The following is a 1,153,433-nucleotide window of genomic DNA, read 5'->3' as shown; positions in this document are numbered from 1 at the left end:
ACGGGACACACGGGAAACGTGGCGGAACTAACATCAGACTTTAAACCTGGGCAGAGTTCAAGTGTGTCTGAACACACAGTGCACAGAACACTCCTATGAGCCTCAGCAGCCCACGACCCATGCATGTGCCAACGTTTTCACCACGACATCGGCAACTACTAATGAAATGGTCACGTGACCATCAGCACTGGTCGTTGGGCAGTGGCAGGCCATAGCGTGGTCTGATGAATGTCGATACTTTCTTCATCGTGCCGATAGGAGGGTCAAAATCCGTCGTCTTCCAGGGGAACAGATCCTTGACATCTGAACTGTGGCCGGAGACAAAGTGGCGGCGGCTCCATTATGGTCTGGGGAACATTCAAGTGGGTATCCAAGCGGCTAGTGGAGTTCGTGCAAAGCACCATGACGACCAAGTAGTACCGTACACTGTTTGCAGACCACGTGCAACCATTACGATCACGCCTCTAGATAGCAGTAGCATTTTTCATCAAGGTAATGCACCATGTCACAAGCCCAGAAATTTGATAGAGTGGTTGGAGAAACAGTGGTAAGTTCCAATTGATGTGCTTCCCCGCCCCCAACTACATAGATTTGATCCCGATAGAACAAATCTTCGATGCGTCATCTGCCTCCCCCGGCCCCCTCTACCAGCAATTTACGGGAATTAGGTGGCTTGTGCAAATGTGGTGTCAACTCCCTCCAATGACTTGCTAAGGCTCCATTGCTTCCATAACACGACACGCCGCCTATGTTATCCGTGCCAAATGTTGGCTTACCGGCTATTAGGTAGGTGGTTGTAGTGCTCTGACTGATAAGCGTGCAATACTTATGAGAACCAGGAGGGAACAATGTGAATGGAAGAATGAAGTGCTCAGATTGAAAAGGGTATAAGTCAGTAATCCAGTCTTTCACCCCCACTGTTCAATGTATAAATCGAAAAAGCAATGACCGGGAAGAAAAAAGCTTTTGGTATGGGATTATAATTCAGGGTGAAACGATATCAATGATACTTCGCTGACAACATTGCTATCCTCTATGGAAGTGAAACAGAATTATGCAATTTGTTGAATGGAATGGGCAGTCTAATGAATACAGAATAGGGATGGAGAGCACACCAAAGAAAGACAATAGCAATGAGGAGAAGCAGAAATGAGATGAGCGATAAAGTTAAATTCAAGTTTGAGACCATGAAGCTAAGAAGAAATTGCCTTAGAAACTAGATAACACATGACAGACAAAGCCGGGACGACATAAAAGTAGATCAGTCCTGGCAAAGGGGGCATTTCTGTCAAAAAAATTCTGATACTATTAAACATCGGCCTTAATATAAGAAAGTAATTCCTCAGAATATACATTTGGTCCTCAGCATTGAATGGAAATGAATTATGGATTGTAAAAGCATTTTAGATGTGGTTCTACAGAAAATTTTGTCGAAAATTAGATGGACTGATAGGTAGAACATGAGTTGGTCCTTTGCATAATCGACGAGGAAAGGAACATGTGGAGACAACTGACAAGAAGGAGCGACAACATGATAGGATACGTCTCAAAAGATCAAGTAATAACTTGTGTGATACTAGAGGGAGCTGTAGAGAGAAAACTATAGAATACAGGGTTTAGAAAGCATTTAAGACATTTAAGAAATGACTGTAGAAGTTGGGTGCAAGCGCTGTTCCGAGAAGAAGAAGTTGGCACAAGAGAGTAATTCGTACTGGGCTGCATCAAACCAGTCTTAAGACTGATGACTCAAAACAATAATAATAAATTAATAAATGAAAAGTCAAGAGGTACATAACAGCAGTACCTCATTGAGCGATCAGTGCCCAGACAAATATTTACGCTCTTTCCCTGACTATATAAATTCGAGTCTCATTTTATGTTAAGAGTAAAAAAATAAGTCATTTACTGAAATGGAGCAGTTGCACACTGAAGAAATTGTGATTGACCTCACTTATTGTGACGCCTTCAATGCAACTGCATAGCGAAAATGATTTAAAGTTCGCATAGCTTTCCTTAGGTGACTGTCTATAGCTGTTTGTTCCATCAGCTGTACAGTTTTTTGTTTTTTCTCCACAGGTTTCGACTGCTACAATCATCTTAAAGGAGTAACCGATAGAGGTACTCAGGGTACCCTCCGCCACACACCGTCAGGTGGCTTGAGGAGTATGGATGTAGATGTAGATGTAGATGCACAACAATGTAATGACCATATATTTCCGTTATATATGAGCTTATATGTGACGGAAATGTATGTTTTATCCATTGATGTATAATGTTTTTCTCCTTGTAACAATCGAAACCGGTTGAGGATAAACGTAAAATTGCGCAACTAATGCCCAAAATATACCTTTTTCCCAAAGATATGATGTTTGTTGCTCCAAATGCATGTCAAAGCAACGTTGTGTGTGCGTTAACTAAGCCTGAGAAACAGATCAACAGACCTGTTTGTTAAGTAAGAAACGAAGCTGCATTGTTTCATTAAATTACTTGATAGACGTAATGAAAAAGTAAACACACACTAGAACTTACAGTTCCGGAAACTAAAATTCAGGAATTCATCCATTTATTCGCGATCTGACTAACATAAAATAACGAAAGAGAGGGATTAAACGAGTCGCAGAATTTAGAGCAGTACAAGCTGGGAATCTTCAAGTGACCGAGATAACAGCTGAAGTCCTGGTAACGTGCCATCTAATGGTTGAATAAATAGTAATTGCCAGTGCTGTACGTTAATTAGATTAAGTGTGATTTAATTGATTTAACTGACAAATGACTAGTAAATTCGAGTTCCCGTACTCCACATACGAAACAAGTTACACCTTAAGAAATACAACAGAGATAAATCATCCTTGCGTTTAAAACAATATGAAGTTAATTCCAGTCAAGTTAAATACTAATAATCAACGAATAACACCCTCTTCCATGAAAGCAGTCCCTTTGTTTCAAGTAAACACTATGAAGTCCATCATACGTGACAGAACTATAGTCAAAACACTGATCGACATTCGTGGACTTGCTGAAAAGCCTAACACACCTAATAAAATATATACACAGGACAGCAGATGGAATGTCAATTAGAAGATGGGGAGGGAGATTTAGCGACAAGTAAACAGAAGAGTGACAGCTAGTTCCGTTACTTATCGCTCGTCGCTTAGGTTCTAAGATTTGAGAATATTTGGCACTTAACTGCGCGTTATTAAGATACATCCAGCTCTTTTGTCGCTCTAGCTTCCTATTACCCCAGACACCTGTGGGCAACACAAAACCGCAGAAACCACCTGTCGGTTCCACGGGTAGTAGGATAGTTGAACTCCTGCCGATAAGCTGCCACAAGCCAGCCGGTGTCAGCCGGTTAGACGGAAGTGTGTCACCTGGGAGCTGCGATCCGATTACACACCCTCACAGTATTACTGTCATCGCAGAGATACCATAAATCACAAGCTGGGAACAGTTAGGATTACGGTCGATGATTTATGATAGAATTACAGTCTCTGCTAGTCGATTCCTCGCTGTCAAGGATTAATGTAGTAAAAGGATCATTACTCAGTTCCGAGAACACTACTAAATTCAAATAAATGACACATAAGTGCATCTTTTATATTGTTATTGTGAAACCTTTAGCTGTACTTTACGAGGGTTGAACTTTAATAGTGTCAACTATTTATTTACAGGTCGTACAAAATAGATACGTGTTTAGAAGTTTTACTGGCCTTCAAAGTCGTCACTAGCATTGTGTAAACCATGTTGCCAGAGATGTGGAAGTCCTAGGACACTCTTAGCAGTGCCAGTTGTGCAGTTGTGTTGACAGTTCGAGCGGCGTGGTCTACTGCCCGACGCATTTCTAGCAGTTCTGAAGCGAATGCCGTGAAGTGTTTCCTTCAGTTTAGAAACCGAGTTGAACTCACGAGGGCTTAATTCAGGGGAGTGCAGTAGGTGGTATAGCACTTATCAACCCCATCAGTCAAACACATCAGTAACAGCTTGCACTGTACGTGCTTGAGCGTTGTCCTGCAAAATGATGGTCAGGTCCTGCAGAAGGTATCATCAACTTCTGTCCCTATGCCGTTCATTTTTGGAACACAACCTACGACCGGCTTAGAGACAGAAGTGATGACACTTTCTGTAAGACCTGACCATCATTTTGCAGAACAGTTCTCAAGCACGTACAGTGCAAGCTGTTACTGATTTTATTGACTGATGGCGCTGCTAAGTGCTATACCACCTACTGCACTATCCTTACTTAAGCCCTCGTGAGTGCAATGCGATTTCTAAACTGAAGGAAACACTTCACGGCATTCGCTTCAGAACTGCTAGAAATTCGTCGGGCAATAGACCGCGCCGCTCCAACTGTCACTGCTAAGAGTATCCTACGACCTCCACATCGCTAGCAGCAGGTTATAAACAATGCTGGCGTCTACTTTGAAGGTCAGTAAAACTTTGAAACACGTATCTATTTTTTACGAATTGTAAATAAATAGTTGCCACTATTAAAGTTCCAACCCTCGTATTTTGCATAATTCGCTACTGGTTTCTGTCAATAATCATTATCAAGCTTAAAACGAATAAATAAAATCATTAGAGATAATGATGCATCGTAAGCTGATGTTTACTTGCTAGTATATGCTATTTTGGTTTTTATCCATTAACATAGCAACATCCTTGCCCAGTAATATGTCCTAGCGCACTTATTTTTCGGCAATTACGATGTTTTGTAATATAAAAAAAATTCTCTATTGTAATATACAAATTTTCGCCACTGTGGATTTACCTGGTTTACTGATGTTAGTAATTGCTTCACTATGGCTTAAGGTGATTTATTTTCGGATGTTACGATGTATTTTAGATTACAAAGGTCATCAGAGTGGCATTTGTTGATGTATTGCGTTTGTACATACGGAATTTCACGAGCTAACTCACTAATGTACAGTGTTTACATGGAACCAAAGATTATATTGTACCTCCTAGTAAATTAATACTGCTATTGCTAGCATGTACTATAGTTTTTATCTCTGACATGCAGTTATCCATGACTTTTTGGCCTAATTACATCTGTCAGTGTGTTACTAACTGTCGATGTGGACTTGCTTCTTGACGAAAACTATTGTACATTGTGAGAATTTTTTACGTTCTTCAAATAACAAACGGCTGAGGGCCTCAATTAGAAGTCAGAAGAACAATTCCAAATAGCACTTTCAAAATAAATACCTTGCTTTTAAAACAAGTTTGCTTAAAAAAAGCTTACTGTAACATGGTTGAAGGCCTTATCACGAAAGAAGTGAAATTATTGCTCGGTTGACGGCCATACACAACTTCAACTAACAAACGGCTGAAGGCCTGAATTAGAAGTCAGAAGAACAATTCCAAATACCACACATTTCTACAAATAGTTTGCTTTTAAAACAAGTTTGCTTTAAAAAATCTTATTGTAACAGGGATGAAGGCCTTATTATTAAAGAAGTGAAATTATTACTCAGACGAAGGCCACAAACAATTTCAAATAACAAATGGCTGAAGGCCTGAATTAGAAGTCTGGAAAACAATTCCAAATAGCACTTTTAAAATAAATACCTTGCTTTTATAACAAGTTTGCTTAAAAAAGGTTACTGTAATATGGCTGAAGGCCTTATCACGAAAGAATGATTATTGCTCGGCTGAAGGCCACACCAACAATAATAGAAAATTACAAAAATCGTTAAAACAAACATCACAATGTAAGGAATCAGGGCAAGTGGTTCTTCTCAGCAAGTGTTCCAAATGTCGGCCTGGGAAGGCAACTCAAACATAAGGTAAGGTTGGTTCAAATGGTTCAAATGGCTCTGAGCACTGAGGGACTTAACATCTGCGGTCATCAGTCCCCTAGAACTTAGAACTACTTAAACCTAACTAACCTAAGGACATCACACACATCCATGCCCGAGGCAGGATTCGAACCTGCGACCGTAGCGGTCACGCGGTACCAGACTGACGCACCTACAGCTGCACGGCCACACCGGCCGGCCACAAGGTAAGGTGAGACAGGCAGCCAAGAGTTGTACTCACGTAACAAAATGGCAACTCAAACTATGGGCAGCCTAAGCGCCGACCGACCAACTAACCAATCCGCCTAGCGTCCGATCGCCGGTACAGCGATGGAATATTTTAAGGCAAGGGTGCAGAGACAGACAGCACTACGTCTTCAGAAAACACGCAAGGCCGAAGGAAACACTAAAAGCAAGACAGAATTCCAAAAAAATATGCACAGTACAATACAAGAGGCTGTCGAACTACACGCCTTGTCGGACGGTATCAACACGGTAAGGAAAGGTTCAATTGGTTCAAATGGCTCTGAGCACTATGGGACATAACATCTGAGGTCATCAGTCCCCTAGAACTTAGAACTACTTAAACCTAACTAACCTAAGGACATCACACACATCCATGCCCGAGGCTGGATTCGAACCTGCGACCGTAGCAGTCACGCGGTTCCGGACTGCGCGCCTAGAACCGCTGGACCACCGCGGCCGGCGGTAAGGAAAGGTACACTGCCGAAAAAGTACACTATCCTCTATGGCAGGTAACTGGAGCTCTAGCGGCCACAAGACAGAAAATACCGCTGGTTGCTAAATTCAATGATGAATAACAAATAGAGAAAGACGGCTGCAATATTTCACTGCCGCCGGCCGCGGTGGTCTCGCGATTAAGGCGCTCAGTCCGGAACCGCGTGACTGCCTCGGTCGCAGGTTCCAATCCTGCCTCTGGCATGAATGTGTGTTATGTCCTTAGGTTAGTTAGGTTTAAATAGTTCTACGTTCTAGAGGACTGATGACCACAGATGTTAAACCCCATAGTGCTCAGAGCCATTTGAACCATTTTTGAACCATTTCACTGCCTCAAAACACTTCACTCGTTGTCGCCAGGCTCAGAGGCCCAGGGAGCAACAATCCGCCGACCAAAGGCGAGATCTCAGAATAGTCGAGGCTGCATTAGCAGTTAACTCTTCACTCAACGTAAACGTCTACGGTTCGCTGTGCAACCAAGTCGTCGCTCTCGCAGCTACCCCTCCTCGATCCGGCAGTGGCGACCCCGGAAATACTAGCGGTCGCTCCAAAGATAGTACCACAGTATTTGTATCGATAAGCGCTGCTGCTGCCACTCAACGGCAGGCAAGCCAGCAACTTAGTGACGCCAGTAAATCGAATAAGAAACGAGATGCCGTAACCGCAGTGACAAGATGCCAAGCAATAAACGGAATTAACACGCGCCGCGCACAGCTCAAACATGCTGTTCAAATTTGACGTGATTGTGAGCAGTAGTTCTCTTTCTATAGCCTTTTGAAACTGGATCTTTAATTACGGGTAGCCTGTACGCTTTTATACAGAAAAGAAAAGGATGGACTTGACAAGCACCTGTAGCTGTCCTATAGGATCGAATGTCATTCAGGTGAGTCATGGTCACAACAATAATACTGACACGCCTTAAGGGAGGAATAATGAACAGACTGTCAATAAAACAAGAACCGAGGGAGTGTGTCACACAGCAATAAAACGTACTCATTTCGCAGAAAATACATGACAAACCTGTGCAATTTTTTCAATAACGACTGTTGACACAATGCCACTGCTGTTCAACAGAGCACTCAAAGGAGAAACACAGTGTGCTGGGCTGCGTGTGTGTGTGTACGTCTGCAATAGTTTTAGAGTGGCTTGTTGGCGGTCCTCAAAGCCTGCTGCTGTTCCCCTCTCCCATCTGCCGCTGCGATGCTAATTGGACGGATGTAGCTTGCCAGAGGGACGTAATTATTTCGTCTCGTGGGACGGGATCCCAGCAGAAATTCATAATGGTGACCTTTGCGCGCTCCCTACCGCGCCGATCTTCCTGTTCGATGAAAGCGTAAACAGGGCAGACAGTAACAACAGGCGAACTGTCGAGGCTTTGATTCATTTTAACTCGTTGTCTGCTGTCGTGGAGGTAACGAGTACGTCAGGAAATGGCGGTGTTCTTCGAGGTCTCGAGAGAAAAGAACACAGCTACTTTCATCTCCCTGCTAGGCAAATACGCTACGTCCAGGAGAGGATGTTTGTGTGGTAGAGCCTTGTCACAACATCCATTTTAACACACACAAGGGCTATCACAAACTTCTAGGATGCCATCTCTGCAGAACCGCGCAGTCCCATCTCCACTTGGGAACACACGAAGTACCGAGCGTCCACATCTAGACTACCGTCACACTCAGACGTTACCACATCTGACGGGATCATTTATTTATTTCATTTTTATTTATTTGCGCATTTATTTCAACTGTCGAGGTCTGACATCTTTAATGAGTTCATATTACAGCAAGCACATTACATAAGGAACAAATCATAACGATGATAGATATTGCAATGAATGTATGTACATTCGGGAGGACGAAGGTTCAATCCCGTCTCCGGCCATCCTGATTTAGGTTTTCCGCGATTTCCCTAAATCGCTTCAGGCAAATGCCGGGATGGTTCCTTTGAAAGGGCACGGCCGATTTCCTTTCCCCATCCTTCCCTCACCCGAGCTTGCGCTCCGTCTCTAATGACCTCGTTGTCGACGGGACGTTAAACACTAATCTCCTCCTCCTCCTCCTCCTGAATGTATGTAATTCCAGAAATGTCGATCTTATACTGTCGTGTTAAGGAATTTCCTCATTACGTCCTTATTAGATGTACTGACATCCAACTCAACATGTATGGCAGCGGTATAGAGGGAATAAAATGTAGAGAAGTTTACTGGTCAGAGAAAAAGCGAGAAATGCCATGGTACAATTATCAGATACGAACGAAGGAACAGAAACAGACAATAATGAAAAGACCATGGATAGTGTTGACGGTGTGACAGAGAAAGAAACAGAAGGGAAACAGCTGGGATATGACTAGAACGAAGCTACGTCGATTATAAAACTCTCTTGAACGAGAGTGGTTTTTGAAGAAGACGCAGGTCACTGTTAGTTTGTTTCAAGTCGCATAGCTAAACAGCAGAAAAAATAGCGTTATGAGCAGGTAGAGCTAGCATGCTGGATGAATCCGATTTACATCTGCATCTGCATCTGCATCTACATCTACTTGATTACACTGCTGTTCACAATAAAGTGCCTGATATGAGGCTCAAGTTTTCTTTGAAACGTTCAGCAAATATATCTTCTGAGTCTCGGGAGTCTCGGGGGGGGGGGGGGGGGGGGGAGGGGGGGAGAGGGTGGGAGGAGGGGTCGTGTAAAACGATCCAATTAATAGTTTAATCAGATTGTCAGCTATAACCTCTCCCATATTATCTCTCAAGAACTATCTACTTCAATTTCACTACAAGGCAAACTACTTCTGACCGCCAACTGTATTTAATCCATACTTTCTCAACACTGTTAAATCGTTTGAAAAAATTTCTGCTGAACTTATTTCCAGCTTTAGCCAGCTTCTGTACCTATAACTATATGAGTTTCTGTGCTTTCTATGAGGGCTTGCAGCTTAGGTTCTTTCCCAATACAGCTACGACAGTTTACAACTACAATACCGATAGTTTCTATAAGCCACCTTACTGTGTTTTACCTGTCCGCTTTCAGAGGGATGCCCTTTCTGTGGTTCACTGAGACACTCTAACATAAAAGAAAACATCCCAGTCGCTTCCACACAGCCCCTGCTACCCGTGTAGCCGCCTCCTGTGTTTAGTGGACTCCTAACCTATTAAGCAGAACTCGGAAACCCACCACCCGATGGCGCAAGTCAAAGACTCTGCGACCTATACGGTCACAGAACCGCCTGAACCTCTGATTCAGACCCGCCACTCTGCTCTGCACAAAGGACCACAGTCGGTTCTATCGACGATGGTGCAGATGGTGAGCTCAGCCTTAATCCCAGAGGCAAGACTGCCAGTCTTTACCATTTCAGGTAGCTGCCCGAAAACAAAGAGAAGCTCCTCCGATCCAAACGACCAACCGTGACTTCAAGTCATACGCAGTGGCTCTCCGCACCACGATGTCACTGATGTGGCTCTCCAAGATGTTGTAAGAATGGGGCCTCTCCCCAACCCGACACGTTCACTGACGACGGTCGTCTGGGATAGTACTTCACCGCAATTCATCACTGAACGCAATACGATGTCATTCATCATCAATCGGTGCCTCTTCGTCATGGCGTCTCTCCAAACGCAGGCGTTTGTGTTTTAGTATTAACGGCAAGCTATCCATGTGATGGTAACTCCCTAGTCCGTCAAGTGCTAGTCTCTGACCAATGGTGTCGGATGACACAGAACGTTGCAGGGAGTTGATTATTTGTTCTCAGATGGCAGGCACAGATGTAAAGTAAAACGTTGATTCAAAACACCTTCAGCCGTCTAAATTTCCAGTCGTGATTTTATCTGAGCAACCGGTTCCAGCGCTACATTACGCCATCATCAACCCCCCCCCCCCCCCCCAACCCCGATTGACGTGTTGCAAGACTCCCACCTTTGGTCCAGTCAAAATAGGTGCCAGCATCCAGTGACTGGCATCCGTAGATTTTTGACCCAGAGATCTCTTCAGTCATCACTTGACTGCAAGTGACCCAGCGATCTCTTCGATCATCACTTGCCAGCAAGTCATGATCGAAGGTAAAAGTTGGTCAAAAATCTACAGATACCAGTCACTGAATACTGGCCCCTATTCTGATCGGACCAAAGGTGGGATTGTTTCTACATGTTGGTCAGGCGGCCTGAAGATGATGTAATGTAACGCTGGAACCGGTTGCTCAAACAAAATCACAACTGGATGATCAGTGGACCTAAATTCCAGTTCCCATACAGTCGAACTTCGGGACACTGTCGCATACGAATCCGGAAATCTGGATACTGCACAATTCGGCCAGCCCTTTCAAACAGTCAGGTGCTGATAACTCTGCCTCCTACAAGTACGCGTCATCTACATGTCCAGCACGGTGATCACACAACATCTGAAGCTGTTCACACCCCGTATATACCCTACGAAGCCTGGTAACAACACTAAAAACGAAAAACACTAATTCATTCTAGTAGCCGTTCTACCTGTCGCTGAATATAGCACCTCTATTCCCTTAGAGACCCAACGATGGAGTTACATTGCAGTCCGATAATATCTTCTGAGGCCTGTACTTCTTTTGTCAGACAATTTATTTGGAATTTAGAGTAAGTCTACGCAACAACATCAACTTGATAGCCAGCAGGTACCTCCGGTAAAATGGAATGAAGCTCTCTACACATACAAGGTGTTAAAAAGGAAAGTATTTTTTTATTCCACAGTCCAGTAAATATGAACTATAAATTTCATACTGTAAAAGCTATGAGCACTTGTTCATTGTCATTTGCAACGTCGTAGCTAATTCGAACGACCTACAGAATTCAGTATACAAATGAGGACACATTCCTTTGTTGTTGACCACAGATACAGCATACAATATACACTCCTAGAAATTGAAATAAGAACACCGTGAATTCATTGTCGAAGGAAGGGGAAACTTTATTGACACATTCCTGGGGTCAGATACATCACATGATCACACTGACAGAACCACAGGCAGATAGACACAGGCAACAGAGAATGCACAATGTCGGCACTAGTACAGTGTATATCCACCTTTCGCAGCAATGCAGGCTGCTATTCTCCCATGGAGACGATCATGGATGTAGTCCTGTGGAACGGCTTGCCATGCCATTTCCACCTGGCGCCTCAGTTGGACCAGCGTTCGTGCTGGACGTGCACACCACGTGAGACGACGCTTCATCCAGTCCCAAACATGCACAATGGGGGACAGATCCGGAGATCTTGCTGGCCAGGGTAGTTGACTTACACCTTCTAGAGCATGTTGGGTGGCACGGGATACATGCGGACGTGCATTGTCCTGTTGGAACAGCAAGTTCCCTTGCCGGTCTAGGAATGGTAGAACGATGGGTTCGATGACGGTTTGGATGTACCGTGCACTATTCAGTGTCCCCTCGACGATCACCAGAGGTGTACGGCCAGTGTAGGAGATCGCTCCCCACACCATGATGCCGGGTGTTGGCCCTGTGTGCCTCGGTCGTATGCAGTCCTGATTGTGGCGCTCACCTGCACGGCGCCAAACACGCATACGACCATCATTGGCACCAAGGCAGAAGCGACTCTCATCGCTGAAGACGACACGTCTCCATTCGTCCCTCCATTCACGCCTGTCGCGACACCAATGGAGGCGGGCTGCACGATGTTGGGGCGTTAGCGGAAGACGGCTAACGGTGTGCGGGACCGTAGCCCAGCTTCATGGAGACGGTTGCGAATGGTCCTCCCCGATACCCCAGGAACAACAGTGTCCCTAATATGCTGGGAAGTGGCGGTGTGGTCCCCTACGGCACTGCGTAGGATCCTACGGTCTTGGCATGCATCCGTGCGTCGCTGCGGTCCGGTCCCAGGTCGACGGGCACGTGCACCTTCCGCCGACTACTGGCGACAACATCGATGTACTGTGGAGACCTCACGCCCCACGTGTTGAGCAATTCGGCGGTATGTCCACCCGGCCTCCCGCATGCCCACTATACGCCCTCGCTCAAAGTCCATCAACTGCACATACGGTTCACGTCCACGCTGTCGCGGCATGCTACCAGTGTTAAAGACTGCGATGGAGCTCCGTATGCCACGGCAAACTGGCTGACACTGACGGCGGCGGTGCACAAATGCTGCGCAGCTAGCGCCATTCGACGGCCTACACCGCGGTTCCTGGTGTGTCCGCTGTGCCGTGCGTGTGATCATTGCTTGTACAGCCCTCTCGCACTGTCCGGAGCAAGTATGGTGGGTCTGACACACCGGTGTCAATATGTTCCGTTTTCCATTTCCAGGAGTGTACAACTGTTACTTTAGTTTCTGTCGACCGTATTAACAGTTCAGGGTGTGTGCAGTGCGTACATTAGTTCTAATGCAACCAGTTTGTTTTGATAAAGGTATTCAGCTCCTATCAAACGACTACCCTGTACTGATAAAGAAAATACCATTCCAACAGTGGCTGGGGATGTCGTTCATGCATGATGCAATGTGAGCTCATTTCTTTCTAATGTCCAAGAACACCTTGCACAGACATTTAATCAGCAATGGGGAGGTCCATTATGTTGGGCAGCCTGTCTCCCGACATTAATACCTTTGTTGTTTTTTTTACTTTGTGGAAACTTAAAATTTTTGCTTTATGTTAAGTCCAGTTAATGATGTACGAACCCTACAGGAGTGCTTCATCGATGCCTGGAACTGCATCTGTGACCAACCTGGACCTTTTCAGAGAGTGCCTGGTTCCCTAACACGTCGGACAGTAGCATGCTTTACTGTGAATTGACATAATACTGAGCAACACCACCTTTAGCGATGGCTTGCAAGGGTAGATCGTGTACAACAACAAACAGATTACACTAGAAGAATCATGTCAGAGGGTAACGTTGGTTGTACTTTGTCGTGTTCATGAATGGGTCACGCTAGACAGTATAAGCTTTCATTACCTGCCTCCTCTTATACAGTGGTAGTACTAGCAATCATGTTGTTGTTGTTGTCTTCAGTCCTGAGACTGGTTTGATGCAGCTCTCCATGCTACTCTATCCTGAGCAAGCTTCTTCATCTCCCAGTACCTACTGCAACCTACATCCTTCTGTATCTGCTTAGTGTATTCATCTCTTGGTCTCCCTCTACGATTTTTACCCTCCACGCTGCCCTCCAATGCTAAATTTGTGATCCCTTGATGCCTCAAAACATGTCCTACCAACCGATCCCTTCTTCCAGTCAAGTTGTGCCACAAACTTCTCTTCTCCCCAATCCTATTCAATACCTCCTCATTAGTTACATGATCTATCCACCTTATCTTCAGCATTCTTCTGTAGCACTACATTTCGAAAGCTTCTATTCTCTTCTTGACCAAACTAGTTATCGTCCATGTTTCACTTCCATACATGGCTACACTCCAAACAAATACTTTCAGAAACGACTTCCTGATACATAAATCTATATTCGATGTTAACAAGTTTCTCTTCTTCAGAAACGCTTTTCTTGCCATTGCCAGTCTACATTTTATATCCTCTCTACTTCGACCATCATCAGTTATTTTACTTCCTAAATAGCAAAACTCCTTTACTACTTTAATTGTGTCATTTCCTAATCTAATTCCTCAGCGTCACCCGATTTAATTTGACTACATTCCATTATCCTCGTCTTGCTTTTGTTGATGTTCATCTTATATCGTCCTTTCAAGATACTGTCCATTCCGTTCAACTGCTCTTCCAAGTCCTTTGCCGTCTCTGACAGAATTACAATGTCATCGGCGAATCTCAAAGTTTTTACTTCTTCTCCATGAATTTTAATACCTACTCCAAATTTTTCTTTTGTTTCTTTTACTGCTTGCTCAATATACAGATTGAATAACATCGGGGAGAGGCTGAAACCCTGTCTCACTCCTTTCCCCACCACTGCTTCCCTTTCATGCCCCTCGACTCTAATAACTGCCATCTGGTTCCTGTACAAATTGTAAATAACCTATCGCTCCCTGTATTTCACCCCTGCCACCTTCAGAATTTGAAAGAGAGTATTCCAGTCAACATTGTCAAAAGCTTTCTCTAAGTCTACAAATGCTAGAAACGTAGGTTTGCCTTTTCTTAATCTTTCTCCTAAGATAAATCGTAAGGTCAGTATTGTCTCACGTGTTCCAACATTTCGATGGAATCCAAACTGATCCTCCCCGAGGTCCGCATCTACAAGTTTTTCCATTCGTCTGTAAAGAATTTGCGTTAGTATTTTGCAGCTGTGACTTATTAAACTGATAGTTCGGTAATTTTCACATCTGTCAACAACTGCTTTCTTTGGGATTGGAATTATTATATTCTTCTTGAAGTCTGAGGGTGTTTCGCCTGTCTCGTACATCTTGCTCACCAGCTGGTGGAGTTTTGTCATGACTGGCTCTCCCAAGGCCGTCCGTAGTTCTAATGGAATGTTGTCTACTCCGAGGGCCTTGTTTCGACTCAGGTCTTTCAGTGCTCTGTCAAACTCTTCACGCAATATCACATCTCCCATTTCGTCTTCATCTACATCCTCTTCCATTTCCATAATATTGTCCTCAAGTACATCGCCCTTGCATAAACTTTCCATATACTCCTTCAACCTTTCTGCCTTCCCTTCTTTGCTTAGAACTGGGTTGCCATCTGAGCTCTTGATATTCATACATGTGGTTCTCTTCTCTCCAAAGGTCTCTTCCTGTCGATCTCATTTTTGAGACGTTTGTATTCCTTTTTGCCTGCTTCATTTACTGCATTTTTATATTTTCTCCTTTCATCCTTTCAGCAATCATGAAGATCAAAAATTTTTAATCCAGAAGGACGTAAATATTTTGATTATTTCTGATTCAAAATGCATTCTCAGTGACGTAGAGAAGAGGTATTCCCAAAAACACATCAGGAAAATTATCGACGTAGCCCACGAAGTAACGTAGAAATAACTATATTTATTTCCTTTAGATAAAATCTCTCGCAGGCTCTTTGTATAACGAAAGAGTCAACCAGTTTATCAAGGAAGCTGCCTAATTCGGAGCTTATCTTGATATCGAATTAATTTTCACCAATTTCTTATATCAAATGGAAGCAGAATTCAGATCCCGGTGGTAAGAGTAATAGGAAACATCTAACTTAAATAAAGAAAAGTGATGTCGTTGAGTTCAACACCACCTCTCTTGCCGTGCTTTCATAGCTCAAGTCAGAGCATTACATAACTATCTAAGCAGCACTCGAATCACAATAAACCATTGCAGCTTTTCTACTCATTTGTATCACCTAAAAGTAACAAATTCAGACACTTGTGAGTGAAATAATTAAGACGTGGGAGATATTAATCATTACATCCTCGGTTGTTCTAAGTTTCAGAAACGTAGAGAATAATACCTCCCAGAACGGAAATGCTTAGGGTACCATATCCTACATGCATTACTTGTCTTTCACTAAAAATTCATAAGGCAGTTTTTAGATGTTTGACAAGATTTATTCTAGTTCGTGATTTTGAAATCCTACCAAATACCTACTGAGAGAGCACAATCGCCATTTATATTGCTTAATTAAAATGATTGCTTGCATCTCAAAGACTGGTGACTGTACAAACCTGACTGTAAAAAATTTGCAGATAAAAATCACATCTCTGTTTGGAAGTTAAGAAGCTTCTTCATTTTTTTGCTAATAAGAAAAAAATTAATTAGTTATTTTAAAATAATGTTTAAAGAATCAGTTTTTTGTTATTGTTGATGACTAAATAGAATAATTGTTGAAGACCTTATGGTATAATTCTCGAAGGTTACATAGCGTAGTTGTTATTGCAAAATGGTATAAGCACACTGAATGCCACATAAATAAAAAATTAATGAACAGAGAAATAATGGTTGTGTGATACTATCCGTGGTATAGAAGGTCTGAATATAGGAACAGAATTAAGGAATTATCAGTGATAGTTCATTAATGTGCAAAGCAAAATCCATAATGGATCTTCCTAACAAAGGCTGTATGATAAAGTTTCCACAGTACTGAGAATTGAACGCACAGAAAAAGTGACAAGCAAACATTTCAGAACGTCGATGATTAATTGCTCAAGGAAGTATATCCACACCCACATATGGAAAAATTTTAAAAAGGCAAAAGAGCCTTTTTGTCTTGTTCTTTGTTTTTTTTCTAGGAACCAAATAACGACAAAAACAACTGTTTGCCACCTTCAATACGACATGACGTTTTTTCTGTTAAAAAAAAGATTTTAATGACTTCATCTATTTATGTTCTTATTTATACACAGCCTTTTTTTCTCCATTTACGGTAGAGCACACAGAGTTTTTCGCTTTCTAGTATATAACTCATAGGAATAACCTCCAAGTCTTCATGAAACCATCGATATGTCACGATAAGAAAAGCAAACAATAATATAATCATCAAGAAGACACAAAAGCATGAAACCCACTATTTTAACATGAGTGAGCTCAGAGATATTAGCAGAGAGATTAGTAGTCGACGCACCTCTCCCCCTACCAATGTAAATATCCTACATTTCTTCCAGAAAATAGTTGATGTAAATGTTCCCTTGATAAATACAAACATGGTGCACATGAAGTGGAAATTAAGAATCCTGTTTGATGTGGATCACATAGTAATTATTACATAAAGTACTAGGTCCTTTTATATACTTAGACAGCGAATAATTCTGTCTTATTATTCATATAAGTGCAAAAAAACGTTTGTAGCCTTCCCACCTCATTCAGTTTACACTGCAATCGACCATGACTGTGTGTACATAATTTATTGGAAAGGCTCTAATGCCGAAGAAAAGTGAGTGAAATGATGTGAAATTGTACAATAAATCATTAAAGTTAGAAGTAAATACACTGCGCTAATAACGAGTGAGTGTAAATATGTTTACTTACAGAGATTAGCTTTGAATGATTAGTCGATTTGTCATTAATGAAAAAATTGGAATTTAACGAAATTTTAATTATGTAATGAATAACGCAGTCTCCAGTCCTAAAATGGTGCTTTTTTGCTGAAACCACTCTTTATAATGGAATTTATGTTTATGTGATAATCAGTTACTAGTGTGTGGACGACTTCGGTCCTTACTTACCTGCAAATTAATTCGTATGTCCAAGCAGTAACACAAATGTTAGTAAAACCCTAGAATTCTTTTAAGAATTTATAGACAAAAGTGTATGAATTACGGTGTTAAGCTGCATCCTAGCAATCTTTAGTATTACTAATTTTGGTTAGTAGATCTTTCCCAATAATTACAGTTACCTCTGAATAATATTACAGTTAAATTCGAATTACATCAAAACGAGCAAAATATCATGGTAACGTCGGAATACCACAACCAAGACATCAATACACAAATTTATCATAAAAGTACATAAAAGTAATGGCTATAGCTGAACAAATGGTAAATTAATTTTGATTTGCCAGATTCAATTATTCTTACACTTATCACAAAGATCACATTCAAAAGTTATTCATGATTGGTGTAGTTAAAAATTTATGTAATTACTTTGACTAATTAACAAGATATGAACTTTCCACCCAAAAGAAAAAATTAGCTATACTTTCTGTCAAGGTTACTACCTCTTAGATTAATAGATTTTTCATTCATAATGTGATACTGGGAATGAAGAACAATAGTGCATAGATCCTATTGTAGGCAACAATGACTTGTGTTAATGGTAACCACAAATTTTTGATTAAAGTTAACACTAATGTTATATTGTTCCAGTAACTCAAAAAACTGGCAAGCCTCTACAGAACTGAAAGTTTGGAATGCCTTGATCTTCCATTCTAAGACGCTGCATGCGCAAAGTAGTAGGTCTGTGCCACAACAGCAATAATTATGTCTCGTTTACAAATATAAATTTTCCATATGCGTGCTATAGGTCAATAGTACTTTTCGTTTTAAGCCCCTTGATGCCTCATTCATTATAAATCATCGAAATACTGTGGCGCTTGGAACTTGCAGTACTTCTTGCAATCACAACAAAGCTTCTGCAGACACTGTCACCACATAGTCGCCGTGTCAGAGCGTCCTTTCTTAGTCTCAGATAATGCAAGTCTCTCTCTAATCGCTAATGTTTCACTACTCTTTGCGAATACTATAGAGAGTTTCCTTCACCTTTCTTTTTTAATCAGTAATGTTCTGACTGGTTTGATGCGAACTGCACGAATTCCTCTCCTCTGTCAACTTCTTCATCTCAGAGCAGCACTTGCAAACTATATCCTTAATTATTTGCTGGATGTACTCCAGTCTCTCTCTTCCTCTACAGTTTTTGTCCTCTACAGCTCCCTCCAGTACCATGGAAGTCATTCCCTCATGTCTTAAAAGATGTCCTATTATGATGTGTCTTCTCCTTGTCAGTTTTTCAACATGTCCCTTACGTCTCCGATTCTGCGCAGAACCTCCTCATTCCTTCCTTATCAATGCACCTAATTTTCAACATTCGTCTGTAGCAACACATCTCAAATGCTTCAATGCTCTTTTGTTCCGGCTTTCCCACAGTCCTTGTTTCACTACCATGCAATGCTGTGCTCCAAAAGTACATTCTCAGAAATTTCTTCCTCGAATTAACGCCTATGTTAGATACTAGTAGAATTCTCTTGGCCAGAAACGCCATGTTTGCCACTGCTAGTCTTCTTGATGTCATCCTTGCTCCATCCATCATTCCTTAACTTCATCTACTTCGTGACTATCAATTCTCATGTTATGTTTCTCGCTGTTTACATTTCTGCTACTTTTCATTACTTTCGTCTTTCTTCGATTTACTCTCAATCCATATTCTGTACTCATTAGACTGTTTATTCCATTCAGCACATCACGTAACTCTTCTTCAGTTTCACGCAGGATAGAAATGTCATCAGCGAATTGTATCACTGATATCCTTTCACATTGAATTTTAATTCCACTCTTGAACCTCTCTTTTATTTTCATAAGCGCTTCTTTGATGTATAGATTTAACTCTGGGGGGGGGGGGGGTGAGGGAGGGGAGTAAGACTACATCCATGTCTTACACCGTTTTTAATTCAAGCACTTCGTTCTTGGTCGTCCACTCTTAATACTCCCTCTTGGCTTTTGTACATGTTGTATATTACCCAGTCTCTCCCTGTAGCTTACCCATATTTTTCTCAGTATTTCGACCATCTTTCACCATTTTACAGTGTCGAACGCTTTTTCCACATCCACAAATCCTATGAAAAGTCTTGATTTTTCTTTGGCCTTCCTTCCAACATCAAGCGCCTTTATCTTTCCTGAAACCAAACCGATCGTCATCTCACACATCCTCGATTTTCTTTTCCATTCTTCTGTATATTATTCTCGTCAGCAGCGTGGATACATGGGCTGTTAAGCTGATTCCGCGATAATTCTCGCACTTGTCACCTCTTGCAGTCTTCGGAATTGCGTGGATGATATTTTTCCAGAAGTCAAATGGTTCGTCGTCAGACTCATTTACACAACAACGTGATTAGTCGTTTTCCTGTCAATTCCCACAATGATTTTAGAAATTCTGATCGAATGTTATCCATCCCTTTTCCCTTATTTGATCTTATGTCCTCCAAAGCTCTCTTAAATTCTGATTTTAATAATGGAGCCCTTATCTCTTCTTAACCATCTCCTGTTTCTTCTTCTTTCACTTCAGACAATTCTTTCTCCTCATAGAGGCCTCCAATGTATTCTTTGCACCTATAAACTCTCTCCTCTGCATTTAACAGTGGAATTCCCGTAGCACTCTTAATGTTACACCATTGCTTTGAATTTCACCTAAGGTCGTTCTGCCTTCACTATACGCTGAGTCAGTCCTTTCGACAATCGTTTCGTTTTCAATTTCTTCAGGTCTTCCACGCAGTCATTTCGTCTTAGCTTTCGTGTACTCCTTAATTATTTCATTCTTCAGCAAATTGTATTTCTGTATTCGTGAGTTCCTATGAACAATTTTGTACTTCTTTTTTTCATCGATCAATTGAAGTATTTCTCCTTTTACACATGGTTTATTTGTAACATTTTTTTCTTTCCAGCTTCTGTGATTGCCTTTAGTAAAGACCACCATTCCTGTGATAGCCTTTATTAGAGACCTCCGCTTCTCTTCAACTGTACTGCCTACTGAGCTATTTCTTATTGCTGTATCCACAGCCTTAGTGCACTTAAAGCTTGTCTCGTCATTCCTTAGTACGAGTACTTGCGTATCCCACTGCTTTGGATATTGTTTCTTCCTGACTAATCTCTTAAACTTCATCGCACTCTTCATCACAACTAAATTGTGATCTGAGTTTATATCTGCTGCAGGGTAAGCCTTACAATCCAGTATCTGGTCTCTACTTCACAATGATGTAATCTAACTGAAATATTCCTGTACCACTCGGCCTTTTCCAATTATAACTCCTCCTTTTGTGATTCTTGAACAGAATTTTCACTATTACTACCTGACATTTTGTTACAAAACTCAATTAATCTTTCTTCTCTCTCATTCCTTGTCCAAAGCCCATATTCTCCTGTAACCTTTCCTCTTACTCTTTCTTCTAGAATTACATCCCACTTCCCAATGACTGTTAGATTTTCATCTCCTTTTACGTACTGTATTACCTTTTCAATGTGCTCATATACTTTCTCTATCTCTTCAGCTCACGACATCGGCATGTATACTTGAACTCTCGTTGTCGGTGTTGGTTTGCTGTCGATTGTGACAAGAACAACCCTATCACTGAACTGTCCACAGTAACTCACTCTCTGCCTTCCCTTCCTAATGATAACGAATCCTACACGAATACTACTTGCTGTTGGTGTTGATACTACCCTACACTCATCCAACCAGAAATCCTTGTCTTCATTCCATTTCATTTCACTGACTCCTACTATATCTAAATTGAGCCTTTGCATTTCCCTTTTTTTTAGTTTTTCTAGCTTCCCTACCACGTTCAAGCTTCCAACATTCCACGCCCCAACTCCTAAAGCATTAGCCTTTCGTTGATTACTTAGTCTTTTTCTCATGGTCATCTCCAATTGGCAGTCCGCTCCCGAAGATCCGAATGTGGGACTATTCCGAAATCTTCTGCCAATGTAGAGATCTTCATGACACTTTTTCAGTTGCAGGCCACATGTCCTGTGGATACACGTTATGTGTCTTTAACACAGTGGTTTATATTGCCTTCTGGGTCCTCATGTCGTTGATCTTTGCTGATTCTTCCGCCTTTAGGGGCAGTTTCCCACCACAAGAACAAGAGTGCCCTGTACCTCTGTCTAATCCTCCGCCCTCTTTGACAAGGCCGTTGACAGAATGAAGGAAACTTCTTATGGCGGAAGTCTTCGGCTGCCAATGCTGATTATTATTCAAAATTCATGTGGTGGCGGGTTTCGAACACAGGACCCATGACGTTTTGTTTACTAATTAAAGACGCTACCCCTACATCCCTTTTATCTACTCTGACAGTATCATTGGGTCTACACAAAACTACATCGCTGCCAGTGTGTCCACTGTACAAAAGTTACGAAAATTATTTTCAACAATTTGTAACAAATCATTTCTCATATTAATATTGATGAAGATTATACAACATTGAATTTGAACATGTAAATAAAGCAACAAGGAAAAATAGCATTTATAAAAAGGAATAGAATTCAGTTATTCAAAAGTAATCTTGTATAACATTGTACGTACTGTGTTGTAGTGTCACAGGTTCACTCGAGAGTAGTATCCTCTAAAGAACAAAGAGTATATATTGACGCCCTTCGTAGTAAGCTGTCGTTTGAGGCAATGGAGACCACGACTGTAAATAATTTTTAAAATGTAATAAAATTCTACGCAGAAAATGCTGCCATTTCTAAAACACTATAGCACTATGGACGCAAGGAAACAAAAAATTAACTTTGAGCTATAAAGGTTGTGTATCTTGGTAAAACTATATTCTTCAGGTGTGATATCTCTTCAAGCTCACTGATTCAGTTATGTCAAAAATAGCAATTCGACTGCTGTATTTGCCATATGTTATGGTCGAAATTAGTACAAACATTTAACCACGATGTTACCTCATAGTCTGACGTTCATCCAGCTTGCCACCACCCCTAGATCGCAATCTGCCTTGTAAATGAACCCTCGACTGCCTTCTTTCGCTGTCAAGATGTCAACTGTCTTTCTATTCTCAAACTGTTAATCAAATTAACGTTTTATTACTTTGCTATTATCCTTTTAATACATACTGCTGTACGCATTCCAATCTTTGACAATATTACATTTCGCGATTGAATGTATAACGGTTTATGTAAACGCAGGTTGCGGTACTTTCCTAATGGACTCCAAAATCTTGCTCTTAACACGAATGTTCTGAAGGCGACGGGCAGCCTCGGCGGCACTAACATTAAACTGGAAGTGCTGACCAAATCACGAGAGTCAAGTTGCAACTGGAGTGGTTCTATCTTAACCGCCGGCAACTCCACTCTTTCTGCCATATTCCGATGACGAAAGGAGAACTACAACGTCACTAATCTGTGTGTATTTCCAGGTGAAGCTGTGCAAGTATATCCCAGGATCTCTACTTGTACATTCCTGTTTCCCCCACTTTCGTAAATACACTACAGTACGTCTACAGTTGTTCATAAGTTTTTTTAGGTCTGCCTTCCGTACACCTGCAGTAGTTTCTGTTAGTCTCAGTTACTAAGTTCTTTGTGTTCTAAATCTATCAGACTCAAAGCCAATGTTTGATCTCAGCCAAGTCCTCACAACTTTTAGTAACTGAAAATTCGTCACATTATGTCTCGTTTTGCCATCTCTTTTCTTCTCTTTCCCATCTCTGTTCTTCTCTTGTTCACTTTATTTATTCTTTTGAATCTCACTGCTACTGCTGGTAGTAAATTTTCTTCATGCAGGTAATATATTGTTATTAAATAATACATTCAACTGTTTTATTGATGGTATTTAATGCTTCTGTTAGATTTCTAAATGATGCAATTTCATCTTGTGACTTTCCTGCATTATTCAGACAGTCAAAATATTGAAGCAGATAATGTGATCTAATATGTAAACAAACATACAGAGACCGAAATTTCATATTTGGTCAACGAAAACTAAGTTCAGACCTGAATGGTTTGGTCAATAATAGCACACTAATGAAAATAATCATACTTTCCTAACGTTCCATCTATGAAGATGAATTTTTTTATAAGTACATATAGGGTGAGTCAGGAGGAAAGGTACATGGTTTGAGGGGTGATAGTATTAGTAATTCTGAAAAAAATACTTCATATGAGTCAGGAGGAAGGGTATATGGTTTGAGGGCTGATAGTATTAGTATTTCTGAATAAAAAACCTTCATATTAACATATGCCCTATTCCGAATAGTTCCCAAGGTAGAACGCATTTAATATCACTTTTGTATGTTTTTCTTGAATAACTCTAAAACCGCACCCTCCAGTTTTTTTTTCTCTCTAGAACTAATGGTTTGTGCGAATAGAGCCTTACAATGTTGAAAAACTCGCTATACTCACATGAGCTGCAGCTTAAATAAATTTTTAGGGCAATTTGAGGTAGTTTTCCGACTTGATAGACCACAAGTGTCCCGTATCAAAATGTTCGTCTCAACTTGGTACATCAGCATTCTACCTCAACGTACAAAAGTGATATTAAATGTGTTCCATCTCGAAAATTATTCGGAATAGGATATATAAAGCAGAGTGTATGGGTGTATGTCCAGGATCTCCTCCCAAACCGATAGACATGTTACTATCAGCCTGCCAAATCAACCTACTTCCATGCCATCTTACATGTCAGGGGCAAGAAACAGTTATTCTACCTCAACGTACAAAAGTGATATTATATGTGTTCCATCTCGAAAATTATTCGGAATAGGATATATAAAGCAGAGTGTATGGGTGTATGTCCAGGATCTCCTCCCAAACCGATAGACATGTTACTATCAGCCTGCCAAATCAACCTACTTCCATGCCATCTTACATGTCAGGGGCAAGAAACAGTTATCCAGGCCTAGGCCAAGACACGTAAGTTGACCTGCAAGACATGCTCGTTGTATTGGAGCAGTCATGTGGTAGGAGTAGTTATTGAACTCTATTTCAGAGGCTACACATGCCGATGAGCATGGCTGGGAACAGGATGAGATGGACAGAGGAGGAAACGGGCAGATTGAGAGGAGGGAGGAAACAGACCGAGAGAGGGGAGGAGGGGGGAGGTTTATGAGGCAGGTACAAGGTGTAGAAGTGCAATGGGCAGGTGAAGTGGAGATAGAAAGAGAGACGAGGAGTATACGGACAGAGGGATGGGGAAGAAGATGCAGCCAGGGAGAGGGGACGGTGTCCACTTGGACAGAAAGAAGGGGGAGGAGGAGATGAAGAGACAGAGGGAGTAGGGAGGAGAAGACATTTAGAGGTGGGTGGATGAGGTGGACAGACAAAGGGAAGGAGAAGAAGACACAGTGAGGGGGACGAAGAGGTGTGTTTTGTGTATACAGGGTGGTCCATTCATAGTGACTGGGCCAAATATCTCACGACATAAGCATCAAACGAAAAAACTACAAAGAACGAAAATCGTCTGGCTTCAAGGGGGGGACCAGATGGCGCTATGGTTGGCCCGCTAGATGGCGCTGCCATAGGTCAAACGGATATCAACTGCGTTTTTTTAAATAGGAACCCCCATTTCTATTACACATTTGTGTATTACGTAAAGAAATATGAATGTTTTAGTTGGACTACTTTTTTTCGCTTTGTGATAGATGTCGCTGTATTAGTCACAAACGTGTAAGTGAGTGGTATCACGTAACATTCCACTAGTGCAGATGGTATTTGCTTCGTGATACCTTACCCGTGTTAAAATGGACCGTGAACCAATTGCGGAAAAGGTCGATATCGTGTTGATGTATGGCTATTGTGATTAAAATGCTCAATGGGCGTGTGCTATGTATGCTGCTCGGTATCCTGGACGACATCATCCAAGTGTTATTTAAGGAAACAGGAAGTGTTCAGCCACATGTGAAACGTCAACCACGACCTGCAACAAATGATGATGCCCAAGTAGGTGTTTCAGCTGCTGTCGCGGCTAATTCGCACATCAGTAATAGACAAACTGCGCGAGAATCGGGAATCTCAAAAATATCGGAGTTGAGAATACTACATCAACATCGATTGCACGCTTACCATATTTCTACTCACCAGGAATTGCATGGCGACGACCTTGAACGTCGTGTACAGTTCCGCCACTGGGCACAAGAGAAATTACGGGACGATGAATGATTTTTTGCACGCGTTCTATTTAGCGAGGAAGCGTCATTCACCAACAGCGGTAACGTAAACCGGCGTAATATGCAGTGTTGGCAACGGAAAATCCACGATAGCCGCGACAAGTGGAACATCAGCGACCTTGGCCGGTTAATGTATGGTGCGGCATTATGGGAGGAACGATGGTTGGTCCCCATTTTATCGATGGCCATCTAAATGGTGCAATGTATGCTGATTTCCTACTTAATGTTCTACCAATGTTACTACAAAATGTTTCACTGCATGACAGAATGGCGATGTACTTCCAATATGATGGATGTCCGGCACATAGCTCGCGTGCGATTTAATCGGTATTGAATAGCATATTTCTTGACAGGTGGATTGGTCGTCGAACGTTCATCGGATCTGACGTCCCCGGATTTCTTTTTGTGGGGAAGGTAGAAGGATATTTGCTGTCGTGATCTACCGGCAACGCCTGACAACATGCGTCAGCGCATTTTCAATGCATTTGTGAACACTACGGAAGGCCAACTACTCCCTGTTGAGAGGAATGGCGTTACACTTATTGCCAAATGCATTGAGGTTGACGGACATCATTTAGAGCATTTATTGCATTAATGTGGTAACAGCATTCGTTCTCAGAAATGATAATTTCACAAAGGTACATGTATTACTTTGGAACAACCGGTATAAAATGTTCAAACGTACCTACGTTCTGTATTTTAATTTAAAAAACCTACCTGTTACTAACTGTTCGTTAAAAATTGTGAGCCATATGTTTGAGACTATTAAAGCGCCGTCTATCACAAAGCGAAAAAAGTGGTCCAACTAAAACATTCATGTTTCTTTACGTACTACTGGAATATGTAATAAAAAATGGGGGTTCCTATTTTAAAAAACGCAATTGATATCCGTTTGACCAACGGCAGCGCCATCTAGCGGGCCAAGCATAGCGCCATCTGGTTTCCCACTTCAAGCTAGACTAGTTTCGTTCTTTGTAGTTTTTTCGTTTGACGCTTATTTCGTGATATATTTGGCCCGGTCACGATCAATGTGTCGAACGAAAACGCAGGTGAAGCCGCGGAGAAAAGGCTAATTGATCGTTAAAAACGATCTCTACATGTCAAAAAATCATTATTTGGTGAAACTACAACAACTGACAGTTAAAACTGGTGCATGCAATGGCATCCAATATCACCACTGCACTCTGACGTATTCAGTATGTTTCTGAAGTCACTGTTAGGTGAAATAGTAGCATCCAATAGTAAAAAACATCGAATCATTTGGCATGTTTGAGACACTCTCCTTCATGTTACTTGGACTCATCATCACCGTTCATCGGAGACGAGTGTGATGTGCAAATTCATACAGTATATGTCCAGTTGAAAAACTAAGAAACTGTGACGGCATAAGTCGTCAACAAGCGCCCAGAAAGTTGAAATTTCCATGGTCGCTCGCCGTGTCTGAAGAGCGACTGTACTTGACGCCTGGGCCGCCTTAACATTTGGCGGCGCTGTGGCACGACGTGGATCAGCATCGTTTGAGCCACTTTCTCGGTATGTGGCCAACGACTTGAAAAATATGCTTCGAAGACGCATGTGCGGTGGTGCGTTGAGGACTGCCTGGTGGAGCATCATTGAGGTGCGTGCCATCGGCAGTGGTGGGGGACACCTGAATTAGCTTTGTTTTAAGAAGAAGCAATAAGATTGCTCGTGAGGTCGGCTACGACTAGTTGATGATGACTTGTGACCTGTGAGGAGACTGGCAGCGACTGTCGAGTTAAAACTGATGTGTGGCACTCGTTTGTCGAAGTGGGCCAGTTGTGCTCCGAGTAGTTCTATCTGAAGATAAGTATTTTGTTAATGTGTGACAGCCGCTGGCTCTGTCTCGTTCCTTGGCAGTAACAGTAACTGGATCTGGCTGGGTGTTTGTACTGTAGTTTTAAATTTGGACTGGTTCGTAGTAACTGAAGTTATGCTACTGTTACACCCCGATAAGTATCTCTGGTGGAAACAAAAAATTCGTCCAAGCTCCACCTCGGCAGCTCACGGAAGCCTAACCGCCTGCGTCAATGATCAGCACAGTGCCATCTAGTGGAAAATGCTAAGCGAGTCGTGGAAAACACGGAAGCTATTGCAGCGAGGGGAAAGGACCGAGTGCCAAGGTCTGCAAGCGAAGCATAATGACATCATGGAAGCCGAGAGATATCGTCATACTAGTGACAAAGCTAGGTACAACGCAAATCTAAGTATTCAGGTGTCAAGCCAGCAGAAGAGAGCCTCTGAAAGGTGAAGCTGCGAAAGCTGACAGTGAGGCAAAACCAGGAGGTAAAATAGTCCCCCATTCGGAGCTCCGGACGGGGACTTCTCAAGAGGACGTCGTTATCAGGAGAAGGAAAACTGGCGTTCTACGGATCGGAGCGTGGAATGTCAGATCCCTTAATCAGGCAGGTAGGTTAGAAAATTTAAAAAGGTAAATGGATAGGTTAAAGTTAGGTATAGTGGGAATTAGTGAAGTTCGGTGGCAGGAGGACAAGACTTTTGGTCAGGTGAATATCGGCCTATAAATACAAAATCAAATAGGGATAATGCAGGAGTAGGTCTAATAATGAATAAAAAAATAGGAGTTCGGATAAGCTACTACAAACAGCATAGTGAACGCATTATTGTAGCCATCCCCACAGCGGCAGAGTCCACAGGAAGCGCCAATGTAAATATCCCATCCTTCCTAACAAAAGTCGGTTGGTTGGTTGGTTGGTTGGTTAATTTGGGGGAGTGGACCAACCTGCAAAGGTTGGATTGCTGCCATCACTCAGCAGGATGCTTGATCTGCGTGGCTTGTATGACCTGGACGCTGTCTATCATTAGCCTTCCAGTGAATGAGCACCACTGCTGCTCATCCCATTCCTGTGGCACAAACCGATGCCGCGGCTCCTAAACTGGGGCTGAGAGCAGACCCCTGCGTTCCAGCGAGTACTTTAAGTGGACCTGGCTCGAGACTTCTGAGTGCAAATCTTCGACGCCCACGAGAGCACTTTGGAGCTCGTTACACAGGGCTTGGGGCCGCCAGATTCCGTGGGTCGACGGCAGCCTGTGACAAAACTGCTGCCATCTGACGCTTCGCTGTGCTGGCTGCTCTGCGAGACGAGTGCAAGCCAACGTTCCGCCACTGATGAGGAGCTATCCTGCCGGCACGGTTGGGGCACAGTGCTTTGCAAGAGATTCCTGCATTTCTACCTAATAAATCTATTATTGTCAATGATGTTCCCTTGGCACTCTCGAGCATAACCTAGCACCTCACCGCCACATCCCGCCCAGCTCTCTCCCGAAGACTGTAATACTCTGGGACATCACCCCTATATTACCAATGCCGGTTCCCTCTTTGTGCCTTGAATTAAATGTCTGCAAATGAAGCTGGAGTTCGATCACCAGCTGAGTTTCGAAAAACGGGATTTTTATCTCAACAACTTTGAGTAGATGTCTTCGATGCCAGTCTGAGTTTATTGAACCTGAGGGATGTCTGGAAGTGTGTTTTGAACTAAATCTCCTAATGTTCTGTTATTAAAAAATTGATTTTACATGGTAATTTTCGGTAAGCACCTTGAATGCCAGTTTGATGTAAATTGAAGCCGGAACTTGACCCGCCGTCGTTATCAATTAGACCTATTAATTATTCTTGTTTTTAAATAAATTGAATGTTAACGTAAGAGTTCTGGGTAGGCATCTTCAGTGCCGGTTTGAAGTTACTGCAAGTGGAGCTTCACCAGAATTTTGCTTTGAATTAAATCTGCTAATGTTATTGTTTTTAAACGACTCACTTCATGTCAGCAAGCTGTTGTTTTAGACTGACTTGTCTTTGTGTCTTGAAACTGTCTTAATAATAGTGTTGCCAATGTGACGTTCTACGGATCAGAGGGTGGAATGTCAGATCCCTTAATCAGACAGGTAGGTTAGAAAATTCAAAGAGAGAAATGGATAGGTTAAAGTTAGAACTAGTGGAAATTAGTGAAGTTAGGTGGCAGGAGGAACAAGACTTCTGGCCAGGTGAATAGAGGGCTATAAATACAAAATCAAATAGGGGTAATACAGGAGTAGGTTTACTAATGAATAGGAAAATAGGAAAGCGGGTAAACTACTACAAACACCGTAGTGAACGTATTATTATGGCCAAGATAGATACGAAGCCCATGCCTACAACATTAGTACAAGTTCATATGCCAACTAGCTAGGCAGATGGCGAAGAGATTGATGAAATGTATGATGAGATAAAAGAAATTATTCAGATAGTGAATGGAGACGAAAATTTAATAGTCATGGGTGACTGGAACTCGACAGTAGGAAAAGGAAGAGAAGGAAACGTAGTAGGTGTATATGGCATGGGAGTAACGAATTAAAGAGGAAGCCGCCTGGTAGAATTTTGCACAGAGCATAACGTAATCATAGCTGACACTTGGTTCAAGAATCATGAAAGGAGGTTGTATGCATGGAAGAAGCCTGCAGATACTGGAAGGGCTCAGATAGATTATATAATGGTAACAAGATATTCAGGAACCAGGTTTTAAATTGTAAGACGTTTCCAGGGACAGATGTGGACACTGACCACAATCTATTGGTTATGAACTGTAGCTTAAAAAGGTGGGAATTTGAGAAGATGGGACCTGGATAAACTGAAAGAACCAGAGGTTGTAGAGAGCCTCTGGGAGAACATTAGGGAACTATTGACAAGAATGGGGGAAAGAAATACAGTAGAAGAAGAATGGGTAGCTTTGAGAGATGAAATAGTGAGGTAGCAGAGGGTCAAGTAGGTACAAAGACGAGGCCTAATAGAAATCCTTGCGTAAAAGAAGATATATTGAATTTAATTGATGAAAGGAGAAAATACAAAAATGCAGTAAATGAAGCAAGAAAAAAGGAACACAAACGTCTCAAAAATGAGACCGACAGGGAGTGCAAAATGGCTAAGCACGAACGGCTAGAGGAAAAATGTAAGTATGTAGAGGCGCATATCACTAGGGGTAAAATATATACTGCCTACAGGAAAAATACCTTTGGAGAAAAGAGAATCACGTGTATGAATATCAAAAGCTCAGATGGAAACCCAGTTCTAAGCAAAGAAAGGAAAGCAGAAAGGCAGAAGGAGTATATAGAGGGTTTATGCAAGGGCGATGTACTTGAGGACAATATTATGGAAATGGAAGAGGAGAGATATGATACTGCATGAAGAGTTTGACAGAGCACTGAAAGACCTGAGTCGAAACAAGGACCCGCTAGCAGAGAACATTCCAATAGAACTACTGACAGCCTTGGGAGAGCCAGTCCTGACAAAACTCTACCATCTGGTGAACAAGATGTATGAGACAGGCGAAATACCCTCAGACTTCAAAAAGAATATAATAATTCCAATCCCAAAGAAATCAGGTGTTGACAGATGTGAAAATTACCGAACTATCAGTTTAATAAGTCACAGCTGCAAAATACTAACACGAATTCCTGACAGACGAATGGAATAACTGGTAGAAGCCGACCTCGGGGAAGATCAGTTTGGATTCCGTAGAAATGTTGGAACACGTGAGGCAATACTGACCCTACGACTTATCTTAGAAAATAGATTAAGGAAAGGGAAACCTATGTTTCTAGCATTTGTAGACTTAGAGATAGCTTTTGACAATGGTGACTGAAATACTCTCTTTCAAATTCTGAAGGTGGCAGGGATAAAATACAGGGAGCGAAAGATTTTTTACAATTTGTACAGAAACCAGATAGCAGTTATAAGGTTCGATGGGCATGAAAGAGAAGCAGTGGCTGGGAAGGGAGTAAGACAGGGTTGTAGCCTATCCCCGATGTTATTCAATCTGTAAATTGAGTAAGAAGTAATCGAAACAAAAGAATAATTCGGAGTAGGAATTAAAATCCATGGAGAAGAAATAAAAACTTAGAGGTTCACCGATGACATCGTAATTCTGTCAGAGACAGCAAAGCACCTGGAAGAGCAGCTGAACGGAATGGACATTGTCTTGAAAGGAGGACATAAGATGAAAATCAACAAAAGCAAAACGTAAATCGGGTGATGCTGCGGGAATTAGATTTGGAAATGAGACGCTTGAAGTAGTAAAGGAGTTTTGCTATTTGGGGAGCAAAATAACTGATGATGGTCGAAGTAGAGCAATGTCAAGGAAAGTGTTTCTGAAGAAGAGAAGTTTGTTAACGTCGAGTATAGATTTAAGTGTAAGTAAGTCGTTTCTGAAAGTATTTGTATGGAGTTTAGTCATGTATGGAAGTGAAACATGGACGAAAAATAGTTTGGATAAGAAGAGAACAGAAGCTTTCGAAATGTAGTGCTACAGAAGAATGGTGAAGATTAGATGGGTAGATCACATAACTAATGAGGAGGTACTTACTTGACTAGAAGAAGGGATCGGCTGACAGGACATGTTCTGAGGCATCAAGGGATCACCAATTTAGTATTGGAGGCCAGCATGGAGGGTAAAAATCGTAGAGGGAGACCAAGAAATGAATACACTAAGCAGATTCAGAAGGATGTAGGCTGCAGAACGTACTGGGAGATGAAGCAGCTTGCACAGGATAGAGCAGCATGGAGAGCTGTATCCAACCAGCCTCTGGACTGAAGACCACAACAATGTGTGAAATAGAGGGCATATACACTGAAGAGCCAAAGAAACCGGTCCACCTGCCTAATATCGTGTAGAACCCCCTCGAGCACGTAGAAGTGACGCAACACGACATGGCATGGACTCGACTAATGTCTGAAGTGCTGCTGGAGGGAATTGACGCCATGAATCGTACAGGGCTCTCCATAATCTGCAGGAGTACGAGGGAGTGGTGATCTCTTATGAGCAACACGTTGCAAGGCGTCCCAGATATTTTTAATAATTTTCACGTCTGTGTAGTTTGCTGGCCAGATGAAATGTTTAAACTCAGAAGAGTGTTCCTGAAGCCACTCTGTAGCAATTCTGGGCGTGTGGGGTGTCGCATTATCCTGCTGGAATTGCCCAAGAAAAGCCCACAGCTCAGAAGTTCATGTGGCGTGTAAAGTGGATCAGTGATGTCACATTGGCACCAAATTTCACTGCCCAGTGACACCTTGGACCTCTCACATAATCGAAGAGATGGTCACACCCTCTCCTACCCACATTACGACCATTTTTTGACCCCTCTGCGATGGAGGTAAGAATCGCAACGCCAAGCGTTGAAATCACGTGGTTTTCTTACGAGTGGCAGAGGAAAACGTTCCACACACACCGTCGCTCAGAATGAGCACGAAAGAGCCGCAGGAGGTGGCGTAAAGGGCGTCCACGAAACAGTCATTTCCTTGCGGTGTTGATTCCTACACAGTTCGCGATGCGGTGATTAACAGGTAGAAATTCTTCACCATTTTAGACATTACTGACACCTTCTGAACTTTCAACCCTTATTTAAGGACACCATGGGGCTACAGCCCCATCCAATGTGATTGAACCCGTTTGGAATGCAGCGTGGGGACAATTTTTGCTCTCTTGTAAAGTTTGAAACCAGTAGCGACGGTTCAAAACCATTCGACGAAATTTGAACGTGAGCCAAAGAAGCTAAGGGTTTATGCTTTTTCGGCGCTCCTATTTGGTTCCTCCTGTGGCGCGGTCCAGGGCGATTCGACACTGACATATAATAAAACGGCAAGGTCTTCCTCTAAGGCGGCCCAGATCGGCCAGCTAGGCACAGGTTCAACAAAACTGGGTGCATAATATCGTCAAAACGCAGCTATGCCGCAAGGGTGTCTCAGATGAGTCCTTCCAGGAAAAGAAATGGCACCCCAGACCATCACTCTGGTTGTCCGGCAGTACGGCTAGCTACAGTCAGGTTGGTATGCCACCAATGTCCAAGGCATATACAGGCACGCCTTCACTGGTCATCGTGGGTCAGTTCGAAGCGGGACTCATCAATGAAGACAATTCTACTCCAGTCAATGAGGTACGAAGCCGAAGACGTGAAGAGGTGTTTGGAGCCACCCTGGACAGCAGGGAGATAATACCAACCTGTCACCCGCCATACTGTCCAACAACCAGGAGCAATGGTCTGAGCATCCACTTCCCGTTTAGTTCTCATACGCGGCAACCTTACAGCATAGCGGTACGTTGACAATATTCTACGCCGCATTTTATTGACCTTCACGGCAAGCCATCCTGGGCTTATCTTTCAGTAAGGTGATTCCGGCCCACACACAACGAGAGTATCTTCTGCTTGTGTTTGCCAGACTCAGCAAGATCACTGGATCTCTCCCCAGTTGTGCACGTTTGGAGCATTTTGGGTAGGGCCCTCCATTCAGCTCGAGATTACGACGCTCTGACGTGCCAGTTGGTCAGAATTTGGTACGATATCCCTCACAAGGACATCCAACAACTCTATCAATCAATGCCAAGCCCAACAACTGCATGTATCAGGGTCAGATGTAGACTTCCTCAATTTGTGAAACTCTTTCCCTCCAAGAAATAATCCAATTATAGTGAAATTATACTCATCTGCTTGTCAATACATGTAAATCACGTCTACCGACGTGCGACACATTCGGATAATTATTTCATGGTGCATCTTTTTTTTTCTTAGAGTGTATTTACAGCAGTATTCAGTGATGCTCTAACAGCCTTATCCTCAATTATTGTCTGTTCTACGCTAAATGAGTTGAAAAGTTCGGTTCCGACGATGAGCGGGAGATCTATTATTTTACCTTGACGAGTCGGTTCTCTGATTGCTTGCTCAAGGCAATTTTGGGATAAGTTAAGTAGATCTTTGTATATTCCTTTTACTTTCAGTATGGGAGCTATCTGCAGCGTACGGTAAATGAAAAAAACTTCACATCACAAGATAGTTAAAAAAGCGTTTTATTGGATGACCGGTTTCGCCACAACTATGCTATCATCATCAGATATGTTGCTTTAGAATATTGAAAAGTACTGTCCATCAGTGTTTTTAAAGCATAACATCCGCCGATGACTGCATATTTCTGTCGAAACCGGTCGTCCAATAAAATTGTCTTTTAGAGATCTTGGCTTTGTCAAGTTTACTTGAGGTACCACGCATTTAGATCAATTTCACTTGGTTCTCTGTCCTTACTATCTGCGTTAATCAATTGAATCTCTCAACCTATAGCTGGAATGTTGAAATCTTCAACTAATATTAAGAACATGACCAAGAAATTTACGCGAAACCTTCTTCAAGTTTCCCCTCAGATATGACGTAACTGGTGATCCAGAGGTAGCACTGAGGACCAATACGCACAGTGGTCGCGATGGCGCAGGACGCCGGGGCGGCCTCGTAGGGAGGGGCCAGTCGGCTCCCTTTGAGCCCGCTGCCGCACTGCCGCCACCGCGCGGCACTGACAGGTGATGCGTCGCTGCTGGGAGCCCATCACCGGACGCGTTCGGCCGTCAAAGGGACGCGCGGCCGTCTCGATTGCCGGATCGGCACGTCCCGCGTTCCGTCCGATCACTGCGCTGCACTGGCGTTTCGACGGCGTTCCCCCCTCTTCATCATCGACCACCAGTACCGCCGCGACACCCGTTAGATGGAGTCTGCCGGGTTCTCATTTCCACAGCCCTTACCACTGCTCTCTGAAACCCGCCTATTGATCTCAATCTGGTACTCTGCAATGCAGCTGTTGATGGACTCGATCCTAGATGTTGATGTGTAGATACCGATCTCCACGAAACGGCGCTCCAGTGTTGGAAATGATTTATATGTACTGGTGGTGAATGTATCGTACCGCACTGACCCGAAAATAAGCCGCAGTTTTCCTTCAAAATACGGAAAAAAAAAACAGGATGCAGCTTCTGTGCGCGATAATATAAATACTGGTATATTTTCACACCATCTTCTTCTTCGTTAGTGTTCAGCCGTGAGGTATAATTCGAAACGGCACGCCACTGCCGTCTTCGAATTGTAAAAGTGATATTCCAACAGCTGTTATTTTTATCGATTTTTATTTAGGCTATCAGTTTCGACTCCTTAATAGAGTCATCTTCAGGTCCTGTAGCACTAACGACAAAAAGCATCCATTCGTAAAAGTATATAATAGGCAACCAATATTTGGGCCTGATTTCCGAAGACGACTTGACGAGTAGCATCTGCTCTTCATACATGTAACTGTACAGGGACAGAGCAATGTGTGAAGAGCAGACACTACTCGTAAAGTCTTCTACGGAAACCAGGCGCAAATATTTGTTCCCTATTCTGGTCAGCCAGAACATTATTATCACCGACCTATGATCGATACAAACCCGTCCAGGCGATAGTATCGCCAGCTGGGAGGGAATAACTGAAAGCGAGAGACACGCACGTTGCATGTAGCATCAGTGAGCTTGCTGTCCGTCTTTACAGGGTGGTCCATTGATAGTGACCGGGCCAAATATCTCAAGAAATAAGCATCAAACGAAAAAACTAAAAAGAACGAAACTCATCTAGCTTGAAGGGGGAAACCAGATGGCGCTATGGTTGGCCCGTTAGATGGCGCTGCCATTGGCCAAACGGATATCAACTACGTTTTTTTTTTTTTTTTAAATAGGAACCCCCATTTTTATGACGTATTCATGTAGTACGTAAAGAAATATGAATATGTGGTATTTACAGGTAATCACGCTGTAATAGTATGCGTTCTCGGAAATGATAAGTTCACAAAGGTACATGTATCACATTGGAACAACCGAAATAAAATGTGCCTACGTTCTGTATTTTAATTTAAAAAACCTACCTGTTACATATCTATCACATAGCTAAAAAAGTGGTCCAACTAAAACATTCATATTTTTTTACGTACTACATGAATATGTAATAAAAATGGTATTCCTATTTTTAAAAAACCGCGGTTGATATCCGTTTGACCTATGGCAGCGCCATCTAGCGGGCCAACCATAGCGCCATCTGGTTGCCCCCTTCAAGCTAGACAAGTTTCGTTCTTTGTCGTTTCTTCGTTTGACGCTTATTTCGTGAGGTATTTGGCCCAGTCACGATCAATGGACCACCCTGTAGAATGGGGACGGCGCACGATCTATCTGAGTTTGACCAAGGGCACATTGTGATGCCCCAGATATTCGGCACGAGCATTTCAGAAACTGCACTACTTGTAGCGTGTTCGAGGAGTGCTGTAGTGAGTGTCTTCAACCCATGACGAAACCAAGGTGAAACAATGTCCAAACGTCGTGGGGTCGGGCAGTTATCCCTCATTACCAGTATCGGACGTCGTAGGCTGGGCACACAATAACACAGGACAGGCAGCGAACTGTGGCGGAACAAACGCAAGACTTTAATGCTGGGCAGAGTACAATAGTGCCTGAACAGACAGTGCACCAAATACCTATAACGATGGGCCTTCACAGCTGCCACCCATGCTTGTGCCAATACTAACATCACAACGTCGGCGGTGTGACCATCGGCTCTGGACGTTGGTGCAGTGGTAGAGCGTTGCATGGTATGGTGCATCTCGATACCATGCCAATGGGAGGGCGCGAATCCGTCGTCTTCCAGGGTAAAAGGATCTTGACACCTGTACTGCGGTAAGGAAACAAGTTGGTAGCGTCTCCGTTATGCTCTGGGGAACATTCACGTGGGTTCCTGAAAGGCACCATGACGGGCAAGGAGTATCGTACACCCCCTTCATGACGATCATATTTCCCGACGGATGTGGCATTTTTCAACAAGATAATACACCATGTCACAAGGCCAGGAGTGTGACGGTGTGGTTCGAAGTTGATGTGCTGGCCCCCAGCTCACCAGATGTGAACCCGATGGAACATATCTGGGATGTGAGTATATGTTGGCGTCAGAGCTCACCACCCTCATCCCCGTAATTTACGGGAATTAGACGAAGTTTGTGCAAATATGGTCCCAACCTCTCTCCAGTGATCTTAACCAACATGGTGGAGGGGGTGTCAGCCATATTACTTGTGATAATTACCGATGAAGAAACAGTCGCGGTCGTAAAATATTTCTTTTACATGACAGGTTGCGGCCCATACACTAGGCCACCTTCCTATTGATTGCTCAGTTTACTGGAGCTGGCGACGTGCTGAGCACCAATTATCGTGTTGGCAACACGCAGCTTCTCAGCATGTCGGCAGCTCCAGGAAACTGAGCAATCAATATGGAGACGGCCTACTGTACGTGCCGAAACCGCTTATGTTAAATAAATTATATTTTGCAGTTGTGACTGTTTCTTCAGAAGCAGTTCCCTCCAGCGACCTACCAAGGCCTCATTGCTTCCATGCTATCCGTGCCAAAGGCGAACATACCAGCTATTAGGTAGGCAGTCATAATGTTTTGGCTAATCAGTGTACTTGTACGACTTGGTGTTTGTTGTCGTCCTCGCTACAGGGCCTGATTATGACTATTGAGGAGTCTAAAGTGGTAGCTTAAATAAAAATTTATGAAGACAACGCCCGTCGCAATATTATTTTTACAACTCATCGACCAGCCATAGTCCCACACTCCATATTCGAAAGATGGATTCCTGTCTTCCGCCTGCCTTCCTCTTCGTTTCCGCATACGTAGGACACCCATCGCCATTCATAATCTGCTCTGCTTGTTTGCTTCCTTCTGTTCCAGTGATGTCACTGTGTCTTAAAGCGTCTCCCATGAGTTCTTCTCTTCTTATTTGGCTGTGCATCCAACGAGAGTTGGTTTTCTGTATCCTTCTCAGCAAATCTTCATTGGTAACTCTATCCCTATCTACCCTCAAACATCCCTCTGTAGTATCAAATCTCCAGGGCTGATAGCCGTATTCTCTCTTATTTTCCTGTTGTCCATGTTTCACTCCCGTATGCCATCACACCCCAAATTCTTTTATGATCCGTTTCCTTACTCCCTGACTAGTGATCTTACTGTTAAGCACTTCCTCAAATTAAATGCATTTCTTGTCTTCTATATTCTACTCACCATTTCTTTCCGGTTTCTACTATTCTTTGTGATCCTGCTTCCCAAATAAGTAAATTCTTCTATCACTTCTAATTCTTAGAGGTACATATTATTTTTCTTCAGTACCGCACACCATCGCTTTAGTCATTCTCTTGTTCATCTTCATATCATGGAGGTTCCAAAAAATCCTTTCTATCGTGCTGACGACGTTCTCTAGAGATTCTTTCATCTCTGTGACCACGCCAACATTTTGAAGCATGTGTATCTTCTGTCCATTAATTTTGATCCCGAGCTCTGTTTTTTCACCAGCTTGGCCTATAGCTTTCTGAAAGTAACCAATGAATATTAGAGAAGTAAAGCACATCCTCGTCCCACGTATTTCCTGATTTTTTTTCTTTTTGTTCGTAATGAAGATTCTCAATCAAGACCACTTTTTCTTATGTTTTCAAGTCATAAGAACTTGACATTAAGTGGCGCTCCTTGTTTCGAAAAAAGAGCAACAACAACATTAGTGTTGGGAAACTCCAAATTCTTTTATGATCCGTTTCCTTACTCCCTGACTGGTGATCTTACCGGTAAGTTCTTTCTCAGATTAAATGCATTTCTTGTCTTCTACTCAACATGTCTTTCCGGTTTCTACTATTCTGTATGATCCTGCTTCCCAAATAAGTAAATTCTTCTATCACTTATAATTCCTCTCTTCGAATTCTTATTCTTAGAGGTTTATATTATTTTTCTTCACTACCGCACACCATCACTTTAGTCGTTCTGTTGTTCATCTCATATCACGGAGGTTCCAAAAAATCCTTTCTATTGGGCTGAGGACGTTCTCTAGAGCTTCTTCCATCTCTGTAACCACTGCAACATTTTGAAGCATGTATATATTCTGTCCATTAATTTTGATACCCAGTTCTTTTGTTTCACGATCTTGGTCTATAGCTTTCTGAAAGGAAGCGCTGAATATAAGAGAAGTGAAAGCATATCCTCGTCTCATGTCTTTCCCAATTTTTTCTTTTGGTTCCTAATGAAAATTCTTAATCACGGCCACTTTTTTCTTATGTTTTCAAGTCACCAGAACTTCAAATTGAGTGGCGCTCCTTGTTTCGAAACAGAGCAACAACAGCATTAGTGTTGGGAAACTCATCATTGTACGAGGACCGTTCAATAAGTAATGCAACACATTTTTTCATGACCAGTTTCGATCGAAAAGATACGTAATTTGTTGTGGGAGATGTCGGAATATTCCCGCTTCAGCCACTACAGTTTCATGAAGTTTCGACAGATGCCGGCGCTAGACGTAGGCTTCGAAAGGCTTGTGTAATGTAGGTGCATACGTTCCAAGCAGATAAGATATCTATAAGGTGCGAAAAGTGGCAACTGACCCTGAATAAAGAAAAGTGTGAAGTTGTTCACATGAGTACTAAAGGAAACCAGCTAAATTTCGATTACGCGATAAGTCACACAAATATGAGGGCTGTAAATTCAACTAAATAGTTAGGGATTACAATTACTAGTAACATAAATTGGAACGATCACATAGATAATATTGTGTGTAGAGTAAACCGAAGACTGCGATTCATTGGCAGAATACAGGTGCAACAGATCTACCAAAGAGAATGCTTACACAACGCTTGTCCGCCATATTCTGGAGTACTGCTGTAAGGTGTGGGATCCGCATCAGGTGGGAATGACGGATGACATCGAAAAAGTACAGAGAAGGGCATTTCGTTTTGTATTATCGCTAAATAGGGGAGATAGTGTCACAGACGTGATACTTGAATTGGAGTGGCAATCATTAAAACAAAGGCGTTTTTCGTTGCGACGGGATCTTCTCATGAAATTTCAATCACCAGCTTTCTCCACCGATTCCGAAAACATTCTGTTGGCACCCACCTACATAGGGAGAAATGATCATTACGATAAAATAAAAGAAATCAGGGTTCGCACAGAAAAAGTTAAGTGCTCGTTTTTCCAGCGTGCCGTTCGAAAGTGGAACAGTAGAGAGACAGCACGAAGGTGCTTCATTGAACCCTCTGCCAGGCACTTTATTGTGAATAGCGGTGTAATCATGTAGATGTAGATGTAGCTGCCACTGAGTTTCTTTTGGCGGAAGACCAGAGCTTCGCAATTATTCATGTGAGCTTGAAGAGTGCCTACAGAGACCTAGAGGTGAACAAAAGCACGGTGAGTCGTTGGGCGAGGCCTCTGCTATAAGCAAACAAAGTCTCGCAAACCTGTGTGGTATCTCGATGGCCGGTCGCACACAGCTGTGACTCCCGCAGTATTGGAATGTGCCGAAACTCCCATCGGCGGATCACAATCAAAGTCCTCGCTGCACAACTGGTTGTGTCTGTCGATAGTGCTGACACACTCGCCCACCAGTTGGAGTACTCTAAGGAGTGTGACAGCTGGGTTCCTAGCCGATTTGCAGAGGATCATAAAGAGCAACGAAGGACCATCTGCGCGGAATTGCTTGTGCGTTATGAAGCTGATCGTGACAGTATTTTTGTCTAACATCGCCACAGGCGATGAAACATGGGACCATCTCTTCGAATCGGAAACAAAATGCCAATCTACATCTACATCTACATCCATACTCCGCAAGCCACCTGACGGTGTGTGGCGGAGGGTACCCTGAGTACCTCTATCGGTTCTCCCTTCTATTCCAGTGCACGTGGAAAGAAGGATTGTCGGTATGCTTCTGTGTGGGCTCTAATCTCTCTGATTTTATCCTCATGGTCTCTTCGCGAGATATACGTAGGAGGGAGCACTATACTGCTGGACTCTTCGGTGAAGGTATGTTCTCGAAACTTTAACAAAAGCCCGTACCGAGCTACTGAGCGTCTCTCCTGCAGAGTCTTCCACTGGAGTTTATCTATCATCTCCGTAACGCTTTCGCGATTACTAAATGATCCTGTAACGAAGCACGCTGCTCTCCGTTGGATCTTCTCTATCTCTTCTATCAACCCTACCTGGTGCGGATCCCACACTGCTGAGCAGTATTCAAGCATTGGGCGAACAAGCGTACTGTAACCTACTTCCTTTGTTTTCGGATTGCATTTTCTTAGTATTCTTACAATGAATCTCAGTCTGGCATCTGTTTTGCCGACGATCAACTTTATATGATCATTCCATTTTAAATCACTCCTAATGCGTACTCCCAAATAATTTATGGAATTAACTGCTTCCAGTTGCTGACCTGCTATTTTGTAGATAAATGATAAGTGGCTCCACACATCCTGTGCCCCGAAGAAAAAGTTCAAAGCCGCACACTCAGCCGGTAAAGTAACGTCAACGGTTTTCTGTAACTGTGAAGGGGTTATTGTTTATGTCCTCCCTCATGGTGCAATGATCAACTCGTAAGTGTATTGTGCTGACCTCACGAAATTTAAGAAACGATTGCGTAGTGTTCGTGACCACAAAAATGCAAGCCAACTTCTCCCTCTCCCTGACAAGGCAATGCCTCAAACAGATCTCCATAACCGACACAAGCACACAAAACTGTATTGGACTGTTATTCCTCATCCACCGCGCAGCCCGGATTTCACGCATTCCTACTTCTATGTGTTTGGATCAATGAGGGGTTCACTCCGCGGGAGGCAGTGCGTGGTTTATTTGAGGGGGGGGGGGGGGGGGGAGGGAGGTTATTGACGCAGATGGACGTCGGTTCCGACGTCGACCAGTAGAGTGGTACCATGCCTCGAAGTAAGGTGGCGTAAGGTCGTTGCATTGATCGCAGATGACGTCGAAATGTCGAGTTTTGTAGTCAAAAGACTGAGCAATAATATGTGTACTTTAATGCTGAATAAAACCAAACTGCTTTCAGATAAAAAATGTTGCATTACTTGTTGAACGCCCCTCGTATATAGTACTGCAACAGTTTGGATTGCTCCGTTGCGTTTAGGTAATGGCTGTTATCGTGCTGACAGTTCCATTATTTTACACGACGGGACAGGTAGTGTTCTCCTCCAATTAAACTCTGTAAAAGTTTGTTTTGACCAGTGAGTGATAGCATCGCAAGCAAATCCAAACCGAAAATTTCAAACCCGCAAATATTCATTATGCAAAGAGTTTTCTAATCGATAATCTAATACTAAATATTGGATGTATCCAACGTGCGATGTTCGAGTGAATTTAAGAATAAACTGCAAAATGCCATTTTATCAACTAAATCCCACAGGCCAAAACCTATGGAAGTATCGCCCATTTACATTTTATGTTCATTCCTTTGTACATGGCTTCCTGGGTCTGCGGTTCTCAACATTCCGTATGAGGAAGACGCGAGTGTCTTCGAAATCCATTCAGATTGGCATGGAGGACGTCATTCTGTCCCACATACTTCATTTTATTTGAGCCCCGAATATGTTTTAGCAATCCAATGTAGATTTTCGTCGATGAGGTTTGTGGATCACTATTGCCACATGTGTGATGTGTGCTTCCTTCCAGCTACTGGCGAAAGTTTCTTGTTAGAGAGTCCTACGATGTATTATTGGTAAGAGAGAGGCTAACTCCGACGCAAATTCTGTGTCGAATCTGATAGGTATTCCATGGTTCATTTTTCGTTCATTTTTAGAGATTTCAGCTGTTTGCACTCATATTACTAACGATATCATTCATCTGTGCAGTGATACGACAGTACAACTAAATTTTTGTAAACGAACGTTTGAAAATGGAGTTCAGCATTTTCTTTTTGTATTGCTACCATCAGTTCCAGATCCTGTATCGTCCTAGAATGTCTGGACGTTAAATTAGTGACAGTCTTCATTTTTGAAAAGAATTTCTTTCGGTTTCGTGATAGGTCTCCCGAAAAATTCTGCCGCGGTTATTATTTAAGTGTTCACGCATTGCTCTTTTGACAACCAAATTTGTACCATCTCTCAGTCTACAGCTCCGTGCTTTGTTTGACACCAATTATGGTGCAGTAGCTGTTCTTCTAGAATCGAAGAATCAGTTGTATAACTTTACTGTGTAATTTAACTGAAACGAAAACAACAACCAAAACAAGAGCAGTTTACCAAGGAAAATTGCCAAACGTATGTTTTGAGAAATTATTTTATTTGATAACTCCTCAAAACTTACCTTTGGCAATTTTCCTTGGTAAATATTTGACCTACGGCTGTTCTCTATCTACAATGGATCAACAGAGATTAAGAGCAGCTTGTTCGAAAGTACGGTTCTTTGTACACAGGGTGAATCAAAGTCTGCTACGCAACGTTCGCTGCCACTCTGAAAGTTGCCACCTGTTATGAGAAATTTGGAAATATGTGATTAGTGATTTTGAGTTGTTAGATTTCCTTTATATCACGCTCGAAGTTGGTGTCTGTTCACGGGACCAATCTTACGACTCGCGGTACAATAGGGCTATGTTGCAGGCCAAGAGTAGTTCGTGCCGTTTAGAGACTGCCGAACAAGTATGCTTTACAAGCGTGACCAATGGTAAGTGCAGGAAGATCGTCACGGGAAATTCTGCACGATCTGTCATAGCGTCGGTTCAAGAAGGAACTCGCTCCCTGCCTTCAGTGTCCAACCTGCACACGAGCTACCTTCCGTCACGTTTCTAACACTCCGGACTTCTGTCCGCCGTAACTTAGTCGTTATGGCTTTTCCAGTCAGCTGATGAAATGTTCACCTTCCCTAGGCGCGCCCCGTATATCTCCAGTACTGAAATACATCAGTCTTATTTCCTGTTTAATTCTACTGTTATCATATGAGACTTCCCTGGTGAAGCACATCTCTCACTCCGACGACGGGAGTCCTGTGGTCATTTTGTGAATAGGGCAGGTTCTCGCACCGTCACACCGCAAGCTTCAGCTGGTTGTAACTATGAGCGATCGAATTCACATAAAAAGATACCCCAGTCCATAGAGGGCAAGAGGGCCACTAGTCCCCTGCTGGAAACTGGGTACAGTCTTTTTATTTATCACGGAATTCTCTCTAATTTTTGGCAAGCTTTGTGTGTGACTCCACTAAACTTCAAGCTTAAAATTGCCGATCGTGACGATATATACTACAGCTTTAGCAGTCACTATATGTCTTGTGGTTTCTTAATTGTATCTCTGTTAATGGAAAATCATGCCGATTTCTTGGTACGACTGCAGTTTGCAGAGCCTCCGTGAAATGATGTCTTCAGTATATTCTGTCGCTTTTTCGTTCAGTCATTTTCGAGTCGAACAAGGAGCCGGTCCAGCGACTTGGCGGGCGGATTCCATCACTGATTCCCTACACATAAACATGACGGCATTGCCTTTGCCACCTTGAAGCACAACGGGATCACAACAGTAGTCTACCATTTGTCTTTGGAAATAGAATTTCCACGATGGCTTGCTGCTACTGCAAGTAGTTTTGGAAAATAGTGCTTTTGTAGTACACTCTAAAAAACACAGCTGTAATACAGGGTGTTACAAAAAGGTACGGCCAAACTTTCAGGAAACATTCCTCACACACAAATAAAGGAAAGATGTTATGTGGATACGTGTCCGGAAACGCTTAATTTCCATGTTATAGCTCATCTTAGTTTCGTTAGTATGTGCTGTACTTACTCGATTCACCGCCAGTTGGCCCAATTGAAGGAAGGTAATGTTGACTTCGGTGCTTGTGTTGGCATGCGAGTCATTGCTCTACAGTACTACCGTCAAGCACATCAGTACGTAGCATCAACAGGTTAGTGTTCATCACGAACGTGGTTTTGCAGGCATTGCAATGTTTACAATGTGCAATGTTTGGACGAGGCAATTCTTCGTGCAGTTGACGATAATCCTAATGTCAGCGTCAGAGAAGTTGTTGCTGTACAAGGTAACGTTGACCACGTCACTGTATGGAGAGTGCTACGGGAGAACCAGTTATTTCCGTACCACGTACAGCGTGTGCAGGCACTATCAGCAACTGTTTGGCCTCCACGGGTACACTTCTGCGAATGGTTCATCCAACAATATGTCAATCCTCATTTCAGTGCAAATGTTCTCTTTACGGATGAGGCTTCATTCCAACGTGATCAAATTGTAAATTTTCACAATCAACATGTGTGGGCTGACGAGAATCCGCACGCAATTGTGCAATCACGTCATCAACACAGATATTCTGTGAACGTTTGATCAGGCATTGTTGGTGATGTCTTGGTTAGGCCCCATGTTCTTCCACCTACGCCCAATGGAGCACGTTATCACGATTTCATACGCGATACGCTACCTGTGCTGCTAGAACATGTGCCTTTACAAGTACGACACAACATGTGGTTCATGAACGATGGAGCTCCTGCACATTTCAGTCGAAGTGTTCGTACGCTTCTCAACAACAGATTCGGTCACTATGGATTGGTAAAGGTGGACCAATTCCATGGCCTCGACGATCTCCTGACCTCAACCCTCTTGACTTTCACTTCTGGGGGCATTTGAAAACTCTTGTCTACGCAACTCCGGTACCAAATGTAGACTCCTCGTGCTCGTATTGTGGACGGCTGTGATACAATACCCCATTCTCCAGGACTGCATCAGCGCATCAGGGATTCCATGTGACGGAGGGTGGATGCATGTATCCTCGCTAACGGAGCACCTTTTGAACATTTCCTGTAACAAAGTGTTTGAAGTCATGCTGGTACGTTCTGTTGCTGTGTGTTTCCATTCCATGATTATTTGGATTTGAAGAGAAGTAATAAAATGAGCTGTAACATGGAAAGTAAGCGTTTCCGGACACATGTCCACATAACATATTTTCTTTCTTTGTGTCTGTGGAACGTTTCCTGAAAGTTTGGCCGTACCTATTTGTAATACCCTGTATAAATGGTGTAACGGCTTGTTTATATCATTTAGTCTCTTCTGCGTAACAGTACTCATTACATGCCGGAAGTGGTGCCTTATGCAACTGATAATAATTTTAGCATGATTTGATTTTATTGCACACCAGTACAGCCATAACAAATTATAAGTAGGTCCATGGACCTCCCATCATTGTAGGACTAATAACAGTAAGATTCCATAATAGCGGATTCCAGTAGAAGATTAGGTTTTCGTTTGTACGGACACGCCTAGTTACCAGTTAACAGGTGTAGGAAAGTAGTTTGTCTGCTGATTTGAGCGAGTGAGCGCAGGACTACCTTCATGACGTACGCGCCGCGGCCTGTCGGTCTCGTGGGCCTCGGATGTACAGTAATTCAGTGGGCGTCTTAATATACTGACAACTGTACTTGCTCCAAATGGCAAGGCGCTTGAGGTCTAAGGTCTAGGAGTGTTAGCAGACTCGGCAATGTATACAAGTCGAGCTGACCTCTTCGCGATCAGAGACACACGGCGCTCTACCTGACTGCACTGCATATTTAATTTTGCCTCCATTACACAGTTGGCTACGTATGACTACACGGCTCAAAGGAATAACTTTTTCGAAATCGTGTAATTGTGTCCCATTGCGATGTATCAGTTTGAAATTTGGCTCGAAGTTTATGCAGTCTTCCTCTGTAATTGTGCAAAAGAGAGGCACTCTGAGACTTCACTCTCGGGATCGGCGAAGCTTCAAAGATATCCAGGTGTCGTCAGATGCGAAAAAAATGGCCACAACTCATAAGTTCATGTAAGGTATAAGGCGCCTTAACGAAGTCACATCGTCACCTAATTTCACCACAGTTCTTCCCGACGCCATCGTGGACACTTCATGCTGTGGGAAGGTCATCACACTCCCTCCCACTCATATTTCACCCCTTCTTCGACGTCTCTGCGATAGATATAAGAAACTTGACACCTAGCGTTGAAATCATGCAGATTTCTTCAAAAATGGTTCAAATGGCTCTGAGCACTATGGGACTTAACGTCTGACGTCATCAGTCCCCTAGAACTGAGAACTCCTTAAACTTAACTGACCTAAGGACATCACACACATCCATGCCCGAGGCAGGATTCGAACCTGCGACCGTAGCAGTTGCGCGGTTCCGGACTGAAGCTCCTAGAACCGCTCGGCCACCGCGGCCGGCTGCAGATATCTTATTCGAGGCAGATAAAACTATTTAGACACATCTCTGGTCAGAATCGACGCGAAAAAGCCTCAGACAATGATATGAATGGAGTCAATGCAAGCCACATCTTCCCTCTGGGCATTGAGTCTCACACATTTCGCGATCGAAAACGACGGTTCACAGTGCGATGACCAACAGTACGATGCTTCTTGACAATGTTCGTCACTCCCTGGAGTGTAATGCAATCACATTTTTTGATCTGGTGGTACCACTAGGGACCATTCAAAACCATTCGACGAAATTTGGTGCGATCCGAAGTAGCAAAGGGTGTTTATGCTTTTTCTAGGCTCTCTGTTCAGCACCCTCCTATGGTGAGATCACGGAACGATGCAACATTAACATTTGCATCAATAAAGCGACGAAGGTCCTCGGTCCCATCCACGCACCTTTGTCGAGCGAGTTAAAAGTGTACCCATCAGAGACTTCGACTTTCATTCAATGCGCGTTGTCTCTCGGCTACTCCAACGCCCGAAGGCAGGCAACCCTACCCGAAGAGTGTCAAAGGGGTTGCCTGTCATTAGGTTATGGTTGAATTGCCTGGGGGACGGGGGGAAGCAGTGTCGAACGTTGTCGAAAACGTCGTCATGTTGCTCAGTGCATTGCGAACTGCCGTTTCCGACCGAGAAATCTGTGGAAACCAGCCCTCAAAGGGAAGGATACGTTTCATTGAAGCCCCCTTTGTGCTGCCTGAGAGCTTTTCGTGTCGACTATGAGCGACGGTTTGGTGTTGCTGTTCTGATCCACATTACAGAGGCATCAAAAGATGGAGTGAAAATTGGGTAAGAGGAGGTGTGACGACTTTAGCATCGTGTCATACGTTCACGATGGAGTTGGGCAGAGTTATAGTGAAATTTCGTGCTAAGGTGACACCACTCACAAGCCTTATACTTCACATGAACTTGGAAGCTATGGGCTTCGCAGTTAGAAGCGTCACCAGGTCTGACGTTACGTCACATGCCGCCACGCTTTTGCACCACTACATTGGAAGGAGCCAGATTTCAAACTTGCGCGTCCAGTGGAGGACAATTGCGACGGTTTGGAAGAATGGATACTTTTAACGCAATGTGTTTTCTGTGCTGAGGGGCCGAATTAAGTTACATGCGTGGAATTAAATGTGTTGAGAGCTGTTGCAGTAAGAATTATACATCGTCAAGTAGTCTGAAGCGTTGGGGAAAGAAGCACAGGGAACGGAGGAAAGTATGAAAACAGCGCGAGAACTGCTAGCTTGAACGTAAGTGCTGCTGCTAGCTAAGCCTGCTGGTTGTGCTGTTGTATTTGGACACGAACGGCGCCAGCGCAGTGTCCTCAGTACGTTTCATGTGCCAGGCGTGGTCGGAACACTAAAATGTAAATGTCATGTGAGTAAGGCCTCTAGTTGGGTAGGCCATTCGCCGGGTGCAAGTCTCTCGATTTGTCGCCACTTCGGCGACTTTCGCGTCGATGGGGATGAAATGATGCTGATTAGGACAACACAACACCCAGTCCCTGAGCGGAGAAAATCTCCGACCCTTGCCGGGAATCGAACCCGGGTCCTTAGGAATTGACGTTCTGTCGTGCTGACCATTCAGCTACCTGGGGGCGGACTGGTCAAAACAGTATTCTGTGTAGTTGAGTGCATCGTATCGGAGCTAAATGGATTCGAAAGTGGGCAAATTATTGGCGCTCACATAGTGGTTGCTTCAGTAACCAAGGTGGTTCATGTATCGAACCGTTATGCCGCATACACAGCATGAAACACCATCTGCTAAGTCACAACTCGGACGGAGGTGTGTGCTGAGTGATCGTGACAGACGGTGATTCAAGGTGACAAAAAGGGCGATTGCTGCAAAAGTCACTGCAGAACTGAACGTCACGCTAGTGAACCCTGTCGGCACGAAAGCCACAGGAAGGGAACTCCATAAGCACTGCGACTTGGAACGTGAAAAGCACTCATCAGTGAAGCAAATGTCCGTAACTGGAAAACATGGTGCCGACGCCATAAAAGCTGGACTATGGAGCAATAGAAGAGAGTCATTTGGTCATATGAGTCTTGTTTCAAACCGTTCACAACTTCTGAATGAGTTTACGTCCCAAGAAAGAATCATGGCGCGGCTTCGGTGGTGATTTGGGCAGCCATATCGTGGTATTCGATGGGCCCCATGGTCAGTCTGTAACCGGGACCGATTGCAGCAGTTCGACATTGGGCTGGCAGCAAATGAGCGTCCGGACGCCAGTGAATCTGTTGAAGAAACGCTTTAAAATTCTGTACCCGATAGTAGTTACCTTGTGTAACTACACTATGTGACCAAAAGTATGGACACCCAAACGCATACGTTTTCCATATTAGATGCATTGTGCTGCCACCTACTGCCAGGTACTCCATATCAGCGGCCTCAGTAGTCATTACACATAGTGAGAGAGCAGAATGCGGCGCTCCACGGAACTCACGGACTTCGAACATGGTCAAGTGATTGGGTCACACTTTTGTCATACGCATGTACACGAGATTTCCACACTCCTAAACATCTCTAGGTCCACTGTTCCCGGTGTGATAGTGAAGAGGAAACGTGAAGGGGCACGTAGAGCACAAAAGCGTACAGGCTGACCTCGTCTGACAGAGACCGCCGACAGCTGAAAAGGGTCGTAATGTGTAATAGACAGACATCTATCCAGACCATCACACAGGAATTCCGAACTGCATCAGTATCCATTTCAAATACTATGACAGTTAGGGGGGAAGTGACAAAACTTAGATTTCATGATCGAGCGGCTGCTCATTAGCGACACATGACGCCAGTAAATGCCAAACGACGCCTCGCTTGGTTTAAGGAACCTAAACATTGGACGACTGAACAGTAGAAAAACGTTGTGTGGACTGACGAATCACGGTACACAATGTGGCGATCCGATGGCAGGGTGTGGGTATGACGAATGCCCAGTGAACGTAATCTGCCAACGTGTGTAGTGCCAACAGTAAAATTGAGAGGCGGTGGTGTTATGGTGTGGTCGTTTTTTTGGTGAAGGGGCTTGCACCATTTGTTATTTTGCGTGGCACTATCACAACACAGGCCTACATTGATGTTTTAAGTGCCTTCTTGCTTCCCGTGTTCAAGAGCAATTGCATCTTTCAACACGATCGAGTACCTATTGATAATGCACGGCCTGTGCAGAGTGGTTACACGACAATAACACCTCTGTAATGGACTGGCCTGCACAGAGTCCTGACCTGAATCCCATAGAACACCTTTGGGATGTTTTGAGCGCCGACTTGGTGCCAGGCCTCAACGACCGACATCGATACCTCTCCTCAATGCAGCACTCCGTGACGAATGGGCTGCCATTTCCCAAGAAACCTTCCAGCACCTGACTGAACGTATGCCCGCGAGAGTGGAAGCTGTGATCAAGGTTAAGGGTGGGCCAACATCATATTGAATTCCAGCATTACCGATGGAGGGCGCCACGAACCTGTATGTCACTTTCAGCCAGGTGTCCGGATACTTTTAATCACATAGTATAAAATGACTCTGAGCACTATGGGACTTAACATCTATGGTCATCAGTCCCCTAGAACTTAGAACTACTTAACTAAGCTAAGGTCATCACACAACACCCAGTCAGCACGAGGCAGAGAAAATCCCTGACCCCACCGGGAATCGAACCCGGGAACCCGGGCGCGGGAAGCGAGAACGCTACCGCACGACCACGAGCTGCGGACTCACATAGTGTAGCTGAGTGACCCCATGATTGTGTTTTGCGCATAGCCAGATAATTTTTTTGAACTAAATATTAAAATCAGTTGTATATTTGAAGATAGTTATGCAATATGAGTCGCATTACATGTATGTGAAAAAGTTTTAGAATATAGTCTAAGTTTTTACCTATCACTAGGGCTCATTGACCCTTCTCTACTAGTAACTATACATTTTATTTTAATGAAGTTTTATGATTTCTCCTAATTTCTTAACTTAGTCATAATTTTGGAGATAAAATATAAAAATTTACGTACGGGTTTGCCTTAAAGTGTTGGTGCACGTTTCCTCCGGCCTGCGAGGCCTGTACAGTTAGAAGCAATTTATCAACAACCAGATTTCTGTCTGCACAGCGTCTGTTACGTCATTTGCCATTGTTGATTCGCGCTGTTATTCTTTCGGTGTTCAACAGGTCTCCTTGTGACAATCAACGGTCCTCCTTGTGACATATGTTTATGTTCGTGCACTATTTCATAACAGTTGTCTCTTCTACGAACTGAAAGTGTTACGGAGAAGAGGGCTATCAGATGAGGAGATAAGGGAATTGTTGGAGCAGTCTTTTGCTTCTGAAAACTCACCTAATGAATTTTAATTTCCAGTGATGATGATAATGAGGCAGATGTCGCTGAAAACAAAGAAGTACGTGAAGATAACGATCATAAAGACTCCTTTACGAAGGCGGAGGAGAACAATTTACTGCAAATCCTGTTGAGTGTGACTCTTTATTTTCTCGTAAGGGCAGTGAAATATGGACTACAGCTCCTCAAGCTTGAATTTCTGGTAGTCAGAGCAAAAAGGATGTACTGAAAGAAGACCAGGGCCATACACGTCATTCGATTAGGACCTGTGATAATGAAGAATCTTGTTCCATGTTTCTCTCTCTTGTACAATGTGTGTGTGTGTGTGTGTGTGTGTGTGTGTGTGTGTGTGTGTGTGTGTGTGTGAGTGTGGTGAGTGTGTGTGTGTGTGTGTGTGTGTGTGTGTGTGTGTGTGTGTGTGTGTGTGTGTGTGTGTATGGACCAACAAGGAAGGTCGAACCGGTTAAGTGGACTGGGTGGATGTAGATATGCATTACACGAGAAAGTTTCTTGTCGTTCTGCTGCTGACTGGACTTTACATGTCAAGAAATCAAGGTATGTCAGCTTCGGTGTGTTGAGAATGGCCGACAACTGTTCAGTGAAATTATGCCTCGCAGCCGCTTCCATGCTATTCTGAGAGTGTTACGCTTTGACAATGCAGCAGTCTGACGTGAACATAGGTCAAGTGACAAATTGGAATCAATCAGAGAAGTTTCTGAGGTGTGGGAAATTACCCTTAGGGACGCCTACATTCCAGGATCGTGCATGACCGTGGATGAACAGTTGGTCACATTTCTAGGTCACTATTCATTTCGACAATACATCTCATCAGAACCTGGCAGATACGGAATAATGTTCTGGGGAATTTCTGACAGTGTAACAAGTTACTGCTGGGAGATGAAAGTGTATTTGGCGAAGTAGGAACAAACCACCGCTGTGTGACTTGTAGAATGTTGTGAAAACCCTGGTGATTGAACTTGGAAAATCTGGACGTATTATTTTTTATTTTACATCTCTCGATTTAGCTCAATATTTGTTGTTAAAAGATCTGACACTAGTCGATATCAGAGAAAACAAATGTAAACGGCCTGGCGATTTTTTACGCCTAAAGAGCTTGAAGTATACTCTTCATTATTTGGTTTTCAACCAGATAAGTTGATAGTCTCTTATGTGTCTAAGAAAAACAAAGTTTTTACGCTCCTTAACTCTCTTCAAGACCAACCAACGGTGTCATTATCATAAGTAAAGAAGCCTCAAGTTATAATGACATACAATGCGGCAAAGGGCTGCGATGGCACTGTGGACCAGAAGGCTTGATGCTACGTGTGGAGAGAAGAACAAGGCGCTGGCCATTGATGGTTTTCTTCAACACAGTCGAAGTAATTGTAATGGATGCAGACGTAATTTGGATGAGGCTGACCACCAACAAAAAAATGAGACTTTCACAATCAATTTGGGATAGTAGTTAGCAGGGGTAAAGAAGTGAATGAATTCATTAGTAACAAAGATCTAGGAAAGGCAGTGAAACCTACAGCTAAGAAAGGAAAAGATGTGGATATTCTGTAGAGAAGAAAGAAAACCTCAAATTACATCTTATAAATGCAACAAACCAGTATCCTTTGAACATTATGCTACTGTCTGAAGACCCTGCGCAAATTTCCTATGAGAAGCCACCAGCAAATGAATGAAAAATGTATTTTTAAACATGTAAACTTCCAATAAATAAAATTATTTTATAAGTATTTAAACCTGAAAACTTGTTCACATGATAAGTAGCCAAAATAGTGTCAATTTATGTCAATGTTAACAACACCGGCCTGAGAGGCCTGAGTGGTAGGCAATGCTATACAGATTTTCTGGTAATCAGAGAGTTAAATAAAGTTACTCAGCATTCCGTGGTTCTCACTGACAGAATGGAATTATTTGAGTGATAATTATCAAGTGTAAGCATTGATCTGATGTTTACTGGACAGTGCAACTTTTGTTTAATGTGAAGAATATAACGAAGCCTGAACAGGTGCATTTATTCTGTGGATTTGGAACTTTAGATTTTACGTAATGAAGAACTTCACTGAGTACGCAATCACAAACATGTTTAGGGATAGTTTCAATTAAACAAGCGTTGTCCATATTTGGGGATTTGAACATGAGACCCCAGCTCATGGACTTTTCACCTAAGTCAGAACTAAAAATTCTTTGAGCGGTCAGGGACGGGAGTGTGAGAACAGATAGGCAGTTAATTAATCCCAGACCCGAAATAACAGAAACGACACACAATTGTATAATTTTGCTTCTGGATGTAAGGGAGAATTCAGAAAAGGAACACTGACAATGAGAGATAATCGAGACCATATTATGATAAGCAAAGTTTTAAAGGGAAACATTGTGAAAAACGAAAACAGAAAAATGATTTTTATTATTTTGAAGTGCAGCTGCAATGTTGTTATACATAGATCTTGGAACCATTACTTTCTCGCACTGATATGTTTTACATCTTGCTCATGACCATTTTTCGTTGTTTTACATTAACATGGACTAGTTATTTAAAAACAAATACCACCAGCAACACCACCACAGCGTTTTAAAAGGCTAGCATGTGTTAGTGGAGCAATGTTTCGCGGCACATGCGGCAGTCGTGTGCAGGACTAAACACTCATAAAGTTGGGTGTGATTTATGACGCAGGTCTTTAAATAGTTATTGGAAGTTAATATATGTGTCGGTGTAGAGTAAAGACTGCTTTACGCAGCGTCTACCTCCCTGGAAACTGCCATCTAACGCATAAATATGTGGAAAGCTTACCGCCAGACGATGCGAACCTTACAAAACGCTGCTGGCGACAGAACGTCGATACCCGCTGGAACGTATAACTGGAGACGGTGACAGAACTTCGAAACCAGACAGTCGGCAGCTGCCACCAGCATTTCTTTGGATGAGATGAGGACGACGCACCTGAAACATAGAAGTAATGGCTCTATAGCAAAACACTGCCCCACCTCGACAAAAGACATGTTACGACTTCATTGTGCTGTTGTCTTTTTAGAACACTCTGTAACAATTTCTTCTAAAATTTGTTCTTATTTGAACTGTAATTCAACTTTAAGTTACAATCTAACACAACTGACACATAATAACCATGATTCAGAAAATGTCGTTCTTATGAAACAAAACTTGTTATTTATTCACTTGAAGTAATTAGTGGTGGCGACACGTTTTCTCGAGTTGGTTTCATATTTCTTGGTTTCGAGAACGCTTTTGTATCCTCTCCTCACAAGCGGCTTCTAATAAAGTTTCGTGGCTATGGAGTATCGTCGTAGCTGTTCGAGCGTAGTTGTGATTTCCTCTCAGCAAAGTAACAGCTCGTAATAATTGACTTATAGTCATCGACTGGAAAAAATTGATAGCTAGCGTTACCAAGGAAGTGTTAGGCCTTCTGCTGTTAGTTAGGTAGGTAGTTACGCGTTCCATGGTTCATTTTGCACGATAGATCGTAATGACGTACATTGAGTCATTTTACGTTCACATCGAGAGAGTTTTTTTCCGAAAGAAAAAAAGATATACAGATATTTCCTACCCACCACCTTCTACAAATTACAGTAATAGAAATTCTCCAGCGGAATAGAAGGAGTTGTCAAGGAGAAGCTTTCTCAGTTTGTTATCAAATTTTTCTTTGGTATCTGTCAGACATGTTATACCAAATAATTTTTGTTGCAGTAATGAATGTCATATTCCATTCTCGTATTGCTGTTATGTACCTCATTGTTCCTTTTTAACTGTAGTGGATTATTTAAAACAAACTTCATGAGGGGGTAAATATAGTGTGAAGCAGTTCTCAGAATGACCAACTCTTTAAACAGATGTCTAAAAGATAATCGTGGATGAATTATTCTTACAGCACGTTTTTGGGCAATGAAGACTTTCTTTCTTAAAGATGAGTTCCCCAGAACAGTATTCCATATAGCAGCACTATTAAATGAAAATATGCAGAATTTGTCTCTCCTCAAGATTTTCAATGATTCTAAGCGCAAATGTGGCTGAACCAAGTTGTTGTAGGCGTTCCAAAATGTGTCTTTTTTAATTTAAATTTTCGACTGTATGGACCTCTAAAGATTTTGAACTTTACACTCTATTTATTATTTCGTTATTATTTCCTCACCACTTATCACTGGTGTAGTACCTCTAGGTCTGCAGAACTGATTGTGTTGTGTCTTCTTAAAATTGAGAGACCATTTACAGAATACCAGCCAATGACACTTTTAAGAGCATTTTACCATTTCTTCTGTTTCTGTACATATGATTGGATACACTAGCATACTAGTGTCATCTGAAAAAAACAGTTACTTCTTTTTATTGTACACTAGGATCATTTGCGTATATGAGGTACGGCGGTGAACCTAAGACTGAACTTTGGAAAACCCCATAAGTGATTTCTTCCACTTCAGAATTATGTCGCTGGACATACTGCTTCAATTACTAAGTACAACTTTGTGCATTCGTTTGGTTAGGTAAGACATTACCCGTTGGTTGGCTATACCATGAATCCCATAAAACGTCAGTCTATAACTAATAACCATTTAGGAGACAACCTGAGCAAACCTCGTAGACTGTTTCCAGGTAATGTTGAGGTTTATCGTCCAGTTAACTCATTAGAAGATGAAAACGAACTGCGAAATGATTTGGACAACATATCTGTATGGTGTGAAAAGTGGCAATAAAACGTGAGAGGCCCTTTACATGAGTATTAGAAAAATCTGTTAAATTTCGGTTACACGATAACTGACACGAATTTGAAGATTATTTATTCAACTTAACGCCCCGAGAATACAATTACGAACAACTTATATCGGAATCATTCCATGCAAAATGTTGTGAGGAAGGCGAAACAAATGGCAGAACACTTACAACAAGTAACAAATCTAAAACTGCATACATTACGCTTGTTCGTCCTCCTCTGGAGTATTTCCGAGCGGTGTGGAATCCTTACCACATTAGACTGCGAAGGACATCGCAAAAGTGCAAAGAAGGGCAAGTCGTTTTGTACTATCACGAAATAGGAGCGAAGTGTCTCGGATATGATAAGCGAATGTAGGCGGAATCATTAAAACAAAGTCGTTTCTCACTGCGGCGAGACTGTTTCACTAATTTAGAATCAACAAGTTCCTCCTAACATGAAAATATTTTGTTGATTCCTACCTACTTAGGGAGAGATATGGTCATCATAATAAAATGAGAGGAACTGGAGCTTGCACGATGAGGTTTCGTTGTTCATTTTTCCCATGTGAAATTGCCTGACTGTGGTTCCATGAACACTCCGCTAAACATTTAAGTGTTGCAGAACAGTAATGTAGATATAGATGAGTTGTTATTCTCATCAGTAAAGAGTAACAATGATGAAATAAAGAACGAAAACAATGGTAAATGCCTTGACTGTGAACAAGCAGGAATAAAACACAGAAAGTCACCAAGAGATTAAGGTTTTCTGTTTAGTATAGCAACTTTAGCGAGATTTGGACCGCAGAAGAAAATTCGAAATACATGTGAAAAAACGAAGAAACGTTCTACGACAGAAGATCAAGACGCAAGTATTCGAGATACTAATAAAAGTTGAAAGCAATATAGGAAAATTACTACATAAATTTGCGAGCGCTTGTAGAGACTTCGAAGTGTGTTTCATGCTGCGTAGCCAGGTGACGGACTGTTTCACATATACGACGATTGTAAAGTGCGCTTGTTTGTGATACACGAAGCGGCCATTGTGCGTGTGTCAAGCTACAAGTCCAAGGTCTGGGGCTATCAATCCTTTTGCATGACTTATAGCCTCTTTCACTTCTGGAAACGCTATATTGATGTGAGAAAGGGAAAACCGCATCATCATTCAGAGTATGCGTTAAATTGTAGGCTCATTCTAATTGGGAAGACAGTCCAGAGGTGGCAGAAACGCATGGGCGTTACCTCCATATACCTAGTGAAGCCCTGCAGTCTACAGACTATCGGGTTGGGGACAGCTATACTTTTTGACTAACGAGTGACGGAGCAACGAAGATTTAATTCTTGAGTTTCTCCCGGCGTATTTGATAATCAAAATATCCACGGGTGTACTGCCGGTCTACAGTGTCCAACGGGCGCAATATTTCGGCGATCATACATGTCGCCATCATCAGGTGAACTGACGGACTGAGCTCCTGTGAACGTGCCGGCACGGAGATCCGTACGCTATGGCTGCTCAGAGGGAACTGGGTTCGGTCCCGATGGCGGCCGATTTAAATACCCTCCGCCCGCGGCGCGCTCCTTCCGCGCCACGGTCGCGCGGTGGAACAGATTGCGACGGCGTCTGAGATGACGTCGGTGTGATGGCTCTGTCCGCCGTGGTCGTCACAACTATACGTTTGCTCGACTTACTCGTGATTAACCCAATCGCTTGTTCCCAGGCCTTGCTAAGAATATAGCCACAGTCACGGTTTATGAGGTCGTCATGGGTGCGAATTTCTATGGCCTCTCTAACAACGCTGTCCCGGTTTCTCAACGTCTGTACCAGAATCCTCGTGCGTTCATACTCCGTAGCGTGATTTTCCGACAAATAATATTCAGCGACCGCCGACTTGCTCGGATACATCAGTCTAGTGTGCCTCTGGTGTTCACGGCATCGATCCTCCACGGTACGCATCGTCTGACCAATACACGACTTGCCACATTGACACGGAATCTGGTACACGCCGGCCTTCCTCAAACAGAGGTCATATTTGGCGCTCCCCACCAGTGCACGAGTTTCATTCGGAGGGCAAAACACAGTTCCGACCCGGTGTTTGTCCAAAATGCGGGCGATTTTCCCCGAGAGGGCGCCTGTGTATGGAATAAACGCAGTGCCTACCTCCTCCCTCGTGACTTCATCCATCTCAACAGCTTGTGCTGTAGTGGTTGGGCGGAGAGCACATTGAATCTGCCACTCTGAGTACCCATTTTTTCGAAATACAGTTCTCAGATGTTCCAATTCCTAGGGTAGACTCTCTGCGTCAGAGATAGTGCGCGCCCTATGTACTAGAGTTTTAAGTACCCCATTCCTCTGTAAAGGATGGTGGCAGCTGTCTGCGTGCAAATACAGATCAGTGTGCGTTGTCTTCCGATACACCCCATGACCTAGGGTACGGTCAGTCCTTTTCTTGACCAAGACGTCAAGGAAAGATAATTTACCCTCCGTTTCAGTCTCCATAGTGAATTTGATGTTGGGGTGTATGGAGTTTAGATGTGTAAGGAAGTCAAGGAGTTCATCCATACCATGTGCACAGATGACGAACGTGTCGTCCACGTAACGGAAAAAGCAAGTAGGTTTCCATTCGGATGACGACAGGGCTTCCTCCTTGAAGTTCTCCATGTACAAATTCGCTACCACCGGTGAGAGTGGGCTACCCATGGCGACTCCGTCCGTTTGTTCGTAGTATTTAATGGAGAACGTAGGCTTTCACCCATACTGTTGAGTCTACACATCAAAGAAGCAATGATGCAAATAAAACGAATCAAGAGTGGAATTAAAAGGAGAAACGATATCAATGATAAGGTTCGCAGATGGTATTACTATCCTGAGAGAAAGTGAACAAGGATTACAGTATCATCAGATCGGAATAAACAGTCGAATTAGTAAAGAATGTGGAGTGAGAGTAAATCGATGAAAGACGGAAGTAATGAGAAGTAGCAGAAATGAGAACAGTGAGAAACTTAACATTAGGAATGATGATCAGGAAGTAGATGAAATTAAGGAATGCTGTTTCCTAGGCAGCAAAGTATCCCCTGGCGGACGGAGCAAGGAGGTGACCGAAAGCAGACTAGCGTTCCTGGCCAACAGGTCTACATCAAACATAGGCCTTAACATGAGGAAGAAATTTCTGAGAATGTACGTTTGGAGAACACATTGTACGGTAGTAAAACATGGACTGTGGGGAAACTGGAAAAGAAGGGACTCGAAACATTTGACATGTGGTTCTACAGAATAGTGTTGAAAATTTGGTGCACTGATAACGCAAGGAATGAGGAGGTTCTGCGCGGAATCTGAGAGGAAAGAAGTGTATAGAAAACATTGACAAAGAAGGAGGACAGGATGATAGGACATCTTTTAAGACATCAGGGAATAGCTTCCACGGTATTAAAGGGAGCTGTAGAGGGTAAAAAGCTGTAGAGAGAGACTGGAATACATCCAGCAAATAACTGAAAACGTAGGTTGCAAGTGCAACTCTGACAGAAGAGGTTGGCACAGGAGAGGAATTCTTGACGAGCCGAATCTAACAGGTCAGAAAACTGACGACTTAAAAAATAAAAAATAAAGAAGCTAAAATTTTATTTCCACTGTGTTAAACACTAGGCTAACGGACTATATTGTGAACGCGTCTAAAAACATCGAGTTTCATTTACACCAAGAATAATAATTGAAGGCCATCGAATCGGTACAAGAGGGAACATTGGCGTTTTTTGTGCGTTTCCTGTAATGGTTGTTGAATCATTCGAAAAGATGTAATACATGCATGTTAGTAGCAGCTATCTTAGGCTTCATAAAAATGGATAAAGGAGACTATCACGCAGGGATTTTATACAGGAAGACAGAAGCCAAACTGAGGTAAATAAACGGGAAATCTGCTCCTGCGTTTGCGACACAGCAAGCTGGAATTACTCCACCTGTTATGTCTTCAACTCCTGTTAATCACTGATTTTTTCTTCCTTTGCTTATTTCTGAAACCGGTAAATTTTCTGTATAGCGTACTTGTGAGAGATGTTCGAATATTTTAAAAACTTCAATTAAATTGTTTCCCAAGTAGATTCATTAGCTTAATAGTGTTGGCGTGCTGATTCTAAGGCTGCAATTAGTTTTATGGGAAACTGGTTAATTAAAAGTTATATCTTACTGAAAATGCCACCTCATTACGTAATCAAAAGGACATCATGAGCTAATTAGTATTTCTAGTGGCGCAACTAGTTAGACACAGCGTCAGATCAATTTTCGAGTAAGCGTTTCGAATTCTGTGAAACTAGTTTTCGGGATAACTGATATTCAGTTTCAGAACTGGAAACATCTTCCATTGCAGACTTCGACTCTGTTTGTTAATTTCAGACCTTCACGAATTTACTTCTTAACTTCAATTTTCCACACTAGGTATACTTAAATAATTAAGTCATCAATTACGATTTTTGAATAAGTTAACGAAATTTTTATTATGGCGTTTGTACCCGTATGTCGGATATTCCCATACCTGCATAAACTGATCCATAAACTTTTCTAAATTCGAAGAGTACCACGTATGTTTGGAGGAAGGCAACGGCAAACCACCTCCATTAGGACCTTGCCTAGTACGGCGATGAGGGTCTCCCGCATCGTTCCCCTATGCTCTGTCAAGAAGCATCGGACTTCATTTCTATTTCCACAACATTTGTGACAGATCAGAATTTTGTATCAATACTTATAGTCCATCCTAAATAGCAAAATCTAAACTAGCCATTTTTTTACATGGTTGTGTACTTCTGAAATAATGATTTGTTCATACATAGCGTTAAAATAATTGGATGTCATTCAAAATCATCAGTCTGCGCTCAGTCTCTGCCGTGCTAAGAGACACATAACACCCACAAGGTGTTCGGTATGCTCCCCGTGTTCGCTCACACAATGGGTATGAACAATTTGTTCGCGGAAATACATTTATCGGCATTCGCGAAAAAGCAGTAATTTAGAAGTCTGAAAGCCTACAAGTGATTCCTCGAATCAACTTAGATAATGTTTGAAATGAAAAGTGACGATTGGTAGGGCATTCGGACCAATAGTGTCATATGAATTATTGCTGAACGTCATGAATTTAATTAAGGACCAGCCTAGGTGAACTGTTGCAGTGAACTCTTTCCTGAGGGACTACCTCAAAACAGTACTGAATGTGGTGTGTGATGTTCTTTTGTGAATATGAACTGCATTTAGCGCCACACTTAACTGTGTAGCTAATTGTTAACGTTTGTTTAATGACCCCCCCCCCCCATGAACCATGGACCTTGCCGTTGGTGGGGAGGCTTGCGTGCCTCAGCGATACAGATAGCCGTACCGTAGGTACAACCACAACGAAGGGGTATCTATTGAGGGGCCGGACAAACGTGTGGTTCCTGAAGAGGGGCAGCAGCCTTTTCAGTAGTTGCAATGGCAACAGTCTGGATGATTGACTGATCTGGCCTTGCAACACTAACCAAAACGGCCTTGCTGTGCTGGTACTGCGAACGGCTGAAACCAAGGGAAAACTACGGCCATAATTTTTCCCGAGGGCATGCAGCTTTACTGTATGGTTAAATGATGATGGCGTCCTTTTGGGTAAAATATTCCGGAGGTAAAATAGTCCCCCATTCGGATCTCCGGGTGGGGACTACTCGAGAGGATGTCGTTATCAGGAGAAAGAAAACTGGCGTTCTACGGATCGGAGCGTGGAATGTCAGATCCCTTAATCGAGCAGGCAGGTTAGAAAATTTAAAAAGGGAAATGGATAGGTCAAAGTTAGATAGAGTGGGTGACAGGAGGAACAAGACTTCTGGTCAGGCGACTACAGGGTTATAAATACAAAATCAAATAGGGGTAATGCAGGAGTAGGTTTAATAATGAATAGGAAAATAGGAATGCTGGTAAGCTACTAGAAACAGCACAGTGAACGCATTATTGTGGCCAAGACAGATACGAAGCCCACACCTACTACAGTAGTACAAGTTTATATGCCAACTAGCTCTGCAGATGACGAAGAAAATGAAGAAATGTATGATGAAATAAAAGAAATTATTCAGATAGTGAACGGTGACGAAAATTTAAGGGTCATGGGTGACTGGAATTCGGTAGTAGGAATAGGGAGAGGAGGAAACGTAGTAGGTGAATATGGATTGGGGCTAAGAAATGAAAGAGGAAGTCGCCAGGTAGAATTTTGCACAGAACATAACTTAATCGTAGCTAACACTTGGCTCAAGAATCATAAAAGAAGGCTGTATACATGGAAGAAAACCTGGAGATACTAAAAGATATCAGATAGACTATATAATGGTAACACAGAGATTTATGAACCAGGTTTAAAATTCTAAGACATTTCCAGGAGTAGACGTGGGCTCTGACCACAATCTATTGGTTATGACCTGTAGATTAAAACTGAAGAAACTGCAAAAAGGTGGGAATTTAAGGAGATGGGACCTGGATAAAATGAAAGAACAAGAGGTTGTACAGAGTTTCAGGCAGAGCATAAGGGAACAATTGACAGAAATGCGGGAAAGAAATACAGTAGTAGAAGAATGGGTAGCTTTGAGGGATGAAGTAGTGAAGGCAGCAGAGGATCAAGTAGGTAAAAAGACGAGAGCTAGTAGAAATCCTTGGGTAACAGAAGAAATACTGAATTTAATTGATGAAAGGGGAAAATATAAAAATGCAGTAAATGAAGCAGGCAAAAACGAATACAAACGTCTCAAAAATGAAATCGACAGGCAGTGCAAAATGGCTAAGCAGGGATGGCTAGAGGACAAATGTAAGGATGTAGAGGCTTATCTTACTAGGAGTAAGATAGATACTGCCTACAGGAAAATTAAAGAGACCTTGAGATAACAGAACCACTTGCATGAACATCAAGAGCTCAGATGGAAACCCAGTTCTAAGCAAAGAAGGGAAAGCAGAAAGGTGCAAGGAGTATATAGAAGGTCCATATAAGGGCGATGTACTTGAGGACAATATTATAGAAATGGAAGAAGATGTAGATGAAGATGAAATGGGAGATACGATACTGCGTGAAGAGTTTGACAGAGGACTGAAAGACCTGAGTCGAAACAAGGCCCTCGGAGTAGACAACATTCCATTGGAACTATTGAAGGCCTTGGGAGAGCCAGTCCTGACAAAAATCTACCATCTGGTGAGCAAGATGTATGAAACAGGCTAAATACCCTCAGACTTCAAGAAGAATAAAATAATTACAATCCCAGAGAAAGCAGGTGTTGACAGATGTGAAAATTACCGAAATATCAGTTTAATAAGTCACAGCTGCAAAATAGTAACGCGAATTCTTTACAGAAGAATGGAAAAGCTAGTAGAAGCCGACCTCGGGGAAGATCAGTTTGGATTCCGTAGAAATGTTGGAACACGTGAGGCAATACTGACCTTACGACTTATCTTAGAATAAAGATTAAGAAAAGGCAAACCTACGTTTCTAGCATTTGTAGACTTAGAGAAAGCTTTTGACAATGTTGACTGGAATACTCTCTTTCAAATTCTGAAGGTGGCAGGGGTAAAATACAGGGAGCGAAAGGCTATTTACAATTTGTACAGAAACCAGATAGGTGTTACAAGAGTCGAGGGGCATGAAAGGGAAGCAGTAGTTGGGAAGGGAGTGAGACAGCGTTGTAGCCTCTCCTCGATGCTATCCAATCTGTATATTGAGCAAGCAGTGAAAGAAACAACAGAAAAATTCGAAGTTGTTAATAAAATCCATGGAGAAGAAATTAAAACTTTGAGGTTCGCCAATGACATTGGAATTCTGTCAGAGACGGCAAAGGACTTGGAAGAGCAGTTGAACGGAATGGATAGTGTCTTGAAAGGAGGATATAAGATGAACGTCAACAAAAGCAAAACGAGGATAATGGAATGTAGTGGAATTAAGTCGGGTGATGCTGAAGGAACTAGATTATAAAATGAGACACTTAAAGTAGTAAAGAAGTTCTGCTATCTGGAGAGCAAAATAAGTGATGATGGTCGAAGTAGAGAGGATATAAAATGTAGACTGGCAATGGCAAGGAAAGCTTTTCTGAAGAAGAGAAATTTGTTAACTTCGAGTATAGATTTAAGTGTCAGGAAGTCATTTCTGAAAGTATTTGTATGGAGTGTAGCCGTGTATGGATGTGAAACATGAACGATAGATAGTTTGGACAGTAAGAGAATAGAAGCTTTTGAAATGTGGTGCCACAGAAGAATGCTGAAGATTAGATGGGTAAATCACATAACTAATGAGGAAGTATTTAATAAGATTGGGGAGACGAGACGTTTGTGGCACAACTTGACTAGAAGAAGGGATCGGTTAGTAGGACATGTTCTGAGGCATCAAGGGATCACCAATTTAGTATTGGAGGGCAGAGTGGAAGGTAAAAATCGTAGAGGGAGACCAGGAGATGAATACACTAAGCAGATTCAGAAGGATGGGAGATGGGAGATGAATAAGTTTGCACATGATAGTGTAGCATGGAGAGCTGCATCACACCAGTCTCAGGACTGAAGACCACAACAACAACAACATTGTTTAATGAGTTCTTAGAGCTACCACTTCAGTTGCGCTCTACCAAAACAACGACTAGATAGTTTTGGTACAGTGTTGGCAGAATTGGTAGGGAACAAAATGTAACTGAACGTGCGACAGTGAAACTGGTAGCTGTCGACTTCTCTTTGTTTTTTGTTTTGTTTGTTGTTTTGCACTTGGTTATAACCGCACATCGTCCAGTGTTGGTTCATTATGTATTTTACATCCTTAAATAACATAAATTGCATTTTATAAGCAATAAAAATTAGCTGAGCCTGTAACTTCAGCTCTTTTATATAAGCAAAACAATTACTTTTGGTGCAACTACAATTGGCGAGCACAAACACACAAATCATATTTTACTCAATAGATTGTTCTTCATCATGATCACAGCCAAGAGTTTCCTGTTATTAGTGACAAGTGCGACAGTTGTTTATTAATAACAGAATCAGGTTTTATATAAGTTCAACCAAGTATTGAAGCGATCTTTGACGCGTTTTTGTTTTGAAGGTTTTTTTTCTAATTTTTCCTTTCTTAAGGAAATTGAGTTTGTAGTGTTATATGATAAATCTGTATTTTTTAATTTTATTTTTACCACATCACCTCACTATTTTTTTTAAGTCACTAGTTCGTGCGTCCCGCCACGAATTCCTTCCCTGTGCCAACCTCTTCATCTCAGAGTATCCCTCGCAACCTACGTCCTCAGTTTTTCGCTGGATGTATTCCAATCTCTGCCTTCCTCTACAGTTTTTATCCTCTACAGCTCCCTATAGTGCCATGAATCTCATTCCCTGCTGTCTTAACAGTTGTCCTATCATCCTGTCACTTCTCCATGCGAGTGTTTTCCACATATTCCTTCCCTCTCCAGTACTGCGCAGGAACTCTTCAATCCTTACCTTACCAGCCCATCTAATTTGAAACATTCGTCTGTAGCAATACATCTCAAATGCTTCGATTCTCTTCTGTTCCGGTATTCTCCACAATCCATGTTTAACTACCATACAATACTGTACTCCAAACGTACATTCTCAGAAATTTCTCCATCAAATTAAAGCCTACTTTTGATACTAGTAGACTTCCCTTGGCCAGGAATTCTCTTATCGTCAGTGCTAGTCTGCTTTTGATCTCCTTCTTGCTCCGTCTGTCATTGGTTATTTTGCTCCTAGGTAGTAAAATTCCTTAACTTCATCTGCTTCGTGACCAACAATCCTGATGTTAAGTTTCTCGCTGTTCTCATTTTTGCTACTTTTTCTCGCTGTTCTCATTTTTGCTACTTCTCATTATTTTCGTCTTTCCTCGATTTACTCTCAGTCCATATTCGGTACTCATCAGACTGTTCATTCCATGCAGCACGTCTTGTAATTCTTCTTCACTTTCAGTCAGGATAGGAATGTCATCAGTGAATCGTATGATAGATATTCTATCACCTTGAATTTCAGTTCCACTCCTAAACCTTTCTTTTATTTCCATTATTGCTTCTGAGATTTACATATTGAGCAGCAGGGGCGAAAGACTACATCCTTGACTTTTTATCCTCAGCACATCGTTTTCGATCGTCCACTCTTGTTATTCCTTCTTGGCTCGTGTGCATACTGTATATTGCCTGTCTCTACCTGTAACTTACTTACCCCTATGGGGTAAGGATGAGCTGTTTCACGTTACAAACCAACGATTTCCGAGTGAAACCTGTGTTAAATACAGACAGCTCCAATTTTACTATAAATGCCGTTTGTTTTCCAGCAACAGACAGAAGGATAACTGTATGGGGAAAAAATGTTTCCTAGGCTTCGCGTGCTTTTTTATATCTTCACTCAGTCAAGACGGTTCACCGCTTTCGGTCTCTAGGGCATTCTAGTAAGACACTGATCGCATACGCAAGCTGAGCGACCGAAATGAGCTAACGCCCGGTATGTATGCAACACACCTAACGTACGGGTAACGATCTTAACAAACCAAGACTTGTTCAAATGGCTCTGAGCACTATAGGACTTAACATCGTCAGTCCCCTAGAACGTAGAACTATTTAAACGCAACTAACCTAAGGACATCACATACACCCATGTCCGAGGCAGGATTCGAACCTGTGACCGTATCGGTCGCGCGGTTCCAGACTGAAGCGCCTAAAACCGCTCGGCCACCCCGGCCGGCTAACCAAGACTACTAGGAAAAACTACTGTAATCTATGCTTACTTACGATATTTGCGGTAGTCTATGGTTGTTTTACAACTCAAGCTACCACTGATTATTGGCCGGTGCTTCATTAATTTGTGCTTCAATAACTTCACAGCTTACCTGAGTAATTCCGCCACAGGACTTTGTTCTTTGTGAGCGCCGCCTAGATTTTACGCGATAATAATCTTACGAAGTTGAAAAACTGACCATCGTCCCAGTAGTATTATCTTGAGGATAATAAACGTACAAAAAGTGCAAAAACTGTGGCGGTGTGTGCATTTTGGGGCGATCACGATCCCCTTCTCATAAAGCTTTTCAGCTTAATGACTACAACAGGTAGGTGCTACTGATAAAGCGGCGACAAAGGATGAGCTACGGACATCAGGCTGGTAAGCCTAGACACTCGAGGCTGTTTACCCCTGGTTTAGCTTCTTATTCACAGTTACGAGTCAGGTATTTATCCCAATCTTACATTACGTCTACCAAATTTGATTCACACGGCTCTAAGTGTTCTAGACTTGCGATTTATATGCCAACCTCTACGGTTTATGTATCATCAGCCATGTCACCAGTCAGCCTAACGTCCACGAGATCTAAGTATTGGCAATAATACACAGAATCCGTCAGAGAACTGTTTACACTCTTTTCACGCACTATCGAGATATCGATATTGTCGTTCGATTTGAGTTACGAGTGTGTTGTAGTATGGTCTTTGGCTCAACAGATGTTAGTACTTTCATCCCAGTATTGAGAAAACAAGATGTCTGAAGTACGTTTAACATTGGAGCAACGATCATTTATATATACTGTAAACACCAACGGTCCTATCACACTTCCCTGTTAGTACTCCGGATGTTACCTTTACAGCTGTCTATTTTGTTCCGTTAAGAGCGACGTATTGAGTTCTGTCTGCAAGAAAGTCTTGAATCCAATCGCAAGTATGCCCCGACATCCGTAAGCTCGTATTTTTTTCATTAAACAGCATAGTGGGACGGTGTCAAATGCCTTACTGAAATCAAGGCATCAACCTGAGCGCCGTTGTCCACTGCGCTGTGGATCTCATGGAGGAGCAGAGCAAACTGAGTTTAGCGAGATCTCTGTTTGCGGAATCCATGTTGATTTTTTATAGAGGAGCTGTTCATTTTCCAAGAACGTCATAATTCTTGATCATAAAACATGTTCCATAACTCTAAAACAGATTGACGTCAACGATATAGATTTATAATTGCATGGATCTGTCTTACGGCCTTTCTTAAAAACGGGAATTACCTGCTGTTTTTTTTCCATGCGGCCATGACCCTCTGGTCCCAAACCAGGCGTCGTAGTATCGGGAGCCACCGCCAGAGGGCTAGGGGGTGGGGGTGGAGGGGATGCAGCAGGGAGAATGTTAGACTGTATACCGGTGCTATTGTTTGGAGAAACTTTACTGTGACGTTGTAACCTTCCCGTATAGATAAAAAAATATATAAAGTAATGACGTGTAACCTTCATGAACAGAAAATAAAAATATAAAAATAATGCAATTTGGATAATTAAATTCTGACTTATGAAAACTGATAAATCTTAACTCATGAAAAACTGATTAATTCTGACGCAAGCAGTGCTACGCCCTACCCTGTGAAATCAGTCCAAATCCGTCCGTGAGAAATGAACTGAAAAATTCTAGCCTCGTGATGGTGCCGCCGGATAACGCTTTCTATATATCTGCTCGTAAATGACACAGCTCAGTGCAATGCTGGGCTATCTACTAATACTGGATAACATTTGTCTGAGATCTGAATTACTAGAAAAACTGACTTTACTGACGCAGCTAGACAGCTGGTCGTCCGATTACTAAAAGAGCACATGACTATGATCTGACAAAAATTCTGGAATATTTTAATTTAGTTAAATGACTGGATCGGGACAGGCAATGAAACAAGGGTAAATTATAATTTTGTAGTTGACTGGTAAAAACAATTATATTCCGAAAATTTTTACGTTATTGATTAAGATCTACAATCCCTTACACAGGATAATTGAATATATTTCAAATCTGGGTAAACTGGTGATGACGAAACACAAAAGAAAAGATTGAAACAAATTTATATTATCATCTCAGACAAGTTACTTAACTATCCGCATGCCAATAAAAATAATACAATTTACCTTGCAATAGATGGTTGACTTAATTACAATGTTTTTATTTTGTTCTTCATTATCATTTGTTCATCATTATCTGATGGTATCATTTAGCTCTGCGGCTGATCACAATTATTATTCAGTTCCATATAATAAATGACTTTAACAACTACTAACTATATACTGCGCCGTACTACCGACAGGCTACAACTACAATGTAGCAGCGAGCGACTGCAAATTAGGGAAAGAGACTACTCTGACCTGCAGCTCTATTGCAGCTCTCTTTTGACAGGGGCAAAGATATTTTATGTCTCAGGCAGTGTCTGTGAATTGTCGTTCTAGCAAGTGAGCGATATAACGAGATTTGCTCCAGCTGGGTGGGGAACCCCTTGCAACGGGTATGTTTCATCTGGTCTGAATTTGTAGTGATGAACTGCCTGTGGCCTCACTAGTTAAGAAAATGACCTTGTCCTTGTTGCAATTTTTGTTCCAGCAGTGTATGTGCATGTAGAACCGTCGAACATTTTCAGATCACAAAAATTCAGTACACACTGGACACACACGCAGAAGGCAGCGTGTAAGGTCGGAGGGGGTAAGGCGGAGTGGCGGGCGTCGATCTGAGGAGCTGCCGCCCGCTGATAGGGCACGCCCTCGACACCTCCCTCCCTCCCCCGGGCGCTTGCTTCCGCTTGCCACAGCAGGGGCAGGGGAACCCCCCCTGACGAGCACTCGCGACGACGTCTCCCTGACAAGATTTGCGCCGGCGGCGTCGACTGTATCGGTCGATCTGCGACACGGCGTGCCCTTGCGCATAAGTTAACGGAGCCGAGGTTCTGCGCAAAACCTCGCCAGACTGCGCAACTGAACTCTGCCTCCATTTAACTAGGTAGCATGTAGCATTACTGACATTTAATTTTTCCCTCGTGAACGGAATATACCCTACTGCATGGAAAAGAAGCATAGTCTTACTCATCCCTAATATCGAAAACCCGCAACTGCCTAGTGATTACCCACCAATTAGCACACTGCCTGCTGTTTCCAAAGCACTTAAATATAGTGTTCATAATCAAGTCACTGTATGACAAATTTCAATCCCTTTTCCGTAAACACCACAGCACTGCTCTAATTAAAGTAACTAATGACCTGAAATATGTCATCAACATCCAAAGGCGACAATATTGACGCTACTAGACTTCACCAACTATGACATATTGCTCACATAACTGTGTCAGCTTAGTTTTCAGATAGTGTAATGAGGTAGTTTGAAAGCTACTTTTAAAAACAGACAGCAATGTATTGTCCGTATTGATGGAAAATCTTCCTGGAAACACGTCTCCTCAGGAGCGCCACAAGAATCAGTCTTAGGCCCACTTTCTCTTCCTTACATGTCAATGACATTTCGTCGCTTCTGTGCTCCTGCAATCTTACAGATGGGAATGATGATCTGTCTTCAGTGGTAACGTGGGTGGCAAACCTGGGGCTTAAACTAAATGAAAAAAAGACAAGTAATCTCAATAGCTCATCAGAAATTAATAAGTCAGATTTCCACGAACGGCTGCCTCCTATTATGCTCGAAGGTATTCCAGTACCATATCAGAAAACAGTTAAGAACTTGGGTGTAACTTGGATCAGAATGACAACTGGGCCGTTGCTGTGTGCCAGAATACGTCCGCTTGTCTCTATGCTCTCAAACAGTTTCGAAACGTATTTCCACAGGGGATGAAACGCCAGCTCGTGCAAGCACTCGTTCTACCGAACATCCACTATTATGCTGTAATTCAAGATGGCATGAGTAGTGATAACAAGAGACGGTTAGAACTAACCGTGAATGCCTGTGTGAATCACACCTACAACATTCGCCGGTACGATCACGTTAGTGCTTCTCCCAGCTAGGAGCTAGCGTGGCTGTGTCCTGACAAATTGTGTGCCTATTACACTCTATATTTACTTCACTGGCTCCTCATTGCGCAAGCACCCCAGTACCTCCCTACAGGTGTGCCGCAGGGAGTGTCATAGGACCGTTGCTATTCACAATATACATAAATGACCTGGTGGATGACATCGGAAGTTCATTGAGGCTTTTTGCAGATGATGCTGTGGTGTATCGAGAGGTTGTAACAATGGAAAATTGTACTGAAATGCAGGAGGATCTGCACAAATTGACGCATGGTGCAGGGAATGGCAATTGAATCTCCATGTCGACAAGTGTAATGTGCTGCGAATACATAGAAAGATAGATCCCTTATTATTTAGCTACAAAATAGCAGGTCAGCAACTGGAGGCAGTTAATTCCATAAATTATCTTGGGTACGCATTAGGGGTGATTTAAAATGGAATGATCATATAAAGTTGATCGTCGGTCAGGCAGATGCCAGACTGAGATTCATTGGAAGAATCCTAAGGTAATGTAATCCGAAAACAAAGGAAGTAGGTTACAGTACGCTTGTTCGCCCACTGCTTGAATACTGCTCAGCAGTGTGGCATCCGTACCATATACGGTTGATAGAAGAGATAGAGAAGATCCAACGGAGAGCAGCGTGCTTCGTTACAGGATCATTTATAATCGCGAAAGCGTTAAGAAGATAATAGATAAACTCCAGTGGAGGACTCTGCAGGAGAGACGCTCAGTAGCTCGGTACGGGCTTTTGTTGAAGTTTCGAGAACATACCTTCACCGAAGAGTCAAGCAGTATATTGCTCCCTCATACGTATATCTACGTATATAAAATCAGACAGATTAGAGCCCACACAGAAGCATACCGACATTCCTTCCTTCCACGAACAATACGAGACTGGAATGGAAGGGAGAACCGATAGAGGTACTCAGGGTACCCTCCGCCACACACCGTCAGGTGGCTTGCGGAGTATGGACGTAGATGTAGATGTAGATGTAGAGGTTAAGGATACAAGGTACTTATAAACGGTGGAAAAAGCGAAAAAGTTTTATGACTTTATTAAATTCTATAGTCTTTTCTGATTACATTGATATATACATTGTAGGGCTTCAAATGAAAAATTGTCTATATATACCAAACTTTATAGTTAGAGTCATGTATGCCGCCACACCCCCCTCATTTCTGTTACAGAAACCAGTAGTATTTCGGAAAGAACTGTGAAATTCCTGTTTCCAGCTATTATACGTATGATACATTGTATATGTTGGTGTCAGTGTACGTTTCTAGTGTCTGTAAATGATTATCTTTGCTAGTATTTTCTTTCGTTTCGCTGAAGCAGCCTGTTCATGTGTTACTGAATGTTTGTTGCCCAAGTGCTACATATATTTCTACATATACATCTACATCCATACTCCGCAAGCCACCTGACGGTGTGTGGCGGAGGGTACCCTGAGTACCTCTATCGGTTCTCCCTTCTATTCCAGTCTCGTATTGTTCGTGGAAAGAAGGATTGTCGGTATGCTTCTGTGTGGGCTCTAATCTCTCTGATTTTATCCTCATGGTCTCTTCGCGAGATATACGTAGGCGGGAGCAATATACTGCTTGACTCTTCGGTAAAGGAATGTTCTCGAAACTTTAACTAAAGCCCGTACCGGGCTACTGAGCGTCTCTCCTGCAGAGTCTTCCACTGGAGTTTATCTATCATCTCCGTAACGCTTTCGCGATTACTAAATGATCCTGTAACGAAGCGCGCTGCTCTCCGTTGGATCTTCTCTATCTCTTCTATCAACCCTATCTGGTGCGGATCCCACACTGCTGAGCAGTATTCAAGCAGTGGGCGAACAAGCGTACTGTAACCTACTTCCTTTGTTGTCGGATTGCATTTTCTTAGGATTCTTCCAATGAATCTCAGTCTGGCATCTGCTTTACCGACGATCAACTTTATATGATCATTCCATTTTAAATCACTCCTACTGCGTACTCCCAGATAATTTATGGAATTAACTGCTTCCAGTTGCTGACCTGCTATTTTGTAGCTAAATGATAAGGGACCTATCTTTCTATGTATTCGCATCACATTACACTTGTCTACATTGAGATTCAATTGCCATTCCGTGCACCATGCGTCAATTTGTGCAGATCCTCCTGCATTTCAGTACAATTTTCCATTGTTGCAACCTCTCGATACACCACAGCATCATCTGCAAAAAGCCTCAGTGAACTTCCGATGTCATCCACCAGGTCATTTATGTATACTGTGAATAGCAACTGTCCTATGACACTCTCCTGCGCCACACCTGAAATCACTCTTACTTCGTAAGATCCTCTCCATTGAGAATGACATGCAGCGATCTGTTATCTAGGAACTCCTCAACCAATCACACAATTGATCTGATAGTCCGTATGCTCTTACTTTAGTCATTAAACGACTGTGGGGAACTGTGTCAAACGCCTTGCGGAAGTCAAGAAACACGGCATCTACCTGTGAACCCGTGTCTAAAGCCCTCTGAGTCTCGTGGACGAATAGCGCGAGCTGAGTTTCACACGACCGTCTTTTTCGAAACCTATGCTGATTCCTACAGAGTAGATTTCTAGTCTCCAGAAAAGACATTATACTCGAACATAATAAGTGTTCCAAAATTCTACAACTGATCGACGTTAGAGATATAGGTCTATAGTTCTGCACATCTGTTCGACGTCCCTTCTTGAAAACGGGAATGACCTGTGCCCTTTTCCAATCCTTTGGAACGCTTCGCTCTTCTAGAGACCTACGGCACACCGCTGAAAGAAGGGGGGCAAGTTCCTTCGCGTACTCTGTGTAAAATCGAACTGGTATCCCATCAGGACCAGAAGCCTTTCCTCTTTTGAGCGATTTTAATTGTTTCTCTATCCAACTGTCGTCTATTTCGATATCTACCATTTTGTCAACTGGCCGACAATCTAGAGAAGGAAGCACAGTGCAGTCTTCCTCTGTGAAACAGCTTTGGAAGAAGACATTTAGTATTTCGGCCTTTAGTCTGTCATCCTCTGTTTCAGTACCATTTTGGTCACAGAGTGTCTGGACATTTTGTTTTGATCAACCTACCGCTTTGACCTAGGACCAAAATTTCTTAGGATTTTCTGCCAAGTCAGTACATAGAACTTTACTTTCGAATTCATTGAAAGCCTCTCGCATAGCCCTCCTCACACTACATTTCGCTTCGCGTAATTTTTGTTTGTCTGCAAGGCTTTGTCTATGTTTATGTTTGCTGTGAAGTTACGATCTTGCTTGGCACATACTCATCTAACGCATATTGTACGACGGTTTAGAACTTTGTCCACTGATCCTCAACACTATCTGTACTCGAGACAAAACTTTTGTGTTGAGCTATCAGGTACTCAGAAATCTGCTTTTTGTCACTTTTGCTAAACAGAAAAATCTTCCTACCTACTTCTACTTCTACATGAGTACTCTGCAATTCACATTTAAGTGCTTGGCAGAGGGTTCATCGAACCACAATCATACTATCTCTGTACTATTCCACTCCCGAACAGCGAGCGGGAAAAACGAACACCTAAGCCTTTCTGTTCGAGCTCTGATTTCTCTTACTTTATTTTGATGATCATTCCTACCTATGTAGGTTGGGCTCAACAAAATGTTTTTGCATTCGGAAGAGAAAGTTGGTGACTGAAATTTCGTAAAAAGGTCTCGCCGCGACGAAAAACGTCTATGCTGTAATGACTTCCATCCCAACTCGTGTATCATATCTGCCACACTCTCTCCCCTATAACGTGATAATACAAAACGAGCTGCCCTGTTTTGCACCCTTTCGATGTCCTCCGTCAATCCCACCTGGTAAGGATCCCACACCGCGCAACAATATTCTAACAGAAGACGAACGAGTGTAGTGTAAGCTGTCTCTTTATTGGACTTGTTGCATCTTCTAAGTGTCCTGCCAATGAAACGCAACCTTTGGCTCGCCTTCCCGACAATATTATCTATGTGGTCCTTCCAACTGAAGTTGTTCGTAATTTTAACACCCAGGTACTTAGTTGAATTGACAGCCTTGAGAAATGTACTATTTATCGAGTAATCGAATTCCAACGGATTTCTTTTGGAACTCATGTGGATCATCTCACACTTTTCGTTATTTAGCGTCAACTGCCACCTGACACACCATACAGCAATCTTTTCTAAATCGCTTTGCAACTGATACTGGTCTTCGGATGACCTTACTAGACGGTAAATTACAGCATCATCTGCGAATAGTCTAAGAGAACTGCTCAGATTGTCACCCAGGTCATTTATATAGATCAGGAACAGTAGAGGTCCCAGGACCTTTTTTAATATTTCTATTTACGGCTGCAATCATCGATGCAGTAACCGCTTTATGATCGCTGATTCCCTGTTCTGCATTAACTGATTCAAATAATTCGGGTCTGTTTGTCACCAGAAGGTCTAATATGTTATCGCCACGAGTCGGTTCTCTGTTTAACTGCTCAAGGTAGTTTTCAGATAAAGCACTTAAAAATATTTCACTGGATTCTTTGTCCCTGCCACCCGTTATGAATGTTTGAGTCTCCCAGTCTATATCCGGCAAATTAAAATCTCCACCCAGAACTATAACATGGTGGGAAAATCTACTCGAAATATTTTCCAAATTATTCTTCAGATGCTGAGCCACAACAGCTGCTGAGCCCGGGGGCCTATAGAGACATCCAATTACCATGTCTGAGCCTGCTTTAACAGCGACCTTCACCCAAATCATTTCACAATTCGAATCTCCGTCAATTTCCTTCGATACTATTGCACTTCTTATCGCTATAAACACGCCTCCCCCTTCACTGTTGTGGCAGTACATATCCTTTAGTTTGCAATAAACACAATCTATGCCACACACCAAGAAATTAAATAAAAGGAAATTCCGTAGTAACCAGTTCACAAACAAAGCAAGCCACACTGTTGAAAGTAACCTATGTATCAATTCTTCAGGAAAGAAACTCCTACATGGCGCGCCTCCTGGTGATTCATTTTTTTTTTTTTTTGTTAACAGTGACGCTGTTTGTATTAGATTTGTTGTTGTTGATGTGGGCATCTTACCTTCTTTGATAAATGAAGTGGCGAAATGTAAACAATGTGATGGTGTAGGCTGTCTGAAAATAACAGAGCAACAAAGTAGCAAGAAGGGTTTACCGTCAAAATTAGTTGTTCTATATAGATCCTGCAATAAATCTACCTCGAAAATGACTTCGAACATTGTGCATAATTCATATGACGTAGATTTGAAGTTAGTGTATGCAATGCGTACAGCAGGAAAAGGAAAAAACGTTGCTCAAACTTTTTGAGGTTTGATGGACCTTCCTCCTCCTTCCAGTAGGTTCAACAAGTACATAAAAACACTTTTAGGTGCCATGACGGCTGTGTCTGTGGCATCTATGAAACATGCAGTAGAAGAAACTGTAAATATTAGTGGAACCAGGGACACTGCTGTTGCACCTGATGGGACATGCCAATGTCTAGGACATCTTTCCTTGAATGGTTTTGTAAGTGCTACTCCTGAGGAGAATGGAAAAGTTGTTGATGTTGAGTACTTATCTAAGTACTGCCACACCTGCCATGGTAATACTGAAGGACATATTGAACATCAGCGTTCTAAGAATTACGATGGTTACAGTGGAGGTAAGCAGTGTGATGGAGCTCTAAAAATATTTCAGAGGTCGATGTATATTTATAATGTTAGAAATACGAAGTACCTAGGTGATGGAGACTCTAAACGTTTCAATAAAATTAATGAGTTCAATGTTTATGGTGATACCTTGGTAACAAAACTGGAGTGTTGTGGACATGTGCAAAAGAGAATGGTTGCTAGATTGAGGAAGCTACGAAGAGAAATGAAAGTTGCTATCTGATGGAAAATCTCTGTCTGGCCGAGGCACATTGACGGAAACTGAAATACATCTCTTCAGAGTTGTTATGGACTGGCCATTAGAAGAACTGCACATCTAAATGATGTTACAGCAATGAGAAAAGCTGTATGGGCCACCTACTTTCATAAGTTGTCCACAGATGACCACCCTGTTCACAGACGTGGATCGGATTCTTGGTGTGGTTACCAAAAAGCAAAAGAAAGTGGTCAAATAAACCATCATAAACATTGTCTACCAAAGTCTGTTATGAATGAAATAATACTAATTTTTAGAGTCCTAAGTGACCCTGTTTTGCTTAGTAAATGTCTTCATTGGGCCACCCAGAATACAAATGAAAGTTTCAACCATTGCATATGGGGAAGACTAACCAGGTATGTTTTTGTATGACTAAATCCAATAAAAGTTAGTGTACAAGATGCAGTTACCAAAGAAAGAATGAAGAGCCAAAAGGAAAGCCAAAAGGGAGCTTGAAGATGAAGAAATGCTGCAGGATGAAGACTATGCTTCAGGAATGTTCTGAGGCATAGTTTAATTGGACTAATATCTTCAGTTGTAAATTCGCACAAGTTGTATTTTTCAGAATTCAGGTATAAATATTTCTTAAAATTTATAAATCATTGGTTTAATTTTTTCTGTAACTTTCAATAGTCCATACTTACGCTGTAGACCTAAACTTTATTACAGAATCAACTAAAGTATAGAAAAAATAACATTTTACTAGAAAAAATATACAAAAATTTAATTGTAAGATGTGATGTTTTTTATCCTAGTGGTATAATAATAGGTGGAATTAAATAGGTCTAGTCCCTTAGCCATGTCATACATATCTTGTAAAAATTTAGTCTCCTTGAAATGTATAACATTGGATTAAATGGTACCTCAGTTTGAGGAAGTATTTTGGAAAAAAAATTGTATCAATTTCTTTGTAATTTTTTATAACCCTAAGCACGTTCAAAAATATTCAGAATACTTCTAATTTGTTTAGAAAGTGTGCTGCATTACCTCATACCAGCAAAAAGTTTGTAAAACATATATATTATAAACAGTGCCTGAAAGACGTAGGTGTTAATTCTTACATAATATTGAGGTGGAAAAGTACCCCGTATCCTTAAACACCTTTCATGCCGTCATAATCGTAACACGAGGTCACTTTTATTTGATATCCTAACGGTGTCCACCTGCAAAACAAAAAACATCTGCAACTTCTTCTCTGTTGCTGCTATCCGCCCCTGGAACAAACTGCCCCTTACTTTGGGCAAAATTCAATCCCCTGCTGTAATTAAGAAGAAGTTGAAGCAATTCCTTCCGTCATCCTCAAAACGTTTTCCACAAAATTGATGTACTAGGCCAATCTTCCCCTCTGTCAAATAGCGAAGCCAGTGTCTGCTACCCTACTCCTTTCTCTTCTTCCTCTTCTTCTATCACCATTAGCCACGCATATTTCCTTAACTGTGTTTCATCACGTCCCCATTCTTCCCCTCCTTTCACCACCAGTTTCCCTCATACCCACTGCTGCTAGAACTCCTATCTAAAATTTATCTTTATCATAATGTCTAATTATTGTAGTACTTATCATCTACGAATATAAACTGTTTCTGTATGTATTATTTCCAAGGTTACCTTTGTAATTGTTTATTTCATTTTTTTTCTACTTGTAGTTTAAAAGGCCTACTGAAACATATGAAAACAAACTATGTAGAATGCCTGATTAGGTGTAAGCGAGAGGCTCATGGCCCTAATCTTGACAGGTTAAAGAAACCAGTAAATAAACAAATAAATAAAGTAAACGGACTAGTTTCGTAGAGGACTATAAGACTGTATTAACATGAGAAAGTTATTTTTTCAGCAGCACTCATTTTTCCTTGAATGATTTTTATGCAAGACTTCATGTCGTTAAATTGTTATTCCGTCTTCCTTAACTATAGTGCCAGTAATTTCGTCACATAACACGAAAAACATTTTATGGAGCACATCTGCTACCAGCAGCCATGAAGCTGTCACAAAGAAATTACTGCTTGTTCTGTCCTGTGGCAACTGTAGATTTAGGTAATACATTTTCAGGAGGTGGTGCCCCACAGCTCTTATATATTTAAAATATGCCATATTACGTTCTTGAGCTTCTGCAAAAATACTTTACTTACGCAACCAGTTTCAGTCATCTGGCATCATCAGATTCTTATGTACCAAATACAATAACACACAAGTAAAAACATAGGCTTAAACTGTCACTAACTGGTAACTACCCTAACTGTGTAAATTGAAGATGTAATGGGGAGAAAGAAAAGGTAAAGGGAGGGACTATTGGTGTCAGCTGAATCGGCACTTTTTGCGGAATCAGCCAAGATACTTACCCGAACCGGTTCTCTCGTTGTGCTATATTATGCCGTACTGGCACTCGAAACCAGGATCTCTTGCTTATTAGGCAGGGGTCTCTGTTTTCACGGGTACGTCTGAAAGAACAAACACCAAGCATCCATATAATCGATTCGTCTCGATGGGCAACGAATCCATCCACCTTCAGTGTGCATGTACAGTTATATTTGACCTCCTGCTGGGAAATCAAAGTAACGAGAATGGAGGACATGCAGATAGGTGGCGCTACGTGGATCGGTGGAGAGGAGTTCACAGATCGTGCAGTAGTGATAAACACCGTATGCAGATGACACAGTGATGAATGCAACTACCTAGTAAGCAGAAGATCCTGGGTCCCAATACTGATCCGGGCAAGTTTTTCACTCATCGCCGCTGATTCCACATAAAGTCTCGTTGCAACTGACATCAACTGTTCCTAAGTTTTACTTTTTTCTCTCCCCCCCCTCCTCCTTGAATTTCTATAACATATGTATCACAGCTACAAATTCCACATGCCGCCCCCCCCCCAAAAAAAATTCTATAAGTCCCTCTGCCTTTTCTTCTGTATACACCTCCCATCCCCCACACGGATCCTCTATGACCTGATTCCATTCCCCCACCTGCTTCTATTCCTCGAACATATCCACATACTCTACATCTCCTGCCGCCTTGATCATCCTCATCCCCTAGTTGTTCTACTGTCTTCAACCCCCACCCTCTGCCACGCCTTCACTGATATGTCCCCCTACCCTCCATATCTACACCCTTCATCTGCTTTCCCAAAGTGGCTTCTGTCAACTCCCCCTCCTGGATGATGCCCTCTCTCCCTCCATTTATCCCTCCTATCAACTCTGATCCTCATCTCCCCCTCCTTTCCTCTGTCCTTTCCCTGGGCTCCCTCTTCCCTCCTTCCATCCTGATTTTCCCCCACCTACCCTCTCTCTGCCTCCCTTACCTGCTCCCCCAGTCCTTTTGCATTCCCCTCCTCTGACTTTCCCCACTCCTTCTCGTGTCTGCCCAGTCCACGCCCCTCTTATGAATCTTCGTCCTCTGTTGGTTCCTTCCCCCTGCCCCCACTTCGTTTTCCCTCTCCTTCCCCCCTTTACTTTCCCATCATCTCTCCAGGTTACCCCCATCTGCCCTAGTCTGTGGTGTGTCATATTTGTGCCAACTTTTTAGTGCAGTTTTCAAGTGAATGTTCAGTGTTGTGCGTCTTTCCAAAGTGTCGCGAACAGAAATCATCCTGTATCGGTCAAAAACAGTCTTGGTTGCAATTTTAGTTTTTTATTTTTCAACTACACGTTTCACCTTATTTAGGCGTCTTCAGGTTTGATCAGGTTTGATATTTCTTAGAACGATCCTTTGGACAGTGTAGCCAAAGGACATCGTCAATATATCAGGCCAACATCGCCTTCGTTAAACTCAGTAAAAACTTTTCCCGATGGAAACGAGTGACTGATTTTTATGAGCTGCATAATGCGTTCCCGTTCATAGGAGCGAGTAACAGAATAAGATGCATTATGCTTACTACCTGAGCCCAGAATAAGATGCATTATGCTTACTACCTGAGCCCCATCTTATTCTGTTACTCGTTCCTGTGAACGGGAACGCGTTATACAGCTCTGGTAGTCACTCGCGACCATCTAGAACAGTTTTTACTGAGTTTAACGAAGGCGATGTTGGCCTGATTTATTGACGATGCCCTTTGTCTACACTGTCTAAAGGATCGTTCTAAGAAATATCAAATTAAGATCAAACCTGAAGATGCCTAAATAAGACGAAACGCGGAGTTAAAAAATAAAAAGTTTAAATTACGACCTAGACTGTTTTTCACCAATACTGTGAAACCTTCCCGTCTAATATTGGATGAACGTTTGCTTGCTGACTGAACGCTGCGTCTCTTAAAATCTTTTAACTGCTGCTCTGTCAAGACTACCTGCTGATTATTACGACGAAACATAAAATGTGTTGTCGCCGTGACCCTCAGTCGTTACCTGAAATTATTAAGACTGATTCTTACCTTTAATTATTTATACTGGATCGCCATCTGACTGCTACAGCAAACTGTGGAATGAATATACTTACTTCTCTTTAACATAATTATAAGCTGCTGGTGGAGTTTCATAATACTTTGTGACTGGAATTCTTTAAGTTGAAGTTAATTTAGATTTGATAAAAGCTGAAGCTCAGTTTAGACTTTTCTTTTAAGATAACAATAAATTCCGTAAAGCATTTACGTGAATGATTTTGGGATAGAAAATTCTTAATGCATTTAATCTGGTAGAAGTTAACTATATTCTGAGAACGATCTTGACAAACAATTACAAGGGGTATAGTTCTTTACAAAAATTCTTAAAAAGTAGCGTTGCGCTACATACCTAATTTTCCATCAAAATTACATAACTATATTCTGAGAACGATCTTGACAAACAATTACAAGGGGCATAGTTCTTTACAAAAATTCTTAAAAACTAGCATTGCGCTACATATTAGAGTGAATTTTTTCTTTCATTTTTTAGGTTAATGGCATTATCTTCAGTTTTATGGGTTTGAAACTTTAACCATGCTTGGTGTCTATCTTCATGGAATTTGTCCACCATGCATGTTTCCTTCGGGGTTCAAGGGAGCTAGATTCTCTGCTTCTTTTTTAAGATTAGGTACTAGTTGTTGTAGATCATCTGTTAATTTGATGGTTTGTGTTATTTGTTGGTATTTATTATTTTTAATTAGCTGATGTTTGTCGAACCTCCTTTTTACTTCATTAGTTTTTCCGGTCCTCTTCTTTAATGGAGTGAATTTGATTTTAATTTTAACTATATAAAAATCTGAACCTGTGTGTACTCCTCTCAGTACTTTCACATTGTGGATCTCCTTATAAAAATTTTCAGTTTAATAAGTCACACCTGCAAAATGCTAACGTGAATTCTTTACAGACGAATGGAAAAACTAGTAGAAGCCGACCTCAGGGAAGATCAGTTTGGATTCCTTACAAATCTTGGAACAAGTGAGACAATACTGACCCTACGACTTATCTTAGAAGAAAGATTAAGGAAAGGCAAACCTATGTTTCTATCATTTGTAGACTTAGAGAAAGCGTTTGACGATGTTGACTGGAATACTCTCTTTCAAATTCTAAAGGTGGCAGGGGTAAAATATAGAGAGCAAAAGGCTATTTACAATTTGTACAGAAACCAGATGGCAGTTATAAGAGTCAAGGGGCATGAAAGGGGAGCAGTGGTTGGGAAGGGAGTTAAACATGGTTGTAGCCTGTCCCCGATGTTATTAAATCTGTATATAAAACAAAGGAAAAGTTCGGAGTAGGTATTAAAATCCATGGAGAAGAAATTAAAACTTTGAGGTTCGCCGATGACATTGTAATTCTGTCAGACACAGCAAAGGACTTGGAAGAGCAGTTGAACAGAATGGACAGTGTCTTGAAAGGAGGGTATAAGATGAACATCAACAAAAGCAAAACAAGGATAATGGAATATAGTCGAATTAAGTCGGGTGATGCTGAGGGAATTAGATTAGGAAATAAGACACTTACAGTGGTAAAGGAGTTTTGCTATTTGGGGAGCAAAATAACTGATGATGGTGAAGTAGGGAGGATAAAAAACGTAGACTGTCAATTGCGAGGAATGCGTTTTTGGAGAAGAGAAATTTGTTAACATCGAGTATATATTTCAGTGTCAGGAAGTCGTTTCTGAATGTATTTGTGTGGAGTGTAGCCATGTATGGAAGTGAACCATGGACGATAAGTCGTTTGGAGAAGAAGAGAATACAAACTATTGAAATGTGGTGCTACAGAAGAATGCTGAAGATTAGATTGGTCGATAACTAATGAGGAGGTGTTGAATAGAATTGGGGAGGAGTTTGCGGCACAATTTGAGGATAAGAAGGAACCGGTTGGTAGGACATGTTCTGAGGCATCAAGGGATCACAAATTTAGTATTGGAGGGCAGCGTGAAGGGTAAAAATCGTAGAGGGAGACCAAGAGATGAATACACTAAGCAGTTTCAGAAGGATGTAGGTTGCAGTAACTACTGGGAGATGAAGCAGCTTGCACACGATAGAGTAGCACTGAGAGCTGCATCAAACCAGTCTCAGGACTGAAGACCACAACAACAACAACACCATACTTTGCGTACTTTCCTTCTCCAATGTCATACGGAATAATATTTTGGGGTGACTCAACACTTAGGCAAAACGTATTCACTGATAAAAAGAAAGTCCTTAGAATAATGTGTGGGGCTCATAGTCGCACATCTTTTAGGCATCTCTTTAAAAGGTTAGGAATTCCTTCAACAGCCTCACAGTACATTTACTCAGTAATGAAATTTGTTCTCAACAACATGAACCAGTTTGAAAACAACAGTTACAGTCATGATTGTAATACCAGAAGAAAGAAAGACTTAAACTATCTTCTACTTAATCTATTTTTGGAACGGAAAGAGATAAAATATGCTGCTGTAAAACTTTTCGATAAATTACCAGATGAAAAAAATATCTGACAGACAGCAGTAACAGTTTTAAAAATAAACTGAAATAATATCTCCTTTACAGCTCCTTCTATACCGTAAATAAATTCTTGAATAGGAAAAAGATGCATAGGTATAATACATGCTTTTTGTGCCATTTAAGGGAATGTGGTAGGTAATAATAATTTTAAGGTTAAAAAAACCTTCATTCATGTGTGCATTTCTCATCCACCTGAGACGTCGCACATCTTAACGTGAGATTGATCAATGAAACAGGTAACTAACTAACAACAGCGATATTGCGTAGTATGGATTCGTCAAGTCCTTGGTAGGATTCTGGAAATACGTGACACCAGATGCCCATACAAAGGTCATTCTGTTGCCTTGAATTACGTTCCGATGGTTTCTGGATGCAAAACTGGCGCCAGATAGCGAGACGTGTTCCATCGCCTGGCCAAAGTGAGTTCACAGTCATCAAACCACTGTAGTGCGAAGTGGCCTCATGAAACAGTTCGTCATCCTGCTGGAACATGCCATTGCTATCGGGGAAGGCGTGTGGCATGAAAGTATGCAGTTTGTCTGCAATAATCTCCAGGTAGTCTTTACCTGCCTCGATGCTTCCTTGGCAGCCCTAGTGAGTCAATATCTCCCACAGCACAGTACCTTCCCAGTCGCCCTGCGTTCATGGCATGTTTGGAGCTGGCGTTCGGCCTGAATGACGATTACAGCCTTGTGTAACAAGCAGTGTGTTTCATCCGACCAGAAGACACGTTTATAATGATCCACAGCCCATTCTCGATGATCCCGTGCCCACCGCAATCGAAATTGACAATGTTGATGGGTCAAGATGGGAACATGTTATGTTCATCTGCTGCAGACCCACATGTTCAACGTCGCACGCTTAACGGTGTGCTCCGAAACGCTTGTGCCTGGACCAGAACAGTACCCTGTCCGTCAGGTCTGCTGCTGACCGCCGATCATCCTGCTTAACTGAGCAGGCAAGGCTCCCATCTCCACGTTCTGTGATAACACGTGGATGTCGACAGCCCTTCTCATACTCGTGGTTTCAAAATCCTGCAACCGCTTTTCGAAGATGCTGGTGACAGTAGCACGTGAACAACTCATCAACTTCTCCGTTTCCGAGATCCTCGTTCCCAGGCCGGGGGCCATAACAATCGGTGCTTTTTTTGTCCACATTTTCCCATTTGTGGCCCCTATGACCACTGGAATGGATCCCCATTTGCATCTGCTACGATAATATACTTTGCTTACAGCTCACATCGTCTCACCGGACCACCGCATCCTGTCTCGTGCTGGGCAGTGGGCATAATGTTTTGCCCCACCGGTGTAGATATATAGCGTCAGTCAAGGATGTAGGTACACTACAAATCTCGAGCAAGTCATCTTCGCCTATGTGAAAAGACAAACATATCCACAACAAGCCTTTTGTCTAGGGTGTACGAGGGGCGTTCAATATGTAACGAATTTTTTTTTCTGCAAACAGGTTGGTTTTGTTCAGGATTCCAGCACACGATGCCATTCCTCACTTAGTACAAAACCGTATTTTTCAACATAACCTCCATTCACTGCGACAGCCTGACGCCACCTTACGTAGAGCACCTGTGTGCACGAACTACTCAGCTGGTCGACGTCGAGGCCAACGACTTGCTGCATTGGGAACAGCCCCACCATCCACGTACCACTAACTGCCAAACGTATCCTTGATTGAGCCAAACAGATAGAAGTCGGAAGGTGCGAGATCAGGGTGGGTGAGGAAGAACAGTCCAGAGCTTTTCTGTGAGCTCGCGTCGCGCTCACAGTCTTTTGTGAAACCTTGTGTTGTCACGGAGAAGGTACGTCGGTTACCTCGAATGAGAGTGTCCGCCCTTTCCAACACTGCCAGGAATCGCAGCTGCGTGCGGCCGACCTTGTTGCGATGACGACACACGCCTCGCCCAGTGACTCACCGTGCTTGTGTTCTCTGTCAGTTCTCCGTAGACATTCTACAAGTTCCTATGACTATACACTCCTGGAAATTGAAATAAGAACACCGTGAATTCATTGTCCCAGGAAGGCGAAACTTTATTGACACATTCCTGGGGTCAGATACATCACATGATCACACTGACAGAACCACAGGCACATAGACACAGGCAACAGAGCATGCACAATGTCGGCACTAGTACAATGTATATCCACCTTTCGCAGCATGCAGGCTGCTATTCTCCCATGGAGACGATCGTAGAGATGCTGGATGTAGTCCTGTGGAACGGCTTGCCATGCCATTTCCACCTGGCGCCTCAGTTGGACCAGCGTTCGTGCTGGACGTGCAGACCGCGTGAGACGACGCTTCATCCAGTCCCAAACATGCTCAATGGGGGACAGATCCGGAGATCTTGCTGGCCAGGGTAGTTGACTTACACATTCTAGAGCACGTTGGGTGGCACGGGATACATGCGGATGTGCATTGTCCTATTGGAACAGCAAGTTCCCTTGCCGGTCTAGGAATGGTAGAACGATGGGTTCGATGACGGTTTGGATCTACCGTGCACTATTCAGTGTCCCCTCGACGATCACCAGAGGTGTACGGCCAGTGTAGGAGATCGCTCCCCACACCAAGATGCCGGGTGTTGGCCCTGTGTGCCTCGGTCGTATGCAGTCCTGATAGTGGCGCTCACCTGCACGGCGCCAAACACGCATACGACCATCATTGGCACCAAGGCAGAAGCGACTCTCATCGCTGAAGACGACACGTCTCCATTCGTCCCTCCATTCACGCCTGTCGCGACACCACTGGAGGCTGGCTGCACGATGTTGGGGCGTGAGCGGAAGACGGCCTAACGGTGTGCGGGACCGTAGCCCAGCTTCATGGAGACGGTTGCGAATGGTCCTCGCCGATACCCCAGGAGCAACAGTGTCCCTAATTTGCTGGGAAGTGGCGGTGCGGTCCCCTGCGGCACTGCGTAGGATCCTACGGTCTTGGCGTGCATCCGTGCGTCGCTGCGGTCCGGTCCCAGGTCGACGGGCACGTGCACCTTCCGCCGACCACTGGCGACAACATCGATGTACTGTGGAGACCTCACGCCCCACGTGTTGAGCAATTCGGTGGTACGTCCACCCGGCCTCCCGCATGTCCACTATACGCCCTCGCTCAAAGTCCGTCAACTGCACATACGGTTCACGTCCACGCTGTCGCGGCATGCTACCAGTGTTAAAAGACTGCGATGGAGCTCCGTATGCCACGGCAAACTGGCTGACACTGACGGCGGCTTACATAAAGCACTGCCACCTACCGTAATTTCAAGAAACTAAAGGGGCTGAAGCGGGAATATTCCACTATGTCGCACAAAAAATCCGAATTTTTTCAACCCGACCTGACCGAGGAAAAAGTATGTTGCATTACTTTTCGAGCGCTCCTCGTATTAGCCCACAAATAAATTAACAGTAGCAGGAAACATATAGCGCAGACATCCTCGGTTGTGATTAAGTTTTTCGGGAGTATTTCGGAATTGTTTCCCCTACAGGTAATGCCAGTCCTTGCTAAAGTAGTAATTCCCTTACAAAGAGTTCCAATTGGGAATGCCGCGCGAGTTAGCCGCGGGGTCTCGAACGCCTTGCACGGTTCGCGTAGCTCCCCCCTTCGGAGGTTCGAGTCCTCCCTCGGGCATGTATGTGTGTCTTGTCTTTAGCGTAAGTTAGATTAAGTTGTGTAAGCCTAGGGACCGATGACCTCAGCAGTCCGGCCCCATAGGAACTTACCACTACCACCACCACCACCAATTGGGAACTGGGGCACAACCTCTATCTCACTTCGAATTTTTCGGAACGAACAAAGTTCTTTAAACTACCAAATCTCAAACACAAAGGTAATTCCAAAAATACATCTACATCTACATCCATTCTCCGCAAGCCACCTGACGGTGTGTGACAGAGGGTGCCAAATAGTATCTCTATCCGTTCTCCCTTCTGTTCCAGTCTCGCATTGTTAGAAGAAAGAAAGATTGTCGGTATGCCTCTGTGTGGGCTGTAATCTGTCTGATTTTATCCTCATGGTCTCTTGCGAGATATACGTAGGAGGGTGCAATATACTGCTTGACTCTTCGGTGAAGGTATGTTCTTCAACAGAAACCTGTTCCGAGGTACTGAGCGTCTCTCTTGTAGAGTCTTCCACTGGAGTTTATCTATCATCTCCGTAACGCGTTCGCGGTTACAAAATGGTCCTGTATCGGAGCGCGCTGCACTCCGTTGGATCTTCTCTATCTCTTCTATCAACCCTGTCGGGTACTGATCCCATTCTGGTGAGCAGTGTTCAAGCAATGGGTGAACAAGTATACTGTAATCTATTTCCTTTGTTTTCGGACTGCATTTCCTTAGGATTCTTCCAATGAACCTCAGTCTCGCATCTGCCTCACCTACGATTAATGTTATATAGTCACTCCATTTTAGAACACTCCTAATGCCTACTCCCAGGTAACTTATGGAATTAACTGCTTCCAGTTGCTGACCTGCTATATTGTAGCTAAATGATAAAGGATCTTTCTTTCCCTGTATTCGCAGCACAGTACACTTGTCTACAATGAGATTCAATTGCCATTCCCTGCACCATGCGTCAATTCGTTGCAGATCCTCCTGCATTTCAGTACAATTTTCCATTGTTATAACCTTTCGATACACTACAGCATCATACACAAAAAGCCTTAGTGAACTTCCGATGTTATCCACAAGGTCATTTATATTTATTGTGAATAGCAACGACACTCCCCTGCGGCACATCTAAAATCACTCTTACTTCGAAAGACTTCCCTCCATTGAGAATGACATGCTGCGTTCTGTTATCTAGGAACTCTTCAATCCAATCACACAGTTGGTCTGATATTCCATATGTTTTTACTTTGTTCATTAAACGACTGTGGGGAACTGTATCAAACGCCTTGCACCTACCTGGGAACACGTGTCTATGGCCCTCTGAGTCTCGTGGACGAATAGCGCGAGCTGTGTTTCGCACAATCGTCTTTTTCGAAACCCATGCTGATTCCTACAGAGTAGATTTCTAGACTCCAGAACATAACACGTGTTCCAAAATTCTACAACTGATCGGCGTTATAGATATAGGTCTATAGTTCTGCACATCTGTTCGACGTCCCTTCTTGAAAACGGGGATGACCTGTGCCCTTTTCCAATCTTTTGGAACGTTACGTTTTTCTAGAGACCTACGGTACACCACTGCAGGAAGGGGGGCAAGTTCCTTCGCGTACTCTGTGTAAAATCGAACTGGTATCCCATCAGGTCCAGCGGCCTTTCCTCCTTTGAGCGATTTCAATTGTTTTTCTATGCCTCTGTCATCTATTTCGATATCTACCATTTTTTCATCTGTGGGACAATCTAGAGACTGTGTGATACTCTGTGAAACCATGGTTCATTTTTTTGAATTTCAGAATATGTCTTTACAGACCTTTGAAGCAATCTTTGTTCTTCTGAGTACCAGAGGCTCAGCATTTCTTGAACTCCCGCTAGGAAGCTATCTCTTTTTGAACTGTCTGATTACTCCGGTCTTTGCATTATAAACTTTCTCAGTGATTTTCAAATGTTTTCCTCAGAATGGTTTCCTGAGTTTTGGACGCAATTCAGTTTGTTCGTCTCATGTCAGGACTGTATGGTGGATGGGGGAAGATTTCCCGTCCATAAATCTCCAAACCCCTGCCTACTGGTTCGGCAATAGCCGGCCGTGCTTTATCATTCAGTGTAAGCTCTCCACCTGCGAATGTGTCGAATCTTCTTTGCCGAATTTTTCGCCACAAAACATTTCCCAGTAAGTCTGTGCTGTATCTCTCTGTTAGAATTTTTCCATGGGGCACTCTGTCTCTTGGTATCATGACATTCTTGTCTTCTTCTTCTTTCAAAAGGCTAAGCCTTGTCCCTGCACCCACAGCTTCGTCTCTCTATCAGTTCTCCTAATTCCGCATATGAAGAAAATCCCGTCTTACTGAACATATTTTCTAAATCGGGCGTTCTCTGTCGTCCTCGTTTTCTTCCCAACTGTCTTGCCTTTGAAAATGATTTGCAGAAAAATATCATGTATAATTAAGGATCCAATGTGTTTTACTTTGCATTGGCCTTTAACTTCCTTTTTGAAGAATCTCATTCGTTTTTTTCCCCATTACAGCTAGTCTAGTTATTTCATCCAGAATTACATTTCCGCAGCTTAGAGGCGAGCTTTCTCCTGCTTTGCCAACGTCCAAGTTTCATATCTATAAGTCAGAATAAGTCTTTACACATTTTTTCTTAGTTTGGAAGCTGATGTGTTTGTACAGTTCAAAGTTCTTCTTATTTTTGAAGTCACTCATAGCCATTTCTAGTCTTATCCTGATTTCCTTGAAACATCTATTGTTTACCTCCACAGTGCTACCAGGGTACTGAAATTCAGTTACTTCCTCGAGTTAATCACTTCCTATTTTGATGTCGGACTTAGTCCACTTTCTTTCTTGTCTATGATCATTATTTTGTCTCTTGATAGTTTTAGTTTTGTTATCTCTTCATGTAAGGCCTTAAGAATTCCATATAGTTATTTCTCTGAGTCTGCCACTATTACAATGTCATCGGCAAATCTGATGCAGTGAATATGGATACCATTAATTTTGAGTTTAGTCATCTTTTCTTTCGTTATTGTTGTTGGTTCATCCATGAACACATTCCGTGAGGTGAAAGAGGCCACCCCTTCTTAGTCCCGTTGAGATATTTTCTTCTTCCTTGCTGCCATTATTAAACAGTTCAGTACTATTCCTTTTGTATTTACTCAAAATTAATAGCTTTCCTTCAAGTAATGTCACACATCGTGCACTGATTTAAACAATAACTTCCAATCAACCACATCAAAACCTTTTTGTAGGTCAATAAATGCTATATACATATGTTTTTACAGTTAATATTTGCTTCCAGAATTTGACTTCTCTTGTTTCTTTCTCTGATCTGTAGCCAAAATTGATCATTGGCTGATTTCAAAGCTATTTTTTAATGCTATCTTTAACTGTTGACAGTAATGTTTTGGTTGCATGTGACAAATGGGCTGGTGTTATATAATTTTTACAGTTGTCTGCATTTGCCCTCTTGGGTAAAACAGTAGTTCCACTTTTATGAATTTAGGTGGTATGATACCGTCTTCATAAGATATAGATACCATAGTAAACAATTTCCTTTCGATACTGACGCTGCTTTTTGGTAGGAGCTCTGTGAAGATATCTATATCAGTTGCTTTACTTGATTGTAATCTATTCAGTTCAAGGAAAAACTTTTCTTTGGTTAACGGTGCTCCCTTTTGTTAATAATTAGTTCATCATCTTCAATACTTGGAAGAGCAGTTGAATGGAATGGATAGTGTCTTGAAAGGAGGATATAAGATGAACATCTACAAAAGCAAAACGAGGATAATGGAATGTAGTCGAATTAAGTCGGGTGATGCTGAGGGAATTAGATTAGCAAATGAGACACTTAAAGTAGTAAAGGAATTTTGCTATTTGGGAAGCAAGATAACAGATGATGGTCGAAGTAGAGACGATATAAAATGTAGACTGGCAATGGCAAGGAAAGCGTTTCTGAAGAAGAGAAATTTGTTAACATCGAGTGTAGATTTAAGTGTCAGGAAGTCATTTCTGAAAGTATTTGTATGGAAGTATGGAAGTGAAACATGGAAGAAAAATATTTTGGAAAAGAAGAGAATAGAAGCTTTTGAAATGTGCTGCTACAGAAGAATGCTGAAGATTAGATGGGTCGATCACATAACTAATGAGGAGATATTGAATAGAATTGGGGAGGAGTTTGCGGCACAACTTGAGGAGAAGAGGGGACCGGTTGGTAGGTCATGTTCTGAGGCATTAAGAGATCACCAATTTAGTATTGGAGGGCAGCGTGGAGGGTAAAAATAGTAGAGGGAGACCAAGAGATGAATACACCAAGCAAATTCAGAAGGATGTAGGTTGCAGTAGGTACTGGGAGATGAAGAAGTTTGCACAGGATAGAGTAGCATGGAGAGCTGCATCAAACCAGTCTCAGGACTGAAGACCACAACAACAACAACTTCAATACACTCATTTAAACTTCCAATTTCAGCACACCAATAGGGGTTTTCAATAGCCTTTCCACCCTTCACATCTTTTATATCAAATAGCGGTTTTCCATTTTTATCTCTCACTGTGTTACTCGCGGTTCTCTGTCTGTGCTGCAACAGTTTCATCTTGGAGTAAGCCTCATCCTGATTCACACATTTAAAAGCATTTTCCATTGCATTGTTAATTTTCTCCAGCCACATTGTTGTTATCTTGTTTTTGATTACTTCACATGCTCATTAATCTTGGCTTTCATCTTATAGTATATTCCTTTTCTCAGTGAGTTCTAATAATATTTCTGTGCTCGTCCAAGGCTTCCTATATTCTAAGTTCTTTATTCCTAATAGGTCTGTGGGCGCATATATTACATTTGTCTTGATAGCATCCTAACTCCTTTCTACCCTGTCTGATTCCATTGTTACAAGCTATATTCCTGCACAACGACTGCAATTTTCACTTCATATGTTGTCTAGTTCTTTGTATATTTCAGCTGACGCTTCTTAAGTCGGATACTGCGCTTCCCTGCGACAAGCGTATGTTCACTGTCTATATTAACAGCAGTGTAATAGTGACTAGATTTTACATGATTACTGTATCTCTCCTTTACTATTATTTTTGATGTTGTGGTCTTCAATCTGAAGACTGATTTGATGCAGCTCTCGATGCTATTCTGTCATGTGCAAACCTGTCATGTCGAGGACCGCATGCTGCTTTGCGCAACACGTGACGCACCCTTGTTAATTTCGTTCTCCTCTGTGTACTGTGTGCGTAAAACAAAAACACCTGTAACCCTTGAACGAGATGCCGACGATCCTCACGACCACGATATGTCATTCGGCCATAAATACAACACATGACACACCAATGAACTGATGTGTATCTGCCAGCGTTTGAAAGATACGAGAAGGAACAAATCCCATCGTAATGTATGTGAAATTGTATCAGAACTTGTGAATCACACGTTGCCGGCGGTAACGGAGTGTACAGTCCCATATTAGGGAATGTGTCCTGTAAGCGGAAAGAGTGGTCAACAACGGAAGTAAAACCGCGGCGTGCATGACGTGTTTACAACACATCTGCTCTGTTCACTCCGGCCGCGCGGGATTAGTCGAGCGGTTTAAGGCGCTGCAGTCACGGACTGTGTGGCTGGTCTGGCGGAAGTTCGAGTCCTCCGTCGGGCATTGGTGTGTATGTTTGTCCTTAGGATAATTTAGGTTAAATAGTGTGTAAGCTTAGGGACTGATGACCTTAGCAGTTCAGTCCCATAAAATTTCACACACACACTTGAACATTTTTTTTTGTCCACTCCGCCCAATACTCGCTGCGTCGACAGCTTCTAACGGCCGCGTCGCAGTGTTACTACAGTACAATGGCAAGTTTCACAAACGAGGAGTCCGCAGGGTCAGGGATTTTCTCTGCTTGGGTGTTGTGTGATGTCGTTAGGTTAGTTAGGTTTAAGTAGTTCTAGGTTCTAGGGGACTGATGACCATACATGTTAAGTCCCATAGTGCTCACAGCCATTTGAACCACAGACGAGGAAGACGCCGACATCCACCTCACCTTACTGGCTTGCTGGAATGTCGCATTCTACTATTATGCGAGTACTCCATAGAGTCCGAAGACCAGTATCAGTTGCAAAGCGATTTAGAAAAGATTGCTGTATGGTGTGTCAGGTGGAAGTTGACGCTAAATAACGAAAAGTGTGAGATGATCCACATGAGTTCCAAAAGAAATCCGTTGGAATTCGAATACTCGATAAATAGTACAATTCTCAAGGCTGTCAATTCAACTAAGTACCTGGGTGTTAAAATTACGAACAACTTCAGTTGGAAGGACCACATAGATAATATTGTCGGGAAGGCGAGCCAAAGGTTGCGTTTCATTGGCAGGACACTTAGAAGATGCAACAAGTCCACTAAAGAGACAGCTAACACTACACTCGTTCGTCCTCTGTTAGAATATTGCTGCGCGGTGTGGGATCCGTACCAGGTGGGATTGACGGAGGACATCGAAAGGGTGCAAAAAAGGGCAGCTCGTTTTGTATTATCACGTTATAGGCGAGAGAGTGTGGCAGATATGATACACGAGTTGGGATGGAAGTCATTACAGCACAGACGTTTTTCGTCGCGGCGAGACCTTCTTACGAAATTTCAGTCACCAACTTTCTCTTCCGAATGCGAAAATATTTTGTTGAGCCCAACCTACATAGGTAGGAATGATCATCAAAATATAATAAGAGAAATCAGAGCTACAACAGAAAGGTTTAGGTGTTCGTTTTTCCCGCTCGCTGTTCGGGAGTGGAATAGTAGAGAGATAGTATGATTGTGGTTCGATGAACCCTCTGCCAAGCACTTAAATGTGGATTGCAGAGTAGTCATGTAGATGTAGAAACCATTACCATCCCTTTCGCATGCTGCAGGTACAGGCATTGTTGCCGCAAGACTACCAGAGGAGGCTGGACATCTGCAGCTTTATCCTACGGCGTCAAACATACGACCAGCATGTTTTACGAACAATACTGTTCACCGACGAAGCCTATTTCACGGAGAAGGGTGTAGTGAATTCGCATAATTGGTACGAGTGGGCGGAAGAAAACCCCCACAGCACAGTGGTACGAGGGTACCAACAACGATGCGGTGTCAATATCTGGTGTGGTATTATTGATCACCATCTCATAAGGCCACATGTGCTACCACAAAGGCTTACTACATTACCGGAATTGTTGGAAGACTTTAGCTTGGCTTCTCGTATGAACCTGTGCTATATGCATGATGGTGGCCCCGTTCACTTCAGCGGCACAGTGCGACGCCACCTGGACAATGCCTTCCCTCCGAAATGGATCGGTCGTGGAGGCCCTGTAGCATGGCCAGCAAGATCGCAAGACCCGAATCCACTGGATTTCTTTTTGTGGGGCCGTCTAAAATGATTTATGAAGGAGAGATTGTTGATGTAAACACCCTTCGACGCAGAATACAACATGTCTGTGATATTACGCAAAGAGACATGTTGGATCGTGTTCAGCAATCCTTCCTGCGAAGAGTTTAACTTTGCCACACACATCGTGGCTGTTACTTTGAATAGAACTTATAAACCGCGACTGCAGCTTCTGGTCATGTGTTTCTATGTTACTTCCGATTTTTACAGCTGTACTGTATTTGTTTGTATTAACTGCCACATACCTGTGTAGCTGTATTTTGTATTCTGCATCTATGTACTCGTTTCTTAAAACTAATTCTGGGACATGAAAACCAAATTATAAAACATGCATGTAGAGTAGTGCAGTCCTCCCTCACGTTCCTTTCCCTATGCCAACTAGCCACGGTACATAATACCGGCCAGCGTAACCGGTACGAGATAAATGTGTCATTGGTCGCAGTGTCACACAGACCGTCCCTTGACGCCGCATGCCTCGCCTTCTCGTGAGCGGCTAGACTACCTGCAACACTCGCATGTTGTGCCATGTTGCCGGTCTGTCCCCTTGCCCAATATTGGCGCACAGTAACACCCAAAAGTCCACTTCGTATTTCTAGATTTTTACCATTCAATTCCATTGTCACTTATCGACATAGGAACATGTGAAAAACGAATTTATGTTTCTAGCTCAGTATGTGACAATTTGCATGACATATTTTTCCTCATTTATAACTCGCCCTGTAGTGGGGGTCTGTGAAGCACAGTGTTTCAGAAGAAAAGGATATCTGGTCAGACGAACATAGGGTTGCATAAACAACAGCATGAAGTAGGATTCGTTATAAATAGCACAGTAGGGCAGAAAGTGAATTACTACGAAAAGTTCAGTGATAAGGCACTTCTCATCGGAACTGATACAAAACCAAAACCGACAATAGCAGTTCAGGATACATGGAGACCTCGCAAGCAAATGATGAACACGTAGACAAAGAACATGAGGATATTCAGCGAGTAATTCATTACGTAAAGGGAGACGAAAATCTAATAATCCTGGGGTGATTAGAATGCTGTTGTAGGGGAAGGAATACATGAAAGAATTAAGAGAGGAGTATGGACGTGGTGCGAGGAATGACAGAGGAGAAAGACTGAGTTCTGTAATAAATTTAAGCTAGTGACACAAAATACTGTTAAACAATCACCAGAGGACGAGGAATACTTGGAAAAGAACCAGAGACATGGGAAGATTCCAGCTGGTCACGGTCAGACAGAGATTCCGAAATCAGATAGTGAGTGGTAAGAAGCACTCAGGAGCAGGTACATACTAGGATCACAATGTAGTAATGAAGAAGTTCAGTAATAGGGCATTTATCATCATAACTGATACAAAACCAATACCGACAACAGCAGTTTAGGAACACATGGAGACCTCGCAAGCAAATGATGAAGTTTAAGGGAATCATCCGGAAGAATCATTGGGGAATGATTACACAGGTCTAAAGTTTGGTAAAGATGTGGATACTGCTGTAATGAATATCACAGTGCGCAGTTCAGTTGAATAGGAGTGGTCACCTCTAAAAAGAGCGTTCGTGGATGTTAGACTGGCAGACATAAGTACAGTGAAGGTAACTGCGAAGAAACCTAGGGTAACAGAAGAAATACATCAATTAATCAGCGAAAGGAGGAAGCAGAAAAAGACGGGAATACAACAAAATAAGTCATTTAAGAATGAAATAAATAGGAAGTGCAGGAAAGCCAAGGCGAAATGACTATGGAAAAAACTATCAAGTAATATAAAAAGAAATGATCGTCAAAAGGACTGACTCAGCATACAGAAAAGTGGAAACAAACTTCGGTGAAATTAAGAAAATGGTTCAAATGGCTCTGAGCACTATGGGACTTAACATCTGAGATCATCAATTCCCTAGACGTAGAACTACTTAAACCTAACTAACCTAAAGACATCACACACATCCGTGCCCGAGGCAGGATTCGAACCTGCGACCGTAGCAGTCGCACGGTTCCGGACTGCGCGCCTAGAACCGCGAGACCACCGCGGCCGGCGGTGAAATTAAGAACGAGGGTGGTTACATTAGGAGTGCAATGAGAATTCCACTGTTGAACGCAGAACAATTTTTTTAAGCTCAACTGCGCGGTCACGGTCACCATCTAAACGCAGAAGGGGGAGCGAATAGATAAAAAGTACACTGCAAGTGAAGTATCTGCGGAAAACACAAGTCCGAAAACAAGTTGTTGGACTCACCAAAACGAACGAATAATATATGATCCAAAAGAACAACAGACTCGATCCCAAGTGCGGATTGTCACAAACAGAAAATAACAGATAATAATAGAAACGACCCGACACTTCACTGGGAGAGACCACAATAAAAACAATTCCACAATGTCAAGATGTTTCTGACTATACCAAGTCCATCTCCAAGATGTCATCCAGCTAGAAGAGGCGTCTGGCCGTGGCTGCCGGGATGGCAGCTCTTTATACTTCCAAACGGTGCGCCGAACTGCCCTAAACCTTGCTTGCAGCTCTCTGGTATGGACAACCTCCCCTGAGGTGGTCTACAATATCGGAGTCTGTTGTCAGTTGACATTTACTCCACAAGTATAAAGGTAAAATTGACTGGGATTAAAAAGGGTTTGCTAAAACTTGTCTGAGCTCGACAGGATAAAATACAATGGGTGCTATGAAACTAGCGGCGAGAGGAAGAGGAACGTTTGTTCTTCTTCTGCTTAACTCTCGGAATAGCAGCGATTATACGCTGCCAGTCATAGTCGATAAAAATAGGGAAGCGGTTTATAAGGTCCAAGTCCCTCTTAGGAATGACGGCGGTCAGATTTGCAACTGCCCAGTGGAAATTATAAGGCTTATGCGGTAGAGGTGGTTTAGGAACATTGGAGGCGGTAAAAGGGTACGGGGCATTGAGATGCGCGAACGTCTTGTCACGCAATGATTTTGCGACCATCTTCAGAAGTTCTGGCGCAGTGATCTCTGTCTCTGCTGGCAGCGTGTGGACTCCCTCTTCTGTGTCCTGTTCTTGGATGGGCGCAGCAGTTGTGACTTCATCTCCCAGCAGCGGCAGTCCCGCCTTGTCTTCGGAAAGGCGGGCGGGCGTTTCGATGTCTTTGGTCACGTCATCTCGTATTGCTGGTGGAGCTGGCTCGGAATCTTGTTTCCGCTGGCCCTCCTCCTTCGAGGAGGAGGCAGACATCTCATTTACCACACCCATGGGCGCCCCCACAACACACTGCGTTACCGCAGGAGCCGGGAGAGCGTCCGTCTGCGTGGCGATGGTGGCAGTCTTAACTTCTCGCCCCTTGCGAGATTTGCAGGCCAGCAACTCGTGGAGCTGCGCGAGCTGGAGGCGTACCTCGTCCACCTCGGCAAGAATTGCAGCCCTCTCCCCTGGCATGGCAGATTTGAGAGCAGCAACTGCGTTGGCGACAGCATCGTCGATCTTGTGAATGCTGTAGGGGTTGCAGCAACACTGCCCTCCACTCGCGCCAGCACCGGCAGAAGTGCCAGTGGCGTGATGCGCGGGCAGAGCTTCTTGATTCCTTGTCACCTCTTCTTGCGCAGTAATTCGCCGTCGGTGTGTATGCCGCTCCTTCCCGCGGCGACAGCTCTTGAGGCAACTGCAGCCACGGTGGTTGGAGGTGTGAGAACCGCCGCAATTACAACATGTAGCAGCGGCTTCCCTGGACTTCGTACAGTCGCGTGTGAGGTGCGGCTTTGCACACTTCAAACACGCGAGTACTCCTGTGCAATCCGCGGCGAAGTGCCCCAACTTCTGACAGCGGAAGCATTGTACAGGTTTCTTCCTCTTCTGCTTGCTGTCCAGTCCAAGCGCTTGGCCCAGAAGGCTAACGATTGCGGCAACTTGTTCTCCTCGTCTTCCCTTCTGGCGTCCAGGCATGTTGGCGCGGCGAGCGAGAATGCCGGAATGTGCCCTATACCGGCAGTGCGCCACCCTGTAAGGCCCGTGTGGTGGATGTATCAGCCGGAACTATTTGCGATCACGTGTCTGGTGTATCAAAGTAGTTCCTGGGCTAGCTGCGACCTCTGGTGAAGCTGCGCTGCAGGCTCCCCGAATGGGTAGCGGTCCCTGGCGGCCGTTGACGGAGACCTGGTGTTGTGTTGTGTTGTGTTGTGGCCGTCGGTAAATATTTGCGATGTCAACACAGACGACGTAGGTTTTCCTGGTGAATATACGCCCTGTGCTGCATTCATCCCATGTTGGTTGGACGTGAAGTGGGATGACAATGTAGTAAGCGCTACGATGTATAAAGTGGGCGGCCACAGCAGCAGCCTCCATGAGAAGGAGTAACTGTCTGACGAAACGACAGAAGAAGAATTTGGAATTGATATGGAAGACATAAGACATCCAATATTAGAGTCAGAATTTAAAAGAACTCTGGAAGACCTGAGATCAAACGAGGCAGAAGGAAATTTCACCGGAATTTCTGATAATCATTGGGCGAAGCAGCAACCAAGCGAGTATTCATACGAAGTGCAGAATGTATGAAACTGGCGAAGTACCATCATGCTTAAGGAAAAATACTATCCACACAGTTCCGACGACTGTAATAGCTGATAAGTTCGACAATTTTAGCACAATTAGATTAACAGCTAATGCAGCCCAGTTGCTGACGAGAATAATAAATAGAATAATGAAAAAGAAAACTGAGGATGTGTTAGATGAAGATCAATTTCGCTTCAGGAAGCTTAAAGACACCCGAGAGGCGATTCTGACATTGCGTTTGATAGTGAAAGCAAGAGTGAAGAAAAATCAAGACAGGCTCATAGGATTTGTAGACCTGGAAAAAGCGTTCGACAATGTAAAATGAGACAAGATGTTCGAAATTATGAGAGAAATAGGAGTAAGTTACAGGGAAAAACGGGACTGGTATTTACAATATGTGCAAGAACCAAGTGGGAACAAAAAGATTAAAGAAAAAGAACGAAGTGATCGGATTCAAAAGAGTGTAAGACAAGGATGCTGTCTTTCGTCGCTACTGTTTAGTCTACACATCCAAGAAGCAATGACGGGAAGAAAATAAAGGTTCAAAAGTGGGATTAAGATTCTGAGTAAAAGGACATCAATGATAAGATTTTCTGATGACACTGCTATCCTCAGTGAAGGTGAAGAAGAGTTGCAGGATATTCTGGATGGAATGAGACAGAATATGCACTGAGAGTAAATCGAAGAAAGACGAGGGTGAGAAGTAGCAGAACTGAGAACAACGAGAAACTTAACATCATGATTTGTGGTCACGAAGTAGATGAAGTTAAGGAATTCTGCTAACTTGGTAGCAAAGTAACCAATGACGGCCAGAGAAAGAAGGACTTCAAAAGCAGACAAGCATTGGCAAAAAGAACATGCCTGGCCAAGACAAGTCTACTAATATCAAACACATGCTTTAATTTGAGAAAGAAATTTCTGAGAAAATAGGTTTGCAGCCCAGCATTGTATGGTTGTGAAACATGGACTGATAAGGTAAGGAATGAAGAAGTTCTCCACAGAACCGGTAAAGAAAGGAACACGTAGAAAACACTGAGAAAAAGATGGAAAAGGATGACAGGACATGTGTTAAGACATCATGGAATAATTTCCATGGTATTGGAGGAGGCTGTACAGGGTACTTACTGTAGAGGAAGACAGATATTGGAACACATCCAGCAAATAACTGAGAACGTAGGCTACAAATGGTACTCTGAGATGAGGAGGTTGATATAGGAGAGAAATTCGAGGCAGGCCACATCAGACCAATCAGAAGACTGATGCCCACCTCCTCTCCCCCCCCCCCCCCCCTCCCCTTCAAAAAAGAAACTATCGTGTCATAAGTCATAATAGTCACCTTATCTTTGGACTGTTGGCGACAGCATTTTCTTGCGGAAACTGATGTACAGTATCAAACAGCCAAGATCACTACTGTACAGCATTTAATGTGATGACAGGTTCCAACAAACTACGTTGCCACAATTATATCTTCAGCACTACATTTCACTGGATCTCCAGTAATCTAGATCGCCCCCCTAGCTTGACAATGTCAAACCTATACGGTATTTTCTAGGTCGACAGGAGTCAGGATGTTTCCACAGGGAGAGCTGAGATTTCATTCTGGCTCAGAATATGGGATCTTCGTCTACGGTAACCATCCTTTTTTTATAGCCGATCTTCCTCTGCCTCATAGCGTTGGAGCAATTGTTGTGCTATTTGCTTTTTTCTCTTTATTCAGATGACGACGAACTCATTTTGCCCGGGCTTTTCTGATCCGTAGTTTCCCAGTTACGATTCTGAACCACGAAGAGACATACAGGATTGCTTCCTTTGCAATTTCTTCTTATGTTTTGTGTTGATCGTACAAAAAAGGCTGTCGGCAATAACAGCAGAAGTGTAGTCTGTTGCAGTATCTGGCCTTCCACTCCTTGATTTGTCTTCAGCCCTTGTCCAGCCTTCGCGGTAAGAGAGACCTCACAATGATAGTGTGCTTCGATTCAGTACACTAGCCCCACAAACTAGAGGCTTGTGAACTCCTGTAGGTGTTTATCCCCGAAAACTTTCAATTTTGATGTAAGACCGTTCGCGCTACAGGATGTTTCACCTTAGTCCTTCTCTCCCTCCATTTCAAATCAGAACATCTCACTCAACTCAAAAATTATCGCAACATTGAAAATGCATTGTGACATTTGAAAGCATGACTCACAACTTACGCGTCCCACTATTATGGACGTGCATACGGTCCGTGTGTAGGTTTTGAAATAGCCCTCGTGGTTCGACCTACTCATTATAGAAGGAAAGGAACGAATTTCCTTAAGAAAAAGGTACTTGCTCAGATGAGTCTTCCGTGTTTCCCAAGAAGCTGAAATTTTAAATACCGAGAAGATAGAATAGTCATGTGCTTCAGGCAGTCTCTGTACGTTTAAGTCAACACAGGGTACTTATGAATTACAGAAAAATCGTTCTTTATATAAATTTATTAGTTCTATACACTTTCCTGCTCACAGTCATATACAAGGTGATTCACGAAGATATGCAAATATGTTAATATTTTAAGAGAAAACTTAAGAGAAAAGGTTCGCAAATGTTTAGTTACAGAGTTACTGCTAATAAAAGATTTTGCCTGAAATTTAGAAACTTCGCTAATAGGAGGCCTTCGAAAAACTGTGCGAGATTAAAGTAAATCATGATTTCGATTTATTTTGTTGCTATTGATTTAGTGAATCTAATAAAACATGTCCCACACGTGTATCTGCAGTAGTTTTCCAGAACATCCAGAGAAGCAAAGAAGTAATTTTGTGAAATTTTTAATTTATTAACTAGTTGCCCCAATTTGTTTTTAAAATTCCAGACAATTGCACAGAAGTTGTAGAGACTTTAATTTTGGAAAAATAACGTTAACTGAAAATGTATGAATTTGTCAGATAATCTGGTTTTATTAATACCACAGCACATATGAATTCATGTTAAACCGAAAAAAGATGTTATTTCACTGGAAAATACAGAAAAGTAACAGGTTTCAAGGTCAGGAAACGACTAAAACAACTCACTAACGGTTGCCAACAATGAGATAAACGTTTCTATATTCGTAAGGGAAAGTATTTGTACAATAATCTTTGCTTTTCTGGGTGTTCTGGAAAACTATTGCAGCTACAAGTGTGGGACAGTTTAATTAGATTTACCAGACCAATAACAACAAAATAAATGGACATCGTGCTACAGTTTAACCTCGTACAGTTTTGCGATGCTTTCATACTAGCGAATTTACTAACTTCCACGCAAAATCTTTTACTAGGCGTAACTCCGTAAATAAACATTGGCGGACCTATGTTTATAAGAAATTTTTTCTTTAGTTTTATTTGTAGAATAATATATTAAAATGTTTGCATATCTTCGTGAATCACCCTATGTACATTCTTTGGTTTAGAATGAAATTTTAGTGTTAGGGTCATGTACGCCGCCACGCTGCCTTTATTTCAAATATAGAAAACCATTTGTGTTTCACAAAACAACGACAAACTGTTTATTTCTAGTGCCTCTGTTTTGAATGTGTTGTATATGTTGGCAACACTGCTGGTTTCCAGCGTCAGTAAATATTATCCTTGTTCATGTTTAGTTTTACTTTAGTGAAGTGTTGTATTTAAGTTTTACGTCCTTGAGATCACCAAACAAGCGAGAAGTGCTAAACGGAATGCCAAGAGGAAACTGTAAGGTAACTTAATGCTCTGAGACACAATTTAATATGACTCGTACCTTAATTCACAATATCCGTAAAGTAGTATTTTTCAGAATTTTGGTAGACATGCCTCCTTAAGAATATAAAGCAATTCACCTGTCTTTTCTGTAACTTGTAAATGTCTAAACCTATCTGCAGCAAAAGACGTAAATTTAAATAAATTTCTTAGTTGGTAAAAAGATTCTAAAAATAAAAATATAATGCGCAATAACATTAATACGCATAACGTGCGGAACTGAATAGGTCATACACATCTGGTAAAAACTTTCTCCCCTCCACATGTGTATACATTATGGGGTTAGATAGTGCCCGAATTTGAGGAAGCATTTTAGAAAACTATATGTATCAATACTTTGTTATTGCTTTTTATGAACATCAGAGCGCCCTAAATTGCTCAAAATACTTGCAAACTGTTTATAAAGAATTCTGCATTAACAGTGATAAAGTACAAAACTGTAAAATATATACAAAATAAATAGTGCATGAGATAAACAGTTTTTAATTTCACATAATATAGAGCCGAAATTGTACTCTGTGTCCTTAAAGGTCATAATACCTAACAGCCGTAGACACCGCTCTTATACAAAGCATCATTGTGAGAGATTTCTGCTGAACGCCTGTGGTGTACAAGGCGCCGACCAAACACTGTGTCCAATGGGCGAAACGTTATGAGAAGTAGGAGACCGGGATGTCTATGGTACGCATAGTACTTCAGAGAAGGCATCTGGTAGGGCGCTGTGCTGTAACATAGAATTCGGAAATGTGTGACGAAGGGCAGTAATTCGAGCTCTAAGACTGCTTGCACAGTGTCCGTTAAGGACCCACGCCCACTACACAGCCGGGCTGTGGCGAACAATTTGAGCAGCCAGTTCTATCAACCAACGACCAACCGTGATAGGGAGTCGGAAGCAAGCGAGTCGAGATGGATGCGGGAAATATTACAATTATGTTCTCGTCAGAAACCCAAAATAAGAAAATGGACACTGGATTCATGCTCTACCTCTGGAGAGGCAATCAAATGCCATATTTCAAACTTGTGTATTCGAAATTACTCGGTTCGTTTCTTTAGCGGGTCAAGAATGTAAACATAATCATTTGATAACATATTTGTAAACATAAGAGATTCAGTTAGCGATGTAAATGCAAGCACGTGTGGTTGTATAACTGCTATGGTTGAGAAACGTTGACTAATTGATCTGAGTGTCACGGGGCATCATACCGACAGCTCGAATAGTTTATCGATCGTAATGCAATGGCTACAGACTCAGCGCGAAGTGCGGCGGGAAGACTACACACCACGAGAAAGTGGAAGAATTGTTCGACTGGCTCTGATGTCGAGACGGATAACAACAGTTGAAATCCTGGCAGATGTCGTAGGTACACTGCCATCGCGAGCCGCCGGCACAGATTACAGCAAACTGGGTTGAGATGTTGAGCTGCCACGCGTCGTTTGCCACTGGCACCGCACCACAAACACTGGAAACCTTCATGATGTAGGGCCCGAGTCAACTACACTGCGCAACAGAACTGAAGGAAAATTTTTTTGAAACCACGTAATTCCCACCCATTGCGACGCTTAAGTTTAAAATTTGGCTCAAAGGAGTGTCAAACCTGTCTCTGTCGTGCTGCAAAAGAGTGTCGCCCTGGACGTCACTCACGGGATGATGATGGTGATGATGACGTACGGTTTGTTGGACACTCAACTGCGCGCTTATCAGCGCCCGTACAAAGTCTCAATCTCTACACAGTCCAGTCTTACCGCGTTCAGGAATGATGATGAAATGATGAGAACAACACAAACACCCAGTTCCCGGACAGAGAAAATCCTCAACCCTACCGGGAATCGAACCCGGGCCTACCATGATCCAGAGGCAGCAATGCTAGTCACTAGACCACGAGTTGTGGACGTCACATCGGGCTTGATGGCGCTTTACCAAGCAAGGCGTCAACGCCTATGGAAAAAAGGACACAGCTCAATAGTTCGTATGACGTATAAGGTGGGTTAATGATGATACACTGACATCAAGTTTCACCACAATTCCGCCCGATGACACAGTGGACGTGTAACATGATAGAAACGTGTTAGCATATTTTAAATTGATCTAAACTTGTAAATACTTTGACATGTCCTATGTCCTTCTAAAAGCAGATCTACCGATGAATAAAGCTACTACTACTACTAATACTACTACTAAGCACGCCAAACGCCCTCTTACCCACATTCCACGCCTTCTTTTGACGTTTCTGCGATGAAGGACAGAACCGCGACGGCCAGCTTTCAAAACATGTGTTTTTCTTATGAGCTGCCGAGGAAAACTTACACAGCCGCTCAGAATCGGCACGAAAAAGCCACAGGGGGTTGTATAAAAGGCGTCAATGAAACCAGCCGTTTCCCTGGAGCATTGACCCACATATTCGTGGTTGAAAATCATAGCTCACAATGCGATGGGCAATAAGATGTTCTTCACAATCGTGGAAGCTGCTGACAACCTCGTGCATATCATCCCTTCTCTAAGGACACTATGGGACTACATTCCTATCGAGCATGCTCGCACTCTTTTGGAGTGCAGTACGCCCACAATTTTTGCTCTCTTACACAGGTTGGAATCACTAGGGTCCGTTCGAAAACATTTGACGAAATCTGAACGTGGTCCGTACCAGGAAAGGGTGCTTAAACTTTTTTCAGCGCTTCTACTTTGTGTCCTCCTGTTGTGTGAACACAGGAGGATGCGACATTGACACGTGCCTGAATAAAACGGCAGAGAGTCGCTCTAACACACCTCAGCCGTGACCGGCTCGCGTTGATGCCGTTTGTTCTTTGGCAGTTCGTCGCAAATGAGTTGCGTCTCATTTTTCTCTGAGTTAATACCACAACGAGTTACTGACTTGACTCCGTCAGTGGTAGCAGCAGCGCTTATCGATACTAGTACTGCTGTACCATCTTCGGTGTGACCACTATATTTCCGTGTGATGGTGTGTGTAGCAGTCGGTCGGTTGGGACCGAGCAGCGAGGAAGTCTCCGTGGCGCATGGTCTGGCCGAGACTGCTGGCAGCGGGCAAGTACGGTCGGATTGCGAGGCACTAGCTGCGAGAGCTGCAAAGTTCGCTGCCCGTCAAACCTGGACACTGAAGATGAGTGATCAGTTAACCTCTTATGAAACCTCAACTGCTGTGATATCTCTTCCTTCATTGTCGGTTGTTTCCTGGACCCTTCCGGCTAGCAGCAACGTATGGTGTGTAGGAGGCGGCGAAATCTTGCAGCCGTCTTCCCATGTGCTTTTTAACTATTAACTATTGGTTGTTACTTACCAGAGAAGTGCACCAGCGGTGTTTTCTGCCCTGTGGCCGTTAACGCCCCAGTTACCGACCCTGGTCGTTAGCATAGTTTGCTGACAGTGTGTTTTTCCTCGCCGTGATGATTCTGTCCAGCATGGCGTGTAGTTCGACAGCCTTTTAGTTCTTTGTTCATATTTTTTAAGAGTGGTTATTGTGCCTTGGCTGTTTTAGACGCCAATTTTGAAGACGTAGTGCAGCTGGTATCTTCGTCCTCGGCTGATATTTTCCATTGTCATACTGTTGGTCGGGCAGAAGGGAATTGATTAGGTCGTTGCTCGGTCCTTCAGCCCTCCCTGGGTCGAGTTGCCATCCGATTATTTAACCTTGCTCTTGGCCGCCTGTCTCACCTCACCTTACATTAGGGCTACCTCCTCAGGCCGACCCTTGCAGCACTTCTGAGCACCACTGTTCAGTTGGTTTTAGTTTGTGATTTTCATTTTAGTGTGATGTACTGTGCGAGTCCTTCAGCCGTCTATTAATTTCGTTTGTTTTAATTTTAAGATAATGGCTTTTGAAAGTTTGTTCTGTCTGAAATTCTTGTTATCCAGGCCCAAAACCCTCAGTTGTTCAGTGTCATGTGTGTTGCCTTCGGCTGAATATTTACATGAAATATTTTTTAAAACTAAGGCCTTCAGCCCCATGTATTCTTTAAAGCAATTTTTTATAACTTGTATTCAGGCCTTCAGCCCTTCTTGTTTATGGTGTGGTTTTGGGCCTTCACCCCAGGAGGTACCGCAAGTTTTCTTAACAAGGCCTACAGCTGTATTGTTTTAATTTGATCCTTTTAAGGCAATGTGTAATTAAGTGGTTCTTAGGAAAATAAACGTTTGTGTGTTTTGTGCTTCTAACAGTAACTGAGTACGGCCCCCTCCACAACCGTAACCTGATCCACTCTGTCCTGCGAAAGCAGATTTCAACAACACAGTTCAGCTAAGCACTGCGTGACAAACGTCCATCTTCATAAATTTTAAAAATCTACCTATACAGTCAGAACCTGTCACGAGAGTCTCAGACGAATGCAGGCAGGCTTCGCTGCAGCTCTTTCGTCGCCAGATTGCGTCTGATATAGGCCATTCGGAACTGGGGTGTGTCGAGGGACCGGACGGGGTGGCCGAGCGGTTCTAGGCGCTACAGTCTGGAACCGTGCTTCCGCTACGGTCGCAAGTTCGAATCCTGCCTCGGGCATGGATGTGTGTGATGTCCTTAGGTTTGAAGTCGTTCTAAGTTATTGGGGATTGATGACCTCAGAAGTTAAGTCCCATAGTGCACAGAGCCATTTGAACCAATTGTGTCGAGGGGTTTCAACTTTTGCACCATTATAGAGGAAGGTTTTACGCGCTTTTGAGACAAATTTCAAACTTAAGTGTCGTAATGGGTGGAAATTACTGGGTTTCGAAAAAAAATGATGCATTAATTTTGGTGTGCAGTGTAGCGCATCGAGTATGTGTCTGTGGTGTTCGGCGATGAGTCTCGCTTCTCTTTATCGCAGTAAGATCGACGCCAGTGTGTCAGTACACTACCTGTTGCAAGACAAAAGGGAACAGTGGATGTCGAGGCACCAAAACCTTGAACCATAGGGCAGGAGCTCTTGCATAGGGCAATAGGACTGATTTGGTAATTGTTCCTGGGACGTTTGATGCTCGCCAGAATGGTGCAGGATTCCATATGACATATTCCAGCAGGATAACGTAAGGCCCCGCACTACTGTTGACGCCACAGGCGCTCGAGGGATGTACAGATCTCAGATCTTTCGCTAGCCTCTTCGATCCCCTGATTTGTCATACATAGATCATGCAATGAGATGTATACTTTCGTATCAGCCACCAATCGTCATGAACTGACCTCACATATGTTTCTTGCATAGCGAGAAATTTCTGGAAATGACATTCGGAGGCTGTCTGGTGCCATGCTACAACGAATACACGTACTACGCTTGCCTGTGGTGGTAGCACGTCATACGGATTTTGACGGTGGACATCATTTCCGAATGTAATAAAAGATTAATTATTTAATAACCGTTGTATACGGCTACGTCTACATGCATAAGCCAAAAGCCATCGTTTCGTGCATGGCAGAGGGGTACCTTGTACCACTACCGGTCATTTCCTTTCCTTTTCCACTCGCAAATAGAGCGAAAGGGAGACAGCTGTCTATATTCCTCCGTTCGAGCCCTAATTTCTCTTATATGTGTGGTCCTTACGTGAAATGTACGTTGGCGGCCGCAGAATCGTTCTGCAGTCGGCTTCAAATGCGGAATCTCTAAATTTACTCATTAGTGTTTCGCGAAAAGAACGTCGTCTTCCCCCACGGATTCATCCTAGTACGTGTTGGTCGAACCTACCGGTAACACGTATAGTAGCACGTCACTGAATTTCTTCGATGTCTTCCTCTAATCTGACCGTATGGGGACCCGAAACACCCGAGCAGTACTCGAGAGTGTGTCGCGCTAGTGCTCAAAACTCATTCTCCTCTATAGATCTAATTAACATCTCCATAAAGTTCGTTAACATCGGACTGGTACCTCACGAGTAACACGTTTCATTTTCGTGACTGTATCTCATACTGCTTTGCAGCTCTGGATTTCCCGTAGAAATCTCTCTCTATCGAAAATAATTGCAAATTTCGTCTCGGGGAGCAAACGACATCTGGCTGCTGCCACGACAAGTAAGCGATATTGTATCGTTTGGTTTCAAAATATCAATACTTTGGAGACGAGATTGCATTAAATGGGTGCAGAAAGTTCTCCTTAATAAACTTAGAATAAAGCTATGGGCGCCCACGCTTCACGAAGATAGCTCTGCAGGAGAGTATTCTTGCAACTTGCTAACGTTTACGAAATTACCCAGAAAATTCAAAGACGGCCACCGTATGACTATAGAAACGTTTTACCAAATTCTTGAACGCATAATAAAGGACTTAAGTGGGCAGTCTACTTTCAAGGCATGCATCAGTCTAAAAGAAAAGCATATTATGACATTACAGTAAGTGAACACCATTCACTTTGTTTAGTAACAATTTTAAAGTACTATTAGGGATTATTAATAAGAAATGTTAACGATTGTTTGTGTTACTGGTCGCGATGAAAAAATTTCTCTAAAACTGCAACAGTGCGTTACTACAATGAAAACAGTCCACGTTGTTTAAGAAATAAATCCAGTAGTAACTGCAACAATTAATATAAGTGAAAGTATACAAAAATGTACAAATAGGAAAAAACAATACTACTTCAAATGAAAACCAAGAAGTTAATTCACTATGTGAAGCTGCATATGAATGAAAAATCCCAAGTCCAGTATTGAGTACTAGTCCAATCTGAGCTCTAAGTTGCTAGGTTGTTGGGTAGCTTGTAACACAGGTTAGGACGCTTGATTTTCAGCGCCAAAGGAAGACGGCTGTTGTGAATAATCAGATACACCTGGTGGTAAATAAGGTGACAATTGCTGCGATGTCAAATGAGAACTAATAGGTGATGGTGTGGCTCCTGACAGTCTAACCTCGATCATGAAACTGTGTCCATTCGGTGCTTCGGTGACGTCCTCCAAGATCTTCATTCAGAGTTTCACTTTCTCCAATTGATACATTGTTTAATAGTTTGGGGGTAAACTTAAGAAGAGCGAATAGACCCGATGATCTTGGTATTTACGTCTATGTATGTTGTTCATGTCGAGCTTCCTTTTCTTCAGTATGCGTTGATTTTGAATCGTAATCAATATTTTATTTGTGAGGATTTAATTAATATGTTTGTGGTTTGACAGATGAGTCAGATGCCTCTGGTTGAGTTGAAGAGCGACTGGTGTTTCATTCAGAATCATTTGTACTTTCCCTCAGTTGCCGAGGTGGGTCTTTGGTCACGTGGAAAAAGTACATTTCCTTTTACTGTAGCAGATACATTTTCTGAGCTACCTGTGGCTGTCAGAATGTCCTTCAACAATATAATAATGTTGAAATTAGGCCATTTATCAGAACCAGATACTTCTTAACAGCCCTAGGTTTTTTGTTTCAAGTACTTAGGAATGGAAAAGTTATTTAGGTCCTTGGCTCTTCACTCTAAGATTCCAAAGAAGACCAATGAATCCCATCAGTTTTGGATGGAATCCGATATGGAAAAATTTCAGTCAGCGACATTTAACGGTTGCCGATCAGAAAAAAATTGAACGAATAGCGGAAGGGTTTCATAACCTACTGGATTTTATTCACGCCACTGGATGTACTGACGCCAAGCACATCCAAGTTAAACGTAAAAACAAAACGTAACTACGTATTTCAGCAACATGTTTTTTTATAGTGCTACAAGTCTACTATTATTTTCGGTTTTTTTTTGTGAATGTATGGAGGCTATGGAAAACAGAAACTGACATATTAATTCATCACAACCGTCACCTACTGAAGGAATTCCTGAAATTTTGCGATTTTTCATACTTGGAGGCGATGCATACGCCCTGAAAACATATACACACAACAAAAAAGTTTTGTATCACCTCGGTTCCCACAGTTCCGAAACCTGGCCATAAAACAGGAATAGAGATCAACATTAGCATCATTTCCTCCCTTTTATTCCTCATTAAAACCGCACATTGCATATTGTACCACCATACAGCGAGAACTTCAGAGGTGGTGGTCCAGATTGCTGTGCACACTAGTACCTCTAATAACCAGTAGAACGTCCTCTTGCATTGATGAGTGCCTGAATTCATTGCAGCATACTATTCACAAGTTCATCAAAGCACTGTTGGTCCAGGTTATTCCACTCCTCAACGGCGATTCGGCGTAGATCCTTCAGAGTGGTTGCTGGGTCATGCCGTCCATAAACAGTCCTTTTCAGTCTATCCCCGGTATGTTCGACAGGGCTCATGTCTGGAGAACATGCTGGCGACTCTAGTCGATCGATGTCGTTATCCTGCAGACATTCACAAAATGAGCACGACGGGGGCGCGAACTGTCGTCCATGAAAACGAATGCCTCGCCAGTATGTTGCCGATATGGTTGCACTATCGGTGGGAGGATGGCATTCACGTATCGTACAGCCATTACGGAGCCTTCCATGATCACCAGCGGCGTACGTCGGCTTTCATACTGCCATCCCAAAACAACAGGGGACCTACACCTTGCTGCATTCGCTGGACAGTGTGTCTAAGGGATTCAACCTGACCGGGTTGCCACCAAACACGTCTCCGACGATTGTCTGATTGAAGGCATATGCAACACTCATCAGTGAAGAGAACGTGATGCCAATCCTGAGCGGTCCATTCGGCATGTTGCTGGGCTCATCTGTACCGCGCTGTGTGGTGTCATGGTTGTAAAGATGGACCTCGCCATGGACTTCGGGAGTGAAGTTGCGGATCAAGCACAGTTTGAGTCGTGACACAACGTCCTGTGGCTGCAAGAAAAGCATTATTCAACATAGTGGCATTGCTGTCAGGGTTCGTCCGAGCTATAGTCCGTAGGTAGCGGTCGTCCATTACAGTAACAACACTTTGGCAGGCTGAGCGAAGCATGTCATCGACAGTTCCAGTCTCTTCTCCTCCACGTCCGAACAACATCACTTTGACTCTCTCTGAGACACCTGGACACTTCCCTTGTTGAGAACCCTTCAAGGCAACAATGCGGACACGATCGAACGGCGGTATTGACTGTCTAGACATTGTTGAACTACAGACAAGACGAGCCGTGTACCTCCTTCCTGGTGGAATGCCTGGAACTAGTCGGCTGTCGGACCTCCTCCGTCTAATAGGCGCTGCTCATACATGGTTGTTTACATCTTTTGGTGGGTTTAGTGACACCTCTGAACAGTCAAAGAGACTGCGTTTGTGTTACAATATCCGCAATCAACGACTATCTTCAAGAATTCTGGGAACCTGAGTGATGTAAAAGTACCAAAAGGAAGATTTCAATTATAGGTTAAGGAGGGCTAGAAGATGCGTGTTGTGGAACGTGCCTTCGTAATTATGACTGTCAAGCGGCATTTACTGCAAAAGTGTATAGAAATTGAAAGTTACAGAGCAGAGAGAATAGTCAAATACACTCCTGGAAATTGAAATAAGAACACCGTGAATTCATTGTCCCAGGAAGTGGAAACTTTATTGACACATTCCTGGGGTCAGATACATCACATGATCACACTGACAGAACCACAGGCACATAGACACAGGCAACAGAGCATGCACAATGTCGGCACTAGTACAGTGTATATCCACCTTTCGCAGCAATGCAGGCTGCTATTCTCCCATGGAGACGACCATAGAGATGCTGGATGTAGTCCTGTGGAACGGCTTGCTATGCCATTTCCACCTGGCGCCTCAGTTGGACCAGCGTTCGTGCTGGACGTGCAGACCGCGTGAGACGACGCTTCATCCAGTCCCAAACATGCTCAATGGCGGACAGATCCGGAGATCTTGCTGGCCAGGGTAGTTGACTTACACCTCCTAGAGCACGTTGGGTGGCACGGGATACATAAGGACGTGCATTGTCCTGTTGGAACAGCAAGTTCCCTTGCCGGTCTAGGAATGGTAGAACGATGGGTTCGATGACGGTTTGGATCTACCGTGCACTATTCAGTGTCCCCTCGACGATCACCAGAGGTGTACGGCCAGTGTAGGAGATCGCTCCCCACACCATGATGCCGGGTGTTGGCCCTGTGTGCCTCGGTCGTATGCAGTCCTGATTGTGGCGCTCACCTGCACGGCGCCAAACACGCATACGACTATCATTGGCACCAAGGCAGAAGCGACTCTCATCGCTGAAGACGACACGTCTCCATTCGTCCCTCCATTCACGCCTGTCACGACACCACTGGAGGCGGGCTGCACGATGTTGGGGCGTGAGCGGAAGACGGCCTAACGGTGTGCGGGACCGTAGCCCAGCTTCATGGAGGCGGTTGCGAATGGTCCTCGCCGATACCTCAGGAGTAACAGTGTCCCTAATTTGCTGGGAAGTGGCGGTGCGGTCCCCTACGGCACTGCGTAGGATCCTACGTTCTTGGCGTGCATCCGTGCGTCGCTGCGGTCCGGTCCCAGGTCGACGGGCACGTGCACCTTCCGCCGATCACTGGCGACAACATCGATGTACTGTGGAGACCTCACGCTCCACGTGTTGAGCAATTCGGCGGTACGTCCACCCAGCCTCCCGCATGCCCACTATACGCTCTCGCTCAAAGTCCGTCAACTGCACATACGGTTCACGTCCACGCTGTCGCGGCATGCTACCAGTGTTAAAGACTGCGATGGAGTTCCGTATGCCACGGCAAACTGGCTGACACTGACGGCGGCGGTGCACAAATGCTGCGCAGCTAGCGCCATTCGACGGCCAACACCGCGGTTCCTGGTGTGTCCGCTGCGCCGTGCGTGTGATCATTGCTTATACAGCCCTCTTGCAGTGTCCGGAGCAAGTATGGTGGGTCTGACACACCGGTGTCAATGTGTTCTGTTTTCCATTTCCAGGAGTGTACATCTGCTTGCTGCGTAACTTAATTGTTGACAGTGAATACGGAGACTCCTTCAGCTCCGCGAAATTAAATGTTCAAAACATTTTATAAACAGAATCTGTTACGTAGATGGAGTATCTGTAAAGGAAGCAATTAACTAAAATAAAAACCAGTAATTTAGTGTAATTGAAATGTATTGTCTGCAGCAAAATATAGTAATTTGACATCCAGTGTTACCTATATTGTAACTGCTATTTAAGTTTTACTAATATTCCCTCACCAGTATCCACTTACAGTTCTGGTTAAATTTCTTGGTTATGATAGTCTTTGTTCCGATGGTCCAATAAGCTGGGCTCATGTCTCACCAAATCTCTTTGTCATTTTCGCCCTCATAATGTGTTGTTGGATTGAGACACCCCACTAGAAACAAACAAGGTTGGTCCGCCAACTCGTCGGTGCGTATAGTATGGCGTAATTGGTGGTGGTTGTCTCGGACTTTCACTTACATTATAAGGACAATTTACATTGTAGCCTTCATATATGTCGTCCGATGGTCGCCCGATATCGGACAGGGAGATCCATTCTGGCCTAACACATCACTGTAGGTGTATCTTGAGGCGTTGCCCGTCACCCAACATTTCACCAACGTCTTTCAGGTGCGAAATTATTGTCTGAAGCATTTGTGGTGTGTGGATAACTGAAACAAACTTGAAAACCGTCAAAAATAGACCGCGACAAATCGTCGACCGAAGAAAACCCACGTTCAATCAAATGCCCCAGTTGAGCAAACAACATTGCAACTGTACATCCAAATGACCAACATGGAGGTCATCTCTCGGGGTGCGAACACTGACTACCAGTTTCTGGGTGTGAATGACAGTCATATATAACTGGCTGCTCATATGTATTACTTCCGTAGTAATATGTAACGTATGAAGCAAAAAGTCACGGTAGATCAATTTCCAGGAGCCCTTTTCGGTACCCCAATTCTTGCTTACTTAAATGCTGATAATGCTCTCTTTCGAGGTTCTCGTTTGACTAATTCTGGGGTATAACTGTTCTTTGTGGTCATTTAAGACAGAATGTTTTTGCCCTTAGGTCTTTGCTATCTCTCGGCATTATCTCTCCAGTGTTTCTGATACCCTCATCTAAGCATTATGCAAGTTTATATCCATTTGGATCACAAATGTTGGATGTTGAAATTTTAGAAATGTTAGTGTAGTATGGGCGATAAGAGTTGTATCAGATTCATGCGTGAAATTAAAGGCTTAGTTTGTGAAAGAGTAACTGAGGTAGATACATCCGCAACAGTCAGGACATCCAGAGAGATGGTAACTTAACGGTGTACCGCTATAGATGGAAGTAGCTTTTATCACGGTTGCGCCGAATAGCGTCCCCAGAGCGGGCCGAACGGCCTCGAAGGAAGCAATCTCGCCAGAAATCCGCTTAGCGGATGCGGTTATCCTCTTCCCATTTCGAATCAGAACCATCATTTTAGCACAGGGAAGAGCTCAAGAGGAAATATCACAAAAGAGACTGGACACTACCTGCAATGGAAACCCTTCTTTAGAATTTTGTTACAAAATCTATAATACGAGTTCCACATTTGTGGTGTGTCTGTTGATTATTTAGTTGCAGAAAGGAAGCAATGCAGTTAATTTTTTTATAAAGTTCACGTTAATTTATAATACACGTATTAGTTGTACCTGGAGAGCCATGCAAGTAGCGTATTTGCCAGAAATGTCAGTGTCTACGCACATTTTTTGTACTGTATAATCAAGTTTGCAAAACCAAGGTATAATTCGAACATAAATATCAACTGTTAGAACATGAAGGCTTACATTTACATCGTAAATGAAATGTAGAATCAAATGTGACGGTTGTTAATTGCAAAAATAGGCACACGTGATATTTATGGCTTATAGCGCCATGTGCACAAATTAAAAACATTGGTCTGAGTAATCTGTACGTATTTTTTGGCGCAGCTTCCGAATATACAATCAAAATAGATGGTTCCCTTATGAAAATGTCAAGCTGCCTTCGCCCATGTTGAAGGGGTGGTTAAGAGCAGGCCAATTGTAGCAAAGATATTTGTCCTCTTTAGTAACATTAACTTTTGACCTACAACATTTTTTTCGTACAATGCGTCCTTTTCGAGACATTTAGTGTCTCAAGGTCAAACAAACATCCTGTACGCTATGCAACACTAGTCCACCAAACCAGGAAAAATGAAAGAGTACAATCATCCAAGTTAAAATCATTGAAGCCGGTGTAGTAGATATAACAACAAAGGTAGTATTGTAGAATTATTTTCAAGAGATTGAAAGTATTAAAGGAAAATACCTAGGAAATTGGGGAAATTTATGCTGAATGAAATACTGTGTAATTTTACACTGTACAGGAAAAAGTGTGTAACAACAAATGTTAGTAATTACCATGGCGTTGTCACCCAACCAGTAATTCGTAATGTACTCTCCAAGGCACATTAGTGTCTCAAGGTCAGCAGGCGCTAATCAAGTGATTTGAGTTTATTTTGAAGTCCGCTTTACCGAAAACACTACTTCTATTTATTCACAAGCATATGCTTCGACACCTGTGCGTCATGTCCTGAGGGTCATATTAATTTCTGCGAAGTATAACACCCACTTTCTGGCCATATATCTGTTGTAGGCCTGAAGAATGAAGCATGCGTATTTTGTTTGGTCTGTTTAGACTGCTCACCAGCAAATTAGCTTACTAGTGGAAATGCATTATTACAGATCGCTCTTTTGTGCCGGTTTTTAAGTACTTTTTCGTTGGTCGTGGTTTTATACGTCACTGTACCCACATTTTGCGTCTTGTTGTGTATCTCGATGTGTATCTCTTTCTACTATTGTTGTGTGCACTGTTTTCACACTGTTATTTCTTATTTTCATTCCTTCCTTCACTTCATACGTATTTTGCGCAAAACGTGATTTGAGCAGACACTTATTGACATAAGACTCATCGAAAGGTGATATGTTATTGCCACTGATCACTTGTTCATCGTTTGCCTCAAGTTTAGTTTGACCCTAATATTGAGCATTTCGTGACAACTATTGTATGTGGTGTCTTTGCTGGGGGAGAAGTTACGTGATGTGATGTACGCCAAAATAAAAACATAAATCACGTGGTTAGAAGAAATTCGTTCCCTGTATGCTAAAAAATTACAGCTCAATGTTAAGTTACATAAAACACACCTTGAAACAGATAATCTCACAAAAACATCAGATTATTTCAATAAGATCACATAACGAACCCAATCACACACAGAAACCCTAATAGAAAGCAAGAAAGAAACACAAACCAAAAAACTGAATGACATCATGAAATTCACCACTCCAATGACAGGGTGACAAAATGGGTTCCCAGTTTAAGTTTTATGACAGACTCGTCAATTTTACTGACATAGAATTAATAACTCAAAAAAGAGAATTGCTTAAATATGGGGCCAAAGACAACATAAACACAAACATGCCACACAAAATAATAGAAGAGGTGATCAAAGAAACAGAATACATAATAAAATTAAAATAAAAGTTGGCAAACCCAAATTTCGGTGCCACCTTGACAATGGGATTGATATCAGATGAGATACTACATGTAATCAAGGAGAACAAGACACACATCAACTCAAAAACGAAAGGAACAGAACAAAACACACCCAGAAAACTAAACACAATGCCAGCAACAGGGACAGATAAAGGGAATACCCAGGTGAGCTGGAGTACATGAACAAAACAGAAGAAGTCATGAAAGAGAACAACAGCATTGAGCTAATCGCCCGCATCTCGTGGTCGTGCGGTAGCGTTCTCGCTTCCCGCGCCTGGGTTCCCGGGTTCGATTCCCGGTGGGGTCAGGGATTTTCTCTGCCTCGTGATGGCTGGGTGTTGTGTGTTGTCCTTAGGTTAGCTAGGTTTAAGAAGTTCTAAGTTCTAGGGGTCTGATGACCATAGATGTTAAGTCCCATAGTACTCAGAGCCATTGAGCTAATCACACTCACTCAATCACTCACTGATACAGAGATTGTACACTTTCACAAGGAACAGAAACCTACAAAACACCAAAGAGCTGGTAGAAAAGATAAAGTACATAAATATAACATCAACAGCAAGTGTTACATCATTTTATACCACACCCATATACACAAACGTACCAATAAGAGAAAGAACCAGTGTCTTAAAAAACTGCAAAAACAAGGGACCACACAAATGCACATGTAGAGTAAACTGTGGTCATTCCAAAATAATGGAACAAAATTACCTTACTTTCATCGAGGACATAGTCCTTAAACAAAGTGAAAAAATTTTTCACTGAACTTTTACATCCAAAACAATACTGTGTTCTATACCGGTACTGTTATGTAGATGAAATCATTTGCTTCAAAAATAAAACAGAAACACAGACAAAAGAACTACACAGTGACATAAGCATAGTTCACCCAAAAATAAAATTCTTCATTCAGCCAAGAAACTTAATTTCTTAGACAACACTATACACAGAATGAACAATAAAGACAATTTGGGAATATTCAGGCAACCCGCAGCCACAAGCACAGCCATTCCAATCACCTCAGGCACACAGACTCTTCAAGTTACACTTACATGCTACACAGGCTCAATAAACCTCCTCTGGACAAACCCAACTACAGAAATACACACAATAGAACAGACAGCCACAGAGAATAGATAAAGCACAAAAATAATAAATTAATTAAACAACAACATAAATAAGAAAAATAAGGAAGAACAAAGCATAAACAAATCACCAGTTGCAACACAGAACCAGAAACACAAACACTTGACAAACATAGAGAACCAGGACCATGTTACAGTGAACACAGCATGGCTCATACCAACATACAGCACCAAAAAATTCCACAGGTTTGGTAACATACTGAAGAAACAAGGCTGACAAATATTATTCTGCATAAACAACACAGGGCAGAAAAATCAAATCATTAGGAACACCTCTACAGACAAATTCTCCAAAGCTGAACTTTATCAGTTAACCAGTAGTTATGCCGCTCAGTCTACATAGGCCAAGATGGTAGGTCACTGGTTAGATCGGGATTTGTAAGGCACTGGCACATGTTAAGTAATATTTTATGTAATTTTAGCATAAGCCAACTTTTATTTCTTCTTTTGGCTGAACACCAAACCAACACAATACCTCCAAAATCAACAGTTAAACAATCCGCTAGGCTCAGTTGATACAACTTCATAGATTAACCCAGACAACACTCTCATCACAAAGAAAAGGTGAAGTATGACATACAGGTATCACATACCTTCCATTCTTTACAGCCACATGAAATCGGTTATATCGTAATTTAAACATACACTAGGGGCAATGAAGTCAACTTTCAGATACTTCAGAGACTAAATATCTATTTGTATCCTCAGCTTTAGTTACTTCACCAGTTATAAGCAAATGAAACTTAAGCAGGTTAACATACAAAGTTGTTTTACAAATACAATGTGAGTTGAACAAACTAAGTCTTAACTTTCAATATTTACCTTAACTACTACCTAAGGTTTACACAAAACAATGAATGAATACCAAAGTTTCACAGTGCATGATTTACACACCCTTACAATTTACCTTGTCCCAGGCAGTTCTACATGCCTCTGGTCTGGTTAGCAAAGAACCTAATCTTTAGCTTCTTGGGGTATGGAATAGGGCATGCAACCCTTCCCCAGTCCCATCAACGAATAGTAAACAAATAAATTCAAAGGCTCGGAGTTTACATAACATCCAACCTTAAACATAGAGACAACCATCATACATCATTACTCAAAAATTTGGTTTACCATTTCAATATGGTTAACAGAAGTGGCCAAGACCAAAAAAATCCTCAAGAAAAAACTAATTACTGGCCACATTAAGCAGCACAGTTGTTAATAACTACAGCTTTAGTGACTGAACAAATACCTCAGATCATACTTCTGAAAGAATCAACTAAACAACAACACTGAGTAGCACAAAATAATTAGTGTTGCAAAGACAGGCACTTGGCCAAAGGCATGACATTAACAAAAAATTCACCAAACCTATGAGAAACAAACAACAACATAATGCAGGTATCTGTATGGCATCAAACAGAAATGAATGCATTCTGATTCATAAACACCCTTGATCCTAATTATTTCTTAAGTTCACTAAAAATTAAAATTATGGAAGTAGTTAAAGAAAATTTAAAATCATTTGATGGCTCGAAAATAAACTTAAATTTATTTTTGTGTACAGAATTCAGATAAATAATAAACTTGTGGAATGTGGACATCAACTCAAAATTATTGGATAGCTTCAGAAAATGGTATATTTAAGATATTTAGGAATGGGAAATGAGATTTTAACCAATACAGCTAATTTTCAAACTTACAGTTCTGGTAAGTCATTAAACAGAATTACTGGCATTCAGATAGTAATTAGAAGACATATTCCATTGAGAGACTCATCCTACAGAAAATTACAAGCAGAAACTAAAACCGAAAAAATCTTCTGTTAAAATAAAAAGTAATGATCAAAAATGTTATCTATATTACATGCAGTACATAGACAGAAATGTAAAAATCCAGATGGAACAAATAATAACTATAAACAATTTGTTACAGAGCTTGAATAAAAAAACTAATGTTTTGTTTCCAAACTTTAGATTAATATGAATACACCAATTAATTTTATTCATTTGATGAAAATGTTCAAATATATCCACTAAAAAAACAAATTCTAAGGAAGAAAACATATTAAAACATTATATTATGAAAAATAATTAATTCAAACTGGTGTTGGATGTAAGATACATCTAGACTTTTTTCAATTCAAATGAAGAAAAGCCAGCCAGTGTGGCTGAGTGGTTCTAGGCGCTTCAGTCTGGAAACACACGACCGCTATGCTCACAGGTTCGAATCCTGCCTCAGGCATGGATGTGTGCGATGTGCTTAGGTTAGTTAGGTTCAAGTAGTTCTAAGTTCTAGGGTACTGATGACCTCACATTTTAAGTCCCATAGTGCCCAGAGCCAAATGAACAAAAGCTGAAATCTAAATTTAATTGTTATTTATGTTTACCACACTTTCATAGTTATAAAAAATTAGATGATGGCGCAAAATAAATGTTTAATTAACAAACCATAAAATATAGAAAACCAAAAAAGGTCAATACATAAAATTTAGAAACTGTAAGTATTCTCAAAAGATGTACGCATATTTTTTGCTATAATACCCAACTCCATCAAAATTAAGAGATATTATAATTTTTTATTTTTGTTATATTCTAGGATATCTTGATATATGGAATCCAGTACTTTTTATTTTCGTTATATACTAGAATATATTTTTATAATCACTTCAATACCATGTTACATTCTAATAAAAACAATTTAATTCTCTAATTTCTAGCAATTTGGACGTTTTTTATTTGCATTTTCATCGTGTGTCATGTTTTTCTTAGGTAATAGATTTGAATGCTCTTGAGTTGGAATTCGTTTAATCTATTCTTTGTGGGAGTATTTAGTAACATATTTTACACACACACACACACACACACACACACACACACAGACTCAAATAGAAAATAATTTTGTTTTTATCGCATATTCTTATATTTCTCATTTACACATGGTCTAATCATTGTTCCATAGTTGTCATTTGTATAATTCTTTAAAGTGAAATTATCGATTTATTTCTCAACCCCACAATTGCTACAACCTAAGATTTGATAGCTTTTATTTACTTAAAAAAATAGCAAAATTAAAATTTTCTAATAAATGGAATCTTTCAACAATAATAACCTTTGTTTAATTATAAACCAGGTTTACTGGTGAAAAAACCTTTGTTTCAAGCTATAGATGTTGCAGAAATATTAGATCCATATTTTATACCTAAATTTCTCAGAACTTCCAACCTTCCTATCACTCCTTCATTGAAACATATCACTGTAACTAGTACACCAACTTTTAATGTATTTAGTCCTACAAAAAAATTCTTGCGTAATCTTTCCCATATGCCATGGCTGGAACTTTCATTTGTATTCTGAGCGCCCCCATGAAGAAATTTACTAAGCAAAACAGGGTCACTCAGTTCTCTAAAAGTTGGTTTTACTTCATTCATGATGGGCTCAGAATGAAAATACTGATGATGATAATTTTGGCCACTTTCTTTTGCTTTTTGGGAACCACACCAAGAATCTGATCCTTTACAGCAAAGTCTGAAAACAGGGTGGTCATCTGTGGACAACTTATGGCATTAGGTGGCCCATGCAGCTTTTCTCGTTGCTGTAACATCATTCAGAAGTTCTGTTCGTGTAATGGTCAGTCCATAATAACTGTCCAGAAGATCTGTTTCAGTTTCTGGCAATCTGCCGCGGCCCGACAGAGATTTTCCATGAGGTAGCAACTTTCCTTTCATTTCTCTTCACATTTTCTCAATCCAGCACCCATCCTCTTTTGCACATCTCCACAACACTCCCGATTTGTTACCAAGGTATCACCATAAACATTGAACAAATTAAATTTGTTGAAAGCTTTAGATTCCCCATCGCCTAGGTACTTTGTATATCTAAAGACATAAACAGGCACCGACTTCTGAAATATTTTTATAGCTCCATCACACTCTATACCTCCATTTAACCATCAAAATTCTTAGAACACTGATGTTCAATATGTCCTTCAGGGTCACCATGGCAGGTGTGTCAGTACTTTGGATAAGCACTCAACATCAACAACTTTTCCATTCTCCAGATAAGTAGCAGTTACAACATCATTCAAGTAATGATGTCCTGGATGTCGCCATGTCCCATCAAGTACGACACCAATGGCCCTGGTGCCACTAATATTTACAGTTTCTTCTCCTGCACATTTCGTAGATGCTTTAGACAGAAGCGTCAAGCCACCTAAAAGTAACATTATGTACTTTCTGAACCTACTGGAAGGTGGAAGAAGATCCCATGAAACGACAAAACTTTTGAGCAGCATTTTTACCTTTTTCTGTTGCATGCATTGTATACACTAATTTCAAATTCACATAATATTAATAATGCACAATGTTCGAAGTAATTTTCGAGGTAGGTTTATTAAAGGACCTACTCAGAACAACTAATTTTGATGCTAAATCCTTCCTGCTACTTTCTTGTACAGTTATTCCCAGACTGCCTAGACAATCATATTGTTTACATTTCGCCACTTCCTTTATCAAAGAAGATAAGATGCCCACATCAACAACAACAAATGCACTACAAACAGCGTCATTGTTAACACAAAACTTTGGATCACCAGGTGGTGTGGGAGTTTCTTCCCTGAAGAACTGATACATAGGTGACTTTCAACAGTGTGGCTTGCTTACTTTGTGAACTGGTTACCACAGAATTTCCTTTTATTGAATTTCGTGATACGTGGTATAGTTCGCATTTATTGCACACTAAAGATATATACTTCCACAAATATATGTAGCACTTGGCCAACAAACATTCAGTAACACGTGAACAACCTGCTTCACCGAAACAAAAGTAAATACTAGCAAAGATAACCATTTACAGACACTAGAAACCTGGATTGTTTCCATCATATAGAATGTGTCATACATATAGTCACTGGAAATAAGAAGTTCACAGTTCTCTTCAAAATAATACTGGTTTTCTGTAACAGAAATAAAAAGGTCTTGGGGTCATACATGACCGTGACTTTATAATTTGACATGTGTAGATCATTTTTCATTTGAAACTCGATAATTTATATACAAATGTAATCTGGAAAGATTATAGAATTAATAATTTCATTAAAAAATTCAATTTTTCAACCATTTATAAGTACCACGTATTTTTAATGTCACTTCTGTTTAAAATTTTATCTTGTTGAACGCAAATATTTGTCTGTATGAAGGAATAAATTTTATAAATTTTTTAAACATATTTGCCCAATAGCAATTATTATAGTTTACCAGCCACAATATAATTTATTATTTTTGAAGTAATATTTGGTGTTAATAAAGTGGTAACTAGTGCAATATTTCTATAACCGACTCTTGTAGGAACTGATAATTTTTTTGAGAACTGATGAATTATGTTTTAACTGAAATAAGCGATTCATTTAAGAGTAATAAAATATTATTTATTTAGATGAATAGGAAACCTGATTGGGAGTCAAAAATGAGAAATTTAGAAATGAAATTAAAAACTATAAGTGACAAGCTTTTAACTAATTCATTCAAAGATCTGCAATTGGATCAAGTGAATATGGTAAAACAACATTAAAGCTTCATGTATTACAGTTTGAGAATTAAGGTAGACTTATATTAGTCACTTATATATCATCATAAATATTTAAACTCTTTAATGATACTCCATTGATTAAACAACATGATAGAGATTATACATTTAGTGGATCAGAAATAAATACTTTGCTAAAGAATTATGAAGAAGAAGCTAAAAAGAGAGAAAAGTTGAAAGATGGGGAACAAGCAGTTGTAACAAAGGTAAAAAAAAATAAGATAAAGAATATTATAAGTTATCAACCATAGTGAGGATCAAGTTTTTGGATTAAGACCTGTTCGTACATTTCAGTTTCTTGGGAGATGGTCAGTAATATCTGATTGACTTAAATTAAAAGTTTCTGATAGGACATATCAACATACAGATGGTTAAATGACTCTTTTAATTAAAAAACAAAGTAATTTATCAAATTATCAGGTATATTATTTCTTTCCAGAGCAATATAAAGTGATGAAAGCCTACATAAAATAAAATCTAGGAAATGTATCAAATATAACAAATTAGTTAAAGAAATCCTCGACCTTCAATTTCCATAATTATCACTGGGTTACACTCAAGTTTAGATGAGAAACTAGGTGAAGGATTAATAAAACAAAAAGATACAGAAAAATCAGTTGAATATATTTGGATGAATGATGTTAGATATTTAATGGGCAGATTAGCAGTGATTCATGGAGAATAATTAGCTGGATATAAAAATTATTTTGATGTAAATAATGGGATAACTTACATGTTAACAAATAAATTTAATGTTTTTATTACTAGTAATTCAAATAATATTCATTTTAACTAGACCTCTGAATATTTTACAACATACTTTTTGTAAATCATAAACCATGATAAAGGTTTAGTAGATTCTTAAATTAATTAATTAATTATTGAAACTTCCTCATTATAATTATTGTGGTCCAGAAAACAAATTAGAAGAAAGATTAGCTAAAGGTGATGAAGGAATAAATAATTAGGTGAAGCTTGAAAAAACAATATTATTCCTTATTCAGATAATATGGATTGGAATAATACCTGTAGGCTATAACGAACTTCATTCACCATGAAATAAAAGAATTACAAATGAAGGTGCATCTGTTGGCGAAAGATTAGCTGCAAGAGAAGTTAGCGCAATGATGTCTCATAAAAGAAATTAGATATGAGCCATGATGAAATCAGCTGGGGATCATAAATTTTTTAAATAAGACAAATTTACAAAATTTTAATATTAATTTTATTAAATCTTTGTAAAATTTTGATCCATACAATGAATAATTTTACAATTGCTTGTACTTTCTTGGCAAATTGCAAAACTAAACCAAAATTTACCAATTTTAAGGTGCTTTATGAACAATTAAGTACTAGTGACAATATTATACTGATGAAATAAGAGAAAAAGATAAAAAAATTGGTGGAAACTTACTTATAACATTACATATTCCCATTGTGATAAAATTATTGAATATGTAACAAAAAAGGAAAAAGATCCTGGATTAACGAAACATGAAGCCGAATTTTTACCATTTTTGTTGTTAGCATTACCATATTTTGCTGCTTCCGGTACAGCATCTGGAGGAGTAACCACATTAGTAAGGGGAATTACACATAATATACAAAAAGAGAAAGAATTAGAAATACAAATAAGACATAAAATAGCAATGGAAAATAAAGGAACTGATGTAAAAAATACACAAAGAACTTAAAAAATTTTAATATAGAAAGTCTTCCTAAAGAAATTAAAAATAAACATTTGAAACATATTCTCATGATTATAAATCACACAATAAATGAAACATTTTGGTGTGAATAGTTATTTCTCACAAACTTTGGGCTTAGTACATTTGTTATTATGAAGCAAAACTTAAAAAAATCTTTTAAATTCATTTGTTGTCAATATACCAAAAGACTTAGTTACTCACTTCAGAAAAATTGATTTGTATTACAATGCTGAAGAATACAACATTTGATGATTTTTTTGTGGTCATTTGTTGAAAGGTGTCGAGCAAGTAAAAAACAATGTTTGCTGTGTGTGCTTTAAAAAAAGAATAGTGCTTAACATCTAAGAGTTTATATAAAAATACAATTTATCTGTAAGGTAGCTTAACATAGCAACATATCAAGTGTGTATCGTGTTTTTTTTTTACTTTGTGTCCATGTATGTGTGTTATTAGACACAAAGTATGTATGTGTGTTATTAAGGAGAAAATATAAAAATGCAGTAAATAAAACAGGCAAAAAGGAATACAAACATCTCAAAAATGAGATCGACAGGAAGTGTAAAATGGCTAAGCAGGGATGGCTAGAGGATAAATGTAAGGATGTACAGTCTTATGTCATAGGGGGTAAGATAGATACTGCCTACAGGAAAATTAAAGAAACCTTTGGAGAAAGGAGAACCACTTGCATGAATATCAAGAGCATTGATAGAAACCCAGCACTAAGCAAAGAAGGAAAAGCAGAAAGGTGCAACGAGTATATAGAGGGTCTATACAAGGGCGATGTACTTGAGGACAATATTATGGAAATTGAAGAGGATGTAGATGGAGATGAAATGGGAGACATGATACTGTGTGAAGAGTTTGACAGAGCACTGAAAGACCTAAGCTGAAACAAGGCCCCCAGAGTAGACAACATTCCATTAGAACTACTGGCAGCCTTGGGAGAGCCAGTCCTTACAAAACTCTACCATCTGGCGAGCAAGATGTATTAGACAGGCGAAATACCCACAGACTTTAAGAAGAATATAATAATTCCAATCCCAAAGAAGATAGGTGTTGACAGATGTGACAGTTACCAAACTATCAGTTTAATAAGTGAGAGCTGCAAAATACTAACACAAATTCTTTACAGACAAATGGAAAAACTGATAGAAGCCGAACTCGGGGAAGATCAGTTTGTATTCCGTAGAAATGTTGGAACACGTGAGGCAATACTGACCTTATTACTTACCTTAGAACAAAGGTTAAGGAAAGGCAAACCTACATTTCTAGCGTTTGTAGACTTAGAGAAAGCTTTTGACAATGTTGATTGGAATACTCTCTTTCAAATTCTGAAGGTGGCAGGCTATTTACAATTTGTTCAGAAACCAGATGGCAGTTATCAGAGTCGAATGGTATGAATGGGAAGCAGCAGTTGGGAAGGGAGTGAGACAGGGTTGTAGCCTATCCCCGATGTTATTCAATCTGTATATTAAGCAAGCAATAAAGAAAACAAAAGAAAAGTTCAGAGTAGGTATTAAAATCCATGGAGGGGAAATAAAAATTTTGAGGCTCGCCGATGACATTGTAATTCTATCAGAGACAGCAAAGGACTTGGAAGAACAATTGAAAGGAATGGACAGTGTCTTGAAAGGAGGATATAAGATGAACATCAACAAAAGAAAATCGAGGATAATGCAATGTAGTTGAATTAAGTCGAGTGATGCTGAGGGAATTAGATTAGGAAATGAGACACTTAAAGTAGTAAAGGAGTTTTGCTATTTGGGGAGCAAAATAACTGATGATGGTCGAAGTAGAGCGGATATAAAATTGTAGACTGGCAATGGCAAGGAAAGCGTTTCTGAAGAAGAAAAATTTGATAACCTCGAGTATAGATTTAAATGTGAGGAAGTTGTTTCTGAAAGTATTTGTATGGAGTGTAGCCATGTATGGAAGTGAAACATGGACGATAAATAGTTTAGACAAGAAGACAATAGAAGCTTTCGAAATGTGGTTGGTAGCTCACATAACTAATGAGGAGGTATTGAATAGAATTGGGGAGAAGAGGTGCTTGTTGCACAACTTACTAGAAGGAGGGATCGGTTGGTAGGACATGTTCTGAGACATTGAGGGATCACCAATTTAGTATTGTAGGGGAGCGTGGAGGGTAAAAATCGTAGAGGGAGAGCAAGACATGAATACACTCAGCAGATTCAGAAGAATGTAGGCTGCAGTAGGTACTGGGAGATGAAGAAGCTTGCACAGGATAGAGTAGCATGGAGAGCTGCATCAAACCAGTCTCAGGACTGAAGACCACAATATCAACATGTGTGTTATTACACTCACATAAAGTTGCAATAAAATTAAGATAAAAATCACAGCAGATGTGATATAGGTGGTGAATACACCAGCTGTGAGTTAAAGAACTGGTGTGAAGGAAAATAAATTGTACTAGGCTATAGTATTCCTTATAGCTCTCAGCTGATGGAAAAGCAGAGAGACTAAATCTGGGAATAATGAACATGGCAAGAGCTATGATTTTCGATAGCAAACTAGACAAAGAGCTATGGGGAGAGGCAGTGCTCACACCTACATACTTAATCAATAGAAGACCAACTATCATCGATGTGCCAACCCTGCAGAGAATTGGTTTGGGAAAAGACCAGATCTGTCAAGATTTCAAATTTTTGGATCAATAGTGTTGTCAAAAATTTAGGCTATTTGAAGAAACTAGATGTAAGAAGTAATGTGTACATTTTTGTTGGTTATGCACCAAATGGCTACAGACTGTTTGATGCAGAAAGAAGAAATATTGTTGTGTCAAGAGATATTGAAGTTGAGCGGAAAGTGACAAAATAAACTCTACAGAGAAATCTTGTTATCGGTGAACTATCAGATCATACTGGCAATCAAGTAATGAAATAGAAGACCAAGAAAATCAAGGAGCAGAAAATCAAGAAGTAATAATATGCAATGAAGACACAAACAACTACAACCTTAGGAAAAGAACTAGTTTGAAAAAACCTGTAAAATATAATGATTATGAAACAGCTTTACTTATCTGTGAAGAAAGTATGAGTGGTTCAGACAAAGAAAATTGGTTAAAAGAAATTGAAGAAGAAAAGAGATCTCTTCAACAGAATGAAACATGGAAGTTGGTTAGTCCAGAGGAAGCAAAAGGGAAAGGATTCTTAACAAGCAAATGGATCTTTAAAGTCAAAGATGATGGACGATATAAGGCCAGACTAATTATCAGAGATTGTCAACAAAAAAAAGGATATAGATTTTAAGGAATTATTCAGCCCAGTCGTAGATATATGTTCATTGAGACTGTTGTTTGCGCTGTGAGTAGAGAAAAGTTTCCATATGAGAGTGTTTGATGTCAAAACAGCATTTCTCTCTCTGAAACTGGATAAAGAAATTTTTATAACCATACCTGAAGGATACAAAGAAGCTGGAAAAATGTATGTTATGAAGAAAGCCCTGTATGAACTTAAACAAGCCCCATCCAGATAGAATAAAACTTTGACAGATTTCCTAATATCAGAAGAACTAATTGAATTGAAATCAGATCACTGCATATTTAAATATGCAACTGAAGAAAAGTACATGGCTATACAAGTTGATGATGGAATCATAACAGGAAAAGACTTTGAGAATATTGAAGATACACTAAAGAAACTTAAGAAGAAATTTGAAATGGTTGTGGTAGAAAATCCAGATATGTTCTTAGGGATACAAATAATGAAGACAGAGGACGGAATATTTTTACATCAAGGACAGTATGCAAAGAAAGCACTACAAAAATTCAATATCACTGACTGTAAGGTCATGAAGACTCCATTACTTCCAGAGGGAAAGACAAATGAAAATCGAGAAAATGAACACACTGAATTTGCATGTCATGAAGCTATAGGAACCCTTCTGTATTTGTCTTGTGAAACCAGACCAAATTTTGGATTTACAGTAAATTATGAGAGCCGCTTCACAGAAGGCCGCAAGAAAAGGGATTACAAAAATGTAAAAAGAACAATTAGATATTTACAAGGTTCCAAGAATTATGTTCTTTTCTGTAAGAGAAATGAAAGTAAAGAAAATGATGGTATTCATCTAAATGTTTATTGTGATGCCAATTATGCACAAGATTTAAGAGCCAGAAAAACTCCAAGTACATTTATAGTTCTCTATAATGGTGCTCCCATTAGTTGGTGTTCCAAGAAGCGGAGTGTGTAAGCTACTTCATCAACTGAAGCAGAATACATTTCAGCAGCAGGATGCACCAAAGAAATAAAACACATCAATACCCTAATATGAGAGTTAACCAGAAGAAAAGTGAAAAATCATTCTTCATCTAGACACACAAACTGCTATCCAAATGATCAAATCAGGACAGTTCTTTAGATGAAGCAAAAATTTCACTACATTAGGGAACAATACAGAGAAGGTTTTTGAGATAAAATACTGTAACACAGAAGAACAATTAGCTGAGATACTGAACAAAGCTTTACAAAGATCAAAGTTTGACAAATTTAGTAATTCTATTATGAAACAATTACCATGACTCTGTGATAACTAAATTTGTGAATCTTGTGATTTAGAGTCATCGAAAGCAAACATTGCATTTTTAGGGGGGATGTTGAAAACCATGGAGCAAGTAAAATACAATATTTGCTGTGTGTGCTTTAGAAAATAGAAAAGAATAGTGCATAACGTCTAAGATTTCATATAAAAATAAAATATATCTGTAAGGTAGGTTGGCATAGCAACATATCAAGTGTGTATAGTGGTTTTTTACTTTGTGTCTATGAAAGTGTGTTATTACAATAACATAAAGTTACAATAAAATTAAGATAAAAATCACAGCAGAATTCCTGTTAAACCTATTGTCACATAATTATTAATTTAATGATATATTGAATCTAATAAATGGATAATTTTTGCAATTAAAAAAATATGAATAACTAGGAAATTCTTAAAATCAAAAATTACTAAACATGATTTGCGATTAAAAATTAGTAAAGGACTAGAATAAAAAATAATGAAAATAAATTACAAATAAAAACAAAATTAAACAAAGAAATAGAATTAAAAGTATAAAAATTAATTTAGGTAAAAAAATAAAAAATTACTACAAAAATTATTTTTCTACCAAAGCTGAATACATGATCATTTTACATAATTTAACAGCTATGTTACTAAAAATTATACAGAAAAAAAATTCAAATACATTTATTATAGAGATTGAATACAGAAATATTCTAAACAGAATAGAATGAAGGAAATGAAATTTTCGATAGTGTATAGTGTTCCTATTTCTTGTTCACACATATAATTTTTGATCAAAATTCATGTTTATTAATTTTTGTGAGTCTTTATATTTCATTTTATTGCATAAAATGTACATTTATTAGATTCAAAATATCATTCAGTTTATTATTATCTGACAATAGTTATATCATAAAAAAAGAAATAACACTAATTCAAACCTTCATGACGCTTTTGATGCTTTTAATGCACTAAAAAGATAAGATTTATGATAAGTAAATAATAAAATTTACGTTGTGACTGTTAGTGAACAAAAACAGATAACTGTTAGTAGGATATGTGATTAAAAAACTCGTTATTATTGGGAAAAATATGTATAAATATTTAACATTTAATGAGTTTTGATACTTCAATAACTGTGTTTGATAATGTTTTCAAAACAACTTTCAAACCAATCAGCAAAAATATTGCATAAATCTAATTTCATAACTAAAATTGAATGATAAAGTTAATATTATACCAGTAGATGTTAATTTTAATTTTATTTGGCAATATTTAATCATATATAAAAGGATAATTAAAATTATCTTCTGGACAATCACATTTGGTGTTCGAAATGTAACAAATTTACTGATACAAATCATGCATATGGAAAGCAAAAAAATAAAAGACAAAGATTTGAAAGTATTTGTACTACTTGTAAAAATTACAAATTTTCTTAAGAAAAGTTTTTAGGCGATACAATGCAATGTAAAGACTGCTTCAGCAGTTGCTGTTTTCAACATAGTATTCCTGAAGAAACAATTACTGATTTACATAAACTGTGGATAAAAAAGTTTCGAAGATGGATTGTTATTTCTTTTGGTTTAGATGATTGATAGAAGACAGATTTAGTGGAAATTAATTTTAAAAAATTAGAAAGAGTATTAAAAATTAATAAAAGAAGCAAATATCTATCATGTATCACTGATGTTTTAGATGTTTTTCAAAATTTACTTGGGCTATTATAGTTAAAGATAAAACTATTAAAAATATTTCAGAAGCTTTTGAAATAATTTTAAACGAAAGATGTCAAAGAAATTTACAAACAGTAAATCGTCAGGACTTTTATAATAAAGGTTTCCAATAACTCATTAAGAAATATAGTATTGATCTTATTCAACTTCCACCGAAATAAAAGCAGCTGTTGTAAAAAGATTCAATAGCACATTAACAGAAAAGATGTGGAATAAATTTGCTCTTCAAGGTAATTATTAATGGATAGGTATGGATTCCTAATTTACTGATCAATATTCTAATGCAAACATTTAACAACAAAAATGAAACAAGTATAAGCAGAGATATGAAAAAAATATATTACAAACGTTTTATGTGAGAAATTTTGAAGATCTCAAACCATAAAATAAGAGATAGAGTAAGAACAAGTAAATGATAAGGAATTTTCGAAAAAAGGCAACACAGGTTATTCATCAAGAGAAATTCATGAGCTAACACATCATCAGAAATTTTTGCCATTGAAAAAGTTATTAATTCTAGCCAGTCACATACGAATTACAAGATATAAAGGGAAATTTCACTAACAAAAACATAAAAAACTAAATTTTTAGATATGTGTCTTATTGAAGAAGTTATAAAACAGAAACATGATAAAGTTTTTACTGAATGGCAAAAACCTGTGAAACGAAAAATAGTACAACAATATCATTTTTAACAAAATTAAATCTTTATTAATCAACTGAATTTAGAGCAGTCAATTTTCTTCTTTGCCATTGAATTGAAAGAACTGAATATAATTTAAATGTTCTTAATAATGATGTAGAGATTAATATCAAAATTGCAGATGGTTTGGTTTACCCAAGTCATGTTCAATTATTTATGAATTTTAAAATTATCAATGCTGATGGTTCAGATCTGCTACATATGATGGAAAATCTAAAAAGAATTTATTGATAACCAAGTTGTTAAATTATTTGATTTTATAAATAAAAAAGAAAGGAAATCATATGTTATCGAGAATGGAACATCCTTTTATTTCTTCATCAGTTTTATCAAATTTCCTTCATCTCTTTCTGATAAAATTTATGTGGAAGGACATATACTTAATAATGGCAAATTAAAAAGTGAAGAAAATGAAGTACTTTATCGATTAGAAATATTAGGTGTCTTTTTAGAGACTGGAAAAAAGTAAAGTGGGGAGGTGACTTAGCTGTTAACTCAAGTTCAAATGATGCTATTCTTAGATCATCTGATGAAAATTATGCTGGTGTTGAAATGAAATATGCTCTATCAAAAGAAGGAAAAATTATTATTGAAACTATGGAAATTAGAGTACGTATTGTTAAATATAAACTTTAATTATGAACTTGAATTAGAACAAGCATGATTAAAAATCCTAAAATACCACTATCTTTCTATGAATTACAAACTGGGGAAATTGCTGGATTCAGTTATAAAAATAATTATGAGTCAGTTTTAATAAATAATCGTAATTCCACATAGATTGATATGCCTTATTTTTTGTGTTTTCAAACAAAAAGAAAAATTATACAGATAGCAGATTCTTCATTATTTGTTGATGTTAAAATACAGAATATTTAGTTAAAAATGGAAGGAATGAAATTCTTCCTGAAGAACATTGTTTAAAAAACTTACGATTGATTTTCTGATTTTAAATAAATCACATGATTAAAAGGTGAAAGTGATATAAGTCTGTGTACTTTTGTGACAGATTATCCTATTTATGTTATAAATATGACTCACTGAAAAAATAATATTTTAACTCAAAAACCTACTATGAAATTACATGTTAGTTTTAATTAGTAGATTCCTAATAATAATTTAGACTATATAATTTTCTATGGAAGAAGTAATTTAGTTTATAGGGCACAATATAGAATATTACTTGAAATGTTTAATTATATAAAAATAAACAATTAGACAATTTCAGGACTGTTAACTTCTTATTTACATTTCATTTAAAAGTGCTTTAAGAAAGATGGAGTAAATAAAAACTGAAAATTTTATTCATTATTTATTTTTCTGGATATTTCTTTTTATGTAGATTATATATGCATTTTGAATTTTAAAACCGGTTAATTTTTGGCACAGCATTAGTACAAAAATCAGGTTATGGGGAATTGAGAAAAACTGTCCATCATCATAATGCAACTATATATAGAATTTGGTATGCATAGGGATATGTTTCTGCAGCAAGAAGCATAATATACGATTGCAGATGCATAAGTGTTCTGTTTCACACATCAGACCAAAAACTATGATGGACATATGTCATTTATACTTGAAAAATACAGTTATCATGAACATAATTTTATTGTCATTCTTCCATAAATATAACAATCCACTGGAAACATTCAAAAATGATATTACATTTAGAGTGCTTATTATATGTAACCCTCCATGACACAATTGGACCACACACCCTTAACCAAGGAGCATTTAATGCCATTTTGGTGAACTGAAGCTGCAATAGATTCTGTTTACATCAGTAGAAATGCTATAGTCAGCTACTTATTCATCACACCCACTGCTATTGCGCAGCGGAAACTGGCATTTTATAACAAAATTTGTGTTGCACCTGAAGGCAAAAATGAAGCAGCTGACATTGGCTGTGATGACAAGAAATAATTTGTTGATAAGTTTCCTTATATTTTTCTTATCTCACATAACATGGATCTCATCATATGCGTGTGTGTGTGTGTGTGTGTGTGTGTGTGTGTGTGTGTGTGTGTGTGTGTGTGTGTGTGTGAGAGAGAGAGAGAGAGAGAGAGAGAGAGAGAGAGAGAGAGAGAGAGAGAGAGAGAGAGAGAGAGAGGCAGACAGACAGACAGACAGACAGACAGAGAGTAGATTTCATTGTATGTTTGTGTGTAGTTTAGGATTTTTATAAAAATTTTAAATATTGACCTTATTTAATCACATAAATCTCTATGGAGTTCAGTAACTGCACGAAAAACCTGTCGGTGGAAGATTCAAATTTCTTTCCTGTCTTACCCTTACTCTTCATATCCAGATCACTTGGTCTGTTTTTGTGATGGAAACCTGGCATGCAGTTCTACACCCTTGTCTGAATCATGTAATGAGACAGATACAAGCTGTCAGGCAGGTCATTGTGTCTTTGTATCAAACCCTTAGAGCATTTCCTATTAATTATAAGGTTATTATTCATCAAAGGAAACAATTTTACAAAAAAACATTATTGACACTTTTGTCACAATAATTAAGTGAAACATCTTTCCATTAACACTGTGTACAAAGTGTACTTAAAGTCTGGGAACACTTTAAATGATTTATTGCACAAGAACTAAACATTGAACAGATGTCATACAAATTGCATTTTGAAGAGAAACTTTAAAAAAGTTTCTTTTTAGAAAACCATTTTATATGGAAATCATGAGTGTTCTGGCAGACGTCAATATGGTAATCGAGTTCTTGCCATACCCATCCCAGCATGGCATCGTCGACTGTGGCAGTTGCTTCCTGTATTCTCTCCTGGAGCTCAGCTACATCACGTGGTAGAGGCCCTACATACACCATATCTTTAATGTGTCCCTACAGAAAAAAGTCACACGGAGTGAGATATGGTGATTGGGGATACCATTTCATGAAACAGGTGTCACCCTCTGTAGAATAGCCGATCCATCAATGTGGCAGCTCCATGTTCAGGAACCAAGTTCATGGGATGCACGATGCACCTGTTTCTTTGGACTCCTTATGAATGTCTCTCATAAGCGCTCCACATTCACTTCACTCACTCTTGGACGTCCGCTTCTCTTTGCCGGGCACAAGCAACCCATTGTAACGAATTTTTGGGGCTAGTAGTAAATGGCTCTACTTGTTGGTGGCTTCTTACCATAGTTGGTTCTAAACATCAACTGGACAGATGTAGTACACTTTGAGGCACAGCGCCTTCACATCGCTCCTGCCACTTGTTACCACAATATCGTTGTAGGCATGAGTCATCGACAGATGTCACCAGCTGACATGGACCTGAGTTATAGAGGTGCATGCAGCTGTACTAGTAGGCGGCAGAGGTCAGCAGTTGACGGACAGTGCTAGCAGTTGTAGTCAAAAAAATGTTCTAAAGTTGTGTTTGATTAATTTTTAATGTATTTGAATAATTATAGTTGTTCTATATGTGTAGTAATTACCAGTGTGAGTGTTGTATGAGTGAAGAAGAACAGAAGCAAATGAAAATTGTTTTGTTTATTCTCGAAGTACAAGTTAAACTATACAGACGATTTACTAGAATTAAATGTGCAGTCAGTTTATGGTACTAATAAATCGTGAGTAGAACACAAATTAATCGGTAATTTCAGAAGGAGTAATTTTATATTTGATACTTTTCTAAATTTATTTATTTAGCAAATTGCTATAGAAAGAAATTTTTTACTATGGTTGGTCATTGAAGTAAAGTGCGAGATAATACTGCAACCCGATTTGCTATTTGTGATATCAGCCAATCAGAAAAATGTAGGCTCGTGCCAATCTATTCTGGGAACAGAGCCTTTGGTGTGATCTAAGTAAGTCGGGGCTGAGGGTTCGAACTTGGAAGATCTCATTGAAAGCAGCTCTGATGAAAGTACTGTAAAATCGCGGAAAAATGCTAATTACGAGTTCGCGAAGTAGTACAGAGTGTATTTCAATGAACGGTATAGTGGAAGTCGTGTGGAATTTCGGACGGAACATCAAAATTATTGCTTTTGACTGTTAGTTAAAACCGCGTGCCGTGTTGTGCGATCTAAGACTGGAACAGGTATTACGTATAGAGTACAGTGCACGACATTTGAGCGAGCATTTTCATAACTGATCGATCCGGTGAACTCTATTAACTTCGGTAACGAGTGTAAATACCTTAAACAGGCTACGTGTGTGATTGTTGATTCCGTGTGAACATTACATTGTGTTTCACTTAGTACGGACTTGGCAGTATTAACTGTGATCTTTATCGTAAAAATACACCTGAAAATTTACATTGCCAAGTTAAAACTTTTATTTCACTACTAGCCACATCCCATTTACCGGACTATTCTATGTATTAGTGGTCTACTACAGCTTTTAGCTAGACAAATGAATACTGCTGGACATTGGCAGGGCGGTGAAAACTAACGAGCCGCACCGCAACTTGTCTTTGTCGAACTCCAACACACAGAAAGCTCGCTCCGCTCCTGAACTCGCCATGTTTGCGACTAGCACTGCCAATGGAATATTACCGAACTAAGCTGTGGGGCATACGTTAAAAAAACTTGGTGTATCAGCCGGGAAAGTATAAAGCTGTAGGAACCGAATTCGTGATCGAGAGGAATGGTCAATAAGCAACTTTACAGCAGTGACAGTAGGTGCGAATGAGATATTACTGTGAAGACGAACATACGTTTTGAGATGCATTGAGGAGAGAACCTGTAGAACGGAGATTTTATAGCGAACTGGATGTTGCGGGACTGAAGGCGCAGCGTAGAATTGGTCCGCTGAGCAACAGATGGCACAGTAAGCGGACAGCAAGGCACAGCAGCTTCCATTGCAGTGGCAGCGCGTGGGGGCCGTGAATCTGGTACACCGTGGGGAGAATGGCAGATTGCTGTTTTCAACACGCTGCGACGACGTCGGACGAAGAAATATAAGCTAAGTTTAAATAGTGCATTATTTGCATGTGTAAACAGACTAGCTAGTATGGATGGGAATGATAATTCTGTGGTTGTGAGAGAGGGCGAAGTAAGTCAGTTTGATGTGAGTGCTAGTCAGACAAATAATCCTGAACAAAAGCAAGTAGGGGATACCGTTAATATGGAGGTATTAAGAAACGATGTGTCTCTGATATCTCCAATAGTAAAGATGGAACTGGAACATAATGTTCCGACCGATTCTGGTATGGGCGACAGTTTAAATCTTCACGATAGTCAGTTGAATGATTTCAGTATTAATAGTTTGTTTGATGACAGTACTGTTAATGTGAGTGTGGAGGCTGACAGAACAGATACCAAATTTCGTATTAATCAGAATTTAACTGAGGTAAAACAAAATTGTAATCAGAATTTAACTGAGGTAAAACAAAATTTTGGGAAGTTAGATCAATAAGTTGAACAACAGTCTGGTAGTATTATCAAGCAAGCTAATAATCTGAAACAGTTTAAGACTGAAATTAATGAGAAAAATAGAACAACACGCTGTTGGGCTTAAGAAGATGTGGAGGACGGATTTGCAGGTGTTTGATACCCATGTAAATAAGAGAATTTCTGATGCAGAAAGTAGGTGTAAAAAGTCTTCAGAAAATGTAAAAAGTGAATTAACAGAGCTGTTTAGCAAGGTTGTTATTGGAAGCAAACAGAAAATAGATCAGATAAGAAAAGAAGTAGGTCAAATCAAGTTAAATCAGACGTCAGTAGAATCTGTGTGTCAAACTGCACATGGAAATTTAAATAGAAAAATTGATTCTGTGAATCAAAATTGTTTGGACAGTATTAAAGTTGTGTCTGAACAAGTGAATGCGGCTGTCAGTGGTGTTGAACAAATTACTAACAAAACTGAACTAATAACCATTAAATTAAATGGGCATGACAGTAGACTAAACAAAGTGGAACGTAATATTAGATTAGGTGCTAACGGTGTGAACTGTAGTATGGTGACGGAAACTGCTGAAGTGTCTTATATTAAAAACAGACAGTTTCTTCGTTTTGATCCAGCTGGAAATGTTCATCCGAAAGAGTTCTGGAGCGATTTTGAAAATGTTTTGCCTAGTTTGTGGAGTGACCGACAGAACACTGGTTTCGTAACACGAAGTTTTTGGGTGAGGCTAGGATACAGGGGACGACTGCAACGGAACAATATGAGACGTTAGAGCAGTTTAAAGAAGCGTTTTTTAAAGAATATTGGAGCAAGTAAAAGCAAATAGAACTGCAAAACAGTTTCTGGGCTGGGGAAAAGTTCAATCCCCAGAAAGAGAATATAAAAAGATTTGCTTTAAGATGGGTGAGTAATTTGTCATATTTGACGAACAGATTAGAGCCTGAGCAAATAATTATGGGGTTAGATGGAAAGTTGCCTCTAATCAGGAGAAATAAAATAGTTGCTGCTCCTAGGGACAATGCTGATACGTTTATTAGCTATTTGGAAAGGGTGGAGAAGCTTATGCAGGAAGTGGAGCAGACAGATCGTACTTTTAGGCCTCAGAATATAGTTGAGTGGGGTCAGAATGTTAATGTAAACAGAATGGGTGTATCACATAATAGCTAAGGAAGGAGAGGAAGGGGTTGGCGCTATGCTCCAGTTCCAAGGACAATTAATAATGATCAGGAGCACGCTTACAGATTGCGATCGCCAATTCATGATGACAAATGATTTTCAGGAGAGAGATCAGGTGGGGGTGCGAGGCGGAAATGAAGCAGAGTCACAGGGCATGGGAAACTAGATCCTGTCTGTGAAGGGGCTGGCACTTGCAGAACGGGTAGCAGTAATTTGAACCCGCTGGCCATATCTTTTGTATACAATAAGAATAAAGTAACTGAAGTCCAAATTATTGACAATAATGATACAATTGAAGGTAGTAAAGCGAAGGATGATAGATTAGACATGCTACAAGGTGGCTATGTAGATGGGAGGAGGCAAAAGGAGCACTTTGCTGCAAGTTGTTTGGTGGGAAAAGATGTTGAAAGTGATGTAAAATCTAGGAGTGAGGGAGAAGTGTACAGTAGAGCGAATGAGTCATCTTGCCAGGGAGAAGGAGGAGATACGAATATACAGGGATTGCAGGAGCTAGATGAGAAGTGGGTAGAAGAATTATCGATGTCAGTAAACAGGGACTTAGAGGAAGCTATAGAAGCATTTCATGCTGGTGATGACCAGAATGGGGTTCAGGCGAGTAAAAATAATGTAGAAGGAGAAGATGAGGTAGGGGAATTAGTGGAGAAACTAATTACTATAGAAAAGGGAGCTGCAGATTTGCAAAAGTGTTTTAATCTATCCATAGTGGATAGGCTAAGGAATGTAGGAAGGGAGAGTAGTGAAAGCAATCCTGCAGATATCTGTATAATCTCTGGGCACAAGAAAGGTTTCGAAAGGCGTAAAATTGAACACGACTTGCTTTAGGAGGATAAAATCACTGTTAAGGAAGAAAAGAAAGTTCGACCAGTAATCAATCTTTTAGTGCAAGGGGAAGAAATACAGTGCCTAGCTGATAATAGCAGTGATTGGTGTGCTGTTAGTCAGCAATGGTTAGATGCTTTGCCTAATAAAAGAGAGCTAGTAATTATGCCTGTCATGGGAATTCAGATAATTGTAGCCACAGGAAACGTGAAGAAGCATGTAAAGCGTGAGGTGATGTTGCCTATCAGTATAAATGGTAACAAGTTGTATCATAACTTTCTAGTTATTGAGGGTTTAATTATAGATATGTTAGTGAGAATTGATTTCTTAGTGAAGTACAAGGGGAAGCTGGACTTTGAAAATGACAGTAGAAGCCTGGAAGTGAGTTAGAAAAACATTATAGTGCCTTTCTGTAAGAAAAGAAAGCTTACAAAGAGGGAAGGTGAGCAGATTCCGATTAGATATTGTAGCAAGAGAACAGATCTGGAAGGGTGTAACGAATATGGGGAAGAAGTCGAGGTAGAACCTGATGAAATGCTCTTAGTAGAGAATAAAATAGAGGAAAAGTTAGAAATATTCAAGGTTTCGACGAAACTCAAAACGGGGAGCTGAAAGATGTCTTACACCAACATAAAAAAGTTTTCTCCGATCAGCCAGGCTTGGTAGGAGACTATGAGTGTTACTTGAATGTTAAAGAAGGTGCACAATTTTTTTTAAGAAACCAATACCTATTGCTGAAAAACATAAAAAAGCTGTGAGGGATTTAATACAGAGCATGCTTAAATGGGTAATAAGAGAGAAAGCAGTAAGTGTATTTAACAATCCATTAGTTGTGGTGATCAAGAAGGATAAGTCAGTAAGGTTGGTACTAGATGCGAGAGCTTTAAATAAGGTGGTTTTACCAGAAAGTGACCGACCCGAAAATATTGACGAACTGCTGCAAAAATTTAAGGGAGCTAAATTCTTTACATCAATGGACGTAACTTGTGGTTACTGGAACTTGCCTTTGGCTAAAGAATCAAGGAGTACACGCCATTCTTGTTTGAAGGCTGGTGTTATTCAGTACAAAGTCGTTCCTTTCGGATTAAATATAAGTGTTTGTGCTTTTGTTAGAGCAATGTCACAGGATTTAGTGATGAGCTGCTTAGAAAAATTACAGTATATGTTGATGATGTGCTGATTTCCACATCTACTTGGGATGAACATTGCATGATGGTAGACAAGGTTTTAGAAGCTATTGAAAAAGGGGGAATGAAATTGAAGTTGGACAAGACAGAATTTGTAATGAAAGAGTTGAAGTTTTTAAGACAAAATTTTAGTGGGGAAGGAATACTTCCAGTTCCTGGAAAATTGGAAGCAATTAGGGAATATAAGGCCCCTACTAATAGAAGAGATTTGAAGGGTATGCACAGATAATTTGGATTTTATGGTTGTTTTGTGCCAGGTCAACTGTTTAATACTCCATGTTTAAGGAACCTTTTAAAGAAAAATGTACCGTGCAAATGGACAGCTGAGTGTCAGTCAGTATTCGAAGAACTGAAAGCAGCGTTATGTAAGTCAAGTAATACACCACCCAGACTTTACAAAATCGTTTTGTTTAGTAGTGGAGGCAACCGGGTATGGAATTGCTGTTAAGTTATTTCAAGTGGATACAGAGGGAGAAGAAGAAATTCACAAGACTATAGCATTTGCAGGTAGGTCATTACATCAGTCTGAGAAAAATTATTGTATTTCAGAACAAGAAGCCTTAGTTATTGTTTTCGGTTTGCATAAGTTTCAACAGTATTTGTTGGGACATAAAGTGACTGTATACAGTGATCACAGGGCTTTGACTTACTTACAGACTTGTAAACTTAAGCACCAGAGACTAAACAAGTGGGCAATTTACGTACAGCAATTTGACATAGAAATAAGATATATAAAAGGATCTGAAAATATGGTAGCATATGCATTATCTAGAAGTGTGGAGAATGAGGAAGAAAGTGAAAGTCCAACGTTGAGTAAGGCAGGGATATGTAATTTTGCAGTTATGATGAAAATAGATGAGGAAGGCCAGTTGAAAAAGATTTGTAAAAATTTACAAAGGGAGCAGAATCAAGATGACAATATCAAGTTGGTAAAGAGTTATTTGGGTGATCCTGCACACCATAAAGTAGCGGAATGCTACCAAATACATAAGGGAATTCTGTTTAGGAGAAAGAAAAATACCGATAGTCAGTGGAAAATTTGTTTTCCTGGGCAGCATGTAGACCTACTTGTTGACTATGTACACAAAAAGTTTGGATATTATGGGGTAAAGAAGTGCATAGCAAAGTTGAGTGACGCAGTAATATTTAATAACATGTGGCGTCAAGTACAGAAGACAGTAGAAATGTGTGACCGATGTCAGAAAATTCGAGCCAACAACAGAATTGTGCAAGGCGAAATGTACTCAGTAGAGCCTCAGAATAGACTAGATGTAGTCGCGGTGAACATTTTTGGACCCTTACTTGTATCTAGAGGGGGGGTGTGAGTATGTGTTCGTTTTGGTAGATTGGTTTACGAAATTTGTGAAGTTCTATCCAATTAGGAAAGCAAATGCAAAAGTATTAGTGAGTAAATTGCAGAAAGACTATTTTGTTACAATAGGGATACCAAAAGCAATATTATAAGACAATGGTCCGCAGTTTGTATCAAAAAGATTTGAAGAATGTTTGGAAAGTAAAAATATTGAACATATTAAAATTTCGGCATACTTTCCTCAGGGGAATATGTGTGAAGGAGGGGAATTATGAAGGAGCTCAACAGACTGTGTCGAACGTATTGCCACAGAAATCATACTGCATGGGCACAATATTTAGAATATTTTGAGGAAGTGATAAACCATTTAAAGCATGAGGCAACCGGTTTTGCTCCTTGTGAACTGATGTGTGGTGTAAGACCTAATAACTTATTATTCGATGTCGTGGAATTTCCAGCTATCATTGATTTAGCCCAGGATCAGAAGGGAACTGTCGCTTGAGAGAACATAAAGAAGAAGGCATTAGAGCGAAAGAGGAGGCATGATGCAAGGGCACCGCCTACAAGTTTTAAGATAGGAGACCTAGTTCTTGTTAAAACCAGAGAAAAGTCCAAAAAGATAACTTCAGAAACCAAAATGTTTACTGATGAGCACAGAGTTATTGAAAAGCTGCACTCAAATGCATATAGGTTGGCATATTGGAAATCAGGAAAGTTGTTGGGATTGCGGAATATTATTGATCTGAAAAGATATGTTCATGTAGAATAGGATTTCAGGTTACTAAAACCTCAGAGGGCATTGTACTCAGAGGGCTCTTTGCAATGCTAGGTGACCGACGATCACCATGTGCTCGAGTTATTGACAATACTACTTCACTTTCTTTTCGTGTTGTTAATCTTCCTCTTCTATCATTATGAATTTATCTGTCATCTTTCATATTCTTCACTCTGTTGGAAATGAGAAGGAGTAACAGGGGGTGTTGTTGTGATGAATAGTGGTAACAGTGCGAGTAAAGTATATGTGGAAATAGGAGTTGAGAAAGTTGGAGTAATGAGATATGCGGATATAATTTGAAAAATAAAATTATGTGTTATTGTGATTTTGCAGTAGTGAGGTGTTGTCATGTTGTATATGAAGGTATACATTTTGAAGTAGTAGTGAGAGAACTGACAGAGATGACTAATTATAGAGTATAATAAAAGGGCTCAGAGTAATGATGAGGAAGGGCATAACTTGTTGTAGAAGGGAGTGTTATCCTGTTGAAAATGGTAAAGGATTGTGGAGTGTAGTCCCAACAGTTGATGAAAAAAAAAGGTGTTAGCATTTGATTACTAATGGATAGCGAGTAAGACGATTTGCATGAGGATGCATGGTCATAATGGAAAATGAATCCATCCCAAAAATGACATGAAATTTACCAGAGGTGACTAATAAAATAAACTGATAGAGACGACAACCAAAATATTACTAATACTAATGCTACCAGGTGTGAAAGGTAAGAGTGAATGGGCATATATAATGGATTTTGTAAATAGTTATATGAATCTGAATTTAACATCTTATGTGATTTTGAAGTCATGCTCAAGTTTTGAATTTTATGTATTATTTGCTATAGTAAAAGCCTTCTTAAAATTTTTGTAAAAAGAAATTATAAAGTTAAGCGTATTTATGGAACCAGGTAATAGCTGTCATAAAGCCTTTGCCATAGTTGTCAAGTTTTGAGAAAAGATTCAGTGGATAGGGAATAATCAGAATTTAACCTAATTAAGTGATTTCAGTGTATGCCTTCAATAGCAACGCATAATTTTGATGCAGTAGTTAAACACTTTAAAAGAAAATGCAAATTTTCTTGCTGTTTAAGAGTTAAATGTTCTGTTAATTTGCTTTGAATAGTTAAAATATAATTAATTACAGAGTATAGCATAGGGAGAACAATTTTATACTATGTGTTAAGACGGTTATGTATATTAGTAGTTTTAGACGAAACTATGTTTTGTAGGTAAAAAATATTGTACAATAAGGACTGGCCTGAGAGTGGACCAATGTGCGATGTTATGGAAGCCAACCAACCAAGCTGTTGTGACATCCTAGGAGAAAAATCGTGAGGTAGAGGACACTTATGCAGTGCAACATGTGAGGTAGGAGTGATTTCAAATTTACACCAGGACACCAATCAAAGTGTGGGTGAAGATTCAATGAAATATTAAGTTCATGTAAATAAGAGGAGGTAAAAGGCGAAAAATTTAATTGTAATGGACAAGAACTATTTCATGTAGAGTCACAATTTGTGGGAAGTTTGGTTTTGAAGGAAAAAATTAATTAGTTCAGTTGTAAAGTTTTGTAAAATATTTCCAAAAAAAATCTAAAAGTTTTGTAAAATATTAGACTTAGTTAGGCTAGTATGCCAAGTCCGAAGAAAGAATTCTGTAACTCAGATTAGAAATATTCAAATTTCACATTTGTTTTGAGAGTAAAGAGACAGTCGCGATGTACTAAAATTATAAAAAGTTGTTTTCAACCATTGTAATAATTACAGGGGGTGTGAGGTGTCGCGCCTTCGCATCCCTCCTGACACTTGTTGCAACGATATCGTTGTAGGCATGAGTCATCGACAATGTCACCAGCTGACATGGACCTGAGTTACAGAGGTGCACGTAGTTGTATTAGTAGGCGGCAGAGGTCAGCAGTTGACGGACAGTGCTAGCAGTCGTAGTCAAAACAATGTTCTAAAGTTATGTTTGATTAATTTTTAATATATTTGCATAATTATAATTGTTTTATATGTGTAGTAATTAGCAGTGTGAGAGTTGTATGAGTGAAGAAGAACAGAAGCAAATGAAAATTGTTTTGTTTATTCACAAAGTACCAGTTAAACTATACAGGGGATTTACTAGAACTAAATGTGCAGTCAGTTTATGGTACTAATAAATCGTGAGTAGAACACAAATTAATCGGTAATTTCAGAAGGAGTAATTTTATATTTGATACTTTTCTAAATTTATTTGTTTAGCAATTGCCACAGAAAGAAAGTTTTTACTATGATTGGTCATTGAAGTAAAGCGCGGGATAACACAGCAACCCGATTTGCAGTTTGTGATATCAGCCAATCAGAAAAATGCAGGCTCGCGCCAATCTATGCTGGGAACAAAGCCTTTGGTGTGATCTAAGTAAGTCGGGGCTGAGGGTTCGAACTAGGAAGATCTCATTGAAAGCAGCTCCGATGAAAGTACTGTAATATCGCGGAAAAATGCTAATTACGAGCGCGCGAAGTATTTCGAAGTGTATTTAAGTGAACGCTATAGTGGAAGTCGTGTGGAATTTCGGACGGAACATCAAAATTATTGCTTTTGACTGTTAGTTAAAACCGCGTGCCGTGTTGTGCGATCTAAGACTGGAACAGGTATTACGTGTATAGTAGAGTGCACAACATTTGAGCGAGCATTTTCATAACTAAACGATCCGGTGAACTCTGTTAACTTCGGTAACGGGTGTAAATACCATAAATTGGCTACGTGTGTGATTGTTGATTGCGTGTGAACGTTACATTGTGTTTCACTTAGTACAGACTGGGCAGTATTAATTGTGATCTTTATCATAAAAATATACCTGAAAATTTACATTGCCAAGTTAAAACTTTTATTTCAGTAGCTGCCCACATCCCATTTACCGGACTATTCTAAGTATGTTGCGACCTACAGTAGACAGTAGTGGTCTAGTATTTTCTACTACAGCTTCTAGCTAGACAAATGAACACTGCTGGACAATGGCAGGGCGGTGAAAAGTAACGAGCCACGCCGCAATTTGTCTTTGTCGAACTCCAACACACAGAAAGCTCGTCCGCTCCTGAACTCGCCATGTTTGCGACTAGCGCTGCCAACGGAAGATTACCAAACTACGCTGTAGGGCATACATTAAAAAAACTTTCAAGGTTTCTCTTCAAAATGACATATGTACGATATCTGTCCAATGTTTGGTTCTTCTGCAATAAATAATGGAAATTGTTTCCGGACTCTACGTACACCCTGTATTTTTCGGTTAATCTTTTCCCAAATTTCGTTCCTTTTGTTAAGTTAAAAAGATACCTCACGTCACTTTCAGCAATTCATCTAAAATTAGGATGTTTCTAACCATAATACAATATATACACGTGATTAACATCTGTTCACAAAAACTTAGAACATCGTGAATACTGTTTCTATCCGAACACATAGGATTTCTAATTCAAAAAGTTGCAGAAGTTCAGAAATGCCAAATTTTGATAATAGGAACTTCGATATTCACATCGATAGTCACGAAAATGTGATTAATCACACAAATTCTGCATTTTTTTCAGAAATCAATTTTCTCACATCGGGTACATGGCACATGTAAGCTCTCTATTTTTATCAGAGGAGCAGGGTCGTTGAGCTATTTAAGGGAGTGGAGGGAGAGCTAGGTGCACCCAATCGGGAAGCTATGTAGGGGGCACGAACGAACTTCCCAAATCCTGGCCGTCAGCAGAAAAATAAACCTGATTCATTTAGACTTGCTGCGCACAGACTGAAATCTAGTACACATGTCATTCAATTATTCCATTGGTGAAGGATTTCATCACTGAGAGGGGCATATTGTTGCAAGTAGTGAATCATGCAGCCAACGACAATTTAAGAAACACTACAGTTCAGCAGCATAATTTGTTGTCAAATCTACAGTTATATCATCGAATCTGTCACATCGAGAACGACATCTCGCCGTCGGTGTGTGTGACTTTTTTATTCGCATATCTGATTTTTCTCAAAATTAATTTTATTGACATATACACTACCTAGAAAAATAACTGAACCCCCCAGAAGGGGAAAATGTTGAGGGGCTATGTGATGTCATTTCAGTAACTATTATATTGAGTAAAATTTACAACGTACTTGGCAGTATGAGCCTACTTATGAGCATGATGTAGCATGTGCTGTGGCGTGGATGCATTTACTAATTCGGTTAGGAAGGGTACTATTTAATTGTTGAATCCTCCATAGAGATAAGTTAGCCCACAATTGGTCCTTGACTTCCTGGGTACTGGCATTGGGATGGAGCTGACATCCGGGCTAGTCTCATCCATGTTCTATCGGAGACACTTCTAGGGATTTTGTTAACCTAGGGAGTATTTCAGCATCACGCTGACAGTTCATAGAGACATGTGTCAAATTTATATAAGCATCATCCTGATAAAAAAATGACATGTGATAGGTAACATATGAGGACATAGAATTTCTGTGGGGTACCTTTGTGTCGTCATAGCCTTCTCAATCACTATTATCCTGATCTAAAGTCATACCTGGCGGCTCCCCATACCGTGATGAGAGGAATAACAACACTGTACCTCTCCAAAACATTGTAACTGTGGGATCTCTTCCCTCAGTTGCCACAGTAGTCCTGAATGAAGATCACTGAGAGTACTGCAGAATCACAATTCATCACTGAATACCATGTGGTGCTTCCTAGTCATGGCATCACTCCAAATGCACCCATTTGTGTTGTGGTGTTAAAGGTAGCCTACACATGGGAAGGTAATTCCGTATCTGACTGCTGCTGGTCTTTGATCAATTGTACTGGACGACACGGACTGTTGCAGGTGGTCCATTATCTGTTCTAGGATGCTTGGTACAGAGTTGCACAGTGCAGCAGTGGTGATCACATGTTGTCGACTGGATCCTTGACAATCAATATGTCTGCCCCACGTTCCCATTCAGAGCAACATCAGGTCACTGTCACATCCAAATGCCCCAGCAATCTGGATATTTCGGGATTAAACCATCCGAAGTAAGCCATCCGACCAAGGTGAGACCCAGAATGAACTCCCTTTCAAGTGCTGATATCACTGTCTCCCGTGAGTACATAGCATCTCAGTGTCATTCTCAGCAGTCACTCAACATCTGACGCTGCTCACGCACCTTGTATCTCCTACTGGGCCTGATAACAGCACTAAACAACAATAACACTACATCACTCTGGTGGCCGTTGTGTTATAGAGAATTCCAGCTATTATCTTTTACATACCCTCAAATTATGTGTATGTGTGTGAAGCATCATTGAAATCTGACCATATCTTCTGGGAGTTACAATTTTTTTTTTTTTATCACAGTGTGTGTGTAGTATCCGTGAATCGTAAGATAACACAAAAGATGAATTTGTAAAATGTAGAAATTGAGAAGTTTTCTAAAAACAGGAGAAATCTCCCATTAATATTTGTAACGAGTTCTACATGTGTTGATGCAATTAAGATTTTCCACCACAATTTTCTCAAAAAACTTGATTGCAAATTTGTCTTTAAATTTTGGTAGTAGCATCCATCGAAGAAATCTGGCACAAAATTTTAATCAGTTCTAGATGACATTTTTACGTGTGTCGTTCCATAGGTCATGGCAACTACGGTACAGCGTGCGGATTTGTGACACCACTGTAATCGCAGTAAATACATTCTAAAGTCCACGGCAAACATCACCGAGCTCAACCGACAGATTGAGACGGCGTTTGAGGATAGTTCGGTATCAGCGCCTGAAACATTCAGTGTGAGCTCGACTGTGCTACAAGATGAATGTAAACAGAGTGGAACAGCGACTATACGTCAAAACTTCCTTTCTCGCTGCAGAAACGCTAATGACTGTCATGCGCAACTACGAGCAGCTGTGAGTGACAAGTCATCACCCACGAACGTCGTGCTGATCCTGGCGTACGACAGCCATGCCATTCTGTAGTATGGTACACATTGACAGCAATGCCAATTGAAATCAGCGCCTTCCCCATCATTTGCATCTCTGTGTGAATGCACTGGGAGGCTACGCCGAAGGGCAGTAGTTGATTCTGATTAATTTTCGTTTCATTTGTACTCGGGCACATTCAACTTACACAGAGTTCCAATGCGTTTGTTTCATTTCAACTTATTCTGTGGCCTCCTGTATTAGCACGCTATTTTATGTTGGCATTCAGATACACACACTGCCTTAGCGGTTCAATGCACATCGTGGGATTTCCATATTGTCGCATCATCGCAAGATATACCATAGTTACCATGACTCGTGGAATGATCCTTGTATGCAGCAGCTAAAATTTAATACTACATTTTAATGACATATCTTACTATCAGAATTTGTACTTTTTTGTATCGTATGTGAATAAGAGTTCGACTGCACAGAATTTTGATTTCCTGATGCAACTTGCATTTTCTAAACTATCATATTAATCACTCATTGCTAATTATTAAATACTATTATTTTCTTCCTTGTAAATGCCAGCATATTGCTTATCCCAGACTTCAATAAATTAAGGATATTTCTTAAACTATGTCATAAAAGTAATCACCTGGCCCAAGAGCTGAGTACAATGGAAGACGTAAAGTACGATCCTCAGAGCAAGCAAAGGCATAAAGCCATACACAATAACTCGCAGACTATCAGGCTGTGTCCGATAATGTACTTGCTTCCGTAATGCATGGAATTGCGACTAAATTTGGTAGTTTTTGCAAAACAGAAAGAAGAATTTAATTTTATCCATATTTTGCTGCTTAACGCACGTACAGTTGCTACATATGGGTATGTCCCCTTTTGCACTGCACTTCCATAATAAATCCCACCTCAGTACAAACTAGCTTAAATCTCTGTGGTTCTCCTGAATCTACTACATACACTATGTGGTCAGAAGTATCCGTACACCTGGCTGAAAATGACTTACAAGTTCGTGGCGCCCTCCATCGGTAATTTTGTAATTCAGTATGGTGTTAGCACACCCTTAACCTTGATTAACGCTTCAACTCTCGCAAGCATACGTTCAGTCAAGTGCAGGAAGGTTTCTTAGGGAATGGCAGCCCATTCTTCACGGAGTGCTGCACTGAGGCTAGGTATCAATGTCGGTCGGTGAGACCTGGCACGAAGTCGGCGCCCCAAAACGTCGCAAAGGTGTTGTATAGGATTCAGGTCAGGACTCTTTTCAGGTCAGTCCATTACAGGGATGTTATTGGGGCCGTGCTTTATGAACAGGTGCTCGATCGTGTTGAAACATGCAGTCGCCATCCCCAAATTTCTCTTCAACAGTGGGAAGCAAGAAGGTGCTTATAACATCAATGTAGGCCTGTGCTGCGATAGTGCGACCCAAAACAACAATCGGTGCAGTCCCCTCCATGAAAAACATGGACATACCATAACACCACCGCCTCCGAATTTTACTGTTGGCACTACACACGCTGGTGGATGACTTTCACTGGGAATTCGCCATACCCACACCCTGCCATCGGATCGCTACGTTGTGTACCGTGATTCGTCACTCCACACAACGTTTTTCCTCTGTTCAGTCGTCCAGTGTTTATGCTCCTTACACCAAGCGAGGTGTCATTTGGCATTTAACGGCGTGATGTGTGGCTTATGAACAGCCGCTCGACCATGAAATCCAAGTTTTCTCACCTTCCGCCTCACTTTAATAATACTTGAAGTGGATCCTCATGCAGTTAGGAACTCCTGTGTGATGGTCTGGATAGATGTCTGCCTTTACTCTTTACGAACCTCTTCAACTGTCTGCGGTCTCTGTCAGACAACAGACGAGGTCTACTTGTACGCTTTTGTGCTGTTCGTGTCCCTTCACGTTTCCACTTCTCTGCCACATTGGGAACAGTGGACCTAGGGATGTTTATGAGCGTGGAAATCAAGCATACAGACGTATGACACAAGTGACACCCAATCATCAGACCACGTTCGAAGCCCGTGAATTACGCCGAGCGCCCCATTCTGCTCCCTCGCGATGTCTAATGACTACTGAGGTCGCTGATATGGAGTACCCGTCAGTGGGTGCGAGCACAGTGCGGTTGTCCGGACACTTCTGTCACATAGCGTACGTATTCCGCTGCTTATGTACGGTACAGGTTGTAGGGAACGTGTGCCAACACTTATTGACGAAAATACGGTCATATGCTGGTATCGAACGAAGTCTGTGACTGGAATAAGGACTTCTTGCTAGTGAGGACGCAGCATGTTATCTTGGATCGGGAGTCTTCGACAGATGCAGAAGCAACTTCAGCCGTGCGCCATGAAAGTATGTTGGAATCCTTGTTGTTTCTGTGGTATATTAATGACCGGATATCAACTATACGGAGTATCTTCTCAAATATGTGATCGGCTGGAGTATTTCGCAAACAGAACCCACTACGTTATGCCGGACTGCCAATATTCCACGAAAACAAAACGAACGTCGGTGTGCCCCGAAGAATCTGAGTAGCCGTCTTAGATTCTTTGCAGATAATGAAGTCATTTACCGTCTTGTAAAGTCATCAGATGATCAAAACGACTTGCAAAATGATTTAGATAAGATATCTGTATGGTGCGAAAAGTGACAATTGACCCTGAATAAAGGAAAAGTGTGAAGTTATTCACGTGAGTACTAAAAGAAATCCGGAAATTTCGATTACGCGGTAAGTCATACAAATCTGAAGGCTGTAAATTCAACTAAATACTTAGGGATTACAATCACAAATAACCTAAATTGGAACACATAGATAATATGAACCATGGACCTTGCCGTTGGTGGGGAAGCTTGCGTGCCTCAGCGATACAGATAGCTGTACCGTAGGTGCAACCACAACGGAGGGGTATCTGTTGAGAGGCCAGACAAACGTGTGGTTCCTGAAGAGGGGCAGCAGTCGTTTCAGTAGTTGCAGGAGTAACAGTCTGGATGATTGACTGATCTGGCCTTGTAACAATAACCAAAACGGCATTACTGTGCTGGTACTGCGAACGGCTGAAAGCAAGGGGAAACTACGGTCGTAATTTTTCCCGAGGGCATGCAGCTTTAGTGTATGATTAAATGATGATGGCGTCCTCTTGGGTAAAATATTCCGGAGGTAAAATAGTCCCCCATTCGGATCTCCGGGCGGGGTCTACTCAAGAAGATGTCGTTATCAGGAGAAAGAAAACTGGCCTTCTAAGGATCGGAGCGTGGAATGTCAGATCCCTGAATCGGGCAGGTAAGATAGAAAATTTAAAAAAGGGAAATGGATAGGTTAAAGTTAGATATAGTGGGAATTAGTGAAGTTCGGTGGCAGGAGGAACAATACTTCTGGTCAGGTGACTACAGGGTTATAAACACAAAATCAAATAGAGGTCATGCAGGAGTAGGTTTAATAATGAATAAAACAATAGGAATGCGGGTAAGCTACTACAAACAGCATAGTGAACGCATTGTTGTGGCCAAGATAGTTACGAAGCCCACACTTACTACAGTAGTACAAGTTTATATGCAAAACTAGCTCTGCAGATGACGAAGAAATTGAAGAAATGTATGATCAAATAAAAGAAATTATTCAGATAGTGAAGGGTGACGAAAATTTAATAGTCATGGGTGACTGGAATTCGGTAGTAGGAAAAGGGAGAGAAGGAACCGTAGTAGGTGAATATGGACTGGGGCTAAGAAATGCAAGATGAAGCCGCTTGGTAGAATTTTGCACAGAGCACAAATTAATCATAGCTAACACTTGGTTCAAGAATCATAAAAGAAGGTTGTACACATGGAATAAGCCTGGAGATACTGACAGGTTTCAGATAGATTATATAATGGTACGACAGAGATTTAGGAACCGGGTTTTTAAATTGTAAGACATTTCCAGGGGCAGATGTGGACTCTGACCACAATCTATTGGTTATGTAGATTAAAGCTGAAGAAACTGCAAAAAGGTGGGAATTTAAGGAGATGGGATAAACTAAAAGAACCAGAGGTTGTACAGAGTTTCGGGGAGAGCATAAGGGAACAATTGACAGGAATGGGGGAAAGAAATACAGTGGAAGAAGAATGGGTGGCTTTGAGGGATGAAGTAGTGAAGGCAGCAGAGGATCAAGTAGGTAAAAAGACGAGGGCTAGTAGAAATTCTTGGGTAACAGAAGAAATATTGAATTTAATTGATGAGAGGAGAAAATATAAAAATGCAATAAATGAAGCAGGCGAAAAGGAATACAGACATCTCAAAAATGAGATCGACAGGAAGTGCAAAATGGCTAAGCACGGATGGCTAGAGGAGAAATGTAAGTATGTAGAGGCTTATCTCACTAGGGGTAAAATAGATACTGCCTACAGGAAAATTAGAGAGACCTTTGGAGATAAGAGAGCCACTTGTATGAACATCAAGAGCTCAGATGGAAACCCAGTTCTAAGCAAAGAGTGAAAAGAAGAAAGATGGAAGGAGTATATAGAGGGTCTATACAAGGGCGATGTACTTGAGGACAATATTATGGAAATGGAAGAGGATGTAGATGAAGACAAAATGGGAGGTAAGATACTGCGTGAAGAGTTTGACAGAGCACTGAAAGACCTGAGTCGAAACAAGGCCCCCGGAGTAGACAACATTCCATTAGAACTACTGACGGCCTTGGGAGAGCCAGTCCTGACAAAACTCTTCCATCTGATGAGCAAGATGTACGAGACAGGTGAAATACCCTCAGACTTCAAGAAGTATATAATAATTCCAATCCCAAAGAAAGCAGGTGTTGACAGATGTGAAAATTACCGAACAATCAGTTTAATAAGTCACGGCTGCAAAATACTAACGCGCATTCTTTACAGACGAATAGAAAAACTGGTAGAAACCGACCTCGGGGAAGATCAGTTTGGAATCCGTAGAAATGTTGGAACACGTGAGGCAATACTGACCTTACGACGTATCTTAGAAGCTAGATTAAGGAAAGGCAAACCTACGTTTCTAGCATTTGTAGACTTAGAGAAAGCTTTTGACAATGTTGACTGGAATACTCTCTTTCAAATTCTGAAGGACGCAGGGGTAAAATACTGGGAGCGAAAGGCTATTTACAATTTGTACAGAAACCAGATGTCAGTAATAAGAGTCGAGGGACATGAAAGGGACGAAGCAGTTGGGAAGGGAGTGAGACAGGGTTTTAGTCTCTCCCCGATGTTATTCAATCTGTATATTGAGCAAGCAGTGAAGGAAACAAAAGGGGAGCGCGGAGGGTAAAAATCGTAGAGGGAGACCAAGGATGAATACACTAAGCAGATTCAGAAGGATGTAGGTTGCAGTAGGTACTGGGAGATGAAGAAGATTGCACAGGATAGAGTAGCATGGAGAGCTGCGTCAAACCAGTCTCAGGACAACAACAACAGATAATATTGTGGGTAGAGCAAACCAAAGACTGCGATTTATTGGCAGAACACTTAGAAAGTGGAACAGGCCTACTAAAGAGACTGTTTACACCATGTTTGCCCGCCGTGTTTTGGAGTGTTGCTGTGCAGTGTGGGATCCGCATCTGGTGGGACTGACGGATGACATCGAAAAAGTACAAAGAAGGGCAGCTCGTTTTGTATTATCGCGAGATAGGGGAGATAGTGTCACAGACATGATACGTGAATTGGAGTGGCAATAATAAAAACAAAGGCGTTTTTCGTTGCGGCGGGATTTTCACATGAAATTTCAATCACCGGTTTTCTCCTTCGATTGTGAAAACATTCAGTTGGCACTTACCTACTTAAGGAGAAATGATCATCACGATAAAATAAGAGAAATCAGAGCTAGCACAGAAAAATTTAAGTGCTCGTTTTTACCGCGTGCCGTTCGAGAGTGGTACGGTAGAGAGACAACTTGAATGTGGTTCATTGAACCCTCTTCCAGGCACTTTATTGCGAATAGCAGAGTAATCACGTAGATGTAGATAGAAACTTGAATGTTTACGATATACTTACGCAATTTAACAAATAGTATCATCAGCACAGTAACAATCTTCGCCGATGACTAAGTTATGTCCAGGAAATTATCGTAAGGGACTACAGAAAGACTTCGATAATATTTCCCCTTGGTCTAAACATCCTGAGAGTGATGCTAAGTGATGCTACGTGCTATTTGAAATCAGACAACAACGTAAAGTTTTAGAGAAATCGAATGAAAAACTTATTTTAAGGCTGCTTAGGAAGTGCGGAGTATCTGTGACGGAAATCGCTTACAGGACGCCATTGGCATAAATTTTGTTGTGCCGGTGTGAAGTCATTTCGAGTAGGTATGGCAACAGACATTGAACGAATTCAGATGCCAACATCAATTATCGTAATAGGTCGCTATATCTCACACCAAAATACAGCAGAAACGTTCGGAATCCGTGGAAGAAAAGATAACGTTGAACTCGCGAACCACTGTTAGGGATTTGTGGAGAACCTGTACCTAAGATGACCTTGCGACAATTATGCTGCAGCACGTATGTCGCTCAGGCAACATTATAATAAGAGATATTGGAACAAAAAAGAGTACTGATAATATTGATACGATGTATCTCTACAGTAGCATGTGAAGTATGTATGTAGAGATAAACGAAGATACGTAGACCCAGAATTTTTGCACATGATGCTGTGATCTGTAAACGTAATGTCCGAAAGAAGTCTAACCATGATAAGATTTCAAAGAGGTACAAAACTTCAGAAATGTTAAATTTTCCACTTCATAAAACGCAAGAAATGACGTATCATATGATGGCAACAACATCAGTAATTCAAAGTTAAGATCAATCAACACGTACAAATACCTGGGTGTCAAAATTTTTCGGGGTATGAAATGGTATAATTACACAGGTGCAGTCATAGAAGACGTAGATGGTAAACTTCGGTTCATTGGTGGGATATGGCACTGGAGAGGTGCAATACGTCTACAAAGAAGATTACTTAGAAAACACTCCCCGACCCATCCTACACTAATGATCAAGTGTTTGAGACCACTATCAAGTGGGACAAGTAGAGAATATGTCATGGGAACGGTGGAAAACGTTATTATATGGTACAGTGGGAAGTACTCCAGTACACTTGACAGCAGGTTGCACAGCATGGATATAGAAGTGGATGTTAGAGATTTCCTGTCCTATTTCTGGGTTAAAGGATAAACGTGCGTGTGCTTCTTTGTACACCCTTATCATACTATCTGTAACGTTCCCTGGCAGCACACACACTATTAATAAAATGAAATAACATTTAATTGTACTATGTACGCCACTATGAAGCAATTCGTATGCACAGTAATTGTTTAACAAAAAATGTTATTTAATTTTGTGTAAAGGACGTTGGTTATTATTGTAATATTTTCCGTAATAATATTCTCGATGTACACTCCTGGAAATGGAAAAAAAGAACACATTGACACCGGTGCGTCAGACCCACCATACTTGCTCCGGACACTGCGAGAGGGCTGTACAAGCAATGATCACACGCACGGCACAGCGGACACACCAGGAACCGCGGTGTTGGCCGTCGAATGGCGCTAGCTGAGCAGCATTTGTGCACCGCCGCCGTCAGTGTCAGCCAGTTTGTCGTGGCATACGGAGCTCCATCGCAGTCTTTAACACTGGTAGCATGCCGCGACAGCGTGGACGTGAACCGTATGTGCAGTTGACGGACTTTGAGCGAGGGCGTATAGTGGGCATGCGGGAGGCCGGGTGGACGTACCGCCGAATTGCTCAACACGTGGGGCGTGAGGTCTCCACAGTACATCGATGTTGTCGCCAGTGGTCGGCGGAAGGTGCACGTGCCCGTCGACCTGGGACCGGACCGCAGCGACGCACGGATGCACGCCAAGACCGTAGGATCCTACGCAGTGCCGTAGGGGATTGCACCGCCACTTCCCAGCAAATTAGGGACACTGTTGCTCTTGGGGTATCGGCGAGGACCATTCGCAACCGTCTCCATGAAGCTGGGCTACGGTCCCGCACACCGTTAGGCCGTCTTCCGCTCACGCCCCAACATCGTGCAGCCCGCCTCCAGTGGTGTCGCGACAGGCGTGAATGGAGGGACGAATGGAGACGTGTCGTCTTCAGCGATGAGAGTCGCTTCTGCCTTAGTGCCAATGATGGTCGTATGCGTGTTTGGCGCCGTGCAGGTGAGCGCCACAATCAGGACTGCATACGACCGAGGCACACAGGGCCAACACCCGGCATCATGGTGTGGGGAGCGATCTCCCACACTGGCCGTACACCTCTGGTGATCGTCGAGAGGACACTGAATAGTGCACGGTAAATCCAAACCGTTATCGAACCCATCGTTCTACCATTCCTAGACCGGCATGGGAACTTGCTGTTCCAACAGGACAATGCACGTCCGCATGTATCCCGTGCCACCCAACGTGCTCTTGAAGGTGTAAGTCAACTACCCTGACCAGCAAGATCTCCGGATCAGTCCCCCATTGAGCATGTTTGGGACTGGATGAAGCGTCGTCTCACCCGCTCTGCACGTCCAGCACGAACTCTGGTCCAACTGAGGCGCCAGGTGGAAATGGCATGGCAAGCCGTTCCACAGGACGACATCCAGCATCTCTACGATCGTCTCCATGGGAGAATAGCAGCCTGCATTGCTGCGAAAGGTGGATATACACTGTACTAGTGCCGACATTGTGCATGCTCTGTTGCCTGTGTCTATGTGCCTGTGGTTCTGTCAGTGTGATCATGTGATGTATCTGACCCCAGGAATGTGTCAATAAAGTTTCCCCTTCCTGGGACAATGAATTCACGGTGTTCTTATTTCAATTTCCAGGAGTGTATTTACGATTGTAATATTTCTATACTCATAATGTAATTACGAAATATGCTAATATATCTGCGATGAAAAAATGTAAAATATAGCCACAGAGGAAAATAATGTAAGATTACAAAGAGACATTCACGATCAGCAATAATATAAAAAGCACTACATATTGTGCATTCTTGGTCGTCTTCCTCTAGAGCTGAGAGAGAGAGGAACCTGTGACGTAGCATTATATGAATGAGTAGACTTCGTTTGTCTGTATCTATCTTTAGCCGCCATTAGAGGTTGTGTATTACTAATGTAAACTAGCTTGCCCATGTCATCTATAATATTTCTTTAAAGAATTTTCAGCACTTTTAGCGATTATCGTTGGTGTTGCTTGGCTGTGCCGCGACCGAACGATTTGCAGCGGCTGCACATTTAAAAAATTGTTCCGCTATAAAATTAACCAAACCCGTAAATCGGGAGCAGGTAAAATTAGCAGTGAATTACGAAATATTTTTCTTTTACAGCGATCCTGAGGCTGACTGAATTTATTACTCGTTTTACATTTGTCCATTCATAGGCGGATAATTAACGTTGAAGTTGTTAATCTGTTGATTCTTTCTATTTCTAAAGCAAATAGCTTAAACGTATAGTGAAGTATGTTTTGTCAATGATAATTAAACGTTCAGGTCGGCTTGGCAATATTTAACCATTTTGTTCTAACAGAGACAGTCTTGTGTTCCATAGCTAACGCCGGGAAAGAATTCAGTAAATATTTAAAAACCCACTGCATCTAGAAAATGTGTGCCAAGACCGAATTACGTAAAAAAGATTTAATTTAAATAAGTTTCAAATAAATGTTATTAATCAGTTAGTTTGAATTTATCAGCATGAGAGGGTTGCTAAGCTTCACGTAATTTTAAATGTGCTTAATTCTGTCTAAGTGAATTTTTATTACCACAAGTAAATAAGGGGTTCTACAACAAAGTTCATACTGAAAGAGTAAATAACATAAATATTTAAAGCCATTTCTTCCCCATTTTCATTTTTTACATAATAAAAATATTTCTTTTATTTTTTTTTTTTTTTTTCATCAAATATCGTACTCCGAACACTTCTTCTTTTCGAAGATTCCCATTTATGTCCCGCGAGTCTGTGAGTCGTAAGCCACTATCCTCGGCTTTGGCCCCTAACTTAGCTTGCACTTGTCGCGAATCTCTCGCCCATCGCAAAGTCCCACGCGAATGGAAAAAAGCGGTGGTGATTCATGTATTTAAGAAGCGTAAAATGACTGACCAGTAAAATTAGAGGCCAGTATCCTGAACAATAGCTTTCTGCAGAATCCTTGAACATATTCTGATGGAGAATGTAATAAATGTGCCTGAGACATAAAGGCTTCTGTCCATTAATGAGCTCGGTTTTAGAAAACATAGCTCGTGCGAAACTCAGCTTGCCCCTTTCTTACGTGACATACTGTGAACTTTGGTTGAAGACAACAGCCAGATTCCATACCCCTAAATTTTAGAAAAGCATTTGAAACGACGTCCCACTGCAGACTGTTAAGAAAGCTGCGAGAATACGAAGTAGGTTTCCAGGTGTATGAGTGGCATGAAGAGTTCTTAAGTAACAGAACCCAGTTCCTTGTCATCGGCGGCGAATGTTCATCAGAGACAAGAATATAGTCGGCAATGGGCCAGGGAAGAGTAATAGAACTGGTATTATTTTCTACATCTTAAATGATGGGGCAGAAAGGATGAGCAGCAATCTGTATGCGCTTGCTGGTAATACTATGGCGACGAGAAGTTGTTGTCGTTGAGGAGCTGTAGGAGCGTATAAGATGACTTAGACAAAATTTCTAGTTGGTGTGACGAAAGGAAGCTAGCTCTGAATGTAGAAAAATGTGACTTACTGCAGACTAGTAGCAAAAACAAAACCCGTAATTTTCGATTGCAGCATAACTAGTGCGCTGCTTGATAGAGTCACGTCGGTTAAATATCTAGGGGCAACGTCGCAAATCGATATGAAATGGAACGAGAATATAAGTGTTGTAATAGCGAAGGCGGATGGTCGACTTCAGTTTACTGGGAAAATTTTGGGAAAGTGTGGATCACCTGTATCGCTGGTGCGACATATTCTTGAGTACCGCTCGAATGCTTCGAATCCTCACCCCGTGGGATTAAAGGAAGGCATTGCACTAATTCACAGGCGGGCTGCTTCATTTGTTACTGGTAAGTTCGAACAACATGCAGGTATTGCGGAGATGTATCGTGAACCCAAATAGGAATATCTGGAAGGAAGGCGACGTTCGTTTCGAGAGCACTACTGACAAAATTTAGAGAACCAACATTTGAAGCTGACTGTAGAAAAATTCCGATGTCCCCAACGTACATTTTACGTACAGAAGACGCAAATAAGAAAAATTAGGGCTCGTACGAAGGCATATACACAGTAGTTTTTCCCTCGGTCTATTTACGAGTGGAACAAGAAAGGAAATGACTACTTGTGGTGGTACAGTGTACCTTCCACCAAGCACCATGCTCTGGGTTGCAGCTTATGAATGTAGATATGGATGTAGATGTATCTATTCAATGGCTAGTATACGCGGGAACTCATATCTTTCGTTCTATAGTAAAGATGGAATAGACAAGGGAAGGATAACGTTCTACGAGTCGGGACGTGGAATGTCAGAGGTTTTAAAGTGGTAGGGAAGCTATAAAATCTTAAGAGAGAAATGTTAAGGCTGAATCTAGATATAGTGGGGGTCCACTGAAGTGAAATTGAAAGAAAAATTAGGATTTCTGGTCAGATGAGTACAGGATAGTGTGAACAGAGGCAGAAAATGGTATAACGAGAGCAGGATTCGTTATGAATAGAAAGGCAGGGTAGAGATTGAGTTACTATGTACTGTTCAGTGAGAGGGTGGTTCGCATCAGAATCGACAGCGAACCAACAACTACAACGACAGTTCAGGTAAACATGCCAACGTCGAAAGACGAAGATGAAGAGATAGAGAAAATATATGAGGATACTGAATGCGTAATTCAGTACGTAAAGGGAGATGAAACTGTAATAGTGATTGCGTGGGGGGGGGGGGGGGGGGGGCGGGGGTTGGAAGTGTTTGTAGGAGAAGGAGTTGCAGAATGTTACGGTACGGACTTGGTACGGGGAATAAAAGAAGAGAAAGATCAATGGAGTTCTGCAATTAATTTAAGATGATAATAGCGAAAATCTTGTTCAAGAATCACAAGAGGAGGAGGTATACTTGGAAAAGGCCGTAAGATACGGGAAGATTTCAGTTAGAAATTACATCATGGTCACGCACAGATTACGATATTAGATACGGCACAGTAAGGTGTACCCTGGTACATATATATAATCTGATCACAATGTAGTGGTGATGAAGATTAGGCTGTTTAAGAGGCTAGTCAGGAGACACAACGCGCAAAGAATCGGGATACGGGAGCACCAAGGAATGCGCTTGAAATTCTCCAAAGCAATAGATACTGTGATAAGGATAAGCTCAGTAGGCAGTTCAGTTAAAGGGGAATGGACATCTGTAGAAAGAGCAACCATGGAAGTTCCGTTGATCGATGAAGGGAGCAAGTACAAAAATGTCCAGGGAACTTAAGGAATACAGTAATACAAGTCCCTTAGGAAAGAAACACATAAGAAGTGCAGGGAAGCTAAGGCGAAATGGCTGCATGAAAATCTTGAAGAAACCGGAAAAGAAAAAAGTGTCAGAAGGAATGACTCAGCGTAAAGAAACGTCAAAACAATCTTCAGCGAAGTTGAAAGCAATGTTGGTAGCGTTAAGAGTGCAATGGGAATTGCACTGTTTAATGCAGAGGAGAGAGAGAGAGCAGATAGGTGGAAAGAATACACTAAAGCTATGAGGGGAAAAGACATATCTGATAACGTGATTGAAGAAAAAACGTGCGTCGATACAGAAGAGATAGTGGATCCAGTATTATAATCAGAATTTAAGAAACTTTGGAATACATAGATCAAAGAAGTTAGAAGGGATGGATAAAATCTAAAATTATTGGGAGAGGTGGCAACAAAACGACTGTGCAGAATGTGCAGAATTTATCACCATGCAGGGTTAAATCTGACTTTGGCTCAGAAGGGGGTAAATTATGCTGCCACAAAAGTCTTTGGTCACCTACCAAACAGCATCAAAAGCCTGACAGATAGTCAACCAACATTTAAAAATAAATTAAAGAATTTCTAGATGACAACTCCTTCTACTCATTGGCTGAATTTTTAGATATAAATTAAGGGAGGGAAAAAAAACTAACTTAAGCATTAGTGTCATGCAATATTTTGTGTAATGTAATATCTTGTACAGACACCTTTCATTTCCTGACACGTTCCACATCATTACGAAGTGTCGTATTCATGATCTATGGAACAAGTATTAATCTAATCTAATTTAATCTGGTGACATGCCATCTGACTTTCGGAAAAATAACATCCACACATACAATGTAAGCTTTCACGGCCGGCATTGTCTTCACTTAAAACTTCCGGGCTGATAGGCCGTGGTCGAAGTATAAAACTCTCTCCTGACGTTTCGTCTCCGACTGCGGGAGACATCCTCGGAGGTAAAGTGGCGCTTTACCTCAGAGGATGTCTCCCGCAGTCGTAGACGAAACGTCAGGCGAGAGATTTATACTTCTACCACGGTCTATCAGCCCGGAAGTTTTAAGTGGAGAACATCCACACAATTGCAAATACCGCAATACTAACAAGTGTGAGAATTATCGCACAGTCAGCTTAACAGCTCATGCAACTAAGTCGCTGACAGGAATAACATACAGAAGAATGGAAAAGAAAACGGATGTGTTAGATGACGATCAATTTGGCATCAGGAAAGCAAAAGGAACCAGGGAGGCAATTGTGACGTTGCGAATGATAATGGAAGCAAAACTAAAGAAAAATCAGGTGTCGGTCATAGGATTTGTCGACCTGGAAAAATCCTTCGGAAATGTAAAATGGTTCAAGATGTTCAAAAATCTGAGAGAAATAGGGGTAAGCTATAGGGAAAGACGGGAATTATACGATGTGTACGAGAAAGAAGGGGGAACAATAAGAGTAGAAGACCAGCAACGAAGTGCTCGTATTAAATAGGATATAACATAGGGTTGTACTCTTTCGCTTCTTGTGTACAGCCTATAACCGCAGAAGCAATGACGGAAATAAAAGAAATGTTCAAGAGGGGAACTAAAATTCTAAGTGAAAGGATATCAATGAGAAGATTCGTTGATGACATTGCTGTCCTGAGTGAAAGTGAAGAAGAATTACAGGATCTGCTGAATGAAATGAGCAGTCTGTTGAGTACAGAATATGTATAGAATATGGACTGAGAGTAAATCGGAGAAAAATAAAAGTAATGAGAAGTAGCAGAAATGAGAAAAGCGAGAATGTTAACGTCATAATAGATGTACAATATGAAGTTAAGGAATTCTGCTCCCTACACAGCAAAAAACCCATGACGAACGGAGCAAGGGGGGACATAACAAGCAGACTAGCACTACAAAAAGGGTATTCGTAGCCAAGAGAAGTATACTAGTATCAAACATAGGTCTGAATTTGAGAAAGAAATTTCTGAGAATGTACGTTTGGAGCACAGCATTGTATGGCAGTGAAACATGGACGGTGTTAACACCGGAACAGGTGAGAATCAAACCGTTTCCGAGGTTTATTGCTGAAAATAAGGTGGATTGATAAGGAAAGGAATGAGGACGTTGTCCACAGAATCGTCGAGGAAAGGAGTATATGGGAAACATTGACAAGAAGAAAGGACAGGATGGTAGGACAACTACAGGGAGCTAAAGAGAGTAAAAACTGTAGAGGAAGACTGAGATTCAGCAAATAATTGAGGGCGTAGGTCGCAAGTACTACTCTGAGACAAAGAAGTTGGCTCAGGTGAGGAATTCGTGACGGGTCTCATCAAATCACTCAGAAGACTAATTACACAAAAAAGAAAAAAAAGAGGAGAGAGAGTGAAACATATTTACACGCTGTACTTGGAAGGCAGAACATTGCCAACCAATCAGATAACTAGGCGGTTAGGTTTTAAGGTCTTATGGTACATCTGGACGCTGACTCTGATGCCCTTGACCTGCTTTTTCGTGTGATCGCAGCCTGCAGCAGCCAGTTTGTTCAACTGTTAAGTCTAGGCGTTAGTGATTTTTGTATTAGTGAGATGGGCATCTCTAAGATGCAGTATCCAGTATTTCAGAAAGCAGCGTTGCTTGTTCGCGTTGCATTAGCGTAATTCTTTAATACATGCTCTTTCAGTTTTGTAGAGGTGTTCTGATTTTATCCGATATTGGTTGACTTTGGTCAGCTCGAGGCTTTGTCCAAAAACATTCGTTAATAACCGTCTTTCGTTAAGTAGTCCGTGGATATAGATCGAGTTTCATTTTAGTTTCCCACTCATTTAATGGTATTATGTGAATATGAGCATATATGGGACTGTTTTCTGGTTTTGAGAATACGTGGTATCTTATTTCCACGTGGACCCTTGGTGTTGTGAACTTTATACCTTACTTATTGAATAATAATGGGAGTTGAAGTTTATTATATATATATATTTCGTGCCGTAATTATTTCTAAACTCTACGAGTTTTGTGCTCCAACCACAATGGGCTTTTTATCCTTTGCACACTTTTGTAGCGGATGCGAGCACAGCTCACTAAAAACAGACTGCCTTTCGCGGAGTTAACAGAATGACAACCTGCTTTTGGAAGATAGAATACTGTATTTTTCCTCTCGCTACATATTTCAGCCAGTATATGGTAGGTCTGCAAGGAACTACGAACCTCGTGCGGCAATTCTGAAAACATCGAGATCTGGTTGTTTTATGATTCACAATCATTCGTGTTACGCGTTAGGCAATACAAAGTGCAGTTTACTTCTATATTGCACGTATTTTCTCCATACGAAAAGAAGCAACTACACCTTTACGTTGTGTTAGAATGACTGAATATCTTGGTTATAAATTTGCATATTACAGGCTCCTTCACACACACATCAAAAAACGTTTTGCATCGTTGTTCCCAGAACTCCTGAAGACAGACGTTTAGTGGATATTGTATCACAGACACAGTCCCTTTGACTGTTCAGAGATATCACTAAACCCGCCCAAAGATGTAAAAAACAATGAATGAGTAGCGCCTTTCAGACGGTTCGATAGCGTCTGCATTGTTACTTTGTGCCAGGAAGGGCTCTCAACAAGGCAACTGTCCAGGCATCTCGGAGTGAACCAAAGCGATGTTGTTCGGACACGGAGGAGATAGAGAGAGACAGGAACTGTCGATGGCATGCCTCGCTCAGCCCACCCAAGGTCTACTATTGCAGTGGATGACCGCTACCTACTGATTATGGCTCGGAGAATCCCTGACATCAACGTCACCATGTTGAATAATGCTTTTCGTGCAGCTACAGGACGTCGCGATACGACTCAAACTGTGGGCAATAGGCTGCATGATGCGCAACTTCACTCTCGACGTCCATGGCGGGGTCCATCTTTGCAACCACGACACCATGCAGCGCGATACAGATGGGCCCAACAACATGCCGAATGGATAGCTCAGGACTGGCATCAAGTTCCCTTCACCGATGAGTGTCGCATATGCCTTCAACTAGACAATCGTCGGAGACGTGTTTGGAGGCAACCCAGTCACGCTGACGCCTCAGACACCATCCAACGAGGGCAGCAAGGTGGAGGTTCTCAGTTGTTATGGGGTGGCGTAATGTGGGACCGACGCACGCTGCTAGAGGTCATGGAAGGCGCCGTAACGGCTGCGGGATACGTGAATGTCATCCTCTGACCGATAGTGCAACCATATCGGCAGCGTATTAGCGAGGCATTCGTCTTGATGGACGACCATTCGCGCTCCCATCGTGCACATCTTGTAAATGACTTCCTTCAGGATAATACCGTCACTCGATTAGAGTGGCCAGCATGTTCTACAGACATGAACCCTATTGAACATGCCTGGGATAGACTGAAAGGGGCTGTTTATGGACGATGTGACCCACCAACCATTCTGAGGTTCATACGCCGAATCGCCGTTGAGGAGTGGAACAATCTGAACCAAAGTGCCTTGATGAACTTGTGGATAATATACCACGACGAATACAGGCATTCATCAATGCAGGTGGACGTGCTACCGAGTATTGGAGGTACCGGTGTGTACAGCAGTGTGGACCACCACCTCTGAAGGTTTCGCTGTATGGTTTTCATGAGCAATAAAAAGGGGGGAAATGATGTTTATGTTGATCTCTGTTCCAATTTTCTGTACGGGTTACGGAAATCTGGGAACCGAGTTGATGCAAAACTTTTTTTGATGTGTGTATATTCCGTTACTGTATGGATGTGTCCTTACTACCTAATAGTTCATTAATAGAAGTTAGATGGAGTTGTTATGCATTAATTTATTAAAATTTTTATTAAAAAGGGAATATTTTCAGGTCTTTAGTACTAGAGTCTTATCAGTTATGCACTTAGGTTAAACCCTAGAACGTAGCAGCAGCTTTCAGATTATACTGACCTGTTATGGTAGAAGCGAAGTAACCCTGAATTCAGTGGCTACGCACTAAAGACTCAAAACACTGGAACAGTTGGTCGCACTGACGCATTTGCTTTCTCCACAGGTTCCTCGCACTTTCCCATACCCGTTCGCGTTTCTTTACTACTGTCTTCACACAATCGTTCCATTTCATACCCCTTCGTGCTATTACCCCAATATATTGAAACAAACCGGTAAGTTCAGAGTTTTACAATCGACGTAATAGGATACCATCAGACATTTTCTCCGTGTTAGGGACATTCTCTTGAATTTAACCTCATTAACAGAGCCGTTTATTACACCAAGTGGAAATGTTGTCAAAATCGTTCTGGAATGCCTGACGTTTATGCAGTGTCGGTACTTTCGCGTAGATGTTAGCATCGTCAGCGAATAAACTAAAAGTTCTGCTGATCCTACGTGATAAGCTGTTTGTGTATGCTACGAACGTTAGAGATAATGGTGCAGTTAGTTAGGGCACAGCAAATTTTACTTCCGTTCGTATTGGACATTTTCCGACAACTGTAATGTTTTTCAATCTGATCGTCACGTATTCTTCGAGCCAGCTGCATATTTGTGAAGTATTCCAAAAGGTCGTATCACAGTTATCTGTGACGCTGTGGTACCCCTTCGGAAGTTCCAGCAGGACGGAATGTATTTGTTAGGCACTTTATAGCTGTATTCGATGTAATGTGTGTTTTCGTTCTAGCGTTTGTGTAGTTACTTCAATTAATTTCGTTTCATTTTGAAATTTTTTAAAACGTGATGCATATAACATTCGCACATTGCTACTTCAACTATAATAAATTATTTACAGCAACTAAAGTGGATAGATAAGTGTCAGTGACGTCTCATTTAATTATTGTGTTGTTTATTCCAACAATAATACAAGAATTAAACATGAATTCCGTGGTGGTCCAAGGAGACGTGGAATTTCCTCTTTTACGCATTAAATTAAAGTAAGTTTTAATTCAGACTAAACTGATACTATTTGACAATAGTGCGGTTGCGATAGTGTGAAACAAAACGTATTTGTATCATCACTTTTTATTCCATAGTTGTCCCCTGCTCCTTTCAGGTAGAGCGCTGTTGTGGGCGTTTACAAAGGGAAAAATCACTACTTGCAAGACACCAGTAATGGAGCATTTGAGTGTTTATACACGCCTGGTAAAAGCTAATAGCATTTGGGCGTCTCATTAAATGCAGGGCACAAGATTATCGAGATATTTATGAGCATAAAGCATTCATCTCGGAATTACCAGGTTTATTCTCGCATGATGCCACTCTACATAGCTCCGTGACGGTCGTTCATAACTATTTGAATATGTGGCGACACTACCGCGTGCTATGAACCATCGTCGTTAACGATCTGTGACCAGATACACTGAACACACCTTGCGCACTCCAGTGACAGAAAAACCGCCGCGCGGGGTAGTCGTGCGGTCATGGGCGCCTTGCCACGGTTCTCGCGATCCCCTCCATCGAAGGTCGGAGTCCTCCCTCCGGCACGCGTGTGTGTGTTGTCCATAGCGTAAGTTAGTTTAAGTTAGCTTAAGTAGTGTGTGAGCTTAGGGACCGATGACCTCGGCAGTTTGGTACCATAGTTGCTTCCACAAATTTTTCCAAAAATTTCCAAAGAAAAACAAAAGGGAATAGGGAAAGAGGGTAGAAGAATTGGAGCGGCGAGGGGGAAGAAGAGGGAAGGAGAGAGGAAGAAACGAAAACCAACAAAGGGAGACAACGGAAGTTAACGATCAAGTATTAGCTTACGAATTAATTAAGTAGATAAGTATATTTATATTACATGTACAATCACACCGGGGTTCAGGGTGCAGTTGGGTGTGTGTGTGTGTGAGTAGGGGGCGGGGGGGAGGTGATGAAAGGGAAAAAGTTTATTACGGGCTGCATCTTTGCTGTTCATGCCTGTAAGGCTTCAACATCAGGCACGACGTTTTAATGTATTACTTTACAACCAACTGTATGGGAAACGCATTTTGCAAACATTATCCACATACACTGTCGACTGAGTCACAACAACTATTTCATTATACGACGCACAGTTCAGGAGATGTGACGTCATAAACACTGAGATGTGTAAAAACTAGATTTTGCTTAGAACGGAGCACAAATTGCCCACTAAATTACACTCATCCATTGCCCAATAGTGACAGTATATAGCGACGTCTGGCGAACTTTAGACACAAATTCAAACCTTTTCTAAACTTTTTTTCACTCCCTTACTTAACATCAAATACACTATGTGATCAAAAGTATCCCGACAACGCCAAAAACATATGTCTTTCATATTAGGTGCGTAGTGCTGCCACCTACTGCCAGGTACTACATATCAGCGTCCTCATAGTCATTAGACATCGTGAGAAAGCCGAATGGGGCGCTCCGCGGAACTCACGGACTTCGAACGTGGTCAGGTGATTGGGTGTCACTTGAGTCATAAATCTGTACGCGAGATTTCAAAATGGTTCAAATGGCTCTGAGCACTATGGGACTTAACTGCTAAGGTCATCAGTCCCCTAGAACTTAGAACTACTTAAACCTAACTAACCTAAGGACATCACACACATCCATGCCCGAGGCAGGATCCGAACCTGCGACCGTAACGGTCGCGCGGTTCCAGACTGAAGCGCCTATAACCGCTAGGCCACCAGCGGCCGGCTGAACGCGAGATTTCCACACTTATAAACATCCCTAGGTCCATTGTTTCCGATGTGGTAGTGAAGTGGAAACGTGAAGGGACACATACAGCACAAATGCGTACAGGCTGATCTCGTCTGTTGACTGGACAGAGACTGCCGATAGTTGAAGAGGATAGTAATGCGTAAAAGGCAAAGATCTGTCCACACCATCACACAGGAATTCCAGACTGCATCAGGATCCACTGCAACTACTATGACAGTGAGGCGGGAGGTGACAAAATTTGGATTTCACGGACGACGGCTGCTCATAAGCCACACATCACGCCGTTAAATGCCAAACCACGCCTCGCTTGGTGTAAGTAGCGTAAACACTGGACGACTGAACAGTGGAAAAACGTTGTGTGGAGTGACTAATCACGGTACACAACGTGGCGATCCGATGGCAGGGGGTGGGTGTGGCGAATGCCCCATCAACGTCATCTGCCAGCGTGTGTAGTGCCAACAGTAAAATTCGGAGGCGGTGGTGTTATGGTGTCATGGAGGGGGCTTGCACCTGTTGTTGTGTTGCATGGAACTATTACGGCACAGGTCTACACTGATGTTTTAAGCACCTTATTGCTTTCCACTGTTGAAGAGCAATTCTGGGACGCCGATTGCATCTTTCAGTACGATCGAGCACCTGTTCATAATGCACGGCCTTTGGCGGATTGGTTACACGATAATAACATCCCTGTAATGGACTGGCCTGCACAGAGTCCGGACTTGAATCCTGTAGAACATCTTTGGGAAGCTTTGGAACGCCGACTTCGTGCCAGGCCTCACCGACCGACATCGATACCTTTCCTCAGTGCAGCACTCCGTGAAGAATGGGTCGCCAGTCCCCAAGAAACCTTCCAGCAGCTGATTGAAAGTATGCCTGCGAGAGTGGGAGCTGTGATCGAGGCTGAAGATGGACCAACACCATTCTGAATTCCAGCATTACCGACGGAGGGCGCTACGAACTTGTAAGTGGTTTTCAGACAGGTGTCCGGATACTTCTGATCACATAGTCTAAAGTAATCAGAAGTTTAAAGCTGTTTTGCCCATGGTAGTTCGATTCTTTAAATAATCGCTGAACGAAGTCCTCAATTACAGATACAAGAAGATCAGTCACTTAATGTAATAGCAGTGATATGAGTAACAAAGCATACTGACACCGTTCAGCTTGAACAGGTTTCGCACCGACAGCCTCTCCTCCGTTACCAGAAGAAAACCATACACAATGGTTATTGCAACGAAAACAAATGAAGAGCGATTCTGACCAATTACGTTAGGAAAGCAGTGGACAGAACAATACTATGTGACCGGCAGCACAGATAACTTTGCCGTTCTGTCGCATTCGTCCTTTCGATCTTCCGAGTTGTCTCGACTAGCAATCAACAATAGTTTTAAAAGGTGCATTCGCCGAAAACAGACAGGCTCTTCTAAACATCTGAGGCTTCACCACTCGGGAACACGGCTACATCACGTAGCCTAGAAAGTTGTCCATGTACTGGGTCTAGGCGCGCCTACCACAGAAGCACATTCTGTGACGTTCCAAAAAAAGCGAGAGCCACCGCTCGCCGCGGGTGCTCTTAAAAACCTCGGCTTCCAAAGGAAAATTTCAACAGACCAATGTGACATTACTTTTTACGGCCAACGTAAAAGCGTGTATTGAGGCAGTAGTCGAAGGACCAGTCTAAGTTGCCAGACAATGACGCCGCCTACTGCATATTAAAGACGTATCCTTGCATGAGAAAGCCTTGAAGTTCATGCAAAGACTTACTTTAAATGAAAACCGCGATCTTGGCGGTAATTAGTAACTTCATAACGGAAGTAGGTATCGACTCGTATTACTGGAGGAAGAATACCTCTTCACCTATGTACCATCATTACTTGTTTATCACATCTCGGCTGCCCTTGTCTTACACACACAATTTTCCACATTCATTAATCATTGAAGTTTATGAATTATTTTTCAGCCTCAAGAACACAACTTTCTTTAAACTAAGTAATTATAAAAAAGGCAGAGATTTAGGAATCAGGTTTTAAATTGTAGGACATTTCCAGGGGCAGATGTGGACTCTGACCACAATCCATTGGTTATGAACTGTAGGTTAAAACTGAAGAAAGTGCAAAAAGGTGGGAAATTAAGGAGATGGGACCTGGATAAACTGAAAGAACCAGAGTTTGTACAGAGTTTCAGGGAGAGCATAACGGAACAATTGACAGGAATGGGGGAAAGAAACACAGTAGAAGAATGGGTAGCTCTGAGGGATGAAGTCGTGAAGACAGCAGAGGATAAAGTAGGTCAAAAGACGAGGGCTGCTAGAAATCCTAGGGTAACAGAAGAAATATTGAATTTAATTGATGAAGGGAGAAAATATAAAAATGCAGTAAATGAAGCAGGCAAAAAGGAATACAAACGTCTCAAAAATTAGATCGACAGGAAGTGCAAAATGGCTAAGCAGGGATGGCTAGAGGACAAATGTAAGGATGTAGAAGCTTATCTCACAAGGGGTAAGATAGATACTGCCTACTGGAAAATTAAAGAGGCCTTTGGAGAGAAGAGAACCACTTGTATGAATATCAAGAGCTCAGATGGCAACCCAGTTCTAAGCAAAGAAGGGAAGGCAGAAAGGTGGAAGGAGTATATAGAAGGTTTATACAAGGGCGATGAACTTGAGGACAATATTATGGAAATCGAAGAGGATGTAGATGAAGACAAAATGGGAGATAAGATACTGCGTGAAGAGTTTGACAGAGCACTGAAAGACCTGAGTCGAAACAAGGCCCCCGGAGTTGACAACATTCCATTAGAACTACTGACGGCCTTGGGAGAGCCAGTCATAACAAAACTCTACCAGCTGGTGAGCAAGATGTATGAGACAGTGAAATACCCTCAGACTTCAAGAAGAATATAATAATTCCAATCCCAAAGAAAGCAGGTGCTGACAGATGTGAAAATTACCCAACTATCAGTTTAATAAGTCACGGCTGCAAAATACTAACCCGAATTCTTTACAGACGAATGGAAAAACTGGTAGATGCGGACCTCGGGGAGGATCAATTTGGATTCCGTAGAAATGTTGGAACACGTGAGGCGATACTGACCTTACGACTTATCTTAGAAGAAAGATTAAGGAAAGGCAAACCTACGCTTCTAGCATTTGTAGACTTAGAGAAAGCTTTTGACAATGTTGACTGGAATACTCTCTTTCAAATTCTCAAGGTGGCAGGGGTAAAATACAGGGAGCGAAAGGCTATTTACAATTTGTACAGAAACCAGATGGCAGTCATAAGAGTCGAGGGGCATGAAAGGCAAACAGTGGTTGGGAAAGGAGTCAGACAGGGTTGTAGCCTCTCCCCGATGTTATTCAATCTGCATATTGAGCAAGCAGTAAAGGAAACAAAAGAAAAATTTGGAGTAGGTATTAAAATTCATGGAGAAGAAGTAAAAACTTTGAGGTTCGCCGATGACATTGTAATTCTGTCAGAGACGGCAAAGGACTTGGAAAAGCAGTTGAACGAAATGGACAGTGTCTTGAAAGGAGGATATAAGATGAACATCCACAAAAGCAAAACGAGGATAATGGAATGTAGTCAAATTAAATCGGGTGATGCTGAGGGAATTAGATTAGGAAATGAGACACTTAAAGTAGTAAAGGAGTTTTGCTATTTAGGAAGTAAAATAACTGATGATGGTCGAAGTAGAGAGGAAATAAAATGTAGACTGGCAATGTGAAGGAAAGCGTTTCTGAAGAAGAGAAAGTTGTTAACATCGAATATAGATTTATGTATCAGGAAGTCGTTTCTGAAAGCATTTGTATGGAGTGTAGCCATGTATGGAAGTGAAACATGGACGATAACTAGTTTGGACAAGAAGAGAATAGAAGCTTTCGAAATGTGGTGCTACAGAAGAATGCTGAAGATAAGATCACATAACTAATGAGGAGGTATTGAATAGGATTGGGGAGAGGAGAAGTTTGTGGCGCAACTTGACTAGAAGAAGGGATCAGTTGGTAGGACATGTTTTGAGGCATCAAGGGATCACAAATTTAGCATAGGAGGGCAGCGTGGAGGGTAAAAATCGTAGAGGGAGACCAAGAGATGAATACACTAAGCAGATTCAGAAGGATGTAGGTTGCAGTAGGTACTGGGAGACGAAGAAGCTTGCACAGGATAGAGTAGCATGGAGAGCTGCATCAAACCAGTCTCAGGACTGAAGATAACAACAACAATTATAAAATACGAGGGTTGGAACTTAAATAGTGGCAACTATTTATTCACAACCGGTTCAAAAGAGTTACATGTTTGCACCTATTACTGTCCTTCAAAAGTATTCACCAGCGTTGCGTAGAACCCGTTGCCAGCGATGTTGAAGGCGTAATATATCGTTAGCAGAGCGTGTTCTGTTGATGGTGGGACTGGAGTGGTCTACTGCCTGTCGAATTCCTGGAACAGTTCACAAGCGAATGCCACGAAGCCAAAACCGAAACGCCAGTCCAACATATGGCGTCATTATGGGTCACCACGAAAGTCGAAGGTGCGTCAGAGCCCCAGTATGGTGAAAGTTATTCTCGTTACGAATGTGATGGTGTTATCCTAACGCATTACGTTCCTCCACGGCAGACCGTCAGTGCACAGTATTACTGTTCGTTTTTGGAGCATCGCGTGCGACCAGCTTTGCGAAAGAAGCGGTAACACTTTCTGTGCAAAAAACCCATCATTTTGCACGACAATGCGCGGGGGCATACAGCGCAAGCTGTGGCTGCTCCGTTCGGTCGATGGGACTGGGAAGTACTGTACCACGCACCATACTCCCGGACTCGAGGCCTTGTGACTCTGATTTGATTCCGAAGATGAAGGAACCACTTCGTGGCATTCACTTCAGAACTGTTCCAGAGATTCGGCAGGCAGTAGACCGCTCCATTGGCGCCATCAACAGAAGAGGCTGTGCTAACGGTATACTACGCCTTTCACATCGCTGGCAACAGATTCTACAGAACGCTGGTGACTACTTTGAAGGACAGTAACAGGTGCAAACATGTAACTCTTTTGTATCGGTTGTGCATAAGCAGTTGCCACTATTTAAGTTCCAACCCTCGTACAATCGCTATTCCTAGAAAATGTGCCATCGGAATGCAACACAAGAGATCATTTACACCGTCGTTTCGAGAAGCGTCGTTCAACAGACGCGCTATGCTATAGACCTGTATCTATGACGTCGGGCTGTTGTATAATTTTGGAACAAGTTTTATTCTCGTGTCTTGTTCATTTCTGGAGGCCGAAAATCTCCTCTGTAGGAATCAACATGGGTTCCTAAAACAGCGATCGTGTGAAACTCAGCTGGCTCTCTTCGTCCGTGAGACATAGAAAGCACCAGATATTGGCTCCCAGACTGATTCTGTGTTCCTTGACGTCTGGAAGGTGTTCGATACAGTTCCACACTGCTAACTAATGAATAAAATACGACCATACGGGATATCAAACCAGCTGTGAGACTGGGTAGAGGAGTATCTGGCACTCCCAAGGGAGTGTTACAGGGCTATAAGTTATGTAAGTGATCTAGTGGATGAGATCGGGCGTTCCATGAGGCTTTTCGCGAATAGTGTTGTTGTTTACGGAGAAGTCGCAATTGTAGCAAAATGCAAGAAGGCCTGCTGAGGATCTATACTTCGTGAAGGGAGAGGCAGCTGACCCTCAACATAAACAAATGTAACGTATTGCGCATCACTGGACAGAAAGACTCATTACAGTGTGATTACACGATTGCACCTCATTCCGTTGAAGGAGTTATTTCCATAAAATGTCTAAGAGTATACGTACGGAGCGAACTGCAGTGCAGCGACCACGTAAAACCAATCGCCGGTAAGGCAGGTGTCAGACTGAGATTCATTGGAGGAATTCTTAGGAAATACACTGAAGAACCAAAGAAACTGGTACTCCTGCCGAATATCATGTAGGGCCCCCGTGAGCGCGCAGAATGCCGCGACACGACGTGACATGGAGTCGACTGTCTGAAGTAGCGCTGACACCATGAATCCTACAGCGCTGTCCATAAATCCATAAGAGCACGAAGGAGTGGAGATCTCTTGCGAACAGTACGTTCAAAGGCATCCCAGTTATGCTCAATAATGTTTATGTCTGGGGAGTCTGGTGGCCATCGGAAGTGTTTAAACTATGAAGAGTGTTCCTGGAGCCACTCTGTAGCAATTTTGGACGCGTGGGGTGTCGAACTGTCCTGCTTGCATTGCCCAAGTCCGTCGGAATCCAGAATGTACATGAATGAATGCAGTAGATCAGACAGGATGCTTACGTACATGTCACCTGTCAGAGTCGTATCTAGACTATCAAGGCTCACAGGTCACTCCAACTGCACACGCCCCACAGCATTACAGAGCCTCCACCAACCTGCAAAGTCTCCTGTTGACATGCAGGGTGCGTGGACTCATGAGGTTGTCTCCATATCCGTACACGTCCATCCCCTCGATACAATTTGAAATGAGATTCGTTCGACCGGGCAACATGTTTCCAGTCATCAACAGTCCAATGGCGGTGTTGATGGACCTAGGCGAGGTGTAAAGCGTTGTGTCGTGCAGTCATCAAGGGTACACGAGTGGGCCTTCGGCTACGGAAGCCCTTAACAATGATGTTTCGTTGAATGGTTCGCACGCTGACACTTGTTGATGGCCCAGAATTGAAATGTGCAGCGATTTGCGGAAGGTTTGCACTTCTGTCACGTTGAACGATTCTCTTCAGTCGTCGTTGGTCCCGTTTTTGCACGATCTTTTTCCGGTCGCAACGATGTCGGAGATTTGATGCTTTATCGGATTCCTGATATTCACGATACATTCGTGAAATGGTCGTAAGGGATAATCACCACTTCATCGCTACCTAGGAGACGCTGTGTCCCATCGCTGGTGTGCCGACTGTAGCACCACGTTCAGACTCACTTAAATCTTGATAACCTGCAATTGTAGCAACAGTAACTGATCTAACAACTACGCCAGACACTTGTTGTATTATACTCGCGTAGGCGCTGCCGACCGCAGCGCCATATTCTACCTGTTAACGAATCTGTATAGTTGAATAGGCGTGCCTATACCAGTATCTTTGGCGCTTCACTGCATATAGTAACAATTACGTTCGACCGGCTGTGACAACAGAAAATATGACAGAGGGTAATATTACCGGCAGGGGAATATCATTTCTACAAAGAGGATGTGTCCACTGCAATTCACAACTGATGGAGCTACTTTAATTACGTCGCTACCATCGACGAACTGCTGCCGACTATCAGATTCTTTAGTGCTTCAGTGTACAAGGAGGTAGCTTACAAAAACCTCGTTCGACCATTACTTGTATATTGCTCGTCAGTCTGGGGTGTGTACCAGATGGGATTGACAGAGGACGCAGAGAATATCCAAAGAGCAGCAGCGCATTTCGTTACAGGTTCATTCAGTAAACACGAATGCGCTACAGAAGTGCTTAGTCAAATCTCAGTGAACACTGCAAAGCAAGCGTTATGCATTGCTGCGTGCTTACTGTTAAAGTTCAGAGTACGTACATGTCTAGATTGATCACCCAATATATTGCTTTCTTCTGCGTATGTCTCGCGAAACGATCAAGGAGGTAAAATTAGAGAGATTTGAACCCACACGGAGACGAATCAGCTATCGTTCTTCCCGTGAAGTATTCGCGACTGGAACAGGAAAACGTGGAAGGGACAGCAATACACGAAGTACCCTCCATCGCACACCATAAGGTGTGGATGTGCCTGATGTGTGCCCTTGTTGGCGAGAGTGATGCACACATCATTCGATTATTACCGATGTACTCGTAACCTTGCAATAATGTGTGCTAGCGTGAACCACCACATACCACGACCTTCAAAATGGTTTTAAAGGGCTCTGAGTACTATGGGACTTAACATCTGAGGTCATGAGTCCCCTACAAATTAGAACTACTTAAACCTAACTAATCTAAGGATATCACACACATCCATGCCCGAGGCAGGATTCGAACCTGCTACCGTAGCAGTCGCGCCGTTCCGGACTGAAGCGCCTAGAACCGCTCGGCCACAGCGGCCGACCGCGACCTTCCTCCACGCTCCTGCGTCCAATGACAATATTCCCACACTCATGTGAATTCTGCGCTCTGTGACTTGCAGCAACTGACATAGACGTGTGGAGCAATGAATTCTGTAAGGGGCAAACCGCAACACAACCACACTAATGAAATCTCCGTAAAAGGTTGCGGGAAGGTGACGGGACTAACAAAGGGAAGGCCTCAGACACAGCCAACAGATTCGGCTCGTATTCGGCAGGTCCCTTGCATACGACTTAAAATGAAAGACTAAGACATTGTAGCTCAACACCCCCGAGTTTTTGAATAACCCCCCCCCCCCTCCCCTAAACTTCATTATGCGTAACCGACTCAAAAATGAGAGGATCGGTAGATAATTGAGCACTTTTCAACATCATACACCCCAAACGCGCATTTTCCTATAAATTGAGGAAAGAAACTGTTACATCGGCCGTGTATGTAGCCATAAGGAAACCTTCGTTCAAAGAATGCCTCTGATGTGGTTACGAAGACATCTGGTTGGTGATAGGAAAATCCGTGTTCTATTCCTAAGTTCATCCTGCAGTTGTTTTTTTTTTATTTTTTCCGTATCGAAATACGTACGAATGGGACGGTTAATGGCATTATCAATAAGGAATAATAAGAAGGAATGCAAATAAATTTCTCGTATGGCTTGGATCAGCAAACAATTAAAATTCTAATCCTCGTTGCCTTAGAAAGGTTCTTTCACTTTTACTCTCTCTGTTACTTGTCCTCACTTCCTTTCGAACTTTTGAAACAAATATACTCACAGCACCAAGAAAATTTAATGAATGCGCCCTTCGCACAAATACGAAGCCACGCTGAAAAGTAATACCTCCGAATTTTTAATTTGAAAACTCTTAAGGCCTGTTAAATAATACGAACGTTATGAACATTCTGCATGTTTATTCTTCATGTCTACATACTTATTTCTCAACATAGTCACCCATGGGACAGTGAAATGTCTCCCTACCATTGATCAGTTTTTTCATACCGTCACTGTAGACTGTATTACTCCGCTGAAGGAACCACAACCTTACGTCTATTTACACGACTTCATCACTATCAAACTCAAGTCCTCGAAGGTGTCCTTTAAGTATTGGAAACAGATGAAAATCGGACGAAGCCAAGTCGGGACTGCTCGGAGGATGGTCGGTGACAGTGAACCCAAGGAGTCGGATTGTTACAGGTGCAGCGGTCGTGTGCGATCTGGCATTGTCATGCTGAAGGAGAGGGTACTTCACGTGTGGACGAACTCTTCGAATTAGAACTTCGATTAAGCACGCTGTTTCTCACTCACCGACATAGTTACGTTACGCATCGTCATGTTACACGCTACAATTCGGAGTCCTCTCACGGCAGAGGGCTGCAGATTTGTATATACGAAGAATAAGGACGTAGAACGTTAAAACAATGGGAATTCCAGGTAGGAATACCAACAATGTTGGAAAAGAAATTGCTACTAACCATGAAGAAAACACGTTAAGTTGCCTGAGATGTGAAGTTGGCGGTCGTGTGTGCTTGAGATGTGTTTGCTAGTGTGTGTGAATGGCGTGCGTTTCTCTTTTGCTGATGAAGACTATGGCCGAAATCTTTATGTAAGTGCCTTTTAATTGTGCCTGCCTGCAACATAACGTGTCTTCTTTACGGTAAGTAGCAATCTGTCTTTTGCTGCAATGTTGATGTCTATGCCCTCGTACATCGTTCATTTAAAAATATTTCTTTTTCTAGATTTGTTTTTAATACAGAACATCCTTAAAATAATATAACCTGAAAAATCGTTGCTTGTAATTTTAGTTCCTTGCTAATCCAAGACGTATGAGAAATATAATTGCCTACTTTATTATTATTCTTCATTCATTTCCTTATTAACCCTTCAATTCCCATCAATTTGGATACAGGCCCAAAAAAATTAGAAAAACTGTAACATGTATTTGAGAATCGCAGACAGATTTTCTGCCACCCGGTCAGATAGCGAAGTCACTACGTAAGTGGTGCTTTTGTTGAACATTGTTCACCTTATGGGTACACAAGCAGCAGTAAAAATAGTTTCTCCCTTAGATTTCTAGGGTAATTTACTCTTTTTGACCCCATACAGAATTTTTTTAAGTGCTTAATTTTCAGTGATCGGTGGATCCATCGATACTGTCAATTTTGAGTCGACTGTGTATCGTATATATCGTATATAGTAATGGTTTTCTCGAATCCGGAGGGGATTTGAGCCAGAATATCTCAGAGTCTTTCACTTTAGATTGTGCACAGGTGACCTGTAAAGTAAGAGCCGAATCGGTTGGCCGTGTCGAGGCCTTCCCCTAGTAAGCGTTGTGGAAAATGTCTCTGTGGTGGTTTTACTCCACTACAACACCCCTTCTCATTCCTGCAGGACACGGTCACACGAGGTGCTTCCATGTGCTAGCGAATTTTGCCTCACCTCCTGTGTTGTACTGACACGAGGCTCCGTGACTTCTTCCTCTTTCCTCTGAGAAAGGAACCATTGCGTGTAGGCATTTCAGGAGTCACGGCGCGGTGACTGAGGCGAAATGTTTCATAAGCAATCAAAATAAGAACTTCTACCACCAGAGTCACCAGCAAGTCATCCACCGTTGTGGAAAAAGTGTGGATTTGTGGAGAACTACTGGAGACGGAGACGGGCTAGCACCACCAACAAGTTTCGTTGCCACCCACTCATGTTTTCTAGGTGTTAAAACATTAAAATTAAAGAGGCCGTTGGGGGAAATGGAACCTGAAGTATCAATATCAAGAGCTCAAATGGGAAGTCCTACGTAAACAATGGAAAGCTGAAAGGTGCAAGGACTGTATAGAGGGTCTACGCAAAGGAGATAAATTTGATGGCAATATCATAGAAAGTGAAATGGGTGTAGATGAAGACGAGATAGGAGACATGATACTGCGAGAAGAATTTGACAGAGCTGCAAAAGATCTAAGTCAAAAAAAACGGTAGTATATCGTATTTTACAGAACTGCAGACATTCTTGGGAGAGCCAGCCAGGACAAAACTCTTCCATGTGGTGTGCAAGATGTATAAGACAGGCGAAATACCCTTAGGTTTCAAGAAGAATGTGATAATTTCAATTTCAAAGAAATCAGTTACCACAGGTGTGAAAATTACCGAACTACCAGTTTAATAAGTCATAGTTGCAAAATGCGAACACGAATTCTTTACAGAAGAATTAATAAACTGGTAGAAACCGATCTCGGAGAAGACCAGTTTTTGCCGGCCGATGTGGCCGAGCGGTTCTAGGCGCTTCAGTCTGGAACTGCGCGACCGCTACGGTCGCAGGTTCGAATCCTGCCTTGGACATGGATGTGTGTCATGTCCTTAGGTTAGTTACGTTTAAGTAGTTCTAGGGTCTAGGGGACTGAGGACCTCAGATGTTAAGTCCCATAGCGCTCAGAACTATTTGAACCATTTTGAAGAAGATTTTGAATTCCAGAGAAATATTCTAACACACGAGGCAATACTGACCCTATGATGTTTCATAGAAGATATGTTAAGGTAAGATAAGCCTACGTTTATAGCATTTGTCGAATTAGAAATGAAATGAGGTGAGCGTATGGCATCGTTGGCGGGGAGGCCCCATCGGGCGAATTGCTCGCCGTGATTAGGATGAAATGATGATGAGGACAACATGACACCCAGTCCCTGAGCGGAGAAAATCTAAAATCCGGGCCTGCTCGCATGGAAGGCGAGCAAGTTACCACTCAACTAAGAAGGGTGACTGCTGATTTAGAGAATGATTTTAATACTGTTTACTGGATTATTCTTTGAAATTCTGAAGATAGCAGGGGTAAAATACAGGGACCAGACGGCAGTAATAAGAGTCGAGGGTCATGAAAGGGAGCAGTGGTTGAGAATGGGATGAGACATGGTTGTAGCCTATCTCCTACGTTATTCAATCTGTAGACTGAAGAAGCTGTAAAGGAAACCAAAGAAAAACTTGCAGTAGGAATTAAACTGCAGGCAAGAGAAATAGTAACTTTGAGATTTTCCGATGACATTGTAGTCAGAGACAGCGAAAGACTTGAAGAGCAGTTGAACAGATTTCTCAGGGACTAGAAAGGAGGATATAAGGTCAACATCAACAAAAACAAAACAATAATAATGGAAAGTAGTCGAATTATATCAGGTGATGCTAAAGGTACTAGATTATCAAACAAGATACTTACAGTAGAAGATGAGTTTTGGTACTTGGGCAGGAAAATAAGTCATGGTGGTGGCCGAAACAAAGAGGGTGTATAGGGTGACGATTTTTGAACTATATGAAATAAAATCGTCATAACTTCTGGACGGTTTGCGGTTCTAACTGCACGTTTGGACGCGGGACATGATGGGGATTAGTATGCGTGACGAAGCCCACTTTCATTTGCATGGTTTCGTCACTAAGCAAAATTGACTCTTTTGGGGGACTGAGAAACCGCATTTCGCGATCGAGTAGTCTCTTCACCCTAAACTGGTGTCTGTGTGATGTACAGTGTCCAGTCACGGAATAATCGGTGCGATATTCCTTGATGGCACGGTAACTACCGAACAGTAAGTGAAGATTCTGAAAGATGATTTCATTCCCATTATCCAAAGTGACCTTGATTTCGACAAGATGTGGTTCATGCACCCCTTCGAAGCAGGAGAGTTTCATATCCTGGAGGAGCACTTTGAGGACCGCTTTCTGGTTCTGGGGTACCCAGAGGCCACTGGCATGGGCTGCGATTGGCCGCCATATTCTCCAGATCTGATCATATAAGACTCCTTTTGAAGGGGCTATATTAAAGACAAGGTGTGCACCAATAACTCCGAAACCATTGCTGAGCTGAAAACAGCCATACAGGAGGTCATCGACAGCAGTGATGTTCCGACACTTCAGCAGGTCACGCAGAATTTCTCTATTCGTCTGCGCCACATCATCGCCTGTGATGGCACGCTTATCGAACATGCCATAACCTAAATCCGAATATCTGTACTGACGTTTACTTCTTGAATACTGTGTGCAGGCCGTAGTTTGTGACTATTTTACGTTTCTTTTTTTTTCATGTAATTCAACAATTCTCACCCTGTAAAATGTATCCTGACAATGGCAAGAAGATCATTTCTAAAGAAGAGAAATTTGTTAACATCGATTATAGATTTACGTGTTTGGAAGTCCGATGTAAAAGTATTTGTCTGAAGTGTGTAGCCGTGTATGTAAGTGAAACATGAACGATGAACAGTTTAGACAAAAATAGAACAGAAGCAATTGAAATGTGATGCTACAGAACAATGTTTAAGACAGATGGGTAGATCACTTAACTAATGGGAATGTACTGAATAGAACTGGAAGGCAAGAAATTTATGGCACAACTTGATAAGAAGAAGGGATCAGTTGATAGACTTTCTGAGGCATCAAGGGATTACGTGTTTAACATTGCACGGAAGTGTGGAAGGGAGAGGAGGGGAAATGGTAGATGGAGGAGATGACAGTAAGCAGATTCAGGTGGAAAGCTGCATCAAACCGTCTTCGGGCTGAAGGCCACAACAACAATAACAATTAAAACACCCTCGTAGTTCATGCCTCAACACGTAGGAGGGAGATTCCACGCACAACGCGGCAGTGCCCGAGTGCTCACAGTATTCGCTCTTGTGCTTCTGCTTCAGCTTCCATCCGCTTGCCGAGAGAGGCAGCACCGCCTCGCGTTGGTAGCCAGTTATGAGCGCGCAGCCAGCCACGCAATTTCACGCTCCAGTCTCCACGGCCGGCTCTGCCGAACACAGTCCGCTGCGACAGGACGGGCAGAGACGCCTCAAAGCGACAGCTGCGGCTGGTAAACTTAGAGGCAGGCGTGTGAGTCTATAGGCAACATTGTAAAAGCACGATGGCAGATTCAACGATTCCATGTCACTGTAGCTGTAGGGTTTCTTGGAGGACGTCCATTCATTACATGAGAGGGTTACTTTAAAATTTAGTTCGCACCCCCTCTTTGGTCTGATCTAGTGATATGTGGCTGGACCTTCCCTCTTTAATGCTTTACCCCGTCTGAGGTAAAAATAATTTTTTAAATTTGTATTAAACAATGATTTAAACACCTCAATAAAACCATTTTTATTTGCAGAATGTATTAAATAGTGTTTTCAACCCATGATTGAACACACTAAACTTGCCAATCCTGAGTAGAACTGGAACGAGCAGACGGACAGAAACAAACGACCACAAAGGCTCCACGAAATAATATTAATTGTACAGAAGGATCCCTCAAAAATTAACCTTTCATTGGTATATAATACAGGGTGCGTCAAAAAATGTATACACACTTTCAAGCGTCGTAGAAACTTTATTTCCCGTTCTACAATGCTAAATTTCTGGAAATGGAAAGCTTAAAGTCCAACTGGAAAAATAAATGTACTTTGCAAATGTAATTAATGTTCAAACTGGTGGCCTTCAGCATCAATACATTTCTGAGTACGAGTCACCACTGATTCCGTACATTATACCAAAGTGTCCAATGAGATTTCTGCGCACACAGCCTGAATCTCATTCCAAAGTGTGTCCAGGTTACGTGGTTTACGTTTGTACACTTCATCTTTTAGTGTGCCCCATAAAAAGGAATCCAGCAGCATGAGGTGTGGAGAGCGTGCAGGAAACTCGATTGGTCCCCTGCGTCCTATCCACTGGCCTGGCACATTGTGACCATGTATGCTCGTACGTCCCTATGATAGTGCGGCATGGCGCCATCTGTTGGAAATTAAACTCGTCATTACCGTATAATGCACGAATGGCAGGGCATATGGAAACACAAAGCATTGTTAGGTACGTTTCTCCAGTAACAGTACCTTCAAAGCGGAAAGACCCAATGGGTCCCCTGGCAGACAAACCACACCACACATTTACACCAGGCAAATGCACAGCCTTTTCAGTTGTAATGTGAGGACTGTCTTCAGCCCAGTACACACAATTGTGCCTATTGACAGCTCCATTGAGTTTGAATTGGGCTTCACCCGATCAAATTATGCTATCCATAAATCCCGGTTCACGTCTCACCATCTCCTGAACCCATTCACAAAATTCTAACCTTCGATCTGGATTGTCGTCACTTAGCTGTTGCACCAGCCTTGGAATGCACATACGAAACCTGCCTTTCTTCAGAATGCGTAGCACACTACTAGCGCTTACATTACTCTCACTTGCGGCTTGCCTTGAAGATTTTTGAGGCGAACGATGAAACAGTTCCAAGAGCACAGTTGTGGAATCATCACTTGTAGCTGTACGAGGTCGCCCTGATCGACACACTGTTTCATGAATTTCGAATTTGTCTCTTAGACGTGTAATTGTTAACCTCGAAGGTGGTTCTGTACCATAGTCACTTCTCCACTGTCTTCGAACGGTAGCTACATTCTCAAATTTCCAGTACCGCTTAATTATCTGCTTCCACGCTTCAAAGCTCAAACGCACGTCCTCCATGTTGAAGTTACTTCATAGCCACTGCTGCCGCCTGTTGAAAACACATAACATTACTTTTTCACAGATATTTAGCCTTGTAGAACGGGAAATAAATTGTCTATGACAGTTCAAAGTGTGTATACATTTTTTTGACACACCCTGTATATACATTAAATGTCATTGAACCTTTACTTACTTCGCAAATGAAAGACAAGGTTGTTTGTACCTTTCTTTGAACTGTAGGATTATAAACATAGTAGGTGATTATGGATTGGGGCTAAGAAATGAAAGAGGAAGCCATCTGGTAGAATTTTGCACAGAGCATGACTGAATCATAGCTAACACTTGGTTCAAGAATCATAAAAGAAGGTTGTATACATGGAAGAAGCCTGGAGATACTAAAAGGTATCAGATAGTTTATATAATGGTAAGATAGAGATTTAGGAATCAGGTTTTAAATTGTAGGACATTTCCAGGGGCAGATGTGGACTCTGACCACAATATATTGGTAATGACCTGTAAGTTAAAACTGAAGATACTGCAAAAAGGTGGGAATTTAAGGACATGGGATCCGGATAAGCTGAAAGACCCAGAGGTTGTACAGAGTTTCAAGGAGAGCATAAGGGAACAATTGACAGCAATGGTGGAAAGAAACACAGTAGAAGAAGAATGGGTAACTCTGAGGGTTGAAGTAGTGAAGGCAGCAGAGGATAAAGTAGGTAAAAAGACGAGGGCTGCTAGAAATCCTTGGGTAACAGAAGAAATATTGAATTTAATTTATGAAAGGAGAAAATATAAAAATGCAGTAAATGAAGCAGGCTAAAAGGAATACAAACGTCTCAAAAATGAGATCGACAGGAAGTGCAAAATGGCTAAGCAGGGATGGCTAGAGGACAAATGTAAGGATGTAGAAGCTTATCTCACTAGGGGTAAGATAGATACTGCCTACAGGAAAATTAAAGAGACCTTTGGAGAGAAGAGGACCACTTGTATGAATATCAATAGCTCAGATGGCAACCCAGTTCTAAGCAAAGAAGGGAAGGCAGAAAGGTGGAAGGAGTATATAGAAGGTTTATACAAGGGCGATGTACTTGAGGACAATATTATGGACATGGAAGAGGATGGAGATGAAGCCGAAATGGGAGGTAAGATACTGCGTGAAGAGTTTGACCGAGCACTGAAAGACTTGAGTAGATACAAGGCCCCCGGAGTTGACAACATTCCATTAGAACTACTGACGGCCTTGGGAGAGCCAGTCATAACAAAACTCTACCAGCTGGTGAGCAAGATGTATGAGACAGTGAAATACCCTCAGACTTCAAGAAGAATATAATAATTCCAATCCCAAAGAAAGCAGGTGCTGACAGATGTGAAAATTACCCAACTATCAGTTTAATAAGTCACAGCTGCAAAATACTGACGCGAATTCTTTACAGACGAATGGAAAAACTGGTAGATGCGGACCTCAGGGAGGATCAGTTTGGATTCCGTAGAAATGTTGGAACACGTGAGGCGATACTGACCTTACGACTTATCTTAGAAGAAAGATTAAGAAAAGGCAAACCTACGTTTCTAGCATTTGTAGACTTAGAGAAAGCTTTTGACAATGTTGACTGGAATACTCTCAAATTCTGAAGGTGGCAGGGGTACAATACAGGGAGCGAAAGGCTATTGTACAGAAACCAGATGGCAGTTACGAGAGTCGAGGGGCATGAAAGGGAAGCAGTGGTTGGGAAAGGACTGAGACCGGGTTGTAGCCTCTCCCCAATGTTATTCAATCTGTATATTGAGCAAGCAGTAAACGAAACAAAAGAAAAATTTGGAGTAGGTATTGAAATTAATGGAGAAGAAGAAAAACTTTGACGTTCACCGATGACATTGTAATTCTGTCAGAGACGGCAAATGACTTGGAAGAGCAGTTGAACGAAATGGACAGTGTCTTGAAAAGAGGATATAAGATGAACATCAACAAAAGCAAAACGAGGATAATGGAATGTAGTCAGATTAAGTCGGGTGATGCTGAGGGAATTAGATTAGGAAATGAGACACTTAAAGTAGTAAAGGAGTTTTGCTATTTAGGAAGTAAAATGACTGATGATGGTCGAAGTAGAGAGGATATAAAATGTAGACTGGCAATGGCAAGGAAAGCGCTTCTGAAGAAGAGAAATTTGTTAACATCGAATATAGATTTAAGTGTCAGGAAGTCATTTCTGAAAGAATTTGTATGGAGTGTAGCCGTGTATGGATGTGAAACATGAACGATAGATAGTTTGGACAAGAAGAGAATAGAAGCTTTCGAAATGTGGTGCTACAGAAGAATGCTGAAGATTAGATGGGTAGATCACGTAACTAATGAGGAGGTATTGAATAGGATTGGGGAGAAGAGAAGTTTGTGGCACAACTTGACTAGAAGAAGGGATCGGTTGGTAGGACATGTTTTGAGGCATCAAGGGATCACAAATTTAGCATTGGAGGGCAGCCTGGAGGGTAAAAATCGTAGAGGGAGACCAAGAGATGAATACACTAAGCAGATTCAGAAGGATGTAGGTTGCAGTAGGTACTGGGAGATGAAGCAGCTTGCACAGGATAAAGTAGCATGGAGGGGGTTGGGGCGGGGAGGGGGGGAGGAGAAACGAAAGGAACTAATAATATCAGCTACATCGGGACTTTATGTGGAATCAGCGGCGACGAGCGAAAATGTGTGCCAGGCGGTATTCGAACCCGGGATCTCTTCCTAACTAGGTAATTGCATTAACCACTGCACCACCCGGACACAGTGGTTACCGCGAATACGCGGACTATCCTGGTACAATCCCCAGCCGATCCCCAGTCTCAGCTAGCGCCTCCTGGCTGAGGTCCCCACTCATGTTCTCTACGCTCGCTAATTTTAGATTCCCTTTGGAGGTCGAACGTAAATATGCGCCCACACTGAAGGTTGTGGATGAATCAATTGTATGAATGATGGTGTCTGTGCTTCTGGTCGTGTCAGAAAGAACGGACTCAAGGCATTCAGATAATACAGGGTGGTCCGCAGCTCGTGGTCTAACGGTCGCGTTCTCGCTTCCCGAACACGGGATCCCAGGTTCGATTTTCGGCGGGGTCAGGGATTTTCACCTGCCTCGAGATGACAGGTTATTTGTGTTGTCCTCATCATTTCATCATCATTCATGAAAGTCGCGGGATTGGACTGAGCAAACGTTGGGAATTTGTACGGGGGCTGATAATCGCGCAGTTGAACGCCCCACAAACCAAACAGCATCATCATCAATACAGGGTATCCCAAAATAATGTATACACTCTTTGAAACTGAACATCTCTTTAATGAGAGGGGTTATAAATACAATTTTAGTGGTGTTAGGTGCCTCATGGTCCGACTTAAGGTCGTAAATGTTCGAACTGATAGCCGTCCATCGCAATACACCGTCGACAACGACTTATGACTGAGCGGCATGGCAACTTTATTGTTTCCAACGGAATAGCATAATAGTCTTGCTCAATTTGCTCTCTAAGATCATCCAGTGCATGTGGTCTCCCAGTTTAAACTGTGTTCTTGAGAGTACCCCACTGAAAGAAGTTTAGAGGAGTTAAATCTGGAGATCGAGCGGGATGCTCCACACTCCCTCTTCGTCCTATCCATCTTGCAGGAATGTAAGATTGAGAAATGCCCTCACATCTAGGTGAAAGTGAGCTGGCGCCGAATCCTGTTGAAAGTAATAATCTTCATTTCCAAACACAATGCTAAGACCACGAGTTATCATTTCCAAGTAGGAGTCGCCTGTGACAGTGTTGTCAAATAAGTACGGCCCGATTAACCCTCTAGAAGACAGACAACACGAGATTAACATGCCTTTGCTCGGTTACGTATGGATTCTCCCTGAGCCAGTACACGCAATTATGAGGGTTAATTGTTCCATAAAGTTTAAACGTCGCTTCATCTGACCAAAGAATTCGATCTTGGAATCGCAGCTCTTCTTCACATCCATTAATGAACCACTCACAAAATTCACTTCGCCTATCAGGATCATCCTCGTTAAGAGCATGGAGAAGTTTTGGGATGTAAGGCTTAAAGTTCTGAGACTTCAAAATTCTATGAGCACTGCTTCTGCAGATCCCAGTCTCACGAGAGAATTGCCTCACAGATTTCTTTGGGGACAGTGTGTATGCCTGGATTAGTGCATCAACTCTCTCATTGTCTGTTGAACTTCTCTTTCGTTCGCTATGTCCCTTCTACATAGCGTGCACCGTTCCTTCGACTTAAAACTTATCTCTGATTCTTGTAATTGTTACTCTTGTCGGTGATGGTGTTCCAAATTCAACTCTCCAACGTCGGCATACCGCACTCACATTCTCTGTTTTCCAGTAACACTTCAGCACCCACTTCCGTTGTTCAAGCGATAATGCCATGTTTTCTGACAATCCTGAAACAAAAGAAAGCATTGTTATGTTTTTCTCTGCCTTCTAAATTATTACCCATAAAAATTGTATTTCTGTCTCCTTTAATTAAAGAGATATTCTGTTTCAAAGAGTGTATACATTATTTTGGCACACCGTGGTTATGAGGGCTATTCGAAAAACAAGTTCCGATCGACCGTGAAATGGAAACCACTGTGAAAATTAAAAATGTTTGACTTGCAATATTTTATTAGTTACTCCTTCCAGCCACTTCTCTACATTGTCACTGCTCCGACTTAGATAAGTCTCGTAGCGTTGTTCCAACTTCCCAGTTCCCTCGTCACAGATTGCAGCTGGCTTTGCTTCCCGCTAATTCTCTACGCTCCTTGTCTGTCCCAAAACGTTGTCCTCGTAGCCAGCGGTTCATTTGAGCAGAGATGGAACTCAGTGGCAGCCAATTACGGCTGTATTGTGGGAGATCAAACACTTCCCACTGAAAACAGTGGAGTAGCATCCTCATTGCCCTGCCGAGGGCGGGCAAGAATTGTCAAGAAGAAGGAGCTGTCTGACAGGTACGTTATGTGGGCTGCATAACATCAGGCGAACTCTCTCACCGGGCCCTCATACTTGGTGGGAGACACTATTGTTCTAAGCATCTTTGGGTGCTCTGTCGAAAGAATACAATGTTGGTGCACGCACAAATGTTTCGCAGCACACCGTTCAAAGTGCACTGTAGAACATGGTGCTCCGTAGCATACCACCACTAGGTGTTCACATATTCATCCAAAGACAATGTCAATTACGGTTGCAGTGGGCATGGGACCATCGAGATTCGACTATGAACGGAAACTTGTCAGCTGCTTGGATGAACCCGGTTTCGCTACACAACGTCGATGGTCCTCTCCACAAACCCCGTCATCGAAAGGTGCAGCGGGCCCGTACGCAGGCTGTTGGGAGTTGTATTATGCTACAGGAGGCATTCTCTTGCGCTTGCATGCGACCTGAGGTAGTATTCGAAGAGACACGCTGACAGCTGCGAACCACCTGCATCAATTAAGACTTGGCATCTTCCCCGACGGCGATGTCATTTTTCAGCAGCATAACTGTCCGTGTCTCGTATCCACGGCCGAGGAGCATTATAGTGTGGTCACGCTGATGTCTCGCCGACCAAATTCGACTGATGTAAACCGGTCACCATCACCGCGTACAGAAATCAGCGGCCCGTTACTTACGTAAATTAAATGACCTGGGTGTAGAAGTCTAACGCCACATACCTCTACAAACCTGCCAACAAGCTGCCGAATTCTGAGAGAGAAACAAGCTATTAAGCAGAATGAAATTTTCGCTCTGCATTGGAGTGTGCGCTGACATGAAACTTCCTGGCAGATTAAAATTGTGTGCCGGACCGAGACTCGAACTTGGAACCTTTGCCTTTCACTCGCAAGTGCTCTACCTTCTGAGCTACCCAAGCACGACTCACGCCCCATCCTCACAGCTTTAACTCCGCCAGTATCTCGTTTCCTACCTTCCAAACTTCATAGAAGCTCTCCTGTGAAACTTGCAGAACTAGCACTCCTGGAAGAAAGGATATTACGGAGACATGGCTTTGCCACAGGCTGGGGGGATGTTTCCAGAATGAAATTTTCACTAGGTAGCGAAGTGTGTGCTGATATGAAACTTCCTGGCCGATTAAAACTGAGACTCGGTCCGGCACACAGTTTTAATCTGCTGGAAGTTTCAAGCTATTAAGCAGGTGATCATAATGTTTTGGCTCATCGGTGTAAAGGTGGAGGGCGGAAAAACTTCCTTATTAATGTCCACAAACAGGTCTCCGGGTACTTTTGATGAGAAACTGTAGAAGTAGAATGGTTATGTACAAAGATATATCAAGATCGTCCGGGAGGTTTCCGGTGACTCGTTACACAGTAAATCATTACATTTAATGGCTTGCTTGCGTTATGGCTTGCTTGCGTTCAGTACTGCTTGGTTCCGTCTACAAGACCAACATGGCTACGCATTTTTTCGCGACTGAGCCCTTGCATAAAAATAAAACTTTATCAGTAAGCCGAGTCATACTGCTGTGTATCACTTTAACGTACAACCAACATTGACAGAAAAACACAGCCGAAACGTCATCGAGCAGAACTGAGTAGATATGAGAAGGAGAGACTGATCATTCTTGCTGTCAGCATGTATGGTAGGTGAAAGGGACCAGTTTGTTTCCAAATAAACACACAGCGCATACTTCCGACATTTGCAGTATTGTGCAAATATTTTCAGTGCAATACGGATACAAAGATACACGGGTTTCATCTTCTGTCTCTGTAACCACATGTCTCTTAAAACACACTATACAGAAAATATTCCTCAAAAACCTCCGAAATTTTGTCGGTGGAGTTCGGATCCGGTCTTTATTGGCATAAACTTGCTGACAATGCTCCCTAAATTGCAGCAAATTTTAATTTTTGAATATTTTTACTAAGGTAATTTGATACAACCCACGAAACTCTACTAAACCAACAAGGTGGACATTTGACCTCTTCACAACCGGATGACGACACCCAAGAGAAACTGAAAATCAATATGGCGTGCGCAGCTGCGGTAACGAAGCTGCTCGTCGTTAATTACGTACGAGTGTTCCGTCCTGTCCTCTGGTTCTCGGAATTGCAAATAAAGATACCGCGTAGTCCAGCGATATAGAGTTTCCGTGTCAGGGTTCACATATAGACATCGCTGTGAGCGCCTTGGAAAGGTACTCCCGAACGATTCTGTTATCTTCTCTCTTTCTTTTCTCTCTCTTTCTCTCTACCTTTGGCACTACGTGCACATAAATTTTAACTATATTTAGTGCCTTATGAGGCAGATTTATCTCGGAGTAATCTGCCTCTTTGTTTCAAGTGGAAATTTAAGCACACTTGTGAAATATTGTATTCGGAATAGTAGTGAAGTTTTGATTATCACTTCGAAAGAATAAAGTTACCGGATTACTTTTTTGTTTACACTGGTGAAAAAAAATTTTTGCTTCAGAGAATTCGAACTGTCTTTGCTAAGTTGTGCGTGCGCAGTTCGAAAATGAAATCAGCAGTGGCAAACTACTAAACAAGATTTTTATTGCGAGACAGCATATCTAATGTTTTGCTACTTGCTTTTTGTTTAATGAACTATTACGCCGCCGCAATTGTGCATTTGGTGCTTCAGTATAACATACCTAGTTAATACGCTTTTGCAAATAACGTCAAGAAACTATTCCTGATTGAATACTCCTAAATATGTGACACTGAATTCATCTGTGCTTTTCAGAAAATCTGTATGATTAAAGCCAATTTCTCGACTGGGAGATATAATAATAATTTGGTATGTATTCATATAAACCAACGGCGTTGCTACAGTGGTAATATACGGAAATTAAGTGCTGTTGGGCTTACCTAACACTTGGATGGGTCACCGTCCGGATGTACCAGGTACTGTTGGCAAGCGGGGTGCACGCAGCCTTTGAGAGCCAACTTGAGGAGCTACTTTATTGAGAAGCAACGCCTCCGGTCACGAAAACTGACAACGGCCGGGAGAGTGGTGTGCTGACCATCATCATCATAATCGGTTTCCAGCTCCAGTTTCCTAGGTGTGGTGTACAAGAACTCGCTGTCTCCTTCTGTCTTCACACATCTTCTGTTACAGGACAACTTCCCATTTGTGTCCTCTCTCCTCCACATCTAATCTCTATCCAGCGTTTTCTTGGCCTTCCCCTAGGTCTGCTTCCTACGACATTCAGGCTGAAATATATTCTCCATGGTCTTTCGCTTTTCATTCTCATTATGTCCCCATACCACCGAAACCTGTTTCTTTATGACACTAGTAACAGGTTACCAACTATATTTCTATTCACCTCGTTTCTGATTTTGTCCTTTTTCGCTGCTTGGTTCATACACTCCTGGAAATTGAAATAAGAACACCGTGAATTCATTGTCCCAGGAAGGGGAAACTTTATTGACACATTCCTGGGGTCAGATACATCACATGATCACACTGACAGAACCACAGGCACATAGACACAGGCAACAGAGCATGCACAATGTCGGCACTAGTACAGTGTATATCCACCTTTCGCAGCAATGCAGGCTGCTATTCTCCCATGGAGACGATAGTAGAGATGCTGGATATAGTCCTGTGGAACGGCTTGCCATGCTATTTCCACCTGGCGCCCCAGTTGGACCAGCGTTCGTGCTGGACGTGCAGACCGCGTGAGACGACGCTTCACCCAGTCCCAAACATGCTCAATGGGGGACAGATCCGGAGATCTTGCTGGCCAGGGTAGTTCACTTACACCTTCTAGAGCACGTTGGGTGGCACGGGATACATGCGGACGTGCATTGTCCTGTTCGAACAGCAAGTTCCCATGCCGGTCTAGGAATGGTAGAACGATGCGTTCGATGACGGTTTGGATGTACTGTGCACTATTCAGTGTCCCCTCGACGCTCACCAGTGTACGGCCAGTGTAGGAGATCGCTCCCCACACCATGATGCCGGGTGTTGGCCCTGTGTGCCTCGGTCGTATGCAGTCCTGATTGTGGCGCTCACCTGCACGGCGCCAAACACGCATACGACCATCATTGGCACTAAGGCAGAAGCGACTCTCATCGCTGAAGACGACACGTCTCCATTCGTCCCTCCATTCACGCCTGTCGCGACACCACTGGAGGCGGGCTGCACGATGTTGGGGCGTGAGCGGAAGACGGCCTAACGGTGTGCGGGACCGTAGCCCAGCTTCATGGAGACGGTTGCGAATGGTGCTCGCCGATACCCCAGGAGCAACAGTGTCCCTAATCTGCTGGGAAGTGGCGGTGCGGTCCCCTACGGCACTGCGTAGTATCCGACGGTCTTGGCGTGCATCCGTGCCTCGCTGCGGTCCGGTCCCAGGTCGACGGGCATGTGCACCTTCCGCCGACCACTGGCGACAACATGGATGTACTGTGGAGACCTCACGCCCCACGTGTTGAGCAATTCGGCGGTACGTCCACCTGGCCTCCCGCATGCCCACTATACACCCTCGCTCAAAGTCCGTCAACTGCACATACGGTTCACGTCCACGCTGTCGCGGCATGCTACCAGTGTTAAAGACTGCGATGGAGCTCCGTATGCCACGGCAAACTGGCTGACACTGACGGCGGCGGTGCACAAATGCTGCGCAGCTAGCGCCATTCGACGGCCAACACCGCGGTTCCTGGTGTGTCCGCTGTGCCGTGCGTGTGATCATTGCTTGTACAGCCCTGTCGCAGTGTCCGGAGCAAGTATGGTGGGTCTCACGCACCGATGTCAATGTGTTCTTTTTTCCATTTCCAGGAGTGTAGTTCTAATGAATCTCATTTCTGTTTCCTGAATTCTGCTGAAGTCTTTGTTTAGTAGGGTAAACGTTTATAAACCACATGTAAGTAAAGGTAAGAAATAGGTGTGGTACATGCTCGCTTTTGCTTTTCGTGACATTTTATCCTCCCATAGAAGCCAAGGTAGACACAAACCCCACGCCTACCACAGTAGTACAAGTTTATCGGCCAGCTATCTCCGCAGATGACGAAGAGATTGAAGAAATGTATGATGAGATAAAAGAAATAATTCAGATAGTGAAAGTCATGGGGGACTGGAAATCGGTAGTAGGAAAAGGAAGAGAAGAAAGCGTTTTGGTGAATATGGACTGAGGGTAAGGAATGAAAGAGGAAGCCGACTGGTAGAATTTTGCACAGAGCAAAGTTAATCATAGCTAACGGTTTAAAAATCATGAAAGAAGGTTGTATATGTGGAAGAGGCCTGGGAGACACTGGAAGTGAAGCAAAGCAAGCGCTGTATCATGTATAAGATACAGAGGCGAGCGAGTGCACGGGACTTACCCTAGTTCACTGCTAGTAGCGTCACGTCATCGTAACGCGCCTGCATATAGTATTGCACCACATTTAACATAAAAGTAAAAATTAAGATTTGTGTGTAAAACTTTGTTAAAGTATAGTTCTATGTAATAATGTTTCAGGTAACAAATCTTAATGTTATAAAATTAGTAGTTTACGTAAAATTCACGTTTTGAAAGAAAAATAGGAGGCGCTAAATAATGACGCTAGGAAGCCAAAATTTGGTGAGAAGGTGCAGTAAGAAGTCATTAATGAGTGGTGCTGGTTTCCGAAACCATAAAACTAAAATTGACTCCAGAATCCGCGTTTCTCGGAAAAATCAGAGGCGCGAAATAATAGAGCTACAATATTGAAAATTGGTAGGATGCTTCAGTTCACCCTAATAATAATAATGGAAATACCACAATCAGTTACCTCTTCTAGTTTTTTAGTAATTTAGTAAAAACTACTTTTGTGAGTAAAATGTACATAAGCATTATAGATTAAGTACTTTAAATTTTAATGATAAAACAAATTCTTTAAGACCAATGATCAGATAGGACAATTAACAAAGCTACACCAAGTTTTAGTCTTGTAGCATAATTAACAGCTGATACAAGTCTTGATAAAGCTATGGTTCAGAGGTAACAATCTACCGTTAGTTCCATTGTAAAAATTCTAGAGAGTAAAGTTTTAATTTCAGCGGGCTGAGATTTTCTACGTGCTTCTGTACTGCTCAGATGTATGTATACAAAAATTGAGAAGTTTGTAAAGCTATTATTAAATGTGATATTTAAGATTATGTGCCTGAGATAGCGATCATTTGGAGGCTGCAGGCATCTGCATAGGAACGGAAAGAACAGATGCTCTCTTGGCGGTACGCGCCGGAGCTATATAAAAAGAGCGGCAGAGGCAGTAGTAAGCTCACTCCGCATTAGACCAACGCCTAGTCCACGCGAGCTTAACGTCCGATCGCGCCTCGCCTCGGGTGACGTCATAGCGGGCTGTGACATGCGCGTACTTAGCAATGTAAACGGACATTGAAAATCGCGAGGACTGTACACCGTCCTGGATCGTTTAGACTTCGGTAACAAACTGTTATTGTGCCGTCCGTGTGAAGTATAATTCCGCGTGGCAAGTGGTGACTAACTCCACTTTTAAGGCGAGCATTAATCTTTTTTTTTTTTTTAACATTATTGCGAACTATTAATAGAGCACCGTTAGTTAGAGTAATGAACTATTCGGGAGGAACTTGCTGTAGAAGTCGCCTCTGAACTATTAAACGATTGGCTGAATTAACAATATTTAATGTCTTTAACATTTTCAGAAGTTTCGAGTAATTTGTGTGAGCCTTTAAGATAATAAAATCTTGTTTGGAACTTTAAATTTTATTGAAGCAGCCCTAATCCCGTGAAGAACTATGGATATTTTTCGTTTAGCTGGGCTGTACAGGAATGTGGCCGTGCAGACTGGGAACTAAGGTCAGTAAGTTTCCCTTCGCTTTCTGACTGGCCACCAAATTAGTTGCCAGGCTCGCGTGATTTAAGGTGGCAATGTTCAACTTTCATTCAACATTAAACAACGACTTCTTCGCCGTCCCACATATGTTGCATCGGCAATAGTCTGTTACGTGAAATGAACATTCAAACAACTCATTCGACAACTTCTTCGCCGCCCCACATATGGTGCTTATCGGCCGGGAAAACTGAATTAAAAGCAAATAAAAGTGCTCGATGTGTGAAAGCGATTGGTATAAATTAACGAACTCGGTAGGCAATAACAGGACACTGAATTGAACTAGTGTGGGAACAGTGTTACCAGTAAAGGCGGGTGTAGTGTATAAACAATAAGTGTCTACCGCTGTACGTTGGTTAGTGACGATGGTGAGGAAGGCGACGATGCTAGATCGCGGCTGCCGACGGCGCTGAGACTAAAGGAAGACGGTGCGTCATCGCGGAGCTGCGCTGATCTGCGAGACAGCTGCCGGCTGCGCCGAGCGGTCAACGGTGCCTTGCTGCCCCCCCCTGGAGCTATTGCAGTAGGCGATTCCTGTGGCGGTACTCGACGCTACAGCTGCTGCTGCTGCCTTCAATACGTCGCGACGCGTCGCATCACGATTGCTGGTACACCGCGACGACATCATTCGTCGAAATCAAGCATTTAAGTTAAGTCAAAGACTTTTAAAATATTTATTAACTGCTGCTAACAAACTAAAAGATATGGAAAGTAGTGTACATTTCAGAAGGGAACCGGTCTCTGACCAAGAATCCTCAGGATCAGGAATTGAGTTTAATGAGGATGGTTCCATTAATCCCTCAAATATTGAACTAGAACGTAATTTGTCACCAGTAAATTATGACTTTAATTTAAATGAGAGTGCAGGGATGCAATCAATAAGTGAAATAGAAGTCAAAAGGGAGCCAGTAGAGTTGCTAACTTTGTCAGGTAGTGAAACTGAGCTCAATATATCTCCAGCTCAGTCAAGTCAAGAGATACAAAGTATCAAGGTAGAAGCTCCGGATTGGATGCAAATACTGTTTGCCAAACTCGAATCAAACCAAAATAAAATTGAGGCTAAAATTGAAAATAGTAATAAAGAGTTGGAGAATAAAATTGAGGCTAAAATTGAGGATAGTAATAAAGAACTAAAAGAAGAACTGCAATCAAAATGGAATAGTTTGAATTATAAGATAGATGCTATTCATCATGACATTCAAGTAAAAGTAGGGCAACAGTTAACTAAAATGCATAGTACTTTCAAATGTGAAATAGATCAAATTCAAAAAAATTATCAAGAGGCAGATGAACTTTTGGAAGTGAGGTTGTCCGAAAGATTGAGCAACGAGTCCAAACTTTGCTCTGACAAAGTTAAAGAGGTACAAATTAAAGTAGATACTTGTCAGAAAAACATTGAGAAAGTAAAAGAAACCTGTACCGAAATTCGTGGTGCAGTGGAACAAAGATGTTCTGCCAGGATAGAAGCAGTAGAGTCACAAGTAGAGGAATTAAACACTAACATTGCTAACCTAGAAAATAGAGTAACCTCTGTTAATTCTAGTCATTCTACTGTACAGCATGTGACTTCAGTTGACGCCGCTTTTATAGGGTGTCGACAGTTTTTGCGCTTTGATCCTGATAAGTACATTCACCCTCTTGAATTTTGGAATGACTTTGAGGATGTTCTCCCCAACACTTGGTCAGAAAGAGAAAAAATTTCATTTATAAGAAGTCATTTGTCAGGTGATGCTTTGCGATGGTCAGCGGATGTAATGATCAAATGTAAAACTTTATCTGAATTTAAGTCTGCATTTCTCAACGAATACTGGTCACATAACAAACAAAATGATGTGTTAAGGGAATTCTGGAGTGGTAAGAAGTTTTTCCCAGGGCGTGAATCAGTAAAGGATTTCGCTAGGAAGTGGGTTTCAAGACTGTCACATTTGACAGAAAAGATGAAGCCAGATATGATCATTATGGGTTTAGAAGGTAAGCTGCCGTGGTACTGGCAGAAGAGGATCATTTCCGCCCCTAGAGATAATATAGACAAATTTATTGAATATCTGGAAAGAGTGGAAAGAGTAGCTGCTGCTGAGGAGCAGGTGCAGCAGAATAACAAATCTTCTAACAATCACGTACAAAATAATGGAAACGTGAACGTTAGAAATATGGAAGTTAGGCACACCAAAACAAACTATCGAAACCAAAGCCGTGGCAGAGGAAGAGGGGGTAGATACTCACCACGCTTTCGTAACAACTACTATGACGAAAGTGGAGAAGTAAATACTATGCCATTAAGACAAGAAGGGAGTCATGATGCTACTATATCTAGTGGTGTCACAGATGAACACAACAGGCCGCGTGTGGGAAACTAAATCCCGTCTATGAGGAAACTGGCGCTCACCAGGCGGTAACAGTAACACAGCCAGTAACGGAAACACAGACAATCAGCCAACATACACAGACAGACAACATGGATGACGAAATAAATACAGATAATACCAGTGATGTGTTAAGCCACTCTCACAAAATAGTGGATAGTATTTTGGATACACTAGAAAAATGGGTCAAGGAAGAACAGGAACTCAAGGTAGATAATGGGGAAGAAATAGATAATGGGTTTGAGTCTGATGGGAATAATGATGAAGTAAAAGCTTACATCTTCGATGAAAATGGCAATCTAAAAGCTGAAGTAGAAGTAGCAGAAGTAGAATCAGTACTGCAAAACTTTAGAGAGGAGGAAATGATGAATGAAGGGGGTAGAAATAGTAATGAGGTGAAAGAATCTAGTAGCTGTGTAAACGTGCCACAAATGGTTGAAGGTGACGACATTCTTATGAACAGCAATATTGCGCAGGGACGCAGTTGCTCAGAGGTAGAGGATAGTTTGGCTGATGTGCAGCAAACAAAAGTAGAAAAAGTCGTCAGATGCTTCGATTTAAAGTTAGTGGACAGATTAGAGAAAGCAGCTAAGATTATAGAGCATGATGAGCCCCAGGATGTAAATGTAAATGTAATTGCAACTGATCAGAATTACTTTAGCTGGAAGAACATAGAACGAGATTTATTAGACGAGGTGTGTGAGCAACCTGTTCAATGTAAAATAACTCACCCTGTTATCAAAGTAAACATATCAGGAGTCACTGTGCGTTGTCTGCTTGACAGTGGCAGTGAAGTAAGTGCTTTATCACAAACATTTTTTGACACCATACCCAATAAAGAGAAGTTAACAGTTATGAAAGTAAGTGGCTTAAAGATTATAGGTGCTACTGGAAAAGTCTCTAGACCAGTTCAACACGAAGCTTTGATACCCATTGGTATAAATGACGTAGTAATAGATCATCCTTGTTTGATTGTGCTAGGCTTAAGTGTTGATATGTTGATTGGTACTGATTTCTTATCAAAGTACCAGGGAAAGATCAATTTTGATCAGAACAACTTAATTTTAACTTTACCTGACTCTAAAGTGATAAGAGAGTCTTTTATAGGAAGTCATATAGGCGGTAGTAATGAAACTTGGGAACTGCCTATTAGAGTAATAAAGAATAAAGGATACTTGCAGGAAAATTTGGTTTTCAGTGAGAATGAGGAAAGTGCTAAGGTTGAAGAGAGACACATCCTAAAGGAATTTAAAATTAACAGTAATTAATTACTGTAGGGAGTCTGCCACTCTTTGGCGGATACACGGTTTGGCGTACCGTGCAGTCCCAGCTGGGTGAAACTTTATTTCCTTTTCAAGTTTCATTCCCTTCTTCTGGTCTATCATAACAGGTAAGAATCACATATGTCTTCATGTTGTATATATGCTATTAGGTTTTAAGTATTCTTAGTAAGGATCTACCTAGTGAATGGCAAAACAAAAGTCTGAGTACCAATAAGAGGCAAACATGGCTAAAATAAATAAATTAAAATATTTCATGTAATTGTAAAGGGTTAGAAACTACAACTAAGAGAGATACTTTGTAGTATACGAAGTACGGTATGAATATGAAAAATCCATGAGATTATGCAGAAGGTAGTATGTTGCTAGAAATAAGGTTGTCTGAAGGAAAACAGCGTAAGAAGGTAATGCTCATAGAGGCAAGCAATGGCGTTTTAGAATTAAATAAATGGAGATGTGTGGAAGTGGTGTGAGGATCGCACCAAATATATAGAAACAGGACGTCAATAGGCTGACAAAAGGAAAAGGGAGAAAGAAGTGGAGAAATGAAGTATTTTGAATCTGGAAGAAAAGGGAGAAAATGAATAAGGTGAAGAAGGGAAGTAAGTAAATTGAAGTAAATGATGTAGGATTAAAGAATAATTCCCTCACGTCTCGTGAAATGGTGAAAAACGCTAAATCTTGCTTGAGGCAAATAAATAGTTAAACAGACAACAGAAACACACAAATATTGGAAAATGCAGAAATTTGGAATCGGTATACTGAAAATAACTAATTTCTTTAGTAATTCATACAATAAAGCAAAGTGCTGGTCAGCAAATGACTTCTTTGATGAACTAATCCATACGATAATTAAGCCAGAGTACATTAAAACTAAAAGGTTACTCAATTTTCTAAGTTGAAGCAAGATCTTAATATATTAATTTGCTAAAAGAATTTTCACTATTTAGGAACCTAAAAGATTATTTATGAAAGAAGAAAGTAGGAGCTATTGTATCAGATACGACTTAGTGCTAAATGTCTTTCTGACAACTTCACAATTAGTAAAATAGTGCCAGAATATAAACTATAAAATGTACTTTGTCCTACCTTAGATATAAGTTGAAAACAGAAACTTAGACTGTATTGTCTGTTTCTCAGGGACATGCAGGCTGCATGAATGACTGACAACAAGCGGTAGGGAGATTGGAAGTAGAGACGCAAACCACAGTGAATACAATTTCCTCCCACAATTTTGTCAATCAGTGAAATTAAATGAGTGTTAGAATAGGACACCCACCACAGTGCCGAGTATTATAGTAAAAGAAAAATGTGAGTGCGTTGCAGTGATAAAAGTCGTGTGTATTTTCTTTTCAGGAAGAGACTGATTTTAAAGAAAAAAAAATAACTATTTTGTAACCATTGAAAAATTTATATTTCCATGTAAATGTATGTAAATAATTTGTGAATGTCTTCTGTACTAGGTTTTCTATGTGTATATGAGTATGGTTATTTTGTGTATGTAGTAATAAGGAATTTCCTAAGAAGAAGCAACTTAAGTTGAAAGAGGTATACTAAAGTAATCCATCGCTTGTTTGTTCTTTTAGAAATTTAATTTTGTTCAAAAATAGATTTTCACGAAAATTAAAAAGGGGGTGATGAAGCAAAGCAAGCGCTGTATCATGTATAAGATACAGAGGCGAGCGAGTGCACGGGACTTACCCTAGTTCACTGCTAGTAGCGTCACGTCATCGTAACGCGCCTGCATATAGTATTGCACCACATTTAACATAAAAGTAAAAATTAAGATTTGTGTGTAAAACTTTGTTAAAGTATAGTTCTATGTAATAATGTTTCAGGTAACAAATCTTAATGTTATAAAATTAGTAGTTTACGTAAAATTCACGTTTTGAAAGAAAAATAGGAGGCGCTAAATAATGACGCTAGGAAGCCAAAATTTGGTGAGAAGGTGCAGTAAGAAGTCATTAATGAGTGGTGCTGGTTTCCGAAACCATAAAACTAAAATTGACTCCAGAATCCGCGTTTCTCGGAAAAATCAGAGGCGCGAAATAATAGAACTACAATATTGAAAATTGGTAGGATGCTTCAGTTCACCCTAATAATAATAATGGAAATACCACAATCAGTTACCTCTTCTAGTTTTTTAGTAATTTAGTAAAAACTACTTTTGTGAGTAAAATGTACATAAGCATTATAGATTAAGTACTTTAAATTTTAATGATAAAACAAATTCTTTAAGACCAATGATCAGATAGGACAATTAACAAAGCTACACCAAGTTTTAGTCTTGTAGCATAATTAACAGCTGATACAAGTCTTGATAAAGCTATGGTTCAGAGGTAACAATCTACCGTTAGTTCCATTGTAAAAATTCTAGAGAGTAAAGTTTTAATTTCAGCGGGCTGAGATTTTCTACGTGCTTCTGTACTGCTCAGATGTATGTATACAAAAATTGAGAAGTTTGTAAAGCTATTATTAAATGTGATATTTAAGATTATGTGCCTGAGATAGCGATCATTTGGAGGCTGCAGGCATCTGCATAGGAACGGAAAGAACAGATGCTCTCTTGGCGGTACGCGCCGGAGCTATATAAAAAGAGCGGCAGAGGCAGTAGTAAGCTCACTCCGCATTAGACCAACGCCTAGTCCACGCGAGCTTAACGTCCGATCGCGCCTCGCCTCGGGTGACGTCATAGCGGGCTGTGACATGCGCGTACTTAGCAATGTAAACGGACATTGAAAATCGCGAGGACTGTACACCGTCCTGGATCGTTTAGACTTCGGTAACAAACTGTTATTGTGCCGTCCGTGTGAAGTATAATTCCGCGTGGCAAGTGGTGACTAACTCCACTTTTAAGGCGAGCATTAATCTTTTTTTTTTTTTTTAACATTATTGCGAACTATTAATAGAGCACCGTTAGTTAGAGTAATGAACTATTCGGGAGGAACTTGCTGTAGAAGTCGCCTCTGAACTATTAAACGATTGGCTGAATTAACAATATTTAATGTCTTTAACATTTTCAGAAGTTTCGAGTAATTTGTGTGAGCCTTTAAGATAATAAAATCTTGTTTGGAACTTTAAATTTTATTGAAGCAGCCCTAATCCCGTGAAGAACTATGGATATTTTTCGTTTAGCTGGGCTGTACAGGAATGTGGCCGTGCAGACTGGGAACTAAGGTCAGTAAGTTTCCCTTCGCTTTCTGACTGGCCACCAAATTAGTTGCCAGGCTCGCGTGATTTAAGGTGGCAATGTTCAACTTTCATTCAACATTAAACAACGACTTCTTCGCCGTCCCACATATGTTGCATCGGCAATAGTCTGTTACGTGAAATGAACATTCAAACAACTCATTCGACAACTTCTTCGCCGCCCCACAGAAGGTTTCAGACAGACTATATAATGGTAAGACGGAGATTTAGGAACCAGGTTTTAAATTGTATGACATTTTCAGGGGCAGATATGGACTCTGACCACAATCTATTGATTCAAACTCAAGAAACTGCAAAAATGTGGGAATTTAAGGAGATGGGACCTGGATAAACTGACAAAACCAGAGGTTGTAGAGAGTTTCAGAGAGAGCATTAGGGAACTATTGACAAGAACGGGGGAAAGAAATACAGTAGAAGGAGTATTGGTAGCTTTGAGAGATGGAATAGTAAAGGCAGCAGAGGATCAAGTAGGTAAAAAGGCGAGGGCTAATAGAAATCCTTGGGTAACAAAAGAGATATTGAATTTAATTGATGAAAGGAGAAAATATAAAAATGCAGTAAATGCAGTGGGCAAAAAGGAATGCAAATGTCTCAAAAATGAGATCGACAGTAAGTGCAAAATGGCTAAGCGCGGATGCCTAGAGGACAAATGTAAGGATGTAGAGGCATATATCATTAGCGGTAAGAGAGATACTGCCTACAAGAAAATTAAAGAAGTCGTTGAAAGAAAGAGAACCACTTGTACGAATATCAAGAGCTCAGATGGAAAACCAGTTATAAGTAAAGAAGGGAAGGCAGAAAGATGGAATGAGTATGTCTACTTCCCATTCCGCAAGCTCATTAATGTGATTTCTCGATGTTAATGGGTGTCCATTGGTTTGGACTCCATTAATAACTCTACAGTCACTGATAGTTGTCGGGTGCCCATCTCCATTTAGCAGTATGTTGAAGAACTTTTTCATTTCATATCTGAATCCTTCCTGTACTCGTATGAGGTTACAGTCATCTGTTACCATTGCAAGGATATTTACATATTCATTTCGTTCACTCTTTAGTACTTTGTGTAGTAATTTCCTACTTCCCTGACAGTATTCCTCTATCACTGTAGTAAAGTCTTCCCAGCACTTTTCATTTTATTCCTGGATCAATCTTTTTAGAGCTAGTTTCTTTCTCCAGTATTCCTGTGCTAGAACTGCTAATTGATTTCATCTGTCATCTGTTTTCTGTTGGCCGGCCGGAGTGGTTTCACTGTGTGCTTGCACCGGCGCACTGCCTCCGCCACTTGATACGTCTCAGTCATACCGTGTGGGAACAGTCAATGTAAATGGTGTCCACTCCACTGCCAAGACCCGCATGTTACACGACATGATCAGAGCGGCAGACTTGGACATTGCCCTTCTCCAGGAGGTCCGTCCCGAGCTGCGTTTAGACCTATACGGCAACACCACGTACAGCCTACCCGTAGGCGATGGCGCAGGAGGAACGGCCATCCTTCTCCGAGATGGCATAGACGCGACGGACGCGACGTACTTGCCGAACGGGTGAGGCATCGCAGTCACACTTGGCGCAGTCCGCCTCATTAACGTCTACGCTCCCTCCGGTAATTCGGACTGTGGTGACAGGCGTGTCTTCTATTCGGAGAAGGTAGCCCCGCTTTTGCAAGGAAATATGGACCATTACATAGTGGGCGGCGATTTTAACAGTGTTCTGCGGCCCGAGGACCAGATACCCCATTACGTCCCATGCCCGGCTTTACAAGCATTGATACGTGACCTCGCGCTCCACGACACATGGCTCTTACATCATGGGACTCAGAGTGGATATACGCACTTTACCAGCCATTCTGCAAGTCGTCTGGACCGGATATACACTCCTGGAAATTGAAATAAGAACACCGTGAATTCATTGTCCCAGGAAGGGGAAACTTTATTGACACATTCCTGGGGTCAGATACATCACATGATCACACTGACAGAACCACAGGCACATAGACACAGGCAACAGAGCATGCACAATGTCGGCACTAGTACAGTGTATATCCACCTTTCGCAGCAATGCAGGCTGCTATTCTCCCATGGAGACGATCGTAGAGATGCTGGATGTAGTCCTGTGGAACGGCTTGCCATGCCATTTCCACCTGGCGCCTCAGTTGGACCAGCGTTCGTGCTGGACGTGCAGACCGCGTGAGACGACTCTTCATCCAGTCCTAAACATGCTCAATGGGGGACAGATCCGGAGATCTTGCTGGCCAGGGTAGTTGACTTACACCTTCTAGAGCACGTTGGGTGGCACGGGATACATGCGGACGTGCATTGTCCTGTTCGAACAGCAAGTTCCCTTGCCGGTCTAGGAATGGTAGAACGATGGGTTCGATGACAGTTTGGATGTACCGTGCACTATTCAGTGTTCCCTCGACGATCACCAGAGGTGTACGGCCAGTGTAGGAGATCGCTCCCCACACCATGATGCCGGGTGTTGGCCCTGTGTGCCTCAGTCGTATGCAGTCCTGATTGTGGCGCTCACCTGCACGGCGTCAAACACGCATACGACCATCATTAGCAACAAGGCAGAAGCGACTCTCATCGCCGAAGACGACACGTCTCCATTCGTCCCTCCCTTCACGCCTGTCGCGACACCACTGGAGGCGGGCTGCACGATGTTGGGGCGTGAGCGGAAGACGGCCTAACGGTGTGCGGGACCGTAGCCCATCTTCATGGAGACGGTTGCGAATGGTCCTCGCCGATACCCCAGGAGCAACAGTGTCCCTAATTTGCTGGGAAGTGGCGGTGCGGTCCCCTACGGAACTGCGTAGGATCCTACGGTCTTGGCGTGCATCCGTGCCTCGCTGCGGTCCGGTCCCAGGTCGACGGGCACGTGCACCTTCCGCCGACCACTGGCGACAACATCGATGTACTGTGGAGACCTCACGCCCCACGTGTTGAGCAATTCGGCGGTACGTCCACCCGGCCTCTCGCATGCCCACTATACGCCCTCGCTCAAAGTCCGTCAACTGCACATACGGTTCACGTCCATGCTGTCGCGGCATGCTACCAGTGTTAAAGACTGCGATGGAGCTCCGTATGCCACGGCAAACTGGCTGACACTGACGGCGGCGGTGCACAAATGCTGCGCAGCTAGCGCCATTCGACGGCCAACACCGCGGTTCCTGGTGTGTCCGCTGTGCCGTGCGTGTGATCATTGCTTGTACAGCCCTCTCGCAGTGTCCGGAGCAAGTATGGTGGGTCTGACACACCGGTGTCAATGTGTTCTTTTTTCCATTTCCAGGAGTGTATGTCTCGCGTGCCCTCCGCACAGCAACCCGTGATGCAGAACTCTGGCCGACGGCCTTCACGGACCATCTCGCGTACATCTGCACTGTCGCCTTGCCCCGACAACTCACAAGACGCAGCAGGATCCCGTGGACGCTGAACGTCTCCCTCCTTCGCGAGGAAGCGTGTCGGCGAGCAGTCACTGACACGTGGCGGCGATGTATCAGGCGCCTACCCATTTATGCTTCCACGTTGTTGAGGTGGCTGGGATGTGTCAAACCTGCACTCCGAAAGACCTTGATGGCCTACGGGCGTGACAGATCGAACTGGCAAAGGGCAACATCGGAATTTTACTATACCGGGCTACGTCAGCTGGCGATGCAACCACCGTCCCCTGAACGTCAGATGTCCGTACAACGCATCAAAGCTCGTCTACTTCGCATCAGGACAGAGCAGCTAGAAGGTGTCCGCATCCGTGTGCGAGTGCAAGACTGTATCCCCAACGAAACAGCGTCAGTGTATCACATTGTGCGCGAGAGGCGCCACCGCAAACGTCAGCTCATTACGGCGGTAAACACGGAGGAGGGCGGCCGCGCAGTGACACAAACGGACATCACGCACACGTTCGCTAGACATTATGGGACCTTGTACATGGAAGATCCGCGAAACGTACGTGATTATGACGAGCTGTTGCACGATTTTCCCGTCCCTCGGGACGTGGCACCCGATGATAGTCTGCTGTTGCCCGTTAAACCCGACGAGCTGACATCGGCCTTGGCACGTGGAGCACCGAACAAGTCGGCTGGACCGGACGGTTTACCCCTGGAATTCTACCGCACTTTTTTACCACCTAATGGGTGACAAGTGGCTCCAAATGTTTCAAGACCTGATCAGCCATTATTTCACTGTCTCCACAGAATTCACAGAAGGCATCTTGATCCCAGTACCGAAACCGAATGGTGGTTGTAGGTGGCAGGATTTTCACCCACTCACACTCCTCAACAACGACTACAAGATCTTCGCCCGTATTCTCCGCGCGCGTCTCCACACCGCTATCGGGAAAGCCATCCACACCGATCAGACATGTTTAGGTGGTGTCAGCAACATTCATACGGCGTTAGGAGCATACCGCGACGTAATTGCTTTGACGGCGGCCTGCAAAATACGAGGCGCCCTTGTCGCCGTAGATTTTGACCACGCATTCGACCGCGTCGACCACGGCTTCTTACGCGCAGTTTTGCAACACATGGGCCTCTCTCCGGAGTCTGCGCAGGTGGTCCTTCGACTGGTCCACGGAGCGCGCTCCCGCAGATGGTCAACGGTTATCAGGCTGGTCACATTGTTGTTGGACGGTCAGTGCGACAAGGGTGCCCCCTGTCGGGTATATTATTTGCTGCAGCGCTTGAACCAGCTTTACATGGTCTACGGCAGCGATTATCTGGTATCTCCTTGTGGAACGTGACCTTTCGTTGTGGTGCATACGCCGATGACGTGGTGTTCCTGGCCAGATCAGAGGATGAAATGCATATGGCGCTACAGTGGCTACGCCAGTACGGGGCGGTCGCTAGGATCGTCATCAACGTGAAGAAGACAAAATACATGGATGTCGGAGGGGGGCATTCCCACACAACGGCGTTGCCCTTTGACAAGGTGCCCGTACTCAAGTGTTTAGGAGTGCAATTCTATAGCAATGTCCACCGCACGGAGGCGGCTACGTACCGTCGGCTCCTGCACCAGACACGTACTCTGTTGCTGGAGAACAAACTGCGTCGCTTGGATACGCTCCTCAGAACACGTTATGTCAATACCTATCTTGTCTCAAAACTGAACTATTTTGCGCATATCCTTCCCTTGACGGCTAAGATGGCCGACAGATTTCAAGCAGCATATGGACATTTCGTAAGCACCGGTCTTGTTTTTAAAGTTCGATACGCCACCCTGACACTGCCGCAGCGAGCTGGCGGTATCGGTTTAATTCATGTATATAACCGTGCGCGATCGCTTTATGTCAACACTATGCGTCGCACATGGACCTCTGCCCACGCCACTCTGACGGGCACCCTGATAGCGGAAGTGGCACCACACTCTCTGCATCCCCCGTTTTCCGTAGGACACATTTCCCCGGCACTCACCCACATCAGAGGGTTCTTGATTGACTTCAGCTACTTACGGTCAGAACTTCCGACGACACGGAATCCCAGCACAAAAGACTATTATCGCCTCTGTCAACAGCGGCAACCTGTAAATACGGTCGCCCACAGACATCCTGAAGTTGCCTGGAACACTGTGTGGCGAACGGTACACACGCCTTTTCTACCTACGACGGTGCGTTCATTGTGGTATGTGGAAGTTCGCTACTCGTCAGAGGCTACATTCCATACATCTGACGGACGACCCCTTGTGTCCGACATGCTCAGTCGCTGACTCGGATGCGCACCGTCTGACGTGTGCCGCGACCAGCGAGTGCTGGCTACTGACGCAGCGCATGCTGGCGTTACTCTTGCGGCGATTGCCGGAGTCTATTTCCCCTGATGACATATTGCGCCCAGACGACGTATACTTTCCATCAACCAGAACGAACGCCGTTAACTGGCTAAAAGGCATGGCAGTTTACTACATTGAGTAGAAGAAGAATGGTCCTTATTGAAAGAAAACCTTGTTGAAGAAGCCACGGACATCTCACGAAAAACGAGCGCCACACCAAAAGAGATGGAAACACCTTGGTGGAATGATCGCGTAAAGACAACGGTAAAATATAGGAACGTACTGAAAAGTAAATTAGATTATGAAAAACAGAAAACAAAAAAAAATAGTTCAAATGGCTCTGAGCACTATGGGACTTAACATCTGAGGTCATCAGTCCCCTAGAACTTAGAACTACTTAAACCTAACTGACATAAGGACATCACACACATCCATGCTCGAGAGAGGATTCGAACCTGATTCCAGACTGAAGCGCCTAGAACCGCTCGGACACCACGGCCGGCTTCATGTTAACATGAGCATGGACAAAAGGAAATTGTTACCAAAACAATAGTAATGCTGCAGCTGCACTTCGAGAGTATAGCCGGCTGAAAGGATTACGGAAGGGTCCTCTTTCTCCAGAGCACGATGATGAAGTTCGAATCAACTGGAGAACTGGGCGTCACTGTGGGAAGAGGCCGACGACCGTTTGCACCACAGGTGGAAGAAGAAATCGCTGTTGCTATGGCAGACAACGTTGCGCGCAATTCCCGATCGTCAGGCAGTGTGAGTGCTGTGTCACAACAGTTGAACATCCGGTGGTCCACTGTAAATAAGGTGTTTTGAACCATTCTCAAATGGCATCCGTACAAGATCCATATCGTACAGCAGCTTGCACTACAGGATGCATAACGACGTGTTGACTTCGCTCGTCACTTTCTCGCAAGGACTGAAGTTGACCAGAACTGGCCCTGAACCATCCTAAATATAGATGAAGCTCATTTTTCTCTGCTAGGTGAATTGAACACACAGAATTGCCGTGACTGGGGATCTTCGTTTCCTGTCACTGTGCACGAAGTTCCTCTGTATGGTGAACGTGTCACCGTATGGTGTGGCTTCACGGCTACATTCATCACTGGCCCATTCTTTTTTGAACAGTTCAACGCTCAAGAACCAATGACGCGCAGTGTGACTGGCCAGCTTTACTGCAGTATGCTTCGCCAGCATGTCATATCCGCCCTACAGGAGAGAGACGCATTGATCTCAACAGTTTTCATGCAAGATGGGGCCCCACCACGCATCGCTTATGAAGTTCCGCTTCTCCGAAACACATTTGGAAACTATCGAATTATTAGCCGATCGTTTCCAGACGGTACGATCACCTGGCTACCTGAAGGACAGGGTTTACCAGGATAACATTCACACATGTGCTGATCGGAAGCGCAGCATATCAAGAGAGGTAGCCAGCATACCTACAGACATGCTTCGTTCTGCTGTACAGAATACAATCCTGCGCTTTCAGGCTCTACTGGACACTGATCGGCGCCATATTGAGCCCCTATTGTAGCAGTAATGCTACGGATATGTAATTGTATGATGTGTCGTAGAAACATTTTAAAAGTATTTCCATAGAGTTGATTCTGCATTATTTCTCTTTCCCGTGTCTTTGACACTAATGCTACCGAGTTTGGTCCTCATATGGAAGTTACTTCCCGTGTTATAATGTGTTCGATATGGAAAGTTGAATTGTAACCATCTGGTATTTGCTCAGCTGCTGATTTGCTAGACCAAACATAGATGAGGGTTGTCTTTCAGGGTTTACTCCCTCTCTCCAAAAGGTAGTGCTGTCCCTTCTAATTATCCCCAGGGAGCATGAGTTACCTCGTGCAAGATCTCTGCCATCAGAAGGTCTCCACTCAACCAAAGGTGCCATTAAGATCTTCGGGCCCATAAACCTGGGCATGGGTCCAACATCATACCCCATCAAGCTGTGTCCCTCCCTGAACTCAGCCATCTTTTACACTGGCCTGTTCATGTGGAGGATATCCACCCCCGGAACGTTGATGCGCCAGGCAAGAATTGCTCAAGTGGATGATAGATAATGTGGCCCTATCTGCCTTGAGCTGAATGAATGGTTGCATTGATGCTACAACCAAGAGTTGCGTTGACCATATGTCCTTCCGTATCCACGTATATTGATACTTATCGGCTGAAGATGACACAGTGGTTGGTCAGTACCTTAGGCCTTCCGAGGCCTGTTCAGATGGAGTGTGTAGTGTAACCACTCACAATTAAGAAATACAATATGCCTTATAACAACATCAGCGTGCAAATAGGAGATATACAGGCAGCATCTCCACCAATCTGGTCAGTACGGTCAGTATAAGGGAAGGGATGTACATACAGAATCATGTAAACAGCATACGATTGACAATACGTACCAAAAACGGTATTAATTAGTGAAATGACGCTGCTGCTAGAGTGCTTAAACTTAATTTACACTAGATTAATAAACTGTGAGGAGTGATAAACAGGGTTATTCTCGTAGTTGCTTATAGCAACACAAACTACAAAATTTCAAAGGCAGTTTCAGATAACTCACGACGATCCCAAAGTCATGGAATGTCAACAGAAGCGCCTGCATTTGGCACTAGCACAAGCACAGCACCTGTCAATCAAGTTGTCAAGTTAACTTTGTTAACTTTTGTAACCTAGAAACGATGGAGAGACTTCATTCCGCCTTAGCCCTCAGTGGTTCATAACAGGCCACAGCAGTCCACCCACCCCACCGCCGCCACACAATGAACCCAGGGTTACCGTGCAGCTCGACCCCCAATGGACTCCCAGGGAACGCTCCATACCAGACGAGTGTAACCCCAAATGTTTGCGTGGTAGAGTAATTATAGTGTACTCGTACTTGGAAACGGTGTTTGCGCAGCAATCGCTGACACAGCCATGGAAGTGGTACACCCCCACCATTCTATCGATTGGATATGCGACACTGAGATGATTCCACACGGCGATGTCAAAGGGTGCTGGGGATCGGTCATGTTGCAGCCACATGACCATCCGAACATTTGGTGGCATTACGTCCGATAGGGTAGGCAAAACATCTCTAATGAATGTGCAGTAGATTGGTCCTGTTAGTCTGTTTGGCAGTATATGTGGCCCACTGATGTGGTCACCAATCGTCCCGGCCCAAATACTAATACCGATCCTGTGTTAGTGATTTTAAATCACCTGCGCACACGGACTTTTGTCCATACAAACATGCATATTTTATAAGTTTCATATGTTGTCTAGTCGGGAATTGTCGCTGGACTATGCATTGTAAATACCATCGCTCAAACTGTACCTTTCGTTTGTTGTCCTCCTCCCGCAATGCCAGGACTGTCTGCAGATGGTATGGATGGAGCCAGTGTTCACGTACAACAGGCCACACGGCACTTTGACCTGTGATAGCAGTCGATTGCTGGCGGCTGGGTCCTCTTCAGACATTGTCAGCACGTCCTCTTCCAACAGTATTGTTGGAGCCGAGCATGGACGAGGGACGACCTGTATTACGTTTCCGGGATCTACCAGAGGACAAATAGTGCCGAGCATAAAGTACTACTACTTTGTGGACGAAAACACCTCAGAAAAAAGAGTTACGTGCAAGTTTTCGGATTCTCTTACGTATCTCTCGATGGCCACGAACGTGGAATGATGTGTGGTACGTCTGTTTCGAAAACGTTCCGCATACAGTCTTACAGCAGCTCTCCCAGTGCAGTTCACTTTGTCGTATGTAAGCACCATGTCGGTTATTTCCGCACCTGTGTACTGATACAGGTCGCACTGCTGTCAACAACGTTGCTGCACTGGCAGATCACGCAAGGTCCGCAGTAGCATGAGCGCAAAGGCTCTGTGGGGGAATGTAGTGCATGCACGGGAATGTTAGTAGGCTCTGTTCGCCCATCCGCAGTACACAGATGGCTAAAGGGTTGCATACCTTCCGTATTCATACACCAAAACGAATCGGAACGAACCATCACAACCGTTTGTTCTCAGACGTTCTCCAGCGCCCAAGCCGCTCGTTCTGGATATGGATTCTTTCCTGAAAATTGATCAGTTTGCTTTCCCGTACAACATACAAAGAGTTATAATGAAATAATAACCAACCAGTTGCAAATATGAAATTTCATTTGTTGACCGGTTGTCTTGTATTACTTACTGCTCCTGCATATACTTTTTAGGACCATGGCATTCAGCTACAGGCAATTTAATACTGACATTCGCAAGTAAAGCAATAGCATAACCTTATCAAGAAGGGTTAACAAATTAAAGTTCTATATTCTAACATGGAACCATCGGTGACCAGGCAGCTCGTTAGAATGAAATTACAATGAAATGAACACCCATAGCTGCTTACACGCGTTGTCATACGTCAACTGGGACAGATGAAAATGTGTGCCCCGACCGGGACTCGAACCCGGGATCTCCTACTTTCATGATAGACGCTCTATTCATCTTTTTTTCTTTTATTTTTTTTTTTTTAGTCTTCTTGAGGTGCACAAAAGACTATCACTTCACTGTCGAAAGGAAAGTTGCTCCGCTGCTCTGCGAGAGAAGGAAAATGTTGAGAGGAAAATGGGAAAGAAAAAAATGCCTTCTGCATTGGTGAGCATCTGAATAGTATCTTAAATTTCCGACAAGAACTAAAGTCCCAGGAAGCAAATAGGGTTCATACATACAGGCAACTGGCAACCTATACTATCCAAATATTTTATTTGAAGCATTTAACCGTTAATAATGATTTTCAGCATATTTCCAAATATCCTCCTGTAGTCACAATGTTGGCTTATTTTAAAGTGTTCAATTTCTATGTAAGAATAATAGTCTAGGAAAGTAGCATGCCTATTCTGCATAATAAACGATACTGTGTGGCCCATGATCCACGTTGTAGCGTTGTTTTTTGCTCGTGGATACCTCAGTTTTTGTGGCTGAGTGATCTCTGAAACGTCTACACCACTGGGCGTCGTACGGTCTATCACTGACAATCGTTGACGAAGAAATGTTGTAATTTCTTCTGCATGTCCGCAAGTGAACCTATGAAGGAGCGTATCGACTCTTCCGCATGCGTCACAGTTGGGCGTTGGATGAAGGCCTATTTTATGTAGCTTTTCATTCGTTGCTACTTTATCGTTGACTGTGAGATACCAGTCGGCTATCACGCGGGATGGTAACATGTCGTTGTGCACATTCCGCCATATTATACTCCAATGTGTATGTGGATATTTTTCTTCGAGACGATTCCTGTGGTTTGTTGTCATGAGAAGGTCATAAAGCTTCCTGTTCGTCAGGCTTCCGGTATCGACGATGTTATGTCGAATGTAGCTCATTTCCATGTAGTACAGCCGCACATGTCGGTAAGAAAGTGGAATGCCGGCGATATTAACGGGTGGGTCAAAGTTATGAGGCTTCCACCGCTGAATGAGGTTTCTGATGACACTGGTCCTCCCGGTACGAAACTCCTTCCTGATGCGATTTAGGAGCAGGGTGACACATTTTTTGTGTACTTTAATGAGGTTAAGGCCACCTTTGGACGAAGGTAAGGTTAAGGTATCGAATTGAACTTTGAAAATATGCCCCCTAAAAATAAACCAACATAACGCTTGTTGTATACTCTTGGCTAGGTGATCGGAGATTGGAAGAATTTGTGCCAAATAATTCATCTTGCTCGTAATGGCGATCTCGATGGTCTTAACTTTCTGTAGTATGTTCAAGTCACGGTCGGAGTGAAGCATCAAAGCAGCACGTAATTTATTACGCATGTGTGACCAGTTCTTCGTCAGGAATTTGTCTGGTTTGGCCTCAAAAGTAACACCGAGGGTTGTGTGAGAATCCTTTACCTTGCACCAGGTAACATGGGATATGTCTCCGACACCACCACCGATCGGCAAAACTGTGGTTTTAGTTCTATTGAGTATTGCTCCTGAAAGAAACGTGAATGTTTGTAGAAGAGTTGCTGCTGACAGAAGTTGTTGCGATGATGACACAGTTACGCATATATCGTCAGCATACGCAATGCATGGGATAGTGACAGACTCGACGCTAAGCCAGATCCCGCTATGCGCTAAGTTGTTCAGTAGCGGCTGTACTGCAATGGCGTACAAAATCATTGACAGAGGCCATCCTTGGTGGATGGATTGCTCAATGGAAACTTCTTTTGTAAAATTGCCATTAATGAGAATCCGTGAAGAGGCGTTTGTAGTAAGTTTGCGAATTAATTCTAAGAGATGAGGTCCAAATCCTAGTTTATTCATGCTTTGAAAGAGGAAATCATGACGTACACGGTCATAAGCCTTCTCAAAATCTAGAAAGATCAGAGCGCCCTGTCCTTTAGTTTCAGCATATGAACAGATGATGTCCCTCAAATCGCAGGCAGCTGAGATTGCACTTCGACCTTGCACTGCACTGTACTGGTAACTGCCTAAAACCTTGTACATAACGGTTTGCATCCTTAGCTTAATCGATCTGGTGATGATTTTGAAGTCGGCATTCAGGAGTGTGATGGGCGCATGTTTTCGAACTTCCTGCTGTTCCCTTTTTTCGGTAAGGGCAGGATGATACCTCCCGTAAATGCCTTGGGTATGACTTCCAGGTGCCAGAGTTCATTCGCTATCTCGAGGAGTGTCGGACCGAGGAGGTTCCAGTATCGCTGGTAAAACTCAGCGCTGAGACCATCGGGTCCTGGTGATTTCCCTTTCTTTGCACTGTGGACCGCCAGTCGGATTTCGTCCTCTGTGAAAACAGATTCCAGCTTTGCATTATCCTGTTGTGACAAGAAACAGGTCAAGGTCCTAAGAAAATCCTCGCACAAGTGTTCATCAACGAGTTGCTTCTTGTAAAGTTGACTATAATAGTCGTAGACGTGCGAGATGATCTCACGTTGCTTCGTGATGGCATTCTCAGCGTCATCAAGACGGCTTCAATCAACATGGCTTTACACCGTTTCGTCGTTCTCAGGATGTGGTACAGAGAGGCCCGTTCTTCGGCGGCAACGTCCTTGGGGTGGGCTCGCACGATGATGCCATCCATTCGTTGGCGCTGTATCGCCGTGATTTTCGCTTTATATCGTTTGATCTTTACGTCGATGTCGCGAGAAGGATTGTTAGTGTGACTGTACAGTTCTCTCAAACAGCGATAATAAAATTCAATAGTCTGTTTCTGCCAAAAGCTTTTTTGTCTGGCGTAGTTCATGAGGGTGAGGCGTAATTTAGGCTTAGCACACTGAATCCACCACTGTAGAACGCTAGCGTAACGACGTCGGTGCCGCTGGAGCTGTTGCCACATTATGTTCACCTCCTCTTCAAGTTGGCCATCCTGCAGAAGGCTGACATTTAATTTCCAGTAGCCCTTCCCGCGGTAAATTGGCTGGCGTTGTAGGTTGAGGTAACACTGATATGCACAATGGTCAGAGATGTTGACAGGAGCTATGTCACAGTTCACAGTGTGTCGCTGGAGGGCATCGGACACATAGATCCTATCCAGCCGACTGGCAGAATGACTGGTTACGTAGGTGTACGCTACCCGTTCACCGTGCAGTTGTTCCCATGTATCGTGAAGACGCATACCATGAATTAAATGTTCAAGTTCGATACACCTGTTCGTGTTAGGAGTTTGGTCTCTGTCGTTGAGCACACAATTGAAGTCACCAGCAAGGATGAGATGTTCACGATAAGCGCTAAGAAGAATGAGAACCTCGGTTTTATAAAATTTTGAACTATCTCTCTTATGAGTGCTACCTGAGGGGGCGTAAACCTTAACAATCTGCACACCCTTCACTCGAAGAGAAATGCCACGACCACTGGGCAGCCGCTGCACATCCGTAAAGGGTATACCGTCGCGCAAAAGGATGGCAGTGCCTACAGCATCCTGAAGATTGATGTTATCAATAAGAACGTAACCGGGCACTTCTAAGGCTGTGACTACCTCCTGTAGGAGGGCAATGTCAACGCTGGTACCATACAAGAAATCAGTTAGCGAACGGAGTTTCACCGCACTTTGAATTCTATTGACGTTAAGTGTGGTAATGTTGTAGGTTTGGCTGTCACCCATGATGGTTCAGAGGACAATGAGCTCCGATTTTCGGATCGTCCATCTCTCCGGCTTTGAACCAAACTCGTTGGTAACGTTTGGAGTACGAAACGAAATGTCAAAACCAATAACGGGTCAGGGAGGGGAAGGTCACAGCGGGATGGTCATGCGCGAGAGCAGCTACTGCTGCATCTCCTCGTTCTGCTGCCGCCACGGTTCATTGCTGCCGGGGTGCTGCGCGGTGCGCGCGCCGCCCTGCCCGCCACCGCCGGCTGAGTCTGTCAACGTGGTCGCATCCGCCTGGCCACCACGCGGGGCTGCGACTGACGTCAGCGAGTTCCTGCGGGAGCGCTGCTGCAGCTGCTCGCTGCTCTGCTCGCTCTTCCTCTTAGCCGTTACGGTGCTCTGATCCCTCTCAGCGCTCAGTAGTGCCTTCAGGTGTTTGGTTTGTTCACGAATGCGTTCTTGCCTCGCGGTGTCCTCGCTGCGCACGGAGCAAGAAGATTGAGGTTCAGTCTCGCTGCCACTTTCTGACATGTGTACGGGTCTCAAACCATTCGACTTTTCCTCTTTGCTACTATTCCCTTTGCTTCTCCTTCGGCGGCCTTTCTTCGTGTCTGCTACAGTCTCTACCGATAGGGGTGGTTCAGGCAAACTGATCTGCACCCGCTCCTGTATCTCACACGGCTTAGTTTCAGAGGTGGCTGGCGCATCGTTGGTATCCAGCGGTAACTGCCCCGGTGAGGATGATGGTGCCGAATCGACGCCCGTCCTACCGCGAATGTCTTTGGCACTGCATTCCACCTGAACTGGCATCTCCGCCTCGCTAACATGTTCCGGCTGCCGAGATGGTGGTACAGTCCCCGCGACCACCTCACTCAATAGTGGAACAAGCTTTTCACTACAGTCTTCAGGACGTTCCCGTGGAAGTTGAAATGGACGTCGACGTGTACAGTTCATCCGCAGATGTTCAGTTGAATGGCAGATCGAACAGGTAGGGGGTTGGCCAATGTAAGTTACCTGTGCACGACAGCCGCCAAAGGCAACATACGAAGGTATATGCTTTTTCAAGTCTACACGTACACTTCGCGCCCCGCTGTTAACTTGGTAGCGATAGGCACTCGACCATTTTTCATTTGTAACTGACAAAACAGAGCCGTACAGTGACAGAGAACGTGCAATCAGATCATTAGGGCACTCAGGTGGCACATTAAATACCCTGACGGTTCTTACTCCGTATCCCGAAGGCACGATTTGGACATTACTAATACTGCCATCATTATGACGGAATGGTCTCACACCAACATGCTCCTCAACGAATTTCTCATAAGTGTCACTCGAAATAAATTTGATAAATAACGAGAGCTGCACAAAGTCCAACTGGAACGTGTCGACTATATCTTCAGGCAATTTCAAATACTCAAAGATCCACTCATGAATTTCAAACGCCGTCGGTCGCAAGGCAGCGCGATCGAAAACACACTGAACGCTGCTCGCTCTGTTAATTATCGACATCTTACTTACAACAGTTATACAGAAACAAACGTTAACAGCACTCACACACGCTGCTCAGCTCTCCACCTCAGCACTGCTCGCGACGTAAACACTGGCCCGCGCTACCGCCCGGTACCGCGCGATGTGCACTGGCCGAGTGCCGGAACACGACTGACCTGAGCCACCGAGGACACAGAGGATAGCCCGACTGAAGGGATTTATCTCTGGCACGCCTCCCGCGAAACCCACATTCTCAACGTATTGTCCAGCACTACATTCGTAGTGCCCCCGCCAATTATACTCATTACTCGCGGCGCTATTCTCTGTGTCCTCGGTGGATCAGATGGATAGAGCGTCTGCCATGTAAGCAGGAGATCCCGGGTTCGAATCCCGGTCGGGGCACTCGTTTTCATCTGTCCCCATTGACGTACGTCAACGCCTGTAAGCAGCTAAGGGTGATCATTTCATTGTAATTTCATTCTAACGAGCTGCATGGTCACCGATGGTATCTGTCCGAAAGAACAGATACCATCTTAGTATATACATAGTTAAGGCTCACCGGCCACTTGACCATCTTCTTCTTCTGTGCGAATGCACAAACAGTGCCCGAACTCTTAAGGGAATCGGCAACGCGCAGTGAGTAATGAGTATAATGGGCGGGGGCACAACGAATGCAGTGCGGGACAATTCGTTGAGAATGTGGGTTTCGCGGGAGGCGTGCCAGAGATACATCCCTGCAGTCGCGCTATCCTCTGTGTCCTCAGTGACTCAGATGGATAGAGCGTCTGCCATGTAAGCAGGAGATCCCGGGTTCGAGTCCCGGTCGGGGAACACAATTTCATCTGTCCCCGTTGACGTATGTCAACGCCTGTAAGCAGCTAAGGGAGTTTATTTCTTATATGCAAGTGGTTGCTTATTATTTCCTTATATACGACTGCAGTTGCTGAAGATGCACAAAATACTATGCCAAGCGTTGCCAGTGTCTTTTTGGGACACCCTGTCTACCGGCCTGTCACGAAAGTAGACTGCTCTAGGTCCCAGCTAACATCTCACCCCTGCATTACTGCCAGGTGACAAGACCGGCTGGTCTGTCGTTACAATTCGCTGCTTCCATTGTTTTTGGTTACCCATCGTTGCGTGACATCGTTCTACTACCTACGAGTGATACTGCTTAACTAGAACAAAAAATTAAACATGAATGCTCCGTAACGTATGTTCTTCTCCTTCCAAACAACACCAGGTTTAAATCCAGAAAATATGAATAAGGACGCCAATTTCTTATGGAACGAAGGGGTAATGCCACCTCAAAAGATACATTTTTGCCGACTATACGTATATTGCATACGGAGGACATAGGCCTGCGATTTATTTGGACAAAACTTTGATTTTGGAAAACGATACGAACAAATATGTCTGGCACGACTCCAAAGGAAACTGTGGTACAAAAAGCGTACGTGTACTTTTGTAGATCCATCATCGGTGTATTGGGCGATGGCTATAGTGACGAAGAGTCTGTAAGAGTTGCAATTGTAGCGTTTTCGGGCGAAACTGAATTCCTTCGGTCGTATTAAGGCGAGCCATCGGAACAAGTATCCTGTCAGTAGCATACGAGTCATGGCGCTCTGCCGGGCACAGAGTAACTCGCAACTAAATCTCATTCAAAGGTGACGCAATATAGTAATATGTCTCAAATGTGGCCAGTATTAATTTCTTAATTTTCGTAGCAACTTTCTCGCTACAAGATTTCACGAGGTCCATAAGAATCAGACATAAATGTAGCCGTGGTCTAGGGGTACCGTCTTTGATTAATAACCAAAACGTCTTCGGTCCCGGGTTCGATCCCCGCCGCTGCCTAAGTTTTGATAAATAATCAGCATTGGCGGCCGAAGACTTCCGGCATAAGAAGTCAGCCTCATTCTGCCAACAGCCTTGTCAAAGAGGGCGGAGGAGGGGATACAGGTTCAGGGCACTCTCTTGTCCTAGGGGTGGGAAATTGCCCCTAAAGGCGGAAGAATCAGCAATGATCATTTACATGAGGATGCAGAAGGCAATGGAAACCACTGCATTAAAGACACGTAACGTGTATCCAGAGGACATGTGGCCTGTAGTTGAAGAAGTGTCATGATGATCTCTCCATTGGCAAAAGATTCCGAAATAGTCCCCCATTCGGATCTCCGGGAGGGGACTGCCAAGGGGAGGTTACCATGAGAAAAAGACTAAATAATCAACGAAAGGATAATGTTCTACGAGTCGGGGCGTGGAATGTCAGAAGCTTGAACTTGGTAGGGAAACTAGAAAATCTGAAAAGGGAAATGCAAAGGCTCAATCTGGATATAGTAGAGTCAGTGAAGTGAAGTGGAAGGAAGACAAGGATTTCTGGTCAAATGAGTATCGGGTAATATCAACAGCAGCAGAAAATGGTATAACAGGTGTAGGATTCGTTATGAATAGGAAAGTAGGGCAGAGGGTGTGTTACTGTGAACAGTTCAGTGACCGGGTTATTCTAATCAAAATCGACAGCAGACCAACACCGACAACGATAGTTCAGGTATACATTCCGACGTCGCAAGCTGAAGATGAACAGATAGAGAAAGTGTATGAGGATATTGAAAGGGAGACGAAAATCTAATAATCATGGGCGACTGGAATGCAGTTGTAGGGGAAGGAGTAGAAGAAAAGGTTACAGGAGAGTATGGGCTTGGGACAAGGAATGAAAGAGGAGAAAGACTAATTGAGTTCTGTAACAAGTTTCAGCTAGTAATAGCGAATACCCTGTTCAAGAATCACAAGAGGAGGAGGTATACTTGGAAAAGGCCAGGAGATACGGGAAGATTTCAATTAGATTACATCAGGGTCAGACAGAGATTCCGAAATCAGATACTGGACTGTAAGGCGTACGCAGGAGCAGATATAGACTCCGATCACAATATGGTAGTGATGAAGAGTAGGCTGAAGTTCAAGACATTAGTCAGGAAGAATCAATACGCTAAGAAGTGGGATACGGAAGTTCTAAGGAATGACGAGATACGTTTGAAGTTTTCTAACGCTATAGATACAGCAATAAGGAATAAGGCAGTAGGCAGCACAGTTAAAGAAGAATGGACATCTCTAAAAAGGGCCATCACAGAAGTTGGGAAGGAAAACATAGATACAAAGAAGGTAGCTGCGAAAAACCATGGGTAACCGAAGAAATACTTCAGTTGTTTGATGAAAGGAGGAAGTACAAACATATTCCGGGAAAATCAGGAATACAGAAATACAAGTCGCTGAGGAATGAAATAAATAGGAAGTGCAGGGAAGCTAAGACGAAATGGCTGCAGGAAAAATGTGAAGACATCGAAAAAGATATGATTGTCGGAAGGACAGACTCAGCATGCAGGAAAGTCAAAACAACCTTTGGTGACATTAAAAGCAATGGTGGTAACATTAAGAGTGCAACGGGAATTCCACTGTTAAATGCAGAGGAGAGAGCAGATAGGTGGAAAGAATACATTGAAAGCCTCTATGAGGGTGAAGATTTGTCTGATGTGATAGAAGAAGAAACAGGAGTCGATTTATAAGAGATAGGGGATCCAGTATTAGAATCGGAATTTAAAAGAGCTTTGGAGGACTTACGGTCAAATAAGGCAGAAGGGATAGATAACATTACATCAGAATTTCTAAAATCATTAGGGGAAGTGGCAACAAAACGACTATTCACATTGGTGTGTAGAATATATGAGTCTGGCGACATATCATCTGACTTTCGGAAAAGCATCATCCATACAATTCCGAAGACGGCAAGAGCTGACAAGTGCGAGAATTATCGCACAATCAGCTTAACAGCTCATGCATCGAAGCTGCTTACAAGAATAATATACAGAAGAATGGAAAAGAAAATTGAGAATTCGCTAGGTGACGATCAGTTTGGCTTTAGGAAAAGTAAAGGCACGAGAGAGGCAATTCTGACGTTACGGCTAATAATGGAAGTAAGGCTAAAGAAAAATCAAGACACGTTCATAGGATTTGTCGACCTGGAAAAAGCGTTCGACAATATAAAATGGTGCAAGCTGTTCAAGATTCTGAAAAAAGTTGGGGTAAGCTATAGAGAGAGACGGGTCATATACAATATGTACAACAACCAAGAGGGAATAATAAGAGTGGACGATCAAGAACGAAGTGCTCGTTTTAAGAAGGGAGTAAGACAAGGCTGTAGCCTTTCGCCCCTACTCTTCAATCTGTACATCGAGGAAGCAATGATGGAAATAAAAGAAAGGTTCAGGAGTGGAATTAAAATACAAGGTGACAGGATATCAATGATACGATTCGCTGATGACATTCCTATCCTGAGTGAAAGTGAAGAAGAATTAAATGATCTGCTGAACGGAATGAACAGTCTAATGAGTACACAGTATGGTTTGAGAGTAAGCCGAAGAAAGACGAAGGTAATGAGAAGTAGTAGAAATGAGAACAGCGACCAACGTAACATGAAGTTAAGGAATTCTGCTACCTAGGCATTAAAATAACCAATGACGGACGGAGCAAGGAGGACATCAAAAGCAGACTCGCTATGGCAAAAAGGGCATTTCTGGCCAAGAGAAGTCTACTAATATCAAATACCGGCATTAATTTGAGGAAGAAATTTCTGAGGATGTACGTCTGGAGTACAGCATTGTATGGTAGTGAAACATGGATTGTGGGAAAACCGGAACAGAAGAGAATCGAAGAATTTGAGATGTGGTGCTATAGACGAATGTTGAAAATTAGGTGGACTGATAAGGTAAGGAATGAGGAGGTTCTACGCAGAATCGGAGAGGAAAGGAATATGTGGAAAACACTGATAAGGAGAAGGGACAGGATGATAGGACATCTGCTAAGACATGAGGGAATGACTTCCATGGTACTAGAGGGAGCTGTTGAGGGCAAAAACTTTAGAGGAAGACAGAGATTGGAATACGTCAAACAAATAATTGAGGACGTAGTTTGCAAGTGCTACTCTGAGATGAAGAGGTTAGCACAGGAAAGGAATTCGTGGCGAGCCGCATCAAACCAGTCAGTGGACTGATGACCAAAAAAAAAAAAAAAAAAGAATCAGTGACGAGATTTTTCCTTGCACAGGTGAAACAATTCCACACCTGTTATGACAATTTATTTTTATCTCAGAATACGTTTATGTTTCCGTGATAAAATATGTATCGCATGCATCTATAAATTTTGATGATTTCATATTTTTTCTTCAGTCCAAATATTTTAGTTTTGTGGCTGTTTCCAAATTTGAAGTAAAAAATATTTTTCCTGAAAATTTCTAGTTTTTATTTATTTATTCATTTTTGTCTTAATGACTGGCAATAATTATCTTTTGGAAAGTACTGCTTCATATTTTAGACTAAAAACAGAGACACAGGACATTTTTTGGGAATTTTTACTAACATCCTAAATTATCACTAAATCGCAGTACTTTTAAACAGTGGGCTTGCCTATTTTCGTGATAATCGCTTCAGTGAAAACTGTCTCGAAAGCTCTACAGTAGTTACCGAGATTAGCCTCCTCATACAGGCATGAAAACGCGGTGAGGGACTTTAATTTACAACATCCATTGATATCAAGTCGTCGATAGATCTACGTTACTAAGGTTTTTTCGACCACGCTGCAGAAATTTCGCTGGGAAGCCCTGACACATCTTCCTTACAGCCCCGATCTCTCTACATGCTATTACCGTATTTTTCGAGCCCTGAAGGAGGACACTATGGCCGTCTATTTACTTAGGGTGAAGAGGTAGACGCAATGATGATTGCATAGAGAACCACGAATCTTTCTAGGGGACTGATGACCTCAGAAGTTAAGTCCCATAGTGTTCAGAGCCATTTGAACCATTTTTTTTTAAAGTAATAAGCAGTTTACTTATATCTTTTTTCACCTGCCTTGTTTTCTCTTGACTTCCCTCTATAGTTGAAGAATGCAGTATTTTCTTATAATCCTATTAAAGTACATTATCAAACTGAAGGGCTATTATTTGGGATAGGTACGCTTCCTTCCTTGAATCATTAGCCTTCTGACTGGTTTGATGCGACCCGCCACGAATTCCTTTCCTGTGCCAACCTCTTCATCTCAGAGTAGCACCTGCAACCAACGTCCTCAATTATTTGCTGGATGTATTGCAATCTCTGTCTTACTCTACAATTTTCACCCTCTATAGTTCCCTCTAGTACCCTGGAAGTTATTCCTTAATGTTTTAACGTATGTCATACCATCCTGTCCCTTCTTATTCTAGGTGTTTTCCATGTATTCCTTTCCTTGTCGGTTCTGCGGAGAAACTACTCATTCCTTACCTTATCAGTCCACCTAATTTTCAGCATTCGTCTGTAGCACCACGTCTCAAATGCATCGATTCTCTTCTGTTCCGATTTTCCCACAGACTATGTTTCACTACCATACAATCCTATGCTCCAAATGAACATTCTCTGAAATTTCTTCCTCAAATTATCTACGTTTGACACTGGAAGACTTCTCTTGGCCAGGAATGTCATTTCTGCTAGTGCTAGTCTGCTTCTGATGCCTTGCTTACTCCGTCCGTCATTGGTTATTTTGCTGCCTAGTTAGCAAAATTCCTTAACTCCATCTACCTGATCACCAATCCTCATGTTTACTTCCTCAATGTTTTCATTTCTGCTACTTCTCATTACATTCGTCTTTCTTCGATTTACACTCAATCCATATTTTGTACAGATTACACTGTTTACCCCATGCAGCAGATCCTGTAATTCATTTCCACTATCACCGACGATAGCAATGTAATCAGCGAATCTTATCGCTGATATCCTTTCACCTTGAATTTTAATTCCACCCTTGGAATATTTCTTGTGTTTCCGTCATTGTTTCTTCGATGTACAAATTGAACAGTAGAGGCGAAAGACTACATCCATGTCTTACACGCTTTGTAATCCGAGCACCATTCCCTTTTGATTCTAATACAAAATGTATATTGCCCATCTTTCCCTATAGCTTACCCCTAGTTTCCTCAGAATTTCGAGTATCTTGCACCATTTCACACAGCAGAACACTTTTTCCAGTAGGAAAAATCCAGTGAACGTTTTTGATTTTTCTTCAGTCTTGCCTCCATTATCAACCACAACGTCAGAATTGCCTTTTCTTTTTCGTTCTTCGATATGTTATTCCTGCCAGTAACTTGAAGGCAAGAGCTTTTAAGCTAACTTTTGCGATAATTCTCTAGTGTGCGATAGCTCTCGCACTTGTTGGCCCCTGCAATCTTCTGCATTGTATGGATGATATTTTTCCGAAAGTCGTATGGTATATCGCCAGACTCATACATTCTGTACACCAATGTCAATTGTTGTTGTGTTGCATATCCCCCCCCCCAGTAATTTTAAAAATTCTAATGGAATGTTATCTGTCCCTTCTGCTTTATTTGATTTTCAGTCTTTAAAAGCTCTTTTAAATTCTGATTCTAATATAGGATACCCTATCTCTTATATATCATTTTTCTTCTTCTATACCGTCGTAGACAAGTCCTCACCCTCATATACGCCTTCAATGTACTCTTTCCGTCTATAGCTCTTTCCTCTGCATTTAACCGTTGTATCCCCATTGCACTTTTAATGCTACTTCTTTCAGCTTCAGCAAAGGTTGTTTTAACTTCTCTGTACGCTGACTCAGTCCTTCTGACAAATATTTCGTTTACGATTACGTCACATTTCTCGTGCAACCATAGCTTCCTTGCACTTCCTATTTGTTTCGTTCTTAGATGACTTCTATTTCTGTACTCCTTAATTGTCTTGAATATTTATGTACGTAATTCTTTCATCGATCAACTGAAATATTTCTTCTGTTACTTAACGTCTCTTCACATTTACCTTCTTTGTACCGACGGACCGGTCGGAGTGGCAGTGCGGTTCTAGGCGCTACAGTCTGGAACCGAGCGACCGCTACGGTCGCACGTTCGAATCCTGCCTCGGGCATGGATGTGTTTGATGTCCTTAGGTTAGTTAGGTTTAATTAGTTCTAAGTTCTAGGCGACTGATGACCTCAGAAATTAAGTCGCATAGTGCTCAGAGCCATTTTTTATACCGACGGTTTTCTTTCCAAATTCTAAGATGGCGCTTTTCAGAGATGTCTATTCTTCTTCAACTAAGCTGCCTACTGAGCTACTCCCTATCGCAGTGTCCCTACAGCCTCAGAGAACTTCAAGGGTATCTCTTCATTCCTTAGTACTTCCGTATCCCACTTTTTTGAGCGCTGATTCTTCCTGACTAGTCTCTTAAACTTCAGCCTACTCTTCATCACTACTAAATTGTGATCTGAGTCTATATCTGCTAATTGGTACGCCTTACAATCCAATATCTGATTTCGGTATCTCTGCCTAATCATGATGCAGTCGAACTGAAATCTTCCCGTATCTCCCGGCCTTTTCCAAGTATACCTCCTCCTCTTGTGATTCTTGAACAGGGTATTCGCTATGACTAGCTGAAATTTATAGCAAAACTCAATTAATCTTTTCCTCTCTCATTCCCAGTACCAATCCCATATTCTACCGCAACCCATTCTTCTACTCATCCCCATATAAGCACATTCCAATCCCCCATGATTATTAGATTTTCATCTCTCTTTACGTAATGAATCCTCATCTTCGGCTTGCGGCGGCGGCATGTATACCTGAACTATCGTTGTCGTGATTCTGATGAGAACAAGCCTATCACTGAATTGCTCACAGTAACTCACTCTCTGCCCTAGCTTCCTATTCATAACGAGTCCTACTCCCGATATACCATTTTTCTGCCGCTGTTCATATTACCCTGTTATATATCATCTGATCAGAAGTTCTTATCTTCTTTCCACTGCACTTCACTGATTCCACTACATTTCTGAATAGCCCTCGTAGTTAGTCCTCCCAACATCATTGTACATTAGAAACACTAAATAAGCAAAATATGAAAATAATAATTACGAAAATCCTTTTTTTACATCTATTTTTACCCAGTGAAACATCCTAGTTAGGTTAAAAATAAATATATAAAAAATTAATCAATGAAAACACGGAATATTACTAAAATTGAAATGATACAGCACTGTAATACAAAACATAAAAAATTAACTGAAGAAAGAAATTCAACGAGATAATGCTTCTGAATCACTGTAGAAAGTGAACAGATTTTTTTGTTTTTTGGTTTTTTTTTCCCTTGGCAAAAGAATGCTTCTCGCTTGCAACAGGTATTGTTAGATACAACAGTGTGGCTGGTTACTCGATACCAGCGACCTATGCTATACTTACAACAGCTCCGCTAAGTTTTGTGCACAAGACAGTTTCGATACTTCACTTTCTATGAAGTTCTTATATTGACAAGATGAGCTAGAAGGAGAAATGACGTCAAGGATTGTCAGAAACGCAAATGCAACCTTTTTAAGATCTCCATCACAGGTTATCCAGATGAACAGGGGTTGTATTGCTCTATGAGTGTCTGTAACTTACCTATTCATTAAAATCGCGTACTTTGCTGCAAATACGTGCTATCCCTGGGGAGGAAGGCGTCACTCCAGATATACAGTGCCTGACAAGAAAAATGAAATTTTATTTTTGAGGTTGGTCTACAGCCTCATGCTGTTTTGAGAATGAAAACGCGGTTCAGGTACGCTGTATTATTTTTTTTCGTTTATTATCTGTGTGAGTGGCCAATTTGACTTTTGGTCACTGTCAATCACGTATCTTAAGTCCCAGTTTCATTTTACATTGACCTCGTCAGTAATAGCTTCTTTAGCCGTCTTTAGAACAAAATACATCACTTATACTAACGCATCGGGGATCCTACAGTTGTTTGGTAGGATTTTGGAGGCATGTAACATTAGACGTCTACGCACAGGTAATGTAATTCTTGGTGTGAATCTTCAAGTTTTCGCGGCGCAAAGACTGCTCCATTAAGTATCGGGAATGCAGCCGCATGAATTCTGCTTCTTCTTCTAATATTTCGGCTGTATACCTTTCAGCCATCTTCAGAGAGAGCCGTACGACTGACGCTCCAGCGCTCGATCCATCCTTTTAAACTCGCGGACCGCACCACTGCGCATGTGGCCACAGATAAACAAGGCGCCAGTGATGTTAATCGACGGCAAAGACGTACAAAATGCATGAGTAGTGTTCTAAGAACTTTGGTACACCGAGAACACGTCATTTCTGATGAAAGTAGTTTAAAAGACGAACTTTTACATCTGAAGAGAGTTTTTGAGGACAGCGGGTATTCTCCACAACAGATACGTAAGGCACTACAAATAAAACCTAAGGTGTCGGTAAGGAATGTAGAAGATGACGAGGAAACATTTAAATCCATGGCTTTCCTGCCGTATGTGGGAAGCCTTTCATCCAAAATAGGAAGGATCCTCACTAAACATAAAGTAAAACTGATTTTTCGTCCACCTGCGAAGACGGCTGCACTCCTGGGTTCCGTTAAAGATGACTTACTACTCCGCAAGCCTGGAGTTTACAAGATACCATGTGAATGTGGCCTTTCATATATCGGACAAACGAATCGTACAGTCCAAGAGAGGTGTACGGAACATTGCAGGTACACTCGGCTCTTACAACCCAGTAAATCGGCTGTGGCACAGCATTGTACTGATTCTGGTCACTCTATGGTATATGAAAATGTCGAAATTCTGACTTCTGTTTCGTCTTTCTGGGACTCCGTAGTAAAAGAGGCCATTGAAATCCGCTTGACGAAGAATTTAATTAATAGAGACAGCGGTTTCACATTAGATAAATCATGGAATCCGGCACTTTCAATATTGATCTTACAAAGACGTCGCTACAGTTCAGCTCCCAGTAACACACTCCTGGAAATTGAAATAAGAACACCGTGAATTCATAGTCCCAGGAATGGGAAACTTTATTGACACATTCCTGGGGTCAGATACATCACATGATCAAACTGACAGAACCATAGGCACATAGACACAGGCAACAGAGCATGCACAATGTCGACACTAGTACAGTGTACATCCACCTTTCGCAGCAATGCAGGCTGCTATTCTCCCATGGAGACGATCGTAGAGATGCTGGATGTAGTCCTGTGGAACGGCTTGCCATGCCATTTCCACCTGGCGCCTCAGTTGGACCAGCGTTCGTGCTGGACGTGCAGACCGCGTGAGACGACGCTTCATCCAGTCCCAAACATGCTCAATGGGGGACGGATACGGAGATCTTGCTGGCCAGGGTAGTTGACTTACACCTTCTAGAGCACGTTGGGTGGCACGGGATACATGCGGACGTGCATTGTCCTGTTGGAACAGCAAGTTCCCTTGCCGGTCTAGGAATGGTAGAACGATGGGTTCGATGACGGTTTGGATGTACCGTGCACTATTCAGTGTCCCCTCGACGATCACCAGAGGTGTACGGCCAGTGTAGGAGATCGCTCCCCACACCATGATGCCGGGTGTTGGCCCTGTGTGCCTCGGTCGTATGCAGTCCTGATTGTGGCGCTCACCTGCACGGCGCCAAACACGCATACGACCATCATTGGCACCAAGGCAGATGCGACTCTCATCGCTGAAGACGACACGTCTCCATTCGTCCCTCCATTCACGCCTGTCGCGACACCACTGGAGGCGGGCTGCACGATGTTGGGGCGTGAGCGGAAGACGGCCTAACGGTGTGCGGGACCGTAGCCCAGCTTCATGGAGACGGTTGCGAATGGTCCTCGCCGATACCCCAGGAGCAACAGTGTCCCTAATTTGCTGGGAAGTGGCGGTGCGGTCCCCTACGGCACTGCGTAGGATCCTACGGTCTTGGCGTGCATCCGTGCGTCGCTGCGGTCCGGTCCCAGGTCGACGGGCACGTGCACCTTCCGCCGACCACTGGCGACAACATCGATGTACTGTGGACACCTCACGCCCCACGTGTTGAGCAATTCGGCGGTACGTCCACCTGGCCTCCCGCATACCCACTATACGCCCTCGCTCAAAGTCCGTCAACTGCACATAGGGTTCACGTCCACGCTATCACGGCATGCTACCAGTGTTAAAGACTGCGATGGAGCTCCGTATGCCACGGCAAACTGGCTGACACTGACGGCGGCGGTGCACAAATGCTGCGCAGCTAGCGCCATTCGACGGCCAACACCGCGGTTCCTGGTGTGTCCGCTGTGCCGTGCGTGTGATCATTGCTTGTACAGCCCTCTCGCAGTGTCCGGAGCAAGTATGGTGGGTCTGACCCACCGGTGTCAATGTGTTCTTTTTTCCATTTCCAGGAGTGTACATGGACCTCCCAGCATGGATCGAATGCGCAGCCACAGACGTAACTCATGCATATTGTACGTCTTTGCCGCCGATCAACATCACTGGCGACTTGTTTATCTGCGGCCGCATGCGCAGTGGCGCGGTCCGCGAGTTTGAAAGGATGGAGCGAGCGCTGGAGCGTCAGTCGTACGGCTCTCTCTGAAGATGGCTGAAAGGTATACAGCCGAAACATTAGAAGAAGAAGCATAATTCATGCGGCTGCATTCCCGAAACTTAATGGAGCAATGTAATTCTTGTAAATAACGGACCGTTGATTTGTGTACGTGGTGATGGTGCTCGATAGCGACCCAGATGGGTGCCATAGGATTTACAACAGGCGAACTTGGTCGCCGAGACATCAATGTGAGTTCACTATGATGCTCTTCAAACCACTGTAGCACGCTTCTGGCTCCAAGACTGGGACAATTATACTGCTGAAAGGTGACATCGCCGTGGGGGAAGACATCAAGCATGAAGTGATGCAACTGTCTTCGATTACTACCACAGGTCCCATGCAAGCGCAGGAGAATGTCTCTCATAGCATAATACTGCTCCCACCAGCCTTCATCCGTAGTGCGCTGCAGACATCAGCCGCCTCGATGACGGCGTTTGTGGAGACGACCAGCGACCTAGTGTAGCAAATATGTGATTCATCAGAAGAGCCGACAAGTTTTCACTGATCGACGGTCGAATCCCGATGGCGCGGTACTGACTGCAGTCGTAACTGACGATGTCGTTGGGTCGACATGCGAACACATAGGGGTGTCTGCAGCAGAGCTCCACGTTCAACAGTGTACGATGAACGGTGTGCTCTGAAGCACTTGCGCGTGCGCCAGCATTGTGCTATTTCAGAAGAGATGCCACTGATCACCATCTATCCTACTGAATAGTGCAGACAAGCCTCCGAACTTCACGTTCTGTGAAGAGGCGTGGACGTCCAAGCATTTAGCGCCTAGATGTAACTTCACTGTTCTTCTACTTCTTTCTGTAGACGCTCTCGATAGTAGCATGTGAACATTCGACCAGCTTCGCCGTTTTCGAGATAATCCTTCACAGGCCTTCCGTAATAAAAATCTACTCTTTGTCAAATCTGCTTACCTTAACGGTTTACACTATTTGCACTGCATATCTTCGCTAGGGTGATCCCCCGTCCAAGTCTGCTCTGCTTATATACTTTTGTTACCGTGTCATATACCCGCAACGTCACTAAACAGCATCCAGTATCACTGTGGGAAAATTTGGAAATTTGTGGTAAGGACTATGGGACCAAACTGTTGAGGTCATCGGTCCCTAAGCTCACACACTACTTGATCTAATCTAAACTAACTTACGCTAAAGACAATACATACACCCACGCCCGAAGGAGGCCTCGAACCTCCGACGGGGGGAGTCGCGCGATCCTATCACTGTAGGCAGTGGTCAGAATGTTTTGGCTAATCACTGTACTTTGTAATGTACCAGAGATATATTATAATGTCAAATGAAGCTGGAAGCTTAATATACATGCTTTAAAATGACGAAAGGTCGAAATTGGCCAATCGCGTAGATTATAAAAAAAAATTGACACGGCCTATCTGGGCCATGTTTTCTTTCTCAAAAAAAGTGAAACACCCAGTTGACATGCTCGGATTCAGTGTATCTTCGTACATGTACACGTCATCAGCAGATAAATAAACTATTAGACTTTCAATTACCTGTGACAAGTAGAACGGTCACCAGATTGGATTAGTTGGTGTGTCGCGTCTACGCACTAACGCCACACAGCGCCCCACACCCGAAGCTGCCAGCTGACGCAACTACCAGATGCGTTATTGCCATCATGGTTTTCGATTGTAGGCGCATTGAGAGCCTTCACAATTTCGTCAGTGCATCTCGAGACGCTTGGCTGAACCCATTCTGATCAGGCTCATGTTCCAAGAAGTTAAGAGTTGTCAAAGATTTGAAGAAAAGATATAATCATTGCACTTGATGACTGATAAGAACTGTCAACTGTGTTAGTCGTTTTAGGACTTGCTAAAAAATGTACCTTCTGATTTACTCATTTCAGAACTCGCTAAAGGAATGTAATTTAGGTACAAAGGGATGGCTGTAGCTGTTTGAAGGGCTCTTGGGCTCTCATGTATGGCCGCCTCTCTGCACGGTCTGTACCTCGCCACAAAGTTGCCCTTGGGCATTTCAGAGGGCCTTGTTTCGTCCCACAGATTTTGTTGCCAAATAGCGCCGAATTTCCTCAAGCTGCCTTGTCCAACTTCTTTGCTCTTGCCTTCCCCTTAACAGTGTAGAGAGCACTATGTCCACGTCCATGATTCTCAACTAAAATGTATGTATAACATTTTTGAACTCACTTTCCATTCGGACTTGTCCCAGTGATTCTTCAACAAAACCTTATCACTAAATCTTAAACTAAGTGTCACTCATTATTTCTAAAATAACATATTGTCTCTAGGGCTGTGTTTCGATCAGTTTACATCATAGTTCGGAAAATCTCTGCTCCATTTTCAACTTGTTTGTTTTTGGAGCTGTGAAAAACTTTTGCTTACCGATTTGTACCTCAAACATTCAGAAGTGAAACTTACTAGTAACCGAGCGGTCTAGGGCGTTGCAGTCGTGGACTGTGCGGCTCGTCCCGGCGGAGGTTCGAGTCCTCCCTCTGGCATGGGTGTGTGTGTTTGTCATTATGATAATTTAGATTAACTAGTGTGTAAGCTTAGGAACTGATGACCTTAGCAGTTATGTCCCATAAGATTTCACACACATTTGAACAGTTTTGAACTTACTAAAAAACTATATTTTTTTATATTCATTTATTCTTGTTGATGTTTCCCCATTGCAGAACACTTCATTAGTGTTGCTCATGTCTCATATTGTTACCGCTCCTTATAGAGAATAGAAGTGGCATGAACAGCATCAGATTTTGAGTGATCACTTTCAGGGACAGGGAGATGCCGTGTTCTCGTTGAGACAGAATTATCAGACCTGACAGTTTGAAGAGGGCGTCATATTGGGTCTCCATTTAGCCCGCTACTTAATAGTGTAATATGCAGATCTGTGTGTCATTCGAATGTGACAATGGCCGCATGTTGGACTGCATGGGAATGTGAAGGCAGGCGTACTAGTCGTCAAGGTTCAGGTCCAACCCATCAGATTATCACGAGGGAGGATCACCGTATTGTGCAACAGACACATCACAACCTCTTCACTACTGCAGCTGCCATCCGCAAACAAGTAAAGGGCTCCCTGCAACATTCCCTGACGTTCCACAGCATTGGTCAGAGACCAGCAGCTGCCGGGCTACGGAATTACAGTCCCAAGTGAGGCCTGCCGTCAACACCGCAACGCATGACCCCGAAGCATGGGATGCTGATAAATGGCGCGCATTCTGTTAAGCAGTAAATAGCGGCTATGCACTACCATGGATGACAATTGTCTGCGAGTATGCTGGGATTGGGGCAGCTATCCCGTTCTTCCCACGCTTTGGAGAAGCTCAGCTGTGTTACTTCTCAAGCCGTCGTATAGAGAGCCATCGGGTATGACTTCAGATCACAGTAGCTGGTGATTGAGGAAACTCTGACGGAACAACGGTATGTCATTGGCATTCTGGGTCCTCAAGAGCTACCCCTCACACGACAGCATCATAGTGCCATTTTTCAACACGACAATTAAAACGTCCCCTTAGAAAAATTGTGCATGACTGTGCTTAAACTGACACGCAATATTTTTTAGCGCAACGCAATCTGACTTTCCAACATCCCTACAAAGAATGCCCCTGACTAACATTAACCTATACGTTGCACAAATCGCTTACCTCACAAAAATCCTGGTTACTCGAACTACTGCAATACAGCGAGCGCCACTACTGCCAGCTAAATAAAAGATTCAAACTACTGAAGGCACTAACTACTGATAGGCACAGTTAGCAAATGAAAGATTTTAATAGAGAACAAACGATGTATTTACCTTAATAGTCACAATATATATAGCAAATTCATGACATCCAGTCTTACAAATTTCAAAACTCCGCCATCTCTCTCCCCACATCCACCACTGCTGGCGGCTCACCTCCAACTGCACAACGCTACGCGCTGTTAACATCCTACTGCCCAACGCTACAATGGCGAGTATTACAACAATGCCAACCAGCCACAGACTGCACACAGCGGAGCCAGTGATTTTCATACAGAGCGCTACGTGGCGTTACCAATAAAAAAACCTAAACAGCCTACTTACATAGCCCCCATGCTTCCCACAAAAAATTTTACAAATTGTTTTGGGCAGTGGCCAATACAGATTTGAAAAATTTTTTCATAATGACAGTAACAAAGAAATGAAATGCACACACCTATCTATACAATGTTGGTCAAAAGGTAAAATTTTCCATAAAGACCGTCCTGATCGTTCATCACAGTAAAATAACAGTGTTTTTGCTCAATGTCTGAGCAGTAAAAGAAAATGCACACGGAAGTATTGGATTTACATGCAGTCTTGAAGAAGTAGTGTTGTCCTTCCAACGGAAAGACAGTGCTGACTCTGGACATGCTGACAGGTAATGGGCCACAACAGAGCAAACCCACAGCAGAGTCAGTCGTAGTTTTGAAGAATATTGTTAGGTTGGCCATCACAGAGCAGACCCACTGTAGTCCTAGTAGAGATTATGGTATTGGTGGGCCACCAGAGGTGCAGACCCACTGCAGTCCTTGTAGAAATAATGGTATTGGTGAGTCATCAAAGGTGCAGACCCACTGTAGTCCTTGTAGAGATGGCTAGCAGCCAACTGTTGCGACTTTGCAGGTGCACAATCACCATCGAAGAGTCTTGTGGACAGTATAGCAAGTCCATAAACCACCACTTGTCCACTCACAAAGAATTTGTTTGAAATGTCCTTACAACCAGCAATGCTGTTATCCAGTCCCTTGCTGAATTATTAACACATGTGCAAACAGTATCAGTCCCTACTTCTCACATATTGTCCATATACTATGACCAACAGAAACGTGTGCAGTGAAATGTAATTTACAAGTTACTTAATTTGATGAACTGGTGTCAATTACAATTTTATAACATAAGAATACAATAACAAAGGTACAAAATATATCATTAAAGAACATTATAGTACAGATAACATTTGCAGTAATACAGGCTTTACAAAAGAATCGAAATAACAAATACATCAGTGTTACAAAACTTATGACATAAGTACATACATAAAAGATCATAATAACTTTTGAAACATCAACTTCACACATGAGTATTAGAACAAAACAGAATAAATAATGTGTAAACATCTTTACGAAGTAAATAACATGTTATTAATGCAAATTATATTTGAGGATAACAGTATTCCTTATCATAGTGAATGTAGCCTAGTATTAGAAGAGAAAAAATTCTATGAAACAGTACATAGAGACAGGAACAAAATAAATACACTAGGGTACACAAACACATAGTGGGATAACACAAAAGGAAAGGACAGGGTTTGTTTTCAGGGTAACATTTGGTACTGCAGTCCATCCCAAAACTCCATTCTATAGATCGTCCCTCTTATTTCAACATTTGCTCCAGCCAAAAAAAAATCCTATCCAAGCATGCTTTCTGTATTTATATGTTCATATATTTCTTACCTCATTATTTATTTTCCATCATCTTACCACATCATTTATTTCCAAGAAAATCCTACCTAAACCTGTTGTCCCTAAACCCTACTTTTTTTGTTCCTATCCGCTTTCAAAATACTTTTTGGCCAAACCATTTTCTTATAGCTTCTCAATGCATTTCTTCCAATTCATCGCAACTCATTCTCTTTATAGTCTACCCCCTCTTAAGCTAACTTAAATCTACTGAGCTCAGATGCTTAAACTAAGGGACGAAGCAATGCAGCAGCACAAAACAATTAACACAAACAGCAATGACAAAAAAAATCCAAATTGGCAAAAAAGGCAGCAATATAGGACTTAGCAAAGCAAATGCAACATTACAACTAATATGAAGCAATGAACAGCAACAAGAAAAATAAATCAGTAGTAAAACTGGCTTAACAGAGTAATACAAAGTGAAATTCAGTAACACTATGCCTGGCAAACAGCAGCAGCAAATGCAATAACTTATATCTAAACATGACAAAGCTCAAGCAGAAAAAATATTACAGTAAAGACAACAATGCAGAAAAGGAAAATGTCTATTCACATATTAATATCTATGTCATTCAAGTGGTGCACCACAAAATTAATTCTACAAAAGATGTTACCAAGTAGTTGAAAAGAAAATTAAGTATGCCGTAACTGTTATTAATCTCTTCTTATTGTTCTTTCTTTTCCAAGTGCTCCTTTTTTCAAAGAACGTGGATCATAAAATGATTATTTAATAAATCTGTTGGCAGAAAGTGTTCACATTAGCAAATGCATTTAATTTTATTGTATAAAACCAATGCTGCAACACAGCTAGAAACTAGATATCAAATGAAATAAGCAACTATGACAGGTAAAGCATAAAAATATCATTCAATAGTCACGTGACATTTCGTAAGTTAGTACAAATTCTCTCAACTCTCTTAGAAAGACGTTTGTCATTATCAGGTGTGCAGATGTAAGTAAGTATCTTTCCAAGTAATGAGCGTGTCGTTTTTGCGATGCTTTCTACAAAGGACTGTCAATAGCGAGGATAATGGCCCCTTTTTTTTTCACCTGTGCCTCTGAAAGCCACACACTAATGGCTTTTTTCCAGGCGATGCACAGCTGGGCGTCAACGACGCATTACGTCAAGGTCACTTGGCTTTCTCACCGAAATATTTACGACACCAGTTTCCGCTATAGTGGCAGTCCCATATAAAAAATTTCACAGGTCCAGAATTTGCGTTACAAATGTGTAGAAACAAAATCCTGTTGATACAACAGTGTCCAAAAAATTTTCGCCAGCATAGTGATACATTCATGCATATACACACATTTCATAACTCTTAAAGGACGACTCTTGGTTTCCAACATCCTTTTTCACAAACCAGAGTCCCTAACCACTACTCATTACTCCTTGCTTTATTACACATATACATATTCGTCGACACTTCTTCAATATTTAATCATAAGAAATACGTAGCATAATCAAATTCCTCATATACGGTAGCATCATCTTATTGACCATACACATACCTCAACAGCATAATACACATCGTCGTCGTAAAAATAACACCATAACGCCTCAGTCAAATCTCTAAAAGACCGTAGCTTTCTACAATAATGTCAAAACCTAAAAAAAAAATCTCTGCTCATTTCAATAGTGTCATCTACCTCAAACGTATTTTAAAAATCATGATCCCATACCAAATAGATCATTCAAAGCTCTCATAGTATCACAACGGTTCTGAAAAAATATGAACAGTTCACAAAGTACACACCAAATACAATTTCATAAGTGTGAAATTATCCAACTGTGTAATTGCATAAACATGTGTCACTGGCGTAGTAAAAAAAAAATGTTTGTTTCTCTCAGTTAAATGATCAGATAGCTGTGTAATTCTGTGTTAGAGAAATGTGGTACCAATGTGTAAAGTTGTATAAGCAAATACCATATTAGCTAGGGTTCCTTGTGCTTGCCGTACACATGGTACACAAAGTAGGCGTGTACCCCCTGAGGATTAATGTAATTATATCTTCAGGTGTTACAGATTACAGCAATGGAATGAAATGTATCATGGAAAACCTTTGTATCATTGTACTTCAAATATCTTTAAAAATAAATGTTTTAAGTACAAAATTAACCACTCGAATAAGTGTACTGTAGCGCTAAACTGTGCGTCTTGTTGTAAGATAATCTCTATGGAAGTGTCGTAGTTGTCGTCATCCGAAAGCTAAGTTCTGCAGAAGTCAATGTACTTACCTCATGATAAACAAAAGTGAAATGTTTTGCGTATAGATATCGTAGTTACTACGCTTATTACTGTGATGAAGTAAGTACTGTACTGTAATGTATTATTGTGCTACAGAAAAGGCTGTCTCATTGTAGCTATACCACAAAGTTACTACTAAAACATGTATTCCTTTCCAGAAGAATTCAGAAAAACTGTGCAGATATAAAACAGATACACCGCAAAAGTACAATGTAAATTGTGTCACACATTAGTAGCGTCGTGATATAATCGTGTAGCTATCAAAGAAACCAAATGCTAAGTCATCTTTAATCTTACAGAAACTACTTCAAATAAAGAATGTCTTTTCAACTAAACCAAAATGTTGCATTAAAATCTCATTAACAGTATATGTTCTAAGTATGTAAGCCTTATAGTCGTTACGTAATCGTGCAACTAACAAGCAAGAATGTACAAATAACAACACTGTGTTGTCTGTTCACTATAACAATGCATTCGTAATTTCTGTTTAAAAATGTTCCCTAGGTTCTAGACTGGATAGTTAACTTCAAAACATTGTTGCATGTTTACAGTTTCTCAGTGTGGCAAAGCATACTAGAAATGTGAAGTGAAATGTTTTATGGCAAAGACAAAGTTAATAAGCAGATTATCTTTCAATAAACGGTTTTACATGTGAAATGTGGTGTAAACCTTTACTCTTCCTAGTACGCAGAGTTTCAACTTCAACGCAATTACCATGTGGTATACGTCGGATTCTGTAAGGTCCATTGTAAACTAGAAAGAATTTGTGACTCAAGTGTTTCCTCTTATGTCACAATGAATGAGCTTTAATGAGAACTTTCTGACCAATATATAATTTCTTTGCATTTGCTTTACCGTGTAATTTTCTCCATTTGTCTGCAACAGAATTTATATTTTTAATAGCCAAATCAATTATGTCTTTGTGTCGAAGTTTACGTGTATTCGGAAAAGGTACAAGCTCTCTGATTCTGTTCGGTGGTTCTTTATTCTTCAGTACAAGAACAGGTGGTAAAGCAGTGGAGTCATGAGGCATTTCATTCAGCACGTTTTATGTAAGTAGGCTGTTCAGGTTTTTTTTTATTGGTAACGTCACGTAGCGCTCTGTATGAAACTCACTGGGTGTGCTGTGTGCAGTCTGTGGCTGGTTGGCATTGTTTTAATACTCGCCATTGTAGTGTTGGGCAGCTGGATGTTAACAGCGTGTAGCGTTGTGCAGTTGGAGGTGAGCCGCCAGCAGTGGTGGATGTGTGGAGAGAGATGGCGGAGTTTTGAAATTTGTAAGACTGGATGTCATGAACTGCTATATATATTATGACTATTAAGGTAAATACATTGTTTGTTCTCTATTCAAATCTTTCATTTGCTAACTGTGCCTATCAGTAGTTAGTGCCTTCAGTAGTTTGAATATTTTATTTAGCTGGCAGTAGTGGCGGTCGCTGTATTCCAGTAGTTCGAGTAACCAAGATTTTTGTGAGGTAAGTGATTTGTGAAACTTATAGGTTAATGTTAGTCAGGGGCATTCTTTGTAGCGATTTTTGAAAGTCAGATTGCGTTGCGCTAAAAAAATGTCAGGGCCATTATTTTGTAGGGATTTTTGAAAGTCAGATTGCGTTGCGCTAAAAAATATTGTGTGTCAGTTTAAGTACAGTCATGCACAATTTTTCTAAGGGGACGTTTCACGATGTTCTTCTGCTCATGGCACTTGTGCTTATGATCTGTCCACGTGATATTGGGGTACTCCTGTGGGCAGCAACATGACAGAGACCAGCTTGAGCATCAACTCTGTCCCAGTGCTGCATCTACAATTTTAAGGACTGTTTATAACAGCTGTGGGCCAGCTTGCCTCAGGAGAGGATACAAAGCCCTTATGACAGCCTTACCAACCGAATCAGTTTAAACATCCAAGCCAGAGCGGATGAACACATCACACTGATACGTGCACCCATTATAACAAGTTCTTTGAAAATCTGTAATCACTGAAGCAACATCACGCACCCTCTCAACCTCTAAAATTTAATTTCGTTTCCTCCTCTCTTTCTAAGTCCTTCACTTTTTTGTGAGGATGTGTAGTTACAGGCTCTGTCAACTTCTCGTCCTTGTAAAGTTTACGGGCAGCAATTTTTTATTTTTGGAGTTGAACCTCAGTCGGTAAAAACGTAGCCTTGATAGGATAATTTTGTTGTCCGTCATCTGTGCCACTGTTAAAGCCCATTTTTCTCAATAACGGGTGTAAGTATCAGTGCGGGAATCGTACTCACACTTCTTAATTGTTTGTTTGGGAAATTAAAAGTAACGTCCCACCTTCCACATATGTTGAAACCTCATAAAGTAGTCTGTCTAATCACACTTTAATGTTAGTTATTTTTGATAGCGCCATTCTTAAGAGATTCTGCAGTTACATTGTCCATACTCTTGGGAAATTTGTCTCAGGTGCCACAGTAATTTTTTCTACGACTTTTCACTGAACCATTAATAGGGTAAAAAAACTGTAGTATTAAATTTTCTTCTTAAGGTCTATGTTTACAGTTCATTAACTACATTTCTTACTTGTAAGAATTGTATTTGTCAAAGGCTTAAGAACGTTTTACTGCTCGAGAATTACCTCAGACGCACTCAATGAACAAATCGTTACAACCAGCCACCATAGCATATTATGGCTAAACAATTCGCATTTTCGTAATTATTATTTATAACGGGCGACAGGCTGTACCGTTACGAAAGGACCGCCACAAGTTAATGAGATAAATGAAAGGAAAAGCCTGAATGAGCTGACAAATTCTGGCAAACACTGGAACGTATGATATCGAAAGCATTGCAGTCTCAATGAGAATCCTTGCAGCAGACGTGAACACACTGTATGCCACTGAAGTGGAAAACACATATTGCTGTATTGGAATGCTTGTGAGGAGAAGCTACTCGCCTTAGCACTGGTCTCAGTCTGCACTGACGTGGAGAAGTGCCAGGTAACACAGTCAGTGCCTCTGGCATGAGTGACACTGAGTTATAATCTGTCTCGTGTGGTAGCTGTCCTCCTTAACACGGTTGCCTCTAAGACGTGTGGCCTGAATAATACTCCGTGTATTACGCTGGACATTTACGCTGGTGCACAAAAGTTAAGGGTGAAAGTAACTTTCGCTTGATGTGTCACACAGCTCGATGAAACTTGAACCATACATAGACAGTGACGATGATGCGGTCGTAGCAACAATAATTACCAAAGTACAAAGGACAGGTGAAACAAGCAGAAAAATGTAGACGTTCAGAAACTAGACAAAAAGTCAGTCAAGTCGTACCTCAGTGAGGATCATGTACAGGAACTGTGGCTCAAGTTTAAAACCTTAGTTCCCCATGCACTGGATGGATATACAGAAGAACCAAAGAAACTGGTACACCTGCCTGTTATTGTGTAGGGCCTCCGCGAGCATACAGAAGTGCCGGAACACGACGTGGCATGGACTCGACTAATGTCTAAAATAGTGCTGGAGGTAAGTGATACCATGAATCCTGCGGGGCTGTCAATTAATCTGTAAGTGTACGAGGGGGTGGTGCTCTCTTCTGAACAGCACGTTGCAAAGCATGCCATATATGCTCATTAATGTTCTTGTATAGAGCGTTTGGTGGCGAGCGGAAGTGTTTGAACTCAAAAGTGTCACTGGAACGATTCTGCAGCAATTCTGAACGTGTGGGGTGTCGCACTGTGAATGCTGGAATTGCCCAACTCCGTCGGAGTGCATAATGGACATCAATGGATGCAGGTGATCAGACAGGATGCTTACGTACGTGTCACCTGTTAGAGTCGCATCTATACGTATCAGGGGTCCCATATCGCTCCAACAGCACACACGCCTCACGCCGTTACAGAGCCTCCACCAGCTTGAACAGTCCCCTGTTGACATGTAGGGTCCATGGATTCATGAGGTTGTCTCCATACCCGTACACATCCATCCGCTCGATACACTTTGAAACGAGACTAGTCCGACCAGGTAACATGTTTCCAGTCATCAACAGTCCAATGCCGGTGTTGACGGGCCTAGGCGAAGCGTAAAGCTTTGTGTGGAGCAGTCATCACACGAGGGGGCCTTTGGCTCCGAAAGCCCATATCGATGATGTTTTGTTGAATGGTTCACACGCTGACACTTCTTGATGGCCCAGCATTGAAATCTGCAGCAATTTGCGGAGGGTTTGCACTTCTGCCGTCGTCTTCACTCGTTGTTGGTCCCGTTCTTGAAGTATCTTTTTCGATCGCAGCGATGTCGGAGATTTGATGTTTTACCGGACTCGTGATGTTCACGGCAGACTCGTGAAATGGTCGTACGAAAAATCCCCACATCATCGCTACCTCGGAGATGCTGTGCCCCATCGCTCGGGAGGATAACACCACGTTCAAACTCACTTAAATCTTGATAACCTGCCATTGTAGCAGCAGTAACCGATCTAACAACTGCGCCAGACACTTGTCTAATATAGCCGTTGCCGACCGCAGCGGTGTATTCTGCCAGTTTACGTATCTCTGTATTTGAAGACGCATGCCTATACCAGTTTCTTTGGCGCTTCGGTGTATGTAGCCGGTAGAACAAGTCATAATAGGAGTGACCCCCCCTGGTGTACAGTCACTGTAAAGAAACTTCTAACGGAATGGAGATTACTGCATAATATGTGTAAAATATCGCGGGCGTAGGGTGAAAGATAGATAGATGCTGAAAGAAACGCGTTTGACTGTCAAGAAAGCAATGCGTGATGCCTTCAATGACTACCGTAGCAGAATATTGTAAAATGATCTTTCACAAAACCCAAATAAATTCTGGTCCTATGTAAAGGCTGGTCGTGGCACCACAGTTAGTGTCCAGTCCCTAGCGAATAACGCGAAAACTAAAATTGAGGATAACAAAGCAAAAGCTGCAACGCTTAACTCAGTTTTCAAATGTTCCTTTACAAAGGAAAACCCAGGAGAATTGACCCAATTACATCCTCGTAACACCGAAAAGACGAATGAAGTAACTTTTAGCGTCAGTGGGGTTGAGAAACAGTTGAAATCGTTGAAATTGAGCAAAGCTCGAGGGGCCGATGGATCCTGTCAGATTCTATGCTGAATCTGCGGCTGAGTTTCCCCTTTTTCTAATTATAATCTGTTATAGATCCCTCGAACAAAAACCAGTGCCCAGTTCTTGGAAACAGGCACAGGTCACACGCGTCTACAACAAGGGTAGTAGAAGTGATCCAAAAACTACAGTCCAATATCCTTGACACTGATTTGTTGTAGAATCTTAGAACATATACTGAGCTCAAGCACATGACGTATCTCCAACAGAATGACCTCCTCAATGCCAACTAGCATGGTTTTCGAAAACATCGATTTTGTGGAAGCCAACGCGTACTTTTCTCACATGACATACTGAAAGCCTTGAGTCAAGGCAGTCAAATACATTATTTGTTGATTCCAGAGAAGCATTTTACCCCATGCCACACCTACGCTTACTGTCAAAAGTACGATTATATGGAGTATGAAGCTAATCTGTGACTATATTGAGAACTTTCGGGTACGCAAAACGCAGCATGTTATCTTGGACGGAGAGCCATCGTCAGATGTAGGAGTAACTTCCAGTTTGCCCAAGGGAACTGTGTTGGGAACGTTACTGTTCGTGTTATATATACGAGGGTTGGAACTTTAATAGTGGCAACTATTTATTTACAACTCGTACAAAATAGATACGTGTTTTACAGTTTTACCGACCTTCAAAGTAGTCACTAGCACTGTGTATAGCCCGTTACCAGCGATGTAGATGTCTTAGGATACTGTTAGTAGTGCCAGTTATGTTGACAGTTCGATCGGCGCGGTCTATTGCCCAACGAATTTGTAGCAGTTCTGAAGCGAATGCTGTGAAGTGTTTCCTTCAGTTTAGAAATAGAGTTGAACTTACGAGGGCATAAGTCGGGGGAGTGCAGTAGGTAGTATAGCACTTAGTAGCCCCATCAGTCAAACAAATCAGTAACAGCTTGCACTGTACATGCTTTAGCATTGCTCTGCAAAATGATGGTCAGGTCATGCAGAAAGTGTCATCAGTTCTTTCTCTATGCTGTTCATTTTTGGAACACAACCTACAACCTACAACCAACTCACCCCTCAAGACACATACATGGGGGTGGATGGTGTTTCTTTCATTCATCCGTCTTCAGACAGGTTTGATGCGACCCACCACGAATTCCCCAACTGTTCCAACCTTTCATCTCAGAGTAGCAGTTGCAGCCTAGATCTTCAGTTATTTGCTTGATTTATTCCAATCTTTGTCTTCCTCTACAAGTCCCTCTAGTACAATGGAAGTTATTCCCTCTTGTCTTAATTGATGTCCCATCATCTATCCCTTCTTGTTGTCAATATTTTCCATATATTTCTTTCCTGACCGATTCTGTGAAGAACCTCCTCATTCGCTACTTTACCAGTCCACCTAATGTTCAAAATTCGTCTACAGCACCACATCTCAAATGCTTCATTCTCTTCTATTCTGGTTTTCCCACAGTCCATGATTCAATACCATACTATGATGTGATCCAAAAGTACATTCTCAGAAATTGTTTCCTGAAAATAAAGGCCAATGTCTGATATTAGTAGACTTCTCTTTGCCAGGAATGCTTCTGATGTCCTCCATGCTCCATCCAGCAACGGTTATTTTGCTGCGTATGTAATATAATTTATTCACTTCGTCTACTTCGTGATCACAAATTCTAATGTCAAGTTTCCCACTGTTCTCATTTTTGATAGTTTTCATTACAGTCGTCTTTCTTCGATTTACCCTCAGTCCATGTTCTGTATTCGTTATACTATTCATTTCATTCAACAGATCCCACAATTCTTCTTCTCTTTCGCTGAGGATAGCAACGTCATCAGCGAATCGTATCATTCATATCTGTTCACCTTGAACTTTAATCCTACTCTTGAACCTTTCTTTTGTTAACCTCATCGCTTCTACGATGCATAGATTGAACGACAGGGGAGAAAGACTACATACCTGTCTTACACCCTTGAGAAAGACTACATACCTGTCTTACACCCTTTCTAATCAGAGCACTTTGCTCTTCGTCTTCCAGTCTTTTTGTTCCCTCTTGATTCCTGTACATCTTGTATATTATCCTATAACTTACCCCCAATTTTCTCAGAATGTCTAACATCTTGCACAATTTTGAGTTGAACGCTTTTTAGAGGTTGTCAAATCCTATGGACGTTTCATGATTTTATTTAACTATTAACCGTAACTTGATAACTGCCTCTCTAGTGCTTTTACTTTTCTTACAGTCACGCTGATATACATCTAAAATCCTGTCGGAATTCTGCTCCATTCTTTTGTATATTATGCTTGTCAGCAGCTTGGATGCATGAGCTGTTTAGCTGATGGTACGATAATTCTCGCACTTGTCGGCCCTTGCTATATTCGAAATTGTGTGGGTGATGTTTTTTCGGAACTCGGTTAGCATATCGCCAGTCTCGTACATTCGACACATCAGTGTGAATAGCCGTTTTGTTGGAGTACAATGTCTCAATAACGTTGATCGGTGAGAGGACCGTGATCAAAGACTTGAAGATAAGCACGCCTCCCCACAAAATGTCACGTGGGCTATCAAAAAGATCATGTTCGATCGTGTTCCGGGGTGACTTACATGTTCCCGTCTCTCACCATACTACAGTGACCAGCATGGAAGTGCGTTACAGACCATGCATTGGAGCCTGTGGTGATCACACACCCTATTGAGAACCATGTGCCGCCTTTTGATCACTTGTGGGAGCAGTACCTTCTTGTCAATGCGTGCAACTCTAACCATTCTCTCACAATTAGACCGATGGGATGGTGCATCATTTTGCGATGCTGCGGTTCGTCTACACTGATAAGCCAAAACGTTATGAACACTGTTAATCGCAAAGTAGGATGCCGCCTGATATGTAAGCGCAGCAGTGACGGATGGGGGATCACCCTGACTAAGATATGGGCTGCAAATAGGGAAATTCCTTGAGATAACCGACTTTGTCAAAGGACCGATTATTATTACGCAAAGTCTGTGAACGAGTAACTAGAAAACGGCAGAGCTGATCGAATGTTCACTTGCTTCTGTCGCAAGCATCTACGGCAAGAGATAGAAGTACAGTGAAACTACCGCCAGGCGCTAAATGGTTGTATGTCCACGAATCTTTACAGAATGTAGGGTTCGGAGGCTTGCCTGCTCTGTAAAGTAGGATAGATGGTGATCTGTGGCATCTCTGCCAAAAGAGCACAAGTGTCTCGGGACACACCGTTCATCGTACATTGTTGAACATGGAGCTCCACAGCAGACCACCCCTAGATCTTAAGATGTTGACCCAAACGACATCGTCCATTACGAGTGCAGTGGGCACGGGATCATCGGGATTCGACCGTCGATCAATTGAAATTTTTCGGCTCTTCGTGTAAACCACATTTTCACTCACTAGGCTGACTGTCGTCTCCAGAAACGCCGTCATCGAGGTGAACGGCGGCTCGGAACGCCCAGCCCGTCACGGACACAGGCTGATGGGAGAATTATTATGCTACGGCAGACATTCTTTTGCACTTCCGTGGGACCTCTGGCAGTAATCGAAGACACACTGACAGCTGCGAACCACCTGCATCCCTTCATGCTTGATGTCTTCCGCGACGACGATGTCATCTTTCAGCTGTATAGTTGTCCATGTCTCGGAGTCAGAACCGCGCTACATTGATGTGAGAAGCATTATAGCGAACTCACGTTGATCCCTCGCCGACCAAACTCGCCTGATGTAAATCCTATGGAAGCCATCTGGGCCAGCCGTCGTGGCCGAGCGGTTCTAGGCGCTAAAATCTTTAACCGCGCGACCGCTATGATCGGAATGGATGTGTGTGATGGGCTTAAATTAGTTACATTTAAGTAGTTCTAAGTTATAGGTGACTGATGACCTCAGAAGTTAAGTCCCTTAGTGCTCAGATCCATCTGCGTCGTTATCGGGGCCATCACACCTTACGGAAATCAGCGGCCCGTTGTTTACGTTGATGAAGTGACCTGGGCATAGCCATGTAATGCCACATAGCTCCACAAACCTACCAATAAACTGTAGGACTCGTGATTTGCAGAATCACTGGTGTATTTCATTCCAAAGACGTACAAACATGCTATTAATCAGGTGTTCGTAATGTTTGACACATCAGTGTATTTGCTCTTCTAACAATTTTCGGGTATGCAGCCGGATCCTGTCGACATTCTGCCACGATATTTCAGCCCAGAGACGTCCGGCCATTATCAGGTGAGTACACAACGTCTCTGGACCGAAATATCGTGGCAGAATGTCTACGGGATCCGGCTGCATACCCGGAAATTATTAGAAGAACAAATACGCCGGGAAAATTTCAGAAGTCACAATGTACTCTCCTGGAAATGCAAAAAAGAACACATTGACACCGGTGTGTCAGATCCACCATACTTGCTCCGGACACTGCGAGAGGGCTGTACAAGCAATGATCACACGCACGGCACAGCGGACACACCAGGAACCGCGGTATTGGCCGTCGAATGGCGCTAGCTGCGCAGCATTTGTGCACCGCCGCCGTCAGTGTCAGCCAGTTTGCCGTGGCATACGGAGCTCCATCGCAGTCTTTAACACTGGTAGCATGCCGCGACAGCGTGGACGTGAACCGTATGTGCAGTTGACGGACTTTGAGCGAGGGCGTATAGTGGGCATGCGGGAGGCCGGGTGGACGTACCGCCGAATTGCTCAACACGTGGGGCGTGAGGTCTCCACAGTACATCGATGTTGCCGCCAGTGGTCGGCGGAAGGTGCACGTGCCCGTCGACCTGGGACGGGACCGCAGCGACGCACGGATGCACGCCAAGACCGTAGGATCCTACGCAGTGCCGTAGAGGACAGCACCGCCACTTACCAGCAAATTAGGGACACTGTTGCTCCTGGGGTATCGGCGAGGACCATTCGCAACCGTCTCCATGAAGCTGGGCTACGGTCCCGCACACCGTTAGGCCGTCTTCCACTCACGCCCCAACATCGTGCAGCCCGCCTCCAGTGGTGTCGCGACAGGCGTGAATGGAGGGACGAATGGAGACGTGTCGTCTTCAGAGATGAGAGTCGCTTCTGCCTTGGTGCCAATGATGGTCGTATGCGTGTTTGGCGCCGTGCAGGTGAGCGCCACAATCAGGACTGCATAAGACCGAGGCACACAGGGCCAACACCCGGCATCATGGTGTGGGGAGCGATCTCCTACACTGGCCGTACACCTCTGGTGATCGTCGAGGGGACACTGAATAGTGCACGGTACATCCAAACCGTCATCGAACCCATCGTTCTACCTTTCCTAGACCGGCAAGGGAACTTGCTGTTCCAACAGGACAATGCACGTCCGCATGTATCCCGTGCCAACCAACGTGCTCCAGAAGGTGTAAGTCAACTACCCTGGCCAGCAAGATCTCCGGATCTGTCCCCCATTGAGCATGTTAGGGACTGGATGAATCGTCGTCTCACGCGGTCTGCACCTCCAGCACGAACGCTGGTCCAACTGAGGCGCCAGGTGGAAATGGCATGGCAAGCGGTTCCACAGGACTACATCCAGCATCTCTACGATCGTCTCCACGGGAGAATAGCAGCCTGCATTGCTGCGAAAGGTGGATATACAGTGTACTAGTGCCGACATTGTGCATGCTCTGTTGCCTGTGTCTATGTGCCTGTGGTTCTGTCAGTGTGATCATGTGATGTATCTGACCCCAGGAATGTGTCAATAAAGTTTCCCCTTCCTGGGACAATGAATTCACGGTGTTCATATTTCAATTTCCAGGAGTGTATTTGCTGACAGTAGATGATTCTGAACCCACTTATTCTGCCTGCCTAGATATCCAAAAGGTATTCGACACTTTTGAAGACATTGCTAATTGCGAGCGATAACTTTTTCCCCTTTCTTTTCTTTCGCTTCTTTTCACTCTGCACTCTTTGATAGTTTACATTTTTTTTTTTGTTTTACTCTGTTACGTCACTAAATTAGTAAGGAAAGAAAGAGTACAATTTTTTTCTATGTTCGAACAACCAGCACTGCTCAGTCTACGGAAGTGTTGCTAGCTGCGAGCCGTCATCTCGTGGTGGTGCGGTAGCGTTCTCGCTTCCCACGCCCGGGTTCCCGGGTTCGATTCCCGGCGGGGTCAGGGATTTTCTCTGCCTCGTGATGGCTGGGTGATGTGTGATGTCATTAGGTTAGTTAGGTTTAAGTAGATCTAAGTTCTAGGGACTGATGACCATAGATGTTAAGTCCCATAGTGCTCAGAGCCATTTAAACATTTTTTTTTTTTTTTTTTTTTTTTTTTTGCTAACTGCCAGCCGGGAAGAATAAACATTTCAACACTACTAATGGTTCAGGAAGATAGCCACCTCGGCAGTCTCTTAAGAGAGAGTCATTAGAGACAGGTTAGAACAGCGCAGCCCGAACCTCCTACGCTACTCCCGTAACATTATATAACAGACACTACGTAGGTTGCAACAACATCTGACACGTGTTTGACGTAGCAATAAAGACCCTATAAGAAATTTGCTAAGGATATGTAGCAGAACTGAAGACCGCAGATGACTCGGGAAGAGCAGAAGTAGTTCGGTAAACACGAATGACGTCGTATAGAAGAGCGTCTCCTTGGCGACACAAATGCTTCACCCCCATTGGCTTTTGGCACTCGATCTAGTAGGATCAATGGCGCTTATATTGTCGCCCCCGATTCTGTTTATGGTATGGTAACATCTCGTGTGTTAAATTGTTCTAGCGTTGGTCTTGCCCTTGCTGCCTTACCAGACGAACAGTCGCGGCTTATGGTGTGCAGCAACCAGTACTAATGTCAGAGCAGAAACCAGCGCTAATGGCTTGTCCGAGGAACTAACAATACTACTCGGTTCTACGGAAGAAGCTGCCATAAACTCCAGAGTCATATAGATCTGAAGGACTACTGATGCGCCAGGTTCAGCATTCAGTACGACTACATGGCATCCATCATGGCGGTCCACCTGAGGCGACAACGTGGGCAGTAATCTGGAAGGGACTGATTAGTACCTGAAACGGTACGAGAATAAAAACTCACACGTCGTATTTACTGACAGGCCGGGCATACAGAGGTATTCGTCAGCGGGCGGCAAAACCGCCTCATCAGAGCATCATCGACTTCCACTCCGAGCTGATACAGCGTCCTTGGCAGTTGAGGTTCCGCTATTGGATTCTGGAGATTCTTCAAGAAGAATAAAATAATTACAATCCCAAAGAAAGCAGGTGGTGACTGATGTGAAAATTATCGAAATATCAGTTTAATAAGTCACAGCTGCAAAATACTAACGCGAATTCTTTACAGACGAATGGAAAAACTAGTAGAAGCCGACCTGGGGGAAGATCAGTTTGGATTCGGTAGAAATGTTGGAACACGTGAGGCAATACTATCCCTACGACTTATCTTAGAAGCTAGATTAAGGAAGGACAAACCTACGTTTCTAGCATTTGTAGACTTAGAGAAAGCTTTTAACAATGTTGACTGGAATACTCTCTTTCAAATTCTGAAAGTGGCAGGGGTAAAATATAGGGAGCGAAAGTCTATGTACAATTTGTACAGATACCAAATGGCAGTTAGAAGAATCGAGGGACATGAAAGGGAAGCAGTGGTTGGGAAGGGAGTGAGACAGGGTTGTAGTCTCTCCCCAATGTTATTCAATCTGTATATTGAACAAGCAGTAAAGGAAACAAAAGAAAAATTTGGAGAAGAAATAAAAACTTTGAGGTTCGCCGATGATAGAGTAGCATGGAGAGCTGCATCAAACCAGTCTTAGGACTGAAGACCACAACAACACAACAAACAATAAATGGAATAATCAATATATATTATAAAAGTAAGTGTACAATGTACGTGCAACTAAAACTCAGAAACGAGTCCCAGTGCGCCGAAGGGAGTTATATGATGTGGTAGCCCTCTAGGCCCCACCCATCAAGATGGTTCCCGTTTTTACCTGAAGGCCGTGGTTTTGAAGATATAGAGGCTGGAAAGTTTCACCATCTAGAAATTTCTAGAGCATTTCAGAGCATTAGAGAGTATTCGAGGACATTCCAGAATATTCTGGAGTATTTGATACCATTCCACAACATTAAAGAAGGTTCCGGAATGTTCCACAATGATCCGGGACGTTCTGGAATGTTCGGGAATAAGCTGGAACATTCAGGAAGATTCCAGAATGTTCGGCAACATCCCGGAACATCCTACATCATTATGAAAAATTCCAAAACACTCTCGAATGTTGTGGAATGATCTAGAATATTGTGAACCGTTCGAAGCCTTTTGGTAAGTTCTGGAATTCGCCACTGGTGCGGCTATACGTTGGTAGCGCTATGTAAAGCAAGGCCCGACATGGTTTCGAACATCAGTTTCTTATCAATAACGAAGAGATTACCGAAAAAGTAATCAAATTGATAGAGTGACTAAATATAAATCGAAAACAAAGTGTGAAAAGTGTATGTAGTATATTTATTAATAAAAAGTAGATTTGATTCATATTTTAGACAATTGCCAAACGTAAAAGAGTAAGAGATCCTGCCATTTCTAAGTAAAACAGCGAAAACAAAAAGAACAGCGAAAAAACGAAGAGTGCGAAGCATGTTTAAGTTCCAAACGAACGACAATGAGCACCGTGAGAAGCAGAGAAACCGAAGAACAACGAAATGAACGAACTGAAGAATTAACAATTTCGATCAAGTGTTGCAGTGAGTGGATAAAAACAAACAATAATTTGTGAACAGTCAAAGTGATACAGTGACGGAATATAAATCCTACTGACCAGATGACTAGCCTCATTAAACCTAATATTAATTTCTGCGACATAGCCACTGCTGAAAGCGAACTCATCGACGAAATTTATCCAAACATTGTTCACAACTATACCAATCCGGACTGGCTATTTGAAAGAGCAATTTTGGCAACTAAAAGTAATGTTGTCGGCGATATCAACTTTAATATTCAAAACAAAATTCCCGGTGAATAGAGAATATACAAATCGATCGACACGGTGGTATACTTTGAATAAAGCGTGAACTTCCCTTCAGAATTTCTAAGTTCTTTACAAGTACCAGGAATACCATTACACTGCCTTCGACTTAAAAGTGAATCTCCGTTCCTACTACTCAGAAATCTCAGGTCACCAAGACTGTGTAATGGAACAAGGATGATCGTCAAACAGCTATGGAATAACACCATCGACGTCGAACTTATGAGTGGAAAGAACAAAGAACACAAACTGTTTATCCCAACGACTGCCATTCCAATTTAAAAGACGGCAATTTCCAGTCAAATTAGCCTATTGTTTTACGATTAACAAAGCGCAAGGACAAACTTTAAAATATTGCGGCATCAAAGTCAAAGACTCAAGCTTCTTCACCGTCAGCTGTACGTAGCGTGGTCTCGAGTAGGAAATTCGAAAAATTTGTACATATATACCACCGATAACGAAATGAAAAATGTTATTTACAAACAAGTAGTGTAAGGAGTTAGAAAATGTTTCCAATAAAAACAATTATCTATTGTATTTTAATAAGTATTGTGAATAGTTAGAATATGTTTTCAATGAAATTTTTAGCATCTTACACTTTAAAGTTTATCCTTTTGTTTCAACTACCACACAATCTCATACGAACGCCCTGAGCGAAGCCTGGTACCTAAGCTAGTTTTGACTATCGTTTTATTGCGCCTCACGACGCCACACAGGTCGTCGGTCTGCATCCTGATGAATTCGTGGCGGTTTCCAGTCGGCAGAGGTCAGCCCTTACAATTCTGTAGTACGCAGTGTACCTATGTTTTACTGTGTATGTTACTTCACTAAAATTTAATTGAGTATGAGCAAACTTCTTTTGATTTTCTTTGTAATGCTTTTGCTAGCCGCAGTGTCTGAAACTATATGCAATACTCAGAACTGTTGTACGAAGTATGATGCGAGGCCGATATCAATAGCTGCAGTCGAACAATGGGTGTCAGGGGAAGCGCAGTAGCGATTGTATGCTGGCACGCACTACGTAGCATGATAGTATCTTGTCAGGTAAAAGCACACGAAACTGTACCGCTGTGCTTTTGTGTTTCGAACATGGTTTGGACTAGACACAGGACTGTGTCCATTCCAATTCGCGACTGATAGCGGTACTCTAATTACGTCGCTACCACCGACAAGCTGCAGCCGACTTCACGACTCACCACCCACGCATAGATAAGCTGCACCGCAAACTGCCCTCTTGCTCTATAAAGATTCCAAGTTTTTAATACTTCTCAGTAGTTTCCTTCTCTTTATAATGAATGAGCCGTGCACGGCTCGTGTTCATCACATTAATTGTTTGTCATCTTCTATTACGGTAGTGCTGCCTCGTTTTCTTATTCCATTTACTGGCGTCACTAACTCCCTGCCTTACTTGCCCGTGAGTGGCAGCACCAGAGCATATGAATAGGCGCACTGTCGTACCATCTCTGAAGCGACCGACAGTATTTTCAGATCGTCGTGTGTCGGATTGTCGGTGAGTGGGAGACGCACCAGCCAGCAGTGCAGTCGCGACGAGGTTGCAGTCGCGGACGGACCAACAGTCCAGTCGGTCGGTTGGCGTGGAGCAGCAAGCAAGCCCCCGTCGCGCGGATTCGGGCTGGAGCCGGTGGCGGGGTACACGCGCGGTTGGAGTGTGAGGTGCTGCTTGCGAGTGCTACCAAGTTCGTTGCCCACCGATCTTGGACATGAAAGTTGATTCCGCACTTAACTTACTATCGTGCCTCAACTGTTTACAATTCTTCGTTTGCTCCTGGTTGTTGCTTTTAGGACATTCCCGTGAGCAACAATGTGTGTGTATTTAAGCCGGTTAAGATTCCAGCCGTCTTACTGTGAAATTTAACTTAATTTATTCCCTGTTATAGAAGTCCACCGGTGGCATCTTCTGCCTTGTGGCCGTTGACGTTCCAGTTAATTGGAGGCAACGTATTTTCCTCGTCGTGTTGTTGCTGTCCAGCGCGGCGTGTACACCTACATATACATCTACATACATACTCCGCAATTCACGATACGGAGCATGGCGGAGAGTACCTCGTACCACAACTAGCATCTTCTCTCCCTGTTCCACTCCCAAACAGAACGAGGGAAAAATGACTGCCTCTATGCCTCTGTACGAGTCCTAACCTCTCTAATCTTATCTTTGTGGTCTTTCCGCGAAATGTAAGTTGGTGGCAGTGAAATTGTACTGCAGTCAGCTTCAAACGCTGGTTTCACGAAAAGAAAGCCTCCTTTCCTCTGGAGACTCCCATCCGAGTTCCTGAAGCATTTCCGTAACACTCGCGTGATGATCAAAATACCAGTCACAAATCTATCAGCCCGCCTCTGAATTGCTTCTATGTCCTCCTTCAATCCGACCTGATAGGGGCAGTACTCAAGAATAGGTCGTATTAGTGATTTATAAGCGGAACCACATGTTCCCAAAACTCTACCAATGAAAAGAAGACGACTATCCGCCTTCCCCACAACTGCCATTACATGCTTGTCCCACTTCATATCCGTCTGCAACGTTACGCCCAAATATTTAATCGTCGTGACTGTGTCAAGTGCTACACTACTAATGGAGTATTCAAACATTACGGGATTCTTTTTCCTATTCTTCTGCATTAATTTACATTTATCTATAATTAGAGTTAGCTGCCATTCTTTACACCAATCACAAATCCTGTCCAAGTCACCTTGTATCCTCCTACAGTCACTCAACGACGACACCTTCCCGTACACCACAGCATCATCAGCAAACAGCCGCACATTGCTGTCCACCCTATCCAAAAGATCATTTATGTAGATAGAAAACAACAGCGGACCTACCACACTTCCCAGGGGCACTCCAGGTGATACCCTCACGTCCGATGAACACTCACCATCGAGGACAAAGTACTGGGTTCTATTACTTAAGAAGTCTTCAAGCCACTCACATACTTCAATCCCATATGCTCGTACCTCACTTAGGAGTCTGCAGTGGGGCACCGAGTCAAACGCTTTCCGGAAGTCAAGGAATATGGCATCCGTCTGATACTCTTCATCCATGGTTCGCAAGATATCATGTGAAAAAAGGGCGAGTTGCGTTTCGCAGGAGCGATGCTTTCTAAAGCGGTGCTGATGCATGGACAGCAACTTCTCTGTCTCAAGGAAATTCATTATATTCGAATTGAGAATATGTTCGAGAATCCTGCAACAAACCGATGTTAAGAGCACTGGTCTGTAATTTTGAGAATCCGTCCTTTTACCCTTCTTATATACAGGCATCACCTGCGCTTTTTCCCAGTCGCTCAGGACTTTACGTTGGGCAAGAGATTCGCCATAAATGCAAGCTAAGTAAGCAGCCAATGCAGTAGAGTACTCTCTGTAAAACCGAATTGGAATCCCATCAGGACCTGGCGATTTATTTATTTTCAACCCATTCAGCTGCTTCACGACCCGAGGGATGTCTATCACTATGTCCTCCATACGGGAATCTGTTCGAGTCTCAAACGGCAGTATGTTAGTATGATCCTCCTGCGTGAAACATTTCTCAAATGCTAAATTTAAAATTTCAGCTTTCGTTTTGCTGTCTTCCGTTGTCAGGCAAGATTGATCAGTGAGTGACTGGATGGAAGCCTTCGACCCGTTTACCGATTTTACGTAAGACCAGAATTTCCTTGGGTTTTCAGCAAGGTCTTTTGCTAAGGTATGACGGTGGTAGTGGGCACCGCTCTTTTTACAGCAGCACGAAACTCTACTAACTTTTGCCTGTCCTCATTCTCCCAATCTTTCTTGTACCGCGAGTGCAACTGCCTTTGCTTCCTGAGCATTCTCCGAATTGCGCTGTTAAACCACGGTGGATCTTTTCCGTCCGTAACACACTTTTTCGGCACATACTTGTCCAATGCGTGATTTACAATTTGTTTAAAATTTGCCCATAATTCTTCCATGTCCATCGTACCGGAAGTAAATGAAGTCGATTCATTTACTAAGTGGGATGCTAACAATTGCTTATCTGCTCTTTTTAGTAAGAATACTCTCCTAGCCTTCTTGGCCGACTTTTTAACTTTCGTAACCATAGTCGTACTGACATCATGATCACTAATCCCTGTCTAAACACTGACACCGTCGATGAGGTCTGGTCTGTTCGTGGCTACCAAATCTAAAATATTTCCATTCCGCGTTGGCTGTCGATTTAGCTGCTCAAGACAGTTTTCAGATAATGTGTTGTAAGAGGTCCATAATTAAAGAATATGTTGCTAGCGCAGTCGAGCAGATGTAATTTCGATGGTTTGCTCACGCGCTGCCTGCGATATGTAAGCTAGAAGAGAATCTGAGACCAAAGAGCAGTATTGACTGCAGTAAGAACTGTGTGTTAGTAGGAGTAAGTTGTTGCTAGCGAGCAGTCGTGTCTGGCTGGGCCGGTCGTGTGCAGCGATGGCGGCGGCTGAGCGTTGTAGGATATGTAGTATTGTTACATCAAGCCCCATGTAAATGTTTTTTAAAAAAAATCTGTTAATAATAATCTTTCTCATAAAAAGTAACTTTTGACATTCATCTCAATTTAAGGAATTCACTAATTTCTCCAATCCTTGGCCATCCCGATTATTGAAAAGAAAAATCAGTTCTTTCCTTTTATATAAGCAAATCTATCGGCCAGCATTGCACTTAGCTGCGCCAGGAAAAATTTCTTATAGGAGCAGATATATACGCGTTATCCGGCGATCTAATTAAGGTAAGATTTTTTCAGTTTATTCAGAATGATGTATCAGGGCCATGACGCAGCATTGCTGACGTCCAAAATTTACCAGGTTAAATTGACTGTCAATTATTGAAAGGTTATAAGTGACGAACATTTTTTATTGATAGATTAGTCACATTTTATTATTGATACGTTACGCAATTTTCCTGTTGGTAGGTTATACTGAATGTGAACGACATAATTATATTTTTTTACTGTTGAGAGGTTTAGGAATTTTTCTGTTTTGAGGTTACACTAAATGAGAATATTATTCATATTATTTTATTTTGTGGGGAGTTTACAGTGTTCAAAAGTAATTCACACGACGGCTTGTCTGTACCACCTGTAATGAATCCATAGACATCCCAGTCTATACTAGGTAGGTTGAAGTCGCTCAGACTAATATAGCATGATCCGGGTACTTCTGCGATACAGAATGTAGACTCCCTTTGAATGATCCTAGAACTGTCACTATGGAACCTGGTGGCTGGTAATAACACCCAACGATTAACTTTATTTCCCCTAGCCCTGTTAAACGTGTCCAGATAAGTTCACAATCACACTCTACTTCGTCCTCAGTAGACACAATTATTTTGTGAACTGCAATAAAGACACCATCTCCTACGGTGTCTAATCTGTCTTTCCGATACACGTTCCAACCCTCAGTAAATATTTCAGAACTTCCTATCTCGGGGTTCAGCCAGGTCTCAGTCCCGAGAATAATTTGCGCGCCACACGCTTCCTGGAGGGCAGTAAATTCAGGAACTTTATTCCGAACACTCTGAAAATTTTCTGCTGGTATTTTGATAGCTGAATTGTCTTTACACTCAGCGCGTCCTGATTTCCCTGCCTGCACGTCGACTGGTGAGTGTTCATTAGGACACCTCGCACTACTGCCTAGCCTAAAAAAAACACACGTGTACGCCACAAGTACTCTGCTACCCGAGTAGCCTCTTCCTTTGTGTTGTGCACCCCTGACCTATCTAGGAGCGTCCTACAATTCCCCACCCAATAGCGCAAGTCTAGAAATCTGCAGCCAAGACGGTCACAGAGTCGACGAAGCCTCTGGCTGAGACCCTCCACTCGGCTCCAAACCAAAGGACACCGATCCACTCTGGGATCGATGCTGAAAATAGAGAGCTCTGCTTGCACCCCGCTTTCGAGGCCAGCGGTCTTCACCAAATCCGCCAGCTGAGGTGTTGGTCGTTGTGGGCACCAATATTTTGTGTGTCGTGTATTGAATGTGTGTGCCGTTTTGCTGCTTGCGTGGAGCGGAACTGATTTGGTTGATTGGTCGGTTGGCTTTTAACACTACTGTCCGCTACAGCTACACCATAACATCGAAGCTGGAGGCAGGTTGTGAAATAAAACAATCTTATTAAAGCAATTATGGTATAACGCAACAGAACAGTGTTACCCTCTGAGAGGAATTTTGCTAGGTTGACCGTGTTGTACCCAATGGAAATGGCTTATCGGAAATGAAAGTCAGAATTACGTAAATATTCGAACAGTAACAAACTATATGTTTGCCTAGCTATACTGTTTAAAGAATAAGGAAAACGGTCGCCAGCCTAATTAGGCAAGAGAAAGACTAACGTTCTCGTTTAAGAAAGTAGGTATGAGTAACTTTAACAGATAAAGACAACCTATACTTGGCCACACGCGAGTGCAATGAACTCTGACACATACATATGCTTACGGTAAGATTGAAGCTAGCAGCTAGAGCATCACAAACTATTTGCAAAAATATAACAGATACCGAAAAACTCTATTACTTTCAGGACTTGTTCAAACTGAAGGTCTTTATAACATTACTATTAACATTCACTGCAGGACCATAAGTTGGACATAGGTTAAGTCTCTCTCAGTTAAATACGTAAATACTTTACTATTTGAAATGGAAGTTAATTGGAATCCACTAACAGGTTGCTTCTCACTATCTTTTGGATAAAGCAATTATGGTTTTCATAAGTAGTGGTCTTCCCATTACTTGTTACCTAGCATTAGCATAATAGACAATCTGTGGATCCTGTTATACTATTAATATGCACTTCCAATACACAAGAGAGACAAACACTTAGCAATCATGAACATATAATTTTCTACTGTTGCAGTTTTCCACTTTTACTACAGTGAAACACAATGTTGACAAAATTGCAAGAAACTGACTCACCTTTAAAAATTTACTACAGGTAGCACTATGATCATTAACTAAGCAAAACTTTATAAGCCTCAATTTTAAGAACTTTAATTTATAAAAGGAACAGCAAATTTTACTTTCAAGTAAATGATTAAATAGGTGACTGAAACTTCATAAAACTACATTTACTGCCTCCCACAATTTCACTAAATCCACAGTAAATCTGAATATGCCCTTCTCATCAAAGATCTAATAACATTATGTAATGAACTGTCTAACTTCGAGGCTTTCATTTTTTTTCACAAAATAGGACACTCGGTAATCATAATTCAAATGGAGAGGAACCTGAGAGGTGTTGTGAAAGGAAAAAATCAAGGTAGGTACATAAATTCAGTTATAAGTTAACTTATATTTGTGCGCACTAAATCGCCCAATAAGCTGATCCTTCACTGTACATTATTATAGTATTCCGTTACAGTGATTGCGCAATCTAGTGGCAACTGCATATTAGTAGGTGGATTAGCAGACAGAATTGCTGTACTCTGTCCCTTCTTGGTGGCGATGATGGATACCAATTCCAGAATCGTTCCAGCTATTTATCCATCCATCCGAGGCATTGGAAAGTGACAGAAAAAGCCTCTATCGGAACCAACACAACCTAGAATTTTTATGTGGCAGTGCACAGTTGGGTAGCTCGTCCCCGACTGACTCTTGTTCCACCTTTTCCACCTAGGCCAACCACAATTTGCGCGCCCTACACTGTTCCGTTCCCGAGGGGGAACTACAACACCTTTTACATACAGAATAACTAAGAATCCTAAGTGAAGGTCAGCAGTTTACATAACAGCAACCAAATACATTAAATAAAACAGAACACTTGCACATATTGACATTTCTACAAAAACTATTCACACAGAAATTACAATTATATACAGTAAGTTTTGTTCCCTCCAAATGGGACAAAGAATTTAAATGACAGATATACAACATTGCATAGAATCAAGTCATGACATCAAAGTTCTTTACAAAGAAAGGAGTATACAATTTTATGTTATCGATTCAAACACATTTACAGATACTCAATGTCATAACATTAAACAAAAGCAAAAGGCAAAATAAATCCGTACAGCATTAGAGCTATGGTGTTACAGGCTGTCTGTCAGTTGGGTTGCCTCCAGATTAAGAAGTCGTTGGACAGGCTGCCTGTCTCACCTAAACGGGCGTTAGTCTTACAATCCCACGCCAACCCTTGGAAACTTCTGAGCGTCGTTCCTTGTGTGATATGTTGTAACTTCCCTGTTTGGATTTTAGTTATCTGGTTGATGTGTGGCTTTCAGCCGATTATCGGTATTTCGTAAATTATTGTTCTTTGATTGCCCTTAAGGCATGAGATTGTTATATTTTTGTATGAGGCCTTCAGCCGAATTTTACTGGAGAGGTTTTAAGATAAAGCCTTCTGCCCTTTAGCTTTCTAGGCATTAAGCCGTTAAACATATTTGTTGGTATGTGGCCTTCAGCCGAGTATTAATATCTCTTAAATTAATGTCCTTGTCTTGCCCTTGATTGTTATTCTTTATTTTATATGAAATGTTTTATGATATGGCCTTCTGCCTTTTGATTGAAACTCCTCTTATTGCTTAATATGCGACCTCCAGCCTAGTTCCGTTAAAATTAAATTGCTAAGGCCTTCAGCCGATGAGATTGAAGATTTAGAAAAAATACTTGGGTGAAACTTACAGAAGAACCTTGTATTTCAATTTTGTCTTGGATTTTGAACGTGGCCTTCAGCTGATCTAATGTTAATCAAAGTGGGTCGATTAAAGTTTTGAGTGTTTTGCATCCTTGTTGTAATATTGTGTGTTGATAAATAAAGTATGTATCTTGAGTGCAACTGACAGGAACTCATTTTGGCCTCTTTCCACAACCTAATCAGCTCTGTCCTGCTAACCCATCATTGCTCTTTCTGTAAATGCAGTTTCAGTGAAGAGTGTTCACATCCAGTGCTGATGTTGTTAATCCCACTATTAGCTGTAGTCATTGCTATTTATCACCTTTGTCTTTCTCTTTTATTTTATTGTAGATGTTACTGCATGTGTCTCTAGGTAATTTTGGAGGGGCTGTTTCTATATATGTGTGCAGTTTTTCCATGAGGCAAATATGTGTATACTTAATCGTACTATGCGATAGCTCGCGCGATCTGTGGCATCCTCCATTGGCTTCCGGGCCCCAACCAATACAGACAAGGCTACACGCTTCTCATTGATGCAACGCACAATATCGGTGGGAACTTTAAATCTGACAACCTCTATAACTACAAGGACTATCTTTACGCTTTGTAGATCCTCATATTACACCACAAGGTACAAGTATTAGTGTATTTGTTTTCTGTAGTTACAATTCAGAAATATTACAGACTGTTCCGCGATTGTTTGCAACAGATACCGTTTATCCCAGTAACGTTGGTGTGAAACAGTTCTTTTGAGTTATATAAAAATAATCAAAATCTTTTTCGTTACGTATTCAAGTTAAATGTCGGATAAAATAATGGTCATAATTTCGCAAAGTAGACCTATTAGTACGTGTTTCTTGACACACAGAATCACGCCGTCAGTTATTAATCAAGATATGCTCACACGGATTCTATCCGCAAATATGTGATTGCTGAGTGAATATTTGACTAATAGAAAGAGTACATTGAACTGGAAGATGAATATTCCACAAAAATGAAAGTAATATCGTACTTGTTTCGCTCTGCACATCGTCTTCTTCCAATGGTTGGCACAATCACCCCATACCAATGGTTTTGTTGCGTGTTTACTGGGTACCTTGATAGGCATCCTAGCTCACCCGGGACGACGGTCAACAGTGCTCTCGGCTGTTTGCTGTTATTGAGGCAGCGACGTGAAACCATATCGTAGACATTTATGTGCGTTTTTTGCAATCTCTGGTGTGTGGTACATCGAGTCAGTAAGCAGGTGGCGATTAAACCACCATTTTAAATAACAGAAACGTTTATTTGTTCTGTCGTTTCCTATGGGTGTGCTATCAGTTACCAAATTTGGCTTATTATGCACTTTGCCCCAGCAAAACAAATGGTCGTGTCATGGGAAAATCCACGTATAACACTATACACTGCACCCTTTGTGCTCTGATACTATATTTGTAACCAGTTATGGTATTTAGATACAGTATAATTGTCTTTCTTTTTGATTATCATTTCTCACAATCTGGACACTCGGAAATCATTGCTCAAACGGAAAGGATCCTAACAGGTATTTTGATGAGGAACAAATCAAGGTAGAAACATAAATTTTGGTATGAGTTACCATGTATTTGCACATACTAAATGTGCTGATCCACCACTTTTCAAACTATGATTCCTCTTCTCTGTCACAGTAATTGCGCGATGTTGCGGCGAGTATATAATGGCCGATGGACTTGCCGCTGGAATTGAAATGCGCTGTTATTTTCTTCATAGCGATGATCATCAGATTTTATAATACTTTCAGGCCAAAGAGCATTGTATTAAATCCATTCACCCATCCGAGGCTTTGGGGTAATGAATCCAAGCACTAAAAGTTTCACTCGTCACCTACGCATGTCACCTTCCAATCACTAGCTGCCAACTGTACGGTAGCTAGCCTCCGACTGACTCTCATGTCCACCTTTATACTCGCATCAACCGCAATTTATGCAAGCTAAATAACTTCCGTTTTAGAGGGGAACCACTCCAACTTTTACGTAATATGAACCAAGAGCCCTAAGTGTAGATCAGCAGTTGCAAATTAGCAAGTAAACATTTTTAAGCAAACATTGCATTTACCCATATTAACAAATCAGTACAAAATTATTTAACCAAAATCATCAATTTCTAAATACAACCAAAGCAATCAGTCAGTAAAGAGAAAACATAGTACAACATATCAAAGAGCACATATTAAAGAAAATACACTTTATGTAAAGCATAATTAATCAGAAGAAAAAAATTACATAATATCTTGCTATGGTGTTACAATCTCTGTGGTGTGGGGGGAGGGGGGGGGGGCAGGAACACTTTCAATGAGCTATCTGAATGTCTGTGGAGGAGTGGTGGTACCTCATTGTTCTTCAAAAGCCGAAAACACACAAGATAGTGGTGTTAGACATTGGGGCTGAAGTCGATGTTCTAACTCATCCCAAAGGGGCTCCATTACGTGAGGTCTGGACTCTGGGCAGACCAGCACATTTTATTTCAAGAGCTCTATGGTTCACAAACCACTGGCTCAAAGATGTCGCTTTATATTAGACTGGTTATACTGATACAAACAGTCATCGGCTCTGAACTGTTCCTCTGCTGCAGGCAGTATACAATAGTGTAAAATGTGTTCAAATCCTTCTGTATTCAGTGTTTTCCTAAATGCACTATCTCCTCCATACTTCACTGTTGGCACTACAAATGGTAGCAGTTAATGTTCTTCTGGCATTCGCCAAAACCAAACCTTTCCATCGGTTTGCCACGGCGTGTAGGGTGATTCACCTCTCCAAATCACTTCTTTCCATCCATTCACTGTCCATTGGCGTCCTTCTTTACCCCAGTTCGAAGTGTCACTTAGCATTGACTGCAAAAATGTATGGCTTACGAGGCGCTGTTTGTCAGTATCGCTTGTTGGCAGTATTGAGCAGAAATTCAGATGATGGAAAGATTGATTCTAAAACGCCCTTATTTCCTGATGGAGCATTGCTGTATTTATTGAGCTATCTGAATTCGCACATTATGGCTTACTATATTACTGACTGTGCTGATGTTTCGTTTGTGAGGCGCCCAATTGCGTGGTCATCAGCGCTCGTAGAAATTCGCAGTCTACACGCAGTCCAACCCAGCCACTTTCGCGAATAATGATGAAATGACGAGGATAACACAAACACCCAGTCCCCAGGGAGGAAAATCCCCAACCCCACCGGAAATCGAACACAGGACTCCGTGATCCAGAGGTGGCAACGCTAGCCACTAGACCACGAGCTCATTGTGAATAACGCCATGCGCCATTTATCGAGGTTTGACTTGGGCTTTCCAAGCCTATTCCTCGTCCTTGAAAGCTTAAGTACAAATAGTAAATAGTCAAATAACATACGAAATTCACTGCAACTTCTTGAAAATGCATGTGTTTTTATTGTTATTATATTACCCCTCAAATGCCATATGAATTAAACAATGTGGCCAGTGACGAAAAAAATATAAATAAAAAAATAAGTGCTCATGGATTGCTTTGATTTTAACGGGAGAGCTGAAACAGCTTAGGTCTAAGCCGCCACTGCCCGCACGGGAACTAGGTTTCTTGTGCGGTATCGCTCCCTGTATATCTAGTAAAGCCAGCCAGTGCCCTTGAATAGTGCAAGGAGTCCCTCTACCAGTTTTTTGTTAGACACAATTTCTTCAGGTCTAGTTGTCCCGAAGATTCTGTATCTTTTACTCTTCAATGCCATGCATTCAAAGATTAGGTGTGATGCAGTTTCTTCACCCTCATCACAGATCCTACATTTAGGGTCCTCTTCCATTATACCCATTGTGTGTAGGTGTTTTTTGAAGTTCCCATGGCCGGTCATCAGTCCTGTCATGAGTTTGATCTGTTTCCTGTTCAATCCCAGGATCACAGAGCTTCTTTTAAAACATGGCTTGGGCATCATTACCTTACCATGTTTTTGTTTATGGACCTGTTTCCTAAGGAAGTTCCGTAGTTCTAATTTGATCATAGCCTTGGTGATTGTCAAGACAGGTTCCGGTCCAATAAATGGAGTTGTTGCCCCCAACCTAGCCAATCTATCGGCTTGTTCATTGCTACAGATCCCTGAGTGGTCAGGGACCCAGACTTGGTACACCCTATTGCTTCCCCCTAGCTCCACCAAAGCCCTGTGGCAATCTACAACAATCTTAGATCTTGTTGCAGGAGCTGCCAATGATTTCAGGGGTGCCTGGCTGTCTGAATAGATGTAGAAGCTACGATCATTGTAGCACCTACTCATATTATCCTCCACACGTGCCCTGATTACAGTAATTCCGGCTTGGAATACAGAGGCCAGTTTTCCTAGAAAGATGCTGCTCTCCAGTCTTGGCTGAACCCCATACAACCCTGCCCAACGCCTTGATCTGTTTTCGACCCATCGGTGAACCAAACGATGTCCCCCGTACAGTGTCAAACTGTTTTCTCCCACTGCTCCCTACTTCCAATTATTATCTTGTAAGGCTTGTCAAAGCACTTAGGAGTTATTATATAGACAGCGGGCATTTCCCCAGCCATACCTATATTTACCTCACTCACTATGTTAGTGCGTGATTCAGGATATCCAAATGAGACCCAGTTTTGGCCAGTTTTAAGTCTGTATGCCCCAGCTGCTGCCTCCATCTTAACCCAAAGGTGAAGTGGAGGCATGTCCAGCTTCCATTCCAGCGGTTGGTGTGCTGCTAATTCCGCCCGTTATGGCTAAGCAGGCCAATCTCTGCACCTTAGCAAGCTCTTTAGCAGCAATCCACTGTTCTACCTTCTTCCACCACACTACAGACCCATAGGAAATATCCAGTGCATATCCAGTGCATACCCCTGGGGCTTAGGCCCCAGTTTAGTGCTCATGGAACTAGAACCCTCGGCTAGCGTACAACCTTCTTACAACGCACAGACGCTAATTACTTACCACAACGACTTCTTACCACCAGTAAAATAGCACAGATACATCAGTTACATAATAGGAGCGTAAAACTTCTCTTGCCATTTTCTCGAAATTGGCTGAGTAGTGCACCTTACTGCTTGCACATTATGTTGTTTTAATGGCCTAGTAAAGGTGAACAAAGTTTGAAGGAAACCCTTGATCCCACCGTTGTGGCCTCCCCTTGTGAGTAGCGAGCCTGGAGGGCGCGCACAAGGACTGTGCTAGGGATGGTGTCGGTTGGCCTGTAGGCGTACCGGTAAAGTCCACGCAGTGGGGATAAACACCGTATTTCGGGTAGTAGAGTGGTTAACGCAACTACCTGCTAAACGGCAGGTCCCGAGTGCAATCCCATTTTTCACTCGTCGACGATGACTCTGCGTAATGTCCCGATGCAGCTAATGTCAATAATCACTTGCCTTTCCTTTGTTATCTCCCTCCTCCACCTTCAATTTCAATATCATTCCTCTGTTCTTCCTAAATTATCGGTTTTATTCGGTAAATATCAGGTCGAAAATATACCTGTGGCAGGCGTAGTACATTACGTACAAATGTACAAAAATGGACGAAATTTTATCTCAGAGTAGTTGTAATCTCTCCCTCCTTCCTTCTTCCATCTATTTTCCCTATTGTCCACAGTAAACAACGCCCAGTACAAGTAATTAAGAAGCAAAGTCTTTTAAGAAGATTTGAGAGGAGTGAAGATCACAACAAACTTTCAAGTTTACTTAACTTGTCATGTTGAGATGACTCCAGTTCTTCTTGTCTAGGGGTCTCATTCTTAAAGCTGAAAATCTAACATCAGGTCCTCATGGTTCATTTGAATTACATAAACTGGAAGATTGTTGTTGCAGAATTTTCTACGTAAATATATTTTCCTCAGATTTTCTCACATTTTGGTAATTCATACAGTATTTACATTTTTCATATGAACAAAGCCGAAATTACAGTGTTCGCACCTACTATACAAAAATACGCCCAATCACATCAGAGGTAACCTTACAACTCTCAAACTCTGTGGACATAACAATATTCCAAAGGACTTGCAATTTTTCTTAACAAATGAATTCCTACTAGTTTTTGTTACATTATTAATTTCGATTATTATTTCATAAATGAATCCATAAATAAATATGGTAAACAGTTCGGGATTGCATAAATAATAATAGAAATTTTAAGTGTGCAGATAATTCGTAATTTCAAATGTTAATAAAAAAATAATTTTAACTGTACATTCAGAACTAGTACTTATCGATTATAACAACGAAAATAAAATATTTTGTTAAGTAATTCATTTTCATAAATTTTAGCTTGAAATATCGTATACTGTGTACAAAATTACATGAAAATTTTCAGAAATGCAACTATATAGCACTGACCTGTCCAAAATTCGAAAAATAATACTGGCATCGATAACTATCGTTGAAGAAAAGTAAGGCTAGAGGAGGATGTCCCGTTACATAGTGTAAACATACGCTCGTCCACAAAAGTTGCTTCAGTAACTTTTCAGGCCGCATCTTCATATGTTTACCTATTTATGGCCCAATAATATTTGAAATAAACCGATAAACAGTTGCGACATTTGTCTGAAAAGGAGCACTGGACGTGACGTCAGAGGTGGTGAAAGTATGTGCAGTGTGCACGTTCTGTATTCAAAGTGTACACCCACACCTCCTGTTGTTTCTCCATATCAATAATCACATTACTGGCGCGAGCGAAACACTGTTACTGCCCTGAGACCACGCAAAGAAAATCGCTGACGCTTCACAGCACTGCAAGTAATGCGCCCCGCTAGTGGTGAGGACAGCTGCAGGGAAAACACTCCCGGCAAGCTGCGAGTAGCTATGTGCCAGCACCAGAACTGCACCCATAATTCATGCTCAAGTCAGAGAAGGCGCGCCCATCCGTCACGTGGCAGGTGCCGAGAAAACTTGAGGGTACACATCCCGCGGGTTTGCGCGTGCATCCTGCGTGAAACACGCTGGATTTTACATTTAATACGAAATTAAGCTAAACAGTGTTTGTGCTTCTAAAATAAATTATTAGGACATGGCTAAATTAATAATAAAGTTCCCCAGGGAAGCGTCCTGGGACCTCTACTGTTCCTGATCTATATAAATGACCTGGGTGACAATCTGAGCAGTTCTCTTAGACTGTTCGCAGATGATGCTGTAATTTACCGTCTAGTAAGCTCATCCGAAGACCAGTATCAGTTGCAAAGCGATTTAGAAAAGATTGCTGTACGGTGTGTCAGGTGGCAGTTGACGCTAAATAACGAAAAGTGTGAGATGATCCACATGAGTTCCAAAAGAAATCCGTTGGAATTCGATTACTCGATAAATAGTACAATTCTCAAGGCTGTCAATTCAACTAAGTACCTGGGTGTTAAAATTACGAACAACTTCAGTTGGAAGGACCACATAGATAATATTGTCGGGAAGGCGAGCCAAAGGTTGCGTTTCATTGGCAGGACACTTAGAAGATGCAACAAGTCCACTAAAGAGACAGCTTACACTACACTCGTTCGTCCTCTGTTAGAATATTGCTGCGCAGTGTGGGATCCTTACCAGGTTGGATTGAGGGAGGACATCGAAAGGGTGCAAAAAAGGGCAGCTCGTTTTGTATTATCACGAAGAGTTACTATTGACTGGAAAGTGTACGATATTACAATATTCACATTTGAATTATTTGATAGGTATCTGGCAGTTTCCGGCAACTTCAGGAAGCAATGTGGTGGTGCTGCTGAGCAAGACTCACACTTCCACTTCATCAGTGGATTTACTTGGAGGTGCTTTCACGATCTTCTTTTCAGGGTAGTCGGCTGCGACGATCTGCCAAATTTCTTCTCCGAAGATATGATGCTGTTTGGAGGGATTTTCTCTACCCCTAAAATGACTGCGTATACTCGAGATACTTTTAAATCAATCCTACTATATTTCACTTCCACAAAGAGAACACCACATACCAGTTTCCACATAAAAGAATCATACTTCCTAAGCCCAATGACTCGCGGTCCGAAAGAAACTACTACTGTACTTTTACAATAAATACAGTTCCAAAAGTCTCTCAAGGTTCTCGCAAGTTCACCATCCGCAACTCTAGGGAGTCAGTAAGTAAGAAAGTAAAAGTAAGCGTCTTTTCTTTTCTTTTACACAATGCAACTGTTCATAGTAATGACTGACGTAGCACCGTCACAGAGTAAAGCGCGCTTACTCCTAGTGCTGATCACGTAACTTCTGCGACGAGCGATGCAACGACTTAGCCACGCTCATCGACCGTCACTATTGCCGCATTCTCCCGATACACGTCCATCCTGTACACACAGAAACCGGTGGCGAGGTAGGCACATCTCCACTCTCTCTCTCGTACTTAAAATATCGCGTGTTCGATACGGTAGGAAACCGAGTGTGTCTAGAATTTACACCGAAATTCTCGAGGCACTACAGGTAATGTTTGCAGTTAACATTACGCAATAACTCAACATTATTACTAATTCTAAAATTTAAAATAACAGCAACTGTAAAAGCACATGAACAGGGGGAAATGAACGCTGTATTAATAGATCTCGCTTAGAAGTGTTCTCGCCAGCCGGAGTGGCCATGCGGTTCTAGGCGCTACAGTCTGGAATCGCGCGACCGCTACGGCGCAGGTTTGAATCGTGCCTCGGGCATGGATGTGTGTGATGTCTTTAGGTTAGTTAGGTTTAAGTAGTTCTAAGTTCTAGGGGACTGATTACCACAGCAGTTAAGTCCCATAATGCTCAGAGCCATTTTTAGAAGTGTTCTCTCTCCTGTCATGACATCATACCAGTACTTTCCATTCGTATATTTCTGCTGTCGGTAGCGGTTCTTCGGTCTCTTGTTACCCCATATAATTGTACTTTAATTAATAACAACGGTCTGTGGCAGATTGTGGCAGAAAGTATTCCATGTCTCTTGTTGGGTTCATGTATGATCTGGCAATACATCGCGTGTTTAGTAGGTACAGAACAATTTTTCCACCCTTATTATCACATTTGTATCTATTAATACTCCAGTGTTTGAGTGTTTGTCAATTTCTGTAAGTATCCTGTACACTTCTCCCTCCACTGACTCTGTAGTGGAAGAAGTCCTTCCAATACATATTGACTCCATACGTTCGAGCCTCACAAGTGTGGTTGAATGAGTTTTCCTAGTATGTGTTCCTAACCTCACACTGTTTCTTGTATATTCTCTGCAATACCCTAAGGTAATAAGCCATCATTTGGAAACATTCTGTATACGTTATCTCCTCTAATACCATCGTTGTAAGACGTTAGAGATCTGTCTGCAATTAGGACGGATCAGAAGGGGTCGTCTATGGAGAGATCTACATTTGTCGATGACTGGCCACCACCAGTGAACGGGCAGCTTGTTATCTGCACAGTGGTTTTCCCGATGTTAGGAAGACCTGCGCTCCCAGCTGGCAAAATTTTTGTTTGTTAAAACACGACCCGTTTCGCGGATTTAAGCCGCATCATCAGGTGAACCTACGTCGCAAAAAGCAAAGTACAGTGTCTTGCGGAAGGGTTGCACTTCTGACACGTTGAACGATTCTCTTCAGTCGTCATTGGTACCGTTCTTGCAGGTCCTTTTTCCGGCCGCAGCGATGTCGGAGATCTGATGTTTTACCAGTTTCCTGGCATTCACGATACATGGTATGTGAAAATCACCACTTCATTGCTACCTCAGAGATATTGTGTCCCATTGCCCGTTAGCCGACTATAACACCATATTCAAACTCACTTAAATCTTGGTAACCTGCCATTGTAACAGCAGTAACTGATCTAACACTTGTTGCCTTCTACAGGCGTTGCCGAACGTAGCGGCGTATTCTGCCTGCTTACATATCTCTGTATTTGAATCGCGTCCCTGTACTACACTCATTCTCATAAATTAAGGATAATGCTGATACATGGTGAAACAACGCTCTGGTGGGCGGTTTGCGGGTTTAAATCACCGCGAGGTATGACCTGCGGTCTTTAACATTGTGACTATATATTTTAGACAATCCTTTACTAATTATAATATCCACAAAACATGGTGCCATTGCACTTTGCTTTCTAGTGGTTAGGTTCATCTGAGGATGCGGCTTATAGCTGCGAAACTGGTCGTGTTTTAATAAACAATAATTTTACCAAAAAAATGTTCAAATGTGTGTGAAATCTTATGGGACTTAACTGCTAAGGTCATCAGACCCTAAGCTTACATATTACTTAACCTAAGTTATCCTCAGGATAGACACACACATCCATGCCCAAGGGAGGACTCGAACCTCCGCTGGGACCAGATGCACGGTCCATGACTGCAGCGCCCTAGACCGCTCGGCTAATCCAGCGTGGTAATAATTTTACCAGCTGTGAGCGAAGTTCTTCTGAACCCCATACCTTTCAACAGCTGCGGCTGCCCAGAGTACATAGTAGTTTGTTTTCCTGGTGACTGTCATGCACCGACTTCATGACCTGTTGCCAGGCAGGCCAGCTGGCTGCCTGCTGCCAGAACCAAATAGCACTGAGGTGCCTTGGTGCAAGACACCAGCCCAGCGCAGGAGTGGTGAGGGAGGTTACCTCCCGATGTTGCGCCACCTTGATCCTTACGTGACTTGTGCCATGGTCGGATCTTAAGAAGTTGGGTAGAATTGTCACTAACATTCGCCATCCAGACCTAGCAGTATCTGTCTTCGACAGTTGCCTACACCGAGAGCTACTTCACAGCAGCTGTCAACCTGAGATGGGTCACCCAGCCTCATCTGTAACGAGCCGCCACCTCTGTTAGTTCCTGCTCTATGGGTCGCTCCTAGGACCCACGCCGCTAGTGCCTAATCAAGAGCCCTTTGAATGGATTCCCCCCTGGGGTACCATCAACCAGCTCTCAGGCATCTCCAAGAGGTCGTTGGTTCACAGTCCCTGCCTGTGCATGCCTACCGCTACTGGCTGACGGCGCCTAGAGCTTACACTTCTTGCTGTCAGAGGGACGCCTGACACAGTCACAGACCCCAAGGTCGCTGACGTAGCAACTCCGGCTGCCAGCATCCGGGCACTGCCAGCGTGCTGCTTTGTGTAATGCTAAGGTGGGCACCGCCACTCGGATTCAACGGACATCACTGAGACATCGCCTGTGGCTGCTGTAACAGTTCTCGCTAAATAATGTATGATGTCGATTTGGCTGCATTGCTGATTCCATGTCTGCCAAGGAAACCCGCCTCTTGTTCACCATCGTGGGATGGCATTCAGACTACTGTCCATCCTGCCACCTTAAAAATAGAAGGAAAACCTGAAGTCATACAGAACAGAGATCAGTTTGGCTTCAGGAATTGAGCAGATACTAGAGAAACCACTCCGACATACACTATGTGATCAAAAGTATCTGGACACCTGCCTGAAAATGACTTACAAGTTCGTGGCGCATCGGTAAAGCTGGAATTCAGTTTGATGTTGGTCCACCCTTAGCGTTGATAACAGCTTCTACTCTGGAAGGCATACGTTCAGTCAGGTGCTGGAAGCTTTCTTGGCAAATGAGAGCCCATTCATCACAGAGTGCTGCACTGACGAGAGGTAGCGATGCCGGTCGGTGAGGCCTGGCACGAAGTCGGCGTTCCAAAACATCCCAAATGTGTTCTGTAGGATTCAGGTCAGGACTCTGTGCAGGCCAGCCCATTATAGGGATGTCACTGTCGTGTAACCACTCCGCCACAGGCCGTGCATTACGAACAGGTACTAGACTGTGTTGAAAGATACAATCGCCATCCTCGAATTGCACTTCAAAAGTTGGAAGCAAGAAGGTTCGTAAAACATCAATGTAGGGCTGTGCTGCGATAGTGCCACGCAAAACAACAACGCATGCGAGCCCCCTCCATGAAAAACAGGACCGCACCACAACACCACTGCCTCCGAATTTTACTGTTGGCACTACACACGCTGGCAGATGACGTTCACTGGGCTTTCGCCATACCCTCACCATACCATCGGATCGCCACACTGTGTACTGTGATTCGTCACTCCGCACAATGTTTCTCCATTTTTCAACCATCCAATGTTTACGCTCCTTACATCAAGCGAGGCGTCGTTTGGCTTTTACCACCGTGATGTATGGCTTATGAGCAGTCGCTCGTTGGAATTCCTGTGCGGTGGTCTGGATAGATGTTTGCCTTTTACACATTACGACCCTCTTCAACTGTCGCGGTCTCTGTCAGTCAACACACGAGGTCGGCCTGTACGATTTTATACTGTACTTATCCCTTCACGTTTCCACTTCACTATCACATATGAAACAGTGGGCCTAGGGATATTTAGGAGTGTGGAAATCTCGCGTACAGACGTATCACACAAGTGACACCCAACCACGTTCGAAGTCCGTGAGTTCCGCGAAGCGCCCCATTCTGCTCCCCACACGATGTCTTATGACTACCGTGATTGCTGATATGGAATACCTGGCAGTAGGTGGAATCAGCAGAATACACCTAATATGAAAAAGTGTGTTTTTGGGGGCGTCCGGATATTTTTGATCACATAATGTTGCTCTTAGGCAAATTGAAGAATCAGCTGGTTATGGAACCAGAGCGCAACGTAAGGTGAAATAAGATGTTCGCAGTCCTTATGATATCAGTATTCATGTCAATAAAATTCACCAGCAGCTGTATACTTTAAGATATTCTATTTTATTCTGAAATTAACCAGTTTTGGCATTTCATTTTGCCATCTTCAGCCAAATGAAATTCCAAAACTGGTTGCCTTCAGAATAAAATAAAATATCTTAAAGTAGACATGTGTTGGTGAATTTTATTGACAGCCGGTATCCCCTGACCATGATGGACCAACAGAGATATTATAATGTTGAGGCTGAATGTAGAGACATATGAATAATCTAAAACAATTACAAATGCCGAATGGTGATGATAAAAATGGGAGCGCAAGAAAGGCAAGTTCGATGCTAAGCTGGCTGTAAGGGCTGTTGCAACACGTCTGTCGTTCAACTTGGAGACGTGAGGGAAGCAATGATGGAAGTAAAAATTTTGTAAAAGGAATAAAAGAACAAGGGAAACAGATGTCAAACCTATGTTTCTTTTGTGTATAATGCTATCTACACTGGTTAACTTTTTTAGTTTTTCACATAATTTCATAGCATTTTTCAGCTATTGTCATCTTTACAAACAAGTTTAAAAATTGTGAAAATACGTTCAGTGTCAGCTGCAGGATAATCTACGTTGAAATTGGGCGCGAATTCAGTTGACAGACTTCAGGATAAATTTTATTGTTTGTGATACTGATTTTGTTTCACAGTGTGTCATTACACAAAGAAAGCTTGCACCTGAGGTGGGCTTGATCCGTCGTGTGTCAGGTTGCGTCTGTGATGCCTCTGTCAAACAGGGTAACCGCCGGAAGTCAAGTTTTGCGTACTTGGGAAGCACTCGCCAAGAAAGATGGTGGATGAGCTACTATATTTTTAATATACGCCCATACTGTTGAGACAGACCAAGGTACAGAAATGCACGAACTCTCATGTTACAGAGTTCCGTGCTCTAAACAGTTCAACATACTTCTATATGGGTCACATACAAATTATTGCCGACCGCTGTGGCCGAGCAGTTCTAGGCGCTTCAATCCGGAACCGCACTGCTGCCTCGAGCATGGATGTGTGTGATGTCCTTAGGTTAGTTAGGTTTAAGTAGTTCTAAGTCTAGGGGATTGATGACTTCAGATGTTAAGTCCCATAGTGCTTAGAGCCATTTGAACCAATTATTAAGGTAACTTTAACCCGAATGAAGAAATAATGGACATATCGTTATAAATTGAGAATAGTTAGATAAAAAAATAGTACAGTAGTGACCAAGGTGTCAGCTGAAGGAGCTCAGCGAGACACATCTGGCGATACTCACATTTACTGTCAGCAACCACGTAATTCATGTTGTTGTTGTTGTTGTTGTTGTTGTGGTCTTCAGTCCTGAGACTGGTTTGATGCAGCTCTCCATGCTACTCTATCCTGTGCAAGCTTCTTCATCTCCCAGTACCTACTGCAGCCTACATCCTTTTGAATATGCTTAGTGTATCCATCTCTTGGTCTCCCTCTACGATTTTTACCCTCCACGCTGCCCTCCAGTACTAAATTGGTGATTCCTTGATGCCTCAGAAAATGTCCTACCACCCGACCCCTTCTTCTAGTCAAGTTGTGCCACAAACCCTCTTCTCCCCAATTCTATTCAATATCTCCTCATTAGTTATGTGATTTACGCATATAATCTTCAGCATTCTTCTGTAGCACCACATTTTGAAAGCTTCTATTCTCTTCTTGTCCAAACTAGATATCGTCCGTGTTTCACTTCCATACATGGCTACACTCCATACAAATACTTTCAGAAATGACTTCCTAACACTTAAATTTATACCTGATGTTAACAAATTTCTCTTCTTCAGGAACACTTTCCTTGCCATTGCCAGTCTACATTTTATATCCTCTCTACTTCGACCATCATCAGTTATTTTGCTTCCCAAATAGCAAAACTCCTTTACTACTTTTAGTGTCTCATTTCCTAATCTAATTCCCTCAGCATCACCCGAGTTAACTCGACTACATCCCATTATCCTCGTTTTGCTTTTGTTGATGTTCCTCTTATATCTTCCTTTCAAGACACTGTCCATTCCGTTCAACTGCTCTTCCAATTCCTTTGCTGTCTCTGACAAAATTACAATGTCATCGGCGAACCTCAAAGTTTTTATTTCTTCTCCATGGATTTTAATACCTACACCAAACTTTTCTTTTGTTTCCTTTACTGCTTGCTCAATATACAGATTGAATAGCATTGGGGAGAGGCTACAGCCCTGTCTCACTCCCTTCCCAACCACTGCGTCCCTTTCATGTCCCTCGACTCTTATAACTGCCATCTGCTTTCTGTACAAATTGTGAATAGCCTTTCGCTCCCTGCTCCCTGCCACCTTCAGAATTTGAAAGAGAGTATTCCAGTCAACATTGTCAAAAGCTTTCTCTAAGTCTTCAAATGCTAGAAACATAGGTTTGCCTTTTCTTGATCTTTCTTATAAGTCATAGGGTTAGTATTGCCACACGTGTTCCAACATTTCTACAGAATCCGAACTGATCTTCCCCGAGGTTGGCTCCTACCAGTTCTTCCATTCGTCTATAAAGAATTCGAGTTAGTATTTTGCAGCTGTGACTTATTAAACTGATAGTTCGGTAATTTTCACATCTGTCAACACCTGCTTTCTTTGGGATTGGAATTATTATATTCTTGAAGTCTGAGGGTATTTCGCCTGTCTCATACATCTTGCTCACCAGAAGGTAGAGTTTTGTAAGGACCGGCTCTCCCAAGGCTGTATGCAGATACAGTATGAAAACTGAGTTAACTCAATATACACTGGCAAACGAAAAAAGGCAAATATCGGAAAGACATGGTTGGATCTGAGTGAAACTTCTCACTTGTACACGCCATCAGCAGGTATATAAATGATTAGAACTGCAAGTATAACGACCACCAGAGTGCATCTACGTCGGTAGTGTACAGTGTTGTTACCAAGCATGGTAGGGTACAATTATGAGGAACATGACAGTGTAAGATGCTCAGAGCACTGTAAAAAACATGGAGGTAGTCTATACTTGTCTGAGACAGTGTTATCGCACGTGACAGAGTTTGAAAGGGGCCTCATCTTGCTCTCCCATTGGCTGATCGAATCTTGAAATATCCTGTTTTGTGGAACATTTGGATAAGCAGCCCAAATATCCCCACGTGTTAGTACGCTACTTCTGGGGTTTATGGAGGTCCGCCAGCTCCAGATCGAATCCGTCCAGCTTATTTATGACCATTCATTGTGGATGTGTGTTTTAGGCAGCTCCCCACATCCGACCAGGTCAGTACATTGCTGGTACCCACATTCTGCCATCGCTACACAATTCAGAAGCATTTTAGAAAATATTGTCATATTTTCACAGGGTTAACACCAGATACACACAGATGGGGTACTTAAATTCCGTTCTAGGGCGAAGGGACGGCTGGCAGTGGGGTCGGGGGGAGGTGTGATGGTGACAGGAAGGGCATGGAGCCATCCTCTACTGCTAACATTGTTAAATCCAGGTTAACTTACTGAATCCATGAAGATGTGTGATAAGGCCAGGAAAAAGAAGAAAAAGAGTGATGCATTCCACATGTGGCTGTAGGCCAACGTTGGACTGCTTGAAAACGTGTGGGCAGGCGCAGTCATCGTACAGGTTCCTGTCGACGACATATAATCCCCACATGTGAGGATAGCCTGCTGCATGAGAATAGCAAATGGATCCCCGTAATATTCTGTGTCATCCTAGATCATTGGTCAGAGACCAACAGCAGACTGGGAACTGCTGTTGCATGCACTGGCTGCCATTAAAACAACACAAACGACTGCATTTGGAGCAGAGGCGTGAGTGGGAACTATGGACTACTGGAGTCCTGTCACATGCGTTGGCTGCCATTGACACAAGAAAAACGACTACATTTGGAGTAGAGCCATGACCGGGAACTATGGATGGATGGCATCATATTTTGGTCAGCGATGAATCACAGTTATGTACTACCCCAGATAACCATCATCGGCGAGTGTGTTGGCGACCTCGGGAGGGGCTACATTCTTCCCATGTTGTGTAGAGGTGCAGTGGTGTTAACTCCTAACGTCATGGAGTCAAGAGCCGTCATGTATGACTTCAGATGACGGCTGGTATTGATTGAGGGACCTCTGAAGATACAGCAGTATCTCACGGACATCCTGCGGTCTCGTGTGTTACCTCTCGCAGCAGTAGCGTGGTGTCATTTTCAACATAACTACTCTTGGCTGCATACAGCACGTGTCTTTATGAACTGTCTGCGTGATGTCGAGGTACTCCCTTGACCACTAAGATTCGCAAATCTACCCCTCACAGAACATGTGCGAGACCAGCTCATATGTCAACTCTTTCCCAGTGTCAGCACCCAGGATATTAAAGATCAATTACAACAATTGGGGACCAAGCCAGCTTCTCTCAGGAGAGGATAAACTGGTCTATGATATCCTTTCCAACCAAATCTGTACATGTATCAGGTCAGAGGAAGTGCTATGTGATACTATTAAGTGGGCTCAGAGTACAAAATTCTTTATAAATATGACTCGATATTGTCCTAGCTGAAATACTAACACATTTCAACCGGTGAAGTTTCATTTCATATCCTCTTCTCCTTCTGGGTACTTCGCGTTTTTTGTCAAGGAGTGTACTAGTATTTTGTCATTCCGACGTATATTCTCACCACATTGTGAGATATTGATCTGGCAGTCTTCTGCTATTTCGATTAACGAACGCCATTCCTAACGAGATGCACGCTCCATTGAGTGCCACCAGTAATAATTACAGCACGTTCCCGGCATTTCCACTTGCAGCTGTATTTTACGCCCATACTAAATTGATGCTTAATGCCCAAGCCGAAATGAACTTGGCCCCGCTACGGAATTTCTCGTTTCTGGCAGGCAGCGAAAGCAATTTCCCCAAATGAGCGACAGAATATAAACGAAGATCAACAGTTATCCCAGTGGCGCCGACGGTAATGGCAATCCCACGGGCTGTCGATAATTTTTGCCAACCAGGTCGCCTCGAGGGGCTCTCGATTTACGAATGATTGCCTCGGAGCCTGCTGCCAGGCGGCAGCCGCCGTGATAACAGCTCGAGGCGGAGCAGAGTAATGGACTGATTTGGAATTGTAATGCGATTGCGTCGAACAGACGGACCGTGCCTCCCGGGACTTGAATCGACGAATAGATCCAAGACGTTGCAGAACTTGCGACTGCTGGTGCCGTTTTAGTGATTTCCTTTTTTGTGGGCATTAGGCCTTGGCGAATCAATGTTCCTGTGCCTTCCAAAGCTGGAGACATCCTCAGAGGATATAAAGACTCAGGAAGTTGACTGTCACACGTAAACAAACTTCGCAAACTAAACTGCTAAAGGGTTGTGTAATGACGTCATTCGACCACTGCCGAAGATCGCAGAGACGCGCTGTCGTGTGTTATGGAACTTGTACTGCTGAAGCCTAGGCGCTGTTTGCTTTATATGGCACTAAGGCCCACAACTCGTCTAATTTCAGACCTTCTTCTGTTAATCTTTGTTGGTCCACCATGGACAGGGGACATGAAATTCACCAACAGCTGTGTAACTTAAGATGTTACTTTATTTTACTTTCAAGGCTACCAGTTTCAGTATTTCAATATGCCAACTTCAGGCCCCATTTGCATCTCTCCAAATAAACAAGAATGTCATATAGAGTAATAAATCTCTGGATGTCGTCAAATAAAGCGTTACAGTAGTGCTTCATTCGATGACTCAATTGCTACCATGATTCGAATGAAGCACTAGTGTTGAAACGTCCCCTTTGGAAAATTATGTATTTCTTTGCTGGTATACCTCTTATGTTATTATATTTTCAAACAGCTGAACGTACTCAGACATTTCTCTCTTTACTTATTCTGATCAACACTAAACTGACACACAATTTTTTTTGTTTTGTTTTTTATAGCGCAACCCAATCTGACTTTCAATAATCCCTACAAAAGAATGGCCCTGACTAACAGTAACCTATACCTTTCATGAATTACTTACCTCACAAAAATCTTCATTACTCAAACTACTGCAATACAGCGAGCGCCAATACTGCCAGCTAAATAAAAGATTCTAACTATTGAAGGCACTAACTACTGATAGGCATAGTTAGCAAATGAAAGATTTTGATGGAGAACAATCAATGTATTTACTTTAATAGTGTTCAAAAGTCAGTTCATGACATGCAGTCTTACAAATTTCCTTTTTCTGGCGGACACACGTCCGGATAGTCCGCTCTCAAAACTCTGCCATCTCTCTTCCCACATCCACCACTGCTGGCGGCTCACCTTCAACTGCACAATACTACAAGCTGTTCACATCCAACTGCCCAACACTACAATAGCGAATATTCCAACAATGCCAACCAGCCACAGACTGCACACAGCACAGTCAGGTGGCGTTACCAACATAAAAACCTGAACAACCTACTTACAGTGTAACGATTGAATTCACGACATCCAGAGATTTATGGCTCTATAAGACATTCTCGTTTATTTGGAGAGATGCATAAGAGGCCTTAAGATTGCATATTGAAGTGTTGAAACTGGTAGCCTTCAAAGTAAAATTAAGTAACATTTTAGGTTACACAACTGTTGGTGAATTTCACTAACACTGACAATTTCTTCTGTTAAAGTTTTTTTGTGCATTGCCAACACTTTGCAATGCAAGCTCCATGACAAACATAGGTGCAACTCCGCCATCTTCGGCAGCATCATGATCCGAACATTGCCCGAATCAGTGTAACCAGACGGCCTATCGCTGAGACTTTGTAAGTTTCAAAATCGTGATAGGCCACTCCTATGCAAATTAAAGTCATTGTTGTCGTAATATTTTATTAATCAGAGAATATTAAAATCCCTCCTACACTCACTCAGCCATCATTTAAAATAGAGGGACCACTCCACAGTCAATTGTTGGGCTACCGTTTTGTTAACACACAAAGTACAATGAGCTAAAATGCGTAGTGCTGTAAGTGGTTCATCACAAGCACTGCACACTGACGGGTTTCGTCACTAGAGGAGAAATCCTCCATGCGTCAGGTGTGTCCGTCCAAGACAGAGACGTGCTAATAACTCTTCAATCTACATTTGTGACACAATAAACTGTGCCAAGGCCGTCTGCTTGCCATCGCCAAGAAAAATCCGTTAATTGTCATTTCCACTCACTGTGCCTCCCAGTGACGCAAGATACATTTTCTCAACAGCGAGGGCACTGCATGTAGAAAGACCAAAAATGGCTCTGAGCACTATGGATCTTAATTTCTGAGGTCATCAGTCCCCTAGAACTTAGAACTACTTAAACCTAACTAACCTAAGGACATCACACACATCCATGCCCGAGGCAGGATTCGAACCTGCGACCATAGCGGTCCCGCGGTTCCAGACTGTAGCGCCTAGAAGCGCTCAGCCACTCCGGCCGGCAGAGAGACTTCCCACTGAGCCATTGTACAGAGTGATCACAAAGTCTCACAAGACTCTACGTATTACATGGATGTTATTGAATTAAAATCTGGATCATGCCTGCTTACAGCATTGAGGAACGGATCGGAATGTGCTTGTGGATCCACGAACGGCCGGCCAGGGTGGCCGAGCGGTTCTAGGCGCTACAGTCTGGAACCGCGCGACCTCTGCTCCGGTCGCAGGTTCGAATCCTGCCTCGGGCATGGATGTGTGTGATGTCCTTAGGTTAGTTAGGTTTAAGTAGTTCGAAGTCTAGGGGACTGATGACCTCAGAAGTTAAGTCCCATAGTGCTCCGAGCCATTGGAATCATTTGATCCACGAACGACCCTGCACAGGAAAATCAATGAGAGATATTCAGCATGGTTTCGCCGTAAGGTTTCAGAAACAAAACCAATAATTTTACAGAGGGAGAAGAAGCTCTTTGCAGCTGGTTGTGTTAAAGGTGAGCCCCGCTCAGGACGACTATCAACACCCCTGGAAACGTATGTGGAGGCTGCAGCGTCTGTCGAAAATTCGCCAAAACAGTCCACTCGTAAGCTGTCACAGGAATTTCGTACTCGACATAACACAAACATCTGAAGTTAAAGGCATTTAAACCTCCATTTGTAAACGAACTGAGTAATAATAATATGCGAAAACGCCATCAGGCTTGTAGGCGAGTGCTCGATGTCTTTACAGCTCTTCCTTCAAGGAGGAAACTGTTTTTCTCGGACGAGTGTGTAATATATCGCAGTGCAAAAATGAGAAATATTTATTTCTGGAGTAACGAAAACCCACATCTTTATGAAGAACACAACCCACCACATGTCACGACTTTGGCTGCAATGTCTGAAACCCACATGCTAGTTCCATTTTTTTTTAATTGTGCTCTGAATCGCACTGCATATCTCACCATATTACGTGATTGGTTTATTTCACATCTGCAAGATCGGAGACTGCTTGGTCGCCTGTGGTTCCAGCATGATGTAACACCGGTACATTATGCGTTAGAGAGTACCTCCATGAGGTATTTCTTGGTAAGTGGTCTGGATATGGTTCTGTCCATTTGCCCGCATCTTTGAAGTGGCCACTCCAGAGTCCTGATCTGCCATCGTGCTACAATGCCTTATCGGGATTCATTAAAGAGTAGACCGCTGTTTCACGTTACGACACAGTGCACAAAAAATGGTTCAAATGGCTCTGAGCACTATGGGACTTAACTTCTGACGTCATCAGTCCCCTAGAACTTAGAACTACTTAAACCCAACTAACCTAAGGACATCGCACACATCCATGCCCGAGGCAGGATTCGAACCTGTGACCGTAGCGGTCGCGCGGTTCCAGACTGTAGCGCCTAGAACCGCTCGGCCACTCCAGCCGGCCACAGTGCACAAACTTAAGGATGCTGTTCGACGTGCATTTACTGCTGTAGCAATGCTGAGGAGAATTTCACGTCATACGTGGAGAAGACTCATACTCTGTTATGAAAATAACGTTGCTGCTACACGTTACGACATGGTACACGAACTTAAGGATGCTATTCGACTTTCATTTACTGCTGCCGCGCCAGCAATGTTTAGGAAAATTTCACGTCGTACGTGGAGGAGACTCATACTCTGTTACGAAAATAATGATGTACACGGAGACACCGTGAAATAAGTAATAAAGAATAGTCACACTACCCCAAAATTGGCCTTTACCACGATCCCACATTAATACAATGCAATCATCTATTGAATATGTGGACACATGATAGGGGATTATGGGACTACTGATCCCTCTGTAGGTATTGTGCAGGCCTCCTTGGTTGCTGTGCCTGCCAATTCGTTACCCCACATTCCCATTTGCCCTGGTATGCAGCAGACTGTCATCTTCGCCCCTAATTTTTGTAGGTGAAGTTGGTTTTCCTGGGTGTAATGCAATGCTTTCTCTGTTGGGTACAAGTACTGAAATGTTTCTGTGTAGTTATGGAGTCACATAGGTGAGAAATTTCGTAGTGTTACTGTGCTCGTTTTTTACAGTGCCCTCATGATGGCTTATACGTTCAGTATGTCCATTATATGCTATAAACAGTGGCAGCTATTGTGTAGGAGCACAAGAGCACGTGAACACCCTAATTTTTGATACTGTAGGATTTATTGGTTATTTTTCACGGTCTTTTTTATGATACGGTACAATGCAGCATCTCTGATCTTTGGCGGTCTAACTGAGTTGATAAATTTAACCACAGGGCAGTGACACTACGTCACTGCAATACACTTTGGAGGTGTGACAGTAGGAGGTGGAGTCCCGTACCACCCCCCCAACGGTGACAGTACTCATCAGTCAGCCGTAAAATCTTAGCCCGACATGGGCAGGTAGGGTAGGAAAGAATTGGACGTAGAAGAGGGCATCCGTGGTGGGCGTGCCAGGCCTATCGTTAGCCAAGGTCGGAATGCAATTCCTCTAGGATGCCTACAGGAACCGGATGTCGATGCCATCGGCGTGGAAGTGTGGACCCAAAGTGGCGCAGCCCATGGACAGTGTCCCGCAGAGCATCCACTTTCTCATAGAGCCGCCCCGCGTTGTTGCATATGATCGTCTTGTGCGGGACGATATCCGCTTCCTCATGGAGAGCGAGGGCGTGCAGGCTCCACCTGAGAACCTTCTTCTGCAGGCGCTGCAACGTCCGCATCCTGGTGATATTAATTGTGGCTCATGCAGTAGAGCCGTACATGATGGCAGGCAGGATAACTGTTCAGTGCGGCAGAGGGGGGTACAAAGCTCTGATCAGCTTTTGCCCCTTGTTGGATGCATACTCCCCATGACAGTGTAATAGCAACTTGTGGTCCATCCGGACTCCCAGATGGGTGGTCGTGGAGGACCAGGGCACCTGTACGCCTGAAATCGCAATATTTTGGCGGAGGAATGGGTGCCGTTTGGTGAAATAGACTGTCGTAGTTTAGGAGGCAGATGAAAGTTGTTTTGTTTGTCCGGCACCACGTGATGGTGGCGTCCACCTGTCGCTGGAGGCGGGCGACGACGGCGTCACTAATGCGGCCAGTGGTATATAATGCTGTGTTGTCAGCATATTGTGCCAGGTGGCACTCAGGGGTGACCGGCATATCATTCACATTGATATTAAAAAGAATGGGAGTCAACATCGATCCTTGTGGAGAGCCCCTACTTTTCACTGAATGCTGTTGGACGTTATGTAGATGCGATAATCTGAAAAACACGGCAGTAAATCTACCGCGCTACGGTACTTTGCTACTCCTCCAGACTCTGTGAAGCTTGGGCACACGGTCACGAGCACACCTTCAGTTCTAAGGAGCTTTTGCGCATGTGCAACTGGTATGACGTAATTGCCTCATGGGCCAAATACATAGGGATTTGATTAACATGGTGCGCGATTCACTCTACTACAATTTCACGTCAGTGGCATCAGGTTGTAGCACATTGCAACAGACTTTTATCCCCGTTCGCTTGGCATAAATTCCGCAAGACAGTAGCACACACCGCAGATATGCCCATTCACTCTCTGGATAGTAAAATTAGATCGGACGTCAATATATGTTATGGCTATAATGATAGAAAAACCTACTTTGTGGGATTCTGAATAAGATATAGTACATTAAGTTTCGTATTTTTATCGTACAGAAAGCCATCTGAGACGCTGAGAACCATAAAGTATATTGTCGTCTATAGTGAGACTGCAGCATTTATGCATCTTCTGATATCTGTTGATCTTATGGTGGGCCCGATTTATCTGTGCCGCAAACCCTCATTGTTCATATGAACATTCACGAAAAACTGCCTCACTAGTACCTTTGATACTCACCTGCATGTGGGATAGATGACGGTGTAGTTTTGGCCCTTATGATTCTCAGCGTCTCATATCTATTATAGTGAAGTGGTCATGTTGGCATACAGCTCTACTTGAATTTAATCATTTCCACAAATGGCAGTTTGTGTTTGGAGTTGACTATTTACTGTGTGGGAATCTGCTTTCGTGCCTATTGTCGACATGAACTCTGTTGAATCTGCTTTAAGTGCTAACAGGAAAGAAAATTACCAGGAAAAGTTAGCCGCAAAGAAACTAGGGCGTCCAAGGCCTGATCCATTGGCTGGGAAAGTAACGAAGTCAAATAAGGGTAATTGCAAGCGATCAAAGCAGTATAAGCGTTAGTTGTTGTGTGCGTGCAGAAGAATGTGCAATTTTCTGCCCGCAAGTTTATTCATTAACTAATAAATGTGTTAGGGATCTTGTACATTTGTCTGAAAAAGTAAAAAATCGCAAAAGCTCCCACATACACAAAAATGCTAAACGGAGAGTAACAAAAGCTTAAACATTATTTCATTCTTACCTTAAACTGTGCTTGATTATGAACAAACAACAAAATTCCCCGAAAACAATCCTTTCTTTTTTTAGACACGTTATAAATATTATTACTATCATTATTAGTATTATTACTATTATTATTATCGTTGTTATTATTATTGGCAGTGGCCCTAGCTGTATAATATGTTGATAAGCGTAACTGTTATACGGCAGATGCTATTAATTTCACACTTTCATATTTACTGGCTTTAAAATTTGTGAACATCCAGAACGTATACTTACGAACCGCTAATTACTATAAATGAATTTAGCTTCAAACTACATGGTTATGAAACATGGACAAATGCGGGTTCAAATGTGTTTGGTCCTGATCTTACATACTACAGATCGTTTCTGTACAATAATTTGCAGTACTGCTCTCAAGATAATACCTGACTCACTAACTCACACTGGTCATCAAATCTAAATCCTAGGTCCCACTTCACGCATTGTACCGGTCTACAACGTTGAATACAGCAGAAGAGCAACACTGGTTCTTTATTACAAGGCCTAAAGCAGATTCTTTATTACAAGGCCGCAGACAAATTATAAAGCAGATTTAACACAATTCATACAGTAGGATTCATTTGTTCTCTTTAAGTAATTTTATTAAAACCTAACATCAACACCTGCAAGAATTTATCTCAAAAGATAGTAGTAACTCTCAAAAGTTACGGGGGAAGGGGTCATAAATCTTTGTCAATCAAAAGTTTTGTTCCAAATGAGATCATGAAATTTATTACAAATGTTAGTGGCTTACCAAACACTCAATTCTTTTGAGTTCTCGTGTGCTATTAACGACGATGTCCGTTCTATACAGAAGAAATGGAGGAAGCCGTCGACGTGGTGAAAACTGTCGATGTGGTGAAAACTGCTCAGACATATTCCATGAACATGAGACACCATTTTCTCTAAATTCTCGGGTAGAGATTAAGAGATTAATCAGGATAGTGAAACATATTGCATGTAAGCCTTATAAGACGTGCCGATTATGTTTTGCACTTATAATGAAACTCTTTGTTCGTTTCAGTATTTCACCATTGTCAAAGGAACTAAATTTCAAATAGAACACAGTGAGAAACGTATCTACATCACAAACTGAATACAGTACACTGGAGATTAGTGCTCGTAATGGTAGAACAAGCGCGACCAGTGGGTGTCAGTGCAAACTGAATATATAGATTGTTATGTTATATGTTAGCATAGCAAAATGTTTAAGTATCCTCCAAGCCTGATTGCGTCGGCTGCTATGGCCACCTGGTTGACGCTGCTGTTTCCAGTCACTCTCACTGCCTGTAACAATGCTAGTTCTGCGTCTAACATTTTACATAGATTTAACTTTAAGGCTTCTCCCAGCGCCCCTTCCAAAAGAGATTACCACGTGTTTAATTCGTATCAGACCATGGAACAACAAATTCGTTGTTAAAAAGAATAAGAAGTTGTTATATGACAAAAGACTTTTAGAACAGGGTAAAAATTACACTGCGCGACTCACTTTTTGCCCTCTTGCAAGAAAATAGGTGATTATGACTAAATCTCGTATGCTGAATTCACATTTGGTTTTTTTTCTCCATTTCGTAGAGTTTGTTCTCAATATCACTTTTTTTCTCTGTTGCTTCAATGTATTTCAGATAGGTTTCAAGTCAGATGCAAAAGGAAAACTTTCTTCTCTGTATATTTTGATCCATTTGTTTGTCCATCAAATATTAGTTATCATAAACAGAAGCCACAATTCTGCCTTGTGCAAACACATGGCGAGTTTTCATGCAATTTCGAAGAAAGAATATTGGTACAGGCTGACAGTTATTGAACTATAGGAAAAACGTAAATTAGTTACAAAGTACGGCGTGCACACACTTTATTCAACATGTAAACGTAACTACAGATATTCGGATTTATAACGCGTTCGATATACCTGCCATCATTGGCGATGATGTGGCGCAGACGAATAGCGAAATTCTGCATGATCACCTGAAGTGTCGAACGTCGATGCTGTCGAAGACCTCCTGAATGGCTGTTTTCAGCTCGGCAATAGTTTTGGAGTTGTTGCTGTACACCTTGTCTTTAATACAGCTCCACAAAAAGGAGTGGCATGTGTTCGGATCTGGAGAATATGGCGGTCAATCGAGGCCAATGCTAGTGGCCTCTGGGTACCCCAGAAACAGAATGCAGTCCCTAAAGTGCTCTTACAGGACTTCAAACACCCTCCGTCTTCCATGAACCACAATTTGTCGCAATCAGGGTCACTTTGGACAATGGGGATGAAGTCATCATCCATAAACTTCTCGTACCTTTCGATAGTCACCGTGCCATCAAGGAATATCGCACTGATTATTCAGTGACTGGACGTTGCGCACCACACCGTCATTGGTCGAGGATGACGAGACTTCTCGATCGCGAAATGCGGATTCTAAATCCGTCAAATGCGCCAATTTTGCTTATTGACCAACCCATCCAAATGAAAGTGGGCTTCGTCGCTAAACCAAACCATATAGTGCATACTAATCCTCATCATGCTCCTCGGCCAACCATGCAACTTGAACATCCTAACGCAAAACCGTTCAGAAGTTCTGACGATTTTATTTCGTTAAGTTTGTAATTATCATCCTGCACTACACTGTAATACGCGAAGCTTGTGACATACGAGTATACTCTGTCAGAAATTTATGTACAAAACATCTAAACACTGTGTAATTATCCCCAATAATATATGTATGTTTTCGGATAGGGTCCGCCCTTAGCAAAACACATTTTTTGTTTTTTAATCCCAAACATGTTTCACTGCAGTTGCAGCATCTTCAGTGGGCTTTTATTTTCCATCTGTTAAAGATAAAGAGTGTACTTCTCTGTTTGTATACATGTAGCTATTAGTTTTTGAACTGTAATTACAGATATTTGAAAAAACACACAAATTACGAATTCATACTTTTTACCACATGGTGTGATTTTTCTGATGTGTGGTAAAAAGATATGAATTCGGTTTTCTGATGTGTGGTAAAAAGGTATGAATTCGTAATTTATGTGTTTTTTCAAATATCTGTAATTACAGTTTAAAAACTAGTAGCTACATGTATACAAACAGCAAAGAACACTCTTTATCTTTAACAGATTGAAAATAAAATGCCCCTTAAGATGCTGCAACTGCAGTGAAACATGTTTGGGTTAAAAGCAAAAAAATGTGTTTTGCTAAGGGCGGACCCTATCCGAAAACATTCATATTGTTAAAGCAAACACGGAAGAAAAGAGCTTCAACCCCAAGATGATTATCCCCAATATGTTTCGTTGCATACGTGGTGAATATGCACTGAAAAGTCAGAGGCTTTATCTTACTCTTGTACTTAATTAAAAACGCATGTGAATTATATTATGGCTGCAGAGATGGGGACCAACATATGATTTTTTTTCAACTCATCTTTGTTGTTGTGCATCTGCATGTGAGTGTGTGTGGTCTTCAGTCCTGAGACTGGTTTGATGCAGCTCTCCATGCTACTCTACCCTGAGTAAGCTTCTTCATCTCTCACCCAGTACCTACTGCAACCTACATCCTTCTGAATCTGCTTAGTGTATTCATCTCTTGGTCTCCCTCTACGATTTTTACCCTCCACGCTGCCCTCCAATACTAAATTGGTGATCCCTTGATGCCTCAGAATTTGCCCTACCAACCCTCTTCTAGTCAAATTGTGCCACAAATTTCTCTTCTCTCCAATTCTATTCAATACGTCCTCATTAGTTATGTGATCTACCCACCTAAACCGAGCGAGGTGGCGCAGTGGTTAGCACACTGGACTCGCATTCGGGAGGACGACGGTTCAATCCCATCTCCGGCCATCCTGATTTAGGTTTTCCGTGATTTCCCTAAAAATCGCTTCAGGCAAATGCCGGGGTGGTTCCTTTGAAAGGGCACAGCCGATTTCCTTCCCCATCCTTCCCTCACCCGAGCTTGTGCTCCGTCTCTAATAACCTCGTTGTCGACGGGATGTTAAACACTAAGATCCTCCTCCTCCTCCTACCCACCTAATCTTCAGCATTCTTCTGTAGCTCCACATTTCGAAAGCTTCTGTTCTCTTCTTGTCTAAACTATTTATTGTCCATGTTTCACTTCCATACATGGCTACACTCCATACGAATACTTTCAGAAACGACTTCCAGACACTTAAATCTGTATTCGATGTTAACAAATTTCTCTTCTTCAGAAACGCCTTCCTTGCCATTGCTAGTCTACATTTATATCCTCTCTACTTCGACAATCATCAGTTATTTTGCTCCGCAAATAGAAAAATTCATTTACTACTTCAAGCGTCTCATTTTCTAGTCTAATTCCCACAGCATCATCCGATTTAATTCGACTACATTCCATTATCCTTGTTTTGCTTTTGTTGATGTTCAACTTATATTCACCTTTCAACACACTGTCCATTCCATTCAGCTGCTCTTCCAGGTCCTTTGCCGTCTCTGACAGAATTACAATGTCATCGGCGAACCTCAAAGTTTTTATTTCTTCTCCATGGATTTTAACTCCTACTCCAAATTTTTCTTTTGTTTCCTTTACTGCTTGCTCAATATACAGACTGAATAACATTGGGGATAGGCTACAACTTTGTCGCACTCCCTTCCCAACCACTGCTTCCCTTTCATGCCCCTCGAATCTTGTAACTGCCATCTGGTTTCTGTACAAACTGTAAATAGCCTTTCGCTAGTATTTTGCAGCTGTGGCTTATTAAACTGATAGTTCGGTAATTTTCATATCTGTCAACACCTGCTTTCTTTGGGATTGGAATTATTACATTTTTCTTGAAGTCTGACGGTATTTCGCCTGTCTGATACATCTTGCTCACTAGATGGTAGAGTTTTGTCAGAGCTGGCTCTCCCAAGGCTGTCAGTAGTTCTAATGGAATGTTGTCTACTCCTGGGGTCTTGTTTCGACATAGGTCTTTCAGTGCTCTGTCAAACTATTCACACAGTATCATATCTCCTATTTCATCTTCATATACATTCTCTTTCATTTCTATAATATTGTTCTCCAGAAAATCGCCCTTGTATAGACCCTCTATAAACATCTCCCACCTTTCTGCTTTCTCCGCAGTCCGCTGGGGAAACTTGGGGAGTATGGCAGGGGTGTGGGGGAGGAGTCTCTCAGAGCACTGTAGGGTAAATGCCGAGCACTGGAGGGCAAGTGCCGTTCTAAACTGAGGCCTACACACACATTTTTGGGAAAGATCTGTCACCTCTTCTTTGCTTAGTATCTAAAGAGAATTCTGCCAGAAATGCAGTGATTTATTTTCGCCTGGTTTGTTAACCATTTGTAACATTGAGAAGAGAGTCAGTAATGGGGAATTTTGAGTAAAACCTACACATTTCTCTTGTTGCCATGTTAAAATTTGCTTCTTTTGCCAAAACTCAGCAAAGTTTACACAGTCTCACCTCATTAACATATTGTTCAGAAGCAATTGCGAGGGAATTCTGAAGCAATGGTTTATTAAGTGAGGAACTGAAGAAAAGTAAGGTTAGCATCTTACGAAAAAGCACATCCTCAGAAGGAAACATGTGTAATGATTCGACCTATGTTGTTCAAAAACCCATAGCGTTTCTCATTTCACCAACTATCGATGGCCCTTAAAAATTACATTCTTTCATCAGAAAAGTCTATAGTTAGTGGAATAACATGGTAGATAATGAAGTTTTGCATAATAACCATACAGCAAAATATTCTTCTCTTTGTGTGCTATCATTTGCCAAAATCTCATTTCGATATCTGAAACCATTTATGAAAGATGAAGAATGTTGTGGATTTTCACTCTGGCTTTTTCAGTGACATGGAGTGATCGCAAATGAGTATGCTACGTCACATCAGTTTTCTCGAGATTGGTGACAGATAGGGCCTTGAATCACGTCTAAAGAAAAATTCAATTTGTTAGCTAAATTTGATACACAGTTCTATATTATGTAATATGCTCCAGATGCAGAATCATAGCAACCCCTATTTTTCATCACAAACTTTTTTGAATTTAGCGCAGTGCTTTACTTCCACGTATATATCACAATAACCATGACCATTAACGAAATGATGGGCACATCATAATGAACCTGACATAAGGCCACAAGTAAAGCAAAAATCAAATGTTTTTAGCGAATAGTTTCTGTAAAGTCATTTGAGAAAGACCACAGGGCTTGCGCGTCGATTCTGTCACCGCCAACTGACTGAAAGGCAGCAAATGCTTGTTGATGTACCCTTCTGAACAAACAATGAACACACCCAGATCTCTGGACGAAAACTGGTTATTGGCAACCACATCAGGCGTGACCTATACAATACATTAACCTTCTTCTTACATCTAAACATTAACTGTTTCAATTCTTAGCATTGCCTAGCCATATGCTCATAGTGTTTACATCTGAAAGATATCGATTCTGCACACAGTGCTGAATGCCCTAAGTTAACATATGTAGACAGTCACGACTCCTGTTACCTCTGAAGCGTGACAAATCTACTAACTCTAATGGAACAAAATTCACCTTACAAAAGGAACAGTAGTCTAGCCTCCTTCCAGTCCACAGCTCATGGTCTCATAGCTAGCATTGCCACCTCTGGCTCATAGGGTCCCGGGTTCGATTCCCAGCCAGGTTGGGGATTTTCTCTGCCTGGCGATTTGGTGTTTGTGTTGTCCTCATCATTTCATCATCATCATTCTCATTTGCATCACAGGGTGGCAACAGGAAGGGCATCCGGCCACACGTTAAATTAATTATGCCAATGTTCAGACACTGCTCCACAAAAGCAACATCAGTACCCTAACAGCAGCGAAGAAGGTGGAACACAGAGAAATTGTTTTGTGCTTTCCAAAATCCTTTATAACTGCTCTCCACTGTGACTCATTCCTAGTAGGGGCAATATGGTTGAGGCATTCAGTTGTCTCCCACGCGTGAGCATGTGTGATGTCCCTTAATGCTGGCAAAGTGTGGTGAGGAGCAGCATAAAGCCACTGCTTCTGTCAGCGACGTCCCCCCGAGACTTGGCAGCCGAGGCAGCGGCAGCCAGAGCTGCTGTCTCACGCACTGCCCAGCTGTTGGCAACGGTTAATGCAGTAACCGTGACCCACCACAGCAGCACTGTGGTTGGCCCCACAGTGACTCTGCAACACTGGACAGGTTGCCCTGAGTAGGGTCGAACCTCAGCCCCCAGCATTCATACAGCATACCAGATGGTGCCCCAAGTGTCACAGCACCTCAGTCATAGTGCTGGGATACTAACAGAAGATGATTTCAGTACAAAACTGGCTAGGTATTTATATGCTCAAAGTCTGCACTTGCTTGGGCTTTGATATGTCTTGCGGCACGTATACTAAACGCTCTCACAGTTGCTGCCATGGAAAGGCTTCCACCTTTCTCTTCTTAGGGGTTCCAGGTCAGCTATTTCCACACGTCGCATGGCTGGCTTGCCTCACAATGTACAATGGCTTAGATGTGTTTTGTAATATACAACAACCACACTTGCCTGCAGCTGGCTCTGCTGTAATTTACTTCCTACTTTGCACATTTATGACTGAATATGGTGGTGTACTATGCACACATCTAGCATATGGGGCTGTTTCTGTCAGTTATGCATTTCTATAATTTATGTATGTTACAAAGTAAGATGTAGCACTTGTTTTTGTGCCATCTAATTTATAAAATCTGTTATCAAATTAACACAGTGATTATATTATATGGATCTATCTGACTGATGACATAACTTCCATTCAGTTCTTTTTGCTTTCATTTGTGATTCTGTACACGCAGATGATTTTGTTATTAGATTTTATTTCTGTTCATGACTGCTCTGATCCTGTGGAGCCCAGTGTTTTTGTTGGCAGCTATAAAAGTTGAATGTATGCTGTTACATAAAGCTATTACGTTTATGGAACTACTACGTATTCCACACCTGAGTGTAAAAATACATCATGCAGTGTCTTTCGTTCTTCATACATATGACTGATTTGTAAGGAAAGAGGTTCTGGTACTGTGACCGTTTAGGGTGTTTTTGAAATTTAGACTTCTTAAATTAAGATTGTAACACTTTTCTGTGCTTTTTAAAAGTGGGAATACAATATTTATACTGTGAAAAAATAACATTCTATCGTACTACATTGTACTGCATCTCAAAATTTGCAGTTTTGAGTTTTTTCGTTAAAAGGTACATACTGTCTCAAATTATACATAGAAAATGTAACGTGCAGATATTTTTATATATGATACTTTAATATTATGTAATCAGTGTGTTGATTCTTTTTCTTTGCATAAAGCAGCCTTCCTGCAAACATGTAACATAATTTACTACCTACAGCATTTCAGTTACAGGCATGTCAGTTCAAATTAGTGGTGTTATCAGCATTCGAACCCAGGTCCACTGCATGAAAAGTGTGAGTGCTATTGTTCACATACAGAGGGGAACTGTTTTAATTCTAGCTGGAATAAAATGCTTATCATTGGATATAATTAATCTTGGGACATCTGATTAATGGAGTGCAACTGTTCTTCACAGAAAAATACTGAGCACTCAGTAAAGAGTAATAAAATACACTGAAGTGACAAATGTCATGGGATACTGCCTAATATCATGTCAGATTTCCTTTTACCCAGCATGTTGTAGCAGCTCAACATAGGAAGGACACAAAAATTCTTTGGATGTCGCCTGCAAAAATATTGAGCCATGCTGCCTCTGCATCCATCCACAGTTGCGAAAGTGTTGCCGGTACAGGATTTTGTGCACAAACTGACCTCTCGATTATGTCCCATAAATGTTTGATGCATGGCCAAATCATTCACTCGAATCGTCCAGAATGTTCTTCAAACCATTTGCAAACGATTGTGGCACAGTGACATGCAGCATTGCCATACCTTAAACTTCCATTGTTGTTTGGGAACATGAAGTTTACGAATGTCTGCAAATGCTCTCCAAGAAGCCTGACATAAACACTTCCGGTCAATGATCGGTTCAGCTGGGCAGAGTACCCTGTCGATTCCATGTTAACACAGTCCACATCATTATGGAGCCACCACCAGATTGCACAATGCCTTGTTGACCACCTAGGTCCAAGGCTTCATGGGATCTGTGGTGCATCTGAACCCTACCATCAGCTCGTACTAACTGCATCAAACTCATCTAAGCAGATGGCAGTTTTCCAGTTGTCTAGAGTCCAACTGGTCACAATCCCAAAGGAGGCACTGAAGGCAATGTTGTGCTGTTATCAATGGCACTCACGTTGGTCGTCTACTGCCATAAAACGTTGTCAGATTTTGCCGCACTGTACTAACAGACAGGTTCATCGTAAGTCCCACATAGATTTCTGTGGACAACTCCATGCAAATGCAGCCACTTTTGTTTGTTAAGTGAAGGCCGGTGTGCTGTTCATCACTATTGATGCTACCTCACTTTACCCTAACATCCCTAATGTCCACGGCCTTACCGCTATTCAATACTTGCTTTCACAACATCCAATGGATTTCAAACCTACAACCTCCTTCCTAGTCGCCATGACCATCTATATCCTCACCCACAATTACTCTCCTTTGAAGGCATCACCTACAAACAAATCCACGGTACAGCATTTCCCTCATGACTCAGTACCACCCAGGACTGGAGCAACTGAATCACATTTTCTGCCAGGGTTTCGAATACCTCTCGTTGTCCCTGAAATGAGAATTGTCCTATCCCCTACCCTCCCCATGCCTCCCACAGTGGTATTCTGCTGCCCACCAGGCCTATACAATATCCTCATCCACCCCAACACAACCTCGGCTCCCATCCATTTGCCTTATGGCTCACATCTCAGTAATAGACCTAGATGCAAGACCTGTTCCATACATTCTCCCACCACCACCTCCTCCAGCCTGGTCACAAGCATCACCTATCCCATCAAAGGCAGGGATAACTGTGAAACCAATCGTGTGATCTACAAGCTGTGTATTGTCAGTTTCCAATAAAGGCCTCATTGGCCAAAGGCTTACTGTCTGACAGTCTTTTTGTTGTGTCTATCTGTGACTCTGCATCTCCGGTATATGGTGAGTAGCAACTATTCTTCTCATAATATTAGGAGTTCCATTGCAGATTTGCCATTTTTTGATCTTTTTTTATTTTTTAAAACCATCCTGGACCTACCTTCTTAATTTCCTACCTTCCTGCAGTTTCTTCAGTTTTAATCTCCAAATCATAAACCAATAAATTATGTTCAGGACCATACATGTTTCTAGAAATGTTTTGCAATTTAAAATATGATGTCCAAATCCCTGGTTTACCATTACACAGTATAACCAATCAGAAATCATTGGGTGTCTGCATGTTTCTTCCACATGTGCTTGATTCTTAAACCAAGTTACAGCAATTATTAAATTGTGCTCTTTGTAAAACTGTACCAGGTGGATTCCTGTTTTATTCCTTTCCCAGTCCAAGTTCTTGTACTATGTTTTTATTGTCTTCCATTAGCCACTTTCAAATTCCAGTTCTCCATCACACTTAAATTTTTCATTTCCTTTATCACTCTGAATAATTCAGTCCATTGTTTATTATTTTAGCCTCTTTCTCATCTGCAGATCTAGATAGCATATAAATATGTACTGTGGTGATTGTCAGCTTAATATCTGTCTTGGCTACAATAATTCATTCACTTTGCTACTCATAGTAGCTCATTCACATTGTTTATTTCAAATTTATTATTAGAGCTACTTCTGCATTACATCTACTTGATTTTGTGCTGGAATTTTACTCATCTGGCACACAAGCATTGTTCTTCTTGCCACCACACATTACTAATTTCATCTGCATGTAACTTTAATCTATCCATTTCTGTTTTTGAATTCTCTAATCTACGTGCCCAATTAAGGGATCTGCTATTATATGCTTTGGCTTACAGAATGATAGTGCTGTTTCTTGGTGACAACATCCTTCTGCTATACCCACCTGGAGATGTGAATAGGGGATTATTTTGCCTGCGGTATATTTTACCTGTGAAGATATCATCACGATGAGCTCATGCAGTAGACCCAAGTGTCCTCGGGAAATATAATGACTGTATGTAGATTCCCCATGCTTGTTGGCATCCCCAGTACCAGCATAACAAGGCCATGCTGGCTAATGGTACAATCTGTCAGTCATCCAGACTGCTGCCTCAGCAACTGCTGAAAAGATTGCTGCACCTCTTCTTGAACAATTTGTTCATCTCCACAGATACCTTTCTGATGTAGTTGCAGCTACAGTATGGTTACCCAAGTTGTTGAAGTACACAAGCCACCCTACTACTGCAAAGTCTATTGTTTGTGGGGTTTGTGGCTGAATATTGTAGTGAAGGACTATAAAATGACTGAGTTACTTACTTGAGATGTTTCATTGTCTTTCTGCTATGAGTTAAAAAGTTCCTTGGATGGGAAAGAGGCACAATCCTGTCCACACCATACTGCATGCTGGGTCTTATGTGTTGTTGATTTCATTTTCCTAATAGGAGATGAAGTTACTGTTGTGGATGATTATGTTGCTGATGTTACTGTTACTGTGGCTATCAATTTCTCCACTGCACATGGTGGTGTAGTTGCTTGATTCCATGGCTGTGTTGATATATGGCAACATCACTCTATTATGATTCAGAATGCTCTGCCATTTTTATCTTCATTATAATGTGTTTCATATCCAGTAGAAACATGGAAGTACTAATTGCTTTGCTATTCTCTTTGCAGAAGTTTTGTTTACATGACCTAACCTCCCATTTTGAAGGATCATCTTGTCAATCTGTCTCTGTATTACAGTCTAAGGTGCCTAAAATTGCAAGTTCTGTATCAAGACAAAGGAATGCTGCTGCTGCTGAATGATAATACACATTTGTCAACAGAACTTTTCCTGGGCTAATATTTTGCTGTTTACTATATTTATTTATTTGTCAGTATAACTCTCTTTTTCAGTACATATAACTTATACAAGATATTGTGCAGAAAGTCGTTTCAGCTGTTGGTTTTACAACCATCAAACAAATATCATTTAAATTTTTATAGCAAATATTGGATCTATACAGTTAATAATTACAAATTTGACTAAAGACTGTATATTTATAACCCATTTCTATAGTTAAAGGTTTATTAGGCAATGTAACCTTTGTGCAATATGTTGCAGCTGCAAGGTTGCAATGCCGTGTTTATAGCACATAGCCTTCCTGACAGGGCCAGCGCAAGCCCAAGTGCCACCCTGTGCAAGCTGCTAAATTGCCCCCCCCCCCCCACCTTTTTTTTACAATGAATTTGTGGAATTTTGTTTAAACAAATCTGTAGGTAAATGTCAGCAGTCAATCGCAATTTTAGTTTTTTCTTTTCAGATCTACCTAGGTTTCAGCCACTGAGTGGACAGTCTCAAAGCTTTTAATATGTGCTTGCATCTAAACCGTCATGTTGACAGTTACATTCAGCATGACAGTATGGATGTAAACATAACAAAGAGCATTGGGAATAGTGACACTGTACCCGAAATCTATGTAGATCTGGCAAATAAAAACAAAAATTATGACTGATTGGTGACATTCTCTACATATTTGTACAAAACAGTCGCTGGGCACCAACTCAAACATGAAGTCAAACCTGATTGAAGAAATATAGCTAATTTTAATAAGCCTTGTGAATTAACAAAAATGTTCAAATGTGTGTGAAATCGTATTGGACTTAACTGCTAAGATCATCAGTTCCTGAGCTTACACACTACTTAACCTAAATTATCGTAAGGACAAACACACACACCCATGCCCGAGGGAGGACTCGAACCTCCACCGGGACCAGCCGCACTGTCCGCGACCGCTCGGCTAATCCCAAGCGGCATGAACTTACAGTTAACGTAAAGAAACATTTTTCAGTGGTTGTGAACAGAAAATGTATTCAACTGAATACAAAATATATCTACAATTTAATGATAATTTAGTTTTAACAATAATATTTACAGTAACTATTTAATGTTGAACAAAATAAGAAACAGCACAGTAAATAACCAAGACAATGATCATAATATAAAAATTTAAAAAAATACTAGACAAATCGAACCTTACTGGCTTTTGCTTGTCCAAACTCTTTCATGCAATCTGTGTAATTTAAGTCCTCTGCAAGCTCATGCTCAATCGATATTGTTGCAAGATCATTCAAATGAGTGTGGCTAATCACTGGTTGGAGGTATATCTTTATCCATTTCAGTTTCGAGAAACTCCTCTCTCTACTCCCAACTGTCACAGGGAGTGTTAGGAGAATTCTCATAGCAATGTTAACATTAGCAAAAATTATGTCTTCCTATAAACTTCAGAGTCTCTTTTGGACCTATTCCAGGCTTCAACAATGTTGAAAGCACTTTTAGTTCTTCCCTCAACTCCAGTGCATCAATGTCACTTGACTCATGATCTTGCAAAATCGCTGCGAGGTTTCTACACTTTGTGTCCAGACTGTCAGGAGGTGCATTCTTCAGCTCGCCGATGTCATAGAAAAAATCAAAATAATCACAATGAGACTTCAGTTGATTGAATCTCTTATCCAAAGATGTGGTTACTATATCTAAAAGATAATGGTAGAATTCAGTCTTGTAACATTTTGTTGGGTCATCTATTGTCTCATTCCTTCCTTCATAGGTAATGTGTATTGGCTTCTTACTTCATTGCCGGGAAACACTTATCTGTGGTAATGTTAGATCTTCTAGCTCTAATTCTGTAGCTAGTTCTTTGGAATCCGTCAAGAAAGACACAAACTTTTCATCTGTTCTGTAGGTCTCAAAATATGCTTTCCTTTTTTCAAGCATTCCCATCAGAAACATTTATTTCAATGGTCTGGAGGGTCTTACTGACTACACTGATGTGAAGCAGAACGTCGTATCAGATTACCAGAGATGTGAGAAAGGTGTAATTTTTTATTGGATTCGCAAGTGACGTTGCATCATGAGCGGTCATTCCATTGAATTCTTCTGATATCTGAACCAGTGCATCATAAACGCCTCCAATTTGCAACCTCAGGGGAGTAAGTGCATCGATGTGGCTTTCCCACCTAGTATCGCTCAGTGGCTTCAGCAACAGGTTAGGCAGATACTTCTTCAACATATCCCAATGTCAAACGGAGCACAAGAAGAAGTCATACAAGCTTTTCACTGTCAAAAACATGGAAACAGCATATTTAGAGGACATAGCAGCATTGTTTACAACAAGATTCAATGTGTGACTGCTACATGGTACATAAAATCCTCTCTTGTTCACATCTGAAATTCTTTTCTGAAGACCAGACTTCTTTCCTTTCATATCTGCTCCATTGTTGTATCCTTGCCCTCTCATATTACACAACAGGATTATTTATCTTCCAAGAACTTGAGAACGACCTGCGTCAAAGTGGAGCTTGAAGACTCGGACACTGGAAGAAATCCCAAGAAATGCTACCAAATTCAAACATCGTATACCCCATCGAGTCTTGTCTCCTGGACGAAATGTACCACAACTGTCATCTGCACAACTTTTGAAATATCTGGTGTGCTGTCCAGAATTATACTGCAATACTTTGCAGATTTCATCATTAATAGAATGTTGTTGGTTATAGATGAAGAAGATGAAGATGAAGAAGATGAATTATTTCATTCTGTTTTTCTTTTCCAGGATAATGATGACCCTTGTTCTCACCTTGCTTTGTTCTTTGCAGGTGCTCCATCATCACAGTGTCGAACTTTCCTAATAATTCAACAAGTTTCAAGAAGTTTCCATTGTCAGGCTGAAAGAGTGTATCTGTACTTCCTCTCAAAGGCAGACATTGCCAACCCAGGATATGAATTATTGCTATTAAGCACTCAAGAACATTTTTCCATTGTTTGCTTTCAATATTCAGAAGCCTTTGATGATGGGCATTGACAGTTTGTGACTTTTTCAGTCCCTCGAAAAACACGATCCACTTTTTATGTGAATTCAAATGCTTGGTAGACTTCCCATGACTTTCAAGATATGAAGCAAGGTGCCGCCAGTCGCTTACATCGTTCTTTGCTATTTTTACTGCAGATGACGAAAAAAGTTTGCAACAAAATTAGAACACAGCATCCTTGTTCATCGAGTACACCAACCAATGTCTACCTGCTCCTTCAAAATTATTCAAAGAATAGCTGTAGTCACAGGACTGAAACGCCTGTTGTCCGCGTTTTTAGGACATTCTTCAGCTTCCTTAATGCGCTCGGGAGGACCTCGCATGACTAAAATCGTTTGAATGCTGTCGGTAATAACTTCCGACCATCTTCCAGGATCTGAGTCAGTTGTGTCCAGTTTCGGCTACTCTTCAATCCCTTCTCCAGTGGTGAGTAACTCAGCTGATGTTCCTCCGGTATTTTCTGAATCAGGTCACCTAATTTCAGTTCTGCCTGATGTTTCAATCTTGGAGCTTTCGTCACAAAGCAGGTCTTGAGTCCAGACGAGGTCTGTTGAACATGTTGTGGAAGGCCCACCGTCAGCATTGCTACTGTATGCGGTGGTCATAGTACTGTGTTCGTCAACTTTCTGGTCATGTCCTGAAGATAAGATGTAGCTTTAGTAGCTTCCCTAGTTTCTGTACTTTCAGGATGTATTTTTCCACCCTCGCCGCTGCTAGGTTGTTCTCTCTTTGGCCTGAAATATCATTGTAGTGCATCCTTTTGCTTCATATCATCATCTTCCTTCAGCGCCCATCTTTTCCTATATTCACTGCCAGGCAGTCTTTTTCTACCATTGGACTTGTTTCGATCCAGCCTGTAAAGAACAATTATGTGAAACTAACTGTTGATGTCAGTGTATTAACTTTATTTGCAACACACTTTGCAGACAATTTCATGACATTACACTGCACGTAAATGGAAAATTATATTACTGTAGGATACACTGTTCAGGAGATGAAGTCACAAGAATTGCATAAAATTGAATTTCAGGCCGAATTTCACTACAGACACAGGTGAAACAGTCAAAGACTGGGGCGGAAGACAATGGAGAGAGGAAGAATAAGGCGATGGAGTAACATAATAATGCAATAAATACACACCCAGGCATCAGCGGGCACTAATGCTAGTCGAAATATATTAACTCACTGCACTGTGGCTGTTCATTTCAAAGAACTTACTCTCGACATCTGTCGTAATTTCCATGTGTCACTTCTTTTGTGTCTGATTATGGAATAAGGGGTAACAAATTAGTCATCGCCTTATCACTTCACTTTTCCTCACTTTATTTTCATACTAACTATTGGGACGATGCGTGCCGACTTGCCAGTTTTTGAAGTAACAGATCATACGAAAAATAAATTTTCCTATTCTGCAATCTTGAAGGAGAAAAATTCTAACTTATGAGTAACGTGCATGCGCAATACTAATTGTACGTTACATGAAAAGCACTTACCTATTAAATGCAAAGTTGCAAGAAATTCGACACACCAATTCTTCTGTTCTTATGAAATGCAATGAAAGTGCTTCTAACCAATCTTGACTCCCTGGGCCAACTACCGAAACGAATTCTGTAGTTTTCGTTGTAGAGAACACAACAATATGTATTGCCTGGAAAGGCAAAGTGGTGACACGGCAGTACTAGGAACTAGGTCACGTGACGAGGTACAGCGAGACTATGGTTAAACTAGCGTCCAGGAAGAAGAAGCAAGAAGCTCACAATAAGTATGTGACCGATGATATGGATAAATGTATTATCAGGCAGCAATTTCTACAGCATTATGAACAATAGAAAGAAATACGAACTTTGCGACAACTGCACAATTTTTGTCAAACAGAAATGAGCTTCAAAACTAGCAAGGAAACCCTTAGAAGCAATATTCTGTCTATAGATTTTCGTTTTAGAAGGTGTCAAAATTAACGTTTTGTTTTGTGCGGATGAGAGGGCATTGTTGCTGAAAGACCATACTTTCTCAGGTTTTAATCAGAATCAAAGCAATCAGTAGTTTAGTAACATGAAACATGGATTCACTCACCTTATACAGTAAATAAATGTTGTCAAAGTGATAGTGTGTGAGTAGTATTGTCAAACAAAAGTGCTGGTCAAAGTTTAATTATTGTTCATGCAGGCGGAGACAGGTGTTTCATGGCTCAAAAACCAAAACGTCCAACTGTCACTCAAACGGACAGCAAAAATTTTCAAAAATACATCTAAACCCAACTTATGCCAGGCTTATTAGCAATGTCTTTATCCCTTGTAATAATTCGCAGCATATGTACCCATTTGGAATACTTCTAGCCATTGTAGGTGTTGGACATGTTTGACTGTAGTAATGTTCAACCATTTTTTTTTCCATAATGCAGGAAGAATAAAACACTCAAAACTGCCATTGAAGGGCTTAGCTATGTTGTGTCAGGCTTAACATGTAACCTCAGTATGGAACACTGCATTCAAATTTCCAAATTAGATTTCGTCTTCTGCATAATTAGTTGCGAGTAAACGCACGGCGTGTAACAGGCTGGCAGCGCTCCACTCATAAGAATACTGGCGTGTGCGCCAGACTGCTTCCCCCTCTCTGTTCCTCCAGCATAAACAAGATGGAGCTGCCACAGTGGCGAGGAAGAAATTAGTCCTCCTCCTTCTCCTTGTTCAACAGGATGGCCGGCAGGTGGTCGAGACGGCATGCCACAGTTCCCGAAACTGGTCCCTCAGAGGTTTGGTTTCGAATCCCCTATTGGATATGAATGTTGAGTTTGTCCTAAAAAAAAAGGGGTGGGGGGGGCAGCAGATTTGCCACCCCTCGGAAAGTGCCGCCCCGTGCGGCCGCACATTTCCCACATGCCTTGTGCCGGCCCTGCTTCCAGACTGGGGTAGCTATAGCACCAAGACTGTTTCAGAGTTTTTCGCAGTCTCACGATATTTTTTGTGAGCCTGGGATACAGTGAATGAGTATGAGTAATACTTTATCACTAGATCTGCATCATTTACCAATCATGACTGGACAGTCTACATCAGAATTTCATATAACATATGAAGAAAATTCATTACAACAGGGACTATAGAACAGATTTTCGTATGAGTCACTATTTAAAAATTCTCTAACAGAGGGTAATTGGTGGTCTTCTAAGTCCTGTGCAATTTTACGTGTTAGTAATCCTGGTGGCAGACATTGCACTTCTCGAGGTGGTATCTTGGACATTTTTAGACCAACTGTTGGAAAACTGTCTTGTGTTACAGACAGGAAACAGCGTGATACTTCTACATTTCTCTTATTGTGGATGTTATAATTATGTACTTCTTGTTGCATGCCAAAAGCTCTTGTTTCTCTTTTATGCTGATAACACATAAAAAAAAAACAGTGACTGACAATGGTCATTATTCTCAGTGGTCAATGTAGGACTGAAGTGCTGCAGTCTTTTGCCTGATGTGATGATCTTGGCAGCTTTTTTGTTTGTTTGTGACATTAATGTGCCCTTGCAACTTGTAGAGTGTTCTCATAATCATCAGTCATAAAGTCTTACAGTTTAAATGTTGTAGGATGTAGAATCTGTAAATACTTTAGCATTAAAGGAGACCACTCGCCGAAAAGCAGAAATGCTGGGTTATTGAGAGGCACACTCAAAAGAAGGAAAACTTGCTAGCTTTTGGAATTATCCTATGAATTAGAGTAAAATACACAAAACTCTCTCTCTCTCTCTCTCTCTCTCTCTCTCTCTCTCTCTCTATCCCTCTCTCTCGCGCGCACACACACACACACACACATACACACAGTCCCACGTCCTGACATGGTGCTGGCTAGACTGATTGTGCAAATGCTATTTTGCAGCAAGTGGCTTGGTTTGATGGTGATAGTGTCCAGTGGGGTGGTTAAAGGGAGAGGGGAGGCAGGGAGAGGGACTAGTGGCTAGTACTATGGAGGAAGGTGGACAGTTTGCCAGCTAGGAATGTGGTAAGGAAGCGTGGCAGGTATATAGGCTGACACAACTGTAGCAGCTGGTGGGAAGTGGCACACACTGAAGGTGACTTGAGGGTATGAACTGGAAGGGGGTGACAGGCTGGAGGAAGGGGAAACTGTTGGATGGAGAAATATGTTACCTGTGATTGAGGCCAGGATGATTACAGGAGCAGAGGGTGTGTTGTAAGGATAACTCCTATCTGTGCAGTTCAGCTTGTGGTGGAGGGGAGAATTGAGATGGACCAGATTGTGAAGAACCATTGAAATTGATCATGCTGTGCTTTGCTGCATATTGTGCCAACTGCTGGTCAACTTTGTTCTTGACAGCAGTTTGGCAGTGGCCATTCATCCTGGTGGATAGCTGATTTGTAGTCATACCAACATAAAAGGCCGAGCAGAGCTTGCAGCAAAGTTGGTATATGATATGGCCACTTTCACAGGTGGCCCATCCTCTGATGAGGTAAGGACTGGAGTAGGAGGTGATGTGTGTCTCCATCCTCTCCTCTGCCCACATTAAACTCACTAACCATGAAAAGTACCTGCATTTCAATAGATGACATCCCTTCCACGTCAAAAAATCTCTCCCATACAGCCTAGCCACATGATTAGATTAGATTAGATTAGAATGTGGATGAAGTAATTGCAATGATGATAATTCCCTTGTCCAGCAGGCTGCAGGCTTCGCAAAGGCCTTCATAGACAGGAAATACTTCTAAACCTAGTCCACAAACTGATTTCCTGTGCCATATACTAACACACACCCAGTTCACCCACAACCCCCAAGAATCAGCTACAAAGGAGCACCTCCCTTGACACCCAGTATCACGCTGGACTGGAACAACTGAACCATATTCTTCACCAGGGCTTTGATTATCTCTCATCCTGACATGAAGTGAGGGATATACTACCCAAGATCCTTCCCATTCCTCCTAAAATGGTGTTCCTTCACCCACCCAACCTATGCATCATCCTAGTCAATTCCTTCGCCACTCCCACTCCCAACCCCTTGCCACAGGGATCACATCTATGTGGCAGATCAAGGTGCAAGACCCTCCCAATCCACCCACTCAGGACCTTCTGTCACAGCCTTATCCTAACCCATCAAAGGCTGGACTACCTGTGAATGCAGCCATGTCATATAACAAGTCTGCTGCAAGCACTTCACAGCCTTTTATTTTGATATGACTACCAGCTACCTGTTCAACAATATGAATGGTCACCATCAAACTGTTGCCAAGAACAAAGTTGACTACTCAGTGGTGCAACATGCAGCTGAGGACAACATGCTGAACTTCAATGTCTGCTTCACAACCTGAGCAGTCTGGTCCCTTCCCTCCATTGTCAGCTACTCTGATCTGCACAGATGGGAGTTATACTTAAGCACATCCTCCGCTCCTGCAATCATCTTGGCCTCAATTTCGGGTAACCTACTATCCCTGCAATCTCCACCCAACAGTTTCTGCTTCCTCCATTCTGTCATCCCCTCCCAATTTGTGCCCCCACATTGCCTTCAGTGTGTCCTTCCCCACTGGTTGTTACAGTTTCAAAGGAACAGTTCAAAAAATTGTTTTAACTGACTCAGGAAAACAAGTGAAAACTTAATAATGGATGAGTGGGTAGTGATTTGATCCACCATCCTTCCTATTCAGGGTCCAGCATGTTGCCATTATAGCACCTTATTCAATAAAACATTACCAAATTGGCAGTATATGGAAACAGTTCTATACATAACTATTACACTGGATACAGTAGCTGCTTACATTTGGAAAGAAAAAAATATAGTTTAAATACAAACAACTATATTTTTCAAGTAGTGTAAGTAAAGAGAGGTATGAAGTGTGAAATGGAAGAAATTGTTCATTTTTTGGACATATATGCTATGCATAGGTGTTTGTGGGGTTTCAATGATGTTGACAACTAAAACAAGGAATGATATATTACTGCACTTGAGGGTGTCCTATGTGCTCTAGACATTGATGGGCTGACAACATTTGAGCTGCATGGCAAAATACATTTCATTTGGAGTGCATATACAAATGTAGGCAAGGAAAACATTTGGCTCTGGAACAGCCCACATCTAAAAGACAAAAGTCCCATGGTTCGAGGTGACTGATTCTTTTTAAGGAAAGTTGTGTACAGGAGGAAAGGCTTTAAAAATTTGATAAATTGAATTCTTTATTCAGTAACACATTATTTAAAATGTCACAGCAGTGCTTCACATTCACAATTTTTAGTTCATACTTTTAAACTTGGCCCCAGTACAAATCGATCTGCAAGAAAATAGTCTCCAGTACATTCTCTTCTTAATTTGGCCTAGTTCAAAAAATTATTGCTTGCAGTTTTGCATCTATCAGCAGCCCAGCATTTATGCTTCTCCGTATTCCTCGCTGGTAAACAGTAATCACTTTCTTCAGCTGCTAAGAGAACAATGCTGAATGTATCCTTGTAATTATGGAACTTAAAAACAGTTTTTGGTGGACATTTGATAACAATGTGTTTCCCATCCACTGCACCAAAGTATATCTAATGTCATATATCATCATTATATCCCTCCCTTCATTTTCAGTATGGAGTACTTTGTAAAAAAGTGAGCAGATTACTGATCCAAATGTTGTAGTTCATTAGAATGATATCACATTATGATCATGTAAATAAAATAGAAAGAAACTTCCACATGGGAAAAATATATTAAAAACAAAGATTCCAAGACTTACCAAGCGGGAAAGCGCCGTAGACAGGCACAATAAATAAAACACACAAACACACACACAGAATTTCTAGCTTTCACAACCAACGGTTGCTTCTTCAGGAAAGAGGGAAGGAGAGGGAAAGACGAAAGGATGTGGGTTTTAAGGGAGAGGGTAAGGAGTCATTCCAATCCCGGGAGCGGAAAGACTTACCTTAGAGGGAAAAAAGGACAGGTGTACACTCACACATACACACATATCCATCCGCACATACACAGACACAAGCAGACATTTGTAAAGGCAAAGAGTTCGGGCAGAGATGTCAGTCGAGGCGGAAGTACAGAGGCAAAGAAGTTGTTGAAAGACAGGTGAGGTATGACCAGTGGCAACTTGAAATTAGCGGAGGTTGAGGCCTGGCAGATATCGAGAAGAGAGGATATACTGAAGGGCAAGTTCCCATCTCCGGAGTTCGGATAGGTTGGTGTTGGTGGGAAGTATCCAGATAACCCAGACGGTGTAACACTGCGCCAAGATGTGCTGGCCGTGCACTAAGGCATGTTTAGCCACAGGGTGATCCTCATTACCAACAAACACTGTCTGCCTGTGTCCATCCATGCGAATGGACAGTTTGTTGCTGGTCATTCCCACATAGAAAGCATCACAGTGTAGGCAGGTCAGTTGGTAAATCACGTGGGTGCTTTCACACGTGGCTCTTCCTTTGATCGTGTACACCTTCCGGGTTACAGGACTGGAGTAGGTGGTGGTGGGAGGGTGCATAGGACAGGTTTTACACTGGGGGCGGTTACAAGGGTAGGAGCCAGAGGGTAGGGAAGGTGGTTTGGGGATTTCATAGGGATGAACCAAAAGGTTACGAAGGTTAGGTGGACGGCGGAAAGACACTCTTGGTGGAGTGGGGAGGATTTCATGAAGGATGGATCTCATTTCGGGGCAGGATTTTAGGAAGTCGTGTCCCAGCTGGAGAGCCACATTCAGAGTCTGATCCAGTCCCGGGAAGTATCCTGTCACAAGTGGGGCACTTTTAGGGTTCTTCTGTGAGAGGTTCTGGGTTTGAGGGGATGAGGAAGTGGCTCTGGTTATTTGCTTCTGTACCAGGTCGGGAGGGTAGTTGCAGGATGCGAAAGCTGTTTTCAGGTTGTTGGTGTAATGTTTCAGGGATTCAGGACTGGAGCAGATTCGTTTGCCACGAAGGCCTAGGCTGTAGGGAAGGGACCGTTTGATATGGAATGGGTGGAAGCTGTCATAATGGAGGTACTGTTGCTTGTTGGTGGGTTTGATGTGGACAGATGTGTGAAGCTGGCCATTGGACAGATGGAGGTCAATGTCAAGGAAGGTGGCATGGGATTTGGAGTAGGATCAGGTGAATCTGATGGAACCAAAGGAGTTGAGGTTGGAGAGGAAATTCAGGAGTTGTTCTTCACTGTGAGTCCAGATCATGAAGATGTCGTCAATAAATCTGTACCAAACTTTGGGTTGGCAGGCTTGGGTAACCAAGAAGGCTTCATCTAAGCGACCCATAAATAGGTTGGCATATGAGGGGTCCATCCTGGTACCCAGGGCTGTTCCCTTTAATTGTTGGTATGTCTGGCCTATGATCAGGTATACTACAAGTCAAGCTATAACAATTTCATTCTCTCCCTTACAGGATCATAAAGAAATTGAAGAAGATGACAATCAGCAGGAATAAATGGTCACATAAATATGTGAACCATATTGCCCCCCTCCTCGCCTCCCTCACATACCAAGTATAAACAGAATCAGGGACAATGTGAGTGTTTATTCTTGCAACAGCATCAAAACTGAATACGAAGAGAAGGTGTGCTGAAGAGCCTTTCCAGCATTTCAAAAACACTGTTGATATGCCAAGGTCAATCATAACTCAGCTTGAGGAGAAGAATGAAGTTGCCAGGTTTTGAGAAAGCATTATTAAGCAAATGTGAAAACTGCTGGACGAATATAACATAGAACTAATGGAAGAAATGCAGTCCTTAATTACCTTTAAGTAGAAGCATTCTTTGACCTAAAGGTAAGAGAAAGAACATGTCAACCTGGGACAGTTTGTTGCTGCCAAGGAAATACATGGTGGAGAAGAGGGACTACAACAAACAGAAGCCATCACCTTATACTACGACACCCTCCCTAAATTATGTTAAACTGTAACGGTGTGGTATTACAGCAAAGGCATTTTTTATCTCTAATAATAATACATAAACAATTAAGTGCTGTTATTCTTTGCCTATATGTATTCTGCAAGTCCCATGTAGATGTATCACAAACATTTGGAACAAATGTGGCAATTGTGTATTCAGATTTATTTATTTATTTATTTATTTATTTATTTATTTATTTTTAATGTCTTACAGGACCAAACTGTTGAGGTCATCAGTCCCTAAGTTTACACAGTACTTTAACTTAAACTAACTTATGCTAAGGATGAAACTCATAACCATGTGCAAGGGAGGACTCGAACCTTTGACAGGGGTAGTCGCACAAACTGTGATAAGGTGCCTTAGACCACTTGGCTACACAGCATGGCAGTATACATTGGATTCGAATTTCCAAATTAGATTTCGTCTTCTGCAAAATTAGTTGTGAGTAAACGCGCAGTGTGTAACGGGCAGGCAGCGCTCCACTCATAAGAATACTGGCATGTGTGCCAAACTGCTTCCCCCTCTCTGTTCCTCCGGCGTAAACAAGACGGAGCTGCCACACTGGCGAGGAAGAAATTAGTCCTCCTCCCTCCCCTTGTTCAACAGAAACGGTTGGCAGGTGGTCGAGACGCCATGCCACAGTTCCCGAAACTGCTCCCTCCAAGGTTTGGTTTCGAATCCCCTATTGTACATGAATGTTGAGTTTGTCCTTAAAAAAAAGGGGGGGGAGGGGAGGGGGGGGCGGCAGTTTTGCCACCAATCGGAAAGTACTGCCCCGTGCGGCCACATGTTTCGCATGTGCCTTGCACCGGCCCTGCTTCCAGACTGGGGTAGCTATAGCACCAAGACTGTTTCAGAGTTTTTCACAATCTCACAATATTTTTTGTGAGTCTGGGATATAGTGAATGAGTATGAGTAATACTTTATCACTAGATCTGCATCATTTACCAATCATGACTGGACAGTCTTCATCAGAATTTCATTATTTATCATATTAAATATCAAGAAAGTTATTTAGAACAATTTTTCATATAACACTTGAAGAAAATTCATTACAAAAGGTATTGTATGGATGACTATGAATTCCCACTTAACTAGAAACGCAATGTGATTAATAATTTCAATTCTGGCATAATTCTTCATGCACTGCAGTATATTTCTTTATTATTGTACATTCTAAGATGGTTAATTTAATTTCTAGGGTCTTCCACTACAGTTTCTTCCAGCAAGGTCACTGAGCAACCAACCTAATGTCTTTTTTAATCATTCATGAACCCAAACATGTTACTTCTTTATTATCTTTTTTCTCATGCAGCGATTTCACATGAACAAACATTAACTCCCCCACATCTCCTGTAGCTACCAAAATTTTCTTTTACAGCACTTTACAGCACTCACAAAACAACACCGAAGTGTACGTTGGTGTCACTGTCTCTACAGATATATACAAACCCATTTGTGTGCAACATGTTTCATGAAATGAATGGCACAACTGAATGCCACTGTGTAAACTAGGCTTTATGATGACACATTCTATATAATTGTGAGATGAACACTGGATGAATAAATAGGTAATAAAGATTCAAAAGATATAAACTAAATAACGAAGATTACTTCATGAGTCACGTGCAATGCATACTGTTAATTTCACAAATGCCGTAGTACCCAGAGAAGAAGGTACAAACTTATAATCAACATGGTACCTACATTTACAGTAGAATTTGTGAATTATGGAGGCAAAATTCCAGTACTGCTGACAGAAATACATAACAGTGTTAAAAGCCACCCTAAGTTACAGAGCTGTTTGTTTCTTCCTCAGAGAGGAAAGAAGTAAAGGTTGGGGAACATTAAAAAAGAGGAGGTCACCTGGACCTCAGGATAACTGGCTCCCATCTGCAGGAGGATGTGGAGAGTCAACATCCATGCAGTTAAATTGTATATGAGTATATAAATAAAATTTCTTATGCATAAAAAGGCAATGTAAGAATATATCATGCAACTACCAGGAAGACTGCTATTTTGAAAAAAGATGCCAATTTTTCAATTTCACAAATAGCTTCTATTTGTTCATTTTGTGCTTGCTCAATATTTACATGAGTACACTCTAACAATTGTCCAATGATAACAGGTACAAGCTATGTGTATTGTCCCCTACTGACAAGAATAATTGTTGATTATAAGGTGATAATTTAGATTTTTCAAACTCTAAATAACAATTTCATTTTAATGAGAGACTTTTAGAAGCATGTTTCATTTTTATTTTAAATTTTTCAAATACATTGAATTTTTCACTAAAATATTGACAATTTTTCTAAAAACACATGGACTATGATACAGACCACAACTGTGAACTCTACATTAGAATCAGAATTAACAAGGCAATATTTTTGTGACTTGTTCCATTCTTATTGTTTCTATCAATGACCATAAAAAACTTGCCTTTTACTGTCAACTTCAAATAACATTAAAAAGTTAACATATTTAGAAATGAATGTATGATTTGCAATATTATTGATGACACATTTACAAGATGTTGTTACCTACCTCAAATATCATTATGTATGTTTAGTTTTGCAGTAATAAATACATACACTCTAACTGCCTACAAATATAAAATGCCTGACACAGCAGAAATGCAATTGTGCATCATGAACCTAAGTACAGACCAGTCATTCTGTTTCCTTGTACAATATATATGAAAATATGTTAAGTCTTGTACAGCAAAAACCAGAAATTAGAAATGAAACACAGTACTGTATCGATGGTGAACATAGTTTTTCCCAAATGCAAATTAAATTCATTTCTCCTAAACAAGAGCTTTTGTTATGGTATTCAGTGTAAAGACTGGTTTGAGGCTGCTCTCCAGCTAGTTTATGCTGTGGACGCCTCTTTATCTCTGCTCAGCCACTGCATCCTACATCCACTTCAAGCTGCTTACTGTATTCAAGCCTTGATCTTCCTCTAGAAGGTTTCCCCCATACTTCCCTCTATAACCTAATTATTCCTTGGTGCCTCAGTATGTGTCCTTCTATAAGTATTCTGCGAACATCACTTATCGAATTGACAATTCAGTAATATTCACACTTGTCAGCCCTGCATTTAGAATTGGAATTATTACATTTTTCTTGTATGCTGAAGTTATTCCACCCGTCTCGTATATTCAAACATCTTGCACAGTTTTAACATAGCTGGCTCTCTAAAGTCTCTCCATAGGTCTGAGGGAACATATATTCCAGTTGTTTCTGCTCTAGATTTTTCAGTGCTCTGTCAAATTTTTCTATCAGTATTCTATCTCCCATCTAATCTTCGTGTACTTCCTATTCCCTTTCTATAATATTGTCTTCAGGTTCATTTCCCTTGTAGAGCATCTCTAAATATTCCTTTTGCCTTTCCCTTCTTTGCTTAGTACTGGCTTAGCATCTGAGTTCTTGACACTCATACAGTTACTTCTCTTTTCTCTAAAAATCTCTTCAGTCTTTCTAGAAGCATTATCTATCTTTTCTTAAGTTACACATGCTTCTCCAGCCTTGCATTTGTTCTCTAGCCATTCCTGCTTAAACATTTCACACTTTCTGCCAATCTCATTTTTTAGATGTCTGTATACCCTTTTGTCCACATCATTTGCTGTATTTTATTTTCTCCTTTTGCCGGTTAAATGCGCAATCTCCTATGTTATCCAAGGATTTCTACTAGGACTCATCTTTTTACCTGTGAAATCGGCTGCTGGCTTCACTATTTCGTCTCCAAAGCCTTCGATTCATTTTCTATTTTATTCCCTTCCCCTGTTCCAGTCCAACATTGTGTAGTGTTCCTTCTGAAACTCTGGGTAATCTCTGGTTCTTTCAACTTATCCAGGTCCCGTCTCCTTAATTTCCTATCTTTTTGTGATATCTTAAGTTTTAACTTACAGTTCATACAGGGTGTTTCAAAAATGACCAGTATATTTGAAACGGCAATACAAACTAAACGAGCAGCGATAGAAATACACCGTTTGTTGTAATATGCTTGGGACAACAGTACATTTTCAGGCGGACAAACTTTCGAAATTACAGTAGTTACAATTTTCAACAACAGATGGTGCTGCAAGTGATGTGAAAGATATAGAAGACAATGCAGTCTGTGGGTGCACCATTCTGTACGTCGTCTTTCTGCTGTAAGCGTGTGCTGTTCACAACATGCAAGTGTGCTGTGGACAACATGGTTTATTCCTTAGAACAGAGGATTTTTCTGGTGTTGGAATTCCACCGCCTAGAACACAGTGTTGTTGCAACAAGACGAAGTTTTCAACGAAGGTTTAATGTAACCAAAGGACCGAAAAGCGATACAATAAAGGATCTGTTTGAAAAATTTCAACGGACTGGGAACGTGACGGATGAACGTGCTGGAAAGGTAGGGCGACCGCATACGGCAACCACAGAGGGCAACGTGTAGCTAGTGCAGCAGGTGATCCAACAGCGGCCTCGGGTTTCCGTTCGCCGTGTTGCAGCTGCGGGCCAAATGACGCAAACGTCCACATATCATCTCATGCGGCAGAGTTTACACCTCTATCCATACAAAATTCAAATGCGGCAACCCTTCAGCGCCGCTACCATTGCTGCACGAGAGACATTCGCTAACGATATAGTGCACAGGATTGATGACGGCGATATACATGTGGGCAGCATTTGGTTTACTGACGAAGCTTATTTTTACCTGGATGGCTTCGTCAATAAACAGAACTGGCGCATATGGGGAACTGAAAAGCCCCATGTTGCAGTCCCATCGTCCCTGCATCCTCAAAAAGTACTTGTCTGGGTTGCCATTTCTTCCAAAGGAATCATTGGCCCATTTTTCAGATCCGAAACGATTACTGCATCACGCTATCTGGACATTCTTCGGGAATTTGTGGCGGTACAAACTGCCTTAGACGACACTGCGAACACCTCGTGGTTTATGCAAGATGGTGCCCGGCCACATCGCACGGCCGACGTCTTTAATTTCCTGAATGAATATTTCGATGATCGTGTGATTGCTTTGGGCTATCCAAAACATACAGGAGGCAGCGTGGATTGGCCTCCCTATTCGCCAGACATGAACCCCTGTGACTTCTTTCTGTGGGGACACTTGAAAGACCAGGTGTACCGCCAGAATCCAGAAACAATTGAACAGCTGAAGCAGTACATCTCATCTGCATGTGAAGCCATTCCACCAGTCACGTTGTCGAAGGTTTCGGGTAATTTCATTCAGAGACTACACCATATTATTGCTACGCATGGTGGATATGTGGAAAATATCGTACTATAGTGTTTCCCAGACCGCAGCGCCATCTGTTGTTGACAATTGTAACTACTGTAATTTCGAAAGTTTGTCTGCCTGAAAATGTACTGTTGTCCCAAGCATATTGCAACAAACAGTGTATTTCTATCGCTGCTCGTTTAGTTTGTATTGCCGTTTCAAATATACCGGTCATTTTTGAAACACCCTGTAACAAATAAATTATAGTCAGACACAAAATCTGCCCCTGAAAGTGTCTTACAGTCTTACCATTATATAATCAATCTGAAACTTGTAGTTCCTCCAGATCTCTTCCACATACACAACCTTCTTACATGATTCTCAAACCAAGTGTTAGCAATGATTAAGTTATGATCTGAGCAGAATTCTGCCAGGCACATTCATTACATTTTCCTCTCTCTGAATTACCTGGATAATTTCCTTTATCTCATTATACATCTTTCAATCTCTTCAATATTTGCAGAGCTAGATGGCACATAAACTTGTACTGCTGTGGTGGGTATTGGCTTCATGTCTATTTTGGCTGTGATAATGCTTTCACTATGCTATTCATAGTAACTTATCTGCATTCTTATTTTCTTCTTCATTGTTACACCTACTCCTACATTACATGTATTTTATTTTGGATTTGTAACCCTGTAGCTACCTGACAAGAAGTCCTGGTCTTTCTGTCACTGCACTTAACTAAATCCTGCCATATCTATCTTCAACCTATCCATTTCCCTTTTTCCAGTCTCTAACCCCCTTACCAATTAAGAGATCTAACATTCCACACTCCAGTCTCTTGAATGCCAGGTTTATTTTACCTGATGATAATATCCTCCAGAGTAGGCCACCTCAGGAGATAAAAATGGGGGACTATTTTACCTCTGTAATGAAGCTATCTTCATTCAACCAGAAAGAGGAATTTCGTGTCCTTAGAAAAGATAACTGTGGCTGTAGTTTCACCTTGCTTTCAGCCATTCACAGTACCAGCTCAGCAAGGCTCTGTTGGCTAATGTATCATTGCCAGATTAGTCAACCATCCAGACTGTTGCCCCCTGCAAGCACTGAAAAGACTGCTGCATCTCTTTAGGAATAATACATTTGTCTGGCTCCTCCACAGATACCCCTCCATTGGTGTTAGACCTATGGTATGGTTATCTGTATCATTGAGACACTCAAGTCACCCCACCTCAGCAACAGCCGTGGTTTATGAGGGGGGGGGATAGACACACATAAAATACAAAAACCTAAAACTACCCTAATTTCAGAACTATTAGATCCGTCCTCAGGGAGGAAAGAGGAATGATTTTTAGCTTTTCACATTTTCATTTGTGTCCAGGGAGAATTAAAATGCCATTGACAAACATTAAAATTTTTATTTCTTCTCCATGAACTTTAAGTCATCTTTTTCAGTTTCTCCTTGTTTTTTTTCCATCTTCCATCTGAGTTGTTGATGTTCAATATAAGTACTTTTCTCCCCTCCAAAGGACTCCTCAGTTTACCCATACACAGCATCTATCTGTCATAGTGCCATGTATTCTTCAACAGCTTTGCATTCCTTTATCCATTCCTGCTTAGACATTTTGCATCTTTCATTGCTCTCATTTATTAGATACTTGTATTAGTTTTTTGCTTGCTTCATTGCCTTTAGTTTTATATTTTCTCCTAAATTCAATATCTCATATGTTATTCAATGATTTCTATAGGGCCTTACCTTTTAGCCTATTTGATCCTCCACTGCCTTCACTATTTCATCTCTCCAAGCTATCAATTCATCTTTTAGTGTGTTTCTTATTCCTCTTTCACTTACTCACTGTCTAATGCTCTTGGTGAAACCTCAGAGTCTCTGGTTATTTCGATTTATGCACGTCCCATCCCCTTAAATTTCCAACATTTCTGCAACTTCTTCAGTATTATCTGCATTTCATAACTAATAAATTATGGTCAGATGGGCAGAGCCGATACCAGTTCCTGGAAATGTTTTGAAGTTCAGAATCTGATTTCTTAATCCTTGTGTCACCAATATGTAAACTAACCAAAATCTTCTAGTGTTTCCCGGTCTTTTCCAAATACACAACCTTCTTACATGGTTCTTAAAACAATTGTCTGCAATGATTTAATTGTGCTCCATGTAGAATTCTACCAAGTGGTTTCCTCCGTTCATTCCTCTCCCTCAGTCCATGTTCTCCTTCTGTTTCTCATTCTCTTTCTTTTCATGCTATTTAATTTGCATCCCTCACTATAATTAAATTTTTGCCTCCCTTAATGTACTGAAAGTTCTTTTACCTAATCAACCTTTTTTTCAATTTCATCATCATCTGTGTAGCTAGCAGGTACAAATTTGTATGTACTACTGCAGTATGTCGGGGCTATGTGTCTGTATGAGCTACTGTACTCTGTTCTGTATGCTTGTCATAGCAGTTTATACACATTTCTATTTTCTCATTTGTTATTTAACTTAACTCCTGTGTTACCCATATTCAAGTTTGTGTTGACAGCTTGGACTCATTTGACCAGGAATCCCATTCTTCACATTTCACCAGGTTCTGCTGCATCTAATGTCACCCTAACCCTTTATCTTTACTCATTCCCCATCTTAGCTACAGCAGAAAAGGTTTTCACATTTCATGTTCTGACCCACAGAATGTTGTATTTGTTTTATCTGATGACAACACACTCCTGTGTTGTCCCCTGCTGGAGGTCTCAATAAGGAACTATTTTATATCCAGAACATTTTAGCCAGAAGGATATTGTCACCATTGACCTATACATTAGAGATGCATGTCCTTGGAAAAAATAAGTGCTTGAGTTTCTGCTTAGTTTAAGCCATGCCACAGTACTAACAAAGAAAGGCCTTGTTGGTTAATCAGATCAGTCAATCATCCTTACTCTCATCTTTCAACTGCTGAACAGACTCCTGTCCCTCTTCTGGGGACCACATGTTAGCCTGGTCTCTCCACAGATACACCCCTGATGCGGTTGCACCTATAGTATAGTTATTGTATTGCTGAGGCACGGAAGCGACCACACCAAGTAAAGGTCTACAGATCACGGGGAGAGGTGGGGATCTTCTGCCATCACATATAAGCAATTTCTTATGACCTGTAAATAACTATTATGTGACCATATACATTTTTTGTAATGAAATCCAACAATGGAAAATCCAGGATGTAAGAATAACAATGCTATGAAAAGGATAGACCACTACTCACCACATACAGGAAATGCACAGTCACAAACAGGCACACAACGAGATTACTATATATGTGAGTTTTCAGTCAAAAGACCTTCCAATGTAGAAAACAAACACACACACACACACACACACACACACACATTCACACAAGCACAACTCTCACACACATGACCACTGACTCTGGCCACTGAGACCGCGCTGCGAGCAACTGTGCCTCATAGGAGAAGCAGTTAGGGTGGCAAGGGTAAGGAGGAGGTTGGGGCAGGGAGAGAAAGAGGAAGAGATAGCAGGGTAGGAGTGGGGAGGGTATTTTGGTGCTTGTGGGAGCATGTATGGATGTGGCGGGGTTGCTCGGTGCAGTCAGGAGGTTTCGAGGGAAGGAGGGGGAGGGGGGGAGAGGAGTGGAAAAGAAGAGAAGTAGAGGAAGTGGAAAATGATACAAATGCACGTGTTGGTGGAATAGAAGACTATGTAGTGCAGCAGAAGAACCAGGGAAGGGGATAGATGGGTGAAAGACAGGCACTGACAAAGGTTGAGGGCAGGGGTGAACATATGAACCATTGCAGTGAGACTTCCCAGTAGTGCAGTTCAGAAAAGCTGGTGTTGTTGGAAGAATCCATATGGCACAGAGTCTGAAGCAGTCACTGAAACTGTAGCACATTGTGTTGGGCAGTATGTTCAACAACTGGAGGCATGTTGTGTTGGGCAGTATGTTCAGCAACTGGGTGGTCAAGCTGTCTCTCGGCCAGTCATGTGGGTAGAAAGCTTTTTGGTTATCATGCCAACATAGTACGCAGAACAGTAGCTGCAGCTTATTTGTAGATCACATAACTGCTTTCGCAGGTACCCCAGTCTTCGGTGGTATAGATGATGCTTGTGACCAGATTGGAGTAGATGGTGGTGGGAGGATGTATGGAATGGATCTTGCATTTAGGTCTGTTACAGAGATATGAGCCATGAAGCAAGAGGTTGGAGCAGGGGTGGAGTAGGGACGGACAATAGCATTGCATAGATTATGTGGATAGCGGAAGACCACTGTGGGAAAGGTGGGGAGGATAGTGGATAGGATTTTCTCAGGGCATGATGAGAGGTAGTTAAAACCCTGATGGAGAATGTGGAAGAGCATTGCATAGGTTATGTGGATAGCGGAAGACCACTGTGGGAAAGGTGGGGAGGATAGTGGATAGGATTTTCTCAGGGCATGATGAGAGGTAGTTAAAACCCTGACGGAGAATGTGGTTCAGTTTCTCCAGTCTTTGATGGTACTGTAATCTCCCCCCCCCCCCTCCCCCCCTCACCCCCTCTCCCCCCCCCCCCCCCCCCTCCGCCTCCTTCCTTCTTCCAGCTATTTTCCACACTAAACAATGCCCAGTCCAAGTAATTAATAAGAAAGTCTTTCATGAAGATTTGAGAGAATCAAAGTTTACAATAAAGTTTCAAGTCTACTTATCTTGCCATGCAGAGCTGGCTCCCATTCTTGTCTAGGGGTCTGATTCTTGAAGCTGAAAATCTACATCATGTTCTCATGATTGGTTTGAACTAAACACATTGGAAGATTGCTGTTGCAGAATTTTTTACTTAACTATATTTTCCACTGATTTTCTCACATTTTATTGTATTATACAGTCAAAGGGTTTGCAATTTTTCTTAATAAATGAAGTCCTGCTACTTTTTGTTACATTGTTAATTTTGATTATTATTTCATAAATGAATCCAGAAATAAACATAGTAAACAGTACAGGATTGCAAAATTAATAATAGAAATTTTAAATGTGCAAATAATGTTTCTAAAAAAATAATTTTAACTGTACATTCAGAATTAGTGCTTATTGATTATAACATCAAAACTAAAATATTTTATACAGTAATTCCTTTTCATAAATTTTATTTGATATATATACTGCGTACAAAATTATATGAAAGTTTTCAGAAAACCAGCTGCGATAATATTGATCTAGCCAAAATTTGAAAAATAATGCTGGTATCAACAATTACCATTGATGAAAAGTAATGCTAGAGGTGGATGTCCCATTACAATACTGAGTCATGAAGGGAGTACTCCTTTGTGGACAATAATAGAAAATTGGGAGGTGTAGATGACTGGACAGACAAGGCACGGGAGATTTGTTTCTGTACAAGGTTGGGACAGTATTTTTGATCTGTGAAGGCCTCAGTGAGATCCTTGGCATATTGGGAGAGGGACTACTTCTCACTACAGATGTGACAGCCGTGGGATGCTAGGCTGTATGGAAGGGGCTTCTCTATACGGAATGGGTGGCAGCTGTTAAAGAGGAGGTATTGCTGGTGGTTAGTAGGTTTTGATATGGATGGAGGTACTGATGTAGCCATCTTTGAGGTGGAAGTCAACATCGAAGAAGGTGACTTGTTGGGTTGAGGAAGACCAGGTGAAGTGAATGGGGGAGATGATGTTGAGGTTCTGGAGGAATGTGGATAGGGTGGCCTCATTGTCAGTCCAAATCACAAAGATATCATCAGTGAATCTGAAACAAGTGAGAGGTTTGGATTCTGTGTGATTAGGAAAGATTCCTCTAGATGGCCCATGAACAGGGGCATGGGATGGGCCACATCTGCATGGTGCCACTCAACTCGGAGGTTGAATCCTGGTGGTGGAACATTTTTATTGCCATTATTTGGCAAGCAAGGGTGGAGAGCTGGTGGCATAAAGTCCCTGATCACCAGTCTTTGCACCATTGCCCTGGAGTGATGTTAGTTCCATGGCCCACTTGGTGCTGTTTGAAAGGAGTGGAATATGTGCTGGCACCAGATTGCACCCTCTTCCTTCTCTTCATCAATAATGACAGCAACCCAACACTACATTATACTAGCATTCATGACAGACATCCACAGAACATGGGTAAACACTTGACACTTCATAACAGATTGGAGAAAGGCAAGGGCAAATCACCTTCACTACGACATTGCTTAGAATAGCGGTGCACGATTTCTGCACCTGCTCCCCTACATTCATTCTCTAAGAATGAGACTACTTTGATGTTGTAAGAATGTTTCTAGGGAAGAATTAAATTACTCATCTACTGTATGCCCTTGGATTTTCCACTAATGTTGTTTGTAAGTTAGATTCTGTAAAACTGCACTTTTTCCTTCTTAACTAACCTTTACCATGAGAGATGGTACAGTGGTTAGCTCACTGGACAAACATTCAGAAGCATGATGGTTCAAATCCTTGTCCAGCCATGTAGATTTAGGTTTTCTGTAGTTTCCCTATATTGCTTCAGGCAAATGCTGGAATGGTTCCTTTGAAATGGCCTGACCAATTTCCTTCCCTGTTTGTCCCTGGTCCAAGCTTGTGCTCTGTTTATAATGAGCTTCTTGTCACTGGAGTGATAAACTCTATTCCTCCTTCCTTTTAACTAAACTTAATTGATGGAGATGTTTTGTTGCTGCCATTTGGCTGTCAGGATTCGACAAACCATTTATTATGGGACTTACATTTATTTCATAACTGTTGGATTTAGAAATAAATGTTCTATCATTCCTTCTGCACTTGCTCGAAATGTTATGCTGGGGAACAAACCAAAGCTGGATATCAGCAACTCTAGGTACCTTGATCAGTTCTGTCCAAGATGAAATCAGTACTGAAATTATCACATATGAGATGCATCCAGAAAGCAAGTTTCCTGATGTTTTTCCTTTAAACTAGATGTATTTAGTCAAGATCTATGACATGACAATCAAATGCCAGCTGAACAGGTCCCACCCAGTGCCAATATCACAGCAGCAGTGCCCCGAAATGGCATCTTTTATTCGTTATCCTGTCAACTGCAAGGTTTGATCAGTGATATGGTTCCTTAATGCACAAAATGTAGCGCACATCAAAATTCATCATCAGTTCTGTCACGTCTATGGGCAGAGCATCATGAGCAAACAGATGGTGCATTGCTGGTGTGGGCTTTTATCCAAAGGTCACTAAGGGTCCATGATGAAGACACACTGGGTGACTATCCCTCATCAATGATCACCTGTCAAGCTGGTGCAGGAGCACATCCTGGAAAACCACCACTGCAAGATTACAGACCTTATAAGCCATTTTCCACAGATATTGTGATCCTTGTTGCATGAAGTTGTCACAAAGCACCTGCTGTTCATAGAAATTGTGTGCTACGTGTGTGCTGAAAAACCTGACATCCAAACACACAACAAAACCCTTTGGCACAGCACTGACATGTCTTCAGTGGTATCATAATTATGGTGACAAGTTCCTCAACAGGATCATCATGGGCAATTGGACATGGATTTATCACTTGACCCCAGAAACCAAGTAGCAGTCAATACACTGGCATCACAGTGGATTTCCACTCAAGATGAAATTGAGACAGACTGTGTCAGTTCAGAAAGTGTTGTGCACAATGTTCTGGGACAGGAAGGATATTTTCCTCATTCGCTTCATCCCCAGAGGTGAAACAGTGAATGCTCACCATTACTGTGAAACAATGCAGAAACTGTGAAGTGGCATTCAGAACAAGAGGCATGGAATAGTTACCACAGGTGTTTTGCTCCCCATATGGCTCAGTGCATAGCAACTGTTATGCAGAAGTTTGGCTGAGTGCTATTTGATCATCCAGTGTACAGTCATGATCTTGCTCCCAGTGATTTCCAACTTTTCTTGCACCTCAACAAATTCCCGTCCTCTGGCCAGCATTTTAACAATGATGAAAAGCTGAAGATGACTGTCACTAATTGGTTCCATTCACAGGCAGCAGACTTCTATAACACAGGAACACAAAAGTTGATCACACAATATGACAAGTGCCTCAGTTACTTGGTGACTATTTGGAAAAATAGCTCAAACATTGCTGTATCCGTTGCCAGTAATTTTTTTTAATCTGACTATGTTGTTTGTATTTTAATCAATAGGGAAACTTACTTTCTGGCTGTGCCTCTTGCTACTGCTCCCTTACAGCGATAAGGTCACTGGTACACTGTCTGATACTTCATTAATAATGCCTTTCCCAGATAAACTGTCTTCTGATGAGACTTCAATGACAATATTATCTACATTATACTTCTTCCTTATATACTTAATTGAAAATTCGCAGTTGGAAGCACATTGAATGAGGAAACAAAATATATTTTTTTTAAAGTAAATATACCAGAAAGTCAACATGTAAGTCTCCACAGGTTACTATGCCAGTAGTTTTCCCTGTAAATATTAGCTAACATTTTTTCTGGGTGGTACAAAGAATTCCTGGGCTTAGAATTAGGTAACAAATAAATATTAATTACTGAAACTTCCTTTGAGTAAATTCAAATACTGTAACTTGGCACTTCAACATTCAATCATCAAAATATTTTGAAACACTGACCCACAAAAACATTTGGAGAAAATCCCCACATCTCTCATCAACAGGAAATAATTCAGAATAAAATCAATGTCAATGGTCAGGCTCCATCTCTTGTCAGATGTACATCTACAGAGTATCAAGTTAAGTGTTTATTGTTTTCTGTGTTTTCCTTGCACTATAGGTATTAAATTTCATGCATGTTTTTCTGTTTAAGACTTTTAATTTCACATTTTTGTAAGTGTAAATTCATTCACTCTGTAGTGCAGTAGTTGCTCACAGGACAGCCTGCTACGTAGCTGATTAACGCATCAGTGCCCATTGGTAACACATCCAGAAGGTAGCAAGGTACAAGTCTAGGACTCTGCCTTCTTTTATGGTTTACTTCTTCAGTTAAGTCTTGCTAGGCTGGTTAGAATGTGTGCTTGCTGTTTGCATATGCAGTAGGAGCTGGCTGCAGTTCACAACAGCTGAGTGCACCTTTGGCTACAGTCAGTCATCTTTAGGCTGCTGCCCTGGGGTGTGCCAGTGGCAGAGCATTTGGGACATAGCATTGAACACCTCGGGTGTTGCTTGTTTTGCCCACAGGCTTTGCTTTTGAGGCACCTCATAGTGGACCCGATGCAATGGAGCCACCCTCATAGCCGGGTGAGTGGCAGGTGACAACACGTTTGCATCACTCAGAGCGGAGGGCCAGTGTGGAGACTGGCTGCCTGGCCTCACCCATTCACCCTGTGAGTGGGCAGGTGGCTGCTCCTTCAGCAGAGTCTGAGCAGGCACATGTTTACTAGTTAACAGGAACTCCAATGTTAGGTGCATTATGGAGTTCCTTAGGCAGACACTGTTCAGGGCTGGAAAGAAAGCCAATGTGCACTCGGTACATCTGCCAGGAAACCTCATCCAACATATGGAGATGGCTTTGAATGTGGCTATCGAGCATGCAGGCTGCAGCATTTCCAATATGTGGCTCACATCGACACCAACAATGCCTGTCGCATGAGCTCTAAGGCCATCCTCAGTTTGTAGATGTGACTGGCAGAGGCGGTGAAGACTGCTAGCCTTATGTGTCAAGTGCAAACAGGGATTGCAATTTACAGCATTGTACACAGAGTCAATCAGCGTCCTTTGGCTTTGAGCCAAGTGGAGGGTCTCAACCAAAGGCTTCATCGACTTGATGGTCTTGGTTGCAGATTTCTAGACTTGTATTATCATGTGGGAATTTTTAGGACTCCCCTTCACAGGTCAGGAGTGCACTACACAAAGAAAGCAGCTTCTCTGGTGGCAGAGTACTTATGGGATGTACATGAGGGTTTTTTAAGCTAGATGGTAGTTTGAGGTTCATAGTAAAGTTCCTGAATTTACTACACTGCAGTCAAGTTCTCACTCTCTTATTATTCTTGGGACCAAGAGCTGGATGAAACCTTAGGGTGAAAGCTAAAGCGAGTAATGGAATGTATGTTGACAAGACAGATTAGAGGCCATAGGAGAGGGAGTGTTCGCTGCAGTTGACAAAAATATTGTCTCTACTGATGTCAAAGTTGAGCTTGACAATGAAGTTATCTGTCACTTATAACAGGTGTATGTGAAACCAAGTTAATTGTTGGATGTTTTTACCATCCACTTGAGTCTGCTGTGACAGTTCTACAGTCATTCAAACAAAGTCTACTGACAGAAATGCATAAATACCCAGATCATGCAATACTAGTTGAGGATGACTTTACTCTAATGAGTATAGACCGAGATGCCTACAGATTCATTGCAGGGGGCACAGACAGACTGTCATGCAAAATACTTTTGAACATGTTTTCTGAAAACGGTCTTGAGCAGTTACCTTGGCAGCTCACATGCAAGGGATATATCTTAGACCTTGTAGCTACAAACAGGCTGGAATTTATAGACAATGTCAGTATAGAAATGGGCTTTAGTGATAATGATCTCATTATGGAAACTATGACAATAAAAGTTAATAAATCAATCAAGAAGTCTAGGAGAGCTTCTCTGCTAAATAGAGCAGATAAACAGTTGTTAGCATCTAACTTATACAGTGAACTGACATCACCCAGTTCCAGTGAGACTGATGTTGAGGAATTACGGGCAAAGTTAAAGCAGGTGGTAAATCATGGTCTGGATAGAGGATGGAAAAGATCCACCATGGTTTAATAATGAAATTTGTAAGACACTGAGAAGGCAGAGCCTGTTGCACTCTCAGTTCAAACAAGAACCCACAAATGATGACAAGCAAAAGTTAGTACAAATTCATGAGTCTGTGAAATAATCTATGTGTGAAGCATACAACAACTATCAGCATCACACCTTGGCAAAAGATCTGGCAGAGAACCCAAGAAAATTCTGGAACTATGTAAAATCGCCCCCCATGAACCATGGACCTTGCTGTTGATGGGGAGGCTTGCGTGCCTCAATGATACAGATAGCCGTACCGTAGGTGCAACCACAACAGAGGGGTACCTGTTCAGAGGCCAGACAAACGTGTGTTTCCTGAAGAGGAGCAGCAGCCTTTTCAGTACTTGCTGTGGCAACAGTCTGGATGATTGACTGATCTGGCCTTGTAACACTAACCAAAACAGCCTTGCTGTGCTGGTACTGCGAACGGCTGAAAGCAAGGGGAAACTACGGACATAATTTTTCCCGAGGGCATGCAGCTTTACTGTATGGTTAAATGATGATGGCATCCTCTTGGGTAAAATATTCCGGAGGTAAAATAGTCCCCCATTTGGATCTCCGGGCGGGGACTACTCAAGAGGATGCTGTTATCAGGAGAAAGAAAACTGGCATTCTACGGATCGGAGCGTGGAATGTCAGATCCCTTTATCGGGCAGGTAGGTTAGACAATTTAAAAAGGGAAATGGATAAGTTAAAGTTAGGTGTAGTGGGAATTAGTGAAGTTCGGTGGCAGGAGAAACAAGACTTCTGGTCAGGTGACTACAGGGTTATAAACACAAAATCAAATAGAGGCAATGCAGGAGTAGGTTTAATAATGAATTAAAAAATAGGAATGTGAGTAAGCTACTACAAACAGCATAGTGAATGCATTATTGTGGCAAAGATAGATACGAAGCCCACGCCTACCACAGTGGTACAAGTTTATATGCCTACTAGCTCTGCAGATGATGAAGAAATTGAAGAAATGTATGATGAAATAAAAGAAATTATTCAGACAGTGCAAGGAGATCAAAATTTAATAGTCATGGGTGACTGGAATTCGTCAGTAGGAAAAGGGAGTGAAGGAAACATAGTAGGTGAATATGGATTGGGGGTAAGAAATGAAAGAGGAAGCCGCCTGGTAGCATTTTGCACAGAGCACAACCTAATCATAGCTAACACTTGATTCAAGAATCATAAAAGAAGACTGTATACATGGAAGAAGCCTGGAGATACTGATAGGTTTCAGATAGATTATATAATGGTAAGACAGAGATTTAGGAACCAAGTTTTAAATTGTAAGACATTTCCAGGGGCAGACATGGACTCTGACCACAATCTATTGGTTATGAGCTGTAGATTAAAACTGAAGAAACTGCAAAAAGGTGGGAATTTAAGGAGATGGAACCTCAATAAACTGACTAAACCAGAGGTTGTACAGAGTTTTAGGGAGAGCATAAGGGAACAATTGACAAGAATGGGGGAAAGAAATACAGTAGAAGAAGAATGGGTAGCTTTGACGGATGAAGTGGTGAAGGCAGCAGAGGATCAAGTAGGTAAAAAGACGAGGGCTAGTAGAAATCCTTGGGTAGCAGAAGAAATATTGAATTTAACTGATGAAAGGAGAAAATATAAAAAAGCAGTGAATGAGGCAGGCAAAAAGGAATACAAATGTCTCAAAAATGAGATCGACAGGAAGTGCAAAATGGCCAAGCAGGGATGGCTAGAGGACAAATGTAAGGATGTAGAGGCTTATTTCACTAGGGGTAAGATAGATACTGCCTACAGGAAAATTAAAGAGACCTTTGGAGAAAAGATAGCCACTTGTATGAACACCAAGAGCTCAGATGGAAACCCAGTTCTAAGCAAAGAAGGGAAAGCGGAAAGGTGGAAGGAGTATATAGAGGGTCTATACAAGGGCGATGTTCTTGAGGACAATATTATGGAAATGGAAGAGGATGTAGATGAAGATGAAATGGGATATACGATACTGCATGAAGAGTTTGACAGAACACTGAAAGACCTGAGGCGAAAGAAGGCCCTGGCAGTAGACAACATTCCATTAGAACTACTGATAGCTTTGGGAGAGCCAGCTCTAACAAAACACTACCATCTGGTGAGCAAGATGTATCAGACAGGTGAAATACCATCAGGCTTCAAGAAAAATGTAATAAATTCAATCCCAAAGAAAGCAGGTGTTGACAGATGTGAAAATTACCGAACTATAAGTTTAATAACCCATGGCTGCAAAATACTACACTCGTGGAAATTGAAATAAGAACACCGTGAATTCATTGTCCCAGGAATGGGAAACTTTATTGACACATTCCTGGGTTCAGATACATCGCATGATCACACTGACAGAACCATAGGCACATAGACACAGGCAACAGAGCATGCACAATATCGGCACTAGTACAGTGTATATCCACCTTTCGCAGCAATGCAGGCTGCTATTCTCCCATGGAGACGATCGTAGAGATGCTGGATGTAGTCCTGTGGAATGGCTTGCCATGCCATTTCCACCTGGCGCCTCAGTTGGACCAGCGTTCGTGCTGGACGTGCAGACCGCGTGAGACGACGCTTCATCCAGTCCCAAACATGCTCAATGGGGGACAGATCCGGAGATCTTGCTGGCCAGGGTAGTTGACTTACACCTTCTAGAGCACGTTGGGTGGCACGGGATACATGCGGACGTGCATTGTCCTGTTGGAACAGCAAGTTCCCTTGCCAGTCTAGGAATGGTAGAATGATGGGTTCGATGACGGTTTGGATGTTCCGTGCACTATTCAGTGTCCCCTCGGCGATCACCAGAGGTGTACGGCCAGTGTAGGAGATCGCTCCCTACACCATGATGCCGGGTGTTGGCCCTGTGTGCCTCGGTCGTATGCAGTCCTGATTGTGGCGCTCACCTGCACGGCGCCAAACACGCATACGACCATCATTGGCACCAAGGCAGAAGCAACTCTCATCGCTGAAGACGACACATCTCCATTCGTCCCTCCATTCACGCCTGTCACGACACCACTGGAGGCGGGCTGCACGATGTTGGGGCGTGAGCGGAAGACGGCCTAACGGTGTGCGGGACCGTAGCCCAGCTTCATGGAGACGGTTGCGAATGGTTCTCGCCGATACCCCAGGAGCAACAGTGTCCCTAATTTGCTGGGAAGTGGCGGTGCGGTCCCCTACGGCACTGCGTAGGATCCTACGGTCTTGGCGTGCATCTGTGCGTTGCTGCGGTCCGGTCCCAGGTCGACGGGCACGTGCATCTTCCGCCGACCACTGTCGACAACATCGATGTACTGTGGAGACCTCACACCCCACGTGTTGAGCAATTCGGCGGTATGTCCACCCGGCCTCCCGCATGCCCACTATACGCCCTCGCTCGAAGTCCGTCAACTGCACATACAGTTCACGGCCACGCTGTCGCGGCATGCTACCAGTGTTAAAGACTGCGATGGAGCTCCGTATGCCACGGCAAACTGGCTGACACTGACGGCGGCGATGCACAAATGCTGCGCAGCTAGCGCCATTCGACGGCCAACACCCTGAGGTCAGGTTCATCCAGTTTTTCTGTAAAGAATTCGTGATAGTATTTTGCAGCCATGGCTTATTAAACTTATAGTTCGGTAATTTTCACATCTGTCAACACCTGCTTTCTTTGGGATTGAATTTATTACATTTTTCTTGAAGTCTGATGGTATTTCACCGGTCTGATACATCTTGCTCACCAGATGGTAGAGTTTTGTCAGAGCTGGCTCTCCCAAAGCTATCAGTAGTTCTAATGGAATGTTGTCTACTGCCAGGGCCTTCTTTCGCCTCAGGTCTTTCAGTGTTCTGTCAAACTCTTCATGCAGTATCGTATATCCCATTTCATCTTCATCTACATCCTCTTCCATTTCCATAATATTGCCCTCAAGAACATCGCCCTTGTATAGACCCTCTATATACTCCTTCCACCTTTCCGCTTTCCCTTCTTTGCTTAGAACTGGGTTTCCATCTGAGCTCTTGGTGTTCATACAAGTGGCTATCTTTTCTCCAAAGGTCTCTTTAATTTTCCTGTAGGCAGTATCTATCTTACCCCTAGTGAGATAAGCCTCTACATCCTTACATTTGTCCTCTAGCCATCCCTGCTTGGCCATTTTGCACTTCCTGTCGATTTCATTTTTGAGACGTTTTTGCGTGCTTCATTTACTACATTTTTATATTTTCTCCTTTCATCAATTAAATTCAATATTTCTTCTGTCACCCAAGGATTTCTACTAGCCCTCGTCTTTTTACCTACTTCATCCTCTGCTGCCTTCACTACTTCTTCCCTCGAAGTTACCCATTCTTCTTCTACTGTATTTCTTTTACCCCATTCTTCTCAATTGTTCCCTTATGCTCTCCCTAAAACTCTGTACAACCTCTGGTTTAGTCAGTTTATCGAGGTTCCATCTCCTTAAATCTCCTTAAATTCCCACCTTTTTGCAGTTTCTTCAGTTTTAATCTACAGTTCATAACCAATATATTGTGGTCAGAGTCCACATCTGCCCCTGGAAATGTCTTACAATTTAAAGCCTGGTTCCTAAATCTCTGTCTTACCATTATATAATCTATCTGAAACCTGTCAATATCTCCAGGCTTCTTCCATGTATACAACCTTCTTTTGTGATTCTTGAACCAAGTGGTAGCAATGATTAAGTTATGCTCTGTGCAAAATCCTACCAGGGTGCTTCCTCTTTCATTCCTTAGCCCCATTCCATATTCACCTACTACGTTTCCTTCTCTTCCTTTTTCTACTATTGAATTCCAGTCACCCATGACTATTACATTTTCATCTCCCTTCACTATCTGAAAAATTTCTTTTATCTCATCATACATTTCATCAATCTCTTCATCATCTGCGAAGCTAGTCGACATACAATCTTGTACTACTGTGGTAGGTGTGGGCTTCGTATCTATCTTTGCCACAATAATGCATTCACTATGCTGTTTGTAGTAGCTTACCCACATTCCTATTTTTTAATTCATTATTAAGCCTACTACTGCATTACGCCTATCTGATTTTGTATTTATAACCCTGTATTCACCACACCAGAAGTCGTGTTCCTCCTGCCACCCAACTTCACTAATTCCCACTATATCTAACTTTAACCTATCCATTTCCCTTTTTAAATTTTCTAACCTACCTGCCCGATTAAGGGATCTGACATTCCACGTTCCAACCCGTAGGACGCCAGTTTTCTTTCTCCTGATAACAACGTCCCCATGAGTAGTCCCCGCCCGGAGATCCGAATGGGGGACAAATTTACCTCTGGAATTTTTTACCCAAGAGGACACAATCTTCATTTAACCATACAGTAAAGCTGCATGCCCTCAGTAAAAATTACAGCTGTAGTTTCCCCTTGCTTTCAGCCGTTCGCAGTTCCAGTACAGCAAGGCCATTTTGGTTAGTGTTACAAGGCCAGATCAGTCAATCATCCAGACTGTTGCCCCTGCAACTACTGAAAAGGCTGCTGCTCCTCTTCAGGAACTACACATTTGTCTGGCCTCTGAACAGGTCCCCTCCGTTGTGGTTGCACTTACGGTACGGCTATCTGTATCATTGAGGCACGCAAGCCTCCCCACCAACGGCAAGGTCCATGGTTCATGGGGGGGCTACATCACTACCTCTGTCCATATCAAACCTTCTAAGCACCAGCAGTACCTCCACTTTGACAGCTACCGTCCATTCCATGCCAAGAAGTCCCTTCCATGCAGTCTAGCCACCCATGGTCATCGCATCTGCAATGATGAGCAGTCCCTCTCAAAATATACCGAGGTTCTCACAGAAGCCTTCACTGACCGTAATTATCCTCCCATCCTTGTACAAAAACAAATCTCCTGAGCCTTATCTTTCCAGTCTCCCACCACCTCCCAAAGTCCCACAGTCCTGCCACAGAGGAGCATTTCCCTCATAGCTCCGTACTGGGATTGGAACAACTGAATTACATTCTCCGCCAGGGTTTCGATTACCTCACCCTGAAATGAGAAATGTCCTGCCCACTATTGTTCCCACACCTCCTACCGTGGTATTCTGCCATCCACCGAACCTACACAATATACTTACCCATCCTTACACAACCTCTGTTCCCAACCCCTTACCTCATGGCTCATATCACTGTAATAGACCTAGATGCAACAACTGTCCCATACATCCTCCTACCAGCACCTACTCCAGTCCGGTCACTAACATCACCTATCCCATCAAATGCATGGCTACCTGTGAAACCAGTCATGTGATTCTATGCATTCTATGTAGACATGACAACCAACGAGCTGTCTGTCCACATGAACGGCCGCCGACAAACTGTGGCCAAAAAACAAGTGACCACTCTATTGCTTAACACGCTGCCAAACATGATATATCTCAATGACTGCTTCACAGCCTGTGCCATAAGGATCCTTCCCACCAACACCTTTTTTTTCTGAACTGCGCAGGTGGGAACTTTCCCTGCAGTACATCCTATGTTCCCGTTAGCCTCCTGGTCTCAACCTTCGTTAGGCACTGTCCTCACCCATCCAGCCCCTCCCTGTTCCCATTCCAGCACTACACAGCCATCATTTTATCACCACAGAAGCAGGAGACAGATCAGAGACACCCCCTGTTTGGATGCGAACATCAAACACCAAGACTCAAGTCGAGAAAAAGTTTTCTCCAGACAACGCGACCAATCGAGACATCACCTGCAGACCATAGGATACAACTCTGGTGTAGCTCATCATCAGAGAAATATTGGGACAACCCCAAGGAAGAACTTGCTATAGGTCATCATCTCCCATACACAACATGGAAGGTAGTCAATAGACTTAGAACTGGCGTATCTCAGTGTAAGGAGAACATGAAAAAATGGTGATACATCTCAGGGGACGAACTATGTGAATGACGTGAACCTCAAGACCATCAGCACCTACTCAACTGCAGGAAACTGTCGGAACCTGTGTCCATGGACGATCTGATTATTGCCAATGATAAGGCAGTCTGTGCAGTGGAATACTGGGCAGCACATGGAATATAAAGACGCACATATTCTCTGTAATACTTGTAATATATATGCTATGTATGATATGCTATGTGATATGCTATGTATGATATGCTATGTATGATATGCTATGTACTATAAGTTATATTTAATATGCTATGTTCTGGACACGTATAAATAAATAACCACCACACCCAAAATTCTTTTTGTTTCTCTCCTTTCCGTGACTTACCCCCTCCCTCCTCCACACCTTCTCTCCCTCCATCCATCTAAACTGCAACACTTCACTGTCCATCACTACCACCATACTATCCCTCCCCCTCCCTACCCCAGCCTCCCCCCTACCCCCACTCAGTCACCACTCCCATCATGCACTGGTGCTGCTGCTCGCAATGTTGTTTCAGTTCTCTGAGACTGCAGACATATGTGCAAGTTGTGTTTGCGTCAGTGTGTGTGTGCATTTGTGTATGTGTGTCTACTGCTGACAAAGGCCTTAATGGCCAAAAGCTATAATTGTGTGCATCTTTTTGTTGTGCCTGTTGCGACTCAGCATCTCCACTATATGGTGAGAAGCTACTTTCCTTCTCTGGTATTATTACATTCCATCCTGGATTTTCCGTTGTTTGATTTGTTTACTTCATTAGGCATTTTAGATGAGAACTCTCCTTTCATGACTCTAATTTGCCACTTGGTAAAGCATGCTGATGTTACTAGTGATGTCATCCTCACACCGTCCAAATGCAAAAAATACAAAGTAGCTAAATCCACTTTGCTCCTACAATTGTCACGCACACCTATGATGAGCAACTCACTGACAAGATGCTATCTCAGCTGTGGTGCAAGCTATGGATACTCCTTGACATGAGCCTCATGCCAGACACTGCATTATGGACTTCTGCCACAGCTACAATTTACCATTCACTCATGAGGCAGAAATTACATGAAAATGACGTCACCACCACCACCACCACCAGCCAGGATACCTAGCTGCACAACTCACACACCATCACTAGTCCAGCTGGTACAATGTGCCAACCACCACCATCAATGTTGTTGAATTGTTGCTACCACGTCCAGTTTGGTGATGCCACAGGGAACTGCTGACATCCATGCAGTTTTCCAAACTACACATGCAAGCTGCAGTGGGCGCACCAGCCTTTGCCAAACCCTCAAGCTGCCAACACCCACATCATGTGGGTCACACATCCACTAACCCCTCCCACTGTCGGATAGAAGGTTCTATGTATCTGATCGAAGCACGTGTAAATACTTACTTGGTAATACTGGGTCACACATCAACGCATTATCGAAGTATACACCTGATACACTGTTCAGCACAACATTTCTTCGACTCCACACCACAAATGACTCGCGTATTACTGTGCAAAGAACCAGTAACTGAACCTTCGTACAAAGCCCAGATCAAAGTTCCCATGGACCTTCTTCATTACAGAATGGCTAAACCAGTAGTAGAAATGGACTTCCTATGGCTCTTCTGCCTCTCACTGGATTTAAAAAACACAGCACTGCTACATCAAGACAACGGAAAACTTATTTCAAGGCTCTTCGGCCTGATGCCACCTCATCCATTGGAAACTAGTCTGTACTCTGCAATGACAATGCAACACTCAGAAATGCATACCAACATGTCTGCTGCACTTGTGCACACATCAGCAATGCAAGAGCCTTTTGCTCACACATTACACAACCAATGTCGGCACTATCTCTGCTATGTCCACTTTGGTCAACCTTGGTTCATCACAGATGTTCAGTCAATGACACTGAACAAACCACTCTGAACACATTAAATGAGTGTTCCATACCCCTTCACAACCAGTCATGACTGAAAGTTTAGTAATGCACCTTCCACAGTGGTATGGTGCACTGAATCCTCATGCCCCTGGTTCACTGGTCTGATACAAAACACACTGGCTAGCACCCATATAATTATAGGCTGTACAAGCAGAAGTTGATGAACTATTACAATCAGGAGTAGTGTGCCCTTTACTCAGTCAGTGAGCTTACTAATAAAACTTGTGCTGAAAAAGTGTGGTTCCATGATTACAGAGCTCTCAATGCTTGAACAACACGCAACAGTAATTCCATGGTAAATATTCAATATTTTACTCACTGTCTTGCAGGAGCCATTATTTTCAGCATTTTTAGCATTTTCCTGATTGCAGGAAAACTTACTTCCAAATTCCCGTGAGCCCAGATGACAGTTCTAAGACTGGAATAATCATACCTTTTGGACTTTCTGAGTTTCTTTTCCTGTCTTACAGTCTAAAGAATGTAACTCACACTTTACAACAGTTCATCACCGAATGCTCCTGGGATCTGAGATTTTTTGTGCTCATCAAGATGATATTCTAATATTTTCTGCCACACCACATGAATACAAACGGAATCTTGAACCAGTTCTCGATGCTGTTCAGGAAATGAGCATGGCCATAAATGTGGATAAATCACAATTTCAAATAACTGAAGTGACCATCCTCAGACATGTATTGAACACAACAGGAATCAAACCCACTTCAGAATGAATGGAACTCTTTATGCATTTACTACTTTTGCAGAATTGCCATTAACTATAGCATTCCTACACATCGTTAATTTTTATTGGCACCTACTGCCACACAAGGCAGCAATAAGCTAGCCAAAGACAATCAGCTAAAGCAACCACTTTGGTGCATCCAGTACACAAGGCACAACTCACTATTGAAGCAGACAATTACAACAAGTCATGGCTGGCGAAGCACAACTGTTTTCTTTCTTCTCCAAAAATCTCACGTACGAAATGATCTACATTCAGCCACGAATTTCTCACAGTTTAAGAAACTGTTAGATATTTTAAAAGATATTAAAGGAAAGCAAATCTTCAGAAATGTAAGATTGTGCACTTCACAAAATGAAAAAATGTAGTATCCTATGTCTATAATATTAATGAGTCACTGTTGGAAACAGCCAACTAATACAAATACCTGAAGGTAACACTTTGAAGGGATATTAAATGGAATGATCACATAGGTTCAGTCATGGGTAAAGCAGGTGGTAGACTTTGGTTTATTGGTAGAACACTGGGGAAGTGCAATCCATCTACAAAGCAGACTGCTTGAAAATCATTTCTGCAACCTGTTCTAGAATACTGCTCATGTGTGTGGGTCTCATACGAGATATTGAACATATACAGAGAAGGGGAGCATGAATGGCCATAGGTTTGTATAATCTGTGTAAGAATGTCACAGAGATACTCAAGGAAATGAAATGAAAGAGTCTTGAAGATAGATATAAACTACCCCGAGAAAATCTATTAACAAAGTTCCAAGAACCGGCTTTAAATGATAGCTCTAAGAATATACTACAATCTCCAACATATCGCTCACATAGGGATTGTGAAGATAATATTAGAATAATTACTTCATGCACAGAGGCATTCAAACAATCATTCTTCCCACACTCCATATTTGAACTTTAATAACTCTAATAATCGATACAATGGGATGTATCCTCTGACAAGCATCTCATGGTGGTTTGCTGAGTACATATGTAGATGTAGGTGCAGAAGTCATCATCTATATGCATCACAAGCCACTTGCAGATGCCATATGACACTCCTTAAAAGACATTAGTCCTAGTCGCTTCCATCATCTCGATTTGATAGCACAATATATGACAGACATTCGTCATCTGCATGGCACCAACAACATAAGCTGCAGACCACCTTTTATGGGTCAATGTCATTTCTTTACAACTAAACTACAACAGACTAGCAGAAAAATGGAATCAGGAAGTGACCATTATGGATTTACTGAAAAACGACTCCACCAATCTTCTCATAGAATGATGGATAGTACCTGGGACTAACACCCTGATACTATGTGATGTACCCCAGGGCAGAATTTGGTCCCTAGTTCCCCTAGTCATGTGTCACAAAATTTTCAAACAATTTCACAACTTGGTGCCCCCTCGGGTTAGGCCAACAGCATATCTCATAACTGAACATTTTGTGTCACCCAACATTAAACATGACTGTCACACCTGGAGACAGGCTTGCCTGGGGTGCCAGCATAGCAAAAGTTGGCTGTTATACACAACCATAACTTGGTCACTTTGATATACCTTGAGAATGATTCCAACATGTGCATTTAAATCTTCTCATAGGCCCCCTTCCGGAATCAAAAGGGTGCAGATACTTCCTATCAATTATCAACATACTTTCTCATTAGGCAGAAGCAGTCTCAATGAAAGACATTACATTGGAGACAACAGCTCGCACATTTATTGATGCTTGGATAGCTAGATTCAGCTGCCCTGAAATGATAATGACAGACCAGGGAAGACAATTGGAAACTGGACTATTCAAAGCACTCTGCAACCGCTGTTGCATCACCTGCAATCATAAGAATGCATACCTGCTTCCATAGAAATTGACTTCTTGAACAGTTACATAGAACTATCAAGTGCCATGTGATATGGAGGGCGGTATGCAGAAGCTTTGCCAATGGTGTTCCTAGGCACTTGCAAGGAAATCAAGAAAGACTTATACGGATCATTAATCTTCTATGGAGAATCATTGCCTTTCCAGCAGAATTTATTTTACTGATCCGGCCCTTTGAACCAACAGACTTAATGGTGCTGGTTCAACAGCTGAAGAGACACATCAACAATAGACTGGTGCCACCATCTACCCCACATACCACTACAAAAGTTATCTTGCACAATACACTGGGTAACTGAATTTATAATGCTATCGGATGATATGATTGGCCATCTTTACAGCCACCCTACTCAGATCCACTCAGTGGCACGAACACTGGCTCATGTGATCAGTTACCCTTCAACATGCAAACAGCCCAGGCTGGATCCCAAGGGGCCAGTCCTCATCACACTTAACACACAAGGCTTTGATCCCAAAAATATCAATATGAAACTTGTAGACAGTGACCTATTAGTGGATTTCTCCAATGACAATCATATGACAGCTGACGGACTGGTTCCTTGACTGTATACACAGTTACCAACAAAAGTCAACTACATGGTTATATCTTCACATTTGTCAGCAGGCAGCATACTCACTATCACAGCCCCAAGAGAATAATAACAGCCACCACACATCATATCACAGACAGAATCAGATCTGTCTACTGGTGCTCATCCCAGGCAGCTCTATCGACATCTACTGCCAGTGCCACGTGTATCCTGATACAGACACCCATGCTGACCTCCTCAACATTTGGTCATGTCATCTATACAGCACTACAGCCATGAGCCAATCCATGATAAGGAATAGGTCAACTGTGCCCTGCTCTGTAGCTGACCACGGCACATATGATCACTATCACCACATTGACACAGCTGGTCAAGTGCACCTGTGTATAGCCATTCCAGAAGATGATGGCAATCATCCACCACTCCTCCCAGTGCTCCTCACTATGGGAGTGGAGGCTGGGAAGGAGAGGTCCTCTGTGGAGACACCAGCACTGGTAATGTCTCTTGTCACAGAACTAATGTGGCAGAGTGGGATATCTGTATAGAAGAGAGATTTGGCTGCTTGGTTTAGAACCTGTTGTTTTGCTCTCTCTCTCTCTCTCTCTCTCTATCTCTCTTTCCAAACAGACCTTGAAGACCCAATGGTAGCAACTGGCCGCTGTGTCATCCTCAGCCCTTAGGCATCACCAGATGCAGATACGGAGGGGCACATGGTCACCACTCCACTCATGTGGTTGTTGTCAGTTTTTGTGATTGGTGTCTCTACTTCTAAATGAAGTAGCTCCTCAATTGGCCTCACAAGGACTGAGGGCACCCTGCTTACCAACAGAGTTTGTCAGATCCAGATGCCCGGACAGTGACCCATCCAAGTATTAGTCAAGCCTGACAGTGCTTAACTTCACTGATCTGACAGGAACTAGTGTTGCCACTGTGGCAAAGCCATTGGCTTGTGTTGTATGATATGTGATAAAATAAAGTATTAGCATCTCACCATCATGTCATCTTTGTTACTGGTATGTTCCCTGCATCCAGTATATGAATCTACTTCACTTGAAAGCTATAGAGTGCTAGGAAAAGCACAAGTTACATTTTTATTGTATCAGCCATCCCAACAGGCATCAGTTCCCCATTTTCCTCATTAGTGCTCTTAAATAACAAGAATCGCCTCTCCTTTCTCCATTATTAGCTTGCAAAATTAAAAGAACAGTAAGCTCTAATGTGCAGTGTTCCCAAACTGAGTAATCATTATCAGATTTAAATTACTTGACACAACATTGCAGACTCGATCAGAGAAATCAACAAACTTTGATTGGGTCTTCACTGAAAAGTATGCTGTACACTGTACATAGTGTCCACATGCTAGGCTATTGACAGCAGCTAAGGGTATTGGCAGAAGAAAGTGCTAACCCCACAAGAGTGTATTTTGAGTTAGTGATTGCTATGTGTTCAGTTAAATTCAAAAACAAGAATTATGTATCAGACAAAGCTTTCTACTCATACATATGCAACTACTTGTTACCAGCATGTGATGTGCTTGAAAACACAACAGATAACATGATAAAATTAATCCTTCCTAAATTATCTGCTAGCACTTCCTTCCACCAACCTCTTCAACTGATTGTGCGGACTATAATTTCACAGCAATAGCTAAGAATCTTTGTGCAGCAATCAATTGATTACCAATGGCTAATCTTCTTACAGAATGAATACATTCAACCATGTTGTGCGTTTTCTCAGAAGGTTATTGCAATGATGCCCTAGACATTAAGTGCCAACAGCACAATGTAGAACTTATTTGTAATGCAGGTTGCAGCAAGCTCAGCTCCTACAGTGCAGATGACATGGAACTTCACAACTCATGAACTCCATGGCTAGATCAGCAGTTGGTGTAAACATCACTCTGGCCAGGTCGCCAGATCACAAGCATGGCAACAGTAGGGGTCATTGGCAAACTGCCCCTCTCCATGTATCCGTCATGTCACGTACCAAAAATATGCCCACACATATCCATCCTTGAGGCAGCTAATGAAGTCAGTGCATGATCTCTAGAGAGCAGTTCTACTGCAGCCGCAATCCGAATATCTCCATTATGCTGCATCATGGACTGGCTCATTGACTTCTGGACAACAAGCCGCCTCTTCAACTGGGACTCTTAAGTGACTTGTTCAGACTTGGTATAACTGTAATATTTTTCTTCCAGCCAACATTGTGTCAAACTGGATGTTTCTATCTTTGTCAGGCTTAGATATGTAATTACTGTTAGCTCTCAATACTTCTTAAGCAAAGTACACCATAAGTGTTGTTAAGTGTTTATTCTACTTGACTGAAGCTTAGATTTGGGGGATGTCTTAGTGGCAAAACTACTACATCATTCTTTTCCATATTGTCACTGAAGACAGTCTTCCATTTTGTGTGACATAATGTAGCATAAAATTTCTACCAACATATCATCACAACACTGACTTTCTAAATAGCTGCTCTTCAAGTGATAAACCTAAATTACATTTATTGAGCATACTGCCAACTTTTAATTCGTAAGTGTGTGCATGCATACATAAATTACTAATTATACTTTAATAGACAACAGCAGCTGAGTAGAAAAACTAAAAATGCAGTAGATATTTTAAAACTGACTGATTTGCTGTGTTCTGAAGAAGATAATTAATTTGTATCAGTTTAATTACAAAACAATGTAAGAAGATAACCTTTAAAATAAATTAGTAGTGTGCCATGTGATTTACTTGTGTAGGCTATTGCAAAAAATACACTTTACATGAAGATTCCCTGGAATCTGTACCATGTATATATCCAGGCTGCAAAATGTAAATAGTCCCCTCTACACATTTTTGGTATAGCACAAGTGGCACATTCCTATTAACGTGGCAGTGGCAACTGGAATACAGTGACTATGTCATCACTATGAGACCAAGATCTGTGAACTTTGGCTGGCATTCTGAATCGCCCTTTATCTAGCAATTTGTGCATTAACAAAATGGAAGCAGTTTACAGATTTTGGTTTTTCTTACTAACATATTACATGCTATTTCAGATGTAAATTAAGAAATAAGTCAACTTACAGAAAATGCTTTGTTAATTCATTCATTGGAACCAACAACAGATAATATTTTTCAAGCATTACAGTGTTCAAGAAAGACTTATCTCAAACCCACTAAGACAATTATCAGACTAACAGGCTTCATTATAAGCATGAAACACAATGCAAAGTGAGAAAAATTTAACAACATGGGTACCTAGTGTACCAGTGCCACCAAACAGTATATTACAATTATAGGGCCAAACATCCTTATTCATATTTGGGAGGATGACATTTGAAATCCATGCTTGGCCATCCTTTTTTAGGTTACCTGAGTTTTCCTTAAATTGCTTCAGGCCAATACCAGGAAAATTCCTTTGAAAGGACACAGGTGATTTTCTTCACCCTCCTTCCCTGATCTGAGCTCAGCTGCATCTCTAATGATCGCATTGTCGACGAGATGTTAAACACGAATCTCCCCCTCCTCAAAATCCTTACTGAAACATTTAGAATGTGTGGCAATGAAATTTTTGGGTCAGTCTACAAATGTAAATACCTCTAACCTTTCAGGAAGGACATGCAGCTATTAACACTTTAAGTTCCTAGCAGTTCTAATGTAAAAATAATACAGGGTATCCATAATTAAAGTTCCAGTTTCAAAACACTGTGAGAGAACGAATGCTCTGAATAATGCTGGGGGAAGCATAAAAAAAAAATAATAATAAAGCATCAGAATACGCACATTAACAGACGTGCAACAGACGTGCAGCACATGGCTGTTCCTCAGCACGACTTTCTCTGAGAATGATAGCTCACTGTTGGTAAAGCTCTTCTGCAGCAACGACGACTGTGCACCAGTAGCCCTGCAGAAGTTATGGACACTCAAGGCTATGAAAAAAGGCATTGGCACAGTGTCTGATAAGGGTCTGGATAGAATGATTACAAAATTCAAAGGGACACATTCTTTTGAAGTGCAATGTGGCAGAAGGTGGAAAGCAGATGATCCAGCATCTGTTGATGATGTGGCCACAACATTGCAGGATGGGTTGAGAGGTGGTGTGTGCAAACATGCGTTGCATGGAGAATTGTCTGAATGTTGGACATGACTGTGAGTATATTACATAAAATCCTGTGAATCATATGGCATTGTTATCCACACAGAATCTTGATGACCTACCAGCAAGAAAAACATTCATTGTGTCACTTCTTGTTCACATCAAAGCAGACAATGAATGGCCATGGAACACTCTGTGGACAGATGAAGCCCATTTCCATCTCCAAGTACAGTACATGTCAATACGCAGAATTACAGGATATGGGCACGCACTTCAGTCAGTACCACTTCATTCTGCAAAGGTGACTGACTGTATGGTGGCAGCTGATGACATTGTTGTAACACTGCTGTATTCTTTCAAGGAGATGAGTTCTGCAGGTCCTGTTACTTGTACCAACACTGGTAGATTTCCCCACCATGTTATAGTTCTGGGTGAAGATTTTAATTTGCAGGATATAGACTGGGAGACTCAAACACTCATAACGGGTGGCAGGGACAAAGAATCCAGTGAAACTTTTTTAAGTGCTTTATCTGAAAACTACCTTGAGCAGTTAAACACAGAACCGACTCGTGGCGAAAACATATCAGACCTTCTGGTGACAAACAGACCCAAACTATTTGAAACAGCTAACGCACAACAGGGAATCAGCAATCATAAAGTGGTTACTGCATCGATGATTTCAGCCATAAATAGAATTATTAAAAAAGGTAGGAAGATTTTTCTGTTTAGCAAAAGTGACCAAAAGCAGATTACAGAGTACCTGACGGCTCAACCCAAAAGTTTTGTCTCAAGTACAGATAGTGTTGAGGATCAGTGGACAAAGTTCAAAACCATTGTACAATATGTGTTAGATGAGTATGTGCCAAGAAAGGTCATAAGAGATGGAAAAGAGCCACCGTGGAACAACAACCAAGTTAGAAAAATGCTGCGGAAGCAAAGGGAACTTCACAGCAAACATAAACATAGCCAAAGCCTTGCAGACAAACAAACTAAAGTCCGAAATACTAAATGTCTTTTTCCAAAGCTGTTTTACAGAGGAAGACTGCACTGTAGTTCCTTGTCTAGATTGTCGCACAGATGACAAAATGGTAGATATCGAAATAGATGACAGAGGGATAGAGAAACAATTAAAATCGCTCAAAAGAGAAAAGGCCGCTGGACTTGATGGGATACCAGTACGATTTTACACAGAGTACGTGAAGGAACTTGCCCCCCTTCTTGCAGCAGTGTACTGTAGGTCTCTAGAAGAGCGTAGCATTGCATAGGATTGGAAAAGGGCACAGGTCATCCCCATTTTCAAGAAGGGACGTTGAACAGATGTGCAGAACTATAGACCTATATCTTTAACGTCGATCAGTTGTAGAATTTTGGAACACAAATTATGTTAGAGTATAATGACATTTCTGGAGACTAGAAATCCACTCTGTAGGAATCAGAATCGTCGTGTGAAACCCAGCTCGCGCTATTCGTCCATGAGACTCAGAGGGCCATAGACAGGGGTTCACAGGTAGATGCCATGTTTCTTGACTTCCGCAAGGCATTTGATACAGTTCCCCACAGTTGTTTAATGAACAAAGTAAGAGATATGGACTATCAGACCAATTGTGTGATTGGATTGAAGAGTTCCTAGATAACAGAACACAGCATGTCATTCTCAATGGAGAGAAGTCTTCCAAAGTAAGAGTGATTTCAGATGTGCCGCAGGGTAGTGTCGTAGGACCGTTGCTATTCACAATATACATAAATGACCTTGTGGATGACATCAGAAGTTCACTGAGGCTTTTTGTGGATGATGCTGTGGTATTTGAGAGGTTGAAACAATGGAAAATTGTACTGAAATGCAGGAGGATCTGCAGCAAATCGACGCATGGTGCAGAGAATGGCAATTGAATCTCAATGTAGACAAGTGTAATGTACTGCGAATACATAGAAAGAAAGATACTTTATCATTTAGCTACAAAATAGCAGGTCAGCAACTGGAAGCAGTTAATTCCATAAATTATGTGGGAGTATGCATTAGGAGTGATTTAAAGTGGAATGATCACATAAAGTAGATCGTCGGTAAAGCAGATGCCAGACTGAGATTCATTGGAAGAATCCTAAGGAAATGCAATCTGAAAACAAAGGAAATAGGTTACAGTATACTTGTTCACCCACTGCTTGAATACTGCTCAGCAGTGTGGGATCCGTGCCAGATAGGGTTGATACAAGAGATAGAGAAGATCCAACGGAGAGCAGTGTGCTTCGTTACAGGATCATTTAGTAATCGTGAAAGTGTTACGGCGATGATAGATAAACTCCAGTGGAAGACTGAAGGAGAGATGCTCAGTAGCTTGGTACGGGCTTTTGTTGAAGTTTCGAGAACATACCTTCACCAAGGAGTCAAGCAGTATATTGCTCCCTCCTACATATATCTCGCAAAGAGACCGTGAGGATAAAATCAGAGAGATTACAGCCCACACAGAGACATACCGACAATCTTTCTTTCCACGAACAATACGAGACTGGAATAGAAGGGAGAACTGATAGAGGTACTCAAGGTACCCACCGCCACACATCGGAGTATGGATGTAGATGTAGATGTAGAAACGCTATGAGAGTCTTTTGAGCACCAATGTCGTTCCAGTCCTTCAACAGCATGGGTGTATGGGTAGTATCCTTTTTGTGCAAGATCTACTCCTCCACACATTGCACAGCCAGTGAAGCACTGTTGCAGAGGTGTTATTGAAATGCTAGATTTGTCAAGCTGTCACTTCTCTACAGCCTGCCTGCCCAGATCACCTGATCTTAATCTGTGTGACTTCTAGCTGTGTGGTTATGCAATAGATATTGTGTTCAGTGCTTCAGTTACAAATAAAGCTGAAATGAAAGAGCACATTGCACATTGCATTCTGAACATGAGCCCCGAGACACTCCTGTCTGTTGTGGAACACGTTGTTTTCCAATTTCAACTTGTGACAAAAAATAGTGAACATCATACTGAACATCTCTCGCAACAGTCTCAGAATTAGAAACTGACGTCATTTTTCTTTTCATGCCATTTTTGAACCCAGGACAATCTAAAAACTGATGTCTTTTGCTATTTCTGTTGTTTAATGGCACCAGGACAATGGAAAATTTATGTTTCTTTTTTTTTGCTTTTTATGTTGTATTTGGCTTCAAAACAATTAAAAACAAATTTTTCCCAACTGATTGGTACCACCTTGCCATGGTGGATGGGCTTACCTAACAAACAGTGCCACAACTGTTGACTGTCACTCTTGTGTAGTCATGCATATTGAACAGTATCGATGGTGTAATGTGCAACTCAAACAAAAGTCATCATATAGTGATTCATGTCATTTGTAGCCAAACCCACTCACATAAAGATAATTTTTGTTTGTTCCATGACATTTCCGCTGTACCAATAATTTGCTGTTCAAACTTGACATTATTGGATTCTGGATACGGATTATAATATACATAATAAACAGTTTCCAAGTTTTCTACATACACTTATATTTTACCATAAAGACTGATACACATGAACACTGCATGAAGTATAAAGGCAGACTGAATTAAACATGGCGGCTCGTCAGAGCAGTTCATGTTCCAAACATTGTAATTCGCGTGGTTGATGTGACCTATCGATGCCATACAGCCCCCCCCTCTGCAGTATACAGAGTACGGCCTATCAGCCCTGAGGGGGTGGGGGGTCATGTGGGTGTCAGTGTTGGCGTGACTGGTGCGAGGCAGCAAGCGCATGATCAGAAGCTCCATCTCCGTCAGGTCAGCATGCGAAGGTGCGCCGGGCAGCCGCCAGTCCAACTCGTAATCCAAAAACCAGCAGGGGGGAATGATGCATTGGCCAACTTGGGAGTAGCGGTATGGGAGAGGAGGCAGCATGTGAGTGTGACTTCCCCAAATGCATACTGAGCCATCCAAAGAAATGAAAGCTCGAACACATGACAGGTTGCACTCTTGTGGGAGGGACGAACTGTGCACCATCTTGAGATTGAGTTCCTTGGTGAGGGTCGGGTCTGTGCTGTCGGTGAGCAGTACAAGCACACGATTATCTAACGCCATAATTGACATGTCGTCGACAAGGTCAGGTGGTACGTTGAAGCACAAAAAGAAGTACGGGGCATCCGTGTCTCCAGTACCTGATATGTCTTCAAAACCTGTGAATGGGGATGATGATGACATGCCTGAGGAACCTGCGAACTGCAGTGGTGTCTCGTTGAATGGAGAAAACCCAACCGTAGTTGAACGGACTCGTTAGCAGGTTCGTCAAAAGAACATGTGCTCGGGCAGTCCGACTGGGACGACAGAGGGGTGTCAGAGTCCATGAAGACAGGCTTGAGCCTGTGTAGAGAAACGGTTTGCGGGCAATCTTTTATCATAATGAAGAACGTTGTCTCACCCCTCTGGAGTACTTCAAAGGGGCCGAGGATTGTCTGACAGAGTCGTCCCTGAGCATCATATGAGAGCAAGTGCTGAGAGTGGTCAGCACCTAAGTGTCAGTTGGGGAATGCTTGACAGGTGGGTGTAGCCGAGTGTTTCTAAAGTGTGCACGTATCCTTCCAATAATGTCTGGGAAGGAGGGGGAATCCCTGGGAGCTCCAGGGAGAATTAGTTCTCCTGGTAAAAACAGGTTTTTGCTGAAAACAAATTCGGAAATTGTCCTATGTAAATCTGGTTTAAATGTAGAACATAGGCCCAGCAACACCCAAGGAAGTGCCTCGGACCAGAGACAGTCATGGCACCTGAGTGCAGTTTTAAGAGTGCGGTGCCATCATTCCACTAATCCATTGCTTTGCGGGTGGTAGGCTGTTGTATGCATCTCTCTAATACCGCAAAGATTAAAGAGAATCGTAAAAAGTGCAGATTCAAACTGTAAACCCTGGTCGGTTGTGATGGTGAATGGGCAGCCGAACCTAGTGATCCAAGAAGAAATTAACCCTTTGGCCACAGTTTCTGCTGTGATGTTGGGTAAGGGGATAGTTTCCACCCAACGAGACATTTGGTCTATTGTGGATAGGATATACCTGTGGCCCTCCGATGGAGGCAGGGGACCGATAAGGTCAATATATACATGACGGAAACATCCCTTAGGGATTCCCAACTTGCCACCATGTTTGACCGTCCCATTTCACATCTTTCCACAGAAAACGCTCGGTGACAAGGTGACTGGTGGCTTGGACACTGGGGTGAGCGAGATTATGCAAGGCATCGAAAACCTTTCGGCACAGCATGGGTAGGAGCAAAAGCCACAGAATGCCTGTAGAAGAGTTGGACCACACTTTGTGCGAAATGCCAAGGAACTTGGCCTTGGTAAACATGAGAGAAGACTGTGGGTCCATGAGCAGACCCTGAGTGTCATCTGAAGCCTGTGGAGCAACAAGGGCGGATAAATCGACAATACTTGAAACGGCATTGATCCACAAGAGGAAATCAGCAGGGATGTTCTCCATGCCTTTGATCTAGATCTAGCGTACATCTGTAGTAAATTGAGACCCCAGGTCGAAGTTGCGGGCACATCGGGAGGGGGGGGATCCTCTGGCAGGTTGCAGAATGCGTCCGCCAGTGGTTTGTGACCAGTAAGAATGAAGAAAGGACAGCCCTCAATGTCAGTGCGGAAATGTTTGATGGTCTCATACACCACCAGAAACTCTCTATCAAAAGTGGAATATTTCTTCTGCGCTGTAGACAGTTTTTTGGAGAAGAAATGAAGTGGTGAAACTGTGTCACCTTTGCTCTGTTGTAATACTGCCCCGACCGTGATGTTGCAGGCATTCATAGTGATGAACAAATCAGCAGATGGATCAGGGTGGGTGAGTATGACTGCATGAGCTAAAGCTGTTTTAAGAGGCCTGATAGCCTCTAGCATGGATTCAGTCCAACAGACTAGTTTAACGCCCGAAGTTTGTTTGCCAGAGAGTGAGTCCATCACCGGGGCCTGCACGGCAGCGGCAGAAGGTAGTTGACGGTGGTAGTAATTTATAGTACCTACGGACGTCTGAGTTCTTAGTACGTAGGTGGGGGTGGCAAAGACGTGATAGCCTGGATGCAGGATTTGGGAGGCTGTATTCTGTCTGCAGAGACAGTGTAACCCAGAAATGTCACAGAAGACTAACACAATTGGAATTTTTCTTTTTTGACCTCAACACCATTGGATGCTAAGTCTGGAGGACCTGGGATAAATGATCTTTGTGGTCTTGAGTCGATTTACTGAAAATGAGTATGTCATCCAGGTATGCGAAGCAGAACTCGAAAAGTCGTAAGATTGAGTCAATGAAATGTTGCCACATTTGTGCTGCATTCTTTAAAACGAATGGCATGAAGTTGTACTGGAACAAACCAAATGGCGTGATGACCGCAGTCTTTGGAATGTCTTCCAGTGCTATGGGAATCTGGTGATAAGCACATTTGTAGTCAATCACACTGAAGATTGTGGTGCCTGATAATATATGAGTGAAATCATTTATGTTTGGCACTGGGTAATTGTCAATGACAGTGTGAGCACTTAAAAGTCTCTAATCACCAAACATTCGAAAAGAATAATCATGTTTGGTGACGAGGTGAATTGGTGAAGACCAATTGCTGTCCAATGGCAGTAGGATGCCTGCCTCCAGAAGTTCGTTAATTTGCTGCTGGGCCACGCGCAACTTAATGGGGATGAGGCATCTAACCTTGTGTGTAATAGGGGGGCTGCAGTGGAATTATCTTGTGTGTCATTCTGTCAGTGACGGGAGAGACTGAGAACTGCACATGAGACTGAGTAACGTTCTGTCGTGGAGTTTTGGGACGAGTGGGGCGCAATGAAGGGTAGCCATTAGCATGAATGGGAAAAGGCAGCAGCATGAAAGTCACATGCCTATTATGTGAGTGCAGCAAGAGCTTGTTTGTAGAGGTCCACTGTGCTCACAGCACAGAGTGGAGTGGGGCAAGCAGCAACTGCCTGTTGTTAACTTTGCCTTGGGCAGCTGGTGCGGGTGAGAGAGGCGCTGGCGTTGTGTGAGGGACAGCGATGGCCACCGAGTTGCTTGGCTGGCGTGCATTAGAGGGGGAATGTTTATCAACAAGCGGGATGGCTGCCTGAGTAGTGGGCGCGGTAGTGCTGTGCAAGCAACTGTTATTAGAGACACTGTTTGAAACACTAGGCACTGCGCGTAGTGAGCGCTTGAACATTGCAGAGGCCACTGAATGCAAATCGTCACATGCAATGAATGTTTTTGAACTAAACTGATGAGTGTTCGAACTGATGCTTGGTGATGAAGTTCGATCCAGTGAAGGAACTGCAGATTGCAGTTTCAACAGCGAGATGCGGGGCGATGTGAGCTCGTTGTAAGTGTGAGCAATGCGTTGCTTCAGCTCGTCGCTCTCTCAGCGGAGGAGCACTGCTGAGTCATATTCTGAAAGTAGGTTAGTGATGCAGGTCACAATCTTGCCCGAACTAAATCCCACGTTGAGGCGGAAACAGAACGAAGAGTATGGGTGCTGGAGCACGGTATCTGAGTGTTATACAGGTGGTGTAACACTGAACACTAGACTACGTTCAGGGAGAGCTTGTAATGGGACAAAAATTCCATACTGAGAATTGGTTCAGTGAGGTCAGCAATGGAGAAGGTCCATGGGAAGTGCAGAGAAGGGGATAGGTGCACCATCACATTCACAGAACCGACAGTTTGTGATGTTGATGCATTGACAGCTTGTAGGAGAGACTTTGTCAGTGAAAAGCCGGTAGGAGCCAATGATCAAGGTATGATAGACACGTCAGCACCAGTGTCAATTAAGTAGACAAACTGTGATGAAATGTCTGTCACATATAAATGACTGCTTGGCCGAGGAGATGAGTGGGCAAAGTGCAATGTTAGGGGTTGCCTGTGAAGTTCCCCGCACGACTTGGTGTCAGTTAGTTCCTGCAGTCGACGTTTGGGTGTTGGCAAGGTAACCTGCACTTCTTGGCCTCAACTCCAAAAATCTTGTGGTACTAACAGTATGGATGAGCTGGATATGGCGGTGGTGCTGACTGTGATAGCAGGGAGGCTTGTCCTTGTTGATCTGTTCTGGGACAAAAACTGGGACATATGGAGCATGGGCGATTCTTTAGTGCTCAGAAAGAGGACAGAGTGAACAAGCACAGCCTGGCAGTGTAGAAGGTGTGGAAGCAGAATGGGCTCTGCCCCAGCCACAAAATTATTTCATTTATATAACATCTATGATTGTTCTACTGAATGTTATTTCACTGTTAGAATAGAAAAATAGTAAATTCCTGTGGATTTTTGTCCTCGGAGTTCAGATATTGTAATATCAATGAAAGAATTAGTGTCTGATGATTTCTGCAGTTTGAAATTCCCACTCCCTACACTCATGTAAGGCTGCAGACAAAGCACAATCTGGATTGCTGTGGACACAAAACATAAAACATTCATAGTTGGTTATCCAGCTACAAGTAAAAGTCCATACCCCAGAATTCCATTTAGTAAATCGTACGTTATATTTTTCTTATGATCATTATGACTACCTCTTATAATATTGAAAAGAACAGACCTCAGCTTATCTTCAATCTCAACTGCTTCATAAACCATAGAGACAACAGAAGAAGGAAAAATTCCACTGACAACACAATGCTGATACTTCTTCTAGTGGTATTATCTTTCGTTATATGGTTATTTTTTGAAGAAAACTGTTTATAAAAATAATAAAACATATTGTTGTTGGACATTTCACAATATAATAACAAGTCATAATATAATAGTAAGTCTTTCTTCAGTTCTCACATACAGGCTTAAAACACATTTCTGGAAAAATATTCAATCACTTCATAGATCTCAAGCACTGTCGCCTATGCTGGTGACACAAAGTATTGGCAATGACATTACATTGCTCCTGGGGTTTGATGAAAAAAAAAGACATTTGTTCATAGATAAGTCTTTTTTTTCAGTCTACTAAGCCAGTGTCACATATCATTGAATTTTCACTTTAGATAAAGAGTTTTTGTTTGCAAAGTTTAGATAGTGGTTAGACAAAACATCAAGTAGCATACCATATGTCTGGTGTGGATATGGTAGTTTTAAATAGTTTCAGCAACTGTACAATTTCAGAAAAGGCTGTGGAGACTTCCCAGAATTCTTATCCTGTCCCATTTGGCTTTACTGGATCCAGAAAACTGGGAACCAAACTGTCCAATGTGTTTCAAAAAAGTACAGTTACCTAATATTAGTGTCAGGCTTGACATGTTCATTACTGAAAATATTGAACCTGTTGTTGAGCTTAAAAGAGGTCAATAAATGTTCAAAAGTTCATTTCAATTGAAAGAAAATTTGAATATAGTTCCCGGCAACATTGAATACCCAACCCTGTACTGAGTTGCTAGATCGGAGGTTGATGACAGGTGGAGGCCATTGCTGGAGGAGGTTGCTGCTGGTTCGCCCCCAGCACATCAATGGAATGCCGGCTGCTGTCAACTGCACCCAGTTCTCAGTCTAGTATTTCTAGTACAGGTCTTGCTTCCACGTTCCACATTCCTCTTGTCCAATGTGGATACATGCAAGATCAAAAATTGGTGTCAGTGACAAAGAAATTATTTATTTTATCATGTTGAAGAAGCAAGTTTATCTCAATTCACATGGATCCACTCATTTTATTTATGGAAGATGCTCTGCATATAACCACTATTATGGTTAATGTAGTGGTTCACAGTTCATTTAAATGATTGCACATGTATCACACTGCACCTTTTAAAGAGTCTGCTGTGCTTTTTTTATTTCTCACTGTACATAAATGTTGTTGGTAGGACATGTTCTGAGGCATCAAGGGATCACCAGTTTGGTATTGGAGGGCAGCGTGGAGGGTAAAAATCGTAGAGGGAGACCAAGAGATGAATACACTAAGCAGATTCAGAAGGATGTAGGTTGCAGTAGGTACTGGGAGATGAAGAAGCTTGCACAGGATAGAGTAGCATGGAGAGCTGCATCAAACCAGTCTCAGAACTGAAGACCGCAACAACAACAACATAAATGTTTGTGCATGGCACAGCAGAACTTGCATTGCACTAGCATTATTGGCATGCAGCTGGCAGTACAGTCTGTTTCAGGAGTTTATACTTGTGAGGTTATCTTGTTATATTCGAAGTCTGAGGTCTATCCATTTTTTTCAATAGACTACCAATGTCCAGTCACTGCGACTAACATATGTACTAAAGAGAATTCATATTATCACTGATTTGAAGGATTTATCACTGCTTAACACAGTTTTAAAAATGAAAAATGCAGTTTGTGCATATCCACTTGATTTTTAGAGTTCTCGTGAGACAACTAGCACAAAAATTGATTACTGCTAGAGCTCATAGTTCCACACAATAAACAATCTTCATATCACTTTACACTTACACAGCAATGATATTTGTTCATGTCTACATTTGGTATTATGTTGAAACATGAAGACAAAAATCATATTCTATAATGAGCATCATATAAAAAACTGACTGATAGAATCTTCTACATTTGTCTTGATCAGTAGATCACTTTTGAACCATGTAGATTTCAGTACATCTCCATAAGTTGGTTTGTTTTATTTGTTTACTGTAATTTATTCTCATTCATTCACAACTGATTAAATCTCATAATTAGCATTTCAGAACAGATGCCCATATTCGGTACATCTACTAGTAAGTAGCTCAAAGAGCTAAGGCCAAAGCAAAACCCGAAAGTTAAAAGTACTCAGAGAGCAAGAAGTTAATTGCTCCAAACAGAGCCAAATCAGAAGTAAGCAAACATGTGGACTAGCAATCAACTAAGATCTGTTTGTGTGTATGTGCACTACATAAATCAAGGTAAAGTACATTCATGACTCAGCCACATTCATAGACGCATGATGTACTTAAAGTATATACATATTTACCCCAATATAATCCAGGTAGAAAAAATCAGAAAATCATATTTACATTAAAACATTTATTCTAATTGTTAAAAAAATTAATGAATGAACTTTCAATATTGAAATTTCAAGGCTTTAACTTCTTTAATTGTTCCCTTGTGGGAACTTAGATTTGATTAGGAATTTAAATTACAGTTAAACATATCATCTGGTCATACATGACCTGAAATAAACCATTTTAAACTAAGACACGTGAGTAAAAGAATATACAATAAAATTACTATTTACACATTTTACAATGGTGCTTATGCACTGAATATATTTTGTTACTTGCAATCGATGAACTGTATTTCTGACTGCAGATTTGTCTTAAGGTCCCTATGACAATAGAGTCCCTTTATGCTTTCAGTATTGAGATCTTGCAGCAGATAGCAACCATCATGAGGAATTGAAACAATCTTGAATGGAATGGCCCTTCATATAGTAGATGCCACTTTTTATTTTTCTTCTTAATCAGCAATGCCTTAGGGTGCATTCTAATCAGTAGTAGTTATCTCTCTCATTACCTCATTCTTCTTTGTCCAAGAGACCAAATACAAAGCTTTACAATAGGTCTGGTGTGGATACACTTTCATATCATAAATATAGCCTTTTATAACACCTGGGTGATCTATAAATACTTTTTCATAGTTAGACAATAGATTTACTAACTTCCTAGCTTGGATTTTGTCAATGCATGAAGCTTCCTTCGCTTTCTTCTCAATCATGGCAGAGATGTCACTCATATTGTTGTGAATGTCATCCTTTTGGCTAGTATGTCACTATTTCGGGTGGTCATATTCTAATATAAGCAAATTTTGTCCACTGACTACTATATTTACAGGTCTAGTCAACTGAAGGCCTGCCTTGATTTCCCAATTTAACTGTAACATTATCTTTTGCTCCTGGTACTTCAGTTCACAGACTCCTTGGGCAAGATTTATTATGGCTTCTCTATCCCGGAGAAATTCAAAGACCAATATTATTGGTACAGACAAGTTTTCCATAACTAGGACTGTGTACTTGAGGCTACCATTTTCAAAGGAAAGCTCTATCTGTGTTTGTTGGAACTTCACCGTCTGTGACTTCTTTCCCAAAGCTCCTATAACTTTTCAATTGCTCCTGGCAGAACCGGTAATCACTTGACTTGCAAAACCCTCTTGAAAAATTGCCCACTTATCACTGAGATACTTGTGCAAGTATCAAGGAGTACTAAGGTAACAATTCCGTTTACAGATACATTACCTGTTGCTTGTATATATTGTGCTGTTTCATTATCAAAGACAATATTTTCTTGATATAATTCATCCTTTAATTTTATTCTGTCCTGATATTTAATCATATTAATTCTGTTGGGAATAGACCTGTTGCCTTCATTTTGCAGTCCAGTCTCCTGACAAAGGCCTACAGAGACCAAATCTAGTTTGTTGGATTCTTTGTTGTTTGTTTCGTATCTGGGGTACTTCCACTATTCTCATATTCTCAGTATTATTAGATGGAAGTGGTCTGTTTGGATCCCACGACTGTGAAAATGGACTGTTTGGTACAGGTACAGTCTGTATATAATATACAGGCTGCCCTTGGTTTGCAAAATAGTAGTGGGGTTGCCAGTGACTCAGCCTGTTGTCAGTACTAATTGTCATTACGCATATTTTTTGGTCTACCCTTGTATGGACTTTCGAATGTGCTATCGTTTCTCCATTATTATTATTGTTATGGTTATTATTTGTGTTCTTATTCAAATGCTGCTTCTGATTATCTTTCACATGTTGGTAATCTCAGTTTCCCTGATAATTATTATTACTGGGATTGTCCTGTTTCTGGAGATAATTATCTTTTTCATTGTAATTGTTATTACCATTAACTTTATTTATATTCTTCTTCAAACTATTTTCGCCCCTAGTACCATTATTCCCATTCCAAGAGCTTTTTCCACTGGAGCAGATGGTATTAGAATTTCCTGTATCTGAACTTTTTCGTACATCTTCCTGGACCAGGCATCCCCCGACATATGTGACACCATGAATTGTATCTCCCATTCTTCCGTCCAAGATTTTGGAAGGACACTTCTGAAGTTACATATAAATATGACTGGGTGGATATTCTTTTTTCTCTCTTGCGTCTCTCATGCGTCAATGTACTCAGATGCATGGATTGGCTGTCATTAGCATGCAGTGTACTCGTTTTGCTACAGGTACAATCTGCTTCTAGTTTTTAATTTCTTGTATGCATCAGTAGCTGTGGTAATAAAGGCTGGTTATCATGGTTTGATTTATCATAAATCGCAACAGTGATTGCTGACAAACTCTGAGTACTACTCTGATTTCTAACATGACCAGTTGGCAGATGTTGTGATCTATTCTGCCCTGCCACACTAGTAGTCAGCAAATGTTTGATTTCAGTTTCCCTGTCAGGACCAGATTCTTCATTACTGGATTCTGACATTACCCCTAAATTTCGATTGTCTAGATTAAAAACTCTGGCTAGCTCAGTTTGTACTTGTTTCTTCACTTTGGTTTGTATTTTACCTTCAGTTTTTCTAGTCAGCATTTTAAAACTAGTTTCTAAGTTACTGGTTTCAGCCTGTATATCATTTACTTTAGTGATAATGTTTGCCAATGGTTTGATCATGTCTTTAACTGCATTTAGCTCTGCATTAAAGCATGCTCGCAATGCTTAATCCCTGTTGATTATCACTTGGTTAATATTTTGAATAACTTCTTTGTCTCACTGGATAAAGACCTGATTGATTTGTTCTAAGAATTTTCTTTCTCTTTCCTGTTCTTTTAATTCACATTGCTCTTCTTTAAAGCCATTGATTCTGAACACTGCTGCTCTTTAAGAGCTTCTCCTTCCCTACATTGCTTTTCTATAAATTCTAATTTCTGAAGTAACATGGCTAATATATTACCATCTGCCAATAACATAACTTGAGCGTTGGTACGTCCTGCCCCTCGCCTGGTGAAATTACTATCATTTGCTTCTGAAGCTTTTACCACATCAGTGTCACTCAACACTGGCAACTCCATATTTTCAATATTACTTCACATGTCCAGTAAAATAATATTATCAACATTTACGCTATCTAGCTCCTGCACCAAAGTGTGTGGAATTTGGCTCACTTGAGCATCTGACACTAAATCTGAATCAGCCTGCTCATTCGTTTTAGCCTGCTTCTTAGGCCTAACCATGTTTATCAGCAAATATTTCACACAATGAAGCAATTACAACAAATTCAAATCGCCAAAAATATTCTATAACTAACCCAAGAAATAATCACTACAACTAAATGTGTGTTTGTGTACACAACAATTTACTAAAGACAAGAAAATATTTGAAAATGCATCTCGCAGCCAAAATATGATACAGTTACTTCTTATGGCTGGAGTGATTTTGACTGAAGTGCTGCAAAATTCAGTAGCACACGAACATATGTTAGCTGTGTGCTTGTGGCATATGTGCGTCTGACTGGCGACACTATTGGTGAAACAGGGCTGCACACTGCTTACAATTTCCCAAATAAGATCATACACACTTGTATGTTCAGTTGTCACGTAAAAAGGCAAACAAAACAAGCATTAATTATTTACAATGGCAATCTATGCATAAAAAGAAATACACTAATTAAAACATATATAATTACAATATTTGTACTGAAGCATCCATGTTCGGCGCTGATGTAATGGGGTTTTTGGTTCTGTTCAAAATTGTTGTGGTAGTTTGTATGTATTATTGTAAAATGTATGAAAATGTAGAAGCAAGAATAACAGTATTATCTGAAGGACATAAATAATCTCTGAAAATTCTTATTTATATACTGCTGAGCCTGACTATAATGAATTATTTTGTCATACCTTATCACTACAAATAAATATTGACATGCTGTTTCAATAATTCAGTACTTGACATTCAAATGAATGCACCAAATAATTTATATATCACACCACAACCTCTACCCATAACAACATTGGTGTTGTAAATATTTTTATTTCAAGTCACTGATAAATTATTCTGAGAAAAATTAATCTTACGCACCAGCCACAAAATTATTTCATTTATATAATGTCTATGATTGTTCTACTGAATGTTATTTTCACTGTTAGAATAGAAAAATAATAAATTCCTGTGGATTTTTGTCCTCGGAGTTCAGATATTGTAATATCAATTGAAAGAATTAGTGTCTGATGATTTCTGCAGTTTGAAATTCCCACTCCCTAAACTCATGTAATGGCTGCAGACAAAGCACAATCTGGATTGCTGTGGACACAAAACTTAAAACATTCATAGTTGGTTATCCAGCCACAAGTAAAAGTCCATACTCCAGAATTCCATTTAGTAAATCGTACATTATATTTTTCTTATGATTATTATGACTACCTCTTATAATATTGAAAAGAACAGACCTCAGATTATCTTCAATCTCATCTGCTTCATACATCACAGAGAATGACAGAAGAAGAAAAAATTCCACAGACAATACAATGACAATACATTCTTCTAGTGGTATTATCTTCAGTTATATGATTATTCTTTATAGAAAATTGTTTTAAAAAATAATAAAACATATTGTTGTTGGACATTTCACAATATAATAATAAGTCTCACTATAATAATAAGTCTTTTCTCAGGTCTCACATATAGGCTTAAAATCATTTCTGGTAAAATATTCATCACTTCATAGATCTCGAGCACTGTCGCATATACTGGTGACACAAAATATTGGTGTTGACATTACAAACCTTGTAAAAGCTGAACTGGGAAGAATCAGCAGGATGTTTCAAATAAATCAAAATGCACCTATCCAATTCATATTAGACTTTATATAATATTGGTCTTCCCCCTCTCAGTTGTCTCTGTCATACACATATGTCAATCCTTCCAGTTTCTCCATCAAATGTAGACACTATGAAATCACATGTACACAATGACCCCCCAACACCCCCACAGCTTTACTCCTCTTTCTTCCCAAATTCATTATGCCAGCTTTAAGTTCAGCAAAATTAAAGCATTTCCTGTTTGCAACTCGTGTTCCTTAATTTATGATTCTTCTGATGCTTCAACAATTAGCTAGGCATTGTAAGCTCTGGGCGCTTTCTGATATTTGTCTCTTGGAATCATAAATATGTATGCTGGTCATTGTGTTTTTGCAGGTACAAGTGTACTTAGCTAGCCTCTCAAGTACCTGGTATGTGGAATTCCATCCCTGCAGGCAAGCAAATGAGTTTCCATGTTTAGCCAGGGCTTACAACATCATTGCCAATGAGAGACGATGGCATAGGTATCTTGAGCCCTGTCTCATTCCATAATACTTGATGCACACCAATATCAACACGGTCTCCCTGTTTTTGACTTAAAGCAACATAGACCACAACTTATCAGTCTAGCCAATCTTTTCACATGCTTCTGTGTATCGGTTAATGGTAGTTCTACAATTAGTATGAGGAGACAAATGTGTGGTGCAGTGGCACGTGTACCCAAGATCAAGAAGATAGTTGTGGATATTACCCCATACACCAGGTGTTGCTGTCCAGGAACAAACTGAAAAGTGTTTGCTGTATCGTGGCTTTTTACTCTCCACAACAACAGGAGCTATCCAAATTTCAGTTTAATTTCCTATTACAAGAAACACTTGAATGTCAATCAGCTCTATATAACAGTTCTAAAAGTTAGAGACATTGTGCATTAAGTCTGGTCCATTTCTCTGCCCCAGACTGCGCCCTGCAGCATTCTTGGACAATGGTGTTTTCTACATCCACTCTTGCCACTGTGTGGAATCAGTATGAGCAAAGTTTGCAGACAGTGGGTGGCAATGAACTCTTGAGTAGCGCCAACACTTTTCCTCATCATTGGTTTAAATCTGTGATAATTATCCTTTTACCAGTGGTTCCGGTATCTGGATTTTTATATAATTTTTTGGTTTCAATAACCATAGATACATTGCCCTCATCAGCTGGCATGACCATGGTGAACATTATGCTCAGCTCTTGCCATATTAGGAAGGAAGGAACTAAACTTAAGCTTTAACCAACCATTGAAGAGCTTTAACCAACTAATGAAGAATTCACTAGGGGAGGAGCAAAAGCTTGGAATAGTAGAAGGCAGTACAGCAAATCAGCAATGACCATTTCAGTCTTTGGCAACCTACCCCAGTGTTCAAATTACATGACTGAGGAGAACCATGGTATTTGAGCTTCACAGATCTCCCATATCACTGTGTCCGTTTCTTTCTCACTACTATTCTTCCAACCTAAAGTCACTTCTTGGCAAATCCTTTGATTCTACAGGTAGGTTTTTCAATAAAAACTTGTAGCATGTGTAGCTAAAATGTTTTTTAAGCATATCACTATTTATGTGAGTAATATCAAAGACTAACTAGTTTTTGTATTCAGTTTGAGTAAGAATGCTGTTTGGTAACCTATAAATGATCAGCATGTAGCCATAGATTAGATCAGATTACATTTATTTTCATTCCAATTGATCCATAGTGAGCAGGTACTCCAGGATGTAGAACATGTCAGAAAAATAATAATACATGAGAAATATTTACAACTAAAACAAATAAGCTAATGTACCTTCCACAGGTCCCAAGTGGAATGATCGTCTTTTTTTTAACTGTTGTTGTTGTGGTCTTCAGTCCTGAGACTGGTTTGATGCAGCTCTCCATGCTACTCTATCCTGTGCAAGCTTCTTCATCTCCCAGTACCTACTGCAACGTACATCCTTCTGAATCTGCTTAGTGTATTCATCTCTCGGTCTCCCTCTACGATTTTTACCCTCCACGCTGCCCTCCAATGCTAAATTTGTGATCCCTTGATGCCTCAAAACATGTCCTACCAAAGGATCATTTTACAACACTCATTTACTAAGATTGCATTAATGCACTAAATTTAAAATTTAAAAAAATGTTTTTTTTCTACAAGGTAATAAACATATAATAGAACTACTAGAAATACATATTTACAATGAACACATTACTGCACTGAAATGGTGCGGAAGTTATTTCTATACACACACAAAATCAATTGGTTCTGCTGAGAAATTCATCAATGGAGTAGAAGGAGTTGGCCACCAATAAATCCTTTAGGCTTCTCTTAAACTGAATTTCATTGGTTGTTACACTTTTTATGCCTACTGGCAAGTTATTGAAAATGTGTGTTCCTGAATAAGGCACACCTTTTTGTACTAGAGTAAGTGACTTTGAATCCTTGTGAAGATTATTCTTATTTTTAGTGTTTATTCAATGAACTGAGCTGTTGGTCTGAAAAAGTGATATATTTTTAATGAGAAATTTAATTAAGGAATAAATATATTGGGAAGCAGTAGCAAGTATTCCTAATTCCCTAAACAGGCCTCTGTAGGATGTTCACACCACATATAACTCTTATTGCTCATTTTTGTGCCCAGAAAACTTTAGCTTGGATTGATGAATTATCCCAAAAAATAATCCCTTATGACAGTATGGATTGAAAGTAAGCATAGTATACCAGCTTTTTCATTTTTATATCCCCTATGTCTGACAGAATTCACATTGCAAATAAAGATTTGTTTAGATGCTTCAGCAGTTCTGTGGTGTGGTCCTCTCAGTTGAATTTATTATCAAGATGTAATCCCATCATCACATGTTAGGCATATACTAGTGGGACACCCCTTACAATTTCTGAACTGCATGTACTATTTTTTAAGTTTAGTGACAAAGAATTGGCTAGGAACCTGTGATTTATATCCACAAATATTTTATTAGCTGATCTTTCTTAGACTGAACTTGATCATTGGCAAACAAAACTAACTTGGCATATGGTAATGTTGGAGATGAAAGGTCATTGATATACACAAGGAAAGTAAGGGCCTTAAGATGGAACCTTGTGGGACTCCACATGTAATCAGTTCCCAGTTGGATGATGCCTGGTAGCTTAATATATGTCTCTTTCCTAATAAGACCCTTTGTTTTCTGCCAGCGATATAAGATTTGAACCATTTTGCAGCATTTCCTGTTACATTATGATATTCTAACTTACTTAAAGAGATATTGTGATTAACACAGTCAAATGCCTTTGACAGATCACAAGATATACCAGCTGCTTGCCATTTTTTGTCTAATGAATTAAGTACATTTTCACTGTAAGTGTAGATAGCCTTCTCAATATCAGAACCCATTATAAATCTGAACTGCGACTTTGACAATATGTTATTTGTGATAAGATCGTTATAAAGCCAATTGTACATTACCTTCTCTAAAATTTTTGAGTGAAACTGGACGGAAATTTGGCGCTATTTCTTTATCTCCCTTCTTAAACAGTGGCTTAACTTCAGCAAACTTCAGCTATTCAGGAAATATTCCACTGATACTCATAAAAAACAGTAAACTCCATCATTCCACATATTTTCAATCAAAATTGTGCTAACTTGTAAAATGATGCTGTCTTGTAATTGCTTGGATAGTGTCAACTTAGACCATATGCTAGTTTTTTCCCCTTGCATTCAGTTAAGCCCATTTTCTGCTGTTTATACACTGCACAAGCAGCTTTCCACAAAAATTCGTTGTTCTCACCTTTGCAACCAGATTAATTTCAGGTTGCCATGTCATTACTAACAACTCTTATTACTTACATACTGTTCAACTGGCTGCATTTCATAGAGTAATGTAGAAGATCCTCTTATATAATGATTGCCTATAAGTTTTTCATTCCCAATTTATTCTACATACAGCAACTACCATCATCTTACAGTACTCCCAGTGTAGAATCTTACTTCAGTGCACCAAACTCTCTCACGATATTACCACAACATCAGTCACCAGGTCAATGCCACAATATGACAAGATTTGAACTATTTCAAAATAAAACATAAACAGGTATTTATATATGGCATTACTGATTACAGTCACAAAAAAATATATCTGTTTATCAAAGGGTAATTTTTATTATGAAATAGCTTGCACGTTATGCCAACATACAAGTCATATGTACAATGTACCATGCACTCTTTCAACCGCACTTACAGTAGGGCAACATTAATAAACAGAGAATTTTTGTATTGTGAAAAAAAGGCTGTAGAGATCAACCTGGAAAGAAAACATCATTATCACTAATCAAAAGCAAAACATTACTAGAAAAAATGCAGATGTTCATTCATATGAAACAAAAAATAGATAACACCTGAGAAGCATATCACTCAGACTGAGAACTGTTGTAAAAGGTCCTTGATACTCAGGGTGCAACTGATAAAGTATCTTCCTATGAGTCTACAGAACAGTATGATTGACAAGATATTCCAGTAACTTCTCAAGACTTACCTGAAGGAAAAAGAATTTTATAGTATAGAGGAAGTTTGCGTAAATAATAAAGAATGTATGAGATTTTCGATCTGCAGCAGAGTGTGCACTGATATGAAACTTCCTGGCAGATTAAAATTGTGTGCCGGACCGAGACTCGGACTCTGGACCTTTGCCTTTCACGGGCAAGTGCTCTACCTACGCAAAAGGCAAAGGTCCCAAGTTCAAGTCTCGGTCTGGCACACAGTTTAAATGTGCCAGGAAGTTTCATAATGAGGAATGTTTTTATGAGCTGTATGCATGTATTGTAATCACCTGAATATATTTTCTGTATCATATATTTTTGGTAAAAGTGCACTTACACTGTCAGAACGTCAGAGGTTTCTGTGTGAAGTATAGATGTAAGCAATAGTGTGTTGAATCACAGAAAGTGAAGACGGCTAATCATCACTCAGATACAAAAATTGTGTTTCTTCATTTGTTTTACTTCATTAACAAACCAGTGTTGTTGTGATGGTTTCCATAATATAGTAACACGTGACACTATAAGTGTACTTTGAGGTAAATGTGATTGCTATTCATTTCAGCCACAGCAATTTAAGCTGTGTCATTATGTTCCTGCATAATCGTAACTCATGACATAATCATAAAAAACACCAAAGTATTTTTGACAAGCAAGAGTATAAACTGGAGCTGTGTTATTAAGTTCATGCATAACAACATGCCAGGAAATGTAAAAACATAATACTTCTGTAATTCAAGGGAAAAAAAAGAGGAAAAAGGGAAATGGAATAAATAACAGAAATTGATTAAATTCTCATAATTCTTTGTTACTCTTTGAAATGAAGTGAAGAACATATCTGCCTCCTAAGTCAGACACACTTAGCACTAAAAAAGAAAATGAGAAAACCACGTAACTTCAGAGTGGATAACAAATCCTTTTGACAGCTTGAATAAAACTAAAAAAACAAGGTGTTCTCATGGTTCCACTGCCTTTCCCACATTTATTCACAGAAGTATGAAGTGAAAGTGTTGTTGCCTTTATTAGGTTTCTAAAATGATAGTTTCATGATGGCCCAGGTGCCCTCAATGCAATTGGTATGGCCACCTGTTAGTGGGTCTTTGAAATGTAGACTATGATTTACAGAGAGATGGGTAAAACCTTCATCACTCAAGCAGTTGTACAAAGTCAAGCAATCTGAAATAACAGCACTTCCATAGAGTATGTACTTTTTCAGAACTCTCAGTAGAATAAGTCAGCAGCTGAGCAGAGGTAGAGACACCAGTTCCCATCTAATCACTGAACTTACGCACCATTGGGAGTGTCCAGTTCTTGGATGGATGACTGTCCACGTATGCCACATGCTGTTGACAGTTTTCCATTTGTTTTTATGACGCAGGGGACATGAGGGGTGGTGGCATAAAATCTCTGATCACTAGGCTTTGTGCCAATGCACTGGATTAAATTCCAAATCTCTCCACAGTATCTCATGCACTGAGAGTATGTGACACTGTTGGTGGTGATCCGTCTGCCGGATAGGGAGGGAGCCTTCATGCTCTTCCGAGAGAAGTAGCCTGTGTGTCACCATTGGGTTTAACTCTCTCTCTTCTCTTATCTCTCTCTAGTTTACTGCACACCTTTACCAACAGCATAACACATTACATCATAGTTCCTCCCTGCAGCTTGACAAAAGCATAGAAATCCCTGGTGAAAAAATTGCATGAACAATTACTTGTAAAGGGAAAAGAAACTAAGTATAAGCATCTTTAAATTAAACAATGTAGTGAGTATTCTGATTGGATCATAAACTATAAAATTAATATTTAGCCATACTTATGTCTGCACATTAGTGTAATGCAGTACTCGTCATCTTAAAATAGGTCACCGACCTCTGTTGTTAACTAGTGTGAAATGGATACAACAGACACTTTTGTGGAGTATCACTTAACAACAGTAAAGCATTTTATACTCTCCAAAGCGATGATCGATAGCTGATGCTTACGACAAAAGAATAGACAGTGCAGAGCCACCACTACAGCCACAGTGGATTGCCAGCAAATCGGTCCCAAACAGCCCTGGTGCATGCAGCCACCAAAGACAGACAGTCAGCCAAGAAACATTCTGCAAAAATGTTATTGGACAGAACTGTTATTCCTGGTGAGTGAGGAAGTGGAATACATTGTAGCTGTGCTACCATTACACTCAGGACTTCAGCATTCACACAAAAGGTGCTATAAGATTTTAGGTGAGTGGTTATGACTGAGGGACATTGCATTCAGACATCACATGGTTTACCATTAGACCACGGGTGTAGCCATGGCATAACTCCTCAAACAGAAGACAAGACTTCCTCCAGGAACTGCCGCAACATACAATGTTGTCATTTTGTGCAAATAGCCAGACTTACAGAATTATCAGTGTGGCCATGTTGTTTGTCCCGCACTGTGATCAGCACAGGCTTAGACTCCGCAGCACCTGGCCACCAGCGAGCTTTTATGTAAAAGAGTGTACATACTGCATTATCATAATCTCGAGAAATATCTCAAGTTGGGATTGAAGCTGGATAGAGTTATCCATGCTACTTTCTTCAATCAGCATCCCTGGTTCAAGGAGGACATTGATTTAAATACTCAAAAGAAAGCTCTCATGAAGTGTACATTTGAGAGACATTTTTACAAATTCATGAATAATGCAATTTTTGGCAAAACTGTGCTGATTGTTGGAGAAGATTGTGAAATTTACATAGTTACCAATTGGAATGGGTGCTGTGGCACAGGAGATTATATCACCAGTCCAAATTTGAAATAGACCACAATCTTCAACAAATGTTTTGTCATCTGGAGATGGCTTAGGTTTCTATAGAGTTCATGAAACAAGTTTATGAGGGTATGTGTATAAGACCTAGTTAAGCTCCCCACATACCAGTTCCATTATGAATTTGCAGAAACACTGTTTGCATATCCAAAGCCTCCTTTAATGGGTTAAGGCTGTGATGCACGCGAAGTAATAATGTGACACCCTGACACATTCGACATGTCTGGATACACAACCTATAATCCCTATGGCGTAAAGTCTCAAACGATAAGGTCATCTGCTTGATGAAAGATGAGGTAAATGGATCACCAGTTGTGGAATCTGCAGGTCTCCACGTAAAATTTGCACATACCACTCAGATATAGGCACCACCCTTTGACTGGCTAAGAGTGTCCAAAACCCAATGTACCGCACGGTTAGAGATTACTTGAAGTGCATGCACTGCAGTGTTGATGGCACTCTGTCTCTCACTCTGCATTTGGTTCAACAGTTCAGTATTCAGTTGCGATGTCATGAGGTGCACACTGTATCGCAACCAAGAACTGGCCTGTTGTGACATGATAAGCGGCTCTTGTTAACCGATGGGATCAAAAACCTACCATATGCACACTATTCACTTGAGCAATAGAGTGCATGCGTGTGTGTTGTACATAACTGGTGCAAATTTGTGCATGTATGTGGAATGGTATGATCTGCTTATGATAGTGTATTAGAGTGAATCACCTAAAACTTGCACTGCAAATATAGCAGAAATGGAAAGTGCTATTGACGTGCGGTTTTCGAAGAACGGGTTGGTAGTAAGTGGCTTGTATTGTTAGCCAATCAACAGTTTGAAATAATAATTATAAAGTGTATTTTTTGTGCAAACATACACTTTTTAAATTGAACAATGCCCATTGATATTAGCAAACTAAAAGTAGGGTAAATTAGAACATCAATGGTGTTTGTTTTAGGATTCTAGGGGGAATCATTTACAGGATATCGTATTTTGAAAAGTTTCTAGACTGTCACTTTTTGTGCCATTCAGCCTTCATTGTCGGTAGGTACAATGTTGTTATGTTTGCTTCAGTGTGTTTGTGTGTTCCTTGAGTGCACTAAAACTTACTAGTCAATTAGTGTGTGACCGTCCAAGCTGCTGGTTGTGAGTGGACTATGGGATTTACAAATACAGGCAGCAAAAACCAGTATTCTCATAGTGGATGGAGAGGGTAGAAAGAATGCAGTTCATTCTTGTTTGGTGTATGTGGCAAGATATTCCAATAGACCTCAAACATCTCAGCAGTTATTGGTTCCATCCCTGTCACATATCTCTCCATCAAGAGCTCATGGAAATGATTATGAGAATCATGTTAACTTCTGTATGTGGGGATTAAGACAGGAAACTCTTTTTCAGTGATGAAACCATATTTAACAGTCACAGCCACATAACTGCCGAAACATGCTCTATTTGCCTGTTGATAATTCCCGTTGGCTTTTTCAGGTGGATCATTAGCATCATGGGGTGGAAATATGTAGTGTGGGATAGTGAACCATCAGCTTGTAGGCCCATTTTTCATAAACGGAACACTGAACACACACAAGTATCGGAGCCTCCTAACAGACCATCTTCTGCAGAAGATAGAAGATGTTCCTCTGCCGACTAGGAGGAATCTGAGGTACTAACATGATGGCTGCCCAGCACACAGTGCATGAAGTACTACAGCAAGTCTTCATGAATTGTTTCCATTTCATTGGAATGAATGCAGAGGACTTGTACCCTGGCTGGCCCATTCCCCAGATTTGATGATTGTAAACATTTTTCTGTGATGAAAGCTGAGAGACGCAGTCTACAAGGGCATAACAGCTACATCCGATGATATGCAATGACGTATTACTGCAGCCTGCTCAAACACCTGCCTGAAATGCTAGCACATGTGCAGCAGTCATTCCACGCCAGACTAGAAGCATGTATTGCCGCTGCCGGTGATAATTTTGAACACAACCTGTGATGGTCAGTTGCCTTGTTACTTGTCAGAATCCACATAACTAGTGTGTGCGCTTGTATTGTTCTTTAATGTGTGTCACCACCACTATAGTACAAGTGTCAGTGTGGGAACTTTTCAAAATATGATATCTCGTAAATGACTCACACTAGAATCCTTCAACAAACACCACTGGCATTCCAGTTTACTTTTAGTTTTTTAGTGTCAATTGGCATTGTTCCATTTGAAAAAGTGTAGGTTTGCACAAAAACTACTCTTTTTAAGAGTTATTACAATCTGTTGATTGGCTAACAATATGAGCTCCTGACTACCAATCCATTTTGTGAAAACTGCACATCAATAGCACTTTCCATTTCTGCAATATTTGTGGTGCAAGTTTTAGGTCATTCATCCTGCAGAAGTGTATATATCTGTGAGTGCTTGTGTATGCGAGTGCATACTGTGTGTCTGTTTTGCACACTATTAGTGCGAGGTATACTGTTTTGTACACCATGTGTGTATTGTCTGCACAGTAGTTTAAATTTCAATGCAGCTGGCCATCCCAAAAGAGATTGCATTTAGTTTAGTGTTACATCTCATAGGGGAACTGTAAATAAATATTCCATGTCAAGTGCAGTTAAAGTGCATAAAATGGATGGCTTCTTCATCTCTACTACAACTTTATACACTGTGCTATAACTATTCCAAGCTGTTGGAAGAAAAATGAATATGTGAATCAAATGAAGAAGAAGGAAAAAATATCAATCAGTGAGACATATTTTTATATTTCTGTACACTGTTAAATTATTTTTCGTAAATATTGTATACATACAGTTTTCATACCTTGTTTTTTTTCTATGTTGGAATAAATATTATGGCAAATCTAACATGAAAGATGTATTGGTTCTTCTGTGTTGAAACATATATATTATGGGAGAATGAATTAGCCCAACAAGTGGGACTTATTTTCTTTTTTTAAAAAAAAAATATATATAATGTCTGTAATCTATTTTGATAAACAAATAAATCTAATTTGTCAAACTCTAGTCATTCATTTTCTTTCATTCTATCCTATCTATATATATATTATTGTTTACAACATGCAGCTACATCTGCATTGCACACCCATTTTCTTTAAGAACAGGCACATTTACACTTCAGTTTTCATACTGTAGGCCAACACACACAATTTTGACAATAGGCAGACACATCTGCATTGTACAGTCTCTCTATAATGAGGCACCCATTTACAATTCATTAAACATGTGTTGAAATATAAACACCTACACGTAAACTTCAGATGCACTTAACACTAACTCTGTGTGTGAACTGGCAGCGTGAGGACAGTGGCAGAGTGACACGAAGGCATGGTCCAATCCTGCAGCATGGAGCATGCGCAGACATGGTCTGCTACCACGGATGGCAGTGCAGTGGACTCTTCCCCCCAGTGTGGTGTTTGTTTCAAAATAAAGACCTAAATATTCCCAGCATAGTGCAAGTGGGTTGATTCAAACTTATGGGGAATTGTTTAAACACTTGACAGCTAGGCTAGCAATATATTTAAACTGGAAAGTGGGCTATGGGTTTTGGAATTAAACTGAATCTAAAGAGAAATTAGATTGAATTGAAACTGAATTTGAAATGAACTGAAAGGCAAGTTTAGACTGGCTACTATCTGTTGGGTGATGGTGGTGGTTGTCGGGATGTTTAAGGGGGAACAAACAGCTAAGGTCATCAGTCCCCCTCTGTTGGGTGAAAGCATTTATACAGCCATCAGGCTCAGATTGGCACCCTTTGTCTGATAGACAGGCTTGGACCATCAGGGGAAACATACATCATCTGCCCTGCTGTGAATAGCAGACAGACTTGGACCTGCATGGACAAAAAATACACTTTGTCTCCAGTGAGACAATGTCCCTTGTCCTAGAACTGAACAGGGGGAGAGGGGCTGATCTTGGGAGACAATGCCCTTTATCCCAGAACCACAGGCTCACAGTGGCACATGAAAAATCTTTTGTCTAATAGGCAGGCTTAGACCTGTCATGGAAACAAATATCCTTTGTCTCACATGACATCAAGGGAAATGCAAGAAATCTGGCAACAATGCAGGTTGTGCTCATATTCCAGGCCAGCCATCTTGAATTTCAACAGGATAATGCTCTGTTTTGGATTTTTTAATTTTCTGTCAGTTTTTACTCACAGCAACATCTCTACTTAAACAATGACACCACAGGAGTTGGGGGAAGACCCAGTAGTCCAACTGGACTATTTTTTAAAATTTCTGCCATATTTTGAATTTCTCGGCCTTTTTTAATTTCTCAAAATTTTATACATAGGGCAGTTGGCCAATGCCAAAGGGTGGGGAGGTGGAGGGGGTAATTATGGCCACCATGGATGACATCACAAGGGGAGAGGAGGTGGAATTCTAGCAACAATGCAGCTCATGCCAGAACCAGCATCATCTGACTACCAGTTTCCCTAGAGAGAGATGGGCTCTCTGGTGTAGGCTGTAGCCTGGCCCCAGTACCTTCTGTTCTCAACCAATCAGTAAACCAGAATATGTCTCCTGAACAGTATCATGATTCATTCTTCCACTGCTCCCTACTTCTAATTGTTACACTGAAAGGTTCGTTGGAGCATCTGACAACTATTGTATAGTCAGATGTTATATTCCATACCATTACTATGTTAACCATATTCATTACATTTTTGTAGGATTCTGAATATCCTATGGTTTTTCAGTTTTTGACTGATATGCTCCTACCACTGCCTCCATTGTAACCCAAAGATGTAATGGGGGCATTGCAGTGAAACCATGATTCCTCCCTTAATCAATCTTCCCATCAGCAATGATGAATCTCAAAAAAACAACTAACAAAATTTTAATTCATCTGTTAGATGAAGGTGACATCTGACAAATAATGTGAAAGAACAGTGAGTAACCTGATTGCTCACTAATGAAACAGGTAAAGTATCGATGGCATTTTATGCTGGGATAGCCAAAAAAAATATGTAAAATTTTGCTGTTCTCAGAACTTACAGAAGTCCCTCTTGGAGAAGAATAATACTACTCATCACTACACCACACAAGTTCCCTCAATGACACTTGACTATTGCAGTATGATAATTTTGTACATGTAAACAAACTTTATGCACCATAAAACTATCCAATTTAAAGATTTCCTACTGTCTAAATGCTCTACCAATGAAAATCCATCTGCTCTGGTGTGACTGCTCAAAGCTAATTGGCTTACTGGTATCCATTTCACTACACGTGTATATCATTAACACATCAAATGAATGTTCAATAAGCCATTGCAAAATTTCACTAAACACACAAAAGAAAGAGCAACATCCATGAACACCACTGATTCCAAGTTACATATAACAACATAAAACAAAAAACAAATAAAACAGATGGTTTTATATTGCTACAGGGAGTCAAGAATGTGTACAGGTTGTATGGTTGTTCCTGGTCAGGATGCTCAAAGTGTAATGCAGAAAGCAGATTAATATAATTCACACACACTTTATTGCTTAATGTGGAGATACAGCAACATGCAGGTACATAATATAGAAGTATACAGCAGATTGTCAGCACCAAATATACTCACCTCATGGGAGCCCAGCCAACGATCAAAGAGAGTCTCATTGTCTTGCACTTGCGTTATCAACTGTGAGGTACCTACACAGCCCCTCCTTCCCCAAGATTGTGGAGCAATGGGGGAGGAGGTCACAGCTGCTTACGTTGTCTTTCTGCAGTTGCATGTGACCAACCGTGCCATGGCTGGCTGTTACACAAAGCATGGCTGCGTGATTTCTCAGCAACAGACAAGGAAAAGAACGTGGTGTTGTGATCCTCACCTGTCTCAGAACAGGTGATATTTGTTGCAGCAGGGTGGAGTTTGGCAAGGGCTAAGTTGCAGTGGGGGAATGTTGGGATGTGGAGGTGGTGGGGCAGTGGGTGCAGTGGATTCAGGTTATCTTTGTGTGCTTACAGGCATGTATTTTGTCCTAAAAGCCATGACAGTTTAGAATCCATCAGCCAATAACCTTGATGTAATTGCAGCCAATTTGATATCACTGGATAATTGCAGCTGCGAGTGAACTGTCTGGAAATAAAACCACTGTCAACCTGCCATTCTTCATGCTGCCCGTTGGCCATGCAACCTGGTGTAGAATTGACATCATGCACAATTTCATGTCAAATAACTATGTTGAACTGTCACGCATGAGTCTTGAGGGACAGGGGGTCACACACAGGATTCACATGCACTACAAGAAAAACTTATCACATTGACTTGTGTCTCTGATTGTACAGCTGTCACATTCTGTCTCGATTGTACATGTGTGTCAGCTGCTGATGCCATGATGGTTGTCTCGTTCCTATGGATCATGTGGGAAGAGACCCATGGACTAGTGCCCTCTGAGGGCAGCTATGTATAAAGTGCTGAACTACTGGTAATTTCGGATACAGATTTTCCACTAGTGGTTTGGGTAAGAATTTCTCATATCAAATCTGGAAAGAGATGAAAGCAACAGTGGAAATCCATGCTCGATATTGGTTCTTGAACATCAGTGACAAAAAACTGCTTTTTACTAGCAAAACATCGGCAGTGTGTAGTTGGACAGACAGTGTAGTACTGTTCACTGGTGGGTTTTCCCGGGGAATGGTGCTCACTTCCAAGCTGGTGGCAATCAGAAAAATTTGACTAATTGAGTGATCTAGCATGTAGAGTCTACTACCACTATCGCTTACAGCTAGGCCACAACTAGTCCGGCACACGTGTCCGAGATGTGGCCACTGCCACTGTGTGTTTGTGATTTGCTCTGTGTCTTCTATTTGGATGGTCGGACAACATAGAGTAGTTGCATGCCTGGTCATTGAAGTGAGTGTGGAACCAACACAACCATGGTACTGATGGCCCATCTGTTTGTGGTATGTTATTGTCTGCCATGGACATGATTGGCATGGCTAGCCAAAAATCAGCAGTCTTTTAGTCAGAGCTAATGACATCACTAGCATCAGTGTACGGAACTGCTCAAACTGCATGAGCTGCTACTGTTTGTGCGCAGTTTGTCACACTAGGAATGCACTGGGAGTGTCGTTGCTGTCTGGTACATATTCGTGTATTGTTATTTCTGGGGGGCGGCAAAAAGCCTGTCAACCAGGAATAATTTGCATCCCCCCCCCAGTGTCCAATGTATGAGTGTATGAGTGATAAGATGATAGATGCACAGAGTTATCTCCAAAGCTGAAATAGGGTTCTGCTGCTCAGTGTGTCCTCGTAAATCGCCTGCCACAACTGTTGCTCTGGTGTCTTGATGAGCAGGTGAAGCAATATCTCTAAGGTGGCAGCCAATTTGTGGTTAGCCAGCATTGCTTGCATGACATTCCTCATAATGCCCAATAGGGTGAAGAACTTGGAAATGAAATCGGATATTCTGTGGCTTTATGGAATGATCTGAATGGTGACATGTCACATTGCCAGGAGCTCTTGTGGCAATGCGGTAGCTTGGAATGGAAAGTTTATTTTACATACGCTCTATAAAAATTTTGTTGATGTGTTGTGTCATGCCGTCCATGAGAGGTTGTGGAAAAATCCCCTGGGACCTTGAGCAGCACAGATGAAAACCCAAGAGTCTTCTTGCAAAGCTCAGTCAGCTGTGCTTGACTTGATGTTATGAACCGATTTGATTGGGTTGTAGCCAACGTGGAAAGATAGGTAAAATTATGCGAGTTGCTACTGTGTACTCCTGGAATAGTTGGCAGCATATTAGCTTGTAGGTGTGAGGAAGCATTGAACTCATCATTGAAATAAATTGTAGTCCACAATATGACATGATAGAACATTATTTTGTCACTTTCATATTTCACATGTAATGTCAGCTGATTTCTGTAATGAAAAACATTATATGAAGCACCACAATAGTCACTTTTTTGTACCTGTTGTTAACAAGAGCTGCAATAGTGAGACAGCTCCATTGTCTAATGAACGCATTCAGTTGAAATACACTGATTAAGTTGTAGTAGCCGCCATTGTTCACTCTGAAGTCACTACTGCGAAGGCTGCTGCTCAGGTTGCTCATAGTAAAATGCAGGGAGCAGATTAATGCAATGCACGCACAAAAAAATGCTTAATATGGAAATACATCATGAAGCAAGCATACAGTACAGTAGCATACGGCAGACTACCAACACCGAAAATACTCTTTTCGGGATATTCAACCACTGCATTATTGATGGTGAGGTCCCCACACATGCATGTACTAAAATACTTCAACTTAGTCAAGTAATATTTGCATTAACATTCAACTGTGGAAAGCATTACACCTGGATTCAGTTTTGCAGCAGTATTTGGAATTACTGGAAGAGTTATTTAAATGAATTTGTTATTAAGTTACCAGATGTGGATAACAACAATGAGGAACCATGCATGTGAATTCATCAAAACAAAACTGATTTTATTAAACACATCAGTTAAAAAGGAAAGAAATGAGAGTGGAGGGTTGCCTAACAATTACAAACTTTGGAGAGGGAAACAACTGGAGTGATTAGCACATCATGGATGCGAATGCATAGTGTTCTACCATGTTAGTGCTGCTAGAATACAATTACACTTCGATAACTCACTTTCCAAATTGTTAAGCCATTGGTTTCGTTTTCAGAGAGAACTGCTTTTTGTAGTAGTATTTGAAAAAAGATACACATTTTAATGTATACACTTTTCTTTTCAGACAAAAATGTTCTTTTGCTAAAATTTAATTTATTTATCTTGCAAGAACTTTCACATAACTTACATATAGCGTATACTTCCATATGGTAAACTTGGCAATAACTGTGTGGGCGTTTAGAGTATGTGGTTTGACAATATTTCACTAGTTTGTGGTTTTTTGACACAAGCACGAGTACTCACTCTGTTGTAAAAACCCAGAAGTGACTCAAAGTGGCAATTACCCCTTCACTGTGTCGCAAATTTATCTGCAAACCTTTCAGCCATGAGCTTGCCACCACTTTTGCTTCTGATATCCTTAATCATCTTGATAGTAACCTGTGAGAACCCTAAATACAGTGTTAGGTATAGTTGTTGCATTGAGGGATTTCTCAGACTTCCAACCACTAGCACTTAGTCATCATGTGCAAACTTTTGGTTAATTATCCTACAGTCATCTGTCAAAACTTTCTGGTTCTGTACCCACACTTTCCCAAACATAGTCTTTGGAGAAACATCCTTAAGCAATTTAGGAACCCAGACTGATTTCCTCAGAGCCTTCAAGAGTTTCTCAGCTGCCTTGATCAGCAACTTCACCTCATCCCATGGACATATCTATGGCTCCATTTCCTTCAGCCAATCTACTTTTCCCATCCCTTCAGTAAGTAAGATTACAGCACCTTTGTCCTCCAAATAGACTCTCCTGACTTTGGAGCCTTGGCTTTTGTCTTCCACATTCATTTCAAAGAGAACAATCTGAACTAGCTCCTCCTTCTGCCAGGTGATGATGACACATGGATATCCTTGGATTACTACCGTCCTAAGAACTGACACTTCAGTACTACAAGTCTCTTTGACTGTTTCCTGCCTCACTAGTTCCCAGATCCAGTTATCCTGGGCATGGTAGTAATGGACTCCTCCTTGACTCTATTATTCCCTGCCTTGGAAGTGGGAGGGGTCTGTTTACCCCCTTCAACCTGAGACAGTCCCTTCCTGAAGGTCTTAGGTTCAAGACCTACCCATCAGTCTTAGGAAGATATTCTTTGCCTTCACTTTCTCGTTGTTCTCTTACAAGTTTCCATTAACATTTTCCACTTCTTGGACTGGTCTGTACCCAATCCAACAGCAAATACAGCTTCCACTGGTTCAGCACCTGATGTTTGTGAATTTCAAACACCATCAAGTCCATTAGTTTTTTAATTATTTTCTGTGGTCTCCATTTTCGTCCCATGATTATTGGGGATATATTGTGTTGATACCACTGGAGGTCCACGCTGGTGCAACACTAATTACACAATTAGGTCACCTGGTATCCATGAGGCTTTGTCCATGAAATATCTTCCCATGTGCCATGTACCCCTTGACACAGAAGGCATCACACCTAGCTTTCATTTCATCCTACTTGTTACATCCGAAACACATTATTGTATAAGTCAGAAGGTCCAAGGAGTATTTACCCCCTCACATTTAACAGGATCCACTTTTGCATGGAGTAAGTTCCCCAGACAGAAGTACACACACTCTTGAGGGGACAGTTATAAAATAACTGACAAAAAGATAAATACAGTTTATTTCATATTTAATATGCAACACACGCAGGAAAATTTATTTATTATGATACTACACTCCTGGAAATGGAAAAAAGAACACATTGACACCGGTGTGTCAGACCCATCATACTTGCTCCGGACACTGCGAGAGGGCTTTACAAGCAATGATCACACGCACGGCACAGCGGACACACCAGGAACCGCGGTGTTGGCCGTCGAATGGCGCTAGCTGCGCAGCATTTGTGCACCGCCGCCGTCAGTGTCAGCCAGTTTGTCGTGACATATGGAGCTCCATCGCAGTCTTTAACACTGGTAGCATGCCGCGACAGCGTGGACGTGAACCGTATGTGCAGTTGACGGACTTTGAGCGAGGGCGTATAATGGGCATACGGAAGGCCGGGTGGACGTACCGCCGAATTGCTCAACACGTGGGGCGTGAGGTCTCCACAGTACATCGATGTTGTCGCCAGTGGCCGGCGGAAGGTGCACGTGCCCGTCGCCCTGGACCGGACCTCAGCGACGCACGGATGCACACCAAGACCGTAGGATCCTACGCAGTGCCGTAGGGGACCGCACCGCCACTTCCCAGCAAATTAGGGACACTGTTGCTCCTGCGGTATCGGCGAAGACCATTCGCAACCGTCTCCATGAAGCTGGGCTACGGTCCCGCACACCGTTAGGCCGTCTTCCGCTCACGCCCCAACATCGTGCAGCCCGCCTCCAGTTGTGTCGCGACAGGCGTGAATGGAGGGACGAATGGAGACGTGTCGTCTTCAGAGATGAGAGTCGCTTCTGCCTTGGTGCCAATGATGGTCGTATGCGTGTTTGGCGCCGTGCAGGTGAGCGCCACAATCAGGACTGCATACGACCGAGGCACACAGGGCCAACACCCGGCATCATGGTGTGGGGAGCGATCTCCTACACTGGCCGTACACCTCTGGTGATCGTCGAGGGGACACTGAATAGTGCACGGTACATCCAAACCGTCATCGAACCCATCGTTCTACCATTCCTAGACCGGCAAGGGAACTTGCTGTTCCAACAGGACAATGCACATCCGCACGTATCCCGTGCCACCCAACGTGCTCTAGAAGGTGTAAGTCAACTACCCTGGCCAGCAAGATCTCCGGATCTGTCCCCCAATTGAGCATGTTTGGGACTGGATGAAGCGTCGTCTCACGCGGTCTGCACGTCCAACACGAACGCTGGTCCAACTGAGGCGCCAGGTGGAAATGGCATGGCAAGCCGTTCCACAGGACTACATCCAGCATCTCTACGATCGTCTCCATGGGAGAATAGCAGCCTGCATTGCTGCGTAAGGTGGATATACACTGTACTAGTGCCGACATTGTGCATGCTCTGTTGCCTGTGTCTATGTGCCTGTGGTTCTGTCAGTGTGATCATGTGATGTATCTGACCCCAGGAATGTGTCAATAAAGTTTCCCCTTCCTGGGACAATGAATTCACGGTGTTCTTATTTCAATTTCCAGGAGTGTATTTATAATTTTAAAGCAATATTTATCTACAAACAGTGGTAACAAATTTTTCTTGCTACATGAATACTGTATGACAGGTACCTTGCCAAAGTAGCATTAACTTTCAGATATATCTATGGGGAAGTTTGTATCATCAACATTTTGCAATACTGGTTTTTCATATGTTAATTTTGCAGCTTCAATGTGACAGGCTGGTGCAGATCGAGGAAAATTTAAAGAAAGCAGAAGAGCCAGACACATCACTTTCTGTGAGGATGCAGGCTTTGGAGGAATGATCCGAGTCTCAGGGTAAGGAACCAGTGCAATTCTCTGTATCACTTAAGGTCTTGACAATCAGAGACAGGAAACAGAGTTGCCGCTAGTCCTGAAGCCATTACTGTTCGTAGCAGGGAGTAGGATATGAACTAATAATGAGATGAGTATTTGTGCAAATTAAGAGGCTAGTGGGAGACCTTCTGCAAGGCATGACAGAGTTTCATGAGAGGATTGTGTCAGCCATTGAGATCTGTAGATGGGCAGGACATGGATGATAAGCATTTTTTCTCACTGAGGAAATTCCTCAGTGATGGAGACTTGCACACCAAAAACTGGGTAGGCCATTTTACTGACAGTCTGCAGAACTCTTGTCCAGTCCAGAACAGAGAAAATACGAGCTTATGGCTAGCCATATAAGTAGAGAGATTATAGTGGAAGTGTTACCTATCAGATGACAATGTAGTATTTTCATGGCATTTGAAACAGAAATTATGAAAATATGCATTTCTGCTCAAGCTAGAGAGGGTTCTTGATTCACTTTGTAGGAAGTACCAGAAATTAGTTATATGTTGTGACTTCAATATACATTTTGTATATGACGGTGCAAGAAAAAGGATGTTGGTAGATCTCCTAAATTCATATGATCCAATGCAGACTGTGTTTTTTCCAACTAGGGTGCAGGGGAACAGAAGTACATCCACAGACAATATTTTTATTCATTCTTCATTACTAGATGGGCATTCTGTTAGTAAAAGGGTGAATGGCCTTTCAGACCATGATCCACAAATTTTCCAACACTAAAATGCTTTTGTAGTCAAACAAGTGTCACATATAATTACAAACTATGTAGGAAACTTAATCCAACAGCAATAAAGAGTTTTTTAAACCTTGTCAAGGAACGAGAGGATGCTTATAGTGCCGATAACATAGCTGACAACTATAATACTTTCCTTAACATACTTCTCATGCTCTTTGAGAGTTGCTTTCCATTAAAATGTTCTAAACAGACTGCTAGCAGTAATAGGCAGCTCAGGTGGCTGACTAGTGGGATAAGGATACCATGTAGAACAAAGTGGGAATTATATCAAAATGTTAGAAGTAGTCACAATCAAGCTACAGTAGCCCATTACAGACAGTATTGTAAGATGCTTAAAAATGTTATTAGGAAGGCAATGAGTATGTGGTATGCAAATAGAATAGCCAATTCACAGGATAAAATTAAAACCATATGGTGAGTTGTGAAGGAAGTGTATGGTCAACAGCAGAAGGTCAACTATATAAAGTCAGTTCATAGTAAAAATATTTTATTACTGATAAATCAGATATATGTATAGTATTTAACAAATCATTTTCTGAGCACTGCTTGTGAATTAAATAAAAATTTAGTTTTCTACAGGAAATCATATGACTTTCTTGGCCTATGCCGAGATTGATATCTGAAATACTCCTCTGTGATATAGACAAGGGGAAGATTGAGTCAATAATTAAATCACTGAAGACTAAGGACTCTCATGGATATGATGGCATGCCTAGCAAAACATTAAAGTACAGTGCTGCACATGTTAACCCTGTATTTAGCCATATTTGTAATTTTTCCTTTAGGAATGGTCAGTTTCCTGAGCGATTAAAGTACTCAGTAGTAAAGCCGCTTTATAAAAAGTGAGAAAGGGATAATGCAGATAATATGATTTGCTATCAAATGTACAGTTCAGCATTAGAAGTCGTTTAACAACTGAAAATGCTATATTTTCTTTTCTCTGTGAAGTACTGGATGGGTTAAACAAAAGTTTTCGAATGCTAGGCATATTTTTTGATTTAACTAAGGTGTTTGATTGTGTTGATCACAAAATATTGCTGAAGAAGTTGGATCGTTACCGAATAAGGGGAGTAACTCGCAATTGGTTCACCACTTACTTTAACAACAGACAGCAAAAGATCATTACTCACCATGTTGAGAATAGCTGTCATGAGGGGTCTGAGTGGGGTACAGTCAAGTGGGGTGGTGCCCCAGTGATCAGTGTTGGGGCCACTCCTGTTCCTTATTTGTATAAATGATATGCCCCCTAGTATTATGGGTATTTCTAAAAATTTTTTGTTTGCTGATGACACTAGCTTGGTAATAAAGGATGTTGTGAGCAACATTGGCTCGATTTCAAATAGTGCAGTTCTTGACATAAGTTCAGGGCTTGTAGAAAATAAACTAATGCCAAATCACAGTAAGATTCAGTTTTTGCAGTTTCTAACACACAATTCAATAAAACCTGACGTTTTAATTTCGCAGACTGGGCATATGATTAGTGAAATTGAACAGTTCAGATTTCTAGGTTTTCAGGTAGATAGTAAACTGTTGTGGAAAGCCCACATACAGGATCTTGTAAAAAGCCTTAATGCTGGCATTTTTACTATTCAAATGGTATCTGGAGTGAGTGAGCTTTTGACATGAAAATTAGTCTACTGTAGTTATTTTTATTCGCTTATGTCATATGGTATTATATTTTGGGGTAACTCTTCCCATTCTAAAACGATATTTTTGGCTCAGAAACAGGCGATTTGGGCAATAAGTGGTGTAAGTTCACAAACCTCTTGTCCCCTGTTCACGAGTCTCGGTATTTTGACCTAGGCCTCTCAATATATATATTCCTGTCATTTCTTTTTAACAATATTAGCTTATTCCCAACAATAAGCAGCTGTCACTCAGTTAATACGCAGCACAAATCAAACCTGCTTTTGGATCAGACTTCCTTAACTATTGTGCAAAAAGGTGTGCAGTTTACTGCTGCATCCATTTTCAATAAGCTACCATTCAAATTCAAAAATATTAGCAGTAATCCATGTGCTTTCAAATAGAAAGTGAAGAGTTTCCTCATGGGTCAAGGATTTCCTTGAAAAATTAAGCTGCTTCTTGTTGTATTGTCGACTGTGTTTCTTTAAACTTATGGTTTGACTTTTTTTGGATTTACAAATATTTTATTTTTATCTGTTATTACTTTTATGTTATAATTTCATGCAGTGTGATGTTCCATGACCTTGGAGATTTGCTCCACAATTTGGTTTTAAAATAAATGCTGGTTGTCCATAGAAAAAAACAGTATAATAAAAGCCCTACCATTGGCAGCAACATGCTTGCAATTCTATTCACAGTGTCTAGATGAGATGTTAAAGAAGGAAAGCATCTTTACCATTCACATAGTCGTGGTGAGTTGAACAAACTTTTCATCGACACTATGCAAAATGAGCACAAAAAATAATTGCTTCACACTGATAAGAGTGATTTGGAGGTCTTTAAGATGTTCTTAATCAGTCTCAATTAATATGTATGAGAGGACAGGAAAACGAGCTCTGCTTCTCACGAGAAACAGTACAGAAACTCACAGGAGAAGCAATGGATGTCTGGGAACATCAGGGAAGGCGGTAAACAGCAGCCTTCTGCAAGATCAGAATGGTCATTGGACTTATGAGAGACCAAGGCACTACAAGGTTAGATCCCACCTGGGAAATGGTGTGCAATGACCACCAAAAGAGCAGGAAAACAAGGGATTAGAAATTACTGAGATGAGAAATTCTGCACTCAGTCACACTCAACATGTTTGAATGTGTAATGAGCAGACAGTGAGTGCACGCAAGGCCCAACTCATCACTCTAAATATCATAAAGAATGTGGAGATTAGGGATGATCTCTTGGCCAAGGCGGGCAGGGCTCAGGAGACACAATGTCTTGTCACAACTATTAATACTGCTGACAAAGAACTTTTCATGATGCTTGACATGGGCCGGCTTGTGAGCACCATTTTAGATGCCACATTCTCGGCATGTTAGCAGGCAGAAAATTGGGCAGCTTTCCCACTCCACACTGATAACGGCAGCAATTAAAGTGTTCTTTTGCAGAGCTAACAGCAGCAATTAAAGGCATCTTTTACAGAGCAAGTACAGCTTTCTTATAAGTGTCAGCACTCAACATTCATTGGTAATGCAATAATTATCCCACAACTGGTGACAGAAGTAATTTTAGGGATGGAATTTATGTGACGGCAAGGCACAATCACTAATGTAAGCAAAGGAGTGATTCCCTTGCTGTAGGAGAGGGCAAAATTATGGTCCACTTCAGCAGGATGATGGTCTAGCAGCGATGATTTCACACATCGTTTCATGGTTATGACATTGCTGTGCAAGATGGCTTGCCGTTCAGCGGCACGTCCCCTATGTGAACTGTAGGGAAGGACAAAGTAGATGTGGCACAGCTAAAAGTAGATGTGGCAGAGCTAGAATAAGTTGTCCATCTAATTAAACACAAGGTCTCAAAAATACGTGATATGCTGCACGAAAACCATGAGGAGCTCATGAAAATTTTAATCTTGCATGCAGAAATATTTAGAATTAAGATAAGTATCTTTAAGAATTTTATATAGCATTTTACTGCTAAGGAACATGGTGAATTCTTCACTAGGCCATTAAGCAGTTCATTAATCTATAGAGAGCATGTGTAACGATAAATCAAGGAGATGCTGGAGCAAGTAATTACCAAAAGAGGGAGCAGTAGTAGTTCATTTCTCATAGTCCCAGAAAGGATGGTATGATCAGGCTGGTGCTCAATTCCCACCAAAGAAACGTAATCACTGGGACCCTAGGACAGTAATTGCAAAAATTCCATGGAAAGAGTATCTTCTCTGCTGTCAGTTCGAGGGCAAGGCTTAAGCAGATTGAACTGGATACTAGATGCAGGCACAACATGACATTTGTATACTGTGGTCAATTCTACCAGAGCAAAAAGCAGCCCTTTGGTCTGTAGATATCCTCATGTGTGTTTGTTCAGCCTCCAGAATTCACATTGAATGAAGAAGTTAGTTTATACCTGATCATATGATGTTTGGCACGTAATCCTGGGACATACACAGTTATTGTACATGGAAGTTACTGCACGTGCTACAGACCATCAGACTTACAGTAAATTTGGAAAAATCATGCTTTGGGAAAAAGTTGCATTTTTGGGGTACCTCATTTGTGGGGATGGCATCCGTCATGACAGCGATACATTAAACACAATACAAGAGTTCCTGCCTCCAGCAACCAAGAACCAGTTGAGAAGTTTACTTGGATTAATTAATTTCTACTGGTGATTTCTAGAAAATGGGGTTTTTTGCATCACCCAGGCTATGTGCACTCACAGAAAAGAATACACCTCAAAGCTGGGATGAGGAAACTAACAAGGAATTCTCTGAGGTAAGGTAAGCTTTGGCAGAAGAACCATTCTGGCTCACCCTGAATTGAACCTTCCATTTTGTGTACCTTCTGACTGCAGCAAAACAGGGATTGGAGTGGTGATGTTACAGAAAGTAAAAGTGAATGGAGGAAGGAACACAAAATGATAGCAATCAGGAACCGCATACTGAACAAATGTGAAAGAAACTATCTCACGATGAAACTGGAGGCTTTAGCCATTGCATATGATTTCAAAATTTCACTATTACTTATGTGGAGAAGTACAATCATGCATACACACCATAAGGTGCCAAAATTTCTGATGTCATCAAAGGTGACACACAGATGGCTATCACACTGGGTGTTTTCTGACACGAGTATTCTTTCCGAATCAGTCACATCCATAGTAAGGATAATGTCACTGAAACTTACTGCCAGGCTGGGACTCTTAACTGGGATGTTCGCCTTTCATAGGCAAGTGCTCTACCAACTGAGCTATCTAAGCATGACTCACGACCCATACTTGCAGCTTTACTTCTGGCAGTATCTCATCTCCTATCTTCCAAATGTCACAGAAGTTCTCATGCATAATTTGCTGGTCCATCACTTCTAGAGGAAAGGCTACTGTGGAGACATGGCTTAGCCACAGCCTGGGGGATCTTTCCAGAATGTATTTTCACTCTGTGCTGATCTGTAACTTTCCAGTACATTAAACCTGTGATCCACACCAGGACTAAAACAGAGCCGTTTGCTTTTTAAAGGCAAGTGCTTTATCGACAGGATGACTAACAACCCACCCTCACAGCTTTACTCTCGCCAGTACCTCATCTCCTGCCTCCCAAACTTCACATGGATAATGTTATTGTCAACATGCCATCATGCTCGCCAGTTGGTTTCACTCTGGACATGGAGGATAAAATTAACAAAAACAGTTTCAACCTATTTTCCTTCAAAGGTGTGCCACAAGGAAATTTCGTTGGCAATGACTTTCAAAACACAGGAAGGGAACAGGATAAAGATCCAGCATTGCACAAGCTGAAGGAGAGGATGAATAACAGGGACTACCTGGCCTTGAGGCAGTTTTACTTACATATTATGCAGTAGGAACCCTGAGAGATCATCATTGGTGGTGTGTATTCCAGAAGAAATAATAAATAAAGTGATCTGGCACACACATCTAAGCTATGCACATTTCAGTCCTGGGAAATGTGCTGGCAAACTTAAAGAGATTGTCTGCTTTAACGAGGTGGACCAGTGGATTACAAAAGTACAGCCAGTTTGTGTGAAGTGTCAGAAGGGAATCCCCCCTTTCCACTAAACAAGCTGTTCCCTTCTCCCCCCGCCCCCTCCATTGCACCAAGGAAACTAAGTGAATATGCTGCCATCGACCTCTGGGATCCAATTGTGAGTACAAAAAGCAAGCACCAATACATCCTTTTCTCCCTCAAGTTGGTATCGAAGTATGTCATGCTCAACCCACTTCAAAAGGCTACTGGAAGTTCTGTCATGAAGGCTTTCACCAGAGACATCCTGTGTGTAGTTGGACATGTAAGATACATACTACCAAACAATAGATATCAGTTTATTTCGGAAACATGGACAGGCAATCTGCGGAGGAGCTACGTGAAGGGAATCTACACTGCTGTGTACCACATAGCGAGCCCAGCAGAGAAGATAACGCAGGAGCTGTGGGAGTCCATTGTTAAAAAAAAAATTATTCCGGACTCTTGTTTTTCAGTAACGGCCCTAGTTTGACCAAACTGACCTTAAGGTAGTACGTCAGTAGAGGACCGTATACATAGGGCTTGATGTCTGTACAATAGTTCAGAGACTGGAGCCACTGTTGAGATGATGTAGTCTGCATTGTTACCTTCTAAGGCTTTGTGTGCCTACAGCATTATTGTGCACTGTGGTTTTAGTGCAAACCAATTGTTACCTCTGTGTTGACCAGTCTGTATCTATTATATTTAATAGTTCATTTTCAAGTAAATCTACACATTGAAGGACAGCTTATAAGTGGTTTTTGTATAAATATGGAACCAAGTAAAAAAGTGCAGTGCTGTAAGAGTGCAGTGTTGTAATCCATTGAAGAAGTCAAATCATTTTACTACAGACAGAAAAAAAATGAGAAATGTCACAACATGAATGCCCAAATTATTTCCTCAAATACCAAGTGGTGCCAAGATTTGTGATAAATGTAGGAAAGATGTAACCAAACTGAAAAATACACCAGAGTCCATCAGTGATGAAGGTGTTGAAGAAGAATACTCTGGATTAGAGGCAATCATCCGAGACCAAGACCCTGACTTCACTCCAATTTCAGTAGCTGTTACAACATTTAACACAACACTTCAAGAACTAGGTGAGTCCCCAATTGACAAGAGAAAACTGACATCTACGCATTATGCCAAATCAAAGGTGAAGAAAATCTCATCAATGACACATAAACTTTTTGTTGCTCCTGAAACTACTTCGTCAGATACTGATACTGATGAATCCATTCCTGAAAATCTTAAAAGAAACTTTAAAAATTCTATACATAGAGCAAAAAAACTAATGATTCTTACAAGTTTACATGAAAAGTGGAGTGTCAAAAAAATAATGAGGAAATATAATGCTCCTAATTACATTGTTCGGCAGTCCAAAAAAATTTTGAAAGAGAAAGGATTCATGGAAGGTCAAATCCCAAAGCCAGGGAAGTGTCTACCAACAGAAACTGTCAAAACTGTACATTCATTTTATGAAAATGATGAAGTTAGCAGGGCAATGGTAGGTATTAAAGATTGTGTGACAATTACAGAAACAAGTGGAAATAAAACAAAAATATCAAAAAGACTTATTTTGTATAACCTTAAAGAAGCTTACAAGCATTTTAAAGACAAATGCCAAACTAAATACAGTAACAAACAGCAGCTTAAACAATTATAAGCAGTGCATTGAAAAAATGCTTTGTAACCCATCATCAGTGGATTGCAACATGGGAAACTGTGAATACTGCCCAGGAGAAACTGTCATATGCAAAATTTTAAGACTCTTTTCCTGAAAACTTAATTGTACAAGTTCAGTTCCGACAGTGGATGTCAGTTGACCGATGTAATCCGGAAATTGTTCAGAAAACTTCTGAAGAATTCGTAGATTTATTTTGTAGTAAGATGTTGACTTTGATTTGGCATGACTTCATTGCCAAGTAACAACAAACATTCCTTAACTCCACAACAGAAAACCTTATGGAATCTGAATTTGTTGTCATATGTGATTTTTCAGAAAATTATAGTATAGTTCTACAGGATGAAGTTAAGAGTTTCCACTGGACAAGACAACAGATTACCATTCATCCTTTTGTTATATATTACAAACAGGAAGACAAAATTGAGCATATGAGCTTTGTCATTGTTTCTGATTGCCTGGAGCACAATACAACTGCAGTTTACACCTTTCAAAAGAAGCTAATTTCGTATCTAACAAATAAATTTCAAAAGATTCCAAAAAAGATATACTATTATTCTGACAGTTCTGCCGCTCAGTATAAAAATAAGAAAAACTTCCTGAACCTTTGCCTTCATGAGGAAGACTTCAACATAAAAGCTGAGTGGCACTTTTCAGCCACAGCACATGGGAAAGGGCCTTGTGATGGAGTAGGGGGTTCAGTAAAGAGACTGGCACCTCGTGCAAGTTTGTAAAAGCCACACCAAAATCAGATCCAAACCGCACGAGATCTATTTGAGTGGGCAGCAGATAATATCACAAATGCTGATTTTGCATATTCCACTCAAGAAGACTACGCTGCTTCAGAAATATTCTTAAAAAGCCGACTTGAAGAGGCATTCACAATCAAAGGAACATGGCAATTTCACACTTTCATTCCCAACACTACATCAAAACTAATAGTCAAATACTTCTCAGGTGATATGCAGAGTTGGGAGAGGGAAGTAACTACATCACCAGACAAACTGAAGTTACAAGATGTATCAGGCTATGTCACCACTGTATATGTCAAAACTGGTGGCTTGGGTACATTTTAGAAAAAAACGAAGAACTTGATGAAGTGAAAATAACTTCTCTTCATCCATGTGGACCAGCAAAGTCATTCTCTTATCCTGCACATGCAGATGTCCTGTGGGTGTCAGTTGTCGATGTTCTCACAAAAGTGAATCCATTTACTCTGACAGGGAGAACATACATTCTTAATGAAAGTGATGTAAACCAAACCCAGTCAGCTTTATTAAAATGTAATATGTGAAGTTCCAAGACAATTTATTGGGAAACTGCTTTCAGCTGAAAACTTAATTTTTGTCTCAGATTAGTGTTAATGTATATTTTATAGAAAGTTGTTTCAAAATTATTGTTAGTACCTATTGTGTTAAATTTAGCTATGTACAGACACATGTTACTCAAAAACAAGCATTGCTTATTTAATTTGTTTAATAGTTCCATTTGAAACATCATGGACCAGAACTATTATGTAAATACTTGTACTTATTTATACTTTATTTCAGTTTGTAGTTAAATGCTCAATTTTTTGTTTTTGTTATATCGGTTAATATGCTGTTAGTGAAGTTGTATGAAATTAAAATAAGCAATCAACTTAATTATAAAATATGCTGATTAGTTTTGGTTTAATAAGGTGATGTTTTGATATTTCTAATACTTTTTTTTACTTACCTTTCAGTATATTTTAAAGAAATTCCTGTTTGTTAAAGGTCAATTTGGTCAAACCATGGCAGTTAGTGAAAAACAAGAGCCCAGAATAATTTTTTTAACAATGAACCCATCATCATCCCAGATTTATATCTTGCCATGTGATTTACAATAGTATGAAGTAGTTATGGAAATATTTTGAAAATTTTCAATTACGTACTTTTTGTAAAATAATTAAATCAAAACATTAATTACCATTTTGAAAAAAGTTATTAATTAGAAGCTATGTTTTTTTTACATCCCTGTAAAGAGCATGCAAAATGCTGCAAAATGACACCTTTTCCAGTTCTCTGGCTCAATTAGAGCAGCTCCTAGGACAATTTTAAAAAAGTCCGTTCACACATTTGTGGCTGGTTTTTGAAAAGTTTACATATCCATATTTCAGGAATGGTTTGAGATAAAAAATTGAAATTTTGTATTTTTCTTAGTCTCAGTGCCCACTGTAAGTATACCAACTTTCAGCAAAATCTAAGAGGGTGAGGTAAAACAGGTGTGTTGATTTGACATGGAATGACTCTCCAGGTCTCTGCTCCATATAAGACTACAGGTTGTATTATTGTCTTCTAGATATTGGTCTTTGAGGATCTCAATAGAAGCTGGAACTTTAACTACTTTCCCATAGCAAACCTGGAACTGTTTCATGCTTGTATTCGTGCGGTAACTTCCTGGTCCATCTCATTCTTTCATTGAGTATAGCCCCAAGACTGTCCTCTACCTTCATGGGTCTGCCAACATTTTCTCTGCTAACTATGGGGTATTTTGTCTTATCCATATTCAACTTCAGGACTCCTCTCATTACCTCTTCCATTAATGCTAATGTTAAATTAATGGCATTACAATAGCAGAGGAATAATCCCAGGAACACGAAACTGTTTCTTTTATCCAGGGTAGAAGGTACTGGTGTAAAACCACCGCCTCTCCTGCAGAACAACAAACTACCTACAAACTATTCTCTCTGTACATTGAGCCATTTAGAATACAATGCCTGACCTTCAAAAACACATCAGTGCTGCAAATGTTGGAGACAGTCATTGGCACACACCTCTTATTAAACTTAAACTGATGTACAGTGTGGTTGTCTTGGTGATTGTTTATTGTGTGTAATGTATGCCTATATCTACATCTATATGAATACTCTGCAAATCACATTTAAGTGCCTGGCAGAGGGTTCATCGAACCACCTTCACAATTCTATATTATTCCAATCTTGTATAGCGCACTGAAAGAACGAGCCCCTGTACCTTTCCATACGAGCTCCGATTTCCCTTATTTTATCATGGTGATCGTTTTTCCTATGTAGGTCAGTGTCAACAAAATATTTTCGCATTCAGAGGAGAAAGTTGGCGATTGTAATTTCGTGAGAAGATTCCGTCACAACGAAAAACGCCTTTCTTTTAATGATGTCGAGCCCAAATCCTGTATCATTTCAGTGACACTCTCTCCCATATTTCGCGATAATACAAACCGTGCTGCCCCCCTATGAACTATTTAGATGAACTCCGTCAGTCATATCTGGTAATGACCCCACATGAGGCAGCACTATTCCAAAAGAGGACGGACAAGCGTAGTGTAGGCACACTCCTTAGTGGACCTGTTACACTTTCTAAGTGTCTTGCCAATAAAACGCAGCCTTTGATTAGCCTACCCCACAACGTTTTCTATGTGTTCCTTCCAATTTAAGTTGTTCATAATTGTAATTCCTAGGTATTTAGTTGAATTTACGTCCTATATATGATTTATCGTGTAACCGAAGTTTAACGAATTCCTTTTAGCACTCATGTGGATGACCTCATACTTTTTGTTATTGAGGGTCAACTGCCAGTTTTCGCACCATTCAGATATCTTTTCTAAATCGTTTTGCTATTTTTTTTTTTTTATCTTGTGACGATTTTATTAGCCGATAAACGACAGCGTCATCTGTAGACAACATAAAACGGCTGCTCAGATTGTCTCCCAAATCGCGGTTTATATACATAAGGAACAGCAAAGGGCCTATAACGCTACCTTGGGCAATGCCAGAAATCACTTCTTTTTTACTCGATGACTTTCCGTCAATTACTCCGAACTGTGGCCTCTCTGACAGGAAATCACAAATCCAGTCACATAAATGAGACGATATTCCATCAGCACGCAATTTCACTACAAGCCGTTTGTGTGGTACAGTATCAAAACCCTCGAGAAAGACAGAAATATGCAATCGATCTGAAATCCCTTGTCAATAGCACTCAACACTTCATGCGAATAAAGAGCTAGTTCTGTTTCACAACAACGATGTTTTCAAAATCCATGTTGACTGTGTCAATAGACCGTTTTCTTTGAGGTAATTCATAATGTTCGAAAACAATATATGTTCCAAAATCCTGCTGCATATCTCTATTAATGATATGGGCCTGTAATTAAGTGGATTACTCCTACTACATTTCTACCTTTCTTGAATATTCGTGTGACCTGTGCAACCTTCCGGTCTTTGGGTACGGATCTTTCATGGATGCGAATTGTTGTATATCATTGTTAAGTATGGAACTAATGCATCAGCATACTCTGAAAGGAATCTACTTGGTATGCAGTCTGCACCATAAGACTTTATTTTATTAAGTGCTTTAAGTTGCGTCTCTACTCCGAGGATATTTACTTCTAAGTTACTCATGTTGGCAGCTATTCTTGATTCGAATTCTGGATATTTACTTTGTCTTCTTTCGTGAAGGCATTTCGGAAGGCTGTGTTTAGTAAATCAGCTTTGGCAGCACTGTCTTCGATAGTGTATCCATTGCCATCGCGCAGAGAAGGCATTGATTGTTTCTTGCCGCTAACATACTTCACATATGACCAGAATCTCTTTGGATTTTCTGCCAGGTTTCGAGACAAAGTTTCGTTGTGAAAACTGTTATAAGCATTTCGAATCGAAGTGCGAGCTAAATTTCGAGCTTCTGTAAAAGATGGCCAATCTTGGGGATTTTGCGTCTGTTTAAATTTGGCATGTTTGTTTCGATGTTTCTGCAACAGTGTTCTGAACCGTTTTGTGTACCAAGGACGATCAGCTCCGTCGTTAGTTAATTTATTTGGTATAAATCTCTCAATTGCTGCCGATACTATTCCTTTGAATTCAAGCCACATCTGGTGTGCACTTATATTATTAATTTGGAAGGAGTAGAGATTGTCTCTCAGGAAGACGTCAAGTGAATTTTTATCTGCTTCTTTGAATAGGTATATTTTTCGTTTATTTTTGGATTTGGGGGTTAAAATATTCAATCTCGCTACGCCAACCCTATGTTCACTAATCCCTGTATCCGTTTGGATGCTGGATTATTTGTTTCTAAGAGGTGAAGTGTATTTTCACGACCGTTTACTAATCGCATGTGCTCATGAACTAACTGCTCGAAGTAATTTTCAGAGAATGCGTTTAGCACAATTTCGGATGATGTTTTATGCGTACCTGCGGAATTAAATATGTATTTTCGCCAACATATCGAGGGTAATTTAAAGTCACCACCAACTATAATCGTATGAGTCGCGTAATTTGAAAACAAACTCAAGTTTTCTTTGAACCTTTCAGCAACTGTATCATCTGAATTGGGAGGTCGGTAAAAGGAACCAATTATTATTTTATTCCGGTGGCTAACAATGACCTCTTCCGATACTAACACACCAATTATTATTTTATTCCGGTTGCCAACAATGACCTCTTCCGATACTAACACACAGGGACTATCTTTACTTCAATTTCGCGACAAGATAAACTACTTCTAAGCAACAAGCACGCCATCGCGAACCGTGTTTAGCCTATCCTTTCGGAACACCGTTAGGCTCTTCGAAAAAATTTCGGCTGAGCTTATCTCCGGCTTTAGCCAGCTTTCAGTGCCAATAACGATTTGAACATCAGTGCTTTCTATTAGCGCTTGGAGCTCTGGCATTTCCGTAACACAGCTACTACAATTTACAACTATTATACCGATGGCTCCTGCATCTACGTTCTTCCTGCTTTCGGCCTGCACCCTTTGTGACTGAAGCCCTTCTTGTGTTTTCCCGAGTCCCTCTAACCTAAAAAACCGTCCAGTGCACGCCACACAGCCCCTGCTACCCCTGTAGCCGCCTCCTGCGTATAATGGACACCTGACCCATTCAGCTCAATCCGAAACCCAGCTACCCTTTGGCGTAAGTCGAGGAATCTGCAGCCTACATGGTCGCAGAACCGTCTGAGCCTCTGATTCAGACCCTCCACTCGGCTCTGTACCAGAGGTCCGCAATCGGTACCAGTCCTGTCGATTGTGCAGGAAATAGTCAGCTCCGCTTTTATCTTACAAGACTGGCAGCCTTTACCACTTCCGTTAGCTGCTCAAAACCAGAGATATCCACAGTGACACATCATTGGTACCGGCGAGAGCCACTACCTGCAGTTGACTGCACCCTGTGCTCTTCATGGTATCTGGGAGGACCTGTTCCACGTCTGGAATGACTGCACCCAGTATGCACACGGAGTGCACATTGGTTTTCTTTCCCTTCTTGGCAGCCACGTCTCTATGGGGCACCATAACGCGCCTAACGTTGGAGCTTCCAATTATCAATAACCCCTACTATGTAAGTAAGATAGACGCTCCTTACCCATAAGTCCTTATTAGTGACCAGCATTAATCTTATCTTGCTTTTCTTTTAGAGCGATTATACGTTTTCTTGTGGTTGATATTTATTTTGTGCATGTGTATGTGGCCTTTTTAAGGGGAGTTGCGAACGTTTAGATGTATAGCGTGTCAGAGATAGACGCAGCTAACATAATTAATTTTTCTTTGGCACTTAAATGTGCACATCCATGTCTGCTTGTCACAAAACAGTATGTCGTGAAACGTAGTACCTATTTAATAAATGTTCTGTTATAAAGTGCTGTAATTGTCAGCGAGAATTATTGACAGACTCTGCAACGAACTGTATTGTTCCTCCAGCACTGTTCTTTTTGCAGGGTGTCTCATCTCATTGTTTTTGACATTTGATCCTCAGTAATTAAGAAACGGTGATATAGAAAATTCTCTTCGTGAGAAATCTTTACTTTCCGCCCTTGTCTTTGAGTTTTTTATGTGCGTAGCGATACATTATGCGAAGTTGAAGGTGAGTTTTGGGTGTGGCATGAGAAGAAAATACAGTTGTTTTATTTTTCTGTGTGGGCAGTGAGCAATGCACATTACGAGTTATCTGGCTTACCGACAGCTGCTAACAAGGAAAACTCCCCATCGCAATCCTCTCAGACTGCCATCTGTAATAAAAAAATGAGTAAAAGAATCAACGATCAAATTGAACGTATGTCATGTGACGTCCACTCAGACCAAACGCAACGAACAATACTGAACAAAATGAAAAGGAAAAAAAGAGGTTAAGTTGCCCTCTGTAATAAAAACACTGAGTGAGTTGAATCAACGCTGAACATGAACCGATGTCATGGACATCCGCCCAGAACAAATACAAAGAACAACGACAGACAAAATCAGCTCAAATAATAATAATAATAATAATAATAATAATAAAAGTGGTCACACGGACTGCCAAGCAGGCGAGCCGCGTTAAAACCTTCCGTGTTCCTCTTTTTTCCGTTTGCAACAGCGAGGTGTAAGGGAAGGGCCCGTACCGACAGCTGATTCTGCAAAACTACTGTATTGGCAGCCGAAAGGAAATGGCTTACGAATGGGAACCAAAAGCGTTTGATGACAAGGCGACAACTCAACTGAATCCTTCACCGGAAAACCCGTTTGGTGTGTCATACACGGCATTAGTGACAGTACGTGTGTCACACGACATCTCTTAACGACGCACCTAATTTGTATGCCTGGTAAATAAGTGAAATATGCCTCCTTGCCCGGTTCAGGTGTCCGTATGAATGTGAATGTGATCAATCTCAAGGCAATGATGAAAACACAATAGTTTGTTACAGTTTCACAATCACACAGTTTCTCTATTCTCTGTCAAAACATATGTTTTTTTACACGTTTTTAAAGTTGAGTTCCGTTTTGTAAGTTTTGACTCTTGAATTCCTTTGTTGTAACATAGTTCACACCCGTTTACTTGCTCTCACTACTCACGTTTACTTGCAACGGTAGCGTATTCTGTAACCAATATATAGTATGACAACTGCCAAGACTACAGAAAGAAAACAAATGTTTCAATGGTTGGACGGACAATGTGGAAACAAGGAAAACGGCACGAGGGAGTATCGAACAAGGCTCGTCTGCTTTATAGTCCAACACCGTGACCACTTAACCACGACGCTGCGACTCCTCAATTTCGGTCAATATCGCTCTAATAAAGCTTGGTGCGTTCACTATTTCTATTTTTTTTTCCTCCCTTGTAAAGACTGTGCCCCAACCCGTGATCTCGTGGCTGGCGCTGCTGCCTCTGATCATGAAGTACCTGGTTCGATTCCCGGGCGGGTAGGGGATTTTCTCTGCGTGTTTGTTGTCCCCGTCATTTCATCATCATCATTCGTGACATTAGTTAGATTGGATTGTGTAAAAACTGCGACTTTGTACGGGCACTTGTGGGGCGGCGAAGAAGTCGTCGAATGAGTTGTTTGAATGTTCATTTCACGTAACAGACTATTGCCGATGCAACATATGTGGGACGGCGAAGAAGTCGTTGTTTAATGTTGAATGAAAGTTGAACATTGCCACCTTAAATCACGCGAGCCTGGCAACTAATTTGGTGGCCAGTCAGAAAGCGAAGGGAAACTTACTGACCTTAGTTCCCAGTCTGCACGGCCACATTCCTGTACAGCCCAGCTAAACGAAAAATATCCATACTTCTTCACGGGATTAGGGCTGCTTCAATAAAATTTAAAGTTCCAAACAAGATTTTATTATCTTAAAGGCTCACACAAATTACTCGAAACTTCTGAAAATGCTAAAGACATTAAATATTGTTAATTCAGCCAATCGTTTAATAGTTCAGAGGCGACTTCTACAGCAAGTTCCTCCCGAATAGTTCATTACTCTAACTAACGGTGCTCTATTAATAGTTCGCAATAATGTTAAAAAAAAAATTAATGCTCGCCTTAAAAGTGGAGTTAGTCACCACTTGCCACGCGGAATTATACTTCACACGGACGGCACAATAACAGTTTGTTACCGAAGTCTAAACGATCCAGGACGGTGTACAGTCCTCGCGATTTTCAATGTCCGTTCACATTGCTAAGTACGCGCATGTCACAGCCCGCTATGACGTCACCCGAGGCGAGGCGCGATCGGACGTTAAGCTCGCGTGGACTAGGCGTTGGTCTAATGCGGAGTGAGCTTCCTACTGCCTCTGCCGCTCTTTTTATATAGCTCCGGCGCGTACCGCCAAGAGAGCATCTGTTCTTTCCGTTCCTATGCAGATGCCTGTAGCCTCCAAATGATCGCTATCTCAGGCACATAATCTTAAATATCACATTTAATAATAGCTTTACAAACTTCTCAATTTTTGTATACATACATCTGAGCAGTACAGAAGCACGTAGAAAATCTCAGCCCGCTAAAATTAAAACTTTACTCTCTAGAATTTTTACAATGGAACTAACGGTAGATTGTTACCTCTGAACCATAGCTTTATCAAGACTTGTATCAGCTGTTAATTATGCTACAAGACTAAAACTTGGTGTAGCTTTGTTAATTGTCCTATCTGATCATTGGTCTTAAAGAATTTGTTTTATCATTAAAATTTAAAGTACTTAATCTATAATGCTTATGTACATTTTACTCACAAAAGTAGTTTTTACTAAATTACTAAAAAACTAGAAGAGGTAACTGATTGTGGTATTTCCATTATTATTATTAGGGTGAACTGAAGCATCCCACCAATTTTCAATATTGTAGCTCTATTATTTCGCGCCTCTGATTTTTCCGAAAAACGCGGATTCTGGAGTCAATTTTAGTTTTATGGTTTTGGAAACCGGCACCACTCATTAATGACTTCTTACTGCACCTTCTCACCAAATTTTGGCTTCCTAGCGTCATTATTTAGCGCCTCCTATTTTTCTTTCAAAACGTGAATTTTACGTAAACTACTAATTTTATAACATTAAGATTTGTTACCTGAAACATTATTACATAGAACTATACTTTAACAAAGTTTTACACACAAATCTTAATTTTTACTTTTATGTTAAATGTGGTGCAATACTATATGCAGGCGCGTTACGATGACGTGACGCTACTAGCAGTGAACTAGGGTAAGTCCCGTGCACTCGCTCGCCTCTGTATCTTATACATGATACAGCGCTTGCTTTGCTTCACACTGATGATCGCGTAATTGAGCGTCCCACAAACCAATCATCATCCCTTTGTAAGAATGCCCCTAGGATTTGTGGGATACTAGTTTTGCAGAATCAGCTCTGAGCTATCCTAACTGTGTGTTTGTTAGATATTGCCTCCTCCTCAGTGTCGTTTGTGTGTGTGTGTGTGTGTGTGTGTGTGTGTGTGTGTTCACATACCCGTGTCGCCTGATAATTTGTATTATGCAAACCACTCTGAGCTTAAAATGTACAACGCAGATCTCACATTTAACCATCATGTGGGCAGAATTGTAGTACCGCACCAATGTAATTGTTAGAGTTAAGACCTTTGAGAGGTAATTAAACTGCATAATATAGCTGTGATGACAGCTTTCTTAAATACCAGTCAGGATTTGAAATTAACTTTTGCTGCATACTGTGTTCTGTTTGAAAGCATTCAGAAGGAAAGTAACCATGGTCGCACATTTCATACCAAACATCACGGCAGGATTAGTTTGTGCTGTCTTGAAGACACGGCCCGACCTGTACCATATAACATTACCTGGTGAGCTAACTGGTACTGAACTTCTGGAGTGTATCACGGTAGCGTGCTATGTTCTGTTATGTTTTACAATTGATGTCCACTATATACTGAAAAATTGCTGACTATGAACGCTTAGTCATCCCATTCTCCTTTCTGATCAGAACATTACTTCATACTATTGCAACTGATGATGCAGTTAAAATGCTGCGAAACTGGTCATGCTTATAAATAAAGTACTTACAGCTGAAGCGGTTTTATGATCAAAATTATATGAGGGGCATTTGAAAGGTCCGTGCACAAATAAAAACTACTTACCTGATTGGAGTAAAGCTTTTTTTTATTTTTCGACATAGTCTCCTTTTAGACTTCCACACTTTGCCCAACGCTGTTCTAATTTGTTGATCCCTTCCGGATAATAGGAATTGTCCAAGGCTGCAAAATAGCTATTAGTTGCTGCAATCACCTACTCATTTGAATGATATCTTCGTCCCACCAGCCATTTCTTCAAATTGTGGAACAAATAGTAGTCCAAGGAAGCCAAGTCTGGAGAGGGGGGGGGGGGGAGGGGGGGTGAAACGAGTTGGAATCCTATTTCCATTAATTTTGGAACCACAATTGTTTAGGTCGTGCTGGTGCATTGTTGTGATAGAAGACTTTTTTGCGGTCCAATCGCCGGCGTTTCTCTTGCAGCTCGGTTTTCAAACGGTCCAGTAACGATGAATAATATGCACCTGTAATAGTTGTACCCTTTTCCAGATAGTCGATGAGGATTATCCCTTCCGAATACCAAAAGGCAGTCGCCATAACCTTCCCGGCCGAAGGACTGGTCTTCGCCTTTTTTGGTTCAGATTGTCCCTTGGTAACCCATTGTTCAGATTGTTCTTTGGTCTCAGGAGTATAGTAATGTATCCATGTTTCATCCACAGTGACGAAACGACACTTCAAATCTTGCGCATTCTTCCTGAACAGCTGCAAACCATCCTTGCAACACTTCATACGATTCCGTTGTTTTTGATCAAGTGTGAGCAGTCGCGGAACTCATCTTGTGGATAGCTTCTTATGTCCAAATGTGTATCCAAAATATTATGTATCCGTTCATTCGTGATGCCCATAGCACAAGCAATCTCACACACCTTAACTCTTCTGTCATCCTTCACCATATCATGCATTTTATGAATGATTCCTGGAGTCGTAACCTCCACAGGGCGTCCAGAATGTTCAACATCAATTGTGCCCATATGGCCACACCAAAAATTTTGAAACCACTTATAAACTGTTCTAATCGAACGTGCAGAGTCACCGTAATGTTTATCAAGTTTTTCTTTAGTCTCCTGAGGTGCTTTGCATTTCAAAAAGTAATGTTTAATCACCACACGAAATTCTTCTTCGTCCATTTTTTGACAATCACTCGACTTCCTTGATTCACACGAATGTCAAACACAAAGAAATAGACCAAAATGGCTGAAACTTGGTGTGCGTTTTTTCCAAAGATGTTACTAACTAAACATGACCTCGATATGCGCCGGTGGTGCCATCTCTCGGACTTTGCAGGGACTTTTCAAACGCACCTCGTATGGGTGGGCCAAACGGTTATTCTGGAGTAACAGTTATAACTGTTCCAGTTATTCTCTGATAACCGTTATTGTTAACGGTTATTAATAACTGCCAAGTTATTTTTCGCTAGCGAACACCGAATACCCCGAGAGTTAAATAACGACATAGTTGGAATCCATCAGTTTAGTTATCAGTATAACTGCGAGTAGTGTGAAATGGCAGGAATGTCGTATGAATCGTGTCATAACCTTAGCTTATTAACTCCGGGTACAGTTTAGTTGATGTTAGAACGATTATTAGTGTTTCATTTTATGTTTGTAGGTTATCGGTCGCTATTAGAAATATTGTCTTCGCAGCTGCATCAGAAAGTACGCGGAACTTCGCCACAGCACTGTTTAAGTAAAATGTTAACAACGCGCTTTTTTAAGTTTGAAGTAATATGTAAACTGAGTACCGTAGGTTAAATTCTAAGCTTAATTTCGTGTGCTGCTCGCATAATACACTCCTGGAAATGGAAAAAAGAACACATTGACACCCGTGTGTCAGACCCACCATACTTGCTCCGGACACTGCGAGAGTGCTGTACAAGCAATGATCACACGCACGGCACAGCGGACACACCAGGAACCGCGGTGTTGGCCGTCGAATGGCGCTAGCTGCGCAGCATTTGTGCACCGCCGCCGTCAGTGTCGGCCAGTTTGCCGTGGCATACGGAGCTCCATCGCAGTCTTTAACACTGGTAGCATGCCGCGACAGCGTGGACGTGAACCGTATGTGCAGTTGACGGACTTTGAGCGAGGGCGTATAGTGGGCAAGCGGGAGGCCGGGTGGACGTACCGCCGAATTGCTCAACACGTGGGTCGTGAGGTCTCCACAGTACATCGATGTTGTCGCCAGTGGTCGGCGGAAGGTGCACGTGCCCGTCGACCTGGGACCGGACCGCAGCGACGCACGGATGCACTCCAAGACCGTAGGATCCTACGCAGTGCCGTAGGGGACCGCACCGCCACTTCCCAGCAAATTAGGGACACTGTTGCTCCTGGGGTATCGGCGAGGACCATTCGCAACCGTCTCCATGAAGCTGGGCTACGGTCCAGCACACCGTTAGGCCGTCTTCCGCTTACACCCCAACATCGTGCAGCCCGCCTCCAGTGGTGTCGCGACAGGCGTGAATGGAGGGACGAATGGAGACGTGTCGTCTTCAGCGATGAGAGTCGCTTCTGCCTTGGTGCCAATGATGGTCGTATGCGTGTTTGGCGCCGTGCAGGTGAGCGCCACAATCAGGACTGCATACGACCGAGGCACACAGGGCCAACACCCGGCATCATGGTGTGGGGAGCGATCTCCTACACTGGCCGTACACCTCTGGTGATCGTCGAGGGGACACTGAATAGTGCACGGTACATCCAAACCGTCATCGAACCCATCGTTCTACCATTCCTAGACCGGCAAGGGAACTTGCTGTTCCAACAGGACAATGCACGTCCGCATGTATCCCGTGCCACCCAACGTGCTCTAGAAGGTGTAAGTCAACTACCCTGGCCAGCAAGATCTCCGGATCTGTCCCCCATTGAGCATGTTTGGGACTGGATGAAGCGTCGTCTCACGCGGTCTGCACGTCCAGCACGAACGCTGGTCCAACTGAGGCGCCAGGTGGAAATGGCATGGCAAGCCGTTCCACAGGACTACATCCAGCATCTCTACGATCGTCTCCATGGGAGAATATCAGGCTGCATTGCTGCGAAAGGTGGATATACATTGTACTAGGGCCGACATTGTGCATGCTCTGTTGCCTGTGTCTATGTGCCTGTGGTTCTGTCAGTGTGATCATGTGATATGTCTGACCCTAGGAATGTGTCAATAAAGATTCCCCTTCCTGGGACAATGAATTCACTGTGTTCTTATTTCAATTTCCAGGAGTGTAGAATAAAGTGCACAGCCTTGTAATACAACGAAAAATCTACGTAATGTGACAGATTTGTTTACTCCTGTGCTGTAAAAGATAGTCCTATTGGGGAAAGAGTGAGTACGCTAATCCAAGTTTTATGTGAGATTTGGAAACTGCTCGATTTCTCCAGCTACAGCATGTTTATAACATATGAAGAAATGCAGATCGTAAAGGTTGACAGTGTTACATTTCTGGGACTACGACTCAATAATAAATTCAGTTGGAAAGAGCATACCACATTTTTTCACTCTATTATTTCATAAGGGAGCATATTCTGTGGTAACTCATCAAACATAGCAAAAGTTTTTTGCATGTAAAAGCGTGTAATAAAAATCGTTTGTGGTATAAATTCAAGAACATCATGTAGGAACCTGTTCAAGGAAATTTGTATTCTAATCACTGCTTCCTAGTATATTTGTTCCTTAACGAAATTTGTTACAAGTATTACCAACCAATACCTCAATACATAATATCAGTACTAGAAATAGGAACAGCAATCTACATAAAGACCTAAAATCACTTACCTTGGTCCAAAAGGGGTCCAATATTCAGGAACATGCATTTTCAATAAACTGCCAGGAAGTCCGCAACCATTAAAAACTTGGTTTCACATAAAGCACGATTTACAGTGTGTTTGAAAGACTTTTTGATACAGAAGTGTCTGATTCCACCCGTCATCAATATGCCGGAAATGGCTATTTTAAGTGTGTCCATGACGTCACTACACACACACACACACACACACACACACACACACACAAACGGCAACAAATACGAAGACACATATAAATAATACAATAACATCAACCACCAAAAATACAATCAAACCAACGGGACAACTGTGGGAAGTTGGGGGTTTTAGGGTGAGGACAAGCTAGTAAAAAAAAAAAAACACACCATGATCCCAAAACACAAAATGAAGAACAAAAAGAAAAAAATACAGCATTCTGCTACACCAACAAAAGTATGCAGGAATCGGGCACTTCCCTTGAACACTATAGGTCAACCACAGCTGACCATACCAAACCACCAATACCCAAAACTAAAAGCAGGAAAATTGGAATCGGACATTTTCCTTGACCTACAAAGGTAAACCTCAGATGATAATAGCAAAACATCAACACATACAACTATGAAAATGGGAATCGGTCATTTCCGGTGACCTATAAAGGTCCACCACAGCTACTGATGCCAAAAAACCAACACCTACAACTGCGAAAAATAAAACCACAATCCCAAAAGTCCACAAATCAATCATCCCTACATAAATTAAATCACATTCAATACTCGATAAATACACAAAACCTCACAGCTAGAAAAAAAATTCCGGCACTGCAAACTAGATCGGCCAGCCACCCCCCCCCCCCCCCTCCCCGCCCACACACACCCTCACAAAACCAACTCATAAACACCGTGCCGTAATGACATTCACACACCACAACACCTTTTTACGTCGAAGCAGACGGGTGGAAGCGGACGCTTCCATTGACCCCTCCTTCTACTCTGTAGATAAATATCGTAACAGAGACTGACAGACCAGCTTAGGTAAAAATTCTGCTATATTTCAGTTTTGACAGCACTTGGTTGCAACATTCAAGATCGGGTATTCTGTGTATGATAAATTTATTAAAAGTGCGTAACTGTGTTTTATTCTGACAGTGTATCAATTTTGTAAATATTAGCAGTTACTGTGATATATTCACATATTTTGACAATTTCCTGACAAATGATGAGGATAATAATTATTATATTCAACTGTATTATGTTATTCTTCCTGACATGTTATTTGTCATTCGCGATGGCCAGTGGCTATTTCCGAAGAAGTACGTAAATATTTGTTCGCTCCAGTAACTATCGTCTCTGAAATATCACCGGGGTCTAAGACTGGAGTCACTGTGTCAGGAACACAGGCACACAGTTATTCCGTTAGCAACTTCCAGGTTACCTGTAATGGTAGCCCGATAACTGCCAGAGAGCGAGAACTGTGAGCCAATAACGATAACTGCCAGAGGAAAATACCGATCTCTGACAGTTATTTCCATAGTCGCTCGAATTCCTTATGGTACCTCTCTTTATACTACCCGTCCAAGCTAAATTGACATATGAGGCGGTGCTTAAGGGAACGACCGTACTTGTTAATGCCTGTACTGCAGCTCCTATCAGTACCGCTCGGACATTAACTTTATTTAATTGTTTGTGCTAAAAGTAATGAAGACGCACGATATAGTACACAGTTCTTATCAACAGATGGCGCGCAGTCTCACAGTTATTCCCATGGCCTATAGAACGCCTTCCAAATGGTCTACCCTCTCCCTAGTTCCTAGCCAGATCTCCGATGAGTTGACGGGAAAGCGTAGTACGATCTTCGGTCAACAGATGGCGCGAGGCACTGTTGACATTAGACAGTTATTGAAATAACTGTCTGTATCAGAGGAACGGTTATCGCAGTAACCGTTACTTCTCAGTAACCGGTTATTTCTATCAGTTACGTTATTTTTTGCCACCTCTAGCACCTCGTATCTCCAAGCTGTGGCTACCCTGAGTACAAAGTCTCGTCTTTTTCCTTTTATCGCTCACAAGACCGTTATTCCACGAACCACACTAGTTCATTTAAATAACTTAAACAAGACATCTCAATATTGGAAAACATATTTTTTGTACGCTTGTACAGAAGTAGTTTCTAAGTCTGTGTCTTGTGTAATCAATCGCTCTATTTTATTTAAGTAATCTAATCAAAGCATCCAGATGTGGGAAATGATTACTTTTTTGTTCTGATTAAAAAAAGTAGTTGACAAGCCTATTACTTTTAAATCAGTTTGAGTCGTAAACACAAGTTTTATTTCGTGAAATATGGAGTATTATTTGATTAATTCGCTCAATATCGTGTCTATTGTAACAAGTCTGCTCTTGTACCCAGACTGATTAAAAGGACGAAATTATTTTGTAATCATTTTTCATGGAACACAGATTCCTACCATGAAGTTGTAATTTATTTGCTAACATGTAAGCTTTTATGACGTACATCCTCACATTATATTTATTAATAACGAACTTATCAGGGATCATTATGCTTTAGTCATGCCCCTTATCTTAAAGATGACTGCGAGATGCGAGAGAGTTTGATAGGTTTGATGATTGCGTGATGTAAATTTTCTGGGACGCTGAACAGACGTGGCGAACGGGGATTGCCATTTGGGAGTTTTTATCCGTTTTTAAAAGGGATGAGGAGGTAATGTGTCATAACTCTCTTATATTACTAAGCGATGTGTATGGTATTCTTCAGTCCGAAGACTGGCGAAAAAAGAGAAAGATACGCGAGCTATCCATGCTACTCTATCCTGTGCAAGCCTCTTCGTCTCCGAGTTGTTGTTGTTTTTTTTTTATCCTGACCAAACAACAAAACTCATCTACTGCTTTAAGTGTGTCATTTCTCTACCTAATTCTCTCAGCATCAGCTGATTTAATTCGACTACCTTCCATTATCTTTTTTTTTATTTTGTTGACGTTCATCTTATATCCTCCTTTCAGGACACTGTCCGTTCCGTTCAACTGCACCGAGCGAGGTGGCGCAGTGGTTAGCACACTGGACTCACATTCGAGAGGACGACGGTTCAATACCGCGTCCGGCCATCCTGATTTAGGTTTTCCGCGATTTCCCTAAATCGCTCCAGGCAAATGCCGGGATGGGTCCTTTGAAAGGGCACGGCCGTCTTCCTTCCCCATCCTTCCCTAATCCGATGAGACCGATGACCTTGCCGTCAGGTCTCCTTCACCAAACAACCCAACCCCCCCCCCCCCCCCCCCCGTTCAACTGCTCTTCCCAGTCTCTGACATAAAACAGTGTCATCGGCAAATCTCAAAGATTTTATTTGCTACTCCAAATTTTATTTTATTTCCTTTACTGCTTGCTCAGCATACAGACTGAATGGCATCGTAGATAAGCTACAACCCTGTCTCATTCCCTTCTCAACCACTTCTCATCACCTTTCATGCCCCTCGACTCTTAAGTGTCATCTGGTTTCTGTACAAGTTGCAAATAGTCTTTCACTCGCTTTATTTTGCCCCTGCTACCTTCATAATTTCAAAGAAAGTATTCCAGTCAACATAGTCAAAAAGATTTCTCCAAGTCTACAAATGCGCTATCAACTCATTTTTATGGTCAGTATTCTGCAGTTACATTTGCGCGCACTGGATCTGTGTGTTGGGAGAAAAAGCTTCACGCCCTGCTGGTGGTTCAGGCGTGCCTCGGCTGTCCCCTATGGACAGCGGGGCAGTCGGTAAATCTCATTACATCAACAGCCACGCCTCCCTGAGGGTTGGGCAACCGTGGGGTGAGTCGGGCTGCGGCGTGCTCCGAAGCTATTGTGTGAACGCGGCCAGCGCCGGTCTGTGTGCTAGTGTGTGGACGCAGAGCCCGCCTTGTCACGCCCTGGCCGACAATTTTGCTCTTCTGTGCTGCAAAAGACATCAAAGGCCCGGCCACAATGGCGTCTCTGTTTTCGCGCCAAATATTTAGTTTGCCCGGTGAGATTTGCATCGTGTCACCTAGCTCAGAGCAAGGACAGGCCCACCGACCAAAGTAACAATGCTTTAGTCCAGTGCCTACCTATTGACGGTAAAATGTGCGTCGTGTACGGAAAGAGCCGGATTTTTGCTGTCCTTTCTCCGATTTTTCGTAAATTTTGTGACATTTCTCGTCCGTGATGTTGAAAATAGCATGGCGTCGTCCCTCCACCTAGAATCTTTTGAAAGGTTAGAAGCAGGGCAAGAGGGAGGAATTTTTTGGGTGTTTGGGGATGGACTGCCAGGGCTGACGGAGGCTGTTTTCGAGCAGAGGTAAGTGTTTGCAGTCTGCAGAGCTCCATCCGTAATCTGAGCAGGCCGCTTCTGATACAATTTAGGTTCCTGAATTACTGACTTATTTCCAATTTATATTTGCTTTCTTTAATCTCGTGCCAATGAGCTACACAGGTAAATATAAACTACTGGCCATTAAAATTGCTACACCACGAAGATGACGTGCTACAGATGAGAAATTTAACCGCCAGGAAGAAGATGCTGTGATATGCAAATGATTAGCTTTTCAGCGCATTGACACAAGGTTGGCGCCGGTGGCGACACCTACAAGGTGCTGACATGAGGAAACTTTCCAATCGATTTCTCATACACAAACAGCAGTTGACCGGCGTTGCCTGGTGAAACGTCGTTGTGATGCCTCGTGTAAGGAGGAGAAATGCGTACCATCACGTTTCCGACTTTGTTAAAGATCGGATTGTAGCCTATCGCGATTGCGGTTTATCGTATTCCGACAATGCTGCTCGTGTTGGTCGAGATCCAATGACTGTTAGCATGATATGGAATCGGTGGGTTCACGAGGGTAATACGGAACGCCGTGCTGGATCCTAACGACCTCGAATCACTAGCAGGCATCTTATCTGATGGCTGTAACGGATCGTTCAGCCACGTCTGGATCCCTGAATCAACAGGTGGGGACGTTTGCAAGACAACAACCATCTGCACAAACAGTTCGAGAAGGTTTGCAGCAGCATGGACTATCAGCTCGGAGACCATGGCTGCGGTTACCCTTTGACGCTGCATCACAGACAGGAGCGCCTGCGATGGTGTGCTCAACGACGAACCTGGCTGCACGAATGGCAAAACGTCATTTTTTCGGATGAATCCAGGTTCTGTTTACGGCATCATGATGGTCGCATCCGTGTTTGGCGACATCACGGTGAACGCACATTGGAAGCATGTATTCGTCATCGCCATACTGGCGTATCACCCGGCGTGATGGTAAGGGGTGCCATTGGTTACACATCTCGGTCACCTCTCTTTCGCAGCGACGGCACTTTGAACAGTGGACGTTATTTCAGATGTGTTACGACCCGTGGGTCTACCCTTCATTCCATCCCTGCGAAACCATACATTTCAGCAGGATAATGGACGACCGCATGTTGCAGGTCCTGTACGCGCCTTTCTGGATACAGAAAATGTTCGACTGCTGCCCTGACCAGCACATTCTCCAGATCTCTCACCAATTGAAAACGTCTGGTCAATAGTGGCCGAGCAACTGGCTCGTCACAATACGCCAGTCACTACTCTTGATGAACTGTGGTATGGTGTTGAAGCTGCATGTACAGCTGTACCTGTACACGCCATCCAAGCTCTGTTTGACTCAATGCCCAAGCGTATCACAGCCAGAGGTGGTTGTTCTGGGTACTGATTTCTCAGGATCTATGTTTCCAAATTGCGTGAAAATTTAATCACATGTCAGTTCTAGTATAATATATTTTTCCAATGAATACCTGTTCATTATCTGCATTTTTTCTTGGTGTAGCAATTTTAATAGCCAGTAGTGTAGTTGTACTATAGCATCAGTGCAGTCTTCTTTCCAAAGTGTTCCTCCCCCAATGTTAGCCTCACTTTTTAGAATTCCGTGCCTCAATCGGTAAAAACGGAACCTTTACAGAATAGTTTTGTTATCCGTCCGTCTGTCTGTCTGTCTGTCTGTCTGTCTATCTGTCCATCTATCCCACTGTTAAAAACCCTTTTTCCCACTACGAGGTCTGTTTTAAGAAAGTCCGGAACTTTGTCCACAAAATTTTTCTCTCTTACTTTTTACCTATTGTGCACGGTCTCCTTCAAAATACTCTCCTCCACAACTGATACACCGCTCCCAAAACCGTTTACACTTCCGAAGGCAGTCTTGGTACGCCTCTTAATGGATCGCGCGCCGTCTTCGAATTTTCTTTTATCTCGCCTGTTGTTGCAAATCTTCGTCCTGTCACCGGGGTTTTAGACTTTTGAAGAAAAAAAAAAGTTCGCAGGGCCAGGTCTGGAGAGTACGGAGGATAAGGCAGCGCAGCGATTTCGTTCTTCGTGCACTTGTAACGCAGCAACAGGAATGAATGAGTGGGTGCGTTATCGTGATGCAAGAGCCATGAATTGACTCGCCAAATTTCAGACCGTTTTCTTCTCACATTTTCTCGCAGGCGTCGCAACACGTCCCCATAGTACTACCGACTAACGGTTTGTCCCTGCCCACGAATTCATGATGAACTAATTCTTCACAGTCAAAGAAAACTATCAGCGTGGCTTTGGCATTTGACCTGACCTGACAAGCTTTTTTCGGTCTTGGAGAACGTTTCTCGGCCCATTGTGAAGACTGAACCCTGTTCTCAACTTCATAGCCGTAGACCCACGTCTCACCACCAGTTATTATTCTCTTAAGGAACATCTCGTTCTCAATTGCGCGATCCACACGCTATTCACAGACTGCGAAGTGAAGGTTTTTCTGGTCTTGATTCACGAGCCGTAGGACGAACTTGGTGGCACACGATTCATTCAAACATACTGCGTCCGGATTTCGTGACATGATCCAAATGAAATGGATTCTTCTGTAATCTCTCGGAAAGTCTGTCTTCGATTGTCACGCACATTTTCGTTGACGTTACTGACGTGAGCGTCGCCGGCAGACGTCGAATGGCGTCGTGAACAAGGGTCATCTTTCCCGTGCGGCCATTTTTAAACCGTGTGAACCACTCGTAACACCGAGTACGGCTTAAGCACTCACCATCGTATGCTTCCTGCATTATTTAGTGTGTCTCTGTAAAGGTTCTCTTCAGTTTCACGCAAAATTTAATACAGCTCTTTCTCACTCTGCCATCTCGAAATTCTCAACTGTGCAACATAACGTTCTACTCAATATAGCACTGTACAATAACAAACAGACATACAACAATGAAACTTCCGGCAGTTGCTAATTAAACACAGGCGTGTGCAGGGATGCCAGAGACACTTCGCTGCAGCACCCACCTGGTGCGAAATTACGAACGTTCCTAAATTTTTTGAACAGACCTCGTTCGTAACTGGTTGAAATTTATGTCACATACAGAGGTTTACGGTAATGAAGATTCTAAGTCAAAGCAGTCAAAAGATACGGCCATGTAAGTCGCATATTTTAATACGGCTGTTTAATAAGTCACGGCTGCAAAATACTAACACGAATTCTTTACAGACGAATGGAAAAACTGGTAGAAGGCGACCTCGGGTAGATTAGTTTGGATTCCGTAGAAATGTTGGAACACGTGAGGCAATGCTAACCCAACGACTTAGTAGAAAACAGATTACGGAAAGGCAAGCCTACATTTTTAGCACTTGTAGACTTAGAGAAAGCTTTCAAATTCTGAAGGTGGCAGGGGTAAAATACAGGGAGCGAAAGGCAATTTACAATTTGTACAGAAACCAGATGACAGTTACAAGAGTCGAAGAGCACGAGAGAGAAGCAGTGCTTGGGAAGGGAGTGAGACAGGGTTGTAGCCTATCCCCGATGTTATTCAATCTATATACTGAACAATCGGTAAAGGAAACAAAGAAAAAATTTGGAGTAGGAATTAAAATCCATGGAGAAGAATTAAAAACTTTGTGATTTGCCGATAACATTGTAATTCTGTCAGAGACAGCAAAGGACCTGGAAGAGCAGTAGAACGGAATGGACAGTCTCTTGAAAGGAGGATATGAGATGAACATCAACAAAATCAAAACGAAGATAATGGAATGTAGTCGAATTAAATCAGGTGATGCTGAGGGAAAAGGTTAGGAAATGAGACACTTAAAGTAGCGATGAGTTTTACTATTTGGGGAGCAAAATAAATGACGATGGTCGAAGTAGAAAGGATATAAAATGTAGACTGGCAATGCCAAGGAAGGTATTTCTGAAGAAGAGGAGTTTGTTAACATCGAGTATAGATCTAAGTGTCAGGAAGACCTCTCTGAAAGTAGTTGTATGGAGTGTAGCCATGTATGGAAGTGAAACATCGACGATAAATGCTTTAGAAAAGAACGGAATAGAAGTTTTCGAAATTTGGTGCTACAGAAGAATGCAGAAGATTACATGGGTAGATCACGTAACTAATGAGGAGTACTGAATAGAACTGGGGAGAAGAGGAATTTGTGGCGCAACTTGACTAGAAGAAGGGATCGGTTGGTAGGACATGTTCTGAGGCATCAAGGGATCACCAATTTAATGATGGATGGCAGTGTGAAAGGAGACTAAAAGATGAATACACAAGCATATTCAGATGGATGTAGGTTGCAGTAGGTACTTGAAGATGAAGAAGGCTGCACGGGATAGAGTAGCATGGAGAGCTGCATCAAACCAGTCTCTAAACTGAAGACTACCACATACCACATACACTTTAATACTCCCAAACTCACTCATCAAAAGCTATAGTGCACTTCCCGTTGGCCTGAAGTCATGATATTTGACAGAAAGGAAGCTTTCGCAGTAGAACCAAAGGAAAAAATTCGAAAACTGTAAATTTTTGTCATTTCTTATCTAGCTCTCTATTTATCCGTATGTTAAGACCCCCTTTTCTCAGGAACGGGTGGACATACTAATTTGAAATTTATGTTACATAACTAACGCCTACAGTCCCTTGGTGGTGTACAAAACTGGAGCTTCTAAGTCAATGCAGTGAGAAGATACGGCCATTTATACTACGTATTTTGATGCTCGCAGATCTACTCATCAAAACCTACAGCTTACTTCCCGTTGATCTAAAATGACGAAATTTGACAAGTAATGTTCCATTGTACAAGTAAAGGGAAAAATCCTAAAATTGTTAATTTGTCATCTTGCATCAAACTTGAAATTAAAACAATCAGTAGTTCTGTATTCAGACTGACTGGGTCGCAATGGTAAAAATCAGACATCAGCCGAGGAATGGTTTTATTGCTCATACGACGCGTTTCGGAATTTATCCTATCCAGGTGCGATTACTTCGCGCAGATATGGCTAAGTTTGCGAATGTTTATTTCACAGGCAATTTGAAACGTCATTTAACAGCATTACAAAAATTGAGTTTCCTTATATCACTAGTAGGGGAGGAACTGTTGAATGTACGTTGTGCAAATCACAATTTGCTATTGGACCTGGTGGAAGGTCTGACACTGTGAATCACGTTAAGATGAAGAAACACCGATCGGCTGTCCAAACGAAAAGTGGAAATAAAAGTATGAGTGAGTACTAGGTAAAAGTTAAAAACAGTAACTGAAAAGGGTACCGTGGCCAATTGGCGGCGCAAGAACCTACATTTGCCTACTATAGTGCAGTGCATAGTTTTAAGTCAATGAATTGTACTACAGCATTTATTAAAAAAACTTTTCAGTCCTAAATTCACACGTAGACACAAAAAATGTAATAAATCATTTCAAATTTTATTGTACCGTATTCAGCTCAGCAGGTTTTAAGTGAACTGAAAAGTGCTCGATTCATTTCGGTAATGACCGATACATCAAATCATCTGGATTTGAAATTAGTTCCTCTCTTTGTCAGGTATTTTTACTCTGAAAATGAGATCATGGTGAAAGTGCTCAAATTGGTTAATTTCTCTGGAGAAACTTCAGATTTACTTCAGAATTATGTGCTGGAGATTTTAAAAACATATAAACTTGAAGGAAAAGTCGTTACAGTTTCTGCAGACAACACTAACGCCACGTTTGGTGGTAAGCAGAGAAAAGACAAAAACAATGTGTTCTATAAACTGCAATAGAAAACAGGTTACAATGTAGTAGGTGTTGGCTGCCCAGCACATGTAATGCACAGTTCTACACAAAATGGCTCAGATTGCTTGCCCATCGACTGCTAATTAACTGGGAACAAAATCTACCGCCATTCCCACATATTTACAGCTAGTCAAATCTCTCGAGTCATTCTGTAAGTTTACTGAAACCTAGTATAAACCTATTCTCTGGCACAGCAAGACAGGATGGCTAACGCTGCTACAGGCATTGGAAAAGGTTACAGAGATATTTTGTGCTTTAAAACCCTATTTCATTTCCATTGACAAGTGTCCTGTCATCCTTAAACAATTCTTTGAAAACCCTCTGTCTGTTGTTCTTCTATATTTTCTTGTTAGCCAGCTAAATCTTTCTCCACAACAATTAAATTATTGAGAAACAAGAAATCACAGAACTGGAAGTGTAACAAGAAATAAACAAATTACTGGGCACATTACAGTGTATAAAGTCTGAAAGATTTCTCATATCCTTTGTATACGAGCAGCTAAGAAAACTGGGAGAAAAGGGTGAAGTTACTTTTGTAGAATTACATAGTTATGATGATATCTTCTGCAACTCTTGCACTGAGTACATCAATGAATGGTAGTTATCATTTATCGCAGTTTTTAAAGCATTTGGTTGAGTGAGCACTGAAAATGATTAGCTACAGTGGAAAGATATTCAGGATTGTTGTGCTTTTGTTGGAGTAATTTTTCCAAATTTTTCTGTTATGAATTTTCGTGTGTACAGAACTTAATGAAAAGTGAAACAGGAAACAATAAAAGTATCAGTGCAATGTGATGCAAAATGTTTGGCTACTTCAATAGCAAAAATATTAACATGAAAAAACATGACTCATTAGGTGGAATTTTGGCTGGCAGTTCCTGGGCCAAACGCTGCTGTGGAACGTGTGTTTTCCTTAGTGAACTCTTTATGGTCAAATGGAAAAAAAAAACAGAACGAAAATTGAAACAGTGAAGGCCTTGCCCACTGTCAAACCACACTTCAGTAGTGTGTCATGTGCTGACTTTTATGACACAATATCAAAAGGAAATGCACTTTTTGATCAAATACATAAAGTGAAAATTATGTAACAGTGCGGCAGAATAACTGTGAAAACTTAGTTGGATCATCTGAGTTCAAGATTTAAAGGCAAATTATGGCCATTAAATTATGTCAATACAATCTGTGTCCCGTTCTGTCCTTATTTGTCCCAGTTTTTTCTAGGCTTTTTTTAAATGTCCCCTTTTTTTTAATAAAAATGAAATGGATACCCTAACCTACACAGGCAGCCTTGGCATTCTACATCTTCATCTACGTGATTACTCTGCTATTCACAATAAAGTGCCTGGCAGAGGGTTCACTGAACTCCTTAAAGCTGTCTCGCTACCATTCCACTCACGAACGGCGCGCGAGAGAAACAAGCACTTAAATTTTTCTGTGTGAGCCCTGGTTTCTCTTATTTAATCGTGATGATCATTTCTCGCTACGTAGGAGGGTGCCAACAGAAAGTTTTCGCAATCGGAGGAAAAAACTGGTGATTGAAATTTCATGAGAAGATCCCGTCGAAACGAAAAACGCCTTTGTTTTAATGATTGCCACTCCAATTCACCTATCATGTCTGTGGTACTATCTCCTCTATTTCGCGAGAATACAAAACGAGCTGCCCTTCTTTGAACTTTTTCGACGTCATCCGTCAGTCTCATCTGATGCGGATCACACATCGCACAACAATACTCCAGAATAGGGCGTGTTATAAGCAGTCTCTTTAGTAGACCTGTTGCACCTTCTAAGTGTTCTGCCAACGAATCGCAGTTTTTCGTTTGCTCTACCCACAATATTATCTATGTGATCGTTCCAGTTTAGGTTATTTGTAATTGTAATCCCTAAGTATTTAACTGAATTTACAGCCTTCAGATTTGTGTGACTTATCACGTAAGCGGAATTTAGCGGATTTCATTTAGTTCTCATGTGAATAACTTCACACTTTTCTTTATTCAGGGTCAATTGCCACGTTTCGCAACATACAGATATCTTGTCTAAATCAGTTCCAATTCGTTTTGGTCACCTGATGACTTTACAAGACGGTAAGTGACAGCATCATCTGCAAACAATCTAAGAGGTCTACTCAGATTGTCTCCTATGGCGTTAACATAGATCAGGAACAACAGAGGACCTATAACACTTCCTTGGGGAACACTGGATATTTCTTCTGTTTTAATCGATGACTTTCCGTCTATTACTATGTACTGTGACATTTCTGACAGGAAATGACAAATCCAGTCGCATAACTGAGGCCATATTCCATAGGCACGCTATTTGGTTAGAAGACGCTAGTGAGGAACGGTGTCGAAAGCCTTCTGGAAATCTAAAAATATGGAATCAATTTGACATTCCCTTCGATAGCACTCATTACTTCGAGAGTATAAAGAGCTAGAAGTGTTTTACAAGAACGATATTTTCTGAATCCGTGCCGACTGTGTCAATAAATCGTTTTCTTCGAGGTAATTCCTAATGTTCGAACACAGTATATGTTCCAAAAACCTAACGCAGATCGACGTTAGTGATGTGGGACTGTAATTCGGGGGAATTCTCCTACTTCCCTTTTTGGGTATTGGTGTGACTTGAGCAATTTTCCAGTCTTTAGGTACGGATCTTTCTGTGAGCGAGTGGTTGTATATAATTCCTAAATATGGAGCTATTTTATCATCATACTCTGGGAGGAACCTGACTCGTACACAATGTGGACCGGAAGCCTTGCCTTCATTAAGTGATTTAAGCTGCTTTGCTACACAGAGGATGTCTACTTCTATGTTTCTCGTCTTGGCAGTTGTTTTTGAATGGAATTCAGGAATATTTACTTCGTCTTCTTTGGTGAAGGAGTTTCGGAAAACTGTGTTTAATAACTCTGCTTTAGTGGCACTGTCATCAGTGACTTCACAAAAACAGACAATGTCTCATGGGATAACAGCAATCAGTGATTTTATAATGTTACTTAAAAACAGTCTTGATTGCAATTTTTTTTATTCATATTTCAGTTACAGGAGTAACCCGTCCAAATCCAGCAATTTTCACATGCTACGTACATGTGACGTAGTATGTGAAAATTGCTGGATTTGGACGGGTTACTCCTGTAACTGAAATATCAGATCTGAAGACGGTTCTGAATGAACCGAAACCGGTCATATGAATAAAAAAAATTGCAATCAAGACGGTTTTTAAGTAACATCAGTGACTTCACCGTTGTTATCGCGCAGTGAAGGCATTGATTGCGTCTGGCCTCTGATGTGCTTTATGTATGACCAGAATCTCATTGGGTTTTCTGCCAGATTCCGAGACAGAATTTCGTTGTGAAAATTATTAAAAGCATCTCGCATTGACGTACGCTCCATATTTCGAACTTCTGCAAAACTTTGCCAATCTTGGGGATTTTGCGTTCTGTTGAATTTGGCTTTCTTTTTTCGTTGCTTCTGTAACAGCGATCTGACTCGTTTTGTGTACCATGGAGGATCAGCACAATCACTTATTAATTTATGTGGTATATGATTCTCAACTGCCGTCGATACTATCTCTTTGAAATCATTCCACATCTTTTCTACGCTTACATGATCAGATCGCAAGGAGTGAAGACTGTCTCTTAAAAAGGCGTTAAGAGCATTTTTATCAGCTCTTTTTTTTAATAGAAAGACTGCGTTTCTTTTTGATGGTTGTGGGTGTTACTGTATTCGGCCTAGCAGCAACTGCCCTGTGATCGCTAGTCCCTGTAAACGCCACGATACTCCTATTTGTCCACGATTATTTGTTGCTAAGTGGTCAAGTATGCTTTCGCAGCAATTTATGCTTTGCGTGCGCTCATGAGCTAATTGTTCAAAATAATTTTCTGAGAAAGCATTCAGCACAATTTCGGATGAAATCATTCAGCACGATTTCGGATGACGTTTTATGCCTGCAGTCGGCTTTAAACGTATAATTTTTCCAGTCTGTCTAGGGTAGATTGAAGCCACCACCGATTATAATTGTATGAGTGTGGTACCTGTCTGAAATGAGACTCAAGTTTTCTTTGAACTGTTCAGCAACTAATTCTTCTGAGTCGGGGGTCGGTGAAACGATCAAATTAATAGTTTAGTCCGTTTATCAAGTATAACTTCTACCCATACTATTTCGCAGGAACTATCTATTTTAAGTTCACAACAAGGTAAACGACTTCTGACAGTAACAAATACTCCACTACTAACTGTATTTAATATATTTTTTCTGGACAGTGTTAAGTCATTTGAAAAAAATTCGTCTGAACTTATTTCCGGCTTTAGCCACCTTTCTATACCTGTAACTATTTGAGATTCAGTGCTTTTTATTAGGGCCTGCAGCTCTGGTTCTTTCCTAACACAACTGCGGCAATTTACAACTACAATATCGACCGTTCCTGCAACTACCTTACTGTGTTTTACCTACCCCTTCTGGACGACCGCCCTTTCTGTGATTTCCTGAGACGCTCTAACCTAAAAAAAAACGCCCAGTCCCTTCCACACAGCCTCCGCTACCCGTGTAGCCGCTTCCTGTGCGCAGTGGACTCCTGGCCTATTCAGCAGAACCCGGAAACCCACTACAGTCCAGTCAAATAGTAGATATACCTTGCAAAAGGTGGGGTAGCAGAGTTTATTTTTTCAACTCGTTCATATGGTTGGAAAGATTAGAAAACCGAGTTTTGCCAACAACATTTCGCTTGGGAAAACTTTCTGCAGCCAAAAAACTTCGAAAATTTCGGACTTTTTTCAGTTTTTTCAAAATATCTCAATTTCATTTGCTCCTATCGCTTTAACGTCTAGTTTCATTTTTAAAGAGCACAAAATTCTCTATAAATATGATTCTTGCCATTTTTTTCTACTCCCAATATCTAAGGCGCTACAGCGCCTCAAAAAACACCACTTTTTTCAAATTTTGAGCATAGTGGCAAGATACCTTATTTTTGAACAGTACTTTTTCAGTTTCTGTTTGTGTAGTATAAATACATTATACATCATGTTATAAGTTGGAATTTACCACCTCGCTTTCAGGTATTCAATTTCTCTGCATGCAACATGGGGATTGCTGGGCAACCAACTATTGTGATTCTTACATCACTACCTGAAGTTCACTAGGGGCCACCTCAGACCTGGTATTTGTAAAACTATAAAGATAAAAATACATCATTAAGACACACACACACACAACACACACACACACACACACACACACACACACACACACACGCACACACACACACACACAAAATAAATTGTCTCAGGAAACGGAACTATTATTAGCTGCAATAGGCAACCTAATTAGGTAGTTAATTATTCTGGTGTATAAAAGAGACACAGTTGACATTAAAAATAAGTAGCTTTATTACAATTACAATGCATTGCCAGTCACTAAAAAATGTTGACAGTTCTGGGTGTGTAATACTTGTAATATTGCACTTAAGCACACTTGAGACATATATGAGCATCACTTCCAACGTTTTGATGGGCCAGGTTCCTCAGTGTCACCAGGAATACCTTGAGTTACGGATTCAGCGTCTGTACATAGAGATGATCCCAGACTGACCTCTTCTTTAAACAGCGAGTCAACCTCAGCAAGTTCTTTGGTTTCGTCAGCGGTTTCCTCAACATCCTCCATGACATCTTCTTCACTGTCTTCATATAAAAATTTTGGCTCGTTTTCACAGTTGACCCCAATACATTTCTTGGAAATTGAAGAACATTTCAAACCCGCTTTTCTGGAGGAGCACGCTCCGCCACAGTTCAGCTTGCATGAGCATGAAACAATGTGAAGAAGTGCTTCAGGTGCTGGATCTTGGCTCATTATAACGGGTATTGGATCGTGGTCACTGTGATTCCAGCCCCATTTCGCAGGAGGTTCCCATTTTCCCATCCAACCTTGGACTTGTTGGTAAGTCCGCAACGAATGATGTTGTGCAGCATCTTGTGTAGGTGGCAACCGTGCAAGATTCAGTTTGCTTTTTGTGGCAGACTTGGCGAATAGCTGGTACCGCAAATGGTCTAGTGTGTTGGTACTGCTGACACCTCCACTATACAATGCGATAGTAACCTGTTCTCCTGCAGTTATTCTTTCTTCACGGGTAACATGTGGTTTATTGAACGTGCAACGCGCTGATGTTAGATGTTCATTTTTCGCAACAATATTGCAGCACTTAAATTTTTCCTAGACCAAAAAAAGCAGATGTTGTATCACATCCGCTAAAGGCGTGAGTGAACAGAATATATTCACTGTCAAACTTATAAGATGCAGTGGAAAACCACTTGTCTTCTGCATTTTCTCTTCCTGGCTTTAAGAAAAATAAGTTTTCAATGCCTTTCCCCAAACCGGTCATGAGCTCAAGCAGGTCAACATCTTTTCCTACAATGACAACACTTCCAAAACCTTTGGTTCTTGAAATGGCAGATGTTCCAATTATAACGTCAGCATCTTCTTGTGCCTGGTGCACTTCAATGCTACACTCCAGAAATTCCATTTTAAGAAGTGTGATCAAACGCAACTTGTTTCGTTCGTTGTACAAGTACTTGTCCTGAGGGACTTGGTTCACCGTCTCTGATTCAACCACAACGTCAACCTAAGAATGTTGTTTGTACCTACGAATCCTCTCAGTACTCTTTGTGCTACATTTGTCTCCCTCACATGGATACCCATCAAATACAATAGCAAATTGAGATCCAAAATGACGATGCAGGTAAGAAACATAGCTTTGGGCTATTGACTTGGAGCAAACTCTTCGAGTTCGAGTCACTTTGTGGATAAGGTACCCTCCATCAATGACAAAAAATTTACTCGGTCCAGCTGACTTCACATCTTCCACTGGAACGAATGCATTGTAGAATGAATAATGGCTCTGAGCACTATGGGACTCAACTGCTGTGGTCATCAGTCCCCTAGAACTTAGAACTACTTAAACCTAACTAACCTAAGGACATCACACACAACCATGCCCGAGGCAGGATTCGAACCTGCGACCGTAGCAGTCGCACGGTTCCGGACTGCGCGCCTAGAACCGCGAGACACCGCGGCCGGCATTGTAGAATGAAGATTTTGTTCCTTTTCACATGCCTTTTTCTGAGAATAGGGACATTGGGTAAGGAGCAAGTTCAGATTTCAGAAAGGCTTTTAACTCTTCTTCACTTTGTTTCATTAAACAAATCCTTTGGAAAAGAGTTAAAGGATCAACAGGAGTAATTTTTGTGCTCCCAGCTTTTACAGAATTGAACGCAGAAACAGAATTGAACGCAGAAAGTAGAGTCACAACTTTATCTTTTCTACGGAGCTTAACATCGTGGAAATTGTCACCAACTATTCTTTGTTCGAAATTTGAAAAATTGGTATTTCGACGCGCCGTAGCGCCTGAGATACTGGGAGTAGAAAAAAATGGTAAGAATTTGTAGAGAATTTTGTGCTCTTTAAAAAATAAAATAGACGTCAAAGCGATAGGAGCAAATGAAACTGAGATATTATGAAAAAACTGAAAAAAGTCCGAAATTTTCGAAGTTTTTTGACTGCAGAAAGTTTTCCCAAGAGAAATTTTGTTGGCAAAACTCGGTTTTCTAACCTTTACAACAATATGAACGAGTTAAAAAAATAAAATCTTCTACCCCCACCTTTTGCAAGGTACAGGCTTTTTTTCTGACAGTTTCACTGGACTACTATCTGATGGCGCAAGTCAAGGAATCGGCAGCCTACACAGTCACAGAGCCGCGTGAACTCCTGATTCAAACCCTCCAATCGTCTTTGCACCATAGCACCACAATCGGTTCCATTGACGATGCTGCAGATGATGAGCTCCACCTTAAATCTCGCAAGCAAGACTGGCAATCTTTACCATTTCCGCTAGCCATCCAAAACCAGAGAGAATCGCCACCGATCCAAAGTGACACACGTCACTGGTACCGACATGAGCCACCAATTGCAGTTGGCTGCACCCCATACTCTTCATGGCATCCGGAAACACCCTTTCCACATCCGGAATGACTCCCCCCAGTATGCACACAGAGTGCACACTGTCTTCCCTCTCCTCCTTGGCAGCTATGTTCCTACAGGCCCTATCAGGCGCCTAACGTTGGAGCTCCCAACTACCAGCAAACCCACCCTCAGTGAATGGCCAGACCCTGCGGGCCAACAAGCTTCCTCTAAAACAGCGTGGATGACTGCATCCGGCTTAGAGACTTCCTCAGCCACAGATAACGCCCGAAACCTTTTCACAAACGAACCAGGGAGGCCCTACGATCAGCCCCTCGGAGAAATTTTCGCTGTCTGCCAGACTTTGGAATTATCTCCCACTCGACTACCAGTGAGGGGTCAACCTCAGTACAAGTGCAAGTATCCCCGATTGTGATACACGTGCCATGTGCTGGACGTCTGGACGTCCCTCGCATCCCCGTGTCTGACCCCCCACTGTGATGCTCCTTGGTAGCAGCCTCGAGCTGTGTGACAGAAGCCAACACAGCCTGGAGCTGTGAGCGGAGGGCCGCCATTTCGTCTCGCATCTGTAAACAACAATCACAGTTCCTAACCATTACTGAAGTTGCTCCTGTTTGAAGCTCATAAAAATATGTAACAAATGAACGATGTACTCTGCTTATTAGCAGCAGGAACTCTACGTCCTCTCTCACTAACAGTCCAACCGACACTGAACTACATTTACCAAAACAAACAAACAAGCCTGTATGATACAAGGGTCGATAACAACGGCGGTCCTGTAAGCTACACTGTTATTAAAATAAAAGGTTGTGCCCAGTAAGCACTCGAAAAGGCCAGAAATTACAAACATAAATTAGTAACTACACAGGTAGCTGTAAATAAGTCGCTCCTGTTAGAAGCTCATAAAAATATATAACAAATCAACAGTGTACTCACCTTATTAGGAGCAGGAACTTGAGGTACTCTGTCATTGATGATCTAACGGACATAAGTTGTCATCGGGACTTACCAGCAGTGACCTCCTGAAGATAGTACGCAGATGGATCATCGAAGTATCGATTCATGTTCATTTTACGATCCAGCAGCAAATCCGAGGACATTATCCACAACTTATTGGATTTTTTATTCTCGAAACATATTTGTTAATTAAAATATTGATACATCTAGTATTAAATTTATAAAATATCTTCCAGTCCATTAGGCCATCTGGTACAGCAACCAAATGTGGAATATTTGAATTGAAAACAGCCTTGGTTGCAATTAATTATTTTATTAGCAATGCGCTTCGCCTTCGTGGGGTATCTTATTATCTTTCAGATAACCTGAAGATGCCTCACGAAGTTAGAACACATTGTTAATAAATAAAAAAACTGCAATAAAGACTGTTTTAAATCCAAAAATTAAATCAGTATTTTGGTGTACATATTAACCATACTGTGTCTGATTTTGATTTTCATATTTTTGTTGTGAAACTCTTTTTAGTATTCTTTCACCCTTCCATCTCCATGTGAACACAGTTTTATCAATCTTCTGCAATACATATATAAATTGAAGTTCACACCATGGTTTCTGTCTGTTTGTTTGGGTTACCTCAGGAACTACTGTAGTAATTTTGATATGGTGTTCATCAATAGAAAGACTATATTTTGACTAAAGTTCAGTCTTGATCACACCATTTATGTCTCAATAACATGTCATTGAGACATAAATGGTGTGATCAAGACTAAACTTTAGTCGAAATATAATAATCTATTGATCACTGTATTCCAAAAACGTTTACCAAATTAATAGAAAGACTGATTCGTAAGGAAGGTGTGCATAATTAATAAATATGTCTTGCAAATTGGCTAAACTACGGTGTTGTGACAAGGATGCCATTGCCATCTAGTGGAGAATGGTAGAACGTCTTGGAATTGTTTGAGGCCACCTGACAAGTGACTGAGTGATGTAGTGCAGTAGTTGGCACACTGGGCTTGCATTCGGGAGGATGACGCTTCAAATCCCCACGCGGTCATTCTGCATGTCTTTCGTGATTTTCCTAAATTGCTCCCGGCAAATGCCGGGATGGTTCCTTTGTACAGAGCACAGCCAGTCTCCTTCCTTCCGAATGTAGTGCCAAGTAGGTGCGAGCTACCGCTTCTGGGATGCCAACGCGAGCTACCGCCGACTTCTTAAACGACCTACACTGCAAGATGTATTTTGATACGAGAAGATTTTTTTGTATGAAGTTAATGTTTATGGGATGTGAAGAGAAACGCGGAAAAAGCTCTCACATAAAGTGTAGTTCACCCGGACTGGAACTGGAGTCGGGTGCCCGGCTAGGGGGTTGGGACACCGCACCGAGTGACATTAGCACTGAGTGACACTTGCGCGGGCTCCTGTCAGACTAATGGGCTTTTCGCAGGTACAAACAGGCGCACTAAGAAGTCCAGCAGATCAGCACAGCTGCTCGTACGAGTTGGCCCGCGCTCACAGTATAGCAATCACGTATCGCTTCAGGGTGGCTTATTAACGCGTGTCGTCGAAAATTTATTTTTAAGACTTTTATTAGTGAATTTCATTGTCAGTTCTGATTATGTTGAATGCCATTGTCAGTCCTCATTAATACAACACTCTCATATTTCTTTTAATATTTTGATGTTGCATGGAACGAGGGGCAGCTGAGTAAGAAACACGGTACATCTTACGATTGTTGTCCCCTTATGATGACTCCTGTTTTAAGACGAAATTTAAATTGCAAATTTATATTTCGTTACCATTTTATCTGACCGTTAAACATGAATATTACTTAAGATTTTCGCTAAAGGATCAATGTCTGGTACCACTTTCCGATTAATGCTAATTCGAATATGTAACTAATGACGCAACTGTCACACAGTAGGTGTATAAGTTCTAACTGCAGACGAGATTCCACACTGTCAACATACCCGGAAATCAGCGAAACTGTGCAACGCTTTCCAAATTGAAAAACAGTATGGTACCTCGGGCTAACTGTAGACTTATTCGTTGAGTGTTCCTCTTGAAAACAAAAATGTAGTTCCACAGTAAAAATGTTTGGAAAATTATTGAGTCGTTTATTCATCTGCTCTCTCTCTTTGTTTCTCTCTTTTCCACATCGGCTTCTCGCTCTTCCTTTTCCAAGAGACCATAATCTATTTCTTGGAATCTATTCTAATGTTGTTTCGTTGCGTTCAAAGGTTTGAAGCACATTAATATAACACTAAGCATATCAAGACACGATCACATATAATAAACATATAGAGTTGGTATCCTGCATTGATTTATTGACGTTGATGCGTTTGTCCGTTTCGACGTTCCTAACCCGACCATCATGCTATTTTTATCCCTTTCAAAACAGCTACTCTCGATTTGAAAGGCAGACTCAACGCTAAAACCTCAAAAAAAAAAAAAAAATAGTGGCTAGTTGACATCTTCACAGTGTTTACTCGTAAATCCCGAAACGATTTGCCCGCATTCGAATCAAAGTGCGTCTAAGAAATATTTGAAATACGGATTGCGTAAGGGGCTGTGGCACACCGCAAGATGCCAAAGCTAATTTTTGATTTCTTCCACCATCAAACAGAATCACCTTTATTCTTGTCGTTAAAAAACAATTGCTTTGCCTGTTGACCGTATAAATATATATTCATGGAATACACTGAAGCCCTGTTCAGTACAATCAACACGCTGCAAGGAAACAGGCACTGGGCCGGCTTGATTGGCCGAGCGGTTCTAGGCGCCACTGTCTGGAACTGCGCGACTGCTACGGTCGCAGGTTCGAATCCTGCCTCGAGCATGGATGTGTGTGATGTCCTTAGGTCAGTTAGGTTTAAGTAGTGCTAAGTTCTAGAGGGCTGATGACCTCAGAAGTTACGTCCCATAGTGCTCAGAGCCATTTGAAACAGGCACTGGCTTACAATCAGATATCGCTACCACTGCGCCACCTCAAGAAGACTGTGAGCAGATTTTTATTTAGAAAATTCAAGAAAAAGGCTACCCTGATCCTGAAGTTACAAGAAGCAGCCCCATGCAAGCAGGAAGAAAGAATATTATGATTAATTTCAATGGGTACGTTTCTTGTAGTAATTTTCGTTTTTTGATAACATGTTACAATCCATTTTACAGTAAATTTGTTTCTCTAAGCTCATTGTCAATTTTTTAATCATTTACATAAACTAGTCTAAATGAAATTTTTGCATAAGTGTTTGCATACTTCCATGTATTAATATTTTCGAGAACATACTTATTTTATAATCACATTTATGTACCGGTAATTAAAGAAAATTTAAGGCTGAAATTTTACATAAACACCGAAAACAAATTATTAATATTTCTCACAAAATTAATACACAGAACAGTTAAATATGTCTTGTGGATGTACCTATAAAATCTGGCATGTGAAAGCTGTGGTGCGAGTACCAAAATTTGGTTACAAGGATACAATTAATATCACATTAAAAATGCAAAACTCGAAAACCTATGAAGTTATGGACTTCAAAATTTTGGTATTGCTACATGTTTACGTAATAGACACGATTTTGAAATTTGATTGCTGTCGGCAAAGCAGAAGAAAAATTAAATTTTTGGGTGGAGTCTCCCCAAAGGCATTGCGCCGTATCTGCTGTATGTTCGTTTCTAATGCTACGCCGAACCTATCTATGGTCAGCTCATTCCTTTGGAGGCAGCGCATTGTTTGCACTTCTCCTGCGCTACCACTCGGCCGTGCTGTGCTACGTGAGCAAATCTGATAGTGTTATCATTTTACCGCGAGCGCTCACAACCCAGGCAGCGAGCGAGCGTTAGCGCTCTTGCTCGCCTACCCGCATACTCAAGAGGCCTGCTGTAGTCGACGACATGTTTTACTAGGAATTAGTTTTAACACTCGCTGAAAGGTTGCAAAACTGCTACCAGTCACTTTTTTATGATAATTTATTTTGTATTTACCAATTTCCTCCTGGTTTTCTCATCTTCTAACGAACGGAGAAAGTATTGATTTAACTGAACGTCAATTGACTGCGTTTCTGCTGCAAAGATTTTGTATTCGGTGTTCGCCCATAAAGATTTTGATTCTAAGAACCTCTCAAGACGAATGCTGCGAATATTTCCTATAACAGGCTTAGCCTTTGAGATAGTCTAGTTATTCATTAGGCAATATTTTACAAATTTCAAGAGATTTTTAGCCGACAGTGTGTCGTTTCCAGAGAACAGCACGAAGAGGTAGTTTGTTTCAGTCCCCAATTAAATTTATTTACAATATTTACAAGATTGCCAATAATTACATTCAACTACTTTTCAAAACTTACAAATTTTTCATTGACTCTGACTTTTCTTCGTCATTTTAATTTCCGTGCGTACACTACACAAGTCACAAAAGATTTTAAGTTTCCATAAGTCTGGAGTTTCTTTAAAGCCTCTGGTACTGTTTCTTCACTCTTCATTCCTGATTCCCTTTTTTTTTCTTTTTTTTTAATTTTCCCATAAAAGTTTAAAATTAGTCGGTCAAACCAATGGCCATGGTACCCTGCATCTGCTCGAAGATTTTTCACTAATGAGAAAAAATTCGGATGAACTTTTGATATTAATGTACTTATTCTTCCGTTCCATTCTTCTTAAACGTTACTAGCGCTATGGTGCCATCGACTGCAATTTCACATCTCTCTTGCACATGTTCGTTACTGAGCCACTGGTCCACAAAATAGTCATAAAAGTCCTGAAGCTTCTGGTTTCCACGCGTGCTGGCTTCAATACGCACGCTACCATCGTCCAACATTTCCAGTGCAGATGTGCTGGAACGGAACACAGCGTATTTCCTCGTTTACCTTATAGGCTGGAACGAAGTCGCAACAATGAACTTGTTTCCACATACACTGATTAAAATGATAATTGCAACTAGTAATCTCTGTTCCAGGAAACAAACTGTTAGCAGCTTGGACGATAGCAATTTCGAAGTCCATCATCAGAGATGCTGGGTTTCATCAACGCAAGTTACTTTTAATGGCTTTAAAAATGTTCATAAGTTTCTCGCTTTTTATCTGGCAGCAAAGCGTAACAACGGGAATGGTGTTTGATCCTCACAAGAATTATTAAGGTGGCGAGGAGTATAAACAACTCTCTAAACTGCTTGTTGGAACTCTTGAACGTTCCGTCCAGAAAGAATGATACGCAGTTTGACAAACGCACGTTTCCCTTTTTGCTGGCAATGACCAGTGTTCTGTCATTCGATTCCCTGTTATCATATGCAAGTAAAAAATTAATACCATCATTCATCAGTATTTTTTTTTTTTTTTTTGGAAGAATTTTCGTCAGGTTCAAAATGGCTCTGAGCACTATGGGACTCAACTGCTGTGGTCATCAGTCCCCTAGAACTTAGAACTACTTAAACCTAACTAACGTAAGGACATCACACACATCCATGCCCGAGGCAGGATTCGAACATGCGACCGTAGCAGTCGCACGGTTCCGGACTGCGCGCCTAGAACCGCGAGACCACCGCGGCCGGCTCTCCTTTGCAGTTGGGCGAACTACACAGCAGTAAGATTCCACTTGGGTAGTCGGGGTGCCACGATAGCTCACACCTCCCGCCATTGCCGAGAGATGTCACTCTAAATGCCAATCAAATATGGAGCAGGTAACATTTGTGGCTTCCGGTAAGATTCTTGACGTATGCTGCGTAAGTCTTTTAAGTTACATAAAAGTTAAACCATTCAGTTACATAACGTTGTTCTCTGAATTTTTATCAAAATTCTTATATAGTGGCCTGTAAACAGTACTACCGCTAAGTCAGACGTCCAGTCGTAGATACTTAGTCTTCCAGTGCTAAGCTGGGACGGGTTACTGTTGTATTATAACCATGACTTTCATCCACACAGAACAGGCAGTCTGTGAGAGTGCTTGAGTACAAGCTTGATCCACTTGTAGGTGCTGCGTGGTAATAATCAATCGCGGTGGGGGTGGTGGTGGTTAGTGTTTAACGTCCCGTCGACAACGAGGTCATTAGAGACGGAGCGCAAGCTCGGGTTATGGAAGGATTGGGAAGGAAATCGGCCGTGCCCTTTCAAAGGAACCATCCCGGCATTTGCCTGAAACGATTTAGGGAAATCACGGAAAACCTAAATTAGGATGGTCGGAGACGGGATTGAACCGTCGTCCTCCCGAATGCGAGAATAATCAATCGCACTCACGCCACTTACTGTGAATACTTTTACTCTCGCAACGTATACACAACGCGTGTAGCATAGAGCGCGTACTACAGATAATTGATCTTCCAAAGATACAGCTGATATTGCTGCGGTAGGGCAGCGATATTATTGGGTTCAAATGGCTCTGAGCACTATGGGACATAACATCTATGGTCATCAGTCCCCTAGAACTTAGAACTACTTAAACCTAACTAACCTAAGGACATCACACAACGCCCAGTCATCACGAGGCAGAGAAAATCCCTGACCCCGCCGGGAATTATATTATTTGGGGGCGTTCTACGTTCCCCCACACTGAATCACGCTGAAAACTGCCCTTCGGCGTCATTGGAAATTTTAGTAATATCAGATTCGTAAAACGCTTTGTAATTCTGGCGTAGTATTTGACGCCGCAAGAGTGACGTCACAAGCCGTTATGATAAAATAAACCGCCTCAGATAATGGAGGACAGTTGTGGAAAGTTCTGGAGAATGTTCAATTAGTTAAGCCAGTTACAAGAGCAGCCGATTCAGACGATTCATTTCTATCAAACTATAGGAATACACCGCTGAAGTGGAACAAATGTCTGTGATTTATACTGAACGATAATGAACAAACATTACAGAAAGGTTTTGTTTATTTTTCAAGCGTTTGAAATCGTTTCAAACATCAGATGGCGCTATGGAACTGCAACCCTGAAGAAACCAACGACCACAAGATAAGTGGAAATAAAACCACTAGAGATGTGGATTTGAGAATCTACTGGGGGCTCGACTTTTAGAAACAAAACAAAATAGAGTCTCCAACATTCCATCCCATGTAACACTGCCGTGGCAAGATGTTACGGTTGCGCAATCAACGTAATGGCGACAGTGACATTCTTCGTCGACAAGAGAGAGGAAGTAGTGACGTCAGCGCCGCAAAGTAGGCTTGTCAGCCGCGAGGGCGCCCGTGGTTTCCGTTAGCTGCCAACTGCAGGCGCGACGAAATGCCGTCACTCTGCAGGTCCTTCTCACCATGGCTCACTGTGAGCTCCTTGGCAGCTCGTGAAGCCAGTCCACATGCTACGATTCGCCTGCAGAAACCAGCTGGCGCAGGTTTCGTGCGCCTACCTGCAGTCTTCTAATTTCCTTTCAATTCTGTCTCCTAGTCTACGAGGGTGAATTTGATAAGTATGGTAAATTTCCTTGAAATAATGGAACATTTCTGTTGCACCTTCATGGTTCGTAAGATTATTTCAAGGATTGTACAAGGAATTTCAACAATGTACGCTTACTTACATCATGTGCTCGGTTTTGTTGCAATAAACTATACACTTCTCACGGTTCGGTCCAGCTTTTTATCTCTGATGCTGATCCCCAGTTGTTTTGAAGCTGAAATCGACCAAACAACAGTACACGAACTTACAGGGTTTATACTGTGAATAAGCAAAGAATCCAAACATAGTTAACTAATCAGGAATGAGTTAAGTAAGGGACTACTGGAAATAGAGATGTGACGGGGCAGGAGCGAAGGATGAATTTATTTAACCTTTTAGAAATCAATGAATCTTTTATTTTAAAAATAAACTGCAGTCTTGGGTGATATGTCAAGGAATTCGTTGTGTTATGGCACTTTCATGTCTTCATCACTTCATCGACACACATACTTCAAAGAAATTGTCCCTCCTTGTCCTTGTGATTTTTGCTGTGTTCCACTTTCTGATGAGACGTCCTATACATGCAGATAATGGTGAGTTCACCTGTAAGGATAAAAACGAATGAGTTCAACCAGTTATTTGAAAATGTAACACTTACGAGGTGTGATCAATAAATTCGGTGAATAATTTTATTAGAAACAAAGCAATAAGCTTACATGGGATTTGACTGAACCTCCTACAAAGTACTCTCCTTGGCTAGCAATGCACTTATCCCATGACTGGAAGCATTTCTGGAAGGATTCTTTCGGAACGGTGCTGAGACGCTGTATCGTGGCCCTTCCAGTGTCACGAGTCGTGTCAAAACTTTTTCCTTGAGCACGGTTTTAACTTTGGGGAGAGCCGTAAGTCGCCTGGTCCCAGATTTGGTGAGTAACCCAGATGCGGCCAGAGAGGAAAACTATTTCCGACAAAAAAACTCGCGAACCAAAGCCGAGGTGTGACACGGCGTGTTTTCGTGATGAAGTAAGAAGCCATTAGCCAATTTTTCTGGTCTCAGTCTTCGAATATCGTTTCGCAGACGTTATAGTACGCCGTTATAAAATTCGGCATTTACTCTTCCCCTCGGAACGATCTCTGATTGTACTATACCCTCAATATCGAAGAAAACAATGAGCAAGTCCTTGATATTCGATTTTGACTGGCGTGCATTTTTAAAGCAGGGAGAGTCATTGGTTTTCCATTTCCAACAATGAATTTTTGCTTCAGGGCCATACCCAAAGACCCAATTTTCATCTCCAATTACAATTTTCGACATTACGTCCGGATCTGAATGAAGACGATGCTTCAACTCCAATGCAAACGTATACATGATTTTCCTCCTGTTCATCACAAAGTTTGTGAACAAATTTTGCACTCACTAGTCTCATTTGCAAATTATCGCTCAAAATGCTTTGCACGAACCCGTACGAGTTGCCAAGTTCTTCGGTAAGCCCTCGAATAGTTATTCGCCTGTTTGGACGAACAATTGTTGTCCCTTTTTGCATGTTTTCTTCTGTTTTAAGGTTAATGGACGTCCCGAAAGTTGCCCGTATTCTACAGATTCATTTCCACCTTTAAATCGCTCACGTAACTTGTAAACTCTCTTCAGAGCTACAGTATTATCGTCATACATCAATTTCAACTCTCATTAGTTTATTTGGCACTTTTTCTGCAACTTGGAGCAGAACTTAACGTTCATCGAGAAGGCTCGGGTTCCATTTCTGGCCGGATCTGATTTTTTTTCCCAAGGACTGGTTGCTGGCTTGTCCTTATGTCCGTAACAAGAAAATCGTATCCAACACGCTATCGCATTCGTGCCCAACACGCTTTCTCATTGTCTTTCCATTATTGAAATGGCTGAATGGGCACTACCCGAAATCCAAGAAACTGAAATAAAATAACGATAGCTAAACGTTCACACGTTGTTCAAAATCCATGATTCGGAAAGAAACGATAAGCACGACCTCGCTTTAGCGTCTCTGGACGCTGATTGGCGAGTCAGAATGTGTTCTCCAACTTGACGTTGGCTGTCTCAACGGATCAGGCTATCGGACAAATTACATCAAAAGGTTGTAGCGTCAGCAGTTACTGCCAAAAAAACTCATTCAACATATTTTTTCATCACTTCTCGTACTTAAACTGAATAAAGTACGTTGTTTGTAACCAGTGAGCATGTAGCGACATTTACACACAATTGAAACAGACTATTTATGTCCTAGAAAAGGTGAAAACAACTTGTCAAATAATATAAACGGCTTGAAAACAGTAAGGTTAATGGAATACTTGTACAATCTATTATAGTTCGAGAGAGGAAATATACACACACCAAAAAATGTTTTGGGTCACCCCAGTTCCCAAAACTCCTGAAGATAGACGTTGACCATGGATATTGTATCACAGACACAGTTTCTTTGTTCAGACATGTCACTAAACCCGTCTGACGATGTAACCAACCATGCATGATGAGCAGCGCCTATTAGACGGGAGGGGGGGGGGGGGGGGGACTGACAGCCGATCAGTTCCAGTCATTCCACAAGGAAGGAGGTACACGGCTCGTGTTGTATGTAGTTCAACTATGCCTAGACTGTCAATACCGCGGTTCGATCGCGTCCGCTTGTTACTTTGTGCCAGGAAGGGCTCTCAACAAGGTAAGTGTCCAGGCGCCTCGGAGTGAACCAAAGCGATGTTGTTCGGACATGGAGGAGATACACAGAGATAGGAACAGTGGATGACATGCCTCGCTCAGGCCACCCAAGGGCTACTACTGTAGTGGGTGACCGCTAGGTATGAATTATGACTCGGAGGAAACCTGACAGCAACGTCACCATATTGAATAATGCTTTTCGTGCACCCACATCACGCCGTTTTACGACTCAAACTGTGCGCAACTGGCTGCATGATGCGTAACTTCACTCCTGACGTCCATGGCGAGGTCCATCTTTGCAACCATGGCACCATGCAACACGATACTGATGTGTCCAACAACATGCCGAATGGACCGTTCAGGATTGGCATCACGTTCTCTTCACCGATGAGTGTCGCATATGCCTTCAACCAGACAATCGTCGGAGACGTGTTTGGAGGCACCCCGGTCAGGCTGAATGCCTTAGACACACTGTCCAGCGAGTGCAGCAAGGTGGAGGTTCCCTGCTGTTTTGGGTTGGCATTATGTGGGGCCGACGTACGCCGCTGGTGGTTATGGAAGGCGGCGTAACGGCTGTACGATACATGAATACTATCCTCCTACCGATAGTGCTACCATATCGGCAGCATATTTGAGGGCATTCATCTTCAGAATAACTTCCTTCAGGATAACGACATCGGTCGACTAGAGTGGCCAGCATGTTCTCCAGATATGAACCCTATCGAACATGCCTGGGATAGATTGAAAAGGGCTGTTTATGGATTATGTGAGCCAACAACCACTCTTGAGGGATCTATGACGAATCGCCCTTTAGGAGTGGGACAATTTGGACCAACAGTGCCTTGATGAACTAGTGGATAGTATGCCACGACGAATGCAGGCATGCATCAATGCAAGACGACGTGCTACTGGGTATTAGAGGTATCGGTGTGTACAGCAATCTGGACCACCACCTCTGGAAGTGTCGCTGTATGGGGGTACAACATGCAATGTGTGGTTTTCATGAGCTATAAAAAGGGCGGAAATGATGTTTATGTTTATCTCTATTCCAATTTTCTGCACAGGTTCCGGAACTCTCGGAACTGAGGTGATGCAAAACTTTTTTTGATGTGTGTGTAACAGCACTCCGGGTGGTATATGAGCAACACACAAAGTTTGACACACTACAATAAACACTTGCCCTAATATTGTCTACGACTACTACCCACATGTGAAGCAATTTGACACCTGATGATGACTGAGTATAAAACCTGAATGGTGATTAGTGTCATGTTTATCATTTTTCGGAAAGCAGCTCCTCCAGTTCAATGAGAGACAATGGAAGACGGTAACGGAGCCGTAACTTCCAGTGTAGATCTCTGGAATCGATTAAAATCCAGCAATTGTCGGTACTGGATAAGATACTATTTCATCATCATGAGCAAACTCTTCGACGTTTCCAGCTGTGGGTCTTATCATCCTGAAAGAGCAATTCCTTGCGGTAATGAATAACATGGTGACCTAATACGGATCCACCGACTCTTCCAGTTATTTTATTTACTATCCCCTTCAGCGTGTCCACACAATCCACTGAAAACCGTAACTTAACTGTTCATAAATTACGGAACCTCAAATACTTTTCGCAGTTGCAAAGGCCAGACTCTCTTCGCCCAGATGGCATATTGCCTAGCGCTGGGGTTCCCAAACGTCGGTACGCGTATTCACTGGTGGTAGCCAACGACATTTCAGGTGGTACGCACACAAGTAAAAAAAAAAAAAAAAAAAAATGATAAAAGTTACTGTCTTACATTACTTTGTTTTTACAGTAAAACAGCAGAGATAAAACTGACTGAGGACACAGGAAGGTTGGATTCTACCCTCTTCACCCCTCCCTTCATCAATCGTCGCTGCCTTCATCGGGAATGATTCAACTTGTTTTGACGATGGCGATATTTTGATCGGGTCTTGTCGGTGGTCATTCGAAAGTTTTCGGACACTAACTTTTTCGCATTCCCTAGTCTTACATCATGTTTTCAATACAATCAACATTTAGTTAGAGACATTATTACACTGTTTTCTTTTTGCATGCGAACAAAAACACAATACCCTTGTGTTCCCAAATAAGCAGTCCTATTTTTGGTGCCATTTGTTACTATTTGCATGTGTGATAGTGGGTTTTCTGAGGTGTTATACGATGAAAATAAATACATAAACACACTTATTGTTGAAGAAGACTTGAGAGTTAAGTAGAATGCAATCGAGCCGGACTTTGAAGCTCCACCTAAATATAAATCAGCAACATGCTTCCAACTGAAATCTAACCTCAAAACTGACTTAATTACAATTTTTTAAATTTTTTAAAATTTAGACTCTAATACGCTATACTCCGTGTTGAGTTTACTCTGAGGTGACAAAAGTCATGCGATACCCCCTAATATCGTGCTGGACCCCCTTTTGCCCTACATAGTGTGACAGCTCGACATGGCGTGGACTCAACATGTCTTTGGAAATCCCCTGCAGAACTGTTGAGCCATGCTCCCACTACAGCCGTCCGTAACTACGAAAGTGTTATTATTTTTGGCATGAATTGACCTCCCGATTATGTACCACAAATGTTCGAGGGGATTCTTGGTCGGGCGAACTGAGTGGCCAAATCATTGGCTCGAATTGTCGAGAGTGCTCTACAAATCAGTCGCGAACAATTGTGGCCCGGTGCACAGAGCCCTGTCAGCCATAAAAATTCCATCGTTGTTTGGGAGCATGACGTCTACAAATGGCTGCAAATGTTTTCCAAGTAACCATTCATAACCATTTACAGTCAATAATCAGTTCGATTGGACCAATGTAAACACATCCCACGCCATGATGGAGCACCACAAGCTTGCACAGTGCCTTTTTGACAACCTGGGTCCGTGGCTTCGTGGTGTCTACGACACACTCTAACACTGCCACCTGCTCTTAGCAACTGAAACAGGGACTCATCTGAACAGGCCAGGTTTTCCAGTCGTCTAGCGTCCAGCCGGTATGGTCACGAGCGTGGTGGTGGTGGTGGTGGTTAGTGTTTAACGTCCCGTCGACAACGAGGTCATTAGAGACGGAGCGCAAGCTCGGGTTAGGGAAGGATTGGGAAGGAAATCGGCCGTGCCCTTTCAAAGGAACCATCCCGGCATTTGCCTGAAGCGATTTAGGGAAATCACGGAAAACCTAAATCAGGATGGCCGGAGACGGTATTGAACCGTCGTCCTCCCGAATGCGAGTCCAGTGTATGGTCACGAGCCCAGGAGAGTCATTGCAGGCGATGTCGTGCTGTTAGCAAAGGCATTCGCCTCGGTCGTCTACTGCCACAGCCCATGAGTGTCAAATTTCCCCCACTGTCCTAACGGACACGTTCGTTGTACGCCCCACATTGATTTCTGCGGTTATTTCACGCAGTACTGCTTCTTAGCAGTGTCAACTCTATGCGTAAGCCGCTGCTCTTGATCGTTAAATGAAGGCTGTCAGCCACAGTGTTGTCCGTGGTGAGAGATTATGCCTGAAATTCGGTATCTACATCTACATGGAGACTCTGCAAATCACATTTAAGTGCCTGGCAGAAGGTTCACTGAACCACGTTCACAATTCTCTATTATTCCAATCTCGCATAGCGCGCGGAAAGAATGAACACCTAAATCTTTCCGTACGAGCTCTGATTTCCCTTATTTTATCGTGGTGATTGTTCCGCCCTACGTAGGTCGGTGTCAACAAAATATTTTCGCATTCGCAGGAGAAAGTTGGTGATTGGAATTTAGCGAGATTATTCCGTCGCAACGAAAAACGTCTTTCTTTTAATGATTTCCAGCCCAAATCCTGTATCTGTGACACTCTCTCCCATATTTCGCGATAATAAAAAACGTGCTGCCTTTCTTTGAACTTTTTAGATGTACTCCGTCAGTCCTATCTGGTAAGGATTCCACACCGCTCAGCAGTATTCTAGAAGAGGACGGACAAGCGTAGCGTAGGCAGTCTCCATAGCAGGTCTGTTACATTTTCTAGGTGTCATGCCAACAAAACGCAGCCTTTGGTTAGCCTTCCGCACAACATTTTCTATGTGTTCTTTCCAATTTAAATTGTTCGCAATTGTTAATACCTAGGTGTTTAGTTGAATTTACGGTTTTTAGGTGAGACTGATTTATCGTGTAACCGAAGTTTAACGAGTTCCTTTTAGTACTCATGTGGATGACCTCACACTTTTCGTTATTTAGGGTCAACTGCCACTTTTCGCACCATTCAGATATTTTTTCTAAATCGTTTCGCAGTTTGTTTTGATCTTCTGATGGCTTTTTTGTCGATAAACGACAGCGTCATCTGCAAACAACCGAAGACGGCTGCTCAGATTGTCTCCCAAATCGTTTATATAGGTATTCTCTGCACACTCTTGACACTATGGAGCTGGGAATATTGAATTCCCTGACGATTTCCGAAACGGAATGCCCCATGCGTCTACCTCCAACTACCATTCCGCGTTCAGGGTCTGTTAATTCCCGTCGTGCGGCCAATATTACACCAGAAACCTTTCTACATGAATCACGCGAGTACAAATGACAGCTCCGCTAATGCACTACCCTTTTAAAGCTTGTATACGCGATACTGTCGCAATCTGTAAATCTGCGTATCGCTATACCCTTTTAAAGCTTGTATACGCGATACTGTCGCAACCCTTTTAAAGCTTGTATACGCGATACTGTCGCAATCTGTAAATCTGCGTATCGCTATCCCGTGAGCCAATGTATTACTTTGTTATATATTATTTGTGGTATAAAACTTTAACGAAATATTTTAAATGACATTCCTCCCTTCAGTACATATGTCAGAACCATCTTAATTTAATTAAAAAAAATGTTCAAATGTGTGTGAAATCTTATGGGACTTAACTGATAAGGTGATCACTCCCTAAGCTTACACACTACTTAACCTAAATTATCCTAAGGACAAACACACACAACCAGGCCCGAGGGAGGACTCGAACCTCCACCGGTACCAGCCGCACAGTCCATGACTGCAGCGCCCTAGACCGCTCGGCTAATCCCGCGCGCCTTAATTTAATATTATTTGCTTGAAATAAGTACCACATGTGAACATGAACGAATCTGTGAAAGAGTGCTTCCACGAAACCGTATTAGTTCCGTGGATCGCGAGTACTATCTGCAACTGCTTCTCAGAAAATGAAGCCAACTATCCATAGTGAGGATGCCTAATTGTTACAAGACATGCTTCCTTTGCACGACGCAAAAATCGTGTGAGTATTGCCAGCACTGAGCAAGATGGCGAAAATCCTCCCCCTCCCCTTCTCCGTACTCATCCCAGAGGCAGTCATCCTTCTGCAACGCCCCCCCTCCCCCCACCAAAGGATTCGTTAAAAAGAGAATAAGCTTTAGTGGTAAGCCCAAATTTCTAAATATGTTACGTGATACGCAGTGAGAAAAAGTCAGGGAACCCCATACCTAATGTATCAACGGGGTACAACCCCGCATTGTGTATTTTTGATGCAGTAAAAGTACAGTGGCGATCTAGACACAAATGATTGTGCAACATTACAAGCAGCTGGATCGACCGCCGCAGGGCGGACTGAATCTGAATCTGACAGGCTGGCTGGGGGCCCGCGTGGATGTTCGTTGGAGCGGGCAGCTGTCGGGCACACTGTTTTGACAGGCGGGTTGCACGGAACGCCAAAGCCGTCGGCACACGAGACGAGTTAGCTAACGCTGCCTGTTGCCGTTGCCGTGGCGCACTCTACGAGTTTTGTGACGTCACTTACTGTTACCCTAGGCGTACGAGAAAGACAGGTCGAGGCGCGTACGTCACAGCAGGTCAAATCGCAAATTGAGACGCGTACGCACGGCGCCAATTGGCGACGCCCTGCGCTGACAGAACCGAAGCGCGCGCACCCTGTAATCTTCTTCAAACGATTTTACGAAAACTATTCACTGAAAATATTTGATTTTTACTTCTAGCGTTATCTCGAGAAAATGGATCCTGTAGGACATTCACTCTCGATCTCACGCCCGCAATGAAATATTCACAACATCCCTCATATCTCATGAACCGCTCGAGACATCGAAACGAGATTTTGGCGGGTGGTGGCACACGAGGAGGACAGTACTTCGCCAGTTCGTAAACACGCCGAACTTTCTTATCTACGGTGATATATCAGAAGTTGTACTTTCTTTTTTTTTTCTTTCATTCTAGTGACTAATTCTTTAAGAGTTATCGACAGCTAGTGCAACAAGAGTTTCCTGGTACGCAAATAAACATGAAATGTCTTCTCTTATGTTACAAACCGACACAATACGATTTTTCGTAAGCTACTGAGCTCTCTGGTGGCCAATTACTTGTTTAATGAGACACTCTGTTTCAGAATTCTGTCACAATAGCTGCTGCGAAAATGAGTTTGTGCAAATTATACTGTGTTTTGACAAAATAAATACAATTAAGCCTATCAACAAGAGAAATGTGGCCGTTACTCATAAATGGTGATGTTCCTTCGAATGAGAAAAGGTTAACAATTCAGACAAAAGTAAATCGCCAGTTCTGTTGTAACTATGGCTGAATCCCATAACCCACCGTGTTTTTAACACCGAGTGACTGGAATGGAAACTTACCAAAGGATTCGATTCCTTTTCTTCTTCCGAGCAGTATCAAAGTAATGACGAGCATAGCCTTCAGGCGGAATGACACGCTCATGCCTGATGCTGGTTACTCACCTACGCCTTGCCAAACTGACAATGTGTGATTAGCGAATACAGTAGTTGTTATTGAGAAAAGTAAACAACTGATACGTGGCAGAACACAATGGCCAGTGTGTCGTCAGCCCTTGAGAGTAACGCGCGCGACTCGAATGCGAAAGCTGGCCAAGTGTGCGTTGTGGGAGGAAGAGGTTCGAAAAAGGTCATGAAAGTAGATTTGCCTTTGTAAGCAATACATTTCAACAAATTAAATATATCAGATCACCGCATTCCAGACGTGCGCATTGCTCTCAACGGCTGACGATACACTGACCATTGTGTTGTGCCACGTATCAATTGTTTACTTTACTCAATAACAACCATTTTATTCGAGAATCACACGTTGTCAGTTTGGCAAGTCCTAGGTGAGTAACCAGTATTTGGCATGTGCGTGTCATATTGCCTGAAGAGTACACTCTTTATTGTTTTAATATTGCTCGAATAAACAAAAGGAATAAAATCCTTTGGTAAGTTTCTATTAGAGTCGCTCAGGGTTAAAAGTACGATGGGTTATGGAATTCAGCCGAAGTTCCAACAGAATTTACTTTCGTGTGAATTGTTAACCCTTTCTCATCCGAATAAGCAGCACCATTTATGAGTGACGGCCACATTTCTCTTCTTGACAGGTTTCATTGTACTTCTGTTGCCCAAACACAGTATAATTTGCACAAATTCATTTTTGCGGCAGCTAATGTGACAGATTTCTGAAACAGGATGTCTCATTAAACAAGAAATTGGCGACCAGTGAGCTCAGTAGCTTACGAAAAACCGTATTGTGTCGGTTTGCGGTAATATAAGAGAAGAAATTTCATTTTTACTTTCGTACTACGAAACTCTTGTCAACAGTTAATGGTTGGAGTGCTGACACGTTATCTGCGAATCCAGTAATGATGGCAACTGATGGGTTATACATGGTGCTCGCATCAACCTGTATCGCGTCAAAACAGCCTGAAGATGATGCAATGAAGCGTCGAAACTGGTAGCGACAAAATAAAATACAATCATACGGACGGCTGTAGCTGTTTTTATTTTTTGTCACGATAGTAAACGGCCGTCGTCCCAGAGACGTCCTGCTAAAAGGATGGACATAAAAAGTCCAACTTATAACAAAGTTACGGCCTAACGCCCAGTCTGATTCGGAACGAAACATGACGATGCTACACGTTAGACTCGGCCGCCTTCGATCCTTTAACACCTTTTCAAGTTTCACCAGTTCCAGATGGGTGAACTAGTTTTAAATTTGTTGTTCAAATACAGTAATTAAGAAGACAGATCTTTTACTTCTTTCAAAGCGCTGAGAAACTAAAATAAAAAAAAGTACTGTGTAGAGGTACCATCTTTTTAAAGTGGAGAGTTTAGTTCGGTATAGGGTTCGAGTTCTGTTTCTAATTTCTTTTTCTTCACCTTCATCTTTTAGAATACGTTCTGGGACTTTCTTTCGAAATTAAGAGAAATAATTTGTGTAATACTCCATGTGATACAAATACACCGAAAAGCAAAAGAAACTGTACACCTGTCTAATATCGTGTAGGGCCCCCGCGAGCACACAGATGTGCCGCAACACGGCGTGGCTTGGAGTCGACTAATGTCTGAAGTAGTGCTGGAGGGAGCTGACAACATGAAACCTGCAGGGTTGTCCTTAAATCCGTAAGAGAACGAGGGGGTGGAGATCTCTTATGAAAAGCACGTTGCAAGGCATCTCAGATATGCTCAATAACGTTCATGTCTGGGGAGTCTGGTGGCCAGCGGAAGTGTTTAAACTCCGAAGAGTGTTCCTCGAGCCACTCTGTAGCAATTCTGGACGTGGGGCATGTCGCACTGTCCTGCTGGAATTGCCCAAGTCCGTCGGAATGCGCAATGGACACGAATGGATGCAGGTGATCAGACAGGATGCTTACGTACGTTTAGCCTGTCAGAGCCATATCTAGACGTATCAGGGGTCACGTATCACTCCAACTGTAGGCGCCCCACACCATTACAGAGCCTCCACCAGCTTGAACAGTCCCCTGTTGACACGCAGGTTCCATGGATTCATGAAGTTTGTCTCCATACCCGTACAAGCCCATCCACTCGATGCAATTTGGAACGAGACTCATCCTACCAGACAACATGTTTCCCGTCATCAGCAGTTCAAAAATGTGTGTGTGAAATCCTATGGGACTCAACTGCTAAGGTCATCAGTCCCTAAGCTTACACACTACCTAACCTAAATAATCCAAAGGACAAACACACAAACCCATGCCCGAGGGAGGACTCTAACCTCCGCCGGGACCAACCGCACAGTCCATGACAGCAGCGCCCCAAATCGCTCGGCTAACCGCGCGCGGCCATCGGCAGTTCAACGTCGGCGCTGAGGTGTCCAGGCGGGGTGTAAAGCTTTGTGTTGTGCAGTGATCAAGGGTGCACGAGTGGGCCTTCTTCTCCGAAGGCCCTAAGGATGACGTTTCGTTGAATGGTTCGCACGCTGACACTTGTTGATGGCCGAGCACTGAAACCTGCAGCAATTTGCGGAAGGACTGCTCTTCTGTCATGCTGAACGATTTTCTTTAGTCGTCGTTGGTCTCGTACTTGCTGAATCTTTTTTTCCGGCCGCAGCGATGTCAGAGATTTGATGTTTTACCAGACTCCTGATATTCACGGTACACTAGTGAAATGGTCTTACGACAAAATCCCTTCATCGCTACCTCGGATTGCTGTGTCCCATCGCTCGTGCGCCGACATACCGCTACGTTCAAACTCACTCAAATCTTGATAACCTGCCACTGTAGCAGCTGTAACCGATCTAACAAATGCGCCACACTTGCGCGTTTGCATGTCAGGAGTGAGTTTGTTCGATTTGGTGAACTTTTGTAAGCCGATGTTCTCACTGACCGGATATGTATCTTTCCTTTTTGTCTTATTATATGTTAAGGGATATTGAAGCTTTCATTTGTGTATATCACAGACTGAACACTAGCATATGGAAAAGAGAAGAAATATGTCTTTTAATACGGTCAGCGTTGGAATTTTTTGCTAGTCCATTTTCATGAACAAACTGCATTGTTTACGAGCCAAATAAAACCTACGAGAGCGCTCGTGACGCTGGACATCCCGACTGCGTCCACGTCGACGTCGACGTTAGATGCCGCGCCCCTTGTGTCGACGGCTTAAGCTCAGGTAGAAAGGCTGCTAACAAGACACGCGGCCCAGCCAGCGGTCATCGGGTTTTTCCGGGCGGAAAGTGGTACACGTGAGTCCCAGCGGCATAGTGGCAGGCTGCGCTAAAATGGAGGGGCTTGTGACTTAGAATATCGTTATTAACATAATTTTAATGAAAATACGCAAAATGCCTAACAGCCTTGCTAGGAAAAAAGTCAGTGACAGCTCTGGCACTGGGACACGAGTTCGTTGAACATAAATCCACATTTGAACCTTTAAGAGTTAAAAAGTTATTAATATTATTCCTATTATTGTTTACAATTTTAAAAACTGAACCCAGTGCAAAAATCACACTTATGAGGCACCATATGTATGAGGGTAATGCCAGGAATATAATGAACACGTTACTTTTCCAATTAATCCATGTAAAATCTTATAAGTAATTTAGTTGATGGGATTTATATGGTACCATAATTGCGAAATTCTTCACTTATACAAATATATATTATCAACACGAATATATCTTCGAAAGATCTAACAGTCTTCGATGTTTATTTATTTATATTCGTGAGATATAGACATATCTAAAGTTAATTACTAGAGCGCCCAATGCCGCGAAGTGCACTGAATTGACAAAAGCCATGGGTTAGCGATACGCACGTATACAAATGGCGGTAGTGTCTCGTTCACAAGGTATAAAAGGGCAGTGCACTACAGGATTCAACAGACCATGAACGGTCTTCCGAAGTAGTTTCACCGCGGAAGATCGTAACACTGTCCTTCCTTTCAATTGTCGTAGGAACGTCGAAATGGCAGATACTGAAATAACCGATGGCGGAGTTGAAAAGCAGCTACAATTACTTAGTAGTGGAAAGGCGTCAGCATCAGATGAGACAGCAATAAGATTGTATAAAGATTATGCGAAAGAACTTGCTACCCTTCTAACAGTAATCTATCGTAGATTGCTTCAGCAAAAAAGGTACCTAACGACAGGAAAAAAGCGCAGGTCATTCCGGTTTTTAAGAAAGGCTATAAGACAGATCCACATAATCATAGACCTATATCGTTGGCGTCAATTTGTTGTAGAATTATGGAACATGTTTTATGCTCAAGAATTATGACGTTTTAGGAAAATGAACATCTCTTCTATAAAAATTGACATGGATTTCGTAAACAGAGATCCTGCGAAACTCAGCTCGCTCTGTTCCTCCATGAGATCCACAGCGCAGTGGACAACGGCGCTCAGGTTGATGCCGTGTTCCCTGTTTCGAGTAAGGCATTACACACCGTCCAGCATTCCTTTTAATGAAAAAAAAAATACGAGCTTACCGAGTATCGGAGCAGACTTACGATTGGATTCAAGACTTACTTAAAGATAGAGCTCAACACGTCGCTCTTAACGGAACGAAATCGACAGATGTAAAGTTAGTATCAAGAGTGCTACAGGGAAGTGTGATAGGACCGTTGCTGTTTACAATATATACAAACGATCTAGTAAAAAGCGTTGTATGCCCTTTGAGGCTATTCGCACACAATGCAGTTGTCTACACCAAAGTAGCAACGCCAGAAGGTAATAAGAGAGAATTGATGAATGGTGCCGGCTCTGTCAATGGACCCTGAACGTAAATAAACGTGACATATTGTGCATACATAGGAAAAGAAATCCACTACTGTACAGCTACACTACTCATGAAAAACAGCTGGAGACAGCGTCTGCCGTAAAATATCTAGGCGTATTCATCGGAAGAATGCTAAACAAACTCCACTGGCAGACGTTACAAGAGAGGCGTTTTGCGTCACGCAGAGATTTACCTATTGAAATTTCGGGACAGCACTTTTCAGAAGTCGGACAACATATTACACCCCCCCCCCCCCCTCACACACACACACACTCGCGTATTGACCACGAGAAGAAAATTCGAGAAATTAGAGCCAGTACAGAGGTTTACCGATAATCATTCTTCACACGCACTATTTGCGAGTGGAACAGGGTTGGAGGGATCAGATAGTGGTACCGAAAGTACCCTCCGCCAGACAGCATTAGGTGGCTTGCGCAGTATGATGTAAATGTAGATGGAGAATGGTAGTTGGAGCTAGACGCATGTCACATTCCATTTCTGAAATCGTTAGGGAATTTAATATTTCGAGGTCTACAGTGACAAGAGCGTGCCGAGAATACGAAATTTCGGGCGTTACCTCTCGCCAGAGAGAAAGCAGTGGCTGACGGCCTGCACTTACCGACCGAGAGCAGCGGAGTTTGCGTAGAAAAAAATGGTTGAAATGGCTCTGAGCCACTATTTGACTTAACAGCTGAGGTCATCAGTCCCCTAGAACTTAGAACTACTTAAACCTAACTAACCTAAGGACATCACACACATCCATGCCCGAGGCAGGATTCGAACCTGCGACCGTAGCGGGTTTGAGTAGAACTGTCAGTGCTAACAGACAAGCAACATTGTGTGAAATAACTGCAGAAATCAATGTGAGGCGTATCCGTTAGAACAGTGTGGCGAAATGTGGCCTTAATGGGCTTTGGCAACAGGCGACCGATGTGAGTGCCTTTGGTAACAGCACAACATAGCCTGCAGCCCCTGTCTTTCGCTCGTGACTCTATCAGTTGAACCTTAGACAACTGGAAACCCAAGGCCTGGTGAGGTGAGTCCCGATTTCGTTTGGTAAGAGCGTGTTCGAGTGTGGTGTAGATTCCCGAGATGACATGGACCCTAGTTTTCAAAAAGGCACTGTGCAAGCTTGTGGTATCCCACAATGGTGTGCGGCGTGTTTACATGGAATGGACTGTATCCTCTGGTCCAACTGAACCGATCATTGACTGTAAATGGTTACGTTCGGCTACTTGGAAAGCATCTGCAGCCATTCATGGACTTCACGTTCCCAAACAACGACAATGCGCTATGTCGCGGGCCACAATCGGTTTGAAAAACTGTCTGGACAATACGAGCGAATGATTAGGCCACCCAGATCGCCAGGCATAAATATCGTCGAACATGTATGGGGCATAATCGAGAGTTCAGTTTGTGCACAATATCCTGCAGTGGTAACACTTCCGCAACTGTCGACGTCTAGAGAGGCAGCATGGCTCGATATTTCCGCAGAAAACTTCCAACGACATGTGGAGTCCACGTCACATCGAGTTGCGGCACTGCGACGGGTAAAAGGAGTCCGAGACGACATTTGGAGGTATCACATGGCTCTTGTCAACTCTGCGTATATGTATAAGATTTATCTGAAATTCATGAAACAGTGCATTAATGTTCAATTAAGAGGTGACTAATTGACTGAAAAGAATTATTAAATGTTATATTACATGTATTTTCTTGAAACGTTTGCAGAAATTCTGGATGGTCGTCAGAATAAAACTGTCGACCGCTACAGTCGCAGGTTCGAATCCTGCCTTCGGCATGGATGTGTGTGCGGTCCTTAGATTAGTTAGGTTTAAGTAGTTCTAAGTTCTAGGGGACTGATGACCTCAGAAGTTAAGTCCCATAGTGCTCAGAGACATTTGAACCATTTGAACTATGCAGAGGTCACGTGACAGAGCGTGCACAGCATGCATGGGGTCCTCGCGTCTTTCGTCACGCAGCTAGTGTCTTTGGTCGTTCTGGGCGGCGTTTGTGTCGCGACTTTTCCGCACTGTGATAGTGTGACGTATAATAATTTGGGCGAGTATGAATTTTTGCAAATTTCTGGACTATGGTTTTACTCAGCAGTTGATTTAACAATTGGCGAGATCACGCATGCACGAGCATTAGTTCCATTTGTTTGCCGTTTAAAACATAGGCCAGATATTCACTGAGTTATTTTTGTACAGCCACCATCCTTATATATTGTGCTATTTTGATCTAAATGTTTGGTTCAAAATACAAGAGCAATCTCGTTTAGGCTCTATCAGGATTGTCCAACCCGCGACCCGCATGAGGCAAAAGCAAGTATAAGTGCGACCCAAGGACTGAGCATCAATCACACGATTGATAAAAGAAATTCCATTTACGTAAAGTTATCACAAATACAATATTTTCAAATTGAATCTGCCGCCACATAATTCTATTCTCTCTCTCTCCCTCTTTTTTCCTCAGCTGTTATTCTTACAATTAGTGTTACGTGTATTACGTGCGGCCCAGAAATACTCAGGTAAGCTAAAAGTCTGAAGACTTGTGGGCTGATGTTTCACGATTTATGAACAACTCCAACCATAATTCAACTACACATCAGATGAATTCGCAATTGCGAATAATGACTACCATCGGCTGTAGAATGGAATGACGACCAATTTGTCTCATGTGTTTCGTAACGGTTGTGGTCGCCGCAGTGCATCGTCATCAGAGTAGCACAGGCACTGCAATATCGTATCGTATAATTCAACTAGATTATTTCGCTGACTTACTGCTATGATAAAATTTGCATTATACACTGTTCTGTTAAATGGTTGGGCTTTGGGGCGTCGGTGGGCGGGCATCCCCTACAGACAACAGCGAGAGACGTTGAGTTACAGACCGTGCTCTCTGGCACGTTCTACAGTGTCGTCAAATTATTGAGAAAGGGGATACACGACGGGAGTTCCGGAGTAACGTTCTAACTGAGCGATAGTCCTGTAATTAATGTCATGGTCTGTTGTTTAACTAAAAGTGGTAGTTAGAATGAAATGTCAGCTATTGTCCAAATCATGATTTTTCAATACTATTTGAATCAGTGCCTCCTTGAAACTGTGGATATAGTAGATTCATAAAAACCTTAATCCTGTAACAAACACTGAATTTACATAACAGGGTTTACACTACTGAAAGAACATTGGTGCAGCACATTTTACGGGTGTATAGGTCACCTGATTCAAGTTTACAACGTATGATTGTCACTCCGAAAGTTCTGAGATGAAACGCCACACCCCGGTAACTATAAGCTAGCTTCACCTCTGTCTGGTTCAAGAATAGAAGGTTCACTGTTTGGGATCCAATCAACATAAACTTGTGGTCCTGACTTTCGACTACTTGAAACGAATAAAATCCCAGCACCACAACGCGTTATAGACCGACCATATAGTAAAACTCGTGCTCTGGAGAAGAGCTATTACATCCGTTTGTTCAGAGAATCTATAGAAATAAACAAACTTGCGAACAGCATGAACAAGAAAGGAGAAAGCCTCAAGGTGAACGGTTTCTGGATTCCGAACCTGCAGCGAACGACCGTTTCAGACAGCAAGGGGAGAACGTCACCGGAAATGCCCACGGAAAAGCCCTCAGACGTAGGCGCGCCAGGTACACATAATCTGCGGCCGTGAGGTCGACTCCAGCCCACCATCAGTAATGGCGGGTGAAGCTCTTGACTATGCTAGCCATTCGTGCTGGCGAAACACAGTCTGCCAAGAAGTGGCCACGAATCCCTTGCAAGTTTTAGGCTGTTAATTATGCATCACTGTAGTCACATTGAGAATAACTGCTGAACACTCTAGAACGCCCACTACCACGACTGGCTATCCAGAAGGTTGGGTGAATATAATTCAGTGGTGAAAACGGGATTTGCAAGCTTTCATGTCTTTCTGCAAAAAATTAATGGCTGCATAACAAGCCCGTAGGCGGAAGAACAGCAAATATCTGGACAGATCAGGACTATGGACGCAGCACCATTGCTACATCTGCAATCTCGAATACTACGTTCCCGTGTCCTATCAACATAAGTAGAAACTTACCACTGCTTCATGGCACGTAACGCCAAGGACATCTCCTTCTGGACATGTCCGAATATGTTGGTAGCGAATGTCATGTGGTGGGACAGCAAGTCAAAGGCAAATTTTGAACCGAGAGTATAAAGCTTTCGACGTATGGCTGTTCACTCACACTCACGCACATACAGTCGTCAAGAACGACCTAACAGCAACGACATGTGAAACGCGTCTCTGCGCGAAGCAGTCGTGCCTCATTACATTCCACTACGACACACACTCCACCATCTAAGTTCGTGATACGGACCCTTCGAGGGAGCGTTGTTGATGACTAGTTGATCGTAAGAATCACCACTCTGTCAAATTTAATATTAAGTGTTGTTCAACCATAATATATTTTAAATTAATGCTCCCATTGTTCCACAACTAGGTGCCAATCATTTATCTACTGTATATGGCTCTGTTAAGCTTGTTGGTTCACTCCACTTACGCGCCACTAATTTTATAAGTAAATACTTTGATGTTATTAGTGGTATCACATCCGAAATTTACGAAATTTTCGCCCTCTTTTCACGAACAATACGTATTATGTAACAGGGCTAGTACGCATAAACGAAACAATTTTCAATTTCATTTTTTCGTCAGTATTTGCGTAATTATACAATGCATGTAACCTAACGTAAATTACGAGACAAAACTCGGTACAAAGATCTTTTTACCATCAGACTCTAAATTCGTGTGCTGATATGATAAGAGAACGCTACGGCTATGTTGTCTGGTCGGCTAACTTCTCTTGCTGTGTCCGTTGGAAATAGAATGTGAGTTTGTGTGTTAACTATTCCTCACTACAATTCTCAAAAATATTTTGTAGAGTACAGACTACATCATTTTGTAATCCCTTTCATTGAAAGTAATATTAAAAGTACTTGCTGTTTATCAAAGCAAATCTTTTAAACATGAAGGCTCTTTAAGCGACATTAATACGCGATTGTAATTTACCATATCCAATACAGCCTGCAATCATTTTAGTTTTACCAAGTCCGAAGGGAAAACATTATTTCTTTTCGTGGTCGATTAAAAATTTTTAAATACATTTTCTGCCAAGCTAACTGTGGACCTTAGTTACTTTAATAAGCGCAAAAAAGAATATCATAGCATTATTAATTGTTCGTGCCTTTTTCATGCAATCCCATAGAAAAAATCAAAAAGAAATATTTTCACTTTCAGGTTACAGCTTTTCTTAAAACGCTGCAGTCAAAGATAGAACCTTGACAATTACAAGATTCAGAAACTAATTTCAATATTCCAAATTATGTGGACTGTAACGATGTGTATTGGTATGTTTGTCGGCAGGAGAGAGATACCTTGTACACAAGTCTTAATGATGATTATCATAATCTGATGTTCAGGACACACAACCGTCGCCTGAAAGTCGGAGACGAAATTATAACATGAAACTTACTAAACGTTAGGTTGGTGCATAAGTTCGTAGAGTTTTTGTTTTGTGTGTTTGTATTCAGGTGCGCTATGGCTCTACTTATCGATTCTCATTTTTTACTAGTAGCTTACTGTTGCTATTTGAGTCTACGTATTGTCATTTTGTCATTTGCAGATAAGGAGTGCCAAGTGAAGAAAACGGAACATTTCCGACATATTCTTCTGTTTGAGTTCTATAGAGGAGTGACAGCAGCGCAGGCAGCCAGAAGCGTTTGCTCCGTGAGTGGGGTTCAGAATCGTTCAAATGGCTCTAAGCATATGGTACTTAACATCTGAGGTCATCAGTCCCCTAGACTTAGAACTACTTAAATCTAACTAACCTAAGGACATCACACACATCCATGCCCGAGGCAGGATTCGAACCTGCGGTGGTTACAGAGTGAAGCGCCTATAACCGCTCGGCCACAGAGGTCGGCTCGTGAATGGGGATAATGCCACTGGACAGAGCACGGCATGACAATGATTTTCTCGTTTTAAGGAGGATCATCTTGACAATCACGTAGCAAAATGGAACACCTACAGCCCTCGTTCTGATTTTTTATTTTATCATATAGCAACCAGTTTATGTGACTCAGTAAACCATTTTCAGGTATTAACTGACGCTAAGGCCGTGAACTCCAAACGCATACACGGTCCCATCAGTGGCTTGCATCTATGAATTGGTTCCATAGGAAACAGTAAAAGCAATGTTGTGTCTGCAACCATCAACTAATAGCTGACTTCGTTGGTAGTCGATGGTTGCAGACACAACACACACCACATCGCTTTCACAGTTTTCTAAAGATGCCAATTCTTAGATGCAGGCCGCTGTTGGGATCGTGCATACGACTGGAGTTCAACCTCAGCGTCCGTTAACTTGCGAAGATGGTGTACTGAGTCACAGAAACTGGTTTCAATATGATAAAATCAAAACGACGGCTGCAGCTGTTCCATCTTATTACGTAACTGAACGGCTGAAGTCCCGCAGACCATCAACCACAAGGATGGACATACAAAAACGTTTTGACATTAAGAAGCCCTTAGGAGTTTGATGAAGTTCGTGTAAACGCAATTACCACTAATTCACGTCAGTTAACTCGAGAACTGGCAAATGTGATAAACTGTGATCATTCAACCATCGTGCGACAAGTGCATGCAATGCAAGGTTCAAATATCGGGTGTACGAGTACCGCTTGCTCTAAGCCGAAATCACAAAAATCACCGGTTGGCCATGTGTGTATCTCTGCTTGCTCGTCATAAAATTGGCTCGTGAACTACAGCGACCATTCCTATCCTTTATGGTTACTGTGACGAGAAATGGTATCGTCACGCAAACATAAGGAAAAGAAGGGCATAGTTCATCACAAACAAAGCAACAACCCAACTCCATGCACAAAAACCTGCGCACACCCACAAAAGATAATGTTATGTTTTTGGTGGAACAGAGACGGTTTAATGTACTACAAATTGCTTCCCCGAGGTGTTACCATCATTGCAGACATTTACTGTAATCCCAGAAGAACGAACAGGAAAATTGCCTGAAGTCATGCTAGTCCACGATAACGCCCGTATACTGGTATAGAACACTATACAGGACCTGGGTTGAGACGTCATTCCGCGCCCACCTTATTCACTTGATCTTGTGCATTCAGATTTTCACCTTCCCTGTGCTCTTTCGAACAACATTCAAGGAACTTCCTTTTCGGATGAAAATGCGCTCCGAACATAGCTCGACGACTACCCATCGCAACTCCATCTGTGTGTTCGTAGTAATGGGTAGTCCGTTGTCTCCTGTAATTGCAAATTCGTTTATGGAAGACTTCGAGGAACGTGCATTGGAGTCGGCGCCTTTGAAACCCGCCCTTTTCTTCAGATATGTTGATACTTTTGTTGTTTGGCCTCATGGTAGGGAGAATTTGAATGTCTTTTTAGAACATCTGAACTCAATCCACCAGAACATTCTTGTTACGATGAAGGTGGAAGACGAAGGTTCCCTTCCCTTTCTTGATATTTTGGTTAGGAGGAAGGCTGACCGATCATTTGGACTTGCAGTTTACCGGAAACGCACTCACACTGACTTGTATTTACAGGCTATTAGTTGTCACCATCCGGCTCAGCGTGAAGGGGTACTTCGTACCTTTTTACACAGGGCACATGCCATTTCCGACACGGAGACTATGCCAGCTGAGCTGCCCATCTTAAAGCTACATTTCGTCAAAATGGGTATAGTAAAAGGCAGAATGAACGTGCGTTGCGCTATCGACCAACTGTGCAAAGGGTGATTGATGAAAATACTGAGTCGACACCTAAGTCTACTGCCTTTCTGCCTTACGTAGAAAGCACTTCCAACAAGATCGGTCGTATTTTGCGGAAATACGGTGTGAAATGTGTTTTCCGACTTCCATCTAAAATTAGAGTGGTTTTGGGTTCTGTTAAGGATGACACTGGTTTGCGAAAGGGGGGTGGGGGATATCGCATTCCTTGTAGCTGTGGCTTGGCATACATTGGTCAGACTATCAGGACCGTGGAGGACCGATGTACTGAGCATAAACGACACATACGATTCCAGCAGCCACGCAGTTCTGCTAGTGCCGAACATTGTTTGGCTACTGGTCATCCTATGTTATATAACAGTACCGAGATATTGGCATGCACGTCCAGCTATTGGGACAGCGTTATTAAAGAGGCTGTTGCGATTAAATTAGCGAGCAACCTTGTAAACAGGGATGGAGGTTTTTGCGTAAACTCTAGTTGGAGTCCTGCTCTCTCCCTTGTCAAAAAGCTTTATTCCAAGAACCGAGGTTTTAAATTTGTCTGTACCTCACCTGTCCGTTACAGTTTGTTCCTTGAAAATGGCGGGGTGTACTCGCGCCGAAATATCGGCGGTCGCTGTAAACATTACCTGGCTGAATTCCCATAAGTTGTTTGAAAATTGTAAACGCCAGGAGAAACTCAGGTCTCATAAGCCCAGGAATGAAGGGCAACCAAACGGGGAGTAGAATACCGTCAACGTACCGCTGAGCTGTAAGGGTGCCGCAGATGACATCAAAAGAGCTCCCGCTATGAGAAGAAGTGGCAGCCCAGACCATCACTCCCTGGTGTCGGGCCCTATAGCAGGCAACACTTTAAGACCCACTTTGAAATGAGTACGAGCAGCGGTGGGGCATCAACAGTCGCCCACCATATGGCCCGACAACCAAGGGTGATGTTCTAGGGTGCTACTTCTTTTCATAGTGGGAGCCCTCTGGCTGTCGTCTGCGGCACCTTTACAGCATGGCGGTACGTCGACGGTATTCTGCTCCCCATTTTGCTGCTCTGCGTGATAAGCCATCCTAGGCTTTTATTTCAGCAAGATAGTGACCGCCCACACACTGAGAGAGTTTCTACTGCTCTTCGTGCTTGCCAGACCCTACGTTGGTCAGCAAGTCCGCGGATATCTCCTCCACTGAGAACGTTTGGAACATTATGGTCAGAGCCATCCAAATATCTCGGGATTTTTACGATCTACTGGGCCAGTTGACACAATTCGGCACGCTATCCCTCAGAAGGATATCCAACAGCTCTGTCCATCACCGAATTTTTCAATCTCTGAAGCTCTTTCTGTTGATTAAATCATCCAGCTTTTCTGAAATTGTAATCATTTGTTTGTCTACAAAAGTACGTGCGGTGTTTGAAAAGTCCGTGCAAAAATGGTTCAAATGGCTCTGAGCACTGTGGGACTTAACATCTACGGTCATCAGTCCCCTAGAACTTAGAACTACTTAAACCTAACTAACCTAAGGACATCACCCAACACCCAGCCATCACGAGGCAGAGAAAATCCCTGACCGGGCCGGGAATCGAACCCGGGAACCCGGGCGTGGGAAGCGAGAACGCTACCGCACGACCACGAGATGCGGGCGTGCAAAAATGAAAACTGCTTACGTGTTTGGGGTGAACCTTTTTATTTTTCGACATAGTCTCCTTTTAGACTTATACACTTCGTCCAACGCTGTTCTAATTTGTTGATCCCTTCTGAATAAAAGGAATTGTCCAAGTTTGCAAAATAGCTATTAGTTGCTGCAGTCACCTCCTCATTTGAATAAAATCTTTGTCCTGCCAGCTATTTTTTTCAAATTGGGGAATAAATAGTAGAGAATGGGGGTGGGGGGGGGGGATGTGAAACGAGTTGGAATCCTATTTCCATTAATTTTGCGACGACAACTCCTGAGGTGTGTGCTGGTGCACTTTTTTGCGGTCCAATCGCCGGCGTTTTTCCTGCAGCTCGGTTTTCAAACGGTCCAATAACGATGAATAATATGCACCTGTAACAGTTTTACCCTTTTCCAGATAGTCGATGAGGATTATCCGTTGCTAATCCCAAAAGACAGTCGCCATAACCTTTCCGGCCGAAGGAATGGTCCTCGTCTTTTTTGGTGCAGATTGTTCCTTGGTAACCCGTTGTTTAGATTTGTCTTTGGTCTCAGGACTATTGTAATGTATCAATGTTTCATCCACAGTGACAAAACGACGCTTCAAGTCCTGCAGATTCTTCCTGAACAGCTGCAAATCATCCTTGCAACACTTCACAAGATTCCGTTTTTTTGTAAAGCGTGAGCAATCGCGGAACCCATCTTGCGGATAGCTTTCTCATGTCCAAATGTTTATGCAAAATATTATGTGCCCGTTCATTCGAGATGCCCACAGCACCGTAACTCCTCTGTCATCCAGCACCATATCATGGATTTTATCAATAATTTCTGGGGTCGTAACCTCCACAGGGCGTCCAGAACGTTCAGCATCACTTGTGCCCATATGGCCACTCCGAAAATTTTGAAACCACTTATAAACTGTTCTAATCGAAGGTGCAGAGTCACCGTAATGTTTATCAAGCTTCTCTTTAGTCACCTGAGGTGTTTTGCATTTCATAAAGTAATGTTTAATCACCACACGAAATTCCTTTTCGTCCATTTTTTGACATTCACTCGACTTCCTTGATTCATACGAATGCCAAATGCAAACAAATAGACTAATATGGCTGAAACTTGGTGTGCACTCTTTCCAAAGACGCTACTAACTAAACATGACCTCGATACGCGCTGGTGGTGCCATCTCTCGGACTTACAGACTTCTCAAACGCCCCTCGTATCTCACATCTACCTATTTCCGTCCGATTCGAATTCTTCCTTCGCGGTGCCTTGTTGTCTTTTTTTTTTCCTGCAGAGTGTACGCTGCCAGCAACGCCCTCAGACAGAAACATTTTGACCGCCTCTTATATTTCAGGTACAAACACCAGATTATCTTGGATGCTGGCGAAAACAGAATAAAGTTGCCACTCTATTGGAAACTGTATCAGTCGTCTTTAACGGGATATACCAGGAGGATACACTATTAAATTTAACTTGACTATAAGTATTTTGAGAAGTTATCATTTTTGAAAAGAAGAACGTGCATTAATTTCCCAAAACTTTCATACTGACCTTAGTAATATAAAGTCACTATGTGTGTTAGGAACAGAAATAGATTCACATAATTCAAAGCAAAAATATTGTAAAATCGTAGATGATACAATAATTTATGACATACCTTGTCGGTCATTATGGACTGACGCCCACCAGCGTTCCACGACTGAAATTTAGGTCCATATTCATGTCGCCTAGAATATCCCCATCTGAAATGTTCCACTCGAGCTGGGGCTGTGGAATGATTTTGTACTCTTCTTTGTAGATCACTTGGCGATCGACGGCCACAGACTGAGCCGCAATGAAACGCTGGCTGGGGATGCTGTTTGTGAAGATAGTCTTCACAGTCCTGGAACTGTGCTGGAACTGATATTCCTCCGTCTTCACAGTCCCGTAACTGTGCTGAAACTCGTATTTCTCAGAAAATTCTTGCTGAGCCGTGGGACACTGGCAGTGTTGACGAAACGGAGTCTCTGGATCCTGGAACACTGCTTCGTGTGGAACGGCATCCTCGCACTCTGAGAGAACTTCGTGGAACGTCTTCAGAAATTGTGAAGCGTTTCCAATACGAGTTTCTTTCTCTACTTGCTCCTCACACAGAACGAGGCGACTGTCTTGCAACCAAGTCTGTCTATCTACAGTCTTCGCAGGCCTGTCGACAGCTGTCTCGTGGACTGACCCACACTGGCAAGTGGGCGGGCTGTTCCGGTTCTGGCATCGTTCGGGAAACGCTTGAGGCTTGTGCCATCTGTACACGTTCAAGGGAACTAACTCTTGTGGCTGCGGAGAAGCTCTAGGGAGCTGAACGCGATTCATTTCTAGCAACTCCTCGAGTATACGTTGCTTCTGGATCTGCGGTCCTGGGTACGGTGGTATTTGTGACAGTGTCTGCTTGGGCATTTCGTAATCTGCTTCAAGCTGTGAACGTCGAAGCGGCTGTTGCTCCCACTGGTCGGCAGGCAAGAGCGGTTGACGCCACTGTTCTGTCTCACTCGGCTCTATCCACCTTGCGTCTGGAAATCCAGCGTAGTTCTCTGGACTGCATTCTGTAACCTCCATGGCAACAACCTCCCGGCTGCAATCCGTGTCAACAAATTCTTCTGTGTGGACGTCAGGTGAAGCACCTAAATCGAACACTGGCTCGCTCCCACGATCCGCACACCATTCTTTTCCAAGTGTCTGGTTCGTTACTTCTTCGACAATAATCACGTCAGCATCTGCTTCACCTGCTTCTTCGACAATGATGACGTCAGGATCGTTTTCATCTACTTCTTCGACAATAACCACGTCAGGATCTGCTTCTTCGTCATCAGGACTTGCAGGTGCGTAAGCATCAATGTTGTTAATCAAACTACTATCGGAAGTGGAAACACGACTATTCTCTGGTTGAGTACATTCATAAACTTCTGTATTAATCAAGGAATTCCTCACTTGTGTGTTGCATGGGGTCCGTGAACATTTATTTCTTGCTCTTGGAGAACCTCTAGTCTTCACGTCTCCGTCCAGAAGAAGGTCTCCATTTATCGGAATATCACAGCTCCATTCTCCACTCGCTGGCTCTACATTTTTCGAAGAACTAGCGGTTTTACTGAGAGATCTCTCACTAACATCGTCTAGATGCGTCTCCCGACTAACATTTTGTGTTCTCCCCGATCGTGGTTTATGCTTCACTTCCCACATGCCGTTTCCATTGGACACCAGAAAAAGTTTCTTGACTTTCAGTGGTCTTCCCCTGCGCTTCTTTTTCTTCTGAGCCGAACTGCGACTGCGTGGCATACCAGGCTGTCTCCGTTTTCTCCTCCTTTCCTGAAATTAAACAAACGATAATATCAGGTCAAAGAAAAGTATGATAACAAGTATGGTTTAGCTGTGACCTAAAAAAATTGTTTTCGATTCCTTATTATATATTTTATTCTCTGACACACTTTTCACTTACACATATCAAAAAAAGTTTTTGCATCAGCCTGGTTCCCAGAACTCTGGAAGATAGACGTTGACTATGGATGTTGCATCACAGACACAGCCCCTTTAACTGTTCACAGATGTCACTAAACCCGACCATACATGAGCACCGCCTATTACACGGAGTGGGTCCGACAGCTGATCACTTCCACTCATTCCACCAAAAAACACGACTCGTGTTGTCTGTAGTGTAGGCATGCCTAGAGGGTCAGTTACGGCGGTTCGCTCGCGTCCGCGTTATTACTTTGTGTCAGGAAGGGCTCTCAACAAGGGAAGTGTCCAGGCGTCCCGGAACTGAACCAAAGCGATGTTGCTCGGACATGGAAGAGATACAGAGAGACAGGAACTGTCGATGACATGCTTCGCTCAGGCCGCCCAAGGGCTACTACTGTAGTGGATGACCGCTACCTATGAATTATGGCTCGGAGGAAACCTGACAGTGGTCATGGAAGGCGCTGTAACGACTGTACGAATCGTGAATGCCATCCTCCGATCGATAGTGCAACGATATCGGCAGCATATTGACGAGGCATTCTTCTTCAATTGGCGCCCCCATCGTGCACATCTTGTGAATAACTTCCTTCAGGATAACGTCATCGCCCGACTAGAGTGGCGTCCATGTTCTCCAGAAATGAAGCCTATCGAACATGCCTGGGATATATTTAAAAGGGCTGCTTATGGATGACGTGACCCAACAATCACTGCGCGGGGTCTACGCCGAGTCGCCGTTGAGGACAATCTGGACCAACAGTGCCTTGACGAACTTGTGGACAGTATGCCACGTCGAATACAAGCATGCATCAATGCAAGAGGGCGTGCTACTGGGTATTAGAGGTACCGGTGTGTACAGCAATCAGGACCACCACCTCTGAAGCTCTCGCTGTATTGTGGTACAACACGCAATATGTTGTTTTCATGAGCAGTAAAAAGGGCGGAAATGATGTTTATGTTGATCTCTATTCCAATTTTCCGTACAGGTTCCTGAACTCTCGGAACCGAGGTGATGTAAAGCTTTTTTTAATGTGTGTATCGTGTAATTTCGGTTTACAATACGGAGCACTTACTTTAGTCTTAGCAATCTATATGCGATTCATTAATATGTAACTCTTGCCAATGCAGGAAATATTTACTAATATCTTTCACAGTTTGACCTTCCTTTCATTAATGTGCTTCACATCACACATTATTTACAATTAACATTACGAACAACTAGCCCCAGGCCAATACAAATTTTTATTAGTTTGGTCGTATCATCTCATTCGATTTTGATTTCATTTCATGCTCCATATATCCAACTACGTTGGTTTCGCCAGGATTTGGTAGGTGCTACAAATATGTTTTTCATATAGTTATCACCATGCATGCTAAAATAATGTAAAATGGTAGGTATGTGAACAGCATCCTCTTAAATGAAAGAAAGCATAACTGACCTACAATTATGATTCACCACCGCAGCTCTCGTATTACACAGGTAGCCGCGAAAATGTACTTTTCCGTACTTAGGTCTTTGTATATACATTTTCCAGACACATTAATGTGACCACCTGCCACAAGCGTCTTTTGCAACACAGACATGGGGGAAGTGAGTCAGTGAGGTTCTGGAAGGTATCAGAAGGGATCTGGAGCCATGCCAACCCAGGTGCCATGGCCAGCTGAGCTAGGTTTCTCGATGGATGATCAATGGCATGAACAGCGCGATCGAGGTGGTCCCACAGAGAGTCAGTTGGGTTTAAATCCGCGGAGTTTGGTGGCCACGAGATTGCGGTAAATTATCCTCGTGCTCTTCGAACTACGCCCATACACTGCGCACCGTGCGACACATTGCATTGTTCTGTTGGTAGATGCTACGGCGTTGACGAAAAACCAAACTGCGTATAGGCGTGGGCATGGTCCCCAAGGACATGTGTTGATCCATCGTGCTTTCCATAATGATGAAATCACATAGGGAATGCCACGAAAACATTCCTCGCGGACCTTAACGCTCCTTCCTTCAGCCCTGATCATTCTGATGATTGATGCAGGGCTGTATACGCCAACAGTCATCTGACGGATGGAGCATAAAACACCAGAGAAGACCACTTGTCGCCACTCACTGGACGGCCAGTTGCCGATGAACAGCAGGCAGTATGAGTGCTTGAACCAGGTGCCTGCTGTGGAGGGCCATACGCAGCAACGTTAACTGAACGGTCACTCAGAATACCGTTGGTGGCCCTTGGTTCATCTGGGTCATCAGCTGCTCAACAGTTGCACATTTGTTCGCCCTTACATGTCACCACAGCCATCGTTGGCCCCTGCTATTTACAGCCTGGGTGCAGCACAGTTGCCTCAGTGCCAGTTTTGGATTGTACCACTATGTCATGTACGGTATACTTTAACCATGCCAGCACGCAAACAGTTTACAACCTTAGGCGTTTCGGAAATGCTTCCATCCGTGGTCCGAAAGCCAATGATCATGCCCTTTTGGACGTCAGACAAGCCTCTCCTTTTTCACATTAAGAGCCCTAACATGCTTTATATAACCTCCACTGCTAGTGCTGCCATCTGTGAGTAGTTATTGCATGTCGACGTGGAACATAGGCAGTGACCACATTAATGTGAACGGGCATTAGACTACCTTCTGTCTTTCATAGCTCAGGCCGTAAATATACCTATTACGTTCATGGAATTCATGGCGGTCTCATTTGCCCACTTCTGCTTCCTGTCGACAACAGATAAATGAAGTGCACCTATGTACATGAAATGAAAGCGAAGCACGAGTAATGTTGTTGTGCCGCTTAGATTAAATGACCTAGCACTGCAGCGCTTTCGGAGTCAGTACGAGGAAAACAGTCTGTATGTGAGGTGGAAGCGTTAACAGACAAGATCAGAAGCGTACATGGTCCACCAGCAAGAGATATTTTCCATCCTTGATCGACAACACCGGCAACGTCTTCGCTATACATCAGCTACTGCCTCCAACACCCTGCTCCATCAGCAATGTTGCAAAGCCCTACCACAATGCTGTCACGTATTGCAGCAACGTTTATGGCACACTACTGTAGCCACACATAGCAGTAAAATATGGCTTATGTAAACACATCGTAACATGAAGTACATTTTATTACGAAACTGCGTAACAAGTATTGTCATTTATTGGAGATTGGAAATTTGCGGTAAGGTCTTATGGGACCAAACTGCTGAAGTCATCGGTCGCTAAGCTTACACGCTACTTATTCTAACTTAAACTAACTTACGCTAAGGACAACACACACACGCATATCCAAGGGAGACTCGAACCTCCGACGGGGGGAGCCGCGCAGACCGTGTCATTTATTATATAGTTCTTTGTAGCAGTAATAAAACTGTAAAAACGTTGTGTTTGTACATTAAAAATATTGACCAAAACCTTATTGCGGGTGGTGTATGGAGCGTAACAGAATACAATAAAACTATTTTTAAAAACTATGTCTGTCCGTCTGAATGTTCAAAACTACTGGACGAACTTTCGCGAGGTTTTCGCAAGTGACGTGAGCTAGCTTGGAGGCACCTTATGGGCTTTATTTCATCAAAATCGGATCGCAAAAAAAGATACCTTAACTTAAAGTTTTAAGAGTTTGCTCAACTTAGTAGTTCAGATGTTCACCTCAGTGACACGATCATCACATAATAGCATATTTAAAAAATCGACAGATAGCACTGTTAGTTTCGTAGCACACCAAAGAACCAACAGACGGTGCTTTTAGTCTCATAGCACACGGAAGAACCAACAGATTGCACTGTTTATTTTTTTTCCCTCTGCGACCAACGTTTTTGGGAAGTTTACGTAAATTCCAGAACTAAGCGCCGCAATCTTATCTTTACAAACTAATATTGAATTTATGTGACTCTTTGAAAATTCCTTCCGAATTCGAGGCGCTACGTAACTCCAAGCGTCACATCATCATATCGCTTCTCAATACATAAATAAACAGGTCATCCGGCCACAAATACGTAGCGCTACTCGTATAAAGCCACGACGTGTCACTAGTTAACAAATAACTGCCGATGGTCAGCGCAGTGATAAGTGACAGAAAAATTTAAGAAGTGGTCGAGAATTGAGCCCAGTATTTTTGAGTGTGTAATGTGACACTCACTTAGCCGCTGAGGAACACAACGCAGTGACACCGACTTTCATTAATAACCTAAGTAACATTCACAATAGAAATAGAGAAATAACCCTACAGAAATGTATAGTTGTAAAAGTTATTGTTCCTCACATAAAAAAAGTTTTCCATCACCTCGGTTCCGAGAGTTCCAGAACATGTACAGAAAATTGGAATAGAGGTCAACATAAACATCATTTCCGCCCTTTTTATTGCTCATAAAAGCCACACATTGCAAGTTGTACTACCATATAGCGAAATCTTCAGAGGTGGTGATACAGATTGCTGTACACACGGATACCTCTGATACCAGTAACATGTCCTCTTGCATTGATGCATGTCTCTATTCGTCGTCGCATAGTATCCACAAGTTCATCAAGGCACTGTTGGTCCAGATTGTCCCACTCCTCAACGGCGACTCGGCATAGATCTCTCGGAGTGATTGCTGGGTCACGTCATCGATAACCAGCCCTTTTCAATCTATCCCAGGCATGTTCGATAGGGTTCATGTCTGCAGAACATGCTGGCCACTAATCGAGTGATGTTGTTATTCTGAAGGAAGTCATTCACAAGATGTGCACGACGGGGGCGCGAATTGTCCATGAAGACGAATGCCTCGCCGATATGGTTGCACCATCTGTCAGAGGACGGCATCCCGTATCGTACAGCCGTTACGGCGCCTTCCATGACCACTAGCGGCGTATGTCAGCCCCTCACAATGCCATCACAAGACAGCAGGGAACCTCCACCTTGCTGCACTCTCTGGACAGTGTGTCTAAGGCGTTCAGCCTGACCGGGTTGTCTCCAAACACGTCTCCGACGATTGTCTGGTTGAAGGCATATGCGACACTCATCGGTGAAGAGAACGTAAAGCCAATTCTGAGTGGTCCATTCGGCATGTTGTAGGGCCCATCTGTACCGTGTTGCATGATGTTGTTGCAAAGATGGACCTCGCCTTATACGTCGGGAGTGAAGTTTCGCATCATGCAGCCTATTGCGCACAGTTTGAGTCATAACACTACGTCCTGTGGATGCACGAAAAGCATTATTCAACATGGTGGCGTTGCTTTCAGGTTTCCACCGAGCCATAATTCATACCTAGCGGTCACCCACTACAGTAGTAGCCCTTGGGCGGCCTGAGCGAAGCATGTCATCGACAGTTCCTGTCTCTCTGTATCTCTTCCATGTCCGAGCAACATCGCTTTGGTTCAGTTCCGAGACGCCTGGACACTTCCCTTGTTGAGACCCCTTCCTGACACAAAGTAATAACGCGGACGTGAGCGAACCGCCGTAACTGACCCTCTAGGCATGCCTACACTACAGACAACACGAGTCGTGTTTTTTGGTGGAATGAGTGGAAGTGATCAGCTGTCGGACCTCCTCCTTGTAATAGGCGCTGCTCATGCATGGTTGTTTACATCTTTGGACAGGTTTAGCGATATCTCTGAACAGTCAAAGGGACTGTGTCTGTGACACAATATCCACAGTCAACGTATGTCTTCAGGAGTTCTGGGATCTGGGGTGATGCAAAACTTCTTTTGATATGTGTTGAAAACTTACATATTCCTAAAGGAGTGAAGTCAGTTCAATCAAAAACATCAGTGAACACCACTAGACGACGACAGAATGGAAAAGAAAAGAAAGGAAAGGGAGTGACAAAATTAAGACATATCTGTAGCTATCATTCCATACATGTGCATAAAAACACGAAATAATGATACGATAGAAAAGAAATATTCCCTTTTAAGAGAGAAATGCCTGCGTCCATAGCTTAGTGCAAAGTGCCACTGTTTACTGACACGGAGATCGCGTTTTCGTTTCACAGTGACAATCTTGGAGATTTTTCTGGTTTGGAAAGGTCTAACAGGTAAGAGGTGAAACTGCTTGAGTAAAATAAGCACCTCGCCTAATGATGAAGAGTAAGAAATCTGTTGAAACGTTGTTTCAAGAAGCCTCTGTAGCAAGGCTGATAAGCTGAAAACAATTCACCAGCGTCTCCCTTTCATAACATTAACTGCCAGTATCTCTGCTACAGTTTATATGACGTCTGTGCAGCTTAATGAGGGTGTAGCACTTCGTTCAGTCCGTCAAATTTCCCATTTATTCTATAACATAAAACCGTTGTTTAAGTAAAGTTCTAAAATAAGATCCGTTGTATTAACCTCTCCCCTTTCCCCTAACGAAAAAAACATTACTCTTTCACAAAAGCTTTAAACCGTTTTCGGTACAGTGAATCGCTACAGTTCTTAAATTACGAAGCTACTTCAAAGGTCTTGTGAAGTTACTAATGAAAAAAGTTGGTTGAGGAACAACAGCAGTGATATGGGAGTAAGCGATGTCAACTTCTGGGTTATGGACAGGTCTTTTTTTTTGTGTGCCAAGTATGGACTGGGTCCACAGCCTTGTTAAAGTTACTAAAAGTTCTCATTCCACATAGGCCGTAACAAAAACTTTTATTGTTTATACATTACGATTGCAGTTTCGACATTTGTCATCACCAGATGTCGTGGGGCGATGACACCCAATTAACAGTATGGAACTGATTTTTTAATGCTCGGTACCATGGTGCCGTACATGACAACTTCATGTTGTTAAGCGGGCACTGTTGCCCCATGCAAGCTGATGATATCAAAATGTCGAAATTCCTTTCACAATACATAAACAATAAAGATTTTTGTTACAATTCATAGTACATAAACAATGAAGATTTTTGTTACAACCTATGCGGACTTACAACTTTCAGTAATTCTACAAATTACGCGTGCTTCAAGGTTTTGGATAGTACTATACCTAAAAGTACCGGTTTCAGCTACGTCTAAAACCATTGTTTTGCACAAAGGGATGTCTGAATGACAATCGAGCCTATCGGTGTTCGTAGAAACTGAGACAGTCTCTGATCGCAAGTTTTTTTTATCTATTTTGTGATCAAAGACTGTTTTAGTTTACGAATTATTAAACATTGGACCATTGTCATTCCCACTGTGACAACGTCACCCCTCATCAAGCCACTCTCAGTGTGTCAAATATGGAGTGCTCCCGAATATCAGAAAGAATACAATATCAATTCTAGAGTATTGTTCCAGTGTTTGGTGTCCTTATCACGCAGGAGTGGCAACAGACATCGAATGAATTCAGGGACGAGCTCGGGTCGTAACAGGTACATGTAGCCCATTTTGTTGTTGTGGTCTTCAGTCCAGAGCCTGGTTTGATGCATCTCTGCATGCTACTCTATCCTGTGCAAGCTTCTTCATCTCCAAGTACCTACTGCAACCTACATCCTTCTGAATCTGCTTAGTGTATTCATCTCTTGGTCTCCCCTACGATTTTTACCCTCCAAGCTGCCCTCCAATACTAAATTGGTGGTCCCTTGATGCCTCAGAACATGTCCTATCAGCCGATCCCTTCAAGTTGTGCCACAAATTTTTCTTCTCCCCAATTCCATTCAGTACCTCCTCATTAGTTACGTGATCTACCCATCAAATCTCCAGCATTCTTCTGTGGCACCATATTTCGAAAGCTTCTATTCTCTTGTCTAAACTATTTATCGACCATGTTTCACTTCCATACATGGCTACATTCCATGCAAATACTTTCAGAAGACACTTCCTGACACTTTAATCTACATTCGATGTTAACAAATTTCTCTTCTTCAGAAACGCTTTCCTTGCCATTGCCAGTCTACATTTTATATCCTCTCTACTTCGACCATCATCAGTTACTTTGCTCCCCAAATAGCAAAACTCATCTACCACTTCAAGCATCTCATTTCCTAATGTAATGCCCACAGCCCATACGAAAGTGTAAAAAGAGATGCTCAGGAAACGCAACTGGATTATCATTCGAAGAAAGCCGATAATGTTCTCACGAAATCATGTATTCGAGAAAGACTGTGTGATCATTCTGCTGCCCCGTCGTATATTAAATGAATAAAACTTCACAAACCAAGACTGCTGAAGAAGAAGGTAGAAAAAAAAAAACATTTTATTGGATGACCCGTTTCAAAAGAGCTACGATGCGATCATCGGATCTGTAAGAGGATGAACAGAAGTTTATAGGAAAATATCTTACACTCATGAAACTAAACTTGATAAACTGCCTCGTTACATTATAACATACCTTTTGCTTTACAATTTACACTACATATTGTCCATCAATGTTGCACATCGCTTCACGTTGTATATTCACTTCATACTAGCATGAAGATCACTACACATCGGAATCTCAAATACAAAAGTATTATGTACAAACATTATCGTAACTATATTGCGGCGATTGCAAGCGTTCATTCACCATCAGCTGGCAACTAACAGACAAGTGGTATAAACACAACGATCTCTATGTACGTCAATCTGAGGGTGCTGTGGCAGTTGGCTGAATTATTTTCTCACATACAGCATAAAACACACATACCTACATAATAGGCAATACATTATTAAGGACCATTTTATTTCCATTATTATACAATCCAACTCAGAGAAAAATATAAATTTTTACGTAAAATTAATGTATCTACTTCTCATAATTTTGCAGGCTAAAATTTGTATGACGTACGTTCAGAAACAAGAATTAGGCTCGCCTCGCAAATGCTAAATATAGACAATAATTTAGAAACAAAATCTTCAAGCTGGAAATTGGTATTCTGGAGTACTCTGTGTTATGTTTATAATTTACATCTGAATGTCCATAGTTATGTTTCGAATTTCTCATCATCATGGCTCAAAATATGTTTTTGTTGTTATTTTATTTTTGAAAACCTGTGCTATACATAGAATATTATAAACAGATAACCGTTAAAAATAACAGCATTATTTTTTTAACCATAAAATTACAATGTTCATCTACATCCCTTACATCGCCCAATGTCTAGGTGCACAATGGGGGTATAAGTGGAATGACGTTCATCGTGATCCATCTCATAAAATGGAATTAAAATGATTTCGAGTTGTACTTAGATTTGTATTATTTTCTATATAAATTCTAAGTAATACATCAAAATGTACAACAAATATGATCAACAAAGTCATGTTGAAAAAGGAGTATATTGTTCTTTCTTATAGAATCTCAAAATCTGTTTAATACATTTTATATACCAAAATCAATAATTCACAATTACTAAAATCAAAAATTTATTGGGTCATTAGAAACCTTCCTTGTCGTCCAACGATACGATTTAAATCAAGAGAAACACATGATTGCTACTTTCATTTCCATATTATATACATATAAAACATCATGTACAAAGAAGAGTGTTAATTACGTATATAGAACACCTGTGTTTATCGTATTACCACAAACGTATGATTATATGAATACGTCACTAGGTGTTTGGTGTCACCGTCAGACACCACACTTGCTAGGTGGTAACCTTTAAATCGGCCGCGGTCCGGTAGTATACGTCGGACCCGCGTGTCGCCACTATCAGTGATTGCAGACCGAGCGCCGCCACACGGCAGGTCTAGAGAGACTTCGTAGCACTCGCCCCAGTTGTACAGCCGACTTTGCTAGCGATGGTTCACTGACAAATTACGCTCTCATTTGCCGAGATGATAGTTAGCATAGCCTTCAGCTACGTTATTTGCTACGACCTAGCAAGGCGCCATGATCAGTTTCTATTGATATAGTAAATCATGTACCATAAAGAGCGACGTTCTCCATTAATGGATTAAAGTTAAGTATTCCACCAGCTACGTCCGTTTTTCTCACTTCTAATTCCCTTGTCTTGTTCCAGACCTCACGCCAGCCTGCTTGAGCTAAAACGCGTGCATAACGGCCTCCTGTAGTAACCCTGGTTGGCTCTCCTGCCAACCACAACATTGGCGACGAGGCAATACCGCGTTCTTTTCTAAATTGCCCTGATTTACTTGTGTAAAGGCTTCGCAACGATCTCCAGATGTACTGTCCGAATTTTATCGCTTACAGAATCAGCAGACGCAGGCCTTACTGGATGCCCTTGCACAGCTCGTCCAGGGTCAACGTGCGATGCAAAACGATGCGGCACCAGCCGCTTCACCGCTAACGCAGCCACAACACGCTGTTGCACCAACTTTTCGACCTTTTGATGCTGCACTGGAAAGCTGGACGGAGTGGTCACGCCAACAGAATTCAAGGTAACGAGCGGCAGCCTTTCCTCCTTTCTTCTGTAGGAGTGACCACGTACCGTGTGATGGTCAAATTATTTCCCCGACGCGACGTAGCAACTCTGTCCTACGAAGAAATTTTGTCTGCATTAGATGCATATTTCAAAGAATCAGTCAACGTAGTTGCCAAACGGTATACCCTCTTTCGTGCAAAACGCCGGCAGGTCAGACTAATCGGGCGTGGGTTGCAACCTTGCAAGGCCTTACTACAAATACCGGTGGACGAAGAATCCCAGCGCGTTTTGGTGGTTAACACGCATCTTGGTTTGTATCGATTCAAACGACTGCCATTCGGGTGTGCATCCGCCCCTGCATTGTTTCAGCAATATCTACAAACTGTTTGTGCGTCGGTCCCTACTGCAGCAAATTATCTGGACGATATTGTGATGTCTGGAAAGACGGAAGAAGAACATTTGGCCAATCTCAGAACATTATTTCAGGCCTTGCGACAAAATGGTCTTCGCTTACGGAAGGACAAATGTGTGTTTTTTGCTCGGGACTTGCCATGCTTGGGCCATGTACTCAATGCCCAAGGCATACATCCCAGTCCCACGCACCTTCGTGCCATACAAGACTTGCCTTCGCCGCAGAATTTGAAGCAGCTACAGAGTGTGCTGGGAAAAATCAACTATTACCATAAATATGTGCCGCATGCCTCTTCCATTTCAGCTCCGCTTCATCGCTTACGGCGCAAAGGTGTTCCGTTCGTCTGGACGACGAAATGCGAACGCGCCTTTCGTCATTTGAAATCGGCGTTGCTTTCCAATACTTGCCTTACGCCATTCGATCCCCGGAAGCCCCTTTTGTTGATGGTGGATGCATCGGATTTCGGGATCGGTGCTGTGCTTGCGCACAAAGTTGGATCGCACGATCGCCCTATTGCCGTTGCGTCCAAACTGCTCTCGCCTGCGCAAAGAAATTATTCACAGATCGAGAAAGAAGCATTGGCTATCGTATTTGGTGTTACAAAGTTTCATGATTTCTTGTATGGTCGTCACTTTACCATAATCACAGACCACAAACCTTTGACATCACTTTTTCATCCGACCAAGCCTGTCCCTCCACGTACAGCGCAGAAATTCATTCGCTGGTCTATTTTCCTCTCGCAGTACCGCTACGATATCTTGTATCGGTCCACTGCTAAGCACGGAAAAGCCGATGCGTTGTCCCGCTTGCCTGTTGCTGAGGATAGGGCATTCGATTCCTCCGAACTTGCTTGCAAGTTCATAGATGCGGAAACCGATGACGTGGTCGAATCGTTTCCGACTGATTTTCGTCGCGTAGCTACAGCCACAGCTGCCGACCCAGTCCTTGCTCCCGTTCTGCGTTTTGTTGCTACGCAATGGCCCTTGTCAAAGTCACGGATCGGGGACCTGTTGGTTCGCCGATTTTTTGCTCACAAGGAGAGACTTTTTGTACGACGTGGTGTTTTGCTTTTGCGATCTGATAATGATCAGTCCAGGGTCGTGGTACCACGTTCGTTACAATCCTCTGCCTTACAGCTTCTCCACCAAGGACATTGAAGTACAGTGAGAACGAAACAACTTGCTCGTCAGCACTGTACTTGGTTCGGAATCGATGCCGCGATTACGAATATGTGCTCTTCTTGCCTGGTGTGTGCCGAACAACAATCAGCACCACCGCGGAAATTCTTTGCATGGCCAAAAGCCACTTCCCCTTGGCAACGCTTACACATTGATTTTGCTGGTCCATTCTGGAATGCTCGATGGTTGGTTGTGGTAGATTCATTCAGTAATTTTCCTTTTGTTGTCCGGATGTCTTCCACGACGTCATCTGCCACCATCCAAGCGTTATCCGCTATCTTTTGCATTGAAGGTCTTCCACAGACTATTGTTTCCGACAATGGCCCACAATTCATGTCTGCAGAATTTCAGTCATTCTGCAAGGCCAATGGTATTCAACATCTGACGTCCGCGCCGTTTTCGCCAGTCAAACGGTGCCGCTGAACGATTGGTCAGCACTTTCACGTCACAGATGTTGAAGATGAAAGAGTCGCATTCTCAGGAGGACGCGTTATTGCTCTTTTTGTCCTCGTATCGCTCTCAGCCCCGAGATGGTCGCTCGCCGGCTGAGTTGCTCCACGGTCGTCATCATCGAACCTTGATGTATTTGCTACATTCGCCGCATCAGGTTCCTGTGCAGCGGCAGACACAGGCTTTTGCTCCAGGCGACGTTGTCTACTATCGCCACTACCGAGGTTCACGGCGTTGGGTCGAAGGGCGCATTCTTCGCTGCCTCGGACGCGTTATGTATCTGGTTTTGGGGGGCCTCTGGTGAGGTGCATCGGCATCTCAATCAGCTGCGCCTCTGTCGTCGCACAGGATCTGCCGCTCGCCGTCTGCTTTCAGCGACGGTGCCATCCGGTCAGCGCCCCGGAGACCCATCTACTGGCTCGCCTCAGCCCCAGGTGTTACCGACGCTGCCTTCCACTTTGCCCCATGGCGACGCGCCGCCGCCACCGCCGCCGCCGCCTGCTCTCCCGCCGGCGACACCCGCAGTGGACGCGTCGCTGCAACCGCCGGGCGCCTTCCTGGGTCACGCGTCGCCGATCGCTTCCCGGGACCAGTTGTCCTCCGACATGGTACTCTTGCCCGCTTCTGACCATGTGTCGTCTTCGCCCGTCGGGTGCCGCGGTCCGATAGAGGTCGACCCTTCGGCCCTTCCTGTCTCTCTACGGGCGCATACACCGCATGTTGGCGTGCACCCTGGAGCAGGTTTTCAGGCGTTTGCTCGCTCCCCGCGGTCCGAATGGTAGGGTGCGGGTGGCACAGCCTCGCCTGTTGTTAGGCTCCCCACCTCGTCACATACGTCAACATGCGGTCCTCCCCACGGCGGGCGGAAGCCGTATGCCACAACCGTACGCCGATTTGCGGGGGAGGAATGTGGTGTCACCGTCAGACACCACACTTGCTAGGTAGTAACCTTTAAATCGGCCGCGGTCCGGTAGTACACGTCGCCACTATCAGTGATTGCAGACCGAGAGCCGCCACACGGCAGGTCTAGAGAGACTTCCTAGCACTCGCTCCAGTTGTACAGCCGACTTTGCTAGCGATGGTTCACTGACAAATTACGCTCTCATTTGCCGAGACGATAGTTAACATAGCCTTCAGCTACGTTATTTGCTACGACCTAGCAAGGCGCCAGTATCCGTACTATTGATATTGTGAATCATGTACCATAAAGAGCGACGTTCGTCATTAATGGATTAAAGTTAAGTATTCCACCAACTACGTCCGTTTTTCTCACTTCTAATTCCCTTGTCATGTTCCAGACCTCACGCCAGCCTGCGTGAGCTAAAACGCGTGCATAACGGCCTCCTGTAGTAACCCTGGTTGGCTCTCCTGCCAACCACAACAAGATGTGTAAGTGGAATTAACAGATTACAAGTATTGAAAAGCATAGGCATGTATCATTTGTACAAGATCGAGATAACGTATTACCGACTGCCTGGAGTTTTGTAGAGGCGACAGATCTTTATCGTAAGACATCCCTGGAGACGGATGCAGTCCGACCTTTTAGTGAAGAAAATCTTAAGGACTCACACAGCTACAGTTCTCCTATACTACAGTTGGGAACAGAAAACACAGCATCTCTGCAGTGCAAAGAAACAAACAGGTGACATGGCACACGCCTTATTAGATTATAAATCATAAAAACTTAAATGCCACCCAGAGTCTGGGGTAAAAAACTAATTCTAGGAGACAAAATGCCAATTCCATCTTCCAGCCATTACAGACATCTAAACTAATACATAATGACGAATATGTGAAGACAAACATCTGTGTTGCCTACTGGTATAGCGTTCCTGTATTTTTAAGTTAGTCACTTGGCTTCTAGGTGAGTTTATTTTGCGAAATTTAGAAACAAACATTGTAACACAAATCAAAGAATGATTATGCATCCTTACGTCTAAACCAATAGTACAAAACTAATGCACTACATAAAAAAACCTGTGCGAATGTCAGTATAAACGTCATATACTGTCCGCGTCAAAACCATATGAACGTTGTCTTCCTTTACATCATATATGAAATGTAAAACATCATGTGCGAAGACGGATATTATATTGAATATCTGTGTTTATCACCTAAACATACACTGAGGTGACAAAAGGCATGGGATAGTGATACGCACATATACAGATGGCGGTAGTGTCGCGTATACCAGGTATAAAAGGACAGTGCATTGGCGGAGCTCTCATTTGTAGGAAGGTGAGTCCTGTGATAAGGTTTCCGATTTGATTAGGGCCTCACGACGAAAATTAACAGACTTTGTGCGTCTCGGAATATTGAAATCCCTCAAAGATTTCCGAAATGAAATGTCCCGTGTGTCTAGCTCCATCTACCATTCCCCGCTCAGAGTCAAGACTGATCCGAGAATATCGAATTTCAGGCATTACCTCTCACCACGGACAACGCAGTGGCCAACGGCCTTCACTTAACCACCAACACCAGCGGAGTTTGCACAGAGTCGTCAGTACTAACAGGCAAGCAACACTGCGTGAAATAACAGCAGAAATCAATGTGGGTCGTACGTCGAACAGTTCCGCTAGAACATTGCGGTGAAATCCGGCACTAATGGGCTGTGGCAGCGGTTGACCGACTCCATTGCCTTTGCTAACAGCACGACATCGCCCGCAGCGCCTCTCCTGGGCTCGTGATCATATCGGTTGTGCGCTAGACGTCTGGAAAACCAAAGCTTGGTCAGATGACTCCCGATTTCATTTGGTAAGAGCTGATGGAAAGGATCGACTGTGGCGCAGACCCCACAAAGCCACGGACCCAAGTCGTCGACAAAGCACTGTTTAAGCTGACGGCGGCTCCATAGCGGTACGGATTGTGTCAACAGGGAATGGAATGAGTCCTCTGCTCCAACTGAACTAGAAGCGGTTATGAACGGCTACTTTGGAAATATCTCTAGCCATTCATAGACTTCATATTCCCAAACAACGATTCCATTTTTATGGATGAGAACGCGCTGTGTCACTGGCCCACAATAGTTCAAGATTGGTCTGAAACTCAAGCTAATGATTTGGCCACACAAATCGTCCGACATGAATCTCATCCAACATTTATGGGACATAACCAAGAGGTCAGTTCGTGCACAAAATCCTGCGCCGGCGATACTTTCGCAATTATGGACGGCTATACAGGCAAAATAGGTCAAAATTTCTGAAAGGGACTTCCAACGACTTGTTGAGTCCGTATCACGTCGACCTGTTACTCTACGCCCGACAACAGGAAGTCAGACACGATATTAGGAGGTGTCGCATGACTTTTGTCACCTCGGCGTAAATTTCTCGGTGTATGAATACTTCGCTGGACGTCTAGGTGGGTCTAAGGATTAAAGGTATTACACAGAATTTTTTTAGTCATCACTCTTCTGACTGGTTTAATGCGGCCCGCCGCTGACTTTGTCTCCCATGCTAACCTCTTCATCTCGGAGTACCACTTGAAACCTACATCCTCAATTATTTGCTGTATGTATCCCAATTTCTGCCTACCTCTACAGTTTTTGTCCTCTACCGCTCCCTATTGTCTTACATGATTTCCTACAATCCTGTCCCTTCTTCTTGTTAGTGTTTCCACACATTCCTTTCCCTACGACTCTGTGGAGAACCTCCTCATTCCTTACCCTATCAATCTACCAAATTTTTAACATTCTTCTGTCAAGTGCTTCGATTTTCCTTTTTTCCGGTTTTCCCACAATCTATGTTTCACCACCATACAATGCTGTGCTCCACACGTACATTCTGAGCAATTTCTTCCTCAAATTATGGTTGATACTACTAGATTTCTCTTGGCCAGAAATGCTCTCTTTGCCAGAGCTAATACATACGTTGATATGAACAGGATAAGAGAACGTAAATGACGACAGTACTGTGCATCGTGTAAGAATCAAGTCACTCCACAATATATACTCCACAGATATCCGGCCTAACACCAGATATCGAAACAACTTTCGTGTAAATAGACACTAAATAGACACTAGCTATAAGGGCCATTCAGTGGCGTAACCTTATTGGTGCAAGGCGACGATTTCTCTCGTACTGGAAATCGTCGAGTGTCGACAATATTTCCGAACAGTGTCTATTACTGACGATCGAGACAGTCATTAGTTATCGCCTCGCCCATTCTGGCATCCTACGGTATTGTAATGGGATCTTTTCCTCGGGATCCCTACGTGCCAGGAGGTATCGGACTGCCGAAAACTTCACGGAGAAAAATGGGATTGTCGTCTTGCTCCGTAATCAGAAAACTTCCAACTCTTTTGCTGACGCCTGCCCGGTTCCAGTACTGAGCCAGGAAATCACGGCCCGACTGTACCCAAGCCCGCATACTAGCGTCTCGTTATTTGCCATCACGGGCCCGCCTCGGATATAAGATATCGTCCTAAGGAGTTTAGTTAGTGTCATACCTAGTGTAGGAATGGATCGTGGCAATGTGTCACCGCAGAACCAAAACATCCAGGGATTAGGCGGTTGCTTCTTCCCAACTCTCAAATAAAAGCATTCCCGTCTTTTACGATGTTTTCCAATATCTGTTTTCCCCATTCGGCTTGTTGTTCAGGATCTTCTTGGGAATTCTGTGACCTAGCATTCTCATAAATTGTTGTCTCCGATCATCATGATATGTTGGAATTTTTTCATTCGTGTTAAAAATTAGAATTCTGTAATTCTGTTTTAATATCTTCATTTCTGATCATGTCTCTTCTTCTGCAGCCCTTCGTCTTCCTTAGAAAACCTGCTTGAATTTTAATTTTTTTTAATATCCAAGCTGTCGCTCCCACACGATAACACAAATGGTTCCAATGGCTCTGAGCACAATGCGACTTAACTTCAGAGGTCATCAGTCGCCTAGAACTTAGATCTAATTAAAGCTAACTAACCTAAGGTCATCACACACATCCATGCCCGAGGCAGGATTCGAACCTGCGACCGTAACGGTCGCTGAGCTCCAGACTAGAACCGCACAGCCACTCCGACCGGCACGATAACACTGGAACAGCCATCAAAAAATTGTTCAAATGGCTCTGAGCGCTGTGGAACTTAACATCTGAGGTCATCAGTCCCCTAGACTTAAAACTACTTAAACTTAACTAACCTAAGGACAGCACACACATGCATAACCGAGGAAGGATTTGCACCTGCGACCGTAGCACCAGCGCGGATCCGGACGAACAGCGTAACTTTATAGAATTTTGTGATGGTCTTTCTTTGGGCTCTATGGCCGAATTTTCTGTTAATAGTACCACAGACAGCTTGGAATATATGTATTTTATTTTCAGTATCAGTCAACATCAAAACTTACAGCATAGCCTGAATAAGAGATCTGAGAGACCTCCTCAGAAAGTGTATCATCCCCAACTATGTTTGGTCTTATGGGATATTTCCCTCGGAATGTCATTATTTTCGTTTTATTACTAGAAATTTTAAAATTGTATGTCGCGAATGAGGAATATCTGAGTGTACTTTTGTTTGAAGATGACAGTTATTATTCAAACGAATGAAGGTGAGGGCGAGTGTAATTTCCTCCGCATTCTGTGTATGCCTAGTGTTGTGTATTGTCTAATTATAAATAGTGTTGTGTTTTACGTTAATGTGTGGTGATTAACAAGTACTAAGAGAGAAACAGAAGGGAAATTTGTCAGAGTTAAATGAGCAAAAATAGCCGATACCGTGGTGGAAAGACTTGGTATGGAGTATAAGATTGGACACCACTAAAACGCTCCCAAATAAGAGCTGTGTAAGGTACGATCTGTTGCAAACACTGCGGCGTGTGACTACCCAAGGCCTGGGGCAGCTCCTCTCTAGGGAAAATCGAAATGATGGTTGGCACTCGAGCAGCGACGCCTGCCTCGGTGGTGGTGAACGGTCTCGCGTTACTCGCATACAGTAAATATCTCTGGAGTGAGCATTGCGTTCCGCGCATGTTATCTACATTAAACCACAGTTGTCACGTGCTTTCGGGACTTCAAAAATGGCTCTGAGCACTATGGGACTTAACTTCTGAGGTCATCAGTCCCCTAGAACTACTTAAACCTAACTAACCTAAGGACATCACACACATCCATGCCCGAGGCAGGATTCGAACCTGCGACCGTAGAGGTCCCGCGGTTCCAGACTGTAGCGCCAAGAACCGCACGGCCACTCCGGCCGGCTTCGGGACTTCGCTGTGCGTGTGTGCTTTCTGCAGCGTCTGAAGTTTATGATATCAAGAGTTTTTGTTGTGTTTCACCGTTTGTTGATAGTGTAATAGCGATGGCGAATTACTGTTGTTGCTACGGATGCAAAGACAAATATGTGAAAGGAGGGATAGTAACTTTTCATGGGTACATACCATGTAGCTCTAATTATAGTTATCATATTATTAAGAGACACTGTATATGTTTAAAAATTTCGAGACGCATTATAATTAAGGCTTGATTCTGTACACCTATTTTTCTACGATTTTATGACTATGTAATAGATATTACGGCTCGTACAAATTTGCTAGTGGAATAGTAAAGGGAATGGTTAGTTGTTTCAGCAAATACTATCCTCCATGCAGTTATCAGTGACTTGTCGATTATGTATATAGATTACGCAGTCTACTATTTATTTAATAAACTGGGAGCAAGTACGTAAAATGCGTTAAATAAATACTTGAAAGTGTCACCAGTAAGAAAAATTGTGCTTTAGGTCGCAAAAACGAGAAAATAAATACGCAGAAATAGCAGAAAAAAGGACGAATTAGCAGGGATATAATCGCTAATGTGTGGCAAATTCGGTGTTTTCCGGACACTTGCAGAAGCACTAGCGTACTGTCAAGTCGTTTTGCAATACTATCACTGCAAAAATGTACGTCAGGCCCTGTAATATTACAAAGTGCCGCATCATACCGAAAACTACCAAAAATCGAGTGCATCTGAACTGTGACACCTATCGCAAAGAAGCAGAATGCAATATCACTTGCCCTTAAAAGTTACGTAGCTGGTTTCTTCCCGGTATCAAATGGATACTGTTAAAATGTCTGTGCAACATATATAAATAATCCACGACACGTTCGAAAAGAGTCCGTCTGTACTAGGGATGTAGTGACATTCTAAATGTACGGACAAACCCACGACGTCCCGAGAACACGTGACCAGGCCAGCAATGTATGTTGACAATACAAAATCTGTTCTGCGCATGTGAACGCTCTCTCCACAGATATTTACTCTATGGTTACTCGGCCGGCGTGCTCCAGTACCCACTGGTGCCAGTTCGGCTGCTGGAGCTGGCCGCATAGCGCTGCCCTTGGCGGCAGCCGACAGGGGGGCGTTAAGCAGGCTTAATCCTCTTGAAGGGCCGCCGTTCTCTGTTATCGTGCCGGCCTGGGGCGGCCACTGTTCTCACTACGGCTCGACGCACACAAGCGAGCAAAACCCACGGGTACTCGAAGCGAGATCGCGCTGTCAAAAATCCTTTCAGTGTACACTAGCAGGCCTCGCAGCGATAATCGCGCAGCAGTACTGGCAACAATTCTGAGAGGAGAAAGCAGGCAGTGTTTGCTTCTTTCGTTTATGAATGTACAAAGGCTACTAAGGAAGTTTTGCAATACGACGCAACAATAAGTCGCACGAGTTTGCTTGTTGCTGAGTTCTGAGAATACTACGTACTGGCACTGTAGCCGCTGTGCCAAGCCTGTGGGCGCAATCGTTCACTAGCAGGATTAGTTTGATGTGCTTGCTATGGCATCGTGGTCACGATCTGAGATTCAGGGAGTTTTGCTGTACGACTTCGCGCGTTGTTTAAACGTACTCCAGTGCTTTGAAGAAATGACTCTTGCACTCCGTGATACACTATGTGCTCAAAAGTATCCAGGCACCCCCAAAAGCATACGTTTTCCATATTAGGTGCATTGTGCTGCCACCCCCTGCAGCACCTACTCCATATCAGCGCCCTCAGTAGTCATTACACATCGTGACAGAGCAGAATGGGGCGCTCCGCAGAACTCACGGACTTCGAACGTGGTCAGGTCATTTGGTGTCACTTGTGTCATACGTCTGTATGCGAGATTTCCACACTCTCTAGGTCCACTGTTTCCGATGTGATAGTGAAGTGGACACGTGAACGGACACGTACAGCACAAAAGCGTAGAGGCCGACCTCGTCTGTTCACTGACAGAGACCGCCGACAGTTGAAGAGGGTCGTAATCTCTGATAGCCACACATCTATCCGGACCACCACACAGGAATTCCACGCTGCATCAGGATCCACTGCAAGTACTGTGACAGTTAGGCGGGAGGTGAGGAAACTTGGATTTCATGGTCGACTGGTTGTTCATAAGCCACACATCACGCCGGTAAATGCCAAACGACGCCACGCTTTGTATAAGGAGCGTAAACACTGGACGATTGAACAGTGGAAAAAATGTGTGTGGAGTGACGATATACAATGTGGCGATCCGATGACAGGGTGTGGGTATGGCGAATGCCCAGTCTTCCAGCGTGTGTAGTGCCAATAGTAAAAGTCGAAGGCGGTAGTGTTATAGTGTGGCCGTATTTTTCATGGGGGGGGGGGGGAGGCTTGCTCCCCTTGTTTTGCGTGGCACTATCGCAGCACAGGCCTACATTGATGTTTTCAGCGCCTTCTTATTTCTCACTGTTGAAGAACAATACGGGGTTGGCGATCGCATCTTTCAACACGATCGAGCACCTGTTCATAAAGCACGGCCCCAATAACATCCCTGTCATGGACTGACCTGAACAGAGTCCTGAGCTGAATCCTACAGAACACCTTTGAGATGTTTTGGAACGCCGACTTCAGCCAGGCGTTACCGACCGACATCGGTACCTCTCCTCAGTGCAGCACTCTGTGAAGAATGGGCTGCCATTCACCAAGAAACCTTCCAGCACCTGACTGAACGTATGCCTGCGAGAGTGGAAACTGTCATCAATGCTAAGGGTGGGCCAACACTATAATGAATTCCAGCATTAGCGATAGAGGGCGCCACGAACTTTTAAGTCATTTTCAGCCAGGTGTCCGGATACTTTTCATCACATAGTGTATGTGTCCACGTCGTAGAACTATATTCAGGTGGTACAAAGAATTCCAAAGAGGATATTTCACTCTGGAAGCCGCTGAGAGGATGGGATGGGCAGACGATCATCAGTTACGGAGGAAAATATTGATGCTGTGGGGAAAATCCTAGACTAAGATAGGCGAGTGACCTACAACCAGATACCTCAGGGGTTAAATGCACCAACAATTCGTTCGACTCTGCATGATCATTTGCAAGTAAAGCAAATTGGTTCTCTCTGGGTGCCGCACAGACGGGCGGAAGAGATGACACGACATGTGACCTGGTGCTGGGAGATGTTAAAGAAGTTTTCTAATGGACAATCTCAATATGTGAGTAACATCGTGACAGGCGACCAGACTTGGCTGTACTACTATGTCGTGCCGACTGACACTGAAAACGGAATTCGCGTCTCTGAAGTTCACGACACACCCGTAGCTGTCAGGAAATTCAAATCAGTGAAGCAGAAAATTATAGCTGTTTCTTCTTTTTTTTTTTTTTTAATGGAGTGGAATTGTGGAGCGTGTTGTTTTGGACGCACAGAAGACAGTCACAGCTAAGTGGTACACTGAGCTGTGCCTGCCGAAAGTCATCCAATCTTTGAAGAAAATGCGACCGCAGTCAAGAATGTACACTTGGATCCTCCATCACGACACAGCACCATCTCACCGCGCCATAGCATGCACCGATATTTGCGGGTACAAGACTGAAACATTGGCGGAGTTGCCATTTGTACTCAGCTGGTCGATGAGAAAAGGTATCCGACGTGATTACGGCCGCACCATGGGAATTAAGATACTTTGATCGCGGAACGGTAGTTGCCGCCAGACGTTTGGGACATTCCATTTCGGAAATCGTTAGAGAATTCAATATTACGAGATCTAGGGTGTCAGTAGTGTTCTGAGGATACATTTCAGGCATTACCTCTCACCGCGGACAATGCAGTGGTCGCCGACCTTCACCGAGAGCAGCGGCGTTTGCGTAAAATTGTCAGTGATAACAGACAAGCAACACTGCGTGAAATAACCGGACAAATCAATGTGGGATGTACGACGCATGTATTCGTTAATGTAGAGCATCGAAATTTTGCGTTAATGGGCTATGGCAGCAGACGACCAACGCTAGCGCCTTTGGTAATATAGCACGAACTCGCCTGTAGCGCCTCTCCTGGGCTCGTAACCATATCGGTTGTACCCTAGACGGCAGAAAAGCCGTGGCCCAGTCACATGAGACCCGATTTCAATTGGTAAAGAGCTGATGGTAGGATGCGAGTGTGGCGGGCCGGCCGATGTGACGGTTCTAGGCGCTTCAGTCTGGAACCGCGCGACCGCTACGGTCGCAGGTTCGAATCCTGCCTCGGGCATGGATGTGTGTGATGTCCTTAGGTTAGTTTAAGTAGTTCTAAGTTCTAGGGGACTGATGACCTCAGCTGTTAAGTCCCATAGTGCTCAGAGCCATATGAACCATTTGACTAACGATTTGTCAATTAATAAATCAATCAGTCTGAGTTTTGTATCAATATACTCGGAATATTATTCGGAGTTCGAATCTGAGATCAGAATTAGAGGATTAATTTCATTATCGTCTTTTCCTTTGTGGTAGTGACTGATCTAGACAGAGGCTTGCCCTCGTAATGTGCGTTATTTGCTTGACAAGGTCACTGAGTACAGGCAAGATAGGACACGTGCAAAGACATGGACTGAGAGCAGTGTTCCGGCCTGCCTCAAAGAAACGAGACATGTTACACCCCACTAAAGACTACACAAGCCTTCGAGTACCTGGCGTGTATTGTGTCCCTGTGGCTGCAGTAGTATTTACATAGGACGTGCTACGCACTGTTGCTGAGTATTGTGCTAGCGAGTCGCAACATATTAACCGAAGGCAACTTGAGACGTCAGCCACGGCTACACATTAACTAGAAAACGGACATAAAATACAATCTGAAAGGACGAGAGTCTACACTCTTGCATCAACCTTTTAGGATTCTGTTACAAAGGAGGTGGCCGAAATTATAGTACACAGCACAAATTTTAACTGAGACCAGGTGTGCACACTTAGGAGTACACAGGGGCAGGCTCTGGATACCGAACGAAATCAAAGACGGATGCTTGGCTCTTGTTGGGGGGGGGGGGGGGAGGGCGACAGTTTCAAACATGGCGCCGGCCCCTCACTCGGTCCCGCCGCGGGCCTGAGCTGCAATCAGATATCTAAGTCACCTTCCTTGGATGCCTCTCTTCGACCCTCTCATGTTTCAGACGCTGCTATCGCACCTGTATAAGCGGAAACCACGCCAGCCGCGACAATCAGCGATTTTTACTCCTGATGACGACTGCTGTGGAAAGCTCAAGTGTTTTATTCGATGTGGCACAGTTTGTCAGTCGAGCAAATTTTATTGAAACTGACAGACTGCTTAGCTTGTGACACGGAATCTCAGTGCATGTGCTGGTTGATTAATTACATCACATTTGTGTAACTGCAACTGCAATTTTGTTGGTAGTGTTTGTCACTGACATCTGTGATCCACCACCTATTCCTGATTAAAACCTAGGTCACCAGGAGAATGAAAAAATACACAAATACATATTACACTAATTAGCCACTAAACTAATTTAAAAACAACTTTCTTACTCTCGGAACTGGCTGAGCAACCTGTATTTGTTGTGTAAATTTTTCGTCTTTAATTCGGAAAGTAACAACTTTCATTAATTTTAATTAAAAGAAACTTCTTGGCTGATTTAAACTGTGTGCTATACCGGGATTAGAACAGAGGACCTTTGCCTCTGCCAACGCAGTACAGTTGGTATAGCACTTGCCCGTGAAAGGCAAAGGTGCCGGGTTCGAGTACCGGTCCGGAACACAGTTTTGATCTAAGTCGAGAACACAAAACGATTTCTGCTGCGGAGTAGTCATTGTAAACATATGACGGCTACCACACAAAACAAAGACAACTGACATCTAGCAGCCATTAATATAAACGAGACTACGTATTCGTTTCTCCAGTAGCCGATCAGTGGCGCAGCGATCGATAGTTTGGACAAAATTTTAATAGATTTTTTTAACATTTAGATGTACGTTTAGTTTTTAGTCCAAAACCTCCACAAAAACATGTTCTGAAACAGTGTATCCATTTCGCCGCTAGACAGTGCCACAGGTACTCAAAAGTTGTAACACAACACACTCATGTCGTACTAACACATCTAATTCCAGCTGATAATGGAGGTTTAAACCTGTAAAACGCTTTTTCAATGTTAATAAACCGTGACTGGAAAATTATTACAGTAGCCTACCGTAACTGATCAAAAGTATCCGAGCACCATTAAGTGATGCGAGTAGACCACTGGATGTGAGGAGAGGTGGACCCGTCAGCATAAAAGGAGGAGAGGAGGGGGAGGGGGGGAGGGAGATGTAGTGTTGCCAGTAGAGAATGGATCGATCAGAACAACTGACTGACTTCGAATGCGGGCTAGTCATTGGATACATCTGCGTCAGGCACATTTCAACCCTTCTAAAGCTGCCCAAGTCGACTGTTGGTGATGTGATAGCGAGATGGAAACGCGAGGGAACAACAAAAGCTACACCAAAACCAGGCCGACCTCATGTACTGACGGACGAGAATCGTCGAGTATCGCGCAAGGAAGGTAGTAAAAAATCGCATGAAGTCAGGGGAAGAAATTACTCGAGAATTCCCAAGCGCTACCATCAGTCCATCTAGGCCGATAACTATGCTTCGGGGGTTAAAAGAAATGCTATTAAATTTTTGACAGTTCGTCACTCGTTGTGGGCGATAAGTACAGCGTAGATCTGTCAAATCGGTAACAGTAATAAAAAAATTACTGGCGATCTTGGCAAATTTGATCCTTCAAAAACAATATATATGGAATAGGTTTCAGTGGCTCAGCATCTCCTCAGAAGTCGCTCATTTCTGCAGTCAATGTTAGCGACGCTTGAGGTGGTGTAAAGAGTCCCGCCAGTGGACAGTGGATATGACCAGATTTTACAGCATTGTGTAGTGGTTACAGTCGAGGCAAGCTTCGAAAACGATGGCTGTTTGCATCAACATGACAATGCTCCTTGCCATAAGGCAGCACACGTAAGGCGATGGTGAGTGCACAATGACGTTTTTGGAATAGACTGACTTACCCAGTGTCCCAACCTGAAGGCAAAGGATGAGTTACAACACCGACTTCACTTCGAAACCCATCGGCCAATACTGTGTGAGGTGGTCATGTCATTTTGATTTGTCGATGTGCACGTCAGACAGAGACGGCCAGTTACGTTACTGTTAAACAATCTTTGGTGTTGTTGTGGCACAGTTTTTGCCTCTGCACAGTCTGTTATCTTAGTTCAAATGGTTCAAATGACTAATCACTATGGTACTTAACATCTGAGGTCATCAGTCCCCAAGACTTAAAACTACTTAAACCTAACATCACACACATCCATGCCCCAGGCAGGATACGAACCTGCGATCGTAGCAGCCGCGTAGTTCCGGACTGCAGCGCCTAGAATCGCTCGACCACAGCACATTCTTAGTTGATGTGTAGTAATGGACGTAATCAGTAGTGGTATGTTGACTTGTGATTGTATGTGTAAGATGAAGAAAGATTTATTGTAAAGGACAGCAGGGATGAATATGATGTATATGTTAGAAAGCGAACAGAAATAAATACTATTATTATATTCTGAAGAGAAGAAGTTTGACGTAAGACTGCAACACTGCGCACCTAACTTTTACAAACGATTATTGGGAGCTAGATAAATTGGTTCACATGCTCTGAACTGAGAGAAAGACCACCCCACTTCCCTGACTCATCCATTAACATATTAACTCATTAAGTTGTTTGGTTTTTATAGAAATTCTTTATTAACACTGTACGCTTTTCAAATCTATGTTCACTTTGTTAAGGATAATATTAAAAGGTATCAGATAGATTATATAATGGTAAGACAGAGATTTAGGAACCAGGTTTTAAATTGTAAGACATTTCCAGGGGCAGATGTGGACTCTGACCACAATCTATGGGTTATGACCTGTAGATTAAAACTGAAGAAACTGCAAAAAGGTGGGAATTTAAGGAGATGGGACCTAGATAAACTGTAAGAACCAGAGGTTGTACAGAGTTTCAGGGAGAGCATAAGGTAGCAATTGACAGGAATGGGGGAAACAAATACAGTAGAAGAAGAATGGGTAGCTTTGAGGGATGAAGTAGTGAAGGCACCAGAGGATCAAGTAGGTAAAAAGACGAGGGCTGCTAGAAATCCTTAGGTGACAGAAGAAATATTGAATTTAATTGATGGAAGGAGAAAATATAAAAATGCAGTAAATGAAGCAGGCAAAAAGGAATACAGACGTCTCAAAAATGAGATCGACAGGAAGTGCAAAATGGCTAAGCAGGGATGGCTAGAGGACAAATGTAAGGATGTAGAGGCTTATCTCACTAGGGGTAAGATAGATACCGCCTACAGGAAAATTAAAGAGACCTTTGGAGATAAGAGAACCACTTGTATGAACATCAAGAGCTCAGATGGAAACCCAGTTCTAAGCAAAGAAGATAAAGCAGAAAGGTGGAAGGAGTATATAGAGTGTCTATACAAGGGCGATGTGCTTGAGGACAATATTATGGAATTGGAAGAGGATGTAGATGAAGATGAAATGGGAGATACGATACTGCGTGTAGAGTTTGACAGAGCACTGAAAGACCTGAGTCGAAACAAGGCCCCCGGAGTAGACAACATTCCATTGGAACTACTGACGGCCTCGGGAGAGCCAGTCCTTACAAAACTCTACCATCTGGTGAGCAAGATGTATGAGACAGGCGAAATACCCTCAGACTTCAAGAAGAATATAATAATTCAAATCCCAAAGTAATCAGGTGTTGACAGATGTGAAAATTACCGAACAATCAGTTTAATAAGTCACAGCTGCAAAATACTAACACGAATTCTTTACAGATGAATGGAAAAACTAGTAGAAGCCGACCTCAGGGAAGATCAGTTTGGCTTCCGTAGAAATGTTGGAACACGTGAGGCAATACTGACCCTACGACTTATCTTAGAAGAAAGATTAAGGAAAGGCAAACCTACGTTTCTAGCATTTGTAGACTTAGAGAAAGCTTTTGACAATGTTGGCTGGAATACTCTCCTTCAAATTCTAAAGGTGGCAGGGATAAAATACAGGGAGCGAAAGGCTATTTACAATTTGTACAGAAACCAGATGGCAGTTATAAGAGTCGAGGGGCATGAAAGGGAATCAGTGGTTGGTAAGGGAGTGAGACAAGGTTGTAGTCTCTCCCCGATGTAATTCAATCTGTATATTGAGCAAGCAGTAAAGGAAACAAAAGAAAAATTCGGAGTAGGTATTAAAATCCATGGAGAAGAAATAAAAACTTTGAGGTTCGCCGATGACATCGTAATTCTGTCAGAGTCAGCAAAGGACTTGGAAGAGCAGTTGAACGGAATGGATAGTGTCTTGAAAGGAGGATATAAAATGAACATCAACAAAAGCAAAACGAGGATAATGTAATGTAGTCGAATTAAGTCGGGTGATGCTGAAGGAATTAGATTAGGAAATGAGACACTTAAAGTAGTAAAGGATTTTTGCTATTTGGGGAGCAAAATAACTGAAGATCGTCGAAGTAGAGAGGATATAAAATGTAGACTGACAATGGCAAGGAAAGAGTTTCTGAAAAAGAGAAATTTGTTAATATCGAGTATAGATTTAAGTGACAGGAAGTCATTTCTGAAAGTATTTGTATGGAGTGTAGCCATGTATGGAAGTGAAACATGGACGATAGCTAGTTTGGACAAGAAGAGAATAGAAGCTTTAGAAATGTGGTGCTACAGATGAATGCTGAAGATTAAATGGGTAGATAACATAACTAATGAGGAAGTATTGAATAGGATTGGGGAGAAGAGAAGTTTGTGGCACAACTTGACCAGAAGAAGGGATCGGTTGGTAGGACATTTTCTGAGGCATCAAGGGATCACCAATTTGGTATTGGAGGGCAGCGTGGAGGGTAAAAGTCGTAGAGGGAGACCAAGAGATGAGTACAGTAATCAGATTCAGAAGGATGTAGGTTGCAGTAGGTACTGGGAGATGAAGAAGCTTGCACAGGATAGAGTAGCATGGAGAGCTGCATCAAACCAGTCTCAGGACTGAAAACCACAACAACAACAACAACAACATTATTCAGACCTATGTTATGTGTGAAGATCACGAGATTCTTTACTCTCTCTTTTTGAACAACATTCTAAAATCGTTGCCTTGCAATATCGTTTTCATAGGAGGATGTAGCCGTGGACAAGTCGGCTCTCAGCCGTGGCAGCGTGCGGACGGCCCCGCGCGCCGGCCCCGATGCTCCGCTGCAGGGTTGTTTACTTCCGCGTCGTAGCTGTAAGGCTTGTGTCCGTCCGCCATGAACAACATGTCGAGCGCTTACCGCCGTGCGACCCTTAAAGTTTCCTTCCCAGCTGAACATGCGCGACCTCGTGCACATGAAGTTGAAACGTTCCTACGTGAAGAAGTTCGTTTAGATCCTAACCACGTTATCGGAATCCATTTTTCGATCACGAGTAGTGTCGTTCATATTAAAATGACAAACACCGAGGTGTGTGAAGATGTTATTTGCCGCCATACCAATGGACTTAAGTTCAAATACTCTGATGGTCACGTCGGAGCAGTAACACTTGAACTTGCAGAGTACGGTCAACACACGATTAGGGTGTTTGAACTACCATTTGAAGTGCCGAAGGACGTAGTTGTCTCTGCGTTACAACCATACGGTAACGTCATCGGTTACGTAGAGGAAAAATGGCAAACCTTCACGACCTACCACGTCCTTAATGGTGTGCGTCAGATCAAAATTGAACTGAAAAAACATATACCATCATACCTGACAATTGGCGGTGTGCGAGCCATTGTCATGTATGACGGCCAACCCCGAACATGTGCGGGTTGTGGACAAGAAGGCCACGTCAGATCCGCCTGCATGCGACGCCGCCTGATCCAGACGCAGGTCGCCGAGGAAGCGTCCCCAGCGGTGATCACTCAGATCCCTGTCACATATGCCAAGGTTGCCCAGGAAGGTAGCACCTCTACACAGGGTCTTCCTGCTCTGTTGACGTCGTCTGATCAGGCAGATGCGACCGCTACTGAGATTCCTTCTGAGGTGCCACAGACGCCAGATCCTGACCTGCCACATCATCGCAGCACTGTGACTGAAAATGCTAATGAGATGGACGTTGATCCGGGAGTGGTACCTACTTCTGCTTTCCTTCAGACTGGTCCGGAGTCGGACGAAAGCCACCCGCAATCAGACTCGGAACGACCTGTTCGAAAACAAGGGTCGACACGAAAGAGAAAGAAACGTAGCCGTACACCCCCTGATGAATCCATTCTACGGATGGATGCCAGAGATGCAGAACCGAAGATGGACGACAAACCGCTCTATGATGTCCAAAAGTCTGATGCGAACGACCCGCCACAGGCGACCACTGGCAACGATCACCCCTCCTTACTGGCGCCGTCGCCCCCACAAGTCGACGTTGAAGAAAGTCTATATGCTGAGCCGAAAATTACGTCTCCTCTCCACATGGATGATGTACACAGTCGGTACCCTACCGCAGTATCAGTCTCCTGGGCAGACGACGTGGAGATCGAAGGGACTGGGGTGGACGGAGCTGATGATGGGGCGCCCCCATCGGTTGCGCCCGCGCCGGCAAGCTCTCCACAACAGCAACCTCTTCCGCGGACCGGCAAGATGGACGACCTCTCGCTCCTGAAGAAGCAGCCCCACCTGTGCCTGTGGGACTCCAACACCAGCATTGTCGTGTCGCAACGATTAACCTCGCGACCATTCGTGCGCCCCACAAACTAGCGCTGCTCCGCGATATGATTTATGATGCGGACATTGATATTGCGCTTTTTCAGGAAGTGCATGTCGCCGATTTTTCACCACCACATGGCTTCACGGCGCATCTTTCTCCCGCTTCGGCCACCGGTAGTGGTGTTGCCATCATCTTACGAGAAGGTCTTCCTGCCGAAGATGTCCTATACCTCCCCAACGGCAGAGGTATGGCCCTTACTCTCTTTGGTGTACGCATCGTCAACATTTATGCGCCGTCGGGCTCCAGCTACCGTCGTGAACGCAATGCCTTCTTCGCAGATGAAGTTACACCCCTTTTTATGGGACCACACGATGACTGGGTCATGGGTGGAGACTTCAACTGCACCCAGCGACCTCAGGATCAATTGCCGCGTCACTCACCATGCGCAGCTCTGGAAACAGTCGTGACGCGGCTACAATTTGTCGACACGTGGAGACATGTTCACCGTGATCGTTTGGGTTTTACGTACTACACTGCGCACTCCTCTAGCCGACTGGATCGCATCTACATTTCGCGATCCATAATTCAACATACACGACAAGCTGAAATCTGGCCTGTTGCTTTCTCAGATCATGAGGCTTACTTCTGTGACGTTGTTCTCACAAGACAGGCAGTATGGCACGGACGTGGTTTATGGAAACTGAACACGGCACTTCTTAATTCACCTGACTGTCGGCTTCTAATAGAAGACTCTTGGACCACATGTAATAGACGCCGTCCCACGTATCCGTCTACCATATCCTGGTGGATCCAGTGTGCAAAACCTGCTCTTCGAAAAACTTTGATCCGGTATGGCAAAGATGTTGTCGCCTGGAGGAAGAGCACTATGGTCTCTTACTACAGGATCCTACGAGAATGCTCCACGATGCCAGCCTCCCCTGAGCACCATACAAGGATGAGCCATGCTAAGACCCAAATCTCCAATCTCATGCGAAGGCATTTGGAAGGAGAGATAGTACGATCTCGTACTGCTGATCGCATGCCTCATGAACATCCATCTATGTACCATATCATCCAAGAACGCCAACATCGACGACGAAAATTTATTCCCGTCCTAACAGACCAAGAAGGGCGTCGCTACGTAACCCAATCTGCAATAGGGAATGTGCTTCACGCCCACAACCAGCAGCTCTACGCCGCAATTCCACATTCCCCAGAGTTGATCGAGGAAGTCTCACAGCTCAACTTCGGTGGTCTCCCAGGAGATGCGGCGATTGACTTGGTGTCAGAGGTGACCGATGATGAAGTCCGCGATGCGATCCGAGCAGGAACCATCAGTCGCTCCCCAGGACCCGACGGTCTTCCCCTCGAATTTTATCGCACCTTCCGTGATTTGTTAAGAGTCCACCTTCACCTCCATCTGTCGGGAACTGATGTCTCCGGAAGTACCTGTGCCGGACGCTTTCATGGAAGGAATTATTATTCCTGTACATAAACCGCATGGTGGCAACAATATCAGTGATTATCGGCCCCTCACGCTCCTTAACAGTTATATGAAAATCTTCACTCGCCTTTTGGCGGCACGACTTAAAAACGTTGCCCGGTATGTTGTGTCGCCAGACCAAGCATCTTTGGGAGGGGATAATAATATCCGCACGGCTTTATGCCGCTACAGGGATATGATAGCCGTTACCCAGGCACAACGCCTGTCTGGGGTACCTGCGTCTTTGGACTTTAGTCAAACTTTTGATAAGGTTGACCATTCGTTCCTTACGGCCGTTCTCCACCATATGGGTTTCCCAGTTGCCGTTATCATGGTAGTGATGCGCCTTCTGCGGGGTGCCTCTTCCAGGATTATGTACAATGGCAGACTCACTCCTCCGATAAAAATAGGTCAATCCGTACGTCAAGGTTGCCCTCTATCAGCGATTTTGTACGCCTTTTCCTTGGAATCCTTGCTATGTGGACTCAGACAACGTTTGGTGGGGTTGTCCATAGATTGATACCGATTCTGTTGCACGGCCTATGCTGACGATGTAGTCACCTGTTTACGTAATGCCGACGAGGTTCGAGCTGTTTTGACGTGGGTAGCGACTTATGGTGAGGCGTCGGGTACCTCTTTAGACGTACGTGAGTCACAAGTATGTTCATTGGCACGGGACTCCTTGTGGAGTGTGTTATACCTCTCACCACCGTTGATACCATTCGATGTTTGGGAATAGGCTTTTCATCTGATCTCCGGCGTTCAGCCGCCATCAACTGCCGACACCTCCTTTTAATGATCAGATCAGGTCTTATGGACCATCGCCTTCGATCCCTAGACATTCTCCAACGAGCTCGATATGTCAATATATACACTCCTGGAAATGGAAAAAAGAACACATTGACACCGGTGTGTCAGACCCACCATACTTGCTCCGGACACTGCGAGAGGGCTGTACAAGCAATGATCACACGCACGGCACAGCGGACACACCAGGAACCGCGGTGTTGGCCGTCGAATGGCGCTAGCTGCGCAGCATTTGTGCACCGCCGCCGTCAGTGTCAGCCAGTTTGCCGTGGCATACGGAGCTCCATCGCAGTCTTTAACACTGGTAGAATGCCGCGACAGCGTGGACGTGAACCGTATGTGCAGTGGACGGACTTTGAGCGAGGGCGTATAGTGGGCATGTCGCGTCCCAAGCGTGGGTTTTGCGAGGGATTGAGCGACACGGTTCGTAAACGGGAATTAGCCGGTTGACCTAATTGAGAGGGAGACTTTTGATCTGGCTAAGATGTTAAATTCCCTGGTGTGAAGGTACAAGGCTAGGATGTTGGTAGAAGTAAACTCGTATGGACGTTATAAAAGTTCTAATTTATTCATAAAGAATACAGATCACCCTAACTGCATAGTGATTGTACCTACAGAATAGCCAAGCCCATTACAGAGACGGTGACTGACTTCCACCGTTCTGGCTGCCTGATTGAACTTTCCAGCACTTTGCTGCCCACACTAGCACCCTACGCCAGAGTCCCGCGGTCGCTGCCTAAACGCTCATCGGCGACTATCTCCAACTGTCTGCCTGCAGCCCGCTCTCAGCCCAAGTCGGCTGCTACTCACGCTGACTACCGTCGCTGCCTAAACCCGAGAGAGAGAGAGATCCCCGGAGCGGCGTGCCTCCGAGTTTTGTTAGCTCTTCCCCTTCGACCCCGCCAGCGCTTGGCATGACGTAGCGTTGAGTGCAACTTTTCCTTATTAGGGATTGTTTTAGTATTAACTTCAGTACTTTTCTTCAGAAGCTGGGTGGAGGGGTAGAGGGGCCTCTCCCTATATGGTCACGCACTGCGTCCTGAGCCCTTCATTGGCTCCTCATGACGTAGTGCGGTCCCCACCTAGGGCCCTCTTTCTTTCTCTCTCCGCTCCCAGACTTCTCCCTCTAGCCAAGAGTGTTGATACTGCAAGTTATTGTTTATTAAGGGACCTGCCCAGAGCGCCCTATTTATCTTAATAGCTGAGTCTGCTTCCTTGCTTATCACGCGCAGCTGCCTGGCCGCTTGGACCGCCGCCTCGGCTATTTGGCTGCGTCGTTATCTTTTGTGACCCCTCTGACACGCCTGGCGTCCCCTGTTAACTCTATCTCCCCGTATGATTTCTGGTGTATCGTCTGAGAACAACTGCATTTAGACTTGGCTTTTCTGTGGTTACAACAGGCATACCGGAGGCAGGGTGGACGTACCGCCGAATTGCTCAACACGTGGGGCGTGAGGTCTCCACAGTACATCGATGTTGTCGCCAGTGGTCGGCGGAAGTTGCACGTGCCTGTCGACCTGGGACCGGACCGCAGCGACGCACGGATGCACGCCAAGATCGTAGGATCCTACGCAGTGCCGTAGGGGGCCGCACCGCCACTTCCCAGCAAACTAGGGACACTGTTGCTCCTGGGGTATCGGCGAGGACCATTCGCAACCGTCTCCATGAAGCTGGGCTACGGTCCCGCACACCGTTAGGCCGTCTTCCGCTCACGCCCCAACATCGTGCAGCCCGCCTCCAGTGGTGTCGCGACAGGCGTGAATGGAGGGACGAATGGAGACGTGTCGTCTTCAGCGTTGAGATTCGCTTCTGCCTTGGTGCCAATGATGGTCGTATGCGTGTTTGGCGTCGTGCAGGTGAGCGCCACAATCAGGACTGCATACGACCGAGGCACACAGGGCCAACACCTGGCATCATGGTGAGGGGAGCGATGTCCTACACTGGCCGTACACCTCTGGTGATCGTCGAGGGGACACTGAATAGTGCACGGTACATCCAAACCGTCATCGAACCCATCGTTCTACCATTCCTAGACCGGCAAGGGAACTTGCTGTTCCAGCAGGACAATGCACGTCCGCATGTATCCCGTGCCACCCAACGTGCTCTAGAAGGTGTAAGTCAACTACCCTGGCCAGCAAGATCTCCGGATCTGTTCCCCATTGAGCATGTTTGGGACTGGATGAAGCGTCGTCTCACGCGGTCTGCACGTCCAGCACGAACGCTGGTCCAACTGAGGCGCCAGGTGGAAATGGCATGGCAAGCGTTCCACAGGACTACATCCAGCATCTCTACGATCGTCTCCATGGGAGAATAGCAGCCTGCATTGCTTCGAAAGGTGGATATACACTGTACTAGTGCCGACATTGTGCATGCTCTGTTGTCTGTGTCTATGTGCCTGTGGTTCTGTCAGTGTGATCATGTGATGTATCTGACCCCAGGAGTGTGTCAATAAAGTTTCCCCTTCCTGGGACAATGAATTCACGGTGTTCTTATTTCAATTTCCAGGAGTGTATATCGCATCCCGAGTTCCCCATGTAGCACAAGTTCTACCTTTCCCGCTTACTATGGCACGTCGCATGTTGGCAGTGATGGCATCTTTCGTCAGCTGTGGCCTGTTGTTCAAAGTTAACTATGCAACCCTTACTCTTACCCGTGAACGAGGTGGAATAGGTCTGTTTCACGTGCCGGAAAGAGCTCGCGTCCTATTTGTCAGCTCCCAGATGACGGTATGGACACGAAGCCCAACGAGCCTCCTTCTGTCGGCATATACGCCGGTCTCACTGTCAGCCCCAGTGATGATCACGGACGTTCCGCCCCAGTTCCATTATATACGATACTTCTTTCTTGAACTCAGTTATCTACGCCTCACCTTACCAAGACAGCTTTTACTCAAGACAAAGGCAGTATACAGTGTCCTCCAATTAGGTCGTCCACCTAACCCGATTGAACAAAAGCTCCCCCAGGTTGACTGGCGTCATGTATGGCGCGCCGTTTTCGCCCGTTACCTTGACACGAATGTTCAATCTGTCTGGTACCTAACTGTCAATGGTAAGCAAATCAAGGGGGAGGTTATCATGAGAAAAAGATTGAATAATCAACGAAAGGATAATGTTCTACAGGTCGGGGCGTGGAATGTCAGAAGCTTGAACGTGGTAGGGAAACTAGAAAATCTGAAAAGGGAAATGCAAAGGCTCAATCTAGATATAGTAGGGGTCAGTGAAGTGAAGTGAAGTGGAAGGAAGACAAGGATTTCTGGTCAGATGAGTATCGGGTAATATCAACAGCAGAAGAAAATGGTACAACAGGTGTAGGATTCGTTATGAATAGGAAGGTAGGGCAGAGGGTGTGTTACTGTGAACAGTTCAGTGACCGGGTTATTCTAATCAGAATCGACAGCAGACCAACACCGACAACAATAGTTCAGGTATACATGCCGACGTCGCAAGCTGAAGATGAACAGATAGAGAAAGTGTATGAGGATATTGAAAGGGTAATGCAGTATGTAAAGGGGGACGAAAATCTAATTGTCATGGGCGACTGGAATGCAGTAGTAGGGGAAGGAGTAGAAGAAAACGTTACAGGAGAATATGGGCTTGGAACAAGGAATGAAAGAGGAGAAAGACTAATTGAGTTCTGTAACAAGTTTCAGCTAGTCATAGCGAATACCCTGTTCAAGAATCACAAGAGGAGGAGGTATAGTTGGAAAAGGCCGGGAGATACGGGAAGATTTCAATTAGATTACATCATGGCCAGACAGAGATTCCGAAATCAAATACTGGATTTTAAGGCATACCCAGGAGCAGATATAGACTCAGATCACAATATAGTAGCGATGAAGAGTAGGCTAAAGTTCAAGGCATTAGACAGGAAGAATCAATAGGCTAAGAAGTGGGATACTAAAGTTCTGAGGAATGACGAGATACGTTTGAAGTTCTCCAACGCTATAGATACAGCAATAAGCAATAGCGCAGTAGGCAGCACAGTTGAAGAGGAATGGACATCTCTAAAAAGGGCCATCACAGAAGTTGGGAAGGAAAACATAGGTACAAAGAAGGTAGCTGCAAAGAAACCATGGGTAACAGAAGAAATACTTCAGTTGATTGATGAAAGGAGGAAGTACAAACATGTTCCGGGAAAGTCAGGAATACAGAAATACAAGTCGCTGAGGAATGAAATAAATAGGATGTGCAGGGAAGCTAAGTCGAAATGGCTGCAGGAAAAATGTGAAGACATCGAAAAAGATATGATTGTCGGAAGGACAGACTCAGCATACAGGAAAGTTAAAACAACCTTTGGTGACATTAAAAGCAACGGTGGCAACATTAAGAGTGCAACGGTAATTCCACTGTTACATGCAGAGGAGAGATCAGATAGGTGGAAAGAATACATTGAAAGCCTCTATGAGGGCGAAGATTTGTCTGATGTGATAGAAGAAGAAACAGGAGTCGATTTAGAAGAGATATGGGATCCAGTATTAGAATCTGAATTTAAAAGAGCTTTGGAGGACTTACGGTTAAATAAGGCAGAAGGGATAAATAACATTCCATCAGAATTTCTAAAATCATTAGGGGAAGTGGCAACAAAACGACTATTCACGTTGGTGTGTAGAATATATGAGTCTGGCGACATACCATCTGACTTTCGGAAAAGCATCATCCACACAATTCCGAAGACGGCAAGAGCTGACAAGTGCTAGAATTACCGCACAATCAGCTTAACAGCTCATGCATCGAAGCTGCTTACAAGAATAATATACAGAAGAATGGAAAAGAAAATTTGAGAATGCGCTAGGTGACGATCAGTTTGGCTTTAGGAAAAGTAAAGGCACGAGAGAAGCAATTCTGACGTTACGGCTAATAATGGAAGCAAGGCTAAAGAAAAATCAAGACACGTTCATAGGATTTGTCGACCTGGAAAAAGCGTTCGACAATATAAAATGGTGCAAGCTTTTCGAGATTCTGAAAAAAGGAGAGGTAAGCTATAGGGAGAGACAGGTCATATACAATATGTACAACAACCAAGAGGGAATAATAAGAGTGGACGATCAAGAACGAAGTGCTCGTATTAAGAAGGGTGTAAGACAAGGCTGTAGCCTTTCGCCCCTACTCTTCAATCTGTACATCGAGGAAGCAATGGTGGAAATAAAAGGAAGGTTCAGGAGTGGAATTAAAATACAAGGTGAAAGGATATCAATGATACGATTGGCTGATGACATTGCTATCCTGAATGAAAGTGAAGAAGAATTAAATGATCTGCTGAACGGAATGAACAGTCTAATGAGTACACAGTATGGTTTGAGAGTAAATCGGAGAAAGACGAAGGTAATAAGAAGTAGTAGAAATGAGAACAGCGAGGAACTTAAAATCAGGATTGATGGTCACGAAGTCAATGAAGTTAAGGAATTCTGCTACCTAGGCAGTAAAATAACCAATGACGGACGGAGCAAGGAGGACATCAAAAGCAGACTCGCTATGGCAAAAAAGGTATTTCTGGCCAAGAGAAATCTACTAATATCAAATACCGGCCTTAATTTGAGAAAGAAATTTCTGAGGATGTACGTCTGGAGTACAGCATTGTATGGTAGTGAAACATGGACAGTGAGAAAACCGGAACAGAAGAGTATCGAAGCATTTGAGATGTGGTGCTATAGACGAATGTTGAAAATTAGGTGGAATGATAAGGTAAGGAATGAGGAGATTCTAGCAGAATCGGAGAGGAAAGGAATATGTGGAAAGCACTGATAAGGAGAAGGGACAGGATGATAGGACATCTGCTAAGACATGAGGGAATGACTTCCATGGTACTAGAGGGAGCAGTAGAGGGCAAAACCTGTAGAGGAAGACAGAGATTGGAATACGTCAAGCAAATAATTGAGGACGTAGGTTGCAAGTGCTACTCTGAGGTGAAGAGGTTAGCACAGGAAAGGAATTCGTGGCGGGCCGCATCAAACCAGTCTGTAGACTGACGACAAAAAAAAGGAGGAATAACACTCCTCATCCCACTGCCTAAAGAAGATTTATCTTTACGCATTACTACATTGCACCCATATGGTGTGCAACATATTTGAATATTTATTTAGGAATAGAAATCTACCTTAGCCGCTGCAAACAGCTAGTTTGCTGTTGTTCTTTCGAGAGATCTGCAACAATGTTGCTAAGACGCGAGGTAAGTGGAAATTTTAACTAGGGACAGATAATTGTTTTACTTCTGTTGCGCATTTAATAGAAAGACAAGCTGTATTTAGACCAGTTACACTTCAAATTAGCTGCTGTTCAGCCACAGGTTAACATAAGAGTTTCAGATGGATAGCAGTTTGTGAGTGCAGTTTTGGTAATATGTAGACTTTTTATATAGTGGGACGTAAAGTTGGCCTAAATTACTCACAAAAAACACACATAGTGGAGAGGTCACATCTCTTCGGTTAGGGGAGACGAGGTTTCCCAGTCACCTTTCCAAGGCTCCTCTCCCGCTTGTGGTGCGGACAAATGAAGAAAGAACTGAACAAATAGTACTAGCATACCTGATGCGCAAACCAGTTAGAGCTAATCTCATGACATATAAAAATATAACAACAGAATATGTATATGCTAATTCAGGAGAAACATGCTCGAACTGTTTACTGAAGGTACTAAAAGTAAACTCAACTCCATCAGAAGAGGCCATGAAGGCCCAATGGTACCGACTGGCCGCCGTCTCATCCTCGGACCACAGGCGTCACCGAATGCGGATTTGGAGGGGCATGTGGGCAGCATACCGCTCTCCCGGCCGTGTGTCAGTTTCCGAGACCGGAGCCACTACTTCTCAATCAAGTTGCCGCTCGGTTTGCCTCACAAAGGCTGAGTGGACCACGCTTGCCAGCAGCGCTCGGCAGACCGGATGGTCACCCTCCATGTGCTAGCCCAGCCCGACAGCGCTTAACTTCGGTGTTGTGAAAGGAACAGGTGTTACCACTGCGGCAAGGCCGTTCGCCTAGTCACGTAAAGGGACCCCTTTTATTGTCTATATCTTTCTTGTCGTCTATTATTGTCTTCTTAAAGACACGGCAAAATTTGTTTTCCTTTTCCAAAAGTATTTTACCCATTAAATGTGTTTTTAGTTAACAATGCAATTACGTAAAATATAAAAAAATAAGAGCAGTGAGAGAAGCTGCCAAAAAAACGAAGAATGTATCTCTGCACCTTTGATACTAGTTTTTAGTAGCAAGCGACCCACCACAGTTACCAAGGCGAAGGGTCACTCTGTAATGTTAATAAATAAATATTCACTACTTTCTCTCGTTTCGTCTCTTGATGAAGAATTGGTTGTCATTTCTCCACAGACATTCAGACACCTCATTGAAAGTGCTCCCAGTAGAGTTCAAGCCACAATAAGATAAAGGGTGGAGGCACCCCATATTAACGTCCACTAATACGTGTCTGGATACTTTTGATCATGCAGTGTGCATGGTGTCACTCTTACTGGGGTGTTAATAAAAATGAAATAATGAAAACCATCCTGCGTAAAAGACGTGAAGGGTAAAGTCAGACATCAGATGTCAAGATAGCTAGTGTGCAGAGTGAACTCCAGAATTACACAATTAATTAATGCAATTCACTGTTCATTTCTCTCTTTCCTGTAGCTACATGGAGTCCATACTGACAACTGATCTCATTTAGCCTTGGCCACAGTAACGCAGAATGGTTTCTCGTAATTTTATTTTTACTGACGGCACAGTAAAACTGAACCTTGTAGGCTGCTATATTTATTTGATGTTGCCTGATGATAATCGTAACTGGCATCGAATATAGGTTTATTCCATCAGAAGCTGTTGTTGGTGCTTAAATATGGCTTTCCGTAAAACTAGATAACTGGACGGGAATTGAAACCGCAGTAATCCGAATACGACTCCATCGCGTGACCATTGCACCACATCACTCGATAGTTTATATTTTTTTGCAGGAAAAAAAAGTCTAGGCTGCAAAACCTATACGTTTTTGTCCTACTGAAAATATATGACGATTGCTGCACCATGGCGACGATTTATACTTTGTTTATTTATTTATACTTGTTAATGGACCTCAATATCTGATCTAACTCGTTCAGTTGCAGGCTTTGAACGTTAACGAGGTCCTGTGGTCGTGTTTTAATAATAAAAAATGTGGTGCACATTCCGCCCCCACCTCCATTTTTCTTCGCCGATGGAACTAATCGCTCTCCCGGAGCTGTGACGTATTTATCTGAAACCATTTCAAGAGCACAGGGCGCCGATTTGCTGCAGCCGTTAATCAAGTTTGTCCAAGTGTATGTGCTGTGCTGACAGACTCCTGTACTTCCAGTACTTTATGGAGACCGTCCACAACTCATAGCCGAGTTGAGCTTTCGGAAAGCGGACGGAATCGCTGCAGATATTGGAGCGCACTTCACGCCCTGTCACAGGTGGGCGGATGCGGACAGGTTATTGATTGCCGCGAGGTACTGCCAGCTAGCTAGCTCGCCATGAAGTGCTGCGAGAGAACTCACTGCCCTCCCCGTTATTGCCACTCAAATTATAACACAGATAAACAAGGATATAAACATCATGTTTATTTAATTTTCACAAACACTTCCAAAATCTCAACGTTTAGCTGAGACAGACGTCCACTCGCTGCAGCATCTCGGAAATACCTGCCTGACCTGAACAAAAGTAACGGCTCCTCCTGGAGAAACGAAGCCTCCTCGTGATCGGAAAAAATGCTCAAACCATACCCGTTCCCAAGAAGCGCCCTTGGGCAGTCGCACAAAACTGTAGGACTATGCAGGGCGTTTCAGAACGACGTTTTAAAAATATGGATGCCAGTTCTATGCAACAAAACAAGAAAAAGTTACATATTATGCTATGAGAGCAAGACGCTGCTGTGTTCGTTTCTATTGTTTATCACAACATGCCTGTTTCGGCGTGATTGCCACCTTCATGTTACAAAATCAGGTGATCTTGATATCCATACGATATCGATGTCTCAGTTACTGTCACACTACGGTACATGTTTGCTCCTTTGAAATAAATCCACCAACATCAGAAAAGTTATACAGTAATGTAACAGCAACTGAGACATTGATGTCACATGAATATCAATACCACCTGATGTAACCTGAAGATGGCAATCACGCCGAAACAGGCATCTGTAATAAACAAAAGAATCGAAAACAGCAGCGTCTTGGTCTCATAGCATAATACATAATGTCCTCATTTGGCATATACGGCGCAGCTCGCCCAGATGAGTACAAACAAGAAAAAATGTCCAGTAAACATGGGCTCTAAATTCCGATCTTAAGAGCTACGAGCACTTGTTCATCTTCGCTACTGTCAAACTTACCTTCTGCTAAAGAAGTGCTCATTGCTCTTGAGGTTCGCATTTCAGAACCCATGTTCACTGGACCTATTCTTGTTGCCGTTGTTGTTTGGTGTAAGGAACCTGTTCCCATATTATTGAAACGTCGTTCTGAAGCACACTGTATCGCTGACGTCAGTCTGTTGTGGAATCTTGTAAGACGTTATATGCTCACGTAGTGTGTCCTTTCTGAGGACTTACAATCTCCTCTGCAGGAATCAACATGGATTCCGTAAACAACGATCGTGTGAAACCACACTCGCTTCGTTTGTGCCCGGACGTCCAGAAGGCAGTAGACACCGGGTCCAAGTTGATCTGTGTTCCCTGACTTCCAGAAGGCGTTCTACACAGTTCCCCACTGTCGACTCGTTGAAAAAAAAAAAAAAAAAAAACGTGTGTAAGAAATCAGCTTAATGATAGAAAACAGCATGCCTTTCTTCACCGAGAAAAAACCTCATAAGTAATGTGGCATTTCAGCCCATATTTTATCATATTTTACCATACTGAGGGCGGAAGCTCACGCTGCTGTAAGTGAGCGAGCAGTCAAGCTTGTACACGCATCTATCCCACAAAACGGTCGGATGGTCACGAAGAGCGGAAAAGGTGGTGCGAATAGCAGTAGCGTCGTGCTGAAGCGTGTAGGTCAGTGGTTCCCAACCTTTTCTACCTGGTGCCTCCCTTTGCAACCCCAGAATCTCTCATGCCACCCAATGTCTATTCGTTTGAACAGCACTTTTTACATCTAACTTTTTTTATGTAATAAAAGTTACCGGAAAAATTCAGAACACCAGTGAGAAGGTTGAAGCTGCTTTTCTTTGAGCAGCTCGATGTTTGGTTTCAGACTAATTAAAACGTATCTAAGGTCACTCTCCACGTTTTGTATTCATGATGGCTAGTGTCGAGAATCCGGTATCACACAGAACTGTACGAGGAATTTTACAGCTTCCTTTGCGACTCCTGGATAAATAGGAAGGAAACTGACCCAAAATCCTTCCTACCACATTTTCCGATACTCTTCTTTAGCACTCGAATCGTGCTTCAATTCAACTGCATCCTCTTTTATTTCAACAGGAAGTGCATGCACGTATGTTTTGGAGTCTTGTTCAATTTGCACTCTGTGGAAAATGCAGTGTGAACACCTCTTGAAGGGATTCCGGTTGTTCATTGCTGACAACTCTCTACACCTTGACATCGCACTGTTGCCTATCTATAAGTTCACTAACTCGAGGGAATGACTGTTAGTAATGGGAGCAACCAGACAAGGCTTCCATAGTTTTGTCTTTTCCAAAAAGGCCATTATGCCATCATTGGCATCCATTATCTGGATGCTTCTACTTTGCAATTTCAAATTCAGTTTATTCAAGGTTTTAAAGGGTTCTGCAAGGTACACTACGGAAAGTATAAAGCTGTCCACAGTGAACGAAAAATGAACCTCAGAACTATTTCTTTTGGGTCACGGAAAAGCTAACTCTGATTTTAATTCATACAGCCGGCTAAGCATACTGTCCTTCGAAAGCCGTGGGACGTGTGCATGAAAGATTAAATATTAGTGTTCAGCGTTGAGATCGTTACGCAGAACTAGGAAAAAAACGAATGTTTACAGCACCCGACTTAATTTTACTAACTACATTGATAGTCACTTTCAGTGCAGTGTTTAGTTGCTGAGGTAAGATTTTAGGTCCCAGGGCTTGTCTGTGTATCACACAGTGAAAACCAAAAAGGTTAGAATTTTTTCTTTGGCCATACCTTGGAAGCCAGAACGTGAACCTAACATCACTGGTGGTCTGTTAGTATAAATTCCCTCAATCTGTCCCAACACGAACCATTTTCAAACAACTGCAAAAAATACATCAGAACGTTTTGATGTTCCCAAGTCTTCAGAAAACAACAGTTCCTCCATAATTTCCATCTCGTCCATAAATCAGAAGTATACTATTAAGTGGCATTGTTGAGCTACTCCAGTGGAATTGGCGCACTGCAAGGCAAAAAATGGAGTCATTTTAAATCTTTTAACTAGCTGTTCTTTCATATTCAGGGCTACTTCTTCGATCCTACATTGCAGCGAAATATCGTTTCAAAGAGGTGTCTTCTCTAATTTTCAATGAGCATCCTCTCCGAAAACAATTCTTGTTGTTTTAAAAACGGATGATTTGATTAACGTTTCTTGTCTTTTTTTTTTAAAAAAAAGAGAAATTTCATTTTTGTTTCAATAACTTTCTCACTTTCTTGCCGTAATATCCCAGTAGAGTCCAATTACATGCTAATTAAAGAATTTATTTTCCCGACAAAAACTCTGTTGAATTATTTTTCGACGCTGGATGGTTTGTTATTAGATGGCGTCCCAGACGCACAGGCCATAATGAGTCGGTACTGAGGGCGTCAAGACACACAACACACTATGGCAGTTGTATCCTGTCTTTTTCAATAAGTGTGAATCCATACTTAAAATATGCATTATTAGACCATCTTCTTTTAGCAGACACTTCTTTTAGCTTTCGCTGAAAGTACAAAACCAGTAAAAATACTATTTACTTCTACAAAGCACAACAGGAGTAATAGTGAGTGAAGAATGCCGAGTGCAGACTGGAAAACGTGTTTGTGTCAGCAATAACTTGGCGACGTGTGAGGCAAAGCTGATGCTGACAATCCTCGCTAACTGTAACGTGAATGAAAAATGTTTGACTCTGTGAGCGCGTATTTCTGCTTTCAAAAGAAAGCAGAACCACGCACCCGCCCAATGAACCTCTCACGCCGTCCCCTGCCCCACCCCCTTCCCCTCGCAGGGAGGGCGCGCCCAAAGGTTGGGAAGCACTGATGTAGAGGGAGCGGTGACTCACCTACTTGGCTTGGCGCCAAGTGCGTAACTTTGTTATTTATATCTACTCTTTGAATGTTTGCACACGCTTACAACTACCGTATGCGGATGGCGTTACCCACACTGACGGCTTCTTAACTATGTCTGCAGTAATTATAAATTCAAGCTCAAAGCTTAATTAAACCTAGAAGCGAATACCTCTTCAACTGTCACACGAACTGTACACCAGGGTCACAGTGACCGTCAATTATTTGCTGAAGAAATTACCTCAATATGGAATATTTTATAACGAAATTGGACAGTCGTATACTAAACTCATTTTACTTTACCTCCGTCACGTTTTTTTTCCCCCAATCAATATTGCTATTAATACATCCAAAATTCGAGGCTAAATAAAAGCTGCCTTGGAAGCTTTTTTATGGTGAAACCTAAAAGTGATTCGGATCTGAAGACTTTATTTGTAATTTTTATTAGATGAAGGTGCTATTCAGTTAATAAAATACACATATTACTCAAATATTTTGAGGTGTTCTCAATTATTCATAAATCGATTCAATCATTATATCCACACTCCTGGAATATGGGCTACAATGTTACAGGCAACTGGCAGGCATCTATTTGAGATATCTGTGTTCCAGCAATGATCATTCTTACCGTGGACGACTAGTTTCTTCACCGCTGTCTGAAGTTCGCGGAGTGATCAGTTTTGGCATTGTCCATAACTGCTGCAAGAGCATCAGTGTCAGAACCACTTTCGTCACGCAAGTCGCTTACGTCACTTTCACGGTTCGGTTCTTCTACCAATGCTTCCTGCATAACATTAGTAAATAACATTCCTTGGTGCCACTTTCATGTAAGTGCACTTTACTCTTGGCGGCAGAATAGTCATACGATGTGTGCTGCAAGGTCACAGTGACCCTTCAAAAATATTTCTCCCAAATTAATTAAACACCAGTGTCTGACAACTTCGAACGTCACAGGCTAAATTTAGATCGGTGGCAGCGGGCTGTGAACTTGCAGAGGATGTGCAGGAAAAGACAAAAACTACAGGGTGAGGATGACCCTGGTGTACACTTCTAGGGTTAAGGATCTCATCTTAACTTTATAAATTCTTGGTGGACTGAACCAACAAATTAGAAGCATGTCCTGAGCGAGCACGCGCAAAAATGCGAGGCTAGCTCATCAATCAGTCTCCAGGCTAGCCACATGTTATTCTTGCGTATTGTTACATGCACTTATTACTTGTATTTCGTATCATCAACAGTGAACTAAACTTTAAACCAGTCTCAGTAAACATTTGTGGTACATTGTAGGAGAATAAATGTTTTCGCACTGGTTTGTTATACTTTTCCCATAACTGCCATCCTGATAAAATCATTCTAAAATAAAAAAAATTAAGTGAGAAAATCCTAGGAGCACACGAAAACATATATGTGATTCATCGATTTTCGAAATCGGTCAGCTTATAATTTTTCTGGCAGGTGGTTCATGGTGTGGGTTCCTGTAGTCATGTCCTAGTTCATGAACCACGGGCAACGTATGAGTGGCCAAGTAAGTGGTCCCGACAATCGGGATACCAGTTTCTTTGGAATAAGGCTGGGCATCTCTGACATATTCTGAATCGTGGTCACCTTTGTGCTCAGACGGCAAAGACTACCAAATCCATCGGTTACTCCCTCAACCGTTAGGGGTAAAACTCAATGGGACTCGGGGCAAGTAAGGCTAGCAACCTGCTTCCCTGGTACTTTAAATATGATGCTGGCAACAATCAGAGCAAAATGCCTCGGACCTTTGGAGGTGACGGAGTCCCACCTCTAACTGACAAACCAGGGACTCCTAAGATACGACTTGGAAAGCAAATGGTAATGAGATGGGGAGCTATTAATATCAACGGGGGCTACCCTGGGAAGAAGGTAGAGCCGGCAGAGGCTGCAAGTAAGATGGGGCTGGACGTTTTACCTGTTAGTGACATTCGGGTTAGGGGTGAGAAAGAAGAGGAAGTGGGAGAATATAAGGTCTACCTGTCAGGAGTCAAAGCAGGAATAGCACAATGGGGTGTAGGGCTTTACATCAGGAAAGAAATGGAACCCAGCGTAGTTGCAGTAAGGTTTGTAAACGAACAACTGATGTGGATAGATTTGACAGTGTCTAGCAAGAAAATTAGGATTGTGTCAGTATATTCGCATTGTGAAGGGACAGATCAAGATAACATGGAAAGTTTTCATGAGGCACTCAGTGATGTAGTTGTTAGAGTAAAGGACAAGGACAGTGTTCTGCTCATGGGTGATTTTAATGCCAGGATTGGAAATCGAACAGAAGGGTATGAAAAGGTTATGGGTAAATTTGGAGAGGATATAGAGGCCAACAGGAACGGGAAACAACTCTTGGATTTCTGTGCCAGTATGGGCTTAGTAATAACAAACTCCTTTTTTTAAACGTAAGAACATTCACCGGTATACTTGGGAAGGAAGGGGAACCAGATATGTCATTGACTATATAATAACAGATCAGGAATTCAGGAAGGCTGTGAGGGACACACGTGTATTCAGGGGATTCTTTGATGACACTGATCATTATTTAATCTGCAGTGAAATTGGGATTGTCATGCCGAAAGTGCAGGAGGTCAGGTCCATATGTAGGAGGATAAGAGTGGAGAAACTTCAGGATAAGGAATCAGGCTCAAGTACATAACAGCGATCTCAGAAAGGTACCAGTTAGTTGAATGTAGTCAATTACAGTCATTGGAAAAGGAATGGACAAGGTACAGGGACACAGTACTAGAAGTGGCTAAAGAATGACTTGGAACAGTAGTGTGTAAATGTAGGATGAAGCAAACAGCTTGGTGGAATGACACAGTCAAGGCAGCCTGTAAAAGGAAAAAGAAGGCGTATCAAAAATGGCTACATACTAGAACTCAGGTAGACAGAGAAAGTTATGTTGAAGAAAGAAACAAAGCCAAACAGATAATTGCAGCATCCAAGAAGAAATCTTGGGAAGACTTTGGAAACAGGTTGGGGACTATGTGTCAAGCTGCTGGAAAACCATTCTGGAGTGTAATTAGCAGTCTTCGAAAGGGAGGTAAGAAGGAAATGACAAGTATTTTGGACAGGTCAGGAAAGCTGCTGGTGAATCCTGTGGATGCCTTGGGGAGATGGAGGGAATATTTTGAAGAGTTGCTCAATGTAGGTGAAAAGTTTCAGATTTAGAGGTAGGATGGGATAGGAATGAGGATGGAAATAGGATCACATTTGAGGAAGTGGAGAAAATGGTCAATAGACTGCAGTGCAATAAAGCAGCTGGGGTGGATGAAATTAAGTCGGAACTCATCAAATACAGTGGAACGTCAGGTCTTAAATGGCAGCACAGGATAATTGAAATGGCCTGGGAGTCGGGACAGGTTCCATCAGACTGGACAAAAGCAGTAATGACACCAATCTTTAAACATGTAAACAGTAAAAACTGTAATAACTACAGAGGTATCTCTAATCAGCGTTGTGGGTAAAATCTTCTCAGGTATTGTTGAAAGGAAAGTGTGAGTATTAGTTGAGGACCAATTGGATGAAAATCAGTGTGGGTTTAGGCCTCTTAGAGGTTGTCAGGACCAGATCTTTAGCTTACGGCAAATAATGGAGGAGTGTTATGAGTGGAACAGGGAATTGTATCTATGCTTTATAGATCTAGAAAAGGCATATGACCGGGTTCCTAGGAGGAAGCTATTGTCTGTTCTACGAGATTATGGAATAGGAGGCAAACTTTTGCAAGCAATTAAAGGTCTTTACATGGATAGTCAGGCAGCAGTTAGAGTTGACGGTAAATTGAGTTCATGGTTCAGAGTAGTTTCAGGGGTAAGACAAGGCTGCTCCACTGTTGTTCATATTATTTATGGATCATATGTTGAAAACAATAGACTGGCTGGGTGAGATTAAAATATGTGAACACAAAATAAGCAGTCTTGCATATGCGGATGACTTAGTCGTGATAGCAGATTCGACTGAAAGTTTGCAAAGTAATATTTCAAAGCTAGATCAGAAATGTAAGGACTATGGTATGAAGATTAGCATCTCCAAAACGAAAGTAATGTCAGTAGGAAAGAAATATAAACGGATTGAGTGCCAAATAGGAGGAACAAAGTTAGAACAGGTGGACAGTTTCAAGTACTTAGGATGCATATTCTCACAGCATGACAACATAGTGAAAGAACTGGAAGCGAGGTGTAGCAAAGCTAATGAAGTGAGCGCACAGCTACGATTTACTCTCTTCTGCAAGAAGGAAGTCAGTACCAAGACTAAGTTATCTGTGCACCGTTCAATCTTTCGACCAACTTTGTTGTATGGGAGCGAAAGCTGGGTGGATTCAGGTTACCTTGACAACAAGGTTGAGGTTACGGATATGAAAGTAGCTAGGATGATTGCAGGTACTAGTAGATGGGAACAAAGGCAGGAGGGTGTTCACAATGAGGAAATCAAAGAAAAACTGGGAATGAACTCTATAAATTTAGCAGTCAGGGCGAACAGGCTCAGATGGTGAGGTCATGTTACACGCATGGGAGAAGCAAGGTTACCCAAGAGACTCATGGGTTCAGCAGTAGGGGCAGACCAAGGAGAAGGTACCTGGATTCGGTTAAGAATGATTTTGAAGTAATAGGTTTAACACCAGAAGAGGCACCAATGTTAGCACTGAATAGGGGATCATGGAGGAATTTTATAAGGGGACTATGCTCCAGACTGAACGCTGAAAGGCATAATCAGTCTTAAATAATGATGATGATGAGGAGGAAAAGTGTATTATTTATCATTTTATGACCTTTTATTTTTCAAATATATGCACAATAAATTTTCACCGTGAATAAATTAAGGTAGACCGCTTCGAAGATTGGAAAATTAATAATGAGTTTGAAGGGTTGACATCCCTTCACAGATTCGATCGATGATTCCGAACGCTGTGGTAGGTGAGCGTGACTCTTCATTAAACACTTGCTACTAGATTCGAAATCTTCAAATTCGGCACTCTCCTTGCTATAACCCACGCATTGATCTTCAATTTCTAGTCGTGCTTGTGCTGATTCAAAATCGACCGGAATTTCAATTCTAGGACCGTCTGCAGCTTGTACGAAACTGCCCATGCGCGCGACAGCTGCTTTTGCCTCTGCCAGTTTAACCTATAGAATGACTTTGCCTTGTCCTTTCACAAGAATTCTTTGGGGGAAACATGAAGCCATTAGCTACACTTACCAGTTGAAGCCGAGGCAGGAGCGCAGTACGAACCGGAACAGCAGTGATATCACGGTCGCCGGCAGCTGGCGTTGTCCAGCGACTGTAGGCAGGGTGACGAAAGGGAGATAATGGCACCGTCCTTGCTTGTGCCCCTCGTAGCTAGAGCTCGACAAGACGCATGAACTAACAGCGAATTAACAGCTCCGAACAATGGTGCGTCAGGCTGCTCTTTAAGATCTCCCAAAGAGGCCTTGCAGCGGTCGATGTCACTTTAAACACGGACCCCGAGAACATGTGCAAATCACACATGCCTAACTTCTCGCTGTTTTTACGTATTTAGATATACCGGAACGAACATACACACACACGTACGCAGCTACTCCGCATGTTAACCGTACCCGGCAAGAATAACCGAAAATGGTACGCAAAAATTGTCACACTCACAAACGCGGCCAGGTGAGAGGAAACGCTTGGCCGAGACAACACGGCTGCTCGCGCGACGTCTCGGTAGTACCCGCCGTGCCCTGAACAAAAGGGGGCCGGATGTTCCAGGTAGGCGCACACAAATAGTTGCAAATGTTCCCGACAGGGAGTAGGTTACACTGAACAGGTTGACCTGTCCGCACGCAAAGACTGCGCCAAATGCTCTACTAGGTGTGTTCCTGTTGTTTGTGTTATGTCGTCGCCGTTCTCCGACCTCTGAACTGACTGAGCCAGGCAGTGACAGGGGAAGTCACAGTTCACCTCGACTCCGGACCATCCTGCAATTCGACATATTTCACATTGGCAAACACTGTCGGAACAATGGATCTGCAGTCTGGCACTTGCGCACTGGAGTCACCGAGACGCCACTACGAGCGGCAAAAGTGGCAGAGAGCTCAACGGGCTGCTTCTTGTTTGCTGCACTGTTAGGAGAGGTTGTGAGGCACACTGAAGAAACGGTGCGATGAATCGAGTACAACCATGCCGCTTACTTCGACTTACGTCAATGTGCCACAGTCAGCTGTGTTGACGGAATGCCTTCCGTCGATGCGCTGCAATCAGCAGTGCTGATGGTGCTTCAGTGGTTACGACAGTGGACTCGCCGGATCCACGTTCCCCTCCGGTAATACACTCCGGTCTTTATATTTATAATCCGCAAGCCGACACAGTGTAGCGGATGATAGTTGCGCTATAACCAGTGGCGTAAGGGGAGGGGGGGGGGGGCGGGGAACCCTGGGCGGCAGAAATTGTGGGTCGGGGAGGGGCGGCAGGTAGCGGTCCAGCTGGATAATTCCATCTGCATTGTCATCGCGACTACGCAGGTAATTAACGGATAATCTGAAGGCAATTGGACAAACAGAACTGGTTCAGAATTGAGTTGCAGCAAGATTTAACCTAAAAAATTATTCCGTGAACTAGAGTTACTTCACCCCTCAGTGCTATCTTCAGGACAAAGAGGAAAAATATTTGTTGTCAGAGGCAACAGTTGCTGATGGGAGCGTTAAAACTATCATTTTCAGATAGGTAACAGCGGGGTCTTTATTACGGATAAATTTCTTACTGCTGGCTAGCAGAGATTTCGCCATGGCTCGTTTTTCTCAGTGAAAAGTTTTTGTTTCGTTTACTTGCCAACAATTATTGATTGCAGCGATGTTATCCCAAATGAATGCTCACTGCGCTCGGAACTGGTAATCAACGCCTGTGCTTCTTAAATCTATGATGTTCGGCTCCTTGATCATATTTCACCATCATATGCACCCGTGGTCTAGCGGTACTGTGATTACTAACCAAAACGTCCTCGGTCCCGGGTTCGAACCCCGCCTTCCCTGAAATTTTGAATAAAAGTCGGCAGCAACGGTGGCCGAAGACTTCCGGCATAAGAAGTCGCTCTCAATATGCCAACGACCTTGTCAAAGAGGATGGAGGAGTGGAGAGAGGTTCAGGGCACTCATTTGCCCTTGAGGTGGAAAACTGCCCCTAAAGGCGGAGGAATCATCAATGATCAACAGCACGACGATGGAGTAGGCAATGGAAACCACTGCATTAAACACACGTAATGTGTATCCATATCTATGTGGCCCGAAACCCAAAAAGTATCATGATGATCTCTCCCTTGCCAAAAGATTCTGGAATAGTCCCCCGTTCAGATCTCTGAGAAGAGACTGCTAAGGGGCAGGTGATCACGAGAAAAAAAAATGAAGAACCAGCGAAAGGATAACGTTCTATCCGTCAGGGCGTGGAAAGCCATAAGTTTCAACATGGTAGGGAAGCTAGAAAATCTGAAAACAGAAATATAATGGGGTCAGTGAAGTGAAATCGAAAGGAGATAAGCATTTCTGGTCACATGTGTATAGCGTAAATTCAACAGCAGCAGAAAATGGTATAACGGGATTAGGATTCGTTGTGAATAGGAAGGTAGGACAGAGCGAGTTACTAGGAACAGCGCACTGATAGAGTTGTTCTCATCAGAATCGACAGCAAACCAACATCAACAACGATAGTTCAGGTGTACATTCCGACGACGAAAGCCAAATATGGAGAGACAGAGATAGTATATGATGATATTGAACAGGAAATTCAGTATCTAAAGGAAGAGGAAAATCTAATAGTGATGGGGGACTGGAATGCAGTTGTAGAGGACAGAGTTGAAAAAAGGGTCCCTGGATAATATAGGTTTGGTACTAGGAATAAGATAGGAGAAAAACTAATTAAGTACTGCAACAAATTTCAACTAGTAATATCGAATACTCTATTCAAGAATCACAAGAGGAGGAGGTATACTTAGAAAACGTCAGGAAATATGCGAAATCTTCAGATAGATTACATCATGGTCAGGGAGAGATTCGCTAAACAGATACTGGATTTTAAGACGTACCATGGAGCAGATATAGACTCGTATCACAATGTAGTAATGATGAAGAGTAGACAGAAGTTCAAGAAGCTGTTGTTGTTGTTGTTGTGGTCTACAGTGCTGAGACTGGTTTGATGCAGCTCTCCATGCTAATCTATCATGTGCAAGCTTCTTCATCTCCCAGTACCTACTGCAAGATACATCCTTCTGAATCTGCTTAGTGTATACATCTCTTGGTCTCCCTCTACGATTTTTACCCTCCACGGTGCCCTCCAAGGCTAAATTTCCGATCCACTGATGCCTCAGAACATGTCCTGCCAACTAGTCTCTTCTTCTTGTCAAGTTGTCCCACAAACTCCTCTTCTCCCCAGTCCTATTCAATACCTCCTCATTAGTTATGTGATCTACCCATCTAATCTTCAGCATTCTTCTGTAGCACCACATTTCGAAACCCTCTATTCGCTTCTTGTCCAAGCTATTTATCGTCCACGTTTCACTTCCATACATGACTACACTCCATAAAAATACTTTCAGAAAAGACTTCCTCACACTTAAATCTATACTCAATGTTAACAAAGTTCTCTTCTTCAGAAACGCTTTCCTTGCCATTGCCAGTCTACATTTTATATCCTCTCTACTTCGACCATCATGCTCTCCAAATAGCAAAACCCCTTTACTATTTTATCTGTTTCATTTCCTAAACTAATTCCCTCAGCATCACCCGATTTAATTTGACTACATTCCATTATCCTCGATTTGCTTTTGTTGATGTTCATCTTATATCCTCCTTTCAAGACACTGTCCATTCCGTTCAACTGCTCTGCCAAGTCCTTTGCTGTCTCTGGCAGAATTACAATGTCATCGGCGAACCTCAAAGTTTTTATTTCTTCTCCATGGATTTTAATTCCTACTCCGAATTTTTGATTTGTTCTTTTGCTGCTTGCTCAATATACAGACTGAATAACATCGGGGAGAGGCTACAACCCTGTCTCACTCCATTCCCAACCACTGCTTCTCTTTCGTGCCCCACGACTCATCACTGCAATCTGGTCTAATGGGTACGGAATATGGTTTGAGAGTAAATTGAAGGAGGGCAGAAGTAATGAGAAGTAGCAGAAATGAGAACAACAAGAAACTTAACATCAGTATGAGTGGTCAGGAAGTAGAGAAGTTAAAGAATTCTGCTACTTAGGCAGCAAAATAACCAATGACGTACGGAGCAAGGAGGATATCAAAAGCAGACTAGCAATGGCAAAAAGGGCATTTCTGGCCGAGGGAAGTCTTTTAGCGTCAAAAATAGGCTCTAAGTTGAAGAAGAAATATCTGAGAATGTACTTTTGTAGCACAGCATTGTATGGTAGTGAAATATGGGCTGTGAGAAAACCTGAACAAAAGAGACTTGGAGCATCTGAGACGTGGTGCTAAAGAAGAATGTTGAAAATTAAGTGGACTGATAAGGTAAGGAATGAGGAGGTTCTCCGGAAAATTGGCGAGGAAAGAAATATATGGAAAACACTGACAAGAAGGGACAGGATGTTAGGACATCTTTTAAGATATCGCGGAATAAGTTTCATGGTACAAAGGAAGCTGTAGGGCGTAACTGTTGAGGAAGACAGAGATTGAAATACATCCAGCGAGTAATTGACGACATAGGTTATAAGTACTATTCTGACACAAAAGAGATTGGAACAGGGGAGGAATTCATGGCGGCCTGTATCAAACCAGTCTGGAGAATGATGACAGTAAAAATAAATAAATAAATTCACAGCTATCCTGACGGCGAGCAGACAAGCGCAGAGATTTCCATACCCTCTCTTGTCAACGATCAATGTCCGTCGAATCTAGGGTTGCCGTGTCTAGATAGGACCTCATCGGGACACTCTGCGAGAGGGGTGTAAAAATGAGGAAAAAAAATATATTTGACGTAATTACTTGTTATTGAGAACACAATTACATGGAACTTGTTGCTGCAGTAGTTGGTATACCATATTTTTCAGAAGATTTCACCTTTTTCAGCAAGTCTATTTTCCCTTTTACGTATTTATAAAACGCCGTGCAAGTCAGCTTGTAGTTAAACTGGCAATGTAAGACTGATTACACAGTCACTGCGCCGGAGTCAGCGAAAATACGTTGTTCACAGTGGCATTGTGTGTGGGAATGGGAAACAAAAGCTCGGTTAATTTTAGCAGTTGGCATTTTCGTTCAGGATTTCGGTTTCCTTAAGAAACCTTGCTTCCACGGAGTGTTTAGATGTCCATTCTTCCGAATCACGCTTAGTTTCTAAAAAGCTCTTCAGACACAAACACTGAAGAGCCAAAGAAACTGGTGCACTTGCTTAATATCGTGTAGGGCCCCCGCAAGAACGTAGAAGTGCCGCAACACAACAAGGCATGGACTCGACTATGGTCTGAAGTAACACTGGAGGGAACTGACACCATGAATCCTGCAGGGCTGACCATAAATCGTAAAAGTACGAGGGGTGGAGATCTCTTCTGAACAGCACGTTGCAAGGCTTTACAGATATGCTCAATAATGTTGATGTCTGGGGAGACTGGTAGCCAGTGGAAGTGTTTAAACTCCGAAGAGTGTTCCTGGAGCCACTCTGTAGCAATTCTGCTCGTGTGAAATGACGCATTGTCCTGCTGGAATCGCCAAAGTCCGTCGGAATGCACAGCAATGGACATGAATGGATGCAGGTGACCAGACAGGATGTTTACGTACGTGTTAACTGTCAGAGTCGTATCTAGACGTGTTCCATATTGCTCCAACTGCACACGCCCCACACCATTACAGAGCCTACACCATCTTGAACAGTTCCCTGCTGACATGCAGCCTCCATGGATTCACGACGTTGTGTCCATATCCGTACCCGTCCATCCGCTCCATACAATTTGAAACGAGACTCGTCCGACCAGGCAACATGTTTCCAGTCATCAACAGTCGAATGTTGGTGTTGACGGTTCCACGCAAGGCGTAAAGCTTTGTGTCGTGCAGTCATTAAGGGTACACGAATGGGCCTTCGGCTCCAAAACCCATATTGATGGTGTTTCGTTGAATGGTTAGCACGCTAACACTTATTGATGGCCCAGCATTGAAAACTGCAGCAATTTGCGGAAGGGTTGCTCTTCAGTCACGTTGAACGATTCTCTTCAGTCTCATTGGTCCTGTTCTTGCAGGATCTTTTCCCGGTCACAGCGATGTCGGAGATTTGATGTTTTACCCGATTCCTGATATTCACGGTACACTCGTGAAATAGTCTTACGGGAAAATTCCCACTTCATCATTACCCCGAAGATGATGTGTCCCATCGCCCTTGCGCCGACTATAACACACGTTCAAACTCACTCAAATATTGCTAGCCTGCCATTGTAGTAGCAGTAAACGATCTAACAACTGCGCCAGCCACTTGTGCTGTATAGGTGTTGTCGACCGCAGCTCCGTATTCTGCCTGTTTTCAAATCTCTGTATTTGAATAAGTATGCCTATACCAGTTTCTTTGGCGCTTCAGTGCATTTTTCTGACAACTGCCAGCTGAAATCGTCACACTATTTTTAGTCAGATATATAATGGTGTTTTCAATCATCAGTCAATCTGGGGTTTCAGGTAGCGTCACACAATCAAATGGTTGGTATTTATTAAAGGAAATAGCCCATTTCCCTAAGGGTTGTCAGTGATGTCAGTGCTACATATGCGTCTACTAATACTGCACCTGGAGGGAACGCTATTCCACGTGTACACTCAAGATGTAATATCAGTGCTCCGGTTCTTTAATGCTGGAGTCCCACAAGGGCAGCAACAGATCAAACAGTAGTTGTATAGAGTGTATAATGGTTTGCTGTTACTTACACGAACGGTGTCGGAAGTGTTGTGTACACAGCCACTGGAGCTGGACTATATAACGCTGGGATGTAATAGGTGGTATGATATTTTCTGAATTTTGAAATGTACTGGAGCACAAAATTTGTCCCTTTGAAAATTGTCAAAGCCTGGATTTTACAAATAAAATAATTTTAATAGTCAAAGGCGATAATGACGCATTTTAAAAGGTTTTATAGAATCAGTTATTGGGAAAATGAATAAATACGAGATTCTGAATCTTCGGGAGGTACAAAGAAGAGGATTCTCACATTACACATTTATCAAACATAAAATTTATATTAAACCACATCTCTTACGACAGATGTACGTGGGTGGACAAAAATATGGAACACCAAAAGCAAAACTCTTTACCATGCCTAATAAGCTTGCATTTAAAACAGCTTACAGTTACCTCGAGATGGATAAAGGGAATATTATATTATTCTTCCTGCAAACTAGTGGCAACTTCAGGTAACAATGATAGAAGTGGATAGCGATCACGTACACTTCCCTTTAAAGTAGAGAACAATGGCTCAGTTATACTGAGATCTGGCGACGATGCAGCAATGGGTACTCGGTAAAACCACTCCTGGACGACGTGAACTGCGTGGACAGGGACCCTGTCGTCTTGGAACACAGCATCACCATTAGCGAACAAAAATTCTACAACGGGATGAAGCTGATCCGCCAAAATGGTCAAATAGTCCTTGACGGTAATACGACCTTGCTGAGTATTCATGGGGCTAATGGAACACCACGAGATGGCTGCCCAGTAATCACCGAACCCCCGCCATGTTTCACTCTTGGGACGTAAACTCGGCCAGTAGTGTGAAACAATAGTCATCCGACTAAATTACTTTCTTCCATTCCTGCACAGTCCAGGTTTTACGGCTTCGGCGCCACGTTTTTCATTTACGAGCATTTGCATCACTGATCTGTTGGTTTCGGATTCCAGCTCGCCCTGCAGTTCCTGCTTAGAGGTCTCCTTTCGTGTTGCTTTGGTGCTGACAGGGTTAGCTAGTGCGACGTTCAGTTCTGCAAATGACTTTTGTATTTGTCGTCCCCTTTTTTTCCTCTTCAGTGACCGTCTGCTACGATCACTCAAAATACACTTTCGTCCGCGTTGTGACTTGGCGGATGACATTTTTCGACTTTCCCTGAATGCGGTATAAATCTTCGATTCGGTGCCTATTGAAACAACAAACACTCAGGCCCCACGCGTTACTTAAGCACCCACCGTATAAGCAAGAACAATTTGCCCACGTCCTAATTCACTTAACTCCTACATAATGCACTTACGACTACACAAAATACTATTCTGACTACGAGTGACAACTGCAACGCACTGAGGACGGACTACACTGAAAGTGCATGTACGGTAACTATCTCTCCCAGCACAAATTAATAGTGCTGTACAGTGGGTGAAGTGGATAGAGTTTTGGGTTACCATGTAGGAGATAGATGGTTCGATTCTGGGTTGAGCCATATGTTTCTTTATTTGGCAAATGTAGTCCAGGCGCTACAGTCTGGAGCCGTGCGACCGCTACGGTCGCAGGTTCAAATCCTGCCTCGGGCATGGATGTGTGTGATGTCCTTAGGTGAGTTAGGTTTAAGTGGTTCTAAGTTCTAGGGGACTGATGACCATAGCAGTTAAGTCCCATAGTGCTCAGAGCCATTTTGTAGTCCAGGTGGTACGGTATCTGGCATCTTAAACGTCAACATCGAATGCAGCGGGTCCTCTAGAAAAATTTGCACTTACATACTACAATCGTAGAAATGGAAGACTGATCAGCTTTGAAAGAAGCCCTTTCCACGTCGTGGGCGCGAATTTACTTGCATCACTTCATCTACTAGATGCGAAACCTGTTTTCTTTGTACCCTCCTCCAATGGTCCCACAGGTTAGTATTAACTATTATTTTTGCCTCGTTCGGGTCCTTTACTTTTCGTTAGGGTCTAGGACTAGCAATGTGCTTTGCGAATAATGCCCAAACTCTGTTACTATTTGTATGTGTTATCACCATGGTCCCACTAATTATGTCTTTCAAAATCGGGTCTGGTAACCGAATGCTGTACAGTACGTATCTCAATGCATTAATATTGTTATTGTTACTATTATTCTATCGATGATATTGTGGAAACATCATGTCTATTACCGTTCGGGGAAACAGTGTAATTCGAAACCGAACCTTTCACAATGAGCGGTATCGAGATGAATAATGCAGAACAATATCTGTCAGGGGTAATGCACGTTAGGTGTAACAGCGCGCAGGGCTGACGGCGTGTTTAATACTGTATGCGCTGTCCATCAGACAGGGACTAGGTGCGAGCGGAGTGACGCGCCAGTGACGGACTCCAATGAGTACATGCGGACACGTATCGAATCTTCTCACTGTAAACCTCTAAACCAGTGTGGCAGACGTATGGCATACACTAACGATGAATATGTGGATATGCTTCTGGTCCTTGGTGCATCTGACAACCGGGATGGTGTTGCCGCTCGCGAATATGCTGCTACATATCCTCGTCAACGCCATCCAGATCAAAATGTTTTTCGTCGTCTGGAGCTGCGCCTTCGGGAATCAGGTTCTCTCCTTCCACCACTGCGTGGCAGAGTTCGTTTACTCCAGCTACTGAGGAAGCTATTCTAGACGTCATACACCATGAACCTCAGCGAAGAACACCAACGTGCTGCACCATGGGCTGCACCCCTATCATTCTGTTTCCACGCCACATCTGCATCCTGCAGATCGCATTTACCGGATGCAATTTTGTGAATAGTTCCAATAACAACAGGAAGCCAACTATCACTTCGTCAACACCGTAACATGGTCGGATGAAGCAGCATTCACTCGTGCGGGTGTCTCCAATATGCACAATGCCCACCATTGGTGTCACGTTAACCCGCACGCCACCCGCGACCGTGGATATCAAGTTCGCTTTGGTATCAACGTCTGGGCCAGAATATTGGGCGACAGGTGGTTGGGCCCCTACATGTTGCCTAACCGGTTGGCTGCACAAAGGTATCATGTGTTCCTCTCAAACTATCTGCCTGGTGCTCTGGAAGATGTTCCGCTATATGTGTGGCAGAGGATATGGTTCCATCATGATTGTCCATCTTCACACTCTTGAATTAATGTGCGACAGTGTTTGTACAGAACATTTCCAGGAAAATGGCTCAGACGTGGAGGTCCAGTTGTATGGCCACAGCGTTCACCTGACCTAAATCCCCTGGATTTCTTCCTGTGGGGACACCTGAAGGAGCACGGATACTCTACTCCACCGACGAATGTGAAAGAAATGGTAGCGCGTGTTCATGCTGCTCTTGTTACTGTGGACGCGGCTTTGCTGCGACGGGTCCAGAGACCTGTATAATCAGGCGGGTAGCGCAACGTTTGCACGTGCAGGGAGGTGGCTTGAGCATCTGTTGTTGTGAGGAGAATGTATTCTGTTGTGAAGGTCATGTCGTCATTAATATGGATATTATTAGTGTCACTGGTTGCTAATGTGCAGCATCTGAGCGTTCATATTACATGTAGGGTAAATGACAAATAGATGTTGTGCTATTGTACTATGCTATGATCTTTAGCATCTCGAAATTGGTATTGTTTTTGTAGTCATTCTGTCTTATGACAGGTCATTTGTTTCAACCTTCTATTTCTTATTTGTCTAACCACGTATTTGTTATGTTCAGGGTTACAAAATATTGTAAATTTAGGATATATGTGACCTAAGAAACAGTGTGTATTGCAATATGATATGTTTGAATGAAATTAGAAAAAAATGCACCCCAACCCAAGATCTAACCCTCGACCTCATGCATGGTAACCCAAAATTATATCCACTGCATCAACTGTACAGCACTACTACAATAATCTGACCGAGATGGTTACCATACATCTCGTTGCAGTGTTGCCAGATTGCCATTCTGTAACGTCCTTATACTGCCGTATGTATTCGCCAGACGACATTTTTTGTGAGATTTTTTTTATCGCTGGCATGTGAGGAGTCGGGCTGCGAAGCCGTAGTGCGCAAATTTCGCTTCACCCTGTATATGCGTGATTGTAGGGGTATCATTACGCAGTTAAAATATATTTTTTGTAGTCTTCACACAAACGGTGCTTCATGTAACGAAGGTTAACTGAGTAAAGTGGCTGGCTGACCTCCAATTTAAAATATTGGTCTCCATCATCATCATTTAAGACTGATTATGTCTTTCAGCGTTCAGTCTGGAGCATAGCCCCCTTATAAAATTCCTCCATGATCCCCTATTCAGTGCTAACATTGGTGCCTCTTCTGATGTTAAACCTATTACTTCAAAATCATTCTTAACCGAATCCAGGTACCTTCTCCTTGGTCTGCCCCGACTCCTCCTACCCTCTACTGCTGAACCCATGAGTCTCTTGGGTAACCTTGCTTCTCCCATGCGTGTAACATGACCCCACCATCTAAGCCTGTTCGCCCTGACTGCTACATCTATAGAGCTCATTCCCAGTTTTTCTTTGATTTCCTCATTGTGGACACCCTCCTGCCATTGTTCCCATCTACTGGTACCTGCAATCACCCTAGCTACTTTCATATCCGTAACCTCAACCTTGTTGATGATGTAGCCTGAATCCACCCAGCTTTCGCTCCCATACAACAAAGATGGTCGAAAGATTGAACGGTGCACAGATAACTTAGTCTTGGTACTGACTTCCTTCTTGCAGAAGAGAGTAGATCGTAGCTGCGCGCTCACTGCATTAGCTTTGCTACCCCTCGCTTCCAGTTCTTTCACTATGTTGCCAGCATCCTAAGTACTTGAAACCGTCCACCTGTTCTAACTTTGTTCCTCCTATTTGGCACTTAATCCGTTTATATTTCTTTCCCACTGACATTACTTTCGTTTTGGAGATGCTAATCTTCATACCATAGTCCTTACATTTCTGATCTAGCTCTGAAATATTACTTTGGAGACTTTCAATCGAATCTGCCATCACAACTAAGTCATCCGCATATGCAAGACTGCTTATTTTGTGTTCACGTATCTTGATCTCACCCAGCCAGTCTATTGTTTTCAACATATGATCCATAAATAATATGTACAACAGTGGCGACAGGTTGCAGCCTTGTCTTACCCCTGAAACTACTCTGAACCATGAACTCAATTTACCGTCAACTCTAACTGCTGCCTGACTATCCATGTAAAGACCTTTAATTGCTTGCAAAAGTTTGCCTCCTATTCCATAATCTCGTAGAACAGACAATAACTTCCTCCTAGGAACCAGGTCATATGCCTTTTCTAGATCTATAAAGCATAGATACAATTCCCTGTTCCACTCATAACACTTCTCCATTATTTGCCGTAAGCTAAAGATCTGGTCCTGACAACCTCTAAGAGACCTAAACCCACACAGATTTTCATCCAGTTGGTCCTCAACTAATACTCGCACTTTCCTTTCAACAATACCTGAGAAGATTTTACCCACAACGCTGATTAAAGAGATAGCTCTGTAGTTGTTACAATCTTTTCTGTTTCCATGTTTAAAAATTGGTGTGATTACTGCTTTTTTCCAGTCTGATGGAACCTGTCCCGACTCCCAGGCCATTTCAGTTATCCTGTGTAGCCATTTAAAACCTGATATTCCACTGTATTTGATGAGTTCCGACTTAATTTCATCTACCCAAGCTGCTTTATTGCAGTGCAATCTATTGACCATTTTCTCCATTTCCTCAAATGTGATCCTATTTCCATAATCATTCCTATCCCATTCTACCCCGAAATCTGTAACATTACTGTGTGAATCACTAATTCAAATGTTACAATCAGTTTCCTGACAATTTAAGCACGAGTTCCTTATTGCACATTAACGATAAGAACCCACGAACACTCGTTCAATCGCCCTTAAAACTGAGAGCACTTCTTCAACTAAATCATTTAATATTTCTTGTCAGCACCCAAATAACATTCAGTTAACGGTTCATTTGCCGCACGAAAAATTGTGAAGAAAAAGTATTAAGTTGCTTAAATTAGATGTACAGATCATGCAAACAATTTCCCATACATTGTTTCAAATTACAGTACGTTACAAGTAAGTGTCATTTCCCACAAAAGGCGCATGTTTACTACAAAGAAAGTACTATTATGTTATTCGTGTGGCTGAAAAAATGGTTGCATTTTGAACTCTTGCTTGTGAAATGTCTTAAAACAAATACTTTTTGCGACAAAGCACAGAACAATTTCACATTTTCATAATTTTACAATCTACAATCCCTGTGAGCCAAGTTTGCATCATCGCTTTTAGCCCATACTCTGGACAGTGATCGAAATAGTCATACTGTACATTTTTCACTGGGACTAGAGTCGCTGATTTCTTCTTCTTCTTCTGTCTCGTTGTCAATTCAGTTCTCAAAGCCAGGCTTCCTCTTCCCAGAAAAAAAGTCCGTCTACAGGTAAGAATTCAGTAAAACACTGGTATAACAACTCACCTTCAAGACTTCCTTTTCCCGTTTACAAGCAGTTTTCACTGCACAGTAAGAAACAGCGCAACGAAGTTCAAATGACTGCACTGGTAACTGATACTCACGTAACCTTGTAAGATGTCTGCCAAAGATGCACACTATTCACCAGAGCAAACAGAATTTCGCTGTATATGAGAGCTTAAATGTTGCTTGCAAGCACCATTACCCACCCAAGGACTAAACTTGAAACACACACACACACACACACACACACACACACACTTCAGCTCTCTCTCTCTCTCTCTCTCTCTCTCTCTCTCTCTCTCTCACTCACTCAATACCTCGTTAGGTTGCCAACATGTACGTAAACAGACCAAACAGGAGGAAAAACACTTAATGAACTCACAAATATTTACGTCTTTAAAAGCACAGCTTTCGAACAAATATCTGTTAACTAGTGGCAGAAGAGTAATAGTGAAGCCCGAAAATAAAGTAAACATGGTGAACAGTGCAAAGAACAAAAAAATGGCTCTAAGGACTATGGGACTTAACATCTGAGGTCATCAGTCCCCTAGACTTAAAACAGCTAAAACCCAACTAACCTAAGAATATCACACACATCCATGCCCGAGGCAGATTAGATCCTGCGACCGTAGCAGCAGCGCGTTTCCGAACTGAAGCGCCTAGAACCGCTCGGCCACAGCGGCCGGCAGTAAGGAACAAGTTCGGGATATAAAAATGTGCTTGTATTTCGGAAATGATGTTGTAGTACGTCCTCCAGATCAGATCAGAGAAAACGCAGATGCCAACAAACTGTAAGTAATTACTTATTTACATAAAAAAAACGCGCGAACTGTTTGATAATTTGAAAATAACACATATGAACACAAAACCGTATCGTTCTAGATCCCACTGAAGACACCTTGGCGTAAGAAAAGGCGAAAAGCGTCTTGGAGAAATGAATTATAGTGTCGCCGGAAAAGGCGGTTTTATTTACAATACAAATATGCCTGTGCTTGCTGCGGAGAATGGCCACGCAAACGAGCCTCAGTATTCTCTCGCTCTCTTCGCGCAGTTATTACTCCCATAGGAAAAATGAATAGGACTTTTTCTGTACGAAATTTAATGTAGTTTAATTTTGCATTGCGACCGCTTTTTCGCTAGAGGCCGTTGTTTTCGAGCTGTTCACGAAAAATGTGCAAGGCAGACATTAAATGTGTTCTGTCTCGGAAACCATTCAGAATAGAGCATGTGTCGATACGAATTATTTTGCTTCATATAAGTGTTCCTGTTATATCCGTGAATGTTGACCGTTCCTCCTTGGACACCGTGTATACGTACAGGTGTCTGAACCAATGTCGGCGAGACACAAGCCAGTCATTCTGGAGTCACAGCGATAACTGAATAGCAGTCGTGAAACGTTTAGCGAGTTTCGGGAGTTGTTTTGAAGTGTCGGTCGTCGATCCTCTTGGAGAGGAGGCGGCAGGTCTGTAAGGGCCAAGACTTTTAGTAATATCAGCTGTTTAGAGTTTCGTAGAAGAGCCGTCTCGTTCACGGCAGGCACGTTAAGTTATAGTGCTTCATATGCGGTCAGCAGTTGTGTGATGGTGAGTTGGGACAGTTGACTTTATTTTTCGGTAACCGTTTTATGTTAACAGAGAGAGTTAATGATTAGTTGTAGAAGATGCTGGTCGAAAAAACGGTGACACTGATTAAAATTGGATAAGGAGTATTGTTTTCATGCAAATGGGAGTTTTTGATTTCAGTGTGATCTTTTAGCTTACATAACTTCGAACTGTGCACATACTCACCGTGTGCCGGCAGGTGTGGCCGTGCGGTTCTAAGCGCTTCAGACTGGAACCGCGTGACCGCTACGGTCGCAGGTTCGAATCCTGCCTCGGGCATGGATGTGTGTGATATCCTTAGGTTAGTTAGGTTTCAGTAGTTCTAAGTTCTAGGGGACTGATGCCCTCAGATGTTAGGTCCCATAGTGCTCAGGGCCATTTGAACCATACTCACCGTCTACAAGCAGGTATTTCGAGCTCCCACGGATGCAATATGTAGATGGGCAAATCCCGAACATTTTTTTGCCCAGCATCCCAATTAATTATAATTACCAGAATAAGATTTTCACTCTGCAGCGAAATAAGCGCTGATATGAAACTTCCTGGCACCTTAAAACTGTGTGCCGGACCGAGACTCGAACCCGACAGGTTTCCCTTTCACGAGCAAGTACTCTACCGACTGATTTACTCAAGCACGACTCACGACCCGTCCTCACAGCTTCAATTTTGTGAGTACCTTCCAAACTTGACAGAAGCTCTTCTGCGAACCTCTTCCTAACAAACTATGATTACGTTACTTTATATCGTACAAACTACTATATTTTGCGTTGAATTATTAGAGCTCGAAGTGTAATAAAATCTGCTGTTACATAGGCTATCCCAGGAGGAATTGTCAATATTCAGGGATATGACAATCATTCGAAGAAGAAGAGTGTAGTGAACCTAAGGCTGCGATTTATTGGCAGGACGCTTAGAAAATGTAACAGACCTACTAAGGAGACTACCTACACTACGCTTGTCCGTCCTCTTTTAGAATACTGTTGCGCGGTGTGGGATCCTTACCAGATAGGACTGACGGAGTACATCGAAAAAGTTCAAAGTAAGGCAGCACGTTTTGTATTATCGCGAAATATGGGAGAGAGTGTCACAGAAATGATACAGGATTCGGGCTGGAAATCATTAAAAGAAAGGCGTTTTTCGTTGCCACGGAATCTTCTCACGAAATTCCAATCACCAACTTTCTCCTCCGAATGCGAAAATATTTTGTTGACACCGACCTACATAGGGCGGAACGATCACCACGATAAAATGAGGGAAATCAAGATCGTACGGAAAGATATATAGGTGTTCATTCTTTACGCGCGCTGTACGAGATTGGAATAATAGAGAACTGTGAAGGTGGTTCGATGTTCCTCTGCCAGGCACTTAAATGTAATTTGTTGAGTATCCATGTAGATGTAGATGAACATGGGCTCTACAATGCATACCTTAAGAACTATATATTGTTCAGTAGAAGGGACGTGTTTCACTATAGCGAAGATGAAGAGCCCATATTTACTGGACTTTTTGTCTTGTTTTGGTCCAAACTACCATCTCACAAAATACGGAAAGCAAAGAGTTTGCGGTAGAAGAGGTTTGTTTCACAGTATCGAAGATGAAGTGCTCCTAGTTCTTAAGTTATGCATTTTAGATCCCATGTTTACTAAACATTTTTGCTCTGATAGTTCCTGTCATATCCCTGAATTTGACTATTCCTCCTAGAACAACCTGTATAGAGTATATGCAGTGTACGATACGACTTGCTTTAGATGTATAGGAGAACATGTATCCAGGAAGCAATGAATAAATAATAATAATAATAATAACTGAATAATTCCTATCTTTTAAACCTTTGAGCCTGTCTTCTAGCCGTGCATAGTCACAGCTTCTGTTCACCTTTTTGAGGTGGTTTATCGCGTGACCAAAAAACATATTTAAATGAAAAACTTGCTTGACATATTTCTTGATTTCTAGCTTTCAACCGTAAACAAACTGGTACAGCACGTGGAATTCAAAAATGGTTGAAATCAGCGTTGGCGCTATAGTATATGCCAAAAGAACTAACTTTCGGCACACACTGTGTCTCTATAGGCAGCTGCCGTGCTCTGCCGCACCCCCCCCCCCTTTTTTTTTCATCTACGGCACCTTTTTTTTTTTCCAACGGATCACAAATTAATTCTTGCGGCGACAGCTAGCTGTGTGTCATAATAACATGATACGTGATAATTGTGGAAATGCTCTTCATGATCACGCAAATGCAATGAAACGAAATTTTTTTAGTGTGTTGCGGATAATGAGAAGTAATTCTTCAAGAAACAGTGTTTTTCTAACAGATGATCGCAATAATGAAATAATAAGGAACATGAATACGGCAGAAGCCGTGGGAGAGAAGCAGCTCCGCCATTGTTGGTTAATGAAGAAACAGGATAGTCTTGTGTTAAAAACTCTTCTTCAGGATACGCCTATTTGAAGACACACACAATTATGTTAATTGTCATGGTTTAATTTAACTCTGTTTAAATATATAAATCTCTAGTTTGTACGTGCTATTTTATTGTACTTTTACACTTCACCTGAGTCCAATTCACATTTCATACAATACCTAGGTATTTTACACATTCCCTAGGAAAAGTATTAAATTAAAGTAAATATATTGCCAAAAAGTTCTAGGCAGTCTATATATTGACTTGTCATTCTATATAGTGTCTTGATTTGACACACTGCCGGTAACATATAACTGAAAAACGCCGGAAATACAACTTGTCGTTTCCAGAATGTATTATTCCGTGCAGAAGGGTGTTTTTCCGATGACACTGAAATTTCCTTTTAAGCCCACATAAGCCGTTCGGGGAAAGCGCCAGTCATTTCCAACGCAATGAAATTTCCTCCTGCCAGAGTTTCGCTGTCACCCAATTACAATGGAGATTTTCGATAATTCAGTAAAGTACGAATATAGCTGACAGGGGATGCACGGAAATTCGATTACCCCGCCGTTCGCAGGAAATTCTCCTGTCGGCAAACTGTCGCCAGCCGGCACTGGTGCTGACACTGGCGCCTCATCGACCCGACGTTTCCGCTGTTCGAACGAAAGGCTTCGCTCACACTCGTATCTGGAAATGACGAAACAGTTGTTTGGAAGGCCAACACGATCGACAGAAGGATTATGTATTTAATTTTGCTGTGTCGTGAACGGGGGATGCGGACCTTGAATTTAACCCATTACTGGCCAAAACTCTATCGGATCATTTTTTGCAAACTTTTATACAAAAATACGTTACATTGAGTGATTAATTGAATAAAAATTTGTTTTGAAAATTTTCAGTTTATTAGAACAAAAACTACAGACCGTCCCATTTTTGGGACATCGGCCAAATGCGCTATCCAAATTCACAACCTTATTGCCCACGCATGATAATGTAAGAAACAACACAAACAATAAATAATGTTTTAATGTTATCGAATGTCTATTCAGTATGAAATGAAGCAAAACACTTGTCGTGTACACCAACATTGCACGTATCACTTTTTTTTCCTGCTGGCAGTAAGCACACCTCTTCTGTGTTTTACTCTCTTCCGTGTTTTACTTGACACAATGAAATGATTTCCTGGATCTAGTCGTACATCTGTGCTCACCCATCCTCCCATCAATTTGCTTCCTTGTGGTCCTCTGCGTTTTCGTACTAATCCTGTTTTCTTTGATAGGTAAAACATCCAAAAGTGCAAAAGTGAGAGCTTCTCTCTAAAGTACCATCTACATCTTGTACAACAGACTCATTGTTCAATACAGTTTTGTCAATATCTTCTTCATCTGTTATTACATCTGCATCGGGTGGAATAATCGCCGATTCTACGTCATCATCTTCATCGTCACTCTCCTGATTGTTCGCGGCATGTTTTTATCCTGTTGGAATCTTAAAATTCGAATAGAACATGAAAAAAAGCAGATATAAAGAACGCAAAATGCAATTCTTCTCTGTATAATACGTGTATACAAGAATAGAGCACATCAACAATAAATGATAGTGTAACATGCCATTGTCCCATTATTGGGACGCATTAAATATATCGGTATAGCCCTTACTTGAAAAAATCTGAAGTATACTTAATCTTACATGGACATCCATATGTTCATAACAAACACGCTCAGGCAACTAAATCACAGCTCATTGTCGTCCAGGAACTACCAGCAGACATATAGTGCTGCCAAGTGCGAGAACAAAAAATCAGCAAGTTTATAGATTTCCTGATGTGAAGTACTTAGAAAAAAAGTTATTTATTTTACATTTACAGGCATTATAGCAGTTAGTTGAACCTAGAGGTGCAACAATAAAGGCTAAAAGCTCCTTTGCTTATGTAGAAATAAGTAAAATATACGCGTCCCAAAAAAGGGACAATGGCCAGTAATGGGTTAAACTACTGTCGTAAAACAAGCAATATTGTGAACTTAGCATCTTACTGTTACTGTTAAACTTTCGGTGTCCGTTTAAGTTCGTAGCTTTCCTGTACACTCTATGACCACATACATCCAGCTGTCAAGCTACGGTCTATTGGATGAATTAATTCATAGAAAATTTTACTCATCTAGTAACGAAACAGCTCAGTTGACTTTCATTCATCTATGTAGAGTCTTCTTTTCCTGTCTAGCTATTCTCTACTAAGAGGACTGAAAGTAATTCAGAATAGAATAATTCACCGGATAAAGTTAAAATCAAATGGTCAGTTCTGAAGGAAGTGTCTGTCAGCAGCACAAAGTCGACGTTATAAAGTCAGTTCGTAGTAAAAAATTTCTGTTACTGGTAAGTCAGATATACTTACACTATTTAACAATCACTTTCTGCGATTTGATGGTAAATTACATAAAAACTTACTTTCTACAGGCAATCACATAACTCCCTTGCAAAAACTTTTCGAGACCGATGTCTGAAATACTCCTCTGTGATACTGACAAGGGGGAGACTGAATCAATAATTAAATCATTGAAGACTGAGGACTCTCATGGATGTCATGGAGTGCCTAGCAGAATATTAAAGTACTGTGCTGCAAATGTCAGTTCTGTTCTTAGCCACATTTGTAATTTTTCTTTAAGAATGGTCAGTTTCATGAACGACTAAAGTACTCAGTAGTAAAGGAGACATAGAGAACGTAGACAATTTTAGACCTATTTCTATGCTATCAGTATTTGCTAAAGTTATTGAAAAGGTTGTGGATGAAAGGATAATTGATCATTTTATTTCACACAATTTGCTATCATATGTACAGTTCGATTTTAGAAGTCTTTTTAACAACTGAAAATGCTATGTTTTCTTTTTTCTGTGTGGTACTGGATCGATTAAACAAAAAGTTTCGAACGCTTGGCATCTTTTTTGCTTTAACTAAGGCGTTTGATCGTGTTGCTCACAAAATATTGGTCCAGAAATTGGACCAGTATGGAATACGGGGACTAGCTCACATTTGGTTCACCTCTTACTTTAATAACAGACAGCAAAAGGTCACTATCCACAGTGTTGAGAATGGCTATGATGTGGGGTCTGACGTTTTAATTTCACAGAATGGGCATATGATTAGTGAAACTGAACAGTTCAGATTTCTTGGTGTTCAGATAGATAGTAAACTACCGGTGGAAGCCCACGTTCAAGTTCTTGTTCAAACACTTGATGCTGCCATTTTTACTATTCGACCGGTTTCTGAAGTAAGTGATCGTTCAACGCCAAAAGTAGTCTACTTAGCTTGTTTTCATTCGCTTATGACGTATGGTTTTATATTTTGGCGTAACTCTTCCCATTCTCAGAGGATATTTTTGGCTCACAAACGGCCGGTTTCACCAATAACTGGTATCAGTTTGCGAACCCACTGTCGAACCCTGTTCACCAGTCTGGGTATTCTGAGATTGGCCTCTCAATATAAATGTATTCTTTACTGTCGTTTCTTGCTAACAATATAAGCTTATTCCTAAGAATTAGCAGCTTACACCCAGTTAATTGATAGATCCAATCTGAATTTGGACCGCACTTCCTTGACTCTCGTGCAAAAAGGAGTACAGTATACTGCTGCAACCATTTTCAATAAGCTACCACAAGAGTTAAAAAATCTTAGCAACAATCAACGCACTTTCAAATTGAAACTGAAAAGTTTCCTCATGGGTCACCCCCATTCTGTTGAAGAGTTCCTTGAAAAATTTAGCTCATTCCTTTGTTATTTCGTTGATTGCGTTTACATAAACTTATAGCTTGTCTTTTGGGTTCATAACATTTTATTTTTTCTGTTATTACTTTTATATTGTAATTTCATGCACTAACACGTTCCATGACCTTGGACATTTGTTCCTCAATTTGATCCTACGGAACTAGACGTGTAACATAAAAAAGCTAAAAGGAGCGATGCGCGAATAAGCACGTATTCTTAATTCAAAACAAGCATCTCGCACCTAATGTCGTCCTTGCTGGGCTGTGGATTGAAAACTGCGACTGTTTATGACAATAAACGATAAATTACACCTACTATTTCTGTCAGCCACTTTGATTTTCTTCTACGACGTGTTTCGAGGGTCCGCGCCTTCATCTTGAGGTACCTCGTGCTTTCCATAACATAAGACGATAATTTAACAGTACCTCACAAACTACAGGCCCCAGATTAAATCTGTACCATCAACTTGGAATTTTTAATCAAAGCGTAAAACAAGGGCATATCTTACCCAACGATAAAGCCGAGACAGTGGCAAATAACTTTAAAGCTTCTCAAGCATTTTAGAGCTGCAAAATACTAACGCGAATTCTTTACAGACGAACTGAAAAACTGGTAGATGCGGACCTCGGGGAGGATCAGTTTGGATTCCGTAGGAATGTTGGAACACGCGAGGCTATACTGACCTTACGACTTATCTTAGAAGAAAGATTAAGAAAAGGCAAACCTACGTTTCTAGCATTTGTAGACTAGAGAAAGCTTTTGACAATGTTGACTGGAATACTCTGTTTCAAATTCTGAAGGTGGCAGGGGTAAAATACAGGGAGCGAAAGGCTATTTACAATTAGTACAGAAACCAGATGGCAGTCATAAGAGTCGAGGGGCATGAAAGGGAAGCAGTGGTTGGGAAAGGAGTGAGACAGGGTTGTAGCCTCTCCCCGATGTTATTCAATCTGTATATTGAGCAAGCAGTAAAGGAAACAAAAGAAAAATTTGGAGTAGGTATTAAAATTCATGGAGAAGAAATAAAAACTTTGAGGTTCGCCGATGACATTGTAATTCTGTCAGAGACGGCAAAGGACTTGGAAGAGCAGTTGAACGGAATGGACAGTGTCTTGAAAAGAGGATATAAGATGAACATCAACAAAAGCAAAACGAGGATAATGGAATGTAGTCAAATTAAATCGGGTGATGCTGAGGGAATTCGATTAGGAAATGAGACACTTAAAGTAGTAAAGGAGTTTTGCTTTTTAGGAAGTAAAATAACTGATGATGGTCGAAGTAGAGAGGATATAAAATGTAGACTGGCAATGGCAAGGAAAGTGTTTCTCAAGAAGAGAAATTTGTTAACATCGAATATAGATTTAAGTGTCAGGAAGTCGTTTATGAAAGTATTTGTTTGGAGTGTAGCCATGTATGGAAGTGAAACATGGACGATAACTAGTTTGGACAAGAAGAGAATAGAAGCTTTCGAAATGTGGTGCTACAGAAGAATGCTGAAGATTAGATGGGTAGATCACGTAACTAATGAGGAGGTATTGAATAGGATTGGGGAAAAGAGAAGTTTGTGGCACAACTTGAGTAGAAGAAGGGATCGGTTGGTAGGACATGTTTTGAGGCATCAAGGGATCACAAATTTAGCATTAGTGGGCAGCGTGGAGGGTAAAAATCGTACAGGGAGACCAAGAGATGAATACACTAAGCAGATTCAGAAGGATGTAGGTTGCAGTATGTACTGGGAGATGAAGCAGCTTGCACAGGATAGAGTAGCATGGAGAGCTGCATCAAACCAGTCTCAGGACTGAAGACAACAACAACAACAAGCATTTTAGACAGTGCACAGTAACGTTTACTGTCACGTATTTTTGAGTAACCTAAATCATGAAAGAATTCTTATATCAACAAACTAATACATTAATAGTAAATAGGCTGAAATAAAGCTTTATAAGTTATTAAATTACTATATTTTTTATTTTTTACAGTAGTGATACTCTTAAGCAGAAAGGTTTGTAAGGATTTTTCAACTTATATACATGTTATTTCTGTCTTTGATCCGCAGTGTACGAGGATTGGAACTTTAACTGTTTTCTTTACGACTTATACGAAATACACTGGAGAGCCAAAGAAACTTGTACACCTGCCTGTTCATGTCTGGGGAGTTTGGTGGACGGCGGAAGTGTTTAAACTCAGAAGAGTGTAGCAATTCTGGACGTTTGAGCTGTCGCACTAACCGGCTGGAATTGTGCAAGTCCGTCGGAATGCACAATGGACATGAATGAGTACAGGTGTATGTAGACGTGTTACGGCTCGCTTATCACTCCAACTGCACACGCTCCACACCATTACAGAACGTCCACCAGCCTGACATGCAGGGCCTATGGATTCATGAGGTCGTCTCCATACCTGTACACGTCCACGCGCTCGATACAATTTGAAACGAGACTCGTCCGACCAGGCGTCATATTTCCAGTCATCAACAGTTCAATGTCGGTGTTGACGGGCCCAGGAGAGGCGTAAAGCTTTGTATCGTGCAGCCATCATGGGTACACGAGTGGGCCTTCGGCTTCGAAAGCCCATATCGATGATGTTTCGTTGAATGGTTCAAACGCTGACATTTGTTGGTGGCCTAGCATTGAAATCTGCAGCAATTCCCGAAAGGGTTGCACTTCTGCCACGTTGAACGATTCTCTTCAGTCATCATTGGTCCCGTCCTTGCAGGATCTTTTCCCGGCCGCAGCGATGCCGGAGATTTAATGTTTATCGGATTCCTGGTATTCACGGTACACTCGTGAAATGGCCGTACGGGAAAATCACCGCTTCATCACTATCTCGGATATATTGTGTTGCATCGCTCGTGCGCCGACTGTAACACCAGGTTCAAACTCACTTAGATCTTGATAACTTGCCATTATAACAGCAGTAACCAATCTAAAAACTGCGCCAGACACTTGTCTTATATATAGGCGCTGCCGACCACACCACCGTATTCTGCCTATTTACATATCTCTCTATTCGAATACGCATGCCTATGCCAGTTTCTTTGGCGCTTCAGTGTAGACATATGTTTCAGTTTTACTGTCTTTCAAAGTAGTTACCAGCATTGTGTTGCCAGCGATGTGGAAGTCACAGGATACCTCCAGTGGAACGGTCTACTGCCCGACGAATACCTGTTAACAGTTCCGAAGTGAATGCAAAGACAATGCTTCTTCATCTTAGGAATCTAACTGCACTCACAAGTACAGGGGGTGTGGAGGGTGGCGAAGCACTTCTGAGCCCCATCGACAGAACAAATCAGTCACAACTTGCGCCATGTGTGTCCGAGTGTTTCCTACAAAATGGTGGGCGGGTCCTGCAGAAAGTGTCACCAGATCTTTCTCTAAGCTGGTCGCAGCTGTGTTCCAAAAAGCAGCGCTGACATTGTCTGAACGACACACCCTTCATTTGGCAGGCAACTGCTCGGTCGCATATGTCGGAAGTTGTGACTCACTGCGGCTGGGAGGTACTGTACCACCAGCCATCGCAGTCCCCGGATTTAAGACTTTATCTCTCCTATTTGATTTCTAAAGCGAAGAAAGCACTCCGTGGACTTCATGGCATCCGCTTCAGAATTCTTACAGAGACTTGTCGGGCAATAGAATACTCCACTCGAACTGTGAACAAACCGGCTCTCCTAAGAGTCTCCTACGACTACAAAATCGCTGGCAACTGGTTGTACACAATGCTGGTGACTGAATTACAATTAAACTTTGAAACACGTATCAATTTTCGACAAGTTGCAAATAAATTGTTGCCGCTGTTAGATTTCCGACTCTCGTAACCTGGTAATGAATACTCTTCGACTTACAAAGCAGTATATTTCTACATCTGTAGAATCTCTGGACTGAAAACGTGACCTCGTTTCGCGTTTGTTTGAGATCTAACAATGAAAATGTATATTTATGACGAAACTCTGTGTTTCTTCTGCTGAAAAATATTTTAAATAGTTTCATTATTGTTTAAAATTTTTAATTTCGGAGCTATTTTATTTTAAAATGCCAATTATACCTTATTTTTAGAGAAACGAAATGCTAAACAGACAACTGAATACACCCAGCGAACAAAGATGTGATGTAATCTCCTGATCCACCCAAAGACGAGGGCGTAAGGCGTCGAAACGCGTCATGGGAGAAAAGAAAAGTGTGTGATTCCTTTAATTTATCTATTTATCTTTTGCAGCGTGTTACAACTCACGGGGCCTGATTGGACCAGGTCCCGCAGGACTGAGATCACAGACCGCGGCTTTTTCATGTCCGGGCAGTGGTACTCACATCAGTCATACGACGATTCGGTACGATGGGGTGATCCTTTTTGTAACACCTGCCGGGATGCCACATGGAAACAAATGTGGTGCAGGTACGCTTCACATGAGGTCCCTGCTGTTCAAGTGGATGTCGCTGTCTACGTTCACTGACAATGCAGAAGACTGATACGACGTACATTATACACGGTATTTCATGGAGAGTAGTTAAGTATTGTAGGAGGTGGTAGTACACTCTAATTCTAATAAACCATTCCACATAACACTTGACAATATGTATTGTTTACAGAGATAACGCTATTAGAATATAATACAAACAAATACCCACAGAAGATGTTCAGCAATGACAAATAATTAAGTTGAAAGTTGAATTTCATAATATCCAATTGTGACTTCACTACAGTTTCAATTTCTCTAGTCAGTTCCACGTGTAGCTCTTGCGAGATCGTCTTGGCGTTCTTCTACGATCAGTGAAATGTAAAGTCTACAAATAAAAATTAAACACAGGAGATGAATTCGTCTGAATTCCCAGTAGCGAAAATCTGAGGATACGGCACTTTGGTGGCCAAGAAAGGTGACGGTTTCTGCCGATCAGTCTTCCGGGAAAGGTTCAGTTTCGATTATGTGTCACCTGGTGACTAGAACGTGCAGGGGGCCTCTCACGTCGAAAGAACGTACCCAGCCTCATAACCAAAGGAACCTCTACCAATAATGCTGGAAACTCGCTTTCACGAATACCACACCGCGTATCTATAGAGAAGCATTGTTGCAAGTGTGTCTCCACAACGGCATTTGGGTTTTCGTGGGACCTCCGGTGTGAGTTACGTGTGTTTGCACCATCAAGAGCAAAAGCCGCTTCATTATATAGTAAACAGTATTAATGGGATCACACAGAGATTGCAATTAGTGAACGACAAAATTCCAATTGTCTACCTTCATCTCCTCCTCGATAGAGACTTGCAATTAGTGAACGACAAAATTCCAATCGTCTACCTTCATCTCCTCCTCGATAGTGTTGATTCCATTGTAAGTGACAAGGAAAGAGATCGTGCATACATAGAGGCCGACATACTTTTGTATGCAGAACATTCTACGTGTACTTGTTAAAGGACTACATTTTACCAACTAAGTAATGCCTTCTCTTTCATATACACTCACTTCCTTTGCACGTTCAGATGACCTATAACTACTGGGCACTGCACATATAACAAGCTATTTAGTGAAAACGCGAGTAAACACTGTTGACTCTACAAACAATCCTGTCGGGGGAACATCCGCAACTGAGCATCATAGCAGAGGTTGAAAATGCCGCTTCAGTTGTAAGGTTCTTTTTATTTGAAGCACGACCGATTTCGGGCTCTTGCATGCCCATCATCATATCTTATACTGAAAATAAACAATAATAGTAGTTTTTACTCGCAGCAGTGCACACTTATAGTATTTTCTGAAACCGGTTGTGTTTTAAATAAACAGAACCTTATAACTGAAGCGGCATTTTCAACCACTCTGCGGTTAGGAAATCGTCTAACGTATTCTCTACAAACAGCACCAATGTTTCCATTACCGTACCCGCACACCAATACCTAACCTGGATACTCACTTTTGTAAAAACATGCAATATGCTTAAATTACACAGCAAAAACTAGCCAACGAATCACAATTACAGCTGAAAATTTCGATTATGTAAACTTGTCTACAACTTTATAACTCAAACTTTTAAAGTAAAAACGATAAAAGAAAAATAAATCCGCAGCAACTACTGCATCAACAAGCGAAATGAAAGCTTATCTCTGTAATCAGCTATGTCGCTGTAACAGATAAAAATTGTGTACATGCTATACTAGAGGACGTCAGACTGCTGCGGCCCGAGTCAAGCAATCGTGCTGCCCGAGGTTCTCTGCCGTATGTTATAAAAATATGCTCCTAGTAGCCAACAGCCGAGTCGAAAAAACGTCCACTAACTTGAAGAGTTTCTAAGCGTAGTTTTACTGCTCAGTAAGAAACAAGAAGCAGTAATATTTTAAGACGCGCTTTATTTTAATTGACGTTGCTGAATCCGGCCGTGAGCTTAGTAAAATAGCCGCCTGCCTCAGGGGCAGAGGGATCACTGACACGGCCACTGTGGATTACGCGATGTGAGATGGCGAATGTTGTACTGTTTGTCTTCCGCTGCTGACAATTCACGGGCGTGCGGACCAGCTACTAATATATTAGGCTGGTGCGTAAGTTCGTAGCGTTTTTGTATTTCATGTTGGTACTATGGTTGTTATGGGTTCATTTATCTATTATTATTTTTATTTCTAGTTCACTGTTGCTATCTGAGTTTAATACAGTCATTTTGTCATTTCAAGACAGTGAATGGAGCGGTAAACGCTAGAAAACGGAGTACCTTGTGAAGAAATCGGAACATACTCGAAATATTTTTCTATTCAAGTTCAATTGATAAATGGTAGCAGCTGAGACAGCCAAAAATATTCGTGCCGTGTATGCGCCTAATGCCACTAGACAGAGCACGGCAAGAAAATGGATTTCTCGTTTTAAGAAGGATCTTTTCGATACTGGTGGCTCTCCAAGTTGAGGACGACCTTAGGTGTTTGACGAGGATCGTTTAAACGCATTTATCCACAATGATCGACGTCATTGTACTCGAGAACTGGCAAATGCGATGAACTGTGATCATTCCATCATCGTGCAATATTTGCATGCAATGGGGAATGTTTAAAAATCAGGTATATGGGTACCGCAAGCTCTACGGCAAAGTCATCTCTGCTTGTTCATCACCAATTGGCTCGTGAACAACCCCGACTATTCCCATCCTTACCGTCACTAGTGACGATAAATGGTGTCTTCAAGCTAACGTAAGGAAAAGAAAGGAATGGCTGAACCCAAACCAAGTAGCAACTCCCCGTACAAAGACGTGCGTGCATCCACAAAAGATGTTATGCAGCTGGTGGAACAGCGATGGTGTGGCGTCCTATGAATTACTTCTACAGGGTGTGATCATCACTGCTGACATTTATTATCAACAACAGAGACGTTTTGCAAACGCCATCCAAGAACAGCGACCAGGAAAACTGCGTGAGTGCCACTACTCCAAGCTACTGTTGAGCGCCCACAAAGCCCCAACACACCACCACCATCCAAGCTACTCCTACCCTCAGCACATCAGGGCGAGTGTTTTGTGTCATTGTGATAAATATACTCCATCCCTAAATCAAATGTTCCAAAATAAATAGAGTACACTCCTTCCTTACTCTCCCCAGCAGCCCAGCGCAGGCTGAGTCGTTTTCGCGCCATTTTCCCCCTCCATACCACAATCTTGTATTACATCACAGGAGGGATGACAGTACCCTCTGGTGGCAGTACTGTGTACTAGGTCAATTGGACTCTAGATCTCGTGGTGGAGAGGCTGCCTGCAAAATAAAGACTCATGTCCATTACAGGCAGAGTCCTTTTCCCACCATTTCGCCCCACCATCTTGGATTACGTGACGAAATGGACGATAGCGCTCTCTGGTGGTGGTACTGTGTATTAGGTCTAGACCTTGTGGTGAACACACTGTTTGCCGCCATTTGGATAACAGTGCTTGCGTCATCAGCTGACATTATGGCTGCCATCTTGGATTACGTCACGGAATGGACGACAGCACCCTCTGGTGGTGGTACTATGTACTATATCAGTTGTAGTGCGGACCTCCTGGTGAACACACTGAATGGTGGTGTCTCTAATTGTTTAAAGAAAGGCTGGTGCATGATTTAGACAGTTGACGATTAGCAATCATGTTTGCAGAGTCTTTTAGATGGATTATTATTTTGACAATTTATGAGTTGTTTGGCTCTCTGGACGTAAATGTTTTGCATTATTTACGAGTGGTTTGCAGGTCTGTAGGCTGTGCAATGCACAATTTTGACAGATTACAATTAACAGGTTCGTGTGCAGAGCATTATACATGAGTTATTTAGTAGTAGTTTGCAGGTCTGTATGTCGTGTGACATGTCAGAGCATGTGTTCTGTATCACTGTGATAAATACACTCCACTCATAAATAAATTGTTCCAAAATAAATAAAGTACACTCCCTCATCTCTCCACCAGCCCAGTGCAGGCTGACTCCTTTTCCCACCAGTCCCTAGGAAGAGGTGGCGGTCAGGTGACTTAGGTTAGTGGAGTAGCCCAAGTGATCTATCTTCCCACAATTTTCTTAGCTTAGTAAAGGTGTGATGCATTATCCTGTTGAAATTTTAACTTCCTACCATTTTTTTCTGGGGGAGGGCAGGGGGTTAGGTTAGTGGACATAGCCCAATAGACCTATCTTCCTGCCAAAATTCGCCATCTTGAATGACGTCACGGCCGCCATCTTTGATGACGTCATTGTCGCCATCTTGGATAACGGTACTTTGGGGCAGAATCCCCCTTTCCCTAATAGTGCCATCATCTTAACAGCTGACAAAATGGTCTTTCTCTTCTTCCGAATACTCCGTCCATTGTTTTGACTGCCATTTTGTCTCTGGTGTGTAATTATGGATCCAGGTTTCATCCACAGTCACAATCGGTGCAAAAAGTCTTGCCGATTGCGATTAAACCTTATCGGACATTATTTTGAAATGTTGTATCAGATGCTCTTTCGGTTCAGCGTGAGAAATCGCGTCACCCACCTCGCACATAGCCAATTCTCCGTGCAGTATATTATGCACTCGCTCTGTTGAGATGCCTACTGTCTAAGCAGTCTGACGAATTTTTATTCGGCGGTCTTGCGGTACCATATCGTGGATTTCGTCAATGGTTTCCTTTGTGGTGACGTCAACCGGACGGTCGGATCGCGCGTCGTCTTGGCCCACGTTTAAATTCATTAACCCTAAAGTAAATGTTCCGCAGTGGTGGTGAAGAGAATGCGTGAACTTCATCCAGTTCGGTTTTGATTCGTGTGGCTGTCTAACCCTTCAAATGAAAGTTTTAGTAACACCGCGATACTCGCTTTTCTCCATTTTCAATCGCAGTCAACACACTGACCAAACTACTGGTTGTACGCTGTCCATTGTTGAAATTCATTATACTACCCTTAGAATAACCAGGCTTAACAACCATGAAGGCGCAACTAAAATGTTCCATTCTTTCACGGAAATTTACCTCATTTTCAAATCATTCAAGTACATTCGCGTACAAAAGTACTTGAGATCCGACCACGCCATCTGGGTGATTCACTTTTTACTCCTAACGTGGGGTGCCCAACGGCGGCCACACATGGCGGTGTGATTTAGCCTTTTCTGGTCTGGCGTTGAATAATCCATCGATCACTATGTGTGCGGCAGTTAATTTGTTAACAGAAACGACTCGTTCGATTGTCCAATAGAGTAAGTCAGTTCTGGAAGTCCCATCTGTTACTTAAAAGATAGGTCAGTTCCCACATAATAATACAGCACAGAGAAGTTGTCAGCAGAGCAATTGCGGGCGATAAATGCACTCTTTCGTCAGAAGTAAAATAAAGTAAGTAGTTTTCTACGGATGCCTGGAGATGGTAACAAATCGAAGAATTCGAATATTAGCAACGATATGGGGAATAAGCAGTTTTCTACGAGCTGTCAGAAATTCAAGTGCTCTTAGTTGCACGTCCATGTACCTGATGAGCCAGAACATTATGACCACCTACCTAATAGCCGGTATCTCCATCTTTGGGATGGGTAACAGTGGCGACGTATCGTGACACGGAGGCATTGAGGCCTTGGTAGGTCGTTGGAGGGAGTTAGCACCACATCTGCACACACATCTCACCCAATTCACGTAAATTCCGGGGAGAGGGGCGATGTCCTCTGATGCCACATTCACCCATATCCCAGATGCGTTCGACAAGGTTCAGGTGTGAAGAGTCGAGGGACCAGAACATCAATTGGAACTCACCACTGTGCTCCTCGAACTACTCCATCCCACTCCTGGCCTTGTGACATATGGGATTATCTTGTTGAAAATGCCACTGTCGTCAGGAAACATATCGTCATGAAGCGGTGTATGTTTTCTGCCACCAGTGTGCGATACTTTTCTCATCACAATGCCTTGCACGAGCCCCACTGGTCTCTTGGATGCCCAAGCATAATGGAGCCGCCGCCAGCTTGTCGCCATCCCACAGTACAAGTGTCAAGGAGCTGTTCTCCTGGAGGACGACAGATTCGCGCCCTCCCATCACTACGATGAAGAAGGTATGAGAATTTATCAGACCATGCAACGCTCTGCCACTGCGCCAACGTCTAATGCCGATGGTGGTGTTAACGTTGGCTCATGAATGGGTCGTCAGCTGCGGGGGCCCATCGTAAGGAGTGTTCGGTGCACTGTTTGTTCAGACACACTTGTGCTCTGCCCAGCGTTAAAGTCCAATGTTATCTCCGCCACACAGTTCGCCGCCTATCCTGTTTTGCCAGTCTACGGCGTCCGAAAGGTGTACCCACCTAACGCCATGATATTGGACGTGGTTTCACCTTGGTGTCACCACGTTTTGAAGACACTCGCCACAGCTCTCCTCGAAAACCAACTCGTGCAGTTTCCGAAATGCGCATGCCGAAGCTCCAGGTCATCAATCTGTCCTCGGTCAAACCCAAATAGATCGCGCGCCTTCCCCATTCTACACACGTACAGTACGTTTTCTAATACTACATGGAATCTGACTAGCAGTCATTCCTCGCCAGGTCTCGCGGCTACCACCGGGACAGGTTTACACTGATAGTAGGTCGGTGCTACAATGTTCTGGCTGATCAGTGTAAGAAGCAGCTATATTGTTGTGTACTTATGCAGCGTAGTAAGTGATAGTATTTGTATTAAATGAAGTTTCGGGAATGCAGGGAGATTGTCAACTTGTAGCCACGATATTTCGATTGATAGTCATTTACCAGCTTCAGGTGGGTGTTTTGCACTGGAGATTGCTAGGTCACATAGCTAACTTTAACACCAAAAACGCATACGTCAGCGCAACAAATTTTTTTGTTGAAAGTTAGCGATGTGAATTAGCAGCTTCCAGTGCAGATCACTCGTCTGAAGATGGATGAACAGTTGTTAGCCGTAATATGTGGCAGGCAGTTGACATAAACCGGCTGCAATTCCGAGAGTCTGCGGAATACCCTTTAAGGCGAGAAAATTCCAAGAACCACAGTATTTGTATTAAAAGGAAGTACGGAGCATTTTCTTCTGAGTAGAGCTCGCTGGCAAGAATCCAATTACGGGTCGCATACGAGCATGAGCTATCACAACTGAAACGGTCCTGAATGGTTGCAGTGATACCGTAACTCCATCCAGTCGTTTACATGCGTCACTTATTTATTAAATTAGCAAGAACTGGCTCTTCAAAAAAATGGCTCTGAGCACTTTGGGACTAAACATCTGAGGTCATAAGTCCCCTAGAACTTAGAACTACTTAAACCTAACTAACCTAAGGACATCACACACATCCATGCCCGAGGCAGGATTCGAACCTGCGTCCACAGCAGTCGCGCGGTTCCAGACTGAAGCGCCTAGAACAGCTCGGCCACCACGGCCGAAAGAACTGGCTCCCTTAAGACAAATTGATATGCAGAGGTTACTGTGAGTGTGTATGATCAGAAAGTAGTAACAAACACTACACAGCGATTCCCTCACAAATATTTAATTTAATAATACTGACAGAATTTGTTCAAAAAATGTTCAAATGTTTGTGAAATCTTATGGGACTTAACTGCTAAGGTCATCAGTCCCTAAGCTTACACACTACTTAACCTAAATTATCCTAAGGACAAACACACACAGACCCATGCCCGAGGGAGGACTCGAACCTCCGCCGGGATCAGCCGCACAGTCCACGACTGCAGCGCCTTAGACCGACAGAATTTGTAAAATACTGTTTGTACGCAACGCGACTTTGGTCAGTTTTTTAATTACGTCATACAAAAGAGAAACACTGAAATGTGTACTTTTTACTGCGCTGTAAAGTCGTGTTGATCTAAACAAACGAACCAACAGGCGCAGCAGCTATGATTATTTATTATGAAAGTATTAGGATGATTTTAACTTGACCAAGTGCACTTAGCGACATTCCTACTTCATCCGGACTAGGAATGTCATCAGTGGAGGTGGTAAATATGTGAGCTGAGGTTGCAAGTCAGTAAATTATTTTGCATTTTCTACCTTACACGTACTTTATTATTTCACAGGGCACACGGGTGCGTGCTAGCTGTGCAGCTCGGTAGCACCTCATACTGGTGTCAGACTACGATTTCGAAGATTATGTTTTGGCACTAACCTTCAGTTTGACCACTGACAATGCACTGCTGGGTATGTGGAAAATGCAGTGGACCGCCGTGGTTCGGATTCCCCTAATAGCTGCTGTGGATATTTGACGTGCGTATTTTGTGTGCATATTTCAGACTTTTCTGTGGTCAAGCCATTTCCTCCGCAACATCCTTTCTTCCCGCAAAATATGCAGAAGAGCTTCTGTGATGTTCGGAAGGTACGAGATTTTCGTCTGCTAATTAATTTATATGCAGCCTAGTTGCGCCACTGATGGGAGAGAATATGTGAATCGATAGCATGTTGATCAGTATTGAATGCCTCCGGTCGCTACCAACTGCAGCGAACAGAAAACACTCCGTTTAATGCGTGTAGCCTGTCTGTAAACAGGATTACTTCAAACACAACTACGCACAATGTATCAACGATCGCTAGCTCTCACGTGTCGCTTCGGCTTTCGTCGATGCAGACGCTCTGAACACTGTCTTGTTCCGTATTTGCCGCTGCTAGCGACCAGGAAGTACTGAACACCAGTCATCTGTCACTCGATTCAGCTGCTCACATGGGCCCATTTCACACAGAGCCTAATAAATGGATATACATGATTCAACAACCTACCAGAACGTGTCAAATGTCTTATGAATACCGTGTCGGAGACTGCATTAAAGGACCTAATTATGGAAAACTGCTTCTGTTCCATGGAAGAATATCATCTGCATCTACATCATTACTCTCCAATTCACAGTTAAGTACAAGGAACGGATTTCATTGAACCCCTTCAAGCTATTTCTCTACAGTTCCACTCTCCAACAGCGCGGGAAAAAGAAACACTTGAATCTTTCTCTTATCTTATTATGAAGATCATTTCTCCCTATGTAGATGGACTATAGCAAAATATTTTCACACTCTGAGGAGAAAGTAGGTGAGTAAAATTTCATGAGAAGATCGTGCCTAACGAAAAACGCCTTTGTTTTAATGATGGCCACCCAAATTCTTTGCGATAAAACAAAACTAGCTGCTCTTCGTTGCACTTCTTCGATGTCTTCTATCAGTCCTACGTGATGTGGATTCCACATCGCTCAGCAATACTCCAGAAGAGGGCGGGAAAGCGAGTGTAAGCAATCTCTTTAGCAGACGCGTTGCATTTTCCAAGTGTTATGCCGATAAACTGCAGTCTCTGGTTTGCTTTCCCCACAACATTACCTAAGTGTTCGTTCCAATTTAAGTTAATCGTAATTTCGTAATCCTCAAGTATTTAGTTTATTTGTGTAATTTATCGTGTAAACGTAATTTAGCGGATTCCTTGTAGTACTCTTGCGGACTTTTCATTATTTAGAGTCAACTGACACTTTTCGCACCATACAGACATCTTGTCTAAATCATTTTGCATTTGGTTTTGATCATCTGATGATCTTCACGCTCATTGTTACAGTTTATGTTTTAAATTATCGGGATGCAATTCCGGTCGGACCACGGAAATTTCTGTGTGCCTTGAACCTAGTTTTCTCCTCTCAATGGTGTGTAGTGTGGCCAATACGTGGTTAGGACTCCGTGTTAAACTGCAGGTCGGTCGTCTTTCACTGGTTGGATAAATCCGTTAGGTCTGGGACAAGCAACTCTCTAAAGTGGCGTCGGTTGAAAGAGTTGCCTTTAAGGCACAAGAAATAATAATTATTATAATTAGAATAATTACTATTACTACGAACACTATCATATGGCAATGTTCCTCAATGGAAAGTCATATCACTATGTAGCACTCGAACAAAATCTACATCACTGACTTCTTTCCGCATCCGACGTCCCCTCTCCACAAGCTGAGTGGAATATGATTAATGTAATGTAATGTAATGGAATGGAAGAGTGTAAAACGATATGTTACGTAAGCTATTCCATAATACAGAGTGTTTCAAAAAGAATCACCTGATTTCAAAGCTCCAAATTCATTGATAAAAACACATTACAAACATGGGATCACCTGCAAAATACAAAATCTTAAAGTTTTAGCTATGCTATTACTAATACTCTGTGTGTCCACCAGCAGCAGCAGCACGAACAACATCTTTTTACATTTTTACCACAGTTAATTCTCAGTGGTGAGGCAACATTTCATGATAGCACTACCGTGGGCATATGATGCATGCAGAGCCATTATGACATTACGAAAGAGACTCATCTAAATGAACGTTTTCTGTTCCATTTCTCGTGAAAAACTGTACAGTGGTTTCTTTCTTTTAGGGAAACACGGTGACTGGAAAGAGCTATCTTGAGATGCTGCAGAATTGGTTTTTCCACAATTTCAGGAGGACTCTAATGACTTCATATTCCAACAGGAGGGATCTCCACAACACTGGCACAATAACGTACGGCACTTTCCCAATGAGGCTCTGCCTCAGCGCCGAGGCACTGCTCTGCATCGTCAGACATTAGCTCATGCGATTTTTCCTTGTGGGATACGAGAAGGAAATTTTGTTCATCTACCCTTTACCCCATGATATAGAAGAAGCGAAGAACAAAGTAACAGCCGCCATAACTTCTGTAAAGACAGACACACTGTGTAAAGTTAATGACGAATTTAGTTATCGTCTAGATGTTATTCGCGTTGCTACTGGTGAACACATTGAGCAAGATTTGTGTATTTTGCGATTTATTCCATGTTTATAGTATGTTTTGTCAATATATTTGGAGTTTTGAGATCAGGTAATTCTTTTTGAAAAACCTTTTTAAATATCTACGACTAACCAAGTAAGAATGCCTTGCCAAGAATTTGCATCGAAATACGTATGCCGAAATGTGTATACCTCACTCAGACGTGCAATTTATAAGAAAACTGACAAGTGTTATGATCTGGCATCATTTGCTAACTCGTGCAAAAATTACAGCTGCCTAGAACATACCAAACAGGGGCATAGGACTGGTAAGTTAGAAGCATTATCTGTACTACTATATAAGGACAAGTCGTTATTTAACGTTGTTACCAAAATCTCAAAATATTCTTGACCGATTTACAGCAGATTTTTACACGATAGTCCAATGAAATGTTCAGTCCGTCATAACTTCATATTTTTAATGAACATCACATATGAATAGATATATAAAATTTGTACCACTTTCAGAATTTTTCGAAAATTCGCCGCCCGACAGAAGCATGTTCTTGAAATTTAGCCGTAATAAAAAACAAACTGGATGGAAAGAATTTTATTTAACGCACACGGAAGAATACAATCTCGTAAGGAAATTAGAATTATTTAGTAAGTTAACAGCAGTATGCGAACTGTCTCAAAAAACTAAAAATAATCTGTCTCTAAGAAAAACAGTCACGGAAAGTCATATTAATCAACGAGCGCTAAGCCAACGAAAACACAGCGCCACTTGGCGCGTGTACATCAACTGACAGCAACACACTCCGGGAAAGAGGAGCATCTTCGATGGAGAGCACTGGAAAACTGACCCTACGTGCCGACCAGGTCGTACAGCTGCTTCTGCTGGTCGGTGGTGTAGCCAGTGTTGAATCCGACGCTGGTGTTGGTGCTGCAGTCGATGGGGTACCGTGGTTCAGCAATACGTTCTTCTTGGAATGCGTATGCAGGCTTCATTCGATCCAGCGAAACGGTACAGCGCTTATTGTTGACAAGGACATCGATTGTTCTTTCACCTCTGGCGATTACGTGGCGAGGGCCTGCTTAAGGAGATGTCAGTGTTGGTTTCCCTGCATCTGCACATATCAAGGAGTGTGTGCACGACTCCAGCTTGCGGTGCACACACGTAGGCGAAGTGCCATGCCTCGATCCTTGATGAGGTCGAATTTGAATGATTCGTACCCTGAGGCGAGAAACGAAATCTGGAAATGTACGTGATTAGTAAACTGGCCTTGTAGCACCAGAGTTGACCCATAAACTTGCTCAGCTGGTGAAGACTTCAGGTCCAATCTGTAAATGCTTCGCAGACCGAGCAAGACCAATAGTAACGCTATTGCACAGTTTGAATTATGATACATGAGTGAGGCCTTCAGAGAGCGGTCTCAACGTTCTATCGTCTGGCCGGGTGGTAGCTTGTGGATTTATGCTGTATAGTGCCACACGATTTGTTAAGCTGCGCGAATATGTCGGATTCAAACTGACGCCCTTGGAAGCTAAAGGGTAAAAGTGATAAAGTTTTAATTTTGAAGATCAAGTGTAGATTTCAGTGGTTAAAGCAGACAAAAATCTGTGTGGCCAATTGATCCAAGTAACAAGCAGGATGGTGCTGACAACTAGAGGTTAAAAGAAAGCTGCTGAGACACTCTCACTGTTCCTTTGGAAGTCAAAGGATGTAAGTACACTGGCATCTCCTGGCAACCAAGTGACTACAAACAGCAAATAGCTCCTAGTTTTCCTGGCCGAGTGTTTAACCTGAAGCTACGTAGTTTAAAATTATTACACTGGAACCTGAATTTAAGCGATGAGTGTTTTATCATATTTCTTCTCCAAATATTGTATTATGAATAATATACAAACAATTTACTATTGAATAAGTAAATACATACATTAGTATCCTATCATTAGTTGCTTATTAACTATGTGATTGCGTTTCAAATACAGAACACTCTCTGTACTCTACATCTTCGTGATATGGGGTCAGAAACTTTTTGTGAATAGAGGATACATAATAATGTTTACTTCTTTCACAGACAGAGATGAAGATAAAACTTTTGATCCTGACGTGTAGAATCTGATCAATCTACTGCAAGTGAATCACCACATCAAAAGGGAAGGAAGAGACTAAGAGGACCAGAGAACTGGAAAAGAATTAAAAGTTCTAGATTTCGAAATATCGGAAAACAATATACAGATCGGCAGGGGAAAGTTAATGAACGCAAGGGAGTAAGGCTGCATCATTCATAAACTCTTCAATTTCAGTACAGGACATAATGCTGCCAAAAAAAGTTGGCATGCATGCAAAAAGGTAAGCTGCGCTTAAAGTCTCAAAGGATGCAGATTATGCAAACAGTTTTTCTTGTTGACGTTGGATGTAAGTACAGAAGAGTTAAAAAAATCTTATCTAAGTAATCTGATACTGACGTTTCTCCAACAGACTGTAGAGGATATAAAAAAAAACAGGAAACAAAATTACCGATGAAGTAGTTCAGATTGGTAATGACCAAACAACTTCATTTGCAAAATATAGCAATTATTATCGTACAAGGAAATTTACTAATGTTAAGTATTTGGATCCTAAGCTAAATATAACCAAAATGTATGGACTCTTTAAAGAGGTTTGTGCAGAATATAATTCATCTGTCGAAGAGAGTTACTACAGATTTGTGTTCAATATTGCCTTCAATCTATGTTTCCATACACCTTGTATTGATACTTGTGTGATGTATGACAGGTTGCAGAATTTGACAGTTCATGGAGACCTAAGAAATGTTCAGACACCGTTTCTCGACAAGGAATTACATTTGCGTGAAGTCGTAAACAGCTAGAGAAGCAAAAGACAGAGCAAAAGAATGTTCAAAATACAGTTCGAAACAGTAATACGTTTTGACGTACCGATGACATTCCTACACCTGTGCTTTCAAGCAGCGAAGTGTATTGTGCAAGACATCTATGGACCTACAATTTTTGTACATAGGATTAAGCGTCTGGAGTTGCAACGATGTACACTTGGCCGTTGATTGCCCAACTCAGGTAAACACACAACAGTCCTTAGTGTCAACGCTGAGGATCAAAATAAAAGTAAATAAACTGTAACGTTCTGGCATTACATTATCCCGAATATACACACTGAAACATTAGATCACAAATTCATGATTTCTGGTCATTCCTATATGGAATGCAAGCAAGATTTTCGAAGTATTGAGAAGACTGCTATGAAACATCCTTGGATCTTTGTACATGATGAGTGAGCATTGCTCATTCCCAAGGCCAACAGGAAACTTAAGATAGTCCAGATGAATGACAACGATTTCATCAATCTCGTACGAAGAGATAACGGTTTGTCACTCACGAGATAAGGAGTACCATAATTCCTATTAGGTACCTCACCAAGGCTCCACGTCCTGAATGCAATAATGTCCCTCTCGGGAAAAGCTTCAAGGCCACCTAACGAAGCATCACCAGTGCACTGGCAGGGCAATTGCGGTACACCGGAAGTGCGATAAGCGCGCGCTATATAAGTGGTGTTTTCGGTAAGCGAAAAAGCTCGGGAGGAATGCAGTGGTTGCATTTTCAAAATAATTCATCCCTCATCTTGCTTCAGAAAGAATCTCTCAATGAAGAACTGGAAGATTTTCAAAATGTTAACAAGAAAGCACATCGTTGCGGCAGAAATATCAGTGTCCTCCTTGCTCTAGAAATAAAGAAAAACCAAAGCAAAATATCTGAAGTACATAGACCTACAGACTCTGCTTTTCTATGTGCCACCAGTACATCATGGTTTTTACCAGAAACTTCCACACCATGAAGTTGCGAGAACACTGAAGCCAGTTAATCAAAATTATGAAGAAGTCGATTGTTATTCGGAAAACGAACATGCATAATGTTTGTTTCATACTATGAGTAGACCCATGATCATGTTCGACTTAAGTATTAAGTTACTGCCTGCCATTAAAGCGTTCCTATTAATCTCACTGTGTTACGTGATTTTGAAAGGTGGCTACACTGAGTCACAGCGCCAGAGATTGCGCCAAAGAGTATTATTCAGCCGCCTCCACTGGCAGTTGCAGCTGAGAAGTTGCTATACGCAGTAGTAGTTCTGAGGTAGCCGTAGTTAGAGTACTAATTGTGACCATGTCGTGTGCAGTTCTGTTGGGCAAGACACCAGATGCTGTTCGATTGGGGATGTTGTAATGATCAGAGTGTATTTTTCGTCAATATATATGAGGTAATTAAAGCATTTTTGTATTTTAAATTTCGTAAATAACAATGCCTCTTGCTCACAGGTTCAGTCAACAAAGCATCTGGCTTGTGTTCATGTATTAGAGTGTAATTCTGGTTTGTATGTGCAATCAAAGTATTTTTTTTAATTATTTCATTGTAAATAGCGTTTAAAGCATCTTATTGTATTGAGAAAGAACCGTGCCAGATGTGTATGTTAAACCACACTTCCACACACAGAACAGTTACACTTAAGCTTTCTTGTTTCGTAGCTTTTATAATTGCTGGGGACTTAATTAATTGTGTTAACAGAAATTTCCTTTCATTCTTTGTTGTTATTCTCTGCAGTCAAATTGCTTACTAATATTATTCAGGGCCAACCGGTTACGAGACTGCGTAACCGCACAAACAGCGACTAAAAACAAAAAGTATTTGCATTTTAGTTAATTAAGCCCCCATGCACGTGGCGACCCTGCCAGGATCGTCCCTTGGAATCTTCTGATAGTAAAAATAGCAGACAGTAGTATTGTTGTAGTAATTTGTAGTTTAGTAATTGTAGTCTATATTCATGTGTAGATTTGGTAATTGAACATTTGTAGTTGTCTTGTCATTCTTTTAATGGTATTATGGCAAAATTTAATTTTTGATGTTTTGTATACGGGTTTGACAGTTTTGTGCAACTATGAAGATTTTAATTGTTCGTTAGGCGTGTTTGTCGGGAAGCATTGCGTGTGAATAGTATTGTTGGAGATAAAGTGTTATATTGTGTGTAATTTTCGTATAGGGACGAGTTTTGTATGTTTCACAAATGATTACGCGATCGATGAAAAAGGCAAAAATAATGGATTGTGAGAATGACGAAATTGTTAACATGGCGAACTCGCCAACACATGAGAACAGTATAATGAATAATGAAGTAGAAAATAATTTAATAAGTCGGGAAAATAGTCGGGAACCAGATCAAAATTTTTCTCAATCAAAAAATTCACAGAATACGAGATTAACGATAGAAGATTCTGAAATAGTATCGAACACTGATAGCTATACAGCCATGCTGAAGGAAGTTAGTTATACAGGAAATTTTAGGGGCGAAAAGAATTTCGAACCAGTTAATATGGAGCAATTGATGAGTGCAGTATTTAATTTGGGATCTGAATTAAAAACTGTGGGATCACAGTTACGATCTGAATTTAAAACAGAGATGGGAATTTTGGCAACGCGCTTAGAAACTGATATGGGAACAACGGATATACAGTTAAGATCTGAATTAAAGAAAGAAATCAGAGAGGAAGTACAACCGATTTTGAATGATCACAACAATGGATTCATTTTAATAGAAATCAGACAAAAGGAAGAGGATAGAGAACAGGAAGGAAGAGATCGCATGATAGTACAAAAATTTTCAGAGCTAAATTTACAACGCGCACACAATAAGGAAGAAATATTTGAAAGAATCGAGGAATCTGTGCCGAATGAAAGAATAAATAACCTAACACAACAATGTGATCAGTTAACTACTAAATGTATCAATACTGAAACCCGAGTCGCGACACTTACGGAAGACGTAAATAAACAGAGAGAACAAATAGGTGATTTATCGGAAAGATTTGAGGAGATTTCAGATAAAATGACAAGTCTTAGTTTAAATGGGGACAGAGATTCAGACGATACAGCTCCATTGCCATTTGCAGAAACCGAAGAGTACCAGAACATAAATAAACATGTTGAAAATCAGGGAAAATTTAATGAACGCGTTAAAAGAGAATTTGAGGCATTAAGAAAGCAAGTCAAACAAATTGAAAGCGAAATCGTAGGAAAAAACAGCAGAAGAAATTTAGAATCACAGATAGGAGAGGGCTTTGAAGAAAGTAATTTATTTCATTTCCGAGAAGCAACAAGAGAGCGCCAGGCGCGCGAACTTGACAATAATCGACATTGGGACTAGGACAGACGCGGTAGGTCTTTGTCGCCACGAGGAGGAAACTTTGACGATAAACAATTTTTAACTGTTCGGAAATTTAAGACGATCCGCAATTCTGAAAATGACATACATCCATGTACATGGTTAGATCAATTTATGTACGCACTTCCACCAAATTAGCCACTAAGTCACAAACTGGAATTTATGTGTGGCTATTTATGTCCTCAGGGGATTCGCTACACTAAGTGAATATGTGCCGTGGCGTGCACAGGGCCCCGAGTTGTAGTGGTGCTATTTCCCTTTTAGTTTTCTGCACCGCTGCCTACTCTTTTACTATTGTTTGTATCTATCAAAACAACTCTTCAACTATCAGTCCATCTAGAGAGTCGGTAAAGAATAACCGGATATGGCTATTTTACCCAAAAGTGATTTCGGAAACTACCATTTCGACTTACTGTATCTTCAGCAGCATTCATTCTTAGTTTAAACGAAATTTTACCTGTTTATCTTCGTGACAATATTACTTCATATGTTGACGATATTCTTATTGCTAAACGTTCTTGGACTGAGCACAACAAAATTTTGGATTCATTATTACGTATTTTTACAAGAGTTGGCATTACAGTGAACTTGCAAAAATCTGAATTTGGTCGTTCTCAGGTGAAATTTCTTGGTCATATTATTTCTACAGAAGGTATTCTTCCTGATCCAGCGAAACTAGACGCTATTCATAATTATACTGTTCCTACTACAAAACGTTATGTTCGTAGTTTCCTTGTTGTGTCTAATTTTCTTAGACGCTTTGTTTGATTGGACGATTTGGCCAAACCTCGTTTATGTGAACTACCTGGAAAGAATTCTAATTGGTGTTGGGATGAGGAAGCTCAATTAGAATTTGAACAACTTCTTGATGCTTTAGTTGCTGCTCCATTTCTTTCACATCCGGATTTATCTAAAGATGTCAAATGGTTCAAATGGCTCTGAGCACTATGGGACTTAACATCTGTGGTCATCAGTCCCCTAGAACTTAGAACTACTTAAACCTAACTAACCTAAGGACATCACACACATCCATGCCCGAGGCAGGATTCAAACCTGCGACCGTAGCAGTCGCGCGGTTCCGGACTGCGCGCCTAGAACCGCTGGACCACCGCGGCCGGCCTTTTGTTTGGGCTTTCACAAAATTTCGCATCTTTTTGTACCGCAGACATACTAAGGTTTACACCGATCATCGAGCTCTGGAATTTCTTATGTCAGTAAAATTAACACATGGAAGATTGTCACGATGGGCGCTGTATCTATAGGAATTTGATTTTAGTATTGTTTAAATACAGGGTTCTTCAAATACTATTGCGGATGCTTTATCACGTGCACCTATGGGTTTGAAACAAAGTGCTGAGGAGGACCGCAAAGCAAACAATTATTGTTTGATGTATATTCAGGTGCTTCGTTTGAAAATTTTATTTCACCTTTGCTCCAGGACATCGCTAAGGAGCAAAATAAGGATCTAATCTGTAAGGACATTAAGGAGAAGTGGAGGAGAAAGGAAAGCGTAGCGATTAGACAGTATTATTTATTTCGCAATGATATTCTTTATAAACGAAAATCGGTCGACAACTCTGTTTAGTTAGTTTGCATTCCTGATGAGTGGGTTAATAAATTGATTTGGTATACACATTTCAGTTATGCACACTTTGTCCCAGAAAATGCTTTCATAAATTACGGGAAAATTGCTACTTCAGTAATATGGAAAAACGTATTCGATCTGTTCTTGCCAAATGCAAATTATGTCAAAAGGCTAAGCCGCCAACTATTTCTCACAGAGCACCGTTGTTTCCTATCATTCCAGCGAAATTAAAGGACATGGCTGCAGTCGATTTCTTCGGTCCAGTGGTTCGTTCTACTAATGGTTTTGCGTACATTTTGGTAGCAGTGGAATTGACATCAAAATATGTGTGTTTTACACCTTTACGCAAAGCAACAGCTCGTTCAGTATCTAATGCTTTCATCAAACATTTTCTTAAAGAAGTGGGTCATGTTGATAAGGTTATATCAGATAATTGATCACAGTTTCGCTCTAAAATTTGGCTTCGTACTCTACAGCGTCGTAAGATTAAACCAATTTTCATTTCACTTTTTCACTCTCAATCTAACGTTTCAGAGAGATGGATGAAGGAAATCAGTAAATTGTGTCGACTTTAATGTCATCAAAATCACAGAATGTGGGATCAGTATCTTCATATTTTTCAAAACATTCTGAATGAACTCTCTAATGATTCAACTTCTTAACCGTCTATATTGATATTAAAAAATAAAGCACCGACAAATCGCATTTCTGAAATCGTTCCTTTTCCGCCTTCACGGAAACTGCGGCATTCTGAAGTTGTCAACCTGGCTCTACAAAATATTGCATCTGCGGCTGCTAGAAGAGAGCAATCAGCTAAACGTCCTGGTCGTTTAAAAACCTTGTCAGTTGGTCAAAAGGTGTTAATTAAGTCTCATCGTTTGTCTAACAGAGGAAAAGGCTTGTGTCGCAAATTTTTTCTGCTTTATAACGGTCCATATAGGGTTCGCAAAATTATTCATGATAACACTGTCGAAGTAGGAACTCTTAAATCTCGGCGCTCTAAGGGAATACATCATATATCGAACGTTAAAATTTTTGTGGAATGACAGACTTTTGAGAAACTAACAGTTATACGCAAACACGCAGAGAATACAAACAAGGATACCGCGCCGTGTTCTGGCGGCGGCACATACTCAAAGCAACAGTCAAGTCTGCGCGCCGCACAAGGCAGTCGTTGACAGCAAACAATTACTTCCTACGTCACGCGTGCCTACAGCTGATCGAGCGCTCAGTGCGAATGCACCGACAGCCGTAAACAAATACACAGTCTAATTTCTCTGATTAAATTCAGTATAAAGCTATAGTGACTTGATAAATTATTTTATTAACGTTCAGTATTTTTCAGGATACGGTTGTATAAAATATTTAAGAACTTCAGGTAAATTCTGTGTGTGTCTGACGTTAAGAGGACTTGCTATCGAGAAAATTTCAGGAAGAATGTAATTTCGAAGAAGAAAGTAATAAACTAAAAAGGTAACTATTAATTGAGTTTATTTTTCAGGTAACATATTTCCACTTAGGTTCGTACTTTAGACGTAATTTGCTGCTAGCGGTTACGTGATTTATACTTTGTGTTAACTGATTTTGACAATGATTGATTAATGAACAGGGTAGTTAATTATGTATATTATGCATCGCTTGGCTGCATTGCTTTTTCACTGATGTCACATTTTTTTTATTGTGTGCCTGCTGTGCTTATTTATTTAAATTATAATTGTCACCTGATTAATTGTGCTGATATGGTTATGTATGTAGGTTATACTTTGTGATTTATCTTCTTGCGCCTTCATGTTTACTTATTAAGATTACATATGAACATTTATTTGCTTATGCTGATATGATGCTAATGACCTGTTTATTATGTGAGATATATATTTGCTGCATTGCGTATGGATTGCATATTTACGCATTTCTGCTTTGTTGTCGTAACTACTTTTTAATTTGGTAAATAGAAATGCTGATATACTGTGTACGATCATAGAGTTTGGGTCACACTATGGTATTAATTATAGATTGTTCGCTTGGCAGAGCCTCGTTGTAGGGATTGTGCTACATCCACTTGTTGACATTCTGTTCTCTACTGGTACATTTACTCGCTATTGCATGTTTTGCTTACGCTCAGTGCTTTATATTTTAAGATAAGAAAATGAACTGCTATAATTCTACGAACGACATTGGTACAAGAAACTTCATTGAAGTCACATGAGCTGGAGGTTTTATGGAAGCTATATAAATTTATGCTAATAGGAAGGAAGCTAACGACATGACATACCAACACTAGGTTTAGACCATTGACAGTTATTACACTGCATTCTTCGTGAACAATTCAAATAGCAAGTGACACTAGACACAATAAATACTTCACATGTTTTCTTCTGTTTTGCCATGATTCTTGAAGTGGTGTACACACTGTGAAATATTACGATCATTCACACTCCGTACTCGTACATACTTACTGACACTCCGTACTCGTACATCCTTACTGAAAGTTATTCAAACTAAAGGCTGTTAGAGGTCATGTATGCATTTTTTTATTTAATGATGGACAAGGTAACCAAAATGTATTTTATAATTCATAATGAGTAGAAAATCTGGGTCAGATGGATTACACAGAGGTTGTGTGTGGACATTATGTCTTTGGATTGTATGGGATGATGAACTGAAGTTTGCACTAGGATTTTATCTGTACTTGTTCGAGGAGACTGACTAGAGGAAAGAGTTGTTATCGAAGTGAAATGATATTGGCGATAAGGTTTATATGTATCGTCGTATTGAAGAGGTATTATTGAGGTATTGAGATTGTGTAATGTTGATGATTATTGGAGTTTTGGTGGATAAGAGGTAAAGTAAGTGAGGAGCATATTTTTTTTGTTGGTTTATGTGGAACAAGGAGGATGAAGATGGCAGACTAGAATACTAGAAGATTTCCTACACACACACACACTTTGTTAAATCAATAAGCAGTATATACTTTTTTTTGAGAAAGGAAGTATTTGCATATCATGGCACACTGAAAGTTGTTCAGAAAAATGGCTTGGCAAACATTGGTCTTGACATGATGACTATGACGTTGACTGTTATACACTGTACCACTACTACTTGATACACATATTGAGCATCAAATTTTGACAGAATTGCATGTACACAGTTAACACTATTCAATTACACAGTAGTACTTAAATGTGGATAAAAGATGAGTGAGTGTGTTGTGCGTGTTTTCCTTTCCCAATCCCGAATAATTGGTAAAGACCTATCTCCTAAATATTATTTTACTTGTTTGTTGTGGCTTGCACTGACACCCATAAATATTATAGGTTGACTGTTATCTGTGTATTGTAACAGTTAATATGAAAATTATCTGATATCATTTGTGTGTTTGTAATAATTAGTATGTTTAGTGTAAGAGCATTGATAATAATTTTGTAAAAGCAATTGTGTGTGCATTCAAACTGTTGTTCGTGCTTCCACCTGTCCAACATTGATGGGTGCCACTTGGAAATGTTGAATTTCTGCTGATGAACTCGGATGAACTGTCTAATTAGTGATAGTGAGTATTATTGACTGTTACCTGCACTTGTTCACCACTGATGGGTGCCACTTGGAAATGTTTAATTTCTGCTGATAAACTCTGATGAACTGTCTGATTAGTGATAGTGAGTATTATGGACTGTTACCTGCACTTGCTCAACATTGCTGTGTGCCATTGATGGAACTGCATCCACTGAGGTAATGTTACTTGTTGTTGTCGTCTGCACCTGCTCAACATTGCTGGGTGCCACTGATGGAACTGCTTCTACTGAAATGATGTCACTTGTTGCTGTCTGCACCTGCTCGCCATTTTTGGGTGCCACTGTTGGAGCTGTTTAAATACTGCTGATGAAATGTTATGACACTGCTATTTGCACCTGTTGACCATTGCTGGGTGCTACTGCTGGAACTGTCAACTACTCTGAGGAGTCCTATTTGTTTATACAAATATTCACATAAATCCTTTCAATAGTTCAATAAACTGATTTTTTGTGTGTTTACTGTTTATGAAATGTTATGAGACTCTTACCTGCACCTATTCGTCATTGCTAACGCTATTGATTGAATTGTTTAACCACATGATACTCGTGTAAACTATTATGTAAAATCATATGTATGCAAGCATTTGTATTCCTTACTGTATTTTATATGTTAGGTTATTGAAGGGTCAGTGCAAAGCCAAAATTTATTTAGTATCGTGGTACTTACTTATTAAATATTATCTTTTATTTTTGTCTGTATTTTTTTGGACGAATTTGGTGGTATTTTCACCACCAATGCTGGCAAAAATACCATCAAATTCTAGCCCGTGGAGGAGGGGCATATCAAAGGTAGCTACACTGAGTCACAGCGCCAGAGATTGCGCCAAAGAGTATTATTCAGCCGCCTCCACTGGCAGTTGCAGCTGAGAAGTTGCTATGGGCAGTAGTAGTTCTGAGGTAGCCGTAGTTAGAGTACGAATTGTGCCCATGTCGTGTGCAGTTGTTCTGTTGGGCAAGACACCAGATGCTGTAATGATAAAAGTGTATTTTTCGTCACTATATATGAGGTAATTAAAGCATTTTTGTATTTTAAATTTCGTAAATAACAATGCCCCTTGCCCACAGGTTCAGTTAACAAAGCATCTGGCTTGTGTTCATGTATTAGAGTGTAATTCTGGTTTGTATGTGCAATCAAAGTATTTTTTTTAATTACTTCATTGTAAATGGCGTTTAAAGCATCTTATCGTATTGAGGAAGAACCGTGCCAGATGTGTATGTTCTGTGTGTGGAAGTGTGATTCAACAGTTACACTTATGCTTTCTTGTTTCGTAGCTTTTATAGTTGCTGGGGACTTCATTAATTGTGTTAACGGAAATTTCCTTTCATTCTTTGTTGTTATTCTCTGCAGTCAAATTGCTTACTAATATTATTCAGGGCCAACCTGTTACGAGACTGCGTAACCGCACAAACTGCGACTAAAAACAAAAAGTATTTGCATTTTATTTAATTAAGCCCCCATCCAATTTTTAATTAGCAATAAAAAACTGACAAAATTTTGCGTTGATTGCTCTGGATAAGCTAAGCAATAAAGTTGTTCGTGGAAATTTCGTAGTGTCTCAACTTTGAAAATCATTCACTCAAAACTAACATTTCGTTACTTATACCCCTTGGCTTCTAAGATTCTCAACTGACGTCCGCGGTCTGCCATGCAGAGGGCTGCCGAACCACGCTATTCACGTGCATACGAAGGCGGAAGCTAAAGTCTCAGCTGAAATGTCATCGACCGGCGCTGCTTCCGGCCATCTGGTGAAGAGGTCAATCATCAATATGTAGCGTTGGCCATTGGGTGGACGCGAAGGGCCTACCACATCAATATGGACGTGAGCGAAGCGGGCAGTCGTGTCCGGAAAGTCACCCATCGGTGCATACACATGGCGGTGAACATTGCTACGTTGACACTTGAAGCACGTTCGTGTCCATTCTCGACGGTCTTTACGGATGCCCGGCCACACATAACGGTTGGAGATGTAGCGTCCCCAATCGAAAGGGCAGGATATGTGACTATGAATCCCAGGGTGATAATTTGTTTACAGTTTTTCACACGTTTGTTGTGGAAACGTTTGGTGACAAAGGGAAATCTGAATAGAACACCGAATAACAGTCAAATGCGAATAAAGGATCTGTGCATACAGTATTATCCCTGCACAGGATATTATATAATATTATATTTCTCGTTTTGCTGTAAAGAAGCAGTATCAGTAGCCGCCATCTTTCTGTAATGTTTTGTTTCGTGTCGAATGCAGCCGCTGTATCTGACGAAGTGAGATTAAGGCGTAAAATGGTAAGGTTAATATATGTACCAGATATTAATTCAGTTATCATTTACAGAAACCTTGCATTCCCTCTATAATGCTTTTAATTATTTCAGCATTTCAAGCATTTTCTAACTGCAGCGTCTGGTGGACGACAACAAGCCGCCATTAAGCGGCAAATTCAAATCTGCTGAAGTACTGCTTTTCGCCTTTTCAGTAAAGGCAGAAACTATTTAAAATTACTTCACTACCAGAGCATCAAGCTATTTTTCACATCCAAGTTATAAACAGCAACTGTGGCTTTTACAACTGTTAGGAATGTAAATAGTGTAAGTTCGGCCCTGTAAATGGCAGAAGTGACTAAGTGGCTTTTCAAAGATAACACTCCGAAAAATATTCACTTTTACAATTCTTATTTAGCTCTTGTTCTCTGGAAGCCAGACGACAATGGAAAGTTATTTTCCCCAAATATTAGGCAGATCTGTAGGCAGGTTAATACTAAACAGACCTGTACGGCGGGAGACGAAATAGAGACTTGGCGAGTTGTTGGTCTGGCTTCAGAGTCGCACAGATTACACTGTTCGACATGGGTTCTATTTCTGATATTGAAATATGTGCTTCTAGACCATTTTTCCGTGGGAAATTCAAATATGTAAACAAAATACTGTTGTCAGGGATACTTTTTATGTAATATGTATATATATGTATATTCACAATTCTTGGCAAACACAGAGACGTTATAGAGAAATACGGGTATGTTGCTGCATCCAGTAGTGATAGAACGTGATAATTTCTTGTGCAACAGCAGGTGGGAAGAATCAGACATCATTAGGTAATCCCCCGCCACACCTATGTCATTAAGACCACCTGAAACATCTCATTAACTCGAACGGCGACAGCCGGTTGCTACCTCGGCAGTAAAGCTTCACGCCTCCTAGGGGCAGGTGCATCGAGTTTACAACAGTGGTGTTCGCCGCAATTTGTGTCAGTCTTAACGAGTGGGTGTTTTGGCTGACAAGTAACTGTCTGTCATATTTCCGAGCACGGTTGAATTTTTTAGTTCCTGTGTGTAAACTGATCGAGCCTGGTGCTGAATGTAAAACGACTGCTTGTTTTTACACATCAGCGTTCCTCTAGTTCCCTACTATTAATTTAATATAGGTGTATTACCAAAGTGGTATTTTTAAATTTGCAGAAATGCCACGTCGTCGTCGATGTCGATATAAGCCGGATAACTTCTGCTACATCTGTGGGAAGTTCACTTTTGCCAGAAATAGGAAGAAAATTTCTTCAGTCATAAAGAAAGGATACAAACATTACTTTGGTGTAGAGGTAGGAGACCAAGATAAAGAATGGGCACCACATTTCTGTTGTGCTACATGTTACTGCAAACTAATTCAGTGGTGGAAAGGTAAAGAGAATGTGGCGTTATTTGCTGTTCCTATGGTGTGGAGGGAGCCTAAGGACCATGTTACTGATTGTTATTTCTGTCTACCAAAAATTCAGGGCTTTACAAACAAAAAGTCGAAGAGGGACATTGTTTACCCAGACCTGCCTTCAGCGAGAATTCCAGTGCAGCATTCCGACAACCTTCCAGTACCTTCAAGAGCTCGGGGTCAAATTCCGAGGGAAAGTGAAATAAGTAGTACTGAAGAAATCACAGATGAAGATTCTTTATATCACTGCACAAGTGAGTCATCGCCACATTTGTTAACACAGGCAAATTTAAATTACTTAGTGCGTGATCTAGGACTAAGTAAACAAAAGGCGCAGCTGCTTGGTTCAAGATTACAAGAGTATAATCTACTGCACCAAAGTACTAATATCAGTGTGTTCAAGTACAGAGAACATGCCTTTATTTCTTATTTTTCAACTGACGAAGCACTGACATTTTGCAATGACGTTGCTCGCCTGATGAAAGTGCTTCACTTATATTTCACAGGAGTGGAGACTTTTCATAGAGGCATCGAAAACAAGTCTGAAGAGTGTTTTGCTCCATAACGGAAAAAAATACCCTCTGTTCCAGTAGCTTACGCTAGTTTGACAAAAGAGAATTACGAATTCGTACAAAGGATGCTAAACTCATTAAAATACAATGACCACAAATGGAAAATATGTGCAGATTTCAAGGTAATCGCTATGGTACTGGGAATGCAACAAGGCTACACAATGTATGCCTGTTTTGTTTGCGCGTGGGATAGTCGAGACCGAAATTCTCACTACGTGAAAAAGAAATGGCCTAGGCGAAGATGGAAAGTTGGCGAAAAGAACGTACAACGTTAATGTCTGGTAGCTCCTAAATATATACTACTTCCACCGCTTCACATCAAACTTGACCTGATGAAACAGTTCGTGAAGGCCCTGGATCCAACACTAGCTGCCAAATTCCCCCATCTTTCAGCTGCAAAAATAAAGGAAGGTATATTTGTGGGCCCACAAATCAGGGAGATGCAGAAAGATGCAAATTTTGAAGCATGTTTAACTGATAAAGAAAAAACCGCATGGGACTATTTCAAGATGGTATCGGAAAACTTCCTCGGAAGAAGAAGAGCTACTGACTACAAAGCAATGGTGAAGAATATGATCAAAGCATATCAGGATTTGGGGTGCAATATGTCTTTGAAGGTACATATGATGGACTCTCATTTGGACTACTTCACAGAGAGTTGTAGTGATGTGTCGGATGAACATGGAGAAAGATTCCATGAAGACATTTCTACCATAGAAAGGCGCTATGGAGGGAAGTGGCTACCTTCTATGTTAGCAGATTGTTGCTGCAATATCATACGAGAGAAGAAAGGTTCACAATACAAGAGAAAAGTGATGTGCATTACAAGGCAGTGGCTCATTGTTTGTCAATTTTCTGTAATTTCTCATGTCAAATAAATGCTTCAAAGTGTATACACAAAGGTTACTGTGTTATATGTTAGATCCCACCCTCCATTAATGTGATGAACTTATAACATCATAAAGATGTGCATTTGTTTGTCGAATTTCACCTCACGTTTGCTGCACTATATCAGAAACTGAAAAGATAAATAAAATTGAGATTCCTCATAAACTATTCCTGACAGAAAAAAACCAAAAACAGTTTTCAATTCAGCACTCAAAATACAACTAGAATCGCAATATTTTTTATCAGAAATAGAAAAAAGTTATCTAAGCTGTCACGGTAGAAAAGAACGGGGTTTACCATTTTACATATCACAATATTCGTCAAACCTGACGTTAGCCCCAGGAACATCGACTAAATGGAGATCTAACGCTGAGCCGGCCGGTGTGGCCTAGCGGTTCTAGGCATTTAAGTCTGGAACCGCGCGACCGCTACGGACACAGGTTCGAATCCTGCCTCGGGCATGGATGTGTGTGATGTCCTTAGGTTAGTTAGGTTTACGTAGTTCTAAGTTCTAGGGGACTGATGACCTCAGAAGTTAAGTCCCATAGTGCTCAGAGCCATTTGAACCATTTTTTGGCAAGCTATAACGCTGAAGATGACACCTCGAGCAGACGTGTAGTTCTTGGTCGGTTCGTTGTGCTTCCAAAGATGAGTGAAGTTGCTCGGCTGTGACTGAGAAGCTGTTAACACGGGAGTATAGTCAGCTACGATGTTTTCGATCCCAGAAATGTGCTAAACGGAGCAATGGTAGAACAGTTGATCGTGCTGCCGAGGTGAACCATTCAAGATGTTTTAGCGAATGGCGTACGTCAGTGGCCTGTGCTCAGTATAAGTGATGAACTCACTGGCTTCATGTGGATGTCTGAAGTATTTAATGGCCGCATAAATTGCCACAAGCTCTCTATCGTAGGTGCTCGATTTTAATTGTGACGGCGAAAGTTAATGTGAGAAGAAATGTAGCGGCTAATGAACGTTCGGGTAGACATAAACTACATATTTATTTCAATATTTATGGTATATAAATACGGGGTGTATATAAAGTCCGGGAACATTTTCAATTATTTATTGCACAAGAAGCAAACATTGTTCAGATATCATACATATATCATATAGAAGAGAAACACTGAAAGTTTTTTTATGTATACCGTCACAGCGTAGTTTGGTAATTTGCCGATAGTCAGGTCTAGTCGCAAACGTGGCGAGTTCAGGTGCGGTGCGAGCTTTCTGTGTGTTGGTGTTCGACAAAACCAAGTGTGCTACAGCTGTTCAACGGATGTTCAGAACCAAGTACGGTAAGAAGCCACCAACAAGGAAGGCCATTTACCACTGGCACAACAAATTCGTTACGACGGGTTGCTTGTGCCCGGCAAAGAGAAGCGGACGTCCCACTGCCAGTGAAGTGAATACCGATCGAGTACGAGACACATTCATTAGGAGTCCAAAGAAATGGGTGCGTCGTGCATCCCGTGAACTCGAAATGGCTCCAATGACAGGAAAGTCTTGCGACAGAAGCTGTCTATAAAATCACTCGAATTGGAGCTAGTGCAGAAGCTCAATGACAACGACAAAGAAAAACGTCTTTATCGTATTTGCGACAATTGAACGAGGATAGGGATGGCATTGTTGATTTGCTTAATTTTTAGCGACGAAGCCAGTTTTCACACTAATGGGAAAGTGAAGAGGCATAATTGTCGAATCTGGGGAACAAAGCAACCACACGAATGCATTGAGTGTGATTCCCCAAAGGTAAACGTTTTTTGTGCCTTGCCACGTCTAAAACCGTACGGGCGATTCTTCTTCGTCGAGAGCACTGTTACTGGATATTCCTACTTCGACATGTTGCAGCAATGGATGCCTCAAATGCAATCAGCCTCTCCGTTCATCCTTCAGCACGATGGAGCTCCACCCCATTTTCATCGTGATTAACTGAACATAGAGCTGGTGCATCGATGGATCGGCTGTGCTGTTTCATAAAATGGCCTCCCTGATCACGATATGTCACTCCGCGTGACTTTTTTCTGTAGCGAAATATTAAAGATCTGGTGTCTGTACCGCCTGTACCACGTGATGTTAAGTCCCATAGTGCTCAGAGCCATTTGAACCATTTTTTAACATCTACGGTCATCAGTCCCCTAGAACTTAGAACTACTTAAACCTAACTAACCTAAGAGCATCACAACACGCAGCCATCACGAGGCAGAGAAAATCCCTGACCCCGCCGGGAATCGAACCCCGGAACCCGGGCGTGGGAAGCGAGAACGCTACCACACGACCACGAGCTGCGGGCACCACGTGATGTAGCAGAGCTCCGGGAGAGAATACGGGAAACCATTGCCACGGTCTAAGATGCCATGTTGGAACAGGTACGCCAAGAATTTGATTACCGTACTGACGTCTGCCGGGCCAGTCATGGTTTACATATCGATTTTTTGAAAATATTACTTTCAGAGTTTCTCTTCAAAATGCAATATGTATGACATCTCTACAATGTTTAGTTCTTGTGCAATTAATAATTGAAAGTGTTCCCAGACTTTATGTACACTCTGTATATACAGGGCGACAGTTACTGAACTATATGAAATAAAATTGTCATAACTTTCTGAATGGTTTGGTTAAGACCTTCAAACTTCACGGTTGGCCGCGGGGAATGATGGGAATTAGTATTCACTGAACCGTTTGGTTTGGTGACGAAGCCCACTTTCATTTGCACGGGTTCGGCAATAAGCAACAATGGCGCACCAGGTAGACTGAGAATCCGCATTTCGGGATCAATAAGTCTCTTCACCCTCAACGGGTGGCTGTGTGGTGTGCAATGTCCAGTTACATAATAATCGCTGCGATACTCCTTGATGGCACAGTGTGTACCGAATGGTACGTGGTGTTTTAGACGATGATTTCATCCTCATTATCCAAAGTGACCCTGATTTCGACAAGATGTGGTTCATGCTGGACCCCACCTAAGCAAGAGAGTATTTGATGTCCTGCAGGAGCAGGATGGAGACCGCATTCTGTCTCTGGGGTACCCAGAGACCGCTGGCATGGGCCTCGATTGGCCTTCATATCCTCCGGATCTGAACACATGCGACTACTTTTTGTGGGGCTGTATTAAACACAAGAAGTAGGGCAATAACTCCAAAGCCATTCAGGAGGTCATCGAGACCATCGATGTTCCCACGCTTCAGCGGGTCATGCAGAATTTCGCTATTCGTCTGTGTCACATCATTGCAAATGACGACGGCCATATCGAACGTGTCATAACCTAAATCTGAATATGTGTAGTCACGTTTACATGTCGAATACAGTGTGTGCACGCCGTAGTTTGTAACTAAGGTTTTTTTTTCATATAGTTCAATAACTGTCATCCTGTAAGTCACAAAGGAAAAACGTTGTTAGTAAAGATCTTGAAAAGTTCTCGACCGATTTACCTCTAATTTTTACACGCTATAGTTTTTTAAAACAAAAATGTACAAGTTTTCCGTTAAACGCAACTGCGAAAAAGAAAATGCTGTGCTGATAAATAATGCGATTTCGTTTTCAGTTAAATATACACTCCTGGAAATGGAAAAAAGAACACATTGACACCGGTGTGTCAGACCCACCATACTTGCTCCGGACACTGCGAGAGGGCTGTACAAGCAATGATCACACGCACGGCACAGCGGACACACCAGGAACCGCGGTGTTGGCCGTCGAATGGCGCTAGCTGCGCAGCATTTGTGCACCGCCGCCGTCAGTGTCAGCCAGTTTGCCGTGGCATACGGAGCTCCATCGCAGTCTTTAACACTGGTAGCATGCCGCGACAGCGTGGACGTGAACCGTATGTGCAGTTGACGGACTTTGAGCGAGGGCGTATAGTGGGCATGCGGGAGGCCGGGTGGACGTACTGCCGAATTGCTCAACACGTGGGGCGTGAGGTCTCCACAGTACATCGATGTTGTCGCCAGTGGTCGGCGGAAGGTGCACGTGCCCGTCGACCTGGGACCGGACCGCAGCGACGCACGGATGCACGCCAAGACCGTAGGATCCTACGCAGTGCCGTAGGGGACAGCACCGCCACTTCCCAGCAAATTAGGGACACTGTTGCTCCTGGGGTATCGGCGAGGACCATTCGCAACCGTCTCCATGAAGCTGGGCTACGGTCCCGCACACCGTTAGGCCGTCTTCCGCTCACGCCCCAACATCGTGCAGCCCGCCTCCAGTGGTGTCGCGACACGCGTGAATGGAGGGACGAATGGAGACGTGTCGTCTTCAGCAATGAGAGTCGCTTCTGCCATGGTGCCAATGATGGTCGTATGCGTGTTTGGCTCCGTGCAGGTGAGCGCCACAATCAGGACTGCATACGACCGAGGCACACAGGACCAACACCCGGCATCATGGTGTGGGGAGCGATCTCCTACACTGGCCGTACACCTCTGGTGATCGTCGAGGGGACACTGAATAGTGCACGGTACATCCAAACCGTCATCGAACCCATCGGTCTACCATTCCTAGACCGGCAAGGGAACTTGCTGTTCCAACAGGACAATGCATGTCCGCATGTATCCCGTGCCACCCAACGTGCTCTAGAAGGTGTAAGTCAACTACCCTGGCCAGCAAGATCTCCGGATATGTCCCCCATTGAGCATGTTTGGGACTGGATGAAGCGTCGTCTCACGCGGTCTGCACGTCCAGCACGAACGCTGGTCCAACTGAGGCGCCAGGTGGAAATGGCATGGCAAGCCGTTCCACAGGACTACATCCAGCATCTCTACGATCGTCTCCATCGGAGAATAGTAGCCTGCATTGCTGCGAAAGGTGGATATACACTGTACTAGTGCCGACATTAGGCATGCTCTGTTGCCTGTGTCTATGTGCCTGTGGTTCTGTCAGTGTGATCATGTGATGTATCTCCCCCAGGAATGTGTCAATAAAGTTTCCCCTTCCTGGGACAATGAATTCACGGTGGTGTTCTTATTTCAATTTCCACGAGTGTATGTACTGGTACTGTTGCTGCTAAGATTGTAGGGTAGGTATGGACTAACACAAGGAGAAAATATCTAGTAAACATGGACTGTAAAATGTGTACCTTAAGAGCTATGAGCAGTTGTTCAATAAAGATATGGTTCACAGCAGCAAAGATGAACGTGTGATCACAGTTCCTCAGGTATGCAAGAAGCCCATGTTTACTTGATTTTTTTCCCTTGTGTTGGTCCATACTTAACAGCAACAACAGTACCGGTACATGTATTCGGACGCCCCCCAAAACATACGTTTCTCATATTAGGTGCGCTGCCACCTACTACCAGGTACTTCGTATCAGCGACCTCAGTAGTCATTAGACATTGTGAGAGAGCAAAATGCACTCCGCGGAACTCACGGACTTCGAACGTGGTCAGGTGATCGGGTGTCATTGGTGTCATACGTCTGTATGCGAGATTTACACACTCCTAAACATCCCTAGGTCCACTGTTTCCGATGTGATAGTGAAGTGAGAAAGTGAAGGGACACGTACAGCACAAAAGCGTACAGACCGACCGAGCGAGGTGGCGCAGTGGTTAGCACACTGGACTCTCATTCGGGAGGACGATGGTTCAATCCCATCTCCGGCCATCCTGATTTAGGTCAGGCAAATGCCAGTCTTTGAAAGGGCACGGCCGATTTCCTTCCCCATCCTTCCCTCACCCGAGCTTGCGCTCAGTATCTAATAACCTCGTTGTCAACGGGACGTTAAACACTAATCTCCACCACCTCCTCCTCCTCCTCCTCCGTAAAGGCCGACCTCGTCTGTTGACTGACAGAGAGCGCTGATAGTTGAAGAGCGTCGCAATATGGAACAGGCAGACATCTATCCAGACTATCACACAGGAATTCCAAACTGCCTCAGGATCCACTGCAAGTACGATGACAGGCTGGAGGTGAGAAAACTTGGATTTCATGGTCGAGCGGCTGCTCTTAAGCCACAAATCACGCCGGTAAATGCGAAACGACGTCTCGCTTGGTGTAAGAAGCGTGAACATTGGACGATTGAACAGTGGAAAACGTTGTGTGAAGTGACGAATCATGGTACACAATGTGGCGACCCGATGGCGAATGCCTGGTGAATGTCATCAGCCAGCATGTGTAGTGCCAGCAGTAAAATTCGGAGGCGGTGGTGTGGTCGTAGGGCGCTTGTAACCTTTGTTTTGCGTGGCACTGTCACAGCACAGGCCGACATTGATGTTTTAAGCACTTTCTTGCTTCCCACTGTTGAATACAATTTGGGGGTGGCGACTGCATCTTTTAACACGGTCGAGCACATGTTCTTAATGCACGGCCTGTGGTGGAGTGGTTACACGACAATAACATCCCTATAATGAACTGGCCAGCACAGACTCCTGACCTGAATCCTATAAAACACCTTTGGGGTGTTTTGGAACGGCGACTCACCACCAACTCACCGGCCGACATCGATACTTCTCCTCAGTGCAGCACTCCGTGAAGAAGGTTATCGGCTTATGCTTAGAACATGCCCTACCACTGAGAAATCTGAATCGTCCGAAACTTCCTAATCCAACAATTTTGCAGATTAAAACTATGCGGGATACTGTCACTGCAGCTACTGTCCGACATCCAGCAGCTGGAGAGGTTTCTCACATATCCTACACAAATGATCCAAACCCATTACACCCTTTTATTTTAAACGACTTCAGTTCACAAACAAGGTTAATTCGCAACTGCGAAGCACTGTCGGGTCTGCTAATACTGTATATAATCTAATCGGACAAAAAGTTAACCATCTCCTAAAAAGTGCACACTGGTCAGTATGGAGCTCTGCATATGGTGAAGGAACTGGTGCCGAGAGGTCAAATCATCCCCAAGTACAGGCAGTCAAGGGGTGTGTGCATATGCAAGTCCACTGTATAGAATCAGCTCCGCATGACGAGTCAGCATGAAGACGTGACACAATGGCTGAAAGGAGTTTGTTTGACGCACCCTGCCCCTGCCCACCCTGTAAATAAAGCTGCCTGACTTGCCGGTGTGTCGACGCGGACTGTCCAGCATGTGTACAATGACTGGTGTGCCACTCGCAGCCGCGGCCTAAGCACAGCGGTCACAAGACTATCCTAATCGACAGATACTGGAGAGGAGTGTGACAATTGGTGTCAGTGAATGTTGGTCCATCTCAGTCAGGGAATACTGTGAAGGGAATTGCACGGAATGAACTTTTCGAGTCTCGTACCTCGAAAAAGGAAATTGCTCGCAGAGGCACATAAAGTTGCACGTCTTCCATTCGTCACACAACACACTAACTGGAGAGTAATTGGCTGCAGACGTTTGGTGTGATCCAACAAGTCGCGACTTTGCCTATTTTCAAATGATGCGAGGTTTGGCGTGCAGTGACGACCCAATAAGGCGTCAACCTGCAATTTGTGAAGAGTGTAATTCAGGTCGAAGGTTGTACTGTTGTAACACTCTTTCTTCTTCTTTTAGTGTTCAACCCTGTGGTTGGTTCTGCAGCAGAGCGACATTCCTCTTTTCTGTCTGCCTTCCTCTTCATTTCCACGTATATGTTACATACAACGTCGTTCATGATCTGTTGAATGTATGATATCCTTAGTCTCCCCCGCCGATTCCTTGCCTCAATAGCTCCTTCTGCTATAGTTCCAATGATGATGTGTCGTAGGATGTGCCCTACATGTTGTCTCTTCTTGTTTGGATGTGCCTCCAAAGAGATCTGGTTTCCTTTAGTCTTCTAAGCAGCTCTTCATTTGTTACGTTGTCTCTCCAGCTGATCATCATCCTTCTATCGCACCACATCTCCAGGTCCTGTAGCCATCTTCTCTCTTCTCTTCCAATTGTCCAAGTTTCACATCCGTATAGGGCCACACTCCAAACGAAACCTTTCATGATACGTTTCCTTATTTTCAGACTGATGTTGTTGCTGCTGAGTAAGCTCCTTCTCCGATTAAACGCAATTTTGAACTTTTGTATTCTGGTCGCAATTTCTTTCCGGCTCCTACCATCTCTTGTGATTTTTCTTCCCAGGTAAGTAAATTCCTCCATCGCTTCCAGCTCCTCTCTTCCAATTCTCATTCTCAGTATGCAGTACAGGAGCAGAATATGAACCTCTATCACTTTTTAGTCTTTTTCTTGTTTATTCTCATTCCATACTGATTGCATAGAATTTTTTTCCATTGTTCTGAGGACTTCCTCTAGATCTTATTTGGTCTCTGTGACTATAACAATGTCATCTGCATAACGTAGCATGTCTATCTTCTGCCCATAATTTTGATCCCCACCTCAGTAGTTTCTCGAACTTGGTCTATAGCTTCCTGGATGTAAGCATTGAATATAAGAGGAGAGAGAGAGACATCCTTGCCTTACTCCTTTTCTAATATTTGCTTCTTGTTCATGGTGACAGTTCCTAATCACTGCCACCTCATTCTTATAGAAACTGAGTATCACACGGATGTCTTTGTACTTTATTTCACTTTTTCTCAGCACTCTGAACATCTCTTGCCAGGTAACGTTATCAAATGCCTCTAGGAGAATATTAACTTGCCAATTGCACCCCACAGTGCCACGGTTTTAAATGACCGAGACTGTGTACTAATGGAAAGGGTAATAAGACGTTATCTAGCATACTTTGTGACCTTGGTATTAATAGGAAGAAAAGTTGTTCTAGAGGGAATGGAATAAACGGTCTGTTATCAAGGAGTAAAATGTGAAGCCATTGCTAATTATGCAAATAAATTTTTTTGTCATGATTTTTTCTCGTTTTCTGTTTTCTTCTTTTGTTCCTAATGGCATATGTAATTATGATGATGTATCGTACTATTGTGGTTTTTAAATGTAAAGATGTAATTGCGATTGTTCGTTTGCCAATGGATACATATGTATCTTGATTTGCAAATGTGGAAAAGTTTGTAAATTTCTTTTTTGGTATATTACTAATTTTGAAAAATGCAGTCAAGAACATTTATAAAGATTTATGTAATTTACGGTAATATAAAACATGTAGACAGGGGACAGCGATAGTAATATCAGTAGTCGAACAAAGGATGTGTAGTAGAAGGTATGGCGGACGATGCGTCTGTGAAGCGTGTGCAGGAAAATGATACTATGTTTTTTTGAAAAGCACCCGGAATTGTGAATGTCCATTCGCTTTACCACTGCTGTACGTAATCCAATCGCCAGCGGACTTTAGGAGCAAATAAACCGGACCGAGAAAGTGGAGCTAACAAAACTTAGTTGTGGTCGACTCTAACAGTGCTTTTATGCGAATGAACTTTGCTGGCACTGATATTCGGTAGGTGGAACTGTTGTCTTTCGCGTTCTATCAAGCCGTGAAAGCGGGGACAATGAACTGTGCAGTACACCTGACTTCCAATGACGTTACAAAAGTTTGAATTGCGAGAAAAGAGGGCACTATTTACGGTGTGCATCACGTAAAAGAACAATTCTATGAACTGTGTATTTGTGGCTACCGCTATATGAATGTAAACTTACTTTCTCTACGAAAAGCAGTAGGATTATATACACTGTTCAAATCAATTCTTTACTTGCTTATGTTTGATTTCTGCTATCGAAAATAAAAGTACCAGTAGTGAACTAACAGTTGCACGGTTGTCATTGTTGGAACACCAGTAAATATAAACTTTTTCCCTAATTAGAACTATTTCTCCTTAAATGTCAAAATTATTACAGTTGCATTATTTTAGGTGATTTTGTGTATTGTTGCGAGTGCAGCAATGTGATAGTGACCACTAAGAGTATTTTGTCGCGAAATACGGCTGCGCGCGTAAATTATGAACCGATATAATCGCCTGAGATCCAACCAATAACATAAAAGCTGCTACTGCACCATTGGTGCATTTCCTGCCGTGAGTGCGAATCATATATACCAGTTGTCAAAACACATAGGGAATGTTTACACAGTATTAAAAGCTCTGATATTGTATTGTTTCGAGTAGTGGCATTGAGAGATGTTGGTTATACTCATTAAGTAATTATTTTTTACATGTGATTCGCTTTAATTTTGTCGCCTTTTCTAAATTCTGTCAGATATTGTCTTTGATGGTTTTGAAGTTTCAGAGGGCATATACACAATTTTGTTGACTCAGGTTATATTCAGAGCAGGTTCACGTAAACATTCGGATTTTCAGTTCATAAATAAAGTGGGATTGTGACCAATTGAGAATTGTAGCAAATAGTTTGGTTTTCCAACTAGAATTTTGGGTGACTTCACAGTTTAGATTTTGATAATTATTTTTCCTATGGGGTGAGGTCATCACAAGAAGCATGTGGTAATGCAAAATGAAGACGACCGCCAGCCTAAAGTATGCAAAAGTATTTTCATCCAGAAGTACAGCATAAGATAAAAGAACTGTTGAATGAAACTTTACTCGATAAGAACTTTGTCTGACGAGTCAGATAAGGAAAACGCTAGCATTCAATACCCAAGTGGGGAGGGAGGGCGAGAGGGCCGGGGAGGGGGGGGGGGGGGGTGTTCGGTGATCATTTGGGCAGTCATATCTGAGTATTCCACGGTTACTCTGCAAGGTCACATTACTGCCAATGATTATGTGACCATTTTGGCTGATCAGGTCCATCCCATGGTACAGTGTAGTGATGCTGTGTTCATAGATGACACGAGCTCTATTCAAAGAGCTCACGAAGTAAAGCAATGGTTTTGTGAGCAGGAGAATGAGTTTTCGCATCTTCCCTGCCCACCATGGTCACAAAATCTCATTATTATTGAGCCTGTTTAGAGAAGGGCGCGTGAACGCTATCTGCCTCAACTTGTCACCATTTTGCAGGAAGAATGGTGTAAGAGTCTCATTAAAACTGTACAGGACCTCCATTTATCCATTTCGAGATGACTGGAAGCTGCTGTTTTGAACGACAACGGGTCCCTACACCATAACAGGCTCGGTAACGTGTTGTGCTTGTGGTGTTTCCGTATTTTAGAGCAACCCTTCATGTTCTATGAAGCATGACCAAGAGAAATGCGTTCTATCTTAAAAGCGTAGAACCATGTTCTTGCCGCATACGACGGAGCCAGCCCCACTTGGCGGCTTAGCTGAGCAGTCGCAGCCCAAATAAATACAAAAATGGTTCAAATGGTTCTGAACACTATGGGACTTAACTTCGGAGGTCATCAGTCCCCTAGAACTTAGAACTACTTAAACGTAACTAACCTAAGGACTTCACACACACATCCATGCCCGATGCAGGATTCGAACCTGCAACCGTAGCGGTCACGCGGTTCCAGACTGCAGCGCCTAGAACCGACTAGTCGAGTGATGTTATCCTGAAGGAAGTCTTTCACAAGACTTCGCGCGGTTCCAGACTGTAGCGCCTAGAACCGCTCGGCCACTCTGGCCAGCGAAATAAATACAATAAATAAAAGAAAATATATGGTGCAGTTAACACGGCGATAGTCTATTACGGCCACCTTACCTTCCAACTTCAGCACATTTCTCGAGTATTTTTACGAAAGTTTTAACGCCAACAGTAACGACCGCTGTATCACTACACGTCGTTTCAGTGCGTTCCGAATGCCGTTAACTGTAGTAAACTAATTAACATTATTATTTTTTATTTGGAAATTAAAGAAAAGTGTTTTGTTTCATTGGTGCAAACGCCACTAATGAACACTCAACTAACGAATATTGTCAACATACATCCATCACTAAAATTTTGGATTTTTTCATAACAGTGTTATTTTTGCAAAAGTTCTGAAAAGTTTTGTGATTTTCTATCATAATGACGGCATTGTCGAAAACAAGAATAACATAAGTATGCTTACAGTATCTAAATTGTAGTTGTAATGCAAGTTTGCTTACATGTTTTATTGGAGCAAACCGTTTTCGTCCTTGTTTTCTTCATTGTTGAAGAGCCTTTCACACCTTGGACGAATGTGCCACAGATCCAAATATTTACCGGATCTACGGCGATGATTAATTTTTCTATCTTTAAGTCTACGACATATCACACACCTGTTTTACTATGATTTTTAGGTGCAGTTTCATAGGAATTTGCTTTACATTTCCTTTTCATAGATTCAGTTAAAGATTACGACTTTAGTGAAAGTAGTGCAATTTTTTAGCTCATACGATCCAAACGGCAGAATCACTTTATTTCATCTCATCGTCACCGACGCGCAAGTCCGCCAGTGTGGCGTCACCTGAAATAAGGCTTTCACGAAGATGTCATTACAACAAAATCGTTTAGTAAATGTGAACTGAAGTCCTCCGACAACTCGAGAACAGCAGACCGATTCGGTCATTACGAATGGCGTCGCAGAATGGAGCCAATCCTCGACGACATAAATACTACACTCACAGTAGCTTAGGCCACTCTGTCAGTAGGGTCGATGGCGTTGATATCGTTCGTGATCGTTTCTCTGAATATGGCATTGTAATATCTTGCGTGTGAGTTTACTCCAGTGTTGGTCTTACACTTGCAGCTCACGAGAAGTTCAGCAATCCGTAACCGCAGATAATGAAGTCCAGAATCCAGTACTGAAGCCAGAACGGTGCCCAACGCTGATGGATAGTCCAGAGGTCTACCAACACGGCTACAGTCCAGAGCTGACGCTGCACTAGAATTGCAGCGCCGCACGAGTCTGACGACCTTCTGTACCGACGGGCCACGTTCATCTTTCAGCACGACATCAGTTTCCAACATCGCGGTCCACCTGAGGGGACAACAAGGGCAATAATTTGGGAGAGACTGAGTGCTCCCCGAAACGGCGTGTGAATCAAACACACCACCATCTCCAAGCAGCGTGCCAACCTCCCAAGGGTGTCATCGACTTCCTCTCTCCGAGCTGATGCGCCGTCCTCGGCAGCCTCCAGTCCGGTGTTGGACTCAACGTACTCCTCTCCGGTCTACGTGGACACCGGCCCTCACAGAAGACACGGGAACGACTTGAATTCAGAGTAATAAATGGAACCATCTTGAATATTGTTTTATTGTGTCTCATGACGCCACACAGGTCCTCGGTCTGCATCGTGACAAAACAGTAGAGATTTTCAGCCCGGCAGGCGCAGACCCCTACACTTCTCTTCCTCCACTTCAGATAACTTCCTTATAACTTTAAAAACCTCTTTTACACTTTCTGATCATTTAAATTTCCATTTCCATGGTGAGACATGTAGCCCCATCGTCATTTCAGCTTCATGGAAGTTTGATAAAAGAAACATTTTGCTAATCCTTCTTTCTGTGTAAAACGACAAGGTTCCTGACACTGCAGATTGAAATGCGAGGACATGCTCGGAGTTACAGAGCGCAGACTCTTTAGTGGTGCTGTTAGATGGCGTCGCTGTCAAAACTGATCCTATCGATTTCACATTTGGCGCTTTTCACATGTTCTCGCGACCACATGATGAGAGGGCGTTTCCCTCAATCCCCACGGCGCCGCAACTGCCCTGCTCGCGAGCAAGAGCTTAAGCAAACATGAATGCTTACGCTCAAAATCAGAGAGTCGTTAAGCCCAGATTTAGACGAAAATTCCTTACATGTCAGGGAAATTTCCTGTTTCACAACTTTTCTGAGATGTTAACGGTTCAATACTAATTACTGGACAACTGACTAGCGAACATATCCAAGTGTAAACAAACGATCTTCATTAAACTTGGCGGATGCGATCAAAATAACGCATTACGTAAAGTTCGTTTATTCCCAATTTAATTTTAAGGGGTAAAACACATTCCAAAATAAATGCTGAAATGTAATTAACATTCTTGAAAACTGTACATTCAACTTGTATAATAATTTAAAATTTTGGAAAACGTCTCACAACCATTAATTAATTCTGAAGAATGACAACTTTCGCAGCAATACAAATCAAAGAAGCTTTGTAGCCACGTTCATCCATATGTAATAAAGCAGGTTTCTGAAATGACGTTTTTGGAGAATAAGCTGTACAAAATGAGCAGTCTGATATTTTCAACAAGCCTAATTAAAATATACTTGCGTGTGATCTACAGAACGCTAACAATACAAGCGCTGCCCATGTAAATTCTTACAAAAATAGTAAAAGAAAAAAAATCAAGTCAACTGGTTTTGTTTCCAAAATATTCGGCTACAAAATTTATAACCTTCCACAAGCATTCGAAGTACTTCTGGAAACAAATTTTTTACCTCAAAAACATGGTTTTGGAAGCACTCAGCAGCTGCTTGAGGTGATCCACACACTTCGTGTCACTATTAGGGAACAAAGCGAAATCGTTAGGCGAACACAGTGAATAGGTCTACAGTAAACGAGACATTAATTGAATGTTGCCGCGCGGGGTAGCTTGCGTGGTCTAGGACATCTTGTCACGACCAGGGCGGCTCCCCCAGTTGGAGGTTCGAGTCCTCCCTCGGGGCGTGTGTGTGTGTGTGTGTGTGTGTGTGTGTGTGTGTGTGTGTGTGTGTGTGGCGAAGTACTGGCGGAAGTAAAGCTGTGAGGACGGGACATGAGTCGTGCTTGGGTAGTTCAGATGGTAGAGCACTTGCCCACGAAAGGCAAAGCTCCCGAGTTCGAGTCTCGGCCCGCCACACAGTTTTAATCTGTCAGTAAGTTTCATAGTGTAAGTTAATTTAACTGGTGTGTAAGCCTAAGGACCGATGACCTGAGCAGTTTGGTCCCATAAGACCTTGCCACAAATTTAAAATTTATATTGGATGTTTGTCTCAGTCAAATAATCAACTGTCTGAGGAACTACGTAACTACTGATATTGTCATGGCGGAAAATGATGCGACATTTTTCCGGGTTTCATCGCAGACTTGTGGCAAACAGACTATTTTATAAGGGGGCGATCAAAAAGTTTCCGTTTGAAGGCGGAGCTGCAGCGTATATGCAACGTAGCGCGACTCCGATGCGGGTGTAGAAGCACCGACATGTAAGCAAGGGATTAGTGTTGCATTCGTGTCTTTCTGACGCGCGTGCAGTAAATGTGAAAAGTGAACTAAGGCGACGTTGTTACCAAATGCTTTCTAACTGGACTATCATGCCGTTCTTGAATGCTGAGGGACAAACACCGGTAGACACCCACCGGAGAATGAAGCAGTGTATGGGGCAGCATGTCTGTCACAATCCACCGTTTTGCAGCGGTGTGCGAAGTTCCACACTGGTCGCGATTCGACACAAGACGCCAGTCGATCTGGCAGGCCAGCCTCATTTCAAGAACCTAATGTCTCCATCGCTGGGTAACGGTACGGCGCAACGCTGGAGAAATTACGGCGTGCAATTAAGGGCCAAACGTCCGCTAAAACTACGACAATGGGTGCTGCTGTTTCATGATAACGAATGTCCGTATGTCCGTATGTCGCAAATAATGTAACCCAGAAGTTACATCAACTCCAGTGTGAGAGACACAAGCACTTGCCCTGTAGTCCCGAACTCTCCCCATGCTATTACCACGCGTTGGGTCCCTTAAAACAGGCCTTCAAGGGTCGACGATTCGTGTTGGACGAGGATGTGCAACATACCGTTATGGACTTCTTCACGCAGCAGGTCACGGTGCTTTACTAAACGGGAATCTTCAACCTGGTGCGTCGGCGAGATGATTGCCTCAAAGCTCACGGCGCCTATGCCGGACTGGCATACCGATTATGGACTATATAGCCTTCGAACGAAAACTTTTTGGTCACCTCTTACATACCATTTAGCAGTACCTATTCTGTTTTATAAGGAAAGTTCACGACACTTCCACTGCGATCAAAGAAAACAGCGATCTTTTTCTTAAAAGTATCTCGCGAACAGTGGTGGCGCATGAGTATACATCCTGGGTGTTCACATTTTTAATCAGAAAAAATTTGAGAGTGTGAAATTAACAGCGTCTGCTGTATAACAGCTATGCTTTAACAACAACAACAACAATAATAATAATAAGATGCATAGCTTTTCTGACAAAAGAAAGAATTTTTTGTGGAAGTTTGTTGTTTTTGGAAATAACTAACTATAGTTTCGGTCACTAAAAGAATAATGCGCAAACTTTCGCAACTCTCCATTCCAATTTTTGTGTGAGTGGGAGTTTTCGTGCTTTTCCATTTTTTTCGGATTCGACGTGCAAGTCGCCGAAGTGGCGTCAAATCGAAAGACTTGCACCAGGCGAGCGGTCTACCCGACGCGAGGCCCTCGTCACACGCCATTATTAGTATTATTCGGACTAATGTACAAGATCCTTAAGAGATGTATTAGTTCACGAATTCACTTCCGGTGTGAATATTCTTAACGCTGCATCCACGCAACAACTTGTACTAACTTTGTACATCTTTGTTCGCATATAGTCACGCTTATTTAATTTCGTCACTCGCTAAATCAAACGATCTATTCTTGGGGGCACTAGTTCCTTTGCGGCTAGCGTTCACTCGAGGCTCGAACTCTGGATGGGGGGGGGGGGGGAGGGGGGGAGGGATGGGCGTTGATTTGGGGGAAGAGACAAAACAGCGATGTCATCGGTCTCATCGAATGAGGGGAGGTTGGTGAAGGAAGTCGGCCGTGCCCTGTCAAAGGAACCACCCGGCATTTGCTTGAAGCGATTTAGGAAAGTCACGGAAAATCTAAATCAGGATGGCCGGACGCGGGATTGAACCGTCGTCCTCCCGAATGTGAGTCCAGTGTGCTAACCACTGCGCCACCTCGCTCGGTCGAACTCGGGACCTTTACCATTCACAGCCAACTGAGCTACCCAAGCACGACCCACATCTCGTCCTCACAGCTTCACTTTTCAGTTAGCATTTAAAATAGCTTCGGCGTAGTTCACCTGTATACTGCACCGGAAAGCGGATTCCCGCACAGCAAACAACCAACACGAACACGAAGTGCCGTTTATGGAAATAATCAAACTCAAGTAGTAACGTCTACCAACATGGTCTAGAATGCAAATGAGGCACTGAAATCCACAGGGGGCTCAAGCACACCGCCGTCGACCGCACATTTAAGTGAACGTCAGAGAAACCAGTGACACAGCTTTTCGTTGATGTTCATATATACAATGTGGTCCTACAACATAGATAAACCTGGGTCACCATAAGATTAACATATTTCAGAAGTATGAATAAATGCTACAATCTTACAACAGAAAGTAGTGTGATTTAGGCCGTTATGATTCCAAGCGCCTCAAATGAAACGCTGTATGATAAAAATCTTAACTTAATACTCTAGACCTCAATCAGAAACGCACAAATTAGGTTTACTGTCAGTATACACAGGGTGTTTCAAAAATGACCGGTATATTTGAAACGGCAATACAAACTAAATGAGCAGCGATAGAAATACACCGTTTGTTACAATATGCTTGGGACAACAGTACATTTTCAGGCAGACAAACTTTCGAAATTACAGTAGTTAAAATTGTCAACAACAGATGACGCTGCGGTCTGGGAAACTCTATAGTACTCTAGTTTCATATCAGCGCACACTCCGCTGCAGAGTGAAAATCTCATTCTGGAAACATCCCCCAGGCTGTGGCTAAGCCATGTCTCCGCAATATCCTTTCTTTCAGGAGTGCTAGTTCTGCAAGTTTCGCAGAAGAGCTTCTGTAAAGTTTGGAAGGTAGGAGACGGATACTGGCAGAAGTAAAGCTGTGAGTACCGGGCGTGAGTCGTGCTTCGGTAGCGTAGATGGTAGAGCACTTGCCCGCGAAAGGCAAAGGTCCCGAGTTCGAGTCTCGGTCGGGCACTCAGTTTTAATCTGCCAGGAAGTTTCTATAGTACGATATTTTCCACATATCCACCATGCATAGCAATAATATGGCGTAGTCTCTGAATGAAATTACCCGAAACTTTTGACAACTTGTCTGGTGGAATGGCTTCACATGCAGATGACATGTACTGCTTCAGCTGTTCAATTGTTTCTGGATTCTGGCGGTACACCTGGTCTTTCAAGTGTCCCCACAGAAAGAAGTCACAGGGGTTCATGTATGGCGAATAGGAAGGCCAATCCACGCTGCCTCCTGTATGTTTCGGATAGCCCAAAGCAATCACACGATCATCGAAATATTCATTCAGGAAATTAAAGACGTCGGCCGAGCGATGTGGCCGGGCACCATCTTGCATAAACCACGAGGTGTTCGCAGTGTCGTCTAAGGCAGTTTGTACCGCCACAAATTCACGAAGAATGTCCAGATAGCGTGATGCAGTAATCTTTTCAGATCTGAAAAATGGGCCAATGATTCCTTTGGAAGAAATGGCGGCCCAGACCAGTACTTTTTGAGGATGCAGGGACGATGGGACTGCAACATGGGGCTTTTCAGTTCCCCATATGCGCCAGTTCTGTTTATTGACGAAGCCGTCCAGGTAAAAATAAGCTTCGTCAGTAAACCAAATGCTGCCCACATGCATATCGCCGTTATCAATCCAGTGCACTATATCGTTAGCGAATGTCTCTCGTGCAGCAATGGTAGTGGCGCTGAGGGGTTGCCGCGTTTGAATTTTGTATGGATAGAGGTGTAAACTCTGGCGCATGAGACGATACGTGGACGTTGGCGTCATTTGGACCGCAGCTGCAACACGGCGAATGGAAACCCGAGGCCGCTGTTGGATCACCTGCTGCACTAGCTGCGCGTTGCCCTCTGTGGTTGCCGTACGCGGTCGCCCTACCTTTCCAGCACGTTCATCCGTCACGTTCCCAGTCCGTTGACATTTTTCAAACAGATCCTTTATTGTATCGCTTTTCGGTCCTTTGGTTACATTGAACCTCCGTTGAAAACTTCGTCTTGTTGCAACAACACCGTGTTCTAGGCGGTGGAATTCCAACACCAGAAAAATCCTCTGTTCTAAGGAATAAACCATGTTGTCCACAGCACACTTGCACGTTGTGAACAGCACACGCTTACAACAGAAAGACGACGTACAGAATGGCGCACCCACAGACTGCGTTGTCTTCTGTATCTTTCACATCACTTGCAGCGCCATCTGTTGTTCAAAATTGTAACTACTGTAATTTCGAATGTTTGTCCGCCTGAAAATGTAATGTTGTCCCAAGCATATTGCAACAAACGGTGTATTTCTATCGCTGCTCGTTTAGTTTTTATTGCCATTTCAAATATACCGGTCCTTTTTGAAACGCCCTGTATATATATATCCGATCTAATTTTACTACAGTAAATAGCGAGTGAATTAACATACCTGAGCAGTGTGCTATCATCTAGAAAGATTTATGCCGAGGGAAGGGGGATAAAAGGCTGTCGCATTGTGCTGCCACTTGGTGGCACTGACGTAAACTTGTAGTTGAGTGGCAAGGACTAGCTGTGCACATCGTGTACATATCTATTTGGCCCGCAAGGCAATTACGTTACGCATGTTCCGCATGCGCAAAAGATCCTTAAAACGTGCACAACAGAAGGTGTGCGCGGAGCGCGTATTAATGGTTAACCTTAACCAGACGTACGCAAACATCGCAGTACCCAAATCCTGCAACACCTCACTCTGATGCAGAGATGGCAGTAGACCTTTTGAGTTGGCCATCATGCCGTTGTGGGCGTGGAGGGGCTCCACCTCTATAAAACTAGGTGTGCTCGCGACCCTGTTGCAAGTTTCACGAGTGTAGATGAGCAGTAGCGCGATGGATTTAAGTGCCATATCTTTCATATTGCAGCATCTATGTTACATTTAACAGTATTAAAAGAAAAATAACCAATAAATCCGCAAGGTGTCGAAAGTTACATTGTTCACGTGCTCTTGTACTCTTACACAGCAGCCGCCACTCCTCGCGAATGGACTACTTTCAATGTTTCACTTCACTTTCGAATACCCAAAGAGTTGATGGCTGGTTAGTTTCCGCCTCATACGATGCACTACTGGCCATTATAATTGCTACACCACGAAGATGACACGAAATTTAACAGACAGGAAGAAGATGATGTGATAAGCACATGGCCAGCTTTTCGGGAGCATTTACACAAGGTTGTGCGCCGGTGGCGACACATATATCGTGCTGACATGAGGAAATTTTCCAACCGATTTCTCATACACAAACAGCAGTTGACCTACGGTGCCTGGTGAAACCTTGTTGTGATGCCTCATGTAAGAAGGAGAAATGAGTACCATCACGTTACTTTGATAAAGGTCGGCTTGTAGCCTATCGCGACTACGGTTTATCGTATCGCGGCAATGCTGCTCGCGTTGGTCGTGATCCAGTAACTGTTAGCAGAATATGGAATCGGTACGTTCAGGAGGGTAATACGAAAGTGCTGGATCCCAACTGCTATGTATCACTAGCAGTCGAGATGACAGGCATCTTATCCGCATGGCCTTAACGTATCGTGCAGCCACGTATTGACCCTGAGACAACAGATGGGGACGTTTGCAAGACAACAACCATCTGCACGAACAGTTCGACGACGTTTGCTGCAGCATGGACTATCAGCTCGGAGACCATGGCTGCGGTTACCCTTGACGCTGCATCACAGCCAGGAGCGCCTGCGATGGTGTACTCAACGACGAACCTGGCTGCACGAATGGCAAAACGTCATTTTTTTCGGATGAATCCAGGTCCTGTTTACAGCAACATGATGGTCGCATCCGTGTTTGGCGACATCGCGGTGAACGCACATTGGAAGCGTGTATTCGTCATCGCCATACTGCCGTATCACCCAGCGTGTGGGATAGGGTGTCATTCGTTGCACGTCTCGGTCACCTCTTGTTCGCATTGACGGCACTTTGAACAGTGGACGTTACAATCCAGATGTATTACGACCCGTGGCTCTACCCTACATTCGATCCCCGTGAAACCCTACATTTCAGCAGGATAATGTACGACCGCATGATGCAGGTCCTGTACCGTCCTTTCTGGATACAGAAAATGTTCGACTGCTGCCCTGGCCAGCACATTCTCCAGATGTCTCACCAATTGAAAACGTCTGGTCAATGGTGGCCGAGCAACTGGCTCGTCACAATACGCCAGTCACTAATCTTGATGAACTGTGGCATCATGTTGAAGCTGCATGGGCACCTGTACCTGTACACGCTATCCAAGCTCTGTTTGACGCAATGCCCAGGTGTATCAAGGCCGTTATTACGGCCAGAGGTGGTGGTTCTGGGTATTGAGTTCTCAGGATCTATGCACCCAAATTGCGTGAAAATGTAGTCACATGTCAGTTCTAGTATAATATACTTGTCCAATGAATCCCTGTTTACCATCTGCATTTCTTCTTGATGTAGCAATTGTAATGGCCAGTAGTGGAATTTCCAAGTTTCATCTCTTGTTAAGACATTTACCTTCCGTTACCTTCGATCAACGTTTTGAGTGTTTACTTGCCTCAAATAACACGAAGCTGACTTTGAGAATAGGACAAATAGTGCGTAATCGATCGGCGCAGATTTTTTCTGTAGGTAAAATTGCTTGGCAACTCGACAGTACTGCAGTCTTCCAAAAGGGTCTACCTCACGGTACGGCACTCACTCATTCCTCTTCTGTGAAGTAGAGCTCATAATCAGTGTTTTCCGAACACAGCAATCGATTTCGGTTGACCTTCACTAAATTCATCGCGGACGGAAGCACGGCTACCACAACATTTGGCCAACCACTTGTGAACAGTTTTTCTTGACGGTAATTAATTACCAAAACCTTAACATAGTCGTTCGAGACATTGTAGTCTAAATGGGACTTTACGAAAATCGTAAAAACACCCGAAGGAAAAACTTTCAAGTAAAGTTTCTAATTTTTCATAACTCTTTTTCTTCAAACGCTAAATGTAAGAAAAAATTACTTTGCCAGTTTCTGAGCTGCCATTGTTTTAACAATAAAGAATTGTGACGTTTCTTTCGATTCCCTAACTAATTATCTGTGGTAAAAATTACTTTGTAATTGATGTTTCAGAGTGTTGAGTGTTTGGGCACGGGCGTCAGGTAATCGCAGCTGTCTCTCGGGCTGCACGTGTTCTGTCGCTGTGTTGTCCGGTCCGCTGGCCTTGCCATGTGACACGGCTTCCCGTGCCGAATGCTGGCGAAACGGCGTGACGTCACTAGGTATACTGGCGAGGCCCACGAAAAGATAGGCCGCGCCGCGTACGTCACAGCACGTGACACTAGCGAGAGTGGTGGGCGCGCATTCGGGATGGCGACGGTTCAGAACCACGTCCGGCAATTTAGATTTTTCCGCGATTTCCCTAAATCGCTCGAGACAAATATATCGGGATGGCCTCTGACTGGGCACAGCCAATTTCCTTCCCCATCCTTGACACCATCCGAGCTCGGGCTCCGTCTCTAATGACCTCACTGTCGACGGGAAGTTAAATCCAATCTTCCTTCCTCAGAACTTGACACTGCAGTCTTACGAGTGCCAGCAACCGTGTCCGGCGGAAAGAGAAAAAACCGTTTCAGACGAGTTTAATAATTCTTGATGGAGAGTTCAAATGCATACAGGTTCTCGATAGCACACGACAAAATTAAGACCTTTCCAATTAAATACTGATTTCCCGTGGGCCCTGCACGCAGCCGAGTCTTCGCAAAGTGTGGCGGGCAAGCCTAATTTCTGACGTCATATACTGGTTGCATGACCGTATAGCTCGTTGGCCTCCGAATACGGGAAGCGGGAATACTACACGTGCATTATTAATGCAAGGAAATTCCCAAATTGTCTGCTGAAATAAACATAATGCAGTTTCTTTGATGCCGGCCGCCTTTTAGTACTATGAGAGAAAGAAGAAATCATGGCGCTATTGCTGAATGCTCCATCAAGCGGTTACGAGCTGAATCTGTCAATGTGACTAAGCAAGGATTTGTTAAGATCATTCCCTGTCCGAAAATTAGCAACGTAATTTAAGAAATGAGCGCCTGGGGGCTGCCTTTGAGAACAAAATTAAGGGGTGACGTTGCACCGCCACAAAAAAAATTCCAAATTAGCAAGGAGATGCATTCGAGATTGTCGCAAGCACCACTGGAGTCAACGTACAGGTAAATGCCAGATATTCATTCTCTTTAGAAATACCTTCGATGTATTATCGGTTTTGGGATAGTTCGTGCATTGTTTTTTATAGCGGTTGCAAACGTCTCATTTCTACAACTACATTAAAAGTAACGGCATAACAACAATACTAAACTAAACTCCGAACAGGCCTTGGAAGGCCAAACGGTACCGACCGGCCGTCGTGTCATCCTCAGTCCACAGGCGTAACTGGATACAGATAGGAGGTGCAGGTGGTCAGCAAATCGCTCCTCGGCCGTATGTCAGTTTACGAGACCTTAGCAGCTACTTCTCAATCAAGTACCTCCTCAGTTTGCCTCACAAGGGCTGAGTGCACCCCGTTTGCCAACAGCGCTCGGCAGACTGGATGGTCACCCATCCATGTGCTAGCCCAGCCCGACAGCGCTTAACTTCGGCGATCTGACGGGAACCGGCGTTACCACTAGGTTAAGATCGACATAGCGACAATGCTACTCTAAAATACATTTTTTTTTTATTAACACGTAACATCAGCGTGGAGTCGCCGATGTGAAGAGGGACAGCATGAAAGAGAGCGGCGTCTACTTTAAAAACATTACCTCAAAAAAAATTTAATCAGTCAACCAGCACAGAGGTAGTTCTTGACTCAGTCGTTACTGCTAAGGTGGAAACAGATCAAAAAGTGGAATCACAACTACTGAGGAAAGAAAATCACGCGTTGAAAAGAAGAACCGAAGTCCTAAAAAACAAGTGCTCGAAGTATGTTGTGGAAGTAAACAGATGTGTTTCTTCTGCAATGAAACAACAAATTGCAAGCACTACAAAGGGCGTTCAAAAAGTTTTGCACAGTCGTCTCTAATTTTTTTTTATTTTTTGCAGGAGGAGAATGAAATTTTTTGCATACATACCTGAAACATTTAGCTGTAAGTTTGTTACATAAAAGTATTTTCTTTTATTTACAGGTGAGCCATAATGGACCTTGAAGTAGATGCCAGGTTGCGACAACGGTCGGTGATGGAGTTCCTCTTCAAGACCGGCGATGACTGTCACATCAATTCACAGGAAGTTGCTCCCTGTTTATGGGGAGGACGCAGTGGATCGCAGCAATATCCAAAGGTGGTTGCAGAGTTTTAAAGGTGATTTCTCTCTCCTGGACAATTCACGAAGTGATAGACCATGATGTGAATAAGGAGACCATTGATCAAATCATCCAAAATGACGGTATAATACACACATCAATGAGAGTTTTGTATCACCTCGGTTCCCAGAGTTCGGGAACCTGTACAGAAAATTAGAATAGAGATCAACATAAACATCGTTTCCGCCCTTTTTACTCCTCATGAAAATAACACATTGCGTGTTGTACCATCGTACTGCGAGACACTCACAGGTGGTGGTCCCAATTGCTGTACACACCGGTACCTCCAATACCTAGTAGCACATCCTCTTGCACTAATTTATGCCTGTATTCATCATGGCATACTATACATAAGTTCATCAAGGCACTGTTGGTCCAGATTGTCCCACTCCTCAACGGCGATTCGTCGTAGATTCCCCAGAGTGGGTGGTGACTCACGTCGTCCATAAGCAGACCTTTTGAATCTAACCCAGGCATGTTCAATAGGGTTCATGTCTGGAGAACATGCTGGCCACTAGTCGCGTTCAAAAAAATGGCTCAAATGGCTCTGAGCACTATGGGACTCAACTTCTTAGGTCATTAGTCCCCTAGAACTTAGAATCAGTTAAACCTAACTGACCTAAGGACATCACACACAGCCATGCCCGAGGCTGGATTAGAACTTGCGACCGTAGCGGTCACGCGGTTCCAGACTGCAGCGCCTAGAACCGACTAGTCGAGTGATGTCGTTATCCTGAAGGAAGTCTTTCACAAGATGTGCATGATGGGGACGCGAATTGTCGTCCATGAAGACGAATGTCTCGCCAATATGCTGCCGATATGGTTGAACTGTCGGTCGGAGGATGGCATTCACGTATCGTTCAGTCGTTACGGCGCCTTCCTTGGCCACCAGCGGCGTACGTCGGCCCCACATGATGCCCCCCAAAACATCAGGGAACCTCCACCTTGCTGCACTCGCTGGACAGTGTGTCTAAGGCATACAGCCCGACCGCATTGCCTCCAAACATGTCTCCGACGACCGTCTGGTTGAAGGTATAAGCGACATTTATCGGTGAAGAGAACGTGATTGTAAGCGTACCCAGGATCAGATATAGACTCATATCACAATATAGTAGCGATGAAGAGTAGGCTGAAGTTCAAGACCTTAGTCAGGAAGAATCAATACGCTAAGAAGTGGGATACGGAAGTTCTAAGGAATGACGAGATACGTTTGAAGTTCTCTAACGCTATAGATACAGCAAGAAGGAATAGCGCAGTAGGCAACACAGTTGAAGAGGAATGGACGTCTCTAAAAAGGGCCATCACAGAAGTTGGGAAGGAAAACAAAGGTACAAAGAAGGTAATTGCGAAGAAAACATGAGTAACAGAAGAAATACTTCAATTGATTGATGAAAGGAGGAAGTACAAACATGTTCGGGAAAATCAGGAATACAGAAACACAAGTCGCTGAGGAATGAAATAAATAGGAAGTGCAGGGAAGCTAAGACGAAATGGCTGCAGGAAAAATGTGAAGACATCGAAAAAGATATGATTGTCGGAAGGACAGACTCAGCATACAGGAAAGTCAAAACAACCTTTGGTGACATTAAAAGCAACGGTGGTAACGTTAAGAGTGAAACGGGAATTCCACTGTTAAATGCAGAGGAGAGATCAGATAGCTGGAAAGAATACATTGAAAGCCTCTATGAGGGCGAAGATTTGTCTGATGTGATAGAAGAAGAAACAGGAGACGATTTAGAAGAGATATGGGATCCAGTGTTAGAATCGGAATTTAAAAGAGCTTTGGAGGACTTACGGTCAAATAAGGCAGAAGGGATAGATAACATTCCATCAGAATTTCTAAAATCATTAGGGGAAGTGGCAACAAAACGACTATTCACGTTGGTGTGTAGAATATTGGCGACATACCATCTGACTTTCGGAAAAGCATCATTCACACAATTCCGAAGACGGCAAGATCTGACAAGTGCGAGAATTATCGCACAATCAGCTTAACAGCTCATGCATCGAAGCTGCTTACAAGAATAATATACAGAAGAATGGAAAAGAAAATTCAGAATGCACTAGGTGACGATCAGTTTGGCTTTAGGAAAAGTAAAGGCACGAGAGAGGCAATTCTGACGTTACGGCTAATAATGGAAGCAAGGCTAAAGAAAAATCAAGACACGTTCATAGGAATTGTCAACCTGGAAAAAGCGTTCGACAATATAAAATGGTGCAAGCTGTTCAAGATTCTGAAAAAAGTAGGGGTAAGCTATAGGGAGAGACGAGTCATATACAATATGTACAACAACCAAGAGGGAATAATAAGAGTGGACGATCAAGAACGAAGTGCTCGTATTAAGAAGGGAGTAAGACAAGGCTGTAGCCTTTCGCCCCTACTCTTCAATCTGTACATCGAGGAAGCAATGATGGAAATAAAAGGAAAGGTTCAGGAGTGGAATTACAATACAAGGTGAAAGGATATCAATGATATGACATTGCTATCCTGAGTGAAAGTGAAGAAAAATTAAATGATCTGCTGAACGGAATGAACGGTCTAATGGGTACACAGTATTGTTTTAGAGTAAATCGGAGAAAGACGAAGGTAATGAGAAGTAGTAGAAATGAGAACAGCGAGGAACTTAACATCAGGATTGATGGTCACGAAGTCAATGAAGTTAAGGAATTATGCTACCTAGGCAGTAAAATAACCAATGACGGACGGAGCAAGGAGGACATCAAAAGCAGACTCGCTATGGCAAAAAAGGCATTTCTGGCCAAGAGAAGTTTACTAATATCAAATACCGGCCTTAATTTGAGAAAGAAATTTCTGAGGGTGTACGTCTGGAGTACAGCATTGTATGGCAGGGAAACATGGACTGTGGGAAAACCGGAACAGAAGAGAATCGAAGCATTTGAGATGTGGTGCTATAGACGAATGTTGAAAATTAGGTGGACTGATAAGATAAGGAATGACGAGGTTCTACGCAGAATCGGAGAGAATATGTGGAAAACACTTATAAGGAGAAGGGACAGGATGAGAGGACATCTGCTAAGACATGAGGGAATGACTTCCATGGTACTAGAGGGACCTGTAGAGGGCAAAAACTGTAGAGCAAGACAGAGATTGGAATACGTCAAGGAAATAATTGAGGACGTAGGTTGCAAGTGCTACTCTGAGATGAAGAGGTTAGCACAGGAAAGGAATTCGTGGCTTCAAATGGTTCAAATGGCTCTGAGCACTATGGGAGTTAACATCTATGGTCATCAGTCCCCTAGAACCTAGAACTACTTAAACCTAACTAACCTAAGGACATCACACACATCCATGCCCGAGGCAGGATTCGAACCTGCGACCGTAGGAGTCACGTCGTTCCGGACTGAGCGCCTAGAACCGCGAGACCACCGCGGCCGGCGAATTCGTGGCGGGCCGCATCAAACCAGTCAGTAGACTGATGACAAAAAAAAATATATATATATATATATACGAACAAAAATTCGTCGAATTGCCATACCATTACAAGAAACTCGAATGAAGTAATGAGGACAGGATGGGAGGATGCACGTGCACTTGAAAATAACACAAAATAATTTATTATTTCATTAAATTATGACAGCAGCTCTAGTGACTACACAAACGATAGCGAAAATGATGCAGATACAACTAGGGCGCATCTGTTAGTGGTATAATGTGTTACCAAAAATTCAGTTATGTTCCCTTCTTGCAGTTTTCTCCTTTTATTTAGGTAATTTGGTACTTTTCGGAGCGACCGCTTGTTCTCTTGATGTTATCCGCCCTTGACATCTGATTACGGCGTCATTACGCAGTGGCCCCCACCACTGTTCTCCCCAAAATGTATAAAGACTTTGGCAACAGTCGGAAAGTAGGCGATTTTCTTTTTTGGTGCAGGCGCAACTAACGATCGCATGAGCACGTACGTGGCATGACGTGTAAGATCCGGCAAGTATGCTGCCCACCACTGCCATCTGTCAGTCACAAAGCAATTTTAGTCTGAGTGTAGGATGAGATAGTGGTGCATGTGCCTGTCGTGACACATTACCGCGTCGAATATGCTAATAGCGCGAGTTCTTGTTTGAGAATCGCGTGCGGAGGCCTACGTCGAGTATTTCACGACGAAACACTGCAGCATTTTCACCAGATCGTCCCCCAGCGTGACTTGGGAGAGGTTACTTACCTGGTGTTTCTATAGCTGTCCCGCGGTCCCCACTAGATTTCTTAGTGGGCCGCAGAGCGCAACATGCACGCGTAGCGTGTGGAAATATTTCAATACTATGATAATCAAAGTTCAAAATACTGAGATGCCACCGGATCATTTGTTACTTCAATCCCAGAACCAGGAAAAGACATAAGCGAGTGTAGTATTAGTGTTTGCATCACAGATCGCGGACACCATAATCGTATATACGTATCCCACACTATTTTAATTAACAATCCGCTTTTACGCTGAATAATGTAACATCCTCCGCACACACGTATTCTCTCTCGAAAAATTAACCACAGACTGAGTTTGTTAACGTTTTCCGAGAGTTTTTATTCGGGAAAGACACAATATCCACTCGTACTATGAAAATGGTTCTGGTGTGAAAGATCGTTCAGGACTGTGTGAATGTTTGTCCTGTATAGCTATAGGGTTGAGATATCGAACAGTGAGATATGGAAATAACAGTACATAGGAATCAATTACGCGATATTTTTAATTGATTTTGCCCAGCCGATATATCTGTAACATTGATACATTGTGCGATATAAACGGATTTTATTGTCATCATCATCTAACTCAATATAGAAAACTCCACTCTAATTTCTCTTTAATAATGAAATATTTGCAACATAAAAATGATACCTTTAGTTCTTTACTTTGAAGTTCTTAGTAAAATTTTGACTATTGACTGTTGTGTATTTTCGTAACCTCCTCTTACTCGAACGTAAGGATGGAAGAAATATTGGATATGTGGAAGCTAAGGAAAGAGGATATCTCTAGGCGTTGAAGATATGTCTCCAAAATTATCAGTATATTTATGAATACCACCACTTATTAGGAGACAAATCGTTCTCAGTCTGGAACGAAATACTTCAACCTAGCTGTAGTTTACATTATGTAGTTAAGAATTATTTACCTATTGTAGCGAATTCAGTTCCAGCACAAGGACTATTTTCAAAACCTGGTGAAGTAATTTCTGCTCAAAGGAGCGGATTAAAAACGGAACATGTTCTACAGAAACTAAGTTTTGGAAATGATGTATTTTTTTTTCATTTATATTAACTGTATTTTATGTCATATTTTCTCTCTCTTGCTTTCACATGTTGCATATAGTACATATATACAGGGTGTTACAAAAAGGTACGGCCAAAGTTTCAGGAATCATTCCTCACACACAAATAAAGAAAAGATGTTATGTGGACATGTGTCCGGAAACGCTTAATTTCCATGTTAGAGCACATTTTAGTTTCGTCAGTATGTACTGTACTTCCTCGATTCACCGCCAGTTATCCCAATTGAAGGAAGGTAATGTTGATTTCGGTGCTTGTGTCGGCATGCGACTCATTGCTCTACAGTACTAGCATCAAGTACATCAGTACGTAGCATCAACAGGTTAGTGTTCATCACGAACGTGGTTTTGCAGTCAGTCTCTGGGGCTGTATCAGCGCATCAGGGATTCCATGCGACGGAAAGTGGATGCATGTATCCTCGCTAACGGAGTACATTTTGAACATTTCCTGTAACAAAGTGTTTGAAGTCACGCTGGTACGTTCTGTTTCTGTGTGTTTTCATTCCATGATTAATGTGATTTGAAGAGAGGCAATAAAATGAGCTCTAACATGGAAAGTAAGCGTTTCCGGACACATGTCCACATAACATATTTTCTTTCTTTGTGTGTGAGGAATGTTTCCTGAAAGTTTGGCCATACCTTTCTGTAACACCCTGTATTTACTACTGTACATTAAAATTGCTACAACACGAAGATGACGTGCTACAGACGCGAAATTTAACCGACAGGAAGAAGATGCTGTCATATGGAAATGATTAGCTTTTCAGAACGTTCGCACAAGGTTGGCGCCGGTGACGACACCTACAACGTTTAACCGACAGGAAGAAGATGCTGTCATATGCAAATGATTAGCTTTTCAGAACATTCACACAAGGTTGGCGCCGGTGACGACACCTACAACGTGCTGACACGAGGAAAGTTTCCAACCGATTTCACATACACAAACAGCAGTTGACCGGCATTGCCTCGTGTAAGGAGGACAAATACGTACCATCACGTTTCAGACTTTGATAAAGGTCGGATTGTGGCCTATCGCGATTGCGATTTATCGTATCGCCATACTGCTGCTCGCGTTGATCGAGATCCAATTACTGTTAGCAGAATATGGAATCGTTGGGTTCAGGAGGGTAATACGGAACGCCGTGCTGGATTCCAACGGCCTCGTATCACTAGCAGTCGAGATGACAGGCATCTTACCTGCATGGCTGTAACGGATCGTGCAGCCACGTCTCGATCCCTGAGTCAACAGATGGGGACGTTTGCAAGACAACAACCATCTGCACGAACAGTTCGACGACGTTTGCAGCAGCATTGACTACCAGCTCGTAGACCATGGCTGTGGTTACCCTTGACGCTGCATCACAGACAGGAGCGCCTGCGACGGTGTACCTAACGACGAACCTGGGCGCACGAATGGCAAAACGTCATTTTTCGGATTAATCTATGTTCTGTTTACAGCATCATGATCATACTGGCGTATCACCCGGCGTGATGGTATGGGGTGCCATTGGTTACACGTCTCGGTCACCTCTTGTTCGCAATGACGACTCTTTGGACAGTGGACGTTACATTTCAGATGTGTTACGACCCGTGGCTCTACCCTTCATTCGATTCCTGCGAAACCTTACATTTCAGCAGGATAATGCACGACCGCATGTTGCAGGTCCTGTACGGGCCTTTCTGGATACAGAAAATGTTCGACTGCTGCCCTGGCCAGCACATTCTCCAGATCTCTCACCAAATGAAAACGTCTGGTCAATGGTGGCCGAGCAACTGATTCGTCAGAATACTCCAGTCACTACTCTCGATGAACTGTGGTATCGTGTTGAAGCTGCATAGGCAGCTGTACCTGTACACTCCATCCAAGCTCTGTTTGACTCAATGCCGAGGCGTATCAAGGCCGTTATTACCGCCAGAAGTGGTTGTTCTGGGTATTGAGTTCTCAGGATCTATGCACCCTAATTGTGTGAAAATGTAATCATATGTCAGCTCTAGTATAATATATTTGTCCAATGAATACCCGTTTATCATCTGCATTTCTTCTTGATGTAGCAATTGTAATGGTCAGTAGTGTATAAAGTTCCTAAGATAACTCTTTTTATATGTAAAATAAAGTATCATTAAATTTGGTTATCCTTAATTTTTTTTATTCATAGAACCCATTTCTCATAGTTGTAGATAACACTTGCAATCAGAATTAACCGGAATGTATAAACCATATGTTTTACATCGCTATACCGAAATATCGATTTCTTTCATCTGGTGGACCGTTCATATACATATTTAGCACGATGATATTCCGTAATACCGAATATCAGTATGTATCTTACGATGTTCATCCCTAGACTGCGAGATTAGCTGGCCTACCGTATTGCGCTACCTGTTCAGTAGTGATAGGAACAACCGAATGAAAGCAATCGCTCTGTTGGTCGGATTACTCATTCATTGTTTTGTATGAAATCAGTCTGTGGGAGCAACTGAATGGAAAAAAATAGAAATAGTCACTTGTAGTTTTGCGTGTAGGTTGCATTACTATTAATTTATTATTTTCGAATGAAAGCAGTCTGTGGGAGCAACCGATTGAAATCATTTGACACTGTTGTAGTTTTGCAAATTGACTGAATTATTCCTTCCTTCTTTTCAAGTGAAAACAGTCAGTAATTCTTTTGTCAGTTGAATCACCTATTCATTCTTTAAAACAGACTTTAGTGTGTTATTCGACTGAGTTATTCTTTCGTTCTTCTGAGTAAAACCAGCCTGCAGTACTTTCATTAGTTGAACTAAAGCAGTATTATATGATACTGCCGGCGGATAGCCTTACCTTCAGGGTCTAGAGAAGACATATCTCAGGAAGTAAGTCAAAGTTAAAATAAGCATTATACATTTTAATTAGTAATGTGCTGAATGGTGCAATTTCTCTTTTCATCATTTAAAACTGAGTCATCTACTGTTGTGTATTAAGTTGTTCCAGATGCCTTTAACGTGCTATCAAATAAGCTGAGGTATCGCTAGGGCAGGCCTACCATCTCTTAAATTGCGACGCCAAACAAAGACTCTGAAAACCCCGGACATATCGATCAAATCGGATTACTTTCCTGGGCAAACACATTCTGTAGGCAGTAATTTGGTTCGTTTCCTCGCTTGCGTCACAGTGCTGCCTGCGCCAGCGGGCCAGTGCCTCCTCCGACAAATCAAAGATGAATTACACGCGAGAGTAGCAAGCATTTTTGAAAGCGCGTTATGAAGACGTCTGTGTTCAAATGTAGCAGTCAGTTGCAGTGAGGAACATGAACGTAAATTAAGTCAGTTTAAATATAGCTCAACGAGTAGAAGGCAAATGACATTTAAACTATTCAGCTGTTTGGCTGGCGGGGCGGCGTCGCGGAGCATGCGATCGCCGACTATCGGCAGAATCTGCGTCTCAAGGTTCAAATGGTTCAAATGGCTCTGAGCACTATGGGACTCAACTGCTGTGGTCATCAGTCCCCTAGAACTTACAACTACTTAAACCTAACTAACCTACGGACATCATACACACCCATGCCCGAAGCAGGATTCGAACCTGCCACCGTAGCAGTCGCACGGTTCCGGACTGCGCGCCTAGAACCGCGAGACCACCGAGGCCGGCTGCGTCTCAAGGAAGAAGTATGCAAAATACAGGGTGTTCCAAGATGCTCATTACAACTTTGGTCATATATATTTCAGAAATTGGGAGAGGTGGATACGTGCTGTTTGCGGCATAATGTTCATAATTCGGACACATTACAAATGTTTGATATTGCAAAAAAAAAGTGTTACCGAACCGTAATAAATTCAAACCATCACTTTAATTCGTTACAAAAAGAACATTAATTTATATTTTATTAGTACCTTCTAAGGTTGGCTCATTCCACCAACGACTCACTCGTATTACAGCCTTAGAATACGACTTTTTTTTCATTTTTTGAAGTACACAATTTTACATTTCTCAACATTTAAAGCAAGTTGACAACCTGTGCACTACTTTGAAATTATATCGAGGTCTGACTTAATATTTGTACAGCTCCTTACAGTTAACTGCATAATCTGCAAAAAAATTTGAGATTACTATTAATACTGTCTGCTATGTCACTGATATACAACATGAATAGCAAGGGTCCCAACACACTTCCCTGGGAGACACTAGAAGTTACTTTTACAGCTGACGATGACCCTCCATCCAAGATAACATGTTGGTTTCTTCCTCCCAAAAAGTCGTCAACCCAATCACAAATTTCACTTGATGCCCCAGCAAGACTTGGAACGGATATAAAATGGAAAATGATGGCACAGGCACAGTTGTGGGTAAAGCAGGTGGTAGACTGGTCTATTGATAGAATACTGGCGAAGTGCAGTCAGACTACAAAGGAGATTGCTTACAAGTCAAATCACTTGCGCGAGCGGTTGTAGAATATTGCTCAAGTGTATGGGGCCCGTACCAAATAGGACTAACGGGGGATGTGGAACGTGTGCAGAGAAGGGCAGCATGTTTGCTTGATCTATGGGAGAGGGTTACAAATTTTGCAAAATTTGTGGTAAGGTCTTATGGTACAACTAGTGAGGTCATCGGTCCCTAAGCTTACACACTAACCTACCTTAAACCAACTTACACTAAGGACGACACGGAAAGCCATGCCCGAGGGAGGACTCGAACCTCCGAAGGGGTCGGCCGCGAGAATGTCACAGAGTTACTGATGGAACTGAACTTGTAGACTCAAAGATAGACGTAAACTATCCCGAAAATGTCTATTAACAAAGTTTCAAGAACCGGCGTTAAGTGAGGACTCCAGGAATATACTGCAACCCCCTATGTATTGCTCACATTGGGACTGTGAGGATAAGATTAGAATAATTACGGCACGGACAGAGGCATTCAAGCAATCATTCTTCCCGCGCTCCGTATGTGGATGGAACGGGAAGAAACCCTAATAACTGGTACGACGGGGCTTACCGTTTGTCATGCACCTGATGGTGGTTTGCAGATTATAGACGTAGGTGCAGATCAAGGACTGCGGGCAGACATACAGTATTTATCACTGCAGTAAATTTTCCTCGGCATATCTGTATTCTTCAACAGCACATGAAAACATTCAACTCAAGTTCAATAATAATTCACTCTAGTCACTAACATTTCTTCCGCAATTTCTAAAACAAACTGTTTTACTACTGCTGCATACAATACTCATTTAGAAAAATACCCGATCAGTAGCAGCATACTGACACAGGTGAAATTTGCATCTAAGTCGACGTGCCCCGAATTATTTTTGAAAAAATTTGGGGCAGAGCTACAAAAATCGAGACTGTCACGAAAAAAAGGCAGCAGTGCTAATTGCTTGGGGGGGGGGGGGGGGGGCAGTCAATAACTAATCTGGGAAAATTAGGTGTGTGTGAACATTAAGTCGTAAACCGCACCTTTCTATTTCTATTTCTGAAACACACGTCATCAGAGTTGTAAAGATAAATTAGGTACATTCTGTATGTTTACAGGAGAGCGTATAAGCACGCTTGCTGTTGGCTTTTTAACAGACTAAAACAAAGAAACTACCTACGAACCGGTCCTCATTTAGCAAATTTTAACTAAGATCTATTACATGTATTTACTTCCAATGAATCGAATTTCCTCAGACACGAGAAGCGGGCCGAAGACCCTGAAAAACAAGTTGTTAAACGTTCGTTGTCTATAAATTAGAGAGATTAATGGCAATATACTGACTGAAAGCAAGTATTTCGCACTGACTACGGATATGCGGACCGACATACATAAACAGGTGTTTGTGGCAGTGCCAGCGCACTTTATTTAGCAATACAAGCTGCTGACCGCTTTTCTTGCCTCTATGCACTTTGCTAATCGGCACACTTCCAAAAACATTACCAGGAGCATTAAAACCGTTGTTTCTGAACGGGGAATGGTGACAAAACGTTTCCTCTTGTCAATGACAACACAAGTTTCATCGTTGATGTAGCAAGGAAAATGAATGTTGTTCATTTGGGATACGCTGCTCGTCACTTAATTTCGTAATGTCAGATGTGTTGAACCATCCTCAATCAGCAGCACTAAGCTCCTCGAGACAGAAATGTCGCCAAATCAGCGGGCGTTTCAACAGCAGTGCGGTAGCCACCGCAAAACTGATAGACTGCAAAGTTCGACTGAACAAAAAACAGTTAAAGCTGAAGTAAGAGACGCCCTGCACATGGAACTATGTTTCTTATGATGGAGCGCTTAGTGTTTATCAAAGACGCCCTCATAATGACATTTTCATGTGTTAACTGTGAAGTTCTGACGGCAGATGATTCGGGCATTTTGGAAGACTGCCTTCCTCTGGTGGAACTTCTGTTCGAATTAACAAAAGAACTTTGTGGGGAATGATTCACAAAAGCCTCCACTGTAGTCCCATTAGTTCAACGACGCTGAAGAGCAGCGGCAGAGAGAACCTCAACGGTTAGATAGGCACTGCTCTGAGAAAACATCTACTGGAGACCGTGTCATAAAGGACGACGCCTTACGAAAAAGGCAACACCGGCATTTGCGCCAAAGCGATTATTGAGGACACTCGGTTCAAAAACTGTGGTTTGAAAGTGGTGAAGTGCTGAAAACATCGTGACTGAGCTCATGGCGGAGATCAGCCAAACTCCAAACAACGACAGTGTTCGTGTTGATACTCGGGTGACTCAAGCAGAAGATAGTGAAAAAAAAAGAGAGGAAGATCTGAAACTTTTTCGTGAAACAGACAAACAAAATTCAGTCAGCTTGAGCGGAACTCACAAACGCGCAAGAGGAATGCGGCTCCACTTATCCAAAACGCCTTTACACACTGAGGAGAAACCTGATCCACTTATTTTTTGGAAAAAATACCATGAGTCCATGCCATCTTTGTCTGATTCTGCCTTAAACTATTTGTGTTTTCCGGCCACTTCGGCCACCTCAGGGAGAGTTTTTTCTAAAACTGATCACGTTTATACAGAGAGGAGCAAGTGGCCGAAATCGAAGAACGTCGAGAAGATGATGTTTTTAAACGCCAATCAAAAGTACACTGTTAAATAAACAATTCGCAGTACCACTATGCTATGGTTTGGCTAAGATTGGTAAGACTTCACTTATAACGGAAATGTGTTTAAATAATGTTTTGCGCTGTGATGGAAAATCAATACACACCTATGCATTTGGTGTTTTATGAATCAATCGGAAGTACAAAAAAAAACAATATCGCAAAATTGTAACTTTCCCCTATGCTAATTAACTAAAATATATTTCTGGTCAAAATAACATTGAGCGAGTACGCTCACAGCTTATTAGAACATGGGTACAAGATGTTATAATGAAATTCAATTAAGTAATTTTAATTTATTATTCTAAAAGCGTGTTTGCCCGCTGTGTGCCAGACTTGGGAAGGTGAGAGGCGTCTCGGTTTGATTCCGTGTCGCTTCTAGCCGCTTTTGCCAGCCGGCTTGAGTGATTTTTTTTACGCGGTTTCTCCACTCTCATTTAGTCGAATGTTGGGCTGTGTAACCATTTCAGCCTCATTTACACGATACAGAAACGCTTAACGCTTACAACACGAAAACTTATCCACTAACACTATTACGCAGACACATTTCAACAAAAATAAGACTGCCTTTAGAGGTAACCTTCGGTTGTATCGTCAAGGTTATTGTGTTTCAGTTATTGTAAGAACTACCTAGTTTGAAATTTGTAAATGTATTTTGTTCGTTTGTATCGCTTAAATGGGAACAAGTAATACTGCAAATGGTTCTGATGTACCAGTAAAGCCAGATGAAAACAAAGAAATCTTATATATCTGGAACAAATAGCATAACTAAGACGTGATCCTTAACACAAATTCAATGTGATTCACAATATCTGCAATGATGTTGTATATTATGAAACTATATTAACTGCAGAATGTCAAAGAACATAAAAGAATGACGACAAATATTTTCGCGAAAAAATATTTCCCACAAGTAAGTGCTTAAAATGCAGCTCATCAAGTCACCAATAAAACAAATTGTATCGCACATGGTTCATGTTCACGTCACCTCAGCACTTACCGAAAAAGATCTATCGATGATGAGTGCTAACTGGCGGGAAGATAGATATAGAGATTCAATAAACTTACATTTAAAATGATTATTTTAGTAAAAAAATTAGTATTACAAGTTTTTAAAAAGGACTGAAACGTATTAAATAATTTCTCCAAGCCCATACTGATTCCTGAGGCCATACAGTTAGTCCTGAAAATTTGTGCTTGTAAATTTTTAATAGCTATGACAATTGAAACCTCCCCTTAGAAAAATTTATGAATTGCTGCGCTGGTAAACCCCTAACGTTATTTTTACGTTGAGCAAAACTGAACGTACTCTTTCTTTACTTATTCTCATCATCACTAAACTGACAGACAATATTTTAGCGCAACACAATATGACTTTCCAAAATCCCTACAAAACAATGGCCCTGACTAACAATAACCTATACCTTTCATGAATCACTTCTCACAAAAATCTTCGTTACTCGAACTATTGCAATACAGCGAGCGCCAATACTTCCAGCTAAATAAAAGATTCTAACTACTGAAGGCACTAACTACTGATAGGCATAGTTAGCAAATGAAAGATTTTGATAGAGAACAAACAATGTATTTACCTTAATAATGTTCAAAAGTCATCATATATATATATCAGTTCATGATATCCAGTATTACAAATGTACTCTTTCTGATGGACACACCTCCAGATCGTCCGCTCTCAAAATTCTGCAATCTCTCTTCCCACATCCACCACTGCTGGCGGTTCACCTCCAACTGCGCAACGCTACGCGCTGTTCACATCCAAATACCCAACACTACAGAAGCGAATATTCCAACAATGAGTCCAACCAGCCACAGACTGCACACAGTGCAGTCAGCAATTTTCATACAGAGCACTACATGGCGTTACCAACATAAAAACCTAAGCAGCCTACTTACACAGTTTCATTTAAAAATCATAGGACACATGCAAGAGGTAAATGATGCATGACTAGTCCACCTACGACGCGAACAATTTTATTGCATTTAAATACTTTTTCCTTCAGGACTAACTGTATCGTACTTGGAATCTATTCAGAGATAAGAGATATTATTTAATACCTGTTAGTTAATTTTAAAATCATTTTATATTAAACAGGTTTTTTTTATTTAAACAGTTACTCTCTGGTTTTTAGTCTCGCTCATGTGAAATTTCTCAACTGATTTCATACTATTTGATAAGATTACAACAAACATGTGGTAAATTTCAGGTTTCCTTCAACTGAGTCAATCAATGTACTGCTTCCTCCTACGTATATCTTGTGAAAAAACCTGAGAATGTAAAAAGTAGAGAGAATCGAGCTCACACAGAAGCTTAGCAGCATTCGTTCTTAACTGCAAATCATTCGCGCCTGGAACAGGAAGGCAGGAAATAGCAGAGGTACAACACGTAGTCTCTGCCACACCAGAAAAAAAGCGAGTTAATATTGTATCGTCATCCAGTTCTGATATAATTTGAATGTGTCAAATCTTTAGCATATCCGGAAGTTGGTTTAAAATCAGTTGCACAAATTGTAACAAAGTTATAGACCGCAAAACAAAGTACCCTCTCCGAACAGACAGGTAACCGACCCAACGAAAACGCGTTAAAAGAGATTGTTCATTTAGACAGACACAAATTTACAGTACAGCACTGTATATTAAACTTCCAAAATCTGTCAAAAAACTGATATGTAATACCGCAAGTACAAAAATTTGTATTTAAGTAAATATATTTTGAAAATATTTTATTTCCAGAAGTATACTTTTTATTCACATTTCCTTCAAATAAGAGACTTTATTTGTCCCTAAAATTTTTCAGATCTATTCACGGTACATGTATAACCGAAAAGGCTAAAAAAATATGTAAATAAAACCACTCTAGCCCAAAGAGTGCGTGATAACACTCATATTACAGTCGCAACCAACTATGTTTCATTGATATAGCTGATATCGCCGCAGAGACTAGTATCATTCCATTTTTTTTCAGGCGGATTAAACAAACGACTGAACAAAAAACAATCGACCTACCAGTCGGTTGTTAAAAACAGTTTGTTGTCCCATCACTACTGTTCAGGGCGCGCTTGTGATTGGTCCATCAATGATAAGAGTTACTGATATCATAATTATAAAGCCGTCATCAGCATAAATGGAACTTCAACAAAAAGTACACATGAAATAATCAAAGTTATGCACTGGGCGCCATTGCTAACAAATGAATCGCTGAATAACGTAAAATACCTACAGCACACTACAAAAAACATCCATAGATTTACAGGTTCATAAACTTAAGCGTTAGTTTTTCTCCTTTCCGAGGCATTTAGCATGGCGCTTTGGGTTCTAAAACTGAACACTTGTTTGCTAGCATTCGCAGTTTTGAACGATGCAACACGTTTAGAGCCTCGCTGTTAATTCTACTTTTTTCTGTTTTTACAATTTTTTAAACTGATTAAACTTTCTTCGTATTTGATGAGGAACTGCTAGTAAAAGTGGACTGAGCACTTCGATGTTTTCGTAAATAAAATTGCCTTCATCATCTTTCAAGCTTACTGCCTTTTCCCCGTAAACTTCGGCTGACAATTTTTTTAAATTTTTTCAACCATAAAATGCTTGGCTTAGAAGAGATCTTGACTTCTCCGTTCGTCCTCTGCTGTTTACATGTTGCTTTTTGTTACCAAAAAATTAAAATGGAGAAATATCTCTCTCTCACAGTTTCTCCAGATTTCTTGCTACTTGGATATTACATATTTCAATACATCAAAACGTTTCTCATCCAGGTCGAGAAGCTGTTGTATCTGCAATATTGTTTACACATAAAATTCCCGGCTGCTTGCATGAAATTTGTTCATCACTTGTATTGGGGCTATTCTTTATATCCTCCAGGATCACATGTAATTCCAGTACAATATAAATATGGTCATTATTTAGGTAATTTCTGGTTTAGCGTCATCCTATTTGATGAGGCTTTTTAAATCTGACCTAAGTTTCAGGTACTCTTTTTTGATGAAGATGCACAGGAAAGTTTGCAATTTCTTCCGAACTATCTCAGGCAGTATGTAAAGCTGTGAACTTGAAAGTAAGTTTTAATATCATTGGTTGCAGAGATGACGTAGTTCATGAAGTGTGATGGTGCATTATTAAGATTGTCGAAGATAGAATCATTAGTATTACAGGAGTCCTCAAAAACTCCTTTCGCGAAAAATAATTTCGAGGTATCAAATTGCTCGAATATCATGTCCGTACAAGCCAGAAGTGGCAACCATCTTGTATTAGCTACAGAAAGTGGTTTATGTATATCATTCTTCCGAAAATCTTGAATTTGCTTCAATGATTTTGTTCGCTTCGGGCTCATATGATAGTATGCTGGTATATTACATCACAAATAATCTAAATATTTACATAGTTTGCGGGGGCATGTGATGTCGCATGGTGAATTAAGTGACATCCTATAAGGGCAAGATGTGGAATTTGCTGAAGTAAGGCCTGAACCAAAGTGTGCTTTCTTATCATAAAGTTCGTTGAACCCAATGTGTATCCAAGGACATGAGAAAGTGGTATTTAATGTTGCAAATTCGCCCTTCACTGGTTGCGAGATGCTTTCTGCCGTGTCGTCTATTATAACCATATCAAAAAATATGTATTCCACTTTGTCATACTGTTAAAGAAATTGTAATGACAGCGAACTGTTTTTTCATAGAATGATCTATTTTTTCACCTATATAAAATTGAAATATCTTTTTGCTTTTAGGTCCATCCTGTGACAAAGTAAAATATTCGTTGCCTTTTGCTTTCCTAGATGAACATCTTCTAAACATTTCGACTCCGTAAACAAGTTTTGCATTAGTGCCACAAAATCATCAACTAATGAAACACGCAGCTAAAGTTTTGCAAGAAATCTGTACCTTTTTTATTCCATTTCTAAGACATTAGCGGTATGAGTCCAATTTTTGCTTAAAAATGTTGGCATGTTTCCACATTTTTATATACCAGCTATGTGCTTAGAGTGTTTCACACCTTTTTACGTCTCGCTGATTTGTCTCGCCTTTGTCAGATCTCTTCAGCCATTCCGGATGCTCAAACTATGATTTTTCAATTTATATTTATTTTCTTTATTTAATGTTGACCTTGATAACCCTAACTCTTAGGACGAGTAAGGTGTTTGGTGACAATTTTCGTCCGTTCTGAAGTATAATAATATTCAAATGAAAAATAAATACACTCCTGGAAATGGAAAAAAGAACACATTGACACCGGTGTGTCAGACCCACCATACTTGCTCCGGACACTGCGAGAGGGCTATACAAGCAATGATCACACGCACGGCACAGCGGACACACCAGGAACCGCTGTGTTGGCCGTCGAATGGCGCTAGCTGCGCAGCATTTGTGCACCGCCGCCGTCAGTGTCAGCCAGTTTGCCGTGGCATACCGAGCTCTATCTCAGTCTTTAACACTGGTAGCATGCCGCGACAGCGTGGACGTGAACCGTATGTGCAGTTGACGGACTTTGAGCGAGGGCGTATAGTGGGCATGCGGGAGGCCAGGTGGACGTACCGCCGAATTGCTCAACACGTGGGGCGTGAGGTCTCCACAGTACATCGATGTTGTCGCCAGTGGTCGGCGGAAGGTGCACGTGCCCGTCGACCTGGGACCGGACCGCAGCGACGCACGGATGCACGCCAAGACCGTAGGATGCTACGCAGTGCCGTAGGGGACCGCACCGCCACTTCCCAGCAAATTAGGGACACTGTTGCTCCTGGGGTATCGGCGAGGACCATTCGCAACCGTCTCCATGAAGCTGGGCTACGGTCCCGCACACCGTTAGGCCGTCTTCCGCTCACGCCCCAACATCGTGCAGCCCACCTCCAGTGGTGTCGCGACAGGCGTGAATGGAGGGACGAATGGAGACGTGTCGTCTTCAGCGATGAGAATCGCTTCTGTCTTGGTGCCAATGATGGTCGTATGTGTGTTTGGCGCCGTGCAGGTGAGCGCCACAATCAGGACTGCATACGACCGAGGCACACAGGGCCAACACCCGGCATCATGGTGTGGGGAGCGATCTCTTACACTGGTCGTACACCTCTGGTGATCGTCGAGGGGACACTGAATAGTGCACGGTACATCCAAACCGTCATCGAACCCATCGTTCTACCATTCCTAGACCGGAAAGGGAACTTGCTGTTCCAACAGGACAATGCACGTCCGCATGTATCCCGTGCCACCCAACGTGCTCTAGAAGGTGTAAGTCAACTACCCTGGCCAGCAAGATCTCCGGATCTGTCCCCCATTGAGCATGTTTGGGACTGGATGAAGCGCCGTCTCACGCGGTCTGCACGTCCACCACGAACGCTGGTCCAACTGAGGCGCCAGGTGGAAATGGCATAGCAAGCCGTTCCACAGGACTACATCCAGCATCCCTACTATCGTCTCCATGGGAGAATAGCAGCCTGCATTGCTGCGAAAGGTGGATATACACTGTACTAGTGCCGACATTGTGCATGCTCTGTTGCCTGTGTCTATGTGCCTGTGATTCTGTCAGTGTGATCATGTGATGTATCTGACCCCAGGAATGTGTCAATAAAGTTTCCCCTTCCTGGGACAATGAATTCACGGTGTTCTTATTTCAATTTCCAGGAGTGTGGAATACTTTGCCTCTACTGTTCCGCTACGCAGAATGCAAAACAAACCAATTCTACAATGTCTGCACGAGATTTTGGCTGACCTCGCCACGAAACTGACTGTTACATCTCGGAACAAACACATCGTGCTGACTAGCTTTTTGCCCCGTCTTCGGAAAACTATCAGTTATGGCACTACTACTTGCATGGAATTAAAACGCCCTTATTTTAATTTCGTATTCCGTCCTATACATGAGTGCCCCATTTGAAAATGAGAGTGTGTATATTCCGCATTCACGGATCCATGTTACATACATGTATTATTTTTCCCATACCAGCCGATGGGTGAGAGACACGCACAGCCGTAAGCCGTCAGCCTTCAAGACAATCATAAGAACATTTTCCTTCCAGTGTCCCGACACCACGCAGCGGCATATCTGCTTTTTCTCTCTATACTTCACGCCCCAGCGCAGTCAGCCTAGTCACGGCCGAGCGAGCAATGTGTCTGTGTGTGTCCTGTCGAGCGGTAGTAGCGTGGAAGCGTTCAGATCCGATATTGCCTTAAGTATCGCACATGACGGTCGTATCGAGCTGCAACATCGCCGGACGATAAACTGCAGTCTGGACACATCACGATTCTGCTGATGCGGAATTCCGACACGTGATGGTAGATTTATCTCCTCTTTACACGAGACGCATCATCATTTTCTCACAAATAAACAACACTCAAATGCGATTTCTGAATGATAAACCCGGTGCATAATCTTTCTTTGTATACAGAGCGTTGATGCCGCAATTCCTATGTACTTCCTGCATTTACGCTGAAATCCTAATCGTCCAAGCACGCCAATATGGCTTTGTTGCGTTTCACCTTCATAGTTAATTGCCAGCAGTGTACTTTGGCCATTCTGTATGACAGTGCAAAAGCATACTTGGTCACTCTTACACACTACTTTACAGAGGAATTAACTTAGTAATAGTTGAACTTTTGAAACTTCCTAGCAGATTGAAACTGTGTGCCGTACTGAGACTCGTACTGGGGACCTTTGCCTATCGCGGGCAAGACCTCTGCCAACTGAGCTCCCCAAGCACGACTCAGGACCCGTTCTCACAGCTTTACTTCCGCCAGTGCCTCGTCTAGCTACCTTCCAAACTTCACAGAAGCTCTTCTGCGAAACTTGCCGAACTAGCTCTCCTGGAAGAAACGATGCTGCTCTGTTAGTGCAACAGCCCGCGAAAGGTAAAGGTCCCGAGTTCGAGTCTCGGTCCGCCACACAGTTTTAATCTGCCAGGAAGTTTCATATCAGCGCGCACACCTCTGCAGAGTGAAAATCTCATTCTACTTTAACTTTTGAAAACAGCTCTGCATTTTTATTACAATTTTTCCGTGTGTTACGTCTTCATCAGTAAGGGTTTCCTCTCGGCGTTTATAGGAGTTGCCTATATTAGAGATTTCATAATGTGTAAACACTCGTCTCCCTGTCACCATGTAACGAGCTATATCCTGAGAACAAAGGTTCATTACGTAACAGCCGAATGAAGCTGTCATAAACAGGATTTCTCTAGCCCCAGCTGTCACGTAACAAATCTGTCTACTGTTTGTGACAGGAAAGCGGTGACATCTAGAAGAAACAACAGCTTACAGGCCATGGTTTGTCACGCACGTGTACTGTATATTAGTGATGCTACCTACATTTATACACATTATGAAAATGGATATACGTATATACAGGGTGATTCAGCTACCCTTGCCGCTGTCGTTTTATGCAACCCGCTGTGCTCTACCTGGTCTTCATAAATCACGGGCGAGATTTTCATATTCTCTCGATCGCTACGCCCTAACTACAGAAAAAAATAAACAGGACATTGTCGTAGGAAATCTAATGACCTTAAATTTCGTACTGGGGTAAGTTTCCGCCAGAGATCCCAGTTTTCGAGTTGACTGAAAAAAGTACAAAAGTGACCTTCAAACGCACGCCCACGCCTTCACTCAGACCAAGTCGGTCAGGATTTCTAGTATTTTGTTCATGCCACTCCCTGCTACCACTGTACAAATATTTGCGACTGCACGAATAATTTTTTTTGCATTCGATCTTTTTGCTCTTCACTGGCTGTCCTTATAACGCCACCGACTTAGTCGAACTCTTAAAAATTGTAAATATGACGTTTGTGTGAATTTTATGTAATAGTTTTGGGGAGTTTAGCAGCACAAAACAACAAATATACCGTTGTGTTCTTCAGGTCTTCTGAATACGAAACTGCTGTGCTTGTAAGGATTAAGTTTGGATCGAATTGTCAGCGTCACTAATTTTACCACAACGTTTACAAAAGTCGTTTTTATTTCGTTACCCTCACGGGCAAGTTTAAATTAATAATGTAGACGACATAGTCCACAATGCTGGGGCGTGATAGGCCAATCAATAAAGACCAAAAAGGTCTAATATCGGAAATAGTTGGGGTAACTGGAAATTTTTGTATAGTGGTACAAGGGAGAGCGACAAACAACATACTAGAGATCCTGGCTGGTGAGGGATGTGCGTGGGGTGGAAATACATCAATTTTTCAAGTTTTTCTAGAGTAACTCGAAAACCCTGGTCTCCAGCGAAACTAAACCCCAGAACAAAATCTCGTCCAGTATTTGAGAATAAGATCACTTTGTGCCTTGCAACTAACTTTACACATCATTTTACGAAACTTTTTCTCACTAACCATACCCACAAAATGATGAAATGAAAGAAGTTTATCTTTTACCACATTTTCGTGTTCATGCAGTACAAATGGCGCATTAAGCATGGCGTATAATTTTTTACTTATTTTGTATTCCCAACACATTTTACTAACGGTATTCACACATACTAAAGAATGTAATAGTAAAATTATATCGTTGTACGACACATAGTTCACGAGATGTGACGTGATAAACGCTGAAATGCGTGATAAACTGCAGCATCGTGTATGGCGTTTTGATTTATTTCTTCTTAACTATTAACTTTATTAGCACCACATTTCGCAGACAGTATCTACATACGTCGCTGAATGTAACTAGAAACATGTATCATTGTACAGCACGTAGTTCAGCAGACACGACCTAAACGTTGAGCAACGTGACACAAACTACAGCGTGAAATACGCTAGAAATACTGATGAAATGTGTGTACGTGTTCGTGTGAAATACGTTACATATGTGAAATGTGTCCGACATGTGTGCACGTGGGCAAAGCCATCAGTGAAAAACCCATCGTAAATGCCTGGAACGATTTCATTCTCAAGTTGATTCCGTATTTCTAGATTTCCGGAAAGCTTTTGACACCGTTCCTCACAAGCGACTTCTAATCAAGCTGCGGGGCTATGGGGTATCGTCTCAGTTGTGCGACTGGATTCGTGATTACTTGTCAGGAAGGTCGCAGTTCGTAGTGATAGACGACAAATCATCGAGTAAAACTGAAGTGATATCAGGTGTTCCCCAGGGAAGCGTCCTGGGACCTCTGCTGTTCCTGATCTACATAAATGACGTGGGTGACAATCTGAGAAGTTCTCTTAGGTTGTTCGCAGATGATGCTGTAATTTACCGTCTAGTAAGGTCATCCGAAGACCAGTATCAGTTGCAAAGCGATTTAGAAAAGAGTGCTGTATGGTGTGGCAGGTGGCAGTTCACGCTAAATAACGAAAAGTGTGAGGTGATCCACATGAGTTCCAAAAGAAATCCGTTGGAATTCGATTACTCGATAAATAGTACAATTCTCAAGGCAGTCAATTCAACTAAGTATCTGGGTGTAAAAATTACGAACAACTTTAGTTGGAAAGATCACATAGACAATACTATGGGGAAGGCAAGCCAAAGGTTGCGTTTCATTGGCAGGACACTTAGAAGATGCAACAAGTCCACTAAATAACGAAATAACGAAAAGTGTGAGGTGATCCACATGAGTTCCAAAAGAAATCCGTTGGAATTCGATTACTCGATAAATAGTACAATTCTCAAGGCAGTCAATTCAACTAAGTATCTGGGTGCAAAAATTACGAACAACTTTAGTTGGAAAGATCACATGGACAATACTATGGGGAAGGCAAGCCAAAGGTTGCGTTTCATTGGCAGGACACTTAGAAGATGCAACAAGTCCACTAAAGAGACAGCTTACACTACACGCGTTCATCCTCTGTTAGAATATTGCTGCGCGGTGTGGGATCCTTACCAGGTGAGATTGACGGAGGACATCTAAAGGGTGCAAAAAAGGGCAGCTCGTTTTGTATTATCACATAATAGGGGAGAGAGAGTGGCACATATGATACGCGAGTTGGGATGGAAGTAATTAAAGCAAATACGTTTTTCGTCGTGGCGAGATCTATTTACGAAATTTCAGTCACCAACTTTCTCTTCCGAATGCGAAAATATTTTGTTGAGCCCAACCTACATAGGTAGGAATGATCATCAAAATAAAATAAGAGAAATCAGAGCTCGAACAGACAGGTTTAGGTTGTCGTTTCTCCCGCGCGGTGCTCGGGAGTGGCATGGTAGAGAGATAGTATGATTGTGGTTCGATGAACCCTCTGCCAAGCACTTATATGTGAATTGCAGGGTAGTCATGTAGATGTAGATGGTAAACATATTAGTTACGATCTGGAAATAAATAATATGGGGGTAAGAACCACCAGCATTGCGTGATAAAGTGGAGAAAATGGGGAGGAGGAGTTGGAGAGACAGCGAGAGGGAACGAAGAGATGGCCACACAGAGAGAAGAGGAGGAGATGGACAGACAGAGGGGCGAAAAGGAGATGGATAGAGGAAGGAAAAGAGGAAGAGGTGAACAGGGAGAAGGCAGTGGAGTGGACAGAGGAGGGGGCGGGGGAAGAAGTAAATGAACACAGAGTGGGGTGATGAAGGAGGTGGACAGGGTGAGGGAGTGGAGGAGATGGACAAAGAGAAGGGACGAAAGACTTGGACAAGGAGGGGTGAAATAGACTGGAGTAAATGCATGGCTGGGCAAAGTGCGTATCAGCTGGTGTTTTTATGTTACACAAGGGCGTTCTGAAAAGTAATGCCTCCGAATTTCTTAACTGAAACTTAATGCTTCTTAAATAAAACAAAAACTATTAATTTTCCGCATCTTTCTTTTTCATACCTACATATTTGCAGCCCCCTGCCGCAATAGGGCTCCGAACTGTAGAGAGTAACACGACGGTGCGTAGTGTTAACTACACAGTCCGGTCACATTAACGTGACCACCGCGACCACCGACTACATTCGACCTTTTCTGGCTTTCATTGACTTCCCTTATTAGGCCACCGGCTCTTACAAATGGTAAAATTGACGTTTGTGTGAATTTTACGCAACAGTTTTGTGGATTTTAGCAGCACGTAATAAAAAAGTACACCATAGTATTCTTCAGGCCTTCTGGCTATGAATCTACCGTGCTTGTAAGGATTAAGTTTGAACGCTGGAGTAGTGAACATGTCTAACATGCCACTTTCCATTCGGTTTTGCCACTGCTCTGAATTCTTTATGAACGGCTCCATTCTTTCATTTCAAGATAGAACAGTTCCGTGATTACCTTAAAGTGAAGTGTTAAAAATATTTAGTTCCTCAAAAATGTCAGTGAGATAAGAAATTTTCAACGAAAATCTCCTTTGCTGAAATAGTCTTCCAAACAGTGACTTTTCGCCTTTAAGAAACGGAATACCTCATTCCTCAGTTCAGATATTATTTTTAGTAAGTTACTCCTTGAAAGCCATCAATCATAAAAAAAAGAGAGAGCAACTGAGTGTATTCCGCACTCATCTCCTTCAAAAAGCCTTGAATTTATAGGTTTTTGCCTTAAGAATATTAACTGTTTCTATAGCCGTTTGCAACATTTCATGATGGGTTGGGCTAAGCTCTCTAGCGATCAGAGCCTACCGATGTGTGATGCAGCGAGACCATACTGCAGTATCGTTTTCTCAATGCTTGAAAAGTACTCTTACCTGCAATTACACAGCGCGTAGAAGGATTTTAGACGTTACTGACTATTTACTCGAGCAGTTAATCGATAAATCGATAAACACATGATTTGCACTTCAAGAGGACGAAGCGACTGATATTCGTGAGATGGTCAATTTGGTAAGAGGCTAGAAGAGCCTTAGAACTCACATTCGTCGTTTGAGCACAGTTCGTTTCGATATTCAATAAAACATTCAGTTTCCTGACAAAAAATCTCCTTTGGCTTTCCCATTAATTCAGAATATTTGGTTACAACATATCTCTCTAATTTGTTAGGCTTCATGGTATCAGCAGCTAAGATGATTAAAGAAATTACACACTGCGTACACTCTTCGCCATTGATTGTAGTTTTCGAGAAGCCTAGAAACAAATGGTTCCCCACCATACCTTCTCGTTTTCACCTTTGGAGTACCTCCCTGCCCTCCGCCGGTTGATGGACCATTGGTGTCTTCATGTCTGTCACTAACCATTAACCGCTTCATACTGCAGTCAAGTCTTCCTCGCGAAGTTTGAAAGACACGAGTCATATCTTGCACTGTGCGCAATACTTACGGAAAACAAAGTGCTGCCGACAATGGGCGATTCCGCCGGCGACAGGTGTCTCCTAGATTGCCCGATTATTTCAAACAATGTTAAGAATACGACAATGCTTTCGTTGTTGTCGACCGCGTCTGGTGGAATACCGTAAGAATTTTATTTTTAGTATACCGCGCTCCTCTTGCACGCCATTCGCCCCCGCACTCCTGGCGCTCGCGTCCCACAGTCTGAGAAACATTGATGCATTAATAAATGTTTTTATAAAAGGCATGAAAAGGAAAGGCAAAAGAACATTTGGGGATGCAAATAAACTTCCAAGAAAGAATTGCACTTACAGCGTACACGAGTACTCCCCAAATAACCTTCCAAGAATGACAGTAAGGGACTTCACATTCCATGAGTTTCATTTTGACCTTCGATCGATCTTCTACAGCCGTAGCCGAATCACCGGTGCCGGTGCAGCTAAAAATCGGGTCATCGAGAGAGAAAAAGAAATCACATCGCGAAAAGATTGCATCAGAATAGATTCCATCGTAAACCACCAGTTGTCGTCGTCAATATTTCGCAAAATGAAGCACTACGTGAGGTTTGCTGCCAAGCTGTGGATGAAAGAGATTATGTTCAGAAAGTAACCCAAATTAGTTTTTTATTTAGAATCTTAAAAACGACAGTGTAACTGTAAAAATGAAGAATTTATAACGTGTGCAAAATGCCGACACAACTACTGCTGTCCCTTTTTTTGGAGATGAATATCACCACAGTACATATTAATAATAAACTGAAAAATAGGAAAAGTATCTAATTTTATATCTGAAGTTCTCGTGTACGTCTTAACAATCCCTTCCTGGATATTTATTTACATTTCCAAATTTTCCTTTGCCTTTCCTTTTCATGCCTTTCATTAAAATATTAGTAAGTACAAGATAGTGAGAATTACTTCGCTTTATTTGCACTGTAAACACCGAAAATAAAAATGCTTATGCATAGGGAGTCGACCGACCGTTCTGTACCCTTTCCACTGCCCCAACCCAGTGTTGCCGACAGTGAATATGAGCTTCCCAGCAGTTTCAAGTGTAAAAACCACCAGAAAACCACTAACAAAAATGTCCCTACTCTCATAATCGCTAAAATTTCCACTAAATTTTGTTAAATTATTATGAAAGAAAACAATAAGTATATTAGTAATTAGTTTCATTTATTATTAAGTAATAAAACATTCACAATCATTAAATGAACATATAATAAATAAATCAGCAAGACAAGGTCAGGAACATACAAAATGTTCTATATCAACAGCCTATTATTTAAATGAATTCGTCTCCTTCAGATGTATCACCTTGTCTACATCATCATCATCATCATCATCATCATCATCGTCGTCGTCGTCGTCGTTGGTTTCATATTCATAAGATTCTTTGGGACCGATTTGCTTTACAACATTTATTGCAATTTCGTATTCGTTGCAGCATTGCCGGCTGTTGTGGCCGAGCGGTTCTAGGCGCTTCAGTCTGGAACCCCGCGACCGCTACGGTCGCAGGTTCGAATCCTGCCATGGGCATGGATATGTGTGATGTCTATAGGTTAGTTAGGTTTAGGTAGTTCTAAGTTCTAGGAGACTGATGACCTCAGATGTTAAGTCCCATAGTGCTCAGAGCCATTTGAACCATTTACAGCATTTACAGCATTTTCCTTCCAACCTCAAACCACACCGTATTCTTAATATAGCAGTTAAAAGATTTAACTTCATTCTATTCCTCTTTTTCTTTACATTTATACTGCTTATTAGTCTCTCAACATTGGCATTGAATGAGGTAGTATTGGAACAGTTATCGCAAAAGTCGCTAATTCACCAAATCGTGATTCCTGCTGAGCATCTTTGAAATGCAATACTTCATTCCAATTTTTGTTTTTTTGTATCTTTGGTCTCGTTCCAGTTCAATAAATGAATTTGTCACCACTGATCATCCACTCTTGCTATAAATTCTACACTTTCTTCCAACTAAGCCATTATATCAATTTCATTCGCTTTGTTGTAATCAAGGGCTTGTTCAACACTTATTCTGGAAATTTTTTCCATCAAGGTCAAGTTTTATGGTGCTGGTAACCTGTTTTTTATTTCGTCAGTCAGACTTGCTATTAATGTTATGCATCGATTACGCATTATTTCTTCGTCTTCTCGTTGTAATCATTTTTCTCTCATTTTAAGCAACTTCGTTTCACAGCGGAATCCCAGATAACATCTTCGACCGAATAAGCCACAAATATTTTTGAGTAAAAATATGAACTTTATTTTAAGGTAACGTAACTTTGGTGACAAGCGTATCTATGAGGTTTGTCAACTCATCAGAGTTTGGTGTGATCTGTATCTTTCGACTCGAACATTTTATTGACTCCGTTTATTTCAGTTAATAATGGATATAGAAATGAAATATATGCACAATTAATCTCATTCGCATACATAGCGAGCAATAATTCTGCCATTTGACACCTTTCTCGCAGTTTAGGGAAAATGTGTTTCTAGCTCTGAACATTATGTGTATATTCTTGATACAGAAGATTCTACTGATAATCAACTTGTCCGGCATGCTTGAACTATTTTTAACGGTTTCTTTACATCGTTGGTGGTTTTGTATAGCTCCTTATCAATAGATTGTTTGGAAGAGGAACAACTAAACCAGTCTTATGTCTCCTTAATTAAAAACTCCAAATTCCTCGCTAAAAATTCTTTTGAAGCATCTGAAACAGGAGTTGCAAGGAATGGCCCAAGCAACGCACTAAAATCATGTGTGGAACCTCTTCTCTCAATTTCGTAAGTACTCAGTTATTTACTCCAACCATAACAGAGGCATTATCTCTACCAGTACCCATTAAATTTTCAAGTCGCAAATCAAATCGTTGAAGTGTCTTCTTTGTAGCACAGACAATACCTTCAGCACTACACTCGTGTAGTTCAGCAAGGTCAAGGTGTGTAGACACTATTTTTTTTATGTAATTTACTGTAATAAACTATAATCGGTCCCAAGTATTTGTGTACAGCAGTATGAGTAGATTCATCAATTAATAAGCTAAATGGATGATCTTTGCAATCTTGTTTTAGAACGTCAGTGAAATGCGGTGCTAACACGTTTTTTATAACTGGGGTGCACTTAGTCCGGTGCAGCTGAACTTTTTCGGTATCCTTTTCATGATTGGAATTAATTACCTCTCCCATATAGTCGATGTGATTCATGGTATGGGTTCCTGCAGACATGTTCTAGTTCATGAACCACGGGCAACGTATGAGTGGCCAAATAAGTGGTCCGGCAGTCGGGATACCAGTTACTTTGGAATAAGGCTGGGCATCTCGGACATACTCTGAATCGTGGTCACCTTTGTGCTCATACGGCAAAGACTACCAAATCCACCGGTTAGTCCCTCAGCCGTTAGGGGTAAAACCCAATGGGACTCGGGGCAAGTAAGGCTAGCAACCTGCTTCCCTGGTACTTTAAATATGACGGTGGCAACAATCAGAGCAAAATGCCTTGGACCTTTGGAGGTGACGGAGTCCCACCTCTAACTGACAAACCAGGGACTCCTAAGGTACGACTTGGCAAACAAATGGTAATGAGATGGGGAGCTATTAACATCAATGGGGGCTACTCTGAGAAGAATGTAGAGCTGGCAGAGGCTGCAAGTAAAATGGGGCTGGACGTTTTAGCTGTTAGTGACATTCGGGTAAGGGGTGAGAAAGAAGAGGAAGTGGGAGAATACAAGGTCTACCTGTCAGGAGTCAAAGCAGGAATAGCACAATGGGGTGTAGAGCTATGCATCAGGAAAGAAATGGAACCCAGCGTAGTTGCAATGAGGTATGTAAACGAACAACTGATGTGGATAGATTTGACAGTGTATAGCAAGAAAATTAGGATTGTGTCAGTATATTCGCATTGTGAAGGGACAGATCAATATACGATGAATAGTTTTTATGAGGCACTCAGTGATGTAGTTGTTAGAGTAAAGGACAACGACAGTGTTCTGCTCATGGGTGATTTTAACGCCAGGAGTGGATATCGAACAGAAGAGTATGAAAAGGTTATGGGTAAATTTGGAGAGGATATGGAGGCCAACAGGAACGGGAAACAACTCTTGGATTTCTGTGCCAGTATGGGCTTAGTAATCACAAACTCCTTTTTTAAACATAAGAACATTCACCGGTATACTTGGGAAAGCAGGGGAACCAGATCTGTCATTGACTATATAATAACAGATCAGGAATTCAGGAAGGCTGTGAGGGACACACGTGTATTCAGGGGATTCTCTGATGACACTGATCATTATTTAATCTGCAGTTAAATTGGGATTGTGAGGCCGTAAGTCCAGCAGTTTAGGTCCATATGTAGGAGGATAAGAGTGGAGAAACTTCAGGATAAGGAGATCAGGCACAAGTACATAACAGCGATCTCAGAAAGGTACCAGTTGAATGTAGTCAATTACAGTCATTGGAGGAGGAATGGACAACGTACAAGGCCACAGTACTAGAAGTGGCTAAAGAATGTCTTGGAACAGTAGTGTGTAAAAGCAGAATGAAGCAAACAGCTTGGTGAAATGACACAGTCAAGGCAGCCTGTAAAACGAAAACGAAGGCGTATCAAAAATGGCTACATACTAGAACTCAGGAAGACAGAGAAAGTTATGTTGAAGAAAGAAACAAAGCCAAACAGATAATTGCAGCATCCAAGAAGAAATCTTGGGAAGACTTTGGAAACAGGTTGGAGACTATGGGTCAAGCTGCTGGAAAACCATTCTGGAGTGTAATTAGCAGTCTTCGAAAGGGAGGTAAGAAGGAAATGACAAGTATTTTGGACAGGTCAGGAAAACTGCTGGTGAATCCTGTGGATGCCTTAGGCAGATGGAGGGAATATTTTGAAGAGTTGCTCAATGTAGGTGAAAATACGATCAGTAATGTTTCAGATTTCAAGGTAGAATGGGATAGGAATGATGACGGAAATAGGATCACATTTGAGGAAGTGGAGAAAATGGTCAGTAGACTGCAGTGCAATAAAGCAGCTGGGGTGGATGAAATTAAGTCGGAACTCATCAAATACAGTGGAACGTCGGGTCTTAAATGGCTACACAGGATAATTGAAATGGCCTGGGAGTCGGGACAGGTTCCATCAGACTGGACAAAAGCAGTAATCACACCAATTTTTAAACATGGAAACAGAAAAGGTTGTAACAACTACAGAGGTATCTCTTTAATCAGCGTTGTGGGTAAAATCTTCTCAGGTATTGTTGAAAAGAAAGTGCGAGTATTAGTTGCGGACCAATTGGATGAAAATCAGTGTGGGTTTAGGCCTCTTAGAGGTTGTCAGGACCAGATCTTTAGCTTACGGCAAATAATGGAGAAGTGTTATGAGTGGAACAGGGAATTGTATCTATGCTTTATAGATCTAGAAAAGGCATATGACTGGGTTCCTAGGAGGAAGCTATTGTCTGTTCTACGAGATTATGGAATAGGAGGCAAACTTTTGCAAGCAATTAAAGGTCTTTACATGGATAGTCAGGCAGCAGTTAGAGTTGACAGTAAATTGAGTTCATGGTTCAGAGTAGTTTCAGGGGTAAGGCAAGGCTGCAACCTGTCTCCACTGTTGATCATATTATTTATGGATCATATGTTGAAAACAATAGACTGGCTAGGTGAGATCAAGATATGTGAACACAAAATAAGCAGTCTTGCATATGCGGATGACTTAGTTGTGATGGCAGATTCGATTGAAAGTTTGCGAAGTAATATTTCAGAGCTAGATCAGAAATGTAAGGACTATGGTATGAAGATTAGCATCTCCAAAATGAAAGTAATGTCAGTGGGAAAGAAATATAAACGGATTGAGTGCCAAATAGGAGGAACAAAGTTAGAACAGGTGGACAGTTTCAAGTACTTAGGATGCATATAATCACAGGATGGCAACATAGTGAAAGAACTGGAAGCGAGGTGTAGCAAAGCTAATGCAGTGAGTGCTCAGCTACGATCTACTCTCCTCTGCAAGAAGGAAGTCAGTACCAAGACTAAGTTATCTGTGCACCGTTCAATCTTTCGACCAACTTTGTTGTATGGGAGCGAAAGCTCGGTGGATTCAGGTTACCTTATCAACAAGGTTGAGGTTACGGATATGAAAGTAGCTAGGGTGATTGCAGGTACCAGTAGATGGGAACAATAGCAGGAGGGTGTCCACAATGAGAAAATCAAAGAAAAACTGGGAATGAACTCTATAGATGTAGCAGTCAGGGCGAACAGGCTTAGACGGTGGGGTCATGTTACACACATGGGAGAAGCAAGGTTACCCAAGAAACTCATGGGTTCAGCAGTAGAGGGTAGGAGTCGGGGCAGACCAAGGAGAAGGTACCTGGATTCGGTTAAGAATGATTTTGAAGTAATAGGTTTAACATAAGAAGAGGCACCAATTTTAGCACTGAATAGGGGATCAAGAATTTTATAAGGGGGCTATGCTCCAGACTGAACGCTGAAAGTCATAATCAGTCTTAAATGATGATGATGATGATTCCCTCAGCATAACTCGACTTAATACGACTACATTCCATTATCCTCGTTTTGCTTTTGTTGATGTTCATCTTATATCCTCCTTACAACACACTGTCCATTCCATTCAACTGCTCTTGAAAGTCCTTTGCTGTCTCTGACAGAATTACAATGTCATAGGCGAACCTCATAGTTTTTATTTCTTCTCTATGGATTTTAATACCTACTCGGAATTTTTCTTTTGTTTCCTTTACTGCTGGCTCAATATACAGATTGAATAACATCGGGGAGAGGCTGCAACCCTGCTCACTCCCTTCCCAACCACCGCTTCCCTTTCATGTCCCTCGACTCTTATAACTGCCATCTGGTTTCTGTACAAATTGTAAATAGCCTTTCGCTCCCTGTATTTTACCCTGCCACCTTTAGAAATTGATAGAGAAAGCTTTTGACAATGTTGACTGGAATACTCTCTAAGTCTACAAATGCTAGAAAAGTAGGTTTGCCTTTCCTTAATCTTTTTAATCTTTCTTCTAAGATAAGTCGTAGGGTTAGCATTGCCGTTTCTACGGAATCCAAACTGATCTTCCCTGCGGTCGACATCTACCAGTTTTTCCATTCGTCTGTAAAGAATTCGCGCTAGTATTTTGCAGCTGTGACTTATTAAACTGATAGTTCGGTAATTTTCACATCTGTCAATACCTGCTTTCTTTGGGATTGGAATTATTGTATTGTTCTTGAAGCCTCACGGTATTTTGCCTGTCTCATACATTGCTCATCAGATAGTAGAGTTTTGTCAGGACTGGCTCTCCCAAGGCCATCAGTAGTTCCAATGGAATGTTGTCTACTCCCGGGGCCTTGTTTCACCTCAGGTCTTTCAGTGTTCTGTCAAACTCTTCACGCAGTATCATATCTCCCATTTCATCTTCATTTACATCCTCTTCCACTTCCATAATATTGTCCTTAAGTACATCGCCCTTGTATAGACCCTCTATATACTCCTTCCACCTTTCTGCTTTCCCTTCTTTGCTTAGAACTGGGTTTCCATCTGAGCTCTTGATATTCATACGAGTGGTTCTCTTTTCTCCACAGGTCTCTTTCATTTTCCTGTAGGCTGTATCTGTCTTACCCCTAGTGAGATAAGGCTCTACATCATTTGTCTTCTAGCCATCCCTGCTTAGCAGTTATGCACTTCCTGTCGATCTCATTTTTGAGAACGTTTGTATTCCTTATTATTTGCTTCATTTACTGCATTTTTATATTTTCTCCTTTCATCAATTAAATTCAAAATTTCTTCTGTTACCGAAGGATTTCTACTAGCCCTCATCTTTTTACCTACTTAATCCTCTGCTGCCTTCACTACTTCATCTCTCAAAGTTACCCATTCTTCTTCTACTGCATTTCTTCCCCCCATTCCTGTCAATTGCTCCCTTATGCTCTCCCTGAAACTCTGTACAACCTCTGGTTCTTTCAGTTTATCCATGTCCCATCTCCTTAAATTTCCACCTTTTTGCAGTTTCTTCAGTTTTAATCTACAGTTCATAACCAATAGATTGTGGTCAGGGTCCACATCTGACCCTGGAAATGTCTTACAATTTAAAACCTTGCTCCTAAATCTCTGTCTTACCGTTATATAATCTATCTAATACCTTTTAGTATCTTCAGGGTTTTTCCATGTATACAACCTCCTTTCATGATTCTGAAACCAAGTGTTAGCTATCGTTAATTTTTGGTCTGTGAAAAATTCTACCTGGCAGCTTCCTCTTTCATTTCTTACCCCCAATCCATATTCACCTAATAGGTTTCCTTCTCTCCCTTTTCCTACTCTCGAATTCCAATCACCCATGACTATTAAATTTTCGTCTCCCTTCACTACCTGAATAATTTATTTCATCATACATTTCATCAATTTCTTCATCATTTGCAGAGCTAGTTGGCATATGAACTTGTACTACTGAAGTAGACGCGGGCTTCGTGTCTATCTTGGCCACATTAGAATTACATTAGGTAGTGGAATTTTTGCTACTAGTGTTCTCCTACAAGAGAGACGAAATAGCTGAAAGCAAAAAGCGACTTACGTTTCAGAGAAAAATAGCCTTCACTATGCATAAATGAGAAAGTATGTGGGTGAAGGTGTTACAAAAAAAATTATATCAACAGTTGAAAAATCAGAATTATTTGACGAGAAAAATAATTTTCGATGTTTCTTGGCACTTAGCAACAAAACAAGATACAAAGAATCGAGCAGAAAGGGACTATTTACTACGTTCGAAATATTGTTTGATTTATTGGCAAGACTATATTTTCTCGAACAAATAAATTTTTGAGATTTTAGGATGAGACTTTTCGTTTTCTTTCAGTTCTCAGGAGTGTAAATAATTTACCACACGGTCTTTGACAAGATGGTCTACTATGAATTCTGCTTTGGTCATTATTAAATTATTACCATTCCTCGTTCTTACATTTTGTGCTATATTTCGATTTTTTCGTGAAAACGGCACTCCCTCATAACATCACGTTCAACTTTCAGATTGGAAACTGCACAGCAAACAGTTCTCAAAACATACACAGTTTTGCGCTGACGTGCAAACGAAAATAGGCAGTACAGCAATAAAACGTCAGAGGTGCTGCACGAGACTTATTTGTCTGGAGTAGTCACCTGAGATATGAGAGTTGATCGTGTATGCCGCAGTAAGGACAAAAATAAATTTTGGACCCAAATCGACAGATAAACAACACTCTTGGCGATGCATTAAAGGCTGTTCCATTTTCTCGTCACAGAGCCAGCACCCAGCATTATGCTTGAAGTAGCTAACTTCTGGGAAACCATATGAAGATGGACCTGAAAAGGTTTGGTAACAGATTCATGGAATGAATAAGTAACTATTTCAAAAAAGTGACTGGTTTCAGTTTTATCTATTTACATTGACTAAACAGTCACGGTTTCAAAAACATCTGTAATGTGTAAGCTTAACTTATTACCTTGCATAAAGCTGACTCAGCACACCTTCTCTCGTCCCGATTCGGTAGGAGCCATCAACCATTGTCTCGAGGACGACACCGGAGATATATCTTGCATATCCTCTTCCACGATCGAAGTAGGAAAGAAACTCTCACTGTACATCCCTTTTCAACTGGTGGCTGACGACTGCCTGTGCACTGCTGCATTTTTTGTGCTTTTCTTCCAAGCACTTGTATTCTTCCCTTCTCTGTGTGTGTGTTAAGAGCATGAGCCTACTCGTCTAAATAGGTCGGGCGGTATTCATTATTGTCTGGCACATAACCTTTCTCTCTTAGTCAACCTCTGTTCCACTTCGTATGTTATCCTCTTGCACTGGAGATTAGTTATGATCATTAACGTGCAACGTTTCGGTTCCTCTCTCACTGTCAACACTCACCTGACTGATTTATTTTCAAGGTCATCCTCATACTTAACATTCGCCAGTGCTTCTGGAGGTAAACTTGATGAGAAACAATGTTTCGGACGGCATCGAAACATCGTTTACAGGGATCTTTTAATTCCAAGCTTATTTTCTTCTGTCTTGATTTTCTCGCTATACGCTGCCTGGCCCTGACTGCGTGAAGGATTACCGTGCACAATCTTAAAACTGGGCCATAGTTCAGTTAAGCTGTTCATTATTTTGCTAACGAACTCTCGACCATTGTCTGACCGCAACACTGGGGGAGCGCCTAACAGCATAAAACTCTCAGTAATGTTATCGCATAGTTCTTCAGCTGTTTCTGACTTCAGTGGCCTGAGAACAACGAATTTAGTGAGATTGTCCTGATAAAGCAATACAGATTTATCGTCTTCATCTGACTGTCACTGGATGTCGATGAGATCGAATTGACATCTAAAATGTAACTCTATGAACATCAGGGGCTTAACTACTACTGCTACCTTCTGAACTTCTAGTTTTTGTAAAAAAAGGCTCACATCAACTCTGATAAATCTCTTTACAAAAAAAATGGTTCAAATGGCTCTGAGCACTATGGGACTCAACATCTTAGGTCATAAGTCCCCTAGAACTTAGAACTACTTAAACCTAACTAACCTAAGGACATCACACACACCCATGCCCGAGGCAGGATTCGAACCTGCGACCGTAGCAGCCCCGCGGTTGCGGACAGCAGCGCCAGAACCGCACGGCCACCGCGGCCGGCAAATCTCTTTACATTAAGGAACTCCGAGCTTAAGCATTTTATCATGCGGCTCCATCCAGTATGGCCAGTCGTTACATGAGCATAATGAAGAACGTCATATAGTTCTTCGTCGCAAACATAGGTGTTAGTCTTGTCTTCTTCGGTAACACGTTGTAATATCTGCGTTATTCCATCCAACTGGAGCACTTCACATCTCTTCAAAAACTTGAGTTGTTGCCGTCCCTCTTTCGTCCAGATTTTGGTGATTTACCTAGTTGATAAGTGATTTGTACTTTTCCCTGTCTGTGGAGACACGATTATAGTTGGAGTTTCCTCGTTCCAAACTAAGATGGTAGTAGGACTTCACTGATTCGATCATAGCTCCACTGCTGTACAGCATAACAGTAACTAACGACAATTACATTCATGACGCTGCCTGGACGCTACTGTGAACAACCTGCTACTGTGAACAACCTGCTACTGTGAACAACCTGCTACTGTGAACAACCTGCTACTGTGAACAACCTGCTACTGTGAACAAAAACTAACAGTGACCAGTGACGGTACACCTTCATTAGTGGACGTGGTCTTTCTTTCTTCTGTATTGGAGGGCAGCGTGGAGGGTAAAAATCGTAGAGAGAGACTAACAGATGAATACACTAAGGAGATTCAGAAGGATGTAGGGCGCAGTACTTACTTGGCGATGAAGCAGCTTGCACAAGATAATACAATGGAGAGCTGCATCAAACATGTCTCTGGACTCGAGACCACAACAACAAAATGGTAAGCTTCCGCTGATCATATTAGTGATGCACTATAGTTGGAGCCACAAACGACGGCGGTCAAGCTTAGGCTTATACTGCGCACCTACGTCGTCGCGCATTCTCCGACAGCCAATAGCGTTCAGTAGTGGTTTAAGTGCTCTGCTGTGAATATCTCACCCAATGCGAGCATTAAGCGTGATCTTGTTTAGTGAATTTTTATTCCATTTGTTGCGAGCTATCATAGCTAACGGTGTCTGTAAGCCACAAATTCTACACAAGCAAGCGAGAGACATAATTTATAGGATACACGCTTTATCAAGCGCAAAGCACGTGTATGCGCGCATCGCACCAGACTAAACACATGACACATCTGGAGTATCTTGCTCGTGCCACTTCCTTGTGAGATGGCGCGGGAGCTATCGTGTGGATCAACTACAACAGCAGCAAAAAACATTAATTTCCCCCTCTTATGTCGTCACTTGTTCCCTTCTGTTACGTTGTGTAGGTGTTACACTACAATTTTCACGTTATTGCGTTATATTGGCGCATTCACCGTACAAGAACGAACTGCGTCCTTCCTACACTCTCCATACACCATGAGAATTTCGGCTTTTCTTCACTGGTAAATCCCATCGTTCACTCGCGACCTCCTGCTTTGACTATAGCACACTGACTGACTAGTAAGTCGCAGTGCGCTCCAGCAACACACAAGCACACTGGAAGCAAACATAACATTGCACCCAGAAACGACGCAAGCTGAATGGTACAAACAAGTGTCGGTGAGGAAACGGTTCAAAATACGATGTGTTGCGAACGACTCGCACTACAGTCCTGCAACAAACATCACTGACATTCTAATTTACCCTAATGTTTGTTAGTTAATGTTAACAGGCATTATGCTATTTAAAATGTGTGGCTGCACAAAAAATACATTTTATAACTATTAGTAGAATCTTGTTATTGCCTAACAACATGAGAGCCTAATTACCAAACCATTCTGTGAAAACCACGCATCAATAGCACTTTCTATTTCTGCTATGTTTTAGGCGATTCTTGGGAATCAAGAATCTCAACGATTTTTGCCTATTTTCAATATGCATACTGGAAAGATATCGGTCATGGGAATTCAAAGACTGTATGAAAATGTCTACAGTAGTTCCTCAGAACACACCCCACATGCAAAAAGGAGCGAACAGGGAATTCAGTTTAGATGTCTAGCTATGTTGTTGTTGTGGTCTTCAGTCCAGAGACCGGTTTGATGCAGCCCTCCATGCTACTCTATCCTGCGCAAACTTCTTCATCTCCAAGTAACTACTGCAACCTACATCTTTCAGAATCTTCTTAATGTATTCATTTCTTGGTCTCCCTGTCTCCCTCTACGACTATTACCCTCCATGCTGCCCTCCAATACTAGACTGGTGATCCCTTGATATCTCAGAACATGTCCTACCAACTATACTGCAATGACCTTCACCGAATTAGGAAAAGCACGAAAAATGTAAATACTCGTACATGAAGCCGGACAGGGATTTGAGGTATAATGAGCATTATGCCTTGCTGTCATGATCAAAATGCTCTCACCATATTCCAGCCCGGCAAGAACAGTGACACATCTACATCTACATGATTACTCTGCAATTCACATTTAAGTGCTTGGCAGAGGGTTCATCGAACCACAATCATTCCACTCCCGAACAGCGCGCGAGAAAAACGAACACCTAAACCTTTCTGTTCGAGCTCTGATTTCTCTTATTTTATTTTGATGATCATTCCTACCTATGTAGGTTGGGCTCAACAAAATATTTTCGCATTCGGAAGAGAAAGTTGGTGACTGAAATTTCGTAAATAGATCTCGCCGCGACGAAAAACGTCTTTGTTTTAATTACTTCCATCCCAACTCGCGTATCATATCTGCCACACCCTCTCCCCTATTACGTGATAATACAAAACGAGCTGCCCTTTTTTGCACCCTTTAGATGTCCTCCGTCAATCTCACCTGGTAAGGATCCCACACCGCGCAGCAATATTCTAACAGAGGACGAACGAGTGTAGTGTAAGCTGTCTCTTTAATGGACTTGTTGCATCTTCTAAGTGTCCTGCCAATGAAACGCAACCTTTGGCTTGCCTTCCCCACAATATTGTCTATGTGGTCTTTCCAACTAAAGTCGTTCGTAATTTTTACACCCAGGTACTTAGTTCAATTGACAGCCTTGAGAATTGTACTATTTATCGAGTAATCTAATTCCAACGGATTTCTTTTGGAACTCATGTGGATCACCTCACACTTTTCGTCATTTAGCGTGAACTGCCACCTGCCACACCAGACAGCACTCTTTTCTAAATCGCTTTGCAACTGATACTGGTCTTCGGATGACCTTACTAGACGGTAAATTACAGCATCATCTGCGAACAACCTAAGAGAACTGCTCAGATTGTCACCCACGTCATTTATGTAGATCAGGAACAGCAGAGGTCCCAGGACGCTTCCCTGAGGAACACCTGATATCACTTCAGTTTTACTCGATGATTTGCCGTCTATCACTACGAACTGCGACCTTCCTGACAAGTAATCACGAATCCAGTCGCACAACTGAGACGATAACCCATAGGCCCGCAGCTTGATTAGAAGTCGCTTATGAGGAACGGTGTCAAAAGCTTTCCGGAAATCTAGAAATACGGAATCAACTTGAGATCCCCTGTCGATAGCGGCCATTACTTCGTGCGAATGAAGAGCTAGCTGCGTTGCACAAGAACGAAAGGATGATGTTTTCTGAAACCATGCTGATTACGTATCAATAGATCGTTCCCTTCGAGGTGATTCATAATGTTTGAATACAGTACATGCTCCAAAACCCTACTGCAAACCGACGTCAATGATATAGGTCTATAATTCGATGGATTACTCCTACTACCCTTATTAAACACTGGTGCGACCTGCGCAATTTTCCAATCGGCAGGTACAGATCTATCGGTGAGCGAGCGTTTGTATATGATATCTTAAGTAGGGAGCTATTTTATCAGCGTAAGCTGAAAGGAACCTAATCGGTATACAGTCTGGACCTGAAGACTTGCCCGTATCAAACGGTTTGAGTTGCTTCGCAATCCCTAATGTATCTACTTCTTAGAAAATCATGATAGCAGCTGTTCGTGTTTCAAATTCTGGAATATTCCATTCGTCTTCCCTGGTGAAGGAATTTCGGAAAACTGCGTTCAATAATTCAAAATGCAATACAGTACTTGAGAAAAATCGATTTACAGATTCTCGAAAACTTACATTGAAATTGTATGAGCGTCCTTTAAATTTCAAATAAGTACTTTTGGCATTGATTCCATTACAGTCTATGTAACAGTAATATGGACGTGTAGTGTTGTACACGTGGAATATGAGGTGTCACTAGGCAATTATTAATTAAGTCATTGAGCTGTGTTACTTTCCTTGATATTACCAAAAAAAATTTGTTCTGACCGCTGATGTAACATTTTTTGCCACTGTTCCACCCCAAGTGACATTTTATTTATTTTTTTACTTGCTATTATATACGACATTCGAACGTCCTTAAGACAAAATTAATATTTCAAATTAATATCTAAGTTAAAATAGAAAATAAAAAACAAGTCTATTTCTTGTATTAGAGAAACACAAAATAAAAAGTTATCGTTTATGAAAATTAATACAATTTAAGAAGGTACATCAATTAGGTACAATATAAGGAACACAATTTACGAAAATTCCATTTTTTTCCCCTTGTACGTTGCAACACACGAACTTTAGTAATATTTGCAACAGCTGTAATTGTCAAAAGAGTGATGTTGCTTGATGTTGCTTCAGACATGCATGCATGCATGCATGCATGCATGTCTGAAGGACATTGTGATACAAACACAAATACTGCAATAATCAATGACCTTGCACAATTCAGAAAGTGTCGCTCTTCAATGACCCACGCACAGCTGCCAGTAGCACAAACTAACAACTCAAATGTTTCAAACGACTCTGAGTACTATGGGACTTAACATCTGAGGTTATCAGTTTCCTAGAGCTTTAGAACTCCTTAAACCTAACTAACCTAACGACATCACACACATCCATGCCCGAGGCAGGATTCTAACCGGCAACCGCAGCGGTCGCGCGGTTCCAGACTGAAGCGCCTAGAACCACTCGGCCACAGCGGCCGGCAACAGACAACTGCTCTCAAGCGGACAAACTGAGAGGTAGCGATATGATATTTTACTGTCACTTTGGAGAACTTCACACGTACACTTGTTGTTTGTTGTTGTGGTCTTTAGTCCTGAGACTGGTTTGATGCAGCTCTCCATGCTACTCTATCCTGTGCAAATTTTCTTCATCTCCCAGTACCCACTGCAACCTACACCCTTCTGAATCTGCTTAGTGTATTCATCTCTTGGTCTCCCTCTACGACTTTTACCCTCGATGCTGCCCTCCAATACTAAATTGGTGATCCCTTGATGCCTCAGAATATGCCCCACCAACCGACCCTATTTCGTAGTCAAGTTGTGCCAGAAATTTCTCTTCTCTCCAATTATATTCAAAACCTCTTCATTAGTTATGTTATCTACCCATCTAATCTTCTGCATTCTTCTGTAGCACCATATTTAGAAAGCGTCTATTCTCTTCTTGTCTGAACTATTTATCGTCCACGTATCATTTCCGTACATGGCTACGCTCCATACAAATACCTTCAGAAACGACTTCCTGACACTTAAATCTATACTCGATATTACGAAATTCCTCTTCTTCAGTAACGCTTTCCTTGCCGTTGCCAGTCTACATTTTATATCATCTCTACTTCGATCATCATCAGTTATTTTGCTCCCCAAATACCAAAACTCCTTTACTGCTTTAAGTGTCTCATTTCCTAATCTAATTCCCTCAGCATCACCCGACTTAATTCGACTACATTCCATTATCCTCGTTTTGCTTTTGTTGATGTTCATCTTATATACTCCTCTCAAGACACTGTCACTTACGTCACCTTTCTTGCCGGGGTGTGATATATATCTTCACTCCGCAAATGACTTCACGGAGTATGACGTATTGTACCTCACCTACCATTACGGTTCCCTCATTCTTTTGTTCCATTGCGCGGGAAGAACGACTCCACGTCAGCTGATATTTCCTTCATTTTCCGTCATTCCACCAGACGTAGGCGACCACAACTGATACGTTGCTGCCTGGCTCTTCACGCAACATATACTCTTGGAATTTTATCTGTCGACATCTCCGTTGTGCACGGCGCCCTTCTTGTACCGTTTACCACTAGAGTTGAACCAGCTCCTCCAGCCTTTCGCTCCCTGTATTTTACCCCTGCCACCTTCAGAATTTGAAAGAGACTATTCCAGTCAACATTGTCAAAAGCTTTCTCTTAGTCTAGAAATGCTGGAAACGTAAGTTTGCCTTTCCTTAATCTTTCTTCTAAGGTAAGTCGTAAGGTTAGTGTTGCCTCACGTGTTGCAACATTTCTACGGAATCCAAACTGATCTACCCCGAGGTCGGCTTCTACCAGTTTTTCCATTAGTCTGTAAAGAACTCGCTTTAGTATTTTGCAGCTGTGACTTATTAAACTGATAGTTCGGTAATTTTCACATGTCAACATCTGCTTTCTTTGGGATTGGAATAATTATATTCTTCTTGAAGTGTGAGAGTATTTCGCCTGTCTCATACATTTTGCTCACCAGATGGTAGAGTTTTGTCAGGACTGGCTCTCCCAAGGCCGTCAGTAGCTCTAATGGAATGTTGTCTACTCCCGGGACCTTGTTTCGACTCAGGTCTTTAAGTGTGCTGTCAAACTCTTCACGCAGTATCGTATCTCCCATTTCATCTTCATCTACATCCTCTTCCATTTCCATAATATTGTCCTTAAGTACATCGCCCTTGTATAGACCCTCTATATACTCCTTCCACCTTTCTGCTTTCCCTTCTTTGCTAAGAACTGGGTTTCCATCTGAGCTCTTGATATTCATACAAGTGGTTCTCTTTTCTCCAAAGGTCTCTTGAATTTTCCTGTGAGATAAGCCTCTACATCCTTACAGTTATCCTCTAGCCATCCCTGCTTAGCCATTTTGCACTTCCTGTCGATCTCATTTTTGAGGCGTTTGTATTCCCTTTTGCCGTCTTCATTTACCGCATTTTTATATTTTCTCCTTTCACCAATTAAATTCAAAATTTCTTCTGTTACCCAAGGATTTCTACAAGCACTCGTCTTTTTACCTACTTGATCCTCGGCTGCCTTCACTACTTCATCCCTGAAAGCTACCCAGCTTCTTCTACTGTATTTCTTTTCCCCATTCCTGCCATTTGTTTCCTTACGCTCTCCCTGAAACTCTGTACAACCTCTGGTTTAGTCAGATTATCCAGGTCCCATATCCTTAAATTCCCACCTTTTTGCAGTTTCTTCAGTTTTAATCTACAGTTCACAACCAAGAGATTGTGGTCAGAGTCCACATCTGCCCCTGGAAATGTCGTACAATTTAAAACCTGGTTCCTAAATCTCTGTCTTACCATTATATGTACCATCTCCATTCTAATGGATTCTGGCGTCTGTGGCATTCCCGAATCTGCTGAGTGCGATGATGTAAATCTACATATATAATATTTCATGATTCCAGTTGTGTCAACAAGTTTTTCATAAAATGAAGTACAAATGACGCACTGATAGTTACTAACTTTCACATAACGACTGATAACTTCCCTCAACTGTTTCTACGTTTCTGATATAAGCACTGAAATGCTTTGTTTTGAAATTCGAAATGAACTGTTCAAACTGATATATAAATCTCCGATTACTAGCTAGCGAAATGTTTTTGTCACCCTTATCGCAGCGGCTTCCTAAGCAGAAAATTTAAACCCTCACTGCGACCTTCTGAAATTTGCAAACATAACATTCAGCACTTCGTATTGCTCGTACTTCTGTTATTTAGAATCTTTTGTATCCACAATGGCCTTTCTGTTGCTTTTTTCCTGTCGCCTTTTCATGACTACAAACTCAGAACTAACTCTCAAGCAGAGGAGGAGATCCACAGCAGATTGCTTGCGTAATGAGGGAACCTGTGGACGCAAGAACGTCCGCGCGTATTTGCGTTATTTCCATTAATTTTTGTGCATACGCTTTCATTCCCGTGCGTCTGCGATTGCGCAGGAGGAAAGAGAGGCAACGTGTGGGCATTACCTTACATCGTCCGTTGGGTCCTTACGCGGAACAAACGTTAGGGACAGTAAATTCGTCCTGAAGTCCATCGCAGATGGTTTACCGATCTTCCTAAACAGCGTTTCGTAAATAAATCTTGTCCATCCCTCTCTAGGGAGCTCGCCTAAGCTCACGGGACAGTCAACTGGCCACTAATAAATCTAGTAGCATTCCTCTTAATTGCTTTGATGTCATTATTTAATGCCATGAAAAGTATATCAAACAAACTGATGGATACTTGCACTTTCGCTTTAGGAAATGTAAATGAACCAGAGAGTATTTCTGCCGTTCCTCTTGATAACAGTGGGAACACAAGAAAAATGGACACTTTCTTGGGCTTTGGCGCCTAGAACTTTCGACAACTTATAACATTGCAGCATGTTTGAAATTTTCAGAAAAACTAGGTATAGGCTATAGGACAAGACTTAATACAATATTTACAAGACCCAAGAGGGAATGAAAAGACTGGAATACCGAGGTAGATACGTTTGCATTAAAAAGGGCTAAGGCCTCTACTGTTCAATCTGTACATCGAAGAAGGAATAACTGAAATAAAATGAAGCTTCAAAGGTGCAATTAAATGGCAAGATTCACTCATGACGTCGCTATCGGCAGTGGAATTGAATTACATGACCTTTTGAACGGCATGAACGGTCTAATGAGCCCAGAATATGAACTAGGAATAATCCGAAGAAAGACGAAAGTAATGAAGAGAAGCAGAAATGAAATTAGCAATAAGACGAACAACAAAACTGGGCCACTTGGTGAACGAAGAGAGGGAATTCTACTACCTGGTAGCACAATAACACACGAGGGAGGAAACGAGTAGGATATGAAAAGCCCGTAACCACAAGCAAAGAGAACATTCCTCGTTGAAAGAAGCGCAGGCCTTAATTCCGGGAAAAAATTTCGAGAGTGTCCATCTGGAGCACACCATTGTAGACTAGTGCACCATGCAATATGACGAAGCCGTAAAAGGGAGTAATCGAAGCGGTTGATGTGTTGTTACTGAAATGACCCTGAAATTAACTAGACTGATAAGAAGTTATGAAGTTCTCCGCAGTGGTTTGTAACATGTGGAAACCACCGAATCGAAAAAGGAACAAGATGATAGGTTACAAATTTCAGGGCTCTAGAGGTAACCGTAGAGACAAATAACTTTACGGGAAGACAGATATCGGAAAATATACAACAAACAATAGAAGGCGTTTTCTGTAGGAGCTGCTGTCAGACGAAGAGGTTGGCTCGGGAAAGGCAGACACGGTGGGTGCATAACTAGACTGCAAATTCAGACAAACTAGTAAACATGGGGGAAGCAAGTTTTTTTTAAAAAAGTGAAAACCATAAAATTATGATATAGAGGAGAAAAGTAATTTAGGTACAATGAGTACAGAGAAAATGGACTGAGGAGAGGGAGGAAGGAAAAGATATCAATGAACAGTGAAGAAATGGAGGCTGTTGGGCGGGGCGAACAGAGCGAGGCTTCTAGTATCGGACAAATTGGATTATGTTCCTCGTACCATGGCCAGACGGGAATAATGTCCTATCAGGCGCCGCCATATACTCTGAATGCACCTGTAATGAATTGTGACCGGATGTATTGATATTAATTCCGGGCCCGATACGAAATTAAACGACATGAAATCACGTTCTCGTGATTGCTGACACGGGACGCGACGGATCCCGCTTCATTAACGGAGTATCCGGAAACAATCGACCCTTAAAAGCGACTGATTGCACGCATTTGTGCCGTATCGACAGTGGTTCGAGAGGGCTGCAACTGTGCCAAACAGTACGAACGCTCCGTTTGAATCAAGTCCGTGGCTGCACTACTCTCATATTCTCCATAAACTGCAGCGCTCTTACAGTTTGAAAAAGGAGGCAGCCCATTTCCTTCCCCTTACGTCCCTAATATGAGCTTGTGGTCCGTCTCTAATGACCTCTTTGTCGACGGGAAGTTAAACACAAATTTCCTCCTCGTCCACACTCTGTGAGGCTGTTCGGCGATTTTTTTTCTGAGACATTTGTGGCGTAAAGTAGTTTCGATGATCATTTTTCACAAGTGCGGGATGGAGTATACTTAACCTCTAATTTCTTCTAGTTACAAAAATGTGAGAGGAACTGTAAAGGAAATGTTCGCAGTGCAGTCGAGGGAATGAATGTGTAACAACGTGTGTAGCTGTCGTATTACCATGCGGAGTTCTTTCTTTCTTCAGACTTGAGTTCGGCTTCTGAAATCATGTATTACGTAGAACATGATTATGGCTTGTTGTGGAGATATACTATTTTTTTTTATACCAAAGTTTCAGCGGTTCTACAATCGTCAGTTGGCTTAAAGTCAAAGTATAACAGAATTATTTACGGTATCGAAACTACAGCTAGCACCTTCATAAGTTTATAAATCGGAACAATGATTTAGTGCCGAATGTAACCACTCTGGCTGTTCGTTATATTTCGCACTGACATTTTTTTACATAACACGATAAATGCTTTGAACGTAAATTAAACTTTCTTTTCTATAGTATGGCCAGGAGACAGGGTTTTGTTGAGACTGCTAGTTTGAGTTCGGTATCTGAGTTTCAGTGATACGAATGGCGAATAAAAAGATGAGTTAAAAACAGGGCATGGTGTCAAGCACTGACAAAGATGGCTATTATAATTTTGCTGTTAATCGGTCACCAGCTTACGGATGCTAAGTTATACATTGCATCAGACTAATTAGACAGTGACAGACTTAAGCAAACAAAAGAAGCCAGAATTCATGAAATGTCACAAATTATAAACTTCCTGGCGGAACCATTTCTCCAGACCATTATTCAAGCCCCTTCAGGAACTTGAGCGGAGTTCAGATATTCACGAACTATGTATCTTGTCTATATCGTATAGTATAACTAACAAAAAAAATGGTTCAAATGGCTCTGAGCACTAAGGGACTTAACATCTTAGGTCATCAGTCCCCTAGAACTTAGAACTACTTAAACCTAACTAACCTAAGGACATCACACACATCCATGCCCGAGGCAGGATTCGAACCTGCGACCGTAGGAGTCGCGCGGTTCTGGACTGAGCGCCTAGAACCGCGAGACCACAGCGGCCGGCGTATAACTAACACTGGTAACCCGTGTACGTACTAAAGTTGTAGTTAAATTGCGAGCCTATCCAAAACATATAACTGGAAGTATGTAAAATACACAGCGCTAACCAAAATTTCGAGTGACGTAGTTCACTTCAGTGAATTTCATTCGATTATCCTGTAAATTAACATCGGTGTAAACAGGAAAGTGTTCAACAATTTATTTATATTTAACGTTTTGTAGAAAAGAAGGGCAGAGAACAGTGTTACCTAGTAAGACCTTATCAAGTGATGGAGACAAGCAATATTATCTACTTCTAAAACTTAAAAAAATTAAAACATCTTAATTGTCTTTTACTAAATTTTTATGTTATGTATTTTTTTTGTCAAAGTTTTAGAAGTAGTATAGATTCTTTGTTGACGATGCAGTAACGTCTCCCTCTAGCACACAGCTACGACAATTCGGGTCTCACAACAAAAGCGATCCGAACAGGACCACTGCTTGTCTACGAGACACTTTACAGGACGCTGTATCCGGAGCGACAGAATGGACAACTACGAGCCGTCGTCTTGAGAACAAGTAACAGCCACGAAAACCTATGGCCCTCTCCTGCACTCTTCTCCTCATCGTTTACGCGCATCACGCTGCTATGATGCGACCCACTAGACTGCGTGTGTAATGGGGCAGTGGGGGAAGGCGATGTCGTGTTCCAGCAAAACTTCCTAGTCTATTTACGTATCTCCTACACTTTCTAGCGAATGATAATTGCCCTAGAAAGTGGCAGTGAGACCTCTAAGTTCCCTCTTCACAGTGCGGTATAATAGGGCAACCACTCCTCGTGCGACGCCCCAAAGAGTGTGGAGATTGTATTGCCACTGTATGGCAAAAAATCAGCAAGACTCGATGATGCTGACGTATAGTATTTTCTTTAATGAGTAAGATACAGAGTGCTAGAAGTTGCACAATAATTTCCTGTGTTTTTTAAAGCTAAAAGGAAATTAAGTTACGTTTTTCATTATGAACAGAAATACTTACGGATGCTCTTACATTTTAATGTAGCTCCTTTCAACTCATATCTATTAATTTTCACATACATTACGGTGACCGTTAGATAGCATCCTTTTTACAGTGTTGGGAAAGGGACATGGCAAGGGGAAGATCTGCATCTGAGTGATCCCATGTCTCCTTCATGCAATTTAATTGAAACATTATTCGATCCGCTCGTATTCTTTATAGGTGTGAATAATCAACTCCGTAGGGCTCCAATCGTTATTTTTTTCCCCAATCACTAAAATTTTCTCCTCTTCCACAATTATTCAGCACCACTTTTCTCGGCTTTGTTAAATGAGATTCAAGCTAATTGTTTGTAACACAACTAATTCCATAAAATAAGCTTTTAGAAAACGGTAACACTGTTAACACAGTGAAGTCCTTTAAACAGACCAGAGAATTACTAATAGCATTTTGTTGTTTAAGGCTTGTATGTTTTTGTGTGTAATCAATTGAGCAACCCTGTTGGAAGGCAAACTCTAATGTTCTAAGTAAACTGTTTCTACTCAAGTGTTAGTGTTTTGAGTATATTACTTTCTACTGAAATAAATCAGTAAAGAAACTGTACGATAAAAACTCATTTGTTGAAAAATAAATGTGATTTGCACGACTCTTCTTTCGCAGCGACTTAGTTTCAATATTCCTTTGCTGCAACAGAAGCTAGTTCTCATTTGTTGCCGTTAAGTTACTGAAAAATCCGGAAAATGGTATAAATCGATATTTTATGAATATTTCCAAACTTGTTACTGACAACTGTTTCCAGCAATTTTCCTTCGGCCAGTTCATTTGCTTTTCAGGGTTCCCTGCCTCAATCCGTGAAAACGGAACCCTTCGGCCCTCTCTGTCTGTCTGCGTCCGACTGTTAGGAACCCTTTCTCTCAGAAAGGTGTAAACGTGTCAAATTCAAATATATGTCGCATATTAGGGTGTATAGTCCCCTGGCAGCGTACAAATTGTAAGCTTATAAGTTAATTTAGTCAAAAGATACGGCCATTTATGTCACACATTTAGATACTAGAAAATTCACTCATCGAAACTTGTAGGGTACTTCTCGTTGACCTTGTATAATGAAATTTGGCAAGGAGCAAGGTATCACAGCACAAGTAAAAGAAAAAAAAGTTAAATTGTAATCATATCACATAAAAATATATTTTTGTCATTAGAACGTACATTGCATTCAGCATTCATCAAAAGCACAACAGATGCACATTACTGCATGCAAACATGAAATGTAGTAAGTTGTAGTCATGTTTTAGTAACTAAATAAAAATATTTTATTAAATCTTCTTTCTCTTGATATATAAACTGAAATCCCCTGCTCGCTTCTTTTTGTATGTTCGGGCTGGTCTGAGGAACTACTGTAGAAGTTTTGATACGATATCTGGATTCCCGGGACCAATATCTTGCCAGTCTCTACGTCGAAAGCAGGGAAAAGTCGCCGAGATTCTCGATTCCCAGGATGGATGAACTATCTGTACACATAATTAAGTTTTGCACGGAACATTTGGCCAATTTTTATCTTTAGTTTCCTTACATTTGTATTACTATATATACTAATTCCATGAATGAATATCACGTGATTATTGACACCTTTCCGACAGGCCGGAAATCTAATTCAAATTTCCGCATTTTGCGAGCAACCGTCTAAACCATTAGACTTTTTTTCTGTAGTTCCTTTGTTGTGCTGAAATACAAAGAACAACGGCGTTGTACAGATGTTGATGGAAATCTCATCCTTTATCAACTCCTCAAATTATTTACACTATCGGGTAACGAACCAATAAATTCTTCTGCTTCTCATAGGATACCATATCCTTTGTCAACACATCAAATTATTCACATTATCAGGGAATGAACTAATTAATTCTTCTGCGTCTCATAGCATTACAACCCTTATCAACAAGTCGTACGCCTCCATAGCTGAATGAACGGAATCCAATGCTAAGGGGCCGGGTTCGATTCCCGACTGTGTTGGAGTTTTCCTCCGCACAGGGACTGGGTGTAGTGTTATATTCATCATCATCATCATCATCATCATCATCATCATCATCATCATATCCCCATCGACGCGCAAGTCGCAGAAGTGGCGAAACCTAAAAAGACTTGCACCAGGCGACCGGTCTACCCGACGGGAGGCCCTAGCCACACGACATTTCATTTCATGAATACATCATTTCCTCCATACATTGAGAATATCAGTGTACATTTTGTATCCACAACAATATGTTTTAAGAAATTGATTTTGCAGAATATTTTCCCTAAGTAATGTTGATGATTGTTTGGAATCGGTCATAAATGTAAATGTAAATCTCATCACATCCCAACGTTTGATTCAAATTGTGTCACTTTCGTTTCCACCAATGCATTTCGAACAGAACTAGCTGTTGCGCAGGAAGATTAGCCCGAAAAAGGCCACGCTAGCCAGTAAATATGCACGAAATGAATATAATTTTAATCCACGTTGTTGTTGTTGTTGTTGTTGTTGTGGACTTCAGTCCTGAGACTGGTTTGGTGCAGCTCTCCATGCTAATCAATCCTGTGCAAGCTTCTTCATCTCCCAGTACTTACTGCAACCTACATCCTTCCGAATCTGTTTAGTGTATTCATCTCTTGGTCTCCCTCTACGACTTTTACCCCCCACGCTGCCCTCCAATGCTAAATTTGTGATCCCTTGATGCCTCAGAACATATCCTACCAACCGGTCCCTTCTTTTAGTCAAGTTGTGCCACAAAGCTCTCTTCACACCGATCCTAATCAATACTTCCGCATTAGTTATGTGAGCTACCCATCTAATCTTCAGCATTCTTCTGTAGCACCATTATCTGTTATTTTGCTCCCCAAATAGCAAAACTCCTTTACTACTTTAAGTGTCTCATTTCCTAATCTAATTCCCTCAGCATCACCCGACTTAATTCGACTACATTCCATTATCCTCGTTTTGCTTTTGTTGATTTTCATCTTATATCCTCCTTTCAAGACACTCACAATTCCGTTCAACTGCTCTTCCAAGTCGTTTGCTGTCTCTGACAGAATTACAATGTCATCGGCGAACCTCAAAGTTTTTATTTCTTCTCCATGGGTTTTAATACCTACCCCCAACTTTTCTTTTGTTTTCTTTATTGCTTGCTCAATATACAGATTGAATAACATCGGGGTTAGCCCACAACCCTGCCTCACTCCCTTCCCAACCACTGCTTCCCTTTCATACCCCTCGACTCATAACTGCCATCTGCTTTCTGTACAAATTGTAAATAACCTTTCGCTCCCTGTATTTTACTCCTTCCACCTTCAGAGATTGAAAGAGAGTATTCCAGTCAATCTCAAAAACTTTCTCTACGTCTACAAATACTCGAAACGTAGGTTTGCCTTTCCTTAACCTTTCTTCAAAGATAAGTCATAGGGTCAGCATTGCCTGACGTGTTCCAACATTTCTACGGAATCTAAAGTGATCTTCGCCAAGGTCGGCTTCTATCAGTTTTTCCATTCGTCTGTAAAGAATTCGCGTTAGTATTTTGCAGCTGTGACTTATTAAACTGATAGTTCGATAATTTTCACATCTGTCAACACCTGCTTTCTTTGGGGTTGGAATTATTATATTCTTCTTGAAGTCTGAGGGTATTTCGCCTGTCTCATATATCTCGCTTACCAGATGGTAGAGTTTTGTCAGGACTGGCTCTCCCAAGGCCGTCAGTAGTTCTAATGGAATGTTGTCTACTCCGGGGCCCTTGTTTCGACTTAGGTCTTTCAGTGCCTTGTCAAACTCTTCACGCAGTATCGTATCTCCCATACCTTCTTTATCTACATCCTCTTCCATTTCCATCCACGTTAGACATTCCAAATAAGGCTTAAATGAATTTGCAACCGTTTCTGGTTTGTGGTAAACGTTTCAGGGCCGATAAACCACGAAAAGTTTGGCCTTGTTTCATGTTTTCACTTACAATTCGAAAACAATACATCCAACAGAAAATTTTCAAAATACAACACTGAAAAATAAAAGTTTGCGTAGAATGATCTAGATAAAATTTAAAATCGATTCAGCCTTTTAGCCACAACATTTCTCAAAGATCGGCAGTTTTCAGCAGCGTGGCGGAAAAGTGAGTTATCGTCATGTTCCAACACCTGCAACTCGAAAATAGCTACTCCAAACGAAAAGTGTCGATCATGAAAGTTATAGATAAAATTCTGCGTAAAAATAGCTCCTAAATTTTAAAATTTACTCACTCCTTTGCAGAGTTACACCTAAAAACATGAAAGTACCCGTAGCGCTACATTCCTGCTGGGACTTTTTTTGCGAAGTCAAATTACGTTTGAATGCCAAATCACCCACATTCGATCAAATATTTAAATTTACGGGCAATTTATTTAGCTGACTACCCCTCTACATAGTTATCTTTTTTAATTTAGTTATTCAAGTAGGACATTTAGAATGGTTGTTGTTGGTTGTGGTTAGTGTTTAACGTCCCGTCGACAACGAGGTCATTAGAGACGGAGCGCAGGCTCGGGTTAGCGAAGGAAATCGGCCGTGCCCTTTCAAAGGAACCATCCCGGCATTTGCCTGAAGCGATTTAGGGAAATCACGGAAAACCAAAATCAGGATGGCCTGAGACGGGATTGAACCGTCGTCCTCCCGAATGCGAGCCCAGTGTGCTAACCACTGCGCCACCTCGCTCGGTGAAATTTATAATGTTTTGTGTTAATGGTAATCACACAAGGAGCATCTAACAAAAAGAAGAAAAAGTATGTAAAATATTCAAGGGAAAAGCTTTAACGAAGTGCAGTTCCTGAGGAAGAACCCGAGTAGTAGCCCTACGAGCCATGAAGTGTGTAGTTAAGACGAACAGGGAATAAGTACCTGTCAGTCCTGATAAAATTTGCCGTCGAATCCTTTCTGTATGAAGTCACCACAACAGCTTCCTTACTTCTGGTGACGACGAAATAATGAGCAAGACAAGGAAGTCTTTAAACTATTGAATCCAGTCCGTGTTAAAATCACAAGCAACACAGGCTTCAACCTTGATGGGAGGTTCCTCTTTCAGAGAGCTGTGTGCAATACTGATGGAAGTGTTTTTCCCCATCCTTGAAAAGTACGTGAACTACGTCAAAAACACTTTGGGTCCAATTCCACCACAATGTTTGATGGTTACCCTGAGGACAGAGCAAAGAAAAGCATAAAATCTTCCGAACGTGCACGAAGAGCCCGAGATAAGTCATCCTCTTCCGTTTTATTTGAGACAATGTCACCAACTCTGTCGTAAGAACGTTTCTTACTAAACAAACTTAATAAGAAACGTCTTATCTAAAGGTTGACAGCAAAATTATATGGTGAAGGGTACCAGGTCATGCGGAACATTGAGGGTGCAGGCTGCTTGATTGGAGGCACACCCATAGAAAAGTCGAGACAGGGAGGCAACACCTCCATTATCGAGGGAGGCACTGATTTGTTGGTCCTGCTGGCTGACCAAATACCTGATACTAGCGAGCAGGAAGAACGCGTCACCGCTATATTCCTTATAAAATCTGGAAAACACAACCAAGACACATCCATTTACATTCCCAACAATGCTACGCTGAATCAAGAAGCCAAAAAGTAAGCGTTATTTCTTTAGGCATTCAGTAGCTGTGACACCACCTCTACATTCTTTCGACGGGGCAAAATCAAATTCCTACATACGTTTCAGAAGAACGCTAACCTCCGACAAGTCACCTCACACTTCATGGATCGCAACGTAACTCTTGAAAAGTTCGTTGACGCAGAAGTGAAGTTCACTGTGCGCTTCTACATGGACGGCAGCTCCACACTTTTGAATGAAATTCGTCTGCAACAGTCTCAGAGAAATTTATCGTTTTTTGGCTTCCGCCGAACCCGCCAACTTGCAAGATCAGATCTGAAGAAACAACCAGTTGGATCCACTGATGAAAGACCACACTAAATAGTATGATCCTCATTGCAACCACCCAACCACCAGAGCAACAGGAACTGCTCAATACAATATCCTGCTAGTGCAAGAAGGGATGCCAAACAGCTTGTTCCTGCAGGAATGCATTCTTTGAAGTGCTCGGCTATATGTAGCGATTGTAATGGAATTTGATGACGTAACTCTAACACCTTCCTTGATTCGACGCATATCAATGATGAGACCTACCATCGTCGAGGAAGAAATCTGTTTAGATCCCATGCTAGAAGAAGACGAAAAATTGGTCGACAAAGTTTCCTCCGTGGAATCATCTTCCATGAAACGCACAAATGATACGAAACCAGTAAATGAGTGTTAAATCTGAACAATGATTGCTTAAAGAACTTTTGTAAAAAGATGATCCCTCATTAATGTTGTAATTGAAGTATTTTCCATTAAAAAAGCCTTTCATTTGATGTGACTTTTTCATTTTTAAACCTCTTTATCATCATCTTAGACTTCCATTGTAACTGATTAATATTAATGCATAGAGCTAAATACCTAGTAGGTAAGCACTAACTAAGATGCCCTTAAATTTGAACATTTGGGCGAATGTCTACGACTTGTCCATCAAAAGTAATCTGACTACAATAAAGTCTTAGTAGGAACTTAGCACCATATAGGGTGTTACAAAACGGAACGGCCAAACTTCCAGGAATCATTCCTCACACAAAAATAAAGAAAAGATGTTATGTGGACATGTGTCCGGAAACGCTTAATTTCCATGTTAGAGCTCTTTTTAGTTTCGTCAGTATGTACTATACTTCCTCGATTCACGGCCAGTTGGCCCAATTGAAGGAAGGTAATACTGACTTCGGTACTTGTGTTGACATGCGACTCATTGCTCTACAGTACTAGCATCAAGCACATCAGTACGTAGCATCAACCGGTTAGTGTTCATCACGAACGTGGTTTTGCAGTCAGTGCAATGTTTACAAATGCGGAGTCGGCAGGTGCCCATTTGATGTTGTGTGGTGTCCTTAGGTTAGTTAGGCTTAAGTATCTCTAAGTTCTAGGGGACTGATGACAATAGCTTTTAAGTCTCATAGTGCTCAGAGCCATTTGAACCATTTTGAACCCATTTGATGTATGGATTAGCACGGGGCAATAGCCGTGGCGCGGTACGTTTGTATCGAGGCAGATTTCCAGAACGAAGATGTCCTGACAGGAAGACGTTCGAAGCAATTGATCGGCGTCTTAGGGAGCACGGAACATTCCAGCCTATGACTCGCGACTGGGGAAGATCTAGAACGACGAGGACACCTGCAATGGACGAGGCAATTCTTCGTCGTGTAGTTGACGATAACCCTAATGTCAGCGTCAGAGAAGTAGTTGCTGTACAAGGTAACGTTGACCACGTCACTGTATGGAGAGTGCTACGGGAGAACCAGTTATTTCCGTACCACGTACAGCGTGTGCAGGCACTATCAACAGCTGATTGGCCTCTACGGGTACACTTCTGCGAATGGTTCATCCAACAATGTGTCAATCCTCATTTCAGTGCAAATGTTCTCTTTACGGATGAGGCTTTATTCCAACGTGATCAAATTCTAAATTTTCACAGTCAACATGTGTGGGCTGACGAGAATCCGCACGCAATTGTGATTGCACAATCACGTCATCAACACAGATTTTCTGTGAACGTTTGGGCAGACATTGTTGGTCATGTCTTGATTGGGCCCCATGTTCTTCCACCTACGCTCAATGGAGCACGTTATCATGATTTCACACGGGATACTCTACCTGTGCTGCTAGAACATGTGCCTTTACAAGTATGACACAACATGTGGTTCATGCACGATGGAGCTCCTGCACATTTCAGTCGAAGTGTTCGTACGCTTCTCAACAACAGATTCGGTGACCGATGAATTGGAAGAGGCGGACCATTTCCATGGCCTCCACGCTCTCCTGACCTCAACTCTCTTGACTTTCATTTATGGGGGCATTTTAAAGCTCTTGTCTACGCAACCCCGGTACCAAATGTAGAGACTCTTCGTGCTCGTATTGTGGACGGCTGTGATACAATACGCCATTCTCCAGGGCTGCATCAGCGCATCAGGGATTTCATGCGACGGAGGGTGGATGCATGTATCCTCGTTAACGGAGGACATTTTGAACATTTCCTGTAACAAAGTGTTTGAAGTCACGCTGGTACGTTCTGTTGCTGTGTGTTTACATTCCATGATTAGTGTGATTTGAAGAGAAGTAATAAAATGGGCTCTAACATGGAAAGTAAGCGTTACCGGACACATGTCCACATAACATATTTTCTTTCTTTGTGTGTGAGGAATGTTTCCTGAAAGTTTGGCCGTACCTTTTTGTAACATCCTGTATATAAAAGCCAATGTCCCGAATAACCGACTCTCTCTCACCCACTCATTATCGCCCAGCCCAAACCACTACAGATAGGAACTTGAAATTTGCAGAGGGTGTTGATCTTACACAGTACTTTAGGCATCGTTTACGACGGGATCTTTCGGAATTCCATTCCTAATGGGGTGAAATAGGGGATGACAGGTTTTTTGAAAATATGTCGCTATTAATGGAATTCTGAAACTACAGCTACAATAGTTAGAACTGGTTTCTTGGTCAGAAATAAAGAAATGCGTGTTTTAGCATATTTGAAAATTGAAGTAATATGGGGAAATAGTTGGTAAAATCTTTTCTGAAAATAAATCATTATTAAAGAACTACTACAACATTTTGACAGCTACGTCTATGAAAATTAGTATCTGACTTCTCTGTTAGAAATAAAAAAATACGTGTTTCAGTGTTTTTGAAATTAATCCCCTAATACGGCTGCGAAAATATTTCATTGTCAAAGCATTTTCTACGCTAAATCTTTGGAAATTGGTATTTGGCTTCTCGGTCAGAAATGAAAAAATACGTGTTTCGCTGTTTTTAGAAATTGATCCCCTGACTGGGTGAAAGAGACCCAGACTTATTCGCTGACTTATCATAGCTAAGTCAGAACCACAAAGGATAGAAACCAGAAATTGGGAGTGGAAATGTTTTTGAAAAATCTGGCTATTAAGGCAATTTTAAGGCTACAGCTACGAAAATTGGTACTTGGTTTCTCAGTCAGAAGTAAAATCAGGTGGTATAATAGTGACATTTTTTAAAATAAATCATTATTAAAGCAGTACTAAAGCTACATCTATGAAAACGGGTATTTGACATCTTAGTTAGATACAAAAAATACACGTGTTTCAGTGTGTTTGAAAATTCTACATCTGAAGACAATGATATAGACGATGAAAAGTTTTAGGATATTGTTTCAATGTGAAAGCGTTTTCAAAATCTATGAAGATTTTTGTTAGGCTTTTCTTTTAGAAATAAAAAATACGAGTTCACGGTTTTTGGAAGTTCAATCGATAAAGGGGTTAAATAGGGATGAGAACTTTCAAGGAAATATTTCAATACGATGAAAATTGTTAAAGTTAAATCTATGAAAATTAATATGTCGCTTATCTGTTATATATAAACAAATACGTATTAGGGGACGAAAGCATCTATGGAAGTATCAACGTAAGAACGCAAAAGGGATGATCAACAAAGACCTCTCACTCCAGCTACCAAAATCGAATTTTGGTCAGAAGTAAATTCCGGAAAGACCACGCTTCTGTGACCTTCATTAGAGTGAAAAATTTTGAAGGTATTGCTGTTTGTGAACAACATAAATATTCGACTACAGAAAAAAAAAAAAAACAATCTGTGCAGACCATACTGTCTACGCGAGCGATGCAGCGGCGCTAAGAGAGTACTTTCATATTTTAAATTCTATCTTTGCTAAGGAGTGAATGCATGTTAAGATTTAGGAGCACTTCTTAAGGAGAATCTGATTCAATACAACTTTCATGAAAGACACTTTCCATTTGGAGTAGCCATTTTTGAGTTACAGATTTTGGTTCAAATGGCTCTGAGCACTATGGCACTTCTGAGGTCATCAGTCCCCTGGACTCAGAACTACTTAAACGTAACTAACCTAAGGACATCACACACATCTATGCCCGAGACAGGATTCGAACCTGCGACCATAGCGGCCGCGCGGTTCCAGACTGTAGCGTCTAGAACCGCTCGGCCACCTCGGCCGGCAAAGATTTTGGAACTTGAGCGTAACTCACTTTTCCGCCAAGCTGATAAAAACTACCGATCTTTGATGATCGATTCTGGCTAACCGGATGAACCGATTTTGACTTTTAAGTAGGTGATTCTAAGTGAAATTTAATGCTCTTTCATTGTGTTTTAGAAATTTTCTTTAGCACTGATTGTTTTCGAGTTACAAGCAAAAACCTGAAAGAAGTCCAAACATTTCGTGGTTTTGCGGCCCTCAAAAGTTTATCAAAAGCCAGAAATTGTAGCAAACTTAACTCCTATTTGGGACGCCTAACGTCGATGAGAGTTATTTACAGATTGTGCATATTTACTGGCCAGCGGGGCCTCTTTTTCGAACTAATTTTCCTAGCCTACTAGTAGCAGTGTTCGAAAAATCGTAGATGGAAACTTTAAGTGGAAAGATTTGTATCAAACCTGGAAGCCTAATCGCATTTATATGTCCAGTTTACATGTAAGACCAATTCAAAGAATTTATCAACGTAACTTAGAGAAAATGTTCTGTAAGATGAGCTTAAAAATAATTTTTTTAAAATATTTTCTACACAAGAAAATTTAGACTGACATTGTCACGGTGTGGAAGAAACTTGCTAATGAGGCAAACACGTTCGGATCCACAAACAGGGTTGTAATGCCATGAAAAGAACAAGATTTAATTTGTTCATTCCTTGCTAAAGTAAATAATATGCTGTGTCGATAAAGGAAAACGTTTCCATTAACATCCCTGTAATGTTGTTGTTTTCACTGCCGTCTTTTTTCTCGAGAGTACTGTGAACACTTGAGAAGAAACAGTTTACATAGTACCTCGAGTTTTATGTTCCAGAAGGATTGCTCAACGTACAAGCCTGAAATAGCAAAATATTATCAGCTGGAATTTTTCTGATCTGTTCAAAGAATATCACTGTGTTTACAATTATTCTCTTTTCTAATCTTACATTTTAGGGAGTCATAGGTGTTAGAAAGGCCCCTTATGACCGATTGTGGCTACACGACTGAACCCATTTTAACTTTCAAGTAGATCGTTCTATGCGCAATTTTACGCCTTTTCATTGTTGTGCCTCAAAAATTTTCTGTGGGACGCGTTGTTTCGAGTTATATGCGAAAACCGCAAAAAGTCAGTAAATTTCGAATTTTTTGGGCGTCAGAAGCTTGCCAAAGGCCAGGAATCGTCGCAAACTGATTTAACTTCTATTTGAGATGCCTGACATCGATTAAAAGTATTTCCAGCTTGTGCAAATTTACCGCGCAGCAGAAATCTAATCGCGCCTACTCTTCAGAGGCACCCCCTCCCCTGCCAACAAAGCGCTTCCTCCGGGGGTTTGCGGGAACAGCAAAAGTGTTTGAAAATCCTAACATCAGTGATAATGGAGCTTCGAGTATAGCACGATGGGAGCAGTAAATTCGAGCTCGACCCCTAATCTGGCAAAGATTTTTCTTCATCGGGAAGTATTGATTTCCGCACTTTTGTTTGATGTGACTGCGGCTGCATCGATTTCATCCCCAGCGGCGTTGGGAGTTCCAAGAAGCTGTCAATTTTCCACGAGGCTGCTGCCATGGTTACCAGCCGGGACGAATCTGGGCGACGGTATTGAACCGCGAGGGATCGGGTACCATGGAAACGTGGCCGCCCGCTGCCTCCCCCGGGCGGTACCACTGCGCGCCGCGGCCCGCCGGCTGCCGGCACTGCCCTGCCTGCGCCAATGGGCCCGCCCCGGCCCCCGGCCCCCGGCCCCCGGCCGCCAGCCGCCCCCGCGAGATCAAATTTAGCCGCGAGCCGTTTCCACGAACCCCCGGCCAACACGTGTGCGCCGCTCCCGCCCCTCTCCTCCCACTTTTATCTTGCTACTACCCTCCCCCATCCCCACCACCTCCTCCTCCACCACCACCTCCGCCACCTCCCCCCACCCTCTCGACTGCTAGCCACCCCTGGCCGTCATCCATCTCCCGCCGCTTGTTTATTACCTACCTGGTAACAGCGCTTGCAGCTCGCTAGGTAGCCCTTCCTATTGGTTCTGCGTGTCTTTGACGTTCACAGAAACTAATCGACACAACATCCACATCTGAGAAGCGGAGACATCTCCACGTCCTCTGCGCAACCTTCTCCAACTTTGGTAAGTCCTATCACTCCACGTGTATTTTTTTTAATTTTTGAGAAATCATCCCTCACATTTTTTTTTTTTAATTTTTGAGAAATGACTGTTCAGTAAGCTACTCGCCTTGACCACATCGTAGAATCTCTGTTATCACTTTTCTTTGTTGAAAACCAATAACTCAGAGGTGATTTTTGATTTTTTTCTGTTTTTAGCGGACTACACGCTGCGATAAACATTTTTTGACAAGTTAAAACAGAGTGCCGGGTCGCGACTCGAACCCGGAACTATGCCTTACGCGGTCAGGTGCAACCTGTTGCGTATCAGAGTGCGTCGCGCACAAATTGAGAGCTTACGAGAGGCAGAGACCTTTTTTCACAGCCGAGATTCTGCACTCTGTTTTAATTTGTCAGAAATGATCGTGCAGTAATTTACTTAAAAAGTAAGCTTCCTCGATGAAGACGAACTCACTCCAGATGTACGACTGGTAACATCTCTTTCATGCGCTAAATTAACGATATGTAATACAATAAAACTAAGTATATGCTCGATTTGTGATTTTTTTTTGTTTCCTAGCCAAGAGAACACGGCGGACTGACGTAAGATCTTTCTTTTAAGTGAAAGTAGCAAGCTGGGAGTAGTTTGAATGGCATTTCTAGTAGCCGTTTGCCTAATAATGAAAAGCTCACAAAATTCTTGGTCAATGTTGCGAGCTGCTTAAAAAGAAAATAAAAATTATATATATATATATATATATATATATATGTGTGTGTGTGTCAGATGGGTTAATGTGTGCAAAATAATTTGTCACTGTAAATTCGCCAGCACCATTTTTTCTGTACTTTCATGTTCCTACTGTCTAGACATTGGACATTGATCTGTTATAGTCCAGTGAAGATAGCACCCGACTTTCGAGCAATCTCCATTTTTCAGTCCTTGATACGTAATCTGCAGTTCTAGCGTACTCTGTACAACATTTCAATAGTTCTGCAGAATTTCGCGAAGAAAACAGCAGTACTTGGGAAACATATAATCTTGTAAGAAAAATTATTTACCAGTTTGCGAGAAACAGTTATGATCACAATTATGATTAGCTCCCAAGAGTTCTATAGCAAACGCCAATGACGTTTTCTCTGCAGATAATAGTAGTTTATGAGTAACTGCAATAATGCGGGACCCACCTTCTCTACATTTAAAGAACTTCATAGAACAGTTGTGATCACGGTTGTGGATAGCACCCCAAAAGTTCTACCGAAAATTGCCAGCTAAATCCTTACTCGAACTCGAAAAACTTTGTCCTCAGTGTAGCAGGATAGCGCGACCCCCAGCTGGTTAGCCATCTACGAAAGATTACACAATTTATCGTTGCTTAATTTTAGTTGGTCACAAAGTAAAACTGTGGCAGAGGCAGATTTGCAGCTTTTTGATGATGTGTAAACGTTCATTTAATCTGCAATGCGAAGCATTCTTGAATCTGAAGTATTATGGAGATGCTGTGGTACGAATTCGCGATGCTCTTATTTACTGGAGGCAACGAAAACTTCATTTAACGTTTGGAAGACCATCATGTTTACACACCAGCTCAAGAATACTTATGAAAGGAAAAAAATTGCAGGGAATTCTGTCAGAAGAAAAGTTGGAGATTTGGATGTCATATCTTGAAAGATTATTCGTATGGATGTACATAATACTCAGACAATAAAGACCATATCATTTAAGAAAGATATCAGGAGTAAGCTCTACAATACTAGTCACGCTCGTTTGAACAGCACGGATATGCTGGTTGAGTCGGGTCAATTTTGTTCGGGAAATTCTGCAGAACTGTTGAGACTTGGTACAAGGAACTCTTAGAAATACAGCATTCTATCAAGGACTGAAAAAACACACATTTCCTGACACAAAGAGATGGAATGAAGTCAAACTGACGCTTCCCCAAATAAGGCCATCATGAATGGCTTTCGTTCCAGCAAAAAAGACGCCATTGTTTCCGCTTGCGGAGTATAAAATTACATACAAGACATCACTGGAATGAGCATTGCTTGCTGACGACACGGTAGCTACAACTTTCAGTTTGGGGACCATCTCCCTGTTCTCGCTTACGACGGGATGGGTGTGGTCATACTTTTATAATTTCAATTATCTTTTCTTCAAACTCGTGCAACCCTTTTTGGGGGGCATCGTTTTCGTCTTTAATTGTCAGCAATATTTCCAACCACCACGACTGCAATTTACACAATAGCATCATTTTTAAGCGGAAGATATCAGGCTCATAAAATGAAGGTGAACACAGCAGTACGCTTTACAGCTACGATTTGTACAGTTGTTACAGAAATTTTATCGGGCTTGACTATGGTATGACGTGTTAATATGTGCTAGAGGGCACTTAAGAAGGTTTGGCATTTTCTTGGGCATGCCATTTTCACTTGCAGATTTCCCTATGGCCGTGGTGATAGGAAATGTACGAGACAAATAAATCTCGTAAAATTTATCCATCAAAAATTTTATGTTGCTGTGCAATATCTGGACTCCAGTCTAAGCTTTTAGGATGCAGATCTTAATGTATTGCAGAGCGCCTGTCTTAATTTTTGTATTGGTTATGAACTAGTCACGAGTATTTCCTAATGCATTTTAGACTTTTCTTGTTCATCTTTGTTGTAAGATTACGACCAGTGTTAAGAAGTGAGCTAGTAGGTGTTTTAATAACATTAATGTGTATATAAAGTTTCCTTTTTTACACATGTAATAGTAGAATTTTTTCGACACTCTGGCGTTTTCGATTAATCTAGTCACCACGTGCTTCAGTATAATCTCTGAGCCTATGGTGTCGATCATCCCGAATAGTATCAGATCGCCACCATATGTACGGTCTAACATTTCAATAGCCAGTTTCGTTGCGACCTTTCCGTATTCCACGTGATAATCCATCGCAATCAACCTTGGATTAGGTCTTAGCCCTTTTCCACCCAAGGTAATCTCTGTCTTTGGATAATCTGTCATTTTACAACCGTCTCACATGTGCTAACCGTTTTTATCTGTAATTGATTGTTAACATCATTCCAGTGACTGATTTAATGAGGCCAGTCATAAATTTCCCTCCAAAACCAACCTCTTAATCTCGGGACAGAACTTTTACCCAACAAATCTAACATTTTTGGCAACATTAAAATCTCTTGTCGTCCACAATTTTTGCACTTGACGGTTTCCTCTGGCTCTACCGTCCAGTTACATACTCGTTTTGCACATACTCGCTTCCCAGCCGATTCTGTGGAGGGCCTCCTCATTACTCATATTAACAACCCAGCCTCCTCCTCTTGCACACATATCAACCGCATCGAGTTTCTTCTTTTCTGGCTTTCTCACAGCCCGTAATTCACTTCCATGGTTCGATGAGCTCAACAAGTACATATTTAGAAATGTCATCCTCTAATTAAGGCCTATCTTTGACACAGTCGACTCATGGTGTGATAATCTGTTTCTTATAACCTTCTTCCTTCGTCCGTAATGCGTTATTTTACATTTTGCTTTATGGTCCAGAGTTCTGATGTTAATTTTGTCGCTATTTTCGTTTCTGCTACACGCTTTTTGAATAATAGTTTGGTTGCAACTCATTTCCGAAGCAAATGTTTGTTCACAGGTCTTACAAAGCTGTCAACTCTGACTAGTACTGCATCCTCCATCTCTTCTAAATCACACCCGTATCTTCTTTTATCACATCAGCAGACAGTTCCTCCCCTTCGTAGAATGCCTCAATCTTTTCACTTATCCGCTCTCTCCACTGCATTTAACAGTGAAGTTCCTTTTGCAATCTTTACAACGACGCCTCTTTTCTTAATTTCATCGTGTGTTTTTTACTTTTCTATACGATGAATATGGCCTTTGGACGACAAGTTACTTTTCACTTTCTTCATTTTTTGTTCACAGCCAATTCTCCAGAACTTCCCTATACTCCCTCTGTTTCATCCCTGAATGGTGCACATTGCTGTATTTCTGTCTTTTTCTAAAAATTCTTGAATTTCATTCTTTCATCGATCAACTGAAGTTTTATTCTGACAAAATAGTTCACTCATGAACCATTTCGTCATTAATTACAACGGGAGAAGTTAAAATAATGACCGTATTTATTCTGTTAACTTAAGTTTCTTTCGCGGATAGCTTCATCGTACCTTTGTTTGTCTGTCTAAAATCTGTGGCTGCCCTTTTCAGAAATGCCCATTCCTATTCAAAAGAACTGCCTGGTGTGGTATTCAATATCGCTGTATCTACAGCCTCAGGGAACTTCGAACGCACAGCATCCTTCCTCAATACTTAAGCAATCCACTTCTTTACATACTGATCGTTCTGGCGACTTTCTTAAGCTTCCACGTGTTCTTCATCATTACGTCTTACAATCCAATTTCTGATTTCAGAATCTGTCTTATGTCGTAATCCAGCTGGTATCTTCCTGTGACTCCAGGCCTTTTTCAAGTATACCCCCTCCTCTCGTAATTTTTGAATAGTATACTTGCTATTACTAGCCGAAATTAATGCACAACTCTACAAGTCTTTCTCCTGTTTCATTCCTACTACCGAAGCCGTATTCTCCCATAACTCCCTTTTATTCCTTCTCATATTTCAGCTTTCTATTCGACTACTTAGTTTTTATTTCCTTTTACATACTGCGTTACCCGTTCAACGATCTCTCATGGTTTCTTTGTCTGTTCACCTTCTGCATATAATGTCGGTATACATACTTTAACTATTGTGGTTGGCGTTCGTTTGCTGTCGAATGAGATGAGAATAACACACTCTCTCTCTCTCTCTCTCTCTCTCTCTCTCTCTCTCTCTCTGAAATGGTCAGGGTAACACACACACACACACACACACACACACACACACACACACACACACACACACACTTCGCGCTACCTTTCTATTCCTGACGAACTCTATCACTGTTATGCCATAATTTGCTGCTGTTAATACTGTGATATATTCGTTTGACCAGAAATTCTTGTTTCTCCTTCACTCACCACCACAAGATATGGAATGAGCTGCTAACTCTGCTTCAAGTACACGAAGCTCATCCAGTTCCCGCAGTGCTTTAGCTGTGTTCTGTCCAAATCTTACCCCTAACTTCTCCAGAACCTTAAGTCTTTCATAGTGCCCACCATTAAAAATTATTATAGCATCAGACACTGCTAACTTTACAGTCATAAGGCCAACAAATACATTTATAGGCACACGGAACCACACAACATTATTGATGGACTGATTCACATTCTGGGTCTTCCCATGTAAACACTTCTTTAGTAGCTCAGGATTTGCCAAATCGCCGTAAACAGGTTTGATTGCCTCCATTACTGCCAAAGGAAGAGAGTGTTTATGTGTAAATTCATGTAGGGTGCCAGAAAATTCAGGCTGCCTATATTTACAAGTGTTTGATGGAGGTGGACACAATGCATGACATGGCGTTTCGTCGGTTGACATTCGATGAAAGAAAGTCATCCACGCAGCTCCTTTCATCTTCTTCTTCTCTAGACATTCTATTTACGCATAAAATGCAATAGAAGTTAGCTTACTACAAAAATAGCCGATAATCACACTACTTTCAACAAAAACTAGTATCCGAAACAAAGGACTGATTTGTTCATTCGTAATTCCAACTTCTGAGACGTAGCAGTAGGCACGAAACAAAGCGATTCACAGCCTTCTAAACTATGTAGTTCCCAAGATATGACTGCTAAACTGTGGCAGTATATGCGTAGCCACGAAATTTGACAGTCACACGTCAACATTTAAAATATTGTTTGAAGGTCTCACAATTTTCTGATTTTAATGTATTATATACAAAAAATGTTCAGGGTAGTCCAAAGTACATGATGGAACCGAAAACAGAAAATGTCAAATTTCAATGAATTTCACGTACAAAGTCCCCTTAAAGAATTTTCATATGTTTAATACGATACAATTTTACACGGTGGTTTAAAATTATTCACTGAGAAATTGTATTACTTTTATAAAGAAACAGACATGAACCACACCATGGCAAGAGGTCGCATTCATTATACAAACTGTAGGCCTGTTGATAATTTTAAAAATACCTGGAATCCGATACACCAATATTTAGGAAAAAAATCATTACCGCTCCTCGATATGTCGGAAGTAGTATCGATATATCGACGAAGAAGATACTGAGGTACTGGCGTATAAAAATATCGGTCGCAAATTGTAAATACACTGCCAGTTTTAGATCCGTTTTTTTAAGTACTGATTTAATATTACACTCCTGGAAATGGAAAAAAGAACACATTGACACCGGTGTGTCAGACCCACCATACTTGCTCCGGACACTGCGAGAGGGATGTACAAGCAATGATCACACGCACGGCACAGCGGACACACCAGGAACCGCAGTGTTGGCCGTCGAATGGCGCTAGCTGCGCAGCATTTGTGCACCGCCGCCGTCAGTGTCAGCCAGTTTGCCGTGGCAGTCTTTAACACTGGTAGCATGCCGCGACAGCGTGGACGTGAACCGTATGTGCAGTTGACGGACTTTGAGCGAGGGCGTATAGTGGGCATGCGGGAGGTCGGGTGGACGTACCGCCGAATTGCTCAACATGTGGGGCGTGAGGTCTCCACAGTACATCGATGTTGTCGCCAGTGGTCGGCGGAAGGTGCACGTGCCCGTCGACCCGGGACCGGACCGCAGCGACGCACGGATGCACGCCAAGACCGTAGGATCCTACGCAGTGCCGTAGGGGACCGCACCGCCACTTCCCAGCAAATTAGGGACACTGTTGCTCCTGGGGTATCGGCGAGGACCATTCGCAACCGTCTCCATGAAGCTGGGCCACGTTCCTGCACACCGTTAGGCCGTCTTCCGCTCACGCCCCAACATCGTGCAGCCCGCCTCCAGTGGTGTCGCGACAGGCGTGAATGGAGGGACGAATGGAGACGTGTCGTCTTCAGCGATGAGAGTCGCTTTTGCCTTGGTGCCAATGATGGTCGTATGCGTGTTTGGCGCCGTGCAGATGAGCGCCACAATCAGGACTGCATACGACCGAGGCACACAGGGCCAACACCCGGCATCATGGTGTGGGGAGCAATCTCCTACACAGGCCGTACACCTCTGGTGATCGTCGAGGGGACACTGAATAGTGCAAGGTACATCCAAACCGTCATCGAACCCATCGTTCTACCATTCCTAGACCGGCAAGGGAACTTGCTGTTCCAACAGGACAATGCACGTCCGCATGTATCCCGTGCCACCCAACGTGCTCTAGAAGGTGTAAGTCAACTACCCTGGCCAGCAAGATCTCCGGATCTGTCCCCCATTGAGCATGTTTGGGACTGGATGAAGCGTCGTCTCACGCGGTCTGCACGTCCAGCACGAACGCTGGTCCAACTGAGGCGCCAGGTGGAAATGGCATGGCAAGCCGTTCCACAGGACTACATCCAGCATCTCTACGATCGTCTCCATGGGAGAATAGCACCTGCATTGCTGCGAAAGGTGGATATACACTGTACTAGTGCCGACATTGTGCATGCTCTGTTGCCTGTGTTTCTGTCAGTGTGATCATGTGATGTATCTGACCCCAGGAATGTGTCAATAAAGTTTCCCCTTCCTGGGACAATGAATTCACGGTGTTCTTATTTCAATTTCCAGGAGTGTAGATATCTTTACATCAAAAGCTTGCTGCATGCTTATGCCCCTCAGATTAAGGATTGAGAACGACGCACGTTCATGTTTGGCAATAACCAACTTGCTAACAAAGATAACTGGATGTAAGTGGCACAATAAAAGGTGTCCGGTGGGTTCATCGTCCGGTTTCGTCACATATCGGATTTGTTTGTAACACCTCATGTCGAGTTCCCTGTTTTGTTTTTTTTCCTTTCTGGAAACGCCAGCGACCTAGTGGTTGTAGTGTCAAAACTGCGTGGTGAACGTTGCAGTTTTTGTTGGTAGCCTCGAGCACCGATTACATCAGCATTTCCCCTCACGTCTCCGCCCACCGCAAAGACCAATCCTGTCATTTACATTTTAGTTCATCATTTTCAGTAACGTTTTCGGAGAACGCCCATGTGAAGAAATAGCACACTAGTTCCGTTCAATTTTTTTTTTAACGCGAGTGGTGTCTGCTTCTCCATATCGGAAATCTTTTTATTCAATTCACAAGGGTATCAGCGACACCGTGCAAAAGAGCTGACTGGACAGTGAAATGACGCACTATTATCTTCAGTGGCAAGAGTAGGTTTCAACTGTATGCGAGGGATGGACTGTACGTGTGTGGCGTAGACCTGGTGAGCTCTTTGTTCCAGAGTTTTTTCGCCCACGACACATAGGTTCCATTCCTGGCTTCATGGAGTGGCAGGACCGCCAGTTGCAGCTGGCCACATTTGGTATTTCTGCAGGGGAAGGTAACAAGTGCTCGCAAAATAGCACAGGCTGCTATCCCCGTGCTACGTACTTCCATTTCGTCGACAGGAAAGTGTGCTTATTCAGCAATACACTGCAGATCACATACGATCGCTGCGACGCAACGTACTCATTGTGGTGTACAGCGTCTACCCTAGTCAACAAGATCACGACATCTCCCTCGCCAACTGAACACGTGACGAACCGGAATTTACTTTTTCCCCGGGGGCCTGCAAGAACCATTGCCGAATTTCAACAAATGGCTTGAGACTGTTTATGGCAGGGTGTGGTAGGGGGTGGGGGCGTACATTGTATATTTATGCGACTGTTTGGGCACCCTTTACAGTCACATGTGTGTTTCGTTTGGTCTGAATTTTCTGTCATATGCACTGAGGGATACCGAGATGCACACATACAGATGGCGGTTTTGTAGCGTACACGAAGTATAAAAGGGACAGTGCACTGGCGGAGCTACCGTTGGTATTCAGGTGGAAAAGTTATGGCCGCACGATGGGAATGAACAGACTTTGAACGGAGAATGGTAACTGGAACTGGACGCTAAGGACATTCTATTTGGGAAATCTGTAGGTAATTCAGTATTCCGAGATCTGCGGTGTCAAGAGTGTGCCGAGAATACTACAGTTCAGAGATTACCTCACACTACGGACAACGCAGTACTCGACGGACTTGACTTAAAAACCGAGAGCAGCTGCGCTTGCACAGAGTTGCCAGTGCTATCAAACAAGAAACACTGCGTGAGGTGTGGGATGTACGACTATCGTATCTGTTAGCACACTGCGGCGAAATTTGGCCTTATGGGCTGTAACAGCAGACGACCAACGCGAGTGCTTTTGCTAAGAGCACAAAATCGCCTGCAGCGCCTCTCCTGGGCTCGCGACCGTATCGGTTGGACCCTAAACGACTGGAAAACTGACCTGCTCAGACGAGCCCAGCTTCCGTTTCGTTAGAGCTGATAGTGTTCGAGTGTGGCGCAGACCCACGAAGCTATGGGCCGCAAATGTCAACAAGGCATTGAGACATAATCGAGAAGTTATTTCGTGCACAGAATCCCGTACCGACAACACTTTCACGATTGTTGTTTTTGTGGCCTTCAGTCCTGAGACTAGTTTGATACAGCTCTCCATGCTACTCTACCCTGTGCAAGCTCCTTCATCTCCCAATACCTACTGCAGCCTACATCTTTCTGAATCTGCTTAGTGTATTCATCTCTTGATCTCCCTCTACGATTTTTACCCTCCACTTTGCCCTCCAGTACTAAATTGGTGATCCCTTGATCCCTCAGAACATGTCCTACCAACCGATCCCTTCTTCTAGTCAAGTTGTGCCACAAACTCCTCCCCAATTCTATTCAATACCTCCTCATTAGTTATGTGATCTACCCATCTAATCTTCAGCATTCTTCTGTAGCACCACATTCCGAAAGCTTCTATTCTCTTCTTGTCCAAACTATTTATTGTCCATGTTTCACTTCCATACATGGCTACACTCCATATGAATACTTTCACAAACGACTTCCTGACACTTAAATCTATACTCGATGTTAACAAATTTCTCTTCTTCAGAAACGTTTTTCTTGCCATTGCCAGTCTACATTTTATATCCTCTCTACTTCGACCATCATCAGTTATTTTGCTCCCCAAATAGCAGAACTCATCTACTACCGTAAGTTTCATTTCCTAATCTAATTCCCACAGCATCACCCAATTTAATTCGACTACATTCCATTATCCTCGTATTGCTTTTGTTGGTGTTCATCTCATACCTTCCTTTCAAGACACTGTCCATTCCGTTCAACTGCTCTTCCAAGCTCTTTGCTGTCTCTGACAGAATTACAGTGTCATCGGCGAACCTCAATTTTTGTTATTTCTTCTCCGTGGATTTTAATACCTACTCCGAACTTTTCTTTTGTTTCCTTTACTGCTTGCTCAATATACAGATTGAATAGCATCTGGGAGATGCTACAACCCTGTCTCACTCCCTCCCCAACCACTGCTACCCTTTCATGCCCCTCGACTCTTACAAGTGCTATCTGCTTTCTGTACAAATTGTAAATAGCCTTTCGCTCCCTGTATTTTGCCCCTGCCACTTTCAGAATTTGAAAGAGAATATTCCAGTCAACATTACCAAAAGCTTTCTCGATTACGGACGTCAAAAACAGCACGGCGGAATATTTGCCACGTCTTGTTGTTGCACTACGCTAGTCCAAAGGAGGTCCGACACGATGTTATCCCATGACTTTAGCCACGTCAGTGTACTCTTCCAGTGGTGAACTACCTGTCACCCTGTCAAAAAAATGATCTTGTCCTTGATGGTGCTGTACTAGCACCTGCGCCGCCATCACCTGGTCAAACCACCTGTGCTCGGTGGCGCCCTAGCGCCGCGCCTTGATCGCTGTCGTTCCATCACAGCAACCACAGCTTTCTTCAGTCAGGTAAGAATTGTTTATTTCAGCACTGAGATTCGAAGCGCCGCTGAGGGAGTCACAGCGGGGATGGCAGGTTGCCTGCGGTCACCTGTTGCCCGAGACGGGGAACCCTGCTCGAGATGGACGCAACCACCTGCTGTGACTATGAGCGACTACTAATTAGCGCGCTACTGTTTCTTTCACCGTCAGTGCCAATGCAAATTTTGCTACCTCTTGCTTTGCCAACGCGTTAGAGGGGGTAGGAACAGAGAAGGCGCCTCACGTAATTTTTAATGCTCTGTCTGACAACCTATGTCACAAGACCATACACAGTTTAACCCAGGCGCCTCTCTTCCGATTAATCCACTGGTGCAATCCTCGTGCATGAATTCAAAATTTCAACAGAAATGTGAACTGAAAGATACAGGGTAAAGAAGCGGGTGTAAGGACGTTTTCCTCACTTACACAGTTACTGTACTTGCTGTGGGGTCACAGTCTCTTAGAATTTTTGAAATGAATTCAAATTCGTCATTGACTGTACTTTTATTAAACACCCACTATTGCAATTTCGACCTTTTGGTCGTTTTCTAGTGACTACGGGTGCTGAAAGGAGCCGTAGTCAGCATCAATAACAAGCCTAGGAATGACGTGAACCTGTACAGCTCGTGTCAGTCTAGGTCGCATGGTGTATGCTGGTTGGTTGATTTGTGGAAGGGGATCAGCGATGTCATCGGTCCCTTCAGATGGGGAAGGATGGGGAAGGAAATCGGCGGTGCCCTTCAAAGGAGCCATCCCGGCATTTGCCTAAAGCAATTTAGAAAAATCACGGAAAACCTGAATCTGGATGGCCGGAAGTAGGTTTGCACCTTCGTCCTCCCGAATGTGAGTCCAATTGCTAACAAATGCGACACCTCTCTCGGTGTGGTGTATGTGACGAAAGCTCACGCTAACTACTTTTTATTAATGCTGACTACTGCTCTGTTTCCACCACCTGTCACGACACTGAACTGACCAAAATTGCAATAGTGTATATCGTAATAAATGTACAGTTAATAACGGGTCTGAACTCGTTTAAATATAGTTTTCCACTTTTTCTGTCAAAGTCATTGTATGGTAAATACGTGTACCTTATGGTCAGTATATTTCAGTACAAAATATTTCGCAGTACAGTGAGGTTAGTCACAGAAATAATGATTGTTTTAATATACAAGTACAGTGGGAAAATAGAATCACTACAGCGACTACTTGGGAACAAAAAGCGTAAATGCAGCACTGAGTGAAACTAACTGTGGACTTTGTTGACATCGTTTTTACTTCAAAACACAGCAAAATGATTTCATTTAAAACCATAACCAGCGAAACAGATTTAGTCTGATAGCGAGTCCCATTTCGCTTTCCAGTTTGAGTCATTCAACTAACAATGGATAGTTCCCAGACAACAAAACAACGGAAGACCCGACAAGAAATAGACGAAGCATTCAAAGAAGCAGAATTTATGGAGCATCAAAGTGTATACCAAGGTAAGAATAATAATCAGGAATGAGTACACCCTCCATGCTGCCCTCCAATACTAAATTTGTGATCCCTTGATGCCCCAGAACATGTCCTACCAACCGATCCCGTCTTCGAGTCAAGTTGTGCCACAAATTTCTCTTGTCCCCAATTCTATTCAATACCTCCTCATTAGTTATGTGATCTACCCATCTAATCTTCTGCATTCTTCTGTAGCACCACATTTCGAAAGCTTCTATTCTCTTCTTGTCTAAACGATTTATCATCCATGTTTCACTTCCATACATGGCTACACTCCATACGAATACTTTATTTATTTATTTATTTATGCATTTATTTTACCTGGCAAGATTAGGGCCTTCAGGCCCTCTCTTACACCTAACCAGGCATACTCAGGTTGAACGAGTTACAGTTTCTACTTAACATTAAGGACATATAGCCTATGATGCTGTATTGATGTTAAAGAAAAAAGTAGATATTATAACAGTAGTATAATGATAATTATAACAATAAAAAATAATTATAACAATCAATAATAATAATAATAATAATAATAATAATAATAGTAATAATAATAATAATAATAATAATAATAATAGTAATAATAATGACTATGTATATGAAAGTAAACATACTTTTCTTTTCTGAATGTCAGTCCCATTGTTAGTTGGGAATTTTCTCGTTATGTTCTTGCAGCTTGTGAGTTATTCTCATCGAGCAGAGACATAAGACGATAGAATGGGGTGAAAGAGATATATAAGAGGTAGATAGGTTAGAGGAAGAGAAATAGAACGGTAAAATTCGAAGCTGTGATGGAGAGGAGAAAGAAAGAGATGGGAGGGGCACAAGAATGGTGGTTATACCGTCCCTAATATGTAAGCTTTGAGTTCCCTCTTGAATGTTGAGTAGTTCTGGATAAGACGCAGATCACAGGGGAGCGCGTTCCATAGTCGTATGGCTGAGATGGAGAATGACACGGAGAAAGATTTTGTGTTATGTAAAGGTACAGCCAAGATGATAGACGTATCCGATCTGGTGTTGCGATTGTGGAATGACGATAGGTGTTTAATGTGAGAAGATAAGTATTGGGGGCACCAGTGGCTAAGAAATCGATGAAGTAAGCACATCGTGTGGAGATCGCGTGCCGTATGTGGGCGTATCCAACCTAGCTGGGAGTATGAACGACTTCCTGACACTTAAATCAATACTCGATGTTAACAAATTTCTCTTCTTCAGAAATGCTTTCCTCTCCTGATAACGACGTTGTCTAGAGTAGTCCCCGCCCGGAGATCCGAATGGGGGGCTATTTCATCTCCGGAATATTTTACCCTAGAGGACGCCATCATCATTTAATCATACAGTAAAGCTGTATGCCCTCAGGAAAAATGACGACTGTAGTTTCCCCTTGCTTTCAGCCGTTCGCAGTACCACAGCAGCAAGGCCGTTTTGGTTAGTGTTACAAGGCCAGATCAGTCAATCATCCATGCCGTTGCCCCTGCAACTACTGAAAAGGCTGCTGCCCCTCTTCAGGAACCACACGTTTGTCTGGCCTCACAACAGATACCCCTCCGTTGTGGTTGCACCTACGGTACGGCTATCTGTATCAAGGGAAAACACTGCTACCAAAAATCTCAAAGTGTACTTTTCCGATCTACTTCAAATTTTTACACATACAGACTATATACTTCTACTTCTTCATACACAAATATATGCAATATCGAGGCGTTGTTAGCAAACAGGAAGTTTTATATATGGCTTATTGATATATGCTACAATGCGCAATCAAAATCAGCATTAATAAAAAAAAAAAGACTCCAGGTCAGAGAGGGGGAGGGGGGGGGGAAGAGGAGATGGAGAGGGGGTGGGAGGAGATGGAAACAGAAAACAGGAAGGAGGAGTACCAGAGGGAGGGGGCAGGAGATGGAGAGAGAGAGGGGGGGGGGGGGGGAGGAGGAGATGGATGGATGGAGAAAAGGGTAGGAGGTGCTGGACAGAGAAAGGGGAGATTGTGAGTCTAGGACTATATCTAATTCCCATACATAACAGAAAACTGTATTTTCTTTTTTTCTTTCTGTTCCATTTAAGCAGGCTGAGCCACAGCTAGTAGATGAAAAAGAAAAGAAAAAATGCACGACTTCCCGCACGAAAATAGCCTTAAGGTTTGCGATACCTTGTGCAGACGTTACGCGGAAAGGTAACAGTGATTACGAAAGGGAATGCTGACTGCGCAGCGAAGTTTCTTTGTCCTTCCGGCAGAAGAGGCCGGAGCAGTCCTGATTAACACCTGGCACGACACGTGTGCAGAGGGATCAATACCGCCGCCTTGCGAGCGTGCTCTAAGCGAGATATGATAAGGAATGAGGATATACCTAAACAAATAATGAAAAGTACAGAACGTACTATAGTATTACTGAGATGACTAGACAACAACGCTATTACTTCGAGTAAAGAAGGCAGAAAACGAATATGCATAAAGTTATCGACAGAAAATTTCGGCTGATCCCTGAAAACAGAGTATACCATCGATCTTCACTATTTACGCACGATTCTTCAGTTCATCCAGGTTAACAAGCGCCTTCTCCACTGCACCCACTGAGAGAACGTTCACTATTCTACGAATATGTCAGCAGAAATCAGGAAGAGAGACACCCTGTATTGGATGAATAAGCAAGGTGGCGATGGGAGGCGCGCACACACACGATACTTGGGTATGATGTGAGTACCAAGAAAGAATTACAATACTGCCTTTTAGAATTGCAGCAAAATGTAGGCAGAGAAACATCCAAAATACATCCCACAATGAGTAAATTTGTGCATTTCATTTCATTACGCAAAGAACTAGAAGAAAATGTTACTCAGCATTTCAAACAGCGAAATTCAGCGACTTTACCTTTTCGCATGTTTTTTTCAGTCTGGCAAACAACTCAGATATTAAAATGTTTTGGAAGAAATGTACGACTTTGTTGGTAAATCTGAATTAAACGTGAAACAAGCATAGAGACAAAGAGCAACACGTTAATTAATAAGTCACAATATCATTTAACTAGCTGCATTCTTTGGTATGCCCTAAATAGTCACAGACAAAAATAATTTATCTTTACATAGCCTGCAAACTAACTCGAAACACATCATTTCTATTTGTGCAGATGACGTCACCTTTAGCGAAAATAATCTGATTTAGAATACTAAAAAGTTCTCAATGAGTAGAGAAAGCACACTGCACCCGCAGAAAATACAGTCCTACTACTGTGCTAATACTACGGAACTTCTGGCCGACCTATACTGGAAGGCAAACGATGCTAAGAGTCGCATAAACCTTCTCACAGAGTTTTTCAACCATTTTAGTGATAAATTTAAGAAAATATTGCACCCACCTAAGTAAATTACCTGAAAAGGACGAAGACAACATCATATTCAGCAACCATTCTCCGTGTATGCCATTCATGAACAGATCGGGAATACTTGGTGGTGGTTCTGAAGCGAGGACAGCTGCTCGTTTTCCAGGACTGCGCACAAATTTGGAGTGAACACTTGTGGGTGCACATCACTTACAGAAAAGTTCGGCTGCAGCGAATTTCAATAGAAAAAAGAAACACTTAGCTTCAAAAAGTTACGTAAACTGTTAGGAGGGACCTAAGAACAATCGTCGGCAGAAATGTTGCTAAAAACTGAATCAAGTGGAAATATTTATTTATGAATGCACTTAACTAAGAAAAACATTTCAAAGAAATAAACAAAGAAAGAAAGTGAAGGAAGTTCGTTGTGTTCTGTGCGTTGAGCTCTACAAATATGGCTTAGCTTTTACTTTAATTTCTGATCATTGTGAACGCTCTTGACCACGTTTTTAGGCACATGTTACATATGTCTGGTAAACGGCCCAAGTGCAGGAGTTTCCGTCAGCATAATAACTGATGATTATTATCTTTTTCCCCGGTTGCGCAGTACAAGGTTGTAAGACCCCAAGTTTAGTGTTTGAATATTACTGGTTTGTTGTATGTCAACTCATTAATCAGAAAACATTTAAGTTATCACGTGTTTATTTTGTAAATAAACAAACATTAAATCTGATTACAAACCAATAGTATTAACTTAAAAAAGTTGTCTTGCTGACAAAGATAGCAGACATGTGTCCAGTTCATGAGAGGGCTCATCATAAACTTTCCATTTGTCTGAAATAGTTCTACTTCAAAATAACGCTATCTGCATCATTTACGAGTGAAACAAATACTGATAATAATACTGTCGGCTGAGCAACAGATTCAGGCATAAGTAAACAGATTTTAATTTTAGATCGTGTACTTCGGAGAATGCCGGATCTTTTGTTATGGAATCAATATTTTATTTGGATTTCGAAGGAGACAATATCGATATATTTTAAATCTAAATACCACTAATTTTTACTCAACTTTTAAAGCTAATCAGTTGGTGAACGTCATTCACTTACATTTTGTTAACAATGGTTGCTCATAACATTTAAATCTTGCGTTATGAATCATCACTCATTCTGATACGTGATGTAATCAGAGAGATGCACTACGACCTATACATCCTGTTCAATTCAGTTCAACTTATTTCCACGAATTTTATGCTTGTTATCTGGAAACTCTAACCAGATCGTACATATTCAATAATTATGGTGATGTACAATGTTTTATATTATGCATGTAATAATAAATCATGTTAACAGCAACGGCTGGTAATATTAATGTAGAAATAAAACAGAACATCTAAAAAATAAGAATTGCAAAAATAAACAAAGTAAAAGAAATTAACTCATGTTCCAAGAGAATGCCGCAGTGGCATCACCGGTCCCCATTAGATTACCGACGTTAAGCGCCGTCGAGCTTGGCTAGCACTTGGATGGGTGACTGTCGGGTCTGCCCAGCGTTGTTGGCAAGCGGGGTGCACTCAGCCCTTGTGAGAAAAACTGAAGAGCTACTCGACTGAGAAGTAGCGACTCCAGTCAGGAAAACCGACGACGGCCGGAAGAGCTGTGTGCTGACCGCACGCCCCTCCAATTCACATCCAGTGACACGTCAAGGCTGAGGATGACTTGGTGGTCAGTCAGTACTGTTAGAATCTTCCAAGACATGTTGGGACGGAGACTCAGTTCCAAGTGAATATCTTCCATTTTCCATTACTAATATGTTACTGGCAGTCTCGGAATAACTCTAAGTTGGCCGACAAACTACAACTATACCTACTTCTAAACAAATTGTTACCACACTATTCTACATCACCTACACTGACTTGTGCGTGCCTCGGCAATCCTCGACTATAATTAAGGAAACGCTTCCTGTGATTCGTTAAAATGGCTCTGAGCACTATGGGACTTAACATCTGAGGTCATCAGTCCCTTAGACTTAGAACTACTTAAACCTAACTAACCTAAGGACATCACTCACATCCATGGCCGAGGAAGGATTCGAACCTGCGACCGTAGCAGCAACGCGGTTCCGGACTCAAGGGCCTAGAGCCGCTAGGCTTGTGATCTGTTGACGTTGGTCTGATATACAGAGCGTCCACTTGACCTTATACACTGGAAGTTAAGCAGTTACCTTTTAGATATTCGATTTTTTACGGTACTGACTGTAGTCCATAAGTTTTGGTCAGTAACGGTTGTGTACAGATTGCAGTCTAATTATCTGCAGTCTCTCTCTACCTCAAAAAGAGGGCATCTGAGAATGGCACGATCAGCGGTACCTTCCCCTACAGTCATAAATTGTTGTGACACTACATCTCGCTCGATGCAAATATGGGACACTGGACCGTGACCTGTTAATAGGTGCACCATACGTCGAGTAGTGGCTATGTCGCACAGTTTAAGCCTGCTCCTGATGCTTCGAAATATGCTGTAAACACGGCTTGCAGTGCTCCTAGTATCCCAGTCAGACTGCTATTCATCTAACTTCCCGGCTTGTAAACGTCTTTGAGCAGTAATACGAGTTCCTGTGATCTCGTACACACGATCATATTACTCACGCCTCAACCAACACAGCGCTGTCCTATAACGGATACGATACCCATCGGACATATCCCGAGAATCACCAGTACACCCTCTACACATGTAGGTATGACCGCAGCACATTCAACGGTAATTTATTGACAGCAGTGCCAGGATGGGCAATGCTACGCATAATTTTGGCCGCTTTCTGTGTAACAGATTTTATATGTTTTAGAAAGTTCCTTTTATCGTCTATAAGACAGCCTAAATACCTGCAAGGAGTGCTGTGTTTTACCGGTATTACGTCAAACCTCACGGAAGGATTTCTGACATGAGAAATCTTCCCTTCTGAAGTATGCATGTGATTTTACGAACAGCTGTAGTCAGTTTGTTGCTCTTACACCAACCCTGCATCTGAGCGAGCACATCATTTGCCTTCTCCTCGAGTCTCCGGATGGATCACCACATAAACTACCTGACCAAAAGAATCCGGACACCCCTACGCAATGCGAAATTGACCATTAGATGTCACGAGAGACGGCGCTGCCACTAAAAAGTTGGCTCCCCAAGTGGGCTGTTGGTGATGAGATGGTGAAGTGGGAAAGCAAAACCACAGCCACCTCTAATGACGGGCAGGGACGGTCGGGCACTGCGTTGGGTAGTTGCGAAAAACACATGAAATCAGCGGAAAGAATCTCTCGTGAGTTCCGAAGTGCTACCAGGAGTTCAGCTAGCACAATGACTGTGCTTAGGGACTTAGAAAGACTGGCATTAGATGACCCATCAGCCCCTCTTATTCCACACATTTCTGCAGTCATTGCTAAGTGACGCTTGAGGTGGTGTAAAGAGAGATGCCAGTGGACAGTGGATGACGGGAAATGAGTGGTATGGAGTGGCAATGCAATGGAAGGGTTTGGGTTTGGCGAACGCCTGGAGTACATAGGCTGCCACCACGCGCAGTACCAACAGTGAGATTCCGAGAAGCTCGTGTCGTTGTTCGTAGTTACGATGTGGTCCCCTTATTGCGCTTAAGAAACAGCTAATTGCTACGTATATGAACATATTTTACAGCATTGTGTACGCACACAGTAGCGGAACAGTCTGGGGACGATGATCGTTGTCTTGTAATAAATGTCCGTGAACAGAACGTGTATATCGGCTTCACTCGCAGCGAGAGAAGATACACTATGTGATGAAAAGTACCCGCACATCCCCAAAAACATACCACCTACTGCCAGATACCAACAACGACACAAAGGAAGGCCTCGGCGCTTGTTCGGCACGTCACGTCAGCTAGGCACGGCGAACGCCAGGTCTGTCGCAGGCATACTCATAATGGTGGTGACTCCCTCTCTGACACAGGGAAATCTGAAACTATTGGCGGTAGTTGACCAACACACATTGTTCTGAGAGATTTCTGCAATCAATTAATTGTGCAGTTCATTACACTTAACATATAGTGTACTCCTGAACTTAAATTTCCACCTGTTTTAAGGATTGACATACAAACACAACCCCATGGTGCAGCAGCAACAGAATTCGTGCTTCTTTATCTTATTTGTAAATCTGAGGAAGTTAATTTTGTACTGAGTTGCTTTCACAAGAAACTGAACATATTGGTGCTCTTCTTTAGGTATCTTGGTTGACTATGGGGTGAGGAGCAATGAATGTTAATGAAATATCTTGCGATTGTACACGTAGGTACAAAAGAAGAGGCAAAAGAAAGATACTTCTTTTATCAAATAATTTTTTTTATATTATAAAGTTTCTCCTTTCAGCTGCAAGAGGGGAATATTTAACTTTTCTAATGTTCATGTTTAAAAAAGTTTAAGCTCAGCAGTATTTTCGATGTATGAAGCTATTTTGTTTCCTGTTTAGAATTCCTTTCGTTGAAAACGACTGTAATCTAATGACTGACATCGTCACTGGAAATGTGAACTAATTTACATGTGTAAATGTCCAACTCTTGCCAAACGAAAATAAATAAATAAATAAAAGAAACGAGTTCATTGTAAGTGGGTTGGAGTAAGTTTCGATAAAAAAATGGATCAAGTAAATATAGTTACTTGAATGCAAAATTTCCGAAGCTTGCAATGGGGCAAAGCATCTTCTCATATTGATCTACGTTTGTTTCGACAGGATTCAGTAATACAGAACTATGATCTTCATTTGTAGCTTTACGACAGTAATAAAATCTTTCATCTAAATAAAACTGCAGAATCCAAAACAATAACAAACATTTTGTCCAAATGTAAGAGGTTGATAGTGATAAGCACGCCCAGGCGTTTCTGCCTGCAACAGACCTGGCGTTCGCCGTGCATAGCTGACGTGACGTCACCAACAAGCGCCAAGGCCTTCCTTTAAGTCGGTGTTGCAGGTACTCCACACCAGCGACCTCAGTAGTTATTAGACATCCTGTGAGAGCAGAAAGGGACCTCCACGGAACTAACGGAATTCGAACGTGATTAGATGATTAGGTGTCAATACAGATAGGACATTCATATCCGCAGGACATCTATATTAGCATGTCCTGCGGAAATGATTAGCATTGGAACCACGTCGGCAGGCAGGTTTACGGTCAACATCGATATTGGACAGGAATGGCTACAGTTAGTTTTTCGGCGAATTGAGGTTCTATTTCTTTGAAACGATGGCCGCGTTTTGGTTCGCCGCAAGCATGGGAACCGGCATCAGAGCGCCGGCATTCGCACAAGACATACAGCGCCAACTCGGGGCCTCATGGTGTGGGATGCTATTGGGTCCAATCACAAATCACAGTTGGTGTGTGTCCAGGGCACTGTGACCAGCGTGACCTACATGAATAGATCCTGCGACCCGTAGCCATAAACTTTCTGCACGACATCCCAGACACCATTTTTCAGCAAGACAATCCACGACCACATGTTGCTGCATGAACACGTACCACAGGATGTCAACCTTTTGCCCTGGCCCACCAGATCACCAAACATGTCGCCAATGGAAAATATGTGGGATGTGGTGAAACGACGGTGCAACGCTGTGACCCAATTCCAACCACCACAGATGAGCTTTATAACAAGGTGAATGCAGCATGGATGCCATTCGCGCCTTATAAGCGATTGCCAACACGCATCGACCAAGTTATAAGGGTCCATGGTGGACCCTGTACCTACTGGACAACAGGGAGAACTGAGGGTACGAAATGCTAATCATTTCTGCAGAATATACTAATGTACAAGCCCTGTGAATATGAACGTCCTACCTCTAGTCGTTCAAGATGTTCTGTTTTTTTCTGAACATGAATGTATCATCCGTCGTTAATGCGTCAACTTAGTCACAGGTGTACTCTACGTTGCAGTAAAAGTACCCCCTGTGGTATACGGGTGTAACATCATACAGAGGGTATCGGATTTGTTTAGCTAAACAACGAGCTAGGCTATTTCGTTTTTCGCGACTATGAGTGTGGTTAAAATAGAAGGTAAAATGATATCAATGATAAAGTTAGCTGATGACATAGCTGTTCGCAGTGAAAGTGAAGAATGTGTTGAATGAAATGAACAACCGAATGAGCCCAGAATATGAACTGAGAGTAAATCGAAAAAAAAGACCAAAGTAAAGAGAAGCAGCAGAAATGAGAATAGCCAGAAACTTAGAATTAGTGGTCACGAAGCAGATGAAATTAAGGACTTCTGTTACCTAGGTAACAAAACAAGTCATGACGGACGGAGCAAGGACGACATAAAATACAGACTAGCAGTGTCAAAAAGGGCTTTCCTGGCCAAGAGAAGTCTACTAGTATCAAACATAGGCTTCAATTTTGAGGAAGAAATTTCTGAGAATGTACTGTTTGAGCACAACATTGCATTGTAGAGCACACGGACTGTCGGAACACCAGAACAGAAGAGAATCGAAGCATTTGGGATGTGATGCTAGAGAGGAATATTGAAAGTTAGGTGGACTGATAATGTAAGGAAGGAGGTGATTCTCCACAGAATCGGCGAGGAAAGGAATATTTGGCAAACACTGAATAAAAGAAGGGACAGGATGGCTGGACACCTGTTAAGACATCACGGAATGACTTCCGTGGTACTAGAGGAAGTTGTAGAGGGCAAACACTGTAGAGTAAGACAGATTGGAATACATCCAGCAAATAACTGAGAACATAGGTGGCAACTGCTGCTCTGAGATGACAAGGTTGGCACAGGAGAGGAATTCGTGGCGGCCGCGTCAATTCAATCCGAAGACTGATGACTAAACAAAGAGGTAACGTGCGCTCTGCTTAAGCAACGTAATGTAACAAACAATGGATTTACAATCAATCGAATTTTACTTCACCTTTCGCCACTGTTTAGCATCATGTTTGCCAGTTTCTTTAGATAGCACTGTGATCTAACATTGTAGGGTATAAAAGGTGCCAAAAAATAATCAAAATTAATGTCTTTTATTAACTCCGTACGTGAGTGTGCATTCCAGTTTAAACTGAAATAATATGTATAATAATGTGTATGAAATCTTATGGGGTTAACTGATAAGGTCATGAGTCCCTAAGCTTACACACTACTTAACCTAAATTATCCTAAGGACAAACACACACACCCATGCCCGAGGCAGGTCTCGAAACTCCGCCGAGACCAGCCATTTTAACTGAAATACTATGTAAATTTAGGAATCAGTCAGTTATCTTTTACACATGAGAAACAAGAGGTGGCTGGCGTTATACCGTGGCACACATTAGATTGAATGCACAGAAAACGTGGTGAAATGCCAGTGTTGTCACATGAAAGGTACTTGAAATTTCAGCCTGTTGTTTTCTGGACTTGCCCATCCTTCTTCGGTAGACGTGGATGGCTGTATATATGTATTTCCTGAAGGTAATAAAGCTACGACACTTGGTACAGTAAGATTCTCGGCTCTGCTGCTACTAGACTGTCTGCCACGAGATACGCGCTGCAAGTTGCCTAACCTGCCGCTGGCGCGCCTCTCGACCCACTCGCGCCTGGACGGTAATCAGAGACCAAGTGGTTAATATCGTAATGGTTGCGAGCTGGTATTCATCAACTGTTATTGAGTCCTTCCTAGCGCTGGCCACCCGTGATTTGAATAAGTGTATAGAGAACGGCAGGAAACGGTGCCTCGCCTGCCAGCACCTCGCGCAGTCAGTACGCACTACTTCGTTGCAGAGGCCAAACGTCAAGTACTGGTTTCGGCTGATCAGTACTGCTTTCTTTTTTAAACCAATTTCGGCACTTAAATATGAGTATCGTGGAGTTCTAGAACGAGCACTCGTCAACATTGATTTTCAAGTATAAGTCCTACGCCAGTAAGTAAGAGACATTTCACGACGACGAATCTGACAATCTTAAATAAGTAAACATCTTACTCCACTAGGACTGTACGGAAAAGTGACGCAAACTAAAAAAAGGGCAATTTTTGTTTTTGTTATTAGAAAATTGTTGTGAATTGCTCCAAATTGCAAGAGAAACGTCATATCGCTATCGACGAATACCACGTCTCTACCTCTCAGTTTGTCCACGTCAGTTTCGCTGTAGCCTACTTCACGATTGGCCACGGCAGGAACAGTGTCACTTCAGCACTGCTACTGGCAGTTGTACATGGGTCATTCAAGCAATGCGGCACATTCTGAATTGCGCAACTTTTCATGTGTAAATGAACGTAATGTTTACAGTCATTTATTATTACAACGCCTGTGTTTATACACTGTCTGTACTTTACATTACTATGTCCTTCACACATGCATGCATGTCTGAAGCAACGGTCCCTGTGTTTTGACGATTACAGCTGTTGTAAATATTGGGAAATTTCGTGCGTTTCAACGAACAAGGAAACAGAAACGGTAATTTCTGCTATAAAGTAACCTCTTATTGAATCCTTATACTCGGCGAAACCCCCCCATGAACCATGGACCTTGTCGTTGGTGGGGAGGCTAGCGTGCCTCAGCGATACAGATAGCCGTACCGTAGGTACAACCACAACGGAGGGGTATCTGTTGTGAGGCCAGACAAACGTGTGGTTCCTGAAGAGGGGCAGCAGCCATTTCAGTAGTTGCAAGTGCAACAGTCTGAATGATTGACTGATGTGACCTTGTAACAATAACCAAAACGGCCTTGCTGTGCTGGTACTGCGAACGGCTGAAACCATGGGGAAACTACGGCCGTAATTTTTGCCGAGGGATTGCAGCTTTACTGTATGATTAAATGATGATGGCGTCCTCTTGGGTAAAATATTCCGGAGGTAAAATAGTCCCCCATTCGGATCTCCGGGCGGGGACTACTAAAGAGGATGCCGTTATCAGGAGAAAGAAAACTGGCGTTCTACGGATCGGAGCGTGGAATGTCAGATCCCTTAATCGGGCAGGTAGGTTAGAAAATTTAAAAAGGGAAATGGATAGGTTAAAGTTAGATATAGTGGGAATTCGTGAAGTTCGGTGGCAGGAGGAACAAGACTTCTGGTCAGGTGACTACAGGGTTATAAACACAAAATCAAATAGGGGTAATGCAGGAGTATGTTTAATAATGAATAGGAAAATAGGAATGCGGGTAAGCTACTACAAACAGCATAGTGAACGCATTATTGTGGCCAAGATAGATACTTTTTTTTGTCGTTTTAGGGCGCACAACTACAATGGTCATTAGCGCCCTGACTAATTTAGAAATGTATCGCGAGGCACAAGGTTATAACAGCAAGTAAAAAGGACAACACTATAAAAGACGTATTAACAGGCATAGGATTAAAAAAAGATAGATACGAAGCCCACACCTACTACAGTAGTACAAGTTGATATGCCAACTAGCTCTGCAGATGACGAAGAAATTGAAGAAATGTATGATGAAATTGAAGAAATGTATGATGAAATAAAAGAAATTATGCAAATAGTGAAGGGAGACGAAAATTTAATAGTCATGGGTCACTGGAATTCGAGTGTAGGAAAAGGGAGAGAAGGAAACGTAGTAGGTGAATATGGATTGGGGCTAAGAAATGAAAGAGGAAGCCGCCTGGTAGAATTTTGCACAGAGCACAACTTAATCATAGATAACACTTGGTTTCAGAATCATGAAAGGAGGTTGTATACATGGAAGAACCCTGGAGATACTAAAAGGTATTAGATAGATTATATAATGGTAAGACAGATTTAGGAACAAGGTTTTAAATTGTAAGACATTTCCAGGGGCAGATGTGGACTCTGACCACAATCTAATGGTTATGAACTGTAGATTAAAACTGAAGAAACTGCAAAAAGGTGGGAATTTAAGGAGATGGGACCTGTATAAACTGAAAGAACGAGAGGTTGTACAAAATGGCTCTGAGCACTATGGGACTCAACTGCTGTGGTCATCAGTCCCCTAGAACTTAGAACAACTTAACCTAACTAACCTAAGGACATCACACACATCCATGCCCGAGACAGGATTCGAACTTGCGACCGTAGCAGTCGCACGGTTCCGGACTGCGCGCCTAGAACCGCGAGACCACCGCGGCCGGCGAGATTGTACAGAGTTTCAGGGAGAGCATAAGGGATCAATTGACAGAAATGGGGGAAGGAAATACAGTAGAAGAAGAATGGGTAGCTTTGAGGGATGAAGTAGTGAAGGCACCAAAGGATCAAGTAGGTAAAAAGACGAGGGCTAGTAGAAATCCTTGGGTAACAGAAGAAATATTGAATTTAATTGATGAAAGGAGAAAATATAAAAATGCAGTAAATGAAGCAGGCAAAAAGGAATACAAACGTCTCAAAAATGAGATCGACAGTAAGTGCAAAATGGCTAAGCAGGGATGGCTAGAGGACAAATGTAAGGATGTAGAGGCTTAGCTCACTAGGGGTAAGATAGATACTGCCTGCAGGAAAATTAAAGATACTTTGGAGAAAAGAGAACCACTTGTATGAACATCAACAGCTCAGATGGAAACCCAGTTCTAACCAAAGAAGGGAAAGCAGAAAGGTGGAAGGAGTATATAGAGGGTCTATACAAGGGCGATGTACTTCAGGACAATATTATGGAAATGGAAGAGGCTGTAGATGAAGATGAAGATGAAATGGGAGATATGATACTGCGTGAAGAGTTTGACAGAGCACTGAAAGATCTGAGTCGAAACAAGGCCCCCGGAGTAGACAACATTCCATTGGAACTACTGACGGCCTTGGGAGAGCCAGTCCTGACAAAACTCTACCATCTGGTGAGCAAGATGTATGGAACAGGCGAAATACCCTCAGACCTCAAGAAAAATATAATAATTCCAATCCCAAAGAAAGCAGGTGTTGACAGATGTGAAAATTATCGAACTATCAGTTTAATAAGCCACAGCTGCAAAATACTAACTCGAATTCTTTACAGACGAATGGAAAAACTAGTAGAAGCCGACCTCGGGGAACATCAGTTTGGATTCCGTAGAAATGTTGCAACACGTGAGGAAATACTGACGTTACGACTTATCTTAGAAGAAAGATTAAGGAAAGGCAAACCTACGTTTCTAGCATTTGTAGACTTAGAGAAAGCTTTTGACAATGTTGACTGGAATACTCTCTTTCAAATTCTGAAGGTGGCAGGGGTAAAATACAGGGAGCGAAAGGCTATTTACAATTTGTACAGAAACCAGAGGGCAGTTATAAGAGTCGAGGAACATGAAAGGGAAGCAGTGGTTGGAAAGGGAGTAGGACAGGGTTGCAGATAAAAGTGTCAGGAAGTCATTTCTGAAAGTATTTGTATGGAGTGTAGCCATGTATGGAAGCGAAACATGTAAGATAAATAGTTTGGACAAGAAGAGAATAGAAGCTTTCGAAATGTGGTGCTACAGAAGAATGCTGAAGATTAGATGGGTAGATCACATAACTAATGAGGAAGTATTGAATAGGATTGGGGAGAAGAGAAGTTTGTGGCACAACTTGACCAGAAGAAGGGATCGGTTGGTAGGACATGTTCCGAGGCATCAAGGGATCACCAATTTAGTACTGGAGGGCAGCGTGGAGGGTAAAAATCGTAGAGGGAGACCAAGAGATGAATACACTAAGCAGATTCAGAAGGATGTAGGTTGCGGCAGGTACTGGGAGATGAAGAAGCTTGCACAGGATAGAGTAGCATGGAGAGCTGCATCAAACCAGTCTCAGGACTGAAGACAACAACAACAACAACAACAAAAACTCGGCGAAAAGTGTCCCTACATTATGTAAACTCATTTATGATCCTACGTTTTCGTAAAACGTGTTCATTACATTGTACCTAACTGATGTTCCTTATTAAATCGTATTAATTTTCATAAATGACAACACTGTATTTTGTAATTTTTTAGTACAAGACTTTAAACATGTTTTTCATTTTTAATTTTAACTTAAGTTCTAGTTTTGTCTGACGCAGCTTCGAATGTCGTACCATATTACAGTAAGTAAAAAAGATATATAGTTTTTGGGGTGGAAAAGAAGCAAAAGTATTACATGGGGAGTCAGATAAAGAAATTGGTTTTAGATAATCGAGAAAAGTTACAACTCAAAGAATTAATAAATAATTATCTAATAACACCACATATTCGACGAGTACTGAACTACGTGTCCGTATCATTGATGTGTAGACTGTAAGGGAGATTACTGCCAAATTACTTATTTGAAATTTGAATGGTGCTTGTACTATTTTATGCTTACACTATTTCAATGTAAGTTTTAGAGAATACTGTACATTGATTTTTCTCAAGTATTGCATTTTTCAGTTGTGTCACTGTTCTTGTAGGAATGTGGTGTACACTTGGAACTGCTCCAAAGTTTTTTATTTATTTATTTATTTTTTTTTATTTATTTATTTATTTAACCTGGCAAGATTAGGGCCATCAGGCCCTCTCTTACATCTAACCAGGCATTCTACTTATTTTACAGTCATATGTTTCAGTAGGCATGTTAAACTACATCTAATACAAAAAGTGAGATAAACAATTAGAAAGGTACACCTCGAAAAATACATTATTGAAGAGAAAGATTTAAGATAGGAGTGCTGGCAGCAGGGAGTATGAGGGAGACTCATGGTGAAGCGAGGAGAAGAATAGAGAGACATGATGAAACATAATTAAGGAAAATATAAAGGAAAAGGAGACTGCGAGTCTAATAGAGATAGATGAAGAGGAAGGCATCTCAGGAGCAAGATAGGAGACACTAGCTTTGCTATTTGACAGATGAGAGGATTTGCCTTGCACATTAATTTTGTGGAGAATTTTATGCGGATGATAGTAGGAAATGCTTCAACTTCTTCTTAAAAGTAACAGGAGATTGAATTTTCCTCAAGGTAAGGGGCAGTTTGTTCCAGAGGCGGACAGCGGCAACTGAGAAGGAGTTTGCAAAAGTTTTTGTTTTGTGAGTGGGCACAGTTAGGATACCAGATAAGAGTGACCTCGTGTTTCGATTATGATGGTATGACAGGATTTTAATCTCTGAAGCTAGGTACTGGGGTGCTTGCGCGATGAGGAGTCGGTGAAGTAGACATAGAGTGACAATCTTGATTGCAATGATATTTTGTAAAACCAACCAATGCCCCTTTCCTCCAAATACCCTACCAGCCACTCTACCCGCGAAAAGTAAACAAAAAGTGCCCATTTTCTGTATGTTTAATTGCCTCAATATGAGTAGAACATCCTCGAAATGCCTTGCAATATGTTAAATTACACATAAAACAAATAAAAGCGACTGGCGGCAGAAGATACAAATAATATTACTCCTGTCAGTCATGGGTCCTAAAAGTAGTCAGTATGGCCACAATTAATGATGAACATGTTTTGTTTTGTATCTCCTATTACGACAACTAAGAGGTCGAGCCGATAAACGCTGACTGCAATAAAGGCGGAAATGTTGGTGGTTTACATACGACGTACTCGCACACAGAGGTATTTCATTGGAACCTAAACACGACTGCAGTGCGTACCCATTTACACTCGCAGTTACATAAACGCGGGTCTCGATTTAATGAGATATGGGTGCTTAGTTGACTTTCAAGTCAATCAAATTTGAAGTTTTTACGTCATCAAGTACTCCTGAAGGGCGGAAAACGGCTACACGACAAAGTGTGCGTTGGAGGATCCAGAAGAAGGATCAATATCAACTTCCTTGAATTCACTGACGATGTCGCGATCCAGTCAAGGAACGCTAACACAGCAATAGAGCAAGTAATTACAGTAAAACGGCAAGCAGAAAAAGTCGGAATTCAATGACAAACGTCAAAGTAGCGTCTCATCATCTAAATACAGTACATGTTAAAGTAGAACAAGTTGGCAGCTTCAAATCCTTCAAGAAAATTGTGTAACTAAACACTAGAGAAAAATATGTAAGCAGGCCGCTGTGACCGAGTGGTTCTAGGCGCTTGAGTGTGGAACCGCGCGTTCGCTACTGTCGCAGGTTCGAATCCTGCCTTGGGTATGGATATGTGTGATGTTCTTAGCTTAGTTAGGTTTAAGTAGTCCTAAGTTCTAGGGGACTGATGACCTCAGATGTTAAGTCCCATAGAGCTCAGAGCCATTTGAACCAAAAAGATGTAAACAACACTACGTAAGAGAAGGTAGTACCGATTTCCGCAGGACACTTCCTTTGCCTATACTACTATATAAGGACAACTCGTCGTTTAACGTTTTTACAAAAAACCTTGAAAATATCTTGACCGATATACTTCAAATTTTTACACGATCCTCTAACAAACATTCCCACCGACATATACTATATATTTTAATATGTACGGTATATACACATATACTGTATATAATACAAAAAAGGGAAACGTTACCAACCAAAAGCCTCGAGAAGTTCTTGAGCGACTAACTTCAAATCTTTATACGATCTAACATGGGCTTCACATTTTTAATACATACAATATATATACACTGAGGTGACAAATGTCAAGGGACAGCGATATTCATACATACAGATGGCGGCTGTATCGCGTACACAATGTATAAAAGGATAGTGCATTGGCGGAGCTGTCATTTGTTCTCAGGTGATTCAATTAAAAAGTGTCCCGGCGTGGTTATGGCCGCACGACGTGAATTAACAGACTTTGAACTCGAAATGGTAGTTGGAGCTAGATACATGGGACATTCCATTTCGGAAATCTCTAGGAAATTCAATATGCCGAGATCCACGGTGTCAGGAGTGTGCCAAGAACACCACACGGTCAACGCAGTGGCGGACGGCTTGCTCTTAACGACCGAGAGCAGCGGCGTTTGCGTACAGATGTCAGTGCTAACAGACAAGCAACACTGCGTGAAATAATCGTAAAAATCAATGTGACGAACATATCCGAAGGGCCAGTGCGGCGAAATTAGGCGTTAATAGTCCATGGCAGCCGACGACCGAGGTGAGTGCCTTTGCTAACAGCACATCGCCTGTAGCGCGTCTCCTGGGCTCGTGACCGTATAGGTTGGACCCTAGACGACCGGAAAACCGCAGCCTGGTCAGATGAGTCACGAATCCCGCTGGCAAGAGCTGATTGACTGTGCACGCTAGTGGTGGCTCCATTATGGTGTGGGTTATGTTTACATGGTATGGACTGCTTCCTCTGGAAGTCCGGCTACTTGGGAACCTTTTGCAGCCATTCATAGATGTCATGTCCCCAAACTACGATGGCATTTCTATGATTAATAATGCGCCATGTCACCGGACCACTGCGGTTCGTGAATGGCTGGTCACCTAGATCGCCCAACATGAAGCCCACAAACATTTATGGGGCATATTCGAGAGGTCGTTCGTGCACAAAATCCTGCACCGCCGACAACACTTTCGCAATTACGGACGGCTTTAGCGGCAGTATGGCTCGACATTTCTGCAGGGGATTTCGAATGACTTGTTGAGTCCATGCCACGTCGAGTGACTCCACAACGCCGCGCGAAAGGAGGTCCGACACCATATTAGGGAACATCCCACAACTTTTGTCATCTCAGTATATACACTCTTGGAAACTGAAATAAGAACACCGTGAATTCATTGTCCCAGGAAGGGGAAACTTTATTGACACATTCCTGGGGTCAGATACATCACATGATCACACTGACAGAACCACAGGCACATAGACACAGGCAACAGAGCATGCACAATGTCGGCACTAGTACAGTGTATATCCACCTTTCGCAGCAATGCAGGCTGCTATTCTCCCATGGAGACGATCGTAGAGATGCTGGATGTAGTCCTGTGGAACGGCTTGCCATGCCATTTCCACCTGGCGCCTCAGTTGGACCAGCGTTCGTGCTGGAAGTGCAGACCGCGTGAGACGACGCTTCATCCAGTCCCAAACATGCTCAATGGGGGACAGATCCGGAGATCTTGCTGGCCAGGGTAGTTGACTTACACCTTGTAGAGCACGTTGGGTGGCACGGGATACATGCGGACGTGCATTGTCCTGTTGGAACAGCAAGTTCCCTTGCCGGTCTAGGAATGGTAGAACGATGGGTTCGATGACGGTTTGGATGTACCGTGCACTATTCAGTGTCCCCTCGACGATCACCAGTGATGTACGGCCAGTGTAGGAGATCGCTCCCCACACCATGATGCCGGGTGTTCGCCCTGTGTGCTTCGGTCGTATGCAGTCCTGATTGTGGCGCTCACCTGCACGGCGCCAAACACGCATACGACCATCATTGGCACCAAGGCAGAAGACGGCCTAACGGTGTGCGGGACCGTAGCCCAGCTTCATGGAGACGGTTGCGAATGGTCCTCGCCGATACCCCAGGAGCAACAGTGTCCCCAATTTGCTGGGAAGTGGCGGTGCGGTCCCCTGCGGCACTGCGTAGGATCCTACGGTCTTGGCGTTCATCCGTGCGTCGCTGCGGTCCGATCCCTGGTCGACGGGCACGTGCACCTTCCGCCGACCACTGGCGACAACATCGATGTACTGTGGAGACCTCACGACCCACGTGTTGAGCAATTCGGCGGTACGTCCACCCGGCCTCCTACATGCCCACTATACGCCCTCGCTCAAAGTCCGTCAACTGCACATACGGTTCACGTCCACGCTGTCGCGGCATGCTACCAGTGTTAAAGACTGCGATGGAGCTCCGTATGCCACGGCTAACTGGCTGACACTGACGGCGGCGGTGCACAAATGCTGCGCAGCTAGCGCCATTCGACGGCCAACACCGCGGTTCCTGGTGTGTCCGCTGTGCCGTGCGTGTGATCATTGCTTGTACAGCCTTCTCGCAGTGTCCGGAGCAAGTATGGTGGGTCTGACACACCGGTGTCAATGTGTTCTTTTTTCCATTTCCAGGAGTGTATGTTATAGAGAAAAGTTATCAGCGAAAGTCATTAAATTTCTTGACTGATTTAGTTCAAATTTTTACACCATAGTGTAATAAACATTCTGACAGCTAGATATTTTTTTTTTTCAAACAATAATGCAGAAGTTTTCTGTTAAACCAGATTGTAAGCAACAAACTTCTGTGCTATGCTGTGCTGAAAAAAAGTGCAATTTCTCTTTCTTAACTATGACAGCAGCGCATTTAAACAATGGACAATTTGTTTCTCCCATTTATATTCTCTCCCTTTATATATGATTTTAAAGAAAAATTTATACAGCTATGTACTTTGTTGTTCTCTTCCTCGAAGAAATTGGGATTGTTGTATGTATGACTTACCAGCTAATGATTAGAATACTAGCACAGAATCTGCATCGTCTGATTGTAATTCAACCCGTTTGCAGATTAAAACTATGTGAACTGAAGCTACTACCCACACAGATTCACTAGCAGGAGAGTTATGTCATATCCCGGATACCGATGACTCCGACCAGTTTACCTGTTCATTTTAAGCATATTCAATTCGCAAGCAAGGTGTCGTTGGCAGTAACAATAAAGAAGACCCAGATGGACAGAAAGACGGGAAGGAGGAGATGGAGAGAGATACCGTGGGGGGGTCAAGGAAATGGGCAGAGAGTGGGGCAAGAAGGACATTAGGATCTATTGTATATCCGAGTTCAAATGGGTCTGAGCACTAGGCGACTTAACTTCTGAGGTCATCAGTCCCCTAGAACTTAGAATTAATTAAACCGAAGTAACCTAACGACATCACACACATCCATGCCCGATGCAGGAGAAGCCGAGAAATTCGAGAGAAAGAGCCTCCGCACGATGACATTGTTCCGAAGATCTTGGATGGACAGTGGAGATTCCGCTGAAGAGACAAGCTGTATCAGGAAAATGAAAAATTAATCGAGTCATTTAGAAAAAAAGACAAACTTTACGGATTTACGGATATCTGTTTAGGGTGGATGAGAAGAGGCTGATGAAACAGGTTTTCCAGATACTTGAAGTCAGACCTAAAAGTTTCCGGTGAATGGTTCAGGAAACGTGGTGAGGAAGCATTTTGAATGGGCTGGATTAGATCGAAGAGATTTATGAGGCCGAAGAAAGTAAAGCTCAGTGCTCGACACCTTTATAGGACTCTATGGCGAACAGAAAATTGACTGTGAAATGAAGATAGTCTTCGTTAGAAATAATGCTAATATTTTGGGCTGCTAAGAAGGCTGTGTGTAACTGTTACGTAAATGTTTTAGATGCCTTTATCCACTAAAAATAAATACAAATAACAGAGAGAGAGAGGGAGTGAGAGAGAGAGAGAGAGAGAGAGAGAGAGAGAGAGAGAGAGAGAGGGGGGGGGGGGGGGGGCTGGTGCGAGTAGGACTCGCCCAGAGAGAGTTACGTTCAAATTTAAGTATGTATTCAGATATTTCATCCATTCCGGGAATTTAGGATCTATACCATATTTGCCAGTTATCTTTATTGATACTGGCAAGATTTTGGTCCCAATGATTCCAAGATTTTCGATAATGTTTTATTTTCAATAATATAAATGTGAGAATGTTATCCACGAGGCAGGCGACCTTTTTTTTATAGTAATCAGTAGTTCTCCATACATACTGACTGGATCGCATTGGTAAAAGTCAAGCATCAGGTAAGGAATAGCTTCAATGCTCATATGACCCGTTTCTGAATTTGTGCATCGTCAGATATCCAGGAGCGATTACTGTATGTAGATGTTTCGTTTCAACATTCGCAGGCTCGGTTGCGTATGTATGTTCCACATACAACACTACACGCCATATCCACGTGCAGTAATCGCTCCTGGATATATGATGATGGATAAATTCCGAAACGCGTCATATGACCAATTGTCATTCCTTGCCTGATGTTTGACTTCGGATTTGCCCTCTATTTTGCAAGACGACGCAGCGACTGTGGTTAAGGTCTTACGGTTTTGTGTCCTGTCCAATCTGTTGCCTCGGATTTTAGGGAGAAGGTTTTAATGTGCTGCTGGGTGACTGGCTCACCCAGGTTTTAGGTAAGAGGTCCGCCAGTCACGATTACCTCCTTGTTTCCCTTCGGCATCTGTTCTCTTTTCCTTGTGTTTCCTTTTCTTTTTTAGTGTGTTTCTTCTCCTCTTGTTTCTCCTCTGTATGTGCGCATTTGGAACTGCGTCAGGCCTGTGTCTTTTAGCCGTTCTCCTTGTTCGGCGTCCGTCTTCGTCCTTTCGCCGCTTGTGTTCCTGTTTCTATGCGTTTGGGAGCTGATGACGACGCTGTTTAGCGCCCGTAAACTTCAAACACACACACACACACACACACACACACACACACACACACACGTTTGGCTTCTGCAATAGCAACCCAGTCATCCTGATGCAGAACTACAGTTTTAATTTCAAGTTTGACGTCGGATAACAAACGACAAAAAGACTTTTTTTTCGAGTGATGTAATCACAAATTATCAATTTTCGGACATTTTTCCTTACTTGTTATGCGAAATCTTGCTTCATGTCAAACTTTATGATTCTCGGTCGACGGGAAATACTCTACAGGTTTTAATGTGGGAGTTTGCGAGTATTAAAATTTGTGACATAAATGGCCGTATATTTTGATTGTACTGAATTATAATCTTCAGTGTTTTACACCGCCATGGGATCATAAAGCTCGGTATTTGACATAAATTTCAAGTTGATACGTCTACATGTTCCCGAGAAAAAAACGGTTCTTAACAGACAGACAGAAGGACAATGAAGTGACCTCATAAGGGTTCCGTTTTTACCGACAGAGGTAGGGAATACTGAAAAACAAAAACTGCAGAAGGGAAAGTTGAGATTCGGCAGCGCGATAAGTTGCAAGTGGAAAGCAGGGCAAGCAACAGGGAGGGACAGGAGGCGCCGGCGGGTCCCAGCTGCGACTACTTGTTGCTGCTAGCTGCGACCCAGCTGTTTGCCGCAGGGAACCACCGGGGTAACTTGGGCCGCATTAAACCCACGGCTCGTTAGCGTCGCCAGCGTGAATGGGCTCCGCTCCAGCCAGCCGATGCGCATCGCAAACCCGCACGGGCCGACGTCTACAGGCAAAGGACGAATCCTGTGTGTACGCCGTGGATCTACGAAGGGAGGTGAACAAATGGGAACAAACAGAAGAGCACCCGGCCACCTCCCTAGTTGTTCTAAAGGTGCGTCCACACGATACCTTTTTTTTTTCATTCAACTTTCCCTTTCCGCATGCGCATAAAATTCTAACGGCGCAACTATGCTTGCCAATTTGTGCGCGCGTAATTTCCTAGAAATGGAAGCCGTTTGTACAAGGCACTGCTTCCCGGCTTCGCTGGGAATCTCTGCGCTTTCCAGGGGATGATAGGCAATTGGGGCCCATGAGTGTGACTGTGTAGGGTGCCGTGTTTATGCTGTGAAGCGATTAATGTGCAATAATATCAGACTCCAAAGGAAGCACGCTTACATTTATAGATGATTACAAAGAAAAGTCCTATGAAATGCCTCTTCTTAAGATTAGTTGAATAAAAATTTGAAATGTGATGCCCCGAGGCCAAGTATTAAATAAAGAGACTCCGATCGTATTACTGTGCACAATAAGATACCGTAACTTTCCAAGTGGGAAAACAGAGAAGAATTAGCCACAGACGTATGAGAAGTTTACATGAAAAAACTGTGAACCAATATTCATGCGGTGGCGACTTAATAGCACGACAACTGAGGAGCTTGACATCTGAACAAAAGAAATGATGTATGTGCCGGCCATGGGGTATGTGCCGGCCGCGGTAGCCGAGCGGTTCTAGGCGCTTCAGTCCGGAAACGAGCGACTGCTACGGTCGCAGGTTCGAATCCTGCCTCGGGAATGTGTGATCTCCTTAGGTTAGTTAGGTTTAAGTAGTTCTAGGTTCTAGGGGACTGATGACCTCCGACGTTAAGTCACATAGTGCTCAGAACCATTGATGGGTTATGTGTAGCACCTCAAGAAATTATTAGAATAGATGTCAAATACACCAATGTATCAAAAAATACAAAATTCGAAAACAATCTCCGTTCTAGTGGTTTCTGGTGCTAATGTAGTTCCCAAATTCGTCGAGTCCGTGGCTGGTAATCTAGATATTTTGTAAGGTTAAAACTATGGACAACTTTTTTTATAAAATAAAATTCTAATGACACACTGAAAGTTAACTAACCGTTACATGACGACTAAGAACGTCCCTTAAATATTTCTCGGCTTCAGGTATAATTACTGACAAGTTTTGTTTTGAAATGCGAAATAAATACTTCAGACTGGTATATTAGTCGCCGGTTACTGGCTAACGAAATGTTTTTGTCAGTCTTATCGCTGCAGTTTTCGAAGCAGAAAATCTAAAATCTAGCTGTGACCTTTTCCCGAAATTTGCAAACAGAATGTTGTCGTCACGTTGTATTTCTCGTATCTCTGTTCTTTACATACTACTTTACCTAAAGCCGTTTTTGTGTTTTCTTTTTCTGCCGTCTTTTCATCACAGTACACGCAGCACAAGCTCACACGCAAGGAAGAGGATCCATAGCAGACTGCTTGCGCAATAATGCAACGTGTGGACACGAGAACACCCGTCCGTACATGCGTGTCTTCCACAAATTTTTGTGCGTTCCCTTTTATTTCCGTGCGTCTGCTACTACGCACAAGGTAAGAGGCATTCTGTGGACATATCTTATGCTGAATGGCACACCTCCAACGCAAACGATTTTTAATCCTACAATTATTAAACCCTAGTAGAACTGGCGACTGCTGTCGGTACCAATTCGCGGTTCCCGCCAATCTAGTAGTCTCAGTATTGGGTGTAAAACAGGACATTCTTTACTTATATGTGACGTACCATTGGACATCTTATAATTGTAGTTAACTAGTGTATAAACTATAAATTTCGACTTCCTTTGGATAGAATATGTAATAAAATTTACTATGGTTCACTAACAATCTAACATTTTTTACCTTTAGTGTTCTTGGGTTAAGCCTGAGTAAGAGGATCTGAATCTTTTTGCCAATATGTGATGGTTATGCGGAACGCTCAATGTGCCAGAAAATATTAAACTGCGTATCAATAAACTTAATTTGCGGCGTAATTATGCTGAAAGTCATGCAGCAGCATATGACAGTACTTCGATAAGCAGCGCTAGGCAGCAATCGCTGACTTAACAGCCAGATGAAGTTGCACGAAGTAAATCAATTTTAGCTTGAACAGCATTTGTGATTTGAGTTTGGTGAGGGTTCATAACTGATACGTTCTGATAAAAGAGGGCTCATTATTTGCAGCATACAGACCATCGATGATCCGATTCCACTGTGAGAACCATCTACAAAATATACCATAAGATAGGTGTCTATCTGACGTCCTTTTCCGAAGGCGACTTGAATGACGACTGTATTGCAACAACGGCGGAAGACTGTGTCCACTCTCGTTCCCTGAACACTGAGCGTCCTACGTAATGGGAAGCAAATAAAACGAGAAGAAAATAAAAAGAGGTCTATACGGCAGCGTTTTCATAGGGCTATGGTTTTCTCTATACGACAGCTGATTGCTGGATATAGTAACAATTGGTTATGTTACTCAATCAGTTCGTACTTAAATTTAGTTCGAGGCATTCTTCTTTGCTTCCAATCGTCTTCTTCGCGTTATAATCGATTCGTAATTAACTTCAAAATTTTATGAAACATTATAGTGACCATCTTTGATCAGTATTTCCGACATTTTTCTTTAGTTTTCCATATCTAGAAATGGTCAACAGAACATTGACGAGTTCGTTACAAAATAAATCGCAACACTGTCTTTTGTTTACTAAATCACTATCGCTAACATATTGAGCTTTAGTTTGTTCACTAAGCGCTATAGGGCGCATTTGACGTCACACCTGTCGCAGTATGCAAATCTCACGAGCTCCCCTGAGCAACAGGGAAGAGTGACTACTCTGTGGCAAACTGCGAGCCGAATAAAGTATTTGTGAGGCCCGCGGATATCATCCGTATTTTATAATAATATACATCTAGCGACTAACAGCCGAGTTCAAAAACGTCATCTAACATTAAGAGTTTCTTAAGAATGTAGTTTTTCTGTTCGGTAACAAACAGAAGTACTTACAGGAACAGTAATATTTTAAGACGCGCTTAATTCTAATTGACGGCAGTCAATCGGGGGCATAGGAATAAGCAGCGCGGCCACTGCGGGGTTACAGGATGTGAGAGATGTAAACACAGCAGAAATACTGAACTAATTCACAGACAAACATAAATATTATCTGGAAAAATTTACTTACATACTGGAACACGAAAAACTGTAGTACATATAGACAACAAAACAAACTCAAACCAAAGATAAAACTCACAGCGAAATCCAATCATCGAAATATAACATTATCATTTCTCAGGCTGGTATTACACTATCAAATTTTCTTTGTAAAATAAAATTTTATAGTGCCACAAGGAGCTTTGTCCAAGCTATGGCTCGATCAAATCATCTTTGATCAAATTTAGCACCTCGCCTTATATTTGATCAAAGAAAGCGCTCGTCTTCTGTTTACTGCATGGAAATATACAGTCCCTTGAAGCGCTAGCATCGCTGCAACTGTCTTGACATCTAATGTTTACCAAAATGACTTCGAGATTACCAAGGTGCGCGGCATCTACAATGACATTGATGGAGATGTAGAAGGCAGATGAAGAACTGTATAACTTGCGGCGTTGCGAATACAAAAACAGAATAAGAAGACGCGAGCGCTGTAAAGAAATGGACGCCGTTAGCCATGAAGTTCCGCCAAGATGTACACCAAGGTAAGAAAAAGATAAAATCTACAAATTTTATAGAAATAAAAATATTTCTTAATGGCTAATATATGTTCTAAACAGTTATTTGCCTTCAAATAGTCTTGCTTCAGTGCTTTACAAAAAGCTTCACACGTTTATGGTATTGTTTCGCTAATGTCCACAACGATATTAGTGTGTTATTTTTAAACTAGAGTAGCTGAAATTTGCAGGAAAATGCTGTGAGGCGAACCGGCCATGTGGAAGCATATTAATAACTTTTCTTATGTCTTTAACACACTTTTCTTCTTTCCAAAAACGCCTCACGCGTTTCGACATTACCATTCCGTCGTTCTCAATACAACAACACAAAAACTGGTATCAGAGGATATGAAACATTTCACCACTGATAAGAGACATAGTATAGCGAGTAGTATACGGATTTCTATCTTAACTGTGTTATGTCAATCATATACAATTTTTCATTAGATACAATCTATCACGTCAACATTCTCAATCAAACTGCGTCTTGGCATTTTACAATTCTTGTTATTCATAAAAAGTTCTATTGTCATAGAACCACAGCAAACCTTATTACGTTATTTTAAGTGTGCCAGTTCTCTTCCTACCCTTACTAATCTCTCTAATTTTTAATTTTTACTACTTTTTCAATTGTCTCACGTACAATTACAGCTCATGGTTCTTTACATAGATGTACCTATTTCTATAAGAGTTTTTTTTTATTATTCTTGGAGAAAGAAGACAAAAAACTGTGTCATGTATAAAAGCTAAAGGGAACAAGTTATGTAAGGTGTCACAATTGACAGTTTACGATTATCAATAATACTGCACTGGTTTTCACATGATAGTATTTTGTATGGTCTTTTAGTTAAACTGATGCTTGAGGGTTAAGGAGTATCAGTTAAATAAGGCAATCTAGGATGGTTGCCACATACTATTGACGGAACTGATGTGGAGCTGATATATGGGGTTCCAAGGCTGCGCCTTTTCAACCTGTTTGGAATTCCTATCTACACTACAAGATAAGTGAATGCCACATGCTTCAGCTGGTATTTCTAGATCTTTTGAATTCTTACAAAATGATAAATATGAACTGTTACTGATCCTAATAATTTACATGTTTTAAGTTGTCAAAAAAATTGCTTGTTAGCAGGCAGGTGGCCTCATGTACCCTACCGCCGCTCTTCCAATGTATTAATTTCGACCACTCATCTGATATCAGTTTTTGTGTTGTATTTTATAGCTGCTAAAAATGACGGATTGTTGAAACCCGTAACGCGTTTTTGGAAACAAGGAAAGTGTGGTCAAGACATAAGACAAGTTATTAAACTAACGTAGCTTTCTCCTGTTGCAAGAAATCGCTGTGTTTCCGCACGTCCGTCGTTTGCGGATATAGCATTTCTGAGGTGAGTTGTCTTCTTCGTAATAGGAGGAGCCACTTCCTTGAGCACACACTGAAATGTATTATTGTCCATTCGCAAGTAATTTCATATGAATTTACACCCTCGACTTGTAGCTCCCGCGACAAATTTTGTTGGATGCTTTTAGCATCTCGCCGTGAAGCCCACGGCTTCACCGGATTAAGTTTCCCTTTTCTTTTTTTCTGCTCTTCTTCCAAATGCAGAGTAATAGGTCTTCGTCGGCTATTCTGAAGGCTCTATAACGTCAAATAAAATTTGATGACGGTGTTATCCCAATTTGCGCCCCTGCAGATATCCTTGTCGAAGAATATATGATGAATATTTGATCGCATTTGTTCTCGAAGAAAATCTTATAGCCTAATACCGGCCTTAAATAATTATACTTGGTAAACATATAGCGTTAGAGTAAACGAACTGTCAAATAAATGTCAAATCGTAATTTATAGTAAACAAACAATGAATGAGAGACAAATCGTCTTCCATATGTTTATAATTACTACATGTCACATTATCCCTACAAATTAGCCAATTACAGTTTACTATATATTCAATATGGACGTCAAATCAACGAGGGATAGCCGGAAGGGTGAGAATGAGTATCACCTTCAACAAGCAAACATACCGTATACCGTACCACTGGGGACTGGAAAAACAACGAGGGATAGTACAAAAGATAGACAAATTTAAATGCCTGGGAGAATTATACAACAGGAAGAAACTGAAAACATGAAAGGATAATACAGAAGATGAAGAAGATGAGGTCAACCTATTGTATGACCAGAGACGCATTTATTTATTCCAATCTTCTATTAGTCATCTCCTCCTAACCCCTTTCTCTGTCCATCTCGTCTTCACTCCCCTCTCTGTCCATCTTCACTCACTCTTCCCTCCATTCCTCGCATCCCCCCTCTCTACATTTCCTCCCCTCCCTCTCTCTCTCTCTCTTTCTCTCTCTGTGCATCCCCTCCTCCCCCTCTCTCTCCATCACCTCATGCCTCTCCCCCCCCCCCCCCCCCGTGCGTGTATCTTGTCCTCACCTCTCTGTCGTTCCACCTTGTCATCCCTCCTCCTCCGCTAGTGCGTCTCCTCACCTCATCCCCCTCTCTATCACTGTCCAGCGCCTCCTCTGCCCGTCTCTGCCCATCATCCCGTTACCTGTTATAACCACCACCTCTATCTCCAATGCGAGGTTGGTGGTTTTTACACCAACAGTAGAATTCTCTTACGTTTTAGACCTTACGACTGCAGAGACTGTCCTAAATTTATGTCTGATATTCAGCCTTGTGGCTTGATCTTCGGTCCCGAAACACGTTGAGCCGCCTGGCTTGATCTTAGGTCCCAAAACACGTTGACAAAATTATTGGCTCGGTGCTGTGTTCATCGTCGCGACCTGGTTGACACGCTGAACTGCGCAAATAAGAGACAAGTATACTTAATAACACTTTTGAAAGTATTCCAAGACTACCACATACAGGAAATAAATACAAACAGTCCGTTTATGAACATTTTTACGTCAGCTCTTCTCAACCACACATACACCACTAGTGGTAGTGGGAAAAGTTACTCCCATGGTATTTTTGTACAAATAGTAAGTCACGTACGTAACCGGTTCCTAGGCTTACACACTACTTAAACTAACTTATGCTAACAACAACAACACACACATTCATGCCCGAGGGAGGCCTCGAATCTCCGGCGGGCGGGGCCGCGCAGTCCGTGACAGGACGCCTCAAACCGCGCGGCCACTCCGCGCGACCCACCGTTCTTCGTTCCAGATATTAACCAACTAGTAAATCACCGCTTCTTTAAAGGATCGAACTCTCCTGAATAAAAGGGCTTCGAACTTATGATTACAAATATGTTGCTGTGTTAACTTTAGCATGTAAGCAAGGAAAGATTTGAAATAATACTTCAAGTTTGTTGGAAGTCCTTTACATGCTTTCATTATCAAGTTCAGGATGAGCAGAGTCTGGGTAATGTGAACTTCATTTTAAGAAAAAGGAGGTTTTCCATGTCTCAGTGTTTGTGACGTCATATCTCCTCAACAATGTGTTGTATAACAACACAATTTTGCAGGTAAAGGCAGTGATGTATGTGGATAATGTCTGCAAAAAGTGTTTGGAATAGAGTTAGTAGTAAAGAAGTAATGAAACGTTATAAATGATGCAACAGCTTTTCACGCATCTCAATATTTATGACTTCAAAGCTCCTGAACTATTTATTGTACAAACATATAATTTTTGCAGGCTCTTTTAAATTAGATTAATTATTCATTCCGTAGACCCACAAAAGAGGGGATCCTCCTGCTCCTGGGTGTGGAACATGTTAGATAAACACATTACAAAAATGTAATTAGAAAAACTTGAGTTTCATTAATTTTAATGAACCTCAGTCAATAAACAGTAAAGTTATGTACATGAACTAAAATTAAGCTTCTGATATTTACAGGTTTAATACTTACATCTGCTTTCCATACATACATCATTCACACAGTACATAGTTACTTGGCTGTTGCAACCAAGTATTGTCAAAAATTAAAGTATAATACATTTTTCATTAAAATGGTCTACTGCACTTGTTGAGAAATTTATGGATGGAACAGAAAGAGTTGGTCACCAAAAATTCTTTTAAATTATGTTTAAATTGTGCCTTGTCTGAAACTAAACTCTTAATGTTTGCTGGTAATTTATTGAAAATATGTGTTGCTGAATACTGGGCTCCTTTCTGGGCAAGAGTAAGCGATTTTAAATTTTTATGTTTATTGTACTTATTCCTAGTACTGATAGTGTGTACTAAGCAATTAGTTGGAAAAAGATGTATTATTTACAAAAAAACTTCATTAAGGAATAAATATACTGAGAAGCTGTGGTTAGTATGCCCAATTCTTTGAATAGGTTTCGACATGTTCTTGGATTTACACTACACATTACTCTTATTATATGCTTCTGTACTCTAAAAATTTTTTCCTCTGTTTATGGAGTTACCCCAAAATATGTACCATATGACATAATGGAGTGAGAATAAGCAAAATATACCAGCTTTTTATATTTATATCTCCTATGTCTGACGTCATTCGCATTGCAAATACAGCCTTGTTTAGGCACTTTTGCAGTTCGTTAGTATGTCGCTCCCAACTGAATTTATTATCAAGTTGTAATCCCAAGAATTTTACACTCTCAACTTCTATTTCCATGTCGTCATATTTTACACACTCACTACCAGGAAATCTCTTGGAAGTTCTGAACTGCATATAGTGGGTCTTTTCAAAGTTTAATGACAGTGAATTGGCACTTACTAATGTCAGTGAAAATTTGATTAGCTGCTCTTTCTAACTTTATATTTGATTTACTATTTATTTCAATGTTTGTATCATCTGCAAATAAGACAAACTTGGCATCTGGTAGTGTAACAGATCACAGGTCATTAAAATATATATATATATATATATATACAAGGAAAAGTAGTGGGCCTAGTATGGAACCTTGGGGGGGAACACCAAATTTAATTCCTTCCCAGTCAGATGATGTCTGATTGCCTACTGCTGAAGTGTTACACAATGACACCCTTTGTTTTCTCTTAGTAAGATACGACTGAAACCACTTTGCAGCACTACCAGTGATGCCATAATATTTTAATTTACTTAAAAGAATGCTGTGATTCACACAGTCAAACTCCTTAGGCAGGTCACAGAATATGGCAGTTGCCTCTACTTTGTTGTCTAATGACTTAAGGACATTTTCACTGTAAGTATAAATAGCCTTCTCTGTAAATAGCCTTCTCAATATCAGATCACTTAAGAAACCCATACTGTGATTCTGACAGTATGTTATTTTCACTAAGGTGCTTAAGTAGACGATTGAACATAACCTTTTCATAGATTTTTGAAAAAACTGGCAAAAGTGAGATCGTTCGGTAATTTGATGGCTTTTCTTTGTCCCTTTTCTTGTGAAGAGGTATAAGTTCATCAAATTTAAGCCAGTCTGGAAATTTTCCTGTGATAAGTGATTGTGTATACAAATAACTTTAGATATGACTAAGCTCACATGAACACTTTTATTAACTTTGTTGATATGTTATCATAACAACCAGAAGGCTTTGATTTCAAAAACTTTATGATGGATTATATTTCTTTGGGTAAAAGTAGGTGTCAATTGCATTTTACTGAACCTGAAAACCACATGCTATCAATAACACAGAGAAACTACTTGTTTAAATGATTTGTAACACAACATTAGTTTGTTACCAGGGTTTCATTAATTTTTGGAGCTATTTGTTCGTCCTCATTCCTGGTCCTACCTGTCTCTGACTTAAATACATCCAGTAATACAACAAAAACAATATGCGATGTAGTTATCTGCTTCTCATAATGCAGGTGTTTAGATTTGTGGATAACCTTCTTCAATACTTTGCAGTAATTTTTGTAATGAGCTACAAGGTGTTCCTACATATAAGATAGTTTCCTTTTTGTCTCACATGATATCTTTATCCCTTGTGTGATCCATGGTTTCTTAACAGACTTAATTTGAGTTACCTTCAGGGGGAAACAATTTTCATATAAGGAGCTAACTTTATTAATGAATATTCTGTATTTTCCATTTGTGTCTCGGATGCTGTAAACATCCATCCAATCAATTTCTTTGAGCAATCTCCTAAATTTCTCTGTTTCTGACTGTTTTATTGGCCTTCTGATAGATGTTTTACCCTGACAATTTTCAAAATTTAATGTTACGTGTTGCATATCATGGTCAGATAGTCCATTTACTACTGGTTTTGTAGTGTGGCTTAGTTGCCTAGAATTGTCTATAAAGCTATTATCGATGGCAGTCTTAGAACATTTGTATACCTGGTGGGAAATTTACAGTAGAAATTAAATTGAATGACAATGTAACGGATTTCAGTAACTGCCTTCACTGACAGTGTTTTTCAGGACATCTGTATTAAAATCACCAGTTATCACTAGATGTTTGTTTTATAATTTTAGATGAGATAGCAAATCTTCAAGACCGTTTATAAAAAAGGTTGAAATTTCCTGAAGGTGCTCTGTATGTGGGTGCTATTATAAAGAAACTATTATGAAATTCTATCTCTGTTGCACATGCTTCTAAGTGCTGCTCTAAGCAAAATGTATTGATGTCAGTATTCTCAAAACTGTTTTTAACAAAGGTGACAACTCCTCCTTTCTCCATATTTTGTCTACAGAAGAAGCTAACTTAAATTCTGTAAGGTTCAACATATCTATACCAGTGGTCACATAATATTCAGAGAGGCAGATTATATCAACTCGGTTTGATGACTCTAATTCATCAATGCACATAAGTAGTTCATTAATTTTACTTCTAAGCCCTCTAATATTTTGATGCACTAAAGGTAGTTGGCATTTCACATTTACTGAGATGAAATCTGGTGGAAATAAAATTTCTGCCGATTGCTGGAAATTTTTAACCAACAGCTCTGTTTGCTGATGAAATGTGCCAGGATTATGCTGTTCGATTTTTTTCTCAAACTGAAGTTTTGTTTCAATCTTTACTTCTCTCAGAACTTGACTTTGTTCTGTCGTACCTATCCTAAAAAAGGTGCTACTCTAACACCAATAACCACTGGTATATTACTACTCATGGCAGTGTCTCCCGCCCTTACATTTCCTGCTATTAGCCCAACAGTTTACCCTTCCCTTTCCTTTCCTGTTGAGGTGTAGGCCATGTCTAGTATAATCCCACCTACTGAGAGAATCAACATGAACCAAACCAGTATGTGACCCCACACCCGACCCAAGCAGCCATTCCAACTTCAAATTAACTATCCCGACAGAAGAGTTTAAATGAAGTAGGTCATGGTGTCTCAGAACAGACACAAACTCAACACTGGTATAACTCGTTGCTGATGCAATCTTTACCAGGTCACACTCTATATTGTACCCAGGATCTCTGTCAATACTATTGCCCGGTCCACCCACAATAACCACAGTGTCTTTCTTGGTAAAATCTTTACAGAGTGACAGAGTGAACCTAAATCCTCTGTCACCTGACCCAGACCAGCACTAGGTTTAAAAAAATGTGTGACCTGGTATTCTGATCCTAACTGGTCCTGCAAAAGTTGGCCTACACCTCTGGCATGTGAAATACCTAACAACTTAACTTTCTTTCCCTTTGCTGACTTCCCTACATTCTTATTCAATTTTCTACTGTAAGTTTGTTGTGCCCCCTCTACACCTACCTCTGCCTGAGGCTCATCAGTTTCTAACTGAAGCAACACGTCAAACTTATTCTTCACATTCACCAAAAAGCTGTCTGACAAGGTTCTAGGTCTGTTCCTCCTGTTACCTGTGGCCAATTCCCACCTCTCTTTACCCTTCTTCCTCCTTAACCTGTTCAGATCTTTCCTGGTCTGCTCTAACTGTGCCTGAAGGGTAGCAATTTTCCCCTCCTGTTCCACTATTTTCCAATATCTACTGCATATTCTACAGAGCCACTGATGAGTCTGATCCACTTCCCCATTTTCCATGCCGCTACAGTCACCCCAATGGAGAAAACTACTGCAGCCATCACACCAAACCTCGGAGCTAACAATTCTACGGCACGTCAGGCACTTTTCGCTCATTGTAAAAATCTTACTTTAGCGAGAATAAGTCAAATTAAATTACTGAAAAACAAGAAAACACGTTTACGAAAGATTAGGTCTAGTCTCAATCGTTTGTTAACAAACTTACTGTAGTGACAATAAGTTAGATTACCGAAAAAAGGAAGAAAACCACGTTTACAAAAATTAGGCCTAGCCGCAACTGCATGTAAGCAAAGCTACTACCGTATGTGCAAAGTTTCCAGGTACCGGAACAAAAAATTTACGCTTGTTTCACAAAATAAGGGTTAAACAACAAAGGGATACTCTCTTCTTAACTTTCTGGAACGGAACACAACAATTAAATGAGATTCTATAAGTTTTACTGCGCAAGAATACGGTCGTAATCCTACTTTATGTTCCTTTCGCATTTCCTGGAATAATACGCAAAAAGAAGTGAAACCTTTACTTGCAGAACACACTAATACACGTATTAAACTAGTTTCCTGAACTAAACTGAGTTTTATTGCAGTCTGAATCACTTATCTGTAGCACTAAGCTCCGCCTGATGCAGAGCTACTAACCAACTTTTAGTGTGCATATCGTTTGCGTAATGCGTTGCGAACAGAGTGAGTAGTAAAGACCTGATGCGACACTTGTAATGCATGAACAGCAAAAATATAGTGAGCGACTAACTTTCTTCGTTTCATCATTCTGCCGGGGGCTTCAACGAAAAAAAGTTTTGTAAAGGTATTAAATTATATGTTAAGTTTGTTGCAAGTCGCTCTCATTCTCAAATACTGGATGAGTATAGTCTGGATATTTGCACACAGTGCACTATGCGTCTTTTTCACCCTCTTCCCTCTCTCGTTTCTGAGGTAGGCGGTTCTTACACCTACAGTGCATCTTCCCACATAGCGTGTGATTTGTGTACAATTTTTGGTTGAAATCGGTACAGTAGTTTAGGAGGAGGTGTTGAACGTACGTACGTATGTATGTATGTATGTATGTATGTATGTATGTACATACATTTATATTCTAAGCCGTTAGATCGCGTCATATTCCTCTTCCAGTTTTTTGAACGCTCGAAGTGTCGATACCTCTGCTCGGGTCTTGTTCAGGGTTCCACTGCTGCCCCTACAAGGCAGTGTTCATCTATGCAGGGGCACCAGGAGAGGCATCGAAACGTCGAGCACTGAAGCAGCTTCTAGTGGAAAATAGCGCGGTCTACAGATAAGATTTTACGATAAATATATCGGTAGACTGAAATATTAGACACCATAAAGCATCGGTGAGTACTGCTGCAGTATAGCAGCTCGGATGGTAACTCTAGGAAGACATGGTGTAGGAGAACTAGAGGAAGAGGAGAAAAAAAACAGAAGTACTGGACCCTGTCAAGTACGAGAGAGGGTGAGCGACGGATACGGAGACTTAGTGAAAACCTGAACACGAGCGTGAGGGCAGTATCAGTGGACAGAATGACTTGAAGATTGGATTGGATTGTTTGGGGAAGGAGACCAGACAGCGAGGTCATCGGTCTCATCTGATTAGTAAAGGACGGGGAAGGAAGTCGGCCGTGCCCTTTCAAAGGAACCATCCCGGCATTTGCCTTAAGTGATTTACGGAAATCACGGAAAACCTAAATCAGGATGGCCGGACGCGGGATTGAACCGTCGTCCTCCCGAAGGCGAGTCCAGTGTGCTAGGCACTGCGCCACCTCGCTCGGATGACCAGAAGAGTTTGGAAACCAACAGACAGGACAAGAGGGAAGACAGGAACCAGCTGGGTTATTGAATTTGGGAAGTATTGGTCGGAATAGGGGTCACAAGGTGGAGGGGAAGAAAAACTGCAGAAGTAAGTACACGCTGAGCAATATTCCACACGACACACGACACAGTACTATACAGGAAACAGGTAGACACACCAGTGTAGCAAACAAAGGAGGAAACAAGATTTTTTCCTCATTTTATAAGCTTTCGGGACGTGCCCATTCAACCAGCTCAATAGCGGAATGTTAATTAGGACGATAGGAACGTAAGGACAACACAACACCCAGCCCCTGATCCGAGAAAATTTCCCGACCGTGCCGGGAACTGAAGCCGGGCGGCTTAGCTTTGCAATCCGCAGCGCTGTCCGCGCGGACGAATGGTTCAAATGGCTCAACACTATAGGACTTAAAGATCTGAGGTCACCAGTTCCATAGAACGTAGAACTACTTAAACCTAACTAACCTAAGGACAGCACACACATCCATGCCCGAAACAGGATCCGAACCTACGACCGTAGCGGTCGCGCGGTTCCAGACTGAAGCGCCTAGAACCGCTCGGCCACTCCGGCCGGCCCGCGCGGACAACTAAAGAAGAACAGCATCAGGGGAAATGCTAAACTGGCCCATTGCAAGTAGGATTCACACTCCGAGCGTTCCACACATAACAAATTATGTATTTTCAATAAGTGATGTATACAGCCAACCGGTTGCATAAAGTTTATTGTCATCAGTAATGGCCAGGCTTCAATACCACTAAGGGAATTGGGGGTATATACAGTTTCTGCTGTCAGTCATATTTGAAACTGTGTTAATCATGTATACAGACTACTGATCCATCTGGACGATTTTTGCCTGTTATCGGCAAGGGTATGGGAAAGACATCGGTCAGGGAATTCCAAGACTTTCGAGAATGTTTTAATGTTAAATTTGAATTCGAATAACAAATGACAAAAGAAAAAGACAATTTTCGCATTTTTCCCTTTGCTTTTACTGTGAAACTTTGCTTCCTACCAGATTTCGTGATTCTAGGTCAACGACAATTACCCTACATGTTTTAATAAGTGAGTTTGCGAGTGTCGAACTATGTGACATAAATGGCCATATCTTTTGGTTACACTGACTTAGAAACTTCAGTTTTGTATACCACAACGGACCGTAGAGTTTACTTCGAGACACACATTTCAACTTGATCCCCTACCCGTTTTTGAGAAAAAGGCGTCTTAACAGACGGACGGACAGACAGTCGGACAACCATTGACAAAAGTAGTAGTTTTTTCATGAGATACAGTTACAAATAAACACTTTTCGGATTTTTGCGTTACTTTCACTGCTAATCCTTACTTTTTGCCATATTTCATGATTCTAGACCAAAGGGAAGTACCATGTAGGTTTTGGAGAGTGAATTTTCGTGTATCACAATGTGTGCCAGACATGGCCGTATCTGTGGATTGCGTTAGTTTAGGAGCTGCAATATTTTACACCGCCAAGGGACCATCGTCCTGGTGGAATTGCCCATCTCCGTCGGAATGCACAATGAACATTAACGGATGGAGGTGGTCAGACAGAATGCCACCTCTCAGAATCTTATCTAGACGTAACAGGGGTCCTACATCACTCCAACTGTACACGCCCCGCACCATTACAGAGCCTCCACCAGCTTGAAGAGTCCTCTGTTGACATGCAGGGTCTATGGATTCTTGAGGTTGTCTCCATACTCGTACACGTCCATCCGCTCGATACAAGTTTAAACGAGACTCGTCCAACCAGGCAACATGTTTCCACTCAACAACTGTTCAATGGCTGTGTTTATGGGTCCAGGCGAGGCGTAAAGCTTCGTGTCGTGCAGTCATCAAGGGTACACGAAGGGGCCTTCGGCTTCTAAAGCCCATGTCGATGTTTCGTTGCATGGTTCCCACATTGACATTTGTTGACGGCACCGCATTGAAATCTGCAGCAATTTCCGGAAGGGTTGCACTTCCGTCACGTTGAACTATTCTCTTCAGTCGTCGTTGGTCTCATTCTTGCAGGATCTTTTTTCCGGCCGCAGTGATGTCGGAGATTTGATGTTTTACTGGATTCCTGATATTCACGGTACACTCGTGAAATGGTCGTACGGGAAAATCACCACCTCATCGTTACCTCGGAGATGCTGTGCTCCATCGCTCTTGCGCCGACTGTAACACCACGTTTAAACTCACTTAAATCTTGATAACCTGTCACTGCAGCAGCAGTAACCCATCTAACGACTGCAGGAGGCACTTGTCTTACGCAGGCGTTGCAGCGCCTTATCCTGCCTGTTTACATGTCTCTGTATTTGAATACGCATGCGCATACCGGTTTCTTTGGCGCTTCAATATAAAATAAGTTTGAGGATCAAATCAGTATGTGGTTCACAGTAAGCACAAAACCGCGAAGAGAGGGCTCCGTTGCCTATCATTATTGGAGTTACGACATCATATTCCATTCTCACCGGGTACAAAAACTGCTACGAGAAACTAGGGCGTTCGCAACTATGAGCGCTGACTGGAGCGCGGGCGCGCCCCACACACTACTTTGAAAGAGGACGTCCCCCACCGCGCAGCAGTCGGGTACTCCGAACAATGCACATTCTATGGGCTTCTGTAGAACACACCGGTCAGAGCTTATTGTCTCTGCTGGGTGCGTACCGACAAGCGAGAGATCTGATATTTAATTTTCATATTAATTTTGGAAGAAAATGGTACATTTCCGTGCATTATTTCGTTATCATTCTTTATCAAGTTCCCTCTACGACCCCTGGAAGCTCGTAATAGAAATAGTGAAACACTTAGTATATTTCAACGTGAGACATCTAATCTCTCCTGACACCCCTCTCAGAATAAGTGGTGAAATGGCCCAGTGTGCAGTCCGTCAAAAACTGAATACAGATCAAGCACGAAAACAAGAAGGTGTACCGAACTGTGAAAAAACAAGCAAAATACAAACATTGAACGGTCCAAGTTCAACATGTGCAACCTACGGCGGATTAGCAAGAACCACACCGTCGTGGTTCTGGGGTCACAGCGCTTGACTACAAAGCACGAGATGTGTGTTCCAATCACCCTCGTGCCCCATTTTTTCCCACAAAATTATGAACTTTCCTTTCGGTCAGTGACGTCTGTATTCTCATTCTGTAGTCTGGTAATTGACATTCTTGGTGGTACAATCTGAGTTATGCTGTATGATTATACTAACGTCGCAAGTAAATGTGATAAGTAGTGAGTGCAGGCGAGATACCGCACAGAACTCTCACACAAACGAAAACAACAAATAACAGGGTGTAAGAGTCATGACAAGTGGTAGTTATGTAGAACAAATAGGAGGTACTACGTATTGAGGTCCATTTGTTACACCTCGCTGTTCCAAACGGACGTTACGCCGCGACATAGACACAAAGTGGAGTACAGCGAACAGATACGGCAATAATTTGACGGACAGTTCATAATTTTGTGAAGAAAAAGGGGGTACGAGGGAGATTTGAACAGGGATCTCCCTTTTCGGAGTCCAACATCACAACCACATGACCACAACGCCATGCCTACTCACATGCGCTCGATGTTGCTCATCTTAAGTTTGGAAAGTTCGGTGTTTCTAATTTGCTTCTTTTTTTCACATTTCTTCCTGCTTTTACGCTTGCTCTGTCTTCAGTTTCTAACGGACTGTCCGCCGGGCCATGTTACCACTAAATCCGAGGGGAGTGCGATGGGGAGTTCCCTTCTGAGAAAAAGTGGTTTTAACAGACAGAGGGACAACTAAGTGGTCCTTTAAGGGCTCCGTTTTTACCGACTGAGGTACGGAACCAAAAAAAGTACTAACATGGAAACCTCCCCATCACACACCCCTCAAATTTGGTTATAAGTTGGCATAGTGGATAGGCCTTGAAAAACTGAACACATATCGATCGAGAAAACAGGAAGAAATTGTGTGGAACTAAAAAAATAAGCAAAATATACAAACTGAGTAGTCCATGAGCAATATAAGCAATATCAGGGACAGAGTTAGTTTAGGAGCGCCTTGTCCCGTGCTTAGCGTGAACAGCTGCGAAACAGGAAGTCCTTGGTTCGAGACTTCCCTCGAGTAAAAAGTTTTATTTTTTATTTTCAGTTTGTGACAAACTTATGTTTTCATCACTTTTTTAGGAGTGATTATCACATCCAAAAGAAAACTTAAATCGGGCAAGGTAGAAGAATCTTTTTACGCATTCGCCAAGTGTACAAGTTAGGTGGGTCGACAACATATTCCTATCATGTGACACACATGCCGCCACCAGTGTCGTATACATTATATTAGATGTGTTTTCCTTTGGAGGAATCGGTTGACCTATGACCTTGCGATCAAATGTTTTCGGTTCCCATTGGAGAGGCACGTCCTCTCGTCTGCTAATCGCACGGTTTTGCGGTGCGGTCGTAAAACACAGACACTAAACTTATTACAGTGAACAGTGACGTCAATGAACAAACGGACAGATCATGTTTTGTTGTTGTGGTCTTCAGTCCTGAGACTGGTTTGATGCAGCTCTCCATGCTGCTCTATCCTGTGCAAGCTGCTTCATCTCCCAGTACCTACTGCAACCTACACCCTTCTGAATCTGCTTAGTGTATTCATCTCTTGGTCTCCCTCTACGATTTTTACTCTCCACGCTGCCCTCCAGTACTAAATTGGTGATCCCTTGATGCCTCAGAACATGTCCTGCCAAGCGATTCCTTCTTCTCGTCAAGTTGTGCCACAAACTTCTCTTCTTCCCAATCCTATTCAATGTCTCCTCGTTAGTTATGTGATCTACCCATCTAATCTTCAGCATTCTTCTGTAGCACCACATTCCGAAAGCTTCTATTCTCTTCTTGTCCAAACTATTTATTGTCCATGTTTCACTTCCGTACATGGCTACACTCCATACAACTACTTTCAGAAACGACTTCCTGACACTTAAATCTATACTAGATGTTAATAATTTTTTCTTCTTCAGAAACGCTTTCCTTGCCATTGCCAGTCTACATTTTATATCCTCTCTACTTCGACCATCATCAGTTATTTTGCTCTCCAAATAAAAAACTCCTTTACTACTTCAAGTGTCTCATTTCCTAATCTAATTCCCTCAGCATCACCCGACTTAATTCGACTACATTCCATTATCCTCGTTTTGCTTTTGTTGATGTTCATCTGATATACTCCTCTCAAGACACTGTCCATTCCATTCAACTGCTCTTCCAAGTCCTTTGCTGTCTTTGACTGAATTACAATGTCATCGGCGAACCTCCAAGTCTTTATTTCTTCCCCATGGATTTTAATACCTACTCCAAATTTTTCTTTTGTTTCCTTTACTGCTTGCTCAATATACAGATTGAATAACATCGGGGAGAGGCTACAACCCTGTCTCACTCCCTTCCCAAACACTGCTTCCCTTTCATGCCCCTCGACTCGTATAACTGCCATCTGGTTTCTGTACAAATTGTAAATAGCCTTTCGCTCCCTGTATTTTACCCCTGCCATCTTCAGAATTTGAAAGAGAGTGTTCCAGTCAACATTGTCAAAAGCTTTCTCTAAGTCTACAAATGCTAGAAACGTAGGTTTGCCTTTCCTTAATCTTTCTTCTAAGATAAGTCGTAAGGTCAGTATTGCCTCACGTGTTCCAGTATTTCTACGGACAGATCATAACTTTGTGAAAATAAAGAGTAAACTTTTCACTCGAGGGAAGACTTGAACCATGGACCTCTCGTGTCGCAGCTGCTCATGCTAACCATTGCGGTCCTGAGCCCCCAGTATCCTTGATATTGCCTATCTTGCGCACGGGCTACTCAGTTTGTATATTTTGCCTATTTTTTCATAGTTCCACACAGCTTCTTCCTGTTTTCTCGATTGATCTGTGTTCAGTTTTTCAAGGCCTATCCACTGTGACAACTTACAACTAAATCTGAGGGGGGTGCGATGGGGAGGTTCCTTTGTAAGAGGTGCTGAGAGGAGAAGATAGTGCCATCCCTGAAGAGCCTACTTGTGGTCGTACAGAGGTCGTAAAGGAAGCTCGAGACAACTTGCACAGATGACGCGAAAACCGGTAACAGCGGTTAGGAAAAGTGAGTCCCTACTGCGTAGCCGAGTTTCTTTGTCCGTCCGGCAGAAAGTGGCAGAGCAGTCTAGATGAACACCTGGCACGACACGTGGCAAATGGATCAATAGCGCCGCCCCAGATCTCCTAGGCACGCGTCGGGTCAAGGCCGGAGGAGCCGCCCATCCCGGGAGACCCGGCCGGGGACAGATGCTGAGCGCGCGCGCGCGCTGCTCACCTCACAGATCGCACCACCAGGCGGGGTCGGCGGCGCGGCTGGGGGCGGGGGCGGGGGCGGGGGCGCGCCGGCGCCGGCGGCGCGCGCGCTGCGGCGCGCAGCCACGTCGCGCAGCACCATCGACCAGCGCCGAGGCGTGGGCGGCGGCCGGGGGCCGGAGCGCTGCCCATCGACCCGCGCTCGCGGCGGCGCCCGCGCATGCGCAGACGCCGCCGCGGCCCTGGCAGAGGGGCGGCGCCTGCAAGCGCGGGCCCCGGCTCTGCCGTCAGTAGTCGGCGGACGCCAGGGGGGCCCGGCCGTCGCACGCCGCAGCTGAGCTCGCTGCGCGCCTCCCGACACAGGTACTGGCGCTCCTGCCGGGAGCCCGCCGCCCTGCGAACACGGCCTGCCTTCAGCCGCAGTACACAGTTCACGTCATGGCGCATCCGCTCTTCTGACACTTACTGATCCGGATAAAACCCCAAGCTTTCTATGATACGGACATCTGTACTCTGCAAGATCCCTCGAGGTCTTTTGCGAGGGAACTTCTAGTATCATTTATCTTCTCCCCCCCCCCCCCCCTCCTCCCCTCCCCGTTCCATTCACGAATGGTATGTGGGAAGGAGTACTTTCGATAAACTTCTGTACGAACTCCAATTTCTCCGACGTTCTCGACAATAGTCCATCGTCGTCTTCAGGGACTTAGCCTGGATGTTGTGGAGCTTGCGAGGTTCCAACGTTTGTGCTCATAAGACTACGGCTGGCTAGCTTACATCACATAAAATCTGATTTCTCCGTGAGCTTCGCACAGTTTATCCACCCAGTGGTGGCACTGGACAGCGATGTAAATAGTAGTCTCTGGACGCAGAAGGTGCCACCTCACATTCAGTATCACCTTCAATACATGATGGCGTAAGCTATCCAGTCGGGTACCATCCTTAGGGCACTGATGTGGAATCCTCGCTAAGCCCCTGACGACGGTGCTGGACGTTATCATCGGAGGCTTGGGACTAGATCCGGATCTGACGCGGCTAATTAACAGAAAACTTTTTATTCGAAGACACAATTGTGGGAAACTTAGTAGCCACTCACTGATTAAAGCCTCAGTGGTCTAGGTTCTTAGCATGACTGGCTGCAAACGCAGAGGTTCAATAGTTAGATTGTCGGAGGAAACCTCGGATTTGTTCTGAGGTCTGGCTCGGCGTCCACTCAGGCTAGTAAGACCAGACGAGAGCTACTTGGTGAAAATAAGTATCCAAACTGAGAAGCAAGCCGCCAAAATGGTCTCAAGTCGCACAGACTTCCACGGGGTTTGGAGCCACGCAGCACTGAACTCAGTGATCAGCGTGCTTCCTCAAAATACACTACAGATTTGGCATGGCTTGAGCCAGTAATGTCATCTGTAATCGTAATCTCTTCTACTCTCCAGTTTAATACGCCACATTTCTCACGTGGAGATCATTTCGTGAACTGTGGAACTAATTTGTCATTAACTATAATTTCAATGAACTGCAGCTCAGCTCCAATTACAAAAGTGTCCTCTCTCGTAATGGCGTCTTTTGAACTTACTCTTTCATGTCTCTGGTTAGGCGTCAAGTCTACGAATTTGTAGGTCAAGGTTTCGATTCCCACGATATTTTATGTCACTTATCGCTTCTTTCGCCTCTGGAAAACAGTCATAAACGGCTTCTCTTGCTTGTATGGTGAGGGAAGATCCTGCACAATTAAAGGTGGGCTTGGCTGCTTGGCGAATCTGCCATAAATAATCATGAAACACGATTTCTATGGCAAAGCCTCAGTATTGCCTCAGTTCTAGGATAATGTGGACATCAGTCATTAATGGGGCAGCCTTTGGATCTTCGTTGTTCGACTGCAGTACCAGCTATCAGGGATTTACTCAAGCAGTATGCAGTACAGTAGAGCGATAAGGTGTTCAACCCAACATTCCAGACTGAAGCTTTTACCTTACCTGCAACTGGCTAACCAGGCCAATCGGACACATCTGGGACCTGTCGAAGCCCATTTTCTCATTCATTAGTCACGTAATTTCAGCTTAAATGTTGTAGCCCATGATGCTGCTCTCTACGTCGTTGACCTCTATTATTTTGGCTGTCACACCACAGTTCAATAGGGCTCTTACGCCGAAATTACATGACGAAAACAAATGAGTAAACTAGCTTGGTCCTAGGTAGGAAATACAACAGGAGGTACACAAACTCTTCAGGCTGCATGCCTACTGCGTGGCTAAAAAACCAGTTCTGGTACCCAGTTCCACAGTGTAGATGGTCGTTCACTCGTTCTTGAGTCGTGTAGTTAGCCATTGACCGTTCTACTGTAAGCAGCATTTACAACACTGTCACTAAAGTCAAGGATCTTCCCTCGCAGTGGATCTTTTGGCGGTGCCACTCCTTTTCAAAACACTGCTCTTCATGAAGCGCTTCACCACATGTCCGTAGCTCGATATTTTGATTCGAAATCTGATAACAAAAAATCACTAGTAAAAGGAAACGTTTTTACTGTAGCCAGCTGTCCTCAAATCATAGATTAGTTTGAACACGGCAATGGTTTATTAACTCATGTTGTTTTCCTCGTACCTTTGAACTGTCTTATGTACATTTAACGTGGGTTTTTAACTACAGCAAAACTTGTCATTTTTCAAATTAAGAAATAATTTTCAAAGGTCATAGAAGCAGTAAGTGACACAAAAGAATTTACAACTGGGGATGGAAATCTGGAAGATAGATTTTGTTGCTGAAAGTTAGCCCCAAGATACACATGTTTATATGCCTGACGAAACCAGTAAGCCTCAAATTTACCAAATTTCCAGACGCTCATTCCGTTTCCGGACGAGAAATTATGCTTTCATATACAACAAATATCTGAAGTGAATGAACATTTTACTTGGTCCTTCAGAAATAGGCTATTATGACTGACACTGCTTTCTTTTTGACTATAATTATCTAATTTTTTGGCATAGAGCACTTATCAATAACGATGATTATTTTCTATGATGTTACAAATTTCAGTTTATGTCCTGTGCATGTAATTCTCTCTTAGAGCGTTTGTGGAAAATCTAAAAGAAGTTAATAATAATCCTGGTAAGTATTTCGCCTAGTCATAAACCAAAAGTAAATAACGCAAACCATCAGTTCGCAGCGAAACATTATTCAAGCATCTTCATAAAGACAAAGCTAAATCCACTGTAAAAGTTTCAGCGCTCTGCTTTTATTATATCAACAGACAAGAGGTGATAAACTAAAAGGAAACGTCTAATGTAAGTGCAGTTTGTACCAGTACACACTATCAGCGGATATTAGGCTTAGAGATGCAACGATTGCTGGTTGGTTACCAGAGTGGATTAGTGTTGTCACGATATAACCATGTTATTGGGCTGAGAGGGCGGACAAAGAGTGCACTGCGTCAGATGGTTAACGAGCACTGCGAAGGGCCGCAGAGAATGTCCCGTATTCGCATGAGACACCTATATCAGCAGTTGAAAGAGTTTGAAAGGAGCGTCATTTTGGTTCATCATGTGGCTAGAAGGTTCGGCAATATCCGAGCTTGTGGGGCGTTCTAGTACGACATTGCGTCAATTTTAAACCAATTGGAAACATGAGGCATATCACAAGCTTGGACGAAGTTATGGTCGACCACATTTGCACTTAGCAAGGGAGGATCGACGAACATAACGTTTTCACAACTTAACTTCTTCATAGCTGTACTTGTCATATGTACAAGAATGATGCACGCGCTACAACGACCCGTGACATCTACCAATGGTCGAAGATCAGCAGAAGCCAGGCTACAGAATCTCTGTCCCTGCATAGCTACGTCACAACATAGATGACTGCCTTTGGAGTAGTGTGTACTTGGAAACCATGGACATCTGGTAAGTGGCGCCACACAATTGTCAGTAATGAAACCATGGGTGACTGTCGTTTGCAAGTATGGCGGCACAGTGTGAAGAGGACACATTATGCCAACGTTCTAGAAGGAGATACTGATTTTACCCTTGGCGTTGTGATGTGGGGAGCCATTGGGTAAGACTTCAGAGCCTCTCTGATGGTGATAATGGGAACACCGACGACACAGAGGTGCACAATAGACATCCTGCGTCCTAATGACAGTATTCTGGTACCATTTCTCAACAGAACAACGCTCGTCCACACATGGCACGTGTCACTTTGAACTGCTTGGAAGGTGTTGAGGTACTTCATTGGGCAGACAGATTCCCCAGTCTGTCCCCGATAGAATGTGTGGGGGATCAGCTTGGACGTCACCTCCATCCGAACAGCAACGTGCAAGGTGTCGAGTGCCACTTACAGCACTTGTGGATCTACGTATTTCTAGACTGGATGCAAAGGCTGATTGACCCTGCCTCCAACGGAATCGGTGCAGGTCTCAAGGCCGAGACCGAAGCAAAATCCAACTGACAAAGGATATTCAGTGTGTTTGTATTGTTGATTTTATTTTTCATTTAACCTGATTATGTAATCAATTAAATAAAACATTAACTTGTCAATGTGCGTAGTTTCATTTAATCCTTCTTCTCCTTCTAGGTGCCAAATTTTTTGGTTGGTGAACGTGTGTACAGTGTGGTCAGAAACAGTCTGAGAAGCGTTTAAGCGTTTTGGAGGGCAGGCTTTGTTGAGAAAAAATTGTTAAGAAAGAAGTTCGATAAGTTGCGCCGTTTCCCAGTTAATTACCATTGAAATTAACCAATCAGGCAGTTGTGCATACAAATTCAAGCGACCCGCCAGATGCATTGAGTGTCAGTTGTTCTCATAGTGTAGATAATAGCACAGGAGACAACTCAGCCGCTGTCTCAGATTCGATCATGCCCCCGTCCCATGTCCAATTTTTGTATCGCTATCTTGTTCAGTTTCAGGAAACCAAACTAAGAACACATTTGGCGACGTTGTTTCTGGCAGGCCGCTTGAATTTGTGTACGTAACAGCCTGGTTGGCTAACTTCATAGCTTATTAAATCAGAAATGGCGCAACGTACAGAGTTTCTCTCTTAACAGTTATTTCTCAGCACAGCGTACTCTGCAACGTCCTTGCAAGATTTCAGACTGTTTCTGACCACCCTTTGTGAAGTGGTGACAGTTAACATTCGGCACGTAGGCACTACTGTACGACAACCAATAAAAACGAGAATAACGGAGGTGTAGAATGAATTTTCGCTCTGCAGTGAAGTGTGTGCTAATATGAAACTTCCTTGCAGACTAAAACTGTGAGCCAGACCGAGACTCGTACCTTTGACTTTTACAGGCAAGTGCTCTACCAACTGAGCTACCTGAACACAACTCACGACCTTTCCTGACAGCTTTACTTCCGCCAGTACCTCATCTCCTACCTTCCAAACTTGAAAGATGTTCTCCTGTGAAACTTTCAGAACTGTCACTCTGATAGAAAGGATACTGCAGAGATACGGCTTAGTCAGTCTTCGGGATTGATCTGCACTCTGCAGTAGAGTGTGCACTGATATAATACTTCATAGCAGATTAAAACTATGGCCCTATCAGGACTCTAACCAGGGACCTCTGCCTTCCATGGGCATATTCTCCGCCAACACGGCACACAGTTTTAATCACGGCACACAGTTGTAATCTGCGAAGAAGTTTCATATGAGTGCTCATACCGCTGCAGAGTGACAATTCTTTCTGGAAACAATCCGCTGGGCTCTGGCTAAGCCATGTCACCGAAATATCCTTTCTTCCAGGATGCTAGTGCTACAAGTTTCGTAAGAGAACTTCCGTGAAGTTTGGAATGTAGGAGACGAGGTACTGAAGAAGTGAAGCTCAGTTGGTGAGCACTCGCCCATTAAAGAAAAAACTCCTTTGTTTCGAGACCCAGTCCAGCACATAGTTTTAATCTGCCACGGAGTTCCAAGGGAGCGTTAAGTTTAGTAATTACTGAGACAATCCTAAAATCAGAATATGAAAACCTATGCAATAACGTCTTATTCTGTACCAGCCCAATGTTCGGTGTTCGGAAGTGTGAGTTAGAATTCCATGCATATCACTAAATTATCAAAAGGATAATGACGGTTCTCCGCATCCATACCTACGTCGAAAGAGTCTTCAGCCACATGAATCGTTATGGTCTAACGCAAAAGTGTCAATATGGTGAAAGCAGAACTCTGTATTTATTGTAATTTGAAGTTTGCAACATGCAACAACTAAAATTAAAGGTAACAAAAATTTGTTGAAAGTTGTAACTAGGAATAAATATATTTGTTATGTTTATGAAGTGTTTTATTGTGTTCACCCAGCAAATCCTTTCTTCAGGCAATGTCCTGTAAATTTGTCTATTTAACCTGGCAACCGTAGTCGTCATCCACAGAAAGAAGTATCAGCTGTGGCTGGTAATGCAGTGATGAGTATGTTCTTCGATATCTCGAGCTGACTGGTGTTGGAGTAAATACCTATTAGGGTACAATGAACGCTCGCCACAATTACGACACATTACACAACTTCAAAAAGCCATTCAAGTGCAAGCGTCCAGGCAAATAGTCATCATTTTGATATTGCTTTATGATAATGCAAAGGCACACATTGCCAACGCAACACAATACACATTGTTTTCCTTCCGACATGAGGTACTGGATTAATTGCCTTGTGATGAGCCGTCCGGGGTGGCCGAGCGATTCTAGGCGCTACAGTCTGGAACCGCGACCGCTACGGTCGCAGGTTCGAATCCTGCTCCGGGCATGGATGTTTGATGTCCTTAGGTTGGTTAGGTTTAAGTAGTTCCAAGTTCTAGCGGACGGATGACCTCAGAAGTTAAATCCCATAGTGCTCAGAGCCATTTGAACCTTGTGATACAATGGCTTTCAGTTACAGTGAGTTTGGTTCGTTAAAGAGGCGGCCCTACAAGGTTAGTGTGTCACCTTCAACCAAATGATATGTGATGGTGTGAGAAATGGCTCTTTCTTTATTTTCTGTCCTTCATGGAAGGTACAGAAAAATTTGTCCAATTGTCTGAAAAATTGCCTCATTATTGTACTTCGGGAGTGCTTTAGTGTTTCTTCTTGAATTAAATATCTGTACTATCTCACAAACCACTCATTTTTTTTCATTTACACAGTCATCACAACATCCTTCGCGAAGTAATCAAGCGTTGGTTGCAACTGTGTGATAATTTTTCAAAAGAATATGTTCTTATATGGAAGTACACTGTTACCTCAGCGAAACTGTGCTCAACCCGAGCTGGAAACAAACTTGAACTCTCATGCTGTATTGATATTTTAATGAAAACAATGTTTATAGTTCAAGTCAAAATTATTTGTAGTCACGTGCCATTTCAGAGTTGTCACAATGTTTAATGAACGGTCAAACGGGCAGTGAAATGCCCGTGTGGGCACAATACATTGCTATCCGCTATGAAACAGCGAGCAATCGGCGCTCGAGTTGTACAATGTTCTTTCCTGTGTTACTGACAACTAACAACACTACAGCCTTCGTTGTTCAACATAAAGGCCATTCCATATCAATGAAGTACTGCAAATCATACATCAATACGAAGTATTCTGTACTACAATAATGGCTCTATCAAAGAGCGGCCCCTGGTATTGACCCATTGTTGATCCTCGTGTATATCGCGTGGCATCAGGTTCCTGGCTGAACTACGCCATGGAGAAAAAACATCAAGCTCTACAAGCAGTTAGGCGTGCTTTGTAAAGGGCCACATCAATCATATCAATGGCATACAGCACACCATTCCGTTTTTTTGGAAGTATCACGAATCAAGTGGCTCAGATGTGACTATTCTACAATGTCAGCATCAGTTCGTTGAAACTGACTCACACCATGTCACTAACAACAAGAAAACTTTGGAAGAAAAGGGCAGACTTCATCCACCTTTTGAGTTATCATCCTTCTGACTGGTTTGATGCACCCTGACTCCTATGCCAACCTCTTCTTCTCAAGAGTAACACTTGCAACCTATGTCCTCAGTTATTTGCTGGATCCAGTCCAATCTCTGTCTTCCTCTACAGTTCCCTCTAGTTCCGTGGAAGTGAATCCCTGATGTCGTAACAGGTGTCCTATCATCCTGTCCTTTCTGGTTGTCAGTCTTTCCCATGTACTACTTTCCTCGCCGATTCAACAGAGAAATTCCTCATTCCTTACCTTATCAGTCAACCTAATTTTCAATATTATTCTGTAGCAACAGATCTCAAACGCCTCATGTCTCCGATTTCCCACAGTCCAAGTTCCACCACAATACACTACAATGCGTGCTCCAAACGTATTTTCTCATAAATTTAGTGCTCAGATTAGACCAGCAGACTTCTCTTGGGCAGGAATGGCCTTTTTGCCCGTGATAGTCTGCTTTGTATGCCCTCCTTGCCCCGACCGTCATGGGTTATTTTACTGCCTATGTAGCAGAATTGCTCAACTTCATCTGCTTCGTGTCACCCAGTTCTGATGTTAGGCTTGTCAGTTTTCTCATTTATGCTGTTTCTCATTAATTTCGTCTCTCTTTGATTTACTGTCAATCCATATTCTGTGCTGTTTCGACTATTCATTCCATTCAACAGGTACTGTAGTTCTTCATTCTAACTGAGGATAGCAATTCCATCAGAGAATCTTATGCAGAACCTTTAACTTTGAATTTTAATCCCACTCTTAAATCTTTCTTTTATTTCCATTCTTCAATGTATAGATTGAACAACAGAGGCGAAAGACTTCGTTCTTGGTCTTCCACACTTGCCGTTTCCCCTTGGCTCTCGTACGTATCGTATATTACCCGTCTTTCTCTATAACTTTCCTTATTTTTCCCAGAATTTCGAACATCTTGCGCCGTTTCACATTGTTGAACGCCTTTCACGGTCGACAGATCCTATGAATGTGTCTCGATTTTTCTTCAGTCTTGCTTCCATTACCAACCGCAACGTCAAAACTGCTTAACTGGCTCCACTATCTTTCCTAAAGCCAAATTGTTCGCCAGTCTCGCACATTCCGCAAAATAAAGTGAATAGTCGTTTTGTTGACACTTCCCCCAGTAAGGTCTATTCCTTCTGTCTTATTGGCCAACGGTCTTGCTGCAGTGGTATCGCTAGTTCCCGTCACATCACCGAAGCTAAGCCTGTCCAGCACTTGGATGAGTGAGTGTCAGTGTGAGGCATGTTCGGACACAGCTTCTGTTTCATTCGCTCTTAAGTCTTCCAAAGCTGTTTTAAAATCTTACTCTTAATACTGGACCCCCTATCACTTCTATATCGACTCCTATTTCTTCTTCTGTCATATCATAAGACAAGTCTTCTCCCTCACAGAAGCCTATCACTTCTATATCGACTCCTATTTCTTCTATCATATCATAAGATAGACCTTCCCCCTCACAGAAGCCTTTAACGTACTGCATTCCACTTATCCGCTCTTTCCCCTCAGCATTATAGTGAAGTTATCCTTGCAATCTTAACGTAGAGCCCTCGCTTTTAATTTCACCAAAGGTTGTTTTGACTTTTCGATATGCTGAACCAGTCCTGACAATCATTCCTTTTCCGATTTCGTGACCTTTTCCATGCAGCCATTTCGCCTTTGCTTCCCTGCACTGCCTGTTTATGTCATTCCTAAGTGACTTATTTCCCAGAACATTTTTGTACTTCCTTCTTTCGTCGACCTACTTAAATATCTTCTGTTACCGATGGTTTCTTCACAGTTTCCTTCCTCGTAATTACGTTTTTCACGGATATCTTCATTCCTTAGCACCTCCGTATCCCATTTCTTTGGGCAATGTTTCTTCCTGACTAGTTTCCTTAACTTCAACCAACTCTTCATCATTACTAAACTATAATTTGAGTTTATCTCTGATCCTGGGTACGCCTCACAACCCAGTATCTGATTTCGGAATCTGTGCCTGACCCTGAAGTAATCTAATTGAAATTCTCCCGTATCTTCCAGCCTTTTCCGAGTATTCCTCCACCTCATGTGATTCCTGAATGGAGAATTCGCCATTCCTAGCTGAAATTTATTATAGAACTCAATTACTATTTCTCCTCTCTCATTCCTTGTATCAAACCCATACTCCTCCCCCTTATAACTGCATTCCAGTTTTCCATGAGTACTATATTTTCATCTCCCTTTACATATGTATTAGCCCTTTAATATCTTCATATAGTTTCTCTACCTCTTCATCTTCAGCTTGCGATGGCATGTATACCTGAACTATCGTTGTCAGTGTTGGTTTGCTTTCGATTCTGATAAGAACAACCCTATCACTTAACTGGTCACAGTAACACACTGTGCTCTCCCTTCTTATTCATAACGAATCCTTCTCCCATTATACCACTTTCTACTGCTGTTGATATTGCCTGATATTACCCTATACTCATTCGGCTAGATAACCTCGTCTTCTTTCCATGTCACTCCACTGACCGTCACTATATCTGGATTGAGCCTTAGCATTTCCCTTTTCAGATTTTCTAGCTTCCCTACCCACGTTCAAGCTTCTGACATTCCACGCTCCTACTCGTAGACTTATCTTTCCGTTCAATCTTTTTCTCATTGTCATCCCCACCTAGGTAGTGCCCTTCCGGAGATCTAAATGGGGGACCAGGCCAGAATCTTTTGTCAGTGGAGAGATTATCCTGACACTTTTCCAATTACTGGCCACATTTTGTGTGGATACACATTGTTTCTTTGATGAACTGCTTTCCTTTGCCTTCTACATACTTATGCCGTTGATTATTGCTGTTTCTTCCACTGTTTCCCACCCAAAGGGCAAGACGGTGCAGTGAACCTCTGTCCGCTCCTCCTCCTCCTTTGACAAGGCCATTGGCAGAATGATGGTTACTTCTTATGCTGGAAGCCTTCGGCCTCCATTGCTAATGATTTTTATTCAAAATTTAAGCAGTGACGGGTTTAGAACCCGGGACCGAGGAAGTTTCGATTACCACTAAAAGACACTACCGCTAGACGTCCATCTATATATGCATTAACATCCATACGTGCACGGCACAGTATATTTCCATTGCAGAAGTTATTACGCGGCATGAATGATTATTTGAAGCCACTGTACATGCCGTAGTTAGCCTGGTCTTTGCGATCATTTTGGGAGTGACCTGGAGGGATTGTCCAGGCTGACTGGAAGTAAAAAGGCAAACAGATTAGTGTCTTACGTCCTATCGACAATGAGGTCATTACAGATGGAACAAAAGCTCGGACTCAGGAAGGGAAACGGCCTTGTCCTTTCCAAAGATGCCATTCCGGCATTTTCCACAGTCGATGTAGGTAAACCATGCAACACCACACTCTGGATGGCCGGAAGACTTGAGCTGCCTATTCCTCGAAATGCGTATCTTGTTGATAATGACTGTGTGCGCGGGCTCTTCCTCCCGTGGTGCCACATTGGAGTGTGAGCGTATAGTGCGAAAGGACTCACTGCCCTCCCCTTATTTCCACTCACAATAACTAGACGGAACAAGTTGTCTGGTATAATTGTTTATTACATTAAACTTTACAACTTGCACAGGCAGCGCGCCAACTGCGGCTCCTGGCTTAGCTGGGAGACATACACGCCCGTCCGCTACGGGGTCTCGCAGCTACCTGCTCGGCCGTTACAACGGCTAATCCTACCTGCGCGCACAAAGGACCTGGGAGGTCCACTTCCGCACATAGGTTGCAAATTCTTCCGACAGGGAGCAGACTGTACTGGACAGTCTGACCTACCCAGTTTGAAACTGCCACTAGATGGCAGTTGCAGTGAGTAGCAGAGTCCAAACAATGACTGTCGCCAAGATTGGTCGACTGAATGGAAGATTAGGCGCTACATTTTGAAGGAATTGTTCTTGCTTTCATCAAATCTTGTATCGTACCGTACAACTGGCATGGATTTCTATAATCAAGTTTTGCAGTGACACCAAACTTGACTCACAACAAATCTGACATGCTTCTTCGTCCATCAACGTCGGTAGTTCCTGGGATGCTGCTTGGTCAAGACATGTTGGAAATAGGTTGGCTGTGAATTGCGTTCAGCAAAGACTCCAGATTTTGTCTATACAGTAGGACAAAGAAATCCGTTACAGTATTGCCCTCGACAGTTAATTGTCGAAACACCACAGAGTTCGGAAGATCTGATGGTACACTGAGTGATGCGGTTACTAAACACGCCATGCATCGTATACCACATACCTCCCATATCATCATATTGATGAGATTCTGTCGCCAACTGGTGTTCTCCAAGGACACATTTTCGAACTACCACACTGGGAAACTGTGCGCAAACCATCGACAACATTTCATGGACAGCATCAACACTTATCCTGTACACAAAGTCTGCATCGTCAAGCCAACGTTAAGGAATGGTTAACATTTATGCCATCTACGTCGGCTAATCAAAGGAGATTCATCGATCATTTGTTTCACTCCATACCGCGACACCTGAGAGCTGTCTGTGAAACAGACAACACTATAACCAGTGAATGGGATGCCGTTTCACGATAAAAATATTGGGAAAGCTTTATCGAAATTGTCATCATGACGTCACACTAACATCCTCCTCGATGCAGCACTTTAGTATTCGTATTCCTGGCACTGTGTAGTTTTCATCACTTTTGTACACTGAAGAGCCAATGGTACCGGTACACCTGCCTAATAATGTGTAGGGTCACCTTGAGCACGCAGAAGTGCCGCAGCATGGCTTGGCATGGGCTCGACTAATGTCTGAGGAAGTGCTGGAGGGAACTGACACCATGAATCCTGCAGGGTTGCCCATAAACCCGTAAGAGTACAAGGGGGTGGACATCTCTCCTGAACAGCATGTTGCAAGGCATCCCATATATGCTCATTGATGTTCATGTCTGGTGGCCAGCGAAAGTGCTTAAACTCAGAAGAGATCTCAGACGTGTGCTCCTGGAGCCACTCTGTACCAATTCTGGACGTATGGGATGTCGCATTACCCTGCTGCAAGTGCCCAAGTCCGTCGAAATGCACAACGAACATGAATGGATGCAGATGGTCAGACAAGATGCTTACGTATGTGTCACCAGTCAGAGTCGTATCCGGACATATCAGGGATCCCATATCACTCCAACAGCACACACCCCACACAATTACAGAGCCTCCACCAGCTTGAACAGTACCCTGCTGATATGCAGGGTCTGTGGATTCATGCGGTTGTCTCATACCAGTACACATCCATATGCCGGATACAATTTGAAATGAGACTTGTCGACCAGTCAACATGCTTCCAGTCATCAACAGTACAATGTCTGTGTTGACAGGCCCAGGCAGTAGTGGAACAAGGCCGGCGTCATCCCACTGACGTCATCCAAGAGGGCGGCTTTTGGCGCGAAAGTGCCACGACCCTCCAAAATTCAAATTCCTGCCAGGGGGGAGATAGGTCAACTGGGCTACCTCTAATAATCTAAGAAAACGGCAGGAAAAAAGGGTGCTTGGGCTACCTTCACTAACCTAAGTCACCCAACTGGCACGTCTTTCTAAGAATTGGCGGGAAAAGGACTCGGCCTGTGCTGGACATAAGTCTTTATTTAAACAATTAGAGGCAGTATCGCTCTCAATTGTGTTCGCCATTGGGTCCTGGCGCGTCATCCTGTTGAAAAGTGGGCGGGAATTTTGCTGTAAGAGCTTACTCCTGCAGCTGAGGGAGAGATAGTATGGTGTTGCCTCCACTACAGGCTGCTCTTCATGTCATTTAATTCGAATATAATTTCTTTAAATTTCTTGTAATTTCTTTAAATTTATTATCTATCTACAGCACTAGTGGCTTAATTCGGTGTTACCACCACAAGAGGCTGAGATATGGTGTGCTTGTTGAGTTGTCGGTGTTCAATTTGCGATATGTTGCTGTCAGACAGGAGTAGTTTTAATAGCTGCATTACAGGCACTCATTCAGCCGAGGAGTGCATTTATGGCTCACTGCATGAAGAATGGAAGAGAGCATTAATGCTTGAACATATGAAGAGGAAGAATACGGTCCTGCAAATAAATACTTTGCATTAAAGATGCGTTACACAACGCATGGAAACATACGTCTCTGCTGGAATTGTCTGTCATTTCAAAAACCTATGTACAAGCTCCCAACACCCAAGAAACAACTGCAGCCGACCCACCAGACCAAAGAACTGACCTAGTTCGCGAGTTCACCGCCAGAGGTTAGAGGTCGCCGCGATAGGTCACATGATCGTGCAGTTCATTCCATAGGAGCACAGCATCATGATTACGTCATGTGTTCTCCCCCCCTCCACCCCCCTCCTCCCGGCGGTCGGGAGAGGAAAATTGGCCGGAAAAGGGATCAGCCTGTTCTGGGCTGCTGGAGAGAGGAAGGAGTGAACTTTATTTTCTGGTACCGCGCGCCGCGGAATTTGAATCCGCGCCAGACGTCATGGACGTCGAAGACCCCTAGAGGCCTCTGCACCATCGCGCCATAAGCTGTGGCGGCGCGCGCCTCCTGGCCCGCTTTTAGTGTGAGGGCAATCCTTATTCATTTTGGTGGGAGATACGTTCAACTAAGGAGATGCTAGTGTTGGACATAGAAGAGTTTAAGAAAAGTGTATTACCTGCATACATATAGCGTCTATCGCTGTTTGACGTCAGAGTTCACTCCACATGTCTACTAAAAATCACCCTACAGCCCTGCTAACCGAAGCCAATATACGCTATCACAGCTGATGGGAAAAACGCTGTCACAGTTATAATTACACTTCGAAATTGACGCGAAAAAAACAGCACTCATACTGAACGGGTCATAAAGGAACACATGTACTGGGGAAAATCGTCGTCCTAAAAGATTGTAGTTGAACATGCGTTTTCCTCCTTGTACAATCACGAACTACAGGATGGAGCTACTCCACAAACAACCTCGCAGCTCATGCAGGCTGCCGCCTGCCTTGATATGACCACACTTCGCCAACACAAAAAGCACGTATGGTTTGAGATGACAGAAGGGCAGTTTTCCCCAAACGCATCTTGGTCGTCTAAAGTATACTGGCGCAGCCGTCCCTAATGGCTAGGAGGCACCGCTGTACAATCTAGACAGGTCCCCAACGTCTCTTGTTCTGGAGTGGAAAACACTTGTTTAACGCTCCAGCAGGGACTGGACGAGAGCCACAGTATTACAGAGAACTCACTTGCCGTTCCATGAGGGATTATTAACATCAACTTGACTCATAGAATAAAGAAACTAATAAAAAACATCCGCGACCATAATAAATGTCCTCTTTCCATGAAAATAGACAAAGTCCACTTCCATTTAGTTTTATGAGCAAAATCGGCATGGTTTTTATACGTTCGACTGAGAAACTTATCAAGTCTGCGAAGATATTTATGTGGAAACTCGAAAAAGAAAATAGAGCAAACATATCTCCACTCGCAATTACTGATGTCAGCGATGTAGCACATTCCAAACCACCCCTACAAAGTCAAATAAGGTATTTCTCATATCTAGAGAACCAGCAAACATGTTTTCCACCTGCTAGATGCACACACCACAATCGATCTTCTGTCGACTAAATAAAGATGTGAAATGTGAAGAAGCAGTCAATGGAACAATTTACGTGGGAGGGAATAGTGTCCCATTGTAAACATGTTCATATTTAATCTTCTCAAATTACCACTTGATCACAAAAGCTGTCCAACACATATTAAGTACTAGTTCGCTATTCAGTCGTCAAGAGGACTACACGGTTAAGTCAACTACATTCCTGCATTGGAACAGCCCTCTCCATTCAGACGGTCCCTGCCGTTTACAACTGTTGGAGAGAGGAAGGGTTGGCGGGGAAAGGGTTTACCAGAGGGGGAGAGGTTAATTAATTGATCAATTTAATTAAGTAGTCAGTCAAACTGATAAGAGTGAGAAGGGCTTTTCCAATAACTCAGCCTGAAAGTGTACTTGTAGTAGCAAGGGGGGAGGTTTCCTGATGGGTGGAAGGATGGGTTGGGGGAGGGGGTGGGGGGACAATAGGTTAAGTATCTGACAATCAAAAGGAAGGATCCTTTTAGCAGATCAATAGGTTAAGTACCTGTCAATCAAAGGAGAACAATAGGTTAATGACCAGTCAATCAAAGCAGAGCAATAGGTTTGCCCCTGAGGGCTTAGGCAACCCAGTAATAACAAAAAACACTGATGCCGCCCTTGTTCCACTACTATTGCTCTCTAGCCTTTATTACATATCCAGATGGATAGGTGGTGGACAGAAATACAGAAATACCAGAATACCTGGCATTACCATGCCTAACACGGCATAGGAAAACCATTGGCATTCAGAACAGCTTCCAGTCGTCTCGGAATGGATAAATACAGGTCCTGTGTGCCTTTCAAGGGAATTATATAGCATTGTTCTTGCAGAATAGTGGCCGATGATGCAAGTGGATAGCGATCATACACCCTTCTCTCCAAAGTAGACCACAAAGGCTCAATAACACTGGCATCTGGTGACGTGTCCAGGGGAACACAACAATTCGTCCTTGTGCTCACGAAACATGTTTTGGATGACGCGAGCTATGTGAATAGTGGCTTTGTCATCTCGAAACACAGTATCACCATTGGGTAAAAACTTTCAACCATGAGAAGGACCTGATCAGCCAAACTGATCACACAATCCTTGGCAGTAACGCGACCTTGCAGAGTAACCATGGGACCCGTGGAATACCATGATATGGCTGCCAAAATCATCACATAGCCCTTGCCATGTTTCACGCCTGCCACGTACTAGGCCAGATCTTGGAAATAGTATTTGGATAAATGACATTCTTCTATTGCTCCATGGCCCTGGGTTTATGGCTTCAGTATCACGTTGTCCTGTTACGGGCGTCTACATCACTTTTAAGTGGTTTTGGGATTCCAGCTTGCCCTGCAGTTCACTGTTGATGGAGTTCGCTTCATGTTGTTTTGGTGCTGACTGGGTTCGCGAGTGCTACATTCAGTTCCGCAATGAGGTTTGCAGCTGTCAACCTCTGTTTCATATTCAGTGACCGTCTGTCGCGATCATTCACCATACACTTTCGTCCGCGTTTGTCTTGGCGGATGGTGTTTTTCTGCTTTCCCTGTATACGGTATAAATCTTCGATTTGGTGCCTCTTGAAAAACCAAACATTTCGTCTCCCTTCATTAGGGAAGAATAACGCAGGTATATATGTCGACGTCGCAAGCAGGAGATGAAGAGACAGAGAAAGTATCTGAGGATATTTAACGGGTAATTTAGTATGTAAAGGGAGATAAATTCAGTAGCCATGGGGAACTGAAACGCGGTTGAAATTGAAGGAGTAGAAGGAAGAGTTATGGGAGAATATAGACTTGGGACAAGGAATGAGAGAGGAGAAACACTAATAGAGTTCTACAATAAATTTCAGCTAGTAACAGCTAATACTTCGTTCAAGTATCGCAAGAGGAGGTGGAACACTTTTAAAAGAGCGGGAGATACGAAGATTTTCAGTTAGATAACACCACGGTCAGCAGAGATTAAGTCACATACTGGATTGTACGGCATACCCAGGAGTTCATACAGACTGAGATAACAATTTAGTAGTGATGAAGAGTAGGCTGAAGTTTAAGAGATAAGTCAGGAAAGATCAATGCGCAAAGAAATGGGATTCGGAAGTAGTAAGGAATGGATAGAGATGCTTGAAGTTCTCTGAGGCCACAGGTACTGCGATAAGGAATTGCTCGATGGGCCATTCAGTTGAAGACGAATGGACATCTCTAAAAGGAGCAATCACAGAAGCTGAGAGAAAAACCTAGGAACAAAGAAGGTAACTGCAAAGAAACGGTGCGTAACACAAGAAATATTTCAGTTGATCGATGAAAGAATGAAGTACAAAAATATTCAGGTACATTCAGCAATACAGAAATACAAGTCACTTAGAAATGAAATAAACAGGAAGTGCAGGGAAGCTAAGGCGAAATGGCTACAGGAAAAATGTGAAGATATCGAAAATGAAATTTCTAACATAACTGGGATAGGAGGCAACAAAACGACTGTTCACGTTGGTGTATAGCATGTATGAGTCCGGCGATATACCATCTGACTTTCGTAAAAACATCGCCCACACAATTCCGAAGCTGCAAGACCCAACAAAAATGCGAGAATTATCGTACAATCAGCTTGACAGCGCTTGCATCCAAGTTACTGACCAGAATAATATGCAAAAGATTGAAAAAGAAAATTGATGGTGCGCTAGATGGCGATCAGTTTGGATTTAGGAAAGGTAAAGACACCAGAGAGGTAATCTTGAAGTTGTGGTTGACAATGGAAGCAAGACTGAAGAAAATAAGACACGTTCATAGGATTCCATGGCTTGGATAAAACGTTCGACAACGGAAAGGGGTGCAAAATGTTCGAAATTCTGAGAAACATAGGAATAAGCTGTAGAGGAAGATGGTTAATACACAATGGATATGTACAAGAATCAACAGGCAATAATAAGGGTGGGAGACGTGAATCACGTGGTCGGATTAAAAAAGGGTTCAAGACAGGAATATGGTGTTTCGTTCTCACAGTTAACACTGTATATTGAAGGAGCAATGGCGGAAGTAAAAGAAAGGTTGAAGAATGGGATGAAAATTCCAGGATAAAGGATTCTCTGATGACATTGCTATCCTCAGTGAGAATGAAGAAGTACATGATCTGTTTAATGGAATGAACAGTCTGATGGGCACAGAAAATAGACTGATAGTAAATCTAAAAAGACGAAAGTAATGAGAAATCGCATAAATAAGAAGACCGATAAACTTATCAGAATTGGGAATCACGAAGTAGATGAAGTTAAGCAATTCTGCTACCTGGGTAGCAAAATAACCCATAACGGACTGGGCAAGGACGACATCAAAAGCAGAGTATCTCTTGCATTAAGAGCACTCTGAGCAAGAAAAGTCCACTGGTATCGAACATTGGCCTTAAGTTGAGGAAGAAATTTCTTAGAATGTACGTTTGGAGCACAGAGTTGTATCGTAATGAAACATGGACCCTTGGAAAACTGGAACAGAAGAGAATCGAAGTGTTGAGACGTGGTGCTACAGAAGAAAGTCGACTGATACGGTAAGGAATGAGGAGGTTCTCTGCAGAATCAGCAAGGAAACATTGGAAAACACTGACAATAAGAAGAGGCAGGATGATACGACATCTGTTAAGACATCACGAAATAACCTCCATCGTACTGGAGGGAGCTATAGTGGGTAAAAACTGTAGAGGAAGACACAGATCGAAATATATCTAGCAAGTGAGAGGAACACGTTGACAACGAGAGGAATTCGTAGCGGGTCGCATCAAACCAGGAAGCACCAACCTTACGTGCACCAACCACTGTTCTAATTCATTTATCTCCGACGTAATGCATTCACATCTACATAGAATACTGTTCTGTCCAGGAATGACACTTGGAACATATTGAAGACATTGCACGGGTGCCGTTCGTGGCCGAATACAACAGCACAGCCTGCAGGCTTGGCTAGGATAATTTGGCTCGATGTTTGTCGTAGCTCTGTAGATGAGTATTGTTTTCGCCTGGAGCAGTCTGTGCCTCAGAATCGAAACTGCGGTGCCATCTGTCAGGGATCCTCTCTCGGCGACTGCATAGTAGTACCCAAATGAAGCGGGATGCAAAGCAGTATGCTGTAAATCGGGGATTCGCGGCCCATTCCACGAAGCGGAATCACAAGTGTTTTCTACTGGTACGCCAAAAACAATACAAAGTATACAGTATTTACCGAGCGAGATGGTGCAGTGGTTAGCACACAGAACTCGCATTCGGAAGGACGACGGTTTAATCCCGCGTCCGACCATCCTGATTTAGGTTTTCCGTGATTTCTCTAAATCGCTCCAAGCAAATGCCGGGATGATTCCTTTGAAAGGGCACGGCCGACTCCCTTCTCCATCCTTCCCTAATCCGATGAGACCGATGACCTCGCTGTTTGGTCTCTTCCCCCAAAACAATCAACCAAAGTATACATTATTCGGCAGAGGAAAAGTCCGGTATAATTTCAGTGTGATACGCGAATGAATGAATTGGTAAATAAATGCTTATTTCATCACGATTCCGTGTTAGACCTCTATTATACCTCGTCACAAATCCACCACTATGATTATCATTATCATTATTATTTTTATTATTGTTCCTTTCCGAAGAGGTATGATATGTTGTAGTGATACAAGTGCAAAGTGGAAGATTTTTTTTTTAAATTAACTATTTTCTGCAACCTTGGAAAAGTTCTCTGAGTCAATGGATTAAGGTCAAGACAGAGAATCCAACAATGTTCCAAACTGAATCAAGTATCGTATTAGTTTGACGAGCATACTAGGCGTGCTACGAACACCGCGCTAAAAATACAATGATACTCCCGCTTGTTGAACAGGGAATGAGAAAAATAAATACTGGTTGATGTGCCCTCCATCTCAGCCCGTACCGTGGGTCGAGCAGTGCTGATCTGAACCACTGTCGATTTCTTCATGACATCGTTTTATTACTTCCACAACAGAAATACTTCAACAAGAAACGGATGAACTTTCCGGAACCTGTACAAGAGTATGCATAAATTTAATTACAGTTAACATTGAAAATCAGGTCATCACCGCGCCACTAGGACGAAGTTTCGAAGCAAATTAATTTATGTATCGTGGGCTTCAGGGAAGCTGCAAATGATAAAGTCTGCGGTCAGAAGTCAAGCGGGGATAAGTTCTGTTCTATATCTATGCCAACAAATATTGCCTGTAAAAAAAAGGTGAAGCACTCCGAAGATTATGGTCGGATGTCAACATAACTGCGGTGGTTTGTTTTTAATAAAAAAAAAGTCACTGCTAGCAGTCAGTGTCTTAATTTATTTTGTGATAAGCTAACAAAAACACTTTAGAAATCAGGAATTGTTTCCAGAGAAGAGACGAGTGATAAATACGTAAGTGTTGTGTCTACCAACCATTTTCTAATTTTTTGTAGAACGAAAATATTGCTTTTATGCCTTCGACAGCATTTACAACATGATTAGCCATTTGACATACCTTCTTAGGAAAATTTAACTATGTTGATCATTGATTCAATCTAAGCTTCGTCATTCAACCAACCATCCGTCTTCATTAGATCGTTGCCTCGGCCTTTTCGTTCATCTTAAAATCCAGCATTTACTATCCATTTCGCTGCCTAGATGTCCTGCCCAACTACGTTTCATTCTCATTACAGAAAAGAACTTCTTACACTCCAGTCTGTTGCCTGAGCAAATTGTCAGTTTCGTTGTTTCCCAGATAATTTCCAACATCCATCTTTGTTTCGTCCACTAAGAAACACTAAGTTTTTTTTCGCGCTAGGAGTGTATGTCCAACAGTCATTGGGATGTTCGTTTTATAAATTCCACTAAGTTGACCAAAAACACTTCAGGCCATTTTGGCTCCTCCGTCTGCGTCTCCTGCTGTCCGTCCGTTAGTTCTCCCAACTGCTGCACATACTCAGACTCGTCAAATAGTTCAGAGACTTCAGTTTTAATTGGCACTGTTTTCTTTGCACCACACTGATTAGAAATTAAGTGTTCTAGTAATTAATGTCGGGGACTACTTTTCAATTACGCTACTTTAATTTCTCCGTTTCAATTCGATCCATTAACGAACAATTACTCCTCAGTTCAGTTCTAGAATCTGAAAAGTTTCACTATAGCTGTTGAAAATAATTCGTTAATCAAGGTCTATGTATTCAGTTTCATGAGACACACTTTGGACACCCGTGCCTCTACCTATCATTAGACTTGTAACCACCCATTTACGTGGTGGCGCCCAATCAGGGTTAGTCTGTTAAAATACTGGCCCTGAGGGAAAATTTCTCCGTTAGTATCTGGCCGCCAACAGGACGAGAGACTTTCCGCCATTGTCCCGGATTAAATCCAAACCTGTTCGCAGCGTCTCACGAGTCAGGGCAAGTGACACTGATAATGATAATCCGTCTGTCGGATTTGGTGATTTTCGGGACGGGCAGACTAGGACCCCACACAGCGTTAATCAAAACAAAACAGCCAAAATAACTGCAACAACAAAAACAGCATATATCCATAAAAATAATCACTGATTCAACGTCAGAGAGTTTCCTAGGATTATGGCTTTCTAGTCTTACCAACAGTCTATACACGAATAGTGGGGTATTTGGAACTGTTTGTAGAGTAGCGTGTACTCTTCTCGGAAAGAGATTAAGCAAGGACTATAAAAGGTTACAGCTCACGTTCCGGCGTTCAGTGGCTCAAGAGGGCCGAGTATTCCCTGATCTCCTTTTCCATCGTCCACACGCTGCTTCCGATGCACGCATTGGCCCCCAATACGCTAGAAAGTAGAATCCCCATCGATTTCAGATTTACGCCTTTGTCATCATCCATTTAGGCATACTACAGGTATGCAGCGTTCTGACAGATAAATACTGTTTGCCGAACGAGAACTCCATCACGGAACCTAGCCCTCTGTACTGCCCGTGAAAGGCAAGTTTCCGGGTCTTTGTTTCCTTGCGGCGCACAGGTTTAATCTGTCCCGACACTTCGGCAGCTATAACGTTATGTCGTGTGACTAGGGCCTCCCGTCGGGTAGACCGTTCGCCGGGTGCAACTCTTCCGATGTGACGCCACTTCGGCGACTTGCACGTCGATGGGGATGAAATGATGATGATTAGGAAAACAACACCCAGTCCCTGAACGGAGAAAATCTCCGACCCAGCCGGGAATCGAACCCGGGCCTTTAAGATGGACATTCTGTCGTGCTGTCCACTCAGCTACCGGGGAGCGGACACTTCGCCAGCTAAAACAGCGCTCTGTCTCCTGTGACCTAAATGACAGCTGTAGCCTTCGCTTCGTTTTGTGATCTCCACTGTGCATGCGCTCAGCGACTGCTGCCGGAATCTATTTTTGGCGCTGCTTTAGTTAGACCGGTACGCGCCGGTACCGCGTACCGGTATGGGTATGGTATTCCTCCTCTTGTACCGGAAAAAATATGAGCTCCGGTACATCGTGCTAGTAGTATGGGAAACTGTATTACTATAAAATATTAAATTTTCGATCCCAGATGAGAATACATTTGTTAATAACGAAAAAATTATCAAACTGGCCATAGAAACGCGTCCTAATCTCAAAGTGATTTTCTTGGACTACATCTTGGCTAGCATGACCGGGTCGCCGGTTTCTGTTTTTGTTTTTCCGCAAGCTTCGGGTTCATTCAGAGACAAGTATTACCCCCCGCCAGTGGCTGCTATTCTCTTCTGTTCGTACTTTAAGGTACTGTGAATGTGTTAGCAGCTCTCTAGCTGGCAGTTCGAAACCGTGTATAATATTGGCAGAACATCGCCAATATTGAAACCCACGTGGCCCATGTGGCCGCATTACCGCCACGCTGGACTTCTAAAGAGAACAAATAATTTACAGAAGAAAGTGCTTGGCTGGAGGTGAAAAATAATAAGCTCGGTTGTTCAATATGTACAGCAGTATATAAACTCGAAATGGGGTCGCAACCTGGAATCGGAGTAAAGCCAGAAAAAGAGTAGGTACGATGTTAGGTTAATTCTTTGGTGGCACTAAGAAGATAACTGCGGGATATAACAGAACTGTACCACATTTGAAATATCAGGCAATATTAGCGTGTTCAAAGAAAAGGCAAATGGAAGTAGGTGTTGAAGAAATGAACACACAGACTGCAAGCGACTAGAGTTTTTAGAACTGCCTATAAATAGGCCGGGTTGAATGGACCTTCTACAGACTTTCTTGTGGAGATTCAGCTTCAACGAATCAATGGGTTGCATGTGGGGGAAGATCTGCATTCTAATTTTAGATGCGCCAACATTATTAAGCAACGTATCAGAAGAAATGGTTAAGAAAATAGCTGAACTTCTTGTGGATTGTAATAACTAATGAGTCTGTCACTATAAGTAATAAACACGTCCTTGTAATTCCTCTGTGATATGCCATGAACATTAATGATGCTGTGCAAACATTTTTTAAATTTTTGTAAAGTTGACGTATACCACAGCATTTTCAATAACCGAAGTTCTGCTACAGAATTTGGATTCACACAATTCTAAAGGCAACTTGCCTCACAGCACACCTTGCGACGGAAATGGTAAAACTGTTTCCTTATACACTCCTGGAAATGGAAAAAAGAACACATTGACACCGGTGTGTCAGACCCACCATACTTGCTCCGGACACTGCGAGAAGGCTGTACAAGCAATGATCACACGCACGGCACAGCGGACACACCAGGAACCGCGGTGTTGGCCGTCGAATGGCGCTAGCTGCGCAGCATTTGTGCACCGCCGCCGTCAGTGTCAGCCACTTTGCCGTGGCATACGGAGCTCCATCGCAGTCTTTAACACTGGTAGCATGCCGCGACAGCGTGGACGTGAACCGTATGTGCAGTTGACGGACTTTGAGCGAGGGCGTATAGTGGGCATGCGGGAGGCCGGGTGGACGTACCGCCGAATTGCTCAACACGTGGGTCGTGAGGTCTCCACAGTACATCGATGTTGTTGCCAGTGGTCGGCGGAAGGTGTACGTGACCGCCGACCTGCGACCGGAGCGCAGCGACGCACGGATGCACGCCAAGACCGTAGGATCCTACGCAGTGCTGTAGGGGACCGCACCGCCACTTCCCAGCAAATTAGGGACACTGTTGCTCCTGGGGTATCGGCGAGGACCATTCGCAACCGTCTCCATGAAGCTGGGCTACGGTCCCGCACACCGTTAGGCCGTCTTCCGCTCACGCCCCAACATCGTGCAGCCCGCCTCCAGTGGTGTCGCGACAGGCGTGAATGGAGGGACGAATGGAGACGTGTCGTCTTCAGCGATGAGAGTCGCTTCTGCCTTGGTGCCAATGATGGTCGTATGCGTGTTTGGCGCCGCTCAGGTGAGCGCCACATACAGGACTGCATACGACCGAGGCACAGAGGGCCAACACCCGGCATCATTGTGTGGGGAGCGATCTCCTACACTGGCCGTACACCTCTGGTGATCGTCGAGGGGACACTGAATAGTGTACGGTACATCCAAACCGTCATCGAACCCATCGTTCTACCATTCCTAGACCGGCAAGAGAACTTGCTGTTCCAACAGGACAATGCACGTCCGCATGTATCCCGTGCCACCCAACGTGCTCTAGAAGGTGTAAGTCAACTACCCTGGCCAGCAAGATCTCCGGATCTGTCCCCCATTGAGCATGTTTGGGACTGGATGAGGCGTCGTCTCACGCGGTCTGCACGTTCAGCACGAACGCTGGTCCAAATGAGGCGCCAGGTGGAAATGGCATGGCAAGCCGTTCCACAGGACTACATCCAGCATCTCTACGATCGTCTCCATCGGAGAAGAGCAGCCTGCATTGCTGCGAAGGGTGGATATACACTGTACTAGTGCCGACATTGTGCATGCTCTGTTGCCTGTGTCTATGTGCCTGTGGTTCTGTCAGTGTGATTATCTGATGTATCTGACCCCAGGAATGTGTCAAAGTTTCCCCTTCCTGGGACAATGAATTCACGGTGTTCTTATTTAAATTTCCAGGAGTGCATATTAACATAGCATTCTGCCTATTGGCTCGGGTTCTTCGCCCGACTTTCGTCTGATGATTTTACCGACGTTTCGCCAGCACGAGTGGCTGGCATTGTCAAAGCTTCACCCTCCATTGCTGGTGGCGAACTGGAGCCGAGCTCGCGGCCGCAGACTACATGTACCTAGCGCGCCAACGTCAGAGGGCTTCTCCGCGGTCATTTCCCGTACGTTTCTTCTCTTGCTACCTGCGGCGGTACCTGCACGGGAAGCCAGGATCCGTTTACCTTAAGCCCTTGTTGAAGATGTTCCCGTGTTTTCGTATTTCAATAGCTTGTCTGAACAGGCGGGTGTGATCGTTATTATCTACAGCCAGAACTTACGTGTTGACCAATTTTACAGCTCGGTGACTTCCTAAGACATATGAACAGCCTCCATGCCAACATAGAATTTACCAAGGAAGTAGTGAAGGACAAAAAAACTACCATTTCTAGATAAGCTGGTCACAAGGGATGGCGAAAACCTAGGCACAGCGTGTATCGAAAGCAGACACACATGGACCTTCACAAAGTATCAAATCACCACCTGAGCCAAAAAAGAGGCATGATTAATGCGCTCGCAACGCGATCAAGATGAATAAGTGAGCCGCAGCACCTCAGGCGCGAAAAGAAGCACCTGGAAAGCTTTCTGAGGTACCCCGCAAGTTATATTAGAAGAGTAACAGCCGAACACTGGCCGGAGTGATAAATCAGAAAAAGAAATGTCAGGTATGGTCATTCTGCAATACATTACCAGAGCGACGGACAGAATCGGCCGTATATTGCCGAAACACGACATAAAGACGATCTTCAAACCGACTAAGAAGATCAAAGAGTGTCTTAGATTGGCAAAGGAGGAAAGGGACCCACTTGCAATGTCCGAAATAAAGCACATACCATACACACGCGGAAAAGCTTATGTCGGACTGACTGGGCGATCAATCAACACCAGGATCAAGCGACATTGCAGGTTGGGGCAGGTGGAGAAATTGGCCGTGGCAGAGCCCGCGCTGTGTTGAGACCGACCACGTAGTAAACTTCGGCGACACGAAAGTTCTGGCTGTAGAGAACTATCACACCCGCTTGTTGAAAGAAGCTAAACACGAGAATAGCTTCAACAAGAGAGAGGAAAGCCTTAAGGTAAACGGCTCCTGGCTTCCCGAGCTGCAACGAATGACCGTCGCAGGTAGCAAGAGAACCGCACCGAAAATGACCGCGGAGAAAGCCTTGGATGTTGGCGCGCCAGGTACATATAGTCTGCGGCCGCGAGCTCGTCTCCAGTTCACCACCGGCGATGGAGGGTGAAGCTTTGACAACGCCAGCCACTCGTGCTAGCGGAACGTCAGTAAAATCATCAGACGAACATCGGCCGAATAACTCGAGACAGAAGCCAATAGCCAGTTTGTCAGCAAGTGGCCACGAAAGCCTTAACCATTTTGTAAGATGGCATTGCTCAAAGCGTAGTTTGGAATTAGCTGTTCATGACGCACTAAATCAAGTGGAGTGTGTTGCTAACTTTCATTGACTTTTTTAAAAAAATTGTATACTACATACACAAACAGCATGTCTCCTAAAAATAAGATACAACTTAATGAATGTGCAGCTGCTTTAGGACAGACGATATCCAAGATAGGAAAGATATTTAGCATAATATGTGCAGCTTGGTGCTGAATATGTTCAAAGTAGTGTGGCAGAGTTATAGGCCCTTATTAAAGCACTTTACACAACCTGCACATGATCCTAAAAAGGAGATGGCAAGGAAAGAAGCAAGTGCAACGGTCTATGCCAAATTCCGACTATTTACTAAAAATTTACGTCAACTTTATGTCGTCTTATCAGAGCTTTGCGGCGTATCCTCGGGCCTACAGGAAACAGAGATTACAGTCTCACATGCAAACAGGGCAATTAAAGGTACAATCCGTGTTGTAGAATACATGATAAATTGTCCATATTTAAAATAAGCCAAGGCGCAGTGAAATCTCACTTAGTCAAAGACACAACTCTACAATGTAACAGTAAAGTAAAAGAAATTCACAGTGTCCAATTTTTGAGGGGTCGCCCAGAAAATTTCAAACAACCGGTAGCGCAAAATGTAAGCCGAGCTTCACATCTTACTTCATCAGAAGCCAAACCCGACGAGCAATAGGAAGCAATATTAAGACTTGAGAACTGCGACCATAGCTGAATGGCTTGAAGAAACAAACATCACTAATAGTGACAAATAATAAGCAATCTGTGTGGTATTTTCACTTAACAGGCAAGAGCATAAATGGTTTCGGAGAATATATAGACAAGTATGATGCTCCTTGATTTATAAAAATTAAAGCAAATTGTGCGTACAGTTCCAGTTTCCACTTCTGAGTGTCAACAAAGAAAAGAAACAGTCTTCATGTGCAACGAGCGAGTCAGGTCGCGGCCACAAGAAGCCAAGAGGACGGGAGAAGCCAACGAAACGATGCTGTTCGGTATGAGGCGATAAGGAAAATTCTGAAGTAATGTTGATAGCCCACAAAAAACATAATCCAACAAAGGCAGTGCTTTTTGGTGAGAACACAGTGACGCTCCGTCGCCTCACGTCAGTGGTCCATTGTCTCGCACGCGCTGTTCAGCACGACGTCAGCAAGCACTGGCGGGATTTGCTGACAGCTGCTGTCTGCCGCATACGGAGCACACCGGCGTTGAATGGGGCACGCGACGTAATTTTCATAACTCCACCGCTCTCACTCAAAGATAGACAGCTAAGGACCGCAAATAAATTTCTCCTTGAAAAGTAATGGCGAACATCGTGAAAAATGTGCCTTACCAGTAGCACTCCCTGAAACTAGTTCCAAGAACGGAAGTTTCAATAAAAAGTGTAGCTGCGGAACGTCTATCTAAGAAACTGGTATGTTATGGACTGCTTACGACTTGTGGCTGATTTAGATATATTGGTTTAGTTTTCAACCAGTAAATCCTCGATTCTTTACAGACTCGAACTAGCGCGTATAAAACAGCTTCAGACTTGTGATTATTTTACAAATGAGTTCGTGTGTTAAATACTTGACGTTATTAAGCATGTAAGTGAGAAGAAGTTCAGAAAAGATACGAAATTTGTTTATAAAGTTTTTAGATAGTCGCTAAGTGCTCATTATCGAACACAGGATGACTATATTCTGTGTAATTTATTTTAAGTGAAAATTAATATTCGCGCATTACAATGTTTATGACGTCATCTCTCCTGAGGCATCTGTCACACAGTGATATTATTTTGCAGGAACATTCAGTTGTATATGCAGACACTGTTTGCAAAATGTGTTGCGTATACAGTTAGTGGTAAAGAAGAAATAAATTAAAAGGTCATGCTAGATGCGCCCGTTGCACTGCACGAACAGCGAAAACGTAATAAGCGATAAGCTTTTTTCTACGATTTTCTGGGTAGTTTGAACGGGAAAAAGTTCCACAAAAGTTTTAAATTATGTATAATGTTCGTTGTAAGTCAGTAAGTGCTCTTACTGTCAGCTGCTGAATGAAAATAATCTGAGTACTAGCGAGCATTGAGTTACGCTCCTCAAGACGCACACAGTTGATAATCGTAATACTTGTCCTGGTCTGTTCAAACTTTCATTATACCACTTAATGTGTAGGTTATTTCGGCCACCATTTATAAGAAATATTGAAAATAAAATTTTTTGCAATATAGATATCCTCGTCTCTCGTATGACGCTAGTATAGGCACAAGAAAAACGTAAGATTGAAACCTCCCACTTCTCTAAAACAAAGCTCGGAAGTCCTCTCTCTCTCTCTCTCTCTCTCTCTCTCTCTCTCTCTCTCTCTCTCTCTCTCGAAAGTCCTTAAACAGGGTGTTCAAAAAAGGTGTCGAATAGTTTGACAGGAGGTAGTGCTTATCGAGACAAAAACAGTAAATCCAATACACGTGGTCCTGAAAAGCATACTTTCAGAGATAAAAGCGTTTTATATAGGACGGGCTGGGCGACGCTTGGTTGAATTGGCGCTCCGTCAAATTTGTCGGCAGGATATTGCCTTACTCACAGTACTCTGATGATGATGATTGGTCTGTAGGGCGCTCAACTGCGCGGTTATCAGCACCCGTACAAATTCCCAACCTTTACTCAGTCCAATCTCGCCATTATGAATGATAATGGAATTTTGAGGACGACACAAACACCCAGTCATCTCGAAGCAGGTGAAAATCCCTGACCCCGCCGGGAATGGAACCCGGCACCCCGTGCTCGGAAAGCGAGAACACGACCGCGAGATCACGAGCTGCGGACCACAGCACTCTGCCTACCATTACGTGGTCTGCAGTCTGTTGTGTGTTTCGAGTCGTGTTGTAGGCTCCGTTATCTTTCGGCGTGTTTGTGTGCCTTATTGTACAGTACTGTCAACGTATCATGGTGTTTTACCTTCTTCCAAACGCGGATTCAATTATGGGTTAACTGTTATTGCACTGCTTGTTCGTACAAATGGTGTAGTACATTTACATTTTCTCTCTTTCACCACTTGTTAGCAATGGAAACCTATTGCTCCACAAGTGAAATGATGGACATGATATTCTGCTATTTAGCAAATGGACGTAGCCTGTGAGCCCGTCCACTCTACGCTGAAAAGTAACGACAGCGCAGAGTTACCCTTGATAAACTGTTCGGCAGACTTTTCCAGTATCTGAGGGACACGCAAGTACCCCTGCACCTCGGACGACCGAGAGTGGAAGGTTCCGCCGCAGACCGCACGCCTGACGTGGTGGAGCTTGTGCTACGTTCGGTGGAAGAAGCATCTGGGACCATTGTGCGACGATTAGCAGCAGCATAAGCCGTGTCTCACTCCATTGTCTGGGAGGTACTTCATGATCAATTGCTGTACCCTAACGCCAGAGGCTCGTCAAGGCAGACGGCGGTTCTGTCAATGGCTGTTGCAGAAGTGTGCCGCAGAACCACTTTTCAGATCCAAGATTTTATTATTCCCATAACCAGCTTGTATGTGCAGATGTAAATCCCCAAGCAACTCAAGACAGAGGACATCAAAACCGATTCTCAATCAACTCATGGGCAAACGTACTTGGCAATAGATTAATACGGTCATACGTGATACCACGAAGGTGAACTGGCGCATATTATCTGGACTTTCTCATTAATATATTTCCCTCCTTGCTCGAAACCGTGCCACTGCAGCAACGAATACAACTGTGGTTCATGCATGATGGCGCACCAACACACTTCCGTCACAATGTGCGCGACCATCTGACACGGATATTTCAGGACCATTACATGCTGGAGGGGGTGGACACACACACACACACACACACACACACACACACTTTGGTCTGCTCGTTCCCCAGACCTCAGTCCCCTAGACATTTGGTTATGGGGACACTTGAAGGACTTTGTCTACGCCACGCCAATCAACGATGTGCGGACACTACAGGTTCGCGTCATCAATGCGTGGCAGCAGGTACAACAACCGGATATACTTTATAGGGTGCGTCTTTCCTTATGCCGGACGGCAGAGGGGTGCATTCTCATGAATGGACGCCACGTTGAACACCACCTGTAACCACGTGTTTATCGCAGGAAGTATGCATTTCCGGACCCATGTTTATTGGACTTACATATCTTGTTTCGGTGAGTACTAACATCTCACAGAGTATTCGACACTTTTGTTGAACATCCTATATGTACAACTTGTGGTTCCTGAAGGCGGGCATCAGACTTTTCAGAACTTGCAGGGGCGACAGATTGGCTGATAGACTGATCTGACCTTGTAGCGTTAGCCTAACATGGCCTTGCTATGCCGTTACTGCCAACGTCTGAACACAAGGTGGAACTACAGCCGATATTTTCCCGAGGGCATGCAGCTCTGCTGTGTGGGTAAACGATGGCGACCTCTTGGGTAAAATATGCCGGAGGTAAAATAGTCACCCAATTGGATATCCAGGTGGGAAGTGCTCAGGAGGATGCCATCATCAGGAAGAATAAAACTTGCATTCTATGGGTCAGGGTGTGGATTGGTAGGTCCATTCAACGGTAGACAGGTTGTTGTTGTTGTTGTGGTCTTCAGTCCTGAGACTGGTTTGATGCAGCTCTCCATGCTACTCTATCCTGTGCAAGCTTCTTCGTCTCCCAGTACTTACTGCAACCTACGTCCTTCTGAATCTGCTTAGTGTATTCATCTTTTGGTCTCCCTCTATGATTTTTGCCCTCCACACTGCCCTCCAATGCTAAATTTGTGATCCCTTGATGTCTCAGAACATGTCCTACCAACCGGTTAGAGAATTTAAACCCGGAAAACATAAGTTGAAGTTAGATATGGTGGGGATTAGTGAAGTGCAGTGCCAGGAAGAATAGGCTATCAACACAAAGCCAAATAGGGGTAAAGTAGAAGTAGGCTTAATTATTAATTTTTTTTAAAAAATGATGGTAAGCTGCTATGACCAGCATAGCGAACGCATCATCGTAGCTACGAAGTCAACAACCACCACAGTGGTACAACTTTATACGCCAACTAGCGCCGCAGATGAAGAGAATGAAAGAATGTTTGACGAGGTAAAGGAAATTATTCAGATACTTAAGGGCGACTGGAATTCAAGAGTAGGAAAAGGAATAGAAAGAAAAATTGCGCTTTGTAGAACTCTGCACACAGCATAATTTGAATCTTCGCTAACACTTTGTTTAAGTATCATGAAAAATGTTTGAGTACATGAAAGAGACCTGGGGCTACTGGAATGTTTCAAATTTGTTATTAAATAGTAAGGCAGATATTTCGAAACCAGATATTAAACTGTAAGACATTTCCAGGAGCAAATGTGGACTTTTACCATAATTTACTAATTATGATTTGCAGATTACAACTGAGGTAATTGGGATACGACAGGAATTTAAAGAGATGGGACTTGAATAAACTGAAAGAACCACAGGTTGTCGACAGTTTCAAAGGAACTATTAAGTAAGGTTAACTGAACAGAGAAAAGGAAAACAGTAGGAAGCGAATGGGTATCTTTCAGAGACGAAATGGTGAGGTCAGCAGAGGATCATATAGTTACAAGACACGGCCAATTACAAATCCTTGGATAATACTGAGATACTGAATTCAATTTATGGAAAGACAGCGCATAAGAAAGAAACAAACCAAGACTTCTAAAAATAATACTGGCAAAGTGCAAAACGGCTGAGCAGGAACTGTTTGGAGGCAAATGCAAGGTATTGTAACCGTGCATAACTCTGAGAATGGTAGGTGCTGCCTGTAGGAAAATTATATAACTTAGGATGATATACAACAAGCTGTCTGAACATCAAGAGCTCCGACGGCAAGCAAGTACTAAGCACCAATCTGAGTTTGACTGAGGGCAGCATGTGGTATCCCAGTGGCTCAGCACACGAGCATTTCGGAAAGTGCAAGACTTGTCGGGTGTTCAAGAATTGTTCCAGACGTACATTCTGAGAAATTTATTCTCAAATTGAGGCCTATGTTTGATATTAGTAGACTTCTCTTGGGCAAAAATGCCTTTTATGCCAGTGTTTGTCTGCTTTTTATGTCCTCCTCGCTCCGTCCGTCATGAGTCATTTTGCTGCCTAAGAAGCAAAATTCCTTAACTTCATCTATTTCGTGATCCACAATTCTGACCTTAAGTTTCTCGGTTTTCTCATTTTTTCTACTTCTCATTATTTTCACGTTTACTCTCAATCCATTACTCATTAGACTATTCATTCCATTCAACATGTCCTGTAATAATTCTCTACTTCCACTGAAAATAGGAATGCCATCAGCGAATCTTATCATTGATATCCTTTCTACTTGAATTTTAATCACACAGCTTTCTTTTATTCCCGTCATTACTTCTTTGATGTACAGATTGAACAGAACCCCTGTCTTACACCCTTCTTAATCCTTTGTTCTTGCTTTTCCAGTCTTAGTGTTCTCTCTTATTTCTCGTACATTCGCATATTTCACAGCTTCCCTATAGTATAACACTATTTTTCTCGGAATGTCAAACATCTTGCACCATTTGACATTGTCCACAGCCTTTTCCAGGTCGAGAAACCTATGAACGTGTCTTTTTTTTAGTCTTGCTGCCATTATAAACCGCAACGTCAAAACTGCATTTTAGCGCCTTTACCTTTCCTAAAGCCAAACTAACAGTCCTCTAATACATTCTCAGTTTTCTTTTCCATTCTTCTATATTATTCTGATCAGCAACTTGGATGCATGAACTGTTAATCTGATAACTCTCGCACTTGTCAGTTCTTGTAGCCTTCGGAACAGTGTGGATGATATTTTTCCAATAGTCAGTCTCAGACATTCTACACATCAACGTGAGTAGCCGTTTTGTTGCCACTTTCCCCTAATGAGTTTATAAATTCTAATACAGCGCTATGTATTCCTTCTGCCTTACGCGATCTTACTTCTTCAGAAGCTCCTTTAAATTCTGATTTTAATACTGGATCCCTTATCTTTTGTATATCGACTGATGTTTCTCCTCCTGTCACGTTATCGGACAAGCTTAACCTCTCACATACGCCTTCAGTGTACTCTTTCCACCACTCTGTTCTTTCCTCTGCATTTAACAGTGGAATTCAGATTGCATTCTTAATTTCGCCATCCTCGATTTTAAATTCACTGACGGTTCTTTTCACTTCACTACATGCTGAGTCAGTCCTTCCGACAATAACTTCTTTTTCGATTTCTTCACATTTTTCATGCAGCTATTTCGCCTTTCAATGCACATCGTATTTGTTTGATTCCTAAGTGACTTATTCCTGAATATCGGTGAAAATCTTTGTACGTCCTTATTTCATTGATGAACAGAAGCATTCTTCTGTTACCCATGGTTTCTTCGCAGTTTCCTTTTTTATAGCTGTGTTTCTCTTTCCAACTTCTGTGATTGCCCTTTTTATAGATGTCCATTACTCTTCCACTCTACTAACTACAGAGCTACCTATTAACCTTTGAGGACTTCATGCACATCTCTTCATTGGTTGGTACTTCCGTATGCCAATTCTTTGCGCATTGATTCTTAATGACTACTATCTCTAAACTTCAGCACACTCTTTATCATTACTAAGTTGTAACCTGAGTTTTTATGCGCCCCTAGGTACGCTTTGCAATCCAATATCTGATTTAGGAATCTCTGCCCGACCATGAGGTAATCTAAATGAAATCTTCCCGTGTCTCCCGGTCTTTTTTAAGTATACTTCCTCTTATTGCGATTCTTGACCAGAGTATTCGCTATTACTAGCTGAAATTTATTGAAGAACTCTATTACGCTTTCTCCTCTCTCGCTCCTAGCGCCAGTCCCACATTCTTCTCTCACCGTCTCTTCTACTCTTTCTCCTACAGCAGCATTCCAGTCCACCACGACTATTAGAATTTCATCTCCCTTTACGTATTGAACTATCCGTTCAGTATCCTCATGTTGTTACAGTATCTCTTCATCTTCAGCTTTCGACATCGGCACGTATACCTGAACTATCGTTGTAGATTTTGGTTTGGTGTCGATTCTGAACAACACTATCACTTATCTGTTCACAGTAGCACACTCTCTGCCCTACCTTCCTATTCACAAAGAATCCTACTCCTGTTATACCATTTTCAGCTGCTGTTAATACCGTAAACTCATGTGATCAGAAATACTTGTCTTTTCATTTCGCTTCAGTGGCCCCCATTATATCCCCCTTTTCAGATTGTCTAACTTCCCGACTACGTTCCCGCTTCTGGCATTCCGCGTCCCGACTCTTCCTCCCTAGGGTATGGATGTGTGTGATGTCCTTAGTTAGGTTTAAGTAGTTCTAAGTTCTAGGGGACTGATGACCTCAGATGTTAAGTCCCATAGTGCTCAGAGCCATTTGAACTGTTTCAAGTAAGACACTATTAATGCTATGTCCGAACATTAGAGGGTCTACAGTTTTTTCTTCCTATTCACCCGCACTCACTAATATTTTTCTACACTTAGAGCTAGCTGTCATTTATCACACCAGCTACAAACTTTTTGTAAGTCATCTTCTATCCTCCTCCAGTCACTCAGCTTCGACACCTTCCTGTACACCACAGCATCATCAGTGAACTACCGCTGACTGCTGCCCACCGTATCCGCCAGATCATTTATGTATCTAGAAACTAAAAGCGCTATCACGCTTTCCTAGGGCACTCCTCACGTTACGTCTGTGTCTAATGTTTGCAAACTTTAGAGACGATTCATTTGCAGAAGAATGAATCTTACGGTTTTCATTAGAAAAAGACTGAAGAAAGGCAAACCTACGTTTATGGCATTTGTGAAGTTAGAGAAACCTTTTGACAACGAGAAATAGATTAAACTGTTTACAATTTTGAAGGTAGCAAGGATAAAATACACTGAGCAAAAGTTTATTTACAACTTGTGCAGGAACCAGACTGCTGCTGTAAGAGTCGAAGGATATAAAAGGGAAGCAGTAGTTAAAAGAGGAGTATGACGAGGGTGTAACATGTACGAAGGAAATCACAGAGAAACATGGAAAGAGAATTCAAGTTCTGAGAAAAGATATGAAGACTTTGGGGTTGTTGATGACACTGTAATTCTGACAGACACTGCAATGGACTTGGAAGATTAGTTGAACGGAGTAGAGAGTGATTTGAAAAGTTAAAAGATCATCAACAAAAGGGAAACAAGAGTATTTAAGCAGTGTCAAATTAAGTCCTGAGGTACGATAGCACGTAAGTACCGTACCATGTAACTCATATGTTCCTCTATATGATTAGCACCTTTGAGTTGACACTGGCGATGACTAACTCGGTGTCGCACACCAATCCGAGGACGTCAATACGTCTTTCAATCGATAGAAGTGGCGGGCACTGTGTAGGAAGGGATGGGATGCAATCAACTCGAGCTTATTACGCGCGCGTGCTGGGAATTCCTCGTTCGTGGGGAACATCTGCAAGCTCAGCACGAAGGAGATTCAGCGGGGTATTCCGACCTTTGCGGCCACGAAGACACTGATTCATTCAGTGTAGCGTGCGTGCCGCCCAGAATATCTGAGGCCATCACAAACCTGTTATTGCCCAATGCCGTGTGACTCAGAAGCCGCCTGTCCAGAGAAGAAAAGTAATCGCCAACAGTACGAAGGATGTCACGCGATTACTTACTTGGCTGCATCGGTATTTTATCCTTGGTTTTATCTATTCCGCTGTGTTTGGACCGACTTTTATTGATTGTCTTTTATGGCTCACATAATTTAATTTTTAGTAGCTTTTCATCACCCTCCTCTGTTTATTTCATGCATGGGCGCTGATGAACTTGCCGGTTAGAGTCCTCAACCACTAATCATTATCATCGTCATCGCTCTTTATCAGAGTTATCCAGAAAAATCGTTCCATCTACTAAGAACGCCCGTCCAACACTAGCTACCGATTCAATAAATGACCTGCCAAACTGTTAAAGTAGCTATATGTACACGAAGAGAACCACTAATTTGAATTCGCAAGGTGACTACGGAGTATTTTGCCCGAACAAGTGCGAGAAGGCCATTCTTGTAGATTTCTGTAATTAATAGGCTGCTCATCCTACTCTTTTCAATTGCAGCGGAATGGCCTGAGCTGTTATGTCGAATTACCATCATTGGTCAGTCAGCTATTGTGCCGAATTCTTCAGTGGTCACTGGTCAGTCAGCAGTCTATGTAATCCCATGGAAAACTTTAGCTGCCGATGTGAAGTGGAATTTATTAAAAGGTATTATTTTTCGTACGCTTTCTAGTTTGCCTAAATTCTCGCGCTACACTTCACCGCAGTCTCTTTCCACTAGTTCCATTCGCTTTCAAATATAAACACACAATCCAACGATTTAAAACAGTCTAAAGTGTACTAATTTTGAGTAGACAAATGAGTTTTACATTTTATTTATGACTCTCTTTCCAAAATTGTTGAATTCTCCACGCAATAAACACAAGTTCTCCAATACCTCAGCATTTCTTAATTGTATCTCCTGGAAAAGTAGTAGTAATGATGCAATGTTCCACTCATACATTTCTGACAGACGACGCGGACACGATTACGAACAACTTCTGACTGGGCCGGAGATGGGAATGAGCCCGTCCCAGTATGCTTTGTTTAAGATTGTCTCGCATATTTGATCCATACGGAGTACACAAAACTGATAAACATTAATTCTCCGTAGAATGTGAACTGCCATTGACAGAAAAACCTTTTAGGAACTATATTCGTCGTTCCAGATGGAATCTGATCAGGTGGAATCTGAAGGCCTTTTTTCTTTTCTCTAAGATTAATTTCGTTACGCAGCTGACGTATTCAGAATTCTCATCGAAGAAGAACACGACGGATGAAAAAATAATTTTCGTTTTCCATTTTTTAAGAATTCGATAAATCTGCCGTAATATTTTCTATAGGGAACACTGTCTAACACGTGATCATAAGTTTCCGGGCGCTAACTGATCAAATAATATTAGGCAGCCTAAAAACAATTTATTTTGATAAATGAAATTAGTGTTGAAGTGAAGAAATAGATTGGATTTTCTCTCTTTTGATGGCAGGGTTCTCTTAGCAATATTTTTGTTTCAATAATTTGAACTATTTGTATTACCTACTTACAACGTACTTCCTAGATTTTTCTCTAAATCCATTTTCTTGCCTTTCTACATCTTGCGACACCATAAAACGATACTCCTAACTGGAAAATTTGCCACATCCTCAGTACTTTTATTGTTAACATATTCCGAAGTCCAAACATGACAATTCCATATTTTTTCGACTTTAGAGAAAAGTTCAAAAATTCTTATCGCCCCTCAAATCTTTCCGCAGCTTAGTTTTAAGGCAACGCGATTCTAACATCAGAACGATCATAATGTAATTCGATTAGAGCTGTTTTCACTTTTGTTAATAACTTTCTACAATTGATACCTTTCCGAGAATTAATTTTTATTATTTTTCCGTTGATACGTTTCAGCTAGATCTCAATAACAAGCACAAAAATATTGAGACGGTTGCTGATCATCTTACCTGTGAGTTTAAATAGTACGCTACATGATCCGAACATCTGCTAGTGGACATTAATATGTGGTGTGCCCATCCGTCGCCCTTATGAAGGCTCGAATTCTGCTGAGGACACTGTCAATGTCTGTTGAGGAATGGCTTCTCATGAGCCGAAACCAGGAAGGCACTGCTGGTGGCTATCGGGGCCTGCATCGAAGCCTATGTTCTAACTCATCATTAGTCGCTGAATGCTAATCAGAAGGGATTGAAGACTGAGTCCGTATTTCTGGATTTCCAGAAGGCTTTTGACAATGTACCACACAAGCGGCTTGTAGTGAAATTGCGTGCTTATGGAAGACCGTCTGTTATGTGACTTTATTCGTGATTTCCTGTCAGAGGGATCACAGTTCGTAGTAATTGACGAAATGTCATAGAGTAAAACAGAAGTGATTTCTGGCGTTCTACAAGGTAGTGTTAGAGGCCCTGCTGTTCCTTATCTATATAAACGATTTGGGAGACAATCAGAGCAGCCCTGTTACGCTGTTTGCCGATGAAGCTGTCGTTTATCGACTAGTAAAGTCATTCGAAGATGAAAACAAATTGCAAAACGATTTAGAAAAGATATCTGTATGGTACGAAAATTGGCAATTGCCCCTAATTACCGAAAAGTGTGAGGTCATTCACATGAGTGCTAAAAGGAATCCATTAAACTTCGGTTACACGATAAATCAGTCAAATCTAAAGGCCGAAAATTCAACTAAATACCTAGGAATTACAATTACGAACAACTTAAATTGGAAGGAACACAGAAAATGTTGAGGGGAAGGCTAACCAAACACTGCATTTTATTGGTAGGACACTTTACCAAATAGGATTGACGGAGTACGTCGAAAAAGTTCAAAGAAGGGGAGCACGTTTTGTATTATCGCGGAATAGGGGAGGGAGTGTCACTGAAATAATACAGGATTTGGGCTGGACATCGTTAAAAGACTTTTTCGTTGCGACGGAATCTTCTCACGAAATTCCAAACACCAGCTTTCTCCTCCAAATGCGAAAATATTTTGCTGACACGGACCTACATAGGGCGAAATGATCACCACGATTAAATAAGGGAAATCAGAGCTCGTACGGAAAGATATAGGTGTTCGAGATTGGAGCAAGAGAGAATTGTGGAGATGGTTCGATGAACCCTCTGCCAGGCACTTAATTGTGATCTTCATAGTATTCATGTAGATATATATGTAGATGTAGAGCACATTGTCAACCTGATACAACCATCGTCTTCTAACTGTTCCCCTCCTATATGCAGTACACAATGCTTTAAAATTGTGTTCATATCCGTCCACATGTAGTGTTTCCTTTTGCGCAATAAGGGAACCACGTGATAACCACAAGGAACACCCCTATACCGTAACACCACCTCCCACTTACTTTACTGTCGGCACATACCGTTCTCCATTCGTCAAGCCTAAGCCCTTCCGCAGCGCTGCCATGATTCGTCACTCCAAACCACTCGGCTGCAACGACTCTCTCTCCAGTGGCGCCGTCCACTACACCACCTCCAGCGTCGCTTAGCAGTTACTGCAGAAACGTGTGGCTTGTGAGGAACTGCTCGGCCACTGTACTCCGTGCGTACGGACACTGTTAGCTGGACTGCCACCGGCACTTTGGAACTCACACGAGTGATCCCGTCCACAGAGTTTATGTAATTTTTTACAACCACCCTCTGTAATGCTCGACAGTCCCCATCCATCATTACGCGAGGTGTACCTGGTGGTGTTTAGCTGTGGCTGTCCCTTCGCGTTTCTACTTCATATTCACATCACTAACAATTGACTTGGGCAGCCCTAGAAGGGTTGAAATATTCCTCAACTGGTCCACTGGTCCACTTCCAAAGTTACTGAGCTCTCCTGACCGACCAATGCTTCTGTACTGGCAACACGACTCCCGTCCCACCCATTACATTATGTGGTCCACGTCTGGTGACATCTAGTAGTCAATTTTGCATTACGCACAACTTTTTGATCACACAGTGTGTCAGGAGTTCAGGACTGTACATAAGTGAAAAGAGGACGGCATGTCGTTTAGCTAAGAAGAGAACGTACTTTGACGTTTAGTGGTACAGAAGAATGGATAAGATTAGAGGGGTAGATATATTACCTAATGAAGAGGTACTGAACCGAATAAGGGCAAGAGAAATTCATGGCTCAACTTAACTAAATAAAGGGCTCGGTAGATACGATCCAGTCGCCAGTTGCGTTATGGAGGGAAGCTTGAGGGGTGAAAATTGTACGAGACCTAGGCGTGAATAGAGTAAGCAGCTTCATATGGGTCTGGAACGCAGATGTTATTCAGTCATGATCAGGCTTGCTCCGGACAGACTACCGCGGTCTTTGGAATGAACACCATAACAACAACTTCATCACACATCACACTCATGATCGAGTGGTATTCCAATGAAGACGGTACACGTGTTTAGTAAACTGCCTTTGGTAGACTAACGACAGTATCTGACCAGACAACAACAGCCTGTTATGTACAATTTAACAGTCCTCACATTTCTCTCCATCGTGCGTTATTTCTGTCAGGCATTTATATGTAATTATAGACGCCGCGAGTGTCCCATAACACTGATCAAGGGCTACTACAATATTACATTTACCGTCATGCACGAAGTTACCTCTATGTACATTAGGAGTTAAGTTCCCGATCTTTGCGCCAAACTGCTATCTATTTTCACTTCGCTTCCTAAAAGCGTTCCTGATTATCCACGCAAATTTCTTGTTGCTCATATGTGTAAGAGACAAAGCAAAACCAAACCGAAAAACTGCATGTTTATTGGCCTCCTATACAAACACACACTAAACTTATCGTCAACCAGACAGAAGAAAACATCAGGCTAAAGAACCAGGTAATCTTAGAAGTGAATATAGAACAACAGGCCATTTGCATCTAGTGAACTAACTCAGCAGGGCTAGAAGACATTTTCAAATCACAGAACTGTGGAAATAGAAGAGGAATACAAGTTAACAAATGTACAGCTGCGCGGAGTGGCCGCCTGGCCGCCAGGATAGAAGCGCCATGTCACGGATTGCGCCGGAGGTTCGAGTCCTCCCTCAGGTATGGGTGTGTGTGTGTGTGTGTGTGTGTGTGTGTGTGTGTGTGTGTGTGTGTGTGTGTGTGTTCTTAACACAAGTAGTGTTTAAGTCTAGGGACCGATGACCTCAGCAGTTTCGTCCCTTAGGAATTCACACACATTTGAACGTTTTTAAAAAGGTAGATATCTGAATCACATTCGTTTTCCTGAGGAGGTTGTACTGAGTAGATTAACGGTGGACCCAAGAACGAATCGAGCAGTTTTGAAGAAGTACTCAACATAAATTGCAGTAAGACAAAATAAATGTGTAAACATTGTATCGATAAAGTAAAACAAGGAACAATGAAGTTGTACAAGCAGCTGTAGTGCATTGAGCAGGGCGAAAATAATTATTGGATGTACGACGGCTGTTCAATAAAGAATGATCACAATTTTTTTAGGGTCATAATTTCTTGCGCTAAATTTTAATCTTACGACATTCTGTTAGCTTAATGTGCAACAAATACACCGTAGTAGTTTCATTGTTGGGACTCCTGGTTCCCGCCTGTGAGAAGCAGGCAAGGTCAGGCATGTTCAGTGTCGCCTACCGCTGCAATCCGGAGGTAGCACGCGAGGAACAATAAGCGGCCTTTAAATTCTGCTTTCGTCTCAACAAATCTTCAGCTGAGGCCTATACAACGTTACATGAGGCCTATGGAGAGAATGTTATTCCCTATAGCACAGCTCGAAGTTGGGAGACAATTTCAGAGGACGGTGGACCCGGTGCTGTCATTGTGAGAGGGGATCGGCGAATTACGTTAAGGTCACTTTCTGAAGTACTGAACATTTATTTCACTGGGTACCACTCACACGCTGGTGACAGAAAAATTACACATGGCACGTGTCTGTGCGCGATGGGTTCAAAGACTGTTGGTTTCCGAAGGCATTCGGGTGCAGGTCAGCATGTAGTTAAAGTTGATGTTAGATGAAGACCCGGAATTTCTTTCAAATGTAATCAATGCTGATGAAACTTGGCTACATCATTTTGATTACTTTTGAACACGTTATGGGAGTGGCAGTGATCAATGAGTTACAAATATTTACTATTAAAAACAGTCTTCATCACGATTTATTTATTACGGTGACCGGTTTCGACCACTACTGTGGTCATCTTCAGGCCACTGAGTAGGAACCTCTTTCTGCTGGAGAATCGCCCACAATTCTCCAGCAGAAAGAGGTTCCTACTCGATGGTCTGAAGATGACCACAGTTGTGGTCGAAACCGGTCACCGTAATAAATAAATCGTGATCAAGACTGTTTTTAATAGTAAATACATCATTTTGATCCTCAGTGCAAACAGCAAAGCTCAGTGTGGAAATCTCCTTCATTACCAAGCTCCAAAAAAGTAAAACTGGTTGCTTCTGCTGAGAAAGTTATGGTCATCTCATTCTTTCAAATTCATGGAACTGTTTATCAGCATGTTGTACCAGCACACACATAAGTAGCTGGACAATGCTACAGGCATGTCCTGAAAACATTGCAAATCCATATCAGGCGCAAAAGACGACATTTCCGTGAAGCAGGCTGCATGCTGCACCACGATGATGTGCGGCCGCCTATTGCCAATGTTGTTGCTGACTGTCTTGCAAACATCAGCGTGAAGTGCATCCCTCACCGTCCCTATAGTCCGGATTTAGCAGCGTGTGACTTTTTCTATTCCCTAACATGAAGAAACGCCTTCGTGGGCATCATCAGAAGCACTGGTGAAGGCTGCGGAGGCGATTTTGAAGGACCTCTCAAAAAATGGTCTCCAGCATGTATCTGAAGACTGACAGAAACGCTGGGACAAGTGTATCGTATTCATGGGAGACTACTTTCAGTAAGACCATCAAAATTATGAGGATGAGTAAAGGTACGTTGACAAAAAAAAATTGTGATCATTCTTTATTGAACAGCCCTCGTACAATAAAAGAAATGTACGAAAGAGATAGCATTCGATAAAGTAAATATGCTTTTGATAACAAAGATTCCGTTGTTTCTAAAAAGGAACGTTTAGAATCGGTATTACTGTGTATAACTATTACTGACGAACAGCAATGACACTTAACTGCTAATGCGAAAATAATTTAACAGTTGCTAACTGAACAACGGAGAGCCGCATGTTGGGAATTAGTAGGAAAGGCGAGAATACAAATAGATTGGAGTGGAATTCGTAATTATGACCGTGATAAAGTGAACAGATTGAACGGGGCGAAAAGACAGCGGCCTAAAGCATGCTATTACAAATAATGCAGTATCAACATGAATGTAAACAGATGAACACCTTCACGCATAGAAAAGTCCACTCAAAACTTTCGTCGAACAGTGTATATTAAATTCCCGACGACAACTTTGGCTGACGGTGTATGCCAAAAATTTGCGGCTCCATTAGCCGATTCATGTCGGCAGGCAGTTGCTTTAGGCGAAAATTGCTGCGCGAGTCTCGGAAACAAACCGACGGATGGCGCTGAAGGCGGCGGTTTATGTGCCTTCTTTGGAATAAGAAGAGTCTCGGGGAACTCAGTTTGACGCTCTGTTTCTCCCCCCACCCCCACCGAGTGAAAGAGAGAAAAATAAGTTTGCTTGGCGCGCAGATAATTCGATCCAGCCCTTCCCGTCGCACGCCCTAGGGAGTGAAGCGGAGAGGAAACGAGAACCTTCTGGCAAAGCAGTCTGGCAACAGTGTTAGCATCGCTTTCTCCCACCGGCTATCCCCGAGGAGACATTAGTTCTAGCCGATCAGAATGATGCCTGACAAAAGTTGACAACAACAATACTGCGGAGACAACGTCAAACATGAACCGTTTTCCGGCGTAGTTCGTTTTTAAGCAAACGTTTTAGCCCAGTTGCTCGTGAGACTGTAGCAAATGCTGAACAAGTTATCGACATAACACTTACACACAAGCACATACACATACTACATCCAGAATGAGATTTTCACTCTGCAGCAGAGTGTGCGCTGATATGAAACTTCCTCACAGATTAAACTGATGCCGGACCGAGACTCGAACTCGGGACCTTTGCCTTTCGCGGGCAACTGCTACCCAAGGACGACTCACGCTCCGTCCCCGCAGCTTCTATTCTGCCAGTAACTCGTCTCCTACCTTCCAAACTTCACAGAAGCTGTGGCTTTGCCGTGTCTCCGCAATGCCCTTTCTTCCAGGAGTGCTAGTTATGCAAGGTTAGCAGGAGAGCTTCTCTGAAGTTTGGAAGGTAGGAGACGAGGTACTGGCAGAACTGAAGCTGTGGGGACGGGGCGTGAGTCGTGCTTGAGTAGTTCAGTTGGTGGAACACTTGCCCGCGAAAGGCAAAGGTCCCGAGTTCGAGCCTCGGTCCGGCACACCGTTTTAATCTGCTAGGAAGTTTCACACATACTTCCTATTCAAATGTTTGTAACACAGTGCAGAATCAAAAATCGTTACGCTACACAAGGTTCTTTTCACTATTTCCTTACTCGTTTCCCTTGCTTGTACCATAAACCTCCTTCCAAATGTTCCGAAATCGGTAATCCACAGCCCCACTACCAGCTAGCCCAGTATTTAATTTAAAAGAACTAAATCTCTACAATGAGCCAGATTTCAAACGGCCAAATAAAAATTTTTAAAAGAAAATCACGTTTTCCAGTGAAAGATGATTTTATCTCTGAAGTGTAAACTGTGCTTGTGAAGGATTGCAAAATAATACATCTATGGCTGCCACATCCTCTTTACTCCGCTCAATGTTTTTTTGCCACAATATTGGTTCAAATGGCTCTAAGCACTATGGGACTTAACATCTGAGGTCATCAGTCCCCTAGACTTAGAACTACTTAAACCTAACTATCCTGAAGACATCACACACATCCATGCCCGAGGCAGGAATCGAACCTGCGACCGTAGCAGCAGCGCGGTTCCGGACTGAAGCGCCTAGAACCGCTAGGCCACAGCGGCCGGCCAGCCACAATATTCTCTCAGTATTCCAACATGTGAAATATAAAATTACGAATCTGGCGAAGGTGTGTGTTCAACATTTTCTACATCATATCCTTCATGCTGTCCTTTACCGAAGCACCTTTGTGAATAGGTGCATTGTCCTGAAGAAACATTTTCTCTTTTCCAATCTTCGCACTTTTTTTTCACTAAATATTTTAGAATGCACGTGCCTCATCCCTTCTATGATTACTGCATCGTTTGGAAACAAGTGTGACTCAGCAAGAATCAGTGCACAAAATGATTTTGAATCTCTTTAAAACTGATGGTTTATGAAATTTTTTTCAATTTACGTTCTAAGGCCGCTATTTCTTCATCAGTAGGTTTTTTTTAAATAATTATCTGCTGACAACGCTGGCCGCTACTATTTCCTCTGCTATGTTCTATTGTCGGAGACTACGTGTACAAATGTGAGGTGAAGTCGTGTTAACTCGCACAGAAACTCCATTTTCGACCTGGCACTAAACCAAGGTACTTTCCAGCTCAGGCAACAAGCCGTTATTTAAAATATATTAGCAATTTGATCGCCCTTGAATGAAGTAGTTGAAGCTGCTTCTGTAGGAGGATCGGAGTTTGGATGTATGAAAGCACAGTTAATAAAATGGTGGTTGTGGTAATGTGAGAACGTTATGCCAGTCAAAATTTCACATTATTTGTCTGTACACATTTGCAGATATTTGAAAACTACAGTCCTATTAATTCTCGGTTGGTACTTATTTTCTAATTTCGCATCTGTCGTAACAGTTTGTTGGATCGTTGGTAGGGAATGAAGAATACAAACACTGGCGTATCGGAACCCTGGAGGGAGAGCGGGGAGGGGGCGTGGGTGGGGTGGGGGGGGGAAGGGGGAACACGACGGGCAACTTAAAGTGGAAACTTCGTGTTGAGACTTCATATCTTTTTACTGACGCCTATTGTACACAGCAAGCAACCAGCGCCTCGTTTCAGGGTGGTGTAACTGATGATTGAACAAATTGGTTCAATCACATATAAAACCAATATTCTACTGTATTACAGTCAATAGAGAACGGCACATGTTTAAGATACTGAATGATAGCCATTTTTGGAACGCCAGTAAAGTTGCCTCGCGAGTGCACTGTTTTTTTTTATGAAGAGTTTTGTTGTGTTCGATCTGAATATAATTTTACTAAAAAATATAAGGATAATTTGCTACCGTTGTAGGTGTGTCAGGCCAGATATAAGATGTAACGTTTAGGTATTATTATACTTATAAGTTGATATAAATAACTTAAGAATATTATCATGACCGAATGTGTCGTTCATGAATATCGCATTTGTAAAGCAGTGTCTTGGTGTTCAGTCAGTCAGTTCCTTCGTGTAATGTTTCGTTTAGTTTGTGCGAAGTTAAACTGCAACGGCAGTTGACGGAAACAAACTTTTTTTCTGGTGTTCATCAGCTCAGATAAATCTGAAGAATCTATTCGTGATTCAGCAGCTGACAAAAGATTCACTAAAGGTTATTTATACAAAAATACGCCAAACCAGATGGTCATCTTCAGCTACAAACAGAAACATTTCGAAACCTTTATTATATATACCATGAGCGTGGTCTGGATTAAATAGTCATTCCAAAAACTAGACTATGTAGCGCTCTGCACAAGCTGTAAAATGTAAAAGGTTTCTGACACTACTGTTCATTGCTGAGGATGGCAAACTGGTCCAACATTGCAAAGCGCCCCTTGGAGTTGTTAGATGTCACACGGCGATGGGGAAAGCACGCAGACGGAATTCATGCCTTCTTAGTGGTATGTGTCATGCGAGAGAAATTGTGCAACTTATTGCATCACTGATCAGCAAAGGAGCAGTTATAGGCTTCTCCACGCTACCATACGTTACAAACCAGTCTCCCTACAGCCTGCCAGACAACCTGTCAAGAAGTTCCAAAACAGCGCACTGTCCGCTGCAGAGTGGAACATTCATTCAGGAAACAATCCGCTAGGGTGTGCCTAAGCCATTATTCCACAGTATCCTTCCTTCCTGGGTATTAGCCCCGCAAGCTGTGCACGTGAACTTCATGCACTCTGGAAGGTATGCTAGAAGTACTGGCGGAAATAAAGCCGTGAGGGTAGGTCGTCAGTCACGCCTTATTAGCTCAGTTATAGCAGGAGATATTAAATGTGTTTTGCCGAATCTAGACACGAGGATAGCTGCCAGGTACGTCACTACGGCACCCCCAGCTATTCATTCGTAACAGAAAGGTCAGCCAGTGGGGTTAGACAGCAGTAAAATGACTGGAACAGATGTTTTTCAGATCGCAACCCTTACCATCGTAAAAAAAATTCTAAAATTTTACAACGCCAGAATATCAATAGGGGTGGAAAAATGTCTTAAAAAGGAAGCACGTAAACGGTGGCGCACGTCTTAACAGGGAAGAATGAGGAACGCAGATGTAACACAGTGGTTGATAAAATGCACGAAGCCACAAATCAGAAGAACGTTAATGCATCGGCTTTATAACTATATTCGAATGGGAAAACAGTACAAAGAAATTTGTTCCACGCCTTGCGAGACTTACACAAGAAAAATAATATAGCTAAATACTCGAAAGATATTAAGAGGATGAAGGCGAAAATAGCTAAACTTACACGGAAGTTCAAATGGCTATGGGACTTAACGTCTGAGGTCATCAGTACCCTGGACTTGAAATTACTTAAATCTAGCTAACCTAAGGAGATGACACACATCCATGCCCGAGGCAGGATTCGAACCTGCGACTGTAGCAGCAGCACGGTTCCAGACTGAAGCGCCTAGAACCGCTCGGCCACAACGACCGGCTTACACGGAAGCAAATATCTGGACACCAGGTGAGTCAGAACATTGCATAATACAAGCCGAAAATTCAGCTACTTAGCACCTCGTCCAAGGAGGCATAACGCGAAGAGAAAATTATATCCAAAATAAAAGCATCTGATGGAAGAATTACGAAGACCGAGCGAGAAATACTGGAGACTGTGGCCGAATCTCTCCCCAAATTATAAGCAGAAGAATCGACAGACGCAAATGAAGCCGAAAAATTTATAAACTTCCTTCACGAAGATGTCAACGAAGAGGAACGTGCATTGTTGATGGAGCATATCACAGAGCAGGAGGTGTCTACGTAATAAAAAAAACTAAGAACAAGGCACCATGCCCTCCCTAGAGAAATTTACAATATGGAATATTGGGAACTGCCAAAAAATCCACTTACGGAAATGTGTAATAAGATGCTACAAACAAGTTATGTTACCGATGAAATTTGAGAAGGTTTTAGTCATGATTCCCAAACACGTTGCAACGCAAAACGTTGAAATATATAGACAATTAACTCTGGTTAGTTGTGATTTTAAGGTATTGACGCGAATAACTGCGGCAAGAAAGAAACTGTCAGCATAGAAACTTGTCACCAAACATGAAATATGTGCTGGGAACAGACATTCTATCGTTCACACGCCAACTAACGCCACAATACGGTACTTTTTTTGCATGTTGCAATTCTGTCGCTTGCTTTTCACAAAGCATTTGATCGTATGAACCATCAGTAACTAAATAAGCCTCTTAAAAATACGGGATTGTGTGAAGAATTTTGCAACGTATCCACGCAGTAATGCATGACGCCTCGTGTAGAGTGCAGATAAACGAAATCATAAGCAAACCGATCAAGATCAACGGTTCTATCAGAGAGGGATATCCTTTGTCCGTGTTATCGTTCGCTTGTGCAGTAGAACTATTACTTGCAACTAACCACCGAGAAACTAATAGGTTGCCAAATCAAGGAGAAAAATTATTAATGTGTGTGTAGGCTGATGATGTCAGCCGATAAGTAGCACAGAACAAACAGGCAGCAAAGATCCTGGATCTAACTGCCAGTTACTGCAAACCATATAATGCAACATTAAATACACGAAAATGTAGAACTATGAACATAGGGCCTGACTGGACAGAAGCCTCTGAAACTAGGACAATACTAGGTCTGCATTTCACAAAAACACCTACGGAGGCCCAGCGCAGTCAACTACAGAACACGGCTTGAGCCTTCAGGTGGGTGACTGCAAATATACTTTCACAGAGAGCGTAATACCATGCAAGAAATACAGTGAAATAATCTCGTGCGGCCCTCATTTTTGTATCTAGTACGTATATTTACAATTTCAAAGGGAACAGTACGTAGAATGGAAAATCTATTAGGTTGCTTGTACAGAACGGCACTTTAAATTCCGCACAATATAACGCAGATGTCCTACGAAAGAGGACAACAACTTGGAAATATCAGAGCAAAATGTACTGCCATCTCTTCCGCGTAACATGCTTCATCACTCTCAAAACCTTCCAAGAAGCCTTACAAGCTATATCATCAACGAGATAGAGCCAACATGTAGAGAACAGCAAACTGCTGTGAGCCGCATCCTTCCCCCGTGCTAGGCACCCACGTACATTCTTCGTTAAGTGCAGGAAATCCAGTAGCTAGGAAGATATACAGAGCGCTAAGCCAACAAAATACGAGCAAGGCTGAAACTGTAAATAACTTTAGGTACTGGAAAACGATATGGGCATATATCCACAACCCCCTGACCAATGCAAATGGACGTTCTCTGTGGCGCAGGGCTGTCCACCAAGAGATTCCCACAAACAGCAAACTATTTGAAATACGACAGCCCGTCGCCAGTGTGTACTCCCTATAACGTCGAGGATACGATTCGTCAGCGCCTAATATGTTGCACGAAGTCTGTAATTTGACAGTGGACGAGGCAACAACTCACAATTGTAGCGCGTACTTCGCCATCTACGTACGTTCAGAAGGTATTCAATTGCCGGACAAGTCCTTTTCCCGAGAACGAAAAACAACGTATTTATCTGACTCCTACCACTCAACTAGCAAGAAAACCGACATCAGTTTTGAAGATTAATGGTGTCTACAAATGCTAGAAACGTAGGTTTGCCTTTCCTTAATCTAGCTTCTAAGATAAGTCGTAGGGTCAGCATTGCCTCACGTGTTCCAGTATTTCTACGGAATCCAAACTGATCTTCGCCGAGGTCGGCTTCTACCAGTTTTTCCTTTCGTCTGTAAAGAACTCGCGTTAGTATTTTGCAGCTATGGCTTATTAAACTGATAGTTCGGTAATTTTCACATCTGTCAACACCTGCTTTCTTTGGGATTGGAATTATTATATTCTTCTTGAAGTCTGAGGGTATTTCACCTGTCTCATACATCTTGCTCACCAGATGGTAGAGTTTAGTCAGGACCGGCTCTCCCAACGCTGTCAGTAGTTCTAATGGCACGTTGTCTACTCCCTGGGCCTTGTTTCGACTCAAGTCTTTCAGTGCTCTGTCAAACTCTTCACGCAGTATCATATGTCCCATTTCATCTTCATCTACATCCTCTCATCATGTCTGAACTCTGAGAACGATCTTTCCCTTCTGGTTCGACGAGGGACTGTGCATTTGTTTCGTCGGAATACTGTATATACGTTATGCCATAACGAAACGTAGTATACAGCATACGAAGCTAGCCATAGAAGGCATTTTGGAGAGAGAAAGGTTGAGCGTGAATAGGATATAGGAGGGAAAAATTATAAAATAAAATGAAGTCGGTAAGAGTATTGCTCATCAAAGCCAAGGTTTCGAGTTCGAGTGCTCGTTTTTTCTGGCAGGTGCTTTGGAGGTTAAAACAGCCACTATTCGCATAACAATAATAACTGTCCAATAGGAAACGAGCTGCTCTTAGGAAGATGTTGAGACGTTACGACTGAAATGGACACTGTAAACCGCTAAGAGTGAATGTACCGACTGCAAAATTGCTTTTGTAACTTCTGCAGAGATCTAAAGAAATACTAAGGTTCCATGGGCCAAAGGTCACAAAACCACAACACTTGGTGTTTTGACGCAAATAATTGGAACGGATTAGCCATAATTAACATTTGTCAAGTCTGACCCTCCCACCAAACAGTACCTCCAGTTAGCTGATAGCTGCATAGGTTACTCATGTATGCACGGAGGAGCAACACTTTGAATTAAATCGAAAATGAATAATTAGGACTTCATACTTACGCCCTTGCGAAGTCGTTTAAGCTATGCGAACTGGTAACATAATTTTATCAATCACGTTATCATCAGCAATCCCTTTTTTTTCCTTTCCCTGAAAAGTGCTGCCTCCTCGTTGCAAGTTTATTCCAAATTAAATGGTGCTAGAAAAGTACCCACCGTCAAGATAACACTCTCTAACTGTCAAGCAACTCTAGCAGATTGTGCCATAACCTTCAATATCTGCTGTGATTCCTGCCGCCCCCCTCCCCCCCAATGCCACTTACGTACATTAAAGAAAAGCAACCTATCATCTACAAGCGAAACCATTATCAGCAAAACCTGAATCTGATCCGTCGTCTGCACGGGCTCGGAAACAACACGTTCCAACTGGTTCGAATTATTTGCGAACAAATGACCTGTGTAGGTTTGTCAGCTCCTGAATCACATCAAAACAAACACTTATTTTAAAAAGATTTGCCTATTTCGACTATCGGAGACGGAACGGAGCTCATTATAAGGGACACGAAGGCAGTCGTTTTTATCTCGCTGTTTCTACTTATTTTAGATAATACGTTCCCCGAATGGCCCTCTTTTACGACGGGTAGCTCGTAAACCAAACTAGAGGGCCTTCACAGTAGAACGCAAACGGAGGTCTGGCAGGAAACATTGCTGGAACACGTCACTGGCTATTGATAAAAAAAACGGCGTCTCTTTGTTCCAGCTAACGAATCACGCACCTCATTGACAACGGGAGGAAGGCGGTGTCAAAAAATGTGCAGCACAGGTATAGGGCCGGCAATGGGAACTTTAATACCAACGCCAACGTCGAAATGGACGCCGAGGCGACACGGTTGGTAGGCCGCGACAATCGAATAACGCATAGCTGGGGCTGCCAGCGGCGGGTCGCCAGATCAGACCCTTTTATCTGGTGGGCGACGCTGAAATACGGTCACTGCCTTCTGTACAACTTACTGATATACCCGGAACTAATTTGCGACCACAAATTAAACTGCAAACCCCATTGTACTTCACACCAACATAAACCGCATCCGAACCACCCTTGCTTTTATCAACGATGTGTGAATTTCCGCTCGTCTCTGCTCTTCAGCTTCATTCCCAATCTGCTTACTCTCCTCTACGCGCATCGCTTAATACCTAACTAAATTCCGTACCCTCCTCAAATATTTAAAACTACTCCTGAAATCCTATACATCCCTTAACCCCTTCGTGAGCCCAGGGAAACATGCTTCCCACTACAATGAACTCGCTCCTAGTCCCGTGGGATTCACAGTTCCCACCTCTGTACGGTGCTACCACCTAGTGAACAGTATAGGGTACTACTTACAATAGGAAGTTCCCGCCGTTTTTGCTGTACCTTCGCGCAGAGGCATTGTATAGCTGAGTGTTGCTTTGCAGAGGAGCCTTTCAGTGCTGTTTGCGTGACATATTTGATTTTTTTCAAAGATATAGTATAAGGTAAATACTTTTGATTTACACAACTTTATGAAGGAAAACCTAAAATTGGAATGAGGAGAATTCCAGTTTGAAACAAAAGGAGCCATTTCTGCAGTAAAATGGATAGATAACCGTCCAGTCACTTTCCTGTCCTCAATTCATGACCTATGAGAAACAGCCACAGTGAAAAGGAAAACCAAGGATGGTACTAGTACAGAGATGTCTTGTCCTGAAGTTGTGGCAGAATACAACAAAATAATGGGTGGTGTCGATAAGTTTGATCAATTACGAGAAAGGTATGCTATTGGCGGACGTTCTGTAAAATGGTGGCACAGAATATTTTATTTCTTGGTAGACGTTGGTGCAGTGAACAGTTTTATCCTGTGGAAAATAAGTAAAAGAGAAAGTGGACAGCATGATCAGCTCACATACAGGATCCATCTAGCCAGACAATTGATCGCTGGTTTCTCATCCCAAAGAAGGCGTGGACAAAAACCTGTCTTTCTGGCAAAAAGGGATAAAGTACCTGAAGACATTCGTCATGGGGCTGTAGGGGAACATCAACCCATTTTAGGAGAAACCTACTGGACGTGCCGTCATTGTAGTACCAAAGCTGCGGAAAAGATCACTCTCTGGGTTTGTACAAGTTGTCAAATACCACTTTGCATAGACCCATGTTTCAGAAAATTTCATGGCAAGTAATTGTGAACAATCATTGTAACAAGAGAAGTAAATTTATCAAACAAATATGATATATATTGAAAAAGTTGTTTTTGTCATTTAACTCCAAGAAAGGGCAGGGGGAAGAATACTTCCAACCTTGTTGTGTGACCACACTTTCACAGTTGGAGCAAATTTGATAGTGTATGATAAATATACCAATCTGTTAACTACTATCTGTTCTCCATTCATTAAAAAAAGCTGCTCAATAATTTTGCCCACGAAAGGGTTAATCTCCATCAGTAAAATCCCATCGCATCTCCATTCATCACCATAAGTGGGCCTCAGCCGCTCCACCAACACACACTCCCTTCTTCATTTCCTCACACGCACCTTCCTATCCCACAGTAACTTCAACCAATTCCCGCTTCCCGACGCTGAAATTCCTACAGAAACCAATCCTTCTTAACTGCTACCGACTCCTCTTCTGCCCCCTCCCCAACACCCCAGCATATCAATCATACGGTTTGAAATGGGAGGAGTGGGTAACAGGTTCTTATTTCCCATTCCACATCAAATATCAATAACACCTACACAGAACTCCCTTTCGCACAAAACCACATTAAGCTTCTGCCACTACTTTACACTTACCCATTAATCCACCCAACTGCCTATTACTAAGGTCAGCTGCTCTTTCATCAAATCTTGGACTACTCCATATTTACCAACATACAGTCTATTAAGAAAGATCGTGGTGGGTTTAACCGTAGAAAAATGTATCTGACAACAAACTAAAACATATACATACATCATATACGAACAAAAGAAAAATGCACTTACAGTTAATACTACGTCCAGTCACCCGCTGCGTGATAATTGCTTGGCATCTGCGAGGTATGCTTGAAACCAGGTTATCCGTGTATTCACGTGGAAGAGCTCCAAATGCGTAGAATCTGCGTTGACAGGTGTTACAAATTGATCTTTTTTCCTTGTTACTTCTTTCTGATGTAAGACGATACAGTTTGAATGCGATTAGTGCCAGGAGATTGCGAGGGCCAATCCAGTGCCTTTACACCTTTCTCTTCCTTCCAGTGGCCTCAAAGGCTGCTGCAGCGCTTCGGATCATTGTCTTCCTGCAGTATCCAATCTTCATTTTTGTCTATGAACCAACATTTAGCAGTGGGCATCAATCATCTTCGACCAATGCGACGCGTAATTTGCACTCATTTCTCCATCCGTAGCCAAAGCAAATCGCCTTATTTCCGAGAACACCTCCAGTTTCACTCTGTGTTGATGCAGCTAAACATCGCAGTATGGCGCCAGATTTCGTTTTGGTACAGCCATATTTCTTTGATATTTTTGGATCTCTAAACTTTTTACAAAATAGAGGGGCTGCGCAATCAGAACACGCTAGTAGTAGTTTATGTTCTATTAGAAATGCGGCTGGTTCAAATGGCTCTGAGCACTGGAACTACTTAAACCTAACTAACCTAAGGACATCATACACATCCATGGCCGAGGCAGGATTCGAACCTGCGACAGTAGCGGTCGCGCGGCTCCAGACTGAAGCGCCTAGAACTGCTCCGTCACAACGGCCAGAAATGCGGTAAAGAGCAACTCAGCATTAATTACACAGCTTTCATCGTTTGCAGAGGTTATAGAGGTTTTATGTAATATTTAGTTTGGCGAAATTTTTGTTATTTATATTATGCTGGTTATTTATATGACGCCGACAGTCATCTCGACTACCGTGTGAAGCCAGAACATCGCGTGAACAAATACTGCAGAACACATGATTAATACAGTTTTGTGATTGAGGCACGGGAATTCCTTCGTATAGTCCGGTCTGTATTTCTGAATCACACAACTTTTTTTCTGGGTATTTTCACCACTACATGTTTCTGGATTACTGCAATCAGTTACCGAAGTTGAATTAATTAAAAATCTCTTCCTTTTAATTACTGAACGCAAAGAACTTTGTATAATAAATACATATCGAATGTTTCACCTCTATTTCAGTAGAACAAAACCTTCTTTTAAAGCAGCAGGACTAACCACATGACGCAATCAAACGAACAACACAACACAATCGAAAATGTTATTAAAGAAAATATAATAACTTCAAACTGTCGTTATTTACACATAAACAACTCAATGTACTTTACGAAGGACAAAAAAACGTTGTGAACATCAGTAGTACAAGTTTACGTGTCCGTAAGGCACCACATATTTTGCTTTTGTAGGAAAGCCTTTGTGTATAAGTATACAGGGTGAATCACCTAAAACTTGCGCCGCAAATATTGCGGAAATTGAAAGTGCTGTTTATGTGAAGTTTCCACCGAATGGATTGGTAGTCAGGCGCTAGTACTGTTGGCCATTAAACAGATTGTAATAATACTTATAAAGTGTACTTTTTGTACAAACACACACTTTTTAAATGGAACAACGCCGATAGAAATTTACAGGCTAAAAGAAGGGAAATACTGCCTCACACGTGCTAGCATTTCAGCGGAGCTGTCCGAGCAGGCTGCATAATACGTCATTGCGTAACATCGAGTGTAGCTGGTATGTCCTTGTAGACTACGTCTTTCAGTTCCCCCCCCCCCCCCCCCCCCCCCCCCCCCCACACACACACACACAAAAATTCTACTGGCGTCATATCTGGTGAACGGACTGGCCGAGGTAGAGGTCTTCTGCGTCCAATCCAACGATTTGGAAAGTGTCGGTGAAGAGATGCTGCACTATGGGCTAGGCAACCAATATGTTGGTACCACACGTTCTTCCTGGACTGCAGAGGAACGTCTTCTAGCATCAGTCGGTCAGTAAGGAGGCTGAGATACTTGGGCGCGTTCAGTGACCCCCTCTGAAAAACGCACCTCTGAGCTGACAGTTCACTATCCCACACCACACGTTTACACTCTATGGACACTGACGTTACACCTGACTAAGCCAATGGAGATTGTCAGCAGACTTGGATCGACGGTTTATTTGCCCATGACTGGTAAATGTGGTTAGTAAGCGAGATAAATGATTCATCTGGAGTTATCCTGTCTTAATTTCCATATACTGATGTTAACACGATTCCTATAATCGTTTCCACGGATCTCTTGATCGACAAAGTGTAACAGGGATGGAACCTATGCCGACGGAGAATGCGTATAACACTTGCCTGACTCGTGCCACTTTCTCGTGCGATTCCGCGTGAGACGTGCGGTGCGGATCAACTTGCAGCAGCAACAAGAACATTAATTTCCCCCTCGTCTGTCGTCACTTGTTTCCTTTCGTTACGCTGTCTGGGTGTTACACTACCACTTTCAGCTAACTCGTTGAAGAAATTGACAAATAACTGCCGAGATGATTGACGTCTACTGGGGTATCTTGCCGCATACACCGTACAAGAATTAACTGCATTCTTCCTGCACTCTCCGTACACCATGAGCACGTCGGCTTTTTCTGCATTGGTAAATCCCATCGTCCACTCACCACCTACTGCTTGGCCTGTCACACACTGACTGGCCTAGTCGCAGTCCACTCAAGGAACACACTCGTACACTGTAAACAAAGATATCATATCTAGCAACTAAGCAGGTTGAACGGCACAAGTAAGTGTCAGTGTAAAAGCTTTGCACACTACGATGTCTCGTAAAGGACTCGCACTACAATCCTGCATCAAATACCACTGTCATTCTAATTTACCTTGCTTTTTTAGTTCCGGGTTCGGTTCCCGACGGGGTCAGGGATTTTCTCTGCCTCGTGATGACTGGGTGTTGTGTGATGTCCTTAGGTTAGTTAGGTTTAAGTAGTTCTAAGTTCTAGGGGACTGATGACCATATCTGGTAAATCCCATAGTGCTCAGAGCCATTTTTTTTTTTTAGTTTTTAATGTCAACAGGCACTGTTCTATTTTTAAAAAAAGTATGTTTGATAAAAAATACACTCTCTATTGCAATTTGTTTATTGGGTAAGAATACGAGCCCCTGACTACCAGTTCATTCTATGAAAACAGCACATCAATAGCACTTTCCATTTCCGCAATATTTGCGATGCAAGTTTTAGGTGATTCACCCTGCAGAATCTAAAATGTACTTAGAGGGCTGAATGTGATCCCCCGAAAACAATATTAAATAAAACTGTAATTTACGCCAAGTCGGCAGTACGTTAACAGCCGCTGTGGCCAGCTTGTGTGGTTGGAAAGTAGTCCAGGCGTCAGTGGACGGGAGGGGAGATTACGGAACAGTTACGGCGCAATTCCGCCCAGGAAATGCGTTTGGTAGCGGCAGGACAGTCTGCTTTGCGCTGCGCGGACGTAATCCTTCGCCGGAAATATGTCCAAGACAGCGAATGATGTGTGAAGCTCTCGGAAACCGCACAGGCGGAAGAGACGCATTCAGCCAGGTATTAAGCAACTTACATACCGGCAAGCCTAGCGCACCAACTTCCTGCCTGTGAGTGGCAGCGAAGGGAAGGCGCGTTTACACGAGTTTACGTGTCAGGTCAACCTCATGCCTACCGTGGAAACTCGCGCTTCAGCTAATTGTTCATTGTGGCCTGAACAGACGACAGCTAGAAACATTCCGGTCAGTGCAATACACGCAGAAGAGAACGTGTTACGAGGTACGACGAATGATTCAAAGCACAGCAATCGTATTAACGTGTCCTTTTCTCCCTCAGCTCTTAGTACGGTATCTTCGACATCACTTTAGACATCTGAACACTATCTTCAAGGAACTTCTTGAGTATTTAAGATATTCAGCTGTTCCAAGATTTGCTTTATAACCGAGCGAGGTGCCGTAGTGGTAAATAAAGTGCACTCGCATTCACGAGGAAGACGGTTGAATGCCACATCCGACGATCCAGATTTAGGTTTTACGCGATTTCCTGAAAGCGCTCCAGGCAAATGCTGGGATGTATCCCTTGAAAGGTCTCTGTCGGTTTCCTTCCCCTTCCTTGAAACAATCTGAACTTTTCCTCTTCCTTACTTGAAACAATCTGAATTTGTGCTGCGTTTCTTATACACTTAGACTTGCACCTCGTGTACCTTTTCTCCTGACTCAGCCTGTATGCGGATAAAGTATACAAACTGTATTGCGAATACTGTCGCTTTTTGTAGGGAGTGCCAATGAGAATAAGCTTCGCAAAGATTTAGAATTATGTGTACAGTTAGTAGGAAATCGCTTAGTGCTCTCATCCTGAAACAGTGGATCAATAAAGTTCAGTTATCTGAGCGTAGTCAGTCACGTTGCCTCACCACAAACAGATAATATCTAACTGTAATGCTTGACTTTTGGTGTTAAGCTTTCAACATAAGAGTATACGTCTTAATGAGTGGATAATGACAGCATTTATTAAATGCGTCAATAACAAAGTGAAATAATGAAAACCAAATGTTTGTTGCCCTTGGATACTGTTAGATACGCAACCCGCGATTGGTACCGAGTTGCAGGATAGTTCGGTTAATGAGACAGATCTCACATTATTCAGTGTTGGGTCCTCTACGTTCCTTATTTTTTTGGTTCTTCACGTTCTGACAGTTCCGGACATCTACATCTGCATTCCAATTCCACGTAATGGTGTGTGGCAGAAGGTAGTTATCACTGTCATTTGCCACCTCCCCTGTTACATTCCCGAATGATACCTGTAATGAACGACTGGCGATACAGTTCCGTACGAGCTCTAATTTCCCTGATTTTCTGGACTTGTTCATTTCGCGGGGCTCGTGTAAGAAGAAGAATATGTTTTATGACTTTTCTTCGAACTTACGTTCTCGGACTTTATAACATCCCAGCTCCTCCACCAAATTATAACATTTCAGCTCCTCAACACCAAATTGAAACGTTCCACTTCAATTTGTTTGCACTTATAGCTATCCCAGCTTCCTCAACCAAATTAAAACGTTGCATTAGGAGGTGTCTGCTTCGTGCAAAAGGTCTTGAGTTCATATTGACGACAACAGGTAATTCTTGATTACAGACGTTTATTTACAAACAGAACTGACAGACTTCACAGACTCAACTACTGACTCTCAGAGCTAACCGCACTGCATATCCGAACTGGCAACTGACAACTCCTAGGTGAATTAATATCTTTCCAAACAATGAGAGTCTTTGACAATGTTTTGTTTACAATACGATAGCAATTCACGACTTAAAACTAAATTAGACATTACAGAATTTTAGTACAGATTAAAGTAAGTAAAAGGATCAGTACATGTAAATTCTTACAAGCATAATTTCCAAATAGATTTTATAACATTTTTCTACCAGCTTCTGGATAACCTTCACCAGATTTGTACCGATGTTTCCAGAAATATCTTGACATTTGATTCTGGATATTTCTTGAGTGATTTAGAACAACTATTTATATGTAAAATGATTTAAATCGTGTTTCAAAACGTAAATAAATCTTTTTAGCAATATTTCTTGATACAAATCGTCTTTCGAAATTAGGTTATGAAACAGTTTTCACAAGTTTTCGTATTTTTGCGATCATAATATAGAATTTCTCCATAGAAAGTTCCAGAAGTGTGCATTAAACGTTCATTTACAGACTTTCTCTTTAGCTGGTGAGTTTTTAAAAGTATCTTGTCCATATTATACGAAATAATTTAGCTCAAAACTGATAATTTATACAATTAATCAGAGCTACAGCAAACAGTGAGTCTTTCTTTTACAAAATGAAATATAATTACAAAATTGAATGAAAATAGGTTACTAACACTAATATATATTTACATTAATTCTATTTTTGTTCTTTCTGTGCAAAATGTCCTAATATTGACACAGTACAATATTTAAACATCACCAAAGTTTCCCTTTACATTTTGCCTATCTGTATCGACATCCCCTAAAAGTCTACAGTATCGAATACTTCAATATGTTCCAATATGTCCTGTAATGTTACAACTTTTCTGTGGCTCACAACGCGTAACCTCGCCCTGGCACACAAAGCCTCTCCCGCTGTGTGTGCAGCCTGACGGTTGTCGAGCGTCTTCCTAACTCCCAAGCCGACTAATGGCCCGTTACGAAACGCGCCATTCTTCGTTGGATCTTCCTTTCCTTCTTTCTCGCCCCCTCCCCCCCCCCCCTCTCTCTCTCTATAATCCAGCCTGGTATGGATAGCAGACCGATAAGCTATACTGAAGATCCGTAAAGTGTTTAGTAAGCCACTTCTTTTGTGGGTAAATTTCATTTTCTTAATTTTCTTCAATAACTCTCAACCTGGCACGTGCTTTTCCTACGGTAATTAAAAAAAAAATGGTTCAAATGGCTCTTAGCACTATGGGACTTAACATCTGTGGTCATCAGTCCCCTAGAACTTAGAACTACTTAAACCTAACTAACCTAAGGACATCTCACACATCCATGCCCGAGGCAGGATTCGAAACTGCGTCCGTAGCGGTCGCGCGGTTCCAGACTGTAGCGCCTAGAACCGTTCAGCCACACCGGCCGGCTAATTTTTCCACTTCAGGTCGCCCTGGATGTCTACTCGTATGTATTTTACAGTTTCCAGTGGTTTGTCGCCAATATCGTAATTTAAAGTAATGAGTCCTTTCGCCTGCTTATGCGCATCGCGTTTCCATTATTCTAAATGAGAGGTGACATGGCCACCTTGAAGACAATAGCGATCCAAAATCTGACAATATATGAAAACCGAACCCAGTGTGTCACCGCAAATATCTGCTTAATTCATGACCAGTTTCGATCATGATGCTCATCATCAAATTGATCTAAAAAAGAATGTGCATATTTACAAGTTAACAACATTATAAGTACTAGCGTTGATATACATTATTTGAGACTCAAGTAATCACAGATTTTCGTGTGTTACTAAATACACGATGCATCACGCACCCTGCGGGTTGACCATCAGGTGTAACTTGTCTTAATACAAGATTTATTTTTGCTTTAATGATGTGAAACATATATTCCACATAATCCAAGGAGAGCGTTTTTAACTTTTTAACACTATCAAACATTCTTTACTCTATCTTGCTCACGCATATCACTTTACTCAAGAGGCACATTTACATATACTTGTTTGTAAACACTTCACTGATTTTGTGTTCCACTGAAGTGTTTACGAACGTGTGCAAATGTGCCTCTTAAGTGAAGTGATATGCACTAGCATGATGGAGTAAAGAGTGTTTGATGGTGTCAAGTTAAAAACGCCCTTCTTGGATTATGTGCAATGCGCATTTCACCTCATTAATGCGCAAAAATAAATCACGTATAAAGATAAGTTACGCTAGATGATGGACACACAGAGACCGAAATGCATCGTGTATTTCATGAAACACAAAAATTTGTGACTGTAGCCGATTTTTAATTCATACTTCCAGTGTATTGAGTACAGTCACGTTTGAAGCTCCAATATTAGAATAATTAAAAAAAGCATACCTGCCTCCCTGGAGTTAGTAAAGGTTGCAAATAAAACTTCCGCCCATGATTGGCATCATCGCATTGTATAAAAACATAAAATTGTTGTAAAAACTCGTGTACTATGATGTAATGCCGCCGTTAGCACACTGTGTCTGCAGCTGCAGTACAAACAGCTGAGTAGTCTTGGCCGATAGGTATCACTTACCATAACCACTCTTTACAGTGGCGTATTATATACCTTACGGTCAACAACACCTAGTGGACCAGTCCACTCAACTGTTTGTACTGTAGCTGCAGACACAGTGGGCTAACGACGGCTGTACATCATAGGCCATTTATTTTACTACGTTTTTATGCGACAAGACGATGCTAATTATGGCTGAACGTTTTATTTGCCTCCTCTACTAATTCCAGGGACACAAGTATGTTGTGCTCTGCTTGCACCACTTCATCACTATCAGATTGAAGTCCTGGATGTTCTTTAAGCATTGGAAAGAGATGTAAATCGGATGGGCCAAGTTGAGGCTGTATAAGAATGATCGATGACAGTGAACTCAAGGCGTCGGACTGTTGCAAATGTCGCACCGCTCGTGTGTCGTCTGGCGTTGTCATGCTGAAGAAGAGAGTGCTCCATGTGAGGACTGTTAGAAACTCTATTGCAGTACGCTGTTTCTCACCCGCCAAAATTATTTTGCTACACGGAACGATTCGGAGCCCTCTAGCGGCAGATAGTTACAACTTGCGTCAGCGAAGCGGGAAAGTCTACCTGAGTAATATGTATGACACGTTAACACCTCATCCGATACTACTCGAAAGAGAATAAAAAATTCGGTGGCATTACGTTTCAGCAAGCTCTCATATTTGCGATCATAGACTGTATGGGTTTTTAGATAACGTTTGCATTCACTTACATTCAAGATCCAACTACCAGTCCCTCCACAAATCACTGATCTTCCCCAGGTCTACCTGCATTTCGCAATAGCCTTCTGGAATCATCTGCAAACACCCCCACGGAAATTCCGAAGTTGTTGTTGTGGTTGTGGTTGGTTGTCTTCAGTCCTGAGACTCGTTGGATACAGGTCTCCATGCTACTCTATCCTGTGCAAGCTTCTTCAGCTCCCAGTACCTACTGCAACCTACATCCTTCTGAATCTGCTTAGTGTATTCATCTCTTTGTCTCCCTCTACGATTTTTACCCTCCACGCTGCCCTCCAGTACTAAATTGGTGATCCCTTCATGCCACAGAACATGTCCTACCAACCGGTCCCTTCTTCTTCTCAATGTGTGCCACATACTCCTCTTCTCCCCAATTCTATTCAATCCCTCCTCATTAGTTTTGTGATCTACCCATCTAATCTTCAGCATTCTTCTGTAGCACCACATTTCGAAAGCTTCTATTCTCTTCTTTTCCAAACTATTTATCGTCCACAGTTTCACTTCTATACATGGCTACACTCCATACAAATACTTTCAGAAACGACATCCTGACACTTAAATCTATACTCTATGTTAACAAATTTCTCTTCTTCAGAAACGCTTTCCTTGCCATTGCCAGTCTACATTTTATATCCTCTCTACTTCGACCATCATAGGTTATTTTGCTCCCCAAATAGCAAAACTCCTTTATTACTTTAAGTGTCTCATTTACTAATCTAATTCCCTCAGCATCGCCCGACTTAATTCGACTACATTCCATGATCCTCGTTTTGCTTTTGTTGATGTTCATCTTATATCCTCCTTTCAAGACACTGTCCATTCCATTCAACTGCTCTTCCAAGTCCTTTGCTGTCTCTGACAGAATTACAATGTCATCGGCGAACCTCAAAGTTTTTATTTCTTCTCCATGGATTTTAATACCTACTCCAATTTTTTCTTTTGTTTCCTTTACTGCGTGCTCAAAATACAGAATGAATAACATCGGGGATAAGCTACAACCCTATCTCACTCCCTTCTCGACCACTGCTTCCCTTTCATGTCCCTCGACTCTTATAACTGCCTTCTGGTTTCTGTAAAAATTCTAAATAGCCCTTCACTCCCTGTACTTTACCCCTTCCGCCTTTGGAATTTGAAAGAGTATTCCAGTCAACATTCTCAAAAGCTTTCTCTAAGTCTACAAACGCTAGAAAAGTAGGTTTGCCCTTCCTTAATCTATCTTCTAAGATAAATCGTGAGGTCAGAATTGCCTCACGTGTTCTAATATTTCTACGGAATCCAAACTGATCTTCCCCGAGGTCGGCTTCTACCAGTTTTTCCATTCGTCTGTAAAGAATTCGCGTCAGTATTTTGCAGCCATGGCTTACTAAACTGGTAGTTCGGCAATTTTCACATCTGTCAACACTTGCTTTCTTTGGGATTGAGATTATTATATTCTTCTTTAAGTCTGAGGGTATTTCGCCTGTCTCATACATCATGCTCACCAGATGGTAGAGTTTTGTCAGGGTTGGCTCTCCCAAGGCCGTCAGTAGTTCTAATGGAATGTTGTTTACTCCCGGGGCCTTGTTTCGATTTAGGTCTTTCAGTGCTCTGTCAAGTCCTTCACGCAGTATCATATCTCCCACCGCATCTTCATCTACGTCCCCTTCCATTTCCATAATATTGTCCTTGTATAGACCCTCTATATTCCGACGTTATCCACTATATTTTGTACAAACTGTAAACAATAACGGCCTTATAACATAGTAGTTACATAATTTCCTCCAACGTTGTCACTTTTTAGAAAGTAAATTCGACAGTCACACGTCTTTGCGTCAGGAGACAAAAAAATCCACCCGCTGTGCGGCTCCACCCTCGCCGGTTTTACGGCGCCACAAGTTCGACCGCTGCGTAGCAGGTAGTGGAATGGAGGGCGGCGCGTCGTCTGGTGGAACTAATGCTCTGCGGCAGTAAAGCTGTCCTCGTCTCAGCCATCCCCGGAGACTCGTGTGCGGAATGGGCTCCGTCTATTGTCCCAGAAGGTCAGCCCCCAGATTGCCTGCAGAGCCTGTCCTTCGCTGGAGACGGCATCCACTCAGACAAGCTACGCTTTCAACGCTCTCCAATGTTCGAAATCTTTGAGCCAGAGTCTGGACGAATTGAAACACAGAAATCAAGTAAATAATTGTTTGAAGCTGATTTATAGCCCCATCGTGGCGCAGATGGATTCTAAAGGCGAGACAGAACAATGGTGGTTACCGTTCTAAATTCACTCACTGGAAATTATTTACGCGTGCGTGAATCCGTCAGCATTCTGATGGGGATGAACTCGCAAATAATTTCGTCGTTAGGGCGTACTGCAAGAGAATAGTACATAAACGCAAATTCTAAAAATGGAGTACCACTGAGCCGGTTCATGCTAGCTTTCGCTGGTACGAATGATGGAAAGACAAATAATGGAACAGAAGGTTTACAACATCGTAGAAGTGCAAAATTTGAACTATACCACATGATTATTATTCTTTTGTGATGTCTGCGTCGCCTAATTAATGGTCAGACAGTCTAACCAACGAGCAATGGAACTATTACCCGTATACGACATTCGCTAATATAGTCGTGGCCGTTAATTCGATGGCCGATAGCGACAAATTATCCTGTACGTAAAAAGAAATGTATCTACTGATGACTGCGACTAATGAAATATTTCTTTAAATTCTTGAACTAGTTTCCAGGGCTTCTTAAGAACAGACATTCGGAAGAAAAGGCAAGATAACAAGTTCATCAAAATAAATATTTTCTAAGTGACTCAAGACAGCTGTTTGTAGCTGTAATTTGTTTAGCGCACATTCACGACATTCGTTAACGAGTCAGTTTTACTGATTTTTTCCCGCTACAACATGTTCGGTGGATTACACTCTCATCGTTTAGGGGTAAACGTTTTAAATTAACAAAAGATAGGCGGTTTGTATACCTAAATTTCTGTAGGCAGCCTGTGATGCTGCCTGCTAGTCATCGCAGGATACTTCTCGAAATCATACTTAAAAAGAAAAGTTGTATGTGCAAATTATTTATGTTTGAAAAATACATGACTACCGCCTTAAGCTGGGAAAACTATTTTGAAGTCAACGATTGCAATTTCTAGTGGAACGCCGCGAAAATATCGTGCTTGGAACATGTCTAAATTTTAAAAAATTAAATGCAACGCTAAATGGGGTCAAAAGATACAATATGGTGAGTAGAAACGTAATTTCCAAAAAAAATATAGAAATAAACTTCCAAAAAAGTTCTACGTTATCGTGTCGGGAAACAAATGGGAATATTCAAACATTTGTTTGTCTATGCTGGTAGTGAACTGATGTAAGACGGAAATTATGAGATTCAAAGTTGACGACAGTGTTTGCTTGTGTTTTGTCAACTCTACGACAAACTTCGAACTTTTATTTGTAAGTACCAATCTACATTGTGTTGTTTTAATTTAAGTAAATGGTAAGCAAATATGTAATCCCGTTTCATTAAACAAACGCTAATCTGACTTGTGTTTTGGCTAAATGAAAATCAACGGTTGTGTTTATGAAAATGTTGGGATCTGTTTTCGGAATTTTTGGGCTGAACAGAAACAGATATCGTAGGTGTCTCTTCACAAGAATACAAAGAATTAGTTGGAAATAAAGAACAACCTGGCACGCTTCTCAGCCTAGGACATTATGCTGTGATTAAAGTACATCGAAACGTGTCATTTAGGTTGCATGTATGTCAAATTTGTTATTTGGAAGGCAAAGCTTATTTTGACGTACTTTTCTTTTTTAAGAGACGAGGAATCATTTTTTAACCAAGGAGATGTTGTTCGAAAGCTCTCTGTTACTTCTTGGGTTATGATTTATGGAAATAAAACATCATTTACAAACACGATGTCAGTGACTTGTGTGTTAACAAAGAAGTCAAGTTCGTGAGTTTAATGTTACTATGAAATAAACAGATATAAAAAAAATTATTTGGCAAGCAGAAAAAAACCATTGCGTCTCACTTTTTTTTGTATTGAATGAAACATTTTTGTACCAGATAAATTTTGTTTCTTAACTTGTAGATCCAAAACGGACCTGACCTGTCTCTGCTCATCATAAACACCAATAAATAGAAAAAAGTGTGACATTAACATTGCTGTTTCTACTTACCCCTCACTGCAGGGCGAACAGAAACACCCAAGTTTTTTTTATGTTATAAAAGCTTTATCTAGGTCTCAAATCTAACTATAAACTTATGGTTAGGCACAAGACCTATAACCCCATAGGATTTTAATTTTTTCTTTGGTGGTAGACAACTGTGTGTTCACCCCATTTAACGATATGTATGTCAATGTCAAACTCGAAAATGGTCTGAGGCCGAAATTGCACTCGTAGAATTTATAAATAAATAATTTTGATAACCGAAGGTGACAATACTGTATTTAAAGTTTTATATGATAGTGAATCTCACCAAAGAAAAGATGATGAAACATGTTTTGTTGCTTTGAATCTAGGCCATCTGATGGCAGAAGTACATTGTCCTCCCAAGTCTGCAATGGGGACATCAGTAAATCTTTTATTTCAGTTGATACTAGTCATACCCTCTGCCAGGCACCTAAATGTGATCTGCAGAGTATCCGTATAGATTTATATGTTCTTACGATTGCGCATACCCTATAATGTTTTCATTCAAAGAATACGAACTAAACTTAACTGAACAGATTATTTGCTAAAAAGGTGATCTTCAGTTTGATTTTTTCGAAATTATGTTTCACAGGAAGTTGCCTCCTGGCTACCAAGATCACGATATTCTTCGTTATTTTCGAAGGAGAATTGTGTCCCACTGTTATTTATTTATACTTCATTCTTCACCATTAGTTTCGGAACCACAGCAGCATAATTAAGAGCTCATTCATGGAATCAGTCAAGCTGGAACCATCTCATCATTAATCAGTGATGATGCCAGGTTCCAATTTCACAGCTTGGCTGATTACAAGAATGAGAATTCGAGAAATGCGCTGCGACCCCAAAACTTGTGTCCCGGAAGTAGTCGCGGACTCCAAAGATTAATCCCCCAGCAAAACAACCAGCTGTAAACAGGCAGCGAGGGCTATCCTTCATATCTCCTTTGAGAATACGCATTTTCTGACAAACATAAAATTAGCGTCAAAAGAACTGGAGGTTTGACAAAGAAAAATTAAGCAGATAAAAAACTTTTGTAAGTACATAGGTGAATAGGAGAGAGTCTAACCTATCAGAGAAAGAAGCCTTGGTGTCTCACGTTAGCAAACTGGAAATGGCCTGTCAGGTAACTAAAGACATCTATAACATAACATCGATATCCTTACACGCCGCACTGCTGCACTGACCCCTACAACGAACGAGAATGGTCTAACTGAGAAACCTGAGGCCCAAGAAAGCAAGATTTTGAGAAACATCTTGTGTCCCATCAAAGAACACATAGTACCGAAGCTGCCGCAAGCATGATCTATACCGGGTGTCACAAGATAATGAATGGTCAACATAAAGGAATATGACAGGCACCATCATTCGAAGCAGAAAAATCTAGTAAACAAGGGCTCTAAAATGCGAGCTATGACCACTTCTCTACCTTCGATACTGTGAAAAAAGAATCTCTTTCTAGTGCACACTCATTGCTTTTCATATTTTGAGAGGTGGTAATGTGGACCAAAACAAGGAAAATTTGTACAGTAAACATTAGCTCTAAAATGCACACTTTAAGAGGTGGAAGCAATTGTTCAGTAGAAGAGATGTGTTGCACAATGTCGAAGATAATCAGTGCTCCATAGCTTTTTAAAGATGAATTTTAGAGCCCATGTTTGCTATACAGTTTTTTCTTGTTTTGTTAGATACTACCTCCTCTCTAGATATGGAAAGCAAAGTGCTTGCAGTAGAAGAGATTTTTTTTTTTTGCACAATCGGAGATGAAGTGCTTAGAATTCTTGAGGTATGTACTTTATAGAGACCATGTTTACTACACTTCCGTGCTTCGAATGATCGTTCCTGAACACTGACCATTCCCCCTGGAACACCATGTATAAACACGGGGGGAACGTAAGTGACACGATTCGGTTAAGAAGCAATGCCTTTTTATGGCCACTGTACAAGAATGAGCCCAAGATGAGTATCTAAAAGGATATTAACCGATCTTTGTGACAAGAAAACCACCATAGTTGTCGTATTCTAAATTCCTCCCTAAACGAATGCAGGAGCATGTGACGGTAGTTAAAGCTCGGAAAAAGAAAAACAAATAAAAAACAACTACCAAGATACTCGAAGGCATTCGTGCACTGAAAGAGTGAGGGCGAAAGAGGCTTTCAGACTGGAAACAATGTTGATTTAACAATTCTATGTATGTTGTAGATAAACTCATTTGCGAAAGATAACTAACAGATGTTCTTATTAGAAGATAAACAGCACTAAATCAGGAACTGAGGGAGAATGTCTACAAATATCAGTAAGACGTAAGAATTATTAATTAACCATGTCATCAGTCACTGGTGGTTTCAACAAATTTAAAGTATCACATACTATTTTCTATTCTGGGCAATCGCAGCTCTTGACAGGCACGATCTTAAGAAGAACTCCACTCCAGCTAGTAAAATTGTTGTTTACTAAAACACGACCGTCAGGTGAACAATGTTAAAAGATCAGAGGCATTCCCATGGGTGTGTCACCTATAATCTTTTAAAATTGTTCACCTGATTCGGCGGCTGATCGGTAAGTAAAATCGTGCACAATTAGATTTCCATTTTTTTTTTCTTCTGAGAGGAAAAGAGATTTTCCAACAATGAAGACGATCACATAGAGATTCTCGAATGGCTCCATGGCTAACGACCACATTTCTATCATAGACGAACTACATGATTTATATAACGTTCAGGCCATTGTTTTCAGGGATCTGGTGGCTGTCTTGAAAAATAGCATCATCTGTCTGTCATTTTGAAGAGTACTGCAGCATTCAGTAAGGTTACTTGGCATCGAGGGGTTTCCTTTATTCTGCCATAACAATGAGCAGCTTACTTTCTGAAGTCCCATTTTATACTTCCCATACTTAGCGACCTTGTGGAATGAGGTTATAAAATGAACAACAACAAAAGTAAAACAAGGGTAATGGAATAAAGACGAATAAAATTGGTAATGCTGAGGGAATCATATTTGGAAATGAGACACAAAAACTAGTCAATGAGGTTTGCACATTGGGCATCAAAATATCTGATGATGGGCAATGTGGCGAATTTATAAACCGCAAATAAAAGGGAAAAAGTTTCTCGAAAAAAAAAATTGTTAAAGACACATAAATTTAAGTATTACGACGACTTCCTCAGGTTATTTGCCTGTAGCCTAGGCTTGTAGTCAGTGAAATGAGGAAGAATGTTTCAAATGGCTCTGAGCACTATGGCACTTAACTACTGAGGTCATCAGTCCCCTAGAGCTTAGAACTACTTAAACCTAACCAACCTAAGGACATCACACACATCCATGCCCGGGGCAGGTTTCGAACCTGCGTCCGTAGCGGTCGCGCGCTTCCAGACTGTAGCGCCTAGAACCACTCGGCCTCCCCGGCGGGCAAATGTGGAAGACATACAGCACAGACAGGAAGAGAACTGAAGCTTCTGCAATGTGGATTGGGCAGGTATATCGAACAACTGATGAGGTACTGAACTTGTAAGGTGGCAGATAAAATGAAGGTCAATTTCTCACCTTACATGAAAGTTTTTGTACATCGTAACGGGAAGGCGAATATGTCACCTGACATACTTCAGCAAAAATGAGCAGATTTGCCTATAAAAATGTATAGTATGCAATGCAAAGGGATGACACTCAATCGACGGTATTAACACGCCGAACTTATATCCTGCACGTCATTGAGCAAGAGGTGAAACAAGCTGCTACAGGAAACGCCGTTTCAAAAGTGGCATCCTTGTACTTGCCGTAAGTGAATGGTAGGTGTTGGGAGTACCACGCTTTTCAGTTTGATCAAAATGCACGTTGTTTTTCTCCATTTGATCAAAACGCCCATTGTTTGAAAAACTTTAGATTCACTATTTTATAAGGAAATACATATAATACGTCAAAAGCTTTGGATTATCTATATACACCGACGGAAAAAATTAACACCAAAAATAATTAATGAAGGTTCTGAAATTTCGGGATCACATTTATCTAGGTAACATTGCAAATGTGAAATGCTAGTACTTTAAACGTAATGGTCAGAATGTTGAATGCAAACATGCAGACGTCCTTGCATTGTGTTGTTCAGGTGCCGGATGCCAGTTTGTGTGACGGAGTTCCACGCCTGTTGCACTTGGTCGGTCAGTACTGGGATGGTTAACGCTATTTGTGGATGACGCTGGAGTTGTCCCATGATGTCCCATATATGCCCGAATGGAGACAGATCTTGTATCGAGCAGGCTAAGGCAGCATGTCGCGCACTGAAGAGCAAGTTGGGTTACAACAGCGGTGTGTCGGCGAGCGTTATCCTGCTGGAAACACCCCTTGAAATGCTGTTCATGAATCGACAGTTCGAATCACAAGACTGATGTACAAATTTACAGTTACATTGCATGGGATAACCACGAGAATGCTACTGCTATCATACGTAACCGCACCCCAGACCATAACTCCAGGTGTACATCCAGTGTCTAGCATGCAGACAGGTTCGTTGCAGGCCCTCAGCTGAGCTGCTTCTAACCAACACTTTGCCATCGTTGACATGGAGGCGAAACCAGTTTCCATTAGAAAACACAACAGCATCCATCCTGCCCTCTCATGAGCTCTCGTTCGACAACACTGAAATCTCAAGTGGTTTGAAATCATTGGAATGCACGCTACAGGGCGTCTGGCTCGAATCCGACCTTGCAGTAACCGATTTTTAACAATTCATTGTGTCACTGCGGTGTCAACTACTGCTGAAATTGCTGCTGCAGATGCAGTACGATGCGCCATTGCCACACGCCGAACACGATGGTCTTCCCTCTCAGTAGTGCAACATGGTTGTCCAGAACCTGGTCTTCTTGCGACTGTACAATCTCGTGACCACCGCTGCCAGTAATCGTGTACAGTGGCTGCATTCCTACTAAGTCTTTCTGCAATACCGCAGACGGAACATGCAGCGTCTCCTAGCCCTGTTGAACGACCTCCTAACACTCTGAGATGTTGATAATCGATTCTTTGTCGCCTTAGAGGCATTGTTGACTAATAACTCACCACGTCCAATTTCAAAGGTAACTAACGCTCACGATCATTAAGTTGTTTATTTAAAGCAAACCTGACCTGCATCCTCTGTGGCGCTACAAGCGCCACTCTTATGCGACTGGCGCGAAATTTGAATAGACAATGTTTCAGATGTAGAAACACGCCTACCAACTTTCATTAATGTCGCGTAACTCCGCGGTTTTGCAATTTTTATTTCTGTCAGTGTAGTTCATATAAGAACGTGGTGACGATTCCCCACTCAACTGCTTAGTCAAAATTGTGTTGTAATAGTTCATCCAAGGGCTGTAGATTAAATGGAACCTCATCAGCCTTTCCGAGTGGCAATTTTTTTTTGGTCTCTATATGCTTCAAAGCAGTATCCTATAAGTCAGGAAGGCGACACCATGAACCAATGAAGAGAAATAGCCGGCCGCGGTGGTCTCGCGGTTCTAGGCGCGCAGTCCGGAACCGTGCGACTACTAAGGTCGCAGGTTCGAGTTCTGCCTCGGGCATGGATGTGTGTGATGTCCTTAGGTTAGTTAGGTTTAAGTAGTTCTAAGTTCTAGGGGACTGGTGACCACAGCAGTTGAGTCCCATGGTGCCCAGAGCCATTTGAACCATTTTTGAAGAGAAATAAGACGACAACAATGTACGGTCGATGTTTTTTCCTGTTGCGAAGAAAATTTGGACGAAATTCTTCTCTCTGCATGGTGGTAAAGAAAACTTACCACCTGAAATAACCCAAGGCACAAAGCTGTATACATATTGTTGTTGTCTTCAGTGTGAAGACTGGTTTGCTGTAGGTTTGCACGCTAAACTGCACTGTACACGCCTCTTTAGCTTGCATAACTACTGCAACCTACAGTTATTTGAACCTGGTAACTCGTCCAGCCTTACTTGTTAGTCTTCCCCTACACCTTTTACCCATCACTCTTCCCTGCGTTACTTTGGAATTCCTTGACGCCTCAGAATGTATCATATCGAACGACCCTCACTGTTTGTAATGTGGTGCCAGAATTTCTTTCCTCCCCAATTCGATTCGGTACCTTTCCATCAGTTAACTGATCTTCCCGTCTTCAGCATACTTCTGTAGTACAACGATCCCAAAGTTTATATTCTCTTCTTATCTTCCAGGTTTCACTTTCGCAAAAGGACACAATCCAGACAAATAATTTTAGAAAAAATCGCGACTCTTCGGAGGTTTTTCCTCCGCCTCCTGTGGTACCTCAACATAACGTGCCATTACGCCACTTTCAAGAACAGCAAAATTGTGTTACTGAATGGTAATAATTAAGCTAAAGCCTCTACTGCTTGCCGAGAAAAAACTGAAAAGCTTTCATACCACCACGTTTCAAAGAGTTGATGTGGACTCGGAAGCACAGTCTAAATTAGCGCTCGTCATTACACTGAATCATGAAGCGACAGAGAAACAGACGTAGGACAGACGTTGAATCCTGAGCATTTATGATTACTGGTCTGGTATCTACACTGTCGTAACGACGTTAAAGAGCACAACTGACTTCGAATAACAGAAATAGTAAGCACTACAGGGCCTGTATGTTTTCACGTGTGTTTCGCGCGGAGCATGTTTGCAACTATTTTATACGTTGGCTATATAAGTAATCCGAGAATTTTAATGTGTGTGTATGAGAGCGATAGAGATAGATAGATAGATAGAGAGAGAGAGAGAGAGAGAGAGAGAGAGAGAGTAATCATTCATAGGCAGACGTTCTAACAAATCGTAAAATGAACCAAACTATGATCCAATGTTACGAACCATTAGAATTTGGTTGAACACGTGATGTGCGATATGCAGAAGTTATTCTTGACTGAACAGAATGTTACCTCAGTAAATTAGCGCTCGGCTGTCGTTAGATTTATCCCGCACTGAAGGTAGCTCTTATTTGCGTCACAGTACTTCTCAGTTCCCGTATTGTACACCATTACCGTTTGGCATTAGGCTGTGTCACGAGATGTCTAAGTGGGTAATTGAATGACTGAAATGTTAAAAGATTGAGTTAAATCTACGCTCAGTTCCAATTACGATGTTTTCTGCCAATCGCAGTTACTCTGCAGGTCCTCCGCTAACTGGCTGGGCAAACCATTACAAGGGTAGGAGGAAGTTAACAGGACTATGTTTTCTGCGTACGGTTCAAACCAACCTTTGGGTTCAACATAGCTTTCATTACAATAAAAAATTGACAAAGAGGAAGTGCTGTTTTGCAGCTTAAAATGAAGACTTCAAAGTGACGTCAATAGCTTGTGTTTCGATACTCGATACGACACTGTCACTACCTTCTGCGCCCTTGTTGAGGGCGGAATAGGCCAATCAAGTTGGTCGCACTCGGCATTCTACTTCTCAGCGCGCAACGTTGCCAGAGCTCCAGAAAAACTGCGCGTCAGCTTAGCATTTACCTGCCGTCACATTAGCACGACTGATAAGCGAGTTGCACAAAACACTCACGGATGCAGCGTGGGGCGTTACAGAATATAACAACAAAATTTAATTTAGATTACTGATTTCATCGTCTTGTTGGGGTTGGAACTTGTTTACGTTTTTTCCATGTGTGCGTAGTATATTTGAGTTTTAAAAATTCGCCCAGTGCAAAAAAATGGTTCAAATGACTGAGTACTATGGGACTTAACATCTGTGGCCATCAGTCCCCTAGAACTTAGAACTACTTAAACCTAACTAACCTAAGGACATCACACACATCCATGCCCGAGGCAGGATTCGAACCTGCGACCGTAGCGGTCGCGCGGTTCCAGACTGAAGCGCCAGAACCGCTCAGCCACCACGGCCGGCATTCCCTTCTCATTCAAAACTATCTTGAGATACGCGTTATTTCGTTTCATTTCGAAGAATGCGTAAGTCGTAATTAACGGTTACTCCCTAACAAAGCGCAAGTTGCCATCTACATATCATCCACTGATTAAGTATAAAATGCGGTTCTAAAAATAACAGGGGCAGATTGAGGGGAGGTAGTTACCGAGAATGTGATAGTCGTAGTTAACGAGGCTCGCGAGGGAGTGTGAGGGCACAAGGAGCTTGGTGGCTGTTGTTACAGAAGGAACATAATGGATTAATATGCGTTCGAAGACGTAATCGTTAAAGGCTGAACAGTTTTTGACATGGGGTGTAAATTGTCCGCTTCCTTTTCAAAGGAAGCCTTTGCCTAAAGTAATTTAGGGCACTAAGGAAAACCTAAACATGCATGGCGTGTCGAGGAGTTTATACATCGTCCTCCACAACGAAAGCCCAATGTTTTAAACATACCAGTAATTGCTAATACAACGAACAGACTTCTGTCAAATCTATGGATGTATGTAGCGACTTGCTTTGTATCAGGAAGGCGGGTTCTACGGAATACAGCGAATAAAGGAACAAATCATACCATAGGCGTCGGCATGACACGATAATCTAAGTGATCGAGGAACAGAAAGACAACTAAAATCGCCCAACACCGGATACGCTACTGGATTTAACATAATGCCAACAGGATTCCAGCGCCATTATCCTAAATAAGTTTCTACTCTTCTAGTAACAGTTTATTGCAATTCGTTGCAGTAATGAAGCGCACCCAGCGATTCCAAAAAGCTGCACGTCATTCAGGTCTGGAACAAGGGTCGGAGAAAATGTGGATGCTGTTCTGCAAGGCATCTTTTAGTGGTATCTGCAGGAAATTCTGCTGATACATGCTGCTCTCTATCATGATCGAACGCAGAAATTTATTAAAGAGGCGGTAGGGGGGGGGGGGGGGGAGCTGCGTAACATAAATGCCGTTGTTTTATGTAAATGAGATGGTAAGCTTCGAAGCGTATTATGCTACTGGAACTAAATTTTATAGGTGCCACAAAAAAAATATTATACCACACAAACTTGCTGGTTATCTGAAGTTTGAGGACTTTCTAATGACTAAAAACTTTCTACTACAAATTCCAGGAGCGATGGTACTCCATGGGGGAGGGAGGGGGGCAGCTTTACTTCCGTCCTTAGCCACATCCAAGAGGACTGTTTCCTGAATCGATCTCGCACTACAGCACTATGTGCGCGACGTCTTCCGTGGAGTTTCTTCAACTCAGAGCAGCAGAAAAAACGCGGATGTGGGCGATCTGAAGAATCGTGACTGGAGACCTAGTTCGGTAAGAGCATTGGCCGTGAAAGGTTCAGAGTTCGAATCCTGGTCCAGCCCACAGTTTCACTCTGTCCGGAAGTTTCAAAAAGGGCGCAATGCGCTTCGAAGTGAAACATTTTATTCTGAAAGCCAAGCTAAGACCAGTCTTTTCACGTCCGGGAAGAGTTTAAATTCAGGTACGGCGAATACAGCGAGAGTGAAGTCTCTGCGGTCGATCCTACATGCGTCAGCTGCCCACCGTCCTTAAAAATTGATGTTATGTCATGTCTGTCAGGTTACAATGTTAACAGTTGACAGGCTTCTTCAAAAGTAGCTTCTAAGCACATTGTGTGCCTATGGAGTATCGTCTCAGTTCGGAGACTGCGCTCGAGATTTCCTGTCAGAAAGATCACAGTTTATAGTAACAAACTGGAACTTGTCTAGTGAAACCAAAGTGATATCTGAGATTCCCACGAAGCGTTAAAGGCCCTCTCCTGTTCTCACTCTATGTAAATTATTTAGGACAAAATCTCAGCAGCCCTCCTTGATTGCAGATGATGCTGCACATGATTTAAAAAGATATCATCATTGAGCGAAGAGTGTTAACTGGCCCTAAACAAAAGTGTGAGGCCTGCCAATTAAGAAGGGAAGAGTAAAGTATTTCGAAATGTGATAAATACCGCTCCATGCTACAACATGGACTCTACTTAGGAACAAATATTTTGTCCAATTTTCGAAGTGTTGCATTTGGGAGGAACTTGCCAATGCTCTATGTAACAGTCTGTTATATTTTCATCTAGAAGCTATTGACAAGTAAAAAATTAACTTTTCCACGTGTGCCTTGCTAGGAACAGTCTGATGATGTTCCAAGGAAGGAACACGTGGCAAAGGCTGCAACGTTTTCTTTTATTTTTGACTTCAGCATAGCTGCTCAAAATTCTGACCATAGCTTGTTGGCAATATAATTTTTGGGTTTATATAAATTTCTTTCTGATGACACCCTTAGTAGGTGTCTAAACATACGTCGTTCAGTGTGCCAAACAGTTATTTGCAAAAGATTAGCTGTATAATCAAAAAAATGGCTTTGAGTATTATGGGACTTAACATCTGAGGTCATCAGTCCCCTAGAACTTAGAACTACTTAAACGTAACTAACCTAAGGACATCACACACATCCATGCCCAAGGCAGGATTCGAACCTGCGGTCGTGCGGTTCCAGTCTGTAGCGCCTAGAACCGCTCGGCCACCCAAGCCGGTACTGTATAGTCCTATGTTGAAACTAGAATACGGTTGCTGAGTAAGAGCTATGAAAAAAAAAAAATTCGGTAGATAGATCAACAAATTTAATGGTTGTCGATGCAGCTCTTTCTTACGGATTATAGTTGCGCGAGCAACTTAAATTGCAACCATCTGAAAGAAAATTTTGTGGATTAGGTGAACCAAAGACTGCATTTAATTGGCACAACACTTAGAAGGAGCAATAAATCCATCACAGGAACTGTCTACATTATGCTTGTCTGTCCTCTTCTTAAGTACTGCTGTGCGTTGTGTAATACACACTAGACAGGATTGACGAAGGACAACGATAACGTTGAAAGAAGGCTAGCTCGTTTAGTATTATCGCGAAACTGGGGCGAGACTGTTATGGATACGTTAAGTGAGATTGGATGAACTCACGCAAATGCGATTTGCGCTGTGACTACAATCTGGTCAAGAAATTTCAAACAACTTCTCCCTCAGAATGTGAAAACATTCTTTCGACTTCCACATACGTAGTGTGAAATTATCATCGTAATAAAATAAATCAGAGGGCGCACGGAAATATTCATACGAGCTCTTTCCTGACGTGCTATAGACGGCGAAAGTTGAGAAAGAGTCTTAAGTGGTCCTATGAACTCTAAGCCAAACATTTAAATGAGAAATACAGAGTTGTCACATAGGCGTATATGTTGTATCTGCGCGAGGGTTTCGGTGGCGGGGTGCTTGTGGCTATGAAGTGACGTAGCGCCTTCCACAGGTGCAAGGCGCAAGGAGAGGGCGAGTGAGCAGTGGGAGCCCGCAGCCAGCTGCGGCGCCAGCTGCCACCTGCAGCTACCGCTGGGGAGGACGTCGAGCCGACGCCGCCGACCCCGCCGTCGCCGTCGCCGTCGCCAGGCGTCCCGACGCCCCGCGAGGAGACAGCAGCCGCCCGCCGCCCAAGGTAAGAGCTGACCTCCCACCAGCCGCGCCGGGAGGCACTTCTCAACCAGGAGGTTGCTTCTCCTATCCTGGCAGCGACTGTACTGCTTTTGTAGTATCATTACGAACTTTAAAAGAAAAAGCAGTCCTCACACGCTCTGCATTAATTGCCCAATACTGTGGATTGCACCGTAATCTTGACCGTGTCAGATAGGTATTGACGGTTTGCGCGGTATATTGAAGGGGACTGCACAGCTTTAAAAATATTGGCGTTGCCTCAATATATCGTACCGAGTAAGGCTGATATTGTGCAAAATACGGCAGTTCCTGCCGAGATCGAGGGATGGTCAATTCGCTCTGAACAAAGTTCCACAAGGAACCGAAGAAACTACACGACAAAGGTCAGGAAGTGGGTTGGAACATTTACACTGAAGAGCCAAAGAAACTGGTATAGGCATGGGTTGGAACATTTACACTGAAGAGCCAAAGAAACTGGTATAAGCATGGGTATTCACATACAGATATATGTAAACGGGCAGAATACGGCGCTGCGGCCGGAAACGCCAATATAAGACAAGTGTCTGGAACAGTTTTTAGACCGGTTAATGTTGCTACAATGGCAGGTTATCAAGAAATTAGTGAGTCTAAACGTTGCGTTATATTCGGCGCACTAGCGATGGGACACAGCATCTCCGAAGTAGCGACGAAATGGGGATTTTCCCGTACGAGCATTTCACGAGTGTACCGTGAATATCAGGAATCCGGTAAAACATCAAATCTCCGACATCGCTGCGGCCGGAAAAAGATATATCTTCAACAGGACCAACGACTACTGAAAAGAATCGGTCAACGTGACAGAAATGCAAACCTTCCGCACACTGCTGCAGGTTTCAGTGCTCGGCCATCAGTGTCAACATGTGAACCATTCAGTGAAATAGCATCGATATGGGATTTCAGAGCCGAAGGCCCTCTCGTGCACCCTTGATGACTGCACGACACAAAGCTTTACACGTCGCCTGGGCTGTTGACAGCTGGAAACCAGTTTCCTGGTCGGATGACTCTAGTTTCAAATTGTATCGAGCAAATGGACGTGTACAGGTATGGAGACAACCTCATGAAACCATGGACCCTGCTTATCAGCAGGGGACTGTTCATGCAGGTGGAGGCTCTGTAATGGTGTGGGGTGTGTGCAGTTGGAATGGTATGGGACCCCTGATACGTCTAGATAGATCACCTGTATCCATTCGTGTCCATTGTGCATTCCGACGGCTTTGGGCAATTCCAGCAAGACAATGCGACATCCCACACGTCCAGTATTGCTACAGAGTGGCTCCAGAAACACTTTTCTGTGTTTAAACATTTCCGCTGGCCACCACACTCCCCAGAAACGAACATTATTGAGCAAATCTGGGATGCCTTGCACAGTGATGATCAGAAGAGATCTCCACCCTCGTACTCCTACAGATTTATGGACAGCCCTGCGGGATTCATGGTGTCAATTCCTTGCAGCCCTACTTCAGACGTTAGTAGAGTCCATACCATTCCGTGTTGACGCACTTCTGCGTGGTCGCGGGGGCCCTACACGATATTAGGCAGGAGTACCAGGTTCTTTGGTTTCTTTGGCTCCTCAGTGTAGGTTTACCCTGCAGCATTTTGGGAATCGAACTGCTGATTGATCAGAAAACGCAAGATACATCGCTGTCCAGATCAGCAAAATAAAGTAAAGATCATGTTGCAATGACAATAAGCAGAAATCCTTTACTTGCAGCAGCTCTCAGAAGTGACGAATAAAATCAGTTCAGCAGTTCAGTGAACAAACAAGCTCATTTTTCTTGATGCAATTGTCACAGCACAGACGTACGACAGTCGTGTGATAAGTCCGGTAAATTTCTATAAAAGAATGGACCATTTTTGTTGCGCATTCATGGTTCGTAAGCTTGATTATACCAATGATCGTATAAAGAATTTCAGCAATATAAAAAGTTCATCATTGACAGCCGTCTGAATTGCACGGTGTCTCGACTGCGATTGAAAATCGAGAGAACGGATTTTCGTGCTGTTATTAAACATCTTCATTTGAATGTTTGAACAGTTGCTTTAGTCAAAAGACATATGGATAAATTTCACGCAGACTCCGCACCATCACAGAGGACCATTTATTTTTCGATTCATCACTGAAGACCATTTACTTTTGGATTCATAAATTTAAATATGGTCGAATAAGTACTGAAAACTAAGCACGGTCTGGACGTCCATTTCTCAGATCAGCACAAAGGGAACCACTGATGAAACCCATTACATTGCCGAGTATGTAGGCAGCTCAACTGAGTGAGTGCATAAATCCAGCACGGAGTACTGAGTATGAAGAGGCCATCTGCAAGGTGGCTGCTGCGAGTGCTTACAGTCGGCCACAAGTGCAACTAACAAAACACTACCCACAGTAGACCAAAAGCGCGCCCAGCAGAACATTCAGCACAATGTCCAGAGATCAATAAAATCGCGGTTTACAAGCCACGTCATTTCGAATAAAACATTCAAGCTTTCGATAAGTGTCTCCATGAATTTACCTATGTTATCTTTAAGAGGGCATAACATATCTCATATCTTGGAGGCAGACCAGAACACTGACCCCAGTCCACGTCTCTTCAGCACCCGCCAGATCTTGCTAGTGGTTGCTCCACAGTATGGAAGGAATGCAGCTGGTTTGGTCTCTTCCGCCGATTCATGAGGCGTCTTTAGCTGGGGGCACTTGAAAGCTTTAGCAGTTTCTCACTTGCTGGAACGATTTTCTCTGAACACGAGCTTCAAATGCTAAAATTCAGACTCTAGATGGTGGTAATCAGAAATAACTTTTTGTCCTGTGTACTAAAGTGGTCAGTACCGCTTTCTTGTGTACAGAATGACGAAAGCTGTTGGCGTCTAAGTACCTCTCAGTGCGTGAAGATTTCCTGTAAACTGAATGACCAAGCTGGCCTCCTGCCTTCCGCTCAACTAAAATATCCAAGAACGGAAGCTGGCCATCCCTCTCCAACTCGACAGTAAATTTAATATTGGAACAGAGACCGTTCATGTGGTCGACGAACTGCTGCGGTGCATTTTCACCAGGCGGCCTCATCGAGAAGGTGTCGTCAACGCATCATAGGAATCGAGATGGACAGAACCTCAAAGAGACCGGAGCTTGCTCCTCAAAGTGCTTGATGAAGTTCGCGATGCTGGAGACAGTGGGGATCCCATGACTGTCCCAACTGTCATCTCATGAAGGCGTGGCAGTCCAGCTTGACGATCTCCGGTGGAAACTGTTGGGCCAAAAGATCCAGTGTGTCCCATACTGCCACTCTTGCATGAAGTGAGACAGCGTCCTGACTAACCATTAGGTCACTTCGTCATACATTTATTTTCTTGAGGGGTCTAAACAAATGACTGGGTCGACAACAGGATGTTGACATCGTCCCAGTTTGGGTGCTAATAACCCTGTCATATCTTTGTCCCATGTGTAGGTGGGTAAACTGACTGCGCTAACTACACTGAAGCGCCTAAGAAAATGGTATAGGTATGCATATTCAAATATAGAGCTTGGCAAAATACGGCGCTGTGGTCGCCAACGCCTTTGTAAGACAACAGATGTCTGACGCAGTTAGATCGGTTACTGCTGGAACAATGGCAGGTTATCAAGATATACGTGAGTTTGGCCGGAAAAAGATCCTGCCAGAGCGGGACCAACAATGACTGAAGAGAATCGTTCAATGTGACAGAAATGCAACCCTTCCGCAAATTACTGCAGATTTCAATGCTGGGCCAGCAACAAGTGGCAGCACGCGAACCATTTAACGAAACATCATTGATATGGTCTTTCGGAACCGAAGGCCCACTCGTGTACCCTTGCTGACTGCACGACACAAAGCTTTATGGCTCCCCTGGGCCAGTCAACAATGACATTGGACTGTTGATGAGTGGGAACTTGTTGCCTGATCGAGAGAGTGTCGTTTCAAAGTGTATCGAGTGGACGAATGTGTACGGGTATGGAGACAACCTCATGAATCCATTGATCCTTCATGTCAGCAGGGGACTGTTAAAGCTGGTGGAGGCTCTGCAATGCTGTGGGACGTGTGCAGTTGGAGTGATATGGGTCCCATGACACGTCTAGATACGACTGTGACAGGTATGTAAGCATTCTGTCTTATGTCCACTGTGCATTGCAACGGATTTAGGCAATTCCAGCAGGACAGTGCAATTCCCCACAGGTCCAGAATTGCTAGAGAGTGGGGTTCCAGGAACGCTCTTCTGAGTTTAAACACTTCCGCTGGTCATCAAACTCATTACTGAGCATATCTGCGAAGCCATGCAACGTGTTGTTCAGAAAAGTTCTCCACTCCCTCGTACTCTTACGGATTTATGGACAGCCCTGCGGGATCATTGTGTCAGTTCCCTCCAACACTACTTCAGACATTAGTCGAGTCCCGGTCACATCGTGTTGCAGCACTTCTGCGTGCTCGTGTGGTCCTTACACGATATTAGGCAGGTGTACCAGTTTCTTTGGCTTATCAGTGTATAGGACTCAGAGGAACATTTCCTTGTGTATCTTCGGCAAAGCCTGGAGGTCGGGCGACATGTGGCGTTAATTTATTTGTCACATCTTATGGCCTACTGGACTTCTTTATTAACATTCTTATATTTCTCCGATGGTATGTTTCCGAAAAGTATCATTTCTAATATGCATAACTACAGGTGACAGTCTTCGGTGTTCAGCAACGCAGTGGCATTTCATTTATGTGCTGGCTAGAACACGAAGTCGTCAGTCTCACGTAAGAAGCGAGAGCCACGTCGTTCCTCCCGGCTAATACTGGATTTCAGTGGCTTACTTTCCCTAGGATACAGCTAGTAGTTAGTCTGACGTCCTCACCGGTGTCTAACGCTCTGCATATTCTGCCAGCAGTATCCATTATTGGCTGACGTCGCCGATACAAACCCGATGCCAAACACTTAAGTGCAATTAGTCATATAGATGTATATGTTTTATCTCTGCTACGGTGCTTACGGCTGTGAAGTGACGTAACAGGGGTCCGCAGGTGCGAGGGGAAGGCAGAAGGCGAGTGAGTAGCGGGAACGCGCTGCCAACGGCCAAAGCCAACTGCACCCGCAGCTACCGTTGAGGAGGACGCCTAGCCGACGCCGCCGACCCCGCCGTCGCCGTCGCCAGGCGTCCCGACACCCCGCCCCCTGCGGCGAGGAGGCAGCAGCACACCCGCCGCTAGGTAAGAACAGTCCAGGCGACGCACCTGCCTCCCTGCCTATACACTCAGCAGCCGGTCCGGAAGGCACTTATCAGCGAGAAGCTTGCTTCTCACAGCCTGGCAGTAACTGTCCTGCTTCTGCAGCATCACTACGATATTTGGACATAAAGCGCTCCCCACACGCTCAATACATACTGTGAGATACTGAGGACTGCGCAATAATATTGTTGTCTGACATTCGTATTGACAGTCTGCGCAATATCCTGATGCAGACTGCAGAGATTTAAAATTACTGGTGCTAACGTCAGGACACTGTGCTATATATTGCACTACGTAAAGGTGATACCGCGCAAAACACGGCAAATCCTACGGAGATCGAGAGAAATTCAATTCGCTTCGAACAAATTACCACGAAGAACTTCGAACAAATTACCACGAAGAGCTGGAAAAGTTAACGACAAAGATAAGGAATTCGACGGAAAGATGTATGACCACAGTGCGAAATTTGAGAAATGAAATTCCTGATCAGGAAACGCCAGATATCTCATTGTCCACATTAGGAAAGGAATCTGAAGATCATGTTGCCATGACACTAAGCACATATGTTTTACTTGGAGCAGTTCTCAGAAGCGAAAAATAATATCAGGTCTGCTCTCCAGTGGGCAGTACATTTCTCTTGTATGAGCTGTCACATCATGGCCATAAGATCACGACAGATTCCAATCAGTAATCACTAAATAATTGTGTTTCATTTGCAGCAGTCTTAACAGTACGAAAACACACATAAACCGCACATGTACATGATAAATCATACAGTTCAGTTGTTTAAATTGCAATTAGTTGTTGTAGTTTACGAATTTATACTGTCGTCAATGCGCCCCCGATCGACTGAAATGTTCAGAGAAAGATTTTCAAACTTGTTTGTCTGCATTATATCTGTATATGTGTGTGTGTGTGTGTGTGTGTGTGTGTGTGTGTGTGTGTGTGTGTGTGTGTGTGTGTGTGTGTATTTTTAGCAAGGCACAGCAACTCTTATCACAACATATGTGAGTTCTACATTGACGACCAACGACAAGTTCTCTGTGAAGGCAGAATCCTATCTCACCCCCTCTGGACATATATACTGTGTAATATCATTCTACCATTAATGGCTTCGCACACCCCACGCAGTATATTGGCACAATATTATTACGTCAGTTGAGTGTATGAGACCTATTGAACATTCCCAGCACGTTTCATCGGCAAGGATTGCGTATGAGGCCTGCTTAAGATTCCCAGCACGTTTTGATCTGCAGGGATCTCCAGTGATAAGATAAGTGTAATATCGAACAATGTGTCATGGCTGCATTAACTAAGACACATGTAATGTGGGAAGTCGACGCAAAAATGGTCATCAGCTAGGCAAAAAACAGCCATCGGTTGAGGTGCCGCCAGCTGCTCAAGTGAAGCAAAGCTATCAGGGGCCTGTTGACCAACATAAGTATGCACGTCACAGTCGTCATGGGGCCCGAACTGACAAGAGATGCCTCTTTTGAAAAAGCAATACACACACAGGACTATAAAAAAAACCAAAAGTCGTGTGTTATCTCAGGGATTGTATAAAAACCAGAAATATCAAAGAGAAGTGAGTCTATAGTGCAGAGTTCATCTACATGGCTACTCTGCAATTCACTCTTAGTGCCTGACAGAGTATACAGTGAATAGTCAGTATGGAAGTGGCAATCTCAGATAATGATAGAGAGTGATGAAGTAACTTATCGTCAAGGGGCATGCGGTCTGAATGGAGAACTATTTCACACAGCAGTGCTGGGTCTCGATTTGTACGTAGAACAAGGGACAAATGGTCCGACAAGTAGCAGAGATTTGGTAGAAGTAGAACAAAGATGAGCTGCCTTTTCTTTCTACCGTACAATTAATTAACAAGCAACCAAACTTTAAGAACCCTCTTTGTTTAAGGAAACACGTTTCAAGGACTAAATCTCAATCAGACTATTAGTCACTACACATGAGAAACTTCCTAATATTCTAAAAGGTCTGTACTGCCTATCTACTCTGCTCCATTAACCTGACCTTCAGCCACTGAAGAGTTCTCTCTCAATCCGTTGACATTGCATTAAGTCTTTAAGTTTGACTTATATCATCCATTGTTATATACCATTACTGCTCGGCTGGCCACATGCTGAGCAATATGCGGAAGTTATTCCTAATGGAACAAAATCTTTCTTCACTAAATTCATGCCCAGCTTTCATTAGACAGACATGTGCTGTACTAAAGGTAGCTGTTTTATTTTCATCACAGTATCGTTCCGTTTCCATATGGTATAACTGTCTGGCATTAAGATGTGCCGCGAAATGTCTAGGTGGGTAACAGAATGACTAAAATGTTGAAGGTTGGGACTTAAAACCTCGCTCAGTTCCAATGTAAGATGTTTTGTGCCACTCTTTCTGATTTGTATACGTGAAAGACGCTATGTTGCACTGTGGTTCGCAATTAATCTGCGTTGACAATTACATTCTTAAGTCCCACTCCGGCTTGGCATGTTCCTAGTGTCCTTGCCGGACCTTTGAAATGATTTACCAAGTACAGCACTATAGCGTTCAAATCAACCCCGCGTTCAAGAAAGCCTGATCTTATAATGAAACAAGAGGACAACTAGGTATTACTATTTTATAGTTTAAAAGACTTCAAGTGGAAATAATACTTCGTTCTTTGATGATCACTGCTACATGGTCACTTCTTTCTGTCCCTTTGTTGACGAAAGAACGTCAAGTTGGTCGCACCCTGCTTATTGTTTCTCAACACGCAACACTGCCGTACTTCCAGACAGACCGCACGTCAGATTCGCACACAGCTGCCGCCACACTAGCAAGATGATGCAACATCGTTTTCACGTGCATAAAAACGTCTGACAAGTGAGTTACACAACACACTCAAAGATGCAGCGCGGGGTTCTGCGGAATATGACAACTTTCTCCTCTTCTAGTAACTGTTTATTTAAACTCGTTGGAGTAACGAAATATTCCGAGCTACTGGAAAACGATGGAGGTCATTTAGGTTTGCATGAAGCCTTAGAGAACAGGTGGACACTGATGTTTTGATGAGTGTTCTATAAGGCTGCTCCATAGTATCTGCAGGAAATTCTGCCAGTACTTGCTCCTCTCTTTAGCATGTGTCTGCATGAATTTATTCAATGGGCAGGGGAGGGGGGGGGGGGGGTTAAACCTTAAATGAGATGGTTAACTTCGAAGCGTGTTTGACAAAAAGTTTGTACTACAGATTCTAGGAGGGGTGGCAGAGTGGCATTCCAGGGGAGGGGGGTGGGGAGAGGGGGCGGGGGGAGCAGGAGGCAAGTGTCCCCATTTATGCCACCCCACGCGCTCTGCAACGCACATTCCTATCCTCCTCGGCCCTTTTATGCTTCTCAGGCAGATACGTAAGGTGTTCCAGTTTGTCAGTTCGCTACAATTTGTAGAAAAAGTCTTGACTGCAGAGTCAGTTATTAAAAATATGACCGGTTTTGGCCTTTACCAGTGGGCCGTGTTCAGACAATGCACCTTCTTGCTGACAATGACGCCGCTTGGAGCAGCTGTGCTGACCCCATTCGCAAAACTATGGCAAGGGCCAGCGCAGTTGTTCCAAGCGGCGTCATTGTCAGCAAGATGGTGCGTTAACTGATGATAACCTGTGTGGTTAACACTGTTGTTTACCAATTTTACTTTACCGACAGATCGCTGTTCCCAATAATGTTATCTTAAATTATGAATGCTTTACTGTGTCAGTCTGCTGTTTGTACATGCCAGTGCGTAGCATATGGTGAGTAGGTTACTGCTTTGAAACTTCCTGGCATATTAAAATTGTGTCAGACTGTGAGCCGAACTTTGACTTTTCTGGGAAATTCTTTTACTGACTGAGCCACTCAGATACGACTCATGATCTGCTCTCATAGCTTTACTTCTGTCCTTAGCAGCAGCCAAGAGGATTGTTTCCTAGGTGAATCTTTCACTCCAAGCAGATATGTGAGAGGTCTTCTCAGGAGGTTGCTCTATTTACATGACAGGTCTTAGCGGTAAAAAAGCAGCTAATGGCGAATTGAAGACTAATGCTTGGAAAACTCAGTAAGAGCACTTGCCATCGAAGGTTCCAAGTTAGTCATGGCCAGGCACACAGTTTCAATCTGTCAAGAAGTTTCAAAACAAGGCACACTGCACTGCCAAGTGAAAGATTCGTTCTGGTACCCTCACTGATGCTGTTTACGATATTGCTACTTGGCAGCAAAATAACAGAATGACAGACGGACCAAGGACATCAAGAGCAGACTAGCGCAGGCAAAAGGGGCATCCCTGGCCGAGAGAAGTGTACTAGTATCAAACAAAGGTCTTAATTTGAGGAAGAAATTTCTAAGAATGTACGTCTGGAGTACAGCACTGTATGGTAGTATCACATGGACTGTGGGAAAACCGGAACAGAAGAGAATCGAAGCATTTAAGATGTGGTGCTATAGACGAATGTTGAGAAACAGGTGGACTGATAAGGAATGAGAAGATTCTGTCCAGAATCGGAGACCAAAGGGATATATGGAAAACATTGTAAGGAGATGGAACAGAAAGACAGGACATCAGCTGAGACATCAGTGAATTGCTTCCATGGAGCTAGAGGGAGCCGTAGAGGTCAAAAACTGTAGAGGAAGACTCCTGTCTCCTTGGAATACATACAGCAAATACGTAAGTGAGGACTTAGGATGCAAGTTTTGAGATGAAGAGGTTGGCACAGGAGAGGAATTGTTGATGGGTCGCATCATATTTATCAGAAGAATCACGATTCAACAAAAAAAAAGTCTCTTTGAACAGAATGATATTTTCACTCTGCAGCGGAGTGTGCGCTGATATGAAACTTCCTGGCAGATTAAAACTGTGTGCCCGACCGAGACTCGAACTCGGCACCTTTGCCTTTCGCGGGCAAGTGCTCTACCAACTGAGCTACCGAAGCACGACTCACGTCCGGTACTCACAGCTTTACTTCTGCCAGTATCCGTCTCCTACCTTCCAAACTTTACAGAAGCTCTTCTGCGAAACTTGCAGAACTAGCACTCCTGAAAGAAAGGATATTGCGGAGACATGGCTTAGCCACAGCCTGGGGGATGTTTCCAGAATGATATTTTCACTCTGCAGCGGAGTGTTCGCTGATATAAAACTTCTTGGCAGATTAAAACTGTGTGCCCGACCGAGACTCGAACTCGGCACCTTTGCCTTTCGCGGGCAAGTGCTCTACCAACTGAGCTACCGAAGCACGACTCACGTCCGGTACTTCGCAGAAGAGCTTCTGTAAAGTTTGGAAGGTAGGAGACGGATACTGGCAGAAGTAAAGCTGTGAGTACCGGACGTGAGTCGTGCTTCGGTAGCTCAGTTGGTAGAGCACTTGCCCGCGAAAGGCAAAGGTGCCGAGTACGAGTCTCGGTCGGGCACACAATTTTAATCTGCCAGGAAGTTTCTCTTTGAACAGTCTGTCCATGTGCAGTAACAAGCAACGGGCCTCTGTCCATAATAATCAGTTTTCTGTCATGTCCGTCTGATTACAATGTTCATAGTTAGCAGAGAAGTAGCTTCTAATCAAATTGCATGCCTATGGAGCATCGTCTCAGATGGGCAACTGGAATTCCGATTTCCTGCCAGAAAGATCGCAGTTCATACTAACTGACAGGAAGTCATCAACTGAAACAAAACTGATATCTGGCGTTATATGCCGTCTCCTGCTCTTAGTCTACGTAAACTGTTTAGGAGACAAACTAAGCAGTCCTCTTTGTTTGCAGTTTACACTTTCGTTTACCGTCTAGCAAAGTCTTCACAACTTGAAAACCAACTAATTAAGAATTAAAAAAGATATATTAATAAAACAAAAAGTGTTATTTGAACCTAAGCAATAAAAAGTGTTACGCTTTCCAGCTGAACAGAGGACAGTAAAGTTTTCCTACAGATAACAAAAAAAGCTGTTCCATGATACAACATGAACAGCTACTTCAGAAAAAATATTCTGTTCATTTCCAAATATGAAGTGTTAGATGGCAGAAGACATCCGTTTAATAACCGTTTGGGCATAGCGAAATTCGTTTTAAAAATATACATAATTTTACGCATCATAAAACTCTCTAACTGAAGAATTAACAATATACTCGAAATAGCCTTAATATGCCATACAGCTCTTAAGTATGTACAGAACTCGCAACACACAAAACCTTAAAATTCGGTTACACGATATGTCACACAAATTTAAAGGTTGTCGACTCAGCTCCCACTTATAGATTACAATTACGAACAACTTAAAAGTCGAACTATCAGGTAGCAATTTTTGTGGATTAGGCATTTCACTGGCAGAATGCTTAGAAGCTGCAATAAATTAATCACAGGAACTGTTTACAGTATGCTTGCCCGTCCACTTCTGCGAACTGTGGAATCCATACTACATAAGACTGACGAAGAACGACGAAAATGTTCAAACAAGGGAAGCTCGTTTTGTCTTATCTCGTAATAGGGGCCACGCGGTGTGGCCGTGCAGTTTAAGGCGCTATGTCACGGATTGCGGACCCTCCCCCCCTCCACCCCCCCGGAGGTTCGAGTCCTCCCTCGGGCATAGATGTGTGTATGTTGTTCTTAGAATAAGTTAGTTTAAGTAGTGTGTAAGTCTAGGGACCGATGACCTTAGCAGTTTGGTTCCTTGGGAACACACATTCGAACATTTTTTGAGCAAAATAGGGAAAAAGAGTTTCACAGATATTACGCGTTAGAGTAGCTACCACTGAAATATAGGCATTTTTCGTTGAATGAGATCTTTTCCGGCAATTTCAAGCAACACAGATTGTGAAAACATTTGGCTCCAACTTACGTGGGGAGAAATTACCGTCGTAATAAAATAAGAGAATCACAATGGTCATGTAGGTGTTAATGTTTTATCACTGCCACGGGGCGCTTGTCGCTATGAAGTGACGCAATGCTATCCGCAGGTGCGAGGCTGAGGAGGAGCGCGAGTGAGCAGTGGGAGCGCGCGGCCAGCTGCCGGCGCCAGCTGCCACCTGCAGCTACCGCTAGGGTGAGCGCCTAGCCGGCGCCCCCGACCCCGCCGTCGCCGGGCGTCCCGACGCCCCGCCCCTGAGGGGAGGAGACAGCAGCACACCCGGGCCCGTGCTCTGCCCCTAGGTAAGGACACTTCGTGCGACGCGTCTATCTAGCTGCCTGGCCAGCCAGCCAGCCAGCCAGCCAGCGAGATACTAATCAGCCGGGAGGTTCCTTGTTTTATCCTGCCGGCGACTGTACTGCTTCTGTACACTACGATCTTTGAAAGAAAAGGGGGCCCTCACATGGACAATATTCATCCTGCAATATTGAGGATAGCGCATTTATATTGCCATTCGTGTTGACAGTTTGGCACGAAACAGTGATGAAGACTGCAGAGCTTTCAAAATAGTCGTGCTCGCACATATGCACCGGGCTGATGTCGCGAAAAACACGGCAGTTCTTGCCGCGATCGCCAGAAGTTCGTTCTGAACAAATTTTCGCACAGAATTGAAAAAAGTAAATGACAAATCAAGAATTGGGCTGGAAGATGCACGTTCACCGCACGGTACACCGAGAAATTAACTTCCTGATTGACCAGTAAACGCCAGATACCTCGTTGGCCACAACAGCAGAGGAAACTGGAAATTGTGGCACCATGATAGTAAGCAGAAATGTTTTACTTGCAGCAATGCTCAGTAGTAACAACTAAGATCATTCTTCTTGCTATAGTTGTCAGAGTGCGTTAGATCTTGTTAGATCTTGTAAGATTTCTTATTTGGAACAGTTGTTATTTTACAGATGTATATAGAAAACAGCACTTGTACACCATAAATTATTCAGTTCAGTTGTTTAAACTGTAATTAGTTGTTGTAGTTTATGAACTTATGCTGCCATGAATGTGCCCAGATTGAAATGTTCACTGAAAGATTTTCACATTTGTTTATCTGCATTATTTTTGCTTCTGTTCAGCAAAGCAAAGCAACTCAATTACAGCCCATATGAGTTGATGAGCACCGAGAAGTTTTCTATGAAGGCGGAGTTCTAGCTGACGCTTTCCATGTCCCATGGCTACGTAAACTAAGGCAGGTGTATTGTGGGCAGTTGATGCATAAAATTTTATTCAGGTGGGCAAAAAATGGTCATCGGCTGACAAGAAGCAATCTGCTCAGGCAAATAAAATCATCAAGGGACTGTTTATCACCATAAATATCCATGTGACGTCATTATGAGGCTGGAACTGAAAAGAGATGTCCTTGTTTTGAAACAGAAATCACGAGGAATTATGAAAAAAAAAACCGAAGCTTTGTGTTAGCTCAGGGTTAACATAAAAGACATATGAGAGAGAAGTGGATCTGCAATCTTGAGTTCATCTACAACTGCATGACTATTCTGCAGTTCACACTTAAGTGCCTGGCAGAGGGTCATGAGTCAATAGTAAGTAGTCCTTCTGGAGGCTACCATTGGGGAAAATGACGAAGGACAATAAAGTGATAGTCCTTCGGTCACAACTGTCAAGTCACAGAAAAGTGACTTTGTAGAGAAGCAGCCTACGAGAAACTTGCAACATGTTGTCAAGGGGCATCGGTCTGAACAGATAAGTAATTCACAATGTAATAATGGGTGATCTTACGCACGTCGCAATGTTTACACAGAATGAGTGATGTCAGTGGGTTTCGGCTCTCGCAACTGCAATCCAATGTCATAAATCATTACAGTTTGGTTACCTACGTGCTGTGCAATATCTGGAATTAGTCCTGATTGAACATAATCTTACTACAGTAAATTCTCGCTCTGCTTTCGTTTGAAAGACATATGTGATACTGGAGGTAGGTTTTTTGTTTCCATCACACTATCATACAGTTGCCACTTGGTGTGCCAATACTTCCTAACATTAGGGTTTGTTGCGAGGTGATTAAGTGGATAGGTGAAAGACTAAAATGTTAAAAACTGGGAATTCAATACCCGCTCGTTTCCAATGGGAGATGTATGGTGACACTTTTTCCGAGTTATATATGTGAAGAACACGAAGTTGCACTGTAGTTCACAATTAATCTGTAGATCCCTCTGTACCCCGCTGGGTAAACCATTTCAGAGGTCAAGTGGAGGCAATAGAATTATGTCTAGTATAGTTGCCCTCCATCCATAAAAATCGCAGTCCTGTCGTGCCTGTCTGGTTACAATGTTCACAGTTACAAGACTTCCTCAGATGTAGCTTCTAATCGGATTGCATGCCTTTGGTGTATCGTCTCAGATGCGAGACTGGATTTGAGATTTTCTGTCGGAAAGATCACAGTTCATATTAATTGACAGGAAGTCGTCTACTGAACAAAAAGTGATACATGGCGCTCCCAAAGGAGGTGTTATATGTGCTTGCCTGATCTCAGTATACGTGAACTTTATAGGAGATAGCCTCAGCCGTCCTCTTCGACAGTGGGAATTTTTACACATCATAAAAGTTTCTTACTGAAGAGTTAACAATATACTCGAAATATTTTTAATATGTTACACAGGACCCAAAACTTCATGTGTCACAACAACAAAAACAGTAGAGAATCGATTACAGTGCTTATGGTGCTTGCTAGTGCACATTCCTTCACGATTCTAAGATCAGTCACTAGCCTGAAACTATGTCCTAGGAACATCCTCCATGTATGACTAGCTCCTCTACTAAAAATATTTGTACAAACTTGGTTACACGAGAGATCACACGAATTTAAAAGTTGTCGAGTCAGCTCTAAACAGACAACGTAAGTTGGAACCACCAGATCGCAAATTTTGTGGATTAGGCATTTCACTGGAAGAAAAATTAGGAAGTGCAATAAATTCGTCACAGAAATTGTCTACAGTAGCTTGTTAGCCCTCTACTCGAGTACAGCTGCGTGTTGTGGTATCAATAAATAAAGCATTGACAAAGTGTAAAAAAGGTAGCTCGTTATGCGTTATCACGGATATGATATGTAAGCTAGGGTGCCTATCATTGAAACGTAGGCATTTTTCGCTGTGTAATATCTTTTCAAGACATTTCAGACCACAAATTTTTTCTCAGAATTCGAAAACTTTTCTTTACTCCCACTAACGTTGAGATAAATCACCTACATAGTAAAATAAGAGATCCTAGAGCTCACACGTTAAGAGTCATGTCTTCATTTTTCCCACATGTTATTCGAGGGTGAAAGTCGAGAAGCAGCCAAAAGTGGTTCTACAAACCCTCTGCCACACACTTACGCACGATTAGTCATACAGACGTATACGTTTTATCTCTGCTACGTTTTCGGAGGCGGGGTGCTTGTCGCTACCAAGTGACGCAACACTGTTCACAGGTGCGAGGAGGAGGCAGAGGTAGAGATAGAGATAGAGGTAGGAGTAGAGGCCAAGTGAGCAGTGGGAGCACGCGGCCAGCTGCCGGCGCCAGCTGCCTCTGGGGAGGACGCCAAGCCGACGCCGCCGATCCCGCCGTCGCCGTCGTCAGGCGTCCCGACGCCCAGCCCCTGCGGTGGGGAGACAGCACACACCCCCCGCTAGGTAAGGACGCTTCCTGAGGCGCGCCTGCCTGCCTGTCCACCCACCCACCAGCTGGGCCGGAAGGCATTTATCAGCACTCCAATGCCTTTGTAGCATGACTACGATCTTTGAACCTAAAGCGGCCTTCACACGCTAAATATTTATTGTGCGATACTGTGTATTGCGGAATAATATTGACCGTATGAGATCAATGTTCACCGTTGGCGCAATATGCTGAACAAGCCTGCACAGTTTTAAGGGTATTGGCTCTCCCTCGGTGACGGTGCAATATTAGTACCGTGTGTACCGTGTAAGGGTGATACTGAGTAAAACACAGCAATTCCTGCAGAGATCAAGATAAATTTCAATTCGCTTAGAGCAAATTACCTCAAAGAACTGAAAAAAGTACACGATAAAGTTCTCGAATTGGGCGGGAAGATGTATACCCTCAGCGCGAAATTTGAGAAATGAAATTCCTGATTAGGAAACGTCACATATCTCATGGTCCACAATAGGAACGGAATCTGAAGATCACGAGTTCAGAAATACATAGGAACCGCACATGTACACGACAAATCATCCAGTTCACTTGTTTAAATTCTAATTAGCAGTTGTAGTTTACGAATTTATGCTGTTGGTTGACTGAAATGTTCACTGGAAGATTTTCAGACTTGTTTGTCTGCGTTATTTCTGCGCGTGTTTAGCAAGGCAAAGCAACTATCACAACACATGTGAATTCCACATCGCCGAGCTTTGACAACTTTTCTTTGAAGGCGGAGTTGCATCTAATGTCTTCCGGACATAAATTCTGAGCAATATTACTCTACCGTTCGTGGTCTCGCACACGCTCACAATATATTGATATAATATTATTGTGTCACAGGGTACTTTCGAACATCGTGTCATGGCTGCATAAACGACGACAGATCTAATGTGGAAGTCGATACAAAAATTGTTGTGGTTGGCAGAAGAGCCAACACAGTGTTACTAGAGGAGGCCGAAACGCACGCGTTTTAGCTCACGCAGTCTGGCGTTAGGAGAGAAGAACAATACTGACGTCAGGTCTGGAACATGACAAGGAATTAGAATACAGAAAGCGGACGTAATTAGTTTGATATTTAACTTTAATCCATTAATGATGAACGTCGCTCTTGACGGTAGATGGTTCACAATATTATCTGTTCAGAAGACATAGTAACTGAATATGGCGCCTTGCTAGGTCGTAGCAAATGACGTAGCTGAAGGCTATACTAAACTGTCGTATCTGCAAATGAGAGCGTGTGTAGGCTGTGAACCATCGCTAGCAAAGTCGGCTGTACAAATGGGGCGAGTGCTAGGGAGTCTCTCTAGACTACACCTGCCGTGTGGCGGGGTTCAGCCTGCAATCACTGATAGTGGCGTCACGCGGATCCGACGTATACTAACGGACCGCGGCCGACGTAAAGGCTACCGCATAGCAAGTGTGGTGTCTGGCGGTGACACCACAAAAATGGTCATCCGCTGGGCAGAAAAAGATTATTAGCTGAGTAGGAGATATGAGGTCAAGCAAAGTCACAGCTGTTATGAAGGCAGAATTAAGAAAAGATATCTTTGATTTGAAAAAGCGATCACGTGAAATTATGAAAAAGTCCAGTTCTTATGTTAGGTCAGGAATTATATTAAAGTCAGACATTTCCGAGAGGTGTAAGTGAACAGTCTAGAATTAATTTATATCTAAAAGGCTACTCTACAGTTCACACTGAGGTGCCTGATAGAGTGTCAAGAGTCTCTACTCTGAATGAATCTCTCGTTCCAGCAAGGTATGAGTGAGGTCTTTTCTGGGGTTTCTTCTGCTTAGACGAGAGGTATCAGAGGAAAAGAGCAGCAGAGGCCAGCTTGAAAAGTCGTGCCTCGAGAGCTCATTTGGTACTGCATTGCCTGCACGAGATTTCAAGATCGATTCCGGACCCGAAACATTGGTTGTAACCTATCAGGAAGTTTTAAAACAAGGCACACTCCGCTGCCGAGTGAAACATTCAGTCTTGTAGCCGCGCTGATGCCAATCTATTAGCGTCTGGGAAGAGTTTTAAATTCAGGACGGTGAATGTAGTCAATGTGAAATTGATGTGGTCAGTCCTGTCTGTGTGTGTCGTCTGGTTACAATGTTGACAACTGGAAGAGTTCCTCGGAAGTAGCTATGGAGTATAGTCTCAGATGGAGTGGAGTATAGTCTCAGATGGAGTGCCTGGATTCGAGATTTCCTGTCCGAAAGATCACAGTTCATATTAACTGACAGGAAGTCATGTACTGAAACAAGTGATATCTGGCGCTCCCAACAGAAGCATTGTAGGCCCTCTCCTGTTCTTAGCCTATGTAAACTATTTAAAGACGACCTGAGCAGCCCCTTTTGATTGTTTCCAGATGATGCTGTCGTTTACCACCTCCTAAAATTTTCAGAAAATGAAGATCAACAGCAAATGATTTCGAAAAGATATCTTCATGGTGTGAGAAGTGTTTATTGACCCGAAAGAGTAAAAAGTGTGAGGTCCTCCACAAGAGTAAGGGAGAGTGAGGTTTCTCGAAATGTAAACCACTGTTTTGAGATGCAACATGGACATCTACTGAAGAACAAATATTCCATTAAAATTTAACACTGTTTCAATCGAGACGATATGGCACAGTGTCTGTTAATTAGTACACTACCCCACATCAATAATCAGTAAGTGAAAAAGCAGTTAAAACATTTTGAACTAGATGCTAATTTACTTTTACAAAGCCGAGAACATTGATTAGACATTAAATAAACTCTGTTCTTTTCACATATCGAGTGTTCCATGGTACATAACCCCCATGTGTTTCAAGGTACAAGATGGTGCATAACTAACGAAGTATGGCTTAAACAGTCCACACGTACTGTAAATAGCTTTAAAAAAATAGCCTACATAGTTCTACTCACCATAAAACTCTAGCTGATGAATTAACAAATACTCGAAAGAGCTTTACTATGTTATACACCGCACTTAATTATGTACAGAACTCGTAATATTTACAACTGCATCGAACAACACAACCTCATGTCTCAGAACAAGAAAAATGTTAGGAAATGGCTGAAACTGGTTTGCACTTTAATCAACGGTTTCTCAAATCAGTCACAAGACCGAAACACCTACCAAGTGTTCCTAGGTACACTATCCTCCACGTACAGCTCTCCCCCCTACTAAAAAGGAAATTGTTAAAATTCGACGACAGATCAAACAAATTTAAAGGTTGTTGATTCAGCTCTCACTTATGGATTACAATTACGAATAACAAACTGCAACCATCAGATGGAAGATTTTGTGTGTTAGGCAAACCAAAGACTGCATTTAACTGGTAAAACGCTTTGAAGGTGGTATAAAAGCATTGCAGGAATTGTCTATATGCTAACATTGCCCGTCCTATACACGCTATGGAATCCATAACAGATAGAATTTAGGGAGGACAACAAAAAAGTTCGAAGACGGCTAGCTCGTTTTGTGTTATCGCGAAACAGGAGAGAGGGCTGTCACAAATGCGATAAGGGAATTGGGAAAGACTTAGGTATTCATTTTTCCCTTGTGCTGCTCGAGAGTGGATAGGAGAGTATGAAGTGGGTTTCCTGAACCTATGCCAAGCGATTACGGGGACTGGTCCGTAAATACCAGGGGAAACCTTGAAAAAATTGTCAGTTCTCTAAGTAGTGTAACTCAAAGAATAAGATTTGTAAGCCCATATAATGCTTACCATCTTTTGAGACATATTTTGAGAAAATTTTTATGCATGAACCACAGCTCGAGCTCTCACACATTTTCTTAATTGTATTTCTGTGTTGCAAGTGAAATAAACCATGCTAATTATTTAGTACATCATAAGTACACATCACTCAAAACACAAAGCAGAAGGTTCATTTTTTCCCTGTAAGTTCTTTACACTATTATCTTTAAAGCAGGCTATTGAAAAGATGATGCTCTCATCAATTGTGGTACAAAACATTTAAGTATGATTATCAAAAATTTTGGAAATTTATTCAGGATTTTTCTTCAAAAAAGCATTTTATTTTCAAAGTTAAGTCACAAGAATAGTCTACTTTTGAGTTAAGCATGTTTTAAGACAGTATACAAAATTTCAACTCTATATCTTTAATAGATTTTAGCCAAAGTGTACCAGAACATGAAATAATTTAACTTTTGGGAAATACAAGTTAAAATTTGCTTTTTCTATTAAACGTGCACGCCGCTAATGCATCCCAGGTCCATATTCATCTTATTTCTTTTGTTGTTCTTCCTCCCTTCTGTTTTCTACAGTTCTTATTCTTGCTTCTTTGGTGGCTTCCAACTATGATTTTTAAGCTTTGAGGGGTCGCTTTGGACAAATGGCTCTTATAGCTCTGTGCATATTTAGTCCTCCAGGCACTCCCATCAGTTCCATAACATTAAGGTTCGACACTGCACCGTCATTGAAACATAGAACAGCATCTAGCACACTTATTATTTTTTAGTCATACTAGAACAGTTTTTGGCATCCATCTCATACACAATTGTTGAAACTGTCATTTGAATTTTGAATCCTGCCATGTAAACATTTCCCTAATAATTTTGTGTCACTAAGATCCCTGTATAATAGGTTTTACAACTTCCATTATAGCAAATGGCAAAGAATGTTTACGGGTGTAGGTCTCACCCTGAGAGCTCCCTGGTAGCCACACCTTGATCACTGCTAGGTGGGTAGAGTGCATGACATGGGTTTGTGAAAGAAGGTAACCCATACTGCCCTTTTCATTACCCCAAGGTGATTTTTCTTTTGTCTTACGGCCTTGTCCACAGTAATACAATAAGAAACTCACGCACACAATTACTTCGCTATAAACAAACAATGATTAAACTATGTATAAACAAAAGATAAACAACCGTAAAGCTTTCGCAGGTTCGCCAACTTACGGGACTGAAACTCATAAAAACGAAATAAATGAGAGCAAAACTTTATTTTTAACAAAACTGACTGTGTGCCATGAGGACGTCGTGGTGCGTGCAGCGACTTTTAAATTCCTCTAATTTTGGTACTTTCTGTGGTCAACGTTTCTGGAAGTAAATTTTTTCTCGTTCAGAAAACTACAGAGAATTTTTCAAGACAAAAATTAAAAATCGATTTTTTCAGTTATTCACTTACAAGACCCCTTAAGTGTGCAATGTATAGTAGTCCTATGGACGTATATGTTTTATCTCCTACAGGGTTACGAAGGCAGTGTGCCGTGGCTACGAAGTGAAGTGACGTTGTCCTCAGGTGCGAGGCGAAGACAGAGGCAGAGGGCGAGTATCAGTGGGAGCGCGTGGCCAGCTGCCAGCTGCCACCTGCAGCTACCGCTGCTGAGGACGCCTAGCCGACGCCCCCGACCCCGCCGTCGCCAGGCGTCCGACGCCCCGCCCCTGACGGGAGGAGACAGCAGCACACCCGGGCCCGTGCTCTGCCCCTAGGTAAGTACACTTCATGCGACGCGTCTATCTAGCTGCGTGCCCACTCACCAGCTGTGAGCCGCTTTATCAGCTAGCTCGTTTGCTGTAGTATCCTGGTACGGCTTTACTAGCTACAGTATTATATTTAAGGGGCACTCACACACAATTTTTATTTTGCAACAATTCTCACCGCACGATTTACGCAATACACTGAGGTGGCAAAACCATGTGATTGCGATATGCACACGTACAGGTGGCGGCAGTGTCGCGCTCAAAAGGTATATAGGGCATTGAACATTGGTGGAGCTATCATTTGTACTCGGGTGATTCATGTGAAAATATTTTCAAAGCGATTATGGCCACACGACGAGAATTGACAGACTTTGAATATTGAATGGTTGTTGAAGTTAGACGCATGGCACTTTCCATTTCTGAAATCGTTTGGGAATTCAATACTCCGAGATCCACAGTGACAAGAGTGCCGAGAACACCAAATTAAATTACGATTGGTCAGGAAGTAGACTGGAAAATGAATGTCAAACCACCATGCAGTACTTTGAAAAATGAATTTCGTGATTGATCAGGAAATGCCAGGTACCAGTTCTTAGACGTGACAAATATCACGTCAGCAAGTTCATTTTTCTTGCTACAGTAGTCACGGCATAGACGTAAGATCATGTAAGCTTTAAATCAGTAATCACTCAACAATTGTGTTATTTCATTTGCAATAGTTGTTAGAGGACAGTACAGATGTAGACAATAAATTACGCAGTTCACTTGTTTAATTTGTAATTAGCTGTTGTGGCGTATGAATTTATACTGGTGTACTGAAATGTTCAGTGGAAGCTTTTCAGGCATATTCCGCCCGTTGAACATTATTTCTGGTTGTATTTAGCAAGGCGAAGGAACACAATCAGAATACATGCAAAAGCCACATCATCAGGCACTTACGTGTTCATTACGAAGGCAGATTTCTAATTAACCCTTTCCGAATAAAAATATTTTGCAATATTGAGTGTGTGAGGGCTGTTTCAGATTTCCATGACTCTTCAAAATGGGTTCAAATGGCTCTAAGCACTGTGGGACTTAACATCTGAGGTCATCAGTCCCCTACACTTAGAACTACTTAAACCCAACTAACCTAAGGACATCATCACACATCCATGCCCGAAGCAGAATTCGAACCTGCGACCGTACCGATCGCACGGTTCCAGACTGAAGTGCCTAGAACTGCTTGACCACATGACTCTTCAAGTGCACGGATCTACAATCAAAAGAGAAGTGTAATTTGGACTAATGTGTCATAGCTGCACAAACTAAGGTAAGTGTAATGCTGGATGTCGACGCAAAAAAGGGGTATCAGTGGGCCAAAAAGTGGGCCAAAAAGGGGTATCAGTGGGCAAAAAAGGGGTATCAGTGGGCAAAAAAGGGGCAAAAAGGGGTATCAGTGGGCCAAAAAGGGGTATCAGTGGGCCAAAAAGGGGTATCAGTGGGCCAAAAAGGGGTATCAGTGGGCCAAAAAGGGGTATCAGTGGGCCAAAAAGGGGTATCAGTGGGCAAAAAAGGGGCAAAAAGGGGTATCAGTGGGCCAAAAAGGGGTATCAGTGGGCCAAAAAGGGGTATCAGTGGGCCAAAAAGGGGTATCAGTGGGCCAAAAAGGGGTATCAGTGGGCCAAAAAGGGGTATCAGTGGGCAAAAAAGGGGTATCAGTGGGCAAAAAGGGGTATCAGTGGGCAAAAAAGGGGTATCAGTGGGCAAAAAAGGGGTATCAGTGGGCAAAAAAGGGGTATCAGTGGGCAAAAAAGGGGTATCAGTTCAGCAGACACTATCTACTCGAGCAAACTAAAGCTATCAGATGACTATCAACGACCAATACGTACGCATTTCTCAGTCGTCATTAGGCTGGAACTGAAGAGAGATACCTTGGTCTTGAAAAAGCAATCACACGGAATTATTAGAAAATCCGGAAGCCTTGTCTTGGCTCAGAGATTACATAAAAGATTTACGTATCTGTGAGAAGTGAGTCTAGTGTGCGAAGTAAATCTACACCTACATGACTACTCAGCAATTCACAATTAAGAGGGTCAGGGAGTCTTCAGTGAGTAGTCATCCTGGAGGCCACCATCGAGGAGAAGGACGCAGAGCGATTAAGTGACAGTTATTTAGTTATGGCATCACGGAAAAGTGTCTTTATGGAGAAGCTGTCTACGACGAACTAGTAACATAGTCAAGAGGCCTGCGATCTGAAGAGGTATTTCACAGAGTAATACTGCGTGATCTAACAGAAGCTCAGTAATGTGTACGTAGAACGAGGGACATCACTTGTTGTCTCTTAGACAAGTAGCAGAGACTTGACAGAAGTGGGACAAAGGTGAACTGCCTTTCGTCTCTACGTTATAATTAGGTAAGGAGCTTGCTAACTATAAGAAACCTCTTCTGATAACGAACAATGTTAAAGAGGTTGTCTATGCTGCTGCCGCTCTGCTGGTAACTATATGCTCGCTACTGGCATATCGCACTTCACTGCTCGGAGCCTGGAGTCATTGCATTTACGTTGCAACCTAGCTGCTGGCCGGTACTAGGCAGTCTGCTCAGTTACACACAGCGAACTCAAACAAGGCATTGCTGGAGCAGCCAATCACGGCCAAAAGACATCCGGCGAGGATCGGGATGAGTAGCGATGGTGCTGGTGAAGCGGGTCGGTAAGGGTGTTCCATCTGGCGTTGCAAACCAGATGTGTGCCTCGTGCACGGAGTGCGCCAAGGCACTTGCTGCGTTGCTCCTGTGTGCGCCCTGGTTGAGTCTTCTCCCTCTCACGCAGCCGACATAGCAAAAAGAAGCTCTCGCAACCCTTTCACTGTCGCTCTAGTTCTGTCCTCAACTAACGGGGACGCGAGTAGTGCGGCTGAGTTAGTGGGGAAGATAAAAGATGAGAAAGAAAGATGTCTACAGCTCTTATGGGGAAGCGTATTTTCTACGCCACAGAACATTTTATCCCTTCCGTACACATGTGCAGAGCATTTCGTCGTATGATACTCTGTCAAGCCAAGCCAGAAGCTCCAATGTATCTACTGCTCTATGTTCCTGTCAGGTTCACCAGAAACAACTATCGAGGAATCTCTCTTTCAAAGCCCTGTAAAATTTTCTCAGTCTGTCTCCTCCAAAGCACATTGGAACAACTTGAGCACAAAACATAAATACCAAACCACCTTTTTCCTTGATCGATCACGATCAGAACAAATTTTCAACCTAAAATCACAGTAAAATATAAAGGAGTCAGATATAGCCCGATAATTTTCTCATGCGATGATTTCAAAAATTCGGTAGTCAATCTCTCTTCTACCACCTCGAAGAACATGGACTTGTTATGAAAATTCTGAACATAATTAAACATACACGTGTCAACACAAGTTCTAAAGTGGAATTCACTGGCGAAATATCTCACCCCTTCCTGATCAAGACTGGTAACTGACGTTAGGATAGCCTGTCTGCAATCAAAGACATCGGGGAATGAAGAAAGGAATTAAAAATTCAGAACTACTGGAAGCCTATGCACCTAGTATATAGACAAATGATATCAAAATCGTATGCCCAGCCTTTGTAGGAGTATTGGCCGTATTAGTAAATGATGAGATTACTGTAGTCAAACAAAAAGAAACCCTGGAAGGACAGTCTGACAGAGCTGGCTTGTAAATTTCCTTCCCAGAAACTAAACTCATGTGATCACAAGTCACCATTTAAAAATTTTGCACAATGTATGATCAAACCGATAGAGTCTTGTATTCCTCAAATACCTAGACGAAATTCTCCTTCTTAAGGAGATATGTCAGACACTGATGTGTGAAAAACTGGCTTTTCCTTGAAATGCGGTGGAAAGTACCAAGTCTTTAATCTACTGTTTAATAACGAAAGCACTTAGCGACTTTCAACATATTTTATGCGTAACTTCAGACCTTTCTGAACTTTCTCATTTAAATGCTTTTAAGTCAAATATTTAACATATTTACTCATTTACATAGTAATCGGACGAATGAAGCTGTTCTATACATGGCAGTTCGATTCTTTAAAGAATCGTGGGTCTACTGGATATTTTGAAGTATTTGTGATAACGTTGTGTTCAGTCAATAGCCTACAATGGTAGCTATGACGTTCCTAAACATTTATGGACTGTGGAACTCAATCTACATGACGACAAATTCAATATTTCCTTTTTTCCCATTGGTATGACGTTCGAATATGAAGATGGCGCAGAAGTGAGTAATAGTTTGATCTCGTATTGAAAAGAACAGGACCTACACAAGGAAATGTTGGAGTGAGGATAAGGGAGGTAGGACGTTCTGTAGCATCTTAGGATGTCGTTATTAACAAAGTAGGTTGTAATACAGAGATGATTGTAGGTAAGTAGGTTGGTGGCAGGAAACAGAAACGAAGAAACTTTACTCTGTCAGGCAATGGTGCAAAGAGGAAAGGAATGGAAATAATCAGCACTAATGCGAAGGATTTCGTTGATTGAGAGAAGACGTCGCCTGAAGTTGCGTACGAGGGCATGGACTGTGTGGAGAGGTAGCGTTGGCGGTGTGCGCAAGTAGAGACGCAGAAGTATTTCAGATTTGTACATCAGACGGGGAACAAAGGGGTTGTTGGAGCCGGGTTTGCAGATATTGGAGAATGTTCGCCGTGGTGAGGAAGGGTAGGAAATTATTGAAATGGTAAAGGATTTACGTGAGGATACAAGGACGCAGAATGCAAGGAGGAGTGCGTGATGGCGCTCAAGGATTTGAGTGGTATCTTGCCTTTATAAAAGACAGCAAAAATATTACTTATTTACTGTCACTGGGTTTGTAACACGATAATTGTATCTGGCTTACCGTGGATCGCCTTTGTTCGTACTTACGGCAAAGTATCGATGTACGAAGAGGTAAGACGACTCATTTATTATATTCTAAGAGGCATTAACAAGTCTCCCCAATCGACAACGATAAAAATAAAGTACGCTACGTTAGAATGCAGAAATATGTTCTGCGTATACAACTCTTATAACTCTGAAGACGTTGACAGAACTGCGTATCCATATATTTGACCTTGAAGAGCGGTTGCTGCGGCTGGCGGCTGTAAATAACTCGGCTCTTGTGCAGAGCAGTAAGGCGCCGTTTTCCCGTTAAGGAATCAAAGAACCTTTGTGAATCACAGGACGCGGACGGCAGCATATGAGCGTAAAAACGCCGCTAACGCCTCTTGCCGTTTCTCATTAACTGTGGAAGCACGGCTTCCCCGCTAATGAGCACTGGACAGCAGACAAACACAATAAATATACAGTAATATAAAAAGGAAGCGTTTGACATTTCTTGTGGGCCGGGTAAAATTCGGCACAGAAACTTACGTACAGACCGTGGTAACGGTCTGCGTACATAACAAAAACACTGTGCCCTGAGTTCAGTGAGGACGTTGCTCGGAATTTTCAGCACGTTTGATGTCTTCCGATTATATCTGTAGGAGAGCTGTGGCAGGGCTGATGGGAAAAGTTAATGTGGTATTTGATGTAGGATGGTTTTAAAAATAAAAAAGGGTCAGTGTTCTAGTGAATTGACGAACTGCCCGACATCCATTGATCCTTCAAAGATTTGTGACGCTTGAAAATGCATTTTATCCATCTACAAATAAGTCAGCAAGACCCACGTGCGGAGCTATCGCCCTATTAAAACGAAATTATGTGATATTAAAATCTTAATATACAAGCGGTAGTCAAATGAAAACTTGACAGATGGAAAAAAATAAGCGAACTATTTATTAATCCAAAAGTAATCGCCATAACTACTAATGCATTTATCGCTTCATGAGACAAGAAAGTCAGTGTCTTCATGGAAGAATGTTTGCGGTTCCCTACAGAATCATGATAATATCCAGGCATGCACGGCTACTTCCAAAGCGAATCGACAGGCACGAAGGTTTTTCTTCGACGCACAAAAAATATAGAAACCGCTTGAGGACAGATCTGGACTGTGTGAAGGACGTGTAAGGGCTTCCCTGCGAAACTTCCGCGGCATTGTTGAAACAAACTTGGCAACATGTGGGCCCGTCGTCATGATTCTTTTATAACGGACAAGGCCGTGAAGTACGGCCAGGATCTACCCCCGAGGATATAACGCAGAAAATCTACATCGTTCGTAGAAATGAAAATATTTCTTCATGGTTATAGTATGTATTCAACAGTTACTTGCCTTCTGATATTCCACCATCAGCGCTCCATAAATAGTTTCCCACATTTCTGGCATTATTTTCATCAATGTGGTTGATTGGTTGGTTTAAAAATGGGGGGGGGGGGGGGGGGAGGGGGAAGGGACCAAACTGCTAGGTCATCAGTCCCTTGTTCCCAGTAGAACAACTGCCCAAGGAAAAGAAGAAAACAAAGAAGACGTACGGCACAACAGGAGGAAGGAAGAACCAGAAGAACGACAGGAGGACAACAAACACTACAATGGACAAAATTGGACAATAAAAGCACAGAGAGACGCAAGAGACAGGGAGAAGGTTTTCAAAGCAAGAAAGCACATTACCATGGCTGGCAGACCATGATAATAAAAAAGGAGAAGCCAGCCACTCTGCAACACATTAAAACCTCCACCCAAAAAGCCCTAGGGTGGAGGACAAAGAGGGACAAAGGACATGCGCTAAAACTCAGATCAAACGATGATAATCCACCCTCACGAATAAAACGTAAAACTAAAGCTGCTGTTGAGGCACTGTCGCCCAGCACCAAAGGTAGGGTGCTGCCGCCGCAGAGCGGCTAAAAGTGGACAGTCCAGCAAGAGGCGGACGACTGTCATTTGGGAGCCAGAGCGACACTCAGCTGGGTCCTCGCGACGGAGGAGGTAACCATGTGTGAGCCACGTATAGCCAATGAAGAGCCGACAAAGGACAACTGATTCCCTGCGAGAAGCCCGCAGGGACGACTTTCACATATTCGTAGTCTCCTTAATGACACGCAGTTTGTTGTGCATACTGATATGCCACTTCATCGGCCAAAGCCGAAAAACTTTGCGCCGTAAGACAGAGCGCAGGTCAGTACCTCCAGGAGCGGTTTCCGCATAGCCTGTTTGGCCAGCCTGTCAGCAAGATCGTTGCCCGGGATTCCGACGTGTCTTGGGATCCACACAAAAACACCACTGAACGACTGCACTGTTTCAGGGCAGAGATGGACTCCTGGATGATCGCTACCAAACAAAGGCGAGGGTAGCGCTGGTCGATAGCCGGTATGCTGCTCAGCGAGTCAGAACAGACAAGAGACGACTCACAAGAACAGGAATGAATGTACTGAAGTGCACGAGATATGGCCACAAGCTCTGCAGTGAATTCACTGCACCCATTGGGCAAGAAATGCAGTTCAATATGGCCTTGGTGGACATGGGCGACATTACCATCAGCCATCGAGCCGTCGGTGTAAAATACTTCAGAGCCACAGAATCGAGAAGAAGTGACAGCGGAGAGCGGCAGGGTTAACGGAGACCTTAGGGCCATGCGAAAGGTCCAGACGAAGCTTCAGCTGAGGTGTACACTATGGAGGCGTACTTGAATGGACCTTGAGGAGAGGTGTTAAAAGGAAGGAGTCAAGTTCTGAGAGAAGGGATCGCACGTGAACCGCAATCGTGAGACCTAACCTGGGCCGCTGATGTGGGAGATGAGCTGCCACGGGTGGGGAAAAGGAGACGGTAATTCGGGTGCTCAGGAGAACTACGAATGTGTGCAACATAACTGGAGAGCAGCTGTGCACGTCGGATCCGCAATCGAGGGACTGTTTTCCACCACGACACTGGTCACCCGACTGGTTCCAAACGCTCCCGTTGCTAGGCGAACGCCACAGTGGTACACTGCGTCGCGTGAACACAATACCGAGGGCGCTGCCGAACCGTAAACAAGACTCCCATAGTCAAGGCGGGATTAAACAAGGGCTCTGTAGAGCTACAGCAGCGTAGAGCGATCTGCACCCCCACTTGTGTTGCTCAGGCAGTGGAGAGCATTGAGGTAGTGCCAGCACTCCCACTTATGCTGTTGAAGGTGAGGTAGCCAAGTCAATTGGGCGTCGAAAACCAGTCCTAAGAATCGATACGTCTCCACTACCATGAGGGGATTGTCATTAAGGGAAAGTTCAGGTTCCGGTTGAACAGTACGACGCCAACAGAAGTGCATGACACACGACTTCACTTCTGAAGGAAGACATGGGCTAGAGCCCATGATCGTGCCTTGTGAATGGCTCCCTGTAAGCGCCGCTCAGCAACACCAGTACTGGAGGAGCAATACGAAATGCAGAAGTCATCCGCACACAGAGAAGGGGAGACCGATGGCCCCACAGCTGCTACTAGGCCGTTAATGGCCACTAAAAATAGAGATACACTCAATACGGAGCCCTGCGGAACGCCATTCCCCTGAATACGGGGGAAGTATGGGAGGCACCAACTTGGACATGGAAAGTACGGAGCAACAGGCAGTTTTGGATAAAAATCGGGAGCGGGCCCTGGGGACCCCACTCATACAATGTGGCAAATATATGATGTCGCCAGTCGTGTCATATGCTTTATGTAAGTAAAAAAAGACGCCAACCAGGTGTTGGCGTCTAGAAAAGGCTCTTCTGATGGCAGGCTCGAGGGACACAAGATTATCAGTGGTATAGCGCCTGGCGGAAGCCGCCCTGAAATGGAGCCAGTAGGCCACGTCACTCCAGGACCCAACACAATCGCCGACACACCAGCAGCTTACAGAGAACGTTGGTGAGGCTGATGGGCCGATAGGTATCCACATAAAGCGGATTTTTACCGGGTTTTAGCATCGGAATGATGGTACTCTCCCAACATTACGATGGAAAGACGCCATCGCACAAGATCCGGTTGAAAATTACGAGGAGATATCGCTTGTAGTCAGACGAGAGATGTTTACTCATAAGTGTGTGGATCCGATCCGACCCAGAAGCTCTGTCAGGGTAATATGCAAGGGCGCTGAGGAGCTCCCGCTCTGTAAATGGGACGTTATAGGGTTGACTGTGGCGTGTAATGAACGAGAGAACTTTCCTTTCCATCCGTCGTTTGAGAGTGCGAAAGGCTGGGGGTAGTTCTCCAACGCAAAGGCTCGAGCATAGTTCTCAGCAATCGCGTTTGCGTTGGTAGAAAGCACGCCATTGATGTTAACGCCAGGAACACCTGTTGGGGTCTGGTATCCAAAAAGACGTCTGATCTTCGTCCAGAGTTGGGAAGGTGACATATGGCACCCAATGATCGACATGCACCTCCCAACACTCCTATTTCCGTCGTTTTATAATCAGGCGAACGCGGGCACGGAGCCGCTTAAAGGCTATTAGGTGCTCTAGGAAAGAGTGCCGCTTACGTCGCTGTAGAGCTCGCCGAAACTCTTTAATTGCCTCAGAGACTTCCGGCAATCACCAAGGGACTGTCTTTCGCCGGGGCCACCTTAGAGAATGAGGGATCGCGTTTTCCGCCGCAAAAGTGATCGTTGTAATGACCTGCTAAGTCACAACATCGACGGCACCATGTGGGGGAGATTCAACGGTGACAGCAGAGGTGAAGGCTACCCACTCTGTTTAAAGCCCATAAAGCCCAAATGGATAGGCGACCATGGGCATGATGACGGGAAAGTGACAGTAAGATGGGGAAGTGGTCACTACCACACAGGTCGTTATGCGCTCTCCAGTAGATATATGGGAGAAGTCCTGAGTTGCAAATTGATAAATCAATGGCCGAGTAACTGCCATGAGCCACACTGAATCGACATCTCTGCCACGGCCAGTAAGCATGGTGCTACCACACAAGGAGTTATGGGTATTAAAATCTCCCAAAAGTAGAAAAGGTTTAGGGAGTCGTCAATCAGTTCAGTCAATACGTTCAGGGGTACAGCACCATCTGGAGGGAGATATACATTGCAGACAGTTACTTCCTGCATCGTCCGTATCCTGGTAGCCACAGCTTCACGACGAGTCTGAAGAGACACAGGTTCACTACATACCGAGCTCAGATATAAAAGCAAACTCCAGCTGACAATCTATTATATCCGCTACAGTTCTTGTAATATCCCCTGTAGCCGTGAAGGGCAGGGGTCTGTATTGTCGGGAACCAGGTATCCTGGAGGGCAATGCAGAAAACAGATGTAAAGCTTAACAGTTGCCGTAGCTTAGCCAGGTGGTGGAAAAAAACCATCGCAATTCCACTGGAGGATGACGTGATCGTGAGACTGGGAAGGCATGAAACAATGAGGCAGTGTACGCCTCACAGTCACCTGCTACCACTGACTTATTTCCTGAACAGGCTATATCCACTGTGTGAGGGTCTGGCGAGATCTAGGTCCTCAGCAGACGCCAGAATCTCCAGCTCATCCTCAGACGCAGAGCTTTTAGTCAGCGGTGGTGTGGGTGCCACCACAATTCCCTAGGTCTTGGGGGTCTTCTTTCTGGATTTTGCTCACTGATCCTTGGGTTTCTCTGGCTGGGAGGGCTTCACTGATGCAGTCTCCGGGACTGAGGATGACCGTGAAGTCCTACGACCAGCTGCTTTTGAGCTCTTCAGCCACTGATGGATGTCTGTCACTAGCAAAAACCTGAGAATGGAGTGACCTAAGGGACCCCCTTCCTAGCAAGAGGAGCCGAAAAAGACTTACGCTTCTTTGGCTGTCTTGTATTTTCCTTTCTTGCTGTAAAATCGTGCTGTCTGTTAAGCAAGGGAAATGATGCTCTCTGCAGCTGACACAGATGGGAGGCGGAACACATGGAGTATTGGTACAGGATGGACATCCACAATCTCGACTGGTGATGCTGGAAGTACAGCGGGGAGACATATGGCCAAACTTCCAGCACTTAAAGCATCGCATTGGGGGAAGGCTATATGGCTTGACATCACACCAGTAGACCATCACCTTGACCTCAGGTAATGTCACCCTCGAAGGCCAAGATGAAGGCACCAGTGGCAACCTGATTATCCTCAGACCCCGACGGACATGCTGGAAAATGAACTCCTTGTTGCTCTAAGTTGGCGCGCAGCTCGCCGTCAGACTGCAAGAGAAGGTCCCTGTGGAAAATAGTACCCTGGACCATATTTAAGCCCTTATGAGGCGTGATGGAAACAGGAACATCCCCCAACTTGTCAAAAGCGAGTAATGCCCGTGACTGGGCAGAGGATGTCGTTTTTTATCAAGACTGACCCTGACCGCATTTTGCACAAGCCCTCCACCTCCCCAAACGTGTCCTCTAAATGCTCCACAAAGAACTCTTCATCGAAACAAAGGAGTCCCCATCAGCTCTCGTACATGCAAGGTACCGGAGCGAATAAGATTCACTGCCATTCTTAGTCTGGCATTCCTCCCATGGTGGGGCCAGGGAGGGGAACGATTTAGGATCATACTTCCTTGCATTGTACTGAGACTTGGAAAGCTTAGAGACTGCTGGCATTTGATCACCAGCAAGTGATTATGTGGTACGCTTCATTGCGCATCATCCACCCTGATGCCACCCACTCTGACCAGGGGTCCTCCCCACGGGCGCTACCCAGCCACAGCAAAGGCCAACTGGCAGAATGGCGGAGGCATCAGCAGAGTGATCCCTGTGTTGTCAGGGGGGCTACAACTAAAAGGGTACATGACGGCCACACTGCAACGGTCTGGTTACCATGCTGGATATGAGATGCAAAGAAGTCCATGGTCACTGTCGGCGCAGAAAATAACACTGCATAGTGGGTGGAGGAAGACGCACCCAGGAAGGTGTCCTCGCTGAAGAGATGGAGGATTAGCAGGACTGCAATGCCACGACGAGCAAGTGAGCTGAAGATCTCAATGCACAATGGACAGTACGCACCATGTAAGGCGTCCTTCGCCAATTGGCTAGCTCTTCGGGGAATCTTTGAAAAATGGAGGTCAAACCCTACAGGGGACCATCACAAAGGCAGAAAGGTGTAAGACTCCTTCCAGCCGCCTAGGCAGGAATAGCTCGGCCCTATTCTACCCCAGGCGGGTTTCATCAATGTGCACTATGGTATTCGAATATTATACTGTGAACGAGAGCATCTTTCACCTGTTGCAAGAAATCGTAGTGTTATGGCAAGTCTGTCTTTTGCGGATACAGAATTTCTGAGGTGAGTGTTCTACTTCATAATAGGAGGAGCCACTTCTCTGAGCACATATTGAAATATGCTCTCGTCCAATGGCGAGTAATTTTCATACGAATTTACGTCCTCGACTTGAAACTCTCGCTACAAATTTTGTTATATGACTTACTCAACTCGCCGTGAAATCCACGCCTTCACCCTAGTACGTTTCCTCTTCCTTTTCTCCTGTTGCTCTTCAAATACAATGACAATGCAACTGCAGTACACGAAACTGCAGATCATAATAAGTCTTCGTCAGCCATTCTGCAGGAACTTAGACGAAAAATCTTATGACAGTGTAATATCTGTTTTTGTGCCACGTCAAAGATCTTGGTGTAACTAAATCTGATAGTGTATACGGGCCTCAGGATTGCAGGTCAAGAAAATTGTTTCCTCGTTTTATAGGGGAGCTTTTGAATTAGTGACTCACCAGGTTCAGGAAGACTTTTAGGGTCTGACGAAGAACGTTTAAACGAATTAATCCGCAATGAGTCAGGTCAGTGTGCTCGAAAACTGGCAAATGTGATTAAGTGTAGTCATTCCACCATCTTGAGGCTTTTGCATGCAAGGGGGTAGATTCAAAATTTGGGTGTACAAGTATCGCATGCTCCAAGTCAAAATCACAAAATATCTGTGAGTGACCACTAGTGTATTACTACTTGCTCGTCATCAACCGGCTCGTGGAATAACGCTGGCCATTCTCATCTTGTATCGTTACTGGTGACTAGAAATGGTGTCTTTATGCTAACATAAGGAAAAGAAAGTAGCAACTCCCGTACGAAGACTGCGCGCATCCACAGAAGATTATGTTGTGCAGCGACGGTGTGATGTACACACATAAAAAAAAGTTTTGCATCACCCCGGTTCCCAAAACTCCTGAAGACAGACGTTGACTGTGGATATTGTATCACAGACGCAGTCCCTTTGACTGTTCAGAGATGTCACTAAACCCGCCCAAAGATTTAACCAAACTTGAATGCCCCTATTAGACGGAGGGGGTCCAACAGCCGATCAGTTCCAGTCATTCCACCAGGAAGAATGTACACGGCTCGTGTTGTCTGTAGTTCAACCACGCTTAGACGGTCAGTACCGCGGTTCGATCGCGTCCGCAATGTTACTTTGTGCCAGGAAGGGCTCTCAACAAGGGGAGTGTCCAGGCGTCTCGGAGTAAAGCAAAGGGATGTTGTTCGGACTTGCAAGAGATACAGAGAGACAGGAACTGTCGATGTCATGCCTCGCCCAGACCGCACAAGGGCAGCTGCTACCACTACAGTGGAAGACCTACGGATTATGGCTCGCAGGAACCACGGCAGCAACGACTCCGTGTTGAATAATGCTTTTCGTGCAGCCACAGGACGTCGTGTTACGACTCAAACTGTGCGTAGTAGGTTGCATGATGCGCAGCTTCCATCCCGACGTCCATGGAGAGGTCCATCTTTGCAATCACGAGATCATGCAGCGAGGTACAGATGGGCCCAACAACATGCCGAATGGACCACTCAGGATTGGCATCACGTTCTCTTCACCGATGAGTGTCGTATATGCCTTCAACCAGACAATTGTCGGAGACGTGTTCGGAGGCAACCCGCTCAGGCTGAACGCCTTAGACACACTGTCCAGCGAGTGCAGCAAGATGGAGGTTCCCTGCTGTTTTGGGGTGGCATTATGTGGGGCCGATGTACGCCGCTGATGGTTACGGAAGGCACCGAAACGGCTTTAAGATACGTGAATGCCTCTGACAGATAGTACAACCATCACGGGTGCTTAATGGCGAGGCAATAGTCTTCATGGACGACAATTCGCGCCCCATTGTGCACATTTTGTGATTGACTTCCTTCAGGAAAACGACATCGCTCGTCTAGAGTGGCCAGCTTGTTCTCCTCAGACATGAACCCTATTGAACATGCCTGGGATAGAGTGAAAAGGGCTGTTTATGGACTACGTGACCCATCAGCCACTTTGAGGGATCTACGCCGAATCTTCGTTGAGTGGGACAATCTGGACCAACAGTGCCTTGATGAACTTGTGGATAGTATGTAACGACGAATAGAGGCATGCATCAATGCAAGAGTACGTGCTACTGGGTATTAGAGGTACCGGTGTGTATAGCAATGTGGACCACCATCTCTGAACGTCTCGCTGTATGGTGGTACAGCATGAAATGTTGTTGTTTTCATGAGCAATAAAAAGAGCAGAAATGTTTATGTTGACCTCCATTCTAATTTTCTGTAGAGGTTCAGGAACTCTCGGAACTGGGGTGATGCAAAACACTCTTTGATGTGTGTACTATGAACTGCTTCCCCATAGTATAACCATCCCTGCAGGCACTTTTTCTTAACTGAGACGTACTGCAGAAGCAATCCACGAACAACGACAGGAAGACTGCGTGAAGTGATGCTACTCCACGACAAGGCTCGACCACATTTTGCTGGACTGACAAGAAGCACTACACAGGAGTTGTGCTGGGAAATCATTCCGTACCCACATTATTCATCTGATCTTGCGCCCTCAGATTTTTTTAATTTTCCGCTTTCTATCGAATAACCTTCCAAGAACCTCTTTTCCGGCTGAAAATGCGCTCCAAACACGGTTCAAGGAGTTCTTCACCTAAAAACCACATATCGCGGAATTGAAAAGTTGCCCCAGCGTTGGCAGACTGTTGTAAATAGTGCGGGAGAAGAGGCAACCAAAGAAAACCAATCAACAATGGATAGCACCTTGTAAGAGATTTTATCCCAGGGAGTAACCAATCTCCAATTTCTAAGGAAATTAAAAGTAGGCATTCGTATCCTGGGGGCCTACAGCAATGTGCGAAGGATGAGTCAGAGCATCCTGAAACCTGCCTAAAGCAAGCAACAAATAAAATTAAACACAAAGCTATAAACTATTTAACAACTTTCAACGTAAACTCATTTCTAAAAACAGGAAAACTTAAAACGTTAATAAATTTTATAAAACAGAAAAATATAATAACAGAACTCCAAGAAACAAGGTATACTGATGAACATTCATTTGATTCAGAATCTTCAAAGGGAAGCTGGAAAAAGAGTTATGAAGAATGTAGCCCAATTTGGAACAGGATTCATTGTAAACCAAAATATATTAAACTCGATAGTACAATTTAAATCTATCAACGAAAGACTTTCAACATTAATGTTCAAAACGGTAAACAAACTGTATACCATTGTAAACACACATGCACCAACAAATGAGAAAAACAGAACACAAAAAAGAACAATTTTTTGGCGGGAACTGTCAAACACCTTAGACTAGATTTTGTCGAAAAACACAGTAATATTGCTGGGAGACTTTAATGCTCAAATCGGCATCCATAGTAGGCAAAAGCCTTCCCCTTAAAGGAACCAATGCAAATGGAGAAAGATGTATTAGTTTATGCAGAGAACACGACAGTTCTAAAGTCTACATTTTTCAAAAAACTCCCTAGGAAACAAACTACATTGGTATCCACGAATCCAGTCTATGGGGAGAAACAACTTGACCACGTTGCTATAAGCAGACAGTCTACATCAGAGATACTCAATGTAAAAGTTGTTAAGAGTACAGGTTTAGATTCAGATCACTATCGTTAAATTCAAAATTAGACCAAAAAAAATAAATTAGACCACTAAATAAAAGAAAGAGCCAATATCAACCTAAAAAGGTTGACACTCAGAAATTAACTGAGGAAGATAATTTCAGGACAGTTTTGGAAAACAGAACACCTAAAACATGGGAACAACTTCAAAAAGATGTAGTACAGACAGCAGAAGAAACCATTCTCCTGACCAAAAAATGGAAACATGCCTGGTGGAATGATGAGTGTGACGAACTAATCCTAACAAGACAACGAGCTTGTAACATGAGGAATGCAAATAAAAATGATAAAAATAGGAACTCCCTAAAAAAGTCAGAAAGCAAGCATCAAAAGGCCTTGAAAATATCGAAGTACAATACTTGAAAGACCAACTAGCATCAATAGACTCCAATTTCAAACTGAACAATGCTAGGGACTTTTATAAAAACTTTCAAAAATAACTTAAAGAAGTACACTCTACCTAGTCTATTTTTCACGCACCCAAAAACGCAGGAAACTGTATACAATAGCATACAAACTGTAGAATACTCGCCAAATACTCCGAAGAAATACATAACTGTGATCCACCGAAATAAAAATTTAATTTCGATATTGTAAACTCAACACCACCGGACTCAAAGCCGCCAACCACAGAATAAAAGAAATCATAAAAGACCTTAAAAATATTAAAGCACCTGGAAAAAATAATACAGTTGCTGAACTATGGAAGTACTCTAGTGACAGCATGACACAATGTCTATCAGAAATACTCAAAGAAATCTGGACAACACACAGCTTACCACCAGAATGGGCATTTGCACTAATAGAGGCACTACATAAAAAAGGGAAGAAAACAGACCCTAACAATTTATAGTGGAATCTCCCTCTTACCAGTGACCTATAAGATCTTGTCTAAGGCGCTTTTAAAAAGAGCAGAAGAAATACTTGACAAACAGCTAGGAGAGTATCAGGCTGGATTTAGGAAGGGAAGGTCATGTGCAGAACAAATATTAAACTTAAAGAACATAATAGAAATGAGGAAAATCAGGAACTTAAAATATGTAACTACTTTTGTGGATTTTAAAAAGCCTATGATTCAATTGACAGAAATACATGTTTGACATCTTAAAAGAATTGGGACTCGATATTAAAACAACGGGAATAATTAAAGCAACTCTGACAAATACAAAAACGAAAGTAAAATTTAGGGGAGAGCTCTCAAAATCGTTTGAAACAAACTCAGCTGTTAGACAGGGAGATGGTTTGTCACCTCTGCTTTTCGATTGTTTGTTAGCGAAGGTAGTTAGAAAATGGTGGAAGGTCATCGATACTAAAGGGATTCAAGTATGAAGAAATCCACACAAGATCACTGTCGACTGTTTAGCCTACGCAGATGACATGGCACTGATAACCGATTCGCTAGATAATGCCCAGGAACAAATAAGAGAACTGCAAAAACAAGCAGCCGAAGTAGAACCACAAATATCCTTTGAAAAGACAAAGTTCATAACAAACATCTGTGATGCTCCTCAAAATATTGCAGTTGACGACAATACAATATACAAAACAGATTCCTTTAAATACCTAGGAGAGTGGATTACATACATTGCAAAAGAAAAGACAGCTACAGAAACTAGAGTGCACAAAATGGAAAGAGTGTTTCATATGACCAAAAACGTTTATAACAAAATATCCTTGTTCTGGAACACGAAATTAAGACACTACCAAACAGTGGTCAGACCTGAAGTTCTGTATGCAGCAGAAACACTTAAACCAACAAGAAATGGAGATCTTGAGAAACTAGAGAAGATCGATAGAAGAATTTTAAAAAAATGGTTCAGATGGCTCTGAGCACTATGGGACTTAACTGCTGTGGTCATCAGTCCCCTAGAATTTAGAACTACTTAAACCTAACTAACCTAAGGACACCACACACATCCATGCCCGAGGCAGGATTCAAACCTGCGACGGTAGCGGTCACGCGGTTCCAGACTGTAGCGCCTAGAAGCGCACGGCCACACCGTCCGGCAGAATTTTAAAGAGGTTGAAAAGGACATGGAAAACGCTGTAACTGCAGCACACACAATAGAAAACAGAACACATTTCTGAAAGGCAGTTCAAAAGTCAGAATCAGGTGAGAAAGAAAACTAGGCGAAAGTGGACTCAAGAAGAAAGGGAACAACGCTATACAAAGATGAAGGAAATTTGGAAACTACGGAAATACTATCCAATGAAGAGTACCCAAATCTGATTCATCATTATTCGAAAGAAGAAGAACAACAACAACAACAAAATACCACCTAACATAATTTACTAAACACAGAACTTTACCAAAGAGAATCTCATTGGCTCTCTACGTCCAACTCACCATTCTTCGCGATGACTACGCATGTTTCATCCCATAAACCGTTAGCAACAGTAACACACGGTGAGCAAGGCACCGACACCGTTAAGTGCACTTTTACCTGGTTCAACAGTTTTCGTGTTAACAGTGATGTAACAAATGACCCGAAAAGCATACGTTCAAATTTTCTCGATCCGAAAAAGAACAAGAAGTTGGTTAGGCGTACTACTGAACTAAGTTGCACTTAGCGAAAAGATCTTCCTTACCACAATTAAATAGTGCTTATTTATAGACAATTACAGTTAAAGAAGCAATAAAGTTTGGAACAAAAAAGAGAACGAAACATTAATTCTAACCGATCAATTAGAGCATGAAATGATAACAGCTGTATTTATGACAGTGTCATTAACAATGTAATGGTACTACTAATGAAAGCGAACAAAAAAACAAAAAACAAAAAAAACAGCATCACAAAAGCGGATCTTAAACACACAATTTTGGAATATTCTAAATATCCTCCACAGCAAAATGAAATGTGGGAAAATCTCGCAAAAATGAAGTTTCCCTTGCCAACAAGTTTTAAAACACGAAATCAACTTTTTAATAACACGTTACCAAAAGAAGAGGGTACGAATCTCTGAAGTGTCTAATACTGCTATTTAATTATATTTACGTGAAAATAGATACACACTTAAAATTTGACTGTCGCCATTAACCTTAATGTGCACCTGTCAGAGCTATACTGCTTTCAGCAAAAATCCAACAAAATTAAATTAAAAGAGTACCAGTTAAACAGTTCCACAAACGATGTTGTTATTTCAGTTACTATTTTCTACACCACCCAAGGAGTAAGTGCGCTGTTTTCTGGTAACAGCTATCTTGAGGCATGTCCGAAAATGAGATCTTGCCGTTACCCGGAAATGATGACAAAGACCGATTCACAACATTCCGTAACGAATGTCATGTGCCAGCGTCAACGAAACTAAACAGAACGTTACTTCAAAGATTCTCAGCAAGAAAGATTTGACTGTGGCGTCATCTCCAAGCAACGGATGTTAACCAACTCACAATGCGCATGCATGCGTTAGACGGAATGGAACCTACTATATTCTCGCCGCGCACGCTCGCGATAAAGGTAGTGGGTTTTGGATCTTTTTATCTGTATTTTTATTACCTGATTTACTTTCGCAGGATATTGCTCACTGCTTTGGGTGCTTTATGTGTTGTTGTTGTTGTCTTCAGTCCTGAGACTGGTTTGATGCAGCTCTCCATGCTACTCTATCCTGTGCAAGCTGCTTCATCTCCCAGTACCTACTGCAACCTACATCCTTCTGAATCTGCTTAGTGTACTCATCTCTCGGTCTCCCTCTACGATTTTTACCCTCCACGCTGCCCTCCAATGCTAAATTGGTGCTTTATGAAAGACACAAATTACACTATGTCATCAAAAGTACCCGGACACCTGGCCGGAAATGACAAGTTCGTGTTGCCCTCCATCGGTAATGCTGAAATTCAATATGGTGTTGGCCCATCCTTAGCCTTGATGACAGGTTCCGCAATCGCATACATACGTTCAATCAGGTTCTGGAAGGATTCTTGGGGGAATAGCAGCCCGTTCTTCACGGAGTACTGCACTGAGGAGAGGTATCGATGTCGGTCGGTGAAGCCTGGCACGAAGTGGACGTTCCAATATATATATATATATATATATATATATATATATATATATATATATATATATATATATATATATATAAACACAAAGGTGTTCTATAGAATATAGGATTCAGGTCAGGATCCTGTGCAGGCCACTCCATTACAGGGATGCTCGATAGTGTTGAAATATGCAGTCGCCATCCCCGAATTGCCCTTAAATAACGGGAAGCAAGACGGTGCTCCAAACGTCAGTGTAAGCCTGTGCTGTGACAGCGCCACGCAAAACAAGGGTTGCAAGCCCCATCCATGAAAAACACTACCGCCTTAGAAATTTACTGTTGGCAGTACATACGCTGGAAGATGACGTTCACCGGGCATTCGTCGTACTCACACCCTGGTATCGTCGCCACATCGTGTACCTTGATTCGGCACTCCACCCAACGTTTTTCCACTGTTCATTCGATGAATGTTTACGCTCGTGCGAAGCGTCGTTTGGTATTTACCGGCGTGATGTGTGGTTCGACCATGACATCAAAGTTTTCTCACCTCCTGCCTAACTGTCTTAGTACTTGCAGTGGATCCTGATCCAGTTTGGAATTCCTGTGTGATGGTCTGGATAAACGTCTGCCTATTACACATTACGATCCTCTTCAACTGTCAGCGGTCTCTGTCAGTCAACAGACGAGATCGGCCTGTGCGTTTTTGTGCTGTAAGTGTCCTTTCACGTTTTCACTTCACTATAACATCGGGAACAGTGGACCTAAGGATGTTTAAGAATGTGGAAATCCTGCTTACAGACGTATGACAAGTGACATCCAATCACCTGATAACGTTCAAAATCTGTGATTTCCGCGGAGGGCCCCATTCTGCTCTCAAAATGTCTAATGACTACTGAGGTCGCTGATAGGGAGTACCTGGCAGTAGGTGGCAGCACACTGCATCTAATAAGAAGAAAGTATGTTTTTGGGGGTGTCCAGATACTTTTGATCACACAGTGTATCTGACAGCAATAATTTAATTAGTTCTCACAATACCCAGACAAAGGCTAAACCTGCATTGTACATGAATAAGAGCTTCAATAAAGATGTTTCAAAATGTAAATAGTTTCGACATTGAAACGTTCAGTTCCATTGTGGGAGGGAGAGAGAGAGAGAGAGAGAGAGAGAGAGAGAGAGAGTCAGTATTCGTCGCCATTTGGCAATATGGAAGAAAAAACGTCGCTATGGCTGAAGCAAAAGGCGACATACACTGCCTTCTAAATCCTGTTCATTGCTTTTTTTAAATACAGTTAATAAAAGCACAGTTTTTAAAAAGTTTGTACAATATTTTTCCTATTCTTGCACTGATGGAATTATCATTCAGCCCATGTCAAGTAAATCCATCAATGGAATTAAAACACCGTTTTATTGTAACTAGTCACAAGTTTTTCATTATTTCTGCTACGTATTTCGAAGGGCTATACCTCCACCATCGCGTGGATTTATGTCAATATAGTATGTAATCATCACTATGTATGTACGACTGTTCGGTATCCTGTGACACGATCTTGCAGTGGCCATATGCTCCTTTTCTGGTCTTATTTACTACACATACTGTCCATTGAACAGTATGTGATGTGATGACTGGGTGTTATGTGATGTCCTTAGGTTAGTTAGTTTTAAATAGTTCTAAGTTCTAGGGGACTGATGACCATAGATGTTAGTCCCATAGTGCTCAGAGCCATCTGAACCATTTGAACCAGTATGTGGTGTAAATACGACCGCTGATGAAACTTATGACCGCTGAAAAACAGAGCCACACGTTTTCCCAAAAGTCGTACATGCTATTTACACAAGGTGTTTAAGTATAAACTTTCGCTGCTTTAGCGGGCCCCGATGACAAACTGGTGACCGTGGGATAGTGAAACTTCGTAACATTTCTAAGGGGATGCGGAAGGGAAGTAACTAATGAAGCATGGAAAGAAAAACATTTTAATGCCCACATAAGAGTGGATGGGTTGTTTGGGTGAAAGGAGACCAGACAGCGAGGTCATCGGTGTCATTGGATTAAGGAAAGACGGGGAAGGATGTCGGCCGTGCCTTTCAAAGGAACCATCCCGGCATTTGCCTGGAGCTATTTAGGTAAATCACGGAAAATCTAAATCAGGATGGCCGGACGCGGGTTTGAACCGTCGTCCTCCCGAATGCGAGTCCAGTGTCTAACCACTGCATCACCTCGCTCGGTCCACATAAGAGGGTAATATTTGTTAACAGCGTACTATGTTTATATTCCAGGTTACACACGTTACTCAGTGTGAATAAAATCTCCATTCCCGGCAGCCTGGAATCGCACTAGAGATTGCTTTATTGCTACGCAAAACAACAGTGGTTCATGGAATGCTGTCGTGACAACTCGTGCAGTGCTTGAAGGTCGCACACTGCCTCCAGCATTTTCAACCTGGCAACAGTTAATGTCAACAATTTGTGGCACAATTGCTATCCCAGGACCGAATTCCCAAATCGCCTGTTAATTCGAACTTCCGAGTCATCGTCTTCAACCCCGGTGCGGAAAGGGGGCCTCTCTGTAATCCTTGAAAGCGTCATTACTCGCCACGAGCAGCAGCACTGTTGCCGTTTTTATGATAAAACAGGTTTACGAGCAGAGCCCTGCTCACCTTGTCCAGACCCATGTCGGCTGTATGCCAATGTGCTGCACGATGACGCTCGTGTTTCAACCCTGAGTCCGCCATAACCGTACCGGCGCCTAACGGCAAGTCGTGGCACGAACACTACGAACTACGCAAATCCTGTACTGCACAGTCCGAACATCACGCCTCTAAAGTTGGGAACCCTTCCGGTAAATAGATTTCCTTCTACACTGGCCTAAGTACGGAATTTTAATTGCATCCTCCCTGTCCATGTCATGATGACCGACAATGTGCCTGATGACGGGGGTCTAGCCCTCCGGAACGCGTAGTGGAAATAACAATAATAATTTGTGACTTGTGTTTCAATCGATATTCATAACGATAACGATCAAGCACTTAAACATCCATAATAGATCCTGTCATGTATGACAGGCATTCTCATCAGAGTAAGACCTGCAGATTGTTATACTCTAAGAACTACTTCACAGCCAAGATCGGATGTAAATATTTATTTTGAAATGCTGATTGGTTTCGACAGGAGTTCAGGAGTTTGCTGCCTTCTTCGGATCTTTGAAAAAGATGAGATCCGAAGATGATATAAAAGTGCTACTGAAACCGGTCATCAATTCAAAATAAACATTTACATGCGGCATTGGTTCTGAAGTATATTTCTTCAAATATAATAAAGTTTGTTTCTGATGTTAATAAATTCTGCTACCGTTGCTGGTCTTTATATTGATATTAGATGCTCAATTTCTGCCAGACGGAAGGTTTCACAACTCCCCCTTCATACTCCAGCACTTGGCGGGTCTACATAAGGTTTCCTTTGACGTCCAGCGTGAGTGGACCATAAAGCAGCTCCGCGGGCCAGTTTCCACAACCTAGGCTAGCGTTGCCACGGGTGTGCTTGCTTACCTCTGCCTGAGCGAGCCCCGGCTCGACTTTGATGACAGGAAACGTCTCGAACCGCGTCGCACCCCTCATGGCCGGCGGTGTGCAACTGTCGACGCAGGACGGGCTGCCGCGTACCCTGGACGGACACAAACAGCCACCCGCTGTGGACAGTGGCGCGCTGGGGCCAGCCAGCACGAACTGGGAGCGGGGCGGCCCCAGCCGCGCATAACACCCCGAACTGCGAGGTCAGCAGGCGCTCAGATGTCGCGAGCCGAGCTACCGAGCCGACGCCAGCGCTGCTCAACAATCCACACACACCGAGCCTGCTGCTGACTGCCCTCTGAAATCGCGGCTGTATCACAATGGTCTGAACTCACGTGGCTGTCCTCAGCTGCCTTTTCCGCGGTAATGGCGATCTTCGCAAGATGATTTTCAACTGTTTTTTGCTCGTGAAGTGCACATACACAACGCGTTGGCCTATATAAACGTGGACGCTGGAGTCCACATTTGTACGTAAAGGGCCTTTTTTTTTTTTACTCACACGGTTTGCAGCTTGCAAGGATGGCTCGCATATTGGAAAAGGAAGATACAAGTGTAAAACAACGCAAAAAAGAATGTGGGTCTGAAAAACGTCGTTATGTGGTACAGAAGAGGAATTTCTCATACTATACAAAGAGCTGGAGGAAGAGGAACTGCATTTTATACGTATTTTAGAAAGTCAAAGCAAGAGCTGTATTGCATCTTCAACTTTTGTAGTCCTGTCTTCCTCAGTTGCGTGTAATATTACGGTATATTGATAATTTTTACTTATGAACCGTCTGACAGCAACTGAATAAAACACCATTTTAGTGCCATACGCGTTTCGCCTTTATTTTCTGCAAGGCATCACACCAAAATACACACACACACACACACACACAGTTATATCACACCAAAAAAACACACACATTCACACACAAATGCGTACACGAACAGATCACAGATACTTCACTAATTACACTCGAAAGTTTGGGAATAACATTCGATCTTTGCAAAAACATTTGACAGTCGGCAACAGAAACCAAAACATTGCATTGAAACAAGCGTTCAGTTCATAGTGCTGTGGAATGCGAAAAAAACCGCAAATTGGCATTCATAAGAAGAAGAACAACACCAAAAATGCAACAGGAGCGTAAAATGTAATAAATTGTCCACGCAACTTGTTAAGTACAGTTCAAAACATTACTACTTAATAGGAAATACCAACCACCAGAACTGTTTATAACCTACAGGTACAGTGACAAAAATGTAAATTAAATACGAAAAATATGTACATATTCCAGGCCACTGATGATGCCTTGCAGAAAATAAAGGCGAAATGCGTATGGCATTAAAATTGTTTTTTACTCAGTTGCGGTCAGACGGTCCATAAGTACAATTATCAATATACCGTAATCAAAGCAAGAGTTTTTCTTCATTTGTTGTGGCAAACTGCACACAGAATTGCTAAAAGGAATACATTGTTACGGGATATTATCACAGCCTGTGAAAAATTAATTTGTTTATGATTAAGCTGTCAGTCCATTGCAAATTTTTACGCAGTACAAAATTGTTAAGGCTTTCGTGGTCACTTGTTGACAAACTGCTTGTTGGCTCCCCTCTGGTACTTCGGCCGACCTTTGTATGACGATTTTTCTGGCGTTTCGCCAACACGAGTGGCTGGCATTCTCAAATGTTCACCCTGCATTGCTAGTGGTGCACTAGATGTGCAAGAGGAGAAGCGCACGGAAAAGCTGTTGGATGTTGGCACACCAGGCACATGCAATCTACATCCGCGAGCTCGATTCCAGTCCACCAGCACCACCAACAATGGAGCGTGAAGCTTTGACAATGCCAGCCACTCGAATTGGCGAAACGTCAGGAAAAGCATCAAAAAAACGTTAGAAAGAACCCGAACAGAAGCGAGCAGGCAGTTTTATACAATAGTCATATCTCCCTCTATACCAGGGGTGTCGCCGAGTTTTGGCCCGAGGAGCTGTTTCATATGAAATAAAAATTTAACACTTATTTCACCTAAAACCCCAAAAAGAGCATTCCATCAAGCGTCTTTCGTATCATATCCAATTACAATAAGAATATCTCAGTTCACTGATTCAACTACCTTTAGATTTTCAGTTACATTCCTGTTTGGAAAAAAAGCCACTATGTTGGTTTTATTTTGAAAGGCCCGCGCGACATATAGTTCGCCTTGGAGATACGCAACCAACAACCAGAAGTAATGTGGACGGCGCAACCGGATACCTCTGTTGCGCCGCGCAGGTGAGACGAGTACCAGAGTCAACCAATACATTCCACGTTTCATTTTACTGCAAACTCACAACACAATCGGCCATAAAGTTACGGACCCTAGTGGTGCACATTGGTTCACCACAGACCTGTCGTAACCACAAGTAATCAAAGCAGCTTTAATCTTCTTACAAATAATCTGTGAGAATTCTCTTTAATTTTCGTAGGCTTGCATTTATTTTATGTATTCAGTTACGGTGAGCAGGTACACCAGTCAACATTAGCAATGGTTTCTGCATCAGTACTTTCTTTTAATTTTGGTAGTACAAAATAAATAAATATTTAATTACAATAATATGTTTTTACTGACGACGCTTAAGGATTCCGTATTACAAAGGCAGAAAAGGGACCCAACTAGTGCAACTTCAAAAAATTCAAATAGCTCTGAGCACTATGGGACTTGAAATCGGAGGTCATCAGTCCCCTAGAACTTAGAACTACTTAACCCTAACTAACCTAAGGACATCACACACATCCATGCCCGAGGCAGGAATCGGAAATGCGACCGTAGCGGTCGCACGGTTCCAGACTTAAGCACCTAGAGCCGCTCGGCCACATCGGCCGGCAGTGCAACTTCATCAACTTGTCATTCTCTCTTATTTACAACAACTAATAATGTTATACACTTGAAAAGTAGAGTAGTTTTAAGAAGCAATCATAACAAAAGAAGTAAAAATCGGGATCGAAATTTTAAAGTAAAGCTGCTAGGTTAGGTAAAGCTTAAGTAATTTTTTATATTTATGGTACATATCAGTTCCACAAAGCAGTTGAATGCTACTCTCAAAAATCCTCGAGAGAACAGACTACGAAGTTTTCCAAGTACGCATAATAGTCAAATGATAACAGGTAACTCGACGATGTTACTAGCCTTCCGTGTGAAGGGCCAGGGCTCGATTCCCAGGTGGGTTGTATTTTTAAACACAGGTGCATAGATGGTATACATTTCTAAACACAGTTGCATGTTCTAAAGGCATTTCCATGAATCATGAAAACCATAAAGATTGGAAAAAAAAATCTGCGCTCGCGACTGGTAACTGTTGGATTGCTGGTTCGAGTCTGGTTTCGGTCATAACTTTTTTAGTTTTTTTCCGTTCAGTCCGAATACCAGCGTCATGTAAATTATGCTAATTAGCACATATTTAATTGTTATTTTTACGATAAATGCGCGTCTTCTTATTTCTAATTAAATAGCACACAAAAAAATCCAGTTGTCACTGCTGATATATATCCCTAATCACCGATCCTGTATATGCATATAAGTTTGTTTTAAAAAAGAAAAACATTTCAAATTAATTTTTTTCCGTCTTCATGAACCCTACACTTCACGGATTGCCTGTGGAACATGAACCTTTGTTTAAAAATTTACCACAACTGGAAATCGAAGGCCACCTACGGTGCAGTTGGGTGTCCTACCACAGAGCCACATAGCCCATCAAAGTTGTCAATTTGATTTATGGCGTTAAACAACTTCGGGAACTTTAACATCGATTTTGTGCATCGAACTACTTAACGTAACTGATATATGATTCTAACTTCATACACCATATACATAAAAAATTACAAAACTCCGATTGCCATGTGGCCTGTTTGTCAGTTTCCCACTTATGGTAAAAAAATGTCTGTTTCAGTTCAATACTAAACTTGGTCTGGCGTCAACTAGTAAACAAATAAGACCTAAGAAGAGGAAAGCTATAGAGGAGTTGACAACTTTTCAAGACAACTATGTTTTTGTGGGCTGTAAAACAAAAACCATATGTCTGATATGCAATGAATCTGACTCGGTTCCAAAACAATAAACAAGGAAGTGCATTACGAGACTAAACAAGCAGTTATGTTTAACAAGTACAAAGGACAATTTCGACAAGATCGGGTAAACTACTTAAAAAGAAAACTTGAAAACAAAACATTTGGACAAGATGAAATATTCAGCGTTTTGCAAACATGCTTTAAAAATGACTTCATTGTTTGGAAATACATATTTGAACAGCTTTTTACTCGGATGACTTACATCAAATCACAAATGAGAACACGAATTACTGATGTTCATCTGGTAAACTCTTTGCATGTAGCAATAACTTCAGTTGACATCAACAATGAATCACTTAGTTATGTCAAACAAAGCTATACATGCCACTAATATTGTATTTCATTCAATAGTAGAATAAATGTTCTTTCCTCAAATTTGTTTTATTTTTAAAAAATAAATTAATATTTCTTGCTTGTTTTGGTCCATGAAACAAAAATTGGTAATGCGGCCTGCTCGCTTCTGTTCGGGTTCTTTCTAACGTTTTTTTTTTATGCTTTTCCTGACGTTTCGCCAATTTGAGTGGCTGGCATTGTCAAAGCTTCACGCTCCATTGTTGGTGGTGCTGGTGGACTGGAGTCAAGCTCGTGGATGTAGATTGCATGTGCCTGGTGTGCCAACATCCAACAGCTTTTCCGTGCACTTCTCCTCTTGCACATCTCGTGCACCACTAGCAATGAAGGGTGAACATTTGAGAATGCCAGCCACTCGTGTTGGCGAAACGCCAGAAAAATCGTCATACAAACGTCGGCCGAAGTACCAGAGACAGAAGCCAACAAGCTGTTTGTCAACAAGTGACCACGAAAGCCTTAACAATTTTGTACTGCGTAAAAATTTGCAATGGACTGACAGCTTAATCATAAACAAATTAATTTTTCACAGGCTGTGATAATATCCAGTAACAATGTATCCCTTTTAGCAATTCTGTGTGCAGTTTGCCACAACAAATGAAGAAGAACTCTTGCTTTGACTTTCTAAAATACATACAAAATGCAATTCCTTTCCTCGAGCTCTTTGTATAGTATGTGAAATTTCTCTTCTGTAGCTGGCCGATGTGGCCGCGGTGTTCTAGGCCCTAAAATCTGGAGCCGCGCGACCGCTACGGTCGCAGGTTCGAATCCTGTGCTCAAAAATTTGGTTCGACTGCCTAAAGGGGGTGGCCACCCCTGCGTATACCTTTCCCTTGAAGATCAATAGGTTTTCTTCACGTCTTGAATTTGGCTTTTAATAGTTCAAAGGTCTTATACGTACTGAGGTTGGCTAATGAAATCACATGGGCCTTAATATTGACCACTGATTCTTCAATAACTGTTTCACATTCAGTCCAGAGAGCTACTTAAGAGTATGTAAGCCTGATACAAAAACATATTTAAACAAAAAGCTTTAATACATTACTTGACGTATCATGCTGAAAGATGGAATCGCAATCCCCGAATTTCTCTTCAACAGTGGGAAGCAAGAAGGTGCTTAAAACATCAGTGTACGCCTGTGCTGTGTTAGTGCCACGCAAAACAACAAGGAGTGCAGTGAAAGACCCTCCATGAAAAACACGACCACACCATAATACTACCGCCTCCGATTTTACTGTTGGCACTACACACGCTGCTAGATGACATTTACCGGGCATTCGCCATACCCACACCCTGCCATCGGATCACCAAATTGTGTACCGTAAATCGTTACTCCACACGTTTTTCCACTATTCAATCGTCCAGTGTTTACGCTCCTTACACCAAGCCGCGCGTGATGTGTGGCTTATTAGCAGCTGCTCGACCGTAAAATCAAAATTTTGTCACCTCCTGCCTAACTGTCACAGTACTTGCAGTGGATCCTGATGCAGTTTGGAATTCCTGTGTGACGGTCTGGATAGGTGTCTGTCTATTACACATCCCAATCACCTGACTACGTTCGAAGTCCGTGAGTGCCGCAGAGCACTCCATTCTGCTCTCTCACGATGTCTAATGACTGTTGAAGTCGCTGATATGAAAGTACCTGTCGGTAGGTGGCAGCACAATGCACCTAATATGAAAAACGTATGTTTTTGGGGGTGTCCGGATACTTTTGATCACATAGTGTAACAGTTGGAGTACCCATTGCTCCTCAGACCGCTTTCCAAGTGCTTCATATCTTATCTGAGGTGGTGTGGTTCCCATATCCGCCTTGCTCGCGTTACAAACGTATTAATCACGCCTCTTTCCTGGCTCGGGTGGTGATTTGACAGTTTGTGCAAATATCGGTCTGTATGTTTCGGTTTTCGGTACATGCTGTGTCCCAACGTTTTCAACACCCGTCGTGACCAGCACATCTAGAAAGCGTAGCTGTTGGCATGAAGGTCGTTCAAGTGTCTTAGGAAATCACCGAGCTGTTCCTCACCATGCCTCCATACAACAAAGTATCGTCGATGTATCTGTACCACACCTTAGGTTTACAAGGTGTCGAGTCCACTGTCTGTGCTCGAAATGTTCCATGAAGAAGCTGGCCGCCACTGGATTAAGTGGACTATTCATGGCGACGCCTTCCAGCTGTTCACAGAAGCAGCCATTCCACACGAAACAGCTCGTGGTGAGACATGCACGAAAGATCTTGGTGATATCTTACGAGAAAATGGAACATATGTACTCCAGAGAGCCACTGAGGGCATTTCGGGAAACAAGAAAACAACACAAAAGCTGAGAAGGATGTCGTTTGGCCCGAATTTTAGTTACTTCTGGTTCTCACTGAAATGTCCGCAGTCCTTTATGTGGGTGTCATTGCTTCCTAAGTGCGGCTGCAGCGGAGAGGCCACGTCTTTCGCCAGTTTATACCTCAGTGAACCAGGAGCGCTAAAAATCGGTATTAATGGAACATTATTCTTATGGATCTTTGGTAACCCATACACATAGATAGTAGTGCTTCTAAGTTGTACAGGTTTCTCTGTATGAGAAAGATCCGCTGCGTCGAATATGCGCTTAGTTTTCGGTAAGCCTTCGGCTCTAATAGGTCCCGGATCTTCTGCTCATGATCTTCGCCGTTAATTACGGCAGTCACATATCCCTTATCGGCAGACGGTATCAATATGCTCTTGTCGGCGTCAAAACTCTTGATAGCTCATAACTCTTCTTTCTTCCTGTTGCGATCTGGTGGTTTTGCTCGACGCAGTATTCAGGCGGTTTCATGCGTTTTTCCTCAGCTCTTTCTCAAGGGAGAATCCGAATGATCATTAGCAATGATGTCCTCCATTAGTATAGTTCTCGGGATGACAGCGAAATTGCCTCCTTTGCTCCCTTTTGGTCAATTGTCATTCATTGAGGTTGACCACTGGGGGTGACCTGTCGAGAAACGGTCAGTCATTCTGCTCCGCACATCTTGCTCTTTTTCTTCCGTCACTTAGTGCAGAGGTCGAGTTCGTTCTGCATGCTCCTGTGAGTAATGCTGTCGATCTTGTCCCAGTCGTCTCGATGCATGCTGTTACTTAGTTGATACAAAATGTCCAGCAGTTCCTCAACCCTTCTTGCCAAGCACCTCTGTGATGCTTGAATTCGCTCCCGAAGAAAAGCTTGTGCCATTCATTCTTCAAAGGAATGGCTGCCTGTACCACCTACAATTAATCCATAGACATTCTCGATAGGTTACAGTCGCATCCAACTAGTATTGCATTATCAGTCTACTAGAAGTAGATTTTCCTCGAATAGTTCTAAAACTGTCACGGCAGACTTGTGTGACAGGTAAAAATGTATTATAATAACACATGAGTTCACCTAGAACTCTTATACGCATCCAGATAACTTCACAGTCAGCCTCAATTACAGCCTCGATAGACAGAATACTTTTGTCGACTGCAATTAATACTCCACCCTCCTATCGCGTCTAATACGTCTATCCACTATATATCCCATGCCTCACCGAATATTTCAGTGATACTGGGGCAGAGAGAAAGCAAATTTATCTAATTTTGCTTCTTACTACTTCAATCGTATTTTATACATTTTAACCACGTTCGTGTCTACGAACTTTCATAATGGCGCTGATAACCTCGTCCTTCAGCGACCCCTTCACCCCCCCCCCCCCCCCCCCCACACACACACACATGTCCATTTAACTAACTAAATTAGCTGTGCTGTTTCCTGTTCAGAATCGCATACTGTTTGTGTGTGTGTGTGTGTGTGTGTGTGTGTGTGTGTGTGGTACACTGATTCTGTGAGATGAGTGTAGCCGTCAAAGGGAGCTTGATGCTCTTGACCTGGAACGCAGTTACTCTGAGAGCAATCAGTAGCGGCAAGTGGCGCGAGTGCGCGCCCTCGACAGGAGTGAAAACTGTGGTAATTGGCGATATCGAACGGGCGCGGTCCGCGCGCGCCGCGTCGGCTGAAGGTGACCCCGCGCGACCTGACCCGAAACCCCGGTTGCCGGGGTACCACACATCTGCGCATGCGCCGAGGTGCCCGAGGCTAGGTGGGCGGGGCCCGCAGCCTCCGCTGATAGGATTCTGCTGTGCCACTATCGATCCTCTATGTTGTGCTACAGTTCTGACGTCACTGTCGTTCCTGGAATTCTTCATATGTGGCCATTTTGGGAAACTACTGCTTATTTATATTGGCAGCAATGTACACGTCGGCTACACTGCGGCTTTTGATAACGTAAAGCAACAAGTCCCTCTTTTGCCCAGATATTGCCACTTCATTTGTCTCCCTTCGTATGCTGGGGAGGGTGGAAGACAGACGAAGCAATAAATGTCTATACGTACATGCCGCAACCCACTGAAGAGTTGGATGTCGAGGGTACTTCTTACCAACTTAACCATATCTGTTCCAGGCAAAAAATGACGTCCTGTAAGTACGCGTACATGTCTTATCTCCCTTGTTCCAATTCCAGTGGGAGATAACGATGGAATCACAGAACTGTCGCACTGTCCTCGTCCAGTGCCTGTTAATTAAGTTTACCCAACAAAGTTTATCGAGAACAACGTCGCCTTTCTTCCAACGATTCCAGTTTCAGCTCTCTGAACATCACTGCTACACTTTCATATGGACCGTACTAACCCATTACGATCCTAGCAGTTGTTCCTGAACCATACAATGGTTTGATAATAATACTCACGTAATTTACTTTCAAATTTCTTTCAGGTGATGCGGCCGAAACAAAGTGGAAAATTTACGGGGCGGTTACTGGAGGAACAAGAAAAGCTTAAAAGGGTTAATCGGACAAGCCAAAATGTACCGCAAGTGGCCATAAGTGACGCACGCTAATTTTGGATAACACGCTTTGGCCGCGTTTCCCAGTCATCAATATATCGAATGTCGAAACAGAAGATTCCATGTCACTTGATAATGGAACTCCTGAACCTCACAACTCCGCAGATGAAAAGTCCTTGACTCTTGAAAATTTCTCGTGTATTCAGCCAGGTAGCGTCGTCCAAAAGGCGTGATATTTCGGCAAGCCGACTTCTTGCCATCTTCAGGCGTTCTTGTTGTCAGACACCTAAATTCACAGGCCTGTTTACATGTCTACTTTGGCTGTCAGAAACCAAGAGCGCCTGAACATGGCAAGAAGTCGGCCTGCCGAAATATCACTCCTTTTGGACTAAGCTACCTGGCTGAATACCAGAGAAATTTTCAAGATTTCTGCACGCCGGGAAAATCTCAGATCACACAAAGTTATAGACTATTTGGAAATGGAAATTTGTGGTAAGTTCCTATGCGACCAAATTGCTGGGGTGGTCGATTCCTAGGCTTACACACTACTTAATTTAACTTAAATTAACTTACGCTAAGGACAAGACGAACACCGATGCCCGAGGGAAGACTCGAACCATCACAAGGTGCCTAAGACCGCGCGGCTACCCCGTAAGGCATTGACTATTTGCAGAGCAGCTGTAAGTGTAGTATTCTCGTCGCAACTGTTGTGTTTCGTGATCGGCAATCCTGTCTTTTGCCGGCCGCGGTGTTCTCGCGGTTCTAGGCGCTCAGTCCGGAACCGCGCGACTGCTATGGTCGCAGGTTCGAATCCTGCTTCGGGCATCAATGTGTGTGATGTCCTTAGGTTAGTTAGGTTTAAGTAGTTCTAAGTTCTAGGGGACTGATGACCACAGATGTTAAGTCCCATAGTGCTCAGAGCCATTTGAACCAATCCTGTCTTTTACGGTGAGCAAAACGTACAGGGCAAGACTTCACTAAATTCACAGGCCTGTTTACATGTCTACCTTGTCCACTCGGCTGTGTAGGCGCTCGTTGTGGCTGCTTTGGGCGGTCCCGAGCAATGGGCCACTCGACCCGACAAATCGAGGCCTGCTGAAACTTATCGGCCGCTATGGCACCTGAATTATATTGCTCTAAGATTTGCAATACTTGGGGAACTGATGGATCTGAGTACCTTACGATCTGTTCCTGTATTCCTTTACCTGGGATAGGTAAAGATTCCTCGATTTCACAAGACTGTATCTAAATCAATGAAGGTAAAAAACGCGAGGTAAATTTTAACTTACACCTAGGGCATCTGTGTCTTTATTTTTAAAAGAACCTTGCTACTTTACAGAGTTATATCTTTTACATTCATCCATATAAAAGCTTGGGGCAATTCACATTACGGTAGTGATTATCCATATAAAAGCTTGGGGAACTTTTGACATTACGGTAGTGATTAAATTTTTCATTTTCTTGTAAAAGTTACAACAACTACAATTAAATTTACACTTCCTAGTCATGCCCTTTAGTTCTGTGTACCATTGGCAGTACGTCTGTCCCGGATTTTTCTGCAAGCGAAAAAACTGATATCTAGCTGCAGCTACTTGGATCTGCTGGTCACTTGGTTGTGCGGCCGACGCAGTTTGTGCAGCCAGTAGTTAGTTGTACCGTCGCCAGCAAAGCAGCAATCTGTTGGTTCTGAAACCAGGAAGTTTGAAACAGCAGCAAACTTTCAGAGTTGTGACCCCGGGTTCACGCCTCAGTCAGTCGTAGGATCACTTTTTTTGGCGCCGCTTGCCGCTCTTTCACCCCTATCAATGATTTAGATAGGATGAATCACACCTCCACCGCAAAAATTTCAGAGGTTGTTCACGGATTCCTGAGCATTTTTTTTTTTAAATCAGGGGTCCACAGTCACTCGTGGCGCGTTACAGGGTTATTGCATCTCATCTGGTTTTCTGCTCCAGTTAATTTTGTATATGTATTGTGTTACATTACTGTTTTTCCAAAAGAAGTGACATAACATAAGCAAATCCATAATGAAAGATCAGTTTGAAAGGAATATTTTATTGACACATAGGAGTATGATAAACAACAATCTTACTCTTCTTTTAATGTTGATTTGAATTTGCGTGTCTTGTAGAAGTGAGAGAACACTGAAAGCATTCCGAGAGGTGGAAGAAGCACGCTGTTCGCCAGGGACAAAAGGGTCACCTGCCACCCTTACAGCCAATGCACAGAAGGCCTGCTGACGGAGAGTCGGAGGTCCACAGCCCACCGGCCACTGCCCGTTCCTTTGTAGTGCCGCACCGTGACGTCCTGCTTTGTTCTGAACAAATACGGTTAGGATCTCCAATGGCGCAGCCTTCTGCGAAAACATTGTACAACCCGGGAGAAAAGTGAGATGGTTCGCTTAAGCTTGACGGTTTCTCCAGAAAGTATTGGACGCCAGCGATAAACATTTCGAAGACGGAGTGGGGTGCCACAGCTTAGGACCTCTGAGTACGTGAGACACCACTTAAACGTACTGATTCTGCAAAATAATAATGAGCGTATGGTTTTTTTGGTAACCATATATATTTATTTAAATACATTAACAACGATAAATTTTAAAAAAAGGACATTTTATTCTACTAACCTATTATATTCCTAGTGTTGGTTAATATTACTGTCATTTTATAGGTTTTCTTGTTTATATTTTTCCTTCTTCGTTTTTCTCTTATTGTCGTTCCTTAAACCCTTTTATATAGCCATTTGTCATCTTTTTTTGGGGTAGACATTGCAGGACAGGCATAACAATTTACATTTAGCATCGATGCATTGATTTTGAATTCATGTTTCTGTATATGATGCACTTGTGATGCCACAGGCACATTGTGTATTCTGGTTTGATCTCTTCCTCTAGTTTACAGTGTTACGCGGGACAGTATGAGGGACACATCACCATGATAGATGGAGCAGAAGTGGAAGAAACTTTATTACATATACTACAGATTTAAGAAAATTTTGTCATATTATATAAGAGAAGCAGGAAGGAGAGCGTGAGTAAACAATAGAATTTTAGAGGTACAAAGTAAAGGAAATCATTAAAAAAATTATAAATATTATTGTGAGTAGTTGGCACTTTCCACTAAGTAATGCTCGTCTCCTAAGACAATATAGTACAAATAATGAAAAAAATTAATTAAGAAAGACTGGTGGTACTACTGGGCATACTTTTGACACTGTTTTGGCTGCGAACATGACAGCTGTTTGGTGAGAAGCACTTTGTATCACTGATTTCACTAAGAAGAAACACTTTATACTACATTGGTGGCCGGGAGAACCCTCGCGGGGCGGTTCGGCCGCCACTCCACAAGTTGTTTAACGCCACGACGGTGACTTCCGAGTGAATGAGGATGAAAGGATGATGAAAGACAAACAACACCCAGTCATCTCTACGCAGGGAAAATCACTGACCCCGCCGGGAATCGAACCCAGGACCACGTGCGCGGGAAGCGAGAACGCTACCGTAACACCACGAGCCGCGGACACTCTGCAAAATAACAAATGTGATGGCCGTGAAAGCCTTGCCAATTTTCAAATCCATCATCTTCAGAAGTGACCAAGCGTAGTGATGTCACATGTCTTTCTACAGAGTGTAAACGATAACTGTTTACAACTTAGCACAGTGGAGCAGATAAAGTCAAGATGTACAAAATGATTTAGAATACAGGGCAACTGTGGTATATCAAGCCGGGAAACAAACTCAAATTGGTCTACTTAAGCCAAAGCCCATGCGCGCTGCGCGAGAATTTGGCTAAAATCGTACTTGAAAAATGAAAACTCCTCATTCTTCCAGCAGTGGCTAACCTAAATGAAGTACAAGTAAATTGACATTGGAGGATAGCTTCAAATGAAACAGTATACAAGAAAATAGAATCAGTAATGAGGAAGATCAGGAAGAAATGTAGCCGGCCGCTGGTGGGCGAGCGGTCCTAGGCGCTTCAGTCTGGAACCGCACGACCGCTACGGTCGCAGGTTCGAATCCTGCCTCAGGCATGGATGTGTGTGATGTCCTTAGGTTAGTTAGGTTTAAGTAGTTCTAAGTTGTAGGGGAATGATGACCTGCGATGTTAAGTCCCATAGTGCTCAGAGCCATTTTTTTTTTTTTTTTTTTTTTTTTTTTGAAGAAATGTATCTCTGATGAGACCACCAGAAAACAGAATTAGTAAGGGTAAAACAGAAAAATTTGGGAATAGTAAGAGCAATATTCAATAGCTCACAGAAATTGTGAAAGATATAAGAGAACTTCAAATTACAGCAGTTCACGTAAAAACCAAAATAAACACAAACTAGGCTACAAACGAAGATCAATAAAAGGGCTACAGGGAGAGTGATCTCAGACGAAGAAAGAGTGAAAAATATCGAAATGGCTCTAAGCACTACAGGACTTAACATCTGAGGTCATCAGTCCCCTAGACTTAGAACTACTTAAACCTAACTAACCTAAGGACATCACACACATGCATGCCCGAGGCAGGATTCGAAACTGCGGCCGCAGCAGCAGCGCGGTTCCGGACTGAAGCACCTAGAACCGCTCGGCCATATGGGCAGGAAAGAAAAATATTGGAAAGAATGAAAAAAACATTGGGCAGACAGAAGAGCAAAAAATTCTTCATTTGATAATACATTACGATAGCTACTGTACTATTTAATTGTCTTACTGAATTATTACTGAAGTGTATTGTACTGTGTGTGTGTGTGTGTGTGTGTGTGTGTGAGAGAGAGAGAGAGAGAGAGAGAGAGAGAGAGAGAGAGAGAGAGAGAGAAAGATAGTGTGAAGCGACTTTTTTTCTGTGGTTCTGTGGACTACCTACAGGAAGGGGACTAGTGTTTCCTAAGGAGTGTTTTTATCAGTCGTTGTCAGTCTGAATTTGATAAGAGACCCAAAACGCGCCAATGTGAAGTTTCCTTTTAATGAACATTCGATCAGAAATCACTCGATCTTCGGCAGTCTCCGCCGGCAGACTTCCACGCTGAGAGGCGACACCACCTGAGCCGATGTATTGAGGCCTTAGGAAAATTGCGAGCCGATCAGCACTTGGCCTATGGCGCGGGACATCAGTTCTGCCAATGACTGATTCGGCAGCCACTTCAGCCTCCACCTGCAGTGCTGTCGTGTGACCGAGCCGATGTGCGGGGACATGAAAGCCGTGTTACAGTAATTTGGCTACTTGAGGCTTCACTCTGAACACTTGTATTCTAACGCCAGTGAACAGCCTGGTTTCAACTCCGAACACACATGTGACGTGTTTTCAGTTAACACGACGACAGTCTCTGTGTATTTGCCTTACACGAATATTAGCATCCCCCCCCCCCCCCCCCCCGGCCCCTATGCCAGATATGCCAAGGCCTTATTACATGAATGCTGCCAGGGTTTGTCATCGGAAAAATCAAAGGAATTGTGATTCTCGTGTCTCATTTACTAGTCATAAGTTTCCCCAGTCATTACTTCGGAGGGCACCCTGACATTGCAACACCCACTAAGCTTACCTTGCAGTTTTAAAACCAAGCCACCTTGCAACTGCATTGAAAATAGTGCACAACAGTGCAAATGTCGTCGGCTTGTTTCTTGTTTGCGTGAGAACAGCCTGGCTTAATTAACTCCAGTCATACGCGCACTGGTCTGGTTGCCAGGATTATCGCAGTCGCGGAAGTGAGACGCCCAAACTCAAGTAATTTTTTAGCGTGTAAGACAGTCGATGGTACGTTTCTGTACACTCTCCCGTGCTCGCAGTGGACGAAATTTTGAACACCATATGTTCCGCAATTGTTGCATGCTGTGCTGTGCACTGACAGAACAGGCTGAACGCACTCTGAGAAAAGTGAACCTGTTCTGTCTGAGGCTGTTTGCTTCACTCTGTGCTGTGTGTTGTACATTTTGCTTATTGCACATTACAGGATTTTTCACTGCTGTGAAGATATTTTCACAGAAACAAGGACGATTGCGGTAACAAACCGCGATGGCATTCTACGACCTGTTTTGTGGCCCTGCATGGCAAGCCATCCTAGGTTCAGCAAGATATGCCCGCCCGCGCATGACAAGAGTTCCTGTTCTTTTGTCTTCGTGTTTGCCAAACTCTACATTGGCGGGAAAATTCGCCGGCTCTCTCCCCAATTGGGAACGTTTGCGGCATTAAGGACAGGGCCCTCCAATCATCTCGGGATTTTGAAGATCTGATGTGTCAGCTGGACAGACTTTGGTACGATATCCCTCAGGAGGACATCCAAGAACTCTGTCGGTCAAAGCCAAACCCAATAGCTGCTTGCGTAAGGGCCAAAGCTGGACCAACACATTACCGACTTGGTCATTCTGTGAAGTTCTTTCTCTTGAGTAAATCATCCAACTTTCCTGAAAGTGAAATCAGTGTCTGCCTGTACATGTACATCACACCCATCACTTTCCCTCTCATTCGGATAATTTATTCTTGTTTCCGTTCTTTTTTGTCTCAGAGTGTATTTCATTAGAGTAAAAAGTAGTTGGGGGTTGGAGCCTATCGAGATGTGATCGCTCCTGGATCAGCCTGTCGGTTGGATGGTACTCTGGTCTCGTTGACTTTGAACGTGCATTTGCTAAAGTGAGTCATTCCTTCTTGGCCGCCGTGCTCGATCGTATGGCCTTACCTATCTCCTTTAACCGCGTACTCATGCTCGTTCTCCATGGTGTCTTGTCTACTATTGTGATTAATGGCCAGGTGGAAGTACACGTCCCAATCTTACATTCGGTCTAACAAGGCTGTCTCCTCTCAATGATATTCTGTGTAATTACGTTACTACCCTGCAATGAGCCGTCAGAAACCGTGGGTCCCTTGTACCAAAATACTCAGAATCCCTGAAAGTTTGTTGGTGGAGTTCTGCTTCATCTTACATGGGTGCAAACTACAAAGTTAGATGCGGTCCAGGGTCTTCATATGCCAGTGCATCAACTGACTTGGTAAGTCAGTCCAGAGGTTAGAGGAAGGCTAGGGTATAGTAATTCCAATATGACCATACCTAGTGAAGCGCTGAAATGTTCAAACTACCTTTCCAATTGAGGACACCTATTTTAGATTCAATTATAGAAGCTGGACTCTGGAATACCAGCAAAATACACACCGGAAAGTGCCAGAAAACCTGTCTTTCGTATTCATTTCTTTCGCAGCACATCAACACAAAGCTTTTTCTTCTTTTTATGTATGACAGTGAATCTGCTGAATACAACACATTTTTGTACTGTTCGTACTTCAAACGGTTGAGTCTATGGTGACAGAGACCTTGGCCGAAATTTTGATGAAATCCGAATCTTTCGAATACCTCTAACATCGTTGTCAGTGGTGAAGGCTAATTGCTCTCTTCCTTGCTTTCCCTATGGCAGATGAGGACAGTCTCGATGATGATGCAGAATGTCATTGGCTATTTCTTTTTTCAATTACTGATGAAGGTCATTGGAAACTCTAACATTATGATACGTTCTTCACTACACCATCTCAACGTGGATCAGACCTTACTTCTCTCGTTTGGTCGATACGGAATGAAAGTTTTCTCGGAATTTATAAACACCAAACGAATTAGTAATTTATGCTTCTTGCTCTGTTCTATAATTCCACTCACGCCTTACAAGAGCTCAGCTGTGCTGTATTCTGTTTTCAAGCCACTTTGTTCGTTTGGCTGATTATAATCCAACGTTTTTTCATAGTAGTCATTGGTCCCGCAAACTACGGATTTCTAGTATGATAGAGACCAGATAAGTCACGATATGTTATGCTTGCTACTAATACAAACACTGTTTGCGGTTGCAATATCGCACATTCGTCTTGTACTACTTCACTGCATCGCGGTGTTTTTCGTCGTTCAAGGCTCTTAGATAAGAAACTATGTTATTATATTTTTCCTTTTATTTAAGCAACGCCTCGGATTCCATAACAAGCAAATCTAAGTGTAAGCAGGTAATGATCTCTTTCTCCATTCACTGCATTAACACAAATGTGGAGCAGAGTTTTCAGTCCGTTTTCGCGCAGTCTGTTCATCTACATCTACATGATTACTCTACAATTCGAAATTACGAGCCTGACAGAGGGTTCGTCGAACCACCTTCTCAAGCTATTTCTCTACTGTTCCACTCTCGAACGGCGCGCGGGAAAAACGAGCTCATAAATCTTTCTGTGCTAGCTCCGAGTTCTCTTATTTTATCATGATCATTTCCAACTATGTAGGAGGGCGACAAAAGAATATTTTCACAGCCGGAAGAGGACGTTGGTGATTGAAATTTCACGAGAAGACCCTGCCACAACGAAAGCCGCATTGGTTCTAATGACTGCCATCCCACTTCACATACCACGTCCGTGGCACTCTGTCCCCTATTTCACGACGTTGTGGAGGATTAGACAATGATTATTATCTCGATTCGAAAACAAGACTTCCGATTCCAGCGCCTGGCTCAGGGACAGCCCGTGCCTGTTGTGACTGCACGGTGCTGCATGTGGCAGCGGGACAGATGCTTATTCTAGACAAAACACAAGCAAACGCGTTTGGTATCCCGCCGCGCAGACAGAAAAAAAAGAAAAAGAAATAGAATGGGAGAGCTAATAAAACATCTTCAAATCTCGTTTTCATCTGTGAGAAGCGTGTGGCAAACACTAACGTTGAGATTACGACAGATCTTCACACTGCAGGTGCCACACAGGTTCTCTCCTCTTCGTTTCCTTCCACAGCAGTAGTCGAGAAGAGGTCAGATTCCATTTAATGCGTTTGAGCTCCTACTCTGATACAGAATCTGTCTTCATATTAACTGATACTGCTAACAGTGTTAATGTTACCAGGCCATCATAGATGTGCCATAATAATTCAGTGTTAATGTTACCAGGCCATCATAGATGTGCCATAATAATTTTATTTTTTACATCCTTACAGCGGTACATATAAGGGCCCGTCACATGAAAACGAACCAGATGGAATACAGTAAGTGAACTATTTATTATTTCAAGGGTAGCCGCCACAACTGTGAGACAATACCAACATGGCCAATGCCTTCATGGGAAAATGTGGTTGTAAGAGAAATACAGGATAAAATTCAAAAGAAAAGCGTGTGTCCACCCGTGGCTACGATGAACTTTTGATATCACTATAAACGCGATGAATGCCCCCGGAGTAGATTGTCCTCAAAAGTTGCTCGTAGCCTAGTGGTACCGGCACGGTAGCTCAGCGTGTTCGGTCAGAGGATTACGTGCCCTCTGTAATAAAAAAAACTGAGCTCATCGATCAACAACGAACTTCAATGGATGTCTTACGACGTCCGCCCCGAGCAGATGCAACGAACAAAAGCGAACAAAACGAGATAAAAAAAAAGTGGTTAGCGTTGCTGCCTCTGAATCGTGGGACCCTGGGTTCGATTCCCGGCGGGTTGGGGATTTTTTTCCCCCTGCCCCCGGGGACAGGGTGTTTGTGTTTCATTGTCGTTCATTGAAGTGGTGAGGCTGGACAGTGAAAAGATTGGGAATCTGTACGGGCGCTGATAACCACGCAGTTGAGCGCCCCACAAACAACATACATCATGACAACCATGTGTTGGTTTCAGTCTCGAGTTCGTTGGCCACCATTTGTCTCATGATTTTTCTTTCGCACGCGTCGCTGGCACTGTCGAAGCTTCACCCTCCATTGCTGATGGTGGACTGAAGCCAACAGGCAATTTGTCAACAAGTGGCCGTGAAAGCCTTACCAATTTTCAAATCTATCATCTTGAGAAGTGATCAAACGTAGTGATGTCACATGTTTTTCTACAGAGTGTAAACGATAACTGTTTACAACTTAGCACAGTGGCGCAGATAAAGTCAAGATGTACAAAATGATTTAGAATACACGGCAACTGTGGTATATCAAGCCGGGAAACAAACTCAAACTGATCTACTTAAGCCACAGCGCATGCGCGCTGCGCGAGAATTTGGCTAAAATTGTACTTGAAAAATGAAGACCCCTCATTATTCCAATGTGAAATTGACGTTTGTGAATTTTAACAGCATAAAATTAAGCATTAAATCATTGTGTTTGCCCGGCCGTCTTACACGAAACTACTGTGTACGGGGTAAGCTTAGAGCGAATTGCAAACGTGATTACACTTTGCGTAACATTTACAACAGTGATCTGTATAGGCAGACTGAAGCAACGAATGAAAATTTGTACCGAGGCTGTGATACAAACCTGGATCCAAGAGGGAGGTGTGCGAGGCTAGTCTGCGCCATTCTGCACAATTGCTGTGCCAGCGTCGCGTTCTGCTGAGCAGGAGACGTGAGTTGGTATCCCAGCCTTGGTACAAATTTTCATCGTAGCTTCAGTTTGCATAGATACATACATATGTTCGAGACATGAAAAGACTTCTGGAACCATACAGTTTCATTAGTTTACAAGTCTTTTTTTTCTTTCGTTAACTTCACAGCAAAGATTGAATTAATAATGTTAGCGAAATGAACGACAAAGTCGGTGGTGTAAGACAGCGAAAGGATGTTTACAATCTCACGCGGTGCGCATGCGTTGAGGCTTAGGCGTCTTTTGTAGGCCAATTTGAGGCTGTTTCAAGCCTTGATAGACCGCAATTGTCCAGTAGCAAATTATTCGTCTCTACTTGACCCATGTCACCATGATACGTGGTGAACAGTTATAGTTTACATTCTCTATAACGACATATGACTTCACTGCTATCATCACTTCCGAAAAGAGTCTACAAGCTCGTAGCCAGGGGTGGATAGAAGCTTTTCGTTTGAATTCTATGCTTATTTCCTTTACATCATTCATCGAGCGTTTAGACGCACAACTATCGTTACGAATGACTGCTCAGTGTCAAAAAGTTACTGAACTGTAAGAAAAATCCATCAACCAGTTACTGGTCGGATTATGTAAGACAGCCGCGAGAAATGAAAACCAAAGAGGGTTCATTCAAAGAAAATTTGAATGCTACAACTTAAAACACTCATGGGGGTCTGTCACTTTCATTTTCTTGCATGATGCGTTTCGACGTTTACACTCTCATCGTCATGTTCAGATGAATCCGTGGGTTAGATTAGTATTTCTTTTTTTGAATGTTGCCACTTCTCTCTCTTAACCTTCATTTCGGAGATGTTGCAGCAAAAAGAAATGAATATGCATTTGTTTCACTGAATACCACGCAAATAGGAAACAAAAACAGATTTAGTTTTTGTTTCATATTTGTATGTTATTCTGTCATACAAATAGACAGATAAAGCATGACATGAGTAAATACTTAAGGGGGGCAGGACGTCAAACGGGCCGACTTGGAGCAGGAGAGGCACCACAGGACATTTTAATTTACTCTGTCTATACTTTTACAAGTAAATTCATAAAATTTTGTCAGCATGACGAGGAAGGATTCAGGATTCACACTAGTAGCAGCGGAAGTTCAAAAACATAACAAAATAATTATTTTTACACGTGAAATTTCATCATTTTTTCATTTACTATTGGCTGCATTTGTTGCTATAGGTACACTTTTCTTCATAAGTAAGAAAGACTGTTCGAAGAATTTTGCACAGCATACAAACCATACTTACAGGTGTCTGAAACTCTAGAATCTGTTTAATTTATGAAAAAATGAATGAGCTGTTACGTTTTAAACTTTGTGTTTAAAAAAAATCAAATTTTGTAGTTAATTATCTCAATTTTTACCACAGTTTTTAATATATTTGGAAAATTCTAGAGTTTCATACACCTGTAAGTATGGTTTGTATGCTGTGCAAAATTCATCAAAGAATATCTCTTACTTGTAAAGAAAAATGTGCCTATAGCAACAAATCCAGCCAACAGTAAGTGAAAAAATGATGAAATTTCATGGTTGAAGGCGCAGGCGGCCGAATTTTACGACGAAGGAATTTCCAAGCTTGTCCATCGCTACGATAAGTGCCTAAATTTAAATGGCAACTATGTAGAAAAGTAGTATTTAAGTGTGGCTTTCATCTATATATAATAAAAAAATTACAATACTTTATTTATTTTTAATTCCAAAATGTAATGCACTTTGTGGATAGCCCTCGTATAAAAAAAAATATTTTGTTATGTTTTTGCACTTCCACTGCTATGAGTGTGGATCCTGAATCCTTCCTAGTCATGCTGACAAAGTTTTATGAATTTATTTGTAAAAGTATACCCAGTAGAAAATAAAATGTCCTGTGGTGCCTCTCCTGCTCCAAGTCGGCCCGTTTGACGTTCTACCCCCCTTAAAAGAACTGCTGGCGAGGACAGAAATCGGTGGAAAATCCTCACTAGAGGTAGGGAGAGGCCAGTGGGGAAATTGTTGCTGTATGCAGGAATAGTCAGTCTGATGTTGGAAGCAACTATGTATGGAAAAAACCGGACGAGTGCGAACAGAACTCGCGGTCTTCGGGTTCCGTAAGAACTTAACTATGTATGTAGACAGTTCATCTACAGGTTTTGATGAGTGAGTTTCCGTGTAACGTATGTGACATAAAGGGCTGTATCTTTTGACTGTGTTGACTTAGAAGCTTAAATTTTTTTACACCAATAAGGGACCGTATACCTTTGACATTCACTTCAGCTCGATACCTCTACCGTACTTGAGAAAGGGGTCTTATAAGACGGCCACATTCTTTGAATGCACTAACTTCGACGATTAAACTGTTTACGCCACCAAGGAACCGCAGACCTCAGAATTTGACATAAATTTCAACTTGATACCTCTCCCCGTTCCTGGTAGAAAGGATTATTTACAGTCGCACAGACAGACAGACGGACGGACAACAAAGAGATGCTGTAAAGGTTCCGTGTTTACTGACTGAGGTACTGAACCCTAAAAAATAGTGGAGGGACACCCAGGGTAGAAAAATTATAACAAATTACAGAAACAGAGAATGTTAGGTCTAATAACTAGAGATGAAAACACTTGCACAAACTAGCAACAGTTACAGACGAACAAAACCACAACAGGCATGTCCCAAATACTGCAGAAACCACAATACGTTGCAAAAACAACCTATGGAAAGAGGAATCTATTCGGGGAACGCCAAATCATGACGTTATATTTCGTCAATAAGAAATAGTTCGTTGTAGTGCACGGAGTCAACCGTCTTGGGCAAGAGAGCTGGTATCCGGGTGGAGGATGAGAAAGGAAAGATTTTGAGAGGCATTTAGGCCACGAAAAGAAAGTATGAATACCCAGATCGAGACAGGAAATGTATGTACATCTACATTCATACCCTGCAAACCACAGTGAAGTGGTGGCAGAGGGTACGTTCCATTCATATATGGAGTGCGGGAAGAATGACTGAATAATGCCTCTGTGCACGCCTTAATTAATCTAATCTTACCCTCACGATCCCTACGGCACTGGTATGTACGGAACTGTAACATATTTCTGGAGTCATCATTTAACGTTGATTTCTAAAACTTTGTAAGAAGGCTTTCTATCTTCAAGAATATGGCAGTTCTTTCAGCATCTCTGTGACGCACTCTCCCTAGTCAGGCAAACCTCTGACCATTCGTGCTGCCTTTCTCTGTATACGTTCAGCATCCTATTTGGTACAGACCAACACACTTGAGCAACGCTTTGGGATAAGTCGTACGAGTTATTTGTAACCAATCTCTTTTGTACGCTGACCGGATGTCCCAAGTACGAGGGTGGTCTGAAAAGTTCTCGGAATCACCACGAGAGATGAACGCTAGCGCAACGAGTTGTTCAAGTGATATTCATAGGAATGTTGTCTGTAAACAAGTTCCACGTCAGTGTTCTCGGAAGAGAGCTGTGGCGGTGACGTGGCTCTGTTGTTGTTCACGCGTACTGATTCGCGAAGATGGAAAAAATCGAGATTCGAGCAGTGATTAAGTGCTTGGTCAAAAAAGGTATGGATGCCAATGTCCAGAATACACTGGGGGACTCTGCTCCTTCATATTCAACTGTTGCTAAGTGGACAAATGAATTTAAATTTGGTTGGGAGAGTTTGGATGACAATACTCGCAGTGGTCGGCCAAGATGTTGTCACTACTCCAGGAACGATTGCAAAAGTGCACAAAATGGTCATGGACGATCGCCGATTGAATGTCTCCACTCACTCTCTGGGTTTGAGCGTTTTCATTTAATGTGAGACAACCGACTAATACCAGTCTCTATCAGTAATGGCAATTTAATGAATAACATTGTGCTTCGGCGTGTTCTGCCGAATTGTTATTTCCATTTTATGCACGATATTTCGACGATCTACCCAGTCGCCTTCTTCAGGTGATGTGAGTTTGGATGTAATGTGTACTCGCTAGTTGGACCCCAACCAGGCAGTGAACTATTGTTTTTCTCACGCCACTATTTATACCCGAGTTCGATTCCCAACGCCCAGTAGGCCCTTTGATGTGGTAAGAGATCTGAAAAACCAAAGAGGATCAAAGGGCACAGGTAGGCGCCAGGAACCGAACTCGACTATAAGTAGCAGCGTGAGACCGAGAACTATTCTGCTTGGAGTTCGGGCAGCGAGGTAATAGCAAAGCCGAAGCACCTGAAGACGACGGCTGCTATGGTTGTCGAAATATCGTGCATAAAATGGGATTCACGGGTATATAAATGTTTTCGCTCATTCTCCGCGAGTGAGTGATTTCACTTACATACTTTTCCAACATTTTCGGATATAGATGACACATGATTAGGTTTGCAAACTTCTTTAGAGACAAATAACGTATCTTATTTCAAGTGGAGGTACATAAGATGTATAGCTTATTTCTAAAAAATGAAGTACTTACAAAATTCACGTGGCTGTTTACTTAAATACAAATTTTTCGTATTACCGGCGTTAAATGCGGGTTTTTGGTTGATTTTATAACGTTGTAGCTTGTGCTGCATTACAAATTTATGTTTAAATAAATGAACAACACGTTTTTTATTCAGATTCATATATATCCCTCTTGCCCCGGGTTTGCACCTGTTACCGGTAATTCTATTTCGGTAAATGTTGAGGCGTAGTGAATAGAATGTGTACATAATACAGCTTCTTAAATTGTTTGGTGACTTAATCATTTGCTTTTTAAGCATATACCGTAACTTGTCGCAATTGTTTTTCGTGAGAAATACTTGTCATGATTAGTCAATTTTCTTTAATTAAGATAGAGCGTGCTTATAATTAAACTTCCACTACATGAGAGGGCACCCGTACAAACGAGCGATCATTGGACAATGGAACTTTGTGGAAACATCTGTAAGGACACACGGAAGAGAAATAAGAAATAAACTACTGAAAGAAACACATTTTAATTTTCACATGACAACATCAGAGAGTAATATTTGTTAGTTGCATACAATGCTTACGTTCCAGGTCATTGTCATCTCAACAGCCTGGAACCGCACTAGACGTTGGTCTACTGCTGTCTGAAACAACAGTGGACCTTGGCACACAGCAAGTGCACTGCTTGAAGACCGCACATTCTCAGCGATGGCAACAGTAACTTCTCCAACAATTTGTGGCGAAACTGGCCGTCGGACACTCCCGAGAGCAATTCCGAAATCGCCAGATAATTGGAAGTTTCTAACTATGTTCATCAATGCCGGTGCGGAAAGAAAACCTCTCCGTATTCCTTTAATGCGTCGATACTCTCGAAGAGCAACACCACAATCGTTGTTGTTTTTATAAACCAGCCTCACGAGTAAAGCTTGTCCAGACCAATGTTGGCTGTGTGCAACTGTAATGTACACTGATACTCGTGTTCCACCTCTACGTCGCCTTACCACTACCGGCAAGTCATGGCACTAACGTTACTATAATCCGATCCACGAACGATGGCGGTTCGCGCAGGTCAATTACATTGTTGCCGGTTCAAAACGACAACTGAGGTACGTGCATGCACGTGCTTCGAACTTCATGAAAGCGTGTATCCTCATAATTATATCTCTCACTTACTTGTCTAGACTTTATCGCTTACCACCACCAAAAGCCATGACAACTGGCAACATATAGCATCACAAGTCACTCACTAATTCGCTACAATCATGTTTAATGTTCACACTGGCTACGACATTCACGTGGCGGAGCGGCTCTAGGCTCTTCAGTCTCGAACCGCACGACCGCTACGGTCGCAGGTTCGAATCCTGCCTCGGGCATGGATGTGTGTGATGTACTTAGGTTAGTTAGCTTTAAGTAGTTCTAAGTTCTAGGGGACTAATGACCTCAGATGTTAAGTCCCATAGTGCTCAGAACCATTTGAACGACATTCACAACAGGTTGCTCCTTGACTGTCGGAGAATCCGTGACGTACATAAGTGCGCAGAACAATTCTAAATTCCGACCGCCATCGTTCGTCATTGTAATTATAGCAACGCAAATCCTGCAGCGCACTATCCTATATTGATGGGCATCAGTAAGGTAAATAGTTTTTCGTCTACACTGGCTAAAGTAGAGAACGTTTGATTATAATCACCCTCTAGTTTCATAACATGAGTCATCTTTGCGGATACCGTATAAGGCGTCCAATTTACACTTCTTATGCGGTCATACGATTTCTTCCGTTCTCATACGACTGACCGTTTCTACATTCCGACCTAGACACGGAGGTCACTATTAACCGCCGGCCGAAGTGGCCGAGCGGTTCTACGCGCTTCAGTCTGGAACCGCGCGCCGCTACGTCGCAGGTTCGAATCCTGCCTCGGGCATGGATGTGTGTGATGTCCTTAGGTTAGTTACGTTTAAGTAGTTCTAAGTTCTAGGGGACTGATGAGACCTCAGATGTTTAGTCCCATAGAGCTCAGAGCCATTTGAACCATCACTATTAACCTTCGGTCAACAACGTGAAAGGCCAGGACATGTTCTTCAACGTCAGTTCTTTTTGACCCAACTCATTTTTTTAGGCACCATGTGTCATTTTCCACCATTTTTAGGATACAGTGAAGTATAATTTTGTTAAATATACACTTCTCCCCCACTACCGACGCAAGCATTGTTGAGGGAAGGTTAAGAAAACGCCTATTCATAAACATGGACGAAAAACTGAAGTGACACCTACTTACTGGCACTCGGTCAAACGCAAATATCGTAATGGCAATAACAGTGACGACAGGGGATAACAGAGTGTAGTTAACAATAACGTAGTTACAATGACAGAGCTAACGAACGTTTCCGCTCAGAGCTGAATGCGCCCGAGGCTGAGCTGTATAGGTTGCAGTTGCTCCCGCAGACCGGTTTCCCTCAAAAGAATCGATGAATAATTGAACCGATACGCAAAACTGCAACCGAATGTGCCGATTGTTTTCCATCACCCGACTGTGTCTGTTGTTTTCATTCGGCTGCTGTCGCCACCGCACGGCTGGCAAGGAACGCCGCGGCGGCGCGGCGCGCGCTTATCTGCGCCTCACACGGCCAGTCAGCGCCTGCCTGTGTGGTCCGTCAGCTGCCGGAAAGGGTCGCGCCCATAAAACATATCGCATTACTACCGGCGGAGGCACCGCTTTTATGGCTGCAGCCAGATATCACGAGAATGAGAGAAAAGAAATTGCTGACCGTTTCCGATTATGGAAACACGGCTGGGCTGTAATAAGAAACTGCTTCAGTCGCAGTGCTGGGCCACAGTTCAGAGTTAGGAATTAATCGAATGAATTTCTCGACAGATAATTACTAGAATAAACAGGTCATTCAAACAGATTTATTCGCGGATAAAGGGATTATTCCTCTCTTTGAATGCAAATTATTGTTGTTATATATTATTCGTAATTTAAATAACAGTGAATAATAACATATTTTTTGCTTACTTCTTGTATAGACTTGTCTAACTAGTGTTCCCTTAGCTCAGTACAGTTTCTATTTGATAAATAAGTTATTAATGATTAATTGTTTGTGGCTCAGTTGGTAAATATTTCACATCAGGGTGAGTCAAATGCAAAGCTTAAATTTGTAATAACAAATCGAAATTTCGCGCTGTTATCCTGTAAGTTGGTAAGCGTGCTACAAACAGCGTGCAGAATGCCCTGTTGCTGACAGCATAGTGCAGATGCACTCACACCGTCGCAGTAGCATGAATTTCACTGCAGTGGACAGCTGTTAATGGTCAATTCTCTGGCGTTTTCAATCAGTCATGAGGCTGAAAATGCATGCTGGACACAACACCAGTAGGGAGTGCCCACTGCAGTGAACTGTGTGCATTTGCAGCCTTAGGACTGATTGAAAATGCCAAAGAAACGACCATTAACAGCTGTCCACTGTAGTGGACACTATGTGCCACACGGTTAACTTGGCTGATCTGACGGGAACCGGTGTTACATCTGCGGCAAGGCCGTTCGCCAAATTAAGGACCACTCATTACTTATCCAGCGATCACCGCCTCTGTAGAACATGTGCTGCGCCAACAATCAGTCTCCACAGCATGTTGTCTGTTGTTTCTTCCTCGCAGTTGACTATGTACAAGGGTTTCGCATCTTTAAGTCGTCTTCCCTCCTGTTTTCTGAGCTACCCAAGGGTCTTTTTGTTGTAATGAAGGCAATGAAAGCTTGTTCAGGAAGTCGGGTCAGTAGTATATGGATTACGTGACCTACCCACTGGAGTCACCTGATCTGCTAATACTGTAAAACGTATGGCTGGTTCTTGATCTCATAAATTTCGTTATTCTTTCTCGCTCTCCAAGTAGCTCCGTCTCTTATCAGACCCCAGGTTCTTCTCATCGCCTTTCATTCAATTGTTAGAAGCTTTTGCATCTCTGTCTGGTTATTTACTCTGACTGTCACTTGAATGTTTACTTCATCATTAACTTTACATTTCTTCGCCCAGAAAGGATATAAGGCTCTCCAAAAACAACTTTCGCTCAACAATCGTGGAATCTCAATAATCCAGAGATCTTATTATATAGTATCAGTCTTTGTGATAACGCTTTAAATTGATCTAGAAGAACTTTTTGTAGATCAACAATCCATAAAATTCTTCTTCCAATAGAATTACAAAATCTCTCAAAATTATACTTTCACGTGTCAAACCTTTATTCCAGAAATATAGGACTTACTGGTAATCAGAGCCATGTCGTAAACATTAACGACGTTTATTAACGTACCACAACTTAACGTGACCAAATCTCAACAGGAAATGGAAAAACATTTTAATCCATTGCAACTCAAGTCACAAATTACATGTTTCATCATTATTAATATAGGGCCCGACGAGTTGCTATGAGATGTCTTTTTAAGTAAATGGGTGTCGTTTCAGCGCAAAATGCCCAGCGATGATGGCTCCATCATGACAGGAAGGCTGCTCCTTCCGCTACTGCCACGACCCACTATCGTATCATCAAACACAAGAAAGAACATTCTCTTTTAAAGCGTCATAACACAATACAAAATATGAACAGTCTTTTCTTTTTTTTACTGTTATTAATGTTACACTCCACCCCCTCAACCTTCCCCCCCCCCCCCCCGTGAACCATGGACTTTGCCGTTGGTGGGGAGGTTTGCGTGCCTCAGTGATACAGATGGCCGTACCGTAGGTGCAACCACAACGGAGGGGTATCTGTTGTGAGGCCAGACAAACGTGTGGTTCCTGAAGAGGGGCAGCAGCCTTTTCAGTAGTTGCAGGGGCAACAGTTTGCTGTGCTGATACTGCGAACAGCTGAAAGCAAGGGGAAACTACAGCCGTAATTTTTCCCGAGGACATGCAGGTTTACTGCAAGGTTAAATGATGATGGTGTGTTCTTGGGTAAAATATTCCGGAGGTAAAATAGTCCCCCATTCAGATCTCCGGGCGGGGACTACTCACGAGGACGATGTTATCAGGAGAAAGAAAACTGGCGTTCTACGGATCGGACCGTGGAATGTCAGATCCCTTAATCGGGCAGATAGGTTAGAAAATTAAAAAGGGAAATGGATAGGTTAAAGTTAGATGTAGTGGGAATTAGTGAAGTTCGGTGGCAGGAGGAACAAGACTTTTGGCCAGGTGAATAGAGGGTTATAAATACAAAATCAAATAGGGGTCATGCAGGAGTAGGTTTAATAATGAATTAAAAATAGGAGTGCGGGTAAGCTACTACAAACAACATAGTGAACGTATTGTGGCCAAGATACACACGAAGCCCACGCCTACTACAGTAGTACAAGTTTATATGCCAACTAGTTCTGCAGGTGATGAAGAAATTGATGAAATGTATGATGTGATAAAAGAAATTATTCGGATAGTGAGGGGATACGAAAATTTAATAGTTATGGGTGACTGGAATTCGAGAGTAGGAAAAGGGAGAGAAGGAAACATAGTAGGTGAATATGGATGGGGGGTAAGAAATGAAAGAGGAAGCCGTCTGGTAGAATTCTGCACAGAGCACAACTTAATCATAACTAACACTTGGTTCAAGAACCATAAAAGAAGGTTGTATATATGGAAGAATCCTGGAGATACTGGACTGTATCAGATAGATTATATAATGGTAAGACAGAGATTTAGAAACCAGGTTTTAAATTGTAAGACATTTCCAGGGGCAGATGTGGACTCTGACCACAATCTATTGGTTATGAACTGTAGATTAAAACTGAAGAAACTGCAAAAAGATGGGGATTTGAGGAGATGGGACCTGGATAAACTGAAGGAACCAGAGGTTGTAGAGAGTTTCAGGCAGAGCATAAAGGAACAATTGACAAGAATGGGGGAAAGAAATACAGTAGAAGAAGAATGGCTAGCTTTGAGACTTGAAGTGGTGAAGGCAGCAGAGGATCAAGTAGGTAAAAAGATGAGGGCTAGTAGAAGTCCTTGGGTAACAGAAGAAATATTGAATTTAATTGATGAAAGGAGAAAATATAAAAATGCAGTAAATGAAGCAAGCAAAAAGGAATACAAACGTCTCAAAAATGAGATCGACAGGAAGTGCAAAATGGCTAAGCAGGGATGGCTAGAGGACAACTGTAAGGATGTAGAGGCTTACCTCACTAGGTGTATGATAGATACTGCCTACAGGAAAATTAGAGAGACCTTCGGAGAAAAGAGAACCACTTGTATGAATATCAAGAGCTCAGATGGAAACCCAGTTCTAAGCAAAGAAGGGAAAGCAGAGACGTGGAAGGAGTACATAGAGGGTCTATACAAGGGCTATGTACTTGAGGACAATATTATGGAAATTGAAGAGGATGTAGATGAAGATGAAATGGGAGACATGATACTGCGTGAAGAGTTTGACAGAGCACTGAAAGACCTGAGTCGAAACAAGGCCCTGGGAGTAGACAACATTCCATTAGAACTACTGACGACCTTGGGAGAGCCGGTCCTGACAAAACTCTACCATCTGGTCAGCAAGATGTATGAGACAGGCGAAATACCATCAGACTTCAAGAAGAATATAATAATTACAATCCCAGACAAAGTAGGTGTTGGCATATGTGAAAATTACGGAACAATCAGTTTAATACGTCAAGCTGCAAAATACTAACACAAATTCTTTACAGACGAATGGAAAAACTGGTAAAAGCCGACCTCGGGGAAGATCAGTTTGGATTCCGTAGAAATATTGGAACACGTGAGGCAGTACTGACCTTACGACTTATCTTCGAAGAAATGTTAAGGAAAGGCAAACCTTCGTTTCTAGCATTTGTAGACTTAGAGGAAGCTTTTGACGATGTTAACTGGAATGCTCTTTTAAAACATTCTGAAGGTGGCAGGGGTAAAACAGAGGGAGCGAAAGGCTATTTACAATTTGTACAGAAACCAGATGGCAGTCATAAGAGTCGAGGGGCATGAAAGGGAAGCAGTGGTTGGGAAGGGAGTGAGACAGGGTTGTAGCCTATCCCCAATGTTATTCAATCTGTATATTGAGCAAGTAGTAAAGGAAACAAAAGAAAATTTCGGAGTAGGTATAAAAATCCATGGAGAAGAATAAAAATATTGAGGTTCGCCGATGACATTGTAATTCTGTCAGAGACAGTAAAGGACGTGGAAGAGCAGTTTAATGGAATGGAGAGTGTCTCGAAAGGAGGATATAAGATGAACATCAACAAAAGCAAAACGAAGATAAAGGAATGTAGTCGCATTAAGTCGGGTGATGCAGAGGGAATTAGATTAGAAATTAGACAAAGTAGTAAAGGAGTTTTGCTATTTGGGGAGCAAAATAACTGATGATGGTCGAAGTAGAGAAGATATAAAATGCAGACTGGCAATGGCAAGGAATGCTTTTCTCAAGCATAGAAATTTGTTGACATCGAGTACTGCTTTAACTGTCAGGAAGTCGTTTCTGAAAGTATTTGTATGGAGTGTAGCCATGTATGGAAGTGAAACATGGACGATAAATAGTTTGGACAAGAAGAGAATATAAGCTTTCGAAATGTGGTGCTACAGAAGAATACCGAAGTTTAGATGAGTAGATCACATAACTAATGAGGAGGTATTGAATAGAATTGGGGAGAAGAGGAGTTTGTGGCACAACTTGGCAAAAAGAAGGGACCGGTTGGTAGGACATGTTCTGAGGCATCAAAGGATTACAAATTTAGAATTGGAGGGCAGCGTGGAGGGTAAAAATCGTTGAGGGAGACCAAGAGATGAATACACTAAGCAGATTCAGAAGGATGTAGGTTGACGTAAGTACTGGGAGATGAAGAAGCTTGCACATGATAGTCGCATGGAGAGCTGCATCAAACCAGTCTCAGGACTGAAGACCACAACAACAACAACAATGTTACACTATTTACTGTCGCAGGTTCGAATGCTGCCTCGGGTGTGGATGTGTGTGATGTCCTTAGGTTAGTTAGGTTTAAGTAGTTCTAAGTTCTAGGGGACTGATGACCTCAGAAGTTAAGTTCCATAGTGCTCAGAGCCATTTTTGAATAACTTCGGGGATAGGCTACAACCCTGTCTCACTCCTTTGCCAACCACTGCTTCCCTTTCATGTCCCTCGACTCTTGTAACTGCAATCAGGTTTCTGTACAAATAGTAAATAGCCTATCGTTGCCTGTGTTTTACCCCTGCCACCTTCAGAATTTGAGAGAGAGTATTCCAGTCAACATTTTCAAAAGCTTTCTCTAAGTCTACAAATGCTAGAAAAGTAGGTTTGCCTTTCCTGAATCTATTTTCTAAGATAAGTCGTAGGGTCAATTTTGCCTCACGTGTTCCAATATTTCTACGGAATCCAAACTGATCTTCCCCGAGGTCGGCTTCTACCAGTTTTTCTATTCGTCTGTAAAGAATTCGGGTTAGTATCTTGCAGCCGTGGCTTATTAAACTGATAATTGGCTAATTTTCACATCTGTCAACACCTGCTTTCTTTGGGATTGGAATTATTATATTCTTCTTGAAGTCTGAGGGTATTTCGCCTGTCTTTGTTAGGCCTGGTTTTCCCAAGGCCGTCAGTAGTTCTAATGGAATGTTGTCTACTCCCGGGGCCTTGCTTTGACTTAGGTCTTTCAGTGCTCCGTCAAACTCTTCACGCAGTATCATATCTCCTATTTCATTTTCATCTACATTCCCTTCCATTTCTATAATATTGTCCTCATGAACATCGCCCTTGTATAGACCCTGTATATACTTCTTCCACCTTTCTGTTTTCCCTTCTTTGCTTAGAACTGGGTTTCCATCTGAGCTCTTGATTTCCATGCAAGTGATTCTCTTTTCTCGAAAGGTCTCTTTGATTTTCCTGTAAGCAGTATCTATCTTACCCCTAGTGATATGAGCCTCTACATCCTTACATTTGTCCTCTAGCCATCGCTGCTTAGCCATTTTGAACTTCCTGTCGATCTCTTTTTTGAGACGTTTGTATTTCTTTTTGCATGCTTCATGTACATATGTAAGGAAGACGTAATGAAGGAAATGTACAGCATACTTAGCACCAAAATCTGGTTAAATAAAAAACAAAGTAGCAGAAATAAGAATAACGGCTCTGCCAGAGTGGTACACCGATTTTCGTCAGATCAGCGAAGTTAAGTCCACCAGGCTTGGCGAACACGGCCATATCCACCGATAGCTGTTAGCAAATGGTGTGCACTCAGCCCTTGTGAGGCTAACTGAGGTGTTACTTGATTGAGAAGTAGAGGTTCTGGTCACGATATAAAATGTAAACAGTTTACATAGCAGTGTTACTGTCTATTATTCATAATAAGATTTTGATTCGTTTCCCAGGTTGAAGGAACAGCTCCGTGGAAAACGTTTTGAAACAATTGACGAAGCTTCTCATCAGGTCACTCGAGTAATCAAACAGCTCTACAATGCAGGTGCGCTATCCGAAATTCAAAAGTTGCCAAAACGATCGGAAGCTGTCATAAGCTAGAATGGAGATTATATTGAAGACCTGTAAAGATATTTTGTAAAATAAATTAGTTTCTTCTGTTCTATCCTACAGTTTAAAGAGCGTTTCAAATTATCCTCGTAAATAGTATTTGGGACTTGCACGGAACCTAAATAAGCCTACATAAATGCATTAGAGAGATGGAAAATACAGTAGTCTGCATCGTTCCATTAATTTTGTTATGAGATAAGCATATCCTACCACTCAGTTTCCTCGCGGGTTGGGCTTAGAAGTGCACCGATAATTCGAGGTGCCAGTATTGATTGGAAACAACATGAAATCCAAGAAAGACTACATGAAACGTTCCCGACAGAGACGTTTCATAACCCCGATGGCCCACGAGAAAGACGATGGACGGAATGTTCTTGCAATGTTAGGGTAGGGGTGGAAAAAATCGATACCAGTATTTTAGTTCTGAATAACCTGTGTTTTTCGATATCTGTTTAGTCTTAGCTAAAACAGTTTAATTTTTTACTAATAACAAGGTAAAAAATCGTCATATCAATTTTGCCATAGAAGCAGTGCTAAAATTTTTGGTTCTTAAATAAAACTTTTTTAAAAACGAGTCATATTTATTCGTAAAATGGACGTTGTGGTCATCATGTTATGACATTTCGCTCTCGCTCTCGTCGCATCCGTTTCCTTCAGTTTCGCATATCTGCTGGAGAGAATGAGACCTACTTGTGCCGCAGCCCCAATCTCATATCGATTTTAATCTCCTACTCCTTCATCTTCATGGAAATTTTTAATCTTTGTTCGAGACCTACGTTTATTACTCGACTTTAGCCCAAGATACACCTAAAGCACTGAATAGTGGAAACACACAGGCCGTGATTTGCAAACTACCTCACATAACAGAAATACAACCTTGCTGGTATAAAAGCGCAAGTACGCAGCAACGGTAGCAGTAACCTAAAATCGGTTATATCTGAAACTTAAATATCTTCAACATTTCGCGGCCCTGTCAGCAACTGAATTAATATTAATTTTAATAATTAACAGCCTCAGTTGTATCGTTTACCTACAATTTACCTAGGTTTCAGTCGGGGTAACCCAACCTTCTTCAGAATAACAGTAATTACCGTTTGTCCTTAGTGGATATCGTCAAGCTAAATCTACAGATTCATAAATTATCGTCAAACTGTAAAAACGTATCTGAAACTGCCTCGCCCACACTTCGCGACCGCGATGCGGCAGCCACAAGTGCTGTACTGGAACTGGGTGGGAAGTGGGGCCGAGGCAGTTTCAGGTAAGTTTTTACAGTCTGACGAAAATTTATGAATCTGTAGATTTAGCTTGACGATGTCCACTATGGACAAACGGTAATTACTGTTATTCTGAAGAAGGTTGGGTTACCCCAACTGAAACCTAGGTAAATTGTAGGTAAACGATGCAACTGAGGTTGTTGGTTATTAACATTAAAATATCAGAAACTGGTTATTGTGAGCGGTTTAAACAGCTAGGTAACAATGGAGACGAAAAGAACCGGTGCATCCGAAAACAGGTTGTTTCAGCGATGACTGCCATTCCTGTGCTACTGCATTTCCCAGTAGTCTTCCAGAATAAAATATATTTTTATCCACGAAGTGGGGAATCTGAACAAAGTGCTAATTATCTTCATGGAGATTCTTTTAATACTAAAGCAGTCCCACGCTGACTGACAGTCCGTGCGAAAGTATTTTTTCCTTACCTTTTCATTTCTTCGGACCTAGGAATCACATGACCCGAGTGCCTTCCTTTTCTCAGCAGTACTTCGTTACTCCTTTGTTTCATTTTGACTGCGGCATTAGATATAATTTGCATAGTTGCCTTTAGGAGAAACCTTATAAGGGAAGCCATTATAGCCGTGTTATATTTTATCCTCAAGGGGTTTCATATTATTGCAGTGCTAATTTCTGCTAGCTACATTGTTTTGTTAGGCACAAGTCAGTTAATTGTCCTATTTATACTCGTATATTTTTGTTGACTGGAATTGCCCCTTGAATTCACGACGCCAAGTAAGCGTCCTGAGAGTACAAATTTGACTTCAGAAAATCTTGTACTCTCATACCATTTACTCTTAAGAGGAGCGTAAGTGTTGCATCCAATCTCCACTATGACGACAGCGTTGATGAAGCGGCGGACAAAGCAGAAATGAGAGAAAAGTACAAGACGAGGTTCAGTCTACGACTACGCTCATTATAGCTTATTTCAATACATAGCCGTAGTCGCATGTAAGTTGTTTACTTTTATTTTCACACGACTGGTTTCGATCTTCTAAAAGATCATCTTCAGAAGTCACATTTCTTGATGGCCGTTGGAACCGTTGGCGTGGAGCAGGTCTCTCTGTGCATATGTGGAGAACACGGCTCTACGGCCATCAGGGAATGTAACTCCTGACCAGGCAAGGGTCGATTACCTTAACCGTCCTTGACGTAGTCCGATCTTGTGTTCCGTCTCGGATGATCTCGATGTCGACGGGACGTTAAACCTAATCTTCCTTTCTTCTTCCAACAATGTTCAAAAAAAAAAAAAAATGAACATTCGCTGATTGCGTAGGGACATATTTTATTCCCTGCTGAATTTTGTAGGAATAAATTCTTTAGTGATTAATGCTGTCCGTTCGCGGTAACTGCGTGGTAGCCGGCACGGTAGCTCAGCGTGTTCGGTCAGAGGGTTAGCTGCCCTCTGTAATAAAAAAAACGGAGCTAATGGATCAAACAACGAACTGAAACGGGCGTCCTACGACGTCCGCCCCGAGCAGATACAACGAACGAAAGTGAAAAAAATGAGGTAAAAAAAAGTGGTCAGCGCGACAGAATGTCAATCTTAAGGGCCCGGGTTCGATTCCCGGCTGGGTCGGAGATTTTCTCCGCTCAGGGAATGGGTGTTGTGTTGTCCTAATCATCCCCATCGACGCGCAAGTCGCCGAAGTGGCGTCAAATCGAAAGACTTGCACCAGGCGAACGGTCTACCCGACGGGAGGCCATAGTCACACATTTATTACATTAGTGATTAATGCTGTTAACAACCCAGACAGCTGCACCACACGAAGAGATTTTCTACACCTGTTGTCTTATCAGCTTGTTTCAGAAATTATTTATTCACAATTACGGTGTTGATTTTTACTTATATGGTAGGAAACAGGCCTCAAATACTGGAGGGTTTTTCTAAAAATCAGTATGAAATGCGATCTCAAATGACTCTTTCGTGACGAAGCTGGACTTTCTAGCTACTGCGTCTCCCAGTTAAGTGAAAGCATTTTTATGGTAGCAGCTTGGGAAAAATGGGAGGCCGGTATATGGGTTAGGCAGAGAGGAAACACGAGACGGCACTTTGCGCCCGCGGCGTTTGACGCCCAGAAGGATATAAATCAGCGGTCGGACGGCCGTGCGCCGCTAGGTGCTGGCGGCGCTACCTCGTTTCTGGGAAAAGGGGCGCGCGGACGGAGAAGTGAAGTTACGGCCGCTGCCACCTCCCGCGCGGCGACGTCAGAGGCACGCTCTCGGAGGAGCGGCCGCGTCCCCCCAGGGTCACATCAATCGAGCCACGGCGGCCCGTCATGTGACGAACGCCTCGCGTGTCGCCGATCCGCTCCGCGCAACGCGACGCGTCTGCTGCCGCCGCCCCACGCGCCCACAGGTAAGGACGGCGCTCCCAGCACATCTCTCGCATGACGCTTCCGCTGCCTCTTCGTATCGCTACTCTCGGAGGGGAAAAGACAACGACGCTCGTTCCACTTGTGTTGTTGTAGTCTTCCTTCTCAGAAGCTCGTTCCACTTATGTTGTTGCAGTCTTTCGTTCTCAGAAGCGCGTTCCAGTTGGGTTGTTGTAGTCTTCAGTTCTACATCTACATTCATACTCCACAAGACACCCAACGGTGTGTGGCGGAGGGCCAGAGTGATTTGGTGCAGCTCTCCACGCTAATCGATCTCGTACAGGTCTCACCACCACTGCGTAACTGCTGCATTCTACACAATACGTGGGAAGACTTGCCAGAGTGAAAAGTAAAAATAGGCCTACATAACAGTCCATACAATCGTAACAGAAACATAGCGTTTTTCTTTTGCATTTTGGTATTTCGTTTGTTATGAGTTTATTTATCGATTGTCATTTTTTATTTATAAGCTACCTGTTAGTAGCCTTTGTTTCGTGATCTTTCTGACGTTTCGCCTCCAGGAATGGCCGGCATTGTCAAAGCATCACCCTCTTCATGGATACTCTGCAAATCACATTTAAGTGCCTGGAAGAGTGTTCATCGAACCACCTTCACAATTCTCTATTATTCCCATCTCGTACAGCGCGCAATTGCATTTTGGCATTTCAGTTGTTATGGGTTTATTTATTGATTTTCATTTTTTATTTATCAGCAACCTGTTGGTAGCCTTTGTTTCGTCATCTTTTTTGACGTTTCGCCAGCAGGAATGGCTGGCATTTACAAAGTTTCACCCTCTACATCTACATCTACATGGACACTCTGCAAATCACATTTAAGTGCCTGGCAGAGGGTCCATCGAACCACCTTCACAATTCTCTATTATTCCAATCTCATACAGCGCACAATTGCATTTTGGTATTTCGGTTTTATGGGTTTATTTATCGATTGTCATTTTTTATTTATAACCTTCCTGTTGGTAACCTTTGTTTCGTGATCTTTCTGACGTTTCGCCAGCAGGAATGGCTGGCATTGACAAAGCTTCACCCTCTACATCTACATCTACATCTACATCTACATGGATACTCTGCAAATCACATTTAAGTGCCTGGCAGAGGGTTCATCGAACCACCTTCACAATTCTCTATTATTCCAATCTTGTACAACGCGCGGAAGAATGAATACCTATATCTTTCCGTAAAAGCTCTGATTTCCCTTATTTTATCGTGGTGGTCTTTCCTCCCTATGTAGGCCGGTGTCAACAAAATATTTTCGCATTCGGAGGAGAAAATTGGTGAATGGAATTTCGTGAGAAGATTCTGTCGTAACGAAAAACGCATTTCTTTTAATGATGTCCATCCCAAATCCTGTATCATTTCTGTGACACTCTACCATATTTCGCGATAATATACAACGTGCTGCCTTTCTTAGAACTTTTTCGATGTACTCGGTCAGTCCTATCTAATAAGAATCCCACACCGCGCAGCACTATTCTAAAAGAGGACGGACAAGCGTAGTGCAGGCAGTCTCCTTAGTAGGTCTGTTACATTTTCTAAGTGTCCTGTCAATAAAACGCAGTCTTTGGTTAGCCTTCCCCACAACATTTTCTGTGTGTTCCTTCCAATTTAAGTTGTTCGTAATTGTAATACCTAGGTATTTAGTTGAATTTACGGCTTTTAGATTACGCTGATTTATCGTGTAACCGAAGTTTGAGTTCCTTTTAGCACTCATGTCGATGACCTCACACTTTTCGTTATTTAAGGTCAACTGCCACTTTTCGTACCATTCCGATATTTCTTCCAAATCGTTTTTCAGTTTGTTTTGAACTTCTGATGACTTGATTGGTCGATAAACGACAGCGTGGTCTGCAAACAACCGAAGACGGCTGCTCAGATTGTCTCACATATCGTTCATATTGGTAAGCAACAGCACAGAGCCTATAACACTACCTTGGGGAATGTCAGAAATCACTTCTGTTTTACTCGATGACTTTCCGTCAATTACTACGAACTGTCATCCCTCTGACAGGAAATCGCAAATCCAGTCACATAACTGAGACGATATTCCGTAAGCACGCAATTTCACTACCAGCCGCTTGTGTGGTACAGTGTCAAAAGCCTTCCGGAAATCCAGATATACGGCATAGATCTGAAATCCCTTGTCAGCAACTCTTCAGGTGAATAAAGAGCTAGTTGTCTTTCACAAGAACGATGTTTTCTAAACCCATGATGTCAATAGACCGTTTTCTTCGAGATAATTCATTATGTTCGAACACAATATATGTTCTAAAATCCTGCTGCATATCGACGTTAACTATATGGGGCTGTAATTTAATGGATTACTCCTACTACCTTTCTTGAATATTGGTGTGACCTGTGCAACTTCCCACTCTTTGGGTACGGATCTTTCGTCGAGCGAACGGTTGTATATGATTGTTAAGTATGGAGCTAATGCATCAGTATACTCAGAAAGGAATCTAACTGGCATACAGCCTGGACCAGACGACTTGCATTGCTCAAGTCGAACTCGCGGCCGCAGATTATATGTACCTACCGCACCAAACCCCCAGGGCTTTTTCATGGTCATTTCCGGTGCTGTTCTCCCCTTGCTAACTGCATTACTCGTTCACTGCAGCACGGGAATCCACGAGCAGTTCATCCTGAGGCTTTATCCTTTCTTGTTCAAGATACTGCCATGTTTGTGTATTTCTCCAGCTTCTCTGGAAAGCAGGTGTGATAACTCTTCTCTACGGCAAGAACTTCCGTGTCAGAGAACTGTACTATGCGATCGGTCTCAAACAGTGCATGCTCCGGCACGGCCGTTTTCTCCACCTGCGCAAACCTAGCAATGCCTCTTATGTTCGGTGATTCTGGTGTTAATTGACCATACGGACCAGTGGTCGGTCTCACAGGTAGGAAGGCAGGAACCGCATCGGAAATGCCCAGGGAAACGGCCTTGGACGTTGGCGCGCCAGGTACATATAATCTGCGGCCGCGAGCTCGATTCCAGTCCACCACCAGAAATTGAGGGTTGAAACATGTACGTTTGAAGTGACGTAACTAACAGTAGTCCGAAAGACGATTGTCAGTATGGGAATGGCATTTGAACGTGTATTTTAGAAATGTGAAAATGTACTTTATCTCATCGCTTATACGCTTTGCCCTGTACTGAACTTCTCTGACTGCGAGAATGTAAACAGCCAATAACTTTAAAGCAAACCCAAACTGCACCAATTTACGTAACACAAAAACTGAATCCGATGCAACACTATTGATTTGAAATTGGCCCTGGTAATAAAACAAAATATGCTCAATTTGAAAATAATGGCCCCTGTGTTTAATGAATGCTATCCCTGAAATAATAAAATTTCTTGCCTTTATCTGCGCAATGATAACGCTCTTCGCACTGCTCTCTCTTAGTACTTTAAATTGTGTAGTTAGCAGACAGCTGTAATGTACGGCTGTTGCTTAGAATACATACACTGCTGGCCATCAAAATTGCTACACTAATAAGAAATGCAGATGAGAAACGGGTATTCATTGGACAAATATATTATACTAGAACTGACATATGATTACATTTTCACGCAGTTTGGATGCATAGATCCTGAGAAATCAGTACCCAGAACAACCACCTCTAGCCGTAATAACGGCCTTGATAGGCCTGGACATTGAGTCAAACAGATCTTGGATGGCGTGTACAGGTACAGCTGCCCATGCCAACTTCAACACGTTACCACAGTTCATCAAGGGTAGTGACTGGCGTATTGTGACGAGCCAGTTGCTCGGCCACCATTGACCAGACGTTTTCAGTTTGTGAGAGATCTGGAGAATTTGCTGGCCAGGGCAGCAGTCGAACATTTTCTGCATCCAGAAAGGCCCGTATAGGACCTGTAATATGCGGACGTGCATTATCCTTCTGAAATGTAGGGTTTCGCAGGAATCGAATGAAGGGTAGAGCCACGCTACGTAACACCTGAAATGTAACGTCCACTGTTCAAAGTGCCGTCAATGCGAACAAGAAGTGAGCGAAACATGTAACCAATGGCACCCATACCTTTACGCCGGGTGATACGCCAGTATGGCAATGACGAATACACGCTTCCAATGTGCGTTCACCACGATGTCGCCAAACACGGATGTGACCATATGATCCTGTAAACAGAAACTGGATTCACCCGAAAAAAATGACGTTTTGCCATTCGTGCACCCAGGTGCGTCGTTGAGTACACCATCGCAGGCGCTCCTGTCTGTGATGCAGCGTCAAGGGTAACCGCAGCCATGGTCTCCGAGTTGATAGTCCGTGCTGCTGCAAACGTCGTCGAACTGTTCGTGCAGATGGTTGTTGTCTTGCAGACGTCCCCTCTGTTGACTCAGGGATCGAGACGTGGCTGCACGATCCGTTACATCCATGCGGATAAGATGCCTGTCATCTCGACTGCTAGTGATACGAGGCCGTTGGGACCCAGCACGGCGTTCCGTATTACCCTCCTGAGCCTACCGATTCCATATTCTGCTAACAGTCATTCGATCTCGACCAACGCGATCGCCAATGTCCTGATACGATAAACCGCAATAGCGATAGGCTACAATCCGAACTTTATCAAAGTCGGAAACGTGATGGTACGCATTTCTTCTCCTTACACGAGGCATCACAACAACGTTTCACCAGACACCGCCGGTAAACTGCTGTTTGTGTATGAAAAATCGGTTGGAAATTTTCCTCATGTCAGCACGCTGTAGACGTCGCCACCGGCGCCAACCGTGTGTGAATGCTCTGAAAAGCTAATCATTTGCACATCACAGCATCTTAATCCTGTCGGTTAAATTTCGCGTCTGTAGCACGTCATCTACGTGGTGTAGCAATTTTATTGGCCAGTAGTGTATTAACAAAATCGAATATGACTGAGACAATAACTTCTTGAGAAAAATAGTTAATCTGGAACGACATGGATCTGGGAACTGGTATTGACTTGTGGTAAGAAACAATATGGCAGTAGCGTTAAAACTTGTATTTTGGCTCTTTAAAATTAATATTGCTCACAATTAACACACAAAAAACTGATTATACATTGGACGCGATTGCAATACATTGTCTCAGTCATCACTTAAGAATAAGTGCATTGCATTAGTAACAAACTACTTCCTTTACATTGAAAATAAAAAATCACCACTGCCAGTAACGAGTAAGTATATGATAGCATACCTCAGATACAAGACGTCTTTACACTTGAGTGTCCTTCATACATCGCCCTATCTAAAGTTACTCTAACTAACACGTCTTTAAACTTGAGAATCCTCCATACTTTTCTCCAGCTAAAGTCACTCTTACTACTACGTCTTTACACTTGAGAGTCATTCATACTTCTCCCGATCTAAAGTTTCTCTAACATATTACCCATACCACCTTCAACCAACGATCGCTGTTGAGCAGCTACGCTACTACACAGTGGATACTATATTTGACCATCTCTGGTTTAATAGAAAATTTTCTTACAAAATTTTACCTTTCAGGGTGAAGCTTTGACATTGTCAGCCATTGGCGCACAACGTCAGAAAAATCACGAAACAAACGTCAACAAGTGGCCACGAAAGCCTTAACAATTTATTATTCATAGTTTACTGTCTCTATTTGCGTTTACATATTGTTATTTTGCCATTTCGAGATAGTGAGTCCAACTGTAGACGGTAGAAAATGGAGTGTGAAGAGGAGAAATCGGAATATATTCTTCTGTTTAAATTTAGTAAAGGGTTGACAGCAGTGAAGACAGCCAGAAACTTTTGCGCTTGTATGGGGATAATGGCACTCGGCAGAGTATGCCAAGAAAATAGTGTCCTCGTTTTAAGAAGAATTGTTTTGACGTTCGTGAATCTCATCGTTCAGGGAGACCTTCGGGATTTGATGAATATCGTTTAAACGCTTTAATCCACAATGAACCAAGTCAGTGTACTCGAGAAGTGGCAAATATTAAAAACTGTGATCATTCTACCACCGTGCCGATGTGGCCGAATGGTTCTAGGCTACAGTCTGGAACCGCACGACCGCTACGGTCGCAGATTCAATTCGTGGCTCGGGCATGGACGTGTGTGATGTCCTTAGGTTAGTTAGGTGTAAGTAGTTCTACGTTCTAGGGGACTGATGACCTCAGAAGTTAAGTCCCATAGCGCTCAGAGCCATTTGAACCATTTTTTGACATTTCCATTCAATCGGGAAGGTTAAAAATCGAGTGTTTGGATACCTCATGCTCTAGGCCAAAATCATAAAGATAGGCGGGAGCCTTATGTGCATCTTTGCTTGCTGGTCGTCAGTTGGCTCGTGAACAACACCGACCATTCCTATCCTTTATCGTTACCGATGACGAGAAATAGTGTCTTTATGCTAACATAAGGACAAGAATAGAATGGTTGAGTCCAAGCAAAGCAGCATCTCCCCGTACAAAGACCTGCGCGCATCCATAAGAGATAATGTTATTCTTCTGGTGCAACAGCGACGGTGTGGTTCACTACATATTCCTTCCTCGATGACTAACGATCGCTGCTGACATAGATTATCAACCACGGAGACGTCTTGCAGACGCAGTCCAAGAAGAACGACCAAAAAGATTGCGTGAAGTGATGTTATTCCACGATAACGGCCGCCCGCATTGTGCTAGACTGGCAAAAAACACTATACAGGAGTCGGGGTCGAGAAGTCATTCAGCGCCCAGCTTATTCACCTGATCTTGCGCCCTCAGATATTCACCTTTTCCGTTCTCTATCGAATAACCTTGTAGTACTTCCTTTTCAGATTAAAATGCACTCCGAACATGGCTCGACGAATTCCACGTGGTTTCTACAGTCGCGAAATCGAAAAATGACCCCAGCGTTGGCAGGCTATTGCAAACAGTCAAGGAGAATTATCATGGATGACTAAAGTTTCGGTTATGTGTATCTTCTGCGTTTATTCAACTTATGGAAAGATGCTACGAATCTTATGCACCAACCTAATAAAACTCACCACAGAAGCACGGCTGGGCGAAAAACCTAAGAACAGTGACGTACACAACCACTGCTCACGAAAACACATTTAAGAAGCTCCGTTCAACCCTTATTCATATACTGGATGCTCTGTGTCTTCAATACGATTCCCATTTCTTCTTCTATCACGTCATCAGATTAGTTCTGCCCCTCGCAGAGACCTCCAGTGTACTCTCTCCACCTATCTTCTCCCTTCTTTGCATCTAATAGCAGAACTGCCATTGCGTTATTAATGGTGCCGCCTTTGTTTTTAATTTCACGGAAGGTTGTAGTGGCTTTTCTATATGTTGCATCAGTCCTTTCTGAGACCATTTATGCGTCGATTTCTTCACCTTTTTCCTGGTTACCCACACCTCCTATTTATACTGCCTGACAAAAAACGTAAGCAACCGTTAGTGGAGGAGGAAATGCAATGGAACTTTAGGTGTTGAGACAATATGTGATATTGTTCCAGTGATTACGAAATTGAATCAGTTTTACAAAGAACTTGGCGATATGAACGCACTTATCTGTATGATGTGGCACCTCCTCTGGCACTGATTACGTGGGGAAGACTGTCATGAAGCTGTGTATCCTCTCCTAAGACAAGATGTCCCACTAGTGTTGTAACTGGTCTTTGATATGTTCGATACTGGCACTGGAACAGAGTTTACATCCGAGATGGTTCCACACTTGTTCTTTTGGGGACAGATCTGATGATCTTACTGGTCACGGAAGTGCCTCAAAATCATGTAGACTTCATGGAAAAATGTGCCATGTGGGACGAGAATTTGTCTTGCTGATAAATGGACCCACGATACTGTTGCGCGATAGTTAACATATGAGGATGTCCGTGACATACAGCTGTGTCGCCGTCTCAATCACTACCAGCTGTGACCTTAAGTCGTATCCGATGGCTACTCACACCATGACAGCAGGAGGAATACTGTTGTACCTCTCCAAAATATTGGAGTGGAACACCTGCCCAGGTCACCCCATACTCGCTGAGCGATCATACTCGCTGAGCGATGATCATCCACGTAGAGCGAAACTACGAGTCATTGTTGAACATTGTGTGATGCCATTCATCAGCAGTCCATGCTTCCTGATCATGGCACCATTCCAAACACAGCCGTTTGTACTGAAGTGTTAGCAATAGTCTACTATGGGACAGTAATTCCCCAGGCTGGCTGCTACTAATTTCCGACCAATGGCGTGGGATAACAGAATGTTGCAGGGAGTCCCGTATTTGTTCCCAGATGGTATGTGCAGATGTGAAGGGGTTACGATGTGCCAGTGCACAATATGATGATCATAATTTGTGGGCATTCATTTCAGTTCAGTGCCCAGTCAGCATTTCCAGAAAGTAGCAACTCTGATGGCCTTATTATTTGCTTCGATGGAGCTCTGTGTGGTGCAAAGTTAATCCAGTAGAGGGCATATGAGTAAGTGGTCCAGATCTTATGTTGTTCCACAGTTGCAGGCCACGTTTCCATTATCTGTAAGGATGCCACACTTTTGCATCCTGGTCTTACAATGTGGGATGTACAACCTAAAACGAGTGAGTGATTTCCAATCAGAGTATGGCAGATCATTTCATGGGCTAGTTCAGCAGCTCACACTTCCATCTGGTGACGTGTTTAGACTCTGGTGTTCGTACCATTGGTTCAGTCCTACTGATGAAGTTCTTTATAGATTTCAATCAACAGACTAAAATTTGAAGATCATGCAGTGGATGACGGAGATCATTGATCTGTTTTGCCCTCTCCACACCGGCAGGAAAAGCCCTTCTGACAGAGAGGCGACCTATTTCAACAATCGGGTGGACTGGGCCGACTGGAGCTGGCTTAATACGTCCCGACAGACTCTGGGCAGCCTCAAGTTCGAGCAGAAGCACTCCACGCACGTGAAGTGTACTCTGCAGCTGACACGCTTTGCAAGAGCAGAGGTTCTCAGTTCGTGAGAAATAGTTTCTCAGGTGGTGGCTGTGAACTTTCTCAAAACACTGTTCCTTGAACTGACCTTCAGCCTGGCGTTATGGCTATGTCTCCTGAAGGACAGTCTACAGTCAAGAGTGAAACTCTTTAATGGGCTGGCATTGGTACAAATATTAAAAGTATAGGACCGAACACATTGCCTTGAGGTAGGCCGTTCTTCTGTATGTGTCATCTGCCCTTCTTAACATAGAGAGAAACCTAGAATCTTCTACTCTGCAGGAGCGTGTATATGGGGGTGTTAGTTGGTAATCACTGGTGAGTTGGTAAACTTTCTGTGCCTGACAGTGTCGTAGGCGGCTGTTAAGTCGACAAAGGCAACTCCAGTTACCTAACTCTGTTCAAAAGCTCCCTTAATGTGCTGAGTGAGGCCCCATATCTGATTAGAGCATGATTTTCCATCTTATTGAGGAATGAACTTCCCTTGGAATATCCAGTTAATTGATTTACGAAAATACATTCGAATAGCTTGAGGTAGTGGCACAAAGATATTGAAGGAGAGCTGTTACGGTCGTTTGGCTCCTTACCGGATTTCAGCAGTGCAACCTCTCGAGCTCTCCTCCAGGACCTTAGCTATGTAGTCATTGATCAACTTAATTATCCAATGCAGTGTGGTCCACCCGAACGTCTTGATCTAGTCTATTCTGAGATCATCGATTCCAGGAGCTTCATCCAATTTCAATGTGGAAATATGGGATTCCAGTTCATTTATGGACAAAAGCTCTCGGAAGAGATGGTTCTCGCATCCTGGGACTCGTTCCAGCTGTTCCCGTGTACCCCGACTTTTAGTCTTGCCATTCATGTGTAACTGGGCTGCAACCAGATATGTTTTATTATTGGGGTAAAGTTTCTAGAATTCGTTGGTTAGTTAGTAAGTTTATTGGTTTAGCAAGTTAGTTGGTTAGTTACTAAGCTACATATTCCATAGGCGATTTGATCGATTTTTGGAACGTGTCAGTTTACTGGTAAGCACACATGGCTAGTGTCAATATTAATGAACATGTTACAATTAAATACTAGTTTTTTTAAATTTTGTTTCAGTTTTTAAATTGATATTCGTTCTTGGAAAAGAAGCAGTTGTCCAGGAGGAATAATTTAGTTTAGGCTGAGTCACCGTTGAGGAGACTGCACGCCTACCTGTTTACCTCCATTTCGAGGTTATCTTCCAGCGAGGTCCATTTAGATATACAGTTTGCTAAGATGGTTTGCAACAACTCCTCAGCAACCTAAATATTGTCCTCAGCAAATGGCCTGCATCAAAAATATCCCTATAGCGATGCATCAACTGTTAACTGGGCAGGACATTAATTTTTATCATCGTTGTGCGAAATGTGAATGCATTTTCCAGAGTAATAAGGAAATATTGTATGTCCAGCTCTACAGAGCAGAAAGAGTTGTATGGATTTGTACTGTCTGAATCTCGAGCATTTAATGGGAAACACGTTCTTCCAAGGCACACGTTGAGGTCTTTTCTGCATGAAATGTTTAAGTTGTGTCTTAACGCGTTTGTTGTGAAAGTAATTTTCATCAGTAAGTATCTAATGCAGTGCTGGACACAGTCACAACCGCTAAACATCTAGGAGTATGAGTCAGTAGCGAAATGAAAGTGGAACGACAGCGTAAAATGAGATTTACGCGAAGTATCCTGAGATAATGTAACCCAGCCACAAAGGAAGTAGTTCACAATACCATCGCACAAACGATTCTTGCCCATCATTCTATTATTGCTATCAGGCAGGATTATTGGACGCGACAGCGACGCGTTACGCCGTGGGTTTACGTAGCAGGCGATAGAGCGGCAGGGAGACGTAATCAAACCACAGTGTCTGACGCTACGACGTAGCAGTCAGCATCACGTAGTGTTCAACTGCTAAATATTCCGATAGAGTGCGTTTCAACAAGCGCCCAGTACCGTTTACTATCTCCCACTGACACCTTGTGAAACCATCCTGACGGGAAAACCAGTGAAAGTGATATTCAAGCTCGTACAGAGGCTTATTGCCACTTACACTAATACTCAAAGTACTCTGCCTTGCAGAGGAAGGTGACTTACGAGGCCCCTAACCGGTCAATATTATTGCACAACACTTCTGGATGCGCAATAATACTGAACGTGTAGATGTTAGACTTAAACTTGGCGCAGTAATATTGAGCAGATCACACACTTTCGAAATACACTGCGCTGCTTGGAAATATCGTGCGTCTGTGGAAAGTATTGACAATACCCTTACCCGTCTCTCACGCGGTACCGTCTTTGTGTTCGCTGTTCGCTCTTTTTGCGCTGAAACTGAGTTCAAAACAAGACGAGAGAGCGTTGTTATTAAACTGCATCGAACTTATAAATAAATGCAGACACTGGGGTGTTGCGGCAAACGAGCATAAAATAGCAATTTTACAAATGAATCGTACAATTTTTTGCTCGGAAAACAGAGGTAACGGTACCCTACAAACACGAATTTTTTTAAGAAAATTTAATTAATGCAAAGTCATGAATAACATTATACACTCCTGGAAATTGAAATAAGAACACCGTGAATTCATTGTCCCAGGAAGGGGAAACTTTATTGACACATTCCTGGGGTCAGATACATCACATGATCACACTGACAGAACCACAGGCACATAGTACAGGCAACAGAGCATGCACAATGTCGACACTAGTACAGTGTATATCCACCTTTCGCAGCAATGCAGGCTGCTATTCTCGCATGGAGACGATCGTAGAGATGCTGGATGTAGTCCTGTGGAACGGCTTGCCATGCCATTTCCACCTGGCGCCTCATTTGGACCAGCATTCGTGCTGGACGTGCAGACCGCGTGAGACGACGCTTCATCCAGTCCCAAACATGCTCAATGGGGGACAGATCCGGAGATCTTGCTGGCCAGGGTAGTTGACTTACACCTTCTAGAGCACGTTGGGTGGCGCGGGATACATGCGGACGTGCATTGTCCTGTTGGAACAGCAAGTTCCCTTGCCGGTCTAGGAATGGTAGAACGATGGGTTCGATGACGGTTTGGATGTACCATGCACTATTCAGTGTCCCCTCGACGATCACCAGAGGTGTACGGCCAGTGTAGGAGATCCCTCCCCACACCATGATGCCGGGTGTTGGCCCTGTGTGCCTTGGTCGTATGCAGTCCTGATTGTGGCACTCACCTGCACGGCGCCAAACACGCATACGACCATCATTGGCACCAAGGCAGAAGCGACTCTCATCGCTGAAGACGACACGTCTCCATTCGTCCCTCCATTCACGCCTGTCACGACACCACTGGAGGCGGGCTGCACGATGTTGGGGCGTGAGCGGAAGACGGCCTAACGGTGTGCGGGACCGTAGCCGAGCTTCATGGAGACGGTTGCGAATGGTCTTCGCCGATACCCCAGGAGCAACAGTGTCCCTAATTTGCTGGGAAATGGCGGTGCGGTCCCCTACGGCACTGCGTAGGATCCTACGGTCTTGGCGTGCATCCGTGCGTCGCTGCGGTCCGGTCCCAGGTCGACGGGCACATGCACCTCCCGCCGACCACTGGCGACAACATCTATGTACTGTAGAGACCTCACACCCCACGTGTTGAGCAATTCGGTGGTACCTCCACCCGGCCTCCCGCATGCCCACTATACGCCCTCGCTCAAAGTCCGTCAACTGCACATACGGTTCACGTCCACGCTGTCGCGGCATGCTACCAGTGTTAAAGACTGCGATGGAGCTCCGTATGCCACGGCAAACTGGCTGACAGTGACGGCGGCGGTGCACAAATGCTGCGCAGCTAGCGCCATTCAACGGCCAACACCGCAGTTCCTGGTGTGTCCGCTCTGCCGTGCGTGTGATCATTGCTTGTACCGCCCTCTCGCAGTGTCCGGAGCAAGTATGGTGGGTCTGACACACCGGTGTCAATGTGTTCTTTTTTCCATTTCCAGGAGTGTAGATATTTGTGTGTGTGTGTGTGTGTGTGTGTGTGTGTGTGTATCCATTATTGCCCGAATATAATTCTTTAGTGCACGTATAACTGCGTAACACTTTTCCATAACTGAGAGTTATCATACTAAAGGGCTAAGCGCATAAATTGTATTTAGGTGGTATGTGAACAGGGCTTTTACGTACTCCAAGGACTATCTCAATGGTGGCTGGTGTAAATGCCACAAAAGACAGTTAATGGCATGAGAGGTAACTCCTATGACTTGCTCACGCTAAATGGGGTAAGTGCAGAAAGTGTTACACGAATTGGCTATACTGGACACAGAGATTATACACTTCCGCTTGCTCCAACTGATTTGTAGCCTATCTCTTGCGTATCTTCATTGGCGTTGGTGCTTGCAAGTGAATGAACACAAATGTTTAGTTTCTGGCAACAGCTTTTCAGCTTATAACTGTGACTTTACAGTTATTGGGAAAAAAGAACAAACGTGAGGAAGCATTTTGTTCCTAATTATGTAACGAACACCGCAGCAACAGCTTGCAATAAGCAACCACTAAATTGTGCAAATGAAAGGTAATTATTTTATGGACTTTCAGCAAGAAGGTGAGATGATCATTAACACAACTACAGTTCTGCTTCATGGATTAAAATCACCACGTCTGGGGTACTTCAGAAAAAATGGCACTTGTCTTAAATAAAGGGGATGGGAAGTAGCTCTCAATACCGTCAAAACTACGGCAGTCTATTTCACGAAACGGCGCCCAGTCCTCCGCCGTAATATTTCGATTGCAGGCGAGTAGGTGCCCTGGTCCCCGATCACCACCTACCTCGGGGTCCGGATGGGTCACAAGTTGCTCTTCCTCTGTCATGCGGAGTAAGTGTTGAAGAAATGGTGGCGAAGTGAAGATTTCAAAACAATCGCATTCAGTAAGGCCCTGTCGCAGAAGGAATGTCTTCAGAGGAGAAAAGAGACCACAAAAGCACGACGGAATATCTACCTGAGCTGCGCAAATGGTTTTAGAGTGAACTGTGCCATGGGTGAACAGTAAAATGATTGCTAGAGATGGAAATATTTCAAAACTTCTTTCGTGGGCATAGCCCATTTAGTATTTGAATGGTATTATTTAGAAAAGTCAGTGTTTATTTGCTATTTTTGAATTATGCCAGGTGTTAACTAGCTTTCCTAAAGTCAGTGAGCAAGTGTTACTGTGTAGTTAGTGCATCCATACGTTCACATTATTTGCACTAAGTTTACTATCAATAACCTAGAAAGTACATTTTGTCACATAGCCCCTTTAGCATGATGACCCTACAGTTACATCTTAAATACATTGAAGTGAAACAGCACAAATTTCGAGTTTTCGATAGAAATGTCAGTAGTAAGGTATCGTTTTGTAATATAAAAGCACTACCTTGGTGAAATTGCGTTTCTCGTTGCAGCATTCTGTTTTTTGATCATGGGGAAAATGGGAATCCCCACAAATTTTTCCAGGGAGAAGGGGAGGGGAGCAAGACTCTAAAATTCCCAATTTTTATATAAATGAGTTGGTTAATTTCGATACGTGTCATACCATAATAACTAAATTCTACAAGTGACACCAAAAGCACAATATGTGTCCCAGAGAATTGATGGCTATCCACTCAATATTTGTTATGGGTGCATTACTTTGATACTTAAAACCAACAAACAAAGTTATACAGCGACTGATAAAATCGTAGTATTGTCTCTTTGTGGTCAGCCACGTAGTGTTGTATTTGGCTAAACGACAGGTTTAGTGGAATCACGGGAAATTTTGTGACGAATTAAAACTCTGTACCTCAGATACCAGGGGCGGAAGGAGAAGGGTGGGAGGCAAGTGCCTATGTATGGGCACGCCAAAGTGTGGGGACAACCATCTCCAGTAGTAAATGTCAGATCATCAACACGTGAAAAGTTATGATAATTTTTTTCCGTTCAAACTCAATTATTTCAGGAAGTTTTCGGGTATTGATCTTTGTCGCCCTTCGAACCAGTTTTCATGCACTTTTTTCTCTATTAGCTAGAAAGAATAGCAGAGAAGTGCAACATCATTGAGCGCCTAGGGGCAACACAGACTCAAAGGAAGGCCTCGGCTCTTGTTGGTGACGTCACGGCAGCTATGCAAGGCGAACGCCAGGTCTGTTGCAGGCAGAAACGCCTGGGCGTGCTTATCTCTATCAACCTCTTATGTTAGGACAAAATGTTTGGTATTGTTTTGGATTCTGCAGTTTCATTTAGATGAAAGATTTTCTTACTATCGTAAAGCTACAAATGAAGATCACAGTTCTGTATTACTGAATCCTGTGGAAACAAACTAGATCAATATGGGAAGATGCTTTGCCCCATTGCAAGCTTCGGAAATTTTACATTCAAGTAACTATACTTACTTGATCCATTTTGTTATCAAAACTTACCCCAACCCCCTTACAATTAACTCGATTCTTTAATTAATTTATTCATTTTCGTTTGACATCGTCACTGGAAATGTGAACTAATGTACATGTGTAAATGTCCAACTGTTGCCAGTCATTAGATTACAGTCGTTTTCAACGAAAGGAATTCTAAACAGTAAACAAAATAGCTTCATACATCGAAAATACTGCTGAGTTTAAACTTTTTTAAACAAAGATAAATATTCCCCTCTTGCAACTGAAAGGAGAAAGTTTATAAGATAAAAAAATTTATTTGATAAAACAAGTATCTCTCTTTTGCCTCTTCTTCTGTCCCCCACCCCCTCCTCCAATGTGTACAATCGCAAGATATTTCATTAACATTCAGTGCTCCTCAGCCCATAGTCAACCAAGATGCCTAAAGAAGACCACCAATATGTTCACAGTTTCTTGTAAAAGCAACCCAGTACAAACGTAACTTCCTCAGATTTACAAATGAGGTAAAGAAGCACGAATTCTGTTGCTGCTGGACCATTAAGTTGTTTTTGTATGTCAATCCTTAAAACAGGTGGAAATTTAAGTTTAGGAGTACACTATATGTTAAGAAGTGTAATGAACTGCACAATTAATTGATTGCAGAAATCTCTCAGAACAATGTGTGTTGGTCAACTACCGCCAATAGTTTCACATTTTCCTGTGTCAGACCTGGCGTTCGCCGTACGTAGCTGACTTGACGTCACGAACAAGCGCCGAGACCTTCCTTTGAGTCGGTGTTGCTAGGGGCCGCTGTAAAGGACGGATTCGAATATACATGGAGATCAGAGAAGAACGAGAGTGATACCCGTGCCAGCAAGACACTCACATCTGTACAGCAGGGCCTGCTCTCAGTTTAACGAGTAGGAAGGCTACAGCAGCCAAGCAGCTACTTGACGTGCGCTCCACTGCATCACGTACGCCACAGCGGCCAGCTGACTACAGCTGCGAGGAGTGAGTACACAAGTAAAGCGTCACTTTTGTGAAACGCCGTAATTGCCTCTCATTGCGACACAGAAGTTTAAAATTTGGCTCAAAGGTGTCTACAACCTTCCACTGTAATGGTGCAAAAGCGTGGTGCACATGTGGAAGAGAAGCGGGGGGGGGGGGGGGGGGGGGAGAGGAAGGTGGGTTTTATGGTTTTATGACGACACGATTAAAGCATTCAACAGAACTTGTTACATGAGCTTATAGTGGAGGACGTCACGTCGTACTTCAATTACTTAAGAATGGATGAGCATACATTTCTGTATGTGCTCAGTGAAGTGTATCCTCATAGCACAAAGCACAATATTCACTTAAGAACTGCTACATCTGCAGAAGACAGGCTCACAGTAACAGTCCGATTCCTTGCTACAGGATTGGGTTAGATTAGGTTAGGTCACGTCACGTCAGGCCTATTTTTGTATTCAGGGTGCCTCACGCTGTAAAGCGCCTTATGAGCTTCATACATCTCTATTAATTTTGCAGTTGTCGGCACACACCAATTGTATTTACCGGCAATGTTTACAAAAACACTACAGACGACAGAACGCTGCAGCGATGCTAGCGCTCAATGTGGTAACATGTCACATTGCAGTGAACAGCAGACAAGCGACTTCTTTGATCAAATCTACAGCGAGGCCCTAGATTTGATCAAATATTAGACGACATTTAACAAAGTTCCCTCTTACACCATCAAATATCTTTGACAAAGATATTTGACAAAGAAATTTGACAAGTGTAATACCGGCCTAAGCGACGCTACAAACTGCAAGGTGTCGCACCACGCAAAAAGCAGGCCAGGGCTCAGAGGTTCATTTGAGCTATAATGTGGGTTAATCCTGTCACATTGGCACCAAATTTCACTACAATTGTGCTCAACGGAACTGAGGACGTGACATATAATGGGAAGGGCGTGACACGTCTTTTTACCCATATTTGTACCCCTGCTTTTGACCCTTCTGAGATAGAGGTCAGAATGGCGACACCCAGTGTTGAAATCATTCGGGTTTCTTATGGGTGGCCTAAGAACACGTTTAAAGACACCGCCACTCAGAATCGAGTCGAAAAGGTCTCAGAAGGTAGCATAAAGGGCGTCAGTGAAACTACTCCTTCCTTAGGAGCGTTCATTTTCACTCATATCGCGGGCTAGAGACGACATTTTGCACTCCAGCCTACAACAGGATGACGTTCTTGACAAATTTTGCTGTTCGCCCCCCCCCCCCCCCCCCCCCCCCCCGCGGACAATTCAACCCTTTACTAAGGCCAACACGCGGCTGCACCCAGACTAAACGTGGTCTTACCACCAAGTTTTCTTTGTTATACGAGGGATCCGTCAAAACGATTCCACGGAATCTGAACCCGATCCGAAGAAGAAATATGTGCTTAAGCTTTATCAGAAATGGCTCTGAGCACTATGGGACTTAACATCTATGGTCCTCAGTCCCCTAGAACTTAGAAGTACTTAAACCTAACTAACCTAAGGATATCACACAACACCCAGTCATCACGAGGCAGAGAAAATGCCTGACCCCGTCGGGAATCGAACCCGGGAACGCTGGCGCGGGAAGCGAGAACGCTACCGCACGACCACGAGATGCGGACTAAGCTTTATCATCCCTCCGTTTTCGCCCCTTTCTGTGCTCGGAGAAATGTGACATTCACACACATGTGGGTGAAATAACAAATGGTCTCTCTTAAGACCCCTCAGTTCAGCAACACCCTTCGTGCCACTCAAGCACCTTTATTGGGCACTTCAAAAATGTCTTTGTACAGAGGTACTCATTCACCGGTGCCTACCAGCATGCATGACAGGCAACCACTCCACAGTAGCTGACTGCATGCAAAATCAGAGGGGTGTTGGGTAGGTTGTCTACCTGGCCGGCAGGTAGAGATCGGTAGACGATGCCTTTGCACAGAGACATTTTTATAGTGCTCAATAAAGGTCCACAGGTCCACCGATGGCGATACTGAACTGCGGGTACCCTTTGCCATTCTATTCACGTGCGTACACACGCCACAACTTTAAAACTATATGACACCTCACGAAAATATTTCGAAGTATTATGTAAGCTAATAAAAGGGATCAATGAGAGGTTAACTACGAAACAAAATAGGTGAAATAGGACAAGAGAAGAACTAGCCATTTCTTTCGTGTACGCTGCACCCTTTGTGGTTTCCTTCTTGTTAACATACTAATAAACAAAATTTTTCCATTTCAGTTTCGCTACATCGCCCAGCAGCTGTCCTTTCCGACTGATCAACACAGCATCGTCGGCACCTCACTAGAAATTGTACTTTCTCAACTTCTTGGTAAGTTTTTTGTTTGCATGTTTCCACTGCATGCATCGCTAATTCTCGATACAGCTGCAATGCACAAAAGAATTGAAGGGTAACTCATTCGAAGCCTCGTAATTATCTGCCATTGCGACACAGAAGTTTGAAATTTTGCTCAAAAGTGCATACAACCTTCCCCTGTGATGGTACAAAAGCAGTGGCGCCCTGCGATCTCAGCCTCGGCGACATTACAAGCAGCAAGGTGTCGAGGACTGTCGACACATGCGGAAGAAAGACCACAGCTCAGAATGTTACACTATGTGATCAAAAGTATTCGGACACCTCGCTGAAAATGACTTTCAAGTTCCTGGCGCCCTCCATCGGTAATGATGAAGTTCAATATGGTGTTAGAACACCGTTAGCATTGATAACAGGCATAAGTTCAATCAGGTGCTAGAAGGTTTGTTGGGGAATGGCAGCCAGTTCTTCACGGAGTGCTGCACTGAGGAGCAAAAGAACAAGGGTTGCAAACCTCCTCCATGGAAAACACGACCACACCGTACCTCCACCACCTCCGAATTTTAGTGCTGGCACTACACACGCTAGCAGATGACGTTCACCGGGCATTCGCCATACCCACACCATGCCATCGGATCGTCACATTGTGTACCGTGATTCGTCACTCCAGACAACGTTTTTCAACTGTTCAATCGTCCAATGTTTACGCTCCTTACACCAAGCAAGGCGTCGTTTAGAAATTAACGGCATGATGTGTGGCTTATGAGCAGAAGCTCGACCATGAAATCCAAGTTTTCTCACATCCCACCTAACTGTCATAGTAGTTGCAGTGGATCCTGATGCAGTTTGGAATTCTTGTGTGATAGTCTGGATTGATGCCTGCCTATTACACATTACGATCCTCTTCAACTGTCAGCAGTCTCTGTCAGTCAACAGAAGAGGTCGACCTGTACGCTTTTGTGCTGTACGTGTCCTTTCACGTTTCCACTTCACTATCACATCGGAAATAGTGGACCTCGGGATGTTTAGGAGTGTGTAAATTCTCGCCAACAGACGTATAACACAAGTGACACGCAATCACCTGACCACGTCCGAAGTCCGTGAGTTCCACGGAGCGCCCCATTCTGCTCTCTCACAATGTCTAATGACTACTGAGGTCGCTGATATGGGTTACCTGGCAGTAAGTGGGAGCACAATGCATCTCATATGAGAAACGTATGTTTTTTGGGGTGTCCGGATACTTTTGATCACATAGTGTATGTGAATAGTAAGGTTAGTTTATACTTTTTCACCTTCCGTTTCGCTCCCTCCTGTAGCGTGATTACATTGACATTTGCATGAATAAAACGGCAAAGGGTCCCTGTAATATCTCACACTGGCGCCAAATTTCATCACAACTCTGCCCAACGCCACCGTGGACGTGTCACATTATGGGAAGGTTGTCACTCCCCTTCTTACCCACGTTTCACTCCTTGTTTCGACGCGTCTGCAATAGAGGTCAGAACCGCGACTCCGAGCGTTGAAATTACGCGGGTGTCTTACGAGATGCCGAGGAAAAGATTGCAGACAAACAGCCACTCAGTATCGGCACGGAAAGGCCTCACGGGGTGGCATAGAGGGCATCAATCCAATCACTCCTACCCGTGTAACGTTGATTGCCACGAATTTCGCAGTCGAAAACGCCACTTCGCAGTATAATCAGCAACAGAACAAAATTATTGATAACTTTTGATGCTGCTGACAACCGTCTTTCGTTTTTTTCTTTAATCTCATTTTTATCGTCATTGGTCGTTGTATTTGTTCGAGGCGGATGTCCCGCGAAGCTTGTTGAAGGTCATGGGTGATGTATACAGTCAGTTTTTTTTTCCATTACAGAGGGTAGCTAAGCCTTTGACCGAACAGACTCAGTTTCCGTGCCGGCGTCCCCACTGAATGTGATTGGGAGTGCACCGCGACAGCGATATTTGATCTGGTATACAGTGTGGAACCAGTAGGAACTGTTCAAAACCATTTGACGAAATTTGAATGAGATCTGAAGAGCAAGGGATGTTCATGCTTTCTAGTCCCCACTGTTTCGCGCCCTGCTGCGGCGTGATTACGGGGGGATGCTACATTGGCATGGTTGTTGTTGTGGTCTTCAGTCCTCAGACTGGTTTGATGCAGCTCTCCATGCAACTCTATCCTGTGCAAGCTTCATCTCCCAGTACTTACTACAACCTACATCCTTCTGAATCTGCTTAGTGTAGTTATCTCTTGGTTTCCCTCTACGATTTTTGCCCTGCACATTGCCCTCCAATGCTAAATTTGTGATCCTTTGATGCCTCAAAACATGTCCTACCAACCGGTCCCTTCTTTTTGTCAAGTTGTGCCACAAACTCCTCTTCTCCCCAATTCTATTCAATTCCTCCTCATTAGTTATGTGATCTACCAATGTAATCTTCAGCATTCTTCTGTAGCACCACATTTCGAAAGCTTCTATTCTCTTCTTGTCCAAACTATTTATCATCCATGTTTCACTTCCATACATGGGTACACTCAATACAAATACTTTCAGAAACGACTTCCTGACACTTAATCTATACTCGATGTTAACAAATTTCTTTTCTTCAGAAACGCTTTCCTTGTCATCGCCAGTCTACATTTTATATCCTCTCTACTTCGACCATCATCAGTTATTTTGCTCCCCAAATAGCAAAACTCCTTTACTACTTTAAGTGTCTCATTTCCTAATCTAATTCCCTCAGCATCACCCGACTTAATTCGACTACATTCCATTATCCTCGTTTCGCTTTTGTTAAAGTTCATCTTATGTCCTCCTTTCAACACACTGTCCATTCCATTCAACTGCTCTTCCAAGTCCTTTACTGTCTCTGACAGAATTACAATGTCATCGGCGAACCTCAAAGTCTTTATTTCTTCTCCATGGATTTTAATACCTACTCCAAATTTTTCTTTTGTTTCCTTTACTGCTTGCTCAATATACTGATTGAACAACATCGGTGAGAGGCTACATCCCTGTCTCACTCCCTTCCCAACCACTGCTTCCCTTTCATGCCCCTTGACTCTTATAACTGCCATCTGGTTTCTGTACAAATTGTAAATAGCCTTACGTTCCCTGTATTTTACCCCTGCCACCTTTAGAATTTGAAAGAGAGTATTCCAGTCAACATTGTCAAAAGCTTTCTCTAAGCCTGCAAATGCTAGAAATGTAGGTTTGCCTTTTCTTAATCTTTCTTCTAAGATAAGTCGTAAGGTCAGTATTGCCTCACGTGTTCCAACATTTCTGCGGAATCCAAACTGATCTTCCCCAAAGTCCGCTTCTACCAGTTTTTCCATTCGTCTGTAAGGAATTCGCGTTAGTATTTTGCAGCTGTGACTTATTAAACTGATAGTTCGGTAATTTTCACATCTCTCAACACCTGCTTTCTTTGGGATTGGAATTATTATATTCTTCTTGAAGTCTGAGGGTATTTCGCCTGTCTCATGCATCTATGCATTAATAAACGGCAAAGGCCCCTCGAAGACCTCCCAGATCGGTAACACCCTCGGTGCCACCCGCACACCTTTGTTGATCGCTTTAAAAACGTACAGAGAAAGCCAGGCTCCGGCGTGGCCGGCATCCCAATCGACACCCCTCATATATCGCATGCGGCTAGCAGGCACTAGCTAGCGATGTAGTAACACTCAGCGCAAGGGGTGTCGGAACGATTGTCTGTCACACCGGCGCCTAGGCATAAATGCCTAGCTGCCTCTTCACTGGGAAACTTCTGAAGCGCTCAGCGAAGGTGAGCGGGTGGCAGCGAGGGTATTACCCAGCTAGAGGCCCCCTTTGCCGTTTTATTCACACATGTGCCAATGTTGCAACCCCCTCCCCTCTGCTCGCGCCACAGGAAGGCTGAAGAAGGCTAACCACCCTTTGCTGTTTCGGATCACATTCAGATTTCGTCAAATGGTTTTGAACAGTCCCTGGTGGTTCCACACTGTCACCAGATCAAACATCGCTGTCGCGGTGCATTCCAAATGGTTGCGGTCACATCCTGTAGGGTCGCAGCATCACGATGTCCTTAGAGAAGGATCAGCACCGTCAATGGTTGTCAAGAAGGTCGTCCTTATGTTCGAGTGCTCATCGCCCTGCGAACTGTTTTCAACTGCTAAATGTTTGCCAACGGAAACAGTGGTTTCACTGACCCTCTGAGACTTCTCCGTGTCGATACTGAGCGGTGAGTCTGGAATGCTTTACTCGGCCACCCATACGAAAAACCACGTGATTTCAAAGCTGGGCGTCGCGGTTCCACCTCCATCGCAGAGGCGTCGAAAGAAGGGGTGAAACGTGGGTAAAAAGGGATATGACGAGCCACCCGTTGTGTGACACGTCTACTGTAGCATTGAGCAGAATTGTGATGAAATTTGCTTCCAACGTGTCACCATCAACCCACCTTACAGCTCACATGAAATTCTGAGCTGTGGCATTTTTTCCGTACGTGTCGACGCCTTGCTGTGTGAAACGTCGCTGAGTGCGAGAGGGTGACATCGCAGGGCGCCACTTTTTTTGTGACGTTACAGGGGATGATTGTAAGCACCTTTGAGCCAAATTTCAAACTTCTGTGTCGCACTGGGCGACATTTACTAGGTTTCGAAGTGATCCTTTAGTTGTGTTACGCAGGGTAGTAATTAGTTTATTTCTGTTGAGATTTTAAGAATATGTGCCAGACCTGAATAATGCTAAATCTCACTACATCTGTAAGTTTTATCAAAATGTGACGACAGTAAAACATCAAGATGATAATTTCCAGTGAAATGAAATAACAATCAGATATGCAGGACGAATGACTTACAATGTATTGAGGAAAGCCTGCTGATAATAATAATTCTTACTAACTTAAACCGCACTGAGGGACTTCTTAATAACATAAAGTTAAACTGAAACTTAACCATTCACTTTTTCTAACTTCCTGGTAGGTTTCTAAGGCTTCCCTCAGAAGGTAAGAGAAAAAAATCTTTCTATAGCTCGTTACCACCCTACTAGCAGTCACCCTAAGAAAAAAAGCCAAAGATATCGCGGGCACCTTCTTGAAGACTTCCAGGAACCGAGTTTCACAACAGCAGTTATGAATATTGTTGAGCTTCCTACGTGGTGCACTCGTAGAATAAGTGTAGATGGAATTAGGCCGATAGAATTCTGGGCTGGTGCTTACAAGCCCTCATTATTTACGCTCTCCATCCGTGAACTGAATGGGAGAAACAAAAATATGTAGCACAATAAAAATTACCCTCTGTAACACACTCCATAATAAAGTGTCGATGTTGTAGATGCAGTCATCTTACTCACTACATCATCATGTTCGACACTACTCATTGTTTCTTCGTTCCTCTTACATTCTCATACACATTTACACTGAAGAGCCAAAAATTCTGGTACACCTGCCTAATATCGTGTAGGGACCGCGCGAGCACGCAGAAGTGCCGCAATACGACGTGGCATGGACTCGACTAATGTTTGAAGTATTTCTAGAGGGAACTGAAACCATGAATGCTGCATGGTTGTCCAGAAATCCGTAAGAGTACGAGGGAGTTGAGAACTCTTTTGAAGAGCATGTTGCAAGGGATCCCACTTATGCTCAATAATGTTCATGTCTGGGGAGTTTGGTAGCCACCGGAAGTGTTTAAACTCAGAAGAGTCTTTCTGGAGACACTCTGCAGCATTTATGGACGTGTGGGGTGTCGCAATGTTCTGCTGGAATTTCCCAAGTCCGTCAGAATGCACATGAATGGATGCAGGTGAACAGACAGGATGCTTATATCACTCCAACTGCACACGCCCCACACCATTACAGAGCCTCCACCAACTTGAACAGTCCCTAGGTGACATACAGTGTCCATGCATTTATGAGGTTGTCTCCATACTCATACACGTCCATCCACTCGATACAATTTGAAACGAGACTCGTCTGACGAGGCAACAAGTTTCCAATCATCAATAGTCCAATGCCGGTGTTGAAGGGCGCATGCGAGGCGTAAAGCATTGTGTCGCGCAGTCATCAAGGGTGCGCGAATAGGTCTTCGGCTCCGGAAGTCCATATCGATGATGTTTCGTTGAATGTTTCGCACGCTGACACTTGTTCTACATCTACATGGATAATCTGCAAATCACATTTAAGTGCCTGGCAGAGGATTCATCGAACCACCTTCACAATTCTCTATTATTCCAATCTCGTATAGCGCGCGGAAAGAATGAACACCTATATCTTTCCGTACGAGCTCTGATTTCACTTATAGTAACGCAGTGATCGTTCCGCCCTATGTAGGTCCGTGTCGTCAAAATATTTTCGCATTCGAAGGAGAAAGTTGGTGATTGGAATTTCGTGAGATGATTCCGTCGCAACGGAAAACGCCATTCTTTTAATGATTTCCAGCCCAAATCCTTTATCATTTCTGTGACACTCTCTCCCATATTTCGCGATAATACGGAATGTGCTGCCTTTCTTTGAACTTTTTCGATGTACTCCATCAGTCCTGTCCGCAGCTCGTGGTCGTGCGGTAGCGTTCTCGCTTCCCGCGCCCGGGTTCCCGGGTTCGATTCCCGGCGGGGTCAGGGATTTTCTCTGCCTCGTGATGACTGGGTCTTGTGTGATGTCCTTAGGTTTGTTAGGTTTAAGTAGTTCTAAATTCTAGGGGACTGATGACCATAGATGTTAAGTCCCATAGTGCTCAGAGCCATTTGAACCATTTTTTCCCACCAGTCCTATCTGGTAAGGATCCCACACCGCGCAGCAGTATTCTAAAAGAGGACGGACAAGCGTAGTGTATGCAGTCCCCTTAATAGGTCTGTAACATTTTCTAAGTGTCCTGCCAATAAAACGCAGCATTTGGTTAGCCTTCCCCACATTTGATGTTCTAGCATCGAAATTTGCAGCAATTTGCGGAAAGGTTGGAATTCTGTCACGTTGAACAATTCTCTTCAGTCATCGTTGGTCCGTACTTGGAGGATCTTTATCCGGCCCCAGCGATGTCAGAGATTTGATGTTTTACCGGATTCCTGATATTCACGGTACACCCGTGAAACGGTCGTATGGGAAAATTCCCACTTTATCGTTATCTCGGAGATGTTGTATCCCATCGCTCGTGCGCCAACTATAACACCATGTTCAAACAAACTGAAATCTTGGTAACCTGCCATTGTAGCACCAGTAGTCGATCTAACAACTGCACCAGACACTTGTTGTCTTATTTAGGCGTTGCCGACCTCACCGCCGTATTCTGCCTGTGCCGGCCGGGGTGGCCGAGCGGGTCTAGGCGCTACAGTCCGGAACCGCGTGACCGCTATGGTCGCAGGTTCGAATCCTGCCTCGGGCATGGATGTGTGTGCTGTCCTTAGGTTAGTTAGGTTTAAGTAATTCTATGTTCTAGAGGACTGATGACCTCAGAAGTTTAAGTCCCACAGTGCTCAGAGCCATATTCTGCCTCTTTAGACATCTCTGTATTTGAATACGCATGCCTATACCAGTTTCTTTGGCGCTTCAGTGTAAGATTTACAATGCACGCCTTATACTGACACACAATGCGCATCACTTCCGCTCCCCTGCCGAAGAAGACTTCGGTACCTATTTTAATTTGTATGTCAAAGTGTGCATGTAAGAATCTTGTATATACGTTCTGAACAAGGTACTGTAATGAATGCTTATGAAGCGAGAGGGTGAAATTCAGTACCGGCACACAGCCCTCTCGTTTCGAGTTAACACCAAGAAGGCTTAACCAGCCCATCCGATAGCCGAAAGATCAGCAACAGTGTCACATGTCATTATACCGCGAGTCATTGGGAATGGTTTAGAACTTTAGCCAAGACATTGACGCAAAATATGGTGATCAGAAACTGAAGATTTCATGGGCCATATACTGGCAGTTACAATTAATTCCACCACAGGTGTCTGTTTGCATCCTCGACTGCAGTGGCGGCTTCATTTTAATGTATTCGAGAAGAATTGGTTGTATTGCAGGTGGAGAAAAGCGCGAGTATTTCTGAATCTGTTGGTAAATCTTACTTAAGCACAGAGACGTTTTCTACACCGACAGAAGATCAACGTGATCCACCAGCGTCCTTGAGGTTGAAGTTTCTGGCTTGAAGCTTTTGGGCCATGTGATTTATCTAGAGCACTGGAGGCATTCCCTCTAATTCTAGAACTGTATCTGATAGTTTACGAAGCTTTTATTCATTTCCATTGACAATGGGAATGTGAAATGGAAAGATTACGCAAGCACAGGAAACAACCTCCCCTCTGGACTCGAGAAGTTGCTTAATGAGTCACAGTGTCATGTAGAACTGGAAAGTGATGGGCTAGCCTGATGAATCACATCAACGTTTGGTTCGCTCTTAATGTCACACTCCGAAGCGTCAGCCCCGCATGAGTTGCCCCACTTGCGTAGAAACTTCCCTTGTGTCATCGCTTATGAGGTCAACGGTCGTTTGCAGCAACGAAAGCCTTGATGGAAGCCGTATATATCATTTGGCGTGATTCATGTATCCTCAGAACGATGTGATGTTTCAACAGAGTTCCCTAAAGACCCTGGAGTATGTAGACTTGATTTAACGAACACCCTGAAGAATACCTACAGTGATATCGCGAGCACACAGTTAAGATTACATCCGATAACGTCAGCTAAATGTCCGCAACCACTTTTTACGCATACGTTCTGCGTCGGTTCCCTGTCGATTCTGCTGGCGTTCCCACTTTCTGCGCCGAAAGAAGGATGAGGGGAGTGGGTAATCCTATTTAATGCCCACTTTATCTTCTCACACATCTTGTCTTTCTAACACTCATCTCATCTTGCTCATATTTAGCGAACCGAGTTTTGTTTCCAGCTATCAGCACAGCACAATTCTACCTGCTATCGTACCGGCAGTCTGCGCAATGCACCATCTACACTAAACGCCAAAGAAACTGGTATAGGTATGCGTATTCAACTATAGTTATACGTAAACAGGCAGAATATGGCGTCAAGGTGGGCAACGCCTATATAAGACAAGTGTCTGGCGCAGTTGTTGGATCGGTTACTGCTGCTACGATGGCAGGTTATCAAGAATTAAGTGAGTTTGAGCGTGGCTTTACAGTCGGCGCACGAGCGATGGGACATAGCATCTCCGAGGGAGCGACGAAGTCAGGATTTCCCCGTGCGACCGTTTCGCCATTGTACCGTGAATATCAGGAATCGAGTATAACATCAAATCTCAGACATCGCTGCGGCCAGAAAAAGATCCTACAACCCTTCGCAAATTGCTGCAGCTTTCAATGCTGAGTCAACAAGTGTCAAGTGTGCGAACTACTCAGCGAAACACCACCGATATGGGCTTTCGGAGCCAAGGCCCATTCGTGTACCCTTGATGAATTACGACACAAAGCTTTGCGCCTCACCTGGGCCCGTCAACACCGGCATTGGATTATTGAGTCTCGTTTCAAACTGTATCGAGCGGTTGGACGTGTACGGGTATGGAATTCATGGACCCTGCGTATCAGCAAGAGACTATTCAAACTAGTGGAGGCTCTGTGATGGTGTGGGCTGTGTGCAGTTGGAGTGGTACGGGACCCCTGATAGTCTAGATACGACTCTGATAAGAGACACGTACGTAAGCATCCTGTCTGATCACCTACATCCATTCATGTCGATTGTGAATTATGACGGACTTGGGCAATTCCAGCAGGACAATGCGACTGCGACTGCTATTCGAGGGGAGGAGGCGGCCGTGTGCTGGCAGTGGGTTCCGCCCTATCCCTTCCCTCATCACCACCATACTACACAGACATACACTATGTGATCAAAAGTATCCTGACACCCCCAAAAACATACGTTTTTCATATCAGGTGCATTGTGCTGCCACCTACTGCCAGGTACTCCATATCAGCGACCTCGGTAGTCATTAGAGATCGTGAGAGAGCACAATGGGGCACTCTGCGGATCTCACGGACTTGGAACATGGTCGGGTGATTGGGTGTCACTTGTGTCATACGTCTGTAGGCGAGATTTCCACACTCCTAAACATCCCTAGGTCCACTGTTTCCGATGTGATAGTGAAGTGGAAACGTGAAGGGACACGTACGGCACAAAAGCGTACAGGCCGACCTCGTCTGTTGGCTGACAGAGACCGCTGATGGTTGAAGAGGATCGTAATGTGGAATAGGCAGACATCTATCCAGACTAGCACTCAGGAATTCCAAACTGCATCATGATCCACTGCAAGTACTATGACAGTTAGGCGGTAATATAGGAATTACAGACTGCATCAGGATCCACTGCAAGTAAGACAGGGGGAGGTGAGAAAACTTGTATTTCATGGCCGAGCGACTGCTCGTAAGCCACACATCACGCCGGTAAATGCCAGACGACGCCTCGATTGGTGTAAGGAGCGTAAACATTGGACGATTGGACAGTGGAAAAGCGTTGTGTGGAATGTCGAATCACGGCACACAATGTGGTGAACCGATGGCAGGGTGTGGGTTATGGTGAATTCCCGCTGAACGTCATCTGCCAGCGTGTTAGTGCCAACAGTAAAATTCGGAGGTAGTGGTGTTATGGTGTGGTCGTATTTTTCATGTAGGGGGTTTGCAACCCTTGTTGTTTTGCGTGGTACTATCATAGCACCGGCTTGCATTGATGTTTTAAGCACCTTCTATCTTCCCACTGCTGAGGACCAATTTGGGGATAGCGATTGCATCTTTCAACACGATCGAACACCTTTTCATAATGCACAGCCTGTGCACCTCTCCTCAGTGCTGCACTCCGTGAAGAATGGGCTGCCGTTCCCCAAGAAACCTTACAGTGCCTGACTGAACGTATACCTACGAGAGTGGAAGCTGTCATCAAGGCGAAGGGTGGGCCAACACCATACTGAATTCCAGAATTACCAATGGAGTGCGTCACGAACTTGTAAGTCATTTTCAGCCAGGTGTCCGGACACTTTTGATCACATAGTGGAACATTACACTATATGCACATCCATTACACTCGCCTTCGCTCTACAAATACACACATGACGTATCTCTCACAAATCCCCAAGGAAAGGGGTCGACGTGCGCGGAGGTAGAACAACTTTTCTGACGGGCTGCTAAATCCACCCTATTAGATATCGCAGCTCTTGGGGTTTCAGGAATTAACTAAGTCATCCGCCTGGGAAAGATTATTAATAAAAAACTTAAGATCATTAAAAACTGTATAATGGGGAAGAGACGAAAGAGAAAGAACTGTGAGAAATGGGAAGCGACAGTGGAACATTGCAATCTGTTATCTAGCCTACGCGCAGTTATATCTGTAAGTGTAGGTGCAATGTAGTTCATCTCCCGGTTGCGTAAATCACGAAGACAATTTGTTCCTCGCGAACGGTAAACATCTCGTTCCACATTATAGGCTTTTACCACTGAGTGCATGAGCTCTCCATCTAGACACTCGTCTATGTGATAACTAGATCGAAGTCTTCTGATGACACGACGGGACATTAAGTTTCGACTGCTCCAGAAAACTGCCAAACGCGAATCTGTACTGTCCTGGTAGATATTATTTAAAGATTCGCTCTCATCAAGAAAACAGTATTTTGTCGCAGTTGGCACTGTTTTCTATTACGTGAAATTTATTCGCTCCTGCGCATTCGGACAACCATCAGCTGTACAAGGGAATGAGGGCAATGAAAATGTGTGCCGGCCGGGACCAGAAGCTGGGTTTCCCGCTTAGCCGCCGCGCCACCGATTCGGCTATCCGTGCACGACTCACGGCCAGATTCAGACTTCAATATGTCGTCGTTCCTGAGTCACAACCTGTATTCGTACACACATTATGTAATTCCCATACAAAGGAGGGCATTTTAATTGAAAGTCGCTGCCTCGTATCGGCGAATAAATACTATACTGTAGTGTCTATGTTGTTGTGAGGAACGATACAATGACCCTTCGGACATGCATGCTTTGGTCTTCTTAAACACAGGCATACAGTATCGTTCTGTTTCCAATTGCCATACTATATAGTTCATTAAAAAGAAACCTTTGTCACTGTCACAATTGAGATATGAGGGAACTATACAGACCTCTTAGACTGTCATTACCTGCAGTGGTATCCCTCATAGGATTCTCTTCCATACATTTTTATTGATTTGTTTCCATGTAAAAGTTACACAGAAAGTAGATGCTGAGTGGTGCGAAAATTACCGAACTGTCGGTTTCATAAGTCATGGTTGCAAAATAATAACATGAACTGTTCACAGAGGAATGGAATGACTGGTAGCAACTGACCTCAGGGATTCTGGAGAAATGTAGAAATGCGCGAGGCAGTATTGACCCTATGACTTGTCTTACAGGATAGGTTAAGGAAATGCAGTACTACAATTGTAGACTTGAGAAACACTCTGGAAAACACTCTTTGAAATTCTGAAGTTAGCAGAGATAAAATACAGGGAGCGAAAGGCTATTTACAACCTATACAGAAACTAAATGGCAGTTATAAGAGTCGAGGGACATGAAAGGGAAGCGATGCTTGAGATGGGAGTGAGACAGGGTCGTAGCCTATCACCGATATTATTCAATCTGTATATTCAGGAAGCAGTAAAGGAAAACAAAGAAAACAGTGGAGAAGGAATTAAAGTTCAGTGAGAAAAATTAAAACTTTGAGGTTTGCCGATGCCATTACATTTCTGTCGGAGTCGGGTAAGGAAAAAGAGTCTGTTTAGTATCTGAACAGTTTTTCATGATTGCCGCCGTTTTGAGTGAGTTAGTAACAAATGAACGTAGGCGAAATCCGATTCCAGATTTCGGTTCCTCTCTTTTCTCTTGAAATTTTTGTTACTTGGTTAAATACGGGAGCTGGGAATAAAACTTATAGCATAAAAAATGAATAACCCAATCGGTTGTTCCTTATCAAAGGATCATAAATTACTGGAGCTGGAATTAAAATTTATAGCATAAATATCATAAATTTAAAGCATAAAGATGAATATCCCGGTGAGCTGTTAGTTACCAAACAGTCATAAATCTGTAATGAGATTATTTGGCTATTTATTATTATTAGTCTCTTTCGTTCTGTGAAACCTGCGGCAGGAGCAGACACACTCACGTCCCGGCACTTGGCGTTACAACTGGGGTTGGCTCCAGGCATCCCGTTGCTACTCGAACTGCATTTTTCACTGCAGTGTCCACCTTCGTACGCGCAGATGCGCTCCATATATAAGAAGGATAATCGATAGCAGACACAACAGTATCACAACTGACGTCCGTAACAGACTTGGATCAGCATCCATGTCCTGCTCCTTACTGACCGGAAACCATTGTTCCTCGCACAGACCTGGGCTTTGGTGTCGATGCAGTGTTGTTGATCCAGGGTCACATGTCGATATGCTGCATGTGGGGGGTGCTGGATACGTTCGCCTCGACACATCACGATCAATTTTTGCCATGCTCTTTTGTTACTGAGGCAGAGAGTATAGACAGGTCTTGCCGGAGTTTCGCTTCCGATGATTGGCATCGTAATAGAGGCAGTGCTTCTTCTAAGTATGCGTCTCCTCTATCTCTGAGAAGCTCGTAACTTGAGCGGCCACTGCTTATTCTCAGCATGTAGGATCTAACCGCTATCTTCTTTACAGTAAATAATTACACTCATGAGATAAATAAACTGGCACACCTGCCCAACATAGCGTAGAGCCCCCGCGCGCAGGCAACACGACGTGACATGGACTTGACTAATGTCTGAAGTAGTGCTGGAGGAAACTGACACCATGAAGCCTGCGGCGCTGTCCATAAATCCGTAAGAGAACGAAAGGGTGGAGATCTCTTCTGAACAGCACGTTGCAAGGCGTCTCAGATATGCTCAATATATTCATGTCAGGGGGGGTTGGTGGCCAGCGGAAGTCTTTAAACTCAGAAGAGTGTTCTTGGAGCCACTCTACAGCAATAACGGACGCTTGAGATGTCGCACTGTCCTGCTAGAAATGCCCATGTCCGTAGGAATGCACAATGGACGCGAACGGATACAGGTGATCAGACAGAATGCTTACGTACGTGTCACCTGTCAGAGTCGTATCTAGACGTATCAGAGGTCCCATATCACTCTAAATGCACAAACCTCACACCATTACAGAGCCTCCACCAGTTTGAACAGTCCACTGCTTACATGCAGGGTCCATGGATTCTTGAGGTTGGCACCACACCCGTACACGTCAGTCCGCTCCATACAATCTGAAACAAGATTTGTCCGACCAGGCAACATCTTTCCAGTCATCAACAGTCCAATGTCGGTGTTGACGGGAGCAGGCGAGGCGTAAAGCATTGTGACGTGCAGTCATGAAGGATACACGAGTGGGTCTTCGGTTCTGAAATCCCATGTGGCCGATATTTCATTGAATGGTTCACACGCTGACACTTGTTGATGGCCCCATTTGCACCAATTTGAGGAAGGGTTGCACTTCTGTCACTCTGAACGATTCTCTTCCAGTCGTCTTTGGTCCCGTTCTTGCAGGATGTTTTTCCGGCAGCAGCGATGTCGGAGCTTTGATGTTTCACCAGATTCCTAATATTCACGGTATATTCGTGAAATGATCGTACGGGAAAATTCCCCACTTCATCGTTACCTCGGAGATGCTGTGCCCCATCGCTCGTGCGCCAGGTATAACACCACGTCGAAACTCACTTATATCTTGATAACCTGCCATTGTATCATCAGGAAACGACCTAACAACTGTGCCAGACACTTGTTGTCTATATAGGCGTTACCGACCGCAGCGCCGTATTCTGCCTGTCTACGTATCTCTGTATTTGAATAGGCATGCCTATTGCAGTTTCTTTGGCGCTTCAGTGTGTAAACTGAAAAGAGATATGTAAAAACTAAAATCGTCGCAAAATATTACCTTTCTTTACTAATAACGTGACCTATTTTTAAACCGTTTCTCTCGTCTGAAGAATTCATAGAATATTGTTACGCAAGTTTTTGGATTTAATAGCGAAACAAAATATTACATTTCGATTTTAACAAATTTTGCTCATACCACTATTTTAAAATGTTCACCCCATTGGGTACCACACTACACCTTCTCTCCTCAGGGTTGTACTTGGTCCCTGAATCTCGTTACTCAAATAACTGTTAATCAGTTGTTCCAGCCATCTGCAATATTTCGATTATTTAGACGCCGACATACAGAGGCGAGAACAGTTTCCGACGTACGCTCCGCCGTGCGCGATCATGTTCACTTTATGGCGAGCACTAAAAAGCGGCACGGGCTTTATCCTCCGTGAGTTTAACAGCAGGGGAAATTATATGCACGTCACGTACTGCATTATGTCACTTACAGTGGCATAAAAGCTCGTAATCACCCCAGGCTACTGTAACTTTTACTTCATACGCTATGAAACTGCCGTATAAAACACGCACAACACCTTAGAGCGCGTTCTGATGGAGTGCAGCTGTTGCAGACTTGAATTTCGCTTGTACATGAATCATCATTTTCAAAATGAAGTGATTATGATAACGGAGGTCGATAAGTGTCATGCTTTTGCTAGTAAAACAAACAGATAGTCCTACATTCTCCAGGTAACTAATTGGCGGTCCACCGCACCTGATTGTTGTAGAGATGTAATAACGAAAATGTGTCTCAAACAACAGTACATTGACGACCAGTGTACTTTTAAATATTCTTCAACAGTCATGAGGAGGAATGGATTCCTGCACTGCGTTGATGGAAACAATAAGCAATTAATTGGTATAGATGTCCTTTTGGCAACATGCAGTCTTGAACACCATTTCTTAGTTGTGAGTAGGCACCTGTACGTTTAGATAATGGTTTTCAGCACACAACTGCTTCAAGGATAAAAACGTCCGTTCCTCATAGTAGCAGCAAAATACTAGTGGATGGAACAAATCTATAGATTCTAATAATGTACCAATTTTGCGTCACGAAATGAAGCGTCACAACTTTGCAAAAATCTTCATTCTAGACGACGTAATGATGCTCTGTTTTTCAACAATTTTGCCTCAGATCACGAAGACTCATGTCCACAACAGTAACTATCCTCGTTGCTTTTATCGAAAAATATGATCTGTCATTCCTCTGCCGAGAGCGAGAGACGTTATAAGGGCAAAGGACGGGTAACCCCGCATTACTTGCCATTCCGTGAGGAAGGCACGAATCCGTCTGTAGCTTGAGCTGTGTGTCCGTAAATATGTATCACTCAATGTATTGCACTAAAATTCCAGCAATTGCGCATATAATCATTTTTTTAGTTACCCTGGTCGTTGGACGAATGTTTTGATCTATTATCACATTCACCATTAACATCGTCATCGTGATTATAAGGCATCTAACATTCACCTTAGGATAAAGGTCTCCTCTTGACTTTTTCCATGCACTGTGCTTTTACAACAAGCCACACACACTTTGCTGTTGCATGTATTCTGTTGTCCAACCATAAACATGATGATGATGATGATGATGATGATGAGGTCCCATACTCCGAGGAGCGTAGGGTACATACAGACAAAATTTCCACGACCAGAATTTCACTTAAATTTATCTTATCCATTATGGAAGTTGATTAAAACTACAGATGCTACTGAAACTGCTGCTACACACTTTATAATACTTTTTAAGATATTTTTATTCTCCCACTAGCTACTTTTCGAGGCATTTCGCAATCATTCTCAGATGCAGATTATTACAACCACTTTATTATACCCGTGTTTTGTACGAAATACAGTTAATCTCTAGGATCTAGGATGCTGGTGAAAATAGTTCGAATTGTATACATTCTGTGAACTTATGCACTTCAATAAGGTTCAAAATGGTTCAAATGGCTGTGAGCAGTATGGGACTTAAATGCTGAGGTAATCAGCCCCCTAGAACATAGAACTACTTAAACGCAACTAACCTAAGGACATCACACACATCCATGCCCGAGGCAGGGTTCGAACCTGCGACTGTAGCGGTCGCGCGGTTCCAGACTGAAGCGCCAAGAACCGGTCGGCGACGGCGGCCGGCCTTAAATAAGGAATGTGATGTTATTTTGTTACGTAAACAGTGCGTAATTCCTGACATTGTAAATATGACAATTTAATACGATCCGTTACACACCAGCATGGAACACTTACTCGTAGATGCCCCCCAGTGTACAAATATTCGACTTGAGCGCTAAGTTATCAGACGTACATCACGTTATTTGTCGTGGTAGAGTCATTCACATTTATATCAGCCCTCAGCATAACACCGATTTTAAGTCAAACGCAAACCTTTCAACGTGAAACATACTTATAAACTGTAACTTTGCGTGCAAAGTCCGCCTGCTTGTCAGAGAGCTGGCTAGTCTCTGTGGGGAAAAAAAAAAAAAAAAAAAAAAAAAAGAGTAAAGGGATCAACAACGAACTTCAGCTGATGTCATGTGACGTCCGCTACGATCAAATACAACGACCAAAAATGCAAAAAATAAGAAAAAGTGGTAACGTGCTTGCCTACCATGCAGCGGGCCCGAGTTCGATTCGCGGCCGTGTTGGTGATTTTCTCCGCCCGTGGACTGGGTGTCGTCTTGTCCTCATCATCACCGACGCGCAGGTCGCCCAGTGTTGAATCACTTGAAATATTACTTGCATCCGACGGCCGAACTTCCCCGGACAGGACCTCCCGCCCAACAATGCAACACGATCATTTAATTTTCTTCCTGTATGCAAAAAGGTAAAAATTTAAGATGTTGATTTTGTGACATGTAAAATAGAAGGGAAAAATTAATAGTGCATGATACGGTAACCAGTTGCCGACTGATTCTGTTATTCTGGATTCTCTGCAGAGATAGGCCCTTGCCACTGGTGCTGTGCAGGCTGTTCCAGTTTCTGTCCTTGGGCGCAGCTCGTGGTTTTTGCCGTTCTCTGACGGAAGCCATCTGGTCCTGCACCCGCCCCAGGGGAGCACTTTACGTTTCTTTAGTGACTCTCACCCACTGCACGCCTGATAACGGCCCGCGCGCGAAGGGAAACACACGCTCGACTGCGGCAGATCGAGATCTCGGCCATTCTGCACCGTGATGCGCAGTTGTTACTCGCAGGGAAGTGCCACGTGTAGGCTGCAAACAAACAGCACCCGTCTTCTCTACGCACCGGCGCAGCCTAGCTCTGGCCCGCAATAAGATTTGCTACAATCATTTTAAGGTCCATTTGGGTGCGACCCGGTATGTCTCTCTCTGCTGGTGTTACTCTCTCATCTTGTCATAAGAAACAAAAGTAGATTAGCATTTAATGTTCAGTTAATGTCGAGGTCATTACGGATAAAACACAGACTCGAATAGGACAAAAGTGGGAGGGGGAGAATAGTGGCAGCGTCCATTATCAAAGAAATCACTCTGGCATTTGCCTAAAGCCCACCCCCCCCCTCCGCACCACATGATAAAAAAAACGCAAACAATGGAGTTGTCCCATACTGTAGAACACGCTGCACTAGAATCTTGTCTGCACTAAACTTCCACATAATCATAGAAACAGTTTTGCCTTTTGTATATGCCTTTACTACTGATTATTTCACTCCTTCATTTCAGTTATTTAAATCGCTCGACAAATTCCAGAAGTTTACCACTACTGCTGCTAAGGTGTTCATTTTGTAGATTACCTAAAGGGCACAGCACACACTGATGTTTCCTACGCTTGGGGTCGATAAAGATTCTGAGCCCGATTCAATGATGCCACAAATCCAGCACGTTGATTTCATGAATAACTTATGATGGATTAAACTGACTGCAGTCCTTTCCAGGCTTCTCGTCCGAGGGTTCGGCTTTGCTATGCGTCACGTGATGTCTCCATATCACAATATTTATTACATAAACGCAACTCACAAATGAATTTCACAGTAACAACAGACATAGATTATCTTTACACACTGTTGCCTACCAACTTTTGAAAGGAATTCACTGAGCAATATTTTTGTAATATCAATTCAGCTGATGCTTCTGTATTACAGCTGTATATGGAAAACATGATCTCTTACCGCGCCACTTGAGTGAACTTTGCTTTTGAAAACGTGGTACAAGAGCTTGCTTTGTCAATATGTGGAACAATTTGGGCTTTGCCAAATGAGTAGATCCCCCAAGAAACCTGTTACGGTATTGTTGTTATAGATCCTCAGTTCATAACAGCAGAATACAGGTTGATAAATGTAAATGGTTTCAGCATTCAGAATATGTGTTTCTTACACGAATCTCAAAAAAACAAATTCAGATACGTTATATGGTATCTATGGAATCAGCAAGCAGTGTTGTGTTGTAGTTTTTGAACGTTTCAATGAAGGTTTCTTAAGAAATGGCAACAGTAAAAATGAACTACAATCGTTATTTGTGTGCTTCAATCGAATTTCAGTTCTCAGTTTTCCAACTCGTGTGCAGAAAGATATACGACAATGACTGATAACATCTTTATAGACAGTGCTCAGGCAGTGAAGCTTATTAATGAGAACGGGAAAAAGTGTTTTTAAGGGTAGGTTAAAATAGGTGGCATGGGATGTTATACACAAAAAGAGATGCTAATGTTAAATTCAGTTTATTCGGTAGTAAATTTTTCTCAGTGTTTCAACGCTGCTTTCCTAAAAAGTTATCCATAAAAAAGAAACATAGATAGCCAAGAGAATTAAAATCTTATATAAGAGGAAGAAGAAAATTTATGTAAAGGCCAGAATAAGTCAAGATCTGAGATTAATTGCATACTAAAAAAAATACTGCAACATTTTAAGGAAAGTCATTAAAGCGTCAAAAGTATTTACATTCTGACAGACATTAATAATGCAGGTAATAAGATTAAAACTGCATGGGATCTGTTAAACAGGACATGTGACAGCCAGACTGGTGTACACGATACCATAACAATGAAACTAAATGACAATGTTGTGACTGATAATTCACAAGTTGCAAGTACTTTTAACAATAACTATCTAAACGCAGTAGTAAAGAATTGGTTAAATGATTCATCTGAAGAAGCAAGAGAATATATGAAAAATATCATTCCACAAAATTTTAAGCAATTTGAAGTAGTACCACCATCCTTCACTAAAATTAATGGAACTACAAAAATTCAAGAAGCTCATGGTGTCGGTGGAATTACAAAGTCAAAAAGTAATTCCAACTTAATAACTAATGTCGCTACTTATATAATTACGTTATGCATCACTGGCACAGGGATTTTTTCCTGGCAGTTTAAAATATGCAATTGTTAAATCTTTTTATAAGAAATATGACAAGGAAGACTTAAACAATTATTGTGTAGTTTCCTTACTGATATTTTTCCCAAATTATCCGAAAAAGTAATGTACTCAAGAGTAGTCTCACACTTAAGTACAAACTGTTTACTTAGCATATCACAATTTGGACTGCACAACAACTGCTCCACTGAGAATGCTATTTACACATTCACTCATGAAATCGTATACGCTATAAATAACGAAATATCGCCAGTTGGTGTTTTTTGTGTTCTTCCCAAGGTGTTTTTGTGTAAATCATGTTATTGTCTTAGAAAAACTCGAGTTTTGTGAAACAGATGGCTTTACAAATGATTGGTTTGAATCATACTTAACTCACAGAATGCAAAAAGTAGTGCTGAATAATGCAAACAATGCTGGAAGGAATTTTTGTGACTGGGGAGAAATCACAAGGTTCAGTTTCCGATTTAATCCTATTCCTTATAAATGTGAATAAATTCAACAAGCAGAATTTGAAATTTTTTAAAAGATACAAGTGTTACAATAAATTCAATTGGAGAGAAAGTGACAGACGAGATTGTAAATGATATTTTCCAAAGAATTATTGTGGTATTCTCAGAAAACGGTTTCGCCCTAAATTTCGAAAAAGAAACACTATATTTCTTGCTGTACAACATATATTCATCTTAACAACTGATGCAGCACATGAGAAGGAGATGGTAAATAGGTAGAATGCTCCAAATTTTTAGATGTACATACTGATGAAGACTTGAATTGGAAGAAGCATACTACTGAGCTTCTCAAACAATGAAGTTCACATACTTCTGCTCTTCGTGTAGCTGCTAATCTTGGAAACAGATGAATTAATCTTTTGACATATGTAGCATACTTCCACTGAATAATGTCTTGTGGAATAATTTTCTGGGTTAACTCACCACTCAGAAGGAAAATACTGATTGCAGGAAAGCGAGCAATAAGAATAACACGTGGTGTTCGCTCACGGATGTCGTGCAGGTACCCCTTCAAGGAGCTTTACATAATAACTGCACAGTCTAAATACATATATTCGCCAACGAAATTCGTCATAAATAATCCATCACAATTTAAGGAAAACAGTGACCTCCATACCTACAAGACTAAAAAGGAAAATGACGTTTAGTAACCATTATTAAAACTGTCAGTGGCTCCGAAAGAAGTTCGATTTGCAACAACAAAACCATCTGATTATTTGCCCAATAACATAAAAAGTCTGACAGAGAGGAAAACAAATTTTAGATCTATCCTAAAATCGTTTCTCCTGGACATCCATGGACGAATGTCTATTTAAAAACCGGTGCTTGTAAAAAAAGATTTTTAAAAGTAATTACATGAGTAGGACTAAAAGATAATGTGTTCATTAATTTTAACAGTACACATGTATACACATGCTGTGAAATGACTCGTTCCACGTTATTCCGAGAAAAGAAACGTTCAAATGACCTATGGAACATGTAACTAACTAACTGTTGCTATGAACTTGTCTTACGTATATAAAAAAAGATTTACATTATACCAGTTAAGGTAAGTGTCGAACAGTCTGCTGCTAGGTGTTGCAATCTACTTTGTTTCTGTAGTCGATAATCGATTGTAAAACTGTATCGTCTCTCGACGATGGCAGTTATTCTCTATGACACTCTCGCAAAGATATTACAAAATTACGAGAACCTATTAAACAGAATAAATATATTTCTTCCTCTTGCGTAACAACCAAAATACTAATCCTATAAAAATTTGGGCTCTTGCAGAGGTATAGCGAAAGACCCTTTGTGCGTACTGTCTACGAACACAATATGTAGGAGGTAATTGATACTGTGCCCGTGTTTGAGGCACGGGATACGCATCCAGTCATCCTGACTTCGGGTATATGCAGACTTGTCTTGAACAGAAGTCCGGAATGGTTCCTTAAACAGAGCATTACAGCGGCTGTTTCGGTCATAGTTCTCCAACTGAAAGAATGCTCGGGCTCTAATGACCTCGTCATCGAAGAGAAATTAAGTCAGATCTTCGCTTTCTTCTCAGCCCAAAGTTACATTGGAAGGAAAGGCAGATTATGGGTTAACGTCCCGTGGAGGACAGGCTCTGCTGAGGCGGAGCTTAAGTTTGGGTAGAGCAAGCAAGGGGGAGAAAAGCGGCCATTACTGGCTCGCGGTTTACTTGAAGCTATGGCGGAAAGTATAGTCCTCGTCACTCGTGAGCAAATAATTACTTTTTCTGTACAGCACCTGACGACTTTCTTGGGAAATCACGTCGGACATGCTCATTCCGCAGCTCCTAAATGGTAGCAGACAGCGAGCGGTGACCGTCTACGTGTGGTTACGAAGACTGTTATTGCCCTCAGGAGACCCCAGACACGTGTACCGTATATTCACCCTGGAACGCGGCGTGCCAGTCTTGGCTGCCTCGGAGTTGGAGGGACTCTGATGAAATTGCCACGACGGGACAGTAAACTGTATTCTTCTTCTCTTCCCCCGGGAGCGCAGTGTCACAGAACTGTCGCTGCACTAACAAGGAGAAGGCCTCCGACACGGTCAGCCGATTCAGCTCATATTGGCAGGTCGTTTGTGTACAACCTGTAATGAAAGACTCGTTAGATATTTTGGCTCAGCATCCTCCCCATTTCTGAGAAAACCGTCCTTAAAATTCATAACGCATAATCAACTAAAATTGACGGGAACGATAGAGTAACGCAAGTGCGTCTTTTCCTAGAGATCGAGGAGAGAACTTTTGAGACTGCCGCATATGGTAAACCCAGTCAACGAACGCACCGCCGGTATAGCAGCCAAAGCGTTGCATATTGCATCGATTCTCAGATCCAATATGCGGTTTTATTTTCCTTTTTTTGTTGGAATAGGATAGTTAATAAGATAATCAACAAGGAATAACAACTAAGTAGGCACACAATTTTCTCGAACGACTTGGATTAGAGCAGAATTGGAATTCTAATATTGGCTGCCTTACAATGGCTCTTTCACTCATTCTGTTACATGTGCTCTCATACTTCGATCAGTTCATGACTGGTACTTGTCACACAAACAGAGGAAGCAGACATACTCGCGGCACCTAGAACATCCAATGAATGCAGTCTTCGCGTGGATTTACAGAAACACAGTGCTATTTTGAGACCCGCAAAGAAGGAAGCTCTGTACCGCGCCTCGCTGTAAACAGACATCATACGATCTGCTGTCTGTGGTCCCTTGTGAAGAATTGGCAGCAATGTTACTCGAAATTGTTTTCGTACAACGAGGTTTAAAATTTTAATTCTTTCCTGAAGCAAGTCGTTTGAGATGTCTATTTACCTACCTTGACATTCTTGCTTACTGATAACCTTATTAACCTTCCTATTCTTACCAACTTCGATGCGGAAAAAAATACAAATAATAGTTACTGGAGAATGCAAGTAATTTGCTACCCAGCCAGATTCCTTTGGTCGCTATGCCGGTGGCGCTTTTGTTGAAAAGCATTTTACCTTATGAATACATAAGCGGCAATCGTAACAGTTTTTTTCTTCGATTTATAGGAAATAATCGTTTGCGGACCCCACATACGATGATGAAATGTCAATAATCTATCGATAATTTAAATTATCTGTCGATCTTATCTATTTTGAGTCAATTGCGCGTCATGAAGTTTACAGGCCGTTTTCTCAAAAATGGAGGGCTGTTAGATCAAAATATCTGAGTCTTTCAGATACACACAGGTTGACCGCGTCTGATTCCTTCCCCTTGTATGCGACACCTTTTTGCCAGATTTCAACGATTCACCAAGGCAGCATTGTGTACGCAGAAACTACCACACAGCTGCTAATCGATAAGACTGTTGAAGCTGCAGGAAACTCGAGCTAACAAAGCGCTTCCAACGAACTTTTTAATCATAGACCTCCAGAAAATGCCCATCGAAACTTGAATCATATATCCAGCAAACACTCATTCGCTCAAGATATCCTTGAGCTATGAATTAAGTAAATTAACAGTAACAGCATGGGTACTCAGAAAATAATCACAGTCTGAATAAGAAGGTTTTAAGCATCTGTCATTTGTCTTACCTCTTTAGTTTTAACAGCAGAACAGAAACAATAGCATTCATGCCAGAATGTATCTTTCATTCGGCAGCAGAGTGTGCGCCGTATTTGAAACTTCCAAGCAGAATAAAATGGTGATTTCTGGTAGCTTTACGCAGTCGTAAGGCAAATACTGGTACATGTCGGAAAGAGATTTGAATTAAACCAAGACAGGAAAAATAGCGGCCGGCCGAAGTGACCGAGCGGTTCTAGGCGTTACAGTCTGGAGCCGCGCGACCGCTACGGTCGCAGGTTCGAATCCTGCTTCGGGCATGGATGTGTGTGATGTCCGTAGGTTAGTTAGGTTTCAGTAGTTCTAAGTTCTAGGGGACTGAAGACCTCAGAAGTTAAGTCCCTTAGTGCTCAGAGCCATTTTAAAAATAATGACATATCACAGCTCAGTCAACTTTCGTATCCTCCTGATCGAAAAGGGAGCTGTGAATACCCTTAAACACTCCCATCCATAGAGTTTACTTCTCGGGCTCTTCTTGTTTCAGCATCCAAACTCGAAGATCGCATTCCTCATTCTTGTTATTTTCCGCCAAATACACGCCTAAAAATTATCGCTTGCGATTTTCACATCATCTTCAGATATGAAAGGTAAAAAAAATTAAATGTTTCGCAAGTCAGAAGGTTGGCTTGAACACCACGGTACTTTTACTGGGCACTGTCCTACAGGAAGTGGTATGTCCCCACCTACTTCCCGCCTTCGGACTGCAATACCCGGCCAGTTGAAGAGAGACATAGTTCAACTTCACGCTGCAACTTGGCATTTTTCACGGTATCATATCATTGCTAGAGGTGAAAGAAGTGCTACGTGACTAAACTTACGCATAAAAGTACTTCATAATGCAAACACAAAAGTTAAATACCAAAACCGTCATTGCAAAATGTAATTCGTTCCACCCCTTAGCACTACACACTCAAGTGACAAAAGTCATCGGATAGCGATACATACATATACAAATAGCGTACTTAAAGTATAAAAGGGCAGTAATCTGGCGGAGCTGTCATTTCTACTAAGGTGATTCATGTTAAAAAGTTTTCCGGCGAGATTAAGGTCGCACGACGGGAATTAACAGACTTTGAACGCGACAGGCTAGTTGGAGCAAGACGCATGGGACATTTCATTTCGGAAATCGTTGGAGAATTCAGTATTTTGAGATTCACAGCATCAACAGTGTGACGAAAATACCAAATTCCAGGCATGATTTATCACCACGGACAACGCACCGGCAGACGGCATTCCCTTAACGGCCGAGAGCAGCGGCGTTTACATAGAGTTGTCATTGCTAATAGACAAGCAACACTGCATGAAATGACCGCAGAAATCAGTGTGGGAAGTACATCTCCGTTTGGACAGTGCGGCGAAAATGGACTTCGGCGGCAGACGACCGACGCGAGTGCCTTTGCTATAATACGTTCATCATAAGAATAAACCTGATGTAAACATTGCACAGTGTATTCTTCCGCGTTTGCTGGATCCTCATTGGAATTCAGTTCCACGTGGGACTGCGGCCAAGCGGTCGCGGGTACTGTTAAATCAACTTAGCGATAATACGTGGCAACAGTTTTACCGGCGCATTTAACTAAGCACTGGCCTGTCACTTGATACAGCTTGCCTGCAGTGAAGTGGCCAGCTGCAGTTCACACGTAAATAGAGACGAGGAGAGGAGCCCTACGCCTTCTAATGTCATTTAATTTTTAAGCAACATGAAATAATACACTGCAAATCTACCACAATACGCTCCTCAGACGACTAGAGGGAAACCACAACACGTTATCGTTTTTAGCTAACGCACTATTGTAACTAAAAACTAGAATGATGAAAATTCCTGACTTAACCAGAGAGTAATTTTTCTGCATAAGATGCGTGTAACGTAAGAGAGTATTCAAGGATTTCGCCGAATAGTTAAACATTGAAGCCACTGAATGTATTACATACAATCAGTCGTCTGGTGATCTCTTAGCTCCTTCTCTATCCGAACCCGAGAAACGCATTTCAGTTCTGGAAGTGTCGCCTGCTACGTCGAGCCTATCAACAACAGAATCCACGAAGCCAACCAACCGCAGCATTTTCTCTTTTATGACGAGCCGGTCTATATCCCGCCAGCGTTCGGCAGTGACGTGTGAAAAAGCTGCGTGCGTTAGTTCCAGTACATCTGGCAGCTTAACAGTCTTTGTTACTTCTCGGGCCAAATCCCGCACCTTGGCTCCAGATCGGTTCTGTTAGGTTCATGTTGTAATGGTACAGTAGCAAATGTAAAAATGCAGCATTTGTATGATGTGCTCGATGCTGTGAAAATGATTGTTTTTCATGTTTCTACAATACTTATCTACTTTTGTGTTATAAAACGATGGACATCAAATAAAGAGGGTTTGGTTTCTCATTTTTGCCATAAAAATTAAATTTTTATGTTTTCTTAAGTTAAACAACTTTTATGAACAGTTTTTCATAAAACATGGATATTTAAGAATTTCTATTTGAAATGGAAAAAAGGAATTTCGCGTCCAGTATGTAATTAGAAACAAGAAGACGTGTATTATTAATAAAAAAATGATCATGAGTTTCATAATTACGAGATGTACGTATTTCATATCGAGCGAAGGGAAAAAAATGATACTGGGGAAATTTCAATAAACGCACGTATAACGGCCTTTCCTTTATATTCCATTATGCTACCGACTGCGCTACACGTCCAGTCTGTGTTTGTGTATCAACTGCATTATAAACAACGTTGGGAAAACTTCAAAGCCGATTATCCCCGTAAATTTATGAAAAACAGTAAGAACAGCCTATTTATCTGCACTTTTTAACCTTGTTCCACACACGTGTTTGACTACGGAACAGAAAGCAGTCTCAGCCATTTTCATACTGCGCCTTAACAGCGCGACAATCAGAGCACAACGCTGCAGATGCTGAGACTGTACACGATTTTTTAAACATGATTAAGAAAAACGTTGATGGCTGTTAATACAATCTTAAAGTTTTATGTAACGTAACTTAGTAAGAAGACTTCTAATACATAAGTAGGACCTACTTCCAAGAGCGTAACAACACCAGTGTACATGTTCTACGGCTTCTGACCAGTCATCGCGTTTGTGACTGTTTACAGCAGGTTTATTCTTATGATGAACGGATTATAATACCACGACAACCCTTGCTGCGCCTCTCCTGGGCTCGTGGCTACATCGATTGGGCCCTACGCGAGTGGAAAACCGTGATCTGGTTGTATGAGTCCCGATTTAGTTGGTAAGAGCCGATGGTAGAGAGCGAGTGTGACCCAAAGCCCACGAAGACACGTACCCAAATTATAAACAAGGCACTGTGGAAACTGGTGGTGGCTCCATAATGTTATGGGCTGTGTTTACATGGAATGGACTGGGTCCTCTACTCCTACTGAACCCATCATTGAATGAAAATGGTTATGTTTGGCTACCTGGAGTCCATTTCGAGCTATTCATGGGCTTCATATTCCCAAACAACGATGGAATTTTTATAGATGACAATGAGCCAAGTCACTGGGCCAAATTTGTTCACAATTACTTTGAAGAACATTATGGACAAGTGAGCGAATGATCTGGCCACCCAGACTGCCTGGCATGAAGCCCATCGAAGGTTTTTGCGACGTAATCGAGAGGTTAGTTCGTGCCGAAATCCTGCACCGGCAACACTTTCGCAGTTATGGACGGCTGTAGAGGCAGTATGGTTCAGTATTTCTGCACGGGACTCCCAACGACTTGTTGAGTCCATGCCAAGTCGAGTTGCTGCATTGCATCGGGAAAAAGGAAGCCCATTACTTTCGTCACCTCAGTGGATGTTGTATGTACAAATATAACATGTGTAGCTAGGAAGATGAGGCTGGCAACAACTTGGTCATGTAAGTCAACAACGTCTTTGCTCATTTTCACATATTCATGTCATACTAATAGCTTCAAATAAATGATATAAAAAATATGGAACAAGTTTTCTTTGTAAACAGACCCCCCCCCCCCCCCTTACTGACTGCAGACCTGCCAGTTTTGCCCGGTACTGGTCAAACAAGAAGAGAAGGAGCTCTTAACGACTTGCTTGTCTGCAGAGTGTGTTTTTGTTCCGCCTAATCTGCCAATTGCCCCTCATTACAGGTTTTCCAGTAAATCATACCTCAACGCCTTTCGATCAGTCTAGATATCGCAACTGTCTGTCTCTCTCCTGAGAGTGTACTTCGGCATTTGAGTCTCTAACAATCAGTTGTCTACTGCGTACAAAAGTCGAACGTGCAAGCAATGCCACTGGTTTGCAACGGTGGTTCTGCGCAGCAATTCCGATGTAACAAGACACTCACCCTTCATGTCAACGGCTTTATATTTTCTGTGCCATTGCCGTTTTGTGATTTTTATTGTAAACTGTGTTGTGAGGGGTGCGAATACTAACCAAAATGAAAATTTTAAAATTTTGTGCCAGTCGTAAGTTTTTTGTTTAATCCATCGCGCATTCCTGTGATTAAACCATCATAAAATGGAAGGCATATCTTGCGTAAAATTTTAAGTATCAAGCTTTGGGGACAATCGAGCAGAATGTGAGGCGGCCATGTCGTTATGCTCATAAGAATTGAATAAGTCACAGTATTTACAGATGTGAGGGGCAATTACAGTGTGTTTTTGCATTCTGTGCTAGGGAAATCGCATTATCTTTTCATTATACACCCAGTGGGACGTAGTTGTGTTTGTGTTCCTGTCGTCGGTAAGCCCTTTAGTACGAAGACTGGTTTGATGCAACTATCCGCGATACTCAATCCTCTGCAAGCCTCTATATCTCCGAATAACTACAGCAACCTACATCCATTTGAATTTGCCTTCGGTATTTATGCCTTCACCTCCCTCTACAATTTTTATTGCGACCCTTCCATTAACAAATTAATAGTTTGCTGATACCTCAAGGTGTCTTATCTATCGATCCGATCTTAGTCATATTGTGGCATAAGTTTCCTTTTGTCAATTTGAACCAGTACGTCCTCGTTAGTTACTCGATTGTGTTACTAAGAAGCTACATTTTTCGTCACAAGTTTACGATGAAAGAACTTACATCACAAATTTAGAGCATACAAATCATGCGTTCATGTAAGTTCATTTTTTGTGTTATGTCGCATGCAAAGAGAGAGAACGAGCACTTAACGACAGCAGGGACTGAACAATCTACTTCTCCATATTGATAAAATTTTCTCGGGCTTCCAGCCTCGTCCAGTGGTTTAAAATCCACGAGCTTTCGGCAAGGCCATTCTCAAATGGTGACTGTCGAATGAAAGCTGCTGCCGTCCTTATATAGCCGCGCCGTCTTCAGTGACGTCGATTTAAAAAGGCAAGGGTGGGATGACAACATTACCAATATGGCGCTGGAGCGAGCACCAGTGACGTCACAGGAGACAGCGCGGCTATATAAGGACGGCAGCAGCTATCATTCGACAGTCACTACTTGGCAATGGCCGAGGAGAACTTGGCCGAAAGCTCGTGGATTTTAAACCACTGGACGCGGCTGGAAGCCCGAGAAAATTTTATCAGCATATATCGCCGCAAAACTAAGCATTCGTACACTTCTCCACATGACACAATTCACTCTATGTTGCAGAATTTTCTGTAGTGGTGATATTCCTGACAAGTGCACTCCATATACGATGGGATGCTAAAAGTAATGGCTCCGAATTTTTTATTCTGTTCTCGATATCGGTGGAGGTATTACTAGAAGCGTTCAATAAGTAATGCAACATATATTTTTTTCTGAAAGCGGATTGGCTTTGTTCAGGATTCCAGTAAACCACATTATTCCCCACTGTTTTGTCTAAAAAACCCTGTTTTTCAACATAATCTCCGTTCAATACGATGGCCTTTACTGGGAGGAGCTGAACGCCCGCATGGTACCACTCCACTAGTCAACATCGGAGTCCTGGTCTTGCAGCATCAGTAACCTCCCTATCATCCACTTACTGATTTCCACAGAGTGCATCCTTTATTTGGCCAGACAGATGGATATCGGAAGGTGCGAGATCCGGGCTGTACGGTGGACGAGGGAGAACAGTCCAATGAAGTTTTGTGAGCTCCTCTCGGGTGAGCAGTCTTGTGTGAGGCCTTGCGTTGTCATGGACAAGAAGTTCGTTTGCATTTTTGCCGCGACGAACACGCTGAGGTCGTTTCTTCAATTTCCTGACAGTAGCCCAATACACTTCAGAGTTGATTATTGCACCCTGACGAAGGACATCGAAGAGAAAAACCCCTTCAAACTCCCAAAAGACCGCCGACATGACTGTACTGACTCAGCGTGCAGCTTTGAACTCGTTCTTCGGAGCAAAGATGATGTGGCGCCACGCAATGGATTGCCGTTTCGTATCCGGTTCGAAGTGATGAACCAATGTTTCACCGCCTGTGACGATGTTTGACAGAAAATTGTCACAATCATTCTCGTAACGCCCAAGCGACTCCGCACAGATGGTCCTTCGTTTCTCTTTACGTTCTTCTATAGACGGCCACGAACCCAGCGTGCACACACATTTGAGTAGCCCAACTGATGGAGGAATGTGTCAGCGCTACCAACAGAGAAGTCCAGTGAAGCATGGTGCACATCCATCGATCACCTCGAATGAGTGTGTCCGCACTTTCCAGCACTGCAGGAGTCACAGCTGCATGCCGCCGATCGACACGCGGCAGATCGGATGGGTTTGTGCAACCACGCTACGATGGTGGCCGACACCTCGCCCAGCCACTCACCGTGCTTTTGTTCACTTCCAGGTCTCCGTAGACATTCTGCAAGCGCCTTCGAATATCTGCGATGCTCTCGTTTTCCATAAACTGCTTGGAATGCACCTCTAATACAGACGCCATTTTGAAGGCTACGTATAGTGCATCACAAAAGTATTCCACCACCCTCACTGTTCTTGAAATGTGAAGTTCTCTTCGAACAAATGGTTCAAATAACTCTAACCACTATGGGACTTAACATCTGATGTCATCAGTCCCCTAGACTTAGAACTACGTTAACCTAACTAACCTAAGGACATCACACACACTCACACCGAGGCAGGATTCGAATCTGCGACCGTTGCAGCAGCGCGGTTCCGGAGTGAAGCGCCTAGAACCGCTCGGCCACAGGGAGGGCTCTCTTCGGGAAAAAAAAAAAAAAATGGTTCAAATGGCTCTGAGCACTATGGGACTCAACTGCTGTGGTCATTAGTCCCCTAGAACTTAGAACTACTTAAACCTAACTAACGTGAGGACATCACACACATCCATGCCCGAGGCAGGGTTCGAACCTGCGACCGTAGCAGTCGCACGGTTCCCGACTGCGCGCCTAGAACCGCGAGACCACCGCGGCCGGCAATATCTCATCGAACATTTTAGGCCCACGAGAAGCAATTGCCTGTCAGTTCTGTAGTGTGAATATTGTCTGACAATGTACCACAAGCAGGTCGCTGTATAATACAATTAGCTACGTGCATTGTAGATTTGCAGTAACTTTATTATTCGAGCACATGTCGTATCGGCCGCGGTGGTATTAGCTGTAGACCGAGCAGGCTCATTCTGTGCTGTTTTTCCGCGCTGTTAACACGCATGGTGCACAGTGCGATGGGGCGGAAAGGAAACAATACGTCATTTGAAAAGAGACAACTTCTTATTTTCCATCACGCTAAAGGACGTTGCGAAAGACAGACTTCCGCATAGTTAAAAAATGAGTAGGAATACTGTAGGTGACATTGTACGAAGATTCAACAGAGAAGATAGATCCAGAATGAGATTTTTACTCTGCAGCGGAGTGTGCGCTGATATGAAACTTCCTGGCAGAGACTCGAGACCTTTGCCTTTCGCGGGCAAGTGCTCCACCAACTGAGCTACCGAAGCACGACTCACAGCTTTACTTCTGCCAGTACCTCGTCTCCTACCTTCCAAACTTTACAGAAGCTCTCCTGCGAACCTTGCAGAAATAGCACTCCTGAAAGAAAGGATATTGCGGAGACATGGCTTAGCCACAGCCTGGGGGATGTTTCCAGAGCACTTGCCGGCGAAAGGCAAAGGTCCTGAGTTCGAGTCTCGGTCGGGCACACAGTTTTAATCTGCCAGGAAGTTTCAGAGAAGATAGAGTTGAGGATAAACCAAAAACAAGGCGACCACAGAAACTCAATAGCAGGGAGGAAACCAGACTAACATGAAAAACTGAAACAAATACAAAGTTGTCGGCAACGAAAATTGCTGCCGCAGAGCAAGAGGATTATGGGTAGGCAGTGCACCCTGAAACAGTCCGACCAATTATCAGACGATAGGGGTATCATGGTCGAGTAAGCAGGAAGAAGCCTATGATAAGTGAGAGGAATAGGAAGGAACGACTGGACTTCGCGAAGCAGCAAGTAAATAAAAGCGTCAGTTGTGGGTACGAAATAATTTTTGTCGATGAATGTCAAGTGCAGATGTACTCCTCAAACGGAAGACCTATGACTTGGAGAAAACCACGTGAAGAATTTCAATCGAAGCATCTACAACCCACAGTTAAACACGGTGGTGGAGGTGTCACGATTTGTGGTTCTATGTCGTCATCTGGGATAGACGAATTAGCATACATTGAAGGAAACTGGAAGAGCATAAGTAACTGAACATCCTAAAAGAGAACTTACAGCAAAGTGCTACAAGTTTCGGGCTTACGAGGACGTTCAAATTGTCTCCAGACAATGATCCGAAGCATAAAACGAATATTGTGAGACTACGAGCGCTGTATAATTGCTCTAAGGTTTTGGATACCCCTCCTCAGAATCCAGATTTGAACACAATAGAAAATTGGAGTGAATTGAAGCGAAAAGTATGACAAACTCCAGTGACATCCAAACAAGCTTTAAAGGAACGAATATTGGAAGGATGGCGACAAGTAAATCCTGATTATACGCGAAAGCTCGTTCACAGCATGCCTAAACGCTTGGAACAAGTGATTAAGCAAAAAGGACTGCATAAAAGATATTAAAATGTACAAGGTTGTGATTGTCATTCTTGCCACCCGAAAACTTTTGTGGCTGTGATAGTGGTCAAGTTTCTTTATGCATCATTGTTTATGTTGTTTGAGTTACGTCTGCAAATAAGAAAATGCTGTTCTGTTATTTATTACACAGTCCTATATCATTTTGTGCCGAGACTACTCCTATAATATGTGACGCCAGTATATAATGAAGTAAATATAAGACATAACACTGGTGGCCGAGTACTTTTGGGAGTCACTGTACAGCGCTGCCACCTATCGGAAATTTATGAAACTGCAGGTGCTGATGCGGGAATATTCCACAATGTCCCATTACAAATTCAGAATTTTTATCCGAAATTAGCCGAGACAAAAAATATGTGTTGCTTTACTTATTGAACGGCCCTCGAACATCTCGTACATATTACTCGGTCGACTACCTGCTTCGCTGGCTCAAGCTGCAAGCCTCTGCTTCTAGAGGGCTTCATATCACAGTCGGTGCGTGAGAAAACTGAAACCACAAATTCGAAGAGTTGGTTCACGCACAGACAACTCTCTTTTTCAGTATGACAGTGTCAGACCACACACAAGCGCTGCAACATATGTAAGATCCGAAGCTTTGCGATCACTGTCATCGATCATCCTTCATACAGCCCCGACTTGGCCCCATCCGATTTTCATCTGTTTCCAAAACTTAAAGTACACCTTCGAGAACCTCACCTTGATAGTGATGAAGCGGTGCAAGCAGAGGCGAGTTTGTGAGTATGTCAACAAACTCAAGCACTCTACAGTGACAGTATGAACAAACTTGTCTTTCGTTGGAAAAACTATGTTCGTTGCCGAGAAATTGTAGACATGAAGAATAAATATTCTTCTTTTGGATTTCCAGGTGTTGTATTTACGCCGTGTTCACAGTTAAAGTTATTGGGTATAAGTTCCACCTTTTATGCAAAAACATTGTTTTTTCTTGTTACACAAACACGTTTCGGCGCCTCTGTACCATCATTAATGGGTCCTATTTATTGAAAACTGTAAAAAATGAACATATTTTAAGTTGTAACCGATGTAACAAAGTGAAGTCTAAAGACACTTTTAGTTAGTTTTTGTTCTTGATGTGATTTTACATAATATGGTTTTGCAGGACCATCTGTATGGTTTCCTGCACTGTTGCTTGTCATATGCAAACCAAACTTTTTTTTAAAAAATCAAGGGATGTGCAACTCACATTTACATCGTTTGGTTTGCAGATGACAAGCTATCAGTTAAGAACACCATACAGATGGTCCTGCAAAACCATATAATATAAAATCGTGGTAGGAACTAAAACGAACGAAACTTCCTTTAGGCCTCACTCTGTTAGGTCGGTTACAACCTAAAATATATTCACTTTTTACAGTTGACAACAAACAAAACCCAGTGACGATGGCACAGAGGTCCCGAATCCTGTTTGGGTAACAAGAAAAAACAGTGCTTTTGCTTAAAAGGCGGAACCTATATCCAATAATGAAGAATAAAGATGAAGAATGTCAATAAAGATTGTTTTAGTTAAAAGGCCTTAAGAGTTTTCAAATAATGAAATTCGGAGGCATCACTTTCCAGCACGCCCTCATATATCGCTTATAATGCTTTCGGTAACATCAGTCAATTATTATCAATTCAGGGCGTAACAAAAAATTTTCAAATCTTGCAGTTAAGACATGTTTATGTTGACGGTTTAACCGACGAAACGCGTTGTGAATGAAAAGAAAATGTTGTAACTGACCCACAATTGAAATTTTTTCGTGTTATTTTATGTACCGATAGTGATCAAGAACAATACTTTCTGCCGCTTCTGCATGGCGCCTGGCAATTAATTTTTTGCAAAATTCATTATTGTTCCAGGTCCAACAAACGTTCAACCAGTGACGTACCGATTCCTGACGTGGGAGGCGTGACTTTGAGTCACCGCCTATCCAAAACCAGCGCTCCCCACCTCATCGTAGCAATCGCCTGGTAATTAAGTCTTGATAAATCAGCCACGGAAATCTTACTCAGCTTAACCGTAAATATTGCATGTTTGTTTAGTCAACTGTACTATTAAGTTGGGTGATGGTCTGGATCCCCAGGTAGTCTAAAGCGTGAAACAAATGTATGGCTTCTGACAGCGTCCCTGGCACGTTTGGAAAATACTGGTACCAAAGCGTTTCACAACCACTGTGAAGGCAGTTTAGTATAGTCTTGGAGTCATGCACGACCTGTGTGCTCACAATTCTAATCTACACATCTAGCACTACATCCACGAGTATTAATCAGCGTTCTGTGATTAAATCTATCGTTGTCTGATAACCATTTCAAATATGCAAAATAATAAAGGCTTCTGCATATTCTCTTTCTGGTAAAAAGTATGTGGACACTCCTACATAAAGCGGAATTGACAGTTATCAGGACCCCCAGTGTAAAAGGCGGTGGGGAGTGTCCTGTTGCCAGCAGAGATGCAGGAACGCCAGAATGGATCGGTGAGGAGGACCCAGTGATTTCGAATGTATTGTAGTCATTGGATGTCGCCTGAGTAACATATTCAACAGGGACATAACAACCCTCCTAAAAACTTCCTGGCAGATTAAAACTGTGTGCCCGACCGAGACTGAACTCGGGACCTTTGCCTTTCGCGGGCAAGTGCTCTACCAACTGAGCTACCGAAGCACGACTCACGTCCGGTACTCACAGCTTTTACTTCTGCCAGTATCCGTCTCCTAAAGCTGCCCAAGTCGACTGTTGGCTAGGTGCTTGTGAAAGAACAAAGACAGCTAAACTAAGACCTGGAAGAACTCACCTACTGACGGACAGGGAAGCCGAGCACTGCACAGGCTGGCTGTAAAAATGGCACCAGATCACTCGCGAGTTCCAAAGTGGTACCAGCAGTCCAGCTTGCACTATCACTGTGTGTATGGAGTAGATTGGTCGAGCGTCTCCTCATAAGCCACACATTTCTGCAGTCGTGAGGTGATGTAAAGAGCGACGCCACTGGGAAATAGACAGATGGGAACGTGTGATGAAACACACTATAGACCGTGGCGATCCGATGGAGTGCTCTGGGTGCGAATGCCTGGAGAAGGTTAAATGCAATCGCGTGTAATGCCAACAGTGAGGTGATTACGGCGTGATCCTTAAGAAAACACTAATTGCGGACGGATATGAACACAGTTTAGAGCATAGTGTAGGGCGTACAGTAGACAAACTTTGCGCATGTCACGACTGTTTGCACCAGCATGGCAATGTATCCTGCCATAAAGCAGCATCTGTGAGGCACTGGTTTGCGCGCAGTAACACTCCTGAGGCTTTCCTGTCCAGAATCCCGACGTGAACCCAATGGGACACTTTCAGGAGATGTTTAGCAAACTCAAGTGGCAGACTCTGCAAGAGGGGCGCTCTGCATCGCGGTGTAGCTTGCTGTCCAGGTTTCGAGAGGGTGCGTTTCTGGATGAGGTATCGAATATATTGCTTCCCCATACTTATACCTCCCGAGGAGATCACGAATGTAAAATTAGAGATTCGAGCGCGCACGGAGACTTTCTGGCAGTCGTTCTTCCCGCGAACCATACGCGACTGGTATAGGAAAGGAAGGGTAATGACAGTGGCACGTAAAGTGTCCTCCGCCACACGCCGTTGGGTAGCTTGCGGAGTATAAATGTAGATGTAGATTTCTCTCCAGACTTCAGCTTCCAGAACCACTGACAACCTTCTCTGCTTTCGGCTCTTGAGCAAGCGTGAGCTGCTGTTTGTGCACAGACATTCCAACACCTCACTGAATGTGTCCCCAGCAGAGTTCAAGCCATCAAAAAGGCGAAGGGTGGACACACTCCAAATTAATATCTAGAAACAGGTGTCCAGATACTTTTGATCTGATAGTGTATCAATTTTAGCCTCACATAGTGTTGTATCTTTATGTTTTCGAAGAATTCACTAAATTCTTGGGGCGATTTTTGTTCAAGAAGAAAAAGAAGTCGTTAGGGGACAAATCAAGAGACTACGGGCAATGAGACATTAATTCAAAGTTTTTCTCCGTCACATCATCAATTGCCTGACGTGCTGTGCTGCCATGATGAAGAATGATACGAAGTTCTTGGTCGTCCTTCCTGATTTCACCGATAATTCGTGGCAAACAAATCGTTGTATACCATTAAGAATTATTTGCTCTTCCTTCCTCTAAAGCAATGGCCCCTTGTGACCAAAGAAACAGCCGATAATTTCTTTTGAAACGAGTTGCGAACGAACCACTTTTGTTGCTTTAAGGTCATAATGAAGCACACAGACCGTTAGATTTGCATTTCCTCGGTCGAATTATTTGAATATTTGCTTACAGTAACTGAAACGAGCTTACTCTTGAGCTCCAGTTGATCAAATTGTGTGGAATGTGTCGCGAACAGATTTTTTTACACTTTTATGTTCATGCAAAATTGAATGTAACGGAATGTTGGAAATTGCTAAGGCTGCCTGTATCGCAAGGTAAGCAACTTCAAGAATCATGCTGCATCGATGTGTTTTGGAAGAACTCATTTTAGTCCACCTTCACGAAATTCATCACTGTCGGAAGCACGATCACAATAAAATTGTGCAAATCTGTTGTAAAGAGACTTTTCTGAGGACGATTGCTTACGAAAGTTGAACGAAGCTACACCAAAAACGTTCTTCTGTTTACAGACTACAGCACTTTTGTTTTTGCTTTTATTTTCTTCTGTTGCTCCTAAATTCAAGTTGCCGCCATTTCCGTGAAAATACTTGTTGAACATTAGTCACAATATGTAAACTGCGAAAGACAAGTTTTCTGTCCATAAATAGCTGCAATTAAAAACCTGTCGAGCTTTTTCAGTATCTTTCAATGTTTCTGTTTGCCTATTGAAACCAATACGGATTTTTTAAAATTTCTCATTTAGTTTTCTTTCATCTCTCCAGTCTTGCCAAATCTTGAATCGTTTAGAAAATGAGTTGTTTATGTGGGCAGCATAGCAGCTATGCGTCTAGACCCAGTTCTCGTTGTTTTGCTTTTAATAAATAGGAAAGATCAAGCAGATAATCAAATAGCTCAAGACTAACAAAGCACAACGGGAAGATGGCACCATGGTAAAAACGTGAAAAATCGGAGGAGAGCTCGCTGCAGAAAGAATCCATCGTCTTACAAAAGAAATATGCAACACTGGACGAATTCCAAATAACTGGAAATGTGCGCTTATACACCTCGCGCCATAAGAAAGGTACAGTAACGGATCCAGATATTTACAGTGGGATCTCTCTACTCCCAATAGCTTATACGATACTCTCCAGAGCCGAAAAACAAGCTGGGCACCTCACTGGGGAATATCAAGTCGGTTTCCAGAAGCGAAGAGTATGCTCCAAGGAGCCACAACACTGTGGTGATCTTTAACGACCTTAAAACGGCATACGACTCGATAGATAGACATACATTACTCAGTACCTTGGAAGAAATGGGAATTGAAAAAAGACGCTCTGAATTTGGAAGGAATGACAGAAATACTCCACAGAAGAGAAAACTAGAACCTGGGAAATGAAGTATTTATCTTTTGCCGAATACCTTGCTCTCTTAGCTAACAACCGAGAAGACGCTGGAAAGATGTTCGAGAGTCTTCATGAAATTGCAGAGAGGGCATGGAAGTAAATCATGGCGAGATTAAGAGGACAGACGGAGAAGTTTATACATACGGCGGAATGAATTCACTCCTACGGACTAGATAAGGAAGCGAATAAAGGAATAGCTAGACAACCAAATCTGGCCTACAAGCTAGCACAGAACATGTACAACAAAACGGCATTATCATACGAGGCCAAAACCAGGCACTATAACTCGGTGGTACACTCTGAAGGATTGTACGCTTCAGAGCGTCTTATTTTAACTACGAAGGGAAAGCTTCAAGAACTCGAAAAGTATACAGAAATATTTTGAGAAAAATTCTCGGACCACAGAAGACTACTGGAGGGATTTGGAAGAAGAGGGAGAAAGAACAACTCTACAAGTACACTGAAAAGATCAGGGGCACGATGAAGAAACAGAGGTTGAACTTCTACAGACACCTACTAAGGACGGATGAACGCTGACTGAACAAAAGGATCTTCGAGTATATCGTGCGGCTAAAGGCCAGTTCTGAAAGGGTAGATGAGGTGAAGAGGGATGGAGCGGAAGTCGGAATTACGCCACAGACGATCCACAATAGAAGAGAGTTCAGAAGGAGAGTTAACAGTATAAAATAGTTTCAAGAGGAACTACCAAACAGGAGGCCCACACCGATAATTTCCGAGCAGGAAATAAAAAAAAGAGAAATGAAGGAATGAAGAGGTTCTGGATGGCTTGGAGAAGAAAAGCCAAAAAGTCTTAAGTTCTTTGCGGTCTACAGTTGGCCAAATGCAGAAATAAAAACATAGGAAGAGAGCAAAAGTGACAAGTGAAGCACTGAACAAGGTACAACTACAGCAGACAACTATTTACGCCGCTATATTCCTGCGAAGACCATTTCAAAGGAACCATTCCATACAGCACCCTGCATTAAGCCTATTTAAAATAAAATTTTAAACAAATGCGCGCAAGTTCGGTTTTGCAGAAGCAACGTGATTTGTAGTTTATGTAGGGGAAGCTTCAGGAAGCTACTTCGAGCATAGATAGAAAAGAAAGCGGACAAAGGGTGAGGGGAAGTGTTGGTCACTGGCTGCTTCCTCTGCGCAGAGCGGCGGGCGGCCAGCGCGGCCTCTGATTGGTCGAGGCGAAACGCCCTGCGCCCCGCCGCAGGGGATTGTGGTCCGCCAGCCAGTTCTGCTACCAGCGCGGCCGAAAGCTACCACAGTCGACCATGGAAGGCCAGGGCTTCAGCTTCGGGCAACCGGTGTCCATCGTCTGCCCGGTCATCCGGGCTCCACAGCGCGCCGTCCAGGAGGAACAACAGGTACTGTGAGCTACCGCCTGCCCGTCGCATGCCGCTGCTACTTCTTGCTGAGCACGTACTTGCACCGCCATGCGTGACATTAAGATTTTGAGCGAGAATGCTCAAGACGGTTTCATCTCCACACGTTCAAATAAACTTCAGCTGTTGCTTCGAACCTCAGACGATGATACGCAACGCTTTGTCGCTGTGGCCTTGTTACGAAAAAAGAGGGAAACCTAATATTCTGCGAGTTGAAGATCCATCCACTTGATCAGCATATTTATCTAAAGATAAACTTAGAAACCTCCTTGAACCATTTGTCGCGGTGGCTGATGGGAGCGACAGTAAAGGCATTTCCTATTTACAGTAGCTCCCATCAGCCACCGCGCCCAGTGTTAACTTTGCTTGCGCGAGTAATATGTTCCCGAAAATGATGGAAATTTATTTTGCTACGTTTGGTCGATTTCCACTCTTCCCTTCTAATAGCGTTCACTCTGAGATTTTTTCGGGTTGGATTTATAAGAAACTTAAAGTAAAATAACAGAAATAAAACCAATACAGTAAAAGTAAACGCCGCAACCAAAATTCATTCATACAAAAGAAAGTGTCGCTTGAACGAGTCCACTTACAAATGAAATGTCTTTGCTTTACACTTTGGACTACAATCATAACGATTAGTGCACCTGTAATTGACGCATGCTGACATGTTTTATCAAAACACTGCCACCGAAAGCTAATGTTTGGGGCAACTGACATGGCGGACAGCGGCTTCGAGTCTCTGACGTCATGACAACTCCCCTTAGTATTCCTCCATGTCGGACGTCATTTTATTAAAAAGCAGAATGCTGTATTAAGGGAAGCACCAAATTACACGAAAGAGTCGGAACGTGAAAGAGTAACACGCAACATAGACTGTAACGTTTGGTATGTGACTGTAAATGCTAGTGTGTTGGTTTATGAATAACAAATAAATTAGTTTCCTGCACTTACTTGTTTCAAAAATTTTGTTTGACGTCGAATCGCTTCATTACGTTACTATGAGAGGCTACTAATCAGCTGTCTTATGTTTTGAGTTCCATTTTGCCAATGAAGGTCACGTTTTTTATTAAACACACCTTTTTCGTGTTCTCCGCAATATGGCGTTGATACACTTTTCATTGTATTCCGTATTGCGTGTTTTTGTTAACACAATCGGAAGACATGTCTAAACCTGTGTGGACAAAAGCATGTACTTCAATAAAAAATGTAGAGAACCACTCAATTTTGTAACTCGAAAGATGTGTATGTGTTCTGGCAAAGCACACAAGACAATGAAAAGCGGATCAACGTCTTATTTCGCGCTACGAGAGGTGCATTTATTTGGGATATTTAAGATAATACTCATTTTTGATCTGACTCGGTTGCACATTTTCAACTAGATTACATGTTTCGATCACTGGTGTCTTTAACTCCAGTACTTGTGGAATTATTCTGCAGTTCGCAGAAATGGTCACAAAGATGTTACATGTTATCAACGGAGATATGTTAGAGATCGTCCACAGATTACTACACTAGTACTATTACTGTTGATATTACTACAACAACTATTTCCTTTTTTCTCTTAAGCCCCTCTAAACGATCAAACTTGTCTGTCAGATCTGCTGTTTGCTGTACACGTGTTTGTCAAAAACAAGCGTACAGACATGGGCGTTCCCAGCGAGGGGCAGGGGGGGGGGGGGGGGAGGGGGAAGCTGTCCCCTCGCCTAGAAGATATTCGCAGTTATTTACTAGTTTACCGTTTTATTTAATAAGAAATGCTGCATGTTTTCTCGGATTGTACAAGTACATTCTTGTATTTAAAATGTTTATTAAAAGCAGCTTTTCACTGGTTTACTGTTTTATTTAATAAGAAGTGCTGTATGTTGTCTCGAGTCCTTGTTTCCTGAGACTAGTATGACCTGCCACACAGTTCGTATTGTGCCGTATTTTGACACTAGTGCGAAATGTAGGACGCGCAGTGTACGACACAGACTGTGAAATCTCTAAACTCTGCTCCAGTTGCTAGACGTCTCAAAGTTATAAACATAGCCCAGCAAGTAAATGACTATTATTTGACAAATACCTACAAAATGAGCAAGTTTGTTCGTTTTCTGATCGTTTACGAGGGGATGATGTGTAACATCATCTCTCTGTTGACAATATGTAACATCTCTGTGACGTGAACTGTGAAAATGGTGTACAAATATGTGTAAGCTTCTACATAAAAAGACAACAACAAATACGTTAGTAAAAACTACGTATCTTTGTTGACTGTGGATGTAATTTTTAATGAGTGCTGTGGACTTAAAAATTCCCCACTATCGGGACTGATTAACCAATTTCCGATTTTCAGCAACATTTTCATAATGCATCAAATAAAATACAACAGCTGGTTTGTGGTTTGTCAGGTAATCGTAATACAGCCACATGATGAGCAAAATATTCGAAACACTAAAATGCTTTAAAAATACGCCATAACCGCATTGGTTGGTAGCTGTTTTAAAACGACTGAGATCATACAGCCGTCATAATCTCAAACTGTCATCTGCAACAGAACGAGTCACAAAGCGTAGTTCACACGTCATCATAAAAGGTGTAAGTAACTGAGTAAATACTGAAAGAAAGCCATACTGCAGATAATTTTGTTACCACAGCAATTTTCTATCCATGTTCTTTGGCTTCACCAACTGTCAGCCATGCCTCGTACCAACTAGATTAACGCCTTTCCTCTGGGGGTGGGGGTGGGTTCAAAAATGGTTCAAATGGCTCTGAGCACTGTGAGACTCAACTGCTGTGGTCATTAGTCCCCTAGAACTTAGAAGTACTTAAACCTGACTAACCTAAGGACATCACACACATCCATGCCCGAGGCAGGATTCGAACCTGCGACCGTAGCAGTCGCACGGTTCCGGACTGCGCGACTAGAACCGCGAGACCACCGCGGCCGGCGTGGGGGTGGGGGAAGAGGACTATCATAGTGCAATCTATATTGCCTTACCCTTCTAGTAAGAAAGTGTCAAACAGGATCTACTGACACCTGTCAGAAGCGCAGGCACCCCCCCTCCCCCCCCCCCCCCCCCCCCCCCCCCCCCCAATACTGACAGGCTTCTGATTTCGCGCCAGAGAGAAGTCGTGCTCCAGTACTCCAGAATAAACGCTTCCAGTAATTCGCAATTGATTTGCAAGAGTGCCTCACAAACTTGCACAAAATAGTTTCAAGCGATCGATCATGTGCTCGAAGCTATGCCTGCAGAAGTCTTCATAAATGAGAATTAATGAAACCTCCGGCACTACACAGGGTGTGCGTAAATCCGTTACAATCTTCTAGGACTTTTAGAGGGGAGTGAGTACATAATATTTTGAAAAGGAACTCATGTCATGAAACGTATCGTCTCCGTTCTATAACAGTTTCAATTCAGGCGTTTAACCCGTCCACTTCTGCTTGAAGTATTCAATTAGGAGAGATGCAGCACAATTATTAGCTAACAAGACAGACGTCGGGTGACATCAGGTGACCGTCGGACGCAGTACACGTCATCCCGTCAACCCTATTGCATACCAGCACGAGCAGCTCTGAGACTTTTCTCTTTCCCTCAGCAAAACTGGACGCGTTACAAACATGGAACTGAAATCGTCGTAGACAAGGGTTCCTATTGGAAATATTATGTACCTCTGCAAGTCCTAGAAGTTTTTAATAGGAATTTCCGAGCAGGTTGTATACATGCATAATGTAACGTGACAAATTTACTGGGGATGCAGGCAGCAGAAAACAAGCGATCGCCGTCGCGCCACGGAGGAATTTTCTGAATGGGACGGAAATACGTGATGTAAATGTACAGGCAAACAAATTATTACAATTTCTGAAAAATTGAATGATTTATTCAACAAAAAGAGCGTCATAAATTGAGCCAGTTAGTAACGCGTTGGCCGTAGTGTAGGTAGTTATTCGTCTCGGCACTGACTGATAGCGTTGTTGGACGCCCTCCTGAGGGCTATCGCGCAAACTTCTGTCCGATTAGCTCGTTAGATCGTCAGAAATCCAGAGCTAGTTGGAGGGCCCTGCCCATAATGCACCAAACATTCTCAGTTGGGAAGAGATCCGGCGATCGTGCTGGCCAAAGTTGGTTTTGGTAAGCACGAAGCCGAGCAGTAGAAAATCTCGCCGGGTGCGGGTGGGCGTTATCTTGCGGGAATGGAGCTCAGGATGGCTTACTACGAAGGGCAACAGAACGGGTTGTAGAATATCGTCGACGTGGTGCTGTGGCTGTCTGTTAGGGTGCTGCGGATGACAAATAAAGCGGTTCTTCTATGAAATAAGTGGGACCCGAGATCATCACTCCTGGATGACGGATCATATGATGGGCGACAGTTGGGTACCCCATCGCTGTCAGGGTCGTCTCCAGATATGCCTTCGGCCTGGTATGTCAGCGACTGGATTAGAATTGTCTTCAGTGACGAGTTTCGGCTCGTAGCGGGTCCCGTTGACCAGTGAAGGCGTGTGGAGACGCCCAGGACAGCCGTGGGACAGCAACCTGACTGTCGCCCGACATACGGCCCACTAGCGAGGACTGATGGTGTCTGTGTTGCTAGCGAGCAGTTCAGAAATTCAAGGAAAAAACGCGAGGGTGCAAATGCCTATTCTGACAGGAAGAAAAATTCACCGACGTCTCCACCGATTGTTACACGGCTCAAGAGCAGGGTTGTGATGAGACAAAATTAAACATTTCAGCTGCTGTCTACATTTAGATTTGATTTAACCTACTGGTAGTCGCTACTGACAGACACGGTTATTGTGCCCATTCAATGGCAGTTTCGATGTAGAAGCTTTTATTTATTTGGCTGTACACTGCACCCATAAGCCAAACAGTACAAACTCGGTTATATTCTAAAGCAGTGGTAGTGCCGTTACATAATATCGACAGTACAATATATTATTGACTCTATGTATATTACACTGTCAAAGATCCTCGACAAATCTTTTAAACAAGGCTCACAATTAGGGCAGTCAAATAGGAGATATACCTTACAAAACGTGGGGAGAAGATTTTATTTTTTTACCTTGTTCATATGGTTGAAAATACTGGGAAACTCAAGCGTTTCTAACAAAATTTATGTTGGACAAACATTCTGTAGTCAAAAAAACATTGGAATTTTGCAGGTTTTTTTTCAAAAAATCTGTTTTCTGTGCTCCTGGCGCTGAGTCGTCTTTTCAAAAGAGCACAAGATTCTCTACCAATTCGATGACTATGGCTTTTTTCTGCACCCAAAACCGCGGACGCTACAGCCATCAACAAAAATATCAATTTTTCAAATTTTCTGCAAAATGACACAATACCTAGTTTTTGAACACTTTTATTTCAGTTTCTGTTTACACAGAAGTAGTATAATATGTTATATATTAGAATCGAACATCTCATTTCGCGTTATTGGATTACTCTATATGCAGTCTGATGACTCCTGATCATATCTATTGTTATTCGTACATTAATAGTCGGAGTTGAGGTCCAGGTCATTTCAGACATGGCTCATGCATCTTTGTAAAATTACATCATTAACTAATTATGTTGCATATATTAAATAACAAGAGGCCGAAAACTGTACTGTTTTTAGGCAACCAAAATAAATAGCTGATTATAGTTAACCGAAATAGGTGGCTAGTTATACTTGTGTACGAAAATCATGCAATAAGAAAGAAACTTAGGCAGCTTTATTGTAATGAAAGAACCCTAACATATACTAACATTGATTATTATCACTTCTCGATGCATTATGCTTCTGACAGTGTTCTTGAACCTTTGGCGCAATTGGCATGGATATGTGAGTCTCTTCCGACGTTTTGATGGGCCAGGTTTCTCAGCGTCGCCAGATGTGCCTTGAGTAGCAGAACCAGGGTAGGTAAGCCGGTAGGTGTGGCCGAGCGGTTCTCGGCGGTTCAGTCTGGAACCGCGCGATTCCTACGGTCGCAGGTTCGAATCCTGCCTCGGGCATGGATGTGTGTGATGTCCTTAGGTTAGTTAGGTTTAAGTAGTTCTAAGTTCTAGGGGACTGATGACCACAGCTGTTAAGTCCCATAGTACTCAGAGCCATTTGAACCATTTTTTGTCAAGTCCCATAGTGGTCAGAGCCAGCGTAGGTAAATCTTGTGGGACCTAGTTCGATCTCTCCTTCCAGCAGTGATTAAGCACCTTCCAGTTCGCTGATTTTGACGTATTTTCCTCGACAATTTCCATAAAAAATTCTGGCACCATTTCACAGTTGACCCTACTGCATGTCTTGTAAATGGTAGGCCCCTTTTGCAGGACTGCGCTCCGTCACAGTTCAATTAACGCGAGCACAAAACTTCAACAATGGATTCAGGTGTTGCAACATGCCTACAATCGTGGGTACTGCGAGTCCAGCCCCATTTCTTAGGAGGTTTCCTATCTCTCATCCAGTTTTCCACTCGTTAGTAACTCCGTACCGAGTGATGTTGCGCAACATCTTTTGTGCGTGGCAGCCTTGCAGGATTGAATTTCCTTTTTGGGGCAGACTAGGCGAATAATGCAAATCGCTTGGCGCCTGGGAACTGCTGACACCTCCACTATGCAATGCGATAATAAACTGTGCTCCAGCAGTTATTCTTCCTACAGCTACATCTATATCCATACTCCGCAAGCCACCTGACGGTATGTGGTGGAGGGTACCTTCAGTACCTCTAACGGTTCTCCCATCTGTTCCAGTCTCGTATTGTTCGTGGAAAGAAATATTGTCGGTATGCCTCTATGTGGGCTCTAATCTCTCTGATTTTATCATATATACGTAGGTGGGAGCAACATACTGCTTGGCTCCTCGGTGAAGGTTTGTTCTCGAAACTTCGAGCTACTGAGCGTCTCTCTTTCACAATCTTCCACCGGAATTTTTCACGGATAGCATCTGGTGTCTCGAGCGTGCCAAATGCTGAGCCTAGGTCTTCATGTTTTTTGACAATGTCGCAAAACTTAATTTTTCCTTGCCCGAAAAAACCGGATGTAGTATCACATCCACAACGGCGTGAGTGAACAGAGTATGTTCACTGTCGAATTTGTAGGATGCAGTGCAAAACCACTTGTTTTCTGCAGTAACTCTTCCTAGTTTTTGAAAAAAATTAGTTTTCAATGCCTTGCTCTACATCAGCTATGAGCACAATGAGGGCGATATATTCACGCACTATGATCACGCTTCCAAAATCGTAAGTTCTTGAAATGACAGACGTTACGGTCATAAAAGCAGCGGATTCGTGTACCTGATCCACTTCAATGCAACACTTTTTGAGATGTGTGATCAAGCAAACCTTGTTTCGTTCGTCGTGCAAAAACTTGCCCTAAGGTCTTTGTTAGCATCTGTTATTTAACCAACAGATGTTTTCTAGCCTTAAAAATTCTCTCAGCACTAAATGCTCTCCCTCAGATGGGTACTCATCAAGTACAATAGCAAACCGAGATTCAATTTGACGTTGTAGGTAAGAGACATAGCTTTGGGCTATTGTTATGAAGAAAACACTCCAAGGCCAAGTTACTTGGTGTATAATGTACCCTCCATCAACGACACACATTTGTTTTTGGGTGCAATTGAGTTCACATCCTTCATTGGAACAAAGGCATTGTAGAACGAAGATTTTGTTTCTTTCTACAAGCATTTTCCTGCGGATAGAGAGGCTGGGTAAGGCACATGTTCATATTTCAGAAAGGCTTGTAATTCCTCTTCACTTCGTTTCATTAAACAATAGATTAATGCGCAGAAGACACCCGATTGCACACAAAGTAAATGATTACCGCAAAATGAGACATTAAATTCCAATATATCACAGTATATATGTTTCTACCAAATATAAAGAAACAAAAGTGCTCTAAAACTAGGTATTTGCACACTGCACAAAAGATAAGTTGATATTTTTTGACGAGCTGTAGTGCCCTTGGTTTTGTGTGCAGAGAAAGTTGTAGTAATAAAAATTGTTGAGAATGTTGTACTCTGAAAAGAAAATAAACTCCAAAATGATAAGACCTCAACAAACAAACTTTTTTTGAAAAAAAATCTGAAAAGAGTCCAAAACATTCAAAGTTTGTTGACTACAGAAAGCTTAGCCTACATCAGTTTTGTTGCAGATCTTGTTTTTCCCATCATTCCAACCATACGAACGAGCTAAAAAAATAAAATCTTCTACCCCACCTTTTGCAACGTATAGGCATTTTCCCCGACAATTTGATTGGATTAGCTATGAATATTGTAAAAAATATAATAAAAGTATACTGTCAAGTATTTCATAAACCTTGTTTATAAAATATCTTCGAGAAAATTGTATTACAATATGAAATGTAACTGCGGAATGCCCTATGTGTGTGTAAAAAAAGGATACCTTGACACTTCTGTTGACTTCGCTAACTCTCTGGCTGCGCTACAGTTCAGTCTGTCATCACAAAATTAATTTCACAACATAGCTTTTTGCTGTGCATGACACATAAGTTTGCTTCGCAATCGCCCAATTGCCAGTGGGTGCCAGAATCATCCCGAACGTTATAGGGCAATTTTTGCAGTGATGTTACGTTACGTTGTTATTACAATTTTTCTGATGTTTTTTTGAATGACCTAAGGCGCGAGGAAACAGTTGTATCAGATTACTAGCAGAGTATCATTAGATGCAGCTCTTGTGTAGACATAGTTCTTAAAGTTTTTCTTTTAATAGAGAAGAGAGCGAGAGTGAAAAGCGAGGCGCTGAATACAGTACGACCACAGAAGACAACTACTTCCAAAAATATTAATTATGCACGTACGAAGCTGAATGTTTGTAAAGTTTTCCCTAGATAAATTATAAATCTCGTTGCTACTGCAAAACGGTCGTGTGCAAGTTCTTTGGAAAAAAAAAACCAGGCTTAGTGCAGGCTGCTAGATGGAATCACTCCTTTGAGTGACATTTTTATGCATAACACAAGGCGTCAAAACCTCTTCCATTCGCTGTAACCGGTAGCAGTGTTTCAGGGGGATGGGATGTAATCAACTCGAGCTTATTACTCGCGCCTACTGGGAATTCCTCGCTCGTGGGGAGAATTTGCAAGCCCAGCACGAAGAAGATTAAGCAGGATATTCCAACCTTTCCGGCCACGAAGACACTGCTTAATTACAATAGAGCGCGCGCGGACCAGAATATCTAAGGCCATCACAAACCTGTTATTACCCAATGTCGTGTGACTAAGACGCCCACTGTCTGGCTAAGAAGAAAAATAATCGCAAGCAGTACGAAGAATGCCACGCTTCCAGTTGGTTGGCAGGTGTCTCGTCCTTCATCGATCGGAGTTAACCAGACAAATCGCTTCTTCAACACCAAGAATGGTCATAAGAACTATTAAACTTGACAGTGTATCTATGTAGAAGCAAATGTGGAGAACCATTAAATTTAATTCGTGAGATGAAAACGTAGTATACTGTCCGGACAAGTGCGCGAAGACAATATTCTTATTGACTTCTGTAACTAAAAGACTTCTCTTACTACATTTTTCGTTTACAGTGGAATGGTCTGAGTTGTTAAGTCGAATTATTATCACTGGGCAATCAGCAATTATTACTTCTATGTAATCCAATGGAAAAAATTAAGTGCCGATGTGAGCTGGAACTTATTAAAAAAATTTATTTTTCGTATGGTTTCTGGTTTTGCCAAATTCTCGTTTTACAAGTAGTTCTAATCACTTGCCACTAGCTCCATTGGTTTGCAAAGAGGAATGCAAACTCTATAGATTTAAAATAATCGAAAGTTCGCAATATTTGAGTACAAAAATACATCTCACATATTATTTATGACGTTATTTCCAAATTATTAAATATTACACTCAATAAATTCACGTTATCCGACACGTCAGCATTTATCCCTTGTAACTTTAGCAAACGTGGTAATATTGATGCAGTTTTCCACAGATACATTTGTTAAAGACGATGAAGAAATAATTACGAGCAACAGCTGACTGGACCGGAGAAGGGAATGAGCCCGCCCCAGTTGCTGTGTATGCTGAGGACTTTTATAGAATACTGATGACTGTAACTTATGAATATTGCATGACAGTAGTTGTGAAAGTCAAGTGATTGATTCATAAAACTTCCCTCTGTTAAAGTTCTGCAGAAGCCCTCCCACTGACAGACTAAACTTTAGAAAGTACATTCGACGTATCAGGGGAAATCTGAAGTTCTTACGGGTAAGATAATTTCGTTACGTGGCTGACATTATTCAGAATTCTTATCGAAGAAGTGTGCGATACATGAGCAAAATAATTTTCCTTTTTCATTTTTCCAGACTTACATAAATCTACCTTAAGGTTTTCTCTACAGATCCATTAATCATCCCACATGTGATCATGAGTTTCCGTACACTACTTGGTCAGGACAATATTATATTAGAAAACCCAGAAACAAATGCAGCAGTTAAGACTAAAACAGCAAATGAAATTAACGTGTAAGTGCAGACATGGACTGGACTTCCTCTCTTCGAATGCCAGCATTCTATTAAGGCACATTTCTGCATCAAAAATATGATCTGTTCGCGTTTTATAAGAACTGCATGCTTTTTAGACACTTTTCTCGAAATCCTTTTACTATCTTTCTAGATCTAATATCTACTTTCCTGAAACGATACTCCAAATCTGAAAAGTTGCAAAATGTTTAGCACCTATATCATTGGCATTAACTAAAGTACAAACATGATTTTTGTTTATTGTTTGACTTAGATGACCAGTATTACGATGCAGACATCGGAACGGACAAAAGTAATCTATTTAGGCCTGTACTGACTCTTTATTATTAACTTCCTTCAACAAATACGCCACCGTTTTCGAGAGTTAATTTTTAATGCTTCTTCTGTTGACAAGTTTTGACAAGTTTTACCTAGATCACCACAGCAAGCAGAAAAATATTCAGAAGGGTTCTTATCACCTTGTCTGTGAGATTAAAAAGGAACGGAGAGAGGTCTCCTGACCTAAAAGTAACTTACAACGTGCCCCAGGGAATGTCACAGGACCATTGCCTTTCACAGTATGTATAAAAGACCTAGTAGATAACATCGGGAGTTCCAAGAGGCTTTTTGCTGATGCTACCGTTGTGTGCAGAGAAGTCGCGACACTAGACAATTATACTGAAGTACGGGAAGACCAGCAAAGGATCGACACTTACTGCAGAGAGTGGCAATATTATACAAATATAGCGTATTGCGAATATACAGACAGCAAAATCGTTTATTCTATGTTTGCACAATACCAGAATGATCACTGGAAACAGTTAACTTCCAAAAAATATGTAGGAGTATGCGTGCGGAGCGATTTGAAGTGGAACGACCACATAAAATCAATCGCGATAACCAGTGCCAGTCTTAAAATTCGTTGAAGAATCCTCAGGAAATGTAGACAATCAACAAAGGAAGTAGCTTACAAACGTATCCGACCAATATTTTAATATTGCTAGTCAGTATGGGATGCGTACCAGATACAACCGTTAGAGGAGATAGAGGAGGCTCAAAGAAGAGCAGCGCATTTCGTTCCATGTTCATTTAGTAAGTGCGATAGTGTCATCGAGGTGCTTAGCCAACTGCAGTGGCAGACACTGCAAGAGAGAGGCGTTCTGCATTATTGTAAAGTCTACTGTAAAAGTTACGAGAGCGTACGTTACTAGAAGAGTCATCCAGTACATTGCTTCGTCGTACGTATATCCCTCGAAAAGACTATCAAGTCAATTAGAGTTATTTAAGCCCACAAGGAGGATTACCAGCAATCGTTCTTACCGTGAACAATACGCGACTGGATTATGAAACGGCGAAGTGACACTGGCGCACAAAGTACTCTCCACCACAGACTGTACGGTGGCTTGCGGTGTATGAATGTAGATGTGGAAATAGTATGCTGAATAGCGGTTGTATTCAACATTTCTGAAATAAAATAAAAGCAAGGTGAAAGCGTACACAAACTTATTGATTGAGTCTGTTTTCAACGCAACAATAGAGAATGGATTCTTTTTTAATTAGCGCTGGAATGTTGCAAATTTACCGCACTTCGTTGACCGCGTGCGCCGTTCTCGTGTCAGAAACATACATAAAACACAGTCAGTTGTTGACAGATCAACACAGTTCATACAATCTTGGACCAAAATTTGACAACTTCCAGTGCATTTTCCGTTGCACGGTGAAGGTCTTCTTCTGTGCAGCTGGCTGGACACAATCGACAGTGAAGCGTATGTTGAACAGCCGGTTCTTCCTCGCAGTTACATTGGGTTTTGTTTTCTTCAATGTATCCCCATTTTGCCGGGTTAACCTGTGATCTGCCCATTGGTGACCTCAGCCCATTCAGGGACTTGCACATTGGCTAGTTCTCATCATAATGAGGGGGGAAAGACTGACAGTCGTTTCCAACCAAGAGGATGGGAGGTCTCAGCTCTCCATAGTTTGCAGCATGGCTCCTTCATCATTGGTTGTTAGGTTCTCCGATGTTCTGAGAAAACTTATCCTTGGCCTTGGTCGTTGTGCTTAGGGTTGTTGCCCATGCATGAGATGCGTTTTTTTCCTGCTTCAGGAACAACAATAGCTATAAAAGGTGGCGACATTTAGGGGCGTCCATATCATTGTTACGTGCAGCTAGCCTAGAAAACGAGTTTTCCATTTCTTTATACGACTTCCAGCGTATATTGGCTGTTAAAATTCGGAATGTAGACTCTGCGTGATGTCAACAATGAGCGGTAAGAGAATATCATGCCAGCAGCTGTTGACGTGCTAACAATTTGTATGTACGAGGGTTGACTGAAATGTAATGCCCCACCTTCGTAACTCTTCAACAGTTGGCAGCATTGGTATGCGGCAGGTATTGGTTTGTTCCGTAGCCTCTTCTCTACAGCTCGCTGGCGAGAAGCCTTAGCATTGAACGGTTATGTTGTTACAGCGTAAAGTACGGAACCCTTCGCAGACGGTCGGTCAATGCGATTTAAGCAACATGCAGTTATTGAATTCTTGACAACAGAAGGTGTCACCCCAAAGGAGATTCATCAGAGAATGAAAGCAGTTTATGGTGATTGTGTTGATGTGAGTCTATGGAATATCGACACAAAGACACGCCCCAGAAAAAAAGTTATGGACGCAGCCCTCAGCTAGAAAAATCATGGCCACAGTATTCTGGAAGGCAGATGGTGTTATCAATGTTGATTTCCTTGATCGTGGAACAACAACAAATTCAGAGCGTTACATCACAACGCTGCAAACTCTGAAACGACGACTGACAAGGGTTCGAAAGGAAAAGGGAAATGTTTTCCTGCAGCATGACAATGCTAAACCACACTTCACGTGCCACCACAGCAGAACTTCAGAGACTGGATCTCACTACAGTACGGCATCCTTCATACAGTCCAGATTTAACACCGTCTGACTTCCATTTGTTCCCGATAATGAAACACGATCTGCGGGGACATCATTATGCTTCCGATGAAGACGTTGAGAGAACTGTGAACTGTGGTTGCGGAAACAGAGTGTCGACTTCTTCCGTGACGGCTTCAGAAAACTTGTTCATCGTTGGAAAAAAATGTATCCAATTGGATAGTGATTATGTGGAAATGTGAATATTGGTACTTGAAAATCACATTCTAAGCATTTCTTCTGCGTTTGATTTATTAAAATATTCCAGTCCAAACAGAAATAACGAAAGTGGAGGCATTACTTTTCATTCAACCCTCATATTAACAGCTCAATTTCAGTATTGATTCATTCATTATAATTCATCATATCTATATGTAAGATCTGTCTGGTCCTGTATTTATTTGTTTAGTCATTATGGCAGGCATGGCATATCGCTCAGACTAGCGTGAACGACCGGAAAGCAAGGTCCAGTGCGGGGCAAGTTGCCAACGAAGTAAAAATCACGCATAGAAAAATAGTAGTACTATTAAATGGTACTTGCAAGAATAGTACTTAAGTTTCACTGATATTCTACATACGGTCTTAATTGAAACCTGTGGTGCGCCGTGTTCACTGCAGTGGACAGCTGATAATGGTTGCTTCAGTCTGCAAATGCACGCACAGTCAGCTGCAGAGAGCACTCTGTCCTTGTGCTGCGCCTTGCATACATTTGCAGCCTATAAGTGACTGACTGACGCCGAAGAAGCAGCCATTAAAAGCTGTCGACTGCACTCAAAATGGCGCGGCACAGGGTTAAATGAGTTGGCGTTTGACGTGTGAGTTCCAACGTTGCGAAGCTGTCGCTGCCAGGGAGTCTGTGCTCGCAAGCCACGACTGCACTCCGCTCTTCGCGGCGATAAAAAATCGCTTTAATGTCTACCTCCCACAAAAATCATGCAAAAATATGACATTCATCTCTATATTTTCTCTAGGCATGTCTGATTCTTCTTCTTTAATCGAGATCGGTGTTACTTTTTTTTCTGTCTTGACACATTCGTGTCCTGCAATACTTGCGGCAACACTGTTGGGTTTGACACTACCAGGCTCCCATTGGTGTATTGCAGTTGTGAGGCGTCGCTGTCAAACGTCAGTTTTTGTCGTTGGTGAGGTCATCGGCCCGAAGCCTGGTTTGATGCAGTTCTTTATGCTACTGTATCCTGTGCAAGCCTCTTCATCCCCGAGTAACTACTGCAACCAACGTCCTGAATCTGCTTACTATAGTCATCTCTTGGTCTCCCACTACGATTTTTACCCCCTGCCACCCCACTCTACACTTACCTCCAGTACTAAATTTGTGGCATCTTGATGTCTCAGAATGTGTCCTATGAGCCTAGAGGAAGTTCTAATTAGGTTGTGCCACAAAGTTCTTTTCTCCACAATTCTACTCAGTACCTCCTCATTAGTTACGTTGTAAGTAGGCTGTTTAGGTTTTCTTATTGGTAACGCCGCTTAGCGCTCGGTATGAAAAATCACTGGCTGTGCTGTGCGCAGTCTGTGTTTAGTTTGCATTGTTGTCTGCCATTGTAGTGTTGAGCAGCGGCAGCTCGATGCTAACAGCGTGTAGCGTTGCGCAGTTGGAGGTGAGCCGCCAGCTGTGGTGGACGTGGAGAGAGAGATGGCGGAGTTTTGAAATTTGTAAGAATTGGTGTCACGAACTGATATATATATATATATATATATATATATATATATATATATATATATATATATATATATATAAAATGACTACTAAGGTAAATACATTGTTTGTTCTGTATTAAAATCTTTCATTTGCTAACTATGCCTATCAGTAGTTAGTGCCTTCAGTAGTTTGAATCTTTTATTTAGCTGGCAGTAGTGGCGCTGGCTGTATTGCAGTAGCTTTTTGTGAGGTAAGTGATTTGTGAAACGTATAGGTTATTGTTAGTCAGGGCCATTCTTTCGTAGGGATTCTTGAAAGTCAGATTCCGTTGCGCTAAAAATATTGTGTGTCAGTTTAAGCACAGTCGTGTACAATTTTTCTAAGAAGACGTTTCAACGTGATCTACTCACCTAATCTTCAACATTCTTCTGTAGCAACACATTTCGAAAACTCCTATTCTCTTCTTGTCTGAACTGTATATCGTCCATGTTTCACTTCCAGACATGACTACACTCCATGCAAATCCTTCCAGGAAATACTTCCTGACACTTAAATCTATATTAGATGTTAACAAATTTCTCTTCTTTCGAAACACTTTTCTTGCCATTGCCAGCGTACATTTTGCAGCCTCTCTACTTCGGTCATAATCAGTTATTATGCTACCCAAATGGCAAGAATCATCTTCTACTTAGTGTCTCATTTCCTAATCTAACTGTCCGCAGCTCGTGCTCGTGCGGTAGCGTTCTCGCTTCCCGCGCCCGGGTTCGATTCCCGGCGGGGTCAGGGATTTTCTCTGCCTCGTGATGACTGGGTGTTGTGTGATGTCCTTAGGTTACTTAGGTTTAAGTACTTCTAAGTTCTAGGGGTCTGATGACCATAGCTGTTAAGTCCCATAGTGCTCAGAACCATATGAACCAACCTAACGTAACTCCCTCAGCCTCACCTGATTTAATTTGACTACATTCCATTATCCTTGTTTTGATTTTGTTGATGGTCATCTTATGTCCTTCGCTCAAGACACTGTCTTAACTATAGAGTGGACCTGCATGTCCTCGAGAAAAATTACGGCTGTAAGTTTCCCCATGCTTTCAGCCGTTCGCAGTACCACAACAGCAAGGCCAGTTTGGTTTATGTCAATAGGGCAGACCAGACAGTTATTCATACCGTCGACCCTGCAACTGCTGAAAAGGCTGTCCCCCCCTTTAGGAAACACACGTTTGTCTGGCCTCTCAACAGATACCCTTCCGTTGTGGTTGCACATACTGTACGGCTGTCCGTATCGCTCAGGCACGCAAGCCTCCCCACCAACGTATAGGTCCTAGGGCCATGTTTCATGTTGGAGATGAGCAGTTCACTATTTTGTCTCTTTTGTTGGATGACTGTGGAAGGGGGCAGGCATAGTAGTTGCTACATTCCACCCATCTTATATCTTAGATAAGAGTTTTTTACTTTTTTTGCCCGTGTTCGTGGAACTTCAGTTTTCTTCTAATCAGCAGCTTTTATCGATAAACAACCAATTTTATTCAGAACGAGTATGTATCGTGTATATATCGCGAAATGGCACAGACGGGAAAATGATTGATTCGACTTCATATCGAGACTACGGTGGCTTATTGAGTTATGCGTCAAAAAATATGTGACAGTGACTTTATTAATGTGAAACTTCCTAGTTGCATCGTGATTCGTAGTCTACCTTCAACTATAGATCCCCACCGTAACCTGCAGGAACTGACAGTGCAAAGGCTTGAGGAAAATTGAGGTAAGTACATATTGCACATACTGTTTGTTATAATTACACGCACAGGTTGCTAATTTACATTGCTCATAATTATCACATACCATATGCACATTTTTCAACATGTCATGGCATTATGCTTCTGTGATGAAGATACTGAAATCTGCTAAACCAAAATTAAGCTTGTGGAGACGATAGATTACAGCGTTGTAAACGGCAAAGCAAAATAAATTACCCAGTTGTGCGCCTGATGACTGCACTTTACTCCGAAATTATGAAAAGGCTATGTGTAAATCGATTTTCTGTACCAATACTGAAAATTTTACCTGCTCATCTTTAGTAATTCACTTGAAAAATGTTCCTTATATGACACAAAAGTACATTTGTGGTAAATATGAAGTTTCAGTTACAGTTTATTGAAGTTTTTAACCGTACAAAATACAGAATTCGAATTAATTCACTGAAATCGAATTCCTTGACACCAGCTGTATTAGATATAGATCTACCAAGTGATATGAAAAGTTGAGCCGACCGGTCTCGAACCGTGATTTCCCGCTTACCGAGCCCGCCTTTAACAACTTCGACTATGCTGCATGCTGTGCTATGTCACATTGAATTCAGTGAACGCCCGAATAAGGACGTAGACACGGTGCCGTATTGAAGTTTGGATCGGTATGAGGAGAGTTTACATATAACCGAAACGGTTAACGCGACAGCTCGCGGTACGAGGGAAATAAGTGTTCGAATTCAGATCCGGCGCAAATTTTCCCATGTCACTCTTGGGTAGTAGATCTGTACTTACCACACCTGATGCTCAGAAATTCGCAGTCAGCGTATAAATTTCTAATTTTGTACAGCCATGGGTCGTCAACAAGATCTGTTCTTTTGAGACCTGCATATCATTCTAAAGAGAAAAGCTTACTGTTTTGCTATACAAGAAATCCAAAAACAATTTTTATTCTTTTTCTGGGTTCGAGTTCCTTTATCGTACATCTATTTCATTTCAAATTTGCCGGCCGCGGTGGTCTCGCGGTTCTAGGCGCGCAGTCCGGAACCGTGCGACTGCTACGGTCACAGGTTCGAATCCTGCCTCAGGCATGGATGTGTGTGATGTCCTTAGGTTAGTTAGGTTTAAGTAGTTCTAAGTTCTAGGGGACTAATGACCACAGCAGTTGAGTCCCATAGTGCTCAGAGCCATTTGAACCATCATTTCAAGTTTCGCGTAAGCGGCGTTTCCTTACACGTGTATCCTTGCCGTAACAATCTGTCAATATGAGAGAGTAAGTTACTGTCTGTACAGCGATTTGGGACGGGCGAGGAGTGTCTTGTAATGGAATGCCTTATGGAATGTTTCGTGTATCGCAAGTCCTGCATAAACTGCAGAGTTCAAATGACAGTGGCATTAGAGTTTCATTGCACACCGCAACGAAAACTGAAAAAGCAGTCGTCGAGAGGAAATCACGCTTGCGACGGCGGAACACATTTTTAAAAAAGGGGAACACAAATTACATCAGTCGCTACAAACAACTGTTACTCTCCCACATGAAGAAACGCCACAGGGATTCGGCAACACCACAAAGACTTTCTCCAACTTCTGATTTTTCTGGTTGAGACTGTACTAAGAAATTCTTCTTCTGGCTTTCCACGTTTAGGCAAAGACAAGCCTGTCCCAGTTTCACTATTCTCTACCCGACCTGCCCACTGGCCGTCCCCAGAAAGATTTATAAAGTAAGGTTCGCTTTCGTTTTCGCATCTCTTGAGATACGCAGAATATGTTACTCCATTTTGTTTTGTTCTGTGCAGCTTTCACTGTTGTAGATTTCATATTTAATTTAGCCCTTCCGTAACTTTTACCGATACAATCGTTTCTGCTACAACTTCCTGCATTTCAGAGGGACGTCATTTCTGTTTCCAGTTACGTAAGGTCATTCTTTCTCGGCTTCTGTAGAAGTGGAAACTACCGTTGCTTCATAAAATGGAATTTAGTCTTTTTCCTCGCTTTCACGTACGGCGTTCTAGCAGTTGGTCCACATATTCCCTGATGCATGTATTAGTTTTTCAAATTTTTTTTTTATGAACCAAATATTGGGCACAGTGTCAAAGGAGAGCAGAGAGACTATCATGTTACGAAATTCTTTTATTGATTACCCCCGCCTCAGGTCACACAAATGATTTCGAATTATTAGTAAGTCTTGAACAGATGTTTTAAATCAGTTGCATAGTGGCTCACCACCTGAACGATTCAGTTTCACGAGTTACTATCTTACGGATTTGTTCTGTTGACGAATTATTTACGGATTTATTCAGTTTAGTTATGTAACGGATTCAACACATCTGATGATGATGACTTAGTAAGAAGTCGAAGCCGGCCATGATAGTATTTGTCTGGCCCGAGACGGAGAAATGCAGTACAGACATCTATTCACATGTCATGTAGCAGCTAAGGTACTGGGACTAAGGCACTTGCTCTAACACTTTTTTAACTCACTAGTTCCTTCTCTAAGAGAGTCATTACCGTAGTTTCGGTTGTTGAAAGCTTCAAATTATTGTTCACGATTCAAGCAGCTTACTTACTGCCCTCTGGCAGTTTGTCTCCACTTAAGTGAATAATTGCCTGATCATCAGCGTAAACTGTTCACGTATTATAGGCTTCTCACCGGCGCCCTGTCCTCTTTTCAAGTTCTTATCAAGTCACCCATGCAGGTATTAAGTGGCAAAAGTGACGTCACATCTGCTTAACTCACTGGTTTATGTCTGTCTCTGCCTATAACAGTATTCCAGTGTACTACTTCAAAGATACAGTCAGTTCATTGGCAGCATCTTTTCCACTTTATATCTCCTGTCAACACGATCAAACCATTTTCAAAATACATGAAAGTTAAACGTGTGTGCAATATGAGATCCCATCTTCTTTAATAACCTGTTTTCTTATCTGACGATATGATCTTCGTTGTTGGAAACCTGTTTGTTCTCTAATCAAAACAGCTTCTGAGATCTCTCACAAACCAAACACAGAAAATAACGAGGTGCAGTACCCAACAAAATATGGCCGCCATTACTAGAAAGCTGATGGAAAGCAAATACTCTATTGCAGTCATTGGAATCCATTGCCACAACTTTATTTCCTCTCTTCATTCAAAGAAGGTATGCTGGGGCTTCTGTAAAACCCTAAAGTAGCGCCGGCCGAGGTGGCCGAGCGGTTCTAGACGCTACAGCCTGGAACCGCGCGACCGCTACAATCGAAATCTGCTTTTTCCTTTCTTTTTAAATTACCCAGGATTTAGAAGAAAGTGGGATGTATTCCACGCTCAGAGAAACAACAGAAAAAAATGAAGACCAAGCACTGCAAGAAATCAGTTGCTCCTTGGCTGTGAAATATTAATGAATCTTGTGACGTCCATAATGATTCCTTCTATTGCCAGCCTGTAGTAAAGAATCATTTTTCCATCGTCAGGACCACAGTCATGTAGAACTTTTTTAAAGTGTCTAGTAAGAAGTTAGTTTTCAAGAGGAAACATTACCGCTGTTTGATTTTTTGAAAAAAATCGAGTTGTCCTTGGAAAAAAAAATTACTTCGGCATCCCGCTTCTCAGCATGTAAGCTGAGAGATTTGACAAGCACTGGCACTCGTTAGTAGCCTGATATTCTTCTAAGCAATAACGAGTAATATGAAGCGCTTCTCATATTGCTACATGGCGTAATTGGTTTTATAAATGAACGTCGCTTTCTCCAGGCAACACGAAATGCGATCTATTTACTTCCGCCAATTCTTAGCGTTAAATGATTAGACTTTAATGAAGGCGCGCACATTCATTTTTCTCTTTCTTCTTTGAGCCCCTGATTACTGTCGGCACACAATTAAGGAGTCGGAAATAAATTTACATTCCAATACGTTGAAATCCAGCAGACTTCAACTATATAAGCATACCTATGGTTTCTATTTACAGCCAGTTTCAATAAGTTGAATTAAATTCTCTGAAATGAAATTAATGTGTGGAGTAGTTTGAACCTCGTTTTGAAGTGCTGTGTCTGCAGAGCATTGACACGTAGCTTACAGCCATAAGGTTAGACCATTCGGTTACACCTCCACTTTCATTTTCATTTTGTTTACCTCCTTATTCTTCCTAACAACCAGAGGTTCTTCCTTGTGAATAGCACCACCAAGGACATACATCAATTGAATTAAGTCTTTGAAAATGAAATCTGTGGAGTTGCAGGTTGAAAAGCAGTGTGGACTGCTACATTTTTTATTTCAATAACGCGTTTCACTCTGTAGGGGCATCATCAGAGTGTTTATAAAACAGGAAAACAGTCTCTTGAGAACAAAATTTAGGAAAGAGCATGGTCCAATCTTTTACAGTCACGCGAATAAAGGAATTGAAATAAATACTAGAACTTAAGTTAAAAACGTACGTAAAAGTAACTGGATACAAAATATATCCGTCTTAAAGTCATACAGAATAATAGTTGGACCTGACTCATCTTCCATAGAAAAAGAATTAGGGAATATCAAACACATCGCTGCAAACACTGCTTGTAGTCCGGAAATAGCTGATAATGTGTATAAAGAAAAAATACCAGCAGTTGAGCGTAAAGATCTGCTCATCTCATTGTCTTCGAAATTCAAATTTCTAAGGATCCCGTTAAAAAAAAAATCGTAGTCATATCTGTGTGAGCGCCAAACGGACCTCTTGCGGAAAAGTGTTTCCGTTTTCTTCACATGTGGGATGACTTATGGTCGTATTTCCTTTCTTTTAATTAGGTCTAGCTCTTATTCTGTTTGAAACCCGGACTGTTTTTCAATCTGGACTAATTCCAAACTGTTGCTGTACCAACCGGCCAGAACAGAATCTAATAAACAGTAATAGTAATAAATAATAGACAACAAAGTGTCGATTAATGTTTATGTGACACATCGTGCTCATCACTGCAGTTTACGCTTTAGTTAAGCATTGTGCTGGAGGTAATATCCGTCCCGCCATTTTGAATTACGAGTTTCCATTGCTTGTCAATAAATCACCCAAGTTAATGCTCACGAGTGTTTCCCACGGCACAAAATCCTTTCCAGTTTTGCTGGTCGACCAGAGTGTGTGAAGATTTGTCAAACAGCACAGTGTGTGGCAGAGACTACAAGGATGGCCAGTATTATTATGCTATTTCATACGCAGTTTGCATAAGGGAAGAACCACTACCGGTGTGCCGCTGTAACATGATTCGTGTAATGTTTTCATGTATGAAAACCGATTTGAATTATATTTACAAGTTACTTATTTTATATGGAATGCAAGGATATCCTTTAGATATGTTTATGAACTGCACACAAAGAAAGTAATATTGGTGTCTAATGTACGAGATTAACCCGGAAGCGAAAGAGACAACTAAAGACACAGGTCACTTAGACAGTCGGCCGGAGTGGCCGAGCGGTTCTAGGCTCTACAGTCTGGAACCGCGCGACCGCTACGGTCGCAGGTTCGTATCCTGCGTCGGGCATGGATGTGTGTGATGTCCTTAGGTAAGTTAGGTTTAAGTAGTTCTAGGGGTCTGATGACCTCAGATGTTAAGTCCCATAGTGCTCAGAGCGATTTGATTTTTTTCACTGAGACACATAGGGGAGAATGTTCAAAAGAAACAGTAATCTACGCCCCGAGGAAGGTCGTTGCAACACTGCCAAAACACTGGTTATTATAGTATTTCGGCATTTTTATTATTTAGTAAGCTGACACTGCAGCACACTCAGAAGGTTTTTAATGAGATGTCATAAAAATTTAAAGTAATACAGCGCTGTAGATAGAAATTTACATGAAAATGGATCGTTAAGACCACAAAAAGCTGGTCCATATTCTCGTAAAGGAATTGTTCTCACAGAATTATTTGTGTAAAATGCAATAGATCTACCAAGTTGCAGCTGAAATGCACACTACAAAGAATACTGATTAGCCCGCAATTGCACCCCTATCACGAACGACGTGTGCGGGGAACTCCGAATTCAGTGCTGTTAATAATATGACAAGGTCCATCTGGCTGACAGATATTGGTTGTGAAACTCTCTCTCTCTCTCTTCTAGCGTTCATCCCATCTACATCCATATTCTGCAGGCCACTGTCAAGTACATGGCAAAGGATTCGTACCGTTGTACCAGTTATTTCTCGTTCCACGTATGGAGCGCGGGAAGAACGATTGCTTAAATGTCTCTGTGCGCGCTGCAATAAGGCTAATCTGGCTAATCTTATGTTCAGGACTCGTATGTGAGCGATATACAGGAAATCATAGTATATTCTTTGATTCACCTCTTAAAGTTGGTTCTAAAAAGTTGACTTCGAAGGGATAGCTAGGTACTATCTTCAAGCGTCTGCCAGTTCTGTCAGCGGCTTCGTGGCACTCTCCCATGGGTCCAACAAAACTGTTGACATTCGTGTTGCCATTCTCTGTAGGCCTATCCGTTCAACATCCGTTGTTAAATCTATCTGGTACCGGTCCCACACAATTGAGCAGTATTCTAGGACGGGTATCATTGTATAGTCTGCCACCTGCTTTATCGAAAACTGACCCTACTCTTAAGTGATTGTTCCATTTCATATCCCCACAGATTTTTACAGCCGGATACTTGTATGGATTGACCGATTCCAACTGTGAGTCACTGATATCGCAGTCACAGAATACTACGTTTCTTTCGTTTCATGAAGGGCACGCTTTACATTTCCAGTCATTTAAAGCAAGATGCCAACCTTTGCGCCACTTTGGAATGTTACTAAGATCTGACTGAATATTTGTGCAGCTAAAAACGTGATCTTAACACACGAGAAAGCAACAACTTTGTTTCAAACGCCTGCCATTTTATTATTTTGTCGAATTTAAAAAAAAAGACTGTGCTAGTACTCCTTGTGCAATATCCTCTAAATTAAGAAAATCGTTTGCTTTTTGATTTAAGATAAGATTTGTAGACTGCAGGTCATTCGATATGGCCACACCTCATTTTGGACAGAACAACTTTAACTCCTTGGATGGGAGGCTTAATGATAAGTTTTTTTAATGGGAAATCGTTATCCAAGAATCAGTAAGCAATGTGCAAAAAAAATGTAATAGCTTCATTAGTTTTTCAAAAAAAATCGTAAAAATCGCTTACATTATAGGCTGACGGAGGACAACGGACCGTTAAATCTTTACCGCGCGAGCACAGAATTCTCTCATATTATTACAATAATTATTTCTGCTTATGTAGGTGGGTGTCAACAAAATATCTTCTCATTCGGAGGAGAACACGGAAGATGGAAATTTTTGTGGTTGGCAGGAGAGCCAACACCGTGTTACTAGAGGAGGCCGAAAGGCACGCGATTTACCTCACGCAGGCTGGCGTGAGGTCTGGAACAGGACAAGGAAATTAGAATTTAGAAACAACGGACGTAGCTGGTGGAATACTTAACTTTAATCCATTAATGATGAACGTCGCTCTTGACGGTACATAGTTCACAATATCAATAGCAACTGATAATGGCGCCTTGCTAGGTCGTAGCAAATGACGTAGCTGAAGGCTATGCTAAACTATCTTCTCGGCAAATGAGAACGAAAGTAGGCAGTGAACCATCGCTAGCAAAGTCGGCTGTACAACTGGAGCGAGTGCTAAGGAGTCTCTCTAGACCTCCCGTGTGGCGGCGCTCGGTCTGCAATCACTGAAGGTGGCGACACGCGGGTCCGACGTATACTACCGGACCGCGGCCGATTTAAAGGCTACCACCTAGCAAGTGTGGTGTCTGGCGGTGACACCACAGAAATTTCGTGAAAAGATTTCACCGCAACAAAAAACAGCCTTTGATTGAATGATACCCACCTCAACTCGAGTGTCATATCTGTGGCACCCTTCCCCATATTTTGCGGTAACACAAAATGAGCCGCCCTTCTTTGAACTTTTTTTCGATGTGCTCCGTCAATCCTGACTGGTAAGTATTTCCATGCCACACAGCGGTACCCTATCAGACTACGGGCAAGCGTAATGCAGGCAGTCTTCTTAGTTGATTTGTTGCATGCTCTAAGTGTTCTACCGATAAAACCGAATCTTTGATTTGCCATCTCCACAACATTGATCGTTCCAGTTTCAATTGTTCGTTAATGGAATTCCTAGATATTTAGTTGAATTAACACCCTTTAGATTTGTGTGCTTTATCGTGTAACCGAAATTTAACGTACTCCTTTTATTACTCAAATGGACGATATCACACTTTCCATTACTCAGGGTAAACTGCCACTTTTCGCACATACATTCTGTGTAAATTATTTTGCATTTGATTTTGATCTTATGGCGACTTTTAAATTTCAGCATCATTTTCAAACAATCAATAGTGCATTAAAAATGAGTTACTACTTTTGACGTTTGACTGACCAGAGGGAGATGCGACACCGTTGCCCAGGTAACACCAATGCCGTGCCGGTTTTCCCTACCACGCCGCCATCGGTGCAACTGGTAAAGCGCTCCTGTTTCACAGCATGAAACCACGTTATCACGCATTGCATGCATCAACGTTTGCCAGCTCTCGTTGTAAAGTTGTATTTTCTGGCGTTGAAGTGTTCTGTAGTCGCCAGTTACTGCGATCAGGTACTGCGACCAAGTGTTTTGTGTTGGCGTTGCATTAATAACAGTGGAACACATCTGAATAGGAGATTTGCAACAAAAAATTCACTGGGTGGTGAGATAACGTTCTGCAGCAAAACATTCCTCGAAATTCGACAATAGTAATAGACAAAACGCCCTACTACTCCGTTGTGATGCATAAAGCTCCAACAATGCAGTGGAGGAAAGCGGATATTTTGCTCTGGGTACAAAAAGTTGAACATAGCACGTACAAAGCGGTGTTAAGGGAACTTTGCAGTACAAACTAAACTTCTCGCTCAGGGCGACGAACTGGATAATGGTAAAGGGCGTAGTTCAGTCGTGCTTCCTCCGTATCTGATGTGGCAAAAACAGTAACAAGTTAACGCTCAGTGATTTTGAAATAGTGACAAAAGAAGCCATTGCGAGTGCTATACCACAAGACTGGTCATGAGTTGTCAGCCGTACTAAGAAGTTAGTTGAAGGAAACGTTTGTTCAGGAAGGACTGTGACGAATTTAGAGGAATACGTCGCTTCCCTTGATGCCAAGTTAGCAGAGATTAGAGATATTCATCTCACTAACATTCTGATGGAGGTGAAATTGCGACAGAATCCGAAATAGTGTATTATTAAACTAGCAACTCAACGCAAGTAAGGACAATACAGTAGCTTATAAAACAACCCATTCTCAATAGAAAAATCAATGTATAACTTCTTCACTTACATTGTTACACTACCCACGGCAGTTCTCATTTCACCAGCTATCGATGGGTATAAATAATTACATTAATTCATTGAAAAAAAACCTGTAGTCGTTTGAATATCGCGGTAGATAAGGAAGTTTCGCATATTAATCATATGGTAAAACACTCTCGTCTTTGCGAGATATTATTTGCCAAAATCGTGTTTCGATATCTCAAACCATTTATGAGATACGAGGAGTGTATGAATAGTTCGCTTTAGTTTTTTCACTGACGCACGAGTTCGCGATGGAAGGCCTTACACGCATTCCATTATCTCGAGACTGGAAACAGACAGCGATATCCTTCAAAGTTCAAGGATAATTCAATATATTATCTACATCTAGTACGCGGCAGCATGTTACCTAACACGGACCAAACAGCGACCCGTATTTTTCACTGCAAATTAAGAATTTTTGCAGTAGTTTACCTATTATCGAAATATCACATAACAATGACCTTCAACGAAAAATCATGAAGCTGATGAATTAAACTAAAAGATGCGCGAGAATGAGAGTTTATTATCGAATAGTTTCTTTAAAATCTTTTGAGAAAGATAGCAGATCGGCTGGTTGCTGATCACGCAATGAAACGAGCCTGTCAGATTCTGTGCTGAATAGACCAAGCATTACCGTCACTTGCTGACGCGCCCAGCACACACTGGCAGCTACGCTTCCATCACTCGCTCCGCACTGACCTGTCAAAAGTCGCAGCTTATTTTAATTGCACAGTTGGAAGCGAGATGTAGCAAAGCTAATGCAGTGAGCGCTCAGCTACGATCTACTCTCTTCTGCAAGAAGGAAGTCAGTACCAAGACTAAGTTATCTGTGCACCGTTCAATCTTTCGACCAACTTTGTTGTATGGGAGCGAAAGCTGGGTAGATTCAGGTTACCTTATCAACAAGGTTGAGGTTACGGATATGAAAGTAGCTAGGATGATTGCAGGTACTAGTAGATGGGAACAATGGCAGGAGGGTGTCCACAATGAGGAAATCAAAGAAAAACTGGGAATGAACTCTATAGATGTAGCAGTCAGGGCGAAGAGGCTTAGATGGTGAGGTCATGTTACACGCGTGGGAGAAGCAAGGTTACCCAAGAGACTCATGGGTTCAGCACTAGAGGGTAGGAGGAGTCGGGGCAGACCAAGGAGAAGGTACCTGGATTTGGTTAAGAATGATTTTTGAAGTAATAGGTTTAACATCAGAAGAGGCACCAATGTTAGCACTGAACGTGGGATCGTGGAGGAATTTGATAAGGGGGCTATGCTCCAGACTGAACGCTGAAAGGCATAATCAGTCTCAAATGTTGATGATGATGATGATGTAAGATGGCTGCTCTTATTGCCTCCTAACGGCGGGTAGTACGCAACGAGAACGTTCGTCGATATGTTTGCTCCGAACCTTGAATCTCTCTCGTGTTACCGTCGTGGCCAATTACGTGACATGCCTGTGGGAGCTAAGTCCTTGTTACGTGAGGCTTTAGCTTCTCCGCGACAAAAATCACTAACAAGCAGTCGTTATTTCTTTACAGGCATTCTTAAGCTATCGGAGTTGGGTAACTCAGTGGCGTATAATGGTCGGTCTCTCAAACTTCAAACGAGAAAGACGATAGAGTGCCATCGGAGCGTTGTGTCTAGCGACGAACGTTTAGTAGTGGCAAACAGATCAGTATTTCACTTGCCTTGAATGAATTTGCAGGAATCGGGCAGATAGCCCATCTGTTGACTGCGCGCATACTAGCTGTACGTAAAGACATACGAACTGCTTACATTTCTACTGAACTGGATATTGTGGCGTAGCGACAAAAGTATTTTTGCATCACCGAGTCGTATGTTCACGCTCACCAAGTTTAATGAAGAACCATCAGTTCACTGGCAATGGACTAGGATTGTACTAGAGAAATGTTCACGCGCTGAACCTGGGAACTAGATCGTGCTATTACGTCCGCCACTCCAGTATGTACGTTATCCTTTCCAGGACTTCTCTATATAAACACCTGACTATCGTTTTGGTTACAGTAATTTGGAAAGTCCGTATAACGTAATTAATTCACGCATATAAATATCGTGAAAATTGTTAACTAACAGAAACTTGCAATCTGTAAATAAACACACAGGGGTTCTAGACGGATTATAGCAATTACTTAATGGTAGCCGGCCGTTGTGACCGAGCTGTTCTAGGCGCTTCAGTCTGGAACCGCGCGACCGCTACGGTCGCAGGTTCGAATCCTGCCTCGGGCATGGAAGTGCGTGATGCCCTTAGGTTAGTTGTGTTTAAATAGTTCTAAGTTCTAGGGGACTGATGACTTCAGATGTTAAGTCCCATAGTGCTCAGAGCCTTTTCAACTTAATGGTAGAAGTGAGTTGTATGGGTTTTATTGTATCAGAATGCCCTGTGTATCAACGATCAAGATTAAGCATCATGTAATCAACGAATTAACAGCAGTTGGAATTACATACATTCATCCCATTTCCTTTTTGTCTTTGGAGGGAACGAGCTCTAACAAGACACAGAAAAGCACAATGACATTTCCTCAAAATAGGGCGTCATAGAAAGACGGAAATGGAAAGTGTTGCCGTGGAATATTTGGCCACACTGATGCTCCAGTTTTTCCTTGCTTGTGGGACACGAGGTATGTGAGAAAACTAAAGAGCCTGACAACACGGTGAGCGACCTGGCAACGCTGTGTTGTTCTATTTGTGTAGACCAGTGTGTCCATCCCTTCCAGATGCTCTGCGCGAGTTTCAGCTCCGTAGAGTCATCACGTGACGTTTGAGGGCGTCATCAGTGAAGTTGCGTTTTTGCTGTGTGTTACGAAAATGGTACAGCGGAATTTATAGCAGCATTATGCCATCAAGTTTTGTGTTAAACTTGGGGAATCCGAGAGTGTAATCTTTGAGAAGTTGAAACAGGCCTGTGGGGGCTACATTCCTTCTCAAGATTAAGATTTTCGCTGGCACAAATCATTTGTGGAATCCCGAGAACACGTTGAAGATGAACCTCGCTCAGGGAGACTTTCAACTTCAGAAACCGACAACAATGTAAAACATATTCCTGCTCTTGTGAGATGGTTCTTCGAGGGCAAACTGTTATCAAAGTGTTTTCCAAAAAGTCCTTGAAAGGCTTAGTAAAAGAGAGTGAGACCCGACATGGCAGACAAGTGAATGACAACGCTCCATGTCACACGAAATTTTTGAACTCAAAAGGCATTCCAGTTGTTCCAAAGCCCCCCTATTCACCTAATCTGAGACCTTGTGACTCTTTCTTCCGAGGTTGAAAAATGCTTTAAAAGGGCGACATTTTGGGCTCTGTAGAAAATTCAAAAGAATATGACCGAGATGTTAAAGAACGTACTACTTGAACCCTTTCAACGTCGCCACCAAGACTGGGAACGACGCCGTCGGTGTAGGGCTACCGAAGGGAACTTCTTTGAAGGGGACAATATTGTTGTTTGGAAATAATTCAAAATAAAAACTTTGCTAGATAAAAAATCACTCATTACGGTTCTCACACAACTCTTATTACACAGGGTAACAAATAGAGTAATCCAGCTGGGTAAGGGTTCAAATGGCTCTGAGCACTATGAGCCTCAACATCTTAGCTCATAAGTCCCCTATAACTTAGAACTACTTAAACCTAAGTAACGTAAGGACATCACACACACCCATGCCCGAGGCAGGTTTCGAACCTGCGACCGCAGCAGTCCCGCGGTTCCGGACTGCAGCGCCAGAACCGGACGGCCACCGCGGCCGGCCAGCTGGGTAATGCAAGGTCGAACACCGTAGTTCACACCACAAACACCTTGAGGAATGAACGGATCCTAGACTATAATCCGTTCATCATAAGAATAAACCTGATGTAAGCATTGCAGTATTTATCGTTCCGCGTTTGCTGGAACATCATGGGATTTCCATTTCACGTGGGAGTGCAGCCAAGCAGTCTCGAGTACTATCAGGTACGATTGTATTGAACTGAGGACGTAGAAACGACGGAGAGGCTTCGTCCCTGACGTAGCCTTCAGCGGTACACAGTCCCACAATAGGCTACACAGTCCATTCACCCCACCGCCGTCCCACACCGGACCCAGGGTTATTGTGCGGTTCGGTCCCCAGTGGACCCCCCCGTCAACCCCTCACTGGGAACGTCTCGCACCACCCGAGTGTGACCCTAATGTTTGAGTGGTAGAGTGAGTATGGTGTACGCGCACGTGGAGGAATTGATTAATTGATTGCGCAGCAATAGCCGACATAGTGTAAATGAGGAGGCGGCCGGCACGCCATCCCGCTCTGAAAGCAGTGCGTTAGACGGCAGGTCTAACCGAGCGGGCGTCAAGTACGACAGTATGGGTACGTTTAGTGCTGTGCGTTACGCGCACATCGACGTAGCGATAAAACGGGACAACAGCTTTACCGGCGCATTTAACTGTGATAGCACTGGCCGGTCAGCTGGTACAGCTAGCCTGCATTGACGTGGCCACACGCAGTTCACACGTAAAAAGAGAAGAGGAAACGAGCAATACAGCTTCGAATGTCATTTAATTTTTAAGCACAATGAAATAATACACCGCAATTCTCCCACAATACGCTCCTTCGATGATTAGACGAAAAGCTCAGCACGATATCGTTTTTAGCTAAGGTACTATTGTAATTAAAAACAAGAATGACGAATATTCCTGACTTAACGGCAGTATAATTTTTCTGCATAAGCTGTGTGCAGAGAGTATTGAAGGATTTCACCATATAGTTAAACTTTGAAGTCACTGAAGGTATTACTTAAAGTCAGTCGTCTGGTAACCTTTTACCTCCTTCCTTTTCCGAATCCGAGAAATGCATTTCAGTTCTGGAAGTGTCACCTGCTACGCTGATAACGAGCCTATCAACAACAGAAGCCACGCAGCCAACCAGGCGCAGCATTTTCTCTTTTCTTATGACAAACCGTTCTCTGTCTGTAATTAATATTAATAATAATAATAATAATAAAACTGAGTGAATGGATCTACGATGAACTTGAACAAGCGCCATGAGACGTCCGCCCCGAACCAAAACAACTACCATCATCGAACAAAATGAGATAAAAAAATTGTTCCGCCAGTGTTCGGCAGTGACGTGTGAAAAAGCTGCGTGCGTTAGTTCCAGTACATCTGGCAGCTTAACAGTCTTTGTTACTTCTCAGGCCAAATCCCGCAGCTTCGCTCCAGATCAGTTGTTTTTCATGTTCCTACGATACTTATCTACCTGTGTGTTATAAAACGATGGACTTAGTCAGAAACAGAGGATTTGGTTTTTCATGTTTGCCTTGAAATTAAATTGTTATGTTTTCTTAATTTAAACAACTTTTATGAACAGTCTTTCATAAAACACGGATATTTAAGAATTTGTATTTGAAATGGAAAAACGAATTTCGCGTCCAGTATGTAATTAGAAACAAGAAGACGTGTATTATTCATAAAAGAATGATGATGAGTTTCATAATTACGAGATGTACGTATTTGAAATTGAACGAGGGGAAAAATGATGGAGAAATTTGAACAAACGCGCGAATAACCGCCTTTCCTTTATATTTCATTATGCTACCGGCGCTGCACGTTCAATGTGTGTTTGTGTACCAACTGCATTATATACAACGCAGGGAAAACTTAAAAGCCGATTATCTCCGTAAATTTATGAAAAATATTAAGAGAAGCCTATTTCTCGGAGCTTTTTAACCGTGTTCCACGCTGGTGTTTCACTACGGAACAGAAAACAGCCTCAGCAGTTTTCATACTGCGAATTAACAGCGCGACAATCAAAGCACAACGCTGCAGAGGCTGAGACAGTACACGATTTTTGAAATAAAAGCTACGTGGCTAAAGCGTGATTAAGAAAAACGGCCGGCCGCGGTGGTCTCGCGGTTCTAGGCGCGCAGTCCGGAACCGTGCGACTGCTACGGTCGCAGGTTCGAATCCTGCCTCGGGCATGGATGTGTGTGATGTCCTTAGGTTAGTTAGGTTTAAGTAGTTCTAAGTTCTAGGGGACTAATGACCACAACAGTTGAGTCCCATAGTGCTCAGAACCATTTGAACCATAAGAAAAACGTTGATAGCTGTCAATACATAATACATAAGCAGGACCTACTTCCAAGACCGTAACAACAGCATTGTACGTGTGCTACGGCTTCTGACCAGTCATCGCGTTTGTGTTTCTTTACACCAGGTTTATTATTACGAGCCGGCCGAGGTGGCCGAGCGGTTCTAAGCGCTACAGTCTGGAAGCGCGCGACCGCTACGGTCGCAGGTTCGAATCCTGCCTCGGGCGTGGATGTGTGTGATGTCCTAAGGTTAGTTAGATTTAAGTAGTTCTAAGTTATAGGGGACTGATGACCACAGCAGTTAAGACCCATAGTGCTCAGAGCCATTTGAACCATTTTTATTTTTACGATGAAAGGATTACAGCATGCCTAGTCCTCTGATTTGTCATACATGGAGCATCCAGACAGGATGCGACAGGATGGCGTACACTTTGATACCAGCCTCCAGACAACAGTGACACAGAACGTGTTGCAGGTTTGACCAGAAACTACAGCTACAGCTCGTCAAGATGACATTCAGGGCTTCTTTCTTCCATGCCACTACAAATACAAGAGTGTATTCGTTTCCATTGGGATCGCACATCACACAGTAGGCAATGACGGACATCAGATCCGAATGGAACGAAAAAATAATCTTGTAATACCCGTTAGCTGATAAACAGCTCCACGAAGATTGATGAATATTGTACAGGTGCTTCATTGTGCGAATCTTCCATTTCCATCCGAACATTAATACGGCATTATTGTCTGTTTCTTTGGAAATGACAGAACCCATGCACTATATGTTCTTCCCGAACTACACGCTTCGACACAGATGTAGCACCAAACTCTTTGCGTCTGAACATATTATCTGCCGCAATGAATTAATTTACATCTACATCTACATTCTACATTTATACTCCGCAAGCCACCCAACGGTGTGGGGCGGAGGGCACTTTACGCCTCACTGTCATTACCTCCCTTTTCTGTTCCAGTCGCGTATGGCTCGCGGGAAGAACGACTGTCTGAATGCCTCTTTGCGCGCTCGAATCTCTCTAATTATACATTCGTGATCTCCTCGGGAGGTATAAGCAGGGGGAAGCAATATATTCGATACCTCATCCACAAACGCACCCTCTCGAAACCTGGACAGCAGAGCGCCTCTGTTGCAGAGTCTGCCACTTGAGTTTGCTAAACATCTCCGTAACGCTATCACGGTTACCAAATAACCCTGTGACGAAACGCGCCGCTCTTCTTTGGATCTCTCTATCTCTTCCGTCAACCCGATATGGTACGGATCCCACACTGATGAGCAATACTCAAGTATAGGTCGAATGAGCGTTTTGTAAGCCACCTCCTTTGTTGATGGACTACATTTTCTAAGGACTCTCCCAATGAATGTCAACCTGGTACCCGCCTTACCAACAATTAATTTTATATGATCATTCCACTTCAAATCGTTCCGCACGCACACTCCCAGATATTTTACGGAAGTAACTGCTACCAGTGTTTGTTCTGCTATCATATAATCATACAACAAAGGATCCTTCTTTCTATGTATTCGCAATACATTACATTTGTCTATGTTAAGGGTCAGTTGCCACTCCCTGCACCAAGTGCCTATCCGCTGCAGATCTTTCTGCATTTCGCTACAATTTTCTAATGCTGTAACTTCTCTGTATACTACAGCATCATCCGCGAAAAGCCGCATGGAACTTCCGACACTATAACTAGGTCATTTATACTTATTGTGAAAAGCAATGGTCCCATAACACTCCCCGGTGGCACGCCAGAGGTTACCTTAACGTCTGTAGACGTCTCTCCATTGATTTAGTGGCTATAACAAAAGTTTGAGGCCATGCCACCTCGACCTACAGACAGCATCACGACCGGATTTATGTTTTCTGCCATAAATGAAGAAACAGAATACTCATAAACATATTCTCAATACCGGAAGACCAGAATAGGATTCATAACAAGGAGTGTGTGGAATTGGAGCCGGGTGAATTATGGTTTTCCGATACGGCTACTTTGGACCTCCATCGAAAGAACGGGGACATACCTCAGTTCTTTTTCGGTATCTCGGTATTTATATCCAAGACCGACAAAAATGTACGTCTCGTCGACCGCCGGTCAGCCATCCAAGAAAAAACTGACTCTGTGACACATTTTTTTATTTTATCGTACTAGTCAGAAGTTTCGGTATGTTATCTTAGTCCATTCAGACGTATTCCAGGTGCTCAGCTAGAAAACTAACGTCTACCGTTGCTGTACAGCAGTAATAGATTCTCTTATTTTAAAACTACGAAATAAATATGTAAACGTATATGCTAAGCTACAAATATGTGTTACGTGGAAGTGTAAAAACACGTTTTATGGCAGGAAGTAGTAGTTGCGAACGTCATAAGTAAGTGACAAGAATTACCTGTAATTTGAAGGCTTTTCAACAAGGTCTTAGAAACAGCTGTTAATAATACAACAGCTCATAACAGGGAAAATGAGTGGTACGAAAGCATCTCTTTGACTGAAAGAAATAAACCATGTCTTTGTGCATTAGCCCATGTTGTGGATTTGTTTTTGCTGCAGTGGCGGCATGGGCATCATTGTAATGTCAATGCTTTCTTCTGCCTTGGAAAGATTTCGTAGGTCAGTGAACTGGCAGATTTGTGCTCGAAGAATTAGAAAAAACAGTAATGCGAGTAAACCATCAGTGGCATTCCGGAAGTAGCCGGTTTGAAAGCGAACGATAAAAGGTATCGTTTGTGGCTGTACGTTACGTAATCATCTGATTGTATACCGTAAGTGTTATACACTGTCTTTATAAAAATATCATGATAAATATATCAAAATCGCCTGTCTCCTACTCTCTGTTAGATCATATGACTTGTCTCCTGGGTAATAAAGCCAAAGTTACTGGTATCGGTCGTATGGTAGGTAACAAACATGGTGAAGGATCTTTAATTATTTGAGATAAGGAACTGACGGTCGGACATGAAACATGAACATTCAGTTTCCTTTGACTTAAACGCCTTAAACCTTAAATCCTGAATAACTTCAACTCATAGCTGTCCAAAGTGACGACTGCATCTCAACACATGCTTTAAAACGGCTCATAAATTGTTTTCGCATCCTCTCAAATATCCATTTTGTCTCCTGCACATGGAGTCAGGTAGCTAAGACTCTAGCAACCAGTTCATCTTCAGTTTCTACTACACCTTCATACACCAACGACTTCACGTAATTCTGAAGCAAAAACACCAAACGACTGAGGTCCAGCAATCGCGATACCGTTGAGACGAGACCTCCCATCCACTTTCACTGTTCCATGCGCTTCAGTCTGGATCTGCGCTGCTGCTACGGTCGCAGGTTCGAATCCTGTCTCGGGCATGGATGTGTGTGATGCCCTTAGGTTAGTTAGGTTTAAGTAGTTCTAAGTGTAGGGGACTGATGACCTTAGATGTTAAGTCCCATAGTGCTTAAAACCATTTGAACCACTTTCACTCCAGCGATGGAAGTATCATAGGAAGTATCATAGGACCGTTGCCATTCACAATATACATAAATGACCTGGTGGATGACATCGGAAGTTCACTGAGGCTTTTTGCAGATGATGCTGTGGTGTATCGAGAGGTTGCAACAGTGGAAAATTGTACTGAAATGCAGGAGGATCTGCAGCGAATTGACGCATGGTGCACGGAATGGCAATTGAATCTCAATGTAGACAAGTGTAATGTGATGCGAATACATAGAAAGATAGGTCCCTTATCATTTAGCTACAAAATAGCAGGTCAGCAACTGGAAGCAGTTAATTCCATAAATTATCTGGGAGTACGCATTAGGAGTGATTTAAAATGGAATGATCATATAAAGTTGATCGTCGGTAAAGCAGATGCCAGACTGAGATTCATTGGAAGAATCCTAAGGAAATGCAATCCGAAAACAAAGGAAATAGGTTACAGTATACTTGTTCACCCACTGCTTGAATACTGCTCAGCAGTGTGGGATCCGCACCAGATAGGGTTGATAGAAGAGATAGAGAAGATCCAACGGAGAGCTGCTCGCTTCGTTACAGGATCATTTAGTAATCGCGAAAGCGTTACAGAGATGATAAATAAACTCCAGTGGAAGACTCTGCAGGAGAGACGCTCAGTAGCTCGGTACGGACTTTTGTTAAAAGTTTCGAGAACATACCTTCACCGAAGAGTCAAGCAGTATATTGCTCCCTCCTACGTATATCTCGCGAAGAGACCATGAGGATAAAATCAGAGAGATCAGAGCCCACACAGAAGCATACCGACAATCCTTCTTTCCACGTACAATACGAGACTGGAACAGAAGGGAGAACCGATAGAGGTACTCAGGGTACCCTCCGCCACACACCGTCAGGTGGCTTGCGGAGTATGGATGTAGATGTAGATGTAGATGTATCTGTTACGAGATTGTTGAGGCTTGTCGCAGCCACTTGTTGACATATTGCCTGTTCTGTTTTGTCTCTGAATCTTCGGCCGACGTTTGTCTAAAGTTGCGTCCACGCAGGTCGCACCACGCAAAACCATAGAAGTGGTTCGGCGCGGCGCAACGCGGCGCGTCCGGAGAGGGAGCCACCCGCGCCGCTCTGCGCAACAATGACCAGATTCCGGGCAGTGTCAGTACACCAAAGGAAATGGCTCGTGTTGTGCGCGGTTCTCTTTGGCCGGCGTTCCTCGCACACGCACACACAAAGTGGTTCAAATGGCTCTAAGCACTATAGGACTTAACATCTGAGGTCATCACTCCGCTAGACTTAGAACTACTTAAACCTAACTATCCTAAGGATATTACACATATCCATGCCCGAGGCTGGATTCGAATCTGCGACCGTAGCAGTAGCGCGCCTAGAACCGCCCGGCCACACGGCCGGCCGGCCGCACACACACACACACACACACACACACACACACATACATACACATACGCTGGCGAAACACCGGAAAATGGTTAACCAACGTCGGCCGAAAACCATGAGGCGAAAGCCAACAGGCAATTCGTCCAAGAATATGTTGTTTAGGCAGTGGCGTAGGGAAAGTTACCTGGCGCTCGTGGCACAACACTATATTGCCCCCCCACCCTCGGCGCCCGGGGCACGCCACTACACTTTATTGGCGCCCCCTCCCCTCCAGAAACACATACAGTAATATAATATACAGAGTTTATTCTAATAATAATAATATATCTTCTGGAAAAATTTGTATGTTTTGGAGACCATTTGGCGTCCCTCTACAACTGGTGCCCGGGGCATGATAGACCCAATTGCCGCCTCTCCCCCCTCCCCCTCTCTCGCTACGTCACCGTGTTCAAGTGTTCGCGGACATTAACTTCGAAGTGGTATGATGCATGTTTATGCCGAATTCATATTCTTTCGCGGGCGGCGAGAAGCAGCCAGCAGGGTCCTGTTGGTTGAAGCCCACGAGTTGATAGAGAATCGTTGCTGGTGATCAGACACGGGCGTTTTGATAGCCTAGTACGTAGCTTTTGCGGCAGAAACAAAGAGCATTATGGCTGAAAGAAGCCTCGTCCGTGAATGGCACTAGCCGTAGGACGTTCGCCACTGCTGTACTGCTCGTGATAATCCGTTGACAGATAGTAACTCGGAATCGTAAATCAGTTGGACCTACTGCGCACGCACGTCGTTTATGATAGGCATACACCTGTTGCTTCACAATAATTCTCCACATTATATTCTTTCACGTGAACACTTCACGCGGAAGTTGACGGATGCGTCGTGATGAAACTTCTCCCCCCACTATCCAGCGCCATCTCCTGAAATTCTCGTGTATTAGCAGTTCTTTGTAGGAAACAGGGTCAATCTGTGTAGCTTGAACGATCCAGTGTTTTATCCACTGCGATCAGTTTCTACCAATTACGTCCATTTCGAAACTATTCTCTATAGATTCGTTTAGGTTTTGGGAGAACTACGTCCTGCTGCATGACACAGGGTGACCAGTCCTTAACGCAACAGCCTGGCGCAGGATTTTGTTGTCCGGCCGGCAGATAGTCGGCGGTGGCCCTGGCGAGGACGATACTTGTATTTCCCCTCCCGAGAGGCAATTGTTTGCGCAGGTAGCACGTGTATTTTAGGCGACGCAATACAGTGTGTACTGGGTGAAATGTTTTCAACTGAAATGACGAAATCTAAGTACAGAGAATCAGTGTGTGCAGTAAGGAGTTTATTCGTGAGGAGTTTAGTGAGAGTTTGCTGATGTTCAGCTTCCTAATGGGAGTAAATAAATTTCGCGAAACGGGAGGTGTTCTTGACAAGAAACATAGACAGCCAAGCACAGTACTTATAGAAGAAACTCTGGATAATATGGGCATGCTCTGAAAAGGTCTCCTAGAAAATCAGTACGACGTCTTCCTCAGGAAATAGGAATTTTCTATGGCTCTGTTCAAATGACTACGAAGTTACTGGACTTCCAGCCCTACAAACTAACTGCAGTGCAAGAACTTGAGGCGGGTCACCATTCAAAAAGGTTTTGGCTTTTTGAGTGGGTGATGCAAGGACCATGACTTGTCTCGACACGTTTCAGGCCGTTTCCTTCTCATATTTCCTCGCAGCCATCGCAAGTCCCGTCATCTACATCTACATTTATACTCCGCAAGCCACCCACCGATGTGTGGCGAAGGGCACTTTACGTGCCACTGTCATTACCTCCCTTTGTTCCAGTCGCGTATGGTTCGCGGGAAGAACGACAGCCGCAAGGCCGCACGCTCCACTCTATCTATGATCATTCCACTTCAAATCGTTCCGCACGCATATTCCCAGATATTTTACAGAAGTAACTGCTACCATTGTTTGTTCCGGTATCATATAATCATACAATAAAGGATCGATTGATTAACAATTTGTCCCTGTGCTACGAATCTATGAAGAACTAAAGCTTAAGAGTAAAAAAAAAACTATGAGCATAGGTTTGGCATTTAACCTGACGAGCTTTCGTTGGTCTTGGAGAATGTATCCTGACCCATTGTGAAGACGGAACCTTGGTCTCAACATCATCATAACCGTAGATCCACGTCTCATCATCAGTCATGACTCTCCCAAGGAACATCTCGTTCTCATTTGCTCCTCACAGATCTGGTTGTCATTTGCTCCTCACATATTGCGAGGTGAAGGTTTTTCTGCTCTTGGCTCATGAGCCGTGGGACGAACTTCGCGGCAACACGATGCATTCCAAGACGCTGTGACAGAATTTCATGACACGATCCAACATAAATGTTACATTCCTCTGCAATCTCTCGGACAGTCAGTCTTCGTCCGATTCTCGCGCACAGTTTTGTTGACTTTCCTGACGTGAGCGTCGAAGGGCAGCCTGAATGAGGAACATCTTTAACTTCCGCCTGGCCACTCTTAAACCCTGTGAACCATCTGCAACACCGAGTACTGCTTAAGCACTCATCACTGTATGCTTCCTGCATTATTTGCTGTGTCTATAGGTTTTCTTCAGTTCCACACAAAATTTATGCATACATGTTGCTCCTGTAACTCTGCCATCTCGTAATTCGCAAACAGTGCGACACAACGTTCTACTCAGTACAGTACTAAATAATAACGAACAGACATACAATAATGAAACTTCTAGCAGTTACATGTTAAACACATGCGTGTTCAGGGATGCCAACAGCATTTCGCTCCAACACACCATTGGCGCGAAATTACGGAAGTTCGGAATTTTTCGAACAGGCTTCGTACTTAGGGGAGTGTTATTAAATGTAAAATCTTACAGCCAAGATGAATCTCATGCTAGTGAACAGCGACGGAAAGGAAATGAAGGAGAATTTGTGGAAACCCCGACGAAGATAAATCTGGATGGTTGCTCGGAGATTTGAACCCTGGTCTCCCCGCAATGCGATTTCTGTGCACTGCACCATCTGCTTGGTTCCGCAGGACGAGAACTGTGGGTTGTTCAGCACTCATTGGTCGCCGCGCCCTTCACTAAGTGATTACGCAGTTCGTACAGCTACTCACACCTTAGCAAAATAAACTAGAAGGACCTGCATGGCGGTATTCAGCCCGGGGAGAAGCTGCTTTAAAAAGTGCTGTGAACTGCTTTCCTGTGGGCGCAGGTATGCTGCCATATCACCGTATCGACCTTAAACAACGGCGTTCATTGAGAGCGGCATCCTAATCTCCAAAGACGGTTTTTAAGACTACGTGGCCTCAGCGGCATCGTATAAGCTGACAAATAAAGACTCTATCACGATTCTCACGACCACAACTTCTATACAGGATGCAGAGTAAGTGATGATAAGGTTGCATCGTTGCAGGGGGCGTCTGATGGAGCATAATTTTTCAAATGAGCAGAGATCGGAAATCCACCACCGTGCAGCTTCGGCCACTCAGCGACGAACATGCCAAAGAATGTGTGCCCTTTGGTTGCTCCCTCGTGTAGGAATATCAGTGGCGTGAGCGTAGCGTACTGCACGAACTGCCAACATCAAATCGGAATTGTCATGTGACTTATTTTCATTTTGTGCTGAGACTGAAACATTGATATTGTTCTTACTTGTACTGTTTATACAAAAATGGTTCAAATGGCTCTGAGCACTATGCGACTCAACTTCTGAGGTCATCGGTCGCCTAGAACTTAGAACTAATTAAACCTAACTAACCTAAGGACGTCACACACATCCATGCCCGAGGCAGGATTCGAACCTGATACCGTAGCGGTCGCTCGGTTCCGGACTGTAGCGCCCAGAACCGCTCGACCACTCCGGCCGGCCCCTGTTTTTACACATGTATTTACTAGTAATGGTAAGGCTGCTAAGGGATAAATCGAAATACTTCAAGGAAGGAAATTTATTTTTCATAGAAGCAATACGAATAAAACCGCTTCTCCTGTATGATAAATCTTTATTTCTGATCGTACATCTGAAGCGATCTTATTCATCATGGTTCAGTTCTACAGAATAAAGAATTACTACCGCTGGGCCACTTTATGTAACAGGACGACCATATAATTACGTAACGGTGCTACATAAATTCGGAAGCGCGCCGCAAGTCAGTGTGTTGAAAGTGTACGATTTCGAGCTGTTTTCACCTGCAACTCAGACTTGCTCACTAATTACTTAAGATCTAAAGTAAATTTCGCACATGTGTCACTGTCAAGTGACAGAGCTTGACGGAACTTCTACGATTAATAGAAAGAACTGTTACAGTACAGTACAGTAACAGAAGGTAACTGAAAGAAATACGCAATGAGACGAAAAGAAATTACACTTTTATGCAAAGACGATAAATACACTTAATCACCACGATTTATGATTGTCCTTTGGAAATTACAAAAGGCAGGACATGGTTCTAGATAGGGTTTTCAGAATGAAAACATGGTCAATGTAGGCTGTATTCTTTTATTTTCCGTTTATTTGGGCAGTTTCAACCGTCAGTCATTTTCATGCATACATCTTAAGCTTCCCGCCTCATTTTACATTCTGATACTTCGCTGGTACATGTCTATTAGAATTTAAAGTGAAACTGCAAGCGTAAGACATGTTCTTATGTTCTTGAAAATGACCCACGGACGATAATGTAAAGTGTATCTTTAAATTGGCACGTGCTGGATATATTTTGAATATGCGAAAAATACAATCCAGCACGTGCTGGATATGTTTAGGAATATGCGATAAATACAATCCTGCAACTTTGAAACAAAATCGCGCAGAATTTTCGACGTAAGTACCATAACCACTAACCCTCACATATTTATTTACGATGTATTTCATCGTTTGGTGGTTAGTTATTTTCACATAGAGCGCTTCTAACACTGTTTTTCTACCGTAGGGCAACAACACACCAAAAATACTTCGCCACAGTGGAATAATAAAAAAGCCAAAACGGACGGTAATGTAAAGTGTAACCTTAAAATCATGTGAACAGCCGTCTGATGATGAACTTGAAAGTACGAAACCCGTAACGGCGCTATTTACCTAAATACATAGCAGTATTAACAGTGGCTGGTTGCTGTTTTCTTCTTTGTAAGAATTAACCTACATTAATTGTACACAGCCACAGTCCCACCATGTCAGTTATAGACAAAATAGCAGAATGCACCCTGCCTGGACCAAGTTTTCATTCTCAAAACAAGTTAAGGCTGTGGACCACACAAATATAAAATCTCAGTAGTGTGTGTGATCACCACAGACAGAAGTGCATGCTCCCAAACTGGCCACAATATTGACAGGAGTACACAGATGTCCAACCATGGCTCTTAAAACAGGCACTGTAGGTAACAGTAGTAGTGCTTATGAGGTGTAGAATACGCATATGCGATTCGTATTTCAGTTTCTCTATGAATTAATAAACGTGTAGTGCCAGAAGTTTGACATGGAAGAATTTAGACTGCTGAAATATTTCTAAGTAAGTACTAATTTGCTGCATGTCATAGTTTTTAATTCGGTGTTTTTCTTAACATTTTCAATTTGGCATACTTGGTGGCCATTTCGCAATGCTCTCACAGTATGATTTATTAAAACATATAGTTGGTAATACGAGTAAGTGCAGCAACCAAGAAATAACGGTGGAAACAGGTAAGGCAAACAAGCGAAATGACCTTGCATTTCATTTCACATATTGAATGCAAATTATGAAGGTGGCTGTGAACCGAGTGTACAAAAACCACGATATTTGTGAAGTTGACAATCAAAATCAGAACCTGTACGGCCACATTTTACTACGTAGCAAATTCTCGTTCACTATGAAGGCAATGTATGTTGACGACAAAAATTTGTCAGCGCATCTGAATGCTCACACATTAGATACTAGCAACTCCATGCTTGCATCAGCTAATACCTATTGTGCTTGATTAAATTAGCTCAAGTTAACTGATTATTAATGTTTACCCTGTAAAGAACAGTAGGAAAACTGAAGGGATATTACTTTTTCAACCCGGAAAAAATGAAAAACAAAATTATTTGTTGTGATTCATTGGTCTTTATTATACTTTAATAAAGGCTATGCAAGTTTTAACATTTTTCAAATCTTTAAAAAAAATCAGTGCCGTTATAATTGTAGTTGAAAATGGTCAATTTATCAAATTAAAGGTACATTTATATCGTGCATCAGCGCATTTCAATACCATATGTGAGAAATCCCTTCCTACGAAGTAGTTGAAAGTGGGATTACTAAAGATGAACGATAAGACGTGAGAAATATTTGGGATTTCAATCTTGGAAAACCCTTTCATAATTATCTTCCATTTCTGTGTGTGTGAAATCTTACGGGACTTGACTGCTAAGGTCATCAGTCCCTAAGCTTACACACTACTTAACCTAAATTATCCTAAGGACAAACACAGACACCCATGCCCGAGGGAGGACTCGAACCTCCGCTGCGACCAACCGCACAGTCCATGACTGTAGCGCCCAAGACCGCTCGGCTAATCCCGCGCGGTTTCCATTTCTGAATCGCACCCTTATTTATGTCATCAGAAGTGAGTGCCATGTCTAGGTTTCTTTTAATTATTTGAAATTCTTTGTAAAAGGAGTCCACGATCAGTTGATCGATTCTTAAAAGTTCCACAGCTTTTATGAAATGGTCGTAATTAATTGGTGATTTAAAGTTTAGAAACAGCATCTTGGAAAGGATGATGTTTCCTGAGAAACCATAATGTGGTAAGAAATATCCTACAAAATTGGTGTAGAACTGTGGAAACATCGTACCTAATTTGCGTTAGTGCTTAACTCACCCATTATTTCTCTCGTCTTTCTTCCGAAACCATTGTCTTTTTTTCTTTGCTCAATCTATTCGCGAATCCCTTGCATTCAGCGTGCATCTCCATAGCTGGCAGAGAATCTCATTCAATCTTCTTCATTGTTGTTTCTACCGAAAACGTTACGTTATGTAGAAACGACAAATAACCAAAGTTCTTTTTCTCGTCTTCTTTACAAGTGATTATCCTGCTTAGTAGACGAGGACTTTCATTGTAAAATTCCAGTAAATGAGATTTTAGTGCAGGCTATATTTTTATACTCTTTCCACACAGGACCTAGAGATAAAAATCTCGTGGCAACATGTTTTATTATTACTTCCCATTGCATCTCATTCGCTTTAAGTTGGAGATGCAAGTCCGTTCTTCGTTTCGCAGATCTACTCAAGTGACTGCATAGTTCAGTATCAAACTTCCTGCATCCAGTTCCAGATTATTAGTACTGTATTTCGCAGCATTGTGGAGAACATGGACGAGGCAATAAGATTAGACTATTTTATCATTTTCAGCTAAAAAAATGTATAAATGGAATGATTTCTTCCGAAGTTTACATGGGTGTTGTGAGCGGCGAATGCCGAAACTATATTGGAACACAAGCCATTCTTCTCCAATGCGTCTATTAACAACTTTGGAACTTGATATGCACATTCTTCGTTACATTCTAAAAATTCCAAGTAGACGGTTTACAACTCCAGTATCATAATCAAAGAATCTTAAGAAAATTGGAAACATTTTTCTACTTTTTATTACTTGCATCAGTCGTTACTAAAAAGTGTAGATTTTTTCTTGGATGTCTTTAAAATATTTTTAACAGATTCTTTGGGCAATACACCGCACACAATAGCTTACCCTTTTGTTCTTCCGCAGCTAATACTTTGAGCGATTTTTGAATCACAGCAAATATAAGGAAATAATTTGTGTGAACAATCAATACTATTATAAGTGAGAGAATGCTTTACGTGTCATAAACAGATGCGCGTTCTCCAGCAGTAATGTTGTCCGTCTCCGAAGCAGATGATTCACGTTTCGAGAAACATCTGGATAAGGTACTTGATGCTTTATTGCTAACAAGAGTCATGCGAGATTTAGTAGCTTCATGTTGTTTTACATTAGCACACGAGAAATCTTTATTGCACATGCGACAGTGCGCCTTGTACGAGATTTCTTTTGTTCTTTTTAACCAGGAATAATTACTTTCCCAGTTCTGATTATAGTTACAAGTAAACCTTTTGACTTTCTTAGAAGTTGTTTCACCACTTCTAGATGAAATATCTGCGTCACTGCCACTTAAATTACTCATTTTGTCTATAGTTTTAGAAATAATTAACAAGCGTAACACGTTCAACATTCAGCAGTTCTCGCAAATAAATGGACGAAGTTTTAAACTAGAACGACAGTGAAGAATGGAATTAACAGATCCTTCCAGTGTTGTTAACACGCGTTGACAGTTTTGAGACGCGTTACCAAACGAACGAAAATGTTGAACACAAAATTGTAGAAAGAAAGTGAAATGGATAATAAACAGAAGAATGTAAAGCAGGGAAAGGCAAAAAGAGACGGGTTGCGCCACGCGAGAGGATGGGAATCAGTGAATATCGGCACCGCGCGGCACTACCATAGATTAATAGGCGAGCTATTCGTATCTTCTTGCGTTATGTGTGGCTCTTCCCAAAGATTTCGTAATAATAATCGAACAGGGTTGAAATACAGGACAGAGCTCGTCCTGGCGGCACATTTAAAATTATGCTGGAAATTATGCTCGAAAAATACGGGACGCCTGGCAACATTACTGGTTATCTCAACATCAAGCTTAGGCAAACTTTATATTCTTATTATTGTCGCGATTTTTCTGAGTTTCGCTGAGTAAGAAATGACAGTTAAACCAACGACGCTTCTGTATCCAATTCCATTACTTTGTTAATATAATAAACAGAAATGTAGGAATAGCACAACCGTATTATACCCGATATGCGGTACTTTAAGGAATAATGTTTTTAGTAATGAAATTTAAAGACAGACGCTTTTCTTGATGCATAGAGAGCCTATATAATGTTTTGTTGTAATAAGTGGATCGGTTACGGTAAACTAAGAAATTCTTGAATTCGAATGTTAAAAGGACGAAGAACGGGTAAGTGACTTTCTGGAGCTCAATGGTGTAGCTGTATTGTTTCGCGTTGAGTTGCGTATGCATTTACAGTGATGCTGATCATTGTTTGATGGGAGGACTACTGGAAATGCTGTATGCACATGGCTGACTATATCGTCGGAGGTATCGTAGACAGTACCTAAATTCGGAGACTTGATGGGCCAGACTGCCAATTCCGAGCAATTAAAAACGGCACGATAAGTTGCAGCTCCAACAACGCAATCGCGTCAGAAACATATAATATTTAAATACGTTCCAGTCTTTCCCGTAGCTGAGTGCTGAACGCAGATCCAGGTTAGATTCTTGGCTGGATCGGAGATTTTATCCGCTTGGGAAGTGGAAGTTGGATGCCCTCATCATCGACACTCAAGTCGCCGAAATGGTGTCAAATAATAAGACTTGGATCCAGGTGGGATCTCCTGGCCAGTAATGCCATTCTCATTTCAATACATATCATATACAAGCGATGAAACTAACTTTTAACACATACTAGTAAACTAAGATGCTGAACTAGAAAAACAACGCATTCACGCTCCGTAGCGCGGAAAGACTGCGCCCCTGTTAACTGCTTTCCCAGGAATGCTAATACACACTCCCGGCCACGCCAAGTTGCTTCTGTTTAATAGGATGGCGTGCAGCGCTAGTCCAGGAGAGGATTTTCCTGAGTGGAATCTTTCGCACCATTTCACTCGAACTCCGACAGACTACTGCTGCACAGGAAACGCGGGAATTTCAAATATTATTCGTCCAGCTGAAGCAGACACTCGGAGCGGTGGCTCGTAATGGCGGCCGTAAAGGGGTCCTGCCATTTAGGTCCCTTTCGCAGTTGCTGGCAGCCTTGTAAGAGGCCCCGTGTAAATGGAATACCGCCGCCGCAGCAGTTTCACTCTTACGCAGCTGCTGTTGCGCATGGCATGATAGTTCCCTTCCTTCTATTCCTTCCCACTCTCTCAGGACAGTCCTAGCGAAACGGAACGTGAACAAATTCTGGCATGGATTTTGTTTATCGTCGTTTAAAGAGAGGGCGAAAAGTAATGCAGTCAGTTAAGGAAGGTAGAACGTCAAACGGGCCGACTTGGAGCAGGAGAGGCACCATAGGACATTTTAATTTCCACTGTCCATACTTTTACGGATAAAGTCGTAAAACTTTGCAGGATGACTAGGAAGGATTCAGGATTCCCACTCACAGCAGTGGAAGCTCAAAAAGATAACAAAGTAATTTTGTTACAAGTGAAATTTCATTATTTTTTCATTTATTATTGGCTCCATTTGTTGCTTCAGCGACACTTTTCTTCATAAGTAAGAGAGATTCTTCGATGCATTGTGCGCAGCATACAAACCATACTTACAGGTGTATGAAAGTCAAGAATTTATTTAATTCGTGAAAAAATGAATGAATTGTTACATTTTAACCTTCATATTTACAAAAAACCTCAAATTTTATAGTTAGCTGTTTCAGTTTTTACCACAGTTTTTAACAGATTTAAAAATTCTAGAGAAATTTGTCGTAGTGAATCATGTTTAAAACTGGGTTTGAGTTTAGGAGAATATAAGTTCTAAGCTGATGAAAGCGTATGCCAGTCTAATGCGCTGCAGTCATGGACTGTGCGGCTGGTCCCGGCGGAGGTTCGAGTCCTCCCTCGGGTACGGGTGTGTGTGTTTGTTCTTAGCATAATTTAGGTTAAGTAGTGTGTAAGCTTCGCAAGTAAGTCCCATAAGATTTAAACAAAAAAAAATGGAAAAGTGTGAATAATGCGGTCGAATTTACGAGGTGCATTCAAGTTCTAAGGCCTCCGATTTTTTTCTAATTAACTACTCACCCGAAATCGATGAAACTGGTGTTACTTCTCGACGTAATCGCCCTGCAGACGTACACATTTTTCACAACGCTGACGCCATGATTCCATGGCAGCGGCGAAGGCTTCTTTACGAGTCCGTTTTGACCACTGGAAAATCGCTGAGGCAATAGCAGCACGGCTGGTGAATGTGCGGCCACGGAGAGTGTCATTGTTGGAAAAAGCCAAAAGTCACTAGGAGCCAGGTCAGGTGAGTAGAGAGCATAACGAATCACTTCAAAGTTGTTATCACGAAGAAACTGTTACGTAACGTTAGCTCGATGTGCGGGTGCGTTGTCTTGGTGAAACAGCACACGCGCAGCCGTTTTTTGTTGCAGTGAAGGAAGGAATTTGTTCTTCAAAACATTTTCGTAGGATGCACCTATTACCGTAGTGCCCTTTGGAACGCAATGAGTAAGGATTACGCCCTCGCTGTCCCAGAACATGGACACCATCATTTTTTCAGCACTGGCGGTTACCCGAAATTTTTTTGGTGGCGGTGAATCTGTGTGCTTCCATTGAGCTGACTGGCGCTTTGTTTTTGGATTGAAAAATGGCATCCACGTCTCATCCATTGTCACAACTGACGAAAAGAAAGTCCCATTCATGTTGTCGTTGCGCGTCAACATTGCTTGGCAACATGCCACACGGACAGCCATGTGGTCGTCCGTCAGCATTCGTGACACCCACTTGGATGACACTTTTCGCATTTTCAGGTCGTCATGCAGGATTGTGTGCACAGAACCCACAGAAATGCCAACTCTGGAGGCTATCTGTTCAACAGCCATTCGGCGATCCGCCAAAACAATTCTCTCCAAAACAAATCTCTCCACTTTCTCGATCATGTCGTCAGACCAGCTTGTGCGAGCCCGAGGTTGTTTCGGTTTGTTGTCACACGATGTTCTGCCTTCATTAAACTGTCACACCCACGAACGCTCTTTCGACACATCCATAACTCCATCACCACATGTCGATGAATTTCAATTGGTTTCACACCACGCAAATTCAGAAAACGAATGATTGCAGGCTGTTCAAGTAAGGAAAACGTCGCCATTTTAAGTATTTAAAACATTTCTCATTCTCGCTGCTGGCGGTAAAATTCCATCTGCCGTACGGTGTTGCCATCTCTGGGACATATTGACAATGAACGCGGCCTCATTTTAAAACAATGCGCATGTCTTTCCAGTCCGGAGAAAAAAAATCGGATGCCTTAGAACTTTAATGCACCTGGTAAAGCGTCAGGAATACTCTGAAGTTAATATCATCCGCAATGGATACAGCTGAACTCCATGACTGTTCCGTTATGTGTCATAGAGCAATAACCGCTACCAGTCACAACAGAAGGTGATTTTATTTAGCGCGACCGGTTTCGGGCTTGTGCCCGTCTTCAGGTGGTTGTACTTTCAATTAAATTTTTCAGTGCTCACTGTTGTAGATCACTGTTTAAATAAAAAAGCAAATAATGTGATGGTAACTAAATAAACCCGACTGAAACAATTACTAAGCGGCATGTGTTGCAAAGTGTAATAGTACATACATACACCTGGAGTATACATGTCGTTTCCACATTACATTCATCACAGTAGTTACAAAAATATCTCGTTTTTTTGCACATTAACTGTATATTATACGTCATGGTAAATATTGGTACTTCCATGGTATGCCTTTGATACAGCAGATGTTAATAACTTCACTAGCACATACACACACAACATCTAAAGTGTTTACATGGGAAAACAGTGGTTATCGTCAAAGACCTTAGATCTAATAAGTTCAGTTATGACACATACACAAATATAATAGATATAGTGATCGCTTCTCAGTTTTGGTTATTGATAACTTGATGAAGATAATCACTATGTGATCGAAAATCGATTATGCTATCAATAAAACATCAATATTACTGCCGACGCTGACCTTTTAATTTAAAACAACTGACTAGGCTCACCAGACTTCGGAAAAAAGAAACTGGGACACTAGTGTTTGTACTTTATACCTATCTTCATTAAAACCCTTACGCCTCGCTTTCTGGTCAGATTTCGTTTGTTTGTTTATCCTCGAAGCTTTAACGTCCCCATCTGACGGTCGGATCACCATCAACAGTCACATGCCCCACTTCATGAAACACTGCGGAGAGGTTTGGTATATAAACCAGGGCACTGGCGTAAAGTCTGGTAACAAGGGACTTTACGCTACCATCGCTCCTACCCTTGCCGGCAAAGTACTGGCAGTGGAAGCTTTTTTCCACTACCACGATTCGAACCGGCTTACGTCTGGGTCGAGCACCACCGCACCCGTATGAGGTAGCGACCTCGTCCACGGAGTTGAATTTGCAGTTTGAAATTAATAATAGCCCATAGCCCTCCGACAACACAGCAGCTGAAATAACTCATAACATGGTTCAAATGGCTCTGAGCACTATGGGACTCAACTGCTGTGGTCATCAGTCCCCTACAACTTAGAACTACTTAAACCTAACTAACCTAAGGACATCACACACATCCATGGCCGAGGCAGGATTCGAACCTGCGACCGTAGCAGTCGCACGGTTCCGGACTGCGCGCCTAGAACCGCGAGACCACCGCGGCCGGCGACTCATGAGATGAAAGTATCGACATTTCGTATATTGGAAAGGAAAATGTAGGCACATTACACATTAATAATATTATTTTCTCCAGAAATAAGAAAGACTAGTATATACAATTTTATTGTAATAGCCTGGATGTATTTTATTATTTTCTGCTGTGTTTAGTCACTTACTACGCACAGTTTCGTTAATCCTGAAAACTGTGTAAATTTACTAAACAGTAATCAGATAGAAATTATACATTTCATGCAGACTGTTGGGGCAAGTGTGCATACATCACGAACAATTTTCAGTAAGTACAGGTAACACGTGCTGGATCGCTCACGTTCTTCACAAAATTAACTTCGAGATGGAGAAATGATTTGAGTTAAGTGATGCTCCTTATAGCTCCTTTGGTTTTGTTTTATCTTGAGAGCCATAAAGTGGTCAGCAAGTAACAGGCGCGGGTAGACAATACCTACTTTTCTTTTCAACATACCACTTACTCTCTATTAAGGCATAAAAACAGTTAAACCAAATGCGGTTGGCCTTATATACTGTGAAAGTATATTTTTCTATAACGTTCTACTCGTGGAAACTTCAATTGAATGAAAAATATTATTGCACGCAGTTTGTTTCTCGGTTAAAAACTGGGAAAGTTATGTGTCCGGGATGATTTACTTTGTCCGCAGCTCGTGGTCGTGCGGTAGAGTTCTCGCGCCCGGGTTCCCGGGTTCGATTCCCGGCGGGGTCAGGGATTTTCTCTGCCTCGTGATGACTGAGTGTTGTGTGATGTCCTTAGGTTAGTTAGGTTTAAGTAGTTCTAAGTTCTAGGGGACTGATGACCATAAATGTGAAGTCCCATAGTGCTGAGAGCCATTTGAATGATTTACTTTACTCAGGACAGCACGGCATTTGTGTGTCCCGGCAAAACGGGGACTTCTGGGTCAGCCTACTACAGACCCGCTGACACGCACTGATTTCGGCCGGTGCGGCTGAGAACTCCCGGAAATAAAATCTCACAGTTGCACGGATTTTTCATCCCCCCCCCCCCACCTCCACCCCGTAAAATGAGATTTGGTGGGATTTTGCCGGGCCCCTCTCCCCTTATTACGTCAGTGGACGTCCCCTATGCGCAGTTCGTGATGTGGGCTCTCCCTCCCTCTCGTACTAACTGCCCCATCTCACGGCGATGAGGCACGCACAGGCTCGCAGTTGAGTTGTGCGTGCGGAGTCACGTTGGCAGCGTTGCTCATCACGCACCGTGCTATATGAAGTGGCTATACTTTATACAAATTGTACATGATAATTTTTAAACGTTGTTTATGTTCACTGATGCAGAAAGAGTGTTCAACAGTATCCTGTCTTCCTCGGGGCCTCTCCATGCCAAATTTCATAGAAATCGGTTCAGCGGTTTTGTCGTGAAAACGTAAGAGTTACTTTCGCGTTTGTAATATTAGTATGGATTAGTAGTTTCAGCGAAATACCACTATCACCAGTGGGTTTCGTTATTCTAAAATATGCAAAAATTAGCACTGTTACAACACACAACGAAAAAACGTTATTACATGTATTGTGTTTAGTTCCGGTTATCGTGCGAATAATTTTAGTACACCATTTACTTTAACGTCGTTGCATAATTTCTATGATTTTTCGGCATACAGCATGTCATCTGCAAAGGTATGTATGTGTTGGTGGTATATGAACAGTTATTTCGTATGTGAATGTGTGTGCGGCGAAATGTAGTGCACTGAGTGTAATAGACTTATATGATTTCATTACTCTATATGGTGTTACTTTAACTACTTATTGTAAATGTGCTTTTCTATGTAATGGATGTTAAAATATAGCTTGCCTTTGTCCTACAGTTTTCGTGTTCAGAATTACTTATTTCGCTGCGCTATTTCCATCATGTTATGGACCCAGGCAGTGAATTCGTTGCAATATGTATTCTGACATATAGAACGAAATATCGTCGGAATAGTCCTGGAAGTGTGTTATGAAAGCTATCGCATCGAGCCGAATGCGGCGTAGTTTAATACTGTCTTTACTACCAGTAAAAGTAATTGTGAAAATGAGTGCGGCACAAATACCGCAGATAGATAGACCTGTATGTGGCAAGAATTTCACTACATGGAAATTTGCAGTACAGAACCCACCAAAGCCGGCCGCGGTGGCCGCGCGGTTCTAGGCGCTTGTCTGGAACCATGTGACCGCTAGGGTCACAGGTTCGAATCCTGCCTCGGGCACGGGTGTGTGAGATGTCCTTAGGTTATTTAGGTTTAAGTAGTTCTAAGTTCTAGGGGACTGATGACCTCAGATGTTAAGTCTCATAGTGCTCAGAGCCATTTTAACCAGAACCTACCAATGTATTTTGTGACAACAAGGGAGCTATAAAATCAGCCAAAAATGTTACTAGTGCCTGAACGAAAGAAATTGATATAAAGCACCAATTTATAGCGAATCACGTAGAGCAAGAGAAGACTGAAGTAGACTATGTTAGCTGATCTACTAACCAAACCCTTGAACAAGGAGAAATTTTGGAAGTCAGACAATGTGGTTTGAGTTGTGAAAGTGACGTCTGAAACATCTGTTCAAACGAGGGTGTTGGGGATATATGAACAGTAATTTCGGGGGTGAATGTGTATGTGACAAAGTGTACTGCACTGAGTTCAAAAATGGTTCAAATGGCTCTGAGCACTATGGGACTTAACTTCTGAGGTCATAAGTCCCCTAGAACTTAGAACTACTTAAACCTAAATAACCTAAGGACATCACAAACATCCATGCCCGAAGTAGCATTCGAACCTGCGACCGTAGTGGTCACGCGGTTCCAGACTGTAGTTCCTAGAACCGCTCGGCCACTTCGGCCGACTACTGCACTGAGTATAACGGACCTCTATTGTATTCTCTGTGGCGTTACCTTACTGCGGACTGCAAATGCGCTGTTCTATGTAATGGACGTTAAAATATAATTTGCCTTATCCCTGCATTTTTCGTGTTCAGAATTACTTAATTCGCTGCACTAGTTAAAACCTTTGGCCGTCAGTCTTATTACAATAGGAACTTGCGGTTGTATTGAGATACAAATCTGATGGGGAATAGGTTGTAACGTAATATGTCTTGTACTCATGTAAAGACGTTAGTCGGTCGGCTTTCAGTTGCTTTGAAAAAGTAGAAAAAGTATAGCTTTTCACCTTGGCAGTAATTCAAATTTACACTTTACTGTTGAGTATGTTGCGAGAAGTACCGCGAGAAACGTTTTGAAAGCATTCTGACGACTTCTGTTCCTTATTTAGATCACTGTGTGGTTGAGGGGTTATCATGCGTTTACACTTTATGATGGTCTCATACTAGACTTCATTGCTATAATTGTTGTATTTCGTTGTTCTCAGTTTATTACTCCGATTTTCTTTTACTTATCATTTAATGCACCAGTGAAAAACGGTAAAAACATAGATAAATGAGCACACAGCAGGTCCTCGCTGCAAGCAAGAAAATCCAACAGCTGACAATGTTTTAACTGAATAAATAATATATACTGCGACGAAAACTCAGTTCATTGGAGCATACTTGCTATTAACAAACTATTTTTAACCAACTTACTGATACCCTGCTTACAAAAATCAAGTGGATGAAGAGGAGACACGGTTTACTATATTTACGTCGCTCAAGCCGGTGACAGTTACAGTGTTGACATAACTGCATTCATGAACAGGTCTTTAGACCGGCGCACATTGTTGTGCCTCATTCTTCTCAGCTGCGGGCAGCGACCTGCAAGATGTGTACCTAAACAATCGCGAACCACATAGACAGAGAAAAATAGATTTTAATTCATCAGTGGAATAAGCTGACTTACAGAAGTGGAAACAGCACAGTGGACCGCTTCTAAGTCCTAAACGAAATCACTGAGCACATCAGCTGGCACGAATTGCCGCCTTGTCCGGCATTTATAGATCTGAATTACAGTCTTATTTTTAATTTACAGATTTGGAAAAAGGCTTTTAACTATCAACAAAATCTTACCTAAAGCTCTTTAAGATAGAAAACAGTTACGGCAAGCTGGAAAAGAGAGAGTAAGTGGGAGATAGTATACGCGACTATTGTAAATCCCCTCCCTTGACAGTTCTGTCCTTCTTGCCTCCTCTGTGTTACTACAGATGACGTGTCACTGATCTCATTTGTACTAAGGTTGCAGTATACGCGAGATGCCTATTTGCTTCCACCGCCCTGAGGGGAATCAATAAGTTAAGTCCTCTGCAGTTGTTGTTCCCTGTGCAGAAAACAGCGCGTAGGTCGTGAATCTGTTATCTTGAGGCTGTAAGAAACTCTTAGGGACATTCTATCTTGGATTTTCCACTGTTTGATTTTATCGAGGAACTGTTATTTTAGAAATAATTTGATTTCGAATCACTTTGTTTATATGGTAAGCCACTCGCTTTTTATTGGCAGAACACGAGAAACTGTACATTTGCATTCCACTTAAGAGTCACAAATAATTTCTATGCTTCAATATAATTATGAACTGTGCATTTCCATAATTACTGTCACACTGTTCTCAGTTATATGTTCCAAATAACCACACATTGCTAACAAAGTCTTAACTAATACCGACCGCGGCAAACATGTCTGTTCTCGAGGCTTCCCAATCAGCTCTCATATTTACAAACTAGATATTGAAAATTAAGACTTAACTGCGACCACGGCAGACATGTCTGTTCTCCGACACTGCCGAACCAGATCTGATCTTACAGCCGAACCACTTCGCCCACCATCAAAGTTAGGCGCGATCCGAAGATCACCAAAGTGCTTCGTCTGCCTTTTCAGTTAGCAGTTGTTTATTACTCTGCTGGTTATTAATTCTTGTGAAATAATGCCAGCCCATAAGGAAGAGCGAAAACTGCTGCGCGCTGGGTTCCAAGCGGGTGTGATAACGTTCGGTGCAGATGCAACCCCTTAGTTCTTAGAGAACGGATGAAATAATGGAAGGATAGAACGCTACTGAGAGATGCTTTAATTGTAAATGCAAGTACACTGTTTAGTTTACCTAATATTAATAACCGGCGATTAGCATTTTGGCGCGCAACTACCGAACGCAGCAGCCAATCGTCGAGGACTACAATTGAGGCGGTCTTTTCTCACGATACCCGTACCGAACAAACAATCTGTCATCGGTACCTCACACCTCATTACGTCATATTGCAACTGCTGCCTTCTCAACTGTTCAAAGGCGTACCTGTATATGATGGCTGAAAGTCAGAAATATTGCACAGTGATTCTGTCTTTGCTAGTATGCGGAAAAAATGTATATGAAAATCTCATTGAATATTGGCGGATTCGGCAAAAAAATAGTCCTGCAAAACACAGCCCGCTTTATCCGTACAAGACAGCTTGCAAACATCAGATGGAGGTGTATAAGTACATTGCGCAACAGAATTAGAGGATCACTTTTTCGAAATTCCGTAATTCCCACCCACTGCAAAGCTTAAGTTTAAAATTTAGCTCGGAGGTGCGCACGTCCTTCCTCTGGAATGGTGCTGCGACGGTGACATCGGGCTAGGCGACGGTTCAAACAGCAAGGCGTCGACAAATGCCGAAAAAAAAGGCCACAGCTAAGAGGTTCATGTGAGGTGTGGAGTGAGATAACTGTGTCACATTCACCAGAGTTCTGCACAGCGCCGCCACGGACGTTTCACACGATGTGAAAGTCGTCTTACAGGGACCATTTGCCGTTTTATTCAGGCACGCGACAATGTCGCATCCCCTCGTGATCGCACCACTGGAGGCAGGAAGCATAAGCAGCCTTTGCTGCTTCGGCTTACGTTCAGATTTAGGCGGATGGTCTTGGATGGTCCCTAGTCGTGCCAGCCTACAGTCATGGAAATAAGTATTCATTCAGTAGGTGGTGACAAACTACGATGGTGTGTTGGGATAGTAAATCACTCACAGCGCCGATACGAATAAATGCGATGGTGTAGCGTCAGATAACCATGTTATTCGTAATGAAGCTTCCCGTATGCCATGAATCTGTTCTGGGAAAATAAAATGTGTTACACTCCGCACGGTCTACGACAGGGCAAAATGTATTGTTACCGCGGACTACTTTCAACCAAACAAACGGCTGACGCAGCCCCGGCGTGCATGCCACACTTGGGTAGTCGTGTGGCGGTCGCGAAGCAACAGCACGTCGGACGTGGGTACCGTGGAACAGCAGAATCTGCCGCAAGGGGAAGGAAACGACCATTCAGGAACGAAACATCCTTGTCGCCCAATATCTTCAACACAAGTCGTATGCTGAAATCATAGGACGAAGCCGAGCGACTGTGCAATCTATCATTGAGTGATGTAAGGACGGGTGTGTAGAAATAAATAGTGAACTACACGGTCGTCCACAGATGCTTACAACAGGAGAGACCAGAATGCTACTGAGAATCATCAAGAAAAACCCGAAAACGACAGCGCCGGCACTATTCGCATATGTACGTGACCACTTCCGAAAGGACATCACTTCAAGGGCAGTTCGTACCATTCACAATCGTTCGGGCTACAGAGCCAGCGTCCCGAGACGAAAGCCCTACATCAGCAAAAAGAGCAGGAAGTGGTGGATGGAATTCGCGAAACAGCATGTATCCAAGACAGCAAACTTATGGAATACTGTATTATTTAGTGATGAAAGCAAATTTAATATCGTGCGCAATGATGGTAGGATCTTCGTCTGCAGAAGACCGAATGCAGACCTCGACCGAAACAACATTCAACCCAGGGTGAAGCACGGAAGTCGTGGAGTGATGGTATGGGGCTGTATGTCAGCCTCCGGTGTCGGAAAATTACTATTTGTGGAAAGTACCATGGACAGATTTGTGTATATGAACATTCTCAAACAGAACCTAGAACAGAGTGTTGACGCCTTGGGTCTTCCTAGAAATTATTACTTCCAGCAGGACAATGATCCCAGACATACGGCACAAATTGTCCGGCTGTGGTTGCTCTACAACACTCCACACACTCTTAAAACACCAGCTCAGAGTCCGAACCTGAATCCCCTCGAACACTTGTGGAGTGAGCTGGAAACACGACATCCATAGAAAGGCCTCTTTGAAAGAGGCTCTCCGTCGAGAATGGGAAGGTATCACGTCGGAAACTACAAAAAAATGGGTCCATTCCATGCCACGGAGGTTGCAAGAAGTAATACTTCGGAAGGGCATGCATACGAAGTATTAAACATGTTCTGACGAAGTATTAAACATGTTCTGGCTTTGTTCGAAGTGTCATTTTCTGTTGGTGTATTAATACTTAATTCCCAGCGCAGTAGAGAACTTGGCAGACGTTTTTGTATTTTGTTTTGTGAAGACTTGTTCATTCTCGTTCTATAGACCAGCATAGCGACATTGGCGACTGGCCAATGTGCATAGTGCATATCCAGTTAGTGTTTTTGGTTTCGTATTGTCAATAAAGGCAGTATACTTTTCGACGCTCTAGTGTATGAATACTTATTTCCATTACTGTATAAGGAAGAGCGAAACCGCAGTAGCGCGGCGCTCCAAGCGGGTGAGATAACGTTCGATGCAAAGGCAGCCCCACATTGTCCTTAGAGAACGGATGAAACGCCCAAATGCGTCAAAAATGTCAAAGGCCGCGAAGAAAGTCTCCCTGTTGCCCATCGTATTGCGAACCGTCGTTTTCCACCGCGAAATGCGTGGGAATCTACGTCGCCAGGAAAGGGGTAGCTTCCCTAACGCCCTTTATGCCACCTCCCGCGGGCATTTCGTGTTCGATTCCGAGCGGCGTTGTATCTAGAATGTTTTCCTCGGCCACTCATAAGTAAACCGCATGCTTTCAACGCTCAGCTTCGCGGTTCTGACCTCCATCGCAGAGACCTCAAAAGAAGGGGTGAAATACGGAGAGGGTGTGTCGTGAGCTAGTAACCGAGATACAATCAACTTGAATGAAAAGCTCGGTAAATTTTTGACCAATAGAACCCAGTAATTTAAAGTGGTCGGCAAATGTTCAGTAGAAAATAACGTCCGGTCTGCTCCAAGGAAGCGAACGGGACCTCTGATGATGTTCTCAGTATACGTAATCGATTTATCAGACACAGATTGTTCAATGACTTTGCTATTGTCTACAGAAATGTATCGCCGTTGTCGGTTGTAACGAAGTGCGGGAAGGCGTGCTCAAAAAATTTCTGTTTGGGGTAATGAATGGCAGCTCTCTTCAAATGCGGATAAATACGAGGTAATGAACGTGACGAAGAAAGAGAATTCTATAGTATCCGATTACACGATTCCTCATTGCTTAAAAGCTCAGGGGGCAATACTGATAGGCGATGCGATGTCGGGCGAATACGTTAGATCTGTAGTAATAGGTAAGGCAGATGGAAGATTTATGGGAAGGGTTCTGGGAAGGTGAATCACATCTACAAAGGTACAAGACGCCAGTCTAACTAATTCTAGAGCACTGCTGCAGCATTTAGAGTCCTTATCAAGTAGCCATGACGGCAAACACTGAGCGGATCTAGAGGCGCGCTGCCACGATCGTAATGGTTTATTATGGCCCATAAGAAAGTGTAATAGAGGTGCTCAGAGAACTGAAATGGGAATCTTTGAAAGAAATGCGACGCAGTTCTCACTAAGCCTTGTTGGTTAAATTTATACAACAGGTATTGGAGGAAGGCAGTGCTACATGTCTGCAGACTCTGTTGTTCTCCCCCATAGGGTCTATAATCTGTTCATCACAACAATAAACCTGATATAAACAAACACAAACGCCATGATTGGTCAGAATCCGTAGCACACGGAAACTGGTGTTGTTACACTCTTGGAAGTAGGTCCTACTTATGTAATTGGTATCTTATTACTAAGTCACGATAAATGAAATTTGAAGATATTCAAATGTATTAACAGAAATCAACGTTTTCCTTAATTACGCTTTAGCTACGTGGCTTTTATTTCAAAAATCGTGTACAGTCGCAGCCTCTGCAACGTTGTGCTCTGATTGTCGCGCTGTTATTTCGCAGTATGAAAATGGCTGAGGCTGCTTTCTGTTCCGTAGTGAAACACGCATGGGGGAATACGGTTAAAAAGTGCCGAGAAACAGGCTGTTCTTAATGTTTTTCATAAATTAATGCAGATGATTGGCTCTGAAGTTTTTCCCCGTGTTATATATACTGCATTTAACATATGAAAGTTTATTGAACATATGGCGCAGTCGGCAGCGTAATAGAATATGAACCACATGTAACTCGTTCTGTGTTTCAAATCTTCCCAATAACATGTTTTTTTCTCGTTCACTTTGAAATACCTACATCTGGTAATTATAAAACTCATCAACATTTTTTATGAATAATGCACGTCTTTTCTAATTACACATTGCACGCGAAATTCCTGTTTCCATTTCAAATACTAATTCCTAATTATGGATGTTTTATGAAAGACTGTTCATAAAAGTTGTTTAAATTAAGAAATCTTAACAATTTAATTTAATTTTTAAGGCAAAAATGAAAAACCAAATTCCTTTATTTGGACTATGTCCATTGTTTTATACCACAGAGGTAGATAAGTATCGTAGAAACATGAAAAACAACTATTTCCGTGCCTTGTATCTAATTCACGATATAATCATAGAAACTGTCAACGGACATCCGTCCGATGGTGTCCTGCACGGAAGACGGCATTCTGGTCAACGGACAACCGCGCCAAAGATGACGTCAGGACATCAATCAAATGAGATAGTCACACATCCACAATAGCTGTGTACACAGTCACAGACAGTGCAGTATGGCACAGAGAAGATGCGTACCAGGCTCTCTGCACCAGGACCATGGGAAGAATTGAAGCAGGGCAGTCGCTAACTGATGTGGCCCGATGACTTAATGTGAATCATTCTGTCGTCTCTGGGATGTAGCGACAATTTATAGAGATATGGCGAAGACCAGGGCAGGGCCGATCACGTGTAACATCAGAAAGAGAGAATCGTTATTTGGCTGTAAGGGGACGACGGTACCGCCTTAGTACTGCACTGCAACTGGCATCTGACCTCGTAGCACCCACTGGACGTGTTGTGTCGAGGCAAACGGTGTGCAGAAGACTTCAGCAGAGTAATCCCATAGAGCACGTCTGGGATGCGTCATTTCAGGATCCACAATCACCCTCCAAGACTTGTGAGCAGCTCTGCAGGAAGAATGGACGTTATTTCCTCAACGTGAGACTGATGACATCATGCAATCCCCGTTGTTTGTCAGTCTTGTATTGCTGCCAGAGGTGGCCAGACCCCAAACTCAGCGCATTAACTAGTTGTCGAAATGTGCGTGTAAATCCGTTAAGTTGGGGGAAAACGAAGAAATTTTTATCTACCGTTAAGCACGTTGCTGCTGTTTTTGTTCTGCATTCTTTATATTGTTTCTACTTTGTTGTCGCCTGATTTTACTGTTTTCTGGCAAATTAAACGCAACCTAGCAAAATTTCGGTTTGTTGCTTTAATTTTACGCACTAGCGTAAATTTATCTTGGAAAAAAAGGCGGCGAGTACTGTTCACTCTGCCCTGGGTTATCGGAATAACCAGACCGATTTTACGAATATGTGAGATGAAAGGAGAAACGTTCTGTTAACTCAAGAGAATTCGCGTTGATCTTGAAAAGTAATAGTACAAGCACTCTGTTTTGCACAATTTATTTCAAGTTGTGCAGAAATACGTCCATTTGGTCTAACTTTCAGTGACTGTGATTAAGCATATTTGTGTAAGACAAGCATGAAGTTTAGAATAAATTGTTCTGAACGCCTAAAGCACTGAAGAGTAGAAACACATGCACAACATTTGCAAACCAGTTCATGTAACAGAATCACAAATTTGCAGGCATAAAAACACCAATAAGCAGTAACACTAATTTGTAGCCCCCTTATTCCCCTCTACCACAAACCAAATAAGAACCACTACAGTAACTGTAATCATAAGTACACTACCCTTTTCACGTGAAGAACTTATTTTTTGAGGTTAAAATTTACGCCTAAAAATTCCGATACAGATTTTCCGTACTGGTGTTTACGTGTAAATCAGCGATTTCAGTCCATAGGTTCCGAACTATATCACGACTACGATATTTTTTGTCCTCAGGATGCCAGAAACTCTTTCTTTCTTCTCAGCTTATCACAGACCTTCATCCGTGTGTGAGAGCGTCGGTCGATTTGACCGAAGAAAACAAACTAATTTTAATTTCACCGGTTGTCGTCCGATGTCTGTACGTTCGGACGATGAGATCGGCCGCAGTGAGACCGCGCACGTAGTGTCGTACTGATTTGAAAAGATGGGTCATCTTCACCCGATGTCGGCCCTCGGCGAAATCCACCGATTTCGGTGCCACTGTGACCACAGCCTAACAGAGACTAAGAACTGCCCTCGACATCGCACTGTATATTGGCTTACGGCACATACGTACAGGTCTTCATTGCTCCTCTCTCTTCCCACCTCCCCAGGATACGTAGGGAAGCACACAAGGCGGCAGTGTCTGGGTAAACGAGACACTTGTTGCTTTACGTTACCAAAAGTCGCAATGCAACAGAGTACAGAGTACCAGTGGCCCACATGTACCCGTACATTGGCGCCGATGTAAATAAGAAGTAAGCTTCCTGCGGAAAATGCCGGCCGGAGTGGCCGTGCGGTTCTAGGCGCTACAGTCTGGCACCGCGTGACCGCTACGGTCGTAGGTTCGAATCCTGCCTCGGGCATGGATGTGTGCGATGTCGTTAGGTTAGTTATGCTTAAGTAGTTCTAAGTTCTAGGGGACTGATGACCCCAGCAGTTAAGTCCCATAGTGCTCAGAGTCATTGTGAACCTGCGAAAATAGCCACAAATTAAGAACCCACGAACGACAGTGACGTCAGAACTGTAGCACAACATAGAGGATCGATAGTGGCACAGCAGAATCCTATCAGCGGAGGCTGCGGGCCCCGCCCACCTAGCCTCGGGCACCTCGGCGCATGCGCAGATGTGTGGTACCCCGGCAACCGGGGTTTCGGGTCAGGTCGCGCGGGGTCACCTTCAGCCGACGCGGCGCGCGCGGACCGCGCCCGTTCGATATCGCCAATTACCACAGTTTTCACTCTTGTCGAGGGCGCGCACTCGCGCCACTTGCAGCTACTGATTGCTCTCAGAGTAACTGCATTCCGGGTCAAGAGCGTCAAGCGCCCTTTGACTGCCAACCTCTTAACAGATTCAGTGCTTCACACACACGCAGCATGCGATTCTGCATAGGAGGTAGCGCAGTGGATGTAGCTGGTTAACTGGGCGCGCAGGTGTGTGTGTGTGTGTGTGTGTGTGTGTGTGTGTGTGTGGTTGTTTTCTATATGGGGAGGCACTCAACGACGTTATCAGCGCACGTACGAAAATTAGTTGAAACCAACGTGGCTAAAACGTAGAAAATGCGATTTTGCACTCTCCCTGTCTCTCCCAAACTCACTCTGGTGTATTAAGCGAGTTATGGAATACACATCGAAAAAACAGATTACACGCCATAGCAGAGGGGGGGGGGGGGGGGGGGGAGCGTTCACTGCAGTCGACAAAAGATTGTGTCTATCGAGGTCGAAATTGAGACTGTCTGTGAAGTTATTTGGAGGCGTGCAACAGGTCTAGTTGAACTCTAAAGTTTATTATCGGATGTTTTTACCTGCCACCCTATTCCGCCGTGACAGTTTTAGAATTATTCCAAGAAAGTCTGCTCTCAGTAGACTGATCATCCGCTGTTAGTTGGAACGAATTTAACCCACGGATTCATTGCAGTTGGTACGTAAAGGCAATCTCGCGAACTGTCTTCAGCAGTTAGTTCGACACCGTACACGCGATGGAAATATTTTAGACCTTGTAACTATAAACAGGCCTAGCCTTATCGTCTCTATGAGTACAGAAGCAGGGATTCGTGATCATGAAATCACAGCGACGGCGGTTGCTAAAAGTTAAAAACCAATCACTGAGTTCCAATATGACAGACGTAGAACAGTTATGGCCAAACTTTAAACGGATTTTGAATCGCGCTCAAGAGAACTATCTGCTGAACAAGTAGATTAAGTGCAAAAATGATGCCATGTTTAATATCAAAATTCGGCTAAAATAAAAGAACGAGCCAATGACAACATGTTGAAGCTAGTGGAAATTCGCGTGTGTTAAAAGAGATGGATGCGCGAAGCATAAAACAACTACTACCACCTTCAACCTTAGCAAACGATCTAGCCGAAAACCCTGTGTAAAATCGATAAGGGAGAAAATAGCTTCCATCCAGTCACTCTTTGACCAGTCCGTTTTAGCAGTAGAAGACAGCAAAAGGATCGCTGAGGTTTTAAATTTCGCGTTTAAGAAATAATTCACGCAGGAGGATCGCACATGCATCGTCCCACAGACTGCCGTTTGGAGGACATAGTAATAAGCCTCCCTGACGCAGTGAAGCAACTGAAAGAGTTGAAAACAAACATGTCACCAGGTCCGGATGGAATGCCAGTTCGGTTTTACAAGATTGCTCTATGCCATCGGTCCCTTACTTTGTCGCGAATCTGTCGGCCAGTGCGAAGTAGTATGACTGTAATAGGCGCAAGTAACTCCAGTCTATAAGAAGAGTACAAGAACAGACCCGCAAAATTACAAACAAACAAAAAATGGTTTAAATGGCTCTGAGCACTATGGGACTTAACATCCGTGGTCATCAGTCCTCTAGAACTTAGAAGTGCTTAAACCTAACTAACCTAAGGACATCACACACATTCATGCCCGAGGCAGGATTCGAACCTGCGCGCAAAGTTACACAGACCAGCATCCTTAACATCGGTCTGCTGCAGAATTCTTGAACATATTGTCAATTTGAATATAAGACTAAAATCCACTGCCCAATCAGCATGGTTTTAGAGAGCATCGCTCCCGCGGAACTCAGCTTGCCCTCTTCTCTCACGATATCCTGCGAAAGGATGGAAGCAACAGGCAGCTTCCATATTCCCAGATGTCCGGAAAGTATTTGACACTGTGGCGCATTGCAGACTCAACGAAGGCACGAGCATACGAAATAGGTTAGCAGATGTGTTAGTGGCTAAAAAAACCCTTAAGTAATAGAACTCAGTACGCTGTCCTCGACGGAGAGTATTCATCAGAGACAAAGAGACAATGCTATCTTGGGAAGGGGGGGGGGCATCCAAGAGAGGTCTGATAGGGTTTATCTTATTCTCTACTATCCATAAATTATCTTTCAGACATGCTGAGGAGCAGACAGCAGCTGCTTGATGATGACGTTGTGGAATATGGGTGGTGTCGTCGCTGTATGACTGTAGGAGGATGTAATATTATAACGTGACTGAGTGTACCGTCCCATAACCAATAAAAGTTAGAATTTCTCCATTTAACATGAATTTCGAGAAAGAGTTTAACTGCACTCGAGATAAGTACCAAAACATCAAATTGGCTCTTGTTTGAAAGTGGACGATCTCGGAATTAAATTTTTGCAACGTGGTGATTTAATTACGGGATGTAATTCTATTTACAGTAGCATATTTGTTTTGACATTTGTCTGGCTTTGAATTGCGTGGATACCTTTATTGAAGTGTTTTGGATTTTCACGTCAGAGGAAGGTGAGGTGTAAGCGCCGCGTTTATTCCGTGGACAGAGGAGAGAGCGCATTTGCTTTATTCTGTTTTGTTGGACGAAGACGTGTGCGAGAATCAGTAATTCGTCTTGGTAATTTGTCCGTATTATTTCTAGGGAAAAGTGCTACATTGTGTAATTGGTACATTAATCCAGTTCTGTTGCGTGATAACGTCGACGAGAGTAGTTCAAAGTCACAGAGAGAACACACCGAGCGAGGTGGAGCAGTGGTTAGCACACTGGAGTCGCATTCAGGAGGACGACGGTTCAATCCCGTCTCCGGCCATCCTGATTTAGGTTTTCCGTGATTCCCCTAAATCGTTTCAGGCAAATGCCGGGATGGTTTCTTTGAAAGGGCACGGCCGATTTCCTTCCCAATCCTTCCCTCACCCGAGCTTGCGCTCCGTCTCTAATGACCTCGTTGTCGACGGGACGTTAAACACTAACCACCACAGAGAGAACACAAATAGCACTTTGGGATAGGACGCGCTCAGACGCATTGAGTGCGACTGACTTTGCTGAATTAATTGAAAACACGCAGATTTGAACAGTCGCGCGATAGACAAAAGTGTGGTGCGTAAATAATTAGCGGAGATTTAAAGACTCACCCGTGCTAAGTATTAAAATACTGAATTTTGGAGTAATTGGCAATACGTAGTAGCTTATTGATTCCGTTGCTAGGTTGCATGAATTATTCAGCACAAATACAGTTATATACGAAATCACACCGTTTAACGTGAGTGGATGCAGAGTGACTGCGGTTTTATGGGCAAGCTGGAAGACAAGCGGTTCACGCGGTGATGCGAGAGGAGGAGGGGGAAAAGCAGTTCAGTAGTTTCAAATGTGTGTGAAATGTTATGGGACTTAACTGCTAAGGTCATCAGTCCCTGAGTTCAACATGGCTTACACAGAACTTCTATTTGGAGTGATGAATAGCAGTTTCCTCTACATTTGGCAAAATGGAAGTTAATGCAAGTGAGTAGGAAAAACAAACCCGTAATGTTCGAACACACCAGTATTAGTGTGCTTTTTGATACCGTCACGTCGAGTACATACCTAGGCGTAACGCTGCAACGAGACATTAAGTTGATCGAGCAAGTAAGAGTTTTAATAGGGAAGGCGAGTGGTCGACATTTATTGGGAGAACTTTAGAAAAGTGTGGTTCATCTCTAAAGCAGATCGTATAGAGCACTTGTGCGACCCATTCTTGAGTACTGTTTGAGTACTCACAGCTCGGTTTAAAGGAAGACATCGAAGCAATTAAAAAAAAAGTGTGTGAATTCCTATGGGACCAAACTGCTGAGGTCTCGGTCTCTAGACCTGCACACTACTTGAACTAACCTATACTAAAGACAACACATACATAGACACACCCATGCCCGAGGGAGGACTCGAACCTCCGGCGGGAGTGGCCGCCCGATTCGTGACATGGCGCCTCTAACCACGCGGCCGAAGAATTCTTGGCAGGGGGGCTTTTAGATTTGTTACCGGTAGGTTCTATCAGCACGCGAGTATTAACAGAGAAGCTTCGTGAAGTGAAATGGGAGTTCCTGGAGGGAACTCGATGTTCTTTTCGCGAAACATTGCTGAGAAAATACAGAGAACCGGCATTTGAAGTTGAACTTCAGAACGATTCTACTGCCGCCAACGTACATATCGCGTAAGTGCCGCGAAGATAGAGAAATTAGAGCTCGTATGAAGGCATATAGGCAATCGTTTTCCCTCGCTCTCTTTGCGAGCGGAGCAGGAAAGGAAATGCATATTGGCAGTACAGGGCGCCCTCTGCCTACACCATACGCTGGCTTGTGGAGTGTGTTTGTAGTTGTAGATGATCACCCGCACAATCACACTAGCTCACATCCTGCGAGATAGCGTTAAAATGGCCAGATGTTTTAGAACTGCCAACTGAAATACAAGTTCAAGAGGAAAACTATAATAGATTCACAGGAATATATGGCTGGCTGATCACTAACAAAAAACACAGGTGGGCCAGCCACCCTGATAAACACATTAGAAATGTCGCCCTAAAATTTTAGGCAATAAGTCGGACGTTCCACATTCGTGTTGGTTAAAAACAGCGGGTAAATTGCTCAGCGAAGGAGCTGCTACCTTCATGCCTGAACAAAATACAGTCCACTAAAGTGCGGTGCACAGTGATCTGTACGCCGTAACCACTACATACTAGAGGGTTCTCTCGCCGGAACAAGAACCATGTGTCAAAGGGCCGTGTCCTAAGCGAAGACAAGTGAGAAGGGCCTCGCCCCATCTGGTGGCTGGAAGGAGGTACGCCATGGTTGCGTTGAGGACTTAACGAACGCATTTTTTTGTCTCTTAGTTCCAGCCATTCTTCTTTCCACTGAGGCATGACTGTACCTAAACAGCTGGGCAAAGCATGTACTGGGATGGCAGCTGAATTATATGATGATCGCGACATGCCTCGTTGGCTGCTACAACTGCAGTTTCGTTCCCCTTAATACAGTGCGAGTTATTGCAAGTACTGAAGAGATGTGCACGTAAAGACGACGGGTGGTTGGGCAATGCGCAGTAAAAGTGGGCAGTGCACCATGTGACGCGCCTGTCAAAAGTGTCATTCTGCCGGAAATGTATGATTTTCAGCTCCTGTCTTGCTTTCAAGAAGCATGTGGAACGCAACTGCAGTAGAGGACAAGGACGCATATACCAAACAAATGTAACGCTTCATAAAAGGAAACGGGCTTTCGATCAGTCTTAACATCAGACTATTCTGCACGTCCCTCCTGCCAGTCATCAAAAATCTGGGCAGTGGCTGAAGACAGACATCAATCGATTCTTCCGCATAGCCACTGAAGCACCTCGCTTCCTTTCTAACACCCGTATCTGTAATGAACTCCACCTTCCTCAAGTCATCAAACATAACATTTCGATCTTCCACAATGGAACAGCGACCTCTTCACAAGCTCTAATACAAACACTAGGAGCCTTCCTACCCTACTCCAGGACCATATGTCCACGAATGCTGCTCAGTCCCCAATTCAGTTTCGGTTTGTAACTCGAAATTTTTAGGTCTCCCCTAATCCTTCAGTTCTCAAATTATCACAACCCTCATCCAAACCCCCAATCTGCGACACAAGGGAATTTGACTAAAGCGCAGGCCTTGAACTTACAGGTGTCTATAGTTGGGGTCCTGAAAGATGGCGGTCGAGTTTAGGCTTGTTCTGCGCACACACGTCACGCATTCTCCGACAACCAATGAGCGTTCGGTAGTGTTTGTTCGCTTTGCTGTGAATGCCATATGCGAGCGTTAAACGCGAGCTGTAGCAACTTGTTTAGCGAATTTCTGTTCCATTTGTTGACAGTAGCCATCGCTGATGGTGCTAGTAAGTGATAAATTCTGCATCTACATCTATATAGATACATGGATATACTGGCAGAGGGTTCATCAAACCACCGCCACAATAATTCTATATTATTCCAATTTCGCCGCGGAAAGAAACGAACACATATATCTTTCTGTGCGATCTCTGATTTCTTTTATTATGATGATTGTTTCTCCCTATGTAGGTCGGCGTCAACAAAACATTTTCGCATTCGAAGGAAAAATTGGTGATTGAAATTTCGTGAGAAGATCCCGCAGCAACGAGAAAAGTCTTTGTTTTAATGATGTACACCCCAAATGCTGTATCATGCCGCGACACTCTCTCCCCTATTTCGGAATAATACAAAATGTGTTGTTCTTCTTTGGACTTTCTCGATGTACTCCGTTAATCATATATGGTAAGGATCCTAGACCGGGCAGCAGTATTGTATTGCTCCCGGTGCCCGCCCCCCCCCCCCCCTCCCCCCGGGAGCTTCGCACACCAGACGAGTGTATCCCCTATGTTTGCGTGGTAGAGTAATGGTGGTGTACGCGTAAGAGTGGAGATTCTGTCCGTGCACGGAACGTCCTTTCGAGTAAATCTGTGTGTGGAAGGTCTAAGTCTTCTCCTAAAATTTTTACTACCTACACTACCAAATTAACTGTTTAAAGCCTCAATAAGTCTCCTATCGACCTTTCGTTTCTTTTAAACAAACTGTGCTATAAATTGCTCCTCTCGATTTTATTCAGTACCCCTTTATTAGTTATTCGATCTTCAAAAATCCTCTTCTCTGTGCTATTTATCGTCAACTTTTCACTTCAGTGTAAGGCTGCAACTCTATTCAAATATCTTCGGAAAATACTTCCTAATCGCTAAATTTGTATTTCATGTTAACATTTGTTCAGAAAAGCTTTTGTTATGTCTTGTCAATCTGCATTTTGTATTCTCTTTACTTCTGCTATTGTCATTTTTTCTGCGCAAAAATCAAAACTCGTCTACTGTTTTTAATCTCCCATTTCCTAATCTAATTGCCTCAGTCAGCCTACTTAATTCCACTACACTCCTTGTTTCACTTTTGACTGTGTTCACTGTGTAACCACTTTTGACGACACTGTACAGCTCTTTCGACTGCTGTGTAAAATCCTTTGCCGTTTGTAGCAGAATTACATCATCAGTGCTACACTTCGGAATTGTTTACGTATGCTACTTGAACTTTAATTCCCCTTTCAAATTTCTCCTTGGTTTCTTTTATTGCTACTTAACATAACCTTGTCTCACTCTCTTCTCAACCAATGCCCTTCGACTATTAAATCTGCAGTTTGTCTTGTGTACAAGTCCCCTCTATTTTATAATTTCGTTATGCCAGAGGCAACAGAGTTTTCTACATCCGCAAATATTTCAAAGCACAAACTGCCTGCGGGAGTGTGGGTTACGAATAAAGTGGGCTGGATGTCCCATCACAAAGCTTGTCAGCTCATCCCTCTCAGGCCGGAGCTGCGGAACGGATGGTGCGGACAGGGCTGTGGTCATGTCGCGAGAGAATCACAAGTGCAGCCAGCGTTCGATATTGCCAATTACCAGGAATAATTACCAATTACCAGCAATAATGTTATTACAGCGTCGCTCCAGCCAACATCACTCCAGCCTGCCGGAATACACAGCAGCCGAGGTACATTCATCAATAAATTGTCAGTCTCGTTACACATTCGAAAAAAGTGTAGTGACAACAGTTCTTAACACCTACTCTTTTATTGGTCCATGTTTGCGTACAAAACAACGATAGGGGGTAGTGGGTCCGCCTTGATCCAAAACACGTTTGTTAATTGTTTATTTACTCCCCAAACTAGTTTCAGCGACAATTACCGCCATCATCAGTGTGTTCTCTACAACACCACTAATACCGAAAGTGATCTACACACCCTGAAACACAGCAACAGTTTATACCGAGAAGTAACATTGGAAGAAAATTATTACATACAAAACCCTAGTGGAAGGAAGAAACGTAATAAACGAAAACACACTTTGCAACAACACATTCTCTGAGAGAACTGACACAGGACACAGAACAGGGAAACACAGACACAATCACTCCCCCTCACCATACACAGAGCGTATTAGGAACAGAAGTCTCTCTGGTCCCTTTAATCCCCACAAACCAACCAACCAACAGAAGTCCTCAGAACTCTCGCTACAACTTTCATAACCTCTCGCAATATCCGATACGGCAATATGGCCTAATGTTTTGGATCAGGAGCAAGATGTAAAAGTTACGTTTGTCTGCGTCTAAAAGTAGCTGCAAGCTATCCACCGCACGTGAGTACATGACGAACTACGTAACAACCTAGTACACACCAAAACTGTATCCACAACATATCGCATTGTCAATAGCGCTGAACATACGTAAGTTCACGTTTTTTGTATTTGTTTACCACCAGCCACTCATACAGTTGCAGATGACCTGAAGAAAAACACCACTAAAAATGCAGACACTACGCCGGAAACAGCAGCAACAATTGTAAAATCTTGCTGTGACATATAGTACATAAGGTATGAAATTATTCACTGAAACAATATCTGGAACAAAATAGTACACAAATAATAATGTTTTATAAGTATGCTATTTCTGCATGTTCTAGAAGCAAAGAACCCACTGATGACAGCGATATTTGTTGCTGAAACTAGTTAGGGTGAATAAATAAAAAAAGTGTTTTGCATCAATGCGGACCCACAATCTCATATTGTTGTTTTTAACACATTATAACTTTTACTATTGCTATAAGTGTTTGTTTTTTTTGGGGGGGGGGGGGGGATCTGATTCAGAGAACATGGTCACAGTTGCAAACTACAGAAAAGTATCGTAATTATAATTTACAAAAATAGTAAGAGAGCTCACTGTAATCTTTTTTAACAACTGGACATATTAGGTATATTTTGTTAGTACACCTACCGATCTGTTATGCAAACACAGTGACACCAGTGATCGTTATACTAACATCAGCATTCATAAACGCGGAACGAGAGCTGCACTTACCCTAGAAGTACGTCAAGCTAAAGCTCCATCTACTAGCGCGTCGGTCCAGTCAGTACCGACCGACCGCCGTGTCACCTCCTGCAATGGCGTCACTCGTATGCGGTGTGGAGGGCCCCAGGATCATTAGCGCACTTCCCCGTCCGTTTTCAGCTTCCCGTACCTGGGAGCCGCTACTTCTCACGAAGGTAACTCCGCTGGCATCACGAGGAAAAGTGCATTTCTTTCCAGTCCTACCATCAAGGAATAATCCGTGGCAGTACGAGGGAACTGGAAGCTGGGTGTTCCAAATAGTAGTCATACCAGCTGACTACTGAGTTACGAAGATGGACACCTGGTAAAAAAATAAACAAAACAATCGAGATAAGTGCGAGTAGGACTCGCAAACCGAGGGATATATATATATATGGTTCTATTTTCAACGCAGACTTCAAGAGAGATTACATTTTTAACTTAGGTCGTGATGTTCTCACTTTTTAAGACGCTGAACATGCCACGTTGTTTTTCATTTTTATAGTTCGATCAACGAACGATGACGGTTCGCGCTTGTCGAGGCTCGGACGAGGATTGCATTGTTGACGATTCCAAGAGACAGTTGCGTTACGCGCATGTGCGTGCTCTGCGCTTGAACAAAGCGTATATCCTGCGGGGAATGTATCACTTAAGACCACTGTCACCGATGACAACAGGAAGTGGAATAAAAATTCATTAAACAACTTGCTACGATCAAGCTTAATGCTCGCGTTAGCTACCGCATTCGGAGCAGTGCGCTCAGAACACTACCGAGCGCTCATTGGCTGTCTGAGAATGCGTGACGTAGGTGTGCAGAACAAGCCTAAACTCTACGGCCATAGCTCGTGATCCCAGCTATAGCAGAGACACTAACGTATTTTTATATGTTGCATGCTGTCACTGACAAAATCCGCGTAAGAGTCGCATGTGTAACGGATGGTTAGAAACAGTATGAAAAGCTTGTGATGGCGTTGCAGAGTAGGTTGTGCTGATGAAACAATTGTTAAGAAAGAATTCGATACGTTGCGCCGTTTCCGAGTCAATTACTATTGAAGTTAGCCAAGCAGGACGTTGCGCGCGCAAATTCCAGCGACGCACCAGACACAATTACTGTCGGATGTTCTCATAGCATAAATGATAACGCAGGAGACTGTTCGGCTTCTAGGCTTACTATTCCCGGGTTCGATTCCCGGCGGGGTCAGGGATTTTCGTGTACTGTCCTTAGGTTAGTTAGGTTTAAGTAGTTCTAAGTTCTACGGGACTGATGACCATAGATGTTAAGTCCCACTGTGCTCAGAGCCATTTGACCATTTGAATCTAGGCTTACTACCGTCCCATGACCAATTTTTGTATTGCTCTCTTGTTCGGTTTTTGGCAACCAAACGTTTGGCGACACAATCTCCGGCAGGCCACATGAATCTGCGCGCGCAACAGTCTTACTGGCTAACTTGAACGCTAATTTAACTCGGGAACGGCTCGACATATCGATTTGTTTCGTAACAAATATTTCTTGGCCAATCTGTCCTGCAACTACTTTGTAAAGGTTTTCACACTGTTTACAGGTGAACGCAGGTTATTCGGGACGTCATCAGTTGCTGCTTCCTCCACACACATTTGTCAAATATGACATGCTGTTTGCATTACAGCGCTTTTTACTGCTATGCAGCTAAATAACGATGCCCTATGGGGCAAAATTAGCTAATGGCCAAATAATACAGATAAAATGTTTCTTTCAAAATAAAACAGCCTACACTGGAAATTGCTTTGACACCTCCATCTCCTGCGAAGGTGACGTATCAGTTTTGAAATTGATATAGACCTCAACAGCGTCAAAAAATCTGTTCCCAACTATAATTAGGGCCGGGGTTTTATTCTCTCTTGAAATATTCGAAATTCTCGTGTGTGAAATAGTATTATACTTGGAAACTGGAAGAGAGAATATTTTGCGCAACGAAAGTGGCAGCACCACAGTGGGAGCCGGCAATCTCAGTTCAGCTCCCTTCGGTTTACAGTTCGCGGGGGCAATCCAGCCCAGCTCCTTGTCGTGTGTCAATTAATTTAAACACGACTGTAGGCAACTTAATCACTTTGTGGGGCAAGGGGTGTCGGGCATTAATTCGAGCGCAGTCTCTATTGAAATACTGGTTCTGGCGCGTTTATTTGCTTTGCGATGCAATAACTGTTTTCTCGCTGCGCTGACTAAAACAGCTCCACAACACCAATGAAACGCTCGAATACCGCTCGATTGCAGCGTACGTGTTTCCGCTCATTTGAGCCTTTGAACACCCGCTCCCCATTATGAAGTCGGTGAAAGCGTTGTTTCACCGTGCCATCACTGAGCAAAGCTAGAGTGGCCCAGGAAATGAAACCCAGTCTGTTGGCACCCGAGTGTATGTACACTTCATCCCGCCCTTTGAGCGGGATAATGAGCGTTGGTGGACGTGCGGTACATAGCGTGGCTACGAGCGTGACCTCGGAAATGAAACGTGTGCGACTGGTGTAAATGACTGAGTGCAAACAGCACCGCTGTTTGTAGACGGGACGAACCGACATCAAGTGGAAACAAACTTTCAGTACCGTCGGTTATAAATAATGCGAATGGAGCCCTACTGAGCTAAGACAGATATGGTCTCGGTTTAGTGTCTGACAGGAGACCTTAAATTTTCATGCTTATAAAATAATCACCTTCTTGTAAACGTTACCTAACTTTTAGTAATTCCCGTTTACAGAGAAAACGTCCAAAACAAATGGCTTGGTATCCCAATAAATCTGTTTGAAGGAAAATTTCCTTCTTACACGATAGGAGTTTCTGCTCGATGTGGTTGGTCTGAGAACTCTCACAGATATTTAGCGGCGATAAATCAGACAGTTTTATCTACGCAGTGCTATAAACTAAGACTTGCAATTTATCTGCCGATTTCGCTCAGGAACAACCATTCGTGCGAGACACAGCTTGCTTTATTCTGACACGACGTCTGGCAAACAGTAGATGCAGATTTCCGGTAGGCGTTTGACACTTCACCAAACTGCCCCGAATACTAAACAAGATGTGATCATACGGAGTATCTTCGCAGATGTGTGATAGGCTCGATCAGTCTTTTTGCAAATAGAACTCAGTACGTTATGGTGAACAGCGAATGTGCTACAGCAACAAAAGTAACATCAAGTGTGCCCCAAGGAAGCAAAATTAAGGAGGCTTCCATGGTCACTTGTTGACATATTGCCTCGTGGCCTTCTGCAATATCGCAGAAGGAACATCCAGCGTCGTGTCGTATGCAGAAGAGCTTCTGTGAAGTTTGGAAGGTAGGAGACGTGGTACTGGCAGAACTGAAGCTGTGAGGACGGGTCGTGAGTCGTGCTTGAGTAGCTCAGATGGTAGAGCACTTGCCCGCGAAAGGCAAAGGTCCCGAGTTCGAGTCCCGGTTCGGCACACAGTTTTAATTTGCGAGGAAGTTTCTTGTCGTAACCGTGTTCGACGACTTAGTTCCCAGTGTGGTGTTGATAATGGCGTCTTTGCCTCATTAAAGGTATTCTGGACTAACATCAACTCACCATGTCCAGTCTCAAAGGTAATTAATGCTCATGAGCGTAACAGCCTGTATTTAAAACAAACCTGATTTGCATCCTCATACTGAAACCGGATTGCCCACATCTTTCTAGGTGTTGCGATGTTTATCGTCAGTGTATGTTCTCGGCATTTTCGAGGACATCATTTTTGTCATTTAGTATGAAGTAAAAAGCTGGATTACGAATGCAGTTTTTTCACGTCACAGAGTTCGCGTCTTGGCTATTCAAAACGTGTTAAAAAAAGAAAGGTACCTAAACGAGGCCAAATGTGTCGTATCACTGGATAAAATATGCCTTTCAGACCAGAAAAACTTCTGATAATGCCTCCCCGACATTGTGTTGTTCACGAAAGCTATGTAGTATTTACTATTTAAAACAACCGCTGCGTGGACATGACAGAAATTCAAGAAGCGGTTGTAAACAGGCAGCTGTAATCAGTATTGTGTTATTGTGTGGCCCTGAGAACATGACGGTGCCGGGTTCAATGCAGTGTACAGAGCAAGTCTGTAGCAGCACCTCCCCTTATAATACCTCCAAGCTAAAGGCACTTTCTTTTAAGCAACAAGAAAGTTACGGTTTCAGGCAGAAACCGCTGGTACTCAAAGTGTGGAATGCCGCCGGTCTTTGGAACGCGTCTTACCATTGCGCCAACTAGCCCGGAAAGACTTTCGTTTCTGAATTCTGCTTTATGAACACAAGCTATTGGATCTGTGGCGGCACTTCCTTTTCGGTTTCCAGGAAACGAGTGCTTCTAGTAACGGAGGTGATTTAGACTTAGGTTCAGCTGCTTGGAACGCGAGTGTCAGCCAATGCGGCACGTGTTATCGTGCAGTATTTTTCCAGAATGCGAGCCGGGTGGCGGTGCAGTGCGTTCGCCGCCAGGAGGGGAATTCTCCGGGAGTAGCGGCTTCTGTCGCCAAGCCTTTGTGAGGCCCACACTCACCCGCCTTTACTGCGCGCCCGCCTTACGAAGGCAGTAACTCGGCGCTTCCGCCCGCGCCGCGGTACCGTCTCACTGCTCACGCCGACGTGTGAAAGCCTTCCGGGAAAAAAATCAGCCTAAAACAAGATATTTTGATTCCGTTGTGGTGGTACATGTCGCACATTGTGATACAATTCCGATGTCAACAAACTATTGCCATTGTTGTGTTGGTAGATGTTGCGCAGTAATGTAACCATCATGGTAATGCTAGAGCAGAACTATCTCTGGAGTCAGCATTGCGTTCTGCTCACGTAGTAAACACTTAAGGCTGCGGCCACAGTGGCTCCGATATCGGTGGATTCCACCGACCACCGACGTCGAGTCTGTACCCCACTATGAGCGCGGTCACACTATAGCCGACAGCCGGCCCTAGTTGCCGTGCGGTTCTAGGCGCTACAGTCTGGAACCGAGAGACCGCTACAGTAGCAGGTTCGAATCCTGCCTCGGGCGTGGATTTGTGTGATGTCCTTAAGCCGTCGGCACACGGACCTTGCTGTCGAACGTTAACGTTGAGCGTGCCAAGTCCAACGTGCTGCTGAACGCTCAGGAACGATGCGACTCGTGCATACGGTACGTGGACCCCAGCGTGGTATACGCGATCGCAACGCACTCCAGCGGCAGTTGAGGGATGTTCCTAGTTTGTAAATCACATTGTTTACTCAACGGGAGCGCGTAAAATTCCCACATTAGCTCTATTAAAACGCACATTTCCTCCATCGTCCACGAAAAGGAAAGTACCATATCCACAGGCTTATAAAAGTTCCATTTCAAACAGTGCGGTACAAATTTGCAATACTTCTCCGCATAAGATAAACATTATTTCATCATTTCCACATTTTAGTAAAACCCTAAGGTCAGTCTTACTTGATCGGTGTTCCTACCCACTAGCAGAATCTTTGCAACATGTGAATTACGAAGCGTAAAAGAAAAAGGAGCAAAATATCTTTATACAAGTAGCGCAAGCTGTCCTGTAGATTAAGCCAATCGAACAAAGTTACTCCTCAAAATAAGGTGAACTTATATTTACATAACATCAAATATTATAGTATTTACTTATATTAAACTACTAATAAAGTATCAGAACCCAGTAAAAACGCGAATGTTAGGAAAAAAAATTTGGAAGTGACAATGCGCGAGCCACCGCCTCCTCAGTCATCTCTACAGCAGGCAGGGACGCTAGGCATTACGCTACACCAATGACAGACTCCAATTTCTTTGCCATAGTGTCTTGAATGGTGCAGAAAACTTTAATCGTAGATATGTTACTAACTGAAATTTAATTATAACAAATTGTCCCAAGAACAATGCGTTTTGGGTGGATCTTAGTGTGTCGCTGGCATCAAATAGCCTATTCTCATAATACGCAAGTTACAGTAATTCTTTTGCCACGAATATGATGTTTCTCATTATTTTATTGGAACGAATCACACAATTAACAACGGGTTTTCCAGTGATTCTCAATTTGCTGGTGCTCAGAAACGGCATATGTAACTCTGTACTGAAGGGAGACGGCGTGCGTGTGACGTAGGTGGCGTTGTGCCATCTCATTGGTCAACGCTCTGACATGCCAGATAGAACTCTGCACTTTCTGATAGACTCCCGAACGTGCTATTCCACGCTATGACGTCAGAAACTCTGCACGCTCAACGCTCAACGTTAGGATGCACGGTCCGTGTGCCGACGGCTTTAGGTTAGTTAGGTTTAAGTAGTTCTAAGTTCAAGGCGACTGATGACCTCAGAAGTTATGTCCCATAGTGTTCAGAGCCATTTGAACCAAGCACAGAGGCGTCGTGGTATCCACTACACCCTAAGAGCTTAATTTCCATCAGTGGGTTTGTTACAGTTCGGTAGTTCTCTTAGGTTTGCTTCAAGGAAACGGCGTATAAGTTACATGTAATATTCCTTACCGACCATACTACCACAAAGCAGGAACTCGTGATGCACTATCGCACTATAATAGAAAAAGACAGTGAGAAGAACTTTCACATGTGATGGAACTTGCAGAATTTTAATCGGTCTTGGCTCTTCTGGCAGTTTCCATTGGGACGATTGGGCTTTGGTTTCGACCGCGCGACTGCTACGGTCGCATGTTCGAATCCTGCCTCGGGTATGGATGGGTGTGATATCCTTAGGTTAGTTAGGTTTAAGTAGTTCTAAGTTCTAGGGGACTGATGACCACAGATGTTAAGTCTCATAGTGCTCAGAGCCAGCCAGTCTTTGGTTTCGACCTCATGCCCATACACCCATGTGTCGTCACCTGTTATAATGTTTTTTGTAGGTAGACTTCATTCAGTAATTCCTGAGCGAAGTGTACGCGAGTTTTTGGCCGAAACTCAACAGTAATTTGCCGAGCACTCGAAAACACGTGTAACCTTTTCCACTAAGTATTCAAAATAGTTGAAAATGCAAACATAAGTCAGAGTCATGTGCACCAACAAGACAAAAAGTTCTGAAAGTCGTATGTACATACAAAACTTGCAAAATTTAAACACTTCTCGTTGCTTTTTAAGCACACCACGTATACTGTTCAGAAGTGTTTTAAAAGTTTGAACATACAGCCAAGGCGACAGCCTTCAGAAATGTTGCTGTGTAAACGAATTGCATAAGATCGTCTCGTCGCACCGTTGCAGCCGGGTTAAAAAGTTTTCCAGTTTTTTATTTCCTTCCTCGGAGCAACACGCAAACATGGTGCGGACGTTCTCAGAGCGGAAGGAATTGTATTATGGGAAATTCAATTATAAAACCCATTTCGCCGCGCTGTCTAGACCAAACACAATTCCCCCGCGATAAGCTCAGGCCGTGGCCTTGGCTTATTTTCTGCCTCTGAATGGACAGCCCGCCTGCCTCCTGCCGTGGGAAGAGGCAAAACTCAGAGGCAAAACTCACGCTAGTCGCTCGTGAGCACAGGATTATAGAGTTTAGCAGAGGGAAAACTGTTTGTGATTGGCTTCAGATCTGGAGAGAAAGAAGTACATAACCTAAATCCTGAAACACAGAGGTTTGGGACTGGCCTCGTTGGTTTTCGTACAAAAAGTATGGCGAATTTAGAACGAACTGTTTCATTTGTGCTTGGAGAGGCATCTTAACAGTTACGAAAATCTGGCTACTTAACCCCTTGTCGTACTTCGGAAACAAATTTAGACCAATTGTAAACTTCACGAGTTGCACTCGTGGGAACGGAACTCGGACGAGACTTATGTGCCGACATGGCTCTATTCAATACGTTCATTCTCCAGAAAACAATACACGGTCAGAGAAAGGAAACATATGTTGATTGATGAATAAGAATAGCAAATGTAATGTTAAAAATGTCTCGTTGCCGGACTACGAAAAGCATCGAAAACTATCACTATGTGACACACCTCTTCGACTCCAAGCACAAAAAGTAAGGATGTGTATAGGTTGCATGAAACGCAAAGTACGAAGCGAAACGACGTGTGAAGTGGCGTTCCATCTACCACAGTGCTTTCGAAACTGCTACGCCGTGCATTTATCACAGTGCTTTCGAAACTGCTACGCCGTGCAGGACTATTCAATTTTAGAGTCGTACATATTTTACTAACAGAAATTTGTTCAAGGGGAAGCATTTCTTCTCGTAATTACATTTTTTTTGTTGACAGTTTGTTGATATTTATTCTGAAGAAGCCACTCCTCAAGAGGCCCACGAATATTACAATTTGTACTCATTAAGGATGTTATGAATGCAGTTATACTATTATAACGTAGTTTGGTCGCGGTGTATGAGGGTGGTGGGCAAAAATCCGCGAAATATGGAGCAATAAATATCCTTAGTTAAAGCTAAATAGTATACGAGTTACGAACTTATATGTAAAAATATGTTTTTATTGTTGTAATCACAATGCAATTTAATGGTGACAGAGTCCTCAACGCGTTTGAGCCACACTCTGGTGGGTGGAAGTGGATAATTGTGGTTGGCAGATATCTTAATATAGTGCTCAATGTGGACACTTAGTCCTCTTAGAAAAAAACTATACTCTCTATGATTTTTGAAGTCTACGTGTTAGTAAATATACTCACTTATACAGTCATCATCCTGTTTCATCCACACTAGCATTAACATTACGTTAAGGAGACAAATTTAACCGCGGGTAACACCAAGGGGCCGATGCGAAATGATTGGCGGAAACGCGCTAAACTATGAAAAGGATGTTTATCCGAAATCACTGTAGTGCCGCATCACAGTATTAGACGGTGGTACTGTTCTATTACTTATTTGATAGTTACGAATGTTAGGTGGAGCCCCTCCACGTCCACACCGCCATGATGGCCAACTCGAAAGGTCTACTACCATCTCTGTATAAGGGTTAGCTATCATTAAAGTGAGGTGTCGCAGCATGTGGGTACTGCGATGTTTGCGTACGTCTGGTTAAGGTTAACCAATAATATGCGCTCATCTGGAGGTAGACTGAGTCGAAAGTCGAAGGGTAGATGTTTGAAGGGCAGAGGAAAAAGTGCCAAGGCCAGAGCCAAGGGGAAAAAACCTCTGCGGTAGTTAGGTCGGGCAGTAGCGGATGTCTTGCTGCCTCCGACAGGTCGTGCTAGGGTAGGCTTTCTTACAAGGGAACCTCCCCATCACACACCCCTCAGATTTAGTTATAAGTTGGCACAGTGGATAGGCCTTGAAAAACTGAACACAGAACAAACGAGAAAACAGGAAGAAGTTGCGTGGAACTATGAAAAAAAAAGCAAAATATACAAACTGAGTAGTCCATGCGCAAGATAGGCAACATCAAGGACAGTGGGAGCTGAGGAGCGCCGTGGTCCCGTGGTTAGCGTGAGCACCTGCGGAACGAGAGGTCTTTGTTTCAAGTCCTCCCTCGAGTAAAAAGTTTACTTTCTTTATTTTCGCAAAGTTATGATCTGTCCGTTCGTTCATTGACGTCTCTGTTCACTGTAATAAGTTAAGTGTCTGTGTTTTGCGATCGCACCGCAAAACCGTGCGATTAGTAGACGAAAGGACGTGCCTCTCCAATGGGAACCGAAAACATTTGATAACATTTGATCGCAAGGTCATAGGTCAACCGATTCCTCCACAGGAAAACACGTCTGATATATTGTATACGACACTGGTGCGGCATGTGCGCCACATCATAGGAATATGTTGTCGACCCACCTAACTTGTACACTTGGCGAATGGGTAAAAAGATTCTTCTACCTTGCCCGATTTTGGTTTTCTCGTGGAGGTGATAATCACTCCCAAAAAAGTGATGAAAACGTAAGAGTTTGTCACATAAACTACAACAAATGAATGCATCAGTTTCACAGTCGCACAGTTTTCCCTGTGCTCTGTCACAACATATGTTTTTAACGTTTTCAAATTTTTCCGTGTGTAGACCGTCAAATCCTGCATATGTCCAAGCAAATCAGAACATGTCCTGGAGTTTTGGAGAGCGAAGTTGATTATGTGTGAGTACCTGAACTTTGATAATTGACACACGATCACGTAAACAATACTGCTCTGTGTACCTGTGCAGCTTCACAAAATAACTGTCTGAAAATAAGTAATTTAACATTTCACTCGAACCAAGGACCTCTCGTTCCGCATCTGCTCACGCTAACCACGGGACCACGTCGCTCCTGAGCTCACGCTATCCTTGATGTTGCCTATCTTGCGCACGGATTATTCAGTTTGTATATTTTGCTTATTTTTTTCATAGTTCCACAAAATTTCCTCCTGTTTCCTCGAGTGATCTGTGTTCAGCTTTTCAAGGCCTATCCACTGTGCCAACTTATAACTAAATCTGAGGGGGGTGCGATGGGGAGGTTCCCTTGTTAGTAGTGGGCATCATGCCTGTCGATTAACTTTGACGTTGTGCGGTGCTGTTACTCGGCGGCTGCCGCTGCGTCCGGTGTTGGTCTCTCGGTCAGTGTCAGCATATCTGTAACACTTAGGTCCATCATTGTTTTGTGTCTGCTAGGTCAAATATCAGATGCACAGTGTAGGGTGATGTTGGCGATATGCTTGTGCGTCAGTGGGCGAGCTCGTCGGTTTCCCTGCTGTAACCTGTTGGTCGGCTTTAATAACAGCTAGTATATCCAGTCAACGTTGCTGATACGCAAGGGCATGCCAACGTTTGTCGCTTGTTTGTGTATGTTAGCTCGCCATAAGTCGTTATGCCCTAGCTAGTAGTGTCTTTGGCCGCGTATGCTTCCACTTATCGTTGTGATCATAGTTTCCCAGAGTAAGGATGAAAGGATTGTTCGAGTGCCTCGAATTCCTGTATAGTCGTGTGGCGTGTTTTTTGAATACTTTCTTGAGGGTTTCAAGGCGGTATTCATTGTGAAGATCCACGATACGTGTCTACCGTGGAGCGTTGCTAACGATATGTAGCACTTTGTTCTGTATAATCTGCAGGCGGCGCAGGCGTGTACGAGCTCCATATCCACAGACGGGAGCTGCGTACGTCATCAGAGGTCTAATCAGTGTCATGTATATGGCCTCGACACCCTCCTATTCAGTGTTTCTGTTGATCGGAGGTAAAGCATGACTGACGAAAACGCGCTGAGAGATTAAAAATTGATCTGTTTGATATTTCACGTCGTCCTATAAAATCTGAATGGTGAAATCGCGCAAGCATCGTATTATGTCGGACGAATGAAACAATAAACGCATTTTCACGTGTATGGTGAATTTCGTAAGTTACACAGTATACAGTTTTTCCTGAGAGTATTTTAGCTCGCCATATTCAACTAATGCCGCGCACGGCGACCAAACTCCGTTACTAACAGCGTGAGACCAAGGGCTATCTACTAACACAACCACGAGTGGGTGGTCATGGAGAAAAGTCCAAAAAAAAAAAAAAAAGGTTCAAATTGCTCTGAGCACTATGGGACTTAACATCTATGGTCATCAGTCCCCTAGAACTTAGAACTACTTAACTAACCTAACGACATCACACAACACCCAGTCATCACGAGGCAGAGAAAAATCCCTGACCCCGCCGGGAACCGAACCCGAGAACCAGGGCGTGGAAAGCGAGAACGCTACCGCACGACCACGAGCTGCGGACGTATACGTCTATACACAAGCCGTAGATATATAAGATGTAGATTAAAGAATTGTTTATGTATAAAAATTTGTATTTATATTTAGAAGTACTGTTTGAAATATTGCATTACAAAGACGTATATAGAAAACGAACAAGGATTAAATTAGTGTTAACATCCACAAGAGCAGTACGCTACATTACAGGTATCCGTTTGTATACTTGTATTGTGGTTGTCTCGTGCAGTGTGCGATTTGTGCTTTTACCACGGGGGGGGGGGGGGGGGGATGTCCTAGGGGGTTAGTATAATTATATATGTTACTAGCTTGGACCGTGGCGTTACCCATGGTGAAACAGTTATTTATAAATAGATGTTAGTACCGAAACTCACTATTCACGCGTATGCACTATCAGAAAAGCCATCCCTTGTTATATCTTTAAAAGTACATTATAGGTAAAGCTTATTTACAAAATCATCTACATACAGGTATACGAGGGGAATTCAAAAAGTAAAGGTACATTTGGGAAAAGCTGTACTAATTCTGATGATAGAAAACTGAAACATGCGTTATTTTTCTACGTAACATCCCTCGACTTCAATGCATTTTCCCGACGTTTTACGAGATTTTTTATTTCATCAGAAAATACGTTTATCGGTTCCATCTGTAACCAACTGACCAGCAATGACGTCTTCATCACTTAAAGTCCAAACATGTGAAAATCGCTTGGAGCCAGGTCTGGACTGTATGGTGGATGTTCCAGCACATCGAATCTCAACTCCTTTTTGCGTCGGCTGTCCGTTTGGCAGAATGTGGGCGAGCGTTATTTTGCTGCAGGACGACAACTCTTCACAGTTTTCCACGACGTTTGGATTTGATTGCAGGTTTCAGTTTCGTACGCAACACATCACATCCACCATACAATACAGACGTGGCTCTAAAGCCTCGTTTACGCCTGGTTGACGTCTTGCAGCATTGTGGCATGCTACGGAAATGTGGCGTGTGTCGTCTTGTCATTTAGTTCTAAGTGTTTTGAAATGCTTAATAAGCAAATATATTGATAGTATTAATAGTAAGACTGTATTAAAAACTTTCAGTGTTCGGCTCGACAAATTTAAATTATATGTAAAGTTTTACTCCAGTGCTTGGAAAATAAACATACGAGATTGGGATGCATAAACTAAAACTAGAGGAGGGGATGGTCTGACGGAGAGGGGGGGGGGGAAATCCCCCCCCCCCTCCAAATCGCACACTTGTCTCGTGCATCACACCGTGCCGTTTCTCACGCGTCGTCTCCAATCACTTGGGTACGGATTTTGTCGAATTAAATAGTACAGTTAAGGGTTAACGACACTCAAGTTATGACTCAGTATTCATTGTAACACAGTTCGCGAAACAAATTTGGTCCTTATTCCAATGTTGTTTTCGTGCTCTCACCTACATCACAATATTCCTACCACTACAACTACAACTGCGATATAACGAGAATGGAACGTGTATTCAACTTCAGCATCCATGTCCATATTTCATTAGCATGTGTGAAGCACAGGTGATGTTGCGCATCTTCGAAGTTTTAAATAAAATAATGCTGCAGTGCTGTTCGTTTCGAGTCGAAAGGAAGGAAAACTCTACAGAATTCCATCCGAAGGGAGAGACGCAACAAGAAGAATAATAGACGCAGTGGGAAAGGTTTGCAGGAACTCGACTTAACCATTCAGTTAATTTTATTCATTTCTGGCCTTTTGTCTCCTTTTTACATTTCTGTTAATTAGTTTCAAATGCATTCGAACAGCAAAAAAAGTCAGAAGAGCTAATAGGATGGTTCAATAGTAATTTAATTACAAAACAGAAATCTTAGAGATAAAACTGCCACTGTTACCACATAAAACGAAAAATAGTGAGTGTTACTGTACAAAGTAATCATGACTGGAAAAAATTTGACCTGATTGGCTGTACAGTATGGTTTGAACTTATATTTACGATGCTCACAATAACAAATTGTACTTTGTTCCACACAATAGAACGTACAAAATAAAAAAAAAATTGCACTAGGCAAGTATCGAACCTACGATCTTTCACCCGGTAACCATTAATGTTACCAGAAAGCTACCATCACTGTTGGAACGTAAATGCTACTCCACATTGTATTAATACGAATACAGTTGTTGCTGTTTCCTATAGTCTACTTTTGATCGTAGGCCAAGTTTTATTCGAAAACATTTTTAAAAAATTTTATTCTCTTGTACTTTCGTAATCATTTTCCTGATGACATAGAGCAATTTTGCAGACAAAATTTTATGGGATAGTTTTGACAAAAATGCAAAGCATGCATAATTAAACAGGCACGTTTATAATTTCTATTTACTAAGGTACCGCACGTATATATTTGAATCCAGCGCTTTTTATGGTATAACAAAAGAGACATTGGGCGAATTTTCGTAGTACCGAGTAGCAGGAACATGAAGTAAGTCGATATCGAGCTTTAAATTAGCGATGTACTTTTCCTTGCACTTGCGAACTAATATTGGTTCCCTTTTGTTGTGCTTGCTATTGGATAGGACCAATTTAACGCTAATTACGAAAACAGGTGCTCAAACTCGATACCGCAACAAGAACTGCGAAATTGCTTTCGCTATTAATAAAGGATAGCAGGGAAAAAACTGTTTCATGCTCGCCATAACATACACTTTTCGACTCATTTAGCTTAAATTTGTTGAGATTTTTTGTTGTTAAATATCCAACATGCTCCGTTTGAAGCCACTGATCAGTTTCAGAGCACTTCTTTAATATACACGGCTCTAAAATTCAGCCATCTTACCGCAAAAATGATTATTCTCAACAAACCATAAGGACATTGGTACTTTATACTTCCTATTTGGAGCACGAGCAGGAATAGTAGGAACATCAATAAGAATACTTAGTCGTGCTGAACTTGGTCAACCAGGATCTCTAATTGGAGATGACCAGATTTATAATGTTATTATTACAGCCCACGCATTTGTAATAATTTTCTTTATAGTAATACCTATAATAATTTGTGGATTTGGTAATTAACTTGTACCATTAATAATTGGTGCACCAGATATAGCATTCCCACGAATAAATAATACAAGTTTTTGATTATTACCACCTTCATTAACCCTTCTTCTTACATCTTCTATAGTAGATAACGGTGCTGGTCGCAGTGAGCCCAAAATGACGGCCGTTGGTAAGTTGGCCGTACTTCCCCTATACAGAGCTTTAGCGATCTGGGTTTGTGGATGCCACCTGGAGGCTGCTGCACAGGAGTAGGGCAGTGGTTGTGGCTTTGTGACGGCTGCCTCTCGCGATGTTTGTTGTGCCCCTCTTGCTTGTCACCCTACAACACAGGGGCGTAGAGAATGTTTTTCTCCTTGGGGGGCGGGGTTCAGTTACGTTCAAATACAAGACGGTCATTCAGGTCAGTACCCCCAAATATCAGCAAATGAACGTTCACATACTAATTCAACATTTAGAATTGGTGTAGAGGTTGTATTTAGTAAAAATTCTGATACAAATGGATGGAAATTTGTCTCTGGGAAAATGTTATTCCATCAGATCAGTATTACCGAATTGAATAAGGATCGAAAACAAAGTTAAATATTTGTTTACTGGTAGGATAACTTTGTGGCCTCTCCGTTGCCCCACACAGCAGGGCCTGAGGGCCTGTAATTGAGGAATGAAACTTTTTAAATACATTTACAAACATTATTCCACACATCACAGTACTGGTACACATGAAGTAACATTTCCACTCTTGAAGTGTTTTTGCCTCAACGCGTCTGTCTTCTGGGGTATCGCTCTTATTTGTAATGCATTGAAAAGGCCAGCAGAAACATCCTATTTATTATCTATTTAAACAGTAACCCCGTACGTTTAATAATAATAATAATGGATGGTACCTAAGTTATTTTGCTCTCATGTAAGGTTAGAATGAATAAATTAACACAATTATTTAATAACACTTCACTCTTCCAAAATACAAATACAAAGCTTGTCAGGTGAACTGAACAAAAAACAGAATCTCATTTACGCTGAATACTACAACTCCCTTCTTGCTATCAGTGTGAAGAAACATGTTAAAACTTCCTCAGACTGTATTCGTCGTCTAAAACCCATTTAAACAAACACACTCCCGGTGATTGGTTACTGACCCTAGTACATAGTCACTAGGTGTTGTTATGTCATTGGAAGTAGGTCCAACTAGTGTATTATGAGGCATAGTATTAATACACCACTATGTATGAAACTGTGACACACTGTAAAGTGTAAAGATAAGATAGTGTTCAAGTTTTTCATAGCCACCTTGTTGTTTAGGCCATGCTTCTCTTACTTGACGTTGTAGTGATCTCAGACACCACAGTTCCGCATCGACAGAAGTCGATTAAGTGGTTCGTGCTGACCTTAATGGAGTGTGAGATGCGGAGACAGCAGGAAGAAGAGCTTTGTCGCCACAATGAGAAGGGACCTAACAGGGGGAGTGTTATCTGTCTACTATACAATGATGCCACTTTAGCCACTCCTGCGCAGATAATCAGCAGCAATTGGATAAATTACTCACGGAAGTAGCAAGGGTATATGAAAGCTTATCATAAAGTTGTTCACGTTCAGTCACACTCGTTACGCTGTGTGTTTTTGAGTTGCCACACACAACACGATTTCGCCGCGCTACCATAATGCTACAGCTATTATGTCACTGAAATTGGCTGTATTCGTGAAAATACGAGATTTGACGTGAAGTGTATCGAGGTGGGCCATAAGAAGTAAGGAGCAGAAACTCAAATTAGCGTACACAACTTACAGAGCTCATGCATGCTACTTCTCACTGGTCCCAAACTTTGCAATCTGACGATCTCTATAAGTGTTCAGCACGCAAAATTTGATCTGAAATTCATTAAAACTGCTGATTGGCTTAGTTTAAGGAAGGCGACTTGAAATCCACTAAAAAATATGGCTTCATGTTTCTGAGGGGGTTTCGACCACTCGTCCCGTCCCCTCTCCCCGTACTTACGCGCTAGCACGAGTAACATTTCTTTAAAATAATCACATATGATTTTAAATCCAGATTGGTCCTTACAAAAAATTCACCCAAAACAGTAATCACCAGAGGTTTGAGGGGAAAATGTTTAATCTAAATGGTATCGCCCAAAACACAGAACTGCCAGACATTGGCTAAACACAGCTACGAATTATCACAGGCGCCACCGGCGAAAACCGCAGATGCCACCATTCAGTCGGCAACGTAAACTAACGTGGAGCCTGGTTATTAGTCAGTAATGAATAGAAAAATATTAGTACAAACTTGAAAGAACAAAAATACATTAGCAGCCGTGTGGAGTTACGTCACTGACCAGATCGTAGTACACCTTTTGACAAACGGACGTCCTTAACCTAGTTCCGTTGCCACATGACAAGTTTATATGCCGGCGGGTACTTCAATGGATCAGTTTCTCGCCAGGTCGACGCACTAAACCCGTGCACCATCGGCATGATGGCAGATGATGCTTCCTGGCTGATAACTCAACAGTGAAGAACTCCATCGGAAAGCTACGCCGCCGAGGCGGTTCTCGGGGCACCCCCCCCCCCCCCTCTCCCCCGCCGCATGGGATATAAGAGGGCAGTGCATTGGCCCAGCTGTCATTTGTACTGGTAATTCATGTGAAAAAGTTTCCGACACCATTGTGGTCACACCACAGGAATTAACAGACTTTGAATGCGGAACGATAGTTGGAGCTAGACGCACGGGATATTACATTTCGGAAATCGTTAGGAAGTTCAATATTCCGAGATGTGCAGTGTCAAGAGTGCGCCGAGAATACCAAATTTCAGGCATCTCTCACAACTGGCAACGCAGCGGCGTTTGCGTAGAATTGTCAGTGCTAACAGACAATCAACACTGAGTGAAATAACCGCAGAAATCAATGTGGGACGCAGGAGGAACGTATCTGTTAGGACAGTGCAGCGAAACGGGGCGATAATGGGCTACAGCAGCATACGTTCGATGCCAGTGCCTTTGCTAACAGCACGACATCGCTTACAGCGTCTCTCCTGGGCTCGCAGCCATGGACGCAGGTTGCTAACAAGGCACTGTGCAAGATGGTGGTGACTCCATAATGGTGTCGGCTGCGTTCACATTGAATAGACTGGGTCCTCTGTTCCAACTGAACTGATCATTGATTGAAAATGGTAATGTTCGGCTACTTGGAGACAATTTGCACCGTTCATGAGCGGTAATTTTATGGATGACAATACGCGATGTCACAGGGTCACAATTGTTCGCGACTGGTTTAAAGACATCCTGGACCACTGGAGCGAACGGTTTGGCCAGCCAGATCGTCCGACATGAATCCCATCGAATATTAATGGGACATAATCGAGAGGTCAGTACGGTCACAAAATCCTGCACCTGCAATACCCCGCAATTATGGAAGGCTCTAGAGGCAGCATTTCTGCAAGGGGCTTTCAGCGGCTTGTTGAGTACGTGCCACGTCGAGCTGCCACACTACGCTGAGCAAAAGACGGTCCAACACGATGTTAGCAGATATCCCATGACTTTTGCCACGGTGTACCTTTCTGACGGCGCAGGTGTTCGAGCGACCCGGTGACGTGGCGGAATTGATATGTCACACGCTTCCAATTTTGGATTTCTCACTATCCTCATGAAGTGTAATTGACCTATGTATTGGTTCAAAAATGGCTCTGAGCACTGTGGGACTAAACTTATGAGGTCATCGGTCCCCTAGAACTTAGAACTACTTAAACCTAACCAACCTAAGGACAACACACACATCCATGCCCGATGCAGGAGTCAAACCTGCGACCGTAGCGATCGCGCGGTTCCAGAGTGTAGCGCCTAGAACCGCTCGGCCACTGCGGCCGGCACCTATGTATTCTTGAGTATGGTCACGCCACATGAATCAATGCATTGTTTCTCTACAATTGTCGCTATAACTTTCTTTGAAATCTAATTCAGAAATTCACTAAGCCGAGCATTTCCCGACGGTAATTTTGGCGAGTAAATGACTCGCTATTATTCCATTTAACTACTTCATCTATTACTGGCTCTATTGTGTACTATGACCTCTAATGTTATCGAAAATAGTAAAATTTTTGCTTCACCCCTATGAGGCCAAAGTGTAAAGTCATCGAGATGGAGTACAGACAAAGTATTATCAGAGGCTATGAATCGTACAGAGGCGATTATTTCGTGACTGACACCATGCGGCTTGACCTCTGGTACAGCGCGTGAAGGATTCACCAAAAACAAGTGAACGGATGTCGGCTTACGTGGCACAGCCATTTATCTCATCTTTTTCTTTACGGAGGACAAAGTACTCAGGATGATCACAGCGTCTGCAAAGTCTCATTCTGCAAGAAATTTCGTTTCATGACTATGCTTTCATTCTATCATACTCGTAAACCAAACGGCCACCGGAGAATGCAGCGGAAACAAAGACGGCCTGTTCGTTGCACTCTTTTAGGACACGTTTACGATGGACAGTCTGGAAGAAAGACTCCACTGATAACATTAAGCTGCAGCTACCATCGTTCAGCGTGCCATGGAACGAATGTGCTCTTCCTTAAGAATGAATGCCATTTGCACACATTCGGGAGCTGTTTGAGAGTGACGTCAGCGGTTTATAAAGACTGAGTCGAGACGATCGTCACATACAGGATGAGGTCAGTAATGCGCATGTCTAACAAGAAACAACGGCGAAGTATGTGACGTTTACTGGGGCGATGCACTGGACGAAGAACGGTGCAAGGATGGGTACGCAATGTACGGGCCATAGAGTTTCTTTGTATAAATCGCGATAAACAAAATAATATTTCGCAAAAAAACGGCAGTTGAGGAGTATGAAATGATTCGCAGCATGAACAAATGAAAGATTTCTGAATATGATCGTGTTTCAAGATAAATTATTAAAGTTGTAGGCAAAGCACAACAAAATGAACTTTCGAAGTCTGCATTACTAAGCGACTAAGCTGTAAACTAGGACACTCTTTTAGGAGCAACAAAATTTTGATTTTCAGTATTTCGCGTAATTAGTGATCGAATTCAAAAATTTGAAATGCCATCATAATCTACACATTAAGAAGTATAACCTTACGTTAAAAGTTTAATACAATAAGACAAGGTATTTACAGCCAGAAATTGTGTGTTTGTCTTGAGGCAATGTAACAGACGGCGGGCAAATACCCGGCCTTTATTCGTCCAGTATTTCAGTACGAGAAAACAGGCTTTACACATAATTTCAAACCTTTACGAACTTTTTCTCACTACTTCGTACAGAACGGTAAGGTGAGGTGGGCAGCAGCCGTTGTCGTAGGAAACTGGACAGAAGCAGAGATGTTTGGCGAACACGTAAATACATAGACAGAACCTTTACTTAACTGGTAGCTTTCTCCAAGAGCATGAAGACACTTCGCAAATAAACGTGCAGCATTTATGTCTGGCTAATACAATAGCAACAAGACCAGCATACAGGGGATATGCAAAATAATACACTCCTGGAAATTGAAATAAGAACACCGTGAATTCATTGTCCCAGGTAGGGGAAACTTTATTGACACATTCCTGGGGTCAGATACATCACATGATCACACTGACAGAACCACAGGCACATAGACACAGGCAACAGAGCATGCACAATGTCGGCACTAGTACAGTGTATATCCACCTTTCGCAGCAATGCAGGCTGCTATTCTTCCATGGAGACGATCGTAGAGATGCTGGATGTAGTCCTGTGGAACGGCTTGCCATGCCATTTCCACCTGGCGCCTCAGTTGGACCAGCGTTCGTGCTGGACGTGCAGACCGCGTGCGACGACGCTTCATCCAGTCCCAAACATGCTCAATGGGGGACAGATCCGGAGATCTTGCTGGCCAGGGTAGGTGACTTACACCTTCTAGAGCACGTTGGGTGGCACGGGATACATGCGGACGTGCATTGTCCTGTTGGAACAGCAAGTTCCCTTGCCGGTCTAGGAATGGTAGAACGATGGGTTCGATGACGGTTTGGATGTACCGTGCACTATTCAGTGTCCCCTCGACGATCACTAGAGGTGTACGGCGAGTGTAGGAGATCGCTCCCCACACCATGATGCCGGGTGTTGGCCCTGTGTGCCTCGGTCGTAAGCAGTCCTGATTGTGGCACTCACCTGCACGGCGCCAAACACGCATACGACCATCATTGGCACCAAGGCAGAAGCGACTCTCATCGCTGAAGACGACACGTCTCCATTCGTCCCTCCATTCACGCTTGTCGCGACACCACTGGAGGCGGGCTGCACGATGTTGGGGTGAGAGCGGAAGACGACCTAACTGTGTGCGGGACCGTAGCCCAGCTTCATGGAGACGGTTGCGAATGGTCCTCGCCGATACCTCAGGAGCAACAGTGTCCCTAATTTGCTGGGAAATGGCGGTGCGGTCCCCTACGGCACTGCGTAGGATCCTACGGTCTAGGCGTGCATCCGTGCGTCGCTGCGGTCCGGTCCCAGGTCGACGGGCACGTGCACCTTCCGCCGACCACTGGCGACAACATCGATGTACTGTGGAGACCTCACGCCCCACGTGTTGAGCAATTCGGCGGTACGTCCACCCGGCCTCCCGCATGCCCACTATACGCCCTCGCTCAAAGTCCGTCAACTGCACATACGGTTCACGTCCACGCTGTCGCGGCATGCTACCAGTGTTAAAGACTGCGATGGAGCTCCGTATTCCACGGCAAACTGGCTGACACTGACGGCGGCGGTGCACAAATGCTGCGCAGCTGGCGCCATTCGACGGCCAACACCGCGGTTCCTGGTGTGTCCGCTGTGCCGCGCGTGTGATCATTGCTTGTACAGCCCTCTCGCAGTGTCCGGAGCAAGTATGGTGGGTCTGACACACAGGTGTCAATGTGTTCTTTTTTCCATTTCCAGGTGTGTATAAACAGTGGTAGTAATGGGATGGTTGTGTTTGGCGCTCAACAACGCAGGTAAGGCACGTGTCGCGCTGGACTGTGCGTGTTCAGTACTGACTAGGTATCAGTGTAGGTTGTTTACGAGTTACTGCACACTTCGTGTTTGCAATGAAAGACCTAACTGAGTTCCAAAGAGGACAGAGTATGGGGGGCCGATTAGTTGGACCATCAGTAACCACGACAGCCAACTTATTAAATATTTCAAGAGGAACTGTTTCAACAAAGGCAGGCTACACAAAACATGGAAAGACATCATCGTGTAAACGTAATAGTGTGCGCAAATCAAAACTAGATGACAGAGATCGTAGTACGCTAACACAAATTATGTCAAAACAAACTACGCCGGCTAAAGTGACTGCAGAACTCAACAGCCATCTTCGAGAGCCCGTATCTATCGACACTGTCCGCCTAGAACACCATAAAGCGAATACTCAGAGCTGCTATACCGAAACCATTTGTGACGACAACCAACGCAAAGTTAAAACATGGCGTCAGGAGCACAACTCCTGGACAGCCGCTCAGTGGAAACACGTCATATGGTCCGACAAGTCAACATTTTCGTTATTTCTAACATCTGGCCGGGTTTACGTCTGGAGAATGCCAAGAGAAGCCTATAATCCTGATTGCTTGATTCCGACGGTTAAGCGTGGAGGTGTCTGATGGTGTAGGCAGTCATATCATGATAATCTGCTGGTCCCATAGTTACTCTCAAAGGCCATGTTACAGCCAACGGTTATGTGAGCATTTTAAATCATCAGTTGCACCCCATGATTCAAATGTTGTTCCCCAACAATGATGTCATATTTCAGGACGATAATGCACCCATTCACACAGTTAGGACAGTGCAGCCGTGGTATGAGGGGCATTCAGCTGAACTGCAGCCCCTGGCCAGCACAGTCCCCGGATTTGAAAATTATCGAAACCTTGTGGGTGGTATTGGAGCGCAGACTCCGGATCAGATTTCCGCCTCCCTCGTCACTACAGGAATTAGAAGAGGTTCTAAGAGTGGCGTAACATTCCACTGGAGACTGTACAATCATTATATGCCAATATTCCAAGAAGAATCAAAACTGTATTACGAGCAAACGGGGTCTAGCCCCTTATTAATAAACCATTCCCAAGTAAGTACATGTGTTCACATTATTTTGCCATACCGCATCCAATGACGCCTTTGGCGGCGGATGACACGGCGGTCGGTCGGTGCTGATGGACCCCTCAGAGCCTGTAGACGGAGTAATAATTACGAGAAAGTAAAAAAAGGAAAGAACGTGCCGTCTACGACGAGTTCAGTACTGATGGAGCATAAGCTCGTATTAGTAGACTACTATCAAATCGGTCATGAGCTATTTTAGAGGAAATAGCCCAGAACTTGTGTTAAACGATTTAAGGAAAACCACCTAAAAACAAAATCTGGATGACCAGACGAGGATTGGAAACACCGTTCTTTTGCAAGCGAGTCCACTTCGCCAACCACTACGCCGTCGCGCTTGGTTTCTGTACGTGGGACTGCCGCGTGCAGAGTCAGTCATCCAATTTGAGGCTTTCAAATATCTCGATACGCTGTCACTATACACTGTCTGCTAGGTAGTACTATGATGAATGAAACAGTAGCAGCACATGAAATTTCCAGGCAGATTAAATCTGTGTGCCGGACCGACAGTCGATTTGAGACATTTGGCTTTCGCGGGCAATTGCTCTACCAACTGAGCTGCCCAAGTTCGTCTCACGAGCCCTGCTCAGAGCTTTCCTTCCGCCAGTACCTTGTCTTCTACCTTACAAACTTCAATGAAGTTCTGCGAAACTAGTGGGTCTGGCACTCCTGGAAGAAAGGAATTGCCGAGACATGACTTAGCCACAGCGTGGGGAAGGTTTCTGGAATGAGATTTTCACTCTGCAGCGGAGTGTGCGCTGATATGAAACTTCCTGGCAGATTAAACCTTGAACTCGGGACCTTTGCTTTTCGCGGGCAATTGCTCTACCAACTGAGCTACCCAAGCACGACTCACGACCCGTTCTCACAGCTGTACTTCCGCCAGTACCTCGTGTCCTACCTTCCAAACTACACAGAACTTCTCCTGCGAAACTTGTGAGACTAGCACTCCTCGAAGAAAGGATATTGCGGAGGCATGGCTCAGTCACAGCCTGGATATGTTTCTAGTAAGGAACCTAAAACCTGCTGGAGGACTTGTGCCTCAGATCCTCGTCAGGTCATCCAGATTTTGCTTTCATTCTGTAAACAGCCTCCAGGCTGTGGCTAAGCTATGTTTCCGCAATATCCTTTCTTCCGGGAGTGCCAGTCCCACAAGTTTCGCAGGAGAACTTCTGTGAAGTTTGGAAGGTTGGAGACGAGGTAGTGGCGGAAGGAAAGCTTTGAGGACGGGTCGTGAGTCGTTCTTGGGTAGCTCAGTTGCGAAAAAAGGGTAGAGCACTCGAGCAAAAGTCCCGAATTCAAGTCTCGGTCCTGCACACCGTTTTATACTGCCAAGAAGTTTCATATCAGTGCACGCTTCGCTGCAGAGTGGAAATTTCATTTCAGTAGCAACAGCTATTTTAAAATTGGAAATCCTACTTTTAATTAGATATTCATTTTCCACCAGGGCAAAAAGGCCAAATGAGGCACCTAACCGAAGTTACAAGCAGAGTGCACACACTTATTAAGTGGGGAGTTTATCGACTGTACCATTACTGTGCAGAGGGTAGTGAACTGTATTCAGTAAATAAATACTACTACCGAACAAAACTGCTACTGAGTGCGAATAGAATGTTATTGAGTATTAGTCTTGTTTAGTTTGTAGTCATTTTGTCATAATGTCGTAGCTGTTCATTAAAAGGTCTTCGTGTGGTAAATATCTACAAGTAAACAATATCGACCTGTATTTATCTTAAGACTTGTGTGGTAGGATATCATAGCTAGACTATCATTAGTTCTTCATTCTGTTTTATGGTATGCGAGTTACATTTACTAGGTGTCGGTAGTTAAAGTAGCGAACTCAATGGTGTATTGTAAAAACTGTAATGATTGTAAACTGAATGTGGAAGAACCATCACAAATGCTATCACTGTCTCTATTGAACTTTTACGCTCAAGAATTTCGTCCCATGCTTCGTTATAACGCATCGTGGACTAGTTTACTACCACTGGAAACGTACACGCGAAGAAAAGGTTACGTGGATGATTTATAACGAAAATTTATGAGACGGCGGTACAATAGCTGCTACTCCTCTTTGAGATGTTGCTCGTGACTTTGGAATATCGCAGACCAGTGTCGTCACAATGTTACGGCTATACAAGTTTCGCCGCGGACCATACTTTGGTGCATTGGGATGGTGATTATATTCTCAATAGCTTCATGTTTTTAATGGGATTGAGGCCAAACAGAAATAAATTCCAATTGTTGTAGATCTGCATTGTTCACGTATAATTGACAGTAAAATAAAATCGAGAAGGATGATACAAAAGTAAGTAAAATGTACACTCCTGGAAATTGAAATAAGAACACCGTGAATTCATTGTCCCAGGAAGGGGAAACTTTATTGACACATTCCTGGGGTCAGATACATCACATGATCACACTGACAGAACCACATGCACATAGACACAGGCAACAGAGCATGCACAATGTCGGCACTAGTACAGTGTATATCCACCTTTCGCAGCAATGCAGGCTGCTATTCTCCCATGGAGACGATCGTAGAGATGCTGGATATAGTCCTGTGGAACGGCTTGCCATGCCATTTCCACCTGGCGCCTCAGTTGGATCAGCGTTCGTGCTGGACGTGCAGACCGCGTGAGACGACGCTTCATCCAGTCCCAAACATGCTCAATGAGGGACAGATCCGGAGATCTTGCTGGCCAGGGTAGGTGACTTACACCTTCTAGAGCACGTTGGGTGGCACGGGATACATGCGGACGTGCATTGTCCTGTTGGAACAGCAAGTTCCCTTGCCGGTCTAGGAATGGTAGAACGATGGGTTCGATGACGGTTTGGATGTACCGTGCACTATTCAGTGTCCCCTCGACGATCACCAGAGGTGTACGGCCAGTGTAGGAGATCGCTCCCCACACCATGATGCCGGGTGTTGGCCCTGTGTGCCTCGGTCGTATGCAGTTCTGATTGTGGCGCTCACCTGCACGGCGCCAAACACGCATACGACCATCATTGGCACCAAGACAGAAGCGACTCTCATCGCTGAAGACGACACGTCTCCATTCGTCCCTCCATTCACGCCTGTCGCGACATCACTGGAGGCGGGCTGCACGATGTTGGGGCGTGAGCGGAAGACGGCCTAACGGTGTGCGGGACCGTAGCCCAGCTTCATGGAGACGGTTGCGAATGGTCCTCGCCGATACCCCAGGAGCAACAGTGTCCCTAATTTGCTGGGAAGTGGCGATGCGGTCCCCTACGGCACTGCGTAGGATCCTACGGTCTTGGCGTGCATCCGTGCGTCGTTGCGGTCCGGTCCCAGGTCGACGGGCACGTGCACCTTCCGCCGACCACTGGCGACAACATCTATGTACTGTGGAGACCTCACGCCCCACGTGTTGAGCAAATCGGCGGTACGTCCACCCGGCCTCCCGCATGCCCACTATACGCCCTCGCTCAAAGTTCGTCAACTTCACATACGGTTCACGTCCACGCTGTCGCGGCATGCTACCAGTGTTAAAGACTGCGATGGAGCTCCGTATGCCACGGCAAACTGGCTGACACTGACGGCGGCGGTGCACAAATGCTGCGCAGCTAGCGCCATTCGACGGCCAACACCGCGGTTCCTGGTATGTCCGCTGTGCCGTGCGTGTGATCATTACTTGTACAGCCCTCTCGCAGTGTCTGGAGCAAGTATGGTGGGTCTGACACACCGGTGCCAATGTGTTCTTTTTGCCATTTCCAGGAGTGTATATTACGCTACGTGTTCCCATGTCGGCCAAACGGTTTTCTTGCCATTGCGAGTATGCATGTTATACCTCTCTACGTCGCCTACCGTCAGTTAATTTCCTGTCCAAACAACAAAACTCATCAACTACTTTTAGTGTCTCGCTTCCTAGTCTGTACCCTCAGCACAAAAAAAAAAGGTTCAAATGGCTCTGAGCACTATGGGACTCAACATCTTAGGCCATAAGTCCCCTAGAACTTAGAACTACTCAAACCTAACTAACCTAAGGACATCACACACACCGATGCCCGAGGCAGGATTCGAACCTGCGACCGTAGTAGCCGCGGTTCCGGACTGCAGCGCCAGAACCGCACGGCCACCGCGGCCGCCGTACCCTCAGCATCGCGCTATTTACTTCGCCTGCATTATATTACTTTCGTTTCACAACAGGACTACAGCGCCGTTGACAAACCTCTATAATGTTTTTATATCCACTACCTGAACTTTTATCCTCTTTCCAGATTTCTCCTTGGGTTTTCTTCACAGCTAACTTAATGTAAAGACTGAACAACAAAAAATGTTCAAATGTGTGTGAGTTCCTAAGGGACCAAACTGCTGAGGTCATCGGTCCCTAGACTTACACACTACTTAAACTAACTTATGCTAAGAACAACACGCATACACACACACCCATACCCGAGGGAGGACTAGAAAACCTCTGGCGGGAGGGGCCGTGCACTCAGTGACACGGCGCCTCAAACCCCAAGGCCACTCCGCGCGACGACCAAACAACACTGAGGATGGACTGCAACCCTGTCCCACTCCCTAGTGAACTGCTTCCCTTTCATGTCCTTTGGAAGCAGTCTGGTTTCTCTACAAACTAAGTATGACCTTCCGCTTCCTTTATTTTATCCTCGTTACACTTAGAAGTTCAAAGAGAGTGGTCCAGTTGGCATAGTCAAAAATTTCTCTAAATCTACAAATGCTCTAAACATCGGTTTGCCTAGCTTTACCTTCTACGGCAAGTCGTACGGTCAGAACCGCCTCTCGTATTCCCTTACTTCTCCCGCCTTGCGTGTTCTCTTATTTCTCCGTAACCTAAGCTGATTGTCCCTAAGATCAACTCCTGCCAGTCTTATTACTCGCCTGTAAATAATTCATGTCACTATTTTGCAACCATGACTCATTTATCTAATTAACACATTATTGCGGTGTCGGAAATCCATCCAAGGTCAGTAAATGTGTGGAGGTTAACAGTCATCACTTTGACTATGTCGAGAAGAAATTCCGTCTGACAACGTTAATAACTATTTCGGTAGAAACTTAGTAAATTCGTAGAATATGCAGTCAGAATCAGGATTCTCATTTTAAAAAGGAGTTTCCTCTTTATAAGCGACAGCAGCGGAAGCCAATGGAACGTAGATAGTAACACCTTATTGGGTCGTACCACTCATGCGAATTTGCCGGTAATCATTTTCTAACTTAATTCAAACTTGCCGAGAGATTTTAATGTGTCAACTTGTATTTGTGCATGGTCCAAATGGCTCTAAGCACTGTGGGACTTGACATCTGAGGTCAGCAGTCCCCCAGAACTTAGAACTACTTAAGCCTAACTAACCTACGGACATCACACACATCCATGACCGAGGCAGGACTCGAACCTGCGACCGTAGCGGTCGCGCGTTTCCAGACTGAAGCGCCTAGAACCACTCGGCCACAGCGGCCGGCGTACTTGTGCAGACAGGGCTAGGATATATAATTATGACAAATGTGGTGGAACAGTTGGCCAGGAGAAAACGAGGGTTGCCCAGGAAGCAATGCACCGCAATTACTTTCTTCAACAATTGCAAATTGAACGTAATGAGAATTACACACACGAAAGAATGGTGTTTTATCTACACACTCTATTTTTCCACGTAATCTCCATCCCGTTCTATGGTCTTCCTCCAGTACGAAACAAGGGTGTGTGCCCTGCCGGTACCAATCCTGGTGGCGGGGCGCGTGCTTCACTCTGTGATTCACCTCCTCATTGTCCTCAAACTGTCTTCCACGAATGGCATGCTTTAACGGCCCAAACAAGTGGAAGTAAGAGGGGGCTAGGTCAGATGTGACAGCCCGACCGCTGCAAATCGTGGAGCTCCGCCGAACCGCCATCTGATGACTTTACTCACCGTGTCCAGCGAGTAACTGTACTTCTGTCGACAGCAGATGCTCCATAGACTTTGCACAAGAGTTTATGAATATTCCCCACTGTTCCTTTCTCTGCAGAGAGAAATTCAATGGCGGCACGCTGCTTGTATCGTACATCACCTACAGACGCCCTTTTTAAACTGACCTGCAGCTACACTATCTATTGGAAGTGACGGGAACTTGGCGCGCTCACTCAGGAGCAGGTGCGGCTCGTAATTAAAGACTCTGAGGCGGAGCCGCCCCAAAAAATATGTTAAAGTAAATTTCGCAAGAACGTATTACGTAATTTAAATTACCAGGGCGAATTTCGCATATTTCCCATTCCCATTAAAATTACGACGGTCAACGTTTTTAGAACTGTTTGTATCCACAGATGTTTTCCGAACGGTTAGTAGTGTTTAGGCTGCGCCTTGGAACGTCAAAAATAATGGTTCAAATGGCTCTGAGCACTACGGGACTTAACATCTATAGTCATCAGTCCCCTAGAACTACTTAAACCTAACTAACCTAAGAACATCACACAATACCCAGCCATCACGAGGCAGAGAAAAATCCCTGACCCCGCCGGGAATCGAACCCGGGAACCCGGGCGTGGAAAGCGAGAACGCTACCGCACGACCACGAGATGCGGGCTTGGAGCATCTGTAAGCTGCATGCAGTAGCGGTTTGGGGACGTGGCTTCTATATAGTACTGCTCTTTATGGGCGACCCGAAGGCTCAGAGCTTGCAGCCTAAGGGTGTCACACCAACCACCACACATTTTTCAGGTTCCACTATCTATGTAATAAAGGGATGTAGAGTGGCCGAAACTTCGCTATCCAGTCTCTGTCTCTGCACATCTCTACTACGCTTCGATGCGTCATTAATCGACGTTTAGTATTATTGTTTTGATAATATTTTACATAGTTGTTCTGTTTCTGCCATTGGCAATTTTATCCACATTTAGAATAAGTTTGCAAATATCCCGCCAGACTGCACTACACTACAGTAACAGTACTGCCATCTAGCGAGAGGTTCGTAAGTGGTTAGAGGACAATGCGCGCGAAATTTATCCCGTTACTTTACTTTCCTTGCTTGATGATGCTGACTGTTGTTGATACCGTGTGATATTAGCAAGTTTCTATTTCGGAGTATATTTTGCAAGATTTTAGTGAGTTTTACTTGCTGGTGAATATCTGCGACATACCGCGAGTGTGAAACAAGCACAATATGAATTCAGTGTGCAATTTAATAGGTAAAAACTTGGAACACGACCATAGGATGAAAGTGAAAGAACTTGGTGCATCCAGGCCCGCATTAAATATCTCTCCGATGATTTGCTGCAAAGTGTCAGAAAACGTAATGATGACGTATAAAAACACTAACCAAAGATTTTAACTCGAAGTTAGCTTCTAATGATATTTAATACCTGATTATAGAAGATACAGTACGTAAATTTATGTGTGGAGAGTGATCTGCCCACCCCCTCCCCCTGAATTCTTAGTTGTTTATGTCAGACTAATCTGTAGCGTAACCCGAGGTCTATGTTGGCTCCGATCGATAAGTGCCGCAGCCTTCCCCAGTATAGAAACTACGAGCCGCGCCTGCTCAGGAGACTTCAACTTATACATATGTAACGTTTCGCATTCTCGGCATTGTTGTCAGCTGAGGAAATAAATGCGATGCATTACTTTCTGGGCAACCCTCGTACATACTGGCCCCGACTGCCTAATGGAACATGCGTCGATAACATTAGAAAAGATGCAATATCCACGTGGATGCATATACCTGCCTGATCAAAATTATTCGGACGCTATTAAGGGACATTAATATGGGATGTGTCTCTCCTTTTCCTGTATGGTTGGTTGAACGCTGCTGGAGACGCCTTCAGTGAGGTGCCTGAATGTCTGGGAAGGAATGGCCGCTCATTCTTCCTCAGGAGCGGGAACCAGGGAAGGTAGTGATGTCGGATGGTGGGTCCTGGAGTGAAGTCGATGTTCTGTCTTATCCCAGAGGCGTTCCGTTGGTTTTAGTTCAGGACTGTGGGCAGGCCATTCCATTCCAGGAATGCTATTGCCCATAAACCATTGCCTTACTCGTGTAACTTTCCGACGCGCTGCGATGCTGATAATATCAATCATCGTCCCCGAACTGTTCCTCAGCTGTACGCAGTAACAACGCTTCAAAATGTGCTCTTATCCTTCTGCATTTAGCGTTTTCTTAAGTACGAATAAGCGAACCACACCTGGGCAATGAAAACTATAACAATCTTCGGAATAAGCGAACCACACCTGGACAATGAAAACTATAACAATCTTCGTACTTCACTGTTGGCACTACACCTGATAAGTAACGTTCTCCAGGCATTCGATGAAAGCCCAAACCCTTGCATCGGTTTACTACGAGGCATAGCGCAGTACGTCACTCCAGGTCGCACGTTCCCACTCAACCGCTGTCCAGTGGGATCGTTACATCGCCCCAAGCGTCGCTTAGAGCTGACTGTAGAAATGTGAGGCTTATGAGGAGCTGCTCGACCATCGTAACCTATTCTTTTTGACTCCCTACGTACATCATTGCTCTAGTTCAGTGGTTCCCAACCTTTCTTAGACCATCACTCCTGCGTAAAATCAGACATTAGCTAGAGCCCTGTCCCCCACATTATTAGAGTGAATGACGAAGGACTCCGATATATATATATATATATATATATATATATATATATATATAATGCCCGGCAGCTCTACCTACGGTACGGGTGAAAACTGGCCAACGGCTTCGGAGGCAGACGAAGTTGATTGGCATCATCTCGACGGCAAGGAAGGCGGAAGAACCACTGTGGGAAGATTGGTCTCCTCGCTCTGGGAAGGCAATCAGTCTACGGGAGGAAACCCTAGATAAACCTACCGGAGCTCACCTCGGTAGTCGCCTGGTCCCCCAAGACAATATTCAGCTAAAGTATGGAGAACAAACTCACGGAAGTTACTACCCCAGGTAGTATCAAATCCACCTCCGCCTTTGCCGGTGGGCCTTTGGATTCTGGGGAGCCCACACCAACATGCTTTGAGAACAAGTCGGAGCGTCCTCGAACCACCAGCAGTAAAATCAGACTCAACAACAGAACTGCTTTGCCACATTCAACATCAACTCGCTACTCAAAATAGGCAAACTGAAACATTTAACAGACACAATGACGCTCCACGAGATACTGCTCACAGCAATACAGGAAACCAGGTATACAGATGAACATGCCTTTCATTCAGAGGGCTATCGCATTTTTAAAGGAAAGGTAGGACGTAAGAAAGTGAAGAATATTCCACACCTGGGGACCGGGTTCGTTGTAAGCCGTAAGATGCTCGATTCAGTAACTAAATTCAGCTCTCCCAATAATCGAGTGTCTACTAATGTTCAGCCGACCGGAGTGACCGAGCGGTTCTAGGCGCTACAGTCTGGAACCGCGTGACCGCTACGGTCGCAGGTTCAAATCCTACCTCGGACATGGATGTTTGTGATGTCCTTAGGTTAGTTAGATTTAAGTAATTCTATGTTCTAGGGGATTGATGACAGTCCCATAGTGCTCAGAGCCATTTGAATTTGAACCTGAACTCGGTTTAGCTGTGGTTGTTCTTTCCCATTTCCACTTCACATCACCAAACAGTCGACGTGGGCAGCTTTAGAAGGTTAGAAGGGATGAAAGGTCTCTGATGCATCTGCTACTCAGTTCAACGTTCGAAATCACTGAGGTCTCCTGACCCACTCATTCCGCTATCACTGCTTCTCTACGGACAACACAGTACTGCCCGCCTCTTTTTATACTGGCGGTTTCGCCTCTCGTGACATACACCTACCAGTCAATTTTGCTTTACGTGGAGGTGTCCCGATACTACTGGTCAGTTAGTGTGACTGAAAGTTTGACACGCTGTACGATGTCTGCAGAGCTCTGAAGATGATGATAGAATTTTGCGTCTTGTTCCTAATGCAACGGCTGTGTTGTTGAAACCTGTGGCTGCAATGTTTCAAGAGATGGTTTCACGTATCTCAGTAAGCTCCACACATTGAGCTGGCTGGTCTAGGGTGCCCCCTAAGTTACTCAGCCAAGAAAAGACAATAAAAAAGCTATGACTGCATTGAATATGTCCCTGTATTTACCGTGAAATATCCGAAAGTTTATTATATTTTCCGGTTACGGATCCTCCAATACTTAAATTAAGTGCTTTGAAGAGAAAATTATTTATTTTCTCAGGGTAGCCAGTCACAAAACTGCTTCCAAACTCGTACTCTAATAACAACTACAAATCTCTGGTGCACTGTCCAAGAATTTCTATTTGAAATTCAGCTGTAATTTCTCATACGACATTCAGATTAAAAATTTATTGATACATCGATCCCAAGACATTCTGTTACTAAGTCCTGATATATAATGTTTTAAATAGCCTACATTTCCTCAGTTTTTATATGTTTTGATACTCTCCCAAAATAACACACAGTCCTTTGCTTGGGTTGCAAACGGCTTCTGCGTAATAAACCACGCGGAGCTACGACACGTAGTAGGAAAGGCCTGTTTCATTTCATCAGAATAGCCTATCCAAACTGCCAATAATATCGATATCGTTAAGACGTACACTTTTGATTGTCGGCGATCTCTTTGCTCTCATCAAAAGGCATTTTTGTAACACTTTTACAAGATCGTCGGAAACACGTACACTTAACCTCAGACACTGGTGATTTAATTAAGACTGTCCGAGTGTAGCCCGCACAGTGTGTTTTCCTGGTTCCAGAACGCGGGGACGAACACTTCTCTGATTGGTCGATTCTACTGGCGGCAAGTAGAAGTTGTATCTGTTTTCACGTTGCCTAAAAATTCTCCTAACTGATCGAAACAAAAAATTTATGTGTAATGTATATAATTGTTGAAATATTATTTCCAAAATGCCAAACGAACTTTCAGCGACCACGTCTTTGCTCGTTGTATGGGCCGGCGTAAAGATACACACATTTTTACCTTTTACTCAGTGCAAGCGACTCACTCTACTATTACAAAACTTTATTTCGCGCGCTCAGACATTCTTAATTGGTGAAAAATTCAAGATTCGATCTTCCCGCGCAATACGCATTCATTCCAGGCACATTCTAATAAGACTCCAAGCTGCAGCTTGTCTTAATTACGGGAAATTTTCTGTTTCAGGGCAATTTTAGTATCTCCTAAACTAAGAAAGATTCTGACATGAAATTAATACGATACATTCATATTTTTACAGAATTGCAGAGTACAAAGTTTCATTATCACTGCTTCCTAGGAACGAGCACTGGTGGAGTCACAGCATGTCCTAAAGTATGTTTTGGCTGCTTGCTACATGCACGCACGCTGCTGCAGGCCAGATGCCGATTGCAAAATGGTTCAAATGGCCCTGAGCACTATGGGACTTAACATCTGAGGTCATCAGTCCCCTAGACTTAGAACTACGTAAACCTAACTAACCTAAAGGCATCACACACATCCATGCCCGAGGCAAGATTCGAACCTCCGACCGTAGCAGCCGCGTGGTTCCGGACTGAAGGGCTTAGAACCGCTCGGCCACAACGGCCGGCTTCTCTCTAGGACTGAAGTCTTCTTTGTGGAGCGTTTGCAGTCGCTGCCGATGATGCGGATAGAGTACATGCAGGGTCCATGAATTCATGAGGTTGTCTCCATATACCCGTACACGTCCATCCGCTGGACACAATTTGCAACGAGACTCGTCCGACCAGGCACATTTTTCCAGTCAACAATCCAGTGTCGGTATTGACGGGTCCAGGCGAGGCGTAAAGCCTTGTGTCGTGCAGTCTTCGTCTCGGAAAGCCCATATCGATGATGTTTCGTTGAATGGTTCACACTCTGACACTTGTTGATGGCCCAGCACTGAAATCTACAGCAATTTGCGGAAGGGTTGCACTTCTGTCACATGAACGATTCTCTTCAGTCATCGCTGGTCCTGTTCTTGCAGGACCTTTTTGGCCGGAGATTTGATGTTTTACCGAATTCCTGGTATTCACGGTGTTGTTGATGTTGTGGTCTTCAGTCCTGAGACTGGTTTGATGCAGCTCTCTATGCTCCTTCATCTCCCAGTATTTACTGCAACCTACATCCTTCTGAATCTGCTTAGTGTATTCATCTCTTGGTCTCCCTCTCTGATATATGTCTTATAGCGACACCAGAGACATTACTACCTCAGAAGTTAAGTCCCGTAGTGCTCAGAGCCATTTGAACCTTCCTGGTGATGCTGACAAAGTTTTATGAATTTATTTGTAAAAGTATAAACGGAGGAAATTAAAATGTCCTGTGATGCCTCTCCTGCTCCAAGTGGGCCCTTGACGCCCCCGTCAGTTGCTGTTACCTCGTTCCTGACGAGACGGCAGTCGCCGTACTAAAAGCCATCTCTATTTCCCCTGCTTTGTTTCAGAGATGCGCCGCGCCAGAGCCACTCGTCGCCCCTGCGTACGTGCCGCGTCGCCGCCAGGGGAGTGGAGCAGTCGGAAACGCTGGCCGCTCTTCGGTGCTGCGCACAGTGGCGGCTAACCAGCCGACAGCGGCGGATGCCGACAACAGCCGGCCGGTTGTCAGGTACGTCGGCAGAGATGGGGACACCTCCCCGCCGGGGTCTGCCCCACGCGCCGACGACACGCCAGCGGAGACGCCCGCAGCGCTCGATCCACTGCTGTTACTGTGCCAGGCGGCCCAGCAGCAGGGCTACGAGAGCTTATCGGAAACTGAAGAAAATGAGCAACAGGTGGCCGTGGGCCCCGAGGTACACGCAGGAGAACCGTCGTTCGCAGATACTTCGCCAGAGAGCACAGACGCTGGGCAGTACGGAGAAAGTGTGGACGGGCATCGCGAACTGCCCGTGGAAGAGCACCACGAATTGTCTGTGCAACAACAACACGAACTGCCCGTGGAAGAGCAACACGAACTGCCCTCGCAACAGCATCACGAATTGCCCGTAGGAGAGCATCACGAACCACCTGTCCAAGAGAGCCACGAGCTGCCCGCTTCGAGTACAATCCCGATCGCGATGAGAGTGAACGGCTTGGAAGTGAGTTGCCAGTTCAGGCAGCTGGACCTTACAGGAACAGCCCTGCTTCCAGCGGACGGCGTCGCCGGCCAGGGCGCGTTGACGGTGGCAGTCGCCCCGGTCTACGAAGAGTCGGGCGTCCCCCAGCCGCCAACAGAGAAGTTCATCTTCCTGTACCCCGATCCGTCATCAGTGTTCGAGGCGCCAGTGCCGCAAGTTGCCGTCCCCGCCACCGGGCAGAGCGACAGCAGCGCCCTGTGCCAGTACAGCGGCGGTGAGGCGCACCAGCGCTCAGAGTGGCAGCTGAAGGCGATCGAGTTCAACAACCCGGACAGCATGATGGCCTGCTACGAGAGGGACGACAAAGCCCGGCCCCCGGACAGCGGCAGGGACTCACCGTTTTTGAAATGCTCGGTGCAGCACGGCAAACGCGCGCTCCATTTGGACTGCGACTTGGAGAAGTGCTGCAAGTCGAGCGACGATCACAGCTACGCGGCCCAAACACTGTCGGTCGGCGATTCCACCGCGCAGCTCTCCGAAATAGTGGAGGCGTCCCCGTCGGTCGCCCTTCAGGAGCTAGCGCCGACCGAATGTCCTCAAAGTGCCGAAGGCGAATCACAGAAACCTGACGAAGAGGCAGATGTAACGATAGCTACCCCCGATTCCACTGGAGAAACTCTGACAGCTGGAGCACGAGCTCACCTGCCTGAAGGTCCAGTCCGGGAAGAAACAGTGCTGTGTACGTCTGAAGTTGAGCCCAACAGTGACACTACAGAAAGCGACGTCAACAGCCGTGCAACGGCTGCACCGGATGCAGTCGTGACCACAGTAACCTCACAGGACGGAACGGCAGGGGAGAACTCGAAAACACCAGATGACAGATTGGACGACTCCGCGCCGAATGACTGCCACACGAACGGCGAAGTGAGGAATGCCGCCACGGCGCCGCTCGGAAGACGAAGAAAGAACCCGGTGCGCCGTCACATCCTTCCCGCCACACCGCCCGCCGGTCGCAAACCCGTGGGCAGGAAACGCGCGGCAGCGGCACCGCCAGACGCCGCCGTCGTCAGAAGAGGGCGAAAGAAGCGCGCCGCGCAGCCCGACCCTCCCGAGGAGCCAGAGAAGCAGCACGCCCGAGCAAACGCGTACACCGCCCAGGAGCTCATCCTGCCGGAGCAAGTTGCCAAGGCTGCTTCGGAGAGACCCAACGGAGTCTCCAACACCGGTTCTACACTGAGAAGGGTAAGCACGAGTAACTTCGCAAGTTCTCCTAAACGATTTCACGTTACATACGTTCAGAAACTCCCCTTCATAACAGTACTTACAGTAATACTGTTCGTAAAGGACAGTTTTTAAACACTTGGGCGAAGAATCGCACTAAGAGTCTAATACTTTTCTTGTCAGTGCTGTTTTTCTGGTGTCGTGGGGTTTCCTACCGTGGGCTTTTCTACCGCGTGGTTTCCTACGAGCAGTGGCACACTAAACATGTCAGACGCCCGGGTTGGCAAAACAAATCGAGGCACCCTTTGCTGCCCCCTTCCACCTTCCTCACCACACAGTTTTTCTCCGAGAGTTTCAAACGCAAACGGAAAGAAGTCCCACATTGCTTACCATCTTCATTTTGTGTCGTGATAATTTACAAGGTATAACGTTATTTTACGTAACACCTAAAGTGACTGCTCTCGTAATCTCGTTACTATCATTACATGATTTCTGTTGTTCGAATCGATTATTTATCTTTCGCAACTAAGTCGGCCTAGAGCGAGCTGGGTGTATGAAAATGAATTTTTATTTCCTAAACCAAGAGGAAGGTCACTGTCTACATAAAACTTCGTTCAGTGCATGCTGGTGGGTACTTTACTTACGGATTTCAACAAAACCCACAGTGTTGCTCCGATCTTGATGAAATTTTGTACATTTGATCTTCAAAACATGGGGAACCGCACCGTCTAGGTGAAATTTCATATGGTGTGTGGCGGAGGGTGCCTTACAACAGAATTACACACCATTTGACTGATCAGCTTGGAAGTTGGCTCATGTATGTATGTTTTCGTGGGGAAGGCATTTACACAAAGCAACGTATGCTGGATGGCGGATGGTTGGCCTGCCTTTAAATAAATTCAACATAGTCTCGTCAATCAGCATGAAAGTTGGCAGATATATGTATTTTTTCATAGACGGGGAAAGAGAAGATGGCATGACGGAGGCGGAGATATACGGAGAGAGGAGAGCGTGATGGGGACGGGGAGGGGAGAAGAGGTGCATCCAGACAAGTGAGAGAAGCAGATTAAAAGAGAGAGGGAGCAGTAAACAGAGAAAGGGGGAAGGTGATGAATGACTGATGGAACACTGCAATAAATACATAAATTAGGGGTGTTATTGTGAATTTGATGCACTGTTAGAAAAAGGTGAATTTGATGTACTGTTAGAAAAAGCGGAGGAGGAGGTGGACAGAGTCGGGAAGATGGATAGAGAAGAGGATGGAGAGGAGGCGGAAGTGTTGTGAGAGAGGGGGAGGGGGCAGATGGAGGAGATGGAAAGAGAGACGGATGGGCGGAAGGAGGTGGATAGAGAGGCGAGATAGGACTAAATGGACAAGAGAGATAAGGGAAAAGGGGATGAACTGACATAAAACTGGGATGAATAAATATCCGGGCAACGCCGGGTTTGCAGTTAGTAATTAGAGATAAAAACTTGCGCGACAATGGGCGCGTTCATCTGAAAGAAATTAACACAATATTTCCCTATGGTTAGATGCGGCGTATAAAGTCTCGATAACTAGAGTGTTGTTCTTGATGTCTACAGATGATAAAATTCGTTGCTTAATACAGATGACTCCACCAAAGTTCATCTAGTTGGAATTGAATCTTTATAAAATGAACTACATAATAATCAGCCGAAAAATGCTCCTGTTGGAGGACAATAAAGGCAGATATGATCGTGTCTGACAGAAAAGTGGGCAACCAGCTGTCTTGAGTCCTCATTCCGCCTTCCACACCAAAAATTCTGGAAGCTTCACAGAACGAGTGACCATGTTATGTAAGAAATTTACCAAGCAAAATTTCAGTTACGTTGAGATAAAAATTCAATAAATAGCAGATTGTGTATTAGAACATTAGAAAAACCGTTAAGAGCATACTTTTGTGAATGAGATCCGCCAAATACAAATAATTATATCCGTATGACATATATGACGAAACTCCAGAATCGGAAAGTTAACTTTGCGAAATTATTGGTGCTGATCGACGACGACACTGCTTGAGAAACGGTGACAACACCTGCGACTGGGGCAGACCACCAGTGAGGCGAGGCTCAGTTCGCAAACACCTCGTTAGGGAACCGCTTACTCTGGACAGCTTCGCTACCTGCTGCACCCTTGTAGGAAACCCCACGTAGCCGTTTTTCTGGGGAACGCTGGGGGAGGCACACCCCTAAACTTTTTCGTCGGCAGAGTAATTTTTTTTACGATGCTGAGAACTTGGAAGAGTGTCAAACATTTATTTCACGGACGTAAATTTTTTATTTCATTTTTTCGTGTTGGTAACTGCAATACGAACGATAGCAGTGTTGGTGGGAAAAGCGATGTCACTGATTTTTCAAGCATTTCGAAGCTCAAATGAAACAGGCGATACCGAGAAACACCCAAACAAGAGAATGTGGTATCGAACACTTCAGTTTACATCACCTCAAATGAAGTTGGCGATTCCCATCAACCCCTGAACTATAAAAGAAAATGGTATGGTACACTTCAACTGACCTTTAGTACACCTCAAATGAAACAGGTGAGTCCAATCAACCCTCCGACATACAAAACGAGGAAATATTACCGAACACATGTTTTAACCTATATAATATCGCATATCCGTTTAGCACGACCATCGCCTTGCCCGCATCTCGTGGTCGTGCGGTAGCGTTCTCGCTTCCCGCGCCCGGGTTTACGGGTTCGATTCCCGGCGGCGTCTGGGATTTTCTCTGCCTCGTGGTGGCTGGGTGTTGTGTGTTGTCCTTAGGTTAGTTAGGTTTAAGTAGTTCAAAGTTCTAGGGGACTGATGACCATAGATGTTAAGTCCCATAGTGCTCAGAACCATTTGAATCATTTTTGAACGACCATCGCCCACTAAGACAGGGTGAGGGCACTACACGCTTGTCAAACAGGCTGCCAGCGATTCAGTTGTCGAGAACGGTTGCCGGAGCTTTCAAATGGAGTCGACTGAATAGTCCGACACCTTTTTTATTTTATTTTTTATGTAGACATGTTGATGACGTCATGGCTAAAAGCAGAAGGGTGTTATCCCATGCTTCAGTTATAAGTATTTTTCGCTGCATTATATCCAATGTCGTAGTACCCTCAAACTTATTTTTTAGAAAAAAGCACTGCTGATAACCATGCGCATAGGTGGAATACACATTGGCCGTCCGGCAGCCCCCGAAAGACTCCCACACAAACAACTTCCGAAGGACAATAGTGCAGACGGGCGGACCTCGTGGCTCATGCTCCACTTCATCTACATCTACATGACTGCTCTGCAATTCACATTTAAGTGCTTGGCAGAAGGTTCATCGAACCGCAATCATACTATCTCTCTACCATTCCATTCCCTAACAGCGCGCGGGAAAATCGAACACCTAAACCTTTCTGTTCGAGCTCTGATTTCTCTTATTTTATTTTCATGATCATTCCTACCTATGTAGGTTGGGCTCAACAAAATATTTTCGCATTCGGAAGAGAAAGTTGGTGACTGAAATTTCGTAAATAGATCTCGCCGCGACGAAAAACGTCTTTGCTTTAATGACTTCCATCCCAACTCGCGTATCATATCTGTCACACTCTCTCCCCTATTACGTGATAATACAAAACGAGCTGCCCTTTTTTGCACCCTTTCGATGTCCTCCGTCAATCCCACCTGGTAAGGATCCCACACCACGCAGCAATATTCTAACAGAGAACGAACGACTGTAGTGTAATCTGTCTCTTTAGTGGACTTGTTGCTTCTTCTAGGTGTCCTGCCAATGAAACGCAACCTTTGGCTCGCCTTCCCTACAATATTATCTATGTGGTCTTTCCAACTAAAGTTATTCGTAATTTTAACACCCAGCTACTTAGTTGAACTGACAGCCTTGAGAATTGTACTATTTATCGAGAAATCGAGTTCCAACGGATTTCGTTTGGAACTCATGTGGATCACCTCGCACTTATCGTTATTTAGCGTCAACTGCCACCTGCCACCCCATACATCAATCTTTTCTAAATCGCTTTGCAACTGATACTGGTCTTCGGATGACCTTACTAGACGGTAAATTACAGCATCATCTGCGAACAACCTAAGAGAACTGCTCAGATTGTCACCCAGGTCATTTATATAGATCAGGAACAGCAGAGGTCCCAGGACGCTTCCCTGAGGAACACCTGATATCACTTCAGTTTTACTCGATGATTTGCCGTCTATTACTACGAACTGCGACCTTCCTGACAGGAAATCACGAATCCAGTCGCACAACTGAGACGATACCCCATAGGCCCGCAGCTTGATTAGAAGTCGCTTGTGAGGAACGGTGTCAAAAGCTTTCCGGAAATCTAGAAATACGAAATCAACTTGAGATCCCCTGTCGATAGCGGCCATTACTTCGTGCGAATAAAGAGCTAGCGGTGGTCTCGTGGTTCTAGGCGCGCAGTCCGGAACGGTGCGACTGCTACGGTCGCAGGTTCGAATCCTACCTCGGGCGTGGATGTGTGTGATGTCCTTAGGTTAGTTAGGTTTAAGTAGTTCTAAGTTCTAGGGGACTGATGACCACAGCTGTTAAGTCCCATAGTGTTCAGAGCCATTTGAATCATTTTTGAAAGAGCTAGCTGCGTTGCACAAGAGCGATGTTTTCTGAAACCATGCTGATTACGTATCAATAGATCGTTCCCTTCGAGGTGATTCATGTTTGAATACAGTATATGCTCCAAAACCCTACTGCAAACCGACGTTAATGATATAGGTCTGTAGTTAGATGGATTACTCCTAGTACCCTTCTTAAACACTGGTGCGGCCTGCGCAATTTTCCAATCTGTGGGTACAGATCTATCGGTAAGCGAGCGGTTGTATATGAGTGCTAAGTAGGGAGCTATTGTATGAGCGTAATCTGAAAGGAACCTAATCGGTATACAATCTGGACCTGAAGACTTGCTCGTATCAAGCGATTTGAGTTGCTTCGCAACCCCTAAGGTATCTACTTTTAAGAAACTCATGCTAGCAGCTGTTCGTGTTTCAAATTCTGGAATATTCCATTCGTTTTCCCTGGTGAAGGAATTTCGGAAAACTGCGTTCAATAACTCCGCTTTAGCGGCACAGTCGTCGGTAACAGTGCCATCGGCACTGCGCAGCGAAGGTATTGACTGCGTCTTGCCGCTTGTGTACTTTATATACGACCAGAATTTCTTCGGATTTTCTACAAAATTTCGAGACAATGTTTCGTTGTGGAACCTATTAAAGGCATCTCGCATTGAAGTCCGTGCCAATTTCGCGCGTCTGTAAATTTTAGCCAATCTTCGGGATTTCGCGTTTTTCTGAACTTCGCATGCTTTTTCCGTTGCCTCTGCAACAGCGTTCGGACCTTTTTTCTGTATCACGGGGGATCCGTTCCATCTCTTACCAATTTATGTGGTATGAATCTCTCAATTGCTGTTGCTACTATATCTTTGAATTTGAGCCACATCTCGTCTACATTTGCATGGTCAGTTCGGAAGGAATGGAGATTGTCTCTTAGGAAGGCTTCTAGTGACACTTTACCCGCTTTTTTAAATAAAATTATTTTGCGTTTGTTTCTGGTGGATTTGGAAGAAACGGTATTGAGCCTAGCTACAACGACCTTGTGATCACTAATCCCTGTATCAGTCATGATGCTCTCTATCAGCTCTGGATTGTTTGTGGCTAAGAGGGCAAGTGTGTTTTCGCAACCATTTACAATTCGCGTGGGTTCGTGGACTAATTGCTCGAAATAATTTTCGGAGAAAGCATTTAGGACAATCTCGGAAGATGATTTCTGCCTATCACCGGTTCTGAACAAGTATTTATGCCAACATATTGAGGGAAGGTTGAAGTCCCCACCAACTATAACCGTATGAGTGGGGTATTTATTTGTTACGAGACTCAAATTTTCTCTGAACTGTTCCGCAACTATATCATCGGAGTCTGGGGGTCGGTAGAAGGAGCCAATTATTAACTTAGTTCGGCTGTTAAGTATAACCTCCACCCATTCCAATTCGCACGGAGTATCTACTTCACTACAAGATAAACCACTACTGACAGACACAAACACTCCACCACCAATTCTGCCTAATCTATCTTTCCTGAACACCGTCTGAGACTTCGTAAAAATTTCTTGCCTTTATATAAAAACAAAACAATCGACTGCATTATTGAATTTGATATTTACAAAATAACAATTACAAGTCATGAAATAATTTTGGTTACATGTATCAAAAAGTAGGCCATGTATTGCCCTATGAGTTGTAACTTATAGGACAAGTTTACATGCTTCCACGCACGATTCCAAAGAATATAAAGTACAATAATATAAATTAAATTTTAGTTAATTATAACCCAATTACTTTGAAAAAATATAACGAACAGTATTTCGGTTTGCTCTCAAGCAGAGCTATCATTTAGGTGATCATAATGAATAAATGTTGTAGCCTTTCAGAAATAGGGAAGAGATAAATTTTTTCAAGAATATGTGGGGGCAACATGACTGCACAGTTCACATCACGAAATTTCAAAGTTGGATTGTTAACAAACGGCTTATTCCCCTTAGTTCCTAATATGAACCGGGTAGTATATTAATGTGAAATTTAATCTGAGATAACAAAATCATTTGTCCTAATTTTTTAAAGGGCAGTTTACTACTGAAACTGTGTGTAGACATAACAGTATAAAGTCCAGAAAGTTAAAAATTCGAGCTAAAATGACCGCTTCAGAGGATGTTGACACGAGGAAGGAATTTCAGATAAGGATGTGAAGGTAGTCCCATTTCAGCGTGCACTAAAAAAAATCCGATTTTTTCCAGATTTCCCAGTTAAAAAATACGTTTTCCCCGGTGAAAATACACTTTTTCCCGGATGAAAGTACACTAAACCCCGGGAGAAGGTAAGTCTTTATCGTGTTAGGTGACAATATATTTTCCCTCGGTGCTGTAAAACTTTCTACTTTTTCAATGGTAATAGAAGTCTACACCAGAGTAGAATTCCCGGCGCTTCCGGGAATGAAACCCAACGAAAAACAAGGCAATTTTGAAAGACCTGTGCGCGGCAACATGTACATTGCGGCGTACCTTCGTATTACGAAAGTATAAATATGAATTCCGCTAAATACATGATGGTAACTTCCGAAGCACTGAGATCGAGACTGGACTACGCGATGCGCTTTTGTCATCCAGTCATAGCTCATATCACGTGATCTCGCCAGCCAATGACAGCAGATATTAAAAGAATAGGACGTGATATAGGTAATCTAGCAACTTCACAGTAAAACAGCGCGAGCTTACAAATACTAAAAGTTAATAGTTTAAATTAATGAAACATACAGCATAGCTATAATTGTATTAGTCGTCAAATTTTTTTGCTGTTTTTCCGATAGGTGTGGTTAGGCAGGATCTTAAAAGTACACCTTCTATCGCAGCTGCTGAAGAATTCTGACAAGCACAATTATAAATTTAATTGCTGTGCACCTAACATTTCGTGGGTTACTTAACTGAATAAATGTTCCGTCGTGCATTGCATAGTTTGGAATCCATGAAGGAAGTAAAATAAATATTAATAACTAACTTCGAAGCTTGCTCTCTTTTAGCATGTGTTATCCTCTAAGATACACTAAACACATAGTAAAGTTTTAACAAATTACATAAATGGGTGGTTTCTGCGTTTTTTGAGTGGCTGATCCTCAAAGTGTTAAATTTTGAATGAGAGCCTAAAGCTCCATGAGATAAGAAATTCATCTACACATAACACAATTCATCCTAAGAAAAAGGAAATTTACTTCGAAAGTAACTTCTTTTTTACAAAAAAATAGAAAAAAATACTTGCTTCGACTAGGGTGAGGGTGAGCGAGAGGCACAGTGCATGCTATTAATTGTGTGTTGATGGGCAGGTGATATTTGCTGCAGGCGACTTTATGTCCACAACCACAACTACAGCTATTCACCTCTTACAATATCGGTTGAGAGCGAATATTAAATTTTAAATTGATTTTTAACATTTGTTTTACGGTAGGGATTGTGCGTGGTGACATAAAAAATAGAAAATAAAAAAAAATTGACGCCATATTTATCATTGCTTAGTTTTGTAAGGACCTGGTACGAAACGGTACATTACGGGACAGTTGATTTACAACTCTCTTCTAACATACAGACGTTTGCTGAATAATGTCGCTTTTCTTTAATAACAAGAAATTACTCTTCTAACGTACAGACGTTTGCTGAATAATGTCGCTTTTCTTTAATAACAAGAAATTACTAGTAAATAGCAAAAGACCAGACCTTTTGCAGACAAACTTGGTATACCTGCCCAACAAAACAGAGTTTTGTTCCCTATACTTTCGGCCAAATGAGTGAATGTGGAACTTAGGAAACCTATATCGAATGTAAGAGCTACATTATTTAACGTACCAAATAAGTCACCCCAAATGTCGCTTGAGGAAAAACCACATAGACGAAATGATTAATCGTCAAAAGCAATAAACCGTTTTCCAGCACAGAAGAAACCAATTCCACAATTGTGCCAAAAATTCTCAACATTCACTTTTGAACTAAAAGTAATTACATTCACAACAATATTCATGTATTAGACGGTCGAGTGAAGTGTAAGAATGGGCGAATCATTAGACTTCATAAATTTTTTTGTAAGGGTCAATGATAGTGAATGTCATAACAGTTGACAACAGAAATAGATGCTTCTCAAGCATGAAATTGTTTTTGTATTTTCTTGCATTCAGAGGAGTTAGCTGCAAATATATACATATTCGAAAGTAACAATATTATGAAATGGCTAGTTGCTACTCATCATGTAGCGGAGATGCTGAGTTGCATATAGGAACTACAAAAACACTATCGGAAAATGAACTTCGTCGGACACACACACACACACACACACACACACACACATACCTGAATGCAGTCTCTGGCTCCTGAGGTCTCACCAGGCTGCGGTCATTGTGTGTGTGTTTTATCTCCGACGAAGGTCTTGTCGTTCAAATTTTTTGTTGTTCCTATCTGCGACACAGCATCTCCGGTTATAATGATTAGCAATGATCCTTTTCATAATGTTGTTACATTCCATCCTGAATTTTCTATTGTTGATATTCGATAGTATTTCTTCATAAATAAGTTGCAGCTTATGTCGGTGAATCGGTGTGGTTAGGATGTTTTTAAATGTATTCCACGATAATTCACGTCTCGTAGTAATTTAATAATACATGGAAAGCAAAAATGTAACAGCTATTTCGTTGATGATAACTAAAAACAATCATTATCCTTACGACGCATGTGATTCTGATTTGCCACCGCTTGGAGCGCTAGTATAGCTCCAGCTGTCAAATGGGAAGTATTTTCACGCCAGAGAGTGTAGTGAGTGTATGTATTAGACCATAGACAACATAGATTGCAAATAACGTCACCAAAAACACAGCCTACTTTAGACCGAAACTAACATCTAAGTCTCGTGACTATGGGACTTAATATCTGAGGTCATCAGTCCTCCGAGACTTAGAACTACTCAAACCTAACTAACCTAAAGACATAGCACACATCCATGCCCGAAGCAGGGATTCGAACCTGCGACCGCAGCAGCAGCGTGGTTCCGGACTGAAGCGTCTATAACCGCTCGGCCACATAGGCCGGCTGAGTATGTCATTACGTATTTATAGTGAACAATTTATAATATTTTTGTTACAGATCAATTGTTTACTAGATTCAGAAGTAAAGACCTTGACATATGGCCAGCTAAGTCTTCTTTTGTATCCTACAGATAAGGTAAAGTGACGAAAACCTCGGATAAATTCTAGTGTCCAATTCCATTCATCTGCTTTGAGCAATGACATCATACCTAAGGCAAAGACGCTACGTATAATCAATTTATGAAAGCAACAGGTCATATTGTGTATGTGCGTACAAATGTAGCATACGATAAAATTACAATGACATTCACGCAGTTATTTACGTATTCATGAATTACATCGAAGAAGGTAACGGAAACAATTAAGAACAAGAATTAAAACAAATTTTCATCTCTGGTAAGAAGTATTCTCGTAATTTATGCGGCTAGAGAAGCACAGAGAACCTTTAAATTGCATTACGGTAAGGCACATTGTGAAGTCATACTGTTATAAAATAGCTTTAATTTTATGTTAATTATTGAATCTAACGGGAGAAGCGCAGGAAAGTTGGGGTTTTGACTGGGGGAGAAACTAGAATGTATGAAACGGGAAAATTAAACGAATCACAACAAATACAAAGGAGTAGCACAAAATGTGGAGAAACCGACACACTGGATCCTAAAAGAAAAGCCAGTGCATGACAAACGAATATCTACAAAAAATAAAGAATATTGGAATCGATAACTGTAATTAACCTCTGTAGGTAAATTGCAGTTGCAGTTTCCAAGGGTTTCATGATTCACATGTAAATTATTTTTGCAGTTGCTCGAACAGTCCACGGGTATACTGCCGGTTTATAGTGTCCAACGGGCACAATATTTCGGCGATCAGACATGTCTCCATCGTCAGGAGCGCTGACGAACTGAGCTCCCGCGGGCGGGCGGCCGTTTTAAATGGCATCGTTGGCCGGGAGGCCCCTAGTTGGGGAGGAAACCAATGCTGCTTTCGAAATTGTTATTTTGTCTTCTAGCCCTGTGGAAGTGGTGAAGTACAAGATTCACAGTGCAAAATAAAATAAAAGGTATACACCAAAGAACAGTCATTTTGTCGCTTGTTAAAAGAACTGTCAATACGTTTCAACTTGACCACGTGTAAAAACGATAACCACTGGTTTATTATCAGGAATTTTGGAGAAATTAGGTTAACTGGACTACTACACATTAAGAGTAATACTACAGTTCGTTGAAGTGTTAAAATCAGTACTTGATTTCAGCTATAAATCAGAGAAATTGTAACTGTCAGCTCCACTTCACACAGCATGAAATTGTAATGAATGGAACTCAGCTTTCTGCCCCGCGTCACGTGACTGAGATGTTGGTTTCAAGCGTTAACTTGGTCGAGATAAGGGAGATGCGTGGTGTGTGTTATATATGTGTTAGACAGTGGTATTGCTGTGTGATCTTTTGTAGACTTTGTAGTCTCTTGTAGTGACGAGTCGCTGTCTGTGCTTCCAGGGGGGAGGACGCCGGCGGCGAGGAGCTGAGCCCGGCCGTCGTCGCCGGCCTGCTGCAGCACTGGCGGACAGCACGGTGGACGAGGAGGTGGCGACGGTAGCCCGCGACACGCACCGCAAGAAGGGCCTGAGGGACACAGCGGCTCGGCGCGCTGCCAAGGCCAGCCGCCGTTGTTGCGTCCAGTGGACGCTGCAGCCGCTGTCCGGACAGGTACAAACAGTGCGAAGCTATCGATCGCGGGTGTAGGCTACAATGTTCCGGGTGCAGTTGTGGAGTTAAGATTGCAACACCGTGGACATGGCGTGCAGTGAATGTGCTACTACGTGCTCGGCTATGCAGAGGTTTCAGTTCAACTCTGAGTAACATCACCAATGTAACTCTTCAGGCTTTCCCAGCGATCTAATCACATATCGGGTTGTCGGGTGGTCTGTCGGATATCATTGTGGTACTTGCACGATATATTGCGCAAGTACGATGCTGACAGAATGCCCGATGACGACTGTTCAAACCCAAGTCCAGCCGTCCTGATTTAGATTTTCCCTGATTCCCCTTACTTGCTTCAGGCAAATTCTGGGATGGTTCCTCTGAAAGGGCACAGCTGCCTTCACTCCCCATCCTTCCCTTATCCGATGGGACCGATGACCTCGCTGTGTGGGCCCCTCCCCCAAATCGACCAACCCACCGACTGTCTCCAATGATTATGCTGCAAATTCCTCTTTCAGAATCAATTTTGAATGTAGGTTCTTTGTGAGATGTTTTACATACTGATCAGCCAAAACATTATGACCACTGCCCACCGCGATGGCACTGTGGGCACTTGACACAGTAACAAAAGTGTGTAAACATAGAAGACACCTAATGGGGATAACCCTGGTGAAGATATGGGCTGCAAATGGGGAACTCCATTTAGATAAGCTACTTTGACAAAGGGGAGATAATTATTATGCAGAGTGTGTGAAAGAGTATCTTGAAAACATCAAAGCTGGTCAAATGCTCACATGCTACTGTCACTGGTGTATACGCAAAGAGGTATGAGGACGGTGAAACTACCTTTAGCTGCTAAATTGTCAGATGTCCGCGACTCTTCACAGAATGTCAGGTTCAGAGGCTTGTCTGCTGTGTAAAGTAGGATAGACAGTGACCTGTGGCATCTCTATGTGTTTTGGTACACACCAATCATCGTACACTGTCGAACGTGGAGGTCCACAGCAGACCACCTCTACATGTGCACTTGTTGACCCAGCAGTCAGTTACGACTGCAGTTGGCACAAGACCATAGGTCAATGAGAAATGGGTGAATCATTTTTGTGCTACACTAGCTCGATGGTCGTCTCAACAGATGCCATAATTGAGGTGAGCAGCGGCTCGAAACGTGCTGCATGCCACAGACGTAGGTTGCTGGGAGCAGTATTATGCTGTGGGAGATATTCTCCTACTCTTGCATGGGACCTGTGGTAGTATTCGAAGACACGCTGATAGCTGCAAATGACCTGCATCGCATTGTGCTCGATGTCCTCCTCGATGGTGATGTCATCATTCAGCAGTATAATTGTCCTTGTCTTGGTTCCAAAACCTTGCTACAGTGGTTTGAGGAGCATTATAGTGAACTCACACTGATGTCTCGGTGTCAAAATTCGTCTGATGTAAATCCAGTGGAACGCATCTCTGTGCTATCAGGTGCCATCACCTTGTACGCAAATCAGTGGCCCGTTATTTAAGCGAATTACATGACCCTTGCATAGACATCTAATGCCACATTCCTCCACAAACCTACCAACAAACTCTCATTCCGAAGATGGACCAACAACCTGTTAAGTGGGTGGTCATAATATTTTGGCACATAAAGATAAAGGTCTACCAGAGTTTGTTGGAATTTGACTTTGTGTTGAGTCTGTGGTGTAGATGATTCCACAACTCTCCTGTGAATACCCAATGCCATGCACATGACTAGTGACTTGGAGGACAAACATTGTTTACTAGTTCTATTTTGTCAAAAACTGGCATTTTGAGCCCATGGCTGGGTACAAAATATAGTTTGAATCTTACACAGAATATTACAGTAACCAGCCACTTTTTACAATGCTATTTATTTCTTTACGTAACAAAAACACCTTTCATTTAATAATAATAATTTGTCTACATCACTTAAAATTGTCATGAGGCACAATTACAATTAAAAAGACGTTGTCTCACATCTTATTTTCGTTGTAGGACATCACCACCCCAACCCCAGGTTGGGAAACAAAACACGAAATATAATGTAAAATGTGAACTAGCCATCTGAAGATAAACCTTTTGGTTCTAAAACGGTAACAGTGCTTTTTTTCAATAAATAAATAGCATTGTAAAAAGTGGCAGGGTACTTAATCTTCTGTGTAAGAGTCAACCTATATATTGTTTACTAGACTGTGCAAGGATAGTCACATGTGCCGTGATTGAGGAAGTGGGCCCTTTTCACTCTCTCTCTCTCTCTCTCTCTCTCTCTCTCTCTCTCTCTCTCTCTCTCTCTCTCTCTCTCTCTCACACACACACACACACACACACACACACACACACACAAAGTGCGATGATGCCTGGAGCAGCTCAGATTCCGTATGGAGGCTTCATTGATGTAGCAGCAGCAGCAGAGAGGTGACCCAACAGTAATGCATCAGACGTCACTGGACACAGGAGGGCATCACTTTGTCTTTTCTAAGTCCTGATTCTCTGTACAGTGCCACAGTGGTTGCATTAGGGTGCCGAGGCTTTGATGAGAATGAACATTACCAGTCATAGAGCAACAGCACCTGTCATGATGGTGGGGTACCATTGGGTACACAATGTGATCATCTAATTCGTGTGGCCAGTAATTTAAATAGCAGCCATGACATTTCTGTTCGTTTAACTCTGGTGGCTGTGCCCGATATTTGAGGCCCCCATGATGTTATCTTTCATCGACATAATGCAAACCGCATGTTCTCCATCTTCAATAAATACTATACCACATTTCAAAAAAACGATTTTTTTTTCTACGTGTTTTATGCTTAAGCAAATACAATTATAATTGTGAATTAAAAAAGTATTCTGTGAAATATATCTGACCAGTTCCACAGTTTTGTTACTTTTATCTCCTACAGAAAAATATCCCCACAAATAACCAATAATGATTCCTGGACACATAGTCTTTCTGAGGACTTTAATAATACATTCCCAGTTGATCTACAGACTGACAAATTGAGGAAATTAATGCTGCCATCAGTTTTCATGCTCAACTGTCAATATAATTTTGGGTTTATGTCATGGTACCTCTAAATAAGACTATACTGACATCAACATACCACTGACAATATGAGTTCTGTTAGAAAAGTATCTAACCTTATTGTTTTTTGTGAACAATTGATGGATTTGAATCTAGTGCACTTGCATGAGCGACCTTGATTCTTCATGCGCATGGATGAATATTTTCCCACCCGTCAATATCATCAATAGCAGGCAAGCAACAGTTGAGTGAGGTAGTGTGAAGTGCTCACATCTTTTTTTCATTGCAAGGGAAGTGACAGAATAACTGGTGCTGTGCTACTGCATCGGATTTTGCCAGAAATTGGACAACAGCCACGTGAAAACCATTTGGAAGATTCAGACAGCTTTCAGTAACAAGGCTATGGGCATCACACAGAGTAAGGAAGTGTAAAACTAGCTTAAAGATGGCTGCACATTGGTGGAGAGCGAGCAGTTCTCTGGTCGCCCATCAACATGCTGAAAAGACCAGGTCAGTGCCAAAATGAATGCTGTGGTGAGACAGAACCATCATGTGACTACCAAAGAAATTGTGGAAGAGGTGGGCGTCAGCACTTTTTCCACTGTGATAAAAGATTTGGGCATGAAGAGAGTTCTGATGAAATTTGTGCTAAAGCTGCTGACAGTGAAGCAAAACCAAGTTTGTGTGGAAGTCCCACAGGACGTGCTGGACTCCACAAACAATGATCCCAACTTCATGAACACTGTAATCACTGGCCATGGGTCCTCTGCATGTGGACATGGCCTGGAAACCAAATCCCAGTCGTCACAATGGAAGCATCCCTTATCACCAAGACCAAAGAAGGCCCACCAAGTGTGCAGCAATATCAAAGTGATGCTGACTACTCTCTTTGACTCCTGTGGTGTGGCACACCACGAGTATGCACCACAGGGTCAAACGATCACCAAATAGCACTACAGGTGTATGTCCTTCGTCACCCATGTGTTGCTGTGCCGTCCAAGAGACCTTACTTGCAGTCAACAGGGAATTGGTGCCTCCATCATAACAGGGCTTCAGCACATTCCTTGGACTTGATTCAGAATGTTTTGGTGCAAATCCAGATTCGTGTGCTTCAACAGGCTCATTACTCTCCTGATATGGCCCCCTGTGTCTTCTAGCTATTCCCTAAATTCAAGAGGCCATTGAAAGGAATATGATTTCAAATAAGAGAGGACATTATGGCAGCAATGACAACCGAGCTAAATGCCATTCCAAAAGAGGCTTTTTTGGCTTGCTTCCAACAATGATGGCACTGTTGGGAGAAGTATATGGAGTCCAAAGGGATCTACTTTGAGGGTGATTAGGTGTCCAGTGCTCTAGGTAAGCCAGTCTCTCTCTCTCTCTCTCTCTCTCTCTCTCTCTCTCTCTCTCTCTCTTTTTTTTTTTTTGTTATTATTTGGCCCAAGGTCGGATACTTTTCTAACAGATATCACAGAGTATTTTCTCTTTTGCATTTGGGAATGCCCCAAAAAAGTTAAATTTAAAGTAATTGAGGAATATTCTTGACAAGTTGCTTGATAAACTATTACCAATTGCTAAGCCATCTCCCATTCCCTAAATTTTTCCATTAAAGGTAAAGAACTGGAAATCAAGGTTAAATTGCAAGAATCCTAACAGATCTACCATTCTTTATATTTCTTTAAGCCTCTGATTGCCCTTCCCATAATCCTAAGAAAGCTTTAAATAAAGTACTGCAGATCTTTTCTAAATATGGGTTTACCTCTCGTCTTCCTAGCACATGAAAACTGCCTGTATGTTAAGCAGCAGCAAGAAATATGATACAGGTTAACAGTAATTGTCAGTGGTCAGTTTCCTATTACTGTCAGCTTTACATAAGTTGGAAATTGCAGACCCTTAGCTTCGAGAGAAAGGTTTAAGGAAGTAAATAGAGGAAATCTCCGCACATTTATCTGAAGATAAAATGCGAAAAGTAGAAAAATATTTCAGGACTGCTCAAATGTGAGATTGGGGCCCACATCGACTTCCAGTGGGAAAACATGAGTCATGTGTCTAATAGCATTTTCTAAACAAAAATATTTGGTCTAATTATATAAGAATAGTGCAGGCTTTGTTTTTATTATTTTCAGAACTTTGTCCGCTGTGCACGTAGTATAATCTGCAAGTCAGCTAACTTGCACCCATATAATTGAGAAATTGCTGTAATTTTAAAATTCCTGTGTTTTACATTGTCCATCATTAATGACATTGTCAGTTTAAGTATTAAAAAGAAGTGGGTTCACAGGGCCTAGGCTCATGTGCAGTGCAATATAATTTTCTTATGTGTTTTTCATTAGACATACTTTCAACTATTGTTAGCAAACGTGGGAAATTCGCTCAGTTAGATGTGAAAAGCTTTTTCAAAATCAGTAAAAGTAGTGTAAGGTTGAAAATTGTGTTCTCATTTTGTTTATTATTTATACCATTGTGAATATGCAGTCTGTCCATAATCAACCTTAATGGAATCCATTTTGAATATTTGATAAAGGACGTCTTGGTGTACATCATGAGCCATACTTCAGAAATATATATTTGCCAGACCGGTATTTGGGTCTGTAGCCCATCATCAGTGGTATCTGATACAGAGGATAAAACAAACATATGTATGCTTATCAATCTGTAACATACAGCATTTTATATACACTAAATTGGAGACATTGTGCACCATTGCATCAGTCAATATATTTGTCAGATACAAAATCTTTATGCTAGTTAAAAATGATACGGATCTAGGAAACAGAACCCTGAGAAATTTAAAATCTGATTATAACATTGTACATAAATGTGCCTACAGGACCAAGACAGGAGTTTTTATCCGTCATACACCTGTGTTACACAAACATGTGAACTATTTGGGCATAAGCTGACCTTTTGTATGGTGGCTGTCATGAATGGCAGGAGGCGTATCTTGACACATCTACATCTACATCCATACTCCGCAAGCCACCTGACGGTGTCTGGCGGAGGGTACCCTGAGTACCTCTATCGGTTCTCCCTTCTATTCCAGTCTTGTATTGTACGTGGAAAGAAGGATTGTCGGTATGCTTCTGTGTGGGCTCTAATCTCTCTGATTTTATCCTCATGGTCTCTTCGTGAGATACACGTAGGAGGGAGCAATATACTGCTTGACTCTTCGGTGAAGGTATGTTCTCGAAACTTTAACAAAAGCCCGTACCGAGCTACTGAGCATCTCTCCTGCAGAGTCTTCCACTGGAGTTTATCTATCATCTCCGTAACGCTTTCGCAATTACTAAATGATCCTGTAATGAAGCGCGCTGCTCTCCGTTGGATCTTCTCTATCTCTTCTATCAACCCTATCTGGTGCGGATCCCACACTGCTGAGCAGTATTCAAGCATTGGGCAAACAAGCGTACTGTAACCTACTTCCTTTGTTGTCGGATTGCATTTCCTTAGGATTCTTCCAATGAATCTCAGTCTGGCATCTGCTTTACCGACGATCAACTTTATATGATCATTCCATTTTAAATCACTCCTAATGAGTACTCCCAGATAATTTATGGAATTAACTGCTTCCAGTTGCTGACCTGCTATTTTGTAGCTAAATGATAAGGGACCTATCTTTCTATGTATTCGCATCACATTACACTTGTCTACATTGAGATTCAATTGCCATTCCGTGCACCATGCGTCAATTCGCTGCAGATCCTCCTGCATTTCAGTACAATTTTCCATTGTTGCAACCTCTCGATACACCACAGCATCATCTGCAAAAAGCCTCAGTGAACTTCCGATGTCATCCACCAGGTCATTTATGTATATTGTGAACAGCAACGGTCCTATGACACTCCCCTGCGGCACCCCTGAAATCACTCTTACTTCGGAAGACTTCTCTCCATTGAGAATGACATGCTGCGTTCTGTTATCTAGGAACTCCTCAATCCAATCACACAATTGATCTGATAGTCCGTATGCTCTTACTTTGTTCATTAAAGTAGGACTGCTGAGGTATGAGGAACAGTGAAAGGAGGACAGTGCCGACATCTCCCTGAAGTCACCATCACCCACGTTTTGCATTTATATGAAAGCACATACAACACTTGGATACCCATGACTATCTTCTGACTCGCCAGTTTTCTCCACTAATGGCTGCTCCAGGAAAAAGGGTCAACTTACTGTGACCAAACTGGACGTGATGTTACTATGAGCTGCTAAATGGTCAACTGCCCGGTCATATTCTACGTACTGACATGTTAAGAAAACATGAAACTGGTGCTCAGCTCATAGTGTACATCAAGATGTCCTTTGCTAAACGCATACAAGATTTTAATTTTGGAGAGTGTTGAGTAGCACTTCTACTAGCATGACTTTTTTTTTTTTTTTAATTATAGATTTTATACACTGTGAACAGTAGTCTTACGCCTCTGTAGTTCAGTTTTCTTATGCATTGGTTATATTGTTGTGTTGTTACATCAGTTTTCATTGATATACCAAAGTAAAATATACCTCAGAAATAGTAAGCACTTATGTTACACTCAGCTTAATCTACACGTGATATTATTGAAATGGTTACAAGATAATATGTATTTTGCAGGATCCACCATTGAGGCTGATTGTGAAGCGCACCCTAACAGTGAGCGAGAGCTCTGACCTTGCAGCAGAGTATGCAGCTAATGAAGACATTACATCGCCAAAACCAGGACCACGTGGGAGGCGGCACAGTACTAATGACTGTCAGTCTAACCGTCGAGAGAGCCAAATGGACAATTCTCTCCGTTTTAGCCAGAACGTGGACCAGCCTGACAGTAGCGTGCAATGGCGCAAACGGCGAAACCCTGTATCACTTTCATCAGTTGATGGCGAGGAAGATGTCAGTAATGATGCTGATGATGATGAAGAAGATGAAGATGATGATGATGATTATGATGATGAGGACTGGGTTCCTAAGAGCTACAAGTACAGAAAATCTGTAGCTGGAGCGCACAGCAACTTAAGTAAGAGGGTGCATTTGGCAAAGCGAAGAAAATCTATTAACGTTGGAGCTGATGACTACTTAAAAATTTCATGTGTAAAAACTGTAGAAACAGTGACAGCATCCCCTGAACAGGTGGCAGAAACAAACAAGGAAGAGTCTTTGATCACATCAACAGATACTATGCATCTGCCTGAGAGGGAGAAGACTGCAGTGGTTGAAACAACTGTAACAGCTATTGTGGATACACCCAAATCATCAGTTGAAGAACATGTTCCTGATACTACTGAAGTCACAGTGACATCCCACTCTACCACTGAATGCAGTCAACCACTTGTGTCACAGATCCAACACAAAGTCTCTTGTGATACTTATGAGACTTGTCAAGAGCCAGCACCAAAGAAATACAAAAAGGCATGGCAGGAATTATGGAGTGCTCAACAAAATAATGTGTCATCACTTCCAGAGGTGGCATGTAGAAGTAAAGAATTGCAACATGGAGAAGAGAGATGCACTAGGGACCTCACACAACCACCAACAGCAGAGACACAAGTTGTTGCCTCTCCATCTTCATCTAGTCATGTGGATCAACAGGACACTTCAGAAGGGCAGTGTAAAGGCAAGGTAGGCATAACAAGCAAAATATCATCTCAGCTGACTGTGGCACCTCACAGTCTAAGTGATGATTCAGTGGAAACACTCAGTGATACAACTACAGATGAGTCTGATAGTGAAGCCAACCCAGTAATAATGCATCAGAAATTCAGTAGTGTAGTCCAACATCAGGATGTCGCAGTACATTCTTCACAGCAGCCACAGGGATTTACTATGCAGCAGCAGCAGCAGCAGCAGCAAGGACTTATAGCTGAAGCCTGGTACATGGTGAACAGAAGAATGATGAGAGTGCAAGTTCAAGGTCACCTTGATGGTGCATTGAACAAAGTACCTCAAGAAATAATTGAACACTGTGTGCAACAACTGAAGAGATCAAATGAATCTGTTCACTCATTGCATTATAGTCTCTTTCCTTCAAACTATTTACCTGTGCATAATCAAGAAGTAAAGCCGTTTTTGTGTCGCCACATTGGGCGTGGAGTGGAGTGTCCATTCTATCCACCTTGCACACGTGTTAAACAAGAGCCTGTGGATGATATTCAACTTTACCATCAGCATCCAATATTGACACCATCCTCAGGGATGTTCCCATATGATGGTCAGCCACTGGGTTGTGCGAATGTGGTGGTGCAAACAGAAGGCTGTTTTAAAAAGGTGAAGTATGTTTACTATGTAGCAACTTGTCTTATATGCCAGTTTTTTTCCTAATACAATTAAGCTGTAGCTGATTTCAATTATTTGCAGCAAATATTTCAGAGGCCAATCACTGAAGGCTCATGCGGCTCCAGGTGACTATAAAAACTTTTCTGCATCATAATGTGATCCCTTTACAGAGTGTTCCCTGATTTGTTTTGTGGGCAAGAGTAATGATGTGAATCCTCTCAACATCAACAATGAGGACACAGGTTCAGCAGATTCATGCAACTCATCTCCATTATAAATATTCCAGTTTCCTCTCTGCATGGACATAAGATTTATTTAAGACTGAATGTGGCACTGCACGCTGCTATGTTCCTTGTGCTTCCTGTATGCTTGCATTTCTTGCATACAGTAATATCGAATGGCATGCTAGCAGAAACAACTGGCACAATTAAAGGAAGGATATAACCGATAGCTGTGAGAACAGGATGATATGCTATCTGTCATACCATACAATGAACTTGTGTCTGAAAAAGCAATCAGATTGTTACTTGCCCTGTCCAACGGTATAACAGTCTTTCTAGATCAGAAAATATGTACTCTCATTGTTATATGAGGGGTAATGATTACCCCTAGGTATAATCCCATTGCAAAATTTTAATTTCTGATATGATTTTATCCTTCCTACTCCAACAGTGAGTGACACTCAACATTGTTTTCCACTCTGATGTCGAGCCTTGTTCAATACGATTTTTCGTACCTCCCACATGCTCCATTCTTCAATCTGCCAGTAGCGTAGATTAATATTGCATAGTACTGCCCTCTAAGGATATCTGTGCTAACTCCGACGTCAAACTATAGCAGTCGTGTTGAAACAAAGGTTTTGTTACGCTCAGGTTATAGGTGCAAGATGGCTAGTTCTTCATGTACAGTCTTTTCTGAGGGAGACATTGTAGATCTTTTAGAGGAATCTTTAAGTGAAAGCAAGAATGATAATGATTTTGATGATGACATTGATTCATTCGTAAACAGTTCTAAGGTGAGAGCTATCAAGCAGACTGGAACCTGTGTCGAATCTGTGTGTTAGCTGAAAAGCCATTGATACCAAAGCAACTTAATGTATTGTCTTCTGCAGTGGATACTGTCTACTCTGGAGGAAGTACAGGATCTATCACTGATTGTCAGTGAGAGAAGCATGTCAGTGGTAGACCTGTGACCTCTGTACAGGGAAGACAGGGACCAGTGAGAATTTAGGGTACTACACTCATCCTGCTACCCAATGAATTTTAGGTGTTGTCTTCCACTAAAATTGAAACTGAGCCCAGTAAGATGCATCTCACTTGTTGGGGAGCCTGCTGTGATCTGTGTCAGGAGGAAGAAAGTCGCAAAAGGTTAGAAGTCTATTAATCATCTGCAGTCCAAACATTAGGACAAATAATGTTATCCCTGAAGCAAATAGCAGCAAGGTATGTGAAGAATCGCCTTGTGCACACTGTGGGGAGTCCTTATTCAACACTATGTTCTGGCAGCCATTGATGGAACAAGATGCAATCAACTGCACATCATGGTTCACTTTGGAATGAATAATACCTGTCATCTGGGATTCAAGGTCATATCTGGATCATTCCATCTGCCTGACAGAGACTGTTGAGGACACCAGCCTTGGTGCAAGCTTCTACAAAGCTCACAATCTGCAGCATTGCTACCAGAACTGATTGTTTCCTTATGGTTATGAGGCGAGTAGAGGGAATCATCTTGTGGTGCAGAAGGCTTTAACGAGGGACTTCAAAGGTTCTGAGACTAAGTTAGCTTGTGACTTTCTTGACTTACACCATAGATTGAGAATTGAAGAGTTTTCCTACATGAGTCAGGGTTGCACTATAAATACGAGCTGCCACCCAGGATGCTGACCCTGAGCTGTTAGTCTAAGATTCAAAGAAATGCCTCCCCCCCCCCCCCCCCTCCACAGATGAAACGATTAAAATCATAGTGATCAACTACTGAAGCATTTGCTGCAAAGTCCCGGAAGTAGTAGAGTTCTAAAAAGTAGTGGAGCACATATAAAACTAGGTACACAATATTGGCTAAAACCCAGAATCAAGAGCAGTAAAATTTGTGGAGTAAATATAAGTGTATGTCAGAAGGTGTATTAGTGACAGTAGACAATTAACTCAAAAGCCCCTGAGAGAAACATAGGCACTGCATGAGAGATTGTTTGGGCAAGAACCAAGGGTGGGCATGAAACTGTAAGTGGATCTTTCTGTCCACCACCAGGTTCATCATCCCAATGTAACCATTTTAGTCATCCCAACAATCAATTGGGATAGTTACAGTTTTGTAAATGATGAGTGCGACAAATCATCCTGTGAAACATTAAATCTTCTTTTACAACTATCTAGGTCAAATAGTTTGTGAATTCACTCATGATAGAAATATATTAGTACAAATGGCAAAGATACACCTGACCGTTTTGAGGCTGCCCACATTGAAACTGGTATGAATGAAAATGAGGCATTTGGAACAGAAGTGTATTAGTATAAATGGCAAAGATACACCTGACCGTTTTGAGGCTGCCCATGTTGAAACTGGTGTGAATGACAATGAGGCATTTGGAACAATATTGACTAATAAAATACAAAGGGCAACTAAAGCAATTAGGAAGATTTATATGTTTAGTAAGTTATGTGTCACATCTCAAATAGGAACTCTACACTTATCTCAGGGCAGGAGGACTCATAAGAACTGTGGCTTAAGTTTTAGGAAAGAAAATCCTAAAGAAACAGCAACTTCTGAAAAACAAAGCTCAGGGACATAATTTGAGAGATGCTGAATGAAAGCATTTGATTGTCAACAGGGCAATGCATGAAGCCATGACTATTGTGGTAGAATCTCATTGAATGATCTCTATCAAAACCCACAGATATTCTGATCGTATATAAAGGCTGTCAGTGCCCCCAAAATTAGTGACCAGACACTCACAAAAGGCACAGGAAATGTAATTAAGGGCAGTATAGCAAAAATAGAAATGTTGTATCCTGTTTTCAAATGTTCGTTTACTAATGAAGAAACCAACATAATGCCCCAGTTTATTTTTTGTGATATAACAATTAGAGTCAGTGGCTTGTGAGACAGCTAAATTGCTAAAAGTAAACAGCATTCTTTTTGCCTGCAGTATGTTTTGACTTCAAAAAGCATTTGACTTGGTACCACACCAACATTATAAACATAGCACTGTTGTATTGGACATCAAACAAAATTTGTAACTACATTGAAGATTTCTGGTAGGGATGTCACGTCATGTTAACTTGAATGAAGAGTAATTGAGAGAAGTGGAAGTAACTTCAGGTATACTCCAGGGATGTATGTTCATGTTGTAGTTTGTGGTACATATTAATGATGCGGCAAACAATATGAATAGTAACCTAAGACTTTTTGCAGAGGATGCTGCTATTTGTAATGAAGTACTGAGAATCATGCTGTAGAAATATTCAGTCAGATCTTGACAAAATTTCAAAGTGTAGCAAATATTGGCAACTTGCATTAATTGCACTGAAATGTGAAATTATGCACTTTAAAAACCGGAAATAGAGGTATCTCATGACTGCAGTACGAGTTAGCATCAGTCAACTCATAAGACTACCTGGGTCTAACAATTTGTATGGATATGAAATGAAGTCATTGCAGTGGTACGGTCGTAGGTAAGGCAGTCAGCACACTTCGATTCATTGGTAGCATACTTTGAAAATGCAGTCAGTTGACTAAGGAGACTGCTTGCGCATACCATTTTAGAATTTACTCAAATCTGTGGGAATGATACCAGATGGGACCAGTAGGGGATATTGAATGTGTACAAAGAAAGGAGGCATGAATGGTCATAGGTTCATACGATTCACAAGAGAGTATTGCAGAAATATTTAAGAAAATCTAAATTGGTGGGCTCTTGAAGATAGGTGCAAGTTACTCTGCAAAACCCTACTTAGAAAATGTGAAGAACAATTATTAGTGAAGAATCTAGCTATATACTTCAACCTTTTCTATATCACTCTGGTATGCATCAAGGAGATATCATCATCATCTCAGCTTTTTCCCATGTCATGAGGAGTCGGCGTTGCTTTGGTGGATCCTTCTCTTCCATAAATGCCTATCCAGTGCTTCTTCTCTGAGCCATCATTTCTCCCCTGGGTCCCCTACAACTTAGTCTTTCCATCTCAGTTTTGGTGTTCCCTCTTCTCCTTAATCCTTCGATTTCTAGGTCTTTAACTCTTCTCCCCATCTAGCACTCCCCTCTTCTCTGCACATGTCCATGTCATCTTAGTTTGTTTTCTTGGATCATCCTCCCCATGGGCCCCACTTTCACTGTTCCCCTGATCTACTCTTTTCATAGTCTGTCCTTTCATGTCACCCCACTCATCCACCTTAACATTCTCATTTCTCCCACTTCATTCTTCGTTCTTTTTCTATTGGGCTGCTGAGAGCAGATCCCTGATGTAGTCCTACTTTCATTGGAAATGTCCTTGTGGCACCTGCACTGCTCCTGACTTGTGTCATTGCACCTTCATGCATCAATAAGATAAACTAATTGGAGCAGGCATAGAGACATTTAAGAATAAGCAGTGAGTCCTCCCACACTTACACGACTGGAATAGAAAGAAAAGCTAACATGTAATGCCATGCTAAGGACCATTTGCCACGTATTTCAGAGTGGTTTGCAGAATACGGATGTGTATCAGGTTTCTAAGTCCCATTCAGTTAACTTATCTTGACAAATAATCAAATTTTATAACTTTTGAGCTTACCACAACAGAATACTTTTGAGAATTCTATTGACATAGTTGTAGTATCCATTGTGGTTGCAAGCTATTACTAATTCTGTTTGTATGCCCTCGTAATGGCAAAATGACTACAAAAAATTGAGTAATATGTTCTGCTTAAATTGATTTGAATTTTCTAAATGTGACACTTTCCTAGTTTTGACTTACCATATGGGTTACTGGGTTTGTATGCACAAATTAAGTTTAATAACCTCCTTACCACTTCCTTAAAGCTATCTGAGAACACAGCTAATCTTAATATAGCTGTGAAACAGATCACAGCACACATTACCACTTGGGTTAGGTGCCACAACAACAAACTGTGGGCAGCAGTGAGACTTGGTCCCCATATTTGAGAACTCGGATGCAGCATGGAAACTTCCTGGTAAACTAGATAAAGGCACTGGTGCATAAGGATACAATTCAGTATATCTAGCAGGACTTACATCACTACCTCAACAATGCATCCTAGAAACGATTCCTTCTAGCCATAAAAACATTTTCACATTCAGTCTTTCTCATTGCTGTGGAGTGTGCAGCAGTAAGAAACTTCTAGAAGATATTTATATCTTATTAGATTTAGATTAGATTAGATTTAGATCCTTTATTAGTCATTCAACATTTGTACATACAATAGACTTCCGTCAGTATGTTTGCTTATTAATATTATCATAAAATGGGGTGACTTGAAACTATTTTTGACTTTAGGCTTCTTCAGTGCCTATATTTTTTTTTATTAGATGGCACTTCTTGCACTTCACTTTCAGGTGACATGTAGTTGATAAGGCTGATGTTCCCCCAAAAATTTTTTGGAATCATTTCACACCAAAAAAGTTTATTTTTGTGCCTGTTTCAAGTTTCACCATGGGAAGGTGTTAGATTTGATTTGGTTTTATTTGATTTTTTATTGGTCCAGTTTTATCAAAATGCTATACATAGTATAGTAGGCAAATTAAAAAGAGGTACCTATTACAGTTAATTTTGTTACATATTCAGAAATTCTCTGACAGACTAGATACAGTGCTTTATTAGAAATGCCTTTAGTTTAGCTTTAAATATTGGAAGAGTAGCATTTTTTATTTCTTCTGGTATATTATTGTGTTCTATCACACCAGTGTTAATTATGCTCCTCTGATAGGTGGTTGTTCTGTGATATTTTTGATGTATATTTGATTTCGTACTATACTTGTGTACATTTTTGTTCTGTAACAGTTTGCCTGTTTTCAGGATGTAGTCCCTAGTGAACAAGATACTTTCATAAATGAATAAACTTGAAACATTTAGAACACCAAGCTCAGTAAAATGGGATTTACAAGACTCCATCTTTTTAAGGCCACAAATTATTCTTAGAGCTCTTTTTTGTATTCTAAAAACCTTTACACTGTGAGTTGAGTATCCTCAGAAAACGATCCCATATTGGACTAGTGAGTGGAACTGTGCATAGTATGCCTGCAGTACTGTTGTTTTACTTGTTGTAGCCTTTAAATTTCTTAGGCTATAGCACACAGATGATAGTTCTCTAGACAAGTCATTTATATGTGTGTGTCCCCACTTTGTCTTGCCGAACCCATAGACCCAAAAATTTTGTGACAGATTTTCTAGGGGATCATTTGTAATTGTGCTTGACTAGACATTTGATTAGTTGGAGAAATTAAATGAAATTCGTCACACACAGTTTATTCAGTATTTATAATGAGTTTGTTTTTCTGTGAACCACTTAGAAAGTATTTTCGTAGAACTTTCTGCTGTGGACTGCAATGTTTTTGGACTGGATCCAGTGAGCACCATGCTGGTGTCATAAGCAAACAGGATAGTTTTTGTGGGACTCGTATATTCAACTAAGTCGTCCATATAAATCAAGAAGAGTAGTGGACCTAAGATTGAGCCCTGTGGTACACCATATTTTATTGGCAATTCACTGGAAAGAAAGAAGTTGTTTCTTGTTTTATTCATCTAATCTTCAGCATTCTTCTGTAGCACCACATTTCGAAAGCTTCTATTCTCTTCTTGTCCAAACTATTTATCGTCCATGTTTCACTTGCATACATGACTACACTCCATACAAATACTTTCAGAAACGACTTCCTGACACTTAAAGCAGTACTCGATGGTAACAAATATCTCTTCTTCAGAAACGCTTTCCTTTCCATTGCCAGTCTACATTTTATATCCTCTCTACTTTGGCCATCATCAGTTATTTTGCTCCCCAAATAGCAAAACTCCTTTACTACTTTAAGTGTCTCATTTCCTAATCTAATTCCCTCAGCATCACCCGACTTAATTCGACTACATTCCATTATCCTCGTTTTGCTTATGTTGATGTTCATCTAATATCCTCCTTTCAAGACACTGTCCATTCCATTCAACTGCTCTTCCAAGTCCTTTGCTGTCTCTGACAGAATTACAATGTCATCGGCAAACCTCAAAGTTTTTATTTCTTCTCCATGGATTTTAATACCTACTCCGATTTTTGTTTGTTTCCTTCACTGCTTGCTCAATATACAGATTGAATAACATCGGGGAAAGGCTACAACCCTGTCTCACTCCCTTCCCAACCACTGCTTCCCTTTCATGTCCCTCGACTCTTATAACTGCCATCTGGTTTCTGTACAAATTGTAAATAGCCTTTCGATCCCTGTATTTTACCCCTGCCACCTTCAGAATTTGAAAGAGAGTATTCCAGTCAACATTGTCAAAAGCTTTCTCTAAGTCTACAAATGCTAGAAACATAGGTTTGCCCTTCCTTAATCTAGCTTCTAAGATAAGTCGTAGGATCAGTATTGCCTCACGTGTTCCAACCTTTCTACGAAATCCAAACTGATCTTCACCGAGGTCGGCTTCTACTAGTTTTTCCATTCGTCTGTAAAGAATTTGCGTTAATAGTTGCAGCTGTGACTTATTAAACTGATAGTTTGGTAACTTTCACATCTGTCAACACCCGCTTTCTTTGGGATTGGAAATATTATATTCTTCTTGAAGTCTGAGGGTATTTTGCCTCTCTCATACATCATGCTCACCAGATGGTAGAGTTTTGTCAGGACTGGCTCTCCCAAGGCCGTCAGTAGTTCCAATGGGGGCTTTGTTTCGACTCAGGTCTTTTATTCAGGTATTTTGTTAACAAATTTAATATTAAAAGCATTCTGGAATGCATGAAACACAAGGGTTGTTTTTAAAATATTAGTGAAAGATTATGGTAGGTTTTGGTATTACATAATAATAAATTAATAATAAATAATACACAGAGAAAATATTTGATGTTAATTACAATGAAATCACATTGTGTGCTTTTATGGTAAGTTTATTCCAAATGACAAAATAATAATACATATGATGTGCTCCTAAAGGAGGTAATTTATGAAATATTTACAAAATAAATTACAGTAAAACTTCATTAATACAAATCCGAAGGGACCGAAAAATCAGGAGTTCATGTTAAAAAAATTCGTGTTAAGTGAAAAACACAGATTTTAATTAGTATACATGTACAGCGTTACACTAATGTGTATTGTAGTCTTATAACACTATAAAGTTATTGTAAAATTACAAGTACTCACAGATTATGTATGTTACTTTCTTGGAAAAAATACTGTCATGGTTCACTGATGTTCATGGGAATGATAATGTTTTGTAATTTCACAACCAATTGTAATGATAGCATCTGTAAACCCAGCAGTGATGTCGGATGTTGAAGTGAACCGTTCTAAACAGTCCAAGGCTGTAAACATCTCCTGACGGATAGGTGGAATGGTATCTGTATTCTCTTCCTCTTCAGTTTCTTCTGATGGCCCTTCTTGCACCTCGTTCACAGCTTTTGCCACATCTGATTCCACAGAAGCACATATGGCAACATCGTCGTCTACACTAATGAATTCTTAGAAACTAATTGCAAGGTTCGCAATGTCCTGCTGAACTCTCCATTTAACAGGTGAAGTGGCATCTTCTAACTCGTGGTCATCTTCAGTGTTGCTATGTCTCCAAGCTCTGTTAAAGTACCTCCCTATATGAGGTGGCGATACTGAGTTCCAGGCTGCTGTGGTGGCTTTTACTGTGTCAAGCAGATTCCAATTTGGGGTTGCACTATTGTTTTCAGCAGCATGAATTGCAACTCTTACAAGTCGCTTATGATAAGCTCTCTTTATGAGAGAGATTATGCCTTGGTCCAAAGGCTGAAGGCGGCTTGTGGCATTGGGTGGAGAAAACAACCTTTATCTTGGATAGTTTCAGATCATGAATATTATGGGTAGCACATCTGTCAAATGTAAGAAGAACATGTCTGTTTTGAGCAACCATTTGACTGTTGAAAGAAGAAGCCACTTGCAAAATGATGTGCCTTCGATCCAAGCTTTCTTGTGATGAGAGTAGATGCAAGGTAAAGTTTATGTTTTTACTCATGTTTTTAAAACAACGTGGTTTCTCGGATTTACCGATCACCCAGGGATGAAACTTCTCAGTGCCGTCAGCATTACAGCACAGTACAACAGTCACACATTGTTTGCTTCGTGCTCTTCCGTGACACTTATCACCTTTTATCCCCAGCGTGTGATTTGGAAAAGGATTGTAGAAAAATCCAGTTTCATCCATGTTAAACACATCACACCAGGCATACTTTTCCCTCACTTGGTTGAATTCATGCAACCAGCTGTTCGCGCTTTCTTCATCAACTTTATTTGCTTCACCACAAATTTGTACAGATGAAATTGAATGTCTCTTTTGGAACCTATACAACTAACCAGCAGAACAATGGAAGTCTTCGATGCCCATATCTTTAGCAATATCATTTTCTTTTGACTGAATCACCGAGCCAGTTAAAGGTATGTTACATGCACGTATATGATTGAACCATTCTAGCAGCAACTTCTCGATGTCTTCATACTTGGCAGTATGAAGTCATTTAGATATGTTTCCAGAACCTGATGCCGCAGCATTAATAATTTTTTCTCGATTCTTAATAATGGTAGATAAAGTAGATTTAGCTATTCCAAACTGCTCTGCAATTGCTGTTTTGTTGGTACCACGGTCCACTTCATCTAGAATTGTAAGCTTTAACTGTACATTTAGAGCTGTCTGTTTCCTCTTTGCCATTTTTGCGTGCTACGGTACCAGTTGTATCTGTAGTTTTTATTCAGTATTCCAACTCAATATGGCTACGACTAGCGGAACACCTGTCAAATCTGGCACTGAGTACGTTCCTAAATACTACTGCACACATTATTGAATGTCTTATAATGTACAGCATACACTGATTGTTGAGGTGATAATCGCGGCTACCAACCTACAATATGTTAAAAATGAGTCAACATTAAGTATATTTAGCTTTGTAGCTACATTTCCTATATTCATTTCGGAAAAAAAATTATGCTTCAGAATACTGTAAGGTCAGAAGTTTGTGTTACAGTGAAATTTAATTATGTTAGGAACTGAAACAGAGTTCGTAGTTCACCTTAACTGAAATTCATATTAACTTATAAAACATACCATAAGAACTAATGTATTCCTGGTGGGACCATTTTTTTAAATTTTTTTTTTCGCGTTAACCACAAGTTCATTAGCCAGTTTGTGCTATTGAGGTTATACTGTAGTTTCATTCCATAAAATGTTATAATTAACTGAGAGAACCGAGAGAAATGAAAAATGACAGTACAAAAAAATGAAATCATATTTTTCAGTACACAATAAACTTGAAAACTAAATTATTTAGTTGTATCAAAAAGAGAAGTTCATTGCAGTTCCACTGGGAAGCAGTATCATTCACTTCTTACAAACAGTAGTTCCATCTCATACACAATATCCTCAACATTCACAACAATTTTATCATCTTCAGATAGAAATAAAAATATGTTACATGCTTTTGTAGACTTCCGCATAAATTTAAGTGTATATACATTCCCATGAATGCTTAAAATTTGTGCAACTTTTTTAATTCCTTCTTTCTTTGTTCCTTCGTCATATTTCAAGTTACCCCATGCTGGACATGTTATTAAAAAATATTTTGTAAAATCAACATCACTGGTAATAAAATATTACTGCAATCATCTGTTTCACCATGAACAAACGTATATTTGATGTTTGTTTCACTCACTAGCACATCAAACTTTATCTGTATGAAAGAAGCTCTTACAGCATTATTTTTCATAGATTCAAATTCACTGTATTCAATAATTTTTAAAGCAACTAACCTATGGCTAATTAATGATCTCCCAAATATTTCCAGTTCCTTGAAGCCTAGACATAATTTATGATGCACATTATCCAAAGAAACAACATCACAGTGTTGTGAATCTCAAAAAAACTAAAATCCTGACAAATTGTTTCAAGTTGTACTGTTTCAAGTTACCCCATTTTACGGTACATATTTACATTCTTGTATTTGGCATTTCAAAATATTCTTATAAAGAATAAATAGCAAGTAGCTGTGTAGTTTTTTCATAAGTGATCCAATTGTCACGTTTGTTACATGTTTACACAGTTTGTCATATATTTTGATTGCCATGTAGGTATGACTACTCTTTGTTTTTGCTAGTCTGTTTTGTGGTAAGAACAAAGTAGTTCTCATTCTTGTATTATAATCATGTCTTTGAATTGTTACACTTAAATTTGATAGTTCAGTGAGTATGTAATTAACACTTTCTAAAATATATAAATTAATTACAATTAATATCTTATAGTTAGTGAACAAAGGCTTGCAATTAGTCTACTATCTGCTCTTGTCATTACTCTAATTGCTTTCTTGTGAATGATAAGAATGCCATTTATTTTTTACTACTTCCCCAGTGTATTAATCCATATTGTAAAACAGATTGGAAAAAAGGCAAAATACGATGTCCTTACATATTCAGAGGTATAACATCAGTCTCTTAGCAAGTATATTACTCTTGATAACCAAACTGTTATTTGTTCTACAAGGATTTTCTATGTTAGTTTGTTGTCAACTGGTAATGCCTAAAAATCTTACATTTTGTTTTTATGCTTTCACAGTCTTTGATATATTGAAACACATATTCTGCATCTTATTTACATTTAATAGTAAACCATTTGCATTGAAGCAGCATACTGCACCTTCTTTCACCAAAGTCATTCTTTTGACAAGGTCTTCAGATACATAGCTTACAGACAAAAAATAGTAACTGTATTACCTGGTAAGTCATTTATTTGTACCAGGAACAGAGGAGATCCTAATTTTGATTCCTATGGCACTCCATGTTGAACCTCATGTGTGTTTGATAACTGACTTTGTGAACTCACCACCTACTTTATTTTATTGAGGTATGATTTCATTAGTTTTAGACTTTTGCCACAAATTCCGTAGTATTCTAGTTTGGAGAGTAAAACATACTGCTCAACACAATCGAAGGCCTTACTCAGATCACAGAAATTTACCTATGTATTAGTATGGTCCTTGAATATTGATAAAATTTCTCTGACTAAGAGTTCAAGAGCCTGCATACATGATCTTCCTTTCCTGTAGCCAAACTGTGACTTACTTAACATCTTGCTCAGTTTTAGGTACTAATACATTTGTTTATACATACTGCTTTCAAAGACTTTGGCTAGTACTGAGATTAATGAAACTGGCCTGTAATTTGCAGGTTCAGATTTGCTTTCCTTCTTAAAAACTGGTTTCACGCTGGACAATTTGAGGGGATCAGAAAAAAAAAAAAAACTCTGTACGACACACGTTTATAGAGTGTGTTAATGGAGCTACAATGTAATTTATTATTTCTTCCAGTAGGCTATTTGAGATATTAAAAATATTTATACTGAATGAATTCTTCAAGTCTTTGACAATTCCAAGATTTCTTCAAGGTTTACCTCTCTAAAGTTGCCTAATCAAGATCTGGCCTGGTCATGATTTAGGTTTGTGTTCTTAAGGTAATCCACAAGTGTTTCATTAGATTTTCTTATAAACTTCTTGATTTCCTCTGCACAGCTTACACAGTATCTGCTGGTATTGAAACTGGGTTATAAGGGTTTCAGATTACACCTTTAATATTATTGGTTACTGACCAGGTTGCTTTGCATTGGTTTGTTTGATCTGTGTTTAGCCAACTATAACTCTTTCTTGTGCAGCTTCTTGGTAATTTTTTTTCTTTGGAACAAGATGAGCATTTAAGATACTTGTTAAATAATTTTGGAAGGTTTCATAAACGAGTTTTCATTGGAAGCATATCTTAGAAATTATTAATTCCAGTCTGCTTTGAGCATGTGCACTAGTTTTTGAGATTGTATTTTGTTAGTATTAAGGTATTTTTAGACTTAGTTAAGTTTTTTGGGGACATGTTCATGTCCACTTTTATAATATGTTTTAACTCTACTGTTAACATACTGTAATTTGAGGAAATAAAATTCTTTCACGATAGTGGAATATGTGTGAGGACCGCTAATGAGGACAGTATCTAAACATGCTGTTAGTCTAGTAGGTTTTGAATTAACATAATGGAAACTATGCTGGCTTAGGATATTCAATAATGTTTTTACACTACAAGTTAATCAAAGCTTGAATACATAACCCCCCCCCCACTCCACCATTCTTGTTATAATATCATTTCCACTTTGTTATGTAACAGATCACTCTAAGTTATCTAAAAAAGTAGTATTTTCATCTGAGTCGGGTGGAAGGGGTGGGGGAGGGGGAGGCATAGTATATACATTCTAAAATAACTTTCATTACTTCATGTATGATACCCATAAAGGATGAAATGCTCTAAAGTCTATTTTACTGAAATAGACTATCCTTTTGGTGCTGAGATCTGCAGAAACTGTTTCCATTTTTATTATCATTCAGTTTGTATATTCTACTTGTTCTTGTGTAAGCCAATACTCAGATAAACAGCGTGAAGAATACTTAATTTGTGTTAATGATTCTTCCAATATTTCAACTTTATACTTTCAAGGCCCTGAATGTTTAAAAATAAGAAGCTGCTGTGACTTAAATGTAAATTTTTAGGCTCATGTGTCACATTCTGTATCTTTTCTTGGTATGAAGCCATAAAAAATCATCACTGTATGAAGTTGATGTTGACCTACTAGACCTCTGGCTCCTCCTTAAGCAGTGTTGTCCTGATGATACTGTTATTGGTGGTTCTGCTGTTGCTGGTATTTCTGGTTTTTCATGATTCTGAGTACAGAAGTCTTCTTTGATTCTCCTTGTGGTGCTGCTGCTGTCAGTGTTAATATTTGATCTGCTGCTGGTTCTAATGATGGCGATTCTAATTTTTGTGTTTTTCTTCTGTTAGTGTTGATGTTGTTTTCACTGCTTCTGTCAGTTGTTGTTGTTGTTGTTGTTGATGATGGTGGTGGTGGTAGTGCTGAAGTTGTTGTTGCTGCTGTTACAGATTTTGGTAATGGTACAGAGTGTTTCAGAAATTCATTGGTGCCTTGTGATTACTTACAGTAAATTTTGTGTCACAAGTTGCTTTCCTATGTTATTCTGATGTAGTCCACATGAAGTGTGAACTCTTTAACCAGATTCACAAATATCAACAATGAAAACATTTTTGAATTGTTTGCATGTACTTGAAAAATGATTGTTTTAGCAGTAATCTCTTTGTTTACCCAAGACCAAGGTGGCAAATTGTGGCGGTGCGTTATGTTTACGGAGAGAACGGTTATGTGAGATGTATGAGTGAGGTGCTTCTCCGATTCCCAGCTAGGCTACTGATGTTTCATTCTAGTTTATGTCATTAGAAATGCCAAACAGTACTACGAAGTCATTTGAAATCAACTTGATAATTTCTTCAGAGCAAACATTCATAATTATGTCTGAAAGGCAGGCACTAGGCGTAAACAGACACGTTCATTTCACATCTGATGTTTCGTTAACAAGTGAAGTGATTTCCCATCCATGGTTATCTGCTAGAATGTAAAGTTTCTGCAAGTGATCTTGATTGCTCATTGCTCTTTCACTGTCTATCGTCACAGGCACTTCAAAAGGTTTGCTTGCACAAACTTTACTTCATTACCCTTGCTGTTTTACATGTTTTCACATCTTGAATACTGTTTATAAGAATAACTTTCCTCCACTTTTTGTACTTACAATCACCATATTTCTGTTTGATAGCAAGGTACTTCTCATTTTTCACTGAGAGATCCACTTGCTCACAGCAAAAATGAAATCTTTTGTTGCACTGCTCACAACTTATTACAGATTTCACAGTTTTACTACATTTTTTACAAAGATCAGCTTCTGAGGCTGAAACTAGAAGTGATGCACCATACACTTTCTTATTTTGTTTGTTGCATGTAGCATGCTGTTTCATTTTATTTCCTTCATGTTTCTTAAGTGCTGCTTAATGCTTATGTTTTAAGTTGATGACTTTGTCTTTTTTGGCTTAAGTTGTAGTCAAATTTTGCACATACCCAGATTTTCTGCTTTGGGACAGCACTCACACAGCTACTGTGGTATGTTATCTTGTGTTTAAAGCACATAACACCCTTTGTCACATGTTTCTTATAAGAGCAAAAGGTTTCTTGTGTTTCTGAGAGTTTTCATAGTTAGATATGCAGACTGAGGTCACTAAAGAGTTTTTCTGTTTCTGACTTGCATTTTTGATATAATATAACTTATAATAAATTTATTGCCACTGTCTACGATAAGCTTTTTGCAGCAGAGACACTTTTCCTCATCACCTTTCATTATCTTTATTAAGTTTCTGATATCATGATTTGCAAATGATGCCATCTTGAAAACAGTGGATGTTAAATGTGTTGCAGTGATGAACAAATTTAATAAGAAAACTGTTTAAGACATAATCTTATTGTCTTTATTTGGACAATAATTTAACTGAAGTGGTGTATTATACTATTAACTGTAAACATTTGGCAGGGTAATTTGTTTAGCAGAAATCTTTAAATGGGCATGTTTATACAGTGAACAGTACAGTACTGGAGTAACCGCCTGTGAGCGGAAAAAATGATTTCCACCTTCCACCTTCCAACTTCCTGCTCCTTGAGTAATAACATGACACACAATGAATTACGATCAGAAAGAACACAGCATTTTTAACATATTACACACTTTTCTCACTATTAACATTTACATTTGTGGAGCTAAGACACTTTCCTCCATCTTGACCAGACATTGTGACATTGTGAACTGTATGCTGCACTGTGACTTGTATGTGGAGGGTTCCCCTCTAAGAAGTTTGGAAACTAGAAGGGGGTAGTACTGGCAGAATTCAAGCTGTCAGAGTGGGCTGTGGGCTGTGCTCGTATAGCTTACTTGGTAAATGTATTCCTCGCATAAGGGAAGGGCCCATATTTGTGTCTTGGTTTTAAGATATCATAAAACTGTGGTTTCCTAAGGTTGCACAACAGAGGTATGCAATAAATATTAGTGAATTTCTTTAAAGATTTTTCCCAATTTTTACAGCACTCTGCAGCCTTTCATTTCACAGTGTGTACTATGGATATTACACCACTAAAATTCATTGATACATAGCTATGCTGTAGGTAGTTGTCATGCGTAAATGTTTTCACTCCTTCCACCTAGCAACTGAGATTAGACTAAAGATATGTCATTACTCAGAAGTGCCATGCTTTTCACTGTATTGAAGTAAAGTTACAGACATTAAGAGCAACAGATGATATTTTAGCATAATTCAAAGAACTGAAGCAGTCAGGGTGGGATGTGTTGTGGTTGGCAGGAGAGCCAACCAGGGTTAGTAAAAGAGGCCGAAATGCACGCGTTTTAGCTCACGCAGACTGGCGTGAGGTCTGGAACATGACAAGGGAATTAGAATTGAGAAAAACGGATGTAGCTGGTGGAATACTTAACTTTAATCCATTAACGGAGAATGTCGCTCTTTATGGTACATGATTCACAATGTCAATGGTACGGATACTGGCGCCTTGCCAGGTTGTAGCAAATAACGTAGCTGAAGGCTATGCTAACTATCGTCTCGGCAAATGAGAGCGTGGAAGTTAGTGAACCATCGCTAGCAAAGTCGGCTGTACAACTGGGACGAGTGCTAGGAAGTCTCTCTAGACCTGCCGTGTGGCGGCGCTCGGTCTGCAATCACTGATAGTGGCGACACGCGGGTCCAACGTATACTACCGGACCGCGGCCGATTTAAAGGCTACCACGTAGCAAGTGTGGTGTCTGGCGGTGACACCACAGGATGCTTGATGTAATCTTTTTCTGGAGTTGTGCAGGCAATGTGTTTTACATGAGTCACCAGTTTGAGAGGCTACTGTGAGTACCTTCCACTACATTGCTGCAAACAATTAGTGTGTTGAAAAACATGGATGGCATGAGGCACAACTTTATATCTTTTATTTTAACTGTTGATCGATGGAGCATTTTAATGTTAAACAACATGAGAGTTGCTGCATATGCACTAGAATCACAGCCGCATTATATGTTACAGAAAAAAACTATCTGAAATTATTGTCTGTTTTAAGGCCAATGTCAAAGGATGCAGACATAACAAAGGCTATGAATACATTTGAGTTGCTTGTCTTAGTACTGTGCCTTGCTCACTGTTAATCATTTTTGATATTCAATCAATTTTTAGCATGGCTATCTTAACACTCCTATGTGGTTGCTACACTCTTTTATAGACCTATCCCAAAATCAGTTACTAAATAGTTTTCCACAGTGGCTATTGTATCTATTGGATCACTTGTAAACAATGAAAGATGGTGATCAATTTGTTCAAGAATAAATACAAGCACAGCTGTGATTGTTGGTAGTGTAAATAAACAGTCTAAAGAGAGAGAGAATCTTATAAACCAGCAACAAATCTCAAACCATCGGTCCACAACCACAAACAGAAGTCCAAATCCAAACACAGAGTCCATACCACAGTAATATTAACTAAGACATATAGCACTTGAAGTAGACAAGGTGTGGCAAGAATAGGACATGAAGTGCCTGTAGCTACTTTCAGCATCACTTAAATACAGACACATTTCAATAATGCTGCCTGTGAAACATGGTGTTGCACACATAGCCCTCTTTGCTGTGTTCACTTAGTGCAGGTTGTAGCAAAAGGTTGGCAGCACCTGAACTGTTGTGGTTGACTACACCCAGAAACAGCTCCATGTTTATATCTTGTATTGTCTGGGTTCCCAGGTTATTCTTGGATCATTCCAGTGACTAGCAGAGAGAGTTGAGAATACCATTCTTGCTCGCAGAGTTTCAATGAAGCTTACTCTTTGCAGCATTGTCCCCAGAACAGATGCACTACACATCAGAGGCAGCTACCCAACTAGCAGACTGTGTGTGGAGTGCACACAAGGGTTTTTTAGATTAAGTGACTCACCATCCAATCCAAATAATGATAGCTATGGGCAACTCAGAAGTTGTCTAGAAGTATCAGTACAAGATTCAAAGAAATGGCACCCAAAGAGGATAATATCAAAGTACTAGTGGTTAACTGCCAAACCATCCACAACAAAGTGCCAGAGTTTTTAACTACTCCAAAAAAGCACTGAGCTCACATAATATTAGGCACAGACAGCTGGTTAAAACCTGAAGGTGACACTAGTGAGAATTTTGGGGAAAAGTTAAGGGTATATTGAAAGGATAGGGAAATGGGAAATGGAGGTGGTGTATTTTTCACAGTAGACGAGAAACTCCAGTCCACTGAGATAGAAATTGAAGCTGCGTGGGAGATTGATAGGACAAGACTCAGTATCAAGGATGAGCATAAAATTGTAGTTGAGTCCTTCTACTGACCTCCAGATTCTCCTCCTGATGTAACCAAAAACTTTAGAGAAAACCTCAGTTCACTTGTAAATCATCGTCAGAGGAGACATTAATCAATTGGGCTAACTATAGTTTTGTTAGTGGTGGACATGACAAGACATCCTATGAAATGTTACAAAATGCCTTCTCTGAAAACTTCATAGTGTAGATAATTCAGAGCCCCACTCATGATCAAAACATATTAGACCTAATAGCAACATACCAAAGTCTTTATTAGCTATCTCACCAATATGATAAGTGTGACAAGCAATCACATTAAGAGAATAGAAACTCCCCAATCCTGCAGCAGCAGTACTACTGCCAGCTCTTATATTAGTAACAGTAAACCAACCTACCGTGACTGAAAGTATCATTATTAACAATTCTAAAATTAAGCCTACAAATACACAAAGACATCCTTTCAAATCATTCATTGTGACACCCTGTCCTGTGCCACTCTTTGTTTCTGTGTTCAGAATACTTTTGAGTACAATAGAGCGATGACATGCATGTCGACGACACCTGTAGGGTCGTAGCTCGGTCGCTCCATATAAAGCAGTTGCCTATGCAGCAGCCCAGTCCAATGCCTTCCTCTCTGAGGGTGTCTGCATTGGAACTAATGTTAGTGATTGTGAGGCAGTTGTGGCAACAGTGAATACCAAAACTTAAACGGGCAACTAAAATAAGCAGGAAGATTCGTGTGTTCAGTAAACTACAACGAGAAACAGTAATATCTCAATGAGGAGCCCGAAACTTTTAGCTCAGGACAGAAGCATGTAGAGGAACTTTAGCTCAAGTTCAAAAGTCTGGGAAGATATACAGCCATTAGAAAAATTCATAATAGAAGAAATACTCCATGGTGTATAGTCACTATAAATATACTTCCAAAGAAACAGACTCTACTGGATAATAGTTACTATACGAAATTTAGTACTGTAGATAGAGGGATGCTGAATGATACACATTTGGCTGTGAATATAAGAGTGTGTGAATCTTCAATGATTACCACAGCAGAATATTGTCAAATGATCTTTCACAAAACTCCAAGAAATGTAGTCATATGTAAAGGTGTTAGCAGCACCAAAGTTAATGTCTAGACACTCAAGGACATGAAATGAAATGAAATTGAGAGCAGCAAGTTGAAAGCAGAGATGTTTTCAAATGTTCCCTTACAAAGGAAATCCCAGGAGTGTTTTCCCAATTTAATTCTTGTACCATTGAAAAGACAAGTGAAATAGATATTAGTGTCAGTGGCATTGAGAAACTGCTGAAATTGTTAAAATTGAACAGCACTCTAGGGGCTGATGGAATCCCTATCAGATTCCATACCCAATTCGTGGGTGGGTTAGCACCTCTGTTAACTATAATCTATGATCAGTCCCTTGAACAAAAAGCTGTGCCAAGTAGTTGGAAAAAATGCAGGTCCCATCAGTCCACAAGAAGGATAGCAAAAGTGATCCACAAAACTTCCGACCAATTACCGTGAAACCCAACTTGCTCTTTTCTCACTTGATGTCCTGAAACCCATGAATCAAGGCTGTCAGGTAGATGCAGCATTTCTGGATTTCTGAAAATCATGACTCAGTACTGGACCTATGCTTATTATCAAAGGTATGTGCGATATCACAGAAGTATATGACCAAACTGAGAATTTCTTGGTAGGGAGGATGTAGCATGATGTCTCGGATGGAGAGTCATTGATAGGTGTGGAAATAACTTCAGGTGTACCCTAGGGAAGTATGTTGGATCCCTTGCTGTTTCTGTTGTATGGTAATGATCTTGCATACAATGTTAATAGCAACCTCAGACTTTCCATAGATTATGCAGTTACTTACAACAAAGTACAGTCTGAATGATGCTGTACAAATATTCAGTCAGACTTTGATAAGATTTCAAAGTGGTGCAATAATTGCCACCTTAATTTAAATGTTTAGAAATGTAAAATTATATACTTTTCAAAACATAAAACATACTATCCTATGAATATAATATTAGTGAGTCAGAGTTGGTACAAATACTTCAGGTGTAATATTTAGTAGGGGGCATGAATTGGAATGATCATATAGACTCATACAGTTAGCAGACTTCAGTTTACTGGTAGAATACTAGGAAGTTCAATCAGTCTACCAACGAGATTATTTACAAATCACTCGTGCAACCCATTCCGGAATATTGATTGACTGTGTGGGACCTGTACCAGGCAGGACTAATTAGAATTGATATTGAATACACACAGAGAATGACAGCATGGATGGTCATAGGTTTGTTTGACGTACAGGTGCGAGTCACTGAGATGTTGAAAGAGCTGGAGTGGCAAACTGTTGAAGATAGATGTAAACTATCCTGAGAAAGTCTACTGACAAAGTTTCAAGAATTGGCTCTAAGTGATGACTGTAGGAGTATACCACTTACATATCTCTCCCATAGGGGTTGTGAGGATAAGATCAGATTAAGTACAGCATGCACACAGACATTTAAACAATCATTTTTCCTGCATTCCATACATGAATCGAACTGGGAAAAGCCCTAATATCTGGTACTGTGGAACGAACCCTCAGCCATGCATTTCATAGTTGCTTGCAGAGAATTGATGTAGATGGAGACTAATCAAGTGCTGAAACTATCTCCAATCTTATATCCTTAGTTTTGGGTGTATAAAAGAAATTGCATGACACGTAACATTAACGTACAAGCATTGTTTGCTCCTTATTCTTGTAATTCCTAAACTATAGCACATTGTTTTTCTGTAGTTTGGATGTAGTGTTCTAGGTTGCTGTGTGTGTAGCTGAGCAAAAAGAGGAGCATGGCAGTATTGGTTGACTTACCACAAAGTAAAAAAAAGTATACATTAGCCAGAGAAGTTGCAGAAATATAAAACTACTAGAGAACTCAGAAGTTGAGCTTTAGCATATTTTCCTGTTAAGAATGACTATTTTATCTAAAACTTCCATTATTGGAAACTGGTGTGATAACAGAACTTGAAGATACAATGCAAACAATGGAATCTGTATTTTAACTTTGATTCTCTAACCTCTCCTTTTTTCTTTATTTTTGACTTGATCAATTTCCTCATATTAGTGCTTCCATGAAGTGAATTCCCTGATACATTCTGTTGTTCATTAATTCTTTATCAGCAGACTGGCATATCCATTTTAATTACACAATGACCAGATACACAGATTTTCTCTCTACAAAGATATGAATTGATTTTGAAAATTTGTAATTGTTTCCTACATTGGTGGCCTGTAGTAGCAAAAAATGTAAAAGTAAACTTCGATTACTTTGTTAGTAAGACTGTTTCTGCCTTTCTGAAAAACATATTAACACTTGTACTCCATGTCCAATTTATGACAAAAACTTTATGAAACATAGTGGAACCCTTCACACATTTTTCATCTTTTGTTCATCTAACCAGATTTGTGGTTTCATCTGACAGTCCTGAACATTGTAAATATTAATTTTTTAAAATCTGTTTGTAATTAATTATTTTTTTAGTTAGTTGCTGAAGGTAAAGAAATGTTCCCTCCATCTGAATACTAAATTTTATCTTGCATTAGTGGCAGATGTACTTCACATAGCTGTGGCAGTTTCAAGAGAAATTATAGTGTGACTACATGAATGCCAGTGAATGCACAGACATATGGTAGCACTTTCACAGTAGTAGTCCAATCAGTAGAAAAAGGGGGTAGGCATAACTTTTAGTGCCTCATAGTACGTCTATTCTGTGATTCAGTTGTTGAATAAATAGAGGCTGGTAAACTTTTGGATGGATGCAGCAACATGACTGAAATTTAAATTACAGTCAATGTACATAGTTTCATGAACTCATGTATAGTGATGAGCTTGCAGTTCACATTGTTATTACTTTTCATGAAATCAGAACAGTAAACTACATAAAATCAGTGGATTCTGAACTATTGATACAAGTGACAGTATGATGAGTTGAGACATGATATCCCCAACAGACTGATCACAAGTGTAACTAGGAAGAGGCAGATTTTACCACTTGCTAGCAGTGACTCAGTGCACTTTACTGTGGTTCTGTTGTGGCTTGGCGATGATTGACTGTAGCTACCTTAGTTAAGCTTATTAAAAGACTCTTGTATATATGTTTTTTGCAAATCCTTGACAATGTGTTAAAATATAGATAAGTTTCATATTTAATTACAGTGTTAAAGAAAGGAGTCATTGACAATACCCACACATGTGTAAACAAGAAGTTATTTTGTGTAAGTGTTGGCTGTTTGTTTTCTAAGTTACATTAATATAGTGTATCATATTTGTACAGGTGCATTTTTTAAGTAGATGAATTTCTCCTGTTTTTTCTAATAACACCTGTGAATATTAGTCTAGATTCAATAAAATAGAAAGAAACTTCCATATGGGAAAAATATATCAAAATCAAAGATTCCAAGACCCACCAAGCGGGAAAGCGCTGGTAGACAGGCACAATGAATAAAACATACAAACACACACACAGAATTTCCAGCTCTCGCAACTGACTGCCGCCCCCCCCCCCCCCTCCCCCGGAAAGAGGGAAGGAGAGGGAAAGACAAAAGGATGCAGGTTTCAAGGGAGAGGGCAAGGAGTCATTCCAATCCCAGGAGCGGAAAGACTTACCTTAGGAGGAAAAAAGGATAGGTATATACTCGCGCACACACACACACAGACACACATTGACTGTGAGGGGGCTAGTTCTCAAAAGAAACTTAGCGGTTAGGGCACCCAGTCTATCACCTTCTGAAGCACAGTCCCCACTGCAGGTCGCTCACATCAATCATGAAAGTTAGCTGTGCATTGGGGTTAGCACAAAATATATATATATATGTATGGATGGATATGTGTGTGTGTGTGTGTGTGTGTGTGTGTGTGTGTGTGCGCGCGAGTATATACCTATCCTTTTTCCCCCTAAGGTAAGTCTTTCTGCTCCCGGGATTGGAATGACTCCTTGCCCTCTCCCTTGAAACCCGTATCCTTTTGTCTTTCCCTCTCCTTCCCTCTTTACTGGGGTGCGGCCGTCGGTTGCAAGAGCTGGAAATTCTGTGTGTGTGTTTGTGTGTTTTGTTCGCTGTGGCTGTCTACCGGTGCTTTCCCGCTTGGTGGGTCTTGGAGTCTTAGTCTAGATTCAAAATTTTATGTTTGAAATATTCAGTATTTTGATGAAGAAACCTGCCACAGGCCATACAGACCTGTAAGAAATGTTTACATCCTTTGATGCAAACAAAACTGTTTTTCTTACAATAACAATTCTGAATAGTAATATTTTGTATAGTAATATTTCCAACACTTCCACAGAAGAAAAAGCTTATATGCCAACTAGCTCTGTAGTTGCTGAAGAGATTGAAGGAATGTATAATGAGATAAAAGAAATTATTTATATAGTTAAGGGAGAGGAAAGCTTAATTGTGATGTTTGACGGCAGTTCAGGAGTAGGGAGATGAAAGAAGGAAAAAGAGTGGAGAATACGGACTGGGGGAAAGTTTGTAATTTAATCATCACTGACATTTGGTTTAAGAATCATGAAAGAAGATCGTATATTCAGAAGAGACCTTGAGGACACTGGAAGGCTTCAGATTGATTATGTAATGGTAAGAAAGAGATTTTGGAATCAGATTTCAAACTGTAAAACATTTCCAGAGACAGATGTGGACCCTAGCCATAATTCATTGGTTATGAACTGTGAATTAAAACTGAAGAGTGTGTGGAAAGGTAGGAGATGAAAGAGATGGGGTCTGGATCAGTTGCAATAAACAGAGATTGCTGAAAATTTTGAAGGGGGCATTGAGCAATGATTTGCTAAAACAGGAGAAAAGAACATAGTAGAAAATGAGTGGGCAGCTTTCAGAGATGAAATAATGAAGGGAGTAGAGGATCAAATAAGTAAAAAGACAAGGCCCAAAAGAAATCCTTGGATATCATAGGAGATGTTGAATTTAATTGTTCAAAGGAGAAACTATATAAGTGCAGCAAATGAAATGGGTGTAAAAGAATACAAATTTCTAAAAAATGAGATTGATAGGGAGGGCAAAATGGCTAAGCAACAGTGGCTAAAAAAGAGTTAAAACTTCAACAAGTAGCTGCAGTACGGCACACCTACAGTATTTATGGAGAGGGACTGGAGAAGAATTTTTCTCATATTTATGCAGTACATATAGCAGTAACATGCCAGAAAATATTTTAAAATCCTTAATATATGAAAAAAGAACGGTCAACAATGTAAATGTTCAATAATTTTGGACACAGTCTTGGATAGTTAATGAGATAAAATATTGAGCCTGTTTAAAGCTTAATTGTTTAGTATAATACTCATGGATGACAGAACTTTGTTCCATTTACTGTGTTACAAAAATTAATCAACAGTACCAAAATGACAAGGCAGTATTTTATACATAAATTAAATGAAGGCCTATGCATTCTACTATGTTTCTCTTTAAAATGTTATACAAATGTGATGTACTGTACTGCACCTAACACTTTGAAAATATCCAACACACATAACAACAAAATATCAATAATGAATAAGTTTTATTTCACTTCTTTGCTTTGGAAACAATAACTCATATTGGAATTTAATTTCTTTTCCTGGTTTTCTACAACACAGCAGAGACAGTGTGGTTTTGTTTTGTAACCTGTTGCTTTAACTTTAAAATGCAATACAGTATACTGTTATACTACAGTATACTGTCCTACTTAAGTTATCTTTGTTTGCTTTTTGCATTGAAGATATGCATATACATTTTACATTTGACAATGCATTCATTTTAATGCCTAATTAATGTCATTTAAGTGTTAAACTCCTCTTTGAAAATAAGAATTTTTTGTGAAGCTTTCACTGCACTGAGACCTTCCATAAGTGATGGCACAAGAAACTGTTGTTCATTTTCCTGGTTGTTAATTATGTGCTGGCTTCAGATGTCTGCTACAATTTCCTCTTCATTTGCTGAGGCGCACACTGTAAGACCCTTGTTGACCTAGTCGAAGTCCTCTATTTCACAAATTGAGAAAGATTGACAAAGTTTTTGCACTAATTCTGCCAGAGGAATGTCATTCTCATCTTCATCATCAGAACCATCAGCTATTGCTGAAAATGTGTTGCCCTCAATGTGGGATGACAAGAAAGATTTCTGAATCCTACATGTTTAAAACAATTGGAGTGACATTTGGCCAAACTTCTGACATCATTAAAACTGCATCTAGAATGTACAAACTGTTTCTTTACTTTTTTTGTTTTCTAGAGATTTTATAACACCCCGGTCTCTAGGTTGTAGAGCTGAAGTGATGTTTGTAGGCAAAAACACGTGTTGCAGATTGACGACTACTGGATGAGCAGAGCTGATATCAACCAGGACAATGTTTCCACAGTTTTCTGGTTACCAAAAGCTTTCATTACATGTTCCTGTCATTTTGCAGCAACCATAACTGTGATTCCGGCCTTAGACATTTTCCCGCCTAAACATTGTTCACCTTTAAATTTCAAAGTCTTATATCGGTCATGTTGTAAAACAAGCTAGTTTCATCAGCACTGAATATATTAGCTGGCTTCTTATCTTCAAGCAAAACAGGCCACTTCTTAGACAGCCACTCATCTGTTATGACTATGAGTACACCAGCAGCTTCACCACAAATTTTGCTGGTAAAAGTAAAGTAAAACTTCTTTAGTATCTTTGTGTTCAGATGATCTCACCTGCTTGATTTTTAAAGAACTATATTCGAAAAGAGACTGTATTCTCTCTGTGTTCTTCCAAATTGTAGAAATCATTTGAGTATGAAACACTCAGTTCCTTCAAAATGCTGATGTTTATTACCCAGTTTTCTAATCGCCATATTGTGTGTGACTTTTCTTCGATATTAAATACCTTCCTGTTTCTTTGTGTCATCTTTTAAAGCAATGCTTGTATTGGCTGTTTAACTCACATACTGATTTGAAACCCCCAGTCTGCAGAAAACAATACTCTGAAAATAAGTGTTACACATTGTTACATAACAAACAAAAATGAAAATTGGATGTTATAGCCTATACATTTCACAGAAAATGGAATAAAAAAATGTGCTGTATTATACAGTAAGTCACAATAAACAATGTCATACAAGTTATTTTTTTTTTAAATCCAGCATTTACTTAGGATTTAAGTGTACCATAAGATTTCACTGTTATAGCCAACACATTATTAAATTCAATATTATTATAAATAGTATTGAATGTGTATAGGAGTGGAAAACCAGTACGGAGCCAAGAAGGGAAAGCTGAAAGTTGTAAGGAATATACAAAGGGACTAGACAAGGGAATTGAACTTGAAGGCAATATTATAGGAAGGGAAGAGGAAATGGATGAAGATAAGGTGGGACATATAAAACAGTGATAAGAAATTGACAGAGTACTGAAAGACTTAAGTTGAAAAAAGACTCCTGGAGTAGACGACATTCCCTCAAACTGCTGGTATTCTTGGGACAGGCAGCTGTGACAAAAGTATTGAACTATGTTTGCAAGGTGCATGAGACTGGGGAAATACCCTCAGATTCAAGAGAAATGTAATAGGTTCCGGAGGAATGCTGGAACCCACAAGACAATGGTGACCCTACAAATTATCTTAGAAGATATGTTCAGGAAAAGCAAACCAACATTTGTAGATTTGGAGAAATCTTTTGTCAGGGTTGACTGAATACACACTTTACATTTGTGTAGGTAGCAGGGATAAAATAAACTTATGATGACTGAATCAGAGACAATATAAAATGTAGAAATGCAAGAAAATCATTCCTGAAGAGAAGACATTTTTTAACTTCAAATGTTAATTAAAGTGTTAGGAAATCTCTTCTGAAGGATTTGTCTGGAGTGTAGCCTTGTGTGGAAGTGAAAAGCAGACAATGAACAGCTCAGACAAGAAGCAAATAGGACATTTTGAAATGTAGTGCTACAGAAGAATGCTGAAGATTAGATGGGTAGATCACAAAACAAATGGAGAGGTACAGAATAGAATTGGGGAGAAAAGAAATTTGTGGCATAACTAGACTAAAAGAAGGAATTGGTTGATAGGACACATTCTGAGACATCAACAAATCATTCATTTAGTATTGGTGGTAAAGGTGGGTGGTAAAAATTACAGAGGGAGACTTACAAAGAAAACAGTCATCAGGTTGAAATGGATGTAGGTTGCAGTAATTATACAGAGATGAAGAGGCTTGCACAAGATGGAGTAGCATGAGAGCTGCAGCCACATCAAACCAGTCTTTGGACTAAAGACCACAAAAAACAGCAATGTTTCATAAACTACATAATTTTGAAAGAAAACAAAATTTATTTTATATATAAAAATGGGACTTTAAAATCGATCCTGAAACACATTTATGAGCGAGATCAGATAAGTTCTTCACATGGTTGCATTGAATCTTGAATGATGAATATTAAATGTATTTATTTAGAATATTATAGTCATCAATGAAGGATTGGCAAGATCCATTTTGCAAAACAATTTGATGTTTTATGCATGCACTGTAAAAGGATTACATAAGAAAAGAAAAAATAAGTAATGTTTATATTAGGAGCAATATAAGAAAGTGGAGGTATCCCACATTGTTGTGTTTCAGGCTGATGGAAATTTTGTCATTGTAGGGAACAAGATGACTAGAGAAACTCTGAAGAGGATTGGGGCGGGGGCAAAGGTATAGAATTGCTATGTAAAGTAGTTAATATGTACTTTCTCTCCAGTACTCTTTTGTCATGGTAACGCCTTTTCAGAAGGCTGTCCATTATGTGGAACTTCTGTGGATACTGTTCAGTCCAGCCTTTGTCTGCCAGAAGCAAGTCTGGCCCAGCATCCTATCTGATTCAGAATTTACCATCTGGCTGTGGCTTGTAGATTTTGATTGTGGCATTACTTTTTATTTCTCAAATTATAATTTGAAAACATTTATTTCTACCATAAGCCATTGTGTCCAGATTGTTATGACTGCACTACTCCTTTGATGATTTAGCTTTTCATGTGCAGATAGTGAATTGCAGCATTATCACGAGATAAGTAGCTGATTTTATTTCAGTTCTCATGTTATAGCCTTCATCTCACTAGATCTCTATAGCTGCACAATTTTATAATTTCACTGGTTGCTCATAATGGCTTTTGCTTGGATATGTATGGTTTACTTTCATCTAATCTGATCTACCTGATTTACTCTTCATGTATAACATTTTTGTGAGGCAAGTGCTATGACAAAACTAGAGACAATTCTGTCATGCAGATTGTAACTTCACACTAAATGAACCTTTGTTGAAGAGACAGTGACTTTTTAAAAACCACTTCTTCAAATTAATCTCATTTTTAACTATTTCTGCTGCTGTTTGTATGAAGCAGGTAATGCCAAGGGCACTATGAATGTCACCTTGCCAACAATGCTTTGACTGATAGAACTTGTCAGTGTGTCAGTGTGTTTGTTGCTACATGCCTGATAAATTGTAACTCTACTGCTGTCATCTGCATATTTAAAACCTTTGCTTGCATTGTAAGGTACACTAATTAAGTTTTCCCCCAATTGCCAGTGAGTAATGATGATGATGTTTAGTTTGAGGGGCACTCAAGTGCACAGTTATCAGCACCCACACAAAGTCCCAATCTTGACACAATCCAGTCTCACCACATTCACGAATGATTATGAAATGATCAGGACAACACAAACACCTAGTTACTGGGCAGAGGAAATCCCCAACCCAGTAAGGAATCGAACACGTGATCCAGAGGTAGCAATGCTAGCCACTAGACCATGTGCCAGTGGATGCAAGTATTGTAGTACATGTAGCAATATTCAGAAGATGCCCTTCTGCTAGTGAACAGATAAAAAGAAATGGTAGTAGCATTATTTTAGAATGCCAGTTGGTTTTTTTTGTAGCAGAATCATCTGATGTAATAAATAGGTTTTAGAATTACTGTTCAAAAAGTAATTTAGGAGTGACAACTTTTAAAGCAGGTTTGAATTTAATCAGACGATGGCCTTGCCGCAGTGGTAACACCAGTTCCTGTGTTATCACCGACATTAAGTGCTGTCGGGCTGTGCTAGCACTTGGATTGGTGAACATTTGGTCTGCCGAGCACTGTTCGCAAGTGGGGTGCACTCAGCCCCTACGGGACAAACTGAGGAGTTACTTGACTGAGAAGTTGCGTCTCCGGTCTCTAAACTGACATGCAGCTTGGAGAGCAGTGTGCTGACCACATGCCCCTCCATATTCTCATCCATTAATGCCTTTGGGCTGAGGATGAAACAGTGACTGGTCGGTACTGTTGGGCCCTCGTGGCCTGTTTGGATGGAGTTTTTAGTTTTTATTTATTTATTCAGAAGCTGGAGTCTGGTTAAAGCCATCTACCTAATGAATAATAGACAGGAATTTGTTACTCACTCACTCACTCACGCACACACGAACACACGCGCACACGCACACACGCGCACGCGCACACGAACACACGCGCGCGCACACACACACACACACACACACACACACACACACACACACACAGTGACTTTACTCACCTGTAGCTGTGAGTACTTAAGGGTTGGATATGGATAAGTGTCTGAGAGATCTGTGGGAGCTGACTGAGCAGAGAGCAAGTCAGAAGTGTTACACTTCATAATGTAAGTAGTTAGTAATTCAGTTCAGAGAGAAGGTTTAGCAATTAGGATGATAGCCACTGTCTAGAAACTGGTGCCAATTAGCTAGAGCAGAAGAAAAATGTATCATGAGAATTTGATAAGAAAAAGAAAGCATATGTAGGACAACAGAAAGGAAAAAAGCCTCTGAAAGGAAATTATATAATTAGTGAGTTGTAATTATGTCAATGATACTGGTAAACAATTTAAAACAGAAGTATGTAACATGTAACATATTAAGTTGAAATTTGTAAGAAAACAAAAAGGGAAGTGCAGGAAATTGGGTTGGACGTATATATTAGATGCAGGCAGGAAAGAGCACATGAAGATGTATGTTGTCAGAAAGAGCCAAAAGGTAAAGATTAGGGATATTTTTACATATTTCAATGTACACCATATCTTTACGCACAATACTGCCAATAGACATATTGATGTAGAAGAATGAAAGTATTTTTAGATTTGGATCTGTCAGTTCTTTTCTCAGAAAGAAAAGATAGTCTGGGAAGATGTAGAATGGTAGGGTGGGTCACTCAAACCCCTTGTTGAGAGGAATCCACCTGTTGTGTGGACAAGAGGAATGTAAAAAAGGCAGGGAGAGTTGACAGAGAGTGTCTCACTCTTGAAGTGTAAGCTGGTCAGATCGCTCCTGCAGAAGTAATGAAAAAAAGCATGCCAAATTTAAAAGAAAAGTTTGCAGAAGTTCAGAAGATAGCGCGTACTTCAATGTGAGATGCTTATAATAATAACCACAACAAAACTCTGTCTTTGAATCTGGCAGAAAACCCAAAGTGATTCTGGTCATACATAAAGCACACCAGTGACAAGATGCAATCAATACCTTCACTGCGCGATAGTAACAGTGAAGTCACTGGTGACAGTGCCACAAAAGCAGAGTTATTAAATATGGTTTTCCGAAACTCCTTCACCAAAGAAAATAATGTAAATATTCCTGAATTCCATTCAAGAACAACTGCCCAAGATGAGAAACATAGAAGTAGGTATCCTCAGTGTAGCAAAGCAGCTTAAACCACTTAAGAAAGGCAAGGCCTCTGGTCCAGATTGTATACCAGTCAGGTTCCTTTCAGAGTATGCTGATACAATAGCTCCATATTTAGCAGTTATATTTAACTGCTCAGTCACAGAAAGATCCACACCTAAAGACTGGAAAAATGCTCAAGTCGCACCAATACCCAAAAAGGGAAATAAGGAGTAATCCATTGAATTACAGGCCCATATCACTAACGTCAATTTGCAGTAGGGTTTTGGAACATATACCATGTTTGAACATTACGAATTACCTCAAAGGAAATGATTTAGTGACACACAGTCAGCACAGATTCGGAAAATATCATTCTTGTGAAACACAGCTAGCTCTTTATACTCATGAAGTAATGAGTGCTATCGACATTGGATGTCAAAGTGATTCAATACTTTTAGATTTCCAGAAGGCTTTCGACACCAATCCATACAAGTGTCTTCTAACCAAACTGTGTGACTATGGAGTATCATCTCAGTTGTTGTGTGACTGGATTTGTGATTTCCTGTCAGAAAGGTCACAGTTCATATTAGTAGATGGAAACTCATCGAGTAAAACAGAAGTAACATCCGGCGTTCACGAAGGAAGCGTTATAGGCCCTCAGTTGTTCCTTATCTATATTAACGACATAGGAGACAATCTGAGTAGCCCTCTTAGATTGCAGATGCTGCTGTCATTTACTGTATTTTAAAGTCATCACATGACAAAAACAAATTTTAAAATGATTTAGATATGATATCTATATGGTGCAAAAAGTGGCCAATTGACCCTGAATAAAGAAAAGTGTACCGTTATTCACATGAGTACTAAAAGAAATCTGCTAAATTTCGATTATGTGATAAGTCACACAAATCTGAAGGATGTAAATTCAACTGAATACTTAAGGATTACAATTACAAATAACCTAAATTGGGATGATCACATAGATAGTGTTGTGGGTAGAGAGCAAACCAAAGACTCTGACTTCATTGGCAGAACACGTATAAGGTGCAAACAGGTCTACTAAAGAGACTGCTTACACCATTCTTGTCCACCATATTATGGAGTACTGCTGTGCGGTGTGGGATCCGCATCAGGTGGGACTGACGGAAGACATGGAAAAAGTTCAAAGAAGGGCAGCTATTTTGTATTATCACGAAATAGAGGAGTTAGTCCCACAGAGATGATACAGGAATTGGAGTTGCAATAATTAAAAACAAAAACTTTTTCATTGTGATGGGATCTTCTCATGAAATTTCAATTACCAGTTTTCTCCTTCGATTGCAAAAACATTCTGTTGGTGCCAACCTACATAGGGAGAAATGATCATCAAGATAAAATAAGAGAAATCAGGGCTTGCACAGAAAAATTTAAGTGCTCGTTTTTCCTGTGCGCTGTTCGAGAGTGCAATGGTAGAGAGACAGCTTGAAGGTGGTTTTCTGAACCCTCTGCCAGGAACTTTATTGTGAATAGCAGAGTAATCATGTAGCTGTAGATGAAGTGCAAATATTGATGTTTTTCACCAGTGCCACTTTTGCAGCCAGATGAAAGTGATAAAATTTAGCATGTTTATTTCCTAGAAATCACAATTGTAGACCTTGAAACTATCACGCTTGAACACAAAAGTAGAATATTGTGATTCAAAATGGGATATTATTGATGAAAATATCCATCACTAATATTTCTGTTAACAACGCAGAGCTACAAAATTTTATTTTTTGTCAAGACTTTTATGTGTAATGGGTGACTTTTTATGTATTTTTGCACCCTGTTTATGACTCTGAAGTCAGATTTTACGTGTCATGGAAGGAGTACTGGTTTTCAATTGAAATATTTACCTAGTCTATAATATCAGTACAGGAAGGTAAACAATGGAAAATCCAGGATGTAATAACTACAATATTATGAAAAGGATAGATTGCTACTCACCATATAGAGCAGATGTTGGATGTTGAACTGCAGACAGGCACAAGAAAAAGACAGCTATGCAGTTAAGCTTTTGGCCAAAAGGCATTCTTCTGAAGTAGACAATGAAAACAAACAAAAACATACACACACACACACACACACACACACACACACACACACACACACACACACACGACAGGATACACATTTGATGATTTAAACTCCCTTCCTTTTGCTTCAGGAGTGTAATCTTCGAAACTGCCTTAAGTGTTGCGACTCCATATTGTTCCTTTTTGTAAACCAACACTAGCTAGCTAGCAACACAGAATGAGACTTCCGCTGATAACACCTGCCTGTCTCTTTCATATTCTAGTGGATCTGTTAGTTCTTCACTAAAATCTCCCAAGGCTTCAGGGAAAAAGTCAACATGGCTGTGAAGGAAGTGGAGCTTGATTCTCATATTACAACCTAAAGTTTTCATAGCTGTCAACATACCTACCACAAATTTCTTGTAATCTGAGTGCTTTTTGTGCCCCAAAATTATATTTGTCACCAGCAAGGCCTAAGGAATCTGGGAAAGATTATTATAATGCAGAGAGATAGGGCGCCATTATGTTTCCTTCCCTGGCTACACTGTTGGAAGAGGGACAAGCCAGACTTCTTGGAGCGAAATACATCACCCAATACTTGGTCTCTGCTTGTACTGATGGGGATACTTTTACTGCAAGAAAACTTACTTTATGTTGAAAACATTGAAGAATGTTGACAATATTGAAGAATGTTGAAAACATTGAAGATAAATTTGAGGAAGCTGAATCTCTGGGGAAAATGTAGAAAGATTTCATTATTCATTAAAACTTCCTCTGGTGTCCCAATCTGGAGCTCTTCATGTAATCGTCTAGGTCAGCGATTCTCAAAATGTGGGGCACAACCATCAGAGAGAGAGAGAGAAAGAGAGAGAGAGAGAGAGAGAGAGAGAGAGAGGGGGGGGGGGAGGCACAAATGGTGTGCAAGGGGGGCACGGTATATTAATCTTTGATCTGAATTGAATTTCGCCTGTCATCAGTATTATGCCAGACTGGAGTATGACGTGGTTTCTGGTTAGTGACAGAAGTGAAGACCTGAGTGTTCCATCATCTGGCGAAGGGAAGGGAGACACTCCTACGGTGAAAATGGGATCATATGATGAGAATGATTTATTGCAAGGCTTAATGAAAAACTACAATCAGTGTTGAAAAAAACACACAGTGCATAATTTATTTAACATTTTGGATACAGATAAGATGAAGCCTAACAAGTTAAAGAGAGGTCTTGAAATGAAACATACTGAATTAATGAGAAAACGGAAAGAATTTTTTTATCAGGAAGGTAAATATTTTATTGTCTACTCAGAAGAACTTTGCTAAAACTATGGATGTTGTTTATAAGGCCCTTTTAGCTTCTTAACCAGAGTGCACATGGGATTGATAAATGCAAGAAACCAAACACAGTTGCAGAAAGTCTGGCTTTACCAGCAACAATTGATATAGTATCGGTAATAACAAAATTTGTTGACTTGTTTGCTCTATGGTTAAAAAGTATTCCCATTCCTAATGGCACAGTGAGTAGGAGAATTTTTTTAACATTTTTCATGATGTTCTTGCAATTAATTGATGCATTGCATAACAACTGTTTTGCATTTTTTAAGGATACACTTCAGTCACCCACTGCAAATAAATTTTATCACGCTTTATCAGTTTTGACAAATTAAACTGTCATCTCCAGAAGCTTAGTATTGATTTAGCAGACATCAATATCTTCTTCCTAGAAGAGTAATACCTTCATATGTCCAGAAACGTACATATTGTGTGTGATTATTTTAAACACTGAATCACATCAATAGATCTATTGATGTGATTCAGTTACTGAACATCTATTGATGTGATTCAGTTAGTTTAATTGCCAATCAAGGAGTGTCAGCTTGTTGTGGGTCCCAGGATTGTCCGCTCTTCATCTGTCCTTGTGCTCAATGTGGATAGCTCATCGAAGGAGCCTCGCCCACCAAAGGTTACGGAGGGAAAGAAGATGAAGGTTTCTCTGATGCCTTTGGAGGTGACAGATCCACCCCACATATTCAGATTGTAAGCTGATGTTTGTGGGTGTGGTTCCACCCCTACTGGTGACAGGCAGTGATCCTGTGGTGTGACCAGTTCTCCTGGCCCCTTCACACTTAATCTGGTCACCAGTTTTTATAATCGTTCAGTGGAACTGTAATGGGTACTATTGTCACCAGTCAGAACTACTACATTTCTGGGTTTTCCATTTATCTCCAAGAAATGCACTTCACTGGTGACCATTCTCCAGTGCACCTTGGTTATCATGTGTTATTGAGAGGGCATCTGGAGTGCTCTGTGCGTTGGTTCATAAAGATGTCACCCATGAATGGATCCCCCTCCATACATTGTTGGAGGCAGTAGCAATACGAGTGCAAACCTCACTGATTACCATTTGCAACATTTACCTACCTCCAGACCGGCCACCTACTTGTGTTGAATTGAACACATTACTCCAACAACGTTTCCCCCCTTTCTCCTGCTTGGGGACTTACACACACACTTCACATCCTGTGGGGGAGTACCACTTTGTCTGGTTGGGAACTTCTGATTGACGAGCTTCTCACAGACCGTGATCTCTGTCTCCTCAATGGTGGCTCTCCTACCCTCTTCATTGCCTCCCACAGCACGGGCACGTTTTCAGCTATTGATCTAATGATCTTGTCCTCTAATCTTGTGTCTTTGTTACATTGGTCAATACATGATGACCCTTGTGTCAGTGACCACTTCCCCAGTGATCCTGCCATTCCCTTGCCATCACCAAACAGACTGACCACCACACTGGGCACTTCGCAGAGCCAACTTCTGCTGTTACATTTGCCACCTGTGTTGGATTGTATTGATGAAGTTACGCAATGTGTCTCAAACGTGATCATCCATACTACAGGGACTGTTATTACCTTTCCTACAGGTCCCTCCCTACCACCAGCCGTTGCTGTGGTGGACTAAAGACATTGCAACAGCTATTCAGGTCTGCAGCCAAATCCTGCTATGATTCTAATGACATCCTTTGCAGGCCAGCCTTATCACTTTTAAGCAACTTCTTGGTAAGGTGTGCTGTTTAATCAAATGCACTGAGAAGGAATGCTGTGAGTGCAATTTCCTCCTTCTTGGGGATGTATTTTCTTCAACTCAAGTATGGGCCAAGCTGTGTGGTTTTTTGACCCGCCAATGTTCAAAAGCTGTCCTGGGTCTTGTCCTACAGGCACCGATTAATCAGTTCTTGCAGAAAACCTTACAACCCGCTTTCTTACAGCAGTCCTCTTCCTATCCGACTACTGTTGTGCTGCAGAAGAGACAAATTGAAGACATCCTCTTATGTTCCACTCTCCACCAAGATGAATCTTATAATGAATATTTCAAATGAATCTTTCACTGACTGGGAACTACTTCAGGCTTTTGCTGCATTTTACAACACAGTCCCAGGCCCTAATTTGATTCACCATCAGGCGATCCAGCACCTGAATGTTCCCCAAAGGCAACATCTCCAACCACCTTTTGGTTCCAGTGTGCCTTCCCCTCGCAATGTTCAAATAGCATACTTGTCCCAATCCTTAAGCCAGGCAAGAACCCAAGTCTATCGATAGTTACTGGCTGATTAGCATGACCTTCATACTCTGTAAACTTCTTGAAAGGGTGGTTGTCCACAGATTATGCTGGGTTCTCAAATCTTGGGGCCTTTTGTTGACCTTTTAATGTGGTTTGCAGAAGGGACAATCCACAAGTGGCCACGTGCTTAGGTAGGAAACAGCAGTCTATCAGGCTTTTCCTAAATGCCAACACACTGTCACGCTCTTCTTTTGTCCTGCGTAAGGCTTATGACACCACCTTGTGTTATCACATTTTACTCATCCTGCGTGACAGGGGCTTTCAAGGCCATTTACTTATGTTTGTTCATCAGATTTTATCCCACCAGTTGTTCCAGCTTAGAGTCGGCACTTTACTGGGCTCCCCACAATTCTGAGAGAATGACAGCCACAGGGCTCTGTGTTGAGTATCACTCTTTTCCTCATTGCCATTAATGGGTTAGTGACCTCTGTTCAGCTGCTGCTCACCCCTGCATTGTATGTTGATGATTTTTGCATTTGCTACAGTTCCTGCTCTGTAGCTTCAGCTAAACGCCAGCCAGGTGCCTTCTGGTGGTCCTCCTCATGGGCTGTTTCCCATGGTTTCCAGTTCTCCCCTATAAAAACGTTGGTCTTGCATTTCTGCCAACATACCACAATCTGTCCTAACTAGGAACTCTACTCAGTTACCACAGACCTGTACGTTGTAACGTAGTCCCATTTCCTGGGCCTCCTTTCTGATGAAATGCTGTCCTAGCTGCCCCTTATTTATCACCCGAAGACTAGCTGCATGTGGAAGCTTAACACTTTCTGCTTCCTTGTCACACATTTTGGAGTGTAGATCCTGCTACTCTTATTAGTATTTACTGATTTACTGGCCCTGGTTTCAACCCAAGTGGACTGTCGTTGCCAGCCCCCCCCCCCCCCCCTTTCTGGTATGACAGTATCTTCTCTTTGTCTCATATGCAATCTCTCTCTCTCTCTCTCTCTCTCTCTCTCTCTCTCTCTCTCTCCCTCTCTCTCTCCCCTCCCTCCCCCTCTCAATTCTTCTTGCTTGTCCGCCTTCCGTTTCAGCTCATAGAATGAAGAAAATTCATATCCTCATTTATTCGTTTAATGTACTTCAGTCTAGTTCTTCCTTTGTAATTTCTGCCTTCTGTTGCTCCCTCAGTTATTAAGTTCAATAGACCATTGTGTCAGAGTATGTGGTCTCTCAGATGAGCCCTTCTTCTGTTTAGGTGTTTCATGAAGCATCTTTTCTCTTTTGCTCTGATGGAAGGTTCCTCGTTCATGATTAATTCTCTTATCTGATTTTCATCATTCTTCTGTAGCACTGTGTTTCGAATGCAGCAAGTCTCCTCTCTTCTCTCAGTCCTATTGTCCAAGCTTCGCTGTCGTATGCTGTGCATGTAGGTCTTGAGCATTTGTTTCCTCGCGTCAGGGCTTATATTCTTTTTAGCTAGTGAACATGTTTTTCTTCTTATTTAATGAATTGTTGGCTGGGTAGTTCTACTTACCATCTCCTTGTAGCTTCTTCCATCAGTCATGATTTTAGTTCCCAGATAATGAAATTCATTCACTTAATCAATTGTTTCATTTTTCAAGTTTATCAGAGTCTTGTTTCATTGTTTCTGCTGCAGGCTAGAACTTATGTTTTATGTTTGTTTCTTGTCATACAGATTTTCTCCTCCATTATTCTAATCTTTATGTTGAGGATTTTTTGGAGATTTCCTTCACTTTATGCAATTAGTGCTATGTCATCACCAAATCTCAGCGTGCCTACCTTATCTCCATGAAATAAACAGTGGAAACTCAAGGTAGGAATATCAAATGTAGGTAAAGACAGATTGCTACTTTCTGTAAAGAAGATGCGTTTCCTACATTATCTCCATGGATTGTTACTCCTATGTCTATGTCTTCTGTCATCGTCTCAATTGTCTTCTGTGTGTACAGACTTAAATAAGTATAGGGCTAGGGAGCAACCTTGCTGTACCTCTTTTGACTACTAGCTGACTCTCCTTTATTACCACAGTGAACTACTTCGATTTCACATGTGTAAGTGTTACATAAGTCTTCTCTCTCCCAAGCAGATTCATGATTGGGAAGGATACTGAATAATACATTCCAGTTGACATTGTCAAATGCTTTCTTCAGATCTACAAATGCAATGAAAGTACTCTTGCCCTTTTTCAGCTATTTCTCAACCACTTGCATCAATTCCAATATCGCTGCTCTTGTTCCCACATGTTTTCTAAAACCATACTGGACTTCAGTTAATTGCCCCTGTGTTTGTTTTTCCATTCTTCAGAGCATAATTTTGCTGACTATCTCCGATGTGTAGCACACCAAGCTCAATGTTCAGTGTTGTTCACACTTCTTTGCATCTGGTTATTTGGGTTTTTAGGTAATGGTAATATTATTCACTTAACAAAACTTCTGGTAACTCTTCAGACCTGTAAATATCATGCACCAAATCATCAAGTGCCATCTTCACGTTATTACCCAACTTTTTAACTAGTTCTCCTTTTATGCCATCATAGTCTGTTCCAGAGTACTGATTTTGGGTTGATTCATCTTTAAGGTTATATACCTCCCACTGTTTCCTTTTTTCACCTTTAATCTTTTGAAGTTTAGTCGATAGCACATTATAATTGATTATGGTGACTGTGGACATCAGCTCCAGTGTAGCTTCTGCTGTCCACAACTGGTTCCGGTATCTTTCTCTTACCTGTGTGTAGTCTATTTGTGCCCTTCCTAAGTCTTGTAGGGCTTTACACATATATCTCCTCCTTGGTTGACGCTGGAATATAGTATTCATTATGGCTAATTTATGTCATATAAATAACTCTACAAATCTCTCTTCTCTCTCATTTATTTGTCCAAATCCAAATTTATCAACTGTGTTTCTTTCAGTTCCTTCTCCTACTGTTGCTTTCCACTGTCAAAATAAATTAAGGCTTTCTTCGCACTTTATTTCCATTATCAATTCACTTACCTCCTCATAACATTTTTTCCACTGCTTCTTCTTCTTCCTTCTGTGTTGTTGGCATGTAGACTTGAACTATCACAGTATCCTTTGTTTAGTTTCAATTTTTACTATATTTAGTTATTCATTATATTGCATGAATCCCAGTTCCTTATGTAAGATTATGCCCACTTCACCATATCCTAGTCTGTTGTGTACTGTCCTGGAATGGATTACTTGATAATTTGTGCCCACCTCTCATCTGTTATACCCAATACATCTAAATTTAATTTTCCCATCCCAGTTATCAAGTTCTGCAATTTCACAGCCTGGAGTAAGATTTTCCTATTCCAGATACCAATTCTTGTCTCGTTGTTTTGTTTTCCTGATGTATCTACTTGAGCTGTACCCCTCTGGAGCCCTGAATGAGCAACTGTTTTACCTCTGGGTAATTTAACTGAAGAAGCATCCAATATCATGAACTGCTTATACTTGGGATATCCAGATGAATCTTTAATGGAGCCGTTTCCTGTCACCTTTTCCATTCTCTGCCGTTGGTTTTCTAGTGGCTTATCTGGCTTTAGGGCAGTTTCCCATCACAAGGGCATGAGATTGCTGCTCATCTGTCCTCTGAGGAGGCGTCAGCACTTAGTGGAGGGGGGGGGGGGGGGAAAGAGACCTCTTATACCAGTGGTCATGCAGTCTGTGGATGCAGTTTAGGTGGAATTAGCACTTGGAATGTACCTCTGCCAAGATCTCCATCTCCCCTCCCTGGATGTGCTTCCCGTGTATTCTTGTGCACTCCTCCTTGGATGGTGCCCAGGCCAAGGATTAGGACTGGTCTCTTCCAAGGTCCTAAGTTCTTGGTAGCCCCCATGACCTTTTGGTGTCTGTTACATCCAGTTCTTCAAAAGTCCGAGAATGCTACCATCTTATACACCAATGGCTCTAAAACTGTGGATCAGAGGGGATATGCTTTTACATCTTCTGCCTGTATGGAATGGTATTCACTGCCAGGAATGTGTAGTTTGTTTACAGCAGACCTGACAGCCATTAACAAAGGCCTCCATTTTATTAAACAGGCCTTCCCTGCTGTGTTTTAATATGTTCTGACTCAATGAACAGGCTCCAGGCAATTGACCAATGCTATTCTTGCTACCCTTTGATCTCCACTATTCGTGGCCTTTTCCCTGACCTTTGTCATGCTGCCTACTCAGTTGTCTTTCTTTGGGTCCCAAGTCAAGTGGGTATCCTGTGGAATGAGCTGGTTGACCATCTAGCTAGAGGAGCACTTATTTTTTCTCCATTTACTTTGCTGTCACCAGGTGCAGATTTGTGTGAGCAAGTGAGACCTTTGATCATTTGGAAATGGAACGACATTTGGTGGGCTACTGCCCTGTCTAATAATCTCTGCACAATCGAGGAGACTACAGCAGCATGGTTCTCTTCTTTCTGCTTCTCCTGGAGGGAATCCACAGTCCTATGTCATTTCCACATCCATCATACCGTGTTAACCCATAGTTTTCTTTTGTGTAATGTGCCAGCCCCACATTGTGATTGTGGAGTCTTACGAACAGTAGCCCATATCTTGGTGGAAAACCCCCCTTCTTCTGGCCCTCCGTGGCCAAGTGTGGACTACTGGACTCGTTGCCTCTAATATTGGTGAACGATTTATGGATTGCTGAAAAGGTTCTCAGTTTTCTCCAGGAAATTGGCTTTTATTCTCATTTATAAGGTTTTAATCTACCTCCAGAGCAAGGACAAGCCGGTTGGGGATGGAGCATCCACATCTGTATGCTAGCTCTGGGGGCTCCCTGATGCTACCTCCTTGACCGGGTTATTCTTTTATCCCTTTTTTACTCTGTTTTAATCACTTTTAGATTTGGTTTGCGTCCTTTCTGTCACACCCAATTTTCTGTTCTGGGTTCACACTTTGTTGGACAGTAGTCGCTCCTGACTGTTAAAATGGATCAGGGTGGGGACAGCTGTGTATGGGACGTTTCCTGTCTCGTGCAGAACCCAAGGGACACCCACCTGCTGACTTCTGTATTGCCTTTATCTTGCTTTTTTTAATTGGTGGTGCAAAAGATGTCCATCATGTTTTTAGCCTTCTTGCTTTTTCTGTCCTGAACCTCCAAAGTAGATCAGAAAACATTCTTGGTGGACCTCTCTGCTTTCAGATGTACTACTTACAGATAGAGGGAGTGATGACCTCATTGTTTGCTCCCTTACCCCCCCCCCCCTCCCCTCCCCCTCAATGAAACAACCAACTAACCAACCATTTATCACATTGCTGAATCCTATCCAAATCATTTTTTCCTCATGAGTTATCAAACCCTCAAATCGTACACCTGTCTACTCCTTATCTGTGGTCCCTGAAAGATTCCTTCTTTCAGGTTAGCAGCAGACAGGAGGGAGAATTTCTCACAGATATACTTAAAACATTCGCCATCATTATCAATATCTTTATGAATTATTTCATGATCCCAAGTTTTATGTGGAAGCAAAATGATTTTCTCTTGTTTGCCCAAACTTGCTTCTTATCTTCTGCATCCAGATTTGTTCTAGCTTCCCATTCCTTCCCAACCTAGTGTAAATCATGTCCATGACTATCCCACAGGCAGAGGAAGTAGGGACATTTTGTGTAGTCTGTCTGTTTTCCAGGAAGCATTCGTGTACTCTTTAGATCCTCTCTCTCTCTCTCACACACACACACACACATTTGTGCTCTGTGTTAATACCACTGCAAGGGTTTTGTAGATTTTCTCCAAGATGTAAGTGTACCGTAGTGCTATCAAACCATTATTATTGGTAACATGTGGGAGTCAATCAATAAATAACTTCAATTCCTTCTTGTTGTATGTGGTTCCATACGTTGATATTACTCCTTCAGCATGATTTCAATAAACAAAAAGACCATCATCAATTAAATACTCAGGAAAATCCTCTTCTCTTGTTTGATACCAGGAGAATGTCACACCAGGAACTAGCAATATTTTCTTCTTTAAACAAGAACCCAAAACTTGTGACAACTCCTTTGAGGGACCCAGATCTCCTGCTAAGTCATTTAGTTTATCTTACAAAACATTTCTGGTTTCAGCTCTCCTGTGGGCACCAAAATTTCATCACTGTCTGCAGAATCAGATGATGATGATGATGATGATGATAATGCTAGTGATATGATGCTACTGATGACTGTAGAGTTGCTGGTGGTGCAGGTCTGGTGGCTGATTTCAGTTTTGGATATACAATGATTTTGATAATCTTTTTGTTACAGTCTTCAGCTTTTACCATGCAGATATAACAATCGTGTTTTGTTTGCTCTCACCACATCATTGGAATTCCAAAAGATAAAGACTTCTGGTTCTCCTGGACACATTTTCTTAATCCCATTACACACATATGACACAGGCTGTGTGCCACGAATGTTTTATGTTGGTCTGACAACTTGACATAAAAATAAAATAATGGAATCTCTAGGTAGGAATGTCGACATTATAGGAAAATATAGATTGATATTTACCATAAGGAAGACATGTAAAGTTGCAGACAGGCACCATTAAACGACACTCACATATAGCTTTTAGCCACAGCCTTCATCAGTAAAGCAGAGAGACACACAAGCGCTATTCATAAACACACACACACACACACACACACACACACACACACACACAAAGAAGGCACTCCACAGGCACACATGACATCCAACTCCAGCATCTCTGGATAGAATGCTAAATAAGCAAGGTAAGTTTTGTTACATGAATGAGATTCTCCCTTCTGGATTTCAAAGTAAATGAGCTACACGTGAAATAAAAGGAGTTTGAATGTATCATTAGAATATATTGATCTTACAAAAACTGTCCATTTTAGATTACTGAAATATATATATTATACTGACTGTTTGTGGATTGTTACAAGCAAATTTTAAGAGAAGCAGAATGACATAATTAAATACAGACTGTGGATATTAGAGAAAATCTGATACCATATTCGTAAACAGCTCTAAGAAACAATGTAAAAACACTTATTTCATTCAGAGATCCAAAATGGTGTTACTCAGTGTAATTGAAAGATGAAAAAATAATTGTAAGCAGCTCAGTTCCCAGGATTAAGAATAAAGTGTAGAGTATAATGCAAGCTATTGCATACCTGTAAAGGTATGAGTTACAGGAAATAGGTGATGGAATTCAAGCAGCACATAGCAAAATAACTACTGTGCAAGCTTTGTTTATGAGCAGGATATTTCATGTTTGATGCAAGAAATTTTTTTATGCACCTTCATATTAATCAAGATGTTCATAGAGAACATATTGATGAAGGACAACAAAAAAGATCTGCACATGATTATTATTAATCAACTTGTAATACTCCTATTTTTGTTACACAATGTGGGCATGTTAAATTAAAGAGGTGGGGGGCGTATGATGTGGCTAAGAGTAGCATATTTTGCAGTATAAGCTAGAACAAGACCAGCAATTATGACATCAGCTGCACATAAATAAATTGTGTGATAGGAAACTACTCCATATTACACAGAAGGCTGTAGGCACCATGAATATCAAGTCAATAAATCACTTAAGAATGCAGTTCTTAACTGGCGAGGATTTTAAATGTAGTCTATTTCATTCTACTGCTTGCTTTGTTTTATTTTTCTATTTCTTTGTACACCGTCTCTCCAAGATTCCCAGTGATTTATAACTTTCTTTTGCCTTCTTCGCTACCTTTTTAATCCTGTCCCTTTCACTTATTCTGACTTTAGCTTTCAAGGAAGGAGTTTCTTCATCAGAAAAGTCAGGGTTCTGTGTCACCTTTCTCATGTTGCAGTCAGCCGTGCTACAAACACCAAATACTTGGGTGAGTGTTGTCATGTTCTCTCTCTGCTGCAGTTAGTAGATTTCAGGTTTTATTTTAACAATATTATGGAAAGGAAAGTTGCTGCTCACCATATAGCAGAGATGATGATTCGCAGATAGGCACAACAAAAAGACTGTCACAAAATAAGCTTTTGTCCAGCAAGGCCATTGTCAAAAATAGATGACAGACACATGCTCACACACTCACACAAATGCAACTCACACATACATGACTGCAGTCTCTGGCAGCTGAAGTCACACTGCAAGCAGCAGCGGCAGTGCATGATGGGGATGGCAACTGGGGAGGGGGGGGGGGAGGGGGGGGAGGGGGGTGTAAGGAGGATGATGGGGCAGGGAGAGGGAGGGGTAGCAGGGTAGGGGTGATGGACAGTCACACATTTTATTTTCATAGCTAGATGTTACAAGGATTTTTATTTAGCTTTTAATCCTTTCCTTTAATGGTAATCTGTGATTTCTGTTTTCTATAATTTGTAGCACAATAAATGGAACAATTCCTTCAGTATACCGGTAATATCTTCTCCATTATGACTGAAACTGTACATAAAGCAAAAATGAAAAATATGAGCATTGATATTTTTTACTTTATAAAGGAGGTGGACCATGCAATAGGATATCCATATTCAGAGTGATGAACTATTCACAGTAATGTGATGGTACAAAAGACCTTTTGTTATTAGTTCACCAAAGTCACCATTTAGAAGAGCTTTAGGTTCCTATAGGAAATAACTAGGTAAACCATCCCGAATGTTTTACATTCTCCTGTATTTGAATTATGTGAAAGAAGTATTGAGTATTGTTTACATAATGCAGTAAAAACAGCAAAGAGTCACTAGCTAATGAAAATTTTATTTAGCAATACCAGTTGCAGCAAGTTGCCATCTTCAGTGGCTTTGATAGTTTATTTCACATTTATAGTAACTTTGACACATGCTCCAATGGTTTTGAATGGCATGCTTGCATGGTGAAGCATATAGTATTACATGTTTGAGGAGATATCTGATAACACCTGTGCATTACATATTGGATGTGCAACTGAATCAATGCACCGTGTTTCATATATATGCATTTTTGAGGAGAGGAGCAGTGTTTTGGACATACATAGTATGAGTGTGCATGTGTTTTTCTTCTTTAAAGTTGGTATTTCATAATGGCAAAGTTGTTATAAGTAACAGAATAATTAACAGTTTTACTGGACACAGTGTGTAAAAGGTATTAATTAGTTAACTAAAGCTATCGTCATTTGTGCAGTAAGGCAGTGACTATGTTCTTTCTTTACACTGATGATATGTATTTCTAGGTCCACAGTGTATGGCGCACTGACAACTGTCAGTGGGGTTATGATACCCTCGGTTGAGCATGTTTGGCGATGTCCATATGCAGCCACCCTTGTGTATTAGTTGATGCAGGTAGAAGTTGGCTTCCTTCCATTAGTTGTTTGTTATTGCTGGAGTGTTGAGGAGTTAATGATCTATCCCTTTTGCTTTTACTGCCTGTCTTCAAGGAGTCCGGTGCTCTGTGGAAAAAAAAAAAAGGTTGTGTGTGTCAAGATGTAGGTTAATCTGGTTTTAGTGTATTTTGAGGTAGGCTGACTCGACTTCTTCTAGTCATTAGAGATTTGAGGATGTGAGGTGTCTCCATGTATACATTATGATGCAGTGGGTGAAAGATTTATGTTGAATAATCTCAGTGCTGTTCTTACGATAGCAGGCTCAGTTTTATCTCAGAAGTTTTCTTCATAACTTTCACTAATGTGTCTTCGATGTATTTGGAAAAGATATGGTTCGTCTCCTGCAGTGTGATTCTTAGGTACTTCTAGCTTCTGAATATTTCCAATTCTTGTTATGCAGGTGAATTTGTCTTTGTTTCACCCTACCTAACCTCAATTTGAATATTGTCTTTTTCCTTATTCTCAATGCCTAATGCAGTTTTCTAATTCTGTTATGTGGTTTCTGCTGCTTTCTGTGTGTCTTTCATTTCTTTTTTCGTGTAACCGCCTGTATCCGCAATGTTCGTTAGGCCTTTCAGAATACATGAACGCAGCTCAAGCACTGATCCGTTGATAAGTTCATAAACTCAGAGTCTGGAAATGTGTTTTATTTCAGAATACACAACAGAAGAAAACAGTACATATGCTAAGTTATAATTGACCTGTTATTACGTGTATATTAACTGATCAATATTTTCTCTGAATGTCTGCACCCAGTAAATTTATTTTAAAAGCACTGAAGAAATGACTTAGCTCAGTACCCATCTGCTCTTTTCACATGGTGATATGGAGAAGTCTTTTCACTAATTTCGCTAATGTTTAGTTTGTCACCAGCAAAATATTTATTGGCACTTCTCACAGCTGAAATTTGAACTGGCAATTGAACGCTGCTATGAAACTGTCATTCTGCTGTCCTCTAAGAGATGGGTGGGGGGAGGGGGGGGCTGTTGGAGAATATCAATGATTATACATTGTTTTCACTTTTAAAACTGTTTAGCTTTTGCTGCTTGTTATAAACAATTTTTTAAATAGATTGGAAACTATCTTTTTCAGTTGTTTCATGGAGATGGTTGGACAATTAGTAACCTGTGAGGGTATGACATGGGAGGCCTTTTTTTTGGACTAGATTGGTAAGGTATAGCCTGTCTGTAAAGGCTTTGGTAAGATGGTCAATAGACTGAGCTCGTCAATGCAGATGGAGCATTGACAGATAGTCAGACTGCATGGAAGAGCATCTTTAGTGTGAAAGGGTTGGAAGCTAAATGGAGAAACTGTTGATGGTTGCTGGGTTTTATGTAAATACGCATTTTTAGTAGCCAGTGGAAGATGGTACGGTGGTCCGAGGAGGACCGGGAGAAGTGGATAGGGGAGGGTTGGAAGCAAGATACACTTATTATTTTTTACTATTTTATCTTTGTGTTTCCACATCTTTTTTTCATGTCTCCTTCACTACTCCCCTCTTCATTCTTAATTGCATTATTAATTTTGATTTCCAGTTCTCTTTCTCTTACTCCAGTTTTTTATCTCTCACTCTATGCTCTCTTCTTCTGCCATCTCTAGCTTGAAGCTGCATATTTCTTAAACCAATGTACAATCCTTGATTCTCTCTCTCTCTCTGTTGTCTCATATCTTTGTCCTATTCTGTCACAATCTTAAGAATAGGTATCTCTCTCTCTCAGTATGGAATAAGTGTCCTGTTCCTTCCTCCTATCTTCCTCACTCTCTCCATTTCCTACTTGACAAAGGAACTAAAATTTACGACAGCTATGATAGTTTTTCAATTTTTATTTGTGTTTTTAGGCACTGTGTTAAATTTTGATTTGTAAAGGTAACTTGCCAGTCATTTTGCGTCTTTGAAATTTTGTAGTTGTCACAAGTGAATTTTTCTAGTGATATAAGTAAGTGCTTTTCTAAGATGATGTGACTTACCAAACGAAAGTGCTGGCAGATCGATAGACACACAAACAAATACAAACATACACACAAAATTCAAGCTTTCGCAACCAATGGTTGCTTTGTCAGGAAAGAGGGAAGGAGAGGGAAAGACGAAAGGATGTGGGTTTTAAGGGAGAGGGTAAGGAGTCATTCCAATCCCATGAGCTGAAAGATTTACCTTAGGGGAAAAAAAAAAAACACTTACACACACACACACACACACACACACACACACACACACACACACACATCCATCCACACATATACAGACATGTCTGTATGTGTGTGGATGGATGTGTATGTGTGTGCGAGTATATACCCATCCTTTTTTCCCCCTAAGGTAAGTCTTTCCGCTCCCAGGACTGGAATGACTCCTTACCCTCTCCCTTAAAACCTACATCCTTTCGTATTTCCTATATATATATATATTAAAACAAAGATTCCAAGACTTACCAAGCGGGAAAGCGCCGGCAGACAGGCACATGAACAAAACACACAAACACACACACAGAATTACGAGCTTTCGCAACTGGCAGTTGCTTCGTCAGGAAAGAGGGAAGGAGAGGGAAAAATGAAAGGATGTGGGTTTTAAGGGAGAGGGTAAGGAGTCATTCCAATCCCGGGAGCGGAAAGACTTCCCTTAGGGGAAAAAAAGGACAGGTGTACACTCGCATACACACACATATCCATCCGCACATACACAGACTGTGTATAGCCTTACCATCCCTGTATTTTACCCCTGCCACCTTTAGAATTTGAAAGAGAGTATTCCAGTCAACATTGTCAAAAGCTTTCTCTAAGTCTACAAATGCTAGAAACGAAGGTTTGCCTTTTCTTAATCTTTCTTCTAAGATAAGTCGTAAGGTTAGTATTGCCTCATGTGTTCCAACATTTCTGCGGAATCCAAACTGATCTTCCCCAAGGTCCGCTTCTACCAGTTTTTCCATTCGTCTGTAAAGAATTCGCGTTAGTATTTTGCAGCTGTGACTTATTAAACTGATAGTTTGGTAATTTTCACATCTGTCAACACCTGCTTTCTTTGGGATTGGAATTATTATATTGTTCTTGAAGTCTGAGGGTATTTCGCCTCTCTCATACATCATGCTCACCAGATGGTAGAGTTTTGTCAGGACTGGCTCTCCCAAGGCCGTCAGTAGTTCCAATGGGGGCTTTGTTTCGACTCAGGTCTTTTATTCAGGTATTTTGTTAACAAATTTAATATTAAAAGCATTCTGGAATACATGAAACACAAGGGTTGTTTTTAAAATATTAGTGAAAGATTATTGTAGGTTTTGGTATTACATAATAATAAATTAATAATAAATAATACACAGAGAAAATATTTGATGTTAATTTGGGATTGGAATTATTATATTGTTCTTGAAGTCTGAGGGTATTTCGCCTCTCTCATACATCATGCTCACCAGATGGTAGAGTTTTGTCATGACTGGCTCTCCCAAGGCCGTCAGTAGTTCTAATGGAATGTTGTCTACTCCCGGGGCCTTGTTTCGACTCAGGTCTTTCAGTGCTCTGTCAAACTCTTCCCGCAGTATTGTATCTCCCATTTCATCTTCATCTGCATCCTCTTCGATTTCCAGTACATCACCCTTGTATAAACCTTCTATATACTCCTTCCACCTTTCTGCCTTCCCTTCTTTGCTTAGAAGGCCTAGGCTGTAAGGAAGGGACCGTTTGATGTGGAATGGGTAGCAGCTGTCATAATGGAGGTACTGTTGCTTGTTGGTGCATTTGATGTGGATGGACGTGTGAAGCTGGCCATTGGACAGATGGAGGTCAACGTCAAGGAAAGTGGCATGGGATTTGGAGTAGGACCGGGTGAATCTGATGGAACCAAAGGAGTTGAGGTTGGAGAGGAAATTCTGGAGTTGTTCTTCACTGTGAGTCCAGATCATGAAGATGTCATCAATAAATCTGTACCAAACTTTGGGTTGGCAGGCTTGGGTAACCTCTAAGCAACCCATAAATAGGTTGGCATACGAGGTCGCCATCCTGGTACCCATGGCTGTTCCCTTTAATTGTTGATATGTCTGGCCTTCAAAAGTGATGAAGTTGTGGGTCAGGATGAAGCTGGCTAAGGTGACAAGGAAAGAGGTTTTAGGTAGGGTGGCAGGTGATCGGCGTGAAAGGAAGTGCTCCATTGCAGCGAGGCCCTAGACGTGCGGGATATTTGTGTATAGGGAAGTCGCATCAATGGTTACAAGAATGGTTTCCAGGGGTAACAGACTGGGTACGAATTCCAGGCGTTCGAGAAAGTGGATGGTGTCTTTGATGAAGGATGGAAGACTGCATGTAATGGGTTGAAGGTGTTGATCTACGTAGGCAGAGATACGTTCTGTGGGGGCTTGGTAACCAGCTACAATGGGGCGGCCAGGATGTTTGGGTTTGTGAATTTTAGGAAGTAGGTAGAAGGTAGAAGTGCGAGGTGTCAGTGGGGTCAGGAGTTTGATGGAGTCAGGTGAAAGGTTTTGTAGGGGTCCTAAGGTTCTGAGGATTCCTTGAAGCTCCACCTGGACATCAGGAATGGGATTACCTTGGCAAACTTTGTATGTAGAGTTGTCTGAAAGCTGACGCAGTCCCTCAGCCACATACTCCCGACGATCAAGTACCACGGTCGTGGAACTCTTATCAGCCGGAAGAATGATGATGGATCGGTCAGCTTTCAGATCACGGATAGCCTGGGCTTCGGCTGTGGTGATGTTGGGAGTAGGATTAAGGTTTTTCAAGAAAGATTGAGAGGCAAGGCTGGAAGAGAGAAATTCCTGGAAGGTTTGGAGAGGGTGATTTTGAGGAAGAGGAGGTGGGTCCCGCTGTGATGGAGGACGGAACTGTTCCAGGCAGGGTTCAATTTGGATAGTGTCATGGGGAGTTGGATCATTAGGAGTGGGATCAGAATTATTTTTCTTCGTGGCAAAGTGATATTTCCAGCAGAGACCACGAGTGTAGGACAGTAAATCTTTGACAAGGGCAGTTTGGTTGAACCTGGGAATGGGGCTGAAGGTTAGGCCTTTGGATAGGACAGAGGTTTCGGATTGGAAGAGAGGTTTGGAGTAAAGGTTAACTACTGAATTGGGGTGTTGTGGTTCCAGATTGTGTTGACTAGAATTTTGAGGTGTTGGGGGGAGTGGAGCTGGAAGTGGGAAATTGAGTAGATGGGAGAGACTGGGTCGGTGTGCAATGAGAAGAGGTTGAGGTTTGTTGGAAAGGTTGTGGAGGGCGAGTGAGTTGCCTTTCCGGAGGTGGGAAACCAGGAGATTGGATAATTTTTTGAGGTGGAGGGTGGCATGCTGTTCTAATTTGCGGTTGGCCTGTAGGAGGATGCTATGAACAGCCGGTGTGGATGTGGGAGAGGAAAGATGGAGGACTTTGATTTGGGATTTATAGCTTTCGCAACCAACAGTTGCTTCTTCGGGAAAGAGGGAAGGAGAGGGAAAGACGAAAGGATGTGGGTTTTAAGGGAGAGGGTAAGGAGTCATTCCAATCCCGGGAGCAGAAAGACTTACCTTAGGGGGAAAAAAGGATAGGTATATACTCACGCACACACACATATCCATCCACACATATACAGACACAAACAGACATATTTAAAGGCAAAGAGTTTGGGCAGAGATGTCAGTCGAGGCGGAAGTACAGAGGCAAAGAATTTGTTGAAAGACAGGTAAGGTATGAGCGGCGGAAACTTGAAATTAGCGGAGGTTGAGGCCTGGCGGATATAGAGAAGAGAGGATATACTGAAGGGCAAGTTTCCATCTCTGGAGTTCTGAGAGGTTGGTGTTAGTGGGAAGTATCCAGATAACTTGGATGGTGTAACAGTGTGCCAAGATGTGCTGGCCGTGCACCAAGGCATGTTTAGCCACAGGGTGATACTCTTTACCAACAAACACTGCCTGCCTGTGTCCATTCATGTGAATGGACAATTTGTTGCTGGTCATTCCCACATAGATTGCATCACATTGTAAGCAGGTCAGTTGGTAAATCATGTCGGTGCTTCCACACGTGGCTCTGCCTTTGATCGTGTACACCTTCCAGGTTACAGGACTGGTGTAGGTGGAGGTGGGGGTGCATGGGACAGTTTTTACACCGGGGGCGGTTACAAGGGTAGGAGCCAGAGGGTAGGGAGGTTGGTTTGGGGATTTCATAGGGATGAACCAAGAGGTTACGAAGATTAGGTGGACGGCGGAAAGACACTCTTGGTGTGGGGAGGATTTCATGAAGGATGGATCTCATTTCGGGGCTGGATTTGAGGAAGTCGTATCCCTGCTGGAGAGCCACATTCAGAGTCTGATCCAGTCCCGGGAAGTATCCTGTCACAAGTGGGGCACTTTTGGGGTTCTTCTGTGAGAGGTTCTGGGTTTGAGGGGATGAGAAAGTGGCTCTGGTTATTTGCTTCTGTACCAGGTTGGGAGTATAGTTGCGGGATGTGAAAGCTGTTTTAAGGTTGTTGGTGTAATGGTATAATTCTTGTCTGTCATCTTTATTGTCATTTGGTGGTCTTTTTGTGTTTTGTTTAATGGTTTTTTCATCTGCTAACAATTTTTTATTCACTTGGATACCATTTTCTGCATTCAGCGATTGCTTTTCTTCCTTCAACTATTTTTGTCTTTGTTAGATAGTCTTTTTCCTTCTTCTACTGACCTTTTTCCAGTGCTCATTATTTTATTGTTTGGTTATGAATTTTCGTTATTGGTGATCTGTTTCCATTTTTTTTTTTTTTTTTTACTTTTGTTTTTGAATGGCTGTTCTCTTTCTGTGTGGTAACTGTTTTCCTTGTTTGGTGATGTTTTTTGTTTGTCATTTTTCTCTATTTAGCAATCTTCTTTTGTTACAATGTATTTTACTATGTGCTGCACACCCTTGTGATGATTGTAACTTTTTCATCAATCTCATTTTGTTCCCAAATCCTATGCTGCAGTGCCTACTCTCCTTTCATGAACATGCTGTCACCATAGCCAAGCAACATACCCTCATAGTTTTCCTTAAGTCCTGATTAACCTTTGGTATATCTCCTAAAGGCCTAATTAAAAATTCCTCTGCCTGTCTGCAATCTATCTGTACTCAAATTCCTCCTGAATTCCAAACTGATCAGTCTTTGGCCCTTAACCACCTTGCCCCTACCTGTAAATTGTCTCTTCCAACCAGCACTCCTAGTAGCTGTTGTCTCCATTCAAAATCCTCCACTTTTAAGCTCTTGAATCTGATAGCAAATGCAGTGTGATTCTCCCTGAAGCCAATCATAAACTGTAATGAAATGCATAAAACTGTTTGAGGAATATCAAACTGTCTGAGGAAGATGCCTGTCACTTTGGTCAAACAAGTTTAAAGTGGTATCTCTCTCCTCCTCTCCTGCAAGCATCTGAAACACTGCTTCCAACAACTGGCCTGCACCCCACAGCTCCCTCTCTCCTGTAGAAAGCAAGGAAGCTGGTCTCCTTACTCAACCTCCCAATCCCACACGCCTCCAATCCATGCCTAAACATAGTATCATTCAAACTCCAATGCCTTGCAGTTATGGTCCTAAATCTCTCAGCCAGATCCCTCTATGATGGTGAAGTTTCTGTTCTTTGCAGTGTCTTAAGCTTCAGTTCTACACCCTAATTCAGTTTCACTGATCCTATCAAAGATACGTATACTCACCTGGAAAAATGGCTTCACCAACAACGTACTGAGTGAATATCGAACCCTGTCAACACAAATCCCAAAGGGAGCTTGCTACGTTTCCCAAAAATCATCTTCTTCAGGCATTCAAGGAATTCCTCACATTCAGCATTGCCTCCCAGCCCTTTCTGAAAAATATAATTAAACCCCCTTGAATCTTAAACAGGCTGTATCTCAGCCATCAATAACATGAGCAGATTGCTCTGTTGTCATCATCCCTGCAGACAAGTGTTCCATTACTGGGGTACTTGGCTATAGGGAGTATGTTACTTATGGGCTTTGACAGCCCTGGGTACACCTCCTACATCTACATCTAAACACTGCAAACCACTGTGAGTGCATGGCAGAGGGTACATACCACTGTATCAATTATTAGGATTTTTTCCCTTTCCATTCATGTATGGAGCACAGGAAGGATGATTGTTTGAATTCCTCTGTGCATGCCTTAGTTATCCTAATCTTATCTTCATGATCTCATATGAGTGACAAGCAGTGTGTTGTAATATGTTCCTAGAATCATCGTTTAAAGCCAATTCTTGAAACTTCGTTAACAGACTTTCTTGGGATAGTTTATATCCATCTTCAAGAGTGTGCCAGTTCAGCTTCTTCAGTATCAATGTGACACTTTCCCATGGGTCAGACAAACTGGTGACTATTCATGCTGCCCTTCTCTGTCTACATTCAATATCTCCTGTTAGTCCTGTTTGCTATGGGTAACACACACTTGAACAGTATTCTGAATCGGTCATACTAGTAATTTGTAAGAAATCTCCTTTGTTGACTGATTGCACTTCCCCAGTATTCTACCAATGAAGCAAAGTCTACCACCTTCTTTGTCAATGACTGATCCTATGTGACTGTCCCATTTCATATTTCTACAAATAGTTGCACCCTGATATTTGTATGGATTGACCGATTCCAGTTGTGACTTGCTGACACCATAGTCATAGGATACTATCTTTATTTGTTTCATGAAGTGCACAGTTTTGCATTTTCAAACATTTAAAGCAAGTTTCCACTCTTTGCACCACTTTGACATCTTATCAAGATCTGACTGAATGTTTGTCCAGCTTCTATTAGACAACACTTCATTACAGATAACTGCTTCATCTGTGAGAAGTTTGAGGTTACTATTAATATTGTCTGCAAGGTCATTAACATACAACATGAACAGCAAGGGTCCCAATACACCTCCCTGAGGTACACCCAAAGTTACTTCTCCGTGTCATAACGACTCTCCATTCAAGACAACATTCTGCGTCCTTTCTACTAAAGAGTCTTCAACCCAGTCACAAGTTTCACTTATGGTACTGAGTCAAATGTTTTTTGAAAATCAAGAAATACTGCATTCATCTGATTGCCTTGATCCAAATCTTTCAGTGCACCATGTGAGAAAAGTGTGAGTTGGGTCTCAAATGATTAATGTTTTTGGAATTCATGCTGATAATTGATGTACAGAACTGTTCGTAATAGCCCCATTCCTGCCATCTAATTCGAGCAGCAGAAAAACCAAAACATCTGACTCTGCAAACCACCATGAAGTGCTTGGCACTTAGCGAATGGGATTATTTGTAATCGGGAGAACAAGAACTCTTCAGAAAATTTGCACTCTTTATTGCCTATTAGCTAATAACTTGCTGTTTTTGTGACATAAATTAAATATAGGATACATAAAACCAATAAAGACAAGAGACAAGCAAGAAAGGACACATTATCTTGCTACAGCTATATGTGGCATGCTTTTCTTTCTGCGAAAGAGTCTTATTACCTCATCAAAGTTCATCAAACGTTTTGCTACATGAAAAATTGAAATGTCACTATCTAATAATGAAAAAGCTGTTAATACGAGTACTACCCAAGACTGGTGTGGTTTCTTGCTCTGATTACGTCTATTTTGTCACTGTGTGCTAGATAAAACAAAATAGACCTTTCTAGTATTGCACCAATTTTGTAACACACGCCAAGTTAACGAGACTGTTTTGGCACAAATGGTCATTTTCATAACATGACGGAATATAATTCACGAAGTACCAAATCAAATGCCTATTAGGCCTACTACAAGCAAAAAGCTTTATATTAGGGAATAGTTTCACATTTCATTCATACAAACCAGTTTCTCAAGCATGAAATTGAAAAGTAGTATCAAGAAATTTTTATATAAATTTGGAATCGTCTTATTCTTCCATAATTTGTGTGAGGTCCCCGTTTTTTTCTCCTTCCTCATTCTAACAAACAATTTTGTCATCACCAGTTCTGTAGCTATTCCTGCCACTGTCAAAATCTGTTCGTCTATTAACTTCACTAACCCTGCCAGATTGACAGGTTTAGTTATCCCATGATTATTCTCTGGTTAGGCATTGTTACATGTTTGTAAAACATGTTTTCTGTGTTACTTCCAGAATAGAACGTAAGCAGCTGCTAGCCGGGGACTGTACAACTGCTCCTTACTAGTATAGCGATCTGCCCAAAACATTTCTGTCAAAATTTCACGTACTTGGATACACCGAGAAGGTAATATGTAATCTTTCTCACCTGTTATTCCTGTTAGTCGTTTACTTCCATTCTGGTAGTCTGAATCTATGGATTTTTCATCCGTTCGGCTTTGCCCTGCTCAGCTCGTATAGCCCCGTCGCCTTTTGTCTGCGGAAAGTTTATTTTTAGATGCAATGAGTATTCTCCTGACAGAGACATCTTGTATACTATGTACACATTCAAAATTCAACTTATGATTCATTCAGAAATCAACTTAAAATTTTTTCAAAAATGTTGAAAAACCAACAGGGATGAGTTTCAAAATCATATGAATGATGCTAAGTGCTTTGTGAAACAAGTTTTTCCCCTCAAGAATATGAATTTGGCGTCCCCTTTTCCCAGTAGCATCCAGATGCTTGCTGCGCATGCTTGCACAGCCAACAGCCACATGCCTATAGCTAGAAGTGGGAGAATCTACTACTCAAACGCGACTCAACTGCTCATGCACATGAGCCTGCTCGCACCTGCTAAAATGAATCTAATGTAAACAGTTGTGACTTCACACTCATTGGAGGTAATTTGTTGTTATGAAGCATTGCGTAGTCTTCCTAAAGCCTTTGACACATTTTCCTGTTGGCACACGCTTACATGAACACTGTGTGTAGTTGTATATGGCGCATTTCCTTTACAATTTAAGTTATTTTCGTTTTTTTCTCTTGTTTATGTTTTATTGTTGAAGTGTTATTCTCCAGTAGCAGGATACAGTAATATCCTTTGTTAGAGTATCTGTTCTTACAAGTGAAAATTACAAAAATTTAACAGAAAACTAAAGCAATGAAAAATTCCCGGGTTTTTCCTGGATGAAAAAATTCCTGGGTTTTTACCGGATCTCCCGGTTATCCTGGGTCGCATACACCCTGTTTTTGGTAATCAAGAAACACTTTCAATATCTGACTGCCTTTATCCAAAGCTTTCAGTATGTTATGTGAGAAATGTGCGAGTTGGGTTTTATATGATCAATGTTTTTGGAATCCGTGCTGGTTGACAATGAGGAAGTCATTCTGTCCAAGATACCTCATTATGTGTGATCACAGAATATGTTTTAAGATTCTACAATAAATCAGTGTCAAGGATGTTGGACGGTAGTTTTATGGATCACTGCTAATACCCTTCTTGTAGATAGGTGTGAACCGTGTTTTTCCAAGAACTGGGCACAGTTTTCCATTTGAGTGATCTGTGGTAGATTATAGTTTGTGACATACTACTGGGTGTGACAATGTGGTAAGAATTTGGTAACACCTATTTCATAGCATGGGAGTTGTTGGATTGTTAAAGTCTCCCCTGATGATTACAGTATGATCTGGAACTTACGTACAAGTGAATAGAGGTTTTCTCTAAAGTTTTTGGATACATGAGGAAAATGAGTCTGGTGGTTGATAGAAGGATCCAATTATCATTTTATGCTCACACCTGATACTGAGTATTGCTGAAACACTTGCACATATGCTGCACTTAAATTTCCCGCCAAAATCTCACTGCTATTGATTTCTGGTTTTAGCCACTTTTCTGTACCAAGTGTTATGTGAGCCCCACAGCTTTTCATGAGCATTTCAAACTTTAACATTTTGCTGTGAGTGTGTGCTGTGGCTCAATGTATTGGTCACTGTTCTTTTTACCAGGACATCCAGATGAGCACTGCATCCCCTTCACCTTCCATGGTAGAATTCATGTTTGGTATACGAAATTGAGACATATCTCTGCCATTGAGATATATCTCAATTCCATACACCATAACATCAACTTTACCATGGGAAATGAAGTGGATGGAGTCCTCTCCTTTCTTGATATCCTGGTAATAAGAAAAGCAGATGGCGCATTGGACCACAGTGTGTACTGTAAGAAGATGTGCACCAACCTATACTTACAGTGAATAGCTGTCAACACAGAGGAACGGTGTGCTCAAAATGATCGTATGTAGGACTCACACTTTTTCTGCCAATGAGAACCTCTGCCAGTGACTTGAACATCTGAGGACAGTGTTCCAAAAAAAACTGACTACACGGAGTGGCAAATTCGGGATGAATTCTTCAGAAACATCGAGTGAAGTCTTGTGTTCCACCCTCCAGCTGTGTTGTTATGTGGTGTCAAGAACAACCTTGGACAATGGAAATCTGTGGTCTATCAGATCCCCTGTTGACATGGCACAATGTACGTAAGTCAGTCGGTACGTACTGTTGAAGATTATTGCCGACAACACCAGCAGCACATCAGCCTACAGCAGGCTAACAAGTTGGTAGCCATGGAACATTGCCTATCAGAGTTACACAGAATGGATTACAACCTTACCAATGTTCTGCCAAAGACATCTAACTTCTGGGACTTAACATCTTTAGTAAGCACTGGTAACATGCATTGAACATGATTAAGAAGAGGATGGAGATATTCCACAACAATTGTGGAATGACTTCAGGGGTAGGCAAAGCAACAGTGGAGACATCACTAACTTGTGTCCCTGGGCACAAACCCTAGACAAGGCGACTTGGCAGCAGGAGGAGAGGGGGAGGAGATGCTGGACACATACCTTCACCTGGGCATGGACTGCATACAGAATGCCAGGTTGGAGAGAGGGGAGAAGAGATTTAACTCTGCGCCAGCTCTGAGGTGATAAGTTTGTCAGTGCACTTGAGAAGGACAATGTGATTGTGTACCAAAATATTGTGCCTGCTGGACATTGACGTCCGACTGTTCACCTGTGAACTTCATAGTATATTTTGATGAAACTTTATAGTATCTTTACTGTATGGTTATTATTGTCAATGTATCTTACCCCAGTCAGAAGAGTGAAAACAGAAATGTATAATCTGCCAGGAATCATACAGTGTGGGTTTTCATGGATGGTGTTACATCATTTAAGACTTCCAATTTGAAGGCTCACTGTCAATATGTGAAACCATTTCCTGATGTTTCATCTTTGGAGTAAAATGGTAGCTACATCAATGGCTCAAGGCTTCCCCAAACTTATAGAGCTGCATAAAGAGGACCACCATTTGGCTTTCCCAAACTTATAGAGCTGCATAGAGAGGACCACAATTTGTCAAGTAATACTGATTATGTGATTATCTGTGGCTTGTGCTAATCGATAGTCATTTTCCTGGCACAAAGTTAACATCCATGCTCATAAAAATTAACACATTCTTCTTTTATATTAATATTATTGTGGTATTTGTAAATTTCTATGGTCACTATATGTGTGCACATAAGAATGCATTGTCACTGCTAAAATGCCCATCTCACTGAATTTGATTTTATGATTTCCATCTTCTTGATACATCTCAATAGTATTAACCCAAAAGTTCAGTTTATAATGGAGAAAGAGAGCAATGGGCATATCAGTGCTCAAAGTGTGGACAGACTTTGGGCCTTAAGGTTTACAGTTGTGCTACACATACACTGATTGATACTTCTGAGAGGGCTCCAGGCGTTGCCTAAGACAAAAAAGAGGTGTCATCAAAATTTTGCTGGACAGGGCTAATAAAATTTGTGAGCTGGTTTGTTTATAAGATGAGCTGAATCACTTACAGTCTGATTTCTAGAAAAATGGTTGCTCTAGTAAGGAGGTGGATTGAGCACTTTGTACAAGAAGGGAACAATAGCTGCCAGCTGAGAAAATTTTCCTCCTGTTTTTTAACAAAATTACAGATTGCACTGGAAAGTGTTGGTGAAGCATGAGGTTGAAACTGTATTAGATCCATGAAGAAGATAAAAGAGTGCTGAAGAATGATGTATGGCATCCACTAGCAAGATCTGGGATGTATAAAATTCTTTGTAGCAAGTATATATTGGAACCACAAAAGGAACTTCCATCTGTGACATACTGGCAATTCGGCCATACATGTTTTCCGAGATGGAAACCACAAAACAAAGTTAAATGAAATGAGTATTTCAGTAAAGACTATGCATTAACATGTGCACATGTATGGAGAAACCACAGAGATTTACAAAAATCATAATATTTTAAGTTAATTAAAGTTTGAATGTTGACTTTGAGTCAACAGAAAGATGATCAATTACTTTTAATCCAGAACAACACTGCTAGCCAGAGGTAATCATGCGATCAGCATCATACGACAAATAGTGGTGCCCTCTATGCAGCTCTATAAATTCAGGTGCCCCTTGAGCCCTTGATTCAGTTGGTTCTTATGTCCAAAGATTTCTCTTTGTCTGAGACAAAATGTGAGGACATAATTTTACATATCTACTATAGCCTCTCGGCCCTGAATTTTTAATGAAATTTGTCTGGAAGTCAGTGACACCCTGCTGATAAAAAATGGATATCTTAGACAAACAAACAGAAAAAAATAGAAATTTTGGAACAATGAAAAATGAAAGACAGTGTTACGTGGTTTGGACCTCTTTGATTGTCAGACATTCAACTTGCAATGACTGTAAATATTGCTAACATTAAACTTGTGAAACAGTAGATCTCTTAAAACCATGAATAACAAATAATATTAATTTGCTTTCCCTTTAAGAATACAGCATTCAGAGGTAGTGAAGTCATTTAATCCAAGCAACTGTCCTGTATATTGCATTCCCTTACTTATTATCCATATGTTATGAAGCATAGTTGTTACATTGTTATAGCTACCTCATAGTTTAAACAACATTAAACTATGGAGTAAGAGGAAATGCATTATACAGGGCGTACATAAGGTCCGGGAACACTTTCAATTGTTTGTTGTGCAAGAACTAAACATTTTGCAGATGTCATACTTACTGCATTTTGAAGAGAAAATCTGAAAGTTTTTTTTACAAACATTCAATATGTGAACCATGAGTGACCCAGCAGACGTCGTATGGTAATCGAATTCTTGCCATACCTGTCCCAGCATGGCATTGTTGACAGTGGCAGTCACTTCCCGTATTCTCTCTCAGAGCTCTGCTACATCACCAGATCTTTAACGTGTCCCCACAGAAGAAAGTCACACAGAGTGATATCAGGTGATCGGGGAGGCCTTTTCATGAAACTGCGAACAGAACTCAAAATGCTTGTCTTCGTTGTCATCATTGAGCTTCTTCATTAGCTCCAATTTGAATGGTTTCATAGACAGTTTCCGTTGCAGGACTTTCCACACTGTCATTGGAGCCGTTTCAAGTTCACGGGACACACAACGCACCGATTTCTTTGGACTTCTTATGAATGTCTCTCGTAAGTGTTCAGCATTCACTTCACTCGCACTGGGACATCCACTTCTCTTTGCTGGGCACTGCCAGTGGTAAATGGCCTTCCTTGATGGTGGCTTCTTACCGTACTTTGTTCTAAACATCCATTGAACAGCTGTGGCACACTTGTTTTTGTCGAACTCCAACACACAGAAAGCTCGCTACACACCTGAACTTGCCACGTTTGCGACGAGCGCTGACTATTGGCAAGTTACCAAACTACACTGTGGCAGTATACATGAAAAAAAAAAGAAATTCTCTTCAAATGACATATGTATGATATCTGTACAATGTTTAGTTCTTGTGCAATAAATAATTGAAAGTGTTCCCAGACTTTATGTACATCCTGTATTTACAGATAAATAGTACTTATTCTGCAAAGTTAGTTTCAGTATCATAGATGGTTCCTTTGTCCGTGTATAACCTGTTGAAAAGATTTTGTCCAGCGTCATTCAGATGACAAGTTGCTGGAACATTGTTACTTTCAACAATACTTTTTTATTTGCATGATCTTGAAACATAATTTACCATCTTTGACACTTTTCAAATATACATTGTGCAACTTGCTTGAGCCATACAAAGAAGATAATCAATCAGAGAGAAACATGTACCAGCCTCAATGCTGAACCCACTCAGATACGCTTGGCGCCAAAAATTTGTATATATGTTATGAACCCAGCTTCCAGTACTTGTCTTAATTGCAATTGTATTTCAGCTTTAATTTCTATCTTGTTTTCTGATAATAATTATTTAAGTAAATATGTAGCCTTAGGCTTTATACGCTGATGAGCCAAAACATTATGAGCATCTTCTTAATACTATGTTGGTTCACAGACATGATTCTGTGTGCCATGAATTTTACAATTCCTGATTGGTTTTCAGAGGTACCAAATGTCTACACGCAGGTCTCAAATTTACCATTAATTATGGGCCGGTGGTTTGTAAACAGCTTGGGCAAATTTAATGTCCAATACATCAGTGTGAGTTTGCTGTCATGCTTCTCAAACCACTGTAGTACAATTCTGACATGAGCAGTTATACTGCTGGAAGATACCATTGTTGTTGAGGAAGACAGCAAGTATGAAGGGCTGTAGGTGGTTCACAGTAATGGTAACGTAGTCCTCTGCTATCATGTGACAACTTTGATTACTACCACAAGTCCTATGGAAGCCCAGGTGAATGTTCACAATAGGATAATATTTCCCTTAGCCTGCATCCATAACATGTTGTATGTTTTGAGCAGCCATTTGTCTGGATGATGGCATATTCAAATATGACCATCGATCTGATGAAGGAAAAAATTTGATTCATATAATCTGACAACACGTTTCCATTGAATAACAATAAAAAACACAGAATGCTCAATAACCATTGAAATTATCATAAAAATTATAACAATTAAAAAGTTAAGAATAATGAGGTGTTTCCAAAAGCCTCCTAGCTGTATAAAGGTGCTTTATTCTCAGCTACTGGCTTTATGTCAGTATAGTTGTGAGGGAATAGGATATAGTTGTTGGTAAACAACTAAAATTCTCTCAGATACAGATTTATTAGCACTTTGCTTCTACACAGATAAAAGTCCAGAGGCTAACTGCCGTTAGTGTGCCAACATCCTCCCAAAGCCCTCTCCTCAAAGATAGCACACTTAAACACTGAACAGATATTGATATTTATGGCACTCTACACCACACAGCCCCCCCTCGTGCAGTATGGAGTACGTCCCTGTGAATGGGGGGGGGGGGGGGGGGTTGAGAAGTTAGGAAGGTAACGTACAGTTCTTCCGCATCAGGCGGAAGTGGTCAACTGGTAGGAGACCGGGGAGTGAAACCCGGTACGTCGACGGCAAAGTCAGCAACTGAAGCCGGTGGCTGAAGATGATGTCCAGCCCTGGAGTTAGCAGACAGGCGGAGAATCACCTTGCCAGAAGGCCTAAGAAAGGCATGTAAATTGCCACACGCAGCACTTGTGCTCAATTTAAAGTGGCGCACCACACGAGTTTCTGCACTTCCTTCCTCAACATTGTCACACATGAGTACCACACACACCATATGCCATCTACGACAACAGATAATTTATGTATGTCATCAGGGTGTACATGTGTTGTGAATACATGGGTGGCACCTGTACGAGCAATGGTAGGGAGGCAGGGAGGTATGGGAAAGCCATGGCAGGGGGAAGCATCTGCTAAGAGGGGGGTGGCAGGTGCACTGAACTGCGCAGGCGACAACCTCGGGCGATCAGCTGATAGACGAGGGAGCGTGACCGAAGGCAACGAGGAGCCAGTGTGGATTGAACGGCGTGACAAAGAGCTGTCACACGAAGATGGTAACACAATGGTAGAATACGAGTGGTTGGCAGTTCGACTGCGAGGGCTGTGAGGAATGAAACCTCAAAAAGATTGGTCACTCGAATTAGATGAATGCGGAGAAGGAGCAGTGCTCGACTGAGAAGCACGCTGTGGAGAATCAATACCCGAATGTATGGTATGGGAAGATGGATGGCCGCTCGAAGCAGGAGTGGGAGAAATAGGGGCAGAATCAGTGAGGTTCACCTGAGACTCAATGAAAGCTGGTTTCACTCAGTTGAGTGAGATCGTGGTTACAGAGTCTTTTATGAGGAGATCCATATTATTCTTGGAGCGTTTGACAACCTTGTAAGGACCTGAATAGGGCAACTGAAGCGGGGCTTTGATTGAGTCATTTCTGAGAAACACATACTCACAAGAGTCTAGTGTGCGCGGTACGTACACGCGCGGAGGTGTATGAGTAGCCAGAGATGGCAGCTGAATTTTGCTGCAGTGCGAGCGCACTCGCTCGAGAAGTGAAGGGAGTTCAGAGGGCTGTGGAAGTGGGGTGGGAGTGACTAATTCTCCAGGCAAAACCAGAGGCTGGCCATACACAAACTCGGCTACGGAACCCTATAGGTCTTCCTTGAAAGCCGCACGAAGGCCGAGAAGCACAAAGGGTGGCACTTCTGTCCATAGTGAGTCATGGCAATGCAAGGAAGACTTTAAGGTGCGATGCCATCGCTCGACAAGCCCATTGCTTTGGGGGTGGTATGCGGAAGTATGAATTTTGACAATACCATACATTTTACATATGTCGGAGAAAACTGAAGACTCGAATTGTCGTCCCTGGTCAGTGGTGAGGTAAACAGGTGAGCCAAATCTAGAGATCCACGAATCTAAGAATGCTCAACTTACTGTTTCAGAGGTAATGTTCAGAATAGGCACAGCCTCAGCCCACCGAGTCATCCTGTAAATAGCTGTAAACAAGTAACGGAAACCCTCGGAGGGGGGCAAAGGGCCTACGAGGTCCACATGAACATGGCTAAACTGGCCTGGCAGTTGGGCAAAACAGCCAAGGGGTGGGGAAGTGTACCTGGAAACTTTGATCTGTTGACACAACACGCATGCCCTGGCCCAAGACTGACAGTCGCGGTGCATGTCTCTCCAGACAAACCGTTCAGATACCAGATGGGTGGAAGCTTTGACACCGGTGTGTGCTAATTTGTGTAATTTGTCAATGACCTGGCATTGAAGGGGCTTAGGAATGAATGGCCAAAACATATCAGTCGATTCATCACACTACACTAAGTCAGATATGCCAGGGAAAGTAGAGTGTACCAGTTGGAGAGAGGAGCTGTGGTCCGAAATTAACTGCATGGTATCAGGGTCTGCCGATTGCAATCGAGGTAGGTCCGTTAAGTCAATTAAGGTTGTGACAGCACCAATGCGTGAGAGAAAATCAGCAACCACATTGTCCACTCCTCGGATGTAGCGAATGTCATTTGTAAATTGCAAGATGTAATCGATGTGACGAAAGCGTCATGAGAGCGGATCAGCCGCAGGATTTTTTATGGCACCGGCTTGTGATCAGTGAGCACATAGAAATGTCATCCCTCAACATCAGTTCTGAAGTGTCTTACGGTCTCGTAAACTGCAAGTAATTCTCTGTCGAATGCTGAGTATGTCTTCTGCGCGTTGTTTAGCTTTTTTGAGAAAAGCTGCAGGGGGGTCGTAGCATCATTGTATGTCTGACTCAGTACTGCGCCGACAGCATTGTCACTAGCGTCATTAGTGATAAACATTGTGGCATCCACATGTGGGTGAGCAATAATGGCAGCGGAGGCCAACATCTGTTTGAGTTCGTTAAATGCCTTGTCCATGTCTGGTGTCCATGGGACCTGGCGTGTGCCAGAAGTTTGTGGGCCAGCGAGAGCATCTGTAAGAGGAGCCTGCACCGCAGAAGCGGCTGGCAAATGTTTACGGTAATAATGAACTGTGCGGATGAACCTGCATAATTCCCTTTAGGTCTGGGTGCGTGGCATCTCGAGAACAGGCTTGATCTTGTCCTGCAGTGGTGTCAGACCGCCCGACGACACAACATAACTTAGGAATGTGACGGATGACTGGTGTAATTAAGTCTTTTTATTGTTCTGTTCAATACCAGCAGCTGCTAAAATATCTGTTATGACTTGAACACGCTCCTCACTCTGTTCCAAAGTAGAAGCAAAAACCAATACGTCGTCCATGTATACGAAACAAAAGTCTAGATGGGATAAAGTTTGATTAAAGAAATGCTGCCACATTTGGGGGGCATTTTTCAACCCAAACGTCATAAATTTGTATTGAAACAGCCCGAAGGGAGTGGTTATGGTAGTCTTTTCAATATCCTCTGGAGCCGTAGGAATCTGATGACATGCGTGCTTACGGTCCAAAACAGAGAAATACTTTGCACCTGCGAGCGCATGATTGAAGCCCGCAATGTGTGGGACCGGGTATTTATCAATGATGGTGCGGGCACTTAAACGCCTATAGTCTCCGACCATACACCAAGTACCGTCTTTCTTTTGGTCAAACAGGATAGGACTAGCCCAGCAACCGGAAGAAGGTTCAGTTATTCCCTTTTGTAATATATCGTCTAATTGTTGTTTTGCAATTTTCATAAATTCCGGCTTGAGGCAGCGTGGGCATTGCGATATGGGTGGCCCATCGGTTAGACGTAACCGATGAACTGTGCCATTAGTGACTACTGCAATATGTGGCACGGCACGACAGTCAGATGTCCGTAAAGCGGACCAGGCAGTGGCAGACGGGCAAAGCTGTGGCACTGAGGGCACGGAAGTACAGGTGTGCCAACCGCTTGTAGGCTGTGTAAAGGCCACATGCAAGTTAACATGGGCGAGGTTGGTACACTGCTTCTTGGTAGTGGGCAGTGCCGCTACGAGCACTGTAGGCACAAGTGGGCGTGGCCGAACAGCAGATGGCTGTAGTTCATTGCCACAAGCTTGGGAAGTTAATTGTCCATTCGGAATGCAAGAAACATAAGCACTAGAGGATACACTGTCATTACAAGAGGGGGTGCTGACACAGTTTACAGAGTTCACAACATTGTTGTTAACGTGCACGGGCACGGGAACACCAGATTGGCACGGACTGACCTTGTCTGGAGCCGATGAGTCGTTTGTTTGTAGTGTCGCGAGGCGGCGTTGTGTGGAGGCCAACTCGTAGTGTATGTTGCAGAGATGCAGCAGCATTTCCACTCATTCCATCCGCAACTTCGAAGACTTGGCGCACTCCACTAGCCACTTGTTTGTCGAAGATTACAACTCCAAGGATAGGTTTAAACACATCTTAGCACAGCACACATGTTTGGTGTTAGTCGAACTGTCACTCGGCGGAGCGAAAGAAATATGTTTGTTTAGTGGGGGTAAAACACAGTGTTTTGCACAAAATCTAGTGACAACTGATAGTGCTTGAGGAAATCAATTCCGAGAATAGGTTCTTCAATTGTTGACACTCCCGCTTGAACTCGGGCGAAAGTTTCACTGTATACAGAGTAGAACGCAAACACTGTATGGTAGACAAGTTCACTGCACGAAGTACTGTTTTGTGTGGTTGCAATTTATTGGTTGTTAGGCAAACCGGCAGCAAAGAGACGTCTGCGCCAGTGTCTACCAAAAACGTACACCTGATTGTAAATTGCAAACATAGACTCGACTACACTTACTGTTGTTGTCCGAAACAGAATGCAACGTTGGATGGTGCCCATTGTTTATATTGCAGGAGGTGGCACCACAGCCTACCTGCGGTTGGAGTTTGGGTAAGAACACAGTGACTGGCATTTGCGAGCTAGCTCCCCGAATCTTGCGTGGAGGAAACAGTAAGGTTGGGCGGGCCTGTGCTCCTGTGGGTAGTTGCTAGATGACGGAGTATGTGACACAGAGTCTTCCACAGAGACCGATGCACTGTTGTTGCAGGGAGTTGTAGGTGCAGGCAGGGCAGCTAGTTTAGTAAACTTTTTATTAGCAGCACCAGACAAGGGCATGGTGTCAGAAAGTGTCTTAGTGCGGTCACGTCCAGAATGCAGTGGAGGGAGCTCACGTTGCCTGGTGGAGTATGCTCTGTCGGCGGCACGTAAACGTTCATTTACTGGCCTATCTTCATATGTAGAGATTGCAGTCTGGACAGGCAAAAGCAGCTTTTCTGTCCAGATTTCTGTGAGCATGTCATCAGGCATAACTTGCACATTGACAAGAAGATGGATGCACTGCCACAGCTGGGACGGAGACCTGTCACTGAGACGCTCTTCGTAGATGAGCTGCCGCACATTTTCTCTCCTGGTTTTAGAGACGCGCTCCAGTATCATCTGTTTCACCATAGCATATTTCCCTGCTAGGGGGGTACTTTGACCAGATCGCGGACGTGAAGATGGTTCATGAGCCCGGCGAAGCGTGTGTTGTCGTCCAAAGCACAAACATTGAATGTTTGCTCAACCAGGTTCAACCAGAACTCTGGGTGAGTGTGTTTGAAGTCTGGTAGTTTCGGCAGATTCGGCACTGCAGTCACTGCTGAGGTGCACCTATTTCTTCAGACGGAAGTAGAGCATGCAGAAGATAGCGAATCCGAATTATTGGTGTCCCATAATGTGGGTATCGCGAAATTCACTTGACGCCGGGGTGGGGGGGGGGGAGGGGGTGGCTGAGATGCGATGGATGCTTGAACAGTGTGAGGATCATAGTCAAAATGTGCATTCTCATTGACGTGATAGCTCGAAGAGAAGCCACAAGTACTTAAGTACGCCAGTGAATGTCCGTTATGCACACTGTATTCATTCGGCCGTGAGTGGTGGGGCTGGTTGTAGATGTCCGGGTAGTTACTGTCCAGCACAGAATTGGTGACCTGATTAGAAGCAACACAAGGATCCCAAACATGTCCACTAGGATGCACACTCGATGTGATATTTGCTGTTTGGCGAGCATTGAGCACCTGTTGACTAGCCGGTGCGGAAGGATACACATGTGGCGGGAAATGATTCGAGTTTGAATTAACTACTGGATTTTCCAAAGTAACAAAACTTCGCTCAACGCCACAGACTGTAATGAACTGTGCGTTTGACACAGGAGTAGGAATGTTCCGAACAACACTCTCTGGAGAACACGTGGAAAGGTCTAGGCTAACAAAGCCAGAGTCCGCGACCATTGGCAGTTTGTAGAAACTGGCGGCACTCGATGAATTCCACTGCATGTTTGGGCTGAAGGATTCTGAATAGTCTTGTGGCATGTCCACTATGACGGCAGGAGTGCTGGAGAGATGTTGCTGAAATCTGGGCGGTGGTGATTGCTGAAAGGCCATTGTCTGAAGCTGAACAACGGCCCTCGCGACCGCGAAGAAACCTGACGCGGTAGAGGCGTAAATAACCTTTGGGTGGTAACTCGGGTGTGTATTAAACAAAAACCGGGGTCACCAATGAGGGACTAGGATATAGTTGTAGGTAAACAACTAAAATTCTCTCAGATACAGATTTATTAGCACTTCGCTTCTACACAGATACAAGTCGGGAGGCTAACTGCTGATAGTGGCCTACATCCTCCCAAAGCCCTCTCCTCAAAGATAGCACACTTATACACTGAACAAATATTGATATTTATGGCGCTCTACGCCACAGATGCATCTTCAGTTTTATCTGCCAAGAATATAAATCACAGTGTGGTCAAATGGTAGAAATACAGAATCAGAAATAGTGTTGGCATTCAACAAAAAACAAATACATTGGTTATATTTTCATGAAATAGATGGACAATTATGGAATTTCAACATTTGGGAAGTTATCCACATTAAGAGTCAAACTACATTGGTGTGTTGTCACAATAAAACTGAATACATGCAAAAGATGTATGTGAAAAGTGTACAAAGCATGACTTCTGAATGAGCCATGCCAAGAAAAAATCAGGGAAAACAAATAATGAATGGAACACTAATGTGAATGCGGATAAAATGTCTAAAAATTAACTACTATGTAGGGAGAATGTTTATGTACATGGGAAGATATCATCAGAAAATTAATACTATAGTATGGAACTGAACACCGAGAATGCAAGAAATATGAAAAATAGCTTATGAAATAACAGCCTGTAGTATATATTACAGGATTTGTTGACATAAGCTGTATAAAACTGGTGTAAGTAAAACTTGAAATCCTGCATGATATGTGTACATCTGGCATACTGCTAACATCTAGATATGGTGAAAGCAGCCCATGGAAGCTAACAATGCACTGGAATGTGGAAGGCCACAATGTCAAAGAGAAATTACTATTGAGTGTTTTTTATTGTTATTCACAGAGTATCTGAGCTATGGTTGTCCTCTCCAGAAGGTTGATGTATCAACATTCCGTTGGTCTACATTCCAGTCTCACATATCTTGTGCTTGCTGCAGTTACAATGGGTGCTGTCATTGGGCCAGTGTGAGGAAATGATGTAGGGGTTGCCAACTGTAGAGCCTGATATCCAACAGTGTGCTCTGAATTTTACCTCCCCCCAAGATTCGTTCCTAGGCATTGGTTCATAACATTCAGACCTTTGTCAAAGTTGCTTATGTCAGTAGATTCCCAATTTGCAGCACATAACATTGCTATAATGATTACCCTTTCTTCTCTGTTTCTCTTATATACTTTTCTTAATCAATGGAAAATCCAGGATGGAATGTAACAATATTATGAAAAGGAAAGTTGTTACTCACCATATAGCAGAAATGCTGAGTCGCAGATAGGCACAACAAAAGGACTGTCCAATCTCGACTATATGGTAACAGCTTTCCTTTTCATAATATTGATACTGACATGGCTGCAGTGCCTAATAGGATCATTCAGCTTTTCAGTGGGCAGTGGTCAAAATGTTTTGGCCCATCAGTGTACCTGCTTCTTACTGAGTTCTTTCTTGTCATATGTTGTCTTTGTGGTACCTTCTTTCAAAATATAACTGAACTTTCATTTTTTCAGGACTGTTACCGAAGAAAGGAGGTTGCTGCGGACAGTGAGAAGCATGGGAGTGACAATAAAACCATTGTAATTCAAATTTCGGACTCAGATGATGACTGCTCTGGAAATAATAGTGCCAAGAGTGGTAAAATTCAAGGAGGGGATGAAACAAAAAATGGTGAGAGTTATGACATAAAAGAGCCTTCAGATTTGCACCTGGATATACCTCACCCCAGAAAAGTTACTTTTTGGGTTACAGAGCGCGGGCAGAGGAGTCACCGTACATTTCGCACAGAGAGACGAAGAAAGAAGAAAGTAATTATCTTTAAAAAAATTAATGGAGAATACAGAACTACAGAGAGAAGTGTTAATGTAGTACAGCAAGAAAGCAGCTCTCTCTCAAAAGTAGTAGAAGAATCACCTCCGCATGGCAGATCATCCCAACTTCCCTCCACAGAGGAATTGGCCAGGGACATAAGCTCTCATTCACAGAAACATATTGAACAAGTGACCCAATGTGAGCATGATATTCAGGTTCCAGAAAGTTTTTATCATTCCTCAAGTATCAACCTTCAAAGCAATTTTATTCCTTTAAATGACTCAAATAGGCCTTTACTTGACAAAGAAGATCCGAACAAAAGTAGCACATGTCTACCAGATTCTGCTGAAGAAAGTAATAATTCAAAGGCAAATGATGCATTAAAAATGAAAGGCAGTGCACAACAGTTTCAAGAGATGACTGAAGAAAAAACACAGGACATACACCTAAGTAATTCCCAACATGAAAAGCTACAGCACGATATTACCAAAAGAAAACTTGCTAGTGCAGAAGAAATTACAGAATCTGAGAATCAGATAAGTATCTCTGCTGTTCCTAGACCTGATATGCATTTGTCAGTTAACAAAGACCAAAGTGCTAGCCCTCAACTGAACAGCAGCTTGCCAGTGCCAGGTAATAACTGTTTGAGAGAGGCAACTACACCAAAAAGTGATGGTGAAACAGAAAATGTATCATTGGATCACAGTAAATTAGTTACAGGCAATGACAGAAAACATTCAGAAAAACGTGATGAACCAAAGCTAGCACATCTAACAGTAGACACTGACTGTAGAGTGCAAAAGAGTTGTGAAGCTTCAAATAACATAGACAAGAAACAGACTGATGGTATTCATGGAGGGGCTTTGAACAAATTGTGTCAAGAAACCTGTGAATCATCTGGTGACATGGTTATGAGACAGGATACTAACATCCACCAGGCAGATATGAATGATGTGACTCAAGAACCTTGTGAAATATCTCGTAATGTTGTTAAGAAAGTGGCTGATGACACTCATGAAATAGATTTGAATAATGTGGCACTAAAAACCTTTGAAGCATCTGATAACATACTGTTGAAACAAGTTGATAAGGCCCAGGGAGCAGATTTGAATGATGTGGGTGTGAAGGAGAGACTCTTTGCAGCTCAGATATCAACAAAACATGATTCCAAAAGTAGAGGGGATGTTAGACAATCTAAGGAAGAAAGCAAGTTGGAATTACATTGTGACGAGAATCAGCAACAACATTTCAATACAGATAAACAACATTCCTTAAATGAAACTAATGAAATGAGCCAATCAAATAACAAGCAAAACACAGAAGATACGAAGATGGAAAATTCAACTGATAACATGACTAACCCAGAGGACCTGATAGACGAGATGGAAGTAACAGGCAAGTTAAAGAAGCCAGATGAAACCACTAATGAATTAGAAGGCATTGCTGTAGCTAGAGAGGAGACTCAAGACAATTCTAATAAAGAAACACTAAGTCCTGGGGCAGTGTGTGTGACATCAAACTGTGAGTATGTTACAACTGACACAAATTTACGGGAAAGAATAAACCTAAAAGATACCTCCAGCCCATCACATGTAGTCACCACTGTTGCAGCAGACAGTGAGACACCACAACCAGGAGCTGAAGTGTCTTCAGGAAATTTAATTGATCAACTGTTACAGAGTCAGCAAAATTCTAAAGTCTTTGATCCTCTCGTGTCCTTGATAAAGACAAGACCAATTGTTGGGGATTCTGCTTTGCGGTATGAGATGATGGTAAAGAAAGAGCTGGCTAGGATATACCAGAAGGAAGCTAAGCAAAAGAAGAAGAAAAGTAAAAAGCAAATAAGCTCTGCAGGTAAATCAGAAACAAAGAAGACTAAAAAAAAACCAAAAGGATTTTGCAGCTTTAGAGGTAACGATAAAGGTATGGATGGATGTGGACCTGGAAAAGGTGGGTTCGGTGGAGACACATTTACTTTTACAGCTATTGTGAGGAGCTATGGTGGTGATTGCATCTCCAACTTGTACCGTAGTCTCTCGACTAAAGGTGTTAACATTCACAAAAAGTGCAAGGCACTTATGAAACAGTCTACAGATTTTTCAAATTCTTTAGATATTACATGTTGGTTGCTCTATTTTGGTTTCCAACATGTGTGTCTGTTCAGTATTTAACAGCAGGTAGAAGTGGACAAAATAGAATGTGCTCTGTCAGAAAAATTTATTTTAATTGTGGCAACTCGGTAGACGTCACAAAAAACCCTCATTGACAGTTCTGTATGAAGTCTCTGTAAAAATGACAAAATTGAAACAGCAGCACAAATGTGCCATTTTTACCTACTTAAATTGCAACTGGAAATATCTACCTGAATATCAGCTCAAGGGACAGATGTGCCTATGTTTTGCAACATCCAGAGTTGTTTTAGGTCTGCGAGTGATTTCTCACAAAATCGTAACTTCACAGAAGTGATAAAAATACCAAAGCTGCTTGTGTAAGACTGAAAAAGTTAATTTTATATGTATAAAGAAATACAATTAAACAAGATAAGTTTATTTTGTTTAATTATCACTGAAACTGAAAAAAAAGAAAAACTAAGATATGTGGTTACAGTTATTTTGCTCTTATCTATAAATCTATCGTTGTATGCTGATGTTATTTGTATGAAGATTTGTAAATTTTATTAAAAAGTGGATACATTTGCAAATGATTTTTTCCTTTTTTTATGGACATAGAACACTGTTACATTCAAGTAATTAAATGACTAAGAGATGCACTCTAAATACTCTTGATGAGAGTACATGTATTTTTATGCCTTTTGTTTGGAAATGTCTGGATTGTTGAGGAGAACTTTTCAGAAAATGGAGAAAGTAAGTATTAAATGACTAGATTACATCAAATGTAAGTGTCACTCTGACAAGTTTTAGGCAAAAAGGCAGTATTATGTCTGGTAAGGGGCTACTGAAGCAATTGGAGAGGTTATCAGAAGAAAGTGCTAAACCACAAGAGCATATTTTGAGTTATTGCAAGTTATGTGTTTGATTAAATTCAATGACAGGACATAAATACAGTAAGATGAAGTGTTTTGTGTACTAGATAGTGCTTTCTAGTAGTACATAGGAAATAATTTATTATCAACATGTGGTGCTTTCAAAACCACAACAGATTAAGTGATCAGACTAATCCTTCCTACCCTGAGGGTTAGCACTTCCTTCTTCTGACCCTTTCAGTTTTCATAGATCTTAACTTTTTTCACTGCGATAAAGTGGATATTGGTCTATGACTGTACTGTTATGGGATAAGAAATTTATTCTGTCCATAGGTAATTACCCCTTTCACACAGAGATCTGAATTTTGTCTATTTATTGCACTACATATTCCATAGATCTGTTTTAATTCATTATTATGTTCAGATCGTACATAGATTAAAAATGAACATTATGAAATGATAATAAAAGAACACAATCAGTAAGTTATAATTACACTCACAAACAGAGGTTAAGTTACAGTTATTTATTTACAAAAATAAAAAAGACCTACTTCTTGACTTATAGAACACAATATAATGTAATGAAGGGGAAAGACACATTAAAGCAGGAATACACAGAAATACTTGGGAATAATCTTACCTACCTCTGCTAAAGAATTCTTCCACAGAACAATAGAAAATCCAGGATGCAATAATGACAACATTGTCTTCTACAGAATAGATTTTCAAGCAAGAACTCCTTTAGCTTACTTTTAAATAATATATTATTACTTCATAGACACTTAATATTACATGGAAGTGCATTGAAGATTTTTTCCCTTGTGTATTTTACATATTTTTGCACGAGAGACAAATTTTTCAGGTCACAGTGTATGTCTCGTTTTCTCCTTGTATTATGATGATAATATGAGTCATTTGTTTCACACTGAGAAGGATTGTGAAGCATGAGTGTTGTGACAGAAAACAGATATTGCAAGGTACTGGTTAGTATCCGTGTTTGCTAAAAAATATTATGAAATGATGTTCTTGTTGGCGCTACATGGAAAACTCAAACAACCTTTTTTTGACTTGCAAAGACATTCTTTCGACAGTGGTGAATTGCCCCAGAAGATTATTTCATAACACATAAGTGAGTGGAAGTAGTCAAAGTAAGAAGATTTAGAAATAGTGATGCCTCCAATTTTGGAAAAAGTTGTTACCATCTAACACTATTTTGTCTGCACTGCAGATAGGGTTTGAGGTAGTTGCTCATTTGTCCTCAGGTTCTCTAGTGGCATGCTTTCTCAATATGTATTCTGTGATTAACAATAGTAGAAGGCCTTAAACAGGTCACAAAATATGCCAACAGGCAATATCTACTTGTCAAGGCATTCCAAAATGTTGTTGGTAAATGCAAATACATCTTCCTTTGTGGAGATACCTTCTCTCAATCCAAAGTGGTTTTTAACTAGTTATTGCAAAGTGTTTTAGGTGAGTGACTATTCTGGCACATTGATTTTTATACCACTTGTGGCCTTCACTTCAACTGGCTTGGGAAAAAATCATCTAGCAGCTATAACTTGTGACATCACTGAAAATGCAAGGAACAACATGAACACATGACAATCACATTTGAAGAAAGAGTTCACCACAACATGAGAAAATTGTAGGCATAAGTGTAGACAAACTACATTGGGCAATTGGCTGGTGAAAAAACAAGATATAAGCTTCTTCCTGAGCTTCCAGTGTGTAGAAACAAACGAGCTTGGAGAAATGGTTAGTGAAAAAAGCCTTGCCCAGAAATTCAATTGAAGTTTGGAAAACAAAAACTAGCAATTTATCACCAAAACACTAGAGGCCTCTGCAGTAAGGTCAATGAACTTATATTCAAAGTCCATGAACCACAAGGTACAGCTTATGCCAATGTTCTGTGCTTTAGTGAACACCATATTAATTCTGATATTGAAAAACTTGTGATAAATAATTATTACTTAGCAATATCATTCTACAGAAAATATGAAGAAAAATGTTGTGTTGCCCTCTGTGTTAAAACCAATGTCACATACAGAGCAATTGATGTTCAGAGTTATTGTTTAGAACAACATTTGGAAGTGTGTGACATAGAACTGTCCTTAAATAATTCTTGTATCACATTTACAGTATACAGAGCACCTTCAGGGGACTTAAGTCTCTTATTAATGCAGTTAGATGTTCTCCTAACATACATATTCAATGACAGATGAGGTGTGATAATGCTTGGGAACTTCATTGTGAACTTTCTAACAAATTCCACAGACAGTTCAGACTTACAAAATTTAATGTTCACATATAATCTTGCTTCTGTAGTTAGTTAGTTCCTCTATTAGAATACCTTCATGTACAAGAACACCCATCACCATCATCATCTTTGACAGTTTCCAGCCTCTGAAGAACACTAATTGATAATATATTTATAGACCAGACCAAATAGGTGATACAACTAGCAACAAGTCCTGAATGGTCTCTGGCCATTATGGACAAAGAATCAATTAACAGAGCAATATTGTTCGACAGTACACTATTTGTATTAACTTCATGAATACCAATAATATTAATATATTAATAATAATATTAAAGTGGTCCCCAGCGGAAATAGCAAGGATAATTAATGAAGAAACTGTCCAGAATGTTAAGTCACATCTCCAAGACATAGATCAGAGATCTGTGTATAATTTAGATAATTCCAATTCCAAGTACAATCTTTACAGTAGTGAAGTGGCACTTACATTTGATAGTACTGTCTCAAAAATGTTATATAAAACTTAAGCTAAGGAACTCACCAAAAGGCCCTGGACAACCAATGGTATTAAGATTTTAAGCAAAAGGTCTGTATAAAAATTCCAGAACACCTGTACTTTCTCACCAGTAATGTGTTGGACTGAAATGCATCCCTGCATACCCCTGTGTTTAATATGTAACTACCAGAAGTTTCATTGTTGCATGTCTGTTAGTTATTGTTCAGTGCTGTATTGAACGGAGCACTGTGTCACACAGAGATGGGAGAATTAGAGGAGCAATGCATCTGAATTAAATTTTGCATAAAACTCAAGAAAATCTTTACAGACATACCAAATGATTCAGAAAGCCCTTGGTGATGAGTACTTATGCCATACTCGGTGTTACGAATGTTCCAGTGGTTTAAAAGTGGCAGGATGAAAGTTAGAGAGGATCCTTGTTCAGGACGTCTTTTGACATCTGTCAAAGATGCTCATGCCAGGAATGTCAACAAAATTGTGCATGCCAGTTGAAGACTGACTATCTGAGATATTGCAAAAGAATGTAACATTTCAGTTGGACCATGTCACGAATTATTGATACAATGTCTTGGAGTGCATCGTGTTGCTGTCAAGTTGTTCCCACAACTTACAGGTATGAGTCAAGACCAGAAAGGCCTTCGCCTCACCGTCTGTGAAAAGCTTTTGGATTGTGCAAATGAGATTGAGATGTTCCTTAAGAGAATCATAGCTTCTGATGAGACCTGGTAGTACAGTTATTCTGTTGAGACATTGAAAGAACTAAGATTTGCAATGATAGATGAGATAAAAGAAAATTCGCAGATGGCACTTCACGCGATCCAGCAAGAGGCATTCGAGACTGCAGTGGGGAGTGGAAGCAGTGTTGGGAGCTGTGTCTCAGTTGTGGAGGAGAGTATTTTGAAGGAGACCATGCACAATAAGTAAAAGATAAGCCAAGAAAAATTTTGAGGACAAAGTCCCGGAATTTTTTGAACAGACCTCATGTTTCTTTTTACCTTTGACATCTGATAACATGAGAATTTACAAACAACTGAAGGTACAGCTTCACTTAACTCATTGCTTGCCACCATCTTGATATCTGATCCAGTCATTCTATGTGTCTAGCAGAGCGAGGTCAGTGTTGTTCATGAATTCAGAGGGTCCACATTGAGAGCCCTTTTGTGAGTGAATATAACTTGATGAAACTGTTTCATATCACCGTGGATGTGTGTGCGCAAGTGAACTATAGAAATAGTGGAGAACAAGAACCTTTGCTAAGTTTGCCAGTGGAATATTAAATTGAAAATTCTGAAGGTGTTGCAGATATTGTTGAAAATACGAGCAGAGAAAGGGAACAAGAATTCCCTGATACCGTCCAAAGCTTCTTAGCTTTATTTCAAGAGAATGGCTTTGTTCTACAAGCTGTGATTGCATCAATTTTTGAAAGAACTCATTTGATCAGCAATGAATTGTATCAATGGTTTTGGATTATGCACTGGGAAATGAACTTCCTTGGAATTGTTGTGAATATGTTTGTGGGTGTTTGAGAATGAGATTGGATATCCTGAAATGGGAAAAGATTAAAATGAAAGGTGGTCAAAAGCAAAACTTTCATATCCAACAATTTTAAACAGTCAGTGGCATATCATTCGTTTTAAGTAAATTTGATTTCATTCATCTCTCTCTTCAGCTTTAACATTTCTCTAAATTGAAATGTTTATTGTGGAGATATCTAATGTGTTTAAATGCATTCTTGATAATTCTTGTTAAATAGTTTGGTAATTTAAAGACTGATCACTCCACTTTGATGATTGTGAAATCAATCACAACACTGCCCACTATTTTAATCAAAGCATTAGGTTTTTGTTTTCATCTTTATCAATTTATTTCAATGTTTGTACATCAAGGAGGGAAACAACATTTTCTCTTACTGCAGTGCAGTTCTGGGTTCAGTATCTGTCAAAAGAAAAAACACAAGCACTGTTTGTAAATAGACATAAGGACACATTTATACCAAAATTGAATATTGTATTTTCAAGTAATGTAATGAGAGCAGGGTTCTGTTAATACTACTTAACTGATTACATCTCTACTGTAAAACAAATAACACATCCTCAACTTTTGAGTGCTGTATGGAACTAATGCAAGCTATGAAATATAACTCGTACAGTTGTTCTGTGATATAATAAGAACAGCCTGTGTGTGTGTGTGTGTGTGTGTGTGTGTGTGTGTGTGTGTGTGTGTTCGCAATTTTCATGAATTTTTGTGATAAAATCTTGAGCTATATTATGGTTGTGGCATTCATCCTGGCCCAAAGGTAATTTTCTTTCTCTTATGATTTAGTCAATATTCTTCAAAACAGCTTTATAAACAGTTAGACACACATACTGTTACATATGTTCTGGCCATTTGTAGGTAAATTTGTTAGGAACAAGTAAGTATAAAAGCTGAATTAAGTACATTAGTCTCTGGGAAAGGTGCTCTAAAACATAACGGTCAAACATTAATAGTGCTTGCAAGAAGGTTTATATCAATAATTTGTTATATAAGATGCTTTTCTTATTCCATAGCTTCATACTGAGGAAATCCTCATTCATGTGAAACATGTTACCAAAGATCTAATCAGTAATCAAGGTGCTTAACTAGAACAAAACATATCAAACACAACCTCAACAGGCCTGCTGCTAGTTTACAAAAAGTAGTCAGAGTCATAATCTTACAAAGACTCATATTATGCAGTTAAAAAAAGTTCTGCTGATACTAGAAATGTTCATTAACAATGTCTCATTAAATGAAACATTATGTGTAAACTTCTTTGGGGTCTGCTGAATTACAACTTAATAAAGTGCAGAAAAATGGGGACAACTGAACCTAACAACACCAGACAATGGCATCATCCAGCAAAGTAATGGTGGTGGTGATGATGATGATGTTGATGATGATGTGGCATGTGATGTCATATGTGCACAAACAGAGCACAGAACATTGACAATATTCCTTTTGCCTCTGCATTAGTTTTTGCAATGTAGGTTGTGTTGACAGACTGATGTGCAATTTAGCACAAGGTTTAGGTTGGGTTGGAAGATGAGTTTAGTTGAGCACTGGCAAAGCCAAAAAATTTGAATAGAAAATCTTAGATGTGGTGACACACTAATCTGCAATGTAGCCAGAGATCAAGGTTTGATTGAAAGGTGATAGCTTGGTTGTGAGTTGATGAAGCAGTTTATCTAAAGAACTTATCAAGAAGATCAGCTCAACATTTTTTATATTTTGAAACATCTCTCATGTGTTGACATGAAGACCGGAACATTTTTTCAGCAAAAGTGGACAATTAAAATAATGTGATGATTTTCATTGTATGGGCCACAACAAAATTATCTGCTGAGCACTGTGTCTTGCAATGCTGGAAATATCATCAGGTGCTGTTAAAGCTCAGAGAGTAGTTCCAAACTCAAACAAGCTCATCAAGGTGAACTGTTAATGCTCAGAATGTGACTTGATCAGACCACTGCCTGAGGTCAGTGAGTCACACTGACTTCTGGAACGGCTTGTCATCAGGAAGGCACTAATGCGTAATTTGTCTACTTTTAATCCTTCTTCCTTTCTGTTTAGATTGTTTTTGTCTTTTTGTAATTTTTATGGTCCCTTTATACATACTCTACTGTGACTATCACATCTTTGATGTTTGTATTTCATGTATTCTTGCAGTGCACTTCTGTTGAGTAAACAGCTTTTTGAACTTAGCTTTATTGCCCTTGAGGCTCATTCCATAGATCATTACTGAAATTATACTATCAGTCTTTCTGCAGGCCAACACAAAGGGGATGTTAAGTGCAAAGTGGGCAAAAATGTGATTTGTTACTTTACTTATCCATATGAGGTGCCATCGCAGTTTGTTACCTATCACGAAGCTTAGGAATTTTTCATGCAGAATTTTGTTTAGTCTGTATTTACTGGCACTCGTACTTACAAGTATATTTTATTTCTCTGGCATTGCAAAACATAGTTTCTGTAAGATGAAGGGTTAAGCTGTTTGCTATGAACTTTCACTCATTCAGTCATTCATTCATCAAGTTGTGTAGATCCCATCAAGAAGAAGTGGAATGAGTCAATGATATTTTAACATGAAATCAAGAAATCGTGGAAATGTAATCTATGTATTGCACTGACAATAAACTATCACTGGTTAGTGCTATTGATGCCAACACCATCTCCTGCTGTCTCTTCAGTTTTACTATGCAGCTGATGTTGACTTGTTAGTAGCTTCAATATTTCCTCAAATACAATGGTATTTTTCAAATAACATAAATTTTGTTTATATTTTTGAATACTGAGTCCTATTTATTTGCAGCATACTACTACCTGCTGCACAGCTTTATAATAAATACTACTACTTGCCATTTAGCTAGAGGAACTCTACAATTCATGAATCTAGATATTCATATAATATGTAGAAACAGTGACTATGAGGTATGTTTTTACTTTTCATTTGAATTGGTAGTGATTTCCAATTACTTACTTTATATTAGATGGAAACTTGTTGAATACCTTAACACCAGAATACATATATTGACTTCTATGTGACACCTGAACATATGAGCAGTGAAGGTGGAGGTTCTTCGGGTCTTTGGAGAGAGGGAGAAGAAAGACAGCGCTTTCTCGACAAATGTTTGATGTACACTTGTTGTGTAGTTACTCTTCCGAACAAAGTGTTTTACATTAATCGTGTTGCATATCATTAGGAGATATCCCCATCACATCGTGGTCATTGCTTCCTACACTGATGACGCCGTGTTTGTCATGAAATGCACCTTAAATTTACCACTCTACATTGAAACAATCCATTGTATTACATTGTGACAAAATTGGTAGCACACAACATATCACCCACCATGCCGCACTGGATTACAGTGCCAACAGGATTGCAGTGCCGGATGTATGGCATCATTTTGTGTAAATACAGTGATGTTGACTGAGTGCATCAACAATTTGTTCCTCGTACCTAAAGACAACACAACCTAAACTTGCCTCAACATTGATGGCTAACAACAAATCTGTTCTTGGACTTTTGAGACAGTGCTGTTAAGCAGCAAAGAACGAAACATAGTTGTAATGCCAGTTTTGCATCTTCCAAACCTCTTACACTGTTAAACGGATATAACCAACTGCTTACCACATTTTCACACCCAGTGGTGTGTCACTAACTATTGGCACCCATGTTGCCTCTCACACCAAAGAAAAAAAATGAAATGAAGGTGTGGCATTGTTGGCCAGGAGGCCCCATCTGGGGAAGTTCAGCCGCTGAGTGCAAGTCTTATTTTAGTCAACACTACATTGGGTGACTTGTGTGTCAGTGTTGAGGATGACATGATGATGAGGACAACACAACACCCAGTCGATGAGCAGAGAAAATCTCCAACCCAGCCGGGAATCGAACCTGAGCCTGCTGCATGGGAGGCAAGCATATTACCACCCAGCTAAGCAGATGGACATCACGCCAAACAACGCTACACTTATTTCTTCAGCCTCACCTCCAAGGCTCACTTTGCACCTCCAACTACCAGCTTTCAACCCTGCTGACCCGGCTTTGTGGTTTGCAATGGTGGACTGCATTTTTGAAGCAATAAGCACTTTAGATGACGATTAAAAATATGTCACCCTGCTGTGCAGCATGATGGGACAGGCTGAATGCTATACCCAAACAAGTGCAGCACAGTAAAGACTGTTCTCTTACAAAGACTTTCGAAAACCCAAAACAACAGTTGCTGTCTAAGAACAGGAACTCGATGACAACACAAGCTCATAAATTTGGTGTTGCCTCCATACAATTATTGATCATATTCTCATGTTTGACCCTATGGATCATCAAGTTACTGACTGAGTTGCAACTGGCAATGATTGCAAACAAGTTTGAACCTGTAGAAAAATGACTCACATAGGTAGACCCCATGTTCTCGATGGTATGCCACAAATGAATATTAAACAGGCAGATGGATGACACCCCACGTGCCACTGGGGCAATAGTGTCTTCCGTACCACTTGATCCAAGCCAAGTGAGCTCAACACCACACAAGGGTGACATCATGCCGCCTCAACAGCCGGCGGCCCACCCTTACATAACCACTTTGCCTGCAGCCTGTGCCAATGATACACCTGATGAGTATCCAAATGATGTCAGTGGACTGAAACAAGTGGTTCTGGCCACTGCAGCAATCAAAGCGCCCACCCCATCCACATATAGCGCAAACTCATGTTACCATGACAACGTCTGCAGAAGGATGCCTCTCTGTGCGTGATCTCATTACACAACAGTACCTCTTAATGGACATTAGCTGTACCATTAGCTCCTCACCACACAGCAACAGATCAGCCTTCGAACCGACATCAGCATGACACTTCACTTGGTGAACAAATCAGAGAGACCAGTCTATGGCACCACTACTGACATCATTCAACTGTCGATGACCCTTCAGTGCTCCTGGACTTTCTGTGTAACAGATGCCAGTGGACTCATCATCAGCATGGTCAACTGTCAACCAATAAAGTATAAGTAGCACTAATGCAACATGCTACCAGGAACTGTATTGAGTGACACTGTTTGTAAACACAGAGCGATAAGCGGTTATACACTCGCACTCACACACACATATCCAACCACACGTACACAGACACAAGCAGACATTTGTAAAGGCAAAGAGTTTGGGCAGAGATGTCAGTCGAGGCGGAAAGACAGGTAAGGTATGAGCGGCGGAAACTTGAAATTAGCGGAGGTTGAGGCCTGGCGGATATAGAGAAGAGAGGATATACTGAAGGGCAAGTTTCCATCTCTGGAGTTCTGAGAGGTTGGTGTTAGTGGGAAGTATCCAGATAACTTGGATGGTGTAACAGTGTGCCAAGATGTGCTGGCCGTGCACCAAGGCATGTTTAGCCACAGGGTGATACTCTTTACCAACAAACACTGCCTGCCTGTGTCCATTCATGTGAATGGACAATTTGTTGCTGGTCATTCCCACATAGATTGCATCACATTGTAAGCAGGTCAGTTGGTAAATCATGTCGGTGCTTCCACACGTGGCTCTGCCTTTGATCGTGTACACCTTCCAGGTTACAGGACTGGTGTAGGTGGAGGTGGGGGTGCATGGGACAGTTTTTACACCGGGGGCGGTTACAAGGGTAGGAGCCAGAGGGTAGGGAGGTTGGTTTGGGGATTTCATAGGGATGAACCAAGAGGTTACGAAGATTAGGTGGACGGCGGAAAGACACTCTTGGTGTGGGGAGGATTTCATGAAGGATGGATCTCATTTCGGGGCTGGATTTGAGGAAGTCGTATCCCTGCTGGAGAGCCACATTCAGAGTCTGATCCAGTCCCGGGAAGTATCCTGTCACAAGTGGGGCACTTTTGGGGTTCTTCTGTGAGAGGTTCTGGGTTTGAGGGGATGAGAAAGTGGCTCTGGTTATTTGCTTCTGTACCAGGTCGGGAGGGTAGTTGTGGGATGCGAAAGCTGTTTTCAGATTGTAGGTGTAATGGTTCAAGGATTCGGGACTGGAGCAGATTCGTTTGCCATGAAGACCTAGGCTGTAGGGAAGGGTCCGTTTGATATTGAATAGGTGGCAGCTGTCATAATGGAGGTACTGTTGCTTGTTGGTGCATTTGATGTGGACGGACGTGTGAAGCTGGCCAGTGGACAGATGGAGGTCGACGTCAGGGAAAGTGGCATGGGGTTTTGGAGTAGGACCAGGTGAATCTGATGGAACCAAAGGGGTTGAGGTTGGAGAGGAAATTCTGGAGTTCTTCTTCACTGAGAGTCCAGATCATGAAGATGTCATCAATAAATCTGTACCAAACTTTGGGTTGGCAGGCCAGGGTAACCAAAAAGGCTTCCTCTAAGTGACCCATAAATACACTCCTGGAAATGGAAAAAAGAACACATTGACACCGGTGTGTCAGACCCACCATACTTGCTCCGGACACTGCGAGAGGGCTGTACAAGCAATGATCACACGCACAGCACAGCGGACATACCAGGAACCGCAGTGTTGGCCGTCGAATGGCGCTAGCTGCGCAGCCTTTGCCGTCAGTGTCAGCCAGTTTGCCGTGGCATACGGAGCTCCATCGCAGTCTTTAACACTGGTAGCATGCCGCGACAGCGTGGACGTGAACCATATGTGCAGTTCACGGACTTTGAGCGAGGGTGTATAGTGGGCATGCGGGAGGCCGGGTGGACGTACCTCCGAATTGCTCAACACGTGGGGCGTGAGGTCTCCACAGTACATCGATGTTGTCGCCAGTGGTCGGCGGAAGGTGCACGTGCCCGTCGACCTGGGACTGGACCGCAGCGACGCACGGATGCATGCCAAGACCGTAGGATCCTACGCAGTGCTGTAGGGGACTGCACCGCCACTTCCCATCAAATTAGGGACACTGTTGCTCCTGGGGTATCGGCGAGGACCATTCACAACCGTCTCTATGAAGCTGGGCTACGGTCCCGCACACCGTTAGGCCGTCTTCCGCTCACGCCCCAACATCGTGCAGCCCGCCTCCAGTGGTGTCTCGACAGGCGTGAATGGAGGGACGAATGGAGACGTGTCGTCTTCAGCGATGAGAGTCACTTCTGCCTTGGTGCCAATGATGGTCGTATGCGTGTTTGGCTCCGTGCAGGTGAGTGCCACAATCAGGACTGCATACGACTGAGGCACACAGCGCCAATAGCCGGCATCATGGTGTGAGGAGCGATCTCCTACACTGACCGTACACCTCTAGTGATCGTCGAGGGGACACTGAATAGTGCACGGTACATCCAAACTGTCATCGAACCCATCGTTCTACCATTCCTAGACCGGCAAGGGAACTTGCTGTTCCAACAGGACAATGCATGTCCGCATGTATCCCGTGCCACCCAACGTGCTCTAGAAGGTGTAAGTCAACTACCCTGGCCAGCAAGATCTCCGGATCTGTCCCCCATTGAGCATGTTTGGGACTGGATGAAGCGTCGTCTCATGAGGTCTGCACGTCCAGCACGAACGCTGGTCCAACTGAGGCGCCAGGTGGAAATGGCATGGCAAGCCGTTCCACAGGACTACATCCAGCATCTCTACGATCGTCTCCATGGGAGAAAAGCAGCCTGCATTCCTGCGAAAGGTGGATATACACTGTACTAGTGCCAACATTGTGCATGCTCTGTTGCCTGTGTCTATGTGCCTGTGGTTCTGTCAGTGTGATCATGTGATGTATCTGACCCCAGGAATGTGTCGATAAAGTTTCCCCTTCCTGGGACAATGAATTCACGGTGTTCTTATTTCAATTTCCAGGAGTGTAGGTTGGCATACAAGGGGGCCATCCTGGTACCCATGGCTGTTCCCTTTAATTGTTGGTATGTCTGGCCTTCAAAAGTGAAGAATTTGTGGGTCAGGATGAAGCTGACTAAGGTAATGAGGAAAGAGGTTTTAGGTAGGGTGGCAGGTGATCGGCATGAAAGGAAGTGCTCCATCGCAGCGAGGCCCTGGTTGTGCGGGATATTTGTGTATATGGAAGTGGCATCAATGGTAACAAGGATGGTTTCCGGGGGTAACAGATTGGGTAAGGATTCCAGGCGTTTGAGAAAGTGGTTGGTGTCTTTGATGAAGGATGGGAGACTGCATGTAATGGGTTGAAGGTGTTGATCTACGTAGGCAGAGATACGTTCTGTGGGGGCTTGGTAACCAGCTACAATGGGGCGGCCGGGATGATTGGGTTTGTGAATTTTAGGAAGAAGGTAGAAGGTATGGGTACGGGGTGTCGGTGGGGTCAGGAGGTTGATGGAGTCAGGTGAAAGGTTTTGTAGGGGGCCTAAGGTTCTGAGGATTCCTTGAAGCTCTGCCTGGACATCAGGAATGGGATTACCTTGGCAAGAAAGAAACTTCCACATGGGAAAAATCTATTAAAAACAAAGATTCCAAGACTTACCAAGCGGGAAAGCGCCGGCAGACAGGCACATGAACAAAACACACAAACACACACACAGAATTACGAGCTTTCGCAACTGGCAGTTGCTTCGTCAGGAAAGAGGGAAGGAGAGGGAAAAATGAAAGGATGTGGGTTTTAAGGGAGAGGGTAAGGAGTCATTCCAATCCCGGGAGTGGAAAGAGTTCCCTTAGGGGAAAAAAAGGACAGGTGTACACTCGCACACACACACACACACACACACACACACACACACACACACATATCCATCCGCACATACACAGACACAAGCAGACATATTTAAAGGCAAAGAGTAAGGGCAGAGATGTCAGTCGAGGCGGAAGTACAGAGGCAAAGAAGTTGTTGAAAGACAGGTGAGGTATGAGCGGCGGCAACTTGAAATTAGCGGAGGTTGAGGCCTGGCGGATATCGAGAAGAGAGGATATACTGAAGGGCGAGTTCCCATCTCCGGAGTTCGGATAGGTTGGTGTTGGTGGTAAGTATCCAGATAACTCGGACAGTGTAACACTGTGCCCAGATGTGCTGGCCGTGCATCAAGGCATGTTTAGCCACAGGGTGATACTCTTTACCAACAAACACTGCCTGCCTGTGTCCATTCATGCGAATGGACAGTTTGTTGCTGGTCATTCCCACATAGAAAGCGTCACAGTGCAGGCAGGTCAGTTGGTAAATCACGTGGGTGCTTTCACACGTGGCTCTCCCTTTGATCGTGTACACCTTCCGGGTTACAGGACTGGAGTAGGTGGTGGTGGGAGGGTGCATAGGACAGGTTTTACACCGGGGGCGGTTGAAAGGGTAGGAGCCAGAGGGTAGGGAAGGTGGTTTGGGGATTTCATAGGGATGAACCAAGAGGTTACGAAGGTTAGGTGGACGGCGGAAAGACACTCTTGGTGGAGTGGGGAGGATTTCATGAAGGATGGATCTCATTTCGGGGCAGGATTTTAGGAAGTCGTATCCCTGCTGGAGAGCCACATTCAAGGTCTGATCCAGTCCCGGGAAGTATTCTGTCACAAGTGGGGCACTTTTGGGGTTCTGTGAGAGGTTCTGGGTTTGAGGGGATGAGGAAGTGGCTCTGGTTATCTGCTTCTGTACCAGGTTGGGAGGGTAGTTGCGGGATGCGAAAGCTGTTTTCAGGTTGTTGGTGTAATGGTCGAGGGATTCAGGACTGGAGCAGATTCGTTTTCCACGAAGGCCTAGGCTGTAGGGAAGGGACCATTTGATATGGAATGGGTGGCAGCTGTCATAATGGAGGTACTGTTGCTTGTTGGTGGGTTTGATGTGGACGGATGTGTGCAGCTGGCCATTGGACAGATGGAGGTCAACGTCTAGGAAAGTGGCATGGGATTTGGAGTAGGACCAGGTGAATCTGATGGAACCAAAGGAGTTGAGGTTGGAGAGGAAATTCTGGAGTTGTTCTTCACTGTGAGTCCAGATCATGAAGATGTCATCAATAAATCTGTACCAAACTTTGGGTTGGCAGGCTTGGGTAACCAAGAAGGCTTCCTCTAAGCGACCCATAAATAGGTTGGCATACGAGGGGGCCATCCTGGTACCCATGGCTGTTCCCTTTAATTGTTGGTATGTCTGGCCTTCAAAAGTGAAGAAGTTGTGGGTCAGGATGAAGTTGGCTAAGGTGACGAGGAAAGAGGTTTTAGATAGGGTGGCAGGTGATTGGCGTGAAAGGAAGTGCTCCACTGCAGCGAGGCCCTGGATGTGCGGGATATTCGTGAATAGGGAAGTGGCATCAATGGTTACAAGGATGGTTTCCGGGGGTAACAGACTGGGTACGGATTCCAGGCGTTCGAGAAAGTGGTTGGTGTCTTTGATGAAGGATGGGAGACTGCATGTAATGGGTTGAAGGTGTTGATCTACGTAGGCAGAGATGTGGGGGCTTGGTAACCAGCTACAATGGGCGGCCAGGATGTTTGGGTTTGTGAATTTTAGGAAGTAGGTAGAATGTAGGAGTGCGAGGTGTCGGTGGGGTGAGGAGTTTGATGGAGTCAGGTGAAAGGTTTTGTAGGGGGCCTAAGGTTCTGAGGATTCCTTGAAGCTCTGCCTGGACATCAGGAATGGGATTACCTTGGCAAACTTTGTATGTAGAGTTGTCTGAAAGCTGACGCAGTCCCTCAGCCACATACTCCCGACGATCAAGTACCACGGTCATGGAACCCTTGTCAGCCGGAAGAATGATGGTGGATCGGTCAGCTTTCAGATCACGGATAGCCTGGGCTTCGGCTGTGGTGATGTTGGGAGTAGGATTAAGGTTTTTCAAGAAAGATTGAGAGGCAAGGCTGGAAGTGAGAAATTCCTGGAAGGTTTGGAGAGGGTGATTTTGAGGAAGAGGAGGTGGGTCCCGCTGTGATGGAGGACGGAACTGTTGCAGGCAGGGTTCAATTTGGATAGTGTCTTGGGGAGTTGGATCATTAGGAGTGGGATCAGGATTGTTTTTCTTCGTGGCAAAGTGATATTTCCAGCAGAGACTACGAGTGTAGGACAGTAAATCTTTGACAAGGGCTGTTTGGTTGAACCTGGGAGTGGGGCTGAAGGTGAGGCCTTTGGATAGGACAGAGGTTTCGGATTGGGAGAGGGGTTTGGAGGAAAGGTTAACTACTGAATTGGGGTGTTGTGGTTCCAGATTGTGTTGACTAGAATTTTGAGGTGTTGGGGGGAGTGGAGCTGGAAGTGGGAGATTGAGTAGATGGGAGAGACTGGGTCTGTGTGCAATGAGAGGAGGTTGAGGTTTGTTGGATAGGTTGTGGAGGGTGAGTGAGTTGCCTTTCCGGAGGTGGGAAACCAGGAGATTGGATAGTTTTTTGAGGTGGAGGGTGGCATGTTGTTCTAATTTGCGGTTGGCCTGTAGGAGGATGCTATGTACAGCCGGTGTGGATGTGGGAGAGGAAAGATTGAGGACTTTGATTTGGGATAGGAGTTGACGGGTGTGTTCATTGGCCGAGTCGATGTATAGGTGAAGGATTAGGCGGGTGAGGGCTATGGATTGTGCTGTTTGGAACTGGTATAAGGACTGATGGAAAGAAGGATTGCAGCCAGAGATGGGAACTTTAAGTGTGAGGCCTTTGGGAGTAATGCCAAATGTCAGACAAGCTTGAGTAAATAAAATATGGGAGCGTAATCTGGCTAGGGTGAAGGCATGTTTGCGGAGGGAATGTAAATAAAATTTAATGGGGTCGTTGTAGGGATGTTGTGAGGTTGACATGGTATTAGTAGGTGGAAAGGGTAATATGAGGTTAAAGTGAAAGTAAATAGAGATTTATATAGGGAGAGATAAAGGTGTGAAAAAAGTCGAAAAAGTGTTGGTTTGAGATGAGATATGTTGATCATGTGCTGAACTTAGGTTGGTGAACAACAATGGGTGCAAAGGTTGGGTAGTTATGTTGTCTCCAGATCACGTTAAAGGGTGTCCAATGGCCAATGGCCAGCTGCACACATGCCAGTTGCGAAAGCTCGTAATCAGCTAACTTTCATGATTGATGTGTTGATGTGAGCCACTTGCAGTGGGGAATGTGCTTCAGAAGATGATAGACTGGGTGCCCTAACCACTACAGTTTCTTTTGAGAACTAGCCCCCTCACAGTCAATGTGATCAGCTTTTGACTGTGAGCTCCTTGCAGTATATGTGGAAGTCAAGTGTTTGTGTGAGGATATCGATGGCTGTCAGTTGGCCATGTAGACAGGTCACAAACCTCTGATGGATGCTATTAGCAAACCATCTCAGGATTCCAGTCCATAGCGATTCAGACATTTGGACCTGAAGGAACAATAGAATACCAACATACGCTATTTCCATGGTAAGGACAATATCATTGTGGACTACCTTTCAGGAATCAGCACAGTTTCTCTCCAATATGACTACGAGCACATGGTAGCCAAGTGAAAGACTTGAGTATCAATGGCCTCCTCAATGACTACAACACGAACCTTCATATCGAACGTCAGTCTCTGACAATGTCTCACACAATGTCTCTGCTTTGTGACATTTCACAAGACAGGCCATGACTACTTATGTCTCTTATGATGGGCTGCAGAATATTCTAGCAGCTACAGAACCTGAGTTACCACAGCATTAAGTCAGTGGTCTTCCTAGTGATGTACATATTCGTGTGGGCGAATATGAAATGAGACTGTCATCGCAGGGTACAATGCTGTCTTGCATGCCGAACTAGTAAGACAGAGAGTCACACCCAACCTCAGCTCAGATGCTTTCACATCTTGAAGACTTGGTTCCAACATGTTCAGCTTGACATCACTGGACCCTTGCTAGAATTGAAAGGATTTCCAAAACCTCTTACCCATGATTGACGTGAGATCGTCGAGGGCAAAAGCCATACCCATGCTTGATATCACACCCGAAACAATCACATGTGCATTTGTTGATCTGTGGATTGCCCACTGGCACTCTGAAAGTGGAACACAGATGAGGGCCTCCAATTTGAATTGTTCTTTTTAAATGACCTGTATCACATCTGTGGGCTCACCTCCATGTGGACTACTGCATATCAATTGCCGAGTAATGGTCTCATTGAGAGGTGGTACAGTACCTCGAAGGTTGCCCTGATCTTCCACAGCAGTTCCTTAACTGAGGCACACTCATGTGTCCTTGGAATTCACTCAGCATACCAGGATGACTTACGGCCATCTCTGGAAGTTGTGGTTTACGGTAAGCCACTTGTCCTGTATGTGGACTGCACTCAGCCTAAGGCTGACACAAACAGCCAGACTTACTTACACTAAAGCATCATTGTCAGGAACGTATTCAGAACCTGCATGTTTTGGCATCCTCAACACATTTGACCCCAAAAGTGTTTATAAACAAGGTCTTTGCCTCTTGCTACTTTGTCATTTTGTGAGATGGAACTGTATGATTGAAGCCTCTTTGTTCAGGCCCGTATAGGGTGGTCAGATGCATTCCTCAGACATCTGACATGCTAGTGCATGGTAAACCTATGACCGTCTTGTGCACTGGCTGCTCCGGGATGACTCCGCTCCAACACACCTAGATTCCAACATGCCAGAAATTGAGGACTATGACCAGCATTAAACATCTACATCACTCCTGTGCCTGAATTGGATGTGAGCTGGGCACTTTGATGAGCTTCCACTGCCACCTCCTTCATCTGTCACACATCTGAATCACAACATGGCCACATCGGAAACCCTCCACTACATCTGGCACAGAAGCACATGTCCGGAATTAGCATGTCACACATCACAACAAGAAATGGTTTGGTAATGCCTCATGAAGTGGCAGCCATAGTATGACCAGTTGCATGCAACTGCACACACCAACGACTGCTGACCACCAAATACTGCAGTGCTCCATTCTCCTAGTAGGGCCTCTGTGGGGATATTGACCTCTGTGCAAAACCTGAACATCTTTGGCTGGCAAGAATAGAGGATCTTAGGAGAGAGTGAGAAGAAAGACAAGGCAATATCAACCAGTGTTTAGTGTAGATGTGTTGTATAGTGTTTTATTTCTGGAGCTAGACAGATGCTTGTATCGTAGCTCTCGCTAAGTTAAGTGATTAATATTGAAATAAGAGCTAATTTAGTTAATATTACATTTTAGACTAGTGTATATACTTCTTCTCTAGGCTATCTAGTGGATGTTTTGCTTTTCTGACTGTATCTAGAACGAAAAGGAAGTATTTCATAAAAGGCCGGTAGTTGCTAGTTTTGTTTACACTTTTTTTAGGCTTAAATTTCACACGAGTGTAAATTTTCGTTTTTGACTAGTTATTACTTCAAAGTCAAAATAGTTTGTTTCAGTCATACAGAGTTTAGATAGTTAAAACTGTCAGAAGTAAGTTTAAAAGTTTGTTTACGTTAGTGTTTATTTACAGATTAGTAGGCTACAGGTTACGAAACTACTGTGTTCTTTTGACAACTTATTCTCTGCTTTCTTCCCGAGGGCATGCAGCTTTACTGTATAGTTAAATGATGATGGTGTCTTCTTGGGTAAAATATTCTGGAGGTAAAATAGTTCCCCATTTGGATCTCCGGGTGGGGACTGCTCAAGAGGATGTCGTTATCAGGAGAAAGAAAACTGGCGTTCTACGGATTGAAGCGTGGAATGTCAGATCCCTTAATCGGACAGGTAGCTTTGAAAATTTAAAAAGGGAAATGGATAGGTTAAAGTAAGATCTAGTGGGAATTAGTGAAGTTCGGTGGCAGGAGGTACAAGATTTCTGGTCAGGTGACTACAGGGTTATAAACACAAAATCAAATAGGGGTAATGCAGGAGTAGGTTTAATAATGAATAAAAAGAATAGGAATGTGGGTAAGCTACTACAAAAAACATAGTGAACGCATTATTGTGGCCAAGATAGATACAAAGCCCATGTCTACTACAGTAGTACAAGTTTATATGCCAGCTAGCTCTGCAGATGATGAAGAAATTGAAGAAATGTATGATGAAATAAAAGAAATTATTCAGATAGTGAAGGGTGATGAAAATTTAATAGTCATGGGTGACTGGAATTCGTCAGTAGGAAAAGGGAGAGAAGGAAACATAGTAGGTGAATATGGATTGGGGGGAAGAAATGAAAGAGGAAGCCGTCTGGTAGAATTTTGCACAGAGCATAACTTAATCATAACTAATACTTGGTTCAAGAATCATAAAAGAAGGTTGTATACATGGAAGAAGCCTGGAGATACTGACAGGTTTCAGATAGATTATATAATGGTAAGACAGAGATTTAGGAACCAGGTTTTAAATTGTAAGACATTTCCAGGGGCAGATGTGGACTCTGACCACAATCTATTGGTTATGACGTGCAGATTAAAACTGAAGAAACTGCAAAAAAGTGGGAATTTAAGGAGATGGGACATGGATAAACTAAAAGAACCAGAGGTTGTACAGAGTTTCAGGGAGAGCATAAGGGAGCAATTGACAGGAATGGGGGAAAGAAATACAGTAGAAGAAGAATGGGTAGCTTTGAGGGATGAAGTAGTGAAGGCAGCGGAGGATCAAGTACGGTAAAAAGTAGAAATCCTTGAATAACAGAAGATATAATCCATTAATTTTCGGGCATGCAGGCGTGCAAATAAAATGTCCTCTACTGATATTTCGGCCGCATATCGTCCGGCCATCTTCAGAGCGAGTCACAAGACTGACGACAAGGTTCCAAGCGCAGCATTATATGCTCCACCATGGCGGTAATGCGCATATGGGTCACAGATGCTGGTCGGCAGCAGAGACATATGCTTACACATGTGCTGCCTGTGGAGAAGGCGTATAGACTTTCAATTTGCTTATCGATGTTTGATCGGCGGCGGTGACACGATGACGACTTCTCTGCAATTTAATTACTCCAAGAGCCGGATTCCATGCTTTGTCCAAATTAAAACCATTATCTCTGTTTATTAAATTGTTGACTAATCGAATTTCTATAGCTTCCTTGAATACAGATTCCCAAAAAGAAGAGGTGGATGTTAAAATCTTCACATCACTGTAATTCATGGAATGACCCATATCAATACAATGTTCGGCCACAGCTGACTTGTCTGGTTGTAATAAGCATGTGTATCTTCGGTGCTCCACACACCTCTGATGAATGGTGCATGTTGTTTGACCTGTGTATGACTGCTCACAATTTCCGCAAGGAATCTGGTACACACCCGCCTTACGGAGCAGTAAATCGTCCTTCACAAATCCGAGTAAAGCCACAATCTTTGTGGGGGGCCGGAAGATCACCTTAACACAGTGTTTCTCAAGAATACGGCCTATCTTTGAAGAAAGAGCACCCACATAGGGCAGATCTGAAGAAATTACTATCTTCTTCCCCATCACATACCTGCTTTTTAGGTTTTGCATCGAATGCTCTACGAATTTGTTGCAGAGAATATCCATTCGATTTAAAAATGCTCTTGAGGTATGTTAGCTCTCCTTGCAAATTCTCTTCAGTGGATATTCTCTACCATCTGCTGAGCAAGATGTATGAAACATTCGAAATACCCTCAGACTTCAAGAAGAATATAATAATTCCAATCCCAAAGAAAGCAAGTGTTGAGAGATGTGAAAATTACCAAACTATCAGTTTAATAAGTCACAGTTGCAAAATACTAATGCGAATTCTTTACAGATGAATGGAAAAAGTAGTAGAAGCCGACCTCAGGGAAGATCAGTTTGGATTCCGTAGAAATTTTGGAACACGTGAGGCAATACTGACCCTACGACTTATCATATAAGCTAGATTAAGGAAGGGCAAACCTTCATTTCTAGCATTTGTAGACTGAGAGAAAGCTTTGACAATGTTGACTGGAATACTCTCTTTCAAATTCTGAATGTGGCGGGGGTAAAATTCAGGGAGCGAAAGGCTATTTACAATTTGTACAGAATCCAGATGGCAGTTATAAGAGTCGGGGGACATGAACGGGAAGTAGTGGTTGGGAAGGGAGTGAAACAGGGTTGTAGTCTCTCCTTGATGTTATTCAATCTGTATACTGAGCAAGCAGTGAAGGAAACAAAAGAAAAATTTGGAGTCGTTATTAAAATCCATGGAGAAGAAATAAAAACTTTGAGGTTCGCCGATGACATTGTAATTCTGTCAGAGACAGCAAAGGACTTGCAACAGCAGTTGAACAGAATGGGTAGTGTCTTGAAAGGAGGATATAAGATGAACATCAACAAAAGCAAAGCGAGGATAATGGAATGTAGTCAAATTAAGTCGGGTGATGCTGAGGGAATTAGATTAGGAAATGAGATACTTAAAGTAGTAAAGGAGTTTTGCTATTTGGGGAGCAAAATAACTGACGATGGTCGAAGTAGAGAGGATATCAAATGTAGACTGGCAATGGCAAGGAAAGCGTTTCTGAAGAAGAGAAATTTGTTAACATCGAGTATAGATTTAAGTGTCAGGAAGTCTTTTTCTGAAAGTATTTGTATGGAGTGTAGCGATGTATGGAAGTGAAACATGGACGATAAATAGTTTGGACAAGAAGAGAATAGAAGCTTTCAAAATGTGGTGCTACAGAAGAATGCTGAACATTAGATGGGTAGAAAACAACTAATGAGGAAGTATTGAATAGGATTGGAGAGAAGAGAAGTTTGTGGCAGAACTTGACTAGAAGAAGGGATTGGTTGGTAGGACATGTTCTGAGGCATCAGGGGATCACCAATTTAGTATTGGAGGGCAGCGTGGAGGGTAAAAATTGTAGAGGGAGACCAAGAGATGAATACACTAAGAAGATTCAGAAGGATGTAGGTTGCAGTAGGTACTGGGAGATGAAGAAGCTTGCACAGGATAGAGTAGCATGGAGAGCTGCATCAACCAGTCTCAGGACTGAAGACCACTACAACAACAACAATTCTCTGCTTTTGTGTTAAGTTTGTCTATCAAACCATGTGTGACAAATGTGGTGGTTGCTGTAGAAATTTGAAAGAGGGGGTGTTCTGTGTAGACTGTAAGCTATGGTTTCATTGAGGCAAATGTAGTGGCAAGGAAATGAGGGTAGAAAATGAGGCTCTTCAATGGCAGTGTAGGTTATGTAGAAAGGATAGAAAAATCACTGGCCAGGAAGCAAAAATTTGTGCCCTTACAGCTGAATTAGAAAACGCAAACTTAGAATTATGTAGGTTAAGGGAAGAAAAAGCGACTGGGAACTGGGAATAGGTAGCAAGCAAAGGGCAAAAAAGGGAAACACTTGAAAAACTCCAGAAATACAATTAGTAAATCAGTTTGGCTTGCTATCTGAACTGGAGGAAGGGCCTCATCCAGATGTGGTTGAAAGCATTGTGAAATGTTGAGTCGCAATAATCACAGCAATTAGATAAACACAATTATAGCTTTCGGCCGTTAAGGCCTTTGTCAGCACTAGACACACACACACTCATGCAAAAACAACTTGCACTCATGTCTGCAGTCTCAGAGAACTGAAACCACATTGCAAGCAGCAGCACCAGTGCATGATGGGAGTGGCGACTGGGTGGGGGTAAGGAAGAGGCTGGGGCAGGGAGGGGGAGGGATAGTATAGTGGGAGTGGTGGACAGTGAAGTGTTGCAGTTTAGACGGAGGGCAGGAGAGAAGGTGCGGAGGGGGAGGGGGTAAGTAGCGGAAACGAGAGGAATATAAAGAAATTAAAAGACTAGGTGTCGCAGTGAAATGATGGCTGTGTAGAGGGCTACAGGAATGTAGGATGTATTGCAGGGAAAGTTCCCACCTGCGCAATTCAGAAAAGCTGGTGTTGGTGAGAAGGATCCAGATGGCACAGGCTGTGAAGCACTCATTGAGATGAGGGATAGCATGTTTGGCAGTGGGTTCAGCAACAGGGTGGTCCACTTGTTTTTTGGCCACAGTTTGTTAGTGGCCATTCATGCGGACAGACAGCTTGTTGGTTGTCATGCCTACATAGAATGTAGCACAGTGGTTGCAGCTTATCTTGTAAATCACATGACTGGTTTCACAGGTAGCCCTGCCTTTGACGGGATAGGTGATGTTAGTGAACGGACTGGAGTAGGTGGTGGTAGGAGGATGTATGGGACAGGTATTGCATCTAGGTCTATTACAGGGGTATGAGCCATGAGTTAAGGAATTGGGAGCAGGGGTTGTGTAAGGATGGACGAATATATTGTGTAGGTTCGGTGGACGATGGAATACCACGGTACGAAGGGTGGGAAGGATAGTGGGTAGGATCTTTCTCATTTCAGGGCATGACGAGAGGTAATTGAAACCCTGGTGGAGAATGTAATTCAGTTGCTCCAGTTGCGGATTTTACTGACAAGGGAACCTCCCCATCACACCTCCCTCAGATTTAGGTGTAAGTTGTCACAATGCATAGGCCCTGAACACAGATCAATTGAGAAAACAGGAGGAAGTTGTGCGGAATTATGAAAAAAATAAGCAAAATATACAAACTGAGTAGTCCATGACAAGATAGGCAACATCAAGGATAGTGGGAGGTCTGGAGCACCATGGTCCCGTGGTTAGTGTGAGCAGCAGTGGAAGGTCCTTGGTTCAAGTCTTCCCTCAAGTGAAAACTTTAATTTTTTATTATCTGACAAACTCTTATGTTTTCATCACTTTTTTGGGAGTGATTATCACATCAACAAGAAAACCTAAATCGTGCAAGGTAGAAGAATCTTTTTACGCATTCGCCAAGTGTACAAGTTAGGTGGGTTGGCAACATATTCCTGTCATTTGACGCACATGCCATCACCAGTGTCATATAGAATATATCAGACGTGTTTTCCTGTGGAGGAATCGGTTGACTTATGACCTTGCGATCAAATGTTTTTGGTTCCCATTGAAGAGGCACGTCCTTTCGTCTAATAATTGCACGGTTTTGCGGTGCGGTCGCAAAACACAGACACTAAACTTATTACAGTGAACAGAGAGGTCAATGAAAGAACAGACAGACCATAACTTTGCGAAAATAAAGTAAGTAAACTTTTTACTTGAGGGAAGACTAGAACCAAGGACCTCCCATACCGCAGCTGCTCATGCTAACCACAGGACCACAGCGCTGCTGAGCTCCCATTATCCTTGATGTTGCCTATTTTGCCATGGAATACTCAGTTTGTATATTTTGCTTATTTTTTTTTCATAGTTCCACACAACGTCTTCCTGTTTTCTCGATTGATCTGTGTTCAGTTTTTCAAGGCCTATCCACTGTGCCGACTTATAACTAAATCTGAGGGGGGTGTGATGGGGAGGTTCCCTTGTGAGTTACGAGGGGAATGCTCCTCTGTGGCCAGACTGTGGGACTTTGGGAGGTGGTGGGAGACTGGAAAGATAAGGCACGGGAGATTTGTTTTTGTACAAGGATGGGAGGTTAATTATGGTCAATGTAGGCTTCAGTGAGACCCTCAGTATATTTTGAGAGGGACTGCTCATAACTGCAGATGTGATGAGCATGGGTGGCTAGGCTGTACGGAAGGGACTTCTTGGTATGGAACAGGTGGCAGCTGTCGTAGTGGAGGCATTTCTGGTGGTTAGTAGGTTTGATATGGACGGAGGTAGTTGGATGAAGCAGAATATTAGCTTAAGGAAAAAAGACAGGTCAGGAGCAAACCAGAATAGGAAAAGAAGAATTCTGCATATATGCAGCAGTCATGGGAGGGATATGGACCAGCAGTTTCAGGAGAAATTAGGTGAAGGGTACCAGGTCACTAGTTTTGTGAAACCAAAAGCCTTAGCCAGTAGACAGGAAACTTAGGTCAGCTATGCAGGGACTTAGAGGAGGAAGATCAGGTAATTATAGTTGAGGGAGCACGAAACAGCCTGGCTATGAATCCAAGAAACAGTATTAGGAGTGACCTGGGTAAAATAGGAGCAGAAACTGAGCACACAAATGTGGGATTTGTGGAGGTCTTTCAGTGCCATGATCAGCCCTGGGTAAACACTGCTGTAAGGCATGTTAACACGAAGCTGAACAGGATGCTCCAAACACAGGCAAAATCTCATTTAAGTGTTGTTCCAGTAAATGCTATTGGTAGGTGGGTAATACATTACACATGGCCTGCACCTAAATAGGACGATGAAAAATAAGTTAGCTTCTCTATTAGCAGAAACTGTGAAGGGGGTCCACAGTCACACAAGGGGTGATCACTGTGGTTAATGGGTCCAGGCAGACAGGTTTTTTAGGCTAAAGCCAAAGTCCAGACAGATGACAATCAAAGTAAATAGAACAAAAGAAACTTCATGTACAGTAAATAGGGGTAAAGCTAAGGGCAGTATCAACTTACGTCATCAAAATATCAGGGGAATAAAGTAGATGAGCTATTAGTGTGTTTAGATGATCTCAAAAATAAGAACAAGATTGATATACTCTGTCTGCCTGAACACCATGTAACTGTGGGTATGGATAGTGTCAGTATAAGTGGGTATAATTTAGGATCTTACACTTGTAGATCTAGGATGGATAAAGGAGGAGCTGTCATTTACACAAAACAAGGGTATAAATGCAAAACTCTAGAAGTAAGCAAATTTGGTGTTGACCAGCATTTTGAGGTTTGTGCATGTGAACTTCAGCTACATAATGTAATACTGAGATTAGCAACCGTGTACAGGTCCCCATTAGGAGAAGGAAGCTGTTCATAAAAAAAGTTTGACTCCCTATTATGCTCTCTGTCAGACAAAAAGGAGAAGTTATTAATCTGTGGTGATTTCAATGTAAACTTTCTAAGTAATTCTGATAAGAAAACTGAACTAGAAGTGTTATTAACAACATATAACGTAGAATCAGTGCTCAGGACAGTAGCATGCCAATAGATAATGTATTTGTACAGAAAGAGAATGTAAAACAAACACATGTTTTCTCTGTGGTAAATGGATTGTCAGACCATGATGCACAACTAATTAACTTACAAAACCTAACAGGGTGTACAGTTCAGAAACCATTAAGTAAAAGTGTGAGGTCGCTCAACATGGTATCTACAGAGCACTTCAGAGATAGCTTAAGAAATGTTAATTGGGGAGATGTATATAATGAGCCAAATGCTAATGATAAATGCAACATATTTCTTGATAAATTTACATCCCTTTTTGAACATTGTTTCCCAAAGAAAATTAGTAAATGTAACACCACACTCTTTTCAAAGAAACCTTGGATTACTACAGGTATTAGAGTGTCTTCAGAAAGGAAAAGAAAACTGTATGAGACAGCAAGAACTAGTAATGATCCAGAAGTAGTTTTACACTATAAAAATTATTGTAACATACTGAGGAAAGTTGTAAGGAAATCAAGAAATATATATGTTTGAGAAGAAATTAACAACTCCGGCAATAAAATCAAATCAATAAGGAATGTTGTTAGGAGGGAGACAGAAAAAGTAACCACTGGGGTAGGTAGTATTACTATTAAAGAGAATGAGACCATCCTAACCATCAGTACACAAGAAGCTAATGTATTTAAGTACCATTTCTTAAGTGTAGGAGAAAAAATTGGAGAGAACAGTTCAAAAGAAAAAGCCAGGCAGTACATGGAAGAGTCTGTTTTGAAAAAATTTAGTCAGGTTAACATTCACCTAACAACCTAACCTCTTGTGATATAAGTAAAATTATTAAATCTTTGAAAAATAAATGTTCTGTTCAACTAGATGACATTGCTAATAAGATATTAAAACAATGTTGAGGAATTACAGTGGATGTTCTGAGTCATATATGTAATGCGACACTAACTCAAGGTATTTTCCCAGACAGGTTAAAATTTGTCATTGTCAGCCACTCTACGAAAAAGGGGACACCAGAGATGTCAATAATTATTGGCCAGTATCCTTGCTTACAGAATTTTCAAAAATCTTCGAGAAAGTAATGTACTCAAGAGTAGTTAGGCATTTCAACAGTAATGGGATACTTAGTAAATCACAGTTCGGATTTCAAAAATGCTGTTCCACTGAGACAGCAATATACAATTTCACTGTCAACATAATAGAGTCTTTAAATAGTAAAATGTCACCAAGAGGAATTTTCTGTGAGTTGTCTAAAGCATTTGATTGTGTGAACCACGACATTATGTTACAGAAATTACAATTCTATGGTATAAATGGAATAGAATATGAGTGGTTTAAGTCATACCTACAGATCAGGAAGCAAAAAGTTTCCTTATATGGGTGAAGTGATTTAAATAAGTTTGCCACTTCATCTAACTGGGGTGAAATTACATGATGTGTTCCACAGGGTTCAATCATTGGTCCCCTTATGTTCTTGATATATGTGAACAACATCCCTTCCTTTCTGAACAGGAAGCTGAACTGACACTGTTTGCTGATGATACAAGTGTCATTATTAATCCAGTAAAAGAAACTCCAATTTAAAATGATACAAATAAGGTCTTTGGAAAAGTCATTAATTGGTTTTCTGCCAAGGGGCTTACTCTAAACTTTGAAAAAACACAGTACATCCAATTTTCTGCTGCAAAAAGTACAGTTCCTTCAATAAATATAACACATCAACAGAAGTCAGTAGGCAGGGTAGAGCATACTAAGTTTTTGGGTGTACATATAGATGAGAATCTTAATTGGAAAATTCATATTTTGGGTCTTCTAAAGCGACTAGTTTCAGCAACTTTTTCAATCAGAATAATTGCCAATTTTGAGGATATAGGAATTAGTAAGCTAACATACTTTGCATACTTTCACTCTCTGATGTCACACAGAATAATATTTTGGGGTATCTCAACATTTAGACAAAAAGTATTCACTGTTCAAAAGAAAGTGGTTAGAATAATGTGTGGGGGGGTTCATAGTCGCACATCTTGTGAGCATCTTTTTAAAAGATTGTGAATTCTTAAAAGAGCCCCACAGTACATTTAATCACTAATGAAATTCTTTCTCAATAACATGGACCAGTTTAAATAGAACAGTGACATTCGTGATTATAATACCAGAAAAAAGAAAAACTTACACTGTCCTTTACTCAATCTATCTTTGGCACAGAAAGGGGTAAAAAACGCTGTTATAAAAATTTTCAACAAATTTCCAAATGAAATAAAATGTCCGACAGACAGCAGTAATAGCTTCAAAAATAAATTGTAGTCATATCTCCTTAACAACTCCTTCTGTACCACAGATGAATTCTTGAATAGGAATAAATAAACCTATAAATATAGTATACACATTTTGTGCCATTTAAGGGAATGGGGTAAATAATAGAAGCATTAATCTTTAACTCTGTAAATCTTGTTTCATATGTGTATTGCTTGTGCACTTGACATGTTCCACATTATAACAGCTACGGTACTGTGCGATTGATCAATGGAACATGCAACCGAGTAACTAACTGTTACCAGTAAGTGTTACATGAACCATGTCTCATATCATCAGGGCCTGGTCCTACCACATCATGGTTGTAACTTCCTACATCTCTATTCTGAATCCTGCACAAGGAGGCAAAGTCTGCATGAAAATTAGTTTTGTGTAGTGTTGTAACTGAGTAAATCATAGTTCAGCTGAAACTAATTTTTATTATTAAGGCAATAAATAAATAAAATGAAGGAATAAATCTATTGGGAATGAGTATGACTCCAAAATCCTTAAAAACCCTTCTGCAAGATACATGGTTATCTAACTGTGTCTGGTAAGGAACCCTTCTGCAAGATACATGGTTATCTAACTGTGTCTGGTAAGGTTGAGTATGGACTCTTGATTTGTATGCTTGTGTCATCAGCATCAGCAAACATTGCAACTGTCAGTCCCTTAAAGTCATTGGTAGATACTGTATGTAAATTAGAAAAAAGAGTGCACCCAGTACCTATCCCTGTGGCACTCCACACATTATGTTCCCTCATTATGAGGTTATTTTCAGACATGGGAAACAGTCTATTAATGAGACCCTCTGCGTTTTATTATGAAGGTAAGATTCCATACATACAAGAAGGAAGTCATTAATTCTATATACATTGGTAAATAGAATTTTTTGATCCACCCAATCAAAGGCCTTGACAAGGAACATAGAGTGCTCTTAAGCAGCAAAGAGTGCAACATAATTGTAATGCCAGTTTTGCATCTTCTACACCTCTCACACTGTGAAACAAGATATAACCAACTGCTTACCACATTTTCACACCCAGTAGTGTGTCACTAACTATTGGTAGCCATGTTGCCTCTCACACCAAACAACGCTGCACTTATTTCTTTGGGATAAATAATCCTGTTGGTGTATTCTATGTTCCAACATTAATGACTGTGTTCAGTTACGTCAAAGTTAAGCTACTGCACTTGAACAATCATATTACATTATCAGACATCAAATGAGTGTAGTTATGTGCCTAACCATTTTTCTGTTCATAACTTATAATAAATGAGACTTGATATAACCATAAACACTACTTTGTTCAATATCTCAGTACAATTGAAGTGTGAGAACTGCAAACTTGGTATAGACTTAATCATTTAAAACAGCCTACTTCAGACAACCACTTTTCAGTCAGATTTAGTGTAGTCAGAATTACCAATGCCACAATAGCAAGGGTAAAGACAGTTGTGCTTCAAGCAGTACTACAAAACAATACCAAGGCCCTTTGCAACAGCTCTTCTGCCAAGAAAGGTGCATTCTGCAGCAGAACATCTGGTCACAGGCCAAGGAATTGGAGAGGAAGTAGTATAATGCACCTCCACCCCCTTCGCACTCTTGTTGAACAGCCAGAGATGGTAAATTACCTGAATTGATGAAAAATTCACCAATTATGTTTGCATTACTGACTTCAAAAAATTTGTTTGAAGACCAGCCCACCAGTCACATTTACGTTTCCTCGTGTGGGGTGGGCTGTCAGCAACATAGTAAAACCACTCCTCAGGCAAATGATAAGAAAATCTAAATGAGTTGAAAGGATAATAAACAGAAAGGTGAGATATTTAAATTGAATTTAAAACTTATTAAAGCCAAAAATATAATTAAAGATAACTTATAGTTAAAAAACATTTGTAATGATAAAAGGTAAAAATAAGAAATACAATAAAACAATAAGATTAGATTTCAAAACATTAAAAAAACTTTGATGCAGAACACTGATGTTAAAAAGAAGCATTTCACTGATAGTAAAGCTGTAAGGACCTGCCCTGTGGTAGATAACATGTTGTTGAAAGGGAAATGTTCGTCATTGAGGAGGGTGGACTGGAGGTGATACACGGATGGAGGACTGGTGAAGATGTGTTGATAGGGTAGGAGTGACTGTTGGCATACAAGGAGAGTTGGAGTACAAGGTTATTAGTGAGGCTAAAATTTGATAAGGAAAATGGGCTTGGGAGGAAAGGAAGGAAGGGAAAAAGTGAGGAAAGGGTGGGGGGGTAGGGAAGATGTGGAGAAGGGAGGGAGAGGGAGCCCTGATGAGATGGGACTGCTGGTACTGGGTTGAAGGTGGTAAGAGGGGGGTAACCATTGGGACAGAGGCAAGGCCAAGTGCATGGCATTTAAGGGTCTGGAGGGGGGAGGGGGACAGTTGAATATCCATGCAACATTTGCCTAGCACAGGATAGGTCAGGTCAGGGTTTCGTAACTGTGGAGTGTAGTGGAGGGGTGAAATCCACAACTTTGTTCAGTTAGTAGTTTTAATCTGTTGTGGGCTTTCTGTCAGGTGGTTAGTAGGTGAGGTTTGGTACTGGGTTGAAGGTGGTAAGAGGGGGGGTAACCATTGGGACAGAGGCAAGGCCAAGTGCATGGCATTTAAGGGTCTGGAGGGGGGGGGGGGGGGGGGGGACAGTTGAATATCCATGCAACATTTGCCTAGCACAGGATAGGTCAGGTCAGGGTTTCGTAACTGTGGAGTGTAGTGGAGGGGTGAAATCCACAACTTTGTTCAGTTAGTAGTTTTAATCTGTTGTGGGCTTTCTGTCAGGTGGTTAGTAGGTGAGGTTTCCATGTCAGTTACAAGTCAACTGTTAGTCCAAGATAGTGTAGTGTATTAGGAAGGGCAGTCATAAATGGTAAGGTAGAAGTCATGAAAATGGAAGATGCGGGTGGGGCATCCTATAATTGAAGGGGTCAGAGAGATATAGTCATAAGCCACATTCAGCTAGTTTTGAGATAGAGCTACTTAAAAGTTTCATGGAAGAACGAAAATGTTGAAGACAAAATGGACACTTCCTTCTTGCTTGTAATTATACTTTGATACATTGCAAACCTTGTGAAAAATACATGATCTTCTTTCTGTTATCTAATATTAATTTGAGAGCCATTTTCATTATGATGTTGTCAAAAATTGCTTATGATTGTGTCTCCCTGAAAATAATTTAGAACATAAAATATGTTTTAAAGGTTTTATTTTGAAAATTATATAACAACTAGCAATTTCCAATAATTTTTGCACTTCCACATACACATATACATAACAGATAAGTCAGTCTAATCCTGTATTTTACACTGTAAATGTGAAATCAAGGAAGTTCTTCTACGTCATCAGCGTTCACTTTATTTCCAGCACATGACCGGAAAAACCTTTCATATGCTGCAGGTATGTATGCCATAAGAGACAGTATGTCATCAGTCTTTTTCTGATTTATTTGAAGTGGATTTCTATATTTTTTTGGCGTCTGAAATGGATCTGGTTCAGCAGGTCTTCCTGTCCTTTTGCTGTGTAGATCCACTGACATGAAGGTTCCTTTATCTGAGTAGCAGTGTTTCATACTTAGCGTGAAGGGATATTTTTACTCAAACTTAAATTGAGTCACTTCACTAAAATGAATGGGATCTCCAAATCTGAATAGAGAGGGTATTGAGATTAATGACTTCAGATCGCCCAAGCCTCTGAAGTCTTGTCTGTGCACTTTCGTCACAATGAAATTTTTTGGAGTAGCAGATTAGACCACTTCTGCCCATTAATCTGGCATTTATATTATTGGACGTCTGTTTTTTGCATAAATTTCAATGCGACCAAAATCATGATTGCAAGGAAGTCTAATGTGAGCTGCCACGGGAAAATAATGCTGCACAGATTCAAATCTTTTGGTGTCTACAAGAGTCCTTTCCGAAGCAATAAGAGACCAATTCTTTGCCTGGCCCTTACATTTATCCGTGATTATGTGGAGATTTTCAACCTGAGTGTTAGTTATGTTAGTTATCTCCAGGTATTTTAATAAAAGCTTGCAGATTCATCTGAACCCCTTCCTCTGTCCTTCTCATGCCACAGGAACAGGTATCCCTTATTTGACCCACAATCATGAATACCGTAGTTATACGTCTATATTTATCTCTTGTAGAATGCTGGACCAGCTGTTAGTTTTGGCATGAGAAACGTTTGTTTCATGTCCATTTCTATTACTTGGGTCTGTTTCAAATTCTCTTTAGCCAGAGAAGTTAAAGACATGATCATATTTTACCCACCATCAGCCTTTCTTACATGCAACTCATGTTGTTTTTCCCTTTGCGTACTTTCTTCTGTACATAATTCTGGGTTAACTCATTGCTGTTAGAAAGGCATCACATGTTGAACATGTGTCACTTTTCGGCAGTTTGAAGCCTATGTTAAATTCGGACACAAAAACTGCCCTGAATTTGCTTTGTGAGAGCCTTTTCCTTACAGTAATTGGAGTATTTGTCCCAAAATAAAGATCAAATTGTGAGATCACATCCAAAATATACTTTTTTGGGGTTCTGCTGCCTGCTATAGTGACTGTTATATTTTGGTATAGCAGTGAGGAAGTCTCTGATGCCTTGCATGGCTTCGTCTTGAAATTTATGTGGATGATTGCCATGTTTAAATGAAAGAAAGGAGCACATGAGTTTATACATTACTTCATGTTATTATTATACTTCAACATTATTTTATTTGGTTAAAATGGATACCTTATAGTAAAATGTAATATACAAAGCTCTTCCATCTTTTTGGAGCTTCACAACCCAACCTCATGTGCTGTTGCAAATTCGTTACTCTTCTTGTGTGGTTCTGTAAACCATGAACCCTGAGGAAAGCTTGCTTGCATATCATGACTTCCATTCCATTTACTTTCACATTGTATGAAAATGTCACAGCTCTAGACAAAATTTGCTTTATAGTCTTTTTTGGATAGCTGTAAAATAAAGAAATGTGAAGCAGAACAACATAAAGTAAATTTGTGATTGTTGGTCCATTCGTGTTTAAAAAAAGTGAAACGGACCTTCGCTTTTTTGGTACATTTTTCATAGAACACATTAGGTAAGCGTTCTGGGCATTAAAGTTTCCTATGTCCTGAAACGAGTGGAAAATATTTTCTTCATCTCCAATTAGTTTCCTATAACACTTTTTTGAACAAGTACAGGGACTTCCCAAAGATGCTGCCTCAACAGTCTCTTTGGTTTTAGAAGACACATACTGCTAACGCATGTTATGTTGACGTTTGGTCTTAATTTCTTTCACTGATCAATATTACGCCTTCTTTTTCTTCAAGAGCTTGATTTCTGTGGTGATACTTCATTTGCTCTACTTATTTAATCCTGTAATATGAATAGAAAAATAGTCATAGAACTTCTGTAAGATATAGTCACAAGCCACACAAATCATTAGTTGCCGCTGAAGTGACACTGATAATAAAAATATTCTTACAATTTTCTAGCCATGAGAACACTGTTATTATTACAATCAGCAGTCATTAAAATTATTCTCTAAAGGTGTCTCATAACACAAAAGGTGACGATCAACTGTGAGAGCAATGTTACGAGAAGCAAAGTCATAAGCTACTGAACAATGATCACTAATAAAAAATATTTTTGTATACTTACTGAAACATCTTCTGAGCTAGCACTGTTTCTTGATGGACACCAAGGCTCACCACCATCACTGTCAAAAAGATCAGAATCCTCATTTACACTACTGTCACTGCTATATGCGCCTAGAATGTGCGAAGCACCTTCCAATGTGCTTGAGCGTTCAGCCATTTTGATGTGGCTTGTGACTATGAATCTTCTGAAAATGACACCAGGTGGCAGAGTATAGAATTACACTATGTCATCACCTGATACCTGTTAGAGAAAGACGGAACTTCTTCAGTCCAAGACGAGGAGGGCATTGTTAAAAATGTCATAGCCTGAATATCTCAATTTCGACAAAAGTGTGGCTTATGACTATATCTCTCCAACCCCTTCAATTATTGCCTGAGTTTGAAAAGGATTGATGACCAGGAGCTATTGTTTATGCCAGGAAATATACTTATTGAGTTGGGTTTGGAGGGACCATTGGGATTTATGGAACGTAGGATACAGGGCAAGGAAAGCAGTATCATCAGGATACTGAAGGAGTTGGACTGGTGGAGGTGGTTTGAGCACATCAGCAGTGTAAAGGAGATAAGGGAGATGAGATAAGATGGAGCCTTGGGGCACACCTACAGTGGGATGGAAGGTACAGGGATTGTTGTTAACGGTGATGAAGGGTGGACAATGAGAGAGAAAGGATGCAATTAGGCAGACATAATTAATCGGAAACACATAAGTCTGCAGTTCAAAGATAAGACTGGAATGCCCTACATGGTCATAGACTTTCTTCAATCTACAGTTCAAAGATGAGACTGGAATGCCCTACATGTTCATAGACTTTCTCCAGGTCAAGGGAGAGGAAGATAAGAGTTTTGCAGATGTCAAGTTGATGGAATAAGAGATGGATGAGATACAGGAGCTGGTCACCAGAGGAGAAGGTGGAGCAGAAGCCACATTGATTAATGGGAAGGAGATGTTGTTGGTTCAGGTATGGATGGATAAGTCAGGAGATGACAGATTCAGAGACCTGGCTGAATACTGAGGTGAGACCAATGGGGGTCAGAGAAGGTATCAGTAGGTGGTTTGCGTGACTTGAGGAAAAGTAGGATTTTGGATGTTTTCCACAGCTCAGAATAGTAACCTGTGGAGAGGATAGTGATATAAGGAATACAAGGATGGCTCGAAGGATAGGGGGCATTCTTTAAGGTGTCAATAGGTGATGCAGTTGGGATCAGTGGATGTGTTACATTTTCTGTGAATTTAAGAGTGCAGTGGAAGAATCTAAGTGTTCAGTTTTGTCACCTGCATGTTGTTGCAGCACTGCACTATGGATGCATTGCTCACATCACTGATGATTGAGATGAGGGTGCTGGGTATCATGTGAACTAGTGTGACGACAAGACTGAAGGCGGATTTAAGGTTGTCTAAAGCTTGAAGCATCTCATCGGTCCATGGCACTTTCTTCACACACAAAGTGTTTCTTCTGATCAGAGTGTTAATGAGAGGGCTTTCATATATGTAACATGTGGGAAATGTTGATGGTAGAGGAAGAAGATGATGGTAGTCCGTGGGGTTATGAATAAACCTGACATGGTCAGATGTTAGTGTAATCACTTCAGGTGATATAGTATGGTGAAGGATGGTTCAACTGGCACTATTTGGCTGGGAATTTTCATGATTTATTTTGACACCATTGTTACAAAGTGTACCCATGACTTGAGCCAGGTGCTGCTAATGATCCTCGACAGGTGGAAAAAATTAGAATACTGTCCAGGTATGCATATGCAAATGCCTCTGAGTACTATGGGACTTAACATCTGAGGTCATCAATCCCCCAGAACTTAGAACTACTTAAACCTAACTAACCTAAGGATATCACACACAAACATGCCCGAGGCAGGATTCGAACCTGTGACCATAGCGGTCGTGGTGTCCCAGACTGTAGTGCCTAGAACCACTCGGCCACTACGGCCGGCCATATGCAAATGAAAGGATAAACAGTCTCAAATAAATGATGTGTTATCCTGTTTGAGCTGCATTTTTGAGGCCATGCAACATGAAACAGTATCCAGATGTCCGAAAGGAGTGATTAGAGCAGTTTTAGGAATGTAATCTTTGAACATAGTTATTTGATGGTAGGCCTTGCGACTATAAAGAATGCTAAATATTCGTGCACCATTGAGCAGGTGAGTGAAGTCCTGAATATGAGAGATTTGATAATTGTTGATGATAGTGCTGATGTTGAGGACTCTGTACCATGTACAGAGATGGAATGACCAAATTTCTTTGAAACAAGGTGGATATGGGAACTCCAATTATTATCTGATTGTCGAATGCAGTCATTGAATAAACTCTCAGACATGGAATTTAGATAATACTTGGTACACTGTACTAGTTGTAATTTGTGCTAACTTGTCTGCAGTACATTTCTCCTTGTTGGCCAACTTGCATCACTGATGATAGCGTTATCATGGCATAGTTTTTTTGGGTTTAGGTGCTGAATTTCATGTTGTGTGGGGTGGTTACTCAGAAGAGTTAATCTTATAACTAGTATCATTAGTAATGCTAGCTACCAGGGTGTCATTTGAGTCCACAGGAGGAATGACGTGGTCCGTTCACAAATGGGGGTTATGCTGTACAGAAATGCTGGAAGATAAAGTGCCACAGACCTGAGACACTCATGTTGAAGTTGATGCCAGGGTGTGAGGTGGTGACTGTTGCAGAGTCATTTGGACATGCTGAATCTGTGTTGGACAGCTGACATAGAATCAGGTGCATCT

General features: G+C 42.3%; 2 protein-coding genes across 10 annotated transcripts; one reads left to right on the top strand and one right to left on the bottom strand.

Annotated features, from left to right (window-relative positions):
• Positions 1-426,375: 426,375 nt before the first annotated feature.
• On the bottom strand, positions 426,376-818,297 carry LOC126278051 (uncharacterized). 2 transcript variants are annotated; one of them, XM_049977856.1, is made up of 3 exons: positions 818,122-818,297; positions 451,287-452,968; positions 426,376-426,613 (listed from the first exon to the last, which is right to left on the bottom strand). In XM_049977856.1, the coding sequence occupies exons 1-2, from the start codon at positions 818,188-818,190 to the stop codon at positions 451,298-451,300; spliced, it is 1,740 nt and encodes a 579-aa protein (XP_049833813.1). In that variant the 5' UTR covers positions 818,191-818,297; the 3' UTR covers positions 426,376-426,613; positions 451,287-451,297. The 2 variants fall into 2 exon arrangements, with proteins under 2 accessions (XP_049833813.1, XP_049833812.1); XM_049977855.1 differs by lacking the exon at positions 818,122-818,297 and adding an exon at positions 695,214-695,359.
• LOC126278050 (uncharacterized) lies at positions 695,329-1,116,142 on the top strand. 8 transcript variants are annotated; one of them, XM_049977851.1, is made up of 14 exons: positions 695,329-695,554; positions 773,486-773,668; positions 778,713-778,898; positions 785,873-786,065; positions 789,245-789,446; positions 794,703-794,893; positions 873,815-873,905; positions 909,015-909,125; positions 913,846-914,062; positions 1,020,491-1,022,341; positions 1,033,464-1,033,673; positions 1,041,290-1,042,936; positions 1,113,544-1,113,700; positions 1,113,782-1,116,142. In XM_049977851.1, exons 9-14 carry the CDS (start codon positions 913,970-913,972, stop codon positions 1,116,010-1,116,012), a joined length of 6,189 nt encoding a protein of 2,062 aa, XP_049833808.1. In that variant the 5' UTR covers positions 695,329-695,554; positions 773,486-773,668; positions 778,713-778,898; positions 785,873-786,065; positions 789,245-789,446; positions 794,703-794,893; positions 873,815-873,905; positions 909,015-909,125; positions 913,846-913,969; the 3' UTR covers positions 1,116,013-1,116,142. The 8 variants fall into 8 exon arrangements, with proteins under 8 accessions (XP_049833808.1, XP_049833811.1, XP_049833810.1 ...); XM_049977854.1 differs by adding an exon at positions 1,043,027-1,043,070 and having other exon boundaries at positions 695,476-695,554; positions 1,113,544-1,116,142; XM_049977853.1 differs by having other exon boundaries at positions 695,479-695,554; positions 1,041,290-1,042,291.
• Positions 1,116,143-1,153,433: the final 37,291 nt, after the last annotated feature.

The sequence above is a fragment of the Schistocerca gregaria genome, chromosome 6, assembly GCF_023897955.1.
Source record: "Schistocerca gregaria isolate iqSchGreg1 chromosome 6, iqSchGreg1.2, whole genome shotgun sequence".
Classification (NCBI taxonomy): domain Eukaryota; kingdom Metazoa; phylum Arthropoda; class Insecta; order Orthoptera; family Acrididae; genus Schistocerca; species Schistocerca gregaria.
Note: the sequence above shows the minus strand (reverse complement) of the source record. Positions and strands in the feature narration are given on the sequence as shown.

What these genes read in the sequence shown, in the direction of transcription:
- LOC126278051 (XM_049977855.1), bottom strand. Translation starts at nt 695,333, where the DNA reads ATGGTGCTGCGCGACGTGGCTGCGCGCCGCAGCGCGCGCGCCGCCGGC. An exon ending in CTGGTGGTGCGATCTGTGAG is followed by an intron (nt 452,969 to 695,213) that starts GTGAGCAGCGCG and finishes GTTTAATTTCAG; the next exon opens with GAAAGGAGGAGAAAACGGAG.
- LOC126278050 (XM_049977849.1), top strand. Translation starts at nt 913,970, where the DNA reads ATGGAAGGCCAGGGCTTCAGCTTCGGGCAACCGGTGTCCATCGTCTGC. An exon ending in CCGGTTCTACACTGAGAAGG is followed by an intron (nt 1,022,342 to 1,033,463) that starts GTAAGCACGAGT and finishes CTGTGCTTCCAG; the next exon opens with GGGGGAGGACGCCGGCGGCG. An exon ending in CAGAAGGCTGTTTTAAAAAG is followed by an intron (nt 1,042,937 to 1,113,543) that starts GTGAAGTATGTT and finishes TCATTTTTTCAG; the next exon opens with GACTGTTACCGAAGAAAGGA.